Genomic DNA, 995158 nt, shown 5'->3' with positions numbered 1-995158 from the left:
CTTGTTTAACTATTATTTTATTTTGCCGTCAGGAAGCTTTCCTTTAACGAATATAAATAAAATAAACCAATCAATTTAAAATTTCTCTTGAATTTAAAAATATAGTACATTGAAAATATCGAATTTAATTCATTTTTTTTATTTTAGTTTTGTCAAATATTCAAGCAAATTCAAATTGAAATCTCAAGCTCACATAACCAATAAAATGGCACAATATCGCATGCAAAACACGTACGATTTGCGGAGCGCGGTAATCTAATGGTTTACGTGTTCGCATCATGCTAAGATATGCATTATATAATATGTGCATTTTCACTGCATATACGTGATGTACGTGGAAACCAGGTATATCGCAACAACACACAAGTTTCTACATTTGTTAAAAGTTCAATGAAGACTACGATATTTTTCCCGTGTGCTTCAACATTGAAAAATTGATTCTCGTTAAACATCTCGAAACACTGCAAATTTGATTTGAGATATCCCAGTCATGCAACTGAGCACTTTCAGATCGTACAGTTCCATTCCGATGGAAACATCCATATGAGATGAATTGATTTCCTTTGACTATGAACTGTTTATTTGAATTTTAAAATAAAAACATTTGACAACAAATTATAAACTAGCAGGCTTTCGAAAAAACTCTATTATTTCGACAGCCGGAATTTATAATTTATAAAATTTAAATTTTCCCATGATGCCATTACGGGTTGCCCCTGAGTGGCATCTATGGTATTAAATTTGTACATATATAAATTTCCATTTTTTTTTAATTTGAAATCATATTCAAATATTGGTGACATATTGGGTAGGATGGTTTTGCCAATTTTATAAGGAACTGTTTCAACAATGAAATCAAATAAATTGGCAAACTCTAATAGAAAAGAAACGACTAGGAGAGACAAATATCCAAGCCAGACCAGAAGTACTAAAGATAATACTCGGAATAAATTATTTTCAATCGAGGTCAACTCACGGAATCGAACCCGGCAACATATCGGTGCTTAGAATGAACAAAACCACCAAATCATGGTGCTGGCTGGCAATATGTAAATTATACAATAAACATTTTTGAATAAATAAATATAGATTTATACTATATGTATGTATATAGGAATTATATTAACCATTTGACAGGGGGACTAATTATTTTACATAAAATACATTGAATATCGATTTTATCTCATATACGATGCCCAAAAGGCTTAGCTTGGACTTTGCAAAGCAATTTTTGTAAAATAACGTGTCAGTTCGAATTTGATGACGGTCGTGTGTGCGGATTAAAGGAAAAGTCCATTTAAATATAATGTCGGTGTTATCGCGTTGAAATGTTAACGCTTCTTAATGAGGAAATAAAAAAAATTAACCCTTCGCAGGAAAATAAAAAATAAATCGTAAATAGTATTTTTTAAAGTAAAGGCCAATAAACAGAGGGGGTGAAAACGAGCGTTGTGAGTTCATCTGGTTGTAATTAAGTTATCGCCGGCAATAAAGGAGAATATACATTTTGTGGTTGTGCAGTTGCGAACAGAATGCAATTTGGGAAACACTGTTTTCGAGAGCGCACATTTGTTACGATAGTTTGCGCTGGAAAATTTGCACTGCTACCCAGTAAATAAAATGAAAATTCAAAACCAAACTTGGCTACCTTCGAGTTTGTCATAGCAGTTGGCCCGACAAACTTCTGACAATATAAAATTAATACTAGCTGTGTTCAAACATTCGTTCAATGCTTACGCCCTTCCAGTTGTTGCTTTAAATGTACGAAATTTTAAAACTCAAGTTTATGGGAAAACCATGTTGTCACATTTATAATAGTAAAATAGTACGGCGAGCGTTATTTCAGATACACAGATAGACACACAGCCACGAAGACACATGCAAAAATTCATTCATCATTTCGAGGTGGGAGAATGGGTAGCGTTTAATAAGCAATTGACTTTTTACGATTAATACAAGCGCGCGCCTATAAATTACCTTACACAATATTTAAATAAAACATATAACCTTTTTTTAATTCATGTATCAATTCAATTTCGAATCCACCCCTTGAAATCAACGGGCACAACACAAGTGTACATATGTTTGCAATTGACTCGCGATAAGATAAGTGAAAAGTACATAATATAGAAAATGATTTAAAAATGAATAAAAAAATTCCGGTGTGACCAACTCATGACTTTATCTACGTATTTGAGGAATATAAGAAAGTCACAAAACAAAATTCTATATTGAATTGTACAGACACATTCACACATATCGACAGCATTATGAAATACCTACTACATAATAGGTAAGACATCCTTTTTGATCTAAATTGAGCAAGACAAAAGTTCTACTTCTGGTTGTCGTATATTGTTTAATTTTTTTTTATTACTTAAAATCACTATCAGTATTATACACAATAAATATCAAAAAGATTAAAATAATTTAAAAGGTCAAAATAAAATAATGAAATATTGTTTTCAAAAAAAAACTACTTCCGGTGCACAAATTCTAATCAAAACCTTATCAGCTCTAAGCTAATACATAAAGAATACAAATATAAATTTTCAGCTTAATACGTCCAGGGGTGTGGACAGAATAGTGGGCACAACATTTTTGACCTTTCTAAGAGGAAAAAATCCCCCTTCCGGTTAATTAAATTTAGTTTTTTTTTATTTTCATTACATCAATGCAAGAATCATACTTGATTTTTTTCGTGAAGAATACGCATGTTTAAAAAATAGTGGAAGAAAAATCAAACAAGAGTAAATTGCCAAGGGGTCGAAAAAAATAATGGAAGAAAAATCAAAAAAGAGTAAATTGCCACTTCCGGTTGAGAGATGCTTACCAAATTTTATACATAACTTTTTATTACGTTTAAACTTCAGTTCAATAAACCAAAAGGTTTCTGAGAAAAACATAAAAAACCTCGATTCTCTAGAGTAAAAGTACTACTTCCGGTTCAGATAAAAATATTTAAAAAACATAAAGTTATAGATATTATTATTTCTATTACATGTAAAAAAATTCAATCCGATTCAGTTAGCGGTTTGGGAGATAATTGAACTCAAAAACTTAAAAAAAAAGTGGAATCCTGTAAGTGGAGGTACCATTTCCGGTAAACTTAGAAATTTGAAAAAATTAACATCGTGTCGATAAGAATTTCAGTTACCTATACTAAGTTTCAGTTCGATAGGGCTAACGGTGTTCAAAAAATCCCCAAAACACACACACACATTTTTCTAAATCATGAAAACGTGATCATCAATCGATTCTGAGTTTGAATCAGTCAAAATCTCGAATTCAAATTTTCGCATGATCACAAAACTTCATCTATTGTTACTACGTATGTACACAGATAAAGTAAAAATGACATGCAAATTTCATTTACGTAACAATTGAGCAAGTTGATTATGTCTTATTTTTTTTTTTTTATTTATATATATTTTAGCTATCAAGCTAATTTAAAAAAAAAAAAATACATCTTAATTATTATACTTAACTCTAAAATTTATAATTAACTTATATGTACTGTCCCTCACAGAGGTGTCTCTTCGCACCTCGCAGGAATGCATCCATGTTTTTAGCAGACCTGACGCACTCAGGGAGGGCATTATACATGAGCACACCCCTGTGAAAAACACCCCCAGCCGTCTTATTCTTTCTTACTCTACTTACAACTAGTTTGTCCTTATTTCTAGTATAAAAACTATGTTTATCTCTATTCCTTATTATATAATCATCAAAATACTTAGGTAATAACTTATGATCTAACTTATAAACAAAAGACAATGTACTAATATTTAGACTAATTCTAATACTCATCCATCCTAATTCATCTAACATACTTCCAATACTCTTAAATCTACTCACATTCAAAATAGCTCTCATAGCTTTATTCTGTATTTTTTGCATTTTTTCTAAATCTTGGCCACTAAACAAATTAAGCACAGTGGCACAATAAACCACATGTGGCAAGACAATTGAATTAAACACTAAAATTTTACTTTTTTTACTTAAAATATTTCTTAATCTACATAATACACCAACTTTTCTAGCCATTTTTTTTATTATATAGTCAGCGTGCATTTTAAAATTTAGTCCTGAATCTATGTATACACCTAAGTATTTTATATTTTCAACTTTTTCAATTAACTTATCATCAATTCTAATTTCATTCAATATATTTTTATTTTTACCATTCAACCACATCATTTTTGTTTTATTCACATTCAACTTTAATTTATTTTCACACAACCAGTCATTCACATAATTTAATTCTATATTTAAAATCTCAGACATTACATCAACATTCTTTCCAATTATATATATCAATGTATCATCTGCAAACAAATGTATTTTACACATCTTAATTACCTTAACAATATCGTTTATATATAATATAAATAATAAGGGTCCCAATTTGGACCCTTGCGGCACTCCATGAGGTGTTACAAATTCAGAGGATAACACCTTATCAATTTTTACTCTTTGCCTTCTATTATTTAAGTATGATTGAAGCCACTTTAATACTATACCATTTATTCCTAACTTATATAATTTTTGTAATAAAATATTCCTATCTACTGTCTCGAACGCTCGCTTAAAATCTAGAAAAACTGCTCCAACAACCATGCTAGATTCATCCATCGTCTCCATCCAATCAGAAACCACCAATTGGATAGCAGTTTCTGTTGAATGTTTCACTCTAAATCCAGACTGTTCCACAACCAAACAATCATTTATACTAATGAACTCTTTCAATTGAATCATAACGATTTCCTCCAGCATCTTCTCAACAATTGGTAACATATTGATGGGCCTCATTTCACTGGCTTTATGTGTGCCCGTAACCTTTGGTACCGGTACAATAGTAGACACCTTCCATGCATCCGGGACGGATCCCACTTCTAACGATTCATTTATTAATTTCAGTAACTGAGGTCCAACCATGTCCCAAGTGTTGATTAAAATATCTAGAGTCAATCCATCCATACTAGAAACTGATTTCATGCCCTTCAATACACCATTTAATCCCTCCATTTCCACTAATTTAAACCTTTCAAACTTATTTAAACCCAAATTAATATCATCATTCACACTATTATGCCTTGTTTGTATTGAATTAACTATATCATTCACACTATTGATGTAAAACTCATTCAATCTTTCAACCATATCCTCTTTATCATTATATACTACTCCCTCGACTTCTAATTCATTCAAAGAAACATTTTTTCCCCCGGAAATCAAAGTTTTAATTATTCGCCACATTTTTGTGGGATCTTTTTTTGCACCATCAATATTTCTTTCATGCCAATCCCTCTTCGCATTACGTAAAACATTCACACATTTATTCCTCTTTCTTTTATACTCTAACCAAGCCTTTTCTAATTGGATTCCATCCATAGTCTTAATAATTTTATATCTTTTATAACTAACATTCTTATCAACTAAGCTTTCCTTTACTTCCTTGGTAAACCAAGGTTTCAGCTTATGCTTATGCATGATTCTAGTGGTTTTTACGCATTTACTTTTAGAATATGTTATATTACGATACATTATCTCCCACATTTCATTCACACTATCACCATCCTTTCCCCATACACACTCCTTTAACAATTCATTCATCAATTGATAATCAATGTTTTCTCTTTCAGTCACCTGCATATTTTTAAGTCCTCCGTTACTAAACCGCTGTCCCAAAAACATGTTGACAATAGAATGGTCTCCTATTTTCGGTACATCTTTCACCTCACACCGCAGATCCATTATATTTGTTATAACCAAATCAATGAGAGAGCTTGATAAATTATTCACTCTCGTTGCTTCCGTCACTTTTTGTTTAAAACCCAATTCATTTACCCAATTTCTCAACTTTTTTACATAAAATTCTTCTGTCTGTAACCAATTAAAATTCCAGTCCCCAAACATAATTATATTTTTACTCACATCTATACTTCTTTCACTCAATTCTTCTAAAAATTTAAGAAATCTTCCACTTCTACCATTCAGAGAGCGGTAAATTACTAGCAAAAACACAGTAACTCCATTCACAAGCAGATCCACACCAATTGTCCAAAACTCACCATCAACCTTATTAACTATTACATTACCGTAACTTAAATCATCCCTTAAATACAATAGTACCCCACCCGTATGTCTAGAATTAGAGTCACATCTCAAAACACAATATCCATCTATATTCAGCTCAAAATCTTCAAAATCACTAGTTACATGCGTTTCACTTAAACCTATAAATAATGGTTTTTGACTTACAGTTAAACTCCAAACCTCATCCTTGTGAGCAAAAAAACTTTGTACATTTATACCGATACCTTTTGGTGGTTGCTATATATTATTATACTTAATTCTATTTCTCATTAATTCTATATTTCTTTTATATACACTGCACTTAGTGTCCAACGGTCCGTGATTTGTGTTCAAATTTAATTTTAATTTATTATTACTTTTAAAGCAATTATTACATTTTATTATTTTATTGTTACATCCCTCGCTTTTGTGCCCTTCTTCTCCACATTTCGCACATGTCACCTTGTTTCTACAATCCACCGCTTTGTGATTAAATCCGTAACAATTTAGACATCTTAGAATATTAATTTCTTCAAAAACCCTACATCTATCCCAATTTATATTTACTTTTCCATCTTCAATAAATCTTTTAAATGTATTGCAATCTACTTCCACTATCGCATTATATTTATTATTTTTTCTACTTTTCCATATTTTTAACACCTTCAGTTCACCATCATTTATAACTTCTTGATTTTGATTCATCAAACACTCAGCCAACTGTTCACTTGTAAGTTCCTCCGACATATCTACAATTTTAATTTTGGGATTTTTTAATTCCCCTCTTTTAACATTATAATTCTCCCCTAATTTATTTTCTACTTCTTTTATTAATTTAATACTATCCTGTGCACTGTTACACGTTACAGCAATGCCCCCTTTACCGATTTTTTTAACCCCTTGTATTCCTATTTTTAGTTCCTTGGGTTTTATTAAACTTTTGCATTCTTCCTTTGTTTTGTCCGTTTCTTGGATTTTTTTCGGAACAATTATTGTTATGTCTTTATTATTCTTCTTAAGTGCATTTGCATAACTTAAACTATTTTCACTCTTATTTACACTTTTTAAAATGTTTAATTCACTGTTGGTTTTTATTATATTTATGTCTTTTTGTATATTGTTTTTCAAATTTTTAAATTCACTTCTTAATTCACATATTACATCCAAAAATTGTTCCTTATCATTATTTTCATTTTCACAAATATATTCAACTAATTTTTTTACTGATGTAATTAAAAATGTCTTATTGTCATTTGATATACTGTTAGTTTTTGTGGTCAAAATGTCCATAATTTTTTTTTCAATTGTTATTACTTCACTTATGCGTTCTGATGCCATTATTATACACTTAGAACGTACACATAATTATATATTACAAATTTATTTTTAATTTTTTAATTGTTACAATTTCGTTGTCCAAATCGCCACACACGTAATCAACGTCTGTACACGATCACGACACGAACGATACTTATATGAAATTATATGAAATTAATCAATGAAAAGAATATTATATTTTTTACTCATCTTAATATTTGTGCGACAAATTATTTAAATATATCAATTTCAAGCCATGAAATTCATTTTTGACCCGACTTATAAATTTCTTCATTTAAAAATGGGGATCAGATCAAAGGCGGCCCTTAACACAGATCGGTCAAATTTTTTTCATCCACTATCCGCAATACATCACCAGGCACAATGTAGATAAAAGGTAATAATGATTTATCGACTAGTGAAATATTTCTTTATTATTAAATCTTCGAGTAAAATATTAATGTATCTATATATCTATAATATTTTATTTATTTTTATTTTTACATATATACCAGGAAGGCCTTACAGGTAAATCCCAATGCGCCTTCCTGGCCAATTACAAATACAAATACAGCATTTTTATTATAAGTCGTTGAATTGCGAGACACTGAAAAAACTCGCAAATTAACGAGACATCTATGAATTGTACATAAATTTTTATTGTACATCAATCAAATTTTTCAAATAGTGGTGACATAGTAGGTAGGAAGGATTTTTAGCCAATTTTTTTTCCGGGAACCGTTTCAACAATGAAATCAGAGAAAATTGGCAAACTCTGATAGGAAACGATCAACCTGGAGTCACAAATCCAGGTCTGACCAACAGCATACTCTGAAAATTTTATTTTCATTCAGGGATAGAACCCGGCACCTTCTTGACGGTAAGCAGAAGCTTAACGTCCGAGCTATGCTGCTGGCTAACTAACAAATATACATATAACGGATGATCCAACGGTTATGCGAGAAATTTAACAAATGGTTAGTTTATGATTTAAAAGCAAAATTGTACTCGGAACTTTGTTTTACGTTAAACACAAAATTCGTCATTTGAATGATTGAATTTATTTTTAACTTTTACAGCCTAAATTTGATGAAATTAAGTAAAACATAGATAAAGTAAAAATATAGCGCCACATTCCATATATGTAAGTCATCTAAATTTTATTATACAATGTTCGCTTATAAAACATTTATTTTATTTCAAATAATTCATAATATAACCGTTGGATCATCCTCAAAATTTCAGGTAGGGAAAGATTCATTAATTTCATCTGAAACTGCCGTAAAAAGTGATGTATACGAGCCGGCCACAACAGAGTCGTCGGGTTCGACGTTGATCCGACCGCGATGCGGGGATTTTCTTTTGGGGAAATTTTCCAGAATTAACGGGGTTGGTTTCAGTTCGAGGCCTCGGATTACCTCACGGTGAATTTCAATTAAAACCTTTTCCCCTAATCCGGCAGACAAAGGGCGTAATCCCCGATACTCGGGGCCGAAACACCAAGTTGGATCGTTTGGCGAGGCGAACCGGAACGCCATACACGCGATTATCATTTGAGAAAATTTTAAGCGATCTCTACCCCTACCCCCTTCCTCTGTACGTTTGTCGATCGGGAAAACCTCACGGTTAATTAAGAGAGGGAAAACCAGCTTAGTAAAACCCTCCCAAGCCCTTCGACACACTTTTAGATATCGTCAAATCAGCACTCGAATACGAAGGCTTACGATTAAATACATTTTATTTAGTTTAGTTTATGACAAGTTTTTAAATTTAAACACGATCGTTTTACATAAAACATCTGAAAGACAGAGCTTGGTTCAATAATAACATACAACATTTAAAGAAAAATCGAATTAATTTATTTTAACAGTTGACAAGAAAATGCTAGATTATTCATGTGTTTTTGGATCGTAAATCGCTTTGGTTATTTAATTACATATATTTGAGTACAGAGCTGACTAGAAGGATAAGGGTGTAAAGTTCTAGGAACCGGACTATTCAAGGGAACATCCGACTGACCGATTCCGGAGAACATCATAACAATAATACTTATATTCAAAATAATAAAAAGCCTGTAAAAAAAACTTTATGACCAAAATTCGGAGAATTCGTTCGACGTATAATTATATTATATATTGTCGACTGCCGATATAATCTCTCCGAACAAATTTTGTAGCTGCAGATCAGAAACACGACTTTTTTCACTCGTAAAGAGCTTCGAAAAGAAATTTGATGTACATATTTAATTTTTGATTACTTTTAACAATCGATATTTGTCGCAATTCTGTATTTTTTTCATAATTGATCCCTGCGTTTAAATTTTTTATGTAATTGTTATCTATTTTGTAATTACATATATTTGTTGTGATTATTAAACATTTTTGATTGACTTATAATTCTTCTTTACTATTGATATATTATATTATATTCTACATTAAAATACATGTGTTTATTTAATGATAAATGTTTTTTTATTTTACAATCCACGCATACTTTGTGTTCATGTGAAATCATACCAGTTATATCACACTCTTTTATCCAAAAATTAAAAAAATAACAACCAACATATATGTATTTTTCTAATAGTTCTGATAAAATCTTAGTATATCTATACATTTTTTTTTAGTTTGTAATAGGGAATTAAATTTTCCCAGGGCCCGGGACTCCTTTCGACGGCCCTGCTTATGTAACAACACTGGAGTTCGTAGTTTAATGAGTTTTCTCAAAAACTCATTAAATTAATTATTTTTAGACCCAAAAATGGCATCAAAAGTAATTTTATCCAAACATTTAATAAACAAATTTTTCGCGGACACACTATTACGGGAATAACTAAACTAAAAGATTTTATAAAAATATTTTTTGATGATACAAATACGCGAAAACCATGAATCCACGTCTTGGTACATGTCATTTTGCACTGCCTATATCTCATTAAGTTCACATAATTTTCCGAAATTTTTTGTATTCAAATTTTAGATAATTACTTAAAAATCTATTGACAAATTTTGTACATAAAATAATGACCCGACTATGAAAAAAATAATGATTTCTGAAAAGATGGCTTCCGTCGTGTGGTGCGGTTTGTATGGGAGTTTCTGGCAAATCAGCGACTTTAAACTTTCGTTAATCAGTCATAACTAATCATAACCGACCCAATTAAACTGCAATAGGTGACTATAGAGCGCTTTTTTTAAAATAGCCAAAAACTCAAAAATATTCTAAAAAAAATATGTTAAAAATTTGTACTTTTTCAAAATTGGTATCTATAGGTAGATAAATCGATTGGTTGGCGACACAGAACATTATTTAAAATTGATGAAATTTTTTATTTGACGTTCTTTTGATACGATACAAGTTTTGCACTAGGTCCGAAATCTGAAATTTGCGTTTTTCGCTCCAACCTATTGTACATATGTATGTATGTTTGTACATACGAGTACACGCTGAAGTCTTATCGTTTCGATCGAAAGCACTCCATGCGCGAATAGACCCTCATAATCGCGTGTAAACTTCGCTCTTGTTTATATTATCGGGTTTATGTGCACGTGGTCGGACCGGCAACCCTTTAAGTCCCGGCCCGCCACTATCCATCATCCTCCCTCGGTCCCGGGGTCCCCAGACACCCCACTGTCATACGTATTGTTTACCGTGGTGCTCAGTCGGGGCCCCCATGTCTCTATGCGTATCTATGGGTATGTGGTCTCCTGCACTGCAATCTCCCTAAGGCTACAGATCCACTGACTCGTAAATTATATTGCAGATTTATGTATACTGTATTCAAGTATTTTTTTTTATTTAGAATTAACTCTTCAGGTGTTATTCTTGTTGTTGTGGAAACCACATATTTTATACATGTCAGCGGTGGTGCACTTATGTAACGCGAGACTAATTATGTACTTTGGGGTGTGAGGTTTTTAAAGTAATACATGCTTTATACATTTATATTTATCTTAATTACATAACCTTAAAACTATAAACTTTACTTATTTGTAGTGGCCCTCGCAGAGGTTGCATCTCGCAACCTCACATCGCAAGAATGCATCCATGGTCTTAGAAGACCTGACGCACTCGGGGAGGGCATTGTACATGAGCACACCCCTGTAGAAGACACCACCAGCTGTCTTCTTTTTCCTTACTCTACCTACAGCTAAATTGTTCTTATTGATAGTATTATAACTATGGATATCACTATTTCTTATAATATAATCAGGTAATAATTTATGATCTAACTTATAAACAAAAAAAAATGAACGTAATAAGATTTAAACTATTTCAAATACTCATCCATCCCAATTCATCTAACATATTTCTAATACTTTTTAATCTATCAACATTCAAAATACCTCTCATTGCTTTATTTTGTAATTTTTTTTTCCTAAATCTTGGCCATTAAACATGTTAAGCATGGTGGCGCAATAAACCACGCGCGGCAAGACAATTGTATTATAGACTAAATCTTTACTTTTTCTCCTTAAAATATTTCTTAACCTAAATAAAAGACAACTTTTCTATCATTTTTTTTTATTACATATATGTACATACTATATTCTGTATGTACCTTAAAATTCAGTCTCGAGTCTATATGAATTCCCAAATATTTTATATTATCAACTACTTCAATAATTGTATCATCAATCATAACTTCATTAAATACATTTTTACTATTCAACCACATAATTTTTGTTTTATTCACATTTATTTTCTCACAACCAATCACTTACATAATTCAATTCTATGTTTAAAATATGAGACACTAGTGTTTTTACCCGGCTTCACTCGGTATTAGCAAAAAAATCTAATAGTAAATATTCATTTGTTTTTTTTATTGAATTTATTTTAACAGAAAAAAAATATATTTGGTGATATCGATGTCGTCATAGAAACTTTGATTCGTTTTCGATTCCAAACAAACCTTACATACAAAGTCTCTTTCGCAATTATATATTAGATAAAATCAAGATTACTGCCCTCAGACATACATAAAATCAACTTTACATACATATATTAAAGTATTCAGTAAGGCCCGTGCGGGGAGTGCGGTCTGCACCGGGTGACACCATTTTTGGGTTGACACCAAATTGTTCAAATCGAAAATGACGGAACACTTCACTAAGTGGAAAATTCAAATTAATCAAACCAAAACAGACGCGATATTCTTTAGTGTTAGAAAGCATACGCCAACTTCAGATCGGAAAATCTCCTCTGGAGAAAGTCTGAAATGGCAGTCTGTAATACAATATTTAGGAGTGACATTCGATAAAAGATTGTTAGATATCCTAAAAAATAAATACGTATGGAATGAAGATTACATAATCAAACCATATATGTCGCTGTTAGCGAATGAGGTGATAGATACAAAAAGTAAAATATTTAAAGATAGTTTTCTCACGGGTAAACATAGCTCTGATTCATTTATGGGACGACTTCAGAAATAATTAAAAACTGAACTGGTGAAAAACAAATTGCTTTTAAAAAATTTGAATGACGATATTCAAAAAGGGAAATTCGAAATATATTTGAACGATGAATTTAACACAGAATTTACTGACTTCGATGATTTTTTCAATTGTGAAATACTGGATTTTTTAAAACATTTCATGTTCGCTATTAATCAACCGAATATAAACGTAATGGAAGATATTATACAAAGTCAAATCAACGAAAAGATCCACAAAATATGTCATATCTAATCCAAATACAAATTAAAACAAGAAGCAGATATTTTCAACATTTAATGATAACATGATCAATTGGTTTCTAAGTGGGAGTCATTTCATATCAAACGTCGAAAGCCAAGCATTTTTGAGAACAATTCATGAAAACATAAATTTTAACGTTAAAAATTCAGTGAAAAATTTTACAGGAAGAACAAAAAAACTTGCTGAATTGAAAGAATCTTTAATCAGAGGACCTACAGTAGTTTCCCAAACAACAATAGTTTGTGGCTTAGGAGGTGTTGGAAAAACCGAGCTAGTTAAAAAATTCGCCGAGCAATATGGAGATGATTTTGAAAATGTAATATGGATAGAAGGAAAGAGCCAAGAAACGATATACCAATCCTTTAAAATGTTAGCAAGCGAACATTTGAAAATATCTATGATAAATGATAATGGAAGTGCAAAAGATTTGAAAACTTTAATATATTACGTAAATCTTCACTTTATTAATGTAAAATGCATATTCATCATTGACGATGTCGAAAGATTTGAGCAGTTGGAACCGTTTTTATCGAATTTACCCATTGAAAATAAAAATTCTTTTATCTTAGTAACATCTCGCAATACGAAATGGGATGATAAGGTGAAAGTTTTGCTATTGGGTGTTTACGGAAGAGGAGGCGAAATTGTTTGTCAAAATTTATTTAGACATTAAAAATGAGTCAGAGTATCGCCAAATTGCTGAATTGATTGCTGAATTAAAAAACTTTCCGCTTGCGCTTCACCAAGCAGTAGCTTATATTAAAAACAGAAGAGAAACCAATGAATATGAAAAATATGCAATTAGTGATTACCTTATTGAGTTCCAAAGAGGTGCAGAGAGACTTTTGAATTATAAAATTTCGAGTGATACAGAAACTATATACACGACATGGAATATTACATTCGAGAGAATATTGATCGAATCTACACACGGTAAAAAAGCTTTGGAAATATTGAGTATTATGTCCTACTTGAGTTCGGAAAATATCGATGTTAAAATGTTTGAAATTGGCAAGAAGTATACGAAAGAAGATTTAGCAGAAAAAATCGAAATATTGCAGAAATATTCATTTATTACGATTAAAAAACAAAAAAAAATTGATTAATGTACATAGTATAGTTCAAGCAGTAGGCAGACTTAAAATACAACAAATGGAAAAAGAAGAGGAAACTATTGATCTTGCTCTCAAAATGCTAAAAAAATACTACGGTGAAGAAAAATTGTTTTCCTTAATACCGCATTTTGAATCTTTATTACTTCATTTAAATGATTTCATAAAATTAAATAGCAATACAAGATTAAGAAAATTTTATCATTAAGTATTTATTGTTAATGATTGCTGACGGATATCAAAGAACATATAATTATAAAAGTCAAGAAAAGAGCTATTCATTGGATTGAAGAACACTGTGGCTTATTTTCAAGCACTGAAATAGAAGAACAAGACGGACTTATATTTCATAACCTATCGTAAGCATATATTAATTTAAGACAATATCATGGAGCCAAAGCCTATGCAGAAAAAGCCAAAAATATAGTTGAAAATCACTATGGAATTAAGCACATAAAAACAGCGTCTGTTTTAAATAATTTGGGGATCGCGTGTAATAAAATGGAAGAATATGAAAGTGCAAGAAATTACCAACAATTTGTCAAAGTATGAAAAATATTACGGCTCAGACGACATCCGAATGATCCGCGTGTTGAAAAATTTAACTTACCCGTATAGACATTTAGATGAATATTCCAATGCAAAAGATTGTTTGGATAGAACTTCAATTACTGTTACAAACAATCACGGTAATGACCATCTAGAAACGATAACCGTGAAGCGAAGATTGGCCGATGTTCATATTGCGATGTCAGAAATAAACGAAGCAAAAAATTTGTTAGAAGACGTTATCAGAGCTAATGAGAAAAATGGTGGCTGTAAAAATAATGAGACGTCTATTGAATATAGTTGCATTGGTTTTGTTTATTTTAAAATGGGTAACTTTAAACATGCTTTAGATATATTAATGAAAACCAAGAATTATTTCGACAATTGTGTTGAAAATATCAACATTCCATTAAATAATGTGTTGAATAATATTGCGATGACATACAATGACATGGGTGAATTTGAAAAAGCGAAAAACATTCAAGAAAAAGTTCTACTAGAATTTAGTGGTTATTATGGAGGAGAACATATGGATACAGCTGAACATTTATTTGAGCTTGGATTAATATATGTATAGTAACCTAGAAGATAACAATAAGGCGAAAGAAGTTTTAGAAAAAGCATTGGCGATATCTACAAAATATTATGGAGCTAATTTCAAAGATACAATTGCAATATCTAGTGCATTAGCAGAGATATATATAAAAATTGGAAACTATAATAATGCAAGAAGCCTAATTGATAGAACGATCACACTCATGGATAAAAAATTGTATATAGAGCATTTGGAGATTTTAGAAATGCAAAAAGAGTATTCGAAGAATCTCATACCTTACTTGAAAAGTTCTAAAGTCACAATCACATCTATACCGCGAATACTTTGAGTAGTATGGGAAGCTTATACAACGATATTGGATTATATAAAGCTTCTGAGATTAATCTAAAATATGTCACTCGACATTTTTAAAGACATATGGTCCTAAACACGCTAGCACGGCTCGTGTTTTACAATATCTTGCAACTTCATATAAAAACTTGCACAGATTCGAAGAGGCAAAAGATATCTTAGAGAGCGTAGTATTGATATACCAAGAAACATACGGTCATGAACATATAGTAACGGCCGGGGCCAATTGTGATTTAGGTGTGATGCAATCAAAACTTGGCAATGATCTAGATAGAAAAATATTAATAGAAAATGCTTTAAACGTGTATGAAAAGTTATATGGGAGTGATCACATTGAGACTGCTCATCTATTGCAAAAATTGGGTCTCGTATGTCAAAATTTAAGTGATTTCCGTGGAGCAAAAGTATTGTTGGAGAAATCTAAGCTAATCTTGGAACGTTTTTATGGTGAAGATCATATTTATACCGGATTTGCTTTGAAGAATTTGGGATGCTTGGAAAATATCATGGGAAATTACACGGAAGGAAAAGGCAGAGAACATTAAAGTATGTACTTAAAAATGTAGTGTTAATATTATAAAAATACGTATAATTTCCAAATACGCAAATATCATAATTTCCAAATAACTGATTTTCCTTTTGATTTCAGGTGGATTGAACTTTTTTCAACTGAATCAAATATTCATTCAATTATTTATTTATTCAATAAATTTAGATATATTGTATTTCATACGTGCACATGTTTGTAGTTAAAATAAAAGTTGTCATAAAATTTGCATTTTATTTCATACCAAAAATCTGTTATAAAATAATTCAATTAAAAAATTCAATATCCAATCATCTAATGTTTCATTTTATTTTCAGAACCTTCCAAACTTACCAATATTTTTCTAATTATACATAACATGTTTAATATTTCACCGTTACAACAATCTAAGATGGATACCATGATAATGATGTTTACAATCATATCAGTTTTATTTGAAAACCAGCTCAATACATTAGCTCAGCACACAATTATAATAATAATAATATAATAATAATATAATTGACACTAAAGATTGAAAATTAAAATTGCTTGTGGATAGATCTAAGAGACCCAAAATTTGAACTCATCTACGATAGGAGCATTGAAGATTTCCTTCTCACATTTTATAAGAAGATGACATCTCCTAAGTAAAAGTAAGTAATCTTCTCAGCCAGCGAATCAAAATACATATAGTATGCTTAATAAAATATAGTATACAAATGTATATGTAGGTACACTTTTAAAATTTTCAAATACATACATATTTTACTAACACTTTTCGTATTTTTGATATCATTTAAAATTGTATTAATTATTTTAAAAATAATTAATATTTTAAAACTATTTCTTGCTATTTCATAATCTTTAAAATAATTAAATTAAGCCACTGAATATTTTTAGATCGTGTATATAATGCATATGCTAAGAATAAAATCATGAAACTCATTAATATGAATTATTTATTTTAAAACCACATAATTTCATCAATTTTCTTACTCGAAAAAATCAACAAACAAAACATTTGCCGATTTACGAAAGTATTAACCATTATAATAAACAATTGAAAATATATAAAGCTACAATTATGTTTATAAATAGTTATTGGCCCATTAAAAAATTGTCATAATTTTTTTTACAACAAAATTCACAATTTTGGTAAGTATGTATAATACATATAAGTAAGTATGTATAATATATTCGTAAAATTGTACCTGTAATTAATGTATTTTCTTATCTCATCTAGAATGTACTTAAAATACATACAAATATGTACTTACAATACTATGTAATCAAATTTATGAAATTTCAGAGCTCATAAACTTCAAAATTCAAAACAGTTCATTAAAAACATTTTTCATAAATGAAATATATATATATGTATGTATATGAATTTTTCGCTCACTTCATGAATTAACCAATAGTTAATGGCGCCTCCTGTAATTGCTTTAAACTTAAACAAATGATTTATTTATTTATTTAATAGTCTTGGACCATTGTGGCATTACAGGAAGAACCTAATGCGCCACAATGGCCTAGATAATAAAACAAGAGGGGGAGAAAAACAGAAAATAAATAGATATAACAAAAAGCAAAAGCAAAAAATAAGATAAAAAAATAACATTTAAAGACAATCATAAAAAAAACAGTAAAGTAATACAATAGCGGATAAATGAAAATGATGATATTTTATTATATCTTTAAATAAAGTAAAAATCTACTCTTAAGGATGTACTTTTGCCAAAAAACTCTGAAGATATCATATGAACAAATTATTTTTAATTTAAATAATGAACTATACGATAAGATACGTATGGTTTTTAACCTAAAACTAAATTTGACATTCATTTGTCGAAATTTTAATGTGACAGTAATGGTTTTATATAAGAATACTATGTAAATATATAATGACAATTTACCTTGTACCGTTTATTAACTAGCATTTTTTTGCTAAGTTCATAAACTAAACAATTTCTCGAATAAAGTGTGTTTGTACTGTCACAGCAAAGACCGGGAATTGTACATAAACAGCTGTGTGAAAAACTATAGTAAATTATATATGGACACATTCCGTAATATATGTATGTATGTATATTATATGTAAAATAACCGAAACAGCAGTAGCCAACACGATCCATTCATATTATACAGCAGTACACACATGTCGCCGTAACGTATCAAACAAAACCGGCTTTCTTTTGTCACTGTGGAAATATTCACGCATGAAGTGACGTCATATTGGTGAGTGCACGCGTACTAACAATGTATGTATGTATATGTAAGCCAATTATTCCATGCACTCGTCCAAAACAAATCTGAACTTGCCGAAGCGTGCGCTGCTGTATTGTATGAATAGAAGTGGTCTTTTCGGTCCACTGATGTGTCGGGCTGTTGCCGTTCAGTGCTGAATAATATAAATTAGCATAGCATAGATAACGCTATAAGTTGAACACATTTAAAATTTTTCTTTTTTGTGATAATATAATATTCTAGTCTTATTTTTCTCAAAATCATATAACAAAGATTGAAATACGCTACTTTTAGTACCGTATTTTTTATTAGAACCAAAATCTCTATAACAACACTATCTCCAGAAAGCATAATAAAACAAAGAAGTTTAATTCTGACATATTATATTATATATTACACGGATTACAAAACGTGTATAAGTGGAGTAGACGAATTGAGGTTTCTCACTAGCGGTCAGTTTAGCGGTGTCTCGCAGTTTCCCCGATAAAGGGTACGTGTGTGTGTGTTAACCCTTAGCGGTCGGCCCGTACTCATTACTATTAATTACATATTCCAGGGGGGGGGGGGTTGGTGGAGGGTGGGAGAGGGGGTGTTTCAATTCGGAACCGACACGCCTTCCTAGTTAGCCGGATTGAATAATTGACGACACTTCAGCCAAGCGTCACAGGTGTGCGGGTGTGGTTACCCACACTGTTAAAAACTACATACACTATAGACAGGTGTGCTATGAAGCTAGATTGTAATTTTCAAATCAGTAAGAACAAGGAAAACTTTTTCAGAATTGCATAATTCAATTATTTATATTATCCAGCACTGCACATAAACAGGTCGGCACAGCACTGTACGGATATGACTAAGGGCGAAAGCATACAGGAAAGAACGGCATGTCGTGTGCTTGGCTCCCCGCTGTGGGGGGTCTCCCACATTTCTTCAAATATTGGATACACCGTTATCGATCACTGTCAAGCAAGGATACAATTTTAAAACACTCCAGGGGGTCATTTTGGGACGACGTGTGCTGGCCGTTCCATGAATCTGTGCAAGTTGCAGCCCATTTTTTTCGCATTTTTAAAAGTATCCATGTGCACCACTGTGTGTTTTCGCCCTAATTCTATTAAGGCATAAACGGCTTACATATAAATTAAAAATCGCGATGATATGGCGCAATATTGCTTGTTTCGAATCGTCGAAACAAGCAATATTCGTTGTTACAAAATTACGTTTCCGAAAATATTCATATGAACATGACAACAATTATGTAAATTACTAAGAGTGTACTTGCCACTATCACATCACGGCATGTGGATATATTTCTACAATGGCCAAAAAAGCCGGTTCTGCTTGATACGTTTCGTTATCATGCACTGCTTTATACTTATAATATAGGGGTGAGTTCAGGATCCAAATGAAAGGCCAAAGTTGCTTTAAAGCATTTATTCAACGATTTAAGAGGTCCACACAGAACCACCACTCACTCCGGAATATCTGATCTACCGTGTGTACCTCCCTATAAAGGATAAGTTGCACAGCACAGCCTCCCCGATCCGTTAGTGTGTCTATTGTCTAGGCACGTAAAGGTTTACTCAAGCGAATCTATTGTTTACGCATGAACTTGCCCAGGTCTGTGATAATTCCAGCGTATTCTTTGTTCGGGCACTTACTGAGTCCCGTTAGCCTAATCTAGGGTCTCTATTGTTCACCCACGAATCCACTTAGACAGTGGATACTCTATCTCTCTCGTGTTCCCACGTTACAATATTAAACGATCATGTAGATTACTGCTGTTACGGATACGCCACGTACATATTACGGAACATATGAATGTATCCGTATAGAATGTCCTGAAGAACATTTTTCGTACTGTTTGTGTGCAGTTACCGTATCTGTACTATGTTAGTATAATTGAACCTTACTTAATTCGTCCATTTTCTCTTGGAATTATTCTATTATACATATTATATTGTTTTAGCCTCTTCCGTTCATTTTCATTAAGAATAAACTAGAAAATGTTTTTTTATACAAACTTTTATACACAGAAAATTATCCATTTAAATGTGTTATTTACTTATACTAGTCATTTTCCAATTTTTACTATCTTTTTATTTATCACACATTTTTTTTATATTAAGATACGCTTTCCGACCAGTTGTACAATGTATCACTCATAGACTTTGCCACTCGAGATAAAGCCGTCAGAGCAATAAACTACATATGTATAAGTAGTGAGTCTTCTAGGAAACCAAAGTTGGACTAAGACCCTATCAATGCTGGACTAAGACCCTAAATGGACTAAGACCCTTTATCAAGTCAGCATCAAGGCTGTCGTCCCATTTGTGGATTTTTGAAACATCGGAACCATGACCCAGTCTTGAATAAGGTATAGGAAGATCAATTTCACTTTTTAATATTAGAATGGAATCTTTTGCAGGGGTATCTTCCCAATTAGTTTCCGACTGCTTCGACTTTTGACTTGTTCGCCTGCAAAATTGCAAAGAGATGGCAACGTGACGAGTCGCACGTGGCAAAGTAGACGCAAGCTCCATCTCCAGACCAGCTTCCCTACTCCGGTCACGTAAACACAACTGTGTATTTAAGCTCGGCGGTTTATCTTTTAACTCTTTTTACACAGTAGGGATGGGTGGTGGGTAGATAGGAGAGGGGAGGGGGGGCAAGGTGCGTTTACTTTTATTTTTCTTTTGGCCCAAGTTTGTAAGCGCGCCTAGGAAGGGGCACGGGTAAGTCCCAGCCGCCGCTTTTGTTTGCTATTCTCCGAAGGGCTTCGATCATCTCCATTCCACCCCCCAGCAGCTGACTATACGCCCTTTACGTGTCGAAGTTCCAAATGCGAAGGGCTTGGCCGCCATTTTGCATCTCTCGTAATATTTCGCGCGTGTTGTCTTCGCGCAAAAGTAAACTCCGATTTGCATATCTGTGAGAATCTCGCCAACTGTCTATCGACGATTTCTAGTAATGTGTATTTTTACCGAGGATTTATCTGCATACATTAATACTTACATACAAACACACATTCATTATAATTCTGTTGAAAATTTTATACTAATAATAGATATATAATATATGAATAAAATATAATAATTCATAAATTGTTATCTTTTTCTTCTTCTCAATTCCCTGTCCGCATCCAGACGTTGGCGACCACCTCATCGATTATTTGAAGATATCCGCATCGGTTTTCAGCGGCTCGGAACGGATCTTCGGCGCTCATATCTGTCCACATGCGCATGTTTCGAAGCCAAGACAACTTCTTCCTGCCAATCCATTTCATATTTTCTATTTTACCCCATGGTTATCAAATGGAGAAATTCGTATTTTGGACCATCTTTCTCCGCTTGATCACAGAAACAAGTACCCTGCCTCTCCCTATCATGCCAAAGACAGCTTCATTTGATATTTTTTTGGTCTACGGGATCTTCAGCATACGCCTGTAGACCCACATCTCAAAAGCTTCAATGCGGCTGATCGTCCTGGTCTTCAGAGTCCACGTTTCACATCCATGTAGTAACACTGTCCAGACGTAGTTCTTCGCAAATCTCAAACGCGTACGAAGATTGAGATGCTTGTTTGTAAGCGCCGCCTTCATTTTGATAAACGCTGCTCTAGCCATCTCGATGCGAATCCTTAGATCTTCATCTGGGTTCATCTCTTCATTTAACCAGGTACCCAGATATTTGAATCTTTTGATTCTTTCTAACACCTCTCCATCCGACGTTAGATCATCGGCGTCTATTTGAATTTTATCTTCTTTCATAAATTTTGTCTTCTTTATATTTATGCGCAGACCTCTTCAATTGCTTTCTTGATGTACACGGTCTAGATATATTTGCAGGTCTGCAAAATTTTTAGCGACTAGTGCCGTGTCATCAGCATATCTTATATTGGTGATTGTCTCGCCACCTACCTTGATACCCTGTGCTTCTTGGAGAGCATCGTGAAAGATGGATTCGGTGTAGGTGTTAAAAGAGTAGATGATAGGATGCATCCTTGCCTGATGCCCGCGTGTATAGGAATCTCATCAGTGAATTGTTCATCGATGCGCACTACCGCAGTCAGATTCTAATAAATATTTCGTAGAAATCTGACATCTCTGTCGTCCATGCCAATATTTTTTAAAGTTTCCATCGGGCGAGCATGTCGGACACGGTCAAAAGCCTTTAAAAAGTCTATAAAGCAGATGTACACGGGTTTACGGACTTCTCTGCATCTTTGGAGTAGTGTTTTCATGCAGAAAAGGGCCTCTCGGGTACCCAAGCCTCGTCTGAGCCCAAACTGCTCTCTGCCAATCGCCTCTTCACACCGTGAGTAAATTCTGGCCTGTATTATCCTTAGTAGGATATGCAATGTGTGACTAATGAGTAACGTGAGGACGTGTAGCGTGGCTTTAGAATAATTAGCCTAATGAGGCTAATTATTCTAAAGCCGCGCTACACGTTCTCACGTTACTATTTTTTGGCAACGGGATAAATATGGATTGTAACCAATCGCTAGGTAGTTTGCCTGATGAGTATATTTTATTGAAGAATTTTGTGAGATCTTCTATGTTGTCGTCGTCCAATAACTAGAGGAATTCGGCAGGAATCAGATCCGGTCCAATAGCTTTCCGACTCTTTGCTAGTTTTATAGCATGTTCCACTTCAGATTTCAATATACATATGTATATGGTCTCGTTTCTGGATCTTCAATATGCCCTCCAGTCTCTCTATTGTCTTTAAAGAGCAATTTTGTGTACTCAGTCTATTCTGAAACTTTTGATTTATTTAAAATATTGTATTGCACCATACTTTCACACCGAGCTTTGAACAGGTGAAACACACCGTTCTCCAGTAACAAGATCATCGATTCAATTCCACCTTTACATACTTGTATGAATTCTTATGATACTTGGGCATCATAGAAATGCGTGTAAGTTTCATGTGGGAAAAATATCTCCTTTGCATGAAAATCCGGTAAATTATTCAATGTGAAGTTTCAATTTATTCCATAGGAAACGTGCACCAGTCGATACTGCACAGCTGCGCGAATCTTATCTTCGTGACCTACATGATCACATTCCTCTCGTTCAAAATATGAACTTATTTGATATGTATATGTGCATATGTATTAAGGTATAACATTAAAATTAAAAACTTCTTCGAAAATCACTGTACCACAGAACAATTCATGTACACATGTACATACATATGTATGTTTGTATACACATATGAGCGGTTATATTTGAAAGATTTATATTAAGTCCATTTTTCCTCATTTTGACAAATATTTCACAAAATATTAAATATAATATTTTGCGTTTAGCAACATTTAAAATAATGGTGGACTGTAATACTTTTATTATGCTTTTCCGAGATTCTTAACATATCGAATTAAAATTAGTGATAGCAATTTGTGAATTTTGTCAGATATAGTGTTAATGGAACTAAAAATTGGACTTCCGTGACTTTCAAGTATATTTCAAATAGTCGATACAAAAGTTTCTAATGCTATGTTATAAATTTGAGTTAATGTAAAAAAAATCGGATTGTCTAAAAAAAAAGTTTAAATCCACGAACATTATTCCAAAATTTGGAGACACATATACAGGACGTATGGTACAAAATTGAAGTATTTTTCGAACGGAAGCTTTTGCTGTGGCGACTTTCAAATTGTGGCAAATTTCGGAGGAGAAGGATTTGTAGGTTCAACTATCATGATGGATAATTTTTTTTTAAAAATAGTAAAAGATATTTTCAATTTTGTTAACTCATTTATTCAGTTTTCAAATATTCAAAAGTCAAATATTAAATTACCAAAACACAAATATTCAATTTTTAAAAGTCAGAAGTTGAATATTTAATTTTCAAAAGTCAAATATTCAATGTTAAAAAGTCAAATATTTAATTTTCAAAATTCAAATATTCAATTTTCAAAAATCAAATATTCAATTTTCAAAAATCAAATATTCAATTTTCACACATCAAATACTCAATTTTCATAAACTAAATATTCAGTTTTCAAAAACCAAATATAAAGTTTTCAAAAACCAAATATTCAATTTACAAAATTGTTGGTAGGATAAAATCTTCAAAAGGAGCGAAATGTTTGAATACCAACCGCCGTAAGACGGGCTAACCTAGTACATATATTATATGTACAAACAATGCATACACATTACATGTACAGGTGTGTTTCAATTTGTGTGATTAGTGTTGGCTGCGGGGCGTGTCCACCTGTAATTTATATGTGGGGCGAGGGTTGTGTGGGCGTCAGCAGCTGACCGTCACTTGCCGATTCCGCTCACACTTTCTGAGGTCATTTCGGGGGTTGGTCATGGGGGAGGGTGGAATGGGGAGAGGATCCCACCGAATAAACTACACAACTCCTGGACCGCACTATTTATATTATCCGGGAATTTGGAGCGGACCCTCGCCCTCGTCTAGTTCAGGTATCTACTACGACCGGTGAAAATAAATTCGGTAAAGAAAAATATGTCGGTCGTTTCGTATTTTGGCTTTTTTCTTAGGGCTCTATATCAGAGTTTGGAGGTTTCGTGAGTGATTTTGCAATATTTTTTTGCAGCTACTTAATATATATATATATATATATATATATATATATATATATATATATATATATATATATATATATATATATATATATATATATATATATATATATATATATATATATATATGTATATATATATATATATATATATATATATATATATATATATATATCTAATAAGAGCGTCGTCTAATTTTTCATTCATTTACTTACCCTTTTTTTCAAACGCATCTTAAAAATCGTATCCGCTCAAGAATCGAAGTCGCAATGATGAGAGAGAAATCTTAGATTCATAGATTTCGATTTTATCTTGTTGATTTAAAGTTTTTTTTATGAAGTCAGAGCTGTACAGGGCCGTAGCGTGGGGGGAAGGCAGTAGACCCTGATCGCAAGATTGAAAAGGATGGCAAAACGCGTTTTGTAATATCAGAGCTTTTCTTTTCATAACCAGCAGCATGGATCAGTTGTTAGCATGTAATTCTTTCAAATCGAGTGGTCACGGATTCAATCCCTGCCCAGTGCTACTGGCCAGACCTCAGAAATGTGACTCCAGGTCAATTGTTTCCTATCAGAGTTTGTCAATTTATCTGATTTTCAGTGAAATGGTTCCAAAAAAATAGCAACCTTGACTATTACTTGAAAATTTCAAGTTTTCAACATCTTGAATTCTCCAAGTTAATAAAAATGCCCCAAAAATGACAAATTTATCCATACATGTCTCTATGATGCTCTGTAAAAATTACTCCATAAATTGTTTATCAATATTTATAATTGGCCAAGAAGGCCAATGGTATATAAATATATCTAATATATAATTTCGAAAAAGACTTATGTATGTAAATATATAAATATATACGTATTTAGTTGGGAATCGTAAACAAGTCAAAATGTATATGACGACGGGTCGATTTTTTTTTCGTTTAAAATAAATTTAATAAAAAAACAAATGAATATTTACTATTAGATTCGCCATGTTTACGCTGTTTATATTACAAATACTGAGCGAAGCCGGGTAAAACAACCAGTATATAATATGCATATTTAGGTACATATGTATGTATGTATAAAAAAAAATATGATTTTTAAAATGGTGATTATTGTCTGATATTTTACAATTAATGTTTATTCAAAATAGTAAATACGAGCGCTACGAGCCATTCACCTTACCTATGTACATATTTTCGAAAATGACGATATTCTAATCTTAATTGAATTTTTTATTTATTAGCTGAACCCGGCATGCGTTGCAATGCCACAATAACGCATGCAATAACGCAGTTAAAGTCGTGGTAATCTGACTTATCCAGCGATCAACAACGTAAAAACGCAGGCGGTGAACACATTTGAAATTATTCAATTGTTTGTTTATTTTACCCTAATAATGCAGGTGGAAACATTTATTAAATTATTAAATTATTTATTAAATTATTGCGTTGCAATTCCACTAATTTTCGTTTTTCCCGTTTCCGTTCCCGTTATTGGGCGATTTTTTTCAGAAACCATCGCGGACATGCGCACAATAACTCATGTTTCATCGTAATCGGTTGAATGGTATTGAAACGCATACGTGACAGACAAACAGACAGACAAACAGACAAACAGACAAACAGGCAGACAAACAGACAGAAAAACAGACAGACAAACAGACAGACAAACAGACAGACAAACAGTCAGACAAACAGACAGACAAACAGACGGATAAACAGACAGACAAACAGACAGACAAACAGACAGACAAACAGACAGACAAACAGACAGACAAACAGACAGACAAACAGACAGACAAACAGACAGAAAAATAGACAGACAAACAGACATACAAACATTGATTTTTATATTATTATTTTTAAACATTGATTTGTTGCTGGTATTAAATGAGAAAATGGAAATTTTGATATTTTACTTAATGGATGTAGACTAAAATTGTGAATAAAAAAAGATAAATAAATAATAAGGGGGGAGGGTCCAGTAGCTCGTCTGCTCCCAGGCGGAAACTACCCTACCTACGAGTCTGGAGATGGATTAATTGCTTTTAATTTTTTAAAACATATTCAAATATAGAATATTTATAACAGAAACAAATGGTTTGTACTAATATTTCAACTCATTCCAGTCCGATTTTTACTAGTTTGCTTACACATAATGTCTAGTAATAAAAATAAGTAGTATTTTTAATTTGATCAATTCAGGCATTCATTGATAGGTGTCAATTATTGGTGGAGTTTCTTTGCATATATTATATAATATGTATCTCTGAACGAATGTAAATTAATACTTATTCAAAAAATCAAATTTAATAATATTAATATTGAGAAAAGCCTACGTAGGTATTGTTACGTAGAGATTGTAGTACTCTTTAGGAGATGAGATCATTATCCAGTTATTCATCATGAAATAGGCTGGGATTGGATTTCAGAAGACCATCCGGTTGTACCCTTGAAGCTTGACGCCCGCTTACGAGTGCCCTTAACCGCGACTAACGACACGGTGATGGGTTGCAAGGGTAGGAAAGGGAACTATGTAGGAACGGGAAGGGCATCTCGACCCAGATTCTCGCCACTCCCTTATCTCGGCTTACACGGGTCCGGAGCCCTTCTTATTCACGGCCTTCATGCACAGATCACAAGTCATTTTTCTCGACTCCACCTGTCCCTCCGATGTTTATCAGGTGTTTCGTCACAGACCCACCCACCCTCTGTCCAGAATGCCACGGGAAATTATGGGAATTACGGTCGGGCTATGCTCGCTTTCGACAACACTTCGGCCTAAAAAAGTGTATACAATTTTTTTCAACCCCCCTCTACAGTGCATTTGATAAGGACTCGTTTTTGAATACCCACTACAAATTTTACATAAAGTAGGGTTTCCTCTTCCGAATTCTAATACTACGGATTAAAAGTCGGTTAAAATATCAATTCCAACTCTAGCTTTGTATCAAATGGAAGAAAGAAGTTCAGAATTCTACTCATACATCACATGTAATTATAAAACTAAGGATGAGCGGAGGTTACCAGACAAATATATTACATATATGGTAAGATATATGTATTTATACATATACATATACGAGTATATACGATGAAATTGTAATAAAGCTTTTAAAAGAAACTTCAAAGGTCTACAGCCTGAGTAATGGTAAGAACACACTGAATCATACGGCATGGAAGTGCTCGTGGTTTACAGCTGTTATGGGCGTATATTTATGTCACTGTTAATTCATACAATGACAAATAAAAAATGTATCGTAAAATATAACGAAAAGTCTTATTATTTCGACAAGTTTCTCCTATTTTTCTTCAAATATTGGAATTATCGTTATCTATAATTGTCAAACCTATGTAATATATAAAGAAAAAATATCACCAAAAACACTCCAGGGGATGATTTTTGGACTGCGCCGTAGGAAAGATTATGCTTGTTAGCGTTTTTTTTTATGTGCAAAACTATTTAAAAAAAACCACGTACCTCGTGCCTCTCTGTGTGTTTGCGCCCGTACGGTACTGTAAGATAATACATACGTATATGTACATATCGATGGCTTGGTGCACAGAGATTGATAATATCCATTTTAAAATTTGTATCGAATTTTAAGTTTGAAGATGCTGGATTAATTCAGGTTTTTCCTATATACATATGTACGTGTACTTAAAGGTAATATATTTTTAAAATATATCTTAAAGAAAAATGCATCCAATAATATATATAAAATGTATTAATAGAAAGTAAAATGGATGCGGAGTAAAATTTAAGAAGAAATTGTTAAAAGAAATGAAGTATAATTAAATTTGAAATAAGAAATAGACAAATGAATTCGTGGCCACTTCATTGTGTATAATTAAATTTCCTTCTCCGAAAATATGTAGATAATTTTAGCGCATCTGAATGTAGCTACACAACTAGTCCATTTACTAAATTGAAAATGTATCATAAACAATGCGACAATTTCTATTTCAGAAAATAGCTACAATGTGGCCGATGAAGATGTGCAAGCGTGCTGTCAGCGAACTTTGCAACGGGTCAAAACGCCACTTCAGCTACTGCACTTTAACGGCTTTCAGCACAGTAAAGTCCTATAGGTACATTCAGCCACTTTGTACAAACTAGATACCTTTTATAATTTCGTTAAAGTGAAAAAAAAAGTAAAAAAATGACACTTTATAGAATTTCATTGCGTGTAAGAGATTTCTCCGTATCTCTCTCCGGCTACATTCAGTAGATGTTAGCCATGAAAATGAGACTCGGCAGTATCAGTGGGAGGCGTTGAGAAACCACCTTTACCCCGGGGGGTGGCAATACGACCGCTAATCCCGGTTTAAAGCTTATTCCCGAGAGTCGTCATAATGCGGTCACACTCCAAGCGCACCCAGCGAACAATGCTACTGTGAAGAGTGCGCTTGGAATGCGATTCAGCTTCGAATTTGCATAATTATTACGTCGGCGCTTTGAACTGAAAACTCCAGTTCGGTTGAATTTTTTCAGTTTTTTTTTTATCTTATATTGTTTCTTCTGCCGCTTCATTATCAATTTATGTTGCGTGAATAATTTCAGTCGAAATGGAAATAACCTTTTTACTTCCAGAGATCCAGAAAGGGGTGGACACTGAAGGAGGATTGAATGAGGGGGTGGGAAAGGGAGATCCAGTCTAGCAGAATGGGGATGAGAGGCGATATTTAAATTAATTTAGCGGCTCCGTTCCCTCTCCATCCACCCCATCCACGGTCATGTCCGCCAGGCTAAATATTAGCGCGATTATAAACTGTAGGCCTACTAGGCAGTAGGTACTGAAGGGTGGTTGTAGGGGGTGGAATAAAATGTATACGCGACGCAATTAGAAGGGAAATTAAAAAGAAAATGGAAATCTTGGGTTCAGCGGACGATTTGCCAACTCTATAAAAATTATTTCCCCTCTCTTACATCTACGAAAAAATCAAATTAAGTCATCTTGGAAATTTTATTCAAATTAATACATACATACATATGTATGTACATACTTTATATCTCTGACTATTGCTCAAATACTGCAAAACTTCTGAGATAAATGAGTTTCGATGTATGCTCTTTAAATTTGTAACAATATTTTATATACAATTTTGCATTCTTTAAATTCCAATCCACTATCAATTAGATAAAAACTATTTGTATAATAATTACGACGCGCCAAATCATTATTTCAAACGTGTTAAAAGTATGTTTTATAATCAAATTAATTTTCTTCTTACATAAATATTTATACAAGTCAATAAATGAAAATCAACGAGAAAAGGGTAATTTAATTCAAGTTGAAATTAAAAATATAATAAGTAAAATATAAAGTGGCAAAGGAGCGCTAGATAAATCCACAAAAGCCCGAACAAAACCGGCTTAAACTCGCTTTAATTATCAGTCACATTTTTATTATTTTATAATACAACGTACATAATAAAAATTCGCTTATAATTTTGGTAAAGATAAATCCGAATTTGCAAATTTAATTACAAAGTGCTATAGCATTGAATTTGATTAAAATTAAAATAGAATTTAAAGGGTTGTATGTATTCAAATAAAAGTGTTGAAATCTTCTATCAATATGTTTTATCGTATGGTTGTGAATGAATTGAACGCCAAGATTCTACACAAAATCCAATACACGCAAACAAATATGGAACACTGTATGCTTGGCATAGGAATTATTCAGCCGTGGATAGTGAATTGCTGAAAATAAAAACATATTATGTACATATATGTATGTATATGCCCAGTATTGCTCTGGCGAGTAAAAGATCGAAAAATGTATGATCCTACCCCTTCCGAAAACCGTACAAATTATCAAATAATATTGCAAAGTTGATTCTAAATTGAAAATTGTAAATTCGTTTTTTATTTTATTTTATTTTTACATAGATATATGTACATATACCAGGAAGGTCTAACAGATAAACCCAAATGCGCCTCCATAGACAATTAATTGCAAACATTGCAGCATTTTTTATTACATAAATTTATTACAAATTCAAATATTTGAGACATAGCGGGTAGGATGGTTTTTGCAAATGTGACCGTTTCAACAATGAAATCCGATAAATTGGCAAACTATGATAGGAAACGATCGACTTGAAGTCACAAATATCTAAGTCTGACCAGCAGCATTAAAGATTAGCAGGGGATCGAGCCCGGTAACCTCTCGGTGCTAACAATAAACGCAACCACCGAGCCATATTGCTGTCTATATGTCGAACAAATAAACGAAACATCTTATTTTATAGTACTATCCTCGTTGCTGTTAAAAAAATCATTCGATAGGTTTTGACCCCTTTCATAACTCATCTTATGTCCGAATTAAAGTGCCATTACATAATTTAGCAGTTTTAGTGATTGAAAGTTGAAAACAGATAATTTTTGTGACGAACAAACATACATATGTATGTATGTAGAATCAAGCATTCACCGAACATTATGAAGAATAGTTGTACGTTTTAAATGCTCGCTAATTGATTTATTACAATGCGACTGAATAAAATTACAGACTGAAATTGTGTCTACATGACTATTGTTTTTGATTATTGACACTTAAAAATTAAATTAATAAGTTTCGAATTACTAACTAATGATAAAGTGAGGCGCATTTCAGATCCAAGAATTGGCATGCGATATTTTGAATATAACTGCTGACAAAACAGTTAATAATTACAATTGTGAACAAAATGAATGTAAGCTCAACCAGTTGAATGCCATTTTACAATTTAAATTAAAAAGAACAAACATAGAAACAATAGGTTTCGTCCGTTCGTCCGCAACGTCTGCATAATTGGGGTGCTCGGGACTAAATTTGTCTAATTTGTTTCCCGCTATACTAAAAGCGGATGCAGCAATTCCACGAGTACCGAAAAACTCTTATCTTAATTCCTAACTCCCTCTGCCTGACGCCCACTCTCCCCTTAAGATCTAACAAAAGAGAGCAGAAATGAAGGAGGAGGGGTGGATGAAAGGGAAGTCGGGATAAACTTCCAAGACGGCATTCCGCAAACGCCAGGCGTTCCCTGGCTACTAGGATAAGTAGATGTGGCTTTATTGACGCCATTAGTTGCAATCATACGCAGTTTGTATTTTTGTCACAGCCTTAGTCTCCCCTACTTCGTCTAGTTTGCGAAGGGTGTAGTCGCTAAATTACTCGAATGCAATTTGTCGAAAGTACGTTCGTTTTTGCACGTACATGTGCATACATAGATTACTTGTGTAATATAACTAAGCATATCCTTGAGGCCACTTTTAAAATCCTATACTTTTTTAAAATCATATATCGTGTGCTATCGTTGTGTCTGGACGTGTTAAATCGTTCGCATTCTACCATGGAGGATATTGTTACTATAAGCCAGAGAATACTCGCGGAACTTTCAAAAAAAGGATCTGGTGCCAATGTCCTTACCAAGGACAGGGTGCGATACATCAGCGACGAAATTAAAAATATAGTATCCATCGCACGCGTCGCTTTTAATAACCTGGCCTCGCTAAAAATCGCTGTGGAGTCCCTCCAGACTATCCACACTGATGTCGGTGAAATAAAGAGGATGATGTGTCGTCCCTTTCCAGCAGCTCTGGCTCCAGCTGTTTTTGTTGAACCTACAACTCTGCAACCGGGCGAGGTAACATTACGAGAACTCTCCACACTGTCAACTGAATGTAACAATACTACAGTACATAAACAAACACCTGTCAGATGCCCGTATGACGTTATAGCGGCATCCTCTACCGTTTCACCTCCGCCTTATTCAGCTTCAACTTCACTCGCGTCTGCTTTAGCTTCAGCATCTACTCCTGGGTGTGCTACTGTTTCTGCTTCTACTGTTTCTGTTTCTGCTTCTCCTCCTTCTCCTATAAAACCTGCGAAATCTTACAGTCAGGTCGCAGCGCTATCTTCTACTGCTTCACCTCTGCCATCTTCATCTTCAACTACACTTACATCAGCTTCTGCTTCAACATCTGATTATGTTCCTGTCTCTTGTGCTCCTGCTTCTGCTTCTACTGTAGATCCTTCAAATTCGTTCAGTCAGGTCGCTGGGACTTCTTCCGGGAGACTGCCATACACTCGTGGATCTGGAGCACCTGATAAAACTTTACAGGTGGCCACTATTCCGAAATTGAAGAATGTACACGTTTTTAATTTGGCAAATAACTGCACTTGTGATACTGTGAAACAGTTCATATTAAATAAAATTAAAAATAAAAGAATCAACGTTTCTCAGGTTGCTAAAACTGACATGTGCTCGTCATTTAAAATTAGTGTAGATACTGAAACTTTTAATATAATTATCAATCCTGAATTTTGGCCTATAGGTACTGGCATAAGAGAATGGTTATTTCTCAAAAAAATCTCTTCGAAACCGATTGCCCAAACCCGTGACCCGTAACATTAAACTTTATTATCAAAATGTGCGGGGTTTAAATACAAAACTCAAGGAATTCTACAACAACGCCGCTTCTAGATCTATTGACGTCCTTGCTATTACTGAAACATGGCTAAACTCATCTGTACATGATGCCGAAGTACTTGACAGCAGTTTCAATATATATCGCCATGATAGATCTGCCAGAGGTGGTGGTGTTCTTCTAGCAGTTAAAAATACAAATATTATTTCGGTTGAAAGACTTAGTCATCTTGAGGACATTCATGAATGTGTATGGCTAAAACTAAGATTTGTTAACATTCCTTTTTTTATATACATATGTACTATTTATTTTCCACCAAGATCTCCACCAAATATTTATAAGCGATTTTTTGATTTAATTATATCTAATTATTCACATTTTAGTAATGGTCGCATTTTTATATCTGGAGATTTTAATCTGAATTCTTCTAACTGTTTTCCTGATGACCTTAATTTTTTTATATCTTTATTCAACTTAAAACAAATTAATACTATTCGAAACTATTTTAATAATTCCATGTTGGATTTTCTATTAACAAATTTAGATTATCAGAATATTATTATTTCAAATTCAGTTGATTCCTTGGTTCCTGAAGACAGCTATCATCCTGCTCTTGATATTCATTTAAAATTAACTATAACTTATTCCTCACTTCGTTTAATAAATAACTGTCTTAATACCTCTGTCCTAAATGGATGGTTATTTACAAATGTTGATTTCAAATATTTAAATGATATTCTTTGTAATTGTCAATGGGAGCGAGTTTATGAGTGCAAAGATGTTAATTTGGCCCTCTCTAATTTCTATGACATTATATATTCTATTTTTAATGATTGTTTTCGGTTGAAAGGATTAGTGACGAGTAAAAGGATTTATCCGCCTTGGTTTACTAAAGAAATTATTAATCTCTTAAAAAGTAAATATCAAACACATAAACTCTGGAAGAAATCGAGCAATCCTCTTATCTTAAATAATTTCCGTATTTTACGTACGGAAATTAAGAAATTAATTAATAATGCATATAATGTTTATGTAGTTGATTGTGAAAGTTCCATAGTTAAAAACCCTAAGAAATTCTGGAACTTCATCAATTCTAAACGTGTAAATCGTGTAAAGTCGACCATTATGTACAATGATTCTGGATTGTTAGAGGGTGATCAAAACATTGCTAATGGATTTGCCGACTTTTTTAAATCAGTTTTCAATAATCCTACTGATTCCATGGAACCTACCAATGACTCGGAATTTACTTTCCCCACTTTAGCGATTAATCATCTTGACTCTTCCGATCTGAAATATGGCTTTCTAAAGTTAAAAAATATTTATTCTTCCGGTCCTGACTCCATCCCTAATTACATCCTAAAAGGATGTGAGGTTAGTCTCTTAGAACCTTTAAAATTCATTTTTAATTTAATTCTAAGGAACTCTTCATTCCCCAATTTATGGAAATGCTCTAAAGTAACTCCTATTCATAAGAAGGACGATAAATCTTGTGTAAGGAACTACAGACCAATAACTATCTTGTCAGCGCCAGCCAAAATGTTTGAGGTAATATTACACAGATACATTTTTAATCACTTTCAAAGTATGCTCATTGATCAGCAGCATGGCTTTCGTCCGGCCAGATCAGCTATTACCAACTTGTTATGTTTCTCTAATGACATAACCAGCACTTTGGATTGTAATAATCAAATGGATGTAATATATACTGATTTTGAGAAGGCGTTTGATAAAGTTGATCATAAAATTTTGGTTAGTAAATTAAGTTTTATTGGATTTACTTATAATCTTGTTGGTCTTTTTATTTCTTATTTACAGGATCGACGTCAATTCGTTAAGTTTGGGAGTTGCTTTTCTTATGAGTATGTTGCCACTTCTGGGATTCCCCAAGGATCAAATCTTGGCCCTTTATTATTCCTAATATTTATCAACGATATTCAATCTTCTATTCACCATTCTAAATTTTTATTATATGCGGATGACTTAAAAATCTATAAGAGAATAATTGATTTACCTGACGCTCTTTATTTGCAAGAGGATTTGAATTCTATTTATGAATGGGCTAATGTTAATAAACGTCCCTTCAATATCCTAAAGTGTCGGGTCATTTCTTACTCTCGTTCTCGTTCTCCTATTAAATATCCGTATAAATTTCATGATTCTCTTCTTCAGAGAGAATTATTTATATCTGATCTGGGAATAGTCTTCGAAAATAGTTGGAGTTTCAACATTCACATTGAGAATATCTGTGATAGGGCAACAAAAATCCTTGGATTCGTAATCCGTAATTCGTCTGAACTAGGGCTCACTGCCATTCGTCTCTTATATTGTACATTAGTTCGCAGTGTGCTCGAGTTTGGCTCCATTATATGGTCTCCCTATCAACTTCGTTACTCTCTAATGTTGGAACGAGTCCAAAGGAAATTCCTTAGATTTTTATATCTGAAAACATTTGGATTTTATCCATATCTGTTCCCTAGTGCCTTTGTCTTGGGATCTTTGGGTTTCAACTCCCTGGCAAAGAGAAGAGATTTATTTCTTGGGAAACATTTCGTAAAATTACTTAGAGGAGAGATTCACAATCCCACTATCCTGGAGAAACTAAAATTCTGGGCCCCGGAAAATCGTAGAGTTTTAAGAAAACATGATATATTTTTACCAATTAGGGCTAAATCAAACGTGCTCATGAACTCCCCCCTCTCGAGAGCTGTTCGACTCCTTAACTTACTGGCACAATACTTGGACCTATTCGATGCCAGTTATGTTGAGTTGGTGGAACACATCCTAAATAGCACGATATAAATTTTTCAATCTTATTTCTTTGTTTTTATTTTGTGTACATATTTTTTACTTGATTTTTATTATTTTTTTATGATGTTTTTTTTTATTTATGATTTTTATTATTTTCTTATGTTTTTTTTTTTATTTATGATTTTTATTATTTTTTTTTATGATGTTTTTTTTTGTAATTTTTATGATTTTTATTATTTGTATTAAAATCACATTGACGCTTTGGGGCAACCTGTCAAGTCTCTGTGGTATTGATTTTTTAAAATAAAATAAAATAAAATAAAATAAAATACTATATTTTTTCAAACCTTACTTACATACAAACCGAATGTATAATTTCAATAAATGGATTCAGTTTTTTTTTTCAAAGATAAATTCGTTTTTGTTTTCTGAATAATTGTATGCGAACAATTTCCTAGTGAACGTTGAAGGGTAAATGAGTTAAGGGTGGAACGATCGCCTTTTGTTTAGGGGTACGAGAAACACTAGCCATCATAAAACTCGATAAGATCACTCTCGTAACCGGAAAGTTTTACGAGAATCGTCCGCGTTACGATGATGAGATTTAAACGATAAGATTTTTATTCACTTGGATTTTTGTAAAATTAAATGACTTTAACTCCCTCTTTACAACCCTCCGCTAATTCTGTGGCTTACATAGTAGCCGAATTTCTTCTAAATACATTCCGGACTAATTAAAATTTACATTAAGCGTGCATAAGGTGGAACAATCCAGTGTAAATGATTCAAGATGATGATTTCAATTATTGTATCAAACCGAATTCGTCCCCTGTGACCACCAACTACATACATACATACTGTCACGTTCCAGGAAATTATTTATTTAATTTTTATTTACTACTTGGTTAACCAACCAAGTTTCTTTATTATTATTAAAATGTTACATTTATCTTATATTATAGATATATTCGAAAACCGATAGATTATGGAACGATGACTTTTATAATAGGAGACACGTAGAACTATTTCACTATAACTTTAACTTTCGTTCACTTTATTCTGCTGCTGTGCTGATCGTTATTTGCGGACGCGTTCTCGGAGTCTTTATGATGACGACTGTCACTCTCAGAGTCGATGATGATGACTGTCTAATGCGATCGAATGGCGATCTATATAAATGATTTGTTATCTTATGGGCTGGGCACATTCCTGTGTTATCTGAATATCCTATTACAGGAATTTTTATAGTTTTGTTATTCACGTATATGAGCGTGTGAAAAGTACATTTGATATTGTGGGAACTAGAGTGATAAGCGGGGTACATAACAATACATATGCAAATCTTAAGTATCAAAGTTGCTGTTTTTCAAAGATTTATTTATTTCTTCATTGTTGCTTATTTTTCTATGCTCTTTGGATAATAAATAAATAAACTTCCTTACTGTTCTACAAAATTCTGATAGCCACTCAGCTGGACGTTAAACATCCAGTTGAAAATGTGTGTTTTAGATTCAAAAAATCCGCGAGGTTAATTATTGATATTAACTATACATTTCATTTTATCATGTACTAAACGTTGAATAATATAAAATAAGTGCAAGAAATGAAAAAAATAAAGGCAGAGCCGTCGTTTCAAGGCAGATATCATTCTCACATTGACTGTTGAGTGTGGCGTACTGAATTCCCCTACTCTCTCGCATCTCTGAGTAATATGTACAAGGGACTTCCCGCGTTATTAAATATTTCTGTTGATATTGACAGACATATTGAATTTGGATTATAGAGGTTTTGATGAGGAATACATAAAATATGAAAACTTTGAATTCGGTATATTTGGAGAAAAATTTTGATCAGTCGCAGTCCATCACAGTGCAGCATATCCTAAATAAAGTAAAAGGACCTACTTTGTTTATAAATTGAAGATTATAAATTGATTTCCAAAAGGTAATCCCAGATTGTAATTGAGATTTTTTTAATAGCCCATTTCAATGCCGCACCATGTATCTTACAGCTCAGAATATTTTTCTTCATTCCTGTATTTTTGTATTCAGCAGTCGTGCGATCATAATTCGTTACGCCAGACAGTGTCCCTGTTGTTCCTACAGGACCCTTTCCTGACTTTCCTCACTAAACCTGACGACATCGTACACTTTCCGACTTTGAATGAATCAAACGATCACGAATCCCACACTTTACACTTTCGTGATATAATTATTTTTCCCTAAACCAAATTTAACTTTAAATGCACAAAACTAAAGCAGATTACACTTGTGGTTGAATGAATTGAAAGGGACTGAAACTCAAAGATTAAACCGTTAACTCGCAGTTAAATTTAACATACGAGCTTTAAGTTGGGCGTTGTCGCTGTAATTACACATGTAGTTAACATTTCCAGTTAGGTGACTTTGTTTATGCTTACAGTGCATATGCAGACAGAATAGTATGATTTTATATACCTACTTGTAGAAATGTCATGTAATGAGGAAGCTTAAATCTTTTTATGATAGTCTAATTGTATTTAAAGTTTAATATCAAAATCGCAAGAGTAATAATTTCAATTTGAAACGAAATTCGCGTTACAAATAAGGGCTGCCTCTCCTCCTCGAGGAAAAAAGTCATAAAGTGCACCTGTTTCACAATATAATAATAAAAAAGAGCAGACCACTGCGTATGACAAAGTCATTATTTATACACGTATGATATTTATGTGGACGGTATTATTTTATTATTCAATTTCATTTTTATGACCGCATATGAAAATATTTTATTTATAGAATAGAAAGTTCATATAATTTTCTTATTGTTTGTATTACGATACTTTACCGTAAAAGGGAGGCTTTTATTATTAAACATGAAATAATATAATTTTTAAAATATGATGTGTTTCGTCATAACTAAATAGTTTCGTTCAATATAAAATTGTTTTTTTTCTTTCAATTATTCTTCATAACGCAATTATAAAAAATAATGTTGGACGGATCAAAAAATATTTGAATTGCTATTTATTCTAATTTTTTAATAACAATTGTTTTCATATTACTAATTATTAATGTTTTCATATTATAATTAACTCAAATTCTGTTTAATACCTTGATTTACAAAATCTTTTAGGATATTTTATAGCATTGGAAAAACTGTTAATAAAGTTAAATTCAAATATTACAACAATGTTTTTCTATTGCGAAATATCCTAATCTAGAAATAAAATTAAAAATATGTGATTATTCCTTTATCTAAACTTGTAGGTGAAGAATTTTATCGCGGAAACTGACATTTCGCCCTTGGAATGGCCAGGTAACAGCCCTGATTTGAACCCAATTGAGAACCTGTGGGCTATAATGGTGTTCTAAGATTAAAATAAAAAATCTTCTACTAAATTAGAATTGAAAGAAACAATAAAAATTGTAAGGTACATTGAAATAACGGATGAGTACTTTAATACAAAAACCTGGGGGGGGGGGGGTCAACCAAGAATTAAAATAATTGTTATTTGTAGCCACTATTAAAATAAATAAAATTCTATTTTTAGTTTTTTAATTTATAAGTTAATTTCACGAAAAAAAAAATTTCATCACACTCCCAAATCTTCCCACATATTACTGATTCCTAATAATTTTAATAACATGGTAGTTTCATTTAAATTTCATTGTATTGCTACTTGTAATTATGTGAACCATTAAAAACTTCATTTTAATAAACAAAAAGAAATTAAAAAAAACATATATAACATCTTAAAACAAGGAAGTATTGATATTTTTAAGCTGGAAACCTTTCATTGACCACTACTTAACGTATGCAAAAAAATCTTTTAAATATATAATTCTACAACATTTAAACTTTGAACAAAAAACTTTAGGACTCATTTGAGAGAAAGATTCGATTTCGAAAGAAAGAAAGACTGATTTGATAGAAAGATTTGACACTTTGCACATAATTTTTAAAGAATTCCAAAAATCTACAAGCAATCTTAATTATCGTGTAAGCATTAAGATATTTCTTAAAAGAAAATACAATCATATTATTCAATCAAATTTTATTAAATCAACAAAAACAAATCTACCAAATAGTGCGTTTGAAACCACAATCACAATAGACATGTATTATGCGAATCGTCCATTACTCCAAGACGCATCTGAAAACAATCAATAATTCAATGCCTTTAATAATACATATGCACGCAATTCACTCAATTCGAAAGCCCCATTAACCCTTACCAGGAAAATTCAACCTGCGAAATCCCACCCCCAACTTAGACAGCTAGAGATTTTTCATTGTTTGTGCCTGACGGAGTTTTAACAAAGTTAAACTTCAAGAATAGCACACACACATCCAGATCCGAACCGGAAGTGGAAAACCTGGGAAAATAGGGGTGCGGCGAACTCGTCTTCCGACACTATTCCCTCCCCAGCAACCCTTAAATCACTTCTACTTCTAGCGGCCGGCACATAACCGTATATTGAACCGCGCTCACCCTTGCACTTCTAAAAATGGGCATCCACTCTTCGAGATCTAATTTGCTTTTATTCCCTTTTTTGCACCCGTGTGATGTATGTAATGGGGTGCTGTGCAAAATGCACGCGATTCGGCAAAATCGAATGAACTTATGGGCATCGCTTTAAAGTTGCAATATTGGATGATTCGTCACGCTGTTTTATGGGTCAGTGGTTGTCCAAATGTGGCTCGAGAACTCTGCAAAGTCTTAAAAGTGTATTTATGTATATAAAAAAATAACCTTTGAAGAACAAGATTTTTAGCACTTATGGGAGGATAATTTTTTAAATCGAACTCGAATATTTTGACCCATCTAGTTTTTAGGGTATATTTTGTAATAGCCAGCAGTATGGCTCGGGGGTTGCGTTTATGTTAAGCACCGAGGGGCTACTGGGTTCGATTCCGTGTTAATATTTAAGATCAGACTTGGATATTTGAGACTCCAAGTCGATCCATTCCTATCAGAGCTGACTAATTTATCTGATTTCATTGTTGAAACGGTTCCTCCATCAAATTGGCAAAAACCATCTTAACCACTATGTCACCAATATCTGAATTTGTAAAAAAAAGAATACAATATGTAAAAAAATTATGTACAAGTCTAAATCCATAGATTTCTCTAAGGATTAATTATTAATTAATTGTGAATTTCGTGTTCTCCAGCCTCTCGAAATACAGCGATTTATGTAATAATTTATATATATATATATATATATATATATATATATATATATATATATATATATATATATATATATATATATAAATTTATCTATGTAAAAAAAAAAAAATAGTAATTACAATATGAAAAATGAGGTTACTTAAAATTCATCATCCTATCATTGTCAATCAAGTGGTAGTAGAAAAGGTAAAGTAACGATGTGACAAAGAAAAACTGCGCTAGAGTGTTAAAAAGAAAAGGCATATGCTTTTTGTTGTACTTAAATTTCTTTCACTTCAAAAATATTAAATTACAAGTGTAAGATCTCTTATGAACAGGGAACTTTGTTATATACATTCGTTCTTCGTGTGAACTGCCCGTTCAAATCAAGTCACTCGCTTAACCTTTAATATACATCCATTATTCAGACGAGCATCTCAAAGGATTCTTCCCAATCAATGGGGAGGAAGAGTGATGATTGGCCTGCTGCAGGAGACATATGACGGACCTCTCTCCTCTACAGACACTTGACTTATATCCCAGAAGAATAGGACTTCAATTAAGACGCAACCGTGGACGGTTTTTGTTCATTTCCGGTCACAAAAGAGTCAGGATTTACGACCAGCCCGTCGATTATTCGCAAACTCCGATCATAACTCATACTCCTCCCAATGGATTCTTTCCGTTGTATTTTAGATAGTTTCTTTCGAACCCTATATACATGGGAGGTGGGGGGGGGGGGCGCTAATTGCAAACGGCCCACAATGATGGCAAAATTTGCAGGGTGCGTAAATTTTTGGCGGGAAAGTAGGCATTAGCGTGTATATGCGAAGCGGCGGCAACAATTAATTTCGTGTGCCACGGACTTGCACAGCCGTGAAATTCGCTTGATGTCGGAGACTGGGGAATTTTCATAGATCACATTTAATTAACGCTAATTGCATTAAGTAAAAACCCCTCGCGTATTCGCCGTAGGCCCAAGTAATTGGCCGACTTCATAAACTGCCCCGACTCGCTCTCCCGCAGCCCCTTTATTTAACCTCCCCTGCTTGCCGAAACCCCATCTTCATTTCCATGCAGGCTCTATGCGATCGACTTTACGAGCCGGATGAAATTCTCAAAGTTGAGGCTTCACTCGGAAATTTTTTCATCACGGTCGGAGAAGTGAAAAATTTTAATGACGATCTTTTCAACGTGACTTTAGTCGTAAATTATCATGTACATAGATCAGGAGCTTCAAACTACCACAAAATAGAATGTGGCTCGCAACAAATCTCAAATTACAAGAATCTCTACAAACATGGTAAAAAATATGCGTTTACAATGTATGTATGTAAACTACCCAATTCATAAATTGTACAAAACAAATAAATTTTCCAAAATATCTACCCATTTTATGAACTATGCAGGTTGCAATTTCATAAATTGGGTATATCATGTGCATATGTAGAGTTTGGCCCTGCTATTCCTTCAAGTATTCAAAACTTGAATTATTATTTGCTTAATTCATTCTCATCATCATCTACAGCTATTTACCGTCGATTGATGGATGAAAATTTGTCATAACAACACATCATTTAATAGTGCAATCGCACGTATGTACATATATGCCGACTTTACGATGGTATGGATGATTGCCCCGACCTTTTTGCTGCCTCTTTTAGTACTTTTAGGGCGAAATCAGACAGCGGTGAATGTTGGACATGGTTTTTTTAGATAGTTTTAAATATATAGATAAAATGTGGCATTCATGGGGCGCGTACATGGGATAGTGCTTTCAAAACGACACATTCGACCTATGTCGTTGAAATTGTATGGTAGTATTTATTCTTGCTTGACAGTGATCTATACGAAACAAGCCTTGGGACCATTTTCGGTAAAATTTTATCCTTGCTTGACAATGATAGATAACGGTGTATCCCATATTTGAAAAAAAATAGGAAAACTTGTCGAAATAATAAGATCGTTCGAAATCGTCCTTTCTTGGATCTTTCACATTCTCTTTGGTATCATTCAAGTCGTGCGCTGAAAATTGGCCGACGGTCGCTTTGCCGAAAGGACATTAGTCATTCAAGTACTCTCTATAGCAAGTTCAAGTTCTTATAGCACAATTTTACACTGTACTTTTTGTAAAATTGTCTTTAAATTTTTAAAAGCGAAGAAAATTATCTTTAGAAATGGATATTATATTATTTTTTAATTTGAACATTCAGTTTGATTTTGATAAAAAATGCTTTTTATTATTACTAAAGTATGTTCACAAAACATTTTATATATATATTTAAATAGCTACTGATCTGCTGATCTTCTGATCATTTTCTATTTTAAAATTTTATTTTATTTTTGTTAGTAATTATAGTATTATATTATTCTAATGTACAGCATAATAGGAAAAAGAGCTCAAAAACCTATTTAAAATTCTTATAAATGCTCAATACATAATATAATACTATAATTACTAACAAAAATAAAATAAAATTGTAAAATAGAAAATGATCAGTAGATCAGCAGATCAGTAGCTATTTAAATATATATAAAATGTTTTGTGAACATAATTTAGTAATAATAAAAAGCATTTTTTAATCAAAATCAAACTGAATGTTCAAATTAAAAAATAATATAATATCCATTTCTAAAGATAATTTTCTTAGCTTTTAAAAATTTAAAGACAATTTACAAAAAGTGCAGTGTAAAATTATGCTATAAGAACTATTAACTAAAGACTCTCTAAAGTAGATTATCTTAAGCAGATTGTATTTAGGTAATCTGTGTTTATACCTGAAGGGTATAGACATTTTGTTGTAATCACCGAGACTCTTCACAGGTGTGTTAGTATGGTTATTGGTGATTCTGTTATAGAATCTACTGGTTAGTTTGTTAGTAATGTCTGTAACAAACGGAATATTATATATGGCATGAAGTTTTTTCAAGGTAGTACATATGGGTGTATTATAAATTATTTTTAGGGATTTATTTTGTATAACTTGGAGCATGTAAAGGTTAGTATTCGAGGCGTTATTCCATACAGTTGAAGCATAGGTTAATAATGGTAATATGAGCGCGCGATATAATTTTATTTTATTTCGAGTTGATAAAGAACTATGGCGATTAAATAATGTCTGTGAACAACGGATAAATTATTTACAACAATTAGATTAAAATGGGTTCCAATGCTTGCTATGAGTTTTTAATTAAAACTGTAAACTGATGCACATTTGATTGGAGTATGTTTATTTGTTGTCAAATATACGCGTCGGTTCTATGCAAACTGATGTGAATGTCAAAATAACAAAATAATGATGTATGTAAGAAAATATACATATTTGTATATGTAATACAAAAAACTAATAAACAAAAAGGTAGAATATATTGTAATATATGTAGTTATGTTTGTAAATAGACAAATGGATAAAGATGGAAAGAAGACTGTGACGTAATGAGACTGAAATAGGTATTGTTTCCCGTGAAATTTATCGCACAAAAATGAGATGACATCGTCGTTTTATTAGATCCGTCGGAAAAATTATGCATTGGGTACATTTTCCGGTCGGCTCCTTTCGCTTATCCGATATTATTCGAGGGGTAAACTGCGCTCAAAGGAGTTTATGTGGAATTGACCGGCTCCGGGATATTTCCCGGGAAAAATAACCGCGACGCTCGGCGCGATGCGGAGAAGGAGTTTTCCCGGTGGGTTTTCCCCCATAAAAGATTCAGCGCTTGTAGGCCGCGCGCGCTTCGGAAAAACGGAAAACCTCGACAGCGACGACGACGGTGAAAAATTTTCATTTCGCCAAACATTTATGCCGCCGCCATAAAAAAAAAGATTGATGATGATAATGCTCGTGCATGTGTGATTCGGTCGCGATTTGCCCCACTTTTCCCCCCCTCTCCTACCCCCCATCCGTAACAGTAAATAGATTCCGTTTTATTCCTTCTGCGGGATGATTTATACGCGATGCGAAATTGAAAAACGCTCGTATATTACGATCGTGCACCTACATTTACATCGATTATTATTTATTACACTTATTGTGACATCCTTGATTTCTTTTCATGCTCGTACAATGAAATTTCTCTTATAACATTACATTTAAAGGTAAATTTTTTTTTCGTATGTTTCCATATGTGTAAAAATACCATTTTATTTCTATTTTTAAACCCCCCTCCTATTCCTTATGAAAAACAACTCATGATACAATCAAATCTCCTACATACACGGCGCTGGTTCGGTTTAGCAACAAAAAGAATAAGAAACGAAAGAAAGGAAAGAAAATTTAAAATAAATGATAAACCAAGAAACGTCCCCTTTCTATTTTAAATAATAAATCAAAAAAAGCTCAAACAAAAATAATGTGAAAATAAAACTGTGCGTATTTGTCTCATTTGTTACAGAAAGAAATGCAATTCTCAGAGCCACCCTTAAATTTGAACAGAGCGAGCGAAGGGAAGGGGATGGTTAAGGGTAAACATATTACATTCCAGGAAGGGTGCATTCATTCGTAGACCAAGCAGAAAAATCAGTCTTAATTTATCAACTTCTACATGCATATTATGCAATGCGCTCAGAAAAAAATGTAAACATATATATGTAGGTACAGGCTTGCATGTAAGGACAAATTAGTGGTTTTAGCCCTATATTTCTCCAGCCCTATTTGGGTTTGATTCTAAAGATTTAATCTAATAAAATAGATAATGCCTAAATACGGTCGGATTATCGAAATTAAATTTTAAAATGAAGATTTAGCAGAACAATCATATTACATATATTATATTAAAAAGCGAGGTACAAATTTATTGGAGAATATTATAATAAGTTATGTATTTAAATCATGTAGGATTATTTTTTTATTATTTCATATTAATGTGTATTTATTGTTAAGTTAAGCCTTAATACTTGATTGAACCGAGTAACAAAACCGAGTGTCTCGGATGGGTAAAATTGAGCGCGGTCCGAATTACTCGGGTCGGATGTCAGCATCCAAAAACGTTCGGATCACCTGTTGCCACGTTACAGGTAACGTTTGAGCTACTCGGTTTGGGTTACTCGTATCGTGTCAACCCGGTATAAGGATTATACTTGTATGATTTATATTTGCTATGACTTTATTTTACTTTTTAAGCTTCATGCAAATACTCGTATTGCACGGCGTTGCTCGGGTGAACGCATCAATAATCTGAAAATGTTTATAAGAAGGGCTGCATGGTGCAGTTTGGCTGTCACCGATGGAATATTTGCAAGACTAGACGATGCTGATGACGATATAATGCCTGGACAGTCAACCTTCCTGGTTGAATTGAGTAAAGCAGCAGCAATGTTGAGGCGTACTACAGTCAACTTTTTAGTTTTGCTATAGCGGCTTCTGCAGTGGCAGAGTTTGTCGTACAGTGTTTTCAAATCATATTTTGCGTATAATCATTATGTGTAATGATGGTATTTGATACTTATGTACAAAAGTCTGATCATAGGTATTGCTTTGGGCAACCTGTAGTGACATATATGGTCAGAGTTAATATATAAATAAATAGAAACTTTTTTGGTGTAGAATATTGTATGTAATACTGAATGTTTCTTTTTTTTAATAAATAGATAAATATATGTTTGTATTAACGCCTCTTGAATCCTGAATCAAAAATGAAAACATATATATTATTCGATATAAAACTTAAGTTCCCGGAAAATGGTTATGGCTACATACATAACTATGTATTACCGTGCAACTCTAGGCTTTACCCGGCGTTACTGGATTGAACAAAAGTCGAGAAAAAAGCCTTCAAAAGACTACGACCTACTAGAATCGACTTTCCAACAACGAACAGACACACTTGCCTAGCGTTGCTCGGGCAGTTTTGTATGGGGCTTTTCAATTTCAGGCCCGAGCCCTTTCAAAACCCGCCTACTGTTCCAAGTTACTATGAGATAGTTTACCGAACTTGGTGATTGTATGTATAGATTGAAAATTGTAGATTTGCATAGCGAACAATTTATACAATATACCATTATATGTATATGTATGTAAATACATATGTACATATATCTGATCATAGTGATGTATTGATGAAACCTTAATGGTATAATACAAAATAAAATATTTCCAACCTCTATATTGTGTACGTATGTACATCAATATTTACGTATGAGTTCTGACGCGCGTTACTTTCGGCTTAACCTCGTGCGGTCGTAAGCGGTCACATATTTTTCCAGTGGCGTCCGAAGCGGCATAAAAATGATGGCACGACATAAATAGCCACATTTTTTTCATACGTGTTTTTCCCGGGGGGGTTTCCGAGGTCGCTTCTTTTATTCATTTAGTCCCGGACCCGCGCGCGCCTTAATTCGCCGCTAATGAATAAAACCATGCGCCGCCCCTGACGACCGTTTATACATTATTCAAGTGTTTTGTTTTATGACCTGCCCTAAGGGCCGCATTTGAACTCCCTGAAAAAAAAAAGGAAAAATGAAATCATGTAACGTGAAAATGGGTGCGAACCGACGAGATGTCTCTCATACTATTTTCTATATATGTATATACAAATGTTTCGTTATAAAATTTCAAAAAATATATAGGTCTGTACTACAGTATCTTATATTTGAACTATACGAAACAAATTTTATTTGTACAGATGGTTCAAATTGATAAAATTCATTTTAAATTGTCAGAACACCGTTATCTAATCTGGAAATGCAATGTTGCCAAATCACTGTTTGTACAGAACGCTTTTTATATAATATGGAATTGATGTGGATACGCTTTTTTTGCGAATTATTACTCTATCTATGTATGTATGTAAGTAGCAACATACGTAGTAATAGATTAAGTTTTGTGATCACACGAAAATTTGAACTCGAGATTTTGACTGATTCGAACTTATAATCGATCATTGATTACGTTTTCATTGTCTAGAAAAAATGGGTATATGTGTGTCTGTGTATTTTGCATATTTTTTGTTCTCAGGACCACTTCAAATAGTTGTTGAAATTCGCCTGAATTTATTGTAGATATACATAGATACATTACATAAATAAAAATTGATAATGATGTTTACTCGAGACGTAATCTATACAAAAAATCGCGACAATCGTATACTTTTCGCACCCTCAGTGTACGATAGGTACCAAATTCAATACTTGGAAAAAGACGATGGTATCAAATGATTAGTAATTTTTTTATTTAAAATTCGGATCCGATGAATCGAATGAAATTTTTAAAACACAAAAAAATGACTCTGTGACTGATTCTATCGTCAAATTGATTTTCGGAAACCTGTATGTAACTTCATTTGAAGGCAAGCATCTAAATCTGCCTTAGTACTATCAGGTGCAAATCAGCGCCACCTCGCATATACATAAGTCATTAAACAATCATTTAATCGCGCTTGAAGTTCAATGATCGCATACGTTCAAGATTAGTTAGCCTCTAAGAAATCCAAAAATTAGTTTCTTTAAGGCTATTTTAAAAACACTTCTGAAATAAAACTTGCTGCATATTTTTTTTATTTTGGCACATTATTTTTAGCGACATCTATGGCCAAACAAGTACATAAATACTAATCACAATCTACGAATTCGATATGAGACGAATTTGCGAGAAGCTAAAAGTGGGAGGATGCCTATTTTATTAGATCCGTCACAACATTTATGTTAAATAAAATGGCGAAGTCTAACAGAAAAATGTCGATATTGATTAATAACCATACAGATCTTGATTCCAGCCGGGATTTGAAACCTCGACCTCTCTACTGGTAAACAATGGCTTAACCATGAGCTACATATGGTATCGGATTGCAAACAAGTATAGAAAATTATATTTGAGATGCTTAATCATAAAATATTGTTTCATTTAAGAAAAAAATAAAATGTTAGCGTTGGATCACCCTTTACTATGTATGTATGTATATTGTGTTTATTTATTCTCGGCGCTCGAATTTTTTCGGTACACTCTGTTAAGCAGCTTACTTTTAATTAAATAAAAATATACGTTGTTATCGGCACGGCGCACTCTCGAATTGTTTGTTTTTATTTATTTTTTACAATTTCCTCTTTTTATCGCTGCATTATACTTATTATGTAAAAAAACAAAATGACGTTTAATCCAATGGTAGCAAAAGTTAATTTGGCTTTTTCCAAATTTCATCACAATTTTTAGTATCGTTCTACAGAATTGGAAACGATGCCAATTATAATATAAATTGAGGTAACAAACAAATGTACAAATGTTTATATGTACATACGTACGTTTACATATACATATGTATATAGAGTGACACATATTTTATATTTTTCAATAAAATTATTATAATATTATACTATTTATATAAAAAATGACAAGCAAATCATTTAAATTGATAGAAAGCCTATTTTGATATTGTTTTTAGAAAAAAATTATAAAACAAATTGATTATTTGCTTTATGATATATTTTAATAATTTATCAATAAAAAATAAAAAAAAAAATAAAAATTTATCAATAAAAAATAATTTATCAATAAAAAATTAGTAACTGCAGCAATTTTTCGTAATTATCAAATAATTTCCGATCTTCTACAAAATTTTGATTGTGATTTACATATAAAATTCAAAACTTAATTTTCAAATCAGATGGAAGTTTGAGTACACTTTTCAATAAATTTAACTATATTATAAGTTTAATTAAAAAATAAAATGAAACATGATCGATACTGACCACAAATCTAACAAAATTTTTCTCACGATATTAATAATGTGGAATCAGATTCGAAGTTTCGGAGTCTGAAATTAGAGTCAAATAAAAAATTCAAGAGACTACCACTTCATTTTAGTGTTAAAATAACTTTGTTTTAATTTAATAATGTATCTGAATATTAAATTAAAAAATAAGAATGACTCAACAACACCCAATGTTTGCAAATCTGGGACACGGTGTCTCCATCTTTGTCTTTTTCTCATATTTAGGAAAAATTAAAGGGAGGTATGATACATATTTGACAATATCAGTTACACCAAATGCTTACACCTTATTAGTTTTATGTGCATGTTTATTTTATTTTTATTTTTACATAGATACCAGGAAGGCCTATCAGGTAGACCCCGATGCGCCTTCCTAGATAATTAATTACAAACATTGCAGATTTTTATTACATAAATCGCTGTATTTGGAGAGGCTGGCGAAATTAACAATTAATTCATTCATTCATAGATACATCTATGGATTTAGACTTGTACATAATGTTTTACATATTGTACATAAATCAAATTCAGATATTGGTGACATAGTGGGTACGATAGTTTTTGCCAATTTGATGGAGTAACCGTTTCAACAATGAAATCAGATAAATTAGCAAACTCTGATAAGAAACGATCGACTTGGAGCCACAAATATCCAAGTCTGACCAGCAGCATTAAAGATTATCACGGGATCGAACCCGGAAACATCTCGGTGCTAATCATAAACGCAACCACCGAGCCATACTCCTAGCACCTATTTAGACTTGTACATATGTATTCGTGTAAAATGAATAGTACAAAATATTGAAAGAAAAGAAAATTTAAAATCAGCTCACTCTATATTCAGCACACTGTATTAGCACTCGATAGATATTCAAAAATGTGGGAAAATGTTGGAGTCGGAGTCGTGCTTTTTCTTCTTCAATGATTTCTTATTCCTGGTACCAAATATTAGTACTAAGGCTATAACTAGCGTAGAGGTATTGCTCCATACCTTTTACATTATTTTAGTATGGCTTGGTGGTTGGGCTTTTGCTTAGCGCCGAATTTATTCTGAATATTTTCTGTAATGTCGCTGGTCAGACTTGGATATTTGTGACTCCAGGTCAATCGTTTCTTATCAGAGTTTGCCAATTTTTCTGATTTCATGGATGAAACGGTTCCTGATCAAATTGGCTAAAAACCTTCCTACCTAATGTATCGCCACTATATGATTATATACACTATGATTAATGTACAATAAAAATTTATGTTAAAATTCATAGATGTCTCGTTAATTTTGAGTTTTGATTGTCTCGTAATTCAGCGACTTATGTAATAAAAATGTTGCATTGTTTATAATTGACCGGGACGGCGCATTGGGGTTTACCTGTTAGGCCTTCCTGGTATATTTGTATATATGTATGTAAATAAAGGAATGTAAAAGGCATAGAGCATTAGGAAATAATAAATTAAATATAAAATTTTAAACAGATATATAAGTTGTATGTACATAGGCTAGGGGATGGCATGTTAAGAAACGACGGTTTCGAGTAAAATTAATGAAGGAGTGATTACTTTTGTTGGTAATCGCAGAGTCCGGGTCGAAAAGGCGCATGTTTGTCTAAAATTAGCACACATAATCTGCTAGGGGAGGCGGTTTAGTAGAGCTTCGATAATTTCGGCGAAAGCACCAGAAGGACATAAATCCACGTCAGCGCTTATGTCAGGGCAGATGGCCCTTCCTCAGCCGCTCGCGCTCGTACTCCTAATCTCGGAAGGGTTGCCTGCCAACTTTAATCATTCAAATGCTCAAATATAAATTAGCAGTCATTTGTACACGTTAGTGGGCTGACGGTACAGAATTGTCAACGTTTCTTCTTCTTATAATTGATACGAAGAACACCCTTCGAGGATGACTGTACTCACTTACTCGCACTTACTTTGCTCAGGTCATAAAATTTAAAATTAGTAAATTTAAAGTAGCTGGAATGCCGAGCATTGCTTCTTAGAAATGTGATGAGGGCATATATAATTTTGTAAACAATTTGAACCAAACAGTGAAATTTTTTATTTATTGTTTTTTGTTTGGTTGATATCTACCGTATAAAGACGAATGTTTGTTCGCAATGAAAGTTGTTTAAAATCATAAAATTTGTTATCTAATATATAATTTCGAAAGAGACTTTGCATATATGTAACCTTGGTTGTTTGGTTCGTAGAGAACACATTATATTTTTATTTTTTTCGATTCATAGGCGCCGATTTAATTTTTTTCGATTCAAGGGATTCGAAGTCCCTGGGGGCGCAGGCGCCGGATTCTGGTATACATATAATTTCGAAAGAGACTTAATATATATGTTTGTCTGTTCTTGACAGTTAATTTAATAAAAAAAAACAAATGAGTATTATAAAACAAAAGAGCTTTCATTTCAATATCTATGTATGTATTTCATATTCAAACCCAACAATTCAATTTTTGTTAAGAGATAATGGGTTCCTAAAATACATATCTGGCTAAGGGGTCTACGTGACGAGACAGAATGTTAAATTACATAAAACACAAATATCGGAAGGCAAAGATCGAAAATTGAAAGATCTTAAGTCGAAAGATCAAAAAAAAAAATGGTGCATGGTAAACGGTACATACTCACTTAATTTGCGCGAGCAGGATACAACAGGAACAAGAGGAACATGCTTTTCCTCCCGTATTCTGCGCGCGCAAATTAATACGGGAGGAAAAGCCTGTTCCTCTTGTTCCTGTTGTATCCTGCTCGCGCAAATTAAGTGAGTATGTACCGTTTACCATGCACCCTTTTTTTTTGATCTTTCGACTTAAGATCTTTCGATTTTCGATCTTTGCCTTCCGATATTTGTGTTTTCTGTAATTTAACATTCTGTCTCGTCACGGAGACCGCTGGCTAACATATCAAATGTATCAGTGGTTATATCAATTAAATATGAAGATTACTTATTAATACGAGTATCTAGCCTTTGTGAGTGTGTGGTAGGCTTTTAATATGTACATAAGTAGGTAAAAAGCAATACCTTCATTGGCGTTGTCAATTTTTGAGCTTTTCTGAGAAGCGAGTTTCTGCTTTTTTAGCAAAGAAAAAGAGCCGAACGAATAATTCGTACGAATATGAAAATAAACATAGAAAAAAACCGATGGAAAGACCCTTTTGAATGCGGGATTTGTGTTGCGTATTCACTTTTTAAGTTTAAACCGTTAAAACGAGCGCTTCGTTTTTTTTCGAAGAAATACGAGTTAGCAAAATTCTTCTCTGGGATAAAGTTCTCGGGAATTCAATTCAATGCGAAGTATTTTTATGTACATACATATATTTACAATAAATCCAAATATTTTTTTTCCGTTGCATTGCGAAGTATTATACATAAGCAATGATGATTTTCATCGTTATTAATAAAGTGCGTATTTAATTTTTTACATCGACAAATCGAACTTTTTACTTTGCATTTTTCCTGATGGAAAATACGGGTCGGATTTTCATTGCGGACGAGAAAATTTTTGCTTGATTAAAAATTTATCCCGACAGAATATGAAAATGAGAAAAGTCGATCGTAAATACCGTTAAGAAAGTCGACTTTTTTTATTTTTTATTCGTCCGCATTGTAAAAATGCAATATCCCCGTGTATTTTCGCCGTGGAATTAAATGGGGGGATTTTTCGCATAAATTATTCAAACCCAATTCATATTTTGACTGAGAAAATTTATTTTACCAGTATGTATCTACCTATGTATACTTTTTTCATTATGAAAATGTACATACATATTATACTAAATAAACTAACAGTAAGACAAATACGGGAGGAGTAATTACCCTTTCTTAAATATGATATAACATCATGAAATGAAAACTATACCTACATATGTATTTACATATCATATATAATACCTTTTGTAGTGAAATAATGCATTTAATATAAATCTGAATTAAATGCTGATTTGAATTAAATAATCTGATTTGAAAATACTGTTTAAAATAATTTATGACTTTTTGCATTGAAAAATGTAACGTCACTTTGAAAAGTTGCCGATGTACTCGATTTATTACTATTGTATTCAACTATTCAATTTAGCCAAATCGTGGAGTTAGCACAATTGCGAATCAATATTGAATGTAAAATTAAATTTTTAACTACATATCCATTAGCAAGATCGGCTGGCACGTCTTCTACATTCACTTAACGACGAGTTTGACGACGTCGCAAGTGCATCCCTCTGAAATGCATCAGGGCTGCTAGTCGTCAACGGCAGATGACGCAACGCTAATTGCCCTCATCTTGCCGACAACACTCATTACACCACCTCTTCCTCCCCCCACTTTCCACCCCCCAATCCCTTAAAATCCTCACATCTCCCTGCTCCCTTTATCCCGGAAACCTGGAGGATTCGCCGAACCCTCGCCGCGGAACACCCCCTTGTTTCAACTTTCACTTTGCCGCCAATTAACACTTTGCGTCGGGGAGATTTATCATCTTTTCTTGTGTGCCTTGCAACCCCTCTTTCCAAAAGACCCTCCTTTGCCTTATCAGAGCATACACTTTTTTTTAACACCACCTGATTTTATAAAATTTATTCATTTCACTGACTTTTGAACAGTGCGCCAAATATGCACATTTATCATTAATTTTTATCATGTCTTAAATGCCAGAAGTGAGAATTTATTTGAAATTAAAATTAATTCGACGTGGTATATGTATACATGTAATGTTATTATAAAAAAAATTGTTCACAAATTGCTTTAATTTAAATTATATATGATTTGGTACAGATATGCACCGTATATTAATACCCCTTCTCCACCTTCTTATAGTAGTTTCTTATCAAACCATAAATATGTCTATGTACATATACGGCCTGTATAAAATTGGTCAGTAGATTTGATCAATGTTCGCCAAATATCATAATCAAAGACCGGGAATTTATTACAAATGGTACATTCAGCTTGGTAGTCAAAAGGCCATTAATTACATATAATATTGTTCAGGATTTTTATATTATATTTTTATTTTATATTATAAGGGTCAGTACTTTAGTACAGTGGTCAGTTTTGCATTGAAAGTTGGGTCATAATTCGACAAATGGAATTTAATTGTGCACAATGAAATTATATAAAACGAAAGCACGTGAGTGATTTTCTAATTTTATGTGTTTTTATATAGAATAAGATGTTGATGAATTCACAGTACATATTTACTGACCAAAATGATGATGTAACGCATGGAATTCACACATATAATACATGTAGTTATCATCCATTTAATTTCAAAATTACTAACGAACTGCAATTAATAACTATCCCAAAAAATTATTTCCTAGAGAAATTCTGTTACAGTTCATTCAACGTTAAAAACTCCAACAAAAATTGTATTATTTTTATTACATCTGCTATCTACATATGTACATATAAGTATGTTTATTTTCATTAGTTCAAATTTTTGATATGTTTATAATTTAAATAGTATATTTTAATATAAATAATCTTGCGGAACATCGGTTCAGTCCCACTGCTATACACTCTTCGAAGAAAAACCTGAAAATTGTATTTTTATACTAATGTACATATAGACCTATATATTTTATAATGTGCACACATTGGCAAAATAGCTTTTTGCCAACGGAACCGTTCGATTAAAAGATATCCTCGAGATTTTCATCTGTAATTAGTCTCGGCAAACACAAAGCGCTTTCTCTTTCACTCCCACTCAATTCGGATCGAATAACTCTATTGTTTCGACATTAAGACCTCACTTCTGGTATATCGGATCTTAAGGCTAGGGTCACGCTATATCTACCTACGCCTAGGGCCGACGAGGTCAGGGAAGGGCCGACGAATAAGGATACGGATTCTCGATTCGGTAAACCAATTTCTTGATTAAGGAAGATTTATCGTAATGAATTTGCTCGGCGAACAACCGTTTATATAACGGTATATCGTTTCAAATACATCTCAATTTTTTCAGACGGTATAATGACTCAAATAATAAAAGATATTACCCTGTTGGTTAACAATTTATATTAATTAATTAATGATACAATCCAAATCAGCGATTGAACGACAAAAATATATGATCGCAATATTAACGAATAAAATATTCTTTAGCATGACTAAAAACGGTTACATCAAATTCTGCAGTTTCAAAATCTGTGTATTTTATGTTTTTTAAGTATTTCATGCTTTATTGATGTACTTATTTATATAATCTAGCACTGCACGTCAATAGCTCGGCACAACACAGCACGTAAAAAACTACTTCTAATCACACCATACAGCAACACCTGTTTTCGACACGTTCATAATTGTTTCGGACGAGTGCAAGGCAAATTCTGCTTACATATACATATGTACATTACAGTACGTGACGATACGGCGCAATATTGCTTGTGTCGTATTGCTTGAGTCAATATTGTCACAATATGACGTTTCCGAAAATATGCATATGCACATGCGCACTTTTATTAGTACGCGTGCACTCGCTACTATGACGTCACATATTGCGTGAATACTTGCGGGAACATCGAAAACAAGTCAAAGTTTCTATGACGACGATTCGATTGGTTGAATATTTTTTTTTTTTTTATTCAAATAAATTTAATAAAAAACCAAATGAATATTTACTATTGGATTCACCATGTTTAAGCTGTTTATATTACAAATACTGAGCCAAGCCGGGTAAAACAACTAGTATTATATGAATGTGTAGGTATATGAATATATGTAGGTAGAATGTACTAAAAAAAAATTTCGTACTGCTGTTTACTTACAGTTGCCAGCTTGATTAGTACTGGTATAAAAAAATCCTTTACTGGTAATTTTTAAATTACAAATTTAGAAACCCGTAAAGAACTTCAAAATATATGTATGTATGTACATATATTTTTTTTTGATTTTTAAATGCTTTTTATTATAATGAAATAATGTTTACAATACATCTTATATCTATCTTAATAGCTACTGATCTACTGATAATTTTCTATTTTACAGTTTTAATTTAATTTTGTTGGTATTCATAGTATTATATTATTCTGATGTTAATGTACAGCACAATAGGAAAAATAGCTCAAAAACCTATTTACAATTCTAATAAATGCTCATAATACATCTAATACATAATATTAATTAAAGACTCTCTAAAGTCGATGACCTAAATCAGATTGTGATTAGGTAATCTGTGTTTATACCTGAAGGGTATAGACATTTTGTTGTAATCACCGAGACTCTTCACAAGTGTGTTAGTATGGTTATTAGTGATTCTGTCATAGAATCTACTGGTTAGTTTGTTAGTAATGTCTGTAACAAACGGAATATTATATATGGCATGCAGTTTTTTCAAGGTAGTACATATGGGTGTATTATAAATTATTTTTAGGGATTTTTTTTTTATTACTTGGAGCTTGGAAAGGTTAGTATTCGAGGCGTTATTCCATACAGGTGAAGCATAGGTTAATAATGGTAATATGAGCGCGCGATATAATTTTATTTTATTTCGAGTTGATAAAAAACTATGGCGATTAAATATTGGGTATATTGAGGATACACCCCGCATCACCTTGCATTTCGCTGCCTCAATGTGAGGAGCCTATCTCATTCTTTTATCGAACGTTACTCCTAAATATTTTATTACTGACTGCGTTTTCAGACTTTCTCCGGAGAGGATTTTCAGATCTGAACTTGGCTTATGCTTTCTAACACTAAAGAATATCGCGTTTGTTTTGGTTTGATTAATTTGAATTTTCCACTTAGTAATTTTTTGACATTGTTTTAATTGCAAATTCAAGATTTTTACGAATAGTGTCTGGTTTTTTGCTACTTGTGAAGCAAGCGGTATCGTCTGTATATAGGACTATGAGACAGTTTTTTGGACAGTATTTACATATGTATATAATATATTATAAGAAAATATATATATTTTTTTGAATTGAACAATTACGACTGTGAAATACGCGCCGCACAATAAGTTTAAACTCAAATTAAACATCATCGAGTTACTGCGGAGGCGGAGGAGGCTTCGGCACGCTTTTCCGGAAAACGGCGAAAATCTGGCTTGCCACAATCTGTCTCCTTGGGGATATTAAATATGAAATGATAGCCCGCGGACGCGAAACGGGAGCTTTTCGAGAATCCGCCGCGACGTAATTAAAATTAATTGTGTGTTCCGCGGACCGGCTTGTTCTCAGAGCCCCCAACCGTAAATTGTTGAGAGACGCTGCTGGCAATTTCAGCTGATTTCGCAATAATTACGACGATTAAATTTAGCGTTTATGCACGGAATGTGCAATTTGGACATTCTGTCGGCGATTGTTCGGCCTCAAGTTTCGCGAAAACTTCGCAAAACGCACCAAAACCAACTCAACTTTTAATATCGACACATTCTAAGTTTGGGTCCAAATTAGGACACGCGTAAAAACAAAACGCGTACGACGATTCATGACTCGCATGAAGACACGAAGGCATGCACAAAGACGCAAGAGTAAAAGACTCCACTTGGGATTTGTATCAACTATCATTTTTTAAAACTGTAGTGAAACCAATAATTATTTATTTTACTAAGTTATCTATTTATTTATTTATTTATCCATATCTGTCGTCACACATTGTAAGTATATTACAAACATCGATAAACAATTATTTTAAAACAGTACCATAGAGACATCTATGGAAAAATTCGCTAATAAATACATGTGTACATTTTACAGATTGAGTCGCATATTCATAATATCAGCAAATTCTCAATGCTATAAACTTGAACTTGCGAGAGACAGGAAAGGTTTTTGCCAATTTGGTGGAACCGTTTCAAACCATACAAACTCTAATAGGAAACGATCGATTGGAATCACATATATTCAAAGTCTGGCCAGCAACATTGGACCAGGGAATGAACCCATGACCACTCAGTAGAAAGAATTACATGCTAACCTCTGAGCTATGCTAAACCAACAACATAGATCAGTGGTTAGTGTGAATGCTTTCGATTGTGTGGTCACGGGCTCTATTCCTGGCTAAACCTTAGATATGTCACTCTAAGGTTGATCATTTCCTTTCAGAATTTGCCAATTTATCTGATTTCATTGGAAACGGTTCCAAAAAATTGGCAATTCTGTCCAATTTCTCGCAAAATTTGAGTTTACATCATCTCATGATTTGTTGATATTTAAAATGTTGCAAAAAAGTCGATGGATGTCTCTATGACGATTGTAATGTTTGATGATCGATGTTTGTAATTGGCCTTGAATAATACGTATGTACAATGTTGACCGTACATAGACATCGTGTAAATAAATATGTTTTTTTAAGAAAAAATGTAAAATACATTGTATGTACATACATATGTATCTAGATAAACAGTAAAAATATAAATAACTACAATTTAATAGTATTTCAACTGGATTATCTAATATTAAACAACCTGATTTATCAACTTTAGCCACAGGTGATGAGATCGGTTTGGTGATTATTGGTCAGAAAGCGCTCGCCCAAAAGTCACTAAAATATCTATAACGGAACATCTGGCAGCCGAAAAGTCCATCATACTAACGATAACTATCATACTAACGAGAACTCGAGTGCCAAATACTGCATATTCGCGATTTTAATAGCAAAAATTGTCTTTTGGGCGATCGTGTTGTGACTAATAATCCAATTACCGATGAGACCATCATCTTGGTGCGTGTAACAGGAGGAGAGAACAAACTATACTATGTAATATGTATGTATATATAAATTGGCTTAGGAAATTAGCACAAAATTCAGCAAGAATTTGATTGCTAACGAAACCAAAAAGCTGTTTATAATGATACTTATATAGGATAAAGCCAAGGATAGTGACAATAAATATATATGAGTAACCTCCCCAAGACTCCATCAATTCTATTTTATACCAGATAATAATAGAAAGGCCTCAATTATCAGCAACGAATGTTTCTAATGAGAAATTCAATATCTTATAATTTGCAGCAGGCAAATTATCCGCTTTGTAGTTAAATTTTGAGCCGAGAAATTATATATAAGGCTGACATCGTTAGCCATGAATACTTTAGGTCAAATCTAAACCGAAAGCTGCCACCGACGCGAGAGCTTTCCACGTGCTTGAATTTTCCCTCATTATATTTGAAAACATGCTACGTTCATTTTTTCATTCAAACGAATCCGAAACGTTGAAAATCTAGCGACAGTTTAAGCGCTGAATTTCTTAAGCTCGATTGAACTTTTAGAGCTCGTAAAAAATAATCGTAATTAATAAAGACCTATTAGTCAGCGTAATACACCTGCCCGTGATAAAGAAAGATGATTAATTAAAAACCATAAATTGTTACGTAGAGTTGAAACTGACTCGACACGAGAGTGGTAAATGTCACAGAATTTTCCACTCATTATTCAACTCAATTAATAAGCACGTTTCGCTTCGGTTTTTTTTTCATTATTTTTTTGAGTGGTTGCGAAACCATTAATTTTCTTATTGTTTTCCGAAACAAACAAACGATGCGAAAACCAATTCGTAAATAATAATAATAATAATGGCGGTGGGAAAAATTAAAGACATTCCGAGACAAAGAACGATTCAATTTCGCCTAAACGACACACGACTTCAAAGAAACGCGTACCTTTAAATTAAAGTAATTACACAGAGTGATTCATGCCTGGGATTACGTACGAGTATTATCATAGTTGTACCAGGTAAAGCAATTAAGAAGTCAAAATATGTTTCAGTCATTTCAGAAATTGTAAGAGTTTTGTAATATAATATTACATCCATCACAGGACGTCAAACGGGATATGTTTTTCAAACCAAACTTAACAAAATACTATTTGTCTTGCGTGCCAATTATGGCTGTCAAATATAATTAATATTATTTTTTTCATGAATTGTATATACGAGTATGATAACGAGATGTGTGAATTTAAAATTGAGTGTTTCAGATTTTGGGCCTGTAAATATAGGTACCATAGGTATTTAATATACAAACATACATATGTACATTGTATATTTAAACAATGGATTTTAAAATATTTCACATAAAATAATACAAGCTTGATACATATGCTTTTTTATCTTTTTGGAAAGTCAGTTTTCAATACAATATACAATATAATACATACATACATATGTACATACACCTAGGCCGGAGCGAAAAATGCTAATTTTGGATATTCATCGATGGACCTAATGGAAATTCATCTTCGTATCAAGAGAACGTTAAATTAAAAAATCATCGATTTTAAACAACATCTTGTGCCTCAAAAGTACTCGATTTATCTAGACGTAAATTTCTAAAAAGTGGGCTTTTTCTTATATCTCTTTTTAAACAATAGTTTTCCTTTTTAAAGTATTTAAAAAAAAAATTAACAGTTACCAGTTATCTATTTCAGTTTAAATGAGTCGTTCATAATAAGTTTTGGCTGATTAAGGAGAATTCATAGTCGCCTTTTTATCCGAAAGTCTCCATACAATGGGTGTTTGTATGGGGGAAACGTTTTTGCCAGAAAAATCGTCATTTTTGTTCATGTTCCCACCCTTATTTTGAAAATAAAAGTCGTTGCGAGATTTCTCGAGTATACACCTTTATTTGAATGAAAAAAAATGTACGATATTTCAGAAATATAAGGAGGCTAAAATGACCTATTTTGACGCAAAATGACATGAATTATACAAAAACCAGATCATTATAAAATACGTATATTTTTTTGTATTCAGATTAAAGGTATACCCAAAAAAGCTTTCAACGACTTTTATTTTCAAAATTATTTTAATTATTTTATTTCAAAATAAGGTTTTAATGGCTCTTGATCAAACCTTACACAGTCAATAATACAGTAATTATTTAACCATCATTCACGTCATCACTTTCCGTCATTCCATCAATATACAGATCAATAAAACTGTATTATTTACCGTGTAAGGTCCACTTTATGTATTTAAAATCTGCAGTATCTTTTGATATCTGAACCAACAAATTTATAGATGCAAGATATGTATCTACATATGTTTTGAATTATAAGACATTTTTCACAACATTTTCAGTTGTGATCTAAGCCTTTATACGCCCAGGAAAACACTAAAGAAGTGATTATTTCTTGAATTTATTTAAAAACATTCATTATATTGAGAACACTATTAAAAAAATCAAAGACAATCGATCCGAACTCACACCAAAAACGTGACACAATTCCGCCAAAAGCCAAAGAGATACGCTCGTATGTTTACTCTTGCGTACATTTTGTTTTTGCATTTCATTTTAAGCTACATACATATGTACATATAATATAATACAAGGGTGGTACATTTGCGTCTCTCAGTGGCGTGTTTTAATCTGGTAAATGGTTCCCGTCTCTTTGCATCAATTACTCTGATAAACGCGAGTGCACGCGATAAGAGCAGATGAAATCAGCTGATGGGTCATTTTGCTCTGATTACGACTGAATTTGAATGCCGTGCTTTAATTAAGGCAAATTGAAAAGTAAACTGGAGAGCTTCCACCCCCTCCCCCATCTCCCACAATGTGCATAATGACGCTTATTTGCCACCCGATTATTTTGTGTATACGCGTTTTTTTTTAATTAAACTGCCTCTACGTAAATTGAACGAAAAGTCGATTCACCCGGTCATTTCCCTTTGACTAGGAGTCACCCATTTCGTTTGTTAATTAAATGAAAAATATAAATAAACCCACTTCATTTTATTTGTGTAAATATACTAGGGTTACGTCTGTATACATACGTATATTGTCACATATTTGAATTTGATTCAACTGATATAAATTTGCTGATTAGATACTACATAAATATGTACATTCGTACTGTTAAATTGGAGTGTATTCATTTGGTCATTGTAAATTTTTAAAATTATAATTATTTATGGTATAAAATGTACATGAATGATTAAAACTTATAATGCTTTGTATTACGTGATAATTTATACAATTTTAACCTAACTGACATGAATGTATAATACATACATGTAAATATATTAATAAATGACCTTTTAGTAACTCATTTTGTAGTGCAATCTTATCAGTTATCAAAATCTAATGTTGTAAAAAACAACGAAAATTATCAAAAAAAAGTGAATGCACCAATCAACCTAAAAATGATGCAATCATTGAACTTCATGTGCAATAGAGCAATTGCTTTTGAATGTGGTGTCGTCTTGTTTAAACCAAAGCTGATTTACATCCATTTCGTTTAATTTAAATTAAAATGATCAATTAAGGTCATTGCACTGATTATAATGAAGAGATTCTATGTATATATGTATAGTGTGATCCCCATTGCATTGTATGGAGTCGAGACATGGGCGCTAAAAAAGATAAATGAACATGGTGAGAACACACTCAAAAGTGTGGCACGGCACGTCTAGGTTAGACTCCAGCAGTGATAAACGTGTCTTCATGTCATTGTTAATTCGTACGATCTTATTATTTCGACAAGTTTCTGCTACATTTCTTCAAATATGGGAATCACTGTCAAACTTATGTCAGTGTACAAGGATAAGATATAACACTCCAAGAGGTGAGTTTTGGGAAGGATCGTGATGGAATAGATTCGATGTGCTAGCACTTTTCTGTTGCATTTGCAAAAACACTCTTTTAGATGCCTTTGAAATGTACATAGTTCTGGGGGCGGATGCGCCAGATTCACGAACATTTCCATCCTCTAAGAGCTGGCAGTTTTAGAGATACTCCACAACACTTGGAAAAAGGATTCTTTTCTAATTTAGTCATATTACCAGAAAGATCATGCAGAGTCCTAAGACGCTGGTAGTCATAGAAACACTTTATTCTTTACTTTTTAATTTGTTTTCCTTATATTTATCTTTTTCATTTTTGTAAAAATCTATTATTGGACTCGGATGTTACATATATTATTTATTTACTTTTTGTTTTTTTTATACCTATCTCTGTACATCCTGTCTGTTGATTTTTCAATTAATAAAATAAAATAAAATAAAATAAAACACTATATAGAAAAAAAGCAAGCGAGAGGATGATCTTCCACACGATCAAACAAAATAACTGATCAGAATCCCTAAACACTGCATTAATTTTGGCAAAGGACTGGGAGGAGAAGAGGCAGATCATCCACCAGATTTCAGATGACACGAAATGACCAAGACGCACAGCATTTAGCAAAACCCAAAATAAAAAGATAATTGGCAGATATGGTATTTCACAAACAATCAAAATTTTAGATTAAATAAAGATTTTTGGTGTTCACTTATTATTATAATATGTTTTATTTATATAAGAAAAGCCCTCAACATAATCCTTGGATACCTCATTATATTATACTGATAAAATAATTACATTTTTAATCATACTATTTGACTAACAAACACAGTAAAAAATTAACTGTTTAACTGTTTAGCCTGTGAGTTGCGAAGGGGTGGTAGAAATACTTGTTTGGATAGCTAGCTGTCAACGCTTCAATCTGACACAAGATTCCGATATAGCTTTAATACATATTTTATTTTATTTTATTTTTACATATATACCAGGAAGGCCTTACAGGTAAATCCCAATGCGCCTTCCTGGCCAATTACAAATACAAATACAGCATTTTTATTATAAGTCGTTGAATTGCGAGACACTGAAAAAACTCGCAAATTAACGAGACATCTATGAATTGTACATAAATTTTTATTGTACATCAATCAAATTTTTCAAATAGTGGTGACATAGTAGGTAGGAAGGATTTTTAGCCAATTTTTTTTCCGGGAACCGTTTCAACAATGAAATCAGAGAAAATTGGCAAACTCTGATAGGAAACGATCAACCTGGAGTCACAAATCCAGGTCTGACCAACAGCATACTCTGAAAAATTCATTTTCATTCAGGGATAGAGAACCCGGCACCTTCTTGACGGTAAGCAGAAGCTTAACGTCCGAGCTATGCTGCTGGCTGTTAATCTGTTAAGTTTAATCATTAATGAGTTCGTTAATGATTAAACTTCTCCAGATTCATTTCAGACATTAACTTACTTCAATGTTAGCTAATCCCCCCCGTATGTCGGTAAAGTATCAAAGCGACCTGAAGAGTAGAAGTGGTTCAAAATAAGATCACAATTTTCCTACGGTCAGGAATGTCACTGAACTAACAGAGTAAAGCTAATATAAAACTTGTAAAAAATAGCATTCACTTTGGACGTTCAATTTTCAACTTCCAAACCCTTCATATTACATACGAGTGGTGCTCAAAGACTTACGTCAAATAGCAATTCGCCAAATTTGAGATTGAGCAATTGTACAATATTAGATATCTACCCTCGATAGTCAATCAAAGCAAGTCGGGAACAATAATTGAACCTTAGATTGATTCGATTCGCTCATTTGTGATTCTGTTTGCTCCGAAATCAAAGCGAACACTCCTACGTAACCGGATACATACTAAAATGTATACAGATATTTGACATTCGATGACGATTTTTTCGATAGGCACAGCTGCCACCAGATCATTGGTACTAAGACGACCACTCAAAAATCTGATTTTTCCATTTACTTATACAGAGATATTTAGTGAAAGTATATACATATATATTGTATGTATGTGGTTCTGTGTATAAAATATATTTGGCGATATGTCACGCGGTGGCCATTAGTAGCCCCGGCTGGGTCTGTATTGCCGTCACGCGGTCGCCATTTGTCCGTGGGCACGCGTGCTGCCGGTTGTGCGCCCCTGCCAGTGCCAGGAAAACGTATCGCGTATAAAATGTTTCGGAAACAATTTATCGTTTATGGAGTGAGCTTTTGTGTGCCATGTTACCGTACGCCAGTTTTTTTTCATCATATGCACGTGTCGATATCACAAGTCGAATCAAATTGCATTTGTGCAAAGTCCTAAAAATGTGTGATATTTTATTTTATTATACATATATCAATTAACCATGCACACCGCCTAACAGATTGCTCCAAAGCGACGAATGTGCTGTGCTATACAGATTAAAAACATAAGAAAAAATACATGAAACATTACAAGAAAAAATACATACATAGAAAAGAAAAAAAAAAATATTCATGGAATTCAATTCAATTCTACAAGGAATAAAAGTATAACAGCCAAGTCAACAGTTAAAATTGTCAACTATTAACTGCTCTAGTTGGTTGCAACAAATGTAAGAGTAAGCGGTGCAGCAAATGAAGAGAGATATGACAAATGTCAATGGCACCATCCAGTGAGTTTAAAATACGGAGAATTAAAATATGCCACAGTTCTTGCCAGATGAATATGATATTTCATATTCCACTGACATGATGGCGGGTCCAGATCATACTCTCCGGAGCATGAAGGCCAATCTCTGCCCGAATAGACTAACATGATATAAAAGCACTAAATATAGAAAACAAGAACTTGATGAGGGCAACATTCCTCTTATATATATATATATAGTTATATATAGTTTGTAATTATCGTAAAATGGAATAATTTCCAAATATTCACTTCAATCTTCTAAAGGCAAAAAACGAATGACGTAGTATTCTGTGAAGGGCGTTATAATTATCCGAATCTGACTTAGGATAGTCAAAATAATAATCACCGAGTGGAATGTGGTAGGTGTTTATTTTAGATATGTACTTTTATACATGTAAAAATAAACGCAGCACCACTAGCTCTAATACAAGGCAAACAGTCCCAAAAATCACCCCTTCACGCCTTCTTGGCCAATTACAAAATAAAGTAATGAACTTTAAATAAATGAAAAAAAATAGACTTATATTTTTTTCCCTTATGCGGTATATATAAACGTTTAAATAAGATGATGCTATAAATACGCACAAGAAAAAAAATGTATAAATAGAAAAAAATAATCACTGGATCATTACATATTAGAATAGACTTAAATTATGTGAACATAATCTATGAACTATAAAAAGCATTTAAAAATCAAAAAATTATCTCCAAATTACACACACACACACGTTGTTTTTAAAAACCATGGAAACATTAACAGGTATCGTTACTAGATACAAATTAGTTAAATTAGTTAGATCTCGAAGTCGGATTTTCTTACGATCACAAAACTTTATCTGTTGATACTTTGTACATACTATAAAAAGTAAAAATGATCTATGATTCGATAACGTTACTTATTTCTATAATTTGGCCATTTACTATTTTTATACTCCCTGACATGTTCCTTTTTTAAAAGCTTGTATTTTTATCTCTTAGTTTCCTATAGAGTCCAAATAGAAAAAAAAACTTATTGTAAATTCTAAAAAAAAATAAAACACTCACCAGTTTGTCAAATTTTGCTAAAATCAGTTTAAATTAAAACAGTTGTGCAAAAGTATTTTCAACATAATAAATCAATAAGCAAAAACTAATAGTTGATTATTTGTTACGTTGTCCAAAAAATAGACAAATTTATCTAACTTATCTTCTTTCAACTCCCGTTAAAATTTATAAATACTTTATGAAAAGAAAATTTGGAGTTGTATTAACAGAATGTACAGAATTTCAAGAAAATCGACTGCTTGAAATGATTCAGATATTTAATAACAGACCCAAACAAACAGAAAGTCAACCTAAACCAAACCATATAAAATAATGTAAAAAGTAACCGAAGGCAGCTGAATATATCTAAACGTATTTCAATAATAACTTGATTTTTAGAAATTATTATACATATTTCGATTAGAAAAAATCTGACATCACAAAGAATGACATTTAATATAATGCCACTCACTCACGAAAAACCAAAATACCGACACACACCGTTACCAAAATCTTACTTGCTCAGATTCTACATGAGAATGTGTGGGTGTGTGTTATTTTGTAAAATTAAAATAGTTTCAGCAGCTGGCAGTATGATGTGGCGTTCGCTTTGAGATAAGACTCGTTTCAGCTGAACGCATCCTCCTCCTCTCATATCAGAATATCAAAGAAACCGGAGCCAAAGCTTTGCGGGTGAAATTTCAAAATGACTTGGCACGAAAGCGCGCCGACAAAAACCACACCAAAGAGCTTCTCTAGCTGGAGCTGGAGCTGGGTGTCGCCAAACGTATTTTTATTCCCTTATATGTATGTATGTATACAGAAAACTCTCCGTTTGTTTGCATGCTTAAAATGCCGAAAAACCCTCCCCACTCTTTCGGGGTGCTTTTAAGGGCGCCTCGATGGAGTCCCCTTTGTCATCTGGTCGAAATAAATAATTGCAAACGGCTTGGTTCTTAGGGTGTTTACTTATGAACTGGAAAAATCATATAAAGTAACTCCTGAAAGCTTCAGCTTAGATATAAATAATTACACGGATATATTATGGTTTCAAATAGTCCCTAGACGGGGAAATTTGCCTGCATAAAAATCGACAATATTTTTAACAACTTGTACGTACGTACATACAATTTTTCTGCCAAAATATGTATTATTGGTTTTGTTCACAATACAAAAAGGAAGAAATATTAAGAAAAGAATATGATTTAAAAATAAATAAATTAAACTATAAATTTAAATGTACCTCTCACTTTGAACCTAAAACTGCATTTAAAAAAAATTGATTTTCAGAAACGAAGTTGAGAGATTTGTCTGTGGTTACCGTCTATTATTTCAACAAATTTATTATATGTAGTCTTTTCTACTGAAAAATCTCCCTGTGACACATTTTTTAATGAATCATCATCGTCATTCAACAACATATGTACATATTATATTTAACTACCTGCTCAATCATCCTTATAGGTACCACCTTTTAATTTCCATTTCATTATTATCACTAACTCTACCACATTAACGTACTTCCATATTATGCAGGGTTGTTTCGAGAATACACGTATATAACCAAATAAGGCAGCGCCTAAGGGCAGAAAACGAAAGTGATCCAATTGATTTTCCTAATCCTAATGACCCTCATTAAAACATACCATAGAATAAAATATCTGTCTAAGTATTAATTTATTTTTCATTTGATTGACATTTATAGAAGAGGCGGCATTTTGAACTTTGCCTATGGGCGGAAAATAGTCTAGGAACGTCACTGATTTAATGTCTGTCTCTTCGCTATATCAAACATACAACGTTCCACACTTCACATAATCGTAGATAGCAATCAGCATCCAAGTTTCTCGTATTTTTTCTACTTCACAATGCCTTTTTTTATACAGAAATTTCATTCGTCGAAAAAAATGTACTTAATTATTCTTCTGATCTCCAATTTCTCATATCGAAATCGTTGATAATTTATATAAAACATACATTTTGTAACTAATCACTTCTTTAAACTGGCATTTTTGAAGCCTGTATGTAGTATGTCTTCAGCAACGAGTGGATCGAAAAATGGTTACGGACATGAAATAATAAGAGGTGTAATTTAGTCAGGGCACAGCCAATAATTTTCACCTTATATCACTCCCCGCACCACTACTCTCAACTTAACTTCAATTCGCAGTGATCATGCATTGTATTAATTTTATTTTTTTTTATTTTTAAATGCTTTTTATTATTAGGAAATTATGTTCACAATACATCTCATATCTATTTTAATAGCTACTGATCTACTGATCATTTTCTATTTTACAATTTTAATTTAATTTGGTTAGTAATCGTAGTATTATATTATTCTAATATTAATGTACAGCATAATAGGAAAAATAGCTCAAAAACCTATTTATAATTCTTATAAATGCTCATAATACATCTAATACATAATATTAATTAAAGACTCTCTAAAGTCGATGACCTAAAGCAGATTGTGTTTAGGTAATCTGTGTATACATATACCTGGAGGGTATAGACATTTTTTTGTAATCACCGAGACTCTTCACAAGTGTGTTAGTATGGTTATTAGTGATTCTGTCATATAATCTACTGGTTAGTTTGTTTGTAATGTCTGTAACAAATGGAATAGTATATATGGCATGCAGTTTTTTCAAGTTAGTATATATGGGTGTATTATAAATTATTTTTAGGGATTTATTTTGTATTACTTGGAGCTTGGAAAGGTTAGTATTCGAGGCGTTATTCCATACAGGTGAAGCATAGGTTAATAATGGTAATATGAGCGCGCGATATAATTTTATTTTATTTTGAGTTGATAAAGAACTATGGCGATATTTAGTTTTTTTTCCCTTTTGATTTGTGGTGGCTCAACTAAATAGCTAAATGTAAAAGCTAGAGCAACAAGAATTCTAAAATGACTCAAAAAATTTTCCGCATTCGATAAGTTAGTAGAAGTATCATATTACGAAATTGATTATATATATACAAGGTATTTTGACAAGTTTAACACTTGGACGACCGCCATGCCAAGTTCTGATCTATCACGATGACGAAGAATGGTGTTCAACCGAGGGGACCAGGGGGGGAGGAGTTGGAGTGTCAGGATAGGGGTGGGGGTGACAGGTGGTCCCGTGATATATACAGAGGAAGCCTCGTTATCGTCCATTATTCTTCTTGCACACTTTCTCCAATTTTTTACGCGGCGTGTCCCTATCCGACTCGGATAGAGTCATTTCGAGACGGGGCGCTCTTTTTTCTTTTACCCTTTTCCACCCCCTGCCCCCCCCCAAACCCCTCTCCTCGGTATCAAACGGCGCGCCGTCGGAGAGGTCGAAAAATGCGAAATAAAATCTGAATAATATCGTGCCGAGTAACTCAATATAAATGATCATACTCCATATAAGATATTTTTATATTATTACGGCATTAAGGTTTTGAGTGAGTTATTATTTTTGTCATTTTGCGGAACGCGTACGAGAAAGGAGAAAGATTGCGCACGGCTCTGCGGAGAGAGAGCTATGCGAAACTTTTTTTTATTTCGCGTGTGTTTATATGGATTGGTTCCAAAAGGGTCAAAGTCGAGTCTCAAGAGAATCGACCTCTATATAAAAGGTTCAAAACACACTATGAATGTATGAAGTTTTGTATTATGAGAAGATATTCAAAAATTGAGTTAGTTCTCCATACAGCAAATATGAGTAATGGCTAAAAATTGGCTTCCTTGTAGTAAATAAGATTGCCAAATAAGTGTGCTACGTAAGATTTGAAAAATTGTTGGAGAAGTTGGAATTGCTTTCAAAAAATTTTGTAGTCTAGGGTTCAAGTTACACCACCACGAGATAGAGTATACCAAATTTTGTGGTTCTAAATTGTAAACTGTTGATTTGCATAGTGGACAAACAAACTAACATCCCACTTCATATTAGTAGAATAGAAGATATCCGAAATGTCCGGCGTTGCCCGGACGAATGAATATTGAAAGAAAACCATTACAAGTTCAAGTATTCTATTAAAAGACATTTCAGCTCGAGTTTATATAACACTAGTTATTTTACCCGTTCAGTATTTGTAATATAAACATGACGAATCTAATAGTAAATATTCATTTGTTTTTTTATTAATTTTTTATTAAACTCGTCGTCATAGACATTTTGACTTGTTTACGAAATTCCCAACCAACAAGACTTTGTATGTAAATATATATTTACACTCAAAATCTCTTTCGAAATTATATATTAGATAATAGATCCTTTGAATCATCACGAAACATTTAAACGTAAAATTAACAAATCGTTCAGTGTTAAAATTATGAAATAAACACGTCCGTCTAATAATAATGAAATTATTAAACGTAAAATATAATGAGGCAAATCTTTTAAGCGGATCATTATGATTCGCAGCATAAGCTCGGCTATGCTATTCAATTTTAACGATTTGCAAATAGCAATGATGTACATATGTATTTACATAGGTATAATGATTTATTTATCAGCTTCTCCTTCGTTTATATAATAGCAAAATAAACATTGCATGATTCAATCAGTGGCGTAGCTACCTCACAGCAAAGTCATGCAAAGCATGAGGACCCAGTCTGACAGGGGGTCCAAATTTATATACATATACATATGTATATACAAACATGCACTCATTATAATTTAACATTGTCCAACTTAAAAATATCTAAAGTAATAAAAATGACTCGAGTCATACACTTGTATACATATGTATACATATATAAAATATTATTTTGCTTCTACTTTATTTTATGAAATATGTTTTGCTTTATTTTTCTGATACGTGAAAAGGTCACAAGCAGTTACATATGTGGACTTATATCGTCGCAGATCATAAAAAGCTATTTGGGTGCAAGTGGGATAATTAATCACGAAACGCCATCATTAAAAAAAATATATCCATAAGACTATATTTATTTATATATCCGTAAGACTCTATTAAGGAAATATATCCATAAGGCTCTATAAAAGGAAATATATCCATAAGACTATATATTTTTTGTAGAATTATTATACTGTGGTAAATATGTATCAACACACAATTTGTATTATTTCATCTCATATTTTTAAAAATTACGTTAGGGTGGGATGGGGGGGGGGGGGCTTGGATAAATTTCACATGAGGGCCCAAAATTCCTAGCTACGCTACTGGATTCAATATAAATTACCTCGAAAAATAGTGACTGAAATACATATACATATACTAATTAATTACCAAAAGCTGATTTCGAAAAACCATGATGTCATTACGGGTTGCTTCTAAGCGACACCTATTGTATTAATCTTGTACATGCATTTATATAATTTAGAGATTATAAATTTTGAAATCATATTCAAATAGTGGTGACATAGTGGGTAGGACGGTTTTGTAAATTTGACGTGGAACCGTTTCAACAATAAAATCATATAAATTGTCAAAAACTGATAGGAACTTATCGACTTGGAGCCACAAATATCCAAGTCTGACCAGCAGCACTGCAGAAATACTCCAAATTTTTTTTTTAGTCGAGGTCCACCCAGGGCTATTCTACTACCTAGCTATACTACTGGCCAATATACAATCAATCAACTAATTGACTCCCCATTAAAATTTGAACGTCGTCGCGTAGCTTTATTTTTTTGAAAAATGGATTACTTTAATATTGAGAAAAAGTTTCAGAACAATCACCAAGTGTCAAAAGATCGTAAGACGCGTACATAATAAACAATGTGAGGGGCAGATCGACGTGATTCGACGTATGAATTAATAAGCCGTCGTCTGCCATTTTGATTTATGGTCGCGGAGCTTGGGTGAGGATGGGGGCGAGTGGGGTGAACGTTATCGAGGGTGGGGGATGTAAGGGGGAGTCGGGTGCTGCGCCCCCTTTTTTGCCCGGCGGAAAGTTTCAATTAATGGCGAACGGACGAGTGCGAAAGTAGAGGAGACAATGGCGCTCGGCGGGAAGCCATCATTACGCTGGCCGCTCTTTATGAACTAATGGCCAAAAACGCCGCGCAACAATCGAGCGCGCCAACTCTCGCACATAACCTAACCTGCCGCGAACAAACGCCAACAAAAGATGCTCGATGATTCATTTTAATCTTCGCCAAGTGTTCAAATAATTTATACAAAGGTATTCAATTATTTTCCACTGATGCCGCAGGAAATTTGAGTTCACGTTATACATACATACGTACATATATATGTAGATAAAAATTTGTCAAAGTGAAACTTTTTCATGCCAACATTAAGGTACTCTGACAAAGCCGTTCACGACAAACCCGCACCGACAGTCAAAATAGAACTAGGCAATTGGTTTGTCAATGAAGCATTGTCGTGCGCGGCTTTGTCGGACATTTGACATTTGAATTGGTAACATATCTATGGACGATGCGGAAGTGTTTCCAAAATTGTATTTTAGGCAACCTATAGTAACTTCAAATATTAAATACTGCAACTCTCGTGATCATCTATTTTTTAACCTTCAACTATACCCGTTTTATCTTTTTGATTTTTTTTCAACACTGAAATTTAGCTTTATCGATATGTATATTTATGCCTGTTTAACACGAATATGAACTATAATCTTCCATACAAACCCTCTATTTTTACTTTATCTGTGTACGTAGTAATAATAGATGAAGTTTTGCGATCATGCGAAAATTCGAACTCGAGATTTTAACTGATTCGAACTCAGAATCGATTACTGATCACGTTTTCATGATATAGAAAAAATGTGCGTGTGTCTGTGTATTTTGGGGATTTTTTGAACACCGTTAATCCTATCGAACTGATTCTTAGTGTCGGTTACTGAAATTCTTATCGATATGACGTAATTTTTTTTCAAATTTTTAAGTTGACCGGAAATGGTACCTCCCCTTATAGGTGTCCTCTTTTTTTAAAGTTTTTAAATTAAATTATATCCCAAACAGGTAACTGAATCGGACTGAATTTTTTTTAATTGTAATAAAAATAATAATCTTTATAACCTTATATTTTTATAATATTTTTATCTGAACCGGAAGTAGTACTTTTACTCTAGAGAATCGAGGTGTTTCATGTTTTTTTCAGAAATCTTTTGGTTTATTGAACTGAAATTTCATATATAGAAATTTAAGCTTAATACCTTAATGTATAAAATTTGGTAAGCATCCCTCAACCGTAAGTGGCAGTTTACTCTTGTTCGATTTTTCTTCCACTATTTTTTTCGACCCCTTAAACATGTGTGTTCTTCTCGAAAAAATTCAAGTATAATTCTTGTATTTAATGCGATGAAAATAAAAAAAAATCACTAAATTTAATAAATTGGAAGTGGGATTTTTTCCTCTTAGAAAGGTGAAAAATGTTGTAGCCACGATTCTGTCCACACCCTGAACCTATGAAGTTAAAAATTTGTATTTGTATTCTTTATGTCCTAACTTAGAGCTGATAAGGTTTTGGTCAGAATTCGTAAACCGGAAGTAGTATTTTTTTTTAAACAATATTTCATTATTTTATTAGGACCTTTTAAATTATTTTTATTTTCTTGATATTTATTGTATATAATATTGATAGTGATTTTAAGTTACAAAAAAAATTGAACAAAATCCGACAACCGGAAGTAGAACTTTACTTTTCTACGTAAAATATACATATGTACATACATATGTACATCTTACTCTATAAGTACAAATGTATTTACATATTTTATTAGTTACATACTTTGATTTGATAATATATTTATTGTTGTATTCAAAATAATCCATGAGGCATCAAAACTTTAAGCTCGCGCTCGCGGATATGAACCGAGACGAGAAAATCCATTAATCTGTCAACGTGTCAATTGCTTGCTAGTCAACTATCGTTAAAGTTTGATTGACTCCCAATATACCAAATCCATTTGCCATAATGACGACGATCAAACTGTGTTTCGCAGACAGATCACAAAAAAAAGTCATCAATATATAATACATATTCCTAAATTCAACTCTTATTCGATTGTGTGATACAAAATTCGTTGAAACTATCAATCGTATAAGATTTTTTTTAATAGCGTGTTTATTTGTATTATAGATACAATTATTCATAGCTAGCAAAAGACTTACAATTTTCTCTATGATTGAAAGAATGTTTAATAATATTACGAGATTTGAATCTATTAGTTTATCGCTCGGACAATCGTATAGATAAAGTCTGCAAAACAATCAATTATAATATGAATTGAATCCGAAAGCTCAATAAAAATACATTTACCAACACAGAGAATAATGAAATTGATATCGGTACAAACATATATGTATGTATATTTAATAAAGTTCTAGCATTGATATTAAAAAAGACAAACTCCTTCTTCAACTTCAGACTTCTTTTAATGAAATTCAGTATATTTTTACATTAATTTTTGCACACTCGTTCAACATATCAACAATATTAAAAGTTCTTTAAGAGAAAATAAATCTAAGAAAGAACTGATGAATGTAAATAACAAACTCACATAGTCACATATGTATAATGCTATCCCATCACAATGACTGATTAATAACACTGTTCGACACGAAAAATGGTTCGTACGAGCTTTTAGCTCGCAATTTTACCGATTTAAAATTCAGCACACTTACAATTAACCCTTTTAAAAAAAAAAAAAAAATAGTATGGCTAGAATACTATCCCAATAAACATGTTTCAATAGCAAATACTCAATATAAAATAGTATTAACAGTGGGAAAAAAATCCCAAGTGAAAATACGTACTTTTGACTTTTGATTTGAACTGGACGACTACTTAGAGAGATTTGAAAGGTAAAAAGTACTACAAATAAAAGATAAAATACCCGACTATAGATTTCAATATTCCTTTCGAACAAAAAATTGACAAATTTTGAGACATCGGCCGAACAACACCAAGATATAGAAAAATCGCGCGATTTAAAAAACACATACATATGTATATCTCCGAATCTCAAACCAATCAATATTTTTTATTACCAGATTCGTGTTTATTGGGCATAGATCTATAAGAAAAGTCATATTTCGTCTCTGAACCAAAAAAAAGTCGTCATTTGTTGAACAGTGTAATATTAGAACAGAAAGATTACGAATACATTTTGATAATTGAAATAAACATGTATGCATATAATTGAGTAGTATTTTTATTTGCACTCGGGTCGATGTTGCTAATTGGCACAGTTTGAGAGTCTCCCATTCGCCGTGGACTCGATTTTGAATTAAAATAAATGTTTATTTTCGCGTCGGGGCGCTTTTAATGGCCGAAGAGCCTCGGGAGCGGGCCAACCCCAAAACAAAAAGATTTCATTTAACAATTTTCTTCGGCTCATAATGGGAACAATGGCCGACCGCGCTTCAATTTCCATTGTTGTTTGATTTTATAATTCGGGACCGGTGCGGTGGTCGGCGGATTAATAACGCGAGCCTGCCGCCGGGAAAGGGTTAATTTCCTTGATTAATATTCACGGTCGAAACAATTTAGCTACTATAATCAATTTAGCACTCTATTCCTGACGTGTACTCACTGTGTGCTATTTTTAAAGGAAATTTAATCAGCTGATACGATCAAAGCTCACACTCTAGTAATAAAGAAAATGTACCGGCACCTTCGGCCATCATGATTTAAACGTCGACAGTTTTTCATTATATTAGTAGTAAAATTAAGCCTACAACATTTGAAGCATTAAAGGTATTTGATATATTTATGAAAAATAGTTTTTTTCACATTTTAAAGAAAACAATGAAAACAGTTCAGAGAATTGGGTTGTAACGGCGAATGGTATTGCTTTTTTAGCTGTTGGAAATATTTTCAATTCACTTACAGATTTAATAGAGTAATACATATATTGGAGATATTCCTGGCCTAACTATTGAAGTGTTTTTGCTACCGGGTAAGCCTACGGTGACATGAGCAGGGTGAAATTACTAAATGTACTAGGCATTGAATATAATTAGACTGTTTTAACTTGGACAAAATGTGCCAAAGCACACAATTCTATAAACTATAAAAAGCATAGAATAAGATAATTATTTAACGTTAATAATTAAAGATTTTCAATTCGCTAATATGTAGATTAAATAAAGTAATATATTGGTAATATTCGTGGTCCAACTATTGGAGTGTTTTGGCCAAATCATAACCTCTACGTAGCTATCACTTTTACATATAGTTTATTAGTTGTTTTACCCGGCTTCGCTCAGTGTTTGTAATATAAACAGCTTAAATATGGCAAATATAATAGTAAATATTCATTTGTTTTTTTATTACATTTATTTGAATCGAAAAAAAATAATATTCAACCAATCGATCGTCGTCATAGAAACTTTGACTTGTTTTCGGTTCCCAACCAAAAATATATACTTACATACAAACTAACAAAGTCTCTTCGAAAGTATATATTAGACTAGTTGTTTTACCCGGCTTCGCTCAGTATTTGTTATATAAACGGTGAAAAAATGGCGAATCTAATAGTAAATATTCATTTGTTTTTTTATTAAATATATTTGAATCGAAAAAAATATAATATTCAACCAATTGAATTGTCGTCATAGAAACTTGGTTTTGTTTTGGAAGTTCCGAACCAAAGATACTTAAATACTTACATAAATACAAAGTCTCTTTCGAAATTGTATATTAGATTAGTAGGGAAAGCAATAGCCAAAAATAGAAACAAAACATAAGTAAACTCTCAAAAATATATAGAACTAAAGATCTGAAAAGTCATACATTTGAAAAAATGAGCATTACATTTAATAATTATCACTTATTTTGTATAAATGTCCATTAAAAAAAATTAGATCATCTTGAAACAATTGCTTACTTTTAATTTATGATTAGTCAACCCCGTCCTCCCATATAGCAATGAAACGCAACGAACCGCAAAAAAACGGGAAAAATCGTAAGAAAGTGATGCAAAATATAAAATATTCTTTTTTATTTCGTACTCCTTTTTCCTTGACAGATCTACCGCGTTATAAGAGGGTTGACTTTACATGAAATAAAAAAAAAAATCACACCGACCCAGTTTCTAAACACGAACCACCCAAATTCAACCAATCAGTCTCCAATCTCAGCACCGCATCATTACTCAGGAGCTTCGACGAGACCACCTGTAATCCGAGGAAACGTTCGCCCTGGGACAGGCCACGTCACCCGGTTGCACGTATAATATATTTATATGTTAATGTGAGGAGTTTTATAGGCCGGGATGTGCAGCCAGCGCGATCCCCAGGACAGGGACAATTTCGCAGTGAAATATTGCAAATGTGACTCGGATCCGGAGGGGGGCTTAAAGGAGCCCCAGATATTTATTGGCGCCCGTATATCTCCTCTGGCCGATCAGATGGTGAAACATATACGTGTGTGTGTGTATGCACTTATATGTAGTGTGTATGGGGGTTAGATGGGGTTGCGAATATATATGGCGAAGCTACCGCTAGCGGCTTACAGCACCGGCGCCAAATTTAATTGCACCATTTATTTGTACCGACAAATGTTCGAGCCGGTTGTTGTGTACGATAGCTATTGTTTATTGAGCGAAAGATAAACCGAAACCCTGCGACGACCATTAATATTCGCGGGGGTGTTGAAATTTCACCCCGATTGGGTCAGGTCGTGGTACAAGTTGCGTAATTTGCCAGGGGGTTGATATGTTTTGGGACGCTTGCTTATTTGACGGGCCGCCATTTTGTTCGTGAAGAATTTTCAATTAGTTTTTTGGCGGACAGAAAATATGCAATTTTGCAATTAAAATAAATGAGTCAAAACATATAATTACGATTCCTTTCCAATTCAGCTAAAACGCTGATATTGTACGATACTTTGCCGTTCAGTTTAGGGAATTCTAATTCTTCAATACTCAACACAGGCAATCAGCAAATTTTAATAATTTATACTACATTTTCTTTTTATCAAAGAGAGCATTCTAGAGCAATAGTTTTACTTACTATAATAGATGATTCTATTTAATTATTATATATTCGAATTCATTCGCCACTGCGACTGACCAGGCTAAAAAGTTCCACATCACATCCGGTCTAGACTTAAGATGAAGACACACAGAGTGGTACCCGGCACATGATTTTTTAGATAATTTTGCACATGCAAAAGAAAAAACTCTGGAATTCCTGGTCAATACCGTCACGACCCTTCTCAATTCTAACACCCTGGAATGTTTTAGGTAACATTTTATCCTTTTGAATTGACCTAGGTTTGACAATGAAGTCCATATTTGAAGAAATGTAGATGAAACTTCGTATGAATTTACAATGACACAAAGACACACCTATCATAGCTGAAGTCTATATAGACGTGCCATGCCATACTTTTGAGTGTGTTCCCACCATTACTCCCCTCCCCATTTTTATACCTTAAAATAGCTAACCTACATCTATTTAGGATCTTCCGACTGATGATTGTATGATTTTGTTTTGATAAAAGCCTCAAAAGGCAGACAAGTTCATAATCACTGAGAAATAGTTTGTTTGGCGATTTGTCTGCAGACAAATACAATATACGTGAATTAAGAGGGCTGTACACCCGAAACCTTAATTTTGTTGCCGTTTCTTTCTTCGATATATATATATTGAGTGAATGCGACAATATATATATTGAGTGAATGCGACAGTTGCGCTTCGACCAGATAAAACGTATTTTAAATCGACAAAATCGAGGCTTCGTATTCTCCTATTTTCTCCTCCGAAACTGGACCAATTTTAAAAAAAAAATCATCATCCTTATGAGAAAGATATTTTATCTGCAACTATGCGCGTATTTTTTTTAAAATCGACCGTTAAATAAGCACGCTGGACTCTTTTCGTGGGTGTAAAAAGGAGGCTATTTTATTGATGTTTGGCGGCTCCTAGCTCCTATAAAAAATAACTAATCAAAAAAATAAAACGATAGATGCAACCCAATGGTAGATATCCATAGCATATTAAAAAATAATTTCTCTAGTGCCATAATTGAGGAAGGGAGAAGTCTAATACGTTTGTATGGACAAGACGCTGGTGTCCAGCCCTCTTAAGTCTAAGATCCAACATCTTTTGCTAATATTATTACATCAACACAACGTGACAAACTCTTCGGGTTCATTTACTAATGATAATAAATAAATTTAAACCAAAAAATCAATTTATTGTGTATTTTATAATATGAATACGATTTATAATTTATTTTCACCCTGTACTACTACCCTACCCAAAGTTACGTTTATAAATTACATTGACACATTTAGATCGAAGATGGTCGACTTGCAAAAGACACAGCTAGGACCTATCTACTCACGTAGCTGACAGACACTTCTGGCCGTTTAATATTCGCGTCTTTATTCTTACCTTTCGCAAATTTACCTCAGAATTGTATGAGAACTTTTGCAAAGCGACACGTCTCCTTGAATACCAAGTGCTACACCGGCATCGAGTACCTTCACCTGCCCTCTCTCCCTCTCTCTATCCAAACTCCTGGGTCGAAAAGAGTCAAGATACAAATACAAACTTTATTCGAAACAAATTTAACTTTTCGTTTCGAGGAGTTTAAATTATTACACGGCAAAAGTACGAGATGCTCTTTACATAAACAACCGTATGAACCCAACTCGTCAAAACTCTTCTCCTTCTGTGAAAGCGTCTTCATATACACCCACATCATTCCACGTGTATGATGATAATTGAAAACGAACAGTATCTTGTTAAGCTTAATTTAATTTTCTTCTCACGCACGTGAAATTATTATCGTTGTATTTAACCGTGTATGATATAATATAATATATTATACGATATAACGGGTGATCCAACACGAATATAAGAGATTTTTCTTAGAACAACACACATACATTTTTAATGAGTAAACAACAGAGAAATTTCACGAATATAAAATCATAATTTATGACAGTTATACATATGTACAAAGAATATAGTCGTTATTCCTTTTTTACAGGCAATCATCTCACAATAAAATTTTCACTAAATTGCAATGGCAGCTCAATTGTGAAGTGTTCGAAGATTACAGGAATAAATTTTGCATTTAAAATTCAAAAAAGAGGTCCAAATCACATGATATTGGAGAAAAATCGATCTAACTTTTCCAGAAAGGATGCAATCATCGAACTTAGAGCGTAATAAAGTGATTGTTTAATGATTTGTATTATATGTTATGTGACCATAAAATTACACCGAGCAACAAAAAAATAAATAAAATCACCAGAGAGGAGACTTATCAACCTGTAAATAAGTTTGACCTTGTTTATGACATGAGTTTATTAAAAAAATGCGCAATTTTTACAGTTTAGTTTTAAGTAGGTTTAAATAAAAATAAAAATTGAAATAGAAAACCAATCCTTATAAACGTAGTCCTATAAAACTGGTCAAATAAATACATAATACCATAGGAAAAAATGTTTAAAAAATATATATTTTTGACTATAAAAAATTCGCTAAATAATTGATTATAAGTATTTTAATGCAATAAAAAATAACAATCAATACAAAAAATATCTGATTTTAGATTCCAGTACTCACTTTGGGCACAGCAATACTAGATTTTGAATTAGAGAACACAAAATCCAAAAAACTGAAAATTATGCATTTTCTTCTCGTAAACGACTACACAGAAACGAATATCATATTCGAATTTAATGGGCTTAACTTTAGTCTTTGCTCTGGTAACTCAAAAAAATGATTTTTTGTTGCTCGGTTTTATCAACGTATTGCATTGAGATCAATTCAACTGATTGCCTGTAAACTAAGACGATTATTTGAACTACGAGTACATATGTATATTCATACATATGAATATGTATACATATACATTCATATGTAGATTTACATTTACTGTTATCATAAATCAAACTCATAGACACCCGAAAAATTTCCGAAATCTTTCATTGCTGTTGGATCACCCGTTATATTATATAATATTAATGCGATATGCGAAAACCGCCATCTCCAATAAACAATAATCACGATAGCTATTGATTAAATTTGAGTCGGGTTACGTTCTTGGGAGTTGCGTATATACGTAATATTTATTAGATTTTAGCTAGAGCGTATTATTTGTAATTAGGTAAATATCCGAAGGCTTAGTTTAATTATACGAATTTCGCTTTTGCTACTGATTCTGCCGCGTTTCAACCCTTTCCATCCACGAAACTGTATTTGCGTTGCGTTTATGGCAGCACAATTTTACATATCACGCATAATGTGATCATACGTTTAAACTATTTACCATTGAATCAAACTCACAAAGATAAAATGTTTGTGTATGTATATATGTACTTTTTTGTGAACTTAATTTTGTTTGTAAATGTATTTTTAGCCGATTTAGCAGTTGCCTAACTATGCTAAAAAAATCCGCTAGTCACTGTGCTGGACTCCAAGCCTCACGTTGAATATGTGTTTTATTAATTATTGTAATTAGCTATAAAAATCATTTTATCATGTATTGAACGTCGAATAATATTCAATAAGTGCAAGATATGAAATCCACTGAATTTACTGAATTCCCCTTCTCTCTCGCATTTGTAAGGCACTTCCCGCAAAAATAATGATTTATGTTGATATTGATTAATTTTTTTATCTATTAATGGCATAATTCAAATCATAGAGATTTTGATGAGGAATACGTGAAATATGAAGACTCTGTATTCGGTATATTTAGAAAAATATAATAAAATATGAATCCTGGTCACTTGCTATCCATCACAGTTCGTTAAGTGTTAAACGCAACCATGCTAACATTCAGATTTAAATTTATATTATTTATTTATTTTATTCTCTCAAACTGATAATGCAAATTAAACCATGATGTAACGAATTATTTTAGAGGCCGATAAAATAAATAAGTTATTGCTAAAACGAATACATTGCTGTTTTTGACATACATAATTGACTTTCGTTCAATCAATTTATGCATGTAAATATGTACATAGTTTGAAATTAATTTAATATTACGATATAATCTAAAATTGAAAAATACAATTAAAAACGGCACATTGGTATAAAAATATTGCTCAAAATAGTAACTCACCCCTGCCATAGATCTTGAAATTGACATTTTTAGCATTTTTTCTATCTTCTTAGTTCAACCATAAACTGAAAAAGAACACAATATTTTAATATTAACTCATTTTAGAAAGAACATAACTTTAAATTCAAATGTAAAAAAAAAACAAAAGAATTTATTTTCACAAGCGAAAGTCAATTGTGACACGACTCGACGTAAAAACATTGTTTAATAACCATTTAAATCACTTTTTATTGTAATACTATAATATAATAATGAATTCAAATCATGTGTGATAATGTGCTAAACGATAATCTCTGGATGCTGTATTTAATAACGATTTTTAAGTAAATCACAATCTGTATAATTTTTTTATAAAAGTTACAAATTCGCGACCGGTTTGAGTGTATCGACTAACATTTATTATAACGATTTAATTATATGCGAAAAATTACGGAAATACTTACGCTGCTTTCATTACGCGTTTATTTTCGAATAAAAATAAACAAGTAAATTAATTTAATTAAATAAAACAAGTGAAATGTGTGTATATGAGTTCAATTCAAACATCAACTTCGTTGCAGTTTGGTAAGTAGGAAATTTCTGTAATTCTTCTTATTTTTTCCGATTAATTTTGTTTAATCATTATTTGACCTACTTATACTGAGCCAATTTTCCTTAATACATATTTCTGTCAACAATAAGATATTCAAAATTGAATTGACTACACGAAAAGATTAATTTATAAAGTATTTGAACTATTAACAAGACTTGTTGGATGAATATCATCTGCTTACTTGGTTACCATATAAATTAATGGGTTATATGTACTTTTACTATAAAATCCGAAGCTTTCACCAAATTTAGTATACATACATATAATTTTATGCTACCCAAACTTTGACCGTAGAAGAGTTTTGAATAAGCTACACCATGTAAAGAACTACCAAATTTGCAATAATAACTCATGGTTCTTTAATTAGACCGTAGACTTGTTTTGACATGTCCGTCTTGTCTGAGAATCACCAGTTTTATAAATCTGAAATATATGTAAGTAATGTACATACTACTCAGTTGATTGGAACGCAAATTGATTCACTTAACTATATCATTTGACGCGTGCAAGTCCACGCAATATACCCTTGCACACAAAACGAACCGAAAAACGGGGGGGTCATAGAATGCGAATTGTCGCCGGGAACGGAACCGAATCTTCCGATTCATTAGGCAGGGCGGGTCAAGGCGAAAACGAACTCGGAATAAAATAAAATGAAACTGGCCGAAATGGCCGAAGAAGGGCCACATAATGCCCGAGAGCTGTTAACCTACGGCCGGTGCCAAACCTTAATTTATTTTATTTCCCAGACCAGTTTTCCCACTACGGCGCGTGGCGACCCAACTTAGCGCAGACGTCCCCCTCAAGGGTCACCTCGACGATTTCCACACACAAAAAAAAAAAGAAAAACATTATCTTTGAACCCACCCAACAACGACGGCCTCAACTCCCGGGAAAGTTTACAGTCTGATCTTCGAGGGTAGGAAAATCGGGGTCGTTATTTGTCATTATAAAAATCACCTCGCAAAGATGTATCCGGTAAATCAGAAAGTGCTTCAATCACGCTCTTGCGTTTTTTTTTTTTTTGTGATGCCATCTTATCGATTCCCGATAAATCATCACCAGTGATGTCGCTGCTCTTCAGGTCATGTATGGGCACTATGGAATCATCACTCCGTCCCCCAAAATTGTGAATGGGCTTCTCACCAATTCATGAGGCTTTTTTCGCTTTTAACGCCTCTGCTGGTGAGTTGTGTCCAGTAGCTGCAACGCTTCTATGTTAGGGTGACGGAGCAGTCTCAACTCGTGCCTCCCGGCGCATTCTGGGATGACTTCTTTTACTTTTTGGATTTTAAGGATCTCTTCATTTTTGACGAAGCGATATGCATCGGTGATAATCCTCAGAAACTGGTTTTGACATCTTTGCATTTTTTCGATGTTGGATGGCTTACTGCATCCCCACAGTTGTATGCCATATGTCCATATTGGCTTCACGATTGCCTGGTATATCAGTTTTTTGGAGTGAAGGTCTAATTTGGAGTGTCTTCCTATGAGCCAGTGCATTTCTCGTTGTTTCATTCGAATCTGTTCTATTTTTTTTTTTAATATGATGACTCCACGTAAGCCTCGAGTCAAGATGCAGTCCTAAATATTTGGCTGACAAAGCTTGTGGAACTTGGATTCCGTTTATGAAGTTATAATATATAAATAATTTTGAGAGTGCTTCATATTTAAAATGACATACATATGCATATATAGATATATGTAAAAGTAGACAGATGAAGCAACTTATTCTATTATTAATTTTATTTTAAATCGAACATATGAATTGTATTGATAATTTCCATCATTGTGTTATCAATTTGTTGTCGATACATTTTTTAGATCGATAGGGGGTTTTTATTAATTTATATTATGTGAATTCGTCTTAAAGTGGACAAAGCTTTAAATAAGTTTTCAATTTTTGAATTCGAATTATATTTATACCATTTGTAAAGACAATCCTTTATAAAGATAATCCATTCATTCACTCTTTCCTTTTCTTTGATTTTACTTTATCTATGTAGCTATGGTTAATTTCACAAAACAGATTTTTTTTAATGTCCAGTCATTTTAATTCACACATTATTTATTCTGTCATTTTCATAAAGTTCTGGCCTTATTTGCTTCTTCTTTATTTTCTTGTATACTGTTTATTTAAAATCCGTTCATTTATTTTAAATGGAACATATGAATTGTATTGATAATTTCCATCATTGTGTAATCAATTTGCTGTCGATACATTCTTTAGATTGATAGGGGCCTTTTATTAATTTCTATTATATAAATCCGTCTTAAAGTGTACAAAGCTTTTAATAAGTTTTCAATTTTTGAATTCAAATTATATTTATACCATTTATAAAGATAATCCTTTATAGAGACAATCCATTCATTCACTCTTTCCTTTTCTTTGTTTTTACTTTATCTATGTTTTATATCTAGCTATGGTAAATTTCACAAAACAGTATTTTTTAAATGTTCAATCATTTTAATTCACACATTATTTATTCTTTCATTTTCATAAAGTTCTGACCTTATTTGCTTCTTCTTTATTTTCTTGCACAAAAATAGTTTATACATATTTATTTATCCATTATATGTACATTAACCACGATCATAGGTACCACAACAGGTTGCCCAAGACGATACCGATGGTCAAACTTTTGTATACCATTACCAAATATCATCATCATGCATAATGACTATACACAAAATATGAGTTGAAAACGCTATGCGACAAATCCCTGCCCCTTAACTTTTCAACTTCGGAAGCCGCTATTGCAGCTCCGTCACATGTATGTACATAGATGTTCTTCTTCCCAATTAAACTAAAGAGTATGTTAATATGATCCATTCATATGTAGCATCATTCTATTATTTTTGGGCTACATTCAATTTAATTCAGCTTGTTACTATTCTTACTATATTTGTTCGGATAGAATCAATTTAAAGGTAACTTAATTAACCCTACAGTCAAAGTAAAATATATATTGGGAACGTATGTATATATACATACGTATATATATACATACGTATATATATATATATATATATATATATATATATATATATATATATATATATATATATATATATATATATATATATATATATATATATATATATGTATATATATGCTTGGGTATAATTCCCTTGAACTTCGGAGAAACTTCTCATTAATTCGTTTCGTTCTCCTGCTTTACGTGGTAATACGTCATGCCCGTTGTTGCTGGAGCAGTTGGGACTTTATGTCCCTAATCACCATGTGCGTGGTAGACATCATCATTTGCTGGCTGTACCTCCTGCCCGCACAGTCCTTTTTCGAATGGCTCCTATTCCAAGAGCTATCCGACTTCTTAATGAAATCGTTGCTGCCGAGACTGAATGTGATATTTTCCACCTAAGTGAGCGTAAATTGTCGGAAATTACTCTAACCCATTTATCTGGTAGTCTGCGCTCATCATTGTTTTCATGATTGATTGTGATTTATGAGTGAAATTTTGATTAACTCTCTTCCATTTGGGCCTTACAGGGATGTTTTGTATTTGTAGTTGTTTCTTACATATTTATTGAAACTGGCTGTAGGTGCAAGGCATTCCTTATGCTATATTTTATTTGATATTTTTACTTTATCTGTTATTATTAAATGCTATTTTTTATGTTTATGTATGGATTTATTTATGTTTATGTTTAATTGTTATTTTGTGTTTTTTTTTTTGTGTTATATTTTTTGACCATTGTGGCGCTTTAGGAATTCTTGTTATGCCACAATGGTCTGTTTAGAATAAATAAATAAATAAATATATATATATATATATATATATATATATATATATATATATATATTATATATATATATATGTATATATATATATATATATATATATATATATATATATATATATATATATATATATATATATATATATATATTATATATATATATATATATATATATATATATATATATATATATATATATATATATATATATATATATATATATATATATATACATATATATATATATATATATATATATTTACGAGATGAGAAGATCTGGAATGGAATTAAAGCGATTTTTCAGCCGAAGAACGAGAGACGATGTTTTAATTCCAGATGCACGTCTGTCGCAGAATTGCGAAAGAGTTTTGTCGTTATACGAGACACAAGAGACTCTCGTTGTAAAACTACCAGTCCGACTTAGTGTCGCACTCATTCACTTACAAAAACTTTACTCTCTGTCCAAGATATCGCTTATAAAGTGGTGGGTAATAATAATCAAATTCGCCGCGGAAATTTATCGTTTGGGCAAATTTTATGTAATTATCGGGAATTGGCGGGGAGGATGATGGGGGTGTGTACCTATTTGGAAAGAATCTCCAACGGTCGGATATCTTTAGAAAGGCAATCAATACGTAACGGGATTCCGAGCTGGGAGAATGGGCTGTGGAATTCGGTTCGAGCCCATCGAATTTGATTTGTGGGCTTCCGCTCTGCTGACCGCCACGCTCAACCGAAAAACAATGGTTTTCCACGTTCAAAGCAAATTTTTCCTCCTGCCGCTTCTTCATAATCCAAAGCCGGTAATGTTTCATCCGGGAATTCGAATCCGATCTATTGAAAACCCTCCCCTCTTCCCTTTCCATATCTTTCATCGATGGGTATATGCGAAATTTATGAAAAATATATACTCGTTTAACAAAATGTATGTATGTATGTATATTTGTTTATTATTTTTACAGTATTACCATTCTAATTTTTTGACTATCCACTAAAATAAGTTAAATTTATTAAAAGAAAGTTCCATTGTATTGTTAATGTTAAATTGATAATGTTCAAAATATTTATACTAAAATACAAAAAGGCTTTCCTGATAGTGGTATGCGACACCGTTTGACCCTCATATCACGCACCCGCCCTGGAAAGTTTTGTCAACTTTTAGATTGATTTCGAATACGTAAGTCGCGTCCACATGAATCACCATTGAAACAGTCGGTGGCAACTTTTTCGAAAGGTCAAAGTTTGAGCTCACGGGTCTAATGCGGGAACAGTGGGCCAACACTGGCAACCCAACTTTTTCTATAAACTCCAAGTAGATATATCCCACCCGCAACTTACCCTATCGATCACCACTATAAATTACTGCGAGAAATGACGCAAATGTCATTGCAGAAATTATTTTCCGCAACGATTGTTATACAGTTGTAGCGCGCGCTTACAGCGCGGCGGGAAAGTTTCGTGGAAAACCTTGATTTTTTTCCATATAATAGCTTGCACTTTTTAAATTTTTACGCATTTAAATTATATAAGATACTCTTTAAATGCCGACAGATTGTTAAAGTTTTATATGTTATTAAAATTCAATTGAAATATTCTAGTTTTATCAACAACCACTGAGTGTATCCATTGCATATTTCATTTTTGCGCATTTAAGATCATCAATTTGTTCTAGCGTGCTACTGAATTGTTGAATTGTTGTCCTTTTATGTTATTTCAAGATACTTACATATAGTAAAACAATCTTATATAATTTATTTTTCTCGAGACCTTCCCGAATTCGAAGTCTTCGTACTAGTGTGCGGTTTTCAAGTGACACAATTCGAATCCTCTTACTCCCATCCTCCTCGCCTCTCGTTAAAAGTTTCATTTGAATTTTCCAAGAACAAGGACAAAACCCATCTCCAATTCCAAAGTTCCCTTCTCTCCCTTCCCGGTATAAGGTGTAAGTAGCACCTGCATTATCCTGTTGCGGGGTGAAACTTTCGAGAACACAGGAACGAGTTTATTGTTTTCCAGTTGCTTTAAAAACAACTATGACGCAAATTTAATTCATACTCGTGAACTTTATTGGCACGAAACGCTGTGCTTCGAGATTAAACGCTCCTCAAGTTTATATTTATATAATTATACAAGTATGTACATAAAATTCTATTCGTTTTATGTCTCGTCCACACGTTTCGTATTTTATTTATTAAACGACCGTTCAATAACTTCAACGGGGTAGCGCGTCGTAAAAGTTATACTCTCGATTGAAATGGAATTGTGCCACGGCAATTGCACCTCATAAAAATATCAATTTAATTATGTAAAAACACACAAATTTGTATTATTATAAAATATAAATGAACAGTTTTAAATTATTAATTAAAAAAAAAATAAAGAGTTTAAACTCAAAGCGATGCGTTCGAAATGGGAATGGATCGGATTTTTTTTTTGACTCCATTATAATATCGTAGGAAAATATGCAAATATGCTGAAAAGGTACTCGGAATGAAGGGAGTGTATCCAATTTCATTTTCGAAGCAACTGAAGGTTTCACTGACAAGAGCAAATACTAGTTAACGGCATCGTTAGGCTCCATAACGCGCGAGGGGCACGTTGTGTGCATTGCATAACGAACTGTCAACACGCTACAAAATATTTTAATCACATTTAAATATTTAAAACAACATTCGCCGACATGTATCTCGTTCGTCGTCTTGGCACGGAATAATTCAGAAGAGTCGACATACGAGACAGGTCGACTGGTAAATATATGCCGTGCTAAATTTCCTTCAATTGCATAGATTTTTTATATTGGGATTGAATGATGTATCAGACAAGAGGTAAAAATTAATGTAGTTTTCGAGTTTGATATTTTAATATGATCTATTTGAAAAATGTGGCTTATATGTGATAAAATATCTTGAATATTACCTACGTATTTGATGAATGGATGTACATATGTATGTATATATATATATACGAAATTATAAATATGATTTTAAAGAAATGTTACTTAGAATATTTGCACGTACGGTTATTTCACTTATATTGTATTTAAATTTGACTAGAAGAACAAAACAGTCATCTAATATATAATTTCGAAAGAGACTTTGTATGTAACTATGCAACTACATATGTATGTAAGGTTTGGCTAGAAACATCGAAAACAAATCAAAGTTTCTAAGACGACGATATCGATATCGTTGAATATTTTTTTTTTATTCAAATAAATTTAATAACAAAATGAATGCTTACTATTAGATTAGCCATGTTTAAGCTGTTTATATTAAAAATACCGAGCGAAGCTGGGTAAAACCACTGGTGTTAAATAAAATTGAAATATTTTCAATGAGGAAGATTGCTTACATTAAAATTAAGATTGATAGTTCTAAGTAACGAAAAATAATTAAATAACTTATATATTTTGTAATTAGAAATATGATCTTTTGGGTCTAATCATACAAGAATATTATTGAATTAACGTTTTAAATGCATTTATATATTATAAGGCATGGAAAAATAAAAATATAGATAAAAATAAATATATTATTGTACATACGTATATAGGCATTAGGTGGAAAACATGATTTTTTGTGGCTATAATTTAGTTTAATTTTGCAGGAATTCAAATTACAAAATCTTTATTAATGTGAAATGAGATATTTTTATACATACATATGTATGGATGTATATGTATTCTATTTCATTTCAAGTTTGTTTTATTTTATTTATCTCATAAAAAGAAGTCAAACTTAAATATTCAAGTACTATGTAGTATGAAATATTATGATTAAAATAAATAAGACGATTCAGCGATGTACAGATTAGTATATTTAGCCTTTTTTATAAAAGTTAAAGATTTTTGATTAAATTTTCGCACGAATTCCAAACCGTATCAAAACATTTTTTTCAAGGACCATTCAAAATCCAAAGTGAACGAGTATTAGGTATATCAAATATACAAAGTTCCTTGATGGAAAGTTTTCCTATTAAAAGGCTCGTCGTAGCGGGGAAAAACCGCTGACGTATTACGTATAATTTTTCATGATTGATTACACATCGATGAAGAGAGCTTCAAAACTTTTCAGTTTTTTTTTCCGTTTTCATTTTATATTTATACATTTTTGATGGGCGCTGTCTTCGAGCGAAACAATGAGATCAATAGATTTTCGCGTCGTTATTTAAGTACGTACGTTTATATTTTATATTATGCGCATCTGGCACCACGGGCCTGCACTGCGGTTTTTAGTGGCGCGTAAATTTCAACGCTTAATTGAAATGGACCATCGAGACCTGCCAATAAAGACAGTGCCGTCTCGTGAAATATTAATTTCGATATTCGAATATTTCACGATAGTTGCCATGGCCGAGGATTTTGAAAATTATTCAGACTGTTTAGTCGTTAGTGCGTTCAGTTATTCATTGCGATACTGAGTGGGCTATTTGCGATAGAACACTTTGAATTTACTGTCCTCTGACTTTATAGGTGGAAATAACCCGAATTATTTACGGTACGGTTCGTTATACGTTTCTGGCTTGGAGTAAATTTTTGAAATCGAAAGAGGGGAAGGAAACCCAAGCACGGTTGCAACGTCTGACAAATCGACGGTTTCGCTTCGAAAATCTCGACTGGAGAATGGATGCGGTAAAACCTGGACAACAGGGATAAAAACAGAAGTCAATTACTGTGAAAGTATCAGCAGTATATGTGTTTATTTATATACAGTATAAAGTCTAGAAGACGTTGTGTTGATTTGAACATTTTTACCAGATTTTTATTAGTGCTTTAGTATTCATTTATTTTTATGATTCATAGATGTTTCAGATTTTTGTACAGAATTGTATCTTAAAATTATTATTAACTTACTAGATTATTCAAAAAGAAATTTTAATAAAAATAAACAGTGTTTTATTATTTTTATTCAAGTATATGTAGTATACCTATGTTTTAATTAAAGTGATTTTATAAAATTTATATTTGGAAATCGTGGATGCACATGTTATCCAAGTAAGCAAAAACGTATTTCTGAAGTCAAATAACTACTTATGACTAGAATCAAATGATTCATTAAAGTCACTCTTACATAGCAAAAATATGTGCTAGTCTCATTATCGAAGTTGTATACATATTATCAGGGCGCCATAGACAATTGACGCTGCAAGGAACCGCCATTTTTATTTTTTGATTATTAGGTTGAAAAAAATAAAAATAATAATTTGGCTTTCTTTGAACTTATAAAACATTTTATATTCAACTTAATTTTTCTACTCGAAGTAACAATACTGATTGTAAAATATTATAATTTACGTGGATCGCAGGAAGTTGACTGTGAAATATCAACGGCACACGAAAAAATCTTGTAAAACAACACACTGTCTTCAGTGCAAATGGTAATTTGGAATTGTATTTTGTATAAAACTAGTGTTGTGTCCGTTGATTTCAACGCGTGGTTTTGGAAAGGAATTGATACATGATTTAAAATAAAGTTACAACATGTATAGTAATAATTAATCGGAATCGGGAATCGGAACTGAAACGGGGATCGGTATCCGGAACTGAAAATGGAGGCCGTATCCGAAACAAAAAGGAATCCAGAATCCGGAGGCTATAATAATAATATAAATAATAAATGAGATGATGTTTCAAAATAAAAATATGCAAAAATTTTGACCAAATAGTGAGTATTTTACATACATAGAATAACGTCAAAAGGGTTGAAAATAGAATTTTTCTTAACTAAAAAAAGTATTTTTTTCAGTGAAAAGTGACAACTATCCCAATATACGTCTGATTTTAAATACGTGTTCGAAAATTTAATAACTTTTCTACATACATATATTGTACGTCGTCACAAAACATATTACAAAATATACTAGACTCAAAATAAAATGTGACTTGATGAATGAAGAAAACATATTAAACAAACCACAATTTCAATTTTATATGAAATTGAAATATAAAACTATATAAGCTAGTTATATGCATACGTATATGTACTTTCGAGCGTGAATAAAGGGGTGGGATTGGGAGGAGGGGTGAAATCCCAAGATCGGGAATACAAAGTAGCCCATACATACAAGGTTTACCAAGCTGGGTCATATTCCTTGTCAACCTTCTTCAGGTCGCTTACCGGCTTACACTAACCTGTGTCCTTCCTCTTCTTGACCACAACACGGATTTTTCCTGACAGGGTAAGTGCTGTGTTTACACCTACGAGCTTTCCTTAAAACTATGTGAAATGTTAAACATTGAGATTTATGAAGAAAACTTTGCATTCGGAAAATTCTCAATATTTCATGCTATGATTCGCTCGGAAAATTTGACACTTACACTGTATATGGTAGAGTGATCCGATAATTATGTTGATTGTTTTTCTCTTATATTTTTGGGATTTTTTTCGGAACATCGGAAATCTTTATTGTGTTTGAAATGTTGATTTATGAAAATCTATAAACTATATTGTTTATTTATTTTAATACCTGGCTTAATTTATAGGCAAAAATCGTATAACTTTTTGTTCAGGTGCTGAAGTACATGTATATTATTAGAATCCATTTAAAATAGCTGTAATTAAAGTAATCCTTAAATGATAAATCACACAATCTTGGAGGCCAATCAACTTTGATGATTCTGGAAAAAATATGATTATTGCACTTGGTTCAATGAAGCAATCGTTTGATGATATGCATTGTTTGTTAAAATCAGAGCTAATTTACATTCAATAGAAGCTAAAATAATTATCAAAAAATTTCAATCATCCCAATAAAGTTCATCCAGATGATTTCTTATAAGCGAATGTGAACGTGATTTTGTATTCCATGTAATTTTATCACCAATCAACTTTCGATACATATAGATGGAGATTTTCAATGTATTTTATTTAAGAAATACTTCCAACATAACCGTCGGATCACCCGTTAGATTACACTCATCTTATATTTGATAGTTGCGCTTTATTTTCGTTGGCCACTTTTGTTTGAGATGTTCAATGGGGCGAACGCAAGCGGTCGCCGATTGCCGACAAGAGATAAATTATTATCCAGGGTACGGCCTCCATTTTTCCTCATCTGGAAACGACTTTCGCACTCACGGGAAAGGAGCTTAATCGAGCATTCGACCGACGGGAAACACACCTATTCCGGAAAACGCAGGTGAAACGTTTCTCGTGTCCACAATTATTTTTAACCCTTTCATCCCCCCCCCTCCCCCTTCACCCAGCCGATCCAATCTAAATCACTCTAGTTATTACAGAATTCATTCGGTAGTCCAGCATAAAATGTGGTATTTTCGTTACGTTATGGTTACAAATGAAGTGTTTCGAAGGGAGAGGGTTTTAAACTTGAGATAAGCACGTCATTTGTATGGCTAAGCAACTGTGTGCAGTGCGACTCAGACCAGTATCATCGTCTATTGTAAACATGCTAGTAGACTTGGATAGGTCCAATTTGCAAATATACTAAACCGCAAATCAACATTTCGCATTTCAAGTTGAAAAGTATGAAGTACTTACATTGTGGATTTGATATTACATTAAATCTGGCTGGTTATTTTGCTATTTTGTATGCTTTTCGGTTTTTTTAGTACAAACCGTGCCATATGTAGTTACATGTGTTATGTTGGTATATTAATAATTATAAAATGACTTACGTATACATGTAGGTTTATAGAATTATAATTTATTTTAGTTTAATGGCTAAATAAACAACGAAAGTTCTTAATAGATGTGTTCTTAATAGAAAGTTCTTTATATATTTATGTATGAAGAAATAGTGATTGAGTTCAAAAACGTATTATATCTCGAATACGATATTGAATTTCTTCCGTTTGGTTAGACTTAGTTAAATTTTTTGCAATTTTTTTGTATAGTTCGATTTAAAAAAGGACGTCTTACCCTAAATTGCCTAATGTTGTGCTCAAATTATGAATATTTAAATATATACCTATAGTATAAATTTGTATATCTTCTTCCGAGTTATTTTTAGTATACTTTCATATTTCTTATTTACTGTTATTTTATTATAAATCATTTAAATATATAGTGTTCCTAGCAAAGCATTTATTTATTTTCATATGAAAGTATGACATATCTACATAGAATCAGACATATAATGTATTGTATGACATATCTACATAGAATCAGATATATCTAACTATCATCGTATAAATGATTTACAAAAGCATTATACTAGAACAAAAAATCGATAGCTACATAGATCATTTCATATTAAAAAAAAATATTATTATATTAGGAATTGGAATTTCATAAACCGTCAAACGGTAAATGATTTTTCCTACTACCGGTATACCGGTAAATGAAAAAAAGGCTTTTTTCGTGGATTAGATCAGTGCTTTCCAAATTGGGGGTCGCGACCCCCTGGGGTGCCGTAGGATTTCTCGCGGGGGCCGCGAAAATATTCAGTAGAAAGTACAAATATTCATTTATGAATATTTTTCCACATTACATATTTAGGGAATTTATATATTTAAGTTTGTTAAATAATAACACATTATATGAAAACTTTCCAACAAAAGCTTTCTTTGTGGTCAAAAGGTATTAGTCAAGGATGCACGGAGATGTTTTCGTGTTTGAATGATTTTCTCACGAATAATGAAATATCACTGTCGACTTTTGTGAAAAATGTTATTCTTGATCACATGGCCGAATCGATACTATTTTTCAAAAAATATTTCCCAAACTTGAATGAGGATGAAAGGAACAATTTGATAAGAACACCATTTGCCAAGTCCTTAAAATATGACCATATTAAGTAAACAGCGCAAGAAGAGTTGATCGATATCAGATCAGATAATTTGCTTGAAGTGGAATTTAATGAAAAAGTATTTCAGAATTTTGGTTAAGGCGATTAGAAACTCTTATCTCTTATTCCTTTCGCGACTACGTACCTATGCGAAACAGCATTTTCGTAATTACTTATATTTAAAAATAAGCAAAGGTCATGCCTTTCTACGGAGACTTTGGAAGATGCTTTGCGAGTTAGCATTTCTGACATTGAACCCGATATCAATTTGTTATGTAAAAACATGCGACCTCATCTATCACATTAAATTGTTTCATGTGTGTATAGTTTTTAGATTTAGGATTCGTGACATGAAAGTAATTGGGAAGCACCGGATTAGATAGCTCTATGTGGTTACTTTTCCCAAAATCGTTAACCTAGATTGAATCGTAAATAATTAAAAATAAATCTCAGGTGAATAATATCATATTTTATTTGCAATAAAGTAAATCCGTAACAATAAATAAATTTTATTTTTTATTTTTAACCAATCATATTTATTTATATAAAGTTTGAACCATTTGAAACTAGTATTATATGTATATAACCCTCTGATCGCATTTATAATAATTTTGTTGGCCTGTGTTGCCAGTGAATTTATCAATTAAAAATTGTCACATTTAATACTGAAAATTAGCTTATTCCATACAATCATAATCCAAAATTCGCTATTTGCAATTAAATGCGTGTATATATATACGTTATTCGCGATTAAAATAGTTTCCAGTAATTATTGATACATTTTAAAATTTACCGGCTTAATTAACTCTTTATAATTACTAGTGTTGTGCCTATTTATATTTAAATTATATAATATAATGATAATTTATAAAATTGTTCTTGACTTGCATACAATTCACGTCTCGGAAAGATGAAAAATGCGGACGGTTGGTATGTACATATGTATGTATGTATGTACATGGTGAGCTAATTTCTTCGAGAGATTTAAAAAGCTCAGCCGGGAAGACGGATCTGGATGAGTTTAATACCTTGTTAATACAAGATCTCGTATAAAGGATAAGCAGTCTTAAAGTTCCCCGGGCTGTGCAATTTGTAACAGTTATCTATAATGGTGTCTGGTTGGCCTACAGCGAAATGCACTCGTGGCCGATGCAACTCCCGTTGCGCTGAAACCATTTATTTTTATCACGGCTTACCAAGCGTCTCTAGACCTTTTTCGGAGTCAAATAACATCCTATTATCAACATTTAGAGCACGTTTTATTTAAAATTCATTTTTTTACAAGTATACATTTGTACATACGTTTGTGCAAATTGTCTTCTTGCTGCCGTGGCTTCTCATTTCTATTCATCAATATACAGGTACATATGTATGTACTATATAGTATGTATTGATGAATAGATATGTACATACATATGTACTACCCGATGACATATCATCGCATGGGTGTTGGAATTTTGAGTAATTAGATAAAGCTAGCAGGCGTTGTCCCGTAAAGCCGAGCATTTCCGGGATTCATCTGAATTAAATTCGTGAAAATTTGGCTCCAACCCCTCCCAAAACATTTTATACCTGGTCAATTACAAACAGCATTTTTATTTTACAAGTCGCTGAATTACGAGACACTGAAAACTCGCAAATTAACGAGACATCTATGAATTGTACATAAATTTTATTGTACATTAATCATACTCAAATAGTGGAGACATAGTGAGTAGGAGGATTTTTATCCAATTTTTAATCGGGAACCGTTTCAACAATGAAATCAGAGAAAATTGGCAAACTCTGATAGGAAACGATCGAACTGGAGTCACAAATATCCAGGTCTGACCAGCAGCACTACAGATATAGTCAGAAAAATTCTTTTCAATCGAGGTCAGCTCATGGGATCGAACCCGGCACCTCAGAGACAGACAGAACTTAATGACCGAGCTATGCCGCTGGCTAATGATAGTGATTTCGTATATATAAAAATTGTGGACTTTCACCGAGGAAAACGCCCGGCGTTGCCTGAACGTTTTTGTATAATAGAATATTGATCTTGGACTTCAAGCCCTTTCAAACAAGTGTACAGTCTGAGATAGGATACTATAAAATAGTATAATAATAATATTGATTTGGTCCCTATTTATTTTCTATATTCGTTGTTTATTTAAATTAAATGAGATTCGAGTTGATGGAACAAAAACATAAACAGTACTAATGAACGTTAAGAAAATACATGTATGATTTCAAAATAAGATAAATGTTTTCATAATACAGTAAATATTGTGTTAAAAATATCCGTGTAATATTAAGAACATGAATCATACGATAATTACAAATTAAACAGAATCATAAACTAATGACGATGTTTATGTGAAACGCGTAAACATTAGATATGGACGCCATATTGAGAATAAAAATGAATGACGAATGATGAAATTTAACATCAACACTATGTACAGGAAGACGATTTCAAAATAAAAAATTCGGATGTGACCATCCCATGACTTTATCTATGTATTTGAGGAATATAAGAAGGTCACAAAACAAAATTCAATAATTAAACATATGTACATAGACTTTCACACATACCGGTTATGAGAGCATTTTCGATACAAATTGAGCGAAAATATAGGGAAAATTACACAATTCAATGTTTGAAATTTTTTTATTACTTAAAATCATCATAATTATTATACACATTAGATATCATTGTAAAGCTCAAAATAAAATAATGAAATATTGTTTTTAAAAAAAATACTACTTCCGGCTTACGAACTCTAACCAAGACATAATCAGCTCTAAGTTAATACACAAAGAATACAAATATAAATTTTCAGCTGGATGCGTTAAAGGGTGTGGACAGAATCGTGGTCACAACATTTTTGACCTTTCTATGAGGAAAAAATCCCACTTCCGGTTCAATAAATATATTAATCTTCTTTGTTTTCATTAAATTAGTACAAGAATTATATTTGAATTTTTTCGTGAAGAGTACACATGTTTAAGGGGTAGAAAAAAATAGTGCAAGACTAAATTTTATAAATAACTTGGTATTAAGCTTTAACTTCTAGATATGGAATTTCAGTTCAATAAGTTAAAAGGTTTCTGAGAAAAACGTAAAACACCTCGATTATCTAGAGAAAAGTACTAATTCCGGCTTAGGAAAAAATATTTTAAGAATATTTGGCTATAAAATTTACAATTTCTATTACATGTAAAAAAAATTCAATCTGATTTAATAAGCCGTTTGGGAAATAATTGAATTCAAAAACTTAAAAAAAAGAGGAAACCTATAAGGGGAGGTACCATTTTCGGTCAACTTAAAAATTTGATCCACTTAAAAAATCCCCCAAAATACACAGACACACACAGCCATTCAGACACACAGATATACAGGCCACAGACACATAGACACAGACACACACATTTTTTCTCGATCATGAAAACGTGATCAGTGATCGATTCTGAGTTCGAATCAGTCAAAATCACAAAACTTCATATATTGTTACTACGTACACAGATAAAGTAAAAAATTTAAAATAAATGTGTCATCGGTCATGAGTTCGATCCCCCACGTGGTCCAATTTTTATTCAAATACCTTTTAAATATATTTAATTTAATATTTATATTTAATTGTTTAATTTGAAAAAAAAGATAAAAATTACCTACCTTTCTACATATAAACAATATAAAACACCGATAGAAAAATTATTTAATTAATTAATTAATTTAATCAATTTTCAATAGATTGCGGTATATTCTTTTTTAATTATTTCGGTCTAGTTTTCCTAGCGGAAACATTCGCATCGAACATTATATATAGAACTTTTTTATTTTGTTATTATTTGTAATAACATACATTCGTATGTCGTTTTGTTGGAAGTGGTCAATCTTAAGTACACATGTATGTCAAATCGAAACGACTATTATAGTACGGCGTTATCTCCGACACACAGTGACACAGACGGAATAGCGAAATTATATGTATGATATGTTCGATTGATGGAATTACTTACCGACCACCATATTTTTTTATTTATTAATATTTTATTTAGTGTTGTTGCGTAGGGGTGGGTTCAGGATCCTAATGGAAGGCCAAAGTCGCTTCACAGCATTTATTCAACGATTCCAGAGGTCCACCACATGGGACCACCACTCACTCCAAAATAATATGATCTACCGTGTGTACTTGTCCTTATTAAGGACAAGTTGCCCAGCATAGCATCCCCGATCCGTTGGCGTGCCTGTTTTCTAGGCTCGTAGGTTTACCCTGGAGAGTAGGCAAAATTTTTTGATGAGAAACCGGTCCATCCAACAATGAAATCAGTTAAACTCTGATAGGTAACGATCGACTTGGAATCACAAATATCCAAATTTGACCAGTAGTACTGCAGAAATCCTCGTAATAAATTCTCTTCAATGGACTTGACCCATGACTTGAACACAGAAACTTTTCGATGGTTAGCATTAACGCAACCCCCGAGCTATTCTACTGGCTACTATTGTACTATTTGACACAAATTTTACATATCAAAGAAGATTAAAATTTGAATCCTTATTAAGGTATTGAGTATTTTTCTTTAATTTCTTTTGAACTGCATGTGTGAATTTTATTCATATGAAAAATTTTAGTTAAATTTGTTTTTCCTTCTTTTAAAATCGTCAACAGTGTTTTATAAAAATGTAAGAGTTTATTTTTAAATAAGTGCCGCATCTCAAGCGATGCTGGATACTTAAGAGCAACGAATAGAAAACCGTGGTAGTTCGCGAATTTCATTTTGAATTTCCACAATACGATAAATAAACGATATTTTCCTTTGTTCTCGTGCATTGCACATGTAGTGGAATACAATCGTACGAATTCGCACACATATCGGCATCGTATAGAAGGGTAGAAGATTAAACGACTTGGAGAGGAAATCATCTGTCAGTCTGGTTTACTGCAGGAAGTCGTCGCATATGTATAGACGATATATGTAACTATACCGAGTATAGCCGAAGAACGTTTCCTTTAAAATATACTGTACTATTGTTCGATTTCGTATTTTTTTGCCCTCCCTTCTTCAGAGAGTTGTTTTTCGTCTGCCAAAACGAATCTGCTAATAAATAACAATAGTTGCCCCCGTCGGCGAAAAACACAACGACCTACGCGCAAAACATAAAGATGATTATTTTTCCACAGCTCCGTTTCGTGCAAATCAGGGGTCAGCAAATGTTTTTATTTATAATATAATATGTTCAGTATTTATTCGAAAAAAAATGTATTTAACTTAATCGATTTTGCATTTTTTTCCCTCTTATCCAGCAGCGTGGCTCGGCGGTTGTGTTGATATTAAGCCCCAAGAGTTTGTCGGGTTCGATCCCGTGAGCTGACCTCGATTTTGATAGAGTTTTTTCTGAGTTTGCCAATTTATCTGATTTCATTGTTGAAGCGGTTCCATCATCAGATTGGCAAAAGCCATCCTACCCACTATGTCACCACAATTTTAAATAATTTCAAGCAATTACTTTCTTTAACATAGATGTCTCACTAATATCTTATATATAGTTTTTGTATTATGCTTATATGTCTGTATTCCTACATATATGTATAAAGTATTTGTATTATACTTATATGTCTAATCACAGTGACGTGTTAGAGGATTCTGTTTAGTCACTGTGGCAAAAATATGTAAATAAATAAATGACATTCCTCACCTTCCACCCTTCTACAAATGATTAGCATGAATACTAAATACACATTGAAGTGTAAGAGGCCAATTGGAAGTTATCAAACTTTCATATTTCATAAACATCCATTAGGTGACGTCACTGCAATTAACTATACAAAAGCGTTTTGTTCCGCACCTGGTCAAAACTTACTCCCTTTGTTATTAAACAAATAATTATAATTTTAGTACCTACTAAAATTTTGTTTGAGAAATTGATGCCCCTTGTTCCTTGGTTAGTAGTATACCATATTTGATGGTTCTCAATTGAAAAGTATACATTTGCATAGCGAACAAACCAGTAGAACAACATGTAAATGAATATGTTACAGTCGAAGTGTATTTTTAGTTGTAATAAATTTCAACTGGCGTTTTAGGTCATTCATATTCTAATACAATTCAACTAGTAAATTAGAACTTTACAAGCGCAAATACACTTTCAACAATGTGTGTCAATTTTAATATTACAGTTGAGTTTTGACAGTTCTGATGGTTTAAAATTCAATAATGCGTAAATATTTGCTAAGTATTACGAATTATGATAATGAGATAACGCTAAGGATGTGTTCAAAACAAAAATGTGACTTTATAACTCAATTTACTAGTGACGTTTTCACGAAAACTTTACCTCTACATCTAATCTGGTAACAACTTATAGTTGAACTATATTATCAGTTGTATTATATTTTGAGCAGTTGGGATGTACATAATTCACCATATGAATTAACTTACGCGGGCTAAACGGAATATATTCCATCAAGTCAAAATATATTACAACTGAAAACAAACTTCAACTATGTATTCAGACTAGTCGAAATATATTACATACAACCAGAATATCCACTTCAACTGTAACATATACACAATACACATAAATTGATTATTAAAATGTAATTAGTAGTATGTAATACAAAATGACTTTTTGTTTTAATTTTTTTTCTTTGGGGCAAATTTGGCCCGCAGGTCGTAGTTTTTATGCCTCTGAAGGCTATATATAGACATTTTGGAGGCCGTTCAGACCCATTCTCGATGGTATGAAGAAAGGTTGAAAGACGGTGTCGGTCCAGCCCCATTAATGGCTCACGTCTGGTCACTAAATTACAGTGATTGCAGGTCAATGTACTGATGACAAAGCGAAGTTTTCCGTCCACTCGAGAGTAGAAGAGGGGGGGGGGGGGGATTGGGTGTATGATGAAAGGCTTACCCCGGTGAAAAGCTCCGGGAAGGCTTTGTCAAAAAAAAGGGAAAATTCCATTAGAACGCCCTTTCACAGGCGGGGCCCTTTCCAACGCTCTCGTCTTTCGAAAATCTTCAAAGGCGCGTCGGAAGGTGATGCGAGAAAAAAAAACAGTTTATTTACCTTAATTTGACTAATTGCGCGCGCGACCTTCGCCAAAATAAAAAGGATAAGAGCGAAAGATAAAAAGGCGATGAAATTCAAAAGAATTTTCGACGCAAAACAATAACAAAGTGAGATCAGGCCGAAATTGAAGGCGGCCAACTTTGAACTGAAATTCCGGGATAACTTTATTGGAATTTTACAAAATTGAAAAAGGTGGATATATTGCATATGCTTATACATACACGTTTAAAGCATATATGCTTTTTTATATTGTGTTTTTTTATTACATATGTATGTATATGTATGTATGTATATGTATGTATGTATATGTATGTATGTAGGAGCATACAACGGGTCTACCTCACGGGCCCGAAAGTGAAACGCCCGCAAATATCGGAAGGCAAACATCAAAAATCGAAAGATCTTAAGTCGAAAGATAAAAAAAGGGTCTCTCCCCCTGTCGTACATACTCACTTAATTTGCGCGAGCAGGATACAACAGGAACAAGAGGAACAGGCTTTTCCTGCCGTATTCTGCGCGCGCACATTAAACAAGGCTGTATGACAAAAAGAGAGATAATTTCACCGCATGCCACTCATATATATTATATATACATAGTACCGTTTACCATGCACCCTTTTTTTTAAACTTTCGACTTAAGATCTTTCAATTTTCGATCTTTGCCTTCCGATATTTTCGTTTTCGGGAGTCCCGTGAGGGAGACCGGCTTATACATACAAACACATTTTAAGCATATATACTTTTTATGTTGTTTTTTTTTTATTACATATGTATATGTATGTATGTAGGAGCATACAACATATGTGCCATGACAGGAATTACTAAAAGGCGACACATATGATTAGATTACCACTATTATGTCACCACTATTTGAGTATGATTAATGTAAATATTACAATAAAAATGTATGTACAATTCATAGATGTCTCGTTAATTATCGAGTTTAAGTCAGTGTCTCGTAATTTAGCGACTTATATAATAAAAAATGCTGTATTGTTTGTAATTTGGCCAGGAAGGCGCATTGGGGTTTACCTGTAATGCCTTCCTGGTATGAAAAAAAAAAAAAAAAAAAAAAGATTACTTTTGTACATAATACAAAAATTTTTTCAAACATACATAGCAGGACATAGAATACAATTAAGAAATCTATGGGCAATCAAGAATTTTTTGATACACAGCAAATTTGCGAGAAATACATTATGTAGGTAGCATTTTATAAGATTCAATAAATTCGAGATGCAAATAACTCAAATCTAATATATAATTTCGAAAGAGACTTTGTATGTATGTAAAAAACATTGTTTGGGAACTTCTTAAAAATGTCGAAATTTCTATGACGACGAGTCGGGTTTTTTTCGATTCAAATAAATGAATATTTACTATTAGATTCGCCATGTTTAAGTTGTTTATATTACAAATACTGAGCGAAGCCGGGTTAAACAACTAGTTTGATATAAACTGAGGAGAAAGATACCGATTGATTGGATCCATCACAACAATTAAGATAGAAAAATTGGAAAATTCTAACATGAGACGGTCGATCTGTCTTTTAAAACCCAAAAAGATCTCGCCAGCAGTGTGTTTGACCAGGACTTGAACCCATTACCTCTCTACTGGTATGCAATAGCTCTATCATTGCACTACGCTGGTGCTTTGTGGCAGCAGTATGGCTCGATGGTTGCATTTATGTTAAGCACCGAGAGGCTACCGGGTTTGATCCAGTGCTAATATTCAATGCTGCTGGTCAGACTTGGATATTTGTGATTCCAAGTTGATCATTTCCTATCAGAGTTTGCCAATTTATCTGATTTAATTTTTGAAACGGTTCCTCCATCAAATTGGCAAAAGCTTACCTACCCACTAGGTCACCAATATCTGAATTTGATTTATGTACAATCTGTAAAATTTATATACAAGTCTAAATCCATAGATGTCTCTATGGTATAATTAATTAATTAATAGTTAATTACGTGTTCTTCAGCATCTCGAAATTCAGCGATTTATGTAATAAAAAATGCTGCAATATTTGCAATTGGCTAAGAAGGCGCATTGGGGTTTACCTGTTAGGCCTTTTTGGTATCTATGTAAATAAATAAATAATTATGCTACGTACATATGCAGTTTTCATCGAATCGATATTAATTATATATAATAATGCCTTGATTTCCAATTTGCGTGTGTGTGTTAAATGACAGGTGATTGAAACGGCAACGCAATGAATAGTTAAACGTGCCGCAATGCGCTTTTGCGTGCATTCCGAGACAATGCACATTTAATGTTGCATCAATTGAATCAATCGAACACACAAAAGCATTTCCAAATCATTCCAAACCGGAACGACGCGATTATAAAACTTAAAACCCAAATCAATTAAAATCGACGATTCTCTTAGCGACTACTACGTTCAAAATTATCATATTAAAAACGGACCATAAAATGTAATATAATAAATATGTATTTCTAAGGAAAGTTCGAATTGGTTCTTAATCGAAAATATAATGCTCATTAGTTATTAATTGATTCATTAAATAAAATCAACAAAACCTATTGAAATCTATGATTTAACCAATTTCCTACTTGGTATGTATTTTATTTATTTATTTTTAATTTATACCAGGAAGGCCTAACAGGTAACCCCAATGCGCCTTCCTGGCCAGTAACATTGTACATTTTATACAAGTATTATTTGTATTATGAATCATATCAATTATTTATTTATTTTAAAGTTCAGACCATTTTAGTATTACTGGAATTCCTAATGCGCCACAATTGTCAAAAAATATAACACAAAAAAAAAAACAAAATAATAATTGAACATAAATTAATACATAACGAAAATAATATACTAATCAATTATACATAAAAAAAATACATTTATACATAAACATAAATACATCCATACATAAACATAAAAAAAACAATAGCATTTAACAATAACAGATAACGTGAAAATATCAAATATAAAATATAACATAAGGAATGTCTTGCACCTACAGCCAGTTGATATGTATTTACAGCAATTATGTAAATACATATCAATTAACATCCACATCTATAGTCAAATTTGTAGATTTGCAGTATTTTTAAACAATTCCGCAAAATTCAGTGAATCTATTAACATCAACATCAATCTATTAAATCTATTAACATCAACACAGCACAGATTACCTAAAAACAATCTGCTTTAGGTCATCGACTTTAGAGAGTCTTTAATTAATACTATGTATTAGATGTATTATGAGCATTTATAAGAATTGTAAATAGGTTTTTGAGCTCTTTTTCCTATTACGCTATACATATTAACATTTAAATAATATAATACTATGATTACTAACAAAATTAAATTAAAATTGTAAAATTGAAAATGATCAGTAGATCATTAGCTATTAAAATAGATATAAGATGTATAGTAAACATAATTTCGGAATAATAAAAAGCATTTAGAAAACAATATCAAACATCAACAGAGACAGTTATGGTCGAATTTGCAGCATTTTATACAATTCAGCGAATTTCTAGATGGCTGAAAACTCCAGATTTGCGAGAAAATTGGTAAGGTTGCCAATTTGTTGGAACTCAGATCACTGAAAATCAGATAAATTGGCAAACCCTGATTGGAGACGATCGACCTTGTCACAAATCGAGTGGGATTCGAACCCGTGACCACATTGTTCAAAGCATTATATGATAAATTGATAACCACTAGTCTACTCTACTGGTTATATATTGTGTATAATGAAGTTTTGCTTCTAAAGTGTGTAGTGTTTTTATTTGAATTCTCTGAGAACTTTTTGGACGTCCCCCGTATAATGTGATGGTTTTGTCAGTGTCGTTTTGGATTTAATTTGAATTGGGAAAACAGAATGAATTTAATGAGGGGCTAATTTGGTGGACGTGTCTAATTAAACGCACTCGTCGATGCCTCTAATTAGAACCGTTTCGATGGGAAAAGGGACGAGCTTTAACGCGGGATTGATCGCCGCGGGGACATTTCCATCGTGTTATTTGCGTGTATACGATTATTTAAATTTGGTATCTGCATTAAAAAATCCAGGCTCGCGTCAAAAGAAAAAGTTTTCCTCGGCGAAAATATTTATAAGAATTTTTATATTCATAGCGCGTAATCTTATATTGATCGCCTTCTCAAAAAAAAAAATGTAAAAAATGAAAACAAAAGTTTAACAATAGTTCTTTCAGCTTACATAACTTTGAAACTTTTATCCTGTTTGGAATTTCATTCGAGTTTTATCGCTGTTTTAAAATAAGTCTGTACTATTATTGCATTGTTATAATTTTCGAATAATTTAATTTTAACTTGTATAATAGAATAATTAAAACTGAGTTTAAAATCATGTTAATTGAATGTAACGTTTGAGTTTGATTATTCCTAAATAAATTATTTTAAAACGCAAAGTTTTGAATTATTTACTGTGTTTTTTCGTTCATTGTTTTAATCTTTTTTTCTTGTGAAATGTGACGTAGCCAATTTTATATTTTCCCATGATGCCATTATTGGATCTGCCCCTGAGCCATATCTATGGTATTGTTGCGTAGGAGTGGGTGGAGTATCCAAATAAAAGGCCAAAGTCGCTTCACAGCATTTATTGAGTGATTCGGGAGATCCACGCACTGCTAGTGATCCGTCCAGAATGCCTTGGTATGGCCTAAGTAACTGCTTATAAAGGGCAGGTCACTCAGTGCATCTTCCTCGACACGTTTGTTTACCTATTGTTATAGTCACGTACCAGATATGCAGTCCCACGGTCTAGTGATGTCGGTTCTGAGTACTATAGCGGGAGTGGCGTTACCGACCACTAAGTCCAATCAGGGGTCTCCATTGTTAGCCGACAGCACTGAAGATAATCCTCGAAGACCAATTATAACGGCGGCTCCTTTTAGCATATGCTACAGTATTAAATTTGTACATACATACATATATAAATTTATAGATTGTAATTTTTTTTAAATAATCTTCAAATATTGGTATCGAAGTGGGTAGGATGGTTTTGTCAATTTGATGAGAAACCGTTTCAAAAATGAAATCAGCTAAATTGACAAAATTTCATAAGAAGCGAATCATTTCGAATCATAAATATTCAAGTATGACCAGCAGCACTATATAAATATTCGGAATATGTATGTTTGTATAATAATATTTAATAGTGGGAATATATAACCCACGGGATCGAACCCAGGAACGAAAAATGTGCTGCTGGCTAATTTTAAAATTTAGATATAATTAATTTATTATATTTATTTGTGGATTCAAAAATCAAATATGAAGGAAGAAAGGACTTTAAAACGATATCAAATATATTTTAATAAAATAATATATACATATGTATGTGTGTATATTTACTTTGGCTTACAAACTATTGTATTCAAATGAAATTATTTTTGGTTTGGTTTGTTTTTGTTCGAAAAATTATTTCAATATACTTATTTATCATTTAAGACCTATGATATTCCCTAATTTGCGTGTAAGAAATTTAAGTTTATGTATTTGCATTTTATAAAAACCTTATTATAAAATAAAATCGGGTTTAAATCGGATCTTCTTAACTGGTGATCCACAGCTTATATGCAAATAGGAAACTCAAATTATTGTTTAAATTACCTTAAGTTTGATGAAATATTTATTGATATAATGTTGTGTAATTTAATTAAAAAATCGTTCTTTAGTGTTTTCTTTGTGTTTCGTTCGATTAGAAGTAAGTGGTTCAAAAAATTCTCTGAAAATCACTTATTGTATATCATTTACAGCAGTGATTGTAAATCTGCAGGCGCGCAATGGGAAAATTCGCCTTCTCTTTCAAAAGTGAAAAGAATAAAATGCAAACGTGGTGTAAGCGGGATAGATCAACGGCGGGAAAAGTACGGTGGGTGGGAGTGGTCTGAGGTGGAAATAAAATACGCAAAATATCTTTTGTAAACATCCGAAATTGAAAATATAGGCTTTTTCGATTCAATGGCGGCCGTTGTGCACAATGAATGGAAGAGAGAGCGTAGGAGAAACGTCAATGTAATGGAAAATGTAGGAAGTTAGGAGGATGAGGTCGGAGGAGGCGAATGTGGGGAATTTCCTCCCCCTCCGTTTCCCATCGCACACGAAACTACCATTGAAAGTATTCACGGGGAGGCTGGAAAATACAAGTGGAAATTGAAAATTCAAAGGAGGATTTTAAATATTAATTTTTCGATAAGGGCGTTTGCCGTGTAATCTGACGGCGTGTCCTCAGCTCTGGTCTTCGGGGGGACGTAAGCCAACTTTGCCCGATTTTTCTCAAGACTTGGGTAATATAATATAAAATAAATGCAACTACATATGTGCCACCACCTCGTATTTATTTATTTATGAATTACATTCGATTCGAAACCAGGGTTTTGAAATGCTTTCACTTTCTACTACTTTCACTTGTTTTCTACTTTTTGTATCAAAATTTGTGTATTTCAATTGAAATATTCAATATCAATATTTTTCAATATATATGTACATATGTACATATTTATATGTATATGTACATATGTACATATTTATATGTATATGTACATATGTACATATTTATATGTATATGTACATATGTATGTATGTATATGCGAAAAAGATGAAATTTTCCTAAATACATACATCCCATTTTGGTTGAATAGTTTTCAAGTCATTAATATGAGAAGTATTTAAAGTTTCAGGGATTTTATATACATACATATATACAGGGGTTTTTTCCCATGTAACGTGGTGGAACGGCGTTCTGGCACCTTTTTTCTCGGAATTTTATGTTTCAAACGAATATTCTATGTAATATAATTTGAATTTAATCTTTTATAATAAAAAACTTGATAATAAGTGAGTTCTGGCACCTTTTTTTTCAAAAAAAAGCTCTGCAAATATGTATGTATGTATAAGAAAATTTCTTTTATAAAAAATCCAAACAAGGCAAAACACTTATTCATTATAAAAACATGTTGAAAACAACCTCAGTTTTGTCTAAATTTACAACGTAAAAGTTAAAAATTCCATTCTGCGTGGTCTTCCAAACACTCGGCTTTTTATTTGTTGTAAAGAAATATTTATATTTATTTATTTATTCCAATCTTACAATAGTGATATTACATGGTGCAAGCATGTAATTCACCTCAGAGTACAGCGGTCGGACTACATGCCATCTCGCTTGCACCAACGCTATCCGCGTTACAAGTGTTTACACAACGAAAGCATTTCTATTGCAATTACCGCTCGAGTTAGTACGTGTAAATAAAATAAAAAATATTAAGATAGAAAAACATCTGACTATTGATTCCAATACTCACTTTTTAGCACATCAATACTAGATTTTGAGTAAAAAGACCGCAAAAGCCAAAAAACTATAAAATCGCGCATTTTTTTAAAGCGCTCGTATCTCGTAAGCAATCACTAACCAACAAAAATCATTATCATATTCGAATTCAGTGGGTCAAATTTAGTAAAGATTGGTTAGTCTCCGCTCTGGTAGCTCAAAAACGTGATATTTTGTTGCTCAGTGTATTTAGTGTTTATGTAGATTTTGTTGTACGCTTAACAACATGTCCAAATATGTTCAAAAGCGTTTTAATGTGCGCGCGCAGAATACGGGAGGAAAAGCCTGTTCGTCTTGTTCCTGTTGTACCCTGCTCGCGCAAATTAAGTGAGTATGTACCGTTTACCATGCACCCTTTTTTTGATCTTTCGGCTTAAGATCTTTCGATTTTGATCTTTGCCTTCCGATGTTTGTGTTTTCTGTAATTTAACATTCTGGCTCGTCACGTAGACCCGTTCAAAAGGTATCGTGCTTTTTCTGACTACAAGTGTAATAAATTCAATGGAGGATTTTCCCAAAAAGACCATGCATAGGAGAAATAGTGGAAGAAAATCGGCCATTAAAAATTGCGAACGAACCGAGTTTCGTAAAATTAAGTTCGCAATTAAATCGTATAACGACTGGCGATCAATTAGCGTTTTCAGCTAGGGCCAGATGCAGTCATTGCCAACCGGCTTTTATTACGGCACTGCAACTATGTAAAATATACATATATACGTATGCATGTATGTATATTGGTACATAGAATTGCATTCACGCGTCATTTAGCCGCGACGACACATTTTTACACGGTAGGAAGGACTTAATGCCCTCCCGGAGGCGTAACATTGCCTTGTAGCCCTCCGAGGCAAAGGCGAATTCAAATAAAACGTCTCCTACACAGAATACTTTTTAACGGGCCGCTCCACTTCTGGCGCGTCTCTGCATGTACAGGCTGTTTCGAAAATACTCGCTTTGTCGGGTTAAACGTTTCAAATGTTTCAATTGAAATTGAATGGGGTTTAAAGTTTTGTTTTATATTTTTGGAGTGTAACTTCTGTAGGAGCGTTACAAACGTACGTAACGCTTTTTTTGTGCTTTTTTGACGTAGGTCTGCGTCTGTCTGTGAAAGTAGTAATATTACTAACTAGTGTTCAGCCCGTTGTTTCGTCAACGGGTGGTTTCGGAAAGGAATTGATACACGAATTTAAATTAATTTATCTAATATATAATTTTGAAAGAGACTTTGTATGTATGTATGTACATATGTAAGGTTTAAATGTTTGTTGCGAGCATCGAAAACAAATCAAAGTTTCAATAACGACGACATCGATATCATCGAATATTCTAATCCTTCAATGCGTATATACAAAGCATAATACAAATACTGGGTTTGGTGCATCCGCTCTAAAATCGCCAGATTAACAGAACGGCAGCTTTAAACGTAATTCTCGTTTTCTCGAATGATAGATTGCACATCAGATGACGAGTAACCTTTCGATGTGTACAGATGCAATTATTAAAATTGAGTAGGATCTTTCTGGCGAGTTTAATAAGGCAAGATTCGGAACGTATCGAATCTTGTCGTATTAAACTCGCCAGAAAGATCCAACTCAATTTTAATAATTACCATTTTAATAATTGGATCTGTGCACATTGAAAGGTTACCCGTCATCTGATGTGCAATCTATCATTCGAGAAGATGAGAATTGCATTTAAAGCAGCCGTCCGTTAATCTGTCGTTCAATTTGTCTGGCGATTTTAGAGCGGATGCATCGCATCCACAAATACAATGTCTAATAAATAATTTCGAAAGAGACTTTGTATGTAAGTATATAAGTATATACATATGTATATATGTAAGTAAGTATCTTTGGTTGGGAACTTCGTAAATAAAACAAAGTTTCTATGACGACAATTGAATTGATTGAATATTATATTTTTTTCGATTCAAATAAATTTAATAAAAAAACAAATGAATGTTTATTATTAGATTGTTTTGTCATGTTTAAGGTGTTTATATTACAAATACCGAGCGAAACCGGGTAATACCACTAGTATGTTATGTATGTGTAAATATAGTGTACGTAATGTTAATCGTCATAAAGAATGCGCGCATTACACGTTCACCAATCGAGCCTGTTCGAAATGATGAATGAAGTGTGTATGTGTCACCCGTCGCTCAGCCTGGCGTCACATGATGCGCCACACGATCGCTTTGGCAAACACCCTGTATGTCTTTACTGTGTTTTAAAGTTCTTTTAAAATTTTCCGACATATCAAGTATACAAATATTCAGATATTTATACGAATATTCATATACATACAAATATTCAGTTGTTTGTGTATGTGTGCAAAATAAATAAATAAAAAATTCATCAAATTTAGGTTGCTTTTTGTTGAAGGTTTTTGCGTTTATTCAATTCTGACGAAATACTATAGCCGTTCACTCTCGATTTGTTTTCGGAAACACTTGAAAATAATTAATCGCCTTTGAACGGGAGACAGATTTTGTCATTATTTGAAGTTTTTGTCGTAGCTTTTTTGTTTGTATAGGTTGAGGGGACGGCCGAACGGCAATACTTTCATAAGAGTGTTTGTCTCGGCGTTTTGTTTCTTGTGAAATTTCAAATTTGCAGATGGAAAATTGAAAAGCGAACAAACGAAAGTATTGATCATTGTTTTTGCGTTCAATAGTACGAAACGTTTCGCTTGTGAAAGGGACGATTTCCTTTCATTTTAAAATGTGTAACTTCCTCTTATAACGAAATTGTTTCATTCATTTGGAATTCCAATTCAAGTGCAGCAGCTATTTATGTAAGTATCTACATACATACATGAGACTTGAATTAATTGCTATATCGTCATATTTTTCGTTCAGCAATTCTATTATATATACCACTTGTAAAGAAGTTCTACTTCAAAAAATAATGTATTTCGTATATGTACATATATACATATATAAGTATGTAGGTGTATGTAATTGCAATAAAATATGAATGTGTTCTCTCAATTGGTGGAATTGAGGATTATGTTCCAGGCTGTTGTTGTTGTTGTTGTTCATTTAGTATGATTAATAATGCTGTTTTTATGGTAAATTTTATTGAGCTCTCAGAAAGCTCGGCTGGTTAACGACTTTCCGATTCGTTATCGTCGACTTTCAGTGCAAGCAATGCGTCATTAACGGCAAAACGAGCGACGTAAAAATGTGGCAGTAAATGCATGTGGGTCGAAGAAGCCTTCTTCAATTTCCTGTCTAGAGAACGATGACTCTTCGGCGAGAATACGACCCACCAAAAGGTGTATTAAAATGTCGAGAAAGAAAATGGAAAAATGTCAAAAAACATAAGCATAAAAAATCTTATCATCGATAATTTCCGGCAGGAAAATTGAAAAAGAGTAGTGTGCATGTGTCAAAGAGTCTGTATTTTCTAAAGGAATGGAAAAACAATGATCATTTTTATGAAAATGTAATATTATTTCCTAATAATAATATTCATGGCAGAAACAAAATGTATAGTCAGCTATTTATTACAGTTGGTCATAAAATCATTTCATTGGATTCATAAAAATATTCGGTTATAATCACTTATATTTCATTATGCTTAAAAGCACCATAGAAGAATTTCAAATTTCAAAGTAACTGATAAAATAAACTGACTTCTTAATTAAAATACTGATACTTAATTAAATAACTCTAATGACTGGCGGTTTGTCTTATTTATTATATAATAAAATAACCAAATTAAATACTGGCATTTATCGAATACTTCATTTTGAAGTGAATCAAATTTAATAACTTTTTTCATAGATTTTATGCTAAACCCAAAATAATTATAAAAGAATTCCAGTAAAAGTATAGTATCATTTCTAACATTCAAAAATTATATTTTTTTAGAATATTACCGCTGTGGAGGTCGATTGAAAAGTTGTGTATCTAAAAGTGAAAAGCTGTATCTTTCTTTCTGGGAAAACTTATATTTAATTTATTTCCGCAAAGTTCGTTTATATAATTCAGTACTTCAAGTCAACAGCTTAGCACAGCACTGCACGGAAAAAACAACTTCGATTTATACTATACAGCACCGTCCGTTTTTGGCACGTTCATACTTGTTTTGGACGAGTGCAAGGCAAAATCGACTTACAAAAACACACATTACAGAGCGCGACATAGCTTGCGTCGTATTTTCTAATCAATATTGTCACAATATGACGTTTCCGAAAATATTCATATGCGCATGGAAGCACTTTCATTAGTACAGGTGCACTCGCCATTTTGTTTGAATATTTCCACATCGGCCAAAGAAAACCGGTTTTGCTCGATTAGTTTCGGTACTGCTGTATAATATGAATAAACCGTGTCGGTTACTGATTTTTCGAATACGGCACGTACACATTATGGAAGATGTGTATGTGTCTATATTTGTTTATTTGTTTAATACACAAGTATACCACAGTGTCTTCACAGGTCACCCCAATATGGCACTGTGGCCAGAAAATATCATATAGAATGTACTTAAATTAAAAAAAAATGAATAAAATCGCTTACCACTAAGTATATTTTTTAAATTTGGGAAAATATAGAAATAATTGATTAGCATTGAATTTTTGTTGATCACTTCAAAATTGCCTATTCAAATGGCGATTTAATTATTACCTTTGTGCTTAAATAATAGTGCTAAAACGCTATTATTTAAGCACATTTAAAGTAATTATAGTATCTGAATGCATTCATATACATATACATGAAGCACTTAATTATGGATGAGAGACTACCTTCACTGTTCATCTCCAGGCTATGAATAATTCGTGGCGAGATATTGCAGTTTTATTACATCCGTACTGGGTGATTAATTATTGAATGAAAGTTTCCGAAAGGGTAAGCAGTGCACGAAATCCAGTTAATTTTTTAAGGTTCAGTGCAGCGAAGGTTACGTGCGGATGGAGATGCAGTCGTTATGTCAACCCCTCGTCCTATTTTATGTCCAAGATTCAAATATTTATGAACCAGGGGATGCAAGTGCATCGTTCTAGCAGTCCCCGGTCAAATACATATGTATCTTGTGTCTTAAATTTGTTCGTCTTACATGCTTCGACGTGACGAATTTGTAAGAGTGTATATTTTCAATTTATTGAAATAAATTCATATATGTATGTACTTACATACATACATACACTTAGTATTGATTATAAGCTCTTTATAGGATTAATGCGACTTTGAAAGAAGATTGCCTTCAGTTTCTTTTACAATTTCATCTGCATTTGTGCAGTGGAAATAAGTTCTTCTGACTCGTAATCTCAAATGAAAAAGATTTAAAGCTATCGAGGAAAAGAAATTTCTCTTAATGCATTCAAGTTGACTTTTATATTACCTAATGGAATTTAAGTTTTATTAAAAAGTAGTAAATTAACCTTTTATACAAATAAAAATAATCTTAGATTATTTTTCTTCAGCCTTAATGCTTAATTTAGACTATGCTACCTATACAATCAATAATGATATTTCATTCTAATTCTAAAAAGTATAAATTATATTTATAATTCATAAATTTAGTATGTATATATATTTTGTAGGTATGCAAATAACAATATTAATAGTAGTAGTAGTAGTAGAAGTAGTAATGTCAGTTCTTTTGCATTTTCCATGGTGTTTTAATATTCGAGTACGTTAGTAGGGCATAACTCGTCGCCGTTAGTCATTTTCACAGGTGGCGGTGGAAAGCCGGCTCCTATTTATTCCCATTTTCCCCGTGTATTTTCCGAGCTCACGCATTTGAATATCAGGGCAATTCATTATGGGCCCGCGCAATTTCCACCGAAGCCAGGGGTAAAAAACGGCCGGTCACCGCGCATAATGAATGCGCTCCCCTGCACTCTGACACCCGACGCGTTTTTAAATTAAAACACCATTTTAATACACTCCAAGCGGTTTTGATTTAAACTTGATTTACACGTTGAAGTAATTTGGCATTTTACAATACAATACGTATAATACATATATAGGTATATTAACCCGGGAAATTGTTTCGTATATGATGTTATCAAAAATGAATTAATTGAAAGCTTACATGATGTCGTTTGAAAATAAATTAAATCCTACATTAATTATTTTTTTTTTATATTAAACCAAGTTGAATTGCTTGGTGAAAAAATGAAACGTTTTCAGAAAGGCAAAATTTTGTAGTTTTAAATATAAAACTGCAGATATTTATAGCAGACAAGTAAATGAGTAAACAATATTTTATCTTGTACATTCATTTGTTTATTTTTTTTTTATTAAAGAAATTTATTCATTTTAAACACACGTATTATATCTATGTACATATGTACCTGCTATGTCTACTTAAATAAGTGACTCGGCTTTATGCCCACCATTGTGGTGACAAATCCGCGACACCACAAACAGTTTGCTTTCTTATATACACATACATACATATACACATACATACACACATACATACATGTATATATATACATATACACATACACATATACATACATATATATATATATATATATATATATATATATATATATATATATATATATATATATACACACATACATACATACATACATACATACATACATACACACATACATACATACACACATACATGTATGTTATTATTATTATTATAGTTTATTTAAATTAATAAACTATTATAATAATATTCATAATTTATTTAAACTTTGCAACACATTAATGTATTTACAATAAACATTATGTATATGTATGTATATATGTACATAATGTTTATTGTTTTTTCATTCCTAGTTTAATTTAAGCCTATTCAATTTTGTTTAATTTTTAATTTTTAATGTTTTTTTTTATTATTATTTCTTTATTTTTTGTTTCTTTAAATATTTTGGGTAGTAAGTGAAGCTTGGGTTTTGTGTTAAATAAAATGAAATGTTTTTTTTTGATTTTATATAATACATTGTATAATTCTGTGTATATTCTTGTCTACATATGTACAAATATATTATATGGCTGCAGCGTCATATTGGGGTACCATGTGAAGACATTGTAGTATATGTTTATTCAAAAAATATATATAATCTATTTCATTCGTTATATTTATTTCATTATATGAATAACTTTCATAGATATACACATTCATATGTTTAAATGTGACAATTTTTACAAGGGATTAACCTGATGTGATATTGACCGTAATAATTCAAAGTTTAACTTAACAGTTGATTAAGGAATAATGGTTAAAATAGATGGAATTATTGTTGCATTATGATTTAAATATTGAAAAAATTAAATTACAGTATAATTAAAAGAGATTTTTTGAGCAATGATTTTCTAATTATATTTAAAACACACTTTTTAAAAGTTTTCTGTTTAAAAATTTGAGAAAAACGTGTTTTTTCCTGCATCAGAAGTTTGATGATAAATTCAATTATGAAAAAAAAAGTATTTCTTTAAAAAAATTTTTTTTTAATTAGTTGCTTAGCTGGAATATATAGCATTTTAGAAAGTATTAATCGAATTGCCATGCATTGCTTGGGTGAATGAAAGTTGAGGACAAAGTAAAAAATAAGCCTTTCAAAAAGTTTTGTAGTCTACGATCTGAGTTACGATAACATAATCGTATTAAAATATTTTATTTTAAATTAAAAGCTGTAGATTTACATAGAGGACAAACTCTCATCTTCATGTAATACAAAAGAAGATTAAAATTAATTTATGTAAATATTTTACATCGTCTACTGAACACTGAATCAAAAAGTCAAATGGCTAATTTAAATCGTGTTTAATAAATAATAAAAATAGGTAACGTTCGGGGTTGATGAATGAAAAACAATTGGTATTCGATATCGCTCCATTATAATTCAATTTCGCCAAATTAGAGCGATCGTTAACCTTTTGCCGTCAACGGACCTTTCTCCGTCGGCGGAAAATTAGATTTTTCAGTATGTAAATTGAACGGCTGGCAAAAAAAACTGGGAATTATAGTCGACTACGGCGCTTTTGAGATGGGTCATCAAATTGTGTACCGTGGGGATCATGTTTTGTGTGTGTTGCCCCATTCTCTATATATTTATATATTTTTTTGTCCGTTCCATAATTACTTTTCCCCCCTGTGTAGTACGGGACACAAAAGGCTACTGACGGCATGGGACAGGGATCGTGGCCGTGTCCCTGCTAATTTTTTTCAGTGCCCTTAAAAAAAAGGACCTTCTAATGACAAGCTACCTATATTATATTTTATCGTCGTGTATTGAGCGTACGCGTATACGTTCACCGATAATGAATATTAATGAAGACACTTTCGGAAAAAATCATATCAAAAGAATATAAATAGCCTTCACAATGTCCCAATGATATTTTTTGAACTTGAAAATATTACACATATTGGATATTATAATTTTTTAATTAAAACTTTTTATTCGAGTATATATGTATAACTTTCCGCTTGTTTGAATTATGCTAAGACGCCTTTGCGGGGAAATCCTCGGAAAAACACATTTAGTTTAAAACTCTTAAAGATTCACGAAGGTTTATTTATTTCCTTTCCTCTCTTACAGTATATATGTATGTGTACATATTAAGGTTTAAAGTCTTTATTTTAATAACTTCTTTACAATGTATAAATATTTAACATTAAACATACATATGTATTTGCTTTCAAGATTTAAGGAACTTAAGTACAATATTAGAGGGATTTTTCACGTTGTATTTTGGATTTTAGGAATTGTGTGTGTAGCTTGAATATTTTTACATATTTGAAAAATAATAAAATCAACACATACATACGTACATTTGTTCTAAACATTTCGCTGTGAAAGTGTGTATATTTTTGAATTTGAATCAGAAGCATATATAAAGTCAATCAATTTCTATAATTTTTTCTGCAACTACTGAAATCATACCTTTCTTAAATTGCAGTCGAGTCATATTTGGGGTTCAAATATTGTACGAGTTGAATTTATTGTTAAATCTGCACCTAATCTGGACCACATGTGCTGAAAGTCTTCCAACTGGTTGTACAAATTATTGGGACGATTCACTAGTAGGTTTTTTCAACGCATGTTTCAATCATTTGAGTGATAAATCAGCATGTAAAAAATTTTTTAATATTATATGTATAGTATATACTCACCAAAAAAGTGTTTTTCCCCAATAATAGAGCTCACACATGAAGCACAATTTATCATTCGTAGGCTTTGCTCACAAATATACAATCGTTCTAATCATTTCAAAGTCACCAAATATTATTAAATAATACACGAAACTTTTTAGTACCTATACAAATATATTATTATGTTAAGACTGCTGGGTCAAATTTCGACAGCTTATCTTTTGATTTGGCGAAGTAAAACCACTCATTAAGTCATTACCGTATGAATATATGTACTACCGCCAATCTAAGAAGCTGTTTACTTCAAATATTTTTCAATATGCCACTTCAACAGTTCCGAAACTCCGAATTTGGACCGTCTTAAATTGAAATTCGCACATCGTAGAACGTTCTCGCCTACGCAGGTCACAGTGTTTAGTCCGTAGACTCAATTAGGCTAAAACTGGCGTGTCGCGGCCATTTTGTCTCGTTAGTTTGCAAGATTTCCGACGTTTCGCACGCTCGGCTTAACACCGGCTAACATGTGCAAGTTTTCCTCATCCGGAAATCCGGTCACGCACCTCTCAGTATTTAGCATTCGACCCCCTCCCCCCACCTGAAATCCCTCTCAAACTCCCCTCCATTCCATTCCAACCCAGCCCAAGACGGATCGCAAGTAACGCACACATTAGTTTTGAACCATTTTTGACCTGTCTTGAAAAAACTACCGTACAATTTACTTATTTAGTATTTTACCCGCTGATATTTAAGCGGGTAAAATACTAAATATTGATAAAAAGTCTAATTTATTGATAAAAAGACTAGTTTAGCAAACTGGTTTCCATGTCGATTTTTTTAAATGGTAAAAGTTCCATTACAAATAATCCACCTTAGAAATTGTATTATATATGTTTTTGCCTCTTGTTTACCAGTAGAGAAAAGTCGTGAATTCAAATCCCGGCTGGAATCGTGTAATCATTCGAGTTGAATATGCTGGCATGATCTGGACGGTTATTAAATCCAGATCGATCGTCTCATGTTAGAGTTCGCCATTTTATCTAAATTATTTGTTGTGAAGGTTCCAATAAAATCAGCATCCGTTTCTCGCAAATTCGTCACAAATCCAAATTTATCTATTGATGTTTAAATTTGAACATATGTGTCACGTTGGGACATCCTGCCATGGCACCTATGGTATAAATGAAACATATTAAACATTAGCCAGCAGCATATCTCGGTCGTTAAGCTTCTGCTTCGCGTCGAGAGGCGCCGGGTTCGATCCCATGAGCTGACCTCGATTGAAAAGAATTTTTCTAAGTATATCTGTAGTGCTGCTGGTCAGACCTGGATATTTGTGACTCCAGGTCGATTGTTTCCTATCAGAGTTTGCCAATTTTCTCTGATTTCATTGTTGAAACGGTTCCCGATAAAATTTACTAAATATCAATTCATATATGTCTCGTTAATTTGCGAGTTTTTCAGTGTCTCGTAATTACGCCACTTGTATAATAATAAAAAAAATAAAATAAATAAAATTCTGCAAAGTTTGTAATTGACCAGGAAGGCGCAAGAAGCATTGCGGTTACCTGCAAGGCCTTCCTGGTATATATGTAAAAAATAAATAAATAAAATTAACAAGAATAAAATATCCTATGAAATCTATGTTAGCTAATGGTGTTTATCTCCAATACTCACTCATCCCTCAATTCATCGTCATATATGTCTATGTCATACGCCATTTACCTGACCAATATAAGGAACGAGTATCAAGCTGGCCATCATATTATATTATACATGTACTATCAAACGGGTAATTCTCATATTTGTCAGTTTTATCTAGAAAGCTGAAGATGAAGCTATTTTATAACCAAAAAATCTATGGATATATGTACATAAGTCTAATTTGAGAAAACATTTACCTTGAAACCTCGTCATATACACCTATTTTTATTATAATAATTTCATTAATAATACCTATATAATACAACTAGAACAAAAGTTCGATTTAAAAAGCAGCAATATAATTGTATTTTTATGTATGTTAATAGATATATTCTCAATGTAAAAAGCATCTTTATATGCACATATACATATGCGTAGTACTTACAATTCACTCTGTATATTTTTGTATGTATATATGTATGTACATACATAAAGTACAAGAGCGACGCAACGTCTTACGTCTCGAGCAAATATTTGTCAAGCCGTCGCATGTGTGTGTGTCCCTTTGAGCTGTGCAAACTTAAATTTTTCATACTTTAAATATTATCAAAGGCAATTTTTGCGCGCGTGTGAAATATACACTCGCGCTTTGCGAAAATTCATAGTCGTTTCTTATCCCCTTTGTGAGCTATGGAAAATGTATCTCACCTGTTCGGAAGTGAGTTTGCAGACTGTCTGAGTTCACAGAGACGACTCTGGCACATTGTGTATTGCTACTTCAATCTTTGTTCGTCTCCCGCGGGGCTTTCGTGAATATTTGCCATTGAAAATTATATTGAAACGATAAGAAGGGGATGGAATTATCAAGTGGAGGCTTATAGAGGATTCGTGATCGGAATCCCACGGTGACCTTTAATTTTCAATATAATCAAATAAGCAAAAATTCTGTATTACTGAGATGTTGCGAATCACACCTACATAATTGAGTACCAACAAACATATCTGTAACACAGGGCTTAATCGAAACTGAAACAAATTCAGACACACCGAGTATAAATGCGATATTGAAATTGATCAATTTGGTAATTTTTCCCCATTTGTTATTATAAAATTGACATTTTCAATTTGGTAGCATAAAAATTATACAAAATAAAAAATCTAAATATTTCATTATAAACTAAGTTTCATATTTTTGATAAGTAGTATCAATAATTTGTATACAACTTAAAAATATGATATTTGGTTGCATTTTTTGTAAAAATATAAATTAACAAACAATATAAACAGCTATTTTCTTCAACTACCTTCTAAATTGAGTGCAAAATTTGATGAAAATAGTTTTTTTCAAAAAAATTACACCTTATTTGTATCATCAATATCTTTAATTACAGCCTATCCAACACGTTTCTATTCGAATTTTGTTTAGCGCAAGTCTCATCAATTTCGTCTCCACATCTTCCTTACGGCCTTCATTTCACCCTTTTAGATTCTCTCGGGTACCATTCTAGCACTTATTTTGTCCACCTTCCGTCCATTATTCTAACTACATGATCCGCGCATTGCTATTTCAATCTCTTCACACTCTTCACTATATCCTTTACCCGTATCATAATTCCCACCCACGAAGTCTGTTTCCTATATCTCCTCGTTATGCCAAGCATACATCGAATAATAATTCGAATAAGTTTATTTCCTTCTGTTGAAAATTTCCTCTAAATGGTAGTAGAAAATTGTAATACATTCAGTGCGACAGTATGTGCAAAAATACAATAAAAATTATCTTAATACAATCCAGAAGAGAACGAAATTTTATGTTTAATTTTTGAGATCCATTATTCAAATTTATATGCTTATTTTGCATCACTAACAGAAACAAATAACACTGATTTTTATCAAAAGATTTAATTTATATATTGATATATTGAATAAAAACGAATTTTTTCAACAAAGCGAGGACTACTATTATGTATGAATATATGTATGAACTACTTCATACATAGTAGAGATATCATGTGGGCGATAATATAATATTTCTGGCAATATGTCGCTTGCGAAAAATCACGCGAGGGTGTGCAACGATTCCACACAGTTATACGAATATTTGAACACGTGTAATAGACACTGATAAGCTGTGAAAAATGAGATTTAGCGCAGTGCGCGGGGAAAAGGCGCACGACTCGTAGTTTTTCCGGACGGGTGGGAAAAATGTGAAAAAAGGGAAAACTGCATCACTTCCGCCAGTGGTCCTAATGGAGCGGATCGAAAGTCACTCCCCAGCCTCTAAACTACCCGCCGCCCCTGTCTCCACTTCACAATTTATATCTCACTTCCTGGAAAAATGTCCTGGAGAGAGAGAGGGGACGTTTCACCACCAGTTCGAACAGTTCAAAGCGCACCGAAAGCATTTACATTTCGGAAAATATTCGAAGGATAGCTACTTATATTGTACACTAAGATACTATGGATTCTTACTTATAATACTGTCTACTATCGAATTGAGAAATCTCTTGAGAAAGTTATGATATAATAACACATACATTATATAGCGGAAACGACTAATCGATTAGTATATTAAATATGAATATATATTGAAAAGCAAATATTTTCTAGTTTTGCATTACGTATATAAAATAAAAAATCATTTTTATTTACGCTGACGTTTCCTTTTATCTACCCTAAATTTCGTCAGTTTCTGACTCACTTCTTGAAATTTTACCTATTCGTATTTCTGATGTATGTATGTATGTATGATCACAAGTGAGTTGTAAAGAAGCAATAGAAAGCCATATATACATAGATGGTTAGCTGTTCAATCTGACACAAGATTCCGATGTAATTTTTAATGATTTCGTAATGATTAAAATCATCTAGTTTCATATCGTAAACACTAACTTACTTAAATGTTAGCCAACCTCCGAATGTCGGTAAGATATCAAGGCAACCTGGTGAATGGAAGTGGTTTAAAATCAAATTATAAATTTTTGACGGGCAGGAATTTCACTGAACTAACAGAGTGAACTAATAAATAGTTTGTAAAAAAACAAAGATTATGTTAAAAAAATATTATATTATGTCCAGCAACGTATTGAGATTCGTCTGAAAAAGCTCATCTTATCCTATCAACACTATCTTTAAAAATATGACTTTGTTTATTTTTATAAATTGAGGATACCTATTATGTCGCTATCATCCAATATGGTAGTAAAAATCAAGAATTTAATATATGTATGTAACTAGAAAGCATTTACTATAAAAGTGTAAGCTAATCGTCTAATTGCTTCCCTACTCTGTAGGTATGTATTCTGTTTTATTTTATTTTACATATATATGTATATATACCAGGAAGGCTTGACAAGAAGACCCCAATGCGCCTTCCTGGACAATTAATTACAAACAATGCAGCATTTTATTATTACATAAATCACTGTGTTTCCAGAAGCTGAAGAACACGAAATAACAATTAATTAATTAATTAATTATATAATTAATCCATTGAGACATCTATGGATTTAGATTTTATACATAATTTTTACAAATTATACACACAATAAATACAGAAGATTCGTGACAACAGGAAAGATGATTTTTTGCCAATTTTGAGGAACCGTTTCAACAATGATCAAATAAAATTGGCAAACTCTGATAATAAACGATCGATTTGAAGTCACAAATACCCTAACCAGCAGTATAGGGGATCGAACCCACTGATCACTTAGTACTAAACATACGCGCTATCATTAAGTCATACTGCTGGCTAATATATATGTATGTAAATGGGATGTTTTAAAAATATATTCGATTCAGTCATCCATTATACTATAAAATGGATCACCTACATAATACACATACATACATATACATATTTAGCGTGGGAAAATTTAATTCGAAAACTTAAAATCGGATGTGCGCTATATGACACAAGCAGCTGTCGCCAACTGCGTCACTATGCGGCACCGCGTGCGCTCTGATGTCTCGTTGAATACCCCTGAACTCCAATTACACACCTAACTACTATACCATTTAATGTCGTACAAATCCGCAAACTTGATTTCGATTTGATATTCAATTATAATTTAGTTTCAAGTGCATTTTTTATTCAATTAAACATAGATCTCAACAACTAAGTATCCTAGCTGCCACCAAAACATCACTTTTTATGACAAGCTTTTTATAAGCTTCACTCTGTTAGTTCAGTAAAATTTTTGCCCGTAAAAAAATTGTGATTTGATTTTGAGCCACTTCCACTCTTCAGGTCGCTTTTATATCTTACCGGCATACAGTCAGGTAAGCTAATGTCTCTGACATGATGCTAGAGGATTTTAATCATTAACGAACTCATTAAAAATTACATCGGAATCTTGTGTCAAATCAAAGCGATGACAGCAACACGTCTGTCTATCGCCTCTTCACAAAACACAGTTATAACAGTTATTTTTTTCATTCTCATTTATTCTCATCTCATTATAATATTACAAGCTTTATATATTCTATATTACAAGCTTTTATACATTCTCACATTCGTTTTCAATTTACTAAAAGATTAAATAGAGTAATCTGCTAATATTCGTGGCCCAACTATTTTAGTGTTTTGGCCAAAACTTGGCGCATAGACTGTTGTAGAGAGATGTTCTGGAGCATTCACACTCCTCATTGGAAGACCAATTGAGATCGCAATCCAAAGGAATGAGAGTATCGATAAGAATATACTTAGAATCAAGACTCTTTGCTGCCGGGTAAGCCTATGATGACATGACATGGCAAAGAGAAATTACTAAATGTACTATGTATTGAAGAAATAGACTGCTCTAACTTTAGTCACAAAATACACAATTCTGGAACTCTGGAAAAGCATAAAATAAAATAATAATGGTAAAAAAATCTTTTAAAAAACAAGAAGTGTTGAATAAAAAATAAAAATAAAAAATGAGATAATAGTCTAAGATTTTTTTTTATTTGATCAAATATGAAAACTTGGGGAGTACGAAGATTATTTAATTACATTTTTTACTATTATTTTATTTTTTATAACAATTATTATTTAACACTTATAAAAAGCTTTTTTTACCATAATTATTTTAACACTAATACTAGTAGCACTACTGCTTTTTTCTTGACATATTGACTTATTTTAGTCCATTGTTTTTCTTAATTTGTGCATAATTATGTAATATAAAATTATTTTTGTGCTAAAAATATCGATAAGGTAAAACATGAAATATACGTATGTGTGTGAGTACATGCGTTTGTATGTACATTTGTACATATGTATGTACATATGTACAAGGAAGATAGATAGATAGATACGTTTGGCGCAATGCCTGCTACGGACAGCGTCATTCTTTTCATCGTTTCTTATTTATTGTACGCCTTTGATACAACAAAGGATAATAAACCATCTACAAATACCGAAAAATATAATATCGTATATAAACGCAGTATATACCTAATAATATTTAGTGCGAGCGGGGGAGGTGGGGGTTTCGGGGGGAGGGCGACGGAAAAAAACGATGTTTCGCACAATGAACGAGGACAAATCATTGCCGGAAAAATAAAAAGGAAAAGGAAAATAAAAATTGCGATGAGCGAAAACGCTGAAAGCTTCGTTTATTCGTCGAAGAAAATGTATCGAGGAAAATTAATACGGTCGACCTTTCTTCGCACTAAATGTTAATATTCGCGAAAAATAACGCGATCTTTCTTTTCGTTCTGAATCGTATACGTACACATGTTTGTATTGTTGTGTGCTTCATTCATTTTTCTCATCATTCTGTTTAGATTTATTGATCGTTTATTGGGACAATTTGGACGATTGTAAAATCCAATTATTTTCAATATATTCGATTTGATTAATTAATCCACAATGTAGTGCATACCAGTACAAGCATATGTGGATCGTGGTTTCAAGTTCCGGCCAATTCCGATCTTGTGGATATTAAAAAACACAAATCAAACGTCTACTGTTAGAATTTTCTGAATTTCCTAGCTTAATTGTTGTGACGGATCCAAGAAATTAATATCCTATCCTCAGTTTCTCGAAAATTTGAGTTATTAGCATGTTGAATCTTCTAAATGCTATCTACATAATGTATTCCTAGCAAATTTGCTATATCAATTTTTTTGTTTGAAAAATTATTAGCACTTATGTATAAAAATTAATCTAACAATATGTGTCATCTTGGGGTATTTCCTGTAATGGCACATATGATGTACATGTATGTATGTATGTAAAAATTTAAAAAATTTAAAAATTGAAAATTGACCAGATAACGTAATAATAATTTCATTCAATAAATCAAGAGTGGTGGTTTTAGTAATAATAATAAGTTGACCTGATGATAATTATTACATACGCGAGTATGATGTCAGACTCATGCCAAAATATGTGGTTTTTAAAACACGTATGTATAATATAGTAATGTACACAATTTAATATAGTAATAATCAAGCTTTTAAATAATTACAATTAGTTATCGTCAGTCAGAAATTTTATATGAATTTTAAATTTTTTTCAGGAATGTAGTTAGTTCTAACGTTTCAGCATTTTTTTACGCAGAGGGTGAAATTCTGCAACTTTCACTCATAATTTGACTCCAATTCTGTATATAAAAATACATAAGGGAAGTTATTGAGACGTCGGCCGAGTGAATGTCACCGGAAATGGTCTTCCAGTATTTAAGGCTGACGTCAGATGTCGGCGATATTATTTCTGGATAAGGATTTGGGAAATTTGCCCTCACCTCCCTCCTCCCCTCCCACGATTCCCCTCGCCTAGCCGTCGGGGACAGCTAAAAAAGACCCAGCCAGAGATTTCGATTTCGATAAGCCGAGGCAACATATTGAAGGTAGTCATATCGCCCACGCTAGCTGCCAGCCAAATGTTTCTACTATTGCTTTGGCTTTTATCAGTTTTTCTCAGAGTTTCGCTTTATATTCACACATATGTATGTATGTATGTACATACATGTGTATATACATACATACATACGCACAATAAAATCTCACTCGACTCGTCTTAAATCGGGAAAATCATTATCGATACGAAAAAGTTCGTTGTATGTATTTCAATAAGTAACATGTAAGGAAAGGGAGTTGAAAAGACGAGGTAATTTCCCGAATGAATGCTGTTGTTGGACCAGAAATGCACTCAAATTAGTATTTCCTGGTTGGTTTCTAGAGTTATATTAGATTAGAGTACATATTTATAAAGTATAGCGAGTGAAGATATTAAAATCGCAACGGATTGACTGTGTCTAGAAAAATGGACAAGAGTGTTAGAATGGTAGCCAAAAGAGTGTAATTGGGCACAAAAAAGACCACAAGTGACGAATTAAGGAGAATGTATGGTGTTAAATGAATTAATGTTCCTCAGAAGAGAGATAAATGGAAGAGTATTTGGTAAATGATGATGATTATAATGATGTCCATGCAAGTTAACTTATACGTATTAAAATGTTCATATGTAAATACATCTTAATAAGTAAAGGCCACTTTAGATCCCTTACAATTCACGATTCTGATAAATAACCTCCCTAGAGTCCTATCCAATGCATCATGTATCTTTTTTCCTAACGACGAAAAATTATTATTTTCACTCAAGGATGAGAGGCGAGTCTCTCTTCTTTCAGCTGATATTAACTCTGTCCTGGAGCTCAGTTCTACTTAAGGTCTGGAACATAATATTAATAAATGTAATGGACGTGCAAATTCGCTCTATTGTCACGGATATTCCATTGGATCCGTCTTGTTAAAGCGTGTGGAATCTATATACATATGTATGTATGTATTTACATATGGTTGCTTTGGTCCTCACTTCTCACAACCACATCAACTCACCTTTCACAACCAAATCAAAACAGTCAATGTTGTTTCATTTCGTGGACTCGGATTTATCTAAGGTATGCAAGATATGCAAGGTTTTTCTCCAACCCTTTGTCTCCTCGTTTGCTTTTTAACTCGCCTATGAATAGCAAACTATAGTATAATACGATTTTATGGAATCGGCAGAATGCAAATTACTCACTCGTGATTGAGAAAGTGTAAAAAGCAATTATTTGTTTCCTTTATAGGAAAGAGTATGGATATAACCCATATCTCTACCCCAATTTTTTCCTATGGGCATGCTCGGGTATCATTCCCTTGAATTTCGAGGAACTTTCTCATGAATTCATTTTTTTATCCAGCTTCTATTTGGTAATAAATCATGCCCGTCGTTACTGGAACAGTGGGACTTTATGTCCCTAATAATTATGCGATTGGAGGTATGTACATCATCATTTGATGGTTGTACTTCCTGCCCGCACAGATATTTATCGGATGGCTCCCATTCCAAGAGCTATCCGACTTCTCAATAAAATCTTTGCTGCTGTGCCTGAATATGACATTTTCCACATCAGTGAGCGTAGGTTATCGAAGATTATTTTATCCTATATGTCTGGTAGCCTGCGCTGATGTATGTATGTATGTATGTATGTATGATCTGAGTGGAATGATCTTCTCTCTTCCATTTGGGCCTCGCACGTATGTTTTCTATTTAAGACTGGTTCCTATATGTATATTGGTACTGGCTGTGGATGCTAAATATTCCCCACTATGTATTCTGCTATTTGATATTTTTACTATTGTTAATGTTATTGTTTTTTTTTATGATTATGTATAAATGTATTTATATCTGTATATCTGTTTTACTTTCGACATTTGCGGCGTATTAGGGATTTCTGTAATGCCACAATGATCCAAACTTAAATAAATAAATAAACGATTGTGAATTGATTATTGCTGTTTAAGGTTTTGCGAGTCTTATGTGGATTCCGATTTGCTTTCGGTGTGCTTTCAAATGTAGTTCAAACGCAATCCATTTTCCCGGAAAATTAATTATGTCGAAGCAACATAACCGTTTCCTAAACGCAACCGATGGAATGCGGTTGTATTACCGTTTTATTTTTTTTCCTTTACCGATTCAATGTGAGGTTGAATCGCACGATGCCACTTTCGAGAATAGTGCTTAAGTTTTATTACGGTTTTTGGCGAGATTCAAAAGGTAATTTTGCTCAAATGCAACACACAAAAAACTTCCATTGAGCTTAAGTAAAATGCTCATTTTAATTAAATGTTTCGAGTATACATATATGTATATGTAAATACATATTTAGGCAAAAATTTTTACTACCAACATACATACATATGTACGTATGTATATATTATGTACATACATACCATGTAGTGATGTAACAGTTCAAAAACACAATGTGGCCCCATACACGCCACTTAAAACGTCAAAATGAATCATTAAATAGATTGTAAACCAAACGATACCTTTAAAATTCATGTTTTATATTATCCGACGAAACTTTCAGATTCCACAAGTTTGAAAATATTATCGCTGCTTGGGCTAACTTTGATCTCGCGCTTAAAAACCGGCGGCAGATGTTGCCGGTGTTTTATATCGGCCAGATATCCGGTTTTTTCCGGTTGTTTCTTCCGTGGATAACCAAGGTAGGTAGATGGAGAGCAAAAGAGGTTGTTTCTCGCTTGTGGTATGGCAAAGTTTTCGAGATAATATTAGTTAAGTCGGAGTGGCGGCCAGAGGCGGGATAGATAGAGCCGCCACACCAGGAGACAAACTCCAACTTGGCAATGGACGATGCTAAACTTTTGATGTGTTAGCTTAATTATCAAACTGGAAGTACAGGGGGATGGGTGGGAGAGGGGAGAGGGTGGTATGTCGGTTTGTACAAGCGATCTCTCTCTAACCTCTATCATTCTATCAATTTATCTTCGAGCGCTTGAAACTTGCTACAAGTGCCTTCTCTGACTTGCAGTCTGATATTTAATTGCGATGACTATTTTCAAACTACTATCCATTTTCTTTCACGTCCATATTGTTGGTATACTAAGAAAAACCAATTTTTGTTTTAAAAACTTGAATCCGATACAATTTATTCTGCATGGTTTACCAATGAATTTTGATTCAGAAATATTTGGCTATATATGTATGTACATGTGTATGTATAATATAAAGGTACTTTTACGATATTTGTATCATTAAATATGAGAAATGTCAATTTCTAGTTATTAACCAGCAACATATGTACATATGTAGATCAGTGGTTAGCATGTAGTGCTTTCGATTGTGTGGTCTATCACGAGTTCGGTCCCTAGCTTTGTTGCTGGCCGTTTCCTTTCAGAGTTTATCAATTTATCTGATTTCATTGGAAACGGTTCCAACAAATTGGAAATCCTATCCTATTTCTCACAAAATATAATAAGTAAGTTACAGTATTTCATAATTTGTTGATATTTAAAATGCTGCAAAAATGTGTTCATATCTCTATGTTGATTTTAATGTTTGATAGTCGATGTTTTTAAATGGCCTTGAATAATACTTTTGAACAATTTTGACAATATATGTATGTATGTCGTGTTAATATAAATGGGTATATATACCTACGGGAATGGTGCATCTGCTCTCAAATCGTCAGATTAACAGAAAGGCAGCTTTAAACGTAATTCTCGTTTTCTCGAATGATAGATTGCACACCAGATGACAAGTAACCTTTCGATGTGCACAGATGAAATTATTAAAACTCAATTGGATCTTTCTGGCGAGTTTAATAAGACAAGATTCGGAACTTATCGAATCTCGCCTTATTAAACTCGCCTGAAAGATCCAACCCAATTTTAATAATTACCATTTTAATTAGCCAGCAGCGTGGCTCGGTCGTTAAGCTTCTGCTTAACACTGAGAGGCGCCGAGTTCGATCCCTTGAGCTGACCTCGATTGAAAAAGAATTTTTCTGAGTATATCTGTAATGCTGCTGGTCAGACCAGGATTTGTGACTCCTGGTTGATCGTTTCCTATCAGAGTTTGCCAATTTTCTCTGATTTCATTGTTGAAACGATTCCCGATTAAAAATTGGCTAAAAATCCTTCCTACCTACTATGTCACCACTATTTGAGTATGATTAATGTAAATATTACAATAAAAATGTATGTACAATTCATAGATGTCTCGTTAATTGTCGAGTTTGTCAGTGTCTCGTAATTTAGCGACTTATGTATATAATAAAAAATGCTGTATTGTTTGTAATTTGGCCAGGAAGGCGCATTGGGGTTTACCTGTAATGCCTTCCTGGTATGAAATAAAATAAAATAAAATAAATAAAACAATAATTGCATCTGTGCACATCGAAAGGTTACCCGTCATCTGATGTGCAATGTGCAATCATTCGAGAAGATGAGAATTGCATTTAAAGCAACCGTCCGTTAATCTGTCGTTCTGGCGATTTTAGAGCGGATGCACCGCATCCATAAATCGATTACAATATGAGGTTAAATTTACCTAAACAATGCGTATCAAATAATATTTTATGAAATGTCACATTCAAAATCTAGGCAGCATATTTATTATATATGTGTTGCGTGTCGCCGTGCTATTTTGGTTTGCACGATTTTATCGTTGCGCGGTTTCGTCCAAGCGATTTTGTGAGGGCGCCTGTTTTTAAATTATATGTTTGTCTGTGCCTGTTTTTAAATTATATGAAATTTTATTTTTATTTTATTTCAATTAATCATGCACAATCGCCTAATAGATTGCTCCAAAGTGGCGAGTGTGCCAAACAGATTAAGAATCGAGAAATTATATATTACATATATTAAATACATAATTATTACATACATACACATGTAAATCGAAACAACACCTGACATCTATGGTCAGACATTACAAACATCGTAAACAATACCATCAATAACATCTTTCATGTAACAGTACGAATTTTTACATTCACAGAGACAGATACATCTATGGAGAGAAATCTGGCGAAACCTGAGATATAACAATAACTCAAGGTTTGCAACAGAAAATTGGATAGGAAAATCCAATTTTACGGGAACCGAAAATTCTGATAAGAAACGATCGACCTCGACAAACCAAGGTCTGGCCAACTACGAGACTCTATTGGGAATCGAACCCGTGACACCTTGCACGAAAGAATACAACACTCACCACTAGACCACGCTGTTGGTTATAGATATTATAGATAATTCAAGGGTGAAGAAAGACACATAATTTATTTGTTAAAGAATCTAAGACAGCAGTATGAAAATAGATGCACATCGCTTTTCAATTACACGGAATTCAAAGTGATGATAGATATGTATGTGGATCAGCAAATTTAAAAACTTGCAAAAACCGTAATGCATTCTCCATGTTTTCAGTTTCCATTCTACATCATTTCTAACATAATTTCGGCAAATCCCAAAGCTTAATGTTTTTACCCCTTTGTCAAGTATAAGATAAATTACGTCTAAACGTCGCCTCATAAATTGATGTATCGGTCTCAGTGCATCACACATGTACATTCATACATTACAGTGCTATAAGTTTAGTCGTTACAAGGAAACGCCATGGTAGTAAAGTTTTCAACTACATATCTCCCAGCGTTTGCATTATTAAGAAAGACGAATTCGCTTAGGAGCATGGTCCACTTACTTGGTAGATGCACGTTGCACCCAGAATGCAGTTACGATCACGTACGCGGCGTGTCATTAGCGAGGGTGGGTGAATAGGGGGTGGAATCGTCTAGCATCTACCTACACTATTCTCATCTCTATTTCTGCCTCCTTCTTTCTCCCTTGCTTTCCAATTACTCGCGGAAGGCTTCGGGCATTTTATTAAAATCATAAATTCCTTGTCAGAAACACTTGTACATTAGCCCATCCGACCCATCCGACTTGTGGCCGCCGCCGGCTTTGTTTTCCTCACTCTCATCCCTCAAATCTCTAGCTCGGCTATTCTCAACCGCTAGATAATACGTACATAATAAAAAGGAACACACGGGTAAGAAGCACGGCCACACATCGAAGAAAATGTGTGTAAAGACGTTGGACAGATGTCTAAATTATGTACAATTCAATCCAGCCATTAAATCGATAGACTACGTGTTTCTTAAAATGAAAATCAAAATGTAGGGTCATTTGAATGTTGTGTTGTGAAAAAAATCATATTGAGTACATATTTACTGGTTGGTTTGGTGAGCAATCCTCAATTTTTTGCAGAATTGAGCTTCAATGTTCCCAGCCAACTTAGATATGTATATTATTATAGATACTATTAGATATTGCTTAGATACATTAGATATTACCAAACCCATATATTTTTTTAAAACCACATATATTACCAAACCCATGTAAGTTTATGCTGAGTTACATGTTACATGTTCTATTAATGTATTTGTTTTTTATTTATATTTATGTTAGTTTTGTTTTTTTATGTGTTTTATTTTATTTTCATCTTATTTTATACTTTTTTCTTTTTTTGTTTAGCCATAGTTACGACTTGGAACTTGTAATGTCACTATGGAAAAATTGTTATAAATAAATTAAAATATCTTTGAGGCTTTTCTGATAAATCTACTCAATACGAATATCAATTATATAAATCTGTATGAGGATTTATTCAATTATTAATGTCCTATACAAAATGATTCTTCGTAATGTAACTTTTCTCATAAAATACTCGTCTATATTTGATTATATGTATGTAGATCTAAAGTCATTATTTTTTTTCAACCCATCTCTCAACCTCCGAGTCGAAATTAGTTTTCTAATTTGCTTTGTACTCATATCTACTTAATACAAATCCTTGAGCGAATTAACTTATTCCATGAATGCGAAAAAAAAATTACATGTGCACGTACATATAATAAAGATTTTTTAAGCATATGTAAAACTGTAACATTTTTATTTATTTTATTTTATTTATTCAATCAATAATGCACACTCGTCTAATAAATTGCTCCAACACGATGAGTCTGCTATACAGATTAAGAATTATTTATTTTTACTAATTATTTAAACAGGTATACACCCATTTATTAAACACGACATCTATGGTCAAACGATTAACAGCCACAGAGACATCTATGAACAAATTCTTGCAGCATTTTCCAATCAGCGAAAATCGAGATGCTGAATAACTGGAATTTTTTCGAAAGGGATTGGATAGGGTTGCCAATTTGTTGGAACCGTTTCAATAAAATCAGATGAATTGGCAAACTCTGATAGGAAACGATTGACCTTGAAGTCACATATCCAAAGTCTGACCAGCAACATAGGGGATAGAACCCGTGACCACAAAATTGAAGGCATCACATGATCTATTGCTACCATTGTTCTTTTATACATTTCTTATCATATGTTTTAATGTCTATACTTTTCACATTATTAAAATTAAATAGCTTATGTTAATCTCTGGATTATACACTGTAACTTTTTAAAATTATAAAAATATTGGATTTGTGATAAGTTTCGAAACATACAGAAAAACACTACTTCAAGATTAATTATTGAAAATTTAAGTATATGTAGAGGGCTTATGATTCAATCTCAACTATGTTCTCTTACATATTTTAATGTTTTACGAGAAAAAACTGTTGAAAATGGCTGTTCTAGCGTAATCGCCTCCGTTGGTATATTATGCGGCATCAAAATAACTTTCTTTTTTGATGTGATTCAAACGGGAAAGTTTCCAAGCACGCGTCACCCGCAAGAGTCTAATTTTTAACAACCCCCCCATCTCCACCCCCAACTCGAGGTAATTTCATCGCATTCAAACTGCAGTTGGAGGAATTTAAAAAATTCACATTGCCCGAAAATTTTCCACCAACTTTTTTTTCCTCAGTCCTGAACGTTCATACCTAATAAAGTAGCCCTGTTCTGAATGAACCATTGTCTGTGAAAGTTTTTCAAAGTATGTTCATTCTACAGTTTATTTGACTTCTACTAACATTACTTTGCACCATCACATACCCAGATATATGTATACATACATATGAATATCCTCCATTGGTTACATGCACTCGATGTGACATAAGCTCTTTCAGAACCGAACCACTTCCATAGCAAAATTTCGCCGATCGTACCGCACCGACATGCGGTTCCCAAAGGGAATGCAATTAAAATTTGAAAACCGAATGAACCTAAAGTTGTCGAAAAGCTCCGATAAAAATGGAATTTTCGAAAGTTGCACCGGTAGCGCTAGAATTTCGCGGACGCGAATTTCGTTCCGCGGCTATTCCCCGCACGTATATTGGGTTACACATAACACAATTTCCCCTCGGATACACAAGTGGAGACATCTCATGCAAGGGAGGCTGGTCTCAAATGACACTTTTATATGTACACATATAATTACATATACCAAACTTATGTGTTTTAAATTTTATTTCATTTTTATTCAATTTATTTTATTTGATTAACATCTATGGTCAAACATTGTACACAAATATTGTAATTATTATATAAGGCTAATATGAACATCAATTAACATCCACAGAAACATCTATGCTAAAATTTGCATCTATGGTAAAATAACTTATAACGAAATTTGCGAGATGTGGGTAAAGGTTGCCAATTTGTTGGAACCTTTTCAATGAAAATTATATAAATTGGCAACTCTGACAGGAAACAATTGACCTGGGGTCACATATCCAAGGTCTGTCCAGCAGCAACCGGTGAAATTGAACCCGTGACCACGTTGTTTGAATGCATTAAATGATAACCACCATTTTATGCTGTTGGTTACATATGTATATTTGCAAATATCAATTGTAAGAATGATTGAAACCAATAATTTTTATCCTGGCCATGTTGGAATGCTATGAATGTTGTATTGTATGTAGTTTTAAGGTTGTAATAAAAAACAGGCCAGTAGCCAATAGAGTAACTCGGTAGTTGCGTTAATACTAACGACTGAAAGGTCCCGGGTAATGCTAACGACTGAAAAGTCCTGGTTTGACCTCGATTGTAAAGAATTTCTTCGGAGTATTTCTGCAGTGCTGCTGATCAAACTTGGATATATGTATGTGACTCCAAGATGATCGTTTCCCATCAAAGTTTGCCATTTTATCTGATGTCATTGTTGAAATTATTGCGTTGCAATGCCACTCATTCCTGTTTTCCCGTTCCCGTTCCCGTTTTGGACGTTTTTTTTATTGGAACTATCACGGGCATACACACAATAACGCAAGTAAGTTTCATCGCAATCGTTGAATGGTATGGAAACGCATACGTGACAGACAGACAAACAGACAAACATTGATTTTTATGTACATATATAGAAGATATATGGAATTTATATATATACAAGTGAAATCATGTGTCACTATGGGGCAACGTGTGATGGCACCATTGTAAAAATATAAATTTTAGTGAAATAAAAATGCAATAAATTCAAAAGCCAAAAGTCAAAAGCCACTTTTTTGTCATTTTTTTTACTATTCTTTAATGAAATAAAACACCATTAGCTATTTGCTATATATACAAAGTTTAAAAAAATATATTTATTTTTACTCAATTTATTTGTTATAATCGTCGCGTTGCATTTGAGCTGCATAGAAGTACATACATATGTTCTTAGTACAATACTTGTTGCTTCAGAAAATTATCATTTATTTTAAATAATTTATTTAAATTATTATATATTTTAATATCTAGCACTTATTATACTTTAGCTTATGTATCAAAAAACTACTAAATTTTATGAAATAATAGCCAAATAGCTTAGCGTATTGTGAATAGGGGGTTAAATTTGAAATAAAATTGATTTTAAGTTGTATTAACATGGGGAATATTGAATTAGGTATTCTAAATTTAAAACTGTAGATTTGTATAATGAATAAACACGTGAAATAATAATCTTATCTAAAAATTTATGTATGCATGTGGAGCAGCTAATAGAAACTCGTTAAGGAGCACATACATATGTATCTTATATGGAAAATATTATGGTTATTCGATAAGTTGATTGTAATAATCTCTCGAATTCAATCATTATTATGTTAGGAATACATTTATATTTATCTTTATAATATTTTTCACCTGAGGTTTCGCCCGTTATAGGCAAGTTTCCCCTATTATATGTGAGTAAAAGTTAGTGAGACCATTGTGACGGAGACCGTCTGCGTCTTATATATAAATCAAATTTGGGTCAACCGACCGTCAAAAAAAAATAAGGTTGACGCACTTCAGCCTCACATCGACGAAATATGAAATTAAATTTTGAGAAGCGCTGTGAAAATATTTGATTTGGTCCGCGAGACGCGTGAGCCGATATCCCAACGCTACGATCGTGCGAAACGTATACATTCAATAATAATAACGTAATATAAAAAAGAAGCTTTCCAATAAGACTGTATTGTTGGAGCAATTTCAAAGAGTTTATGTATTATATTATATGAATGAATAAAAATAAATGAACGAATGTATGAATATATGAATGAAAAAAATTATAATAATCAAATTTATATGATATCTTGAGAAATTGAATGCAAGTGGAAAATTTATATTTTGGCTAGTGAACTTTACGGTATATATATTTATTAAATTTTCTGTATAAGGTAATTTACTTTATATTTCATTTTATTATATTATATTATAGTATACCTCTACATGTGAAGAAATTTGTTACTATACTATACTATAGAATTTTCCGGAAACGTGCAACGTGGCCAGTGAACGTTCAGCTGCTACGTCCGCTTTTCCGACGACCGGCTTGGAAAATCGCGACTCTGGACAATTAATCCCATAATTCCTAGGACTAACTCATCATTCCCGATGTAGCAGTTCGAATCCCACGAGATCCGGTTATTACTAGACCGACTTTCGCAAGCTCGTATATCAAATATCGACGGGCGTACATTTTTTTTAAACGCCGCCGTTTATTAGCTTTGCCTTTGAAAAATATCGTCGCGAAAGAATAATAGCACAGGGAAAAAAAACGTTATTTATATATGTACATACATACATTGAGAGATTTTTCACTTCAAAAAATAAGCTCGCAGAAAGCGCGGACGCTTACGGAAGAGAGATTAAACTTTTTAAGCAGACGTGTAAAGTTGATAATCCGATTTGGAGATTGCTTCGAGTTAAATTCAATTATTTAAATTTCATCGTCACAAACGCAAGAACTTGCAAAGCGAGATTTACACTTTATTTTCAGCAACGGTTTTTTCTCCGCACACCTTGTATTCTTTTAATTTACAAAGAAAATCACAACACCAATTTATTGCGATTGAATTTTGACTTTTACGACATCGCAAATGAGTTAACACATGCATTGAAAGTAAGTCATAATGCTTTCCCTATTCAAATTCCTCATACAAAATCAAAAAGACTTTAGAGGAGATTTAAATTAAATAAATAGTTCAATAAATAGCTTAAATAATTATTGGGTGATTTTAAACCATTCAAATTTAGTACACAATTGACATAAATATGTTAGTATAAACAATCTATAGGTACATGTAGGTACATATAGGTACATACACCAGCAGTCACATAAAACGGAACATAGTACATAGGTACATATAGGTACACACATACATATGTACATACATATGAACACCGTTTAATTAGAGATATCTCTATTGAAAAAAATGATTTATTTTTGTAATGTAGAAAAAGCTTAAAAAATTGTAAGCTATATGTATCTCAATTAAGGTTATCCTGTATCTCTAACAGTAAAAAATCATGATACTTTCACTGGAAGAAAAATAAAAATCTATCTGTGTATGTATTTACATACATATGTATGTATACGTTCCAGTCGGTGTTGACTCCGGTCCGTTCATGAACATACTAGTTTGTTAATACACGAACTATTGGTTTTAGTTTAAGTGCAAAAGCAAAATCTTCAGATGGACTCGCCAGGTGTCGTGAGAAACTTTTAGCTGGCAAAACGTTTGACCTTTGACATGTTTAAATCCTTATACCACATTAAAACGTTGCTATAATTCCCGTTTCCGCTAACATTGAAAATATTTTAATATAAGGTAATACAATTCATACATATGTAGATGATGCGACAAACGATTGAGAATACTAAAACTATGCCTAATAGTTTGTGCATGAGCAAACTAGTTCATTTGTCATTGTATACTTGAACTGGCCATATTAATTCGTGTATGAAAAAACTAGTATGTTCATAAACTAACGACATATACACTTGGACTGTAACTTCAACATGTCCTAGTTTTTACAATAAATAACAATTTTTAATTTATAAGAGATTCAAATTTAGCTGTTACGGAGACGAGTAAGAGATGGTATAAGAATATTATAGTCACAGATTTTGTCAAATGATTATATTCTTTAAATAATAGCAGTAAGTATAAACAAGATTAATGTACAAGTTTGTATTACAAGATACTAGTCTCGAAGTGCTAACACAAGTGAAGTTCAATACAACTAACATGGGCATTTATACAATAAGAATGATAGCTTTAACCAATCACAGAATTTTGGTAAAACAACAAAGTGATTAAGAAATTAACAGTATCGAGACAATATTGAGTAGATAAACATAATTAATTATACAGATAAAGAGTGATAATGATATTTGAGTGTCGTGAGAAAAATACTATTGCAGCCATAAAGATAATACTTTGGACTTCAACATAGTTAAGATTAGACAATACGTGAGGTTAAATATTATTGTACATAAGATGTGAGATATACCACATAACTTAGCAGAATATATGAAAGTTGGTTATTTTGAATAAATTACTTTTATAGTTGAAAATAGAAACAAAACGAAACATATTTCAAATTAAAAATATACATATTAATATAACCATTTCTTAATCATTTAAAAATTGTATTAATAATTCCAAGTATTTTAATACTTATTTTGTCCGATTCCACCCCATTGAACCGTTTTAAATTTTTAACATTTACCTTTGTTCAGTGTCGAAATAAAAAATTCATACCCGTTGGAAAGTGGACTTTGAGCGAAATGTTAAATTTTAACATCTGAATTAAAAATTTACGGCCAGCCAAAAGGAAGTCCGAAAAGTCACGATATTTTCTGGCAAAATTTAAAAATTAAAATTAAAATTATCCGCGAGCTCTTCGCTTTTAAATCCTCCGAAGAAGAAAACTCGTAAAGATTTTCCACGTGATGTAGGTCTTACCGCGTCGGAGATATTAGCGAGTATTAGCGAAAGTTTCTCGCACACGCGTTAAGTTTTTTGATTAAAACGTACACGGGATTAGTGTCGGGAATTTGCTGGATTCTCGTCTCAGGAAAAAAGAATCGGGCAAGAGAAATAGTGATCGTAATAAAAATATCGTTTCATTTGTGGCTGGGATTACCACGGGAGTTGTGCGCGGAAACATTAACCTCAAACCGATTCCATTAACCGGGATACACATTTAACTTTTACTACGCTGAATACCGTGGGATTTATCTCAAATGCTTATGAGATTGGCCCAGCATAAAAATGTAGCTTTCGACACCGAAAAATCAAATCTTAATCACAATGAAAGTTTGATTAAATGGCGCGATAAATTCCAGTGCTGTAACATTGCAGAACTAACGTTTCATCTACATACATATATGTATATGTATATAAAAATTACGTTTGTTTTTTTATTCATTTGTCTCCTTTTCAAATTTAGAGTCCCAAATTACGTATTTCATCTCAATGTGCACTAATTAAAACAGTATACGAAAAAAAATCTGAAAAAATTGCTCATTTTTTCAAACTCACATTCGGCTGAGCAATCGGCTACAGTTTATGATGTGAACAACAATGACCGGCATTGTTCGGTCAATTCAAAAAAATCCTCAGATACCTTTATAAATCGATTTAAATTAAGGTACCATGAGACACTACATACATACAGGTATATATAAAATTAGGTGATCTTATGTCTGTGGCTTTGTATAGCTGACATACAAACAAACATACATAATAACAAAAAAATCTCATATTTAGAAACACTATAATGATAAAGACTTATATAGAATATATGTAACTGAAAAGTAAATATAACGAAAAATAATAGAATCTTTATTTATTTAAGAATTAGTTTGGACCATTGTGACATTTCAGGAAGAACCTGATTCATTACAATAGCCTACATAAGAAAACAAGAGTTAGAAAATTATTTAACAGAATAAAAATAAATAACAGGCAAAAGCAGAAAAATACAATAATAAAAAAGAAAAATAGTATATAAAAATGAACATAAGGAAAAAAAGAATAAAATATATATAAATTAAAACAAGATTATGATATGTATTATTGGTTGTATGTGTACATAGATCCCTTCGAGGCGTTCCTACAGCTGTTTGTATAGAATATGTTTTAGATATGTAGATTCTGACAAAAAAAATGTTAAAAATGAATATTTTTTTGTTCGAATGTCTGTTTTAAAAATCTAAAATATTTAAAACTATCTTATGCTCTTCAAACATATTTATTTATTACAATTTCGCCATAGTGACATTACAAAGTAGCTCCAAGTCATCACTATGACTAAACAAAAAAAAGAAAAAGTATATAGTAAGATGAAAATAAAATGAAGCATAATAACAAAAAAAGATAGCATAAATATAAAACAAATACAAAGAGAGAACATATTACATACAATTCCTCAACCAGATCAGCATATTATAGATTTAACAAATCCACGTTAATAGAAATCTGGTTGAGGAGCTTGATGCCCCTGCCAACAGGCGACGAAACCATAAAATTGGCACGTCTGTACGATATGTAGTATTTTTCAACTTTCGCCTATCCGAGCAACACCTTTCAATTCGACTATTGATAAATACATTTAAATAAAATCCTTTTTATACACCTCAATATATCTATTTTCTAAATAAAATAATTTCTCATTCAAATAAAGTATTTAAATGTTGATTTTAAAATGCTGAAAATCGACTTTATATTACGCGAAGCTTGTATTACGAGGGGAGCGCTCGAGTTGTATTGATTTAGCCGCTAGCTCGCTCGTTTTCAGAAAGTTTCGAAATGTTTTCATATGCCACGCATCTTCAGTCTATCTATTCTATCGGTTTGAATATACATAATAGAATACGAGCCACGTTTCTGCGAGCTTACTTTGTGAGCTTGTGCAAAACAACCGTTGTTGTCTAATTGGCGCTAAACGTGAGCGCACACTCGCCTCGAGGAAAACCGACAGCAAACAAACAAACACAACGCGAATAAATTGTCGCCGTCTGTTGTTACCGTTTTCGACACAACTATGTACATTTATATATTATATATAAACACGTCTATGTATATGTACATATATGTATATAAATAGCCGCCAACCGAGTGTCAACAATGAAGATAGATGAATAGTATCTGTGGAATGGGATTATTTCCATCGTGGCAAAGTTCACACCTGAAAGCCAGATAGGGGAGTTCAGCAACAAGTGCACTTTGAAACAAAAATATATAAACGCATTTGTCTTTTGCTTTGGTATGTGTGATATTTGTCTTCTGAAGACGTTGTCTAATCTTACAATACATATATAATGCAACAAGCTTAGGCAATATCTCAAAACGATGTCGAACGTAATCCATTACTCTCCTCAGCATAACCTCGTGGCTAGTTATGGAATATTTGATTGGAAATTCTGAAATATTAGTATGGTTTGAACCAGACCGGGTTAGCGCAACTGAACAAAATTACTGCAAATTGTTTCAAATATGTAGTCTGGTCTCCAATTTTTCCCAACTTATCAATGTGGTTTACTTCGTGTGGGGCTATTTGAAGATGAAATTGATATTGAAGATGAAAAGATGGTCCCACACCGTCCTGAAATTGTAGGATAATATTTGAGTAGAACTTCAAACTAAATCCTAAGCTTAAAAAGCAATGGACGAAGCTCAACAACGCGCTGAAGTTAACTGAGTGACATTATCTTCAAAACATGATTTTGTGGAATAATGCTATTGCGCTGTTCGATTGCCAATATTTACTTTTCAATTGAAATGTTCATTTTTAATATAATAATAATTCTAATTGTGTCCGCCCCACCCTTTCATGGGATAAATAAAATCACCCATATTAAGAAAGCAGTGCAAATTTGTACTTTATTAAATTATAGATTAAATTAAATTAAACCAGTGGAAAGTACATATATGTATACAATTTTTGATTGACTCAATTTTTATACTAACTTATAATATATAATACCATAGTGTTTTCTTTTTACATAATAATTACTGACTAGAGTGCTTTGCTTTGCTCGTGTATGATTAATTGTATTTATTTTGTAAGATGCGTCGTCTAGTCCTTATTATGACAACTTTGATACTTTGCCAATTTTAGGTAACTGTCTCATGTGTCGAGAAGATGAATTAGGGTAGACATAGAAATGTAATATAGCGGGTTATGTTCCAAAGATTCTTAATGGTTAATTATGCAAAATTTGGTTCAGAACAGTTGTAAGTATGTATATTGTATTTTGGACAAACCAAAATGCAGAAATTTAAAGGAATGAAACATTTTTCTCATACACATGTGCAAAAAGTTCTGATTAATTATTTTACCATTAGTTAATTTAGTTTGTTGAAATGTTGTGTAATTACCATACTTTTTGAATATCTTTCTGCTAGCATTCAAAAGATTGTGCGAAAAACAGTTTGAAAGTATACGTACGTTAAAGTTTGTTTGAAACTTTCGCCAAATGTTAAAAGTCGTTTTTGAATACAATGTTATTCAAGTAATTTTTAAAAGCATATTATACGTACACACATACTTTAAACAGTCGTTTATAAATAAAATGCAAAAATGAGTCGAAAAAGTTATTGTAGTTATGTATATAAATTTATATAATATGAATTTATAGTAGTAATCGTCGATCAAATTAAACGCATAAAATCGTCTACTTAAAAAGCACATTTTGTATTTTAAATTCACATAAAATAGCTGTAAAATTAAAAAATGTCGTAAAAATTCACCCATCAAATATATACAAATTTTACGATCACATTTTATGTCTTTATGTAATCTTACAAAATCGATTATTTTGCTTAGATGCGTGTACACATTTATTGTATACACATTGCTTGTATATTCGGAAAAATTCAATTAATTGAAGCGCCTGCAATACCGCAAACTCAAAAGGCAAATTTTTCCTTTGAAGCGCGAATTTTCCTCCTTCTCTCTTCTTAATGATTTTTCCGTTACGTTTCACCGAATTTCGTGTAATTTACGGCAATTAGGCTAACAATCGAAAGTATGCAATGTGAATGGTGTTTATTTTCCTTCTCCCTTTTAGCACTGTACTTAATTAAAAATGTATACATTTTTTGAAGTTCTACTAATTGTACTAATTGTCTTTGAAGTCACTTTTTAATAGAGTCGAGTGTTTGCTTTTGAGATCATAATGTGAAATGGTAAATGAAATCATATACATATATACATACATATATTATATTGAAATACCGAGTCATATAAATTGTATGCTCATTTTTGAAAGCTATCTCTAATTATCCGAAAGATCGTTTCATTTATATTTCAATACAGTTCCGTTTACAATAAATCTTTACATTTACATTTGGCAGTTTGAATGTTGTCTTTCAAGGTGCCGCAAGGTGTTTTTAGATTATACTTAGCATATTTTAAAAATAACGACAAAATAGTTAATCGCATTATATATGAGACGTTATATTTGAATGTGGCTGAAGACCAATTTTCAGTACCAAAAACACTATTTCTGTTTGACATTATTCACAAATTGTTATCACTTATTTTGATTCGATTTGACCTAAATCTTGGAAAAGCAGAATAAACGTATTAAAGGGCACCAGTATTTCTAAATATTGTAAAACGCAAAGCTTTATATTAAATATTTATTTATATTAAGAAGAGTGGACTTATGTCATTTCCAATTATAACGTCTCATATTGAAAAACATCACTATTTTTGGAAATTATGCAGTCATTGAACTTCAAATGCATTAAAACGATTAATGACTTTTTGTTTAAACCACATCCATTTCGTTCAATTTGAGCCATAAAAATTGCAAATACATCATTGCATTGAATACAATTCAGGTTGAAACAATATGTACACAATTCCAAGTATAATTTTCATATGCATATTTAACATTCAGATTTCCAATTTTATATCATAAAATACATGTTTTGTATAATAAAAACGTCCAACATAACCGTTGCATCACCCTTTACAATGAAAGTGTAGATTTTTAATAGGTTTATACATACATATTTATTTGGGGCACATGTTGAGCGCGCGTGACGAATGAAGGTCTCGCCCCGGTGTCCATTGTGTCGTTTGAATTTTCCGCGTGACTCATTTTTCCGCGGTCGCTTTTCGCCTTCAAAGAAAATTGTTCAGAGGACAGAGCTTTTCCGGCCTCCCTCTCCCGGAAAATATCCCGCTTCATTTACCACTCGACCGTCGGCATTTTCCACCGGCAAAAGTCCCCCTTTCAAAATTTTTGGAATTTCAAGGTGCACGTGGACGCGATGAGAAATCTGATGAACAAACCTCACATCAATTATATGCGTAAATATTAACCATTAGAATTTTTCACAGCCAGATTCTCACTAAGAGATTAATGATGATTATTTGAGGCATAAAAAATTTGTATACATATGTATGTATTTGAAGAATAAAATAATAATACATACACGTTCACATATACCGGCTATGAGAGCATTTTCAATACAAATTGAGCGCAAATATAAGGAATCTTATACAACACAAATTATTTTAATACTTAAAATTACTATAAGTAGCATACACATACATATACATATATATATCAAGAAGATAAAAATAATTTTAAAGGTCAAAATAAAATAATGAAATATTGTTTTAAAATAATTACTACTTCCGATTTACGAATTCTAGCCAAAACCTTATCAACTCTTAGTACATAACGAATACAAATATACAAAAAATGGTCATAACAATTTTGACTTTTCTCAGAGGAAAAAACCCCCGGTTTATTAATGTTAATAATTACTTTTTCATTTGCATCACTTTGATACAAATATTATACATAAACTTTATCGAGAAGAGCACACATGTTTAAGGGGTCGAAAAAAATAGTAGAAGAAAAATCGAACAAGAGTTAACTGCCACTTCAGTTTGAATCAATCAAAATCTCCAGCTTAAATTTTCGCATGATCACAAAACTTCATCTATTGCTAATACGTACGTATGTAGATAAAGTAAAAATATCTTACCCTTCCATTTCTATATTCAATTTCACACTACATTTCATCTGAAGGCTACAAAGTAAAATCTCAAATTAGGTGAAATATTAAAAACTTGCTGTAAATAGAGTCAGTGTAAAGCATGATAGAGCGCGGAAATAAACGTTCAGTTATTGATTGGAAGTTTCATAGGGATGGTGGGGGGAGGCTGTTTCATCGGTCATACCTATCCCATCGAGGGTTTTTCAGTTCGTTTTCGTATTTTTTATTATGGCGGTCAAGCCCTGGTGGAATTTATTGGTCGTTTCATCAGTGTCGGTAGACGCCACTGTGGGCATCGGTCAAACAAAGCCGGGAGAAAACACACGGTGCACCGAAACGGCTATTTTCCGACCTAATCTCGCACATTCAACCCTCATATTACATACCCAATATATTTTATAATTAAAATCATGATATTAATCCCTTACTTGCATGTAATACTATAATATTTTACTTACTAACTTGTGTAAGGGATGAATAGCTCGATTTATGTAAGTGTAAATTTCTATGGGGCTATTCATTCTTTATGGAAATAGTGTAAGAAAAATACGCTCTTTCTAATTAAATTATTAAAATATACACATATGAAAGTTCAGTTTTATCTCTTTATTTTCAAATATCAATCAACACTGTTTAATTCACAGCAGTCTCAACTTCCTGTCTCTTTTTTCTAAATTCACATCGGCTCCCGGACATGCTTCATGATCAGCTGAAGTGAACGATCCTGGTTTATTTTCTAACACATTATTTCAATTATCTTCATGATAACTTCCAACAAACAAACAGTTCAATTCATTCCATGTCCTCGTATTATAAAGATCCATTTTTTTATTGTTTCATTTTTGCCATAGTGCCATGACACGTTGCCCCAAATCGAAAATTATGAAAAAACTTGTACATATTTATTTAAATATTGTATATACATATGTACGTATATTGAATATAAATTTTTAAAACATACAATTGTGACAAATAGAGGTTTGGCCAGCTGACTCATCAATACCACAGAAATACTTCAAATCATACAACGTATGGGTCAGTCACCAGCTCCTATGATTGCTTAAATATATTATCTATGTAAGTATACATATACATATATTTGTTTCTTTGATTCGCCTTCATTTCAATATCGGATAATGGGTGTTGAAGCTACTGTGAATACATCATATACATATATGTATATATATAAAATAAAATATAAATTCTAAGAGAGACCAATCTGGCGACAAATCTCAACTTATATTAAAAATTTAAATTACAAATTATCAATATTATCTATGAGATATTTTCATTGATCGGAGTACAGTCAGGGTATCCTTGAATTTTGACCCGAATAATACGAGGCCTTTGATAAAGTACGATGGTACCAAAAATTCCCCCCAAACACCCCTGGAAATCACGAGCCCTTTTAGCCGGATAAATCTCCCGCCAACCCTAGAGCCGTCAGATTAAATTCAAAAATAAATAATGAAAGTACAAAGCGTGCCTTTTGGAAAAATAGATGGACTCGTTTTAAGCTGCAGATAAGAGAAGCCGTGAAAATTTTTAAAACACACTCAAAATTAGACATCTATAGATAAATCGACAGCTTATAATATTAAAGATCGGCCTAAACTTTGTAGCTGTATCATGGCGCCTTTAATTTTTTTATTTTAATAGATACCTTTGCGATTTTACGATTGCAAGATTTGTCTCTTTTTATTTTTCTATTGTCTCAAGCCACGACAAATGTCTTGACTATGCACCCTATAAGAAAATAGTCTGTAGACAAATCTTTAGTTCAATGGCTAACATTTACAAGTAATTTACATATGTGTATATATATGTATTGTGCTGATTAAATCGGTGTATTTTCCCACGGTACAAAACCTTTCAAGCCGAAAAAATAATTTCATTTATGTATGTAAATATGTGTGTGTGAGAATCTTCCGCGGAAAATTTTGCCGACAGTGTTAAGACAGAATTTTCCAGGTTGATGTATTTCGGGTTTTGGATAATTCGTTTGAGTTTGCATATACGCTACCTGGTATCAAAGGTACGCCCGAAAAGGATGAGCTTAACCCATGATTGAATTTAAGAACGAAACCATCTTCAATATGGTAAAAAGCTACGAGATTATCTGACGTTCCAGAACTTTATCATGTTCGAAAAAAAAAATAAATAAATCCAAGGTGGCGATTATTTCGTGGTTTTTTAAAATTAAATTTGAATGCCAGTGACATTTTCCCGAAACCGTATTTAATTTAATAAATAAGCAACGCTGTTGATATTAATTTTAAAAAATTCAAAAGGAAGCGTATTTTAGCCTCGGCTCGAAAGGAGCCTTTGTTTGCTAAATTGCCCAGTAATATGGCGCGTCGTAAAGTGATATTTTTATATCGCCTTTTCATGATACTAATTTTCAGAAGACGACCTTCTATAGACGACTTTAAGTGGTCGAAAAGCGATCTTATTAAAAGTTAATCTCGTCCTGGGAATAATTAATTAAATCTGGCATCTGTAGACTTTTTTATCTCGATTAACGAACGCAATAGTCCATAGTTAATTGAAAAGGCGAAACTTGATATGAAGTGCGCTCTGACAGATGGATTTTTATGGTTGTATATTTAACTTATAGCCTGGCCTGGTTTTGTCGTTTTAATTAGTGGTGCTTTTTGTGACAAGCCCTCACTCTCCCAACACTCCGGCGACAAAGGAAATATAGGCGGATTTTCATTTTTTCTCTTAATTTTTCCAATATTCATAAAAATCAATATCGAGAAAGCTGGTCGCAGCCATATAAACGTATTCGCCGTATTTTAAAGAAATATTTATTTATATAAGATATACAGATATTTCTATGCACTTATATTTACATAAGAGATATGAAGAGATACGGCAATCTCAATATAATTTTCTGTATTCTTTTATTCAACTCGTTGATTTTTAGATAAATCTGTGTCGTTCGTAGAGCATTTAATTTACTGCAATAGCATATTTTTTACGGGTAATGGATGCATTGCGTGCATTTCCTTTACGTTGAATTTAACTTAAAAGGGTAAGTAGTTACTTCATAATATCATATTTTGTTAAATTTAATAACAAGGATAATAGAGTGAACCCGAAACATCTCACTCTATAATCAGTTTATAGAGCTAGATGTTCCGGTTTAAAAACCCTAATGAAAGTGATATAGAATAAGCATACAAATCTTTAAAATAATGTAATTATTTTCTTATTAAGAAGTTTCTATTTGATATAAATTTTGGAAAAGTGAGTACCACTTGAATGTGAATTTTATCTTGATTTTTAATTTTAACCGTTGACACTTATCCAAAACTCGCTATATATGAAATCCATTCTGTAGAAATCGTAATACGAAGCAATAGTACGTGTGTTACAGAATTCGTGCAATACGTTCTCGTACACGTATGCCGATTTGCATAACATAATTTAAAACCCGTCCCGCACTCGAACATCCTTCAGACTGAAAACTATTGTTTTGCCTTTCTTTTTGCACAACTTTTTTCAGAGCGTCCCACTCTCCTCTATCTAACCCGGAGTCTGCGAATTTAAATTCAGTTCGCACACACAACATATTCAGTTGTGCTTCTCGCGAAGAGATTTTCGAGTTTTCAGCGACTGAAAGCCGTCTCCGGATTACTCTGTCGACGTCGAACCGGAAAAACTCCGCATTTTCCTCACTTTTTCTATTTATACGCCTGTGTCGGCGACGTCTTAATCTCCAAACTGACACGTTTTACAGGTGCGACTCGCCCAAAGTGAAACTGTCCCGATAAATCACTTATATATACATACATACATACATATATATGTATGTACATATCTGAAAATAGATCTTGATTTCTTTTTTTGTATATGACGGTTAAATCCTACTAAGCAAGACGTGCTTGAGCCGCGTCGAGGGCACGCTCTCACTCAATTTGATAAATTTTCCTCCCAATAGAAGTTGTTTTTCCGTGAACGCATTCAGGCAACAATAGAAAAGCCCTCGAAGCCTTAATTGTGACGCGCTAGGCCGCTTTAGTTCTGACATTGTCTGTTTTCTCGACTTCCGAAAGCGTATTTTCGTCCTAACGTACGTCTGAAAACAGTAATTCGATTCTATAATAAACTAGTCATATTGCACTCACCTACTACTCTATGTACCTCATTTGGTTTTAATTCAAAATTATAATTTAATAGAAACTATATATGCTTTAGATTAATCAATTGTGGGCACTTTATTTAATTGTTTAATCTGTATTTTAATTTTAAAAACATTAGCCGTTATTTTCATTTCGGGAATTATTTCACAAAGCAATAAATATAATGTTTAACTATATTTTTAAATACTGGTGGCCTGCGATGTGTTTATTCCGCTGAACAGAAATAATGTTTTTGGAACTGAAAATCGGAATTCCGCCATTTTCAAATATAACGGCTCAATTGTACTTTAGTGTTTTTTTATACCCGAGTAATGATGTCATTTAGTTGAAGAGCTCTACAATAAGTGGATAGTATCAGCAAGGTTATTATATTTGCTAATAGTCCTACTGTTTTAAGAGTTGAATGGCAAAATTAAACAACGAATGACCATTTTTCTGGAAAGTTTTTAGAAAGTATAAAGGGCATATTTAGTTCAAATATTTTACTTTTGTATTCATATTTATAATCCAAAGCTAAAGTATTTATAGTTGAACTGCAAAGTTGGAGTAAAGTTAATAAAAAAGCTAAAAATATAGTATGATAAAATGTTCTCAGAAAATTTTGTAATCTACGATGCGAGTTACAGTATCATGAGAAAGTACACCAAATGTGAAGAACCTAAGATGAAAACTGTAGATTTGCATACACAAATAATAAATACATACTAATTCGCTTATGCATAAAAAATCAATGTATAATACATATATACATATGTATGAATGAATCATTTGTTTCTATTAAAATGCATGAGAATGAGTCCACCTCTCTCTATGCAAAATTCACAATCCTTATTTTCTTTTGGTTCTTAGAATAAAATTTGCAAGGATATTGCACTCTGAACGTTATTCCTTTCCAACTGTAAAATAAATATTTGCACGCTCGGTGCACTTAAGGCTTTTACATCCTCCAAGTTTCGACGTATCGTAAAATCGAATTTTTGATGATGTGGTCCAACGAACCGATTTAAAATATTGCATCAGGCTTCTAACCACTCCTTTTACGGTCGACATCAAATCATAATTTTGAAACGAGGAAATTTTATAAATGTCTGAATACCTTCATATATTGGCTATGAAATGAATCCTACTATAATAATGTTCTTTATACTGTAAATTAATATGCAATACAAGAATTTCCAAATAGACTAAGTGTTATTAAAACATTTCTAATATAATTAATACGGTTCGTTGCATAGTTGAAATTAATTTGGGTCCTATTCTCAGGGCGTTAAATCCTTCAAGCCGACCAACAAGTCGCAGTTAGAGCCTTCGTATAAATTTTGAACGCATTTTGATTGCGGTTAGTCCTCCTCTTCCCGTTTCCACTTCCCACCCTTCCTGGAAAATGGCGAATTGTTCCGAAGCAAGCAAGTCTGCAACACTTTTAACGTCGCCATAAATCGGGAGCAACATTCTCTTCCGTCACGCGAGACGCATTTCCATCTGGGAAAACTAGAGCGCGAGCTCACAAATGTGGAAATTATTGCCGAGCTAAAGGAGGCTTTCAGGATGAAAATTTCACAAGTGAACGTCTCGTTGATGGAACGCAACTCGGAAAATTTCGCAGCTCGAACAATAGAATTTTCAACGCCCCCGAATACAAATGTTTTGACAACGAACTTTCGACTTGTCCCCTTTCAATGTTAATTTTGCACAAATTCGTTGCTTGATTTCATTAACCTTTCTATAGTAAAAATAAAAAGTCAGTATACCAAAAGAAGACTTCATTTCATTTTACGTACATGTATGTATGTTATAAAACTCAATAGATATGATACCAATAAATCTTTTATGTTTAAAGGACAAATTTGCGTACATTTATTATCAAATGTATATATGTATGTACATATGTAACAAGATTTTTGAAAATTGGCGAGCCGTTTATCGATTTGCTTGAACGCAAAAAAAGAAAATGAAATTAGATACATTAAAATTTTTAAATTACTACTAATGACGTGATAGAATTTTAAAGCAGTAGATACGATTGCAATTATGTAGTACATAGTTTGAAAGCCGACAAGGGTTTTAGTTTAATAATTAAAAAAGTAAGAAGTAATCTGTCTATAATAGTTGCAGTTACGAAACTATTACATGTATGTATATGTATGTGCATGACATGTGGATGACATGACATGTACATATGGATATGAAGGCCCGTCCCGAGAGTATATGGCGCCCCTAGGCAAATTGTTTTCAGCGCCCCCTCCACCCTCCCCCGCTTAAATTTTTAAACAATAAATTTCATGAAAGTTCTTTAAATTTTATTTTGAAGAAAAGTATATTGAGATTAGATAGATTAAAATTTTTATTCAAAATAGGCACGTTTTATGTATAAAAATGAAGGAAATACGGATAACTATGAAAAAATTCGGTAATGAAGACAATAAATTATATTCAACAATGAATTGAAAAATTTTATAGAGTGATATTTTTTCTTTCGAATATGATTGGTTCAGATATTTAATTTCATTAAGCGAATATATCCATAATATATGTATATGTATGTATGTATATTTCACAGTGAAATTATATTTCAAGTGAAATTATATTTCAAGTGAAAATATATTTTCACTGACGTTTCAGTGAAGTCATAACCAGTTACTTTTGCAGGGTTGGTTTTATTAATTTAAGATTAGATTGTTAGGTTAGTTAAGGGTTAGGATAGGTTAGGTTAAGTAAGGGTTGGCCCTATTCATTTAAGATTGGGTTTTTAGGGTTAAATTTATAGAGTTAAATAGATTATATATTACATATTATATTTATAGAGTTAAATTTATTTATAGAGTAAATTCATTGTTTGATACATTTTCACTGCTTGAATTGGTAAAAATATATATTTTTACCAGTAAAAATATATTTTCACTTGAAATATGTTTTCACTTTATATACATACATATGTATGTATGTTTCAGCGGTATTTTATATAAAATACAATTCCAATTTACAGTTTTTTGTTTGACAAGTTTTATTGGTGAGTCGCTGATATTTGACAGTGAACTTCCTGCGGTCCTCGTAAATTATATTTTACAATCAGTATTGTTACTTCGAGTAGAAAAATTAAGTTGAATATAAAATGTTTTATAAGTTCAAAGTAAGCCAAGTTATTTTTTTTTTAATTTTTCAATTTAATAATCAAAAAATAAAAATGGGGGCACCTCGCAACACCCCTTGTCTATGGCGCCCCTAGACAGTGCCTAGTCTGCTGCACCTTTGAGCCGGATCTGCATGTACATATGTAATGTTTTTCTCAAATTTGCACATTCAAATGAAAGAAATGCGTTTAAATAAACAACATTTCAAATGCACACATTTTTTATTTTAATATACATAATTCACTTGTTTATTTTTATTCAATTTCAGTCGACGAATAACAGGCGAGCCTCACATTACGCAAACATGTTACGCGAATGTTTGACGTTTCAATTGATTGTCATAAAAATCAATCAATACACTTTTATCGTTGGCGAATGAAGCTGTAAATTTTCAAGAAAGTCTTTCGCAGTTTAAGTGTCGCTTAAAGTTTTATCGAATATTCAAATCGTCTTCGATTTCGTACTTCGTTCGCAGCATTCTCGTGTTTCATCATCATCATCATCATATAAATCATCTTCGTTACCGGTTTCTAGTGACTATTACCTACGTATTGTGATAATAAGTAATTTCAGTGCGGGCTTTTAATAATAATTTTAAATATTTATTTGTTGAAATTTTTCTTTGCGTGTGAAAAATAAACTCATTTGTTTTTGTATGAAGTGAATTTAAATTTAAAAATTGTTAATATATAATTCTAAACAATACTAAAAATAAATATCAGTGTTTATTAAATTATGTGCAATGGTTTTTAATATTGAAGAAGATCATTGGCAAATGCGCTTAAACTATTGCTATGGAGACTACGTACAAATGGTGAATTTGTTAGCATGTGAATTTAATAGCAATATTTCATATTGCTATTAGACTTTATTAAATAATATCTGTATGCTAATTTTAAATCTTATATTTAACTTTTTAGATTGCGGTGAAGGTATGAGATTTGATTATAACCCACGGAGATAATTTACCCGTAAGTTTTTTTATTTTTTATTTTTATAAAAAAATATTTACCATGGTGCCTTTACGGGTTTTGCTCCAAGATGACACCTATGGCCCAATTTGGACATACATACATATTTATGGACTTTTTTATTTTATGTACTATTTTGCCTCAATCAAAAATTCATTTTTTACTTTTTGAAATACATATTTATTTATATTCGTATTTAGTAAAATATTAGTATATATTTTAATTTATATTTTCTCCTGAGGCCATTACTGGTTTCAATAAGCAACACTTATGGTATTAAACTTGAACATATGTACATATATATATGTTTGTAGATTATAAGTTTTGAAATTATATCAAATAAAAATGACAAACGAGGATAGTTAGCTGATTTATTTGGAACCGTTTCAACAATGAAATCAGATAAATTGACAAAATCTAATAGGAAACGATCGACCTGTAGTCACATACATACATACATATATGTATATGTATAAAGGTCTGGCCAGCAGCACTGAGTCAGAGATTGAACCCATGATTGATCTCAGTTGATAGCACTATACGCTAACCACTCAGCAATGTTGCTAGTTTTATTTATTTAAATTTCATAAAAAATTTTAAGTACATATATGTATATTTACCTTTGAGAAAAATCTACATGAATGTTGTCCATGAAAAATCTCCATGAGTCGATTCGGTTTCAGTGAATTATTTCGATATACGTATGTATGTATTTCATATAAAATTTGATATTATTTGCCCTTCATTATATATAATGTACAGTCTAAAAAATATTTTTAGCCGTAGAAAAAAGACGTGATCTTTATAGAAGTACACGTACAAAAATACGCCTGTAAAAACATCATTTGCCGTTGATTCGAATCACCGGGCAATAAATTAACCGTTAAATTGAGTTAATTGTACCGAGCTAGTGAATATTTCACCCTTTGAACTGTTTACCTTCGGTCTACGTACATACAAAACAAACATACATACATATAGACACGTACTATGTATGTATATAGATAGAGAGAGAGAGAGATCGATTCGACCTTATCGACGTTTACGCAGACTAAAAATTAAAAAAAAAAAAAAAATCCACAACGCCCAGCAATAAATACACCGAACTCGGCAATAATAATAAATTTAACATGTATGCGTGTTTTTCCTTTTATTCATCGTAGACTTTATTACGTCGAAACTTTATAGCGAGGAATTCGACCGTGACCCGCTTAAGGATACTTCCTTTTTGTATAGTATTGTAGAATGAGAACGCGAGAGGGAGAGAGAAGGGAATGAAAGAGGATTTCGTCAGACAAAGTAGCCGAGATTCACGTCTCGTATTTTGAGTAGTAATCAAGTTGTTTGCGCTTATATGGCACACGAACGTACATATGTATGTATACGGTGTATTATCGGGGTGGTTGTAAAAATATAGAGGTTATTTGTTAAGCCGTTTGGGGTGTTGTAAACTCATATTTGCGTTTTTGCAACGTCCCAATTCCCCGGTGCTCATGTTCTGTGGCATTGTTACACGAGGCGAATTCGCGAACGTTGAACATCATCCTACATACATACATTGTACAACATACATACATACGTACATAGTTTCATATCTTAATTATACATATGCGTTCTATGTATGCAGTTCCTGGATTTTCCCGGGATTATATTGTGTTTATCAACCCCACGAATTGATCGTCTCATTAGAATTTTTTTTTGACATGTCTAACTGTCACTAAAAGTTTCATAGATGTATTTATCATCGCAGTGGTGAGTGTTTTATGATTATGAGAAATGTTAGGCCTTGCTCGGGTATAGGAAGTTTAGAAAAAAAATTCTTAAAAAGGTTTTGATCCTTCACAAAACTCGGCTACTGTATAGGGGTAACGTATTTATTTATACGGTCAAAAAAAATGACCATTTTACGCAAAGAAAAAAAATACAATACAAATAAAGCTAGTAATTAAATTAAAAAAAATATAAAGAAAGACAAAAATAACCTATATATTAGTGAAGTAAAAATATATATGAGAGATAATGAGGGCCTATAATGAAATTTTTTTTAAGATATGTGAGAACGTGATTAAGTTATAGGCGTTTAAACAATTGACATGTGACAAAATTAGTGGGGGGCAGAAAGTCATACAAACAAGGTTATTGGCTATTGGAGTGGGTGAGCTGTCACCTTCTCAAAACTTTTGGGTTCTTAAAGGTGTTTATTGCGATTATATTTCACCATCGACTTCCAATTGAAATCTCTATCGGCAGCCAAACCTCGCAAAGCTCTAAGTTTCAACGCGAGTTTCATAGCGATCGGTGTAAGAAGTTTGTCAGAAACTAAATAAAAACCTTGTAAAAAGAAACTACAACATGTTAAAAAATATATTTGGATAAATCGTATTTTAACTTACATCTACTGATATTAAATAAATTGAATATATGTAGGGTTCGGGTAGGGAGGATTGCAGGAGAGAGACAATTAAAAGGCGATCTTAGTACAACCTTATACGTTTATTGTCCAATATAACACAATGCAATACGCATCCGCCAGCCTTGACAGCGCGGCCCGTGACTCCACCTCTACTCTACTGACTGGCGTCACTTCTGCCAACTCATAACTAGAGGTAGGACCGGAAGCGTGCCGTTTATTGTTCAATTGTTGTAAATCCTTTGTAAAAAAGGTTCGGCAAACCTTACACAATGCATTTACAACATTTGAACAATATACAGCCCCCTCAGGGTCCGGGCTTTACTCATAACAGTGTATACTCATGTGTACCACTGTTTGCCATTACCCCTCAACATTACATTCATTCACATCACACATCAAATTCCACATATTTAAAGCTCATTACCCAGTCTGTGCAACTTTGACATGGTTGAGTTCGATGAATAATTGGTGGTAAACGTAGGAATATCAAGAAAAGAATTACATCGAATTGATTTTCCCGGTACATGGAATCTGATTAAGCTCACCAATTCAGAGCAGTCGATGATGCCATTAAGAATATCAAATAAACATAAGATATCATTAATTATTCTTCTGCCATACAATTTGTATAAATACATTTTGTAATAAATGATAGTGCTGCTGACATGATAGTTATATATTTAAAAAAAATCCCCAAAATACACAGACACACACACATTTTTTCTAGATCATGAAAACGTGATCAGTAATCGATTCTGAGTTCGAATCAGTCAAAATCTCGAGTTCGAATTTTCGCACGATCACAAAACTTCATCTATTGTTACTACGTACATATGTAGATAAAGTAAAAATATTGTAACGTAATTGCTGCTCGTCAACCACCAGTTTACCATCACTAATCGCCTGATCTTGGCTTGGCGTATGAGCGAGCTGTGTACAACAGCCAATAAGAGCTCGCGACCCATCGACCAATGATCTATCTGTGATGAGTAGAGTACGGACCCAAAACGCGCCGCTCATTGTTCAATTTTTGTAAATGCTTTGTAAAAAAGGTTCGGCAAACCTTTAACAATGCATTTACAACATTTGAACAATGAACGGCACGCTGGTTATCCGGGCTTTAGTGATGAGAGTACACGCCGTGCATAAATATTTCGCGGGTTTGTTCCGTACTTCATTTGGAGCTGGTTGGTTGACGGATCAACATTAAATGTCCTCTATTATTACGCACTGCGTCTTTCACTCCGATCTCGGAAACCCGTCTTCACTTCCACGCAACAATATTATACATAGACAGTATAATATTATATTTTTTAGCACTAAGCCAAAAACGTAGGAATTTCGGATATTTTTATAATTTTCAGAGTACTTTGAGATAGAATACCAAATTTTGTGGTCCTATTATCGAAACCACGACAAAAAACCTGCCTGCCGTTGCTCGGACGTTTTTCTTGTGTATACATACTCACCATATACATGTAAACACACATTAATTTTCATAGTCGGATATTTCTGAGCTTGGCGTTTGTCGAGCGGTTGATGGTTGGGTATGAAGAAAACATTCAAAGGGCTTTGAACTCATCTAAAACACGGCTATGGTCTTAGTTAGGGTACCATGATGTACATATGTATATGTAATATACGAATTTGAAAACTGTAGATTTTTATAACTGAAAATACACTTGTCCAGTAACTCCCCTTCAATTCCAAGCTCCGAGCGTTTCAAAACCAATCCAATTTTTGATTTTGACTTTTAATAAATCTGGTGGCTCCAAGTTAGAAAGCTGTGCATTTATATAGTGAACAAAAAAACAAGTATTATTTTTATATATGCATTTGCATGTATGTATGTATGTATTAAGATTTTTGATATACGCATCACATACAAATTAAATGAAATTACTCTTACACTATACATACATAGGTATATACATAGGTGAATTAAATTAAAAATAAAATATAACCGAAGTAACTGAATCGAAACACTAAACACCTTAGTACCACTTTAAGGGTAGATTAATGCACAAGCAGAGGGTCGTAACCCGAAAAGGGGGGGGGGGGGTGAAGAGGTGTTTCAGGGGTCCAGTCATGGGCAAGACCCGACAGGGTTGTTCACCTAGTTACCCAGTGGTCCCTAGTTTATGCGATCCGGTTACCCGACGTGTCGCAGGTGAGTCTCGGCTCGCCAACACGTATTTTTCTTCGGAATTTGGGCTCTTAGCCCCCTCACCTCCCCCTTCTTCGCCACCCTATCGGAATGGTGGTAATCGTTCGCACGATATTTGTCCGTGTGCGTCCGGACGCTTTAGGGTTGATGGGATATTATTGTTTGTTCGCATTCTTATACTATAAATATTTATATAAGCCGTTCGCTGTAAGCTTCTGAAAAGCCTAATCCTAATTTTATATATTATTGCCTATTTGTGGGCGTGTTGCGGAGGGGTTGATGAAGTTTACTCGAGCGATTTGGAGAAAGTGTGTCGATTGTATTTTGTGTTTGCGGTTAGGTACCGGAAAATCTATAAAAATTCGACATAAAGTAAATAATTAAATAAAAAAAATTACTGATTGCTAACTATAATCAATGATTTTCTAAGTAGTTTCCTGACTTGGATCATAGACGGGTTTTGGAGTAGTTGGGAATCGAAGGTGTTTCATACAAAAGCATACATATACATACATACATATGTATGTTTGTATGTATCTTATTTATTTTTCTATTGATATTTCACAATTTTCAATATAAATCTACCAAATTTGGTATTTAATCTTTCGTTCTTCTAACTTGTATTGTAAATAGGTTTTGAAAATGATCAGATCCCTATGAAAGCTATTTTCACAACTTTCACCAAGTAAAGTCTGTTTGTTTGTAAAAAACTGTTTTTTTTTTAATTATTACTACTATGAAGATTAATATATACTATGATAATCAATTATTAAAATTCACCAAATCTAGAATGCTGTCTCATGGTAATCTAACTAAAACATTCCATTTTTCACAAACTTATATTTTAATAACATAATAAATATGAATCAAGAAGTTTAATATTTGAACTACATATGTACTTTGGGTCTACTTCTAAACCTAAAATAATGATATGTTTGGAAAAAAAACTTTTTTTTTAAATACGTTTTTCCCGAAAAACCGTCATTCATTGATAGGTTTTTCCCAAATAAAATTTTAAAACAGAGATTTTTAGCCCTGACAAAAAGTACTTTTCTTATTTGTTTTTCAACTCATAAGCTATGTAAAACATATACCTACACATCTACCCAGCATTACCCAGGTTTTGATTTTGATTGTTTTTTAAATGCTGTTTATTGTTCGTAAATTATATACATATGTTCATGATACATATTAGGTCTATTCTAATACATATTCAGCTACTGATCCAGTAAAAAATATACATAATTTTACTCATTTACTCACTTAGTATTTATAATATCGTCTTATAGTATAATATAATAGACATTCCGTTCTTTTTATTTTATTATTTGATATTATTGCTTTATCTGCTATTATTATAATGCGATTGTTTTTTATGATTATGTAAAAATGTATTTTTGGAATAATTTACAATTTACAATTTATATTCATTTACATACATTTAATTTTTTCTCGTCTTTCTTTATTTTTTTAAATAATTAATAGTAAAATATCTCTAAACCTATTGACAATTCTTGTAAATGTTCATAATGCGTATTTTACATCGTAATACATGAGTATTACGTTTTGGAAGTGACTAAAAAGTAAAACTAATTGTGTTTAGGTAATCTTTATGTATATGTATACCTAAAGGGTTTAGACATCTTAGTTTTTTTTCAGGTATAAAATAGCACTAAAGTATAAGTGAAACAATCATTAAAGATCGACCACAATCGTATTTAAACATTACCCGAAGCTCTATAAATTTAATTAAATTAAATTTTAAGTTTAAAAACTTTAAATTAAGCTACCCCGAGTTTATATAAACCTATAAAAAAAACCTTCTTTCCAGAAACTTTATGCATCCATTGATATATAATACATATTACGTTTATAACACGCTGAGCTTAAAAGCAGGTAGATAGAGGTACACAGAGCAGGCGTGTAAATTACACAGCAGGCTAAATTATATTTACAGTGTACGTATTTTTGCGCGCAAAGAATCTGCTTAAGCGAAATCTCACGTACCCATAATATGTACTATACGTACATAGTTGGGGGGGGGGGTAAATGTGTATAGGCACATTGCGCAGGTGCTTATATTAGATAATAAGTCAGCGTTAGACCTTTGAGGGTAGGAGGCGGCTTTCAGCATTTTATTTCAGCTGTAGATCACGAAGCCGGCTAAATGAGTTCTCGCCCAGTGAGACATGCACACTGACTGCACACTAATTTTCAGCTATTTTCAGCGCCGGTATAGTGTTTTCATTACATCGCGGCGTCTTATGAAACTTTGTTGAATTGTTAATTTCATAGATTGTGTTGTTTTAGGATTTCAGGCATGTAATTAGTCAAAGTTGCATGTGATTGTATAATATTTCACATATGTATACATATAGGGTTAAGTGGAAAATTTGATGACTTAATTTTTTTTGTCTAAAAATGTAATTTTTTTTATGTTTATTAGTATCGTGACGTAGATATTATTAGGTGATTGGTGCTCGTCGACCACTGATTTACTAGCACTCATCACCTTATCGCGCGTTCGTGCTAAAATTGTCTCGGCGTATGAGCGAGTTGCGTATAACAGCCAATAAGCGCTCGTGACCAATGATCTCTCTGTATTAAAAATACACGCCGTGTCTAAATATTCGGCGGATTTGCTCCATGGTTCATTCAGAGCTGCCTGGTTGACGGATCAACATTAAACTACCACTATTATTACTCACTACGTATCTCTCTTCAATCCCCTCTTCTACGTCTACGCTACAGTATTTTTAAACTTTAGATGTAATAATAATAAATATAAATAAATCTAATAATTCATAATTATATGGACTACATATGATCCGTTTTATTTTAAAATTGCGGAAGTTTTTTCAGTTTCAAAAACATTGTTACAATTGTTACCCAAAAACAATTGTTATCACTTCTTTTAATTCGATATGTCCAGAATCTCGGAAAAGCAGAATAAACGTATTTCAGGCCATCAGTAGTTTTTAATATTGTTAAACGCAAAACATTATATTTAATGTTTTGTGAAATATTTCTCGAAGTGAAGATAAGTGAACTAATACCATTTTCAAATATAACGGCTCATATTACGATTAATAATAATAATTTAGAGAAATCTAGAGTGAAACGCTTGAACTCAGTCGTTTCAGTGGCGATGCCTATCGGTTGTTTTTGGAATGATCGACAACTTCCGCTTGACCTCTGGCATTTAGATGCGCATTCAGTATTCGCATGTCACTCGCTCGTGACAAATGATTTATTCTCGGAAAATCAATTGGTTTGTCTTTCGTAGAGTGTTCCGAGGCATCTAGCTTCGTCAAATGTCACATCCAAAGTTTGTGCGTGAGACTTAACTGCTGAAAAATCTCTTTTATGAATTTGTATTATTTATTTATTTATTGAAAAATCAATAGACAACAGATGTAGGAATGCATAAAAATAAACAATAAATGTAACAAAATAAAATAACATCTGAGCCCAATTTCTAGATTTTTACAAATTACATAAATTGGTACATAGAGACAAACACATGAAAAAGAAAAGAATAAAAACTAAAACATGACTTAATAGAATAGTACATAACTAAACATAAAGTGATATAATATTGGATAAAGATTATATAAAAGAAACAGAAAATGGATCAATCAATCAGGACTCTCGTAATGGTAGATCGGAAGAGTTTAGGAAATTTGTCAGACTAATTGACGAAGTTAAACTAATAAAAACCATATAACCAAAACCCAAAAAAAAATAAGAATTACAAGTTTATCGACAGCAAAATTTTTGAAATTTGCACTTTGTTTCAGTGAATTCAATGTATGTATGAAAAGACAAACTTTTCATAAAAATTATTATTTTAAAAGGATAAAAGGCTTATTTGCTGGATAGTTCAATATTCTGAAACTGAGTCTAAAATTTCTTATTTTTCCTTAAACGACCAATTTTCCTGGGTCTTCATACACTATATAAACAAAATAAATTTATATATTATCATATATGTATGTATATTATATATACATTTATAATTAATAGTTGTCTCTTCGAGAAACTAGAGCGCAATATGATTCTAGATTAATTTTCTTTATTACCCTCATATGAGTGGGTACATACATACGTATGTACATATATGCGCGCAGTTAATCCAACTGGAGTCCAATTTGGGTCAACAATTCTCCTGACCCGGATTTTTATTTAATATATAACATAATACGATGAAAAAATGTACAACACTTCTCAAACAACATACATTCAAATACTACATACATATGTATATTAACCATATATGTATAATTGGCCTACTTGTACCTGTACAATATGTAAAATTGGACTGCAGTTAAATTTTTTTTTATTTTTCATTATATTCCTTTGGATTGTTTACTTTCTAGTGATTTGCCCGATGAAATTTCAATTTGTCTTATTTAGAAAATTTTATTCGTGATTTCATGTGAAAATTTAGATTTTTTTGTACTATTGAATTTTTTAAAAATTAGCATTTTGATCTTATAGAATATAAAAAACCAAAAAAAATCGCATAAATAACTCAATTTAGCCAAATCAAATCTAATTTACATGAATTTATATAATATTGTTACGTATAATAAAATAAGAGGTTAGTAAAGGGCCGCCGGTTAAGTGCAATCGGATTAAGCCGAGACGCATCCCTGACACTGTGCGACCATTATAATTGGTTTCAAGGATTAACTACAGGCTTAAGTGCAAGTCGGCTAAACAATGAATGCGGCGATAGCGGTACTCGGTCGCATTTCCATGGAGTTCTCAGAAGTGACCCATACCGTGGGTCTGAGTATCGTGGGAATACATATCCGAGTACGTGACCATAACAATAGGTAAACAAATCGTAAGTCGAAGATGTCCTGAGAGACCTATCCCTTATAAGGCGATACTTAGGCGATATCAAGACATTCTGGACTGAGCACTGCCAGTGTGTGTATCTCTTTAATCATCAATAAATGCTGTGAAACGACTTTGGCCTTTTACTTGAATCCTCCACCCACCCCTACGTAACAATATATATATATGTACATATGTATGTAATTATGTATATATGTACGTATATATGTATGTATGTATGTATGTATGTACTAGGGTTTCTGATTTCTCGGACTTTTTCAATTCCCGGGACACGGGACAGAGCCCGGGATCATTTCCGGGATTCCCGGGATACCGGGACATATTTTTTATATTTTTTATTAATAAAAAAATATTTATTTATTTACAAAACAATACATAATATATCTATTAACTTGAAAAAATGTAATTTTAAAAGTAGCTTCTAAAGAATACTAAAATATTTAAATGTGAACCCGAAAGTCTGATTCTGGATTTGGTACAAAAATTTTCGGCAATGGAAAAAATTCTTTCAGTTTCGGTCGAAGTTGGTTTTATTGTTAAAAGGGACGAAAACAATGTTTACTAACCTCTTCTTATTTTAAATTATTGGTTTTTTCTCCTGACAGCATGTATATTTTAACATCTTTTTTAAAGTCGAGGCTATTTTTATTTACGTTATTTTGTATATTCGTCTTTGATAACTCCTTATTTAATTCTTCATTCATCGTCAAACACACAGTTTATAATATACTCGCTTCATAATAGTTTCACCGTAGGATATACATTCGCTTTTATTACAACATTTAAAGAATGTTTGGTCGGTATAAAATTAGAGTTATTTAAAATTTGTGTAAGAAAGTTTTAGGCTTCTTCTTTCTTCGATTTTAATTTTTGAGAATATTTTACGATTCTTTTTGTATTTGATTTATTATTTCCCTTCGTGCAGTCGTGAAAATGTTGTATGTTTTCAAGATTAATTTAAATCCAATTCCCGGGATTAAAGATAAGAATTCCCGGGACACGGGACAACAACAATTCCGTGAATTCCCGGGAATGTCTGTCCCGGGTCGACCCGGGTCAGAAACCCTAGTATGTACACTACAGTCAATTTGTGAAATTTCAATTTTACGAAAATGTCAAAAAAAATGCTTAGTTCATGTATTTTGTAGTGTTTTAAAAAACACTACAAAATACACAACGAAACATACTTTATAAATTACCGGTTGACACATCAACGAGTACAACACTAGTCCGCATTACGATTATCGACGAACTATTAATTTCGCTCAAGTTATTATACTTGGCGACTCTGGAATGGGGTTCGGTCGGGGTGTGAGAGTCTTGGCCGGATCTCGCAGGATCCTCGAGGATCCCAGAGTGATCCCGGTCTCGGAGTTCGTTTAAAATAAGGTTTTAATGGTTTTAGTTGGAGATTTATAGGGTGGGGTTAGCTCACCGTGAAATGATTATTCGAGCGCGACACCGCTCGCGGCCGCCTCATTAAATCTTTTATGCAGCATCAGCTCTGCTGCACACACAGACACACTATTCAGCCACTCTCTCATACATATTATATGGATAAAGTGAGAATGTAAATCTGCTACCTACCTTTCCTTTCCTATCCTCGCTTGTCTGAATTCGTATTTAAATAGTAATGAGGCGCCTGGCGCCGGCACCTACAAATGACCTAAAGACTAAAGGTTGTTGCTGCAATGTGCATCTTTTCGTCTTCTGTTACTGCACTTTGTGCTGAATTTTATTCGTAACGGTATAATATTTCGTATACATTTTTGTATGCTGTCGTCGTCTGGTGTGCTTTTGTTGTAATCGCATTATTCATAATCCAATTTAGGTGTGTGAGTGTGCTAGTACTTGAATAGGAACCCCTCGTCATTTATTGACTTATCGAATTACTGAAAAATCTAAGGCGTAACCAATGCAAGGATGGTCTGAATAAGACAGCGGTGGTTAAGTCTGGCATGCGAGATATTTTTTATGTAAATATGAATCATTTTTCCTGGAAAAAATTTTTTTTGCTTCAAAGGCTCTACTTGAAAAAAATTCCCCTATAACGAAGGTAGTTGTGTTATTTGTGTGTAGTTGTGTCAGGCTTTGGAAATATATTATATGATTTGAAGTATTTATGTGGTACTGCTGGTCAGATTTGAATATTTGTGACTCCAAGTCGGTCTTTTCCTATCAGAGTTTGCCAATTTATCTGGTTTTCGTTGAAAGGATTCCAACAAATTGTCAACCTTTACCCATATCTCGCAAATTTTGAGTTATTCACCGTCTCAAAATTTCAATGATTTGTATAAATGTTACAAATTTGACCATAGATGTCTCTGTGGATGTTAATTGATGTTCATATTAGCCAATTAAACTGATATACTTATTCGTTGAACGCTCCACCAAATTGGCAACTTATCATGTTTCTTACAAACTCGAATTTATTAATCATATATATATATAAAGACGGTAATCTGTGTGTGTGTGGGTGTGTATGTGTGTGTGTGTGTGTCCTAACTCTCGCCGAAAATAATGAATGAATCGATAAAAATCGATAAATTCATTTTTTGACAAGACGACTTTGTCGCGACTCGAACCGATCACCTCAATACCCTGAATATAGGTCTAAATTGAGCTAATGGTCACGGAAATCACGCCAAATCCAATTCTTCATTTCGCCTTTTTTTTTAAACATTAATTGAAATATTCTTTCTTGCCATATAAAAATACATAATTTTAATAATTTCATTTAGCGAGGTTTTGAACCATTTTTTTATATATTTATTTTCAATTAAATTAAAATTATAATTAAAATTATTTATATTTTGACGATATTCGAGAAAAAAAATGATTTCATTCACCGCGGGCGCCGGGAATCGAACCTCGGACCCTCCGATCCAAACGCAATGTCCTCACGCCATATCCTCGCCCGGAATACGTGTTGTAAATACACATCATATGTATATGCACGTAATTTGTTATGTGTAATAATAATATTCAACGTTACGAGGTCAATTACCGTTTGTGTATAATCGGAAAATATTACATTTTGTTAACGTTTACTTTAATAATTGAAAATTATTACAAATAAAGAATTGAAAACTATCTATGAGAGTCTACGAAAATAACGGTTCCGGTTCCGGTTTTTTTTTTTAGTTTTATACGGGTATATAATAAGTTTATACCCATGCGATGATATTTCATCGGGCTATTCACTATTTATTATATAAACATGCTAACCCACTCTGTAAAATTAATGTATTTCTTGCAAAAATTTGATGTCTCTTGAAAAATAGATGTCTCTGTGATACTGTATAAATGTAATTGTTTATCGATATTTGTAATTGGCCCGGAAGGCGCATTAGGTATACCTTTTAGACCTGTAAAAAAATTTATATAAAATATTTTTATTTAAAAAAAGCCGAGTTATTTTTAGGCAGCAGGTTTTCCCGCAGACTGGGAGGTGACTTGTTGTGTAGGTGAGAGTAGCGGTGGGAGGCGAACGGGAAGCGTGCTCTAACAAGAGACTTTACAGTATGTTTATAAATTTTATCAAAAAAAAAAGGTGAGGGATAGTTTTTTAAGAGGCTTTCTTCTTTTGAAAACATTAAGCTCCACAGTTCATATGAACATGGGTAATGATTTTCATGCAGCGTCTGAATTTTAGACTAGTGAATCTCAAATGGTTCGCCATCGCCGATATATAGGGGGTGGGAATTTTCGGTAGAAGTTACAAATTTCTTATTATCGCCTTTGCCCCTATACTTTGAGCGTTTAAGAAATCCTGAGACACATTTAAGCATAAGCCGCAGCCCATTTCCTGCGGGACGTTCTTTATTTTCGTGTCCCCCTGATTCTATTTCCTCTTAATTTCGTTTATTTCCACGTCCAGAGGTCTGAAACCCTATGACGAGGGACCACCGAGCCCCTTCTAACCCTCAGGCTACGTCCAACCCCCTTCAGGACTTATTATTCTGGTCGCACACGGCCCGCGGCTGTATCTTCGGATCGCATACTAAACAGGTGAATATTTTACTTCCGAAATTAGTACGAAACAGGTTGGTTTTCCTTCGTTCAAATCCGCAGCGACAACAGTTGTTAATTCTTTTGTTCATTTTTTTTGTCGCAGAATTACGTCTATTCGTAAAGGTACATAATTATATATGTATATACATATATACATATACATTGACATATGTACATATTGTTAGTTTTAAAATTGATTTCAATCGCTTCGTAATGATACCACAAAATGTGCAGTAAGTCCAGTGTCCACACTATTGCGTCAAAATGAAGCGAAAAAGAATGAAATTTGGTGTCAAAAATATGTCGCTTTTAAAATCGCTTTAAATTCTAGATTATCTTTCAAATAGCACCAATATTGCTATTGTTGAAAAGATTAACAATGATACTGTATACCGATACTAATAAGTTAAGTATATGGCTTACAGTACATCCGCAATATTGCGTCAAAATTGATTGAAAAATGTATGAATTTTTTTGTGCCTAAATCTATTGCAATGTAATGGTTAGTCACCGGAGTCTGAGGGGGCCGTGTATTGTTCAAAGGTTGTAAATGCATTGTTAAAGGTTTGCCGAACAATGGATAGCACTGTGACTATCCTACCTCTAGTAATGGTGGTCCACAAAAAACGTATGATTATAAATAAAATATTTTTTCATCATTTTTTTGTGTAAACATTATTTATTGACCTACATATAAATTAAAATAAAAGTTTGCCACTTTGAAATGTTTATGTACAGAAAAATTATATAACTCAAATGATAACCGATTTCACGAACACACTTTCGGAGCCATTTTCTTTAATTCGCCTCCACCTTTTTGAGTGTTTCTTAGTTGATTTGTTCGATTTCATTTTGTATTGCGGTCTTCAGTTAATACAGTGTGCGTGACTTTCCTTTGTACGCGCGTGATTTAAGATAAAAATCATGTATGGAAAGGGGCAGACCGATAGACCAAAACGTGAAATAACCGATTAGGGTTCACTGATACAGCGCTCGAACTGTTGTCATTGAAATTTGTTTGTATGAGCAATAACTGCCCCACCTCTTTTTGCTGGAACCGTACATTTTCCCTGTCAATTTCTCGTTTTCGAAGTTTTGGTTCAAGAAAATTGTTTACCATGTTTACCTAAATAGCATGAAGTGAGAAGTCGAACAAATATCAGTACGGGTTCCTCTTTTCTCCAGATGCCAAGTACATACATTGTAAAAACGTCCGTTTCCCGTGGACCAGAGTGTATAAAACAAGTATAAGGCTTTGTGCAACAAATAATTGATTAGTCCTGTGACTTATGTACATATATGTATATGGATATATAGTCAGTTCGTAGTATTTCGTTAAAGATATGTGAAAAATACATTGAGTGAATTCACAAAAACATTATTCGGTATTTTTTTCCATATTTGAAATGCTTATGTGTATTAAAAATACGTACTTTGAAATGAATTTGGAAATGAAAAAGCGTTGGTAGATAATCGCACTTTATTTCATCCACATGCGACGGATCAAAATCTGTAAAAAATGAAAGACACCTCTGTCAACATTATTTCTACTTTTCTGCACGGTGAAAAAACACGTACATATATATGTATGTACATATGTATATAAAAAAAATGATTGAATATATCGCCCTTGGCATGCTATGTACTCACATATATGTACGTACAGTTCTCTCTCTCTCTCTCTCTCTCTCTCTCAAAGAAAACAAAGTCTGCGTATAAATAAATGAATCCTACCCCGAGAACGGCTCCTTCACTTTTCGCAGAATATTCCCTCTCAGGTTTATCCCCGCTGAATAAATAGTTTCTTTCGGTTTTTCATATTTTCCTTTACGCTCTCTCGGCTTTTTTTTCTCTCCACCCACTCTGTGTCTTCATACTTTGGCTGTAATACAAAAAATTTAAGAGTTTGTCGTGCAACCGCGCGAAACTGTCAACCACGTGCATTCTATTGGAATATGGCTTCCAGGTACTTAATGAAATGCGAAAAGCATTTCCGTTCTTCTTTTGTTTGACGACCGTTCGTCATTTGTTTTCCTTGTCCTGATACTATTTGTCTAAAACTATACCTATTCAGAATTTTCCAATCGAAAACTGTATTCACAATATTAAATTATTACAGAAAGCGTTTGAAGATCGATTTATATATGTAGATTTTAAGAGTAATTTAAGTGTTTCAATTTTACTAAAATCCATTTGATATCGATATCAACGATAGTGAAGATTGAAATTGTCTACATGATGTAGTCAAAGCGGTGATATATAGCTTTAGATCGTCTGCAAAGAGTGCAAACTTGGAGTGTTTGATAACCAAACTAATGTCATTGATAAAAAATAAGAATAGAATGGGAGCAAGATGGGATCCTTGCGGTAAACCAGAGGTAGCATAATAAGTGTGTGATTTATAGCCGTTGGTCATTACTATTTGCGACCTATTACCAATGTAGGATTTAAGCCATTTTAGAAGAGATCCTTTTATACCAACCGAATCTACATAATTTGTTAATATGTATATTGTGATCGATTTTATCAAAGGCACTTTTAAAATCCGTATAAATGTATTATGACTATATTTATATAAATCTCAAGTTTTTATTGCTTTATATCATTTGTGGACTTTTTTAAAGCCTCGTCCCCAAAAATTTCAAATTCAAATTTGCGATTTAAATTTTTTAAATATAACCTATTGTCTACTCCAGAAATGCTCAATACTGCTTAGCTGATAGCTGATATTTAAATTTGAGAATTTTCCCAAACTTTTTAACAACTGTCCTCCGTTTTTTGTCAAATGTGGTTTTTGAATTCTAATTACAAATAAATAAAATTGACACCACTTTTATAAACCTTTATATCCTTATCCTTTATATCCTTATCCTTTATATCCTTATCCTTTATATCCTTATCCTTTATATCCTTATCCTTTATATCCTATCTTCATAATAAGTCAACAGGAAACGAGTGGATTAAACACCCTTTTCGAAGCACTTATCAACACGACAGACAGTAAAATGTTTGTCACAAAGATCGAACTTCATCTATTACAATAAAAACGTTGCAAATCGAAAAAGTTGGTGCCGCATATTTTGCGAAAAGTAAATTTCGAGAAGAAGCGAAGTTTGGCAATAATTTTGTCGTCGGGGAGGAGAAAATAAGTCGAATGAAGAAGTGCCGAGACAGCTGGCGGACATTCAAGTGCATTTCGCTACAAAAAGGAAGCTCACAATGGCCAAAGATGAACTTGCACTGTGCAAACGTGGACCCGTCCCTTATCCCATAGAAATCCCGCGGGAAGGCTTCGGGCGATTTCGTTTCCGGTACAAAAATGGGATACATAAATGCCCCGCGAGATGAGGTCTTTGTAAAAGCGGACCGATTGTCGTAAATTTCGCCGAATGCTCGATCGGCGAACTCGTTATTATTATTAGCAAGTATACCTATATTATGTATGTATGTATGTATGTACATATGTTTATATGTACATATGTGATCTATGATGCTTTGAGAAAAATGTATGGAATTGTATTCATCGCCTGCAGGGTTTCCTTTAATGCAATTGGAAGCAAACGTCAATACGAGCTGCTTACTTATTAAAGAAAAATTCGATATGGCTAATATTACGAGCTATAGACCTTAGTTAGGGATTGAGGCTTATTAGGTAAGATCTTTAAATAAATAAAATTATATTTAGCTCTTATTCGAATAGCAGTAGTGATTTCATGTGCAAATGTTTGCAAGCTTTTTATTATCTTCACTGTGTTAGTTTATTGACATTCCTGCCCGTCCAAAATTTCTGATCTCATTTTGAACCACTTCAAGTCGCTTTGATATCCTACCGATATACGGGGATTAGCTAACATTGAAGTAAGTTGATGTCTCCGACATGAAGCTAAAGGAGTTTAATCATTAACGAACACGTTAAAATTTACATCGGAATCTTCGGAAAGATCGTAGCGATGACAACTAACTATCGAAACCCGGCTTTCCACTGCCCCTTCACAACTCACTTTCATACACAGTGGTCAAAGTTACTTTGTTCACTCTCACTTTTGGAAAATTTAGTTAAGAAAAATAAAGTTTATTAGACTTCAAAGATTTTAAAATCAATTCTACTACTTTATTTTTTAAAAAATGCATACATACATATGTACATTCATACATTGTATACATATGTACATTCGTATTATATGTATGTATGCAAATATATTGTAATATAATAATTGGAATTTCTTAATAGCGTCATGAACTTCCAAAAACTTGTTGCATAACATTTTTATAACTTTAAAAATGATCTAAATTGAATTTGTTTACAAATAAATATTTTACTTATGTATCTGTTAAATTAAAAAAAATAATACATAATAGAGCTGATCTTTTAAAAGAGAATTTCAATCTTATATTTACATACATAGTATACATATGTATGTATGTATCTACATAATTCTTAAATAATTTCAGCGATTCTTTAAAGTCATATTCATTTTAAATAATATTTGTATAATATTTAAATTAAAAATGTTTTTAATGTCGTTGGTTCATAAATACGGCCAATTCACAATGTAATTATAAAAATAATAATTTATGGCATTAAATTAACTGTACATATATAAAATTTCTAGTTCTTGTATGTATAATAATTATAGAGTTTCAAAGTATTGTTTATTTCAGAAGTTTTTTTTACAACAATAATGTTTTAATAGTAATTGTAATAATATAATGTTTTAAAATTAATTAATTGAATTTATATTGTGAATTCACAGTGTAATTACAAAACATTTGCTTTGGATAGGTATTAATTACTTAAAATATTTCTTTATAAAATTTCAAAAAAGTCATATAGCAATTGGGTCGTGAAAACGATTTGAGTTTTGATTAAAATTATGAAAATAATTTTGGCCCATTACACAGTAAAATAAATAAAGTAAAACTAATATCGAAGTTTCGACTGAAATCTCACTGAAATCAAAACAGCCTCACGCTATGAAGGCAAACGATACAATCCCTTAAACGGAATCGATCGAGAGGGTATGAATGTGCAGAAACATGTGAGTCAACCCCATGAAAGCACGGAAAGAGGGTGTGTGCGTGGGAGGTGGGCAGTTCGACTTCCTGATAATCGAAGGGAAAGCTAGCAAAAAGTTGAGAGAAACATGAAAACAAGACAATTACCGGGAAATATAGTGTCCTTATTCGAACCCGGAATGGCTATTAAGGGTCCCGTGGGGTGAGCCACGGGGAGAAACTGTGAGGAGGAAAAGTAGGTATTTGTCTTTTTTATAGCTACCCTCACCCACCCACCGCACGCTTTCCCGATTTCTCCAGATTGTTTGGTCCGTAAGAAGTGTGCGCTCTTGCAAGAGGAAATATCGCATTGTCGAAATGTTAATATGCCAAAATCGAATATATGAATATACAATATACAATGTGACCTGGTTCAAACTTGAAGATATAGTTTTTCTGTCACTTGTACTTTCCCTTATTGAGTTTTGCCTGAGCTTGGTGTGTTTTATTTGTAAATTCACCTGTATAGTTTTGTCTTCTGCCTATCTTAACATATTATATAACATTTTACAAAAAACAAATGTTCTGAGTCATCATCAGCTCCAAATCTATCGAACGGAGCAAAGGTTCCGGCTCGAATCTCCCGACGAAAAATGATTTATATTTGAACGGGTCGGTCAAAAGTCTAGACCGAGACGTTCCCCTTGCACATCTCTCGATAGGCATTCCTCCTCGATGGGGTTTTATCTATCTATGGGGTGATTTATGGACGCCTTTTGTCGTCGACGGGGTTGACACGCGAGCCCGGCCACCCTCCCTTCCCACTTAATTGAATCCGCGGGATAGACTTATTCTTCGGCAGCCCGGAAATAAGTCATCTCTTTCCCTTTCGGCGATTGCATTACGATAAAAATTTCCCTCCATCTCCTCCCCGCCCCCTGCAACCTCTTCTCGGAGATTTAAAAGAGGATGAAAGAAAACTATTCGCGTAGTGCGTCTGTAACGGGAGAGGGGTTTGCGAAACTTTTACCCTGGTAAAATAGATAGATTTACGATGCTACACATTGTGTAGACGGAAAACGTGAACCTTTTTTCACATTGAAAGCAATTTGGCTGGCGAGGACATTGTCGATGTCTGTGAGATTGCCTATTTTGCAAGGAAAAATTCAAGTGCCAATTAGCTACGTAGAGTCTTTTCAAAGCATAAACAAATACTGCCGCAATTGTATTCATTTAGTATTGAAATATTCAATAATGGTTCTCTAACTGTCTATGGAGTGTTAGACAGTCCATCGAAAAATTAATGAGGCAGACAAGAGTTGCCACTTCTCTTTGTTCTTTAACCGCTATAAACTATTTTGATTCACTTCACTGTTTTATTTTTGTGTAACGAAAAAGTTATAGGATTTAACTCTGACTTTGAATAACACAAATACATACATATATAAAGTCAGTAGCTTTTGATTAATGGAATTTTAAAATCACTCACGTATTTTCAGCTTCGAGAAATCATTTTAACATACGTAATAAATAGCACATGAACTTTGAAAAATATTCTCATTAATTCGTTTTGTGCTCCAGCTTCTACGTGGTAATTCCTATCATTTCTGGAATAGTTGCGACTTTATGTCCCTAATAATTATATGCGTGGTAGACATCATCATTTTATGGTTGTACCTCCTGCCAGCACAGTTCTTTATCGGATGGCTCCAATGTATTCCAAGATCTATCTGACTTCTTAATGAAATAGTTGCTGCCATGCCTGCATGTAATATTTTCCAGCCAGTGAGAGCAGGTTCTCAAAGGCTATTTAAACCCATATGTCTGGTAGCCTGTGCTCATCATAATTTTCATAATTGGATGTGGCGTTTGTGTGAATTTTGATATTTTCTCTTTTATTCAGGCCTCACGGGGATGTTGACGTATTCACGGCTGGTTCTTTTACATAACATATATGTATGTATACAAACCTATATTAGTGCTGACTGTTAATGAAAACATTCCTAATTTTTCTCCTTATATTTAACTATTATTGTACCTATATGTTTTGTGACTACATATTTCGTTGTTTGAACTTTTGATGCTATTGTGTTTTTTTTATGTATTATGCATAATTTTTTTTCTGTATAATTGTATATTTAAACTGTGCTCTGTTTTCGACCATTGTGGCCACAGTGGTTCACACTAAAGAAAAAAAATAATAGAACTTTAAATCTAAAATTACTATTTAATTGAAATACTGACCAATCGATGTAACATATAAAAACTGATCATATATGTATATTTTCTTTCCTGAAAATTTAAAATAAAAAATATCTATGTATATAATATATAACCAAAATATATTGATAACTTTTAGTTATGTAATGTTTATAAATCTTAAAATGCTAACTTTTATTAAATGACAATTCAATTAGGAACAAAAAATTTAAATATTTATATACATACATACATTGAAAAATAGTTTTTGATATACCCAAAATGAAATAATCACAAGCAAAAATAATTACAATATACGAGTACGTACTTGTTGTATTTTACCGCCATTAAATATTATTACTTTACGAAAAAAAATATAAATATTGTGAACATTAAAATATTACTGATAAGGGTAACGTTAACGTAAAAAGATAAATAGAAAATGCTTCTTACATATAAAACAACAATATACTCAGATGAATGTTACGTATAAAGTGTCTACGTAGTCCATTTGGCAAATTGACCCAGTAAATAGGCTAATCCAAGAGTAACCCATTTACCTAGAGACACTTCATCGTGGCCAAACAAATATACACATATGTATATATGTATGTATAATAATACACGACGTTGATTCGTCGCAATCACATTTTACAATAAACACAGCAAATAAACAACGTCTCTATATCGGGACCTCGGCTATATTATTTACTTTATTGCAGATAAACCGGGAAATGCGACGAGTAAAACCCTGATTTTTCCTTTTTATTGTGCGAGTGAATTTGCGTCGATTCGACCGGGGCTTTTCCGAAACGTACGCATTTTTCTTTATTTTATTTTATTTTTTCTCCTTAAGGAAAAAACACGACACGACTCTGCTTCAACGTTTATAACTTTGTTTATCAATCAAATGGGAAGGCGCTCTGTCTATCTCGTGGCTAAAGGAGAATATTGTCTCGCAAATAAGATTAAGCTTCATATTCCAAGGGATGAATTTCCCTCTGTAGATATGTACATATTTATGTATGTGTGTGTATGTGTCGTTCAGAGCGGTACGTACAGTTGTCGTGCAAAAAATGTAACGTTTTATTTTCGCTATCGTAATTTTGGCACGTAACCTGCTCAGAGGTTATCTTTGTGTGATGTTTGTTTATGTTTGTCGACTTTTGGCGCTCAGTCAAAATTCTCTATCTTTTAATGTTTGTTTGAAATTGTGTTTTTTGGAAAGTGTGGTCATCAGCCCGGCTAGCTCAGTCGGTAGAGCATGAGACTCTTAATCTCAGGGTCGTGGGTTCGAGCCCCACGTTGGGCGAAAATCTTTTTTCTTATTCGTTTTCTTTTTTTTGTTGTTGTTGGCTTTTAGTTTTGATGTACTGATTTGCGACGGGCTGCTTAATTTTTTCAAAATTAAATAAATTTTATCAACAGCCAACCCCATTTCCTTATATTTGCCTTATAAATTAAAAAATATTTTTTTTTCTAGGCAAAGAAATATTTGTCAATTATTATATTATATGAATGTATGTGCATACATACATATGTATGTAGTCATTCGAATATCATTAAAACGAAGTTCTTGGAACTTATCATATTATCAATATATGTACATACACTAGTGTAGGGCCCGTTGATTTCAACGGGTGGTTTCGAAAAGAAATTGAAACTCGAATAAAAATAAAGTTAAAGATATGGAATCGACTGGTTTCGGAAAGACAAAGGCACAAAAAAACGAAAATTATGAAAAAATGAAAATAATGAAAAATATGAAAAAAATGTAAAAAATGAAAAATATGAAAAAAATTAAAAAAAAATTAAAAAACTGAAAATAATGAAAAAATATGAAAAAAAATGGAAATAATGAAAAAGATGAAAAATTTGAAAAAAATGAAAAAAAATGAAAAAAAATGAAAAAAAAATGAAAAAAACTGAAAAAAACTGAAAAATATGAAATAAATTAAAAAAATGAAAAATATGAAAAAAAAAAAAATTGTTCCCCATACTGGTTGATGGTTGATCATAAGGAATCGGAAATCGATTCAAACGAAAGTCGATTGTCGACGAAAGCCGAAGATACGCGAATGATTGGTTCCCCATACTTCTAAAGGATAATCGAATATTAAGTAATTTTAGAGCGTTTTTTTGTCGAGGCCGTAGTCTAATGGCTAGCGAACCTGTTCTGGGCGTGGGGGCCGTAGTTCGATTCTGTGATTTGGAATTTATTTTATTTTTCAAATATCGCTAAAATATAAATTAATTTCAATAATTTCAATTAAAAATATATATTTAATTGTTTTATATGAAAAGAAAAAAAATGGTTCAAAACCTCGCTAAAAAAAATTATTATAATTACGTATTTTTATATGGGAGAGAAGGAATATTTCAATTAATGTTTAAAAAAAAAGGCGAAATGAAGAATTGGATTTGGCGTGATGCACGTGACCATTATCTCAATTTAGGCCCATATTCAGGCTATTTGGGGTGATCGGTTCGAGTCGCGACAAAGTCGTCTCGTCGAAAAATGAATTTATCGATTTTTATCGATTCATTCATTATGTTCGGCGAGAGTTAGGACACACACACACACACCCACACACACACACACACACACAGATTACCGTCTTTATATATATGATGATATATCTATTCTGAATTTATTGTAGATTATTACAAACAGGAAACTATTGCGTAATTGTATTTGAAACTGTGAAAATTTACATTATATTATATATTATCTAATATATAATTTCAAAAGAGGATTTATAAGATTTGGGTAGTAGAGTCAAGAAAAAACCTATATATGTATATATTGTTTGCCATCCATATTTCCTCTTGGAAAATTGTGCCACGAGCATTTAGCGCCATCTACTGATCAATAAATTAATTTTTCTATTGCTTGTTTTTTATTGTCTATATATATGTATATATGTAGATAGTTTTTACTTATATAGGTTTTTCATTCCAAATTGTCCCTTTTTCATTTCAAATTGACCCGTTTTCAATCTCAAGGGTCAATTTGAAATGAAAAAGGGACAATTTGGAATGAAAAACCTATATTACACGCGATGACATTTTCATCGGGTCTATCACTAGTTACCCATGTATGTGCATGGGTAACTAGTGATATGTTTTATAAATATATCCACATAGTTACATATATTAATATGTACATATATTTTCACATTAAAAAAATTGTTATTTTAGCATCGTTTATAGATCCAATAGATTTCTCAAATATTATATTAGTTTTTAAAACCGAGTCACCATATAATCTAACTTAGCGATGTAATTTTCACCAATAAAAATATTTTTAACATTTTGTCACTTCTTCGTCATAAGAATCTTTTCAATTTAAAGGGTTACCAAATATTCGAATATTGAATAGTAGCTTCAAGTCAAAATATTTCTATTTGATAAGGTTTACTAACCGCAACTTCATTGGCAAAGAGCCCCAGGTTGAGAATCGCCGTATTAATAGAACGACTATTATCCAAGCGTACAACATCTTTATGTTCATATTTATATTTGATTTCATTTCGAATGGTTTCATAAAAATTTAGTGCATGATCTGCTTTTAAAATTTATCTTATGCACTATTTGAATATAAAAATCGCGGAAAAATTGCACGATTCATATACATATATATTACGAACATTGTACATATGTAAAGTCGCAGCAGTGTATAGAGTTCGATTTGTGCGTATCCATGTGTATGATTCGGGGCAATCCCTAAAAATTCCTGGGTCGGCAGTTTTGCCTATTTTATGTGAGGAAGTCGAATTTGTTTGATGTTGCCCATACGCCATGTGATTGACAACGTTTTCCCCATATTTCTCCAATGTTTCCGTCGAGATGATACGCCTTTTTAACCCTCGAGCGACCAACGAGCAACGCACTGAATCACACGCTACAAAATTCACAGCAATTGCAAAAACTGACCATGTCAAACTAATTCCCAAAGTTATAAATACATAAGAATGCAAAAAGTGGTTGATATTTGTGACCAGAATGCTATGTTTATAATCAACTGATGCGACTGTAAGCTTTTTGAGACTCTTAAATGTCAATTGAACATATTTTAAAGAATAAATCACTTTTTAGAAACATTTTTAGAACACCCCTTATACATATACATACTTATACACATGTTTATTTATTTGGGTACTACTTGCAGTTGCATGGTATCGATTGTGCACTCTTTTGAGCCTTCGCAAAGCTCGGTTCTCGAAGCGGCTTACAAAGCTATCTGAGTGTGTATTCTTGGTCGAACTTGTGCATCGTTTGGACTTTGACGAACAAAGGTTGCTCCGTGGACAAAGGGGAAGATTATTATCCGAAGATATTCGTCTGGTGCCCCGGGGGATGAGGGAGGATGTATAAGTGAAACCGAAAGCTCCTTTTTCGGACAAACACTGGACAAATCTGGTGAGGGAGAGCTTTCTGCTCGTTGGGGATAAGTCAAGGGGAAAGTCTAAAAAGGCTTAAGCTCGAATTGCAGCTCGTAACTACATAAAAGTGCGTCTTATGAGTGGGATAAATTCTTGTATCCTTTCAAAATATATGTATGTACATGTATAGCATATGAGTTTTGCCTCAAATTAAAGCTCAATTTTTTTATATATTTAAACAATTTGTATGTTTATGTAGATTTTTCTTAAATATATAATGGATTTTGAAATGCTTTTTATTATTACTAAATTATTAATCTATTTTAATAACTGCTGATCTACCGATCATTATCTATTTTACAATTTTATTTTGTTTTTTGTTAGTAATTCTAGTATTATATTATCAACTCTCTAAAGTCGGCGATCTAATCAAATTTTATGATAGTTCGGAAAAGTAGAATAATACTATAAAGCTTTCACCAAGAGACTCGTTTAATATGAAAAAAAAAAAGCTGAAGACCTCTCTAATTGGTATGTACATATATACATGTACATATGTATATATGTAATATAAAAAAGAACATTGCGACAAAAAAAACTCGTCGAAAATAACAATTTCAAAAAGAGCAAAAATATAATTTTAGTAATTTATCACGATTCGATCGAAGACGTGCATGAAGCCGGCAAACAATGGAGCTGGAATCCTTGAGGCATCATTCGGCTAAATTTCCTATTTTAATAAGCCCGTCTGTAAAGTTTTAATTTGAGCGGAAAGAAATTAAGCGAGTCACCGGTTACATTAACTGGAAGCCGTTTAACCGTTGAATTTAAACTCGCGACGGCTCATTAATCAATCGAGAAACATACTTAGCCCTCGAAATTATTTCTCGCGAGATAAATTATTATTATGTGGAACTTTTGATGGATTATGCGAAATATTTCGCGTGTCACGTGTACACACGCCGCGGCAGCCAGATTTCCTAGCTTGATTATCAATTTCACGCATGGCGGGTTTATATTCCGGCTTTCGACCTTCTGCCGATAAAACAGACGAAGCGTAAAACTTTAAAAAGTATGTATCTATGTATGTGGATTTGCAATTTGAATCTCTTGCAGATATTATATATGTACATATGCATGTAGATTCGATGCGAGCGCATTGAATCAGTGCTGTCGTGTTAAGAAATAAAGGATGTCTGTTGATTGGATTTTGAATTTTATATTGCATTGTATACAAGAGTGTGAAAAAGTGTTCTTAAAACTAGTTGTTTATAACTACATATAAATTATGTATTTGACGTGTGAAATTGCGTATGGGTGGCGCGAACGTCGTTTCGACAGGCCCATTGTCATCACATCGATTTGACCGATGATTCTAATAAAATTTTAAGGATTTCGTAATTGATTGAATTCCTCTTTCATTATTTCGGAAATATTTGCTTATTTTATATGCAAATATTTCTATTTATTTCTATATATTTAAATATTGCTAGCCTTTGGATATCAGTAAAATATCAAAGTGAACAGAAGAGTGGAAGTGGTTCAAAATCAGCTCACAAAATTTGGCAAATGAACTAACATCTTGTGAAACTAAAAAGAAGCTTAAAAAATATGTACATATATACATGTAGGAATATTAATTCTGCATAGTTGTTGTTCGAAATATAATTGTTTTAAAAAGTGCAGTTTGACAAAATATAAAATACATATGTATTTTTAACAAAATTTTTGTTTTATTTTACATTAGAAGTTTAAAGTCTCTTGTAAAGCCTTTAAAGCCTTTGTTTAGCGCGCTCCCTCTATTTGGTTTTTACACGCTAATTCTGATAATTGGCAAGACATCTGCATGAGTGATATCTTAAAAGAGAGCCTTTTAGAAAAATTTTGTTATTTTTTTAAATACAAAAAATATATCAGTTTTTTCTCACTTGACATATTTTTGAAAACTTATTGTGCCCCTAATATTTTTTTTCTGTACACACTGATGGTTGTATTTGTTTTTATTTGATTGAATAAACAATAGAAAAACAAAAAACAAAATAATTGACTAACTTACCACTCTTAACTAGCAGTATTATTGATTAACTGTGAGACTTTTGTGTTTTTAATAAAAATCTTTAAAAATAAAATACAAAAAAATACCATAAAACTTTGAACTGAGGCATGTGTGGCTCAAAATATTCAAAATGATATGAGCGATTAACCATTTAAGGCTTTGCACTTAAGTGTGTATACATATATACATATATATGAATATTTTATTTATTTTCGATTTAAATATTAGGTACAGTATAATTCAATTTTTATCACTTCGATAAAAATTTAATTTTCACATTTGAATGCTTTTTATTCATTTGAATGCTTTATTTATTCATTTTAACGATGCATACGATGTATTTTCAATTTAAAACTCTTTTTTTACAAAATAATATATGTATTTTCGGTAAATTTATATGATTTGTGATTATTTTTAATTTAATTGAAAAAAGTAAAATGAGTTTAAGATATATATTAAACAAATAACGGTATTTGAATAATATGAAAAGCCCTTTTTTCATGTTTCAATATAAAGGTAAAAATAATAGAATGAATATACATACATACATATGTATGTACATAAAATAACATGAACATACATAATTGAAATTTGATATTAATTTTATTTTATTTAAATTTAAAGTTTATATTTTTTGTTTAATAATAAATTTATAAACAAACTTCTTCTGTTTGTTGTATAAATAATATTATACATAATTGCCTGTTTGTGAATAGTGCTAATATTTCGCAGTACCATTTCCAAAGGTTGATTTTATCATTACTAAATTTACCAAGAAACAAAACAACGTGACAATTATTTATGACGAATAAATAAAAAAGGCTCAAAATAAAATAATTCAGAATTCCTCCAACTTGCCTAATTTTTTATCGTCCAAAAAGTGGCACACTTAGCTCAATTCGGGCCGCTTTTCCGGCCTCCGCTGAGCCAGCCCGAAAGCACACAATGCCTGAGAATCGGTACGGGATAAAAAAATATGATGACTCCCCAAAAACGGTGATTTATGAATGTGGAAACAATAAGGAGCGTCTCCGTCAAATAACCCCCATAACCACACACAGTTTTAGATGGTGGCGGGATTTTTTTCTTATTATCAAAGCTGCCTTTGACTTTTCTCGCCGAGACACGAATAAAATAGTAATAAAGAGGATTGAGCCTCGTCTCAACGAGTGGCAATCCCGTGGGACGCTTGCGAAAAAAGAAACAAACAAAAATTATCTCATAGGTGCTATAAATGTTATTCATGGGTAGCACTCTTCGCCTGGGCTGTTGTGTCTTTGTTTTCTGTCCACTTAACTACAGAACGTTCTCTCCTCCTTCGTTTTTACGATATGGACTCTGCAACCGGTTGCCGATTCATATTTTATTTATAAAGTAATTCTTTCCTTCTCTGGCTTCTCTGCTTCTAATCTCGTTCCCCGCGGAGAAATTTCGTGTCGCACATAAACGTGTCCTTATCGACGAATCCCCATTGTCTTTGCCTTGCTAAAGTTCAGCGCTTAAATTAATTATGTAATATTGTTTGTCAGATTTAAAAGTTTTAACCTTATTCTTCGCCAAGTTCTGCTAGTTAATTCTGTATATAAAATTATTAACTTTAATTAAATCCAGTCAGTCATAATTACGAAAATTTGCGAGACACTTTTGAGGAGTCCGAAAACACTTCGCAACTTATCAAAATAAGCCTAATATTATAATATACACATATTTATATTGTGCTTTATAAATTGAAACTTTTATAAGTCTACGAAATGTGTGCGTAAAAATAAAAATAAATAAAATTAATTCCTGAAAATCAGATTGTATTTTATATAATAGCTCTTCGAACCGAAATAGATCTAACTACTAAAGGGAAGCATCTCAAACTTGCAATTATACATAATATACGAATATCGATAAAGCGTTTTAGCATCGCCGAATTTGTATGTGTGTTAGGAACCAAACCACTAACCAACATTTCAGGCGTAAAGTTTTGCGAAACATTTCCGCGATATGGTAGAATGTAAACTTTGCCATAACTATGCCCTTGTCCACTAAGTTCACCGTTGAACAGATTGCTGATGTTGATTTAATTAATTGAAGATTGAATATTTGAAACCCTGTGGAATATAAAGACAGATAATAATACTAAGATATAATTACATAAATTGTTGATTCTTCTATGTACATATGTTTACCAAAAGTCAAGCAGTCACGCACTTCATACATATGTGCATACATATTGTATGTACATACATATCCATCATTCGGTCACTGAACACAATATGAAGCAATCGTATGGCATATGTTGTACATTTGTGGATATATTTGTTAATGTTACTGTTGAGTGGTTTTGTATACGTGACATGGTTTGTTAATTTTAACACGTGTCCCCCCCCCCCAAGTACGTGTCCCGGTCATTTAAATGTGTAGCGTTTGTGCAAACGTGCCAATCAGACTTACATACGTACATACATATGTAGGTATACAGAAAAATCTTGGAGTCTGATGTTTCATATTGTAAAAATTTTAATTTTACCTGGTGGTTTTATTTGGATTATGTAGATTATGCACAGCTGTCAAACAAGCTAATAGTAAATGTATAATATTATATTTTAAATGACGTTTCAAATTCTTCTGTGGCGTAATGACATCAAAGAAAAAGTTGAATCGGTAAATATGGTATATGTAAGCTAAATATATTTTTTTTGTGTTTTGTGAGATGAAATTCAATTTATCCGTGGTTAAATATTTGTATATTCTATTTAATTATATTTATTTTTTAATTGAAGCATTTCAAAATTAAAACTCGCCTAAACTATAATGAACACAAACATGTGGATTTTTTTATCAAAAATGAAAGCGTATCAATAAATCGTTTTTATATAATATCTTGTTTTTGTAATTTTACTTTTTTATATCACCATGTGGTGCTCACTGTAAATGGAATATTATATTTTTATTTATGTTTATTATTATTTTTTGTCTCATTATACAACTTTCTTTTTATATTTTATTCTGTATGTGTGCCTATTTAAATAAAATAAATAAAATAAAATAAATCAATATCTGCGATGGAAATTTTTTTTTAAATTAACTGAAATCATTTTAGAGCTTTTAAATATGACAATTAAAATATAAATAGGGTCCTATTAAGCTTGTTTAAAAATTAAGTATCGAAAACTCTTATATAAAAATTATCACTACTCCAGATTGTAATAAAAAAAGTGATTTACATATTTAGGCAAATGAAAAAATATTTTTATTTTAAATTCAATTAAATTATATACACGTATATTTACTAACAAATATATGAATAAGGAATTTTTGTGTATATATACATATGTATTTCATAATAAGACAAAATATTCATATACTCACTTCTCTTTCTTCTATCTTTATACATCTTCTGCAAAACTATTTTGTTTTAGACATGTAAGGAAACGCTAACGCGCTTGATATATGCTATGGTGACCCAGACTGAAACTCGCCCCCCTGGGGTGTTTTCGATGATATTTTATCCTTGTATTATTATAATTTTAAAAGTGAACGCTAAAGGTGATTCATATATTTAAAGAAAGGTAGGAGAAACTTGTCGAAATAATAAGATCGTACGAATTAATTAAACGTAAAGGAGGTATGTAAAAACCATGTGAAACGTATAAGAGGTTAGTAAAAATGACATGATCTGGAGTCAACCTAGACGTTCCTTTCTACATATATGTATTAATGTATCTACATATAATATCTACGATTCAGTGTCTGCGCCCTTACAGTCTTTAAAGAATGAATAATTGCTTTTTTATAGCCTTTCTTCATAAAGTATTGTCACAATATTCGTTTTTGGTCTAATCAGTCCAGTATTCATTATTTGTTTTCCATTTTTTTTCTATTATGATTATGATTTTTTTACTTTAATGCGAGTGTTGAAAATATAATAAAAGAAAAATCTTGAAAACCCTTAAAAGAAAATGTATGATACCCTTAAAGAATTGAAAAGCTTGAACATCTCTGTATTAAGTCGTATATCATTTTAAATTATTATTTTCATAAAAGGAAACTCAAAACTTTAGAAGCTTCGCCATCACATTTTAAGCGAAAAGATAGCATTAACAAAAAAAAAACCAGGCATTTTCGTGAGATAAGTGCGTCATTGTGGGCGCCATTCGACGAGCTGTGTGACGGCAATTCGGACCCTTAGCGACCGCATTTTAAAAGGGTACTAAGGTACCCCCACGAAAATATTATAAGGTTTTTGTGTCGTCGTATTTGCTTACGCCGAAGTGGTCGTAATCCGCGGCCAGGTGCTCGAAAACCCTTGGATTTAAATAGAAACGTATACGAAGAACTGTCAAACGCGGCTACAACCCTCCGGGGACCGGTTATTATATATTCCGGGGACGATCATCCTCTGTCAACATACTGCCCTGTGAGATTTTACCGACATAATGCCAGTTTACACTGAGTACCCGTATGTGTGTGTCCGTGAAATGCTCGTATTTTCAAATTGACGTAGCGCCTAGTATGTAGCAGTGAGCCCGTTGTATTTGTCCGAAAATATCGCATCGAAAGTTGTGTACTTTCATATTTGTCTACTACAGTGTGTTCAGAATTTGTACTTTTTTTGATGATATTCACTTCTTTACTTCTTCCTCATTTGCTCAATGCTGAGCGTCGTTGTCACTAATGTCATCTTGAGTTTGATAAACGATCCACCTCCACTCCTCCCGATTCTGTGCCAAGCTGAAGGCGGTGTTAAGGGACAATCCCGTTAGTTCTTTGATCTGGTCTGACCATCTCTTGGAAGACCGACCTCTCGCTGGCCTCTCCTCCAACGTTCCGGTGACTACCAGCCTCTCCAGACTCCCCACATTCTTCCTGGCCATATGATTGAAAATCCATCTCCAACACCACGTTTCGAATGCATATAGAATGTCACTTACTCTTTTTTTTGCAGAGTCCATTTCTTGATTCCGTGCAATCCAATGAGGAACATCAGAGATCGCACCAGATGGATTTTCAATCTTCTCCTAAAAGAGCGGTTCTTCCATATTTTATCAGACTAGCCATCGCCGTTTTCGCCACTCCTACTTTTCTACGGATTTCCGATCGGCATCCTCCTACGCTTGAGATCAAGCCATCTAGGTAGATAAAGTCGTCGTAGTTTTTGGAGCGTTGGACTTTATAAGAGTCTGTCAACGAATATGATTTTGATCTATCTCTAGACCCAAGTGCCTACGAAGTAGTTCAGAAATTTCATCCTCATTGCTGACCATTAACGTCATGTCGTCTGCAAATCTTAGTCTATAAATCTTTCTGCCACCTATTGTTATTCCACCTTCCCATCCATTGAGTACTCTTCTCATTATGTATTCCCCATAAATATTAAAAAGATCAGGAGACAGTATGCATCCCCGTCTATTCTAACTCATCTATTCTAACTTATGAATGAGTGTTATTAATTGTTTTGGTACACTCATATCTTCTAAGACCTTTCATATGCAGTTTGATGATATAACTTGAGCAAATTCGGTCGACAGGGGTAACTTATTTATATACTTGCATCATACAAGTATAGAAATGAGTTTGACACTCACATAGCAGCACATTCAAGATAACATCTAATAATTCATAAGTTAAATTTTCTACATCTACATATATCTACATAAGATATAACACAAACGCATTTAAATTTCATATACACATGTAAAAAATCTAAATCGATCGTAGGGGTGAAAATATTGCCAATTTTATTTATATATCATATATGTCGTACTGAAACATGCTGTAATCATTACGATTTAATGGCCGAGTGCAGTCGCCATATGCTGCATCGGATGCATTCTGTTGCATCCTCGTCAAATAGTTCATCCCCTATCTAAAAATATACACATTTGACCACGCTAAAATCGCTTTCCAGTTCCACATTTCGCAAATCCAATTATATCGCACAGCAGTCGCAATAAAGCGTACGAAAACGTAAAAATTCATATGTGAACTTAAAAATTTTACAGCGCTGTTAAATTTTTACAGTTATGACGCAGCCTCCTTATTGCCGAACTTGTGCTCGGTCGGATACAATCGACTTTAGAATCCACAATAGAAGGGACCACACTTTGAGTGGCCTGTAAAATGTCGGAGGGAAGATATGTATGTTCATATGTATGTCTAGTGATTTTACAACGCTTGTAAAATGGCTGTGTGTCGTTACTATTTTATTTTGAATTGAAACACTTTGGAATTGAGGTTGACGTTCAAAATGAAAAAAAATGCTTTCACTCGAAATCTTTCTTTTTCATAGGCAATGATAAAAAGGACAGGGTCTATATATTAAAACTCTAATGAAATTCTCTGTGCCGAACGATATTTTTTTAAAAGATGATATGTTAGTTTGAAGGATTAAATGATTCGAATTGGATAAAAGAACTGAAACATTGTTGGACAAGATGTGTACAAGAAGATAGTATTTGCATATTTATAAAAGTCATACTTGAAAATAAAATACAGTATCTTACTATCCAGCTCTCATAGATATATGAGCCTATGTAATTGAAAGTGGCATACATCCACTTTTCTTCATTTCAAGAAATATCTCGCAAAACATTAAATATAATGTTTTGTGTTTAGCAATATTTTAAAATACCGGTGGCCTGTAATAGGCTTATTCTGCTTTCCCGAGATTCTGGACACATTGAATTAATAGAAGTGATAACAATTTGTGAATAAGTCAAACAGAAATAGTTTTTTTTGGAACTGAAAATCGGACTTCCGCCACTTTCAAATATAATGGCTCATATATAAAGTAATCCGTTATACAAAATACGAATCATTTACATAGTCGCTTTTATCTTATGGTGAATGTTATTTTGTCTACTTTATATGTAGAAAATGTGGATTTCCTGTTATTTTTTATGCAAAACTTAGCCACTGAATGTCAAAATACTGTATAAAGTTCAATGCAATCCGAGATGTGCTTGGAATGTTGTACTCGCACTGGAGATCATTCCATTTACGAAGACCCATTCCTACTCCTTTTAAAATATGCGCAGAAGCAGGGGCTAGTACACAATCTTCGTGTGCGCATCTTTTCCGTGAAGTGGAGGTGAGCTTTCGTAAACAGAATAAACTCAAATAGTACCAAAGACTATTATTACTTAGATTTAATACTGAATATTAAAATACTATTAAATTTCCAATACCATTCCGTAATTCCGTATTGAATTTATCGCATACATGTTTACAAAAATGGAAATACTTTGAGAATTTATCGTCGAACTATTCCCACTACTATTCCTTTTTTTTTGTTCGAGAGTAAAAACCGGAAGTTTTGTCACGGTTCAGCCGCCATAGCTCAGCGAGTTTTCGCGAAAGAACAAAAAAAGGGAAAGGCAAAGAAGAAAAATAAAAACAACAAAAAAAAACACGGTTACTTGAATTACGACATTATAAAATGACGTGCCTCGAATGAGGGCGATGAAAATATTCGGAACACATTTTCCGAACGACAAAATATATGTGGCTCGGTTCCAAAACGGCCAAACTCAATAAAAATACTTCATTTACGCTCACTAAATTCAAAAAATAAATTTGACCCGGCAAAACCTGCTCGACATTACGAGGCTAATATGTTCGAGATTTGACATCGGTCTTTTTAGAACTGAATGTATGTACATATTTAGATAGGCAGGAGGTTCAGTTTGGCACGACCTAGCCTATACTTACATACATACCTATACGTACAAACACATGCTCGTATAAAATGTATACGTATCCAAGACGTAGAAGTAAACGAGTGAGAGATAACAAACTCATAAAATAGAGAGTGTCTACTCGGAAAGATCGGATGGGTGGGTGGTGCAAACCCGGCACACAGCCAGCGGTTCCTAATCTCATAATCTCACCTAGGGACCAATTCAAAAATGTATTTGTATATTATTTAAATTGCTTCCCCAACATATAACTACATACGTATGCAACTGAAGTAGCAAATTACAATATTCATTTTAAAAAATATATTCAAGCAATTACTTTACTCTATTAAGAATGATCAAACATGTTCCGTGTTATGTTACTTACAATATTTTACACTTCTTACTAAACTAATACTTCATATACAAATTTTAAAAATATTTGGATTTCATTCAGTGCTATTTTTACATACCTCTTTTATGTTTCACTTATTTATTTTACGACAATATCATAGTGAATCGCACAATACACCAATATGGTCAACCAAACGTATAAATATTACCATCATCATCATCATTTACAGCCATTTGCCATCCACTGCCAAATTAACGTCACTCCAACACGTTTCCATTCGTCTCTGTTTTGGGCAAACCTCGTCCACATCAATCCACCCATTTTTCTAATATCATGTACCCATCATTTCTGTGGCCTTTCTTGCACCATTTTACATTCTCTCGAGTACCACTCAACCACATCTTTCGTTCATCTATCGTCCGTTCTTCTACATACATATGTAGTTACGTGACCCATGCATTGCCATTTCAATCTCTTTTCTCTCTCCATTATATCAAAATCCCTTTTCATACTTTTGTCAAACTAAATCTTTCAATTTGTTTCTTATACTTGCGAGTGAATTTGAGCCCACTGTTAATCAACCTCGATATTTGTAAGTAACGTAGAATGGTGTGAAGGTAGCGGTGCATGGCGTGCTCCACTTGTTACAATGAGTTTGAAAGAGATAAACTTAAATAATCACAGGAGTATTGCACATCCAACACAACCCTTCCTCCTATTAAATCATTCAGAGGAAATATTCTAACTTATGGAACTAAGCTAATTGTAAGGAACAACCTAACTGCTCTTGAAATTATATATAGTCTGTCATTAGACAGAGATAACCAGAATCTGTGTGTATTAGTGATATCAGCAGCATATATGTTTAGCATGTGATTCTTTTAAACCAAGTGGTCACTGGTTCAATCCTTGCCCGGTGCTCCTGGCCAGACCTTGGATATGTAACTCCAAGTCGATCATTTCCTATCAGAGTTTTCCAATTCATCTGATTTTCATTGCAACAGCTCCAACAAATTGGCTGTTTCTCGAGAAAAGAAAATAATCTTGATCTGTTTCTCGCAAATTTCTAGTTTTTTCGCATCCCGAATTCGCATTTACAAAATTTTACAAAAATGCTAATTTATTAAAGTTGTCAAATTTATCCATACATAATATGTATATGTTTCTATGATGCTCTGTAAAATTACTTACATTATAAATGTTTAAAAAAAGTAACTAGCAAGGAAGGCACATTGGGATTTGCTTGTTAGACCTTCAGGATATACAATATAATCATATACAATGCTTTAGTTAGCATATGCTTCGAGTGGAGTGGTCACGGTTCGATTCCCACTAGTAGCTGTTGGCCAGACCTTGCTTCGTGACTCCAGGTCGTTTTTGCCAATTTTTCTGATTTTAATTGAAACGGTTCCTGTAAATTGGCATCTCCTTTCAAATCTCTCTTGCAAATCTCAAGTAATTCAGCGTCATGAGGTTTGCCAATTTATATAATAAAAATGCTGTAAAGATTTCTCCATAGATGTCACCGTGAATAATACTAGTTTGAATTCACATTGTATTAAAATGCTTGTATTAGTTGTATTATTGTATTATATCAGTATTACTACACTCGTCGCTTTAGAGCGATCTGTAACGGCGAGTGTACATGTTTGATTGAATTAAAAAATAAATAAAAAAATATATTTTTTTTTGATTTTTAAATGCTTTTTATTATTACGAAATTATGTTCACAATACATCTTATATCTATTTTAATAGCTACTGATCTACTGATCATTTTCTATTTTACAATTTTAATTTAATTTGGTTAGTAATCACAGTATTATATTATTCTAATGTTAATCTAAAGCATAATAGGAAAAAGATCTCAAAAACCTATTTACAATCCTTATAAATGTTCATAATACATCTAATACATAATATTAATTAAAGACTATCTAAAGTCGATGACCTAAAGCAGATTGTGTTTAGGTAATCTGTGTTTATACCTGAAGGGTATAGACATTTTATTGTAATCACCGAGACTCTTCACAAGTGTGTTAGTATGGTTATTAGTGATTCTTTCATAGAATCTACTGGTTAGTTTGTTAGTAATGTCTGTAACAAACGGAATATTATATATAGCATGCAGTTTTTTCAGGTTAGTATATATGGGTGTATTATAAATTATTTTAAGGGATTTATTTTGTATTACTTGGAGCTTGGAAAGGTTAGTATTCGAGGCGTTATTCCATACAGGTGAAGCATAGGTTAATAATGGTAATATGAGCGCGCGATATAATTTTATTTTATTTAGCGTTGATAAAGAACTATGGCGATTAAATATTGGATATATTGAGGATATACCCCGCATCGCCTTGCATTTCGCTGCCTCGATGTGAGGTGCCCATCTCATTCTTTTATCAAACGTTACTCCTAAATATTTTATTACTGACTGCCATTTCAGACTTTCTCCAGAGGGGATTTTCAGATCTGAACTTGGCTTATGTTTTCTAACACAAAAGAATATGGCGTCTGTTTTGGTTTGATTAATTTGAATTTTCCACTTAGTGAAGTGTTCAGTCATTGTTTTAATTGCAAATTCAAGATTTTTAAGAATAGTGTCTGGTTTTTTGCTACTTGTGAAGCAAGCTGTATCATCTGCATATAGGGCTATGTGACAGTTTTTTGGAATAGGTATGTCATTTATATATATGGAGAACAAGAGTGGGCCAAGCAAGCTCCCCTGCGGAACGCCAGCTGCGATTATTTTTGGAGACGATAATTCATTATTTACGCTAACCACTAGCTTTCTACGAGTTAAGTACGATTTGATGATGAGAATTAGGTAGTTTGGTATTTTGTTAATAAGGAGCTTATGAATGAGTCCATCGTGCCAAACCGTGTCGAAGGCCTTTTCTATGTCGAGACATACCATTCCGGTACTTCTCTTCATATTAAAGTTCTTCGTCACGTGTTCAGTTAGTCTTGTTAGTTGTTGGGTCGTGGAATGTCCAGTGCGAAATCCAAATTGTTCATTTATTAATTTCTTATTTACGACTTTAAGTAAACGTGTGTAGATTATTTTTTCCAGAATTTTTGAAAGCGTGCAAAGTAAGCTAATGGGTCGATAATTGGCCGGGTTTTTTGAGCTTTTATCGGGCTTAAGTATGGGAATTACGTTGGCTGTTTTCCAGTATTCTGGGAAATACCCGGTGAGTAAACATGCGTTGAATATTTTAGATAGTGAGACTAAAGCTTTAAATGGAAGTTGTTTGATTGTGATGTTATCTATTGAATCTCGCCCAGGTGCCTTTTTATTTTTTAAATTACGTATTATATTTTGGATTTCACACGGATGCACCAATTTTATATTTTTAGTACTGTTAGTGGGAGTTTTTGTAATGATTTTAATGGAAAAAATATATATACATATACATATGTACATATATTATTTATTAATATTTTTACCCGGCTTCGCTCGGTATTTGTAATATAAACCGCTTAAACATGGCCAATCTAATAATAAAAATTTTATTAAATTTATTTGAATAGTTTTATTGTATTTAAATTGATTTGCATATTCATTCAGTTTTATTGTTCGATGACGTCACGAATTTACGAACCGCCAATAGTTACATACATACATACATACATTTTGACAAAGTCTCTTTCGAAATTACATATTAGATATGTAGATATGTATAATTAAATAATGTGAAATGTAAAGGAGGTTTGTAATAAAATTATAAAAAGACTTTCACTTTAAATATGTGCTATTTTTGTTATTCGACTTTTTTGTTGTTTCAATTTGACTACCCCTGCATGTATTCGTCCTGGAGACAGGAATAGTCCTGTTGTACGTCGGCGCCCCATAAATACACAGACGCCTGTGTTTCCTATGCAAATGTAAATTACACATCCGCCACTCACTTAGTCTCGTGCAAAAGGCGGTCTCTTTTATTTTTAATTTCATATGCAAAAATATCGCCATGCGTAAAAAAAATCATTTGAAAATTTCTACTAGTTATACATACATATTATATATAAAACTTTCATGAACGCTGAAAATGAACTAACACAATTTCATCAATCCTATTTACATATAATAAAATCAATTGTCGCTGAATCATAATGCTTACTAAAATTATAAACTTACAGCATAGAATAACATGAAAAATACATCGTTGCAAAAAAATGAAAAGCAAAGTTTAAAACGGTTGTCTCATTTAAACGAGTCGTGATGGGTCCAAATTAACGATTTCGCCAACGGAGCACGGAAATCGTATTAAAAATTCGCGGACACTTTTCACAACCGAAAAGGCGCAAACGGGAGAGACGACTTCGTAGAGAAAACACAAAAAAGGCAAAATCAGCCCTTTCGAAAATAATTAATTTTGACGAGAGCTGATATCTCATTATGAGACTCGTCAACAGATGAGCTTTTTTCGTTAAGACGAGAGCTTGATTTCGCCTTAACGCACAATTGTGACTTTCACTGTCAACGACAGGATGCTTAAAATTAACTGATTTAATTTCCATTATATTTTAGAATGTATATATTTTTTATAAAAAAAACATCATGGCACTTTTACATACACACACACACACCAGCATTGCTTTTGTATTGCAAAATAATGGAAATCAAAATGGCAATATAAAAAATAAATGTAGCGTTTCTTCTGAGATACTATCTTTGTGAATAAAAAAGGCCGTTTTGAATATTTCATACTGTATAAATCAAAGGAATGTTAACGGCCCCGATTTTTTCCTTCAGATATTCTAAAACATTACACTATTCTGTAATATTGTATATTTTATCGCCCTATTTTAAAATTCAATCGACGTATATTTTTAAAGAGTAAATAATTACGAAACGTTTCAATGAAAGGACATCCTTTTAACCTTTGTATTCGATTAAGTGTTTTCAATTGACCTTATACATCTGAGAGTACAATGTGACCTTTTTATGTCATGTAATATATAATATAAAGGTAGTCGATTTACAATAGGCTCTCGTATAAAGGCTTTCGAGAATATGGCGCTTGGAATATGTAACAATACATATTTTAGTTTCCTCTACGGTGTATTTATAATATGTAAAGTGACTGAAATTTACGCTCACGCAGATTCTAAACTATTATATATACGTATTATATTTGTTCGAAAATCTTTGTATCCAAATCTAACCAGCAGCATCGCAGAAATACATCAAATCATATAACGTATGATTCTTTTCAAATCGAAGTCTTATCAGGGCTCACTTTCACTCGCTAACAACTGAGCTACATATATGTATATTGCTTGTATGTAGATATGATTTAGTAATATCAAAAACCACTGTGACTTTTCAATCTGACTCTGAAGACGATCATACTTTAGCCATTCGACCGTTGAAATCCCCTTTGGCGTCAGCTTGACTTAAAGTCTTAAGTCGCCCCTGCACTTGAAATGTCGTTTGGAACATCCTGTGCAAGTTTGCCTCGCTGATTCGGTTTTGAATGTAATTGTCAATTTCCAAGTGGAGTGCAGCCGTGTGGGTCAATACTGACTGCAACTGAATAAAGTGGGACACGGCTTCAATTTTCCCAGGGACCAGGAAATAGAAAACATGCCTGAATATTTTATGTACCGTTGGGCCGTTTCGCCAGTCTCTTTTATGATGGGGAAATGGCGCCCATGTGCGCCTTGCGCCATAACTTTTGGCGGTCGTGAGAGCATTATGCCGAGAGCCGATCGCTTATTTCGAAAACGATACTGCTTAGTGTTTCGGTAACTCGGGTCAATTCGATTTCCTACGTGTTTAAAGTTCGAGGACTGTCTGTGGTGCTTTTCATCATATAAATGTGTAAATAGTATATAAATATCACCGGGCGTGCATAAAATAAAGGCTTTTTTGTGCTCAAAATAAAGATATGTATGTAAGGAAGCTCTCAACAATTTTTATTTAGAAAATAATGAAGGGACCATGAAAAAAATGACGATTTTCTGAAAAGACTGCTCCGCCATTCAAATGCTCGTTGTGAGCGTGGCGCACTTTGTATGGGACTCCACAGACCAAACTGCGACTTTGAATACTAGTTTATCAGTCAAAAGTCACAAGTATTATACGAGCTTTACGCCAGCGACAATAGCCATGGCTGAAATAAGTTTCAGCAAATTAAGAATAATCAAAAAATATGAACCAATAATAGTTACAAAATCTCTTTCGATTTTACATATAAATATATTAGATATGTACATATGTACATATATCTAATATATAATTTCCAATATACTATCTCACACACTAATCAATATATTTCCAAAAATACTTTGTCAGATATATGTATGTACATAGTTAAGAGCCAGTTTGTATTGCTCATAAAATTGTTGTACAATCCATTGACAAAACGATGTATCCCAAAATCGTAAAAATGGCACTTAGATCCTTTTTACTTCCGGTATTCAAACATACTTTAAACGGTAAACAAATAATTTTGACAATCGTTGCCACGAAAATCTTGTATGATAGTTCTCGGTGGATAGAATTTTCAGGTACCAAATGTTCCGTAATCAATTTGTGCGGAATAATCACCGAAACCACTTTAAACAGTATTTGTACATTATTTTATCTTCACCGCTTCGATCCCAAGCGAACACTGATTTCTAATGGTTTTTCAAGTATACAGTATCAAAAAAAAAATATCTTATCGATTATGAAACCGCATGAAAAATTTATGACGAATTGAAGAAAGCTGTAGAGCGCATGCGCAAAAGAGTCATCTTAGCCATCATCTATATATTATATGTATGTATGCAATTATTTTTTTTGGAAATTATAACATTTCCAACTTAAAAATGAAATAAAAACAATTATAAATCCTCGACACTTTAAAATTCGATACAGTTTACATTATCGTTGTATTTTATTTAAAAACGAAACAATTTTATTATTATATTCTATTTTTAAATAAAAATATAATATAGTATAATCCCTCTAATAATCCTCGACTTAAGATGAATTTTCAGTATGATGGAATTTATTCCCATTAGCGAAATAATCATTAAACTACACAATATAGCAAGTCGACTATGAGAAAACCATAATTGGTATAATATAACGTACGATAATGCTTGGAGTCTGGTTCGTAAGTAGCAAGCACGCACTTCTCTCTCTCTCTTTATTTCCTGCCTATTCGAGAGGAGTTCATATAATTTCCGATATATGGATATAGTGGAAGACGGTAACGATTAAAAAAGGAAATAATCTTTTTTCAGCCGATATGGCGTAGTCTCGCGTTATAGAAAAAGCACCGGAAACGAGATAAGGCCAATGTGGTTAATGGGACGAGGAGGATTCTTCGTAAGGTTATTTCTTTCCTAACGGAGAAAGATTAAATTTTATTCTATATAAACCGCAATGAGAATTTTTTCAATATCGTTAACTTTCACACATATGTATATAGGAGAGGTTGCATTTTAATATTACCATTTGGAAACGGAGTCAATTTACATATGTATACTAAAATTTTATGTAACCACTCATTTATTGATTGCATAAATCTAATTAATAAATAAAACATGTAATTTGTACCAGATCCTGTATCAAAATGTGGGTATTGAAAGTTAATACATGAGATTCAAAATTTCAAGAGTAATTTTAATAGGATCAAAGATACATACGTTGGGTTCAAAATGAAGGTTTTCCAAAAGTGTAGATAGTTCTAAACGTACTGTAAAGTAATGGGTGTTAATCTGACCGATAGGCGATTGAAAATATGCGATCCCGATATATATTAGTCGAATAGTTTGATTGAGAGAGGAAAGTCGAAGTGAAAGTTGCGAAGAGGAAAGTAAAAAGAAGGGTGAACTGATGACGTTCTTAAATCAAGCAGAGCGTGTGGGGCGAACGTTAAAATTCACCCCCCATCTGAAAGAAAGAGGAAAAACCGGGGTGGTGCAAGAATTTTCTTATTTTCATAAAAAATGATGGAAATGGGTTAAGTTTTCTCCCCACTTTGGCGTGAAAAATGCGCGAGAAACTTTCAACTTTCAACGTCTCTCACACGGCGGCTTAATACGATTATTTTTTTGCACGGCACTCCACATGTTTGTTGCGAAAGTGATTTTTGAGAATTCTATATCTGTTTTTGTCCTTGTTTTTTTTTCTTCTCAACGCACCGGAAAACGCAATATGCGAAATGGAAAAAGGCTATCGAGTGTCTCTTCATTGGAAAAGTTTTGCTATTCCGAGTCGTCACTGAAAAGGTTGGCGACCGAGAAAAAACTGTCTACGTACATCCAACGACTATCCCATCTCCTTATATAAAAGTATCAAGTTTCTGCTAAATGTACAAATATTGTACATATAACTTTTGAAGAAACGAAAATATATATTCGACGACTTACTATTATTATTATATTTATTACATAAGGTACATTGAAATCTTATGCTAAGATTTTAACATATTCAACAATAAGAAAGAGTAGATGAGAAGACGAATTAAATTAGAATAGAGTGCCTTTAGACCAGCAATACCCAGTCTACGACCCATACAATTCATCAAACAGAAAGAGAAAGAAATATCTTACGAACGAAAAGATATTTTTCATATAAAGTACCTAATGTAGTAAAATTTTTGGCTTAAAAAATCTTTCCACACATTAATAAAAATGTGAAACTTGGGCATTGAACGCGAGAATGCTGCACTCAAAGAAGTATAGATCTTGGCATATCGAGAAACGGTCTCCGTGACGAGACAGAATGTTAAATGACAGAAAACGCAAATATCGGAAGGCAAAGATCGAAAATCGAAAGATATTAAGTCGAAAGAAAGAGCAGGATACAACAGAAACAAGAGGAACAGGCTTTTCCGCCCGTATTAATGTGCGCGCGCAGAATACAAGTTTGAAGTTTTTTCTAAAAACTTCATTATTTTGTTCCTAAAATAATTTAATAGTTGAGAAGACGGAAGTTTAGAAGTGTTCCATCTTGTACGAATCTCATACGGTTCATGAAAAATTTACCTTTTTTAAATATTGGCCTTTGGCCATATAAAGTTTAAGAAAACCTGCTTTAAACTCCAATTTACTTAACGCACCTACATACATATTATAATATGTACTCTATTATTATTTTTTTTTTACATCCTCTTATATATCATTCAAATGCTTTCTTCGTCATTTCAAAGCATATGTGTATGTAGTTTCCTTTGTGGACTAACATTTGTTTCAAAATAGAAGACTACCAAAGCTTCACTAAAAGAACCGAATATAAATTAAACTGTTTTATGTTAAAAATTTAAATAGATTAAGTTTAGTTATCCCCCAAGTATCCGATAGTCTGGTAGCAGCACATATCATAAAACAAAAAATTTACTTCTGACAAATCTCAAAAGTGGTATAAATTCAAACATGGTTTCAAAAAACATAAATTACCTCGCTGCACCATGCAGCGCTCCCAATACCGAATCTGATGGGGTCGAAACGTCAACTTCAGTGCAATCCGTCTCTGTCCGAACACGACCAGGCAACGAAGGGTTACTTCAAGTAGCAGGAAGTAGTCGTCGGTCGTAAGCGTAGAAATTAGGCAATACTTGGACTGGTTAATGGTAATTGAGGTGGTGGTGCCCCAAACTGGGTGAGTTATGGGGGCCATCGTATTGATTGATGCCACCAATGAAAACGCCACGACCCATCCGAAAATCAACCATTCAACCGTGATCCTATTTTTAACTTAACGGTTAGATAGAGATAACGGGGGGTGGGCTTTCGGTTCTGAATTTTAGCGAAATAATAATTGATCGTCGGTTAATTGCGTCCGGTTAGTTCGTAACGGTTAACTGTAATGGCCCCTGCTCTCGGTGTGGATTAGTGTAGCTATTATTATACCCTGATATCGGCAGGTGCTCGTCGATATCAACGGACGCTGAAAGGGTCTAATTTATAGAGATTATATCTCTGTAGATTAGATTTCAGCTGAAACATTCCACTGTCACTATGAATTTCGCATCCTGGAGGGATCTGTGGGTAAAATGTGATTAGGACTTTCGCTTGTTGAACTGCGACTGAATAATCATTTTTATGAATTTGTTGCAGTTTTCAATGCATATTAAACAACATGCATAATATTCAATATAGCCAGTAAATTGAAAGAAAAAATCCACTTTTCTTCATTTCGAGAAATTTTGCGTTCAAAATTTTTTTACTATGTGTATGATAAGTAATTGAAATACGATTATATTCATCTAATAATGACGTCATTTTTATTTAAAATAATATTTAACACTATATTCATTATATCGATGCGGTGCAAACGATCGAAAAGCGCCAGACAGACTGAACCACAGATTAACGACACGTACGTATGCGTGCGCACTGCTCGCACTTACACTAAGCCAAATCTACCCGAAGTCCCGACATACCTACCCTGTATACGTTCTGTGCTTCTTATACTTTAGTTCCGAATTTTTCCTTATTAAATTATTAAAAACTCGCCAGAAAGATCCAACTCAATTTTAATAATTACCATTTTAATAATTGCATCTGTGCACATCGAAAGGTTACTCGTCATCTGATGTGCAATTTTTCATTCGTGAAGTCGAGAATTGCGTTTAAAGCAGCTATCCAGTTAATCTGTCTGGCGCTTTTCGATCGTTTGCACTAAGCCCTCATTATATATGTAGATAGGTTGTTTTAATAGGTTAAGTAGTGTTTGTTTCACTTTTGTACCTTAGTAACATTTATTAGCCTAAATTTACCTATTTCACAACGTTAACTACTCATATTGTTGAAAATCTGTGTAAAGACCACTTTTCTGCAATACATCTTTTGAAAAACTCTACTTTTTATACGGGTACTTTTAACCTAAAATCAAAAAAATAATAATTTTTAAAACTAACCTAGCCCAACCACTCACCGTGCGACCACCGGTGGGCGCTTGAGCTAGGCTCGAAATCACGACGCGCCAGCCCGTACGCACACTTTAAATTAAGCTGAAATTAATTTTAGCTGCTTTAAAATGACAGCTACATATGAATTTTGAAACAAGTTTTTAAAACTTTAGTTGAAAAAAAATCTATATTTTTCGTAAATTTTTGAATATTTTCGATAGAGGTGACTACAAAAACATGCAGCAACGAAGTGGCTAATCAACGGATGGTATTGATGTTCTATCTTATTTACCACAAATATCGTTAAAATGATCTCATTTAAAAATTAGTCTTCTGTCTCATATCTATGAAATTAATTCTACTTCTACAAAGTTAAAAGTTTAAACTTATCTTAAAGTAATAAAAACGTTCTATATAAGCATATAAAATTGAAATCGGGTAGAATACGTGGCAGGGGTGGCAAAATAATACTAGTTTAAACATATCTTGTCCCAAGCATTAATTAACTTACTTAATATACATAAATAAATTTAAATTATGTATATAAAATACACCAAACTACATACGACAATTTGCCCAGCCTTAAATTGCGAAACAACGGCATATCTGAGCATTTGAGCGAAATCGCATACGGTTAATTCCAGCGAGCGCGGATATATCGTCTGGGGAGCGGAATCTGGTTATTCGTCGCGTTCTCGTTGAATTGTCATGGTGGATTTAACCTGATGATGTTGATAAATTGCGAGCAGCATCCGACGACAGAGGGGATGGTCTTACAACCCCCAACAACCGGTCTTGGATTGTCGGAGAGAGAAAGTGTCGAGTCTTCAAATAGGTTTAACCGCCCGCCCCTACAGTCAATTATTTCGACCGCGTGTCCGCCGGGCTCAAGCTCACTACACGACAACGCTTTCAAATTTCGCCAGAAGCTTTTCCCACCCTCTTCCCTTAACCTCACCCCGACCTTATTTGCATGTGTGTGATGCTCTTTTTCAGACCAAGAGATTTCTAATTAATTCGGATTATGCGCGCCGCCACGCTCCAACCTCCGAGGGGGAGCTCTGGATCGCGTTCCGTTCAGATGCTGTTTATATTTACCGAGTTTGTTGTTAGCTTTCGACGTGGTATTCAACTTGATTCAATGAGTAATTCTTGTGGTTACAAGCTGTAGGTACTGTAGATCATTCGAAAAACAGTTTGTTTATTTAAAATACTTAAACATAGCTAATTGACTCAAGTTGAGTCATGGGTATACATTATACACTTACATACATGAAAAAATACATGAAAAAAATGTACATAGAACACTGAAATTTTAAATGCATTTATCACCCCCCCCCCCTCCCGTAAAAAACAATCTAGTCGATCATTTAATAAGATTAATTAAAATAAATTAAATTACAGCATTCACAAACCATTATAAAACCAATTAAGTTTATATTGACGAATAAAGTCAACACTAAAAAAATTTCGATGTTTTGTAATTATTTTACTTTAGATAAGAGTTTGTATAGCATTTTCCTTTAAAATTTTTACATATTATTCACTAAATTTAAACCCAAATGCGTCTTCCTAGACAATTATAAAATATAAATATTTATTGAACGTTACATACGTATACACAACGAAAGCCTTTAAATTGCAATTACCGCTCGAGTTAGTACGTTTAGATAAAAAAAAAATATTGAAATATAAAACCAATCTTTATAAACGTGGTAAAATAAAAAAATTGCCAAATAAATGCAAAATAGCACGGAAAAAAAATCCGTAAAAAAAAATATATTTTTGACTTTTAAAATTCGCTAGACAATTAATTATAAGTATTTTAAAGCAATGAAATATAAAAATTAATAGGAAAAATATCTGACTATTGATTCCGCTACTCACTTTAAGCGTAACAATCCTAAATTTTGAGCTAAAGACCGCAAAAGCCAAAAAACTGTAAAATTCGCGCATTTTTCACTTTGTAGAAGTAGAATTAACACTCATATCTCGTAAACGATCACCAACCAACAAAAATCATTATCATATTCGAATTAAATGGGTCAAAGTTAGTAAAGATTGGTTAGTCTCTGCTCTAGTAACTCAAAAACGTGATTTTTTGTTGCTCAGTGTAATTACTGTATTTTTTATATTTTATATATTTCGTATATTTCTTTTTTTGTAAAGTTTATATCTATGTATATATTTTATATTTGAAATTTTTTATCACCTACCTTGATTATAAATAACAATTGTAACTTAAAAATTGTAACAAACTATATTTTGTTCGTGTATTGCATTCAAACGCCGGAATTTTACTTTAAACTGCCAAATTTTACGGTTTAACGGTACAGTGCTTGAATGTACCATATAACGTCTCAAATCGTATGATCGGTTGATTCGAATATGCACCAACGCGAAAATTGTCAAATAATACTTGCTATACGAAAATAATAATAAAATAAAAAGCACTCGATTCATATATGAATCAGCGCGCACTGTGGGGTTAAGCCTTGAAGAAAATCTAATATCAATGAACCTTTGAACCAAACCTGACTGGGTAATAAACTCAACACTCATAGCATATAGTGCAAATTCACTTCGTCTCACTTCGATTTGAATGCTATTAAGCTGCAATGAAATTGAAAGTACATACACACCCAGGTGGATTGGCGGGTGGCTCTAGGGGGTGGTGCAGTGCAGGTCCCATTGATCGTCGCCAGGGGTTGCAAAACGGAGGCACAAGTGCAGCAGTTGACCAAGTCATTCAATTTCGCCCCGACAGTCGTTACGTTTATAACGTCCCAGGCCAGGCGAGGTAACCCCCCCGAGTAATAGGAAGCGTCCCCGGTGGAATAAGACGCCGACACTAGCCCCCTCTATATACGGCAAATTGGATGCATAACAAGACTGCATAGGTAGGTTGATTTCCTAACTCGACACACCCACACCCAACCTCGTTTAAACTACACTCCAAACCACATATGCTACACCTACATATATACATACATATATACATATGTATATAAAATATATACATACATATATTAAGCTTGACTTGCTTATTACGCTTAATACCAAGTTATATATACATATGTACAATGTATATAAAATTTGATGAGCATCCGTCAACCGGAAGTGGCAGTTTACTCTTGTTCGATTTTTCTTCCACAATTTTTTTCGATACTGGGTCTGGTTCACTGCATCGAAAGTCGAAAGATCAAAAAGCAAATATCGGAAAGCACAGATCGAAAAGAATGTAAGCATGGTAAAAGGTACCATGTATATATGTATATGTAATACAAGGGTCTACGTGACGAGCCAGAATGTTAAATTACAGAAAACACAAATATCGGAAGGCAAAGATCGAAAATCGAAAGATCTTAAGTCGAAAGATCCAAAAAAATCGGTGCATGGTAAACGGTACATACTCACGTACATACTCACTTAATTTGCGCGAGCAGGGTACAACAGGAACAAGAGGAACAGGCTTTTCCTCCTATATTCTGCGCACGCACATTAATACGGGACCGTCACGGAGACCGGTAATATAAATATCAGTGGCGTGCGGTAAAATTCTCTCTCTTTTTGTCGTACAGCCTTACTTAATGTGCACGGGCAGGATACAAGAGGAACAGCGTGTTCCTATTGTATCCTGCTCGTGCACATTGAGTAAGGCTCTACGGCAAAAAGAGAGAGAATTTTACCGCACGCCACTAATATATATACCCGCTCTTCATATGCTGAGCTAACCTCGATTGAAAAGAATTTTTCTGAGTATATCTGTAGTGCTTCTGGTCAGACCTGGATATTTGTGACTCCAGCTCGATCGTTTCCTATCAAAGTTTGCCAATTTTCTCTGATTTCATTGTTGAAAAGGTTCCCGGTAAAATTGGCTAAATATCCTTCCTACCTACTATGTCACCACTATTTGAGATTGATTAATGTACAATAAAATGTATGTACAATTCATAGATGTGTCGTTAATTTGCGAGTTTTTCAGTGTCTTGTAATTCAGTGACTTATAATAAAAAAAAATGCTGCATTGTTTGTAATCGGCCAGGAAGGCGCATTGGGGTAACCTGTAAGGCCTTCCTGGTATATATGTAAAAAATATATAAATAAATAAATATGCATGCATGGTAAACGAACAAGAATAAAGATTTCGATTTTTCGACTTTCGATGCGGTGACGGCCACCGTTATGTATATAAAATTTGGTGAGCATCCGTCAACCGGAAGTGGCAGTTTACTCTTGTTTGATTTTTCTTCCACAATTTTTTTCAATCCCTTATAGACGTGTAATCTTCACGGGAAAATTCAAGTTTGATCCTTGTGTCAATGTGATGAAAATAAAAAAAAATAATATAAATTTTAATTTAATAAACCGGAAGTGGGATTTTTCCTCTTGTCAAAAAGAAAAGTCAAAATATTGTGACCACACGATTTTTTTCACACCCCTGAACGTATGAAGCTGAAAATTTATATTTAAATTCTTTATGTACTAACTTGATAAGGTTTTGGTCAGAATTCGTAAACCGAAAGTAGTCATTTTTTTTAAGCAATATTTCATTATTTTATTTTGATCTGTTTAATTATTTTTATCTTTTTGATATTTAATGTGTATAATACATATAGTGATTTTAAGAATTAAAAATTTTTTTGAACAAAATCCGACAGCCGGAAGTAAAACTTTTGTCTTGTGTAAGTTTCCCTACATTTGCGCTCTGTTTGTATCGAAAATGCTCTCATAGCCGGTATATAGGAACGTTTATGAATGTTTAATTATCGAATTTTGTTTTGTAACCTTCTTATATTCCTCAAATACATATGTAGATTAATTCCTGGGTCAGTCATATCCGAATTTTTTTTAAAGCGGAACAGTTCATATTTTATTATTTTTTTTTCATTCTGATTAAATCGTGATATTATACTGATGGCTAGATTTATCAGCAGGAAAATCTCGTCAGGTTTACGGTAATATTTCTCGTAGCTTAAAACGCTACGACAGGCTAATAGAAAGTCAAATCTATCAACTGTATATGTATGTATGTATGTAGATATCGACTATTTCCGACTATTTTGATAATTATATAAATCAAATTTTCAATATGAAATATTAAAACAATGGCGTATGACGCAATTTTTTGTATCATAAACATATGTACATCAAAATTCAAAACAATTTTATTCGAGTATGTAAATATTTTATTATTTACAAATACATTCATATAAATCACAATAGAATAGATTCGTACTATTATGACAATTTTATAGACAGGTCAATGAATTATTACATTCAGTATGTTATGAGATAAAATCAGTACATATTCGATGTGCCAAATTGTATTTCCAAATTCAAGTCAACATACATACGTAATAGTTTTCAAAATATTTCTAAAAATTTGTCGTCATTCGTTAATAGAATGCTTTATTTATATTGAATATATGCAAAGTGATACAGCAGTTAGATACATTTGAAGTATACGCTAAAATTAGATTGGATTGAAAAAACCCTGACATTAATAAATATATATGTATATGTTTATATGTATATATATATATATATATATATATATATATATATATATATATATATATATATAGATATATATATGTATGTATGTATTTATATATAATACTAAGACTATCCCAGATGTTAACGGAGGCAATTCCACAAAGATAACCACTCATTATAAATGGATTTATCATTTTAGCGAGGCTCAAGAGTACATCAAAGGCGACAGTCACAATAGAGACCGTAAAATTTAATTTCTGTAGAAAATATTCATACCGTGGAAGCTTTAATAAAAAAGGAATAATTGAATAGCAGTGCATATGACAGCTCATACTATAAGCATATTCGTCAGATCAAAGAGGACATTCTAAAAGATAAGTTAAATTTTAACAAGCTTTTATGCCAAAGTTATTGCGCAAACTATAGTGATGTAGTTAAAATCAAACACCGATTACTACCGGGAATACTTAGAAGAGTTGCAACATAATTTAGAAAAGTATTGTAACTTAAATAAAGTGCTGTACTATATTTACATGTTCGATGAACTTTTTGAATATCCTATATAGTCTAGTCTAGAGATAAATATTGGAAAACGCACATGACTACCCCTATAAGTTTTAGCTTTTTAGACATACATCCGTTTAAGTTAGGGGGTGGTTTGGGGGTGGTTATAGAAGCTAAGATGTTCCACCCTCGGTGCGCTAGATTGGACAGCCTGGAGCCGTAAACCCACGTGTGTTTTATGCGTTTTACTTTTCGTTCGCTTTTCGATCTTTTGGCAGTAAAAATTGACGCGACACCGCAGGCTGTACACTAAAAAAGTCCACGGCTTATGCGAAAATTTTATTAAAAAAAAAGAAAAAAAATACACGAATTTTATGGATCGTATACGCTGATGTGTTCGTGCGCAAATATTCTAATATACGATACGCTCTTTTTGTAATACAGACTTTCTAAGGCTGTAAAGTGCTTCATTATAGATAAGTTTCTGTGTAAATCGTATTAAAAATTTATTCTGAACGGTTCTCATAATATTTGTGTAATACACATAGTTGAGATCCAAACGACTGAAAACAGAATTAAAATTTCATACAATCTCTTCGCTTATTTTGAACGCTATTTATTTATAGCAGTGCTTTTTTACGTGTTGTACTTAAATTGATGGAATACTTGATAAATTTTATTACGAATTTATATAATACATACATTGTAAACCCTTCGGAAAACTAAATTAAATTTGAGAAATATTATGAAAGCCCGTTCCTTCATTTTGTATGCAAACAATATAATATTTATAATTGTATTAAATTCTATGAAATATTCAATTTCGTTGAAAGCTACATATTTTAAATCATATACATATATGTACATACATATATATGTACATATATACATATGTATAGCAAAATAATATATGTAAATATTTGTATATAATTTTATAATATTACAATAATATTTAGGTTAGAGTTAAAAATTTAGGCGTTGAGGATAAATTTTAACTGTTCAAATTTTTTATTTATTTTTCACTTCAATGAACACAACTTTCATATCTTTTTCCCCAACTTTTTAGTTTCATTTAAGTAGTCAGATTTTATTTAAAAAAAAACTAAATAGGAATAAATTCTAAAAACTTTACTTTATTGATTATATAAATTCGGAGAAGCAAAAAGTGGATTATTTACCAATGCAGCTTCTTTAAAAGGAACCTACTCACGAAGAGAATCGTCGGCAGAGAAGGCTGTTCATAAATCTATGAATATGAAAGATTTGTTTGTAGCAATTCCCCTTCACAAAAGATGTTATGTACTACAGATCCTACAAAGATGCTACTGCTTTGTTTCTCAGAATAAAAAAATCTTTATAAGAAAAAATCTTTCAATCCATTCATCGAATGAATTTGAATCATTTAAAAAAAAATAATATCGTTTGTCAATACTTCATCCCGAACACCTGGGGATTGTAATATATACTTATGGATTAATTATTTAATTAATTAATTAATTAATTGTTATTTCCTGTTCTTCAGCTTCTTGAAATACAATGATTTATGTTATAATAAAATTCTGCATTGTTTTTAATTAATTTTCCAGGAAGGCGCATTGTAGTCTTCCTGTCAAGCCTTCATGTTATATATTTATGTAAAATTAAAATAAAATAAAATATGAGCCGTTATATTTGAAAGTGGCGGAAGTCCGATTTTCAGTTCCAAAAACACTATTTCTGTTTGACTTATTTTTATCAATTATTTTAGTTCGATGTGTCCAGAATCTCGGAAAAGCAAAGTAAACGGATTACAGGCCACTAAGTATTTTCAAATATTGTAAAACGAAAAACATTTTATTTAGTGTTTTGCGAAATATTTATCGATATGAATAAAAGTGGACTTGCGCCAATTTCAAATACAACGGCTCATATATTGTTAACAAAAACCTTGTCAGTTGAAAGAGAAGTTTTTTATTGTACAAAATGAATTATTTACAACCAATTAATTGCTAGAAACACAAATCTTACATGAGCGGACTAGCTTATCAACCAATCTTTAGTCACAAAAAGTATAAAAACTTCAATTCCATTTATTTGGGATTCAAAGTGTTCAATTAGACGCAGATTGAAAGTATTACATTCATTTTTATTTCAACTGAAGCTTTGTTTCCTAAAAATATATTTGCAACCATGACTATTTTAACATTAAGAAGCCACTACTTAAGCCATTCAACTCTAGTGTTTCTGGCAAAAGTATAAAATCCAACACTTTATATGAATCCGATTTCCATCGAAAATACAGAAGCAACCGTGCGTGAAATTGTTAAACCGGACGATAATCGTTCGAGGACTCGAAATTGGGATTTTCCCGTCCATATTAGAACGCATGGTTGTCCTAAGAACCGCACCGTAGCTGTGGTGTCGCCAATTAACAAGGAGCCACCGGTCCAAAGCCGGCTCGCGATGGAATCTCCTCGCGCTAATCGAGAGGATCGTTCATTTGGACGCCATTGTTGGCCATCTCGAAATCCGAGGACTCACGGGAGGATTTGACCCCTAGATCCAACTTCGCTTTTAACCATTAGAAGGGTGGGGTCAAGTCTCCGCTGGCCCCTACAACCGGGATTAGGTTGGCTCTTGTCCGGGAACTTTTACCAGTCGGATTTGTTGTCGAGCGGTTTGATCTGCTCGGTTTTTTTAAATTTTAAATTGCTTTTAATTTTCGAGTTTTGGTCTCGTCTTGCTGGGGTGGTTTTAATTCTTGGCGTGTTCTATGTAGTGTTAACTTTTGCGCGCAGTTAGTAGCGTTGCCTTGTTAGCGTGATCCTCGTTTAATTAAGTTTTGGGTATTATTTATTACGCATTAAAAGCGGACCGTTGGGTACCTCTGGAGTTTGTATAATATATTATTATAATAATACCTGGAAATCTTGTGTTTTAATATGGCTGGCTAATTTTCAACGGAGCGCTGAGGCGTGAGTTGGGAAATTTGGGCGATAGGAATTGTTATTATACGTATTTTTGCTGTTATTGTTTATATACATATGTACATATATGTACCAATGAGCTGTTATATTTAAAAGTGGCAGAAATCCAATATTCATTTCCAAAAACACTAAATCTGTTTGACTTAATTCACAAATTGTTATCACTTCTTTCAATTCAATATTTCCAGAATCTCGGAGAAGTAGAATTATCGTATTACAAGCCACCAGTATTGTTTTTATTACTGTTAAACGCAACATTGTATTTAATATTTTGCGAAAGATTTCTCGAAATGAAAAAAAGTGGACTAATCCCACTTTCAAATATGAAGGTTATCATTTATTATTTATCATTTATTTTTTTAGTATTTTTTATACTTAAATCTACTCCAAAGCCGACAGAAAAAATAATTCACTTTAAAAATTGATTTAATCTTTCTTGCTGTAAGGAAAAGTTAACATTTTCCACGAGTTGTGGAGAAAACCAACACATCTGACTCCAAATCCTTCAACTTCGACTCTTTCAACTCCATACACATATGTATGTACGTACATTCCATCCAATTCCATCTAGCTTTTACTGCAAAGACAAATTTAAGTCTTAAACTGCAATTTAAGTGTCTGAATCTCAATTTCAAAAACTACTTCGTCTTGACTATTACAAGGCTTCTTTCTTGGATTATTACTTCAACTCTAACTATGACTTCGACTTTAACTACAACTTCTATTCAAACTCCAGACAATACTTCAACTCAAACATCGTAATCCCAACGTTTATAGCAACATAATACCAATATTGAATACTGTCATTTTATTTTAAGTGCTGGCCAAGAAGTTCAACATTCCAAAAAATTAACCATACTAGGATACATAGATCCGATACCCAAACAGTGTTTTACAATACACACTACATAATGAAAACGTAATACTTTCTACACATATACTAGGTGAGAATCAGGTAAAATCTGTGAGGTAAATCTCAAAAATGGGGCTAGGTAGAGGTGGAAGAGGGGGAGGTGAGGTGAATTGAATCGTGCAAAAAAATTGTAATGCGTGACGCCACATGAAAACAATTCCCTTTACAGTTAATAAAGAATTCTTAATAACAGTACGAATACCAATAAAAATTTGAATCACATTGTATTTTATCATCACGTATTATTGTATTTTATTATTATTATTGTATTTTATCACCACGTAGGTTCGATCGGTTTTCGTCGACCAGCGATTCTAAACATTTCGTCAGAGTCGGAGATGGAAACTGACGGGGTTGGTTTTGCGGTCGACGGATTTATGTGCCACATCCCTTGGACGCAGTGCCAGAGGTGACAATTATTGATTGCCTCGGTCTTTGGCGGGATGGGACGGGACGAGTGGGGGATGGGGTTGCGCTTCACGCCCTTGCCTGATTCCCGTTTCCATTTCTGGATATTAATGAGGCCAATGGCGACCTTGGAGCGCTAAATGGCCAACGATTCGTCTTTTCATTGATGCGTTATGAATGAGCTGTCTTTGCGAATCCAGATGGGTTTTGTAATTAAAAGAATTAATTCTTGGAAAACGTTCCGAATTAATTTCAATCTATGTATTCAACTGTCTGTCGTATTTTGTCAACATTTCAAAGGCTGGCAGATCCTTACATAATCCGTGATTGATAAGCTACTTATAATTTCCGATATTTCGAGAATTCAAATCCCAAACAATCAAATAATCTCAATTATTGTCCCATCTGTATTCAATTTCATTTACGAAGACACTTTTCAAAGGATTCACAGACGGAGTGATAATCCGATTTATCGATCGCACATTAGGGTCTCCCTCACGGGCCCGAATTTGAAACGCCCGAAAACGCAAAGATCTAAAATCGAAAGAGCTAAAGTCGAAAGATAAAAAAAAGGGTGCATGGTAAACGGTACATACTCACTTAATTTGCGCGAGCAGGATACAACAGGAACAAGAGGAACAGGCTTTTCCTCTCGTATTCTGCGAACACACATTCATCAACACACAACCATCACCGAAATCGAAGAATTCGAGATTGTAAGTTTTACACAAAACTCACTAACCTCACCAAACCTAACCCAACCTTACCTAACCATCACCGATATCAAAGAATTCGAGATTGTGAGATTTACTCACAACTCGTTAACCTCTTCAAACCTAACCCAACCTAACCTAACCATCACAGAAGTCAAAGAATTATAGATTGTTAGATTTACAAAAAAACTCGCTCACCTCACCAAAGCTAACCCAACCTTACCTAACCATCACCGAAATCAAATAATTCGAGATTTAAAGATTTACTCAAAACTCGCTAACCTCACAAAACCTAACCTAACCTAACCTAACCATCACCGAAATCAAAGAATTCGAGATTGTAAGATTTACACAAAACTCGCTAACCTCACCAAACCTAACCCAACCTTACCTAACCATCACCGAAATCAAAAAATTCGAGATTGTAAGATTTACACAAAACTCGCTAACCTCACCAAACCTAACCCAACCTAACCTAATCATCACCGAAATCAATAAATTCGAGATTGTAAGATTTGCACAAAACTTGCGAACCTCACCAAACCTAACCTAACCCAACCTAACCATCACCAAAATCAAACTATTCGAGATTGTAAGATTTACACAAAACTCGCTAACCTCACCAAACCTAACCCAACCTAACCTAATCATCATCGAAATCGAAGAATTCGACATTGCTAAAATATAAACAAAACTCGCTAACCTCACCAAACCTAAACCAACCTAACCTAACCATCACCGAAATCAAAGAATTTGAGATTGTAAGATTTGATCAAAACTTGCTCACCTCACCAAACCAAACTCAACCTAATCAAATCATCACCTAATCTAATCATCACGCCAAACTCAACCTAACCTAATCATCACCTAATCTAATCATCACGCCAAACTCAACCTAATCTAACCTAACCTAACCTAACCATCACCGAAATCAAAGAATTCGAGATTGTAAGATTTACACAAAACTCGCTAACCTCACCAAACCTAACCCAACCTTACCTAACCATCACCGAAATCAAAAAATTCGAGATTGTAAGATTTACACAAAACTCGCTAACCTCACCAAACCTAACCCAACCTAACCTAATCATCACCGAAATCAATAAATTCGAGATTGTAAGATTTGCACAAAACTTGCGAACCTCACCAAACCTAACCTAACCCAACCTAACCATCACCAAAATCAAAATATTCGAGATTGTAAGATTTACACAAAACTCGCTAACCTCACCAAACCTAACCCAACCTAACCTAATCATCATCGAAATCGAAGAATTCGACATTGCTAAAATATAAACAAAACTCGCTAACCTCACCAAACCTAAACCAACCTAACCTAACCATCACCGAAATCAAAGAATTTGAGATTGTAAGATTTGATCAAAACTTGCTCACCTCACCAAACCAAACTCAACCTAATCAAATCATCACCTAATCTAATCATCACGCCAAACTCAACCTAACCTAATCATCACCTAATCTAATCATCACGCCAAACTCAACCTAATCTAACCTAACCTAACCTAACCATCACCGAAATCAAAGAATTCGAGATTGTAAGATTTACACAAAACTCGCTAACCTCACCAAACCTAACCCAACCTTACCTAACCATCGCTGAAATCATTAAAATTCAAGATTGTAAGATTTACACAAAACTCGCTAACCTCACCAAACCTAACCCAACCTAACCTAACCATCACCGAAATCATAGAATTCGAGATTGTAAGATAAACAAAAAACTCGCTTACCTCTCCAAACCTAACCTAACCTAACCTAACCATCACCGAAATCAAAGAATTCGAGATTGTAAGATTTACACAAAACTCGCTAACCTCACCAAACCTAACCCAACATTACCTAACCATCACCGAAATCAAAAAATTCGAGATTGTAAGATTTACACAAAACTCGCTAACCTCACCAAACCTAACCCAACCTAACCTAATCATCACCGAAATCAATAAATTCGAGATTGTAAGATTTGCACAAAACTTGCAAACCTCACCAAACCTAACCTAACCCAACCTAACCATCACCAAAATCAAAGAATTCGAGATTGTAAGATTTACACAAAACTCGCTAACCTCACCAAACCTAACCCAACCTAACCTAACCATCACCGAAATCATAGAATTCGAGATTGTAAGATAAACAAAAAACTCGCTTACCTCTCCAAACCTAACCTAACCTAACCTAACCATCACCGAAATCAAAGAATTCGAGATTGTAAGATTTACACAAAACTCGCTAACCTCACCAAACCTAACCCAACATTACCTAACCATCACCGAAATCAAAAAATTCGAGATTGTAAGATTTACACAAAACTCGCTAACCTCACCAAACCTAACCCAAGCTAACCTAATCATCACCGAAATCAATAAATTCGAGATTGTAAGATTTACACAAAACTCGCTAACCTCACCAAACTTAACCCAACCTAACCTAACCGTCACGAAAATCAAAGAATTTTAGATTGTAAGATTTACTCAAAACTCGCTAACCTCACCAAACGAAACTCAACCTAACCTAATCAAAGAATTTGACATATACAAAAATATACACAATTCATGCTAACCTCACCAAACCTAACCCAACCTAAACTAACCATCACCGAAATCAAAAAATTCGAGATTGTAAGATTTACACAATACTCGCTAACGTTACCAAACCAAACCCAACCTAACCTTATCATCACCGAAATCAAAGAATTCGAGATTGTAAGATTTACTCAAAACTCGCTTACCTCACCAAACCTAAACCAACCTAACCTAACCATCACCGAAATCAAAAAATCGAGATTGTTTGATTTACTCAAAACTCGCTTACCTCACCAAACCTAACCCAACCTAACCCAACCATCACCGAAATCAAAGAATTCGAGATTGTTAGATTTACTCAAAACTCGCTCACCTCACCAAACCAAACTCAACCTAATCTAATCATCACCAAAATCAAAGAATTTGACATTACAAAAATATACACAATTCATGCTAACCTCACCAAACCTTACCCAACCTAACCTAACCATCACCGAAACCAAATAATTCGAGATTGTAAGATTTACACAAAACTCGCTTTCCTCACCAAACCTAACCCAACCTAACCTAACCATCAACGAAATCGAAGAATTCGAGATTGTAAGATTTACACACAACTCGTTAACCTCACCAAACCTATCCCAACCTAACCTAACTATCACCGAAATCAAAGAAATCGAGATTGTAATATTTACACAAAACTCGCTTAACTCACCAAACCTAACCCAACCTAAAATAACCATCACCGAAACCAAAGAATTCGAGATTGTGAGATATACACAAAACTCGCTTTCCTCACCAAACCTAACCCAACCTAACCTAACCATCAACGAAATCGAAGAATTCGAGATTGTAAGATTTACACACAACTCGTTAACCTCACCAAACCTATCCCAACCTAACCTAACTATCACCGAAATCAAAGAAATCGAGATTGTAATATTTACACAAAACTCGCTTAACTCACCAAACCTAACCCAACCTAAAATAACCATCACCGAAACCAAAGAATTCGAGATTGTGAGATATACACAAAACTCGCTTTCCTCACCAAACCTAACCCAACCTAACCTAACCATCAACGAAATCGAAGAATTCGAGATTGTAAGATTTACACACAACTCGTTAACCTCACCAAACCTATCCCAACCTAACCTAGCTATCACCGAAATCAAAGAAATCGACATTGCAAAAATATACAAAAAACTAGCTAACCTCTTCAAACCTAACCCAACCTAACCTAACCATCACAGAAGTCAAAGAATTATAGATTGTTAGATTTACAAAAAAACTCGCTCACCTCACCAAAGCTAACCCAACCTTACCTAACCATCACCGATATCAAATAATTCGAGATTTAAAGATTTACTCAAAACTCGCTAACCTCACAAAACCTAACCTAACCTAACCTAACCATCACCGAAATCAAAGAATTCGAGATTGTAAGATTTACACAAAACTCGCTAACCTCACCAAACCTAACCCAACATTACCTAACCATCACCGAAATCAAAAAATTCGAGATTGTAAGATTTACACAAAACTCGCTAACCTCACCAAACCTAACCCAAGCTAACCTAATCATCACCGAAATCAATAAATTCGAGATTGTAAGATTTACACAAAACTCGCTAACCTCACCAAACTTAACCCAACCTAACCTAACCGTCACGGAAATCAAAGAATTTTAGATTGTAAGATTTACTCAAAACTCGCTAACCTCACCAAACCTAACCCAACCTAACCTAACCATCACCGAAATCAAAAAATTCGAGATTGTAAGATTTACACAATACTCGCTAACGTTACCAAACCAAACCCAACCTAACCTTATCATCACCGAAATCAAAGAATTCGAGATTGTAAGATTTACTCAAAACTCGCTTACCTCACCAAACCTAAACCAACCTAACCTAACCATCACCGAAATCAAAAAATCGAGATTGTTTGATTTACTCAAAACTCGCTTACCTCACCAAACCTAACCCAACCTAACCCAACCATCACCGAAATCAAAGAATTCGAGATTGTTAGATTTACTCAAAACTCGCTCACCTCACCAAACCAAACTCAACCTAATCTAATCATCACCAAAATCAAAGAATTTGACATTACAAAAATATACACAATTCATGCTAACCTCACCAAACCTTACCCAACCTAACCTAACCATCACCGAAACCAAATAATTCGAGATTGTAAGATTTACACAAAACTCGCTTTCCTCACCAAACCTAACCCAACCTAACCTAACCGTCAACGAAATCGAAGAATTCGAGATTGTAAGATTTACACACAACTCGTTAACCTCACCAAACCTATCCCAACCTAACCTAACTATCACCGAAATCAAAGAAATCTAGATTGTAATATTTACACAAAACTCGCTAAACTCACCAAACCTAACCCAACCTAACCTAACCATCACAGAAGTCAAAGAATTATAGATTGTTAGATTTACAAAAAAACTCGCTCACCTCACCAAAGCTAACCCAACCTTACCTAACCATCACCGATATCAAATAATTCGAGATTTAAAGATTTACTCAAAACTCGCTAACCTCACAAAACCTAACCTAACCTAACCTAACCATCACCGAAAACAAAGAATTCGAGATTGTAAGATTTACACAAAACTCGCTAACCTCACCAAACCTAACCCAACCTTACCTAACCATCACCGAAATCAAAAAATTCGAGATTGTAAGATTTACACAAAACTCGCTAACCTCACCAAACCTAACCCAACCTAACCTAATCATCACCGAAATCAATAAATTCGAGATTGTAAGATTTGCACAAAACTTGCGAACCTCACCAAACCTAACCTAACCCAACCTAACCATCACCAAAATCAAACTATTCGAGATTGTAAGATTTACACAAAACTCGCTAACCTCACCAAACTTAACCCAAACTAACCTAACCGTCACGGAAATCAAAGAATTTGAGATTGTAAGATTTACTCAAAACTCGCTAACCTCACCAAACCAAACTCAACCTAACCTAATCATCACCAAAATCAAAGAATTTGACATATACAAACATATACACAATTCATGCTAACCTCACCAAACCTAACCCAACCTAACCTAACCATCACCGAAATCAAAAAATTCGAGATTGTAAGATTTACACAATACTCGCTAACGTTACCAAACCAAACCCAACCTAACCTTATCATCACCGAAATCAAAAAATTCGAGATTGTAAGTTTTACACAATACTCGCTAACGTTACCAAACCAAACCCAACCTAACCTTATCATCACCGAAATCAAAGAATTCGACATTACTAAATTATACACAATTCATGATAACCTCACCAAACCTAACCCAACCTAACCTAACCATCACCGAATTCAAAGAATTCGAGATTGTAAGATTTACTCAAAACTCGCTTACCTCACCAAACCTAAACCAACCTAACCTAACCATCACCGAAATCAAAGAATCAAGATTGTTTGATTTACTCAAAACTCGCTTACCTCACCAAACCTAACCCAACCTAACCCAACCATCACCGAAATCAAAGAATTCGAGATTGTAAGATTTACTCAAAACTCGCTCACCTCACCAAACCAAACTCAACCTAATCTAATCATCACCGAAATCAAAGAATTTGACATTACAAAAATATACACAATTCATGCTTACCTCACCAAACCTTACCCAACCTAACCTAACCATCACCGAAACCAAATAATTCGAGATTGTAAGATTTACTCAAAATTCGCTTACCCCACCAAACCTAACCCAACCTAACCTAATCATCATCGAAATCGAAGAATTCGACATTGCTAAAATATAAACAAAACTCGCTAACCTCACCAAACCTAAACCAACCTAACCTAACCATCACCGAAATCAAAGAATTTGAGATTGTAAGATTTGATCAAAACTTGCTCACCTCACCAAACCAAACTCAACCTAATCAAATCATCACCTAATCTAATCATCACGCCAAACTCAACCTAATCTAACCTTACCTAACCTAACCATCACCGAAATCAAAGAATTCGAGATTGTAAGATTTACACAAAACTCGCTAACCTCACAAAACCTAACCCAACCTTACCTAACCATCACCGAAATCATAGAATTCGAGATTGTAAGATAAACAAAAAACTCGCTTACCTCTCCAAACCTAACCTTACCTAACCTAACCATCACCGAAATCAAAGAATTCGAGATTGTAAGATTTACACAAAACTCGCTAACCTCACCAAACCTAAACCAACCTAACCTAACCATCACCGAAATCAAAGAATTTGAGATTTTAAGATTTGATCAAAACTTGCTCACCTCACCAAACCAAACTCAACCTAATCAAATCATCACCTAATCTAATCATCACGCCAAACTCAACCTAATCTAACCTAACCTAACCTAACCATCACCGAAATCAAAGAATTCGAGATTGTAAGATTTACACAAAACTCGCTAACCTCACCAAACCTAACCCAACCTTACCTAACCATCGCTGAAATCATTAAAATTCGAGATTGTAAGATTTACACAAAACTCGCTAACCTCACCAAACCTAACCCAACCTAACCTAACCATCACCGAAATCATAGAATTCGAGATTGTAAGATAAACAAAAAACTCGCTTACCTCTCCAAACCTAACCTAACCTAACCTAACCATCACCGAAATCAAAGAATTCGAGATTGTAAGATTTACACAAAACTCGCTAACCTCACCAAACCTAACCCAACATTACCTAACCATCACCGAAATCAAAAAATTCGAGATTGTAAGATTTACACAAAACTCGCTAACCTCACCAAACCTAACCCAAGCTAACCTAATCATCACCGAAATCAATAAATTCGAGATTGTAAGATTTACACAAAACTCGCTAACCTCACCAAACTTAACCCAACCTAACCTAACCGTCACGGAAATCAAAGAATTTTAGATTGTAAGATTTACTCAAAACTCGCTAACCTCACCAAACCAAACTCAACCTAACCTAATCAAAGAATTTGACATATACAAAAATATACACAATTCATGCTAACCTCACCAAACCTAACCCAACCTAACCTAACCATCACCGAAATCAAAAAATTCGAGATTGTTAGATTTACACAATACTCGCTAACGTTACCAAACCAAACCCAACCTAACCTTATCATCACCGAAATCAAAGAATTCGAGATTGTAAGATTTACTCAAAACTCGCTTACCTCACCAAACCTAAACCAACCTAACCTAACCATCACCGAAATCAAAAAATCGAGATTGTTTGATTTACTCAAAACTCGCTTACCTCACCAAACCTAACCCAACCTAACCCAACCATCACCGAAATCAAAGAATTCGAGATTGTTAGATTTACTCAAAATTCGCTTACCCCACCAAACCTATCCCAACCTAAACTAATCATCAACGAAATCGAAGAATTCGACATTGCTAAAATATAAACAAAACTCGCTAACCTCTCCAAACCTAAACCAACCTAACCTAACCATCACCGAAATCAAAGAATTTGAGATTGTAAGATTAGATCAAAACTTGCTCACCTCACCAAACCAAACTCAACCTAATCAAATCATCACCTAATCTAATCATCGCGCCAAACTCAACCTAATCTAACCTAACCTAACCTAACCATCACCGTAATCAAAGAATTAGAGATTGTAAGATTTACACAAAACTCGCTAACCTCACCAAACCTAACCCAACCTTACCTAACCGTCACGGAAATCAAAGAATTTGAGATTGTAAGATTTACTCAAAACTCGCTAACCTCACCAAACCAAACTCAACCTAACCTAATCATCACCGAAATCAAAGAATTTGACATATACAAAAATATACACAATTCATGCTAACCTCACCAAACCTAACCCAACCTAACCTAACCATCACCGAAATCAAAAAATTCGAGATTGTATGATTTACACAATACTCGCTAACGTTACCAAACCAAACCCATCCTAACCTTATCATCACCGAAATCAAAGAATTCGACATTACTAAATTATACACAATTCATGATAACCTCACCAAACCTAACCCAACCTAACCTAACCATCACCGAATTCAAAGAATTCGAGATTGTAAGATTTACTCAAAACTCGCATACCTCACCAAACCTAAACCAACCTAACCAAACCATCACCGAAACCAAATAATTCGAGATTGTAAGATTTACTCAAAATTCGCTTACCCCACCAAACCTAACCCAACCTAAACTAATCATCAACGAAATCGAAGAATTCGACATTGCTAAAATATAAACAAAACTCGCTAACCTCACCAAACCTAAACCAACCTAACCTAACAATCACCGAAATCAAAGAATTTGAGATTGTAAGATTTGATCAAAACTTGCTCACCTCACCAAACCAAACTCAACCTAATCAAATCATCACCTAATCTAATCATCGCGCCAAACTCAACCTAATCTAACCTAACCTAACCTAACCATCAACGAAATCAAAGAATTCGAGATTGTAAGATTTACACAAAACTCGCTAACCTCACCAAACCTAACCCAACCTTACCTAACCATCGCCGAAATCAAAAAATTCGAGATTGTAAGATTTACACAAAACTCGCTAACCTCACCAAACCTAACCCAACCTAAGCTAACCATCACCAAAATCATAGAATTCGAGATTGTAAGATAAACAAAAAACTCGCTAACCTCTCCAAACCTAACCTAACCTAACCTAACCATCACCGAAATCAAAGAATTCGAGATTGTAAGATTTACACAAAACTCGCTAACCTCACCAAACCTAACCCAACCTTACCTAACCATCAACGAAATCAAAAAATTCGAGATTGTAAGATTTACACAAAACTCGCTAACCTCACCAAACCAAACTCAACCTAACCTAATCATCACCGAAATCAAAGAATTTGACATATACAAAAATATACACAATTCATGCTAACCTCACCAAACCTAACCCAACCTAACCCAACCATCACCGAAATCAAAGAATTTGAGATTGTAAGATTTACTCAAAACTCGCTAACCTCACCAAACCAAACTCAACCTAACCTAATCATCACCGAAATCAAAGAATTTGACATATACAAAAATATACACAATTCATGCTAACCTCACCAAACCTAACCCAACCTAACCTAACCATCACCGAAATCAAAAAATTCGAGATTGTATGATTTACACAATACTCGCTAATGTTACCAAACCAAACCCAATCTAACCTTATCATCACCGAAATCAAAGAATTCGACATTACTAAATTATACACAATTCATGATAACCTCACCAAACCTAACCCAACCTAACCTAACCATCACCGAATTCAAAGAATTCGAGATTGTAAGATTTACTCAAAACTCTCTTACCTCACCAAACCTAACCCAACCTAACCTAACCATCACCGAAATCAAAGAATCGAGATTGTTTGATTTACTCAAAACTCGCTTACCTCACCTAACCTAACCCAACCTAACCCAACTATCACCGAAATCAAGGAATTCGAGATTGTAAGATTTACTCAAAACTCGCTCACCTCACCTATCCTAACCTAACCTAACCTAACCTAACCTAACCTAACCTAACCTAACCTTATCATCACCGAAATCAAAGAATTCGACATTGCAAAAATATACACAAAACTCGCTAACCTCACCAAACCTAACCTTACCTAACCTAACCATCACCGAAATCAAAGAATTCGAGATTGTAAGATTTACACAAAACTCCCTTACCTCACCAAACCTAACCCAACCTAACCCAACCATCAACGAAATCAAAGAATTCGACATTACAAAATTACACCCAATTCATACTAACCTCACCAAACCTAACCTAACTTAACCCAACCATCACCGAAATCAAATAATTCGAGATTGTAAGATTTACACAAAACTCGCTAACCTCACCAAACCTAACCCAACCTAACCTAATCATCACCGAAATCAAAAAATCGAGATTGTTTGATTTACTCAAAACTCGCTTACCTCACCAAACCTAACCCAACCTAACCCAACCATCACCGAAATCAAAGAATTCGAGATTGTTAGATTTACTCAAAACTCGCTCACCTCACCAAACCAAACTCAATCTAATCTAATCATCACCAAAATCAAAGAATTTGACATTACAAAATTATACACAATTCATGCTAACCTCACCAAACCTTACCCAACCTAACCTAACCATCACCGAAACCAAATAATTCGAGATTGTAAGATTTACTCAAAAATCGCTTACCCCACCAAACCTAACCCAACCTAAACTAATCATCAACGAAATCGAAGAATTCGACATTGCTAAAATATAAACAAAACTCGCTGACCTCACCAAACCTAAACCAACCTAACCTAACAATCACCGAAATCAAAGAATTTGAGATTGTAAGATTTGATCAAAACTTGCTCACCTCACCAAACCAAACTCAACCTAATCAAATCATCACCTAATCTAATCATCGCGCCAAACTCAACCTAATCTAACCTAACCTAACCTAACCATCACCGAAATCAAAGAATTCGAGATTGTAAGATTTACACAAAACTCGCTAACCTCACCAAACCTAACCCAACCTTACCTAACCATCGCCGAAATCAAAAAATTCGAGATTGTAAGATTTACACAAAACTCGCTAACCTCACCAAACCTAACCCAACCTAACCTAACCATCACCAAAATCATAGAATTCGAGATTGTAAGATAAACAAAAAACTCGCCAACCTCTCCAAACCTAACCTAACCTAACCTAACCATCACCGAAATCAAAGATTTCGTGATTGTAAGATTTACACAAAACTCGCTAACCTCACCAAACCTAACCCAACCTTACCTAACCATCAACGAAATCAAAAAATTCGAGATTGTAAGATTTACACAAAACTCGCTAACCTCACCAAACTTAACCCAACCTAACCTAACCGTCACGGAAATCAAAGAATTTGAGATTGTAAGATTTACTCAAAACTCGCTAACCTCACCAAACCAAACTCAACCTAACCTAATCATCACCGAAATCAAAGAATTTGACATATACAAAAATATACACAATTCATGCTAACCTCACCAAACCTAACCCAACCTAACCTAACCATCACCGAAATCAAAAAATTCGAGATTGTGTGATTTACACAATACTCGCCAACGTTACCAAACCAAACCCAATCTAACCTTATCATCACCGAAATCAAAGAATTCGACATTACTAAATTATACACAATTCATGATAACCTCACCAAACCTAACCCAACCTAACCTAACCATCACCGAATTCAAAGAATTCGAGATTGTAAGATTTACTCAAAACTCTCTTACCTCACCAAACCTAACCCAACCTAACCTCACCATCACCGAAATCAAAGAATCGAGATTGTTTGATTTACTCAAAACTCGCTTACCTCACCAAACCTAACCCAACCTAACCCAACTATCACCGAAATCAAGGAATTCGAGATTGTAAGATTTACTCAAAACTCGCTCACCTCACCTATCCTAACCTAACCTAACCTAACCTAACCTAACCTTATCATCACCGAAATCAAAGAATTCGACATTGCAAAAATATACACAAAACTCGCTAACCTCACCAAACCTAACCTTACCTAACCTAACCATCACCAAAATCAAAGAATTCGAGATTGTAAGATTTACACAAAACTCCCTTACCTCACCAAACCTAACCCAACCTAACCCAACCATCAACGAAATCAAAGAATTCGACATTACAAAATTACACCCAATTCATACTAACCTCACCAAACCTAACCTAACTTAACCCAACCATCACCGAAATCAAATAATTCGAGATTGTAAGATTTACACAAAACTCGCTAACCTCACCAAACCTAACCCAACCTAACCTAATCATCACCGAAATCAAAAAATCGAGATTGTTTGATTTACTCAAAACTCGCTTACCTCACCAAACCTAACCCAACCTAACCCAACCATCACCGAAATCAAAGAATTCGAGATTGTTAGATTTACTCAAAACTCGCTCACCTCACCAAACCTAAACCAACCTAACCTAACAATCACCGAAATCAAAGAATTTGAGATTGTAAGATTTGATCAAAACTTGCTCACCTCACCAAACCAAACTCAACCTAATCAAATCATCACCTAATCTAATCATCGCGCCAAACTCAACCTAATCTAACCTAGCCTAACCTAACCATCACCGAAATCAAAGAATTCGAGATTGTAAGATTTACACAAAACTCGCTAACCTCACCAAACCTAACCCAACCTAACCTAACCATCACCAAAATCATAGAATTCGAGATTGTAAGATAAACAAAAAACTCGCTAACCTCTCCAAACCTAACCTAACCTAACCTAACCATCACCGAAATCAAAGAATTCGAGATTTTAAGATTTACACAAAACTCGCTAACCTCACCAAACCTAACCCAACCTTACCTAACCATCAACGAAATCAAAAAATTCGAGATTGTAAGATTTACACAAAACTCGCTAACCTCACCAAACTTAACCCAACCTAACCTAACCGTCACGGAAATCAAAGAATTTGAGATTGTAAGATTTACTCAAAACTCGCTAACCTCACCAAACCAAACTCAACCTAACCTAATCATCACCGAAATCAAAGAATTTGACATATACAAAAATATACACAATTCATGCTTACCTCACCAAACCTAACCCAACCTAACCTAACCATCACCGAAATCAAAAAATTCGAGATTGTATGATTTACACAATACTCGCTAACGTTACCAAACCAAACCCAATCTAACCTTATCATCACCGAAATCAAAGAATTCGACATTACTAAATTATACACAATTCATGATTACCTCACCAAACCTAACCCAACCTAACCTAACCATCACCGAATTCAAAGAATTCGAGATTGTAAGATTTACTCAAAACTCTCTTACCTCACCAAACCTAACCCAACCTAACCTAACCATCACCGAAATCAAAGAATCGAGATTGTTTGATTTACTCAAAACTCGCTTACCTTACCAAACCTAACCCAACCTAACCCAACTATCACCGAAATCAAGGATTTCGAGATTGTAAGATTTACTCAAAACTCGCTCACCTCACCTATCCTAACCTAACCTAACCTAACCTAACCTAACCTTATCATCACCGAAATCAAAGAATTCGACATTGCAAAAATATACACAAAACTCGCTAACCTCACCAAACCTAACCTTACCTAACCTAACCATCACCGAAATCAAAGAATTCGAGATTGTAAGATTTACACAAAACTCCCTTACCTCACCAAACCTAACCCAACCTAAACCAACCATCAACGAAATCAAAGAATTCGACATTACAAAATTACACCCAATTCATACTAACCTCACCAAACCTAACCTAACTTAACCCAACCTTCACCGAAATCAAATAATTCGAGATTGTAAGATTTACACAAAACTCGCTAACCTCACCAAACCTAACCCAACCTAACCTAATCATCACCGAAATCAAAAAATCGAGATTGTTTGATTTACTCAAAACTCGCTTACCTCACCAAACCTAACCCAACCTAACCCAACCATCACCGAAATCAAAGAATTTGAGATTGTAAGATTTGATCAAAACTTGCTCACCTCACCAAACCAAACTCAACCTAATCAAATCATCACCTAATCTAATCATCGCGCCAAACTCAACCTAATCTAACCTAGCCTAACCTAACCATCACCGAAATCAAAGAATTCGAGATTGTAAGATTTACACAAAACTCGCTAACCTCACCAAACCTAACCCAACCTAACCTAACCATCACCAAAATCATAGAATTCGAGATTGTAAGATAAACAAAAAACTCGCTAACCTCTCCAAACCTAACCTAACCTAACCTAACCATCACCGAAATCAAAGAATTCGAGATTTTAAGATTTACACAAAACTCGCTAACCTCACCAAACCTAACCCAACCTTACCTAACCATCAACGAAATCAAAAAATTCGAGATTGTAAGATTTACACAAAACTCGCTAACCTCACCAAACTTAACCCAACCTAACCTAACCGTCACGGAAATCAAAGAATTTGAGATTGTAAGATTTACTCAAAACTCGCTTACCTCACCTAACCTAACCCAACCTAACCCAACTATCACCGAAATCAAGGAATTCGAGATTGTAAGATTTACTCAAAACTCGCTCACCTCACCTATCCTAACCTAACCTAACCTAACCTAACCTAACCTAACCTAACCTAACCTTATCATCACCGAAATCAAAGAATTCGACATTGCAAAAATATACACAAAACTCGCTAACCTCACCAAACCTAACCTTACCTAACCTAACCATCACCGAAATCAAAGAATTCGAGATTGTAAGATTTACACAAAACTCCCTTACCTCACCAAACCTAACCCAACCTAACCCAACCATCAACGAAATCAAAGAATTCGACATTACAAAATTACACCCAATTCATACTAACCTCACCAAACCTAACCTAACTTAACCCAACCATCACCGAAATCAAATAATTCGAGATTGTAAGATTTACACAAAACTCGCTAACCTCACCAAACCTAACCCAACCTAACCTAATCATCACCGAAATCAAAAAATCGAGATTGTTTGATTTACTCAAAACTCGCTTACCTCACCAAACCTAACCCAACCTAACCCAACCATCACCGAAATCAAAGAATTCGAGATTGTTAGATTTACTCAAAACTCGCTCACCTCACCAAACCAAACTCAATCTAATCTAATCATCACCAAAATCAAAGAATTTGACATTACAAAATTATACACAATTCATGCTAACCTCACCAAACCTTACCCAACCTAACCTAACCATCACCGAAACCAAATAATTCGAGATTGTAAGATTTACTCAAAAATCGCTTACCCCACCAAACCTAACCCAACCTAAACTAATCATCAACGAAATCGAAGAATTCGACATTGCTAAAATATAAACAAAACTCGCTGACCTCACCAAACCTAAACCAACCTAACCTAACAATCACCGAAATCAAAGAATTTGAGATTGTAAGATTTGATCAAAACTTGCTCACCTCACCAAACCAAACTCAACCTAATCAAATCATCACCTAATCTAATCATCGCGCCAAACTCAACCTAATCTAACCTAACCTAACCTAACCATCACCGAAATCAAAGAATTCGAGATTGTAAGATTTACACAAAACTCGCTAACCTCACCAAACCTAACCCAACCTTACCTAACCATCGCCGAAATCAAAAAATTCGAGATTGTAAGATTTACACAAAACTCGCTAACCTCACCAAACCTAACCCAACCTAACCTAACCATCACCAAAATCATAGAATTCGAGATTGTAAGATAAACAAAAAACTCGCCAACCTCTCCAAACCTAACCTAACCTAACCTAACCATCACCGAAATCAAAGATTTCGTGATTGTAAGATTTACACAAAACTCGCTAACCTCACCAAACCTAACCCAACCTTACCTAACCATCAACGAAATCAAAAAATTCGAGATTGTAAGATTTACACAAAACTCGCTAACCTCACCAAACTTAACCCAACCTAACCTAACCGTCACGGAAATCAAAGAATTTGAGATTGTAAGATTTACTCAAAACTCGCTAACCTCACCAAACCAAACTCAACCTAACCTAATCATCACCGAAATCAAAGAATTTGACATATACAAAAATATACACAATTCATGCTAACCTCACCAAACCTAACCCAACCTAACCTAACCATCACCGAAATCAAAAAATTCGAGATTGTGTGATTTACACAATACTCGCCAACGTTACCAAACCAAACCCAATCTAACCTTATCATCACCGAAATCAAAGAATTCGACATTACTAAATTATACACAATTCATGATAACCTCACCAAACCTAACCCAACCTAACCTAACCATCACCGAATTCAAAGAATTCGAGATTGTAAGATTTACTCAAAACTCTCTTACCTCACCAAACCTAACCCAACCTAACCTAACCATCACCGAAATCAAAGAATCGAGATTGTTTGATTTACTCAAAACTCGCTTACCTCACCAAACCTAACCCAACCTAACCCAACTATCACCGAAATCAAGGAATTCGAGATTGTAAGATTTACTCAAAACTCGCTCACCTCACCTATCCTAACCTAACCTAACCTAACCTAACCTAACCTTATCATCACCGAAATCAAAGAATTCGACATTGCAAAAATATACACAAAACTCGCTAACCTCACCAAACCTAACCTTACCTAACCTAACCATCACCAAAATCAAAGAATTCGAGATTGTAAGATTTACACAAAACTCCCTTACCTCACCAAACCTAACCCAACCTAACCCAACCATCAACGAAATCAAAGAATTCGACATTACAAAATTACACCCAATTCATACTAACCTCACCAAACCTAACCTAACTTAACCCAACCATCACCGAAATCAAATAATTCGAGATTGTAAGATTTACACAAAACTCGCTAACCTCACCAAACCTAACCCAACCTAACCTAATCATCACCGAAATCAAAAAATCGAGATTGTTTGATTTACTCAAAACTCGCTTACCTCACCAAACCTAACCCAACCTAACCCAACCATCACCGAAATCAAAGAATTCGAGATTGTTAGATTTACTCAAAACTCGCTCACCTCACCAAACCTAAACCAACCTAACCTAACAATCACCGAAATCAAAGAATTTGAGATTGTAAGATTTGATCAAAACTTGCTCACCTCACCAAACCAAACTCAACCTAATCAAATCATCACCTAATCTAATCATCGCGCCAAACTCAACCTAATCTAACCTAGCCTAACCTAACCATCACCGAAATCAAAGAATTCGAGATTGTAAGATTTACACAAAACTCGCTAACCTCACCAAACCTAACCCAACCTAACCTAACCATCACCAAAATCATAGAATTCGAGATTGTAAGATAAACAAAAAACTCGCTAACCTCTCCAAACCTAACCTAACCTAACCTAACCATCACCGAAATCAAAGAATTCGAGATTTTAAGATTTACACAAAACTCGCTAACCTCACCAAACCTAACCCAACCTTACCTAACCATCAACGAAATCAAAAAATTCGAGATTGTAAGATTTACACAAAACTCGCTAACCTCACCAAACTTAACCCAACCTAACCTAACCGTCACGGAAATCAAAGAATTTGAGATTGTAAGATTTACTCAAAACTCGCTAACCTCACCAAACCAAACTCAACCTAACCTAATCATCACCGAAATCAAAGAATTTGACATATACAAAAATATACACAATTCATGCTTACCTCACCAAACCTAACCCAACCTAACCTAACCATCACCGAAATCAAAAAATTCGAGATTGTATGATTTACACAATACTCGCTAACGTTACCAAACCAAACCCAATCTAACCTTATCATCACCGAAATCAAAGAATTCGACATTACTAAATTATACACAATTCATGATTACCTCACCAAACCTAACCCAACCTAACCTAACCATCACCGAATTCAAAGAATTCGAGATTGTAAGATTTACTCAAAACTCTCTTACCTCACCAAACCTAACCCAACCTAACCTAACCATCACCGAAATCAAAGAATCGAGATTGTTTGATTTACTCAAAACTCGCTTACCTTACCAAACCTAACCCAACCTAACCCAACTATCACCGAAATCAAGGATTTCGAGATTGTAAGATTTACTCAAAACTCGCTCACCTCACCTATCCTAACCTAACCTAACCTAACCTAACCTAACCTTATCATCACCGAAATCAAAGAATTCGACATTGCAAAAATATACACAAAACTCGCTAACCTCACCAAACCTAACCTTACCTAACCTAACCATCACCGAAATCAAAGAATTCGAGATTGTAAGATTTACACAAAACTCCCTTACCTCACCAAACCTAACCCAACCTAAACCAACCATCAACGAAATCAAAGAATTCGACATTACAAAATTACACCCAATTCATACTAACCTCACCAAACCTAACCTAACTTAACCCAACCTTCACCGAAATCAAATAATTCGAGATTGTAAGATTTACACAAAACTCGCTAACCTCACCAAACCTAACCCAACCTAACCTAATCATCACCGAAATCAAAAAATCGAGATTGTTTGATTTACTCAAAACTCGCTTACCTCACCAAACCTAACCCAACCTAACCCAACCATCACCGAAATCAAAGAATTTGAGATTGTAAGATTTGATCAAAACTTGCTCACCTCACCAAACCAAACTCAACCTAATCAAATCATCACCTAATCTAATCATCGCGCCAAACTCAACCTAATCTAACCTAGCCTAACCTAACCATCACCGAAATCAAAGAATTCGAGATTGTAAGATTTACACAAAACTCGCTAACCTCACCAAACCTAACCCAACCTAACCTAACCATCACCAAAATCATAGAATTCGAGATTGTAAGATAAACAAAAAACTCGCTAACCTCTCCAAACCTAACCTAACCTAACCTAACCATCACCGAAATCAAAGAATTCGAGATTTTAAGATTTACACAAAACTCGCTAACCTCACCAAACCTAACCCAACCTTACCTAACCATCAACGAAATCAAAAAATTCGAGATTGTAAGATTTACACAAAACTCGCTAACCTCACCAAACTTAACCCAACCTAACCTAACCGTCACGGAAATCAAAGAATTTGAGATTGTAAGATTTACTCAAAACTCGCTAACCTCACCAAACCAAACTCAACCTAACCTAATCATCACCGAAATCAAAGAATTTGACATATACAAAAATATACACAATTCATGCTTACCTCACCAAACCTAACCCAACCTAACCTAACCATCACCGAAATCAAAAAATTCGAGATTGTATGATTTACACAATACTCGCTAACGTTACCAAACCAAACCCAATCTAACCTTATCATCACCGAAATCAAAGAATTCGACATTACTAAATTATACACAATTCATGATTACCTCACCAAACCTAACCCAACCTAACCTAACCATCACCGAATTCAAAGAATTCGAGATTGTAAGATTTACTCAAAACTCTCTTACCTCACCAAACCTAACCCAACCTAACCTAACCATCACCGAAATCAAAGAATCGAGATTGTTTGATTTACTCAAAACTCGCTTACCTTACCAAACCTAACCCAACCTAACCCAACTATCACCGAAATCAAGGAATTCGAGATTGTAAGATTTACTCAAAACTCGCTCACCTCACCTATCCTAACCTAACCTAACCTAACCTAACCTAACCTTATCATCACCGAAATCAAAGAATTCGACATTGCAAAAATATACACAAAACTCGCTAACCTCACCAAACCTAACCTTACCTAACCTAACCATCACCGAAATCAAAGAATTCGAGATTGTAAGATTTACACAAAACTCCCTTACCTCACCAAACCTAACCCAACCTAAACCAACCATCAACGAAATCAAAGAATTCGACATTACAAAATTACACCCAATTCATACTAACCTCACCAAACCTAACCTAACTTAACCCAACCTTCACCGAAATCAAATAATTCGAGATTGTAAGATTTACACAAAACTCGCTAACCTCACCAAACCTAACCCAACCTAACCTAATCATCACCGAAATCAAAAAATCGAGATTGTTTGATTTACTCAAAACTCGCTTACCTCACCAAACCTAACCCAACCTAACCCAACCATCACCGAAATCAAAGAATTTGAGATTGTAAGATTTGATCAAAACTTGCTCACCTCACCAAACCAAACTCAACCTAATCAAATCATCACCTAATCTAATCATCGCGCCAAACTCAACCTAATCTAACCTAGCCTAACCTAACCATCACCGAAATCAAAGAATTCGAGATTGTAAGATTTACACAAAACTCGCTAACCTCACCAAACCTAACCCAACCTAACCTAACCATCACCAAAATCATAGAATTCGAGATTGTAAGATAAACAAAAAACTCGCTAACCTCTCCAAACCTAACCTAACCTAACCTAACCGTCACGGAAATCAAAGAATTTGAGATTGTAAGATTTACTCAAAACTCGCTAACCTCACCAAACCAAACTCAACCTAACCTAATCATCACCGAAATCAAAGAATTTGACATATACAAAAATATACACAATTCATGCTAACCTCACCAAACCTAACCCAACCTAACCTAACCATCACCGAAATCAAAAAATTCGAGATTGTATGATTTACACAATACTCGCTAACGTTACCAAACCTAACCCAACCTAACCTCACCATCACCGAAATCAAAGAATCGAGATTGTTTGATTTACTCAAAACTCGCTTACCTCACCAAACCTAACCCAACCTAACCCAACTATCACCGAAATCAAGGAATTCGAGATTGTAAGATTTACTCAAAACTCGCTCACCTCACCTATCCTAACCTAACCTAACCTAACCTAACCTAACCTTATCATCACCGAAATCAAAGAATTCGACATTGCAAAAATATACACAAAACTCGCTAACCTCACCAAACCTAACCTTACCTAACCTAACCATCACCAAAATCAAAGAATTCGAGATTGTAAGATTTACACAAAACTCCCTTACCTCACCAAACCTAACCCAACCTAACCCAACCATCAACGAAATCAAAGAATTCGACATTACAAAATTACACCCAATTCATACTAACCTCACCAAACCTAACCTAACTTAACCCAACCATCACCGAAATCAAATAATTCGAGATTGTAAGATTTACACAAAACTCGCTAACCTCACCAAACCTAACCCAACCTAACCTAATCATCACCGAAATCAAAAAATCGAGATTGTTTGATTTACTCAAAACTCGCTTACCTCACCAAACCTAACCCAACCTAACCCAACCATCACCGAAATCAAAGAATTCGAGATTGTTAGATTTACTCAAAACTCGCTCACCTCACCAAACCAAACTCAATCTAATCTAATCATCACCAAAATCAAAGAATTTGACATTACAAAAATATACACAATTCATGCTAACCTCACCAAACCTTACCCAACCTAACCTTACCATCACCGAAACCAAATAATTCGAGATTGTAAGATTTACTCAAAAATCGCTTACCCCACCAAACCTAACCCAACCTAAACTAATCATCAACGAAATCGAAGAATTCGACATTGCTAAAATATAAACAAAACTCGCTAACCTCACCAAACCTAAACCAACCTAACCTAACAATCACCGAAATCAAAGAATTTGAGATTGTAAGATTTGATCAGAACTTGCTCACCTCACCAAACCAAACTCAACCTAATCAAATCATCACCTAATCTAATCATCGCGCCAAACTCAACCTAATCTAACCTAGCCTAACCTAACCATCACCGAAATCAAAGAATTCGAGATTGTAAGATTTACACAAAACTCGCTAACCTCACCAAACCTAACCCAACCTTACCTAACCATCGCCGAAATCAAAAAATTCGAGATTGTAAGATTTACACAAAACTCGCTAACCTCACCAAACCTAACCCAACCTAACCTAACCATCACCAAAATCATAGAATTCGAGATTGTAAGATAAACAAAAAACTCGCTAACCTCTCCAAACCTAACCTAACCTTACCTAACCATCACCGAAATCAAAGAATTCGAGATTGTAAGATTTACACAAAACTCGCTAACCTCACCAAACCTAACCCAACCTTACCTAACCATCAACGAAATCAAAAAATTCGAGATTGTAAGATTTACACAAAACTCGCTAACCTCACCAAACTTAACCCAACCTAACCTAACCGTCACGGAAATCAAAGAATTTGAGATTGTAAGATTTACTCAAAACTCGCTAACCTCACCAAACCAAACTCAACCTAACCTAATCATCACCGAAATCAAAGAATTTGACATATACAAAAATATACACAATTCATGCTAACCTCACCAAACCTAACCCAACCTAACCTAACCATCACCGAAATCAAAAAATTCGAGATTGTATGATTTACACAATACTCGCTAACGTTACCAAACCAAACCCAATCTAACCTTATCATCACCGAAATCAAAGAATTCGACAATACTAAATTATACACAATTCATGATAACCTCACCAAACCTAACCCAACCTAACCTAACCATCACCGAATTCAAAGAATTCGAGATTGTAAGATTTACTCAAAACTCTCTTACCTCACCAAACCTAACCCAACCTAACCTAACCATCACCGAAATCAAAGAATCGAGATTGTTTGATTTACTCAAAACCCGCTTACCTCACCAAACCTAACCCAACTATCACCGAAATCAAGGAATTCGAGATTGTAAGATTTACACAAAACTCGCTAACCTCACCAAACCTAACCCAACCTAACCTAACCATCACCGAAATCATAGAATTCGAGATTGTAAGATAAACAAAAAACTCGCTTACCTCTCCAAACCTAACCTAACCTAACCTAACCATCACCGAAATCAAAGAATTCAAAATTGTTAGATTTACACAAAACTCGCTAACCTCACCAAACCTAACCCAACATTACCTAACCATCACCGAAATCAAAAAATTCGAGATTGTAAGATTTACACAAAAATCGCTAACCTCACCAAACCTAACCCAAGCTAACCTAATCATCACCAAAATCAATAAATTCGAGATTGTAAGATTTACACAAAACTCGCTAACCTCACCAAACTTAACCCAACCTAACCTAACCGTCACGGAAATCAAAGAATTTTAGATTTTTAGATTAACTCAAAACTCGCTAACCTCACCAAACCAAACTCAACCTAACCTAATCAAAGAATTTGACATATACAAAAATATACACAATTCATGCTAACCTCACCAAACCTAACCCAACCTAACCTAACCATCACCGAAATCAAAAAATTCGAGATTGTAAGATTTACACAATACTCGCTAACGTTACCAAACCAAACCCAACCTAACCTTATCATCACCGAAATCAAAGAATTCGAGATTGTAAGATTTACTCAAAACTCGCTTACCTCACCAAACCTAAACCAACCTAACCTAACCATCACCGAAATCAAAAAATCGAGATTGTTTGATTTACTCAAAACTCGCTTACCTCACCAAACCTAACCCAACCTAACCCAACCATCACCGAAATCAAATAATTCGAGATTGTAAGATTTACACAAAACTCTCTAACATCACCAAACCTAACCCAACCTAACCCAACCATCACCGAAATCAAAGAATTCGAGATTGTTAGATTTACTCAAAACTCGCTAAACCCACCAAACAAAAACTCAACCTAACCTAACCATCACCGAAATCAAAAAATTCGAGATTGTATGATTTACACAATACTCGCTAACGTTACCAAACCAAACCCAATCAAACCTTATCATCACCGAAATCAAAGAATTCGACATTACTAAATTATACACAATTCATGATTACCTCACCAAACCTTACCCAACCTTACCTAACCATCACCGAATTCAAAGAATTCGAGATTGTAAGATTTACTCAAAACTCTCTTACCTCACCAAACCTAACCCAACCTAACCTAAGCATCACCGAAATCAAAGAATCGAGATTGTTTGATTTAATCAAAACTCGCTCACCTCACCTATCCTAACCTAACCTAACCTAACCTAACCTAACCTAACCTAACCTAACCTTATCATCACCGAAATCAAAGAATTTGACATTGCAAAAATATACACAAAACTCGCTCACCTCACCAAACCTAACCTTACCTAACCTAACCATCACCGAAATCAAAGAATTCGAGATTGTTAGATTTACTCAAAACTCGCTCACCTCACCAAACCAAACTCAACCTAATCTAATCATCACCAAAATCAAAGAATTTGACATTACAAAAATATACACAATTCATGCTAACCTCACCAAACCTTACCCAACCTAACCTAACCATCACCGAAACCAAATAATTCGAGATTGTAAGATTTACTCAAAATTCGCTTACCCCACCAAACCTAACCCAACCTAAACTAATCATCAACGAAATCGAAGAATTCGACATTGCTAAAATATAAACAAAACTCGCTAACCTCACCAAACCTAAACCAACCTAACCTAACCATCACCGAAATCAAAGAATTTGAGATTGTAAGATTTGATCAAAACTTGCTCACCTCACCAAACCAAACTCAACCTAATCAAATCATCACCTAATCTAATCATCGCGCCAAACTCAACCTAATCTAACCTAACCTAACCTAACCATCACCGAAATCAAAGAATTCGAGATTGTAAGATTTACACAAAACTCGCTAACCTCACCAAACCTAACCCAACCTTACCTAACCATCGCCGAAATCAAAAAATTCGAAATTGTAAGATTTACACAAAACTCACTAACCTCACCAAACCTAACCCAACCTAACCTAACCATCACCAAAATCATAGAATTCGAGATTGTAAGATAAACAAAAAACTCGCTAACCTCTCCAAACCTAACCTAACCTAACCTAACCATCACCGAAATCAAAGAATTTGAGATTGTAAGATTTACTCAAAACTCGCTAACCTCACCAAACCAAACTCAACCTAACCTAATCATCACCGAAATCAAAGAATTTGACATATACAAAAATATACACAATTCATGCTTACCTCACCAAACCTAACCCAACCTAACCTAACCATCACCGAAATCAATAAATTCGAGATTGTATGATTTACACAATACTCGCTAACGTTACCAAACCAAACCCAATCTAACCTTATCATCACCGAAATCAAAGAATTCGACGTTACTAAATTATACACAATTCATGATAACCTCACCAAACCTAACCCAACCTAACCTAACCATCACCGAATTCAAAGAATTCGAGATTGTAAGATTTACTCAAAACTCGCTTACCTCACCAAACCTAACCCAACCTAACCTAACCATCACCGAAATCAAAGAATCGAGATTATTTGATTTACTCAAAACTCGCTTACCTCACCAAACCTAACCCAACTATCACCGAAATCAAGGAATTCGAGATTTACTCAAAACTCGCTCACCTCCTCATCCTAACCTAACCTAACCTAACCTAACCTAACCTAACCTAACCTTACCTAACCTAACCTTATCATCACCGAAATCAAAGAATTCGACATTGCAAAAATATACACAAAACTCGCTAACCTCACCAAACCTAACCTTACCTAACCTAACCATCACCGAAATCAAAGAATTCGAGATTGTAAGATTTACACAAAACTCCCTTACCTCACCAAACCTAACCCAACCTAACCCAACCATCAACGAAATCAAAGAATTCGACATTACAAAATTACACCCAATTCATACTAACCTCACCAAACCTAACCTAACTTAACCCAACCATCACCGAAATTAAATAATTCGAGATTGTAAGATTTACACAAAACTCTCTAACATCACCAAACCTAACCCAACCTAACCCAACCATCACCGAAATCAAAGAATTCGAGATTGTTAGATTTACTCAAAACTCGCTAAACCCACCAAACAAAAACTCAACCTAACCTAATCATCACCGAAATCAAAGAATTTGACATTACAAAAATATACACAATTTATGCTAACCTCACCAAACCTTACCCAACCTAACCTAACCATCACCGAAATCAAAGAATTCGACATTGCAAAAATATACACAAAACTCGCTTACCTCAGCAAACCTAACCTTACTTAACCTAACCATCACCGAAATCAAAAAATTCGAGATTGTAAGATTTACACAATACACGCTAACGCTACCAAACCAAACCCAACCTAACCTTATCATCACCGAAATCAAAGAATTCGACATTACTAAATTATACACAATTCATGATAACCTCACCAAACCTAACCCAACCTAACCTAACCATCACCGAATTCAAAGAATTCGAGATTGTAAGATTTACTCAAAACTCGCTTACCTCACCAAACCTAACCCAACCTAACCTAACCATCACCGAAATCAAAGAATCGAGATTGTTTGATTTACTCAAAACTCGCTTACCTCACCAAACCTTATCCAACCTAACCCAACCATCACCGAAATCAAAGAATTCGAGATTGTAAGATTTACTCAAAACTCGCTCACCTCACCAATCCAAACTCAACCTAAACTAATCATCACCGAAATCAAAGAATTCTACATTGCAAAAATACACAAAAAACTCGTTAACCTCACCAATCCTTACCCAACCTAACCTAACCATCACCGAAACCAAATAATTCGAGATTGTAAGATTTACACAAAACTCCCTTACCTCACCAAACCTAACCCATCCTAACCTAAACATCACCGAAATCAAATAATTCGAGATTGTAAGATTTACTCAAAACTCGCTTACCCCACCAAACCTTACCCAACCAAACCTAACCATCACCGAAACCAAATAATTCGAGATTGTAAGATTTACTCAAAACTCGCTTACCCCACCAAACCTAACCCAACCTAACCTGACCATCAACGAAATCGAAGAATTCGACATTGCTAAAATATAAAAAAAACTCGCTAACCTCACCAAACCAAACCCAACCTAACCTAACCATCACCGAAATCAAAGAATTCGACATTGCAAATATATACACAAAACTCGCTAACCTCACCAAACCTAACCTTACCTAGCCTAACCATCACCGAAATCAAAGGATTCGAGATTGTAAGATTTACAAAAGACTCCCTTACCTCATCAAACCTAACCCAACCTAACCTAACTATCACCGAATTCAAAAAATTCGAGATTGTAAGATTTACACAAAACTACCTTACCTAACCAAACCTAACCCAACCTAACCTAAACATCACCGAAATCAAATAATTCGAGATTGTAAGATTTACTCAAAACTCGCTTACCCCACCAAACCTAACCCAACCTAACCTGACCATCACCGAAATCAAATAATTCGAGATTGTAAGATTTACTCAAAACTCGCTTACCCCACCAAACCTAACCCAACCTAACCTGACCATCACCGAAATCAAAGAATTCGACATTACAAAATTAAACCCAATTCATGCTAACCTCACCAAACCTAACCTAACTTAACCCAACCATCACCGAAATCAAAGAAATTGAGATTGTAAGATTTACACAAAACTCGCTAACATCACCAAACCTTACCCAACCTAACCGAACCATCACCGAAATCAAAGAATTCGAAATTGTTAGATTTACTCAAAACTCGCTAACCTCACCAAACAAAAACTCAACCTAACCTAATCATCTTCGAAATCAAAGAATTTGACATTACAAAAATATACACAATTTATGCTAACCTTACCAAACCTTACCCAACCTAACCTAACCATCACCGAAACCAAATAATTCGAGATTGTAAGATTTACACAAAACTCCCTAACCTCACCAAACCTAACCCAACCTAACCTAAACATCACCGAAATCAAAGAATTCGAGATTTTAAGATTTACTCAAAACTCCCTTGCCTCACCAAACCTAACCCAACCTAACCTAAACATCACCGAAATCAAATAATTCGAAATTGTAAGATTTACTCAAAACTCGCTTACCCCACCAAACCTAACCCAACCTAACCTGACCATCAACGAAATCAAAGAATTCGACATTGCAACAATATACACAAAACTCGCTAACCTCACCAAACCTAACCTTACCTTACCTAACCATCACAGAAATCAAAGAATTCGACATTACAAAATTAAACCCAATTCATGCTAACCTCACCAAACCTAACCTAACTTAACCCAACCATCACCGAAATCAAAGAATTCGAGATTGTAAGATTTACACAAAACTCGCTAACATCACCAAAACCTTACCCAACCTAACCCAACCATCACCGAAATCAAAGAATTCGAGATTGTTAGATTTACTCAAAACTCGCTAACCTCACCAAACAAAAACTCAACCTAACCTTATCATCTTCGAAATCAAAGAATTTGACATTACAAAAATATACACAATTTATGCTAACCTCACCAAATCTTACCCAACCTAACCTAACCATCACCGAAATCATAGAATTCGAGATTGTAAGATAAACAAAAAACTCGCTTACCTCTCCAAACCTAACCCAAGCTAACCTAATCATCACCGAAATCAATAAATTCGAGATTGTAAGATTTACACAAAACTCGCTAACCTCACCAAACTTAACCCAACCTAACCTAACCGTCACGGAAATCAAAGAATTTTAGATTGTAAGATTTACTCAAAACTCGCTAACCTCACCAAACCAAACTCAACCTAACCTAAACAAAGAATTTGACATATACAAAAATATACACCATTCATGCTAACCTCACCAAACCTAACCCAACCTAACCTAACCATCACCGAAATCAAAAAATTCGAGATTGTAAAATTTACACAATACTCGCTAACGTTACCAAACCAAACCCAACCTAACCTTATCATCACCGAAATCAAAGAATTCGAGATTGTAAGATTTACTCAAAACTCGCTTACCTCACCAAACCTAAACCAACCTAACCTAACCATCACCGAAATCAAAAAATCGAGATTGTTTGATTTACTCAAAACTCGCTTACCTCACCGAACATAACCCAACCTAACCCAACCATCACCGAAATCAAAGAATTCGAGATTGTTAGATTAACTCAAAACTCGCTCACCTCACCAAACCAAACTCAACCTAATCTAATCATCACCAAAATCAAAGAATTTGACATTACAAAAATATACACAATTCATGCTAACCTCACCAAACCTTACCCAACCTAACCTAACCATCACCGAAACCAAATAATTCGAGATTGTAAGATTTACTCAAAATTCGCTTACCCCACCAAACCTAACCCAACCTAAACTAATCATCAACGAAATCGAAGAATTCGACATTGCTAAAATATAAACAAAACTCGCTAACCTCACCAAACCTAAACCAACCTAACCTAACCATCACCGAAATCAAAGAATTTGAGATTGTAAGATTTGATCAAAACTTGCTCACCTCACCAAACCAAACTCAACCTAATCAAATCATCACCTAATCTAATCATCGCGCCAAACTCAACCTAATCTAACCTAACCTAACCTAACCATCACCGAAATCAAAGAATTCGAGATTGTAAGATTTACACAAAACTCGCTAACCTCACCAAACCTAACCCAACCTTACCTAACCATCGCCGAAATCAAAAAATTCGAGATTGTAAGATTTACACAAAACTCGCTAACCTCACCAAACCTAACCCAACCTAACCTAACCATCACCAAAATCATAGAATTCGAGATTGTAAGATAAACAAAAAACTCGCTAACCTCTCCAAACCTAACCTAACCTAACCTAACCATCACCGAAATCAAAGAATTTGAGATTGTAAGATTTACTCAAAACTCGCTAACCTCACCAAACCAAACTCAACCTAACCTAATCATCACCGAAATCAAAGAATTTGACATATACAAAAATATACACAATTCATGCTTACCTCACCAAACCTAACCCAACCTAACCTAACCATCACCGAAATCAAAAAATTCGAGATTGTATGATTTACACAATACTCGCTAACGTTACCAAACCAAACCCAATCTAACCTTATCATCACCGAAATCAAAGAATTTGACATATACAAAAATATACACAATTCATGCTAACCTCACCAAACCTAACCCAACCTAACCTTACCATCACCGAAATCAAAAAATTCGAGATTGTATGATTTACACAATACTCGCTAACGTTACCAAACCAAACCCAATCTAACCTTATCATCACCGAAATCAAAGAATTCGACATTACTAAATTATACACAATTCATGATAACCTCACCAAACCTAACCCAACCTAACCTAACCATCACCGAATTCAAAGAATTCGAGATTGTAAGATTTACTCAAAACTCGCTTACCTCACCAAACCTAACCCAACCTAACCTAACCATCACCAAAATCATAGAATTCGAGATTGTAAGATAAACAAAAAACTCGCTAACCTCTCCAAACCTAACCTAACCTAACCTAACCATCACCGAAATCAAAGAATTTGAGATTGTAAGATTTACTCAAAACTCGCTAACCTCACCAAACCAAACTCAACCTAACCTAATCATCACCGAAATCAAAGAATTTGACATATACAAAAATATACACAATTCATGCTAACCTCACCAAACCTAACCCAACCTAACCTAACCATCACCGAAATCAAAAAATTCGAGATTGTATGATTTACACAATACTCGCTAACGTTACCAAACCAAACCCAATCTAACCTTATCATCACCGAAATCAAAGAATTTGACATATACAAAAATATACACAATTCATGCTAACCTCACCAAACCTAACCCAACCTAACCTAACCATCACCGAAATCAAAAAATTCGAGATTGTATGATTTACACAATACTCGCTAACGTTACCAAACCAAACCCAATCTAACCTTATCATCACCGAAATCAAAGAATTCGACATTACTAAATTATACACAATTCATGATAACCTCACCAAACCTAACCCAACCTAACCTAACCATCACCGAATTCAAAGAATTCGAGATTGTAAGATTTACTCAAAACTCGCTTACCTCACCAAACCTTACCCAACCTAACCTAACCATCACCGAAATCAAAGAATCGAGATTATTTGATTTACTCAAAACTCGCTTACCTCACCAAACCTAACCCGACTATCACCGAAATCAAGGAATTCGAGATTGTAAGATTTACTCAAAACTCGCTAACCTCACCAAACCTAACCCAACCTAACCTAACCATCACCGAAATCATAGAATTCGAGATTGTAAGATAAACAAAAAACTCGCTTACCTCTCCAAACCTAACCTAACCTAACCTAACCATCACCGAAATCAAAGAATTCAAAATTGTTAGATTTACACAAAACTCGCTAACCTCACCAAACCTAACCCAACATTACCTAACCATCACCGAAATCAAAAAATTCGAGATTGTAAGATTTACACAAAAATCGCTAACCTCACCAAACCTAACCCAAGCTAACCTAATCATCACCAAAATCAATAAATTCGAGATTGTAAGATTTACACAAAACTCGCTAACCTCACCAAACTTAACCCAACCTAACCTAACCGTCACGGAAATCAAAGAATTTTAGATTTTTAGATTAACTCAAAACTCGCTTACCTCACCAAACCAAACTCAACCTAACCTAATCAAAGAATTTGACATATACAAAAATATACACAATTCATGCTAACCTCACCAAACCTAACCCAACCTAACCTAACCATCACCGAAATCAAAAAATTCGAGATTGTAAGATTTACACAATACTCGCTAACGTTACCAAACCAAACCCAACCTAACCTTATCATCACCGAAATCAAAGAATTCGAGATTGTAAGATTTACTCAAAACTCGCTTACCTCACCAAACCTAAACCAACCTAACCTAACCATCACCGAAATCAAAAAATCGAGATTGTTTGATTTACTCAAAACTCGCTTACCTCACCAAACCTAACCCAACCTAACCCAACCATCACCGAAATCAAATAATTCGAGATTGTAAGATTTACACAAAACTCTCCAACATCACCAAACCTAACCCAACCTAACCCAACCATCACCGAAATCAAAGAATTCGAGATTGTTAGATTTACTCAAAACTCGCTAAACCCACCAAACAAAAACTCAACCTAACCTAATCATCACCGAAATCAAAGAATTAGACATTACAAAAATATACACAATTTATGCTAACCTCACCAAACCTTACCCAACCTAACCTAACCATCACCGAAATCAAAGAATTCGACATTGCAAAAATATACACAAAACTCGCTTACCTCAGCAAACCTAACCTTACTTAACCTAACCATCACCGAAATCAAAGAAATCAAGATTGTAAGATTTACACAAAACTCCCTTTCCTCACCAAACCTTACCCAACCTAACCCAACCATCACCGAAATCAAAGAATTTGAGATTGTAAGATTTACTCAAAACTCGCTAACCTCACCAAACCAAACTCAACCTAATCTAATCATCACCGAAATCAAAGAATTTGACATATACAAAAATATACACAATTCATGCTAACCTCACCAAACCTAACCCAACCTAACCCAACCATCACCGAAATCAAAGAATTCGAGATTGTTAGATTTACTCAAAACTCGCTAACCTCACCAAACCAAACTCAACCTAATCTAATCATCACCGAAATCAAAGAATTTGACATATACAAAAATATACACAATTCATGCTAACCTCACCAAACCTAACCCAACCTAACCCAACCATCACCGAAATCAAAGAATTCGAGATTGTTTGATTTACTCAAAACTCGCTCACCTCACCAAACCAAACTCAACCTAATCTAATCATCACCAAAATCAAAGAATTTGACATTACAAAAATATACACAATTCATGCTAACCTCACCAAACCTTACCCAACCTAACCTAACCATCACCGAAACCAAATAATTCGAGATTGTAAGATTTACTCAAAATTCGCTTACCCCACCAAACCTAACCCAACCTAAACTAATCATCAACGAAATCGAAGAATTCGACATTGCTAAAATATAAACAAAACTCGCTAACCTCACCAAACCTAAACCAACCTTACCTAACCATCACCGAAATCAAAGAATTTGAGATTGTAAGATTTGATCAAAACTTGCTCACCTCACCAAACCAAACTCAACCTAATCAAATCATCACCTAATCTAATCATCGCGCCAAACTCAACCTAATCTAACCTAACCTAACCTAACCATCACCGAAATCAAAGAATTCGAGATTGTAAGATTTACACAAAACTCGCTAACCTCACCAAACCTAACCCAACCTTACCTAACCATCGCCGAAATCAAAAAATTCGAAATTGTAAGATTTACACAAAACTCACTAACCTCACCAAACCTAACCCAACCTAACCTAACCATCACCAAAATCATAGAATTCGAGATTGTAAGATAAACAAAAAACTCGCTAACCTCTCCAAACCTAACCTAACCTAACCTAACCATCACCGAAATCAAAGAATTTGAGATTGTAAGATTTACTCAAAACTCGCTAACCTCACCAAACCAAACTCAACCTAACCTAATCATCACCGAAATCAAAGAATTTGACATATACAAAAATATACACAATTCATGCTTACCTCACCAAACCTAACCCAACCTAACCTAACCATCACCGAAATCAATAAATTCGAGATTGTATGATTTACACAATACTCGCTAACGTTACCAAACCAAACCCAATCTAACCTTATCATCACCGAAATCAAAGAATTCGACATTACTAAATTATACACAATTCATGATAACCTCACCAAACCTAACCCAACCTAACCTAACCATCACCGAATTCAAAGAATTCGAGATTGTAAGATTTACTCAAAACTCGCTTACCTCACCAAACCTAACCCAACCTAACCTAACCATCACCGAAATCAAAGAATCGAGATTATTTGATTTACTCAAAACTCGCTTACCTCACCAAACCTAACCCAACTATCACCGAAATCAAGGAATTCGAGATTTACTCAAAACTCGCTCACCTCACCTATCCTAACCTAACCTAACCTAACCTAACCTAACCTAACCTAACCTAACCTTATCATCACCGAAATCAAAGAATTCGACATTGCAAAAATATACACAAAACTCGCTAACCTCACCAAACCTAACCTTACCTAACCTAACCATCACCGAAATCAAAGAATTCGAGATTGTAAGATTTACACAAAACTCCCTTACCTCACCAAACCTAACCCAACCTAACCCAACCATCACCGAAATCAAAGAATTCGAGATTGTAAGATTTACACAAAACTCGCATACCTCACCAAACCTAACCATCACCGAAATAAAAGAATTTGAGATTGTAAGACTTACACAAATTTGCTACACTCACCAAACTTAACCCAAACTTATCTAACCATCACCGAATTCAAAGAATTCGAGATTGTAAGATTTACTCAATACTCGCTCACCTCACCTATCCTAACCTAACCTTTTTTTTTTTTTTTTTTTTTTTTTATCGTCGGAGGTGGGGAATCTTCCAAAGACATCCTCCAGCCCGAACTGGAGGATAGTGTCGGATTTTTACCGACTAAACCCCACCCCCGTGACACCTCTGCTCCCCGGACACATTTTCATGTTTTGCTTCGGGAAAGCAGTTTTGTCTTAGCTATTTATGGCTCTTCCTTCGAGTTCTCGGGTTCTTTCTGCTTCTTCTTTATTTTTCATTATCGTGGAAGCAAATGCTTCCCACGCTGACCAGGCAGTTGCGCTATCCAGTATGTCGAAGATCATGTTTCTCGGCGTCAGGTGTTCTACGGCGATTACAGTTCTGAATGTTCTTCTGTCGTCTTCCCATGCTGGACAATCAAAGGTTGTGTGGGCCGCGTCGTCTTTCTCGTTTTCACAGTGGTGGCACTTCGGAGTTGTTTCCTTTCCTATTTTGTGTAGGTAGGTCCCGAAGCACCCGTGACCTGTGAGTATTTGGGTCGTGTGGTGATTCAATTCGCCGTGCTTTCTTTGGCACCACGCTTTTAGGTCTCCGATGAGATGGTGTGTCCATCGACCTTTTTCAGAGTTGTTCCATCTGTCTTGCCATTTGATCATCGTTGTCTCTCTGGCTGTACTCTTCTTTTCACCTCTGTAGATCGCTTGTCGTTCTTGAGCGAGTAAGTCGATCGGTGGAATGGCGCACAACACAAGGATGGCATCTTCTGATACTGTTCGGTATGCCGCTGCGACTCTTAATGCAGCTCTTCTTTGTACTCTAGCGAGGCTGAGCCTCGTCATCTCAACCTTTGTTTTTTCCGCCCAAATCGGAGCACCGTACAGGAGGACTGAGTGTACTACTTCACAGTATAGTTTTCTTCTCCTCTGTTTCGGTCCACCGATGTTGGGCATCAGTCTGGCGAGGTCTTCTGCTATTTGGGCCGCCCTAGCTCCCGCTTTTTCCGCATGTTTTGCAAAGCGTAGTTTGTCATCTAGCTGCACTCCCAAATACCGCAGTGATCTGCTGAACGTCACCTCAAAGCCGTTGACTGTTATTTGAGGAGGCAGCAGCTTTCTACGTCTTGTGAAGAATACAGCTTCGGTTTTCTGGACGGCGAGCTCCAAGCCCGCATCCACGAGCCATTTTTTAACCCTTCTTATGGCTTCTTCGCTTCTTAGGCGTAAAGATGTTGTGTTCTTTGCGGTGACAAGCAACGCGACATCGTCAGCAAAGGCGACCAGGCTCGTTTCATCTGGCATTGGGATCTTCAACAAGCCGTCGTACATTACATTCCGAAGCGCCGGGCCCAGGACCGATCCCTGTGGTACGCCCGCAGTGACTGATCGTTCGTATTTTTTGCCCATGCATTCATACAGAAGGATTCTGTCCGAAAAATAGCTCTCCATCATCTTGATAAGTTTTTCCGGAGCATTGATAGTGACTAATGCATCGAGAGTCCTTCCCCAGTTGGCAGTATCCTAACCTAACCTAACCTAACCTAACCTAACCTAACCTAACCTAATCATCACCGAAATCAAAGAATTTAACATTACAAAAATATACACAATTCATGCTAACCTCACCAAACCTAACCCAACCTAACCTAACCATCACCGAAATCAAAAAATTCGAGATTGTAAGATTTACACAATACACGCTAACGCTACCAAACCAAACCCAACCTAACCTTATCATCACCGAAATCAAAGAATTCGACATTACTAAATTATACACAATTCATGATAACCTCACCAAACCTAACCCAACCTAACCTAACCATCACCGAATTCAAAGAATTCGAGATTGTAAGATTTACTCAAAACTCGCTTACCTCACCAAACCTAACCCAACCTAACCTAACCATCACCGAAATCAAAGAATCGAGATTGTTTGATTTACTCAAAACTCGCTTACCTCACCAAACCTTATCCAACCTAACCCAACCATCACCGAAATCAAAGAATTCGAGATTGTAAGATTTACTCAAAACTCGCTCACCTCACCAATCCAAACTCAACCTAAACTAATCATCACCGAAATCAAAGAATTCTACATTGCAAAAATACACAAAAAACTCGTTAACCTCACCAATCCTTACCCAACCTAACCTAACCATCACCGAAACCAAATAATTCGAGATTGTAAGATTTACACAAAACTCCCTTACCTCACCAAACCTAACCCATCCTAACCTAAACATCACCGAAATCAAATAATTCGAGATTGTAAGATTTACTCAAAACTCGCTTACCCCACCAAACCTTACCCAACCAAACCTAACCATCACCGAAACCAAATAATTCGAGATTGTAAGATTTACTCAAAACTCGCTTACCCCACCAAACCTAACCCAACCTAACCTGACCATCAACGAAATCGAAGAATTCGACATTGCTAAAATATAAAAAAAACTCGCTAACCTCACCAAACCTAACCCAACCTAATTTAACCATCACCGAAATCAAAGAATTCGACATTGCAAAAATATACACAAAACTCGCTAACCTCACCAAACCTAACCTTACCTAGCCTAACCATCACCGAAATCAAAGCATTCGAGATTGTAAGATTTACACAAAACTCCCTTACCTCACCAAACCAAACCCAACCTAACCTAAACATCACCGAAATCAAAGAATTCGAGATTGTAAGATTTACACAAAACTCCCTTACCTCACCAAACCTAACCCAAACTAACCTAAACATCACCGAAATCAAAGAATTCGACATTGTTAAAAAAAAAAACTCGCTATCCTCATCAAACCTAACCCAACCTAACCTATCCATCACCGAAATCAAAGTTTTCGACATTGCAAAAATATACACAGAACTCGCTTACATCACCAAACCTAACCCAACCTAACCCTGCCATCACCGAAATCGAAGAATTCGAGATTGTAAGATTTACTCAAAGCTCACTTTTCTCACCAAACCTAACCCAACCTAACCTAATCATCAACGAAATCAAATAATTCGACATTGCAAAAATATACACAAATTATGCTAACCTCACTAAACCAAACCCAACCTAACGTCACCATCACCGACATCAAAGAATTTGAGATTGTAAGATTTAAACATCACCGAAATCAAAGAATTAGACCATACAAAAATATACACAATTCTACCTCACCAAACCTAACCCAACCTAACCTATATATCACCGAAACCAAATAATTCGAGATTGTAAGATTTACTCAAAACTCGCTTACCCCACCAAACCTAACCCAACCTAACCTTATCATCAACGAAATCAAATAATTCGACATTACAAAAATATACACAAATTATGCTAACCTCACCAAACCAAACCCAACCTAACGTCACCATCACCGACATCAAAGAATTTGAGATTGTAAGATTTAAACATCACCGAAATCAAAGAATTAGACATTTCAAAAATATACACAATTCTACCTCACCAAACCTAACCCAACCTAACCTACATATCACCGAAACCAAATAATTCGAGATTGTAAGATTTACTCAAAACTCGCTTACCCCACCAAATCTAACCCAACCTAACCTAATCATCAACGAAATCAAATAATTCGACATTACAAAAATATACACAAATTATGCTAACCTCACCAAACCAAACCCAACCTAACGTCACCATCACCGACATCAAAGAATTTGAGATTGTAAGATTTAAACATCACCGAAATCAAAGAATTAGACATTACAAAAATATACACAATTCTACCTCACCAAACCTAACCCAACCTTACCTATATATCACCGAAACCAAATAATTCGAGATTGTAAGATTTACTCAAAACTCGCTTACCCCACCAAACCTAACCCAACCTAACCTAATCATCAACGAAATCAAATAATTCGACATTACAAAAATATACACAAATTATGCTAACCTCGCCAAACCAAACCCAACCTAACGTCACCATCACCGACATCAAAGAATTTGAGATTGTAAGATTTAAACATCACCGAAATCAAAGAATTAGACATTACAAAAATATACACAATTCTACCTCACCAAACCTAACCCAACCTAACCTATATATCACCGAAACCAAATAATTCGAGATTGTAAGATTTACTCAAAACTCGCTTACCCCACCAAACCTAACCCAACCTAACCTAATCATCAACGAAATCAAATAATTAATCAAACCTAAACCTAATAAATAATTAATCAAACCTAACCTAACCTAACCTAATCATCACCGAAATCAAAGAATTTGACATTACAATAATATACACAATTCATGCTAACCTCACCAAACCTAACCCAACCTAACCTAACCATCACCGGAATCAAAGAATTTGACATTTAAAAATATACGCAATTCATTGTAACCTCACCAAACCTTACCCAACCTAACCTAACTATCACCGAAATCAAAGAATTCGAGATTGTAAGATTTACTCAAAGCTCACTTTTCTCACCAAACCTAACCCAACCTAACCTAATCATCAACGAAATCAAAGAATTCGACATTGCCAAAATATACTCAAAACTCGCTAGCCTCACCAAACCTAACCCAACCTAACCTTCTCATCTAACCTAACCTTTTTTTTTTTTTTTTTTTATCGTCGGAGGTGGGGAATCTTCCAAAGACATCCTCCAGCCCGAACTGGAGGATAGTGTCGGATTTTTACCGACTAAACCCCACCCCCTTGACACCTCTGCTCCCCGGACACATTTTCATGTTTTGCTTCGGGAAAGCAGTTTTGTCTTAGCTATTTATGGCTCTTCCATCGAGTTCTCGGGTTCTTTCTGCTTCTTCTTTATTTTTCATTATCGTGGAAGCAAATGCTTCCCACGCTGACCAGGCAGTTGCGCTATCCAGTATGTCGAAGATCATGTTTCTCGGCGTCAGGTGTTCTACGCCGATTACAGTTCTGAATGTTCTTCTGTCGTCTTCCCATGCTGGACAATCAAAGGTTGTGTGGGCCGCGTCGTCTTTCTCGTTTTCACAGTGGTGGCACTTCGGAGTTGTTTTCTTTCCTATTTTGTGTAGGTAGGTCCCGAAGCACCCGTGACCTGTGAGTATTTGGGTCGTGTGGTGATTCAGTTCGCCGTGCTTTCTTTGGCACCACGCTTTTAGGTCTCCGATGAGATGGTGTGTCCATCGACCTTTTTCTGAGTTGTTCCATCTGTCTTGCCATTTGATCATCGTTGTCTCTCTGGCTGTACTCTTCTTTTCACCTCTGTAGATCGCTTGTCGTTCTAGAGCGAGTAAGTCGATCGGTGGAATGGCGCACAACACCAGGATGGCATCTTCAGATACTGTACGGTATGCCGCTGCGACTCTTAATGCAGCTCTTCTTTGTACTCTAGCGAGGCTGAGCCTCGTCCTCTCAACCTTTGTTTTTTCCGCCCAAATCGGAGCACCGTACAGGAGGACTGAGTGTTCTACTTCACAGTATAGTTTTCTTCTCCTCTGTTTCGGTCCACCGATGTTGGGCATCAGTCTGGCGAGGTCTTCTGCTATTTGGGCCGCCCTAGCTCCCGCTTTTTCCGCATGTTTTGCAAAGCGTAGTTTGTCATCTAACTGCACTCCCAAATACCGGTGACAAGCAACGTGACATCGTCAGCAAAGGCGACCAGGCTCGTTTCATCTGGCATTGGGATCTTCAACAAGCCGTCGTACATTACATTCCAAAGCGCCGGGCCCAGGACCGATCCCTGTGGTACGCCCGCAGTGACTGATCGTTCGTATTTTTTGCTCATGCATTCATACAGATGGATTCTGTCCGAAAAATAGCTCTCGATCATCTTGATAAGTTTTTCCGGAGCATTGATAGTGACTAATGCATCGAGAGTCCTTCCCCAGTTGGCAGTGTTGAATGCATTTTTTATGTCGAGCCCGATCATCACAACATGTTTGCTCGCCTTGACGCTCCCACGCCATGCAAGTCTTACGGTGTTTACGACTTCACTGATCGCGTCAATAGTTGAGCGACCGGGTCGAAATCCAAATTGCTGCGATGACAGTCCTGTGTCCCTGTTTTCTAGCTGTTGTTGTAGTCGCTGTAGGAGAAGTCTCTCTAGTAACTTTCCTACCCCGTCAAGTCGGCAGAGTGGCCTGTATGATGAAGGTCCTGGTGGGCCTCCCTTTCCTTTTGAAATCAGCACGAGTTTTTGTCTTTTCCATGGTTTTGGAAAGGTTCCTTCCGACAGACAAGCATTGAAGGTCGTCAACAGCAACGCAGGATCGCTCAAGGCAATTCTTTTAATAACTGCGTTTGGAATGCAGTCCGGTCCCGGCGCCTTTTCAATATTTATTCGTTTGGCGGCTGCTACGACTTCTTCCTCCATGAAAATCGGCATCTCATCACCAGTACTGCTCGCCGATCGTCTTTCCATCACTGGGTGTTGCGGAAAGAGGCCATCTATGACCAATTCAAGACTCGCCTTGTTTTCAAGATATGGATCGACAGTTCCAATTCGGAGCTTTTTCCTTATGATCTTATATGGGCTCCCCCACGGATCCACATCAATCGATTTGCAGAGCTCTTTCCAGCATCTCTCTTTACTTTCTTTTATAGCTTTTCGTAAAGCTATCCTGGCTTCTTCATATTTCACTCTTTGCTGTTCATTGCTTGACCGTCGTTGTGCTCGGCGTCTGCAGGTTAAGCACTCGCGGCGAAGTATGGCGATGTTTTCGGTCCACCAGAAGACCGGGCGCCTCTTTTTACCTCCGCGTCTCGGCATCGATGCGTCGCAGCTCTCACTCAATAGGTCATTTAATGAGTTGGCAATGTCTTCGGCTCCAACCCCGCTGCTTGCGACGTCAGTCACTTTTGATCTTAGTTCTGCAACGGCTTCGTCCAAAGCTACGATGTCCAGCTTACGAGCTCCCCAGCCAGAACTAGAAGGTAACATTTGTGGCCCGGCGAGGCGATCTTCCAACTCGAAGCCAATGTAGCGATGGTCGCTGTGAGAGTAGCTGTCAAGCACTTGCCATTTTCGGATCCTGCCAATTATTGTTTCACCTGCAAATGTGACATCGATGACCGATCCGGTGCTGCCCCGAACGAACGTGTAAGCACTTCCTACGTTGGCCGCATGCAGATGTAAATGCGATGCCATTTCAGAGAGTAAAATACCTCTGCGATCCGTTTTTTGAGAGCCCCACTCTGGAGCTTTTGAGTTAAAATCTCCGGCAACGACAACAGGTAAGGTCGATGTTCTCACGTCATCTTCAAGGCAGACGAGATCTCTCTTGAACTCCTCTATTGTTGCACTAGGAGAAAAATAGCAGCTATAGAACCTCACTCCCCTCATCTCCACCCACGTCCGGCCTTGGACGCCAATTGAAACAGCATTCGTGATTCGCAGGTGGGCAGTTGGTGTGTAGATTGCAGATCTTGAGCTTGCATCCGAATACCATCGATGAGGAATGTTGCGGTACTGTTCAGACACAATCACGAGGTCCGCTCGCCGCTCCTCTGCTGTCTGTATCATCACATCCTGCGCCGCCTGGCATCCATTCAGATTGATCTGGAGTATGCGGATCATTGTTGTGTTCGTCCTTTCAGAGCAGTCCGGAGGGCTGCACAGCTTCGACTACCGGTCTGATGACCGCTGCTTATTTTTTCTCCTTCACAAATGCTGCAGTGTGGGTCGTTCTTACAAATCACAGCTTTATGGCCTTCCTGGCCGCACTTGTTGCATTCTTTGCTTCTGTCTTGTTTGCTGGCGCATTCTACCGCAATGTGTCCGAATCCCCGACACCTGAAGCATCTTATTATATGGACTCGGGGCCTCAAACGACAATTGACCCATCCGATTCGAATTCTTCCGGCCTTAATCAATTCAGTGGCATCGTCTCTCGGGAGTTTGACCATCGCAATCTGAGTGCCTCCATAAGCCGGTTTGAACGTGATCAATCGCGCATTTCTCATGTGGTGAAGCGCTTGCTAATGCCTCCATCAATTCTGTCTCATCCGTGGCCCCATCGATGTCCCGTATTTCAATGACGACTCCAGGGACGAGCTTCTTCACAGTCGCACCATTGCCCAGAATCGCGGAAATCGCACCCATTAGCTCTTCCGTTTTTGTTGTTCCTTTTTGCATTTTTATAAGAACTTCTCCACCCTTTGTTTGACGAATAGCGGCAACATCTACATTCTCCATTGGAATTTCTTTTCTGATTTTCTTTAAGGTGTCTGCATATGTCACCGTGCCGTCTGACTTTATTGTTATAGCCTCATTTCTGGGGCCTGGTGGAAATCGCGCATATCGATCTTGAAAGCTATTTTCAATGTTTGGCTGACGCCTATCGTTGTTGTTGTTGGTGTTCTTTGTATCATTTGTTCTTTTATTCTTTTTATTCCGCCTTCTTTTTGACCTTACTTCTTTCCAGGAATCCTCTTTTGGTTGATCTAGTGAGGATGCCGAGTCCATGATTGCGGGATTTTCCGGTATTAAAGCATTTGGAGGATTCTTTAAAACATCGCTCGAGGTGGGATTGAGTTCTATTAGTGTTTTAGTTTGTAATCTATGCTTTAACACGTCTAGTTTTATGTCTTTATATGTATTAAAGGCTATCATTGCCTCTTCAATTCCATCCTTGATTGGAACGTAGGTATTTTTACGTATTTTGCTATTGAGATCAATTAGAATTAATTCTAATTTGTGGAATACCTTCTGCTCGAGAGCTTCTTTAGCAGTAATCTCACACATTTCCAAAGATATGCTAGCCATTGTTGTCATTATTCCAATTTCTCCGACTAAAAAGTTCACCGTGATCGTTAATTTTTCAATCGGTACGCGCTCGCACACTATTTATTTTGGTCGTTGTTAGTGGTACTTTGATCAGCCGTAATCGCAACAAGTCGTTAGCAACGTAGTTGTTATTGTTATTAATGAGCTGTTGTAAGACGTTTATGTTGTGATGGACACTTTAACACTAACTTTGTCTCTTGTCTCCAGTCAACAGTGTTACGATTCACCGTGGGTGTGTGTAAATGATACTATCATTCTTGCTAACCTCACCAAACCTAACCCAACCTTACCTAACTATCACCGAATTCAAAGAATTCGAGATTGTAAGATTTACACAAAACTCGCTAACCTCACCAAACCTAACCCAACCTAACCTAACCATCACCGAAATCAAAGAATTCAAGATTGTAAGATTAACTCAAATTTCGCTTTCCTCACCAAACCTAACCCAACCAAATCTTACAAAAAATTCGAGGTTGTAAGATTTACACAAAACTCGCTTTCCACACCAAACCTTACCCAAACTAACCTAACCATCACCGAAATCAAAGAATTCGACATTACAAAAATATACACAATTCATGCTAACCTCACCAACCCTAACCTAACCATCACCGAAATCAAAGAATTCGACATAACAAAATTAAACCCAATTCATGCTAACCTCACCAAACCTAACCCAACCTAACCTAACCATCACCGAAATCAAAAAAATTCGAGATTGTAAGATTTACTCAAAACTCGCTTTCCTCACCAAACCTAACCCAACCTAACCTAACCATCAACGAAATCGAAGAATTCGACATTGTTAAAAAAAAAAAAACTCGCTATCCTCATCAAACCTAACCCAACCTAACCTATCCATCACCGAAATCAAAGACTTCGACATTGCAAAAATATACACAGAACTCGCTTACCTCACCAAACCTAACCCAACCTAACCCTACCATCACCGAAATCAAAGAATTCGAGATTGTAAGATTTACTCAAAGCTCACTTTTCTCACCAAACCTAACCCAACCTAACCTAATCATCAACGAAATCAAATAATTCGACATTACAAAAATATACACAATTCATGCTAACCTCACCAAACCAAACCCAACCTAACGTCACCATCACCGACATCAAAGAAATTGATATTGTAAGATTTAAACATCACCGAAATCAAAGAATTAGACATTACAAAAATAAACACAATTCTTGCTAACCTCACCAAACCTAACCCAACCTTACCTAACCATCACCGAAATCAAAGAATTCGAGATTGTAAGATTTACACAAAACTTCCTTTCCTCACCAAACCTAACCCAACCTAACCTTAACATCACCGAAATCAAAGAATTCGAGATTGTAAGATTTACTCAAAACTCGCTTACCTCACCAAACCTAACCCAACCTTACCTAACTATCACGGAATTCAAAGAATTCGAGATTGTAAGATTTACTCAATACTCGCTAACCTCACCTAACCAAACTCAAACTAACCTAATCATCACCGAAATCAAAGAATTTGACATTACAATAATATACACAATTCATGCTAACCTCACCAAACCTAACCCAACCTAACCTAACCATCACCGGAATCAAAGAATTTGACATTAAAAAATATACGCAATTCATGGTAACCTCACCAAACCTTACCCAACCTAACCTAACCATCACCGAAATCAAAGAATTCGAGATTGTAAGATTTACTCAAAGCTCACTTTTCTCACCAAACCTAACCCAACCTAACCTAATCATCAACGAAATCAAAGAATTCGACATTGCCAAAATATACACAAAACTCGCTTACCTCACCAAACCTAACCTTACCTAACCTAACCATCACCGAAATCAAAGAATTCGAGATTGTAAGATATACTCAAAACTCGCTTACCTCACCAAACCTAACCCAACCTAACCTATATATCACGGAATTCAAAGAATTCGAGATTTTAAGATTTACTCAATACTCGCTAACCTCACCTAACCAAACTCAAACTAACCTAATCATCACCGAAATCAAAGAATTTGACATTACAATAATATACACAATTCATGCTAACCTCACCAAAACTAACCCAACCTAACCTAACCATCACCGAAATCAAAGAATTTGAGATTGTAAGATTTACACAAAACTCACTAACGTCACCAAACCTAACCGAACCTAACTTAACCATCACCGAAATCAAAGAATTCGACATTGCTATAATATACACAAAACTCGCTAACCTCATCAAACCTTACCCAACCTTACCTAACCATCACCGAAATCATAGAATTCGAGATTGTAAGATTTACTCAAAACTCGCTTACCTCACCAAACCTAACCCAACCTAACCTCACTATCACGGAAATCAAAGAATTCGAGATTGTAAGATTAACTCAAAACTCGCTTACCTCACCTTACCTTACCCAACCTAACCTAATCATCACCGAAATCAAAGAATTCGACATTACAAAAATATACACAATTCATGCTAAGCTCACCAAACCTAACCCATCCGAACCTAACCATCAACGAAATCAAAGAATTCGAGATTCTAAGATTTACACAAAACTCGCTAACATCACCAAACCTAACCCAACCTAACCCAACTATCAGCGAAATCAAAGAATTTGAGAATGAAAGATTTACACAAAACTCGCTACCTTCACCAAACCTAACCCAACCTAAACTAACCATCACCGAAATCAAAGAATTCGAGAATGTTAGATTTACTCAAAACTCGCTAACCTCAACAAACCAAACTCAACCTAACCGAATCTTCACCAAAATCAAAGAATTTGACATTACAAAAATATACGCAATTCATGGTAACCTCACTAAACCTAACCCAACCTTACCCAACTATCACCGAAATCAAAGAATTTGAGATTGTAAGATTTACACAAAACTCGCTACCCTCACCAAACCTAACCCAACCTAAACTAAACATCACCGAAATCAAAGAATTCGAGATTGTAAGATTTACTCAAAACTCGCTAACCTCACCAAACCAAACTCAACCTAACCTAATCTTTACCGAAATCAAAGAATTTGACATTAAAAAATATACGCAATTCATGGTAACCTCACCAAACCTTACCCAACCTAACCTAACCATCACCGAAATCAAAGAATTCGAGATTGTATGATTTACACAAAACTCGCTTACCTCACCAAACCTAACCCAACCTAACCTCACTATCACGGAAATCAAAGAATTCGAGATTGTAAGATTAACTCAAAACTTGCTTACCTCACCTAACCTTACCCAACCTAACCTAATCATCACCGAAATCAAAGAATTCGACATTACAAAAATATACACAATTCATGCTAACCTCACCAAACCTAACCCACCCTAACCTAACCATCAACGAAATCAAAGAATTCGAGATTCTAAGATATACACAAAACTCGCTAACATCACCAAACCTAACCCAACCTAACCCAACTATCAGCGAAATCAAAGAATTTGAGATTGTAAGATTTACACAAAACTCGCTACCTTCACCAAACCTAACCCAACCTAAACTTACCATCACCGAAATCAAAGAATTCGAGAATGTTAGATTTACTCAAAACTCGCTAACCTCAACAAACCAAACTCAACCTAACCTAATCTTCACCAAAATCAAAGAATTTGACATTACAAAAATATACGCAATTCATGGTAACCTTACCAAACCTAACCCAACCTAACCCAACTATCACCGAAATCAAAGAATTTGAGATTGTAAGATTTACACAAAACTCGCTACCCTCACCAAACCTAACTCAACCTAAACTAAACATCACCGAAATCAAAGAATTCGAGATTGTAAGATTTACTCAAAACTCGCTAACCTCACCAAACCAAACTCAACCTAACCTAATCTTTACCGAAATCAAAGAATTTGACATTAAAAAATATACGCAATTCATGGTAACCTCACCAAACCTTACCCAACCTAACCTTACCATCACCGAAATCAAAAAAATTCGAGATTGTAAGATTTACTCAAAGCTCACTTTTCTCACCAAAACTAACCCAACCTAACCTAATCATCAACGAAATCAAATAATTCGACATTACAAAAATATACACAATTCATGCTAACCTCACCAACCCTAACCTTACCATCACCGAAATCAAAGAATTCGACATAACAAAATTAAACCCAATTCATGCTAACCTCACCAAACCTAACCCAACCTAACCTAACCATCACCGAAATCAAAGAATTCGAGATTGTAAGATTTACACAAAACTCGCTAACCTCACCAAACCTAACCCAACCTTACTTAACCATCACCGAAATCAAAGAATTCAAGATTGTAAGATTAACTCAAATTTCGCTTTCCTCACCAAACCTAACCCAACCAAATCTTACAAAAAATTCGAGGTTGTAAGATTTACACAAAACTCGCTTTCCACACCAAACCTTACCCAAACTAATCTAACCATTACCGAAATCAAAGAATTCGACATTACAAAAATATACACAATTCATGCTAACCTCACCAACCCTAACCTTACCATCACCGAAATCGAAGAATTCGACATAACAAAATTAAACCCAATTCATGCTAACCTCACCAAACCTAACCCAACCTAACCTAACCATCACCGAAATCAAAGAATTCGAGATTGTAAGATTTACACAAAACTCGCTAACCTCACCAAACCTAACCCAACCTTACTTAACCATCACCGAAATCATAGAATTCGAGATTGTAAGATTTACTCAAACTCGCTTACCTCACCAAACCTAACCCAACCTAACCTCACTATCACGGAAATCAAAGAATTCGAGATTGTAAGATTAACTCAAAACTCGCTTACCTCACCTTACCTTACCCAACCTAACCTAATCATCACCGAAATCAAAGAATTCGACATTACAAAAATATACACAATTCATGCTAACCTCACCAACCCTAACCTTACCATCACCGAAATCAAAGAATTCGACATAACAAAATTAAACCCAATTCATGCTAACCTCACCAAACCTAACCCAACCTAACCTAACCATCACCGAAATCAAAGAATTCGAGATTGTAAGATTTACACAAAACTCGCTAACCTCACCAAACCTAACCCAACCTTACTTAACCATCACCGAAATCAAAGAATTCAAGATTGTAAGATTAACTCAAATTTCGCTTTCCTCACCAAACCTAACCCAACCAAATCTTACAAAAAATTCGAGGTTGTAAGATTTACACAAAACTCGCTTTCCACACCAAACCTTACCCAAACTAACCTAACCATTACCGAAATCAAAGAATTCGACATTACAAAAATATACACAATTCATGCTAACCTCACCAACCCTAACCTTACCATCACCGAAATCAAAGAATTCGACATAACAAAATTAAACCCAATTCATGCTAACCTCACCAAACCTAACCCAACCTAACCTAACCATCACCGAAATCAAAGAATTCGAGATTGTAAGATTTACACAAAACTCGCTAACCTCACCAAACCTAACCCAACCTTACTTAACCATCACCAAAATCAAAGAATTTGAGATTGTTAGATTTACACAAAACTCGCTACCCTCACCAAACCTAACCGAACCTAACTTAACCATCACCGAAATCAAAGAATTCGACATTGCAAAATATACACAAAACTCGCTAACCTCATCAAACCTTACCCAACCTAACCTAACCATCACCGAAATCAAAGAATTCAAGATTGTAAGATTAACTCAAATTTCGCTTTCCTCACCAAACCTAACCCAACCTAACCTAACTGTTCCGACTTTTGTAATGACGTGTGGCAAACAGTCTTATTAACTGATTGTCGATTGGCATTATTGACGAGTTGGCATTAGTGTCGGCCCAAGCGGAAATACGCGACGGTCGACAGAGTCAGCGAGTAGACGGCGTACGGACAACTTGTGTTCCGTACGCTCCGCTGAACCACCACGTGCAAATTTTACATTTCAATAAACTACATCAAACCATTATCGAAGTCTTTTCCATGATGGTCTTTCGAACCGGACACCAGTAACCTAGGCCACAACACCAAACGGACAAACCAATAGGAAAAAACGTGGTCGAGAAAAAATGGATGTCAATTAAGAAATCGGTATCGTTCCTTTGTTACTATCCATACCTTTCCAATACTAATAACATGTTTGCTTCTATTTCAGCAATATATTGATTGATGTACAGAGGTACATGACCGCGTGATTGACGCAGAAAATATATAAATAAAAACATAACCTACAAAGACGCATGGGACACAGAGGTAATCCAAAATTATCGGAACGATCACATAAACATCGTAAAGGATATTCAAGTAAGTGAATGTATTCAATCTCAGGCAATCTGTTCAAAAGGCAATCATGTGGGTAGGTTAGTTTTTAAAATATGTTTTTAAGTATAACAATTAATTAACGCGATTGTATAAAATAATATCGCGCTACGAAGGAATGTTTCATCGGTCGCATCGAATTTCGTATTAAAAGTGTAAAATCAGATGTAGTGTAAAATTAGCAAAGCACGTGGGGAATTATACTTGTAGCCCCAAAGTGGCTTAAACCAAGTACATACCGGTATATTCATATACCGGCAGATCTCTTTGTTTCTTAATGTGTGTAGAAACTTTCTCCCCCCTCCCCCCTCCACAATAAATGTGGAATTATACTTGTAGCCCCAAAGTGGCTTAAACCAAGTACATACCGGTATATTCATATCGGTAGATCTTTGTTTCTTAATGTGTGTAGAAACACCCTCCCCCCCCCCCCCCTTCCACGATAAATGTGGAATTATACTTGTAGCCCCAAAGTGGCTTAAACCAAGTACATACCGGTATATTCATATCGGTAGATCTTTGTTTCTTAATGTGTGTAGAAACACCCTCCCCCCCCCCCCCCCCTTCCACGATAAATGTGGAATTACACTTGTAGCCCCAAAGTGGATTAAATCAAGTACATACCGGCATATTCATACATCGGTAGATCTCTTTGTTTCATAATGTGTGATGAAACAGTGGTGATTTAAAATAAATCACAAGACTTGTAGCCCCAAAGTGGTTTAAATCAAGCACCCACCAATTTAGGGTTGTTATTTCTTCCAAAATATGTTGGATAGATTCTGGTGATAATAGTTAAAGTAGAATATTAAGATTCACGGTTAATGATTGAATATTATTACCTTATCTCTACGAATAGTTCAATTGACAGCTATAGTAGAGAATAACTGTATTTATGAGACGAAATAGTGCAACTTTCTGAAACAAATGTCAAGTGCTGAAAACGAGGAAATAGAAGCTTCGACTTCCAAGTCGCATAAAGGTCGAAATCCAACTAGGGACGTAGAACCTATTAGAGACAGGTCAAGCTCTAGAATACATCAGACTCGAAGTCAGACTCAATCGATAGAAATATTAGCGAAGGAAAATAAAGTAGAAGTTATAATGACGTCAATAGAATTAAGGTATTCAGGCGCGGTACAAAGACTAAAAGGAAAAATAGATAAATCCTCCGAATTAGATGAAGGACAGTATCAAACCATTAAAGAAGCATACGATTATGTCCGAAAACTCCATTACGAGTATTTAGATAACCTTACAGACATATCGAAAGCGGCCAAAATAGACGAAGAGTACGATGCAATTACAATAACAGTTAAAAATCTTAAAGCAGCATTAGATTGCCAATCCTTTCAAGATAGTAAACTAAAGGTAGAGCAAGCAACAATTAAATTTGCTAGAGATAAGTTACCGACGTTAACCATTCCCACATTTCAGGGAGATCCATCTGAATGGCAATCGTTTCAACAAGCTTTTAAGAATATAATAGGAAACAAAACGGAATATTCGAATGTCACGAAATTGCAATATTTGCATCAATCCTTAATCGGTCCCGCTTTGGCAGCTGTATCAGGTTTAGATATTAGCTCAGACAATTACGAAATAGCTTGGAGTATTTTAGACAAGCAATATAATTTACCAAGACTTAATCTCAAAACTAGGATTAATTCACTTTGTGACTTAAAATTAATCACAAGAGAATCACATATCGAATTGAGAAATCTATTGAATCAGGTAACAGTGTGTATTAAAAACATTGAATCGTTGGGTTACGCGAGAGAAATTTTAGATCCATGGGTAACATGTTTAGTTCTAAGGAAATTACCTTTTAATATAGTAAGAGACTGGGAAATATCGCTGGTTAGCAGAGAAATGCCACCATATGAAAGTTTAGAGACATTCTTGCAGAATAGATGTAATGTATTACAATCTACTGCATCTGTAACTACGGTGAAGGAATTCCCTCATAGTCGTCAAAGAATCATGAGAACTCATGTCGCGAACAAAAACCCATCAAGTAAGGTAAACGCATGCGCATTCTGTCGAAATAATCATTTCATAGGCAAATGTGATAAATTCAAAGCAAAATCCAGTATGGAAAGAAATGAATTCGTTAAATCTAATAACATGTGTTTTAAATGTTTAAATTCATCGCATAAGATAACAAATTGCAAGTCTAACTATAATTGCTTAAGGTGCAAACAAAACCATCATACTTTGTTGCATCAGGACGATACATTTAGTTCCAATAATACGGGAAGGAAGTCAATTAATGCTCATTCTACTCATTTCTCTCAAAGGGAGATAATTTTACCGACGGTACAAGTAGACATTATAACGTCCAATGGAACGGTCGTTAAGGGTCGCACATTATTAGATTCCGGCTCACAAGTCAACTATGTTACCACATCTTTCGCTAAGAAGAATAACTTCAAATTAGAGAAAATCTCTCAAAAAATTGTAGGTATCGCTAATCAAGAAAGTAGCATTCGTCACATCACCAAGGTGACCATAAGGTCTTCAACCACTAATTACTCAACCAAAGTGTTGTGTTTGGTATTACCAGAAATTACTGGCGAAATTCCAACTGTGAAACTGGATCAACAGTTAATTTCAATACCAGCGGGAATCAAGTTATCAGATCCCCTTTGGAATAAACCGACGCCAATCGATTTATTGCTCGGCGCCGAGATTTGCGTTCATGCTATGAAAGCAGGAACCATCCAGTTAGGAAAAGGTATGCCTATCTTAAAGGATACCGAATTCGGATGGACAATAGTTGGTCCATATCCCGAAGTAAATAATGCTCCAGGGAAGAGCCACATAGGCTTAAGTCAATTAGACAGTCACATTCAAAACTTTTGGATGATCGACCAGGTTCCTATGGTAAAACATCAATCTCTTGAGGAGAAAAGATGTGAGGAACATTTCCAAGCACACACATCACGAGATAAAAACGGTAGATTTTGTGTAGCTTTACCATATAAAAATTCCCCGGTAGTATTAGGAAGTTCATTGCACATTGCGGAGAAAAGACACAAAACTTTGGAAAGACGTTTTTTAGCCAATAATAATTTAAAAATGGAATACAATAAAGTTTTAGAAGAGTACATAAATTTAGGACATATGTCAGAGTGTGAACCTCCGGAGGCACATGAGGTTCATTGTTATTTACCTCATCACGTCGTGGTTAAGGAGTCTAGCCTTACCACTAAATATCGTGTAGTTTTTGATGCGTCCGCAAAGACAACGTCGAATATCTCACTAAATAATATTTTGATGGTGGGACCTAGTGTCCAATCAGATTTGTTAAGTTTACTACTCAACTTTCGACTCCATAAATACGTGATTACTGCGGATATTAAGCAGATGTACCGACAGATTCAAATAGCAGAGAAAAATAAAAATGTACAACGAATCATTTGGCGAACAGATCCCCAGAGTAAATTCAAGCATTACAAGCTTAATACAGTAACATTCGGAACTGCTTCAGCCCCATTTTTAGCTACTAGATGTCTAAATCAGTTAGCAGAGGAGAATAGAAACAAATATCCCATCGCTAGTAAAGTGATCGAACGTGATTTTTATGTTGATGATTTGCTCACGGGAACTAATACTATTGAAGCTGGTAAATTATTAAAGGTTCAACTGGAAACCATATTATTATCAGCCGGTATGCCCTTAAGCAAATGGACATCGAACAACTCCGATATAATCACGGATGTTAAAGCTGACGATTGTTCAGATTTTAACTTCTCTAACGAATCACACAAAACTTTAGGTTTATTTTGGAAACCGCGGGAAGACGTTTTTGTATTTAAGGTTCAAACCGAAGTCGAGACTGAAAATATAACAAAAAGAAACTTTTTATCAGTAATTAGTCAGATCTTCGACCCATTAGGACTATTATCTCCATTGTTAATTAATTATAAGATATTAATGCAATCTGTCTGGCAACAAACCATTGGTTGGGATGAATTCATTCCTCAGACAATCTTCAAAAAATGGAAAGATTGTCAATTATCCAATACAGTCATGAAACTTTATAAAATTCCTAGATTGATAATACTAAATAATGTCATTAATATACAGGCACACGGATTTTGTGACGCATCCGAGAAAGCTTATGGTGCTTGTATTTATGTAAAATGTACTGATCAATTGGGAAATTCCAAATGTCATCTTGTGTGTTCTCGTTCGAGAGTCGCTCCGCTCAGTTTTGTAACTATTCCGCGTTTAGAGCTGTGCTCCGCTATGTTATTATCAAAGTTAATGAAGTCAACAATAGACCAATTAACAATTCATATTAATGAAAAATATTATTGGACGGATTCAACCGTCGCATTGCATTGGATTAGAGGAGAGTCATGTAAATGGACCACCTTCGTTGCCAATCGAGTGGCCGAAATCCAATCAATATCTCAACCCATTGAGTGGTACCATGTCTCCTCTACAGACAATCCAGCAGATTTAATTTCTCGAGGGACTCAACCATCAGAATTAAATCATAATTCGTTATGGTGGGACGGCCCTAGTTGGTTGAAATTAGACGAATCACGATGGCCTCGAAGACCTCCTGAGATCACAATAGATCTTCCAGAGAGAAGGGTAGTCACTAACGCTACCCTTGTGAGGGAAAATAATTGGATAGATAAACATTCTCATCTTCCAAGACTCCTTCGAGTTTTATCATATGTTCGTCGGCCACTAAGGAATAAACAATTAAACGTTAAAGAAAATAACGAACCGTCCGCTTTAGAATTAAAAGATGCTTTAAATAATTTGATAAGGTTATCGCAAATGGAATCATTTCCATTGGAATATCGTTTGCTGAGCAAGGGACATCCAATTCCCAGTAGCAGTAAATTAGCTAAATTGTCCCCTCTATTCCACGAGAATTTAATTTGTGTTGGAAGTAGACTTCCTCTGGGAACAACTCTATCAACGTCACCCATTATCTTGTCAAATAAGCATAAACTTACACACATGATTGTCCGAGATGCGCACTTGAAATATATTCACTTGGGTACTCAAGCCTTACTGTCGTTATTGCGGCAGACCTATTGGCCATTGGCCGGACATAATACGGTCAAAGGAGTGGTGCGTTCATGTGTCATTTGTTTCAGAAATAAACCACTGTCACACAATAGATTAATGGGATTACTCCCGCTTGAACGTACCACTGCGAATTTTCCTTTCAGTCATGTGGGGATAGATTTCGCAGGACCTTTTCCTGTGAAGAGTGGTTGCAATAAGAATTCTAAGATAATTAAGGGTTACGTTTGTGTCTTTGTGTGTTTTTCCAGTAAGGCAGTTCACTTGGAACTTGTCGGAGACTTAACGAGTTCAAATTTCTTAAATTGTTTAAGAAGATTCGTAGCCAGACGTGGCAGGCCCAATACGATATATTCCGACAATGCTACTAATTTTGTCAGTGCAAGTCGTGAACTCGTTAATTTAGTAAAATTAATTTACGAACGTCCTCATGAGGAGAAGCTACTACGGTATGTAGCCTCCGAAGGGATTCGTTGGAAGTTTAACCCGCCAAGGGCGCCTCACATGGGAGGGCTGTGGGAAGCAGCGGTTAAATCCATGAAGATTCATTTAAACAAGGTGTTAAAGGCCACCACCTTAAATTTCGAATCATTTTGTACGGTATTGACTCAAATAGAAGCTTGCATGAATTCCCGTCCTCTTAGTCCCTTGTCTTCGGATCCACTAGACCTTTTACCCCTCACACCTGGACATTTCTTAATTGGCAGATCCTTACTCGCTCTTCCAATGGAGGTTAAATATAACACTAATGTCCATGCCAATCTGCTTCAGATACAATTGACCACAGCAGCATTTTGGAAACGTTGGTCGGCGGAATATTTACATTCTTTGCAGTTACGACACAAATGGAAGAAGGACTCGAGCAACAATCTGAGTGTGGGTCAAATGGTCCTGTTAAAGGAGGAACACATGCTGCCAACCCGATGGGTCTTGGGTCGAGTCACTAAATTGTATCCCGGACCAGATGGCAGAGTTCGAGTCGTCGACGTCTTTACTGCCAGCGGAGAGTTTCGTCGGTCCAGTCATCTAGTGGCGCCATTGCCGATTCTACCACAAGGACCACTTGACAGGAAGGAAGATCAGCAAGAGGGAGGAGAAACAGCAGCTTCAATTCCGTCAACTTCGGTAGCTTAGTTTAACCCGAAGACACTACCCCCAACTCATATTACTTATTAGATGTAATCATGAGTTTAAATCATTCAATGTTAATAGTAGTACTCCGTAATTCACTTTAATTGTGTTGTGTGTATAATTTAAGCTATTTTCATTTTAACATTCGGCAGTATATATCTCCGAATTTAATCTAATCATTTTGTCTTTATAATATAAGACTTGTCTCATGTCATCACTCGGAAGGATTATATCCGAGTTTAAAATAAACTGTTCAAATTTGACAGTTAAAATTAGATTCATGATTTGTTAATGTTAGTCTCCAAGCCACACTTAATGGAGCATCTTAAATTATTTCATGTCTACTTAATTATAACCTGCCGGGAGTCATCCGCAGGTCTTATGTTTCTTGTTATGAAAACATAAGTTAACTCTTACTGTTTATAGTATTTATGTGAATCATAGAATAAGTAAATATTATAATACTGAACATTTCGATGTTTAACGTAGAGACATCTATAATCATAGTTCGCCTTCATTTCCTGCTTGTAGGAATGAATGAATGACTTTCCAATTAACTTTTAATTTAGCAATGTTTGTGCTACTTGTTGATGAAATCAAGTTAACTTAGGAGCATTACACTCACTAATCAAGTTTAGTTGATCGGTAATAGCTGATCTGTCTTGACAACTGTAACAGTGTCAACATTGTATTGTCTAAGTTAACATCAAGATGAGGAATGCTTAAGTTTTAAACCATATACAGTCCACTCTCTCTTCTTTAAAGTAAACTTATCTTGTAATGCTTATTCACAGCTTCAAAGGAGATTTCAAAAATTTTAATGTAAATAGAAACAACATTCACCAGAGGTATACCTATAAGTTGAAATATTACTGAACCAATAAATTGATTTTATCCTCACACTGGATGAGGCAAAGGTTTCATTATTCACCCTCTATTTAATCATTTTAAGAGCTATGATTTATTGTAAACGACTCGTCAGTAATGCTGTAACTCTGTAGAATAACTGTATTGTTCAACAGTTTTCCTATGTGGGACTATGTTCCGACTTTTGTAATGACGTGTGGCAAACAGTCTTATTAACTGATTGTCGATTGGCATTATTGACGAGTTGGCATTAGTGTCGGCCCAAGCGGAAATACGCGACGGTCGACAGAGTCAGCGAGCAGACGGCGTACGGACAACTTGTGTTCCGTACGCTCCGCTGAACCACCACGTGCAAATTTTACATTTCAATAAACTACATCAAACCATTATCGAAGTCTTTTCCACTAACTATCACGGAAATCACAGAATTCGACATTGCAAAAATATACACAAAACTCGCTTACCTCACCAAACCTTACCCAAACTAACCTAACCATCACCGAAATCAAAGAATTCGAGATTGTAAGATTTACACAAAACTCGCTAACCTCACCAAACCTAACCCAACCTTACTTAACCATCACCGAAATCAAAGAATTTGAGATTGTAAGATTTACACAAAACTCGCTACCCTCACCAAACCTAACTCAACCTAACCTAACCATCACCGAAATCAAAGAATTCGAGATTGTAAGATTTACTCAAAGCTCACTATTCTCAGCAAACCTAACCCAACCTAACCTAATCATCACCGAAATCAAAAAATTCGACATTACAAAAATATACACAATTCATGCCACCCTCACCAAACCTAACCCAACCTAAACTAACCGTCACCGAAATAAAAAAATTCTAGCTTGTAAGATTTTCACAAAACTAGCTAACCACACCAAACCAATCTAACCTAACCTAAACTTCACCGAAATCAAAGAATTCGAGATTGTAAGATTTACACAAAACTCGCTAACCTCACCAAACCTAGCCCAACCTTACTTAACCATCACCGAAATCAAAGAATTCGAGATTGTATGATTTACAAAAAACTCGCTTACCTCACCAAACCTCACTCAACCTAACCTAAACATCACCGAAATCAAAGAAATAGAGATTGTAAGATTTACACAAAACTCGCTCACCTCACCAAATCTAACCCAACCTTACCTTACCATCACCGAAATCAAAAAAATCGACATTGCATAAATATACAAAAAACAAGCTAACCTCATCAAACCTAACCCAACCTGACCTCACTATCACCGAAATCAAAGAATTAGAGATTGTAAGATTTACACAAAACTCGCTTACCTCACCAAACCTAGCCCAATCTAACCTAACCGTCACCGAAATTAAAGAATTCTAGATTGTAAGATTTACTCAAAACTCGCTAGCCTCACCAAACCTAACCCAACCTAACCTTCTCATCTAACCTAACCTTTTTTTTTTTTTTTTTTTATCGTCGGAGGTTGGGAATCTTCCAAAGACATCCTCCAGCCCGAACTGGAGGATAGTGTCGGATTTTTACCGACTAAACCCCACCCCCTTGACACCTCTGCTCCCCGGACACATTTTCATGTTTTGCTTCGGGAAAGCAGTTTTGTCTTAGCTATTTATGGCTCTTCCATCGAGTTCTCGGGTTCTTTCTGCTTCTTCTTTATTTTTCATTATCGTGGAAGCAAATGCTTCCCACGCTGACCAGGCAGTTGCGCTATCCAGTATGTCGAAGATCATGTTTCTCGGCGTCAGGTGTTCTACGCCGATTACAGTTCTGAATGTTTTTCTGTCGTCTTCCCATGCTGGACAATCAAAGGTTGTGTGGGCCGCATCGTCTTTCTCTTTTTCACAGTGTTGGCACTTCGGAGTGTTTTCCTTTCCTATTTTGTGTAGGTAGGTCCCGAAGCACCCGTGACCTGTGAGTATTTGGGTCGTGTGGTGATTCAGTTCGCCGTGCTTTCTTTGGCACCACGCTTTTAGGTCTCCGATTAGATGGTGTGTCCATCGACCTGTTTCAGAGTTGTTCCATCTGTCTTGCCATTTGATCATTGTTGTCTCTCTGGCTGTACTCTTCTTTTCACCTCTGTAGATCGCTTGTCGTTCTAGAGCGAGTAAGTCGATCGGTGGAATGGCGCACAACACCAGGATGGCATCTTCTGATACTGTTCGGTATGCCGCTGCGACTCTTAATGCAGCTCTTCTTTGTACTCTAGCGAGGCTGAGCCTCGTCCTCTCGACCTTTGTTTTTTTCCGCCCAAATCGGAGCACCATACAGGAGGACTGAGTGTACTACTTCACAGTATAGTTTTCTTCTCCTCTGTTTCGGTCCACCGATGTTGGGCATCAGTTTGGCGAGGTCTTCTGCTATTTGGGCCGCCCTAGCTCCCGCTTTTTCCGCATGTTTTGCAAAGCGTAGTTTGTTATCTAACTGCACTCCCAAATACCGCAGTGATCTGCTGAACGTCACCTCAAAACCGTTGACTGTTATTTGAGGAGGCAGCAGCTTTCTACGTCTTGTGAAGAATACAGCTTCAGTTTTCTGGACGGCGAGCTCCAAGCCCGCATCCACGAGCCATTTTTTAACCCTTCTTATGGCTTCTTCGCTTCTTAGGCGTAAAGATGTTGTGTTCTTTGCGGTGACAAGCAACGTGACATCGTCAGCAAAGGCGACTAGGCTCGTTTCATCTGGCATTGGGATCTTCAACAAGCCGTCGTACATTACATTCCAAAGCGCCGGGCCCAGGACCGATCCCTGTGGTACGCCCGCAGTGACTGATCGTTCGTATTTTTTGCTCATGCATTCATACAGATGGATTCTGTCCGAAAAATAGCTCTCGATCATCTTGATAAGTTTTTCCGGAGCATTGATAGTGACTAATGCATCGAGAGTCCTTCCCCAGTTGGCAGTGTTGAATGCATTTTTTATGTCGAGCGCGATCATCACAACATGTTTGCTCGCCTTGACGCTCCCACGCCATGCAAGTCTTACGGTGTTTACGACTTCACTGATCGCGTCAATAGTTGAGCGACCGGGTCGAAATCTAAATTGCTGCGATGACAGTCCTGTGTCGCTGTTTTCTAGCTGTTGTTGTAGTCGCTGTAGGAGAAGTCTCTCTAGTAACTTTCCTACCCCGTCAAGTAGGCAGAGTGGCCTGTATGATGAGGGTCCTGGTGGGCCTCCCTTTCCTTTTGAAATCAGCATGAGTTTTTGTCTTTTCCATGGTTTTGGAAAGGTTCCTTCCGACAGACAAGCATTGAAAGTCGTCAACAGCAACGCAGGATCGCTCAAGGCAATTATTTTAATAACTGCGTTTGGAATGCAGTCCGGTCCCGGCGCCTTTTCAATATTTATTCGTTTGGCGGCTGCTACGACTTCTTCCTCCGTGAAAATCGGCATCTCATCACCAGTACTGCTCGCCGATCGTCTTTCCATCAATGGGTGTTGCGGAAAGAGGCCATCTATGACCAATTCAAGACTCGCCTTATTTTCAAGATATGGATCGACAGTTCCAATTCGGAGCTTTTTCCTTATGATCTTATATGGGCTCCCCCGCGGATCCACATCAATCGATTTGCAGAGCTCTTTCCAGCATCTCTCTTTACTTTCTTTTATAGCTTTTCGTAAAGCTATCCTGGCTTCTTGATATTTCACTATGTGCTGTTCATTGCTTGACCGTCGTTGTGCTCGGCGTCTGCAGGTTAAGCACTCGCGGCGAAGTATGGCGATGTTTTCGGTCCGGGCGCCTCTTTTTACCTCCGCATCTCGGCATCGATGCGTCGCAGCTCTCACTCAATGGTCATTTAATGAGTTGGCAATGTCTTCGGCTCCAACCCCGCTGCTTGCGACGTCAGTCACTTTTGATCTTAGTTCTGCAACGGCTTCGTCCAAAGCTACGATATCCAGCTAACGAGCTCCCCAGCCAGAGCTAGAAGGTAACATTTGTGGCCCGGCGAGGCGATCTTCCAACTCGAAGCCAATGTAGCGATGGTCGCTGTGAGAGTAGCTGTCAAGCACTTGCCATTTTCGGATCCTGCCAATTATTGTTTCACCTGCAAATGTGACATCGATGACCGATCCGGTGCTGCCCCGAACGAAAGTGTAAGCACTTCCTACGTTGGCCACATGCAGATGTAAATGCGATGCCATTTCAGAGAGTAAAATACCTCTGCGATCCGTTGTTTGAGAGCCCCACTCTGGAGCTTTTGAGTTAAAATCTCCGGCAACGACAACAGGTAAGGTCGATGTTCTCACGTCATCTTCAAGGCAGACGAGATCTCTCTTGAACTCCTCTATTGTTGCACTAGGAGAAAAATAGCAGCTATAGGACCTCACTCCCCTCATCTCCACCCACGTCCAGCCTTGGAAGCCAATTGAAACATCTAACCTAACCTAACCAAACCTAACCTAACCTAACCTAACCCAACCTAACCTTACCATCATCGAAATCAAAGAATTTGAGATTGTAAGATTTACACAAAACTCGCTAACCTCATCAAACCTTACCCAACCTAACCTAACCATCACCGAAATCAAAGAATTCAAAATTGTAAGATTTACTCAAAACTCGCTTATCTCACCAAACCTAAACGAACCAAACTTAACCATCACCGAAATCAAAGAATTCGAGATTGTAAGATTTACTCAAAACTCGCTAACCTCACCAAACCAAACCCAACCTAACCTAATCATCACCGAAATCAAAAAATTCGACATTACAAAAATATACACAATTCATGCCACCCTCACCAAACCTAACCCAACCTAACCTAACCATCACCGAAATCAAAGAATTCAAAATTGTAAGATTTACTCAAAACTCGCTTACCTCACCAAACCTAACTCAACCTAACCTAATCTTCACCGAAATCAAAGAATTTGACATTACAAAAATATACGCAATTCATGGTAACCTCACCAAACCTTACCCAACCTAACCTAACCATTACCGAAATCAAAAAATTCGAGATTGTAAGATTTACTCAAAACTCGCTAACCTCACCAAACCTAACCCAACCTAACCTTACCATCACCGAAATCAAAGAATTCGAGATTGTAAGATTTACACAAAACTCGCTAACATCACCAAACCTAACCCAACCTAACCCAACCATCACCGAAATCAAAGAATTTGAGATTGTAAGATTTACACAAAACTCGCTAACATCACCAAACTTAACCCAACCTAACCCAACCATCACCGAAATCAAAGAATTCGAGATTGTAAGATTTACTCAAAACTCGCTAACCTCACCAAACCAAACTCAACCTAACCTAATCATCACCGAAATCAAGGAATTTGACATTACAAAAATATACGCAATTCATGGTGACCTCACCAAACCTTACCCAACCTAACCTAACCATCACCTAAATGAAAAAATTCGAGATTTTAAGATTTACTCAAAACTCGCTTACCTCACCAAACCTAACCCAACCTAACCTAACCATCAACGAAATCGAAGAATTCGACATTGTTAAAATATAAAAAAAACTCGCTAACCTCACCAAACCTAACCCAACCTAACCTTACCATCACCGAAATCAAAGAATTCGAGATTGTAAGATTAACTCAAAACTCGGTAGCGCCACCAAACCTAACCCAACCTAACCTATCCATCACCGAAATCAAAGAACTCGACATTGCAAAAATATACACAGAACTCGCTTACCTCACCAAACCTAACCCAACCTTACCCTACCATCACCAAAATCAAAGAATTCAAGATTGTAAGATTTACTCAAAGCTCACTTTTCTCACCAAACCTAACGCAACCTAACCTAAACATCACCGAAATCAAAGAATTAGACATTACAAAAATATACACAATTCATGCTAACCTCACCAAACCTAACCCAACCTAACCTAACCATCACCGAAATCAAAGAATTCGAGATTGTAATATTTACACAAAACTCGCTACCGTCAGAAAACCTAACCGAACCAAACTTAACCATCACCGAAATCAAAGAATTCGAGATTGTAATATTTACACAAAACTCGCTACCGTTACCAAACCTAACCGAACCAAACTTAACCATCACCGAAATCAAAGAATTCGAGATTGTAAGATTTACTCAAAACTCGCTAACCTCACCAAACCAAACCCAACCTAACCTAATCATCACCGAAATCAAAAAATTCGACATTACAAAAATATACACAATTCATGCCACCCTCACCAAACCTAACCCAACCTAACCTAACCATCACCGAAATCAAAGAATTAGACATTAGAAAAATATACACAATTCATGCTAACCTCACCAAACCTAACTCAACCTAACCTAACCATCACCGAAATCAAAGAATTCGAGATTGTAAGATTTACTCAAAACTCGCTAACCTCACCAAACCAAACCCAACCTAACCTAATCATCACCGAAATCAAAGAATTTGACATTACAAAAATATACGCAATTCATGGTGACCTCACCAAACCTTACCCAACCTAACCTAACCATCACCTAAATCAAAAAATTCGAGATTGTAAGATTTACTCAAAACTCGCTTACCTCACCAAACCTAACCCAACCTTACCTAACCATCAACGAAATCGAAGAATTCGACATTGTTAAAATATAAAAAAACCCGCTAACCTCACCAAACCTAACCCAACCTAACCTTACCATCACCGAAATCAAAGAATTCGAGATTGTAAGATTTACACAAAACTCGCTAACATCACCAAACTTAACCCAACCTAACCCAACCATCACCGAAATCAAAGAATTCGAGATTGTAAGATTTACTCAAAACTCGCTAACCTCACCAAACCAAACTCAACCTAACCTAATCATCACCGAAATCAAAGAATTTGACATTACAAAAATATACGCAATTCATGGTGACCTCACCAAACCTTACCCAACCTAACCTAACCATCACCTAAATGAAAAAATTCGAGATTGTAAGATTTACTCAAAACTCGCTTACCTCACCAAACCTAACCCAACCTAACCTAACCATCAACGAAATCGAAGAATTCGACATTGTTAAAATATAAAAAAAACTCGCTTACCTCACCAAACCTAACCCAACCTAACCTTACCATCACCGAAATCAAAGAATTCGAGATTGTAAGATTTACTCAAAACTCGCTAGCGCCACCAAACCTAACCCAACCTAATCTATCCATCACCGAAATCAAAGAACTCGACATTGCAAAAATATACACAGAACTCGCTTACCTCACCAAACCTAACCCAACCTTACCCTACCATCACCAAAATCAAAGAATTCAAGATTGTAAGATTTACTCAAAGCTCACTTTTCTCACCAAACCTAACCCAACCTAACCTAAACATCACCGAAATCAAAGAATTAGACATTACAAAAATATACACAATTCATGCTAACCTCACCAAACCTAACCCAACCTAACCTAACCATCACCGAAATCAAAGAATTCGAGATTGTAATATTTACACAAAACTCGCTACCGTCACCAAACCTAACCGAACCAAACTTAACCATCACCGAAATCAAAGAATTCGAGATTGTAATATTTACACAAAACTCGCTACCGTCACCAAACCTAACCGAACCAAACTTAACCATCACCGAAATCAAAGAATTCGAGATTGTAAGATTTACTCAAAACTCGCTAACCTCACCAAACCAAACCCAACCTAACCTAATCATCACCGAAATCAAAAAATTCGACATTACAAAAATATACACAATTCATGCCACCCTCACCAAACCTAACCCAACCTAACCTAACCATCACCGAAATAAAAAAATTCTAGGTTGTAAGATTTACACAAAACTAGCTAACCACACCAAACCAATCTAACCTAACCTAAACTTCACCGAAATCAAAGAATTCGAGATTGTAAGATTTACACAAAACTCGCTTACCTCACCTAACCTTACCCAACCTAACCTAATCATCACCGAAATCAAAGAATTCGACATTACAAAAATATACACAATTCATGCTAACCTTTTTTTTTTTTTTTTTTTTTATCGTCGGAGGTGGGGAATCTTCCAAAGACATCCTCTAGCCCGAACTGGAGGATAGTGTCGGATTTTTACCGACTAAACCCCACCCCCTTGACTCCCCTGCTCCCCGGACACATTTTCATGTTTTGCTTCGGGAAAGCAGTTTTGTCTTAGCCATTTATGGCTCTTCCTTCGAGTTCTCGGGTTCTTTCTGCTTCTTCTTTATTTTTCATTATCATCGAAGCAAATGCTTCCCACGCTGACCAGGCAGTTGCGCTATCCAGTATGACGAAGATTATGTTTATCGGCGTCAGGTGTTCTACGCCGATTACAGTTCTGAATGTTCTTCTGTCGTCTTCCCATGCTGGACAATCAAAGGTTGTGTGGGCCGCGTCGTCTTTCTCGTTTTCACAGTGGTGGCACTTCGGAGTTGTTTCCTTTCCTATTTTGTGTAGGTAGGTCCCGAAGCACCCGTGACCTGTGAGTATTTGGGTCGTGTGGTGATTCAGTTCGCCGTGCTTTCTTTGGCACCACGCTTTTAGGTCTCCGATGAGATGGTGTGTCCATCGACCTTTTTCTGAGTTGTTCCATCTGTCTTGCCATTTGATCATCGTTGTCTCTCTGGCTGCACTCTTCTTTTCACCTCTGTAGATCGCTTGTCGTTCTAGAGCGAGTAAGTCGATCGGTGGAATGGCGCACAACACCAGGATGGCATCTTCAGATACTGTACGGTATGCCGCTGCGACTCTTAATGCAGCTCTTCTTTGTACTCTAGCGAGGCTGAGCCTCGTCCACTCAACCTTTGTTTTTTCCGCCCAAATCGGAGCACCGTACAGGAGGACTGAGTGTACTACTTCACAGTATAGTTTTCTTCTCCTCTGTTTCGGTCCACCGATGTTGGGCATCAGTCTGGCGAGGTCTTCTGCTATTTGGGCCGCCCTAGCTCCCGCTTTTTCCGCATGTTTTGCAAAGCGTAGTTTGTCATCTAACTGCACTCCCAAATACCGCAGTGATCTGCTGAACGTCACCTCAAAACCGTTGACTGTTATTTGAGGAGGCAGCAGCTTTCTACGTCTTGTGAAGAATACAGCTTCGGTTTTCTGGACGGCGAGCTCCAAGCCCGCATCCACGAGCCATTTTTTAACCCTTCTTATGGCTTCTTCGCTTCTTAGGCGTAAAGATGTTGTGTTCTTTGCGGTGACAAGCAACGCGACATCGTCAGCAAAGGCGACCAGGCTCGTTTCATCTGGCATTGGGATCTTCAACAAGCCGTCGTACATTACATTCCAAAGCGCCGGGCCCAGGACCGATCCCTGTGGTACGCCCGCAGTGACTGATCGTTCGTATTTTTTGCCCATGCATTCATACAGAAGGATTCTGTCCGAAAAATAGCTCTCGATCATCTTGATAAGTTTTTCCGGAGCATTGATAGTGACTAATGCATCGAGAGTCCTTCCCCAGTTGGCAGTGTTGAATGCATTTTTTATGTCGAGCGCGATCATCACAACATGTTTGCTCGCCTTGACGCTCCCACGCCATGCAAGTCTTACGGTGTTTACGACTTCACTGATCGCGTCAATAGTTGAGCGACCGGGTCGAAATCCAAATTGCTGCGATGACAGTCCTGTGTCGCTGTTTTCTAGATGTTGTTGTAGTCGCTGTAGGAGAAGTCTCTCTAGTAACTTTCCTACCCCGTCAAGTAGGCAGAGTGGCCTGTATGATGAAGGTCCTGGTGGGCCTCCCTTTCCTTTTGAAATCAGCACGAGTTTTTGTCTTTTCCATGGTTTTGGAAAGGTTCCTTCCGACAGACAAGCATTGAAGGTCGTCAACAGCAACGCAGGATCGCTCAAGGCAATTCTTTTAATAACTGCGTTTGGAATGCAGTCCGGTCCCGGCGCCTTTTCAATATTTATTCGTTTGGCGGCTGCTACGACTTCTTCCTCCGTGAAAATCGGCATCTCATCACCAGTACTGCTCGCCGATCGTCTTTCCATCACTGGGTGTTGCGGAAAGAGGCCATCTATGACCAATTCAAGACTCGCCTTATTTTCAAGATATGGATCGACAGTTCCAATTCGGAGCTTTTTCCTTATGATCTTATATGGGCTCCCCCACGGATTCACATCAATCGATTTGCAGAGCTCTTTCCAGCATCTCTCTTTACTTTCTTTTATAGCTTTTCGTAAAGCTATCCTGGCTTCTTGATATTTCACTCTGTGCTGTTCATTGCTTGACCGTCGTTGTGCTCGGCGTCTGCAGGTTAAGCACTCGCGGCGAAGTATGGCGATGTTTTCGGTCCACCAGAAGACCGGGCGCCTCTTTTTACCTCCGCGTCTCGGCATCGATGCGTCGCAGCTCTCACTCAATAGGTCATTTAATGAGTTGGCAATGTCTTCGGCTCCAACCCCGCTGCTTGCGACGTCAGTCACTTTTGATCTTAGTTCTGCAACGGCTTCGTCCAAAGCTACGATGTCCAGCTTACGAGCTCCCCAGCCAGAACTAGAAGGTAACATTTGTGGCCCGGCGAGGCGATCTTCCAACTCGAAGCCAATGTAGCGATGGTCACTGTGAGAGTAGCTGTCAAGCATTTGCCATTTTCGGATCCTGCCAATTATTGTTTCACTTGCAAATGTGACATCGATGACCGATCCGGTGCTGCCCCGAACGAACGTGTAAGCACTTCCTACGTTGGCCGCATGCAGATGTAAATGCGATGCCATTTCAGAGAGTAAAATACCTCTGCGATCCGTTTTTTGAGAGCCCCACTCTGGAGCTTTTGAGTTAAAATCTCCGGCAACGACAACAGGTAAGGTCGATGTTCTCACGTCATCTTCAAGGCAGACGAGATCTCTCTTGAACTCCTCTATTGTTGCACTAGGAGAAAAATAGCAGCTATAGAACCTCACTCCCCTCATCTCCACCCACGTCCAGCCTTGGACGCCAATTGAAACAGCATTCGTGATTCGCAGGTGGGCAGTTGGTGTGTAGATTGCAGATCTTGAGCTTGCATCCGAATACCATCGATGAGGAATGTTGCGGTACTGTTCAGACACAATCACGAGGTCCGCTCGCCGCTCCTCTGCTGTCTGTATCATCACATCCTGCGCCGCCTGGCATCCATTCAGATTGATCTGGAGTATGCGGATCATTGTTGTGTTCGTCCTTTCAGAGCAGTCCGGAGGGCTGCACAGCTTCGACTACCAGTCTGATGACCGCTGCTTATTTTTTCTCCTTCACAAATGCTGCAGTGTGGGTCGTTCTTACAAATCACAGCTTTATGGCCTTCCTGGCCGCACTTGTTGCATTCTTTGCTTCTGTCTTGTTTGCTGGCGCATTCTACCGCAATGTGTCCGAATCCCCGACACCTGAAGCATCTTATTATATGGACTCAGGGCCTCAAACGACAATTGACCCATCCGATTCGAATTCTTCCGGCCTTAATCAATTCAGTGGCATCGTCTCTCGGGAGTTTGACCATCGCAATCTGAGTGCCTCCATAAGCCGGTTTGAACGTGATCAATCGCGCATTTCTCACCACATGTGGTGAAGCGCTTGCTAATGCCTCCATCAATTCTGTCTCATCCGTGGCCCCATCGATGTCCCGTATTTCAATGACGACTCCAGGGACGAGCTTCATGCTAACCTCACCAAACCTAACCCAACCTAACCTAACCATCACCGAAATCAAAGAATTCGAGATTGTAAGATTTACACAAAACTCGCTAACCTCACCAAACCTAACCCAACCTTACTTAACCATCACCGAAATCAAAGAATTTGAGATTGTAAGATTTACACAAAACTCGCTAACCTCACCAAACTTAACCCAACCTAATCTAACTATCACCGAAATCAAAGAATTCGAGATTGTAAGATTTACTCAAAACTCGCTAACCTCACCAAACCTAACCCAACCTAACCTAATCATCACCGAAATCAATGAATTCGACATTACAAAAATATACACAATTCATGCTAACCTCATCAAACCTAACCCAACCAAACCTAACCATCACCGAAATCAAAAAATTCGAGATTGTAAGATTTACACAAAACTCGCTTACCTCACCAAACCTAACCTTACCTAACCTAACCATCACCGAAATCAAAGAATTAGACATTACAAAAATATACACAATTCATGCTTACCTCACCAAACCTAACCCATCCTAACCTAACCATCACCGAAATCAAAAAATTCGAGATTGTAAGATTTTCACAAAACTCGCTAACCTCACCAAACCTTACCTAAACTAACCTAACCATCACCGAAATCATAGAATTTGAGATTGTAAGATTTACACAAAACTTGCTAGCCTCACCAAACCTAACCCAACCTAACCTAACCATCACCGAAATCAAAAAATTCGACATTACAAAAATATACACAATTCATGCCACCCTCACCAAACCTAACCCAACCTAACCTAACCATCACCGAAATAAAAAAATTCTAGGTTGTAAGATTTACACAAAACTAGCTAACCACACCAAACCAATCTAACCTAACCTAAACTTCACCGAAATCAAAGAATTCGAGATTGTAAGATTTACACAAAACTCGCTTACCTCACCTAACCTTACCCAACCTAACCTAATCATCACCGAAATCAAAGAATTCAACATTACAAAAATATACACAATTCATGCTTACCTCACCAAACCTAACCCAACCCAACCTAACCATCACCGAAATCAAAAAATTCGACATTGCAAAAATATAAATATCTTTTGATTTTCAATCTTTGCCTTCCGATATTTGCGTTTTCGGGCGTTTCACATTCGGGCTCGTCACGGAGACCGCGCACATTGCTACCTTACGATATTTTTATCAAAGCATTTTACTGTGATAATTTGTTTCAGACAAAAGATTCCTAATTTTTAAAAAAGTTGTCTTTAAAAGGTGTTCGCAATAAGGATAAAATGTCTACCAACATATCATCTACTAGTTTGTGGCTCGGATGATTATAACATACATATATTATATGAGCAAATTATACATGCGATAAATCATCTCGATAAGTTATGCAACTAATTGTAAGCCAGAATAATATCATTTAAATATTATGTATAATAGCGCTATTCTATGTGTTTGTCTGAATGTCTGCGATAGCGCCCGCCGTAGTATAATAGTCGTTTACATAGATTCAACATATGTACATCACAGCTAAAACACTACCAACAAAATGTCAGAAAATAATATCGAATAAAGAAAAAACATGTATAAATACTTTTTGCTACCAATATTTCCTCTAATAAAATATTCTCATGAGCATTCAACGACATCTATTGAAAACTAATTTAACTAATTAATCATTTTTGCTCTTCTTGTTTTATATGTAGTTAGGTAGATAGTTTTTACTTATACTACACCCTGAAATTTTCATCGGGTCTATTATTATATTACAGGTCTGTTACAGAGAATTGTCGCGTTCACGTAAATGTGTGCAAAAGTGACAGAGCGTCTTTTATTATTGAATGCAGTGTGACAGCATGCTATGCACTTATTCACAGACACTACACAAGCGCATTTGTTCGGTAACAGACCTATAATATAAATTGGTTACGTCAAGCCATATAAAAATACATAACGGTACTTTGAATAAGCGAGGCTTTCAGCCTTTTTTTCATATTAAACAATTCAATATAAATATTAAATCAATTATATTTTAAAGATGTTTGAAAAAAAAATACGACCGTGGTGCGAATCGAACACATGACCGACTTATTTCTATTTTTATTGAAAAATTTAATATGCTATAACCCATGCTTCATCTTTCATATTTCATTGGGCTTATCATATTTTGATAATAATATTTCTAAGTGATAGACATGACTAAAAACTTACAGAATTGGTGACATATTACAATTGCGATTTCATAAAACCTAATTTTAATTCCTGTATTAATTCCTTTTCCGAAACCACCCGTTTAAATATCGACGGGCACAACACTAGTATATTAATAATAATATACTTGTGTGGTTTTTTGATGAAGAAGACTATAAAAAGTGTCAAACAAAAAATATAAAATACAAACTCCTGTTCGAGCAGACGAAAAGCTGAGAATGGCAAAATGGCAACTTTGAATTCTGTTAACCATTTGAATGCTGACCAACACCGATCTGCGTTTTGCCAACAAGTCCATGGGTCTGAAAAACACCGATAGGCGTTGTATTTTGAGCATGTACAATGTAAACAAGAATATACTACCCCGCTAAGCCTTTCCAGGGATTATTGAAAAAAATGCATTGAAAATGAGTCGTGTAATCCATGTCATTCATTTGTGAACGTATATAAAGACTGGTTTACACCGGGATTTCTCAATTTATAACCATAGCAAAATTTTCCGATGGAAATCCCTAACTGCTGAGTATTTTAGATTGTGTCTTGGCATTTAAACTGTGAGCTTTACATTTTAACAACAACGAAGAAGGTGGAACAAGTTTTTGGAAAATACATTCATTAATAGACTTATTTTGTTTATTTTATATTGTTGCAAGATATATTTGAGAAACTAAACACACCTTTACAAAACTCAAAATCCTCGGCGGTAGTTATCTTGATTTGTTTGAATAAAAATAATGATTTATTAATATATTCAGTACAAGAACTGATTACGGACTAACTTAAATTCTAACAGTATTGAATTAATATATGTACTCTTAATTAAAACAACGTTGAAGACACGTGTTGTATAATTTTGGTTATTCATTGCTTAAGGTGTGCTACAAATCAATGGAGCTATTTATTAAATTAGGTGTGCCAGAAAATAAAGGTGCTACTTATTAAATTAGGTGCGCCAAAAATCAATGGTGTATCTTATCTTTACTAGTTATTCGTTTTAATTGTTAACATTGATTACACATCATGTTACAATGAAGGAGTCATACATGATGGTGTCATACTAGTGACGAATTGGTGATATCTTAATATAACGGTAGAGGGTAGTCCTCAGCCCTTAACTCCTGCTTTCTATTGGATTTCAAAATAATTCCGGTTGGAAATGTTGGCAAAATTTTCAGCATGGCGGGCTTTCAACGGAAAAGACGTCAGCAATCAAAGGGTTAATCAGTCAAAACAGGACATTGTTAAAAATCGATGAAACTTTTTATGTAACGTTCCCTTGATGCAAGTTTCCAACTAGGTACATATGTATGTATGTTCTTTTGTACGTGGTGGAAAATTCAAAATTCGTATTTTTCGATCTGGCCTAGTACCTATACATACATATGTATATTCTTGCGAATTTTTGAAACCGTCGCTATGAGAAAGGGTGAATTTGTGCGACAATCGATGCGAAGCGCGGTGTAAGGGTTAAATGAGCCGGAAGCGCATGAAGCTGTCAGTGTTCTGCCGCGGAATTTTACAGTCGCCGCTCGGATATTTCGCTGATGGCCACTTTACGGGCCATTGGGCCACGAGCATTGACATCCGTTTGCAAATTTCTCCCCCATTTGTTTTCATTGCATCGCGAGCGCTCATGCCTGACTCTGGACCTATTCAGACCACACTGCTAAAACTAACCATCGCTTTAATAACATTTACGTAGGATTAGTTACAACGGCTGGAATTCACATCAGAATATATACGGTATTTTATTCAATTATCCCGGTCGACTTGATGTGGGATGGAGTAGTATTAATTGGTGTGTAGGCTTTCCCGGGTCAAATAAATAATAATAATAATATAGGTAATACACAAGTTTGTGTGTCGAGCGTTAATCCCACACCCCCGAAATCATAACAAAGTTTTCCTTTGGCTTCGGCGCCGTCAATGAAGCCGAAATGTAATTAAGCGTGGTTGTTTTGTCAATACAAGAAGAATTTCCTTTATCTCGGCTAATTGAAATCCGAGAGTCGGTGAGATAATCCCGGAAGCAACAGACCCCGAATAAATAATTAACGAAAACTTACTGATAGAAACAACAAAAAAATGCTTGTATTTGCAAAAGTGTATTGAAGCGTACGAATAAAAAAGATCGATTTCTTTTATGGAGAAAATTTTTTGGAAAATTGCTTTAGGAAAATATCAATTTAGCAATAAGATTTTGTATTATTTTGTCCTAGTTTTAACAGGGTCTACGTGACGAGCCAGAATGTTAAATTACAGAAAACACAAATATCGGAAGGAAAGATCGAAAATCGAAAGATCTTAAGTCGAAAGATCAAAAAAAAAGGGTGCATGGTAAACGGTGCAACGGATCTTTCGATTTTCGATCTTTGCCTTCCGATATTTGCGTTTTCTGTAATTTAACATTCTGGCTCGTCACGGAGACCAGTTTTAACAACAGCTACAAGAAATCAATATTACGTCAATTATCGTTGCTAAAACGTTCTCCAACGTACATACACAATATGTATATCAGCAAAGAGTTCACGAGTTAAACCTAAAGTTCAATTTAAAATTTTTCAATTATTTACTACGTCGTATATAAAATATAATGTCATTTTAATTACATTTTTATTAATAACTAGCTGTTTATTTTATAACTACATAGTGTTTGCTGCAATTTCAAGTGATTTCTTTAAAATTCATCTTCAACGTTTCTTTACAACAATTAGTTTACTTTGTTCAATATTTCAAAATATATTTTCAATCGAAACATTTGTTATACATTCATCGATGTGAACTAAAACTTGGATGATTTTTTCGTGATCTATTATTTACACAAAATCAGCTCATCTATATTTATCGATTGTTGATAAACTCTACATATTTCTACATAGTTATTATTTGAATGTGTATTTAAGGAGAAAATAATGATGACGTAACGAGGAGAGATTGGAAATGGAATACGTGGGTGAGAAGTAAGACAAGACTAGTTGATATAATTGAGAAAGTGAAGCCATAGAAATGGCAATGGGTGAGTCACGTAACTAAAAGAATGCACGAAAAGTTGACAAAAGAAGGGCTAGAATGATACCCGAGAGAGTGTAAAAGGATAAAAGGAAGACCTCAGGGAACATGGGTAGATGAAATTAGAAAAATATGTGGGATGAGATGGGTGACAGTTGCGCAAAACAGAGACGAATGGATGCGTGTTAAAAAGGCCTTCATCCAGCAGGTAATGGGGAATGGCCATAAATTATGATGATAATGGTGTTATTTATACACAAAAATATGTATGTACGTATGTATATACAAAGGTACATATGTACAGACATAGATAGATAGTACTAATTCTAACATTTTATACGATTAATTTTTCTACATTTATTGTAATTTAATTTAATATTTATAGTGAAAATTGAGAGGCATTCCTATATTATAAAGTTAAGTTTTAGAATTTTATTGCAACACACGTATTGTATATCCAAATATGTATGTTTGTTTGGTTTATATTGAATTGGCATTCAATTCGAAGCCGTTCTTCCAACGACAGGGAAAATATCGCCAAAGGACACTGTATTAAGGAAAAGTATTTCGAATCTCTTCGGAAAAGCGATTCAACGCGAGCACGGCGCTTTTCTTTTCGAGATTTTCCTCCATTCGGAGGTCCGTCGGCGGCTTTTCCGCTGAAAAATACGACCTCGCCGCCGCGCTTTTCGCATAGCTTTTGTCGGGAAAAGGGAAAACTTGGCGGCCTCGGAGTTAAGCCGATCTCTGCGAGCGAGGCTTAAAACTTGCACAAAACTTTTTTGTAGGCTTTAAATGTAATTGTTTCGAGGGTCTCCACAGTCGGCGGTCGGCGAAAACACGTCCAAATATCAAAAGCGAAAAGCTTTTTTTATTATTATTTTGGCAATATTTGATGGAAGTGAACGCCGCTGGAATATTGCTAACTTTTAACGAACGCCGCCAATGGATAAATATAGATATCGATACGCAACTCTCGAACAATATCATGGATGTTATTGTATGAGTGGCCACTTAAATGCCAATTATTCCCAACTTTATCTGGAAAACATTTCTTAAGGTGCAAATTAAATTATCTCAACATACATATTATACCTATGTATATAATACAAACATAAAAACCTTTCAAAATATAATATCAAAACTAAATCTAACCAAAATTAAATAATAAAAAAATAGTTTTGAACGTAACACGAGTTTGATGAGCCTAGTGATGATTTCTAGTTCAGTTCCAGTTTATTGAACCTGTCGGTGAGTCTAGTGAACAACAATCTTCATGAGTTTTCCATAAAAAATGATTTATATTGATTTTTTCGATAATATTCTGTCGTTTCTTGAGTAGATAATCAGTTTCCAGGATTGACAATCGACATGGTGAATTCATTGCTACTAAAAAACTATTTTTAATCACTGAAGAGCTTAAAAAGAACTAACAAAAAATTAAGTTCAAGTCATAAACAAGTTATCAACCAGGCTAAATTGCAAAGCGTCAACATGTGTTGTTAATATACATATGCAAATAATTCTTACATAAAAAATGATACTCATTTGAAACATTTATTTAAAGACCCTGTATTAGTTAGAAACCTTATTTCTGTATATATATATATATTTATTTCAAATTGTCAAATTAAATTTAGACCATAGTCACTTTACAGGTTTCCCTAAAGCGCCACTATGGCAGGAAATATGTAAACGAGATTCATTAAATAAAATACATAAATAATAAAAATAAAAATAGTACAATAACTATTACAAAAATATGCAGAAAATTTTACTGCATTTGGATTGTGTAAAACTTCATTGCGAATGGTATAGAAAATATCTTTAATGATGACGTCATCTTCGCAAATCGAAAAGGCGCCTTTTCTTCTTGGGAATGAACTCACAAACCTAACCTGTTTTGTGAAATTATCTCTGTTTTTCTCACACAGCCTTACTTACGTAAGCACGAGCAGGATACAAGGGGACTCGGTCTGACGTCATCTGTTCCCCTTGTATCCTGCTCGCGCACACGTAAGGCTGTGCGACAAAACAGGGAGAATTTCACGGCACGCCACATACATATGCATATTCAATTTTCCATATAAAAATTTAACTTCAGTAGTGTGTAGTGAAAATGATACGATTTTTTGTAAGCATTGGATTCTCCAAATTTCTCTATCACACTGCAAAAATCTCTAACTGGATATGTTGCAGAAGTGAATTCGAAATTGGAACAGCCTCAAATAGCCGTAATTTCGCCATTAAAACGTCTCAGAACAACGACAAATCCCACAATATGACGTCGATCGTCCGCTCCAACAATCAACCCGATACCCAGCACCGCAGCAACGGTTCAAGATAGCCCTCTCGTGGTGATTAGTTCGTCAGATTGTAGCGGTCCGATAAGCCGATGGAATTAATCGATTACGAGATTCAGTCAACAGTGTTTCAATCGACGAACAATTCGCCAAAGATCCGGAGCCCGTGTTTGGTTTGCAGGCTAAGCCGTCATAAAACAAGTATAAGCGGCAGCATCTTGTGTGGCTTTCCATCCTACTGAGGGATGGGGCAGTCTAGGGTGGGTTTCTCCGAGAGAAGGGGCTGGAAATTGGGGTGGGCTTCGCGAGTAGGCTTACTTTGGGTGGTTTTCTAACCCCCCCCTGTTCGGGTACTACTATTTACCCAAGAAGACGCGATAGCGAAATAGGCTTATACTGGGAAAGAATAATATTCCGCTTTGGAATATTAATTTTGTCACTCCCACGCCTACGCCTCGGATGAAATGTATTCGTTTAAACATTGTCCAAATAAATTAAAGCTACGTCGATTTTTTGGCTAACAGTAAAAGTAATATAAAGTCTACTTGTACCTACATATAAATAACTATGTACATATATATGAAGCGGGAAGGTTTGGGATGCGGCGTAATAATGTGAGGCATTTTGAAATTTTGATATGTAAAATTTTATATTTTTAAATAAATTAAAATAATAAATGAAGTAATAATAATGTTGTTTTTATGATATAATGTTAAAAGTTATTATAAATTTAGCATATGCGAATAATGGAGGATACTATTTTGCATCAATCAAAAATGTAATTATTCGGTTTTGAAATACATATACATACATATGTATATATGTATTTAAATTCATATTTAGTATAATATGTATAATTTTTTCTAATTTATATTTTTCCATTATGCCATTACGGGCTGCCTATGGTTTTTAACTTGTACGTAAATAAGTTTCTAGATTGTAAGTTTTCAAATCATATTCAAGTAGTACTGACATTTTTATTTAAATTAAATATTTTGATTAAATGCCCAATTTATTTTATTATAATGCACAAATCATTCGTTCCAAGGAGCAAAGCTATTTTTTTAATTGCGCCGTTAAATCGTAAACATTATATTATATCACACTCTGTGTGTGCATATTTAATTAAATTTAAAACGTAAAAATCTCATATTTAACACTTAAAAGTAGTGATTTTCAACCAGTATTTTATTTTTAGAGCTTTTCTTAAGCTATGATTTTACTTTTTCATCAAAAGTACAACTTAACTGTAATTTAGTAACCATTTTTAGCGGTTTTGCGTCTTCATATGTTCCAATTTACCCTGTCATCGTCTCGCTAGAATTACTCTAAATAAAAGACGTTGAAAACTTTATTTTTGAAAACTTAATTTCATAAACATTATAATTTTTAATAATTCTTGCTCAGTACTTATTAGTATATTTTTATTCTTATACTTAATCTTAATTCCTTTTGGAAAATTCCATAGAATCGGTTGCGTTATAAAATGAACACACCAACACGCCACTCTCATAATCCGCACTTCGAAGAGAGATATAAAAATAAACACACATTAATAGCAATCGAAGTACGAGTTGACAGAGAGTGGGAAAAACGAGCGTAGGCGGATCATTCGGACGTGAGAGCTTATTTGCAGAGGCCCTAATTTGCCGTCCAGGGCTGGCACAAATCCCACTCTTTGCGGTGACAGGGACCACTCATATCTCAGCGTGGCGTATTGACAGAACAAATCGACCGGGCCGCACTCTCCCCCCAATCTCATAAAATATAATATTATTGTGATGACGATAGAGATTTCCAACGCTGGTAAAATTCCGAGAAAATCATAAAATTTCATGTAAGCATTTAATGACTTCGATAATTGAAATTCTGTACTCTCGAGCACATTTATCGTTAATTATTATGCTTACAACACGCAGCAATATATAATCCGCATTGATTCTGAAGCTTTCATGAATATGAATTTTCATTGTCTGTGTATTCATTTGATTGTTGTATATATTATAGTACATAAAATTATTATTATTCATAGGTTCATTCATTGAAATAATAAACGCTTCTGAATAGAACTCTAAATTTAAATTATACAAACATGTTAATTATGTACAGATTATTACTTCAGTTAGGTATGTATGTATATATTTTACTTGCCTTTGCGAAGAACTTTCATAAAATATTTAAAAAAAAATAGTTTGAAAATTAATTTATGTGATATACATACATACATATGTATGTATACAGATGTATTCTGAAATGGCTCAAGCACGGCTTATCAAACTATTGACATAAATTCTATCATATCAGTTAAATTATTCATGTACACACTGTTGTCATAAATTATATGACAACAGTGTGTACTGTTAACTAAAATTTTCAATATTTTATGAATTCAAAAAATTTACTATTTATAATATACACTTAATCAAACTAAAATATAGACTGTTTAGCATTATCACGTTTTACTTTTGATCTCTCTATGAAATGTTATCAATTGATTTTTTGACTCTGACCCCTTCCAAAATCCGTCTTCGATCTAAGTCAAGATAAAATGAGCTAATTTACCAAATGTCGTGATCTAAAGTTAAATAAAAATATAAACTGCTGCAAACCATACAACATATTTATACCAATAATAATTATAATATCTCAAAATTCACCATATATTTGTTTAAAATGACATATCTATTATTAATGAAGTCATTTTAGTTAATTGCATAAGTTCATGCTCGTTTATCAGTAAAAATGTTCATGAAAATCGGGCACAAACTTGTGCAATCATCTTATTCTTACATTCGTAGGTCAAAGTTGATTTGAATCAAAAATTAAAGAAATAGTAAATAATCAGGCTTTCCAAAATATTAGAGGTGCAGAAAATGCTGTAGAGAAATTATATGACTTTTATGAACTTCTTATTTTCATCTTGAGAAACGTACCTTGCCGTGTATCATTCCGTATAATATGAAAGTAAATCAGCTTTCAAAATCCACTACATAGTTTAGACGAGAGACGCACAGAAGAACGAGCAAAAGGCGAGACTTCTTTGAAATTTAAAGCTTCATCCTTCATTCGAGCCGATCTTAACTTAATCCCTTGCATTTAAAAAGGGGATGAGGGATGATGAGGAAGGGATGGCACACCGTCTCGGAGCCAGAGAGAATAGATTTACCGCATCTTCGCAAAGGCTATCGGTGGCTTTGACTTAGATGAATGGTTTTTTTTATTGCGTTTGCTTCTTCGACTTTGGAGCAGAAAAAGAGGAAAAGGGCGAACGAGCGGAGGAAAAGCTCGCACAGGTTTTACCTACGCGGAAAATCAGATGAGATTTTCACGCTGATTGATTTAATGAAAAATGATAGAAAACAACCCCTCGCGAGAACGAAGAAGAAGTTATCCCGAATTTCGATTTGCGCACCATTATGATTCCGTAGAAAAACACTTATTTATAGCCCGAGCGGGGGTGGGCGTTTGAAAGGGCGAGTTTTCAATCAGGGTTGCGTCATTATCATAATTTATTCGAAACCCCCTCCGAATCTCCAAAATCTACAAAGAACCCCATCTCCTCCTTCCCTGCCTGGATCCTTCAGACTGACGATTAAAAGAATACCCGGCTAGATTAAATTAATGATGACGCTGCAATATCCGACTGCTCAAATAATTAATTACTGTGTCATTTGACCCGAGTGTCTTCGCCGCTCTGCTTCGGAACAAAAAATTGCGAACCAATTAATTTGCCATTAATCGATCACAATTGCTTTTATATTTAAACCTACATACATAGTAATACTTTTAATTGTGTAACGTTTCAGTATGCACGTGTAGGTCAATCGATTGTGTCTCGGCATTCATCCAATGCTACTGTTGCCAAGTTAGTCGAGGCTGTGTATACATGAATATGTAGAATGTGCTATTTTTTATTAGTGTTATGATTACCAGATATAAATTTGAATTTAACTATTTTAAATTTATATATGTATATATCTATTAATCATAAAATCATCATCAAATTAATCAAGAATTGGTTGATAAGAAGTGAAGCTACATTCAAGCATCATAATCATGTGTAAAATAATTGATTTGTGAATTTTAAGATAGGATTTGCATATGTAAAAGAAACGATATTAATAATCCCAATACATATAATTTACATGTCCTTCAATGCTTTTGAATATACTTGAATCTAAGGTTTGAACCTAAGGCCTTTCAGAATTTCGACAAATTGGGTTTTCTATAATTTCCATAAATTTTGGGCGTTCAGGTATAAAAGTATAGAAAACATTATTGTGAGTTGTTACTAGATTGATATGCGCCTCTCTTGCTGTGTCATAATCTGCCAATAATTATACCTACTTTTTATTATGGCTTTATGATGTTTGTGATATGCCGTTTCTAATTAATTCCTTTGCTGTTTTAAGCTAAAACAGAAAAGAAGAAACTTGAACTATGGAAAAATTTCATAGTAAATTACGTTTTCGGACACGACGTTGTGCGCATCAAATTAATCCCAGCAGTGATCTTATTCACGATTCCACGATTACAGTTTTTCTACGAGGTATATTATTATATTCTTGATAGTAGTTTATTTTAATCATTTAATTATTTGTACGTATTCAGGATCTACCATTTTAAAGCTGTGACATTTAATACAAATTTTATTATTCGTAATATTTGTAATAATAATATATAATGATCTTATGAAAGTTCATAATGTTTATAACTTAATTAAATTTATGTATGTATACGCAATTTTTTTTTTTTGCTTAACATACATAATATGTATATTTATATTTATTTAATTTTTTTTTGATATAAAAATTTAAAACTAAAAAAATCTTAATTTTCTGAAACCGGTGAAAACCGGTCAATTGCCTTTTTATTTATAAAAAACAACCAAAACCGCCTTTTATTTTGGGCCGTTTTTTTTCTAACCCCTAGTTTGAACGAGTTCTTAGAAATGATTTGATTTTGATTTAATGATGAATGTTTTTTCGTTTGTCCACTATGCAAATCTTAAGTTTTCAATTTAGAAATACTAAATTTCATACACTATCTTATGGTACTCCAACCTCCATGCAAAATTTCATGAAAGAATTTCTTTGTCTTCCAACTTACTCTTACTCTTTCTTAGAGTATCTAAAATCATTAAGCTGGTTTTGGTTATAGAATAACTTCAAGACTTCGTGTACTATTTGACTAAACTGCCCCTCTTCTCTGGCAAAATCACAATCTACATATACTCCCAACTATACATCTGTCTTATATCTGATGTATACCCACTCAACTCTCAGATACTTTGATGTCTTACATTCTGAATATAAAAACGAAATAATATTTCGACTCACCTTTTGGAATGAATCTTTCAAGCACACTTGCTGAAGTGGTAGATTTAAAAATACGTTGTCAGTATTCCGAGCATTTGAGCTTTGAGGATTTCATTTCATACATACACATACACCCACAGGGTGTATCAATAATCGCGATCATCAGTTCAGGCCAGAGGCAGAGGTCAAAATGTGAGGGTTAGAAACCGACTCTCGTTGAATACCAATCGCTTTTATAAATAAGGCCTGTCAGTCGAGCCCACGATCGACCATCCTTCGACATTGGTGCTGGTGCTTTTGCTTTTTTTTATTTAAAATCCCGCTTTTCCACCGGATATCTATCATCGGATAGTTGCAGGCCCAGATCTCTATCGTTTATTAGGTGAGAAATGGAACCGGCACGCGGTTTTTTTTTTTTTTGCAAGCTGAAAGGGGATGATTTGGGTTCGAGTCACGTCCGTCCCACCCCTAGGAGCTCGCACTCGAGAAAGGGAAGTTCCGCACTCTAATCCAGCTCTGGAGCGAAGTGCCCCTTTTTATTGGAGAAAGGACGTATCGGCGGCAAGGCTTGGAAGCCTATTTATCGGCAACCAGCCGATATAGCACTTTTCATATTCAGAATATGTGCCCGGCGAATGGTGCGTGACGTTAATAGCTCGTCGCACATGCTTGTCCTGTTTTAAACCCACCCCTGAAATTTATATTGCCACCCCCTCGGATGTAGAATGAGGGAAAATAGACTTCCATTCGTAGATGAGGTGTAGATATTCTGAGCATATCTTCTTTGCATTTTTGCGTTCAAGAAAACATGTTCAGAAAAAGTAACATAGGGACACTTAAATCTCAAAAAAATTGAATTTTTAGCATGAAATTCTTATTTGTTAAGATAATATCATTATTAATCAGCTTTGATTATGCAAATTTCACTATAATTATCTATTTAAATTTGATTATGCAAATTTCACTATAATTATCATTATGAGATCAACTGTAATGTATGTACATACATATGAATGTTTCTTTTGATATTTTCAACAATATAGACTCAAAATTTATAACCATTTATATACATATAAATTATAGTGTAACCTTCGCCTTTTATTTCCCACACATTCACTATCTCAACAAATCCGTCACAGTACGTTTGACCGTCAGCAGAATCCCTTTTAGCGCGGATACACTCCGTCGACCGAATTGAGGAAAACCTTTATCAGAAGTCGTCAGAAAATGACTCATGACAACCCACCCCTCACTCTCTCATCCACCCACGACCACTTCCCGAAACCTACGAACACACATCTGTCCACGTCCTTGCCGAGAACCCTCTGATTCGTCGAGGGACTCCCAAATGATAGAGAGAAGACAAAAGCTACCCTCACCCAGTCTCCTTCATCTGATAAACATTTAACGACGTTCACCACCATCCCTTTCAGCCCCCGGATCGACCCCCGGCACCCCCTTGACCCGATTTCCAAACACAATAATTCATAAATAATTATATACGAGTGTGTGTGCGTTCTCGTATTGTCCATCATTCGTATCCGAGAAGACGTGGCCGTAATTGGATTTCGATTTACGAGCGATAGTCATTCGTAACCCGCACTCGTTTATATGAATTTCAGTGCGAATACTATACTGGGGGATGTTCAATAAGTTTTCTATTAAATATAAATACATTTCCTCACTCTTTTAAGCTCACTATTTTCGATTATAGACACTGTACTACGAAATATTTAACTTAAAACTTGTTTAGATTTAGTTTATCTTACAGAATGCTTTTTCTTTTGCTAGGAATAAAGTCTGAACTATCATTTGCACTGTAATTCGATTATCACTCATCAATATAGTATGTAGTCTCCACAGCATGGCTATTTTCTACAGTAATTAACAGTCTCGACTGCGAATTACGTCTTCGATGTTCTCTCGAACCTCGTGAAAACGACTAATCAATTTATAAACAGTCGTTTTCTTAATGCTTTTTTTTATAAACATTTGTGACAGACTTAATAGTATCAGGTTTTTTCTAAACCAATCTAATTTAATTGAAAAACATCGACAAATTTAATCAAATCCATGTTAACATATACGAGGTTAGTTTTAAACTGAAATAACACCACACATAATTATAGTTAATCTCTATCACAAATATTTAAGCTTGCATCAATCTAAGCATTTGATTATATGCTTGATTTTTAAGCCGTTATACAAATCCTTTATTTTAATATGGTATATGTGTATGGTACCCCATATACAGATTTAGGAAGCTCCCTAATATAGACTGTAAAGGTGTTTTGACAAAATCCAAGGTCGAAATTTTCCATACAAAATCATTCGAGTTAAGTCAGATAAGTGTTTGTTTGTAGTTAAAGAATCGATTTTAGTATTAGAGTCATAGCTTTTTGAAGATATTTTCTTGACTTTAATTCGCCCATTATTGCTAGGTACTTACCGTGTCCTTTTTGAGCGCCCATTTATGCCCTATTTATATTAAAATGTATTCATTTTTCGCTCTGTTGTACTATAAGATGTGGTCGAAAGGTTTAATTTAATTCTAGAGGATGGCATTCGACGCGTGTAAAAACCGCGGAAAATTCAACGTCACATGCGCACACGGTATTGAAAAACAGGTGGGTGAGGTGGTGATTAATTACAGAGGTGTGTTTCGCATACCACGGGCATCCCGGGATGGATGCCTGAGTAACCCAAGTCCTGAGGGGATCCCACTATCACCTTCGTTCGGTCGCTTTTCCGACACCTCCCCGTCCGCAGAGAAATAGCCCCGAATTCTGGCAGACCTGCAAGAATTTCCCAAATTTTCTTCGGTCACCTGCCCTCTATTCCCACCTCCTGGACTCCGATAATGACCCTCTCCCTCTTTAGGTTCGGCAATTAACAACGACGCCTTTGACCTGTCGCCACTGGGAAACCTTCCAATAATGCCGTTTAGCACGTAATTATTTATTACATAAAGAACGATTTCAGTCTCACTACTTTAACTTCACACAAAACTCAATAATTTCATGTAAAATAAATACTTAACTACGAAGAGAATGAACATAAATGTAACTACAACTAACTATCACCGTTACATAAGCACTATTTAATTGATATGCATAAAATTATAGAATACATACATATGCTTAAAAATAACCAACTGGCGCTCCCCAGCAAAATCGTTTATTTCTGGATTTGGTCGTCATATGAGTGTCCGTCCGCGGAGGCCTTCCAATCCAAATTTAGGGGTTATTAAAAAATTTAGATTTTCATAATGGTACAATCGCACATACCCGGCGTTGCTCGATCTTTTTTACATACATATGTACATGGAAGTTCGTTGATTCTGGACTCCAAACCCTTCTAAAACCAAAAATATCGTGACTCATGATATTCGTAATATGCCAAATTTAATACTCTATTGTGGATTTGCATAGCTGACAAATATACAAATATTTTGTCATCTTAAATTTTAATTTATATGAACATTACATGGAACACAATATCGTATTTCTAAATTATTGATACACTTTAAATTTCAAAAAACTCAAAAAAAGTAGTCCGCATGATCTTGAGACTAATTGATCTAATCATTTCTGGAAACGAATTTTGAGTGCCGCAAAGTTATTTTTTGATGACTTGTATGATATGTGACGCCATATTATTGAAACCAGAATTGATTAACATCAATTTAATTTTATTGATTGCATAAAAGTTATTGATGATGAGATTGGCCGAAAAAAAAATTATGTAAATATTTAATAAAATACAAAAGATTACATAATTAACACATCTATTACATACATTTAACATGAATTTATAAATTCCGTAACACTCGTATATTACGCAAAATAGCCGAGCAAAAAATAATCGCACAAATAACGACCGGCACGTGCATCTGCACACAAATAGATTAAAACGTTAAACCAAATTACTTTTGTTCAATTTTCAAACGTGACTCGAAAGAGACGAATCACACGTACGTGATCGCATTTAAAAAAGTAAATATTCGTATGATACGCCTAATTCGGCGTATCATCACGTATTCGACGTGTACGTAAGTCGCATTCCGAAGACTATAAATTTTATTAGAAAATCCCCTGCATTCGAAGCCTATGCGATATCGGCGGCTTAAGTCAATTTTTATGCGCAAATTTCGAACGTAGATTATTATAAAGCTCGGCTCGGCAAAAAATAGGTGGCGTCTGCTCCCGCCGCCTTCCAGCCTCCGGATATATGATATTATAGAACCATGAAATTTTTATGGCGTTTAAGTATCTATAAAGTAAAGGGCGCATGAAAAAAGCTCATATTTATCACTATTACCATCGTGTGCGCCGCCACTGCAAAATAAAAATGGATATTTGCATGGAGGGGGAAATATCCATGGGAAACGCTATCAAAAACCCAACGAATATCTGCTTATTATTAGCTTTAGATATACATAAAAATTACGGTCATATGTACATATGTGCACTTGCAGAAGTATGTAGCTCGACATAACAAGAAGAGATAGAAATCGAAATTAGTGTGTGAGAAGTGTAACAAAGGTAGTTAATATAGTGAAGACAGTAAATATTGAAACTACTGGTTCACGTAGCTAGAAGAATGAATAAAAGGTGGACAAAAAAGTTCTAGAATGGTACGCGAGATAATGTACATAATAGATTGAAAATAAGCCCACAGAAAAGATGGATGGGTGATGAGATGGATGAGAATTAAGTAAAATAGAGACGAATTGAGGTGTGTTGGATAGGTCTTCATTCAGCAATGGAGGTGAATGGCTGTATGACGATATATGTATGTATATTTAAAGTGCAGAAGTATGAATAGGGTAGTGGACGTAGTGGATAGAGAAAATATGGCTAAAGGTGAACAAAAGAAGTATTAGAATGGTACCCGAAAGAATGCAAAAGAGTAAAAGGAAGACCGCAGGGAAGATGGGACTAAATTAGGAAAATGTATGGGGTGAGATGGATGAGAGTTGTGCAAAACAGACACGAGTGGAAGCGTGTTGAATAGGCCTTCATCCAGCAATGGATGGTGAGCGGCTATAGATGATGATGATCTAAAGTGCAAATCTACACTTTTCAACTTTCATACTGTGACATTCCAGGAGTTGTTTATATTTTTAAAATGTTGACTAGGATGATGACGATTCAATCAACATTATTTTTATTTAAATTTTAAAGCTTAAAATTTAAAAAAAATATTTACATTTTTTATTATGAAAGAGATTCTAATACTGAATCCTTTTAATTTTAACTATCACTGGACTAATAAACTTAATCTTGGTAGTTGAACTTAAAATAAGAACGATAAACTTGAGAGAAGCGTAGAATAATTTATTAAAAGCTTTCGTTCGCACTGCACTGATTCGTTCTGATGTTCTGACTTGATGAATAAACTAACTTGACTCGTTGCATCGGATGTTATGACTAGAGGTAGGATAGTCACAGTGCTATCCATTGTTCCATTGTTGTAAATCCTTTGTAAAAAAGGTTCGGCAAACCTTTAACAATGCATTTACAACCTTTGAACAATACGCGGCACCTTCTGGGTCCGGTGACTAGTTATGACTAAATATAGGAGCTCGATGGGTGTTTCTCAAATAAAAATAGACCACTCCATTTGTGTTCAAAGCAAGACACCAAAAAAGGATGGTTATTTTAATAAATAAACAATAGTGGACCATTTTTTTACGAAAAGCATCCATTGAAGGCCAATTTTTGGTTATGACTGACTTCCGTACTACGGATACGGTTTTTGTAGTGAATGTTATAACGAATGTCAATATTTATCTTATCATTTTCCTTACCTTGTCGTTTTCATGGTTTTGTTAATATTCATGTACGATTCAAAAAATATCAAACCGCACTATAGCGAGATATGTAACAATACATATGTACATACAGAACTACAAAATTTTGTATACTATGTCATGTTACATTTACTTTGACTGTAAACGGGTTTTGGAAACGATCGAAACCCTTAAAAAATAATCGTCGTAAAATTATCATTGTTTTAAACTGTTGAATAAAAGCACAAAATCCCAATTTTACGGTGTGACTTTTTTATTGTGTATATTTATTACACATACGTACGTGTAATAATAACGATTCATGCAAAATGGTCGTGAAAAATGTCACAAATTGTATTATATGAAAATTCCTAGAACACTTCACAATGGCACGAGTATATGATTTTTCAAAAAATAAAAAAGTATCCGACGACAGCATGGCCAGCTTGTTTTAATTACGACACCCGCGAGTTTTCCACCCCTGACTCACCCCCATTTAGAGCGGCCCAGACAGTACTAATAAATTGAAAAATATTACCGGCCCGTTAAATGTTGCGCTAAACGGTGCCCGCTTAAAAAACTTCAACAATCCTAAAAGAGACAACCACAGATTCTCAAATGTTGAAACGAGCCAACTTTAATACAAAATTATTAAATCTCGATGAAAATAGTTCTGCCAAAATGTATCGCCCAATGGTATATTACTTTTTTTAAATAAAACTAATTTCAATTATAAATAACAACTAGTGCAATTAATATTATTTCGAAGTGTAAAAATTTATTAACGTGATTAATAGCGAAATTTTTTTCGAAATTGGTAACGAAAATTGCGTGTTATTTTGTTTCTAATTCTTAGGGGTGCTTCTTTTGCAGATTAAAAAAATATATATTTTATAGCATAAATTTCATTTGAATATAAGGAAATATTTATACATATATCATTTTTTAAGAATATGAAAGAAATAATAATAAAATGTTGCTTTCAATTTGAATACTTAAAAACTAGAATCTCTCAAAGTACTTGTAATTCAACAATATTCATAATATGTATGTATGTATATTTTTTAAATCTGCATAATAATAGTTTAATTTGCATAAATCCCTAATAATACAAATATAAATATGCAAACTCGTTGAATAGTTAGCACATCAATCCTAAATCTAAATATTCAATTAAATTAATTAAACACGCATTATAAAATCGGGCGTCTAGCCATTAGCATATCAATTTGGATAAATTTACATGGGAACTCGCACAACCCACCGTTTGTTCGAAGAAATTTGAGAAACACTGGTTCGTACCTGTGCTAGTTTACGACAGATGAGGGGAACGAGAGCAGGCACGGGGGGTAGGGGGGTGACCCTACGCGGGAAATATTTCCGGAAATTTTCCCGTCCGAGCTTTTGCGGGACGTAAAAGGGACACTTTACGACCGCCTTAAATAACAATTATCATAATTCCAACGAAAAATGGCCACCAAAACGAAAACAATTACTGGCGCGTGAATTTGCAAGGGAAGAAATTAAGAGGCGAATTGTGAAGGACTGTGATTTAAATCAAATTATTAAACGACACAAAGTTGCGTCGGCGGCGCTCTGCGGTGTCGAGGATTATGAGTCAACAATATGCTGGAATTTCATACACTGTATTCCTTGTATATTTTCCAGCTTTCTTCACCCTCTGACTGAATAAATATTAGTGACGTGCGGCAACTTTTGAAACAGGGCGTGTGGTTTAAAAAAAATATAGAGTGTGTACGGTAGAAGTGAAACTATTTAAGGTGCTGCAAGTAAACAGGAATGAAAGAGATGAGGCAGAGAGATATTGAAAAGTGGTATTGATGTAACCAAAGAACAAATTTACCAAAGTGCGGAAACAAGTATTCGACTTTTTACAAAGGGTGCAAAAGTGATTATTTAAAAATCAATGTGATCAAATTTAAAAATATCCAAATTAGGACACATTTTAGATTTATGGTAAATATTGGTCAGCACACACCATCAAGTCTATCGTCAAGTTTGCATGATTCAATAGATTGGATCAAGCATACGTGAAGGTGTGTGGCTGTCAATTTAAGGCACCAACACACTGAATCGAACGGCATGGGTTAGTTATTGACCTCCTGTGGTGAAAAATCATATCTCACACCGCAAGAGTTGTTTTTCTTCGGCAAGTTTTGATAAGTTTCTCCTACATTTCAAATATGGGAATCTCTATCGATCACTGTCAAATCTATGTCAATACAAGCATTTTAGGCTTGGATGCAGATTATGCGTGCTAGCATGCCTTTCTGTGTGTTTGCGCCCTTACAATTGTCATGCAACAATATTGACAGCCACACACCTTCAAATATACATACTTGATCCAATCCATCATATGCTGCAAACTTGACGATAGACTTGATGGTGTGTGGCTGGCATAAGACAAGCGATCAGACACAAGGCGCGCACGGAGACACATACGTTCCATCATCTGCAGACCACGGAGATGCAAGCACGCACAGAGACACAATAACTTTTCATAACCTAACCGTGCTTTATATAAATAAATATAGTGTTTCCAAAAATAAATGAATTGAACCTTTTAATTTCCCTCACCCCAAAAACGGAACATTACGGGAGAGGTTCGAAGGCCCTGAAGTCGTTTAATTGATGAAAGTTAGTAAATAGCCGTCATAATATTTTCTCGTTACGCATTATGAAGAAATATTCGAGGCCATAATGCCAATATTGGGGATTCGTCGAGCACACCCCAAGGTGCACTTCCGGTCAATTACGTTTATATGCAAAACACCTGTAATTATCCGGCACGGCTAAACAATTTCTATTTTACGACCCACCCCGCAACATTATCTTTATTGTATCGCGTTAAATTAATATTCCAATATGTTCCCAAATCCATTGAAAATATCCGTGTGCTCTCCGAGATATCTGCAGGTGGGTCGATTTTTTTTTTTATATTAATTTATTTTAATTTGATTCGGAGCGTTCGATTCGATAAATTAAATGTCACATTTTCCACGATGCGTATAAATCTTTTCCAATTTGAATCGCGGTCACAGTTCGAATTAAAAACACATTTCGAATTATACCGGTATCAGAGCGGCGTTTGAATTATTTCAATTATTCGAAATCTGGAGTTGGGAAAATTGGGCGGATTAAAAAAAATCCTCCTCTAAGCTGAACTCAAAAAAATTAAATTAAGTATTTTGCGTTTATTTGCCTTTAGATGAACATATGTTTGTATTTTATCTGGATTAATAAACTAAAATGAATAAAATGGGAAGATAAATATTTTTTCAGTCACATTTAGAGTCGCTGGCAATTTAAAAACTTTACTTAAATTTTGTTAGAAAAAAATAATAATTTTGAAATTCATCAAAAATTTGTGATAAACTTTAAAAAAATTAAAAACTTTTTTCTTACAGTTATTTCTAATTACAATAATAAAAATTTTAATTAAAGAAATAGTTGAAAATAAGAATGTTATTCAAAATTTGAGAAATAGAATAAAACTTTCAATACATCTATTAAATTTAATGAAAATTTCAAAATTCGTTTATTATGATAAGTAATAATGAGACAATAAGGTTGATGAATTTCTATCATTAATATAAATATGAATTGATATTCATAAATATGTATATCTACATATGTATGTTTTAAAATTGTCAATATGAAATCAAAACAATATTTTAAATTAAATTAAATCATACATACATACATACGAGTATGTATGATTATACGTACATATGTGCAATTATTGGTTATATGTTATAGGTTATGAAGTTTCATCCATGGGTGTAGTTTTCGGTATGTGGAATATTTTACGTACGCATTTTTCGTAACATTTAGTTAATTCTTCTAATGTAATGTGATATTTCATACGCTTAACTTGTTTTCATCGAATAAATAAATTGCGAAACTTTGTCATACGAAATTTTCTATTATTGCAAAACAATTAACTTTTCAACAGCACTTTAAAGTTTTTAAATGCCCTTATAATTAACACCAAACCCACCGAGTCTCGTCATAAAATTTCAACCAGTTTTTCCTCGCGGGAAAAGCGGCATCTAAAACAAGCATATTGTTTGCGGGAAAATCTCAACGCACTCCGGGCTAAAGTACCAAGTTCAATTACACAATTTTGCGGGTGGTAAGAGCCAAAATGCAAACTTTGACATATGAGAAATTGTCAGCCAAGTAGAGATAGAGTGAGTGCTGGGTGTTTTGTATATATACATATGTACATATACAATATATTATATAATGTCGTTACCAAATGGGGCGCTCAAGTTTATGTCCGCAGACGAAGGGTTAACTTTCACACGACACTTTGTCACCCTTCTCGTTTAATATATTATTCAATAATAGCACGCGACGTCACTGTAATAGTAAAATTCGAAATGTTTATTTTTCAACCCTTTGGCTGCGTTCAAAAGTTGTGCGAGTTCGTCGCTATCTCGTTGGTGCACTCGCCCCGTATTACTGAATATTGCATACAAAACTGTTATTGCTATATTTGTGTAGACTCGTTTTAATATCACCGACGTTCCATTATACCAAATGTCGTCGGAAATTTCCAGTTTTATATTTATTTTGTCAAAATTCTGTCGCAAAGCTTTGATCGAGTGTACATATGGTGTAACAAGCAACATAGCTCAGTAGTTAGCGTGTAATGCTTTCAACTGAGGGGTCATGGGTTAATTATCTGGCCCGGTGGTGCTAGCCTGACCTTGGATGTATGTGACTCAAGGTAGATCGTTTCCTATTAGTTTGCAAATTTATCTCATTTAATTGTTGAAACGTTTCTACCAAAATTTGCAACCTATCCTGTCTCTGGCAAATTCAAGTTTATAGCAAATCGTATTTGTTGATTATGAGCAGCAGCATATACTAGTAGTTAACATATGAACAGGTATAATTGAATGTGGCATAAGTCCACTTTTCTTCATTTCGATAAATATTTAATATAATGTTTTGCGTTTAACATTATTTAAAAATACTGGTGGCCTGTAATACGTTTATTCTGCTTTTTCGAGATTCTGGTCAAACTGGTCGAAATTAAGTGAAACAAAAATAGTGTTTTTGGAACTTAAAATTGGACCTCTGCCGCTTTCAAATATAACGGCTCATATATTGCTTTCGAACATAGTGGTCACGGGTTCAAGTCCCACCAGTTGCTGCTGGCCATACCTTGGTTTGTGATTTCTGGTCAATCATTGCCTATCAGTTTGCCAATTTATCTGATTTTCATTGAAACGGTTCCAATAAATTGGCAACCTTTACCCATTTCTCGCCATTTTCGAACTTTCAGCATCTTGAATTTCGCTGATAAAATGCTGTAAATTTGTCGATTAAATTTCTTGTAAATTTAGAGTTTTTTAGCATCTTGAAATTTGGCGATTTATAATATGTATATGTATATGTATATAAAAAATAAAAATGTTTGCGAAAATATAGATTTATCAATAGATATCTCAATGATGCTTTGTTAAAATTATTCTAAAAATTATATATCGATACCGGGAAGGCCCATTGGGTTTTACTTCTTAGGCCTTCCTGGTAATATGTATGTAAAAATAAATTAATAAAATAATTATATAAATATGATACCCATCCTCGAAATATGAATATTATCGAATTTTTCCATAGATGTCTATATGTACATATGTATACTGTATAAATATAATTGTTTATCGATGTTTGTAATTGGCCAGGAAAAGCTGCATTGTGTGTACCAATTAGGTTTTCTTGTTTTATGTAAAAATAAATAAATAAATAAAATATGTAGTTTGAGTGTTGTTATTTAAGTATTTTTGACAAATAGACAAAAGTCAAACAATTAGTGAACGATAATATGTATAACTTTCTGTTCATCTATTTACTGACTAAATTAAACAAAATTACTGACAATATATGTAAATACAATGAAATATAGAAAACATATTGTTCAAGGCCGAATAAATACGAACACAATGCATATTTAAATCAAATTGAAATAAATTTGATTAACAGCTTAGATTAATAATTTATACATCGGATTAAACTAGCAACTTTCGCTGCAATCTACACCATTAGCAGTGCTTTTAATGCACACAATGCAATCGCTTTGCAGTGAACGTGTCATTATCGGACTCTAGGAGCCCAGAGCAAATAAAAGCTCCTCTTACAGAGTGTGTGTGCTTTCACAGCACTAATGGTGGCACAGCCCCGAAGCTCCTATTGACACACATTAGACGTGTCTCCGATACCTACATATGTATACTCGTATATCTCTATAGCATAAGATGCATCATCCGATGCACTTGCAAAGCTGACCTCATCGCTATAGTGCAATTGCATTTAGGGTAAATGTATCGGAGAAGTCCTCACTTTTTTTGATTTTTCAATAAGTACGAATCGCTTGTAGAATGTCTTGGTCTAAGTTAAAGTTTCGTTATGTATGTACATACAATAGTATACCACATTTGGTAGTCCTATGCTAATAGCTGTGGAGTCACATAGCAGGCAAACACAATTTTCCACCATTGCCTGGGGTTTTATATGTGAGCCCTTCGATCCAAGGATCCAAACCTTTCCGAAACTCATCTAGATAAGATAAGTTAGAATACCACGAAATAGTACAGCAAATTTGGTGACCTAGGTTGAAAAATGGAAATTACACAACATAAAACGCTAAAAAACCCTCTTGCTTGGAAGATTTTGTGATCCAAGGCTCCGAGCCTTTCCAAAACCCGTCCATTATCTATACCAGTATGTACTGTTAAATTTCTAATAGACTGGGGATCCTTTTTTTACAAACATGTTGGAGGCCAAAAACGATAGATAATTAAAAAGGCATTTTATTTATACGAATAAAATTAAATTAATAAATGATATGTAAGCATTCCAGACCAATGCGACGTGGAGAATTCCGAGTTTTTATAGAATAATGTTTGTTAATAAAAAGATACAATTCCAAACTTTATGATCGTAAGTTGAAAACAGTGGATTTGTATAGCGAACAAACATCCTTGAGCGTTTTTGTATGAAAGTCCTTCAATCCAGGGCTCCGAGCTCTTTCAAACTTCATCTATGTATGTATGGTCTAAATAATAATTATATAAATATTAAATATTAAATATTAATTATCTAAATAATAATTAATAACTAGAGATCGCGGCCAGGATTCTTTTATGCTCAAAAATTTATTCACTATTGTCAACCTTTTTTTCTCTCTTGCTTTGTAGGGCAATAGTAATTGACAATATTTAGTGCATAAAAGCATTCTGGCCGCCAATCTTTGATTTTAACACCATAAGATAGTATTTAGAATTTTGTAGCCCTAAGATTTGCTTAGCGGACAAACAAATCTGCAAATATACATGTACAAAAAATATAGATTTGAAATGCATCATTATAATATGGAAGTGTAAATATAAGAATAAAACGAATGAGTAATAGAGCCAAGACTAATCTTTTAACCGGCAGTGTACTCGAATAAATGTGCAATCAATTAAAACTCACTTTGTCTCAAGTGGCATTTGAATTAGGATAATACTGCGAGTGAAATTTCTACCACTTGTTGCTCTCATTTTGAGCGTGAAACATTGTAGAAAATTTGCGACTTAGTTCACAAGCTCGTAGCCTTTTTTTAATAGTCATATTAAGCTTCAGGCGTAAGTTACGCCGCCGCTACGAGAGACAACTAGGAAGCTCTCGCGTGGCAAGTGTCGTTTACGACCCTCTCCTGCGACTTTTTTTACCTTCCGGTGGTCTTCCTTGAGTCTTTACGACGGTTTTATTGGCCTTTGGGTTTTATGACTTCTATGCGGACGCATTTCCGTCGCGTTAATGCAATTCAAAGTGCGAAGACGAAACAATAAAATGCGGCAGGGAGAACGCGCATGCCACCTGTCATAGCGTGCGAATAAAAATTTCAAATGTCGCAAAAATGTATACGTGTATAAAAACAAGACAACGAAAAGTTCAAGATTGAGACCTGTCCATGTCGAAGATTAAATTTATATTTACCTTTACATATAGGTAATCATTATCAATACGCTCGTCAAGCAAGCCAATTTAGCTTAGTATTGTCAAGAGTTTAAATCAGCTTGTACAAATGAACGTTAAACTTTCATTAAAATTGACCCTATACATTATTCAAACGAACATGTAACATATTATGAATGTGATACTTGAACATTGAACGCTATACAAAGTCCAATGCACTCAAAGAAGTATGAAACGTTGTATATGTATTTGGCATAACGAAGAAAGACACGAAATGGAATACGTAGTTGAGAAGTATGTCAAAGGTAGTGGTTATAGATTGAAATGGCAATGGGCAGGCCACGTGGCTAGAAGAATGGACTTCGTGGGTGGGAAGTATGATACGGGTAAAGGATATAGTGAAGAGTGTGAAGAGATTGAAATAGCAATGGGCGGATCATGTAGTTAGAAGAATGGATAGAAGGTGGACAAAATAAGTGCTAGAATAGTACCCGAGAGAATTCAAAAGGGTAAAAGGAAGACCGCAGGGAAGATAGGTAGACGAAATTAGGAAAATGTGTGGGGTAAGATTAGGGTTCACTATCGAATACTCGAATATTCCAGTATTCGTTCTATTTTCGTCTATACGAATATTCGAATAATCCGTCGAAAATTCGAAAATATTCATTTATTCGAAAGGAATTTTAAAAAATTGAAAAAAAATTACGCCGTATCGATAGAATTTCAGTAACTGATATGTACTAAGTTTCAGTTCGATAAGACTAACGGTGTTCAAAAATCTCCAAAATACACAGACACACATGTTTTTTCTAGATAATTAAAACGTGATCAGTGATCGATTCTGAGTTCGAATCAGTCAAAATCTCCAGTTCGCATTTTCGAATGATCAGAAAACTTCATCTATTTTTTTTACTACAGTAAAAGTAAAAATAAATATCTAAAATAGATAAAGTAAAAATATCTTACAATGAAAATTACACTTCAGCGATATATGTACATATGTCATTTTTTCTTTCAATATACCCGAACGACCGTGCCGATAATCCTCCAACAATCCATGCTCCTTTTCCATTGTTTTCTATAATTATATAAATTATACATTATATTTTACTGACAATTTGTTGATTATCTTCCCCAATTGTTTAAATAAATCAATAATGGTAAAAGTCGAAAAAAATACGAATATTCGAATACTTCATCAATTTTTATTCGATATTCGAATATTCGAAAACTACAAATAATTGCTAACCCTAGGTGAGATGGATGAGAGTTGCGCAAAACATAAACGTGTTGGAGAGGCCTTCATTTAATAGCGGATGGTGAATGGCTATAGATGATGATCATGATGACTGTTGCTGGACGTATAGAGGAGTTTCCGAGATCGGAAAGAAAGACGCAGTCGTAGTTAATTGTTCTTCACCCATCAGCCCCCCAGCTCCGAATGACCCACGGTCCAAAACTCTTCAATATTTATACTCAAGCGGCACTCTCCGCATAGGAAGATCATTGGTTGATGAGTCGCGAGATCTTATTGGTTATTGTATACGGCTTTTTTATACGCCGAGGCCTTTGTGGCGCGAACGCGAGATCAGGTGATCAGCGCTAATAAACCAGTGGTTGACGTCGTCAAAATATGAATGATAATGACCACTGCCATCAGGTTATTGACTTACCAATAGTCCCTCCCGTTAAAATATGAATAGAGTTTGATTTGTCGTAAATTGAAATCGAGTATATGAATTTCAACAATGAAATTCAGAAACTTGTGTGAATACTTTAATATTACCTTGCAGGGAATAAGAAATATTTGCACCACTGACGCATAAATAAATTTCGCTCGAATGGCATCGCAAAGGGTGCGCGTGTCTGGAAGGGGGGAGGGGGTGGTGAAGGGGGAGATTTGGGGTTATGATCGGACAATATTTGCGAAAGGTAAATAATTCAAATTCGATACGGTGGACTTGGATACCCGCGGCGAATGGCTGAGGCGTTTGCTCCATGTAAACAATATTATCCATAACTGAACGGACCGGGTTAAGTTTGAAGGATTTTCGCTCATGCTATTAGAATGTTTCATACTCCAATATATGAACATATGTATTTTTTTTAGTAAAAAAAGCTTCATTTCATTTAACCTTTCCTTATAAACCTGCTCTCAGTGCGCTCCATATACATATGTTAGTCTCAGTTAGTCCATTTGATGCGCCAAAAGCGCTTTAAAATTTGAAATTAGAGCGCCGAAGGCGCTACAAAAATTTACATCATATCGCTAATGGCGCCTCTTCGTTCTAAGCTCAATTATTTTTACTCGGAAAATTCTATTCATTGGGCGAAGGTGCATATATTCTATTATGCTTCTCAAAAAAATTTATTTCACATTTCCCTGTGGCATCCACAATTTAAATCTTGTGCTATATGACGTCGAAAAATCTTCTGTAACATCACAATTTTTTTCGGTATTCTCCAAAGATTGTTTAACCTATTTTCAGCTTCAATATATCACTGGAAGATTCTAACTGATCATTTAAAAAATCGGTATTTAAACAATTAAAAAAAATCACACGCGTGAAACGGCAATTTGACGAAAATACACAAAAAAAGTTCATGATTTGTCCTGAGAAATAGTAAGAGGTCGAGTCTTTTAATCCTCTCTTAGATACAACATTTGTGTCAATGAAAGAAAGATTCGAGCAGTTGAACGGATATTCAAAGACGTGGGTTTTTTTGTATTTTGTGAACAGTCTACCGGAAAGAAACGAACTTCGTAAATATTGTGCCGATTAATAATCTGATATCATTAGTAACTTTGAGATGAACTTATTAGTTAAAAAGCCTATCTTTCAAATGAAATTCTAGGTAAAATTAATCCATTTATTGTATTAAATTTCATAAAACAACATTTACAAGAATTATATCCGAACATTTGGGATGCTATGCGAATTTTGTTGACATTGCAAGTGGTGAACGTAGTTCTCCGAAACTTAAATTAATAAAAACATATCCCCAGTCTACAATATCACAAAATAAACTTTCCATTTTGGGATTTCAATCTATTGAAAATGATCGCTGAAAATCTTGATTTTTCAGCTGTGATTAAAGATTTTGCCGAAAAACTGGCTCGGAAAGTTTATTTATCTATTTTTAACTCCACCGATGGAGTTCGGAAACCTTAACCACTTTTCTGCCGGTCACAAGTCCAGAAAAAGGTGGATGGTAACCCGTTTTTTTAATATTTTTTCTAGGGGCGTTTAGAAAAAATTATCCGAGGGCGCCATAGGGTTTAAGTATGAAATTTGATAATATGTTAGTATGAAACATTGAACTCAAAATAAACTGATCATCTGGTGACAGTTCCTTTTAATAATTATCATCTTTTCTCACAAACCCAAATTATTTAGGCAAGTTAAAATTTTGTCTAAATAATTTTTTGTAACAAATTTTATCTTCTGGTTCAGATTGAATAGGTGGGGGAAAGGTAGGTACGATCGGAACGACACACGGTTTGGTGTTAGGTTAAGAAAATGTTGAAAATAAAAGTGGTACGGTACAAAACGGCCGGTAGGGTAAGGGTCGGTAGTGGTCCGCCCTAGGGGTCGTTAGGTGACAGGTGACACCGGCGTGCGCCCCATGGGAAATTACATTAAACGGCCGCCACAGGGACGGGCCTGTTTTTATATCGTAATTATCAGGGAGGGGTGGGGCGGCGGCCTTTGAGAATCCCCGTCTCCCCTGTTCCACAAGCCGCGCGCACGCCACTGATTGTTTCGGCCCGGCGAACATATTGGATCCGATACAGAATTAAAACGGCGGCCGCCCCTGAAATAAATAAATTAAAATAAAGTAATAAAAATTCTGAATAAAATATTTACACAAGGGGGTGGGGCACCATCCCTCATCCCTCTACTAAAAGCATATTTTGTACAAATATACAAAATATGCTCTTTTATATAAAAAAATAGCCTGGACGTCGGATAAGTATCGGGGCAGAGGGATTTGTTATTGTTAATTTTGTAGAAAAACAATTTTTTTAGAAGAAAAACGTATATTTTTGACTTTTAAATTTGCTAGATAATTAATTATAAGTATTTTAAAGCAATAAAAAATAACAATTAATAGAAAAAACATCCGACTATTGATTTAAATACTCACTTTTGGCACAGAAATACGAGATTTTGAGTTAAAGACTGCAATAGCCAAAAATCGGTAAATAAAAAAAATTGCACATTTTTTAAATTCTCATACATATCTCATAAACGAGAAGAAAGCAACGACAATCATTGTCATATTCGAATTCAATGGGTCAAATTTAGTAATTAAAGTCGACCAGAAAGGCAAGCGATAAACTAATAAAAGCTTGTATAAATGTTCAAAATTAATTTTTCTCATGGTTGCGACAACGTGACATTTTACAATTTAGAAGTATTTTTTTATACGAATATGAAAACAGATTCGGGCTCTAGCCACCAATTTATTTCCATAAATATATTATACGCATGTTCGGCCGTTGATACATATATCAACGGGTAGTGTTGGAAAGGAAAAGATTGTATGCTAAAAGTATACTAAGAAAAGTTACGCAGCCATACCAACAGCCACATTGAGAAAGTGATTCGAGTGCGTACTATTCGATTATTTCAAAGGTAGACGACAATCCTGGACGAGGACTATCGCCAGAGAAGGACTCGCAGGGAATACAAGGAAGGAGATATCATCGAATCATGTCGGCTCAGTGGGTGCTCACGTAAGCCGTTCGCCGACCCCTGGGTTCGACACCGCGCATACTAAATACCGATCCACCGGGTGTGTTCTTTTCAAAAAAGGACCCTGCGACCCTCCCCCCGGCTTCGTCTTGCTCCGATTTTACGGTCAAAGGAACCTTTCCACCCCATAATCTATATATAATGTCATTACTTCCACTATTCGACGCACGGATGCCGGGGGGTGACTTTGATCTTTGAAATCGTAATCGCGCAAAGCTCCAAAATAAACGTGCGCAAGCAGGTGAGTGCGAGGACTTCGGCATACAAACGCTTCCTTTTTCACAAACTACAACCAATCTGTAATGAGATGTCTTTTAAAGAGTATTGTCGTATTCTAGAAAGAGAAAACAGAAATGGTTAAATTTAGAGATGCAAACATTCTTCTTCTTCGTTTGCTTAATACTGAACATTGTGGTCATCGATATCTGGAATTTGATGGACGATCCACCTCCACTTCTCCCGGTTTTTGTACCAAGTTGAAGGTAGCGTTATGGGACGATCCCGTCGGTTCTTTGATCTGGAAGACGTTTTCTTCGAAGTCCGTCCTCTCGCTCGCCTTCTCTCCAGCTTTCCGGTGGCTACCATCCTCTCCAAAAATTATCCACATTATTCCTGGTCATATGGTCAAAGTATGAAAGAACCCTTTTCCTACATATTGTGGACAGTCTCTCTGATACTGCCAGTTCTTTGAGGATGGAGATGTTATTGCGTCTTGCGGTCCAAGGTATGCGCAGCATCCGTCTCCAGCACCACATTTTGTATGCATCTAGAATGTCTCTTTCTCTCTTTTTCAGGGTCTATTTCTTGACTCCATGGAATGCAATGGGAAACACCAGAGATCACACCAGACGGATTTTCAATCTTCTTATAATAGAGCGGGTCTTCCATATTTTTATCAAACTGGCCATTACCGTTTTCGTAATTAGTACTCTTTTGAAGATTTCCAATTTGCATCCTTCTTCCGTTGGGATCAAGGCACCTAGGTAGTTAGACTTTCTCAAAGTCTTTTAGAGCATTGGACTTTATGAGAGTCTCAAATTTGTCAACTAATAGGTTTTTTTATTCGTGTTTATCTCTAGGACCCAGGTGTCTACTCTTTATTATAGACATTATAGTTTATGAGTTAGTTTCTTTATATTTCTTGCACGTCCTACATGTCTTTTAAATAATAAAAGACCACTATACAATTTGACGGAAAAAATCGAATTCTGAATTTTGGAAATCGTTTGTAGATATTTTTTTAGTCTTGGGGAGCTTTATTTTAATACGGCCGCTTTCTTTTGTAGTTTTATTTTTTAATTTAAGAACTTTAAAAGATTCATTGCTTGCATCCAACTAGTAAAGGTAAAGGGCATAGAACAAGAAAGGTAAAGAACCGCTGTACTATCAAATTGACTTGAAATACCATTCGCAATGCAAAAAATGCTCCAAGAACGCTTGAAGATTTACGGTCCAACGTCGTATAGTTGGGTCGCAAACCACGGAAACACATCTTTAGTCCGAGAAGAGCACATTTTCGACAGATTTATAGACGAGTAACGGCTATTACAAGAAATGTTATCGGTTGCTTGAATCTCAAAATGAACATATTCGACAGCAGAAAATTTTGCCGAATATATTTCATCGGCTATTTTCGCAAATAAAAACATGCTACCTTTGAAATTAATCAAAACTAATTTTATTATTTGCGTTCGTGTTTGAGTTTGAGAAAACTTCGGTTTGGAAGCACAAACAACGAAATTCCTAGGAACAAACGTGCGCTCAGCCGATTTTGTTTATTCAGGACAAACTCGCGTTTATAAACCGGCAAACTACAATATATAAATAGACAACATAAATTTATATACTAAGAGAGCTGACATGATACCCCTCCCGGTCATGAAAGGCGATAGCATTTAAATACACACGAGATATGTAAAAGGAGCGGGAAGCCGAAACTGTGACCAAAGTTTCGTTCAGATGAAGAATGCTCTATATGTAAATCATACGAGCTGAGCCCGTCGTTGATACTACCGAAAAAGAACTAACGCGAAGTTTTAATACAGGCATTCTGAATTTCGCGAAACTGTCCTTTATTCCGAATGAAGGGGAAGTTTTTCTGGCAACTTTTGCGCCGGCTGCATTTCGTCCGACCGCGCCACTGCACTTCTCGACAGAAACACTCCAAGACATCCATGCCAAGAGGATGCGAATGTTTTGCATGAAACTCTTGTTTGTTGACATGCTATCGTGAATGTCGAAGTAGAACGTTTGGCTTTGAATCGCTATTAAGGCGGATAATTGAAGCCCAACTTTGGTGAGCCATGTACATACATACATATATCGAACGTACATACATACATATGTATATCAATACAAACCATTTCTATTAATATATGATCGATTTGTCTTAAAATTACCTGTACAATTTATCAAGATGATTCGTAGACTTCGATCACACACGATATTATGGCCAGGGCCGCCTCAAAGGTGCATCAGACTAGGCACGTGCCTAGAGGCACCATACACAAAGGGCGCTGCAAGTCGCCTCCGTTTTTCTTTTTTTTTATTATTAAATTGAAAATAGAATTTGGCTTTCTTTGAACTTTGAACTATAACATATTTTATATTCAACTCAATTTTTATACTCGAAGTAACAATATTAATTGTAAATTATTATAATCTAATTTACAATTTCGAAAGAGACTCGTATGTATGTTTATTTATTTGTTTGGTTCGTAAAATCCGTGACGTTCAATTTAATAAAAAATTAAATGAATTATCAAATAAAATAAAATTATTCAAATAAATGTAATAAAATTTTAACTATTAGATTGGTCATGTTTAAGCGGTTTATATTACAAATACTGAGCCAAGCCGGGTAAAAACACTAGTTTAAAATAATTTACACGAATAAAACTGGTAAAACAATTAAACTGTCGTCGTTTCAAATGGTAATTTGGAATTGTATTTTATATAAAATACCACTGAATCATATGTACATATATCAGGGATGGATTTATCTCACGAAATTAAATATCTTAACCAATCACATTCGAATGAAGAAATGTCAGTCTATAAAATTCTTCAATTCATTGTTGAATAAAAATAATGTCTTCATTACCGCATTTTTATTTTATTCCTTTTTATACATAAAACGTGCCTATTTTTTAATACAAATTAAACTTAGTTTTTTTCTTAATATATTTTTCTTCAACATAAAATTTAATGAAATTTATTGTTTAAAAATTGAATGGGGGGGTCGCTAGAACTAATCTGCCTAGGTGCGCCATATATCCTCGGGCCGGGCCTGCTTGTGACAATCTATTTAGTAGTTAGTATGTAGGTAGCAGGCATTTCAAATAATGTCAAAAAAGTTACATTATAAAAAAATAATGTGATTCGTCTTCGATTAGTTAGACAACTTCTTGGAAATCTCATTACTCACATCCAATACCTTATTCAGACTTCTTATTAATAATACATAGTAGTTTAGTATGAACTTTTACAAATTACTTATGTACGTGCGATACTTATTTTTGCCCACATCATTCCGAAGTGAAGAATTTACCTAGAATACGAAATGGAAACGTACTCCTCTCGTGGAACGAACTTAAATCTATATAATTCGCATTTTTCACGAAGAGACTTACAAAGTGAAGAACTTGAAAGGAGCGTGTACATATAAAAGAAATTGTTACGTTTCAATGGAAAAGTAGGGGAAAAATACACACCTGGCGAAGGCTTTTCTTTACAGACGAGTATCATGTTCAATACTTTTACATTCGGAACTTCAACTGTACACGAAGTTCGACGTGTTTTTCTGCGTCGTCGTCGAGAATTTCTAAAGAAACTTCGTACCCCATCCTATTATTTTTTCCTTCCGCGAAACTACTCTCGTCGCCAGAACAAAACGACGAGGAGTTTAATGGCAAAGAACAGCCAGTTCGATTACTACCGAAAATAAGTCCGATTGTGCAACGCTTCAGATGAATCGCGACGGTCGTAAATTTTGATGCCGGCTACAACATTCTAAATTGAACGCATCGTGCAGATCTGAAAGTCGCTAGGATGCCTTTCAAAATGAGGAATTTTAAGGAATGGAAACAGGGGCGACCAATGACAAGAACATTTTTATTTTATTTATGCAGCAGTATGGCTTAATGGTAGCGTGTATGTTTAGCACCGAGTGATCAGTGGGTTCGATCCGCCATACTGCTGGTTAGATTTGGGGGTATTTTTGACTCCAAATCGATCGTTTCTTATCAGAGTTTGCCAATTTTATGTGATCATTGTTGAAACGGTTCCTCAAAATTGGCAAAAAATCATCTTTCCTGTAATCACAAATTTTCTGTATTTATTGTGTGTATAATTTGAAAAAAATATGTACAAAATCTAAATCCATAGATGTCTCAATGGATTAATTCTGTAATTAATTAATTGTTGTTTCATGTTCTTCAACTTCTGGAAATACAGTGATTTGTGTAATAATAAAAAATGCTGCATTGTTTGTAATTAATTGTCCAGGAAGGCGCATTGGGGTCTTCCTGTCAAGCCTTCCTGGTATCTACATATGTAAAAATAAAATTTAGATAACTAAATTTGTCACGTCTATGTACATCAATAGTGGCCACACGGTAGTTCATTTCCAGTATTTTTCCACTTTTTAGACAGCAGCAGGGCTCAGTGATTGTGTTTATGCTAAGCACCGAGAGGTCACAGGGTTCGATCCCGTGAGCTGACCTCGATTGAAAAGTATTTATTCTGAGTATAATCTTTATTGCTGCTGATGGAGATTTGTGATTCCAAGTCAGAATTTGCTAATTTATCTGATATCATTGTTGAAACAGTTCCTCCATCAAATTGGCAAAAACCATCTTACCCACTATGTTACCAGCATTTGAATATGATTTATGTACAAATTTTCTTATTTGTTTTCTTTATAATACCATGTGGTGCCTACTGTATTTGAAATCTAAATATTTTCATTTATATTTGTATCTTTTTTGTTTCACTGTACTGCTTTCTTTTTATATTTTTATTCTGCATGTGTGCCATTAAAATAAAAATCAATAGATCAGTAGCTATTAAAATAGATATAAGATGAATTGTGAACATAATTTAGTAATAATAAACAGCATTTAAAAATCCAAAATTTTAATAAAATAGATCACAACAAAATAAATAAATAAGTATGGATCCATATTTATTTATTTAGAGCAAGTTGAAATCCATATGGTAATAAGTAAGGATCACAGCCATCGCTCACTGTCAATCCTATTTCAATGCAAGAATAAAATATCAAATATATAGTGGTGCAGATTTGGCGTACCGAAGTACTTTTAGTGTTTGTTTTGCATGTGCAAAACAATCTAATAAAAAACATACCTCTTTATTTGTCTTCACCTTCGATCACATCAATAAACTCAACCACCATAGCTTTAACATAAACTTCAAACCAAAAAATTGTTCTCACAAAAACACTAGCCCTATCAAATGTTTCAATTGCGATTTTCTATTTTGAGAGTTCTCTCCCTGTTCTCCCTTGAGAATTCGGATGGGTTGAATCACCGTTCCAGCTCAGTTTCCTTCCTCGTCCAAAACTATGCAAGATCTAGTTGTACAAGCATCTTTGATCTACAACTTTTGGGTCTGACTTTAAGTACAGCAATTTATTCAAAACAATTCATAAGGTTTGTTATATTCGCTAATCCAATTAACCGGAATCTATTACATACAATAAATATATTTATTATATAGTTATTACGGTGTTTCCCAATTAACCGGAATCTATTACATACAATAAATATATTTATTATATAGTTATTGCAATTACTATCTACGCAGTTTAAAGATAAATGAAAATGCACACTCGGGATATCGACTTTTCAGTACAGAGTTACAGATAAAATTAAACGTGATACTTAACTTTTGTGTCTCCGTGCGTGCGTTGTATCTCCATGCGCACGTTGTCTCTGCGTGTTTTCATACAGGAGCTGTGTCACCGTATATCCCAGTTTGGACGCACAAAGATTTTACCAAATCATATATGTACTTGTCACTATCAGGGCGAAAACACACTGAGTGGCATGGGACGTCACGTCCTTGGCTTCCCGCTGTGACCGTAAACAGTGAGTGTTCCCCAAACCGAATTCGGGTGTAGTTGCACGCGCAGAATGCATATGTTTGGGAGGTCACACGTGTATGCATATCCATATGCAACCGACAAGTTTCTCTTACATTTCTTCAATTTACCGTTATCGATCACTGTCAAACAAGGATAAGTATCACCAAAAATACTCCTAGGGGTGATTTTTGGGACTGTATACCATCGCGGACGTTATTAAATTAGTATAAATGACAGGTGCTCTCAACCGTATCCAATATTTACTTATTTAAATTGAAAAAAAAAACTTTTTAAGCGTATGAACTGCAGATTACATTGAATTAGCTTATATTTCAGGGCTTCTCAACCGTCTCCAAAATTTTCTTTATTTTTTACAAAAAATATATTTTTTTGTAAAAAATAAATATTGTTTTGCCATCTCTATTCACCGCGCGTGGCAGGAAGTTTGAGTTTGAGTATTTTTTCCAATTTAAATAAGTAAATATTGGATACGGTTGAGAACACCTGTCATTTATACTAATTTAATAACGTCCGCGATGTATACGATAAAAAATAAATTATTCATTTGAAATAAAGAAAATTTTGGAGACGGTTGAGAAGCCCTGACATATAAACTAATTCAATGTAATCTGCAGTTCATACGCTTAAAAAGTTTTTTTTTTCAATTTAAATAAGTAAATATTGGATACGGCTAAAAACTCCTAACATTTAAACTAATTCAATGACATCTTAAAATGATATTCAATGAGTCACAATGACATTCGCTTAAAATGTAATTGTTCAATTTAAATAAGAATATGTTGGTGCGGTTGAGAACACCTGTAATTTATACTAATTTAATAACATCCGCGATCTATACGATAAAAAGTACCATATACATCGATAGATATATAACATTTATATATTACAATAAAAAGTTACTTTTTCCATTAAAATAGGAAAATTTAGGATTTTTGAACATTTTGTCGCTTGAACATTATTTCCGTGGACATTTTGTCGCGTGAACATTTTGTCGCGGGTACATTTTGTCAGTGCACTTATTTTCGGGTACATTTTGTCGTTGAACCTTTTGGACTTGCACCAATTGTCGTGTAACCATACCATGTATATGGGCTAGGGATGCTGCGTTTTTTTTTTGCATTTTTCAAAGTATCTAAAAAAACACGTACCACTCAGTGTGTTTTCACCTTTACTGGTGTCGCCTGGCCATTTTGATCACTCATAATATAATACGTACGTATGTATATATGTATAAAGTGGAAAGTTTGTAGATGCATTTAAAATAAATTGCTTGTGGTAGAAGTGGGGGAAAGAGGGGTTGGTAAAAACTCTTCCGAAGCACAGCCACTGCTTCAAAATGAGGAATTCGGGGGAATGAGGGGAAGGTGGAGGATATAGAGAGAGTAACAATCCATTCGTAGCGGCGAATCCCCGTCAATCTGAGGCCATATTGTTCCTGACAATAACCGAGCCCCGTAATCCTGGAGAGGCGAAAGTTTAAAAAAGGGTCGAATAAAGGAGCGGACGCATAAAGCCGCCCGGAGTCACGGCTTTGAGCCCTCGACAGCCGAACGAAAACCCACACATCTTCTCGGGGCTTTCGGGGCTTGCTTTTTTCCTTATTTTTTTTTTTGAAACGTCTCGCCATCGATAAAATTACAATGGCGAAAAGAAATTGGGTTCGAGGCGTAACAAATTCAAAAAATTCACAATTCCTCCCACTTAAGGTTAACCGCGGAATGCGTTGACCCGTGTCTATTTTATTGCGAAAGGCGAATATTCAAATCCAGATGAAAAAATTTGAATACAAACCGATTCCATCACATTTACAAACTATTTGCATAAAAAATCCTATGTATTTAAAGATATAAAAAAAAATGCTCCATTGGAATTTCTGTTGAATTTCAAAATTAAAATGTTAGTACTGACATCTATGTATACATGCATAAACTACTTCATATATAATATTTGATTTCGAGTGTAATTATTTTATAATAATCATCAAAATACTATTAAATACTGAACTGTTTTATTGTAATATTTTACAACTCATTTGATTTGATTGTTGAAATGATTTTATAATTATCAAATTCTAATAATTGTCTCTCGTTTATAATAGCATTAAATCTAATTTAGAAAGAGTACATATATAATAGCATTTGCAAGATAGTACTACATATTTATTTATATCAAGGCATTTAATGTTGTAGATAGAAGTGGGAGGGGGAGGGGGGGAGTTAAACGATTTTATTTTGCGAATTTATTAAATACTTAAGTAGTTATGAAAATTCATTAAAAATAAAAGCAGTTTTCTTTTCCTATTTATAGCATTTCTTATATTTTATTGTTCCTTGCTTTTGGGGGTACCAAAGCTACCTTCCACTCTTCTCCCTCTCCCTGAATTCGCCAGCATAACTTAAGGTAAAGGAGTATGTATGTATGCACATATGAACTAAAATGGTTACCAGAAGAAAACAAGTACCCCAATAAGAATGATAAATAATACGGAACGGAAGACTTTCATCCAGTAGTTCAAACCATGGACCCGAACCGAAAACCCTAAAACCGAAGTAACCATTAATAACCGAATTAATATTTTTGCTGGAACGAAAACCGAAACCGAACCGATATTTTTTTCGGTTTCGTAAAATTAATATACATATTTGGGTCTGGCTCACTGCATCGAAAGTCGGAAGCCGAAATATTGAAAAGCAAATATCGAAAAGAATGTATGCATGGTAAACAACACTATACATATGTATGGTAATACTACCCACTCTTCATATGTATGCATGGTAAACAGACTACTACACATATTGTCATAAAAATCGCGAAAAATCTTGGTTTTTCGACTTTCGATCAAGTCAATTTCGTTGCATTGACGGCCACCGCAAAAGTCAATTAAGTGTGAATAAAAAAAATGTATTTTGTCTGCATTTCAGCTATATCTGTACATCATAATCCGTCCTCTATTCCGCATGCACCAGCGGGAAGCTGAACAAACTAGGAAATATTATCTTTTGACATTTTAATTATATGCATGATCATAATAAGTTATAACGAAATTGTTCACATGTTTTACATCAACTTGCAAATATTTAAATACAAGAAATTCGAAAACCGGAACTGAACCGATATATTTTTTAAGCGGAACGAAAAAAATAACGGTTCGGGTCACTGGTTCAACTAATGTATGGATGTAGATATATAGAATTAAAAAAAATAGATTTAATATCAAATAAAACATTGAACTTGAACTTGAACTTAAAATTCATAATCGTTCACTATTGCATTTGAAAATTTATTCAACTTCCAAAAACTATTTAATAAATCTAGTAGATGTCACTAGTAAAACAATTTTAAATTAAATTATTTAATTTATATATTTTTTTTTAAATCTATAGATGTCGCTGTATGCTGTAATTGTATACTAAAGGTACTATTCAAATTTGATATAAATAAAAATAGAATTTAAGCCATAGTATCGCTTCTCGGCCTGTTGGCTAAGATCAAAGTGTAGTATCTGTTCTTATCAGCTTAATATCTGATAGTTCCCGCATCGCGGGACCAGTATATTAAACTGATTTTTGGAAAGTGACGGGATGATCGGGGCTTGCTCCACTCCTGTCGCGGGTTGGCCCGGCATTGCAGTGCCGCCGGGATCGGCCCACATTAAAATTCACTTTCTTGTTCATCGAACAGGATTTTACTTTAAAGTCAGGATATCTCGATTTCTAATAGTGCGATAGAATTGGAGGTTTTCTGACATATCGTTCACAGACTTTCCGTTAACCGATGATGCGCTCCAGGCATTACGTATACGGCCATTTTTTTCTCACATTTTGTCTACCATGATAGGAATCACAGATTATGGTAAACAAACAGTGAGAAAAAAATGGCCGTATACGTAATGCCTGGAGCGCATCATCGGTTAACGGAAAATCTGTGAAAGATATGTCAGGTAACCTCCAATTCTATCGCACTATTCCAATTGGACTGTGATTCTTGTTCTAATGAATGAATCAAAATATTCTTCCACAGTAAACAATAACCAGGGCTGTGAAGTCGGCTCAAAATTTTCCAACTCTGATTTCAACTTTTTGTTATAATTATACTCCTCCGACTCCAATACAACGATTTTAGTAAAATCAACTTTGCTTGCCAACGTATGAAATTAGGTTCCCAGAAAAATACACTATTCCACAGCACTGTCGAAAAGTCAAATTCAGTTCTGCTTTTATGGTCTAATCCTGGAAGTAGGTTGGCATTTTGGATTTCCATGATGTTTCAGGGAACCGTAAACAAAATCAAGGACTTATCTACATATGTACATACTGAGTTTGAATTTTATGGTCCGTACGCACCAAACCAACGACGATTTTGGGCCAACTTTTAAAACCAGTAGCGTACAAAATATTGAAATTAAATATCAAAATTAAGCTAACGAGCGAGATTGAGCTAAAATTAGATCATCGTTGATGTTTTGAATTACGACGATACGCATTACAACCAGAGAAATATTATAATTACGAGCGAAAAAAACCTTGCTATTGTTTCCTATAAGTCGTCACGATACACTACTGTGTTTCGCCGTCGAATGAAATATTTAACAAAAAAAATGTCGGTGATTTGTCAAAGGGTTTTTTTTTCTTTCGTCGAAATAAAATTAATAATCACACATTATCCGATAAATTTTACCTCTGAGATGGATTTAATTATTTGATTTATTTCGATGAGAGAAACAATTGAAGACATTATCCGATAAAATTCACCTCTGAAATGATTTAATTAATTGATTTATTTCGACGAGAGAAACAATCCTTCCTACCTACTATGTCACCACTATTTGAAATTTGATGGATGTACAATAAAAATTTATGTACAATTCATAGATGTCTCGTTAATTTGCGAGTTTTTTCAGTGTCTCGCAATTCAACGACTTATAATAAAAAAAATGCTGCATTTGTATTTGTAGGGGACGCGACAATTGGTGTAAGTCCAAAATGTTCAACGACAAAATGTACCCGAAAATTAGTGCACTGACAAAATGTACCCGCGACAAAATGTACCCGCGACAAAATGTACCCGCGACAAAATGTACCCGCGACAAAATGTACCCGCGACAAAATGTAAACGGAAAAAATGTTCAAGCGACAAAATGTTCAAAAATCCTAAATTATCCTATTTTAATGGCAAAAGTAACTTTTTATTGTATTATATTTATCGATGTATATGGTACTTTTTATCGTATAGATCGCGGATGTTATTAAATTATTATAAATTAAAGGTGTTCTCAACCGTACCAACATATTCTTATTTAAATTGAACAATTACATTTTAAGCGAATGTCATTGTGACTCATTGAATATCATTTTAAGATGTCATTGAATTAGTATAAATGTCAGGGGTTCTCAACCGTATCCAATATTTTCTTATTTAAATTGAAAAAAAAAACTTTCTAAGCGTATGAACTCCAGATTACATTGCATTAGTTTATATGGCAGGGCTTCTCAACCGTCTCCAAAATTTACTTTATTTCAAATGAATAATTTACTTTTTATCGTACACATCGCGGGCGTTATTAAATTAGTATAAATGACAGGGGTTCTCAACCGTATCCAATATTTACGTATTTAAATTGAAAAAAAAAAACTTTCTGAGCGTATGAACTGCAGATTACATTGCATTAGTTTATATGGCAGGGCTTCTCAACCGTCTCCAAAATTTACTTTATTTCAAATGAATAATTTACTTTTTATCGTACACATCGCGGGCGTTATTAAATTAGTATAAATGACAGGGGTTCTCAACCGTATCCAATATTTACGTATTTAAATTGAAAAAAAAAACTTTCTGAGCGTATGAACTGCAGATTACATTGCATTAGTTTATATGGCAGGGCTTCTCAACCGTCTCCAAAATTTACTTTATTTCAAATGAATAATTTACTTTTTATCGTACACATCGCGGGCGTTATTAAATTAGTATAAATGACAGGGGTTCTAAACCGTATCCAATGTTTACTTATTTAAATTGAAAAAATTACTTTTTAAGCGTATGTCATTGAATTAGTTTAACACCCTCACAGAGGTGCGAAGACCTCTGTGAGGGACAGTACATATAAGATAATTATAAATTTTAGAGTTATTTAGAGTTAAGTAATTAACATGTATTTTTAAAATTAGCTTTATAGCTACGATAATATATAAATAAATAAACGTTGAACGCCACGTTTTATTTTGATAAAACAGTTCCCAGCCAGCGGTCACGTGTACTTCGAGTTTTAACATTGAATGTGACCTTTACGGCGTCTCCAAATCAAATTCACATAATTTTTTTCCAAAATTTTGTTTAAAAATGCAATTATTTTATTTCTTCTGCAAATAAGTCTTCTAGTGTACATTCGCAAGCTATATGTATAATGAAAGTTTTTTTTAAACTTAATATTTCATTATACAATTATAAGGCAAGAATATAAAATATTAATTTAGATAAATTTAATGTATTATTTTACAGTCAAGTCTCGAATTATGACTATTCGGATTAACGATGGAGAGATTTTACTTAGTGTTTAGCAAAAAACAAATGTATGAATCGGACATTGTATTGTAGAAAAAAGGAGGTATGTAAAAAAGGCAGACATTAGAAATTTACAGCTAAAATTATTTTTACATACCTCCTTTATGTTTCACATTAATATTGCATCATTTACAACTAACTATTATGCGTAAGGGTTGCATACAAAATTTAATTTTGACATGTAAAAGACAATTAAAATGTAAATGTAAAAAAAATCACGCGCGTTGAATAGAGATGGCAAAACAATAATATATTTTGAAATTAGTTCTATGATTGACAGATGAATTGTCTACACAAATGGACGAAAATATGTAAAAAGACAAATGGGTTATAAAATTTTACTACCCTCATGTTAGAGGCTATTGAATGCATTTTCTTTGCGTAAAACCCTAGGACAATAGGCAAATGGTGAGTTCGAAATCTCTTCAATGTCCTCTTCAACGTCGGTTTGTAGCAATGGAATAATAATTTTTAGCTATTCACAGTTGATAAGCTCGATCACATTTATTATAGAAAAATATACATATATGTATGTAATTAATTTATAATTACTCTGGTATTATAAAGTTCTAATAAGGTTATCAAGTCAACAATACCAAGTTATATATAAAATTTAGTAAGTATCTGTCAACCGGAAGTGGCAGTTTACTTTTGTACGATTTTTCTTCCACTATTTTTTTCGACCCCTTCTAGTTTTTTCGACATTACTCTGGTATTATAAAGTTCTAATAAGGTTATCAAGTCAACAATACTTGTTCACCATCAACAATACTTGTTCACCATCAACAATACTTGTTCATCAGATGAGCGCAATTCGCATTCTATTGACACAGTGAAAAGCGTGTTATAAAAAAGTGTATGTATTATAAAATGTCGTGAATTGAACTATATATAAGAGTCAAGTTTTATTGTTATTGTTAAGAAATATTTTGTTGTTATTGTTTTATTGTTATGGCTAGAAAGTTTAATAATATAACTTTTAAATCAAATCGCCACCCTGGCACTTTGATTGATATAAACATTGTTTTTCGAGTACAATTAAAAAATATTTTGACTAAAATTTCACATAAAATTTTGTATTCCAAATATTGTGAGCAGAATCTCGTTCTAACACTCGAATAGTAATCTGAGCACATTCAAAACTTAAAAGACGTTTAGTGAAATTTATTGGCTTTTTTATCTAAAACCACCCAAAACTTCGAAAGAAAACATTCTTTAAACTATTGACCATACACACTTGAGGATACATAAAATGAGGGAACTCAGCTTAAATTAATAGTGATCTCTAAATTCACATGTTAAAAATTGATAGTTTTTTGACATACATGGATTTAGAATTGCTAAAAGGAAATGTTACTGTTGACACACAAACACGGGTTTTGCAAAATCAAAGATGTTGAAGAGGATTAGGCAAAATCAAAGATGTTGAAGAGATTAGTTCAAGTGAGAATATTTATTATTATTTGATTTTTTTTATAAATATTTGAACTACCAATATTAGGATACAACTTATTACTTTATCTATGTACGTAGTAACAATAGATGAAGTTTTGTGATCATACGAAAATTCGAACTCGAGATTTTGACTGATTCGAACTCAGAATCGATCGCTGATCACGTATTCATGATCTAGAAAAAATGTGTGTGTGTGTGTGTGTATTTTGGGGATATTTTTAGCACCGTTAGTCCTATCGAAATGAAACTTAGTATCGGTTAATGAAATTCTTATCGACACGTCGTAATTTTTTTTCAAATTTTTAAGTTGACCGGAAATGGTACCTCCCCTTATAGGTGTCCTCTTTTTTTTAAGTTTTTGAATTCAATTATCTCCCAAACCACTAACTGAATCAGACTGAATTTTTTTTAAATATGATAGAAATAATAATTTTTATAATTTTATATTTTTTAAATATTTCTATCTGAACCGGAAGCAGTACTTTTACTCTAGAGAATCGAGGTTTTTTATGTTTTTCTCAGAAACCTTTTGGTTTATTGAACTTAAATTTCATATCTAAAAGTTTAAGCTTAATACCAAGTTATATATAAAATTTAGTAAGTATCTGTCAACCGGAAGTGGCAGTTTACTTTTGTACGATTTTTCTTCCACTATTTTTTTCGACCCCTTAAACATGTGTTTTCGTCACAAAAAATTCAAGTATAATTCTTGTAGCAATGTGATGAAAAGAAAAAAAAATTATTAAATTTTATAAACCGGAAGTGGGTTTTTTTCTCTTAGAAAGGTTGAAAATGTTGTGCCCACTACTCTGTCCACACCCCTGAATGTATTAAGCTGAAAATTTATATTTCTATCCTTTATGTACTAACTTAGAGCTGGTAGGGTTTTGGTCAGAATTTGTAAACCGGAAGTAGTATTTTTTTTTAAAACAATATTTCATTATTTTATTTTGACCCTTAAAATTATTTTTATTTTCTTGATATTTAATGAGTATAATACTGATAGTGATTTTTAGTAATAAAAAAAATTTGAACAAAATCTGACAACCGGAAGTAGAACTTTTTTTGTTTTGTGCAAGTTTCCATACATTTGCGCTCAATTTGTATCGCTATCATAGTCATCAGTTCAATATCGAATTTTGTTTTGTTACCTTCTTATATTCCTCAAATACATAGATAAAGTCATGGGTTGGTCACACCCGAATTTTTTTTAGTAAAAAAAAAAACCGAGGGGGGGGGTCGTAAAAATTAAACACCGACCTGGTTCTTTTTAATTTAGCACTAACAGCACCCTGAGCTTCAATGAATATAGAAAAAACCTTATCTTGCAATATGCAAACCGTACTTGACCAGTTTACGAAAAATTATTTTATAGGCTTTAAAATTATGGCAAATAAGCTAGAACCACAATATTTATCAAGAAGACTATCTTTCAAGCAATGTATTATAATTTTCAACCATAATTAATTTTGTTTTTAAGGCCATTCCGTAGTCCGGTTTTGTGTTACATCGGCATTTTAGGATGGACTGTACATATGTTAATAGATAATTAATATATCAATAATTTATATGAATATTAAAACATGGAAATGTCTACTGTCTTCTTTTTATTATATACTGATAATGATGAATTTTTAAATAATTACATTTATTATTTATTACGTATTCACTCCTTTGTAAATCAAATTCAACTTTTTGCTAGTCAAATTCAAACGTTGAGAAAAAAAATGCATGGTTAAAATAAAATGATTGTAAATCGAATTTTATTTTTCAGCTCAAAATAACCTATTGTCTTCGAAGTATTGAAGCGCATATGCTTCGACCAAATCTTTTTCTAGGAATCTTAACATTTTTTATGTAGTTAGGGTTGGTTAAATGATTTTCCCAATGTAATTAACCTCAAAATACATGAGGAAATCATCGACCTTCTGTTGGATTTCTCGTTCTTGTGCCAATAGCCATGGGTTGAGAATTTGGAGGAGTTCCTCCCAGCTTTCGACTACATTTTCTGGAGGAACAAATGCTAATGCCAATACCATTTTAAATTTAATTGCATTTTCCTGATTATCGTAAAATTCAGATAATCCCAATTCCTGGATTTTTCTGTAGGTACTTTGGGACAGATGGAAAAAGCAACCCGTTACTTGCGCATTTGGCCATATGTCAAACGTGAACCTCGTGTAGCTTCCATAGACATATGGAATGTTCGAGACCGAATATTACATAATTATGGAAAAACGGACAACGAAGTGGAAGGCTTCCATATGAAAGTTGGCTATACAATTGGAGCCCAATTTCCAAACCTGTGGAAGTTCTTGAAAGCCCTTCAAGGTCTCCAAGCCAAAACCGAGAAGTTAGTACAAGAACTAAACTCCGGAGTTATTCTTGAAACTGTGTTTACCTCTGTTCTGGCAATTTTTCGCATGGACACCTTCTTCGCTTTCAAATACGCAGCAATCAAAGTTTTTTTTCGGCGGAAATATCCCTGCAGCGACCAATTTCTGAAGAATCGATATTGTTAATTTAAAAATTCAAAATTAAATATTAAATCCATCAATTTTATAAAATAAAAACTATTAAACCCATAATTACCCTTAGAACAATCATACAGCAAAAGGTCTCAGCTGAGCATGATCTTTTCAATGTTTGAAAGCATTTGACGCACAATGAACAAAGGCGTACCCTTAGCAGGTATATTACGGGTTTTTTGTACCTAAGTCTGTTTTATTTTGCATACATACAAGATAACTGTATTTTGTACATAGTTAAAGAGAATTACGTTTTTTTACCAAAATACAGAAGAAATAACTAAGATAAATTTACAAATAACGAAGTGATGATTAGAACAAACACGTATGTCGCAAAATTCACAAGCGTTCCGTTTTATGCTGCTGGTGGTGTATATATATATATATATATATATATATATATACATATAATTCAATGACATCTGCAATACGATTAAAAAGTTTTTTTTTTCAATTTAAATACGTAAATATTGGATACGGTTGAGAACCCCTGTCATTTATACTAATTTAATAACGCCCGCGATGTGTACGATAAAAAGTAAATTATTCATTTGAAATAAAGTAAATTTTGGAGACGGTTGAGAAGCCCTGCCATATAAACTAATGCAATGTAATCTGCAGTTCATACGCTCGGAAAGTTTTTTTTTTTCAATTTAAATAAGAAAATATTGGATACGGTTGAACATTTTGAACATTTTTGAACATTTTGTCGCTTGAACATTTTTTCCGTTTACATTTTGTCGCGGGTACATTTTGTCGCGGGTACATTTTGTCGCGGGTACATTTTGTCGCGGGTACATTTTGTCGCGGGTACATTTTGTCGCGGGTACATTTTGTCAGTGCACTAATTTTCGGGTACATTTTGTCGTTGAACATTTTGGACTTGCACCAATTGTCGTGTAACCGTATTTGTAATTGGCCAGGAAGGCGCATTGGGATTTACCTGTAAGGCCTTCCTGGTATAAAAAAAAAAAAAAAAAAAAAAAAAAAAAAAAAAAAAAAATTGAAGACTAAAAAAATTTCGTTTGATAAACCGACAACGTTCCGGGTTGGGACCATCGGTCGGTCACCCATACTAACACATGATATATTCTCAGTAACTGCGCATTACGGGGAAGTAAAAATAATAATTCTTTGATTTTTTTTTCGATCTTAGTGCGTATCTTCGTAAGTCAAAACATCTTCGACAAACAAAAGTCGAGGATTACCTGTATGTGATTGTTGATGATCTAATTTTAGGTCAATCTCGAAAATTTATTTAAATTGGGCATGTTCTGTTTTAACTTTCAATATTTTATTTTAATTTTAATATATTGATTATAATTTTATTTTGATATTTGAATTTAATTTTAATATAATAATAATATTTTTAGTTTTGATATTTAATTTCAATTTTTAAATTTAATTTTTATTTCGATATTTTGTACGCTACTGGTTTTATCCTGCTGGATAAAACGTTGGACCAAAATCGTCGTTGGTTTGGTCCGTACGCAGCATTATACAAGCAACATTTGCCGAAATGCACACCATCCCAAATACCTTTTTCATATTTCCAGACAATATTTCTGACAAATACTTAAGTAACCAGAGCCGGTTTTAGGGGGGGGCTGGGTCGGGCGGTGCCCGAGGGCGCCAAATAAGTTAGGGTGCCGCTCGATGCGCCAAAAGCGCTTTAAAATTAAAATTAGAGCGCCAAAGGCCCTACATTTGTACTCGGCAAATTATATTCAAACAATCTACTGGAAAAAGCCAATCTTCAAATCAAGCTCACTGCGAATTCAAAATCTGATATTATTAGCAATGAACTTATCAATTTAAAAGCCTTTCACACATTGTATTAAATTTTATAAAACAGCACAATTAACAAGAATTATATCCAAACATTTTGGTTTCTATGCTTTTGCTGACACTGCCTGAAACTGTAGTAAGGTCCCAACGCCGGGAAAAAGGAGGATTGTAATCCAGTTTTTATTATTTTTTTTCAAAGGGTGTTTAGAAAAAAATTGCACGAGGGCGCCATTGGGTGTAAGGCCGGCACTGTAGGTAACTATAGGTACATATGTGCATATAAAATAAAAATATTACATATGTCGTGCATATTTTGAAATTCAAATCATTGATAAAGACAATGAATATACGTAAGTTCAAGTAGAATGAATGTACATATTTATAATCAAACAAATAAATACACGTATGATTTAATTGGGTTTAATTTACTGTTTTTGAAATTGCAGCTATTAAAATTTGATTCATACTGGTTAAATTACATCCAATTGTAATACGTATTTGAATCAAAGTGTTCACATACTTTATACGCGGTTAATATTCGATATCATATCGATTATTAAATCATTTCGTATCAAATAAATAAATCGCAGTCTTCGTTATCTAATCTAGTGTGTTTATAAGTGATATATTCTTTGCAAATCGATTAGCGGATTTGTGTACATCGAATCCAAAGTACCCAAATCATATCTAATTTTGCATTTACCACATCACATTTCAATCAACTTTCGTTGTTGTCATGTCGTTAATTTTTGAAGATCTCAAATTTGTTATTCGGATAAAAACGTTCATTTCATTTCAAACATTAAATAGTGACCAACAATTTTTTTTCGTATTGGGCGAATGTCACAGTAAACAAATAAAGCAATCTTGATTTTATTACACCATTACGACACATATTTTAGCAAGTTTAACACGTGGGATTTTAGGGTCACCATATCTTTGTTACCGTAAATATACCTGAAATTACTTTAATTCCTTCATGATTAAACCATTAAACGCTAAGAACTTTATTGAAGGCCGATTTTTTTTCTACAATTTTAGCAAATATAATGATTTATCAATAAAACCGGAAGTGTCCATTCATATATGTAGTTATAATGAATTTCAACGCTATTAATGTTTGTTTGTCTACAGTTATCAATAATTCATAGCCACAAAATATGGTATTCTGTTATCTCATGGTACTCTAAATGTAACCGTAAATTACAACATTTTCTGAAAAAGTTCTATCTTTCTATTTTATTGCCAGCTTGTATACACTCTCCCGAGAAAAACTGGACAATTCTGCTAGTATCTTATAAAAGTGATGATAGCCCTACCTTTTTTTGTATTATAATATAAACATTCTCATGTTGAAATATGCACACATAACGAGTTTTTCTAGTGGATTCCTTTTTGAAGGCTAGTGTGTAAAACCTGTAAAAGGGCAACTGTATAAAATTTCTCAACATAACAATTAAAAGGAACTCTGTAAATAATACGAAACGACTTAATAAAAAAACCAGGTTAACTGCGGTGACGTCCAATTTCTTATTACCCAGGCAACGCCTGGCACAAACACAATACAGACATCAAATATAAGCATGAAATCGCTATTATCGTAATTGCATCGTTCAATATCGCAAGGCAAACCTCCACCTAGTATTATAAACGCAATCATGTTTTTTTTATAATGAGACATCCAATTGCATTGCATGCAATATCTCTTCTATACATATGTACATATATGTAGAGACCAGTAGCGTGCCGTCATTGGACTAGCACTAGAGGGACTATCCTATTCCACTTAAATCTTTTACCCAAAATTTAAAAATATCAACAATTCAATTTCAATAAATTAAAACCATATTGATCCATATTGATATTATTCGCTTGGATTAGCGAAATTTAGAAACTGGAATTGGCGCTACCTGAGGAAGTGGTAGTGCTAGTGGAAGAGTGTTTATTTAGTATATATGCACGATTATGTATATACATATGTACACATGTGCATAGAACATCCAGATTTAGTTTGGCTTACTCACCATTGCAGCTGCAATGACCATTGCATCAACTCAAAATAACGTGTGAATACAATTGTACATGACTCCTAAAACATATCATAAATAATCGTTAGTCAAAAAAATTAAATCTCACATCTAGTTAAAACTATCATCGCAACATGAAAATAAAAAAAAATAATAATGAAAGGTCTTGGAGCCCAGGATCGAAGGACTGCAAGATAGGACTGCAATAAAAAAAATGCAAGCGTATTTGTCCCTCGCTATTTTAACAATCGTTGGATCAATTTTAGTACTGAAGAATTGTTTCCCCTCCATCTTTTATCCTATCAAATAACTCCAATTAAAACCCGGAAGTGTAACACATAACAATTTAATTTAGCCGTCGTACTTTTCCATTGATTTTTCGGTAATGACTTAATCGAATCCGGTTAAATCCGACTACGTATGCAAATTTCATCACGTATTTATAAATGCACATCTAAAACACGTTTATGATAAAATTAGCCGTGTACATATCGAGTCGATTATGTACAATCATTATCAAATTGAATTTTTCCGAAGAATTCGCAAAGCTTTGCTACTTTTACTGTAATACACTGCGTTATGATAAAACCGTGTCAAGTGGAACTACTGAGTTTTACATAGTGCCTACTTAAGAGCTGAGTTTGTCGTATAACGATTTATAAATCGATCTAGTCTGAAGTCTATGATTCTAGATACAATTGAATCGATTTCAACGAATTTTGATTGTTTGTCGTTCTCTCTTTATCTTACGGCTTTAAATCTAATATAAAAAATTTTACGATATCATTTCTATTTGTATGATAATTTGTATGCTCTCGACCTTTGAATTTATGTACACGAAAACGTTTCTTCCTAGTACTGCCTAGTCGCAATTCGTATTCAAAAGTGTGTTTTTTTGATAATGAATAAACATCGAATTTATGTAAGGTCACATTTATTTTACAAAACAAATTTTATTTACTTTCTCATACGTCTATTTTCAGTTCGATTCATTCATTAAAATGACAGCTAAGCACTGTTTTGTTGATGTTTTATGACACGCGTTTTAATAATTTATAAGATTTAATTAAACTTTTCATTCATTGACTTTTTAAATATGGAAAGCAGGGCTGAGGAGTCGAACAAAATGTACCGACTCCGACTCCGACTTCATTTTATGATTCGACTCCGACTCCTACTTGAACGATTTTAGTAAGATAATACTTTTCTTGCTGACGTATAAATTTATGAGTAGTTCAAATAATAGTGATTTTCAAAATATGAAAAATTAAATGATTAAGAAGCATCACTTACAATTGAGTGATGTAACCCAATTTATTGAAAAATTGGTAACATAAATAAAAAGTAAGTACATTCATAGTGTTGCGTGGGGTTGGGTTCAGGATCCAAATAAAAGGACAAAGTCGCTTCACAGCATTTATTCAACGATTCTAGAGATCCACACGGATCCACCGCTTACTCTAGAATGATGTTATCTACCGTGTGTACCTCATAAAGTGCAAGTTGCACATTACAGCTTTCCCGATCTATTAATATGTCTATTGTTTAGGCACGCAAAGGTCTGCCCTGGCGAGTCGCACGCACTCGCCCAGATCAGAGAGAACTCCAGCGTATCCTTTGCTCGGGCACATACTGAGTCCCGTTAGTCTAATCCAGGATCTCTTTTGTTTACTCGCGAATGAACTTCGACAGTGGATACTCTTTAATGTTCCCGAGTTACAATAGTATGTACCTATATGTATGTGTATGAATTAAAAAAAAATCAATTTAAAAAAAATATATGAGACGGAGGAGAACATCGGTTTTGACCAGAACAAATTAAAATATGTGCAATTAAATGCTCCATGACTCCATGACTTCGACTACGAATTCGACTCCATAACTCCGACCCACAACCCTGATGGAAATACTGATTTTTTTAAATATTTTATTTAAACCTAGCCGTAAATTTCATAGTCTTATAATAAATTTTCTTCATTAAGTAGTATTCAACTAAATGTGTACTGCTGTACTATTGATTTTTGAAACTTTTTGCTAAATGTAACCAGTATGAATAACACGTGTCAAGGTTCGTTTATACTAGTGCAGCTCAAGCCGGCAACTAAACAACAGTGCGAAAGATATTCTTTAGTACATTACTTGTAAATGGACACATTCATACATATCTTCCGTAATGTGTACGTGGCGTTACCGAAACAGAAGTAACCGAGATAATCTACTCATATTAAACAGTAGTACATGCAGGGCTGCCGAGAGGAATCCCGGGCCCTATGATAAACTTAATACATTATTTTTATGTAGAATAATATAAAATATCAATATCGGTTTGTCACGCGGCCCTTTGAGCAGTTTGGGCCCTGGAATTTTACCCCGGCTCTCCCCCCTTCTCGTCGGCCCTGAGTAGATGTCACCGAAACATATCAAGTAGAACCGGTTTTATTCGGCAACAAAATGTGACGTCATAGCGGCGAGTGTACCCGTACTAACGAAAGTGTTGCCATGTGCATATATGTATGTGAATTTTCAGAAACGTCATCTTATGACAATATTGACATGAGGAAACGACGCAAGTTATATTGCACCGTTTCGTCGCGGTCTGTAATGTATGTATATGTGAGTCGATTTTGCCTTGCACTCGTCCAAAACAAGTATGGACGTGCCGAAAACAAGCGGTGCTGTATAGTATGAATAGACGATGTCTTTTCCGTGCAGGGCTGTGCCGAGCTGTTGACGTGCAATGCTGGATAATAAGAACGAACCTTTATCTGTACTCTCATTATTCATTAAAGAGAGAATAATTCAAAACAATTATAATATAATATGAGTCATAAATTAAATTTGATACAACAGTCATTCTATAAATGATACAATGAATAATTAGACTTTATTATGTATGTACATTAAACTTGTTCTCAACTGCGCTATCGATATCCATTCGTATCTGCGATTCGTCACATAGCGATGGAAATAATCTGAAAATTTAATAATACATTTAGAAGTAGGGTTCTGTGCAGATAAAAAATAATGCCACATGTGTCAAATATAGTCATTTGGTGTGTAATTATCAGTTCTGTACGCGTTCGACATTCGCCAACGACGCACGCTATCTACTAAGTGCTATTTTAGTACTGCTATTATCATCATATAGTGCCATAGAACTGTTGTGGGTGCACAGTTCATCACATTTAGAAGATCTATATTGAATTTTAACACAAGAAAACAATGGAGAACAACGCTGTGACGCCCCAGGGATCCCAAAAATGGTTTGAACCTTTTGACACACGTGTTTTGTATGAGTGTTTTGTGATTTGCTTTGCTTTGTGGATAAAAATATTCATATACTCTGTATTCTATTCAAATATTTTGAACACTATTGTACTCAATAACTAATTCCTACGTTGCGTGTCAAAGGATTTATACAAATTATACCGTTTACTGTTTTTGTGCGATTTGACGTGTGTAACGATAAGGCAATTTATGGGACTATTTCCGTAAAATAATCATATATAAATATTATATGTCATTATAAAGCCACTTGAGTATAATTATTTATATATTACATATAACTGTATATATTTTGACTCATCAAAGAACACGTACACCAACATGTATGTATGTATTACAAACTAAACAACAATATTATAGAATTGATAATGTAGCAATTTAAACATTATCCTGTTCCAGACAAAATCTAATATAATCAAATCTTGTCATAAAGAATTTCTACGTGAACTTTGAATTGATTCGTTAAATTTCGATATTCATTATAGGTATATTTTAATACACATATTGTATTGTTTAAGAAGTATAAAGCACTGTATACATGACATAACAAGAAGATATAGAAAACGGAATATGTGGGTTAGAAGTATGACAAAGTGGTTGATGCATTTGTGAGAGTAATTAGTATTCACAATGAAATGGCAACGGGATGAAAAAAGTGCTTGAATGGTACCCGAGAGAACTTAAAAGAGTGCAAGGAAGGATGAGTGGATGAAATCAGAAAAGTATGTGAGATGAGATGGATCAGATTTATTCAAAATAGAGGCGAATGTAAGTGTATTCGGATAGGTTTTCATCCATCGGGCCAATGGCTGTGAATGATGATGATGATGATGATATTGCTTAAAAGGTCAGTATGGAGAAGTATGGAGATTTCAAAAAACAAATTTTAGAATACCAAGAGTATACGTTATGAATAGGGATGTGGCGTGACGACCGATCGTGTCGAGGAGACGCAGGGAAGCGGGGTAGCGGGGAAGTGGAGTAGTTGAGAAGCGAGATAAAGGGGAAGTGGGGGGATATAGAGCGTCTGACACGTGCTCCTGATAATGAGCAGCTGACTTGGAACGGGTGACGTCAGCGTCAGATTCGCGGGAGCGTACACACATACACAAATCCACGAAGATACACACATTCATTCATCATTTCGACGCGGGCAAACGGCGGGCATTTAATGAGCGCTCGACTTTTTACTAATAACACTGTTCGACAAATGACGACTTTTTTTGGTTCAGAGACGAGATATGACTTTTCTTATGGTCTATGCCCAGTGAACACGAATCCGGTAATAAAAAATGTTGATTGACTCTAGATTCGAAGATATATATTCGGTGTTTACTGGACATAGATCTATAAGAAAAGTCATGTCTCGTCTCTGAATCATTTTTCGTGTCGAACAGTGTAATACGCACGCGCGCCTATAAAATAACTTACATTGTATTGATATAAATATATAACATATAACTTTATTTTAATTCGTGTATCAATTCCTTTCCGAAGCCACCTATTGAAATCAACGGGCACAATTTAAAATAAAAATCAAGTATAGCACATCTCGCATATCTCAATGAATTTCCAAAAATTGTAATGCTTTCGCCCGCTTTGAGCTTTGCATACAATGAGGCAACAAGTTTCAACACAGATGTGTGTCGAACACGTGTTAACGCGTGTTTCCTCCGCGTGTGCAAAGCTTCGCATCGATGTTTTGGCGTCCCCTCTATCTCTGCTGTTGCGCAGTTACAGAAATTTATTACACAGGGTATTTTTTCCAGGACTGAAAATAAATCGGAGGCGATAAAAAAGATATGGGAGTTGTATAAGACTATTTCGAGTCATCCCATGTTGGCTCCATTCGTCGGCCAGCTGTCTGTCATCCATCTGTTAGTCATGATATACATTAAATATATTATTACATTACACATTATTATTATTACATTACATTACACATATACATTAAAATGGCACTCGCATTTTATGCACGATTAAGGTAATACCATACAAATTTGGCCATTTTTGAATTACAACACATCCGCTCATTTACACAATGACCATTGAGTGATATTCTATCGTGGCCGTAACATCCGCTGTATTTAAATTTACCGTTTCTCTTTTTTTATTTTGTATTTTTTTCGGTAATGAAGATTTGATATGTGGTGGATAATTTTTTTTTTAAACTTTGAGCTGTCTGTTCTGTGTCATGTTTGCGATCTAATACTTAATCTAATATAATCTCAATTTAATTAATCTTATCAGTAATTAAGTATTGCGATCTTATATTTAGTTACTGTTTGAATACATCATATCGTAGCAATCGAATAAGTAGAGGTCAAGGATTAATCTATGATAATTCACTGGGAATATCGTGTCGCATCGCGACAGTATAACTGTACATGGCTTTAAAACTTTTAACAGTGGTGCTCGACCTTTTTTCATTAAAAAAAATTAAAAAGAAATACTTTCGTATTTTATGTTAATGTATTTTTACATCTTAAATCTATAGAAAAACCTTACAATTTTGTTTTCTTCATATTCCATTTTTTTAAACTACTATAAGCTTCATTTTTACTATTTAGTTCATGAAGATTTTATAGATTTCTTAAAATTATAAATATATTTTATTATATTTTGATGAAAGGAAGATTGCGCCGCAGACGATTTTTTCCTATAAATATCATATGTCATATAAATATGTATGTACATATGTAAATACACAGTAAATATTTTCAATTTTAGAATAATATTATATACGAATTTATGTATATCAACCATTTATATTTGATTTTTACGTTTAAAATCTTCCTCTTTTTACATAAAAATTATAGATCATTTTTAATCCAATATATGTTTTAGGATTCATTAATTTATTTCATAAATCAATCTTTACGTAGTTATAGGAAATATGCCATGAATTTCCATTTATAAATACAATCTCTTAGTTAACCTACATATGTATGTATGTATGTTTTGGATATTTGAGTATTTATTTGAACTACATATGTATATATTACCAATATTTTATTTCAATTAGAAACTATTATCATAACTAGAGGGCGAATGGTTATTATAGCACGATTGAACAAATTTATTTATGTATTTATTTATTTGTGCAGGTGAAAAGCCCATTTCAGTAAATCATAAAATATAAAAAATATAAATAAAATAAAACAATATCAATACAAAAAGTATTGAAAACAATAATATGCGCTTTATCACATCACATACATATGTATGTACTTAAATGCCAAAAAACAGAAAATATGTAGAAATGAAAAAAAAAATAGTAAAATCATAATATTAAGGAAAAACAATATTTTTACATACCTCCTTTACGTTTCACATGGCTTCCGTGTTAGTGGTCATTTTTATCTCTTATCCGATCGTTTTCATACTTTGCCTAATTGCTCATTTTGGTCATCAATACACATTAATGTATCGTCTGCCATTACGTTGGAAATAAAATATCGTATACAACGCATTTTAAAAACGGGGAAAGTAAATCTTCCTGACGTTTAACAAGCGTTGTTTAACAAGGCGTAAACTGTTCGCCATGACACGGCCTTATCAGATTTTAATTGTTTAAACGCCTATAATTCACTCTATATTTTATGAAATTTGCTCTATTGGTTCTCGTTATCTCTAATATATAAATATTTATAGTTTTAACACGCCAAATTTCAAATTTGGCGTGTAGCTTCTTATAGGGTAATACACGATATATATTGATTTTTGGCCAAATATATCAGATTTGACATTTTACGGCTAAAACTATATCTCTTCACTGGGTTTTATCTGCAAGATAAGTATTCAATAATAAGTTATGTTGTATCTATGTAATTGTTAATATGATTTACAATAAGCTTACATACATTTAGTTTTTTACAATAAGCTTACATACATACATCACATACAATTATTTTTAGTTATCAGCTGATTTATTAATGGATCTTATAAACCGACCAAAAGTAACACTAAATATGTCAATGTCCATCTGATCAGCTATATGGCAAAAAAATGGTCACTAGAAAGGCCAAACTGTGCAATTGCTTTATGTCTTTCAGGGAATTATCATAATTTATAAAATTAAATATTGGTAATACATGTGTAATTTATTTAATTTATGTTAGTTGTAATTATTAGTACCAAATCAATGTACTTACATCTAATATTAGCGTTGAATAGTTTGTATGTATCGCGAGGACCGAAATTCTCCCTCTGACACATTTAAAAAACAAAAACAAAAGCATATGCCAAGCACTCGTTTGATAGTTGATAGTAGAAGAAGAGAACGTTGTTTATTTTATGTATTTCCGCTAGCCTTTAGGTATTATTAAATTTATAAAATGTTTTAACAATACGGCCCATCGGCAAGTTGCCCCTCCCATCATGGACACTGCCATGGTCAAAAGCCCATCTCTAATCATAATATATATCAAAATAATTACATTACATTAAAATTTCTTAATATATCTACTAACATATGTATGTAGTTTGAAAGATTAGTTGCAACAGCTTCGACTTTACCGAAAAAGGCCGCATGCGGCTCTCGAATTACAGATTACGTGTCGCTGCCTTCTATTATCTGTATTAATAGAATTATTTACATGAAAACAATCTCAGTTTATAGCTGGATTGTTTTAAAATTTATTGCTTTCGCTACTCATTCGTATTATCAGAAATGCACTTAAATTAATAGTTCACATAAAAATAAACATAAACAATATTCACATATGTATATTTTAAGAACATGAACACGATTCTGTTATTATTTTTATTGATTTCAATTAAAATCACACTATGTATTACCCCAATTCCTGACTTTTTGTATGTATTTTCGAATTAAAAAAGCATTAGCGTATGTTACGCAACATACGTACACTAAACAATGATTAAACTATATATATATATATATATATATATATATATATATATATATATATATATATATATATATATATATATATATATATATATATATATATATATATATATATATATATATATATATATATTCGTTTCGTGTTCAAAATCGAACTGCGTAATTCATTCGGTACGTGGTGGGTGGCTAGAATGTAATGGATAATCTCAACCAGGTTAAATATGTACTTTGTGCTAAATTCAACGTTTGCTATTAATGAAAAGACAAACGAACTATGTACATATGTACATCATTAGAAATGATTGGATGAGAACAAACATTAAAATTACAAAACAGAAAACACGTGTCATCGATTGAAATTATCAATAATTTCAATAAATATATTATAAAATATAAATATTATAATATAATCCTGATAATGTACGGTTCTAATTTCAAAAAACAACAAACTAATATTCTTAATATGAAATACATATTTTATATGAAAACTTTCACCGAAATTTACAACTCTAATGTCTCAAATAAGAACTAATAAAAACCTTGTAAAAATAGACCTTTTATAACCAACCAGCAGAAAGAATTATAGATTATATCATATTTAATATAACCGCCATATTATTTGTATCGTAAATAATCTAACGACTTCCGCAAATTCTTGAACTTTTCACAACATTTGCAAATCACTCATTTGAGTCAACGCCCCACCGAACAATATTTATGTTTGCTTGCAAATATTTAGCACTTTAAAATCGAATCCGACCATGAAAAGTCCTAAATAAACACTTACTGATTTCTTATTATGTACCTACTTACTTTAAAAATAAAAATAAAAAATAAAAACATACTAAAATTCAATCAGACACCATTGATTATGTCATGTAGAAATTTTCAGACATAATATCACAAAACATTGCAATCATTATTTTTTATTAATTTCATAATACAATACAAAAGATATCAGTCGTTTTCGTTTGACCTCTTTCATATAAAGTCGTCTTGAAAACTGGGATGGTAATAATATGAAGATAAGTGTAACAAAACAAAGTTGAAGTTTTTGTCTATTTGACATGAATGTACAGACATTTCTTTCATTAGAACTCGCTTTAGAGACGGGTCAAATATTTTGACCCCAATTCTGTTTTGTTGTATTTATTTAGTGAGAAGTAGTGTTCGATTAAAAGTGGCTTACCCTTCTATATGTTGCAGTCGTTATAGTCGAAGTGTATTTTCAGTTTTGATATATTCCAACTGGTGTTTTAGATCATTCATATTCGAATACAATTCAACTAGTAAACTATATCTCTACAAGCGCAAATACACTTTCAACACTTTCAACTGATGTTATTACGAATGCTTTAGAATTTAATAATGAGTTAATATTAGGTATTACGAATAAAGGCAATGAGTACCGTATTATGATAATTTTAAGAATGTAATCAAAACAAAATTGTGACTTTCCAACTCATTTTACTAGTTGGGTGATATTCACACGAAAACCTAACCTCTCCATCTAACCTGGTACCAACTTATAGTTGAACTGTATTTTCAGTTTGAAATATATTATATTTTGACCAGTTAGAATGTAATTTTCCATATGAATCAACTTACGTGGGTTTGACGAAATATATTCCAACTAGTCAAAATATATTACAACTGAAAATACACTTCGACTAATAATAGAAAATACACTTCAACTAGTACATAATAGAACATACACGTCAACTAGTAATAGAAAATACACTTCAACTAGTACATGATAGAAAATACACTTCAACGTAGTTGGTACCAGGTTAGATGGAATATATTCCAATTAGTCAAAATACATAACATCTAGAAGATACACTTTAACTGTAATATATAGACTATATATGTATGTATAGCATAACACTTAATTTTTAATCAAATTTGAGTGTTTGATTGATGATAATAATAGGCAATACGAATTTTTAGGCAATGAAATTTCTACATCTTACAAGTATATACTATTCAATACAAACAACAGTTTTCACAATAGCGAATTATAAGTGGATTTCTTCGTCCAAAAAAAAGTCAAAAGGCACTGATGCCATGACCCATTCAAATCGGCAAACACGAATACCTTCATTCAAATAACAATTACATATTTAAATAAGAAATACGTGTTGCAAACTTAAACATACAAGTGCATAGTATACGATTCGGTTTATGCATTTTCAATTATCATTTAAAAAAGGCTGAGTTCAAGAACTCGGCAATGACTTTTATGCCACGAAATGACATCGACGAGTTTGCTTTCATATTGCAAAAAAGGTGCACCGTAAATAAACGGGAATGTGTCATTGTTCATACCCTGACTGCGAATAATTCATTGTTAAATTAATTATTTATAAATAAATATACATATATACGAAGGTGAGCTGCAGTAATTACACTGAAATTTTAAATTATGTCGCAATTTTCCAACGCCTATACATATGCTCGTTTCCGATATGAAATATTCAATTGTTGCACCAATCGATATCAAATTAGTGGCGTTCTGATATGGAAATATTACTTTTCTTTCACAATTCGTGTATATAAAGTTATTGATTTTTTCTTCCTATTTATTATTTAGTATTATTTACCACGTACATACATATTTACCTCGCTAGCCCGAATGATTGTATCTTTCGGTTGAAGCTGGAATTAGCTCGCTTCTGACACGTCTGCTCAAACATTATGCATATACTATAATACTACTGGGTATGTTTGTTGAGTGAAGAATCTAAATTGCTTAATACGAACATGGATGTTACGAGGAAATAGTCAAAATCAATTTGCTTCGAACGTTTTTTCATGTAATCGTTCGACTTTATGGGTATAGCGAGCTCTCTATCGAACAAAGATTTGCAAAATTCAAACTGAAAGTAAAATTCTAGAAACTACGAGTGTATAATAAAATAATTTAATAATGGTTTTATACAAAATGGCATTTCTCATAAAAATATGATCGTAGAAGTATTAACAAATCATACTTGTAAATTTTTGCTCATTTTTAATGCAATAGTCATTTGGCCATCATCACGTGCATAAGATTATGATGTTTTTCTAATTCTTTTATGGTGTTTGAAAATAGAGACAATTTATACAAAGTCGTTGCAATGTGTAAAAAATATGTTGAAATGTGTAAAACGTACATATGTATTTATTGTATTTTTTTTACACAAGCATATTAAAACTAAATTTAATCTGTATGTTACTAATTTAACCAACAAATTGAGGTGACTTTAAATCATCAGTGATATTACGAATAATGACTATTACGAGGAAATAATATTGCCCTATTGATTCTTGTAATAACTTTGTTCGATTGTACATATGTATACAAATATAATGAAAAATAGTGAAGAGTTTATCAAAATATTCATATTCGTATCTACATATTCATCAAAACGAGACTTGAATTGTGATCAAAAATCTTATCAACCACAATTTTTTTTTTTGTTGATAGATAGTATTGTTTTTCGGACTATTTTGATTGATATTTTAGATCAGAGATTAAAATAAGTGATTTTTTTAAAATAACATCACGTTGTTTGGCAATACTAAAATACTTGAAACAATAATTTAAAAATTTTTATCAATTCCTTTCAAAGTCATCCGTCAAAATGTCAACAAGTGTAACAAGAAGAAAATAAAAGTCAAAGTAATGTACACACTATTGAAATGCACTTAAAATTGAATACAATTATTAAGAATTATCATTGTATATTCAATCTCCGTGATTTATTGTTATCTTTAAAATGCCGCCTGATTAGTTGGAACTTAAAGACATATCATCTTTTGCTCTCAAACTCTTGATGTTAAAAATTAGCAAAGCAAATTAATATATTCTTTATATCATTCACCTGATGAATTCATCGACCACGTGTATCCTTCAACTTCTAGTTTAGGCCTTAGTAGGCTATTTGCCTTAGTAGTATGCCATTCTTGAAATTTTGTGGGTATATCCCCATTGTGCTCTGGATAATAAAGAAAATAGCATTGAAACTCAATATCTTCTTCAAATCAATCAACTAGTGAACTTACGTCTACGCATCATAAAACTTCCAATTTGGGCCATAGCACTAGCAAACTATTCTTGTAATCACCATTCATGATAAGATTTCACTCTTGTTTTTAAAATTAGCAATGAAACTCAATATATTTTTCAAATAATTTTCATCTTCTTCATAGAATTCTTTAAATTCCCAGGTTGAACCTTAACATAAGCACGAAATCCTTGAAACATTATGGATATATCAACATTTTCGTATTTATATTAGCTTCATTAAAAAATTAGCAATAAAATCCAATATCTTCTTCGTATCATTCACCCAATGAACTTACATCTATGGACCAAACAATAAATTCCCAGTTTGGGCCTAATCATAAGCAGATTATCTTTAAAATTGTATGGATATATCACGGTTGTGCTCTTGTTATCCAAATTTGTAATGTAACTCGTATCTTCTTCGTATCATTCTCCAATGAACTTACATCTATGGACAATACATCAAATTCTCAGTTTGGGCCTCATCTTTAGCCGATTATCTTTGAGATTGTATGGATATGTCACGGTTGTGCTCTTGTTATCAATTTTTTTTATAAAACTCGTATCTTCTTCGTATCATTCCCCAATGAACTTACACCTATTGACCAAACAATAAATTCCCAGTTTAGGTGTCATCATAAACAGATTATCTTTAAAATTGTATGGATATGTCACGGTTGTGCTCTTGTTATCAGAATTTGTAATGAAACTCGTATCTTCTTCGTATCATTCCCCAATGAATTTACATCTATGGACCGTTCATTAAATGCCCAATTTGGGCCTCATTATAAGCAGATTATCTTTGGAATAGTATGGATATGTCACGGTTGTGCTCTTGTTATCAAAATTTGTAATTAAACTTGTATCTTCTTCGTATCATTCCCCAATGAACTTACACCTATTGACCAAACAATAAATTCCCAGTTTAGGTGTCATCATAAGCAGATTATCCTTGGAATTGTATGGATATGTCACGGTTGTGCTCTTGTTATCAAAATTTGTAATTAAACTTGTATCTTCTTCGTATCATTCCCCAATGAACTTACACCTATTGACCAAACAATAAATTCCCAGTTTAGGTGTCATCATAAGCAGATTATCTTTGGAATTGTATGGATATGTCACGGTTGTGCTCTTGTTATCAATTTTTTTTATAAAACTTGTATCTTCTTCGTATCATTCCCCAATGAACTTACAACTATTGACCAAACAATAAATTCCCAGTTTAGGTGTCATCATAAGCAGATTATCTTTGGAATTGTATGGATATGTCACGGTTGTGCTCTTGTTATCAAAATTTGTAATTAAACTGGTATCTTCTTCGTATCATTCCCCAATGAACTTACATCTATAGACCATACATCAAATTCCCAGTTTGGAATTTTATGGATATGTCACGGTTGTGCTCTTGTTATTAAAATTTGTAATGAAACTCGTATTATTTTCCAATGAACTTACATCTATGGACCGTTCATTAAATTCCCGGTTTAAGCCTTAGCATAAGCAGGTTATCCTTGAAATCCCGGGTTCTTGCCCCGTCCGGCGTATCCTCAACACTGAAGCAGCCCAGCAAAACAACAGTGAAAGCAATACAACTAGTCTGAGGCAGAATAAACCCGGTATACTACTTACCTACCCAAGTATGTACATATGTATATCTCGAGGTGCGCAAGAACAGTCCGTTTCAGTCGCCCATCGGCGATCGGCGTGCGCGCGCGCGTAACTTACGACTCGCGTAACATACGCCAAGTCCAATATACCGTGTCTGTCAAGGATACGCTCAAACCTAGACCATGGAGACCGCGAACTCCCATCGAGCGAAGGCAAACCGCTCGTTCAAAGGAGACGATTTACAAATAGGAAGCGTCAAGTTGTAAGTCAGCCGCGACAAACAGGAAGTGATCAAGAGTGAAATTTGCAATATAGATGTACTTAAAGCCATTCGCGACCGATCGACGCGACGTTTATTCATTCGATTGGCTAATGTGTTATTATACTGTCGTATTATTGGGCGTACGCATTTCGGGTGTTGATTCTAATCTAAGGACGCTAATGTGTCTGTCGAAAAATAAGACGGATTTTTCGGTTCAATACGCTTTAATGTGGTCAAATTGTTGCGAGGCTCGGTTTACACTGTGGGGTTTCAGTTTAACACGTATGGTTTGTTTTGTTTTATGAGTGTTTCGTTGGTAAATAAATAATTAACGCCAATACTCTAATAGTCGTGGGGGTCAACTCTTGATATGTATAAAGTTTTATTTGAAAGTGCTAAGTATTTACATGCTAATAAATAATTCTGATTGAACTATGTATATTTTTACATACCTCCTTTACGTTTTTTTTTTTTAATCTTTTTTTTTTTTAAATTTCAATTTTTTTTTTTTTATTAAATAAATAACCGAAACTTGCAACTTCACTGTATTTAAAATAAATTTGGTGACGCGTTTCATAAAAACCGTGTAAAATTTATTAAAAACACAGATATTTAAAAAAATATATCGTTTTCACTGCTACTTAGTATAATCCAAGTATCCATTTTGTGTTTTTAAGGCATTTTGTTTTACCGCGTTAAAGTGAAACTGTTTAAATCGTGATGCCATGATTTAGACATTTAAGCAATTATTTGCGAATTTCCTTATTTCGTCCGTATATAAAAAGAAAATTCCGTTTACACGATCCCTACATATACATATTGTTTGTGCTCCATCGACGAAGTGACCTTATGTAAAATGCCAGTTTCGATTTAAACGATTTTAAATTATGTATGCAGCAGTTTCGTTGAACTTATCAACGGTATAAATTAATATTAAAACGCAAACCAAATAAAAAGCGATTTATAATATTTAAATTGAGATAAAATTTATTTTTGTTTAATAAATTTTTTTCATTAATATATGTACATACATATATTCTATAAAAATGATCAATGTCACTATAATACTTTGCGGTTGGGGTCAAGTTCATAGCTATCAATTTCAGATGTCATTCAATGTGCAAATAATAGCCACAAATAGTTTTTACTGGTCACATTTAACAATTAAGTTAAAAATAATAACCGCGTGACGTCACAAAGAACCTTGTGTGCCCTCTACGGTGCTCCCGTTCACTGACAACTAAAAGCAAATACATTATTCGATTGACGTTGGTTTATAATTTTAGTTCAAATAGCCAAACAACGACAGTTTAGAAATATATCTCAAATTGATATCAATATCAATCGAGTTAGAAATTTATTGATTTTGAATATCCATTACAGAATTACCATATGTTATGCCAAATTTGGAAATCATTTGAGTTTGATTTTGCATTATGATTTATTCACAAACAATTTTTTTGCGTTGTAAAACTTTGTCCGACATATTTTATAGCACTTGAATAAAAAATGCTTAAAAACAATACGTTTTTTTTTTGAGCTTATGTAAATTTTCGAAAAGCAATTTTTTATATAAAAAATAACAAACAAACGACCTCAGTTTTATTTTGATAGTTCGTCTTTCGATTTTAAATTCTTGAAATACATACATTTGTACATGCATACATTTTTATTTTTATTTTTAAATGCTTTTTATTATTACGAAATTATGTTCACAATACATCTTATATCTATTTTAATACCTACTGATCTACTGATCATTTTCTATTTTACAATTTAATTTAATTTGGTTAGTAATCATAGTATTATATTATTCTAATGTTAATCTACAGCATAATAGGAAAAAGAGCTCAAAAACCTATTAAACATGCATACATATGTATGTACTGTAAAAAAAATCTTCACAAACTTAAAAACTTTATTAAAGGTCATTCGAAAACTAATAACTCAACTTAAATACCTTGAACATACACATATTATAATTAAAATCCACATCCGAACTGTAATTTAAAACATATGAAACGGAAGCATAGCCCATCATCTGTTGGAGAAACTTCTGACTAGTTTCCTTAAACGAGATACAGAGGAATGGAAGAAATACATAATTAAAATAAAATCTGTCAATATTCTGTCGTTTAATTGTTGCTGCCGGCCCTATGAAAGCCTTCTTATTATATGGAGATCACATTACCAAAAGAGCACGTGAAAATGGCATTAAAGCTCGTGCGTGTGCGCAAAATTGTGAAGTAATTGGCGTGCTCGCGTTGTGAAAGCAAATCCGTACTACGGATTGCGAGCTCGTAATATATATGTATGTACTATGTATACCATAAAACGATTATACAACTTACGCAACTCGCCAACTCTTCCTACTATCTATAATGAGAAATATACATTTTTGCGTGTGCGTACGTAATTATTGAATAAATTCACGGGTCGAGCAAGTCACGAAATTTGGTATGCCCGATAATTGGCGGGTTTACCGCCAAGGTTAATTCGCCTACTCGAAGGTCGAAATAATGAGAGATTTAATATCTCCGAGATCATGTATCGCAAGTACATACATATGTGTAACATTCGAGATTTGATATTGATGTTGTTTGCGGTGTATTGTTTTTAATATGTCAAAGTGATTGCTAATCACCAAGCGTCAATATGTGGTATGTGCATATGTAATGTTTCAGTCTGTGTTCACTCCGATTCGTTCATGAACATACCAGTTTGTTTATACACAAACTATTGGTTTTAGTTTTAATGCTAAAAGATAAAAGCTATCTTCAAATGGAACCACCAGGCAGAGAAATGTAATATTAATAGAAGTGGCTTTAGGTCAGAGAGATGTAATAAGAATAGAGGGGCCCTTACGAATAAATTATCGTTGTCAATTTTACGCGGAACGTCTCTATAAATACGCTACATCGCACGGAATACAATCGGATCAATTTACTTACAAAAATGTATCCCATGTTGTTTATTGTGTTTTTGAATGTATTGTGCAATTTTTACCGATGCTTGCCCATCTTGCGAGTAATATAAACAAACAGAGAAGTTTTATCGGACATACGTCCAGCACCAAGCGTCTCTGTTTGTTTATATTACTCGCAAGATGGGCAAGCATCGGTAAAAATTGCACAATACATTCAAAAACACACAATAAACAACATGGGATACATTTTTATAAGTAAATTGATCCGATTGTATTCCGTGCGATGTAGCGAATTTATAGAGACGTTCCGCGTAAAATTGACAACAATTATTTATTCGTAAGGGCCCCTCTATTCTTATTACATCTCTCTGCCACCAGGTGTCGCATGAAACTTATAGCTGTCAAAACCTTTGAGATGGCAATACATTAAGTATCTAAAAGAGCAATCCTAGAGAAATCACATTACAACGTTGCTATAATTCCTGTTTCCACTCGTTTTCAAAATGTTGCAACCCAGGGTAAGCACACATACATACATAGAGGATGGGACAAACGATTGAAAATACTTATACTTATGCCCAGGACTTTTTTTTTCTCTTAGAACGTGGCGTAATGGCGTTCCGGTAGCTTTTGTACAGTATTTTTTTATGTTTCAAAATAAATTAGACGAAACAATATTCGTGCGTATATAATCACAATCCATATTTATATAATTGATAAAATATGGTGTCTTATGAAGAGGATTAAATATGAATGGATTCGAAAGTGCAAGAACAAGAAGTGCGTTCCAGCACCTTCTTTTTTCAAAAAAGAGTCCTGCTGATGCATAATAATTTGTGTATGAACAAACTATGTATGTAGTTCATGTGTCAATTTATTCTTTTGTGTACAGTATAACCGGCCAGATTGGTTCATGTATGAACAAACCACTATGTTCATGAACGAAATAAATATATGTATATATGTACACTTGGACTGTAATATATTGTACATATGTAACACCTCGTGATAAATGATTTATTAAAAAAAAACCAAGCTAGATTTCATCTAATGGTGGATATTTTCAATGCAAGTAGAGGCTTACATGTAGTTTTTACTATACTAAATTGAAAGATAATTCGCCCACCTTCAGTTGGATAACTTTTTCAGGATAATATTACAGAAAACTATACTATGTAGTCAAAAAATTTCCATTTGCCTATAAAGGTTCTAGCATTGTTGAATTATATTTCGAATCCTTAATCGTTACGAAAATACAAGCGATAAATCGTCTAATTTATATTACTTATTATCGATTGTAGGATCGCCACTTTGGATTTTTATATCGTAGCTATCAATTTCACTATGTCAAATCGAAAGACAAATAGCCCAACTTTGTTTGAACAACATTGCCACAACAATCTTTTGAAAGTTTTGGATCAAATTGATGAAAATAACTAGATAATAAGTGAAGAAAAGATTGATAATTTAGGTCAAGTTCCCCCCCCCCCACCACTAACAATTTTCATGAAAAATCATCAGGTACCAGAATTATGAATTATAATTATAATTAGAGTCTAGAATATAGAGAGTGTGAAGGATAATTTAATAAATACTAGTAAACAATCCTTGAAATTTGCATTGAATGTCTTGTTATATCATAAGAATTCAATATAATACTAAAGTATTAATTGAAAAAATTCAATCTATTTCAATTTTATCGTAGTATATATGTAGTTGGACCCCAGCAGAACATAAACTATTATATGTGAGTATATCAGTGCAACGCCTGGTACTTCTCTACAAAGTTTTTATCTAAATCACGTTTCAAAGTGCACTTTTACATACAAGTCACACGTTGAGCGAATTTTAATCTACAATACAATAGATTAAATATACATAAGTACATATAATAACCGTTCAAAGTTGAACCTTATTATTAATTGCAAGTCCGAAACAATTGCTTGCATTTATGGCAAACCTAGATCATCTTTGGAATTGAGTACACCCTGCATTTAAATACATTTGCAATTCAAATGATTCTGCTATGCATTTGCGGATTTTTTGCTTTGAACGTTAATAATAGTATCGTTCATATAAATAACCTGAACAAATTTGTTTTTCTCTTCCTATCGTCCGTTGATAATTTTATCCATAATGTGTATAATTATAATTTGGATGATGTTATTGATAAAAATAACTTTTCCATTATGTCATATTTTAAACAATCTAAGAAGAAATATTTTATTCATTAGATCAACATTGTAGATTGTTTTTATTATGTTTCCTAATATTATTAACACAGGCAATCATCATTTTCGTATACATTCAATTTGATGATGACCTTAAAAAAACTCATAAAAAAGGATCAATTTTAGACAATACTAATTCATTTCCTGTTATATTTCATTGAATATTAATTGTCTATACAAAACGTATTCATGGATATTAATATGCATTTACTCTTTGATGTAATACAAAATATCTTTCATAATTGATTAAATTTATATTTTATGATAGACACGATCATTGCTAATGAATTCAGCAGGAAAATAGAAATTGCTTATTGTAAATATGTTGACAAAATCCTGCAAATTTTACCTCGACAAGGACGACCAGTTCAAGAAGTGTTTAGCTAACGCCGCATGCATAGGATTATAAAATTTCCTTAATATCCTTAAAAAAATTCGATTCGATTCAAAACTTGTATTATTTAAATAAATATCCACAACATAACACCAATTAAAATGTGGATATGTACTGATTATAAAAAATAATGTAAGTACATACATATGTAAATTTAAATCATCATCGATATAAGAAGGAAATGTCAGTACTTTAACTCATGTATACACCAAGTTCGCCTGGATATTTGTAATATTATTAATGTATTAAATACAGTAATAATTGAACTAATTATAATAAGTGAACGGAATCAATCAATTCGAAGTGTCGAAAAAAATTTACAAAATAATTTTTGCAACAATCATACAGTAACAGGAAACCGTTAACTTTTTTTTTAATCACGAATTCAAGGTAGTTGTCAACATTTAATTCACATTTCCATTGAATTTAATTTGTGTGTTTTGATATTGCACTGTTTATGTGCGATTTATTCCAATTACATATTTCTGAAAACAAATTCCAGTGTTTTTAAATGGCGTTGCTTAAATTTTGACGTAATTTTTGGATCTTGAATATGCGTAACCGGTTTTAGTGGGTCACTCTGCCATTGAGAAGGTCGCGATACAAATTTATGTTTTATAATAGTTTTTTTGTGTTACATAATTGTTTTTATGTACCGAGAGAAACTTAAGTCGGCGATAGTTCAATGGGATTAAGAAAAAAATAATGCACTTTCAATTAGTGGAAAAAATTCATATTTGCCACAGCCTCAAACTGAATAACTTGTAAATATTTAAGTGCTTACTATCCGAAAATATTGTAATTTAATAACATTTCAAGGTCAAATCCACTATTGATACTTTTTATAATAAACATATACATTGCAAATATTATAGTAGTAAATTATTTTACAGCCTTAGATATTTTTTATTGAATGGCTTTTTTATAATCGAATGAAATATTACATGTTTTTATATTAAGTGTAAATCTGTAGTGACAATTGGAATACTTATTATGATGTCAAGCAGTTACTTAACCAAAGGTCAAAATAGCTGGCAAAAAACGTATCAATTGAAAAAATATTACAAACCTTTATTGAGAAATAGCCAAACATAATTATAATAATATTATATACAGATTTCTATTAAACGCGTAGCAAAATTTTTTTGCGCAAGTGAAAAAACTTTAAACGCCGTTGCTTCATAATATAACTAAGTCTGTGTAAGTTTGTTACAAATGGTTTAAAATTAGTAAGTCTTTTAAATATCATATATAATAACTGTCTATCGGCCAACAAAAATAAAAAACAATTAAATTTTAAATTATTAATTCCGTTGATCCGATTTGCGATATTTTACTGAGTGCACAATTAAAAAAAAAACACAAGCCAATATTATATATGCATATAAAAGTATATGACGCATTTGTAGGAATTAAATTTGATTTAATATGTAATGTTTCTTTTTCATGTGCATAGTGAAATATAATTAATACTAACATAATATTCAACCTAAAATTTTTCTTTATCCTTATCTAGTATTAAAAATTAAATTATAATAATAACCTACTGTTTCACTTCTGTAAATTCTTGTTTTTATTATACCACAAACCCTTGAAGATTCGATTAACATAAAATAAAATACAGATTCAATTATAAGACATTCTTTACTATATACAATTTATATATAAAAAAATTTTGATCACTTATATATGCATGTATTATATTATATATAGAAATTATTTGTCTATAATATAATTTGATTTTGTTTTTGGTTTCAGGAAAGATGAACGGGGAATAGGAATAAAAATATACACAATAGTATTACTCGTCGTAGATATATTATTACTTTTTGCAAAAATGTTCGTAGCATACGTAGAAGCCGCATACAGACTAGTAGTACCACAAGAAATGAAAGACGTTTCAGGCGAAGTTGTACTGGTATGTATGAAAAATCAGTATATTTACACATAAATCAATGTTCAAATTAACATATTATGTATATAATTTCAGGTTACGGGTACGGGACACGGTATAGGCAGGGAATTGGCTCTGCAATATGCATCATTGGGCTCCATAGTAGTTTGTGTAGATATCAATGAAAAGTTGAACGAGGAAACTGTCAATGAAATCAAGAGCATTGGAGGAAAAGCTCACGCATTTGTGTATGATAAAAGACAGTTAAAACTTTATTTATATATAGATGAATGGAACTTTAAATTTTTTTATTTATAGGTGCGATGTTTCAAAGTCTGATAAAATCAATGAATTGGCAGAACAGGTCAGAAACGAGGTCGGAGAAGTATCAATACTTGTAAATAATGCTGGAATCATGCCTTGTCATACAATGCTGACTCACGAAGAGGCTGAAATCAAAAAGATTTTCGACATTAATGTGTTCGCCCACTTCTGGGTAATTAATAATACTATTTTGTACTGTAAAAATACTTCAAAACACATTAAAAATATATATTTACGTACTTTCAGCTAATCAAAGCATTCCTACCAAGTATGATAAACCGAAACCACGGCCACATTGTAGCTTTATCATCAATGGCAGGAGTCATTGGAGTGCCAAACTTGGTTCCATATTGTGCTTCTAAGTTCGCCGTCCGAGGATTGATGGAGGCCCTTCACGAAGAGTTGAGAGAAGACGCTCGAGGCCTAAATGTAATTTATTCATAAGATATATACTATACATAATAACATATTGAGATTTATGTATATGATACGTTTTGATTTTTAGATTAAATTCACCACAATATTCCCGTACATGGTCGACACTGGTCTGTGCAAGAAGCCAAAGATCCGTTTCCCGAGCCTCATGGCCATGGAGAAACCTGATCAAGTGGCCAACCACATCATAACAGCAATGCGACGAGACATTCCGGAGATTTCCATCCCAAATTCGCTCATTAACATTAACAATGTTTGCCGAACAATGCCCGTCAAAATCGCTCTGCATTTGAAGGACTTCCTCGATAGCGGAGTTGAAGCGTGCGATTGAATTTATGTGTGAAATATTTTTGTATCTTTGTAATTAGTAATCGTGTAAATTTTTTAATGACAAATAATAAAAAGTTTCCGAACGTATTTTTGTCAAATCAAATATATGTATATTTTCAAAGATATATTAATTTTGCTTAAAATTGATTTATTTTCATAGATTAAAAAAATATTTAACAGCTTTAGACTATGAAAACTCATATAGGAAGTTAAATTCTTCGATTAAACCCACTATGAACTCCCACGCCGTTGTCTAAGGTAATGGTTTTCAAACTTATTGCTACTATGCCTCCCCTTTGACAAAAATTACTTTGTATCGATAAGAATTTCAGTAACTGATACTAAGTTTCAGTTCGATAAGACGAATGGTGTTCAAAAAATCCTCAAAATACACAAGACAAACATACTAACAAACAGGCACACACACATTTTTTATAGATATGAAAACGTGATCTAATCAGTCAAAATCTCGAGTTAAAATTTTAGCATGACCACAAAACTTAATCTATTATTACTAGTACATAGATAAAATAAAAATATAATCTTGGTGCCTCCCTCCCTCTTAATTTTATAAAATAGCACAAATACATTTTTAATCATAAAATTGTATTAATACAAAAAATAAAGATGTAATTAGCGGTAGCGATATATAAGCAAGTGGTACTTGTCGCAACTGTTTCACATATGATTCGCTAAATATTAATACAATCATATCAATAGCTGATGGCACACCTAGTATCTCTTCTATTGTATCTGGTTATTTTTTTTTTTATATTTTGCGATTCTGTAAGAAATTTCGTATGATGCTAGCAATGCATCTGATGGAACAGAAACTATTTTTTTTAATGTTTGCTTATGTTTATTAAACTAATCTAATTTTATTTGAAAAAATTCTATGGGATTCATTGATGTATAATATACTAGATCCGCCCTCACGTGTTATACTTGTCTCCCTTTTGGCGCATGCAAAATACATCGCGCATGCACAGTTTCTCTTAGTAGGTAGGTAGGTACCGCTGCGTCGTAGGGAAAAAAGCCCAACTTCCCCGGTAGTTAAACCCCCCGCACCCCTCAGTTAGTGAATACAAGATCTCCGACCAAAATAACACGTCTGGGACCATCTAGTGTATTATACATCAATGATGGGATTACTAACATGCCCAGAATGCATAGTTTCAAGGTGCCATTTTAATTTACTTGTTCATAATATCGTTCATAATAATGCCATTTAATTTACTTGTTCATAACTTCCAGAGCAAATACATTAGCCTTTCCAAGTCATCTAAAATAGCACTTGCAAATCCCATTGACAAATAGGATGAATTGTATTTTCTTGTCTTGATATGTCTACTTCCTTCTTCCCTGTCGCTTATATTCCTATCTTTACTTACATTACCGTCAGTGACTTCATTATTAGTGGATTTTCTCTTGTAACCAGGCAAAAATTACGAACATTTCAGGAACAGATTTTAATGTTATGTTTTTAAAGTTTATTTATAATTATATATTATTGTAACGTAGAGATTAGGTGGATGGTGCTCGTGGACCGATGGCTTACGAGCGCTAATCACCTGATCTCTCGTTCGCGCCAAAATGACCTCGCTGTATGATTGAGCCGTATGCAACGGCCAATGGGATCACCCCACTCATCGACCAATAGTTTACATGTGTATGTATGTATGTGTGTTGTGCCCAATGAGTATAAATATGGGGCGCTCTCAGCCTGGAAACCATTCTGACCTGGAGCGCCGACGAGAGCACACGAATAAACACCTTCTACCACCTGCATCTTTTTCTCCGATTCTGGAAGCCCCCTCTTCACGTCCACGCAACATTATTATGTTATGTTATAAACTAACTTTTTGAGCATTTCTTTGTACTAGTCTGCACCTCATCAGGAGGCGCACCTCCTAGTTTGTAAATCGCTGGTCTAGGATATCTACCGCACAAATATAAACTATAGAATACATACATACATGTATGTAGGGCCGCTGAGAGGAATCTCGGGCCCTGGAAAAATAATTCCGGGCCCTATTGAGCTAATTTTTTTACTAAAAATAAGATATTATAGATATATTTTTAAAATGCGAAAAATCTATCAGAACTAATAGAAAAATATCTACATATTGGTTATTTTTTAATATAATTCGATATGAAAGTATGATATAGCAGGTAAGATTTCACATAGACACAAAGAATGCGTGGATCGAAAAATAATTTAACATTTAGCATTAAATAAATATATGTATTTTTATTTAGAATAATATAATATATCAATATTAGTCATGGGGCCCCTCTAGTATACTAAGCCCTGCAACTTTATCCCAGCGGCCCTGCATATATTAAAAAAAATAATTTTATATAAAATTTTAAAATAAAATAAATGAACTAATACGAAGTCTTAATCATATATGTATTTTCAAAAACTTGAAAAAATTAGTTTGAAATAAAACAAAAACATATACAAATTGAAATTATTTATTTTTCAATATATATATATATATAGCGATAATTTACATTATAAAACATCAATCGAATGATCAGTCATCTTGTGTATGACTAGCGAATGCTCATCAGCAAGCGAAAGCCCGCACAGTTCACACATTTGACTTTCCACATCGTGAACAATTGCATGATTCTTCAAACTGTCTTCACTGATGAACCGTTTGGAACAAACATCACACTTGAAACTATTAACCTTGTGCGTTTGAACGTGCTGGGACAGAGCTTTGGCCCTATTGAAACTCATACCGCAAGTATCACACAAGTGCAAACCATCACCGAGTACATCAGTGTGTAACTTAATATGAGCGTACAGCTTATTTTTATCGACGAACAGTGTCGAACACACCTTACACCTGTAAACGTTCCTACTATCAACATCGTTATGTTTGATCTTTCTATGGTTCTGAAGATGCGTCATGCTGAAGTAACTAGCATCGCAATCGTCGCAGGAGAAGTGACCTTTTTTATCCCGCTGCTTAGATTTTATATGAAATTTCACATGGCCATACAGTTCACTCTTAGTTTTGAACACAACACCACATTTCTTACATCGGAATATGCAACCTACATCATCGGAGCGATCTATGTGATCGTTTTGCACGTGCGATTTCAACGCTTCCTTATCGGCGAACTCTTTTCCGCAATGTATACAATTTTCAACTTTATGCATGTTGAGATGCTTCCTCATTTGAGCGTTGGTGCTGAATCGTTCACCGCAGTCCAGACAAGTCTTCTTGAGATAGTCACAAGTCTCCATATGCTTGATGAGCAGATCGAAGTTATTGAAAGCCGATTTACATGACATGCAAGCATAGCTCTCAGGCACGGATATTTCGGTCTTTTGAGACTCTTTTGATAGGATTTCGTTTACGATTTCCAGGTCGGAATCCAACACATCCATTTCCATATGAATTTCATACGAATCTGAAGCAGAATCAGGTGCATTCTTCTTAATAACGTTAGCGATTTTAGTCAACTTGGCACCGTTCTGCAGCAAGGCTTGGGTGATATCGTCAGATTCGGATTCCTCACCGTCTAAATATTGCAAAGTTGAAAACGCTGTAGAGTCATTTGCTAAAAATTCACTATCAAAATCATCACTTCCTTCAAGCAAATCGGTTAAAAATATAGTATCCGTTGAAAAGTCCATGTCTAAATTTTTAATGTTCAACTTATCGTTGTCGATTTTGGTTTTCTTTTTTAGTGATGATGAGTCGTTCAAGAAGGCGAAGAGCAGCTCTTCAGAGCGTTTGGCGTTCGTGTGAAACGTGTGGTATTTGTGAAGGGTGTTGGCACATTTTGAGCATATGTATTTTGGGAGTTTGTCTTCTGGTGTGATGTTTATAGAGAGGCAGGTTGATAATTCTTCAGATATGTTCTTTTCACTTTCAAATATGTATATCAGCGTGCTATTTTGCGTCAAACACAGTCTACAGCGATTCTGTAGCGGATTCATGACGCCCAATGTTGATCTGTCAAACTGTCACGTTGACGTTTGTGGACATAACAGACTTATTTATAACCATGTAAAAAATGTGTAAAACGGTAATTAGATTATTACGCTCATTGCGATCGCCAAAAGACAATTTTTGACATGAAAATCGCGAATACGGAATATTTGGCACTCGAGTTCTCATTAGAATGATGGACTTTTCGGCCGCCAAATGTTCCGTTATAGAGATTTTAGTGACTTTTGGAGGAGCGCTTTGTGGGCAATAATCACTGAACCGTGTAAAACAAATACAAAGGGAATGGTTCGGTGATTATTCCGCAAAAAGCGATCTCACGCACCTCACTAAAACTGCAATGAAAACTCGAGTGCGAGATATTCCGTATTCATGATTTTTGTGGCAATGATTTCGTGCGCGCGATCGCAATTTTTGCAATAATCCCTTTACCAAAGGAAAGATATCAAAAATGCGATTGAGCTATAATGAATATAATTAAGTTAAAAATCAGAGAAAATACTTTTTTTAGACGGTGACGGGAAACACTGCACCTGCTTGCTTATGTACAATTTTTGAAGTTAAAAAGTTAGAACTGAGTAGAATTATTGACTATACTTTGTCCTTTGATGATACTCCTGCTCACTAATAATTTAAAAAATATATATATATTAATTTACCATCAATTGATGTTATATTATTTCAGTTCGGTGATTACTAGTCAAATGTGAACCGGTCACAGGACAACCGGTCACTCTAGATCGGTCACACGTGATCACCCGTCACACTAAAACTGGTCACAAAAAAACTGGTCACACCCTAAAACTGGTCACGAGAAAACTGGACACGCCCTAAAATCGGTCAATCAGTTTTCTCGTGAACAATTTTAGGGTGTGACCAGTTTTAGGGTGCGACCAGTTTTCTCGTGACCGGTTTTAGTGTGACGGGTGATCACGTGTGACCGATCTAGAGCGACTGGTTGTCCTGTGACTGGTTTACATATGACTAGTAGTCCGTTTACCATTATTTCAATCCCTATACTCAAATACCGCATATCCAACGACAATGTGTTTTCTACTTCATTGTCATTTTGAATGAATTGCAGACAAATTGTAACTTTAAGTAACTATGGCGCCCTCGGACAATTTTTTCTAAGCGCCCCTAGAAAATTGTGACAAATTATTTTGTGACATTGTAGACAGGAGATAAGTTTCAATTTCAAATAATCAATTTAAGTTTCGCCTTTGGCACTCTAATCTAAAATTTTTTAGGGTCTTTGGCGCCCTAATTTTAAATTTTCGGTGCATGGAGTGGCGCCCCAACATACTCGGCGCCCTCGGACTCCGCCCGACCCAACCCCCCCCCCCTAAAACCGGCACTGTATATAGTACATACCAAAATAAAATCAAACAGATTATTTTCAGCGAGATGTATGAAAATTTCAGACCCATTGGGCGTGGCCAAGAAAATTCGTCCGAGAAGAAAAGCGCCGAACAGCTGATCGGTGACAGCAGCTGACGTTTGGGCGTTGCTTTGTTTTTATTCTGCTGAAGCATCATTCTCTGGACCACTAGGCCATTGGGTCATCGACTCACCTAACCATTTGCATCGACTCTGTCATTCGATTACTATAACAATAAAGATAACAACCGGACTATTGTCATTATTCATTTGAGCTATGAGTGACGCACTTCTATTTCTACCGTCCAAGTTGATTGTTTCCTGTATAGGCTATTAGGTAAAAAAAAAAAAACCACCTTCACCATGGATGACCTCGACGATGCTGTAGCTATGGACCCCCATGAAGCGCTACTCTATTCAGCTCGTAATGGGGATGTTATTAAAGTCAGGGAATTATTAGAAGCTTACAAACAAGGCAATATCGTTTTAGATATCAGCTGTAAAGGTAATTTTTAATTTATTTTAAATATTATGATTATTTTTTATACATTCAATATTTAAAAATTGATTCATTTTTAAAATAAAATACTACTGCAATAACTAAAATGTTAGTTTTGGATTATTTTTCAGTAAAGTTAAGACTTTTTGAAAAAAAAAATCATTTTGAAATGTTATAAATTCCAGGTAAAGCTAAAAGTAACTTGGGCTGGACACCTCTTCATTTGTCTACATATTTCGGACAGTTGGAAGCTGCAGAGCAATTGTTGATTTACGGAGCTGACGTGAATGTTGCCAATGATGCGGGAGATACTCCGCTGCACAAAGCGGCCTTTATCGGAAATGAGGTAAATATTTACAAAGCAAATAATTTATAATTTTGATAACTTGGATTTAAAAGTGTACATAGGAATAGATTAAAAGTAAAACAATAATATTTATTGTCTCAATATTTACAGGAACTTGTTATATTGCTGGTACGTCATGGTGCCGATGTGAATTTAATGAATGGTGAAGGTAAAGTGCCAAGAGACGTATCAAAAACTCAGGATATTCATCGATTGTTGCTGGCAGCTGAACATAATGCTCAACGGGAGAGGGAACTTAATTTACTTGCTGCCGCTAGAGAAGGCAACGTTGATGTTATTAATGAATTGGTATGTGTAATTGTATGTCGATGTAGGTAAGCAGGTTTTCATTTTGTTATTGTTTTAAATTGTCATTCTAAATTGCAGCTGAGATCTTCACAGCCACCGAACATTAACTGTGTGGATGTTCAAGGCAACAGTTGCTTACATTGTGTAGCTTATCGGGGTCATACTCAAGTTGCTGTTATTTTATTACAAAATGGAATCGATTCTACTATCCGGAATATAAGTGGTAATATGTGTTTGAAGTGTGTAATTGTTGTGTTGTATTTTTTTTCAATTAATGGAATCATTATTATATAGGTATACATAATACTATTAAAGATAAGAATATGTTGCAGGAAAATTATTGTTATTTTCAATTATAATTAATATAATTATGATTAATATTTACTACATATGTATGCAATTGAATATACTTATTTATAATCCTTAAAAAATACCATTAAACTTAAACTAAAAAAGTATTTTTGATACTTGATTGATTAGATTTCTATGATTGTATTTAATTTAAATATGATAGTATTTCCTAAAAATCGTTAGAAATAAATTTCATATCTATTATTATACGGTATAATTTTCTATCACAGGTCAATTAGCTGTAGATATAGCAAAGGATAGTCAAATGCGACAAGTTCTAAGCGTTAGACCATTAAGACAAATTCAAAGAACTGCCACTAGATTCGAAGGACAATTGTTAAAACGCTCCCGGTTTCTTGGTTGGAAAACTGTCTGGGTTTGTATATTTATATTTTATAAATAATCACACCTTAAATTATTTTTATAGTTGTATAATCATTGACAAATTCTTAGGCTGTTTTGCAACGTGGTGTATTGTCATACTATGGATGTAGAGCTGACGCAAGCACGGGTGCAACTTCAAGTAGTCGTCGAGATTGGAAATATCTTGACAGTACACGAGTAGTTCCCGGACCTACTGATAATTCATTGCTAGTGTTGCACTTCTCCGATGGTACATCGCATAGACTCCGAGTTCCATCTAACGCTGCTCCGTCGACGCTTGTCGTGAGACAGGTATGTGACTCTTTTTATTATGTGGCTGAAATTATTGCGGTTCTTCATTTTTTATTGTACATGTGCAGGAATGGATGACAGCGTTCAAAGAACACGTAGCATATTCTGCCTACTACTTGTGGGGTTGTGAGGGTGGATCTAATAGCGGAGTCCTCCCCGTAGAAGACGTAGACGACGAAGACGATACAGCTGGTGAAGGTGGCAGACCTCTTGGAAGTATGCAAGATGCTTTGACGGCTGCTGCCAATCATTTAGCATTGCTTGAATCTCAATTAGGCGAATGTGGAGCTTTGGTGTCTGCACTGGAAAAAAGCATACAAATGGGAACGACCCTTCATCAATCAACATACATGGTTTGTTTTGATAACAGCATTCAACAGTTTCTTCCCAATGTCCTTATTAGGTTCTACCAGTTGTTATGTTTTCTGCTACTTGTGAACTGTGTACCTATTGAAATTTTAGAGTTTGACAGATTGGACTTATTTATTTAATTTTTTAAAAATTGCCACAGTGACATTACAGAGTACTCTAATGCGTCACTGTGACCATACATAAAGCATAATACAAATACTATATATATATATATATATATATATATATATATATATATATATATATATATATATATATATTTATACATATATATATATATATATATATATATAAGAATACAGACATATAAGCAAAATACAAATACTATATATAAGAATTAGCGGGACATCTATTTTATAGATAATAAATTTTTGAAATCATATTCAAATAGTGGGTAGGATGGTTTTTGCCAATTTGATATAGGAAACATTTCAAGAATGATATCAGATAAATTGACAAACTCTGATAGGAAACGATCGACTTGGAGTCACAAATATCCAAGTCTGACCAGCAGCATTATCTATGTCTTCCGGCTCCCTCCTACCAGTCTTTTGCCTACCATTAATCATTCTTTAAGCATTTAAAAAAAAATATAACCCAGCAGTTTGAAATCAATGTAAAATGGAAATGAATCAATTCACATGAAGTCTTTACTCCTAACTGAGATATCTTGATTCTATTCTTCGGATCTCAGACGTGACATTATTTGTTAAGTTCTAAATTTGATACAAATAATTTTTATGGTGTAATAAGCTAATTTTTGATATTTTAATGAACGCTGATCAAAAATTAAGCAATAGAGAGATATTAATACTCCTCATGTTGCCATTTTCCAATCCAGGACTTAATTCAGTTAAGAATATTCAAAATAGTGCCTTAAATATCAGTTCATTTAATAAGTTTTGTATTGTTAATGTTCTAGAGATTTCAACATGCAGCCAGTACCGGTCAACGGCTGTTGAGTACACTTCGGCATTGTGCCGCTTTAGTACGGCAGGCCGATGAAACTCGTGGAGCAAAATTGAGAGCTGAAAAAGAACGTTGTAGAGTATTAGAAGAAGCTCTCGCAGTCCTAGCTGCTGAGCATCACGAATTGGAGCAATCATTCGTCGAGCAGTTGTCCGAGCATCAGGGTTCTATTAAGAAAAAGAGGCCGTCCAGGTTTTATGACAATTCCGATGATGAATTCTACGATGCCTTCAATCCAGGTATGTGGGTACTATTGAAATATAATTCCACTCAATTATATGTTTGTAATAAATAATTGTGTTTCAGAATCGGATAGTGATACTATAGTGTCAGGTGGTGATGGTGGGCTGAGTTCTTTAGACAATACACCTCATGTATCCAGAGACAATTCTCCGACACTTAGAGAAGACGGTGTTAAATCTCCTCGTTCTATTGATTCTGAAAAATATCCCGATAGAGCTTCATCGGCTTGTTCACCAGGGCTTGACGATGTGCTGTCTCATTTGAGTCCAGCTAGTTCGTGCAGTACAATTATGACCTGTGGAGGACATGTATACCGGAATGCAAGAAATGATATTGAGCCTTTCATGCTGCACAAATCGAGGTGATTTATTTTGTTATAATATAGATATATACTTTGATTTAAAATATTTTTTGTACATATTTAAAAGTATTTATAGGTTAAATACATAAATTGATATTCTAAAAATTTATTTCAAGTCATTTAGAAAGGTCATATAAAATATGTAATTAGCAAAGGAATACAAATACGCTTAGATTTCAATAATAAATCTACGTTGAAAGTTAAATGACTTGCTTGGCCATGCTAAATTTCGTTTCGGTGATTATTCCGCACAAAGCAATCTCGCACACGTCACTACTTTTTCGATCACGAAACATCTGGAACCCGAAAGTTCCATCCATCAAGAGGAACCCATGCGAACTATGACACTAACAAGAACTCGAGTGCCAGATATTCCGTATTCTCGATTTTCCTGACAACTATGTATTGTCGCGTGCGCGATCGCAATGTACTAAGTAATACGTTTACCGTTGTTCTTTATTAACTAAAAGAAATATATTATTTAGGCGTCAATTGGCTTCAATGTATTATTTTAGTTCAAATGGCCATACACTATACACTGGTCAATATCTGTAGTCCTTCAACACACATTTTTAATACAAAATGAAAATCTTAAATTCTTTAGCTGTCGACAGTTTTGAGCAACTTCAATTTTGAAGTTGAAATAAAAAATTAAGAACGTATAAGTGCGGTTGGATTGAAACGACGGCATTTTTGTAAACATGACTTTAATATGTCGGGCGGGAAGGAAGTAAAGTAGTCGCCACCAACATGGTTGAATCGGTCCAAACTCACAGGATGATCACTCAAACTCGACCATGTTGTTCAAATCTCTTGACATTACTGGGTATATTTGTGCCCTCAATGATACTCCTGTTCACTACTAACTAATAACAATAATTTAATGCAGGCCTTTTTTTTAAATAAAAGGTGCCGGAAATCACTTATTGCCTTAAGTTTTTTTATTAGAAAAGATTATATTCAAATTATATTAAAAATAATATTCGTTTGAAACCTCACGGCACCGAAAGTGAAAAGGTCGAAAAAGCAAATATCGGAAGGCAAAGATCTTAAGTCGAAAGATCAAAAAAAAGGGTGCATGGTAAACGGTACTATTTATATATTATATAATATATATATCAGTGGCGAGCGGTGAAATTATCTCTCTTTTTGTCATACAGCCTTGTTTAATGTGCGCGCGCAGGATATGGGAGGAAAATCCTGTTCCTCTTGTTCCTGTTGTATCCTGCTCGCACAAATTAAGTGAGGATGTACGATGGGGGAAGAGAAAGTTTTACCGCACGCCACTGATATGTATACTAACCGTTTTTCATATGTATGCATGGTAAACGAACATTTTTGACTTTTTCACTGTCGACTTTTTTACGGTCACCCGTTTGAAACATGGAAAATGCCGATAAAAAAGGTGCCGGAACGCAGTTCCACCTCGTTACACGGGAAAAAAGCCCTGTTTTAATTTATTATTAATTTAATTGAAGTGGCCAACGAATATCGCATGGCCAACGGCAGTTATATCCCCCCATATGAGTATTTGCAAATTATGTGGGTACTATTTGAAATTCCAGCGGGGCTCACTGTATCAGTCGCACATAATCAAATGCACCCCACACATTGGGGTTGCCTCGGTTTTTTTTCCACCCCTAGTCACAATTTGCGCAAATATCGAGCGTGCAAGGGTCGCGCCTTTTGCGAGTCAGTTTAGCTCGGGTCGTGGCTCGCGTCGGTCGCGCGTGTCTGTCGTTTCGATTTTCCGACCACCTCTCACCCTCACGAAAATCGCGATTTGACGTTTTCCACCATTTTGTACGTCCTCCACGTGCGGTAATAACAAAAACAATACAAAATGGTCGACTGACACTGAAAACACCCCCCCCCCCAAATTTAAAAAAATAAATTAATAACCACCACCAACCCTCACCCAAAACCAACCCTTCACCACTTTGAGACATGATTGATGTTAACCCCTTCACACTGTATATATACGGTAAAATGCACACTTTTATTATTATCATTATCTGTATTTGATTGCTTGTTGATTATTTGATGCTATGTGCACGTTACCTGTTTTTCCATTATTTAAAAATAATGTTTATTTTTATGCACCGTTTCTAATTATGATTTAAGTTTAAACCTGAGCACTATTTATTCATATGCTTTTATTTTGTTATTTACTTTTTTTTATTTAACTTGTGATGCAATTTGAAAATGGAAAAAAAATGTTTTTATAAAAAATATATAGTATTGATCTTTTTTACAACTAGACCATAGAAATCTATAAATGAAACTGAAAAAAACTGAAAACTTCTATAAAGTACATATGTAATTGTGCTAAACTGGATTATTTAACGATTTAATGATTCATGAAAACTATTACAGTTATCATTCTAGCGGAATTTTGACTTTATTTTGATTTTTCATTATGTTTCTTAATTAATCGTGTATTTTATATGTCAAAAATGCCATTTAAAAAGTCATTAAATATCAATACGTTAAAAAAATTTAAAATACACACATATACATAGATGTGTTTACATGTATTTTTAAAGTCTTATTTTAGAAGACTATACAAAGATTTTAGAAATTTAAACTAAAAGAATGTTTTTAAGTACACATAAATATATACATATATATCATCACATATATAATATCGCTATTCTGCGTGTCTTTGTAAGATAACGCTCGCCGTACTATAATAGTCGTTTCGATTCGACATACATATGTACGTCACAGTTAAAACACTGCCAACAAAACGTACGAATATAATACGAACATAATAATAGATCAATAAAAACCTTCTATATATACTGTTTGCTACCAATGTTTCCTCTAGGCAAATTAGTCTCTGAGCATTTAGCGCCATCTATTGAAAATTTATTTATTTAATTAATTTATTAATTTTTCTATTGTTTATATGAAGGTAGGTAAGTAGTTTTTATCATATTTTTTTCATACTTAACAATTAAATATAAATATTAAATTAAATATGTTTAAAAGATATTTGAAAAAAATACGACCGCGTTTGGATCGAACACAAAACCGACACATTTCTTTTAATTTTACTAAAGCTTAATATGCCATAACCCATGCGATGATATTCCATCGGGCACAACACTAGTATTATATAATAAGAGGCAGTTTACAATTTCTTTTGTTAAAATTTTGACTCAATACTACGCCTTCTCGAATAGCCGAAAACTATGCATTATATAGGTAGAATCGCAATAGTTTTCGTACAAAATTTGTTTGATTTAAAAATATACAAGTGTTATTATGAATTGAATTAAAAAAACATTTAAACAATCAAACTTTATTTTAATTAAAGCACTTTAAAAGGCGATTAAAATACATCAGCATTTCAAAACGAGTAGAAAATTCCATCATAACAGATCAATCGACGAACCAATTCACGCTCATATACAGACACGAATCCAATCACATGTCAATATGACTTCACACAAAACGAACCTGAAATCGTTCGAATATGCGACCTCCGATGCATAATCGATACGCTATTTCCATGCAAAATCTCACACACTAAGCCTATATTGCATAATAGATCACCTCTGTCTATATTTGGGCTTGAAATCATTCCCAGAGTATTGAAATATGAAACATTTCGTCCTATATGTGAGTGAGGATTGACATTTTTCTATTGACGTAGGCGTTTTTTGCTACACTTATGATATTTCGAATGCTTTATTTGAGGTTCGGAAATGAAAGCCTCTCTAAAACCTCTCCAAAATTTCCGACGTCAGTGTCACGAGCCGCATTATATTTCAAAGTTGGTTTTCAGACGACAATTCAAATGTGTTTCGACGCTAAAGCCTCGCAAATGTATTTATATCTGCCATACTGTATCAAGAACATAAATTCAATTTATCTCTGAGAATTATGCTTTCTTCATTTCGTATGATATATACACCAGTATGTACGAGTGGGAAGTGTAATACACTTATAATCTTATAAGGCTTCACATCGATATAAATTATCTATCCCTTTTTTTTCTCAATGACAATAACATTTATATTATAATGAATACAATGCTTCTATAGAAAATTATTTTACGTATCAAATATGCACATTAAAATTAGTTTTTCTCAATGGGTATAGTTATTTTGACATCTCCAATTCAATAGCAATAATCCTTAATAATAGTAATAAGATAATCCTTATCTTTAACATACATATGTATGTATTACAATATTAATGCAAAAATAGCCAATGTGAAGATTAAAATGAGAATGCTCGTAAACGGTAAGATTCGTCTACTGACTAGTTGTACCGTTTATTGAGACGATTCATTGCTCGTAGACTAGCTCATGAAACTCGTACATATGCACATATATTTGGAAATTGCAGTTTGTATAGGTTGTTTATAGTTGAGACGATTCATCGCTCGTAGACGTCGCTGTTTAAGTCGATCGAAGTCCACGCACTGTTTAAATCGATCCGAGTGGAAAACTATACAGTATCGTTTTAGCTTATTTACGGTCAATACCTTTTCGTCAATAATGTAGCTTAGGGGTGGGTTCTGGATCCAAATGAAAGGCAAAAGTCGATTCACAGCACTTATTCAACGATTTTGGAGGTCCACACGGAACCACTGCTCTCTCCAGAATGATCTGATCTACTGTGTGTACCTCCTCATAATGAACAAGTTGCACATCACAGCTTCCCTGATCCATTTATGTGTCTATTGTTTACGCACGCACTCGCCTAGGTCTGTGAAAACTCCAGCGTATCCTTTTTTCGGGCACTTTTTGAATCCTGTTAGCCTAATCCGTGGTATCTATTTTTCACCAACGAATGCACTTATGACAAGTGGATACTTGGATACAGTGGGTACTCTCTCTCATGTTTCCACGTTACAATATTTTTTCAGTTATTGTCATTTAGGTCTAGTTATTGTGTTTCAATATGATCTCCATATTGCATTTGATGAAGATTATCCGAAAAAATCACTCAAAAGTTGGGTGATTTATCTTATATGTATGTATGTAGTGCCTTGAAGGTTTATATTGCATAACTATTACGATACAGCTTTTCCGATTGAACTTTTGTCATTTTTATGTAACATTTTGATTTTCAAATATTATGATAACATTAAATAAATAAATAAAAAATGATATTGAAACAATATATGAAAAAAGGGCTGAGAAAAGGGGGAGGGAGGAGTCGGTACAAATTCTCTGGGCCCGGCTGCTTTTAAGCGAAGCCTGCAAATTTCCGTCTGCTCAGCGGTGACGAATTCTTCGAAAAAATCCACCATAAACAGCCAATTACCTACATATTGTATGTACTTATTAAACGAACAAATATATTTATCATTTTTTTTTTTTGATCATTAAATTAAATTTTCTACCTTCGTATGCAGGTTTGCAAATCATAAACTGCTCAAAATTCTAATCGATTTACTTGCTAAATTCGCTTAACGCAAAAAGGTCCCGACTGAATTTCAAACAACAATTTTCCTATAGTTTGATTATGTAAATTTCTCGCTCTATTACCATATTTAGACTGCTACGTGAAACCGAATGTATTTTAACAATTTTATTTTATAAATATTTACAACAGGACCTACATTCTACATACTTACATATGTATGTACATATATGTATATATTTCCAACTTTTTTCCGAGTTTATGATTAATTGCGACAGACTAATCGGATCATACATCTTCTGTAATACGATAATAAAACTCGTGTGAACACAGCATGTGCAAGTTCATATATATGTATAACCTTTGAGCTGTTTATTTTCAAGTAGATATGTATACATATAAAAAAAATGTTTTGTAAACTCTCACACACGTAAGTGTTCTTGTCAATTCAGAATTTAAATAGAAATGAAAAGGCTAGATTCTACAAGTAGACTTCCTTATATTTAACTGCACCCAAATTAGAACACACGGATATTTGTCTGTATGTATGTATGTACATGGCATGGAGACACATCGCGCGAATGAAAACACAACGCGCGTACGGAGACACAAAAGTAAAAAGCCCCACATATTTTGAGATTTGTATCAATTGAGATGTATACCGCTGTATCTCATTATACCAAACATAATTAATCGTGAACATGCAGGACATCAATTTGTAACGAATAATTATAATAACAGCTTTTTATTCCAGCCGATAGGGAGATTAGTGCTATCCCCATCGTCCATTTAAATAATATATAGATAATATAAATTAATGATACAATAAATAAATATAACATGAAGATATAATAATAATTATGTACATATAATAAATAATAATAATAATAACTAATTAATTCAAAATCAATTTATGGCCGTCGGTTAAGTAGCTCCATCCACCGAATGTACATACAGTGATGAGCGGAAATTAAATGACGCGGTAGAAAGAAAACAATTCGAAGATATAAATACACGGCGACGTAGAGAGGCCGCTCTCATCCTGAGAATGGTCTCAAAGTTAGGCACGTGTCAATCTGAAAACATCTGCGACCCCTCGGTAGCTCGAAGAGAGCACGATAGCAGTTGTTGTATTGTACCTTTAGGGCAACCCCCACTATAAAGCGGTCACATCGGTGAGCCAAAAGACGTGACGTCCCGTACCACTCAGTGTGTTTTCGCCCTTGTCTTTTTCATTGTCTCCTGTTTATATTTCGTCCATAGTTAATAGCATTTCCAATTGAACTTTCTTGCCAACTTGGGTCCTTTGTTTAAATTAAGAACCGTATAAACTCTGCAACTAGAGAAGCAGGCTATGTACATATGTAGGTTAGGCCATGCAATTAGTTTATATAAGTATATCGAAATTCACGTAGGTATATTTCCTATTTAACTTTCCTCTCCATTTGCATTGGGTATAATCTGACTTGCGTCCCGTAAGAGGATTTGCGAGCTAAACTTATATAAATTTGTTTAAAATTTTAATACATAACTGACTAGTATATCATATGCACGTATTATAGATTGCAATCTCATACTTTTATTCGTTAGCAACTTATCGGCAACAGGCTTAAAGTTTTAACTTTCACTTTCGGGACATTCAACAGAGACCCGGACCTGGGCCATATTCGGTGCGAACCCCCTTTTTATCCCCCTGACGTGATGGGTTGGGACTGCGAGCTGCGATCGATAGTCTCCTTCTCATCCCCCTCTTGTCCCGTTTCGGTCAGGACTGTTCCAAATTCGAGAGACTCTTTCTTTATCAATCGTCCTGTCCCAAATTCCCGGAATTCGTATCTGAAAACCCGCATACTGCTGTCTTAGATTGCACAGTTTACCAGAATAGTATTCAAACACAGATTTTGAATTATATCATTAAACCCACAAACATACGTATAGGATCTGACTGTCAAGATACATAGTAAAATGAGTTTAAAACATTGTTCAATCGGCGGAGTGCCACACGGATCTAAGCATTCGCTAAGTCTCACATGGACAGGATGACAACTCAACCATTCTTCAACGCATGCATGCCAAGCTAATCATTCATACATGCATTCTTCTAGGCTAGAAAATTAAATCTCACATACGGGTCTACCCCACGGGATCGAATTAGAAATGCACGAAAAACCAAATATCGGAAGGCAAAGATCGAAAATCGAAAGATCTTAAGTCGAAAGATAAAAAAAGGGTGCATGGTAAACGGTACATACTCACTTAATTTGCGCGAGCAGGATACAACAGGAACAAGAGGAACAGGCTTTTCCTACCGTATTAATGTGCGCGCGCAGAATACGGGAGGAAAAGCCTGTTCCTCTTGTTCCTGTTGTATCCTGCTCGCGCAAATTAAGTGAGTATGTACCGTTTACCATGCACCCTTTTTTTTATCTTTCGACTTAAGATCTTTCGATTTTCGATCTTTGCCTTCCGATATTTGGTTTTTCGTGCATTTCTAATTCGATGTTAGGTGCCACTTTTGGGCAATCTGTTTAGCCCCCTATGGTAAAATATATCAAAATAACCAATTCACCAGCAGCGAAAGTCCTGAGCCCAATCCTTAGCTGCAATTCAAAACCATGTAATCAATTATAGTAATATTAGCTGATTACCCGAGTGGACTGAAATTGTTTAAAAATGATTAGAAGATTTGTTGGTTCTAAATTATTGATAACTGTAGATTTGCATATCAGACAAACAAACAAACATTCATCTTCATATACACACAGATGTAAATTTCTTGCATTTTGATATCTACTGACGAAATTTGGTTGAGTCTAAAATCCTCGTCTCGTCAAATCGTCTCCTGTCAAAGCTTGCCGATTTTATTTTTATCTGATGTAATTTATTGAGACGGTTCTTTGCAAAATCGGCTTTTCCCATTATCGTTACATTGCGACTAGTTTCATGATTGCTCATACATATATTCGCTGCTATTTTGTGGTGTGTGCATTATGTATGTGGTGACGCATTGAGAATTCTGGTTTTAGCGTCGGTCCATTTGGAATTGAACCATTAAATTATCTACTATTAAATTAAATTATCTACTATTAGATTAAATTATCTACTATTAAATGAAATTATCTACTATTAAATGAAATTATCTACTATTAAATTAAATTATCTACTATTAAATTAAATTATCTACTATTAAATTAAATTATCTACTGCGTATATTTATATAAAGAAGAATATTCATTTGTCCACTATGCAAATCTACAGTTTTGAATTTATAACCACCAATTTTGACATATTATTTGGCAATTTTTGAAAAGGGTTAGAGCCTTGGGTCTATGCAAAATCTATTTTAATTCCCAAATTTCAACCACCCGAGCAATGCTGAACAATTTGGATAGTACCATGTATGTTAATGTTACAGTCAAAGTGTTGACTCTGGTTTGTTCATGAACATGCTAGTTTGTTCATACGCGAATTATTGGTTTTAGTATTAGTGCCAACAGTCAAAACCTATCTTCAAATAGATTCACCATTCGTCGCCTGAAACTTCAAGCTGTCAAAACATCAAGTATTTAAAAGGGAAATCTTATGGAAACCATATTACAACGTTTTTATAATTCCCGTTTCCGTTAATATTAAAAATATTATAGAGTAACCATTCAATATAATATGTACTTAGAAGATGGGAACGATTAAGGATACTTAGACTTATGCCTAATATGTACCTACATAGTTTGTGTATGAAAAAACTATGTAGTTCGTTATGAACATACTAGTTTGTTCATTGTTAGTTTGTTAGTCTAAGTTCTAACACTCAAAAGCTATCTTTAAATAGACTCACTAGCGTCGCATGAAACTTTTAGCTGTCAAACTTTTGAGCTATCAAAACGTCAAATATTTAAAAGGGACATCCTATGGAAACCACATAACAACGTTTCTATAATTTCTGTTTCCGCTAATATTAAATATATTGCAACCCAGGGTAGGCATATATGTGTACATAGAGGATGGATAAATGATTAAGGATACTTAGACTTGTGCCTAATACATAGTTTGTGCATGAACTAACGAAATGTACACTTTCACCGTTACATATACATATATACATATTATATAACACCTCAAGGTCATATATCGCTGCGTGATACGGAATTTATATACAGAAAGTTTCATAAATAGATGTTAATATACAGTAGAGTTTAATTAAGGATCAACCGTAATACGAGGCCTATCTCTCTAATTTACATTAAAATCACAACAATGTTTTTGCAGTATATAAATGTGTGTATTATGTTTGGAGATGAATCACTGATTATTCAAACGAAAATCACTCGATCGGAAATGCGACTCATATTTGAAATGTTTCAATCGAAAACGAGTATATGTTATGTTTCATTTGATCTCCATTAGTATGCGATAAGTTTAAATCGTTCGGAATATAGGCAGAATTTTTCCCTTTGATGCAAATGAAAATTCATACATTTTCCGACCGAACCCATGTACATATGTATGTATGTATGTACGTACAACATTTTCAAATTATCCACCCTCTCCTTTGATTTAGTCTTGAATGTGAAAGATTTTCCGCTCGACGGAAAACTCCACTCCGTCGCAATTTACCCCTTGTTATTATTTCGTAACAGGTTTTTCCATTTGCGCGATTGAAATTCGCTCTCCCATTATTTTTCGGAATTTTTCGTCCTCCGTTATTAAATTTCCATCGAAGCGTTCTTTTTACGACTTTTCTCGACCTCCTCCTCCCCCCACGAAAAACACATACAATATTACGATCCGGTTGTATTATTATTAGTTGCGTATCGGAAAGCCATTAACGCTCACACTCGAATCGATTACTTTTCTCGGAGTTCCAGGATTTATATACATACGACAGTATAAAAGACTTTGACATCTCGATGGGGAGGCTATTTGACGTGTTTTTTTTTCCTGCAGGCCGCTCTGTCAATTGGTTTGACGAAGGGTCAAATCCCAATCGTCCATAGGAATTCCGAGAATGGGAAATCAGTGGGAAAATCTCCTCGTTATTTCTTATCGGGGCAGATTTTTCCGTATTCTGCACGTATTTCGCATGTTATGTATATCACTACATATGTATGTATGTTATATAAGAACTTGGCAAAGGATTTCGTGGCACTATTTGGCACTTGTCGAATCTGTGCTAATCGATGTGCAGTTTTGAAAATTATTTAACCTTAAATACGTGTACTATATGTATATTTATAAAGCGTATTTGTTTGAAAAGTTTGGAATCAGTAAAAAAAATATTTCGGCTTTTATTTATTTTAATACAATTTTAATCGAATGCAATTGCTTTGATCCAAATTTTATTTATTTATTTATTCAATCAATCATGCACACTCTTCTAACAAATTGCTCCAACACGACGAGTATGCTATATAATCTAAGAATTATTTATTAATTATATAAATTGGAATAAACCCATTTATTAAACACGGTCAAACGATTAACAACCACAAAGACATCTATGTACAATTTTTTGCATCTTTTTCTAATCAGCGAAAATCGAGATGTTGAATAACTCGAATTTTTACGAAATGGGACAGGGTTGCCAATTTGTTGGAACCGTTTCAATAAAATTAGATAAATTGGCAAGCTCTGATTGGAAACAATCGACTTTGGAGGCACATGTTCAAGGTCTGGCCAACAGCAGGATAGAACCCGAGACCACACAATTGAAAGCACTACATACTAATCATTGATCTATGCTGTTGGTTAATATACTAATAGTATATGATTTCAATTGGTACCATTCTGGAGATATTTTCCATTGTGACATTATTGAATTTCGATAGAGCAGGTCCTCGGCATTAATGCCCTGCAGTGCGTGACGCACTTTCGTCCTTAGTAGGGTAGGGTGCGATTTGGGTCATCGGGTCAAGGCTTTAGCCCTTCCGTTGAAAGTGTGAGTGATTCACAAATCGGGTCCTTGACACGCACCTGGTGCCGTCAATGGCTACATTCGGGATTCGTACGAGTGTCTGTTGAAATTCGTAGGAAAAGCTGAAATTTTTCACAGCGGATTTTCCGATTTAAATGCCATGAAATCGTACAAATGGCGGATTTTCGCGGTCCATTTTTTGCTTACTATAAATGGTATTTAGGTGACTCTAACTTACTGTGACATACATTGTATTATGTCCAGATATATGTAATATACTACATATTTCTTGTCATACTCTTATCTTACTTAAGTATTATGCAATGTATTGATGGACAGATTTGCCTAGTTATCTATGTAGTTAGAAAATACTTTTCCACATATATGTATGTACATATGTATGTGGTACACCGCAGTCAACTGTTAGAGCTATTGCATACCAACAAATAGGCCATGGGTTCAAGTCCCGGCCAAATATACTGCTGGCGAAATCCTATAGTTATTAAAACAAAGATTGACGGTCTCCTGTTAGAATTTTCCGATTTTTTGCCTAATTGTTGTAACGGATCCAATAAATTGCTATCCTCCCCCTCAGTTTCTCGCAAATTCAAGTTATTAGCGTCTTGAATTTGTTGAATCTTATATACTGCTACCGATTTACATAATGTATTTCTCGCAAATTTGGTGTGTATCAAAATTTTTGGTAACTGTTCCTACATATCTAACCATGTGGTTAGATATGTAGGTCTCGCCTTGAGGTAGTTCCTATCATGGCACATATGATTGATATATAATAAAAATAAATATGGTATTTATTCACAATACAATATAATTGATGGATGACTTGTTTGAAAAATTCCAAAAAAATTCTTATATAGCCTTATCAGGCCTCACAATGTTGCCTAACTATGTAAATACTGAACATTTTGGCTTCATTGTGATCGTTCGAAAGATTTTGAAGCTTTCTTATGCACGATGGATTGAATCATATTTATGGGTCTGCCGTGTTACGAAACCTCTCACACAAATCTTCTGTGACAGATGAAGTTGTTGGTTAGGTTTGTGAGGTAATTTTTCCTGAGAATTATCTCAGAAGCCTTATCTGTCTTACCCCGTGCTCTAATTCGTTCGATAAAAGATTATCAGAAACAAAATCCAGAGATTTATTTATCGATGTATCTTAAAGGATCTGTTGTAATCACTCTTGCTACGGAAAATTTCATAGACAAAGCTTTATCTCTCGCACGCTCACCCGGCCGTCCGTGTACAAATAATCCAGTGGGTGTGGCTTCGTCAGTTTTCACGGCGCGATCTTCTTCATTCTTATGAACTTATATACATAAGTATATAAGTTCTGTATGAGGCTGTATATACAGGCTGATAAATTTAAAAAAAAAAATTTGAAATCTCCATACTTGTCCATACAAAAATACATATATGTACATGTTACGGTGAAATTGTTATTTTCAGTGAAATTATAATTTCTGTCACTCAAGCAGTGAGTACGGATGTAACAATAGAATTACAAATTCACTTCTCAATGTCAGTAAATTTGTAATTCGATCGCTAATGCACCATGCGATAGTGCACGTCATACTACCAACCATAACTTAACCTAACCTAACCTAACCTGAGTTGATAAGATATTATAATGTGTTTGCTTTCGCATGTCGTAACTAATAGAGGACCATGAGAAGAGTGGGAATGGAGATGATCAGGGTTGTGACGTTGGGTGGCACGATTCGTGTCGGCGACGCACTCACAATAATCTTAAAACAATGGCATTTCACTTTCATCCAACTGTCAATATGTAATTTCCGTAGTGAAAACTTAATTATTATTAGATATGATTTTATTGAAACGTCAGTGTAATTATAATTTCACTGTGACATACATATAATATATATTGTATATATGTATGTATATGTAGGTACCATGTAATGTAAAAATAGTACTATAAAAATTTATGTATATGATATATCTTACAAATTTTTATCCTTTGACTTGAAAGTGGCATTTTCGACATTGGAAAAGTTCCCTCAAAAGCAAATTTGTCAACCGCTTACATCAAACGTCTTTTCATACTCAGTTCTATTATATTTAGCTTAAATACGACTAAACCGAAATTTTCACGTAATAAGCATTCATCCATCAACGACAATATTCAATTTAAACTTTCGCTTTTATCGGTTTTAATCATCGTCCCCTCACCCTTAAGCCTCTCCGTAATTAAATATCTTCGACGGCAAAGTATCCATTAATGAACGCAAAAAAAAAAATTCTTGATTCTTTTGAATTTTTTTACTCGACCTGTTTCTCCCTCTCTTGAGAAATTAAATTGAGTTTTCGAAATAATTGAACCTGGGTTTGTACAATTTTTTTTCTTCGCTTTATTTTATCCACGACCCAGTTTGTTTAAGATGAGGGTACTATCTAAACCACTCAAGTCGCCATTTCAGCCACGAGCTCTACCTATTTTAATATGTACATATACATACGTATATACAGCCTATATTTGTACTTCAACGTTGAGACGTTTTACGTGTATAAACTAATTTTTGTAAAATAAACATTGTACATCTCTCACAAAGTTTCCAAATACATAATGTAAATAAAAAGATAGCGAATTGAAATAGGCGCTTATTTTGTATGCATGTGTACGTTCAAATGATTTATTCTAGCACCCTTTCTGTGAGAACTCTCATTCATTCCCGGGTATTGGCGAACAATATATGAATACCGAATGCTCATTGAAACGTCAGAGGTCAAGCGCAAATTGTTGCCACACAAGGTTAAAGGTTCGTTCATACCAGCACAGCTCAAGCCGGCAACTGCTTGTTAAAAACAGTACAAAAAATATTCTTTAGCACATTTCATATGGACACTATCATGTGATCCCTAACGTCTATGTGGCGTATCCAAAAAACGGTCACGATATATTCACATTATACGGCAATACATGTCACCGAAACATATCAAGTAGAACCGGTTTTCTTCGATATTCACGCATGACGTGACGTCATAGTGGCAAATGCACCCGTACTATCCAAAGTGTTGCCAGGTGTATATTAATATTTGACTGGACGATACTACCCAAGCAATTTATGTATATATGTATATAAGTATTTTGCCTTGCACTCGTCTAAAGCAAGTATCAACGTGCCTAAAACGAGCGGTGCTGTTTATCATGAATAGAACTGGTTTTTTCCGTACATAGTTGTGCCGAGCTGTTGATGTCCAGTGCTGGATAATATAAACGGACCTTAAAGCATTTCGTTTTACATCCAGTCTAGATATACTCCCCTTGCTGAAAAAATTAAAACTTTTTATTATACTTACATATTTTATCTTTCAGAATATTCTGAATTAATTTGCACTACTATTCGATTATTACATTTCCATAGCACGTTCTGAAACCGAAGTTGATGGTTATGATACTGCGACCGCCGTCTTTGATGTCTCAAATCTTTATTAAAATGATTAGCTCATTCATAAAATGGTTTCTTTGATCTATTGTCTTTCAATGTCTGTGAAAGCCTTTATAATATCAGCTCTTTTCAAGTGTTAGCTTTGTACTTCTATCTATGCTCACAGATTCAAAGACAATTTCAAACTGACTTACCAATACACGTCTGTACATATGTATAGGTAAGGATCGTATAGCATTATTGCGAATATCTGATAAATTAATTCCCAATTAGCAATAAATAAAATCACTTTCTGAAAACTATTTGATTGCCTTGCGTACATACATACTTATAACCAGCAGCATAGATCAATAATTAGCATTTGATGCTTTCAATTGAGTGATCACGGGTTCTATCCAGTATGCTGCTGGCCAGACCTTGGATATAAGGTTGATCTTTTCCTATCATATTTTGCCAATTTATCTAATTTCATTAAAACGGTTCAAGCAAATTGGCAACCCTGTCCCACCTCTTTTGCAAAATTTCGAGTTATTCAGCATCTCGATTTTTGCTGATTAGAAAACGCTGCAAAAATTTGTCTATAGATGTCTCTGTAGCTGTTTATCGTTTGACCATACATACATATGTTCATAAATTTCGTGTTTAATAAATGGGTTTATATTTATTTCATTGATTAATAAATGATTATTAAACTGTATAGCAAACTCGTCGCGTTGGAGCATGTACTGTACTGTAGTATTTTTTAGTATATTTTGATTTGCATTTAAAGTTTGCATGCGCATTTTAAATATTCAAATATATTGTAACTATGTTTGTTATTATATTGAATGAATAAATATTGTATTACGTTATTATTTATTTTGTTTTGTTTCAGCGTTTAAAGAATGCTTACATCTCTCGAAGTTAATGGAAACGTTCGCATGCTTGAAAGCTTTTTGTTTGTATCTCAAATATCTTTTATGAATATTATTATTTTGATCTCATCAATTTTGATTATTTTATGTTAATTTATGTACCTTACCGTTTTAGGTTTTATGAAATGTGTAGGTTTACAGTTTGCAAGAAAATGACAACTATTTTTTGAACCTTCCTATTAAAAGTACTTTTTAAAAATATGAGCTAAAATATAAAGATATTTATTATTCATTACGTACAAAATTATCCGCTGTGATAATTGCTCAAATGTATTGTTATAATTTTAATAAAATTCATTACATATTAAAATTTTCTTCATTTTTTTCATTCCTTTCAGATATACATACATATCTACTCATTTTCATGTAAACATCGTAAACAATGAATTTTTTTCACGTAATATAAATATATTTTGCCTTCTATTGTACTTTTATTGTGACTAGACTGTATTGTTTTCCGTTTTCAAACCTCAATTTCCACAATGGGCGACAGTGATTTAAAACCTCCGAGGAAACTTTTCTTCTACCATTTTCCACACATTTTTCCCGTATTTATTTTCCACCACTCAAATAAAGTGCCGACGAAGTGTTTACCTTGAAAATTTTCACACAACGCATATTCGTTTCGTTTACGATATAATTTATTTGCCTTAAAAGCATGCTTACTGTGATGAACGCTTGTTACGTTTGATTGCTAACAAACTCGCACACACAACTAACACAACCAAAAAATAAACCTTCCGTTTAGGTTAATGCCAACCCGTAGAACTGTATAACATATAAATTAACTCGTTTGGGACATGGTGTATTGAAAATTTAAACAGTTGGAGAAGTAAACGGGAAGATCAGAAGATAAATACCCCCTCGCGGGGAACATGGATCCTGATTCAACCACCGATAATGACGTCAACCATGAACATGAATTTAGGTATGTATTGAATTTTTTGTGTATTTTTGTGTGACGTCATGGAAAATGTCGTTGGATTAACCCTTTCGGTGGTACGTGACATTTTGCCGTGACCTCGCGTCTATCTTCCATCAACGTTACTATGTAAATGTTATACAAAACACTGTCAGATGTGTTGAAAATGTACGTGGATAAAGTGTCACTTTGTGGATTATGGTATTGGAGATATCTGACTTTGATTATTCGGAGGTTGAATAGGTAAACAAAATTTGAGATAGAACTTTCTAGAGCAACTAAAAAAACTCAATTATCAGATATCAATTCAATACATATATGCTATTCATTTGATCTACAATATGAAGATATTCTCATTAATGTGTCATTTAAATGAATTATCATTTAAATAAAACATCACAAATTTTTGGATTTGCTTAAAATATAATTAATTTGAAACTCTCAAGTTTATATTCGTGTAAATAAGCATTTGCCATTATATCATACTAAAGTGTAAAAACTAAAATATGTACATATGTACAAAAATTGATTGATCTATGAATAGATTTCTAGTATTGGTTAAATTATTGAGGCTCTTTATAATACAAAAATGAGCATATTTTATATGTCATCATCATCATCATCGTTTACAGCCATTTACCATTCACTGCTGGGTGAAACGCTTCTTTGTTTTGCGCATCTCTCATTTCTTCTCACCCTACACATCTTCCTTGCGACCTTACTTTCACCCTTTTACATTTTCTCAGGTACCATTCTTGCACTTCTTTTGTCCACATTTCTTCTAGCTACATGACCCACCTATTCCCATTTTATATAATCTATTCGCTATCTCCACTATTTCCACTACCCTTGTCATACTTCTCACCCACATATTCCATTTCCTATATCTTCTCCTTATGCCTGGCATACAAAATTCCATACTTCTTTAAGTGCAATGGACTTTGTGTAGCATCTTGGCGTTTTATGTCCAAGTTTTACAACCATACGTCATCACTATAAATATGAATTCAATGAATTTCATAAAATTTGCTTTAATCTTTATGAAATGAAAGCCCACCGACTACTAAAGCCTTTAAAATCTTTACTCTATAGACAAAGCTGCGAATTTAATTGCAATGTTTCTATACTCAATCGTATCTTTTTAACTTGTTTATACCGTATAATTTGTTTTTCAATACTAAAATGTCAAGTTAAAGCTTGACAACTTCAAGATTGTGCTTATTTAGCAGTTCGTTTATGTCGAGTTGTTATTCGGCGAATTCCTTCCCCGCTTATCTTTTATAAGTGGCTTAAATGTGAACTTTGCAACAGCAGGAAATTGGAAAATAGGTTTATCATCTTATTAGATTTCATTTTGAAAAACTTTCCTTTAAATTTATTTATATTTCATGATTGTTTATCATTGAACTGTGTATGTACTATTAAGTTGTGTAATTTTACCTGTACTTCTATAAAGTAGAGCAAAAGGTAGATTAGATTCTAGAAAGGTACTTTATATTAAAATTTTATCAATTTCCTACATAGAAGTAAGTACGTATTTATTTCCTTTCATCCCTTAATGTACAATATAATCCAGTGGAGTAGTCCGTTTCGGTTCGCCTCAGTAACCACGAGTTGCTATCGGGATTCTGTCGGGATACGCTACCAACATCCGACATTAAGCCTGTATTTCACACCTGCGAAGCCTTTCTGTGATTTCTAACGCATGTTTAATACTCTCCCTAACATTGTTTCCGAATGTAACCATGATAATACCCACACCTGTAACGCTCAAACTGCTAAATTCAAACTCAAATGTAAATCTATTACAATTTTTTGCCTTTTGAATCCTAACCTAGGTCATGACACAAGAAAATCTAAGATGTAAGATAAAGTAACAATACCTCTTATGTTGACTAGAGATAGAATGGCCTATTTTATTTGCGTCAAAGTAATTCTAAAAATGTTTGAAATTGTTTATGAACGCCCGTAAATTACCACAATGAATGAAAATATATCTAATTAAATACTTTATAGTAAAATTATTCAAGTTTTTGAAAATTAAATAAGCAAGACAATATTGACAATGATGAAATAAATGAATTTTTGGATAACAACAAATGGCAAGAACACACTCAATAGTGCGGCACGGGACGCGTAGGTTAGACTACAGCTGTGATAGGCATGTCTTTGTGTCAATGTGTTAATTCGTATGATCTTATTACTTCGACAAATTTTTTCTACATTTCTTCAAATATGGTAATCACCGCTATCCATCCGAAAACGCCCCAAGGGTGAGTTTTGCCAAGGCTCGCGATAGTACAGATTAAATGTGCTAATGTTTTTTGCATATGCAAAATTATCTTAAAAAATACGTGTCTCGTAGTTTTTCATTTCATTTTCATTTTCGCTTGAAATCTTGAGCTAAGACGTACGTACATAGTTCTGACAAACACAGCAGGCAAATTCACTTGAATTCACCTAAATTGAATTAGTATTATTATTTGTAAGTATATATAAATAATGCATTTAATTCTATCCAAAGTATTTATTTAGAAAAAAAAAAGTTTTTTGATAGTAATTTTAATCAAAACCTTATTTTTTTAATAATTTCATTTCAAAAACAAAAATGGATAATCCTACTCTTTCTTTTATTTGAAAATTTATATTTCTTATGGTGCCATTATGAGTTGCCAAATTTGTTTATATGTACTGTATATAAATGTATAATATTATTAATTAATTGAAATTAAATTCAAATGATGGTGCCAAATGAGGGTAGTTGGCCAATTTGTCGAGGAACCACTTCAACAATGCAATAAAAAAAATTGGCAAATTCTGATTGGAAACGATCGACCTGGAGTCACACATATCCAAGGTCTGGCCAACAACACTGGATCAGGCCTCGAACTCGTGACCCCTTATTTTCTAGCATTATACGCTAGCCACTTGCTCTAATGCTCTAATTCTCTAATCTAAAATGTTACTAAATAATTACAACTGAGTAGGACCAGCTTTTATAGGAAACTATCATGAAATAATAATATTAACGAACAACTATAAATTTAAATATATTTTTGCATCCATATCTACGATTGTATGACGTATCCAAATAGTGAGTTCGTTATATAACTAACCAATTGTATGGAGAAAAGCTTGAACAACATATACTGTAGAACTTTATTGTAGTAGATTGTATTTATATATGTACATCGTAATTCTGATAGTTATACCCTTAATATTTTAGCACCGCAGAACTAGAATCAGTGTACATTTACGGGTTTAATCCTCGACTTGATTTATAGCGCATTAGTTCGGTGTAAATGCGGCTTTACTTTACGTAAGGGCGTACCCGGCGTATGGAGAAGGGGGGGCGGCAGAGCTTCAGATCGATACTTTGCGCCCAGCTTCCCTTTCGCCGCCTACAGCACGGGCCTGACCTTAGCCCCGTAGTCCATTCATGAAAACCCCCCCATTCAAAACTCGATTATGCAAGCTCGATAAGTAAGTGCGAATTGAAAACGTCACTTTTGGCATATTGGTTTTTTTTGCACGATAGTCTTTGGAACGTATCCTCCGTACAAAAAGAGGATCGTAATCGAATCCGAGCGTATCATGTCAAACATTTGTATTATATTAGTTAGTGAAGTTGTCTTGGGAATGGTTTTTATATCCAGTGGTTTCTCTTTGACTTCTGGTAGTGATGATAATTTGTATGGAGCCGTTATATCAATATTACTGTCAGATAAAGACTTGCAAACTTTGACGGGAGATGATCAATCTAGATTTTATCACAATCAAGATCTTGCCAACAGCGATAGACATATGTACTTGTTGCATAAACTTTTCAACCGAGCACGAGATTTGATCCCACGGTTATTTGCTTGTAACCGTTTCAATTGTAAAAAGCTTCGGAATATATGACACTTTTAGGTAAAGTATGCATTGTGTAATGACATACGTACATAGTTTTCATACACTTATGTACGTGAGATGAAACTACTGTGTATTCACATACAAATGCTAGTGTTGAATTTGGATTTATGGTTACTGTAAAGTATAGCACCTCTGGGTACTACTTTAGTTAAAAAATAAATAAAAATATTATTGAATTACTTCATCAGATTTGAAAGAAAAAAATATTATCGTTATAAACTTTATTTATATACATATAATATGTAGATATGTGTTACAGTTAATATGTATTTTCAGTTGTAATATATTCCAACTGACGTTTTAGGTCATTCATATTCGAATACAATGTAACTAGTATATTATATCTCTACAAGCGCAAATACACTTTCAACAATGTGCGCCTGTTGTAATATAACAGTTGAGTTTTGGCAGATCTGATGTTTTGTAAATGCTTTAGAATTTAATAATGCGATAATAGCTCTAGGAATGTGCTCAAAACAAATATGTGACTTTTCAACGTTTTCACGACAACCTAACCTGGTACCAACGTACAGTTGAACTGTACTTTCAGTTGAAATATATTTTGACCAGTTGGAATGTAATTTTCCATATGAATCAACTAAGGTGGGCTAGACGGAATATATTCTAACTAATCAAAATATACTACAACTGAAAATACACTTCAACTATAACGACAGTTGGTACAGGGATAGATGGAATATATTCCAACTAGTCAAAATATATTTCAACTGGAAGATATATATATATATATATATATATATATATATATATATATATATATATATACACACTTCAACTTTAACATTATGTATGTACATATAACATAAAGAAAATTCTCAGAATTGTTTATTTGGCATAAAGTTCTGATTGTTATTTTAAAAAATCCGAAATTCAAAGGTGAGTGTTGTGTTTATTATATACTATACATGGATATAAATTTTAAATCAGTTTACTTTATTTTATTATATTTTTTTGAATAAACTTATTCTGTAGGCTTATTATATTATCATATGTATGTAAATATTTTTGTAAAAAATTAATTTTATTATCAAAATATTCAGTTTACACAATTTCCTCGTGTTGTATGTAGCTTATTAAGTAAGCAAAATTTACATGTTTCGAAAAAGATTTTGCAAAATAAACCGTGCTAGTTTGACTGTGGGGGGTTGATGAATATTAAATTTTTAGTTTGACAGGTTTTTCCGTTATCGTTTTAATTAAAAAATCATTGTGACGGTTTACAATGTGCCGTATATGAGCTGAGTCTTCTATATAAAGAAGAATTATATAGTTAAAAGTATATGCATTTCATTATTAAAAATTCTAATTTCATGTAAGTCATAGTCGAGATTACAAAATTATTTAACGAGAATTGTATTTCGAATATATAAGAATATATTAAAAGTATTCATCGAATTTTATAGAAGATTGATGGTTTTAAAAATATCAACTGAGTGCTCATGGGTTCAATCCCCGGTCCGGTGTTGTTAGCCAGACCTTGGATATATGTACATATGTGACTCCAGGTAGATCGTTTCCAATAGAGTAGAAGTTTGCCAATTTATCTGATTTCATTGTTGAAACGGTTCCAAATAAATTGGCAACCTGTCCTCATTTTTTCACAAGTTTTTGAATATTATTTCAAATAATATACATATATATAAAAACGGACGCGATGTATGCATGTATGTATGTGGCGGAAGCGTCAAGTAAGGGGATTTCAAAAAAAACAAATTTTAGAATACCAAGAGTATAAATTATGCATAGGGATGTGGCGTGACGACGTATCGTGTCGAGTGATGTGGAGCGTCTGACATGTGCTCTTGATATTGAGCGAGTTACAATTGGTGGCGTCAGCGTCAGATGCGCTGTGCTGAAGCGTACACACATACACACATCAACGAAGACACACACACACATTCATTTAATCATTTCTATGCGGGCGAACAGCGCATTAATAAGCGCGTGCGCCTATAAATTACCTTACACCATATTTATATAAAACATATAACTTTATTTTAATTCGGGTATCAATTCCTTTCCGACGCCACCAGTTGAAATCAACGGGCATAACACTAGTTTATAATAAAAATGTCATACATTTGTTTAAAGTGCATACATGTGTACAAATTTGGGGCAAAACCCGTAATGGCACCATGTAAACATAATTTTTTTATTAAATGAAAATTTTTGTTATATACATTTGAACTTGAAAATAATTATATAAAATTGTTTATTATGTAATATAATATTTGACTTAACTAATATAATAATCATAGCATTGTTTATTATGAAATTTAATATTTGAGCTTACAAAAGATCCCTGTACCTTCATATTAAATAATAAATTCGTAAGAGACTCATATTTTGTACGGAGAAATTCACTGAGAGGTAGTAAATAATAAAAGAGAATTATTTAGTTAAAGCGAAATCACGTGAGAACAAAAGGATGCCCAATTTCTTTACGTAGAGAGAATTTCAGAAATTATATTTTCATAATAATAAACCCAGTTAAACGCTGACAATTGCTTGTTTATAAACAAGCATAGCAACAGTAATTAAACATGGATATGTATTGATTAAAAAACTATAGCTAATTTAGATATTACAAAGAAATTTTATCGGTCCTTTGGGTCTCGTAATAACCGAATGTGACTCAATTTTTATGTGCATATATTTTAATATACGTATACATAAAATATTTTCTTTCCAAAGTACGCCTATTATTAGTGAAACATTTAACTTTATTTACCAAAAATTTGTTATTCCTTAATGCCTGAAAAGAAAATGAATTACTCCACTTTTTAAATTGCTTCTGCGAAATACTACCACGTTTAAAATTCTGCCCGTGGAAAACTCTCACGAAACATAAAAAAAGGAAAACGAATTTTCACATGAATTATTCAACGAACGCTTTTTTCCCCTGAATAATTGATTCGTATGCTAGTATCATTTTGTAACAAATCTCGCACGCACTTAATAACATTTCCAAACACACATACAAACTTGCACAGTTTTCACGATTCAAAAGAAGACTCACCGGAAAATCCTCGACTTTTGCAATGTAGGTCACATTGCATAACCGATTTAAACCCTATTCTGGAATGTTCCATTCAAGAGGTCAACATAATGGTCATTTTTGTGACGTCAAACACGGTGCTACTGCGTGGTTGGAAAAGCGGTGGGTTAATTGTCGGTAAATAAAGCTTTATATATGTATGTAAGTATATTTTTAGGAAATGTTAATATTGAAGCTTCGTTTGCTAAGATCGGCTCAATTTCAGAAGGTAATATTTTGGACAAGTTAATTGCGGTAAAAATACGACTTAATTGTTCACAAAAGCGGCTGCGACGATCGTTCTTAATTCTTAAAGTGGGGAAAATTCGTTTCGAATTACTTAATTAGTTGTTTAAATACGCTGAAAGTGCCTCCGAACAAATTCTCTGTTAAATTTCCGAAAATGAGCAATTATGTAGTTCGTTGAAATGCCTTCATTTTCAAACGCGTTTTCATCTGACTTGGAAAGTCCTTGGAAAATGTTTACGTCGAGTTGTTTTTACTAAAATATTATAAATGTCAAACAATTTAGCTAACGAGTGATGGTGATTTTAATTATCTAATCCGGATTGTTATCTTGTTCAAAATTGTTGAATTTTCGAATGAAAATACTGCTTTGTTTCAGGTTGTTTAATTTTAATTCTTCTATATACATACATATGTATACATAAACATGTGAGATATGATTATTAATTTTAAGTAAAATGGGTATTTTCCATAACCAATAAAAGTATTTAGATAAACCAGCGTCGTGGACTATTGGTTAACATAGTATGCTTTCGAGCAGAGTGGTCACGGGTTCGAGTCTCACTAGAACCCGTGACCACTCCCGCTGCTGGCCCGACCTTGGATTGTGACTCCAGGTCGATCGTTTCTTATCAGAGTTTGTCAATTTTTCTGATTTTCATTGAAATGTTTCCTGTAAAATTGGCATTTTCTTATCTTTCTTGCTAATCTCAAGTTATTCAGCGTCTTGAGGTTCGCCAATTTGATTATTAAAATTCTGCAAAAAATTCTACACAGATGTCACTGTATTTGTTTGTATGAATTCGCATTTCATAAATAAAATGCTTATGTATATTGATTGTATATGTTGACTGTATTGTATCTGTATAAATGTACTCGTCGCTTTGGAGCGATCTGTAAAGGCGAGTGTTCATGTTCTATGAAGTAAATTTACTGACCATTTCATTTAAAAATTACAAATCAACTCCGATTAATAGCTCATCAATAATTTTGTCGCCGCAAGTGGTTCAGTTTTAGTTTGGCCAGATTGTCATAGTTCAATTCAAAACTCCAATTTCGTATTACGAATATTTAAAAACCCAGCCCAGCCGTAGAATATCGTGTTAATCCGTGTAATGTACTCGTTTATACGGAGCGTAATATTGAAAAGCATAATTAATCTTAATCACAAAACCCCCAGGGGGAGAAAGAAGCCATTTTTAATTTGCGTTGCAAAATAACCAATGGACCGTAACTCCTTTCCCAGTCTCTCGCACACGCAGAGTTGCGGTAAAAGTCTCTAGAATTTAATTTATTTATTACGAGTCGTTTATCAGGTCTCGGTAGTGAACTTTCAGCGGCTGAAAACCTGACACAAGACGACTTAAATTATGCCAGACCTTTCTGGCTACGAGTCATAACTCACAGCGACCCTTTCCAATTAGCCTTGCTATGTAGACTTAAATTCCGAATTGTTATAAATATTGTGTGGAAATTTCAATACGATTTTTCATTGTGTGATATTCGAGAGATGATAATAATCAAGTCCCCTTACGCTTCGACAAACGATCGACGACATTATTGTAGCAATTTGTGAGATCGCTGTTGTTGCTTTTTATCGGCGACATTAAAAAGAATACGACACTTTTTGTTGGTAAATATGCGAAAGAAGCGAAAAGTAATACATAAATCGCTTACTTTGTGACTCATTCTTGTCGTGTAAAAGCTTCATTTTTATAGTGTAGACTAATCGTGACATTGTTGGATGTTCTTTTGTACAAAAAGTTTTCTTTTTTTCTTATTATCCCATCAATTCCTCGAGATAAAAATATATACATATGTATGTATAGTAGGTAGCATATATGTTCCTCGAATTTTTGATGTTTAAAGCTTTTTTATATGCAATTAATAAAGGTATGTTAATAATTCGTGTAGAGGGGTTTCCGAGATCGTAGTCAAAGATGCAGCGAGTTGTGGTTGAGGTACTTTATTGTTCTTTATCCGTCAGCCAGTCAGCTCCGAATGAATCGCGGTGCAGATCCGCCAAATATTTATGATGAAAACATACTGAGTAGTACGTGGTACGTGTTTTTTAGATAGTTTTAGACATGCGAAAGAAACGCAGTACCCCTAGCCCATATACATGGTACACAGTCCCAAAAATCACTCCCTGGAGTGTTTTCAGTGATTTTTTATCCTTGCTTGACAGTGATCAATAGCGGTAAATCTCATATTTGATGAAATGTAGGAGAATCTTGTCTGATCTCGGTTGCATATGGATATATGTACATACACGTGCGTTGAGGACATGTGACGTTCCATACCACTCAGTGTGCTACACGCCCTTATACACAGCACAGAGAGATCATTGGTCGATGAGTCGTGAGACCTCATTGGTTGTTCAGTTATTGTATACGGTTAATTCATACGGCGAGGCCTTTTTGGCACGAACGCGAGATCAGGTGATAGTGTTGGCAAAACAGCGGTCCACTAGCACCAATTAACAAATTTCTGCGTTACAATATTTATAGTTACTATTTAGTTAGCGTTGGAATCAATTGTTTTCTTGATACACGTCAGCTATTTTATGCACTATTTAAATCGTTGTTATTTTTAATTTAATTGAAATGTAATATGATCTGGTCATATTGCAATGGTAATCAATGGTCATAAAACTTCATAGCTCGGACCGATTTATGCATTGGGAATTGTTGAGGTTTTAATCTTCAACTGTAAGGTCATTTTTGGCTTGGGTGCCATAGAATATAGTTAGTCTATGAACAAACTAGTAAGTTCATGAGCGAACCAAAGTGAACACTTCGACTGTAACGTATGCATTTTTAGAGTCATTTATTTAAACATTTAATATACTTAACGATTCCCACACATTCCAAAGTGAACCTCGGCAAAGCTGGGTATAACCAATGTACATACAATATATCCAGCACTCACAAATTAAAACATCAAAAATTTTGTCCACGTTTCAAAATAAGCTTCAACCGATACATATTTTCGAAATGGCGGCGCGTTATTTTACCATCATCATTATTTTCCCGAATGTGACAGAAAGTAACACGCTATGAATAATACATTTGCGAAAATAAATGGATCAAAAGTGTTGACTTCGTAATTCATAATATATTTTATAAAATCATTTTAGAAGGTACATTAGATGTCGTTTGCGACATTCAACCAACTCACATTCATTTATCATTACAATTTTTTTTTAATAAATTTAAATATAATACCTCTTATGTTTCAAAATAATCAAAATATTGTAACGTGGGAATTGGGAGAGAGTATCCACTGTCTAAGTGCATTCGTGGTTGAACAATAAATACCCCGAATTAGGCTAACAGAACTCATTAAGTGCCCGAACAAAGGATACGCTGGGGTTCTCACAGAACGGGGTGAGTGCGGGTAGACCTACTTGCCTAGACAATAGACACGCCAACGGATCGGGGATGCTATGCTGGGCAACTTGTCCTTTATAAGCAGGTACACACGGTAGATCAATTATTGTAGAGTGAACGGGGGTTTCGTGTGGACCTCCCGAATCATAAATGCTGTGAAGCGACTTTGGTCTTTCATTTAGATGGTGAACCCACCCCTAAGCAACAATATAATTGAAAATGTTTTACATATATTGCCATGTTATTCAAAGCTGCAAGCTCTCGCGGAATATACCACTGAAGCTTCCCCTCGGGCTTTCTTCTCACTTAATTATTTTAAATTAATAATTAAATATTCAGGTCAATTTGCGGTACGGAACACAACTTCAGCTCTACGCTGTACCTAACAACATAACTTACATATGTAGTTATTTCGAAGCAATATTGCGGCGTTTGTACGACATTCCAAGCCCGGCGACGTTACTCGTCCAAAGGGAAACGAAAACACTCCATTATAACAAGTATAATATAACTCAAATATAATATTGTATATTCTAACTAACACACCAATCAGACACATACATAATTCCGACATAGACTTTCAATATTAAATTTATACGTATCGTGAATATTTTATCAGTGTGACCTTTGCATATATGTATAGAGTGACCTTAAAGTTTTCCGAGACCCGTTTGAATTACATTACCGAGTAAATTTACAGCCGTAAACTGATCCCGGTATACATATGTATGTGTGTACATTAGTATGGATTTAGATGCATTGCCGAGACGCTTCTGTATAATACAGAGTGAAAAAATAATTTGAAAGTCGAGTGAGGTCGTGTGTCTAGAAATGGAATGTAAATTTAACACGTTTGCATGTCGTAAAAGTGACCACAACAGCTTATCCCATGTCAAATTTTGTCGGGGTAAGAATGCGTTATGAGAAATTTCCGTTTGAGCGGCGAAAACGCTGGAAAGTCAGGAAAATTCTTGTGAAAATATGTTGAGTAAATTTATATCAACAATAGAAAAATTAATGTATGTATATTCATCCGTATACTATCATATATCCGTATACAAAATGTTATGAAAGGGTAAGTTTTTTGACCGTTTGATGAATCGGCCTTTGATCAACATGTTTTTATTTTCCAACTTACATATTTATCAAATTGCCTGGACAATGCCGGGCAATTCGAATTATTTATATTCTGCCAAGTGTTTGCATTGTAAAAGGCTTCCCATTCTAGAAAAGCTTTGTCTATTTTTTCGCTCGGATTCGAACCGGAATTGACGTTAAGCAAACAACCACTTCCGGTAATGGAATTTTCGGTAGATCAACAGATAGTCTTTCTCTACATAAATAAAATGAAATTGGTTTCACGCGGCTTAGCTATAGAACTCGATTTGTTTTAAAGCTTTAATTTGAAATAAAATCATATTATCATATTTTTTATTTTATTCAAGTCAGCTATATTTTTATTTTTCCAAATATAAAATACGAGACACATCAGATCAACATCATTATCTCGAAATATCAGCAGAAGAGCTAAATCTATCGTCTACCTAGGATAGTTTGCGCCCGGAGGCAAACATGCTACCCCCCCCCCCCCCCACCTCACCCTACCCTCTCCTATTATTTATTTATCAATTTTTCTGTTTTCCAATAAGTGAAGTATCAAAATTTATGTTTTCTCATTTAAAACGAGCAATAAATTAATCAAAATTCAATTAAAGGGAGAATATTATCTCTTTCAAAAATATGTAGGGCGAGTGGCGCCGCTTTTTGTAGCGCTCGTCTGAATTTTAAATAAAAATTAATTATCAATTTTTAGATAATAATTAACGGTTTAAAAATCAAATATAAAAAACTCTGATATTAACAGCCGCGTTTTTTAGCGCCCCCTCAATCCTATGCCCGGGGTCATCTGCCCCCTCCTCTTCCCTCACGCTACGGCCCTGTCAACCTTCCATAATAAGTTTTAAATCAGTACATACTCAAATTTTATTTATGCAAAAAACAACAAAATTTTAACATCAAAAATAATTTTAATTTTAATTTTTACAGCGTTTTTATTCATAAATAATTAATCAACATGCTTTTAAAAGTAGACACAATTCATACTGTATTTAATAAAATAATTCAAAAAAATTGTTAATAAATTGTCGATGTTACATGTCATACTAAAAAGTACAATTTTTGTATAGTACCTATCATTGATTAAATCGATTAAAAAATAATAAAACATATCTTCACTGACAACAATGCTATTTATAAAATTGGATTTATTTATATTATTTTTATTTAGGTATATTTTTAGCTATATCTACATATTATACATATATTACATATATAAAGCGAGTTCGTTATTTGATGTACATATTTTATTTTTATTTTTTATTGTTACAAATCAATATACACTCGTCATTACAGATTTGCTCCAATGCGACGGGTGTACGTTAACGAAATACAGAATACATAAACAATCAGAAATCAGAAATACAGTAATACATATACAATCAGAATATATAGCATATAACAATTAATCAGAAATAATAATCATAGAGACATCTATGGATTATTTTTAGATTTTTTTTTGTGTACAATTTTTATACATATAATAAATACGAAATTATAGAGATGTCTATAGAGATATCTATAGATTTCAGATTACTATGTATAATTATTACAAATTATACACAGGCAGATTTTTTGTGACAACAGGAATAGATTTTACCAATTTTCAGGAACCGTTTCAGCAATTATCAGATAAAATTGGCAAACTCTGATAGAGAAACGATCGATTTGGAGTCACAAAACCCCCAAATCAAACCAGCAGATGGCGAGGACTCGAACCTTTGACATCAGTGGTGCTAAATATATACGCTACCACTAAGCCAAACTGCTGGCTTAATATGTTACAGTCCAAGTGTTCACTCCGGTTCGTTCATGAACGTACTAGTTTGTTCATAAACAAACTATTGGTTTTACATAACTTAAGTGATAACATTCAAAATCTATCTTCAAATAAACTCACCAGGTATCGCATGAAACTTTTAACTGTCAAAACCTTTGAAATGTCAAAACACCAAGTATTTAAAGGGAAATCCTATGGAAACCATATTAAAACGTTGCTATAATTCCCATTTCCGCTAATATTAAAAACATTTAAAGCATTCCAATGTACATACATATGGCATAAATAATTGAAATTACTTAAACTTATGCCTAAAGGCATAAGTTTAACACAGAGTATTTTACACATGTAAAAACGCTAAACGTACTTCGGTACGTCAAATCTGTACTACAGCATCCCTTCGCAAGCCTCACTCCGATTGATTCCTATATTTGATGAGATGTAAAAGAAACTTGTAGAAATAATAAGATCTTACGAATTAATAATGACATACAGATACGCCTCATACTGCTGGAGACCACGTGCGCGACCCGTGCCGCACTTTTGAATGTGTTATTATCTTAATATTTTGTGCATGAATAAAACAAATCATTTGTCAATTTTATTATTTTGTATACCCTATAACTATTATGTTTTCTAACCTTAAGTTTACTATGTGGAATTTGCTATGATGTACACAGGTCATGTATTAAACTGCATATACTCCAGATAGATCTTCGGAGAAACGTCAAAACTGGGTCATAACCGGCACGAATTACTATTAAACATGTATCGTAAGTCACGCTTCATTTTCCGATATGTAATTATATATACGATATGCATATTTTAGTATATTACATATTCGCAATGTAGTATCTGCCTCCGTGGCGCAATTGGCTAGCGCGTTCGGCTGTTAACCGAAAGGTTGGTGGTTCGAGCCCACCCGGGGGCGGTTATTCATTTTTATTATTATTTTTAATTAATTTTAAACCCACGACCCTTCGGTGTGTTTGATTATTATATTTTATTTTTGATTTATTCGCACGCTAAAGACACATCAATCTATGGTTTGCTCGATCGTGTGTTTTTCGCATATCGTTTAGTACGCACTTTAGTCATCAATCTTCATTTTCGTGGCGGGAAATATACTATACATTGCTATTATATGTATGTATTAAAAACAGATTTTCATGTATAGCGTGTTCAATTTATGTCGTACTTTCTGCGATACCTGAAAAAAATTCTGAGTTTGAATTTAGAGTAAATTCTGATTTTTGAAATGTTTACTTTTATAATAGGCACCAATGATGTTTGTTATTATTGATTTTAAAACCCGTGTTTTCTATTATAGATGGCGCTATTTTCAATGCCAAGTCTATTTTAGCTGACGATATTCCATACGTTTTATTTAGACTGTATGTAACTTGTAGAAGATGCAATCTATTTATAAAATATTTTGTTAGTTTGATTTTCATTTTTGGTACTCGATTCAGTTTTGATTCAAGTGTTATATTTAGTATTATTTGCGATGAATATTTACGAATAATATTTGTTATTGAAATCGAATGGAAATAGCATATAATACATATTATATCTTATCAGTAATTTTTAAAATACATTAATAATAGCACTTGTTTAACACATTTATTGAAATATTATCAATTTTCTGATATAACTTATCGTATTTTACTGGTTTTTGGTTTGATGAATAATAAAAAAAAAGATTTTGGTTTTTGTTCGGCCCAAATTTTCATGGTTGATTTGTTCGATTCAAAACCGTTTTACATATCTTTTGCTTATTAGATATATAAATAATTATATTTATATACATATATAATAAATAAAAAAAACATTATAATTGTAAATCATTAAAAAAATAATCAACAATATTTTAAGAAGTTTTATTTATTTGCAAAACTGGTTTGGTAGGTGTGAGTTTTATTAAATACATTATTCTTTCTATTATTTGATCAAAAAATCAAATTTATGCTGATTGTGTTAATAATAATAATATATATATAAAAACAGACGCGATGTATGTTTGTGGGTGTATCGCATCCATCCGTCACAACGCAAGTGGCGAATGCGTCGACAAGTATGGAAATTTCAAAAAAAAAATGTTAGAATACCAGGAGTATACGTTATGCATAGGGATGAGGCGAGACGACCGATTATATTTAGAAGACGCGGGGTATCGGGGAAGTAGGAACCTGAGCGTCTGACATGTGCTCCTGATATTGAGCGCCGACCGAGCTTTAGAATGGGTGATGTCATAGTCAGATACGCCTAAGCATGCGTGGGAGCGTACACACATACACACATCCACTAAGGCACACTTACACAAACACACACATACACACACATTCATTCATCATTTTGAATGGGTGAACGGGTTAGATCGGTGAGCGTGTAATGCGCTCACTCAACTTTTTACTATTAATACGTGCACGCGCCTATAAATTACCTTACATTATATTTATGTACAACATACAACTTTATTTTAACCCTTTGAATGCTGACTAACGCCGATATGCGTTGTATTTTGAGCATGTACAAAGTAACGTTTGTAAAGACTGGATTACATACACCGGAATTTCTGAATTTATAACCATAACAGAATTTCCCGATGGAAATCCCTAACTGCTGAGTATTTTAGATTATGGCTTGGCATTCAGATTGCGAGCACTACATTTTAACAATAATGAAGAAGATGAAACTAGTTTTAGAAAAATGCATTCATCTATAGACTTCTTGTTTATTTTATATTGTTGCAAGATCTGTATATTAGAGAGTCTAAACACACCTTTACAAAACTCGAGATCTTCAGCGTTAGTTATTTAGGGTAGTAATCCAGGATTAGTTTGGATTAGCTACAATTTTTATACCTGCTTTCTATTGGATTTCTAAATAATTCAAGTTGGAAATGTTGCTGAAATTTTTAGCGTGGCAGGTTTTTCAACAGAAAAGACGTCATTACTTTATTTCGTTATTTCATGTATCAATTACTTTATTTCATGTATCAATTACTTTCCGAAGTCACCCGTTGAAATCAACGGGCACAACACTAGTATAATATAAAATATAATAACAACATAGCGCAGTGGTTAGGGTATAATGCTAACAACTGAGGGGTCACGGGTTCGAGCCCTAGCCCCAGTTTTGCTTTTCAGACCTTGGATATATGTATATGGATCAACTCCAGATCGATCGTTTCCTATCAAAGTTTGCCAATTTATCTGATTTAATTGTTTAAACGGTTCCTACCAAATTGACCACCTACCAATCATTTTTCACCATTATTTGAATTTTAATTTAAAATTTATAATAATATTATAAATTTATATCTAGTACATATGTATGTTCAAAGTTGGCCATAGGTGTCGCCTTGGGACAATCCTAAAATGACACCATGGTAAAAAAAATAATAAAAAATACATGCGTTTTTAAACATCAAAAATACTAATACAAAAAGATGTTATCATTTTCTGGTACAATTTACCTAGTCGTAATATGTAGTACTTAAAGGCCAAATTTGATGAAATTTCCGGAATCGTATTAAGTATAATATGAATTTGCACTTTATTGTACTTGGATGTGTGTAATTATGGGAAAAATAAGGCTTTATTCTGGTATTACAATATGTAATGCTTCACGCGATGTTTCATGCCAATGCTTTCCAGAACTACGTATTATATTTAAACGTGCCTCTAAGTATTCGTACTTTTGCGAAAATAGTTTGCTTGATCGATACGGATGAAAATTGTGAAATTCCGGAAAAAGACGTATTAAATAATCGCTTCAGTCGGCATTCGAACGACGCACGTCCTAGTGGAAAATATTGGTTTTTCAAACTACCCGCGCGGAATAAATGATAAGTTTTCCACCCACGCTTTTCGTCTTGAGTCGATCCTTCCTGGAAGTTTCGTACCCCCTTCGGCAATATACGATACGATATAAAGCCGTTAAAAGCCTCCATTGTGTCGCCTCGTCAGATCAATTTACTACGTGGATATTATATTACTGTGTGCTTTTCCGATCTCCTTTCTTTTTTTTCTTGCGAAATATTGCCGAGAAACTTCGCCCGAGAGGAAAAGTTCCAATGATGACATTATCTACATTGAAACAATTACACTGAAGTTAACTAATGTTGCTTAAGTATACTTATAAAATAACCTCATTCAATAAAAATATGAATTTGTTATTTATACAGAATGAAAATTTGGATTATTTATTATTTTAATTTAGACCATACTAAATTTTCTGAAGCAGTTTTTTTTATTTTTATTTTATTACAAGCTTTTTATTAGTTTCACTCTGTTAATTCAATGACATTCCTGCCCGTCAAAGATTTGTGCTCTGATTTTGAACCACTCGTCTTCAGGTCGTTTTTATATCTTACCGGCATACCGGGGTTAGCTAACATTGAAGTAATGTCTCCGACATGAATCTAGAAGAGGTTAATCATTAACGAACTCATTAAAATTTATATTGTGTCAGATCTGAGCGATGACAGATAGCTGTGCAAACGCGGCTTTCTACCGCCCCTTCACAACTCACCTAGACAGTGGGAAAAGTAACTTTTTTCACAATTTTTTTCAACTCCACCCGCTTATATAACGCCGGACAATTCGTCTAGTCTGCTAAAGATTTTTTTATATTTGTTTGTCCGTTATGCAAATCTACAGTCCGCTATGCAAATTCATTTTAAATTAGTCATAATATTACATACTAAATTTGGTGTTCCTACGTGCATAGCGTACAAACTGCAGACTAGCATAGCGTACAAACTGCAGACTTGCATAGCGTACAAACATACAAGTCTATTTGAACAGTATTATTACTGCCAGTAATGGAATATAACAGGGTGTGTGGTTTAAGTGAAATGCTCCAATAAGCCTTTACTCCAAGGCTATAGTATAGGTGCAGACACACAGAGTGGTATACGGCACGTGTTTTATTTTTAGATAATTTTGCGCATACAAAAAACTGCTAGCATACCTTATCTATACCGTCGTAATCCTTGGCAAAACTCACCCCCTGGAGTGCTTTCGGTGATATTGTATCCTTTTATTGACTTAGGTTTGACAGTGATTGATAACGGTGATTCCCATATTTGAAAAAAACTCGTATGAATTAGCAATGACATGAAGATACGCCCATCACAAGTGAAAACTACGAGCACGTCCCGTGCCACTCTTTTGTGTGCGTTCTTTCCATTAATAAGATTTTCATGTGTGGAATAGTTTTCTTTTGTAATAATCTAGTTTTTTTTATTGTTTTCAGGACGTCTTTACCAGTGCCTATGTTCAGTCGAAATGATTTCTCATTGTGGTCTGTGTTAAAGAATTGCATTGGCAAAGAACTGAGCAAAATCACAATGCCTGTAGTGTTCAACGAACCCCTGAGCTTCCTGCAGAGGATGCTGGAGTACATGGAGTACGCCAAACTGCTACGATTGGCCTCTGAGCAAGAGGACCCCGTCATGCGAATGCAATACGTTGCAGGTATGAAATACTAACTACTTTCCTAATCCCAAATAATTTATATATGAATGTGTAATTAAATCTGAATTGTGCTTATAGGATTTGCAGTGAGCGCGTTGGCTTCCAATCGCGAACGTCTTGGCAAACCTTTCAACCCACTCTTGGGAGAAACTTACGAATTGCAACGCACCGAGTTCAGAGCTTTGGCTGAACAAGTGTCTCATCATCCACCAGTGTCTGCCTTCCACGCAGACAGTCCTCACTTCATATTCCACGGATCTGTCCATCCCAAGTTGCGTTTTTGGGGAAAGAGTGTTGAAATCCAGCCCAAAGGACAAGTCACCGTTGAGTTGCCAAGGCATGTTCTGAATCTTACATATTCCCATATTCACACCTAATAGTTTTCTGTCACATTTCCTAATGATCCTAGCGTCAAACCCAGAACATTGGGTTGCACAATAACCGTTCTGTTTAAAATTTAAGGTGGGGTGAAGCATATACGTGGAGCAATGTCAATTGTTGCGTGCACAATATAATAGTGGGGCGACTGTGGATGGAACAATATGGTAATATGGAAGTGGTTTGCCACACTCGGGCTGGAAATCCAGGATTGAGAGCTCAGCTCGTCTTCAAGCCTGCCGGTTGGGCTTCCAAAGATCTTCATCGCGTTGAAGGTTACATAACCGATAAGAAGTTAGTATAATTCTTTAAACAACATATACATATGTACATATTCAAGAGCTGTATAAAACAAATTATCATTTTCAGTAAGAGAAAGTTGAAGTTCTTGTATGGCAAATGGACAGATTTCATTAAATGTTGCGACATGTCTTCTTACGAAGAGTGGTGCAAGGAGCAGAAGCGATCGGAAGATGGTGCTGGTGGCAGTGGAAGTGGTGCCGAAGGAAGAGATTCCCCGGCTCACACTCCGCGGAGAGTTCTCGCCAAATTGAACAGCCTCAAAGTGGGAGCTTTCAAATCAGTGTCGCTACAAGAGGTATTTTTATTCCATTGCCAATAAAAGAAACCATTTATATAGCTGAATTTGCTGTATTTTCTATGACCAGCTGTATTTTTTTATATTCATTTATTTATTCATTTCAGTATGCATTTATTTATTCATTTAATAGCAAATATATACAAAATAACACAAATAATAAACAAAAATTAATATCTAAAACGTAATATTATATATCGACATTGCTTTAAGTTATATAATTATGTACATCTTCCACGAAGGTATACATTAACACCCTTCAAAAAGGCACCAATATTATTAGCACTGTACGGACGCCAAGGGTTCTCAATCGAGAAGCCACCTGATGTCGTGATGTTTGTATAGCTCGTGGTAAAGCGTTGGCTGGCTTTCCTCACGGTGTCTTCCTTCGTCGTCCGTGGTCTGGTTTCTGGTCTCTGCTGATGGCTGCTCTGCTCTCTGTCTCCCTCTCTCGTACCGTGTGCGTATGTAAGCGTGATGTTGGGAGATGGAAAATGGTGGGAGATTGTATATAATGACAACAGGTCGTAAATCTGTTTTGTATGCAACTATATTTCAAGTTAAATGTACAGAGAGCAACCAGGGGGGAAGGGGGGGGGGGTTCGTATACAATGGTAGCACGTGTGCTTGAGGTTATGCACCAAGCACGTGTGTCTGAGTTGTCTGCCTTCGGGACGAAGACAGACCAGGCTTCCTCAATACACCCCGGACGAATACTGGAGCTGGTCTCCAAGTATCGTCAAACATCACCAGTCTCGAACTGGTGATTCGGGATCGAGGAAACGCGCCGCTTAGAAGCAGTGTTCAAGCGGCGACGGTTGGAGCGGGAATATCACTGGCTGCGCCTCAGGGTGGCCAGCACAAAAAACATCGGCCAGCTCGTGGGTCGTAAGGCCACGAAAGCCAACCATCAGACAATTGGTCTGAACAAGCACCTCTAATATTTTCAAGAAGGGAGATTTGAACACCTCTGTAGAAAATGAAAATGCATGATGCTATAAAATTACTTATGAAGTTTCATATTTGAAATAATTGACTGATTTTATTAATAGTCTGATGAACCACCAATTCCTGAACCAGCCGATGGAGACATACCAAAGTCTGACAGCACGTATTCCTTGGACATACCAAATTCGCTAACACTTTGGGAAGCTTCTCCGCGTCCTGAAAATACAAGCGAGGTAATATTAATTATAATAATACCATAGTTATATAATGCAGATATTAAAATTTGTCTTTTATTATGATACAGTATTATCAGTTCACATCGTTTGCGATGTCTCTGAATGAAATGGAACCTAGCCATGGTAATGGTTCCAAGGTGTGTCCGACAGACTCTCGTCTGCGTCCTGATGTACGTTGTTTGGAACGCGGTGACGTTGACGGAGCAGCTCGAGAAAAGACGAGATTAGAAGAGAAGCAAAGGACAGCTAGAAAGCAAGCAAAGAAAACAAATCAACCAGGAGCTCCCAGGTAAACGACAAAAACTGTACATATGTACATCCATTTTCATTTTTAATCTGATTTTAACCCGGAAATGTTCTGATTGTTTATTTCAGATGGTTCAGCCAAGGCACAAATCCGTATACGAAACAGGAAGATTGGCTTTACAATGGCGGATATTGGGATAGAAACTATGAACATCTCGCAAATATTGATATATTTTAATTCAACATATTGATATTTGTCATTTGTCATCACAATACAATTTTATTCATTTTATCAGTACAGATCTTTTCAAACAAAATTAAATACGTATTTTGCAATTACATACATAATGCTTTCCAATAACAAGGCTTCGTTGATCGATTATTTGATTTGCATATTTATATGTATGTATATTGTTAGAAATTTTCGAAAATTGGTACGTACATATTATCTGAAAAGGTCTGTACTTATAAATTGATATGAAAAATTTATATTTTATCGTTATTGAGACTTTTGAGTCGTATACAAGGTGGCCCAAAGTGTCGAGATCAATAATTATTTATAGCTAATTTCTTTTGAACTTGTTCTTATACTAAAATCTGATCTTGGTGTTTGAAAATTATTGCCGTGACCAAAAGTCCGAACTGAAATGCGTAAGCATTCATAAATCCACACAAAATTGAGGTTGACTTTGAAATTACTCGTTATATCTTTAATTCGGGAAAAACAAGATAAATTTTCTAGTACGACTTTAACAATAAACACTCTCTATTTTTGTATCGAGATCACTTTATGAAATTTTCGTTATACTTATATTATAATATTTGGCTTAGCAAGAGTGTATATACAACAATCTATTGCATCACTGTTTATTATATATTATATATAGTTTTTAAAATATTACATTTGAAATTTAGCGCTTTGTTATTTAAATAATTAAAATGTTTATTATAAAAATACATATATCAAAATATCACGTTTTCGAAAAATTATTACGTATAACTTGTGTGCCAAATTATAACCGTTTTAAATGTATTTGCTATTAGAACTAATTAAATATTTTATATTATTATTAGCCAAGTAATTATGTACTAAAATTAACAAATATGCTTTAAATACCGATATTTTTTGCGTCTTGTAATACTTTGTCTTTGTACAATAATGATATAAATGATTTTATTGGACCAAGTTATATACGTTGATTTTTTCTTTTCATATTATATGCATCATTGACATAAATTCTGTATTGGATATTTCAAATTTCCATGTAGAAATAAGAGCATAATAATAATAATATTATGAAGAAAAAAACATATTTGTTACACTTATGAAGTCGGTGGAAGAAAGTCAATTATTATAATGTAAATTTAATATTAGTCACATTAAATATTGTGATATTTTTTTTCCAGACTTTTAAATGCATTTACACTATTTTTTAATTATTTTTTCATTGCAAATTTGATCTCCCTTCACAGTATTATTTTTCTAATATACAAAGTTACAAATAAATCAAAGTTAATTAATAATAGACACACAACGAAAATGTTGAATATTGCTAAAACATATTAAAGACCTGAAAATGCTCTCGCTACCTCTTTCACCTTCAGATTTCGTTAGAAACAAAGACAATTGTGTTCACTTGATAAATGTGTAATTTAGATATTTCAGGAAATAGTCCAGCAATATCATGTTAAAAATTTGACGTTAAGTCAACTGAAATGTTTACATGCATATAAATATATATTTATGTTTAACTTCAGCAAAGAAAATATTATATATAATATTATCTCAATGTGAATAGACTCTATTTTTTTGATTTTAATAATAGAATAAATGCCTTAAGCAATAATAATATCGAATATACAAAATCATTCAAAAATACTATAAAACAATTGTGATTTTCAATTGAATTTACTTTTTGTGTTATTTATTTTTTAATGTTATTTAATTGAAATGAATAATTCATTACAATTCCATAACGTCCAGTTCCTAAAATATCATTATATCTATTTATTTTATATTATTTTATGTAACACTTCAAACAAAACACGGCTGCAATCGTTCATTCGAAGCTTTACTTTCAATAATCTTGTTTGTTATATTACAAATATACTATAGATAAATGTCTTAGATATTAGAATATGATTAAGACAATATTAAAATGATTTATGTATGTATGTATATAAAATATCAACAATTAGTAGATTATATTGTACGCCAATATATGTACGTATTGTAGGCAATTATATACATAGAAATTTGCTTATATACTATTATAAAGATGTAATATTACATGACGTAGTATTGTATTAGATGTTTCAATCATGTAAGTTGACTTATAGAGTGCAATATAGTGTTAGAAAAATATACAATTACGAGCGTATAAATTAAATTGTATCGTGTTATAGTCATCTTATGATCGGGCTGAGTGATTCGCCGTAAAAATATATAATATAAAGTACACGGTTTATTCATTTTAAATTTGCGCGCTTTTCAATGCATACTACGGTACCCATTGTTATCTATTGTAACCTGTTTAAATTTATTATTAACACCAATTTTTAAAAACGTTTTTGTTATATGTATTATATTATGCATACCGCTTTGAATGATAATCTATGAATTATTAAAATATTTGCTACGAGAAAAATAAATATATGTACAATATCAAAAATATACATATATATCTTACATGTACGTCTCCAATAAAAAAATATAAATAAAAATAATAATTTTGTGAAAGTTATACCTTTTTTATCATATTCATGAAAATGTATAGTCTAAAATAAAGGCATTTCAAAAAAGGATATTTCTTTTAAAATTATTTATTTATTATGTTATGTATAAAAAAAAAACAGCTCGGTTTAACTAAATTGTCTTTATTTATATAAAATGAAAAAGGCACATTTTTAAAATAATCTAAAAATGTTCAAAACAACAAAAAATGTAAATGGACGGACACAGTGTATACAAAATACAAACAACAAATCTCAGCAGTTTAGTAAATTAACATATTAATTCAATTACATTAATATATACAATACAATAAATCTTTTAAAAAAAATTATGTATAAAATTGCATTGTCACTGGAAGAAGCTTTTGCTTAAAATATAAATTTTTTAAAAATTTAATAGAACAAAAATGATTTTAATAATCATAATTAGTAATCAAAAAGTGCAAAATAACAACGATGTAACAAAACAAATATTATGTTCAATTAAAAGAAATCAAAATCAATTTACGAACTCCTCATTCAAACATCTATTATTCTCACTGCTTAATTCTCCCATAATTAAAATACCTAATGGTAATTATTGTTTTAAAATTATTAGATGTGTATTATCATAACATAAAATAGATTTTGTACAAAAGTATTATACAACTAAGCTTCGGCAACCTCTCATCGTGTATAAAAATTCATTTCACGTCTCAGTCTCGGTCATTTGACTCATAATTTAACAAAACATTACACAAAACAACTCCATAGACTATTATTTATTTAGCACATGAATTATTAGAATCTTGATATGGCTAATATAATGTATATATTCAATTATTGTTTCATATATTTAAATATTACATGCCGGATGACTTCTTATTTAAAATCTTCAATTTCAGTCTCAAGCTATGATACATAAGCATATAAAATTTCTTAAATTCTAGATCGCTCATTAGTTGTAATAAATTGGACGTATTAAAATCTAGAGGCACTTGACAATGATGTTTTATGATTTTAATGGCAAAAGTGCTATCATTAACCATAACAACCTAAAAAAATCTGTTTGAAGCAAAATTGCTCAAAGTAATACATTTCATAATATGCAGTACAACAAATTTATACAATGAGCAATTCCACAACAAAAATACCATCTGAGATCTCAAACTTTAGTGCTAAAGTACATGTAGCATCAAATACAACTAATTTGTGGCTGACATCGTCATGTTAATACTAAAACATCACATTCTTAATAGGAATGGACCAATTTACTATCAAACTACATTGTTTCACACTTGCGTTTGGGGCACACCTTGCACTAGTTGTGTCTTTATATTTTGTCGCACTCTTGGCTTCGGAGGGGGGGTCGATCGTCCGTTGGGGTTCGGACTGCTTGATACATAGTGGCCTTCTTTGAGCGAAAGTCCAGATCCAGATGAAGCCTGACTGCTGGGACGCGATGGCAGGGAGAGCGTTTGTGGCCTTATGGGTTTGTCTCTGTACTCGTACACATTTTCTCTGGAGCGATTCGTGTTCTCTATTCCGATTTCGTCTCCGGTCTCATGCACCATAAAGATGTCGCCGCTGTAGCAACGGTCAGCCTCCCTGTTATAATATCAATCATAATTAGTTTAAATCCAATTCCAAAGCACAAATATGTGAATAGGTACTCAACCAAAAAGCAGAAAATGTGGCTAAACTTATGTACATGTAATAAAATTTTTTACATTACTTTTTTATGATTAGCCTTTTCCTCGGTATAGCTCTGCATGCAAAAAAAAGCACATAAAACACAATTTTATCATATAATTTTTTCATTAAAATAAACATTTGTGCACTTTTATTTACTTTTAATAAAGCATACTCTATTTCGGGCATTTTAACTGCCTTTTTCTTACTAGACTTATGTCTCATCCACTTCTATAATACTTCAATCTCTGTGCAAACTCGTTTCTCTTTCTATTCCTTCTAATTATTCCAATTACATTTTTTTTTTTTTTGTATGAACCATTACTTGTAAAAAGCATTATTGAAATATTTATTCTTCATACATACTAGAAAACATTTTAGAGATTTCAAAAAGAGTATTCATTTTTTAATACAATATAGAATTTTTTATAAAAAATTTAACTACAAAATCTTATTCACATTAGTTCCATCCCAAAATATAGCAGAAAGGCCTTCACTTTGTCAAAAACTATTGATTTGATTTTGACTTTTAGGTTTCATGTACATACATACATATATACATAAGTATGTACATACATATATATTCAAAATTTTCAAGCTTATTCTATGTACATATATTCTAAAAATAAATCAAAAAATGTTGAGAAATACCGAAATGCAAAAAAAATCTTAAATTTTCGGCAAAGTGAAGAGCAACTCTTAAAACTACCACCATATTCCAAATCGAACGAGGTTTGTGAAGTGCCACCGAAGTAATCCAAAATCGAACAAGAATAGTGAAGAGTCCATGCCCAGCCAGTTTTCTTAAATTGGGAGCACTGACCTTCAGAAACCTACCTTTTAGCTTGCCTCCACAGCAAACAACACACGACCAGCATCACGACGAGCAGCAGACACGCCGCGGACATACTCCAGAAGGCTATTTGCAACGGCTCTTTAGGCTCCCACCAAAACTAAAAATCAACCAAAAATTTATTCAATAAGCCCATCAACAAATTAAAACTGAAAATCAAACAAAGTAGATTCGGCAGAGGAATACCTCAGTAACGGGAGGATACGTCGGTACAAAATGCCCGACAACCGTTGGCAAATATTGACTCCAAAAAGCGCATTCAGTCTGTCTGAAATTCAACAGTATAGTCGAATTATATGTAGTGTTGACGTTCAAATATTTCAATTCACCAGCACCGGCTAATTCAAAATGAAGGCCTAAAATTTGTTGACGGGTTGGATTTCTGAAAAATCAAAAATCAGTCAATTCACAGTCGATTATTATACTTAAAGTAATATAAATAGAAATAGTGGATGAGTTTACACACCCAAATCTCGCAAAATCAGTGTAAGCTTTCATGAAGAAGTGGCTCATATTCCTGTCATTGGGAGTCCACATTTCTCGCTGCAGCTTCCACTTCGACGGGAAGAATTCGATGTCCATGAATGGTGCTCCAGTCAAAAAGTACAGCTCAATATTATGAGGAACTTTCCTCCATTCTGGTAGATTCAATGCTTCCACTGTGGTGTTCATTACGTAGATATAAACAGGAACCTTTTGGTCGAGTAGAAGCTTAATTATGTTATCTGACGGAGCTCGGAAGAAGAAGTCCGATAATAGCTGAAAATAAATGATGTGATAAAATTGTGAAATACATTTTAAGTACATAATAACACTGAGCAACAAAAAAAATTAACGGAGTGGAGACTTTTTAATCTTTACTAAATTTCACCCATTGAATTTGAATATGAAAATGATTTTTGTTGATCTCCTCTCGTTTATGAGACATACACGTTTAAAAAAATGCACAATATTTACAGATTTTTTTGGCTTTTCCAATTTTTAACTCAACACCTAGTGTTGCTGTGCCAAAAACGAGTATTGAAAACAAACGTCGGATGTTTTTTCTATTGATTGTGATTTTTATTGCTTTAAAATACTTAAAATTAATTATCTAGCGAATTTTAAAAGCCAAAAATATACTTTTTTCTTACACATTTTTTCCCCATAATATTCTGAACTTATTTCGCTAATTTTTCACTTAACTACGTTTATAAGGATTGGTTTTATCTCAATTTTTTATTTTTATCATCTATCCGTAATAATTCGAGTGGTAAATGAGCGGTAAACGTAGTGAAATATAGAACTAGTCCAATAAATGTATGATAGCTCGAAAAACAAAATTATTTGACTTTTAAAATTTGCTAGATAATTAATTATACGTATTTTAAAGCACTAAAAATTCACAATCAATAGAAAAAAAAACTTGACTATTGATTCCAATATTCATTTTTGGCACAGCGATACCAGATTTTGAGTTAAAGACTGCAAAAGCCAAAAATCTGTAAAAATTACCCATTTTTAAACGCTCATATATTTTAAATGAGTACAAGCCAACAAAAATCATTGTCATATTCGAATTTAGTGGGTCAAACTTAGTAAAGATTGATTAGTCTCCGCTCCAGTAAGTAAAATACGTGATTTTTGTTGCTAAATTGTTGTTGGAATTAAATATGATATAAAAAAATAAGATTATTACGTGAATATATTGCTCTCTTATATGAGTCTTGTTGTAAGGATCTGGCCAGTATGTATACATATACTTGATAGCTTCGTACACACCGAGCGGATTTAACGTGTAATTGTAACGCAAAACCAACTCTTTCACTTTCTGGCTGAAAAACCGGCTGTCTATCTCATAGTGAGGAGCCAAAGTTTCATTCTCATCTAAAATCCACAAGCAAGCCATACAAATAATAAACAACGAAAAGGTACACAAAATGTAAAACGTAGCATTATAATTACATATAACATAAGCTGCCTCCTGCAAAGTGACACCGCTCATGTAACTGAGCCCTCGATTGAAATGTCCTTTGCGTATGAGCTCTTCTGGGGTTTCCTTCAAGAACAACCAGTCGCTTTCGTGCCAACCCTCGTACCAATCGTCTCCCGGATACGTGAAATTCACATCGAGCACCGGACCCCACGGAAACAGACCAACATGTGGTTGAAATTCAGCATTTCCGAGCTCGTAAAAGTTCCTCTGCTTCAAACAGTTTATTAGTTTCCATGACGATTCAATGGAACAACCCAAAAGCTGACCGTAGACTCGGCTCGTGTTTTGAGCTCGGTATTTATCGATGATCATAGACCATTCGGCCAACGCGGATCCACTCTGCAATGAAAATTAGCATTAATGCAATTCACCAACACTCTAAATTAAGTAAAATATCAAATAAAACAAACCTGTGCAATAACTTTATTAACTAAATTTTTAGTCTGCGGTGCAACCATTAACAAACCAGCTGAAGCTGCACCGGCTCCAGGTCCGAATAGCGTGATTGAATTCCTATCACCGTTGAAAAACTCAACGTTATCATGAATCCATTTCAAAGCTAACGCTTGATCCAAGATGCCATAGTTGCCTGGAGAGTTTGAATCAGCTGTACTTATGAATCCTATATAAAATAAAACGAATCATAAGAATAATAAGATTCAAAGGCAGGAATTTATGTATATAATAAAACCAACCCAAAGCTCCGAGACGATAGTTGATTGATACGACAACGACATTGTAAAAAGCAGCCATAATATGAGCTGGAAACGTATTGGAAGCTCCTTTATAGAAATCTCCTCCGTGAATGTAAACCATTACGGGATATTTTTGAGGGACACCGGCTTCCGTCTGAAATTTTAATAATGAGTAATAAATATGTATAGTTTGTACATATAAATGAGATTTTATACAAATAAATCTATAGACTTTATTTTTTTACCAATATACATTATATTTATATTTATTTATAGTAGTTTTGGACCATTGTGGCTTTACAGGAAGAACCTAATGCACCACAATGGCCTAATTTTAATATACGATAAGGATGTTTTAAATTAATATTGGTTCTCGAACTTTCAAAGAATGAAAAAATGTGACCATCATATATGTATATAATATTGATATTCTGTGTATCTGAAATAACGCTCGCCATACTATAATTGTCGCTTGGATTCGACATATATATGTACGTCACAGCTAAAACAGTGCGAACAAAACGTACGAATATAATAACAAAAGAAAAAAACTCATATATATATATACACAGTGGCGGACTGGCCATACAAGCGAACATGCCCGATGGCATGTGGGCCCCACTATCTGTTAGAAAATATGGGCCCTCAGTAAAATTAAATAACTTTTTAACTATTTCACGTGTGTAAAAATGTATAGGATATTGCAACTTTAGGACCTAAAGTTTGGGTATTTCAACAAAACAAATTTCTTACGATATACACAAATAACTAATACCTGCTTTAACAGCCCAAGGATCGGTTAACTTTTTTTATTAGATTTGAAATGTAAGTTTCAACATTTGCGTGGGCCCTTTTGCCGGGCCTATTCCAACGTCAAGATTATGTATATACCAATACCTATGTAACAACTAACTACTGAAATAAAAATGGGAATAAACAAATTTTCGTGAATAATATAAACTGAATTGCTTAAAACAATTTTGATAGGACGATTCATCATCAACCAGCGATTTAAATTAACTTCATACTTTCAAAATAACATTTGATTATACTTCGATGATATAGTAAGATTTAAATACACAATTTTAAACAGTTTCCGAATATAAAATCTATTCCTTATCTAGACACATCCATGTAAATAGAAATATAGGATAGGGGCCCCCTCCCCAAAATCCCGATTTTCGATTAACATTAATTGAAAATATTATGCATTTTTTTCAGGGACGTAATTTGGGGGGGGGCATAGGGGGGCACTCGCCTAAATTAAGGAATAGTGTGAATTTAGAAAATATTATGAATTTAATGATTAATGAGATACTATGGATCTATGAATGCTACGTGTATTTCTTATGTATGTTACTTTTGGGTAACTAATAAAATAATCGCTGCTATGTGCTTTGAAAAAAAACAAAACAAAACTTTATCTAATGTTATTACGTACATAGATAAAGTGACAAGACAGTCGGTAGAAATTAAGTTAATTGATAGTTTTTTGGAGAATCAGTTTGATGGTCGATTAATGTTGACTATGTAAAGATTTGTGGAAAAAAATTTTCGCCTGCGGCGCTTTTTTCCCTTTTTACATAATATTTTTTTATAATTATTTTTTCAAAAGTAAGCTTATTTTTTTCATATTTTATAACTCAATAAGGTAAAGAATATTTTCCATTTTTATTCCGATATAAAAAAGATTTTTTGAAAAAAAATTCAATTTGACCAATCTTTGCCTGCCCTGCCCCCAAAGAAAAAGCTGAAATGACGTCCCTGATTGTTTTCTACCGAAAGTAAAAGCCGCTTTTATGCCGCATTCTTTTATGATGCATTATATTTACCTAGGACAAGGGTTAAAACGAAATATACAATATAATTTATGGATCTATTTTTCTTTTGCCATTTTTCTTGTACCTAAATTTGTTTATTTCCAATTTTGAAAAAAAAAAAATTTCCCTTGATTTTTAGCGTTATGGAAAGAAGAAAATTTTGTTATATGGGGGGGGGGGACAAATTATTTTAACCCTGGGTGGGGCCCCCTTTGACTCCTGGCATGCACTGATTTCAGTCCCAGTCCGCCACTGTATATACATACATATATACTGTTTGCTACCAATGTTTTCTCTAGGCTAATAGATGGCGCTAAGTCTCTGAGCATTTAGCGCCGTTTATTGAAAATTTATTTAATTAATTCATTTTTCTATTGGTGTTTTATTTTGTTTATATGTAGATAGGTAGGTAGTTTTTACCATTTTTTTATATTAAACAATTAAATATAAATATATTTAAAAGGTATTTGAAAAAAATTCGATGGCGTGCAAATCGAACACAAGACCAACACATCTCTTTTAATTTTTTTTTTTATTTAATAACTAAATATGCTAACACCCATGTGATGATGTTTCATCGGGTACAACACTAATTTAAAATAATGTCATTATATCATTTATGTAGTTATTCTATAAAAACATTTACACATAAACTGTAATATTAAATTGATTAAAAACTTAACCATCGTTTAAAAACAAACTCCACATTTCCAGACTCATCCATCGTTAGGATTAATTTGGACAATTTAACCAATTAACAAAGTGGTCGGTTCAAGTCAAAGGACAAATTGTCATTTCCGTTGTTTGTACGGTGACCTTTCTCACCTTTCGGCACGACCGTCGCTAAATATCTACCATTTTAAAACACTTACATTCGGCGAGTATACATTCAAATACAGGCAATCCTCATCCATGTCCCGAACACCTTTAGTGGCACCGGTATACCTCACCGGTTGAGGGCAAGCCGGACCAAAATCCACAGCCTGCAACAGCTGCCAACCCCTATGAGGTCTAGGAGGCTGTGAATATAATAAAATACATTGGAAATAATATAAATGTTTAAATTTATACACACAATTAATATAAAACATTATAACAACCTTAAATCTGCCATCCAATACTGGAGGAATTGCATAAGGAATCCCAAGGAATACACTCGCTTCTCCTTGTATCCTTTCTACTGGAGTAGTCCACGGTCTATATCCCGAATCAGGATCAGGATTATCATACATATAAACCTAAAAAAAATGGTACGACTATAAATACTGATTTCTTGAATGCTATTGAATGGTTAAAATTTGTATCAAAGCATACCTTAAATCCTTGTACTTGTCCATAGTTTGTGGTAACGAATATATCTCTAGGTAACTGTTTCGAATCTCTTCTTTCCTTGCCTTGTAAATCTTCTCTCCATCCTCCAAGTACACCGGGAAATACTGCATCAGGATTACTAGGATCTCTGCCCTATAAAGATAAAATAAAAATATTAGATGAGCTCATTCGTTACACTCTCGCTGATCTTTTCCACGATTACAAAAATGGTTCCATTGTGCAAACGACCCGAATTTCGTACTTTCCCACAGTTGAAACGGCTCTGAATCCCAAAACCAAATTACACGCACTGCTAAGCCTGACCAGATGCCGAAAAAACAGCATTTTGAGTTAAAGAAACATCCATTTTTCGCGCTTACGGTACTTTTAATCAACGCTTACAATTTTCATCAGCCACTTAAAATTATTGCGAAGTAATTATACATGGTTCGTAATTCCGTATCGCGAGATAGATTTGCAAATATGGCGTCCCTAACAATAGATGCAATAGTTGAATGTACCATTTGAATAATTTATCGTAATAATTATACCCACTAGACATAAGAAAATAACTAACGTAATATCAATCAGTCATTCTATGGTTTATCAGCCAAATATTTATTTTGACATTCGTTTAGTTATTTAATTCCCTGTAAGATATCGAATTAAATATCAAACACACAACTATATTATATTATAGATTACAATAGGAAATTTTATCGCTGTGTACATTTATAAGGTTATGTCAGGTGTTTTCACTCGTGTCAGTACAAACGCAAATACAGTGTGTTGCAAAACATTTAACCTGGTTACGAAAAAATAATACAAAAATTAACAACGCTAAATGGAATCGTACTTGATTCTAATTAGCACTATTTTATATATTTTCAATTCTTGCATGGTATTGGACTTTTTATAGAATATTGAAAAAATTTTCACACGTTTATTTGATTTATTATAAATTAACTGGCTAAAAAATAATATTTCATTTGAATTCTCAGCATACAATGCAATGTAATGAACTGGTTAATTTAAGCATCAATAGCTCTGCATTTAAATAGAGCATTTTGATGAAGTTTGTATAAAAATTAAGGAAAATTAATTACAGAGTCGAAAATTATACAACTTTCATTTATGCAATTTTATTAAGTAAGTTTATTATAAATCAAAATATTGACGAGTCTTAAATTTAAATCGTTTAAAATTTAATAGCAAAAATGTAATCAAAATAGTATTTAAGGTAGAAACATATCGATGGCTTGGTGCACAGATATTGTATGTCCATTTTTGAATTTTAATTAAATTTTAAGTTTGTATCGAATTATGTATACCACATAGTTTAAATAAATAATAAATCAATTTATTGTTATAATTGTTTAAAAACTAGTTACATATGTTCAAATCTCAAATGGCGTACTAAAGAAATAGGAAAAGCGAAAGCAGTCAGGATGCTTTTGCCCAAAAAAAAAAAAAGGGTCCACTGTTATCAATTTCTATTGTCAACCTTTTTTTTGCTCTCTAGCTTTGTAGGGCAATAGTAATTGACAATATTGAACCCTTTTTCTTGGGAAATGGAAGCTCCAAACCGAAGACTTGTAATTGCATACGTCTTATTGAAACTGTTGTTTTAATAAATCACAGTAAATTTCACAGCAGAGCACACATGTATCAAATCTAAAACGGCAAAACATAAGCATGGGGAGTACGGCACAATTAACTGATGACTTTTGAATCACTATTACTGAGAATCATTAACAAAAATGAAATTCAATTCAAACCAAATGAAACGAAAATTTGCATTGTTCAAATTGCGATGCAGTGTATTATGTATGATAGGTCGATTTCCAATCCAAAGCACGGTTGATTTGATATTCAACGCTCAGATTAGTCACCAAAACGTTGCCTCACATGATAAGTCATCAATCAACAACACCCACCACTCAATCCGTCAAATGTAAAATTGGCTCGTAAGCAAAGGTGAACAGTCGAATTTGAACCATACCATATTATTTCTGAAGCGGTCATCCAATGGAGTGTTCTGTCCGAAGGGGTAACCACCTTGCTGGGGCGGGTACTGAGGATAGTATTGATTGTACTGGGTACCAGTTGGCTGGTAGTGTCCATAGCGTCTGCTGTTGTACGTGTAGGTCCTGTAATCGCTGTCGCCAGGTTTTGGTGGGATGTAGACACCGTCTTTGTTGTAGACACGTCCACTGGAGCCAGGATCGGACTGGGCTGCGACCCAAGACGCCAAACTCAACCAAACGGCTGCTGCCACCACTCCCATTGTCTAGCTATACTACCTCGACAGGTGTTTTACCATTGTGGATCTAGATGTGGTGTGTATCAATGGGACACAGGTAGAGATATCGGTCGTTATCTCTGTGCCAGGCTACGCCCACCTGGTCGAGTACGTTCGGTTGCACTGACGCGTACCCAACAACGGTCTGCCGGTATATGTGGTTACTGTGGTTACAAGGCGAGGCCACTGCTTGCTTGCTTGCTTACTATAGCACAGCCATCTGACGGTAGACGAACCAAACCGGTCGTTGTATGCATTCAATAAAACGGTTTTTTCTGATGAGGTGTCCAACCGTCCAAATTTCCACCAAATGCTCCAAGTTATATAGGAAAAGGATTAACCATTTGAATGCTGACCAACGCCAATCAGCGGTTTGCCAACAAGTCCATGGACCTGAAAAACGCCGATAGGCGTTGTATTTTGAGCATGTACAAAGTAAACAAGAATACTACCCGCTAAGCCCTTTCAGGTAGTATTGAAAAACATGGGTCGTATAATCCGTGTCATTCATTTGTCAACGTTTATAAAGACTGTTTTACACCGGCATTTCTGAATTTATAACCATAGCAGAATTTCCCGATGGAAAGCCCTAACTCAGCGGTTCTTAGCTTTGTTGGAGGTACTGAATCCCACCAGTTTCATATGCGCATTCACCGAACCCTTCTTAATTGGAAAAATAAAATATGATTTTTTTCAAATTCAATACATAGGTATATATTTTACTGGTGCACAAAATGAACCGTGCATCAACATCACTGTGTTCAAAGAACAAAATCATTAAAACATGATTTTCACATAAAAACAAAAACATAATAATTAATATTTACTGCAAATCAGTGTGACTTCTGCTGTTGCCTTTCAGAAACCTTGGCAAGTGCCACTCTCATGTCATTTTCGCAACAAAGTCTGTTCCTTTTCTTCGTTTTTATGTCCAGCATCCTCGAAAAGGATTGCTCGCAAAGATATGTTGTAATAAACGGTATGAAAATCTTCAGAGCTTTCTTAGCAATAACAGGGTACGTTACCATTTGTTGACACCAAAACGTTGAGAGCGTTGTTGTTCTGAAGAGTTGCTGTTGAACCTGGCTCTGCTGAATTTCCACCGAACCCTTGGGGTTCGATCGAACCTAGGTTAAGAACCACTGCTCTAACTGCTGAGTATTTTAGATTGTGGCTTGGAATTTAGATTGTGAGCATTACATTTTATCAACAATGAAGAATGGAACTCGTTTTGGAAATATACATTGATTAATAGACTTATTTTGTTTATTTTATACTGTTGCAAGATATATTAGAGAGTCTAAACACACCTTTACAAAACTCGAAATATTCAGCGCTAGTTATCTAGGGTTTTTTAGGATTAGTTACAATTTTTATACGTGCTTTCTATTGGATTTCTAAATAATTCTAGTTGGAAATGTTGGCGAAAATTTCAGCGTGGCGGGCTTTCAATTGAAAAGACGTCAGCTCTCAAAGGGTTAAGCTATATAGGGGAGTCGTCACTGACCACTGCTATCTGAATTTTTGTAGTCTGAGCAGACTGTTGAAGTCAGTCTTCAAACAAGCAGTTTTCTTTTGATTTGGTTACCCTAATGCGAATCCAATTGGAAAGTTGTCTATTGAGACCTCTGTCGGATGTTGGTACAATTAATTGCTGATCGATTGTATCTTATCCGAGATAGTGAATATCTCCGTGATTTTCAAACTGCGATAAATTGCGATGCCGAGGTGCGAATTAGAATACACAAGTCGACGTTGTTGGGCTGCGAGTTAAATTAAGAAGTGGAAGCAACAAGTGAAAGTTTGGGCAAGGTCGTCTATGAAACAGGGGTTTTAAGGTTCGAATTGCACCTTAGGGCTTTCGAAATGTTACATTCGAGAGGGTTGTATATTTAGAAAGTGATAAATGTGAATTATTTGCCACAAATGAAACGCTCGGAGATGTTGTGTGACCCAAAAGATGTTCTAGCCTGCATATAAATTATCATAGAAAGGATCCATGTACTTTAAATTATTGAAATTAATTAATTTTGAAATAAAATATTTTTCTTTTTTATTTGGTTGAACTCTAAAAAATAAAACATTTTCTGTGCAAAACAGTACTAGGTAGAAATTGTCGTTGTATTTCATTCAACAAACTTATTTCTGATTTACTTACATATTTTCTCATGAATTGCCCATTGAATATTTGAAAATAAATATAATCCTAATTAAATTAGTCATTTATCATTTGCAATGAGCATCATTGCGGTGTGGTTAAGAGTGATTCATCTTTCAAAAATGCAACGAAGAGAATTGAATACTGAATACTGATAAGGACGTATAGTCAAGCGTCACGATTGAGATTATTACTCATTCATTCATACCGTGTAGAATTTTTACTATGAATGCGAAATATACCAGCGTTCGAATAATTTTTCGCTAAAGCCCAACTACGTACATAATTAAAGGCCGAGGCACGTTTAGGGGTTCCGGAGAATTACGTCCCTTTTCCAGCCGTTAAATTCGATAACCCAGTTTCCGGACCATATAAGATCAATCGCAGATATAAATATTCCGCTGGTATCTCACTCTACCTAGATATATTATTTCACATGTAGAGGTGTACGGCATTTTACATTGTAAAGCGTTGAATTAATTTGTTCCCGCGCGACATATTGACAAGGATACGCTTTTCCAATTGCGAAATTCGACAGCGAGTGTCTGTTTTGTATTTAATTAGAGCGTCGGGCATTTCTCTCTAAGGTTTCTCTTTTGATGGTATTAGATTTCAATCGAAATCGAAAAGCAAGAAAATGTAAAATTTCTGTAAGCATTCCTACCTTTCATTCTATTTTAATGATACTGTAGAATAATTTTGCCCATAAAGGGAACATTTATGCGAAATTCAACACCATCAAAATATAATATAGTGTAAAAATTCAAATTTGAATTATTTGATTTTAAATTGTAATACAGTAATAAAACAGTTCGATGTTTTACCGACAAACTATACGTTATAATAGTTACAAAAATGAACTATAGATGTCACTAGTGGATATTAATTTGAAAATTGAACAAAATATATTATCATTTTACAAGCCTCTTCTAATATATTACAATTTATTTTATATTTTATATAGGAATGTAGATTTAAAAAAAAGCGCCATTTTTTCCGTATATTTCTTTTAAGTCAACTATCGACTATTTACTTTTTTTATACTTTGATCTTAAAGCTATTAAAAACCATTCTAAAAGTTTCCTTTAAGTATTTATATAATATAGACATTGCAAACTAGTATGTAACGTGTGAAATATGTACAAAAAACTTCAACATCTAAAAAACTTTATGCATATTGCTAGAGCTAATTAACAAAGTTAACGACTTGCTGGAGTTCTACCAGCCAAAAGTTTTAGTTTATAGCTTGAAAAAAATATATATTTTAATTAGATTTAGTTAGGTAGACATTTAAGATAATGTAATATATAACTAATCTAATATATAATTTCGAAAGAGACTTTGTATGTATGTAAGGTTTGGGTGGTAGAATCCGTGATATGAAATTTAATAAAAAAATTCAGATGTTACCAACCAATGACTTTATCTATGTATTTGAGGAATATAAGAAGGTCACAGAACAAAATTCGATATTGAACCGTACATACAAATTATGAAATACTAATAGCTATGACAGCAGTTTCGATACAGATTGGGCGCAAATGTATGGAAACTTGCACAATACAAAAGTTCTACTTCCGGCTGTCGGATTTGGTTCAAATTTTTATATTACTTAAAATTACTATCAGTATTATACACATTAAATATCAAAAAGATTAAAATAATTTAAAAGGTCAAAATAAAATAATTAAATATTGTTTTAAAAAAAAATACTACTAAAATTCTGACCAAAACCCTATCAGCTCTAAGTTAGTACATAAAGAATACAAATATAAATTTTCAGCTTGATACGTTCAGGGGTGTGGACAAAGCAGTGGCCACAATATTTTTGACCTTTTTAAGGGGAAAAAATCCCAATTCCGGTTTATAAAATTTAGAGATTTTTTTTTTCATCACATTGATACCAGAATTATACTTGAATTGTTTCATGACGAGCACAGATGTTTTAAGGGTCGAAAAAAATTGTGGAAGAAAAATCGAACAAGAGTAAACTGCCACTTTCGGTTGACGGATGCTTACCAAATTTTATACATAACTTGGTATTAAGCTTAGACTTCTAGATATGAAATTTCAATTCAATAAACTAAGAGGTTTCTGAGAAAAAGATAGAAAACCTCGATTCTCTAGAGTAAAAGTAATACTTCCGGTTCAGGTAAAAATATTCAAAAAATATAAGAATATAAAGATTATAATTTCTATTACATTTAAAAAAAAAATTCCGATTCAGTTAGCGGTTTGGGAGATAATTGAGTTCAAAAACTTGAAAAAAAGAGGACACCTATAAGGAGAGGTACCATTTCCGGTCAACTTAAAAATTTGAAAAAAAATTGCGTCGTGTCGATAAGAATTTCAGTTACCAATACCAAGTTTCAGTTCGATGGGACTAACGGTATTCAAAAAATCCCCAAAAAACACAGCCACACACACACACACACACACACACACACACACACACACACACACACACACACACACACACACACACACACACACACACACACACACACACACACACACACACACACACACACACACATACACACACACACACATACACACACAGACACAGACAGAAACAGACACACATTTTTTTTAGATCATGAAAACGTGATCACGATCTGTGATCGATTCCGAGTTCGAATCAGTCAAAATCTCGAGTTCGAATTTTCGCATGATCACAAAACTTTATCTATTGTTACCACGTGCATATGTTTGTACATAGATAAAGTAAAAACAAATGAATATTCACATAAATTAAAATTAAATAAAACTATTCAAATGAATTTAATAACATGTTTACTAATAGATAAGCCATGTTTAAGCGGTTTATATTACAAATACTAAGCGAAGCCGGGTAAAACCACTAGTATATTATAAAAAAGTGCAAGAAATGGGTGGATGAAATTAGAATAGAGTATGGGGTGAGATGGACGAGATAAACCGAAACGAATGAAAGCGTATTGAAGAAGGCTTAATCCAAAAATGCATGGCGAATGGCTGTAAATGATGATGATTTTACAATATATGTACTTAATAATTACAGAAGCCATATATACGTATGCTCTTTTCATAATTTTTGATTAATTTCAATTGGAAATATTTCAATCATAAAATATGCCTAGTAAAATAAATAATACCATAATAAATAAAGTATTCGTATGTGAACACAAAGTCGACATTTAAATTGCGACAATAAAATCATATTAAAAATTATATTTTGTTTTTATTTCCATACGTATATATTTCTCCCACAAGTGTTGACTCAAGAGCGAGACAAAACACAGCCTACAACCAAAAAGAGTGAGCGAGATGCAAAATGAGAGGGTGGCGTAAACATGTGATCGGTCGCGTGGAGAGATTTGTTTGAGAACTCCACTTGTCAGTCTAGCGGTAACAGCTCGTGCGAGCGGTCGTGTCGTATTTGGACCAAAAAAAACCGTTTCATTCAAAAAACAAATAAAAGTCAAGTGCAAAAAAAAATCTTAATAATCTTATCTAATGTGTTATAATTTTTATTAAATAAACATAATAGTTAAAAATGGCTGACGAAACTTTCGCCCTGCCCGAGCAGAACATCGAATATCACATAGTGAGGTTGTTGGAGAAACTCGAGGGTTTGAGATGTGAGGGTGGTGCTCTAGGGGGTGGTGCAAATGGGGGTGCTTCCTCGTCGGTCGAGGCTCGAGTCGAATTGAGGTCTTTGGAGTTGTGGAGGGCTGTCATCTGCGAATGTTTGGCCACTTTCTTCTATGTGGTTGTTGTCTGCGGGGCTGCTGGAGCTGCTGGAGCTGGTGCTGCTCCGGCGACTATGCTCCTGGCTGCGTCCATGGCTTCGGGGCTGGCTGCTGCTACCCTCACTCACTGCTTCAGACACATATCAGGTGAGACGGTTTGAATTTGGCGCCATTTTTGCTTACGACTCTCATATGAGGCCATTTATGCTTAAGACTCTCATTATTAATTAATTGTGTTGTAATTATTTTTTTTTGTAATTAAATCATTGCTATTGGCCACTTGAATTTTAAAGCCAAACATAAAGAATGTTCTACATGTGACCTTTTGTGCCCCTCAAGATGGTCCTGTTCAATACTGACTAATGGGCTATTTTGTCGTCAATTGGCATTTATATATTGTTTCAGTTCAAGTGGCCAATAATATACACGTGTAAGGTGTAACTGTCCAACAGCATGATACTTATTTAAAAGCATACATTAGGGGGGGGGATGATTTAAATGTAAAATTAGTTTTAATATAAAAGTATGTATTTTTAAAAAATTCACCTGCTGCGCAATCCTTTGTTTTATAATACATGTAATTTATATCTACTCCTCCCATTTTTGCCCCGAATATTATTCTTAAATGCCGTAATTGGTAATTTTAAGTCTGATGCACTTAAAAGAGTGGCACGACAAATCAGCGCAAACCAACTTAGAGCCGACAATTCGGCGCATGGACTATTCAGCGCAAAATCAATTTTTTCAATAAGTTTCAAATGCGTTTTCAAAAATAATTACTGTATTGAAATTGTCGGTCATATCTACATGATAATTTCATAAATGCGAATAAATTTATTTGATACTCTTTGTGCATAAGGAATACAAATATAAATTTTCAGCTTGATACATTCAGGGGTGTGGAAAAAATCGCGTGGTCACAACATTTTTGACTTTTCTTAGAGGAATCCCACTTCCGGTTTATTAAATTTAATGATTTTTTTTTATTTTCATCACATTGATACAAGGATTATACATGAATTTTCTCGTGAAGAGCATACATGCTTAAGCAGTAGAATAAAATTTAAACCAATACAAAATCCAAATATTTCCAAGCATTTAATAATGTTCGAGTATAAAAATGAATTTGTAAATAAATAAAAAAATGTCAGACATTTAAAGAGCGTTCAATTTTTTTATTCACGACCCTTCAAAGGACTCTATATTAAACAATTGAAATCGATTTCTTTCATCAATTCACTTAACGCCGCTTAAAAACTCAAACTGTCCCAGTGTGCGTCACACTGCAACTAACCACAGAATACAATAAAATATCACTCTTTCAATGCACACCCACTTAACAATAATAAATATAATGCTCTGTAAATTCTCAACGCATTCACAATTAGTGATGTGTATATACATACGTACATATGTGCATGTACGTATATGAATGTGTGTATGTTAACCGGTCAATGATAACCGGGTGATACGCCCGGTTGACGGCAGATGTTTGACGTTAATTGCCCCGTCGGCGAGGTCCCGACGGAGATTCGGAGATGTTGTATATCTGTATGTATGTATGTATGTATGCTGTATGTATGTGCGTGCGTCGAAAAACCAAAATCGGACCCCATTAACCGGAAAACTGTCACTTTTCCGGAAGTGTGCCGGTCAATCGTCACACTCCCCGTATCGCCCGTAACGGTACATCGCATTTTGAGTCAAAGTTTTTTATTCCTTTATATATTTATTATATCTCGTTTTGACGAGCTTCTGCGTGACTTTACGTTTTAACGATTATTTACCAGTTGGGGGGGGTCGTGGGTCCAAGTATGCCTAGCGTTGCTAGTAATACATACATACATGGATGATTATAAAACCACATCGATGTTCTCTGAGTTTGGCGGTTTTATCTAACAGTAATTGTCGAAACGGTTCCATTCATAGTTGAGGTATTTGGACTGTTTATCAAAATACGATTCATATACGCACTCTTCATTAAGGGATGTTCCCCAAACCGAATTCGGGTGTAGTTTCACGTGCAGAGTGCATATTTTTCTCCTACATTTCTTCAAATATGGGATTCACCTTATCGATCACTGTCAAGCAAGGATAAAATATCACCTAAAACACTCCAGGGGGTAATTTTTGGGACTGTGTAACATGTATACATATGGGCTAGGGGTGCTGCGTTTTTTTCGCATGTTTCAAAGTATCTAAAAAAACACCTACCACGTACCATTCAGTGTGTTTTCACCCTAAGGATCATTAATCAAAAAATGTAAATATGTTAGTGCTGTGACGTCAACCGTGACCTTTCAATTTTAATTTTATATGGATTATTAAAATCTTAGAATTACTATATTGAATATGTACAATAAAATGGGCGTGCCCCCACTCAACATAAACATGTTTTACTTATTTTTTTAATTTCATTTCATGAACAGGCATTTAATGAATTGTCCATTTGCCATTAGCCAGCAGTATGGCTCATTGGTTGCGTTTATATTTAGCACCGAGAGGTAACCGGGTTCGATCTCGTGCTAATCTTTAATACTGCTGGTTAGACTTTGATATTTGTGACTCCAAGTCGATCGTTTCTTATCGGAATTTGCCAATTTATCTGATTTCATTGTTGAAACTGTTCCTCCATCAAATTGGCAAAAATCATCCTACCCGCTGTCATAAATATCTGAATTTAATTTATGTACAATATGTAAAAAAATATGTTAAAGTATAAATTCATAGATGTCTCTATGGATTAATTCATTAATTAATTAATTGTTTATTTCGTGTTCTTCAGCCTCTTGAAATACAGTGATTTATGTAATAAAAATCTGCAATGTTTGTAATTAATTGTCTAGGAAGGCGCATTGGGGTCTACCTGTTAGGCTTCCTGGTATATATCTATGTAAAATAAAATAAAATAAAATTTGATGACCAGACTTTGATGAAAATTCCGTGTATGAATCGTACTTTGATGAACAGTCCTCGATTAAAAAATTGACACCTTCATAAATGGAACCTAACCACTAAGCTATAATCTATTTTCCACTTCACAATATTTCCCCTCTTAACACTTGCCTCACTGTGATGGATAGCAAGTGTCCAGGACTTATATATTATTTTATATCTACTGTATATAATGTACTGAATGCAGGGATTATTTTATGTATTCCTCATCAAAACCTCCAAGATTCAACAGAAATAACTATTTCCACAGGAAGCCCCTTGTATTTTATATTATTCAACGTAAACTGATTTTTATAGCTAATTACAATAATTAACCTATTTAAAATAAATTAAAACACACATTTTTAACTGGAAGATTGGCGTACAGCACAGCGGCTAGCGGATCTCTTCAGTACAGTAAGGCAAGTGCTAAAGGGAATGGAGCCATTAGAAATGAAAGCCTTTAAGTAGCTTCACATCATGACAGATATGTATGTAGTACAAAAGTCAAAATATAGAACATAAAAGTCCACTACAGCTACAATTGAAATCGAGTATGCGTTGAAAAATAAAAGGAAACATCTTGGACAAATGGACCGCAAGCTACTGTTATACATATGTACATACATGCGATGTAGACAAGGACATATCCCTGTGGACTCAACCTGCATCACTCGACGTTAGAAATGAAGCTAAAAACAAGAAGAATGTTCTGTAACTCTTTCCGGATGACCCGGCTGCATAAATAAGTCAAAACACTCCCTCGCCCGGGGGGCTTCTTTTTTCAGAGAAATTCATCTGAAGACGATGTATTATACGTCGGGGGTAGTGGAGGGTGGGAGGGGGTGGGAAAAAACGACACATCTCTGCACACACGGTCCGGAAAATCGTCTCGTATTCCGGCTTTTATTACCGGCGATGCTTTCGGTGCGTGAGCGATAGCGCCAGATTGCGTTTTATTACCCCTCGTTCGTCATTCCGATACCAGGGGATGACTCTTTCGGTGGTAAAACGTCCCGATTGTACATACATGGTTGAGGCTGGATCTGGATCAAATTTAACACTTTATGGCGTTGACACTCTGCTAACGAGTTTGCCAGCTGAAAGTCAACAACTGAGATGGCGAACTTTTCGACAAAAGACTTTTTCACTATATTGGCGATGCTTTTCATTCAAGATTATGACGTGTGCAATGGAAACATTCCTACCTAGTGGTGCGGGCGGTCTTATAGCTTGACGAATGGTATTATGCTGAATTTAAGTGTTAAAATTTCAATTCGAAACGCTGACATTTTTAAAATGTGCTGCAGTTGGTATATCTATTTTAAAAACAATTAATTATTTTGCACGACAAATTCGCCGATGAAAAGAGGGCCGATAAAAAATCCGAACACCCCATACGCGACGACTGTCGTAAATTTGCGTCGTAATTATTTATTATTAAAGTGTCATTAATTTTGAAACGTTTTGGTAAACCTGAAAGATACTTATATATATAAAAGACCGGTCGACATTGCGGCGAGTGAAAGTTGCACTTGCACATGAAGTGCAATTTCGTTTTTGATTTTTTCCTTCAGTCCGATGAAGTAATCAATGAGAAAAGCCACAAAAGCTCACCTTGCAAAATTATATAATATATTATATAAGGTATATGATAGCTGCTATTCAATTACAAGTCAGAACGTCATGTGTGTAGCGAGTCGCTGACAAAATTAGCCCTTTGAAGTCATTCATCGAGAATTATACATACATGCAGACTCAAAGATCGTATGTCTAAGAATATTCGACATATACTTTGACGTCGTTTTAAAGGCAGGTTTTGAACGAAAATTAATTTTTTTCTTAAATTAATACAATCAGTGAATCTTTCAGAACAGTTAAATGTGTAGATTGTATTTTGAACGGGTCTTATTTGAAACGTAACTTTGATTAAAATTTATTGACTATAAATTTCGATTCGAGCAAAGCTACATATGTATGTATGTAGTTTACTAGTACTATATAATATTAAAAAATATATATGTATACAAATGTAGAGTGAAAATCAATGGAACGAAATTATTTCCTGCTCATTAGATATTATATGTATGTAGGAATATAGGTAAATAATTGAATATCTGATGATTGCGGTTTTCACGAGTTCTTATTAAAAAAGTAAATTTTGTACATATTTCGGTTTTGTATAAATTTCTGCTTCGTAATAAATATAAATATTTTATATCTACGAAAAATTGGAAAGATTCATTACGAGCAAAAGTAGAACAAGTCCATTACTCGAAACCGCATAAACTGTACCCTTTTTCGAAATTGCCATTTAGACTTTCTTCGAAATGACACTTTAGTGTTGTTATACTTTTTCTTGCACAGAAAAACAACATAAAAAAGGACTGAATCTGAATACATCCAGCTTCAACTATCAAAGAATTTTATTTACATTTTTATTCTTCAACAATACTCACTCGGCTCGAAGTATAGAAGGTTTATACGATTTTTATGTGCTTTGCTCTTATTTTCGCCGCACTTGTCACGGACATTTTCCGCGGAAGATAGTTTTTCTTTTTCACTTTATACGTACATACATTCAAAAAGTTCCCGGAAAATAATGATAATAATATATACAAAAAAACGTATTTGGTGAGTGCATCGATAAGTATGGAAATTTCAAAAGACAGTTTTAGAATAGTCAAGAGTTATTATATCGATTTTGATTCCGATTCCCATTCCGATGACGACTTCAGTTCATTTATAATTCATCCAAAACCACCCGTTGAAATATCAACGGGGAAAACACCAGTACAATAATAACATATATAAAAATGGAAGAAATGTATGTATGTATGTTTTTTTTTTTTGCATTGACAAGTATTTAGATTTCAAAAAATAAATATTACCAGTAATAAATTAGCCAGCAGCATATATCGGTGATTAGCGTGTGTTGCTTTCAATTGTGTGGTCACGGGTTCAATACCTGGCTGTGCTGCTAGCCAGAACATGGATACGTGACTCCAAAGTCGATCGTTTGCTATCAGAGTTAACCAATTTAGCTAATTTGTACGTGGACGGCCGAGCGAGCATGCAGGGATGGATTGAAGGGATAGCGATAAGGGTAAAATGAAGGGGGATGCTAGCAACTATAGCCTGGGGTATGGTTCACGTATGAATTAGTTTCCAAAACCACACGTTGAAAAATCAACGGGCACAACACTTGTCATTCGTAAACATAACGACAATGAATGGATTAAGTATTCGCGACAATGACATAATTTAATTGAGTTGGATAAAACCAAATGTTGATAAAGTCAATATAAAAGAGGAAAATCACTCTTTATGAATGGATTAACTGTTTAAATAGAATATACATATGTATGTATATTCCAGAAACTTTTGAATCAACCCTTCCCCTCCCCTCCTTACAATTGTGGTCAAAAAATTGGATAAATATATACATATATAGGGAGAGTTTTTCTTCGGGTTCGGTTTGCAATGTGAGGATTAGGCGCAGGGGTAATAAATCTGCGATCCTCAGACTGGGGAAGGATGGGGTTAATAATAGCCAAAAGTGAGATCTACGACCGCGAGCCATTATGGCCGAGGCCATAAAGCAATTTGCTAGCCATGGCTCTTACACATACGGTTCGCGTGTCCTTTGTGTCCCCTCAGAAATTTCACCATGTAAATTAGAGTCTTATCCGAGCGATCGTTTAATGGTCCTGCAACTACATATGTATGTATGTATTCACTGGAGTCGTTTGATCGACGATTAAGCCAATTTTGAGAGTCGTTAGTTACCCGTCTGAACGTGGATTTGAAAATTTTCTATGTAATTGATTGCACTAATCCCTAATGCTTTTGTTCGTTCGGATTCATTTGAGGGATATTTGAATGTAATACTATAAGCATGTTATCTACATATACATACATATTTTATTTTATTTTATTTAACATATTAGCCACAGTGACATTACAGAGAGCTCCAACGCGTCACTGTGGCCGGTCATTCAATGATTACAATAATAATAACAATATTAACACAACATCATTAAAATCATAAAAAAATAACAATCATTCATATTTATAATAGGCAAAATCAACCACTGGCATTCCTCAACAACCACTCAACCAGATTAGCATATTTTATATTGAAGAGGTCAATTTCATCAGAAATCCGGTTGAGCAGATAAATCGCCCTAGATATAGGAGCCGTTGCCAACATATTTGTGCGAGCCACAGGAGGAACAAACAAATCACGATTCCTCAAGTCCCTGAATTTACTAGGTGCATAAAACCTAAATTCATTAAGAACCTGAGGATTGTGTATTATCCCATTCAACAGCTTAAAAAAGTTCCTTCCCAGTAACATATTCCGACGAGACTCCAATGAGTTGAAACCTAACGCCCCTAATAGGAATGCACTAGGATATAGCCAAGGATAATAACCTTTCATATAAAGATAAAGATATGTATGCATGTACATTAAAAACGCTTACGTGTATTATATTATGTTTATTATAAAAACCATCCTACTAAAATTGGCTCGAAGATGGCGTCCGTCAAAATCAGATAAATTGGCAAACTCTAATAGGAAACGATCAATTTGGAGTCACAAATATCCAATTTCCAACCCAACCACCGAGCCATACTTCTGGCTATACGTATGTAGGTACGTAGATGAGGGTTGCCCATAACAGAGACGAATGGAAGTGTGTTGGACTGTTGGAGATTGCTTCATCCGGCAGTATATGGCGAATGGATATCCGTAAATGACGATGATTCATATGATTTTAATTTATAATATGGATTGAATAAAAAACGATCGGATAAGAGATAAAAAGTCCTCTGAATTGTAATCGTAAGTGAAACCTAAAGGAGTTTTGTAAAAAATATATCATATTGAGAACTGTCTTTGAACAGTTCAACATATATGTACATATACATACATACATATGTATTCATGAAAAAAATAATAAACAATCACCGTTATTCATAATTGTTTCAATATGTGCATGTTCAGTATTCATTAGAAGTGTACAACGACCTTAGGATGTACATACATACGAATCATTTCTGTAATAAACAATCAATCGTCAATTCACTCTCGCAAATTAGCCATCATAATCCATCACTAATGAGAGCAATGCAATAAAAACGCACACACTCTATCGACTGCATGTATTTATTTCATTTTATTATATTAAACACACTTTCTATGAGATTATCTTTTTTTTTATATGTACATACGTATGTGTTTATTTTTATTTAGAAATAGCCACATATCATCGAACATATGCCGTGTGCAGAAAAATAGATTCTTCGTTACGGTTATTAAGTATCATTTAAAAAAATCGGAGCAATTAAATTTATCAAAAATACGTCCATTCGAATCATAACACAGAAATAAGATTTTATCTGCGAATTGTATTAAAATTCATTACGTACAAAGTTGCTGTCTCAGTCTCGTTTAATGAAATTTCGTCGACCGCACTTCCCCAGTCTTGCGATTCGGTTTTAAATTCGCGAAATTTGCGCGGGCTTTAATTAAAAAGTGAATTCAACCCTTTCTCCGTCTCGGATTATGCAAATGTGCGCGGCTATGCCGAGGATACATCACTCAATGTCTGCCTTTTTCATTGTTTTTCCTTTTTTTCTGGAAGAAGTTTTAACACTGAAACTCACTCCGGGGTTCAAACGACTGATTGATGCGTTAATAAAAAATACACATTGTGATTGAAGTTTGCTGGAAAGTTTGCTTTTAGGTATAACGTGCCGTTAATGTCCTAATGGGTCGGCTAGAGTAATTTTCCGTAATTATTTCACTTTGTTGCACCTGTGCGCGTTTTACAATGCATATTATCGTTTACCCAAAGAGCGGGGGTGTGATATTGCGCCGTGTATTGTATTACATATTATATATGGGGCTGTAAATGTCCATCAAGAGTGATGGCAAATTTCTCTGTACGCTCAGGTGTCATTAAAGTTTATTATGCTGTTTAAAATAGTATTGTATTGTAATTAAGTGCAAAGACGCGGATTATGCGTGCCCGGCTGTGTTAAGTAGTGGTCAAATGTTTGGCTGTATTGCTTCCCGGAGTGAAGCTGTTAATCTTATTAGACTATTGATTGATCTTTACATTATTTTTTTATTTATTTTATAGGAGCACATATGAATCCTGCGGTGACGCTAGCCCTGGCGTTAACCCGTCAAGTGACACCCCTGAGGGCTGCTCTTTTTGTGGCCGCTCATTGTGGAGGAGGAATTGCTGGAGCTGCTCTTCTTTATGGGTAAGTCATCAAGCACTTAATTAACAACATCAATTATGAAAATAAACTGTAAAGCATTTCTAATGTTTTGTCTGTTATTTCAAAATAAATAATTCATATCTTTCAAATTTATATCTCAATACTATATAATATCTCAACACATTTACTAAAAAAAATTCCTTTTTATGTATAATTAAACATAATTAAAAATAGATTTTGATAAAAGCGATGGCTACATATGTATGTTTCTTACCTTAACATATTCACTCAAAGCGTGTCTTTTACTTATCACTTCTTAAGGTTATTTAATACCAGCACAGATCAAGCTAGCAACTGCAGTATGAAAAATATTCTTTAATACATTATATTTGGTCACATTCATATGTTCCGTAATGTGTATTTGGCGTATACCTGACAGCAACAACCGACACAATATATTCATATTATATAGCAGTACATTTTATTTTTATTTTATTTCTATCGAACATGTACACTCACTCGCCTTTAAAAATTATGCACCTATACAGAGCTTTAAGAATGCACCTACATATATACATAGATACAATACAATCGATCAATACAGTCAATATACATGAGCATTTTATACAATGCGAATTCATACAAACATCATCCGCAGTGACATCTATCGAGAAATTTTTGCAGAATTTTATTTCATGAAATTCGTGAACCTCAAGACGGTGAATAACTTGAGATATGCAAGATAAATTGGAAAGGAGATGCCAATTTACAGGAACCGTTTCAATGATAACCAGAAAAATTGGCAAACTCTGATTATAAACGATCTACCTTGAAGTCACAAACCAAGGTCTGGCCAGTAGTGGGACTCGAACCCGTGACACTACTCGAAAGCTTAATATGCTAAATACTAGTCCACGCCGCTAGTTAAGTGTATGTATGTATACGTGTTGAAGTTTTTTTCGCAATGAGTTACTTTTCATCGTGTATCTTATATGGATGTAGAATATGTATGTAGTCGTATACGGTATTTTATGTATGTAGAACTAAACCTATCTTAAGTACGTTTTTCACTTCTCATCCGCCGCTAACGACCCAAAAGCACACTCGAAATCGTTTTTCAAGCCGCCTTTGTGGCTATTATTTATTTTTGCACGGTCGTACATCTCATTTTTGCACTTTTTTCCAACGGTTTTTCACTCAATTTTTCAAGTTATGTATTCCATAGCGCTCTTTTAGACTACGGCCATCTGAGCGTTTCGTCTTTCAATATTTTAAGTGTACATTTCGCAGACGAGGTGTGAAATTTGCACATTACGACGCGATAAATTTCCCATTTACCGACGCTTTCGCTCTCCAAGTTTCCCTTCGCATTTCCTCGCCTCGTAAATCAATTTCTTCCATACCGGAAAATAATGAATATTATCGATTCCCCAAAGCAGCAAAGTAATCCTCTTACATTACACGTGCGTCGCACCACGTGTTGAACTCTTTCCCTTATTGATCACCTTGTTTTCATATCATGTAGATGTAACGCATGGTGTCTTACAAATAATGACGTGATACTCTAAAAAGACTAGAGAAGAAAGTTAAAGGTTTATAATATAAGAGTCATTTAGCGGTGATCATTTGAAGCTAAATGCTTTCGAAAGGCGAAAACACACTGAGTGGTACGGGGTACGTATTTCTTTTTAGATACTTTTAAAACATGCGAAAAAAACGCAGCACCCCTAGCCCATATATATGGTATACAATCCCAAAAATCACCCCCTGGAGTGTTTTCGGTGATATTTTATCCATGTATCTATACTTGATTGACAGTTATCGATGTCGGTGAATCCCATATTTGAATAAATGTGGGAGAAACTTGTCGGTTGCATATGGATATGCAGACACATGTGACCTCCTAAATATATGCATTCTGCACGTGCAACTACACCCGAATTCGGTTTGGGGAACACCCACTGTTTACGGTCACAGCGGGAAGCCAAAAACGTGACGTGCCATACCACTCAGTGAGTTTCGTTTACCAGTTACAGGTTTCATATTGGGTTCATATTTTACTAACATCTACATTTATATGTATACAGGTATACTTGTCCTGTTACGTGGAAAATTCACTCTTCTATATTCAAATTTTGGAAGCATTTTTTGTCTCATTTCCGCAGAAATCATTCTGAAGACGTACATTTATATGTACTGTACGGTTTTCTTGGGAAAATTGGCTGCCTTTCGTGGAAATTGCGCCGCGTTTGATTTTGCAAGTCTATATGTATTCCTGTAGTTTGGTTAGAATTCATGTATTTACTTTATAAGTGCTTCTAAGCAAATTTACAGCATGATTGTACTAATAAAGTGGTTCTTTTGAAGTTGTGTGTGTATATGTACACTGTTTAAAAGCTTGTTAAACTCTACTATAATTACGTACACTTTTAGTTTTGTGTTAGCAAAATGTGCTTCAGTATGGTGTCAAAGAATTTTCGTGAGTAAAATAAAAGTTCATCAAAAAATAATAAGTTGAATATACATAATTAGTTTAAGGAATGCTTTAGCAATTTGCTAAATGACAACTTTGTAGATTATGTGATGCTTTTCCAACTGTTAAATGTCGCATAATTTAATGTATATACGTAATCGCATTACGTAAAACATGCCCGATAATGAATTGGCAATTTATTGTTTTGTATTGTATTATTTGTTGAATTGAATTATTATATAACGAATTTACTAGAAATATGATACACTTAACAAATGTAATATTTATTTATTTTAACCTTTTTTGTACATTTGTTGATATTTATTTATCATAAATTTATATTTTACCCCTGAGCGACACCTATGGCATTAAACTTAACATAAATTTTTAGATTATAAATTTGAAATCATAGCATGTAGGCTAGTTTTTGCCAATTTGATGAGGGACCGTATCAACACGAAATCAGATAAATTGGCAAACAAACTCTGATCCGAAACGATCGAATTAAAGTCACAAATTTCCAATTCTGGCCAGCAGCACTGCAGAAATACTCCGAATAAATGTTCTTCAATCGATGTCAACCCAGGGCTTGAACCCAGGAACCTTTCGGTGGTTAAAATTAACGCAACCACTGAGCTATACTGATAGTCAGATGATTTAAACATGCGTTACATACATACAATCAGTGCTTTTTTGTAAAATGCACCTTCTTATGCTTTTTTTACTTTAAAAACGATCTTTTAAAAATAATTTACGTAAAATTTTTTTTAAATTTAATTTAATTGATATTTTAATATAATTGTTTTTTAATAGAATGCTTGACAAGAAGTGAGTAAGTACCGGCACCGTTTTTTTTAAATAAACCACTGTATATACATATGTATGTATGTATGTATGTACATAGGTATGAACCTATTATTTCTTTTTCTTTTTGTCCAGAATATAAATACATACCTAAATTTCCCAGGCAAGTTATTTGTATCTGTAATATTAATAGTTGGCGATTTTGAATTGCCAAAATTTGCTTCGGACAATCTTGGTCGGACAAAAATTCTTTTGTCAAATGCAATTTTGAGATCACATTGAACCTAAGTTAACAAAAGATTACAATTCACCACAGAATTGTTAACACAACTCAAGCAAAAATGTCTTGACTTTATTTATGTGCATAAACAGCTTACATACTAAAATATTTTTTGGCAAACTTATCTATTAAAAGTTGCTTTGAAACCTCTACGGCAGACAGATTTGTGGAGACCGATCTGCCAACAGTTTTGCTGACAAATGTTTCCATCGAGTGCTATTTTAATAAAATATCTATTCTATTTTATTTAATCATATTGTAAATCAATTGAAATATTTTCTACTATGTACATATGTAGTTTGTCAAATTGAAAGATAAATCGCATAGTCTATGATTTCTTCAAATATTAAATTTTCATGGGATGATTTAATATTTTTCTGATTTTGTTCGATACTACTATGTACCTATATCGATACTATATACGTCAAACTGATCAAAGTCTAAAATTGACAAGTTATCGTCCGAAATTTCAAACACAAGCACAAGTACTCGCACGTGTGTCGAATCAAAATCGATACAAAATTTGTGTAAACCTTCGTCCAAGTTTGCGGCGCGTCCTTTCTGCGAGAGATCCTTTCCCAGGATCCTCAAATATTATACGCACACTCCACTCAAACGATCCCATGGTACGCTTTGGGATTCGAGAGAACTTCTTAGCACAAATGTTGCGGTGCAAAAGTTTTGTTCGCCATTGTCCGCCGCCCGAACAAAGCCAACTCTCTCTTCCATCGAGTACATTATTTACCGAACACATACACTTCGGCACACTCGGCTAGCTTCGAGACGTTTGTTTAAACCCAACCCCCTTGTTCTGTAATAATCTCGATTGGATGCTGGCGAATTTTGTGCCGAAAAAACGAATCAGCGATCGCCGCGGTGAAAAGCTCGATTAACCGTGAAAATGGGTCAAACGATCGAAAGCACGCCACACGTGTAATATCTCAACAATATCTCATTGGAAAAAATATATGGATCAATTTCAGAGTGGATTCAATTTATTTCGTTTGTGCGCTTCGATAGAATAATATTTTTTTAGTGTTTATAAAAATTAATTCAGAAGGAAAATAAATTCCTTTTTTCCTTTTTTTAGGTGTACGCCTTTATACTTTTGTTCAACTTACGAAATAATAATTTTCTTTTCAATTTCGAAAATAGAGAGACGTTTTCATTAAAATTTCTCCGATGAAATGAAATACGTCTTCCAAGAAAATACCACTCGTGAAATTATTGCGCGAATGTAAGTCTAAAAAAATAAATATTCTTTACAAATACTATTCACATTGTTAAATTTAAATCTCATCAATTTGGCGTACATTATTATAATTTGAATAGAGTTTTCATATAAAAAATGTTGTTTTTTTTTTCAGCGAATTTATTACCGATTCGTATTATTACAGTATATTAAATTTATAACAATTTAATACTTTTATGGATTGTGTCGATGCTCTGAGAACAATACGTCACGAAGAAAGGTTTCCACGTCGAATTGAATGTGAATGAAAGTCATAAAGTCACAAATTCATGCTGCACGATTCGATTGTTCCTTTTTGTTGATGTATTGTATGTTTCTCAAAGTAGTTTTGAGTTTGCCAAAAAGTATGGTTTCTTTTTGGTTTTAATTTAATACAAGTTTTATAATTGAATCATTTGAGTTCATTTGATCGCAATTTTTAGTCAATTAATTTAAAAATCTTTAATTGTTAAAATTTTACATTGAGAAGACACAGAAAGCGAAACACATGAGTTAGAAGTAAGCTTAGGAAAGCTGACACAATGAAGCGAATGGAGAGATTTACATTTGTAGAAAGATGGACGGAAGGTGGACAAGAGATGTGTTTGAATGGTACCCAAAGGTTGTATGTACATATATAAATAACCAAATGAGATGAGTGGACAAATAAGAAAAATATGTATGTTGTGAGAAATGTGTTGCAGAATTCTTTATCTAGAAGTAAATGGTAAACTGTTACAAATGATGATGATGATTTTATATTCCCTAAATAAAATCTTTCACTAAAAGACTTGTGCTTAGGGTAAGACCAAAAAAATCGGACTTTCGGCAAAGTTAAGACCACTCTAATACTAAGGTTCAGGTTCAATATTCGATTGAATCGAATCTTTGTTTGCCCTTGTGCAGCAGACCGCTACGTGGTCCTTTTGCAAATGCTTTGTCGTATTCTATTAGAATTTTAGGAATTCTCATTCAATAAATCCAGGTAAGTTTTTCTAAGAATGATTCGCATTATGCATTATAGTGTCGATGCACCTTTTCATACCTGAGACTTTTCTAAAGGGCCTAGTTCTGGGTTGCATTGTGCCCATTGAAGGCGAAGCCGGTTGCATCAATTTATTGCGAAGGCCATCTTTGCAACCGACACGGACTATTGTCAAATGAAATTCGACAAGATCGAATCGGTCGAAAATACATATTTCCCTCTCTTGAAATTTCAAATAGCACGTAAATATGTATGTATGTAAATCACGCACGAACGTACATACATATGTAGATAGTCACCTGTCATTTCCACGAAAAATGTGTCAATGGACGTTCAAAATATTTTCCTTTTTCCATGCAAAAATATACCCTTCCGTATTGTACAATACGAGGGTCGTCAAAAAAGTTCACTGAAAATTTAAATTGACCGTAGAATGCTTTATTTTTCAACGTATATGTATAGGTTCTATTTAAGTCAAAACATTTTTCCATATTTTTTCAAGTCCATCTGTTCGTTTGTAATTGTAATAAACAATTGTATTACAAAACATATCACTTCGCTTAGATTCAGTCAAACGTTTTAAATGTTCTCTCCTAAGCCTTTAGATATGCTTAAAATCTGAGCTATGATTTACACGCTATTTTTCAAGTCTACAATACGGATACTTTCTTCAGTAACTTAATTTAATAGCTAATAGTTGAATGTCGTTTTTTGATGTTCTCTCGACTTTCATTAAAACGATTTATTCATACAAAAAGTCTGGTCTGGTCTTTATAAAAAATTGTGATCCAAACCACTTCAAATTTAGTGGAATCCATGTTCGAAGATGCTAATGCCATTTGGTAGTATCGTTTAGCACCGTTGCGAATCTGCTAAAACTCTCACTAAATATATGTAGTTTAGGAATAATAACCACATTTTGGAAACTTTTTGAATGATTTTGCTACAAGTCCGCGCGTACGAAATTTTTCATCGAAAACTTTTTTTCTTATTCCGTTTCGGACGAGATAATGTGCGAGAGAACGTCGATTATGCCGTTCCAGATTGATGGGCGTATTTTCCGCATAAATTGACAGTATTTTTCAATGTGGAAAATCGAAAATTTTACATTGTGAATAAATGTAATATTATTATTATATGCGTGTTTATCTAACGCCTTTGTTACGCTTAGTATATTTTACGGATGATGTATTGTCGAGATTACTTTTGCCGTTCTTTGTGTGTGAGAAGAAGCGGCCTCTTCGAATACTACATACATACACTGCGCTTCTCCAACGATGTTTTCAATTTATTTTAATTTCAATTCGGTCTGTCTGTTCTCGGACGTATTGTATTAAAAAGTACACGCCCGGATGTCGTGAGTTGTCTCTTGGGTATTTAAAAAGGAGACAGTTTCTGGTCCTGGGAACGTCACATTCAAATTAAACACTTAAATAGTATCGTAGAACTTGATCGGCTCGCGATTCAGTCAACCGAATTGTTACATTAAATTAAATAGATCTAATTTGTATTTCGAATACATAAATACATAAAATATTTAGAGACAATTCAAAAAAGAATGACTTTCAAACTTACATTAAGAAAATTAATAAATAAACTTATAAAAAAAGAACATATACCTTCATATTGCAGACAGTAAGATTTAAAGGTGATTTAATAAAAGTTTAATGATCTCTCAGAAAAACTTATCAGTCAAAATCATCACCTAAAAATCGTTCCAAAGTCTTAAAAAATATCAAAGCGATTAAAGTTTGGACTATTCTGTCAAAAAAAACTTTATTTAGTCCTCAAAATCAATGAATCATTATTTTTATGTAAAGTGCTATTATATTTTTATCTGCATATTATCATTTCTTCTCATTATAATCTGCTGTTGTAATGTAGACAAACCCATTGGGTACATCTGTACCGCTTGTTCGAGCATTTTAAGTGAATAAAAACATTAATTTAAGACGTGATAAAATCAAAAATGAATTATTTTAAATCTATCATGCAATACTTTCAAATTCGAAAATACATACATTAAAAATTAGACAGTTTGATATATAATGAAACATAGAAGAGGCTTGTAAAAATAGACAGTAATCATTGGAAAGGCTCCACAGTGAACTGAATTACGTACATTATTAATTCAATGCTATGTTCTACCTTATATTTTTTTTGTATTCAAACCTTCTAGAAGAGTTGTATGAACTATTAATAATATCATAATAGATTTAATTTTCAAAATATTAATTTATATTACTAAACGTTTGTGTTTAATTTCAGTTTCAATTAAATCAGTACTAAATGATTATAAATCAAAGTTTTCAAATTTGACATATCATAAGAAGTTTAAAAATGATCATAATCGTTCGCAATGTACTTTCGTACAATTGGCTAAAGTAATTGAACGTCTAGAAGACAAATCGCCCCTGGAAAAGAATTCCATTTGAGTTCAAATGCAAAGTCGCAACTTTAGAGAGCAATTGTCGTATACCCCTGCAATAGTTACATACATTGTAAAGAAAAATGTTTGAAATCGAGCCATTTTCGCGATCGACTCGACGATAAGAGAATGCGAGCTCTTCTTTCAACCTCTGGGAAATAAAGGCGAAGTGTATTGTTGCTGTTTTGTCAAATGGAGGGTGTTAAATAAATTTGAAAATAAAGTTCCGCGTCCGAGACGATCTCGCCTCGGGAATAAAACCCAGAAAAAAAATAAGTTTTATTTTACATACATATACATAATATATAGTACACATTCTCGTCTCAGATTCCATGAAGTTTGCGTTGGAATATTTACGAGTGATAAAGTTGCGTTGTCGCAAAAATGCAATTATTATCGGTGGATGTTCCCCGGGGGGTGTACTCTTCAGGACGAATTCATCTCGGACGCTGTGAATAATGAATAGGGAGGATAATGGGGATATTTGAATTCGACCGGAAAAAGGTCGGAATGATTCGTTGAAACCGGATCGCTCCATTCACTTCCGACGTACGCATCCTGTCGTCGAGCAAATAACCCTTTCGATGCCATTTCTCTTATGCTTCGTCTAATGTCTTGTGCTAAAACGCACTCTTTTACAAACAAACGTCTTGAGAAGGAGCGGCTTCATTTGTAAGCACTATACAGAATTATAGCTAAGATAAAACGAATGTTTTTGTATTTACATATGTATGTACATACTTATGCAAATATTTTCTTTGTATTTAGACAATGAAAATAACGATGGATGCTTTGAAGGTATAAAATAGAACTATTTCAATTGATGAGTCGATCAGTTTCCTTTACATTTTTAAATCAGTTTATTCTAGTAGCCATTTCTGTAGAACACTACATGCATAATATACCTATGTACATATGTACATATAATTAAAAAATGTAATATAAATATATGGTTCTGAGATTCAAAAAGTTTCGCAATCTTAAATTTATTGCAACTTTAAGCATCGTCGACTTATATTCATAGCCTTGTCAATTTTTTCGCATGTCCAGATTCCATACATACATAATTATTTAACATGTTATTATTGACATTGGAGATTGTCTGCTATACTCGCGTTGTTAATCAATGTATTGTAAGTTACAATTTATAACTGTACTAATCGCCGCCTGGGACCCAATCTTCGGCAGTTACCAAATGTACATACATATATCAAAGATTTAGCCCCTGAAAATCATTTCTAATATCTCTACGTTTTAATAAGCGGTGAATAGTGAAATTAATCGGTTTTTACTAACTATTTATTTATTAAAAACAGAAACATTCAGTATTACAATATTTTTTCAAAACATTGACACCAAAAAAGTTTCTATACATTTATTTCTTCATTATACATATGTTAAAATATATTAAACCTCACCATAAGTGCCCACTACAAGTTGCCCAAGGCGACACATATGATCTGAATTTAGTACACAAGTACCAAATACCATCATTATACATAATGATTATACATATATTATATATGAGTAGAAACCACTGTACGACATCCCATGTCATTCAAGTCTTCCACTGCAGAAGCCGCAATAGCAGCTCCGTCATATGTAGATGTTCCTCTTCCCAATTCATCGAGCAAAACTATGGGCGAAAACACAGCGGTGCACGTGGCTTGTGGTTTTTTTTTAGATACTTTTGCGAAAAAAATGGGCTTGCTTGACAGCGATAGATAATGAGGTATTTTATATTTAAAGAAATGTAGGAGACCACCCACAGCGGGGAGCCATGCACACTATGTGCCGTTCATCGCTGTGTGTTTTCGCCCTACAGAGCTAATACTTCACCAATTCAACCGGGAAGGTCGACTGTCTCGACATTATTTAAAAATAAAAATATTTCAAATTTTTATCATATAGCATTATAGCAAGTTTAGATACAAATCATGTAAAAATTCTAAAAATTTTAAGTCCCGAACTGTACCGTAAAAAGTCATTTTATTTATAAGGGCTTGCCCCCACTTCTCGATAATTATGCGCAAAAGTAACAGCTAGTACATAAACCTATCGTGCACATCTTTTCCGTGGAGTGGAGGTGAGCATTTAATACTGGAAATATTATATTTCATCCTTATTTAATATTTAATGTACATATATTATAATAAACGACTAGTTGTATACATATATGTAATATTTGTGATTTAAAATGTTCGCAATATATGTATGTATTTTTCTGTCTAATAAATGAAAAATAAAAATGCTTGTAAAATGAATCATACAACTTCTGATCTCGACACGTACATATATACATACACACATACAGACATACATACATATACCCTGACAAAAGATCCACTCTTGGTAAATATTTGTCCTGAATTTGAAGCAAACATATATTTAGTTGGTCAGTGGTGTGTGAGCCATTTCTCTCGCGACAAGTGTCTCAGGCCATTGCTCCGTTTCACCCGCCTGCTTATTTTCTATCCACCTCTTCTACCAACCCACCCACCGCCCACCCACACAGGGGATGAAAGCACTTTTTGCCCCCTGACGAAACTATCTACTATACACCTTGTGTGTGCGTGCTCTCGCAGATGTCCTCCTTGCGAGGAGAAACAGATGTATGTACTCCTTTTTTCATTCAAATCTTCGTGACATGCTCGAGATGAGAGAGAGCTGGGTAGGTGCCATTTGTATGAGGACTTTTCGTACAATGGATGCTCAATGCTCATGAGCAGCTGCCGAGACGTCTTCACTCCTTTTTAGCCCTGGGTTATTAGTGCCATCCATTATATCAGAGGCTCTTAACCAGAGGTCCATGAACCCTTTGGGCGTCCGGGGAAAGATAATCAGTTGTAAAAAATCAACTTATTAACTTTAATGCAACTTCGAACTAAAATCACATTTACGCAGATGCTGGTTTAACAAGATGAACTCGTTTATCTTGGGATGAAAACTTCAAAATGTCTTGAAGAATTCTAATGTTCCTATCTTGTAAAACGAGCTATATAAGTTGTTACATATTTAAGCGAAGTATGATTTTCAACACTTTTAATATGCGTATAATACAAAATTTAATGTCCTTTGATTTTCAGTTCAAATTTTTTCAGAAGACCCGCCATCTGTCTACATTTACATATTATATATGTATATGTAGATCTAAAAAGGTTGAGAATCTTGGCGTGTCTCGTCTTGCTTATTGGAAAACACGTGTTTGTTACGTGTATGTCAAATACTAAAGTCTCGTATTTTCCGTGCAATTCGAGGCGATCGATTTACATACAACGGTTGAAGTTGATGAGATCCAAAAGTTTCGAATTAACATCTCACCTTGTCTGTTATAGATTTTAAATAGATCTAAAATAGAATTTGTTCACTCAGACGTCCCTGAACCTGCTTCTGCTACTATTTTTTCCTCGTCCATGATAATATACGTAATTAATACATAATATAAATAAATAATTGAACTGGTTTTCAAGAACGTAACATTACTCGTGTCTTGAACGTAAATCGAGTTACGCTCGAACATTCAATGCACGCGGGACGATTTTATTGAATTACTAAATCAGACGTGCTAAAATCAACCACTATAATTTTAAATTTATGCCACCATCAACCCAATTGTAATGTTAATTCGTGTCTCGATTCCGAAAAGGTCAATGTCGAAGTATACAGTATTAAAGTTCACGAATTTTGAAAATCTTCACATATTTCGATTGTCTTGCATGCATTTGGTGACGTATTTCATTTTACATGCATATTCTTGACTTTTTAAACTATTTTTTGGATACTGGTGGATGTGAAGAGTTGGCAGTACATGAATATTACCATTGCCAAAATGAGGAATTTCAATTATGTACATGTGTTTGTAGATTAGTAAACACTTTGCCGAAAAATTTAAATGGTTTTTCTTTGACGAAAAATGATTATTTTTAATGATGTATTATATAATGAGCAAAAAATAAATTTGATAAATTTACATCTCTTAAAGAAATAAAATTAAAATTTTATTTAATTTTATTTTTAGTTCGATTCTAGACAACATCAAAAAACTTTACTCAAAGCAATAATTCAATCAATTGGAGCATAATATGTAATTAAAAAAAACGTCAAACTTTAATGAAAAGTACATAAGAATGGATTCAAAATCATATAATTTTGGAACCAACTATGCAACATCTAATTATAAAACATTGCATCCAATATCATATAAATCGAACCACATTAGATTGCATGATCTGATTTACGAACAAAGCAAAGTTGAAATGTCACACTCGTTTATGTACATATGTACATTTCAAAAATTGATAATTGGTGAATCGAATGTTCCACTTTCGAATGAGAATTGAATTTTTGCGAATTTCGAAACTGTTTCGGTCAATAACAATCTCATTCAATTATAATACGTATTATACATACGTATATACAGACGAACGAGAACGAGCCTCTGCACCTGCTCTTTTTACCATATTTCGTGGTCATTTTTTCGGTCGGTTCGCCGAAACCAGTACCGGCCTGCCGGAACCGAAACACCTGCCTTCTGTTGCCCAGAGGCCTGCTCTGCCGATTACGCTACTCCAGCACGAGGCTCCGATTTCCAAAAACGCATATGTTGCACGCGTCCTCATCATCATCTGTCCTTTCTTTTATTTTTTCGGTCTTCTCTTGGGTATATCTACCTCTCCGGATTCTGGTGGGGCTGTATAACTTTTGCTTCCAATTGAAATTTGCCTCAGCAGATGGGTATCGCTTTGAGTTGTGTTCGAACGCGACCGATTCAATTTCGAAGGGGCAGTTTAATGTTCGCTGTGAATGATTCGATTCGTTTTTGCTCGTTCTCTCTGTGTATGTAGGGTGTTTTGAAATAAATGCAACCCATCGCTGAATCTATTGATTATTGAAAGGAAATACATATTGTTCAAACATATGTACTAAGAATTTTTTAAACATAACAGGACATAGAATACAATAGACATCTAAGGACAATCTACAAAATTTTGATAAACAGCAAATTTGCGAGGAATGCATTATGTAGGTGGCATTTTATAAGATTCAACAAATTCGAGATATTAATAACATATTATAACGATGGATAACGATTTATTGGATCTGTCACAACAATTTAGCGAGAAAAATTTGAAAATTCTAACAGGATATGGTCATTATGTGTTTTAATAATCACCAGATATCGTCAGCAGCATATTTGGCCGGGACTTAAGCCCTCGACCTCTCTACTTGCATGCAATTGCTCTATATCTGTAGATGACGTTTTATAGTAATTAGTTGGTTAGTGTTTTAATGCATATTCCAAAAACATACATATGTATATGTAAGTTATAACCAGCGGCGTGGACTAGTGGTTAGCATATTATGTTTTCGAGCAGATTGGTCACGGGTTCGATTCTTACTAGTATCGCTGCTGGCCAGACCTTGGTTTTTGACTCCAGGTCGATCAATTCTTATCAGAGTTTGCCAATTTTCTGATTTTCATTGAAACGGTTCCTGTAAAATTTGCATCCCCTTTCATATCTCTCTTGTTAATCTCAAGCTATTCAGCATTTTGAGGTTAGCCGATTTGAGTATAAAAATGCTGCAAAAATTTCTCCATATAAAATGCCAATGTATATTGATGGTATTGATTGATCGTATTTTATTGTAGGTGCACACGCTTTAGAGCGATTTGTAAAAGCGAGTGTTCATGTTCTATGAAATAAAATATTAAAATAAAGTTACATATATAAGTATTCTTATACAATCTCCTGTATAAATATGAATATTTGTTGACATGTTTGTCCGCTATGCAAATCTACAGTTTTCAATTTGGACCACCAAATTTGGAATACATACATACATAACAAGCATAGACCGCAGACAGTAAAATTTTCATATAAAAATATATAAAACAAATATGGCGCAAAAATCACATTACACACAGGTGATTTCGTCACAACAGAGTCAACCTTATTTTTTGTCCATTTTTTTAATTAATTTCCTACACAATGCATAAATTTAAAACAGGGTTGTAAATATTATATTATACACAATCATACAGAGTAGACTTTTTCCCATTCGTACACACACACTGCATATGTGGCGCAATTTGATAACTCAATTTGAAAAGGGCTCGCGAGAAAAAAATCTGTTTACAAATCTTTCCCCCAAAGAGTGTGTAATATTTTACGTGGAAAAAATACCGATGGGGGTCACGAGCCACGATAAATTACCTTTATTAAAACCGGCAAACCAAAATGTAAACCGAGTTTTGCCTTGCATAATATAATGTGTTCACACATCAATATACCTGACACATCCTGGAGATACACCTGTTCATATCGTAATAAAGAAAACATTTTAAGTATTTGAAATTGCATTTTTTTATTATCATTTTCCTTTTATCTTTTCGGTTGGAATGTGATTCAATAAAGCAATAAGACTGGATTTTTTTTGTATGTATATAGGAATTTTTTCTGGTAATAGCAAATTTTACTACACGGAATTGGAGTGTGTGTACAAGGATTGGGTTGGGTTGAGTTTGTCAGCAAGTGTATTTTCTTGCCTTCTTCAACCCCTTTTCAGGAAGTTGGGGGAGGTTTGGGTGGGCGGTAGAGGAATTTATACGTTTTCGGGAAGGTCTATGTGAAATCTCGGAAAATTATTTTCTCGCGAAATAAGATGAACGTTCGAGTAATTTGCAGGCGATTTGCAAGAATGAATTTCGCTCTTAATGTTATGATATATTGTGTGGAGGGTTTTCCGTAAAATTAGTAATAAAAGTAAAATATGGGGTATTGTATTTAAGGAGATGACCCATCTTACATATGTATGTATATTTGAACCGTTATATTTAAAAGTGGCATAAGTCCACTTTTCTTAGAATTATTTCACAAAACATTAAATATAAATAAACATAAGTTTTACAATATTTAAAAATACTGTTGACCTGTAATACGTTTATCCTGCTCTTCTGAGATTCTGGATATATCGAATTAGAAGAAGTGATAACAATTTGTGAATGACGTCAAATAAAAATAGTGTTTTTGGAACAGAAAGCTGGCGAAAACACACTGAGTGGTATGGGACGTCATCTGTTTTTGGCTTCCCGTTGTGACCGTAAAGAATTGGTGTTTCCCAAACCGAATTCGGGTGTACTTGCACGTGCAGAATGCATATATTTGGGAAGTCACACGCGTATGCATATCCATATGCAACCGACAAGTTTCTCCTACATTTTTTCTATGGGATTCACCGTTATCTGATCACGGTCAAGCAAAGATAAATGCAAGGATAAAATATCACCGAAAACACTCCATGGGGTGATTTTGAGACTGTTTGGGACGAAAACACGTACCACTTAGTGTGCTTTCGCCCTTACTAAAAATTGGTCACTTTCAAATATAACGACTGATATGTCATATATTTTAGCGTTTTCTTAGTTTACGTATTTTTTTCAAAAAAAGCCCTTACATTGTGTTAATATTGACCTTTGAACTCTATTTGTATTTTTATCCTGAGATTAATTTTTAAATAAAAATATATTGAAACTCATTTTCTTTCCAAATTGAGTTTATAATAAGTGAAAGTAAGAAGAGGTTAGTAAAAATGTATGTTGGATTATGTTTCAGTATACATTAATATGTTTATTATACATGTATACATTAGTATACATTAATAGATAAACAGGAAATAGCTCGTATGTTGACATAATTTCGATATAAAACTGCAAAGAGTTTATTGAATAATAAAAACGTCAATCGTATAATAGATAAAACATTATATAAATAATGATCATCTTTTGAAAATTCCAAATCAATACATTGTTTAAAATCCCAACCATTCAAACGTTGACCTAACAAATACATGCCACAACAATTGTTAAAAACATCATACATACTTTCACAAAATTCTTAACTAAAGGTACATTCAAGACACTTAAATTTACCATTTTATATTCGTACCATACAATTACACCATTCCGTTTTCACTTTCCAATTAAACCATATTAATAACGCGTTACAATTTATCAAATCGAAAACCCAACACATACAGAGTTCACAAATTCATACAGATCGCAACGAAAGAGCCAGCTGCTTTCAACTGTAAATTTTACGCGTCGAATAAATAACTTACAGTGGCATAAATGCGATAATTAATGCGAATCTCGCACACAACATTAAACGAAAGCTCGGGATGAGAGAGACGTTTTGTTTGAATTTGAAACTCGTACACGTTTCCGATTTCGTCTTTTCGCCGTTCGAGGAATTTTCTCCATTCGACGGGATATACATATCTATTATATGTACAAGGGAGTATACCCTGAAATATCTGCTTGAGTATATTATATGTATTACATACGTAGGTAGACATACTTATATATGTATATTCGTACGTAGATTGTTCACGCACGACTTCACAATTCAGACTTTTCCGTAGAACAACGATAAAAATTGACTGCGCAGGGTGATGCTTATGTGAATTATATATCAACGTGCGATCATAAATAACATAAAAGTTTTATCCTATGTACATAAAATATGCATATATGTACATATATACATATATGGTAATGCGTGCCATTTTATGTTATATCTGAATAAGTAACCAGTTGATGTTTCTTAAAAATTAATCAATTTAGTGTTTCATATTGATTCAAATTTGATTATTTCAGTTTAATTGTACAATTGATTGTTTTAAAGTAAATAAACTTTCTGGTTTTTAGGTCAGTGTTTGCAGTCTTGAATCGTTAAAATTATAAAATGGATTCCTGAAAGTGCTTACCATAGCTAAAGAATAAAAAGTGATTGGATTCAATCAAACGATCACCCAATTTTGCATAAGAAATCAATCAAACTGTAAGAATTCTCGGCCATCGTTTTATTTTAATTACCAATTTTTAAAATTTATATTTATAGCTGTTTTTTTAATATACATACATATAATACGATTTTATGAATATGTTACTAGTGAAAGTATTTAGTTTAACGTGTGTATCTACATAATTAGTGCACAGTAAATTTTTTATTTTGTTCATAATTATATTTCATATTATCGAATTTATATTATATATATATATATATATATATATATATATATATATATATATATATATATATATATATATATATATTTATATTTTTATTTTGTTTTTTTTCTTTTTTGTGTTATATTTTTTGACCATTGTGGCGCTTTAGGAATTCCTGTTATGCCACAATGGTCTGTTTAAAATAAATAAATATCATTGGCCACACTGAAGTTATTTACAACCATATAACTTTCTAAAATGTATCAAATATAGACTAGTTTATTTATTTATTTATTCTAAACAGACCATTGTGGCATAACAGGAATTCCTAAAGCGCCACAATGGTCAAAAAATATAACACAAAAAAATAAAAGTAATAAAACCTTATACTTTAACTTGCTCCGAACCGACATGTTCAAAAATATGAATGAAAAACTTTAATGAGTGGATTTTATCGCCTATTAAAAACATTAATTTAAAACAAATAAAATTTATCTTCAAAGATGATTGGATTTAATAATCAATTGTATGTTTTACACTACATACTATAGTAAAAATCACAAAACTTCATCTATTGTTGCTACGTACATAGATTATGTAATAAAACATTCAACTTCTTTAAATAACTAAATAGTGAATAAAATAAAGGAATATGAGAAGATATAATTGTTTCTAATATTAATTTTATATGAAATGAGAGTGAAAAAATTAGCTTTACCGCTGTTTTAATGAGTTGCAAAGAGGTGGTAGAAAGCTGCATTTGGATAGCTAGCTGTCATCGCTCCGATGTGACACAAGATTCTGATGTAAATTTCAATGATTTAGTAAATGATAAAACTTATCTACCATAAAAAGGCAAAATCTACTACATATTATATACACTGAATATACAGGTTATATTTCCGAGATAATTACCAAGGTGGAGATAAGTAAGGAGAGGGATAAGGGGGGGGGGTTTCTTCATCATCTCATTTTCGTAGTTAGCGTTGTAAATTCACTACATGTACTCTAAGATGATCGATGCTAGTCGACTACTAATTTACTAGTACTGATCACCTGATCTCACGTTCGCGCCAAAAAGGCCTCGCCGTATGAATAAACCACATACAACAACCAATGAGGTCTCGCGACTCATCGACCGATGATTTATCTGTGCTGAGAATAAACCCTGTATATAAATATTCAGCGGATCTGTTCCGTGCTTTATTCGAAGCTGGCTCGTCAACGAAACAACAATAAACTACCACTACTCGCTGCATACTTCACTCCGATCTCGGATACCCATGTACATATGTACATGTCCACGCAACAGTACTATCAATTTCGATGTTTTACTCCAAAAATCAATAGAGATAGTACATAGTATTTAAATAAATTTGATTTTAAGTAAATTGATACGAATAAAAATGAAATGTATTGTATTATGTACATATGTATATGTATGCAGATTATATTATGTAACATCGTATTGTACAATATAAATGAGTCGTAGCAGTATACATAGATTTGACTCTGGACCACAGTTCGGGCGTTATCCTACGAGTCGGATTTCCTTATCGAGTGAATGAAAGTCGTAAATTTTTTTCACTGAAGATGCAAAATTCCCGACAAAGGGCACACACATGCTTTTCTCCCCCAGTTCGACACTGAACTACATATAAAAAGTAGCGGAAGGGGTTTGTTCCGATAGTGAAACTTGGGCCGTTACCATAGTCCGATATTGCCAGCGGGTAGAGAAGAGGTCGTCGCAATAAATCATCCTCCTTTCCAACCAACTTCCTTCCCTTCTCGATGAGCTTCAACATTCGCCTTCCTTCCGGTTCAGACGAAAGCTCAGAAAAAATAAAATAACACCCCCTTCGCGAGTCGATCCCTAAATTTTTTTGGAAAATTTCGTATTCTCGCCGCGAAGTTCCGGGGTCGGAAAATTGACAGGTAGAGCTTTCGTCCGGAAACCGAGAAAAGTCACTTCGAATATAAATCAACTTAATTGCATTCTGCCTTAATAGCGATCCATGGTGATTAAACCGCAAAATTTAATATTAAGAATTTTTCCGTATTTTTTTTAGAAATTTATTTTAATTCACGTCAAAGGCTAAAACAGTCAAAAGATTGAATTACACGTCGAAGATGTAACTTGATGACCTCACCTATAAAACAAAGGCGTAAACAAATGTCTTTATAATTCACATATTTATCTGAATTTTGTCAAATTTATTTCAGAAATCTATTTTTAATGTATTTTTATTGTTATAATTGATAAAATAAAATGCAAAATGTATAATTGCTTTAAATATTTAAAACATAGAAATTTGTATGCGGGCAAGATTATAGCGATTTTTCTGTCGCAGAGAATTTTAAAAAACTAGCAACTTCTCTGCCAATAGGTTAAGTTTTTGTCAACAATGCAATATGATCTGCAATATTTATTTATTTATTTCATTTTATTTTATTCTAAACAGACCATCGTGGCATAACAGGAATTCCTAAAGCGCCACAATGGTCAAAAAATAATAATGATAATGGTCAATATAATCTTTATGATAAGTACTCACACAGAAGTACAGCACAGCACGCCTAGGTAGACTCCAGCTATGATAGGCGTGTCTTAATGTCATTGTCAATGCATTAAATAAATTATTTATTTATTAATACTTGGGAAATTCCAATGGACCCAATTTTATATTGTCTCATGATGGCATTATCAGGCTACCCTTGAGCAACATCTAAGCTAACTTATACATACATATAAAAAAATTTAAATGAATTTCAAATAGTGAAAGAACTAGCTGAACTATCTGGCGTTGCTCGAGCGTAAAAAGTGCAATGAGCAACTTGTACAGAAAATTTTGTAAATTTTAGCCATATTTAAATAGTGTTGACATAGTGGAAATAATGGTTTTTGTCAATTTGATAAGGCATCGTTTCAACACTGAAATAAAAATAAAAATTGGCAAACTCTGTTAGTAAACAATCGACTTGGAATCACAAATATCCAAGTCTGACCAGCAGCACTACAGAATTACCCGAAATGAATTTAATGTATATCAACCCGCGGGATCGAACCCGGCGACCTCTCGATGGTACGCATTAACTCAACAGCCAAGCAAACGTACGTATGTATGTAATTCGTACGATCTTATTATTTCGACAAGTTTCTCCAGCGTTCCTTAAAATATGGAAATCACCGTTATCGATCATTGTCAATACATGGATAAAATATCACAAAAAAACACTCCACGGGGTGTGTATTGCCAAGGATCGCGATGACATAGATTGGGCGTGCTGGCGTTTTTTTACATACACAAAACTGTCTAAAAAGCACGTAGCACGTACAGTTCTGTGTGTTTACACCTTAGTTATTTCCGTATCCGTAACAACTTAAACAATTATGAAATAACGAAACTAGAATTACAAACATATTTCTAACTACGTCATTATGTCAGCAAAATACCCTACAAGAGAAATCTCGAAGTGAATACTCACCTTTAGTCTTTGTGTTATATAAATTGCTTATTTTCTGACCAAATATTACAATATTATGTGTATATTTAGTTTTTTTTATTAAAAATTTTGACCTCGATAGTCTGAAATGTAACATAAAATTTAAAAAAATTACTTCTCTTTTGCGTATTCGTATAATACAAAGATTAAAATCTGCTTTGAATATAGATTTTCTCACATTAAATGTATACTGCTAATGCGCCATAGTATTATACGAGATATCGCATTATTAATTGTGTGCAAGGATTTGCAATATCCAACATACATAGTTAATGTAATTTGAAATGTCAAATACAGTTCATCGCGCAACCTCGGTGTATATAAACTACAATTCCAATGCAGTAGTGGGGCATTTTGCATAAATTGTATAAAAAAATGTAAAAATCAAGTCATCCTAATTTTTAGTGATGTTCTCTGGTAAAATTTTGCAATATCATGGTGTGTCGGCACAATTTCACATAATTTTCTTTGTTTGAGTCACACTTCACACTGAGACGAGGGTCAAAAGAAAGGTCCTTTGAAAAGTGAATTTTCCTCGGTCGCCTTTTTAGCAAATTTCACACTTGCCCGACCAATTACGCTCGCGGACAAATTTCCAATGAAAAGTTCCGAAACAAGAATAAATTCCACACTTTTATATACTTATGTGTATATTTCTTTAAGATTTTATTCACTCTTAATTTCGGGAGGGGTGACTCGTATATAATATGCGTACCCCTTTCAAAAATTCGCTCGCATTTGTCAGATCGGCAGTCCCCTTAGACTTTTCCCGAATTTTCCGCTCTGCGGAGTGTACGGATTCGTCTCGGATCGATCCGTTTTCTTTGTGATGTAAACAAATTTTACCGTTTTCCTATACGATACTATTTCGCTATCAATTTATTCCGAACATATGTACATGATTTTTTCAAAAATATATAATTTGTCCTAAGCGTATTTTATCATCTGAAATTAAATTGAAATTTTCACATCTCGCTTTTGATCCAAACCATCAACTATGTAAACCTGGAACAAAGATGTGAAAATTCATAGCCTTAATTTACAACATTTAGCACTTAATCAATGGTACAAGATTGAAACAATATAATTTAAAAAGTACTTTTATACGATTTTATATTAAATCCAGTTATACAATCAGTCAGAATTAGTTCATTATTAATAACATTTTTAATATAACGTTTTGTTAGAATGACAGTTTGACTTGATGGATTAAACAAGAGAGCACATCTGAACATGTGTAGCTCGTAGCATTTGAAGTTTGTTGACTTCTTCTTTGTCTGCACATGTAGGTTGCTTTGTTATTATTGTGTATAGAAGATGTAGAAAGTCGTTCGGTATAAAAATGATGATTGCCAGATGTCACCGACGAGATGACATTTTTACTTCGTTTTTTTTTCTAGTGATTCTCACGCGGTTAGCTTCATGACGGGGAAAACTTTTTTCGGTCTACTTTATTCTCTTAAGACTCGACTAAAATGTGAAAACTTGGCAAACACCATATTTTATCTCCATTGTAAAGTTTAATCTGGGCACGGAAAATGCGCCCAACCGAGCGCATCCTCGAACAATTGTGATTGAAAAGTCTCAAATTCCAATTAAAAATACAAAATCTTATCATATTTTCAATTAGAAATCTCTGTTTATTTAAATTTATAATGGCATTAAATAACTTACTGTTCAATACAAATACGAAACTGTTTCATTAGTTTCGATAACAATAAATAAGTATAATATATGAACATATGTACGTACACACATGCCTAAAAACAAAAGTTTTTAATTTAATCATTGCAAAAAAATGGCTTTATTTTTCATCCAACTTTTAGATTAAACTGGAAAACTTACTCGTTTTTTCATATCAATATTCGATAATATTAAATATTTATAAAAAATGATTTCTCAGATTCATTTTAGACTTATGAACTTATTAGACTTCTTTAATAAATTTTAACAATACTAAAATTTTAAACGATAAAATACACAAATCTTTTACATATGTATACATACATATATAAATATGTACATAACGATCACCACCAACAACCACCAAATTTAGTCCACATAATCGGTTTTCTCGTTCCTATGAGAAGTCTACGTCAAATCAATTTCTAAGAAAATCGACTAATTTTCTGTCAGAAAATTCACTGTCAATAACTAAGAAAATATATTGTTTTTTACTTTTTTTTTCAACTTAAAGGCTGTTGCAATTTCAATATAATAAAAAACACAGAGTCGTCCAATTACAATCGCAAAAAGTGATTGCTATCTAATTGAGTTGTTTCATGTGTAATTGAAAATTTGTTTACGTTCCAAATATCACCTACATATATATTTGAATAACGTATAAATTCATGATGGTATGTATGTATATATACTTCAAAACTTTCAGACGATAGTGTTTGTTGCCAAAAGTCCACATCTGCACTAACTCTACGTGAGATTCCGTTCGAAAGCATGAATATGCAAAGAACAAGGGATACGCGTATTGTACAAAGACTTTGCCCAAAATTGGATGCTTATTTAATTCCAATAATGAAAACAGTGTTTTCACTGAACGATATATACGGTGAATACATGTCAAACGTTTGCCGCGAATTTGCATATAAATTTGTGGAGAACAAACAGGAGTGGAAATGCGTTACGGGCGATTTGTCCGTTTATTTGGAAAGTTTACTTTCGTAGACAGACCGAAACCCCGTCTTCTCGTTGTCTTGATTTATGGCTTTCGCTTCATAAAGATTTAAGTTTTAATTGTGTACATCTCCTCATTGTCGAATTGTTTGCGAGAGACTCTGTTGCGTTTCGCTAAAACACCAAACTTTTAATTACCAGCCGGGAGGGTTTCCACTCTTCCGGTGCAAAATTAACGCAACCAACGCTCTTCAGGGTGGGTTAAATCCTGTTTCTAAACATTTGGCTACTAGGTAAAGTATCGTTTTCCTCAGCTAATCGCCGCTAAATCAAGTTTAGTTCACGCCGGATCTCACGCGATCTTATAGAGTACATACATGTACATTTGTATACATATATGTACATATATAAAGGCTGATCCAACGTTTAAGTTCGAAGTTGTTCTTTAATAAAACGCATTCTATTCTGAGTAAACATCAAACATCTTGTTTTATTGTATAAAGTACAATAAAAGTTTGATTTATAGAAATTGTACATGAAAAGAAAATATCATTCATATGACTAACATTCGTTTACAAACAATCATCTGAAGGTCAACTTTTCACAATAAAAATGGATCAATGGTGGCTTGAATGCTATTTTTTAAATACTGAATCTGTATCAACAAAATCAGTTCAAAAAGGTTAAATCGCACATTCTTAGCAACTTAACGATCATTGAACTTACATATATTGAGCGCAATATAGCAATCGTTTCATGACTTGTATGGGATGTGGTGCCATCCATTTTATTCAATGTTAGACATAAAAAGTATCAATGATTAATTCAGATGATTACCTTTAAACGTAGCCGAGTTCTACGTATAATTGTCGTTTATCAATATTTCAGATACAATGAAGATTTCCGATGTTCGCTTACAACATGTGTATTTTATTTAAGGATAACTTTCAAAGCAACTGTTAGATCACCCGTTATTTGTATGATGTATGATATAGGATGTTCATGAAGTGCGTGTACATTTTTCTTCCTCAACAAGTCCTCTATCATTCTCTGAGTCGTCGACATCTGCTGCACACATTTCATTTGTAACAAACTACATATACATATGTAGAATATAATAATGTTTACGCGCAAAAAAGCGATTTTTCATAATACGCTTTCAACTGACGTAAAACGGCACAAGAAATACATAACCTTTTTTATAATTGCTTGTAAGTACATTTTTCTTGCACAGATGTAGGGTATTTTTAGATTTGCTTATGAAAAAAATATTTCCTTTTTTTTCCATTCGATTGCTCTTTAAAACTTATTTCTAAGAAACGATTTTTTATACTTGAACTACAGACATATGTACATACATACATATGTCATTTGAATCGCATCCATTCAGTAGACTGATACGGTTTATTTTTAATTTTAATTATTATTAACACATGGCTTCAACATACATACCCATATGGTTTTTATTCCATCGGTTTTACTTATAAAAAATCTATTTCATCTACATCATCATTCACAGCCATTTACTATCCACTGCTCAATGAAGGCTCCTCCAACATTTTTCCATTCTTCTCTGTTTTGGGCAACTTTCATCCATCTCATTCCATACATTTTTCTGACTTCATCTGCCCATTTCCCCTGCGGCCTTTCTTGCATCCTTTTACATTCTTTCGGGTACCATTCAAGCACTTCTTTCGTCCATTATTCGTCCGCACTTCTAGCTACATGACCCGCCCATTGTCAATTCAATCTATTTACCTTCAACATTACATCAACCACATTTGTCATACTTCTTACCCACCGAGTCTACTCGTTATACCGAGCATATAGCGTGCCATACTTCTTTGAGTGCACTGGATCTAGCGCAATACGTTTGCACCCATATGTCATCACTGGCAAGACACACTGAGCGAATATCTTATTCTTCAGGCAGAGTGGAATTTTGGCATTTTAGATATGAATACTATACATGTAATATGCATATGTGCATATTAGATAAAATTACGATTTTTTTTACAAAATGTGTATGAATTTTAATCATACATAATTCATTACTTCTATGTGAGCCATTTCGTTGGTTGATTTGACTAAGCGAAAGAAAATTTTTATCAATTTTCCACAAAAGTACCACAAAAGACTAGAAAATTCAATTGAAACTTAAAGTTGAGAAGTAAAACAAACAGAGGAAAGACTGATTGATTTACATGTAGAACTTTTGTGGGAGACAGATGCAAACGAATACATAAAGGAAACTTTCTCGCAGCAGAAACATTTTAAAAATTATACTTACTTAGATACATATGTATATGTAAATTAAGTTACATATACCAACATGAACTCTGTACAGTTAACGAAAGGGCATAAAAGCGAACGACTAACACTCCAACGTTCGCAAAACACTCATACATATTTTACACGTTATTACAAATGTCGGACAATAATAATTTTTCGTAACAGAACGAGATTCGTTGTACGAATATATACATACATATGTACAAGCATTTATAACCATACGTCGTGTGTGCGTTTAATTAAAAGAATCGTTACCGGATTCCCGGGAAATGTTTCCGAAACCCTAACGAGCAAAACATAAACACATATGTCTGTATATACATATAATATAATATTCCATACATATCATATATATGTATGTAGGTTTATCTACCAAAAACTGAATTGCCCTCTGGTGATGGTGAGGCACAGTATTTCTCTACTTGGCTCTGAAATTGTATTTCAAGCTTGTACATATGTACGTTTGTATGTATGTACATACGTACCTTTAATATGTAGTCTTGCGTTTTCGCATGTCTCACTTTGCGAAATAACTTATTAATTCCGAGTAAGATTTGGTGATTATATACTGTATGTACATACATATGTTTTAAACCTTATCTCAATTTTCTTCCACTTAAAAATTCTCTGTATATTCCAGTTTGAATAATTAAGCCACGCTCTCCGACGATGGAGTGTTTGTTTTGTTTCGTTGCATTCTATATTTTCTAGAATGATCGATTACGTATATATAATATATAATAGATATAAAATTGAAAAAAAAATCATTTTCATTTCTTTGTTCAGAGAATGAGTTTCATATTGTATGTATATATGTATATATATATATATATATATATATATATATATATATATATATATATATATATATATATTTGATGCAAAATTTGACGTTTAAATGTATTTTATATAATATAGTTATTATTTTTGCTTATTAATTGAGACGAGCGTAAATTAAAATTAATCGGAAATGCACTTTAAATGTAATTGCTTTCCGCTGGAAATGCTTTCTAAATATTATATAATTCATGCATTTTACATAACTGAAAATGCGTATTGATTTATGAAATTATTCCATTGAAAAGAATGTGAAAAATTACTCGATTTTGCTTTCGATTCAAATTTAAATTTAAAATCAAACCTTTCGTAATTTTGTATGTTTTAGACTTTTTCATTTCGATTAACTTTTATATGTATGTATTTAAAAATCAACGCATGATTTTATATAAAACCGGTGAAATTTCAAAGAGTTGCCAGAGAGAAAAGTGTTTTAAAAAAAAATCTTAGTATACGATATTAAAGTAGGTAGGTACCATAAAATGTTATAAAAAATTTGTAAATTTTCAATTAAAATCTTGAGATTTACATAGCAAACAAACAAACAAAAATTCATCTTTTTATATTTGACAAAAATTTATGAAATATAACGACTCTTTTTTTCGATTTTATTATACCTTATGAAAAAATAAACATTCTAGAATTATTTAATTATTTTGACTTGATCAAATGTTATATGTACATACATACATGGTTCGTTTTCCGTGAAAGAATACTTGTAAGTGCGTCGCACTTTCCACTTCGGAAAAACGCAGCTTTCCGATGGAAATTCGCAGGTTTTCTGTTATTTTTACACAGCGACGTCTTTCATCTTGTGGCTGTTTTCTTTCTCTTTGAGAAATTGTTGATTTGCGAGATAGCAAAGTCAACATTTGAAGTGCGTACTTTGTCTAAAGCACCGATGCGATGCCTTAAAAGGGCACTCTCGAGCAAACGTGCCCGTTCCCTTTATTTTTCATTCGCCCTGCAAAAATACGAATCTGTATACGAAATGTGTTTAATTTCGATCAAAATTGAGTATTTTTATTGGGCTCGCTTTGATTGTGATTGAAATTGTAAATCGGAGAGGCTTCGAATATTATATGCGCGACTCGGTTGATAATAATGTAAATATTGCTTCAGAGCCGATTAAGTTTTCTCCCGGATTTATCCCTTTCGCTTTGTTGACTGAGATAAATGTCTGAATAATAATACTTTGGAAATTATTCCGACTCCATTGTCGATCCATTGTTGTCGTAAAACCTTTCCCAAAATGTCACTCTGACAATTCGTTATCGTTCCGAAAGTCAATCTTGCGAATATCATCCTTTGCTCTGGAATACGGGATCTTCGATTTGTCCCACAACCGACAATAGTAATTAACCTATATAGAAATAATGTCAACGAGAAACATCTTCAATATTAATATTGCCATCAAATACTCCAAGAAAAATATTAATGATCCACTCAATTGACAGACTACATATGTATTTGCATATAAGCATAGTGTGCAAAGAGGTCCAAGCGTTTGAAAGCACTCACATTTTATATTATACTTACGTACATAATATGTACAATAATAAATGAATATAAATCAATGTAATATTACTTATTTTCATTAAAAATAAAAATAAATTAAGCTTTATGATTATATTCAAAAGATTAATAATTCAAATAATTATTTTCAAAATATATTGGAACAAAAAAGAAAAGGAGGAAATCCACTTTTCTTGGTTTTTTGTCATTGTCTTGCAAAAGAAGTTATTCAAATTTATTTTTTACAAATCAACGCAGAACTAGACTTGTCTACTCTTTTGACTTACTTTAAATGAATGAATATATGTATTTTAAAAAAAATCATTTTCGTCAGTATTTTATGCAATTCCACTAGTAATATTGCGAAGGCTTGCGCCGTTAACACAATAACGCCGCTACTTCGCTCTCGTTGCGAAATAGCCCTCGTAAAATATTATTTTTACGGTTCCACCCTCTCACCACCCACCCCATAGTATATAAACTCGACCGAAATTTGCTTCGGTCGGTTTTTTTTTATTTTATTTCCCACCCCTCGTCGTGTTAATTACGTGTCAAGTACATCTTTGACCGGAATTTATTTCATCAACAAAATCAAGAATAAATTATTATAATATTATACAGAGGAAATGCACGTGAATATGCTTTGTGGCTTGTAACACATTCTGTTAACGTGTTAAAAATCATTATGAAGTTTTATAAAGTCACATACTATTACATACTACAATTAACAATGTTTTTCTTTATTTGTTCACAGGTGAGTTGAAAGCTTCAATATGCTATTTCCTTTAGACATTTCAAGGTATGTTACTTATCAAAATAGTTTTAAATACAATATCGAATTAACTTTTGTGTTTAAATATTTGAAATACTGATTTTTTCATATTGTTTATTCCTATTTGATTTTTAAATGCTTTTTATTATTACGAAATTATGTTCACAATACATCTTATATCTATGTATTTTAATAACTACTGATCTACTGATCATTTTCTATTTTACAATTTTAATTTAATTTGGTTAGTAATTATAGTATTATATTATTCTAATGTTAATGTACAGCATAATAGGAAAAAGAGCTCAAAAACCTATTTACAATTGTTTATTCCTATCAATTTGGACCGATGTAACTAAAAAGTGACATTGTTGTATCATATCAGATATGAACTACATACATATAATTTATGTAGAAATTTTCCTGTTGAATTTTGCGGTTTCCTAGTTTGCAAGTCAACTTTACACGTTATTTATAGGGTGAATTTTCCCTCGACAGAAAAGTTGATGAAAATGTCAAGGCGGATGAAAGTCAGTGTTTTTTTGCCGGTGAAAATTTTCGTTTAAAAAAGTGTAATGCCAAGATATAATGTAAGCTGTCGGATCAGCCAAGTTTTGACTTTGGAGGTTTTACGGGTTTCAAGTTTCGAGTTCGCACGTGCTTAAGTCTTATATTTTATTTAATATATTAAGAAGTTGGCTTATTCGAAGTGGGTATAAGTTACGAATCAAAATTTCATTATAATTTAATCTAGACGTATTTTATATTTTATACACATTTTTAGGTATTATAGGTATATGCGAAAAGGTAATTGCCGAGAAAAGTACGGAAACCAACTTAATTTATATATTACTTTGCTGTATTACTTGTGAATTGCGAATCAATTCAAAGATGCAAAAATTAAACATTGAACATTAATAAAATTAATTATTTTAGAGTACGTACTCAAAATATCTTCAACTTTGTGTTATATATTTAAAATGTGTTTCTTAATTAATTGCCTTTCACTTTGTTTTGAAACTTTACTAATCTTACCAGAGCATTCAATACTGACGTAAAGTATGTAAAAAAGCCACAATAGTTTTTATCGAATCCTATGTACATTCAACTTACTAAATTTCCTCCAATTTAATTTGATTTTCCTATCGAAATAATTCATCCTTAAACATTTGAACAGTTACATATAATGCCAATTTCGAACGGTCAACGAATCCTCCAATTTGTCCTCTTTTTATTTATAACCCAACGGGAATAAATAGAGGCAAGACAGATTGAAATCCCACAGGAACACGTGCTCCTGTCGAACACGCGTCTTCTAAACACACCTGCCGTTCAAATAAGAAAAAAACCTTACCTTTGCTTTCAAGAATCACTTCGAAACCATCTGTTTGTACACATAATCCACATCGATATATGTACATACATACATAGCACCCAAAATGTGGTTTACCATCGCGTTAATTTGATAATTCGCAGACGACGAAAGCTCACAATATCCAATGCCGCAAAATGTCATTAGTGACAGCGTATTTCGAATGTCACCTTGTAAAGCTTTCGTCGTTTTAATATCAAGGATCAAATTAAAGTTTAACTATACATATGTATGTATATTAGATAATATCAGGCGACAGGTGACATCATCCACAGTATCATCATCGAGTGTTTAATTAAATGTGCTTGCAAATACTCGCACATGTCAACTGAGACTATTGTAAGATGCACACTATCTCATGTCAGTTCATTACCACTTGCTTCTCGAAGGATCAATGTCGGAATATATTACATATATGTATGTACATACATATGTATGTATTATAATATTTCACACTTGCGATTTTAAGCAAGTATGTATGTACATATAACGTTTTCCATTTTAATATTGTGAGAATTTCCTCAAATTTTATGGTAGCATATAAGATACGAAAGTTCCTCTCGTGTGGCGGTGAATACACAAGGAGCGGCAGATGCGCCAGATTCCGATGCATTTTTTGTGCACTTCTCGATTCGTTATCGCCGCCAGCTGTCTCCGATGGGATGGATCGGACCTTCTCAAACATCAAACGAAAAAAATTACATGGAAATTTTATTTATTCAAAGCCATTATTTGACGACTCTGTTTGGATTCGATATTGGCTATTTATCGCTATTGTTAATCGTTTTTTGTATAGTAGACGTCAATCATATTACTTTCAAACTTTATCGTTATAAATATATAAACTATGTATATACATATATATATGTCTGTACTTACTACTAATTATGAACTTTTTGCATATTAAGACTGGACTAGGATCAAATTATCGTCAACGAGTACATGGCTGGATAAAAGTATGTATATGTATGTACATACATACATACATACATATATATACATACATACATACATATATGTAAATTCTTAAATACATTTTTTTTACATAATCTTATTGAGTTAGGCTTTCACGTATGTATAGGTTTTTCATACCAAATTGACCCATTTTCATTTTAAATTAAACTTTTAATTTAAAATTGACCCTTTTTCATTTCAAATTGACATTGACTTAATTTGAAATTAAATAAAAAAGGCTCAATTTGGAATGAAAAACCTGTATATACATATGTATCTATTTTTCGTAAGAAACATTATAAAAGACAACGAATATAAACTAGGATCACCCGACTGATTGTATTACATACATTGTACATATATTGCAAACAAAATCCTCACCTATTGCATTAGTTGGTTTTTCAGAATTCACAAACAAAAAACTAATCGCTCTTCTGTTGATTCATCCGGCCATTTTAAGTTTAATTAATACAGTAAAATAGTCATGATTTAATCAAAAAATATATATAGGTAAGATATGTAAATCAAATTATTATAAATATAAAACAAAAAAAGTCATACTTTTCATCTTAATTTCCCTAACAGTCCTCAACTGTTTCACGAGACTTTATTATAATATAAAATTGGGTTTCGATCTCATCGATTTTTTAGTCGCGGACCAATTTCTATCTTAAATAAAGTGCGCATTTTTGAACTTAATTTCCGAACTGTATAAACTTTTGTTTCCTTTCTTCGAATTGAATTTCCGTTCGATCGTCGTAACAAGCTTTCGCATTTTCATTCGTCCTGCGAATAAAACGAAGTGCGATTGCTCTTTCTTCTTGCCAAATTTCAAGCAGATTATATTATTCGAAATTAATTGGAACGCCATATTTAATTATCACGCCTCTCGATTTTCGGCTACATATTTTACACCCCCTGTATATTTATTATTAGTTAAATATATTACCTTCAGTTTGGAAACGCAAACCCTATCTTCACCGCTATCGAAATTCGAAACAATAAATAAGTATGTATACAAATTGATAAACGATGCTTGGTCCGACTACCGTCGAATTTATTACCGTTTTAATTAATTTTATATAAGTATAATTCATTCTGGAAAGTGAAGTTTCGTTTTCGAGATTACGCACAATGCGTACCCAAATATTTTATGTTATTAATAAAATAATACACTCATATTGGTGCGTATCAATACTTAAAAGCGATATTATTCATTTTCGCTTTCATTTCGAAGTATGTATTTATACATTCCGTCTTCACGGGAAATTTAATATCTGAGAAAACGTTTCACTTTCGTTTAATATCGTTACACTCGAATGGAATCCTACGCTATGATTCATTTAAATTAAAATTTGGATATACAAGACGTTGATCCCTTTTAGGAGATAATGAATATTTTCTAATGATTTTAGTATTCTGTTGGTTTAAATTTTTCGGTAGTTGTCCATAAATGACCCCATTTGACTGCTATTTTCGTTCGTATGTGGGGTTGGTTTTTATCTATAGATTTTATATTCGTCTTTGTCTAGAATAGAAAAGGGAGACCGCCCGCTTAATTGCAAAGAAAGGATGTGCTTTTTTTAATAAAAAAATCCGTATAAGACTATCCAGGATTGTTCAATAAATTTATTAATCGAACAACACGCGTCATTTATATAAATTATTAAAAACAATACATAAAATATTTATTACATTTATATTTATAACATGGATACTGATGAACAGATTATTCTGCAGACAAGTCAATTTATCTGTCGATACTCTTCCTTAGCGATTAACAACACGTCTGTCAACAGATAAAGCTTTTGTTTACAAACAATAAACATCTCGCTTGTAATTGTTATGATACAAATACATACTTCTAAATAATCGGAAATTATAAGCACAATAATTTTTTCAATGTGATTTCAAAATTTGATGAAAAATTATATTTCAAAAAAAGATTGACACAGTAAGAAAGAAAAGAGAAAGTTGAAAGATTCATCTCTCGTAGGGTGTGATTCGTACCTATGATGAATTCCTAAGTCAGAAACCCCACGAGAGACTTGTCTGCCAATAAATCTCTGTCAAAATCCATCTTTAGAGTGTGTAATTCTCAAGGTGCAAATCTTTTAGTTAAAGATATATATATATATATATATATATATATATATATATATATATATATATATATATATATATATATATATATATATATATATATATATATATGTGTGTGTGTATCATGTATGTATGTACATTGCAAAACCTTGAAAGAAAATAGAGTAAAATTTCTTCTTCTTCTACTTATTGTAAAGTTAAAAAAAAAAAAAAAACTTATAGAAAAGTGAAAACCACTCTAATGTACTATGTATATAAAGTGGTGTACATAAATTTAATATTTATATACAAAATACACAAACGGTAGCGAAACCTTCTATCACTATAATGAATACAAACGTCGAATCTGTTGACATTTCCACTGAAAACACTGAAATCGAACACATTGAATTTTTTAATTTTTAACACGATCGAACGTCAATTTCAACCCATTCCGCACACACGTCGAATTTTTCATTCCACATTCGCCAAGTCCAGTCTAGACTAAAAATGCGATTAAGCGAGCGATTTCACCGTTGCGCCGGATGTTCAGCTGGAAAAATAATAAAAAGGAAACTTTCCACGAATCCAACTGGTGGCGAATTGTATGAAACATTCCCTTAATTGAAATTCAACTTTAATTACGGCCGAAATAGTTCCTACCCCGAAAGAAACACGCCCCGGATCGAAATTCCCCGCGTAATTAAATCTAAACTAGTGCAATTACCCGAGTTTCAACCCATAATGGCGGCACATTGTTGATTTTTATTCCGCCATCTTGTCTGTGTGAGAGCTTTCGCGTTGCGGTAAACTTTGCACGATTTTAAAAGCTCTCTATAGTTGAAAGCTCATGGTGGCAGATGTTGAACGGAGATTTCGAACCCCCTTTCCTTCGACAACCTTGTGCCATCCTCGTTCCGAGAAAAAAATGAACCAAAAAGGACAGGGGTTGCTTGCAGGTAGGTCCTTGCACACGTGCAAGACTTGCACACCCACATTTTAACACATAGACGCTCAAACTGGGTTCCGCGAGCTGCCATACGCATACATTTTAAGTCAATATATTATATATATATATATATATATATATATATATATATATATATATATATATATATATATATATATATATATATATATATATATACATGAAATATAAATGGATGGTTTTATCGATTTTATATGGAACCGTTTCAAAAATTGGGTCAGATAAAATCGTCCGAAACCCAACAGATGTAAAAATACTAGAAATAATCGATTATAGAATATTAAACTAGTGTTGATTCCGTTAATATTTCAACCGTACATACATGATGAATTAATTATTATTTATTTTACATACATACATGCGTCACAATGTTATGTACGTATGTCAACTATTTTTATATACCTACAGTCCCAACATTTGATCGAAAAATCGAAACTAAATGTTGTTCAGTATATAGTTAATGCTCCTGCAGTTCATTACTGTACCTCAGACCTAATTCTAAACGAAAAAGTATTAAAAACTGGATTTTTCATAATCTAAAAGATGCTTGCCTTAGAGCCCAGACACAGAGTGATATGCGGCACGTATTTTGTTCAGATAGTTTTGCACATCTGAACAATCTATACCGTCGCAATCTTTGACAAAACACCTCTTGGAGTGTTTTCGGTTATATTTTATCCTTGTATTAACATATTTGAAGTAATGTAGGATAAACGTGTCGGAATAATAAGATCGTACGAATTACCAATAACGTGGCCAGCAGCATGACTCGGTGGTTGGGCTTTTGCCTAGCATCGAGAGGCGCCGGGTTCGATCCCGTGAGTTGACCTTGATTGAAATGAATTTATTCTGAGTATATCTGTTATGCTGCTGGTCAGACTTGGGTATTTGTGACTCCAGGTCGATCGTTTTTTATCAAAGTTTGCCAATTTTATTGTTGAAACGGTTCCTCGATTAAAACTGGCTAAAATCCTTCCTTCTTACTGTGTCACCACTATTTGAGTTTGATGAATGTACAATAAAATTTATGTACAAGTTAAAATTCATTGATGTCTAGTTAATTTCAAGTTTTCATTGTATTGTAATTCAGAGACTTATGCAATAATAAAAAAACTGCATTGTTTATAATTGGCCAGGAAGGCGCATTGGGGTTTACCTGTTAGGCCTTCCTGGTATACATACAAATAAAATAAAAATAAAGACTATATTATCACAGCTGAGGTCTACCTAGTCGTGATGTGGCATAATTTTTAGTATATTCTTACCATTAGATATGAATGTCGTTCTAACTGATAACGGATTGAGTCATATGAATTCATACAAAGCTTATGGTAAATAAGATTTTATCCTCAAATTACAATTAGACATTGATGGACCTGCTTCTAGAGTTATCGTTTAAAAAAATCGAACTCAAGCCTACAACTGGTGGTAGTAAACTCAACCCAACATTTCGGACAAGTTTGTTGTAGCGCTGTAACATTTATCTGAAGATATAAGTTTCCGGAACTAAAAAAGTTTGGAAAGCCCTATCTTATTAACACATACACATAGTGTGCGGTTCAAAAGGAGACGACGTGCAACATCTGCCACCCACTTCAGACACGCCATCCACAGTTTCCTTTACAAAGTGGTGGTCCACTCTTCAATTACCCAGCCGAAATTTACATAAGAGACTTGTCTTTTACGATGTTGCTGTGGGTGGGGGTTGGGTATTGATTTTTACGATCGCAAGCCTTTGCTTACATGAAAACTTTCCTTTAAAAACAAGCGTCGATTACAAAGTGTAGACAGATTTTATGTACACTAACCCGCGTCTTTCCCTCGTTCAATTGAATTTCATTTGAAATCGTGGCTCAATTTCAACTTGTGCATTAGTAGAAATGTTACATTAGCTCTAAAGCTTTAAATGCGTACTTTAAACTTTGTACGGAGCGAATAGTGAATTGGTTCTTTAATTAAATTTTTGGAAGTAATGAATTTGTACTTTAACACTCGTATTATCCTTTAATTACACATTAAATACCTTTCGATATTAAACCTTCAAACTAATTTGTATAAAACCAGGCTAATTCAGCCAACATATGTTAATTTTTCAGCTATGCGAATCCACAGTTTTCAACATAACCTATGTATGGTACACTCAAAAGTGCGACATGGGACGCGTAGGTGAACTCCAGCTGTGTCCAGACGTATCTTCACGTTACTGTTAATTCGTAAGATCTCACGATTTCAACAAATTTCTCCTACAATTCTTCAAATATGGGAATTATCGTTATCGATCACTGTCAAATCTATGTCTATACAATAATAATATATCACCAAAAACACTTGTTTTTGGTGATATATTATTATTGTATAGACAGTGAGGTTTGCGAGGAAGAACGGTAAGGTTTGCGAAGGGGTGCGACGGTACAGATTTGACCTAGCAGCGTTTTATTGCATGTACAAAATTATCTAAAAAAAAACACGTGCCGTGTATTTCTCTGTAAGTTTTCACCTTTAAGGTAGACCGTAGACTAATTGTGATTGCCCGAGTAACGCCGGGTGATGATTTTCTCTATTAATATGTACATACATTGTACATATTTCAATTGTAAATAGAGTTGAATTTGCTCTATGTGAACCAGAATGTAGCGAGATTTCAGCTGTCACGAAAAAATTGCTACAATCAATTTGCTTCAAGCGCTTTACCATAAAATCGTTGATTTATTATTTATACTGAGCTTGCTATTTGAATATACATATCGTACAAATTCTCAGAGATAAAAGTGCAAAAAATCATAATTGAAAAGTCCAATTTTAAATATAGCGGTGTAAAACAGCATTGCCAGCAAAATACACCGGCTGTCGTTCATAAATATTATTTTACAATGGGTCCATAATATAAACCAGCGTTTCTAAGCAGACGCTATTTGAAGATATAGTATCATTAGCAGATATTTATTTATTTATTTATTTATAGTAGTTTTGGACCATTGTGGCTTTACAGGAAGAACCTAATGCGCCACAATGGCCTAAATATTACAAATATCTATTGAATTCCTGTTTTGTATTAACCTAGTTCTTTTGTAATTTAATATTAATTGAGTCATGTTATTTTCACTTCGAATATTTCTTCATTCAATCGAGAAATGATTTAACTACGTAATGAATCTACTTTTTAAATAAATGAGAGTTAAAAAGTAACTTTTACCGCTGATCAAGCTACAAAGGGACGGTAAAAAGCCGCGTTTCGATAGCTAGCTGTCATCGCTTCAATCTAATACAAGATTCCGATGTAATTTTTATGAGTTCTTCAATGATTAAACTTATCTAGCCTTAGTTTCAATATTGGCTAGCCCTCTTATGTCGGTAAAATATCAAAGCGATCTAAACCACGAAAGTGGTTCAGGACGCGGCTTAGCAGACAGGTACATATGTCACTGAACTAACAGAGTAAAACTAATAAAAATCTTGTAAAAAAAGAAAATATTTTTAAATAAAAAAAAAAAATGTTATGTCCATATCAGAAGGATTTCGCTCACCAAACAAAAGCCCTCATAAATCATTTAATATTACACGGAAAATTCTCAAAATAGACAACACTTCCTTCACATTTAAACGAATCCTTCACTTCTACACACGTCCAAAACTCAAAAAACACATTGAGAAACACAGCTCCATCAGTTCATCTCCGCGCAATAATACTCGTCGTATTTTCCCCCCAAATGTCAAGTTACGACAACGGAAACATTCTAATGTAACACGATGCCCCACTTTTATTGCATTATATATGTATGTGTATGTTTTTCAACCTTTCCCGAAAAAGGATATTTCGTCTTCGTAATGCCAGTTTATTACACGGCGGCATTTTTAAATTTTGAGTAATTAATCTCGCGTTATTGCAAATCCAGGGTGGGATTTATCGTCGACGATACATCACCAAAATACCCCCGACTGTAATTGAAACAGATGTACCCAATTTTTTTTTTCGCTCTGCAATCGCGTTTAAATCAATAAAAACGAACCGCATTGATATTGAACCCCACGCGGTTATATATCTATTATTGCATAACGGGTGATCCAACCGTTATGTTGAAAGTTTTACTTAAATAAAACACATTTTATGAATTAACATCGGAAATATACCTACATTTTTATTTATTTATTTCATCGAACATGTACACTCAACTTTACAGATCGCTCCCAAGCGACGAGTATACTAATACAGATACAATACAACAAATATACATACATACTTATACATATTTATACAAATGCGAATTCATATAATCATCCACAGTGACATCTATGGAGAAATTTTTGCAGCATTTTTATACTCAAATTGGCGAACATCAAGATGCTGAATAAATTGAGATTAGCAAGAGAGATAGGAAAGTGGATGCAAATTTTACAGGAACTGTTTCAATGAAAATCAGAAAAACTGGCAAACTCTGATAAGAATCGATTGACCTGGAGTCACAAATCAAGGTCTGGTCAGCAGCGGGATTCTAGTGAGACTCGAACCCGTGACCACTCTGCTCGAAAACATAATATGCTAACCACTAGTCCACGCCGCTGGTTATATATTGTATTCCACCTTTAATTGTCATAAAATTTCCGATTTATACTCTTAAAATATATGTAGGAAAACTTTCGACACACGTAACTGTTGGTTCACACTTTGTGAGTAAAAATACAGAATTCTTTTTGACCCATATTTTATTATTATATTTGAGATACTTTTCTTTATGCATGTACCTGATGATGAAGTCCATGTTAATACTGACAGGGCAATCATGTGGAAAACTTTTGAGTGGTGATAGTGTTAATTTATTCCGTGACCCGTCTCTCGACCCCATCTCCAACCTTAGGGTGAGGACGAACGATGGCCTAGCAGTTGTGGGGACTTTAACCCCTATACTGCTGCCGCCACCGCCACCTCAATAGACCGCTTTGCCTCATAAATATTCGGAAAATTAAAGGATTTTATGGTGGCGACGCCGACAGCTGCCAATTTCCCAAAAAAAAAAAATGCTTAAAAGTTTTCACTCGTGCGTAGGTTTGTAAAACTCTCGATCGACGTTTTACATTAAAAACGAAATTGTTCCACTGAACTATACATTTTTGGTATATGCACTTACTGCAAGTACGCTTTTAACGTGATGAATTTAATTTAGTACATATAAATTAAAATATTTTTTATGTCTATATACATAGCTTGAGTATACATATTTCGAAATATATACTAATGATATTTTTCAACGACGAATATTCTTAATTGAAATTAATTACATGAGAACTTTTTGAAACAGTTTTTTTTTTATTTGCTTTGAATCGTCAGATATATTATAAAATTGAGTGGTTAATAGATCATACGATAGTTGAGGTCTAAATATTTTGCCACTTTCGAAAAATCACCATTAAAATTCATATACCATTTGTTTAAGTTTTTTATTATTATTTTAACCTTACTTATAAGCTATATATGTACATATGTATGTATAAGTCTAAAAAAACTATATGCAGCTATTACTTACTAATTCAAACCAAGCTTGTACATACGTACATACTTATATATGAATGAACTTATGAAATAATCATATTTTAATTTTTCTTAATTTAAACGATATGTTATTTTCAAAAATCATTACTTTCGCCTATCTAACTTTTCAATCAAAATGTTTCTGCTCTACGCAGTCTAGTAATCTCTTTGAAACGCTTCATTTGCCGATTTATATACCAATTAATAATACACACATATATATATATATATATATATATATATATATATATATATATATATATATATATATATATATATATATATATATATATATATATATATATATATATATATATATATATATATATATATATGTGTATATATATATATATATATATTTATATCTATATATGTGTATATAAATAAATCCGTCTATCTCGATAGTACAATAAATGAAAGCAATTACGGCCTACTCCTATCAAACATATCAATTTTAATTAATTACAATCGAGAAAACATCGACAAATGAACACATTCAACAAATTCCTTTTGTTTTTTAATTAAAAGAGAAGTAGTTACGTTTTTGTGCCTCGCATTCACATGGCGAATGTAAAAGCTAATATCACATAATTGAAAATGAAGAGAAATACACCTCCATTTGAAATAATTAAATTTGTGCGTATCATAAAACGCGAAGGTGAATGTGTACATTATTTTACCCCAAAAAGAAAAAAAAGAAAACAAAATTAGCGGGAATATTGTGCAAATAAAGCACACATAGCAATGATTTACGCGGGCCATTAGCGGCTTTTAAGCCGAGGTTCATTGGAGAAGAAAAGTGCTAAAAGAAAGAACGAAAGCAATTTCATTCCCTTTGTTTATTTATTATTAGCGTCAAACGGATACTTGTAGGCTTGCTTATTTATAATTGAAAACATTTTACATTGTTTTCGTACACCATAAAAATTATATTAAAAATTGAAAAGTTCAATGGCCGCATCGACAGTGCAAAATAGTATGAAGGATCTGTTTACCAGGCTGTGAACATTCGTTTTAGTCATGCATGAGATATTTTGTCTGAACAAGTGTATATGTACATACATATATTAGGTCGGTGTGCCTGAAAAGTTTTCGGATTAAAATAAAATCCATGTTGCTTTTAATGTACGATCTCGATCTCGTTGCCTTTTAAGCGATTTTCGCATACATATTGGATACAAGGGCACTCTCTTCGGATCACTCTTCATTAAATGTAATTCCTTTGTATCTTTCTAGACGTCCTTTCCGAGCAGTCTTAAGAAATGGATAAGTCAAACGCAATTTACTTCATCCATATCATATTATTATAAATTAAAAGAATACGATTTTATGATTACGCGAATATTTACTTATTCAATAAATAATATGTCGTTTTTACGGTAATGATGAATAAAGCTCATTCATGTTATTGTCTAAAATCATATTAAATGTGTAATTATTATTATTAGCATTACATGAACAAAAACTCAACAGTTTTATTTCATGTAATTTTATTTTGATACAATTTTTTTTAATAAATGGCAACATGTAAATAAAATACTTTTATATTATAATAAAACATAATATGTATATAAAAAAAAATTATTATTATTAATACCTTAATTAAATATTCAATAAACTATATGTATATAATATTAACAAAAGTAATTCTATTTTTATCATATTTCATATAAGGTTTCAGGTAAAAGAACGTTTTTATCTACGTATGTACATATGATAGATAGATAGATAGAAAAATAGAGCTCCGTGTCTTTCCATGTCCCCATAGTAACATCAAATGTACATATACCAACCTATATATGAATATTACTACATTTCTGACGTTGTGATATTGGAATTTGGAAGTTCAATTTATTCCGGCTTAAATGGCGTCTTCGAATTCTAGGAGAGAAGACGAGAAATAAATCAGCCGAAGCTTAGTATTCTCGTCCGTAAGTCGCAACCAAATCTTCACTTCTCGAATACCGAAATATTTCTACACACTTCTATTTCTACACATACATACATACGTACATACATATGTACATTGTACAATATAGTATTGTGGAAGTTTTCCCAGCTTCGTCTGACCGACACGTCGATGGTTTCGTTCAATGGTTCCGGTGTAATGGAAAACAAGGCGAAATCAGTAGGAAAAGTGAAGGGGGATAATCCCGCGCATTTTCCCTCACCCGTCCAATCCATCTTCGTGGAAAATTGACATGGCGTTAGTGTCGACACTTCAAAGGAAAAGCGACGATGCCACGCTTTATTACGCTCTCACTTCTTCTTCTTCGTCTTCTTCTAAGACCTACATACATACTAGGGCCACATTAGGCGAGATAAAGGCGTAAGTAATGGATCACTCGAGACTGAAACGCTCCACGCGATTTATCACCATACTAAATCTACCATAAACGATCCAACTATTCCAGTTTTAGTTTCGATGTGCAGAAGATAATGTTAACTTTCATTAGTTTTTTTATTAAAATTAATTTCGTATCAAACAATTATAAACATGTATAGTTTTATTTGGGTTGATATTACTGTTAATCATTTAAATGTTAATTTTGACAATCAAAATTCAATTATATAGTACCCGAATTTTCACTTGATTATAAAATAATTCTCATATCGCATTCAACTTATAATTTGTATAATTTTATACGCATTGAAAGTCGAGTGTTGGCCTTTCAATATTATATTCACATCAATATTACAATTCGCCATGATCCATTACACGCCTAGATTAACCCTCTTCAAAATATTGCGATTCAAAGTTTAAACAAACAGAACAAAGTCACCCCTCCTCTATTCAACATTTGCGACATTATCGCTCGTTATATTGATATACAAAACAAATTTACACGACTATTAAATGCGAATTTAACGCAAAATTAAAAGGTGGAACCGCTTAAGGCTTTAGTTACTAAATATTTTTTTTCTTTTTGAAAAATATTTTCAAATTTCTACATTGGACCAAGGTTGATTTATTTTTAATATGATACTTTTGAAACTTTTAATTTTAGATTGCGAGCTAAAAAAGGGTTCGCCACCGCTATATATCACATTTCCTAAGTGCGGTTATTGTAAAAAATTGGACAGGGTGTCCTCTTCATGGGGTTGAATATTTATATCACATTCGAAATTAATTCCGGTTTCACCCTTGCCTGCACCGTGGCCTAATGCACTTGACACATGTTGACGATTAAACCTCTTCACCGCCGAGAACAAGTGTCCCGGGGTTTATTGTCCGATTTCATGGCAAGGGGGTGGGATTTTAGGGGTTGGGGTTGGCCCTCGTCGATTTACTGTCGGCCGAAACGTCACAGGCGACGAGAATTATGGGGAAAGAAGTTTAAAACCGGGGGACGTTCGAACGCCATGAAGCGGCCAAATTAACGTTATGGGGCCGACACGTGTCGCTCTCCTATTGCTTTTTACTTTTTATTTTATTTTTCAACAGTAGGATTAAATTTATGGAACAACTGTTATTTTTTTATTTTATTTGATGCCGATTGTGAGCTTCGTTTAAATGCGTTGTGAAATTTTTGTTAGATATTTATAGTGCATACAACTGTTTATGGGCGAGGAATATAAACGCAACTTGCATTATCGTTATGCAATTTATACAAAGTAACATTTTGCATCAATATAATGTTGCATTTTGATTATTGTTTAATTTATTTATTTAACTTTGGACCATTGTGACATTACAATAATTTGGAATGCGCCATAATGGTCGATAATATAAGAAATAAAAAAATATATGCATTGTATGTATACAGAAATAACACATCACAACAGATTAAAGTAATCTCTGATTACTACGCTCACTGAAGTGAATAACATCACATTCAGACACTGCAACCACGATTTCATTATAAAGTGAGATAGCTCTTGGAATAGCCATCCGATGAAGAATTACATATACAGACATGAGGCTTAGTCTTCAAATGATATAAATTATATTTCGGAAAAATCAGAACAGCCAGACTGTGTAGGTATTCTTTCTTTTGCATGTATCATAATTTTTGATAACTCTAATACGACATACACCAAATAACAATAGATGAAGTTTTGTGAATATTATATAAATTTTTATATATAATACATACATACATATGTATGTAGGTAAAATATTTAAATGTATCTATAATTAATTAAATTTAAATAGTCTTTTTTTATGTGTACATATATATGTATGTATATAATCAACATATTTATATACAAATTGAATAACGCAAATAATCTCAATATAATTTATCCGGGTATATTTGCTAGTAATTAAAATACAAAAACATAAAACCTTTTATCGAGTTTTGAAATTATCATAATGTTTAACATACATTCGAAAAGTTTCTCCATTTAATACTTTCCTTATTGTATACATATAATATATTTACATAGCTTAAAATTAAGTATTATAGAAATAACACCGGACGAACAAATAAACAAACTTTCGGACGAACAAATAAAATTTTGGATTGCCTGATTTCAACAATAAAATTTTTAAAACCCCAACTTCTTGATTATAATATGATTTATTTTATTGCATAAACATAAATTTTAATAATATATGTATATCGAATTACATACATACATAAAAATTAGTTTGCAATAAAAAAGCATTCTTTGATTACAGCGTGTAATTAAATTAGGTTGTAACGTCAAAGAAAACCATACATATTACAAGATCGAAAAGATATAATTTATAGTATTCTAAAAAAAATCAAGGTTTTTCTAGCTATTATACATATTATATTATAATCGAATTAATATTTCTTTTAAGTATTTTTTATTTAATTTTTTTTCGATGAATTTGAGTGACTACCAACATTTTAATTGAATTTTTTTTTCAATCGTAAAAAGTCATTGTTCGTGAAACCATTGTTTATTAATAAACCCATAAATTCTAAATATTCTTTAATTTTTAAACAGCCCGAAAATACACAAAAATCGAATCAACCATAACAAGTCCAATCACACCTTGCGCATAATAAGGTCAATAAAATCGCACGATTACATCAAAAGTGCGGCCACGTATGTAGTCCGATGCGAAAAAAAGGTAAAGATGGCAGTTTAGCGCAACTTTACGGTCGTTCGGTGACGCGACCCACAGTTTGTTATAATGTATAATATAACACAATCGCGAATAGACACACGCGGGGCGCACTTCGCGCCAAATTGATATCTCACTTAAATTTTATTAGCTTCTATGGGGGTGCTCTATTATGTTCATTTTACACATGAAGGGTAAATGCGATAGCGTCACTCCTCTCCCCCCCCCACCACCACCAACCCTTACCCCGTCCCTACGCTCGATTTAATACCATCGTAAATATACTCGACTATTGTTCGACGATCGCTCTCTATCTCTCAAATATAGTACCTACACTCAGTCGCTTAATTTCACCCCGCAGTGGTTCCCAAAATAGACGAATCAAATTTAAATTCGAACCGTTTTAGCCTGACCTGTATTAATTGGGTCAAATGTGATTTTTACAGTAATACTTATTTTTACAGCGCGAAACTGTTACGAAAGTGATAACGAATGCGTACTGTTTCTTTCTAAAGACGTGTTTCCATATAAGCGACACGACTTCACTTCGCGCTATTCACATTTTTTCAATCCCTGGACCTTTTTATTGTACAAAAAAGTGGAGTGCCTTTCCTAGTCCTAGTTACTAGTGTCTACCTCACATTATTGATTCTTTTTTAATAAAATTACCATACTTTTAAAACTTCTTTTATATGATACATTTATTTTTAATTAAGTTAACGGCCACTATTGTGACCGCACGTGCGTGTTTCTATTTATATGCATAAATATGGGATGCGATAGGGTTAAGTCACCCCTAATTATTAGGCACGTTGAATTCTTCTCGCGCGCCGTGTCAACCCCTTGTCTCCCTCCCTTAACGGTTCTCACGCATCCTACGGGAATTAACCGCCATTTTTATGGCCAATTTCGATTTTATCCGTTCCCAATACGAAAGGACGCCATTGTTAAAAATAAATTTCCTCATAGTGCTGATAAAGGCTGTTTATTTCCTTCGCACTTTGAACAGACGATTTAACTTTTCGATTTTTTTAAATTTTAGTTTACTTTATTCTTTATACATATATTTCTTCTTTACATACATACGTATTAGTATTTACAATAAAAGTTTTTTTCACTGCAGCCCATTATTATCGCTATACTGAATTATACTGAAATTAATGTACGTATTAAATTTTAGTATTTTATATGTATTTTGTATGAATAAGCAGAAAAATGCACGTTGATTAGGTAAGAAACCAATCCATCAAAAACTGTTTGGCACCATTAAATTCATAAGTTAGGATATTTTTATGCACACATCTACTAGTAAAAGTACCCACGTATATACATACATATATACAATTTTCGTATGTGGATTATATTATACTACCAAATCATATCGTGTCTACTATTGAAAGTTTGTATTTCATTTATTAGTGAGTACATCGACTAGTAAGTGCATACATTTACTCAATTTACTTTTTCATATAATTACTTAGGCCTTAAATAATGTATGTAGATATATATGTATAATAGATTTAATACTAAACAAATATTCTAAGACGCATATGAATAGTATTTTTCCCATTGATATTTCAACGAAAATTGCAATATACAATATATGTACATACATACATATACAAACCCAGCTTAAGTGAGTGGTAACTGTCGTTTCTATCAGATACAATTGGTTGTATGTAAACTAAATTCGACATTGAAAGTGCCAAATTCACCGCAACACCACCAAATTCTTCCATATTGAGAACCACTGGTCCAATTCGCCCGATTCTCCCACGCCTTCCCGATCCAATTTGTGCGTAGGTGAAAGAATAATAACAATAAAAAAAAACCTAAGCCATATTTGTACTGGGCAAACACTACCAATGCAAACACATTCGTCCCCCGAACGATCGGCTCCCAGTGGGATGGGTCGAACGTTCCCGCTGGGACATTTCCATGGGATTTTTCCTCTCCTGTGGATTATGGGGGATAAACAACACCCGAACTCGGTCTCCCACGACCCCGCTGGATCGCCATCGTGCCCCGGCTAATTATCCCCCAAAGTTCTCGTGATTCTCGGGGAGACTCGAGGGTGGTTCTCACGGTTTTTCGACAGATCTTCAAACGCTAATTAGATCCGATGCCGGACCGTGTAATAAAATCCCGGCAATAAAGCAAACAACGAGGACGTCTCGTTCAAATTTGCAATTTTCGAGGTCAAAGTATTTCGAGGAAAAAAATCGACGGTATATGGGAATTATGGGTTCGTATTTTTACAACGATATGAAAGTGGTCGAAATCGTGCTCGGTTTTATGATTAGATTTCGACGGATCTATGTACATACATACATACATATGTATATTTTAAATAATTTTATTGACGTATATATATATATATATATATATATATATATTTTAATTTATATATCATCGTCATTAACAACATTTTAAGCTATTCACCGTTCACTACTGGATGAAGAACTTTCCAATTCGCTTCCATCTGTCTCTATTTTCGGCAAATCTCATCCCACACATTTTCTAATCTCATCCACCTATCTTCCATGTGACCTTCCTTACAACCTTTTAGCTACATGACCTGTCCATTGTCATTCCAATCTCTTTATTCTCCCCATTATATCAACTACCTTTGTCACCCGCAATTTAATTGAAATTTCTTTTAAAATCTTATATGGTTTATGTATGTACATAAAAATGACTTTACCGAAATGACGATACTTTGAGTTAATTATTTAATAATTCGGCTACCTACTACCCACTAATTTGTAACTTGTCAATGAAATAAAAAAAAAACTTTGTACATAAAATTTCATCGAAAATTATTGTTCTTTATTTTTGTTCTTCTTCAGTTTTTTATTTATTTATTTTATCCAATCGAGCATGCACACTCGTCTAAGATTGCTCCAACGTGATGGGTGTGCTGTACAAATTAAGAAGTATTAATAATATATACAGATACACCCATGTATTTATGTTAAACACGACGTATATGTATATATTGTCGAGCATTGTACATATGTATTTTAAGTATTATACAAGGCAAATACATACATCAATTAACATCCACAGAGACATCTATGGACAAATTGCAGCATTTATACAAATCAGCATAGAGATGCTTGATATCTCAAATTTATGTGACAGAAATAGGACAGGCTTGGTAATTCGTTGGAACCGTTTCAATGAAATCAGATAAATTGGCATTCTCTGATAGGTAACGATCGACCTTGGAGTCACATATTCGAGGTCTGGCCAGCAGCACACACTAGGGATAGAGCTCGTGACCACACAATTGAAAGCATTACATACTAACTATTTGTCTATGTTGTTGGTTAGTTTGGAATCATCACACTTAGAAGGTAATCGTTTTCTTTTTACAAATCTGTACCACCTCAGCAACGCTTGCTATTTTTACAAGGCTATTCTTAGTTTTACTATCTGGCACTATTCCTACATTCTTCTGATCGGTTTGAAACTTTGCCATTTTGCGCGGTTTGGTCACCGATAGAAATTTAAATTGCTTCCGCTAGTTCGACAGTGAAAAATAATAATAATAAACACGTTTAACCAGCAGCGTGGTCCAGTGGTGAATGTTGAATTATTTCGTACTTGATGTTACGATTTCGATTCCCGCTAAATCTCGTTGTTGGCCAGACCTTAGTTTGTCGAGCTCAATCATTTCTTATCAGAATTTGCCAATTTTTCTGATTTTCATTGAAACGGTTCCTGTAAAAATTGGCGTTTCCTTCCTTTCCTTCCTAATTTTCTGTTGCAAACCTTTAGTTATTGTTATATCTTAGGTTTCGCCATATTGCTCACCATAGATGTCTTTGTGGTTGTTTATCGAATATAAAAATTCGTATTGTTACATGAAAGTTATTTATCGTATTCATACGATGTTTGTAATATCTGACCATAGATGTCAGATATTGTTAAGATTTACATGTATCTATGTAATAATTATGTGGACCAGGAAGGCGCATTTGGGGTTTACCTGTTAAGCCTTCCTGGTATATTTGTATATATGTATATGTATGTTTAAGAATCCAAAAATTTTGAAGACGGTGACAACTCATGGCCAGTACCCTTGTTTTTTGACTTTCCGCCCCCCACTCGTTTTGCCAGATTTTAATTGCTTAAACGCCTATAACTTTTTCTTTTCGACACTATATCTTACTGTGGTGTACTTCTAATCTGATTGCTTTACATAGGTTAATTATTTCTTCTTATTTAAAATTGATATTCAATTTCAAAATCGAGTTTTATAGTCAGTAAAACGCAATCAAAATTAAATTGCATCCAAAAAGAAAACTTACCAGAATATAAAAATCACAAGAAAAAGATTCATTAACATTTCAATTTTATATCTGCTATTCTTAACAATTGACAATGCCATAATATTATAGACATGTCGACAATTTTTTTTGATTTTATTCAGTATTATATACATATAATGTGCACTTTACGTTTGAGATTGATCGAACTGATACCAAAATTGAAAAATTATCAAAAAATTTAGCTGCAATATTTCTGAACATTTGATACATCGAACGCACCACTAATGACAAAGTCGCGTGCTGACCACCCCAATTTCAGCCCAATTTTCAGCACCAAGCTCCATAGCGGGCGCGTGACAACGCATTTATTAAAAAAGAGACTAATTGCACCGATTATTATTATAACAGTATTACACTCGAATGGAAAGCTCTATGCACTCCCATTTTCCACGTTTCGTTTTGCACGTTCGTGTAATTAATTTAATCGAGAGCGCCCGCCGTCGACCTTTAAAAATCGCTCGCGTATGTTTCCGCGAGTAATATATTTGTACAAAGTATATACATACATATATATATATGTATGTATAGTAACTGTGTATATAATATTTAAATGGATAAGTATAGGTTGTGCGAGTGTCGGAAACAAAGTGCGGTTCCCACGAGTGGACTCGTGTCCCACGCGCTCTTCTATGGACTTTCGGACCTGGCCGTGTGAACCATTTTGTGGTACTTGGGAAGTACCTGTAGGATTTGGCTCGCGTGCCGTACCGGACCCCGAGGTGTTAAGCAATCATGTATGACTCATACCCTAAGGGCGTAAATCCTCTCGATTATACATTTAATTATATACATCCATACATATATAAAACTACGTCCAAATGAGGACACGTGGAGATATACATACCTACTAAGACGTTATCAATTTTCATCGTCTGTAGGGATGATTTTAAACGTCAATATCTCGAGTCATGTGTATATGCGTGTCTCCGTGTATCCGTAATCTAGTCTGAACTTCGGGATACAGTGTGTCTTCGTGCAAGCTCTGTGGCTTAATTTGGACGCAGCTTAAAATGTAGCAATACCATCTTCCGTCATGACTCAATCTTCTTCTTTTTATTTTAAATTTTATTTCAAATACCATAATTTTATGCAGTTCCTGGGCTTAAATTATACATATTAAAGGAATTTATAAATTTCCAAATCGATCACAGCATTTATTCAACGATCCTGGAGGTCCACATGATACCACCGCTCACTCTAGAATATTTGATCTACCGTGTGTACCTTCTTATAAAGGACAAGTTGCCCAGCATAGCATCCCCGATCCGGTGGCGTGTTTATTAACTAGGCACGTAGGTCTACCCGTACTCGCCTCGTTATGTGAGAACCCCAACGTATCTTATGTTCGGGCACTTCCTGAGTCCCATTAGCCTAATCGGGGGTTTCTATTGTTCACCCACGAATGCACTCTTCCATGTTCCCACGTTACAATTTTTTTACTCCATAGGTAAAAACTGCTCTTTAAGCATACATATTTCCAGATTTCCAATCGTTTGATTTGTGCTGTATGTCGACGATATTAAATTTTCACATATTTTTATTTACGTACCAACTTTGCAAAACAAATCAATTTTTCAATAAACATAGAGAAAACAAAAACAGAGAAGCACTTCTACGCAAACAATCAAAAACAAACATTCGCTTCCGAAGAAAATAAAACAATATGTATAATTTCACAAATGTGTGTTTTCGTACATTTATGAAATATATATGTATGTAAACAAACACACGTGTATTGTTATAACATTTTATTATTTAATAATAATATAAAGATCCGATTTATACTATATAGCAATATCGACCGTAATATTCCACGTTTATCCATTTATTATGCACTCGAATAAACCACCGACGCTAATGGTATTACAATCGGCTTAACTTGTTCAAAAGTGCATCCATTATCATATTGAGGCAGCTTAAAACATTATTTTGTAATATAGGCAGTAACCGGGCAACGCTGTTGAAGAGAAATAGATAATTATAAAGTTTATATATTGTATGAGCGTACATACATATGCAATTATAAAAGTGGGCACTGACGGAGCGATAAATATGCGATGATATGTCATCGGGTACAACACTAGTGATATGTAACGATCAAGTTACGATTGTTTTGTCAATATGATCCCAAAAGTAGCGACTCTAGTTACGACAAATGTTTTACCTATACAAAAGTCAGAGACCCTACGAAAGACATCTCTACCGGGCTAAGCGATTGTTTATGAATGTTTTTTAATTAGTTTTTTTTGTCAACGTGTTCCTAAAATTGCATTTAACTCTCAATATGTCCATCTCAGCGTTAACAGCCACGGCAGATTTCGTAGCAAGAGACCATACAATCTGCCGACAGATTTCTACGTCAGTGCCCACCGCAACACTCGTACAAACGGTAACCCAGAAAAGGCGGGTCCCCTAAACCCATTTCAAATCACACTCGCGGCTGAAAAGCGCACGGACGCGAGCGGCGACATACCTAAGCTTCTTATTGTACATCCTCTGAACACAAATTGTGCGTAATTAGGGTAGCCGTACTTAAACCGGAGTTAATGAAGCTCGGACGCATGCGGGCCGGAAAGGGGTTGAGCAGATAGGATCTGCACAGACCCAGGGCCCAATTAATCTGGGGCCGATTTCGCATAACAATAAACTGAGACTCTCTCTCTCCCTCTCTCACACTCCCTCTCTTCTAGAGGATAACAACATAATTCATAAGGATGTGCGATAGCGCAGCTTTATCATAGCCCCACGCCTTTCCCACCGAATTCATTATTTTCGCTTAATTGGTTACGAGGGTCCCGAATTTATTTACAACCCTTAAATTCGTGTAGAGTTCTCCGTGAAAAGTCAACACGAGTCTGTCTGGTTAACGAGTGTTTATTTGCTTTCGACTGGGTATGGATTTTTTAAGACTGTCTAGATTGTGTGTGTGTGCCCTAGGATGGTTGATAAACAAACTTGTTTGGAAATATGACCAATTATGTGTTTATATTGAAGTTCAGTTTTTTTTTTTTTTGGAATGAGGAAACATGCGTGAGAAAATAACTGAAGCGCCGTAATTTGTGGATAAAAAGTGTTGAGTCGAGTTTAAATAATAAACATACACCCTTTTATGAAGTGCGTGTGGTAAAATAAAGAGATGATTTTAAATACCATTTCGTTTTTTAAAAAAACTTCTTACTTTATAACAACAAATTTTGCTTGAATTATTAAAATAAATAAAAATGTCGAATGCATCATTTTCTTGTTCATATACGTACATACATATATATGTACATATGCAAAAGCTATATAAATTTGTCGCATTTTTTAAATTATTTTCAAACACAATAACACATATATAATCATATAATTTAATCGTCTAAATTATTACATTAACATGCATTCAATATAACAAAATAGATACATATCTATAATAGAAATAATGTAACCCGAATCTTTGCCGCGTTTTATATAAAGAAAATTTTCAAACAATAGGTACATAAATACATATATCGATTGGTATATAATTAAGTTATATCGTGACATAATTTGTATACATATATGTACATACATAATATGTAGTTACTGACAATTTCATTAAAAATTTACTGACCAAATGTAATTAGAAACTGACCCAAAATTTAGTTGGCATTTTCAAATTATCCTCCAAACATGTATGTAGCTACATATGAACATACATATATTATGGTTTAATTGAAAGTCATTTTGCGTAATAGATCTAACCCTTATGAATAAATGCAATTAATCTAATGAGGGTTGGGTCCATTGTGCGAAATTTTATTCAACTTTAATCTGTTTTAAAAGCTACTTTGTAACGAAAAATATTTTACCTTATACTCAAAAATTATAATGCATTATGTATGATCACATCATATTTATTTATATACATTTTATTTTACTATTATAAATAATTTTTCAGTTTAGATAAAAAAATATTTATGTATATACACATATATCAGACTTCATTTAAAGATTGATATTATTCAAAGATCATTCTAATTTAAATTAAATAAATTTAAAAAAATGTCACGTGCTTCATCACTTTTTTCTAATAATGACGGATTGAGAGCTAACATAAAAAGCGCTGATATTTAATTTTTAGAACGGCTTCCTTGAAAATATAGCCAGTCAAATTTGAAAATAATGAATCTGCAGATTTCAATCTCCACTTTATTCAGATCGGGCTTATCAGGCAGGGGTGGCTCGACGACGACGAAAATATTTACGTAGAAAATTATTTTCCTCCGGTCTCATTTTTTTTTTTCATTCCAGTATATATTTTCCCCTCAGGTGCAAATTTTGCACAGTTTTCCCGGAGCAGTGACGCCCTCTGGACTGTCGGCAATAAAGTCGATGTTTCTTTCTTGGGAGCGCCGTAATTAACTGTGTGTTGAACAAAAAGGTCTCGACTGGAGGAGCGCTTTGCAAGGAAATGGGTCGCACAAACCCCCCGGGAAGGGTTAGCTTTTCATATGCTAATACAACCTCGCTAAAGCGACCGTTTTCCCTCGCTTTTCCGCGTTTGCGTATTGTAATTTTGCCACGCCAAACTCCACTGAAAAGCAAAGGCAAAAAAACTCCCCCCCCCCCCCATTTTATACGAGACTTGTGTACTCGCTTGTCAATCAACGGAAATACCATCAGTAAGATTTCAAATCCAAAATTTTACTTTATCGATCTGCGATGGCTCATATTATATAACCGTATTCTGAATGATATCTCATGATAAGCTCTAATAAGTTCCGGAAACTATATCAATAATATAATCAATACTTATAATCTCTTCTTATTATTAATTTTTGCCAACATAGAAGTATGTACATATATAATACATAGATACTATAATTTAAATATACCAGTAAAAATGGCACTAAAATGATTTGCGGTTGTTTATATGCGAATGTCCCAAAAGTTAGCACCATCAATTAGAGACAGTGTTCCCAGTTTTCGCTTTTTGTCCCAGCAGATCGTTGCAACACTCCAGGAAGGGGTTCAAAACTCAGCATGGGGCTGTGCCGAGTCGCTGACCTCTAGGTCAGGGGTTGATGTTCGCGACCCTACAATTACAAACCCCTACGCGAAATTTGGCAAACAGATGGCTTGCGATGAGACGTATTGTGTCTTTATTTATTACACACATACAATATATATGAATACGATGTCATTTTTGATTTAACATTTGGGTAGGAGGCTTTTCGTAATACGATTGTATAGTTCATGGAGCGTATACTGTTTGATTATTCAACGAGATGTATCGCTAGTATTATATATGTATGTACCTATAGTTACAATGTATATTATATGGTTCTTGCTTGCTTAACACAATTTACATTTAATATATCTTCCGCATCTCAGATAGTATATTAGCTTTAAACTGTATCCGCTCTATACTACATAGACGAGTCAACAGTTATCTGAAAATTAATTACTCTGTGTAAATTCGTGCTTGCATTATTTTCAACGAATAACAACGGGCATTAAATTCCTGGTTTTATCTTATGGGATCTCAGTAAAGTGAAATGAATTGACTGTCGACGAAAATTATTAAACGGCTGCTATTATTTAATATATGTATGTATGTAATATGTTAAGATTTTAGACGATTCGCTACGTAATACAATGTATGTACTTACTTGATTGCTACTACGAGTCTATTCGAAAATGAATCGCTCCATCGATGGAACCTCAAAGTAATCAAAAAGTAGGCTCTATTAATTTATCTCACCCCCCAAATCATTAAGTCCGCATTTTAATAGATTCCACTACATCAGCTCTAACTGTAATGAGAAACCAATGACAAAAGACAATTGCCTAAAAAGTAATTCGATTTTCACAATAGATAATATGTAGTTATGACTTAATGTTGGAATATAGCAGGCGAGTTCGTTCTCTAAAACCAGCAGCATAGATCGGTGGTTGCGTTAATGCTAACCGCCGAGAGGTTCCCAGGTTCACACCCTGGGTTGATCTCGATTGAAAAGAATTTATTCTGCAGTATTTCTATGTTGCTGCTGGTCAAACTTGGATATTTGTGACTCCAAGCCGATCGTTTCCTATCAGAGTTTGCAAATATACATATCTGATTTCATTGCTGAAACAGTTCCTCATCAATTTGATAAAACAATCCTACCTACTATTTGAATACGATTTCAAATTTATAATTTATAAATTAAAATATACAATTTTAATACCATAGATGTCTTTCAGAGACAGACCACAATTGCGTCACAATAAAAAAATAAATAAAATAAAAAAGAAAAATAAGATAAAGATAAATATTTGGTTGTTTGCCCGTTATACAAATCTACGACTTTCAATTTACAATCACCAATTTCGTATAATAGTATTGAAGAGTATTCAAAGGTAAGTGGAGTCAGGTCGAGGTACAAGAAAACACGCAGGCAGGTTCCAGTTCTTTATTGCTGCTCGTCCGGTGGAGGTCAGGATCCGAATGCCACCGATCGAGAGCGTACCGTTCTTATATCATAGAGCGCTCAGCGCATACACGTTTATGACACGTCAACAAGTACAGTCATTGGTCAAGGAGTCGGGTGTAGCCATTGGCCACAACGCCCGACTCCACCATTGGTCGGCGTCACCATGACGTCACCGGTCCACGGGGCGTCTCCCTATGCAACGCTACACAACCCCCCTCTTAAGAGAGATCGTCCCGATCGACCCACCAATTTACACCTTAATTTACACATTAATTTACACATTAATTTACACATACAAAACAGCTACATACAATTACAGTCAATATTCGACGGCCTTATACCTTGCGAGTCTATCCAGGTGCACCACCATTAATCGGTTTGAGCCGTCGAATTCCCTGCGTATCCTATATACTACGTCACTAAGTTTAGTCACTATGGTGTACGGTCCTTCCCACAACGATTGCAGCTTTGGTGAAAGCCCTGGAGTCTTGGCAGGGTTGTACAGCCATACTCGGTCACCTGTTTCGTACGCCGGTTCGGTTCTGCGGACGTCGTATCGCGTCTTCATACGGCTATTCTGCATCCGGAGGTGGGCTCTGGCGAACCGATGTACCTTGGCCATGCCTTCGGTCAACTTCGTGGTATATCGGTGTGGATCTTGAGGTTCGCTGTCTGGTGGAGGGCCCCCATATAGTAGGTCCGCCGGCATGCGCAGTTCTCGTCCGTACATCATGGCTGCTGGTGATGCTCCTGTCGCATCGTGTTGGGCCGCTCTATATGCCATGAGGAAGTGCGGAACCAGCGTGTCCCAGTCGTCCTGCTCGTCGTTGACGAACTTCGTCAAGTGCGCCCGCATGGTTCGATTGAGTCGCTCGACCATTCCATCGGACTGAGGTCGGTATGGTGTTGTTCTCGTTTTGTGTACGCCCAGGTACGGTACAGCTTACCGCCTTCCACCTCCAATGCGTCCCATTGGGTCCACAGTATTTTAAGTTCCTGCTCCTCAGCAGATACCGTTTCCCACGGTGGTCTCGTTCCGGCGTTCTTCCACTCGACGATTTTGTCGATCGTCGAGTTTGTCATCTCGTTGGGCAAGATCCCTACGAGGGCAACTCGTGCTTCCGGTTCTGCGGGTTCTACTGGTTCCGTTCGGGCCGAGTCGTTTTCTTGATCGGTTGTCTCTGCGCGTGAGCATTTGGGACACTCTTCCGTACACGGCCTTCGCGATAGTGCGTCCGCGTTCCCGTGCTTTATCCCCGGTCGATGAATGATGGTCACGTTGTACTGGCCCAGAATTTCCAGCCACCTCGCCAACTGGCCCTCCGGTCTTTTGAAGTTCTTCAGCCACGTTAACGCTGAGTGGTCGGTTCGTAACGTGAACTTCGAGCCCGATAGGTAGTGGTGGAAGTGTTGAATGGCTTTAATTGCCGCCAATAGTTCTTTTCGGGTCACGCAATAGTTTTGTTCGGGTTTGTTCATTGTCCGGCTGAAATACCCGATCACTTTCTCCACCCCCCCTTGAACTTGAGACAAAACTGCACCGATGCTATGTTGACTGGCGTCGGTGTCCAACACGTATCGCTCTCCCGGCTGGGGATACGACATAATTGGCGTGGTAGTCAGCGCTTCTTTCAACTTTTCGAACGCTTGTTCGCACGTCGGTGTCCACTTGAACTCGCGCCCTTTTTCCGTTAGCTGATGGAGTGGTTTCGCGATCTCGGCGAAATTGCGCACAAATTTTCGGTAGTACGTGGCCAGTCCCAGGAAGCTGCGCATTTGGGTTTGTGTTTTCGGAGTCGTCCAGTCCCGCACGGTTTGGACTTTCTTCGGATCTGTCGAAATTCCTTCGGCTGACACTCGGTGTCCCAGAAATTCGACCTCGCGGCAGCACAATCGACACTTGTCTGCATTCAATTTAAGGCCGGCTGCCTGTATCCGTTCGAACACATTGTTTAAATGCACCAAGTGTTCGTCGTAAGTTTTGCTGTGCACGATAATGTCGTCTAGATACACGAGGACATTGCTTATGTCACCGACCACTTTTGTCATTAACCGTACGAACGTCGCTGGCGCGTTACACAACCCGAATGGCATCACTTTGAACTGAAACAGACCGAACTCTGTGACGAACGCTGTCTTCTCGCGGTCTTCCGGGGCGACCGGTACCTGCCAGAATCCGCTCTGCAGATCCAGTGTGCTGAAGTAGCTCGCTCCGTTCAACTGGTCGAAAGTGTCGTCGATCCTCGGGATGGGGTGTGAGTCTATTTTGGTGACGGTGTTCAGTTTCCGGTAGTCCACGCACATCCTTAGCGACCCGTCCTTTTTGGCGACCGGAACTACCGGTGACGCCCACGGCCCGTGCCCCGGTTCTATCGCGCCCTGCTTCAGTAAGTCGTCGATCATAGCGCGTACTTCCTCTTTCCGTGCTAGCGGTATCCTTCTCGGCGGCTGTTTCATCGGCTTCGCGTCTCCCACGTCGATGGTGTGGACCGCCTTGGTGGTCCTTCCTTGGTCCTTCTCGTCCCGGGCGAACGCTTTCCGATTTTCCCGAATCATGGTCTCGAGGCGCCGTTTCTCTTCTGGCAGAATATCGGCCCTCTCGAGTAACGCCGTGATCTTCGGGTGGGGTACTTCCCCGCGGATGCTCTTGACAGCAGGTGCGTTTTTCTTGCCTTTCTCGCGTTGCACGCCCCTGATGATACACTTCTCCTCTCCGCCCAACTCGAACGTAGCTCGGACATGTCTCAGTGCGTCCAGTCCCAACAATATGGGATCCTGGATATCCGCCACCGCTACGTTCCACGGAAACTTTTCGCCCTGCAGATTAAGGGTCACCCGTATCCATCGGTGGATCTTGATGGTTTGGCCCGCCGCTTGCCGCGCTCTGCTGTAATGGCCCTTCACGACGGTGTAATCTTTAGGAGAGATCTTCGCGAACAGTTCCGGGTTGATCACCGTGATGCACGCCCCGGTGTCCCCCACCATTCGACACGGCACGCCTCCGATCTCTCCTTTCACGACAAACGAGCCGGCCGTGCCGCTGCCGTCCAGTTTTTTCACTCCGGGTGTTTTGCGTGCACCGGTGATCGGTCTGACCCGTAACAGGCCGATCACTGCTCGTTTCCCGAAGCCGCCTCCTCCTCGTCGTCTTCATCCTCGTCGTTCGTTGGCTCTAGCTTCCGGACCCTCTTCTTGCGGCACAACCGGCTAATGTGTCCCGTTTGTCCGCAGTTCCAACACGTTGGAGTGGTAGTGGCTGGTCGCGCTGTCTGGTCCGATGACACCCATCGTGGGGGTCGCACGGCCGGTCGAGATGGTCTGAACGCTCCCGCGTCGGGACGTACTGTTCTCGACGTTGGTTGTGCCGACCGTTGTTCCTTCGCTTCGAAGATGACGGCTTGTCGTGTTGCGTCGGCTCTGGTTATCACGTCCGCTGTAGTCGGGGTGATCCGGAGCGCGCCAAGTTTGGCCCGTAGACTGGGGTACGTGAAGGAGTTCGCCGCTATGCACACGGTCATGCGTTCGACTGCTTCGGCGTTCGTGTGGACGCCCTCCAGCATGTCTTCGCAGAGGGCTCGTATCGCGTCTACGTGGTCCGCGGCTGGTTCTTCCGCACTCCATCTTCTCTGTTCCGCTGCCGCATGGCATGCAATCGGTGTGCCCTGTCTTCTGAAACGTTGTGCCAGCTCTTCCGTCAATTCGTCGTAGCTCAGCGTCGATGGCAGCTGACTGGCGAAAATGGCGGCCGCACCTCGGAGTTGGCAGCACAGTCGGTCCTCCAGGTTCGTCGTCTCCTTGTTCAGCCGTGCAGCAAACTCGAAGTGGTTGAGGAAGTCCTTCCACCGTTCAGTACCGTCGAACGTGGTGTATTCGTACCGGTGGGAATGTTGCCGCACCCCGTACGTGTCTCGCTGTGTGGTCCGCCTGTCCTCGTAACATACCTCTGATCTCCTCGGTGGTTCTGGATGTACGTCGGCTTTCGGCTGCGTTGGTGTCGCAGACTTCTCCCAGGACTGCAAAAACGTGGCGAAGGTGTTTTGCAGGGACTGGACCTGCTCTTGGCAGCTCGCCATTCCCTGGCTTAGCTCCTTGTAGCTCGGTTCCGGTGTCCTTGGCACCCGGCTCCTCGACACCCGGCTCCTCTGCTCCTCCCGTCTCCGTCCTCCGTTGCTCGGCTCCCCAGGGCTTTGTTCTCGATTCGGCTCCATTTCTTCCGGCAGCGATGAAGACCCCGAATCCGCACCTTTGTGGCTCCTTGTCTCAACCATGTAGATCCCACTTCTGACACCAGTGAAGAGTATTCAAAGGTAAGTGGAGTCAGGTCGAGGTACAAGAAAACACGCAGGCAGGTTCCAGTTCTTTATTGCTGCTCGTCCGGTGGAGGTCAGGATCCGAATGCCACCGATCGAGAGCGTACCGTTCTTATATCATAGAGCGCTCAGCGCATACACGTTTATGACACGTCAACAAGTACAGTCATTGGTCAAGGAGTCGGGTGTAGCCATTGGCCACAACGCCCGACTCCACCATTGGTCGGCGTCACCATGACGTCACCGGTCCACGGGGCGTCTCCCTATGCAACGCTACAGTATGTATGTATATATCTAACTCAGAACATACTATGTACAACATTTTCTATAAAAGTTGCACTTTTGTCACGCCTGAGCAACAACGGGTAATTTAGCTAGTCCTTACTACTATTTGATAGCTAATCCTCACTATTTGAATATCATTTCAAGTTTATAATCTATAAATTTATATATGTACAAGTTTAATACCATGTATGTCGCTCAGGGGCAACCCGTAATGGCATCCTGGGAAAGTATAAATTAAAAAAAAAGTCTGAGACTCCAATAAAAGCAAGTTCTATTGGAAAGACTTACTTAAATAACTATTAAATAAAATATGAAGAAAAAGAAGGCACAACCAAATTATAACGACGTTCCATATATCCATATGTAGTTAGCTTATCATACAAAAGTTCATTGAATTTATAAATTATACAACACATTATTACTCAGATGATTGTATGAAGTGTGTACAAAGTCTACAAGTGACAAATCGTCCTGATAAGCTGCGCAACTTGTTGAAAGACGAAACATACTTCCATCGATGAAAATCCTACACCTATCGCGACGATTCCGTACATGTACATATGTGGATGTTTCATTATATACAAGAAAAAACTCATGAAATTTTAAATTCTGAATTAGGTAGTACTTCAGGAACGTCCTTCATTGTCTCCCGCTCGGGCTGTTCCCAAAATATACACTTCCAGTACGGATGTGTGCGTCGATTGTTCGTTTCGGGAACGAGATGTAGTATAATGAACAGCAGGCCACAAGTGGAGGATCGTTTTGTCCGATACGAGAGACCGCCCTCTCCACCACAATGGCTCAGCTCACCCCTCGACGTGCCAAAAAAATGGCCAGAATTAAATTCAATTGTCCGCTCGTTACGGGGCCAATCTACCTAGGGGTTGGGGGGGGGGGGGGTATAGGAGGAGGGATATGTACAGTGCTACATTTCGCGATCTGAAGAATCACGCGGTGCCAAAAAAATGTATAATTAAAAACGGGCAAACGTTTCGTCGGAAACGAAATTAAAAATGAAATTAAAAACCATTTTTTCTTGGGAAAATTCGAGGGCGAGTTTTCCCAAGTCTCATCTATCACCCGCCCGGCGAAACTTTCGACCGCTTAGCAGACACAATTTTTCACCCCGTTAAACCGGCATTAGTTACGCTTTAACCGTATCGTGATGATAATTTAATAAATTTTCAAGGCATGCCTACTTATTACATATATTGCATTATAAATTTTATAGACTTGCTCAAATGGAATTTCATTACGATTAATAACATGATTCTCTCGGTTGTAATAACACATCGCTTGTCAGGTGAGGTTAGGTATACATATATATATATATATATATATATATATATATATATATATATATATATATATATATATATATATATATATATATATATATATATATATATATATAACAAATAAACAGAGGCAATTATTGAATAATAATATTAACTTGGGCAAAACCTAGTACATATATGTTCTTGCATATATGTATGTTTAAAACCTTCTCGGAATCTTGACAAACTCATTGAAATTATATCATATGTACTTGAAATACTACATATATTTGTATATTTAAATATAAGAGTATATTTGCCATTATCTAACGCCATTTTTAGTAATATATTCATGTTTGTTTAATTAGATTACAATTTTATGATTTATTTATATTAAGTTAAAATTTCCCTATACACATTCATATGTACATATACATATGTTTGTATGAGCCAGTCGTGGTAGAGGTGACGGAGACTCATAGCTGTTTGAGTCATTATTTTCAAAGATACTCACGATATGAATATTCGATTAATTAAGCTGGCCAACTTAAGCATACACTGAGTTCATAATTTAACAACTTGACCATTTAATATGCATAAATGTAGGAAGTAGTTGTCAACAGACACAGGTGATAGGGTAAAATTATACTCGCTGGAAGGTTTAAAACATTTGTTATTACTCGGTGAGCCACAACGAACTACCCGTCGCATTACACGCTACCAACTTCAGCATTCATTCTACCTCAACTTAATCTTTATTCGAGATTAGAAAACTAAATCCCACTTTTAAGTAAACAACTTTCCGAACTAATGATAAATCATTGATATATATATATATATATATATATATATATATATATATATATATATATATATATATATATATATATATATATGATGTGTTTAAAATGAGATACGAAAAATAAAACGAACTTAATTTCAAGGATTGTATTTACTGAATTTTATCATAAAATATTATCAAAACTAAAATCAGAACTATTATATATCTAATTATTTGAATGAAGCGTAATGATTTTGAAAGCTCTATTTCTTCGACTTCCTTCCTCTTTTGTCTTAGTTTTTCTTTTAATCTATTCCTCAAATTTCACGATAGATAAAAGTCGTATTAATTGAGACGAATGGTTCGAGCAAGTTTTGAAAACTAATAAATTTATATAATTAATTCATTATAAAATTTTTGATAGATATTGCGAGTTATTTTAGATTACTTTAATATACAGAAGCTGAAATCATGATCAATAGAAATAAATTGCAATATACTACATACATATGTAGATGTATTTAGCATGATTTTGCAATATCAAAAACTGTTGTCTTATACATACATACATATATGCATATGCATAAAAAACTAGGCGTAAATAGGAACAGATTGGTCATAATCGGATAAAAAAAAATGCAACGACAATGGATTGTGTATTTTATGCATAATCATGTTATGCGTATGATTTGCTACTAGTTCATATACAGCACGACCCAAAAATAACGCTTATTTTTACATAACACTAGACTTCAAACCTTAAATGTTCACACACATAACAGACGAGAATTATACTATGATTTTTTTTAAATACAATGTTTTATGTGAATACTAGACGGCATTGCTCGGGTGATTGATTGTTGAAAAAAAAAACCATCCAAAATCCGTATACGGTCCAAGCTAGAAAATAGTATACCAAATCCGATGGTTCCAAGTTGAAAACTGTAAATTCGCATAGCGGACATTTTTATGTATCATACATAAATAAATGTGAATATAAAAGACTGATATAAGCATTCAATTATTTACCCGAAGTGAAAAGTGTGATAGAACTTAAAGATACGACCTTTCAAGTATAACTATAACTCTCGCCTTTTCTAAAGACCCAGTTTCAAAGTCGACGGAAAAAATATTGAGTAAAGTTTAATTAGCTGACGTAGTCGGAATAATAAATGCTTTTTTTTTTTTGGAACCAACTTCAACGAACGTCTGACCCAGAGATGCAATTAACTTTATTAGATAAGTTTCTGCGAGGTGTAATTATTACCCGGTTCGATTTATTCGACTTTGGCCTTAAAGTTCCGGGCACTGCTTAAATTCGCATCCCACCCTGTGGATATACATACATACATATGTACATATAATGTACTTTTCTGCGCGATTACACAACGTCGTGTCACCCCCTTGCACATCATCCCCAACACAAACAAGTGCGGCTTTTTTATTATTATTATCAACCCCCATGTTGACGAGGGGTGGTTTATGTTAATTTATGTTTCGTGACATGAGTGCCACTTGTGACACTGCAACACATTCGAGTCGGAACCAAAACGTACTATGTAGGTAATCATACTACTTATGATATGTTCTCTCGTACAGAATTTAAATTGTGCATCGATCGTTGTTCATTTATTTTATTAGAAATTCTCTATAACATCTTTTTTATCCAGTGACTTGTATGCAGACAAATTTTACAGTCAATGCCTACCTTATGTATGTTTATATATGTATATATACATACATACATCGGTCATTTTTGCCGTATAATAGACTTATTTTTAGCTCGATGGTGGAAAATTCTGGGAAAACCGACGTAAACATCTCCCCATTCCACGTTTTCCCTCTAGCAACCCCTCCGGAAATGCCCACCGTGGATTTTTCCGGTCCATCGCTTCACGCAGCACTTGCCGCGAATTTATCGGTGATTCGGAACGCCCAAAAATCGCATAAATATTTTTAATGCTTTATGTTTTCGTATTTTGTCCGGTGCACGCTCGCAATCGTATTTAATTCGGTGGTAAAACTATACGTACATATGTATACATATGTATGTCTATGGTTGAATTGTACGGTTTGGTACATGGAAATCGCTGAAAATATTACAATATTCTGAAACATCTAGTCGTTATCAACGTGAAATTTTCCCCTCACGTATATATCGAGGGAGCTGCACGTAGAATACCTGAACGATCAAAAATTTCCTGTGGGAACAAGACCGACCGAAACGCTCTTTTTTTTTTCTTCTTTCATTTCGTTTTGCCTCAAAATTCTTAATGAAATATTTGAGAATCTCTATCGTGAGATTATTTAATTACGTTCCCGAGGGAATACGATGAGATTTTGTTGCAACAATGTTGGAATTTTTTATTCAAACAAAGAGGTACGAGTATCTTACCATTCATCTGATCCCCTTTTTTATACATATGTACATATTTTTTCAATTTACACCTTCTCAAATTGGCATATACATATTTTATTAAATATAATCATAAAATGTCTTAACTACTTAGCTCAAAAGGTGTCATACTACTACACACCTATAAAATACAAACTTGGTGCAGAAATACGCTACACATACATACATAAGTATGGGTTAAGAAAGAAAAAAACGGCAAATAACTTTTTAGAACATTTAAATTTCTATACTTAATGTAAATCCCTAAAATAGTATGATTGGATTATTTTTATTTATTTTTTAATTTTACCAAAAGTACTTATTTAAAAACAAAATTTTTCTCCAAAATGAGAACCAGACTGTCTTTTAAAATACATACATCAATATATAAGTATGTTTGAATTGCTAAATTTAAAAAATAACTAAAATAAAACTTTGTCGAAACTTTTAAGTGAACTGGATATAAAAGAACACGTGGTAAATATTGCCTTATTTAAGCTCTATTTCAACTTATTTTATCTAGAAGTTTCTTGCCTTGAATTTAAATTTGAATATTTGCTAAAATAACTGGATTTTATTTCATTAATTAAATTCACAACAAGTATACATTACTTCTTGAAAGAAATCTCAAAAATAGCTACAAATTTATAAGAATTATTATAACGAACTAACCTTACATAAGTTGCCTTACAAGATATTATATAATTTTGACCATTGTGGCGCATTAGGAATTCCTGTAATGCTACAATGGTCCAAACTTTAAATAAATAAATAAATAATGTATAAACTTTCGACCCTCATTTAATTTAATTTATATATTACTATTTGTTTTACCCGGCTTCGCTCATTGTTTGTAATATAAACAGCGTGAACATGGCGAATATAATAGTCAATATGCATTTGTTTTTTTATTAAATTTATTTGAATCGAAAAAAAAAATCGACTCGTCAATATTCCCAACCAAAAAGATGCATACATATATATTTACATACAAAGTCTCTTTCAAAATTATATATTAGATGTACAATTTCATTATAGCATCGGAGCAATATTTCACAAACATGCAAACAAAGACGAGTCCAAAGGGCTAAAGGGTGAAATTCAACTAGTCTTGGCCGGCTTGGAAACGTCTCGGCTTTTCCTCTGCTGGATTATGCATACTTACCGACGAGCAAATGCCGGATATTATTACAGCAGCCCACGGCTCGGATAGTGGGGCTTTAGGACTTTAGGACTTTCGAATCCTTTCCGAGATGCGGATCTCCGGGACTTCATTTGCCCCACGATCGTTCCCATGGCCAGATGCCATCGTCAACATTTTATAAACATTCCCATCTAGTAAGCAAACCCTCACAATACATAACGAAATGCAGACCGTTCCACTTAATATTTCAAAGAATTCCTGCGTGAGTTCTTCTATTTTTACCTTTTTTCGTTGTATTCATCCTTTTTTGTCACCTGCGAGGCTTCGTTTCACCGACCCGTGTTATAATATCGTACAATATTATAGATACTTACAATATATGTATAATATGTATATCTAGTGTAGGCTTAGTTAATTAATCAAACAACGTGGCCTTCCTCGCCTTTGAACGTAAACCTAATCATCTCACTTTATAAAATGAACGTGCTCAAATCGTGTTTAACCCTTTAACGATACCATCCGAATGCTCTCTCTTATCTTCTATCCCATCTTTATTTCAATTTCGGGATTGGTTTTAATTAAGTGGCGTACGAAGTTATATTCTCATTTAACTTTTGTCGTTACGCTGCCATTTTTTTTTACATCAGCTTCTCATTTAATTCGAACTCATTTCCTCGTATTGGGAATATACATATATCTGGAATCGAAAATATCTATTTTTAAATGTACTTGCCTTTCACGCTATTTCTCATTGGTGCCACATACATATGTACATATATACATATATAGCTGAACTCAGAAATTATTTCAAGAGGATATAAAGAGACATATGAAAATAAGATTGAATGCATTTGAGCACATGAATGCCGTTTTCAAATATGAAATGCCACTTTGCTTGAAGAAAAAGATATGTTATCAATGTGTCTTGCCAGTGATGATTGATGACGTATGGATGCAAAACTTGGACGTTGGAAATCCAATGCACTCAAAAAAGTATGGAACGCTCTAAACCTACTCGGAATAACGAGCAAAGATAGAAAACGGAATAGGTGTGAGATGTATGACAAGGATAGATGGTACCTATGTATAATGGAGAGAGTAAAGAAATCGAAATGGCAAGTAGCTGGAAGAACAGACGATAAATGGACGAAAGAAGTGCTCAAATTGTACCCGACAGAATGTGAAATGATGCAAGGAAGGTCATATGGGATATAGGTGGATGAAATTTTTAAAAAAGTATGGGATGAGATGGATGGAAAATCTTAAGACCTCATAAAGATTAAAACAAATTCATGTTCATTGAGACTTGATCATTGAGCGTCAGATTGCTGCATACAATCCAATAAAGTATGGAACGCTGTGTGCTCTAAATAACGAGGAAAGATAGGAAATGAAATACTTAGGTAAGAAGTGTGACAAGAATGAATAATATAACGGAGAGAGAAAAGATATTGAAATAGCAATGGGCGAGTCACGAAGCTAAAAAAACGGACGAAATAAGTGCTCAAATGGTACTCGAGCGAATTTATAAGGGTGCAAGGAAAGCCGCAGGAGAGATGGATGGATGAAATTAGAAAAATGTGTGGGATGAGATAGATGAGAGTTGCGCAAAGCAGATACGAATGGAAGCGTGTTGGAAAGCCCCTCATTCAGCAGTGGATGGCGAATGGCTGTAATTTATGTTGAAAAACATTTTTTGACACTATTTTTTTTTTACTTCTACGTAAAATATACATGAAACTAAGTCCCATCTATATGAAGTCTTCGACTTTTTTGGAGATAACGCTTATACACGCTAAACGTATGAAACATAGTAGGTAATGTATCTATGTATCTACCACTGAAACTTTTTCCGTCACACTTGCATAGTTTCCAGCGGCGAAAGGGTTAACTTATCGCCGTAACTATATTTGGAGGCTTTGTATAAATTACTCGATGTGGTTTTGAAGAATCCATCCTGCGGTATCCGCGCTCGCTCGCTCATAATATACATACACCCCTCGATAAATTCGCACCGGGGATAAATTCGCATTTTGTATGCGAAATGTACGCCTGCGAACGGACACCGAGATCATGCAAAATTTTCACAAATACCCACCCGACCCGAATATCGCACATTTATTACGACGAAAACTTCCCCGTATATAGAAATTTCCCATCGAAAACAAACTACGCACAATACCTACATAAATACATACATATGTACATACGAACGTACAACTATGTACATACATATGTATGTATACGCTGGAAATTTTCGCACAAACAATACCCGAAAGGGTTTTTCGCAAAATCGCTTCCCGCAAAATGTTTTAAAAGTTGGTGTATGTATAATCCGACGTGTCTTAGTTTCGAACATATCTCTATCGTAGGGTCAAATCCAATAAATCACCCCGAACACACATATACACACACACACGGTTAGGCTTAATCTACTTTGCCCTTATAAATACGTTGTAAGGGACAATTTATGTTTCGTCATTAATATTCTCAAAATCAATGGCTCTCCTGCAGATTAGTTAGTACCTGTTGTACGTACATACATATGTATATCCTACTACCTGTGCTCTAGATATTTATCGAAATAGACTCTGCTCGGTATAATCAATCATTCTGTTTGTTTATGTGCGTGGCTCAGTTCTGAAAGGACTTCGGTTCAATTTTGATCCGATTCAGCTGTATTTGTGTCAAATTAGACTAAAATTCGTACTGGTACGGTTAACGCTTGAGTGGTTTTGGGGTATTAAGGACCGCCCTCACTGCTAGGTGGGATTTATTCCATTGCTACATAACTATTTTAGACCTTACAACTCAGTTTTAAGATTTACTCGATTTTATCAAAACTTTAATTGTAATTTGTAATTTGGTTTAATTTTTGAGACGATTCAACGCCGTAGTATACCTTCACGTTTTATACGTCTCAAAAGTTGAAGAGTTTACATATACGACAGAAGTGGGACCTCCTAAAATCAATCTAGCGTGTCAAGATTACTACATTTTATTTTACATATGTAGATAGATGTATACCAGGAAGGCCTGACAAGTAGCCCCTTCTTAGACAATTAATTACAAACATTACAGCATTTTTATTACATAAAAGGCCGTAACTCGAGAGGCTGAAGAACACGAAACTAACAATTCATTAATTAATTTTTCCAATTTTGCTAGCTTAATTGTTGTGTCGGATCCAATTAATCGGTCTCCTCCCCCTCAGTTTCTCGCAAATTCGAGTTATTGGCATCTCAAATATATTGAAACTTATTAAATGCTACCTACATAATGTATTTCTCGCTAATTTGCTGTGTATCTATTTTTTTTTTGATTGTTCATAGATGTCTATAATGTATTCTTTGTTTGAAAAATCTTACCATATATGTCTTGGGGTAATTCCTGGCACGGCACATACATATGTATGATGTACATGTATGTGATAAAATAAAATATACATAATTACATATGCATGCAGTTATGTAAAATCTACATCTGACTACATATGCAGTTTCAAAGTGAAACATTTCTGAATAGGAGGGTTTGCGAGCTTAATTAATTTACTTTGGATTTTAGACTGCAGTTATAACACCGTTCAATCATTAGCAGCAAAAACAAAGTACAACTAGGATAAAGTTAAAGATACAGCATCAGCATAATCTACATTTAGATGCGTTGGGAATATGTAATATATGTACCTGCATATTCGTACATACTTTGTATGTTTATTCTGAGATTGAGTACAATGTCCTTTACAAAACCGGAGAGATCCAGATTTAAACAAAACACCTAGAATTAATCGAATGCGATTAGGGGAACGACAGGGCACCCCGCCCCCTGCCGCCCACCGCTTCTCCTTAGCCTTCCCCTCGAAGATTAACCGTTTAAGTGCCCCTTGGAAACGAAAGCGAGTCGGTCAGGTGTTTGGCGTGTGTGTAAACCGAACCGAATGTAATTTTTCCTCAGATTTGGGTGTGCACGCACTCGAGTTCCCAGGGCCGGACGCGTGATCACCTGTGACCTTTGACCTGGCCAGGTTTTTGTGGTGCCCTCGCTTGAGACCTGGCCATCAGCTCGTGCCGGCGTGAGAACCCAAAACTTGCATTTTCTTACTAAAATTCCTATCGCGAGTGTCACTAATGCTCGCACACACACACACTCTACTACAGTGGTGTCATCCAATTTCCGCAACACTGGGCTTTCAACATTTTTTTTTCAATATACATATACTATATTCAAAACTAATCTTATAATACCACACACCTAATTCTATATTATGTTATGTATACATAAATAAATATCTGCATATGTATGTAATGATTTATTTTATTTATAAATATTTGTAATTTTACCAAATCTCATTCATTAACTTGTGTTATATTTTCACTATTTAATTATTTTCCAATCATATTCTAATAATCGTAGATAAACATTCAAAACAGAAAATCAAATTAAGTTATAGATTAGATATTTTTTAATTGCGTATTTAAGTATATGTGGCAACCTGATTTTTTTACAGATGACATTAGAAGGGATTCTTGGTCGAATCTAGATATCGTTGTATATAAATTGCTACACCACAAATTAGTGTGAGATTAATGAAAAGTAAACCAGCAACATAGATCAGTGGTTAGCGTTTAATGCTTTCGATTGTGTGGTCACGGGTTCTATTCCTGGCTTTGATGCTAACCAGATCTCGGATATGTGACTCTAAGGCCGATCGTTTCCTTTCAGAGTTTGCCAATTTATCGGATTTCATTGGAAACGGTTCCACAAATTGGTAATGCCGTCTTATTTCTCGCAAAATTTGAGTTTACAGCAACTCATAAGTTGTTGATATTTAAAAATGCTGCAAACATTTGTTCATAGATGTCTCTTTAATAATTGTAATGTTTAATGTCGATATTTGTAATTGGCCTTGAATAATACTTATACAAGTACAATTTTGACAATATATGTCGTATTAATAAAAATGAGTATATACCTGTATAAAAATAATAATAAAATAATAAACATTCAATATCCAGATCCTCTATTGAAGCTACTAAAAAACGTACTACTATTCAATTTTCTTTTATATTTTTAAAAAAATTTAAAAACATTTTTAAATTTTAGCTTTTGAACAAAGAGTTTTCGGAAGCCCATAGGATGAGAAAACTGCTCGCTCAAAATACAAAACTCGCAACGATTGTTAGAAATAGTCAATATTTACAATCAATCCGTAAAATCTGAAAAATACGACTTTTCCACCTCCCTGTTGTAATAAAACGTTTATTTTCTTCAAGCACACTATATACAGTTTAGCGATAAGATCGCCCTTTCCCAAACAAACCCGTGATTTATATCGAAAAAAATAAACAACAGGACAAAAATTCATTATTACTATACACGCCTCTCGGTATTATCACTGCGATAAAACTTTTCCATGCTGTGAAACCATTGGAAATTGAGACGGATCGCTTCGACGAGGATCGTGAAAGAAAGTGTGAGAGAGGAAGACAAAAAGGATTTGTTCAACGAATGAAAGAACAATCGAATTAAAAACGTTCGAGAGCAAACTTTTGAGGAAAGCTGCCGTTCGAGAAAATCTCTGAGGTTTTCAATTAGGGGTCGGAAAATAGGAGGGAGTGTAAGGACGATATCCAACCCCCGTGGATTACCTTTCGAATGTCGCCGTTATTGAAAATTACTATCCTTTGTTGAAAGCAGATCAAACAATGCCTGAGAAATGTCAAGGCGAAAGCTCGACGTTCAACAAATCGAATTAGCGGCAAAGTTCGAAAATCCAATGTCTTTCTACGTGTGCGGAGTCTACAACTTATACCGCAACCCATGTCGATGGAATTTCGAAAGTAAATCATTGATCTGTTTCGGAATTACTTGGGTAACGGCAGCAGTAATTGTAGGATACCAATAAATAGTCATCATAAGTATAAAATATATGCACAATCAAATCTATACGCTATAGCAAAGTTGTTTATGTATGTATGTGTAAAAAAAAAAGTAAAATATGCTTACAGATAAATATCTCTGTGACTTAAATTCAATCTCCTACCTTCACTGCACCTAAAAAGTGAAATATAATATTGAAAATTAGCATACAGGTATTATTAAATAATGTTTGAAAGCAATATAAAACAACGTGAAAATTTACCAGCTGTATGAATTCTCCATAGCAATAGTTTAAGCGCCTTAGCCAATCATCTTCTTCAATGTACATTTATAAAGATTGCACTGAATTTAACACTGATATTTATTTTTGATACTATTTACATGTGTTTTAATTAAATATATACAAAAACAAATGAATTTATTTTTCACACAAAAGAAAATTTTGAACAAAATTTAAATTGTTATTAAATACTCGCACTGAAATTACTTTTCATCAAAACACAGCTATTATTCGCTAGTATCCGATGCGAATGATTTATCTGAACAAAATACTTGAAAGTATTTACAAAATACTACAAAGTGCGGATTCGCAGACGATATTATTCAATAAAACAATAGTTTACACATAAATTGCGGCTACTATTCTTGAAAATGTTCAACTTTATTCGCGAACGATATCATTGCTTCGATTGATATTTTTAATAATAAATTTAAACGTTAAATATTCGCGTACAATTTTTGCGTAGTATAAGGCTCGACCGTTATTCGTCGACTGAAATTCAATAAAAAATTAATTAACAAGTGAATTACATTTACTGAGTTCAAATGTTTATTTTACCAATTTCTTTCGTTTAATTGATTCATTTCGCTTTTATTTCGTTTGATTTATTATAATCTAAAGTGAGGCCACTTCTTACTTTGGCAACAATTAAATTCGACAAATTGCAACCTTTTTCAGCTTCCGAATTATTAATTTTAATATTGTATCAGTCTGAATATTCTTTGACGGAATAATATATATAAAAACGGACGCGATGTATGTATGTTTGTGGGTATGTATGTGCCGGACGCGTGGACAAGTATGGATATTTCACAAAAACAATTTTTAGAATCAGAGTATACGTTATACATAGGGATGTGGCGTGACGACCGATCGTGTCAAGCAGAAGCGGGGAAGTGGGGGGGGGGGTGTAGCGTCTGACATGTGCTCCTGATATTGAGTGCCTATAAATTACATTGCAGTATATTTATTTATAACATGTAACTTTATTTTAATTCATGTATCACCGCCTTTCCGAAGCCACCCGTTGAAATCAACGAGCACAACACTAGTATCATAATATAATTTTCTCAAGATCTCATTATCGGGTTGCTTCTGAGCGATGGTATTAAACTTAAATAATAAATTTCGAAATCATATTCGAATAGTGGATTGGATAGGTTTTGTTAATTTGACGAGGAACCGTTTCAACAATGAAATCAAATAACTTGGCAAACTCTGATAGGAAATGATTTACTTGGAGTCACAAATATCCAAGTTTGACCAGCAGCATTACAGATAATACTCAGAATAAATTCTATTAAATCGAAGCCGGCACGACATCTAACCCGGCAACATCTCGTTGGTTAACATTAACGCAAACACCAAGATGTCCTGATGGCCAATAGAAATACGAAATTAAATTATAACAGCTCTACTTTATTTATACTGGTTGCCTAGTATTTTCATTTCTTCTTCTTCGGTTTTTACCAAAGATTTAGTTAGTCCTTGTTAATTAATGCATTGCACAATGAGCTTACTGCTTTCCTCAAACGTATTAAAATATCTGATTAGTATTTCAACAATTGTTCGAGTGTTTTCTAATGAACTTCTAGCACTGATAGTATGCATATATGTAAACTAGACAAAGACAATGATTTTGTACGTAGAATAAATATACATAATCTGCTAGTTTTGATTATTATACATACATATATTCAACCAAAGTTTGTGATAATTTTTTACTAATGAAGCTTACAAACGGAGTCATTTGTCATTCAATTGCTTAGATAGTTAAATTAAAGGACATGAAATTTGTAAAATTTTGACATTTTATATACCTATATTTTAAAGATACCAAACTTTATTTTTTTGTCCAAAGCGAAGTTGGACTGTTTACACATCTTTCGAAAAGCATTAACTATGATATGAATATGATAGGCAACGATCTCAACGATCGACGAATCTTGCAAGTCTACAATCCAATCTGTGGACCTCTTAAAGCAGTCGCAAAGATTAAACTATGTATGTAAAATCGGCAAATCCAATCAACACAGGGCACTGAACTATGTCTAATATGTCTAATTAGATACATAAAATCAATACGTAAATATGTTTTCGCAATCGATACATTCATAGAGATCAATGATAACAATAATTGAAAGCTTCGCAAACGGTGAGATTGAATTTCAAATTACCGTGCGATTAATTCGAATTAGTGTCTCATCAGTATTCCCTTTCAGTGTGGCGTAGCACCAATCACCAAATTCCAATTATACAATCGAACACCAAAACGACGTAAGTCCCTATATATATGTACATACGTATAACAGATCAATTTTCTCACGATCATAAAAAAAATTATATGAACCGAAGAAAGATCACGAGTCGTCGATTAGGTTTGTAGAATCAACATTTGGCCACAATGGATCCAACTTGATTATATGTAGCACAATTCACAATTTGGGAAAACGCTTCAGTGTATACTTATTGGCCAATTGGCAATTAATAAAAGGCACAAACGGTTCTTGTTTTTACTTTAAAACTATATCCATGTCTCTAAAATGAATCTTAGTAGTGTATGTTCTTTTGAAAGTCTTCTGCAGAGGACACATTAACCCAGAAAGGAACGTTTGCCAAAAGATAAGGAATTTGCGATGGAACGAATTTGATATTAAATTGCCTTTGTCTGCGATTTGTCTTCTCATGATCGTTATCAAAGTTCACGTGTCCATTATACGGCTCGCTAATTCGCTTCCGATACTTACTTTGTTTCTTTTTTGCGAAGCTCTTTTCTTTTCAAATGCCAGAGATTCGTTAATACAACCAACGAAAATCCATTAAGTAGTCAAAAGATAATTTTGTTACTTTCAGAACAAAACAAACATGGTATAATTTTTGGACTTAACGGGAATTTCACTATATATAAAATGACGGTATGTTATTATTTTATTTTATTTACATAGATATGTACCAAGAAGGCCTAACAGGGAAACCCTAATGACCTTTGAGATGCTAAAGGACACGAAATCAACTATTAATTAATTAAATAATTAATCCATAGAGACGTCTATGGATTTAAGCTTGTTCATAATTTTTTACATATTGTACATAAATCAAATTCAGATATTGGTGACATAGTGGATAGAAAGGTTTTTGCCAATTTATTGGAGGAACTGTTTTAACAATGAAATCAGATAAATTGACAAACTCTGATAGGAATTGATCGACTTGGAGTTACAAATATCCAAGTCTGACCAGCAGCATTAAAGATTAGAACGGGATCGAACCCGATAACTTCTTGGTGCTTCACATAAACGAAACCACCGAGCTATACTGCTGGTTATGTATTTTTTAAATATAATAGTATTGTAATATTTTCCAGGGAATTTAAATTGAATCCAATATACAATAAATTAGACGAAATTGGGTCAATTTTGACTATAAGCGTTTTCGAACTGTTTCACTGTTTCGCATATTAAATTGAGCTCTACTCTACATACATGACTTTACGACCAGATTGGAAAATCCATTTCAGCAATTTTCATACTCTCCGAGTACGGATTAAATTAAACCATTCCCCAAAACGGCAATCTCACGTGCATATTTGTTCCTTTTTGACATTCAAACGGTGAAATTAAACTGCTGCTGAATACTCGTAAAATGGCAAGATTGTTTCATTACCCAAAAATCAAAGGCAAAAATCATTACTCGAAACAATACTTCAATTCAATTCAATTTGGTTAAAAATTTTCATTTTATAGCAACGATGATTATTAATTCAATATGTTATGTATAAATGTCATAAATGGAATTTAAAGTACTGTTGAAATCCATCAAATTCGTATCAAATATACATGTTGAATATTTGATCGTTGCATGATTCGCACATAATCGGCTTTGCAGGACCTTTTAGCATACATAAAAAAGGATACAAGGACCGGCATATGTACATGCATGTGTACACAGGACTACGGTCGAATAATCGGCTTTATTGTTTCTTCCACTTTTGACGAATCCAACCAAAAAAAAAACTAAAATAGGATTGTATCCCTAACTAACCGGATCGAACTCGTGCGGGCTCCAATTATCACCCAACTTAATTAATCCGGGCTCTCCCCGACTAAAGTCTTGAGTTTTTTTTTTCTCTTTTGGGTCTTTATTTGCTCCCGCCGAGCACGGCTCTCAAATAAAGATGTAATTTTAGGATCGTTAAGGCCGCAATTCGCCGCATTTTATTGCAAATAAGAACTTCGTAGGTACCCACTCGCGGGACAATTTCTCCCGGAAATTAATTTTTGCCCAAGTTCTTCGCCGTGAATTATTCTAATGAATTTATTTAATATATGTATATTAGAATGCCAAAATGCTATACTTAATCCAACGCAGTATGGAACACTGTATGCTCGGCATAGCGAGAAGAGATAGGAAGCGGAATACGTGGCTTAGAAGTATGACAAGGGTAATGAATATAGTGGAGAGAGTGAAGAAATTGAAATGGCAATAGGACATAGCTAAAAGAATGGTCAAAACGTGAACAAAAGAAGTGCTAGAATGGTACCCGATAGAATGTAATGAGCGAAAGGAAAGCCACAAGTAAGATGGGTAGACGAAATTAGGAAAATGTGTGGGGTGAGATGAATGAGAGCTGCGCAAAACAGAGACGGAGGGAAGCGTGTTGATAATGATATTGTGCCTAAATGTGATATTATATTACTCACCTCAGTGAGCATAGGTTATCGGAGCTTTTTTTTAACTTATTTGTCTGTTAGCCTGCGCTCATCACTATTTTTGGAATTGATGTGATACAATATCAGTGGAGTTTTTATGAACGGAAGAGAGAACCTCTTCGGTTTAGGCCTTGTATAATATATTTGTCTGGTAGCCTGCGCTCATAATTATTTTCATAATTTAATGTGATGTACGAGTGGAATTTTGATCTTCTCTCTTCGATTTGGGCCTAGCGGGGATATTTTTTACGTATTTTATGTATTTACGGCTAGTTCTTATATATACACATGTATATTAGTGCTGGCTGTGGATGCAAGACATTCCCTACTATATATTCTGTTTATTTGATTTTTTTTCTTTTTATTCTAATGTATTTTTTTCTTATTTTCTTATGTAGGCCACTGTAGCGCATTAGGCTCTTCCTGTAAAGTCACAATGATCCAAATCTATAAAAAAAAATTATTTCAATCAAATAAGTGTTAAAAATAATCATTTTGCATTTATACGTCTTCATTGAAGACAGCTGAATTAAAAAAAAATGTCAATAAAACATGGATTCAAATATGTGTATGTATATAATTAAAACGAATGATTATGTCATTATCGATTTTAGTGTTCCTTTAATACATCACGAAATATATATGATAAAGTTTACTTTTGAAAACCATACTATGATATACATGTGTAATATTCAATAACTTTCGGTAAGAATTTTTTTTTATTTATTAAAAAAAATCAATTCGAATTCTCAGAACTAAACAATAGAACTTCAATTGTTGAATCAACGCTTGTATAATATTACATTAACATATACGATATGTATGATATATTGTGTGGTTGTGACTTTTGGCACACAGCTGGGGTCCCGGGTCTGAAATTCCGGACATTCGGGAGTTCGGATCGGATGGACCACCTCAATCGTTCGATGCAAGATCGTATCGTGGACAGAGCATTAGCTCTCGGACGCAAAGGTCACTTGTTAGATGGGTGATATTAGAGGTGGTCATCAAGGGGGAGAGGGGCACCACGGCGAGTGTCTTTCCCACACTGGGTAGCGTGAGAATACCACAAATGTATGCCCGGGCCTCACTTTACACCAGATAAAACGTACGCACACAAATCAGGTTTCGACCAAACCAAATAAAAACTCTAATTACACACATGGATCGACACTATAAACTACATATGTATATATGTACATATGCAGTCTTATGCCCGTTGGCGAATTTCACCTTTTAACAATAGTATATGTCATTTGAGGCAGACTAGATTGGGTTCGATTTGATTGAAAGGTTCACTGTTCAAATCTTCGTACTAAATATTTCGATACGTTGAAAATTGTGGCATGGTACGCGCTCGTGATTTCCAGCTGTGATGGGCGTATCTTCATGACATTGTTAATCCGTACGATCTGATTATTTCGACAAGTTTCTTCCACATATCTTCAAATATGGTAATCATTGTCAATACAAGGATAAAAATCTCAAGCGTATGTATTGCTTGCAATGTATCAACAAATTCAAACTAGCCGAATTTACGATAGAATGAGTTAATGCCGATTTTATAGGAACTGCCGCAACGATCAAGTTAGATAAATTCGCAAACTCTAACAGGAGAAACGGTTGATCTGGATTTAATAACCATTCAGATTTTGCTGAATAAGTTTTTCAATTCTGGATTTTAGCCCCCCCCCCCCAAATTCTGATCGACCTCAACAAACTAGGGTCTGGCCAGCAACGAAACTTTAATGGGAATCGAACCCGTGACACCTTGCACGAAATAATACAACACTCACCACTAGACCACGCTGCTGGTTTAGTCGCTTTTTCAATTTCAACCAATGCAGTGCGTGGCTTCACACACACATGCTTATTTTAATTGTTAAATTTATGTTTAGTGTACCAAGTATATATTTGAAAAGTTACTTCAAGCAAAATATTAATCAGTAATAAGGTTTTGTACATATGTATTACACCTGGCGTCGCCTAAGTAAAAATTTTTCATTTATTCAATTTTCTTGTCATATATTCTTTGAAAGGGGTTAGGTAAATACATTCATAATATACTTGATAATATTTTCAGCAAATACAGCCTTCACGTTTGCATACGAACTATTTTCAGTTGAAACGTGACCCAAAATCCTTTCTCAAAGTAAATATTGGTATTAAATGTATAAATATATCGCGACCAGTGAAACGTGTCAAAATACACAGAGGACATATATTATTCAGAGGCCAGCCAAGGCGAACCTTTTTTCGACCATCCCGAGCATTAGATATGTATAGAGTAAGATTGACCCAATTTCCCAAATATAAAAATAAATCAAAAACCTAAACCCAGTCTGACTAAATTGCCGAAAGTTACACACTAAACGTACCCAACAGTTATCAAACAGGCGTTTTACCCTCGTTACCTTTATTCCACAACAACCACCTACATTATACAGCCGTATCAAAAGTTTGACGCGTGTGTGCTTACTTGTACGTATATTAAGTTTCCACTTTTGTTCTTTCAGAGTGACCGTGCCTGGATATCAAGGCAACCTTCAAGCTGGAATGGTACAACCTGCTGCCATGGCCTCTTGGGAACGATTCGGAGTCGAATTTATCCTCACCTTCATAGTGGTTTTGACCCATTGTGTATCCGCTGAGAGACCCAGGATTGCTTTCGGAGCCACCTCATCTCCAGCACTTGCTATCGGCGCTGTATATGGAGCCTGCACTCTGGTTTCTGTAAGTATAGAGTTTATATTATATTATAAGCAGTCTCAAGACCTGTTCCACTCTCAAGTGAAGTCTGTAGAATACTCATTGGTCCACTTGATCCAATCAATCGATGTGTTAACTTCCTGCTTTGTTGTTTGGAGGAATGACGTGTGGTGTAACTTAAATCGAAACAGCGTATTTATAGTTCGGGATAACATGCTACCAAAGTCCTCTTCATTAGGATGGTCTTTTGAGGAGATTAGATTAGATTGAGACAAAATCTCCTATGGCGTGAAATGCAAACAATCAAAGTAATGAACAAATCGTGTCATCCCATCATCATATTAAGATAAGCGTTTGTTTATTTACAGGTTTTTCTGTTATGTAAATCTACAGTGTTCAGTTTAGGACCACCATGATACTCCAACCAATTATAAAACTTTTAATTTTATTCAACTATCAACCAATTCAATTCGGATATCTACCACATAAAGCCAGCAGTATAGCTCGGTGGTTAAGTTAATACTAATCATCAAGAGGCTCACGGGTTCGAGCCCTAGGTTGACCTTGATTGAAGAGATTTTGCTCCGAGTATTTCTGTAGTTCTGCTGTTCCAGATTTGGATATTTGTGGCTCCAAGTCGATCGTTTCCTATCATAGTTTGCCAATTTATCTGATTTCATTGTTGACATGGTTCCTCGTCAAATTGTTAAAAATCATCCTACCTACTATTTGAATTTCAAATTTATCTAATAAATAATTTCGAAAGAGACTTTGTATGTATGTATGTAAAGTTGGTTGGTAACTGAAAACAAATCAAAGTTTCTATGACGACGATTCGATAGGTTGAATATTATTTTTTTTCGATTCAAATAAATTTAATAAAAAAACAAATAAATATTTACTATTACATTTGCCATGTTTAAGCTGTTTATATTACAAATACTGAGTGAAGCCGGGTAAAACAACTAGTAATCTATAAATTCAAATGTAAAAGTTTAATACCATAGATAAAAAGTAAAAATAAATAAAAAAAGATACTTATTTGGTTATTTTTTCGTTATGCAAATCTACAGTTTTCAATTTACAATCACCAAATTTCGTATATTATTTAATTATTTAATGTTTTTTGACCATTATGGCATTACAGGAAGAACCTAATGCGCCACAATGGCCTACATATTATACATATGTATGTATACATATAACTTACATAGAACATAGTAGATATTATACTACAATATATTTTGTAAAAGTCGCTTATTGCACTTTTTACGCCCGAGCAACACCTGATAATTTATCTATTTGCCAGAAGGAAATAAATCTGATGTTTTACATATAATATATGTAGATGTGTATAATAATAAGTGGTTTGAAAAGGAAGTGCGTGCGCGTCCAGAGCTCACTCCTGTGTATAATACCCAAATACATATATACACATAATCATGATGCAGTTTTACGAATGCACTTTTTGTTGCACCGTTTGTTTCTCGCTTCCTCTGAAACCTTCGACTTAGATTCTGTCCCTGTCGGTGAAGATTTCGGCGGATGCCACGTCCGCATACCTGAACGGCAGGTGCTTTTTGCCCACCGGTGACAATTGGTGCTGATGACCTACCTGGCCTCTGATATATTATACCTACATACCTTCGACCCGAGCTTTTCACAATTTATTATACCTGTGCAGTGGGTATGTGTACCTATATGTTTGGAGTGGATTAAGCTGGAGGCTTGATTGGACCGATTGTGCAATTTATTCGGGACTTACATACTGTAGGTGCCTACCTAAGAAGTTGGGTAATGTGAAATTATTGAAATATGTGTGTTCATAACATAAAAACGAGCATTTTAAGTATATTGAACCGTCAGCATAGATCAATGGTTAGCATGTTATGCTTTTAATTGTAGTCACGTTCTATACCTTATGCTGCTGACCAGACCCCGGATATGTGACTCCAAGGTCGATCATTTCCTTATCAGAATTTGCCAATTTATCTGATTTCATTGAAACGGTTCCAACAAATTGGCAACCCTTTCCTAACCCTTTAGCAAAAACTCGAGCTATTCAGCATCTCAATTTTCGATGATTAGAAAATGCAGCAAAAATTTGTCCATATATGTGGATGTTAATCGATGTTTGTATTTGCTTTGTATATACATATACTACATACAATACATCTGTACAATGTTCGGCCATAGATGTCGTGTTTAATATAAATAAATGGGTGTATAGCTGTATATATTTATAATTAATGATTCTTAATCTGTATAGTAAACCCATCAAGTTGGAGCAATCTGTTAGACGAGTGTGCCTGCTTGATTGAATAAAATAAATAAATAAAAAAATTGTAGATTTACATTGCGGAAGAACAAAAAAAACATTGATTTTATATGAAATTTTATACATAAAGTAGAGAAATTTTCATTTCAAATTTGTTTTCGCAAATACTTAGACAATTTATCTCACTTATCACTCGGTAGCAGAACTATCAAACAATTAACTCAAAGTATCGTAATTTCAGTCGTACTTTAATCATATAAGAATTTTAAAGAAATTTCATTCCAATTTTAGTACGTAGGTAAGAAATATGACAAGGCTAGTTGATATAATGGGGAGAGCAAAGATATTGAAATAACAATGGGCGGGTCATATAGCTGGAAGAACGAATAAATGTGCGAAATAAGTGCTCGAATGGTACCCGAAAGAATGTAAAAGCGTGCGAGGAAGACCACATGGGAGATAAGTAGACGAGTGGAAGCGTATTGGAGAGATCTTCATCCAGCAGTAGATACGAAAATTATCCATAGATGTCGTGTTTAATAAATGGGTGTACCTATACCTGTTTAAATAATTAATAAATAATTCTCAATCTGTATAGTACACTCGTCGCGTTAGATGAGTGTGCATGATTAATGAATAAATAAATGCCTCCCACCATTGACGTGCATTACATATGTATATATATTTTATTCAATTTGCGTAGTTTGTTACATAGGATTATTTAAGTGCCAGTTTACGTGGCCTAATGTGGTGACAAAGATTATTAATTTTATGGAGCAGAAAATTGTAGGATAGGCAATTGGTTGATTTATTAGTTGATTCCACACAATGGGGGAGAAATTGATAACTCCCCACATGTTCACACCGAGGTGCACATTGCGTCCTAAGAGCATGATAAAGCAAAGTCAACGATTTGACTAAAATAGATTTTTAATATGGTTTTGTTTCTGTTTTGATATTATACAAGAACACACTGGTAAATTTTCAAGATAACGCCATATTGCTTTTGACATTACGATGTACAAAAGTTTTAACTTGAACTTTATCGTCGTATCAAGTATCACCTCCTTTCCAAAACCGCCCGTTGAATTCTTAACGAGCAAAACACTAGTATGTACATATGTATGTAGAAAAGACAGTTAACTGGGAAACAAAGAAAATCCGATTAATTGGGATACTGGCACTTTGGTTTAAGTAAAGGTAAAGACACACAGAAAAGTGAGTGACAGGGGGTTTTATTTTGCACGAGCTAAAAATACGCTAGACGTACTACGTTGCCACGTTGCGAGTAACGTCCGAGTGAACAAATTAGTGGAATAGGTCTGAGTGCACTCGTATCGTGTCAATCCGGTATAATTGACGCAAACCTCAACGTGAGTTAGACCCTTTAATATAAAAACACACAGAGAGGTACGCCGTGTTTTTTAGATAGTTTTGAACATGTAAAAATTACGCAAGATGTACTCCGATACGCCAAATCTGTACCGCCGCGACCTTTCGCAAGACTCACCGCCTGGAGTGTTTTCGGATAAAGTTATCCTTATATTATACATAGGTTTGACGATAGCGGTGATTCCCATATTTGAAGAAGTGTAGGAGAAACTTGTCGAAATAATAAAATCGTACGAATTAATAATGACACGAAGATCGGCCTCTCACCACTGGAGTGCTCGTGCGCGTCCCGTGCCCTACTTTTAAGCATGTTCTTACGATAACAGTCCGTGGTCTAATTAAACTGTTTTGAAATAAATAAATGTAGAAATGATAAATGTTTATATTACCAAAGCTAATGGTACCATTTTTTCGACCAAGATAAAAACAGTGTACAGTAGGAGTCCGACTTCTTTTTATTATTATTTTTAAGTAATAGTATTACGATACACGTACAATTTTATTGGATTAAATCGACTAATAAATTGAAATTTAATAATTTCTTTATATAAAAAAAAAGATTATGAAAAAAATCGTCGGACTGCACATATTTTGATATGTTCTGGCCAAAACCGATGTTTCCTCCGTCTCATATATTTTTATTTACCTATTTCATCACCAATGATTCAATAAATTGGGTTACATGCCAATTTTTAGTGATTTTTTTAAATTCCTGTAATTTATTTTGTTATTCGCTATTTTTATAAGGTTTTTATAAATCTTTATTATTTTTATTACTAATAATTTTGTAAGTTGGCAAGACAAATCCATCTTATTAAAATTGTTCAAGTTGGAGGCAGAGTCGGAGTCGAATAAGTAGAAGTCAGTAGAAGTCAGTAAATTTTGATACGACTCCACAGCCCTGGTACATTCCAATAATATATATGTAGTTGTGAGAATCGATTGTGAAAGATCATCATTTTTGCCTGAAAGAAAGAACGAGAAAGGAAATTTTCGGCCGTGCAATTCTTTTTTAATGTATCTCGTCGATTTTAGCTGTCTCTTAATTGGCGAAATCGGTTATTTTTATGGGTACATATTTTAAAATGTATTTCCACGAGTCTCGGAGACGGTCGCTAATTAATTCCACCGGCGGTTTTATTACAATAAATCTGAATAAAGTGCGGCAGCTGCCGTTCAGATAAACTTTTGCGGTCTCGGAAGGTACCCACTCTTCGAATTAATTCGCACACAAAGTTAAATCTGCCGACAAAAGGACAATTACGCAGACATGCACCGGCCGAAATTCCGATCCGTTGATTTTTCACACGAGACTACACTGAAAAGTGTTCAAATTTCACTGAAACACTACGATGAGGTGTAACCGTGCATGCAAATGTGATTTTAATGTCTTCATTAATATTTGAGAGTTCGTAATTAGCGCTTATCCTGGCGATTCCTCCTACTCGGCTCCCTCTGGCCGCAGATGCTGCGATAATGATGATGATGATGATGATGACGATGTCGAGGAATTGCTGCCCTTGTCCGCGGCAGGTGCGTCCACGCCAGAAAGTCCAATGTTAAACAAAAAAAAAATAAGGAAAAAGGGCACGCAAATCACATCTGGTTAACGCGATACGAAAGCACTCTCCGAGATTTGGTTAATGAATGCACTTTGATGGTGTGTTTATACAATCATCAATTCTTATCCGTGTACATTCAAATTATTACGATTGAGTAATTTGTATTGCTAGCAACACGGCCCTGACGCGATTCGGTCAATGTAAAAATATACCTTACAGATTTCAATTTACCAGAAGATACATATATTCGGTTTCACCTAAATATGTGTAAAATATTCCATAAGTAATTTAATTGTACCCATTATTGAATAATTTTGACTTGAGCAATGCCGGGTATATGTTAGTTAGTAGGACCAAACACATATAATAGGAAAATAGCATTTTAAAAAGCAACATAATGTATAATTGGGGCGTTACACTATCAATATCATGACACGATCCTCGCCTATCGCGATCCGCATTGACGGTATAATGGGTTAGTATCATGATAATCAGTAGTGTATGAACCCGAGCTGTTTTGAAATCCGCGATATTAGAAGCACGATCCGCATTAAGGTCTGTTCATACCTATCCTGCAGGTGTCATGCAAGTGCGGATAGTATTCTTTGGTACATTATATGGACGTATTCATACTCCATTCGCGCATGCGCATTTACGCATTCATGCGCGTCCATATAGAATGTACCAAAGAATACTATCCGCACTTGCATGACACCTGCAGGATACGGGTCGTGCTGGATAGGTATGAACAGACCTTTAATAGTGTTATACCCCCCATTGACTGAATCATAAGTGTGTGATTTAGTTAACTAACCTTATGACTGATTAGGTTGACATGCATTAGCTGAAAAATGGTTAAGTTGTCATCTTGTAACTGAAGATTAGTTCGTTGTGGCACTCCGTGAAATAAACAAAGTTTAAAACCGACCAACGAATTTCATTTTACTGTACCGACTATGTTTGCTGAAAACCAGATCTTACTTAACTTATTTAACATATCTCTGCCCACTGAACACTAATATGATGATTGAAAAAATAACGCGCCCCAAACATGTTCTGGGCAATGTAAAAATAGACGTTTATTAATAAATATGTACGTTTAAATACATATAAATATGTATGTATGTATGATTCTTAGCCTTTTATAGTTGTTCCTGCCATAATTGTTCTACATAAGTTGATTTTCCATTACTTTCTAAAAAGACAATGAATTGAAAAAATGGGTTTTTTTCAAGTAGAATCATTTTAAATGCATTCAAAACGTATACGAATATAATAACAATAGGAAAAACTTCTTTATATACATTTGCTACCAATGTTTCCTTTATGCAAATAGCTGGCGCTAAGTCTCGGAGCACTTACCGCCATATATTGAAAATTAAATAGGTTTTTGAGCTCTTTTTCCTATTATGCTGTAGATTAACATTAGAATAATATAATACTATGATTACTAACCAAATTAAATTAAATTGTAAAATAGAAAATGATCAGTAGATCAGTAGCTAGTAAAATAGATATATAAGATGTATTGTGAACATAATTTCGTAATAATAAAAAGCATTTAAAATCAATATATTGAAAACTTATTTAATTAATTAATTAATTTTTCTACTGGTGTTTTATATTGTTTATATGTAGTTAGGTAGGAATTTTTTTCATATTAAACAATTAAATATAAATATTAAATTAAATATATTTAAAAGGTATTTGAAAAAATCTGACCATGTGCGAATTGAACACAGTTAATTTATTTAAATTTTTTTTATTTAATAACTTAATATGCCAACACTCATGCAATGATAGTTCTTCGGGTAAAACACTAGTTTTGAACTTCTTTCTATCCATTCTAAACCTTCTAAATCGAACAAAATACCATGCGAGGAAAGTAATACAGCTGTACTAAAACAATTTCATCTTTTCAGATGCCATCATTGAACCCAGCTCGAGCCTTGGGTCCTGCTTTTGTGCTGAACCGCTGGGAGCAACAATGGGTAGTTTGGGCCGGACCGGCAGGAGGCGGAGCAGCAGGAGCATTACTCCACGCTCTCGTTCTAGCAGCTCGTCGTCCCAACGCTCCAGACTCTCCAGAACCTGACTCCTCAAGCGTACAATCAGACGAAGACGCCTACGACCGTCTGGACAAACATAAGCACCACCACCACGCTCACACTCCGGCCTATTCCACATACAGACCGACAGCAGTACAACATGCACCAGGTACCTACCACTAATCTAACAGCTATGTTTGCTTTTATTAAATATTTTTACTAATGTTTATATTTGCTTGTAGGAATTGGAAGCTACTGTCCAACTTTAACAGCCACTAACATGTATCCCGGAGGAGCTGCTGCTAATAAACTAGAACGTGTGGAATCATTATACGGAGGAACCCGCTCACTCTATTGCAGATCACCACCTTTGACTCGCGCTAACTTGCATCGTTCCCAATCGGTTTACAGCAAGCCTCCGAGGGCTGCTGGAGCTGCTGGACCTACTGCTCTACCACCGCCAGGTCCTCTACTTCCAGCACGTTCTTTGTACCCACCTCGCATGGATCAACTTTTAGCCCATAATCAAAACGCTCACAATCAAATGCAAGCCAGAGAATCAACTTACGCGACGAGACCCACAAACACTACTGCAGGACGAGAGGCATCAGTGGTCAGTTACGGTCAGAGACAGAATCCTACTGGAGCCGCCGTAGCAGCAGCTAGCAACGACACTAGGGAAGAGCCTTCAAAGATGACTCGCAGACCTGAAAGCATGTATGGAATGGTCGTGTCTCAGCCTCGGCGAAATCAGTCGGCTCAGTCTGATGATTCTTCGTATGGATCCTACCGTGGGGCGCCACCCCCGGGGGCGACGCAGAACGGAGGGCCGGGAACTGCAGTCGGTAGTTATCATCATCATCTGCCACCACCGGCGACCCACCAGTACTAACATATCTAAAGTGTAGTGAAATGACTGATTTAATATTAAATATAAAACACCGTATAATTTATCTATTATAAATATGTATGTAAATTATGTCTAATGGTGAAAGTCTACGTCTTATGTTTTATTATATTATGTGTGACTGACGTTTAATGTAATTGTAAGTTAATTTTTAACCTTTACAAGTACTCAAGTGTATTTAAGGCTAATTTGACTTGGACGGATGACGAACCGTGCTAAAACCGAAGTTGCTATACGCTATTAAAGAGTGTACAGGTCGACCATCTTGTGATCTTCCCTTTATAATATGATATTTTTAAACCAGTTATTTTATAATGTATAGTATAAATATGTAATTTATATCAGTTTTGTATAAGGAAATTGATAATTATAATTGCATTATGGGGACATGTACTCTAAAAAATCTTTTGTACAAATATATACAACAAAATGTGTTTAGTCAGTGGTTGAAAACCTTGATTGTATCCGGAGCCCCACTGTCGATGAATAAAATGGACTTTGTATAGAATTTGATAGTGTTACAATATATTAGCATTAAAAGCTAATAACAATTGTGCAAAAAATTACAAAGAAAAATTAAAAAAAAATTATATTTCCTTTAACTACCTCTTTTAATTTTTTTTTTTTTAGATTATATAATGTTATAATAAGAGTTCCTTTATATAATATGTTTAAAAAATAATGTGTGTTTTCATATTGTAAAATATTCTCAATTTTTATATGATATTTGCAATAAAATCACTCATGACTAATAGAAATAATCAATTCTAGACGATGTGTTAAAAAACAATTTAAATATTATAATACACTACTTAAAAAAAAATTGATGTTTAAAAAAATAATGTAAAATTTTTACACAATATAGAAAAGTTTCCTCCGAAAATTTTATTTTTATTTCACACCAAAAAAATAGAAGGTTTTTTCACTGTGTAAAAAATAAAACAGCACCATATTAAAGGCAACACACGTATTTATTAATAAAGCATAATAATTTCACTAATTAATAATAATAATATTCCCAGTAACAAAAGATGATGATTGCCTTGAATAATTGCGATTATCAATTTGTGGCACAATATTTTAATTGTATATTCAGTATAATTCAGTATTTCGTCATACAAAAATCTTAAATTATTTATTTTATAATACATAATATATAAAGCTTGAGATATTCTTGTCATACGCGTCTATTTTAAATGTCAAAATGATTTCAGGTCGATGTAAACAAAGCCATTGCAACATTGTATCGAATAAAATGATCCATCGAAAATATAATAATATAAGAAAAGCCAAAATTTTCTACATAATATGTATGTATATTATTATTATTGCGTCAACTAATAACAATTTGGAACTTATCTGATACTACTAATACAATAAAAATCTTAAAAACTGCATAATCTCGATAGTTTTTCAGTTGTTTCGATACTAGGTTTAGTGATATGATTAATGTTGGATTAAACATACGTAAGTCATCTAAATCAGAAGAACTTTTTAATTAGTCTTTCTGCTCTATTATGTATGTAATTTCTTTTTACATACGATTCACTATTTCGATCTACATATACAATACGTAATTTGTTTTAAAATCGTTAAAAATATAATGCTAATGATTTCCAATCCGAGTCCAACACAATCATACCATTTATCACCAATATATAACAAAAAAACCACATTTAAATTATATTATAAAATTGGTCTGATGTGGAAATCTACGTAGATACAAAATACACATTTCAAATATCATTTCAATAAAGCGCGGCAAAAATTGTAAGCATCTTACGTAAAAAAAACAATATAAAACACTTATTATGTGAGCGAAGATTGATTTTTTTTTTCATTTTGTTAAAAAGCACGCTTTGTTGTGCGTAAAACAGATTATTTTTAATTTATTTTTTTTTTGTTCATTAAGTGATAAATATAAAAAAAATAGATATCACATTGGATCACAATTGAGCTATAGTCGAATGTAAACAATTTTTTTGCTATAATACCTAAACCCTAAAAAATACCTGTAAAACATTTTTCTCTCTCTTAATCTTTCCTTTTAATCTCACATTGTCTCGTCCTCTCAAAAACGGGTAAAAATTGCAAAATCTCAGTCGTTAAGAAAAGTTTTTATATCTTTGGAACAATCACCAGTTAGAAATATAGACAATTCAATCAAACCCAACACACGAAGAACTCCACAATAAGTAGTCACACTTAAATCGATCAGTAACTTTGCTTCACTTGGCCAGTATTTAATTTATAAATCAGTCACTGGTTACTTACCCGTCGCCTATATGTCAGAAAGATGCTAAAAGCAGTAATGAAAACAAACAGTTAACCGACCGTTTATAATTATTTATAAATAGTACAGCACTACTGAAAAAGTTACCGACCATTTATTGAAAAAAATTAATTGACCAATACAATATTAAAATATGAAATAAAATCAGTATTTATATCAATTAATGATCAGTATTTCTTTTCAAAACAATGGTCAGTACTATTTTAATGACAATCAATAGATATACGTCGATTTCGATCAGTATAAATACACTTGGGTTAGGTTAATAAAAAGTTTAAATGCTGACCGTTCATCAGTGGCAGCTCGTTCATATGGGCTATGGGCTGCAGCCCTCCCAGTATAATACACATGCATGCTATTTTTGTCGTTCATATGTGCTGTGGGGTTACTGACCCCAGTATGGTACAATTGCATGCAATTTATGTTATAGTCACCGATATAGTCAACACAACCCCTCCGCTGTGAATTCTCACGAGCCACCACTACCGTTCATTATTTATACTGACAGCTTGGATAGTGACCGATGTATACTGACCAAATATTAAAATAGCCAAAATGTGAAGGAAGAAAATGAACATAATCCATTTATATTTAAACAATTATGGACTACATGTAAATAAACAAGAAAATAATGTAACTCCGTACATACATACATAGTTATAAAATATCCATCGTAATATACATATTACACATCACCTTTCAATTGACAACTACCAATGTTATCCATTCAAGCTTCCATTTTAAAAATCAAAAATAAAATCAACATAACGACACATAACAAATTAAAATAACCTCTATGTAAGATTAGTCGATCCGTCGCCGATTAAATTTTATGCGTTAAGGCATCTTTCTCGGTAATACTTATAATTTATAATACAAAATAATGATAAATCAATACGATGCGGATTCGGAAGTGAGTATTCGACTGATTTACAACAATTCAAATATGCTACTCGTACATGGAAAGCTTTCAAAACGGTCATTATTTTTATTTACTTTACAGTCAGCCGATCAATGGAAATGACTATACAACATGGTGCATTGCAAGTTACATACCACTGCATTGCAGACTGATTGGTATTGAAGCGTGATTGAAGCAAGCTAACACCGACACATTTATAAAGTTGTAAAATACAGTTGCGTCCGCACCGCATCGACACGTATAGCGGCCGTCAAATGTAAAGACTAGAATTAGAAATAGAGGGTTCTGATGTGATCGGACTATGAAAAAAGCTTTCAGCCTTTACGGTCAACAGTCGTTATAAGTCTCCCTATAAACATAATAATACAAAATTTAAATATAATTAACATTTCATGTGTATAGGAATGCGTGAGTCGACACATCACATACAAAACGCAAAATAAATAACAATATTACTATTATAAAATGTGAAGCTCCTACGTATATCATAATCCGTGTATATAAACGTTCAAATTATTCTTTTGGACCATGAAATTATTGGGTAAACATTTTTTAAATTTTTTTCAGTGCAGTATTAAGTTTTTTTAGTTTGATTATGATAACCATAGGATATATAGTTAATAATTTTATTTTTTTTATCGTAAAATGTGTTTTTTTTTTTTTTTGACACAAGATGCTGAAAAGCAACGGCAGTGTTGCATTTTTTTTTTGTTCAGACAAAGATGTTGATATCCGGTACGTCTTAAGTTTAACAGAGACATCCTCCTTCCGAATCTTGCTGGTCGCCTCCGAGCGGCGGTTGGGTTTGTAAATCCACAGCTATATTCTTGTTAAGGATTATATTATATGGATCTGAAAATACAATGAAACTTAACCTAAATATGTTATTCAAATTGAATGGAAACAATGCATCATAGCAACCGGCAATATATCAAATCATACATTGCAATATTGCTACATGCAGCAAATATGGGAAATGATAAATAAAAAAATATACAAAACATGAAACGTTTATATGATAGACTGCCTTTATTAAACGTTGAATTAGTACAATTGACTATCATAATAAAAATTCTATAAGATATATGTATATATGGACAATAGAAGTTTAAATTTTGCCATTAAAAAATTGAAAATAAATAAAATAATACGAGTTGTCGATTTAAAAAGGGTCACGAGTCATTGCTCGAATACAAAAAAAAATCTGTTGATTATATACACATTACCGTTGTAACCGTTTTACGTGATTTCAAAATCGACAACTCATACAATCATACATAAATCTAAAATGTAAGTACTCACACAAATAAAAATAATTTCATAAAGCTAAAACAAATAAAATACAAGTTTATTACAGTGTCCAAGTAGAAATTGCTCATTGAAGTAGGCGTTGAAATTAAATGGTCCGTAACTATTCAAATAGTGATACAAAACGGGTCAGCATAGTCTGTTGTAATATTTTAGACGGATAACTTACTGACCGAATCGAGCAAGGCTACCGACCAATTAAATACAAATTGAGGTAATCTATACAAAAATGTCAAATCACATTTTATATATTGAAATATAATGCAGTTAGATACAAAATGTAGATAGTTTCGAAGGAACTTTTAATTTTAAATGTATATATTATAATAAATTCTAATAAGTAATAAATATAAATGCACTGATCTTTTATTCAATTGCTAAATTAAAATATTCACAATTGTATGTTTGGAACGAGAGTGTACTTGATTTGATTGAGATTTTAGCCATTTTTCAGCATTGGATGGAATGCATCATTGCACCTACATTTTACTAACAAATAAATATGAGACATTCAGCAGAGAAGCCGAACAAATCAAATCACACGCAATACAAATTAATTTCACATAAAAAAATATAATATATAGCAAAATTCCGACGGAAAGCTACGTTCAAGATGACGTAATTGAAATTCATTTGCATAACGTGTAATTCGTCGCTTTTCCGCTGACGCAATCATACACATAAAAAAAGTATATACTTTGAATTAAATGGCATTTTGCTCCATTGAAATAAAATTATAAAAAAAAAAAAAACAATAAATAATAAAAATCAATATAATTAATTATTATTAATGATATAATGACTTACAAACTAATATTAAATATGTAATTTTAATTACAAGGCACCATGCATATTAACATGTAAACATAAGATGATTATTACACACACACGTGTATATGAATACGATAAAACCGAGGACGGATGCATCATCTCGTGCTTCCGTCGTCGCTTCATCGATATCGACAAACTCGGTGGCATTGATCAAAATTTAATTAACGCACTTACGATTAACTATTGTAAAAAATTGTGAAGAAATATTCTTTCGGTAACTACTCAAGTCAAATAATAAACTTCACCAAAGTCCAAACGATGACCAAACTCAAATATATTGACTTTTACATGTAAAGTAACGACCTTGACGCAAGTTTTAAAACGACTAAGATTTATTTGTATATATTATAGGCGACTTATAGTACACTTCATGGACGGGAAAGGAATAGAGTAGGTTCCGTTCATATTTATGTAAAATAAAAAAAGCCTTTCGATTGCTGAGCGTGTATGCCGTCAACTTGAATGGAAAATATTGATTTAAATAGAAAAGCATGCAATGCCAACGAGTACAAATAACTATGAAAAACGTTCAAACTTAAAGGTTAAACGAGAGAGATAATGTAGCCTCATAGAGATGTACGTTCAAATTCCCGCTCGTTTTACCTAACCTGAACATTATTCTAATCAAAAATAATATATTATAATATATACTTTGTATAATTTCACATGAGAGATTATAAATCTACTTCTTACTGTATTGCTACGAAATAAAAATAAATTCTCTGCGCCTACACAGGAATGATAAATAGAGGCGAGAAAACTTGACGGATATTATGCTTTTTTTTTCTCACAGCTTTATCAGCAGGCACAACCACCATCTTGGTCTCTGACTTCGTTGGGTGTATCTTTCAGGACAACTTCTTGCACTACAAACGCAAATTATTGAATTAAGGAAAATAATGAAAAAAATAGAAAGCAAAGAAAAAAGCCGTCGTCAAAATATTTTATCACATAACATCCTCACTAATCGTACTACTCACTGCACATCACCGTCAACAACACGGTGCAGATTTAACATCGACTTTTCAGTACATACGAACCGAATGATCAATTTTAAATCCACATCGAGGCTATTACGGCGGAGATATTACATCTAGACATGCACAGGCAATGAGCAAAGTTAAAATATAACTGATTAAACGTACATACATTTAATGGAAGTTAATCGTTGAGGCCTTCGAATAATTTGCAACACATAACAGACTAGAGACAATTGAGAGCCTATTTGATCTGATTAACCCTTTCTGCTCGGAATCTCTTCAAATGAAATCAAACACCCAACTCAAATTAAAATATATTGTATTAGGAATCGTACAATATAGTTCAATAACTATTGCTACTGAAAAATAGCTATTTCGACTTGAAAAACGACGAGATTTTAACTTACAAAAGCAATCAATTTTAATTATGTTTGGCCTATGAATTCGATTATGATGATGAATTCTGTTAGTTCGCTTTCGATTTAAAAGGGCGCAATTTTTATAATTATTTAGCTTTTGCGGTCTATAACTCAAAATCTAGTATTGCTGCGCTCAAAGTGAGTATTGGAATCAATAGTCAGATGTTTTTTCTATTGCTTGTGATTTTTATTGCTTTAAAATACTTAATATATTTTTAAAATAAAATATTTTTATACTTAAAATATTTTTTCTATGCTATTATTATGCGTTTATTTTGCCATTTTTTTTACTTCACCACGTTTATAAGGATTGATTTTCTATCTCAATATATTATTTTTATCTAAACGTGCTAGTTCGAGCGGTAAATCATTTTGTTAAATAAATAAATAAAATAAAAAGAGTTTTTTTAGCAATCTCGAATTTTGCTGAATTGTATAAAATGCTGCAAATTTTACAAATTTGACAATAAAAGTCTCTGTGGATGTTAAATTGATATGTATTTACTGAATTTCGCTGAATTGTTTAAAATGCTGCAAATATATAAATTTGACCATAGGTGTCTCTGTGGATATTAATTGATATGTATTCATGTACTTTGTATAATACTAATAATATTTGTATCAAAATGTACAATGTTTATGGCCAGGAAGGCGCATTGGGAAACCTGTTATACCTTTCTGGTATAAATTGAAGATAGAATAAAATTTAAAAAAATCATTTACCGCCTCAATTAGTACATTCAGATCAACAACAAAAAAGTTGAGATAGAAAACCTCAACGTAGCGAAATGATAAATTGGCGAAATAAACTTATCACTGAAAAAAAATTCAATAAATAAAACGATGAACTTTCCAAGCCGCACCAACCCAGACCTATGAATGAATCAAAAGAGCCCTCCGAGTAGAAAGGGTTAATATATATGTATATATATATATATATATATATATATACAGGGGATAAAATATTTTTATAATGCATAATTAAAAATTAATAGTAGCGGTTGCAGAAAAGTCAAGAGTGCAAATGAAGCTTTAATTTGCATGCAAAAAATCAAAAATAACAATGAATAAGTTGCATTTACTTACGAATCCTATAATAAAAATGCACCTTTACTCGAAATAAAAACGACGATAAAACCGTAATAAAAAAACGTACTTTCGAAAAAAGTAAATGTAAAGAGAAAAACAATCGTAAAATTTCATTAATAAAAAAAGGATACTGTCTTCTGGTGGCTTATTTTCCGTTGAATCCATTCCCGGAAGTGCAGCAGCGACACGTCGAAACAGCTGAAAAAATACAAGAAACCTTATAAATATACAATCGTGATGAAATCATCCGGTATCTACATATACGAATATTAATACGATAATAACCTGCTTGACATTATAACCAGCTTTAGCACTAGTTTCTATAAACATAACATTAAGATCCTTAGCTTTGCGTTCGCCCTCCTCGGCAGACACCTGTCGTTTATCAGATAAGTCAGTCTTGTTACCGACAAGCATTATAATAACATCTCCGCCGCGCTCCGTACGCACATCGTCGATCCACTTAGACGTTTGATGAAACGAATTCGCATCTGCAAACACACACAGTAATAGTATTACATCATGGCGAAAAATATACAAACGAAATTGGGAACGGAAAACACTCACTCGTTATGTCGTAGACTACAACGGCGACGGTGGAGTCGCGGATATATGAGGGTATCAACGATCGGAATCGTTCTTGACCAGCTGTGTCCCATAATTGTAACCGCACAGTGCGATCTTCTAAATACATTGTTTTCGATAGGAAATCTATGCCTATTGTCGCCTAATAAACATTTAATCATGTTTAAAACATTCATATTAATATGTATTACGAAAAATTAAATATTATACATTTACCTGATAAGTATTATCAAAACTATCGTACATAAACCTAGTAATGATGGATGTTTTCCCAACTGAAAAAAGAAAATATACATATTATAAATTAGAATGTATCAAATATACTTCGTTTATTTTCAAATTCAATAAGCCGTCTTCAATAGCAGGTCAAATATAGACGTATAAACTTCATATACATATATAAACGTAAATACTTCAACTATAGATAATAAGTATAGACTTTTTTATTGTATTAATGATAATTTTCGACCTTACATTTATTAAGCACATAACCAGCAGAATAGAATAGTGGTTAGTATATGTATAATGCTTTGAACAGAGGGGTCACGGGTTCAAAGACCTTGGATTTGTGACTCCAGGTCGATCGTTTGCCAATTTATCTGATATTCATTGAACAAATTGGCAACCTTACACATTTTCTCGCAAAATCTCGACTTTTCAACAATCTCCAATTTCGCTGAATTGTATAAAATGCTGCAAATTTACAAATTTAACCATAGATGTCTCTGTGGATATTAATTGATATGTATTTTGTATAATACTAATAATATTTGTATCAAATATACAATGTTTAGGCCTTCCTGGTATAAATTAAAAAGATAAAATAAAATAAAAAATAAGGGGGGAGTTTAAAAGAGATTGTATTTGCAAATTCGATCTCTAAAATGAGTTTTCCCGAAATCGAGACCTATTTCAATGTGTTTTTAAAGCAAGAAAAGGTTAATTAAAAGATTAATTGAATCAAAATCGCTCGACCAAATTTTCAAGATAAAATTGACAAACGTATAAGTTAATACGAGTCTTTTAGAGAAAGCCTCATATTTCTTTCCTTTTATGGGTGTAAAATAGGCACATAAAAAATATACGGTCATAGTTTGTGTTAAAAATGTTCCAAAGTCGTCTATGTTAGAATGATTTTTCTAGAAATGTAAATAAAATTCACTTATAGACATGTTTTATTATTTTATTCTATATTCCTAAAAATAAATAAATAAATGGTTGAGACTTTCACCAATAGATTCGTATTTTTTGAAAAAACCAAAAAGATTTTAAATTTTCAGCAAATCTTTTAAAGACTGAATATTTAGTATTTATGATTTTGAATATTACTTTTCGTTCGAATATGCAAATGCATTTTCACCAATAAATAATCAAAAAAAAATTAAAAGTATATACAGACGTTCGCTCATGCGAAAATTTAGCACACACGACGATACACTTTCACAAATTTTATATACGAAAACTCATCAAAAAATTCATCAACAATAATAACAATAATTCCAAAATGTTTCCAAATACATAACTTTTCAATATTTAGCTAAGCGTGCGAAAAGCCTAATAAAAGCTAATAAATTTTTGCCTTTCCCCACAAATTGCACATTGCATGTGCTATTGTAAATTTTTAATAAAGTAAATGCACCGTATGAGTAAATTTTCAACAATTAAAGCCTAGTGATAAGTTCCAATATGACTGTTACGATATACATATGTAATCATTATATTAGAGATTCTGTTTATCCACGTTCGATTGATAAAAGATAAAAATAATGCAATTGTATAATTAAACCATCAGAATTCGACTGATTTGTCACCTATTCGATCATTTTCGTGTTTAAACGTAAATACTTTCTTTGTTCGTTGACTAATCAAAATATTAAATTAGTATAGTCAGTAATTTTATAAAATTTCGAAGATTTTCAATCTTTCAATCACAGCAAACTGAAATGTATATTAGGACGGTAAAATTGTAGATACTACATACATAGATCTATATTGTATATGGTTTAAGTCGTATAAAAATTTTATTACACGATACGTTACATCTTTATATACAGAACTAGGTCAAACATTTCTTGACATTTTAAGCATTTTCTATGTATGTATGTACATATGTGATGTCTGGATCAATATTGATGAGTTAACTTCATGTGTATTTAAACAATAATAATAGAATAGAGTCCAGGATGCATTTGATGCAGATTTTCTAGAACATCCCAATGAATTCCAAACATTCGTTGACATTTTAAACAGTTCAGTCTAACATCCAGATCAATACTGAAAAGTCAACCCCGCATAAAATATTTGATTTTCTACAACTTCAGAATAAATACCGAATATGATAGCACTGTGAATGCTAGTGATTTGAAGAACATATATTTCATCAAAAATCAAAACTGTAATATATTAATTTCGACATTTTGACCCAAAGGTTAACTAAGATTTTACATTGTCTATTTTATTATAAAATAAATCTGGATTCAAAATCAAAATTGTGCAAAAAAATAGTATAATTTTAACTAAACACAACCAGATTATTTATCACATTCAATAAGGAAGCCGCTTAGTGTCTGTAATTATAAATTTTATAGATTTTCTAACATGAATTCCAAATAGGTCAACAGTAGTGAAGTTCATTAACTTATATATGTATGTACATACATACATACATACACAACTAAATTATAAATCAGTGATTTTTAAGTAAAAATTTCTTTCTCAAAATTTAATTTTTAATCATTAACTTTGGTGGTTGAATTTTCATAATGTTTTTTTTTATATTATCACATTGACGAAGATGTCTAATTTCAAACATAATTTTTTTTAATATTTCTTTATGGTATTGAAACATGGAAGATATTAAGACCGGAGAAAGATAAATTATAGACGCCTTTAAGATACATATAATGCTGAAAACGAATGTTGAGAGTATCGTGGATAACCATGAGAACTAATGAGTCTGTCCTCCAAGGCTAAAGATTAGTCTGTCTTCAAAGAATCTTTGGTTTTTTGGACATTTAGCCGTGAAGTATTCTTGCGGAAGGACACGTGATGTATTCTTGGGAAAGGTTTTCTGCTTGATGGAACAGATAGGTTTAAGTCGGTACTGGCTCTTCACTGACTGTAGCCATTAAGCTGGTGGAATGTCAAGAGAGATGGAGACACAACGAGATGGCTGATTGGCTTGAGAAGAAGAACATCTACTAATTAAAAATCTGTAGATTCAAATGAATATAATTGTCAACTTATAATATTAGAAATGAAAACTAAAACATTATGTTTATATTCGGTTGAAATCTACTATTCTTAGGGTTGCCGGACGTCCCGATTAATCGGGACTGTCACTGGTTTTAAGTCTCATGTCTCAGTGTCCCGAACAAATCTTTCAGAACGCCCAAAAGTCCCAGTTTTTAAATTTTTCTATTATACTTTTTAAGGGACAAATTGATGGATTTAATAAAGAAGTAGCAAAGAAACGTTGACATATTATTTTAAAATGAACAATATCATTAAATATGTTTTCATACATGAGCTTGGAAAACATACCAGAATGAATATTGAAAAAATAGTTGAATATTTAAATACGAAAAATATTATAACAAATGACACATATTTATAGCATTAAAAATATATCAAAAAGAGAATTACAATCTCAAAATTGGAATGGAAAAATGTGTAGTTAAATTATATTCTCGAATATTTTCTGGACTAATGAAATAAATAGACTTTCTAAAGATGCAGTCGAAAATATTCTATAGTGTATTGAAAACTATTATGTCAATTGCCAAATGTAATTAAATGAAAAATCTAAGTGGTCTAATATTGTTAATTTTTTTAATAATATTTCCGGTTTGACTTGAAAGAAATCTGGCAACCCTAACCCAGTTATAGATGAAAATTTTAAACAATTTTAAAATGAACAAAACACGGAGTCATTAGTTTGACACAAATAGTCAATGGAACGCTGGCTCACTTAAAAATGTAATACCGAATTGTGCAATTAACGGTGTCATGATTTTTCGACATTAGTCACAACACACACACACACACAGATAGAGATGAGATAAGAAGATTCCGCGAGACAAAGTGTAATGTGGTGTAGTGTGGGGCGAGTCGCACAGTACCGTAAACGTACTATTATGGGCGAGAGCGAAAAAAAATCAACGAGACCATTTTCGCACAGTGCCATAGATCGCGTGGGAAAAACACACGATGAGTCATTAAGTATTCAACAGGAGGAGAGAGGGGATATCGATCGGTGAATGAGAATCGATTCGAATTCCCGGGAGCCGGCGAGACAGAGACAGAACTAGCGGGCTAGAAAGAAAGGGAGGGTGGAAAGTGGGCGGGGTTGCATTTGAAAGAAAATGAAAGAATGAATGAACGGATCTGACCACTCTGCTCGCCCAGGAACACCAGCTTGAATTTGCGCAACGGGTTGCCGAAGTCTCCCGACGTGGACATGATGAGACGCTGCAGGTGCTGGTGCTGGTGCTGGTGGCGACTGTCTGGAGAGACGAGTTGTCAGCAGGAGGGCGAGTGTGACGAGGTGACAGCTGTGACACCGAACTGACAGGAGTGAAGCTGCCAACGCGGCAGCCGGGCCGACACTGCCAATTGCCAATTGGCAACTAGCGCTAGTGGTAGTGGTAGTGGTAGTGACACTAGTCTCTGTATGTAGGCAGAGACGCGCGCACACTTACACACTCGCACTGAACGCTCCCATATGACACGCATGCGCACAGGGTGTAATTTGGCCAACACGCCGCACATTGCTGCCAACACGCCGCATCAACCGCGCCCCTTTCTTCACTCACAAAAAACACCTTAGATTTATCGTCTAGTGACCAGAGCCATGCAACCTTTTGATATTCGCGGCACACATTGTTTACGACTCTAAGGGCGAAATCACACAGCGTGGGATGCGGTATGTGGTACGACGACAAGTTCTCCTAAGGTGGGTCTACGCTAGAGAGCCGAGCACGAGTTGAGTACAAGCCGAGCCGCTCTAAGGTCTGTTCATACTTAACAGCACTGCACGGCTTCAGCACTGCACGACTCCGTTTCAAATATGTCATTTTATTACATTTATATTCATATCTACCTACACGTCGCGGTCACGTCACGTTTACAGCAATTTGGCCGAGTGCAAGGCAAAATCGGCTAACTTATACATGAGAGGCCATGACGATACGGCACAATATTGCTTATGTCGTATTATCGAGTACTTGCAATATGAATGCATACACGTGCATTCGTAGCTACGCGTCAGAATATAAGTCAGCAAAAATGTTTCGACGTTTATCGAACGAAAAATTATGTATAATCGCGCTGTTGTTGAAAGAAGAAGCTCAAGATGGCAATAAAAAAGCACGGAGGCGTTTTGATGTGCATCCCATGTTGAAAAATAGAAAAACCGAAGGAGAGTTTTGGACACTGTATAAGGAGCTTGTGGATGATGGACAAATTTTTTTTAAATATTTCCGTAAAAAATTTAAAAATTTTTTTAATATTTGCGCCGAAACCATGTCGAAAGATTGAACAGCTGTCAACTGTGACTATCGATAATTGGTCCAAAACAGCAAAGCAGCAGACTCATGGCACGTAATTCGCGTGTATATTTCCACGATGGCCAAAAAAATGGATACGATACGTTGACGGATGTTGCTGTAAGGTATGAACAGGAAATGTCGGGTACTGCTGTAAGCCTGCCGTGGCGTAAACGTGACGGTTGGTATGAATACCCATACAAAATGTACCAAAGAATACTTTTCGTACGGCCGGATACCTGCTGAAGTCGGTACGTGCTGACTAGGTATGAACAGACCTCTACTCGCAGTGTCAAGTGTGGATGTACAACGAGCCTACAGCAATCATTCTCCTCGAACGTAGTTTTCCGCAGTGTGCTCGCGGCTCGTGGCGGATATGGACATCCTTGCCCAAGTCTTGGGATATATGAGACTGTAGCGGCTCTACGACATGGTCGGGTTTCGGTCACCATCTTGCGAGCTGGGACCAACTCGGCCATGTTGCTCGCTGCTGAACTACTTCCTTCCCAACCGTCATATTAAATAGTCGTGTGTACAACACTCCGTCGTTTCATTCTCTTCAACCTCCATAAGACCATGCATCAATCTTCTTATTTTTTTATAGTAATCCTCGTGTTTTGGGTCCCATATCGTTGGATTATTTTGATATAATTCAATTAATTGCAAACAAACATCTTCTGTCCACGTTTCCATGACGTTCGAGCGAAACGTCTGTCACTCAACACGTCCACGAGCGCACTGCGAGCGCGATGCAAATCCCTTTGTGTTCGTCAAAAAACCGACAACAGGTGGAGCGCACTCGAGCACGAGCCAAATGCTCGAAGCGCACTCGTTCGAGGCTTGTAAGTCGGTCCATCTATACGAATTTGTGCTCGGCTCTCTAGCGTAGACGCACCTCTATATTTCGTAAAACCGTTATCGATCACTGTCAAGCAAAGATAAATAAAACCATACAATTTGACCGAAAAAGGTCTTAAGGGGCGGGGTATTCCGGTCGTTCGGCCGGCGGGCTGGACGGTCAAGGTATACGTGTCATGTCGGTCTCCCTCACGGGCCCGAAAGTGAAACGCCCGAAAACGCAAATATCGGAAGGCAAAGATCTTAAATCGAAAGATAAAAAAGGGTGCATGGTAAACGGTACATACTCACTTAATTTGCGCTAGCAGGATACAACAAGAACAAGAGGAACAGGCTTTTCCTCCCGTATTCTGCGCGCGCACATTAAAAAATTTGTATTCAACCAGTTATCAGTATCCGCAGCTCAATAGGAATCAATTCAACCAGCCATGCTGAACGCACATTGTTTAATCTCACTTTTTTTTTTTTTTACTTCTCAGTCATGCAATCGCTTAATTGGACAAATTTAAAAATAAAAACACATTTGATAAATAGTAATTTAATATACATGTTATAGATTGCAATTAAAAAAATTCACAAGATGATATATATATATATATATATATATATATATTTATAAATATTCCAATGAATGATTAATAATTTAATATTAAAAAAAAATATTAAAAAGAATACTATAAGCATACTTAAACCTTTTGAATAAATATGATTTGTAAGATTGTACGTGTGCAATATGGTTAAAATATATATCTAATTATTTTAAGCAAATATCACCATCTTTTTCTCCAGTGTGAGATGTCAAATGCCTGTCAAAGTAAAACTGTTGAGCAAATGATTTTAAACAAATATTACATTTGAAAAGTTTTTCCCCAGTATGAGATCTAGAATGTCGCACAAGGAGATATTTATGGGAAAATAATTTTAAACAAATATCACATTTGTGTGGTTTTACCCCAGTATGAGTATTCATGTGTACAACAAGTTTAAATTTTTCAACAAATGTTTTTAAGCAAATGTTACATTTGTATGGTGCTTCTCCATTGTGACATTTTAAATGCTTCTCCAGGTGACTTTTTGCGAGGAATGATTTTATACAAATTTCACATTTGTATGGTCTTCCTCCCGTATGAGATGTCAGATGTCTCTTAAAATATGATTTTTGAGCAAATAATTTTAAGCAAATGTCACATTTGTATCGTTTATACATGTTATGAGATTTCAAATGCCTTACAAGATCATGTTTTGAAAGGAACGTTTTTAAACAAGTGTCACATTTGCACAATCTCTCCCCGGAATGAGATTTCGAATGCCTCACAAGGTGGAATTCTTCAAAAAATGATTTTAAACAAATTTCACATTCGTGTAATCTTACTCCAGTATGATATTTCAAATGTCTCACAAGATCGTATTTTTGAGCAAATGATTTTAAGCAGACATCACATTTGTATAAATTATCCCCAGTATGAAATCTTTTATGTAACGCAAGGGTAGATTTCCGAGTAAACGATTTTAAACAAACATCACATTTGTATAGCTTTTCCCCAGTATGAAATCTTTTATGGATCGTAAGAGTGGACTTTTGAGAAAATGATTTTAAACAAATATCACATTTGTGTGATTTCACCCCAGCATGAGCATTAATGTGTACAAGAAGTGAAAACTTTTCAGCAAATGATTTCGAACATATGTCACATTTGTATTTCTTTTCCCCTGTATGACTTCTTTCGTGTTTCACAAGACGATATTTTTGAGTAAAAGTTTTCGAACAAACATCACATTTATATAGATTCTCCCCAGTATGAAACCTTTCATGTATCGCAAGGGTAGATTTCTGAGTAAATGACTTCAAACAAATACCACATTTGTATGGTTTTATCCCAGCATGAGTATTAATGTGAACAATAAGGTGGGATTTATTAGCAAATGATTTTGAACAAATATTACATTGATATGGTTTTTCCCCAGTGTGAGATCTTAAATGTTTCACAAGGCGACAATTAAAATCGAACGATTTTGAACAAATATCACATTTGTGTGGTTTCACCCCAGCATGAGTATTAGCATGTACAAGAAGTTGAGAGTTTTTAGCAAATGATTTTGAACAAATTTCACATTTGAATGGTGTGCGTTTTTTCTGGGGCATTCGTAATTTAGACACATTTTGTAAATTAATTTTATCTGAAGTTTCCGGCAGTAAAAATTCTTCAGGTGAAATTTCAATATCATTCAACGTTTCTGCTTTTTTATCATACGAAGCAGTTTTTCTTTTGTGTAACTGTAAAATAAAACGAACGCTATACAATTTTAAATGTGTAAAAATATTGATTAAATGGATATTTTACATAGACTTTATCACTTATAAGGCATTTCATTATCTTACCTTGGCATTGACAGAGGGACTATTAAAATTCGCTGACGAATTAACACCCGATTCTTCCTCCCATATTAAGTCTTCCAGCAAAATTTCCTTAGGCTTGATATCTGAACACTCGAATAATTTCAGTCTTGACGTTTTATCACTTTGAAGACAAACATTTCGAAAAGCGCTGAGCATTTCCAGGTTATTGACGCACGAAAGACATATCATATCTGGCAGCTTGTCGCCTTTGTTAATCTGCAAATAAGAAAAATAGTTAGGAGCCCAGATTTCTTAACTGATGGATTTAAAGTGTGACCGACCTTTAACTGACAAATGCGAAGCAAAAAATGCGGTGGATGAGGATTGTCATATATGGAGACTAAAGAATCAGCTGGAGAAGAACAAAGGCAAAGTCTGCACTCCATTGCGCAAGACGCCATTACGACAGAAGAAACGATCAAACTAACGTAAACTGACAGTCGATATACTACTTTCGTCTTCTTAAGATTTGGTCGAAATTACACACTTTACAGCTATGAATCATATTTTTAATTTATCGGGTAAAGGAAACATTAGTCCTTGGCCATACTAACTGGGTCACTGGCCGTAAGAATCTTAATTAAAAAAAAAAAACGATATTATTACACAGCATATTATGTACACACGACAATGCTTCTTTCCACTTTTAAAAAATAGCAACACAGAAAATTTAATGTCAAATGTGTCATTGTAAATCAAATCTTCATCAAAAGGACATGTCATAAAAAAATTATTCGTTTCAAAAATCACGAATTCAAATCCCTAAATTTGTTAAGTTAAAAAATACACCTATATAATATATGCAGGTACGAACATTGGGGTAATTAGATTATTGGTCACATTACGATCGCCCAAAAGACAATTTTTGCCATGAAAATCACGAATATGGAATATTTGGCACTCGAGTTCTTGTTAGTATGATGGACTTTTCGGCTGCAAGATGTTGCGTTATAGAGATTTTAGTGACTTTTGGGCGAGCGCTTTGTGACCAATAATCACCGAACCTGACATTGGGCACCAGTGACTCGTGTGTGAAGCCAGCATTAATATATTGCTAACTTTGTACGAAATTTTTTTTATTTTTTTATTTGTAATATAAAGAAATGGGTTACATAGTACATACAATTTTACAGGATATAATATTTAATTTCATCGTTGGTCATGTATACCTTATCAGATAAGAGGAGCTCTTGTGCCTGATTTTTATTTACTTAAGTTTTTTTTGCTTATTATTTGTTACGTGTACTGTTATATGGGATTGCCCTAATGGATATCTTATGTATATTTATAACTCTAGCTTACGCATTTCTTTCGTATGTACAAAATTAAAAATGCTGAAATATAATTTATCCTTTTATTTCATAACAAAAACCATTAATATGAAATTAAAATAGCACACAAATTAGGAACCAAAGCACTGCAACTTTACGTGATATCGAATTTTAAAAACAAGTTTTCCTCAGTAACGCCAAAATATTAAATGGCATGAACAAAGGGATTATATATCACTAATTTGGCAAATTTTAACCAACTACATACATATATAAGGTAACATATATTTACTTAAATTTATATAAAATACAATTTTAAATTTATATAAAATGAATTCAAATCAATTGATTTACGAAAATTCAACAATATACACTAAAACTATCTTAAAATATGTATATTAACAAAATATATATATAGACAAAGTAAAAATACAATATATTTATATGTACGTATAAAATTTGCACATGTTTTAAGTCCATAAATAATAAAAAATACTGACATATTTTTAATCAATTAATCTCTCTGTTCAAGCAACGGTATTCTGGCTTCTACCACAATAACATTGCAAAGAACGTCGTAAGTGGTTCGGTTGTGCTGAAAGAAAAGTGTAAACATACAAATGGGAAAAACGATTGTAATAAGAGCATTCTTAACAGCCGATCGCAGAAGTGCAACGCCGAAAGTGAGATTTGTTCCTGGGAACACGATGACCGTTTCACGAGCTCTATTTTCAACAGGAATTACACTTGTGGCATACACAACACGCAGACCCATAACTGCTTTGCCAGGAGTGGCTCCCCAAGGAATACCACCCAGAACATCACTCAAGAATACAGCCTAAAATGCAAATTAATAGGTACATACATATGTACATATGCAAATATTTCATATTTCATAAAATCCAAAGATAAAAATCACCTCATAGAAACAAGCGCCGAGACGGTTTATTAACTCCAGTATAAATATTTCAGCGGTGACTTCGAATGCAAAATCATAGTCTTCGGTTAGTTGCTTCAAAAGATGTAATGTTGTCGTTTTCGTATTGAAGACACTGTACTTTTCCAAATTACTAAAAATTAAGATCATGTAGATTCGAAATGCTATAATACTAATAAAAAAATTATTACTAACATCAAATCTAAGTAGTCGACAGCAATGAAAGTAAAAAAAACTTTTGTTATAAACAGAAAAAAAAAATCTAAGAATTCTGCAACGAATCGTTTCCAAAGCGGCGGCACGACAAACTCCATCCCTCCATTTCTATTGATTCCTGAAATAAATTAAACGTCCATATTTATAAAGTGTAATGACTAGTCACCGGAGTCTGAGGGGGCCGTGTATTGTTCAAAGGTTGTAAATGCATTGTTAAAGGTTTGCCGAACAATGGATAGCACTGTGACTATCCTACCTCTAGTAATGACTAAACCGCGGACCCAGAGCGCGCCGTCTATTGTTCAATTATTGTAAATTCTTTGTAAAAAAGGTTCGGCAAACCTTTAACAATGCATTTACAACATGTCAACAATCAACGGCGCGCTCTGAGTACGCTCTTTAGTAATGACCGATGGAAAACATTTAAAAAAATAAAAAGAATAACGTATAATGATGACCAAAATGAGCAATATGGCAAAGTATGAAAACGATTGGCTAAGAGATAAGAGATATAAAAAATTACCACTTACACGAAAACCATGTGAACTGTATAAGAGGTATGTAAAAATTGTAAATATATTATATACAAAGTACCATCAGCTGTATTCGTCGGTGGGCGAATGTTGCGTCCAGCATTAGGTGAGTTGGCGTTGGGCTGCGTTCTTCCGTCTTGGTAATTCTGCATGAGCTGATAATAAGGCCACTGGCCCTGATGCTGATAGTTGTTGTTCAGAAAGGGGGCTGTAGGCTGAAACTGGAACTGAAACTGCAACTGCATAGGCATTTGGGTTGACATCAAATAGTAAGGCAAGTAAGCTGTGGCCTGAGACATTTGCATCTGATACAGCCAACATCTCAGCATGGAGAAGTATTTCGTCTTCTCAGCCAAGATCTCTTCATCGCTTTGTTTGTTCTTATTCGCGTCTGTGTCTGACACCTTTACATCCTTTTCTAACTTCGCCTCTTCCATGTTCACTTTGAGTTAAATTGAAAACAAATGTTGACGCTGAAAAGCATCGATTCGGTGTAAACTGACGTTAGCTCCAATGACGTTTAAATTGGCTGAAAGACCTGTTGTTACGGCCATTTCATTATTATTTTTTTCCATTTTCTATTATCCTTCAATATTTTCATCTCACAAAGTTTTTATTTTACTAATTATAAGTACAGCTTAAATTTCAACAGGACAAGCACCAATTTTGACCATTTGGATTCAAACAATACGATAACGTGAGTAATTTTGTATGTATGTACGGTTCGGTGATTACTCGTCAAATGTGAACCGGTCACAGGACAACCGGTCGCTCTAGATCGGTCACACGTGATCACCGTCACACTAAAACTGGTCACACCCTAAAATCGGTCAACCAGTTTTCTCGTGACTGATTTTAGGGTGTGACCAGTTTTCTCGTGACCAGTTTTAGTGTGACTGACTGGTGATCACGTGTGACCGATCTAGAGCGACCGGTTGTCCTGTGACTGGTTTACATATGACTAGTAGTCCGTTTACCATATGTACATATGTACGGCGAAAAATTTCTCTTCGATGCATATAATCAAAAAATCTATTTCATAATGAAACAGCTTTGAGTAGTCAACAAAGATAATAAAAAATTATAGTCAGTGTTTTTTCTGATGTAACGCACTAGAGCGATATTACAGCTTTTTTTTTATTACCTCCGTGCCTTAGGAAAAGCAACTTTTTTTACAAAAAGAAAACAGTGATATACTACAGTAAAATACATTGTGTATAGTAAACCGTAAACGGACTATTCAGCAAAAAGCGAACCCGCGCAACATATGGCACTCTAGTTCTCGTTAGTACAATATTTTGCGTGGATAGCTTTCGATTGATGAAATTTTTGGGTACCAGATGTTCCGTGATCGCAATTTTAGTGACTTGCGCGAAATCGGTTTTTGCGGAATAATCACCGAACCATTGTAAGCAATCACGTATGTAAATGAATAACGCTAATAATTGTGTAGTTTTTGGCCAAACAGATATTATTTGAAATAAAAACATAAAACAATAATCAGTTATTTTAAAAATGAAATCGACAAGCTGGCCGATAAAAAATAATATTCCTATGAATTAGAAACGAATGGAAGCAATTGAGGCATAAGAGATTCAATATTAACATCAAATCTGGGTAAAAGTGAGAGCGCTCGACAGAAAAAGCGGGGCTAGATGTTGGTTGGCATTATGTCGGTGCCAGACATGAGTTCATAGAAGTGATCACTTCTTTGAAGACTTTGCTCACACATTTGGTCACATATTGTTGTATCTGCCAGATACATATATGTTCAAAGATTTGATCAACTAGGCTCGCGCAACTGGGCTTCGCGCAGTGTGGCAGGCACACAAACATTTGGACTTTTATCCCTTTGATATGCGCTAAAAAACCGACACGGAACGGCAAAGCGCACTTAAGTGATCAATTATGTGACAATAGTATCAAATGCCCGTGCCACACATGTGAACACTTATTTGATCACATCTTTGAACACACGTCTGGCGCCGGCATAATGGCAACCAACATCTAGCCCCGCTTTTCTTGTCGAGCGTTCTCACTTTTACCCAAATCTGTATATTTGTAATACAACTTTATTCAAGTTGCAAAATTTTCACATTTATCGGGCAACTTATATTTTGTCCCCTTACACACGAAATCAATCACAATAAATACGTGAGCTCAACAAATAGGTTACAATACAAATTGGCAGCCCCGTCGGGTGTGGTGTGAGCCGCTTGTAGTGTGGTCGCGGTGTGGCAGCAGTGGCACCGGGGGGGAGGGGGAGGGGAGAGAGGCCGGCCGCGGTGATGTCAGTGTTGGCTGTTGGCTGTTCGGTAGCGGTTGGCTGACGTTCATTCGTACCGGCGTTCGCACTCGCGTCTTCCTCTTCTCGATCTCCTCTCGACTTAAGTGGAAGGTTCTTTTGCGGCTGGCGATCCTCTGCAGACACGTCCTCTCGCCGCATGCGTGTCTGTCATCGCAACCGCGACTGGTGAGTGTCATACCTCGACCACACTGTCATACACTCGCCACTCGCACTCCTTTGCATTGCCACTTGACAAACCGCACACACACACACACACACCACAAACAGTTGGCACCACTGCTTCAAATTCAAGCCTCGAGTGTTTCGCTCGAATCGTTCCTTCTTTTCATTCTTACTACTTCATTCCTACTCCTATGTCAATTGTGTGTAGTGTAACTGTTTGTCTTGTCGACCATAACCTTTCTCAATTCTGATATATTTACAGTATTTTTATTTCAGCGAGTCGTATTTTACTCATTCTTTAGGGCAACTTTTAAATGTACATTTAGCGGCCAATGATTTAATAAATATTATATATTGCATACCTCAAGGAAGTATGGAACGCTTTATGTTCGTCATATCGAGGAAAAGTTTGAAACGGAATTCGTGGGTAAGAAGTATGACAAAGGTAGTTGATATATTGAAGAGCTATAAGAACAGAGAAATGACTTGCACGAATTGTATCCGAGAGGGTGCAAGAAGTGCCACAAGGGAGATGGATAGATGACATAAGAAAAAGGCGTGGGATGAGACGGATAAGAGTTGCTCAAAACAGAGACGAATGGAAGTGTGTTAAAGAGGTCTTCCTCCAGTGGTGGATGGTGAATGGATGTTGATGATGAGGTTTTTCGGATAAGTTAGACCAGAATACTAAAACAACGAAATTTCCAAAAAAATTATTATTTTTAATAAACAATTAAACTTTTTGTTTAAATATGAAGAGGGAATTTTAATTTAAAAAATGATGTACTTTTAAATCATTACATACGGTAAACGGATTATTGCGCAAATTGCGATCGCGCGCACTACAATCTTTGCCACAAAAATATCGAATACGGAATATCTGGCATTTGATTCTCGTTAATACAATATTTTGATGGAGTTTTTGGGTGCCAGATATTCCGTGATCGAGATTTTAGTGACGTGCGCGAGATTGCTTTTTGCGGAATAATCACCGAATCTTACATACATACATCCATTTATAAATTCGAAGTTGTAAACCTTGCATTATTATTACTGTGCAACCGTGTTTGAAGATCGACCTTTTTTTTTACTTTTTCTAATATGATTTCTTTTATAAGGCTCACGTATGTAAATATCGGAATCATAAACCTCAAATACAACTTTGGGCATTTTTGAAATTGTTTTTAGATATATTTTTTACACTCAAATATCCATTTGTACTTACGAAGTCACCCTACTTCCACTACCGAACGCATGCTAGTTACTTGCGCAACACAACGTGAGAGGTTTTGATAAGTTAAAAAAAAATACTACTACAGATGAATAAATTTTAAAATTAATTATATGGATAGACAAATAACTAATTTTCCTAAAATGGGCATGTATTATATTTTAAATTCGTTTGTACATATGTATACATATGAGAGACGCAGATTCGGAAGGCTTAAAGTATCTACAGAGTAGTAGTCCCTACCTTGAAAATGAACATACTAATTGAGATGTAATAAAAAAGCAAATTACATTGGATAGCATTTTACCAGAAAGTCGTTTTTTGAAAATATATAATGTCATTCATGTGAGTTCAGCATGCTGTCGAGCTTTTATAGAAAACTCGCATAGTATTCGTTTTAAAGCGTGCCACAATTTGACAGTAGCTTGCATGCTTTTTCGAGAAACTGAGATTTATATATACGCATCATTGAGATAACCATTTCAACAGGCGATAATTTGATTTGAATATTCTTTTGATAAATAAAGTATTACATCAAGAAGTTTCTCAGAATTCCACGTAAAGCATTTTTTCCGATAATTGGAAACTTAATTAAATTATTATATTAAAAGTATACGAATTACAAATCAAATCGAAATAAATATTTATTTATTGTTAAAATATATACATATTGTTTGCTTCAGGATGAATTTAAGTGGCGTCTGTATTTGCGCTAGATAATCGCATTAACCGCAATAAAATCTCCCTATTTTATGCACACCCCCTCGCCAATAATAAAATCGTTCGTTAATCGTAAATCCGTCGGAAAATCGATTTTCTTTGAATTGGGTCGCGGCCGAAATTACCCGTATAAAAAATTGGACATAAATTTTTCAGATTCGCACAGCGTTTTCCCATTTCGCTAATTGAACGGAACACATAAAATCTCTCCTCCTCTTTCCCTTTTGAATTTCGCGGAAAATTTTCTAATTCAGACGTGACGTACGCTTTTCACACACGACTAAAATTTAAACATGTAACATGCAAAATCGCCCTTATGGTAAAATATCCGTTTTGTGCATTTTGGAAGTGCACTGCCCATTATTTGCATTGACCCGTATGTTTGTATGCACGCGCTTAGTAATTCGTTCGCATTTCAATTGACCCTTTTTGCTCGTTTTCGCATTTGAGTAGTATTTTCTGATGCGCAGTTAGATACTTTTTTATGAATACAGCATCACAAAAGTCACGTTTGTACTACCTATATGTAAATATGTATGTACAGAAGTTGATTTGTTACTTAGATTTCGACCTCGCCAATGAACGATACCTTTTATTATACCCGTAATACATCAACTCGTCAATGTGAACTATTTCATATTATTTGACGTATCGACATGTCAAATGGAGTGTGTCAAACACGTCGGTTGTGATTAGTTCGTCAAGTAGAACATAATCGCTTTGGAAACCCCTTTCAAATCGGTGTCCCAATATCATGTAGTTTAGAGTAGGTGTAAAGATTGTAAAGTTTTCTCGTATAAACATGAGAAATCACTTATTTAGGATTTAAAACAGGATATTTATTCAGATTTCTTATCCGATTCATCAACAACCAGCATGCACAATTAAGTAATTGCAACTGTTTAAGTCGGTCGAGAATTGGTAGAGCGCATGCGCAAAACAATGTGCTAAGGTTCGTCCAGACTTGCGAATATGACAATGACGAACACGGAATTTCTAGTTTTCTTTTGAAATACTGTGATCATCATGTTTGCCTAGTCTAGACTAGTCTTTAGTGGTTTACATGATAACTATTTTTAGATAGACTTTTGCAAAATTTCCAAGATTTTGCAATGATGGCTAGAGGTAGGACCGGAAGCGTTCTTTTTCCAGGAAACAGGGCGTTTTGGGTTTATTTTCCAGGAAACAGGGCAAACTACAAAGCTAGAGGGCAAAAAAAAAGGTTTATCATAAAAATGAACAATGCACTGCGAACAATGAACAATGAACGGCGAAAACGTCCGCTCTTTGATGATGACCTCTCGACATGCAGCGACCTACCCGAACTCGAATCATCCGCCCGTACTATTCAATCGTGTAGATCAGGGTTGCCAGATTTCCAAAATCACAGATTGGGACATTCACTATTTCGAACGATCAGAAAATAAAAAGAAGTTTAAGAATTAATGAAGAAATTAAGAAAAAAATATTTTTAATTAAATTATAATGTATGTAAATAAGTACATAAGTAAGTATGTATATATGTATGTAGATGAGAACATATAAAAAATAGTCACTTAATGATTCACAGAAATCATAGTTATTAAAATTTATGGGATACCATTACAGGAATTACATTTTGGTTTTATGCAAAGATTTATATAATCAAAACAGTTTATTAACAGTTATTTTCCTAGCTTTTAGCTTGTATCAAAATATGTTCGCCAACTTTGATTGAAAAAATTTTTCTTAAGTCATTACAATTGCATTAATTCAGCTTCTTGGGTTTTTAATAATAATATATTTCTCTCCTTTCTCCAGGTTGCACTCATTAGACTAAATATTCTTTCGCAAATTGCAATGGAATGTATAATTGAGATGTGGGCCACAATTTTATACAAATTATTGCAAGCGGAATGATCTTTAAAAAATATATTATCCATTTCTCATACAATGTTTTTTTTTGTTTGCTTCAGTAAAAATTGTTTAGTAAATATAGAAGGTCAACATTGCAAATAATATTATGTTAATTCTGCATTTGAAGAAAATTCGATTTTCATGTTTGGTTTTTGGACGAGACTTTGATGGATTGAAGTTTGTTACTTTTGAAGTCAAACCATTTCTACATATTTACATAAATTTTTGTACATATACAAATTTATTTAAGTCGGGATTTCCAGAGGCAATGCGGGACTCGGGATTTGTCTGTTGAACTCGGGACAGTCCCGCTCAAATAGGGACGTCTGGCAACCCTGTCTACACATTAGAATCCAGATAATTTGCCACATGTATAAACGCCGAAATACCCTCTTTCAAAAGCATCGCACATTTTTAATCAAATATATTTCATACAATGCTATAATTATCATTCATTCAATAGAGATGTTTACTTTAAGCTTTTTTTTTACAGTTCATACATATGTAGTTACATGTATGCAAATAACGGGTCTCATCAACTGATAAACATCTAAACGCTCGCGCAAAAAATATCATATTAGAAAAATACCACATGAACGTATGATATTCTGTTGGTTAATTAAAAGCGCAACCGAAACACCGTTATCATCTAGTGGGGTGTTTAAACTGACGATTCGGAACTTGCACGAAATTTCACCGCGGCCAATTTAAATTGGCCAATTTCGACCGGAAGTGCAGGTATACGTACTTATGCATATGCGAATGGAACAGGTTGATGTGTTTAAATTGCGTTCACATGCGGATTGCACGCGCGCATATTGCGGAACGGGCCAACAAGCCAGACGGGACAAATTGAGCACATACTCCCCTCGGAATACTCACACTTGGAACACCCTCTGAATTAGGGTGAACTAAATTTCGTTTCCACCACCCCCTCATCCGAGAGTTGGTGGTCGTTATTGGGTCAATCTGTTGCGGAAACATCGAAGAAAAATTATCAGTTTGCGAAAATGGCCTCGGTCTTCTTAGTTTTTTTGTTATTGTATATTTTATCCCCCCTCTATCTTTCTATCTTTTTTTTTCTTGGAATGAAAGTAATTTTTCTCACTCTGTAAGTCATAAAACATAACGAAGAAATGTATCCTGGCGTAATAAAAACGAATTACAAATGCTTACTTAGCCGCAGTGATTGCTCCGTTAGTGTAGGTAGCGTTTTGATTATGATAAAAGTCCAAAAAAAGACAAACTCCATTCAATGTTTCATTGAATATATGTATGTATGTATGTATACTCTTAACTACGTTTTACTTGGTCAACAAAATCAGTCTTGATTTGTTGAATCTGAAATACTCGATATAGTCTGGTCTCTTGGGTGCTTTCTTTCTGATGTGCGAAACTTTTAATGCAGTCTTGAGTGCATCAAACTAAAATTTGAGCAATTGTACATACTTTCTCCCATGCTCTTTCATGAAAAGTTCAGATACATTCAGAATGATATGCTTTAAATAGGGGCGTTAATCCTGTTTTGATTTTGAGGCGATACTTTTCCATTATTAATTCGATTTATCTCTAGTAGGTAGTAGAAAGTGCAATGTATTCAACGAATGTGCAATTCATCTCCCAACGGCTGTAGAATTTGTCGATGCAATTGTTTGGGTGACAGACTAGTAGGTAGCAGGTGCAAACTCTTTCTAAGATTAGACTCTAATCTAAATTGGGCGATTTCTTTTTCGATTTGGTGTTGTAAATTCTCTAGCATATCGTGGATGACGATCTTAATTGTCGATAAGTCAGGGAATAAATCGCTCCGTCTATTGGCTCTTTAGTTTTGAAACTTTTCCATACAGACAGCTAAAATATTCATTCTGTCTATCAAATCAGTCACTTTTCATCCAGTTATTTTCGGACGTAATAGGAAACCACTGGAGGAATACTTTGATACATGCCAGACAGTAAAATTTCTATCAGCTGCTCTCAAAATACGACTACCCCCTCCTTTTTCTATATAAATCAAGCCAGGTCACATTTTATTCCTAATTATTTTTCATTCGATAGTAGGAACTTTTCTTGTCGTTAATTAAAGTACTGAGTCTGTTTCTTATTTTTTCTTGTTTTGTTTGTTTGTTTGTTTGTTGTATCTGAAGTAAGCTCGCAGTCGAGGACATTAATAAATTAACGCGCCACTTCCTTTGTAGTGGGATTCATTAGCGGGATGCTGATGGCAGAGTGAGAAAAAGGAATTAAAGAAACGTATCCGTTAAACCGTTATATAATTGAAATGTCTCACTGTGAATCTTTTCCAAGTCTTACCTGGATGTCGGCCCATTAAGTCAAACTTAAAGTAACTTCAATATTGAAAGTCTTGTTTGTACAATACAGGGTTTACAATGTTTCGTAACCCTTGGAAAGGGAATTCCGAGAAACGTATTCGATATCGACCTCTTTACTGAGTACTCAGTGTAATTGCAATTGACATTCTCTTGGGTCTCGTCGCTTAATGAGCACTTCATGTATGTATAATCATCGTCGACAATTAATTTGGTAGCAATTTTTGGATAGCCAACTCCAATTGGCTTGATTATATTAAATTTGATTAGTTTTCTGTTTCTTAACTCAAAATAGTACATACTAGTTCTGGGTATAAACCTACTGGAGAGCTCAAACATGATTGCTGTGCGTTGAAGTGATGCAAAATTGTTTTTTTTTTAAATTTTTAAATTTTTTTTTTAATAACTGACATCTAATGTATCGATTCATTGAAATATTGACCTGTATTGTGAAAGTCAAGCCGACGGATGTGCGTGTGGTTTACTTAGTGTGAGACAACGTAAAATAGTTTATATAAAAGCAATATCATATAATTACATACATATGTATGTATGTAAATTAGAATATGTATAATGTTTTTTTTTACTTGTTCTAGGTAAGGATGGCTTTTCCGAGTTTTCACACTTCAACTGCAATTTATAAAAAATTGGTTACCCACGTTTGAACCAATTAATTACAATCTTTCTTTTCGATTCCTCGTCTTTGGTAAGAATAACCAATTGAACTTTTCTGTTATTTTTTTTGTCTAAACCAAAAAAACAAAAACAAAAATTGTACATCAACGGCCGCTTAACCTAACCTACATGAAATAAATCATGTGTTTTATAAATATTGCCTGAGATGTTAAGTGAAATGCCAGCTCTATAGCTCGGCGGTTGCATTAATGCTAACCACCGAGTGGTTCTTGGGCTTAAGTCCTGGGTTGACCTCGATTGAAAATATTGTATTTGGAGTATTTTTGCATTGATGCTGGTCAAACTTGGATATTTTTGGCTATATGTGAAAGTTTAATACCATATATGTCAATTTGGAGGCCACCCGTAAGGGCAATTTTATTTTACATGCAGTGTTATAACGATGAATCTGTATTATCAAAGTCAAGTCAATGTATGGACGTGCGGCTTACTTCGTGCAATTGATAACGTATATTTCGAAGGTTATCCTTACGCTACTTCCGCTCGTATAGTACACACTACATACATACGTTTCATTGATGTATATGTACTTAGAAGTCTATTGACGTAGGCTTCATTAAGCACCCGTAATTATCTATTATGATGATACGTATTATATTCGTGGCAAATTAGGCACGCGCGTCGTCTATTTGCCATACCTTATGTTGAAAATTTGCATCAATTTCACGTAATGATTCGATCCGCAATACGTAAGCGAAATAAGAATTGCTTACCCAGCTCTTCTTTTCCTCGGTCGGATTTATTACAGCGAAATAAGCAGTCGAGTCCTTCAGTCGCTCAACTTCCTTGTTCTCCCTGGGAATTCTCTCGTCGTCGTCGTCGTCGTCGTCGTAGGTATGTATGTTTGTATTTATTACGAAATGGTTCGTTCGATGCGTGAAATATGTAGAGGTGTTTGACCCGGTAGATGGAGAGATGATGATGATGATGGAGAGTCGGCTCGTTCAGCTGGTAACAACAATCAAATTACATCTCCCACCTACTGCTCTACGAATGGCTCGTGATTTGTTACTGTCGCTCGGATCGAGGATGGGGAAGCTGGCGATTGATTCTTTCCTACTTCCTAATGCCACGCTTTTAAATTGGATTCTAAAGTTTTGGAGGAGTTGGGTTTGAAAAATTGTCGAAAGCCGATTCCGAGTGTAGAACTTCTCAATTGAGTAAAATCTAGTATCTGGCTCAATTGGATGGGATGAAATAAAAAGGCAATGATCCAAACTTTAGACACTAACGTCATCCAATTAGTTGTCTTATTCACCGGCTTCAATCATTCGAGCGATAAATTAGTAGGTAAGTGTATAATATCCTAATTTTGTGTGTATTCGTCCAAGGTCTATTTGATAAAAGTTTTCTTTGGTTCAAATCAGTTGTACAATGTTTCGCTTGCAGTCTCCTAGTGACAAACTAGTAAGTAGTGGGTAGCAGGTTTTTTAAGGTTTCAAAATTTTATTAAATAAAATGTCAAATTTTTTAGTTTTATTTTAGTTACGACCTTTTTGCAAAAACAATTTTGATCTATTATCTTATCCTATCAATTAATCATCTAGTCATATCTAGATTGTCCTACTAAAGTTGGGCAACTCCTCTGTCGATATTGTAAGATCTGGTTGTCAGGAGACATTAGCGCTAGAGTAAAATAAGACTCGTTTAAAACAATGCTTACTCGGTGCAGCGTCATAACGATCGAATCGTTCGTTAAGCGTCACACGTACAAGATGACAACTCAACCATTCTTCTACTCATGCATGCCAACCTAATCATTTAAACATGCATTTTTCCAGGCTAGAAAACTAAATCCCACAATATGATGTAATAAATTCACTAGTTACGATAAAATAAATCCATCCGTATATTGAAGCGATAAGACAGCTCATGCTGCTATGTGTAGATGTTTCCGTTGCCTGATCTGACGACGGAATTATCTAAATGGTAAAATCACAGGACCGCCCACATTTTCATGTGGAAATATTTGCATTGCTTTATACAACAATAAATACCGAAAACTCTTTACTGTAGTATAGTACAAACCACCCCGCCAAATGTGAATACGGGTGGTATCAGTGTAACTACGCAGGGTTGATTGATATGTGAGTATGTACATGTAGATGTAAGGCGAGAGTGAGGGGGCGCTTATCAGAGCGGTAAAATTTATATTAGTCTTTTTATAATAAGTATAATACAAAAGAGACTAGAGGACGGGTATACGTGTAAGCACATTTCGTTTCACGATTTCCGCAATCATTTTTAAAAAAGTCAATAAAATTTATTTTTTACTAAAATAAATTTTAAAAATCGTACAAGTGACCTATACAAGTGGCCTTTGCCATTTTAATTTATCTACGTATTAGGTGGGGCTCCTCACCAGTTAAATATAGCTTCTTCAACACCTTGTTTCTGTTGTTTTTATTGCGCATTTCATGTTTGCACACATTGTTATGCACATTCGATTGTTGCGAGCGGGTCAATGAATATTCAGATGGCGTAACATACGCCAACTCATTCACCGTTTTGTTTCGATTAAATTTATATTAAACATCATATATTCAAAAATTACACGTTCGTTTGCTCTTATTATTCAAATTGGGTTCGAAAAGTGTGGATGGTTGGATTCATACGGTCGGTTACGTCGTTTTGGGGGTGGGGGTGTTGATGGAAAATTACCATAGAAATTAGCGAGTCGACTAGTCACGGTATTGTGGAGGTTTAAGTAAAACAACGCGAGGTTAATTATTAATTAGGTATGTCGACGTAACGATCTGGCTTTCGTGATTTAGATGAAATTCTTCGATTATAAACACGTGTATGATTAATTAAGTTGGCTGAAATTTCGCAAGGAATATTAAATTACTTTTGTGTATTTCGAGTTGTGCCGATTGGCTGCCGCTCGTCTCATTCGGGATGAGACGAGAGTGTCAATAAATTTGAATTAATTTGGAATTTAAATTTGCTTTTTATTCCGTTTTTTTTTTTGCAATATTTATTCAACTTGTAAAAATTTGGATGTTTTATTATATAAGCACAAAAAAATTATTTGACGCAAGCGTTCGTGCCAGAATATATTCAGCAAGATTTTTTTATATTTTAAAGTCTGAAATTACATAAATTTGAAACCCACCGATAAAAAAAGTAACTCATTATTCAATTCTCATTTTAAAATTATTTTATAGTCACTTATATAACATTATATATGACGATATTTACTTGTTTAACGTACATATTATATACAAAATGAAAAAAAAATCAGGTGAGAGTACGCACGCTAGACGTGAAATTTTTGAAAAAGTGGAAATGATTAACAGGTACGTTTCGTTTCACTATTTCCGTAACCGTTTTCCGATTAATCGCCCCCAAAGAAGTTTTAACTTCAAAAACGGTCCAGCAATGACTGAATATTAATATTTGTTTGAATATTTATCTTGGACTTTTAAATTTTAACATGATTATTTCAAGGGAGGTACCTACATATATATGTATGTTATATATGTATGTACATATGTATCAGTGGCGTGCCGTGGATATCTATGTTTTTTATTGCAAAGCCTTACTTACGTATGCGCGATCAGGATACAAGGGGACTCGGTATGACGTCATCTAGTCCCCTTATATCCTGCTCGCGCACAAGTAAAGCTGTGCGACAAAAATAGGGAGATTTCCACGGCACGCCACGCCACTTGTATGTATGTATGTATATAGGTTTTTTTTAATTCCTCTGAACTCCTTTCGTGTTTTTTTTTTCAAATACTCTTGTTAAAAAAAATCTTACTCGTTTGAAACATATTAAATGAATTTTTTAAAAATGCAAATAATTTTATTTAATGCATTATTGATTATTTGTGCATTAAATATGTTCATGTCATCATCGTTTACAGCCATTCGCCATCCGCTGCTGGATGAAAGCCTCTCCAACACACTTTCATTCTTCTCTGTTTTGGGCAACCCTCATCCATCTCATCTCAAACATTTTTCCAATTACATCCACTCATATCCCCTGTGGCTTTCCGCGCACCCTTTTACATCCTCTCGGGTACCATTCGTGCACTTCTTTCGTTCATCTATCCTCCGTTCTTCTAGCTACGTGACTCGCCCATTGCCATTTCAATCAGTAATGTATTGTATATCATATATACATACATTCATATAATGGTTGAAAAGAAAAAAATCGGTGGTAGATATAATTCGTAGCTGATTATACGCGGGAATTTAATATCAGAATGACCGAGTTTTACTGTATACATATTGTATTTCAAATTAAATTAATATTAAAAACTCACATTATGCTCTCCACTCCACTGAACAGTGAAACGGTACAATTCAGGGCTTCATCTTCGACATTTTAATCATCATACCGGTTGATTCCATTAACCGGTTATTAGGTATGAACAACAACTACCGTATAATAAATACATACACACAAGTATATGCGTATATATGTACATACCATTTTTTTATTGAACAGTGTGTAAAACAATCCATCATTTTTGCTTGTAAACGATTGGTCGCGCTTATAGGACGTCCAATGAAAACGTCCACACGTTAATTTTGTTTAAAAATAAACAAGTTTCGTAGGGGAAATAAACAAGTTTCGTCCCCTACAAAACCAATAAACAAATATTGGTTTTGTAGGGGACATTTCAATATTGCTGTAATGAATGAAATGGAAAAATCGCAATTTTGCATTAATGTAGTCGTCGACCTCACGCAGGCCGATCTAATAAATAAATCGTGTTTGCCGCGATATTGCTCCGAAATTGATGCTGATGTTTGAAATGAGAATGTAAAAAAAAGAAGAAAACGGAAAAGCGAAGAGGGGAAAATGCCGACTTTTCCCCTCTTCTTATTACAAAAATTATAATATTGCTTTGGCATATTATAATGCCGAGCAGAGGCGCCGCACCGTTTATTTTAATTATTATTAGATTTTGAATAAAAAAAATCATTTCGGCCTTGAACTTAGAATTAAAACTTATTTGCCACTTATTTATTAAACACTAGCGCAATATTGCTTTTTTATCGCGACATTAAAGTTCACTAATGATCTCCACGCACACCATGCTTATTATCAGTGTTTTATTTTATTTCATTGACTTTGGTCTACTTTTTTATATTATTGCGGAATGAATTAGCGATTACGTATTATTTTTACAAATTATGTTACTCGTTTGTCATTTTAATTTGACTAGTTTATTTTCATTACGAACTAGCAAAAAACATCCAGCTCTGCTTGGGTTGAAATTCTGTAACAGCATAGTGTACTGGTAGAGCTATTGCATACCACTAGTGAGGTTGTGGGTTCAAGTCCCAGCCAAATATGCTGCTGGTGAGGTCTTGTGGCTATTAAAAAAACACGGATCTACCGCCTCCTGTTAGAATTTAGATATATCTAGATTATTCTAGCTTGATTGGTATCCTCCCCCTCAATTTCTCACAAATTCGAGTTATTAGCATGTCGAATTTTTTGAATATTATTAATGATACTACATAATATATTTCTCTCAAATTAGCTGTGTATCCATTTTTTTTTTATTGTCCATAGATGTCTCGAAATTATATTCTAAATGTTGCTAGTTTTCATGTACAAAAATTATCTAACCATGTGTCGTCTTGGGGTAATTCCTGTTATGGCAAAAGTGATGCATTTATGTGTGTAGTAAAAAAATAAATAAATTCATATATTATATAAATTGGAATTGTAATTTTGTATTTTAATTTCATTGTAATTTTTGATTTCGTGTTATCAAGGCTTTGTTAAAAATATTAAACTGAAGTCGTTGTAATTTATATGATTATATTTCATTATGAAATGAAACATTTCTAATACTATGCTTAGTTGAGCAATTTATATCAGCCAATCTTTTGTGGGAAAAAAAATTCTTTCAAATTCTTTTCAAAACAGATTAATATAAAAGATTAACCATTGATGAAATAATAAGCCGTAATACAGTTAAAACTTCTGATCAGTTATTTAATGATAGCTTGGATGCTTAAAAGACGCAATACGGACGATAATATCGTAATAAGTTGTACAAGTAATTATTTATACTGTACATATGTAGCTTTCTTCAGTACTGATAACTTTTCCTACCGAATAAAGTCCAAGAGCGTTAATCATTTTAATAATTTTTACAACTAATCGGAAGAAAAATCACCTTCTGTGTGACAAAATCTTTCCTATTTTGTGTTCATATCTACTTTCTTCTTACATGTATATATGTATATACCTATATGTAAGTAAATACTCAGTAGACAAAACCTATGAGCATTAATCTCTACAATTAATTGTACAGCAAATCGCACATCCAATTTTTTTGCACCAAAAAGATGGCACTGATCAAAAATTTTGAACCACTTCCACTATTCAGGTCGCTTTGATATCTTACCGATATACGGGGGGTTAGCTAACATTGAAGTAAAGTAATGTCTTCAACATGAAGCTAAAGGGGTTTAATCATTAACCAAATCATTAAAAATCAGATGGAAGCGGGACAGCTAGCTTCCCAAACACTTCATAATTTAATCATGAAGAAGTGGTAAAAAGACGTGTATTTTTTTAACTCTTAAACCGGCACGGTACTCTAATGAAGTATCTCGATCGAAGCTTTTATTTTACATAGCTCGATTACTGAAGACGAATTCCGTCCATTAGTCCAGCACTCGAAGCCATCATCGATCCGATTACATCCGCTTATTGCGAGATAACCGATTCGCCAGAACAATGCCGGTTAATTTCGACATCGGCAAAGTATACACATTATATACAACAAAAGACACTGTCGAGTGTGTACACTAGGCGGCTCTCTTTGTATCAGGTCCGCTTTTCAGCACATTTCAGAGATAAATCCCCTCGAACCGGTCGTTCCGGATTTTCGTCGGCGCTCTAATCCGCAACCCCGTCCTCGATTCCGCGATTCTAATGATGTTACGCCATCGGCCGAATTAATTGTTGCGCAATGTTTGTCCAACGGGGTTGGTTTTGGTTGTGCAATTAACGGGCCAGTCGTCGAGTACGTGCCGGATCGCGAATTTTCAGGATTTTATCCGGAAAACGTGTGTGCTCGAATGTTTCGCGCGTACGTGCTCCAAATGCAACTTGTTGAACCGCTCGTACATTAATATTTATTTTACGGGTTGTCCGCAAATAGACGAGAGGCTGAGAAAACTATTCACTCCGAGCGTTGTAATTCGCGCCAAACTTTTTTGTTTGGTTACTACATACTACTTTGTAATTTATGTGCTTGGAATTGCGATGTGGGTTTTGACCACTCGTAGGCAGGGCTGAGCTTTGCTGGTGTTCTTAATTTTTGATAAAATAAACATACAATTGAAGTTCGAACTTAGATCTTGATGTAAAGAAGTGACGCAGCGCAGCACAGCAGAGTTGGTGCAAAAGGCAACTTTGATAATAATTGGCCGCGCTGCGTCGCTGCAGTGCAGTGCTGCCTAGTGCGGTCAGACCTTAATAGGCGGAACTGCAGAAAAGATTGTCTGCTATAAATTGCTCAACTAAGCGTAGTATTAGAAATGTTTCATTTCATATTGAAATATAATCATATAAATTACAACGTCATCCATAGTGCTAATCTATTTAACAGAACCTAGATAACACGAAATTAAAAATTACAATTTAATTAAATTACAAAATTACAATTCCAATTTATATAGTAATCTATGAATTTATTAGTTTTTTTATTACATACATACATATTATGCATCACATGTGCCATAACTGGAATTACCCCAAAGCGACACATATGGTTACATTATTTTTGTACATAGAATACAATAGAGACATCAATGGACAAAAAAAAAAATGGATACACAGCAAATTTGAGAGAAATACATTATGTAGTACCATTTATAATATTCAAAATTTCGACATGCCGATAACTCAAATGTGCGAGAGACTGAGGGGGAGGATACCGATTTATTGGATACTTGACAACAATCAAGCTAGAAAAATCGGAACTGCAGTGCAGTTCCGCCTAGTGGGTTCAGGCCTTAAAGCTTAGACTGGCGACACTGCGCGTCAGAGTCCTCTTGCACCAACTCTGATGTGCTGTGCTGCGTCGCTGCAGCGCACTGTCGCCTAGTGCGTTCAGATCTTTAGTGGCAACAAAATGTTCGTGTTGGTGTCACGTCAACTCGCAGCCACAGTTTTTCGTTTCATTTTTAACTCGGAAGCTTCACGTCTATTGTGTGTAGTCTCCTCTCTCTCTCTCTGTCTTAAACCGGGCTGGATACAGTACCACACATTTGATGAGCTCGTGACGTTCTCATCAACACGAGCCGATGGCGCAAGCCCCCGTTTCCACAGCTTTCGTTCCCAAGCGAGATGTTCAGTCCGCTATTGTGACATTTGCCATTTTAAAATGCTTTGGAGGCTCGCGGAGGGCTCGCCGCTTCAAACAACGCCGACGAGCCAACTGCGAGCCTCCTTTGATTTGTCGCAAAAACTGAAAAACTGACAGATTGCTACGATTTCATCTTGAAGGCTCGTGTCGCGCTCGCGAACCAAATAAATGAGGCGTCCACACTCTATCGACTCGGCTACAGTTACAACTCGCAAGTGAGTATCCGGTTATATACACATGTACATACCTGATTTTTATTTTATTATTTTTGTTTAATAAGTTATAGAATTCAACATTTGTTGGCATCCGCGTTGGCTTTTACATTGGATTGCAATTCGATGCTCAATACAAACAGTTAATAGAACTTTCTCGTATTTTACATTCAGCGAGGGTTTATCGCAGCCCTGTGCAAAATTTAAACGTTTTTGTGTAAAATTCAGTTAAGTCCTAAAAAGTTAACTCCTACTTTTTCAATTTGTTGATTGCGACTCATCGATTCTTGACACATTTCCGTTGAAGTGTCACTTGTACTTCTCGTTTACTTGACAACTCCTGGAAGTGGATGATTAAATACAGAGGGGGAGGGCTGTGTATTAAAATAAAATAAGCTTACAACGTATTATTTTTTATTTTCTATTTATTTATAGAATTTTAAAATTTTCTTTTATAAAAAAAAAAAAAAACGTTTCAATTTTGTTTTTGGTCTGAGAAATTGTTTACTATGGTGCCATTTGAGTTGCCCTAAGTGACACCTGTGGGTTTTTAACTTATACATATGTATATAAATTTATGATTTTAAAATTTTTGAAATCATATTCAAATAGTGAAGACATAGGGATGATGGTTTTTGCCAATTTTATGAGAAAATCTGATAAATTGACAAAATCTGATAGGAAACGTTTGCCTTGGAGTCACAAATATCCAAGTCTGACCAGTAGTAAAATTCTACTATAGAAATACTTCCGAATAAATTATTTTCCATCGAGGACAACACAGGGCTAGATCTCCATGGTTAACATTAACGTAACCACCGGGTTATGCTGCTGGTTATAATTCTGTAAATGTTGGGGTGAAATCGAGTATGGTTGAAGAATAACCTTTTAGCACTCACTGGAAACAAGATATGCAATGGTTTTTATTTCACTCTTTCAATTCCTTCTTCAATGTCAGAAAATGGCCTGTAGTTGCAAAAACGAAAAAAAACTCAACAAAAAGGAATTCTCACTTTTGTTGAAACGGTCACCGTTCGGAAAACGCGATAAAAAGTATTAATTTCTCATTCATTCCTTAATTTATCCGTTAACTAAATTGTACAGTCAGGTACGTTACAACAATTTAGACTGTGAACCCTCGTTATCCTTGCGGACACTTTGGAGACCTCCTCTCCATTTCCTTTATCACCCGCCCTTCTCCCCTTTTACCTTAATTTGTATCTCTCTCTTTATTGCGACCGATTGTGAAAAGTTACGTCGGCAAATGTACGTTTGATGTGCTTCTCAAATATTTATCAGCGAACTTTGCTACTGACGCTACCCGAGTAGTACTTGGGACTAACCGCGTGACGTCACGCTTCTCAATAATGGCGTCCGAGCTCTATTTTATCATCCTAAATATGTAGATTGTTCCCAATGCAAACGTTCTCTACGTTTACATTTTTATATAATTTATTATAGATTTAAAATTAATTCCATATACGTATAATCGCAACCGTGGACAGCATTAAGAGGGCTGGACAGCAGCGCCTTGTCCATACAAACGTACTATACTTCTACCTTCCTCAATTATGGCACTAGATAAATTATTTTTTAATATGCTATGGATATCCACCATTGGGGTGCATCTATCGTTTTATTTTTTTGATTAATTATTTTTTATATGAGCTTGGAGCCGCCAAACATCTATAAAATCGGCTCTTTTTTACACCCACGAAACGAGTCCAGCGTGCTTATTTAACGATGGATTTAAATAAAATACGCTGATAGATGCACAGAAAGTATCTTTCTCATACCGATGATGACATTTTTTTAAAAATTGGTCCAGTTTTGGAGGAGAAAATAGTAGAATACGAAACCTCAATTTAATCATTTTAAAATACGTTTTATCTGGTCGAAGCGCAACTGTCGCATTCACTCAATATATATATTGATATATATTGTCGCATTCACTCAATATATACATACACTCAATATATATATTTTGGAATTCCTGTTATGCCACAATGGTCTGTTTAAAATAAATAAATATATATCGAAGAAAGGAACGGTAACAAAATTAAGGTTTCGGGTGTACAGCCCTCTTAACTGACATCAATTCATTTTTGCTTACGTTCGTGAGTAGTATTGTGCGCATGCGCAAATAAATTTCTAACGAAAACTTCATTTTCCATTTCATCTATACTCCTTCGTCTGAAGATCGTTTATTTATGTATTATTATTTAAATTATCACCCAGCTCTGCTTAAATTCAAATTTTGCGTACAAATATATAATACATTTATTTAATAAATTGTAATTGCAAATTAAATAATATTTGATTACTATTTGGCTTTAACTGCTCAAATTAGTTTGATAGCAAGGCAAACTTTCCTTTTTTACAAGCTTTTTATTGGCTTCACTCTTATTAATTATTTCCATGAAATTCCTGCCCGTCGAAAATTTGTGCTCTGATTTTGAACCACTTCCACTATGTAGATCGCTTTGATATTTTACTTATATAGGGGGCTAGCTAACATTGTATAAGATAATGTCTCCGACATGATGCTAGAGGAGTTTAGGCATCAACGAACTCATTATAAATTACATTGGAATCAAGGGTCAAATCGAAGCGATGACAGCTAGCTATCCAAGCGCGGCTTTCTACCGCCCCTTTACAAGTCAATTAAACAGTGGTAAAATTTTTTCACTCAATTATTAGACATACAAGACGGCGAAGACAAACGTTGCCCGCATTGCTCTCGCCGGTTTTCGGTTTTTTGAAAGATGGTCAAAAAGCCTGTTTTTCGGTTTCGGTTTAAGCCGTCTTGGTAGCCCTAATGTACATATGTATGTATATATGGATGTTCGCATTTATGGACTCATTATTAATCGGAGATTTATAGGCTTAGGCCTGTTAAAACGTGCAATGCTTTTGTAAACGCATTCGTTATTTATTGGTTGATTTTCGTTTGCTTTTGATGTGCCTATCTGTATGGTTGCGATATATTATTTACACACAGTCGGGGATAAGAGTGACGCAAGTCGTTATCTTTAACCTTAGCCATGTTTAACTAGCGCGTGTGTAGTTACCGTGTAAAATTTTAATATTGTAACGGCGGTGAAAAATGGATTCGAACGAAGAGAAACGGTTCTGAAATGTCGTAAGTACGCTATCATATTCATAACCGTTCGAATGGTAATTTTCCAAGACACATGTGCACATCAGATAAGTGTCCCATTTCATATGAATGCTATCTTCAATCGGTTCGATCGAATCAATAGGTTAAATGTGATTCTCACGACAAAGTGTAGTGTAAAATGTTCGCCATTTTATGAATTAACAAGTGATATAAATTTTGTGCTCGTCCATGTATGTAGTAGGGGATATATTTTTTGCACTATAGGAACGTGTACAATATGTACGACCGACCATTCCTGTCATATTTGACGGGTTAATTCACTGGTTCGATATCTATCATTTTAAAGCCGGGTATAGACGAGGTTAATTACAGTGTTAGCCTTGTGATGTGCTGCATATATTCAATGGTATGTATGTTATTTCATCTCGTGTATCGATTTTGGGTATTGTTTGAATATGCTTTGTATGTGTGCACATATTAAAAATATGTGAGAACACGGTTGGGCATTGTGTGGTGTTGAGGAAATCTATTTTGGCAATTCTTAATAAATGTTATTAACAATATTAATAAATCGTCTTGGATCAGGGGCTCCCAATCGATGAGAAATTCCCCCAGGGGGGGGGGGGAGCTTAGATTTCCAGGTGATGAATTGCTAAATTTCTTGGATTATTTTCTTAAGCTGGATTCAATGTGTGGTTTCAAGAAAAAAATCGGAGCATTATTGAAGCTTCTTATGTTGTAGCACTAGAGATAGCAAAGCCAAAATTGGGAAAAATATCAAATCCTGTGCTCTCAACGGTGAAAATTGTGCTAGGAAGTTTTATTTATATTTTTACTTTATCTATGTATGTAGGTATGTATAGGTACAATAGATGAAGTTTTGTGATCAGGCGAAAATTCCAACTCGAGATTTAGTCTCATTTGGTTAGTGGTTTGGGAGATAATTGAATTCCAGAACTTAAAAAAAGAGGACACTATAAGGGGAGGTACCATTTTCGGTCAATTTAAAATTTTTCAAGTTTCTTGTATGTCTCAGTTCGATAGGACTAACGATGTTTAAAAAATAAACAGACACACACACACACACACACAGTGCGTATGTGATCAGTGATCAATTCTGAGTTCGAAATCAATCAAAATCTCGACTTCGAATTTTCGCATGATCTCAAAACTTCATCTATCGTTACTACGTACATAGATAAAGTAAAAATATTGGTGTAAAATGTTTAAATTAATTAAAAAAGGGGGGAGGGAGGTTTATAATCTGAACAATGCTGAAAAGAGGAATGGAGCAAAGAAGATTGGATAGGCCTGTCTTAAGAGTATTATCGTAGTGGTATCGAAAATTGCGTGCTCTCGTCAACGTACGCTAATTTACAAATTAATAACCCTTTTCGTATTTACTCGGAAGTTTGATTTCTACCGTGTGCGGTCTCAAACGTATTGGATACTTTAAAGTGAAAATTTCCTCATCCACTGTAGACTGAATTGAATTTATGCCGCTGAACATGTTACGAAACGTTGCACCCCTACTGCTCTACGCCGTTGAGCTGAATTGAGGTGCTGAGGTGACTACTTATATTACCTCAATACCTAATGTAGGTTTTTTGTAAATAAGTTTCACTTCGGTAGCGTGTAATGTAAATACGTACACAGTCGATCGTATTTGTATGGGAAGCGACAATATTAAAATTTCGAAGTTTCTCACAAGTATGAACAACGTAGCAAAGCGATTTTTTCACGCCAACATTTTGTCTTTAAATCTTTAGGAAACCTACTTTAAAGGTGTCGACATATTGTGTTTCATCCTCGATGTTGTTGCCTTGTACATTTTTATTTGAGTTTTTCTTATCATTGATATAATAATAATAATATTCGCGCTTGTTGTTTAGTCTAGAATTGTAGGCATACTGAATTTCAGTTTTTTTTTTTTGTATATATCTGATATTGTGCAAATATTTGCCGGGTCGTTATCGCGTGTACGTTGTGTGTGTGTGTGTGTGTGTGTTAAATTTTCCACGGGTGTGTGTTGTTTTGCTGTAATATACCCTTGCTAGTATTGTTTTCCATACGCTTTGTCGTATCGACGGGGTGTGTTCTCGTTCCAGGGCCGCGCCGAGCAACAGTTGTCGGGGGCGGCAGGTAATACTCCTCTCCCCGCTGCCTGGCAACCGCCCCTTTCCCGTGGGAATTTATCTCGCTCTGTGAGAAAACATGGGGAATACGACCGTGCGGTTCCCACGGACGACGGATCGCCATTATACCCAAATATTTCCCCGGGAACCCTGTTTTTTTATGTCTTCTTCTTTCTTCTCCCTCTTCGTCGTATTATTTTGCATATTGTGTTGATCCGCGTTCATTGGGAAAATTGCTCGGTTGTTGTTTTCGGATTTTTTATTTATTTATTTGAATCTGGCCGGTCAATTAGAGCCGGGGCGTTTAACCGGAATGAAAAATTTTAAACGGAATTCAATTGTAGACAAAAAAAAATTTGCTATACATATATTTTTTGATATACGACACCATTGAAGTTGTAGCGATACAGGCAGGTTTTGGAACATGATTAGATCGCTAACTTCAAATCGTTTGTTGACACAAACATCCACGGTGTGTGGCATTCACAAATAACTAACTGATAAAACATGTTTCAATCTGCAAAATTTGCACACGGTGAATTCAAAACCGCAAATTTTGTCGTAAATTTTTCACTTTATATGAAACCAAACTCGTATATGTATATTTATGGATGCGCGTATTTACATTTATGATTGCAAATACGAATAAATCAAATTTGTTTGCACAACCATACATTTTACATTTATCCGTTTGTCCATACCAAAGAATTAATATGCCAAACATGTAAAAAACATATTCTATTCAGTATGTGTACAAAAATAAATAAATTTTTTGACAATGGAATCCTTATTGAGCTTTTGTCGCATAGTGTAGTAGTAAATTCATTGAAATGTGTGTTCCATAATAATTATTTGCATACCAGAAAAATGCATATTCGTAGTCAAGTTGCAACATTCGAATAAAGTGTTTAAATAAGTATGTTTTTAATTAAAGTTTGAACTTTTTTACCGAAGAGAAAAATTCTAATGTGAAACTAAACGCCTTATGGTAAGAACACACTTAAAAGTACGGCACTGCACCCCGAGGTACACTCCAGCTGTGCTAGGCGTATTTTAAAGTCATTTTACTATTTTTTTTAGTATTTGGGAAAGGTGGTATAGCTGATGGACCCAATTTTATATATTTCCATGATGCAATTGGTTGTTTTAATCATATTCTAACAGTGGTGACATGGTGGGTGAAATGGTTCTCGCCAATTTTATAAGCATCCTTTTCAACAATCAAATTAAATTAATTGCCTAACTCTGATAGGAAAAGATCGACTTGGGAGTCACAAATGTCCAAGTCTGACCAGCAGCATTACAGAAATACTCGAAATAAATTATTTTAAATCGAGCTCAACCCACGGGATCGAAGCCGGTAACTGAGGACTAATATAATTTATTAATTTTTAATAAAAATTTCTCTTAGATTTCTTCAAATATGGGAATCACCGTTAGTGACACTCAATACAAGGATGAAATATCACCGAAAACACTAGGGGGTGAGTTTTGGTTTGCAATGCCATATCATAGTTCAGGCGTGCTAGCGGTTTTTTGCACGTGGAAAGCTATTAAAAAAAACACGTGCCGCGTACCACTGTGAGCGTATGCACCTTTAGTTTGTTGATTTTGGAAAGCTCGACAACTTCCGCTTGGCCTATGCCGTTTCGATGCGCCTTCGGTATTCGTGTGTCGCTCGCTTGTCCTGTTTAAGAATTATTATATTTCTACGCTTGAAAAAATCATTTTTGAGACATTCTCATCCTTAAAATTCCAGCTTTACTGTTTACAACCAAATTTACTGTTTTGTAAAAAATATATATATATATATATATATACATATATTTCTCTATATATTTTTTTGTGAACATCATTGGAATTAACGATGTTTCGTTTATTACGGTCATTCACGATAGTACAGAATTTAATAGATTTTTCACACAATATTGAAGCAAAAATTCACGCCAATAAGCCAACTAATTTAATTATTAATTTTCATTGCTCTATACAACGATGTATAATATTATACATCGTAATAAGTACATGCATTATTTTATGTGTAATTATAATTTTGTATAGACCTCAATATACATACATATAATACAACGCCATATTAGGTACTCTACAAAATCTGCGTGTATTTGACGGTATATACATTATTCCGTTAGAGAATAAAGACCTTCACACTTCACATACGATCTAGCCGAAGATGTGTGCCTAATATAATATTACGAAAATTAGGATATACAAATTAAACAGTCGACTTATGACAACGTAGCGCCGATGTTAATTATAATTCCCTTGTAAAACACCAGGGATTGGAGATAGGAGCGTCTCCGTGGGTGTAAAATTATGTAAATTATTGCGAGATGGAGGTGGAAAGAGAGAGCCAGCCCATTCGTATCGGCTTGGCCGATTGGCGTAGGTAACAACCACCCCCATATTCCCCCAAAATACAAAGTCCAACCCCGTGTCGCTCTCATCTCATGCGATTAAAGCAAAACGACAGCGCGGGTGCAGGGATCAAAGGAAAAATGCTAATATTTTCGATACTTATTGAGGAAAGGCGCCTAGGCTTGATTGCCAATCGTGTTTTGCGACGCTCATGTTTTCGCAAATCGACTCAAATGTTTTTGTGTTGTTGTTGTTGATATCTGGTGTGGGAGAGATTTAAAATTTCCTGGAAATTTTATATAATGAGGTAGCAAATCAAGATAAGCGCACTATCTATTAACATACACACATGTGTGTTCTGTTCCGTACTGTATTTTATTTATTTATTTTTAATTAAATTTATATTTTATTATGATGCCATTACCTTTGAGTGACACTTAGAGGTTATGGAATTAAACTTGAAAATTTAAGAATATAAATTTGGAATCATATTAAAATAGTAAATTTGGAATCATATTCAAATAGTAAATTTGGAATCATATGCAAATTTGATGAGGAACCGTTTCAACAATGAAATCAGACAAATTGACAAACTCGTGCGCCAAATTACTAGGCGTTGCTCGGATGTAAAAAGTGTAATAAGCAAATTTTATACAAAATGTTATAGTATGAATGTATGTTCTTAGCTAGATTGGTGATTGCAAATTGAAAACTGTAAATTTGCATAACGGCCAAACAACCAAATATGTATATTTTTATTTTATGTATAATTTTTTACTAACTTCTTCTTACTTTCACTTATTACCTTAATGCCATTGCAGGTTGCCCCTGAGTGACATCTATGATATCAATCTTGTACATTTTAATTGTACATATTTAAATAGTGGTGACAAATTGTAGGTAGAATAGTTTTTGCCAATTTGATGAGAAACCGTTTCAACAATGAAATCAGATAAATGGACCAATTCTGGTAAGAAACGATCGACTTGGAGTCATAAATATCCAAGTCTGGCCAGAAATACTCCGAATACATTTCCTTCAATCGAGGTCAACCCTGGGCTTGAACCCGGGAACCTCTCGGTGGTTAGCATTAACGCAACCACGACTTATACTGATGGCCAATGTCATCGTACATGAAAACACCCTACATTAAACAAAAGTGAAATTCATTTAAGGTAAGACACGAGGCGCGCCCAGAAATACATGCATACAATGCGACCAAGGAAATACAAAAGTAAAAGCCCCACTCACGTTGACATTTGTGTCAATTATTGTCATCGAAATCCCGAGTGTGCATCACGTTAACGTGATTCACGTCACTGAAATGCTTTATCTGTAACACGTGTTGATAGCAGTTGCAATAAAGCTACCGGAATCTTTGAGTAATGGTGACTCGATTGGAATATTTATACATTTGAACTGAAAAATCGTCTAATTTAAAATTGCATAAACATTTGTGACAGCCTTGATGATATGCGAGCAGTATAGCTTGGTGGTTGCGTTAATGCTCACCACCGTAAGAACCCTGGGTTGAGCTCGATTCAAAAGATTTTTTTCGTAGGTATTTCTGTAATGCTGTTGTCGATCAGTACAGTAATTCGTTGGGTCATAAATCCGTGACGTCATAGAACAAATTATTCGATTTTTTCGATTCAAAGGATTCGAAGTCCCCGGGGGCGAAGGCTCCGGGCGGCGACGGCGCCGATGGTGAAGGTGCCTTCGCGCTGGGGGGGGGGGGGGGGGGCGCCGGATTCTGGTATACATATAATATCGAAAGAGACATATATGTCTGTATATATGTTTGTTTGTTCGTGAAAGTCAATTTAATAAAAAAAAACATGAGTATTCAAATAAATTTATATAAAATATAACTAATCAAAGAAATCAAATGAAATAAAATGTTTACTATTAGTTTAGTCATGTTTAAGCGGTTTATATTACAAATACCGAGCGAAGCCGGGTAAAACCACTAGTAACATATAACTTTATTTTAATTCGTGTATCAATTCCTGTCCGAAGTCACCCGTTTAAATCAACGGGCGCAACACTAGTATGTAATAAAACAAGTTTAAAAATGTTTACGGTCGCCTCAATTGATTGATATATTCTGTTTACGATTAGCTTTTCGTGAACTTTTTGATCGCCCTACATGTTTTTCTCTCTCCATTCGTCAAGTGGTCGCGACGGATTCTGCGTGTGCTTCAAATGTTTATCGACCGGATTGAATAATTGAGATAATACGTAGTAATTAGAATTCGCGTCGAGTGATTTTCACGGAATTTCGATTTAACAATACGTTACGAATTTCTCACGTCTTGTGATATCATCGTTTTAAATTCGTGTGGAGATTTTTTTTAATTGTCTTATTCGATCCAAGGCTTCCGATTGTGCACAACAATGCTGCATTCCGGTCTACGTATGTAAGTTTTGTGAAAATCATTTGTTCATTGAAGATTGCAAATTTTTTTTAAGAAATTAGAAAAAAATAAATAAAACGTATATGTAATCGAATTTCTTTCTCTCGATTACACTGAGCAACAAAACATCACGTTTTTGAGTTACCAGAGCGGAGACTAACCAATCTTTACTAAGTTTGACCCACTGAATTCGTATATGATATTGATTTTTCAAAAGCCAAAAAACTGTAAAAATCGCGGATTTTCTGTCTCCGCTCGGGTATTTTATTTTGTTGCTCCGTGTTATTAAGAGAGACAGGCCCAACCATATTATTTCTTATTATTATAAACCTATTTGGGTACCTTGATTTTATTTCAATACATATTTTTTTCTGAAAATTTGTCTAGTATATCCAAATGTAGCCGAGATTGTTTGAGATGACGTTAATATCAAATTTCACATATTTAATCAGGTAAAATGACATAAATCATCATCTGAATTAAATTGTGTTCATTCAGTTTGATTAAAATTCATTAAAAATAGCAATAAATAAAATAACTTTTGACTATGTAATTCGATGAAAATTATTTTCTGTTAAATGTAAAAGCTAACTTATTATATACATATATGTATGTAAATGATAAAAGCAGCAGCAGTATAATTGTGTTCATTATTATCAAATTGTATACGTATGATTTTGCAATGTTTTTGAAATTTGCAAATGTCAAAACATACTTATGCGTACTAGGTCAATTAGGCAACGCTAAATCGACGATTTTCCTTTGTTGTTATTTCTTATCGTATTTTCTAATTTATTTTTTCGACGAATTTATCTTTTCGTTATTTTATTTTTTCTCTCTGAAACGACTTAAGCCCGTTAAAACTTCAGCGATTTCGGACAGGTTTACTTTTTTTTGTTAAATTCAACTTCGGAATACTAATACAAAAACGAGCCACTTTTCGGTTAAATTTTTCCATTATTTTTCCTCATTTCCTTATCGCCACGCTTTTTTCAATATATTATTCAGGCCGCAATTAGGACGCCTAAGGGTTAAAAACTTTATTAGCGTTTGAAATTCTCATTTGCAATCTACGCGAGTATGTAGTGTACGAATATGTAGTATCTCGTTATACGCTCCAGTATTATATGCCTTCGGGGAATGAAAATGTTAACTGAATCAGGGTTATAAGGGTTAATTATTGTACGGAGGCTTGCCGTTAACTAACGTTATAATTTATTATTTTGCTATTTACGTGCGTCGTTAGAACGCTGTTTTTTAATTTGTTTTCCGCGCTGTACATAATAAATTCTTAAAGTCACTACTTTTTCATAGGCGTACATACGGGACTATCGAAAATATAATACATTATTTAGAAAATACCTTATTTTAACGAGAAATTTCCAAGAAGCATATATTACGAAAAGCACTACAAAATTATATTAAACAGGATAGAAATTTAAAAATCAGTTTTAAAACAGTATGTCAATTTAACTTTTTTTATAAATTCGGCTAATTTGATATGAATTTTTAACGTATTTTTGAAATATTATTATTTATTATAAGATATTTTGTGATAAGTTTATACATTTTATTAAAAAAGTTTGATATTTGTACTAAAACCTTAAGCCCATTTTTATTAAACCTTATATGTATAATAATATGACTATTTGATACATCTATCCAATATTATTATATGTCAACCTTCACAGGTCGTAATACTCCGTTTTATCATCATTATTCAAAGTGAGTGCCGGCCGCAAGGCTTAACAGATTCACCACGTTATTTACAGTATTATCTATGCAAAATTTGCTTCTTTTTTATTTTAAATTACCCAATGACAAAGTATTATAACCGATCTTTAGTCAAATGAATTTATTTAAAAATTTCTTGTACAATATGAATAATTTGTGATGGCTATTTTATTTCTAGCAGTCGTGAAAAAAGTTGATAATTTCAAATTAGTAAAAACATGTTCAGGTATATAAATAGTCATAATTATCTAGTAAATCTTTATATAATCTTAAGATAATCTAGATAGTCCAGGTATACAAATATGAACCCCTATACATTTGCTAGTTTTTTCAATATTTACATATATTATTAATTAAAAATAAATATATGTGATTTAAATGCTTAATCGGAGTACGAGTCCTTCCGACTCCACAGCCCTTTATTTTAGCTGCAATTTGTTTTTGTATAATTAAAGTATATGTACAAGTATTACAAATATACATAAGTAGTAAAACAATTTAAACATATTTATTTGTATATGCATATAAAAATACTTGTCCGCTATACGAATCCATAGCTATCAAATTAGGGTCACCAAATTTGGTGCTATATACATAGCCCGTTGGCAGGATTTGGGAGGGGTTGGAGCCCGGGATCGAAGAACTCTCATATAAAAATGCTCGAGCAATGCCGGGAATAATTCAGAATTGCCTATCTAGTATTCTATAAAAAAATGAATTGACCCCCCTCCCTTCTTTCAAAAAGCTGTTTACGGTTGTATCCTCAACGAGAGTCAATAAAAGCTACTTACGTTGGATAAGTGGTATCTGAGTGCTTGGATACCATATCAATTAAACAACATTCAGTACTTGCAATATGAAAGTGTTATTCATTAACAGTAATAAAGTTTTATCGAGTTCCAATTTTTTTTTTTTTTTTGATAAAGATATTCATTATCTGTAAAACTGTATAACTTATTGGGTGTTTTCGCATGGTATTTATTTTGAAATGTATGTATTTCTTTGAAATGTAATATTAAACGGATACTGTTTTTGTTTTAATTCTATCGTACAGAAATTGGAAAGTAAACAAACAGTGTAACCACGGTTAAAATAAACGTAAACCATTGATCCAATTAATACCCAATTTTCTTGTAATTTTAACCGGAGTCATCGCACGCGTAAAATTCTCAAACCGTGTTTCTACATTTTAACGACCTCAAACACAAAGCATCCCATACACGTCGAGTATTTATAGACGTATCTATTCTACAATGTGCGGGCTGTTCTTCGCGTCTACAAATACCCATCTTTACAAGAGTATAATCGGATGGTTCTATTCGGATTCTTTTTTTTTCTCATCTGTAAGTATGTACTTGGTCTGATTCTGAAGCCCACATCCGGTTGAATTGATCCAACGTCACTTGTGAATCGAATCACTATAAATTGTCATTAGCCTGAAGCGTTTGATTTATTATACATATTATGAATGTGACGTTTTTTCAACGTCCATTTGACTTTGTTGTAAATTACGAGCGAACGTGTCGTGTAATTTATAATAAAGTGTGTTACGTTTAAACCGCAGTTAATCTCTTTATTAAATTGTGCGACCCCGCGCTTGAAGTAATGAAGATTTTGTGGTTTAGATTGTTTTTATCTGAATTTTACTATTTTTAATTAAATTTTTTGTATCGCAATAATGCTGTGAGGCGATCTCTTAAAGTCTGTTTCTCAAACCTTTTCACTCGAAATTTTAACGAGTTGTCGATCTTTCGCTATCTCCTTAGAGAATTTTTACATTTCTGTATTTTCAAAGAAGGCAGTCAAAGCTTTGAAAGTAGTATCTGATCGTCGTTTTAATTATTTTTTTTAAATAAAGCGATTTGTATCGAAGAGTGTGCTTATGTAAGACAAACGTGGCCTTGACAGTTTCAATTGATACTATTTTGTTTCATTTAATATGCTATGTATGTATGTGTGTATACATACGTCATGTTTTTGATAATGCTTACGAAAATATTTTTTATACTATCTGCCATACATAATATTAAATTAATAACACCGAGCAAAAAAATATTACCGTTTACTTAAAATTTTATTTTAAATAACTTACCGTTCGAACTACGTACGTGTTGACAAAAAAAAAATGAGATAGAAAACTAATCCTTATAAATGTAGTGAAATATAAAACTATCCAAATAAATATATACTAAGGCGGGATAAAATGTGACAAAAAATAATTTATTTTTGACTTTTTGAATGCGCTAGATATTTAATTATTTTAAATGAATAAAATCACAATCATAATCACAAAAAACAACTCATTGACTCATTTTTAGTACAGCATTACTAGATTTTGAGTTAAAGACCGGAAAAGTCCAAAAAATAAAAATTGCGCATTTTTTTAAACGCCCATCTAATGTATATGTAGATTGGCCACATTTAAGCGGTTTACATTACAAATACTGAGCGAAGCCGGCTAAAACACTTGTATCTAATAAACGGGAGAAAACCAACAAAAATAGTTGTAACTTGGTAAAGTTTGGTTAGTCTCCGCTCTGGCAAATTAAAAGCGTGATTTTTTTTTGTTGAACGATCGAAAATCGAACCAGATGTGCTTGGGCTAAAATTCAAATACATATATAAATTTATTTAAGTTGTAATCGAAAAGAGTGTTAATTATACGTATGCTGATTTTCAAAAATCGGAAGCAAAGGGTATTGAATAATGATGTCTAATGACATGTAAATGTTATCTTCATTGGAATTTCAGCCGATATCGTTATTAACCGGAAAATGAATACTAAATTGAAATTTGATTATCCATACGTAATTTTCATCTATTTCCGGTGTTTATCTCATACAAAACGGGTACATCCACTCTCGGGTACATCGCTTTGATGAATATGCTCCGTATTTTTATCGAAAGTTAAGTGTCTTTCGATGTTTTCGAAATGGTCTAAATACGTATTCGGAATTCTGAACTCTTGTTTTCGTAGATTTCGGATTGAATGTGAAATTTAATGGTATCGGTAATTAGAGTGGTGTTTTAACATTGACCGATCATTTCGGTCATTGTAGTAACGCATTTTTTGCGGCACATGATTTCATCGAATCTGAAAATAGAAAAAGATTCTAAGAATACGCACGCAGCACGTGTGTCCGTGTGTAACAATCGTCAAATACTTGTATTTTCACGTAATGTCTATTGATTGCTGAAAATGTTTATTTATAATACTTATCGATGTCTGCTTACGCTATCAATTTCGTACTCATTGTAATAAATCCATCATGATTTTATATAATATACTACTAGTATTGTGTCCGTTCATATTTCAACTAGTGATTTTGGAAAGGAATTGATATATAAACCACACCCGAGGCTATTGTCGCTATCAGTTTCAGCATGCATTGCTCTTTCGGCTCACTCCACCCCCCACACTGCACCCTCATTCCACCCCCGTACGCTTGCCTAGCCGTCCGCGTACAAACAGGCTTTTCCTCCCGTATCCTGCGCGCGCACATTAACAAGGCTGTATGACAAAAAGATAAATAATTTCACCGCATACCACTCATTTATATTATATATATACGTATGTACATAGTACCGTTTACCATGCACCCTTTTTTTTATCTTTCGACTTAAGATCTTTCGATTTCCGATCTTTGCCTTCCGATATTTGCGTTTTCGGGCGTTTTACTTTCGGTCCCGCGAGGGAGACCGGTATGTATTAGCCAGCAGTATAGCTCAGTGGTTGCGTTTATGTTTAGCACGAAGAGATTATTGGGTTCGATCCCCGGCTAATCTTTAATATACTGCTGGTTAGATTTGGATGTTTGTGAGTCCAAGTTGATCTTTCTTATCAGAATTTGGCAATTTTATCTGACCATTGTTGAATCGGTTCGTTAAAATTGGCAAAAAATTATCCTACCTGCTGTCACAAATCTTCTGTATTATTGTATGTACAAGTTGTAAAAAATTATGTACAAGTCTAAAAATCCATAGATGTCTCAATGGATTAATTAATTAATTGTTAATTTCGTGTTCTTCAGCTTCTCTAAATACAGTGATTTTTGTAATGAAAACGCTGCATTGTTTGTAATTTATTGTTCAGGAAAGCGCATTGGGGTCTTCCTGTCAAGCCTTCCTGGTATATATCTATGTAATAAAAAATGTATAACACACATAACATCCCTTCCGTTTATATATGTAGTATATTACATTGAACAAAAAAGGCAGTAGAAAGCACATTCGTCCGAATTTGACATTGTCCCTTTTAGAATGAAGCTACAGAATTAATTTCGACCAACCTTGTCTCTCGGCGAAGGTAATGAGACTCGTTCTGAATACCCAATATGGATACGAGCTCGCGTTTATTTACCCAATATGGACGGATGCAATTTGTTGCATCGCCATCAAATTAAGCCGTCTCTCTCTCTGCAATATTGTTTTTCATTTATTTTTCGTCACTTCGAAACCCCTGACTGTCGCAATCGTTTGATTGCGATAATGGAACCCGTTAATTGATAGATCGCATTGGGAACCCTCCTCTCGACCGTGGGAGTCGACCGCCATTGAACTAATTCTCCCAAGTGCTTAATCTGCTCTTTAATATTTTATACACAACACATTTTTTTTTAAATGTGATAATTTTCGTGGAGGTGCGTGTGTCGCGTCGTCTCCGGATTGCACTGTCATCTCAAAATTTTCCAGGAACCACGCGACAGCAAAAAATTATATTTCCCAGGAAAATAACGAGTCTTTTTTCCATGTTTTTGCATAAAATAATTTGGACTTGCCGCGTGTACTGCGGTAACATTGAAAATGATTAATTATGTATTATAAATTATTTTTTTGACACGTACACAGTGTTATTGCGACGTGTTACAGTGCCTACTACTCATCTCGGCTGAAACGTAAAGCTTTGTACACGCAGAATGAAAAGTCATCGGGACTTTTCACCTTTGCAATGTTGAGAAAGTGCTTTTCCTTTTGCTCGCGTTGAATTTACTCTCGTTTATGTACATTGTACGATAGATTTAAAGGGCAAACATGCTAGGTTACGCGACAAGTGTACAACTGTGCATAATAGAATCCCTGCTGAATTTTCCTCCCGTAACATGTTTATCTGCTTGTTTGTCCTGTTATCCACTTGTTTTTCTCGGATTATATAATTGCTCAGAATGGAAGCATAATCTATTCATTGTTTTCAATTCTAAAAGGCGACAGGTTATGGCGAATCCTTCTTTAATCATATTATCTAATATTGAGTAGTGGAGGCCCAATGCTACAACCAGATTCTTCCAAGTCAATCTATTCTATGTTGAAACAAAAGCTTAATCCATTAAATTTCTAGCATATCACAGATTGAATTTATCTAATTTCTTCAAATTGATATTGAAAATTGAAACAACGATTTACTACCAATGTTTTTTTAACAAACGGAACTTGGTGTTTTTTAACAAATGGGATACCCAGGGCCGGTCTAGGAGTTCGGCTCAAATCAGATCAATTTTGCAAATATGCAACAAACTTACATTGAATCAATCGTTGACCCAAAAAAGACGCATCTTTGAAGTATTCACTCACACATACATACATACATACATGGAGTGATACAGAATATAAATTTTTATTACTTCTGCAGAGCGAGTGCTTTCATTGGAGATGATAAAATTACTCGGAGTGCACACGATAAAGTTTGAATTTGAAATTAATTCCGAATTCGCCATCTTCATTTATACATTAAGTTCAAATCCCTCTGGACCGTAAACACCTTGACGAAGTTCCACTCCGAATGGAAAGGGAAGGAGAGGATTAGCATATTGTTGCTGCCCTCTCCGAATAACAAGCAGCTTTTGTTGACGTCTCGTCACAAGCTGGATCTGCCTGCTCCTTAGACACACACTTCCACACACGTATTCCTAATATAACACATTCTACATACACGGATAACAAATTTTATTTCATATTATATAATATAAAGCCATTTCATACGCTTTCCCCTCGCCCCTCTCTTTTCTCCCCTTTTAACCTAGAAAACATAATGGCCCAATTCATCTTCCAACTAGTTGTGCAACTTATCGATCGTGGACTTCCTCCATACGCGATACACAGGTCTATCGTGTACTCAAAATATTATTAAATAATGGACTAGTTTTGGATTTATTGTACCTGTTTTCTTACTTTTCCTGTGCGATTCTATCCGGGTTACATTTATTTGCGTTTCATTTTCGACTAGAAAGTTTCACTTCTACTGTGCATTCACCTCACATCCGATTTATTATTTCATATTATTGCATTTGACGGAAATTCTTTCATTGGTAAATAAATGTCTACCAAAGTTGAGCGATGTATTTATTAAACACCTGTATTTATTCGGTCAGTAAATTAACTTGATTTGGTCAGAAAATATGTAGATAGCTTGTGCAATTATCGTCAAAATATTAATAGTAAAACAAATACTAAAAGCTATTATGTGTTGCTTATATTCAAAACCTTAAATATTACCCATAATGTTCTCTATGGTGGACAAATTGAGGAAATTATCATTATACATATTAAAACCTATACCTACTACATAATTTGCCACATGAATAAGATAAATTGTTAAACAAATCGCTCTGTTCATGGACCTTATAATTCACAGGCCTCACATTCCTTAAATATTTAAAACATAATCTAGAACTACATGTATGTATTTGCTCGTACTATTTCGGCTCACCTGCTTTATGCGCTCACTGTTGGTCCATTAGCCATACTTTCAGACTAATTTTCATTCCCAAATGAGATGCCTCACGATCCATCCAATATAATATTTCATCGTTCTTTCGAGTTGACGTATAATTAATTGCCACGGACGTTCTTTGATACATAGACAAGATTTTACATCCGCTTTTTTACATTTTTTTCCACACGGCGCACGTTATCCACGAAGCGTTTCAAAACGTGAGACAAGTGTGCAAAACAACGTGAGTTCCTGTCGTTGAATGGTCTGAGGTAACACGTGGTCAGCCCTTTGAGTTTAATTACATTGTAGGACTTCAAAGGGTTAAAAGAAAAATAAGCGTTCCCTTGTTGCAGACTTTTCCGTACAAGTACGTTTTTCTCTTTGTCGCTTATGCGTACATGTTTGCAATTTCGCTCTACGTGTTGGGTAATTGAGATTGTTTCGTTTATAAAATTTTCCCAGTTTTTCGTTGTCTTTTTCGACTGAAACTTTCAGTCATCAAAATATTTAAACGTAATTTTTATCTCATCTCGCGATTTATTTTATTTGCCTATATAAAATGATTCTCGTTTGCTATTTCCCATAATTTCGTAAAGAAAGCATAGCAAAACAACATATAGACCTACCCGCCCTCGTGTTTTGTTGACTTTGATCTCATGGAAAAACAACGCACACGTTTTTTTTTTTTTGATCAAAACAAACAAAGGTTGCCGTTTGAGCTAAGCATTTCTCGTGGAATGTTGCATGATTAATTTTTAAAGGTTGCGTCAACAAAAATAAACTTTTTTGTTTTGACATTCATCTGTAGACAAGTGTTTATACGGTCTGTGGCTTTTTTGTCGTAAAAAGAGTTAGACTCTACCAGAGATGCATCTTGTACACTCGAATGCGATTATAGAATCATAGTGACAAAAATAACATACATAAGTACAATTTAAAAAGGTTCGTAAGTTCGTTAAAAAAATATTTTGATTATAATGTCCGGTCCATTATTTAATACCAATATTTAGAGTCTTGAAAGATCATCAACTTCACAACTAGAATCATTCGAAACATTATGTTGATTTAAGTTGCTAAGGAAAAGCTACATATAATAAACAAATTGTTAAAAACGTGTCTGCCGATTTGTCTAAATACAAATCTACGTTAATAGCCAACTTTACATTACATACATCCACAGCCATCGAGGTTTGTGCATCAACTATTTGAGAATTTCGTATGTCAGATTTCCCCCGGATAAGAAGTGATTCCCAACTTTTTTACTAGCTTTTTATTAGCTTCATTCGGTTATTTCCTTTAAATTTTGGCCGTTAAAAATTTGTGATCTAATTTTGTACCATTACACTCTGTAGATCGCTTTGATATTTTACTTACATAAGGGGCTAAATAACATTGAAGTAAACTAACGTCTCTGATATGATGCTAGAGGAGTTTAGTCATTAACGAACTAATTAAAAATTACATTGGAATCTTGGGTCAGATTTAAGCGATGACAACTAGCTATCCAAACGCCGCTTTCTAACGCCTCTCTGCGGTATACCACCACCAGTGGTAAAAGTTATTTTTTTAACTCTCATTTACTTTCATATAAACTTAATATAAAGCTTTTATACTTTCTCATATACGATTTACTTTATCTGCTTTTTTCTTATCCTTGAAGAATTTTTTAAAATCTTGGGCCCCTTTTTGTAGAAAAATCAATAGTTTTGCATATTCGTGGAACTGCTGCTTCAGCTTATTCTTTCGTTCCGCTACAGACACCTCAGTCACGCTTCTCACCCACGTGCTCTTCTTTCGATACCTTCCCGTTATTTTTACATAACATGTAGAAGCACTCCTCAACTGTAGTGTCTCGTTCGAAAAATTCCACTACTACTGTAAAAGTGAAGTGGCATTGCTTTACTACTGAACATTCCGTTGAATGTTTAAAGAAAAGATGCTTTGCACGATCCACAGTTTGGGAATCTCGTCATGTGTGTGCCGTATGTCATTTTATGGACATTCTCAAGTGCCAACGAGCGCAACCTTTGAACCGTTAGCACATTTTCGCCAAAATGGCAGTTTTCCTCAAATAATGGAAATGTTCACGTCGTCGTCGTAAGGCTTTTTTGCCTTTCTACGTCAAAAAATAATAATAAAAAACACACAAATGAAAACGGTACAGATTTATTTACACCATTCGTGATTTATGACTTTCATATTACGGGCCGGGTTTGAGCAGCGATAAATTTAAGCCAGTTGCAATTTTCCCCGGGTTTTCCTCCTCCGTTTATTATTAATCTAATCCCTATTTGTATTTATATTGTACAGCGTCACAACTGTGCTTATTATTAAATTTTGTTTTTCTTCTCGATCGTTATTAACGGTGAAAAGTTTCGCAGCTTGCCGTGCGAATCGGCAATTTGTCGTGGGGCCCATTCGGCACTTAGGTATATAATTTAAGTTTGTTAATTTCGCCCGATTCCCCAATATTTACGTTTTGAGACTACCTACCGGTCGTTAAATCCATTTATATTTCAAACCTGTCTCTCAGCACGTGTAATATGCTTTGTTATCTTTATTGCAGAATGTTTATCAATCGATGTTAATACCTTCGATATGTTTCAATCTCGCATGCTTCGAAGTGCTGCTTAAAATTCAGAAAGGAACACCTAAAGTGATCGCGTATTCATTTTAGCTCTTTTAAAGAGATTTAAAATAGTTTCTTTATATCATTGGAAACCAAGATTTAAAAAGTCGTTGAAGTAAGTGGAGTTCGATCAAATGAATATACATATAAGAAAGATGTCATGAAATGTGCTAATTTAGCGTCCTGTAGATTTTACCAGTGTTTTTTTTTCTATTTTCAACTATTAATACCGTTTCTGCTCAACTCTCAACAAAACTTGAAGATTTACATAAAAACCTATATAGATTAAATTTAACTCACGTATACTATATAGGTAGGCTGATCCAAAAGATAAGAGATCTAGAAATGCTCCAAACCAACAAACGAAATATAATACGTATTTATTTATTTTTACTGTTTTACCATGGTGACATTATGTACATATATGATAGCTCCAAGTCATCACTATGGTTAAACAAAACAAAACGTGATAAATAAAATTAAAAATAAATAAATCAATATATATAAAAACAAACACTTTTATGATTTCAAATTAAATAATCCCTCAACTAAATCACCATATTTTAGATTAAACAAATGCAACTTAACATAAAATTTGGTTCAGGAGCTTGATGCCCCTTGCAACGGGCGACAAAGCCGTGCAAATTGGAACGTGTCACAGGAGAAGAGATCAAACTGCGCATTTAATGTACCGGGTTGACTGGGAACATCGAAGCTCTATTCTGCAAGAATTTGAAGATTGCTTTCCTTGTATGCACTTTTGTGTGTGTGCAAAATGTAGGAAATCTATGATTTTGCATCAATGAAGTTTTTTAGTACTGGAAATAAATAGGCGAAGATCCTACACTTTGCGATGAAAACCTAGCAAGGTTACATCCATAAGGAACCAGAAGTTCTACATACATACATATGTTCAAACGTGGAAAATACATGATTTTTCATCGAGTAATGTAGCATGTTCGGTTGTGTGTTTGCCCTATAAGGCCTTTCTGGAGTAAAACGACGTTCCTAAGAACATAAATTAAAATGCTGATGATTGTAATGTATCTTTTCCATGGAAATTTGTTGTGATTGTAAGATGAAAATTGATGTACGGGTTGGAATTTCAATGAAAAAATCTTATATATATAAAAAAATTATTATGAAATTAGTATTCAAATATTATGAATATTAAAAGAAGATTTTTTTTTTCGTGTGGGATGTGTTACATAAATTTATTGGAATGAAAGAGTTGAATGGAAGACGTAAAAGAGAGGAGTAGTATCCAAAATGTTGTAAAAGATTCTGCGCGGAATATAAATAAGAGATCAAACGAAAGAATCAAATAGTCTTATCTGAAATACGATTCGAATAGGACATCGGATGGATGTAACTATTATAGGATTTGTCCTATTAATTTTATTAGTCATCCTTTTAACCTACGTACGTTTCCTTGGATCTTAAATAAAATAATAACATTTTCTTTGTCTCGCAGGTAGGCTTATCGGCAATTTGTCTCGATACTTCTTTATTGGCCTATTTTCGAGCCGAAAACAAAATCTATTGTGTGCCGACAGACAGACGGACGCCTTTATTATCTCGTTGTAAATCAAAACCCGACTCCTTTCCCCGCTTTTCATCCAGGCCTGACATACCTGTTGATCCGACTCCACCTCAAAGGTGAGCCATCATAATAAACGAGCCAATCTCACACCATCATCGTAACGTTGAGATTATTTTGAAATCTCTTACGCAAAACCGACCCGCAACCCACTCGCACGAAGATTATGCGAATTCTCGTGACGTATGTATGTAGATCGAAAGCTGTGAATTATTTCCAGGTGTTTCGCTTCGCCGATGTTTTTTTATCTCTCTGGAGAAGGATCAATAGATCCATAGCACATGTTCTGTCGAACGATTAAATGCTCCGCAATCGACCGGTTTGACCGTTTGACGTCAATCATTTCGCACAGTGGAACTGTTGATATTGAATCGTTCAAGGCTGGAAAGCCTTATATAGATAAAATGAATGTATTTCTGTTTGTTTTTAAGATTGTGGTGGGGTTGATTGTACAATTTTGTTCCGCGGCAGCCTCGGGCAGATGTCTTGGTTTGTTTTATACAATAGGAGAAAAAACAAGGCTGAAAGGAAGCTCGCTGAAATACTGAGAAAAATGGCATTGTTGTTCGACTAATGCGGTGGAACATGATATACGTTGCCTGTGGGGTGTGCTTACTCTTCTTCTACTGTGGAATTCTAGCTTTCTTCCATTTTTCTTACTCTCTCGCCCAAATGGATGACAGAACGAACTTATATTTTTCAATTCGCATTTAATCCCAAGGAATACAAGGGAAGTTTCATATAAATCCTCAAGTATATGAGTTTTAATATAACTACGTATATATATATACACACGTATACATGAATTACTTTTTTGGGTCATTTTGAAATGAAACTCGAAATCTACGTACATTTACACCAAATAATATTTAAAAGGCTAGGTTTGTGAGATAATTCTCAAAGGGGGAGAATTATCTCAAATCATCCATTCTATCTAAACGGTGCAGAATCGGAAGTGCAACGTTTCCTAACAAGTTCAGTCGCATTAATCAAATTCAATCTACCTGTGTAAAGAAGTTTCCACTTCTTAAAGCGTGCAAGCGGTGCATCTTAGCATCACGTTGTTTTTTTTTTTAATTGCCGTTATATTATAATATCTTCTCCGTTATATTTGTTGAACTAAAGATAGGGGAATCGGTCCAGATTACAATGATGACCCATTGTATTGGTCAATTGATTACAGTTATGTTCCAGTTGGTGATGATACTTTGATATTCATATTGATATGACCGTATAAGGAGCTATTCCAATGAAATGTCTACCGGATGGTGTATGATAATATATTACTCAAAAATGAGCATGACTATACTGTAGACAATGAATGATATAACTGTTGTATTTTATTATACCTGCTGCCGAAATTTTAATGATTATAAAATTCATATAGTATTCTGTTAGAATTTGCGTATTTCATCTGACTATATAAATTGCTAATATGGTTCCAAACTTGATCACCCGACCCCACCCAATGCTGTCTGTATTTGCTGTAATAATATATGAAAATGTGTATGTAAATTTTGTACCCAAATTTAAATAGTTTGAATTAATTTATAGATATAATATGCACGACTGTGCTTCATTGTTATACATATCTCGTTAACTTGATGGATTTTCAGATATTAAATAAATACGGTTCGTTATTTTAATCTCTTGTTAACTTGTGCGATAAGACTGAACGTTTCGTATTTTTTTCGCATTGATATTATGTACATATATATGTATGTACGTATTCATCTGTCAGTCATAAGCCTTGTACGAAATTCCAAAAATAATAAACGTATGTAAAATTTCATTTTATTAAAATCGACAAAAAATAAATGGGCACACCCTTTCAGAAAATTGAATCGTAGTGAATATATGTACTATGTAATATGTGAATATACATATGTACATATACATACCTACTCGTATGTATATAAAAAATCGAATGAAAGCACGTCTTCTATCAAAATGTAAGTAGAATATTTACATGTTAAATTTACCTATGTAAATAGACGTAATCAAATTGGTAAATATTCGGTTTCGAAAAAGAGCACTTCTACGACGAAACCTTCCTTTGATTTTGTCTTTCGAATCAATATTCAAAACTTTGTTAGCGCCGCATCATTAATTCAAATAGGGACTCTTTGCTCTCTAATCGAATTTGATTTCTCCAGACAGCGCTTCTCAAATTAAATATATATTACATTTTATCCATTACATTATACTTAATATTGTACATAGAACCTTGCTTTTAATTCGACGCGAAACCATTGTTCCCGTCTCTTGATTAACCCATTGTGTGGCGTTCCGTATAAACAGATTCGACGCAAACGGAGATTTAGTGCGGCAAACAAATCCAATAATATAAAACCTAAAGGTGTTCATTGACGTAGATATTTTTCTGCACACATTGCCAGACTATTTATTTAAAAACAGAAACATTACATATTATAGAGATTATTAAACATCACAGAGTATTACATATTATAGTTTTTCAAAACATTGACACCAAAAAAGTTTCTACATATTTATTTATTTATTCATTATATTTATGTATATTAACCCTGACCATAGGTCCCACTACTGGTTGCCCAAAGCGACACATATGATCAAATTTTATACATAGGTACCAAATACTATAATTATACATAATGGTTATACACAGAATACACTCTCATTTAAACACTGTTAAAACACTGCGACTACCGCTGCCACTCTACTCTTCCACTGTGGAAGCAGCTATATCAGCTCCTTCATATGTAAATGTTCCTCTTCCCAATTCATTGAATAAAACTAAAGAGTTGATTGTAGTACGCCTCTATATAGCTGCTGCTTCAGTCAATTCAAATAGGAAAGTGGCGATGACGATTGTCGATTACATCGCCCAGTCTTGCAAATATCCCATCGATGACAGTCAAACTGCACTCTGCAGCCCTTTTTGCAAACATGTTGAGATTGTTGATGCGAATTAACAATTGCGATACACTAAAGATTTTATTCAATCTGTTCAATAAATCTTTCACTATCACTTATTTTTAAAACGATACTATTAAATTATTTAAAAACGAAATTTGTCTGTCGCAACTTTTATTTGTTGAGAGATTAAAAGGGGTGACTTACAAAATTGTTCTATAAAGAGACGCTACGACCGATATTACGAGATATTTATTGATATCAACATTTTTTTCGTTAGATGCAATTTTGTAACTACACTACAAAACTTTAGAACAGCGGTCAATACGCTAAAACTTCTAGTTCATTTTTATAATATTTTGAGTCCTTGAGTGGCAATAATGTTTTTTTAATTAAAAATCAGCTATAATCGATTAATTATAATGCAATTAATCGAAAATCTGACGAAATTATTTGGCTACAATACAGTCCAAATCTAATCTCTCCCTGAATGCCCACCTTTATTTCAACCGATATTCTTTATATATGTATATAATATAATACACAAAATGAAATCTAACTGTGGGGGCGAGAGCTTTGAGAAACCCCGCAGCTTTCCGTTCGTCAATATAAAAATTTTACGAAGCTCGACAATAATGGGATTCCTCAGAGCATTTTTGCCGTGAAGCTTCCAATTTCGGAAAACACGGCCATTTTGAACTTTACGACCGTCTGATCTTTCATTGTGTGTATCACAGGTAAAGAGTCGTAAAAGTTTAACCGTTTTGTATATTAGTTTGTACGCACTATTATCCCCCATTTGACTAATTGTTCCAGCGTACATACATACATATGTACGAATGGTGGAATTTTGCTATTCATTCTGTTTTGTTTCTGAGCGTAATAATAGCGAGTGGGGAAAGGAAGGGTGTTGTTGAGCAGAGAGATCATTGGCCATTGTGTGTCCAAGTATTGCAGCCGTTTCTAACTTTATCCTATTCTCTACAATGCACTTCGTATCTGATGGCATTTGACAAATACCTTTTCGTTAATAGTATTACTGACGATACAGGAACCTTTGTATTATACATATAAACAGATTTAAACTCCATTTTCTGATCAATGTTTGTGACGCGAACCTTCTGCAAGAGATTCGGTGATCGCATGTCGTTCATCAACTCTCAATTATTTGATTGTTGCTTTAATTCTAAAATTTAGCACAAGGTATTGTTAAATGAGCACACAGCTCTCGATCGGATAAGTGTATGACTAGATCTGTAAACATTTTAATATGTGATTATTCTTCCCAGCCAATTGTACAACTTATCGCTCGTAAACGTACATATCGTAAATATGCAGTTCACATATATAGTTGATACGAACTACTATCTACTAGTAGTAGGGATTGCAATTTGTCGTCAAATTTCTTTTACCGATAAATGGTAAATAGTATCTCACATTGCCGGTTTACCGGTTTTCACTGGCAAATGAAATTTTACGTGAATTTAACTGTATGTGGTTACTTTTCCTGAACATGTTATCCAAGATCGAACTGTAAAGAAATAAAAATAAATTTGAGGTGAATAATCTCACTAGTCAATTCTGCTAACCAGCAGAATACACTAATGGTTTGTCTAACCAGACCTTGGATTTGTGACTCCAGGTCAATCGTTTCCTATCTGAGTTTGCCAATTTATTTCATTTTCATTGAAACGGTTCCAACAAATTGGCAACATTACCCATTTTCTCGCAAATTTGGAGTTTTCAGCAATCTCGAATTTCGCTGAATTGTATAAAATGCTGCAAATTTACAAATATGACAATAAATGTCACTGTGGATGTTAAGTGATATGTATTTACCGAATTGTTTAAAATGCTGCAAATTTGACCATAGATGTCTCTTTGGATATTAATTGATATGTATTTATGTAATATTTGTATCATATGTACAATGTTTCTGGCCAGGAAGGCGCATTGGGGTTACCTGTTAGGCCTTCCTGGTATAAATTAAAGATAAAATAATAATAATATAAATAATCGTAATAATTAATAACCAAAATTGAGACAACCGTCTGATCGGGACTTTGTTTGTTACAACTTGGTTGGTCTGTGTTGCCACTATTGATTAAGCATGTGTCAGTGTAGCCACTCTTGTACAAATGCATCAGTGGTGCTATGCACAAGAGAACTGTCATATTGACAGAAGTTATGATCTTACCTATTACTATCTTACCACTGTGAAAAACTTCATGACAAATGGGAAATATGATGAGTCGGCATACTTCCCATTCATCTCGCTCAAAATTTTAATCATTTTGGACATTTAATACCATAATTATAAACAAATTCCAGACTACGTAATCCAAAATAGGCCACTTGCATCGATTTTTAACACAATAATATACCTGTATATGTACTTAATTCGCGATAAAATAATTTCCGGTAATTACCGATGGAGAAATTTTAACAATTTACCGGCAAATCGGTTAACCTCTAATCAGTGGTTAGCTTCAATCTTTTGTTAATTTCATTATAGTTTTCTTTTTAATGTTTTTGTTCAACAAGTTGTACAATTTTTATATCGATTTATGAAGTAGTAGTTTCTACAATTATTGAAATCAGGATTGTGGTGTCAGAAGGGGTCACTTTTTGTGACAGGCCACCTTTTATGCTCATAAGGTGCGTTTTATACTCTGCCATTATGTGACTAGACATCGTCGTCATGTGATACGAAATCGGATACAGTAATTACAACCTTTCCCCCCCCCCCTCCCCCTCATGTCAATGTGATAATAACACTCTTTTGTACATGAGTCTGCAATGTGCCAGTGTTCTTTTCCACAACATTTTATTTAAAATTTGATACTTTAACTTTGCAATCTCGCTATCAACGCGGCGTTAAATTGCTCGCAATAATAAAACTGTAACATCGATCCGAGGAGACTTCTTCCTTCGCCTCCTTCGAGTCCTCGCTTTCGCATATTATGAATATTTTCCGAGCGAGTGTGTTCGAAAAGTTCAAGCGAGTGCTTTCGTTTTAACCCGATTTTGATACCGAGACTCGCCGCTCTTTGACATCAGCGTTTCTCAAACTTTTTGAACAGTGGAACACTTTTGGGACGCTTGAACTCGCTTTGAGTTTTGGTCTCGCCTAACTTTATCGACTTCGTTTCGTATAAAGGCGTCTGCGATATCCATCATGGGCCAAACTTTAGAGATTAATTAAATTACACATACTATCTTACCCGTATGTATATTTATATTATGTATTTTTACAACAATTGACAAAGTTTTGTGGTCATGCGAATATTCTCGAGATTTTTACTGATTCGAAGAATCGATCACTGATCACGTTTGTGTTTCTGTTAGTATGTGTGTCTGTGTACATATTTTGGAGATTATTTGAACACCTTTAGTCCTGTCGAACTTGAAACTTAGTATCGGTCACTAAAATGCTTATCGATACAACGTCAATTTTTTATTTATTTTCTGCATACTCGATTTTTGACATGGCTGCTTCAACGTGTAATAATTTTCACTCTTTACCGTCAAGTGAAGTGTACTTGAAAGAGATTTTTCTCTAGTGGTTTCGTCTTGCTTTTTAGAGAGGACGGAATCAAAATACGGAGAACAGAACAGATGGAATCGTCCTAACAACTGACAGACAGCTATATCTAAATGAAATCAATAAAATCTGACAGGAGACGGCTTATTTGAATATATCAATATGTAAATTTTATCAGCAGCTATAGAAATATAAACACTGAGGATATGTACATATAATTTTTCAATTTCGACGTATTTGATTAATTATTATTTGAAAAAAAACTTTACATTTTGTGCATTTGCTTATGCACTGTGACCGACAATGTCATCTACGTATCGCGAAACGGTTTAGTAAGTTACGGTTCTTACCGTGTTCTTACATTCAAAAGTGTGAGACGGGACGTGCTCATAGCTTTCAGCTGTGATGGTCGTATCTTCACGTCATTGTTAATTCGCACGAGGTTATTATTTTTGAGTTCCTTCTACATTTCTTCAAATATAGAAATCACCTCTATCGATCATTGCTATCGATACAAGAATGAAATATCACCGGAAAAACTCCAGGGGGTGAGTTTTGACAAGGATCGCAACTGCATAGATTTAGCGTGCTTGGCGTTTTTTTTTGCATTTGCATAAAAAAAAAACACGTTCCGTATACCTATATGTATGTCTGCACTTTAAGCACGTAAAATTTCTAATGCTACTAACAAAACCACCTTCGTGACTGCGGGGATTCCAATCTCAGATTAATTAAATCGTCTTCCCGATGTTGGAAACCATCTAATTAATCCGTAGAATAAGTTGAGTTAGTGAATGGGAAGAAAGCTCCCCACTTCTTCCATGAAATGTCGTCACATATGTACATAGTGCAGGATTTACATTTGAAAAATCTTGGTATTAGCCTAGTATCTTCGAAATGATTGCAAACATAAGTACGTGTTGGTATCAGTGCAGTGTCCTTTATGTTTGCATAACTACACACCCGGTCGACACCCTCGTGTTGCGAGAGATTGACTTAGCAGCGGAATTCCCCGATTGCGTCGATCTCGATGAGTCTGCATCTTTATCAACAGTCTACAGACTATCATTCAGTAGTCTTCAAATTACCGGTTGCAAAATTTCCGCCGTGCAATCGATCCGCAAACGAAACTGCCAACGGTGAATTGTTCGACGTCTCCAGTTCGGAAAGAAAGAATCTCGCAACCATGTGAATGCTTGGCTGGGGTTTAATTAATTTTCCAGTGCCTCGCCGAGCGCTTTTTATCCGCCATCTTTTTCGCATGATATTGTTCTGCGGAACGTGTATAATTTGATAACTGCTTACGAAGCGCACGGTCTCGAATTTAATGTGAAACTACATTTGTATGTACATGGTACTTGGGGTATTTTTGTTGAATACATACATATTATGTGCACCGCGACATGCGCATGTACTCATATGAACCAATTTGTTAACGACGTTTTAAGAGAGCTTTTAACTGAATTCGGTACCTTTGGGAGAGTTTGCGTGTCGCTAAATTGAAACGCGAGTTGTTTTTAGAACTTTTATTATTCAACGTGTATTCAAATTGCCACTTTCCGTCCGTTACGTACCTTACGTCGCAGTATTGCGTTGTTAAATTTCAAATAGCTCACTTTATAATACAAACAGGAATTTTATATACATTTTTCCGATCTATTTCATTTATTGATTAAAACATAAACAGTCAAATCAAACTATAACAATTACAACATTGTTGAGTCCTTCCATATTTTCCATTTTGTATGTTTTGATGTTAAATAGTGCTCGCTATGCAATATTGGTAAGCCAAGAGTCATTAATACAGTCGCAGTCACATAAAACGCAACAATAGTGATTTTGCGATTTTAGGGCAGTAAAATTACTGGAGACGCGAATACACTGGCGTTTAAGGTACGCGTGACATGTTTCAGATTTTTTTCGTACCTTAGCAATACGAAGAAACATTCCATATGAGGTTTTTTTTATGTAAAATTGTTCCCTTTATATGATGATGTGAATTAAAAAAAAACTGCTAAATGGCTGGCGACAGTGCAAATATTTTTTTAGAATTTTCATATTATTTTTTTACGGATTTTCCACGATACAGAACATCTTTTCCAACTAAAGGTTTTTCCGAATTCCAAAATTCGCTGTTTTCGATGTAACCTAATTTCACACTTACCGATTGTATGAAAGAATGCCGAAGTTATCAAAGAAAATGTATGGTAAAAGAAAGTGAAGGGCGATAATAACACCAATTACCGATCGTAGAGATTGCTATCTACGATATTTGTACGGTAGCTCTAGCACAACTTTGGTTGGTAAATTTGCTTCGGACAAAATTTTGTTGAAAATCTTATTACTTTCAATTGTAAATAATGATTGTTTGCAAAATCGTCTTGATTATAATACATTAACATTGTTTGCAAAATCGTTTTGATTATAACATAAATTAAAACATTAGTTACGTCATTTTATAAATAATATTCAGTCCTTGAAAGAACTGCTACATACTATTTAGATTTGATCATGTTTGGACAAAGTCTACAAGCGATAATAAACTTGATAGGTAGTACAATTATTTAGTAGACGAACCGCATAGTTAAATAAATAGACAAAATCACAATTGTCTATTTATTACACTCTTAACAATTTTAGATCACCAACCATAAAGAATAGATTGAAAATCTGATAACTACGTATGGAAAGGAAACCCCCATAAAATGAACGCTTAATGATATTTAAAACACTTGAGCATTTTGCCTAAAAGCTTTTAAAATCAATGTATCACAGTTACAACTTCTAATTAGCCTACAAACAATACAGCAAAGAACTTGAAATCTAGTTGCATGGGTGAAGTTAACACACATTATAACTCATCAGTGTCACAATCCATTCTCATATGTAGCTTACGTGGCCTTCTGACAAGCAATTATCGTTATAATGGTGATTTGGATGAAAAAAACTCAGAAATGCTCATTTAACCATGTTCAGGTTTTTGTGCGTATTCTTGTACATGCACAATTTTTGGTCTGCGCTTCTTTCGTATGCGGTTTTATCATAGAAAGTAATCGAATGCATCGTTCGTCATATTAAACCATACATTGTCTATCAATAAGTCTGAAAACTTTATATACAAGTTCATCGAATACACCCAACGTCAGGTCACGTCCCAATAACTACATAGATATATATGTATTATATGTGTGTTTGTCACAGAGATTGGCAAGGCATCACCCAGTTGACTCTCCAATCCAAATATTGTCGCGGATAGACACATAAAATAGATAGCCAACAACGCCCCATCTGTGTATCCTCCCATTTGCCCAAGTAGCTTAGATTTCAACGCGACTATCATATTTTGTTTGCCACGTGCGCGTGTGTGTGGTTGGGTTCGTACATACAACAACTTTTGTGACGTTCGATACCTTTGTCGAGGTTTTGTCTCAAACTTCAAAGAAGCTGTACATATACATACGATATGAAAAGCTCCGAAAGCTCATCCTCCACCTACGCGGGATTTATTCCCGATAATATTCACAAGATCACATAATAGTGTATGTACGTCTGGGATGATTGATCGCGAAATCCTCAACCTCAATCGCGTTGATACTTTAAACGGCCATTGTATGGGCATCTGTCAGTTCCTTTTGATACCAATCCATTTATAATATCACATTACAGTCGTTCTTGTTCAATACTTACACGGTTGTTACGAGGAAATGGCAATGATCAATTCAGTTCGAGCGTTTTCTCGCACAATCGCTTAGCTGTATAGCGAGCTCGCTATTTAAATAAACCATTCGCATATTTTATTTTTCATTATTGCAAAAAAAAATGAAAAGGCCTATTCTACTTATAGAAATTACAGTAATTTTGAAGCACTATTCATGCTATCAAAACACTGAATGTTGTTCATATCATATTAAATTATTTGACAATGGACTCATTAACCAGCTGTATATGTCACTGAGTGACTAGCGTATAATGCTAACACCTGAGGGGCTACGGGATGGAGTCCTGGATCGTTGCTGGCTAGACCTTGGATATAGTTTTTTTTTATTACATACATACACCATGTGTACCATGACAGGAATTGCCCCAAGGCGACACATTAGGCTAGATTTTTTTTTGTAAATGAGTACTAACATTTTTTCGAACGTAACAGTACATAAAGTACAATAGTGACATGTATATGGACAATTAACTTTTTTTTTTTTGATACAAGCAAATTTGCGAGAAATACAGTATGTAGGTAGCATTTCATACAATTTAACAAATTTGAGATGCTAATAAGTCAAATTTGCGAGAATCTGGGGAGGATGGTACCGATTTATTGGATCCGTCTCAACAATTAAGCTAGAAAAATCGGAAAATTCTAACAGGAGACGGTCGATCTGCGTTTTTTATAACCACAAGATCTCGCCAGCAGCGTATTTAGTCGGGACTGAAACCCACGACCTTTCTATTGGTATGTAATAGTTCTACTAGTGTACTACGCTGTGGCTAAAAGTCTATTTCATAACGAACTGTTTCAACAACAATGAAAAGATACATGGCAAACGATCGACTTGGAGTCACAAATATTCAAATCTGAGCAGCAGCAGTAATAATACTCGGAATAAATTATTTTCTATCGAGGTCAAGCCACGGGATCGAACCCGGCAACCTCTCAGCAGTTAGCATTAACGCAACCAAAGTTATGCTGCTGGCAAAATTTCTCAAAAAAGTATTTTTATATAGAAATCATTAACAAACGAACTTTTTAGTAAGAAACTTATCCATTGTAATAAGTGTCTTGATTCCCAAAATAGTCCAAAAATATGGTGTACAACGCATTGTGACAAATTCGTAAGTCCAAAGTATGTAAAAATTAGTATTTATTCAAATTAAATATTACGCTTAGAATAAATGACATTATTTTTGATGAAACATTAAATTTCGATTTAAATCGGCGATTATTCACCCGTCAATTCAAAACATTTCGACGTAGATTTTAATTCACTGCGAGGAAATATGTTTATTCCTCGACTTTTATAATGCCTGATTTCGACGTTAACTAAAATTTAAATTAATTCGATAAACATTTGATCTCAAATTCACGTTGCGAATATACAATTCAACGTTTCCAATTTGAACAATGGTAAATTCCTCCTGTCAATATTTGCTCGCACACATCGGTCCTTTTGGCGCCGAGACACAGGAATATTGCGCATTATTCAAATATTAAATAATGCAAAATGAGAATGTTTGCGAGTAAGAATTCAATTTATAATGAATGATATTAATTAAATCCTAGTACAGCCGAATATTGAAAATCCTTCAGAGATTTCCACGGATAATAGACTTTTCACTCGGAGCGTTCAAATTTAATTAATCATCATAATACCGAGTTCGAGCACGTCTCTCAACAAAATATATACAAACAACTGCTTGTTTATTTTATACTATGTATAACATTTATGTATACTGCATCGAGTTTCAGTTCGGCAAATACTGTATTGAATTTCTGTTTTGAGCGATTTTATATTGAACGAAACACGCGTTCGAAAAAACCAGTCTCACGGCGGAAACGTTAATAATGTCAAAAATCTTAATAGCGCCAATTAAGCCAATTGGACCCAGTTGGGTTCAATTAATAAAATATATATGTATGTACGTATGTATGAACATACTGTGGGTATCTTGCGTGCACCTTGTATGCGGGTAAATGATTCTTTGAAGATGCATGATGTACATAGATGCGCAACTGTGGCGTAATTTCTAGGGTTATGGTGAAATCGCACTGAAAAATGCAAAATTGAATGAATCTGCACAACGAAATATATTATATATTATCTGTGTGCGCAGAGAAAATTGGGTTCAGGAAAAGGCCGCCCAAGGAAATTTGCGCACATGTAAAAACACTATATTTATCCGTATTTTCCGGAAATGAAAAATGTTTTTCTGTGCTTTATTTCTCTAGTTGTATTTTCTGTGCGAAATTTGATTATCTCGATTGAAATTTTTAATTCCATAGCAATGTATACTCAGCGGTCTGCAAATATTCAAATTTATTATATAAAAAGGATTAAAACGAAAATGAATTAAATTCGTTCGTTAAAAGTTAATGGACACCGTTTTTTCAATAACCTTTTCCATTTTGAGCAATTAATTGTTAAATTTGATATATGCAATTAAATATACGGCTTACTCCTAAAACGGATAATTTACATAAAGCAAAAAAAATATGTTTCTCGGCAAAAAAGATCAAAAAACCATATACAAAAAATGTTTTAATTGAAAATTTTTTCATGAAATATAAAATATTTTTAATTACTTATATTATAATCGAATAGGTTCGGCACAATCAATGCTTCAGTAGAGCCTTTGATCCTTTGATCCAATTATGTAATATCAGATCCATATTTTTAATCGAGTAATTTTTGCAAGTATGTCAATTTTATCTAAAGATTTTGGTGATATTTATCTTACTACTAGTGACATATCATCGCATGGGTATTGGCATATTAAGTTATTAAATAAAAAATAAATAAAAGAAACGTGTCGTCGGTCATGTGTTCTATCCCCACGCGGTCGAATTTTTTTCAAATACCTTTTAAATATATTTATTTTAATATTTATATTTAATTGTTTAATATGAAAAAAAACGTAAAAACTTCCTACCTACCTACACGTAAACAATATAAACACCAATAGAAAAAATAATTAATTAATCAATAATTAAATATTTTGTTAACAGATTGGTAGAAAATTCTCTGCTAAGAGGAAACATTGGTAACCAATAGTATATATAGAAGTTTTTTCTTTTGTTATTGTATTCGTACATCATTGTTTTGAGCCCAAGAACACGATTTAAATGGGTATTTTTTCAAGAAAACTCATCTACAGAGCTTAATTACCACTTAATTAGTTATGTGCATACATATGCAATATGTACAGTCTTTTTTAAACTTTAATGCGATTTGTTAGTAGCACATACGTACATATACGAGCGTACGTACGCTACAGATACTGAGTGTGCGTAAGATGAATATATTAACAAATTACCATCCCCGATATCAGGCCCAATCATAAAAGATTATCTTTTGATGAGTCAAACTCTAATTCAACTGATATTTGATGCAATTACATATGTACGTTATTTTATTTTTTTATTTTATTTTATTTATTGAAAAATTAACAGACAACAAGATGTAGACATGCATAAAAACAAAGAGTAAATATATATGTATGTAATATATATATATATATATATATATATATATATATATATATATATATATATATATATATATATATATATATATATATATGTATGTAATATATATATATATATATATATATATATATATATATATATATATATATATATATATGTATGTAATATATATATATATATGTATGTAATATATATATATATATATATATATATATATATATATATATATATATATATATGTATGTAATATATATATATATATATATATATATATATATATGTATGTATGTAATATATATATATATATATATATATATATATATATATATATATATATATATATGTAAGTAATATATATATATATATATATATATATATATATATATATATATATATATATATATATATACATATGTATGTAATATATATATATATATATATATGTATGTAATATATATATATATATATATATATATATATATATATATATATATATTACATACATATATATATATATATTACATAATATATATATATATATGTATGTAATATATATATATATATATATATATATATATATATATATATATATATATATATATATATATATATATATATATATATATATATATATATGTATGTAATATATATATATATATATATATATATATATATATATATATATATATATATATATATATATATATATATATATATATATATATATATATATATATATGTATGTAATATATATATATATATATATGTATGTAATATATATATATATATATATATATATATATATGTATGTAATATATATATATATATATATATATATATATATATATATATATATATATATATATATATATATATATATATATATATATATATATATGTATGTAATATATATATATATATATATATATATATATATATATATATATGTATGTAATATATATATATATATATATATATATATATATATATATATATATATATATATATATATCCGAGTCCAATTACAGATTAATTGAATCTGTATGTAAATGAAATATGTATATTGAATCTGTATGTAATATAATTGAATCTGTATGTAAATGGAATAATCGACTCAATTTGGCATATCTGACAGTTCTGGTATCAGGCCCGATTAAACTCACTCCATCGACTTCATTTTCGTCAAACGTCGTTCAAACGCATAAGTTACATTATATTATACATATAATAAATTTTGCAACCTTAATTAGTTGTGACATTTGACCTTTTGCAACTGCTTCAAAGTCAAAAGCAATTTATACTAGAATTAATCGTAATAACGTTTCGTATATTTATTTGTTACAGATAGAGGATAAGCGCCTTAATCAGCCTAGTGATTAATTGCTCGGAAATCATCGAGCTCTTCCACGCTGATTATTTGGTAAGTCTCAATAATTGTTTAGCCAGTTCAATTCTTCAAGGCCAGTTCAATTAATTATTATCGTGTTAGATTTCAAATATACGTATATGCATATTAAATTAAATTCATTCATCGTTGAATGGAATCGTTTTCATAAGCGATTCGCCGTTTTTCAGATGTGGTAAAAACCTGTGGAAAATCTGTCCGGATTCGATTTGAGCGAATAGAATTTTCCGCAACGGAACATTTTTTAATATTATTTTTTTCTTAGACAAAAGGTACCACTTGAGGGATTGGATAGTAATTGACGTAGTTTTCAAATGCGGATTTTACCGGCAGTGTCATGGGACTAATTTCGTAAAAGTGACAGTTTCACTATTCAAATACTGTGTCTTTATGTTTTGTGGTAACCTCCGGCGTGGCTATTCTCAGAAATGTAATTGTTTTCCAGCAAGAAACGGTCGTATTTCCTTTTTACTTTATTTTTCGAAAATTTCATTATTTTTTCCAGACCCGATATCCTCGGAAAATTGGTTTTCCGTGAAATGTATTCAAGTATATCGTTAAACAATTTTAATTCGAAAATATATTAAAAAATATTATTAAAACAAAAATAACGCGTCTACAATATACCTATAATATATTTGATATACTAGTGTTGTGCCCGTTGATATTTCAACGAGTGGTTTTGGCAAGGAATTGATACATGAACCACACCCGAGATTATTGTCGCTAATTGTTTCAACATACACATCCCTTGCAGTCAATTCGCATCGCCCCCTCACTTTACCCTCCACGCTGTCCTCTCCATCCATCCCCACACGCTCGCCCAGCCGTCAGCGTACAAATGAACATGTATGTATCTTCGTCAGTGGTCACTTGCATTCTTATGTACTCTCGGTACATAAATGAATATTTTCTTTCCATCCCCGTGACTTGCCTGTCCGTTCACGTACAAATGACCACTCATATGTACCTTCATGTATGTGTATTACACGCAAAAATACATACAAACCTTTCGTTTTATATATATATATATATATATATATATATATATATATATATATATATATATATATATATATATATATATATATATATATATATATATATATATATATATATATATATATATATATATGTATAACCAGCAACATAGCTTAGTGGTTAACGTGTAATTCTTTCAATTAAATGTTCATGGGTTCCACCAAATTGGCAAAAACCTTTCTCGTATCTCGCAAATTCGAGTTCATAGCATCTCGAATTTGCTGATATTATAAATATGGTACCCACTCTGTAAAATGTATACATTACTCTAAATATTAGTATTATCTCATTTGTCCATAGATGTATCTATGGTACTGTATAAACATACTTGTTTATCGATGTTTGTAATTGTAACTTGATTCGATTGAAAACGTATCCGAAAAATACTGTTATGACAGTATTTAACATTGTTTTAGAAACATTGCGCATACTCATATTATATTAACACTTGAAAAATGTGCGCCAATTTAGTGGGTATGTAAGTGTTTCGCTTTTCTATCGTAGGGTATCCAAACAGCAGTTGTTCCCAACGGAACCGAATTTTTTTTTATTGGTAATGTATGTTTTTCATCTGATACACATATCCAAAATTAATCGCAACGATTCGGTATGTGATACGTCCGCTAAATTAGGGCGGGGCGACGCCCGGCACTTACGGGTTTATTAAGTGCTCTATCGCACTTACGTATCAATAGAAAACAACGAATGCTATGTGTTACACATGATGATATGTAAGTATGTAAGTAAGTATATAAACGTGTTGGAATATTGTCTTATTTGCGAGGCGATAATAATATTTCCAACCATCCGCTTTGAAGTAATGCTTTTTCTTTGACGTTTAAAGGAAAAATGCTCTGTAGGAAATTGTGTTTTTCATTATTTAATCACTGACGTCCCGACTCGCGGATATTTCTCTCGTTTTCCACGCTATTTTCCATTTCAATTTTATGCATTATACTTTTATGCTTGTGCGCTGCCTCCCTTAGCAATTTTATTTTATTATAATTATTACGATGTTCGATAATGCTGGTAATACAAATTCGATTGCCGCTCCAATTGAAAATTTTCTTTGTATTATCTGTTTGTATCTTTTCGATCAAAATTTATAGAATGAAACCTTTTTTAATGTATTATATATGTATGTACATATGTAAATTTTATTCAATATTTTATAAGTGTATTACCAGCAGCAATGGTTAGCGTGTAATCAGGGCCGCCCGAGGAATCCCGGGCCCTGGAAAAATAATTCCATACTATATGACTAGTCACCGGAGCCTGAGGGGGCCGTGTATTGTTCAAAGGTTGTAAATGCATTGTTAAATGTTTGCCGAACAATGGATAGCACTGTGACTATCCTACCTCTACCTATGACAAACCAAAAAAAATCTTATAGATATATTTATAATATTGGAAAAATCTATCAGAACTATTAGAAAAATACCTACATGAATATGTATGTAAATACCTAAAGAAAGTATAGGTACGATTTAACAGGTACGGATATAACAGGTACGATATCACATGGTCACAAAGAATGAGCGGATCGAAAAATAATAAACATTTAACATTAAAGAAATATATGTATTTTATGTATAATAATATAAAATATCAATATCAATCAGTCGAACGCCCCAACACGGGGCCCCTCAAGTAGTCCGGGCCCTGGAACTTTAACCCCCAACTTCCGCCCGCCCCCCTCTCGGCCACCCTGCGTGTAATGTTTTCAATTGTGTGGTCACGGGTTCTATCCCTAGCTTTATTGCTGGTCAGACCTTGGATATGTGACTCCAAGTTCGATCGTTTCCTTTCCAGAGTTTGCCAATTTATCTGATTTCTTTCGAAATGGTTCCAACAAATTGGCAATCCTGTCCTATTTTCTTGCAGAATTTGATTTTACAGCATCTGAAATTTTGTTGATATTTAAAATGATGCCTATGATTGTTACAAATTGTTCACAAATGTATATTTTTGTAATTGGCCTTGAATAATGTTTGACCATAGATGTGTAAAATAAAAATGTGTGAATACATGTATAAATACATAAATTTATTTAATACTGAACAAAATTCTGTTCATTCGGTTTGAATTGGATATTTCAATTGAATATGCGCATGGTAGGCTTCATGATTGCTGCTCTCGCTTCCCGCACAATTCTTTATCGAATGGCTCCAATCCCAAGAGTCATTTTGACAATGTGATTCATATTTTGAATCAGAAATGCGATTTTTTCTGCGGGTGATGTTTTGCATTTTCAACCGCTACTGATATATTGATGCTGACTTTAGGTACAGATCCATCCCCCCTTATTCCCCTATATATACATCTCCTACATATTAACATTTTCAATACCTAAATTCATTTTATTTGAATGTCCAAACTTTTACACAATAATAAGTCAACAACAATCCATAGTTTTAGTGTCATGGTAACAACTTTACACCATTCGATATATTTAACCTATTTTTCCCCCTATTTTATTGTATATACGTCATCGACTGAATTAATTTGTAATATTCTCGTGCGGAGATAAACCGACATAACTATACTTGGTAATTCGATGTTCATAGCCCGAGTGCGAAACCTCCTTTAATCGAATTGCGTGAAAATGGGTTAGGGAAAACACGCTTTCGATATACCACCAAGCGTGTTTGCTCTGGGCAGAGGTTGTATGTACAATTAAATTGTGGATATTTATGTGAAGGGCGGGAAAGAGGATATTCAGGTTTGGGGTGGCGGCGAAGAGGTTCGTAATGTCCATTTATTATTAGCCCAACTTTGGTCTGTGAATAATTGACTTCTTTCTCTCTGTGCACTATATTGATCGCCTTCTAAATTTGTCTGAACTCAAAAGTGGATGTTTTTATTGTGCTCGGTGCGGTTACATGTTTACCGGACTGTTTAAATATTATTATTTTAAGTTTATATGACGCTGTTCGTGTTTGCACGTGAATCCTTTGATGTCTAGTTGATGCTGTATACGCTACGATCAATATTGTCTGGTAGTTAAATTGCGTAATGTATTTTCTCTGACATTTAAGTGTTTTTATGTGGATAAATTGTCTATGAAGTAAATCAAGATAATGTTACTATTTTTATTTAAAGCATTATACATTTGGGTGTTCTAATTTGCTTTGAAAGTTTGATTGGTTACATGTAAGCTCCAGGGAGCATGTAGTAGTATTATACATATGAATAAAGTTATTACTTATTAGTTGTGATATATTTTAGAACTATCCCGAAAGGATTATTTAATTGTAATTTACATGGTCATGGAATATGAACAGGAATATGGCCTATTCACTCTCTTGAATCAAGAATGTATATAAAATCTATTGTTTCAATATTTTCATTGGTATGAATGCACCATAGTAGATTCGACTATATTTTATTACATATAAAGTTTCAACTATATTTTATTTCGCGGATGATTGCAGTAGGGAAAAAAATATGCGATTGCTTGTAATACTATGGTCTAAAATGCTCTGTAAGAGGTTAGACCAATAAAAATCGAAATTTAAAGTTCTGCGAAGACTGCTGAAATTAAATATGAGGTTTAGGGTGCAGACACGCAGAGTGGTACGTGGCACGTGCTTTTTTTACAATCCTCTTCTATGTTTACCTTCGCTCGTTCGTCTGACCAAATTTGGATCTACATTCAAATCCTACATTCTTCCGATCGTTTTGAAATTTTGCCATTTTGCGCGGTTTGGTCAACAATATATATTCAAATCAAAGCTGCCAGTACAATGGTGAAAAATAATCGTAAATAAATCTATGCTATGGCAATACAGGCTAAAACTCCACCCCTGGAGTGTTTTCGGTAATATTTTATCCTTGAGTTGACATAGTTTGACAGTTATCGATAACAGTGATTCCCATATTTTGAAAAACATCGGACTATTGATTCCAAAAGTCACTTTTTCCAAAGTAATAATAGATTTTGACTAAAGACTGCAAAAGCCAAAAATATGTAAAAAAAAAAATGCTCATTGTTTTAAACGCTCGTGTCTCTTAAACGAGAGCAATCCGACAGAAAAATATTGTCATATTCGAATTCAGTGGGCCAAACTTAGTCAATATTGATTAGTCTCCGCCCCGGTAAGTAAAAAACGTGATTTTCTGTTAATCATTATACATACATAATAGCATGTAGTGACCACACTACCATGGACTAGTACCTGGAGTCATATTTAACACATGTTTTTTTATGATTAGGCCTGGTATTGAAGTAGAACTTATCACTATCAAGACGGCCGCTTTATAGTATTCTTTCTGGACTTATTCGCAATAAAATCGTAATACTCATAAATGCAATTAACTTAGCTCAATAAATAAATATTCTAAAATGGCAGCAAATATCATAAAAATCATTGTGTTTGTAACAGGTAGAGTTTTGTCGGTGCAAACATAATGCAAGTTTAAATCATATACGCTTACGTTTCAATAAATTCTATTACCATCTTGAGAAATACCATTCCGACTATTCCTTTCAAAACATCTTTTGTGTACTCATCTTTCCTTATCCGATACGAGATAAAAGCCAATAAAACCCAATAGCATGTACGATAAAACTATAAGTAAGAGAAAATAATGGATGAAATTAAACTGGCTAGACTTGCACATTTTCGTTGCAATGCATTAGAGCGAGTCTGTCACGAAAAACATTATCTGAAGCTATCGGATAATTGTATTCATACTTAAAACAGTATATTGCTATAGTATATGATACTACTACATACATGTACAAAAGAGTATACGATTGAACTCGGTTATTTCGAGACACAAAAGAACGTCCAAATTTTTTTTTCATTTATATGTAAGTACCCAATTTTTATAATCCTATTTATTTATTTATTGAAATATCAACAGGCCTCAGAACCAATAGAAATTCATAAAAATAAAGTATAAATAACATCTGAGCCCCAATTATAGATTTTTACAAAATACATAATATATCTACATAGTACATATAGACAAACAAATGAAAAAGAAAAGAATAAAAACTAAAATAACGTGATGATGGCTAAGCACCCTTTTCGACGGGTATGATGTTGTCAATGTCTTAAGAAATCATTATTATAATCTCGATAACTAAATTGCTCAACGTTCCTCGAATGGGAAGATTTTGTATGGAGGCCCTTTCCAAAAGCCGTCTGTAAAAAAAGTAGTATGAGATAGTTAATGTGCGCGCGCAGAATACGGGAGGAAAAGCCTGTTCCTCTTGTTCCTGTTGTATCCTGCTCGCGCAAATTAAGTGAGTATGTACCGTTTACCATGCATCCTTTTTTTATCTTTCGACTTAAGATCTTTCGATTTTCGATCTTTGCCTTCCGATATTTGCGTTTTCTGGCGTTTCACATTCGGGCTCGTGACGGAGACCGAGTGATAACATAGTGGGTAGGATAGTTTTGCTAATTTGACGTACATACAACCATTTCAACAATAAACTGGCAAAATCTGATAGGAACCTTGATCAAGTATCTATCAGAAAAATCTTATAGATACTTGGAGTCACAAATAACCAAATCTGACTAGCAGCACTACAGAAACACTCCCAACCCAGGGCTTGGACCCGGGAACCCCTCGGTGGTTAGCATTAACTCAATCCCCGAGCTATAATATATTTCCAATATATTGCTGGCTAATATATCAGAGAAGACTAGTCGAATTGCTTGGCGGTACTCAGGCGCATGCAAGTTGAACAAAAATGAAACTTACTTTCCACGGTAGATAATATGCATTCCAAATGTGGTAGCTATAAATCGAAAACTGCATAGCGAATAAGCAAACAAATAAAATCAGACGTATATTGTAGAAGATTGTAAAATAAGATAAAATATTCGATTCAATTCCTCTTCAATAAGCAATGCAACACATCCAGATAGCGAGCTCGTTAGGGCTTGATAGGAAATCGCTTGAGCCAAATTGCTATTTCCGTAAAAGATGAGTTCTCGCTACAGTCGTGTTCGTATTAACCACTAAACAAGTTCGTTTGTATTTTAAACATACTCAAGTTTCATTTCAAGAAAGATAAACCTATTCTACGAACATGTACCTATTACATCCTCCGTTAAAATGCGATAATGGACTATTAGGTACGTGGAGTTGAATAAGCTCTTAATGGATGGTTTTTATTTGTTGCTTGATACATGATGTGTATCCAGTGCTCACCGTCGTGGAAATTCATGGTGAGTGAACTCTCTTGGGTTATACAAGCCAACCCATTTGATTCGTGCCTGAGCTAAATATGTAAGTACGAACATTCGTATATGTACATATATATGTGTACACGTGTGTACGTGTACACATATATATACATATCAGAAGTACATATATATGTACACGTGTGTACATATATATGTACTTCTGAATATTTCACACTATCCAAATACTGGTCGCTTTTAATATGCGAGTTAATTCTTTCCTTCATCATGTTTACGATCTCTTTGGGAGCGTATCCGTCCAAATTTGACGAAATTGTGCATAGCTGTGGTTATCGTGTTTATATCGTGTTCTTACAGTCGTACGTAATAACGGCAATTTTCGTCGCTACCGCTCGTTATACATACATAATAGTAATGGTACCTAGTACACGTGTGTACGTACTAAACTCGATCTATCGATTTTCGTTTATGCCTGTTTGTAATTTCCGTTTAAAATCTGTACTCGTTTAATATAATTTATGCATCGAGGTGTACGAATGCTTTCTGCTACAAAACTGTATGATGAAATCTTCCTTTTGAGGTAATAATCACGAAATTTATAGCGGCTTCATTGAAGACAATATCGTTAAAACTGATGGATAGTGTATATAATGAAGTTAAAAACTTTTATTAAGAATGCGAGGAAAGAAATGGTCTATATATTATAACCATAATTGAATTACAAATTATATCTTATAATTGTTTAATTATGAATTGCACTATTTGTCTGCCGGAATGATTGCTGCTTACCGTGTTTTATATCGTACAGATATTTTAGTTGACGAAATCTTATCTATTAATAACAAATGCGTGCAAATTATGTATATACTATGCGGGTATACGGACTATTTCGCATATGAGCCGGGCCGCACCGTGCAACTTTGTCGGTCGACTTGTTGCGCGACACGAAAAAATGTATGGTAATGTGTGCGACAAACAAGTTGACGAGTGTGGCATGTCCCATCTACCTGCATGCATTGGTCTGGTCGCCCTAAACCAAGTTGTTCGCGAGTTGAGCGGTGCGGCCCGGCCCTATGGCGACCTCGCACACGACAATCGTTACCACAAAAATCACAAATACGGAATATCTGACACTCGAATTCTCTTTAGTGTGATATTTCGCGTGATGTCTCTCGGTGGGTAGAATTTTTCAGTGCTAGATATTCCGTGATCGAGATTTTAGTGACGTGTGCGAGGTCGCCATGTGAAATAGTCACCAAATCATTTAATAAAACTTATGTTTCCGCCGATATACACAATCGTCTTAAAATACACGCATTTATTAGCATGGATTGATAACAATGCTTTTACACAATGAGTCTTCGTTAAATGAAAGACCTGTAGCTATCGTTTGAAATTGTATTGAAAAATTTAGCCGTGTAAAATCAACAACATCAGGTAAACTTTCATAACCACCAACTAAACTTCACCAAATAAGACTAATTAGTAAGAAACAGATTTTTTCATCATGGTATTATTACGGGATTTCCCTAAGATGACACCTATGGCCAATTTTGTACATATGTATGTACTATATATAAATGTATAATATTATTATAAATTTCAATTTAAATTCAAATAATGATGACAAATGAGAGAAGGTGGCCAATTTGGTAAGAATCGTTTCAACAATGAAGTCAGATATATTGGCAAACTCTGATATGATCCAAAATGTGAACAGCAACACCAGATCAGGGCTCGAACCCGTGACCCCTTATTTGCTAAAAAAGTTTTCATAATCAATTGCGAAAAATTGCCAAACTGACTAATATTCAACATCCACATGTTTAATATCTGTTGATGTGATTTTTCTTTCACAGCTTATCGCGACGATATTTCGCTCAATAAAAAATAACTTTCCAAACATCGTTTGGGCATTTTTGCGAACATCTTTGTTCTAATTTTAAATTTGAAAACATTTTTTTATTATTTTAGAAATATTACCCATCCAATAAATAAAATAAAACACATATAACTAACCAACAACTTTTAATTTCCAGAAAAAAATATATGTAGGTTATTTTAATTAAAAGCCGAACCTTTATCTAATTTTACTATACTAATTGCTGCTTTGCCACAAGCTTGAACTTGATTTATCAATATGTGGTTTCTGCTGCACATTTTATTTTCATATTTTTCTCGAGTCTAAACTTAACTGACCTAGATCAAAGAGAATGTATGATCCTCTCTATGATTATGACCTTTTTAATTACACAAATACTTCTTTAGGCACTGGATATTGAAATACCCTTAATTGCAGGTTGGCAATATACCTAATTAAACTGGGCATTACATACATATTCATAAGAAAATATGGCGCTTAGTATTTAATTTAAGTATGTTTCACATAAAGAACATAACTGTAAAATACAGTACGAAAGTTATAAATCACCCCAGTTGCATTCCGCCGCGAACTTACTTAAAGTACATAAGTATGAACTTTTATAAAAACAACAAACGCTTACCATAAATCTAACGTGCACTTTTGCGAAAGTTTGCTCAAAGCGTGAGGGAATTTCTTTTATAGTTTGTGGTAGTTTTTATAATGAAAATTTGAATTAGAGTACATACGCAATACGTCTGAGTTGTTTTTTTTTTTTGGCGCGTTTTCCGCACATTTTCCTCGTGTTATATAAATAATACGTTTCTCATTCAATTTCGCCATTCTTTTCGCGTTATAATGTGATTGTGGAGGTTTTTCGCGCGTGACTTCATCTACCTTTCCGTCTCTTCCTCGCGTTCGCTTTTCCGACTCGATTTTCCCGACCTTCTGCCTGGTTTTTCCGTCGATACACGTCAATTTTTTCCTGCCTCCACGTGTGGCTTACCGCAGATAAAATATTGCGATACAATATCCGCACATAAATTCAGTTCAAAAATTAATTGAGATAACGTTTTTGTATGCATTGTACCTATATATGTACATGTTCATGAAAATACATAATATTCTGATCGTACTTTACACAATTCAATCAATTCCAAGTATAATGCAATATATAAAAACAAATTTAATGTATATACATTTTTTTAATAACATAATTAAAATTTGAAGACTAGATTCGATAACTGATAATAGTACAAGTACAAGCAGGGCCGACGAGAGAGGGGTGGGGGAAGCTGGGGTAAAGTTCCAAGGCCCGGAACACTCGAGGGGCTCCGTGTCGGGACCGATATTGATATTTTATATTATTCTACATAAAAATTCATATATGTATTTATTTAATACTAAATGATTATTATTTTTGATCCACGCTTTCTTTGTGCCATGTGAAATCGTACCTGTTATATCATATATTTAAAAAAATAGCAACCAACATATAGGTATTTTTCTAATAGTTCTGATAGATATTTCATATATTCCTCTCTTCCTCTCTGCGGCCCTGAGTACAAGCATAAAATGCGATCAACTTTTGACGTGCGTCCTATTTTCTATGTTTTCTAATCTGACCCAAATAAGAGCAGGCCTGTCTTATCAGTTAACATTGTCATTGTATTAGGGTCAGTCGAACATCACAATTTGAGTCCAAATTTAAGTTACCATAAGCTTTTTACTCTAAATAAATCGCATGAATCTATTCTATAGTCAGATTGACTTAGTTGACGGACTATTGGCCGAATGGACACTTGGCCGAACGAACATTATGCCGACGGATATTTGGCCGAATTCAATTTTAAATTGCTTAAATTATATTTAATATTTGTATTTAGTAAATAGTAGACGGTGAAAGTGATGTTAAAGGCACTTAATGATTTGGCGACAGTGCAAAAATTTTTATATTTTTTTCATGAGTTTCTTGTGATATAGAACTTCTTTTTCAACGTCAGTTGTTTCTAAATTCAAAAATTCACTCTTTGATGTGTCCTAGCCCAGTACCACTCAAACTTTTTCGTACCGCGCACCGGTAATAAACGCTTAGTATTATCCCTTTTTTCATCCTCATTATTCACAAACATTCGCCACTCACTGTTGATAAGAAATAAATTAAAGCAATTACAATTTTCAATCGGCCAAATTTCCGTTCGACCAAGTGTTCATTCAGCCAAAAGTTCGCACACGGATGGACTTAACTGAAGAGTAAAGCATGCCTTTTATTAAATTTACCATTTCTTTTAAATATAATATATCGCCAATTATATAGTCGTATTAGTTCAGTTCTCCGTGTTTTCATTTAGGACTAGTCCTGAATAATTTTTATATTAAAAAGTTTTTCGACTTATATAGGTATAGTATGTCAATATTTTAAACAATCAAATTCAATAAATGGCAAAACGTCACATGATGATTCAAAGCAACTGAATTGGAATCCAAATTGACCATTTCTTATCGAGGTTTTTATCTGACTTAACTGTCGGAACAGCGACATGCAAAATCTGCCTACCGCCCTATTTACACATTGCAACTCGTCTGCACTTTATGTATGTAATATAATATGAACATGAAAATTTATCACACATTCCTAACTCAAATTGATACAATTCCTATTTATTCATATTACTCTTGATTACCAAAGGCCGCTATGAATGTACATATGTACACATATAATTCAACTGAGCGATAAGTTGTAATTTATATTGCGTTTCGTGTTTAACCGCAATATGCGATATAAAACAAACGTATCTGTTATAGGTATGTAATTGCAAAACGATCGATATTAATTTCAAAATGAACTCACAAACACATCACATCTGAGCCGCCATTTTTCGCTCAACAGTTCGATTACACGCAAAAAAAACACGATCAAATTAATGAAATTCCTTATGCAAACGATCATGGCAAAATTTAAACAAACGCAGTAAAAATTGAAAGTCGTAAAAGTCGCATCTTATATCTTATACGTATAATATTTCCACTGAGGTGCTCACGTTAGACGTGGAGGTTAACGGAAAATGCGATAATGTCAAAAGGGCTCAAGAGGCCGTCGGAAAAATGAAGCTGAGAGTCGGGGCGATATTTCAAGAGGGCTTTGAGTGTAATAAGAGTAAGTGAACAGTTGAATTTATGGCTGTTTATTATAATAATAATAATAATGTGCAACGTCTTAACATTCAAACTGTGTATGTTATGTTTGATTAGTTTTATTTATTTTTTTACTGTATCGAGTCAGCGTAAACAAGTTTGACCCTTTTTAGAATCGTGTTGCGGTAATTTTGATAAATTTTGATTAGTTTCAATGTGATGTTGTTTATATGATAAATTTCGGCAAATCGTTTTTTGACCGGTTTTCGTGTCCTTTTTCTTGACGTGTCTTCCCGTTGAGGTCCTTTTTGGTGTCGGTGAGATTCATAAATCTCTTCTGCTTGACAGAGGTCAGATTCGGTACTTTATCTCAAGCAACTTCTTGCTCGACACCCACACGGATTTCAATCTAAAAAAACCAAAAGTTAATGTCATAATGATTAAATTATTGCTGTACATTTAAAAATAGATAAACATAGCTGTTGACAACGTTAGTTGACAACAGGAATATTCCCGATTTTTAATGCAACTCAAACATTTTTATTGACTAAGTCAGAATTGCTTATTTTTACTTAGAACCGTTAAGGCACGAACACACTGAATCGTACGCCATGCACGTTTTCGTGATTTCCAGCTGGGAAGGAAGGTTCTTCGGGTCATTTTTAATTCGTACGATCTTATTATTTCGACGAGTTTCTCCTATATTTCTTAAAATATGGGAATCACCGTTATCGATAGAAGGAAAATATATCATCGAAATCACTCCCAAGTGAGTTTTGGCCTGGCATAGATCAGGCGTGCTAGTGCTAGTGCAAATCCATCTTAAAAACAAAAGCACGTGTTGCGTAACACTGTCTCTGCGCCCTTAAGTACATATATTCACTGATTTTACCAATGAATTGTCCATTAAATTAAACCAATCGTCGATTGTAGAGATCACTATCTATGCATAGTTTCGACCTAATGGTTTTTACACGTCGAATCTAGAGATAAATCACCCAATATTGTTTGGATAATGTAAGTAGTAGATTTTTCAATGACTCCAAATGTACATATGTACATACATATGTACGTCTAGGAAAATTTTCCAAAACAAACTACCCAAACAAAATTGGGAGATTTATCTCTACGTGACGTGACAAAACCATTAGGTATGATAAATACAATACATACATTAACAGAGATCTCTACGATCAATGATTAGTTGAAAAACCTACTACCGATCATCTAACTTGTCGTTGCCAGTCTACGAGCGATAAATCCTACTAGTTAAGAAGACACATCGCTGTGTTTCAAACCCTTTTATATGTACATAGTCCAAAAAATAATAAAAAAATCTCTTCTATAAATCAAACCTCAAATGCCCATCCAAAGTTTGGCAATTCATTTCAAAATTTACAATTGCATATGAATTATCGATTAAAGTTTGCACAAAGGTTGTGATCGTTAAACTTCTATGCAGGGAAGATGAATATTAATTTGCTTGTCAACGATGTAAATCTACCAATTTTAATTGAGAACCACCAAATTTCTATCTTTCGACATTTTATTTTCATCAAAATTTGCAAAGCTGGGTATTTCGAGTTATGTAATAATATCAAGTCCTTGAAATACTTACCACCTACCACTATGTACATAATTTATCACTCAGATAATTGTATCGCGTTAGAACAAATTCCACAAGCGATAAGTCGTGCAACCAATTGGGAAGACAAATCGTTCCAGCTGGGGGCCCCAAAACTTGTATCACTGACACAGCACCAAATGCCGATTACACACTCGCCAAATGCCTCAAACCGGCAGTGGGTTTTCCGTGACCGAAATTACTATTCACAGACACAAACGCCATCAAATTATCGCGCCCAGAGAGTGTCCCTTTGTGGTGCGAACCCGAGTTTAATAAATCGTCCCGACCTTACGAGATGGGGTTCAGAGAGTACACTCTGTACAATCAAAGTTGCTCTTCGTCGCCAATCAATCTCCCTCACTCCAGCATCATATCGGCCGGACGTCGATTGCCCACATTTGACCCAGTTTCTGAGCTTGATCCAGTCACGTGTGCACATTACCATCCCGTCCCATCCCATCCCATAGCGAAAAACATCCCTCACACTTTACCTACCCATAATACATAGGTAGATGCGGAGACGCGTTCTAAAAGTTCCCAGAAAATTCAAACAAAAGACCTGCATTGAATTTTATCTTTCAACATAAATTCCATTTAAGTTGAAACAGATTCCTATGCAGTGTTCCTATCCTTACACAAGTACTGCATATACAAATGATTTCTGATTATAGTCACTGAAAAACGTTTCAGTTTGCGTAACGCCTTTATTAACTGCTGAACGGATATACCTAAAGTCTGAGCTATCATTTGCATTGCTATTTGGTTATCACTTTTTAATGTGATCTCCACAGAAGTCTTTGATCTTCTCTCGAGCATAATTGACAGCCATTCACCATCCGCTCTTAGACGATCGCTTCCCCTCGTCTGTTTTGGGCAGCTCTCATCCATCTCATCCTACACGTTTTTCTAATTTCACCCACCCACCTCCCTTGTGACTTTCCTTGCACCCTTTTACATTCTATCTGGTACTATTCGAGCACTTTTTTCGTTCGTCTATCGTTCGTTCTTCTAGTCACGTGATCCGCCTATTAGCATTTCAATTTCTTTGCCCTCTCCATTAAATCAACTACTCTTCATAGTTCTCACCCACGTGTTCCATTTTCTATCTCTCCCCGTTATGCCGAACATACCGTGTTCCATATTTTACTGTATCTGTAATAGCATTAATTATATAATCCACTTTTTTTTCAAATCCAATTCAACTAAAGATGTAGCCGAATTCACGTCGGCCGATGCAAAGGTAATTTTAATACAAATAAAATTACACGACCGTATAACGAATACCTGATACAACTAGCCCCAATAATTTTTCGCTCGCATCAGTTCTTTGGTTATAAATATTTCTGTTTACGAATAATAACCTCAATTCGGAAACTTTTTGAACGTACTTCATATGTATGTACACACAATACTGCGAAGAAGATGTCGATAAAGAATCGGCGTTATCGGAAAAATTTTGCGAATACACTCAATATGAATTTTATATATACTTTTTTGTATTAAAAAAAAAGAAAAATGTCGCAGACGTGAATATGAATACGTAAATTTGATTCGAAAATGCTTTTCGATTTTCTCGTTCGAATATCTCTTATTTTTATTATGTATAAGTACATATATATTTTCTCATTAAAATGTTTCCGAACTCATCAATTTTCGACCGTCAAGGCGCTCTCTTTGCTTTTTTACCGACGGAAATAAAGTAGACCTAATTGTAAGCGTTTTTATATAATTCTAATAAAATTTTATTTAAAAAATATTTCATTTTCAAAGACCATTAAATCTACATCATATGTATGTGTCTCATTGTATTGCGCCATAGCGTAACTCACCGGAAGAGCTATGTATTGTTCACGAGAGATCGTGGGTTCAAGTCCCGGGGAACAACGCTGCTGGCGAGATCTTGGTGGTTATTACTAGTGGCCGGACACACAGCGCGTCATTTATTGTTCAATTGTTGTAAATTCTTTGTTAAAGGTTCGCCCAACCTTTTTTTTTACTGTAGCTTTGTAAATAGAGCCAAACCGCCCCGATTCCTGGAAAAAGTACGGTCTCTATCCGCAGTCTAGTTATTACAACACAGATTGACCGTCTCCTGCTAGAATTTTCCGATTTATCTATGTAGCTTAATGTTAGCAGGGATCCTATAAATCGGTGCCATACCTTGAGGTAATTTCTGTCATGGCAGCTTTGATAGAAATGTATGCAATAAAATTCCTTAAATCTACATATGTAGTCATAGTTTGACACATGATCTTTTTGCAATCAGAATTTCTTGTCAGTTAATTGATTTTCAAACTTTTACCTGAAACAAAGTCCAACCACAGGCTTACAATTTGATTCGTAACGGCAAAATATGTAAGTAGTTAACAGGTTTTTAAATTTCATTACCTTATTTTATACCTTTACTTTTGATTTCATACCATTCAATCAATACATATGTACATATGTTCGCTTTTTTTCCATGTGTGGTTTTTTCGTGTGCACAATTGTCTTCAATTCTTTGGCCCTTTGTATGTGTTCCATTTAGTTATTGTTAAAATGATAAAATTGCATTTGACGAAAAATTTTCTGGTCAAAGTTTGGCGATTTATTTCGCAATTCAATATAGCAAAATGTCAAAAAAACACCGTACCTATCTCCGCATAAATCGGAAATAACGAAAAACGATTGCAAATAAGACGAGGATAATCCACCCCACCCCACCTTTTCTCACGACAAGGTCTAATGTTAAAAGTAATGACGTCACACCTCCATAAACCTCTTTCGATAGAAAGTACCTGCGTAATTTACGACAGCTCTGATTCACGATTGAATTTTAAAGACACTCTATTTTCGATTAGGCCGGAGATAAAGCCAGTTATCAAAAATTTAAGAGTCCTCTCGGCTATGTGTCCTCGATCCAGCCTGAAATTATCGCCGTTTTTATGTAACACCGTAAACCTTTTATGATCCATCTATTTCAGCATTAACTTTGTTGCCACGAGCTTATATTTCTAACCGGTGTTTTCTCTTTTCGCCAATATTTACGTCGTTTTAGATTTATGTGTCATCCGCCTTTTTCGCCAACGATACGTGTGTCGCGTAATTCGAAGGATTTTCTCCAATATATATGTACATACATAATATATCGTACGATAATACTGTTCGAATATGTTATTTTATGTGTCGATCGGTTGTCATTAGTAGGATAATATAATGTTATTTATGAGTACGTATCTGGAAAGGCGTTTTCCACGAGTTTTCCCTCGACGGAAAGAGGGGTGAAGTGGTCCCTCACAGGTCACTCTCTTAAAGCACTTTGTTTAACCACCTTTTATAATATAAAGTATCTCTCGTCTTTCAAACACCTTCAAGGCTTTGTATTATAGATACATACATACATACATATGTATATACCTAAAGTAGGTATTTATAATTCAAACAAGAAAAGGTACTTCATAATATAATTCAAACAAGAAAAATGTACGTATATTTGAATTTACTTTGTTAAAAAATGTCTTTCAAGTTTATTTAATTCTCGGGGTATATTGATTTAATTTAATTTCAAACAGAAAAATCCTGTTTCAGTTCCGTGTCCCGATTTCTGCTTCAATTCCGATTCCCAATCCTTGTTTCAGTCTCACATCCACAAAGACACGCAATTCACACACACAATTCGTATATCAATTATTTTCCGAAACCACCCGTTGAAATCAACTGGCACAACATTGCATGCAACTGGACATGCAAATAAAAACGCTCAATCTATACCGTCGCGATCCTTGGCAAAGCTCACCCTCTGGAGTGTTTTCGGAGATATTTTATCCTTGTATTGACATAGGTTTAACAGCGATCGTTAACAGTGATTCCCATATTTGAAGAAATGTAGAAGAAACTTGTCGAAATAATAAGATCGTACGAATTACTAATGACTCGAAGATACGCCTCTCACCGTAGTCCAGGTCCACGTCCCGTGCTGCACTTTGGGTGTGTTACTCACCATTACTTTTGTGTCTCAGTGCGTTTTGTATCTGCGTGCGTGATTTGTCATTGAGCATTATGGCGCATTTGGGAAAATTTCAATTATAATAATTATATACAATACATACACATGTTATGTAGAACTAAATTAGATACATATTTGCATTTTAATTGCGATCTCCAACAATTGTGTCGCAGTATACCTTTTTGTATAGTCTAAATCTAAAGCACACACAATTAACACAATCCGATTATGTACTAATAGCATTATCTGTTTTGCGTAGAAATTTTAGCATCACACAATACACACTAATTAATTAATTAAGTGCGAATACACACCGTTGCTAATTACTTTCGGCGAAAAGCAATACGCGTACATCACGAGGGTGTGTCCAGATTATGTACACAAAAAAAATTTTCACCGACCTCAAAGTGAAGTTGGGTGTTGCCGAGCCACCTGTTACTTTGCCAAGATTGTCCTTTCAGGTGGATAGGTACTATGCATAGGTACTTGACCTCGTTGTAAAGACTTTTCACTTGAATCGCTAAATGTAATTATTTCGTTGTAATCTTTGGCGGAATGGAAAATTGCTCGAGCGAAACGATTGAATTTTCTTTAACGTTATTAAGGAAAACTTCAACCTTTTTAGCCTCCCGACTCGACAAGACTCGACTGCTCGAGCTTACATTAGGGACGGAGAAAAATCGAGTTAATCTACTTCTAGTTTTATCTCGTGCAACCTTCGTCTAATTTGATCACTTTGCTGAGTGCATACAGAATATGAAAAAAATATTCATATACTTATTTATTTAAGGACCATTGTGGTATTACAGGAGTCCCTAATGTGCCACAATGTCCCTAATGTCGAAAATATACAGAGATATGAGAAAAAGTATATAAGTATATACAGACAGAAATGCATCGTATTTATATAATATCGCTATTCTGTTTGTCTGAGAACGCAGTATAATAATCGTTTTGATTCGACATACATATGTATGTACGTCACAACTAAACCGCTGCCAAAACGTGCATATATACGAATACAATAACAAAAGAAAAAAGCTTCTATATATACTGATCGCTCCTAACGTTTCCGCTTAGCAGAGAATTTACCGCCATCTATTTAAAATGTATTTAATTAATTATTTATTTATTCTATTAGTGTTTTATATTGTTTACATGTAGCTAGGTAGGTAGTTTTTACCTTTTTTTTCGTACTAAACAATTAAGTATATTTAAAAGGTATTTGATAAAAATTCGACCGCGTGGGGATCGAACACATGACCGTAGTTGACTAGTTAATACATAATCATAAAAAACAATAGCATTATAATAATAGCAGATAAGTATAAAATGGCAAATTGAAAACGATCGGATAAGAACCCAAACTTCGTCACACGACCAAATCGTTTGCAAGCTAAGAAGTGGTATGTAAAAATAACAAATAACAGCATACATAGTAGGAAATGTCTTGCATCTAAAACCAGCACCAAAATAAGAACCAGCCGTAAAAACAAAACATGCCTGCGAAGCCCAAATGGAGGAGAGAAGATCAAAATTCCACTCCTACGTCAATTATGAAAATAATGATGAGCGCAGGCTTCCAGACAAATGGGTTAAAATAACCTCCGATAATCTACGCTCACTGAGTTGGAAAATATCACATTCAGGCGCAGTAGCAACGATTTCATTGAGAAGTCAGATAGTTATTGGTGCCATTAGATAAATAACTGTGCGAGCAGGAGGTACAACCATCAAATGATGATGTCTACCACACACATAATTATTAGGGACATAAAGTTCCAACTTTTCCAGTAACGACGGGCATGACGTATTACCACGTAGAAGCTGGATTACTTGAATAAGTAGTAAAAGCTCTTAGTTGCTGTATGCATTGATATCGATCGTGTACAGTGTATTTAAAATGTAATATGTATTTCCCCTGATTATATGTATGCTTTGTTTCACAAGATAACGTGCAATATTTCACAAGTTCTATTAGTTAGACCTGGTACACATTGGGGTTATAGTGCTGGAACTATCCCGGGTCATTCATCAGAGGTCGAAATCTTTTAATGTACAAAATCTCATTGACCCAACAGTTCAATGTCCTTCTTGATATCTCAATTGGACTTTTCCCTTCCCTTGTTTTACGTACTTTTTTATTTTACCTAAGCTGTATTAAGCTTATTTCTAAGAAGCTTTTACGTCGCACTTTACTACTAAATATCCGTATATTATTGGAAGCTGATTAACGACATGTTTTCATTAAGTTGATTTACAGCCTGTTTGCCTTTCAAAGAAAGAAAACTCCAATTACATTTACGACCGAAATTATTTTTTAAACATTAAGTCATGGGCTGTTGTTACGCCACTGCCCTTTGGATGAAGTTAAATGGCGCATATTTTCGATAAATTAGTAAATATATGTACACATTTTGAAGTGAATAAAATTGATAAATTTTCTTAATATTTTGATGTTTTGTGTAAAATTCAACTTACGACCGAAGTGCAAGAACGTGTCTCCATCGTAAGTCGAGGAATACCTGTATTCAGTTTTACTCAACTGCTGCTATGCTTACAACAACTTTTCGAACATTTTGAACGTCGATCAAGCAAACTTTTTTACAAGCTTCTATGTTTGCCTTCGCTCGTTCGTCTGACAACATTTGGATTTGATATCCTAAATTCTTCCGATCGTTTTGAAACATTGCCTGTTTGCGCGGTTTGGTCAACAATATATATTTGCCATCTGTGGATTAAAGGATGGTATTGTGGTTTCCCCTCTTAATGCACGAGGATCTTATACATCCTTTAAGGTATCTGTTCCTGCTTCTGTCGCTGGTCTGTTATTTTCTGCTGGTTCTTGGCCTGCTGGTGTTCATTTTGGTAGATTTAAAGATTGGGGAATGAGCATTAAGAATAAAAAATCGAATACTAATACTACTTCTATGTCTGCCACTGACGTTGTTTCATCATTAGAGCTGCGCCCAAGTGTTTCATTTGCTGATGTTTGTACGGGAGCTGCTAGATGTTTGAAGCCTGATATTAAAACTACGTCTGCAAGTATTAGTGAATCTTCTATGGAAACGGTCGCAGTGACGTCGATGTTTGCCTCTTCTCCTACATCTGCCTGCTCAAATGGTCCTGATAGTCGTGATTCTGTTGTGACTGTGTTGGCTTCTTCTTCTGCTTCCTCTTCCGTTTCGTCTCCATTGGCTCAACCTCCGTTGGCTCAATCAAAACTGCCATTTCTTGTCTCAAAGAAAGTCACGCGCCAAACTGGGAGACCGAAAATTGGTAATTTATTACCAAAATGCACGAGGTCTCAGGACAAAGCTGGCTGCGTTTAATTCAGCCGTTTCTACTACATATTTGTGATGATATGGTAGCACTAACGGAAACATGGTTGACTTCATCATTTTTTGATGCTGAACTTTTTGATTCTTCCTGGAGGCTGTATCGTTGCGATAGAGTAGATCGACGTGGTGGTGGTGTATTATTTGCTTGTCGTGATTGGTTTCGGTCAGTCCGGATGACAAATTTTGAAACTCTATCTGGTGAGGACTTATAGAATTCATAACTTGAAAATCATAATCGAGAAAGAATATTAAGAAATACAAAAACCTTGTAAACATAGAATGAATTCAAGACGATAAACGATATATAATAATAATAATAATTATTTTTAGTTGTTTGTGTATATATATGTTTTGTTTTTGTTATGTCTAATTTATTATTTTGTTTCTTATCTTTTCTGTTATATTTTTGACCATTGTGGCGCATTAGGAATTCCTGTAATGCTACAACGGTCCAAACTTTAAATAAATAAATAAATAACACGCATATTGGTTACAATATATATTAATACGATGGTAAAAAATAATCGTAATAGACAAGTTTAAAAATGCTACAATTTTGATCATCTTGACCTTTAATGGTAAGTTGCCGTATTTATTTTCCTTTCCGCTTTGTCGGATTTTAATTGTTTAAACGCCTATAACTTTTTCTTTTTCACACTATATCTTATAAAATTTGCATTATATGCAGGGTTCTCATTATCTCTCATATACTTCATATACTTCACTCATATTATTTGAATCCGAATCATTCGAAACAAATTTTTACACGGTACGAAGTGGTCGATTAAGTAAAAAAAATCTAAAATAAAGTGGGCTCATCTTTATAAACATTTGATCTATAAATGCTATTTTTTAAACTTGTGCAGAATATCATAATATTAAAAAGCTTCATTTTTGAATACCAATCCGAGATGTGTGCAAAGGGCTTCAAGTGAAATTTACCAAATGTAAATCTGGCTACGCCGTGTAAATATTATCTTTAAACATATTTCAAATTTAGTTTACGTAGAAATGAGCGCTCACGTGTTTAAATATCGCAACGTAGTAGTAGTAGTAATAGTAAACATACGTAATATCAATCGTAGAGAAATTCTCAAATTTCCCCGAATACTACCTATGTATATACATTATATAAGTTATGTACATACATATGTATGCATACTTTTCGTCGAAAGTTGTTCCACAAAAGGAATTTCCATTTGCCAAAATTTCCTACTTGTTACTTGTGAGTAGTTTTTGGCCGCATAAAAGTTATCCGCGGAAATTGTTTTCGGCCCGTCGTCGTGGCGAGTTTCCAGTTTCCCATTACGAGCTCGTTACTCGACAATTTTGGACGGCTTCGTCGTCTCGAAACGTTACGAATTAGGGCGTCGTTCAAATTCAATTAACGTATTTTACAGTTAATTGGTTTTTGGCATTACTAATTGGAAAATTACTTTACCTGCGATACGCAACATTAAAAGACATTATTCACAATAATGTCTTTTAATTGAGAGTGATGTACCTACTTTTTTGTCATTTTATAATACTGTAGCGTGGACGTGTAGAGCTTTTTCCGAGATCGGAGTGAAAGACGCAGCAGTGGTGGTAGAGGTAGTTTATTGCTCTTGATCCGTCGACCTGTCGGCTCCGAATGAAGCACGGACCAAAACTGCCGAATATTTATACCCATCGAGTACTCTCCGCACAGAGAGATCATTTGTCGATGAGTCGTGAGACCTTATTGGCTGTTGTATACAGCTTGTTCATACGTCGATGCCTTTTTGGCGCGAACGCGAGGTCAGGTGATCAGCGATAGTAAACCAGTGTTCGAAGAGCAACAATCAACTGATATCTGCGTTACATTTAAATTGAACTAAATAGTTGGCGTAAACCTCTTCATTGAGAGTGTCATCATTTAATACAGATGAAAATAAAGTAAAAAATTGAACAATAGACTACCTCTACCACTCCCGCTGCGTCTCTCACTTCGATCGCGGAAACACGTCTACACGTCCACGCTACAATATCATTGTCTTCACGTTATGCACTTAATCGTTGAGTGTTTTTTTATTTATTTTTTTATTGCTAATGCTAATAAAACTAACTTTTATTAATAGCCAAATTGCCCAGTGTTGTTCAGGCGGGTGGAAGTTGGAATGCTCCGATTCATTCCAAAAACTACGAAATATGTACATATGTATGTATATGTACATATCCAACTCAAATTGATGAATTTTGAAAATTTATTTTACAGTTTTCAAACTGAGATTTACATTATGGACAAACATTCATATATTATCTATTAAACAAGCTAATATTGTATACAGTTGCGCTCACATAAAACGAAACACTAAAGAAAAACGGTATTTTATACAATCTTGCATAAAATCAACGCCCAAAATCATTAAAATGGTAGATTACATATACCGCAGTGCACTCTTTCAATCTCATTCGATGAAAAATGGTCATAAAAAATGGACTGGGACAATTTTAATAGCAAGAAGATTTTACGACCGTCGTGGACTTTCCGCTTGAAGTGAAATTTGGAATGAAAACATCTGCTTATTTATACATTTTTGATCGAGGATGCTAAATTTAATAAACCGGAAGTGGGATTTTTTCCTCTTAGAAAGGTCAAAAATGTTGTGGCCACTATTCTTTCCACACCCCTGAACGTATCAAGCTGAAAATTTATATTAGTATTCTTTATGTACTAACTTTGAGCTGATAAGGTTTTGGTCAGAATTCGTAAACCGGAAGTAATATTTTTTTTTAAAACAATATTTCATTATTTTATTGTCACCTTTTGACGGGGGGAGAGAGAGTTTTATCGCACGCCACTGATATATACAATACTAACCGTTTTTCATATGTATGTATCGTAAACGAACATTTTCGATTTTTTAACATTCGGTGCGGTGACGGTCACCCATGTTTAATTATCGAATTTTGTTTTGTGACCTTCTTACATTCCTCAAATACATAGATAAAGTAATGGGTTGGTCACATCCTAATTATTTATTATTAAAGACCAAATTATAAGGTTGAAAATAAATAAATTGTTTATTTATCGAGCATATGTATGTAGTTCAGTCTTCCAGATATTATATGTACATGTATGTATGTATTAACAATAATTTCCAGAATTAAATTTCCCTTTGTAACCAGGTCAATTAATAAATTCGCAAAACTCACGCTTTTGACATTGCACAGTAGAATTAAATTAATTATTGACATAAATTGCGCGCGTGAAAATCGTAAAAGCGCAATTCGCTCTTCTGCATTTACATTATATTATATATTGCACTCATATCATGTGTCCTTCGCACATAGTATGCATTTCAACAATGACCAATTGCTATACAACTATATTGATTGATCGCCATTCCTCGCCACATACTTGCATACATAAATGTAACCCCTATACTGCACAGCACTTTAATTGGCACTTGTGCACGTACAACATTCAACGTTGCACCGGATAACCCAACTACTTCTTGAAAAGTTTAACTGAAATACATACATATACGTATATGTATGTACACTGCAAGCTTGATCGACAAAGCGTAAAAAGAGATGACCACACCGTAATGGACGTTTTCCTCAGCACGCGATCTATTCAGTGCTTAATCTCGCCTTGAACTTCTGGAATTGTATTGTTTTTTTCGTTGTACCTCGTCAAGGTGTTTGAATTCTGCTGTTTTCACTTCACGTGTATTTGAACTTGAATCCTTCGTTTATGATGTGTTCAAATTAATTTATTCTTTTCATAACGTAGTATGCCAGAATTTAGCTCACGAATGAATGTGCGTCCGAGCATTTCGTTTATAATTCCAGAGACGTACTACACTCGCATCCTGTCCGTGTTCATTCCTCGAATTCAGCTAAAGGTCTGCTCAAAAGGCTAACTAATCTAATAAGTACATACACATTTTATTTATTTTTCATTATTATTTTTTAGTGTTGTACCCAATGAAATATCATCGAATGGGTGTTGGCATATTAAGTTACTAAATAAAAAAAAATTAAGAGAAATGTGTCGGTCCTGTCGCACGTGGTCGAATTTTTTTCAAATACATTTTAAATATATTTATATTTAATTGTTTAATATGAAAAAATAGGTAAAAACTACCTACCTACTAACATATTATAAACAATATACAACACCAATAGAAAAAATTAATTAATTCAATAGATAGCGGTAAATGCGCCTAGAGGAAAAATTGGTAGCAAACAGTATATATAGACGTTTTTTTTATTTTATTATATTCGTACGTTTTGTTTGCATTGTTTTAGCAGTGACGTACATATGTATGTTGAAACGACTATTATAGTACAGCGAGCGTTATCTTACACAGATACACACACAAACACACGATATTATATCTAATATATATTTTCGAAAGAGACTTTGTATTTATGTTTGTTTGTTTCGTAGAATCCGTGACGTTCAATTTAATAAAACAACAAATGAATATTCAAATAAATTTAAATAAAATAAAACTATGTATCCAAATTAATTTAATTAATACTATTATATTAGACGTGTTTAAGCGGTTTGTATTACCAATACCGTTCGAAGACGAGTAAAACCACTATAGTATATGATACTTTGACAAAATTGATTCAGTGTAAAGGATTACGAAATTTCTACGATATTCCTTACACCGGGTTGATACAATACGACTGCACTCTTACCGAGTTCGCTAATTTGGTCACTCGGGCGTTTCTCGTCACGTGGCAACGTCCGAGTGACCGAATTAGCGAACTCGATCTCGTGCGGTCGGTGCGCTCGTATCGTGTCAACCCGGTATTATAGTTAATGAATGTTATCAATAAGAAACAAACATTATCGTAAGATCGAATAATCTACTTGAGAATTCAAATTGAGACATTCCGTGTTGCCGGAAAACTATTTGTCATGCTTTGAATATGTTAAATTTGCAATTTGTGGCTTGATCCTCTAAATTGGTTAAGTGTTTAATACTTCCCAATTTTTCATTTAACTATACATACTTCTCTTGTAGCTTTATTGTGTAGGTGTTTAGTGTTAAATAAAACTCAAATATCAAACGTAAACATCTGTTACGTCGTTAAAAGACCTTTTAGCTGTTAATCAATGCCGCCAATTGTAGCTTCACTGCCAACTGTGACGGTACTGCCAACTGTGACAGCACTGCCAACTGTGACAATACTGTCAACTGCCGCACTGAATCACTAAATTACAAATACTTGTACTCATTTTTGTTGAAATATATTGTTTTATTTTTTAATAATCATTTATTATTTGATGATTACAGAACTACAGCAGTGGTGGCGGAGGGAGCGGGGGCAAAGGCGGGTGGTGCCCCAGGGGCGCCCGCCCGTAGCCCAGAGATGGACGATGCTAGCAGTAGACGGCAAGCTACCAGGGTGTTCAAAAAAAGTTCACCAAATGGAAAGGTATTAAAAGGGGTGAATGGTGAAGAAAACATATATTAAACTTCTGAGCTGCAAATGTAGAAAAAAATTGAGTTTATCCTACTATTTTATACCAATTTTTTTTACCAGATCCATTCGATATTTTTTGTTTTGCCATATCAACAACAAAATATTCAGGCACTACCGCGCAAGCGCGTGACGTGTAATGTTTCACTTTTAGTTACGCCCGAACAAATCTATAATTATATTTAACTAATTGTTTTACCCGGCTTCGCTCAGTATTTGTAATATAAACAGCTTAAACATGGCGAATATAATAGTAAATATTCATTTGTTTTTTTGTTCAATTTATTTGAATCGAAAAAAAAAATCGAATCGTCGTCATAGAAACTTTCCCAACCAAAGATACATACATACATACAAAGTCTCTTTCGAAATTATATATTAGATTACACGACAAACAGAAGCATAGATCAATTGTTAGATTGGGTTAGGTTAGGTTAGTTTTCAATTGTGTGATCAGTTCTATCCCTAGTGTGTGCTGCTGGCCAGACCTTGGTTATATGATTCCATTTCCCATCAGAGCTTGCCAATTTATCTGATTTCATTGAAACGGTTCCTAAAAATTGTGCATCCCTGTCCTATCTGTCTTGCAAAAATTCAATGTTAATCGTTGTTTCTATTTGCCTGTACAATGTTTGGCCATAGATGTCGTGTTTAATGCAAATATATAATTAATATTTTTAATAATTCTTAATCTATATAGCACAATCGTCGCATTGGAGCAATCTGTTAAGACGAATGTGCATGATTGATTGAATAAAATGAAATAAAAAATATTCAAAATACTCATAGGGATCTATATAGTGCGACATTGCAAGCTTCGGAAACAAATATTTATACAATACTATAAACAGCTTATGCGTTGATTTTCAAAATGCTCATATATAATCTTTACTTTTTCAGATAACTGTTTATTTAGGGAAAAGAGATTTCGTCGATCACATTACCCACGTAGATCCAATAGGTAAATAAATTTAATATGAATGTTGCGAAGCATTTGGCAGTTTCAAAACCCAAAGTACATATGTTTATATTTCAGACGGCGTGGTCTTAATCGATCCAGAGTACGTGAAGGAACGGAAAGTGTTCGGCCATGTTTTGGCAGCGTTTCGCTATGGACGTGAAGATCTGGACGTGCTCGGCCTCACCTTTAGGAAAGACTTATACCTCGCAGCCGAGCAGATATTCCCAGTCCAGAATGGGGGTGTTGGTGTCGCTGGACCGGCCAAAAGACCCCTGACACGACTGCAGGAGAGGCTCGTGCGAAAATTGGGACCGTGCGCATTTCCATTCTACTTCGAACTGCCACCCCACTGTCCGGCATCGGTCACTCTTCAGCCAGCACCTGGAGACACGGGAAAACCTTGTGGTGTAGACTATGAGCTGAAAGCATTCGTTGCTGAGTCCCAAGATGACAAACCACACAAAAGGTATCCACATCCTGTCAATCACACTTCCGTATTGCTATCTTATGATATGATGCTTACAAACAAGTAAATTTTGCAGGAACTCAGTACGATTAGCCATACGTAAAATTATGTATGCACCTAGTAAACAAGGAGAACAACCGTCAGTTGAAGTATCCAAAGAATTTATGATGAGTCCCAATAAACTATATTTGGAAGCGTCGTTAGACAAAGAGGTGAATTTCAAATACAACTTGACTTTATACATATAAATGTTTACATAAAACGTAAACGATTAATCTTTCAGCTCTATCATCACGGTGAAAATATCGCCGTAAACGTTCACATTGCCAATAATAGCAACCGTACGGTTAAACGAATTAAGGTGTCCGTAAGACAATTTGCAGATATTTGTTTATTTTCGACAGCACAGTACAAATGTACCGTCGCGGAGGCCGAAAGCGAGTAAGTCTTATTTTTACAATCCATATGTATTTTTTTTTGCTATTGAAATCAATCGATACGCACCGTCTGGTAAATATTTATAGTGTTCAGGAGTGGCATTTCAAATATAAATGTATTTTTTATATAACGAGGCCCACAGATAATGCGATTCGTCTTCCAACTTGTTGTACAACTTATTGAGACGATTTATCCACACATGATGCAATCATACAAATGACATATTATGTAGTGGGTGGTAGGTAGCAAGTCTTTCAAAATATTCTTAAATCATTGGATGGACATTTTAGTTTTTCATTTTGCAACTATTGTCAACTAGGTACATAATTAAAATTGCAGCAAAGTTTTTGTACAACAAGGACCATCTAAAGTTGTACGATTGAAGTATATATATTTTTTTTGCACAATAATGAAGCTTGTAAATTAGTCAGTAATGAGTAGCATTATTTTTCTTTTTTAAGAAATAATATACCAGATGTTTTTTCATGAAACAACTTTATTGACAATTCTTTGGTCGATCATTTATTAGCTGCATTTTTTTTTTCACTTTTGCCTGATAAAAAATGTTTGGCGATTTATCTTTCATATGGTTCAATTAAAGTTACAGCTACGATACAGATATCGTATATGACAATCTTTACGATCGACAAATCGGATAGACTATCGCTCTATCTGTCAGACCCCTAAGTTTTGAAGTGTCGCTTCTTGTTTTATAGGTAGTCTTGGAATTTCATGTATTTTTTTGTTTTATTTTTATTTTTTTGACTTTGTGATATATAGGACAATAATCAGCCCGGAAAAACGAAAATATAAGATTCCGTTTATTGGAATATTTGGTGGTGCGCGGAGGGGACAAACGTAAGTACACTGTATAGTTTAGGCATATTTGGTGTGATAGAGCTACATATATATACATATCTTTAACTTGAAGCATGGCGTGGCCACTCAGATCTGACTTCCCCTCCACGCCCGCACCTATTCAATTAATCGTTACACATATTGAATTATACAAATTCAACTTTGTTACAAAATATCTAACTTATTTGACCAATTTTTATTTTTCTTTATTTACTAACATTTTTTCAACCGTGTCAATGTATGGCAATTTCGTTCTTTTATTTTTTATTTAAAAATTTTGACTAACTTGAGGCTTTTATGCAAATGAGGAATTTTTCAAGATGAACTTTAATGCGAATCACTAATACTGAGAAAAATTACAACTTAAACAACTTTATTTTTCTTTTCATTTTCGTTTCAGAATTCAAAGCATGGAAAAATCTTGCATTTTATGGTTATGATAAAGCCGTTAGAAAAGCAAGTTTTGATGAATAATTCAGTTTTTAACTATACCATATCCAATATTTAGTCTCAATTAGTTTGCTCCAAAAAGAACCTATTTTCAGTTGTTATAAAGCCCTGCACTTTCTGGAGTCCCCACTTTTCGTAGACTAGATTCATTTAATTTTTTCATCCCTTTCTGGGTCCTTCTATTAATCTCTTACCTTCCACAAATACATAAAGGATTCCTTTAAAATAACAAAGAACAAACTATGTAGTATTCAAATTCAACTGGATCCTGAGAGGAATTTAATATTTATCCTATAATATATGTACATATGTTGATGCCAATAACGAATAGTTGCAAAAAGATTTACAAACCCTATTGGATAAACTATAACTCCCAACTCTCACATGGGAGCATATTGAAATATGTTTACCAAATCTGATTACTAAAAGTATATAATTGTACTTCTCTTCAACTTCATGGGAATACATTACAAAAATTTGATAGTAATAAATTTTTACTCTTAAACTGCTGAAACCACAACACAAATTAATGAGAAATTCAATTGAATATGCTTAGAATTTGGTGCTTACTACAAACTGAACAACAGCTTAACCACCAATGCAGCTTGCACTTAATCAAATATATTTATCTATCGGAATCTTCTCAGTTTATTATAGATTTTAGTATATATACAATATTTATAATATGAATATTGGTCTAATCGATTATTAAAATAATTCTCAGTGTTAGTGATTAACGTACTTCCTCAGGCTTCGATCTTAAGTAAATTTGTATTAACTAGTAAATAAGGTTTTTGTGTATACTGTTATTAACTCTCATACTGGTAGTATTTGGGCATTACCCAAGCGAGCACGAGGAAGACAACTTACTTGTAGTGGGCCGTCTTTGGTCGGCGATTGTAATTTAATAAAGTAAAATGTGAGCATAAAGCGTTGTGGTATTACAGTGTGGGTTGCCCAGTTGCTCCAGGTTTTACGTTAAGCAAGGTGTTCTCGGTGCGGCCACTCCTAGCGGACAACAAGGACAAGCGCGGCCTGGCATTAGACGGCCAACTGAAACACGAGGACACTAATCTCGCATCATCAACTGTGTGAGCACCTGATTATGACTGCCGTCTATATAATTATACACGAGCGAGTAGTTGTGTTTTGTTTTTTTGGCGTGGATATTTTAGTGTACCTATGTATAACTTTTTGACAAGTTTTTATTTAGTGGTGTTTGTACATTTTCTTTAACCTCACACACATCCACGTAGTTTCCTCCGTAACGAATTGGATCATCTTGCATCTGTCCAAGAACTATGCCGCTTTCTCCCACACCCCTGAATCTTATTTTTTGACTGTTAGACGTATCCTGAGTTCAATTGTCCCCCAAGAAATCATTAACGTTTTAATTGTAGACACTAAAGTATTTTGCTTGTTTCTTTTTTGGTTTGGTTTACGTTGTTGCGTGGTGGTGGTCACTATCTGGATTCGACGGGGGTGCCGATTCGCAACCTACTGTGGAATTGGAACCGGGTTTCGCAATGTATACACACGTGTAAAAACAGGGAAGGTTGTCCGATCACGCCCGGATTCACACTAAGCAAAATATACATGGTTACACCGCTTCTGGCGAACAACAAGGACAAATGGGGCTTAGCCCTAGATGGCCAACTCAAACACGAGGACACCAATCTTGCCTCCAGCACGCTGTAAGTTACACGCAGCACAAATTTTACCTACCTATGTAATAATCATAATGATAATACGTATGTATTTTGCTCGTGAAATGCACAAAAAATTGTTGTGATGTTAATAATGATTCCATTCGCATTTTAACATCATCTTTTTACAAATCTATTTGGACATAGAATATTATGAGTATTAAATTGAATTCAATGTAGGCATATAAACCATAGATACGTTAGTGATTTTACATATTTTCATATGCATAGGTAAATTATATCAATATTATTTTAGTTACAAGGTCTAGTTCATCATTTTTTGTATTGATATTCAGTTTGCATTACTGCTTATTGAGCACGTATGTACGAGGTTAAGTCAATAATTAATTACAATGCAGTTATATTTATATATTTTGCGCACATCACTGAACGAGGTATGTGTCTCATTGTCACTATCCAGATTTGAAGTTGAATTTGATCAAAGATCTCCTTAAATGGACCGAACAATTAAATTTTTCAATCTACTTGTCTGGATCTAAAACTGATCTATAAATTTCAGCCCCGTTCGGCAATTATAAAATAAATACTTCGCTTGGCGATACGTTAAAAAACCATAAATAGAACTGAATTGCAATTTATTATTGACTCACTCTCGAATGATCGTCAACGTACTGAAGGTTTTAGCTTTACGAAAATGGATTATTCATTGTATATGCTTGACGATAAGTAAGTACTGCCAAATGAAATTATATTGCAAATAATCGTAGACTCGTCCTTTTCGTTTCAAAATTTTGAATCATGTGTGCATGCAATTTCATGGTATTTGTGCGTGAAATTCGTATATAAAAAAACATGTATATTTTCAAATAGGAATATATTAGTTTCATAACACGGTGATCAGTTAAGTTAGAATTCATCGTACAAGTCTACATATAGATTCTTGTAGCTTAGATCAGAATTTGTTCATTAATTTTTTTGCTTTTGTGTAATGTCATTTTTTAACAATATCATCAAGTGTATTATTTTGCGCCATATATTTTATGTTGTGTGTGTGTTTGTTTGTTTCTAATGCCCATACTTGTACAATATATAGGTCTCGCTCACTAACCGACGGGAACTATAGGTATTGTTTTGTAATAATATATGGTGCAAAAATCTTGTTTTTTATTCAATTTTACATTTACACATAACCGAGAGTCATTCATTTCAAACACAATAGACTTATAATGTTTGCCTGTATCCTTTATACATACATACATAGATCGTATATGTATAAATAATAATATAATATAAATCAAAAGGAAAACTACCACGCATTAACAAACCTAGTAGTAATATTTTCCCATATGTTTACATCTCTTAGTATTCTTTTTTATAATTTTATCGCTCGTTTTATCGCATGCTTATTCTGCATCCCTATATTGTTCTTTTATTTTTTTTACATTTCTTAAATCATTTAAAAAGATAATTTTTCAGAAATCAGCTGGGATTTGGTCAGTTGTAAATTACGTACAATTGAAAACTTTTCTGCCATTACTGAATTAATTATAATGAATATTTAGCATAAATTAAAAGAGTTTCAACTAGGGTTACCATATTGTTCTTCTTTATGCCCCCTGTACTCCTAGAATGTTAACAACTAGAACTCTGTTCACGACTGCTCTAAATAGTACTTGAGTGCTGAGGCTATACCACTGCCGAAGATTCTTCAACCAAGATGTTGTCCGCCGACCCCAACTGTGTTGGCCCATGATCTTTCCCTGGATTACTAGGCGTAGCAGATCGTATTTATGGCTCTGCATCACATGTCCAAGATACTCTAATTTCCAGCTTTTTACATTCTTGAGCACTTCAACGTGTTTGCCCATTAGAGCCAGCACCTTGGATTGGTTCTACCCACCATGAGATTCTCAGCATTCTTCTGTATGTCGACATTTCAAATGCCTGCAGCGTGGCATCTGTCTTGGTTTATGTTTCTGTCCCATTCAGATGGACGTTGAAAAAGTCTAAATTGGAGTCTTAAGCTGAGATCACATGTGGTTAGGACAATTTCTGTTTACCATATTGTGGTAATTTAAAAACGTGACATCCAATCTATAAACATATTAAACAATATTAGATCTATAAGCTAAACTAAAAATACTATAAAATAAATTATTTGCCCCCAACTAGTGGATCATAAATTCAAAACAAAACTTGTATGTTTTTGTTTTTTCGTTTCATTTTATAGCTATTCATGTTTTTGAAAAGAGAATAGTATGGTAACCCTAATTCAACACAATCTTTCACTTCAAGCATTGCACACTGTATAATAGTTGCACGGTTAATTAACCCAACATATGCATGCAAAGCAAGCGTAGTTATCTTTGGACATGAAACATCCTGCTTTTTAATTTATCTCAATTGAATATGTTTTAAATACATTCCAGTGTCGCCGATCCGGCTCAACGAGAAAATCTTGGAATCATCGTTCAATATAAAGTAAAAGTTAAACTTTGTCTTGGAGCTTTGGGCGGGTAATTGTCATATCAAAAGTCCGTTTAAATTTTGTGCTTAAATCTTACTCTTAAAAAAATTCACTATACAATTGTAGAGACTTGGTTGCTGAGCTTCCGTTCATCTTAATGCATCCAAAGCCTGAGGAAGAAGCACCGCCACCAATTCGTCCGAATCCATCCGCTGAAAACTCGACCCCTGAAGTGTCTGTAGATACTAATTTAATCCAATTAGATACGTAAGTATAATTTATGATTCCATAAAAATTATATTATTACTCTATCCATTACAGATATGTTATAATAATAGAAGTGGCTTTAGGCGTTATATTGTTGTCAAGTGACGATTTTCCACAGACAATCCTAAATAATTTTAACATCAGTCGTATTTGATGCTTGGTGGTCGATGTATGTCCGATAAAACTTCTTTGGGCAAGTGCATCGTTAAAAATTGCACGATGCATTCAAAAATACACAATAAACAACATGGGATACATTTTTATATGTAAATTGATCATTTAAGTAACATATTATTCAATTAACATCGTATATGAAAGTTTTCATGAAAGAAATTGCGTAGTCATGGAAACGGTACGCGTGTATTGAAACAAGAAATGTATACGAAAGGGCGCTTCTATTATTATAACATTTCTCTGATCTATTATATGTATGTGTGCAGTTATCTGGTCAACTAATTTTGAATACATGTTTGTAATACATTTATATTTAAATGTTTCAGAGATGAACCTTACGGTGGTCCAGATCACGACGATGATATAATCTTTGAAGATTTTGCCCGACTGCGACTCAAGGGTGGAGAAACTGAGGCTTAAATATTTGTCCGATTATTTACATGTCATTTATTAACAAAAATATGAAAGCAAAAATGAAACGGTAGTCATGGCAGCCTCGCTCCCCAAAAATTAAATTAAAATGTAATCGCACAACATTGTGGCGAATGTACGTGTCGCAAATTATTGTAGTGTATTCAAAATACATGTGTCGACTGCCGTTCTATTCAAAATCATGATGAACTTTGGTCAGATCATCATTGGAACGGTCACGAGTAACTCAAATATTTTTTTATTACAAAAATTATGTCGATTTCTAAATATATTGTACTGTTACACTTGTTTCCAACTTTGTAAATAAATTATAATATTTTATATATACATATATGTATATGCGTATATGTGTGTGTGTGTATGTATATATGTATATAATATATTCATATATATATACATACATGTATGTATACATATGTGTAAATATATGTATGTAACTATTTGATAATTTTTTTATTATTTTATATACATATACTTCTAATCTTGTGATAACTATTAGACATATAAATATTATACAATTAAAATCCATAAAACTAATGTCGATAGGTATTTTTCAGTGTAAAAGCAACAAAAAATTTTTTTCTACCTATTTCAGTAATGCGTAAAATATTTTCACATTTAAAAGACATGCCGAAGTGAAAATTATAAATATGTAAACCTATGTTTCAAATGATATCAAAGCATGCGGGTTTCGACGTTGCACATTCGATTTAGCACAAATTTTACTTTCAATCAATCGAAATGTAATCACAATTTCATCTACTGCTCATCTTCTTTATGTTAAGACAAGTTCAGCCTCACTAGTCATTGTTGATTTTGTATATGCGCTTAATGTGTATCCGTTTATTTAGTATCATTGAAATGTATTCAATTTTTCTTTTTAGCTATTTGCAATTTAATTTAATTTATTTAATTAGACTGTATTCAGCTGGAAAAAAAGTGTTTTATCGTTTAAGAATATTTATACCATATTTATTAAAATAACAAATGTAAAACTGAATATATGAATATTTCATAGTACATACTATATATTTAACTCATTTTTGGGCTGTTGTAATGTAAAAAAAAATTATGTAATTAAATGGAGAAATTAAACGAATGGACGCAGATATTCTGTATTTAAATTATGTGGTTTACGTACTGAAAAATAATTGCAGTTTTCTGTTAATTCGAATAATTTTCACAACATTCAGTAATAAAATATAATATATTAAATACTGTATGATTGTTGAAAAAATGAGTTATATTTATACATTGCACATTCAATTGCATACACCCTCATTATGGCTCGCATTGCGTTATCATTCACTTTATTAATTATGTGCCCAATTATTATTATCTGCGTTGCAAAATCTGGGTACTTTTTTTTATTATTTTTTAATACATTGATGTGTTATCGTTTTATGTAAGAAAACAAATATGTAAAGTCGTCCAAATTAAATGATGAAAAAACTATTTCACGTTTTATTTCATTTTTTATCAAATGCAAAATATGAAAAAAATTACTTTTATCTTGAACCTTTTTGGAGTTACAGTTTATGCTGATGTGTTGAATTTAGTTAAGCAGATTTTTTGACTTAATCTACCAACTGAAGAGTGAGTTGCTTAGTATGTATATTTTTTTGTCAAAATTTGATGATTGCATACGAAACTTTTTTTTTCCAATCTAAAAAGATATTCCAAATGGAATTTTTATATTTATTAGAATGGTTACACACGTAACTAAATGCTTAGCAAGCACGCATGACCAATAATTTTGTATAAGAATGTACAGGGGCCTTAATATTACCACATATGTACAAACATTCTTGAAGAGCGTCGGTTAATGATTAAACTGAACGAAGTTCAGACGAGGACGATGCGCTCGCTTTGGCTGCTTTTGTCCTGATTTTTAAAAGAAGAAACGTGGCTTGTGATGTCTAAACAAACTTATGAAAAGAAAAACCTGTTCTCATAATAATTTACTGAGTGAATTAAAAATATGCACAAATTTGCATACACACGTTCAACATGCTTGTGCAAGTATTGTCTGTACAAGCACACAAATGAAAATTCAATTAAGCTTCAAGTCGCTTGTACAATCGAAATGCTTGCGCAAAATAATGGTACAGGCACTCAAGCAATTCAAGCACTTAAGCCAGAGAAATGTAATATTAATAGAAGTGGCTTTAGGTGTTCTTTTGTTGCCAAGTGACATTCTGTCCACGGACAGATCTAAATAATTTTATCATCAGTCGTATTTGACGCTTGGTGCTCGACGTATGTCCGATAAAAACTTCTCTGTTTGTTTATATTACTCGCAAGATGGGCAAATTGCACAATACATTCAAAAACACACAATAAACAACATGGGATACATTTTTATAAGTAAATTGATCCGATTGTATTCCGTGGGATGTAGCGTATTTATAAAGACGTACCGCGTAAAACTGACAACAATTATTTATTCTTAAGGGCCCCTTTATTCTTATTACATATCTCTGACTCAAGAACTCAAGAATGCAATTGCGTGTGTAACTGCCTTAAACCGTTGACAAACACATTCCGAACACGTTTCCCCTATACGCTACTTTTTGATAAAACGGAAAACATGGGGCGGAAATTTGAATTTGATTTTTAGATAAGATGCGTTCGATTTAAGCACGAATGAACAAATACGACGAGATGTGACATTTATTTAAAGGAATATCTGCAGAAAGAGTGTTGTTGTCAAACGGATAGATGGGCGTAGATTGGCGTGTTACGAGCTGCACACCGCTGTGCGTTGTGCAGTGGATGGGACAGTCGGCATCGGAGCGGTCATTGTTTTTGACCGGTGCGAATTTTCTTCGAGTACGACCCCCCATTCCACATCACAAGGTAGTAGTTCGAGGAGCGAGCGACAGAGCGGGCCGATCGCAACCGCAAATAGTCTGAGTGAGCGTCCGAATATCGAATATCGAACATCGAACATCGAACATCGAACATCGAACATCGAACGCCGACCGTCGACACTGATTCAGAATGGCGTCTCCGGAGCGTCGCGACAACTTCTCGGCCGTCTGCACGGAGGGCTCTCTCTCCAACAAACCCACGCTCGCGAAACCCGGCCAGGCCAAGAAGCTCATCATCAAGAACTTCAAGTGTAAGTCGTTTTCCGTGCCTGCCGTCTGCCATCTGCCATCTGCCTTCGCTGTCAACATAACCTACAAACGTCACTCGACGCATCGGCCATTTTCTCATGTCTTTTATTTCATCGCTTTCGAACGTTGTTACAGATGATAGTCTTTTTGACTCGCGAATATTGCACAATTTCATTTTTTGTGCAATCGACCTTTACGCAACGTCAAAGTCTCATCCTTGATTCATTTTATGTCAGAAACTGAACAATTGCTTCGTATGAAAAATTTCGTCCAATCAGAAAGCGACTATTTTTTTTCCTTCAAATATTTCGACCAATCGGAGGCCGCCATTTTAAATGTATTTTTTAGTAATATATTTCTTATCTTTTCGTATTTTGACAGTCGCTAATAAAATATTTGACACCTCCGAGTGATTAATTTGAAAGATTTTATGTCCAATTAAATCTCACTCTAAATATAACTGCTATGTATTGCTACACGTTTATAATTAATTCATCGAAATTGCATACACATAAAATATTGACATCAATCCCTAGATATTGACGAATTTATTATATACGATTTTCAACTGAAGGAAATATATGTACTTTCGCTTGTATTAATAATATATCCAAAAGCTGAAGTTTCACTATGGGAATGTTGATTTAAAAAAAGATTGAATAGTATCGTTATCGCAATGTATCTATAACCCTGATTTTTTAAAAATAGAAATTGCAACATTGACCGTTTTAGATACAAGTCATATATACGTACATATAGATAATCTATTTGAATTACCAAGTCCAAAGCTCCAAAATCTAATCAAGCATTGCCTTTCACGTATCATTGAATACATATGTGTATACATATTAGTATACAGTGATTAAAATATAACATATGAACATTAATGATGCGACATTTAAAACTACATTTCATTAATTGAACCACTTTATTGCAGGCAAACCAAATTTACCAGATAATTATCAAGAACATACATGGAGCAAATTAAGGGAAGCGGTCATAGCCATCCAAACGTCTACAGCCATCGCTTATTCATTAGAAGAGCTTTATCAAGCTGTAGAAAATATGTGCAATCACAAGGTACTTCATATCGCCGTATTAATATTTTAATATGATACTTATGCTTAATGATTTTTTTTTTTATAGATGGCGTCTCAACTGTACGTAAATCTAACAGGTTTGACGGAATCTCACGTAAAGTCAAACATCGAGCAATTCCTGGGAGAATCTATGGATCGTCACGTCTTTCTAAAACGCATAAATGACTGCTGGAGAGCTCATTGTAGACAAATGATAATGATTAGAAGTATATTCCTATATTTAGATCGCACATATGTTTTACAAAACCCGACAATTCACTCTATATGGTTTGTTGTTTTTTTTTTTAATGCTTTTTTACATGTGAAATATTTTGGTTTTGTAATATTAATTGTTATTTTTATTATATATAGGGATATGGGCTTAGATCTGTTTCGACATCATATTGCTTTGAATACATTAGTGCAGACGCGTACTGTAGAAGGTTTATTAATGCTTATCGAAAAAGAACGGGGGGGAGATACCGTAGATCGTACGCTTCTTAAATCATTGTTGAGAATGTTGTCAGATCTTCAGATTTACCAAGAAGCCTTTGAGCATAAGTATGTTGTGATTCAATTTATTTTTTTAACTGTTTCAAAGGTGTATATTTATGTATGTTATCATTATTTTCAGATTTTTGGTAGCTACGGAACGCGTTTATGCAGCAGAAGGTCAACGCTTGATGCAAGAGTGTACAGTGCCTCAATATTTAGCACATGTAGATCGTCGCCTACGCGAAGAATTAGAAAGATTAATACATTATTTGGATCCATCCACAAAGTAAAAATTTATCTAAATGTCATTCAGGACCTGATTGAAAAGTTATATGATTTTAATTGTTATACTTTTTTTTTTCAGACCTCAATTAGTGCATTGTGTAGAAAAACAGTTGGTTAGCGAACACGTATCTGGTGTTCTAAGTAAAGGGCTTCCAGCACTATTAGACACTCCTCGGATTCCTGACTTGACGCTGCTGTACAATTTATTTTCACGTGTTAAAAATGGCCTTATCGAACTTTGTTCGCATTTTAACTCTTATATTAAGGTGTGTTTATCTTCAAAATTTGATTAGTTATTAGAAATAATAGCCAAGCCTCTTAACAAATTCTTGTATTTTATAGAAAAAAGGACGCACAATAGTGATAGACCCAGAAAAGGACAAGAGTATGGTTCAAGAATTACTCGAATTTAAAGACAAACTCGACTATATCGTTCTAACTTGTTTCAATAAGAATGAAAAATTTGTGAATTCGTTGAAGGAAGCCTTTGAGCATTTCATCAATCAGAGAACGAACAAGCCTGCTGAATTAATAGGTATTATAGTTAGATTTAAAATGTAGTTGTTGAATCATTTTATGTATTTTTATTGACTTGAATCACATTTTAGCGAAATTCGTCGATGTAAAGTTGCGTGCCGGAAACAAAGAAGCTACTGAAGAAGAGTTAGAAAAATTATTAGACAAAATAATGGTTCAATTTAGGTTTATACATGGAAAAGATGTGTTTGAAGCTTTTTATAAAAAGGTTATTTTTTTTACTTTGAATAAATGCACATGTAGTGTATAAAATTTTTTCGCAATGTTTTTTTAATTGATAATAGGATCTAGCGAAACGTTTGCTCGTTGGCAAATCAGCCAGCGTCGACGCTGAAAAGTCAATGTTGAGTAAACTGAAACAGGAGTGCGGCGGCGGTTTCACGTCCAAGCTCGAAGGAATGTTCAAAGATATGGAACTATCCAAAGATATCAATATAGCTTTTAAACAAGTATGTTTTGTTTTAGTTTGAAATTTAGTATGTCTTTGTATGTAATTTTTTATGATTTTTTTTACTATTTCAGCACATGTCAAACTCCACCGAGTCCGAATTAGAATTGTCCGTAGCCATTTTAACCATGGGCTATTGGCCTACGTATCCCGTTGTAGAAGTACGGTTGCCAGCTAGTCTGCTCCGTCACCAAGCGCTCTTCTCCAAATTCTACCTCGCTAAACATAGTGGTCGTAAGCTGCAGTGGCAGCCGACTTTAGGTCATTGCGTTTTAAGAGCACATTTCACACAGGAAAAGAAAGAATTGCAAGTGTCTCTGTTTCAAGTTTTGGTTCTATTACTTTTCAATGAAGGCGACAACTTATCGATAGAAGAAATCAGAACGGCTACTAATATCGAAGTCAGTTTATATGTTATTCAAAGTGACTTTGATTGTATACTATTCAATGTGATTTCGTTTTTAATTTATTTTAAATTGATCAGGATGGAGAAGTCAGACGTACTCTGCAATCCCTCGCTTGTGGCAAAGCTCGAGTGCTCACCAAAAGTCCTCGCGGCCGAGAAGTGCAAGATCTAGATCGTTTCACATTCAATGCGAACTTTACAAATAAATTCTTCCGCATCAAGATTAATCAAATTCAAATGAAAGAAACTGTAAGTTTTGGTGAAATGAATAATATAATACGTTTCTTATATCATTTATATATATTTTATTCGACATTTTCAGACGGAGGAGCAAAAGGCGACTGAAGAAAGAGTGTATCAAGATCGACAGTATCAAATCGATGCAGCTATCGTACGCATCATGAAAATGCGTAAAACACTCTCGCACAATTTGCTCATCACAGAATTGTACAACCAGCTTAAATTCCCTGTCAAGGTAAACAGTACAATAATGCTTCGATTTATGAGCAATTATGATTCATGTTATATTTTTTTAACGCATTGAATTGTTTTCAGCCTGCCGATTTGAAGAAAAGGATTGAATCTCTCATAGATCGAGACTACATGGAAAGGGATAAAGATAATCCTAATCAATACAATTACGTTGCATAAAAAAGTTGTGATTTTATAACTTGTATATAAATGATAATAATTTGAGTTTTGGCCGAAAGTGCTGAGGTGAAATGTAAATAAATTTGCAGGAATTGTTTGAATTTGTGTACGGTTCTGATGATTCCTTATTTTTGTTAAAAGTTACATTTTTCAAACCGTATCTAACAAGATGCCCATTTTTATAATGCAATAAATGTGTACATTGTTCTTTTCAGCGTTTAAATAGTTTTTTTTCTTTGTTGAAATTAATTATATTTGAACCTGTACGTCTTGTACTTACATATACATACATGTGCTATAATTCTGTCATCAAACACATTTAACTTATTTATTTTTAAATTGATTACATTAAACGAAATATATTATTTAGTTTTATATGTGGAATTCAATACTAAACTTTTTACTCGAATAATATGCAACCTTTCAATCCTTACATTAAAAAAAATAATTTGAATTAGGATTTTTTTTATTAAATATTAATAATTTCTATCTACATATGTATGTTATAAAAAAGAGATAGTGATATCACAGTCATAAATTAACTAAAAAGTTTTTTTTTTAATATACGTAATAATAATCAAAATGAAAATTATGGCTTTTCAATTTTTCGAATTGTATTTAGGAAGTCTGTATAGTAGTCCAATTCTTCAGTTAGAGCGTTTGCAAGAGACTTCGGAGTGATTGGCAACGGTTTCAGCAGATCTGTAACGAGCGGCCGACACGGTAGCGCACCTCCATGACGTAACAATCCACCCCTCAACCATTCACCTCCTGATCTCGAGAGTGGATCTTCGATGAACTTATTCCTCCACGAACTCCACGCGACAGCTCTCGAAATCAAATACGAATAGTACTTCGCACCATATCCGACTAAGTGACTGAATCGATGTTGCCAAGCCTGTAAAACAAAATGACCACATTACAACATGTCGGACACTCGGATCGTATCTAAAATTTTCATTTACCGTCTTCTCGACGTACGGCAATCCGTAATATTGACTTTGAGTCTGCTTCAAAATGTCCGTAGTTGTTAATTTATCGGTCGGTGGGTTCGTACCGTGATACTTTTGATCCAACACAGAGTAAAACACTTGTTGTTGCATGTCGCTTGCGCTGAATATGTGCTTGGAAGCGCAGAGACGGTACAGCATTTCTTCCGGCATCGGTTCGTTTGTTTGGAAATGTTTAGCGAATAGACGCAAGACTTGTGGATTGCTGGCAAAGTATTCCATCAGCACTGATGGGACTTCGGCTAGATCTGTCGGACATCTGGTGCCGGAGACGTGTTGGTATTTCGCCCTACCAAGCATAGAATGCATAGCGTGACCCAATTCGTGGAATAAATTGTCGACGGAAGCTGGAGATAGCAGAGGTGGTCCTCCCCAATTGCCGGAGCTCAATGACAACATCACGACTACTATAGGATTCTAAAATGTAACATGTCATGTGATTAAAATGGGAATACATACTTGATTTGTATTTAACCTATTGTACAGCAGTTGGTGCCTAAACATTTTGCCCTTGACTTTCTATTGTTGCCCGGAATCTTTATATCGTCACTACGTTTCATTTTAATAATTTGATACATATCAAAGTTTTTAAATTTCCATGCATTTTTTTTAATTTGCTGCCTTTTGGAAATATGATTTCTTGAATTCGAGCATGAACTTTTTGCATATCATTCCTTATATTTTTTAAATAACTGTGTATCTCTTTATTATGTTTATATTTTACTAGTGTTTTGCCCGATGTAATATCATCGCATAGGTTATGGTATATTAAGCTATTAATTTTAAAAAAATTGAGAAAAATGTGTCAGTCAGATCCGCATGTGGTCGTATTTTTTTTAAATATATTTAATTTATTTTATTTTATTATACATCAATTAATCAAGCACACTCTCTAACAGATTGCTCCAAAGCGACAAAAATTTAATATTTCTATTTGTTTAATATGAAGAAAAAATGGTAAAAACCATTATATATGTGGTACCTACCCACATATGTATATAAACAATATAAAACACCAATAGAAAGAATAATTAATTAATTAAATACATTTTCAGTAGATGGCGCTAAATGCTTAGATACTTATTTCCCTAGAGGAAATATTGGTAGCAAACAGTATGTGTATATATATATAAGTTTTTTCTTTGTCTGTTATTATATTCGTACGTTTTGTTGGCAGTGTTTTTACATATGTCGAATCAAAACGACTATTATAATACGGCGAGCGTTATCTCACACAGACACACACACATAATATATATGAATGTTATTTAAATACTAATTTTGTGCTTTTATATTGTATTAGATTAAGTAATAGATTCTATTTACTTGATATGTTCCATCGGAGAGCTGCTTACCACCTTGTATTGTAAAATGACAGTCTTGATTGGGTTTGTTGGACCGTTCGTAAAAATCGCAATATATATGCCCGAGTAAACCTTCGCTTTCATGAATAACAGCCAACTTGTAAACGTCCGGAGACCAGCTTTCACCTTAAAAGCATCAACATCATTATAACTAACACTAAAATTAGCATCAATTTCAACCCTCATTTGATTCCCACCAGGACCCATTTCTTCATTATGTAACGATATGCCATACAGCGTCTGCAGCAACAGATTGAATCCTTCCATACAACCGCCAAGCGAAAAATATGGACTGTACTCCGAATTAGCAACCTTCAACCAGGCTTGCTTCGCTTTGAGGCCGAAGTACGGAGCGTCCCAACAGTCGAGCTGTTCCGACGTCGGATCTTCGTGCTTCTTCATAGCCAACATCTGGTCGAAATCTGCACGAGCCCGATCCCTCAAGTTATCAGAGAGCGTGTCTAGAAATTCCAATACGTTTGACGTACTTTCCATTGTACTCGCATTGATAGCTCTTAAAAGGGACACATTTTTAATACTACACATAAAAGTTATAATAAGTAAATTTTTATATCGAGCATCACCTATCTGCATAGCAACGGAATCCGCAAATACTGGCCATCTCTTGTCGTGCGTCTAATAGATTTAAAAGTGTGATGTCTTGAATGGGATCCGGAGCCAAGTATAATCTGTATGCTATTTCGCGTGCTCTTGCTTCATGCGAATCCACATGTAGACCGGTGATTACTAAATCGCTGTCGCTTTCAAAACTATCGTACAATTTATTAGTATGTTTTGATATTTGTATTTGAATACGTTACGTGTGTTATAATTACTGTTGTCGGATTTGTTGAGGTATAGCGTCTCTCGGGACGTGACGTTCCGTAGCGGCTCCAGCCATAAATCGCTGGCCCGTTTGCAGAATGCAGTCGTTGAGCTGAACGACCCGCTGTCTCGGTTTGTCATCTAAATGTATACCACTCTGTTCAAAATCGAATAAGAATAATTTAGCTACGTGTTCGTCTCCGGAAGTGTTATTTTTGACCGATAGTGACAAAGCATCGTACAATTCCCTATCGGTATTCAATCTAAAATCATTGTATTTGATTAATTTTAAATTAAATAACTTAAAAATAAATATAATAAGGAAATACAATACTTTTCAACGATTCCGCTAATACTTATACAAGCGTCTTCTGCAGCATATCGGAAATTAGCTTTAGGGTGTGCTATTCTAATAAATTCTGCCAAATCTGCAACTTTGCACAAAGTGTCCGATAGCTCATCGAATATTTCCACCATTGGCCTACTTTTACTGCTGCTGACGGCTTCATGTAGCAATTCGCTACTTTTTCGAATTGCCGCGTCCTTCCAAGAGTAAAATCCTTCATAACTGGTCAACTCTGGCTTTGCAAATAATCCCTGAAATTGTTACATTTAGTCGGATGCAAATTTGAATGCATTTTACTTAAAGCAGAATCATACCAATTCATTCCGCATTATGTTCAAATTAAGCTTAGGACGGGGTCTGTGATTGAATGTATTCGCCAACGGTGACCAAGTGCTGACACTGTTGCGCATGAGCTTTTGTCCATATTTTAAATTTGGTAGTTGTTTCCATAGCAGTTTCATATTTAATGCATTAACTATAAGTAGATGGCTGAAACATGTCAAAATTTTCATGTGACAAATATAATAACTTTGTTGATATACATATATATGTGACGTGAAGAGGTGTGTGGGGTATGATGATGTAATGAATTGCGTGGGATTTCAATACCATATATGGATTCGTGACACAAATGTCAGTTCAGTTGAACGTGGAGTTTGTAAACGACTAAACGAGAGTTAAATAAACGAGAATTTTTGTTTTATTGTACCAAAATATTGTATTTTTTCAATCGGTGAGTGATTTTATTTGAATTTTAATGAAAATTGGGTTAATTACTCAATTTCGATTCCACTTACAAATTTTGAGACTACTTAGCATTAAAATGACATTAAGAGTTTAGAATAATAATGATTTGATAAAGTTACCATTAAATAGATCGTTCTCTTAAAATAATGGACGATTCAATGTATTCATTATTTGACAGCTTCATATAACCTTAAAAAAGTGACATATTTTTTCACCATAAGAGTACAATTTGCGGCCTTGGACTTTTTTTCTTCAAAGACTTCAAATTAAACTTATACATACATAGGTAGGTATGTAAAAACTTAAAGAATACATATAATTTTTCTTCATATTGAAATGCATTTATGGATTCAGATTATTTTATTTTATTTTTATCGTAGATTCCAAAAACTATGGCCGATGAATCATTATCTGTCAAATCTTCCGAATGTACTCAAGTAGAAAATGAGGTAAGAACCAATACATTAATTTTTGTGAAAGTTAATGAATATTAGAGGTACATATCGTGATTTGGGATAGAGAATCTTAGGAAGAGTATTTAATGCTATTGCTTATATTCGTTAATCTGAAAATTTTTCATTTTTCTGGTATCTCTACATAACATATTACACTTTCTAATTCTTCCATGATAATATGTCGTCTCCAAAAATAGCTGGCAACATTATTTCGTTAGCGTTGATATTTTAACAGGTTCAGGCTGTAGATATTTACTTAGTAATTTACTGAGCAAATATCATCGGTTCTGTGAAATGATGTCATCCAGCACAAATTATTATTTACATTCGCATCTCGCCTGTCAAAACAAGTATGACACACTAAGAGTATAAATACAGATGCACTGCAAACTACAGCTCAGTTCAAACTTAAACGCTGTAACATTGACGTGATTTAAACATTATCATAAATACATAATTTTTACTCGAAAACAAAATCTCTGAAGACATGACTGAAATTTGTCCTTATATTCTTCAAAAATTCATCTTTCGTGTTCATTTTACTAGTCTTTCTGAAATGTTGGTAAGAATAACAAATATTATAATTTTTTTAGTGATAATTTAATTTTTTAATAATATAATTTCATCTCGTTAAAAAATTATTTATGTTTTACACATAAACTTTTACTAATAAACTTGTGCTTAATAGATTTACTTCACTTGAACAATAATTAAATAATTAATAAAACAATATTGTAGAGACGAAATAATTATTATCATTTGTTAGTAGTGAGCAATAGCGAATAGATTATTATTGGTGATATGATATATTATTGGTGATATGAACATATACAATGGTCATTAACTAATTTTTTCCTTACTTTTAAAAGCAGGGAAAAAATTAATACTTCTTTAAAGACGTATTAACTATTTTTTTCCTATTTGTGCAAATAAGTTTCTGTAAACAAAATAGCAATGCTCGTATATCGAACTGCTACGAGCTTGTTTAGAAGTGGCTGTCGGCTGAAGAGTCAAGAATCTAAACCAGTCATCTTTCAACCGTCGAAGTTGAATTGTTTGCTTCGTTTGCGATTTTCAGCGGCTCGCGCTGATTCCATGTCGCCTAATTTACATTAGACTTTGAATAGATTTCCTTCGCTGAAGTTTTGTTCCGTTCAGCGATTTTGTAGGTTATGCCACTGACCGAACTGTCAATCATATTTATCGATAACTGTTATTTACTAATATTAGTCCGCCGCATGCGATAACTGTTTATTATTTCATGCACGTCACTTAGGCTTTAGATTTTTATCAAATATTAAATAAGTTTTTAATATTTGATAAAAATTTCATCATAAATTAATTATATTAACTTTGCTTCTTATCAACTGTACGTATAAAAATAACGGGGTCATTAAAACGTGCTGACTTACTTGATCTGTAATGTTGATTTAGTGCTCACATTGGAGTTGTATGCATACAGCTAATTAATGAAATTATTTAAAAATATTATTCCGTGCTGAGTTTTTTTATTGTGATTTTGTTAAAATGAAACTAAAGTAAAGTTGAATAAATTGAACTTTATTTTAATCGCTTTTAATGGTTTGTAAATTAATTTATTTTATGTGAAATTTATATTTGAATTATTTTAGTATTCAAGAAAATAATTTTTTCAGGCTTCTCCTTTGTCAAAAAAAGGTAGTAACGATAAGAAAAAATCTTCCTCAAATGATCTTCAACCTGGTGTTACGACAAGGAATGTAGCCAGAAAAGCAAAGATTCAAACTAGAGCAATGTCTACTAATTTAAAGGTTATTTTCTAAAATGTATTAAAAAAACTCCATACAATAATTTTTATTTATACACTATTTATCTTTTTAGCCATCATCATCTTTGCTAGCAGCAAAGAAAAAAGCACTACAGAAAAAGCGTACTAATTTTGAAGTTGAACTACGTGATCATTTTCAGAATGTAATTATTTTTTTTATTTGTTTATTTAAATAATGTATTTAATAAGTTTTTTTTCACCTCACAAAAACTTAATAATAGGATAAGAAGTAGAGAAATTCAAAATTTAATAGAACAAAAAATAATATAAAAATACATAGAAGAGTTACATGAATGTGAGCAATAAATCGTATTAAATCTCTATTTGATTGGAAAAATATAAATTTCTAACCTTTTAGATAAGCTTTTTCATTAAACGCTAATAAGTTTTCATTAAATTATTTCTAAATCTTTTCGTTTCTAATATCTGTAAGATATTATTTTAAAATCTATCTTGATATGGTTAGTTAGTTCAAAAGCTATTCATGTAATTCTTTTTTGAACCCATTTTAAATATCTGATAAATTTTTACATACCTCCTTTACGTTTCACTTACGATTACAATTCAGGAAAAATTTTGCCTCTTATCCGATCGTTTTTATACTTTGCCATATTGCTCATTTTGGTCATCAATATAAGTAAATGGATCCTCTGCCATTACGATGGTGCAAAAATATCGTGTAAGACGCGTTTGATATCTGCCCGGCGAGATAGTCGTTGACGTTTATCCATCGTTTGTTTATTAGTTTTAAACATAGATGGCGGTAGTAAAGTAAAATTATTGTTTTTATTCAAAATAATTATTTTATATACAAATTATAGAAGAGGTATGTTTTTAAAAAGCTTTTTTTTTGTACAATGTTTGATGGATGATAATAATTATAATCTTTATATTCATATAGGCTATGGATTCAAAAAACGTTGAGAAAGGACAAGTTGAACTGGTCCTCGAAAAGCGAATGCTCGAACATCTGTGCCTCTGGGATCCAAACTATCCAGAATGTCCTGAACGTCTATCATCAATCATCGATAGGTAGTCACATGAAAAAAAAAATACACCTCGAAGAAAACATAATATAAATGAAAATCGAACCTTTCAGATGTAACGAGTTAGATTTAATACGCCGATGCGTCCTATCAGAAATCTGCATGGCGACCAAAGAAGATGTCTCCAAATTACATTCACCGAGCGTGTACGACTTACTACTAACGACTCACAAATCGGACAACACCGACTACTTGGAGAGCATTTCAGCTAAATACGATGCTGTATACATACACCCGGTAATTTTTATTTACATATATACAGTCCCATGACAGCGAATTACTAACACCATGCGGATTTTGCAAATTCTATGTTTAGAGCTATATATTGAAGAGTAGGTTCGTAAAATTAAAACAAAGATGTGTTTATAATGATTATACATAGTTTATTTACAATATTAATACAATATATATATATATATATTATTAATATTTTGTATGTCCACCCTTATTTCGGAGACACGATGCTATTCTTTTGGGCATACTCTCGATACAAGACGCAATGGTTGACTTTATCTCAGGATCTCCCTGCCACACAGAAATTATGTTTTGTTTTAGGATATTTTTATTGGTACATTGGAGCTTATTTAATTTCATTTTAAGGGTATGCCAGACATTTTCTATAGGATTTAGATCGGGAGAATTACCGGGCCAGTGAAGGAGCGGTAAATTGTGGTTGGACATGATTTTTTTCACAATTTTGGCTTTGTGGTAGGGTGCAATAATATTGCATTAAGTGCAGGCGATCCCTTTTGTCAATTTTGTTTTGTATAGAGTACAATAGGGTGTATCGCAATACTGTTATATATTGCGAAGCATTCATCATCCCTTCTACAAAATACAATGGCCCCCGACCTTCCGCACTAATTGAGCCCCAAATCATGAGTGACAGCGGGTGTTTCACATTTTTTATGACACAGGACTCATTATACCGCTTGCCGACTCGCCTACGTACGTATTGGTGAGTCGGTGTCATCAATTGAATTGACGACTCGTCAGAGAAGTGAACCTTAAAAATGTTAAAAACATCGATTAATTCAATTCATTCAAAAAAAATTAAACAAATAATTTAATTTCAATTAAATTAACCCTTTCCAATCGTCGAGGGTGAAGTGGCGATGCTCATTAGCCAAATTGAGCCTGGCTTTCTTCATTTTTGGCGTCAAAAGCGTTTTTTTAGCTAGCTGCCTGCCTTTCACCCCCGCGTCTGCGAGACGGCGTTGTATTGTCCGAGTCGATATTTCGGTTCCGCTCCCGTAAATTCGTCTGGATTTTTTTATTTGTGGCAAACCGATCCTTCTCAACAGTATTTATAATATATCGATCGACTCGAGGACCGTATTTTCGAGTGCCACAACAATTCTTACGCTTGGTGACCGTAGGATTTTCACCTCTTTTTAGTTGGGTGCTAATTTAATGCACACTGAAAACGCTAACCCCCTGATCTTTAGCAATATATCGTATAGAATACTTCCCAGTATTTAATAATGTGGAAATATTGGCGATTTTCTCCATAGATAAATCTTTATTTCTTCCCATCTAAAAAGGAAAGGAGGTTTTTTCACAAGCAATTTAAACGAATAATTAAGTCACATTTAAAAAATTTAAACACTTTAACTTACTTCAATGATATCGATAATATACAGGAAAGCAAAAATCTCTTCAAAACTAACTTTTCTCCCAGTGAAAGCACACGTCTACACCAAACGAATTTCAAAGCCAAACTGTGTATTTGCACTTGTTCGGTTTTTAAACTATTTGTATAAACACTACTCATTCTATCCTTCTCTAAATACATAGAATAGGATACAATGAATGGTCTACAAAAAAAACCAACCCAAAATGTTACTTAAGACGGCGCAGGTACACAAAATAGGGTAAATACGCGGGTGTTAGTAATTCGTTGTCATACGACTGTATAATAAGTATTGGCCTGTTTGTAGTGTCACTAATTTCGTTTGAATTCAGTCGTCTCATGAGTTGTCACTGATGGCTGCCGGAAGTACTGTGAAAATAGTCGAGGATGTGATCAGAGGTAAAGCTGGATCTGGTATGGCTCTGGTTAGACCCCCAGGTCATCATGCAATGACTGCAGAACCGTGCGGATATTGTTTCTACAATAATGTAGGGCTTGCGGCTCAGCATGCGCTCACCGAGTTGAAGCTCTCGAGGATATTGATCGTCGATTGGGATGTACATCACGGCCAAGCTACGCAGCAAATGTTCTACGATGATCCTAGGTATATTTTTGTATTGCATATAAATCATATATCTTATTTAGATTATACTAATGTATTTACTTTGTAGAGTGGTGTATTTTTCGATACATCGGTACGAACACGGTTCTTTTTGGCCTAATCTTCGCCAGTCGAACTTTAACTATGTCGGTACTGGTAATGGTACCGGCTACAATTTCAACGTGCCGTTGAATCAAATCAAGATGCAGGATTCGGATTACATCGCCATTTGGCATCAACTTCTCCTTCCTATGGCTCTAGAGGTGATTCTTTTTTGGGTTTTGATTGTGGTGTTGTTAAGTATTCGGTGCTACTTTAGTATGCGATCTACCTTCACGTTTTTACTTTAATATGCGGTCTCAGTTCTCGTGTGTGACACTGAGACTGAATAATACTGACTGTAACAACCTAATCTTAAATGAATAGGGCCAACCTTAACTTAACCTAACCTATCCTGACCCTTAAATAAATAGGTGTTGGCTGCTAAGATATCTTTTTTTTATTAAGTTTTATTTCACAAAAAGAAACATATCTTAGCAGCCAACACCTATTTATTTATGGGTCAGGATAGGTTAGGTTAAGTTAAGGTTGGTCCTATTCATTTAAGATTTAGTTACGAGATATGTATCATCTGCTGATGATATTTTGATAGAAATGCTTCGACAACATTATGGGGCGGCAGGAAAAAACAAAAATTGTAATAAACATTTCGTAACTACGATACAAATAAAAAAAAATAGTAGACTACAATTCAAAGGTAGATCGCATGCTAAGGTAGACCGCATACTAAAGTAGCACCAAGTGTTCTATTAAATGTGTTATTTTCTGCTGTTAGTTTCAACCGCAGCTGATTCTGGTGTCGGCTGGATATGATGCTGCTTTAGGTTGTCCCGAGGTAAACACGATTCTTTTGTATTTTATTAATGTCTTATTATCGTTGTTCTAGTTCTCGCCAGAGCTAGTGCTATGTTCGGCAGGTTACGATTCAGCCTTAGGCGATGAAAAGGTTAAACAATCATTTGGATTTTTTTTCTTTGCATCGTTTGAGCTTATGGATGTTATAAAAGTTCATCTATAAAACTGAAGTCATGTAATTTTCGGAATTAACTCATGCTTTATTTATTTCAAGGCATTTTGGTGAACATGTAATAGATACCTGGCGCTTGGTTAGTTAATTAAGTGATCGATGTCTGGTATGACTTGGTTGTGCTTAATGGCTGACAGACACATCAAGGAGTCCTCAATTGGAAATAGATTCAAATTAGCTTGTGTGGCTAATTGCTAGCTTGAAGCGCCATTTATCGGTCATGAAATTACCAAATATAGAAAAGTGACATGCAGCATATGAAAATGTAACTTTACTATTATCAAATGAACTAACTACTCCTTCCATTCACATTTTATAACTTTCATACATGAACTTTTTCTCAGTCCATATCCATTGGGCTTGTACATTAAGAATTATTGGCATTTTTCTATGTAATAATTCCCAAAGTCTTCCATCTGCTGTCATTTGATTTGTTTAACTTGCTTACTTATTTTATGGTATTCTATCAGGTGTTTAAAGTTTCGCATTGTATTAATCCCTATTAAAACATTCTCATGTCTGTTTTTCTAAAATTATATTATTCCAATTTCAATCCAATGTCTCTTTGCACCCAATCATACTTAAAATATGTATGAAGATATTTGTATATGACGCAAGAAATAAAGCATAAACAATAAACAATGTGCTTAGTTTGCGATAAAATAATCGAGCATATTCAATTGTGATTAATTTGAAAGATTTTCATTTTTATTAAATAATTTAATAGTGTCATAAGATCTTAGTGTTTCGCAATTGTTAATTCGCATTATTAATCTCAACACTTTTGCAAGAAGGGCTGCAAAGGGCAGTTTGGTTGTCATTGACGGAATATTTGCAAGACTGGGCAATGTCGATGATGATGTAATATCAGGACAGTTTATCTTCCCGGTTGAATTGAGTGAAACAGTAGCAATATTGAGGGCAACTGCAATTAAATCTTTAGTTTTGCTTAATGAATTGGGAAGAGGAACATCTTCATATGACGGAGCTGCTATAGCGGCTTCCGCAGTGGAAGAGTTGAGTGGCAGGGATTGTCAGAGTGTTTTTGAATCATGTTTATGTAATCAGTGCCGGTTTTAGGGGGGAGGTTGGGTCGGGCGGCACCCGAGGGCGCCAAATAAGTTAGGGCGCCGCTCGAAGCGTCAAAGGCGCTTTAAATTTTAAAATTAGAGCGCTAAAAGCCATACAAAATGTTAGATTAGAGCGCCAAAGGCAAAATTTTTTTCTAAGGGTGTTTACCGGCACTGTATGTAATGATGTTATTTGATACTTATATGCAAAAGTTTTAACATACATAGGTGTAGCCTTGGGCTACCGGTAGTAGCACCTATGGTAGAGGTTAATATATAATGGATAAATAAATATATAGAAATTTTTTAGGCATAATGAAGAAATATTGAAATATGTTTCTGTTTTTAATAAATAAATAAATATAGGGTTTGCATGAAAATATTGAAGCGGGTTGTGCAAGTAGACCTGCTTAAGATACATACATTGTGTGGATGTTCTATTACGTTAGTTGATCCCTGCATTTTCTTTTATTATTAAAGCAAATCCACAGTTCAAATGCAAATTCAATCAATTTAGTATACCAATTAATCTGACATGCATCATTACTTGCATCATGTATGACTAAATCAACCACGACAATGTGATATTTGGGCATGAAAGTTTTTAGCAAAGGTTATAATCTATATCAAACATCGTTGTTGATACCATTATATTATGATTTTTTTTCAATTTAACAGGGAGAAATGGAAATAAGTCCTGCGTGTTATGCTCATTTAACGCACATGTTGATGGGTGTGACTGGGACGATGGTAGTGGTCCTAGAAGGTGGATATTGTTTAGCTTCATTGGCTGAAAGTGCAGCTCTCACTTTGAGGACTCTATTAGGAGATCCCGTTCCTCCTTTACGCTCATTCACACCTCCTTCAGAATCGTATGCAGTTCTTCATAATTTATATTATATGCTAAATCGACGTATCATTATCAATCCAAATTTATATTCCAGAATACAAGAAACCATATTGAATTGCATCTACGTACATAAGCCATATTGGAACTGCTTTAATTATCAACCTACATATAGCATGGATACGACGGTGCTGAATGTTTCTGATGTTACCAAAGAAAAACATATTGTAGAAGTGAAATGGCTCGGCGACGAAGAGAGGCCGGAAACTTTCGCAACGAGGAATTGCTATCCAATACAGCCCCAAAAATTCTTAGATGACGTGAATAGAAAATTGAGCCAACTTAAAATAAGTATGAAATTATTTAAAAAAAATAATCTAGATATTCATTTTAGTCTTGTTATGATTGTGTTTAAATGTTTTAGCTACGGATTTATTCGTTCCTCAGCACCGAGTGTGCTACGTCTACGACGAGGCTATGTTAAAGCATAAAAATGTTCATGAATCGTACGTAATTTATATAATTATTAATAAATATGGGCATATATGAGTTTTTGGTTAATATATTTTTATTTACAGCGATCATCCTGAACGTCCTGAGCGCATATCGAGAATCCACACTCGGCTTCAAGAGTTCAAACTCTTGGATAGAATGCGAAAGTTGGAGTCTCGCATCGCCACTGATGAAGAGTTAGAGTTGGGGCACACATCATCGTTGCTTTCTTGGCTTCGCAGCACAGCGACTTGTTCTAATCAGTCGCTTGCTAATCAGCAAGAAAAGTATGACTCTGTGTATCTTCACAACGATACATTTTTGAGTGCGTCTGTCGCGGTCGGAAGTGTGCTTCAGGTGATATATTATTTAAAATGTATTTGTTCAGTCAACGTGTATTTTCGGTTATAATATATTCCAACTGGTGTTTGAGGTCATTCATATTCGAATACAATCTAACTAGTAAATTATATCTCTACAAGCGTAAATACACTTTCAACAATGCTTTAGAATTCAACAATGCGTTAATATTTGCTAGGTATTACGAATAAAGGTAATAAGCACCGGATTACGACAACTCTAAGAATATGTTCAAAACAAAAATGTGACTTTCCAACTCAATTTACTAGTTGAGTGACGTTTTCATGAAAACCTAATCTCTCCATTTAACCTGGTACCAACCTATAGTTGAACTGTATTTTCAGTTGTCATATATTTTGATCAGTTGGAATGTAATTCGCCATATGAATCAACTTACGTTTTGAGTCAACTTTTGTCTCTCTTCTGACTTTCCGTCTCTCTCTTCGATGGCTCGCTTTTAAGCGATACTTTTGTTAGGAATGACTATTCTATACATTATACTTCAATGATTATAACAGTAGTTGGTACCAGATTAGATGGAATATATTCTAACTAGAATCCATCTACTGTAGGAAGACACTTAGGTAAAAAGTACATGCTGTCTCTTTCACCGCCTCTCAACCAATAGCATTTCGTATAGACAATAGAACATTGTACGTACGAAATGTAGCATGTGCGTTTTACTCGAATGTCTTCCTGCAGCGGATGGATTATAGTCAAAATATATTACAACTGGTAGATACACTTCAACTGTGACATGTATAAATTTTGGCATTGAAATCGCATCATTTAGCAAATGCGTTTAATTTTTAGGTAGTTGATGCGGTTTTGGGTGGAGAAGCTGGTAGTGGAGTGTGCATAGTCCGTCCTCCAGGACATCACGCATCTGAAGACCTACCGTGTGGTTTTTGTCTGTTTAATAATGTTGGAGTTGCAGCCAAGTACGCCATGTCGTTACACTCCTTGAAAAGGTATTATACATACATTGATTTCTATTAAAACTGCGACTTGCTGCCTTAAAGATGCATTGTTTAATTTTCTTATTTATTTAATTTTCGACAGGATTCTTATACTAGACTGGGACGTTCATCACGGCAACGGTACTCAAAGCATGTTTATCAACGACCCAAGAGTATTATACATATCGCTGCACCGTTACGACCATGGTACATTCTTCCCTTCTTCGACTGAAGGAAACTACACTCAGGTCGGAGAAAGTTCTGGCCGCGGATTCAACGTCAACATACCTTGGAACAAAGTAAAATCACAAACACTCAAATTGATATTTTTAACATTTCAAATGATTCATTGCGTACTTTTGAATTATAGCGCGGAATGGGCGATAAAGAATACTTGGCAGCCTTTACTCAAATAGTTTTACCTATAGCTTATGAATTCAATCCAGAATTGGTATTAGTATCAGCCGGATTTGACGCTTGTATTGGAGATCCTTTAGGAGGTATTTCAATTATTACGAAACATTGTCTTTGTTGTAAGATTGGATCGAATATATTATTTATTTTTCAGGTTGTAAAGTTTCACCGGAATGTTATGGCCGACTCACACACTGGTTGATGGGATTGGCACGTGGAAAGTTGCTGCTGTGCCTCGAAGGTGGATACAATGTCAGGTCAATATCGTACGCCATGGCGATGTGCACTAAAGCCTTATTGGGGGATCCCGTGACACACAATTACGAATCCAGATCACCTCCTCATTCTTCAGCTGTTGAATCAATCAACGACGTGATCGGCGTTCACAAACAGTATTGGAAAAATTTGCGATTCCAAAAAGCACTGCCCAAAGAGAACGTTCTGCCAGCTCCGGCACCGAGTCGAGGTCTGACTATAAACAAATCAAAGCCTACAAATGCAAAATGGACAAAATCCGAAGACACTGCCAAAGGCAGTGTCGATCAGGATGTGTTCTATGACTGTTGCGATAACATTGAAGAGGTGTCGTGCAATTCTGAATCGTCGTTGAACTATAATTCGGATTTGAACGCCAACGATTCCAACGATTCGAAGGGTTTTGATAATGCCAATAACAATACGTTTGAAATTCAGTTGATGTGCGTAGAAGGCTCATCTCAAAGCGGAGCTGAAGGTGAACCAAGTTCAATCCCACCGCAGCCGACACAAACTCTGTCGGAATACTTGGCACAAAATATGGAGGTTAGCATCGAACTTACCAACTTATTATAAAATCAACTTATGTAGTGATTAAAATTCATTAATATTTATATAGTTTGACCAAAAACATCATCCCTACATGTATTACGTTTATATTATGACTATTGTTTTCATTTTAGGCGTTAATGAATGAAGACATGTTCGCAGTAGTTCCGCTGGATTGGTGTCCGCACATAGATGGTTTGAAACCATATTCGTCTGAGTGCAACGTTGTCCAGAGACAAAAGTGCATCAATTGCGATCATGATGAAGAGATATGGATTTGTTTAGAATGTTACATTGTAAGTATTATATTAATATATGTGTATTTATATTAATCATTTTCAATATAATTTCATTTGAATTTTCAGCCTGCGTGCGGCCGGTATGTCAACGGTCACATGTTGAGGCACTTTGAGTCAACACAGCATTCGTTTGTGTTGTCGTTGGCCGATCTGTCCGTGTGGTGTTCCTCGTGTGAATCTTATGTCGACCATGCGACCCTACATCCGTTCAAAAATGCCGCTCACATGGCCAAATTCGGCGAGGAGATGCCGTTGACGCATTCAGCTCCTTCATAACTGCAAATGCAATGTGTATTTGTTATATTTTAATTTTTATGACAATAATTCGATATTAACATTGTTTCAATGTTCACTAATATAATGTTAATATTTTAAAAAAATGTTACTTATTTATTATACATATATGTATATAACACATGATTTATTTAATATTTAATACAGTGAAATGATGTATTAACAGTTAAATATTAATTTTGTTTTTCATTTATTTAATTAATTATGCTTCACCCACATGTATCATTGGTATACTTTACATATGTACATAATTTATATTACAATACAGCAAATGATTACACACTGGATACTTTTAAAATTTTTATTGATATTTAAAAATCAATTTTAGCACAACTCATATTGCATTGCAAAGCATACACACCGTGTGGAATGTTACTTTATAATCTAAACTTAATTTATAAAGCAAAATTTTAACTTAGCACCATTTTATATTAAATCGAATAAAATCTTTGGTATATACGATAAAGCTATTAAAACTGATGGCATTCTTATTAAAGTGTCAATGGAAGTAAAATTAGATTACAAAATGAGAACGCCTCTCTATTCTAAACATTGTCAATGAAAATTGCCGTATGTAGCAATAGACTCTTTCAACGGCGGTCATCTTCGTAGCCGGAGACACGTCAGGTACATAGTGTAAGTTATCGCAGAACTGATCATCGGCGGACGGAAAGTGTGGCGGAGCTTCAGTGCTAATATGCGGATAGAAGTGAGCGTCCTCGATCAGCTCCAGTGAGGTGACGTTGGCGTTGAACCAAGCTGCGTTCAAATCCTGCTTCAGCGAATTCGGAATGATCAGATATGTGCGGAACTCTTGACCCGCAGTCCGCTTCTTCAAATCGCCGATTTTCCACACTTTGGCAGTTTCACTTACGACGTTTGTCAAAGATTTGGAACCGAGCTCGTACAGGAAGACTCTTTTGGCCACCTTGTATCGCTGACCCGTGTCTCTGTTCAAATGAACTTTCGCTGCGTCTTCTGCGAGGAAGAGCGACTGTGGAATGTCGTACATGTGCGACGTTATCACGTGTACGCTGAAGAATCTACTGTTCACTTCGTTGTGGATGTGGTTGGCTGTCGAGTACACTCCGCCTTGGTGAATAAACCCGAAGAATAAGGATAGGAGTACGTTACAGACGCACCATACGGCGAACGCGAACTTTTTCAACCGTTTATTCCACTCACTGTCACTCGGTATAAGTTGTATGTGCTTGGCGTAAAGGTACACTACTGGTAGGAGTATCGGTGTTAAAAATCTGGGTTCTTGGTGTGGAAACAGCGATAGCAGGGCCACGGGTGTTATCACAGAAAAGGTCATCAGGCCATTTATGCTCTGGATTCTCGGCAAAGACCTGTACAAACCTCTGCATAATCTAAAATGTATAAATTATATAAGTATTTTCATTCCTTTCTACGGGTAACACTAGAAATTTTACACTGTTTAGCAAAATTTAACCTTTTTTGTTTTTACTCACTGAATATAAATATAATAATTAAAAAAATATATGTGTTGTGTAATTTTAAGTGAAATTAAATTTAAATATTGTCGATTTTTGATTTTGAATGAACTTTCAATAAATTTTCTCATGTTAATTGAGTTCAGTGAGTAAAAAGTTCATTCACAATTTGTTTTTTGTTGAACAGTGTCATTTTAAATATACCTGTAAGACATTTTGGTGATCGTAAACAGTCCTATAATTCCTAAAATATTGAAGAGTATCGGCACGTTGACTAAGACGTGCAACCACCTTGGATGTAGACCGTGCTCGGCAAGATTTTCAGCAAATATATTATATCGTAAAAAATTCACTGGTGTCACTACAAAATTGTTGATGGTAACAGCATTAGATTCTATGTCGGATATGGTCAAATAACCATAGAACGAAGAATCGGCGATGATCATGAAAAACAACGACGGCAAACAGCACATCACAAACACGAAGAGCCTGGTGTGGAAGTCTTTAAAGCCTATATACTTAGAACCCAAACCCCTCATCAGCCACAGGAATATTGACGGGAAAGCGAACGCTATGAACGTTGGCCTGTTAAACATACCGACGACGACTATAGTCGATATTTGTAAACATTTACTCAGAGAGTATTCAGGTAAGAGTTTTCTCAATTTGTACAATTGAACGCGTTCGACTACGTCATTGGATTGTTTGTACTTGTCAGTGATGGCTTCGCTGTGTTCGATCACACATTTCGACGTTAACATGCAATCGGAGACCGATAGGAGAAGCAACGACAGCAATACCATTTCTAAGCTATTTGAAAACGTGTGAGTCGCGTATACTATCGATACATAAGAACTTGCAAGGAATAACAACTTATCGCTGACATTTTCTCCGTACAATCTACATATTTTATAAAGGCAATAGTCGTTTAAGAACGATAGCAAACAGTATATCAAACGAGGAATTACTAATAGTGAGTAAGGGGTTAGGATTTTTATATTAAAATGTTCCGTTGTGAAGTCGTTTGCTCCGTATAAAAGCGTGAGCGGAATGCCGATGAATACGCGTGGAAGTGCAATATTGCGAAGCGGAAACGTATTATTGAATTCCCAGGATCGTCTCCATTCAACGTCCAACGCTCGACCTGAAGCATAAGCGATATAAATTACACAATTGGATAATGTGAAATGTTTTGAATTTTAGAAGTCGAAAGTACCGGCGATGGGTTCGAGCGTTTGCATGAATTCATCCGGGTGAATGTAGCCTCGCTGCGGGGTGAATATGAGGGCGAGTCTCAGGGCTGCCAGCGTCCAGTAAGTTGAGGTTATGTGGTCGGGTTTCGCCCCCGTTGGTCTTTGACGTACGACCCATAGCTCGAATAGTTTTTGGAAGTGGGCTCGTTTAATCGCCCATGCGGAGGCTTCGCCCTCTTTTTCGCGGGCACCCGCACGATTGGGGGGCGTCGGCCACCATAGAGGCATGTCAACCCCCGCCCCCTCCCTGCCTTTTGTTAACTGTCAAAGTGACACTTGACAGTCAAATTCTACCAATTCAATAATGGAAGTCGTAACTTGTGTTTTTATACAGCAATAAAAAACTTTTTTCAGAATTTAAAATTTCATAAACTTGCGAACTCGAGTTAGAAAATGAGAACCCACAACTGTACTCCTGCTCACTACTAACTGATAACAATATATTAAAAAAATCGGATGTGACCAACCCATGACTTTATCTATGTATGTATGTATTTGAGGAATATAAGGTCACAAAAAAAAAATCAATAATTAAACATACATACACGTTCACATATGCCGGTTATGGGAGCGTTTTCGATACAAATTGAGCGCAAATGTAGGGAGACTTTCACAAGACAAAAGTTCCACTTCCGGTTGTCGGATTTTGTTTAATTTTTTTTTGTTCCTTAAAATCACTTATCACCGATTTACGAATTCTGACCAAAACCTTATCAGCTCTAAGTTAGTACATAAAGAATACATATATACATTTTCAGCTTGATACGTTCAGGGGTGTGGATAGAATAGTGGCAACAACATTTGTGGCCACTATTCTATCCACACCCCTGAACGTATCACACACACAGTGACCTTTCTAAGAGGAAAAAATCCCACTTCCGGTTTATTTATTCGCGCACGTCAATAAAATCTAGATCACGGAACATCTCGCTCCCAAAAACTCCATCCGAAATATTGTACTAACGAGAACTTGAGTGCCAGATATTAGGTATTCGCGATTTTTGTGGCAACGATTGTCGTGCGGGCGATCGCAATTTTTGCAATAATCATTTACCAATTTCTATTACTAATCTATTACCCAAATATTTTAATAATCATATAGTTAGGAATAGAGATATACATAATTATAAAACGAGAAAGAGGAATAAATTAATTATAGGTAGAGTTAAGAAAGCTGAAACTGCAGGAGGTGTTTTTCACAGAGGTGTTCAAATGTATAATGCCCTTCCTGAAGGCATTAGAAGTTCTAATAACATTGCTGCTTTCTTGAAGGGTGTTAATGGATACCTTTGTGGAAGGTGATTTATAATTTTTTGTTGTTATTTTGTATTGTATGTATTAGCAGTTTTGCTATTTGAATAAATAAATAAAATAAAATTTATCATTATCATATTTTATCACCATATTCGAAATCGGTGGGTTTCGAATTCGAACTTGGTAAATATTGATTAGTCTCCGCTCCGATAAGTAAAAAACGTGATTTTTTGTTGCTCATTGTAATTATTCTTCCTTGTATAGAACTAAACCTTACCCGTATATTTTTATGTTCGCCTTAAAAATTCTTGAATGCATCTAGTTCTAGTCTACTCAATTTATAAGAAACTTTCTATATTTATAGCTTCCTATATATTCCATTGAACTTTTCGACCGCTTACAAATCGAAATATTCTTATTTATATACAGCCATGGTCGCAGTTTTTCCTTTTGTTACGACTTATGACTTGTTGTGACAGTTCCATAGAATGGAACAGGTGTGCCCTTCGCAGATACAGACAGATGCAGTGCCTGTGTCCCCGCGGCCTTCGCCCCCCAAGGGACCGACACCACAAAATGCGTCTTCAACTTCCTCAACATCCTCAGCCTCACCTTTACTTTCAACCATCAACGGCGCCTCAGTCTGCTCTCCAGGTTCACCTTCAAATTCGTCACATTCACAACATTTCGAGCCTTCAAATTTAACTAATTAATACGCACATTTCACAGGCACGTCGATAAACATCTCAAATTGTAATTACATACAGTTTGGAAACAGTCTCGTCTACAATACAACACAAACTGTTATTCAGGGACAAAGTCAAAAAGGTCAACATTGCAAAACCAATGGATTCTCAAAATCAAAGTCTCCTGAAAAAAGTCTTTCAATTCAACTTTTAATGGATTCCAAACAAGAGGTAATTAGTGTACAAACGATAAAATTATTATTAATCTTGTAACTCACTATGTTTTTATTATATTGTGAAAGGTTTCCATAAAGTATATGACGCTGATTAGTAAAAATCTCGGAGAAGGCTGGCGTAATATTTTTCGTAGTATGGGTTATAAAGATGGCTTCATTGAAACAATAGTCGAATCTCACAAACAAGAAGGCATATCTGAGGTATAAAAGTTAATGTTTTTGTTTATACATAAAAAAAATATTAATTAATAAAACTTTCAGGTAATTTATCAAATGCTACTAGATTGGATTAGAAACCCTGAAAAAGATGAAGAAGAAAGAACAATAGGTGAATTGAGCACCATCTTATGGGACTCGGAAAAGTATGAACTGGTCGAGCAATTGGCCAATTTATCTAAAGATCCAACATCTGAAAAAATGTCTTAACATTTAATAGATTTTAGCAAACATAATCTCAGTGATTTTTATTAGATTTTAACGAAATTTTCCATTAAGAAAACATTCCATTTGATTATTATATTTTTATAGATATATTTTATATACATTTTTATCATTGGTGCTCAATAAAAATCTTTACTATTTACCTTGTCATTGTTATTAAATTTTGTGCAGTTTTGATTTTATCCACAATTTAAGAAGCTCAATTTAGTTGGAGTGTATGTGCAAATAAGAGATAAACCCCAAAGTGTCAGATAATATACTTCATGATTTCTTATCTTAAATATAACACTAACAAGCATGTCATGAAAGTATATAATTTATTTTCAAACATTCAGAAGCGTAAACGAAAATATTTACACATGCATAAATATTCTGATATCATTTTTTTATCTATTTGCAAAACTTGGCTTTGTAAATTTAAATTAGTAATTAGAAAATACATGACACAAAACACATGCAAGAGTTTTGAAATATATTGTAGTTAAAAAACGAGAAATATGCAACAACGACTTTTCAGATAACGAAAGTCACGAAACAAGATCGGCGCTTCAACGGTTCATTCACCTTAATTTATAAATAAATAAAAAAAGTCACCATTTGAAGGGTTTACTTTCGCTTTGTATATAAATGCAACGTTATCATCGATGCAGGCGCCATTTGTAGCTTGTCTTTTCAACGACGAACACAGCTGAATAAACTTAACCATGTTAGAAAATAAAGAAGGACTGAACATTGTATCTATGAAAATAGAAGATGTGCGTTTTCCAACTTCGATCGGAGGCCACGGATCAGATGCTTTGGTAATTTTCATTAAATAATACAACATTTGACGATGTCATGTCATTACAATTCCGATCAAACTTTCAGCATACGGATCCTAATTATTCTTGCGCGTACGTGACGATCGAAACTGACGGAGGAAAGGTCGGCTACGGCCTAACCTTCACTCTAGGCCGAGGAACCGAAATTGTTGTGCTCGCTTGCAAGTCATTGAAGCAGTTCATAATTGGAAAAAATGCTGTGGACATCTTTAAAGACTTTGGGTCGTTTTGGCGCGTGTTGACCAGCGACTCGCAAATGAGATGGGTAAATATAATCGATGAGTACTGTTTGATAGTGGATTTTTTTTATGATCTTTATTATGACAGGTCGGTCCTGAAAAAGGCGTGATGCACTTGGCCGTCGCCGCAGTAATCAACGCGCTGTGGGATCTGTGGGGAAGAGTTGAGAATAAGCCAGTGTGGAGGCTCTTGGCTGATTTGACACCAGAGGTTGGTTTCATTTATTTTAGCAGGCCGTTGATTGAAGTGGTCAAAACGTCGTTTTCAAATTACGATAACGGAAGGTTCAAGTTGAGACGTTTTGTTTAAATTATGCGATCTATGATTATTTACTGTACGTTTTATCGTGGAAAACAAATCTTTATACGTAATCCTTATCAGGCTATGTACTTGATTTTCGTAACGCCTTCAATACACTTCAGAGATTAGAATTTTTTCTTGATATTAATGAATTTACATATGTGAAAGACAAAAATAATTGACCTTTTAGATTATTTCGTCAAAGAGTCATATATCGATTAGTAGTATTGTGGGAATACAAGTTTTTCTTTAAATTGTTAAACATTTTAAGATTTATCAAGATAAAAACTTTTAATAATCTTCAACTTCAAGTTCCGGAAACACTACTGGCTAATTGGAAGGAATTCAAAATTGACCACGGAGAACAAACTCTTGGTTTATAAGGTCATCCTCAAACCAATATGGATGTACGGGATACAGCTATGGGGGTCAGCGAGCAAAACGAACGTCGAAATAATCCAAAGGTTCCAGAACAAAATCCTAAGAATTATACTGGACGCCCCCTGGTTTGTCCCGAACGACATAATCCACCGAGATACGAGGATGGCAACGGTCATTGAAGAGTCAAGTTCTGCGGTCTCAAAATATAAAGAAAGGCTTAGGAACCACCCCAACAGTCTGGCCAGGGATTTATTAGATAACAAGCCAATAAAAAGACTCAAGAGAGGTGATCCCTTGGACCAGTAACAGAGAGTGAATTGCCAATGGGCATTTCACCCACAAGCTAGGGAATAAGAAACGAAAGAAGAAATGCGCCGAATGTCCCGAGGAAGACAGATAGCTGCATGTAAATTGGAAAAAAAAAACAAAAAATAATCTTCAATATTTCTTTTGATTATTAAAAGTTTTTATCATCAATATTTATTTGATTATTAAAAGATTGTTTGGGAAAATTTGTATCATCATATTTTTTTAATGTGATTTCTTCCGATAAAACATTAAATAAATATGTGAAATTGATTTTAAAGGAAGTGGTATCGTTAATTGACTTCCGATACATAACCGATGTCGTCACCCCTGAAGAAGCTTTAAAAATGCTAAAAGAGAAAGAAGCTGGAAAGCAACAGAGGATAAAAACTCTTCTAGACGATGGATATCCAGCATACACTACTCAAGTCGGCAAGTAAAATTTGATCATATCGGCTCAAAACAATATTTAAACAAATTCAGCAACATATTTTACAATATTAATTCACACAGGTTGGATGGGCTATCCAGACAATTTGGTAAAAGCACTGACTAAGAAATACATATCGATGGGGTTCGACAGTTTTAAAATAAAAGTGGGAGTAAACCCCGAAGACGACTACCGAAGGTGCAAAGTCGTCAGAGAAGCAATCGGCAACAACAGAAATCTAGTAAACAATTGACAAACGCATTAATTAATATACAAAGTTTGAATCGTGTAAAATTCTTCAAATTTAACATCAGATGGTGGATGCAAACCAAGCATGGGACGTCGACACAGCCATAAGCTGCATGAAAAAACTAGCCGAATTTAAACCAATGTGGATCGAAGAACCGACATCACCCGACGATGTATTGGGACATGCGAAAATAGCAAAAGCCTTACGGTATATATAATATTTTTAGCATATTTAAAGAGTTCAAAATTTCAAGCACCGTTGTAATTCACAGACCGTTCGGAATCGGAGTGGCCACCGGAGAGATGTGCTGCAACCGAGTCATGTTCAAACAATTCATGCAAGCAGATGCATTAGAATTCTTGCAAATTGATTCAGCACGCATTGGCGGGATCAACGAAATACTATCCGTCTATTTGATGGCTCATAAACTGAAAGGTGTGTCGATTGAATTGTAGTAATACTATCAAAAAACGGGTAAATCAACATTTATGTTTCAGTGAAAGTGTGTCCACACGCTGGAGGAGTTGGGCTGTGCGAAATGGTTCAACACTTGCAAATGTGGGACTATGTGAGTCTGTCAGGAACGATGCAAGATAGGCTTATTGAGTATGTTGATCAGCAGCATGAGCACTTTGTGACCCCAACTGTCGTTGAAAATGCTCGTTACAGGGCGCCGAAGGTTACCAAGAATTTTCATAAACATATGCGTGTATATGTGTAGTATAATATGTAATGTAAATTTGATTTTAGACTCCGGGATACAGTACGGAATTCCTAGCAGACTCCGTACAGAAGTTTGTATATCCGCATGGAACTGAATGGCAAAGGATGTTCAAAGAAGGTGTGTTCCCATATCCAGTTGAAGACTAATTTTATATTTTATATATGTTTAATATGTATGTAGTAAAAAAATAAATATAACATTAGCAAAACACTAGTTTTTTTTATGAAAAGCGAAAGCGCTTAGTTTCGATTGCTTCGGAGCTGCTGCCGGAGTGTTCGCATCGTCGATTGTTTCCGTCTCCGTAAGCTTCCTCTTTTGAGCGCCGTCATTTGTCGCTTGCGACAATAAACCTTTGTAAGTTTTGATACTAGTTTTGGTCAAGTCTGATGGTGTTAAATCAGGATTTTGCGATTGCAATATACTACGATGCCGTTCAAACCATTGACAGAATGTTTCCGATGGCAACGGGTTCGATATCTGTACATATATTAAAATATGATACAATAATAAATGAACAAATAAAAAATCGATCAAATTTATATGCACTTACAACAATGTTCGAAGCTGTCGAATTATTCTCGTCATTTACTAACTTCCGATCGGTCAGTGACAGCGGATTATGATTAGATTTAGAGCCACTTCCTGACAAGCGGAAAGGATTCCGGCTGCTTTGTGACGATCTAAGAACTGGCTGTAATGAATGAACATTCATAAGCACATATTAAGTATGATACAAAAATTACAGGTAAACATTAGGTACGCTCGACAGGAAAAGCGGGGCTAGATGTTGGTTGCCATTATGCCGGTGCCAGACATGAGTTCAAAGAAGTGATCACTTCTTTGAAGACTTTGCTCACACATTTGGTCACATATTGTTGTATCTGCCAGATACATATATGTTCAAAGATTTGATCAACTAGGCTCGCGCAACTGGTCTTCGCGCAGTGTAGCAGGCACACAAACATTTGGACTTTTATCCCTTTGATGTGCGCCAAAAAACCGACACGGAACGGCAAAGCGCACTTAAGTGATCAAATATGTGACAATAGTATCAAATGCCCGTGCCACACATGTGAACACTTATTTGATCACATCTTTGAACACATGTCTGGCGCTGGCATAATGGCAACCAACATCTAGCTCCGCTTTTCCTTTCGAGCGTTCTCACTTTTACCAAACATTAAAACTCACAATCGGTTTAAGAACGGCCTCTTCTATCGGTTTACTAGTAGGTATTATAAAACTGCTATCGTTGTCACCTAACTCTTCGGAATCAGCAAATTGTTCTATTTCGTTGTGTTCAGAAGGCTCCAATTCTAATCTGTTACTATTCCAAGCATTCGTGAGATTTGATAGTTTATCAGCTAAGTTCACTCGTCCCAGACGAGATGCATATCGAGACGCTAGCGTAGTGATTCTGTGATCGTGTAACAATTCGATGATTTCAACAGCTCGTTGTTCCACTGTAGTACGACAGGCCAACTAAAAAAATATAATTACACATTAGAGTGGTCCTCATTGTCATATACACATGTAAAATAGGTAGAAACTTACAGCAAACAGTTTTAAGATTACTTCCGTTCGAGCATCGGTATCATCTGTTTTGCGTAAAACAGTCGATCTACATAGTTTTTCTTCATGTTCACCTTTCTCAGTGTCCATATCGCAGAATGGTAGCTGAAGTGTCAAAAAATAAAGTATTAGTATATTACTTAATCATTATATGATCTACATATGTAATCATTTGATATACTTTTAATGGAAGTTGTGTGACTATTGGTACTGGAGCTGTAGGCGGGAATGGAGTCCCTCGACATAGAACACCTGTAGCTTGCTGATTCTCTTCACTGATCTATATATAATATATAATATTTACAAAGTGGAAAATACCACTACAATTGAATTAATAAAGAAGCGACTTGTACATACAGAAACTATATAATATGTATCGGAAGCTCCTTTACAGTGCAGCGTTGTATCACAAATTGGAATCCAAAGATAGGAAGTGCTATTATAAAGGCGAAGGATTCCAGTTGAATCTAAGGTAACCGGAGAACCCTTTTCAGTACATCCAAACCATTGCAGACGAGCGCCAGTTGATAACGGAACTTGAATTCCGGAACGACGACAGACAGAAGACGTTCCTAAAATGAATAAAGAAATGATTTACAATCATATAAGCAAGTTGAAAATCAGATTTAACAAGAAGATAACAACCTTTAACTTGCACGATATCCATTGCCAAGTGCTGATCTTCCAAACCGGGTTCACTACTGTGATAAATAACATCTATAAATCCAGCTCGACCCGATAAACATACGGGTGATCCCAACAAACATATCACCTATAACGTTATACAAATCAGTATATTCTTTAATTTTTTACAGAATGAACTAGCAGAAATACAAACTTGTAACTGAAATCCGAGCGTGGTGTATATTCTCAAATATCTATATGTCGTAGCAGCAGCTATGAGATTCTCAGTGGCTGTCAAGCATAAGACTTCTTCGAGATCATTCAAAGAGACGACCCATTCGTTAGTGCCGCCTATGAGCGATATCCCAAGGATTTTACTGCAGAGTTTAATAACATTAAAATCGGTACTGATGATGGAAATCTTATTTAAGTTAAAATTGAAAATACCTCGGAGCTTCGCAAGCAAAGACAGCAATCGATTTAGATAAACTGCCAAGTGTGTGACTGAAGCGGTTATTGAGATGGATGTTGTGGTTCGTAAACGTGTCGTGGAATTCTATATCGAGATTGTTATACTCTTCGTTGTTATGGCAGCGTATAATTCCAACTTCATTCCAACACATATACCTAAAGTTATGTTTAAAATGTATAATTTATACAATATGTACGATTTGAACGTGTATTTAAGCACACTTACCTATGTTCTAAATGGGCCGGGGTAGAGAATGGTTGAAAGGGTGTTTGCTTTGAGACATTTTGAGGACGTTTGGGCGAACGCGATCTGGAACGTGATTTTGAACGAGAGCGAGAACGTGAACGCGAACGTTCACCGTCTAATCCGTTGCCTAAAGTTTCATTTTTTAATTTCCGCAAAGAGATTGTATTCTCGTCGTCATCACCATCGCTTTCCGGAAGCTCCGAATCAGCATCACCATTTTCTGTAAAACTTTAGCAGTTATACTACGCTTTAATCTATTGTATACAATCAAGTGTATCTCAATAACCTTTTTCTCTTTCGATAATATCGATTAGATCAAGATTTTCATCTATATCGTCAGCAGCATCTTCGATTACAGTCCCATAACAGTTGACTACTGTCGCTAATTGACCGGTCGTATCACAAAAAGCCAACTCTCCGTTATCTATTAATCATTATTTTTTATAAAAAATCCTAGAAGATCAACAGTATAAAACATGCATTATAATAACCTGATGGATTCCAAGCCATTGACGATATATTTTGAGAGCTTGAATCTTCAGTTATGCCTAATGCATTAAGTTCGTTCACATTCCATATAATAATTTGACCGACGATTGTACTCGCTGCTAAATAATTACCACAAGGTGAAAATAAGCAGATCGAAAAAGGAGATTTCACCTAAAAATAATATTAAAATCAATTCAGAAACATTTGTATTAAATCAGCGATTAAACAATTCCTAAAATAATACTTGTGGATGAGTTAAAGCAAATTTTTGTTGCCAATTTTTAGTATCTAGTACAATTATTTCTTTATTTGAAGGATAAGCGAGTAATTTTCCAGTCTTTGGTTCAAAGCTTGAGCGACCTGTAAAAATGCATTCAATACAAAACAAAATCCAATATTATTATAATATATAGAATTTAAATTACAATACCTAACACTTTTGCAGAATAAAAACTGTTAATTTTAGGAATCGCTTGAATTTCCTTAACAATAGAAGAATCTTCTAAATTCCATAGGCGATACACACCATCTCCACAAGACGTCATGCAATATTTAGCCATCGGACATAATGCTAATCCAAGTACGGGACCAGGATGCTCCAATGTCTTAGCAGACCATTTATTATCATCGTTTTTGGAACAAATTTTACCTTCCATGTTTTCAGAACAACATACAACAACCTTAATAAACCAAAAAAATATATTATTTTTAAAATATTGCACATATTTATATACTTTAAATTAAATAAATTCCTACGGAATGTTTATCGGATGCCACAATATGAGTAACGGGTGCTGTGAATCGCGTGACTACTCCGTCCTTGTCGAAAGCTGGATATGTATACATTTGAACAGCGTGATTGTCCGTGGAGACATATAGACGGTCATTTTGAAGGTTTATTGACAGGGCCCATTCTCCGACACATACACTGCGAGGGTCGTCGTCTTCCAGATCGGACCAAACGCGAATATCTCCATCTGATCCACATGTTAATATTTCCCTGTGAATTTTATATATATGATGTAGTTTATGCAATGGGGGTATGTTATAATGCTGATGAAAGGTGATTACTTTCCGTCTGATGAGTAGATGACGTCTGTATGGCCATCAGCGTGGGCGTAGCGAGGAGCTTTTCTTTCCATAGTGCCACCAGTCTAATATTAGTGATTAAATTGTGCTATTTGCACTATTAGTTGACTGAAATGCGCTATGAGACGTTCGTAATTTGACACAATGCACTTGACAGTTGAAAGCGCGCGCTTATTCGTGGTAGAAGTGATTGTAAGACTGCTAAACATGTCCATGTACTTTTTTTTTTTTTATTTGTTATTAAATTTTATTGATGTTTCACTCTCCTCAAAACTTCAATATTCGGTAAACACCAAGAAGAGCGTCCCTTGGTATTTACATACATAAAACGTTGAGTTTGTAATTCACTATTATTTAAAGTTGACTTGGTGAATCACAAATGAATACGTTTATATTCCATTGTGGATGCGAGCGAAGTGGAAGCTGAAACATCAATTCAGCGCAATTCGCGGATTATTTACAACGTACTTGCAAACATTTGTTTTTAGAATTCATTTCGCACCTCCACCAATTTCTGACGGTAATTGCAGAGAATTACACAATGTAGGTACCATATTGGATCTTACGTCAAATGCCAGGGGACGTTATTCTTGGTGTTTACCAGTGCCGGTTTTAGAGGGGGGGGGCTAGGTCGGATGGCGCCCGAGGGCGCCAAATAAGTTAGGGCGCCGAACGATTTGCCAAAGGCGCTTTAAAATTTAAAATTAGAGCGTCAAAAGCCATTCAAAATTTTAGATTAGAGCGCCAAAGGTAAAAGTTCTTTCTAAGGGTGTTTAGAAAAAATTGCTCGAGGGTGCCATCGGGTGTAAGGCCGGCACTGGTGTTTATCCAATATTCTATTACATATTCTTAGGTAATTGGATTATTAGTCACATTGCGGTGGTCACAGAGACAATTTTTGCTATGAAAGCCGCGAATGCGGAATATTTGGCACTCGAGTTTTCGTTAGTATGATAGATATCGTTAGTATGATGGAATTTTCGGCTGCAAGATGTTCCGTTATAGAGATTTTAGTGACTTTTGTGACCAATGATCACCGAACCATATTTTTATTCTTAATATATTTTTATAATTTACTGAAATGGTTTTTGATGTTATTAGCACTGGCATTTTTAACATGTGACAACACTTTAAGTTTGACAGCTGTCATTGGAAGCATGTGGCTCGTGTTTGTAAATTGAAATATATCAGTACTTATGGTGTAATTTTTCAAATATTTACATACATTGATTCCTTTACTCAAGGTTGGTGTTTATTTTTGTTTTTAACTTTATTTTGTGTGGTAATTTTACATATGAAATTTTATGCATATGTTTACAGTTAATTTATATCAAATTATAAGATGGGCGGAAGGGGATGGGGCGGAAAAGGATCTTCTCTTACTATAGAACAGCTACAAAGTATGGGAATAGGACGTGGTGAAGGACCAGGCCCTACACGAGCACCGCCTCCTTTATATCCCAAACTTGAAAATCCACCATTACCATTATGTGTAAGTGTAAAGAATATATGAAAATAATAATTAAATTTAGAAATGATTCCTAACTGATTTCCCCGATTAATAGATGGATGCCTCTATGGATTATATGCTTATTTTGAAGAAGCAATATATAGACTTTTTGAACGATTCTCCTGCTTATGTTAGGCGTGATGTAGTCAAGAGTAATGTAGAACGATATTCAGATAAGTATAAGGTAATAAAAATGGTATTATATTGCAACTAGCTTGTAATTTAATATTGATTGTTACGAGTATGTTCCGATGGTTTTTTCAGGTTTTATCAATAGAAGGAAAAAGTAGTAAATCAGCTTATTTTAGTTGGCATCATATGCCAAGAGAACTTAGACCACCACAAGAGGCACGTGCGAGCGCTGCTAGGGGAGTAAAACGAAAGTTATCTAAGCAAGTAGATGTTGATTCACGGTATGTCGTTTGTTATGCAAAATTCAATCCATATTGAGTATTTCATTTTAAAATTTATCAATGATTTCAGTTTGAAAAAATTGGAAGAATTAGAAAAAAAAGATAATACTGTAAATGAAACGAATGAAACAACGGGAGCTGCGGATAAAAATTCATCAGACGATGAAGACAAAGAGTCCGAGAAAGAAGAGGTCGAAGATCCTGACGAGGAAATGGACGATGGAACTGACTATGTCGATAATTACTTTGATAATGGTGAAGCTTTCGATGAAGAAGATGATAATTTAGATGATGGACCTGTTTATTGAAATTATTTTATTGTGAATAAATTTTTAATACATTATTACGTATTTTATTTAGCCTACATTACTCGTTGCTTTGACCAAATAATAAATAATATATGTATATTGAAAATATCATTTACAATTTAGATTGAATAGTCATCATATGACTATTCAATATAATTATGTATATGACATATTACGTCTTTAATAATTTTGGAATCATGGCAAGTACATTGATACATAAAACATCAAACTTAAAATGAGATAAGATAGATCGAACGCCCCCAAACATATAAATACTTAAAGATTTTTTATTTTTAACGAAATATCGTAAAGTATCGAACTCAATTGTGACTGGATAAAAATTAGCATCAGATGTTGATTTATGTTGAGCTATTTTTACATTTTAAAGCTTCTGTTGCTGCAATTCTTCTACAAAGGGCATTCATTTGTCTTACATTAGCTGAACATATACCTTTCAGATTGCTTTATTTAACACTTAATTAATTTATCTACTACACTAAGGAGCCATTCAAAGAATATCAGATACAGGCAACTGAAATGAGATTAAGAAAAGCCTAAAAATTGATTCATTAACTTGGTCAAGATGGCTATTGCAAATTTTCAGGCTGTAGAAGTAGAAGTATGGAGGTAAAAAACCACGTGAACTGTATGAGAGGTATGTAAAAATCGGTAGAATGATCCAGAAAATAAGATCTGCGATATGATCAAGTTCCGAAAGAATCTGATAAATAAATTTCTATACATTGTCCAGCAGCGTGGACTAGTGATTAGCATATATGCTTTCGAACATAGTGGTCACGGTTTTGAGTCCCAATGGTTGCTGTTGGCCTTGACCTTGGTTTGTGACTCCAGGTCAATCGCTTCCTATTATAGTTCGCCAATTTATCGGATTTTCATTGAAACGGTTCCAATAAATTGGGAACCTTTACCCATTTTCTCGAAATTTTCGAGTTTTGAGCATCTCGAAAAATGCTGCAAATTTTTCCATAAATGTCCACAGATTACAAGTTTTTTAACATCTCAAAATTTGACGATTTACATACATATATAAAAATGCTCCGAAAATGAAAATTTATTAAAGATTTGCCAAACTTTATCTATAGATGTATATGTTAAAATTATTCTAAAAATTGTATATCGATGTTTGTTATAGGCCAGGGAGGCGCATTGGGGTTTACCTGTAAGGCCTTCCTGGTATATATGTAAAAATAAAATAAAATATAGACGAGCCGCCACTGACTGTCACTGTTCAATTAATTAAATATTGTACATATGTAGGTACATACATAAACATGCATGTAGCTGTAATAAACATAAAATTTTTAATCTCATTCAAAATTGATGACAAATTATATTCAAGTATAGAAACGGAGAATTCATTTAACGAGAATTGGTGAAGCCAGGCCCACCGATCTACGAGTAATAATAGCGATTTGAAATGCTAAATTTCGCACGTATGTATGTACTAGCTAATCACAAAGTCAAGTCACTTCGCGAGCTTATAATTGAAATTACACGTAAAAAAAATGTAAGACGACAAATCCTCTGGTATGTAGTGTTTCTTGCGTCACAAAACACAACGAGCTATGCATAGAGAAGTTAAATATATGGATAGATATAGATTGTGGCCGTGTATGAACAAGTGTTATTCGGTCAACTTGTAAGTCGTGTTTGGTAAGTAAAATATTGACTTTACCTACTTCAAAGTAAACCATGAATGATTTGAGGTTTGTCTGTGTCGGTAAGTCGCTCAAAGCCCCCGGTGGACCACCACGTGTCTATCTTAGCGCTGGTGCACTAAGTGCTCTGTATACAATACGAGACTTTTCCGAGACTCGCATACGAAATAAATAAATAAATACCACCGGGATGATGTTCGTAGAAAGTTTCGTCTCGGCTCCGAGGAATTAAAATAATGAGCAATGCGGGTTTTAAAGTATTGTACATATGTACATACAATGAGTAATAAAAGGTCTCTTAGGTCTCGACCGGAAGGCTGTGGTTTTGTTGAAGGGCTTAACGCGAAACATCTCCCGGTCTAGTTGTTTCCAGCTTTTAACCCGAAGCGAGTGTAATTTCACGGTAAAAACCCCATCGATCATTGTCTTGTATGCGCAATAAAAAATATCCAATTACTTATTTCATCAAATCACATATGAATGATTTTTTAAATAATTTGTCTTCCAAAATAAAGACACTTATTCATCTTTCGATAACTATTTAATGATACATTCGTTTATATTGTTACGTAGGGGTGGGTGGAGGATCCAAGTAAAAGGCCAAAGTCGTGTCACAGCATTTATTGATGATTAAGAGGGCTGTACACCCGAAACCTTAATTTTGTTACCGTTCCTTTCTTCGATATATATATTGAGTGTATGTATATATTGAGTGAATGCGACAATATATATCAATATATATATTGAGTGAATGCGACAGTTGCGCTTCGACCAAATAAAACGTATTTTAAATTGACAAAATCGAGGTTTCGTATTCTACTATTTTCTCCTCCAAAACTGGATCAATTTTTAAAAAAAAATCATCATCGGTATGAGAAAGATACTTTCTGTGCATCTATTGGCGTATTTTTTTTTAAATCGACAGTTAAATTAGCACGCTGGACTCGTTTCGTGGGTGTAAAAAAGAGGAGATTTTATAGATGTTTGGCGGCTCCTAGCTCCTATAAAAAATAATTAATCAAAAGAAATAAAACGATAGATGCACCTCAATGGTGGATATGCATAGCATATTAAAAAATAATTTCTCTAGTGCCATAATTGAGGAAGAGAGAAGTATAGTAGGTTTGTATGGACAAGGCGCTGCTGTCCAGCCCACTTAAGGAGATACACGCACTGGCAGTGCTCAGTCCAGAATGTCTTGATATCGCCTAAGTACCGCCTTATAAGGGGTAGGTCTCTCAGGACATCTTCGACGTCTGATTTGTTTACCTTTTGTTATGGTCACGTACTCGGATATGTCTTCCCACGACATTTGGTCCCACGGTACCACGGTATAGGTCACTTCTGAGAAGGGACCAAATAGCGGCCATTTTTTGGCCTACATGCACTTAGAGTCTAGATATAATCCTTGAAACCAATTATTACGGTCATGTCAAGTCTCTGGGATGCTACTTGGGCTAATCCGATTGCAACTACTCGGCGGCTCTTTTTAGTATACGTAACAATATGTATATCTAGGCACTGCACGGACAAGATTAATTCTGTTCATACTATACAGCACCACTCGTTTGCGGCACGTTCATGCTTGCTCCGGACGAGTGCAAGGCAAAGTCGGCTTTCTTATACATTATATATGTACCTATATAATAGCGCTGTTATGTGTCTGTGTGAGATAACGCTCCCCGTACTATAATAGTCGTTTCGATTCGAGGTATATAATAACACTTCCAACAAAACGTACGAACGTAATAACAGGTCAACAAAAAACTTCTATATATACTGTTTATTACCAATGTTTCCTCTAGATAAATTAGTCTCTGAGCATTTAGCGCCATCTATTGAAAATTTATTTAATTAATTTATTAATTAATTTTTCTATTGGTGTTTTACGTGGTATATATTTTTTTGTTTTATTTTTACATAGATATATACCAAGAAGGCTTGACAGGAAGACCCCAATGCGCCTTCCTGGACAATTAAATTACAAACAATGCAGCATTTTATTATTACATAAATCACTGTATTTACAGAAGCTGAAGAACACGAAATAACAATTAATTAATTAATTAATTACATGATTAATCCATTGAGACTATGGATTTATATTTATACACACAATAAATATAGAAGATTTGTGACAACAGAAAAGATGATTTTTGCCAATTTTGATAAACCGTTTCAACAATGATCAGATAAAATTGGCAAATTCTGATAAGAAACGATCGATTTGGAGTCACAAATACCCCCAAATCTAACCAGCAGTATAGCGGATCGAACCGACTGATCACTTGGTGCTAAACATACACGCTAACATTAAGCCACACTGCTGGCTAATATGTAGGTAGGTAGGTTTTTTCGGTCTCCGTGACGAGACAGAATGTTAAATTAAAGAAAACACAAATATCGGAAGGCAATGATCGAAAATCGAAAGATCTTAAGTCGAAAGATCAAAAAAAAATGGTGCATGGTAAACGGTACATACTCACTTAATTTGCGCGAGCAGGATACAACAGGAACAAGAGGAACAGGCTTTTCCTCCCGTATTAATGTGCGCGCGCAGAATTTTGGTTTTTTAATGATTACAAGTTTCACAGTTTATTCATTTTTTTATTTTCGTTGTTAATGTGGATACATAAATATAATCATAACCAGTAGCATAGACTAGTGGTTAGCATATAATGCTTTCGAACAAAGTGGTCACGGGTTCAAATCCCACTGGTTGCTGCTGGCCAGACCTTGGATGTGTGACTTCAGGTCGATCGTTTTATATCAGAGTTTTGCCAATTTATCTGATTTTCATTGAATCAGTTCCAACAAATTGGCAACCTTACCTTTTTTCTCGCAAATTTCGAGCTTTCGGCATCTTGAATTTCGCTGAATTGTATAATATGCTGCAAACTTAACCACAAATGTCTCTGTGGATGTTAATTGATAGTTGTATTTTCTTTATTACAATACTAACAATACTTTGTACAATATTTGACCATATATACGTATGTTGTGTTTGGTTGCGCAAAACAGAGACGAGTAAGTGTGTTGGAGAGGCCTTCATCCAGCAGTGGATGATGAGCGACTATAGATGATTATGATGATGATTTTGTATTTAAATGTAAAAATAAGTGTGCATACTTGTAAAATAAATAAATAAATAGTAAAATTGTAGATAAATGTATGTAATGTATACAACATTTGTTCATATTGAAGAAATACCTATATATTTATATGTAAATTACTAATAACCTGATAATTTTCAGCTCACTTCATACAAATCATTACATGCAATAAAGGCCGTAAAACTTCTACTGACATGAAAAGAAGGCCTGATTGTTTTCAAAAGTGTTTATACAGTTGCAAGAGGAATTTTTTTCAGGAGCGGAAGCTTCGCCTCTACACACAACATAACAACGCTGCATAGGCATGTTATTATTATAAACGACGAGTTCGTTATACCGAAATTAATATTGTCCATCGGGTGATTTATACATGTGTGTGTTTTTTTTTTTTTTGGCAAAGCTCACTCACATGCACACGTTTATTGACCGATCGTGATGGCCATATCTGTCCGAGCAAACAATCAACCCGCTCGGATTGCACTCGAAACCTTAAAATGTGTGCTCTGCACTTTATCACTTTAATGGAGACACCATTAAATAAGAAAATAAAAATTTATAAAGATGAGAGCGAGAGAGAGTAAAGGTTACACAACAGTGCTCACTCGAAAGGTTAAAATCGCACAATTTCAATTAGGTACGGAGGTACTCAGGTGTGCACATCTGCGTATGGGTGTATGGATATATGTGGCATTCCATTCTGCAAAGCAGCAGACGTAACATAAAGTTATGTCTTGTTACTTTTACAAGTAACGGACCACCAAACATCTGAAACCGCGGAACAAAACCCCATCAGAAATTATTGTAAACGTAATCGTTTCCCATCGAACTTTACAGCATTTCGGGTAGGTGGTACACACTGGTTGTAATTCGACACAAGTCTATACATATACTGGATGCATCATGATGCACTTTAATTTTAACCCTTTAGTGGACAGCCTTAAAATTTATCGAATAAAGTAAATTTATTCTTTTTTTATTCATCACTTGTGGGTTTTAAAAAGCATCATTCAGGAGAAATAATTTTCAGGAAGCCTGTATTTAATCGGTCAGCATTAAGTACTTTTTATCAGTTATTATAGTGAATAAATAAATAAAATAAACGGCCTCCATATGTACATATCGACTCATTAATTAAATGGCCAATTTATTTTAACAGTTGGATCGTAATTTGACGTACGCAGTTATGTTGAGAGGGTTCGAGTCATTTTATAATTTTATAAGATGGACAATTTAATGAATCCAATGAGAATATTAACTGACCTAACTGATAAATTGACCGTTTAATAAGTTACTGACCAACTGTATTGAATAACCGACTAAAAAGTCTAGTCGCCTTTTGAGTATCTGCTCCAAAAGGTTGCTCTATTTATTTATTTTTTAAAACAGAAACACTATATTTTCTCATAACATTGACAACAAAAAAGTTTCTATATATTTATTTATTCATTTTATATTAACCTCTACCATAGGTGTTACTACAGGTTGCCACTACATAAGTATCAAATATCATCATAATACATACATATTGTATATAAAAAGAGACGTGACCGATGTGGGTATGTGACTATGTGTGTGACAGACGCGTGGACACACACCCAATCAGAGCAAAGTATTCGAGACGTGGGGGGGGGGGGGTGGAGCGTCATTTGACGAAATTTACAAAAATACTTACTCAAGTATCTCTTTTTTAGAATTGATGGCAGTTTTGAAATGAAGGTCAAAGCAAATGAAATTGTAATGCTCTAGATATTTGAAATATTATATTATTGTTTTTTTTTTTAATATTACAAATAAATACACTAGCATTGTTGCTTGGTTACTTATGTATGTAACTTGTTACTTAGTCGTTGTGTCGGTCGCTCGTTTTCGGTAAATTAAAGATGTCCGAATTGGTTAAAAGTGTGTGTGTGTGTGTTTTCAAAAATATAAATAAACAGTGGTGTGCTTCGATTTTTGATATAAGTAAAGTGCTACTTTAAATAAAGTGCAGCAAGAAATTTGAGCATCAAAAGTAGCAGTCGTGAAAATTTCAATTGAAAAATTGTCATTTGTTTTGTTGTTGAAAATTAACGTTAATTCGAAAAAATATTTTGAAATAAAGTAATACGTAAAAACTCTATTACTAAGCTTTGCAAGCCAGTGTGTAATAAAAATGAATATTTGGAAACAGAGAGTCGAAGTACATAATTATACCGGAAAATTTTGGAAGAAAAAGAAGACGATTTTTACGTGTAAGTTTTTTTCAAAAATAAATGTCATCATCGTTATTACCCTTGCAATTGACCTTTCACCATTCGCTATTCTATGAAAGCCTTTCCAATCATATTTTTGCCAACCTTCATCTATCTTTTATATAAAAATGATTTTTTATACATTTGTCTATATGTACCTACATATGTTTATCTGTTAAATTTGGTATACTATTTTATGATAATCTAACTAACGTAGGTATTAGACGTATTTCGGAAGGGCTCAGAGCCTGGGATCGACGGACTTCTATGTAAAAACTCCCGGGAAATGCCGGGCAAGTATGTTTGTCTGCTATTCAATTCGACAGTTTTCAACTTCATATGTATCTTATGGTGACCTATGTAATTTCGACCGTAAATGTGTTTTATAAGAGCTCATAGCCCGGGGATAAAGTATATAACTATACAGAACTTTCTGAAAAAGTTTTAGTCACTCGAGCAATTGTCAAAAATTGCTAAAAAGTACGAATTCAAACCAATTTTTTTACTTAAATAGGTATATGAACATATGTACATATATTGGATGATTGCATAAGTTCATGCCCGATTTGCAAAAGTACTGGAAAACGTTTGTTAATGGTATGTAAGCATGTAAACATATAGGTACAACATTTTTCAAAATTAAAAGGTAATAGGATCATTTATTTTATTTTATTTAAATAGAGCGAAACACTAAAATTGATGGTGCTACATTTAAGCTTTATTATTCTTTATTATTATAATATATTCAAAAGCTTTCGGACTCTAAATCGGTAATATAAATGCACATGTTACACCTAGGGTTGCCATCCTTACGGTTTTGACCCGTAGTCTCCGGATTTCAGCTAGTCGTATCCGGGCTCTGGGTTTGAATTTTATTTCTCCGAGTGTGTAGTAAATCCCTTACAAAATTATATAAACAAATACAACTTTCTATTAGAAATTAACAACTTGTGTGCGAAGCGAATAAAGTGCTAAAGAGGTCTATCGCGCATATCTCTTGTATGAAATGTTTGGCCATATCTCATCTCATGTATAACAATTTGCTACTGAATACAAAGATTTTTTAGATGTTGCAAAATAATTAAATGTAAAAATAGATGCTGATAAATCTTATGATGATATCTGCCTTCTTAAAAATATTATTTCAATTCAGATTCGTGTAAGTACGAGCAAATACTAATATGAGTTTTTTGCTCGAAATTTTACCGATTTAAAATTCACACTTCCAATTTTAAACAAAAACAAAAAATAGTGTGGCCAGAAATCTATCTTAATAAAGATGTTATTAATAGAAAATACTCAATATAAAATAGTATTAACAGTGGGAAAAAATCCCAAGTGAAAATACGTACTTTTGACTTTTGATTTGAACTAAAAGACTACTTAGAAAGATTTGAAATCTGAAAATTAGTACAAATGAAAGATAAAATACCTGACTATAGATTTCAATATTCATTTTGAACATAAAATTGACAGATTTTTAGACATCGACCGAACAACACCAAGATATAGAAAAATCGTGCGATTTAAAAAACATATATATATCCGATTCGTGTTTACTGGGCATAGATCTATAAGAATAGTCATATCTCGTCTCTGAACCATTTTTCGTGTCGAACAGTGAAATGGATAACAATATTTCCGTCTAATGTTTTCATCGAATATTTTTAGTTTAGATATATAATTTCAAAGTATGATTTTTTTAATTAATAATAATTTATATGAATAAAATATAACCTAAGAGACCTGTCTCAGATGTGGCAGTCCTAATTTCATTGGCAACCAATTCGTGAAATTGCTCATTTCATGAAAATGTAAAAAAAAAACGGTGCAAATCCGTTGAATTATTTTTATGAATTTGACAAAAGTGTCTATCGTTACATGACTAAACCAAATAAAATTTCATTCTCCGTCTTATTAACCACAGTGATGTTAATTTTAACTTGCGTTATCAAAAAAGTATGAAACAATATTATAACGTGACGACGTTGTACTATGAAAGAAAAACATCATTTTTATTTGAGTAATGCAATGTTATATGATCTAAAGCTAAATAATGTGTTTATCGAAATGTCAATTTTTTCTGACATTTTCACGAAATGAGTAATTTCCCGAATCAACTTTAACATATACATATATGTATAATTGAGTTTGATAAACAATGCAGCGATGGAGGGATTGTAGTGGGATGGGTGTGGGGGGGTGGGGATGGTGCACTTTGGTGCGGCGAGAGTGCAGTGGGAGATGAGGGATGTGCAGTGGACTGTGGAGGGGATGTGCAGTGGAGGTAGGTGAAGTGAAGTGAAGTGAAGTGAAGTGAAGTGAAGTGCAGTGCGGGGTCAGTGAGGGCCACGTAGCACCACACTCAGTTGACAGCAGACCGCGACTCCACTTGGACGCGTTCTTCCTCCGCGACTCACACGACCGACTCCACCAACACACGTCCGAGTGCGAAACCCACCGGTGCATCTCCGCAACTTTTCTCAAATCGTCTGTGCTTTTTTATCTTTCTTTTTTACTCTCTTTCTCTTTCTCTCTCTCTAACTATACATATGTACATATATATACATATTTATACTCGTATGTATAAAAGCTTATTTCACATTAGGCGAGGTTGCTCTCGGCGATTGCTTTCTCACGGTACCGATCGACCGGTTAACAATTTTAATAAATACCGTGTAATTAAATGCATAATCGTACGCAAATTTGCGCAAATTTTAAATCACTATGTTAATGTTTTTATTATGATAAAACGTGTTCACACATTGGTGGCAAAGCTTTTGATAGAAACGGTCGGTGCATCGATTTTATTAGTGTTTAAACACATTTGCAATCATTTTTAAAGATAACGATTAATAGATTATTTTTTATACTGATTTTTAGATTCACTTAAGAGCTTGCCAGTTTAAAAAGTGCCGCACATTAATTTGACAGTATTTAAGTGTGTAAAATGTAGTTTGAAAAATGCATAGATACACATGTATGTAAGTGAGTTTATTTATTTCGTTAGAAAGCTTTCAATTTGTCGACTTCAGTACTCAATAATGTGGTGCTTTAGATCGGTGCGTTTATTTGTTTTAAGTAGTTCGAAATGTCAAAAGCGGAATACCTTGAATTTGTGTGCCCAAGAAGAGACCGGGTTTCGATATTTGTCGTGTAAACAGTTCTTTCGAAGAAGTCGGTCTAAACTCGTAAAATTGGTATCGTCAGGTTCGAACTGAACGTGTGAGTTGATTTTTACTTTATTTTTTGTTTGTTGTTTTATAATATTGAGACAATTGAATTAATACGAGGGAAAAAATGTGTAAGTAATCGATTCTTGGCGTGCGTTTATTTGCGAGTGTGTACATTTTAGCATATATATTAAAGTCAGTAAATTACAATAAAATCTCATATCGACAGTAACATTTGCATAATTACACCGGAGACGCTTCCAGTTTGTTTCGTCGCGAAATTCGCAATTTTTCATCGGCGGGGTTTTAATTTTTCCGCGTCGACAACTCTCTGCGGATAATCGGGTGACGTGTTTGAGTTCATTAATAATTTATGCAACGTCGACATGTCGAAGGTGTTGCTTAGCATATATGTACGATTAACGATCGCGATTGATTAAACTCGACTGATCGATCAATTTTAAAATCGAACACTTCTCTATTATAATATATTATGTTTGAGCGTATGCGAGTGTTATGTCTATGATGTACATATGTACATATGACAATGAATGGTCGGGAGAATTTGCTCATTATATCATATACTATCTGCTTGTGCGGTTGTGATTTAATGGCGTGCGATTCATTCAGTGGTTTGTTTTTTTTTTATTTTTTTAAATTAAATTCGTCGAATAAAAAGTGGACGAAATTCTTCGACTTAACAGTAAATCGTTAATGCGTGAGCTATCGATTCGCACTGGGAAAATCTGATTTATTACACAGCGTTTTATTCAGGTTTGATTTGGTTGAAAGTGCTATTATTATGTATTAGTATGTTGTGGTGTTTTGCAGAATTTTTATTGATTAGATTAATATATATAAAATTAGTTATTAACTGTGCGTTTTCTATTAAAAATTTGACTGTCCGTCTGTACAATTATATGGGGGAAGCAACACGTATTTTATATATCAATTATTGTTCTTGATCGAGTCTTTATTCTATCGTTTAATTCTAAATACGTTATCGTGACATGAATCTCTAAATATTATAGTTTTGAATTCAAACAACTTTTTTGCAAATTAATTGTACAAGTCAGTTATTTTGATAAGAAACTAGAGTAGAATGTTATAGATTCAAGAATGATGTAAAAACATAGATAAAGTAATAATACATTACCAAAATTCTCAAAGAATCCATTAAATCGTTAGTTGTTTTTGCTTTCAGTCTTATTCCTTATTATTATGTATATTAGGAAAATCTTATAAATTTTGTTGTAATTTCTTATTATGAATAGAATAATGGTAATTAAGTATTCAGTTTAAATTTTTTTTATATTTAACATTATTTGATACAATAAACGAGTCCAATTATTTTAATATATGTATTGTATAATATAGACATGCTTATTTGGATATTAACAGCTTTACATACTTAGATATTAAACGTTAGTACAACATAAATCATGTTCATAGTTGAGTAAATTTGTGTAAACTGGTCGAGTTGTGTAATGTCACGTTACTCGATTAAACGATTGGTCGTATTTAAATATGATATTATGTATTGAGTTTATTACGATTGAAAATCGTGAAATATAAAGACAAATAACAAATTCCTATTAAATGTTATACAAAATAAGTAGTACTTTTGTATTGTGAGAGACATCGACGCGTGGTTAAATCCGCAACCCGTTCGAGCGTATGTATTTACGTACATATAATATGTGTGTACACAAGTACTAATAATGTCATATTATGTTGAATTCTTCAATAAACTAGCCTATGATTCAACCGCCTCGCACGCAGATGCCACCGTTAACCTCTTTAAGTCCGATTGAGCTGTATCGTATCGGAGAAGTGTGTTATAGAAAGGGTTGGCGAATAATGGCGAGGAGGGGGAGTCTGTAGTGTGCGTGTTGATGTAGGTTGTTTGGCGAGAGCAGTTTTGATATTAGTTGAATGAAATCACCGGTATCGTATTTCCTAGCGAGGTCAACGGACAACCGATTCATCGGATCAACAGCCCGCCAGGCCGACATTACCTACCGACCACTTGCACTCCACCTTTGCTTTCCTAACGCAACGTTTACAACGCACAACACCGGCTAATGTAGACCCCGAACGTAATTCGCTGTAATCGAAACTGTTACTTGTGCGGTTTTATTCGCCAGACTTGAGGGTACTATCCGGTTTTGATTATGACACGATTGTTCGCCTCTTTGTGTACATTGCTTCGGCTAAAATTTTAACAGCTCGCCGCTGCACACTACATACATACATACATACAATATATTGTAGTCGAGAGTTTTCGACCGCGCTGTATGTACAATGCACGTAGTATGAACGTTCTCTTTGTATCAATTATCTGTCACGCACTTCTTGGTCTGCGTGACAGGCACACCACTTAGTATCAAATTAACGCCGTAAAAGTGTGCTTTTTCCATTAATGCCACTCTCGTGAATTCCGCCACTGAATTAATTTCGCTTTCATTGCCGGTCCCATTATACTATAATAATATATTTATCTTTATAGTGTGTTTTTTTTTATTATTATTTATTTATTTATTTATTATTAACGGACGACTTTCTAGGTGGTCCATGGACCGTTGCGAGCTTTGCCCCGACGACACCTCGTTTTATTTAAATATGAATACGGACAATTTGAATACGAATCAAATAGTCAATATAGATGGTTATCTGGGCGGCGTCGAAAGCGTCTCCGTAGATGCTTATCGTTGAATTATTACGAATTAAATTTGTGACGAGGGGATGACTGATAGTGTTTAGAAGGGCTAGCCCGGTAGCCCTCGACTTTTGATGGGGGTCAGAAGTGTGTGTTGACATAACAAATTCGGAGTAGAGTGTTGAAAATTTCTCTGTGTGTTCAATCAAACCATTGATAAGATCGATTGCCCTTTTTTGTTTCGGTTTTGTGTTCGATGCAATGCAAATGCTTGAAATTCCGTTGAATTTATCATAAATAGTGATCTCGAATCGTATCGGAATTTATTATGTACATACATACATACATATGTATATGCAAGTTGAATCGAGCATGTTTTTGTTGTACATATTATAGATGTTTAGACAATGGCTTTAGTAAAAATGTGGTGCTATTGATTTTTATAATCGTTTTTTAACTACGTTTATGTAACTGTGACTTTTGAAAATTGCAATTTGCTTGGCAGTGATTAAAATTGACTGCTATTTACTGTGTTATTTTTTTGAAATTTACCTCTTTTTGTTGTATTTGTAAATTTATTGTCTTCAAATAACATCACTAAAATAAATCAATAAAGAAACATAATTTATATTTAATATAGAAATATGATTTTTGGGAAGATTCAGACACAAGAAAATATTTACCACGATTTACGTAGAATTGAATTTAAGCAAGAGTTGATTTTTCTTTCGAAATATTGTATCGTATTACCTATCCATTGTAAAAAAATGGTTTTTAAATTTCTTAATATATTTATTATAGTATAAATCCTAATGCAATACTCCAAAGTTCACTATTTAACATAGATCTTCAGATTAACTCTTCATAATTCATCTATTAATTAATTTATGCTACTAATAAATAGCTCATTATATATAAAAATAATGCTACATATCTACATATGATATTATAATACAATTTCACATGTGCTAATGTAAATTTACGCTATTTATTATTTGCAGTTTTTTTAAGGCATTTAATGTACATACTTACGCATAGTTGAACAATTTTTTTGTAATTTTTCAAACACAATGAGTGTAATAATTAATTGAATAAACTAAATATTTTCCCATGCAAAAATTAAACAGGTAAACCAAGACTAATCTACAACATCGTATTTCTACGATTTTGTAGATTAGTCTACTCTAATTTCTACAACTAGCTCATTCGAAAAGAAAAAAAGCGTAAGATTCAAATAATTGCTTTGAAAAGAAACAATGCCGTTTTGTTTTAAATTAACTTTTGTCTTCACATGCTGTACTTGTGTGTATGTATCTATGCACATATATAATACAATTCTCATGCATTTACAATTTAAAATTACGCAAATTCGAACAAAATATGTATGCGTTATATTCGACGCAGCTTAATCGCGTCGTTTATTTTGCATTTATAAATTTATTATGCGGCGAAAAAAAAAGATGCATTTAAGACGCATCGCATATGGGCTGACCACCTTTAGAATTTTTCTGATTTAAATCGATCCGTTCGTTTGAAATGCTATGTACCTGCCGACATTTGCATTTCTTCGTCAACGTTTCTTTCGAGCGGGCATTTGATTTTTTCCGCATATTATGTTGTATGTATAATATTTACTCTCTGGCGGAATAGTTTGCTCAGCACCGTAAACATCTGTATGTATTATATAATGTGTGTGTATATAAAATAATATAATATTTAAATTAAATTGCGTAATATTTGAAATTTATTGGCTTCTCTGGTCGAGTCTATGAATATAATATTTGTCTTGCAGAATGTTCTATCTTGAGATAGAGTCGTGTGTGTGCGTGTGTGTGTGTGTGTGTGTGTGTGTGTGTGTGTGTGTGTGTGTGTGTGTGTGTTTTTCAATTTTTCTAGACAGTAAAGTATCGATAAATATTTAAATTCGGTCCATTAACGAACGCGTTAAATTTTTCACAATTGAATGCAAATTTTCCGTCCATTGCATTTTGAAGTCTGATTATTTTTTAATTAAATAATATGAATAAAAACTAAATTTATTTTAAACGAGGATACTTTTCAATAAAAAACTTTTTCATACATAATTTTTATATAAAAATAAAATCTAATATATATGTAGATATTATGTGAGATTTTACCTATGCAATGAAAGAATGCTTTTCCGTGTGTGTGTTTTTCGAAAACTCGATGGATGACTGTTATTTTTTTATATTATTTAATTGATCAACTCTCAAATTCACAGTATTGTTAACATATAAATATTTTCAAAAATCCCTTTCGATGATATTTCATCGGGTCTATCACCAGTACATATCTCTCTATGCATATTTTTCAGTGGTATAATATTAGCATTTTATTGTGGAATTTTTGCTAGAGCGTTTTTCAATCATTAAAGATTAAATTTATTAAAAGTTCTGAATTTCATTGGGCAGCAATTTAAATTGCCTTTCCTCAGTTATTATAATAAATGGTCAGTAAATAAAATAAATGGTTAATACATCCGAGTAAGTAGATTAATAGTCGGTTAATATAATACATGGTATTTTAGAAATATGTATGTACATACATATGTACCTATGCATCTATTGATCAGTATATTATATTTAACAGTCGGTTCATAATTTGATGTAGATATGTATTGTCGTAATATTGTGCAGTTACGCATAATGAATATGTGGAATTCAAATATATGTTAGTTCTTTATGAGTATTATATTTTATATGAAAATTTTTTTTAATCCAATGAAAGTATTTATTAATCAAACACTTTATTTTAACGTGACTGCAACTGTATTTGATAACTGCTCAAAAATTTAGTCGCCTCATTAAAACTGTTATTCTGTAGTTTTCTGTCGAACCACTTTGGCGATTTATTGCAGTCGGTTTCACGGTAAAATTCCATATTAACACTAGTCCCAAGTTGTACCGCTGTTTTACTTAATGGATCCAGGAAACCGAAGTACACGGGCGGTTTGCCCTTTTATACACCTGTCGTAAACAGCTGTTGTTGCGGTCTGCTCACATCTCTTTTCATTCATAGATGGATAGATAGATAGACAGATAGCGAGAACCACAGGTAAACATAAAAACTGTGTCTAATATATCTTCTCTGTCGGCAATCTAGCTATGTACATACATAATCTTTTATTTTTTAAACTATTTTTAAAAGTTGTATGTTTATTTTTCAAACAAACTAATGATGCAAATTTGTATGGCATTATATTTTAACTGTTAGTTTAGTAGCATGATTATTATGAGATTTAACTTGGGTTGAAATCTTGGGATAGGTTCGTTCGAATGCCTCATTTACATAAAGGTAACGTTACTATTATGCTCTCTATGCGTATACGGAACTAAATGAATATTAAATTATATTGTTAAATGTGGGTCTATGTTTGACTGTTTCGTTTATAGATCGCACCTATTTGAGATGTGTGTGTGTGTTTTTTTTGGCCCTCCGCGAATAAATCACATTTGAGCAACGGCGTTCAATTGCGACGTAATCGCGTATTATTTGTTTTAATTACGGGAATAAATAATGTATGAATGGATATTTCGATTAAGCCTCCGCCAAAAAATCTTCTAACTTATTTCCCGGCAATAACAGTGACATTTATTACTCGAAATCCGTCCGCTATACGCGATACGCGATATGTTATTTTTTGAGTCATAAAAGTTGTACCGTAATGATTATCGAAATATTATTAATTATTTTTATCCAATCAGGCTCTGGTGGACTCACTATAAATAACGTTACGCTCGGCCAGGGATCGTTAACTCGGAATTTTATTATTATTTTTTATATGAAATAAATCCGAATCGAATCAAACAAAAAATCGTCGAGTTTGAGATACAAGGAAAATTTTTTAACTTCCGGCCGGTCGATTCCGTCGAGATTCTCACTCGAGATTAACATTGCTATGCTTGAATAAAATCTGTAATACGACATTGATATACATATTTTGACTAGATACAATAAAAGGTCAAAGTAGATAGTGGTGGAAAGTGGGATTTTTTTTAGGTTTTCTTTTTTGCTGGAATTGTTTTAAATTTTTGGTCCTGGTTGGCGATCCATGTCCAAGCCAGACGATTGCCGGTCTAGAGCTTTGCCCGAGGCCGATCGCGGCCGACATGTTTCTTAATTTGCCTACAATCCAAAACGCCATCCTTCTTCTGATTCATCTGAAGCTGTGCGCGCGCGCGCGGTCAACCTCATCAAACCAGATTTCTCACAATCAAAACGCAAATATTTATGACATAACCGAGGGAAGATTTCGCCAACGGTTTTATTTTGGGTCACAATTGAATACCAGTGTACGAATAACGGTTTTTCCAATTTCGGACCGTCTAAAAATATAAATACAGGTATACATACGTACTTATGTACATATATACAGATGTAAGGTGAGTCGAACAATAGAAATTGATATTTTGAGTGTCCAACTTTCCACCCAATTAAATCGTAAATCACGACTCAAATTGAGGTGCAAGAAAAGGTCCCCTAATTCAAAAGGATACCTGTATAATTTGGGTGTAAAAAATGTTGCTTTTCGAAGTATTTCAGGTGCAAAAGTTGGATCGGTACCGTTACACGTTTGCTTCATAATCGTTATATCGTTTGGGATATACTTTACCTACCTTTATTTATGACGATATTGCTATTTTTGACTGTTGAATACCTTTTGCCATTTATGATTTTTTTCGGTATAAGTTATAAATATACATAAAAGCTCTTCATAAAATAAAAGAAGACCTTCTTACCTACAAATTTATAATAATACCGACTTTTTCTATTTAAAAATGGCTTAGTGAATAACTCACACTTAACCAATGGGTAAAATAAGTTTTTTTAAGTATCTCGATTTTTCTACTTTCATTTGATTTGAACGATTAATTAAATTTATTGAATATGAAAATTTAGTGACAAAACTCCTGTTGGTTAATGAAATATTCATTTCAATCAAAATATAAGTAAATTTTGATTTAGAGATTGTATAATGTTGTACAAGTTGGTGGTGAAAGAAATTTACATTTGTAAAAGAAAAATATTAATAGTTGAACATTACAATACTTATTACTAATTTAGTATAAATGTACATATGTACGTAAACATACTATATGTATGTATGTAATTATATGTAATTGCAATCGGAAATGAATATCGAAGCTGGTTTTAAATTTTTGATTCTCACGATAAAATAATCTTATGAAAGGAAAAGAAGAAAAAAAACATCTGAAGAATCTTCACCGTTCGTTGTCACAATTTAATATAAACAGTGGCGACGAGTGGTCGAAGCAGCGATAAAAAATCAATTAATACACATTTATACGATATTTATTAGGAGTATCTTATTATTTACATACGATTAAGCTCCTACTGTGCGGCATATTGATTCGGAGGCGATATTTCATCGGGGATTTCGGCAATTAAAACAGCGACAAAACACCGAAAGACGGAAAGGCTTCTGCAATGAGATTGGTATTAATCACGAGTGGAGATTGTGTGTACATTTGGTCTATTGAACCGTTACGTGGGCGTCGAGGGAAGAAGCAGTAGAAGGAGGAGAATCGAAAAGAAGACGAAGAAGAAAAAAAACTAAAAAAAAAAAAAACGAGTCGTGGAGATCAACTGTGATGTAATGGTCAGCGGTGGTGGTACGTACGTGTTGCTCTTATGACTCAGTGGCGTTACGCAATAACGACCATCATTTATTTATTATAATGCTGTCGGTAATTATCCCCGCAAAAAATGCCAACGCATTGTATTATGTATGGGTGTGCGTGTGTGCGAATGTCCAACAGTAATCACTCCATTAATTTTAATTTCGATACAACGACGTGTGCAATTTCGACACTTTTGCTTTCGAATCGTCGCCTCTCCAATCTCACGTGCAAACTGATGTATTATATTTCCATATGTATGTACATACCTGTGTTATGGCGACTGTCACTGTTGACGTATGATGATCTGACATTTTTTTAATTTAACCATCACAAGTCATTAGCAAAGATTGGTGTTGGGAGGATGCTTTTTGCGCAAAAAATGGTACATTATTGTCAACCATGCTTTTTTGGTTTCTTGCTTTGTACATTAAGGAGCGGTCTGTAATTATTAAAAAAAAAACACCAAGCCAACCCCTAAGTCTAGTCATTAGCATTCGCTAATTATTGTCATATATTAAATGGACATGTAGTACAGTCGAACTTGTTAATACGAATATGGTTGAAGCTATTTTTAAAAAGCCTATTTTGAAAAGCCTGAACCTATGAATGAAAGCACTGGTTGACGTTCATAAATATTACTTGATAGTATGTAGATTCAATAAAAAATTAGCCTTTTCCAAAAAACACTGTTTTAGACACAGTGTCAAAATCGTGCTTGCAAATTTATATGAACAGTTTATAGAAAGTTTAATTATCGGTACACGTAAGTAGGTACATGAATATTCATTTTTTTTTAATTTTCTTCAGTGTAGTGCTTTTAAAATGAGATCACCTATAATCCATTCGTTGTAGGAAGATGCTAACTCTTTCACCGCTTCTCGACCAATAACATTTCGTATAGATAATAGAATATTGTACGTACGAAATGCTATCGGTCGAGATGAGTTGAAATGGACAGCATGTGCTTTTTACAGTGGATGGATTATAGATAATATTTTCATTATAAAAATGTCTATTATTAAAAATATCGTAGTTTGAAAATAAGTTGAAGTTATTTGTTAATTATAACATATTGCAAAAAATGTCAGTGTTTTTTTTCTAGTATTTAGTATATTGTTGTCTATTATATGCAAACAATTTTTATTTTATTACATCTATACATACATTTGTGCCATGACAGGAATTATCCCCAAGCGACACATATGGTTAGATATTTTTTGTACTAACTAGATTGGTTAGATTATTGTGATACATGTGATTAGATTATTTTGCACTAACAATATTTCAAACATAACAGGATATTTTATTTATTTATTTATTTTTTTATTTTACATATATACCAGGAAGGCCTTACAGGTAAATCCCAATGCGCCTTCCTGGCCAATTACAAATACAAATACAGCATTTTTATTATAAGTCGTTGAGTTGCGAGACACTGAAAAAACTCGCAAATTAACGAGACATCTATGAATTGTACATAAATTTTTATTGTACATCAATCAAAATTTTTCAAATAGTGGTGACATAGTAGGTAGGTAGGATTTTTAGCCAATTTTTTTTCCGGGAACCGTTTCAACAATGAAATCAGAGAAAATTGGCAAACTATGATAGGAAACGATCAACCTGGAGTCACAAATCCAGGTTTGACCAACAGCATACTCTGAAAAATTCATTTTCATTCAGGGATAGAACCCGGCACCTTCTTGACGGTAAGCAGAAGCTTAACGTCCGAGCTATGCTGCTGGCTGTATATATATAATAAAATAGAGACATCTGTAGACAATCAGATTTTTTTTTGATACCCAGCAAATTTGCTAGAAATACATATTAGATTCAACAAATTCGAGATGCTAATAACTCGAATTTGCGAAAAAATTATGGGGAGGATACCGGTTTATTGGATCCGTCACAACAATTAAGCTAGAAAAATCGGAAAAAGTTGATTTGTGTTTTAATAATCACGAGACCTCACCAGCAGCGCATTTGGCCGGGTCTTGAACCCATGACCTCTCTGCTGGTATGCAATAGCTCTCTACCCCCAAATCACTATAAATATGAACATATTTATAGTGATTAAACGTGGATATTGATTTAATAATAAAATTGGAACTACATAGTAGATCAATAATATGATTGCAATGTGTATATATGAACGTTTGGGTATAGTGACGCATTGTTAGAACCAAAAAAAAAAAAAAAATACATGAACTAAAAATGTGGTACGTACGAAAGTAGACAATTTATGATAGATATGTAAGTAAGTACTCTCTATTATGAATAAAACAACAACGCATGTATACATTTATAAAATAATTAATATCGGCACGTTGAAAGGTGTACGCCGCTGTCGAGCTGTGTGGGAACACCCAGAGGCACTACTTACGTTACACATACCTAGTATACTACATATATATATATATATATATATATATATATATATATATATATATATATATATATATATATATATATATATATATATATATATATATATATGTATATATACATATATATTATATGTATATATACATATATATTATATGTATTTTTATTTAGCCGCGTCAAAATATCCGACGAAAACGGTAGACGCCGAGCGATAATTGTCAACGATCGTTTTGGCGCAATGCGGCAGGATTAAAGTCGGAGTGATAGCGTGATGATGATTGGGCTTATTGATTGCAGTCAGCTGTTAACCGGCAAGGTTAACCGGCGCGCCGTCAAAATAACCGAACCGGCCATTATTCACCAGTCAGTGGCCGCTGACAGCCGGCTGCCCAACCAAACAATTCAATCGCACAATCGCTACCTAATGAGGGCCCAACGTGCCTCGTCTTGTGTTTGGACCGCAATCGGCGATACTAGCGCCGCCTGGCTGATGCCGGTGACACGTCCGATGACGTCCCAATCGCCGAGGAGTACACGTCGATTAGGTTTGGGGTGGATTCGGTGGGTGGGAATGAGGTTCTACTCTGTAGAATGTCGTCGTAGTGCTGAAATGGTTGTTCGTTACAAATCGTTGAGTGTTGACCTCGCGCCGTGACCGCCGGTGCCGACTGGAATCAATTTGCTATAAAAATAACTATTTAATGCGATCGTATAATTTTAACAACTTAGCGGTCTCACAGCGCCATAAATCGAAACGTAGAACGCCGCGCATTACAGTAGACGTGAAAATGCAACTGCTCGATGGATTGAAATTTTCAATTCCGTTGCAGTGACGAGCTCGAGTCGTTCGATTTAACTTTGTATGTATGTATATGTATGTAATATATTGTACGAGTTGTATTTTAATTTTTTTGTAATTAGTTTTGGATATTTTTTTTGTTCTTTTGTATTTTTTAAATGATAAATGAAATTTCTAGGAAATTGGTTTGGAGACTTCAATGCGCGGATATTTGAAACCTAAGCGCAAGATTTTCAACGAATCATTGATTTAGAAATTCAAGTAATCTACATATGAGCCATTATATTTGAAAGTGGCATAAGTTCACTTTTTCTTAATTCCGATAAATATCTACTTCGCAAAACATTAAATATAAGTTTTTACGTTTAATAATATTCAAAAACACTGGTGGTTTATTCTGCCTTTCCGAGATTCTAGACATGTCGAATTAAAAGAATAGATAAACAATTTGTGAAATAAGTCAAACCGAAAATTGGACTTCCACCACTTTCAAATATAACAGTTTATGTATGTATGTATGTATGTATACAATTGAAGGTTTGTATGTTTGCCGTTACGCAAATATATAGTTTTCAACATTGGTTCAATTTTCTTATATGTAGTACTCTAGCTTAGATCATAGACGGATTATAGAAGGGGTTCGTAATAAGGGAGAAACTTACGGAAGAGCACAAGCTAAATTAAATAAAACGAAGTATGGAAAACATGTGGGGTTAGATTTACATATGTATGTATAAGAAGAATGGAAGCATTTTTTAGTTGTTTTTGTGAATGAAGAAAATGAATTATATAAAATTGGTAATATAGACAAGATATTTTGTTAAAAAAAACAATTAATTTAATTTTAAAAATTCAAAAATCATTATAGGGACGTTAATATGTATTATACGAAATGGATACTTCTTGTAACTATAATATATTGGCGAACGTTAGTGACTTTAATGACGATATTTATTTTAATGGAACAGTTAATATATCCTGAAGTCTTAATGAAAGTTACCATATATGTATATGTAGATTCCAATTACTGCTCATTGGATAGTTAAATGCAAATGAATATAAAATGCTAAGATCAATCATGTAATGGTCCACCATTAGAGAAATCGTAATTTCAAATATCTACTAGGTTTATTTGTAGTAATATAACATGTATCAACTTACCGGTGAAGTGAAATTTCAGACAAACATAAAACGTACGGGTCGTGTTTCTCGTAAGTATAGAAAGCGTCGAATCAGATACGTGTGCAAATACTATAGGTACAATGTAGCAGTAGTTTAGCTTATAAGCGTAACGGTTAGTTGTGGCAATTTTAACTCGAACGACAAAATTGAAATTGCATCCGAGCAAGGGGTGCAAGTTCGATTTCAATTGAATCGAATCTCTAATTCGAGGCGTATCGGAATGGGTATTTGCGAATCGCAACGGGGTGTTTAGCGGCGTTAACGAAGGACATAAATAACGGCGAACACACGAACTGCACAATCTCGCAATCGATCCGCAGCCGTAATTAAAGCCTTCGACCCACTTTTGATACGTTTATCGAGAGTCTGCGAATTTAATTTATCGCTTATAAGCTCGATTAAATTCGCAATTAATCACACAGCGATCCGCGTCAACCCACTTTCTAAGCGGGTTTCCTCCCAGCCCGGGAAATCGAAGCTCTCTTTCTTCCCACCTGGCTTTGATTTATTATTTATAATCCGCGTCTAGCCGCTGAAGCAATTAAAAGTTTCAGATCTCGCTGTTTTGTGTGGCGAAAAAAAAGACATAATTTCGTGTCGTGTGAACGAGAGATTAGCGTATCTCCATAATGCCTACTATGTATTTAACTTTTATGTGTAGTTTTTAAGCGTCTTACCGTGGAAATTATGAATCCAATTTCGATCTACTTCAAAGACCACATCCGACGTAGTTTGCAGACACATATAATTCGCAATACAATTGTAGCGCGTATAGAGTTTTTCTCACGGTCATAAAGTGCGATCTCGTATGACGAGCGTGTCTATAAATCTGCACGTGTGAAATGTGGTGGCATATATTTTAGATTGTTTTTATTTATTTTTTCTATCGTTTCCTCGATTGTCTGATTTTAATATTTAATTGTGTAGGAATTGAATGTGTAACGTTTTGATTTCTGGAAATTATTTTTTTTTATTAAAAATAAGAAAAAGCTTGAGAACCATTAGTGTATCACAATTAAACAGTCAATTAGATTATTTTCAAGAATCTGCTTTTTAGATTATGTATAAAACGAATATTGATTTGGATCAGTTTCTATCTCAAAAATATATTATATATGTAGTTAAATAACTTTTGAGCGTATTTTTTATTTCATAAAAATACATATGTATGTATGGATATATGTCCATAAACATTATATGATGAAAATGTAGTCATCTAGTATATGAATGATTTGAACTCTTGATTCAATTTTTATTGGTTAAATATTACAACCATAAAAAAAGGTCAGAGTATTCTATAACATAATATTCTTACTGATCATTTATTTTCGTAAAAATATGATTAAATGCCCTTTGTAATGAAAGTAATGAAACATCGAGTACGTATAATACTTAATCGAATAAGAAGATACTTGATTATTGAACCAGTTTAAGTATACATATGTATAACAAAGCAGTCATTACTTTATGACACTGCACTTCGTTTATTGTCAGTGGTGTATTTATCGATCTTTTGTTTTGCTCGATCTTACAACAGCATGACCTACAATTGAAAATCACGATTTTGTCGTACTTTATATTATATATGTTTGATATAGACGAGAGGTTAAATCTAATTTTTATTTTATTCGATTTCAGATACGAACCTCAGGAGCTCAAGACTGCTTATGCATAGATATATTATTGAAAATTGAACTTAAACAGTGAAAATGTTGTAGCCACATTTGAGTGTTAGTGATCGTTTCGAATTGAATAAGTATTACGGATATATTGCAGTAAAGTGGTGTCGAATTGTTAGGGGTGACGATGGTTCGACGTAAGAGCGAAGATGTCGGCAGGACTTTAAGTTGAAGTAGAGGTGGTTCGTGGTGGTGTGCGAACTGTCGATAATGCAAGGTGTTGTGATGAGCAAGCCCAAGGCGGCGGTGATAGGCGGGGGCGCGGGGGCGGGTGGCGGAGCCCCGGCCGGGGGCGCAGCGCCCGCTCTGCCAGACGCGCGCGCCAAGCAGGTCCTCAAGGAGGCCGTCGACGCGGTCGTCAACAGTTTCGCCAAACACACGCAAGGATACGGCAGAGGTGAGTGTTTATTTTATTTTGTATTTAAAAATCATTCGATTCGCACACAGTGGGTCAAATTATATTTATTCATAGATTAATGTTGATAACATTTAAGGAAAGGTTCCAATTTAATGCAAATCGAGTTCGATGAATCATATGAGGTTTACGCAATGCGATGACTCACACTCCTCGGGCGTGCATTAATCCTTTTGTGTCATGATTCAGGATTCGATTCGATGTTTTACATATAATATAGCACAATTTTTAATACAGCATTCGTTAATATTCGGTAGAGATTTTTAATTAATAGGCTCGACTTACGAATGTATGAAAATGATTCCTCATAATCGTGGGATCTTATGTGCAATTTAGATTTAATTGTATGTTCCGTTTTTCCTTGTACGTAGGTTATTTATTGCATTTGATGAAGAAAATAATTGAAGTGCCTATTTGCAAATTATTTTTTAAATACCTAGTAGGTACCTACTATTTTACTGTAACAATTATTTTGCTTAAATAATGCGTTTATTGTCAATGGAATACGTGCAAATTACATAAACAAGGAGACTTGAGCGCGCGAGCAAACTTCAAACCCGTCCAGAACCAAAAATTCACTTTATAGATAGAAAATGTTTTCATATAGATATTTTAATGAAATATAACATTTTAAATACTTAAAAACACAACTGGTGTCGACTAAAGAATAGTGTCGGAAGCTATTTCATCACGCGTGTACTGGCATGTACTTAATGAAATATCAATTCAATAAGCCGCGATCTTTTCAGCGGGTTTATAAAAAGGGTTCAGGAATCCCATTGTGTGGCCATTATGAGGTGGTAGGCATGGAGAACCACGCGCTCCCAGCCCGTCTTCTGTGGGAATCCACCTCGCCACTGGAATTATTTCCCATGACGAAACAAACTGATAAAATCCACGCCAACGCCTCCGCCCCTGCCCATCGTACGCGATCTTCCTCTCCTGACTTTATTTTTTCACTTATATACTTATTTTTTTACTAGGTACGAAAGCTAACCGGTCAACGTAGACGTTGCCGCGAATTAACGCTCTTGTCTTCGTCCTGTAGACTTATCTGCCCTACATGGGAAGGGGGAGCTCTGTTACGGATTTATAGTGATTGATTATGCGAGCTCAGATAAAGGTTTAACAGATAACTGTAACACACGTACTTATGTACTTTTAAATTTGAAGATCTGAAAATGTTATAATAAAGAAGTACTACGGTTTATTCAATTTTGAATCGTTAACAACTAGTGAATTGTAGAAGTAATAATATGAGTTTAGACATAGATATTAATTAAATTATAAAGGCGTCTTTTTTTACATTAATGTAATCATGAAAACTTCAAAAGATATGATGAGTGTTTTTTAGGATATTCATATATGTATGTAAATTAATTTGTAATGATCAGGACACAAAAAAAAAATATATATATTGCAGTATGAGTATTACACATATGTAGATATCTGATACATATAGTACATACAGTAGCGGTCAATAAAAGTGTCCACCTTAAAAATGCGTATGTTTTAAATTTATTTGCTCTAAATAATTTCTATCCAACAATTTTGAATGACAAGTGTTACATAAATATATTTTCGATGATTTGATATCATTTGAGCCTTAATATTATGTAAAATAAAAATTTTATTAAAGTTTTCGTAAAACTGGGTTTTTTAAAACATTTTGTTGTGTATAGAAAAAAATGTTTTTTGGCAGAAAATCTATTTATTTATTAAAAACATTTTACTTAAATTATATCTACGTATATAAAACTAGTTAAAAACACTTAATCTAATAATTTTTTACTCCTCCTTTATTTTTTATCACTTCTCTAATTCTCGAAGGCATCGATTCCACTAATACTTTTAAACAATCACTTGTAATTTCGTCATACCGCACTTTTTCTAATGTTTGTATAAGCTGGTATTTACAAGTAGGCTTATTGCTATTCATTTTTGACCCCATTATGCCCCATAAGTTCTTAAGTCAAGACTATTACTCAGCCACTCCAGCGTCGAAATTCCATTTATTTTAATGAACTCTTTCACCTAAAAATAATGAAATTTAATTTGTATAATATTTTTGCATTTAAAATATTACCTAGGATATAAAGTATTTAAAAACTATAAACATACGTATTTAGCGCGATGAGACGGTGCAGAATTTTCCTGGAAAATGCTCTGTATTTCATACGCGCAATGTATGTATTTAAATAGATGCGTTCAGGTTCATTATTCATATATTTTTGTAAATTTATGCGTTTACCGTTCAATAAAAGCCGACATCCCCAGACCATCTATCCTGCAGGATGCTTCACCGTTGGCAAAAGGCATTTGTCACTCAGACGTTCCCAGTTCTGCGTCTCACATAATGCATTTCATCGTACCCGAATAAATTGAATTTACTCTCATCCGAGAAGATCACATTCCGCCAATCAATTATCGTCCAATTGTCATATTTTTTGGCCCATTCCAGACGCTGTCACAAAAACCCCATTCACGAAGGCGATGTCACGTTGTTTCTACACTTATTTCAGAACCACCAACCGCTATAAACTACGATCTCATATCCATGACAGTTTTGAAGCGTTCTGACGACAGGAACACTTCAAAAGTCGATCTTCAGCAATCGTCGTCTTTTTTGTTCTTCCTGGACTTTTTTTTCGTTCTGGAGGTGTAGGATTTAATTTCATCTTGATATATTTGAGCACTGATGTCTTGTTGCATCCAACTTGCCTAGTGATAGATCGGGAGCTGACGTATTTCGAAGCCAAAGCTGAAATTTTGACTTTTTGCGCCGTGATCAGTTTAGGATAATTTGGCATTATTTTAGTAAACAGCACGCGGACGATGTGAATGAGCCAAAAATCACGGCTAAACTGACTTAAATAAAAGCAAATGATCATATTCATAAAATAAAAGGCATTTGAACAAATCCCCAGACCCCAAAAAAAAGTATATATAATTTAAATTTAAATTTAAACGTAGAAAAACAATTCATTGATTTTGAAAAAGAAAACAGCATAAATAAATGTTTATTTCTATGTTAGTTAAGTGGTCATAGGACTATTAATGTACAATATTCATGTAATAATATCAACTTATAATTAAAGGTATTTAAGTATCCATATGGAGATAAGAAACATGTAAATATATACGAACATACATTGTATATATATTGTTCTGGATTTGAAAAATTAAATATCATAAAAGCCCTCTGAATCGACAGCGTACGAGGTGCGTTTTGCTTTATGACGATTTCGTTGAATATATGCATTTTTTATTGCATAATTGCGGGGTGAGAGAGGCAAACCGAAGCAAGTTAACATTTTAATTGCACGTCCTGTCCCACATTATACCACCCATTCGAGCCCAGTCTGTCCGTTTAATCACACGCTATTTTCGTTTCATCGCTAATAAATGATTTTCACACGAACGATACACTTTATACACGTATATCGACGATATTTTTCGATGTATTCGGGTCCAATAGACCAAAAAAATAAAAATAAACAAATATTTTTAACACATAGTTTTATTGCTTTTTATATATGTATTTTATTGCACATCACGGACGCCACTTATCGTCACATCTTAATAGACCTTTGGCTCATCGCGTCGCTTCGTCCGAAATATTATAATATACGTATACGTAAAATAAAAACGTTAAAATGTTTGCTCGCGCGCGTAAGTAATCGGCCATTTATTAATTTGCTAATTAACGTCAATTAGATGTTAATAAAAAGAATATTAACACGGCGAGCGTTTCGATTTTATCGTTTTACGGTATTTATATCAAAGGAGTTGTGCCGTTCGTTATAATGCCAAAATTGGAGTGCACAATCGGACAATATTCTCATGTGGATTTGGTCCTTTTTTTTCTCCGATGGTGGGGGTAAATTCTCGGTGAATAAACTCGCGCGCGCAGATATGATACATTTCCTGGCGATCGAATCGTTCGACTGTCGTAAATTATTTCTCATGGATAAATACGAGATATGCAAATAGGATCAACTTTTTTTTGTGCACAATGTACTCCCACATTTTTGTCGATTTTTTTTATGCAAACAGCGCATACTAGTTTTTTTTCGCGTCGGAAAATACATACATAGGCGTTCTGCGGTGTGCGCGCGCCTATACGAAGTAAATGCAATAAAAACTAATATTATAATTCGACAGCGTTACAGATGATACACCCTGTATATAGCAGGGGATTGTCATAATACTAAAATACATTGAATGTATTTAAAATTAAAATTTCACATTACCATAAAGTAGATTCAAAATTTTGTACCATAAAATATTTTCAAAAATTCATTTGAATTACACGTGTTTAGTTTAGAAAACACTTTATTATTAGAGTATGCATGTTTAATATTGTATTATTTTATTGCGTTTATAAATTGTTCTAGTTCACAGTGTGCTTGAAATTTCCTCAATTAAATGTCACCATCAAATTAATTGGGTACTTGATATTGAAGAAAGTTTTTATTACTCGTAGAAGCATGGATTTATCTATTTCTGCTTCTCAACATATTCGTTTTAGTGGTTTTAAATCTTAACTAATTGGCAATGCGAAGAGTGTCCGTTCAGAAGTTTATATTGTCTCTATCTTGGAGGATTTTAAGTTTTGATCATCCTGAATTCTAAGGTTATGAATCTTATTTCAATATAACAGGACTTGGAATAAACGTACAAGTAAACTAGTCGTTTTCAATGGTTGTCCAATTATTCAACACACTTGCATTCTAGTTTGATTTTTTTTCAATGGTAGTTGTATTGAGCTGGTTGTGCATATGTATGTATGTGTTTTTTTTATATGCATGATTTTGCTGTCATATGCATATATTTCGGCGTTGAGTTGAGTTGGGAATTCCTGATATATCTCGATGACCAAAATATTAACATTAAAATATGCGATCTATCGTTCAATCTTTAATGCAATTAGACGAGTGGACCGCTAGATTGACGCGATAAATCGACGGACGCTCCTGAAGGAAGTCTCTATCGAAAAATAATAAAATGAAAAAAATTAGATCTGATTTGCTGTTAACGTCTGTCGACACTGGTCTGCTTCTTTGCAGAGTGTTGAACGTTGTTTTAAAATAATAATAAACACCGGGTGGACAGAACAATGGTGACGAAAAGCGGGACCGCCCTGTCTCGTTTGGTTTGTTTGATTTTTTGATAAACTCGGATTCGTCTCAGTGCTTTTTTTCACTTTCAACATTTAATTGACATTCAATCGGCATCGTGACGGCGAAAAAGTCGCTGTCGAATCCATTGTCGCACGCTTGATTTGGCCCAATAACCGTGCCCATTATTCGCCCATGCAAAAAAAGCCCCCTTCGCTCCTTAGTACCCGCTGTATAAACACTTATGTATTCATTTATAAAGTTGAATTATAAATATATATTTTACTGTCAATCATCACAAATATAATTGGTCACATGTAATATCTACTTTAATAGCTACTAATCCAGCGATTATTCTTATTTGTATTTATATTATTATCTTATTATAATTTTAGTGTTTGAGGAACGGCCCTAAGCCGCGTTAAACTTTTCAAGTAATTTTTGAATAAATACATACATAACACAGCTGCAATAAAATAGGATTATTACAATCATAGGTGGGATAAATTAATTGTCTTTTGGAATAGAGGAAATTGCATTATTTGAATATAGCTTTATAGCAGCAGTTGCAGTTGCAAATTGTTGCAAATTGATAGCATATGTAGGGGATGCAGGTGGTTCGCAAGGTTGCACCATTCGAGCATGTGTTCGTAATATAATTGGCAGTGGCAGTAACAGAAGCAGTAGCAGTAGTAGCAGTGGGGAATTGTTTGGGACTTGGTCCAGCAGCAGGTTCCCAGGACGCGTCACATCGTCGGCATACCAACCGCTCGCCGATCGTCATCGGTGACCGCTTTGTCTGCCTTTTCAAACGTCTTTGATGACCGACATAGCCTGGTGAAATTTGTTTTTCACCAACGAATTACATAATTTTAAGATGACTGGTCCATATCATATTAGTCGCCATTTATAATAATTGTGGATCAGCTGAAAATTGTATAGTGTATAAATTGATATTGGAAATTGTATAGTGTATATGTACAAATTGGAAAAAAATGGTAAAGTTTGAAAACGATCGGATAAGAATCCAAATTTCGTCAGACGACAAAATCGTTTGCGAACTAAGAAGATATTAGTAAAAATACGACTTGAATGCCATAATATAAATGGAATTTATATGTTTGATGTGATTGCACAATTATTCGGAAAGAGCTCACGTTTATTATTGTAAATGTCAGACGTGGTCGTATAATATATAGATAGATAGATTATTACGGGTGATGTGAGTTATTGAAGTTAACTTTTGAACTGAGGAGTTCGTTAGCTTTCGACTTTAGAGCTTTGCGTTTCTTCGTTTCCGTATGTATTTGAACGATAACGATTTCTAAGACGTTTGGCAACAATTTATACATATATACATACATAGGTATAAACTTATATACATGCTTATAAGGATGTGATTCAATTTTGAAATGTTTTATCATTTCTTTAAGTACTGGATATAAAATTTTTAATTTTGATGAAAATTCCAGTTGTAATAGATGGTTACATGTGTATTTATTTAGAACTTAAAAACGCCTATAAATATGAAATTTCTAGTATTTTAGTAAATATATTTTTGATATTCAAAATACAAAATACTTCAACGAACGAGTGTAACACAAACCCATCTTATATTCCTCGTGTTATGTATGTCCATACAGTGTAATATGAAAATTTCGTCTCTATATTATGTAGGTATATGTGTATACATATAATAAATATTAAAAATTTGCATATATGTATAATGTGTGTGTGTGTGTGTGTGAGAGGTGAGCAGTGCATAATAGTGAGTGAGTGAATGCAGAATTCCGTGTCGGCCGTTGTGTCGCGCCTCCAGGTTGGCGGGTACGACGAACCTGGACACTGGATATTGATGAAAACGAGTTTTTATGGAAAATATGAAATTGATCACTATGTTATAAAATATTTTATAAGGCGATCCCGCCAGATTGATATCTGCACCGATGCAACTCTGCTCCGAATTTTGCCCGTCGTCAACGCGTTGCGCATACACAACACTGCACTGCATCCAAACGCGTAACAGATACTCTACACGCCGGTATCGCGGTTCTTTTAATAAAATAGTATAATCAAACAAATGTTAAGAAGAATTGGTGGAAAGGTTTAAGATTATCATTAACATAATAATAAATGATCGGAATATATTTGGAGTGAAGTATACTATGAGAAGCTTCATTTTCGACCAAGGTGTTAAATATCGTAGCAATTTGAAAAGGCTTAGATGTAGTTAGATGTAATATATGTATACTAAATGAACAATGAAAGCACTGCATTTTAATTCAAAACGTTTTAGAAGAAAGCAAGGACGTTCAGGAAATTATGTATGGAATGGAAGATAATTGGTCTTCAATCTAACAGTGGATGGGAAATGGTCGATGATGACTCGGCACTATTTTACTATGTATGTACATACATACATACTTTTCGATGAAAGCTTTCTGTGGTTATGTTACAATATTACAAATCTTATAACAACATTTATACTTTTTTTAAATTTTGATGCGAGCTGTGAACCTTCGTTCTTTAGTGAAATAACATAAGCTATATAACATCCTGTGTCATAAAATTCTAATATGTGTAACATGCTTGTATAATTATAGTCTGTAGATACATATATAATTATATTTTATTGACAATTTATTGCAATACAACGAGTGGTTATTTCGAAGTTGGAATAACACCTGTAACGAGTCTTCCCGTAATATATTTGTTTTACAAAGAAACCCACGGGTAATGTCACAGCGACCCGTGTTGACCTGTGTTGACTCGCGGCTAATGCAAATTGTCAAGAATGTATAACGTACATATGTATACTTGCATATGCAGTACGTCCATATGTACTATGTATGTAATGCATATATGTATGTACATGCACTAATTTGACAAATTTTTCATCGTCGAATCATTCACGCTTACCAAATATCTTGTTTAATGAAGCGAAAAACCAAGTCGCGGATCATTACCGCAGAACAGAAAAAAACACTTAAACGTATTGGCTATCGTAAAGTGCTTTTTTTATTATTATTTCATTTTATTTTTTTATTATTATAATTTTATTTTACGTTTCATATAAATGACTACCAGTAGTGGTCCGTTATAATCATCTTTCACAATGCGGTGCCGGGCAATCTTCGTCGGTGTGTATTAATAATAATTTCTTCCACATTTTAATATTCATAAACTACAATTCAATCTGATGACTCCACTTTGACGTGAGTGTGTGTGTGTGTGTACGAAAATTCAATATTTTATTACGATTTTTTTTTAGCACGGCATACATATTCATTCAACCCATAATTCACGAGACATCGAAGATTCGCGTTATTTTATTTCGGGCGTTAATTAATTTTTCGAATATCAGCGGAGAAAAAACCCGTGTTTAATGTTTATCTGAATTTCTGACAAACACCTGTATTTTCGTCCGCGACAATTTATGGGTATGCCATTTTATTGTTTTCACACAAGTTTTGTGATATTCCCACGAATCTATTTGCATTCATTAACCACGCTCGCATTATAAATTTTAATATGCAAACGTAAATGGATGTAAAATTTTAATATTACGTTTAAGAGTAATTTTTTGCAATTAAATATAGAGGTATGAATGCGATGTACAGTTATTAAGTTCAATTTTAATTGATTAATCTAGCGAATTGGGCAATTGTAAAAGTGAATTAATAACGCACAATTACTATACGGTGGCAAAAAATACGTAAGCATGATTTTTATCAATAAATTGATCTTGAAAAACGTATTATTAAATAACTTCCTACACACAATGCATAAATTTGAACATTATACGTGTATCCTTTCACTAGTTTTTATGTATAAACATAACTATTGGTATGTACTATAATTAATATCCATGCATATGTATATACTTATGAATATACCCCATACAGATTTTTTTTATTTTCTAATAAGAAGAAACAACAGTTTAAGATCATTTGTTACTTATTCTATATCCCCTAAATAAATAAAGTTAACGTATGTAGCTATGATACTCTCACTAAAAGACGTATACTTATTGGTAAATTAGAAGTTTTCACTAAATTGAGAGCCACTATAAAGTACCTATATGAATTCCATTTTACGACAAATTGAATTCTTATTTTTTTAATATAACATTTTTCATACAAGGTTTTTTTGCATGTATATTTATTTTTTGCATAGGTTCTGAATTATTATATTTATTTCAAAACAGAAACAAATAAAATTTCAACGCATATATGTACATATGTAAGTACCAAAAAAAAAGTCTTTAAAAATTAAAAACAATCATGAAAAAAATAAAAAGAAAGAAAAAAGCATTGAATAATGGTACTTAGATATGGGATACACATACATACATACATATGTATGTGATACTATAAAAAATGATCAAACAATATAAATTTGAAGCAAGAAAAGGAACAACAAAAATAATCAATATGAGGGGGAATATTATTAAAAGAAGAGCAAGATCTATACAAAAAGGAATTACATATATAATTGGTAGAACAGGGATTAATGTGAAATAATGAAAAATTTACGGGGGGATCTGATTGGAAATTGGAATAGGATCTCACTTAATAAATAAGTTTAAACAAAAAACATTAATTATAAATTTTTCTACCAGATTGTAACGAAACAAAACAATCATTGTGAAAATATATATGAAAATATAGCACCTACATAAATTAAGAGTCTTCAAACTTGTTAAAAGAAGGATCAAATATGTATAAATATTTAACATACAGGTCGAGTCGGATTATAATTTTTTTAGACAAATTTACTGTAGTTTATATTTACCATTTATAGTATTTTTTAGAGGTTATTGCAATTTGGGATTAATTTGCGAGTCCATAAAAAAGGGTCTTCGGACTACATACACTCTCGCCTGCGGGCCATAACTTAGAGATCCTGTAGTATATAAATAAAATTATACATATGTATGTATGTACTTATGCATGTTTATATTGAGAATACGTTAAAGCTAAGCAATTACTTAAGATGCAATTTAAATTGGAAAATGTGCTCGAGTGTGGTTTGAAACTATGTATTAAAGAACCATAAAGGAATATAATATACATTTCGTTTTTGCATTGGTGGTTTTAATGCGATAGTACAACTTAAAGGTATATATGCAAGTAACTAAGTAACATTAAAACGATGCATACGAATGCGTTTATAATTTTTGTTTCTCGGGGGTTGCATATTAAAAAGCTATTACTCACATATCGTACACACGTATTACGAGCATTCCAAATGGCGGGATTCATTGCCGAAATGGTAGGATTCAATTCCGACTAAGAACATGCATTAACAGAGCCTGGAAGTCGTTAACGAGCGGCCGATGATGACCGTCGACTGATGACACCGAAACTCATTATCAATGTTAAAAGTCACAGCTTAGAGACCGCGTGCAAGTCGTGAGAGAAAGTTCACACAGATGCAGGTGAGATTTTAACTCAACCGTGTCACCCTTTGAACCGCGCAAAGGGTTAAAAATAAAACGGTAGTCTCTCTCTCTTTGGTCCGTTAAGTGTGTTATCTGTCAGACCACTTTGCCATTTATTGGTATCCATTGCGACCAACCGACCAAACTAGATCTGCTGCGCTCTCGACACATCGTACCATTCATCATTGTCATTCAGCCTCAACACGATTTTAGTAAATGGAATATATACCTACACATTTATTATTATTTTTATTATTATCAGTGTCTACCGTGTGACATTCTTCCATATACCGTTTTGTCGGCGGTGTTTCGGACCATTGTTTTACTGTTATTTCAAATCCATCAAAGATTATGTACTCAGTGTTTAGATCGCTTGGAAAAATTCTGAAATTAAATGCCTGCCTATTGTCTATATAATGTTAAATATTTTATAAGCAATAACCTACTTACATATGTAGGTCTAAAAACTATCTTTGAACATTAAAGATATTTAATTTATAATAATCTACCAGCTACCAATCTAATAACAATTGTTCATTTTAAATATAGGGTAATTTGAAATTTAATTATTTGTTTAAAGTTAAGTTATTGTTGATTAATATTAATATATAAAACATTTTATTTGCATGGTATGTAGGCCGTATCTATTTAATCTTAAATTTAAACTAATTTTGAGTTAAATTAATGGGGTTGTATGTGGAAGTATCTTATAAGGGGAGGTTATGATTTAAGAGTGCTTGGGTCGAGCTATTGATTGGGCTCGTCGTTATCGGTCGCCATATTTCGGCTCGGACAGATTTGGGGTTGCAAAGGGATCGTTGCACAGGTCCTGAATGGGTTTCCGCTGGATTTATGAGGGATTTCCGAAGTGGAAGTGGTTTACGAGGGCCGGGAGCCACGGGCACCCACGCACAACACAAATAAATCCAACAGCGCGTACCGTACAATGTTTCGATAAATCTCGCGGATGAACAACAAAAGCTTTAATTAAATGTCGGCCCCTCACTGCTCACACTCGACCTCCACTTTTGCCTCCTCAGCCTCCAAATATCAACGTTCACGTGCTTGAAATATTTACAACTGCCCGTTGACTCTGTGGACGAAACAATGGTTTGATTGTAAAAAGTGTAGGTGGACCAGTGTGCTCAATTCAAATGAAGTGTCTTGCCGCGAATGTGTAGGATATAATATCATGGCAAATTTAAATGGATTTATAGTATTTTTTTTTATTATTTGAATATCAAGATATTATTATTCCTGATATTTTATTCATATTTTTTTTGTTTTTAATACAATTTTATTGCTTATTATATTTGATATTTACTTTGTATATCTTAGAAGAAAAAATAGTAATAAAGTAAAAATAGTAAATAGAATGCTTAGTGCATTTTAATTACAAACTTTATTTTTGGTTTCAAATGAAAAATTTTACAAAAAACTTTCAATAAGAAAGCTTCGGCATACATTTATTTATTTTATGAAATTCGCATATTTTTTATGTGATTTATATTTTTGCACATGCTCATTATATGATAAATAGTAGAAGTAGTCAATAATTATATATATTCAGTACAAATAATAGACATGCCCGGTTGTAAAGTAGAAGAAATAAAGAGACGTATGAAAATATATTTGAGTGGGTTTGAAAGAATGAATGCCGTTTTTAAATCAAAAATGCCAATTTTCTTGAGAAAAAGATCTTTGATCAATGTGTTTTGGCGGTGATGATGTATGGATATGAAACTTGGACATTAAACGCCAAGACGTTACACAAAGTCCAATGCAATCAAATAAGTATGGAACGCTGTATGATTGACATAACGAGGAAAGACAGGAAGCGGAATACGTGAGTGAGAAGTATGACAGGGGTAGAGGATAGAGTGAATGTAGTAAAGCGATTGAAATGGCAATGTGGGCCACGTTGCTAGAAGAATGGACGAAAGGTGGACGAAGGAAATTTAATGGTATCCGAGAAATGCAAAAGGGTAAAAGAAAGGCCGCAGGGAAGATGGGTAGACGAAATTAGAAAAATGTGTGAGGTGAGATGGATAAGAGTTGCGCGAAACAGAGACGAGTGGAATCGTATCGGAGAGGCCTCCATCCAGCGGGGGATGGTAAATGGCTGTAGATTATGATGGTGATGATGATGATGATGACATACATACATGAAATCCATTTATAAATTTTACCTGTATCCAAGAAGTTATGTACATATGTATTTGAGTATAAACATATCCAACATTTATCCAGATACAAATGTTTTCCTTTCAATTAAATGTGATGGTACTTCATAATAGCATCACATTGTTTTAACACTTCTTACTTTTATCATAGTATTTTTAACTTTTAGAATTTAATTGCAATTGTTTCAAAGTAAGAGTTAGAAGTGATTCGGTCGCAATTGGGAATATACTGGTAGTGGGTTGGCAGTTGCATGGGCAGTGTCGATAGCGATCGAAATAGTACCGTTGTACGTGAGCTGAAGATGATGAATGACAAGGCCGCGATATTTCGCGCCAGAGTTGGATGACATCGCCATTTGATCTGTATCGGGAGACGTGGCGCAACCGGATCACTATCTTACCCATACCCATACCCACAACCACACTAACACACACCTATTTTTTCCACAAACTGGTAGCTGTGACATTTTCGTTCGAGAGTTACGCTACTTCGCCGCCTATCTCCAACTGGTTTCTTTTTCCCCCCCCCCTCTCTTTTTTATTTTTTTCTCCTTCACTTCCATCTCCTTATCCCATCGTCGCTTCCTCCGAGTCTAGACGACTCTGCTGCTTTTATGCGTACGTTAATTATTATTGCAATTGCGGAAACTGTTTTTTTAGTCACGATGTGAGAACGCTCGTTTGTCTGAAATCTCTCGAAGTATTTAATTATTCCTATACTTATAAATTGATAAATTGCCTAATGGAAGAGCTACGTTTATGACAATTTGTCTGCACATCAGAATTTTACGATTTATTTCACTTTGATTTCAAATGATTCTATTGATATAGTCAATTATTGATTCTAACCATTGCTATTTTATCCTTGCGAAATTTCGAACTCGAGATTTTGACTGATTTGAACTCGGAATTAACCACTCGCGTTTTCATGGTTTAGAAAAAAATGTGTGTGTGTGTGTGTTTGTTAGTATGTATGTGTGTCTGTGTATTTTGGAATTATTTTTCTTTTCTGATTTTTTGACTCTTCTAAGCGGCAACGAGAAATCCTTCAGATGAAAATGTATTAATCATGGCAAACTGCAAACTGTAATGTTCTTCGCAGTGATAAAACAAAGCTAAACATTTACTCTCCAACCTATGCTGAGTATCTCTGCCTACGCTGGTAGTTTGGTGAAACGTTAAACGGTCGCGGTTAACTGTGAAGCAAATTGGTTGTAAATTCCATTTCGATTTGAAGACTTTCCGCGGTTCCATTCGTAGGTAAATATACGATTATACGCCCACTGTTTTCGTATTGTGTACGATTCAAATTTATTCAGATGTCGTCCGACGATAATGAATTGTGCGAATTTATAATGATTAAGTTTGAAGTTTATTGTTATATAATAGATTCATATTTTTTATTTGCATATTATACGTATAATGCTTGACAATAGACGTGATTTAAACGGCGAGTCGAAGTGTGCATTAAACGTGTACGAATTAAATTAAAGATATCTAATCTAAAGGATGTGTCTCATTCGAATGAATAAAATTTTTACTGCTATCTCCATACATACAAAGCGTGGGAACGGATCTGAAATGGAAGCTTTTTAAGGAGGTGGTTCGCGTAAAAGTTGGTCGATTGGAAGAGTGTTTGATTAGTCAGTTGCGGCCAGAGATAAGACGCAGGCAGGAAGGCTATACGTGTGCATATATCATAGATAGAGTGTTGTGGTTTGCAAAGAAGTGGAGTGTTGAGGAGAGTAGAGGTGCCGAAATGTGACCGGTCCCACCTACGTGGCTAATGTAATTAATGTACGCTTCCTACCTTGTTAGAGGAGAAATCATAATAAAATGCCGTTTTTATGTTTCGACGCGGGCGGGTTATCGACACATAACGCGCCCAATAAAAATATACAAATAAAACGAACTTTATAATAATAATAATAAAACGTGCTAAGTAAACACTTGTGTACTGTTGCAAATTAATTACGTCTTCCAGTTCGCGGGCAACTGTTATTGTTCATCTTTGGATATATGCTTGATCGTTTTGGTTAATATACATATGTATGTATTACTAGAATAGTTCACACAATGTTATCGATACATGTATATTTAAGGTGTGTTAAGTAGAAAGGACTAAGTAAACTAGGGACTGTTCAAAGTTTTTGTTCTCACGGTCAAATTCTTCAGGCTTTAGTAAATCGAATAATGTTCTTATTTTAAAAATATCAATGTATTTGTTGCATAAATAATAATATGTGCATATTATTAGGGTTGATAATATGCAATTGTGCAAAAAATTATACGATAATGAGGTGTGTAAAATTATTTTATATAATTTAAGTATTATTATTTCTATTGTGACGCAGTAGGAATTATTGTAATGCCACAATGGTCCAAACTTTAAATAAAATAAAATAAAAATAGTGAAACTGGATTAAAAATATGATTTGATTTTAATAGGATTTTAGTGATGGTTTTTTAATTACTAAATGATCAAATAAAATTTGCTTTGCAAACTTTTTAGGATTTGATTCAACGGGTAAATATACATATCCATTTTTGATGAAATATAATATGTAATAGAATATAAGTCTTTATTTTGACAAAAACTTTTGATTTCTTAATTATTTTATAATATGTGAAAGTTTCTACATACGAACATACATAAGTATGAAAGTCTTCTGGTCTATTTTTTTTCCTTTATGGATGTAAAGAAGGCCATGAAATGTTGACTATCTAAATATCGAAATATTTAAATTTAATATACACATGTACATAGATATATTACTTGTATTAATTTTATATATATATATATATAAGATAAATCAGTTAAGCTATGCTTTGATATAACTTCTTAAAAGAGTGGGATATTTGCAGCATTTTGTATTTATTTAATTTAATTTATGTACCTACATATATGTATTTAGGTAATTAACGTTTTTTATAGATCACATTTTTTCGATTATAAATCATGACAATTTCTTGTCATTGTCATTCACATAAATCTCAGACGTTTTATTATACGCGTTGCCGTTAACCTCTTTTGGCATGTCTGTATTTATTATATATGTATTTATATGTGCGTGGTAGACATCATCATTTGCTGGCTGAACCTCTGCCCGCACAGTTCTTTTTCGAATGGCTCCTATTCCAAGAGCTATTCGACTTCTTAATGAAATCGTTGCTGCCGAGACTGAATGTGGTATTTTCCACCTTAGTGAGCGTAAATTGTCGGAAATTACTCTAACCCATTTATCTGGTAGTCTGCGCTCATCATTGTTTTCATGATTGATTGTGATTTATGAGTGAAATTTTGATTAACTCTCTTCCATTTGGGCCTTACAGGGATGTTTTGTATTTGTAGTTGTTTCTTACATATTTATTGGAACTGGCTGTAGGTGCAAGGCATTCCTTATGCTATATTTTTTTTTTGATATTTTTACTTTATCTGTTATTATTAAATGCTATTTTTTTATGTTTATGTATGGATGTATTTATGTTTATGTTCAAATGTATTTTTTTTTATGTATAATTGATGAGTATATTATTTTCGTTACGTATTAATTTATGTTTAATTGTTATTTTGTTTTTTTTTTTGTTATATTTTTTACCATTGTGGCGCTTTAGGAATTCCTGTTATGCCACAATGGTCTGTTTAGAATAAAAAAATAAATAAATAATTATTAAGTTAGATCGTCTGAAAATCATTTGTTATCGGCGGCGTAAATCTGGCGGCGGTATAATAAATATAGGAGGTCGAGATGAATAATTTCGGGCGACTAGGTGGTTGCGGTGGTAAGGCACGTGAATGAATAATCGATGAGGATAATAGTAGTTATTGATAGTGTAGGTAGTGGAAGTAGTTTTAGTAGTAGTAGTGTTGTCGATGAGGAGCAATGGTGTGGTGTGGTGTGGTGGGCGGTCGTCGGACGCGCCCTCTGACCCCATAGCCGGTAGCCTCTACGCCACACCACACCACACCACAACCATTATCTCACACACGCCCACGTAACACTTAACACGCCTTTTTTCACGTGCCTAAATATATTATAATACCTTCGAACTAAAAAAATATCCTCCAAGGCGCTCATTTTCTAGTCGCCGATTCCTCTCTGTCATATTATACATCGGTGCTTTTGTTTATATACGGTCTACAATCCATCATACAAACTACTTACATATTTACAATTCGAATTGTGTCTATTTATTTTTAAGAATTGGGTCAATATCTTAGGATACCTTTAGTGGACATCATATTCAAATCGTCAAGAAAGTGTGATATTGTTTAAGATGGTTTCTGATTAAAATTGTCTAAATTGATAAGGTTGTTGGTATCTCAGAAGGATGATCATTTCTAATTAGATCTGGAAAAGCATCGGCAAGATAGGTAATGTGTTTGGTAAGTGTGATTCGAAAACACAATCGTATTAAGGTTTTTGAAATGAAATTTTTGAAAATACATATGATTGAGCTTTAGCCACTAACGAATCACACGCTAACTGATACGAAACAACAGTAAAATCAATGGTTTTTTGAGACTGGAAAACGTGTAATATTAAATTTGTCTGCAGGAAAGGTTTGGGTTTTCATTTTCAAATTGATACTAAGGGATTAATCTTATCATATAAAATATTAAATACTAAAAGGATAATCCTATGCTAATTTTTTGCACTAAATAATCAAAAACAAGCCTTAGATATCTAAGTCTATTTGAAGTATAACCTTTTCCACACTGAAGAAAATTTTTAATACCGAGCTCGGAATATACCTATGTACCTAGCAAATAATCCTCTAAATTTTAGATTTTAAAGTCTAAAATCTAGATACAAAAAATATATACATATTTTCTGCTATGTTCGTCATCGATTTATTTTTCGCTTTGTATCAAATTTGCATGTACATACTAAACTATGTAAGTCATCTATCCTAATAAATGAATAATTTGTTTTACAAAACACACATGGATGATTATTAGTGTTGGCTATTGCTTTATAAATGAAACATGTTGTAACTTTATTGATGCAAAGCCCTTCCTCAAATGTTTCTTCCGTATTACAATGACACAGTATGATCTAAGTTTACGCATCAACCCATAATAATAATTTACACGTGGGTTTGATGAATTTCCGCTCGTCGATGTCTCCTACAATTATACAAAACCCACACTCGAAAGTTTTCGATAGTAAAGGTCAGTTTTTTCCGAACAAAAATAACCATTACTATTGTTTTTTCCGAATAAAAATAGCCATTGTTATTGTCGGTTTCGCAACTTGAAGTACATCGTAAAATATTTTATTAATTTTCAACACTCGCACCATAAAATCTGCATACACATTAAATGTCATGGAAAGACAATGCCACTGTAAATTTTACCAGCCACAAACTATGGGCCATTTGAAACTGCGGTCATAGTTTAACGATTAACTCAATCGAATCAATTTCTTATTACTCGACCATTAAATGTTGTACGTAATATAAAAGTTATCGTAGGTACATTACCGTGGCAATATTCTGATTTTAGTGCGTGCTCGTTCCTTAGCGTAACAGTGATTACGCTTAAGCTGGCGAACACTGCTAGCCGAAGTGAATTCGTGGAATGTTATTTTGTTGCTCGATTAAAATAAATCATAACTTACGATATACATTTAATTTATAGGCCAAGTCTACCAGACACTACTACGAGGAAAATTGTACGAGGAGTGTTTGACAGAAGATTTTGTTTATTAAAGAAACTCTACAGTACGATCGATATATTTTATACAACAACAACAAAAAACAATACTATGTAAAAGCAATGATCATATTACGTAAAAATGAAAATAAATTTTACGTAATATGTAGATTTATATGAGCTTTTATTTCATATGTTGTTAATTTAAAATGGCAAATAGATCGTATCTAAACAATTCATCAAATTATAATCTGTAGTAATTAGGTGCTTATATGAGACCATGTCAACTACTCAACATATCTATCTTTTTACACTTCTTACCAATTTGGTTCGCATTTAGAATATCTCTTCTCGTTTTACAGAGTATATAATGCTTATGTTTATTTTAGTGCAATTTTTTGGCAAAATAAAGAGCATTGTTTAAAATCTTTCTTTTTTTATTCTACTTCTTCAAGCATTAATTCGTTCAAATATACTCCATGTAACTTCAGTCATAATTCGGTTTCCTCTTCTATATTTCTATATTGAGCATACTGTCAACTTATTAAGTAAATATACAACAAATTGTCGTAACGAGTCAGATGAAATCAGAAAATTTTGTCGGAGACGATCAATTTAAACAAATCTTATCAAAGGTCAAATATAACAACAATTCAAACTTTTGACTACTACCATAGTTTCATAAAGCTCTTATGTCCAAAAATTATTTAAATGTGTCTCAAAGCTTCAAGAGCATAATTTGATTAGACATACATATGTATGTATATAGGTACATACACCAAATAGTAAAGTGTGCTTTTTTATAATTTTCTCTAGGCACATTACCACCTAATACACAACAATACCCAAAGAGTACTACAGTAATACTGGTTTCGCTCAAGGCCCCAAACAACGCGCTGCCCGTCTTATTTATAGCCCACATTTAAAGTCTGCTCATTTTTGAATAACGGCACCGCGGATAGACAAATGGCAGATGAAGAATTTCGCGCAAAATGCAAATAAACATTTGGCCGAGGGCCGTCGAGACTGGAACGCTCGAAACCTGTATAATCGGTGGGCACACACTGATTACAGGGAAGTCGAGTCCACCTCTGACCCTTGTGCCACCTGATGATGGAGCTCGTGCGTCCCATTATCGCCATTACCCTGCCGACCCCTCACGATCGTACCCTTCAATTTCGTATGTGCGTAAATTACGCAAAAAAATAAAAATAAACGACTCGCCAAGTGCATTTCGGTAGGCGAGATATATATTTTTTTCGAACATCTCCTTTATGCCTACAATTAAGGTAGAACGGTTATCGTTTTTTGAATTATGCGCAGTCGTAAGTAGCCGGTCAATTTGTATCGTAATTTTTGAAACACTTGATTACAACTACATACGTTATTAAATATAAATTTGTTGATACACCGCGCATATTCTCACTCGAGTTCAATTTTCATGTACATTTCATATTCGTACCGAAAAATACATACTTTTATGAACTTAAATAATCCTTTAAGTAGCTGATTCTGTTGGTGAGGAGTTGTTTTCAAAGGGCTATTTATCTTAATTTATGATTTGTTGCTTCATATTGTTGAAACCGCATTTTGCTAAAATAAATTTTTAGACTATTTTCTTCACTGTCATACTTATGTCAGTGGTAGAATTAAATAGGCTTGTATTTATTCGGTTAACAACTTCGTTTGATTTTGGTCAGTAAGTTATACATATAATCGGTAGCTGTCATCTTGACTATTGTTTGTTTGTTAAAAAATACTTAAAACAATAAGTGCTTTAATGAAACTTCAATTTTTCTGTTATCACTAAATTTTCGAAAAAGTTACTGACCATTTATTGAAAAAAACTAACCATTTAATTTGTTGCCAATTAAAATATTCAATATTTTTTCTCTGTATTATGGAGTAGGTACATATGTTATGTATCCAGATAATATAAAATAGTGGCGTTATTAAGAAACATACATAGCTATAGCAGAATGGTCATTACACTGTATAAATAGATAATTTAATCGTTTGCAAAATTAAAATAAAATAACCCTTTGCCATTAAAAATACAAGGAAGAAATGTTTAAACATGTTTAATTTCAGTTTTTTTTTTAACTATTTTGAAGTTAATTTATAGTGTTTTTACGATGTATTCGATAAAATATTGCATTTTTGATAGATATAAGAAATCAGATTATATAGAGATGGAATATATGAGCTATTAATTTTAAATAAACTGCAATTATTTTTTTCCTATTGAGTACATAAATCGCGATGAAATTACGTTCCGTCCTGAATTTCAGAATTCTTAGAAGTTAGTCGGTCGAATAAATCATTTACAATACATTTTCCTGTTACCGATTAAGCATCAACGTCATCAAAATACAAAAAATGATCTGAAATATACCATTCTGTGTTGAATCCGCGATGTTTTCTAAAAATATGAATACACGCGGCTATTTTAAAAATTGTATCGAACAAGTTTTGGGCCGGTTCGCTCTCGTACATAATATCGATATTTTATGCAAATTCAATAAGATTTTTGAACTCAAAATGATTGTTATTATACATACGCTAGATCAGCGGTAGACAACCTGTTTCGCCGGCTGCAATTCAATGCATTGGTTACATTTTATATATTTGCGATTTCGTATAGAAAGGTTGCCGACCGCGTTTTCGTCTCCATAACTTATTTTTATGTGTAGATATAAATAGATCGCTCGTTGTTATTATTATATACTACGTATATCTATCTATGTATTTTTTTTCAACCCGAACTATCGTTGTTTATAGTGTGTATTAATAATGAACAATCTATCAGATTTTTGCTTATAGAGTATTTTAGGGTTGTCAAAAATGTAGCATTGTATAAAAAATATAAATGCACTTGTAATTTTATCAATACAATACTATATACATAGACATGGTATTCAAGTTAATTCAAATTTATTTATTTATTAAGATTAAAAATATACAGTATTGCAAATATTAATTTCTTTATTTATTTATCCATTATATATTAACCCCGACTATAGGTGCCACTACAGGTTGGCAAAAGGTGATACAAAGGTGATACATACAAACTTTTGTATATATGTATCAAATACCACCATTACACATAATTATTATAAACAAAACATGAGTTGAAAACACTGTGTGACAACCCCTGCCACTTAACTCTCTCACTGCGGAAGAATTAAGTGGCAGGGTGCTGTTATAGCAGCTCCGTCATATGTACATATAGATGTTCTTCTTCCCGATTCATCGAGCAAAACTAAATAGTTGATTTCAGTGCACCTCAATATTGCTACTGCTTAGCTCAATTCAACCAGGAAGATCGACTTTCCCGACATTACAACGACACCTTCATCAAAAATGTTGAAATAATTGGCGGAATTAACAATTTTAAAACACTAAAGATTTAATAAATCTATTGAATAAACCTTTCACTATCACTTATTTTTACAAACCTCCTTTTCGTTTCACTTACGCTTACAATTCAGGAAAGAATTTGCCTCTTATCCGATCGTTTTCATACTTTGCCATATTGCTCATTTTGGTCATCAATATAAGGAAATGGATCTTCCGCCATTACGATAAAGATGAAATATCGTTTAAGACGCGTTTGAAGTTTGAAAATTTTAAATCTGGGTGACGTCTACATAGATGGCGGAAGTAAAATAAAATTATTGGTATTTTTATTCAAAATAATAATTTATATATCTTAATATTATACACAAAACTAAAAAACAAAAAGGAGGTTTGTAAAAAAAAGTTTGTTTTTAAAAAACTGTTTTTAATAGATGATCAGTAAATTATATTTATCCGTCACTGACTGTTTGTCAAAAAATACTGAAATAATAAGTAGTTTAATTACTGTTCATTTTTATCCATGTACCATATTAAACTATTATCACAATTTTTTTGTAAAATTTATTGAAAAAACAGACCATTGAATTCGTTGCCAATTAAAACAAAGCTTTGCTTATATTGTTCTATTTTCCGGATTTCTTTAATCTCCCGCCAAAACTGTTAACCAACTGACAGCCCTAACGTTCGGAATTTACCAAGATAGGTCCAAAATTGAAATTCGTACCCAGCTTTGATACATATGATGTGTGTCGGTGATCTAAAAAGCACAGGATGTTCGCATTAGAGAAAACGTTAGTTAGATTGGCGCGTCAAATGGTACATGGATCCGCGTGCTTCGACTTCTACCATTACCTACCCACAGCACGTATGTACATATGTACATACTTATATACCATTTTTTTTTTACCTCCTTTTGGAACCTGGGTAGGTAGATGTCGTCGGTAAAAATTAATTCCCACCAATTAAATTGATGGCGTCGATTTGACGATTAAACAAATACACCGCGGCTGCTCTCTCAACACTTCTATCTAATCTCGTGTGTCAAATAGTGGAATAAATTAAGTTGACACTATCTAGCTAGAGGAGAGCGACTAGCGTAATGACACTACACATATACTTGTACTTGTATACACATATATGTGCATACATATTTAGGTAGATGTATGTATTCATATCGATTGGAATATAACGCCTGTAATTTATGCATCGCCACATCCTTATTCGCCGCTTCGGGAATTTTTCGCTAATTGGTTAATTAAAATATTCCGTCCGCCTGGCTTTGTTGCTTCGGTTATTATTATATTTACAAATAATAATAATTAAAATAAAAAAAAAATGTCATATTCGTCGAGTTTTCGATCGCGCTTGTCACATTGTGTTTGGCGATCATAGGTGTTTTTAAAGTGACCGGATTTTAAAAGGGTTTGATTTGAGACGTGTTGACTGTCTTGTTTCATTTCATGTGTTAAAATGGTCTGTAGTTGAGGTTGTAAAATATTTGAATGCAATACAATCAGCTCTTGAAGTTGTATTGTAGGTGTTACTCAAAATACAACAACTTGAATTTCGTTGATCTTACATATGTACGGGTCTACGTGACGAGCCAGAATGTTAAATTACAGAAAACACAAATATCGGAAGGCAAAGATCGAAAATCGAAAGATAAAAAAAGGGTGCATGGTAAACGTTACATACTCACTTAATTTGCGCGAACAGGGTACAACAGGAACAAGAGGAACAGGCTTTTCCTCCCGTATTCTACGCGCGCACATTAATACGGGAGGAAAAGCCTGTTCCTCTTGTTCCTGTTGTATCCTGCTCGCGCAAATTAAGTGAGTATGTACCGTTTACCATGCACCCTTTTTTTTTGATCTTTCGACTCAAGATCTTTCGATTTTCGATCTTTGCCTTCCAATATTTGCGTTTTCTGTAATTTAACATTCCGGCTCGTCACGGAGACCGCTTATGTACATATTATGTATGCTCGGTTAAGTAATTATTTGTTTGTTATATTTAAGGAATTTCGGTTGAAGTATTGATTGAATTTTTCCGGTACATAAATCATATTGGATATTTCAATAAAAATATGAAATTTAGTTGTGTGTATTTGAGTTAAATAAAATGATCTTGTTGCTAAGCAAGGTAAAGATTCGCTCTTCTGAAAATAATCCCCATAAATGTTTGGTCCTTTTTGTAAAGTTACATATGTACTACTTCAAACGGTCCAAAATGTGATCTCTGGAAAGTATTTATAAATATTATTACGATTCATCTATTGGATTGTGATTTATATTTTATATTATTTATTGGATTTATAAATTTAAACTGGCAATATTCTTTCGTATAAGAAATATATAATTTGGTTTTCACTCTGCCAATTTTTTTTGATTTTATAATCTTTTGATTGTAAGTAAAAATTATTTGATTGAAGTTCTTTAGTCTCATATTGTTCTATTTTAAATGTAAAAGATATACAATTTTTTTTAAATATGTGTATTTCAGGTCTAAAGGAGTAAAATTATTTTTGGAAAATACAAATAGTTACGCAAATTCGTAGTTGAGATGTGATTTTCAATTTTTAGTGCAAAATTTAGATCGAGACTTGCTGAAAGGTGTATATGTATGTACTTATTGGAAAACTAAAAAAATATAAACATATTAAAGCTGCTTGAAAGTAACACTTAATTTTATGTCATAATTTTCTAGTAAAATCAACCATTAAATGTTTTTAACATTTTAATTTAAAAATTTAAAATTTAGTATTCGGAAAAGGTGGCATAGCAGATGGACCCAATTTTAAATTTTCCCTTGATGCCATTTTTAGGTTGCCTCTGAGCGAAATCTATGGTACTTAACTTGTACACATTTATGTAATTTATAGATTATAAATTTTGAAATCATATTTAAGAGTAGTGACATAGTGGGTAATATGGTTCTTGCGAATTTAAAGAGGAACCGTTTCCACAATGAAATCAGATAAATTGGCAGAGTCTGATATGAAATGATTAACTTGGAGTCATAAATATCCAAGTCTGATCAGCAGTACTATAGAAATATTCGAAATAAATTCTTTTTAATCTACGGGATCGAACCCGAGAGCCTCTTGGTGGTTATCATTACCGCAACCATCAAGCGATGCTGCTGCTGGTTACGTTATAGACTCATTTAATACCTCATTTATAAATTCAAAATAAAAATAAACACACATACGTACATATTATATAACTCAAAATATGAAATAGTACATTAAGAATTAGAAATCGTTCAATGTAAGAAATTTTCAAAGGAATTTTTCAGCATCTCTGAAAAGTTTCAAGTTTGTTCGACATTCGTTTTCATCGTATGCGAGTCCCAAGTCATGCGTGTGCATGCACATACGCAATATACGTATGTATACGCGTATAATAACTAACACATATGTTTATAATTGAATATTGAAGTGAGTACGAAGCAGCTGCCGTAGTCGAGGACGTGTTCTGCGGCCGTACACGCGAGTCACGCCCACCATTTTTACTTTTATTATTAAAAACATTATATTATTTTTCGAGGGAATCGATTTTTATGGCGAGTGCATTCGTTTATTATCCGCATTTCAATCGCCTCAACTGTTTTTTATTATCGCAGAGTAGTATATTGTATTTCTCATTCGCAAAATCGACGCACATATTATCACATTTTATAACATGAACCTACATATTTACAATAACGTAAGTCATGAATGGAGTTGTAAACGTTAAACTCTAGAAATGTTGAAGGCGTCATTTTGAGTGTAATTTTGAAAGGGATCTTAACAGTACATTATTTACTTCGTAAAAGTCAAGTTTATGCTTATGAATGTAAATATTTTATTACTTTTCTCATAGTTTTGAATACGTATTTAAAATACAAGCTTCTTTTTCATTGTATAGTGAATAAAATATATAATAAATCACTTATATATAAATTGCAAAATACTTGCATATACTACATATACATGTATGTATGAATATTTATACTAAATTGAATAAGAAAATATGTCAGAAAATGCATTTTCATTTTATGCCAATGTGATGTATTTACATATATAAAAATCAATGTTTGTCTGTTTGCTGTGTGTCACGTATGCGTTCCTATACCATTCAACCGATTACGATGAAACTTACAAGAGTTATTGTGTGTATATCCGCGATGGTTTCTATAAAAAAAAATCGCCCAAAAACGGGAATGAGTGGCATTGCAACGCAATAATTTCAAATGTTTTCGCGTCGCCACCTGCGTTATTAGGGTAAAATAAACAAACAATTAAATAATTTCAAATGTGTTCGCCTGCGTTTTTCTGACAAATAGGAACGGGAACGAGAACGAGAACTAGAACGGGAACGGGAATTGCATGCGTTATTGTGACATTGCAACGCATGCCGGGTTCAGCTAGCATTATTTATTTATTTATTTATTTATTCTAAACAGACCATTGTGGCATAACAGGAATTCCAAAAGCGCCACAATGGTCAAAAAATATAACACAAAAAAAAAAACAAAATAACAATTAAACATAAACATAAATACATCCATACATAAACATAAAAAATAGCATTTAATAATAACAGATAAAGTAAAAATATATTATATACATACGTATATTTTAAGGGGTCCGGAAAAGCGTTGGGAAAGCACGCAGAGGTGATGAAAATTGTACATATAATTCGTCGAGATGGTGGGGTTGTTTGGACTCGTGTAAAAAAGTTGTCACACTTTCGGTAATATAACAGTTTTTACGAGCCAAAAGGCCCACTTTGACGGCATACATTAACATTTAATATATTCTTAAATACGAGACGACTAGATTCAACGACGTCGTAAATATGATTTGTGCTTAGAGATATATGTATATATATATATATATATATATATATATATATATATATATATATATATATATATATATATATATATATATATACATACATATATATATATATATATATATATATATATATATATATATATATACATATATACATATATATGTAGGTATAATATAAATATATCGAGTGCAGAGACGACTACGAAAAAGAGTGATGCATTCCTCAGGAGTGACGCGTCAGCCGAACGACTCATATATAAGTAATAAATATAACATAATAGCCTAAATTTGACGAACGTATATTATTAAACGCGTACGAAAGAATACGGTCCGGAAAAATTTATGCGTTGTCTTACATACAAGACACGGCCCCGAATTTACTTCTATTTATATCCAGCGTTTATTTTATATTTTTTTAATATTTTATTGGGTATGTGTATGTCTGTGTTAAGTGCGATGCCTTGTTACAAAAGCGAGGTATGATCGTGCGTGGAAAAGCTGGAAAATTCCTATGTTAGTCAATGTTTTTAGATTTAGCGGTGAATGATATGAAAAACTGTACTTATTATATCAAGTAATAATAGGTATATTATATAAATGTTTTTACTGTCTTATTATAAATACATTTCATCATCATCATTCATAGCCATTCGCCATCCACTGCGAATGGCTAAGAATGAGATGAAGGCTTTTCAACACGCTTCTATTCGTCATATTTTTCGCAACTCTCACCCATCTCACCCCACACATTTTCCCGATTTCGTCTACCCATCTTCCTTTTAAGCTTTTACATTATATCGGGTACCATTCTTGAACTTATTTTGTCCACCTTTCGACCATTCTATGTCACTATGTGATCCACCCATTGCCATTTCAATCTCTCCACTCTCTCCATTATAACCTTTGTCATACTTCTCAGCCACGTATTCCGCTTCCTATCTTTCCTCCTTGTACAGCGTTTCATATATATTTTTAAGTGCATTGGATTTTGTGTAGAATCTTGGCGTTCAATATCCAAATTTCACATCCATACGTTGTCACTGGCAAAACACATTGATCGAAGATCTTATGAATATGTAAGTTTAGTTATATATGTAATATAGCTCAAAATTTTGATATAAGAAGAATTAGCCTATTTAGTATGAGTTTCAATAGTTAAGTATGACTTTAATTAAGATGTAATTTACTTAAAAATGATACGGGTATATGACGTAGATAAGAATTTTAATTAAATGTATTTAGAATTTGTTAATACTATGTTACAATTAATCTGTACTTTTTCTTATTTGTTAATTGACCTATATTAGTAGAGTGGTGGTGCAAGCGTATTTCTTGTACGTTCAATATATGTACTATATGTGTATAATATATATATACATATGTATGTATGTAATATAAGAGTCGATGCCGCGGCTAATTGATTACCACACCTCCTGCTGTGAAAAAGGTCGAACGGAGAAATAAGAACTTGACCTCTCAAATTATGAATCAACAGTATAGCTTCACGCAGCCTCTCCGACAACTATTTCTACCTCCGATACGATTAATTACTAATGCAAATAATTTGATTTCAATTGTTCCAATCCTTGAGCGATTTTAGAAAAAAAAATAGTATGCAGTAGGTATGTGTGTGTCTAATGTGTGTTATGACAGGGATCCGATTAAGCTCACCACCGGATAACGGGACGTGGAGCTTTCATTGATTCATCTTTTGTGTTGTGAAAGGTTGCTGACTCATTAACGTCACCTTCGACTACACTCGCTTGATTGATTACCTTACTAACTTTTATCGTTCAAAACTGTACGCCTCAGTAATCCTATTTGTTGTATAATATAGTGTCATTCGTTTTTCCGTCCCCTTAAAGATTTTTGCACTTAGATACGCAGAAATTCTAGTCATTCAAAAGATGAAAATATACTAGTGAGAGATTTGATCTTTCATTTAAGTAACTCATTATATGTTAGGCCCTAACATATAATTTTAAAATACGTAAAACATTTTCCTAACAGTTAGGGATATGTTGATACGTATGATTTTTAAAACACTGTACTTTTTGCTGATTATATAAATGTACTGTTTATTACGGTGAATTTAAGCTTTTGATTTGTCTGGTTTTTTTTTTATATTATTTTAATTTAAGCCGAGGCGAACCTTCTTCAATTTTATAATAAAACCTTATGATTAAGATTTAATGTTTAATGCCCTTTGAATGAATTTATTACATTTTCCTACTACAATTAAATTAAAAACAGTCCTGTAACGACTTAAATTTTCATTTTGGTATATGTATACCAGAAAGGCTTAACAGGTAAACCCCAATGCGCTTTCCTGGCCAATTATAAACATCGATAAACAGTTTACAGAGTGATTTTAAACGGAATCATATAAACATCTTTAGATAAACTTGACATACATTTTTGCATGTTTATAGCATTTTGATAAATCAGCGAATTCGAGATGCTATAAATTTGAAATTTGCGAGAAATAGGTCAATGTTGCCGATTTGTTGGAACCATTTCAATGAAATTACATAATTTGGCAATCTCTGATAGGAAACGATCGACCCGAAGTCATATAGGTCATCACCGAAGTCTGGCCAATAGCACCTGGCAGGGATTGAACCCGAGACTGAAAGCAGTACATGCTGATTTATGATGTTGATTACATATAATATTTTTTTTTATTTTTCATTAATGTAACCAATTTATTAAGCATATTATATGTGGAAATAATGTTTAAATATGATTTGATATTGAAATGGTAATCAGGAAAATATATAAATGGGCCGTCATAATTGAAAGTGGCATAAGTCTACTTTTGTTCATTCTGAGAAATATTTCGCAAACCATTAAATATAATGTGTGCGTTTAATAATATTTAAAAATACTGTTGGCCTGTAATACGATTATTCTTCTTTTCCGAGATTCTGGACACATCGAATTAAAAAAAGTGATAACAATTTATGAATTAAGTCAAACATAAACAGTGTTTTTGGAATTGAAAATTGGACTTCCGCCACTTTCAGGAGCTTCTATTGACGCTCGCTTAGGGCCGGACCGCACCGTGCAACTTTGTCGGCCGACTTGTTGCGCGACACGAAAAAATGTGTGCGACAAACAAGTTGACGAGTGCGGCATGTCCCATCTACCTGCATGTATTGGTCTGGTCGCCCTCAACCAAGTTGTTCGCGAGTTGAGCGGTGCGGCCCGGCCCTTAGTTATTCAAGCCTTTGTAAATATCTTTATCGGTGATGGATTAACACAAATTTTGATAGTATGAAACTATGTTTACAAAAAAAAAAATCGTCTCTGTATAAAAAAGACAATCCCGAGAAAACCGTGAAATTTCAACCTAAATGAATCCGTATAAATATATAGATTAGCAATGACAATACACAGTTGATGGCTTTGAAGAGCAGAAGCAGCAGCAAGAGCAGGGGATATCCTTTTTTTTATTGAATCAACTTTGCATACGTGCGGTCAGGATGGCATATAATACATATCCTGGGCGATCGATATTCATGACAGTGTGTCCGTTGACGAAACTCGATCAAGGCGCGCTCTCGAGAGGCTGTGTAATTACAAAGTGGCCATCTCTCACACGCTTCTCGTTGCACACCCATACAGATATTCCGGTACGAGTGTACGTATATGAGAGTATGCAAATATGATGTCGGTTGGTGTGTGGGGTTGTTGCTGGTGCAGTGGCCGACCGACCGACCGACCATTATTCAAGGCGGAGTGTCTTAACGACCCGAGCCGCTGCTAGTGGACAGGAGCCGCCCCCCTGCCCAAAATAAATAATCGGGATTTTGACGTGAATTTAATAGGAATCGGGACGATACGACGCTACACCAAATTATATTCCAAATTATATTCGGGGGGCTTCAAGTCTTAAATTGCGCCGCTCAATAACAATCGAACGCACCGAATGCTACATATGTACATACATACATACATACATATGAACATACATATAATACATGTGTACTCATATTGTCGATTATTTCGATCCATTTTTCATTTAACATATGCATATAATGAGTTCTTAGAATGCGATGTTGATATAAGGATGCAATTTTTTCATATTAAAAAAGTCACTTATTTTGGCAATAATTGTTTCGTCAGTAATGGTGCATGCTAAATGCTAAAATGTTACACAAAATTCAATACGGTCATAACAGTATAGAACATTGTATGTTCAGCATAATGAGGAAAGACAGGAAACACTTTAGGTGAGAGGCATGACAGGAGTAGTTGACTAAAAACATTGAAATGACGATGGGTGGGTCACGTAGCTAGAAGAATGTATTGAAGGTGGACAAAATAAATGCTCGAATGGTAGCCTAGCAAGTAAGAAGGAAGATTTTTTGTGAAGTGGCTCGACAACACTTCTTTCTGTCCATTCTAGAACACTTAGTGTGTGATTTGTATGTGGATAGAATAGATTGCGAATTTCAATGTAATGTTTTTACTTATTTATTTAATCAAACATGCACGCAGACTCCAATTATTTATACGTTATTTAAACAGGCATAAATTCATTTATTAAATACGACATCTATGGTCAAATGATTAACAGCCACAGAGACTATTGACCACTATTGACAAATTTTTGGAGCATTTTCTAACCAACGAAAATCGAGATGCTGAATAGCTTGAATTTTTGCGACCGGGTTGCCAATTTTTTGGAACCGTTTAAATGAAATCAGATAAATTGAAAAACTCTGATAAGAAACGATCAACCTTAGAGTCACATATCCAAGGTCTGGCCAGCAGCATACGGAATAGAACTTACACAATTGAAAGCATTACATGCATTGCATTACATTACATTGATCTATGCTGCTGATTGTAGAAGAACTATTATGTTTGCATGTAACTTAAGGTCCATAAGTTTTGAGGTATGTATAGTAAATTTGATTTATTACTTTCTTACAGTGAATATATTTTGAATTCCAAATTGCTGATTTATAAAGTTTGAGATTTGATTGAGAAAATCGTTTCAAAATACTAAACATTTTCTGTTTGTTTCTAATATTATTTGTGCCGAATGGTCTTCCTTAAGAAGTGGGTCCAACCTCACGGCGATGAATGATAATAAAAAATGTAGATATACCTACATACATATATACATATGTAGGCATAGAGCCAGATCGTAAAAGACAATCTGGTCTCGATTTATTGCTTAACAACCGCGAGTAGCCACAATTAAGTTTTTATCTAAAAAGATTCAGAGTTCGTCAAAAATTCGCAATTTTTGATTAAAAATAATGCGTGATTTATTATTGTTGTGTTATACTTACTAATTGCGATGGTTAATTAGTGATATTTCCGGTTTTCACATCGAATGTGATTTACTGAATCGTCAGGAAAACCGGTTGATTCTTTCTAAAATTGTAACTACGCCCGTGAAGATATTAAATTATGTTTAAGAGAATACAAAAAAAAAATCGAGATGATAAATGAGTGTGTAATATATTGAATTGATAGGAGAAATATTGTTTTACAACGGTCGAATGACGTATTTTCGTTACGTATATTACATATGCGATACTGTTACAAAAGCTTTTTGAAGTTGAGCAATACTTCTAGGTATTCATGCATTACATTTAAACGGATTATAGAATAAATCGCTATTTAATTTTTTTAATCTTTGTTTATAATCTTCAAATTCATTAAAATTTTGATAAAATTTTTAAAGCCTTGAATTCCAAATGACTCAATTAGAATTAATAAGGCTCTTAGTTAACGACTTTTATTATATAAAAAATGGAATTTTTACGATGGCATATATCTATTACAAATTGAAAATGTCACAAAAAAGATCACACGGATTTTAATGACCGTTAAGAAATCCGTTTGATTAGATGTTTGTCGTAAAAAAATCTCAAACATTTATATTTTTCTTTATTTTATGCCAAATATTACTTTATACAAAACAACTATTTATATTACTCTATAAGTTTATACGTATTATATATTTCAAAAATACATAAATTTTATGTTTGCTTTTACGTTGAAGAAAATAAATATTCTCATGTATAGTGAAATACATGAATATTTATTTCACTATATTTTCACCATATTTATCTAGTGTTTAACATTTATATGCTTTATACATATATTATGTTATTATGTACACGAGTACTTTAGTTGATTTGTGTATTATTACGAAGAATTTAGAAAATGCATGTAGTAAATACATGAACTTTAGTAAGAAATAGGTTAAATAGATTTTCATCTAGGAATAAACTGAAAAAAATAAAATGAGAGGAAAGGTCCAATCTTGATGAAATACGATTATTTTTGTAACAAATAAGATGCCCGTATTTTTTTTAATATTAGACTTATGTATTTACATATTTATGTATTTTTAATGTTGAGATGAAACACAATATCAGTTGAAGTGAATTATTTATTATAATAAATAATTATCATTAAAATTTTCCCGGAATATAGATATATTTTTTAATGTTTTTATATTTAATTTTTTCTTGTGTAAAAATCAGATGTACTAACCACAGAAGGACTGCAAAAAACCGTTTTGGGTTTCGCATTTTGGACAACTTTGTAGATACATATATGTATGTACCTTATAGAGGTTAATGTCCAACTTTTCACGAAACGAAAAATATAACTACTTATGTATCGAAATGTTTATTTATATTATTTTGAATTGAAAAACATTCAAGCATATCATATTTACATTGCAAGTATGTAGAGGAAATGAAGAGTATCTTATATTCATATTTACCCCTAAATACAGTTTATGACGTACTCAATTACTCATGCATAATAGCAGTTTGGTTTTTGAAATAATGCCCTCAGAACACAGTTTATTTGAACTTTCAAAAGATCCATTCCATTTTCGGAAAATTCAGAATCTCAATCTCTCCGGTATAGGTTTATATTTCTTTAAATTTTATCCTGTTTCCTACAAAAGTCAATAGAAGAATCCCTTTTCAGGGCTATACATATATTACGTATATGTAAAAATGTAGAAACAGTGCAGAATAACAAAATACAACGAATACAGTATAAGTACAATAAATACATATGTAATAGAAGAGTTCAGAAATCATAATGATGGATGAATAAGTTTAATGTATGTACATATAACTAGCTGGCGTTTTCCCGCAAAGTCGGGAAAACGCCGGGAATTTCTTTTCTTGCCGTTGCACAGGTGGATAAAAATTAGAAAAACAATCTTCCAAGAGCTTAAAAGTCTTCAATTCTTCAAAGTTGAAAACGTTGAAAACGTTGAAATCCAGATATGTATGTAAAAATATATGTTTAGATATAATATACAATTCATAGATATAGTAGATGCAGAAGCTGTTATATATATATAATTATAAATAGTTGGCGAATTCAGAAGTCAGTTGAAAGATTGGAAAATGCGATGACTGTTCTCAGTTGAGGGATAAGTCAAAAATTAAATCTTCGAAAATTGAATAGAGGACCTATTAGGAATTTTAACCCAAATATAAATTTATAAAATGTCATGGGGCTTTCGAAAGCTCGACGCTCAATACTTTGCGGTAAATTTCTCCCTATTCACAATGCGACTATGTTCCTTTAATTTGGGCACGGAACCATGTCGTTGTTCGTTGGGATCATTTTATAATTGGTCGCAATAAAATTTGGTCATGAAACCGCCGACGGCGAGGCTGTACCATAGGGGAGAGGAGGAGGAGGAGGAGATTCGACTTTCGCGAGACGATTCGCGAACGCGGCGGCCGCGGTCGCCTACCAAACGTGTGCTTTTTTTGCGACCTGTACCGGGGGAGAGGAGACCGGGGGGAGGAGAAGGCGCAGGGGGGAGGGAGAGGAGACGGAGGAAGGGGGGTAGAGGGGGATTTGTGGCGTCCGGTGTGTGAGAGGCTGTTTGTTTTGCGCGGCTGGTGGGGCCGCCGCGCGCGCCGCTGCCCATAACCTCTCACGTAAGCCTCTCCTTTGATTCCTCCAATTCGATTCTGTCTCATCTGACTTCTCAGGATCTGACTTGTCATAGTCTTCAACCTGTCAGATCTTTTGCCCACCGATTTGTTTACCAATTGTCGTGATTTGCCGACGCAGACACGCTCGCGCGAAACGTTGACGCCATTGACCCATCACCATCATCATCATCTTCATCATCATCGGCATCGTCCAAAACACACACAAGTGCATAAGTCACAACGCTTTCAGCCACCCCCCCCCCCCCCATTACCCCCTACACACACCTCCCACCCCTTTCGATCTGCTTTGAAATTCTTCGATAGGCGTATTTTATCAATTAGATTTTAGTCCGCGATAAAAAAACTCGCGGTCCAATTTTTAATTATTTTCGGTCGAGTAATTTGCATTTAAATTGCGCAAAAAAAACTACGTTTATTTTTCCGTCGAGAAATTTTGTCGTGAAATAATTGACTCTGTGAGGAGAGTCTTTGTTGTGTCGATTGTTTGCAAAAATCCTTGAGGTGTGTCACTGTATGTGTGTGTGTATTCATATATATATATATATATGTGTATATGTGTATGTATGTGTGTGTCTGTGTCCCCCCTCTCCCCTTTGGTGTCCGACAACCCGGCTCTTCCCGCCGGGCTGCCCTTGCAAGGGCGACCCGGTTGACACGGAGACATTGCCAATATTTTTATTTATACGCGACCGGTTATTTTTATTATTGTAATTATCTTTTCGTCTCGAACTTCTTAAGTGCGTTTACAATCCTGCACGAACCAAGTAAGGAAACTTTGTAGTGAAATGAAACTGAAAAACTTCTGAAATGTTACAGTATTGATAAACTAATCAGAGGGAAGCTTCATTTCTTATCATACTTCAATTGCATGACTGTTGCTCGTTGGATTGTTTTTGTTTTTACAACATAAATTATATCTATTTTATTTACATTCACATAATGAATAACGCAACTATCATAAAATGTTTTGTTTACATTTTTTAGATAAGTCGAATAATTAAAAATTAACTTTGTCACATGACACATTCTACCCTGAATGATATTTCTGCATAGTTTTTTTTGTTTTTGTTTATATTGTTTCATACGAATTGAACCTTACAGCACAATATGAACCTTTTTTTGTATTTATTATTGTTTTACTAACATTCGTCTATGACTAGTCACAATTAATTGTTTTATGATCCCACTTTTAGACAAATAAAACTCTATTTAGAAAGTTTACAATGAAAAATTATGATTATTTTTTTTTAAATAATCTATTTGAGCTTATTTTTACAAGGTTTAAATTAGTTTCATTGTTACTTACCTATACCAAACTCATAAATGTTGTATAAAAAGCATAAAATTAAACAATGTTCATAAATTTGTTATACATATTAAGTATACATATATACCAATTGCTAATGTATAAATCGTTTATTTTGTTAACTATTTGTAAAATCCTTAATTTTCTCCATTATCAATATATATGTACATATGTATGTAGATACATAGTTACCAATGTTAAAAAGATTTATAAATTTAATTTGTAATATGTATATCTATTTTGTTCAATTATAATATTATAATTACCCAATAATTAAAAATAAGTTCAATTTTACGTTTAACGTGCGAAAAAAAAAATGTACCTATTGAAGAGACACGAACGAGCGGGTACGATTGAAACCCGCTCGGAAGCTTCGATGCGCATATACGTTGTAATCTTTTAACCTCAATTAACCGTTATATATCAATTACCTCGGTCGGTTGTTATTATTATTTGCGTTCGCGTAAATCACGCTTTTTCGATTCGCGAAAATCGCTCTCGTCGTCGAATAGGTGTGTGTGTCGATCGGCTCACGCGAGCTCGACAAGATTTTGCACCCGGCGGCACGATATTTTGCGAAGGGGATTTATAACCTTTTTTTTATCCGCACATATATAATACACACATACGCACGCGTTCGATGTTTTATAATAATAATAATGTAACGCGAAAAAGAAAAATCTTTTACGATGCAATGGTTGGATTTAATGAAACTATAAACGGGCGTCATAACTTCCATCAAGGCTAACGACGCGTTCGCAAAATTTTAAAGCTGTCTTATTTCATTTTTTTTCACTTGGCGAACGTATGTACATCGTTGTGATTTATCTTTATTTTAAGGGTTGTCGCTGTCGTTTTTCGCTTACAAAGAGACTGTTCATGTTTGGGATTCATTGATATTGGGGGCGATATGCTCTCTGGCGACGGGACCCTTTCGACAATTTATTACGCATTTTCAACAACTTATTATTATGTTAAAATCGATGCGACGAAGACAAACGATGCATAAAAGGTGTATTGTCGATTCTGTAATTTGAAACAGACGAGACACTGTTGCGGTCTATTCAAAGTTACATGTAACTAATTCTATTGTATAATGACTTAATATTTGCTTTTGTTATTAAAATGTAATATCCTAAGAAGGTAAATTTTTAATAATATTTGATTAGTGGCATATCAAAGTAGAATAAATAATCATATTATATTCATGTATATATTATTTTAACTTCTTATGAACATATGACCGATTAAATTAGGCAACCCTTTAAATAAGATCAATTAGAATCATATTACTATTACAATATAGGTAGGTATCTACTTATTACAGTTGTACAATTTATCGAGACAATTTTTTATTCAGCCAATCGTCGGAGGAACAAACTAACAGCCAGTATTTTCGAAGATATAAAATATTTTTAAATAATGGATTAGAAGTTTTGGATTTATGACGGTCAAGCTTTTTTTTGCAAACACCTTTTGTCGACAATTTTCACATCAATCTTTATTTTATTAACTTCGGTTTATTTTTTCTTTCAATTTTTAGTTTGACAAAGATTTTCCATGAATTGCCCAGACAGATTTGGGTGATTTGAAGTACCTACTAGAATCATTAAAATCGAGAAGATAGTCCCCCTTTTGTTTCGAAAATTCAAATAAAAATTTATTTCAAAATAATTACTAATATACATTAGTACATTAGTATTTTATAAAATAATTTCTATAGAAGTATTTAAATTTTCATCCCCTAAAACAGCAGCTTGCCAAAATATTTATCGAGCATAAGCTTTACGAGTATAATTTGAATGCAATAAAACGTCATACAAAAACGCAAAAATAAAAATCAAACATAAAAAAGTTCACCGAACTTTTAACCTTCTATGAAACGCGTTAGAGCCGCCAGATCAGAGCAGACCAGGTCTATACACCCATGTGTCACATTAGAACAACGACCGACCGTAAGATTGGACAAATCGAATTGACAAAAGCGTCTGGGTGTTGCAGCGAATGTGTGTCCGCTAGTTTCGCAGCATCTGCAGTGGGCGAGAGCGTTCAACCGGATCGCGCGCGTGTGGTTGCAGCGGACTCCGCTCATGAATATTGCACCTCTGTGGATGTGGACAGACACACACACACATATATACACACACACCATTACCAACATTTATACCTATATATAATATATATACCCGGCCCGCTATACCCACCTAATAATCTAGTTATTTTGGCAAATAACCGGTTTCGGGGGGCCGGGGCCGGGCCGAGTGAGACCGGGCCCGGGACACGCATCCGGTCTCTCTATTCGAAAGTACCCGAGTATGACATCAAATTTATGGTCCCGGTGACCTCTTAAATCATGCGGAGTCGTGCGATCAATAAACCATCGCCGGCACCGCCGACAACGTTGGACAACAGCGTAAATAACGCCCCCTCGCATGACCGCTCCCAGTCTTGTTCCTACTCCTCCCTTTGTACATGTGTGTGTGTCCTTGAAATTGATTGTTTCATAGCTAAGATCATTGCCAAATTTTCCATCGGAATGATTGTCATCGGAAATATTTTCGATTATCTTTAATGTAAATAGAATATTGGAAAATCTACATAACAGTTATAAAAGCTCTTATACATATGTATGTATGTATACATATTCTGAATGTTAAAGTATTTTCGAAATAAGTTTTGATTCTTATTATTCATATAATATAATATTATTGATTGAAGGGTGAAACCTCTTGTAAGTTTCTCTAAATTTGTTCGAATTCTTCTTCTTAATGTTGACAGTTACTGAAATACCAGTTACTTCAATAAGAGATAAAAAATGACGTCTTAGACGCAGACTGTGTGAAACGTAAAGGAGGTTTGTAAAAAGGCTTGGATTTTTTGAAGACATTGAGTTTGGGTTTCAACAAAATCGATAGGATAATATGGTCGCAAATGAGCAATACATATAATCAGGGCTTTTTTTCCCACGTAACGCTGTGGAACTGCGTTCCGGTACCCTTTTGTCTCAGCATTTTTTTATATTTCAAACGAATATTCTGTATAATATAATTTGAATATAATCTTTTCTATTTAAAAATGTCAATTTAAAAATTCAATTTTAATGTAATTTATTCAGTATAGCATCCGTTTATCTCGACAATTTGGGATGAAAATGAATGAAATCATTTTAATAGTTGTTTTCTATTTCCAATATTGATAGTATGAAAAGTCTAGATATTAAAACTAATGTTTTTACTTTATTTTATTTTACAAACATACGTACATCATATGTGCCATGACAAGAATTACCCAAATGCGACATACATAAATGATTAATTTTATTTTTATACATAAATAGTATCAATTTTTCAAACATAACAGGACAAATAGAGACACCTATGAACAATCAACGAATTTTTTATAAACAGAAAATTTGCGAGAACTACATTATGTAGGTAGCTTTTATAAGATTTAACAAATTTGAGATGCTAGAAAGTGGAGGGGAGGATACCGATTTATTGGATTCGTTTTAACAATTAAGCTAGAAAAATCGGAAAATTCTAATAGGAGACGATCGATCTGTGTTTTTATAATAACCACAAGACCTCGCTAGCAACATTTTTGGCCGGGACTTATCTACTGGTATACAATAGCTCTACCAGTGCACTACGCTGTATATGGGTATTGATTTAATTTTCCAGACTTTCAATTAGCTTTAAAAACCCTTCAGTTTAAAATGAAACTAAAACCAATTATCAAATGCTGGTTTAAGATTGAAAACAATTCACATTTGACAATATGTATTTGATTGGTTGAATACCACGCAATAAATATCATACATTCGTATTTATATGTATGTACGTAATATAAAGTAGATGAGTACATTCCATTGTTTAAATAATTAGCTTAATTTGCATAATAATGTAATCAAAAGACTATACAAACAAGAATAGGTAGGAAAATCTTCAGAAAGTTTCTTTGTGCTGTAAAATAATAGTATCGTGAAATCTTTGCATGCACTCCACCTACTTCAATACAGATGTTTCCGTCTGATATGACGCTTTTTTACGCTGTTATTTTAATAAATGGCAACAACAATAATTAAATAAATTATACGTTCGATAGATGGATAGATAGATGATGTGTGCAACTCGTTTAATATAATACAGATTTAAACACGGCGCGTTACCTTTATTGTTTTGTGCCACATTTTTTTTTTCGTTATATTGAAACGAGATAAGAAGAGGTCTTCTTTCCAATCAAGTAATTTTGTGATTTCCATCGTGATAATTTCGGTTGATTTGATTGCTTCCCTCCTCAGGGGGCTCTCCCCTGCTTGTTTATATAGAATGCGAGCTTGAAAGAAAGCGCATCGTGAGAAAAATCGATTGTTTGGACTTGACTCTCCCGAGTCCGCCTTCAGCCAAAGTTATAAGCTCTTCGAATTGGACCGTAAATCTGCATTTCGGTTATAAGCTGTCAACCGTTTCTTTCATTAAGCCCAACTCGTAATTTATCGTTTTTTTCCCGGTTCGGCCTGCCCGTCGATATATCTTAGTTATTTGCGATCTCGTTACCCTCAATACAACCACTCCGCCAGTTAGTTACTCTTCGTGTATCGCTTTTCATCCTTTTTCCAAAGAAAATACACACTTGACAAATACTTTCAAATAATAAATATCAAATTTTGAATATTTATCTATTCTTCTCAACTTTAGAATCCATGAATTTTATTGAAGTAAAAAACACAGCACATTTGTTATCAAGATTAATTTTAATACGCAGCCGAGTACAAAAAATAATGCGTAAATTCTTAAGGAGACATCGACGAACGGGCATCCTTAAACCTGTCTCACACATTTTCACATGCATTGTTATGTACCCGAAGATATTTTTGAAAATTGCACGTGCACTTTTCGTTGAAAGGTTTTTCAATTGGGTTTGTGTCGGTGTGCGTCTGACAGCTCTTTGCCGATATATAGGTTAACGTATCGCTTTTAGCTTGAAAGCTTTAGCCTGAGAGCCGGTCTTATGAATAAATGGATACGCATTCGTTAGCTGCACCGTCACTCCGAACAATTCCTAATTTATCAATATATAATTATTACTGAGTGAATTTAACATTGCAACGCTGCAATTTATAGACTACTTGCATTTTGTAGGTTAGTGTGTATGTGTGTAGGTTAGTGTGTATTGTAGACGTGTCTGGAGTGAATCGTGCGATTTAACTCACCATGTGGTACACTTTATATACATACATACATACATCAACCATTCTCAATTGATTGTTAGAACACGAATATTAAACCTTCCATCTTCCAAACAAAAATTTAAGCTATCAATAGGTTTCAGTACCACTTATGTGTTCATGTCATATTACAGTTATATATGTAGTTGCTAGTAGAAAAAGTTTGAGAGCACTTGCGCTAGAGCTAGAGCATTTAGAGTAAGTCAAAACGAATCACGACTCTCTTCTCCAGTGCACTCGGAGGAGGGCCGTATATGGACTCGTCAGGGTGTACCGGCCCTCCCGCACTTCAAGAGGATCACTTTGCCCGCCGCACAACGTGCCGCGAGATTCATTTAGCATCTGATCGAGGTCGGGACACTTACACATTCACACAGTCTAGAACCTAGTCAGTCTAGAGCCTAGAACTGTCATATTGATTCTGAATATGGTTGAAAGTACATAAAATACTATTTAAAACATGAAAAGTCCATTTTAGGGTTAAATCTATAAAACTCTGATCAAGAATAATGATTACAATAAATGCTTCTATTTTCTGTGCAGAAGCAATATTTTCATATAAAATGTAAATTTCAGACAAGTTTGATATTTCCAGTATTTCAATTCTATATGAATTTTTATTTATTGTTCATATAATTCAAATATTTTTATTTGGATCCCAGATAGTTGAGTTTTTCAATTCTATCAAATCCAAATAAATTGAAGGATATTGAAAATAAGTGAACAGCGGTAGCAACATATGAATAAATACTTAAGAAACATTGGATAATATTGTATAAATAAAATTCGACCGGAGATAGGTTTATAGTGAGAAAATAATATTGATTGCCTATGCTATAAGAAGCCTGTGATATGGCAAATAATGGTAGAAATAAAAAGTAAAAGCGGAAGGTGTATAACGGAGTTTCCCTGGAGTGGTCCAGGAGTATGCGACGGTGGCTGCGGCGGCAACATAAGTCAGCAGATTGCGTTACTGGTTTGCCTTCTCGTTTAGCGATTAGACATGCGGCTAGTACCGCTCTGCCTCTATAAGCTCCCACTTCATTAATCACCACTTGTGTAAGCCATCCTCAACCATCGGCCTCTGAATCGACACCTTTGTCTCCGAGGACTCTTCGCCGCTAATTGACGTTCGACAACTTATCCAATCGCAATGTCGCGATGTCTACGAGTAAACCATGTGGATACATAGCTGTGAGAGGATGCTAAAATTTAATGCATACCCAGACTTATAGTCTCTAGAAATTTTCACCTGACAATAGTTTAATTTTATCATCGTTTATACTCTGTGAAAAGTTCTCCAATCCACTTTCAATTGTATTCTGCAAATTCTATTTGAGCTTTCCTACACATTCTTGAATACTATTAGGCACTTTTTTAGCCATTTACCATACACTATTTATTTAATGAATAAATTAATTCTACAAAATAATACATCCGCATTGTTAGAGGAATCGATTTTTTTTTGGTTTTCCTATAATTATAAATCCTTACGGAAATTTATTTTTATTTCGGCACTTATTTAATATTGAACTATTCCTTTTTTTGTTTATTGGAAAACAAATATAAATTCAATATGTTTGTAAAGCTAGGATCACTCTGACGCATTTAATATATTTGACATGTGTTCAACTACTAATTACTTATACCTACTATAAATGCCTACTTGTTTCATGTTTTATTGATCTTTTTTTGTTTGTTTTACTTTTCATTCCTTGAATTTGACGATGACTTCCTTAAAATAAAATTATAATATAAATTGAACTATTCAATTATATTGTGAGGACTAATACTGTGGTTGAAAATTTTATTTTAAGTAATTAAAACGCTCTTGAGCCGAAGGTTGCAAACAGGCTCTCCAGTCTGCCAATGCACGGAAGGCTTCCAAAGAAGATTCTCCAGTTTTTACGCTATTTGCTCTCTGAAGACCACCGTTTCCGTTTCTTTGTGTTCCTTCGAGAGCACAAATATATTCTTCACTTTATTTTGTTCCTTTTTTTTTGTAATTCTCAAGTCGATTTTTAATGCAACATCATCTCGTTCATTTTCCCCTTACAAAGGGGCAAGTTCGAACTTGCATAGTCTTCGACACAAATTTGCCACACCATAAACTTAAAATAGACTCCCCCTACTTCTATAGCGTGTTAATAATATCTATTTTTTGACGTTCGTGTTCGTTTAAACCTGCGGCAAGTGCATGTATTATATGTATATGTACATATACATAATAGCTGCAATAGATTCCGGTCACGGATTTGTTCAGTTGTCGCCGCGTCTGGTACGATTGGTGGACACGATCTGCACACTGATTAAGCCCGGTGTCCGCCGGTGATATCTTAGACCAGTCCTTTTAAAACTTTCAATCGAAAATTTAATACACATATTGAATTTCCTGCTATACATACAATTACTGTGGAATATAACGATAAAGTCAGTTTAAAGGCAATTCTTCGTTTGATTTCGCGGACCAAGTTTTGAGAATCGATTCTATTATTATAGAATGTAACAATTTTAATTAAACTGCATTCTTAATATACTCAGTTATGCACGATATATCCGTACATAATAATTAAACATTCTACTGTTTTTGTATGTGCATATCCGGCATTTAAGTTGGAAAGTTTGCACACAAATAAGTACAATGCTATTAGATTTTTATTAATAAAAAACTGGTTGTAATTAAAGCGAAAGTGTGTTATTTATTTTATGTTAACAAATTAGAATTGGTTTGTTTTTTTTCGTATGAAAACTAGTTGTTATAAATCTTTGTTAGAAAGTTTTATTGAATAAAATAAGTTGAAGAGTTTTAAAGGCCAATTATTTCGTGCGTTCCATATGAGATAATTGAGAAAATTTTGCAAGGGTCTGACAATGGCGAGCAGGTCCTCGACATTGTCATGATGTATACGAAGTGGTCTTAATTAAAATCGTACAAAAGTGCGTCGTCGTTCTTAAATCAAACCGCGTTGAATAACTCGCGTTCGTTACGGCCGAATTGAAATGCAAATTTTCGACTCGTTTCCTTTCAAACTCGTACATACGTTACGTTATTTAGTTTATTTATTGCGGCAGAGTTACGACCGCGTCTTTGTGCTTTTGAGGGTTAACGACAAACCACTCACCGTCCAGAGGGTTAACATCAAACCGTCGACAAAGACAGTGTCGTAACTCTCGCCTACAAGACGACAAACAATTTGCCCGTATCGAGACAAAGAAACTTTGCGGTTGAATTATTGCGACAATTGGTAAACTTATATGCTTGTCTTCTTATTTATCTCTTCATACATGTGTCCGCCAAATTGTAATGTTGAGTTGAATTATTAGGAAAGCTGTCGATGGGAGTGATGTGGAGACAAAAATGTGGAGTATTGTCGTGATATCGTGTTGAGTGTGTTTTTAATTAAAAAAAATAAATAAAAAGAAAGCAGCTACGATGATGGTGTATCCGGATCCCCGATGGGAGTGTGCACCTGCTGCTACGCCGCAGATCGGCCTCTACGAAGATATAGGATACAGAGGTATGATATATATGTCAGTCCAATGTCGATATGCTCCAAATGTATTTTGTACTTCGATATGCTTAATTCGTAGCTCAACTTCAATTACTTGTATGCTATTGATTAGTTCGACGCCATTATGTTATTTTTTTAATTAACAGAAAGTACTTCAGAACTCTTCCTCTCTGTTCATATTATCGTATTCAGTTACCACACATATGTATGTATTTTTCTTGAAATATTTGAATCCACTAATCAAATAAATTGAGTATAAGTACTCATAGCTTTGATTAAATTCAATAATATTATTTATCACCACCATTATCATATTTTATTTTTTATTTTACATAGATATATACCAGAAAGGTCTAACAGGTAAATCCCAATGCGCCTTCCTAAACAATTAATTACAAAAATTCAGCATTTTTTATTACATTAGTCGTTGTATTTCGAGAGGCTGAATTAAAAATCAATTAATTAATTAATTAATCCATAGAGGCATCTATGGATTTAGACTTGTACATAAATTTTTACATATTGTACATAAATCAAATTCAGATATTCAAACTCTGATAGGAAACGATTGACTTGGGAGTCTGACCAGCAGTATTAAAGATTAGCACGGGATCGAACCCGGTAATCTCTTGGTGCTAAACATAAACGAAACCACCGAGCCATACTGTTGTCTATATACTATGCATATTTAAGTTACATTGGTAACAAATTTAAGTTACATACGAACAGGAAGTACATGTAATACCTACTTAAGAACTCTTCCTATAGTAGTTGAAATTATACATATGTATAATTTCAACTACGTATAGGTACTACGTTATACATATTTTCCATTTTATTGCCATCTGTTTCATCATCATTAATAAGCTTTTACTATTCTCTCTCGTTTTCTAAAATTTAGGATTTAGGAAGAAAATTGAAATATTGTGTATAATAAAAATAAAATTTGGGAAATATGTACATATGTATGTATCATTTATCTACCTATGAGTTGAATCAAATCAGATGAAAAATGTTATATACATTCAATCAATATGAAAATTTCTCTGTCTGCTTTTAATTCTCGTCTCTAATATTTATAAATTACGTGCGAGGAATCCGCGCAAACCAACTGCCCGCGAATGGCATTGCTCAAATGCTCAATTTGCAATTTCGCGCTCCCTAATCAAGCAGCATCTCCAGAAAGAGAATGCGATGGAGAGGTGCATACATGGTATTGGTTCATTAAAAGAGTCATAAACTTGCAATTCAAGAACTTTATGCCCGTTGTAAAATGTCGATTAGAAACAGTAACAGATGGAAATATCGCAATTTACCATGATATCTCTCGCCCAACCCCCTCCTCACATATGTACATCCTTTTCAAGTTAAGTGCACCCCAATTAAAACTGGAGATAGTTATGTATTTATGTGATACCAAGTTTATTAACCTTTCAATGCGCGAATACGCTGATCTTGAAAGCTATCGTAGACGATAAATTTCGACAGTAATATAATACAACATACCCTATTTCGATTTTCTTCTAAATATTTTAAAAAATTCACACTTATTAGTATCGTAATTCCTAGTACGGGAATTGGACAACTCATTGAGCTATGTAGTAAATGGATCACAACTTACATATGTATATATGTATGTATATAAAAGCAGGTATACAAGAAAATAGTACTAAATAAAAGAGTGTTAAGAAATAGCTTAGTATTGCAACATTTCCGGTTGCAATTATTTCTATAGATCGTGTGAGTTGTTCTCCATCGTAAAAACTGATTTATGTATGTATGTATGTATATGTATTTTATATTATATTTATATGTATGTATATATATATTAGAAGGGATTAAAAGCTCTCGGTGACACGAGTCTATCAATCGATAGTGTGTGTAGTCGTAGTGTATGTATGCGAACTTTTTTGCACGGTTCTCCGTACTGTTTATATGGAGCGGGTATTCAACTCTCGTACGTTCGCATACTTGAGGCCGTCTCGTGCAGTCCATCATCATCATCATCATCATCATCGTCGTCATCTATCCGAGCAAGCGCTTTATCTTTCTATAGCATAAAAAATCAACGCCTTATTCTTATCAAAACTATTTCCTTTATATGTATCTACATCTATTATTATGCAGGTATTTTTTTAAATACATCAATTTGAAATTTAAATAAATTCTTATATGAACGTATGTAGGTATATACATACATATATTTAGCTTCATTGATACAATATACCCACAGCATGAGAAAACATATGTATGTATGTTTAAAACTTTATATGTATTATATTATATTCAGAATTCCATCAGTTTAATAGTCGTGTATCTTTTCACTAAACACATTATTTTATATGCTTTTAAGAATTAAATTCAATATATTATATTATTAAATGCAAGTAGTTACATTTCATGATATGCCAATTTATGTATGTTGTCAAAAGCTTTACAGCATGTTTATGTACCTTTAATAACACAATAAATCGCTTTATTGTGTTATTTAACATACAAATACATATATAGGTATAATATAATATGTACATATATTCACTGAAAATTAAATATTCTTCGTCGTAATAATTTATTTCCATACATATGTACGTATGTGCATATGTTCTAAATAAATATTTAAAAAAAGTAAAACATCTCCATAACGAATATTTTTATCGGAAAAATCTATAATTTTCCGAATACATATGTACATACATATCTTACAATTTCATCTTCGTTATTTAGACTCAAAATCATAGTCATTGTAAGCATTGATTCGTCATCGTTCAATTTTATCTATTTAGTAACATCGGATGTATGTATATATAACAAGATTTACATGTATCTATGTAATAATTATGTGGACCAGGAAGTTGCATTTGGGGTTTACCTGTTAAGCCTTCCTGGTATATTTGTATATATGTATGTATGTAAAAATATGTATGTAAATAAAAATAAAATGTATATCACTTTCATTTAAAAAATAAAAAAATTCATGTGTATTTTAAGCCTTTATGTTTAAAATTTTAATCATATTTCATTCATAAATAAAATTTTAGAATTTCTTAGTACTCAGGAAATTGACTTTCAAATGGCGTATTTTTCCTCTTCGAGATATTTTTTGCCTAAATCTTGACCCACTACTATATACTTATATATTTATAGGTAGTATAATCGACCAAAATATGACCCACTGTGTATGATGATCTGATTTATTAACTGGATGATATTGAACTGTAACTTGATTGTATTTTTAAAGGCTAATTGTTTGTTTGTTTGGACAGTGAACGTGGTGGAGGCTCTGCAGGAGTTTTGGCAAATGAAGCAGGCGAAAGGAGCCGACTTGAGAAACGGGGCTGTGGTGATATATGAGTCTGTTCCGGCGACTGCGCAGCCTTACATCTGCTACGTCACGCTCCCTGGGGGGTCTTGCTTCGGAAGCTTCCAGGTTAGGCCCACACCCAAATTATGTATATCTTGGACACATCCACAATCAGCTGCCATTATAATGAAAAGTAAATATTCAATGTCGATTATAATGTCACGTTTCATATTGAATTGTTTGTTTATCGGTCGTTAAACTCGAAACCGAAAGCAAAACATACACAAGTGACGTTAATTTACACTTTTAGACTTTTATCGCGGGTCAACTTTTACAGCGACGATTCTTAAACTTTTGTTGCCTTAAGGATCTCTATGCTAGTCAAATGCATGGCACGGCACGGATCTTTTCTCAGAATGTTTAAAACGCAGTCAATATTCTCTCCAGCACACATTGAGTTGTACGGTACGGCACGTCTAGATAGACTCCAGCTGTTATAGCAGTGTCTTCATGTCATTGTCAATGTTTATTTCTCCAACATTTCTTCAAATATGGGAATCACCGTTATCGATCACTGTCAAACCTACATATGTCAATATAAGCATACATCTTGAATGAGAGCATTAAAATACGTCAGGGCTTCTCCGCTGCGGTGGCAGCGATTGTGTATAGTGTACAGAAAGGGTTAAAACACAAAGAAAAAGGTCGTAACGCTGTTATATTGAATATTTATTCGTCGGATGAGGGAGATCGTCTCCAAGATCATCCGGAGCTGATGATCTGAATCGGGAGTAGGACTTACATCGGACGTGGGCACTGCCCGTAACGACTAGCCAAACCGCACTCACTATATATATATAACCCTGCCGGATGACGGCGATCGTATCCAGGTGCATCCGGAGCTGCATCAGACAAGAGTTGATGAACCGAGTTGGGAGTGAGGATAATGTCACCAAAACCGAACGGACTGCTCGCTTTAAAGCGAACAGTAGAATAAGGGCAAAAACGGCTTGTTTTTTTTAGATACTTTTAAACATGCAAAAAAAACGTAGCACCCCTAGTCCATATACATGGTATACCAAAAGTCACCCCCTGGAGTGCTTTCAGTGATATTTTATCCTTGCTTGACAGTAATCGATAACGGCGAATCCCATATTTGAAGAAATGTAGGAGAAACTTATCGGTTACATATGGATATGCAAAGACGTGCGACCTCCACAGCTGGAAGCCAAGGACACATGACGTCCCATACCACTATGTGTGTTTTCGCCCTGAGTACCCTTTCGTGAGTTTGGTCTTAACACCGCGCAAGCCACTCATCAGACAATTAGTCTGCACAATTGGCTTATTTCAAGGAACATCAGAATTTTTCAGCATTTTTTAAATATAGTTTTATGTTCTAGGATTAATGAGTTCAGTTTTGGTTAGATAGCATCTTTGATACAGTTAATATTAGAAAAAAAGTATTGTGAATCCGTGGTTCAGGTCAAAATCTCTTTTTAAAATTTATTTAAAATATTGTATTTCAGCTCAAATAAATATAAAACACATTTTTAATACTGGAAAGTTTTCCTAATCTCTTCTTTTCTATTGGCAACATATTCTATATATATGATTGGCAACTTGGCGAAAACAGCTTGTAGTATTTTACGAACTATCTATAGATCCACGAACTACTAGTTGAAAATCCACGTTATACAGAATAAACAATAGCCATAATTTTTATTGTTAACATAAGTTATTTTTTAACGTTTCAGAATTGTCCGACGAAAGCGGAAGCGAGAAGAAGTGCAGCGAAAATTGCACTAATGAATAGCGTATTCAATGAGCATCCTAGTCGACGTATAAGTGATGATTTTATAGAAAAAGCCGTTGCGGAAGCTCGGGCGAGCTTCAAAGGTGGCTCCGAAGAAGCCGACAGTCCGAACACTGGAATTGGAGCTTTTAGGTGAGTCTTGAACAGTATAAAAACAATTTAAAGCAACTATGTATCTACGTAGACTTGCATCAAAGTGTCAACGAGTATAAATATTGTAAGTAAGCAACCGGTGATACTAGTTTGAACTGACCGATCCCATATCAAGTACATTTAATTGAACGTCGAGTTCTTTTTAACACGTTCGACTTCCATAGAGAGGTCTTCGTAGTAAAACTGTCGCTCAACGTGTCGTTTCGCATTTGTGTAATGATTACAGTTTTTTTACGACGACGAATGCGTTTTGCAACCGGATGACGACTGCATCGTTAGCTCTGATTGTGCAAGTGATAGCTTTGTAAAAGTTTGACTTTATTGGTTGCTCAGTATGGTGCTATTTTCCGTTGAATTTCGGTTTTGGTGAGGGTCGCCATGTTGGTTGATTTTCTCACGCCATTCTGTGCGGTGTTGTATGTATGTATGTAGGTATATAATGCAAACAATGACCGTACGTGATAAATCTCAATGTGAAACCATTAACTATGTATGTGCAACACGTACCTAATGAAACGCATATCGAATAACCGATTCGCCGTGAGATCGAGCTTTCGCTGATATTTTCTTTTTGTTTCGTTCGGTTTTTTTGCTCTGACAACCAATGGGAATCGTCAGGGAGACTTCTCCGTATCGGATTCTGCGAAATCGAGTTTCGCTGAAAGTCTATATTTAATGAGAGGTTAAGAACCTTCGCAAATGTAATCATTCTAAAAGGTTTTTATACATTAAAGCCTTTTTGAACTCGCCACCGCTTCATACATTCTACATCGTCATTATCTAATGGCAAAATGGTCTAGCAGCTAATTGCAGATCTATAATTTGGATGAACTTTTGAATTTTAATCTCATTTTCAACAACCTACTCAATGATGAAAATCACAGTTTCAACAGTCTAGAAGTACATACATACATAGATTAGATTAGATCTATGGTAAGAAAAATTAAACCGTGTAAAATGCGTTCTCGTTCTTGATAGACACGTTTACCTACATACATACATATATATGAGCCGTTAGAATTGAAAGTGGCATAAGTCAACTTGTTTTCATTTCGAGAAATATCTCGCAAAACATTAAATAAAATTAACGTTTAACAATATTTAAAAATACTGGTGGCATATAATACGTTTATTCTGCTTTTCCGAGATTCTGTACATATCAAATTAAAATAAGTGATAACAATTTGTGAATTAAGTCAGACAAAAATAGCGTTTTATGAACTAAAAATTGGACTTCCCCCACTTATAAATAAATATAACGGCTCATATGTACATGTGCATATTATATTTACAACTATTTTCTCCATTATTACCTAAAGTTATTTTTTATTGATTCAATTCATATGATATGGAAGGAAGGCACTCCAGACAGAATATATTTATGTTTCAGCGTGATTTTGCATAGTAGACCTACGTTTCATGAGTATTTTTAGTATCTACATATATACATACATATATCATCATCATCAGAGGTAGGCGTTGGATGCATGCTTTTCGCACAAAAAATGGTTCACTATTGTCAATTCCTTAAAAAAAATCATGTTTTTTTGTTTTATTTTCATTTGAAAAGCATCCATCGACCGCCTTATAGTGATCATCATCATCGTTTACAGCCATTCACCATCCATTGCTGGGATGGAGACCTCTCCAACATCCTTCTATTTTGCGCAACTCTCATTCATCTCACTCCACACATCTTTCTAGTTTCATCCACTCATCTTCCGTGCGGCCTTTCCTTCACCTTTTTACATTCTCTCGCGTACTTATTTTGTCCAACTTTCGTCTATTCTTCTAGCTAACATGTATGTACGTATAAAAGCAAGCTTCTTATATTCAGTTTTAAATATGATTTTCGATTCATTGATTTTTTCTTTATACTTTTTTTTGCAAAATGAAAAATTGATTTTATGACCCATCACACTGAGAAATACTTATTCACTGAACGAAGATTTTTATATGTATAATATATGTATGTATGTAAATAAATGACATATAAAAGAGATTCTAACGAAGTGTTCTGTTGTTTGATTTCAGGTTCATGTTGGAGACGAACAAGGGGCGCACGATGCTCGAGTTTCAGGAGCTGATGACAGTTTTTCAGCTGTTGCACTGGAACGGGTCCCTGAAAGCGATGAGAGAGCGGCAATGTTCTCGACAAGAGGTGGTCGCCCACTATTCGAATCGCGCACTGGACGACGACATGCGTGCTCAGATGGCTCTCGATTGGACGGCTCGCGAAAGGGAAGCTGCGGGCGCTTTGGCTCGCGAGCTTGCCAGAGCGGAGCGCGAACTACGTACAGCGAGGCTCGCAGGCAGGGAGCTGCGTTTTCCCAAGGAGAAGAAGGACATTTTGATGCTGGCTCATGCCCAACTAAGCGCGGCTGGCAACACGTGAATAGTACCGATATTTCCTCTCCCAACATGTGCCATTACATCGTCACATACATACTTGTGTTGATACTATTCGAGCGATTACATATTGAAAAAAATTGACATATATTATATATTCGTTTGTACTCAAAACAAAAACCTAGTATGATTTTTCTCATGTTTTGATTGAGCTACTAGTTTCTCTTTATCATTTTATGTGGTTATGTATACATCCTGTATGTGCATATATATATATATATATATATATATATATATATATATATATATATATATATATATTAAATTGAATATTCATGCATACTTAAAAAAATTGGAATATTTGTAAAGAATTGTAGGCATCTTATTTTCGAAATGGGAGATTTGAACTTATACATCAAAAAGATAATTTTGAATATTGAAATATTCTCATTTATATTATACAATATTATCATTTTAATACACACGTATGAATGTATTCATAAAAACAATAATAAATAGTTAATAAAGTGAAGATAATAACTTCGTAAAAAATAGATTATTTAAAAAAAAATAGATAATGATATCAAAATAAAAAAATACATATATGTACATACGGTATGTGTAAATAGTCAATTTCTTTTAATATCTGAACCTTATTTAGAAAATGTGTATTATTGTAATTTTTTTCAGTTATCAATCGCTCGAAATTTGTCAATTTAATTATCTTATATTGAAACAATCAAAATACAGTTATTTAAATGCCTAAAGCTTTGAAGAACATAATAAATATCAATATTAAATTAAATCAATATAAAATAAAAACAAAAGTGATATAGTTATTTGACAAAATTTTAAAGTTTCGATTAATGAATGTGATACAAAATTTAGATTATTATGTAATGTTATTATGTAAAGATTTAGAAAAAAAATAACGTGAGTGTAAATTAATAAAAAAATATTACAAGAAAAAAAACAAACAATTCGTGAAAATTTGTTTGGCTGTGGCGAATGCTTGTATCTATCGTACTGCATATTAAATTTGAGAATAAAAAATAAACGAAATCTGTGTTGGTATTTTTGATACTGTTTTAATTAAAATCCAATTTTCATGTCATTATATTTTTCCAAAAAAATAAAACAACCAATCCTCATTGCAATTTGAATAAACAATAGAACAACGTTAGTCAGATATATAATAATGAAAAAAATTAACTATTATTGTAAATACGTCTTACAGATAAAGAAATCTGATAAAGTGATAATCTATTATAAGTTAGTTTAGAATAAATGTTAAGTCAACTGTAAGGTGTTAATTATTATTATATTATGCTTTGTTCAAAATATTCAACAGAAAGCTCTCATTTACATTTTTTTTTATCATAACAACGTAAAATTTTTCATCAAATAATAAATAATTGTACACCATTCAATTTTATTTAATATGTATAGTAATTATAGATTGTGTTTTTTTTTTTAGTTATTATTACTATTCTACATAACCAGTAAGCTAGTATGTTGATATATCAATTGCAATATAAATATATTAAGTAATTTAGTTTAAATATAATTTAATAAATAAAAAATAAATTGAATTTGTTTGATAATTTTATATACGGCATTAGAAGATTTCAATGATCTCATGTACTTGTCAAAAATAATGTTTTTTTTTTGTGTTTACTATTGTTTTTATTTTACAACATTGGATTACAATCTTCATTTAAAATAAAATAAAAAAAGTTATATTTTCATACGCATTTTGGAAACATCAAGTACAATTGAATTATTATAGGCAAGTCATAATAAAAATATATACATTGTAATGCTTTCGTGTGAACAATTTATAATTTTATATATAGATGTTGCATTTCTTGAGTTGTTATTGTCATCTTACATGTTATATTATATATTTATATATATATATATATATATATATATATATATATATATATATATATATATATATATATATATATATATATATATATATGTGTATACTTTTTATACTTTTTTACACATAATATATAACGAAAGCTTCTTTGAATTGAAAAAAACTTTTATTTGTGTTTTATATTCTTCAGATGCAAATAAACAAGTCAATAATTAATAAATAAAATTACATGAAAAAAACTGCCACCATTATTATTTCGAACCTTTACTCATTTCATCCTTTGATTACTTTACACATATATTATATAAAATAACCAAAATCCACATCCAAATACCTACATATATGTACATAATTCAAAAATGGAATTTCAATCCATATAACAGTCACTTTGAACTGAAAATTGAGGCTACGGAATAGAAAAATAATCTAATTTACGCATACAATTTATATGAATAAAAAATATAGATATGTAACTACATGGTTACATAACATACATATTTTCAACCAATAAAAAATTAATGATTCAAATTTAACGCAAAATGGAATATACATAGTTATTTCGGCTCGCTTGATTATTTCATGTTGATTAGCTTTTTGAACTACACATTTACTTATACTAGTCCGCTATGCAAATCCACAGTTCTTATTAGGCTTCCGAATTTGATATACCATATCATGGGCTTTGGGAAATACAAAAAAATTGCATATGTATGTATTATAGATAATGATAGCCTATATAAAAATAAAAAAGGAGAACTTTTAATGCTTATAAGTTGAGACGGTTTAAGAACGTTGTTGAAAGGCACCCCTAAAGAAAACTCCAGAAGGAAAATCATCTCGAAAAGTTTAAGAATCATCGACGTATAAACACTCGCATTGCATTTGTCGTTCTGTCGCATATTTGTGCGTATAATAGGTAGGTACATTTCAATTTTCTCACAGTAGTCCAGTATAATTTTCCGGTTTTCGGCGCGCACACACAAAAACCGATCGCGTCCAAAAACTCGAAAAGAACAATGGACGCCCCGTGAAAAGTTGTTTCCGTCGGCTCGTCAAGTTTACTCACTTTGAAAGTTCAACAACCGCCACTTTGCACACACCACAACACACATGCACACGGACATCTTAAATGTCTTATAAAAATGTTCGATAAGAAAATCTGAAGTGCCCTTTACTTCGGCTCGCTGTTGGCTATTGACGACAATGTATCGCCGTGATAAAACCTTTCGCCGGGCAACACTGTTGTCGAAAATACACGAATCGAATACGAAATCGACAAATTCGGCAATGTTTTATTGTGTGCTGTTCATTTTAATTTTATTCGGTCGGTGGAAAAAATCGAGTTGAAAAATTCGCAGCGTTTCACAACCTCCCGTTTATACGCCGCACTGAAAATCTATCGCGTGTATAAACATGTCGCTTTTGCTATCTGCGCCATCTCCCAGAACGGACATTGTATCTAATTGGTGGAGTAGATTGGCTTGTTTTCAATATGTGCGGAATTTTTCAGCCGTCATCGGTGTCCCTCAAAAGAAGCATCGGGGATAAAATGCCAACATAATCGTCGTCCGTTTAAACGGCGTTTGTGACCTTTTGACATTCCCGAAATCGTCATACTTTTCGACGGTGGCATTTTTGTCCTCGTACATACCTACAAGCGCGTCTGTGTGTCCTCTCGAATGAATGCAAACACAAAAGCATCTCATAAGAACCACCTGTTCAATTACAAAGAAATATATTATGTGGGTCGTTGCCCTGTCGACAAAACGCTCCTGTCACTTCTTTTCAAATGCATGGCTTCCAAAAATTAAATTAAATTTATGTCTTCCCTACTTTAATTCGTGCTAGACTAGTTAAAGTTAAGATACAGAGACGAATGATATTAAAAATGAGTTCATTTAGGTGAATGAATACTGTTTTAAAATAAAAAAAAATACCACCTTGTTTGTAGAAGAAAGGTTTTTAGTAATAATTAAAGCCCGGACCCAGAAGGTACCGCGTATTGTTCAAATGTTGTAAATGCATTGTTAAAGGTTTGCCGAACCTTTTTTACAAAGGATTTACAACAATGCAACAATGAGCGGCCCCTTGGCTATCCTACCTCTAGTAATAATATATGAATTTTGAATTCCAAGTCTTACATACATACATAAACAATGCACTCAACGAAGTTTGAAACAATAAGTGCTAAGGGTAAATTAAGTATAAAAGAAGTATTATGAAAGCCTTCATGCTAGAAAGACCTTAATTTATCAGTAGATGGCTATAATACCCCTTGTCTTCTCGCTTGCTTTTCAACTCGCTTGTTAGAAGTAAGCTAGAGTATAATGCAATTGTGTGGAATCCGCATGAAGCAAACTACTCTCTTATTATAGAAAAAGTGCAAAAAGCATTTCTTCGTTTTCTTTATAAGAAAGAGTGTGGGTACTACCCATATCTTTATCCTACTCCTTTCCTTTTGGGCATGCTTGGGTATAATTCCCTTGAACTTCGGAGAAACTTCTCGTTAATTCGTTTCGTTCTCCAGCTATTGCGTGGTAATACGTCATGCCCGTTGTTGCTGGAACAGTTGGGACTTTATGTCCCTAATAATTATGTTCGTGGTAGACATAATCATTTGATGGTTTTACCTGCTGCTCGCACAGTTCTTTTTCGAATGGCTCCTATTCCAAGAGCTATTCGACTTCTCAATGAAATCGTTGCTGCTGTCCCTGAATGTGATATTTTCCACCTTGGGGAGCGTAGATTATCGGATATTATTTTAACATATTTATCTGGTAACCTGCGCTCATCATTACTTTCTTAATTTGAATGTGATGAATGAGTGGAATCTTAATCTACTCTCTTCCATTTGGGCCTCGCTGTGATTTTATTTTTATTTATATTTTGTTTTATTTTATTTTACTTTTTCTTTCTCCTTTGTATATTTTTATATACTATTTTAATTTTGTTCAGTGTAAACAAAGAATGGGATTAATGGATTTTATTTTTAATTTTTACACTTTTGTTATTTTTTTTTCTCTCTGAATGATGTATTATTTTCCTTTTGCTAATTTTTTTTTATTATTTTATTTTACCATGTTTTCTGCTTTTGCTTTTTTCCTTTATTTACAGTTTACTTGTTTTTATATCATGTTTTTATATCTTTTTCTAATGTAGGCCTTTGTGGCGCATTAGGTTCTTCCTGTAATGCCACAATGGTCCAAAACTATTAAATAAATAAATAAATAAATTACGAGATAAATCAAATACAGATTTTTTTTATAAGTGAAAAAAAAATCTAAAAAGTGACTTAGGTACAATTGAACAAATTCAGAAAAGGTACAAATAACAAGCTCGAAAATTTGCCAATGAATGACACAGGGTCTAAAAAGTGAAATTGATTAACGATCACACTAATCAAACGGTGAAAGAATATAGATGTAATTCCATCAAAAATTCTAACCATTCCATTAGGTATGTTGAAATATTTCCTAGACATCGGAAAATAGGGATCAAAATATCTGAGGATTCCGTTTCATTGAAATCCACATTGAATTTCCTACTCCTTCGAATTGGTCTAAGCACTTCAAATGGCAGCCCTACATAGCAACAAAAGTAATACATATGAAAAAGTAATCTACTTATGCACTGGTGTATATTGAGATTGATATTATGCGGGCGCGGTAGAATCGGTGCCCGCGGTGAAATTTTTAAAAGATGACCGTTTGGTAGTATTTTTAAAAATGATCTCGAGGTCGTTCGATCTCGCGAAAAAAAGATGGACCTTCGACCATGTGCATCCTTATGCACAATGCAAAAAAGCGGTCGACGGACCCATCGATAAAATGCAAATTTTACGACACTCCCGATGCTCGCCACCTAGCGCTTGCGTTCGCCGCCTGAGACTTTTTAACTATCCACATTGACGAGATAAAACCATCCATGAGATCTTTTATATGCAGTAGATAGCTTGGGTACAAAACAATTGTCATAATTTATTAGAACAAATCTAGATCCAAAGTATTCCAAATGCGCTGAAATGATATTGCGTCTTCCTTGCCAATTACAATCATAGATAAACCATTAAAGAGTAATTTTAAAGCCAAATTATACACAAACTTGGAGCATTTTATAAATTCGAGATACTGTAAACTCGAACTTTGTTAGAAATAGGACAGGGTTGCCAATTTGTTGGAACCGTTTAAATGAAATCAGATAAACTTGGATCAAAAAAATCCAAGGTATGGTCAGCAGCACTACCAGGAATTGAACCCGTGACCACACAATTAAAAGCATTACATACTAACCATTGATCTATGCTGCTGGTTTATAAAATTGAAACTCCAAAATCACTGTACTTTTTCACCCATGTGTCCATATCAAAAATAAAGCAGGATATACGCCCTTAAAAATATATCTACTAAATACACAAAATAAAATAGGATCTTATAATAGATAATAAATAAAATAAAAAATAAAAAAATAAAATAATGAAATTCGATACATATACATATACAAGCTAGTTGAATTTTTATGTTCTGTAATGGAATCTCTTTCATTTAACACTAATATTATAGTACAGAAAAGTATAGGTTGAAGATAGAAGAGATTCAAAGTAGTAGCTTATATAGGAAGCTAAGTTTAATAAAGTTCTTAGCAAATGATAATAAAAATAAATAATTTACTATTTTCAAGCAAATAAAAACAGGCATATTATAATATTGAATATTTAGATTTCAAGTACATACATACAGATAATATATATGTACAAAGATTTAAACAGCCTTAAACTACGACCCATAATTATCAGGTGGTAAATGTCGGTAAATTTGAATTTATATTATTATATTATTAGTATTTTTAATATTCAATTTCATTTATATATATGTATTGTTATGAATGCTAATTTAGAACATACATACAAAACCATTTTTGTTCTTAAAAAAAACTTCTTTATCTACAAATTAACTACACACACCTACGCATGATTTGACATTGAGATAAAATTTTTATTAAGTTTATATTTATGTTTCATGAAATGAGTTTTTAATGTTACAAAATTTACATACAAGACTGTTAAAATATCGTGAATACATCCAGCAATTGACTGGTCTGGATTTAATGTCAATTTAAATGACATTTTCCGTTCCGAAAATCCATTTAAAATCAACCTTATATTAGATTGCGCTTAAGGAAATCGTTTCTAGTTTAAATACTACATATTATGGTAACGCTACACTTAACATTCGCAAGCTGTGGTTCAAGCGAATTAAAACAAATTTCCAAACACCATTCATCAAGTATTTTTCTCTTTATATTATCAAAATGAATATCGAAGTCAAACTCAATATTTCAACTGGAGTAATTCAAACATGAATTTGATTGATTTGTAAAATCCCAAATTGGTCATATATGTACCTCGTTTATTGGCAGTATTACAGAATTTCAATGACTTTCTATGACTATTTGTACTACTGTTCGGTATTCTTAGGTTATATTTCAATGAAAAATCATTGAAAAACATATTTTTAGACATTTTACCGTGTAGTAATTTCGGTGCTGCACCCTTCAACGGATGTACGTATTATAATTGACTTACAAATTGAAGGAAGGGCGGAAAAAAGGAGTGGAAAGACTGGACCTTATGCCACCGGTCAGCAGCAACTTACACTGTCATAATAATTATTGTGATTAAAATATAATATCGATTAACGACAGGCAGAAAAACGGACAGCCTCAGGCGACCCACGTACAGGATTAGGCACCGATAAACTTTTTTCATATACCTCAAAAATAAACAAATAAAACATATTATTATAAAAAAAATCAACAAAATAATGCACGGCATCGATAACATTTCGCAAAATTTCCTCAACGGAAAATATTACTTGCAATTACATTGTTATCGTGAGTTGTATTATTGCATTGAACCGTCATTAATTTCCGTTGAATATCCATTCCACTTGAAAATAATCATAAAATTAATATGTTTACGATAGAGATACGGCAAAAGATGTATCATATTCGCATGCAGCGTCTCTACAGGCTCAAAAAACGATAATGCGTTTGAAAGACGGGGCGTAATATTACGCCATAATGTACGTTAATGTGACGCGTTTGCGCAATCATCAACATTGTACAGTTTAAATCACGCCAATGTATACATTCAACTTATAATTAAGCCGTACCACGATGACAATCTTTCGCCGAAGTTTACTGCATTTGAAAATATGTATATATATATATATATATATATATATATATATATATATATATATATATATATATATATATATATATATACACATGTACATATGTATTCTGCAATATTTTCCGAGAAAATCAAAATCAGGCTTTAACATGTGTGTAAGCGACATTTTTGGATAATAAGGCGCAAAAATTTGAATGCTTCCGAGAACTGTTAATAATATTGATCAAAAAATAATCACGATGATCGTTCCGCGTGATTACCCCACCCTCCTCGTCCGCGAAATTATGAATTTTAAATATCAGAAAAATTCGCATGAAAGAAGCCTATCCAACGGTATCGATTGTCATCGTTTTAGCACATTTTTTATGCGGAGTGCAATTTATATGCGTGTGTATATGTATGTGTGTATATCTGCATACATATATGCGTATAATTTTATAACCGTCGTTATTATTTTGCGATAAGCGCAAAACGTATTGGCGACTGCTTTTTGTAGATAATTTTATTACTTTTATGACATAATATTATGCATTTTCAAAAAATTAGGACGGCGATGCACATCTGCGATGGGCCGCACTGTGGAGAAAAAATCGATTTTTACATATATTTAATCTTTTGATGAATTTAAACGATCTTTAAATGAAGGTACATATACATATCTATGTTCAAAAAGCTTATTGAAATATATTTCTCGAAAATAGCGCTTTACAGCTAATACTTAATAACAGATTACGCAATTATGGATGCGTATAACTATGCATATAAAGCTGAAATTTTATATTTGATGCATAATTTTAAAATTTTGTAAAATTGTGCACATTACGGGTTGCCCCTGAGCGACACATATACATATAGTATTAAACATTTGTATTTCAATTTATAGATTACTAGTGGTTTTACACGGCTTCGCTCGGTATTTTTAATATAAACCGCTTAAACATGGCTGATGTAATAGTAAACATTCATTTGTATTTTTATTAAATTTATTAGAATGGAAAAAAAAATAATATTCAACGATATCGATATTGTTGTCTAATAAACTTTGATTTGTTTTCGATGCTACCACTCAACCCTTACATAGTTACAAAGTCTCTTTCGAAATTATATATTAGATACATTGAAATCACATTCAAATAATGGTGGCTGTTAATGACAATTTGATGAGGAACCATATCAACAATGAAATCAGATAAATTTGCAAACTCTGATAGGAATTAATCAACTTGGAGTCATAAATATCCAAGTCTGACTTCCGAGTAAATGTTTTTAAATCGAGGTTAACCCAAACCGAGATGCTCCCGGGTTCACCCGGGAGCATCTCGGTGGTTAGCATTAACCCAACCACTGAGCTACATATATTGCTTATATATATATAGCACTATATTATATTAATTAATAACCTATGTACATATGTAGTTATGATCAGTAAGAGAAAACCATTGGAAAAGACTTCGATAATGGTTTGATGTAGTTTATTGAAATGTAAAATTTGCACGTGGTGGGCCAGCGGAGCGTACGGAACACAAGCTGTCCATACGCCGTCTACTCGGTGACTCTGTCGACCGTCGCGTATTTCCGCTTGGGCCGACACTAATGCCAACTCGTCAATAATGCCAATCGACAATCAGTTAATAAGACTGTTTGCCACACGTCATTACAAAAGTCGGAACATAGTCCCACATAGGAAAACTGTTGAACAATACAGTTATTCTACAGAGTTACAGCATTACTGACGAGTCGTTTACAATAAATCATAGCTCTTAAAATAATTAAATAGAGGGTGAATAATGAAACCTTTGCCTCATCCAGTGTGAGGATAAAATCAATTTATTGGTTCAGTAATATTTCAACTTATAGGTATACCTCTGGTGAATGTTGTTTCTCTTTACATTAAAATTTTTGAAATCTCCTTTGAAGCTGTGAATAAGCATTACAAGATAAGTTTACTTTAAAGAAGAGAGAGTGGACTGTATATGGTTTAAAACTTAAGCATTCCTCATCTTGATGTTAACTTAGACAATACAATGTTGACACTGTTACAGTTGTCAAGACAGATCAGCTATTACCGATCAACTAAACTTGATTAGTGAGTGTAATGCTCCTAAGTTAACTTGATTTCATCAACAAGTAGCACAAACATTGCTAAATTAAAAGTAAATTGGAAAGTCATTCATTCATTCCTACAAGCAGGAAATGAAGGCGAACTATGATTATAGATGTCTCTACGTTACATCGAAATGTTCAGTATTATAATATTTACTTATTCTATGATTCACATAAATACTATAAACAGTAAGAGTTAACTTATGTTTTCATAACAAGAAACATAAGACCTGCGGATGACTCCCGGCAGGTTATAATTAAGTAGACATGAAATAATTTAAGATGCTCCATTAAGTGTGGCTTGGAGACTAACATTAACAAATCATGAATCTAATTTTAACTGTCAAATTTGAACAGTTTATTTTAAACTCGGATATAATCCTTCCGAGTGATGACATGAGACAAGTCTTATATTATAAAGACAAAATGATTAGATTAAATTCGGAGATATATACTGCCGAATGTTAAAATGAAAATAGCTTAAATTATACACACAACACAATTAAAGTGAATTACGGAGTACTACTATTAACATTGACTGATTTAAACTCATGATTACATCTAATAAGTAATATGAGTTGGGGGTAGTGTCTTCGGGTTAAACTAAGCTACCGAAGTTGACAGAATTGAAGCTGCTGTTTCTCCTCCCTCTTGCTGATCTTCCTTCCTGTCAAGTGGTCCTTGTGGTAGAATCGGCAATGGCGCCACTAGATGACTGGACCGACGAAACTCTCCGCTGGCAGTAAAGACGTCGACGACTCGAACTCTGCCATCTGGTCCGGGATACAATTTAGTGACTCGACCCAAGACCCATCGGGTTGGCAGCATGTGTTCCTCCTTTAACAGGACCATTTGACCCACACTCAGATTGTTGCTCGAGTCCTTCTTCCATTTGTGTCGTAACTGCAAAGAATGTAAATATTCCGCCGACCAACGTTTCCAAAATGCTGCTGTGGTCAATTGTATCTGAAGCAGATTGGCATGGACATTAGTGTTATATTTAACCTCCATTGGAAGAGCGAGTAAGGATCTGCCAATTAAGAAATGTCCAGGTGTGAGGGGTAAAAGGTCTAGTGGATCCGAAGACAAGGGACTAAGAGGACGGGAATTCATGCAAGCTTCTATTTGAGTCAATACCGTACAAAATGATTCGAAATTTAAGGTGGTGGCCTTTAACACCTTGTTTAAATGAATCTTCATGGATTTAACCGCTGCTTCCCACAGCCCTCCCATGTGAGGCGCCCTTGGCGGGTTAAACTTCCAACGAATCCCTTCGGAGGCTACATACCGTAGTAGCTTCTCCTCATGAGGACGTTCGTAAATTAATTTTACTAAATTAACGAGTTCACGACTTGCACCGACAAAATTAGTAGCATTGTCGGAATATATCGTATTGGGCCTGCCACGTCTGGCTACGAATCTTCTTAAACAATTTAAGAAATTTGAACTCGTTAAGTCTCCGACAAGTTCCAAGTGAACTGCCTTACTGGAAAAACACACAAAGACACAAACGTAACCCTTAATTATCTTAGAATTCTTATTGCAACCACTCTTCACAGGAAAAGGTCCTGCGAAATCTATCCCCACATGACTGAAAAGAAAATTCGCAGTGGTACGTTCAAGCGGGAGTAATCCCATTAATCTATTGTGTGACAGTGGTTTATTTCTGAAACAAATGACACATGAACGCACCACTCCTTTGACAGTATTATGTCCGGCCAATGGCCAATAGGTCTGCCGCAATAACGACAGTAAGGCTTGAGTACCCAAGTGAATATATTTCAAGTGCGCATCTCGGACAATCATGTGTGTAAGTTTATGCTTATTTGACAAGATAATGGGTGACGTTGATAGAGTTGTTCCCAGAGGAAGTCTACTTCCAACACAAATTAAATTCTCGTGGAATAGAGGGGACAATTTAGCTAATTTACTGCTACTGGGAATTGGATGTCCCTTGCTCAGCAAACGATATTCCAATGGAAATGATTCCATTTGCGATAACCTTATCAAATTATTTAAAGCATCTTTTAATTCTAAAGCGGACGGTTCGTTATTTTCTTTAACGTTTAATTGTTTATTCCTTAGTGGCCGACGAACATATGATAAAACTCGAAGGAGTCTTGGAAGATGAGAATGTTTATCTATCCAATTATTTTCCCTCACAAGGGTAGCGTTAGTGACTACCCTTCTCTCTGGAAGATCTATTGTGATCTCAGGAGGTCTTCGAGGCCATCGTGATTCGTCTAATTTCAACCAACTAGGGCCGTCCCACCATAACGAATTATGATTTAATTCTGATGGTTGAGTCCCTCGAGAAATTAAATCTGCTGGATTGTCTGTAGAGGAGACATGGTACCACTCAATGGGTTGAGATATTGATTGGATTTCGGCCACTCGATTGGCAACGAAGGTGGTCCATTTACATGACTCTCCTCTAATCCAATGCAATGCGACGGTTGAATCCGTCCAATAATATTTTTCATTAATATGAATTGTTAATTGGTCTATTGTTGACTTCATTAACTTTGATAATAACATAGCGGAGCACAGCTCTAAACGCGGAATAGTTACAAAACTGAGCGGAGCGACTCTCGAACGAGAACACACAAGATGACATTTGGAATTTCCCAATTGATCAGTACATTTTACATAAATACAAGCACCATAAGCTTTCTCGGATGCGTCACAAAATCCGTGTGCCTGTATATTAATGACATTATTTAGTATTATCAATCTAGGAATTTTATAAAGTTTCATGACTGTATTGGATAATTGACAATCCTTCCATTTTTTGAAGATTGTCTGAGGAATGAGTTCAATAAGTTTTAATAAAAATAAATTTAACCAATCTGATTGGACACTAGGTCCCACCATCAAAATATTATTTAGTGAGATATTCGACGTTGTCTTTGCGGACGCATCAAAAACTACACGATATTTAGTGGTAAGGCTAGACTCCTTAACCACGACGTGATGAGGTAAATAACAATGAACCTCATGTGCCTCCGGAGGTTCACACTCTGACATATGTCCTAAATTTATGTACTCTTCTAAAACTTTATTGTATTCCATTTTTAAATTATTATTGGCTAAAAAACGTCTTTCCAAAGTTTTGTGTCTTTTCTCCGCAATGTGCAATGAACTTCCTAATACTACCGGGGAATTTTTATATGGTAAAGCTACACAAAATCTACCGTTTTTATCTCGTGATGTGTGTGCTTGGAAATGTTCCTCACATCTTTTCTCCTCAAGAGATTGATGTTTTACCATAGGAACCTGGTCGATCATCCAAAAGTTTTGAATGTGACTGTCTAATTGACTTAAGCCTATGTGGCTTTTCCCTGGAGCATTATTTACTTCGGGATATGGACCAACTATTGTCCATCCGAATTCGGTATCCTTTAAGATAGGCATACCTTTTCCTAACTGGATGGTTCCTGCTTTCATAGCATGAACGCAAATCTCGGCGCCGAGCAATAAATCGATTGGCGTCGGTTTATTCCAAAGGGGATCTGATAACTTGATTCCCGCTGGTATTGAAATTAACTGTTGATCCAGTTTCACAGTTGGAATTTCGCCAGTAATTTCTGGTAATACCAAACACAACACTTTGGTTGAGTAATTAGTGGTTGAAGACCTTATGGTCACCTTGGTGATGTGACGAATGCTACTTTCTTGATTAGCGATACCTACAATTTTTTGAGAGATTTTCTCTAATTTGAAGTTATTCTTCTTAGCGAAAGATGTGGTAACATAGTTGACTTGTGAGCCGGAATCTAATAATGTGCGACCCTTAACGACCGTTCCATTGGACGTTATAATGTCTACTTGTACCGTGGGTAAAATTATCTCCCTTTGAGAGAAATGAGTAGAATGAGCATTAATTGACTTCCTTCCCGTATTATTGGAACTAAATGTATCGTCCTGATGCAACAAAGTATGATGGTTTTGTTTGCACCTTAAGCAATTATAGTTAGACTTGCAATTTGTTATCTTATGCGATGAATTTAAACATTTAAAACACATGTTATTAGATTTAACGAATTCATTTCTTTCCATACTGGATTTTGCTTTGAATTTATCACATTTGCCTATGAAATGATTATTTCGACAGAATGCGCATGCGTTTACCTTACTTGATGGGTTTTTGTTCGCGACATGAGTTCTCCTGATTCGTTGACGGTTATGAGGGAATTCTTTCACCGTAATTACAGATGCAGTAGATTGTAATACGTTACATCTATTCTGCAGAAACGTTTCTAACTTCTCGTACGGTGGCATTTCTCTGTCAACCAGAGATGTTTCCCAGTCCTTTAATAAACTAAATGGTAATTTCCTTAGAACTAAACATGTTACCCATGGATCTAAAATTTCTCTCGCGTAACCCAATGATTCAATGTTTTTAATACACACCGTTACCTTATTTAATAGATCTCTCAATTCGATATGTGATTCCTTTGTGATTAATTTTAAGTCACAAAGTGAGTTGATCCTAGTTTTAAGATTAAGTCTTGGTAAATTGTATTGCTTGTCTAAAATACTCCACGTTATTTCATAATTGTCTGAGCTAATATCTAACCCTGATACAGCTGCTAAAGCGGGACCGAGTAATGATTGATGCAAATATAGTAATTTCGTGACATTCGAATATTCCGTTTTGTTTCCTATTATATTCTTAAAAGCTTGTTGAAACGATTTCCATTCAGATGGATCTCCCTGAAATGTGGGAATGGTTAACGTCGGTAACTTATCTCTAGCAAATTTAATTGTTGCTTGCTCTACCTTTAGTTTACTATCTTGAAAGGATTGGCAATCTAATGCTGCTTTAAGATTTTTAACTGTTATTGTAATTGCATCGTACTCTTCGTCTATTTTGGCCGCTTTCGATATGTCTGTAAGGTTATCTAAATACTCGTAATGGAGTTTTCGGACATAATCGTATGCTTCTTTAATGGTTTGATACTGTCCTTCATCTAATTCGGAGGATTTATCTATTTTTCCTTTTAGTCTTTGTACCGCGCCTGAATACCTTAATTCTATTGACGTCATTATGACTTCTACTTTATTTTCCTTCGCTAATATTTCTATCGATTGAGTCTGACTTCGAGTCTGATGTATTCTAGAGCTTGACCTGTCTCTAATAGGTTCTACGTCCCTAGTTGGATTTCGACCTTTATGCGACTTGGAAGTCGAAGCTTCTATTTCCTCGTTTTCAGCACTTGACATTTGTTTCAGAAAGTTGCACTATTTCGTCTCATAAATACAGTTGTTCTCTACTATAGCTGTCAATTGAACTATTCGTAGAGATAAGGTAATAATATTCAATGATTAACCGTGAATCTTAATATTCTACTTTAACTATTATCACCAGAATCTATCCAACATATTTTGGAAGAAATTACAACCCTAAATTGGTGGGTGCTTGATTTAAACCACTTTGGGGCTACAAGTCTTGTGATTTATTTTAAATCACCACTGTTTCATCACACATTATGAAACAAAGAGATCTACCGATGTATGAATATGCCGGTATGTACTTGATTTAATCCACTTTGGGGCTACAAGTGTAATTCCACATTTATCGTGGAAGGGGGGGGGGGGGGGGAGGGTGTTTCTACACACATTAAGAAACAAAGATCTACCGATATGAATATACCGGTATGTACTTGGTTTAAGCCACTTTGGGGCTACAAGTATAATTCCACATTTATCGTGGAAGGGGGGGGGGGGGAGAGGGTGTTTCTACACACATTAAGAAACAAAGATCTACCGATATGAATATACCGGTATGTACTTGGTTTAAGCCACTTTGGGGCTACAAGTATAATTCCACATTTATTGTGGAGGGGGGAGGGGGGAGAAAGTTTCTACACACATTAAGAAACAAAGAGATCTGCCGGTATATTAATATACCGGTATGTACTTGGTTTAAGCCACTTTGGGGCTACAAGTATAATTCCCCACGTGCTTTGCTAATTTTACACTACATCTGATTTTACACTTTTAATACGAAATTCGATGCGACCGATGAAACATTCCTTCGTAGCGCGATATTATTTTATACAATCGCGTTAATTAATTGTTATACTTTAAAACATATTTTAAAAACTGACCTACCCACATGATTGCCTTTTGAACAGATTGCCTGAGATTGAATACATTCACTTACTTGAATATCCTTTACGATGTTTATGTGATCGTTCCGATAATTTTGGATTACCTCTGTGTCCCATGCGTCTTTGTAGGTTATGTTTTTATTTATATATTTTCTGCGTCAATCACGCGGTCATGTACCTCTGTACATCAATCAATATATTGCTGAAATAGAAGCAAACATGTTATTAGTATTGGAAAGGTATGGATAGTAACAAAGGAACGATACCGATTTCTTAATTGACATCCATTTTTTCTCGACCACGTTTTTTCCTATTGGTTTGTCCGTTTGGTGTTGTGGCCTAGGTTACTGGTGTCCGGTTCGAAGTGACCATCATGGAAAAGACTTCGATAATGGTTTGATGTAGTTTATTGAAATGTAAAATCTGCACGTGGTGGTTCAGCGGAGCGTACGAGAACAAACTTCTACGTACGTCGTCTTTTCGCTGACTCTGTCGACCGTCGCGTATTTCCGCTTGGGCCGACACTAATGCCAACTCGTCAATAATGCCAATCGACAATCAGTTAATAAGACTGTTTGCCACACGTCATTACAAAAGTCGGAACAACCATCATAATTTTCCGACCAGATATTGCGAAATCAAAGTATTATTTTTAAAATTACACGGCTCATTTGACTAGCGTATTTGTAGGACGCAAATATATGGTAAAAGTTATGTTTCAATATTGAAAAATAAAATGATAATAAAAATGGAAAAAGTCACAGGTTGAAAATGGAAATGATGGGGGCAAATTACGGCATCTAACTTTTGCAGTTTATATAAGTTCAATAGTTTAACTAAAATATTGCATAAAAATCTAAGCGACATTATTTCAAAAACGCCATGAAAGTTTTTGTCTTTAAAAGTTTTTATTTGAAATAAAATTCAAACTCGGGGTAGATTTCCAAATTGATTTTGATTGGAAAATTAAAAACTTTATATCTATACATATATGTATGTGTAAAACTTATTCTCCAACAAAACAGTCTTTCAGACTGTATTCGTTGGGGGAAGGGGGGGGGGGAGTAGATGATTTTATAGATTGAACTTCATAAAAACCGCTTTTATAATGCGTAAAGCTTAGATATCTGAAAAATATAGTATTAAAAAAATCTGAAATTCTATTTTTGGGTGCTGGGTGAAAACACTGGGTGCTGTTAAACACACCACTTGTAGACTATAGCCTCGCCAGTATGCCACAAGTGATAAGCCAACTTTAGATATTTAGCCAGCAGTATGGCTTAATGGTAGCGTGTATGTTTAGCACCAAGTGATCAGTGGGTTCAATCCACCATACTGCTGGTTAGATTTGGGAGTATTTGTTAATTTTATCAGATCATTGTTGAAACGGTTCCTCAAAATTGGCAAAAAATCACCTTTCCTGTTGTCACAAATCTTCTGTATTTATAATTTGTAAAAATTATGTACAAAATCTAAATCCATAAATTCTGTAATCAATAAATTAATTAATTATTATTGTGTGTTCTTCAGCTTCTGTAAAAACAGTGAATATGTAATAATAAAATGCTGCATTGTTTGTAATTAATTGTCCAGGAAGGCGCATTGGGGTCTTCCTGTCAAGCCTTCCTGGTATATATCTATGTAAAATCTATGAATGATCACAATATTCACATAATATATATACGTAAAATTCAAAAATAATAAGGAGGGTAGGTTGATTTCGAATGAAACAATTACATACATGTCTTATTAAGAGCCGTCGCTATTGGCTCACCCTGGACACATATAAAGTTTTTTATTATTATTTGAGTTTCGGCGGGGCCATTAAATGCTGCTGGGCCTTTTTTGCCGTCCGGCCCTGCACGTCCGGTGGCCGATGGGCGCGCGCGTGCGTCGCATCGCAACGGCCCACTTGACCACTACGGCTCTGGACAACGCTCTCTTCCAAAAATTATAATGGACGATCATGCAAAGTCACCACATACACACACACACACACACTCGAAAAAAAAGAACACAAATATGATATAAGAGTTGCTGTAATGACGTTCAAAGGCGAAGCGAACTCCTACAGTTCCAAAATGGACGACACACTTGGCCGCCATTTTGTTACAGATTTCCAATTTCAGTGTCGAATCATTCATTCGTCATAAAATACTGTTTATATTGATCTTTTTTTTAAACTTAAATTGTGCTTACCCGGTCCAGGTGCAGATAAAAGATTCGCGATTTGATTATTTATGGATATTTCGGTTCTAGGACACTTACCCCCTGGACACATACTCCCCGGACATATACCCCCGGTCAAAAACCCCCTGGTCATTAACCCCCAAGGATAAATATATGTTTTATAAAAATTGACGGAATCTTTAATAAAAATCTGTATCAATATCAATACTAATTTATTTCAGTCGTAATACATACATTTGTATATCGGATTCTTTATAAATAATCAATAATCAATTATAAAAAATCAGTCGGATAAAAATACAAATTCAGAAGTACAGATAATACTTTTATTAAACTTTACGTTCAATAACCACAGAACGCAAACGCCAACTGATGACTGAAAGTCTTTTAAATTGAAATTTAATATTGTGTATACATTGAAATTAAATATTGTATATAAATTAAATATTGAATATAAATTGAAATTAAATATGCTCTAGAACACTTAATTAATTATTATTTATTACTTTTAAATTATTAATTTTTATTACTATTTTTAAATATTTTTTATCCATGGCGGGGGTTATTTGCACGGAGGGCTAATGACTAAAGCCCGGACCCTGAGGGGGCTGTATATTGTTCAAATGTTGTAAATGCATTGTTAAAGGTTTGCCGAACCTTTTTTACAAAGGATTTACAACAATTGAACAATAAACGGCACGCTTCCGGTCCTACCTCTACTAATGACCGGGGGTTTTTGACCGGGGGTATATGCCCAAGGGGTACATGTCCGGATACCGGATATTTCCACGGGTTTCCAATTAAATTCTTTGTTTTTTAATGTGTGGATACTTTTTTCTTTAAACGAAATTATTAATTAGCTATACATTTTTACTAAACATTTCAGCAGCAGCATAGTTCGGTCTTTAAGCTTCTGCCTAACACCGAGAGGCGCCGGGTTCAATCCCATGAGCTGACCTCGATTGAAAAGAATTTTTCTATATTTGTAGTGCTGCTGGTCAGACCTGGATATTTGTGCTCCTGGTCGATCGTTTCCTATCAGAGTTTGCCAATTTTCTCTGATTTCATTGTTGAAACGGTTCCCGATTAAAAATTGGCTAAAAATCCTTCCTACCTACAATGTCAACACTATTTGAGTATGATTAATGTACAATAAAAAAATTATGTACAGTTCATAGATGTCTCGTTAATTTGCGAGTTTTCAGTGCCTCGTAATTCAGCGACTTATATAATAAAAATACTGTATTGTTTGTAATTGGACAGGAAGGCGCATTGGGGTTTACTTGTAAGACCTTCCTAGTATAAAATGTAATAAAAAAAATAAAGAAATAAAAATTTCGAATTTGACTGTCAAATCATAGAATATTTGTTTTTCCAATTAGATGCTGTGTATTTTTCCGTCATCCCTTCCCTAAAATAAGGTAGATATGTACATACATAAATAAGTTAATTAATAACAACAAGTCAGAAAACACGTACTAGCGTATGAAACTTTTTCTCACATTTTTGACGTTCACACAATTTTTTCTTACGTTTATTTAATTTTCTCACATTACTAGTATCTACTTAAAAACAAACCCTCTTAATGAGTCGTATTAAATTTGAAACCGATTTCCGTGGATTTTTTAGAGCAGAGAAAAACTTCCAAGAGAAACTTCGTCATAAACATTGGGCCAGATTTCAAAATAAAATTGACAAGAATAAGTATTATAAAATTCTAATTATAATCAGTATTCCATCTATTATATTCTTATTCCATGACAATAAATTACACAAAAGAGTGTAAAAATCGATTATAATGTATTAAAAATAGATCTGTGTATTGATTGTGTACACTGAAGAGTTGAGCTTTTGTTCAATTTTCTCGGAAGCTGACGTTGTCACATTTTTCCTTTTTTTTTTGAGCGGACGCTTGTTTGTATATACATACATAGGTAGTATATGTACATAGTAGGTATACGCATGTCAGATTCAAGAAATTTGAGCGGTTGAAAGAGCCGGGTGTCCGACAGTTAATATTTATTGGATTTTACGAAGAGGAGAAAATAATTTGTTCTCGGAAGTGGTTAGTTCTGTAAAATTTGAGAAAATTCGCATGCATAAATTTCACCGTGCATGAAAAACCCGACGTCAATTATTTTCATATATATTTATTCGAGGTTGAATACAACAGTAGATATGTATAAAGTGGCATTTTTTTAAAGCAATTAGCATTACTATGCTTGTACGTATTATATAAACAACAATACACATAATACTAAATAATTTACGTGTAATATCCTATTCTATTGAACGTACAATTTTTGCATGCAATGCGTTTGTATGCTTGTCAATTTTATCTTGACGTAATTTTATCTTTTCTCACGTAATAGGTTTTGGCTTTGGAAAAACTTATTTATAGAGTTAAATGATCAAATTCAACCCACTTTTAAACTAGCAATGGAACTCGCAAATCTTGTACCAACTTATAATTAATGAAAGGTTGAAAATTAGTTAACAAAAGCAATTTATGAAGCATTAATATATACATATGTATGTAGGATGATATATGAAAATTTTAAACCTGTATTTTCCTGACCTGCTATCGGAAATATAATTTTAAGGTTGAAAACAAGTGAAACGATATGTATGAAATTTTTGAAAATGGATTAGTTTTTAGTTGAATTCATTTGTTAAATATTTTTTTTGTTTAATGAATAATTATAATAAAATATCAACAGCAAAGATTTGAATAGATGGATTGAAATTCAAAATGTGAATAATAATAATGAGAATAAAGTCGTATTGCAGTTTGAATGCAAATGCGATCCATGTGAAGCCATTACGATGTCCGCCTATAACCGTTAACACCACTAATGGCTCACATAAACGAAGGATCGAATGTTAACATAAAGCCAGAGGCCATTTTACACAGGTCAATTATTCATAAATATACATATATACATACATACTTATCTGATACTGCACATAGGTACACTTAGCGACTTATGCGATTCCGACCTATTTATTATATTTTGCTCTGTTTTCACACCAATACAGAATCTAAATACCTACATATAATACGATCATAAATATATCTTTTCATGTACATTTGCATTGCTATATAATTCATATACTTATATAGGTATACTAGATACTGTTTAAATTTAGCAATGGAACATTCTATAGATCTTTGAGTATATGCAGAGTGTGTATGCAGGTACATGTATGTTTATTTGTTAAATACACAAGTAAAGTATAAAAAGTAAATGTATAAAAATGTGAAATAAAGAATAGATATACATATGCAATTACAAAAGAATAATTAATGAAAATTGTATTGAAATAGTAGCATTAAAACTAAAAATAACTGTTGCTAAATGCGATAAAGTTGGTGTTTTATTTAACCAGAATTCTTAATTTGTACCTACATGTGTAATGTACATACATATGTACATTCAATAGTATTCCCATATTATAATCTTCTCTATAATATTGATGAGTATTATTTGAGCACTTATTCAGTGTTTTAATGTAAAAAAATAGATTTTTTTTTATTGAGTATCCAATACTCACTTTTTCCAAATTGCTAACTATAACTAAATATTCCAGGGAGATTATCTTTTTATTCTCAATCTAGCGTTTAAAAGCTAAAATTTACTAAAGAATATATATAGTAATTGTTTCATATTTTTATTTAAAAAAGTTTTTCGTTACAAAAATTAATCTTGGATATGAATATCAAATTTACAATACTTTTTTTTAATTAAAATGTTAGTTTCGATTACATAGGTTAAGTTATGTAAAGTTTTATCGGCACAAAGTTTCGTCGGTTAAATTTTATACCCACATTTACATAAATTTTCTAAATAGGAGATATTAATTTGGGTTAGGATTTGACATTCAATCAGATTCTAAGCTTTGTTTTATACTTTGCTGAAATGTATGAATAAGTAATTTCAACATGTTTCAAATTCTTACATTACCTACACGAAAACTTGAAACTAGGATCATTTTCTTCAAAAAAAATTGAAAGAATATAACGGAAAAATGAATAATACATTTGAGATTCATTAAAGGTAACACGATTCGTAAATTTTTTTTCGAAACATAAATAATGTATATGGAAACGTCATCGGAAAATATATACACCGCGGAAGAGGGTTTCCGTGAGACGAGGACACAAGCCCCAATACGAGTCAACGCACTCGACAAGGCACCATTTTTCTTTTTGTTCTCGGTGGTAGGTACCCAAAAGTCCTCCTCGTTATACCTGTGATAGACCGTGCGTGTGTGTGTGCGTGGGTTTTTGCGGTTTTGTCGTCCAGTTGAGAGACGTTGAAACGTGGCCGCGTTGACATTTCGGGCATATTTCCCGAATGCGGGCGCCCCGTTTTGGACCGTCAGGTACCTCTGTATAAGTATTTTCAAAAAAACCGGCGAAAAGCCTCCGCTCCTTCTTCTTCTTCGTCTTCTTCTTCTGCTTTGCTCTGCCGATTGTCGTCGAAACTGGTTTCGTTTCCTGGCCATTTTCAATCATCGCTCTCTCCGTTAACGAGCACCGGGAACAATGAGCCGCAAAGGACAACACAAAAACCCGTACAAATTTATAACATTGTCATTGGCTGTGTGACGCATCTTCCCCTCTTACCAACGAGGGTCCTTTGTTGCCGTCAACCCCAATTAGGATTTTATTGCCGCGCTAAAATGTCGCGCACTTCACTTTTTGATGTGGTCGTAAACCTTTTATAGCTCAATTCGAACTCTTCGTTCAATTGAATAAGACTCTGATTACACCATCTCACAACCAACGGAATCTACTCACAAAGTTGATGATCTCTGACTCTTTTCTAAATATATGAATATATGTGTACGGCTATTTCTCCTACTACATAACAATTTAAAATATCAAAATAAAATAATGAAATATTATTTAAAAAAATATTACTACTTCCGGCTTACTAAATTTAACCAAAACTTTATAGAATCTAAGTTAGTACATAAAGAATACAAACTTTCAGTTTGATACGTTAAGTGGGGTGAAAAAAATCGTGTGGGCACAAAATTTTTAACTTTTCCGAGTGAAAAAATTACCACTTCCGGTTTATTAAATTGGATGTTTTTATCGATAAGCATTTCAGCAACCGATACTATGTTTCAGCTAGATAGGACTAACCGTGTTAAATACATATACATATTTGCAAGACTTTAATCGTAATTGTAAATAAGTTTTTGATCTATTTTTCCTATCATGCTGTACACAAAAATTAAATACTCTTAATAAATACTATAAAAAATAACAAAAAAAATTATAAAATGCAAATGATCAGTAGATATGTAACTTTTATAGTATATTTAAGATATATTGTGGACATACTTAACAATAAAAATCATTTCAAAATCAAAATTAAAAACTTATTAGAAAAATAATTTTATATTGAATAGAATTGTGACTTGAATTGGAACAGTTTTTCGATCTACATATGTTTACAATGCGTATACATGTCTTATGTATCGTGTTTAATTAATTTACAGACCGACAAAATTTCCCCATAGTATTAGCAATGAGTTAAATCTATATGAAGTTGTTTTAGTGCGGCATTGAAAATAGTGTTGATATGCTTGTAATTAATACTAACACACTTCTACATTTTTGCAATTCCAGTAATAATTTATGGTTTTTACAATGTCTTTACAATATTCATTTGAGAAGGTCCTGTTTTTTTTTGTACTTCATTTTAATTCAACCCATTTTCAAATAGTAATATTGTGCCATTCCGGGAAATGATGTTTCACAATTATAACTATATATCTAGAATTGGGCTTTTCAATCTGGATTTTTACGACATATCCTAATAGGGAGCTCGCTGTATACATTTGAACGAATGTATGGAAAAACGCTTCAACCACAATTGCATATATGTACCTTTATGTTCATATGTAGTATGTATTTTTTCGTAACAGTCTGCATACATCTCGCTACAGCCGTGTTCGTAATAATAAGTTCGATTGTATGTATGTATATGTATATAATACCAAAAAACTATATATAATGCAAAATCCTAGAATATGTTTACTAATTCTATCAGCGACTTGGAGCATAGATACAATAACCTTCTAAGCTTTCGAGTGATCAAACATATTTACGTGACAATTATACATACATATCCACGTATATAGATATGTATGTATGTATGTACATATATCTACATATATATATAATATATAAGAGATTGGCGAGGGCTGGTCTCCGCCATTCTTAAGCCTCTGAACAGCATTCCATTTCAAATTACAGGCCTCAGTGCAAAGATTTATGGTCGCGAATCAATCCGTCCGTCTCGCGGGTCCCCCCTCGTCGTAATGCGGTCCCCCGCCTCATTTAACGAACAATTAATTGTCTATTCCTCATCCCACTATATGTATGTATGTACCTAACAGACACATTCATTGCTTCTGCACAACTCTTGGGACTTGAGCTCAAACCGTGAGTATCTCATTTTGCTGTTGACCGTTTGTTTCCACGCATGAAGTTCTACATCAAGTTTGAACTTTATCGGAGTGTCTCATGTCCAGCTTAATTTCAATTAGATGAAATTGATTTATATATCAATAAAATTTCAAATGAAAAATGGTCCAATTTTAATTTATAATTAATAAAATATGTAGTGACTTTTAAAACTGGTCATATAATTAATAGAAAAATACAAACTGTTTTTTTTTAAACTTCATAAATCCAACTTTGGCCAACATCGATCTTTTGATATTGTATCAAGCCTATTTCTGTGCAAAACTCATAAACTGTTACTGTAAAAATAAGATCAAAAAAGACCGATAATAACGATTCAAAATTAAAGTGAATGAAACAGTTTTCATTATCTTATGAAAAAATTAGTCTAATTATGTACACCTTTGCAAACATATTATACTCGTATAGTTTAGAATAGGAAGTTACGTGTTGGTTTTTCATTGATTATTGATACATATATACGAGTATCCTTGATAATAATATATGTATCGAATTTAATGCGACGAACTGAATTACGCATAAACCAGACCGATCGCCAAATTGTCCCAAAAGAAAAAGGCATAACATTTTCTATTGATCGTCAAACCGATTTAAAAGCCCTGATTTATTCAACCCCGTAACATTCATTAGTTCAAATGTGCTAACGATTGGCTTCATAGGTTTGTATATCTACAACTACATCGCAAGTACATAATATCAATATTGTTAAGCTGAAGAAATAAATATGCTTCAAAAATGTATGATCATTTACATATGTATATTCAATTGTTTGTGTTAATAAATTATCGATTAAATTGTCAATGTTAGTACTGAAACTTGATATGTTGTCAAATCTGCCAATCAAATCGACCATTGTCGTAAAGTGTCTTTCAGATATGTGTACAAGTTTGCGAATATAAAATATTTCATTTTTATTTTCAGAATGACACTCAGTGGCAATCGATATCGTTTTATTTTATCTCATTTTTATTTTGGGGGCTCACGATGGTGCATTACTAATAATAAATAGCAGTACATACATACATATATTGACTGACCATAAAATTGCATTAGTAGATACATATATTTTTTTCAGTGTATTGCATACAATAACAGTAGACAGTTATTGGCACGTACATATTTAGCCAGCAGTTTGGCTTAGTGGTAGCGTATATATATTTTTTAGCACCACTGAGGTCAAAGGTTCGAGTCCTCGCCACTGCTGATTAGATTTGGGGGTTTCGTGACTCCAAATCGACCGTTTCTCTATCAGAGTTTGCCAATTTTATCTGATCATTGCTGAAACGGTTCCTGAAAATTGGTATTAGATCTAATCCTGTTGTCACAAAAATCTGCCTGTGTATAATTTGTAATAATTATATACAGTAATCTGAAATCTATAGATATCTCTATAGACATCTCTATAATTTCGTATTTATTATATGTATAAAAATTGTATACAAAAAAAAAATCTAAAAATAATCCATAGATGTCTCTATGATTATTATTTCTGATTAATTGTTATATGCTATATATTTTGATTGTATATGTATGTATTACTGTATTTCTGATTTCTGATTGTTTATGTATTCTGTATTTCGTTAATGTACACCCGTCGCATTGGAGCAAATCTGTAATGGCGAGTGTATATTGATTTGTAACAATAAAATAAAATATTTATTTTTTATTTGACAATGTTTAGATTATTTTGATCTTGTGTTTCCAGTACTTTTTTTTATAAATGTGGAGCATCACCGGCACTAACTACAAAAAAAGCAATTGCATGACACCTGCAGGATACGTGTCGTGCTGGATAGGTATGAACATACCTTAAATTGTTCGGGAATAATTTTTAATGTGTAATTCTTAATTAATTAAGTGTGTAATTCTCTGCAATTACCAACAGGGATTCTCAGAACACATTGGTGGAGGAGGGAAATGAATTTATAAAAAAAAAATTCTTGCAAGTACGTTGTAAATAATCAGCAAAACGGAAGCTGAAGCATCAATTCGGCACAATGGATTTTATGTCAAATGCCAGGGGTCGCTATTATTGGTGATTACCTAAAAATTAACGTTGCTGTTGTTGCATCTGCGGCTTGTAACATTTACAGTTGGTAGTAGTAGCTGTCAACTGTCACTTTTCTGTATCCTATTCTGTACCTTATGTACATTCTGTACTTCATAATAGTACGGAATTACATGAATTAACTTGTACTTAACACAAGCATAGCTAACTTTATTTTTAAAGCAGAATATTGTTCAATTAATTATGTAATTCCTCATTAAATTTTACATAATGCAATGAATGCTTTCTTGAACATGTTATGAAAGTAACACCGAAATAATAAATTTGTATTTATTTAATTAGTAGAATAGAATTTATGATTTTTTAAACCATTGGTTTCTTGAATTTTTAATTGATGTTATTTATGTCAGGCATAACTAAACGCTCAAAATTGTCACTTTACACTGCCCAGTACTAAAAATTTCAACATGGAGAACTTGAAATTTATTAATTATATCTAATCTGAAAAAAATCTCGTTATATCAACATGTCTATTGTATGTATTTTCAGAATGAAACTGACAGTTTGGTAAAAATATTGAACCAAACTTTGAACTTTATTGTAACGAGAAAGTAAAAATATTTCTGTTATTTGGTGTACGTAAACAGTTTTGTATAGTATTTTCAAATAAAATTCATAATGTGAAATATAAAGCTATATAATTATTGTTCTAAAATATAACATTTGTATGGTATGTATACGATTTAAATAAAATGTATTCATCTAAGGTGTTGGATAGTATTCTATGACCCATGGAATATCATCAGATTCGTAAGGCACAGGAGGTAAGTCATACGGCACGGGAATCCTATTAGGATCAGATAATTCTAGTGGAAAATAGTCTTCACCAATCTGCAACACGTTACATGTAGGCAAAATAATTAAATATTTCAGATCACTTTGTTTTTGTGTATTATTTCGTACCTACCACAAACTTTGGAATAAATAGAACACCACCTTCGTACGAATTAATTCTCAAGCCCCCGTTTGTTCTATCGTATGTTCCCCAAGCATTTTTAGAAATGTTTCCAGAGGTTAAAAGAAAATATGCAGCTCTTTTGCAATCTGGAGATACTCGCAAATAGCTTTTCATGTGTGGCATGGCTTTATTACGATCCGAATGCACCGCTGACCATTGACTGGAATTTTATAGACAACATCTGAATAGTATTTATACCACTAAAATTGAAAATTATATATATTATTAAATTATATAACGACTACAAACTGGAGAAGTTTGTCGAGCCACTGCTGCTTAACATGAAGTGAATGTTTATATGGTAGAGTTGCACCCGCATACAATCCATCGTGTGAATTTTTTACATTAGAATGTGTGGGATATATTAGTTTTAATTTAGGTAGTATTTTAGTAATAGGCGAAACTTTTAAACAGGAGCAGAAATTTTCTTGAAAATATCCACATAACCAAGACTAAAAGTAATAGTAAACTTATTAATATTTAATAGTTCATATGGATTTGATAATATAGCTCAAAATATACTAAAAATACCTTGGGATTGTATCCATATCCTCCAATACTGGACGCTTGTGCAATAAATGCCCATTCATCTGCTTCATCTGCAGGGATTATACAATATTTTGAAAGTAAATTTCCAATACAGCTTTGTCCCCATGCGGCATCAAAATATATTCCAGGTGTAGAAGCCACAAAGAAAACACTGCCAAAATATAACAATACATGAAATTTCAAATGTCCATACATACATATATGTACATATATAGTTGAATAAAATCATACTTAATCGATGAGAAATCAATATTTTTAACAATCTCTATATACGATGACAAATACGACGTATTATAAGAGTTCAGATAATCAATAAGCGATTTTTTAAAGCCGGTAGGTGATTCTCCATTGTTGTCGTTCAAATCAGCTAGTCGTGGACATTTTGGACTCATCCACAAACTAAAATTAAAATATAAATCTTAATCACATTAGAAAATAAAGCTAAATAGTATGTTATATAAAAATATGCCTCTGGGTTTTATTATCCCAATCATCAAAATTGAGATTAGCTGTAGATATTACAATTGTAATTGATTCATCCTCGTAATGATAGATGCCCATTTTACTGTTGAGTAATAAATTATCGTGATTATAATACATACATATGTATATTGTATGATAATTTATTGTTTAATAATATGTAATTTACATACATGTGATGTAATCCTAAACCATTCTCTGTAGTAACAAGATGAAATTCATAATTATCTTTCTGTTCATTCATTTCTTCCATAAGTCGTGATTTAAGACCATAAAGAACAGTCAATGGGTTATCGCTGAAATATTACATAAAATTAATTGAAGAAAGATTATTATAGAAGTGAATATTGTTTTAGTTTTTATTGATAAATGATTTCAAACCTGTAGCCTGCAAAATAGTACTGCGCATGAAGCCAATCACAGTCAACAAAATAATTTAGTTGAAGGGAATCTTTTAGTTTCCCTAAGCTGGAATCCAATAGTTCTAAAATAAAGTAAATACAAATACCAGTCTCTTCATATATGAATATGTTGAAATATTTTGGTTATAGCTAAAAATTAATAGACACCTTGAAATGTTATCGAAAGGGGATGGGAATGTGTTTCGGGTGCTGATGTTATTGTATTAAAAAACATGTAATACGGAGCAGCGTTCTCGTGTTTTTCTTTCATCTTACCCTTAGGAGCTACGACTTCAAAAATATCTTCTATTTCTGATTCTTCTAAAATAAGCATTTAAAATCATTATCCATTGACATATTGCAAAACGAAAATAAATGTATTAAAAAATAAAAACAATACCAATTATTTTGGTTGCACTTGAGCTGCCTGGTAATTCTGAATCTGTTTCTAATGATACGTTCGATAAATCTGGAGTTTCAGCTTTGAGAGTATTTACAACAACATCAGTTACTTCTTCAGTATCTAAGTTACACTTTGCAGGATCCATTTCACTTAAACAGTGGTTATGATTAGATTAGACTGTAGAAGAGTCATCCCGCTTGCTTATTCTTGCAATTTTTTTTCGCATCTGCGTCTGTATATATATTTAATCTGGCTCTATATATAAGAGTACATATATTTAAAAACTATACATTATAATATTAAAAGCCAAACCTTTTCGAAATCCAACTGGAATTGAATGAGTAAATCCAACACACTGAGTTTACTAACTAATTCATTTACAAATTTATAAGTAAGATTAAATATTTGTTTTTTATCTATATTATTATTATCAACATTCCGAGAAGTCATAAATTTATCATTATTATTATTATGATAGCTACACATTTGATAGACATTTATGTAGAAGTATTTTTTTTATGTATTATTTTCATTAGATATTTGTAACTATTTTAAATTTTCTGGACTGATTAAAATCTAGAAAAAAAAATGATTGATTGAGCTTTATCTTAAAAATGTGGAATTTTATATTTACACATTTGCTCCGACCGCTAACAAACCCCACAAAAAATACCTCGTAATAGTTTGACAAATTTTGGTGGTTTTTAATTGAAAACTGTGAATTTACACAGATATATATTAGGGCTACCATTGTTTCTGCGGTATAATCCGGGACATTTTTGTAAGAAAAAAAGACTCTTAATCAAACATATATTTAAATTAGATTAAAGAAGTTCATTGCAATTTTCTATTTGTTGCTTGAAGTCTTCGCAAGCTTTATACTCGAAATTGCACTTTGTTTTTACGTATCAATATTCATCTGCGACTTATCTGCTGTCTGCAAAATTATTGATTAATCGAAAACACTCGCTCATTAGCAGCATTGGTACCAGGTAAACAAAGTGCGAATTCGACAATTTTGAGATGAACACAAAGAATATAATTTTCGTTAAAATGATTGAAAATTTGAATTCAACACTCGATATCGATAGGTGTTTTTTCATTATTCCATTGGAGAAGTTTTTCAACGTTTACTTATATTTTCAAATACGAAATTTCGTCAAATGATTTATTTTCCAGTACTATGAAGATATTCGTTTTCAGGCAAATATTTCTTTATGCAGCCCACAGTCCATATGGGCTGTGGGCTGCAGCCCTCCCAGTATAGAACATATGCATGCTATTTTTTTATTTGCATTCGGTCATCGCTATGATCAACAAGCTACTACAATCCGATTCATCTCTGCAGCCTCGCCACTGTGAATTCCCACGAGCCGCCACTGATGAAAACTATTATTTCTTCTACGTTGTTCCAATCTACTTGACGTTTCAAAATAATTTATTTAAAATTAGTAATTTCCTTAAATTATTTACTCCATAATTCTAGATAAGATTCAATATTCGTTTGAAAATTCATAATTTGATCAATAAATAATTTTTTTCTATATTTCCATTTTCAATTAGATTTATTAAAATAGTCTTTAAACATGGTGGTATAAATGTAGAATTGATTATATCTTTAAATTTAAGAATGAGATCATCAATTTCTTCTGAAATTTCAACAATGGTACTTTTCTCTCTTTCCATTGTTTTTATCGAATTATGGATAAACGGACTACTAGTTATATGTGAACCAGTCACAGGACAACCGGTCGCTCTAGATCGGTCACACGTAGGGTTGCCAGATGGTATCCAAAAGGAGGACATGTCCTCCTTTTCCATGTTTTGTCCTCCCGTCCTCCCTTACCTACTGAAAATCCTCCTTTTTGCTAAACATCGGGCGGGACTGGCGGGAGGCGAAAATGGGGGCAGGGCAAGATGATTTAGTTTCATGCATTGAGTTTTTGAGCATCAGAGGTGTAGAGATTGACGATGTTAAGCTACACGATCAATTTTGTAACTTGATTTCATTTCTTAAATCAAAATCAAATGAAGATGAAGCATATTATGATTTGAAGTTGCACGAGCAGTGGACAATCTACTTCAAAAGTGTTAAAAACATTGAATGTTTCTCAGAACTGCTCAAGATCTGCGAGTTTTATTTTTGTATAAGCGCACATAACGCAAATGTGGAAAGAGTTTTTTCACTGATTAATACTCAGTGGAGCAAAGAGAGGAATAGACTAAGTGTGCAGTCAGTTAAATCTTTAATTCTTACTCAATACAACTTTAAAAACATGACATGTGAAGATTTTTATAATTACATATTTGTTAAAAAACCAAGAACTTATTTCCAAAATTGGCAGCTCAGCTAAATATAATTAAAATAAAGTAAAATAATATAAAAAAATCGTTTAATTTCTGAATGCTCTCCTTTTTTACAGAAAATCCTCTTTTTTAGACCCATCTGCCCTCCTTTATCAAATTATCATCTGGCAACCCTAGTCACACGTGATCACCGGTCACACTAAAACCTGTCACACCCTAAAACTGAACACGAGAAAACTGGTCACACCCTAAAATCGGTCACGAGAAAACTGGTTAACTGATGGTGTGACGGGTGATCACGTGTGACCGATCTAGAGCGACCGGTTGTCCTGTGACCGGTTATGACTAGTAATCACCGAACCGAATTATGAAATACTGATGCTTGTGTTTGAAGGAATTGAAGCCAAAGTTCAGCCTGATCATTTGAAAATAAATTTCTTAAAACTATCGGACACTTATCAATTGAAAGAAAATATGACTTGAAAGAATTAAATAATTGTAACATTTCCAATTGCGGCTAGTAGATAGCTAGTAGTAATCTTGTATTAGATATCCCCAACAATCGCCTGTATTCTACCTCTGCATCATTATAAAATTCATTCAGATTTTCTATTCGAAACGTAACCGAATGTAAAAATGACTATAAATGTTGTTAATTATTCCTTCAATGTCTAAAGGAAGCAAATCTGCCACAGTTTGTACTGCATTGTGGAGTACGTGTGCTGTGCAACCTACTCCAATTATTGAATGATTTAGTTGATTATTTAATCGCAAAAATACATTGTTTGTTCCTTTTCTATTAACACCTCCAAAATTAGAATTGGTATTATCTGCAAAATATCCCAATTTATCTGTCAAATTATTTGAATCCAATGCATCAATAACTGATTTCGTCTTTATTTCCGATGTTTCTCCGGCAAGAGGGATTAAATCTAAAATTTTAGCTTGAACATCTTCTTTGCGATCAAAATATCTAATGAGAATCGGAAATAACTTTAAATCTTTATGCTTTGAATTATCCGTGTAAATGGTAATAAAATGTGTGTTTTCTTATTTAATTTTAAGAGTGGAGATTGCAAATGGTGCTATCACCTTTTTACCTATTGCCTCAGTATTTGTACGTATGTATACCGTACGCGATTCGCACTTGAAAATACTATAGAAACTAAATTTATGTTGAGAAATTGTTAAATCCGGGACATTTATCTATGAGGGACGAAGGGCTGGAATCCGGTACTGTCCCGGAAAATCCGGGACGAATGGTAACCATAACATATATACATATTTGAAAATAGATAAATATGTAATGCTGTGCTTGAGCAATTTAAAACCGGAGAAAAAGTTAGAAATGGAACTAATTCAGTTTTTTACAAGCCTATTCTGTTTCACTTTGCTGACGATTCAGTATCTATTCCTAGTCTTCCGATCGTTTTGAAACTTTTCCATTTTGTGCGCTTTGGTAATTTTTTACCTTTAGCTTAGCTAGAGTTTTATGAGATACCTAATCGGTCTCCCTCACGGGACCGAAAGTGAAACGCCCGAAAACGCAAATATCGGAAGGCAAAGATCGAAAATCGAAAGATCTTAAGTCGAAAGATCAAAAAATAAAGGGGGCATGGTAAACAGTACTATGTATATATATATAATATATATATATATATATATATATATATATATATATATATATATATATATATATATATATATATATATATATATGCGTGGCATGCGGTGAAATTATCTCTCTTTTTGTCATACAGCCTTGTTTAATGTGCGCGCGCAGAATACGGGAGGAAGAGCCTGTTCCTCTCGTTCCTGTTGTATCCTGCTCGCGCAAATTAAGTGAGGATGTACGACGAGGGGAGAGACCCTTTTTTTATCTTTCGACTTGAGATCTTTCGATTTTCGATCTTTGCCTTCCGATATTTGCGTTTTCGGGCGTTTCACATTCGGGCCCGTGAGGTAGGTAAACGGACTACTAGTCATATGTGAACCAGTCACAGGACAACCGGTCACTCTAGATCGGTCTCACGTGATCACCCGTCACACTAAAACTGGTCACGAGCAGTGCCGGCCTTACACCCAATGGCGCCCTCGAGCAATTTTTTCTAAACACCCGTAGAAAAAAATTATAAAAAACTGGATTTCCATCCTCCTTTTTCCCGGCCTTGGGACCTTGCTACAATTTCAGGCAGTGTCAGCAAAAGCATAGAAACCCAAACGTTTGGATATAATTCTTGTAAATTGTGCTGTTTTATAAAATTTAATACAATGAATGAAAGGCTTTTAAATTAATAAATTTTTTTTTAAGTTCATTGCTAATAATACTCGCTGTGAGCTTAATTTGAAGATTGACTTTTTCCAGTAGATTGTTTGAATAGAATTTGTCGAGTACAAATGTAGGACCTAATACTAATTTTAATTTTAAAGCGCTTTTGGCGCATCGAGTGGCGCCCTAACTTATTTGGCACCCTCGGGCACCACCCGACCCATCCCCCCCCTAAAACCGGCACTGGTCACACCCTAAAACTGGTCACGAGAAAACTGGTCACACCCTAAAATCGGTCACGAGAAAACTGGTTAACCGATTTTAGGGTGTGACCAGTTTTACGGTGTGACCAGTTTTAGGGTGTGACCAGTTTTCTCGTGACCGATCCAGAGCGATCGGTTGTCCTGTGACCGGTTCACATTTGACTAGTAATCACCGAACCGTGAGGTAGACCCATACCTAATATACTAAGTAGAGGATTTAAACTGAAAATCGTAGATTTGATAGTAGATAAACAAACATTAATTTTTATACATATGTAGCTCAGCCATAAGTTTTATTACACAGCTTTGCAATTGTTTTCTCTTGAATATGAAAATCGAATAATTGTTTTTTATAATTTTTTTTTGAATATATATACAAACGTTCGTGTTATTTTTGTAACGTGGTTAAGATAAAGTGCAGGAATTATGTACGAAGATCGTTGGGCGCTTCATAAAGTGTCTTATTCATAAGTGCGTTACATAACCGCGGTCATAGAAATCTGAAATAGTGACTAGCGTCGGTAATAATACCACGTTCACCGGCCAGCTACTCAGCTAGCTGTCAAAAGCCGCGGGTGAAGTCTGGAGTGATGCTGTTTCTCGCGGGCTCGCGCTCCTGCCCCAGCTCCAGCTCGACCCTTAATACCTGAATCTTCCAAAATTTGCATTCTCACTACCTCTTAAAACGAAATTGCCAATTCGCAACAACCGCCAGCGGCGTCAGGTCAATTTCATTCATTAGACCACATTGTAGGTTAAATGTATTGGAAAATTTTCGCGCTAAAACATTTTCGTCATCGCATTTTATCAATTGGTATCGTATTTTTCTTTGCTGCACCAACACACATGAGCTCATTTAGCCCTTCTTAACAATCGGTGAATATATTCAATATGAATTACTATTTTTTTTATATATAATTTACATATATTAATAGGTTCGTTGTACTCGTCGTCGAGACTCCCAATATTGAGTCAATACATATATGAATTCTAAAATATGAAATATATTATTTTCAGGATAGAACGATGTTGAGTTGTCAGAGTGTCCTGGAGACTCCGAAACGCAACATATTAGGAGAGGTTACCAATTCGCTATACGTATCACCTACAGCTAATCTAAAATTACTCACTAACGTAGCTCTACAATGTGCATATCAACGCAAAGAAAAATCACTACAGATATTATGCGATAGGTATTTTAATATGCGATAAGTATTATGATTCTGACATTTATTTATTACATATGTATATTTAAATAAGAGTGTGTATGTTAGATTTCTAGATTTATATCCGCTGCATAGTCGAATCGTTAATACCGAGATTCAACTTGATGCCACGGCTCAGAAGCTAGGTGTTGAAAAGCGACGTATTTACGATATCATAAACATATTGGAGGCCTTGCAATGTGCAACACATCGTAGAAAAAATACATATACTTGGCACGGTTCGTCTAGGCTGAGTCAATTTTTGATCACGCTCAAGGCTCAAGGTGAAGCTATGGGTAGTGTGCAAACGTTGTATGGGAAGAAAAGGTATCAGTCAGTTCCTAAGCGGAGATCGTTGGGTGATCTCGCGCAGAGGTTTTTGATGATGTTCCTCGTGGAGCCGCAGGTGAGTAAAAAAAGTAGTTGATTAAAAATTTTTCAATTTATATTTTTTCATTATATTTACATGATTGTTTGAAACTTTTTGATTTCAGAATAAATTTGTCAACTTAGAGATGGCTGTAGCTACTCTGATTCATCAACCGCGCTCTACACCAGACAATACGGAGACTGATAAGGCCGATCGGCAATTGAAATCGAAAATTCGCCGACTATACGACATAGCGAATGTTCTATCGTCAATCGGCCTCATAGAGAAAGTTTCCGCTTCTACCATACTTAAAAAGCCCGTCTTCCGCTATACAGGTCCCAAATGCCCTATGATGAGAAGTAATTTAACGCCCATTCCCTCAACCATGCTCACGCCAGACTCGATGAATGTGCATTCTAACTCTGGCGTGTATCCTGGCACCGCTCGTTCTAAAAGAAAACTGGTCTTTTCATCACCTTCTCACTCTGTTGATCAGTCGTGTTCTTATAAAACTACACCGCCTCACACACCGTCCCACAAATGGGATGAAATCTTACAAGTAGCAGACATGGAGTTGTACCGTTTGAACAATTCGACATAAGCGATTGTAATACTCATAGATTCGATTAGCATGAAAAGATTGGCTAAATCCTTTGAATAATTAATCGACGTAGTTATCGACTAGGCTAGCTGATAGATTACATTAATGTTGAATTTGGAAGCATTTCTAATATAAAAAAGTTATGTTATAAATAACAAGCACTTTTATATGTATTTATTTACATATTTAAATTACACACTTAAAATTAGAGTCGACAAATTAATATGTAATGCTTTTTTTATTAAGTGCAAATTTTATTATATTAAGAATATATTTATACACGCTAGTTAAGAAATTTGTTGTGAACATTTTTGTATAATTTATGTTTTGAATTTTATTCAATTTTAAAATATTCTCATGCAATTGAAGTATTCTTCCAGGCTATACGCTGAATAGTATTTTCATTTTATTTTTTCTTTACATATATTATATATACAGATTTCGTTTTGGAAAACGATTCTAACTTGACTGCCACCGATAATGATATATAAATATATATATACAAAAAATATGATGGTTTACATATATATATATATATATATATATATATATATATATATATATATATATATATATATATATATATATACACACATACATACATACATACATACATACATAAATACATACATACATACATACATACATACATACATACATACATACATATATAAAGAAATATGAAATTAAGATAATTTATATATAAACAGTAATTTATATTTATTGTCATTAGTTAAATTTATTATATAACTGTTGTTATTTCACACGTGTGTTTCAACTGAACACATAGCCTTTGAATTTACATATTTATATTGGCTATGTAAAACAATGATCTCAACAATTTTAATGTACTCTTTTCTTCTTAGGATCTTTCACAAACGCAGTTCATTCGATTTTGATACAAAAAAACTTTCATATTTTAGTACTGTATAATACAAATGACATTTTCTGTTTCTATGAATCATTTCAATATAAAATGCGTTTTTTTTTCATATAGTAAAAGTTATAAATTGTTAATTTTTGCATAAAAATATTTATTTTATTTGTTTTCTATTCTCGACTGTTACATTTCTTTTTCAATGTATGAATTTATATATGAAATTATTTCGTTTACATATACATAAATATGTATAATATAATCGATTTATTAAATATTTACATATTTAATCTGAGTGCTTTATACTGCATATAAAATTGCATTAAAATGTTAAATTTATTAGTTTTAATTCATATTCTATAAATATGGGGCTGAATTCTTTACTTTAATATGTATACGTTCATAGTAGAATTTTTTTTTATTTTGCATAAATTCACGATATACATACATATGCATATGTATGTAAATTGTTATACGAATGTATTTGACGTGCTATTTATAAATGCACATTTTAGTTTATATAAAAGTAGTCGTTTATACAAATTAACGATCGGCTTCGTTGTCAGCACTTTCGATAGTATCTGATGAATTGTATTGTACGATCTAAAGTATTGATCTATTTTTAATTTTCGACTTGTAAATACTATGTGAGTGTGGTGTGCATGGAAATAATATGTTTAAAAAAAGAAAACCAAAGGATAAGTTTCGTAACGATACGTAGATGTAGAATTACGCTGTATTTGTGTGCTTTTATTTCCCTTCTATTGAAAATACTATGGGGCAATGACGCACATTGGTCGAATCGAATTTATTTGACCAGTCTCTATGAGCTTATTGAAATTATTTACAATTTAAAACTTCAGTATAGCCTTCTGTTATAGTGGACGGTATAAATTACTGTTAAGCCGTTAAATGAGGCAGTAAAAATATATAAAGACATTTGAATTATAGATTGTTATATTGATTTGAGGTGTGCATGGCTATTTACATCCTGTGATTTCGCAAAGGTAGCTCTGGTTCCTAACGCCGAGAATGACTTTTAAATTTATATAATGAAAACGGCAGCAGAGAATCACAGCAAAGTTTATTTTAATTTATACTTACGGTTACTAAACTAAACTGGTGCATTAAAGAAAAATGATATGTATATGATAGTTAAAAAAAATTATATTATCGCCTCGTTGAAAATGTGTTGTGGCACTTTTGACTGGGTATTTTGTTGAAATTCTTAAAATCTTATATATTATTTCTTTTACTCATCGCTTGTGAGACGTGTTGAATTTTTTTCTTTTAAAGTAAGATGTTTTATTTGTGTGTGCAATTTTTCATGTAAATCCTTTCTATTTATTGTTTCTTATTATGGAAGTTTTAATATATTTATATATAAAAAATAACTGTCGATATTTTATTCACAACTGCAACATTCACAATGAAACACAATTTAATTTCGATTTTTTTTTATTTAGAAAAAATAATTACATATTTACATAATTTATCTATAACAAAACTTTTGAAACTTTTGTTGTTTTTTTTTTTGATTTAGGAAAAATAAATAAGTATTTTAATAGGTGTTTTCGTATTAAAGGTAATTGAGATCAATTACTCTTTAATTTCAATGTAAAAATGATTTTTTTCTTTGTATATACATTTTGCATATCGTTCGTGATATTGTTCTCGTCGATGGTTGTTTTTTTTTTGTCTTTGAAATCTCCCTACTATTCTAACTTACTTTATTTAGAAGACTTTGAGCAAAATACAATCAGGAGTGTAATAATAATTTGGGGACACTTGAAATGGTGCTGAAGAGAATTTAGATGATTTCATGTATCGGAAAAGTAAACTTTGACTCATACCCATACATACATATATTACATACATGTATATGTATACATTCATACTCCATTTTTGAGCTGGTTAATTTATTTACGTTGATTCGGTGAACATTTGGTAACTCTGGTTTCACTTGCTTGTTGCATAACATGAATTCCATTTTTACAGATAGTCGATAACAAAAATAAATTTACATACGTTCACGATGTGGCAAGATGAAAGTATTACACAATAAACAATGTTTGGTGATATTTTGAATGTGATACAATTTTGCTTATTTTTTTTTTATTTATATTTATATACATATGTTTTTTATTTGCAGCCTGGCCCACGGGAACAAATTGTAACGATTCATAGTTCTTTTACAATAAGCTTCCGTGACCCAAGTCGACATATGGCCGTACAATGAATATAACAAATAAAAATATCACACGCTCTGAAATTTAACGCCACACTTTACTGATTCCTAAGAGTATTTTGTCCATGAAAAAATTGATCGCTTAAATGATCGACGTGATGAGACGAGCTTTGAAGTTCACTATCCTCTCGGACGTCTGGGCGATTCTGAGGATCAAGTCTTGTATTAAATTGGATATTCCACGGTTGGCGATGATGAAGAGACGAGTCACCGGTCCGGGGATTCCTTCCGTGTAGCCGTCTCCTTTGGCTACATCACCGTCGGGGTGTGCCGTGGCCTCGTCGGAAGCTTCAGTGCCGCCGGAGCCTGCTACTAACTGAAATGCGCAAATGAAATGTTGTTTCTGTGATCAATCGACGCTACTTGCATACACATTTTTTATTTTAAACATGTTCCATACCACATTTAAAATAAAAAACACTTTTGCACTATTGATTAAGCTATATAAACTACTGTATTAATTAAAATATTCTACAATATATTATTTTAATGCTAAACATTACCATTGGTACTCTAAAGTATTCAGTCAGTCAGTCGGTCTATTACCACGGTAGTATGTATAGTATAGTAAAGATACTCTAATCGTGCTTTTGTCAATCAATCAATTATTGTGTCCAGTCTGATATATTTATGGTGAAAGGGATGAAGTGATAATGAAGTGTTCATCAAACAAATACATACATAAATAATGGTGAGGTATAATATAGAGAAAGTATATGCGCTAAAGGAATTGTACGGGATATGGTTGTGCAATACAAGTCTATAAAACGTGTAGACAACGACTGATTAAGAAATCGAAATACGAGACATGCAATAAAATTGGAAAATTATGCAATAAAACTGACATAATTCTAGTGTATAGGTAAGTATGTATGTATGTATATTAAGATTCACAATATTGTCAAACATTGACACAATTGCCTAGATATTCACAAAGAAAAACAGTCATGAAAATATTATGCACTGTTCATTAACAATAATTTCAATCGATTAATAACCTGTCTATTTGTAGAAAATTTTAATTGAATTAAATTATAAATTTTAGTTTTGTGTAAAAGACTTAATAATTTACTTAATTTGATTCAAGACATGAGAGAACACACGCTTTTAATATTGGTACAATTTTTTGAAATGTCTCGTTCAGTTTAACTTTCATGACATTCAAAATGAAAAAAAATTTAAAGAAAATTTGTTCAACTGTTTTTTTTTATAAAAAGTCACTTCTTGACTAGAATTAAAACAACACACATAGCAATAAAATAGTATATTTCTATCAATTAGTGTTGTACGGGAGCATCATCAACGACCAAAAATGCTTCAAGGCCTATTCATACTGGCAACTGGACGTAAACAGAAGTACTTTTCTTAAAATTCTTCTTTAAAATTTTTGGGTACATTAATATTTTTATTTATTTTTAAAGATTTTTTTTACCCCAGTGTCTTTACAGTTGCCCAAAGCGACACTGTGCCAAATATTTAAACAAAAAGATAATTCACGTGAAAAGAAAAAAAATACATAAACAAGAGCATGATAAACATTTTTAAAATTGTCAACAAATTAAGATTTTTTTTTTTAAATTATATTCCGTAATGTGTACGTGGCGTAGATGTAACAGCAATAGCCGACAAAATCTATTCATATAATACAGCAGTACGTGTCAAGCAAAATCGGTTTTCTTTAGCCATTATGAAAGTATTCACGCACGATGTAACGTCATAGTAGCGAGTGCACGCGTACTAACGAAAGTGCGCATGTGCATATGAATATTTTCGCAAACGCTATGTAGTGACAATATCGATACGAAGCAAGCAATATTGCGCCGTATTGTCGCACTCTGTAATATATATGTAAGCCAAATTTGCCTAGCACCGGGCCAAAACTTGTTTGAGCGTGTGCTGCTGTATTGTATGAAGAGAAGTAGTCTTTTCCGTGCACTACTGTGCCGGGCTGTTGCCTTGCAGTGCTCGATCAGAGAGATGTAATAAGAATAGAGGGGCCCTTACGAATAAATAATTGTTGTCAATTTTACGCGGTACGTCTTTATAAATACGCTACATCGCACGGAATACAATCGGATCAATTTACTTATAAAAATGTATCCCATGTTGTGTTTTTGAATGTATTGTGCAATTTTTACCGATGAAGTGCCCATCTTGCGAGTAATATAAACAAATAGAGAAGTTTTTATCGGACATACGTCGAGCACCAAGTGTCAAATACGACTGATGCTAAAATTATTTAGATCTGTCCGTGGACAGAATGTCACTTGACAACAAGATAACACCTAAAGGGCCGGGCCGCACCGCTCAACTCGCGAACAACTTGGTTGAGGGTGACCAGACCAATGCATGCATGTAGATGGGACATACCACACTCGACAACTTGTTTGTCGCACACATTTCCATACATTTTTTCGTGTCGCGCAACAAGTCGGCCGACAAAGTTGCACGGTGCGGCCCGGCCCACAGCCAGATAAGTGTTATACAATAGAAGTGCCTTTTTGAACAAATACCCTGTGTAAAACGCGTTCACAGTACTATAATTATCAAAGTTGTCTCTGTCACGCTCATAAGCGTGTCCGCGCGCGAGAAAGAGTCAGAACATCGTGTCTACGCGCCAGCTTTAAATCAACAGACCTTTTTTCACGAACGGAGTGTGGCTACAGCCACACCACAACTGTCGACACTTTTGATGCCTTAGGGCACTTCTATTGTATAACACTTCTCTGCCTAAAGCCACTTCTATTAATATTACATTTCTCTGTGCTGGATAGCAGTGGCGGCTCGTCTACATATATGGGTTGCGGGGCTACAGCCCTCCCAGTATAGTACATATGCAGATTTACATGTATCTATGTAATAATTATGTGGACCAGGAAGGCGCATTTGGGGTTTACCTGTTAAGCCTTCCTGGTATATTTGTGTATATGTATGTAAAAAAAAAATATGCATGCTATTTTTGTCTGCATTTGATCACCGGTATGGCCAACGAGCTATAACATCCCGATTAATCTCTGCAGCCCCCCCTCTATGAATTTATGATATGTATGAATAGACCTTCCGTTTAACAGGCTCTTTATTTTCTAACTTGAAAAATCTATAAAAAAAAACTAGTATAACGTAGAAAACAAAATTAAATAAAAAATGACCGAGTGAATCGATCCGCGAAACGGTGTAGATGTTGAAAAAAAAACATTAAAGGTTAGTTATAGGTTAACATTCAAAATGGAGGTGAAGTGATGACCGCCATTTTGATTTCGAAAGTGCCTTTACATCTGGCAGTGCTATAATACTTTCGTGACCGTTTCGTGTGTGGAATATCTCGATGTGGTGATTGAAGAAAGAGTGTAAGGGTGGTGGTGGTGGTGATGGTGATGGTGATGGTGATGGTGATGGTGGTGATGGGGATGGCACCTTGGTGGCGTTGTTCGTGGTGGGCAGGTCGCGCACGGCGGTGTGCGTGGCCGAGATGCCCAAGCCGATGGAGTCTGTGCCCGTCAGGATGCGGAATGCCTGTCCCGCCGCCCGCGCCACGCTCTCCGCAGGACGCTGAACAACCCAACATCCAAAATGCTTTTGAAACCTCACCTCATGAGACGGCCACCTCACCTCGCCACACTTCCTCATATACCGTATATTGTATAACACATTCACTCCCTCAGCGATGTGACCACATTTTCTTCAAAAATGCGCCCCGAGCGATTTCTTCAAAAATGCCGAGCTGCCAACTTTCGTTCAATCTCAATGGTCACCTTCTTCGAAGACGAGGCCTCGCATTAGGGCGCGTGACGTCACCTCCTATTTATTTACTTCGGCGCAGGACTCGAAATGGAAAATGTATGTCATGAACTGGAATGGCAGTCGTTTGATTTGAACTGTTACAATTGAACCAGTGGCGGCGGCTTGTCCAGTATAGTACAAATCGATGCGGTGCAAACGATCGACAAGCGCCAGACAGACTGAACTACAGATTAACTGGACGGCTGCTTTAAACGCAATTCTCGACTTCACGAATGATAGATTGCACATCGGATGACGAGTAACCTTTCGATGTGCACAGATGCAATTATTAACCTTTTGAGTAGTGAGTTAATTTGAACACTAGAAACGTCTCAGGAGTGAGTAATTTTTTCGGAATCAACTGACTTGAAAAATCCGAGCGAACACTCTTATTTTGTGGGAAGTTTTAAAGTTGACATATTTCGCTCGATTATATGATTGATTTATTGCCCGGCGGCGGCTTTGCCTTGCATCCCGGACCAAATTCTCTCGAAAATAAATCTATAATTTTACGCTAAATTATTTTTATGAGGGTCAAATGAACTAAATTTAGTCAGACGTTTCTATGTTATTCGTTCGGAACATATTTTATAGTTTTTACATGTGGAAAATATTACTTTAGAAAAAAAATTGTCATCATGTTCAGTCATAAAAATTTAACTGGCTTTCACGCCTCGTTAAATTTGGTTTCTTTATTCGAATACAAAAATGTATATACACAAGAGTGAAAGAGAAACCTCAGCAACACTTGAAAAAAAACGAGATGCAAATATGTCGAACAATGAGAGAGGTAGAGTATTTTGAGTGATTTAACGTGTCAAACCGTACGGGTACGGCCATACTCGTACCCGTACGGTCGTACTCCTGAAAGGGTTAAGAGGGCTGGACACCAGAGCCTTGTCCATACAAACGTATTAGACTTCTCCCTTCCTCAATTATGGCACTAGAGAAAATATTTTTTAATATGCTATGGATATCTACCATTGGGTTGCATTTATCGTTTTATTTTTTTTGATTATTTATTTTTTATAGGAGCTAGGAGCCGCCAAACATCAATAAAATCGCCTCTTTTTACACCCACGAAAAGAGTCCAGCGTGCTTATTTAACGGTCGATTTAAAAAAAATACGCGCACAGTTGCACAGAAAATATCTTTCTCATATCGATGATGAAATTTTTTTAAAAATTGGTCCAGTTTCGGAGGAGAAAATAGGAGAATACGAAACTTCGATTTTGTCAATTTAAAATACGTTTTATCTGGTCGAAGCGCAACTGTTGCATTCACTCAATATATATATTTATATATATTGTCGCATTCACTCAATATATATATATATATCGAAGAAAGGAACGGCAACAAAATTAAGGTTTCGGGTGTACAGCCCTCTTAAAATTGAGTTGGATATTTTTGGCGAGTTTAATAAGGCATAATTCGGAACTAAAGTTTCAGAAGCATAGAACGTATACAGGGTAGGTATGTCGGGACCTCGGGTAGATTTCGCTTAGTGTGAGTGCGAGCAGTGCGCACGCATAAGGTACACGTGTCGTTAATCTGTGGTTCAGTCTGTCTGGCGCTTGTCGATCGTTTGCACCAAACCCAGTACAAATGCATGCTATTTTTGCCGTCCGTATAGATTGTAGGGCTGCAGACCTCCCAGTATAGTGCATATGCATGCTATTTTGTCTGCATTTGATCACCGGTATGGTCAACGAGCTCCTACAGCCCGATAAGTTTCTGCAACCCCCCCTCTATGAATTCTCACGTGCTGCCACTGATTATTACCAGAATCAAAGGACTGAAAACACCAGTCAGTGCTTTTTCTGTTGATAGTGTTTCACAATCACGACCATTTACAAAAAGGTTTTTTTTTTAAAACACTTTTGTTTCTGCATTTTTGTGTTCGTTTCTAAAGATTTGTAGCGGCATAGGAAAACGCTTGAACCTAATTGACTTATTATAGATAATACTTGCTATTAATAGCCGAGATCTCGCTACAGCTGTGCTCTTATTAAGCAAGTTCAATTGAATATGAGTTGTCATTTTGTAGTTGCTTGCTTTCCATTTCCAGTCCTGTTTTATCAGTAGAGAGACGAATCTTCTATGATGTAACCAAGTAAGTACATATATACATATGTACTCGATTTCATGCATTGCCTTATCCAAAACATCCAGGAAAATGTGCTCCAATAGTTTCTCGTCGCATTTTAAACGTGAAATAAATCATATTTACCTTCAATGCGTGACGTCATGCACCTTGTTTGAGACCTTGTTCCTCGGAAAGCGTCGGCTTAAATTGTAAGATGCTAAAAAAGCGAAGTATTCGTGCATTTTTAATGTAAAATATTGGCCACATCACTGCAATTCTTCAATTTCATATTCGACAAATTTTCAGTCATCCTTATGTTTACTTTTAAGTATGTACCTTCCAACTATTGCATTATATAATATGTATTTAGAATGCGCTTAATCAAACATTAGAATTTAAGAAATAAACTGTTTGACTACGCTTTGCTTAAGAGGAACAAACATTTTGAATTTGAGTTGAAGTGATTGCACAAGTTATGATTCATAATATGACATGAGGATCGTCAATTTTGTCATTTTTCGTCAATAAGAAGTAGTACAATGATCATACAATATAGAAGTATAATATTATAGTAAGTCGACGAAACAGAGAGATGTTAGTGCGTTGACACAGAGAGGTGAGATGAATTGATTAAGTACAGATAGGTACGTCTCGTTCGTTTCAAATAAAATATATGTAAAATGTATATACAACATTGTCAACGTAAGAAATTTCAACTTACTCTGATGATGTCGAATAAGAAGTTGCCTGATCCACCACCTGATCCACCGGATGCACCATCGCCTCCGCCAATTCCGAAGCTCAAGAATCTGAAACCAGTTCAATTGGAATGATTTCTAATTGCAGGCCTTCTCAATCGACACTCGTTCGAGATGTAATTTTAGTGAAGCAAACCGTTTGTTTCTGTTTTCGTCGTTGGAATCGGCGTCATCTAACGAGAGGTCGTCGATGGCACCGTTGTTTCCACCGGAAGCAGCACTTTCCTGATCTACAGATTGGTCTTCGTCGGCCTTCTTTTCACCGTCGGGATCGGCAAACTGTACTCGAACTTCAGACTGTTGAGACTCAGCCTCGGACAGAAGATTTTCATCAGCATTTACAGCTGATGTGGCCTGAAAGTTCAACAACGATAAAGTTTCAGCACCAAACTTACACTACTAAGTGATATTTAATGTTAAGTGAATAGTTAAAGCTAAGCGATCAATCTACGGATGGACGAATTCACTAAATATGCCAGGCTGAATCATATGATGAATTGAGTTCATTACTAAATAATCAGTAGACTCAAATCACCAAAAAGTCAACTCTCTGTTCAGCCTGATTGGTATTAGCTTACTTCATTATTAATAGCTACATATAAATTATACAGGCATAGAAGTTTGGCTCATTATTATATTAGAGATTGAACGTTACATCGCAAATTTGAAAACCCCAAATGATATGTCAAATTTATATGACAATAATGATCATTTGGGGTATCAAGTTTTGCGAATTATTATAGAAATATTGAATGTTGATTCGCCTTATAATATTAGTTATGAGTATAATGCAATGTTATTAATTTTAAAACTAAATCTAAAATGTTGTACGAAAATGATGAAGATGATGATCAGCGTTCCAGTACTTTGGATGTTCGCTTGATAGTTTTTGCGGTAGATATGTATGTAGGTACTTGTCAAATAGTACTTTTCGATGTATTCGATCTTGTCTTGATTTCGAATCCTTTGTTAGTTTCGGCACAAGTGGAAGGTGATGTGTATATAATAGATCGTCGTAGCTTTCTGCGATGTCATATGTACCACAGACATGTTTGCAGAAGTTAAACACAGCCGTCGAAGATATAAGGAGCAGGCACAGGAATAGGTGTTTAAATAGTGAATGCAATTACCGGGATAGTCGATGAATCAGAATCGGGAATATCGGAAGTGGAGGTGGTGATATCTGGCGAAACAGATGGAATGTCGGAAGAAGAATTAATTGAAATATCTGTCGAAGGAGATTCTGATGATTGTGATAGTACAGATTCCGTGCTATCAGAAAGTGCTTCTGATGTGACTTCGGGACTACTTGCTAGCACCTCATTGTCGCTGACAGAAGACGCTGTAGTCTCATCACCACCACCGAAGCGATTCGCTAAGTTGGCTGGTTTTTTGTCAGAATCGCTGGTGTCTTCGTCGCTATCTTCATCGTCATCGTCCGGTCCGAATGCTGGCAATGACACTGATATTTTATCACCGGCTGTGCTCGTAGTTCCACCTGCGTTTCCTCCGCCACCTCCTAAAGCACCAGACAGAAGGTTTCTTCCGACTGTCCTTATGAGTACTCCGACGATCTGCTGTATTTTTTGATCTATTATCTAGAACACAATCCCGTCAGATCCTATAGGCTTTTTTTTTAATACAACAAGTCACACATTTCAGGACACTAATCGCTTAAAAACCAATCCTATAATTTATAAATCATACCTATGTAGATATAAACATATCAATTAAAGAGTACTGGAATACTATATTGCCAATGAATTTTGACCAAAAATTAATAAATCACATTAAATTGATTTGAGTTAGATGTGTTCGTTTCAATTTTTGGCCAAAAATTTGATTAAAAAAAGCGGCAAAAATGTTGGTGAAATGCGAAAGCAGATCTGGTTGAATTCAGTGACACAGCATGCTTAATTTTGACTAATATTAGTAAAAAAATATTTGCTGTGTGAGTTCGGGAAAGCTTTTGTTCAATCTTTCATCCCCTATGCAGTTTTAAATCCCCTAACCTTACCTGGGAAAGTGTGGGGAACAATTGTCTCAGAATTCCGATAGTCCTTTTGTTTCTTTCGCTTTGTTCACCAATAGGTTCACCTAGATTGAGAGAATCCAAAGTTTCCTGAAAGCATAGCGTTAGATGTATTAAGTATTCAAAAAATATTGTATAATTGTATATTTATGGAAGATAATGACCTCGTAACGATTTCAACTCAATTATCACGCAAACGTTAGAGTTTATTAACATTATTAGCGTGTCGGATAATTGATATAAAATAACTTACCTGTGCTATTTCAGCTGGTGCTATAATTTCAATTATTTCTGGTTGATTTGGATCTGGTTCTGGTACTGGTGCTGCAAAGCATCCTACCGCTAATGTTGCTACTAGTGCAAAAGTTACTATCCTCAGTCTTGTCATATTGTAGTCTGAAAAAAATGTTTTTACTATTGAAAACATATTTTTTATTATTTAATAATGTGATTAGTGTAAATGTGATCTGTTCTTGTTTTGAATAAAAAAAAATTAAATAGCTAAATATGTATGTACATCGTTAAATATTTTCACTGATCACGACGTTTTTATTTGACTTAAGATACTATTCTTTTAATGGATTTTTTTTTATATATTTTATATTTATTTATCTATGAAAAAAAAAAAATAAATATATATATATATATATATATATATACATATATATTACAAAGCAAGGAGAAAGTCAGGCGTTGGTCGCTTTAGATTTTTTTAGCATGTTCTCAAATGGAACGCTCAAGGTAAATATAGCCGGACACTTTCAATTTTAAATATGTATTACCTACAATGAAAAAATACGTACATTCCACGACATATAAAATACAATTCCTCGAACCCCAGTGCTTCCCAAACTAATGTTTTATTAGATTTCGCCTTGATCGGTTAAACTTTGTTTTTAGATCACTTGTTTTAGTGTTTATATCAAGGAAAATGCTCTAACTGAATTCTTATCTTAAGGTCGTCGTGTTTTTTTTTATCGTATGTTTCATGCGATTGCCACAGATTTTAAGCTGTTTAAAACTCGATAGAGAAATGCCAACTAATAAAATCGTAACTTTACGTTCGCATTAAGCTTTACAGTCAATTTCACAAAGTAAGTTTCGAGAAACAGTTACTACTGTTCGCTCTTGTATTGGACACTTTTAAAATTACACCACAGATTGTAATATTACGTCGAGAGGTACAGATTTGTGTCACTGAAAGAGGTAAATGTCCGCGGAGTTAATATTATTACTATGCTATGAAACCGCGAAGTGTTTCAAAATGCTTCATTTTGAAAAGGAAAGCGTGTTACAAGATTTTCATATATTGTATGATTGAAGAAGACATACGAAAGGACCGCTAAATTTAAATTGACATAAATTGACTAAATTTACATAAATTGTATAATGCAATGTGTTGGATATTCATAGATGTCACTTACAATGTAAGTAATTATGTTCATTATATTTAGTTTGTCGTGGACCAGTCATACAATCATTAGATACATTTTTTTATAATTACATTGTATGTACATATACATATGTAAGTATACAATATCTAATATAAATTTGAAAAAGGAAATTTTAGATATATGCACTCAAATATGTATACATATGCTATGCTTGTAAATTCAAATATTTTAAAACTACCTCAAAATGTATTATTTTTGAAACACATGTACAAAAAAATCGGCTTTAAATGAATGTATTCCTTACGATATTAATTTTGATCAATTTTAATACATATCTAAAATTTGATATGACTTTGAATATATTGTAATTATTATTTTAAGTATTTTTGTTTTGTTTCATTGTAGATATTAATTAGAGTACACAAATGCATCTTCTTGTTTTTATCATACTCAATTCATTTTACACAAGTACTGTGTTTAAAAACTCTATTATTAACTTGACTTTCTACAATAAATAATCTTAAATTGTGTACTCAATTTTTTAAATTTTATGCAGAGATTCTCAATGTGTAAATAAATAGGAAATTTAAATTTTAAAAAAGTAAACAAATCACAATAAATATACAAACATAAAAAAAAGATCATTGACCCGCAAGTTACATTTGTTTCGATTGAACTATTTTTTTCGCCACTTAGGCACAATATTCGGATTCACCCAATTGGTCACGTTTAAGAAACACTGTGAGGGTTTCACACCGACAATAATTATTTGATAAATCGAAATGGTTGCGTAAAAAAGCGATTCGAAACGCGAGTGTTCTGCAATGCACCGGTTTCTCGTCTTTCTAGCATAAAAATGCTTCATTTGTTACAAATACCTACATGTATTTTCCGTCTTTAATATTACGATGAGGATCATTCGTGGAAAATCAATTACTAATAAAAATGTATACAGCTATTAAAACATATTTGCTATTACATCTACTCACTAGAATCAATTAACTATAATATTATTGTTTTACTCAATAGTTTCTACGGAAATATATGTATTTTAAATAATTACTAAGAACATTTTTGCAATTCCATTAAACAATGGCAATGATATCAAGAGCATATTCATATCCGTTGATTCTATCGCAAAACAATTTTAAATAAAGTAATCCTTTATACAATCCAAACGTAAATTTATTTCCTTGCTATTAGTTATTGTACATATTTAGAACCAATTGAAGATTGCCTTGAGAATGATATCAAAATAATCGTATTATTTATATATATATATATATATATATATATATATATATATATATATATATAATTTTCATGCGTGTTAAATTTCAAATACGATTTTCTAGGCATGTTTGGGACTAGCACGCAAACCGGAAGTACACAAAAAAAAGTACCTAGCATATGTACATACATATGTATAGGTATAAGAAGGAAGAGTGGCGACGTAGCGTTTATGCTTTATAGTAGAATCATCGTGTTAACAATGATTTCACTTTCGGTTAACGAGCTCGTTGTGCAGTCGCGATGATCTAACACAGAGACTCGGAATGATTTGTGCAAATTTTCCGAATCATCACACGTACATCTAATTAATATAGCTAATTTTGTACGATCGGTTCGGTGAAAGTTCGATAGTTTTACCGAAACTGTTATCGGGTATGTTTGGGTGAACGTTGAACCGCCTGGATAGAACTTGATGACCTTCTGATTGACTTCCAACGGCGTTGAACTCGAGCGAATTACTTTCTCGTAGGTTCTGCCCGTTGAATTTGAATTTTGGATATTATTTAAAGTGTCAAAAAGGGGTTCTGAACGCTTCGAAGCCACACTTAAGTCAGCGATGTTTAATAAGTGTGAAATGAGGAAGTGACAGTTTTATATCCATTACGGTCAAATTAGTTTGATTTCACACACTAAATAATGTAACACAAATTCCATTGAACCACACCACATAAAGTCATATGAACTTTTATCGCTGTCATTAACCGATTTCTTAATTATAGTGTCAAATTTAATTATTAGGCCAATATATACAAACATATCTTCCTATATAAGTTAATATAATGCATTTCACAATTGGTCTTAACAATATTATGTACACGCATAATATTGGTGTAATGTATATACATATGTATAGATAAAATTTCCTTGAATTTTAAAGCAATAGCTTTTCTCAAGGAAATCTACACGAGCTTCCCAAAATGCAACATTATTTACCTTTACACAAATATTGAAATAAATAAATTTGAAAATAATTCAAGAATTTAGCAAGTCGAATTCGATTATCAATCAACAAATTTATATAATATCGATTTAGAACATTTAATTGACATTTGTGACAATATGAAGTTTGTCTATGAGCCAAGGCGAGCCGTTTGCTCCAATTTTTGTTATGAAACCTGAGCCTTGCAGCTATTGCTCATTCGCTTGCGAAAACTATCACATTTTATACATAAAATTCAATTTAATGCAATATATATATATACTTAACGGTGTGTGATAATTCGATAACAAATATAATAAATAACAGTTGAGATTTAGCATAAAAACAATGAGATGTCGGCAATAATGTATGTACTCGTACATGTGTAAATCAACATTTTCATTAAAATTCTTATTTAAAAATCCGAGACATCAACGCGCTGTTTATCAAACCCAATCATTTTAACGTGTGTACCTACTTTATTATCGCATTTTTTAAAAATAAATATTGGCATGGGAATATGGCGGTGAAATCAGAATTCGTCGTGAAAAACCACAGTTATGAAAATAAACGCATAATATGACACGTAAATTATTTATACCGGACGAGAGAGAAAGGTGGCAAAAATCATCTAATATATTTTGAAATTAATTCTTACTCGTGTTTACACAATTTTTTTTATTCGCCTCTCCATTATACCATCTTCAAAAACTGATGAGATATTTTTTTGTTTCAAAATTTAAGGTTACGTCTTCGTCGTAATCACGATGATACTGTTTTTTGATAATTGAATTGAGTGTTGGTTTTTGTACGAAGGCATCAAACCATCGTTTGCTCCCCAGATATGGAACCAGTGTAATAATTTAAGATTTTGAAATTAATAAAATAGACAACATTATACGAGGAAAAAACAAGTACGAATTAGCTATTCAAACATTTTTTTTGTCTACCTGTAGGATCCGGGATGTTTATGTTGAGGACAAATACATTTAAAATATTTTCAAAAACTGGTTTTTCACGAGCTAAATTTTTAAGTATTTTTAAGATAAAAAACAGATATTGTCATCGAGTGTATAGGCAGCAATGTTGAATATTGAAGAGTGTGTTATAAAAACCAGAAATTTGATCGTTGAACTTTGACGAAATAATTATTCCACCCGATTCGATGTTTGTTTTAATATTATCAAATACACTCGCATTGAATTTTAAACACGAGTGAAAGGAATATGAATTATGTCATTTTTTGTTGCTAAATTATTCATGACTTTTTTACTAATCCATTCATTTGTATTTGTAACACTACCAAGCACTATACAAATGTATATAATCACAATGAACTTGTGCGAATTAATATTTACCATGTAAATCATACCGTTTTTTTTACAATAACCGATATAATATGTAATTACATAATGCTTGCAACGTATCCAAAGATAAAAGTGAATGCAAACTGGTTTACTTATACTATATAACGCATATCTATCCATAGTATACAAAAATATACTCGCTGAAAAATAATCAGTTGCACAAACTATAAGATGACATTGATTTTAATGTCATGGGTGGTTTCATTTGAATTTTAATTAAAATTGTTAATTTTTCCAAATTAAAGGACAGAAAGATAATTTATATTAAATTTTTATTTTATATGATGACGTATTGGCAAGACTGCATTCAGACCTTGAAGAGTTTATGTAATAGAATTTATTCAAGTTTTATTAGCCATTTATGGAAATTATAGAATCTAAAGAATCTTATTATTTCTTTGATGAATGCAATTATTTAAATATTAAATTTTAAATTGAAAATGGTACCTAAGATAGGTCACCGAGATCACAATCACGTACATAAATGCGAATGGTATTAAACTTTGCATTATGAACAATTAAGGACTAATTATCTATTATGATAATAATAATATTCGCATACAAATCATTTTGATGGACATTTGAATAGATTAAATCAATGATTTTCTGCAGAGTCGTAGCAAATGTAGATATATTATAATACTAAATACAATGATCGTCATGTGATGCACGTTTTGTGACATCACGTCGCGTCAACAGAAAAACCATGTCGTTTTATTAAATATTCATAAGAATTAAATTTCGAAAGCGGTGACAATTTTAGGGTCGTCAAACTCAAAAACAAGAAAAGAAGGCCGGTCAGTTAGTGGGTTAAATGCAAATGGTAATAAGCCACACATACACGTGTTAAATATTAAGATTGTAATACCAATGAATTTCGTTATTTACATATAAATATATAGATACATGGTATATATCAAACATTTAAATAAAATGTATTAGGTTATGCTAATCAGCGAATATCGCAAAGTTACTTGATATATGTATAAGTAAGTTTTCGTATTTGATTGTTAAGTAAAATGTTGAGAAGAACATATTTAAATTAAATTTCATCTCAATAAATTTAAAAATAAGACTCATCTCGAAATTGGACACATATTGTGAAAGAGTTGACATTTGTCTTGATGTTTCTATCATAAATTCTTACGAAAATATATTTCATACATACATACAGTAATTTGAAATCTGTACATTAAGAACCTTAAATTACCTCAAATCCTGTGTAGAATGAATCGAAATCCTTATTTATGTTTTTATACATATTCTAGAATAATTTTAACAAAGCATTAAAGATACAGATGTGGATAAATTTAGAAAAATTTCTTGAGCATTTTTTAAATATAAAAATCGTCAAATTTCAAAATTCGAGATGCTTAAATCTCGATAATTGCGAGAAATGGATAAAGATTGCCAATTTGTTGGAGCCGTTTCAATGAAAATCAGATAAATTAGCAAACTCTGATAGGAAACGATCGACCTGGAGTCCCAAACCAATGTTAACCGAGACAAGCAGCAACTAGTGGGACTCGAACCCATGACCACTATGTTCGAAATAATTCATATGCGCTAACCACTAGTCCACGCATACAATCTAATGTGGCTTTACTTTTAATTTTAAAGTAGATATGAATGTAAAAAATAGTAAGCAGCGGTATTCAACCCTTCCTTAGAGCTTTAATTTTTTGTATTTGAAACCGAAAATTATTTTAAGCCTTTTACGGAACCCAAAAGTACCGCGAAGCCCAAGTTTGAGAACGCTGGAATAGAGCAATGAAATAACGTTATGTCAAATTGGGTGTTTAGTATTCATTTTAGAGGCGAACACGTATGTCGTGACCCAAAAAAAGATACTTTTGTCGAATTTTAACCTTGCTGACCACCTAACAGTTACTCAAAGTTTCAAAATAGAAATGACAAATGAAAGCGGCAGTCAGGTTCACAAATGGCCAGCGAAAGTTCGCAATAATCGATGCAGATTGCGTCTCAGTGTGACGCAACGTCCGGAACGGAAGTTCGGAAAAACGCACGCAGAATCAGCCAGAAGAAGCACCCGTGATTGTGAAAATTTCCAAATTAGATAGATACACTAATGTCAAAATATGCGTAAAAAAAGAAAATGAAAAAGTATTTTATGCAAACGATTTGCAGTTATGTAAAGTGACGCGATGAAGGATTTCGTAATACATTCATGGCTCACATGTTGACTCTCTCTCTTTCCCTCTTTTCGATAATAATCTTCGGGTATTGATTTGGCTGTTTCACTTTCGTTTCTCGACTATAGCTATGTACTCGTAGCTATGACGAAATTGCAACCAACGAAGAAGTGACGTCTTTATCGTCGCCCCTTTTCTCTTCATGAAAGTGAACTTTTGAGACAAACCGTAAAATTTGGTATGTATATTTTTTTCAACTTCATTTAATTCCGAAAACATTTTCTATTTAAAAAAAATGCGGTGTTTTTTAATACAAAATAAATACAAAAAAACTGACATACTTCGGAAAATTGCGCAAGTGTTAAGATCCGAATATTCGAGTTTTTATTACATTTAATTTGATTCTAATTGAGTCAATTAAATTTATTTACTTCCTGTAAGTTTGTACTTTATATTAAAATCTCAATTATTAAAATCAAGTATAATAATAAAGATTATATCTAACTCGAAAAAAGTCCAATTAAAAATCAACCAAATCAAATTAAAAAAAAAACTCGATCATTAAAAAAGGTATTTATTTGGTTTCAGTTAATGTAAAAAAAATGTATTTAAAAATTGAAGAACATACCTACAATGTACATATTCATGTAGATCTGAATGATCTTGACCAATGAACATCTTCTTGCTAAATTTATTTCATAAATCTAGTTCCCAAATATTGACAAATAAAATGTCTTAAAAAATAACAATGCATGTAAACTAATTTGCAATCAATTTCCACACTTAATTTCAGTTCAATATACATTTAATACAATAGTAAAAACAATAATGCAATTTAGAATTGAGCTTAAATGGATACACACACGCTGTGTCGAAACTGAGTTTGAAAATCGAAAGGCGATTCGCTAAACGATGCGTGGAAAATTTGAAAATGCAAATATTTCAACACCAGTGCAAAAGCTAAGCAAATAATTGGGCTCTCGAAACGCGAGCATGTCCGGTGACCTTCTGCATAAAACTTTTAAAGAACGAGGAAGTGATACTGTTGACATTTCATATACAATTCGACATAAAAAAGATGACTAATAAACGACTACCAGCTATGCATATGCATTTCAAACTAGTCCGCACCATATTGATGATAAAATTATCCGCTGAAATAATAGGGTTACCGGTGATGATATTGACATTTGTTCGCACGATTACAATGTCATGATCCTCTATTACAGGTATGTGAATTTTCATCGCAAATTACATAGCAACGTGTGGACATTGCTCAACCGCAATTCTATAATATCATCGTTGCCGTGGAAAATTAGCGGTTAAGCGACGTGACATTACTTCTACTATATTTTGTTGTTTCGCTACGACACTTCTTCGACAACCGTGAAAATAAGCTTATTGTACGCGGGAAATTTAATACTTTTCTATAGAACAATGTTTTGGGCACACTGGAGCGTTAAATGTGAAACTTTTGTTTAAGCAAAATGGATCCAAATGATTACAATCGGACTTGAAACGTCAACAAAGCTTTCAAGTTCAAAACGTACCGGCTTTCAAAAATCATATTAATACTAAAAGATTCAAAATGATTGATTTGAGCATGTAAACAAATCAAAGTTAATCTTCTAAATGTCAAAACATATGTATTTATTTGACAGGTGTTCTTCATTAATTTAATACTAGAGGCTTAAATAGGTACGCAAATCCTACTATACTAATATATGTGCATATTTGTTAAATTATACAGTTTAAGTGTATGTACATATGTATATATATTGTAATTATACTTTGTATATGCTCAGCCATAGTGAAACATTGTTGAAGCCTATAATATCAATGTGTATAAAAATGTATTTAAATATACATAATACTCCTTACATAAGTCTGTATTTGCGATCCTAAATGTAACATAATATTAATTTAATTTCGAGGTATCTGGAAATGGTTTTTGATGTTTGAGTAACATTTTCACATCATGCATGTCAAAAGATGACACAAAAGCATCCATAATTATCAATATATGTTATTCCAAATAAGCATAAACATTGCAGGTTATAAACATGTAAATTTTTCCATGCACTTTTATTAAAATTATAAATCAAACATCCAATTATAATTGAATCAACTTCGAAAGCACAAAACTACAATATGAAATACATCATTTGATTACATGAATTGAAAATTGATTAGATTATAGGTTCGTGCGTTTACTCAACAGTGGGAAAATGATTGTTTTAATGCTGACTTACCGGTCGTTTACAACGATCGATGTAGTTAACTAGAACAGGTTACATTTACGAAATCGAATTTATAAACACACATATATGTATACACACTCACGTAATTGAGTAGAAAAACTTGAGGAGGTCGGTCAGTACAGTAACACCAAGACACGAATAGTTATACCAGCCTATATTGGCAATCATAATCGGTGACTCGTTAACGCAATGCGTGCGTGGGTCAACTCACGAAAGCGCGCACGTGAACCGGTTGCAAACTATACCGGATCACATCTGTTAGTATCATATTGTACATACATATGTTTATACGAATGTGCATAAAGTGTATATCCAGCTTTAGTTTCACAACGTATTTGGCGTGATAAAATTCCGATGAAAAGCCGAAACTGCGCGCGAATTTGGCAACGTTTTCAGTTTTGAAACTCGACCGTGTTTGCACAACTGCATCAGACTGAATGAAAAGTTAACAAATCGACAAAATCGAGTGACTCGGTGATAAATAATAATGTTATAAAAAGCACAGAGTGACCGTAACATGAGCGAGAAGAAAGTGTCTGACTTTAACTTATGCAAGACCGCGAAACACCGCCATTTTATATGATTTACAATATTTTAATTGGAATTTTCCAGCACATAAAAAAGCATTACGAAAAATGTTACTAATCAATTTTTTCTCGACTTGTTAAATTCAAGTAATAGAATGACCTTGAATAGTCTTAAAAAGTGTTAATATTTTCAGTGTTTGGTTAGCTGTTGACGCGTTTGAATGATTGAAATAATGTTATATAATGTTAAGTATGATTCTATGTAAATTAACTTTCTATCACATAGGTATTGTCATTATGTAAATATGAGAAGAAATGTTGCGAATGATCCGTTTGAGGCCAGCTAGTATTGGCGTATTGAAAGTAAAAGTGTTAAACGTTGCCACGGTCCATCGAGATGTCGACGTACAACTTTCAATCGGACATTTTTATTGATTTATTAAAAAAAAAACTCACTTACCGAAATGTTTGAAACAGAATTTGAAAGAATGTCACTTTTCAAAGAATTGGAAACACACACTTTTGTACGCTTTCCGATATCACTGTCTATTCGAAAATCACACAGACTGAAAATTCGCGCGGAAATTTGTTTTGTTTTGTTTGATGGTTTGTTTTAAATGCCGGTTGTTGTTTTTTTTTGTTGTTGTTTTGTTTTTTGTTCTTTTCTTTTTTTTTTTGAAAAGACGACTTACTTATATAGTCGTTGGTTTTAGTCTTATGGCCGACGCGTGCTTCCCTCTCGGATGGAGGACGGTGAATGAGACTGTTTAACAGACGTCTGTCTAAGGAGGTTTTACCCCCCACCACTGAAAGCCTTCCTACGAAAAATAGCCCTCTCCTTTTACCACTCCCTCCCTCTTTCCACTAACACCTCAATTATTCGATTGCTGTTATCACTCCATTCAAATTAGATTGCTTTGTAAAATACTATAATTTAATCGTACAATAAAGAATGTGACATCAACTAAACAACAAAATTACATAAATATGTACATATTTATTTCTTTCTCTTCTACATATGGCTTTTGAACCTATATAAACATCAGTTACATACGAATTTACTTTAGTCTTTTACTAAATATTTATAAGCTTTTTAATGAATATATTAAAAAGACACCTCATATTATAATAAACGTCACCGAATCCAAAAACATCGATTGTATATACGCGTTGTATACGATATTTTATCTCCAACGTAATTGCAATACATTAACGTATATTGATGACCAAAATGAGCAATATGGCAAAGTATGAAAACGATCGGATGAGAGATAAGACAGATACATAATGACGACTTAAACGAAAACCATGTGAACTGTAAAGGAGGTATGTAAAAAAATAAACAATATCGGAACTGAAATTAAAAGCAAAGCACATACAACTTTGACTTAGTTTGTAAGAATAGTTGCATTTCATAAATCTTCTCAAATATCAAACATGCATTTATATCCTCTTATTATATAATGGATTGTATAATATAGTGAACGTTGTGCAAGCTTAGATATAATGCAGTGGAACACGGGAGGCACGAAAGTGCATGTAAAATGCATTTTTTTTATCTCGACTATTTTCAGGAAGTTTTAATGAAAATAAAAACAATAGACAAATTAACCATAAATAATTATCATCGTGAAAGATTGTAAAACGCGATTTTTTTCATTTTCATTTGTGTAACATTTGATTTCTACTATGACGTGTAACATGGCGGATAGCGACAATTATAATTCAGAGCTGTTCAAGGTTCTTCGATATTTTTCAGTCTGCAACAGTTTACCTACATTACGACAATATTAAATTAGACATGGAAACTGATCGTAAAAAAACTTCCCCCAACAATAAAACCTTACGTCGTTGACAAATAACATAGTTTGAAGAAAATAATAAAAGCGAGGTCACATCAAAATAGCCATATCAGACTTTCAAATATAATTACAACAGTCTAAAATTGCAATATTTATATTTTTATACTCTCTAGTGTTTTTATTTGGATGCTCCGAATAATGGTGTAATTTAAATAATGGGTGAAAATTTATCGATACACATGTTTCAATGTAAGTAATATATGTAAACTCTAATTCTAATTTAAACACTCGACAAACCGGCTCGTCGATACACATTAGCGTGTATCGACTTGGAGATAAATAAAGAGAAAACTATTTAATATAATATGATTTTCCCACCGATTGACAGACACACATCTAAAGAATTGTAGAATGGCTTATTATTATTAAAAATGTATGTATTTAAAAGCCAATTATTTCAAATGCAAAATTGGTAAAGATAAAGTAGACATCTTGATAACATGCTTATTATCAGATAGAGGTGTATTTAAATTTAATTTTTATAGCAAAATTATTTTCAAATGAAGATTTAATCGTTACCACAGGATAGTTAAGCAACAACAGGCAATAAAAAAAAAACAGTTTGACATTACAGGAATTCTTTAAAGAAAATTAGCAACACAAAAAAAGGAATGCAATATGTATTCATTTAGCATGTCGTTATATTATTCCGTAGCCAGGATTTGAGCTGTTTTCTGAAAGTTTAACAATATTTAAAATTACTGGTGGCCTGTAGTGCGTTTATTCTACTTTTCCGAGAATCTGAAAACAAATCGAATTAAAATATGTAAGTAAGAACAATTTGTAAATTTAGACACACATAGTGTTTTTAGAACTGAAAATTTAACTTCCGCCACTTTCAAATATAACTGGCTATTTATTTAAATCGAAAACTAGAACCAAGCCTCACATATTTATTACATGAACTCAAATTACTTGCAATTCTATCTAATAAAAAAACCATTGAATCGGAAACTATATCAATTAGTACTAGCATAGGAACTCATATAGTCCGGAAAAGCTCACATACATATTTGCACGAGACCGCTTTTCCGGAGGGCTACGTGCTAAACGCGATCACACGAACGCGACAAATACTAATTCACCTCTGAGGCTCTAAGGTGTCGTTGTTGTTGTTGTTAATAAAGTATCAGCAGTGATTGACAACCGTTATTGCCGATCAACGAGAAGTCGAAGTCGCGGTGCCAGGCACTGCACTGGAACCTGCCAGGAAGAGCCACGCGTCGTTGACTTCTCTACCGGTTAACACTGACCGCTCTTCCGATGAATATATCCGACAGTTTAATTATTCAAAAATTTCTTTAAAACATAAAATAACCCGTGAAGGTTCACCTTGAATTGAAAAACCTGTATCAAATACCAACCATCTTGAATTTAAATAACAGATTATATGTAAATACTATATAACACACGCGACACTTTGTTTCAACAAATATCATTTAGTTTTATATCAATTCAACGTATAAACTGGCCGCACATGCTAATTTATACATTCCCAAAAGTCTATAGATATGCCTTTTTTTAAAGACGTTTTCATGCGTGGGAAATGTCAACAAATATATCTACTTGCACAAAAACAGCAAACATTTTTGAGTACGTATTAGTTTTACCTATTGTAATTTAAACATTCATTACTAATTGTTGTAAATATAATACTTGAAATTTTCAACATAAATCATTTTTTTTACAATAGTGGGGACATCGATGAGCAAGTATAAGCAAAACCCAAAAAAAAACATTATTACATTTTTGACGATTATTTCAAACATTGCATCTGTTTAATGATTTGAATAATTTTGAGCAATCTAACAGCTTAAATGCGACACTGACACATTTGGCGACAAATGACCGATCGTTAAATTTGTTAACGAAAGTTGCGATGCGATGATCTCTCTTAATGACTATATAAACGATGACTACATTACTAAAAACCGAAAAAAGATTATTGCAGACCGTTTTGTGTAACGTCTACGAACTTTGCCTTTGTCATATACACTTTAAACACACAGCGCTTTGTTCGGGTGTGAGGATTTGAATAGTGAGGTAAAATTTTAGTGTCGAAATCAATTTCAGAACACGTGTCCATTGTATATGCATGTACTAGGTATGTACGTGAAAACACCAACGTGCCACTTTCATCAGAGTGAGCTTCTTCAAAAACTGAAGATTGATGATCTAAATGACGGATTTAGAAATGCATGTCTTTCCGAAATGACAATAAAGGAAAATAACGATATTTTAACCACCGTTGAACTCATCGACGAAGTTATGCCACACTCGGACGCAACTGTTACATAAAACATTAGTTGTCATCTAGAAACAAAGCCGGCCGACATTAAAGTTGATGAATGATCACCGTGTAATTGTGGTAAAGTAGCTTCTGCATGTTTGCATATTAATGTCCGTATAATTTTTCACAACGCACAATTTTTTTGAAACACATTTCATAGTTTGTTGTCCCAAAACGCCACAGTCTTGTCATATTACGGAACAGCATTAATATTGCATTTCCATTATGGAACGTTGCGATGTAAAACGAGTACTCGTGTAATGCACATTATTAAGGTGATTAATATTGAATAGCTAAAGTTCAATGAGTCATAAAAATGTTAGGAAAAGGTATTTATATTGATTGTACAATCAATTTAATAAAGAAAGCTTAACCAGGCGTCAGCGTTGACGCTAATTGGTAAACACTTTTGGAAACTATTTTAGTATTTGACAACGGTTGGAATGCAAATAGTCGTTGACGAAAATCGTTTTACAATCAGTGAAACCTACGAATGCTAAATTATACGTGACTTAATGCATACATATATAATTTTTGATTATTTAACCAAACCTAAAAAAAATTACGTTGAATTTATTAAAAATAAATATTGACTTTCATTCAGTTTTAGCAGATTGATTATTCATATTTCTATTATATTTTGCCTGCAGTATTTAATTGCCTAATATAACGAATTTTAAATATGTACATATAATATATTACGAGTATTAACCACATGCATAGCTGTTTGCTAAAAGTAATAGCTGACCGTTTATTATTGTTCTAAGTCCATATGTACATATACATATATGTACATATGTGGTGCAATGTTATTTATTAATTTCGATAAAATGTGTTTTACTGGTAAAATGTGTTTATATTTATTTATTATGTGAAAGACATTGCTTAAAACACTGACAAGTCTATTCATTGTAGAAAATGCAGTACAAATTTTGTTGTTGTTGTTTTTGGAGTTTGTTGATTTTATCTATGCCACTATAAGTTTGCATTTAGTGTTTATTTTATGATAATCTACTGATTAATATCACTGGCAAATCAAAAGTTGCATTAAATCTATATCAATCTTTTAGCATTTAATTATTATATGAAGGGTTTGGTATGGTTGGTGTTTTTATCATTTCAATTTTGAAAAAAATAAATTGTATAATATACATGCAAAAGTAGCACGTAAGACTTTTTATCCCCACAAATAAAAGGTTAAAATACACATTTTCTATTAGTGAACATTCTACAATAAATTAAAAATCTATCAATTTTCACCAAATAGACTGTAGTGCTTTGAAAAGTTCTAATAATGACATAAAATCGAAAATTGTTTATAATTGTAATAAAAATATGTCAACTATTTCAAAAGGTTCATCAATATGTAAATAGTTATAATATTGAAGAGCCATTAATTTAATAATTTATTTAATTAAATTATAATTAAAAGCGTACAGTATAGTATATATAGTACAAAATATATAGTGTTTTGATTAAGCATGTGTTATAATACAAAACTGGAATTATATTGTATTTACTAATGTAAATAAACTAATACCCATCTAGAATCAAAAAAGATAAATAGGTACACCTGTGTATATTTTATTATAAATCTCGTTATCTTTCATATCGTTAATCACTCCAGTCTTGATGAGCAATTTCTTTTTACTCGTTTTTTATATCCACAAGTTAATTTTCAGTTTGAGGTAACGTTGTGTAACCGACGCCACATTTCTAGTGAAAATTTACCTTTAGTCAGTCTATTGAGAGTCACGTAAGATAAATATGTCAATTTCTGGTATCCCCTGTACATACTTGGCGTAATAGACGCACATTAGATTTTTCTGCGTACGAAATCGAACGAACCGCGCCCGTGACATTCACCGGTGAAATTGAAAGCGGAACCGCAACAATAAATAATAAACTTATATAAAATCGATATATAACTTGGCAATCAATAGCAAATACTGTGGAGAGTTATTAATGTTACGTTGACCCATTTTTATAGACGCCGTGCCTAATAATAATGTCAGGCTCATTAGAATGAAAAAGACGTTGATGTACACTTTTTTGCATGCGTTGAATATAAAATTCGTTGGTAAAAATGCGTTTCAGTGTCAAAATAAAAAAGGAAAAATGTCGTAATCGGATAATGGGGACCGATACAGAGTGGCGACAGGACGGGCGAGGAAATTCGAAAAGAAAAGAGTAAATGAAACTATTAATGGGTAGACGAAACGAAACTATTAATGGGTAGACGGGTATGAGACGAAAATAAACCTGAATAAAAGAAAATTTAGCACATAATAAAAAGATTTCCAAAACGAAACCCAATTCGAATTTTATTTTAAATTACTTTTTCGTATTCATTAAGTTTTATTCAAACAATCATAACATTTTATATAACATCCTTAAAGTTAACAGAAGGTTATATATGAAATCCTTGTAATACTGAAAAGCCTTGTTCCAGGTCAAAAAAGTAAGAGGAGAGAAAGTTGATCTCGTTCTCGACTTGATTTGCACAACAACGATGCAAATATATGTATATGTATGTACGTATGTATGTATATATGTATCCCGCCTTTAAAAAATCCAACGTAATGGCCTTTAAAATTGAACGTAGATGCATATAGATATGTAGATACATAGAAAATTCAATTAAAATAAGATGAATCAATTTGATATTAGTTTTATATCGGAGATTATACCTATACATTTTACCGTATTACCGGAGATTATACTTTGAACTAATTAATATTTCATTAATTTCTATCGATTTCGTAAATATAATAATAGCTTGTCTGCACGACAAAGAACGAAACAATCAACATGTCAAAAACAGAAAGACTTTCTAACGCAAAAAAGTGAGACATGGTCGAGAGGAAACGAAAAGACCATTCCTTACTCAAGACACAAAAGAAGAAAGGCAAAGTCGTGACATGCAAAATCATGTTTTCCATTCTTAAACGAACAATATAGTAACTCCTTAATTTACAACCTATTACTTTCTTACTTACAATAGATGCTTACTTACCTTTATTCTTATTCACGATGAAGTTTGACCGTCCTTCACCTCACTGTGAATGAAAAATTATCATTTTTTACGATCATCCATATTTTTTTACATTTTACGAACTATCGTCGTCTGATGTAAGATAAATTTAAGTTTACTTTTTTAGTAGCATAAATACTAGAAAATTGACTTTAATCTTCCCACAACTATTGAAATATTTAAACGCTTATTGCGACACGTCAATGTATTGTGTGTATTATATATGTATACAAAAACCTCCTACAATACATTATTAACATAACGTGCTTTTCGTCAATAAAACACCACAATCCATATATATTATCATTGCTTAATTTGACCCGGAAATTTATTCTAAAATTACTACCATTTATATTACACAATGGTTCGTATTTTTTTAATTAATATAATCGTGTGCACTATTTATTTTATAATTAATATAATTGACTCTTCAATAATACATACATCTCGCAATATTGCGTTTGAGAATTCTTTGTTTTATGCGTGCATACATACATCTGCGTAACATACATACTAAGTACGTGCCAAAGCATAATTATCTTTTTCTCTATTATTATGTCATGTAAAAAGCCAACTTCTCACGTGTTACAGTAATTGTTAAAGCCAATAATGTGACATATATAACAGATATGTTGGTTGATGATTTAAAAATTGTGACAACCACCTTTCTAAAGGAAACGGGAAAATCGGTGTATTATATTCAACTCTAATTATTAAATTTAAAAAAAAAAACAGCCTGGACATTAAACTCTGACAGTTTTAAAATGTAGATAGCGCCCGTTTGCCTTGGATGTTGACTCATGTTACGAAACTATGATCAAAGTGGAACTATGACCGACTAGATTGCAGTTTGAAGACTGAAAATACGTGACTCAGAACGGAAAGTTTGCTGAAAGTGTTTCTAAAAAAGTATTATATTTTCAATAAAATATGATTTGAAAAATATATTTACATTATATTGAATGTTGAGATATATTTATAATGTATGTACATAAAATAAAAAAAAAGATACTATAGAACGAATTTAAAAAATGTCCATATTTAATTTCATGAGAATTCATATTTTCTTGCTTCTGTCCATTTGTTCAATAAAAATGTTCGTATGAAAGTGAATGTGAATAATTTTCACTCGAGAATGCTTTGTTTACGATGGTAATTATTATGACATTTGAACTGTCATTTTTGCCGTAGATAATTGCAGAAATGCATATATGTATAATGAACTCATGCATATTCAGTACAATACAGTACATATGAAAACTAATAGAAAATTTTTCATTTTTAATGAATTATCTACAATTCAAATGTAATATATCTGTAATAAATTTAGGATGGGTACCATTCGAGTAATTTTCTTGTCTATTATTCTAACCACATTGCCACTTGAATCTCTTCACTATCTCCGATATGTCAAATATTCCAATCACACCTCTCACCCGTTAAATCAAGCAAATAAAGTATTGAGTGCATTGGACTTTGTGCAACATTTTGGCATTCAATTGCCAAGTTTCGCATTTATACGTCATCAATGAGTTGATCGACAACTTTCTTTCGAGAATTTTCATTTAAAAAAAAGCATTAATTCGCAAATTAAATTCATTTCAATTTTATTTGTCTCCCAACACCCAACCCCACGTTTCTAACTTGTCCCAAATTTTTAAACACTACTACTTCTATTAACTTTTATCTATTGCAGTACATTATTGTCAAACGTGCGGTACATTCAGAATTAACATTTAACGTATCGTGTTATAAAATTAGAACGTGTTTCTATCAAAATTAGGTCTATGTAACTCAAATAGGATTATGACAAATGTCTACATATGAATACGACTACTAAACTCAAGGCTAATTCATACGTATAAAAACTTATCTATCTCATGAAAACATGTACCTTTTTATGATTCAATCATTTTAGGTCACTTTTGTAATTATTCACCCAAGTGTTGGAGTTCGCACGCAACACTTCCATCACCAGGGTTGACTTTTTTTCGACGGACAATGAAGATGTCACGTTTGTAGAAAAAAATGTAGATATAATCGAGTTCAAGGTTGATGTTTAAACAACTTTAAGAAAAAAGTAGCAACACAAAGCAGTCGACGATAGTTGCGAAAATCCGTGAAATCAGCTTGGATAAGCATTTGATAATAATTTATTACTGACGGATTGAAATTTTTCCAACAAATCGCTTCGGTGACATTTAAGAGGTCACTATCGTAACGGTTGACAAAGATTCGTTTCGAATGTATCACTTTTGTTTGTCGCTTTCGAAGGAATTAAAGTTTCAGCGACTATTTGCGACATTGCTTTTGGCTCGATTTACTGAATAAATAAATGAGAGCAATGTGAAGAAAATACAGCAATGAATAATGCATTCGATTCAAGCGGATTTTCAAGTTTCTTTCAAAAATTGTGTACCTGTCTACATATAACTGGAAATTTACGCAATTATTATACTTTGTCTCTATCAAACCAATTAATGTACATAATTGGGTCACAATATTTATTTATAATTTTAAATACACCATAGCAACAGCCTGTCTTCAAGTTCCATTATTTAGAAAAAAAAAACTAGCAGTTCAAGTTTGAAAATTGAATCGTTATTGACACGAACGGGTACCACCATTGATGTGAAATTTGTGTAATTTTTTTGTGATTTACAAGCTGGAGCTTTTCTTTTCGATTGCAATTTTCGCAACATACGGGAAACTTTCAAAAGTCCGTTTTTGCTATAATGACAACGCCCACCTGCACACATAATGATAAATCACTCGGACAAAATGAGTGCGCGACATATAGATACGTTAAACTTTAAAAATTCGAACATTGCATTTGACCTAGATTTAGAGAAGGATAAAGTTTAATATCCTTGTATAGAAACTATTATAAATGAAGACAAAACGTTTTGCAACACTTTTTTAATTGGAATTGTTGCTGAACGATTTTCCAAACTGCCTGTTTATATAATTTGAAATATTGTGTTTTCTAAATACATATGTATAAAGACGTATAAAACAATAGAATACATGAATTAGTAAATAAAGTACAAAAATATACTAAATATTGAAGAAATCCTTATATAGCCGAAAATTTTTACTCCTTTAATTATTCAAATTAAGTATAAGTATATCTATGTGTGAAAGTTTAAAAAATAAAATATTTAGTATAGAAAAAAATAAAATTTTTCCTCAGCCTCAAATCGAGTGATTTTTTGTTTTATTAACAAAAAATATACCTTTATATGGTTGACCTACATATAAATATGTGTGATCTACATATACACTCTATACATATAGTTTTTATTTATTTTACATTCATCCCTAAAAAAAATTCGGATGCAACCATGACTTTATATATGCATTTGAGGAATATATAAAAAACAAAATTCGATAATGAAACATATGTATGAATGTATGTATGTACATACAAGTTCACACATACCGGCTATGAGAGGATTTTCGATACAAATTGAGTGCAAATGTGGTTAAATTACACTAGACCAAAGATCTATTTCTATGTACAAAAGGTTGTCAGATTTTGTTCAATTCAAAATCACTTAATATCACTATAAATATTATAAAAATAAAATATTAAGAAGATAAAAATAATTTAAAAGGTCGAAATAAAATAATGAAATATTGTTTTAAAAAAACTACTAATTTCGTTTTACAAATTCTAGCCACAACCTTATCAACTCAAAGTTAGTACATAAAGAATACAAATATAAATTTTCAGCATGATACGTTTAGTGGTGTGGGAAAAATCGTGTGGTCACAACATTTTTGACTTTTGTAAGAGGAAAAATCCCGTTTCGGTTTATTAAATTTAATAATTTTTTTCATTACATTAATACAAGGATTATATATAATACTTGAATTTTCTCGTGAATAGCTCAAATATTTAAAGGGTCGAAAAAAATAGAGGAAGAAAAATCGAACTCGGTAAACTCTCACTTCCGGTTGACGGGTCTTCACCAAATTTTATATATAACTTTGTATTGAGCTTAAACTTTTAGATATTATAATTTCCAAAATTATAGTTCTTTTACACGTTAAAACGCCTAAAGAGATAATTGAATTCAAAAGGTACCATTTATGGTCAACTTAAACTTCGATAGGATTAACGCTGTTCTCCAAATCTCACAGACTTCTCGAAATCTCCAAAATTCAGACACACCTACTTCCACATACACACACACATTTTATCTAGATCATGAAAACGTGATCAGTGATCGATTCTGAGTTCGAATCATTCAAAATCTCGAGTTAGAAGTTTCGCTTGATCACAAAACTGTATATGTATATATGATGTACATATGTACATATGTACGGAGATAAAGTAAATATATGAAACCATGAATCTATAAAACTTGTACTCAATGACAAACTGAAAACATATTTTTTTTAAGAAACGTCCAGATCACTATATTAAATGTGAATGTATAGATACATAGATACATATATACCTGCCTTTATGAAATATTCTTAAACTGTTCGCTTTTCAAACATTTTGCAAAACACTATTAAAAACATTAGAACTCGTACGATACCTACATATATAATAATAATATAATACGAGTACGTAGTCTGCATTTTAAATAACTCGTTTAATTATGATTCTATTCGATACTACGAAAATATATCAGCATGTATACAAGTATCATTTGCTATATATAAGCTATATTATAAGCTAATTAAATACATTTATATCAGTTTCAACGGGAAACTTTCACAAAACCAAAAAATAAAGAGTATTTAAAATAGATTAGTATAATCCTGTTAAGAGAGTCATATACCTGATTCACTTTTACCCCGGAATTGCAATCTTACGCAAGCTTATGAATTTTCCTGTAGTGCGTAATAAATCACTTTCACTATATACTATGAGTGTATAAGATCGTATTGAGATGACTTCGTACTAACCACAATATATGTAATTACTAATTCGACAAACACCCGCTTAATCCTAATCTATATCTGATAATACGTTCCGACTCGATTAGTATCATTTTTCATTGGGTTTTCCTGCTCGTACCGGTTTCACAGCTATCGATTAAGTTTTCCTTATATTTTGCGCAAACTTGCATTTTCACAACCGTTCATTTGTATCAACGACCAATGTTCATCGTATATTTTACACACTGTCGAATCAATTTCGAGACCTTTTCACGGATAGCGTCACTTAAAAGTCTATTTTATGCATCATTGAGTTATGAAACGTTCGCAGAATGAACATACGTACGTACGAGCTTTCCAAGTCACACTGTCGAATCGGTTTTTCCATACAAAATGACTCCAAATGACGATTCTCAGAATAATATCGACTAAAGCTCAACGAGTTATCATCGTTGCGTGATACTTTGCAGTTTGTATTCTGTACCATATTTCCAAATATAAATGAATATTATTTAGGAATAATAATTGATCGTGAGGCAACACAATTGTACACGAATGTGCAAGATGCTCTTTTTTTAGTTGTAAAATCCACTCATTTCGAAATATTTTTATAGAAGTAAACGTATGCTTTTATCGTTTTCTAATTTATAAATATTTTTTCTGTCAATGTTTAAAATTATAGGTTCGGAAATGCAGTTTGAGGTTTGCAACGCTATTGTATTAAAATTTTCGATAGTCTAAAAACTATCAATCGTTCTTGAATAATCTCTCAATTTTTTAGTGTCGCAAACAAAATTGAATATTTTTGAATAAACCAACTGCGACAGAGACGTATGCAAGTGTGTAATTTGAAGCAATTGGTGCGTGCAGCTGTCCAATGCAACTTACAGTCTGCAATCAGTTGCATTCCCGACAACACTCATTACCAACACTTCGATAAATTTATTTTCTAATACCACTAAAATATCGACGATTCAATGAATGTTATAAATCTAATTTGATATATGTCATTCCATTCAAATGGTCTGAAACTGCGTGTTCTAATTTGTGCCATTTTATAGGTATTTACTTCCAACACGCAAAAACTGACAGTATCTAAAAATAAATGGCAAAAAATTTATGTTAAGTCGTCTGTGAATGTAATAATGTCGGGTAAAGCCCAATTATCATATCGCTTTCGAAAATAACGACTTTACTGATTTTATACATGCAATTCTGAAGTTAAATAGATGAAATAATATAATAAATCGTTTAAAAAAGAATGATTCAAACCCAAATAAGTCATTATTCATATTTAATAACAAAACCTAAAACATTATTTACGTCAAAAAAGAGGTTTCGAAACCTTTTTTGTTAAAATTATTTTATCAAAAAAAGTATTTATATACATATGTACATGTGTATATGTGGATTTAGACTGTCATAACTTGTTGGATTTTCATTATTTTAACCAATTAGAGGAAATTTATACCTGATCTAAAGGAGTGCTTATACAGATACCTTTGATAAAACAGCTCAAGGTAAAACATCATTAAAAAAAGCTCGCATCCGAAGGAACCCAAGATAAAATAGTTCCCATAAAAAATGCCCCAATTATGGATGTGGACTATTTTGTTATCTTAAGCTGTTTTGTTGGGGTTGTAATGTCCTAAATCCAAAATATTTTTCCATATTGTGAAGAATATACTAACCTGAAAAAACTGCATGCCATATATAATATTCCGTTTGTTACAGACATTACTAACAAACTAACCAGTAGATTCTATGACAGAATCACTAATAACCATACTAACACACTTGTGAAGAGTCTCGGTGATTACAACAAAATGTCTATACCCTTCAGGTATAACACACAGATTACCTAAACACAATCTGCTTTAGGTCATCGACTTTAGAGAGTCTTTAATTAATATTATGTATTAGATGTATTATGAACATTTATAAGGATTGTAAATAGGTTTTTGAGCTCTTTTTCCTATTATGCTTCAGATTAACATTAGAATAATATAATACTGTGATTACTAACCAAATTAAATTAAAATTGTAAAATAGAAAATGATCAGTAGATCAGTAGCTATTAAAATAGATATAAGATGTATTGTGAACATAATTTCGTAATAATAAAAAGCATTTAAAAATCAAAAACCTAGAAGAAACTGTTTTTACGCCGATGATTATTCTACCTATACAAAGTGTACGTTTTTAACCACTTGTGAAACATCAGTATGCAGAAAATATAAAATAAATTCAACTTCTTTTTATATATATAATAATTATATTTATATTCCTCAAAATTATGAAATCAAGTGTGTCAGCTAACTCCTTAAAGCGTTGCAGAAACTGTGAGAGAGTCATCAATACAAAGTGGTATGTATGTTTTCGGTTGAACGATGATACTCATTTTAGATGACCGTTTTGTCCCAAATTCTTCAAAGTGTGTTCTCCAAAAAAAAGACGTTTTACACTTTCACATCACCGTCGGAGGTGCTATTACGAAGTGGCCGTAACACATTACGACGTGTTATTGGTGCAGATCTCTTACATTGTGTTATGCGGAGAAAGGTGAAAGTGGTGGACATTCGTTCCTCTTGCTATACACATGTAGCTTACTCGCTATAAAAGAGCACGGACATTTGCAAACGAAACCATTATCATGGTCGACCACGCGTCACACAATGCTCAGTGACAAACAATGCTCATTTACATGACTATATAATTATCATAAACCAGGAACGAATATAAATAATTAGGCCTCTGGGGAATAGATATATGTTAATGTGGAACGAATGATTTAATCGATTGTATTGTAATTGTTATATAATTTACACTCAATCTTCGATAATTTTACACACTTATTACATACCATTATGTATGTGCCATTGTCTGTTGATGAAAATACGAAGATAATCGGTATATTTCTAAATGTCAAGGTTAAAATATGTATATCAGGTCGCACTTTATTATTTGATTTATACTTCAATCGTTTAGATAAATATATGTTATATATGTTATATACATATCATTTATACTTCAATCGTTTAGATAAATATATGTTATAAAATTCAAATTTTGATCTAACCATATTTAATATAATACTATGGTTCTAGATACATATGTTTGAACTGGGTCTACCTCACGGGCCGGAATGTGAAATTACCGAAAACGCAAATATCGGAAGGCAAAGATCGAAAATCGAAAGATCTTAAGTCGAAAGATAAAAAAAGGGTGCATGATAAACGGTACATACTCACGTACATACTCACTTAATTTGCGCGAGCAGGATACAACAGGAACAAGAGGAACAGGCTTTTCCTCGCGTATTCTGCACGCGCACATTAATACGGGAGGAAAAGCCTGTTCCTCTTGTTCCTGTTGTATCCTGCTCGCGCAAATTAAGTGAGTATGTACTGTTTACCATGCACCCTTTTTTTTTTGATCTTTCGACTTAAGATCTTTCGTTTTTCGATCTTTGCCTTCCGATATTTGCGTTTTCGGTAATTTCACATTCCGGCTCGTCACGGAGACCGGTTTGTACTAATTATACCGTCACTTATTTGGACAAGTTTGTAAAAATATAACCCGGACAGAGCTTGGTTTTTCATGAATCATGATTAAAATTCTCTACCAACCAATATATGATTATTCTGAATTGCACTATTTTTATTATTTTATTTTATTTTTACACAGATATATACCAGGAAGGCCTATTAGGTAAACCCCAATGCGCCTACCTAGACAATTAATTACATACATTGCAGAATTTTTTAACAGATAAATCGCTGTATTTCTGAATGAATCCATAGAGACATCTATGGATTTAGACTTGTACATCAATTTTTACATAATTATGTAAAAATTTATGTACAAGTACATAAATCAAATTCAAATATTTGTGCGATAGCGGGTAGGATAGTTTTTGCCAATTTGATGGAGGAACCGTTTCAACAATGAAATCAGATAAATTGGCTTTGATAGGAAAAGATCGGCTTGGAGTCGCAAATATCCAAGTCTGATCAGGAGGATTAAAAATTAGCACGGGATTGAACCCGGTAACCTCACGGTGTTAAACATAAACGCAACCACCGAGCCATACTGCTGACTACATATATTATATTAATATTCATATTAAATCTCATTTTATACTGAATGGATTTGTTCATTATCTCAATCTGCAGTTTTAAATTTAAAATAACAGAATATACATAGTAAAATGTATTCGTGATTTAGTACATATGCATGCTAAGATCATAGACTATAACATTTTCCAAATACAATTCGTTTTTCCCTATTTTTCCTACTGATTTTCATACGCCTGAACAATGCCAGACAGTTCAACTGTTATAATACATACATATGTATAGTATATTATCAAACGTGTTTAAATTCTGTAAAAATCTTTTAGTAATTGAAGAGAGTAACAAAATTCGAAACGTGTCCAAATCGGGCAATAGAATTATAAATCTCGCAACACGATCGAAATCAATTGCATTATTTTACTCGATTGCAAAAAGCGTTGCAAATTTATATGATGCATTTTATTGCGATGAAGAAGCACTATATATTTTATAAATTTCAACTAAACGTTTAATAGTTGATACGTTCGATCGACACACTTGACTAAATTCGCGATACGACAGTTGACATTTGACTTTTTGCACCGTGCACGATTTCAGTTTTTTCGGTGGACTTTTTTCAATTCCAAATAAGCGAGTGGGTTTTAATTTTTTCAATGTGAAGTGTCTAAAAAATTATTTAGGCGTCCACATCTCATTATTTCTACTATATTATAGCTACACATCTGTAGTTGTATTTGTACAAATACAAGCAATCTGATAAAAAGTGTAAGCCAGCTTAATGAACTTTATCACTAGGTGCTTTGCAGTATCCGGTTTACTTTAACGACTGAGCGAAGTGACGTTCTACAATTGATATAAATATTTTTGCAATTATCTATCGATACTTAGAATGTCTGAAAATATTCAGAATTCCCATTTGAAGTATATTGAATTTTTTTAAAGATTCAAGGATTGTTGCTAACATTTGGAACGTTATTTATACTTCCTGGCAAAATTTGATTTTATCTATAATATATTTAAAACAGCATTTCCATACTAAAAGTGTGCAATACTTTATGCAAATGAGTTATATGGAAACCATGTATAGTAAATTATATGAATGTACATATGTACAAACAAAAATATATATCATTTTCATTTTTAAATAATTTAATAGTATCGTATTAAAAATAAGTGATGGTGAAAGGTTTATTCAATAATCTCAACATTTTTGCAAGAAAAGCTGCAAAGTGCAGTTTGGTTGTCATCGATGGAATATTTGCTAAACCAGGCGATGAAGACCAACCTTTCTGCTCGATGAATTGGGAAGAGGAACATCTATGTACATACGTACGATGGAGCTGCTATAGTGGCTTCCGCAGTGGAAGAGTTAAGTGGCAGGGGTTATCAAAAAGTGTTTTCAACTAATGTTTTGTGAATAATCATTATGTGTAAGGATGTTATTTGGTACTTATGTGCAAAAGTTTGATCATATGTCACCTTGGGCAACCTATGTATAGTGGCACCCATGGTCGGGATTAATATATACTTGATAAATAAATAAAGAAATAAATATGTAGAAACTTTTTTGGTGTCAATGTTTTAAAAAATATTATAATACTGTGTTTCTGTTTTCAATATCTATATAAATAACAAATATATGTATGTTAATCCGAATATATATTAGTACACTTATGCATTATTACTTTTTTAAGGGTACTTAGAACCATGATTTACAGCCTTTTTACGTCTCTGGATAATTTAAAATATGATACATTTATTATTTTATCAAATGTAATTGGTAATTAGTCAAATTACCTGTTGGAAAGTTGGAAAACAGTGAAAAATTGAACTATTTCGGAAAATTTTGTCTGCGGTCTAAGTTAGAGTTTGCCGGTGTGGGATAGTTTTTTTTTATTTATGATATTCGAATAAAGTCGTCATCTTTTAATTTAACTTTATTATGACTTCTCATCTGATTGTGAAAATCTTCAAAAAAAAAAAATATCATTGTAAGAAATGTCTGCATATCATTGGTTGAAAACCACTACTGATATATTCGATATTGATCAAACTAGAGCTGATGAACATACGCGGAAGGAATTAAATTATACCTAATGTGTTTAGCTATTAGAGGGTGTCGGCGTTCAGTTGCGCAAAAATGATCTTCGAGTTCCGCGTTTCCCAATAAAATACGACTTCAATGTCGTCAATTTCTCTCGCACACTCACCAACTTCCTGCTGCTGAAGACTCCAGCACCCACCAACGTGTGGTTTGGTATTTCATCTAAAAGTCGAAAGTGAAATTGCATATCTACTTCTGCGTTATCCCAGTAGAGGATTTAATCAGACAGACAGTCAGTCCTTGGTATTGGTTACCTTGATATAACATAGTGTACCCACTGGTGGTATGGAGAAAGCGAGATGGCAGTTGGATCGACAATGGCCGAAGAAGGCGCCTCGTGTGTTTTGTAACGACCACTTTCACTCTTACTGCTGCAGCAGGACGCCAAACTTGCTTTCTTCTTCTTCTCTTCTCGTCTCGTCTCCTCTTCCTCGTTCAGTTCAAGATTCAAGGTCGTATGTGTTGCGTGTCTCCAGTTCGCCTTCAATATCCGTTCAACTTACCATCAATACTTGTACTTGATATTCAGATGTACTAATATGTATTTATTTAACATATGTAAATTCGAATATACACATAATTAATTTTTTAAATATATATTACTATACATATGATATATGTATGTATATTGTATAGTAATTTCTATATTGTATAATACTGCCTAAGATAGGGCACCATGAGATATTTTACCAAATTTAGTGGTCTTTAGTTAAAAACTGTGGATTTTCATAGTTGATAATCAAAAAACATTATTTTTTTATAAATATTAATACAAGTAGGTACATACATTTGATTGTGTAGATATATTTAGATAGAAACACACAGTCGAAGGCTGTAGCTATATCTTGGCTATTGAGAGTAATAAACCGCAAGTAACTCGCTATCTGGATATATGGTACAAATTTTAATAGATAAATAAATAAATAAAAATGAAAAAAAGAGAAATAGCAATCATTGTAAAAAAATTGCTAACAAGAGTACAGATTGTCATTCATAAATGGTATTATTTGAATATCGGCTCTCGAAAAAGACACTATTTTAGACGCATAAAAGCATTGATACTTGTAAATTTGAATTCATCAATAAAAATGTTAAGCAATCGTCACGGGTATGAGATTATAAAATTTCTTAGAATAAATATCCTTTAAGCATTTTTAAAATCAGCCTAAATTAAAAAAAAATTATGCCTATTATGAAAAGTCATTTTAGCTATTTCAATTAAATATTATATGAAGTATTGATTGTGTAAACATGCATATTTAATAAATAAAAACTGGATTATTACGAGACTATCCTCGTTATATCAGTTTTTTTTTAATAAATGGTGAGAAGTACTGATTTCAAAAATTAATATAGAGGTAGATTTAAGTAATTACTAATTTTACGAAGATGTGTCTCGTAATAATTGAGTTAGACTTAAGTTACGTATGTTACAATAAAGTTACAAATCGAAGACATTTATATCTCATCTTCTTTATTATGTATATCCTCATGGCTAAGAATCATGACCATCATATATGAGTAGGAAAGTGGGTCAAAATTAGCTTAAATTATAACTTAAAATTAGCTTCAATTATAACTTAAAATCAAAATAAATACATACATACGTATGTAGGTATGTGTAGGTTGGTATATTCCTATTATAATTTAAATGATAAAATATCATTCAATTTTATTTCGTAATAAATTTCATTGATTTATATACAAGTTCATCCAAAACAATGCCCTTTCCGGCCATGGATTGCATTTCATGGACATATTTTCATATATTTCCAAATATTTCAAATCGTCTTGTATAACCGGAAGCCATTCAAAATCCACTCCGTTAATCATATTTGAATTGGGATTTCTAAAATAACAATAACAATTCAAACATAATACGACTTTGTTAGTGTGTATAAAATTATACCTACCCTGTTTTTATAAAGTTTGCCCACATTTGCACCATTCGTTTTCTGACGAGGATATCCTTCGTGGTAAAATTACCTTCGTCGACCTCAGAGGTTATCGCCAAAAACGAAACCTCGTCTCCGTGGCAAGCCCCAGCCTCTTTTATATCGTAACATACCTTGAAATAATTTACTTTGCTGTTGTATTTGAATTTATACAAATAATCTTCGTTATTATACTTTAACCTTTGAGACAAAGATGTGAATATGCCACCGATGAATAGCAAATCTGATAAATAGTCGTTTACTAAATCGTCATCATTTATATCTTCTTCTCTTGGTTTATATATTTGTCTTAGTCTTTGGTCCAAATCGGCTTTGTTACCTTTGAATGGTAGGTATTCTATGAAATTTTGCTTGAGCATATCTTCAACACATTCTCCGTAGTCTTCTTTGAAGAGTGTGCCTTCTTTTTCAGAAAATCCAGTGATAGTAGGTATTTTTGAGAATTTTCCTTTTTTAAACAGAGTCAAAGGCTCTTCACTTATGAATGGTTCTATACCGGGTGTATTTTTTTCAATAACAGGTGTAAATTTGAATAATTCACTCGTCCTTTTATCTTGTTCGCTTACTTGTTTGTTCGACGCCATTATGAGTTTATTTTATTTTTATTTATTTTATTTATTTTTTATTTATATATATTTTAGCTATCAAGCTAATTTAAAAAAAAAATACATCTTAATTATTATACTTAACTCTAAAATTTATAATTAACTTATATGTACTGTCCCTCACAGAGGTGTCTCTTCGCACCTCGCAGGAATGCATCCATGTTTTTAGCAGACCTGACGCACTCAGGGAGGGCATTATACATGAGCACACCCCTGTGAAAAACACCCCCAGCCGTCTTATTCTTTCTTACTCTACTTACAACTAGTTTGTCCTTATTTCTAGTATAAAAACTATGTTTATCTCTATTCCTTATTATATAATCATCAAAATACTTAGGTAATAACTTATGATCTAACTTATAAACAAAAGACAATGTACTAATATTTAGACTAATTCTAATACTCATCCATCCTAATTCATCTAACATACTTCCAATACTCTTAAATCTACTCACATTCAAAATAGCTCTCATAGCTTTATTCTGTATTTTTGGAAATCAACGTATTGCAAATATTCCAATACATTTTCAACATCGTCAAAATCTTGACCTAAATCTCTACACAAGTCATAGGCCAACTTGACAGGATCTTTAGTGCGAGCCCAAGGGTTTAAACAAGATCCAGATTGTAATATCGCCTTGTGAAATAGTCCTTCGGATGCCTTCGAAAGCATTTGATATTCGACTGAAGCAGATCCTGCGCTGATACCCATTAAAGTAACGTCTTTGGGGTTTCCATTAAATAAAGCGATGTTTTCTTGAACCCAACGAAGAGCTAAACTTTGATCTTTTAAACCCATATTTCCAGTTGCTTCTGCACAACCTAAGGATAAAAATCCAAAAGCACCCAAGCGATAGTTGATTGAAACGAAGACGATGTCCTGTTCGATGAATAGATCAGGTCCAAACTTTGCTGCACTTCCGGAACCAACTATAAAGCCTCCATGATGAAGATATACAAGCACTGAATATAAGCATTTATTTTTTGATGGCAAACTTGGTGTGTTCACATTTAAAAATAAGCAATTTTCATCTCCTATTACACTCCTAGTATTTTCATCAAGTTGAAGGGCTATATTATTTTCTTTAGTGACTTCTTTTATACCTGTCCAATTTTTAACGGGAACAGGTGCCTAAAATGTTTACGAATTACTTAAAAGTACTTAGATTTAATAGCATGAATGTATTTACATACTTTGAATCTCAATTTTCCAATTGGTGGTTCAGCGTATGGTATTCCTTTAAAGCTAAAATATTCTTTATTATTGATGGTTTTCACTTTTACACCTTTCAAATCTCCCAATTTAAGTTTAACACGTGGAAAATCCATGCTTACCAATGAAGAACTGAGTCGCAATATAAAATTTTTATCTTATGTTATCTTATCGCTATCCTTATCCATATATTTATGTACAGTCAAGAGCATCACTTTAGAAAGTCTGATTAATTGAATAGATTGAACGTGAAAAATAATATAATAAATTAAAGTCAAAGTAGTGCAGGATGTAACTTTCATTTGTAAACTAATCGATACCGGAAAAGCTCAATCCACAGCATCTAAACAGTCGGTGTTAACGACCTATTGTTATCATCAGCTTCCGCGTAATGGGATCAAATGTGATCGTTAGAGAAATAAATATTTGAGGCAAATTTAAAAAGTCAATTGTCATGAATTTGACAAATGATTTTATATAAGAAGTTTTAGGTTTTTTTTAATATTATTGCTACATTATGATATTTTTATGCGTCGAAAAAGAGAAATCACACGTTAAATGTCACAAGAGCGTTTCAATCAAATAGATACACTTTTTTTGCAAAATTGAAATTTTCACTCATTGTATCTTTGATACATACCAATGTTATTTTACATTGTATAATATAACATTCGGCTGAAAATAAAGCGTCACTGACATTTTGAAAGGCGGGACTTTTTTGTGCCCATTATGAATAATCTATTACGACAAAGAGATATTGTGATAACGATTGATTAGAACTGTTGAGAGAGGAAAAAAAGTAGACCGACCTTCGAATCGAAATACATTTTTGCGACCCAGTAAATGTCAATTGTTCCACGTACCGCTTAATTTTAATTATAATATATCAAATACATATGTATACTCTTAGTAGGCGTACTGAAAAAATATTTTATATTTTGAAACATTTTGATTCTAAAAAAAAACCTTCGATCAAATTGTGTAATATTTTTTTACTATCGACGAATTAAATTTATATTTTTTTCAGACAATTACATGCTTTTTATAACGCTTCATAAAAATACAAAGTTTAAATAAAAAAATTGTTATTTTTACTATACAATACCCAATTCTCATGTTCACTTGATCGTTGAAATACATGATTAAATTTATGTATGTTCTGCACTGTTATTAATAATAGTTATAATTCGATACAGGTATAGCAATGTGTAGCCGGTACTGTGACTCATTTAATACAAAAAAAACAAATGTATAAAATATGTAGAGCAAAAAGTAATCATGAAATTAAAGTTCAGTGGTTATTGTACAAGGACACCAGCCTACGGATAGATAAAGATTGTGAAAGTATCAATGGAAAACTGGTCACCTTAATTAGACCAGTGTGTGGGTGTTAGGATCAATTCCATCATACTGATTTGAATGATGATCTTTTGTTTTATAATTTAACTACAATTTTCTTTAATGGATCGTAGCATTTCACGATAGTACGTCACGATTAGGATTTGTCACGTTCGATAAAACTTTTAAAACCGACCGATTTTCTAAAAGTAAATCACCTTGAAGTAGATTTAACAAGTAGACAGATCTTTGTGTGATAAGTTCGAATTGAAAAACTGGACGAATGTCTCTGGAAAATTATTTTAAGTGCATGTCCAGTTGCAGCGCTACCTATTGTAAGTACGTCGAACAAAGTAGTAACATTCATTTATCAACAGGTGGATTGGAACTTTTAATATTTTTTCTTTTATTCTTTTTATTAAAACTGGAATGTTTTTTTAAGTATATTGACACTTACAACTTGTAGTACTACTCACGTTAAATTTAAATTTCAAGAGTTCAATCGAGCTGCTGATATTCGTATAAGTTCGAAGGCTTGACGCAATTTTCTACTTAAAAAAAAATGCATTATTAATCATGCTCGTTCATTATGTAAGGTTTGAATTGTAATAACAAAAAAATGAAATTTTCCCAATCAATTAAACAAAGAAATATTTAAAATATTAAGATTTTTAATAACTTTAGTGAACTATTTTTACATAATGTATTTATTTAAACCAAACCATACTGATATGACCTTCGTAATTTGGAGCTGTTTTTAAAGTTTAACATAATTCCACGTGTAATTTGAAATCACATTGATATTTAGAGAGTTAGATAATTGACCACACAATAAAAACGCATGACTTTGAGTCTTGGGAATTCGGAAAAGGTAATTTATGTTTATCGATGTTGAAATGTAAATTGATTAGTAGGCAAACAACGCAACATCCTGCGGACACAGTGCTCTACTATTATATTGGTGATGTTTGGAAAACACGATGTGGATACTGAGTAGCCTTCCTGACAGTTTCCTTTTGACGTAAAAAAAGAAAATCCACTCTTTTGTGTTTTTGTATTATATCTTTGTTAATTTTATCAAAATTATATCACAATTAGCGCAATTACACGCGTATACATTTGAATCCTTTTCGCTATGTCAACGTATTATATAATTGCGTAATGAGCGATGTATTATGTCTAATTCAAGTATCGTTAAGATTTCTATACAAATTAGCCCATTGCAGCCTTGAAAATCTACTATTTGCAGTGCACTGACACTTTGACCATTATTTTAATTAAAAATATGGTGTGAACAACACGATATTTTATACAAGCGTACGAGTACACACATACATATATTATTTGTTCTTTTTGGAACATGTACTAAAAAAGATCATGAACTTTGAGACACATTTTTTACTCATTTTCATCCGTGAAAAAATAAAATTGTAGTGTACCACGATGCTTGTATTTTTTGATTATTTATTAAATATATAATTTTTTTCCTTTATATAAATTTGTACATAAATATACCTACTATACATACATATATTCAAAAAATATTTAAAAAAAATAATTATACAATACTATACACATATGTATACACATATGTACATACAAAAATGGCTCTCACAATATTAAAATTGTATAAACTATTTTTAATACTAGATTAAATTATTTTATTTTATTGGAATTCGCGCTATTTTCCAATCACGATTTATGACCGTTAGAAGTCAATGAAAATTATTAATTTAGTCAAAGAGTCGTTAGAAGTCAATGAAATTGATTAATTTAGAAATGACGTTGACAATTCACTCCATAGATAATTTAAAAATATTGAAAACTGAAGACTATTCTTTTTCGGAAAAATTTTCTAAACTACCCCAAAATACATACATTTTTTTACAATATATTGCAATAGATATTTTGTGTTACTTTGTTTATTTGAAGTGAGATTTTTTTATTGAATTCTACAGTTCTAAAGGCCTCTTAAATTCATAATAGTTGATTGAATTAATTTGCATAAACAGTATAATCACAATTTGTATTATAAGTAGGTACATGATAGGCTTTCATTGCTCCCAAGACATTAATTTGAAGTTTACAATGTAATTTCAGATAATTTATCCAAATTCAGAGACTCTTGTATAAGTAAAAAGGTCAGTATATTTAAAATAAATCGTATTACAAGTGATATAATTCAATACATATCTATTTTCTATAAGTCAATTTAATTTATTAGTATAAATTATTAGTATAACAATACCAAAATCACATTGGTAATTTTATAATAATTATTCGACTTAATTTGCGGACTCGTGTGCGTATAAAAAATATAAAAAACGACGTAAAACGTAGCTTAATCTAGCGGAAAAATGAGTTTCCTCAGTGTTGTTATCAAAGATGCATCATTACTGGTAAATAATACAAATTTAATTGCACTTTATTGAGGGTCGTCCCAGGAAGTTTCTTCACAACCTTCGTCGGCCTGCCACGCTATTTATATAAAACTATAAAGGGATACAACGAATCGTCATTCGGTCAGTCATTCGTTCGATCCCGCTTCGCATTGTTTCAAAATTGCATTCAAACTGCAATCAAAACATTAATAACTTTGCTAAGGTAAGATCACATACGTAATACCATTATAGAAATACTTATTATATGTACGTGTAGACATTTACTAGAAACGAAGGCTTTTATCGAAATTGTGCAACCTTTAATTTCATATCAAACGTAAACATATAGATCAAATCGAGTGGACTGTTCAAGTAATTGCATTTTACCAATAGTGAAAGTGTTTCTCATATACCTAATATAATTTTCAAAATCATACGTAACTGTATTTTTGTACCTTCCATATATAATATATCGTAATCTTAGTCATGCCTAACAAGACTACAACTGTTCTGATATAATAAAATATAAAAATAGTTTCTTAAGCAAATAAACTATTGTATACCAGTGATTCCAACCGGCTATGCCCGGTATTTGTAATATGTATTAATAAAATCACATTTTTCCGATCTCTTATGCCTAATCTAATAGTAAACATTCATTTATTTTTTTTGTTAAATTTATTTGAATCGAATTTATTTGAATGTTTAACGATAGCCAATGAGAAACAAATTACACACACAAGGAACGGTCTTTGTTTTATATATAAGATTAAAATTAAAAGTATTTCTATAATTTCAGACAAAAAAAAATATTTTTATTTCTAAATTGCACAAGCAACTTTTTTATTTAAATAAATTATATTACATTAGTAAATGTCTTTACTAACTAATGTTATAAAAAGTTCGAATAAATTACGCAATGGCGAAATATAGTAATAATCAATTAACATCCATATGATAAATGTTTTTTCGATATTAAGAAACTCTCAATGCTTTATTTAGCAGAGCCTGTACTGAAGAAAATATGAAGAAATTAATGAGCTTGATAAATCTTACGATATTGCTGATAATTTTTAACGAAATTTGCGCAAAGCCACTTCAAAATGTCGGCCAAGAGTTAAAGGATGAGTCCAACGCTTTGGAAGCAGCAAAAACTGAAAATAAAATCGATGTAAGTGTAACCTACTTAATATTATATAATAGATCAATTAAAATATTACGGTTAATTTAATCCAAACAACGGAGACCCATTTTTACGACGCCTTGAAAAAGTACACTGACATGCAACATACTGTTTTTGTTTTCATTACAATAACAATTATTTTGTACATATTAAATCGCGGGTTTTTTAACCGCCTTCAAATCGAAACACATTTTTTAATAAAATAAAATATAAGATGAAGTATAATATGTAAATAAATATCATTTTAAGCGTCCATGTCTCGACTGTCCATGTAACAGAGATCGTGCCAGACAGATTTTCGTTCTTGGTGATATTAAAAAGGTGCATAGAGAAAATATATTCAGGCTAACAGATTTGAAAATCACCCTCTTGCTAACGGTATAAAAATACGTCTTTAGGCAATATCATTTTTATTGATTTTAATTTTATAATTTATTTTACGGCATATAGCAGCGGTTTCCAAACTTTATGCTACTACGCCTCCCTAAAAAAAATTTTTTTTTCCGCGCCTCCCTTAATTTTATTTTTGAATAGATATAATAATATAGACACGTTTTAAATAATAAACTTTTATTTAAAAATAATGAACACTACAATAGACAGAATAATAAAAAGGTTTTGCTATAATATAAATTTATACGAACACGTATATTTATTTTTATATTAAATTACTAATTAAACTACATCTAACAAATCAAAATTTAATGCGAAGGATGTTTTTGTTTATTGGCACAAAGTTTATCAAATCTTGGGGGCAATATGGAGAGTGCCACTCGTAATTCCTTTTCAACTATTAACCTGGCTCGATATTTGACACAAGATTTGGTTTTCATTGCAGCTAGTGCCGAAATGCCCGTTTCGCATAAATAAGACGTTACAAACGGTAGAGGCATTTGCATTGCTTTGCAATATAAAGATTCATACTCTCCACTAAGATTCATCCAAAATTTAATTATGGTTTCATTTTGAAAATTTCGTTTTAGTGAGCTATCGCTTTGTTTTTTTCGATGGTTGTCTCGAATTCGTCTTTCTTCATTGTACATAGTAAAATAGAATGGAGGTCTTTGAAATAATTGGAAAAATGCAGCACTAAACCATCTAAGTGGTCAATAAAAACATTTTTACTTGCTTCAATATTGGCTGTGGCCCAGAAATCTTTGGAAAGTGAAAACATATCCAACTCATTCTTTTGTAAATTTGATTTCCATAACTTCAACTTTTTAATGAAAGCTTTTACTTTGTCTTTTTGAAAAAGGTGGATGTATTTGTGATCCCCGCATTGATTTATTTAAAACGCTCAATTTTCCAAAAATTTTAACCAAATTGGCAAATTTAACAATAAAATTATCGTTCGACCACAAATGTGCCTCTTCATGTTGGTTTTCTTCGAGAAAGGTTGCTAATTAAATGTGTATATAAAAATGAGAGAAAAATAAACATTCATGCATTTAATTTTTATTGTTAAGCTACGATATGAAGTTTTATTTATTTGTAGATATTATGGTATGAAAATTATTTTTTTATTAAAAAGTTTTGGCGCCTCCCCTGGCAATAGTCCGCGCCTCCCCAGGGAGGCGCGCCTCCCAGTTTGGAAACCGCTGGCATATAGAGAAATTTGTATTGTATATGTAAATTTGAAATTAGATTTTTTTCGTTAGTAAGAAAGCTAAAAAAACAAAAGATTTTTACTTAAATTATTTAGCTTAAATTATTTTATTATTTGAGTATAATAATATTGTGTACATAAAACAATATATAAAATAAAAGTTGTGTTTTGAATTGTTCATATTTTGTTTTAAAATGTTTTTTTTCTTGTGCGTCTCAAAATCATATAAGAAAAAAATTAAATTAATTTAAAAAAATGATAATATTTTTTAAGTACGGATAATCCGCACCCGGATAATCGAGAGTTAATTTCGTTTTGTTTATTACTGTATTTGTATAATATTTGCATCTAGGCAACCGGTTGTTTGTTAAATCTGATCTCATGAATTCTCAAAAGTGTCTCTTTTGCTTGTTTTGACAATCAGAAAATATTTAAAAATCAAATTAGATGCCAATGAATCGTTCCGCAAATCCAAGGATGTGTTTTTTTTTTCAAGAACACTAGCATTATTGATATTGAATTTTGCATAGAAAGTTGAGAGCCCGTGTGTTATATAATGAAATGACGACCGCTTTGTTTACAGTCGATCGAAAGGTCAAAGTTTTAATGGGACAATTTGATTGTTTGCAACATTGAAAATGTAAATCGTCGTGTTATAAAACACGCAATATTAAATGAAAATGCGAATCTTTAAATGTGCGTGCGTACCATATCCGAACGTATTAATTGTTGACCCGTGCGAAATATTGATTTAAATGATCGTTGCATCAAGTGTTTCGTTCTCGAAAATTAAAATTACAACAGTTGTGTCATTACACACTAGTAGATGTGCTATTTGACTTTCTAAATATCGTTTTCATCTTTTGATTTGTAGAAAAAACGGGTCGGCCGACAGAATGTGCGAATTGAGATGGATCCTACAGAATACGACGAAATTAGTCATGAAATTGACAGAGAACCTATATATCCCCCAAAGGTAATTTTAAATAATTTTTTTTGCACATGATTCATGAAAATCATTTTTGAGAAATATTAATTGATTGATTTCAGAAAACAGGCAGAGGAATGGCTGGCATTGTTACATCAATTCTAGGAAGTTCCAGCAGTGGCTCGGTCAGTATTTATTAGTCTCATAAAAAATACGACATTTTTAATTTAAAAAATAAAATAAACATACACATTTTACTCATAAACGTTTTTCACACGAATTTGGTTTTTACTTATCGAGCAAGTTTACAATCTCATTTAGATCATTTCCTGTTACATATAAATAGTTCAATTTCATACAAAAAATTACTCAAAAAACTATCCAACTAAAAACGCCCGTGTGCATGTAGATTTATTTGAAGGTAAGTAACTTTCAGTAGGTATCGCATTGACAAGTTGGCCTTATTTATTTAAATAAAGGATTATATGTAAATGTATTAATTTCAATATTTATAATTATATTAAAAAAGTAATATTAAAATATTTTTAATCGTGTTCACTATACATAAATCACAAAGAGACATGAACAAGTATATTTAAACCCATTCCAACTTTTGTAAATATTTATTTATTATAGATGTATACTATATAAAAATATATTATTAATTTGTACATATTTTTGTAATATGTTTATGTATATATTGTTATATATCATTATATGAATTTTTTTGTATAAACGTGATTGGTGAAGGATTCGAAAGTGTCCGAAGTGTATTCAAGAGTGCGTCGACAAGTTGAACAGGTGAATACAATATTTTACAGGCAATTATAATATTAACACTGTATTGAAATGGTTTTGGTATATATGTGAATCTTTTTTGCACGCACAGTTTTCAGCATTTTTTCATTGAAATCTTACTTCGAAAAAGCTTATACAATTCCGAAGAATATTTCATCATCGTGTTGTTTCCGTTAACTTTTTTTTTATTTGTCTTCATTTTAATATCGTGTGACTAATGTATGTGTTTCTATGGTGAGTTATACTTTTTTAGTGCACATACTATGTATAAACGAGCACTGAGATTTTGAGATTAAACAATGCGTGCATAGATTGTAGAAACACTACAGAAGCGTATGAACCAAACTAAATTAGAAAATCAAGAGATCGAAGAGTCGTCCGAAGACTCTGATGAAGATGAACCGCCTGGAGGTGGCGACGGAATGGGAGGAGGAATATTGGGACTTCTTGCAGGACTTAGTGGGGTAATTTCACTATTTAATAATTTAAGCTATTATATCTATAATATATCTTCAAGATATGGTAATTTTAGGAAGGAGGGCAGTCAGATTTAGGCACACTTTTGACTACCGTTGGATCAATTGTTGCTAATTTAAGTGGAGTTAGTACGAAAATACATACATACATATACATATGTATATTGATTGAAAGATTGTGTATTGATTACTTTTTTTATATTTTAGGGTGAAGGGTTCGATTTGAACTCATTGATTGGAACTGTTGCTGGATTGCTAGCTGGTATTTTAGGGGTGAATATTTATCTTAATTTTCATGTTAAGTATTTATTGTGTTTTATTGAATTAAATTTTGATTTGATTTTAGGGCGATGGATCTCAAAATATCGGAACTTCTATTGGAACCTACATAGTAACTGCTTTAGAAGGACTTACAGGAGGAGGAGCGGTATATTTATAATCGTTAAAGTATCTGTTGTATTTTGAAGTCAGCTGTTTATGAAACATATTTGTAATTTCAGATGAATAATGGAGCTTTCCTTGGAAATTTGGCTGGAACTGTGGTCGGTGGAAGCAGTGCGGTAATGCTAGTTTTAAATAAAAATAATTTTCTGTTAAGTGAAGGTGTGATTTTTTTAGTAGCATTAATATAGTATTTTGTAAGCCTCGTAATGATATAAAAGCTATTTTTACGTAATACGAAAGTTTTTATGCAAATTTTCAAAGAGTCATTTCAGATCTACCATCGTCGATACCTGCCTATTGATTTCTCTCATTGAGTCAAGTGTCATTATCTCGATGCTAATAATTACAAACATTCTCGCAATCAAATGTCAAATGATGACGGAAATCGTCTCAATATGGATTTATAGAATGTGTAAATACACTAGAATAAGTTTAAATTTATAATTGTAATTGTGGGCGCTTTAAAAGCTGTATATATTACTATAGGCCTGTTACTTGTGTATGTACATATATAGATTGGAATTAGTCGTAGGCGATGGGTAATTAGTAAGTGGTGTAAATTTATGAATATTTATATTGACATATCTTGTTTGTTGAATTTTTCAGTCTGGAGGTGGTTCTGGAGAGGGTGGCGGTGGATCTGATTCTGCATCCTTTTTCTTATCTTTAATATCGTCATTGTTTGGAGGGAGTTCAAAATCGAACTGATTCAACTCTGGTATATATATTTTAAATGCGATAATTTTATTTAGTGTAGTATTTGTGAGCTAATTTACTAATTGACTAATGCATGTATATTATACTGTGGTAGTTCGATTGAATTAGTATTTACAAGTAATCGCTTTATTAAAAAATATTTTTCAGCCGTTCCTGTATATGATGAGGCGAGTCAAAATGATGACTGTTCGATCGGCTATTATAATTGCCAATAAAATACTCTCGATATTTTTACAGTAATGCTTTAAGATTTTCTGTATATTTATCTAATCGATTTTGTAAATAAACCTTTTAAGTTGTAATGTGAGAATATTTAAACTGTTCCTTGCCCATTTAACTGCCTCCTTTTACTACTTCCTATTAATTCGTTTTTACTTTTCTGTATGTACGTCATTTTTGATATCTCAATCTTGTCAACTCTATCTCAAAATGGTATATATAATCTATCATTAATATACATACATTCATAATGTCCATTTAAAGATGAAAATTTCCCATATAAAAGTCGTTAAGAAACTTTTTAGTTTAAATATAATTTTATATATCATTTTTAAATCAATATCCTGTTAAACAGTTATTAAATAACTTTTCATTTATTTTTTCATACCAAAAATACAACACGAACAATAGCATCCATATGTACGTGTATATATGTACTTATATAATTTTAAGAGTATCTAAGATAAATGTAAAATATCTAAGAAATGGTTGTATATTAGAAATATACTTAAATTAAGCACTTAGATATGCATAATCATAGAAATAGAAATAAATAAATTATAAGTAGGTTAGGAAAGCAAGAACTGCAGGTGTTTTCTACGGGACGTTCTATAACACCCTTCCAGAAAAAATTGGAGGTGCCAAAAACATAAGTGTCTTCTTAAAGGGTGTTAAAACTTGTCTTACTGAGCAAAAAAATCCAGTAATCACTGTGGTGGACTCCAGGCGTCGAGTGAAAAATGTTTGTTTTCAGTTAAAATAATGCGTAATAATAAAATAAACGTCGAATAATGTAAAATAAGTGCAAGAAATTTATAAAAATAACGGCTAAAGTGGAGCCATCATTACAAGGCGGATATCATTCTCACACTGGCTGCTGAGCGTGGTGCGTACTGAACTCCACTGTCTCTCTCACATTTGTGAGGCACGTGTACAAGGGGCTTACCGTGAAAATAATTATTTCCGTTGACATTGATCAATGTTTTTATTTCGTAATGACATTATTCGAATCATAGAGGTTTTGACGTGGAACACATAAAATATATTCAGTATATTTGGAGAAATAAAATAAAATATAAGTCCTGGTCACTCGCTATACACCACAGTGCGGCAAGTGTTAATAGATACCTCTGTAGAAGATGTAATTGAATTAAGATTGATAATTAAAATACACATGTGGGTTATATTATAGTTGCTAATTTTAGTTTGGTATATATCTTTTTTGTATATTATATATTATATAAATAAAATAAAATAATTCCCAATTGTATTTATAGATCTGCATGTATGTACATATGTCATAATACAATATTCATTTATAAAAATATATACCCATGTGTAGTATATTTCTTGTTGTTTCTGCACCATTGAAGATCATGAATATACATATGTGTACATATCTTAAATTCTCTTGGCTATAACTACCTAATCTACCCATTTTGTGGAAAATTATCATCTATTTAATCTTATCGACACATATGTACATATATACATATATTTCATTCTATTTTCCATGTAATTGAAGTTATTTTGGAGATGATTATTATCTCGAGCAGATATCTTCTGGAGCAAAAGTGGGAATGGATTATGATTTCGTGAAGAACTAGGTAAGATTTTTGGTAGTGTCATTTTACATGATGGAGATATAATTATTGTTATATTAAACCAACAAATTCTCAAACAACAATTCTCGTGATCATCGAGAAAGGCTAATATATTTTCCAATTTCAGCCAGTATGCTAACTAAACACCCCTCGCATGATAAACACATCATCTTCTCATAGTCATCTTCTCTTTATATCTTCTCTTTATAGAATTTATTTCTTTTTTTAATAACTACCTATTTGAAAAAGTGCGGCCTATATGGATCAACAAGATTTGAATAGATATAAGATCAGATTGTTTCTGAATAACCACCCTTTAAGTCCGTGTAATGATTCATCTATGTAAAGGCCTTCATAAGCTGTAGTCACACACAGCCATTTAAATCCTTGTACCATAGTGGGTATAATAGTAGCAGATTGACTTGTATATTTTTTAGATATGCAAATATTGATAGAGGCACGCGATTGTAGCAATTTTCACAAACATCCCGAGCTTCTGTTGCAACCGCGGCCTTCGCGTGCTCGTCTCGAAGAATAAGCACTTGCGTTAAATGAAATACAACAGAGTATAGGCAATACAAAGTGCAATGTGGCGGAGGACGGTCAGCCAGCGTCCGTTTTGCCTAATCAAACGTCGAGGAGAGGGTAAATAAAAAGTGAAAATAGGTGGTAGGTGGTGGGGAGGAATGCGCGCGTGGCCAACAAACACCAAGTCCAAGAGTCGGAACCGCGCCGCGACATCGCTTACTTACTACAACTAAGCTTACTTGTCTATTACGTCGTTTTCCGGTTTATTTTTTTACGTAGGTTACGGTCGCGATTGTCGCTGTTTAGACTCGTGTGTGATTTTCGCGCCAAACTCTCTCTTTCGCCGGTCGTTTCCGCGAGCGCGAACCGACGCCATTGGTTGATTCGAATCTGTGGCGTCATTTTGATAACAGCACAGCACAACAGGTGAGATTCGGCAATTCAATTTGATTACATCGTAATCTGAATACAATCAGGTCAATGCCTAGACCGTTTCTCGTACTAAAAAGGGCCGGATTTACTATCTATACTAAATACGGAGCTCGTACTAAAAGTACTTATGTACTACATATATAATATTATATATGAATAAATACATTTAAAATTTAAAAATATACATAGTATAAAACAGGAAATAGTTATGATTTTAATATCAAGGACACTACTCTTTTTTACACACATGCTTGTATCCACATAAATATATTTTCAATTAACAAAAAATATACCACTTTAATTATTTTGGCTTATTCATCTAAGGCACTGTATTATATGCAATAAATTTGCTTGATTTGTTTTATCGTTCTCTTACTTGGTATTTTTATAAAAAGTCTATATATGTACATACATATCAGTGGCGTGCGGTGACTTTTAAAACAGGAGATTAGGTATGGACAAAAAAAATATTTTTAATTTTGAAATTATAATAATCTCTCTTGAATTGATGAGTACAATTTTTCGTTTTTGCGCCAACAGAGATATCCTATGCAACCTACTTTTCTTAATAACATCTTGTTTGTCTTCAAAATTTAATCTTCTGAATGATTTGTCGAACAATCAATCAAGAATGTAACATTCCAAGGCTTCGTTATTTGTTTTCGCGCGCTCCGCACTGATTGGTTCTAAGAGAATCATTTCCATATTTGCAGTCAAAAAGTTATGTGTAGTAAATATGTGTTATTATAACAAAAAAAATTGACACAAATCAGAATATCCTTAGTGAAAATTCCATAAACGAGTACATTAAAAAATGTTTTGTCTTCGACGGAACGCCTATATGTACATATATAACAATTCGCCAGTATCGTGAAGGGAACAGAATCGAGACGGCGAGTCCGTGCAAGCGAACAACGCGACGGACCATACTATTACAATCCACTACCACTAACTTAGGTAAGGCCCATTCCGGTTTCTGAACTTCGCTAATAGAATGAACTATATCAATAAAGACAATGATTTGAATTTATTGTAATTGAATAATAGATATTTTTGAATTTTAGGAAAAAGATTTTTGGGAACTAGCTTAATCTCTTTAGTCCAAAAACGGCACACCACTAATACAGATGTAAATACATAAATATTAGCAATTCATTATTACAAACATACATACATATGTACTGACAGTGGCGTATCTAGAAAAATTGGGCCCGCATGCAAATTTTAACAAAAGGCCCAGCTTAGTATTTTTTTTATTAAAATTAAATTGATTATTTTTATTAAAAGTTTGGTTGATTTTTTCAATTCTTCGTTGATTTTTCACTAAAAATTGGTCAAGTTTTGGAAATATTATTATTTAATGCTTCATGTTGTTGTTTCATTATTTCTTTTCTATGCTCCACTCAGTCAATTATTTTTTTTAAACTATCAATTTTTGGATTGTTACTTTTTACAATTGGTTTATTTATTTACACTAAATTTATATTACAATTGGTTTATTTATTTACACTAAATTTTATTCGTACACTAAATTCATTTAAAATTTCTGATTAAAATAATAGAAAACGGATTCAAAAATTATGTTTGAAAAAAAAAACTCCACTTAATCACGTTATCGAATATTTCATTTAAAATAAAATAACTATCCGAAAATCTCAAACGATAGCAAATGCAACAACGTGTCTCTAGCGTGTCTGAAAGAAAACTGGAGATTGACATTAACAAATGAAGCGAAAATATTTTACTAACCATTGATTTTTTTTAACATCGTTTTTATAGATCTATTGCAAACAATCATAATTACTGTACCATAATGTAAAACTATTAAATAAGAAGTACAAAATCTTGAAAATTCGACACGCAAAGTGTTTCGCATCAAATTACGAGTATACATTTTTAATTTGTGCTTTTTTTTAATTAGTTATATGAATAATTTTTAAGACTTCCAAGAGTTTTATTTGAAAAATGTAAATTTTTGTATTTAAAACCTTTACCGCATGCCCGTGCAGCATGGCAGTTACGTGCCTAAGATATTTGATACTTCAAATCTGTTTAAAAAATGTAGAATCTTAATGTATAATGACAGTATTTTGATCTATGTAAATTTGTCCTTATGATAAATAGTCAATATTTTAAATAAACCATTTGCATATACTGAACGATTCACTAATATAATTTTTTCTGCTCATTAATTGCTATATGTAAATATTGTTCAATTGAATTGCATACATCAAATAAAATTTTGAATATTCAACATTTGGACTCTTATTATCATAAACACTTGAGAAATCTGACGACACGATACTAAAATTAAATTATAGTAGCGACCCAATAAAAAAATACCAAACGTTTAAGTAAATTAGTGAATTGCGTCACAGCAAAGGTTTATCAACACATATTAGACATTTGCAACGAATAATTAATGTGTAACACAAACGAGGAAGTGAAAGATCTACATTGCAACAGTCGACTTCCGGTTTTGTCTAGCTGACAAAGCTCTCTGCGAAAACCAGTCCAATCCGGACCATAATTCAACACCAAAGACTTTGCATAAGGATACTTTTCCAACATTAATGCAAATTTAATGGCAATTTCACCGTCGCGTTATGCAATTCCACATATCCGATTACTAGAGAAACCCATGACCTTTATTTTACAACCACCTCAGTAATTCATTAAATTAACATTGTTTTGCGATTAAAATGCGATAAATTTGCGCGTCGATTGGGCAACACGTTTATGTAAAGCTATGTACATATTTTTTTGGATAGTTATATGTTAAATTACATCTAGATTTAATCTGACGTTAAAATTCTCAAGGATGCCCTTTTTTATCATAAAATAAACTATAAAAATTACGCATAAACGGATATGACTACTTTTTGAAAGGTTCTATCGGTACGTATCCGTGAGATGATTACGAAACAAAGTGAACCACATTTGTGGTGAATCAGAGAGAGATGCTGGTTTAGTCCGTTGCATAAAAACGAATGGCTGTCTTATTATTCAATCTTATAATATAAGCAAATAAGCGAAGAGGAATCAGCTGTGAGCGAAACTGAAAGTTACTCTCACTGTGTCGCGTCCACTTTCCAAACGGGACAGTCGGCTTTTAATGGCCTTTATGATTCATACTGCACTTCTTAAATTATTGCATGTGCAGTTAAGCATTACATGCATTCTTGATTGACTGTCTGCTTAATCGCATTTAAATCGGAAAATCCATTACTAATCAGAGATCTCACCCGCGATAAAGTTTCATTATTCTCATACATATGTATACCGATCACGATAATAATATTACAATACATAAATGCATAACTGAATAATTTTAGTTCTTCATTTTATGAATTGGTATCATGTAATAAATTTAATGAAATATTGGATTTCAAATTAGGCATGATAGATTTTACTTAAAAAAATACATAAAACAACATTTTCGATAACATACAAATATATTTCATTATTTTACATCCGCAAAGAACAATATATCTATCATTAGTAACGTTTAAAACAATTATTTTTTTATTAAAATATTAGTCACACTTTGTTGTGCGTTGTCGTGTGATTTTTCCACGGTGTAAATGTTTATTATTTATGAATAAAAAAAATTCAATAGTTTAGCATTAGATTGTATTGCAAATCTAGTTTTAGTCTTCCGCAATCATTTTTCGATAATAATATACGATCAAATCGTGCATATAATATAATTACAGTAATAAATGCAGACTTTACGAATCGCAATTACAACTATGATCTATGTTTAAGTCAGTTGTCGATGCGTTTAATTATATAATGTCATCACCGAATACTTCAAAAAAACAAGTGTCAAGCATTACTATACATTTCCAGTATTTTAATCAGTGTTTAACATATATAAAAAATACGCAGATACTTTCAATTAGTAACTGTTTTAATTTAAGATATGTTCCAGTGAAAGTTAAACGCTGGTAATGTATTAATGAAACTGTTGAAACCGATGATTCATATTCACAAAAAATATAATACATATATAAATTCTTGCTGTTTTGGCTATAAAACAGCTAATATCAGAGTAATCTTTTAATTACTACTTCTATTAGACGTTTGGGTAAAATTTCGATGTCAATATCTATATGTGGATGATCAGTATTTATGATATTTTTTTATTAAACAGTTATATACGTGAGTATAAAAGTTATTAGTATAAATAAAAAGTGGTCATTTTTATTACAGTATGATCAGTTTTTTTATACAAATGTACAGTATAAATTTAATTTAATAATCATTATTACCATGCATTAGGATCAGTTTCTTTACGTTTTTATATGTTTACTGACCATTTAAAATTGTATACATTAAAAATTATTTTTTCATTAAAATAATATTGATCCCTTTGTTAATAAAATACTGATGTTAAATTCTCTACAAATGTTATTACAAATAAAAGTCAATAAATTTTCCAATGCAACCATCAGTAAATAAATTGAATCAAATTTCAAGATAGATATAAATATTTTTAAATGCTTACATATGTATGTATTCTACATATACTTAAAAAAATATAATTAAGAAAAAAATCATATAATTTCCACCTTGAAGGTTGTTTAAAATTGTTTGACTTTTAAAACGAGTTTTTAAACAATAAAGACAGTACAAAAGAAATGTTGTGCTTTAATACTATCATACATACATTACATACTATGACTTTTTTATTACTTTTTACTACATCAATTCATAGCGCAATGGAGAATGTTGTTAGCCCCATTATGACAGTATTGCACTAGCTTTTGCAATATGCAAAAAACGATATATCTTCTTCTGCATCTTCGGATGTTTTTGTACATGCATACATTTCGTAATCAAAACGGGTGATAATGAGAACCGAAAATATTATAGCACGTTCAATATTAAAATGTATGTGTGTACATAAATAGGTGTATGAATAATTAACTATGGTTTATTGAAGTTTGACCCAAAGTTTAAAAACACAATATACACTTGGTCTTTATTTTATTTTATTTTATTAATTGAAAAATCAACAGACAGGATGTACAGAGATAGGTATAAAAAAAACAAAAAGTAAATAAATAATATATGTAACATCCGAGTCCAATAATAGATTTTTACAAAAATGAAAAAGATAAATATAAGGAAAACAAATTAAAAAGTAAAGAATAAAGGCATGACAAAATATGTAGTACATTGCATAATTAAACTATAGTATTAAAATATTTGGAAAAGGTTATAAGATAGAATATAAGAAGAAATTGAAATTTACAAATATAAAACAAATGAAAAAGGTAAATACAAAATAAACAAATGAAAAGGAAAAGAATGAAAGCTATAATATGATTAAATAGCACATTACATAACTAAACTAAAGTATAAAAATAATGGAAATATTGGAAAAATAGAATAGGAGAAAAAATGAATCAATCGGTCAAGATTCTCTTGATGTTAGACCTGAATTGATGTAGGGAAATACCAAACAGATCAACCTCATTCAGCTCTCCGTTAAACATACGATAAACGCGCTGCAGATAAAAATATTTTTGGGAATTAGGATTGAAAGGATCAAGTGAAAAGAGTGCAACGCGTCTAGAGTATCGAACTGGGATTCTGAAATTGCATGATAAAAGATGACATTTACGAATAAGTGCGTAAAAATCATCGGCGTCAGAAATTGTTTGAAAGATTGCGCAGACGTCGTAAATTCGCATCATGTACTTTAGTCTGTGATGGAAATCTTGTCTGATAATTTCGAGACACGATCAAAGTACAATTGTATTACATACATATACTCAAGAACGAAAACATCTTATATGGCAATAAATGATAAATGTTTAATACGCTATTAAGCATTGCAAAGAAGGCTGTTTGAAATCGTTGAATAATTTTCAAAAATGAATTTTCCATGGAAAAATCCTTCAAAATTCTAAGCTAAATGATGAGCACACAACTTAAGTAAGATTGAAATTAAAATCGTGAGTGTCAAATCGCACACATGACATTCATTTTCCGCGAAAGTATGATTTTGGAAAGAAAAGCGATTCAATTTCGTGAGGCACGCTTCATAATGTCACGCTATTGTGATCAGGAAAAATACTAATAATAAGTTCTCAACACAAATGACACCTTTTGTCTCGGCGTAAAATGCGTGCGAATAACGACAAGTACGTGTGCGAATTTTATGGGAAGAGGCGTGCCCGAGTTTTCACACTTGCATTTTTTCTGTCAGATCACGCGCGAAAATTTTCCCGCAAGCGGGAAATGCTCACTACGTGGGACTATAATACACTTATACGTATGTAATTCAGTTTGCATAATCAATTTTGCATTCTTTGCCAACGCTATTAATGCGTTCGTTCATGTGAAAAGTCTACTATTACTCGATACATATTCGTTTTACATATCTAATACTTATGTATGATGCATTGCATTATGTACATAATTATTATTTCGCACCGCAATAACCTGCTTTATATGCGATCTAAGAACGATACAAGTCTAAATGTAAAGAGATAAATTGGTCTTATTACATAGACCATGCTAAAATTTGGATACGACAAATGTTGTAAAAAGTGCCAACCAAATTTTCCCAAGACAGATTGATTTCACTGTGCATTAATTTAAGCATGTATTTAATTACTCGGTAGCTTTTAATGTTATTGATCAGTTAATATAATAATGAATGTTCAGAAATATAATTAATTATCAATAACAATAATAAACGATCAATATATAAAATGAATGATCATTATATGAAATAAGCTGTCTTTAATTACAAAAGATACATATTATATTATACATATATATTTATAATAGTAAATATGTATTATATGAATATGGACATATATAGATAAAACGATCGTTTTATTTTGACAGTTGGCTAACAATTTAATTCTTGATGCTAACAAAACATGATGGATCTCCTCATTTTATTAAACTAAACTGATAAATTGAGCCATCAAATTCGAATTATTACTGATTATTTATTTGAAAAGTTACTGAGTACCTGTTATCAATAGCTGATCGAAAATCTTGTGGACTTTTTTTGATTTTACAATCAATAGTATTGTAACAGGTAAATCTGAAAAATTTGACAATCCAGAATTACCGGTAGATTAAAAAAAATGACTGGAAAAAATCGCGAATTAAGTGCATATACAGACATTATTGCATAATATTGCATATAAAACGATGCAAATGGCGTTTTGTGGTTTAAGTATTTTGGAATTCGTTTATTTTCAGTATTAAATTTCCAAAAGAATCCATTCTTGAGAATGGCTAAGCTGATGCTTACTTAGGACCAGGGCTGTGTAGTCCGATCAAAATGTATCGACTCCGAATTCGAATTTTTGTTATGATTTGACTCCGACTCAAACTTATTTTAGTAAGATCGACTTTTCTTGTCAATGAATAAAATTATTAGTAATGAAAACAATGTATGTATAAAAGGAATTGAAAAAAATCGCTAAAAATTTACATGTTACCTAATTTATTGAATTGTGGGTAATGAAATTGGTATAAATAAAAAGTAAGTAAGTTTCATACACAAACAAATCAATTTAATTAAAAAAATGAGAGTAAAATGAAAAAAAAATGAGTACATACATACATACATATGTACTCATTTATATGTGTATATATAATATAAGCACAAGAAAATAAATACATCAAAATACGTGAAATTCAACGATTTTATTTATAATTTAATTTAAATTCATGACTATTATAAAAAAAATTATTTGATTTCAATTTATTCATCGATTTACTATAATATAATTGAAGGTTTTAGTTGACACATACTGTAAATACAAAAATTATTATAATAAAAAGGAGTCGGAGTTGGTTGATTTTTTATTACGACTACGCTTGAAATGCTCCGACTCCACGACTCTGACTCCACAGCCCTAGTAGCAACACAGACCAACCAAATCGTAATCAATGCGATCAGACGGTAGTTTCCACTACGATCCAAACTTTCAAATGGTCCAAACTTTAAATAAATAAATAATATTGGTTAAAACAAAATTATTAATTATTACGAATGGACATTTATTTTTAATTATTCATGATTTAATTTAAACTAACGATTTTAGGAAAAGTAACCACATACAGTTATCTAAACCACGACTTTTTTATTTATCGATAAATACCGGTATACCGGCAGTGGTAAAAACTGTAAACCCCTTTAAGTATACCGGTAGTGGGTAAAACTGTTTAACGTTTACCGGTAAATTAATTTTGATGGTAAATTGCAATCCTTAATGATAATTGCCTTAAATGCCAATTATTATATATTTATTTTTCCCAGTATGAATAAAACACAATAATATTATCAATACCAACTACTTAAATCTAATATATAATTTTGAAAGAGACTTTGTATGTATTTAGAGATTTTGGTTCGTAGAATCCGTGACGTTCAATTTAATAAAATAAACAAATGAATATTCAAATAAGTTTAATAAAATTTAAGCGGTTTATATTGAAAATACCGAGCGAAGCCGGGTAAAACCACTAGTAATGTATAATTTGTAAAAATAATGTAATATTAACACGTACACATGATTATATACCTCCGTAAAAGTACGTGTGTAAGATAAATACTATCATTACACAGAAAAACGAAAGGAGAAGAATTTCACCGAACATTTCAATAAATTAATTGAAGAAGGAAGTGTTTTCTATCCCACGATTAAAATATATATGTATATAAAATAAAAAATAAGAAATCTTGTAATTTCCAAATTACACTTGAAATGAAATTAAACAAATTACAAAATTTACCCGTATATAATAATTTTAAGCGGAGAGTGTTGTAGCGATGATTTTACATGATTGAAATGGAAAATGATAGGGATCCTATGCAATGTATAATGGAAAATTGTCGATTTTGAAACGGTCGTGCTTTATTAGCAAAACACTCAGAGCTTACATGAAACGAGGGCACGCTTTTCGTAAAAGATGTTCGTGGAAAATTTCGCAACCCGCCAATCAACAACCAGCAAAGCTCTTCAAAAGAAAACGTTATTTTAATTTATACTATGCCGCAATAAGCCACGTTTCTATTATAAGATCATTGATTGACGTGCGATTAAAATATCACACGAAACCTCCGATTGAAATATATATACATATGTATGTATGTCGTGTTTTATTATACATACGTAAATATGATAAAAATAATAGCAATGCAAAAACGCTATTTCAAAATTACATATATAATACAAACAACGATTACATTACATACATATGTATGTCTTATTCACTTTCTATATAATCAAAAATATATAATGCATGAATTTCTTTTGCATATTACATTGTTTCTACGGGTATTGTGATGTAATTTTTTTTTTTTTAATCTTAAACGTATTATCAGTTTGATATAATATATTCAAGCGGATGATGATTTCAATAGCAAATTATTGTCGTTTGTGTGTCACATCTCCAATTGATATCTTCATCAAATAATTAGTGATTATAAATGTAATTGCTGATGATTTGATGTGTTTTTGCTTTTAAGACAGATCTAAATCCGTTCACCGGTCAAGGCGACTTGCATCACGTGCAAAACGTAGATTATGCATTTATAATTCACCTTTCGCTAAAACGTCACACCTATTATTATAATTTTAATAATAATGGGAAAATCTCCAATAATGAAAATCGTTTGGAAATCTTTACATATAAAGTCTGGTTATACGGTGAATAAAAACACATTGAGTACGAAGGTTTTGCTGTGATAGCGTGGTGTCGAATACATATAATACGGTTTGAACGTATTATATGTATGTATGTATGTATGTATGTATAATATGTGTTTCGAGCGAGCGAATGTATATTTGTATATATGTCAGTCGCATTGAGAAAACTCGATTTTCCGACGATGCTGAAATTTTAAGCTGAAAATAAAAGCACAATAGGATAATAGAAGTGCGGCTAGTGTGGGCAAAACTCCTAGGAGTAAGAGGGCGACATATCCATCGAGGAGGTGTATTTGGCCAGCTTCGAACGAGGACTCGTTTCGCCAATTCTCAACATCGGGGCCGCACTGAATTTATTATATTCAATTTAAACTTTTCTTATGGAAAATTTTAAATAACTAGGATTTGAATTACGTGTTTGATGCGTCACGATGTGTATATGTTACAGTGAACGCATATTTCAAGTGAAAATATATTTTAACCAATTCAAGCAGTGAAAATGTACCAAACAATGAATTCACAACGTTTAAATTTAACCCTAACAACCCAATCTTAAATGAATAGGGCCAACCCTTACTTAACCTAACCTATCCTAACCCTTAAATAATACCAACCGTAACAATCTAATCTTAAATGAATAAAACCTACCCTGAAAATGTAATTGGTTATGATTTCACTGAAACGTCAATGAAAATATATTTTCACTATGACATATACAATTCAACGTATCTTTATTTCAATGCCATTTCGAGATACGTCTCCCCACAGTTTTAAGAGGCTTATTATTGAAAAAACGAAAAATCTGAAATAAAAGGAAAGGCTTAATATTAAAAAAATGAAAAATCCTCATCTTAGATCAAAATCAAACAAAAGTCTAAGTCTATGCTGGACAAATTCTATCAAATCAAACAGCAAATTTTCATGATTCAACCAGATTTTTCCCAATTGATTCCTGTTGTTATTATTTTATTTTGATTTTATATCCATAAACATTTGCCCGCGGCAACTTTCGCTGCACTTTTTTTAGCGAATTTGGAAATCGAGTTTTCCACTATATGTATATGTAAATATTGTACATATAATATAATATGTATTCAAGTGACCAAATATGTATGTATGTCAATTAATACCTGAAATATTTTTTAAAAAAGGGAGTCACGCCATTTATATTACTGGCATTTTATGCATGACGTCTATAGCGGTCATATGCGGGGAAAGAACTAAGAATGTAGGATAAAAAGATGTAGTCAGTAGAGTGAAATGAGACCGAGTAGCGTAAAATGGTCGTTGAGTGGCTTAAAATAATGTTTATTCGGCGACATTGTTCGACGTGTTACATGTATGTAAATACATATGTATGTATGTAGGTACAAGTTGACAACTCTTCAACTCATGCATCCCAACCTAATTATTAATACATGCATTCTTCTAGGCTAGAAAACTAAATCCCACAATAATTTTAAATTAAATACATATACATACATATGTACATATGTAGATAGTGGTGAACGGACTGCATTATTCGACACAAGAGGATTGACCACACAAGTTTTGTTTATTGTTTTTTTTACTATTGGTTTTCTGTGTGCAGGATCTTCGTTTGATCAATACTCGTGTTTGTAATCTCCTCCCTTGTAAGGCACAATCATAATAATATAACCATAAATAGAATATACATATGTACATATATATTATACATGTATGTAGTATGCGTATATCTCAAATTCATTCATGTTTCTTTCATATATACATAGATACATACATACATACATACATATGTATGTTTGTAGCTCTAAAGCATGTAAATTTAATTTATGTAAATACATTGTTTAATTTACATATAAATCTTTATATTTTAAATATTCTCAAGTTGAACTCATAATTATCGGTTGCAAAAGATTTCAGATAAAATTCACATTAAAACAATCCATTAACAAAAACACTGAAGGTGATATTTTACCGGTATAATAATTATATCTCATTATCGACATCTTTTCATTATTGCATGTTGCAATTAAGCCACGACAAATTCTAAAAGTGCATTTCCCAACATATGTACAATATGTAGGTAGCTTAAAAGCGCAACACTTGCACTCGCCTTTGTGAAGAATTGAACCGACCACAACCCCCTAACACGTTCACCTGAGTACTCCATTAACCATTCCAAAGTTCTCCACACAATTTTAATATACATACATATACAATAGAAGCTTTGGCCAACGTTCAAACGGACAAGACTCAAGGCTGCGTCGGGTTGGAATAAGTAAGCAGTTGGCAAGCACTGGCCATTCACTATCCTGCAACACTTTGCCCAGGTGCCACCAAAGCACCCATACACGTACGATACTCACAGAATTGTGTTGGCGCCTTTTTCGCCCGTCGTAAGACCACCTCCTCACGTGGTCTGCAAAACTCCAACAGCCAACAGACACTTTCCTCCGCAGAGTCACTCGTTAACAGGCGGCCGTTGCGGTTACATCTCTAGTGTACATACCAATATTCATTTTTAATATACATACCTGTATACAAACATATGTTTGTGTATTTATTTACTAAGTGCATATAGTGGTTTTGTTATCGATTGTGATTATTGTAAGCGTGTGGTCTTTCAGTGTTCAATTTCTTGAAATTTTTCTACTGAAAAGTCGAAATCAAGAAGATTTTGCACTGTTTTCAAATGGTGGTTGCTACTGCAATTTTAGTGTCATTCTTTTAGTTTTATTTTACATACAAAGATTCAAATTTGAAATTCGTTGACCTTTCTAATGTGTTAATTTATACATCAAATCTTAATTGATCTGTGTCACGATATATTGTAGAACAAATCGTGTTAACGCTTACGGTGATAATGAAGATGATAGTTTTCTGACTGGGTGGGGATATAAAGCCATAAGGTGTTACAGAATAGAATTATAATATAATTTATGAAACGGTTTTTAGCGTATCACTTCTTTTTACGTAACAATTACGTATCGATTGTGTGAATAAAGCCTACCTATATAACAACTTTTACCCAGCCAGCGCAGACTGTTGAGAAACTCACTGACGTGATATTCCAATTTTTTACCGCATTTAATAACGTACGCTCTTTTATTCTTTTCAGCAATTGATAAATAATAATGACGAGGTGGTTGTGTCTGCTGTTGTTGTCTGTTCTGGTGGTGCAGGTCGCATACTCACACCCCAGGGTCAGGAGACAGATCGAGTTGCAGGACAGTGAGAATTTGACACCAGTAGACGTAAGTCAAATATTTTACAACTATTTCGTAAGAAGCGTTGACATTTTGAATTGATTTATTTTTATTGCATTCATCTGGGTTAATGATATTCTTGTTTTAAACATGCTTTACACAATTTCATGTTTTGATTATTTTAATTTGATCATTGTTTATAATAAATATTGGGATTACATTGAAGATTTATGATTCGGAACACAATGTATAAATATGTATTCATTTTCGAAGAAATGTTATTAATTACTTCAGTAAGGCAACAGAAGTTTGCCTTGGAATTTCGAAACGTGCTATTTTGAAATCGTTAAGAAGTTAACACGGTGTGCTGTAAAAACTTGTTAAATTCGGAGTGCGATTAAATTGTATCTGTAATAACAAAAACTTCATTAGTAGTATCATATTAAAAAATTGCACAAATGGCAAAGTTATCATTGATAAGACTTACGAATAAAACAAAACCTTGGGTTTCGATCTTGACCACTCGTCAATGTCACTGAAATTCTTCACATTTTATTTTCATTCGATATTTTCCTTGAAATAATATTATAAGTTAATTTATTACACAAAATATAAAGTCAAGCAAAATATGAATTAAAAAATTTAATTTAACAAAAAAAACATAAAATAATTAATTAGTATAATACTTTTGACCATCAACATTGGGGTTTCTTGTTATTACCTGTAGATTATTCAAGGATATATTTATCGTTGAATATTTATTTTTAAATAAAACAATGATTTAATATTTTGAATGGAAAACGCCAGTTTTAGAGCACTAATAAAAATTAAAGTGTAACCTGAGCGTTTCACACGGTTGCTTCTTTCTAAATTTTTCATTTTTATGTAAATCGACCAAAATTCCTCAACGAAACAATTAAAAAACACACAAAAATAATACAACAACAGCTCTTTATTGAATTTTCACAACGGCTTCCGCATGAGTAAACCCGTCCTTGTTTACTCAATTAACATTTCTAAGGTCTAATCGAAAAAAAATACAACGAAAATATGTCCATAGTTCACAGTACGCAATTCCAAATAGAAATCGTTCAATACTTTCTTCTAATAGACAAACAATCTTGAAAAGCTCTCGAGATATCTGAAATGATGAACAATATCATCATTGCCTAATGTCTAATACGTTTATGAAATACTTTTACTTGGAAAGCAAAAGTCACCCGAATTTATTGTATTTTCGTGGGTCAACAGTTTATTGCGAGAGAATTACATATTTGTATTAGCCGCATGTCTATTTGCACCATCATACATATTCGTATTACATCATAACTTCACCTCACCTATAGACATCTCGATGGTCAAATAAACGGCCACACGGCTAGGCTATTTCAGGATACGTGACAACACTTTTTACTGCTTCAATTTTGCCGGTAATGTACCGTATGTATGTATGGACGATGCAATTTTGTAATGGATATGCTGTATTTTGCGGAAGATTTCACTTTGATGTCCTTTCACTGTTACATGTAAGCTTGAGTGAAGTCGGCCCCGTTGAGACGTTTTAAATTTTATTTAAAACCTTATACGAATTTTGTAATCATTTTTTTAATCAAACTTATAATCAATCAGAAATAATAAAAAATATCCGCGATGCATATAATATATGAATATATTATGATTTTTATCAAGAGTATGATTTTATGATTATTTTATAAAAGTTTTGATGAGATATTCGATACAATACTGATAGAATTTTAAATGATCTTCAATATACATAAGTATAAAAGGAAAATAATTTACTGTTGTCAACTATTGGAATTTAACAATTTATGGATACATTGGAGATACATACGTATATTAAATAAATTTTTGTATAATATTATAATTAAATTACCCGGCGTTTTTTGTGTAACTGAAAATTGAACACAATCAGTTAAAAATATAGTCTTTTCAAGAAGTTTTTCTACGGTCTAAATTAGAGAAGGTACATACTATGACAAAATAATTAAAGATGTAGTTCTAGATGATGAATTGCCAATTTTCCCGGTGAATAAACTAAAATTATATATCTGAAACAGCATGATAGTCGATTCAATTTCGTTTTAACGACATATGTCGCCAATTCGTGTCGCTTTGTAGCGCACTTCATACATAAGCTGAATTCAAAATCGATTACGAAAAAAAAACACTTGATCGAGACCTTGTACACGTACACAATTCACAATGAGATGATGAGTGAGTTTGGTCAATACTATATACAAGTATCATAACAAACATGGTAATAGATTCATCCGAACAGGATATTCGACTGGCTTTTTCAACAACTTTTTATTATAGGGCCCAAAGTAAGCAAGCTTTGCATGCAACTATTATATTGTTAAGTATTATTGCACATATGAAGCCGTCATCGATTGAACTTTACTCGTTATAACGGCGTTGGGAAATCGCCTCTAGAATCTGGGTTGATCATCACGCTCGTTTAGCTGGAACTGAAGCCGCAGGGACGCACACTTGCATACGTAAAACGTCGTTTCATAACCGTTCGTTTTATTTTTTAACTCGACTAAAATGGCTTTTTAAACTCGTCCATTATTGTATTCAAAGAAGATTGCCTGAGAATTACAACTTTATGCAATTTTTATTCCGGTATTTTGCAGTGCCTACTTGAAATCACTCCAATCGTGCTGAAAAATAGAATCTTAATCAAATTTCCGGGATCGGAATACTTTTTATATAGGATATTTATTAATTAACACTTTTTTGCGACACAACTCTCATACGTCATAAGCCTTGAATTGTGTCGCAAAAAATTGCATGATTTCACGGTAGTTGAAACGAATCCTTGAAGAGAACTTTTACATTACTTTTTAGTATATGTATGTATGTAGGTTGTACATATGTATATAAGTTAATATTTATATAATACATAAAATCACGAAAATCTCACTATTTATATTTAAAAAAAGCAATACTATATTATAGAAGAAGTTTTTAATCATTTAGATTTCAAATTACATATTTATAACACTCATAGACAGCTGTCCAAATTAAAGAGATTAATCTTATAAGATTTGATGTATGAATTTGATTTAATTTATTGACCAGCACGATTTAAGCACCTGTACTGATGTTAAGGTCATTTTCGAGTCTTTTTTATGATCAGGTGACCCAAAAATGACTTTTTTCAAGGTGAAAATGATCAGAATAAAAGTTTTCACGGTCAGAACTGTAGTTCAATTTTTTCATACTGTGGAGAATTTTTGAAACTTTAGTACTTCAATATTGGGTCAAATTCAGTTATTTTCAAATGCTCTTTGTACAGTCCTGAGACAATAATTGCGGCCTTCAGGGACAAATTTAGAGCAACTATGGACAGATTAACATCCAACGAGTCAGAACGATCGTCGCGCCCCAGTGAAAGTTGTCACAGAACAAGTTTGCAGAAGTTAGCATTGGCCCAACAGGTCACACTTTAAGTGACCTACTACATATAATTTATATTTAGTTTTTCCATTTAAAAAAATTAATGTTTCAGCAAGTCTCATAGGCATATAAGTACGTATTCAATTTCTTACAAAATAGGAAAGAGAACTCGATAAATTTTGACGTAACCCACACACACTTTCTTTTGCATGTCGTTAGCATTCATTATATTACATCGTGTGACGTGTCATTTTTTTTTCTCTAGTGAAATTTGTCTTTATTGAGTGAACAATGTTTATCTCGTTTGATCCACTTTTCATGCACAATTTATTACGCCGATTGGAACTATCTCGTAGACAAGGTGAACGGCAATTCTATGTGGGCTGATTTTTTACTTTATTTTAATCTTTCTTTACGAGAACCGAGTGAACGTTACTTTAGTCTTAGATACATATTTCTGCTCTATAATTTTATGTAATCTTTGCGTAGGTTGATTTTAAATTTATAACATAAATCACTATGGTTATGAATATTACTGACAGCCAATAAATGACAGCATTATTTAGTTACGATACTGTTCAAAAATATTCAATAACAAATTTTCACTTTCGGAAACTATTGTTAGTCAACCTAGTGATCTTTACGATTATTTAAAACACAAGAATCTCGATATGATGGAGGTAAAAAGTCGAGAACCTTTTTGAATGTCGGTCTCAAAATCAACAATAAATATTTCTTCTAAATAAAACTAATATTTTTTTCGAATAATTTTTAATATTTCCCTATATCAATATATCTGAAAAAAACACTTCAATTAAAATATTAGAACATCAAATAATATATGTACTTACGATCTGAGTGCCGAGTGCTTAGCAGATAAATAAAATATCTTCACGTCTAAATACGACTAAATCTAGCTGAATTACTAAAAGTAATCTAAAAAGCATAAAATATAATTTTGATATGAAAAAAATGTCGAAAAATAAAATTTCACAATTTATTTATGCGACAAACATTAACCTTTATAAATGGGCAAATCACGAATACTACACGTGTAAGCTTAGCTTCAAATTAACATAATTTTAACTATGTTACTATGATATTTGAATTATAATCACCAATTAATTAAATAAAATTCTTTTCATCCGACATATAAAAGTATTCCATATATGTAATATATTTTTTTACAATAATTTCTAGTCTCTTTTATACGAGTGCATTGGAATCTGACGTCATTAATATATTAATATTTATATTCTATATCTCTAATTGCATGTATTTTATATAAACGAAATGGAAGTGATGATTTGCGAAGCGGGTAAAATGGAAATGAAACGGACATAGCAATTCCGTACCGGTCTGTAAGGCGTGTGTCACTTGGTACAATTTCCGCACGCAATTTCAAAAGGTGGTAAAGCACACCCGACTTGGTTTACTGTCGACAATAAATGCTCGAGAGAAGACTTGAACTTACATAAGTCTAGATCGGAGGTTCGTTGGCCTTTTTGCGACGCGAGAGCAAGAAAGTGAGATTGCTGTAGAAGGCGAAAGTCAAATCTCCTACATATACATAAGTATTCATAACTAACCTACATGGGTGCTCACACTATATTATCTTACCTATCCATTTATTACTTACATGCGTTATTATTGTTATAAAATTGAAAACACGCGAGGAAGAAGACAGGTTTATATTTCCGCGGACAAATACAGCCGCGTTACATAAATTATTACAATAAGGAAAAAGCGTATCTACACATTGAATTGTGTTAACTTTTTCTTTTTGGTTTATTGCAGGATGAAGTAGCGGGAGATGATGCCGACAGAGACAAGAGAAACTTGGAAGGTGCCACTCAAGCCAAATATGGTGCCAAAAATGCCATTCTTGGTTTTGTTTTCGGGGTAAATAAATTTAATTATTCATATGTGAATTTGGTTAAGTGAAGAAAATAATATATTTTCACGAAATTTATATTGAAACATATATGTAAATATATACGTAAATAGTTTAATATTTAATATATAAAAAAGAGTTATAAAATTTAATATACATATATTACGTTAATAAAATGCCAAGTCAAATTATACAAAAAATCAAGCAAATAATTAATATAGTATGTTCATGACAATTGCTGTTTTTCAATTGAAAACAAATTTTCAATTTGATCTACATATGTATTAACATTAATTGAACTATGTATATTAATACAATATTATGACAACTGTACAAGAACTCCATATCATACCTTTCTTTCTCAGCAGTAATATGTTCTCGGATTGGTTTATTTAAAATGTCATCAAAATTATGTCAAATATCATACATATATAGATTAATTATATTAAAGAAACTATTTGATACTAATTTAAAAAAAATCCATAGTATCTATAATAATTAGTTACAAAAAAAATAGCAACAAAAGCACTGTAAAAGTGAATGTTCACTTTTTGTATTGTGACTTTGATCTTGATCTTGTTTTATGATTAAAAAAATATTTGTTAAACATAATTGAGATGGATTTTTTGGTAAAATATAGAAAATCAACCAGCTGATCGATTCCAAGACACGTTTCATTGACCAATTGGACAAGCAGAACATAGTCCAGAATAAAATGTACGGAATCGAAGCACCGGGCTCTCCAGCCGCTAGTTTGGGTAGCGTCTTCTCGTCGATCATTTCTCCCAAGATCAATGCGTTCACCGGTCTCCTCGGAGGACTCTCCGGAGGATCTTCAGGAGGTCACGATGGAGGATCGGGTGGCAGTGGCCTTGGCTCCATCTTGAGGATCTTCACCAGCCTGTCTGGCTCCAGCTCTGGAGGCGGAGGCGGAGGCGGTGGTGGGACTCTCACCATTTCCGATTCGTCCGATTCTCACGAAGACGACGATGACGATAGCAATGAATAAACTCAATCACTTCTTCCTATTCTTGATTAGTCTTTTGTGCACCAATTCAATTTTCTTTACTTTTTTTACACCACTCTCTATAGCTAGAGGATCGAGTATGTGCTGTTTTAATCTATCATATAATAATGTATAATATTCTATACAAAAGAACTTCAATCAAACAACTTACACTATGAAAGTTGGTAAATCTTACTTTGACTACTCACATACAATATGTGAATGTAAATTGGATCGTCGATTTTACTATACAACGAACGAACCACGATAATTATAAATATCTACTACATACATTACTAACAAAAATTTAGATTAAGTGAATATATATTTTATGTATTTTATATGTATTAAAAATAACATAAAATAGTTCCTTTCATGCTTGAAAGGAATCAACTTCGTGAATGTTTTACTGTGCCATAGATATATCATTATCTATAAAATATATTTTTAAATATATTTAAACATCTCTTTCCTCTACTCTCTTTCTATCGAACTATTCTTTTGTATCAAATCTTCGCAAAACTTATTTATAAATAATAGAACGATGCTCAATTGAATTGTGGTATTTTTTAGGAAAAAGTTACCAATATGAATGTGTGTATGTATGCATATAAAAATTGTAAATATTTATTTAATTTAGAAATAAAATTATTTCTAAACTATTGCCTACTTATAGGGGGAAAGTCATTTCTTTTTTGTATGAAACTGTTGCTTTTTTATTTTTTTCTGTCTTAAATTCTTCTAATTCTTTCGTTTTGAAAGTCTTTGTGTATATAAGATTCAACTTTTTAGTACTTTTTTATCATTTAATTTTTTTGTCAATATTTTTTCTTCGAAGCGAACTGAAATAAATTATTTTTTATAAAATTTATGATCTCTTTTCTTACATCTTTTATTTATATTTGGTATATTATGTTTCTTCCCTTGTCCTATTCCCTTTTCTATGTATGGTATGTAGTTTCTTATACAGTAGATTGATTTGTATAAAAAGTAGTTTTGTAAATAAGTACATATATAATAAATTATAGATTTTTATGCCGAAGTTGTGAATTGGTCTAATTTGATTTGGACCACACGAGTCTAATAACACTGTTTGATATTTGATTCTCACCTTGAACTGAAAAATGAGAGCGATTACCAAATTACCATTAATTCAAACGTTCATTTCACACGACGTAATCGCCTACCTGCGTTAATAATTTCATCATTTTCATAGTGTGACGAAAAATTTAAATTTGCAACATTCAAAAATACATGCGAATGTACCGTTTTCAATGTGAATTACGCATTTTAATGCTGTATGCGCAATTACTCATTTTTCAAAGCACTTGTGAATAATGCGAGTTTTGACCTGAAGATCAACGGCACCATCTGTCAATGTGTGAAATTCCGGGCTATTATTTTTGTCTAAAAATAAAATGACAAATGTCACACAAAACAAGTAAGTCCCAATTTCAATACAATAAAAATAGCAGGAGATTGTATTTTGCAATAAAACACTAATAAATTCCATATGTATACGTATAACAGCACTCGTGAATTGTAGGTACTCAAAATCAGTACCAGTACAGTAATTGGAATTAAATAAAATTGCTTATTACAACATAAAAGCCTATTTCCTAATTATTTAAAATCTTAAACTCATTATCTACATAGAAATCGCATATATTTTTTCAATTGTGCTGTTGAAAATTTAATTCGAAATTCTTAAAATAAATAATCAGCAGCTTGTGTTATTTATGAAGTCGATTATGAAATCACATTAAAAGTACCTCTTTTGAAGTATACATTATTTTTAATTCAAATGTCAATTAGCGTAATATTTCATTACTAATCGATCGATAAAAGACCAGGAAGCTATCTGATGAAAGTCCATTAACGTCTAAGACTTCCGAAATAATAAATAATGTCTAATTAATTTTATCAATTAAATTGCGTAAGATTATCGTAATAGTCCTTGACCATTTTAATTTACACGTAAAATTGCTTAGAGTGATTCCATAATACCCAATAATTACATATCGTGGCGCTATTCTTTGTATTTGATCGGATGCAAGATTACTAATTATACGCACTTTTTTTGCAATTAAAATAACATCATTCATTGTGAATTATCTGAATGCTTACATGGAAATTTAATCGTCTTACATATTTCACGATTTTGTTTTCCGCATTGTAATGAAAAATTTTAGGTGTTTACTTAGAATTAAATTCGTACGTACTCATCGAATGCAAATTTTGGTATATTCTACTTGATAAAATTATTCAAAAACTCTTTTACAGGGTCATCTTAAGTGTGTATTTAATTAAATGAGTTTTTATACAAGAAATATTACGTGAATTGAATAATTTAAAAATTATATATATAAAGATGGCAATCTGTGTGTGTGTCCTAACGCTAGTCGAACATAATTAATGAATCGATAAAAAGCCTAAACTTTATATAAATTCTCATTCGGAGTCGAACCGGCGAACACAAATATCCTCTTATACATACATAGGTATACCTGAGTTCAGAGACTTAGCCGTGAAACCATCGTCGAATATTCAAATAGTCCTTTTTTTTAAACATTAATTGAAGTTTTTCGTTCTCACCATATAAAAATACGTAATTATAATAATTTTATTTAGCGAGGTTTTGAACCATTTTTTTGTTTTCATATTAAACAATTAAATATATATTTTTTAATTAAAATTAATTATATTTTAACGATATTTGAAAAATAAAATTAATTCGTTGTCTCGGATCGAACCTAGGCCGCTCGGTGGCTTGACCAGTACACCACGACAGCTGACAAAGGAGGTACTCTAAATTTAATATATATGTAATTTATATTATTCAAGGTTGCGAGGTCAATGACCGGGGTTTGTTTATACATAGTTGTGGGTATTGAGTTTTGTAAATTAAACATACATTTTTGCTTACGTCACGCGATGTAAAAATACGTACTATTCATATTATCCGATTCTGATTCGGATTTCAAATTCGGGTTTTATAATTCTATTGTTAATTTTTAATGCATAATTTAATTGGCATAACCGATTCCCGATTTCTGTTTCAGTTCCGATTTCGATTAATTATTACTATTCATATTGTAACTTTATTTTAAATCATGTATCAATCCGAAAGCACCCGTTGAAATTTCAATGGGCATAAAACTAATATACTATAGAATGAAATGTTTCGAAACTTGATGTTTCGTTCAAGTTTCTAAGTAGAGAGGTACACAGAGAGGTGCGCGGCACGTGTTATTTCTAATTGCTTTTAGTATACTAGATAGATAGTTCGCCATAGCTGTACCGCAGCGTCTTTCAGCTCCTGGAGTATTTTCGGTGATACTTTATACCTGTATTTACATACTTAAGTTTTACAGTGATCGATAGCAGTGATTACCATATTTGAAGAGATATAGGAGAAACTTATCGGAATAATAAGATCGTACGAATTGCATATCCACGTGTAAACTCGATATGGACAAACCCTGTGGTGTGAAGATACACCTCTCATCACTGGATTCCACTTATACGTACCGCGCCGCACTTTTGAGTGTTCTTACCATAATTCAATGAATGGTTTCACAAGTTTTTCAATGAATGGTTTTTTCACATTTTCAAAAAATAGACTGAAATAGTCTCACCGTTTTCTATTTGAGGTATAATTTTCAATGCTGCTTTTCAATTCCTAAACGAAAAAAATAGCCTATGAGATATTTATCAACAGACTTATGAATATGTATATATTAACAGACTTATGCATATGAATATGTATACATACTTACATATTTGAAAACAAAAATTTTAATTTTTTGGCAATGCGAAGACCACTTCAATATTTCGTATTTAGGCCTGAATTATTTCATAATACGTAAAAATTTAATATATGTATTTCATTTAAGTAATGAGTCATAACTTGGTGTATATATTTTATCAAGAAACGAGGTTGGAAGATTTGTCTCAAGATATGTGGCTCGTAGAGTTCGTTGTAGCATCTCGTTACGACAAATTCGTAACTAGAAACCTTAATAGAGACTTGTATGACTCGGCAACGGTCGATTTTCGGTACCGCATTTTAATTAAATATGATTGTATTATATACATATGTATTACAAATATTATTACATGTAAATATAAATGAATGATATTTTGATATGTAATCAAATAAATAATATATAATTACAGAGCAGTACACCAACCCAGAGCCAATCCAAAACGACACGCCGGCCCCGTACTACTATAACGACCACTACAGACAACATCCCGGTTTTCGACAGGAACAAAGTCAGCCTCCAGTTCCCGGGAGAGCTGTTTGGGCCATCCGTGTCCCTCCTAATCAAGTCTACTAAAGTTATCGGCAGCGTCATACAGGTTCTTCATCGTCTTCCCAATTTAATCCTCGAAGACGTAATGGACGTTGGATTTACATAAGTATGCATTTTGGTTTGCAGAATTCAGCTGAACGCTATCGCACTTTCTTGGGACTCTTCAAGCCGTTCTTCAGGGGCGTATTCGAAATTAAAGGGCTCGATCCGGTGACAACGCCGAAACCAATCAGAATGAAATCGTCCACTAAGGCATCCAAGGAAAATTCGATCAACAACGAAATTCGACGATAAATTTTTAAATAAAACAATGTACATACAAAATTCGTTTGCCATTTCCTATCATTTTATAATTTTTGTTGGTTTTTGTATAATACAATTTTTTTTTAATTTTAACTATCGTGTGTGTTCTATTAGTACACAATGGTCACTCGATCGGGTCATATGTAGTAAGGATTTTGTAGAAACTTAGAATGTTTTTAGTTTAAAAAATTATAATTTAGAAAAAATTGTATAGAATTTTAGAAATTTCTAATAAAATATTTTGGCCATATTTTAATTAGTGTATTTTCGTTGGAGGTTTTCATTTATACATTTTGTACAGTAACTTTGATACTATCCTCAAACTGTTAAAATATTGTTAATTATGCTGTGGATTTGTATATATGTATGTATAATTATTTAAATAAAACTTTCAAAAAAAAACTTTCGTTATTATTAAAAATATTTATGTAATTTATATTTAATTTATATAACCAAATACATACCACATATATATTATCGACAGTTAAATAAAACCAGAAATAAAAATCATAATAATAGAGACATCTTTAAGACGACTATTGAATTACTTAGTTTACTTTCACTTTCGTATATGACGTTTGTAATTTTTTTGAATATTGACAGAAGATGTAAGTATTTTCATTGGTAAATTACTTTTTTAAATTTTAAATTGAAATATTTTCTATTAGTTAAAAATGATCAGAAAAACGAAAAAAAAGTTTCGCAGATAATAAATAAAATTATTCCATAGGAAAATCAAAATAAAATAATTAAAACATTAAAAAATAATGTGCATATGATATAAGATTCAAATTAAAGATTTTCTATTTGACTTTATCATAAAATTTCAATATTTCTGGGCAAAAAAATATTACAAAATACTAAGATTATAGGCACCGAAAACTCTTCATAAAACGAAATATATTCATAAAACGACAACTAATACAAGATTGAATCATTACAAAGTAAAATTTTATGGCCATAATCCCATGTCAAGGTCTATCTCAATTCCATAGAAGCACCTTCATATTTATTATGAAAAAATTCTTGCATATGTAGGTAACTTTATTTTGAATTAATAATGATTTCTAAAAATACAACCACATATGTATGTGTATATATAAAAAAAATTATATTTATTTTTATAATCAAATCCTAGAATAAAACTATCAATTTAAATATTTCAAAAATGAAATGAAAAAAATACAAACTCTGCATGTATGTAGTATTATGAAAATGAGTATCCTTGACCTGGTTGTTACCCCATTGCAAGTATGGCGATATATTCACCGGCTCCGGATGATCAGTTCTTGGCGTTCGTTCATCGCATATGCATGGTCTTTATACATGTCCATATTAAAAAGATATTCAATATACATCCAAGGTGTCTAATATAATATATTATAAATGTGCAGCAATTTCATGCGCTAGGAAAAATTGCAAAAAATAGCTCGTATAAACATTAGTAGTTACAAATGTGATTCAGTCAAGTGTGTTACCTGTGCTGTGAAACTGCTTTTCTATCATTAATGTTTGTATACCTTAATTCTACACACATATATTGACTTCTAGCAATTTATTGACTCAATTAGTGTATTTTATAGGTATATGTATTTAATATTGTACTCAAAAGCTCTTTGAATCTAATTTATATACATTTTAGAATTTAATTTCATCCAATCTTAAATATCAAACTTGGTTCAGAGAATGTTGTATTTTTTATACATACGAAATATATGTATAACGTTCACTTTTTTTACTTGCAAAAATGTAGTCTAACGACTCATACAAATAAGCTACATTATCCTTGAAGATTACAAAAAATAGTTCAACAAATTATTGCCGTGATTTGAATGCAAAATTTAATACCAAAATAATGTTAATGTAAAATTTGTATCATCTTATATATACGATAAGGCTGTCAAAAGTTGGAAATTATTGATATATGTATGTATGTATGTACATACATTCCTAGGTTTGTGTATATGTGATTTGGATTGTATTAACGATTATTTATACCACTTTAATTCAATTATTCAATATTATTACTAATGTTGATATAGTCTTTAAATCATATTTAAAAATTTTACGTCACGAATGTGCGTGGGGGCTCGTAAGAAAAATTCGATTTCACTCGAGTGAAATCAAATAATTCTAAATTTGCATTAAAATTCCTTCATGGAAAATCGTGTTATGCTTATAATTACAAATTAAAATATTCATTAAATTCGATTGTTTACATTATATTTGTGCAATGCAAGCTGTATAGTAATTAACAACCTCTATTCATAATTATAATTCTGTCAAGGAAAAGAATGATACTCACCGTAAATCATCCGAGTACCCTTGGACTTATTAACCACATTATGGGTGACATTCGCTTGTCGTTATATATTTTTTTCTAGAACTTATTTTGGTTTCCTGTCAGCAGCAAAAGTGCGTTGGACGTTGAACGTCGTATTACGAAATCGAGAGTCGTTGTCCCCCAAGAGAGTGTATCGATTTAAACAGAAACAACTACGCTTTTAACCTGTTAAATGCCGACGAGAAAAGCGCACGTTCCGAACTTGACAGAGTTAATTCGATAATTTAAATAGTGAGATGGTAACGCGCGTTATAAACCACTTTCATTTGATTCGTACGCACGCGTAATTATAATATGATAACCGCAAAGAAAGTCAACAAACCCAATATTGAATACTTTCGCTAACATTAGTGTCAAAAGATGACATTTAAATTTAGGTTAAATGTCTCTACAATATTCATTATACAACGACTGTCGTAAAAGTTGCGCAATTTCATAAAAATTTAATTTATTTTGAGTTGAAACGTTACGTTATTTTATTTTTAACATTGCACACGTTATATAATACTGAAAATATAGCACGAATTTGCAATGAAACGATATTATTTTGGAGAAATAAGACGTTGAAATACGAGTAATAAGAAGGCTTGCGATATATTTGAGTGGGGGATTACTCGCTCACCAGACGTTACACCAGTTCGTATCTTGACTGTTGCTCGAGCACCTGACACGCGAGTGCTTGTTTGATTGTAGAAAATATATATACTTACAATATTAGAAGAAAGTGCAGAACAATCTATTCAACCTATTAAGTGATGTAAAAGTTATTTAAAAATCGCAGAAAATGCTGCGAATTGTTCGATAAATGTACTACGAAGTTGTATCAGGTATTTGAAATGTGATATCATATTCATTTCGATTAAATAAATGACAATCTTTAAAAGAGTAACTATGTATTGATATAAAAGTTGATTTTATTCACAAAAACTCGGACAATCTTTTAAAAATTGGGGTTGCGTAATACTCACTCATTCAAGTCTCCATAGAGTTCATTCGAACACAGTTGTAAAATAAATGATGCAACCATAAAATAAATAACCATAATTCCAAATATATAAAATTTGATTTCACACAATATTTATTGAATTTGCAATAAAATGACAAATTATCCAATTTAAACAAATTGTACAATATTCAAGGTAATAAAATAATACAGACAAATATAAAATATTTCGAATCCGTTCATGAATATTTGTTATTTTTTTTAGTAATCTATGCGCTCATCACACACATAAAAAGTTAAACTTTGAAACTGCGAAAAACAAAAACGTGACCTTGACCATCGCGGAAGATATTGATAATGCGAATAATCTCGCAAGAAATGTGTGATAATTTTCACCAGTCGGCAAATTGTTTGTTGATTTGTCCCACTTGGCAGTCATTGCTCAACTTAACTTAACACTTGTGATTTAATATGAACATATTTTTTCCCATTACGAAATAACTCGGTAAACAAACAATTGAGTTCGGCCATTATTTATCCTTTCGTTTTGAGTCTATTCTCTCAATACGACCTTGTTGATTCTGGTTAAGCATTTAGCGCATTCATTGAGTCGGCCGTCCATTTTCCTCGTGTGTCACAAAATATGGTTTTCCGTCGCTTTCCCTCTCGGTGGTCTGAAGTTTTTACTAGGAAATTCCACGATGTGTCGTCCATTGAGTAACTAAACGGCGGGCGACCCGTACTAAAACCCGTTTACGTATTCGTAACGACGTTTCCGTTACGTAACAGAGCTGAGGTCCGTTCGACCGTTAACGACTGAACGAAAGTGAGAGTCAATTCAGGTGCGATGACTCAAAATTTGTCTCGTCACTTGCTTAAAATAATAATAAAACAATGGCAACGACTAGCATCACAATAGTGCACTATTCAATCTTCCACTTGACATTCGTCATGATACAAAATGGCATTAAAACGAAACTTTCATTCGTCTTATAAGTACCAGTTTCATTTATTAAAAATCACGAAATAAAAAAGCAAGTTTAAAAAGCTCCATGTCAAATTTTTTTCTAAATGTAAAAAAATTGTCAAAAAATGTAAAATAAAAAATGTATGTAAAAAAAAGGAATGTTCGTTGAGAACTTCAATTGGTTGAATATTATATTTTTTTCGATTCAAATAAATTTTTGTTTACGCTGTTTATATTACAAATACTGAGCGAAGCCGGGTAAAACAACTAGTATCCTATAAATATGTAAATAATTTAAGCAATATTAATCACTAAAACTACATAATACCAAGTTTCAGTTCGATAGGACGAACAGTGTTCAAAAAATCCCAAAAATACACTGACACACAATAAACATACAGACACTCACACAGAAACACCGACACACACATTTTTTCTAGATCACGAAAACGTGATCAGTGGTCGATTCTGAGTTCGAATCAGTTAAGCACAATATCTGCGACACAATACAGGCCGTTCATACCATTTCGTGGAAACGGCAAGCCGGCGTCGACACGGGTGGGAAACAAATGGACTATGACTGTCGTTGCTCATCTCACCATTGTTCATTATATAATGTTGTGTTATGTTTTTTCCATATTATTTTTGTAAAAATAAGATTTTTAAAGAAATTTCTGCCAGCACCGTAATCCCGGTATTCAGACTAGTTTCAGCACCGGGATTCACGGTACCAGAAAACACAGGGATACCGGGATCCCGGGATTGGAAGCCTTAGTATATATGTATGTATATGTATATATGTATGTGTATGTTTGTATGTATGTATGTATGTGTATATATGTGTATTTATATATTTATGTATGTATGTATGTGTATTTGTGTATACGTGTAAGTATTTGTGTATATATGGATGGTGTGCACATATGTTTATATAATTGTCTTTGGCCAGGAAGGCGCATTGGGTTTACCTGTTAGGCCTTCCTGCTATAAATTAAATAAAAATAAATAAAATTAATTTTCTACTGAAGTATTACGTTTTACAGTTAAAAAAAATATTTATTACCATGTATGAAAATTAGGCACGAACCTATGCAATCGTCCAATATGTACATTACGAAAACGAATTTTGGATTTTCATCGATGGACCTTGAGGAAAACTTTCGTCGTTTAAAGGGAACGTGAAATAAAAAAGATCAGTGATTTTAATAAAGGTCCTGTGCCACCAACCGATTGATTTATCTTGACAAAAAGTTTGAAAAAGTGTTTTTTTTTTTTCATATATCTCTTTTTTGAGAATAATTGAACAAAATTAAACAGTTAATACTCATTTATTGAAGTTATTTTGGGTCGATTATGATAAGTTTTGACTGATTAACGAGAACTCAAAGTCACCGTTTCGCTAGAAACTCCTCATACAATGACAGAAAATCAGACATTTTTTTATGTTTCTGTAATTATTTTGAAAATAAAAGTCGTTGAGAGCTGTCTTGGGAAAATCCATTACTTACAATAAAATATCATCAGCAATCAAAATCAGATAAAATAAAAAAAATATTAAAATCAAAAACCAACCCTTGTTAACTTAGTGAAACATAAAACTAGTACAATAAATGCATGACAGCTCGATAAAAAAAATATATAATTTTGACTTTTCAAATTCGTTAGATAACACTGTTCGACACGAAAAATGGTTCAGAGACGAGATATGACTTTTCTTATAGATCTATGCCCAGTAAACACGAATCTAGTAATAAAAAATGTTGATTGGCTCGAGATTCAGAGATATATGTGTTTTTAAAATCGCGCGATTTTTCTATATCTTGGTGTTGTTCGGTCGATGTCTCAAAATCTGTCACTTTCCTGTTCAAAATGAATATTGGAATCTATAGTCGGGTATTTTATCTTCCATTTGTAGTACTTTTCAGCTTTCAAATCTCTCTAAGTAGTCATCCAGTTCAAATCAAAAGTCAAAAGTACGTATTTTCACTTGGGATTTTTTCTCACTGTCAATACTATTTTATATTGAGTTTTTTCTATTGAAACATGTTTATTGAGATAATGTTCTGACCACACAATTTTTTGTTTTCGTTTAAAAGGGTTATTTGGAAGTGTGCTGAACTTTAAATCGGTAAAATTGCGAGTAAAAAGCTCGTACTAGTGTTTACTCGTATTTACACGAATCTGAATTGAATTAATAGTGATAATATATTAAATTATCTATATATGAGAACTAAATAAAATTCCACTTAGAAAAATCATATATCGACTATTCATTTTTTTAAACGCTCATATCTCATAAACGAGAAGAAATTAACAAAAATCATTGTTGTATTCAAATTTAGTGGATCACAATAATAAATATTAATTAAACTCTGTTCCGGTAAGTAAATAACGTGTTTTTTTGTTGCTCAGTGTAATTATATATTTTTTAAAATAAAATAGAATATGTTTTAATAAAATTCCTGTCAAAAAAATTATATATTCAATTATATTAATATTTATTAAAATAACAATGAACTTTTTCAGTTTGTTATTGGGGTTTTAGGCATTTAAAAATTCTTGATATATTTGATATAAATCATGTTTAATTTATTTACACATCTAATAAAAAAATCTTTATTTTTATCTTCTCATAGTCTGTCCACCAACTATGGCAAATGTAACTGTTGGTTTTTGGAATTTGAAAAAAAAAGACAATATTATAATATTTAAAATATTTTTTCAGACAATGACAACGATCTTAAAATGCAATATACTTATATTATTAGCGATAGCAGCCGCTCTAGTCGTAGCTCAAGAACAACCTCAAAAGAGGGCCATAGATGACGACGGAAGTAGGGTAAGTATACGATGGTATATGTACATACATACATATATAAATTAAATTTTAATCTACTTTAATTGTAAATTTATATATTTTCAAAATGAACTGTTAGATCCAATTAGCGGATCCTATAATTGAGAGAGATCGACAAACCAGACAATCGAAAAGACCGAAAACGACTCCTCAGCCTTTGGGATTTTTCGGCTCAATCGGGACCATCGGAAGATTAATTTATGAAGTAAAACACAACCACTTGAACTATAATATATTTAATTTTAATATACATATATTTTTTAAATTAAAATATAATATTTACTTTCGATTCACAGCAATATAACGATACGAAAAGTGCATATAGTCAGGTGTCCGAATTATTTAATGGTCAATTCAGCGATTCGGGAGTAAGAAATGAATAAGTATAATTTGCAATATTTAAATGTATAAAATTATAAAATATGTATGATTTTTTAATTGTAGCCGACAACAAAGCCGCCACCGATTACTGACAATTCAACGACGACTACTGAAGCACCACCGAGGTTGTCGAGAGCAGAATTCCTTGAAGTACTCAGACGTAATGTTATTGGATTGAGACGTTTGTACAATTTGGAAATGAGAGAGGCCTTAGCAGTAAGCTTGGCGTTATAATTTTGCACATTTTGTGGATATTTAATTGATTCATTAAATAATTTAATACCGTTGATTTCAGGATTCGCGAAAAAATATCGTTGAATATAAGAGGGAATTCAATAGAAAACTCTACGAACAATTCCAAGACGATTAAATTTATAAAAATATTGATCGATTGCCATAAATTATTTTTTTTGTATAAATTCACAGTATTGATTTTTTCATCAATAAAATTTTTGTAAATCATAATATTTTACGATTGTTTTTTATTATAATACATACATACATGTGTATGTGTAAACTATTAGGTAACTATTCTTACTAATAAGTAGAGATCGGCGGTGGCGTTTCCATTTCCCAGGAAAGAGGGTTGACTATTATCAATTACTATTGTCCTACAAAGCTAGAGAGCAAAAAAAAGGGTGACAATAGAGCCCATTTTCTTGTCCAAATAGAAACCGACCGCCGTCCCTTACTTTTTATTTATTTATTTATAGTTTTGGACCATTGTGGCATTACAGGAAGAACCTAATGCGCCACAATGGTCTACATTTTATACAGTAGAAAAACAAAGATGAAATAAGTATGTCCATAGAATCATAACATACAGGTCTATTACCGAGAGTTGGCACGAACAAATGCGCTCGTGGTGCGTCAGTGAATAGGTGTATAGCATGCTATCACACTGCATTCAATAAAATAAAAAGACGCTCTGTCCCTTTTGCGCGCTTCTATGTGAGTACGAGAACGCGCCAACTATCAGTAACAAACCTGTACATATATAGGTACATAGTGCATACTACATACACATATATGTGTGTATATAGGTTCATTGATGCAACCTATATTATAATACATATTATATGAAGAGAAAATTTACACCAAATATGGCCATAATACTTGTCGAATATTTTATGATTAGATTATAGTAAAAATGTATTAATAATGTTTTAGTGACTCTAAATAATTACAGTCTAACATGCCTAATATTATACAAACACGGCTGTTACGATGAAATTCAACCAGCATAAAAGACGTTAAACCATGTTTTACGTGCATAGGATTATGAAATTTCTCCGAATTATTTTAAGATGTAAAAGCAAACTCTACTCAAAAACATGTCTATTCCTTAGGTAAAAAGTCTTTCGTATAGAAAACAAATATTTATGTATGTTTGCATTGACAATTTTTAGTAGCCAGTGGTTGTGAAACTTTCATACATACGTATGTATTATGAGACCACTATTCATTGGAATTTAGTGCATTTTTCCGGGAACCCCTACATTGTGACTTGGAAAATGCACTCGAGATAGTTGCACTCTCGCGACATCCAAACTCTCAAAGATGCTCAAGGAGAACTAACACAATAGAATTCCACAAAAAGCGTCAAAGGGTATTTGTAAGTTATTTTTGAGCGCCTTTGAAAATTAGCACTTCTGAAAATTGCACTATTCAGTGCAATTTAGTACATTTTGGCGGGAACCATAAAGGTCTGTTCATACCTATTCAGCACGACCCGTATCCTGCAGGTGTCATGCAAGTGCGGATAGTATTCTTTGGTACATTATATGAACGTATTCATACTCCATTCGCACATGCGCATTTACGAATTCATGCGCGTCCATATAGAATGTACCAAAGAATACTATCCGCACATGCATGACACCTGCAGGATACGGGTCGTGCTGGATAGGTATGAACAGACCTTAATATGTAGGTATGACTATTGTCTACCTACCTACATATGTATGTATTATGATGTGGACTTTATTCACCCCCACTATCAGTTCAAATCGTAAGATAAAATATAATGTCATGAAATAGAGACACTTTACATATAGATATGTATAATATTACCATTTTACCATATTTTTCTTTATATTATAATACTACTGAAACAATGTGTTAACCAATCGGGTTAAATTGCTATAAAGTTTTCAACCTCGAGAAATTCCATCTTTTTGCAATTGCATTTTTTTTTCGTCGAGGTCAAAATTTATTATTTTTACGACCATTCAAAAATAAATAAAAAAGTACATATTATTGAAATATAGGAATAAAATAAAGATAAAAGCAGTATTTACTTTTCCAATGTAATATTTAATTTAGAGTACAAATAGATGTATGTATTTAAAATATTAAATTATACTTATTTAATGATGATTAAAGTGACATCTATCCGTGGATATTTAAAGCGTAACCGTTTGACAGGTCTCAGTCGCACGTGGTCACATTTTGCTGCTTGTCTGCATTATTGTAATCGGTAAGTTTTATTAATGTATATGAAATCTTCAATAATTTGTCTTTAACAATCTTCCCAACGCCTAATCATGCATAGTTGCATATTGTTTTATATGGTTTTTATTCAGTTTTGTCCACCAAAAGTCAACTATGATTTCTAACCTAAAAATACTACCAAACTTTTATTTTGTGTACAGCTTTTATCTTCCTATTAGGTATATTTATTTGATTACTTAATTTATTTTTCCAGATTACTACAAAATACTGATTTGTTTATAATGGTAGTGTTTACTTGTGCCCATTGTGGAGATTCTATACAGAAACCCAAAGTGGAAAAACATTATGATACGAAATGTAGAAACAAATATCCAGACGTGTGCTGCGTAGATTGTTTGAAGGATTTTCGGTCAGTTTCTCTATTACCTATGCTTATTACTCACACTAATGTGCATATACATATATTTCATTATTTATCATTTGTTACAGAGGCGAAGAATATAAGACTCATCTCAAATGCATCTCCGAGGCTGAAAGATATGGAAAGAAAGGTTTTGTTCCGAAAGAAAATAAAGGCGAAAAAAAGCAATGCGCTTGGATTGAAATCGTTCAGTCTGTTTTAGAAGAAAATACTAATTTATCTAAACCTTTGCGTATTATGCTAGAGAAAGTATCGAAGCAACCCAACACGCCCAGAAAAGAATCAAAATTCTTCAACTTCATCAAAAGTATGGATCCACGAACTAATACTAGGGACATTGAAAGCGCTTGGAAGTTGTTATCGGTTAAGTTGGAATTGATCAAAGGTAAGCCAAATGGACAAAATGGTGATAATGGGAAAGAAAATTCCGAAAATAATTTGATTAATGGTAAAGAAAATGTAAATACGACGACTGACGTTGAATCTGAATCTCCTTTAAAAAATGATCAAAAGAAATCCAAGAAGCAAAAAAAAATGAATGAAAGCACAGATACGAATATTGTATTGGAATCTGAGTCACAGCATGTTTTAGAAAATGATCAAAAAAAATCAAAGTCAAAAAAACGCAAAATCGACGATTCGGAAGCTAACATTTCAGACAGCAAGTTGGATAACACTGATGTATCGATCAATGGTGATAAATTGAGCGGCAATGATGGAAATTTAGACGACAAGCCTTTAACTAAAAAAGAACGCAAAGAGAAAAAAAAGCGAGAAAAATACGAAGCTGAATTGAACCAAATACAAGCTGAAATCAATGATAAACCAATTGGCGAAAACGAAGAAAAGAAATCCAAAAAGCGAAAATTGAAAGAGCAAACAGAGATAATCGTGGAAGAAAACGGAAAGGATGAGAAGCCAAATGTGGATCAAAGCGAACCACTAACGAAGAAAGCCAAGAAGGATGATGCTGAAACTTTCGATTGGACGAATGCCATTTCATCCATACTAAATTCAAAAAAGAAGGAAACTACATTGAAAAAATTGCAAAAAAAAGTTTTGACTGAATTCTGTGCTACAACTAACACTACAGTCATTACTGATAGAATCAATAAGAAATTTATGAAAGCATTAAAGAAGATCGAAAATGTTGTGATAGACAATGATAAAATATCAATATCTGCTGGTGAATAGTAATTTTAATCTCTTGTATTTGTCACATATTTATGTATTCCAAATTTATAAATATAATAATTTCCTAGAGAAGGACAAGGTGTACAATAATTTTTTTTTTTTAATATACATATTTATTTATTTTAACATCGAGTATAACTTATATTTATAAAATCTAATGTAGATCACACATTTAATATCAGAATCGATTATAACGCTAGAAACTTGGTTTGCATGTCGCCTCGTATGTTCCGAGAAAACAATCCATTAATACCAATGATGGGTGCCGAAAATCGCCTCATGGCTTCCCTCACTTGTGCTACCGTAATGGCATTCGTTCCAAATCCAGATTTAACCAGCTGAGCGCTATCATATGTGGCCAAATTGCAATAGTTACCACCTTCTAACCTCGCGAAGGGTTCATTAACTTCATTTTTACAATCCTGCCTCACGAGGAAGCACAGATCAACAATCTGAGCCACCGTCTCGTAAGCGATGTATGACATCAGCTGCATGGTCTGGCAGGCGATGTTTATATCATTCGAGGGACAAATCCACTGTTTCAATTTGGGATTGTTGGCCATCTTGTGCTGAGATGAGAAAGAAACGCGACGAGCCTTGTGATACGCCTCGTATTTCTCTAGATTTATACTTTGCGAGATGGAGTTCGCCCTCAACTTCCTAGTGTGGATGACATCATCAAATTCCAAACTCTTATATACAACGTCATCGTCTCCGATAGCTTCGACGATTTCTGCAAATGAACGTTTCCGCTTCTTTGAATTCTCTGTGTCCTCTTCAAGAAGTACGTTTGGCACATATTGCTCGTCTAGTACTTTGGTTTTTGCCTTGAGATTGTCTTTATTCTTCATGTAGAGCAGCATTCTCTGCAATTTGACCTTGTTGTTTCGTACCAAAAAGATAATATCTTCAGGATACACACATTTGTGGCCACGTCTTTCGGAATTTTTCGCGGCTAAATTGAGAATGGCTCGTAATTGTTTCAAAACAATGCTCTCGACGAGGGTGACCGTGGCAGGTAAAGGTGAGGGGCCATCACCGAAGCCGTGCATCATACTGGCTACTTCTTTGTGGAACGACGTGCCCGCTTCGGGTGAAGCTTTCGCTGGTTCGCATGTAAAAGTTGTCGTCATCGTCTCTAAAATTCAAAAGTTTCATATAACTTACAAGGGTACAAAAATGCTTCTTTATAAGTACCTATAGCATTCATTTTTACAAGTCTCTTTTAGGTTAGGTAGGAGAAAATATTTTTAGAACATAAATTTGAAATACATGTGAACGTGTTCATTTCGGTTTTATAATTTTTGATAAACTTGGAAAAAAATTAAAATAAACAATACAAACCTAGGTTAATACGCCAAAATCTAAATATAGTATTGTTTGAAATGTGTTTACAACGTTGTTTGAAGTATTTGGTCTAAGAGCGACAGTACTTTGCCATTCCTTAATTTAACAGACATATGCTTTTAAGTGGTTCGATGATTACCAGTCAAATGTGAACCGGTCGCTCTAGATCGGTCACACGTGATCACCCGTCACACTAAAACCAGTCACGAGAAAACTGGTCACACCCTAAAATCTATCAATCACTTTTCTCGTGAGCGATTTTAGGGTGTTACCAATTTTCTCGTGACCAGTTTTACGTGTGATCACGTGTGACCGATCTAGAGCGACCGGTTGTCCTGTGACTGGATTACATATGACTGGTAGTCCGTTTACCCTTTTAAGTTTAGCTCTCATTAAATGTGGTAAATATTAATACATGTGCCAGTTGCAACTATTAAAGTGACCTGAGCACTGATTTTACCAGTATAGTGTAGGGATATAACACGACTTGTAGCATATGAAACTAGGTCGATGATATCACCTATTTCCCTCATCAAACTTAATCTGTACAAATTACATCATCGCGTCCTGTTCTCGTACACGAAAGTTAGCCGTGGCCGAAATACTTCGTCCAGCTTACCCATAAAGGCGATTCGACTCGCTCCAGATACGCAATCACGAGTAAACGGGAAATCCCAAGGAGCTACGCAACTACGCATCAAACATAGAACACAAAGGAAGACCTCGACCCCGCTGGAATCTTTCAGAACGTGATCTCACCAGCCCAGCTACACGTTGCTCAAGCAACACCTTTATAAACCAGCGCATCGTCCCCAGATGCCAGTGAGCTTCAGGAACTCGACCTGGCTCATTCCAGCGAATCCCCTACCTACTTCGCTGTACATATAAATACACCTGTATTAATCGAGTAATAAAGATCCTCTTCAAAATTCAACTGAATTTCCGGTTCGGTGATTACTGGTCACAAATTACTCGTCACAAAGTCACTAAAATCTCTATAACGGAACATCTGGCAGCCGAAAAGTCCATCATACTAACGATAACTATCATAGTAACGAGAACTTGAGTGCCAAATATTGTGTATTCGCGATTTTCATGGCAAAAATTGTCTTTGTGACCACCCCAATGTGACGAATAGTCCAATTACCGAATTTCCATAGGTCGGGAATCGGTCCAAACCTTTAACCCGCCCTATAATAGTAACAATTTTTTTAAATATATTTAGTTAATATGAATAAAAAAAAAAAAATTTTACTTAAAACATAGATAAACATCGTTCGCAATGTTTTTTTCAATTTAATAGTCTTTCAAAAAGGATTTATACAGAAAAGTGCCTATATACATATATTAAGTAGTCCAAAAACAGATTCTAATTAAGTACGTCGAACATTGTCAGGAATTGTCTTTCGAGAAGTAAAACGTAGGCTAAACTAAAAGTAAATTCCCCTAGTAAACCAAAATGGTAAACGGATTATTCCGCAAAAAGCGATTTTACGCAAGTCACTAAAATCTCGATTACGGAATATCTTGTTCGGTGAATAATCACCGAACCAGTAATATATTATAGGTACCAATATCAGCTTTTATTCGCTAAGGGTGATGTTGGCAGCAGTCTATTGTGTTGGTTTGACAGTCGGTGACAGCTGAAGCTGGACAAATGATGAACAACATGAATATGCACGGGGTTCCGATGAACCAGCAGGTGGTGGGTGGTGTCGGTGTCGGTGGAGTTGGAGTCGGAGTCGGAGTCGGAGGAGTAGGAGTCGGGGTCGGAGTCGGAGTCGGAATGCAACTACAGAGCGGTCCCGTAGGAGTCCCTGTGATGATGCAACAGCCGTCTCCTCAGCAGCTACAACAACCGATGCCACCCCAACCGACACAGCCCTTGGAGAAACTGGACAACATTTCCAAAGTCAAATCTCTCGTCGGCCCCTTGCGAGATTCCTTAACCGTGAGTCTGCTTTATCTGTAATAACTATCTAACAATAATTATAATTACATATTTCTAATTGACTAAATCTTTTTAGGCCACCTTAAAATCTGCTGCTCAAGTTTTGCATCAAAATTACCTTGTAGACAACGGATCACAGTATGTACATTCATTTAAAGATTTGTTGTATGTATTTGTGTCTCCATAAATTATTTCTATGTAATATATTTCGTCTTTACAGAAAAGGCGTCGATAATCTAGTTCCGAGATTCGATAAAAATATGGAAGAATTCTACTCTATATGTGATCAAATCGAATTACATTTGGTTTGTTCAAAAGTTTAAATAATGTTTTAACCTGTTTAACCCCTTTCCATTTCAAAGTTCATTTCAACTTTTTTCCAGAAAACGTCTATTGCATGCTTGCAGCAAGCAGGTTGGGCATCGCAAAATCTTCCCCTGGCCGTGCTAACTTCCAGATCAGAGGTAATTTTACCACCAGAGCCCCCACCATCAGCTCTGTCCTATCCGCAGTTTTTAACAGTTGCAAGAATGCAAGTCACCTACGCAAAAGAAATCCATGACACGCTAATTGCAGCCGTTCAGAATATATCTCCTACAGAATAGTATTATGTAGTCCTAATTATTTTGTATTGTGACGAGAGATCTTAATTTTAATATAGCAAAATATTTAATACTAAGTCGATATTATGTAATTGTAACATTTTGTAATAAACATATACAATAAATATAATTTTGTTTGAATTCATCATCAGCCCAATAATACGAACTTTGCGCCTAAGAACGAATCGAATAGTAGTGTTACGAATGTTACGTACACTAGGAACAATAGGAAGTAACCGGACGTCGAAGATGCCCCGAGCGACCTATCCGTTATAAGGCGGTACTTATCAGATATCAAGACATTCTGGACGGAGCACTGGCAGTGCGTGTATCTCCTTAATCACCAATAAATGCTGTGAAACGACTTTGGCCTTTTACTTGGATCCTCCACCCACCTCTACGCAACAGTAGAATTGAAAAGCTCCCATAATTTCAACTACAACAAACTTGCAAATTAATTCACAAATTCTTAACTCACAATTTATTAAGATTAAACACCTATTTTACAGAGTGGGCCAACTTGGACAGTTTCCAATCCTCCATATACATATGCAAGATCTTTAATGCTCAGCATTAATGCGCATTTAATTCATTTTAGGTTGGTTTATATTTTTATATAATGAAAGTAATTTATCAACTGCCCGCAAGTGATATTTAAATGAGGACATAATTAAAACTTATAATTTTTCAAATGATCAGGTATTTTTATTTATTTATTAAAGGTTTTTAGTGTTATTGCTTATTTTATTGTTTTAAATGTATAAATATATTAAAGGAACAGACTTTCTGTGTGTTCTTTTGTTTTTATCATCTACATAATTATAATTTTTTTCTAATTTATATTTTTAAATGATATAATATAATTATATTCACTCAAATTTAAATGCGCACTTAAATTCTCCCATTTTAAGTTTCCAAATATGACATACATATGAACATATATGGGAATATAGCAACACCTCTTATAATGTCTTCTCCATATATATAAGTGAAAATCGTCACATATAGTTCACTGTGAAATATTTCTGGGTGTATTTACAATAACATAATATATGATCGAGTTTTATAAATATTTTTATTTATTACAATATATAATAGTATAAAACAATAATCAATACAAATGCTGAGGCAATCCTCGAATGCGTAATGCAATTCTTAACCAGTAATATCGGTACTAATAAAAAAACATTCCATCTCTAAACAGTCAACATCAATTAAATGCTGTGTTTGTCGGTTGGTTTAAATTTGAACCTATTTTAACACAATTAATTCTCATCATAGTTTGTTCTTTACGTATGAAATTTATTCTCATGAACTGTTTCCTCTTCTTCTTACGAAAGCGTGTCTTCGTGTAAGACATTTCTTTTCCAATAATAGTAGCGATGACATCAACCAAGCCGGGTTGCACCAGCGGCAATCCAATCAACGAAAAATCTTTGGTTCCTGCAAACACGACTTTGTCGAGCCGTAACTTATCGCCTATATTAGGTGGCCAAAATCCCTCTACGATGAGCAAATCACCATCTGTGACCTTATACTGTTTGCCCCGTACTTGGATTATGGCGAAATTTCTACTTAGCTTTGCAGCTGCTAATTGATTAACTGTGTTTATAATTCGATCGACTTCCTCTGTGGATTTTGTTCTGACTATAGATTCGTCAGGTTGTCGTCCTCTTTGGCTAATTGGAATTAAACTTGTGCTGTATAGCTTCGAGATTACACTACCTGTAATAACAAATATAATGTTTACAGCAACTTAATGCGGGATTATGATATTATATTCAAATACATTTCCCAAATCGTCGATTGAATTGCAAGCATCAACTTCAATGTAATCAAATAAATTTGATAGCATTAGAATAGGATTTGCGGTATTTTAGCGTGACGTTTAGTCAAAATAATGTAAACGAAAATAAATATAAATGAATAACCTGCACTTCTAGTGACTATAGATGAAATTTTAGATGCCAAATTTAACAATGCCATCTTTAAAAGCTGTGATCACATTAAACAAGACAAATTTCTGTAAATCTGACACGAGCTAAAAAGTGAGGTTAAATGCGTTATGTAAATGACAAGCGCTTGGTTGGTCTAAACTCGCTGCGGTAGCATGCATTATATTCCCTGCACAATAAATATATTTTTAATTGAAAGTAGGGGAAACTATAGTTATGGACCATATTACCTACGGTCATGGACAATCATTCCTATAGTCATCGGCCAGTTGATTTTCAATCAAATAATAAGAACTTTGTGACATAACTGAGTATCTTTCTTGCCTTTGGTAGTGCTCTTCTTTAGCACTAATAAATATAGCAATACATTATTTAAGGTCTGTTCATACCTATCCAGCACGACCCGAATCCTGCAAGTATCCTGCAAGTACGGACAATATTCTTTAGTACATTCTATATGGACGCGCATGAATGCGTAAATGCGCATGCGCGAATGGAGTATGAATAAGTCCATATAATGTACCAAAGAATACTATCCGCACTTCCAGGACACCTGCAGGATACGGGTCGTGCTGGATAGGTATGAACAGACCTTAAATCGTCAATTGCTTTAAATATTATTATTTCAGCCTAATGCCCAAACGCTGTGTTTTCTCCTGTAGAACTTTTTAGTCACTATGTGTGAGCGTTGTGTCATTGAGTAAGTTTTGTCTTTGATACTTCTTATAAATATTCTAATATTTAAAGAGTCATAAATTTGGTACTCCCAACGTAACTTTATTTTTATTATCTAATAAAGAAGACTAATTTAGCTGCCGAAGTTCTTAAATAAAAAAAAATGATATTTTAAAAATTACTTTATATAACGACCAGCGAATGGTACTGCCAAGAAAAACAAGCATGTATATGTTAATTTCTCTTCTGTTTAAGACAAAGTTAGAAAAGATTTGTTCCGAATGGGTTAGTTTCTCATTTTTACTTTTTTAAGTATATTATGCCGATATTATCTCCTGGCCGTTATATAAACAAGTACTAAATTTTACATTTACATACATATATCCATATTTACTTGCAGGTATAAATAAACGCCGTTGATAATTAATACAATTTTAACATTTTTTAAAAATAGATTTAAGTTTTACGTACTTATACAAACTAGATATGTACAGATAATATATTTTCATATTTGAAATAAATGTTAAGCTTGGGTCGATTTACATAAGTTGTACAATTTTAAGTGTTAAAAATTAAAAGTCATTTTGAAATTATTTAATAATACTTGTAGCACTTCGCATTAAAAATAAAACATTTTTGTCACAACCATGAGCGCCAAGTCTTAACTAAACTATTACTTAATTCATCACAAATGGCCTATAATTCATCAAACTTCATATATAAATATAATATATTTACACAATTGATAATTGTCAATCAATACAATAATTATTAATTAAGTACAATATAAAATAATTATTTCAGTCCAATTAAGCGTCCTCCTAAATTATTGAGATTCGCTGAAGCAGATCTTGTGATATTTTTTACTAATTCGATGGGTAACTAAAAGGAGATTAATAATAAGTATTCACAAATAAAATTTGTATAAAATGAAAAATCATAAAGTGGAAAATCGCTTACCCCAGCTGCCTTACTGATGAAACTTGTAATACTTTCAGAACCACTCACTAAAGCTTTTCCCACAGTTTCGAATTTATCTCCAGTGTTGCCATATTTTTCTTCTTCGCTAATTGTATCAACAATTGGCACGGCCTAAAATCATTAACATAGTTTGTACCCAAGAGTAGAAATCTTAAAATTAACGTTAAGATAATTACTTACTTGAAAAATACCAGCAAAATATGTTCCAATATTTTCTTTCGCCGACATTAAACGACTACCTAAATCTTCTTGCTCAAGTGTTACTGAATCAAGCTTTCTGGGAGGCTCTGAAAATATATCTATCGGTGACTGAAACAAAACATTTGCATGTGAGTTATAAATATTAACGTTTCTACTTTATTTTTAAAAATGCACATATTTTTTAACAAACCGGTATTTTTCTAACTTGGTCGAGAATTGAAGATAAAATGGAAGATTTTTGACTCATGACTGTTGCAGCTCCATCTGCTATTGTTTTAGCTCCCTGAGTTGCCGTATCTTGTAACAGTGATGTTGCCTGTCTTGCAAATTTGCCGGCAGAATCTAATTGTTCTTTCACCGCACCGGTTGTAGCAGTTACACCTGATGAGAAATAAAATGCATCAGATGTAAAGACAACTCAATTGAAAGCGAAATCTATATAAAATACCTGTAGTGAGATAATCTCCAACTGTGACGAGATTCGCAGAGACTAGGTCGTTTATCGCTTCTGCATTCTGCAAAGCTGTGTCACTCAATGTGTTGAATTTCTGATGTGCTTGCTCCGACAGACCTGATACTTTCTCTGTCAAAAGTTCTATTCTTATAGGTCCATCTGTAGGTGCTGCATTTATTTGACAGATTGAGAACAATAGGAATATGGTACTGGTATACATCGACATTTTGAAACCTGAAATTCAATCAAACTAAATAAAAGCTTTTAAAAATCAAATCATTAATTATGATTATGTGGTCATAAAAGATACACAAACAATCACACTCTAAAAGAAATGCATTCAAATGAATAGATTATTTATAATATACAAAACATTATATAAAACAAAAAATCGCTCGAAAAATTAATGATACTGTAGATATGTTCAATTACTAATCATTGACATATTTTTCGGTTTTTCCCGTATTGGTTGTAAGAAATAACAATTCATACATATGTATGTACGTACATATAATATTACGGTAAAATATTAGACTTTTTTTTATCACATTATGTATTGGAATCCAAAGTTCAAATCATTGAAGACTACAATTGAAATAAACTTATACGTCAATAAAATTTTCTGAGAATATATTTATTAACTTTTTTGTGGAGTTTTTTTTTATATAAACGCATTAAAAAATTCAATTAAATATTTATTGAATCAATAAAAAATAATCTTCATTGAAAATGTACACAATTGAATGTTTTGAATATTTTTTTAACTAGTATGTAATAATTATGACATAATTAGTTATTAAGAAATCGTTGATTATTTGTACCTTTTATCGGCACTTGTGTACTAAACAAGTTCAAATAAATTAATGATGGATTACGTGACTTACGGGTGAGAACTATTTGCAGACACCTGTTTTGTTGGAAACACTCTTGATACTGATGTTGAGTCACAAGTTTACTGGCTGTGTAACTTTCACTGAAGTCTCCCACCCAAAAACAATACAGTCTGCTCAAGAAGACTCTTCCACCATATTAGCTATTTGTTTAAATTATTTACAAAATAAATACACTTTTAATCTGACCATACGTATTTCAAATTTCATAAAAAAATTAGTAATTTTTTCACTGATTCAAATATAACCTTTGAGTTATTAGAGATAACTTTTTTTGTAAACACCCGTCTGGTGTGTTGTCGTCCATTTTTAAATACGTCCTCGATTATGAATCTTCAATCAGAAATATTGCACAATATGACGCATGATAAAGGTAAAACGACTTTGTATACAGATTTCAGGACAATGACATACACATCAAGGTTTGTTTATAAATAACTTTCACATGCTTATCTTTTATTTGAATTTGATTGAAAAAAAGGTATTATTTAAAAACAATTTATTAATATAACTTAATTAGATACATGTTGCTTCACATTTCGCCATCTATTTATGTATATGTTAAATTATGGTAGATACCTACATACATATTATATAATATATTTGGATTTGTGTTAAATGTTGACACTACACACAAAACTGTTCATTTAAAATTCACTTTAACTGTCAATAAATTGAAAATTAGACAGCTGGCACTTTAGGAGTTGTGGCAGTCTGTACCAAATTTCTGACTGCTGTCAAAACTGCGATCGGTATCTGAAATAAGTCATTATTTTTTATACTAGAATTTTGAGTGTCAATTGTTATAATATAATTGAATCATTTGTTATTACCTCAAATATGCTAGTGATGACTCTGGAAAAGTATGTATGATTTGGTACGGAGTTGGTCGGCGATGAAGGTGACTTTGTCGTCAGTTCAGATTCCAGTTCCAGGTGAGGTGCATCGGCTGAAGCGGCTGAAACTTGTTCCACTATTTCAGCTTCAATTGGAACTATTTTTGATGATATTTCTCCTTCGGGTAATACAGTGTTCAAGTGTACATCTTCGGCTGTTGCCTGAAATCATCAATAACATTTGCATTACAATACAATGTATTATACTTAGGAGACATGAACGAACATGTAAGCGCCAAACTCATAATCATTTTCCAGTACTGCATACTATGTATATTCATTCTTCTTAGATTCAATCTTTTTAATAATTGCGACATTGATGTTTTAAGTTTGTTGCGATTAATTTTCTACTTTCTTTTATTGAATTGAAAACGTCATTTTGCAATAACACGTTCATCGCATATAATATGTGCAACAGCTCTCACTTTCGTCGCACATCACCATGAATTTAGTTCAGAATTTAATATTACACAATCTCACTTCTAATATGATGAGCACAATTTGCAATTATTTCCCAATACATATTTTACTTATCGATATTTATGAATACGTAAATAATAAAAGAGCATTGCTCTCAGCGACATTTTATCATTGTACATGAAAATAAGCGCGCGCTTCGAGCCCCCGAATATTGGGAGCCCCGAAATTGTCCCTTGCTACCAAAATGTATAACTTACAAATTATTATCATTGTCCACAATACGTTCGTAAGCCAAGAATAAATGAAATTCATATTATATAATTTCGAAAGAGACTTTGTAACTATAGTTGGATGGGAAACGAAAACAAGTCAAAGTTTCCATGACGAAAAATAAATTCGCCTCCGGCTCCGGGATGCGCAGGCGCAGGCGCCGGATTCTGGTATACATATAATTTCGAAAGATACTTAGTATCAGTGCCAGCCTTACACCCAATAGCGCCCTCGGGCAATTTTTTCTAAACACATCCTTTTTTTCCCGGCCTTGGGACCTCGCTATAGTTTCAGGCAGTGTCAGCAAAAGCATAGAAACCCAAATGTTTGGATATAATTCTTGTAAATTGTGCTGATTTATAAAATTTAATACAATGAGTGAAAGGCTTTTAAATTGATAAGTTCATTGCTAATAATATCAGATTTTGAATTTGCGGTGAGCTTAATGTGAAGATTGGCTTTTTCCAGTAGATTATTTGAATAGAATTTGCCGAGTATAAATGTAGGGCCTTTGGCGCTCTAATTTTAATTTTAAAGCGCTTTTGGCTCATCGAGCGGCGCCCCAACTTATTTGGCACCCTCGGGTACCACCCGACCCAGCCCCCCCCCCTAAAACCGGCGCTGCTTAGTATATATGTTTGTTTGTTCGTGACAGTTAATTTAATAACAAACAACAAAATAATATTCAAATAAAGTTGTATAAAATAAAGCCATTCAAATAAATTTAATAATATATTTACTATAAGATTAGTCATGTTTAAGCGGTTTATATTACAAATACCGAGCGAAGCCGGGTAAAACCACTAGTAGTAAATCAATAAAAAAATATGATTTTGTAAAATCCTAATAAAAAACCATATACTGAAAAGCGTGATAAAAAACGATGATAGCATTTTTTTTACTGAAGTGGGGGCCTGAAATTTCAAATGCGCTTGGGGCCCCCCATTTACTTGACTCGCCACTGATTGCTCTAATACATAGTTTGATGGTGCTTACGGACTAAACCAACGACGATTTTGGGCCAACTTTTTAACCAGCAGTAGCGTACAAAATATCGAAATAAAAATTAAATTTTAAAATTGAAATTAAATATAAAAATCAAGCTAAAGAGCGAGATTGAGCTAAAATTAGATCATCGTTGATGTTTTGAATTACAACAATGTTTTGAATTATGACGATACGCATTTAAAACCAGAGAAATATTATAATTTCTCTGCTTACGAGCGAAAAAAAATATTGTTAAAGTCGTCTCGAGATGTTACTGTATTTCTACCGTAGACGATCGATAAAAAAAAAACAATTCATAAAAAAACGCGGTGTCGGATGTCGGTGATTTGTCAAAGGGTTTTTTTTCTTTCGTCGAAATAAAATTAATAATCACACATTATCCGATAAAATTTACCTCAGAAATGATTTAATTAATTGATTTATTTCGACGAGAGAAACAATTGAAGACTAAAAAAATTTCGTTTGATAAACCGACTAGGTACCGGGTTGGGACCATCGCTCGGTCACCCATACTAACACATGATATATTCTCAGTAACTGCGCATTACGGGGAAGTAAAAATAATAATTCTTTGATTTTTTTTTCGATCTTAGTGCGTATCTTCGTAAGTCAAAACATCTTCGACAAACAAAAGTCGAGGATTACCTGTATGTGATTGTTGATGATCTAATTTTAGGTCAATCTCGAAAATTTATTATAATTGGGCATGTTCTGTTTTAACTTTCAATATTTTATTTTAATTTTAATATATTGATTATAATTTTATTTTGATATTTGAATTTAATTTTAATATAATAATAATATTTTTAATTTTGATATTTAATTTCAATTTTTAAATTTAATTTTTATTTCGATATTTTGTACGCTACTGGTTTTATCCTGCTGGTTAAAACGTTGGACCAAAATCGTAGTTGGTTAGGTCCGTACGCAGCATGATATGTAACTTCCCACTTTCACTTAAACGGTAACCTTCACCATTGAAGAAATAATTATTAGTTTCTATAAATATGTATCTACATAACATACTTTTAAAGATAAAAATAAATCTTAGATAAAAATAGATACGTATGCAAAATTTCAGATCGATTTGACGATCGGAAGTGACTCAACCGAATAGCGGGCCGAACCGCATATGTATGTATGTATGTATCTAAGGATGCCAAGCTATGTAAATAAAAGCTTTTAAAACACATACAAAAGAAAGGAAAATAAGTGTTTGAATACAGTTAACGGTAATTTCGAAATGCGTCCTCTTCTTAATAATTGAAAAAAATAACCCACTCTAGAAATGGTGTCATCGATGTTTGACTTCCATTAAAAATACATACAAAATTTGAACCACCGTTGTGCGAAAATGCATACAGATACAAGTAATTGATTATTATTTTATCATTAGCTGAAATGTAAAATCTAAATAGACAAACTGTATTTTTTGCGCTACATTTAAAACGTATGAATTCAATAGATATACATACATACATAATACACATACATACATATTTATAATTAAAGTAAACCTAGTAGACCTTGAAAGTACTTCTGACCGAAATTTTTAACGTGAAACAATTTTTGTCATTGAATGTTTTACGATTGACCATAATCATTAAATTGCACATTACCATACCGAATTTTATAATATTATGTGTTTATTAAAATCAATATATTATGTGTATACATACTCGATCTCCTGGTGCAGAAGAAACAATAGTCGCTAGCAAAAATACAGCGAATAATCCAAATGCAGAATTGACGTTAGCCATGGCAGGTGATTTCTTTACACGGTGTGTTTTGACGATCGTCAAATTATGAAATGTTAAATATCGAAGTATTTTTTTCGTTCGGTGAAAGAACCGCACACTCCAAAGTTCGAACGGAGACTGTTCGTACATAAATGGCGATTGCAGTCAGAGTGGAATGATCTCGATATCTGGTTACAGTGGTTACCAACGATTATCGATTATGACAAAATGCGGTATCTGTTGCATTTTTTATGTCATCAACTGTTGTAAGTAAATCGAGAAGCAGTCATTGTCACCTGTTCAATTTATTACTCGGTTCTTTACTGTGGTTGTTTTCTGCCGTCTTCAAAAGTGCATCACAAAGCATGGTCATCAAAACCAGAAATTCATTCAATCGGGAGAATACTTTTGTAGTCCCTACCTCCCTATAATAAGGGGAAATAAGTTCTGTAGACAGACAGGTGTCTTCGTATTACCCATTTTCTTACTATTTTCCTTGTTATATGGAGGGCGAAGATTGCTCCTAGGCTGTGTTTCCATTTTGAAATTGATTAATAAATTTCATGCTTATTTTGCTATACAAACTTGTCTTCATTTAAATGTGTAGTATGTACAAATGAATACAGAAAAACTCCTTTGTGTAATTCAAAAATTACTGATTATTTTTATTTTTAAACATTAAAAATAATTTGCAAACACACTTAATTTCAAACATTATTGCAAATCTATTAAATACCGGTTCACCAAAAATTTAAATACTCGTATAAAAGAGGAAAATTTTAATGATAATTCGCAAAACTAATGGATTGAATTCGCGGAATTGAAAACATTAAGGATTATACATATATTTGTTTCACAAATTTAATGATTATTATACATATATATAATCAACGAGAATGTCGACTAATGTAATTTCGGTATAATTAACGTTACAGTAAAAAAAAAAGCTTTCAGTGTGTGATTAGTATATAATACATATATGTACATAATAGGTACATATTTATTTTTGTATATTAATGTAATATTTAAGGATTAGTAAAATGTAAATGTTTAAATGGGTCGTACTCATCTGAACTGACGGTTATTATAAGTGAGACATATGGACATTATCTATGTATATTTAAAGTCACTGTAATGACAGTGATAAAAATGTCAAAAACATAATTTCAAAACAAAAATACGTTGACATTCTCTGAATGTATTGCCTTTTACCGCAAGTGCAAGAATTTCTTCCACAGATACTTTTTGCGAATAACTGTCTCTCGCTCGCGTCCGCAAATGGTGTTTAAATAAAATAAAAGTCTTCGATTGGTGATTTTCCTGATGCAAAATTAAATAACAGTGCGTGTTACTAACTAATGCGTAATTTAGCGCGCGTTCAATGGCGCATATCAATTACGTCAATTATTCACAGGGAAATCATAGTAAGTGACCTTAAAGCCGACTATAAAATGCAGACATAAATTGGGTCGATTTATTATTTCTTGGACAATTATCACGAAACCTGATTGAGGACTAAGTAAAATTTTAACACGTTACATACATAGGTAGAATGTGTTGAAGTTGTATGTACATAATTCTGGAATAGATGACATATTTTGAACCAAAGAATATCATCAAGTGTCTATATAAATAAAAGTAACCCAATTAAGTACATATATAAATATCTACATAAGTATGTTGTGATGAAAATATTAGCATTGAACCAATTTCAAAGAAAAAGGCAGTTCTATCAGTAGTTAGCAGTGAAGGTGACAGAGAGACAAATGTATTTCCAAGTATTTCATGTAAGAATAATTGATTATTAATGATTGTTTTTCGTTTATAAAACATTTTTATTTGGTGTGTCATATTAAATATTGCACGAATCCAATACTTCAATCTAAGTGAATTGTGATTTTCAGGAACGCATCCTTCAATTCTGTATGAGTTCAATATCTCGAATTATTGTAAGACGTATCCACCGCGTAAATCGAGGGATGGGTTGTTTTATCGTAGTACAAAATGGGAATTGTGATCGTGATCATATTAGATAGTTAATGTACCGCATACAACAGATTTTCTTTCTATCAAAAGAAAAATCAAAACTTTTCTTTTCTTACACAGGAAAAAGTTTATCATTATTTCAAAAGATGGCGCTTTTCATATTAATTAAATAAAAATACATAAATAATATATAAAAATTATCGATTTTATTGACGAAATTATATAAAATGTAATAATATAAGTTAATTTCAATATTATAATTTTATCACTGAAAGTTTAATTGTAAATTTTAATACTATGATTATGACACGGTTACAGTTTTCGTGATTCTTGAAGAGTGGCCAACGGGTACGGTGTTGCTCAAAAATTTGCTCACCGCGCTCAAAGCTGATATGGGTATCTAAAACGGCAAAAATATATCAATACTGACAATTAAAAAAGATATGTTGATACATACAATATAATAAAAAATATTTACATTGAATATATCCTCAAAGAATGTATTGGTTCCCTTGTGACCAACATTTGACGAGATGTGAGTGGCTGTCGACACTTGCTTAGGAGACTCGAAGTTGGAAAAGAATCCACCCAATATATTTTGACTGTTCGATACTGCTGATGATTCTGCAGGAGCCGATTCGTATCTGTATTGCTTCGTAGCAGTGATTGGCTTCTGTATCAATAATTCAATTTATGTACATTAATGATGTGAATTACTATATTGAAGTAATTACCATATATGTATGTAAAGTGTTATAAGAAGAAACCTTCTACCTATTATAAAATATGTAAAATATTTTAGATTGTTTATCAACAACATAGAATTGCTTGATTGATCATGCTTCACATGCAATTAAATCAGCAGAGTAGTTTTGTTATTTCAGTGATTTAAATTTGGGTTATATCAAGGGCAATGGTACAATGCCTTATTTGTGTACAACGATAGTGTTTTTCAAGAAACTCTATGAATAAAGTTGTATCTAGAGCACTGTTATACATATGTAAGAGTATATTACAGAAAAAGCATCAAGTTTAGTTTAAGTGCATTTACTAGAGATTTTAGTAAAAGTTTCATAGTACGTATATGGGTAACATTTTTACTAAATGAGATGCGAAAATGTATACATGTATGTTTATATGTATGTATTTACTAATCAAATTAATGTATTTCATCGATTACTAACTCTCTATGTGTATTTACGAAATTAACGCATTTACTGTAACATGTAAAATATGACAAAGTAAAAAAATATGTACACATGAAATAATAAAAAGCATAATATACAGCATGGGTGGTGCTAATTTAGGCAACAGATCCTAAATTGGGTAGAAATCATTCCATTTATGACGGCTCACCCCTACTCCTCGAAAAATGTGCGCAAAAGCATCGATCAATATACGATCTTATCGTGCGTATCTTTTCTATGAAGTAGAAATGGGCCTTCATAATCAAAAAAATCTCTAGTTTTAGTTTATGTACTTCATTCATACGCAGTCTCTTTATATATGTACATATAGGAGTGCATAATATAATATTGATATGTGCAATTTTCAGTCAGCTCAGTGTTAATCACAATGGACGTGCTTTAATCGTTTTAGATCGTCCATACCTGAACGGTTTTATGATAGGTAATATGTTGAGATGAATTAACGTCATCATCGGTAGCAACATCGGCCGCAGCGTCATTACGACCAACATGGTCATCAGTTTCTTTTACGGAAGATCTGGAAGCTATATGTGAACTGGTTTGCGATGAAGGCACTTCCGACTGATAAACGCCTCCGAAGAATTTGTTAAACTTAACCGGATGACCTCTGACGTGGACCCTATTCGAATCTCTATCGTCTGTATTGACTGAACGGGAACCATTGTCGACGACTACCTTGCGTGGTTTGGTGTTCGTCTTCTCGACCACTTTGTAAGCGACATCGTCGGAAACTCCTCCAGCTAGAGAAGAACCTGCATTCAGACTTCCTGCAGATGCTGCTGAAAACAGTCCCCCGGCTGTCCTGGGTTTCTCACCGCCGATGACAGCTCCTCCAAGTCCAGCAGCTGCTCTCACATTACCACCAGCTGTTGCTCCTGCATACAGTTGACCTGAAACATCGGATGTTCCATCAAAAATCCTTTTCTTAAACTTAAACAGATTCGAATCTAATTGTGTATCTGTTTAAATTTGAGTTTAACGTTGCCACGTGTCCCATCCGATTGGATTCTACGTTTAAATTACCTGCTGAACTTCCATCTTGACCCACAGCTCCACCCAGGCCAGCAACTGCTTTCTGTCCAAAAGGAGTGCCGGCTTCAGCGTGGAGACCTCCACCGTTCAAAAATCCTCCGAGTCCAGCTTTTGCGTGAAATCCTAAGAAGTTGACACCGATTTTTCCATCTTCGAAAGAAATCAATGGAGGTATCTGTAATTTATAATAATACATTCGTGTATTGAAAATGTTAAGTGCTTATATACCACTCTTGACGAGTCTTTGACCTCTTTACTACGAGTGGCGTGCAAAAATAATCATATGGTTGAGTTATTATGTCTATTGCCGAGCAATCCTGTATGTTTTGACGATTCGCAGAAATTCTCGATTACGAGTTTCCTATGTTATTGATTATGATCATTGTGCATTTTTTTTTAAAGTTCATTGTCAATATAATGATTATGATGTTTAATGTTTCATGTCCAAGCTTAATTGCAATGTAAGATTTTTTTATGATTTATAACTATGTTCTTTTATATTCGTATGTACATACACACATATGTAAATTAATTAATGAGTTTCTGTCGAGTCTTAAATTATTTGAAAGCCTTAATCATTGCTTGATTTTATGATAAGACAACATTAATTCAAAAAATACATGCAATAGCTTCAGTAGATCTTATAATACGTAGTTGTGTGCTACGTGAAGCGTTTAACCTCAATGGATTTACATCATTAAAAATACTTTTTACCTCAATTTTACAACACAAAAACACATTATTTCCACACATTGAATTGAACAGAACAAACGTCTATACTAATATCAATAAAAGGACAAATTTGACCCGTTTAGGTCATACTACGCGTAGCAGATCTTCAACCTTGAATTTCCACGAAGATTAATGACGAACATACAGGTACTTTGAAATGATTAGTTATTAATTGAAGTCGTTTCAAGTTTATATAATATGCACATCAAAACCACAAAGTGTTATAAAACGTAAATTGAATAACAATCGACATGTTAAAAAATAATTTCAATAGCTCAATCAAGATGTTTATGTCCATTATTATTGAAAGTTTTCCCGTTCTATTAACAAACAAGATTGGCAAAGGACGTTTTTTCCATTTTTTTTTTTGGTGCAAAAAATCGGACTTTGTTCAAACTCGAATAGTTATAAGTAAATAAATTATTTTTTAAATACAAGCAAATATATATTTTGTAAATTGCTATAAACGATTCTTCGACTGGTGGATTGATTCTCAACTATTTTAATATTACATGTGATTTACCTGTCCTGATTGGGGAACAGGTACCGACTTGGCCTCTTCAATGCTGCTTAGGGTCACCCCCAATATCATCAAGACTGCTCCGATGTTGATCATATTTGCTACGAACGATTAGTTGATTAACCATTTGTACACATACATATATGTATTAGATAGAAGATTTTCCTTAATTTCAATGAAAATGCAGAATCTTCAAAGACTTCATTTTTTTGGTTCGTATACTTATGCTGCATACTGATTGGTTTTTTATACTACTCGTTTTCAATGGCCATTTATTTCCAATGATGACCGAATTTTATATTTTACAGGTGATTTAGAGTGAGTTAAAGTGTCGTCAATATGTGTGCTATATTACATATACGCATTCATATGTATATATGTAAAACAATCAACAATAGCCAGCAGCATAGCTCGGACGTTAAGCTTCTGCTTACCGTCAAGAAGGTGCCGGGTTCTATCCCTGAATGAAAATGAATTTTTCAGAGTATGCTGTTGGTCAGACCTGGATTTGTGACTCCAGGTTGATCGTTTCCTATCAGAGTTTGCCAATTTTCTCTGATTTCATTGTTGAAACGGTTCCCGGAAAAAAAAAAATTGGCTAAAAATCCTTCCTACCTACTATGTCACCACTATTTGAAATTTGATGGATGTACAATAAAAATTTATGTACAATTCATAGATGTCTCGTTAATTTGCGAGTTTTTTCAGTGTCTCGCAATTCAACGACTTATAATAAAAAAATGCTGCATTTGTATTTGTAATTGGCCAGGAAGGCGCATTGGGATTTACCTGTAAGGCCTTCCTGGTATATATGTAAAATAAAATAAAATAAAATAAAAAACTTACAGGTGCTATTAATGGAAAATTTTCAATGTACATACATATATATGAGTACATTTAATTCATATAAAATGTAGAGCTGATTCATTTCAATCGGAGTAGTTTAATATTTATAATTTGATATAAAAGTTTTGTAAAAATTAGAATAACTTACTTTAACTGATGTTTTAAATTATGTATTCAATTGTTCTTAAACTTTTCAATAAATTTCCTCAAGAATTTATTTAAGACATATATGCATATTTTATATATTATATTATAATATATAAAATATGCATATATTATATAAGACATATATTATATTATCTATTGTATTTTTTGAAGAAAAAATAAGTACATATTCGTAATAAAAAAAAAAAAAAAAACGCGTTAACACGTTTTTCATATTAGTTATAGTTTTTGTTTGATTTTTTCATCCACGTACATTTTGCGTCGAAGTAAAATTGTGCGAAGACAAAAAAATTGAGAAACATATTATTCAGAACCTGAATCAGAAGCTTATAACCTTGTAGATAATTTTTTTATTCATTAAAAATGAGAAAATTGCACAACTTTAATTGAATACGTAAATCTCACGCAAATACAAGATAATTTAGACCCAAAATCAAATGTGAAAGTAATTATTATTTAATATTTTTCTGAACATTCATTCTTAACCTTGTACGTTGTGTGTTTTTGAAAGTAATTCTGATTGAATTTTGTGACATTGAGCTATTTAAATTGGACAGCTAAATTTCTACAGCAAAAATGGTAAAATAATCCACCACAAAAACAATAATAATATTAAAAGGTAACTGTGTTTCTGTATAACTTAATGCAAACGAATTTAAATACTGACATCGTCAAAGTTCAAACATACTTAAAATAAAATTCGCCAAAGCCGTCCACTTTATACAACCTGTTTGGTATGATTTTTTCGCCGTATATATTGATTATCATCACTTCACTGTTCCTTATTTTTAATTTATTCAGTATCGTAAATTTTGAATGTGAATTTATCCTTGTAAAAATAGCATATGATTTAATATTATTAAAACCTATTTTCATTACAATGCAAGTGTCTTCGGTAATTTATTAAATCTGACAAAGAAAAATGAACACATGATACATTTATATGAAATATGATATTTGTGGAAGTATAAATTCAGTATACTTTATATGAGTATACATGAAGCTTCTTACATAAATTTTAATATAATAAAGCATTTGCATGCCACAAGCTTCTTGTAGCAATTTATAAAACACGGATGCCATTTAAATTTACATTAATTTTGCCAACGTGCTTGAACTTCAAAAACACTTTTGATACCCACTATTTACGTTACGCATGTAGTAATTATTGATACTAAAAGTATTTATTTTAAAAAATATATAAAAAAATCTGAAATCAACTAATTTTATAATACATAATCTTAACATTTATTTCTGTGGATTTTCATCGTGGATTATTTTTTTAATAAATTTCATTTATTTACCTATCAACGACATCAACTACAACACGAGCTATAATTATTATTATGATTTACGTAATTAGTATATTATATAACAATATATTGTAAGTATAAACTGATATTTTTCCATAAATTTTGAAGTCTATTGTAAGTAAATTCCTTTAACTGTGATTGCTATGTAATTGTATTAATTACAAAATCATTTCTCAAAGTAATTAAACGCATAATGGCGTTGATGATAATAATGCAGAGATAATATATCAGACGTCTCACCTGTTCCGCTGTTCGAAGCTTTATGTGGGTACTATTAGCAGCTCTGTCCATGAAGAACTCTTCTTATTGCTTTAAGACTACATTATATTTATCTTTTCGTTGTTTGCATTGAGTATGCTGTATTCGATATCAAGTTTTCAACAACAAAAAGCTAACGATTTGTCAATCATTAAGATTCTATTCAAATAATTAATAAGATAAGAGTGACGATGTTAAATTCAGCATCAAATGTAGGATAAGAAAAAGTTCATTGAACTGTTGCTGTTTATACATATTAGAATGTCATTCAAAAATTAGCATGAAAATCAAGTTGAAATATTTTTGAGATACAAATAAAATGACATATTATATAATATATTCCACGATCTTAAATCTTGATAATAATGTCACATCATAAGCACAATAACAATGTTTGTACTAAAAAGTTTGATTTTCCCATTTGTAATTGTTACTACCCTTGAATTTACAAGCACAACAAGGTAATCAACTCCATATGCATATCTTGCTAACAACATACGTCACAATTAAATATTTCATTAAGATCAATACATGAGTGGCCGTCAACGTGTCAAGAAATATATCTCAAAATTACATTACAAAATTAAATGTGTGTGTGTATTGGATATTGAACAGCGACTTTAGGAAAGTAAATGAAATATTAAATAATCTTTAACATAACATATGTATATTCAGTACAAAATATAATACAAAATAGTGCATACGCACATTCATTTTTATCACAAATTTCACTAAAATATTCGAGGTATTTCACTTCTGTCCTATTGTTATATTAAACATATATAACCATCCCCATCAAAAAATTAATCATTGATTTATTATAATATACAGAGGAATTTCTAAGGCACTTATTAATCTTTATACCGAATCACCATGCATAAAAAAGCTTACAAACATAAGGAATACACATAGATGTGAATAATTTTAATGTTTTGACTCGACGATAACGGGTCTGGTTTCGACGACATGCGTATAAACGGAGCGACCCCTGTCTCCTCTTCTCAATGCTCTGGCATCATTGCGAGACTGACGATCGGCTGCTTTGGCTCTCAGCAATTCTGCACGAGATTTGCGAGCTTCAGCTCTTTGCTCGGGTGTCCTTTGAAACAATGGTCCAGTTGTTTGAACGAGAGAGCTCACGGCGTTCAGTGTGGCGATTGGGATCTACAAGTAAAATATAGAAAATATTAGAAATCCATTACTTTTATAGATAATATATATACATATAGATGGGTTTACCCCACGGGATCGAATGTGAAATGCAAACCAAATATGTATCGTTTACCATGCACCCTTTTTTTTTGATCTTTCGACTTAAGATCTTTCGATTTTCGATCTTTGCCTTCCGATATTTGGTTTTTCGTGCATTTCACATTCGATCCCGTGAGGTGCACCCCATATAGATATATGTATATGGAAGTATGAGCATTAAAATATAAGAAAATGAAATGATATGCATACCAAGACTGAAGAACCAAGTTTTAGACATATGAAATAAAGGAAAATGTAAAAGTATGACATACATACATATGCAGTCATAGAAGATCACATGCAATTCCAGCACAAATGTGAAGTAGTGTTATGACTAGAGGTAGGATAGCCAAAGTGCCGCTCATTGTTCAAATGTTGTAAATTGTTTGTAAAAAAGGTTCGGCAAACCTTTAACAATGCATTTACAACATTTCAACAATAAACGGCACTTTGGTTATCCTACCTCTAGCTATGACTTTTAATAGAGTTTGAACTATTAGTGATGGAAATTAGTTTGTATGAATATTTTTATGTTGAAAGTACAATAATTGATTTCTGAGAAGCGAAGCATTCAGAAGTTAGAATTGAACATCAATAGGATGTAAAGTATTCAAAGATTAGTCATATGAGATGACACTATGAAGAGAAGAAGGATGATGTGTACACATAATGATGAGTTGTACACAGAAGAGTTTGAGGATGGCTCTTCGTTTACCTGGCAATACAGAGGAGACATCTCGCCGCTTGAAAATTCCACATTGCAGTCAGAGCAACAAATACACCACCCCTTACGGCACTACGCAACGGTACACGATACCAACTCACATTGAATATCCCATCGATCACATCGGTTGCATAATCTCTGCCTTTTGCCTTCTCCATTGCCTGCAATCAAATCATTTCAAGTATTTTAATATTAAATATGTATTAATATTCAACACATTTGTATATATAGGTAGCATTTACCTATTAATGAATATTATTTTGAAAATTTAACTGAATAATTTTATTCAAATTATTACCTCAAAGTCAGTGCTGTCCTTGGAATGTGAAGCTACTCCGGCGAACTGAAGAGCTGCAGTCAGCGCCACACTCACCAACATCACGGACACGAACCGGTTTAGCATTTGCACGAACCTCATCTGGAAATGGTTATCAAAATGCTTTTACAATATAATCATAGATGACAGTAATTTGCGGGAAATTTAAAATAACATTTTTAATGTGTTAAATTAATATTACAAAAACAATAAATGATAATAATAAATAGCCTAAATTGAATACAATTTTATTTCATTTAAAGTTTTTAAATTTATTGTAAAAATAAAAATTATAATGAAACAAGTGCTATGTAAGAATGCAAATTTCCAAAAACAGTCGATAATTTATTGAATATTTTCGACATCAATAAATAATTAAAATATTATTTTTCTTTAAGTTTTTTTTTTAATACAATTTAAATTATCAATAATTTTTGTTTTTTTTTATAGTTATAAATATATATAATATAAAAATATGTAATTATAAATATACATATATAAAAATCGGCGCACCAACATCTCAGCGCAAACCAACTTAGCGCCGACCTTTCGGCGCAGACAACTCAGCGCAACGACAACTCAGCGGATGACAATTTAGCGCATGGACTATTCAGCGCAAAAACAATTTTTTCAATAAGTTTCAAATGCGTTTTCAAAAATAATTATTGTATTGAAATTGTCGGTCATTACTACATGATAATTTCATAAATGCGAATAAATTTATTTGATACTCTTTGTGCCTTGAAATATTACGCAAGCAGGGTTTCTCAACTAAGGCCGCAAAAATTTATTTTTAAGCAGGGTTTCTAAGCCGGGCACAAAGGCACAAAGAGTATCAAATAAATTTATTCGCATTTATGAAATTATCATGTAGATATGACCGACAATTTCAATACAGTAATTATTTTTGAAAACACTTTTGAAACTTATTGAAAAAATTGATTTTGCGCTGAATTGTCATCCGCTGCGTTGTCGTTGCGCTGAGTTGACTGCGCCGAAAGGTCGGCGCTAAGTTGGTTTGCGCTGATTTGTCGTGCCACCATAAAAATCATATTTGCCTAATTCATTTTAATTCATTTCCAAAAAATTTTATTTAAATTGTATTATAATAATTTTAACATTTTTACTCATTAAAATTAAATTTTAAATGAATATTCATAATATTAAATTAAATTTAAAACAAATTTTACCGTTGCTAAGTGAAGGCTTTTCTAACACGTTTTCAATTATTTTCTTTTCTAAGTAACATCCATCTCGCATATTTTCTTTACTTCTCTCACTCATCTCACTTGTGCCTTTCTTAGGTCCATTTACATTCTCTTAGGTACCATTCGAGCACTTGCTTTGTCCATTTAACGACGTGTATTTTCAATCACTTAACAATGTCAACTACATACTCCAGTCATACCTCTCACCCATATGTTTCGCTTTCTATCTTTCAACGTTAAATACATATGTACTAAACATACGTAAATATATGTATGTATGCTACAGTCCACGTGCACATATCGTTCATTCATGAACATACTAGTTTTTCATGCACGAACCAATTTGGCCAGATTAAGTTTACACAAAAGAACAAGTTGACAAACAAACTAGTTTGTTTAAGTATTTTCAATCGTTTGTCCCATGCTCTATATTTATAGTGGAAACGGGAATTATAGCAACGTTGTAATGTAGTTTTCATGAGATTTCCTTTTAAAATACTTAGCGCTCTGACAACTTAAAGGCTTTGACAGCTCAAAAGTTTTGACTGGTAAAAGTTTCATGCGATACCTGGTGAGTCCATTTGAAGTTAGATTTCAGTTAACTGTTAGCACTTTAAAACTCTTGTATGCACAAAAATTTTAGAATGTTCTTGAACGAACTGGAGTGAATACTTGGACTGTAAAATAAACACCATTCTGCATTGTACTTTATGCAATGCTTTGAAATTCGATGTTCAAGTTTCATATTCAAGCAAAACAACATTTTTCATTGAAAAAATGCACTCTATCCTCTTTCGAATTACCACTGCATCGTTTGATTATAATATTACTATTGACCACTTCTTTCAATATTAATAATACATTATTTCAGTTTTGTACTGTAAAAAAAACTACACATTGTGTTCTATTTAATATCAAATATTTGTAATGACAAAAACGAATGTGTAATTAAAAGTCATAACATTGCGTTACAGTGATTTTATTTAATATATATGAAATAAATTTATATTGTAATAAAAATTTAACTTGTAATGAGAAATCTTTAAACAATTTAGTATTATAGTATATTTGTCGATCTGTTATTATCATATGTTTTAAAAGAGAATTCGAGATTTTCCTTGTTGCCAGTTTGCACAAATTTATCAGCTAAATTTTACAAATTCAAATCTTACGATACTAATGTAGTGGCATCTGGAAACGTGTTGCCAATTAATTACATAAGAAATATCCGGCATTTTAAAATTCATAATTTAATGAGTGCAAAACTGAGTTATGCTGCGATTCGATGCGTATATATATATAAAAAAATGGTCCGAATCATATATACATAATATTTGTCAATGCTAATGTTGATAAATGAGCCAAGTCAAATTTACATATAAATTAATAGAATTCATGGTTTATTTGAACACATTACCAATAAATATAATATGTAAAACATTAATTGATAATTTTTTCTCAAACGTAATTCACGAAGTGTGACGTGCGGCTAATTGGAGAAATTCTTACTGTATTTTATACTGAGCAATACTATGTATCATATTTACTTACAAACTTTATTTTATTTCAATTATTTTTTATTACTTTATTATACATAGGTATCAAAAAGCAATTATTTTTTTTTATTGATAAGGATTGAATCCGGTTCTTCTGTATTTTTATAAATTCAAAATAGACGGAATATTTAAAGTTTATTTGCACTTAGAATAGTATTTGTGAACCAGAGCGCGAATTAATTAATTTTACGAGGCACTCGATGTATGTATGTATGTATTTCGTTCATTTGATACGTAGTGAAAGGTCGATTAATCCCTCCCAAATAAGAGGTAATCGGTCCAATCTTCCATCTTCTATGAAAATTCTTTTTTTTTTCTTCCACGGACGATAAAACTGTATCCAATGGAATGCGTATAATAAAAGAAAATAAAGGTAATTTACCTCCAGGCGGCCATTCTATTTGAACACTCGAATATACATATATATTCGAGTGATCTCGATATATACACGGATATAATTAAATTTTAGATTTATGAAAATGGAAAAGTGATGGTCGAACAGACTGAAATTGATCGTTACTCTCAAAATAAGGGCAGTTCACTTATTGTTATAATAAACGGTTTATAATTACTGCCATCACTGCCGGCCGATGGATAGACAGAGGATTTTTTATTGTAAATTTATATTAACTATTTCATGCGCAGTATATATGTATATACATATATGTACATACATAGGTATAGCAATTTAAATTTTTTAGTAAATATTATTTTCAATAAATCTCGTGACATGTTTCAATGCTATTTACTGTTGACTTTTCTTCGTAAGTATATTTTTCTTATTTACAATAATAATGCAGGATATATCTATAGTATTAACAAATGTTCATTTGACATTTTTTCCACAAACTGTCAACGTCAACACAATACACATACACTACCGGTCATATGTTTAAGGCCAAAGCGTTTTTTGAGCATAACTTATACAATTTCGAGATAATTTAAAAACAATAAACGCAGTTATATTCAGAAATTATATATCTATTTAAATAACCAAAAATATTTTTAAAAAATACGTAAATCATATCAGTAAAATAATAAAAAATATCAAACTCAACTTTCATCAAAAAAACCACCCATTGAAATGACTGCTATATATAATTTCGGCATACTATGAATTTAATTTAAAATTCTATTAGTAGGTATGAACTTTCAGGATTATTAATTGATTTTGAGCTATTTATTCCGGATTTTTCTGTTCAACTGGTCCCATAAAAGCTAACGGATTAACTTAATGGATCTCGTGATTGAAGTGGCCAAATCATATTTTTTAAAACAATTTTTTATTTTTATGTTTGTTTTAAGTCTTAACAAAGTTTATACTTAATATGTATTTTGGGTTATTATCTTGCTGAAAGATAAAACTGGTACCACATAACTTCAGGCCGCGCAGCAAAACTTGTTTTTTTTCAACCTCCGGGTAGCCTTATTTTATGAAAATACCGTCGATTTTGACCACATTTTCAACTCTAACTCTCAATAAGCATCCCTTTATCATTATGTATCCACCACCATGCTTGATTGATTTATGGAAGCACACAATAAAAGCGTAATTTTTCGTGGGGTTACTATTTGGTTCAAAAATACACTCGTATTTTTGAACCAAATAGTTCGAATTACAAAAACACTGTTGACCAATCTTCAATTGACCAATTTCGATGCCGAAGAACCCAAGCTAGCCAAATTATCAAATTATTTCACGCCAATAAAGTTTTAGGAAGATTTGAAAATTAGCTATAGATCTGGTCCTCAGCTTAAGACCGGTAGTGTACATAGATATGTATGTAAGTAAGACAAAAATGTTAACAAATTGTGTAAAGTCACCAATCATTACTTTTATTTCACAATTTCCATATAATTTTGGGTCAAGTATACGAGCCATTGTGGTTCCAAGAACTTTTAACTGTACAAAAAAAGGAAATACAAAACACGGTGGATACAAATATGTAATACAAAAAGTTCTGTTGTAAAGAGATCATTGCGTGCTCGATTGCCAATTCGTACCACATTTTCCTTTTTTTCCATGAAAAATATGTTTTTTTCAACAATTCCGAAATGAACGAGGTCTTTAACTCATTGACTAATTTTTGCTTTATTTGTATACGGTATTATATTATTTATTACATTTAAGTACGTGTAGTATTTCAATAGTTACCCCTTTAAAAAGCATGCCATACGTATTCAATGTATTGTATGAACCAGCCTCGAATTTTCCTATATAGGTGTTTGCCAATGAATTCGTGACTTATCACATTCGACAATGAGGTGTCGGAATGCAAAAGGTTAATATTTAACAGTCGAAGGTGTCTTTCTTGTATGAGTGATCTGTTCATTTGTAATATATTGTAAATAAAAATCAACAGTAATAATGCTGATGAGATGTGATGGCGATTGGCATTGCTGTATTATCTCTTAACTAGTGTGTCCTTATTTTTTACCTGCCTTTCATTGTATAGAACATATCTATGATTTGTCTTATTTCTCGCAACGCCCATCTTTGTCAAAATAATGAGGTGATGACGACTAAGCTTTTCACGCTGATCTTAAGGTCACCGTTTGTTCGAATTGAAGGACACGCCCATTTCGGGTCAAATTCTATTGCAAAAGTGTAAAGGGTATTGGGTCATAAATTTTTATATTATATTATACATAAATATGCACATACATATATAGCAGGAAGGCCTAACAGATGCGCAATAACCCAATAACCCAATGCGCCTTCCTGGCTAATTACAAACATCGATAAACAAATATTTATTAAGATAAGTAATTTTACAGAGCATCATCTACGAAATACATTTTCATTTTTTTTATAAACCAGTGAATTCGAAACAGGGTTGCCAATTTGTCGGAACTGTTTCAATGAAATCAGATTTATTAAAGGCAAACTATGGGCCTTGGAGTCACATATCCAAAGTTTGTCCAGCAACACAGCCAGGGATTGAACCCGTGACCACACAATTGAAAGCAATATATGCTAACCATCGATCTCATATATATTCATATGTGTACTTGAAATTGGTAGTTAATGTGCCTAGTGGCTGTCACACTGCGAAAAAAAATAATTTTGTTTTTTTTCACATACCAACATATGTATGTACATACATACATTACATATGATGTTTTATACAGCTATGTATTATTCCTCCCACCAAATCAATATACCTTCTTATTTATTTTTTAGGGACATGATATGATGTATATTAAGCACTAGCTGAACTCGACATACGTTGAAATGCCAGCATGCAATTCCCATTCCCGTTTCAAGTGATGTTTAGAACATCTCTTCAACGCCGTGTCGTCATAAACCAATTGGTAACGTGGTTACCAACAAACACATTTTCTTGACTACACAATGGTGCTTCAAACTTTTGCGTCGGTAAAATCTTAATTACGAATATTATTATTAAGAGGTTTTTTCCCGGTTTTTTTTCACAGTAAGCTTCCCGGACATGCACACAACAAATCCTGAAAGTTCCATCGTAATCGGTTGAATGGTTTAGGAGCTTATACGAGACAGACAGACAAACAAACAGACATTTAATTTTATATATATAGATTATCAAGTTTATACAGAAATAATAACGCTTTTGTCCTTGGTCAGTTGTAAAAAAAGTAAAAAAAAAAAAGTAAAAAGTTAAAACTTCAACTCGTATTTGAAAACATGCACTTACGTTGATAATCGCGTGCAGATACAATAATAAAAAATAAAAAATAGCATTGATGGGTAAACAATTTAAACCTGGTTATTTCACAATCGAGTGCAAAATGTACACGGACATGAACGTTGTGCACCATTTCCGTTTTTAGCACGCGATCCGCTCATGTAAACTTTGATCCGCAATTTATCATTGCCTCGCATAATACACAATTGTACACAAACATAACACAATATAATATAAAAAAATGACTAAATGTGTACTAGAAATTCAAACCATAATTCATGGGGAATGGGTAAAGGAACAACGAGCATGGCATTTAATGTACATATGTACTACATTTATTTTCACAATATGATATGTATTTTTACGCTAATGATAGGTCGAATGCCTTTTGAAGGTGAGTGAGATAGATACGATGCACATAAACTTCCCTGCAGGAAGTTCACTGCACTCTGGATGCATCTGACGCGATCACCTTGAAAGTGCATTTACTCGGGTTGTATTTTGTGGACTAATTCGCTTGGATATAAATACTTGGATAACGTGCAAACTATATCTGTACGATAAATGTAATGTTTCAATCGATTGAATGCGCAATTCTTGCATGTTTGTCAACTAATGAAATCACGCTTACTACCCTTTTCCAGTATGAAATTGCAGTAAAAAGACTAAGAAAAATTAATTTTAGTAAGCTAAATCACCAAATTCAACCCACTACGAACCAGTCTAGGCCACCAATTGCGCAAATATGTACATATGTATAAGAAAATGTTTGTATATGCTTATTTTTATCGCAGATAGAGTGAATTAAATGTTGAAAATGATTTTGTCCGAGAATCAAGGACGTCATTTCTAGGGGGGGGGGGTTGTCTTTTATAAGACCATTTTTTTGGAAAAAACTTCTGATCGACATGCTTAAACTTGTGGCAGTTTCTGTTGGTCTAAGTTTTTACTAAGGAATTATTGATTTGATAAAGATTCATAGTGTTTCATCGAAATTCATGACCTAGCCAGATCTGAGGGAGGAAGCAAATAATCCTCCTCCCCCCTCCCTTAAATAACGTCCTTGCTGAAAAATCTGCATTTATGTATGTACTTGAGTTAGGTTTGAAAATAACTTATTTATTGTGAAATTTGTATGCCTTCGAACTTTACTGAACTTACATAGTTCAGTCCATCAGATATTTGCATTTAAAGCAATAGGAAATTAATCTCCAATTTAAAAAAAAAAGATATTGGTACAACCGAATAAAATTCACCAATTACCTATTGGAAATAGGCAAGTAAACAATATTTCAATTTAATTTAATTTTTAAAAATTATTTGTACCATTGTGTAATTAAGGGATTGCCCCAAGACATTACGACAGCTATGGCCAACTTTATATAAATTTTATGTAATTTTTTTAAATTCAATTTAAGGTAGGTGGAAAATTTGGTAAGAACCAAAAATTAAATCATATAAATTGGCAAACCCTTGATAGGAAACAATCGACCTGGAGTCACGGCGAGGTGGGCCAGGACTCAAATCCGTGAACCCTCAGTTGTTAGCATTATACGCTAACCACTGAGCTACATACATATCTATATATATCAGTATATAGAAATATATTAAAATAGGGCATAAATCATGGATTCTTAAGGATCAAAAGTTTCTTCAGAGTATACATACACATACGTATTAATGTGCGCGCGCAGAATACGGGAAGAAAAGCATGTTCCTCTTGTTCCTGTTGTATCCTGCTCGCGCAAATTAAGTGAGTATGTACCGTTTACCATGCACCATTTTTTTTTTTGATCTTTCGATTTAAGATGTTTCGATTTTCGATCTTTGCCTTCCGATATTTGCGTTTTCTGTCATTTAACATTCTTTCTCGTCACGTAGACCCATATTTGGGATATTTAGAAATTTTAAAATTTCAATTTATTCAAATTTTCAATTAATTTAAAAGCTTTTCTTAAATTGACTGTGACATACATACATTCAAGAATCTGATAATCTTCCCATTTCATATTACATATATGCACCTACGGTAAAAGTGTGTCCAATTTTACAGATACATACATATGTATATACCCCAAAGCGACGTTTATACAAACAAAAAACTATAATTGAAAGAAAGCATAACATTTTTTATCACTATTTTTTATTCGTCGAAAATGCTAATGTACTTTCATAAGCTGGTTATAAAAATCGTATGTCGTGAACGCGAGGTTAATGTAACAGTAACAGATTGCATACCCTAAATACAGAGATGTTTTAATACATTAACTCACCTTGAAATGAGTCAAGAGCGTAAGTTTATCGGCCAACTTTTTGCACCTGAAACAAAAAAAACTGGATTTTTTTTGCATATGCCATAATTACACTGTATGCAAGTTTATACATATACATACATATAGGTATACGTATAGATATATAGTTTATATATAAATAAATGCAAGAAAAGTATATGAGGAAATTTATAATTGTAAAAAAAAACCTTGAAATATACGACCAAGGAAGATCTCAAGTAACAACATATTAAATAAACTTGAATTATTCAATATTCTTCAACAAAAATTACTGTAAAATATCCTCTTGTGGCGGAATAAAATTACAATAATAATCACATCGATTCATATCATAAAATCAATTTTTACGACAAAATGTTAAATTTTCAACGGTGAGACGATTTACAAAAATGATTGTGCTATTATGAAGGTCACTCATCCCAAAATATTTTCATTTATAATTTTCAAGTCACAATGTTAATTGTTTTAATTTTATTGTAATTTTACAGAGAGGTCATGTGAAAATAAAATCGATGGTAAGAATTTCGAGTAGTTAAGGTCGTTTATTTTCAGGCCAAGAACAATCTGAGGCTCTCCTGATATCCCACGCATAAAATGCCACATTTCATACAATAAGTTTCCGTTTGAATTTAAACGTAACATATCGCGTTTTACCAATTCTGAGAAAAACATAGTGAATGTGTGTATTTACTCGAATAATTACACATTATAACATGTTTACGTTATAACATGTTTAGACATCCTGTGTAGACGGTAGATCCGATTTTGAACTGACCTGGATAATTGGCAAATAGCACGTGGATGATTTATTTGACACAAATTATAATGCCTGCTTAAGAAGTTCAGTGATTGCCGCACCAGTTCTGATCCGGCCACGTAAATAAAATGTTACATACATATGTATATGGAGATGTAATCTTCTTGACACGTATATAATATAACGGTTCGTCTTACTTGAGCACATGTCTGGTTTGTCATTTTAGTGATTGACAGGTTGAAATATTCTAATCCAATAAATTAATTCAATTTCATTAGAAAAAAACATCTTAACTAGCGCTAAGCGTCCCCTTTTTTTATACATCCGCACACATACATACATATATAATACATACCTATAGTTTGAGTTAAAAATTTGTCTTTTGAATTGTGATTTTGGAAGGATTTGATGGATATAGAAAAGTAGCTAGGAAATGACAATGACTGAGTGACTAACATTATTTTGTATTGATTCCATTATTGCATGAATCGTCTCAACAATTATGTGGATCAGTAAAATGAGTAAAATTTGATAGGAAACGGTCTATCTTGCAATATGTAGCATGTTAGGTAGAATGTATGATTACTATCATTAAGAAGTAAATCAAATTGCATTATATATTAATTAAACATAGATATTTCAACGTAGAACGTAGATATTTCAAACTAATAAAGAAACTATCGTTTGCTCTTTTCCTTTGTTTTTTTTTTTTAATTTTTATTCCTCCTTTCTCTTGTTTATTACGTATTTTTTAAATAGTTGTGATAGAAACTACTTTTATATGAAAATTATCGTTAAGATAAAACATAGTTATTGTATTTGGATTCAAGCTTCTGAATAAACAAGTGGTAAATTGAGTCCAAATGTAGCAATCCTCTAATAAAATAATTGTTAACTGGTCATGTCATTTTTCCACAGTACATCCTTAGAAACTACATGCGATAGACACAGTGGTGTAGTGCTAAATAAAAAAGAACCAGGTCGGTGTTTAATTTTTATAACCCCCCCGCTTTTTTCCTTACTAAAAAAAAGTTGTATCCTAATATTGGTAGTTGAAATATTTATAAAAAAAATCAAATAATAATTAACAAATATTCTTACTTGTTGAAATTATGATATATTTTATAAAAACTTCCCTATTCAACATCTTTGATTTTGCAAAACCCGTGTTTGTGTGTCAACAGCAACATTTGCTTTTAGCAATGCTAAAACCATTTACATATGTATACATACGTATGTCAAAAAACTAATTTTAACATGTGAATTTAGAGATGACAATTCAATTAAGCTTTCCCTCATTTTATCTATCCTCAAATGCGTATGGTCAATAGTTCAAAGAATGTTTTCTTTCGAAGTTTTCGTTGCTTTTAGATAAAAAATCCAATAAAGTTCATTAAACGTCTTTTAAGTTTTGAATGTGCTCAGATTACTATTCGATGTGGTCATCGAGTGTTAGAACGAGAGTCTGCTCACAATATTTGGAATACAAAATTTTTTATGAAATTTTAGTCAAAATATGTTTTAATTGTACTCGAAAAACAATGCTTATATCAATCAAAGTGCCAGGGCGGCGACCTGGCTCAAAAAGAAGTACCAGGTCGACGACCTGGCCCGACTACACCACTGGATAGACATACAATAAATAATTCTGTATTACTAAAAGCTAATTATTGTATGAAACCGGAAAATTATATCGTGCTAGGGACGAGTATATTGTCTTCCAGATTTGGTTCGACTTCAAGGTCGATTTAAAAATTACAGTCCTCGACAATGAACGTTGTCAATTCTTTTTATGGAATGCTCGAGTACGAGGTGACCAACGCGTTCCATTGCATTAGAAAGTGAAGAGGTCGTGACTGTCAATGACTTCGGAAAATTGGAGCAGAGACTATCCCATCAAAAGGAAAATAACTTTTTGATTTAGAAACTCTCCATGGCATAAAATCAATACATAATTGACAACAAATCACGGTCACAATATTGTCACGCCAGGAAGTTGAGCACATGACATCACATACAAAGTTATGAGGCATTTTCTATGTAAAGTATGAACCGAAATATCTAGCTTACAAATTTGCATTTCAAATATCTTTCAAAGGCTGTAAAAGTTGTACATATATAAATAGCTCTATTTAGTGTAAAATTTTATAAGACCAGGCGAATCGACGGTGCATACATATGGTGAACTTTAAGTCGATGATATTTAGCTTACAGAACGGATCGCGCACCAACGGCGAAGTTGTAATCGAAATTTCTTCTCAAAAGAAAAGTGGTTTTGAGCAAAGCGACTGGTTTCTCGATCCACAATTTGACAATGATTGATAATCCATACATAGGGAGTGAAAATCTCCGTGAGGGCGTTGTCACGTCCGTACATTCACCGTCAAGTGAAAGTCTTTTTACAATCAACAAAAACGACTTTGTATATAATATATGTAGGTAATAGAAATGTTGAGGAAAATTCCGGCAATAATTATTCGTTGCAACAAACGCACGAGTGCGTACAAACTTGCATAAATTTTATCGCGTTTTATTTTAGATCTTAATCGATACAAATCACCGATACTAATTAACCTAAAAAATGGTTTTATTTCAATGACCGTAAACAGATGCTATTTCGGATACAGATTTCGGAACACAATTTCTTCAATTATTATATGTAGATTTGACTAAATTATTTTAGTTAAGACGATCTCCACCTTAATTGTTATTCAAATGTACGCGTATAAAGTAACGGTAGCATTCATGGCCATTTCCCAAACTTTGGTAGTTTTTTTTACTAAAAAAACTTTTCATACATCAAAGATTTATCTCCTAAGGTTCATTTCTACACGTATGTATGTATGTACTGGGTAGTGAATATTTTTACATTTATTTGAATATAATTGGATCTGCATTGTATGTGCAAATTTTTAAGAATGGTAAATCATAAAAAAAATATTCAAGTAATAATAATTTATTGACAAATAATAATAAACGATTTTTTTATTGATTTTTCCACCGAACGTTTTTAAATTTTAATAATTTTTAGACATTTCGATAAAATATCGAGTTGTATGTATGGTCATAAAAATTATGAATGTATATTAGCATAATCTCCAAGTCTAGACGTTATATTATGCTAAAATATTTTTCGTTTGAATATACATACATACAAATCGCAAATACCATCGATTCGAATGTACGTAATACATATATTATATATTCCAGTTTTGTAATGAGTATTCACATATGAATAAAATATGTCAATAGTGTCTAAATGTGTCCGATTTCTGTCGTTCAGCTGAAAGGCGACACTTCGCCTTTGATAAAATGAAAATGCAGTTATTTGCAGACGTGTATTGCATTACAAGAATGCAATGTGGACGTGGCCAAGAGGTTCCAGGGCCAGTGGTAGGTTAAGGACACGCCGACGCGATGAATTTTAAATAAAATCAAACATATTGTATCGAATATGTGATTTAGTATTTGCATTTTTCGCATATCATACATATTCATTCACGAGAATGTGTTCTACATGTTTGATCATATGTATGTAAAGAGCGTATCAAGCCAGTGGTACATGAAAATTCCAACTCAGGAAAGTGTAAGATTTAACTCGTCTGAGACACTCTGAATAATAATAACGTGTACGAGAATATTCTTTACACGTTTAGAAACAATGTGTCCAAAATCCATTGAAAGGAATCGAATTGGACGTGGACGTCAGGGCTGAAAGTTCCACGCTGGATTAAGAGACTGATAAAAAGAAAAAGCCGAAGCTTTTGAAAATAGATCGCTTAAGGAGAACAACATAGGAATTTCCTGTTAAATTGTTTTACAAAAATACCAGAATGATCAGACTAGTCATCCAGTTTCGATGAACGTGAATATTGGCACGTATGCACTGTGGAAATCTTGTTCAACGACTCTCGATTATCCTCGATCAATTATTTATTCGCAACATAAAAGAAAATGTATAAAATAAAAATGTCTGTGGAATTTTCATAACCGGATTCATAAGCATTTTACAGTCAAAAGCAAATTCATACATTAACGCAAAATTTCATATAAATTAACAATTTATTACACGTTTAACGGAACTGTTTTTATTATAAACTCGAACGTACTTTTTATAATTCGCTATTTTTTTATGATTTTAATGGTAATATTTGCATCATCATATTCATATATTTTGGTATGATAATTTAATATTTATTTAAATGAAGATATTATTCATGAAAATTACGATTGTTTGTGAAGTTGAAACGTAGTGTTTTGCTATTACTACCTACATATGTATTTCCTCAAAAAAATATTTACAGTCAATTTTAATTATTACAAGACTCAAGGAGGCGAAAATATTTCCTGTTAAAATCAGTATCTACAATTAATTAGTGTTATTGAAATATTGATTTTAACTATTATCTTTCTTCGTAAAAACCGAGATCTCGCTATAGACGCGTTCGTATGAAACGATTTCGACTGTTACTTATAGTTTTGACTATGAATATGGATATTATGTCAATATTTAAATATTCAAAAATAAAAAAGAGATTATGCACATATGTACATATTGATCAAGATGTGAATTGTAATGTTGATTTTCAATATATGTATGTATATAGTTAATTAGCGTGAGTCCAATAGAATAGACGAATGCGTTTTTAGGACAAGAAGACCTTGTCAATAATTAGATATTACATACGTAAATAAAATTTGAAAGCAATTTGTATTAAAAACTCTTAAAGTTGACGTCGGCTAACATTCTTTTCAGTTGGAACAATCGATATAATGAGTTTCATAAACAAGTTTGTTTGGGTCATTGGTCGAGTGCAAAATGCAAAGTTAAACACACACACACACACCAGTCATTTTCGCAATCGTATTCACTGGATATGTACCTATGCATATATCTACTTGTATAATGTCATACATATAGTGATATCGCCTCGAGCTACAGAAGGAACAAGTGACATTTTTTTTGTTAGACATATTGGCTAAGAGAACGGTTGGCATATGATCCAAATCAAAAGTCAATATTGAATACATCTCATTGTATAATATAATTGAACCACAATGACGACATGAATGTGCTTAGATCATAATTATATTTTTTTAAGGTGAAACAACTCACTGGTCTAAATCTGTGGACTGATTTGCTTAAATAATTAACGTGAAAAAATTTGCAAGAAATATGTGATGGCTTAAAAATAGGATTTTACTGTTAGCAAGGTGTGAAGAGAGAGGCGGGAGGTGGAGCAATCTCAATGCTGCAAAATCAAAGGAAAAGAATAATTCTCTTTAATGATAACGGCCGTTCTCATTCTGTCAGAATAAAACCGCAAAGCAGAAGAATCGTGAACTGTATCTTCCGTATATCTAATAAAACTAACAGTTTGCGATTTTAAACTCAAACGCATAATTACGCGGTCAAAACAACGATAACCAAATTATTGTAATAAAAAATGTAGCTCATGATACAATGTAATATTGAAATTACCTTTTGAATAGGGGCGGAGTCGTTAGTTTGAGAATGAGTAAAAAATAGTAAAACTAAAAATGAGGCATCAATTTCAAATAATTATATATGTATTACATAAATGGTTATCCTGACATACATACATACGACAGTTAGTATTTAAATAGTTCTTAAATAGTATTGTGAACATAATTTCGTAATAATAAAAAGCATTTAAAAATCAAAAAAAATCAAAAAATAGTTCGACTTGACTTTCGTTAAATCTTCTTTTAATTCAAAATTATACATACATATACAGGTATTTTATTCATTCCAATTATGATATACAAGAGGTTTCAATGACCGGGGTTTGTTTATACATAATTGTGGGTATTGGGTTTTGTAAATTAAACATACATTTTTGCTTACGTCACGCGATGCAAAATGTATGTACTTTTCATATTATTTGACTCCAATTCCGATTTCGACTTCGATATTAAATTTTATTATTATCTTTTATTGCATAATTTAATTGGCATAACCGATTCCCGATTTCTATTTCAGTTCCGAATCCAATTAATTATTACTATTCATATTGTAACTTTATTTTAAATCATGTATCAATCCGAATGCACCCGTTGAAATTTCAACGGGCATAAAACTAGTATATAAATAAAATAATAAAGAAAATTTTTCAAAAAATGTAATGTTTGAACAACAAACATTACTTCAGTGGTTGCCACACGGGCTATTTTCGGGCGTAGTTTATATTTTAGGCGTGAACCTTTTTTTTCGACTAATAAAGGACGAATACCAGTCAAAAAATTGACATTGTTCTCGCATTTTTTGAAAATAAATAATTCCAATGTATACTTATGGGTTATTATAGTAGAACCGATCTAGCATGAGAGTAAAATGTACATACATAAATGTTGTCGCATTCACCCCCACTTAGCCCGCGATAGCCAATTACATTTCGTTTCAATTTCAAATTGCATTTTGGTCAATAAATACAACATTGTTTGTGCGTATAGCAAATATTACAGTCGATCCAATTTAGCGTGAGACTTACAAAAGCCGAACATGCTGTCGCATTCGTATAATATTATTACAATATAATTCAATACAAGGTCTTTAATAATATTACTGTAAGTTTTGCTGTACATAACTTGACGTTGACTATTACTTTTATCGTCTAAAATATATAAATTACCATTAATATCAAATATATACGTAAAAAAATATACAAGTCAAATTATTTAGTTATCAAACTAAGAAAAACGCTGTATTTCTTGCCAAAATGCAATGCGAAACTGAAACGAAATGTAATTGGTCATCGCGGGTCTAGTGGGGGGTGAATGCGATAGCATGTACATTTTACGAAATTTTCATGCTAGACTATAACCTAATATATGTATGTATGTATGTATGTATAATAATTTCCATTCCTATTGCATATAATTTTCTTAAAATAGCCTAAAGTATTGAGAGCAATAATTAAAATATTTCTATTTTGAAACCTCATTTATATATTATATCAACATAATAAATGCGCAATGCGACACGCATTGCGTAATGTTTAAAAAAAATAAAAATCGATTTATTTTTGCGGCTTGAACTACATACGTATATTGTACATATGTATGTAGTATCTTTAGGACACATTTATTTTTTGTTATCGTATAGAGTTCGTACAGTTTATGAAAGTCATGATTAGTTATCGAACCTTTGGATACGATACACATTTGACACGTGATTTCTTTAGGTCACGTTCGACGTTTACGAGGCTTTCTTTCCATCTAATATAATACAACCTTGATTGGCTAATACGCGAAATATAAAAAAAAAATGAATGATCGATGTTACATATTGTATGTACCTACATACATTGTAAATTAGATTGAAGTTTCGCGAGCTTTATACATTTTTTTTTAATTTAAATTAATGGCTGCTGCAAGCAATGTAATAGTATTGGAGAATGTTTCGGTCGGTTCGAAAGTACATTGATCTTTTTGTGAAAGTCCTCTTTTTTTCAAATGCGACTTTGAAGACTTCCATTCAAATATATGTACTTCTTTTATAATATTATTATTTATTATTTATTTTATTAACAATTTTCCTATAGTTATATTACAGAATTGCTCCAAGTCGTTACTATAGCTAAGATAAAAAGGGTACAAGAATAATATGAATACAAAACACAAGTTAACAAATGAAGATAAAATATGGAACAGATAAATCAATATCTTCTCTTATTTATCTCAATATCTTCTCTATTTATATGTAATATTCTAGCCGGGGACGATCATCACCCGTAAGTGAGTACAACCATCACCCGTAAGTGAGCGAGTGAGATGTAGTGATGCGCTCTTGATTCTTCATCTCGCTTTTGCATCATGCATTACAACAGCATTTTTAAACGCAATTTAATTTTTATTTAAAACAATTTTACAATTTAGATTTTGTTTTAAAGACTACGAAAGCCAAAAATCTGTAAAATATGCGCATTATTTTAAACGCTCATCTAATATATGTATGTATAATTTAGAAAGAGACTTTGTATGTATGTAAGTATATAAGTAAGTAAATATGTAAGTATGTAAGTATGTAAATATATTTGTTTGGGAACTATGACGACAATTAAATTGGTTGAATATTATATTTTTTTCGATTCAAATAAATTTAAATATAAATTCATATTTACTATTATATTTGCGATGTCTACGCTGTTTATATTACAAATACTGAGCGAAGCCGGGTAAAACAACTAGTATCTAATAAACGAGAAGAAAATAGCAAAAAATCATTGTCATATTCGAATTCGATTCGAATGGGTCAAATTTAGTAAATATGCTCATTTTATGAATAAAGTTTGAACGATGAAACTTCAGTTCAAAATCCCAATTCACCAATTAAATAAAGTAATGTGTAAAGTTGTGCAATCAACACGCTATTGTTTTTATGCGATTAATGTTCGTGCATCAATCAAGAATAACGAATGAAACAATGTTAAAAAATGCGCATTTTAACGGATATAAAATGAAAAGGAGCATTGAAATTATACGGCTTGTATTTATCCGGGTTTAATTAATTAAATTGCGATTGGTTCGGTAATGAAGAATTCGGCAAGGACTTGTCATTGTTCATGCAAATGTCGTACGGGGGAAATGACTTGTGTTCATCAATTGTTTAATGATTATTATTTTGGATGGAAGAATCAGCATTCGAATTGACAAATAGGTCACGAGTCTTCTACGACGAATTGTGCAGAATATTAACGAGTGGACAACGAGGAAATAAATCATCAATCTGTCGCAATTCTCGTTGATAAGTACATACGTATACAAATGAGTATGGGTTAGGTATTATTATTTAACAATAAATCGCGTAATATTATGATAATATTAAAATTAGAAAATACTTCAAAATTCGCATGCTAAATTTTACGTAACACTATTCTCAAAATACGTAAAGGAGAAAGTTGTGAAACTTCTCTTTTGGACTTGTGCGACTCATCGTTAGTCTTTCTCGCGCATTCATATTAGCATTTTGTTGTTCGTATATAATATATATATATATATATATATATTTTTTTTTTGTTTGCAGACATTATCAAATATGCTTAAATTATATAACAGTTATGCAAGATACATTAGCACTTTCATGTGTTGACAAAAATTGTGCAAATGGCCTCAAAATCATTAGCGAATATTACAGATCAAAGAGAAAATACGTACAAAATGTGTAATCGAATACTTTTTTTTTGGGGACAAACTAAATAATATTGCGAAATAAAGATAAATAATAATAAAATTCTCATTTATTGACCATATCAAGTCAACTGAAACTTATATGCTTAATATCTATTCGTAAAATTACGAAAACTAAAGTCTTGAGCAACAACACGTTTTCCAAGTCATTTGTAAAGCAGGCGAATTTCACATCGAATTTTGCAAAGAAATCATACAATTCCACTTACAAAAAAAAGGAATTAAGAGTGATGACATTAAAAATGTCTCCAAATCATAAGAAACGTGTAATTCATAATACGTTTAATTCGCTTTTTGCGAATTTTCGTGGAAAATTCCATTTTTCTTGTACAAAATCTATTTTTTTCCAAATATCATTATAATAAAAACCATTCAACAAAAATGTTCCACACACAAAGAAATTAAATATGCAGCAAAAAAATCGTAAAAAAACAAAAATCTTACATTTCATATAAGTTTTCGAACAATGCTTGTTGTACATGGATTCTTTATAAATCAACTTTATTAATAATGAAATATTTGTATGCAATGTAATCGAAATTGAGTTTTCAATGAATGATCCTTTCTTGGATTGCATATTACATATAATACATATGCAAATATGTATGTACATATGTGTTAAGCTCATCACTCCGTGGGTTGAGCTTGGTATTCTATGATTATGATTTCGACATTTAATCACATTGATATGAAAATATCTACTTCTTTTCTCAACATGTCACACTTTCTTTTCGTCGTAGAGAGAGAGACAGGTCATGTCTTATATTTTTTCGACCTACGCCAAAAGATCAATGACACGTTTCGAGAAAATCGAATCATCGGATCTCTAAGAAGCATATGGATAAAAAATACGGGTCGATATTAAAAAGATTAGAACAAGGTCTCAAGAAAAAAAATAATAACAACACCTTCATCATGCAGATCTAACAAACGATGTATGCATAGATTTATCATCGTTAAACGTTTTGAATTTATCGAAGACATTATTTTTTGTACACACAAATGTATCTGTGTATGATAAAAAAACTCAAAAACTCAAATAATATGCAATCTAAGTATGTGTATTTAAAAATGCATTAAGCAAACCTTTTATCTATTTTTGTTTGTAAAATGACATTGTTTACAATTTTAAATATTTTCGTCATAAAACTTAAACTTAAACAATTTGGTTAAAATGACTTACTATTGAAAATTTGTTCCTATTTTCATATTCCATATATAAAAGTATAATAAAATGGACATTTTTTTAGGCGGTGCAGCTCAAGTTGACAGCATTTTTTTTAAATTCGATAACCATTTTTTGGTGATAAAAAAGTAATGAAAGATTTCGTTTTTTTATAATAATTTTCAAATATATTTTCTTGTTGCTGCAATTATTAAAATGTCGATATATGTATGAATGTATATATGAAAAACACATACCGGCCTTTTAAATGACTACAGCAGGCAGAAAATACATTTGAAAAAATTATAATAATTAAAATATTGTAAAAAAAACGAAATTTTGATTTACTTTTCTTATCAACAACCAAAAAATTGTAAAAATAAGTCACGTTCCTGAATTACAAAATATATGTTATGCTCTTTTTATGTATTATATTTCTATTTATGTTCATATACATACATACATATATATGTATGTATATGAACTTTCTGGACCCCCCCTCTCCCTCCCCCTTAAAATTAAAATTTATAACTTTATTTTACAATCACATATCAAATCCTTTTCAAAACCACCCAACGAATGGTCAATACACAAAACATTATAAAAATAAAAGCAAAAAAGAAACTTATAATCACTTATTGTAATCTTTAAAGCACCGTCCTGAACTATTAATTACTATGTACTTTTAGTAGACTTATCACATTTGTGTTCTATTAGACTATTGTAGTGAGGAATTGAATCTAAGATTAAAAAAAAGAATTGTTAAAACTCACCTTAGAACACAAAAACAGAATAAGGTTCACTATTGATCGGTGCACTTTTCGAAACAAAACAAAAGAAAACAATGGAAAAAGAAAAGAAAAGAAAATAAGTGGGTAATGGTAATGAGAGTCGAAGTTGTTGTGAGGAGAGTCGAAGTCTCAGTGGCGTCCGTTACGAAGCCGACGAGCTTTTTACGTGGAGCTCATCAGCTGTTCGAAGAGAGAGCAAACGACCGGTTCCACTCAAACCAACACATCGAAACAAACCGTAAAATGAATGCAACGATGCACACAAACACATACTAGCTGCATTAGCCGACATCGAGATCGAGCACGTAACCCGTGAATCATCGCGATTCGATTAAACACGCGTGCTGTGAGACCATAACAAAAAACAACGCCGACCTGAGGAGCTGAAGATGTGCATGTCACTGATGACTCCACAGTGTAGGAAAGTGTTTGAATTGAAATAAAAATATTTCATCATCGAAAATTCGTCATGCTTTTCTTCGATTAAAAAAACTTCTGCGAACAAAAGATGTCCGTTCTTTTTTCTGCGTTATTATTAGTTTCATATTCACAAATCCGAATCTCCATACATCTGTATGATGATAATTAGTAGAGACACGTATTTTGGGCATTTTGCCATAAATGCTCAATAGATGCTAAATTCGTAAAATATGCGAATGGATGATAAAATAACAAACAAAAGAGAAATTTGCATAAAATTTATAAAATTAATAGACAATTTAGAAGGGTCTTCCTATCCCTTTGCTCATTTACTATGTGAAAAAATTAAGGGGATAAAACAGAGCTTGCAGTTACCGTAGACGGTATTTTTCCTGTCGAAATCAAGCAACTGCTTTTGTCCACTATGTACTGTAAACAAAAGAAGGCAGTTGGAGCTGTGTATCCAAAAGACTAGAATCGCATTCAAGACTAACAAGAATGAGACAAACCTATTCCTCCAAACATTGAGTAAACTATTCAATCCATCTGTGGCAGGTATAAAATCTAATATTAATGTTAAAGAAACAGTTTTGTTTTTTGAAATCCCGCCATTGTTTAATGTATTAACAGAGGCTCAATGTTTGGAAGGATATCAGAACTTTTTTAGACAATTAATAGAGAATATAAAAAGTGAATCTACGCCGGATATATTGCTATTATTGATGGGAACAAAAATTAAATATGAAGAGTTTGGTTGTGCAGCTCTAAAATCTATTTGGTGTCCCGACAATAGTTTGGATGCTGAAAGGTATTTTAGCAAATACAATATAATCGTTACCGATCGTCACACAAATCTCAAAAAAGAATGTGTAGAAATATGCTGAAATTTTAATTGGTATTATATTTTTATATTCATATTTTGTGTCTTTGTATTTTTATATTCATGTTCTTTGTCTTTGTTTTTTAATATTCATTTTTTTCCTTTGTAATTTTAATTACAAAACATTTTTGAATTTTTCTATTATTTTTTAATTGTTGTATTGTCTTTAAATTGTATTTATGTATATACATTTTATTAAAATTCATAGAAATTGTTTATTATTTAAAATTAAACTCTTCATAAAAATATATGCTAAATAGACCCTAAACTTGAACATTTTTAATGCCCTAAAACGCTAAAATGCAAAATGAAAATGCTAAAATTGACAAAAATAGATGACCAAAATACGTGTCTCTAATAATTAGCAATCTGATAAGCATACACTATATAAATATGTATACATGAGTAATATAAATCCCTAGCACGTATGTAGATGCTCCCAGAGAGTGGTTTTTGTGTTTATAATTAATTAAACACAAAGTGTTTGATATTACATATGTACATAGTACATAGCTTGCCTACAGTCAAAATAATACAGATTTATACCGGATGGGCTAAGATGGGAAAAATGTTTAAATTTAAATAAAACATACATATGTATGTATGTATGTGCAAATGTTTTAAATATAGAAATTAATTCAATGCGGTCTTATTGCTTACATTTTCTAGGAACTTTGATCACCGTCAAAGGATTATACAATAAGAAATAGAGATATCCATAGTTATTATATATGTACTAGAAATAAGAACAATTTAGTTGTAGGTAGAGTAAGGAAAAAGAAGACAACTGGTGGTGTTTTTCACAGGTGTGTGCTCATGTACAATGCTCTCCCTGCTTTTGACAAAGACAGCCACTAATCACCAACTGCTGGATAAAGGCCTCTCATCCATCTCACCCCACATATGTTTCTAATTTTGTCTACCCATCTTCGATGCGGCCTTCCTTTCACCCTTTTACATTCTCTTGGGTACCACTATAGCACTCTTTTGTTCATTATTCTAGCTTCGTAACTCGTCCGTTGCCATTTCAATCTCTTCACTCTCTCCACTATATCCACTACCCTTATTACTTCCCACCCACGTATTACATTTCCTACCTCTGCTCGTTTTGCCGAACATACAGCGCTCCATACTTCTTTGAGTGCATTGGACATTGTGTAGCATCTTGGAAATGATGAATAAATGTATGTGTGTGTGTGTGTGTCTTCGTGGATGTGTGTATGTGTGTATGCACGCTCCCGCGCATCTGACGCTGACGACAACCGTTTCAAGTCAGGCGTACTCAATATCAGGAGCACATTTCAGACGCTTCACACCCCCCCCCCTCATTTACCCGATACCCCGCTTCCCCGCGTCTTACACTGGTCGAAATTGACAATCTATGTAGGTGTGCAAAAGTCTAAAACGAAGTAGATATTAATTTTAATAATTGTTGCATTTCTCAGTATAGAATAAATAAGTGGTTCCTGAGAGATCATTATTATTGTTGTCTGCTCAATAAATAAAATACACATCGCTCACAAAAAAAAATTGTGACGGCAATATTTGTCACCCGAATTAGTCTCGTTTTAAACGTTAAAGTGAACACACTGAAGTGCTTTCAAAGTTCTTAAGTGTATATTTAGAATAATTCTGTACCATGTTTGATACTTTTCGTCTCTTTGAAGATGTCGTCAGTTCTTGACACTCCTTTGGTGGTCGTCCCATTTTTTTGTGGGATGGTAATGGTAATGGCTTGGTAGATTGGTGCTGAGGATAAAAGGTGATATTTTGATCTAGCCATTTCGATTCACGCGCCAGCATGTACTTAATAACACGATGAGACTTTGTCCATCTTTGAGAAACATTGCTTGTTATCATTGCATTCTTATCCTCAATTTTTCTATCAAGCCCCAATCTATCACAAACATACGAAAATACGGCTGAATTTTTCACATTTGTTGTCTTTTCTTCACGCCAAACATTAAACAGCTCTTTCTGAGATAAAGACACGGCACCAAAAATAATTCAATATTTTACAGGATTGCAATTTTTTATAAAATAATTTTGTACTTTAATGTATAATTAATATATAAAAAAATATTCCAGGTAAGATTCATGCGGTTATGGAAAGTTTTGGCCCAATAAAATACAAAGTATCTAAAATTATTGATAAAAATTACTCTCTAACTTTGTATTAAAAATACTACTACTAAATAGTTATTAATATTAAATTAAAGTTATGCAAAAAAATAGTACATATCTGTAGATAAAAACTCCATAGTTTTAAAACAAAATATACACTTCAGAACTTTGAAAGCAGTGTGTTCCTTTAACGTTTAAAACGAGACTAATTCAGGTGACAAATATTGCCGTCACAAATTTTTTTTTTGTGAGCGATATGTATTTTATTTATTGAGCAGACAACAATAATTATGCTTTGTCAGGAACCACTTATTTATTCTATACTGAGAAATGCAAAAATTATTAGAATTAATATCTACTTCGTTTTAGACTTTTGCACACCTAGAATGTCAATTTCGACCAGTAAATCAGACCAATCAGTCTCCTCGACACGATTGGTCGTCACGTCACATAACGTATACATACTCCTGGTATTCTAAAATTTGTTTTTTTGAAATCTCCAAACTTGGTGATGCACTCGCACATATGTATTATATATATTATACAAACATACATACATACAAACATCGCATCCGTTTTTATATATATATTATGGTCAGTAACAGTAATTCAACAGAGGGTTAATAATTATAATAAATTTGTCGATTGGCTATTATTTTATATTTAACGATCAGTAAAACAATTAAATGGTTGGTGTATTTTAACAGTTGATTCGTAATTTGGAATACGTATGAAGTGGTATTGTTCTATTACATACAATGTTTTGATTTTTTGAAGCCAAAAATCTATGAATGATTTCCTAATTTAATCGAAGGACATTGCGATGAATCCAATAAAAGTATTTAATCATAAATTAATAATATGACCAAATTGATAAATTAACAGACTTAATCTAAACCAACTGTTTAAGTTTCTAACCAACTGTGCATATTACACCTTCCTAAAATTTAGTTGTCCTCAATATACTCTCATTCTAAGCTAACATTATCAATACAATGAGATTTATATCGTTTAAGCGGTTAACCTAAAAATTATGTATGCCCTACAATCATTCAAGTACAAGTAATATGTACAAGTACAAGTAAGTAAATATGTTTTCTATCAAAAAAATGTACTTATACATTTGTATGTAACATGAATATGTTAATACGTCATATTTTTTGTAGAAGCAGTTTTGATAATCAACCTTGATCTGGTGCATTACACAACGATTTCATAAGAGAAGTACATAATTATTCGAATTACCGATCCGTGACTTTGCCCCACGCTTTATAATGAATTTACTTGAAAAAAAAGAAAAGTAATTAACAATTCCCGCCCATCTCGAAATTAAAATTTCAACCGCACAATCACAAACGCATGTACACTGTTTTAATTCATTTTAAATAAGAATTCGACAACACATGTTACATATATTATATAAAACGATTTCGAATACTTAGCACTTTGTATATAGACACGTAAAATTTTTAATATTCAACCATTGAATGTCCTAAGAATCTTGGCTGATACGAATACATCGAAGTTCTAAAATTGATTATTGAAAAAAATAAAGCGCTTCATAGAAAGTATAATACTTTTCAACGAAATACTTACAATTAAAAAATGGACGATACAGTCTTCCGTCTCAAATTATAATGATGTTTTTGCCGCATTCTACTTCGCTCTAAGAGTAGAACAATCGAAATATCAGATATAGATACATTCATAGACGATTTATGTAACATTTTTCACGAAATGACGCCAATGATTGACATTTGATTGATTGGAATCGATGATGTTCCATCAAAAGAGCAAACTCGCGTGTCTATCGTTGATTGAATTTCAATCTAATCTTAGCAAATAGTCGAACGAATCAGCCGAGAATTTTGAAAAAGAAATAATACAAATTCTTTCAAGTGATTTGCTCTTATAAATAAACAACGTTTAATAACACACTCGTGTGTGAAATAATTATGAAAAATAAAGCAGTACACAAATGTGACATTGCCCTTTCAAAAACAAGCCACAGATTAACTTATATGACATTGACTCGAATTTCGACTGGCACCATTTTGAATTTTGGCCGTAGAATTAATTGATAAAATGATAGTATTAATTCGAATTTTTTGCACGATTTGTTTCAAGCCTGCGTTTTAAAAATGATGCAAACCCATTCAACTAATCCATATAATGAGATGGACGATAAACAAAGTAATAACCTTGATATAATAATTTTGTTCCAATTGTATTTGTAAATAATCACCTTCGTTGGAATTGTTTTGAATTGAAAATAATATACACAGTTTGAAGTAAAACGAGTCAAGGAAATGAAATGCATATTTACATAAATGCACTTGAAAGTGTCGTAAAATAACATGAGAGGTGTCTTTATTCGATTTCAGGGTTATTTCAGTTCAGTTACCCGTCCTGAATAAACACTACATATACACAAATACGATCCTCTTTCAAATTGTGAACACTTTTCAAAACGTTTCCATTTATAAAATGAAAAAAAAACGGTCATTCGATATCTATCAATAGCAGATATCTATGGATACATAATATTTGGTATATTATTAATAAGTACATTTATATAAATTGATCCGTCTAATAAGACCTAATATTATTTGTATCCATCACAGAGGAAAGAAACAATTAAGTCTTCACCTTGTTAAAAGCGTATACTAAATTTGAATTTCAACGTTATATTCACTGTATTCAACCATATTAATAATTCAAGAGGATTCGATTAACTATTATAAGGTTAGGTAGCTAACTGCTTTTCTAATTTATATTTTATCACAGGTTACATACATATACTAGTACGAGAAAATCGTTAAAAATGTGATATGAATGAAAAAATTCGGATGTGACCAACCCATTACTATATCTATGTATGTATTTGAGGAATATAAGTTGTATAAAAAACAAAATTCGATACTGACGCACACATACATATGTTCATTTTCATACACATACCGGCTATGAGAGGGGTTCACCTCGAAAGATGAGCTCTGGTCAAATGAATTCGCATTTGATCAACTAAATCTCGTCGGCTTGGTAGAGGAGAACATCCCAAGCTGGAAGATAACTATGAGAGCATGTTCGATACAAGTTTGAGCGCTAACGTAGGGAAACTCACACAAGACAAAAGTTCTACTTCTGGTTGTTGGATCTTGTTTAAAAATCAACATAAATATTATAAGCATAAAATATCAAGAATGTAAAAATAATTAAAAAGGTCAAAATAAAATAATGAAATATATTATTTAAAAAAAATACTACTTCCAGTTTATGAATTATAACCAAAACCTTATCAACTCTAAGTTAATACATAAATAAAAAAAATCTTCTATTGATAACAAAATTCTATTGATAACTGGCTTACCTCGATAAAATAAACGAATTTTTGTTATTAATCCACAAGAATAGTCGAAATATGATTTTTCTAAGTGGAATTTTATTTAATTCTCATATAAAGACAATTCAATATATTATCCCTATTAATTCAATTTAGATTCGTATAAATACGAGTAAATACTAGTACTAGCTTTTAGCTCACAATTTTACCGATTTAAAATTCAGCACACTTACAATTAACCCTTTTAAACGAAAACAAAAAATAATGTATCCAGAAAACTATTCCAATAAACATGTTTAAATATAAAAAACTCAATTTAAAATAGTATTAACAGTGGGAAAAAATCGCAAGTGAAAATACTTACTTTTGACTTTTGATTTGAACTGGACGACTACTTAGAGAGATTTGAAAGCTGAAAAGTACTACAAATGAAAGATAAAATACCCGACTATAGATTCCAATATTAATTTTGACCAGGAAATTGACAGATTTTGAGACATCAACCGAACAACACCAAGATATAGAAAAATTGCGCGATTTAAAAAACACATATCTCCGAATCTCGACCCAATCAACATTTTTTATTACCAGATTCGTGTTCACTGGGCATAGATCTATAATAAAAGTCATATCTAGTCTCTGAACCAAAAAAAAAGTTGTCATTTGTGGAACAGTGTAATAGAAGAATAGAACATTGTTTTTTGTATTCCCGCTAGTATTTAGATAATATTTAATTTATAGAATGTTTTAAGGTAACAATATCCTTTATAGCAATATCCTTTTGGGGTGTTACCTCAAAAGGACATTGCCCTGGTTAAAATCCGAAATACATATATTTACTACTAGCTGTATTACCCGGCTTCGCTCAGTGTTTATAATATAAACCGCTTAAACATGACTAAGCTAATTTAATTAAAAAAAAAAAAAAATTTAAAAATTTAAAAAAAAAATAAAAAAAAAAATTAAAAAAAAATAAAAAAAAAAATCAAAAAAAAATAAAAAAAAAATCAAAAAAAAAATTTAAAAAAATCAAAAAAAAAATCAAATTTTTTTTTTTTGCCTTCTAGGGCTTCGCCCCTCCACGTCCTCATGATTAAATGCCGTCTAGGGCTTCGCCCCCATGATCAGTTGCCTTTTAGGGCTTCGCCCCTCCGCGCCCCCATGATTCAAAGCCGTCTAGGGCTTCGCCCCCCTTAGTTAATGCCTTTTAGGGCTTCGCCCCCCGCGCCCCCAAGATTAATTGCCGTTTCGGGCTTCGCCCCCCTTAGTTAATGCCTTTTAGGGCTTCGCCCCTCCGCACCCCCATGATTAAATGCCGTCTAGGGCTTCGCCCCCCCTAGTTAATGCCTTTTAGGGCTTCGCCCCCCGCGCCCCCAAGATTAATTGCCGTTTAGGGCTTCGCCCCCCTTAGTTAATGCCTTTTAGGGCTTCGCCCCTCCGCGCCCCCACGATTAAATGCCGTCTAAGGCTTCGCCCCCATGATCAGTTGCCTTTTAGGGCTTCGCCCCTCCGCGCCCCCATGATTAATTGCCGTCTAGGGCTTCGCCCCCCTTAGTTAATGCCTATTAGGGCTTGCGCCCCATGAGGCTGGGCCCCCCGGGCCCCCTTCGGGGCCCCACGGGGCTGCGCCCCTTGTGGCGCCCCCTTTTGAGCCCCATGGGGCTGCGCCCCATGAGGCTGGGCCCCCCGGGCCCCCACGGGGCTGCGCCCCTTGTGGCGCCCCCTTTTGAGCCCCATGTGGCGCCCCCTTTTGAGCCCCATGGGGCTGCGCCCCATGAGGCTGGGCCCCCCGGGCCCCCTTCGGGGCCCCACGGGGCTGCGTCCCTTGTGGCGCCCCCTTTTGAGCCCCATGGGGCTGCGCCCCATGAGGCTGGGCCCCCCGGGCCCCCTTCGGGGCCCCACGGGGCTGCGCCCCTCGTGGCGCCCCCTTTTGAGCCCCATGGGGCTGCGCCCCATGAGGCTGGGGCCCCACGGGGCTGCGCCCCTTGTGGCGCCCCCTTTTGAGCCCCATGGGGCTGCGCCCCATGAGGCTGGGGCCCCACGGGGCTGCGCCCCTTGTGGCGCCCCTGGCGGGGCCCCATGAAGCTACTCGCCTTGCGCCCCCGCGGGGGTGAATCCATTGAAACGAAAAAAACAAATCGGCGCCCATGGATCGAAAAAAAAAAAATCGAATCACGTGTTCGATGACGTCACCGATCTACGGACGACGACGACGAAAACGACGACCAAGGATACATACAAAGTCTCTTTCCAAATTATAGATTAGATACATCAAAAAATATTTGAACCCAAACTAGAGGCTAATGAACCTACATACATATGCTAATTTTGTCAACTTCACAGGACACACCAAACAATTATCAAAAAAAAATATATTTATTCAAAATATATTTATGGTATATATCAGAAAACTGTTTTCCTCTAAATAAAATGTGACATATTACTCATAATAACAACATGTTCATTTAAATAAAAAAAATACTTAAAATGGAATATTGTTTACCTTTCAATAGAAACAAGATATCAAAACGAAATATTTATTTTACACGTACTTGTGAATTTGTAACCTAACAAGTAGAACCAACAAAAATTTAAATTTTTATTATTTTATGATTGTTTAAAAAATTTTAAGTCATTTTCAAATTTCGAAATAAAGGAATTCCAGATAATATCTATTTAATTTTAAAAATTTTCATTTTAACTATAATTGTATTCTAAAACTGACTTACAAAGTGGGTTAATAATTAATTTATGTATGTATAATGTAATGAAAGCATCTTAGTTTCTCATAGGTCATTTACTTACACTGTATATTTTATTCAATTGGGATACATTTTACATTCGAGCTATAATACATCTTTACGTACATTATATTATATATAATACATCTTTACGTACATTATAATATATATAATACATCTTTACGTACATTATATTATATATAATACATCTTTACGTACATTATAATATATATAATACATCTTTACGTACATTATATTATATATAATACATCTTTACGTACATTATATTATATATATACGTATTTGAACATATGTACCATATCATCTGTTTACGTTTTGTCTGATTCACAGCCAAACACGTTTCACTTTTACTTTGGCTCATACTGTTTGTTGTGTGCTACGATTTTTTGCACGCTTATCAATTTCGTACTGGAGAGAAATCTCTCTCAATTCTACACACATACGAGTTTATAAAATGCAATCCTATTATTAATTAAAGATCGAAATCGAGTTTCACCATTCCTTTTTTTCGACAGTCAATCCCGCTCAAATATCCCCATGAATCGAAGCACTTTCAATGGTCGGAATCTATTATACCTCTGCTAGTGAAAATGGTTTCGTTAGAAATACATACCTACTCGTGCTTTCTTTTACTACATAGTACTGTGTTGTGAACAAGGTCAAGTAAACCGAGAAGAACACCATAACAGTGCAATGTTTAGAATAAAAACAATCACCGTTATTTATAATCAGTGGGACAATGGGGCTTGCTGTAGCTTAAGAATAGATAGATTGAACCCAATTATCATATACATACCCACATAGCGTGTAACAATGAACGTGTGAACAATGAAATATTAAATTATATTAAATTGGTTTACGCCTATTCAGTACATACTAAATAATTTGTACAGTTAAATTTTACATATAAAAAATTTTCAATGAATATTAACTTTTCTTATACACTAAAATTACTTTATGTTTGGATTCAATTCGTAGAAGGATATGTACATAAGGGCCAATGAGACTCGTTTAGCATTTAAAACAAGACTGTGGGGTCAGATCAAAATTTACCGACTCCGACTCCAACTCCGAACTCAATCTCAAACTTGAATGATTTTAGTAAGATCGACTTTTCTTGCCAACGTATAAAATTATTAGTAATAAAAGAAATAGAGATTTTCAAAATATAAAAAATAAAGGAATTAAAACAATCGCTAAAAATTGACATGTTACCCAATTTATTGAATATGAAATATGTATAAAAAAAAAAAAGTAAGTACATTCATAGTGTATGTTTATGAATTCCATACACAAACAAATCAATTTATTAAAAAAATTAAAGTATACTATATTTATAATTCCTTGTTTTTATAAAAATATCATTAAATTTCAGTTTATTTGTGGGTTTACTTCAATATAATTGGAGTCTCTAGTTGACGCATACTGTAATAGAGAAAATAATAAAAAGGAGTCGGAATCGGTTGATTTTTTACGACTCCGACTTCGCTTAAAGGCTCCGACTCCATAGTCCCGATTTAAACTACATTTATTTCTCGATGCGCTGGAACTAACTATTGTTTGGTCGCTGCTAAGGCTTCCAATCCCGGGATCCCAATTATTTCTAGTGCCGTGAATCCCGGAGCTGAAACTAGTCTGAATACCAGAATTACGGTGCTGGCAGAAAATTCTTTAAAAATAATGGGGAAAAAACATAAAACAACATTATATAATGAACAATGACAGTCATAGTCCATTTGTTTGCTCTGCACCGTTTCGACGCCGGCTCGCCATTTCCACGAAATGGTATGAAAGGTCTGAATTGTGTTGTAGATTTTATGCTCAACTGCAATAATATTTGAAGCATATATTGAAATTATTCTTTTTTATGAGACCTGTGTTATTCAGGATCGAAGATGATCCGTTCTTTCTCAGTTGCACTGTAGATTTTCTGCTTGCGCTGTTGTTTTTGTTAATTGTACGAAGATTATCTATTTTGATGTAAGTAAATTTTATTATAAAATTTATATATCCAGTTCTTTGATATATACATACATACATATTACTATGAACCATATTAAAATTTACTATTGAATAAAATTCATTGGTGTAATATTTTTTTACATAAATTCAATGTAATTGCAGTTTTTATATTGTGTGGATTGTTTCGTTGAATAATTACTAGACGGTACAAACCATTTGTAAAACACGAATCAATGAATCAAAGTGATGTTTTTTACTTTATTTAAATACATTACAGGATGTGTTTTATTTAATATTAGAAACCAAAAAAACTAGCTATTTATGTGAACCGCAAATTTGAAGAATGTAGCCAAGCTCTAAAAAAAGCCATTATGGGAGTATTTTTTGCGTGAAACATCGGGAGAATGAAAAATTCAACTGAACGTTTTTTAAATATGAAAATATGCAATCGAATATTTTTTCTTGTACATTTGATTTCCCGGTGCCAGCACCGGGATCCTGAGATCGAAATTTCCCAACACCGCAATCCCGGTGCTGAAGTAACCTTCCGGGATTGGAAATACTAGTCGCGGTGTTACGCAGCATATCCACTTAATCATTTATACATATACTTTTCTAGATTCGAAAATTAAATCTGGCATTTTTGTACAATAAAAGTTAACATTGTAATTTTCTTATTATGTATATTTGTTGTATTTAATAGTCATTAAAAGCTAAAACCATATTATTTAGTTTAACTCTTTGAACTCTTATAGATACAAATGACGGATATAAAACATATCGGGAGCATACATATGTATTCCTATTAATTTCTTTAAGTGCAATAAAGCAAATATGTATTTTTAAGTGAAGTATACCAAAATAAATTCCGTCGGTAGTTGTCATACGAATGATCAGGTACTATGTATGTCCCAGAGCAAACGAATCAAAATTCTTATTTTTTACAAACCTCCTTTACGTTTCACTTACGATTACTTATCCGATCGTTTTCATACTTTGCCATATTGCTCATTTTGGTCATCAATATAAGTAAACGGATCTTCCGCCATTACGATAGAGATAAAATATCTTTTAAGACGCGTTTGAAGTTCGAAAATTTTAAATCTGGGTGACGTCTACGTAGTGTTTTATACATAGATGGCGGTAGTAAAATAAAATTATTGGTATTTTTATTCAAAATAATAATTTATTATCTCATTTAATACGTCTAAATTTTTAACCAGAGCTGCTGGTTTGCTGGTTTTGTGGGAAAAAATGCAAAGTGGAAAAGGTTTATAAAACTTTGGATTTTATACATTTTGAAACTACACAATACATGTATTTTAAGTTATAATATTCGATTTAGGTGGATTTCATAAAACTGCACATAAAAATGTTATATAAAGCTAGGGTTGCCAGATGATAATTTGATAAAGGAGGGCAGATGGGTCTAAAAAGGAGGATTTTCTCTAAAAAAGGAGGACATTCAGAAATTAAACGAATTTTTTATATTATTTTACTTTATTTTAATCATATTTAGCTGAGCTGCCAATTTTGGAAAGAAGTTCTTGTTTTTTAACAAAAATCTTCACATGTCATGTTTTTGAAGTTGTATCGAGTAAGAATTAAAGATTTAACTGACTGCACACTTCTATTCTATTCCTCTCTTTGCTCCACTGAGTATTAATCAGTGAAAAAACTCTTTCCACATTTGCGTTATGTGCGCTTATACAAAAATAAAACTCGCAGATCTTGAGCAGTTCTGAGAAACATTCAATGTTTTTAACACTTTTGAAGTAGATTGTCCACTGCTCGTGCAACTTCAAATCATAATATGCTTCATCTTCATCTGATTTTGATTTAAGAAATGAAATCAAGTTACAAAATTGATCGTGTAGCTTAACATCGTCAATCTTTAAACCTCTGATGCTCAAGAACTCAATGCATGAAACTAAATCATCATATTTTAGATTTTCGTTCTCTTTCAGCAATGTCATCCACACAAAACATTTGAAATCTTCCAAGGGTATCATCCATTCCATCAAGTAATCTTCACAAGCCTTGTAAACACTGAAAAATTCGTTGGAAATGGACTCGGCTTATGTACAATTTTTATTACGGTGCAATGCAAGGGTATAATTTTTAAATTGGTAGAAAATTTCACTTTCTACATATTAGTGCGTGTTTTTAAAACGCATTACTACATATGTACTACATAGTAGAAGAGTTTCTCTTTCCACTTTCGATTGTACCTAAAAAAAAAGCATATATATTTTTACTATTGGAACAATGGAAAGCGACGGTAGATAAAATAAAAAAAATGCTCTAAATATGAGAACCTCATTTTGTGCACGTAAAAGATAGATCAACTTTCCAAGACTTTTTTCATTCCACACAATATTTACACGAGTTAGATCATACCTGTTGATTTATACACTACATATATTCGCAACCTATAATTTTAAAACATACGAATCATCAACAGAGTAATTTTTCGGCTCATAGAATAATTTGTATGTTTGTTATTTGAAATAAAAATAAATCCATGTTTCCATATGAAAGCTTTCTGATGATGCGAATTTTCATTGCATAACTTTGTATATTCGTACGTATGTTACGTGTCAAACTTTGTATACAAATAATGATGGCAAAAAATAACTTTCTCTCTGATCCGATGATTCGTTATATCCTTTGGGTTATTGAGCTGATCTTTATGGGGAAAACTGACACATCTACATTCTCAAACGGGTCGAAAAGTCCATCTTGAATGTACAATCGTGCTATAATATAAATTTTATCTTAATTGCGATTGATCTGATATCTCGTTACCGTGTTGAATAATTTCAAAATGTGTTATTTAAGCTTTCCCTTTTTTTAGCGTTTCAAATTTGCATTAATTATATACTGGATGTATGTAATTGTCATAAAATACATATGCGACACCTAACACACATGCGATATGAAAAAACCTGTAACGCGAACAGTGAAATTATGAAACGAAAAGCTCATCGATCATTTAGCGATATTGCTAATGTATCTACATTGATCAATGTCATGCTTTGAAAGTGAAAATGTTACTAAAAAAAAGATGAATAAATTAAATCCTTTTCAGTTGTTGCATTCGACGTACATATACTATAATAATATATGTAATAATAAACAGCGCCCCTCTCTAAAATTACTCGCCCGGAAAATCAGACGTCAAATGGGTTGCCAGTAACAAAAATAAAGACCTACCCTAACAACCTAATATTAAATGAATGGGGCCAACCCTAACTTAACCTAACCCTTAAATAAATAAGTGTTGGCTGCTAAGATATTACGATGTGTGGACCATGAGGAGAGTGGGAATGGACAGGAGCGGGGCAACGCGCTATCATCCAACTGTCAAAGATTTCACTGATAGGGGCCAGTGAAAATGTATACCCTATAGGGGATGAAACAAATGAGACGACTGGCATGTTGATGCACGTGTTTTTATTATGGCAGCCGAAGACGGAGTGAGGTAGCAACTCTGAACACGGCCGAGTTGGTCCCAACTCGCAGGAAGGTGACCGAAGTCGACCATGTCATATAGCGAGCCGCCACAACCCAGTGAAGATGTAACTGGTAATGATTTCACTGAAATGTCAAATTTTATTTTTGTTACTGACAACCCGTTTGACGTTTGATTTGCCGGGCGAACACCGATTCTGTCGTGCGAGCTATTTTACAGATGTTAATTTGACATTAAATATCGTTTTGACATTTTTCTTGTAATTTATTTTACTATGGAAAAATACTATCCATATTAAAAATATGAGTAAAGCCCGGACCCAGAAGGGGCCGCGTATTGTTCAAATGTTGTAAATACATTGCTAAAGGTTTGCCGAACCTTTTTTACAAAGGATTTACAACAATGGAACAATGAGCAGCCCCTTGGCTATCCTACCTCTAAATATGAGCCATAATGCCGATTTAGGGTAACCTAAATAATTATTTATATTTAGGTCAAATACTAGACATATCCGGTAGTAAAGAAGAAGAAAAAAAGATACGTATGAAATTAGGATGAAGTGCATTTGGACGAATGAATGTTGTTTTTAAATCAAAAATGCTAATGATGCCTGAAAAAAATATATTCGATCAATGCGTTTTGCCGGTGATGACGTATGGATGTAAAGCTTGAACATTGGACGCCAAGATAATAGGTACACAAAGTAAAATGCATTCAAAGAAGTATGGAACGCTGTATGCTCGGCATAACGAGGAAAGACAGGAAGGGGAATACGTGGGTGAGAAGTATGACAAGGGTAGTGGACATAGTGGATAGTGTAAAGAGATTAAAATGGCAATGGGAGAGCCACGTTGCTAGAAGAATGGACGAAAGGTGAACAAAATAAGTACTAGAATGGCACCCGAGAGAATGCAAATGGGTAAAAGGAAGAACGCAGGGAATATGGGTAGACGAAATTAGGACAATTCATGGGGTAAGATGGATAAAAGATGCGCAAGATAGAGACGAGTGGAAGCGTGTTGGAGAGGCCTGCATCTAGCAGTGCATGGTGAGCGGCTGTAAATGATGTCGATCATGACCAGGGCCACCGAGAGAAATCCCGGGCCCTGGAAAAAAATAATTCCGGCTCCAATGACAAACTAAATAAAAAAAGATCTTATGGATATATTTTAAATACATATGTGAAAAATGGGTCTACCTCACGGGCCCAAATGTGAAACGCCTGAAAACGCAAATATCGGAAGGCAAAGATCGAAAATCGAAACATCAAAAAAAAAGGGTGCATGGTAAACGGTACATACTCACTTAATTTGCGCGAGCAGGATACAACAGGAACAAGAGGAAAAGGGCTTTTCCTCCCGTATTCTGCGCGCGCACATTAATACGGGAGGAAAAGCCTGTTCCTCTTGTTCCTGTTGTATCCTGCTCGCGCAAATTAAGTGAGTGTGTACCGTTTACCATGCACCCTTTTTTTATCTTTCGACTTAAGATCTTTCGATTTTCGATCTTTACCTTCCGATATTTGCGTTTTCGGGCGTTTCACATTCGGGCCCGTCACAGAGACCGGTGAAAAATATATCAGAACTATTAGAAAAATACCTATGTATATGAGCCATTATAATTGAAAGTGGCATCAGTCCACTTTTCTTCATTTCGAGAAATATCTCGCAAAACAAAACAAAACAAAAATATAATGTTTTGCGTTTAATTATATTTAAAAAATACTGCTGGCCTGTAATACGTTTATTCTGCTTTCCCGAAATAGGGGACAAATCGAATTAAAAGACGTGTATAACTATTCATTTTATTATCTTTGTATTAGCTGTAAGTTTCTCTCTGTAATAAAATAAAATAAAATAGCAATTTGTGAATTAAGTCAAACAGAAATAGTGTTTTCGGAACCGAATATTGGACTTCCGCCACTTTAAAATATAACGGCTCATATGTTGGTTGTTATTTTTTTTAATAAATTGAATAAGAAACTGTCATATAACAGACACAGTTTCACTTGGACACAAATAATGCGCGGATTGAAAAATAATACACATTTAAGTATTAAATAACTACATGTATTTTTATGTAGAATAATATAATATATCAATATTAGTCAGCCGGATATCCCGACTCGGGGCCCTACGACTAGTCCAGGCCCTCGAACTTTACCCCGGTCCCCCCCCCCTCTCGTTGACCCTGATCATGGCACATGTCATATTGTATGTATATGAATTTTGATGGATTAAAAATAACGCAACATCAGTAAATATGAGCGATTTTCCTTAATGGTTTTTTTTAGGTTTTATTTTCTACAAATATTGACGACGATGTCGTATTGCACCATTCACATTCGAAAGAAAATTCAGCAATGCGTCAAAATGTCGTGATGCTGTTTAATTTTCGTGGCTGTGTAAATACTTACGAGACCCTATTTCGTGACACCGCTAACCTCACTTTCGTGTCTTTACTTCAAAATTTCACTTCTTCGAGATTGACATCTCATGTAGAGCGAAAATTAGTCGTGATCATTCTTCGTAACGATTGCTCTAATATTTAGAACTCATTTTACCAATTAAAACTTTCATTTGCAACAAATAAAAAGTCAGCTTAGATTTACTACATACATATGTATATATTTTAAGTTAACAACATTAAATCAAGTCATTGTAAATGTTACAGCCCACTCCTTCACAGGTCAGCAGATGTTTGAGAATGTTTTGGTATTTGAATTTAATTGACGGCATCATTTCGCTGATGATATTTCGCATTTGAAATGGGTCGCTCATTAGATCGTACGCCTCTTCAAAGTTCTAAAAAAGTAAATGATTCAATTATCTTCTATTATATATTTATGAATGTATAATCGACAATAAATTTTTTGCCAACTTTAATACCTCCGTATCATTGAATGCACAATACACAAAATTAATCGTTGTATGAAGGTGTCGAACACATCCATATGTATTATTTTTAGAATCTTGACATTTGCAAAAATATTCTGCAGAACATCCCTTAAAAATGAAATCACACATTAATACAAATTTTTGTTACAATTTATTCATATTTGCTAAATGAGAGTCTTACAAATAAATTTGTATCGTTTAAAGAAGGACAACTGCTTGAAGCCGTATTCGATCCTTCACCGTGGTATTCGATTAAAATCTGCCGATCATATCGATCGGGAATTACCACATCGTTGGTTTCAATAGACGGTTCCATCAGTGATCTTTCGGAATTATCGAATATCGGAAGTGGAATCCCATCCATGCTATTGTTTATTTCAACGCCGGCAATTTTTAGAATTGTCGGAGCGAGATCAACGTTGACAATCGGGTCGAATCTGATTACATTCGGATCGATTCCCGGTCCTCGAACTATCAAAGGAACTCTGATGTCAGTCTCGTACGGTTGTCGTTTATCAAAAGGCTGCGAAAATTGTCCTAAAATAATAAAAAAGATTATACATTGCAAATTACACATACATGCAAAATGAAATTACTTCAAATTAATTTATAATAGACATGTGAATTACCCATATGATATCCGTTATCCGATGTGAAAATTATATAAGTATTATCAATCGCATTATACAATTCAAAGCGATTAACAACAGCTTCAACCATGTCGTCCACGGATAGTAGAGTTTGCCACCGAGATCGATACATCTCATCCAACTTTTCTAATGTTTCATTCGGTAACGGAGATGGAGGCATACGCATGATCCAGTGCTTGTCCTGAACAATTTACATCAAAAATTAAAATGAATATACATAATCTGTATGAATCTCTAGTACGTAGCATTCTAGAATTTTCTTCCATTATATGGAGTCCTACTCATATGACTCATTCAATGAAAATTGAGAATCCAAAAATGGCTTCTCAGATATCTTAATATGAAATTATATAGTTATTATCCTTGGCTATATCCTAGTGCATTCCTATTAGGGGCGTTAGGCTTTAACTCATTGGGGTCTCGTCTTCTTATGTTTCTGGGAAAGCACTTTTTAAAGCTGTTATTAAATGAATTTAAGTTTTATACACCTAGTAAATTCAGGGACCTGAGGAATTGTGATTTGTTTTCTCGTCCTGTGGCTCGCACAAATATGTTGGCAACGTCTCCAATATATAGAGCGATATATCTGCTCAACCAGGTTGCTGGTGAAATTGACCTGTCCTTTGAAGAGTATCGCCGTACCCGTACGTCCAGAGTCAAATGGGCTCCACAGAGTATCGCCGTACCCGTACGTTTTGACACGTTCAATCACTCAAAATATTCTACCTCTCTCATTGTTCGACATATTTGCATCTCGTTTTTTTTTCATGTGTAACTGAGGGTTCTCTTTTACTCTTGTGTATATATATTTTTGTATTCGAATAAAGAAACCAAATTTAACAAGGCGTGAAAGCCAGTTAGATTTTGATGACTGAACATGATGACAATTTTTTTTCTAAAGTAATATTTTCCACATGTAAAAACTATAAAATATGTTCCGAACGAATAACATTAAAACGTCTAACTAAATTTATTTCATTTGACCCTCATAAAAATAATTTAGCGTAAAATTAGATTTATATTCGAGAATTTAATCCTGGATGCAAGGCAAAGCCGCCGCCGTGCAATAAATCAATCATATAATCGAGCGAAATATGTCAACTTTACAACTTCCCACAAAATAAGAGTGTTCGCTCAGATTTTTCAAGTCAGTTGATTCCGAAAAAGAAACTCACTCCTGGTACGTTTCTGGTGTTCAAATTAACTCACTACTCAAAAGGTTAATATAAGTTGTGCTGAACTAGTTGAGTGCTTGTGGAGCAACGCTCGTGGTTGATTTTATCAATTAGAAATGTCAATGATTTTTCCATCAAAATATAACAGGTAGTTATTATTATGATTAAGGTTATTATTATTATGATGTTATGATTGTGTGACTGTCCACAGTGACGCGTTAGAGTACTGTTGCGTAGAGGTGGGTGGAGGATCCAAGTAAAAGGCCAAAGTCGTGTCACAGCATTTATTGATGATTAAGGAGATACACGCACTGCCAGTGCTCCGTCCAGAATGTCTTGATATCGCCTAAGTACCGCTTTATAACGAATAGGTCACTCGGGGCATCTTAGACATCCGGTTACTTCCCTATTGTTTAGGCATGTACCCGGATATGTATTCCCACGACACTCAGTCCCACGGTATCGGTCACTTCTGAGAAAGGACCAATAGCGGCCAATTCGGTGACCATTGTTTAGCTTACATGCACTTAGTCTAGAGATAATCCTTGAAACCAATTATAACGGTCAAACAGTCTCTGGGATGCTACTCGGCCTAATCCGATTGTACTTACTCGGCGGTGTACGTAACAGTACTCTGTACATAATTTCACTGTGGCTAATACGTTCAAAAATAAAATAAAATTCAATCAGACTAGCAATATGTGATTACACACCTCTCCAGCAGGGATATTAAAATTGGGCGTTTCTTTTACATGCAAGTCTTCAAATGCATTTCTATGACGCAGTGCAGGAGTAAATGGCGCATGAGGAGCAGGTGGCGCTAACACTATCAGCATCGGATCCAAAAGTCCCATTTTATATTCAGAATCCATGAATTCTAAAGCTTCATTCGTCTAAAAATAGATCCAATTATTACTGTTATACTTTCATCCATTAAATGATAACAATAAATTTGTGTACTGACAATTATGTCTGTTAAATATTCTCCATTTTCATATGAAATTGCATCGCCGTTATGCGACAACGTAAAGTTGTAATATTTCGAATTTCCGATCAGACCTCTCCATTCGTTCCAGCCCAACGGGACATGTAAAGGTCCACCAGCTTTGTTTTTGCCGTACTAATACAGAAAAAAAGCATTGATGAGTTATTCAATCAAATAAAAACAACAAAGTTTATCGTATTTGCATACTTCATTCAGATATTTTCCAGCATAGAATGTTTTGTAGTGAGCGTCTTTCTGCAAAATGGCTGCAAACGTCTTTGGTTCAAAATTTTCTTGCCAATTGTTATCACTACAACCGCCAGACAACGTATTGTTGACCGTTTTATGATTGTGAGGATACATTCCGGTAAGAATAGATGATCGACTCGGACAACATATCGGTGCCGATGTAAACTAAAACAAATAATATTTATTAAAAAATATATATAGACAACAGTATCACGTTTGATGTTTATTAAAAGCATACACTGTTCATAAAGTGGACACCCCTTTTTTGCAGAAGCTTTTCAGTTTTGGTCATTGGAGTCTGAAATCAATATTTAAAGTACAATTAATAAGCAATAAATAAATCATATAATCAACGGATGTAATCATATGTACTCACCATGCCCCCTAAGACTGAATCTTGATCGTCCGTGATTATCAATACAATGTTCGGTTTGTTTGCGGCAAAACATATTTTGAATGATGTAAAAAGACATAATAAGATTGCAAGACTGAAGTAAATGTATGAATTCATGTTGACGTATTATGTGTAAGCTTAAAATATATCGTTATACAAAAATAAAGTTCTAAATAGAATTCTAAAGATTTGACACATTCGATTTTATTGGATGGTTTTGGGCATGAATTCCATTCCAATGAATTCGTTTGCTATTGCTATTCCCAGAGCGAACAATCCGAAGCTTTTCAACACTGACCTGAAATGCGAAACGTTACAGATAAAAATTTCTATAAATAAAATTGACACCGATAAACTGTCACGTAAACATGTTGATAATATTCAATGCATGTGTTATGGAAATAAATCGGTACTTCATAATCTACAAACTTGAAAAAATGGACTTTTACTTCAATAACTTAGTATAAATAGTATAGTATAGCGTTATTTTCATGAAACTATAACGTATATGATATTTGGCTCTACGTTACAAATCGTTAATCTTAGATTCGATTCAAAATTCAGGCAAGTTGTATACTTTGATTTTACTACTATTCGAAAAAATTTGCTGTAGAAAAAGGAAATAAATATTTAAGTGCTTTATTTGAAAGCTCGTGGTAATCAAATTGTATACAGACGAGGTTCTTCACATGGCGTATTAATTAGATTATCTTATTCAAAATCAAATAAATTGTTGTATCAATGACATTTGTACTAAACGGAACCCCGATCTAACATTTATAAAGCTGCCTTTTATAATCATTAAAATGACGATATGTTTTCCGTAATTCAGAAGATCTGGTACAATTACTAATAAGATTGAATGAAGAGGAATAAAAGTGAATGGGATTTTGTTCAGGCTGTGGGAATTGCGGAGACACGTGGTCTCGCGTGACGTTTGGGGGCTTTCGAGTTTCTAAGAAATATTGGTTAGTGACCACTTGAAAGGATCCTTGTAGAGGTCCATGAGCTTGTCGACGGGTCCAGCGGGAGACACCATTTCTCAAAACGATTCGGTTTCAGACGACACGCTCGATACACACGCACGCTAACTCGATAAACTGACAATCAGTGCTGCCAGTTGTAAATAGTTTTTAGTTCTTTTAGAAAGGGCAAACGGGCTATTTCGCATATTGCGATCGCGCACACGACAATCATAGCCACGAAAATCGCGAATACAAAATATCTGGCACGCAAATTCTCGATATTATGATAGTTCGCGAAGTGAATCTCGATGGTTGGAATTTTCGGGTGCCAGATGTTCCGTGATCGAGATTTTAATGAGGTGTGTGAAATCGCTTTGTGCAGAATAATCACCGAACCTTAAGATACCTGTCTTTTTGCAAGCTTTGTTGTGTTTTTATATGATACCTTAGGAAATTTATTTTTACTTGGTCCTATGGGGGATGAACGAATGAGACGACTGGCATGTTAATGCACGTGTTTATTATATGACAGCTGAAGACAGAGTGAGTAGTGGCTCTCCGAACCCAGCCGGGTTGGTCCCCACTCGCAGGAAGGCAACCAAACTCGACCATGTCGTATAAGCGAGCCGCCACAGTCCATTAAGAAATTGTGAGCATCTCAGAAGCCGCAAAGATTTAAAAAAAAATTACTTATCGGGAGAGGAGACACTCGAGTACTTTTAAAAAAACTATATTGAATAGTAATAGGCTAATTGTTATACATATTAAAATTATAAAATCAGATACAAAACATTTAATTTATTCATCATGTATGTATAATAACAAAAACGGTTCGGTGATTACTGGTCACAAAGGACTCGTCACAAAGTCACTAAAATCTCTATAACGGAACATCTGGCAGCCGAAAAGTTTATCATACTAACGAGAACTTGAGTGCCAAATATTGTGTATTCGCGATTTTCATGGCAAAAATTGTCTTTGTGACCACCGCAATGTGACGAATAATCCAATTACCAACAAAAACATGTGCCGTAAGAGAAAAATAATAATAAAAAGCAGCTCCACAAATAAAATACTTTTATAGCAATATTGTAAGATTGTATAATTTGTCAATATATTATTTTGGTTCGGTGATTACTGGTCACAAATTACTTGTCACAAAGTCACTAAAATCTCTATAACGGAACATCTGGCAGCCGAAAAGTCCATCATACTAACGATAACTATCATGGTAACGAGAACTTGAGTGCCAAATATTGTGTATTCGCGATTTTCATGGCAAAAATTGTCTTTGTGACCACCGCAATGTGACGAATAATCCAATTACCAACAAAAACATGTGCCGTAAGAGAAAAATAATAATAAAAAGCAGCTCCACAAATAAAATACTTTTATAGCAATATTGTAAGATTGTATAATTTGTCAATATATTATTTTGGTTCGGTGATTACTGGTCACAAATTACTTGTCACAAAGTCACTAAAATCTCTATAACGGAACATCTGGCAGCCGAAAAGTCCATCATACTAACGATAACTATCATGGTAACGAGAACTTGAGTGCCAAATATTGTGTATTCGCGATTTTCATGACAAAAATTGTCTTTGTGACCACCCCAATGTGAGGAATAGTCCAATTACCATTATTTTATTGGAAAACATTATATACTTATGTAGGTACATATTGTTTTACTTTTTTATTTTTAGTTTTTAATTGTTTCCAAATGTTCGCTATCTGCAAGAAATTGCTTGCTGGGCCACAGGTTGAAAAAGTTGTTGTAAGAAATATGGGGCTTTTCAGAAAAGCTTTAGAAATAAATTTGTTTCTCTAAATGTAACTCGGCAGAAGTTATTGAATAAAATCTTTCTCTTTTATTTCCTTTTCAAATTATTTTGATTGGAAAAGAGAGTGGTGACGTCTTGATGAAGATTTCAAAAGTCAATTTCATTGGTTTATAAAAAAGCTTAAAACTAGTCGCTTTCGAATACATTGGAACACAAACTAGATTTTTTTCTTTTATAATTTCGCCTTTCATACGGAAAGAGTTTATTATAAAGTGTATTCAAATCATGTATAAAAGTAAAAGTAAAATGTCAAAAGAAGTTGTGTTAATGGCTGCGAAAATCGAGCGTTGAAGTCTGTTCGGTGTTTATTGGCCTCGCCCTGACAGGAGCGTGCGAGAAAGTAGGAAAAGTGGGTTTGCACAAGTGACAGTTGCAGTGACAGTGACAGTGACAGTAACAGAAGGCGGCAACACAGGACAGGTGTAGATCTTCCAGTGCACTCCCCAACATGGGTATCTCTCTGCTTCTTTATCTTTCATCTTTATCTTATCTCTTTATCGCCCCACTCCTGATTAAATCAACCACACGATTCTGACTCATTCCTTAGTAATCATTTTGCGTTTACCTCTTATTCAACCCAAACATTCTAACACCGTGTCGTTGTGAATATTCGTCATTGAAATAGGACTTATTAGTAATATGAGTGAATCCATACCGCATAATTTATTGAACAACTCCAACATCTTCATACAAAGTGCTTGAATATTTTCACAATCTATTGGTGGTGTGTATATTTGCCAAAAAATGCAACGACACAGAGGATTAGAGACCAATTTCGACGGTGACTATCCCGTCACGCAACCGCTTAATCAACGAAGGGAAAATAATGACAGACAAATAGTAGATAGATACGGCTCGAGGTATACCATACAAACGATACATAGTGATGTGGGCGGCAATGAAACTTGTGGTAATTTTATACTTAATTTCACCAGTCCAGCTTAACGGTAACATTTCAATTGATTTCTATTGTTTACAGGGGAAGCTTGCCAATCATGTATGACCCGTGTGCCGTATGCGACTCTCATCGCTACCATCATGTGCTGTCTGGGCGTCGGAGTGTTTTGCGCGACCATGTATCGCGGAGCCACTCTTTCCATCCTCATGTTTAAAGAAGTTTTTAAACTCAGTCTCATTTGGTAATTCAACTTGCATTCATTATTACAAAATAATCGCACTCGTCGCTGTCGCATTATCCAAATCGTGTTACAGGATAGAAGCTGTGCAGATGGTGTTCGTAGTTGGCGGGGCTTGTATGGGAGCTCTGGGTTTGATGCTGCTGTGTCTGGGATGCTTGGCCACCGGAGCAACGAGGCACAAAGTGTACCGAGCTTGGAGAGCACGAGTCGGCGGACGCATCTCTTGTGCCGTTGTAAGTTGCCAAACACTTGACAGTCTTTTAAAATACTGAGCTAAATTTTTAACGTGTTGAATGATTTTCAGTTCATGGGAATAACGTATGTCCTCTCTTTGCTTTGGCTCGTACTTCTTTGTTTTCTCGTGATCGTCACATTCGTATTCACCATATTTTGGATGATGTGTTCAAATCCAGATGTACAAGAGAGTAAAACCTGCATTGACTTCAACCAATTCTGTACGTACATTTTATGCAATGTTTAAAACTTTATCATGATAAAATAAGTATTATTTTATAAAGTATGTCTGTTGTAGATTTTATGTTTCCTGCAAACACACCTCAAGAAGACATGAAAGTATGCGAACCTCATGAGGTGAAATCGTTCTGCAAAGACTATGTAGAAAAAGCCGAAGTCATGTTCATTTTGGCGACAGTTTCGTGCTTATTAGTCATTCTCAGTTTGGTTTGTATCTCAATTTGGCACATATTAAAAATCCTATACAACAGATAAACACCGAATAAAGGCAAATGTAATTTTTTTAGATCCACTATCTGATGTGTTTATCAGCAAATTATGCGCACATACGCGATCATGAAAAGTTCCAAGAGCTGCAAGAGATACAGTATCTCGCCGAAATGGACGAGAACAACGTGCACACGTCAAAAGACCGCTTCTAGGATGTGGCCAGGGGAATCCATCATCGCAATATACATATAACGTAATTACACGTATTGAATATGTATGTCTTTGAATGTTCGTATTTCGTGCAACATCGAAACTGTATGTGTATATCAATCAATTAGGTTAGCATATTTGTCAATGACTGTTGTAATTAATAATCGAAATATGCATGTGTGTGTGTGTGTGATCGGCGTTTTGCTTTGATTCTGTCTAATTTTGCGGTGAAATTCATTTCTAAATGTTTAAGTAATGTTTTAGGTGTAACATCATATGAATGTACGTAAATGTTTCATATAAAAATTGCTCTCTTCGTCTGTTCTCTGTTTCCCTATGCTCAAACGTAAACATTGATCAGCGATACTTAGATACGAAAATTCACAAGTATTTTTTCTACAATTGCACAATAAAATTTAAACTGACAAATTATTTTTGTATCTGACATAGATTTATATACCAATGAATAATAGTTCAAATTCGTCTGTTATCGTTTGAAAATACTGGGGATGGACCTCTCTCGTTACACTTATTTCATTTAATACATATCATTCCGAAATTGTGAGGATTCCCCTTGTGTTCATTTTAATGATTTAAGTTATATTAATATTAAGTTCATTTCATGTTTCATCGTAATTCATTTTCTATTCACACCTGTGATAGACTTATGTAGTCTTATATTATTACATTTTATAGTTAGGTCAATTAACTTGTCAAATTTTACAATTGCATTGCATATTATTTATAGCGAAAAAATAAATTTATGACATTTTTAAATGGTGCCAACCAATCGACTGCAGCTCAGTAACACTATATAATTTAATAGTCTAATTTAATACTTATGTATAAGTAAGAGGGTGATTTTTTGTTTGTCGCAATGTATGCAACGTTGATTATCGGTTTTTCTTTGGTTTATATACACGTTTGAATTCAAATATACGTACATATAATATGTATATGTAAGCACAATATTGTATTAATTTATTCGACAATAATTGTTAACAATGAAAGTATTATATTTTTTACTGGATTTATGCAAGCACATTTAAAATATGTATATGTGTGTAGTTTCGTATCTCACGTTTAGTTTAATTGTACTATTCTATAAGAATGCATTCCAAAACATTGAGATTGTTAAACTGTTATGATAAATGTTATGATGTATACACTTTTTTGGTGTTATAATATTATTTTTAGCGTATTATCTTTTTTGATCCCTCCTTTTTATATCGTTTTGAATGTCAAATTGTTTGTTGTAAAATAAAATTTATATATATACATATATTAAGTATACATACATATATATGAAGAATAGCATTAAGTCAAACTAGTATTAAGGTTTTTTTTATTGTATCTGAATTTGAATTATTGTCATTATATTATATATTTACAAATATATAATAAATCCAAGGATTTTATAAATAATTGCACATTGATAAAATTCGTTTCATTGAATATCATTTTCTTTATTTATTAATAGCGCGCTTGATTTACGATAAATATTTTCTTAATATTTTTTACAATTTAATAAAACTTAATATATATGCAAATTTGTCATAAATTTTCAAATAAATAAAATTTCCATTCTATCTTTGTAAATCACCGGCGTATTGTGGATTAAATTTACTACGTAGTGCAGAATTAGTCAGTATATTATTACTACTCGATTTAAAGGGTACATTTCTCTCTCCGAGTGGGTTAAAAGCTCTCAACTGTCCTGCCCCAAACGACAATACGCCACCGAATTCTGCAGTATCCTAAAATAAAAAAGAAAAAGGTTATTAAAATACAAAATAATATATATACCTTTAAGGAATATTATGAAAACTTACAGTTCTTGAAGTAGCACTTCCAGTTGCATTGTAGAAAGAACCAATAGAGCCTCCGTTGGCGAGATTTGGCGTGCATTGTTGAGAAATTCGACTAACGAGCATCGAACTCTGCGGAGCCTTCGGACGTCTGCCAATAACCAGTGGATAGGAATCCTTGGACGCGCCTTCCAACAAAGATTCGACTTCTAAGCACCAGTTCATACACTGCAACATAATTCGAATACAAAATCAAAACACAACTTACCATCGCACATAATTTAACCAATCAAAAATACGAACCTCTTGAAAATGAGTATATATTTGATTTACACACGTTTCTAAATTTTTTACATCTCTATGAGTTTTGCCATTCTGGTCGACAATTTTAACTCCATCGACAGCTGTTACTTTAACGTGTACTCCTGCAATGAACAGATTCAGTTAATTTGGTTATGCTTTAGGTTTATATGCTTAATAAACTAATTAAATATATATTCACCATTATAAAAAAACCCTTCAAAGTCTGTTCTGTTTTCCATGAGATGGCATTTAGCTTCGCTACTGTAAACTGTGATTTTAGGAGTTTTCGCTTTAACCATATCAACAAATCGAGCCGCATACAGATATTTCTTCCAATGCTTTTCTGGCAGGTTGTGATATGTAAAGGTGTCTTGCGGTAATGACGTGTAAGGCGGCAACGGAGATGATACTGGACAACCTTTGCCACCATCTACTGTATAAATAATCACCTAAAATGAACAATAATTTCCTCATTAAAGCCTTCACAGACGCTGTTAGTTTGAGATTTGACTCGATTCTTACTTGCATGCCGTCCTTAGACACGACACACACTTCAGTAATTCTGTCCTCTCGAAGATGACCGCGTTTTTTTATGAAGAGAACTGTCACACTTCCGTTTGCAGATATGGTAAATTTGGCATTTCTGGTTTGATGAGTGGTTTTGGCTAATCTCACAGCGCAAAGAGGGGGTACTCCGATTGACCGTGTTCCTGAAAATTATTTTTATACAACTGTAACAGAATTAACACAAGAGAGTGGCTTTCGTTTTAATTTTAATTTACAGGAATTTCAGACCAACAACGAAAATTGATTTTTACTCATTGGAATATTGTTGATAAAATAAAACGTTTCCTATTATATTAAATTATGTTTTCACCAATATAATTATAATTTCACTACCTCATCCAGTATAAATGTATCAAACAATGAATTGAACTTACTTCCAAAGTCTTTGGATTATACCCGAAGTCAAAATATCACTCACCTGGTATAATATTTTCTTTATTACTAGCATTGCCCAAATTTTCTTGCACGGGTATAGGATTTCTTTCATCGATATTATTGAAACAGTCTTTTTGCTGTGGTTTAGATTTACAATAATTGGCTTCCGACGTTTCCATGTTAGAATCGCAATGATCAAAATGAAGATCGTGTTGGGCTGTGCTTTGTATGTGGCCGTAATCATGCATGTTGCAGTTTGATGGATTATCAGGGGTATATAAGTTCTGTTGGCTACCAGTGATTTCCTTAGGCCTCACTATGGGAGCGTCAAATCTGTCAACACTGTTTACTCTTTGGAGCATTGGTATAAAGGCAGATGTTAATCTGTCTCCAAACCTATTTAAAAAATCATTATTATTTTATTCCATGAACTCATTTTAAAATGTATAGTGTATTAAATCTCGACCAACCTCGTTCGATGGTGTTGAGTAGATTGAGTGGTGTGCAAAGACGTATGGAAACCAGAGTCTTCCCGTTTTGAATTATTAGAACCGAAAGTTGAATACTTGGTAAGAAACGGGTGACAAGCTAGTTGGTTCAAAGGGATCCGTTCTGCTGGATTTTTACGGAGAAGACGATCCAATAAATCTTGAGCTTCTCTAGACAGACCTTGTGGCATCTGAAAAGAAATCAATATTATCTTCAAACTCGACAATACAAAATTTTACTTTTTATTTAAAGACAAGTATTAAAAACTCACATGGTAGTCTGCTTGAATGACACGATTCAGAGTATGTTTTACATGATTGGTATCGAACGGTGGTTTCCCGACGAGTAGCATATACAACAAACAACCCAAACCCCATACGTCCGCTGGAAGACCGTGTTGTGACCTCGAAGCAACCTAAAGTTTGCAGTGTTTATATAAAGCTATTACGATACAAAGCAACAACATTAAAAAGATGATAAAAACCTCAGGTGAAATATAGTTAGGCGTTCCACACATCGTCATATGTTTTTCATTGGGTTCATTGAGTTGTGTCGCTAGTCCGAAATCTGCTATTTTCTGAAAAGAACATGTGAATGATAAGTGTTAGAACGATACGAGCGACTCGTAGTGTAATAATTGTGCGTACAAACCACTCGTTGCTCTTTCGTGACCAATAGATTGTTGACGGACAAATCTCTGTGGAGAATTCGATGAGAGTGGAGATACAAAACGCCATCGACGACTTGGCGTAGAATATTCGCAGAGTCTTCTTCACTCATCCCAATCGCATCTAGTCTGAATTTGAAATTGAATTAGACGTCACATAGGGAGAAAATGTATGGAGAGAAAAGTATGATTTTACCTAAAACGACTAGCCAGTGATCCGTTATGTGCCAGCTCTAATACGAGATAGACGTAATGAGCGTCTTCGAAGAAGGTGTACAGCTCCAGAATGGAGGGATGTTTTAACCGGGAGTGAATGGCGACTTCTTGTCGGACTCGATCGGCCATTCCGGCGCTGTTCATCCGCGCTTTGTCTATCATCTTGATGGCGACGTGAAGTCTTGAACGGCGACATTGCGCTCGGTATACTTGTGCAAAGCCTCCGCTACCTAAAAGTTCCGCAACGTGGTAGTCCTAAAGGAAGAGCGATGACAGTTATAACTCACGTCTAGTTTGAATGTTTTGACAGTTGAAAAGTTTGACGGAGAGTGTAAAGAATAACCTCGATACGATCTCCGATAGAAGTAGCCGTCGAAGGCGAAGGTGAAGGCGAATGAGACGCGATCTGCGGAGCGGCGGCCCGCATTCCATCTGTCATCAGCTAACGTCAAAACCGCTGCCATCAACGAAATCCCGCGAACTCAACGCCTACCGCTCGACCAATCAGCGAACGGCATTTGTATTTCATAAACAGTGGTGCCACCCGATCATTCGACCACCACTATAATAATGGCTTTTATTCTACTGATCAGTATTTTAGTCTATTTTTGTCAGTATGTATTTAAATATGAAAGGTCAGTATTTATATTACATGGTCAGTATTTAAACATAATGTTATAGGACGGGTTAAAGGTTTCGACCGTTTCCCGGCCTATGGAAACTCAGCAGTGGCGGCTCGTGAGAATTCCCAGAGGGGGGCTGCAGCGATTAATCGGGCTGTAGTAGCTCGTTGACCATACCAGTGATCAAATGCACACAAAAATAGCATGCACATGTACTATACTGGGAGGTCTGCAGCCCTGCAGCCCATATGGACGACAAAAATAGCATGCATTTTTACTATTCTGGGAGGGCTGTAGCCCCGCAGCCCACATAGACGAGCCGCCACTGAAACTCAGTTGAGTTTGAAAGAGGATCGTTTATTTTTGTTCAATTGTTACAATGGTTATTGTATGTACGAAGAGGTTGACCTTCGCAGAAGTGAGCTGGTTGAACTCCAGAGGTTCAATCTGGTATTGGAAGCTGGTGCGTCGCTTTATATACGTTCTGGGTTGGAGCGTGCCAAAGATCGAAGATCAAAAAAAAAGGGTGCATGGTAAACGGTACATACTCACTTAATTTGCGCGAGCAGGATACAACAGGAACAAGAGGAACAGGCTTTTCCTCCCGTATTAATGTGCACGCGCAGAATACGGGAGGAAAAGCCTGTTCCTCTTGTTCCTGTTGTATCCTGCTCGCGCAAATTAAGTGAATATGTACCGTTTACCATGCACCCTTTTTTTATCTTTCGATTTTCGATCTTTGCGTTTTCGGGCGTTTCACATTCGGGCCCGTGAGGTAGATCCGGTTTATGGCTATGGGGTCAGCGCCGGGGCGTCGTTCGTTTGAGAATGCGGGCATGTGCCACGCGTCAATGACTTTTCAGACACGTGCTAGGGTATCCTGATGACATCACTGTTGGGTTTCGTTCGTCTTACGATCAAGCGATGAACTCTTTCTTCTGGAATGATCGAAGGGGTCGTTGCCCTTGAGTTATGCATGTTTGTACAGGATCGATGATGAGATCACTGGTTTTGAAGTCGTACTATATTCATACAATGTTAAATGGTAAATTTTATTTCGACGAATGACCATTATTACTTTTTGATTGTTATAACACAAGGTCAATCCACAACTACTTTATTTGACAAATGGGAAGAAAGTAATGTGGAACCTACCAACACGCAAAATGGCAGCCCAGGTCAAAAGATGTTGCAGTGTTCCCACGTAATAATTTTTGATTTTATAGTTTTTAATAAATGATGCCTCAACTTTGACAGCTCGCGTCAATAGTCGCACATGGCCGACAATTTTGGTAAAACGAGAGAATCTGTTGATTTCAGCTGTCAAATTGGCGCGAGATTGTAGCAGTTGACGTTTGACAGATGACGGCTTTGACCGGTCGCGTTTATTGATTTTATTGTAACAATTTTGCTAATTGTAATAGTATATTCATATTAGTATGAATACTGGGAGGAAAAGAACACATTCGAGCGATCCCGACGACGATTTTTCCGAAGACGGTACATCTGGCAGCGAATTCTCACCGGGAGAACTTTCTTCAGAAGACGACACAGTGGCTACTGCTATTCGCGTGCCCAAACGTCTCTTTTCTTGTCTCATATTCAACGTACATCGACGCCCAACCTCATCATCTATTCAATAATTATATGATCGTTGAAATTATTCCAGGTCAACATCGCAACCCTCGCAAAAAACAGACCAAAGTGGAGTGCCAATATAAAGAAAACTGCTATAGAAAGAATCCTGATCATTTTCGAGAATATCAACATTCTCATTGTACCCTTTTTTTCAAACTTAATCGTATACTTACCATAAAACGGATAATTATATTAAAATTTTTATTTTGCAGTAGAAAATATTTTGGTTAAATACAGCGGATCTGGACCCTTTGACATTCCATCCAATTTGCAATTTCAAAGAGGAATTATTGAACAACAGTTAAATGTATTAAGAAATCACGCCATTTGTCGCATCAATGTGATTGATAAAAAAACAAATTCTACCGACGCCAACGGTTCCAAAGATAATCCACAGAGCACACAAAGCACATCTTTAATACAATCGATGAACACGAACACTGGTGTTAATGATTCACAAAACTCACCGAGTACCAGTAATAGTAAAAATTCAGATTCAAAAAACTCTCAGGGTTCCAGTACTGTTAAGCCGAGTGAAAAAAACGCTAAAATGTCTAAACCCGAAAGTAGTACTAATCAAACTGAAACCTCTAAATGTTCAAAGACAGACAACCCATCTACTAGTTCAAGTACGTAACATAACACTTTTTCTTTAACCGTTTGCCCGCGGCCGTCTTCTATGGAAGCTTTGGGCGACAAGTCTGTAGCGCGGCTGTCTTCCATAGAATTTCTGAACTTTGCACGGGATTTTGAGCCTTATATGCGCCGATTTCAACTGTTTTAAGGTTCAAAATTGGTTGAATATATTACTGAGTGAATGCTATCTATTCAATTTGCTTAAAATGAATATATACCAGTCAAAAATTAGTTTTTTGTGTAACCATACTGAAACCTCGTTTATGTGACGTCACGTCTTCATACAATTATGAAGATTGATTATTTGACAATTATTCCAAAACTGCGAGATATATTATGTATTTTATTGTTTAAAATAATACTTTATGTGTTAATTAACATATCTGGTTACTTGAGTAAATATTAAAATCTGTATTTAAGGTTGAAAACTCGATTGCGGAATTCGCAAAAAAGGTGCCGCGTACAGGGCTTGTTCGCTATATTTATTGCCGCGGGCAAAGGGCTAAATAATACATATTTGCAATTTTTAAGTGTTCTTATAATTGTAATTTAGGTAGTGACGCTCAAACGAAGCCAAGTTTAAAAAGAAAAATAGAAGACTTTTTCAATGTTGTTGCTCCGAAAGGAAGAATGAAAGAAAAACATGAAAGAGCTGCACCGTATTTTATGTTTTTTACCACTATTAGTTCAGCTCCAGAAACACATACCCATCCCCTATCAATTACATTTCAAGGTAAACATTTTTTTATCATCTCGATATATGTTGTTTATTTTAGTGTCCGTTAAAACCAAAACTCTTATATAATTGGTCAGCATGCGTAAAAACTGCTGCAGATGTGTGAGTTCGACCCAAACTCATATTTAACATTAGGCTAAGCAAACACTTAGTTTGTTGTCGACGACAATGTATGTCTATGGACGATGTTAATATTATTTTTTTCATAATCTCAAAACTATTTAGAAATAATAGCGTAAACAGCTGTTAGTTTTTAGGATGTTTTTAAAAATGTTAACATTTGACAAAACTTTTGTTCATTATTAGCCAGCAGCATAGCTCGGTCGTTAAGAGGGCTGGACACCAGCGTTTGTCCATACAAACGTATTACACTTCTCCCTTCCTCAATTATGGCACTAGAGAAATTATTTTTAATATGCTATGGATATCCACCATTGGGATGCATCTATCGTTTTATTTTTTTGATTAGCTATTTTTTATAGGAGCTAAGAGCCGCCACACATCTATAAACTCGCCTCTTTTTTTACACCCACGAAAAGAGTCCAGCGTGCTTATTTAACGGTCGATTTTAAATTATAGTTAGCGCATAGTTGCACAGAAAATATCTTTCTCATACCGATGATGAAATTTTTTTAAAAATTGGTCCAGTTTCGGAGGAGAAAATAGGAGAATACGAAACCTCGATTTTGTCGATTTAAAATACGTATTATCGGGTCGAAGCGCAACTGTCGCATTCACTCTATATCTATATTGATATATATTGTGGCATTCACTCAATATATACATTCACTCAATATATATATCGTTCCTTTCATCGATATATACAATGTATATATCGATGAAAGGAACGGCAACAAAATTAGGGTTTCGGGTGTACAGCCCTCTTAAGTTTCTGCTTAGCGTCGTGAGGTCCCGGGTTCGATCCTAGAGCCGGGCCTCGAGTGAAAATGAATTTTTCAGAGTATACTGCTGGTCAGATCTGGATTTGTGATTCCAGGTTGATCGTTTCCTATCAGAGTTTGCCAATTTTCTCTGATTTCATTGTTGAAACGGTTCCCGGTAAAAATTGACTAAAATCCTTCCTATATACAATATGTCACCTATAATTTGTGATTGATTAATGTGCAATAAATAAGTTTGTGTACGTATTTGCGAGTTTTTCAGTCTCGTAATTCAGTGACTTATAAAATGAATAAAAAATGCTGCAATATTTGTAATTGGCCAGGAAGGCGCATTGGGGTTGCCTGTAATGCCTTCCTGGTATGTAATTAAATAAAATAAATTATATTACAGAGCTTTTGGATCCCAGTTTAGGTAAACTAAAAAGTTCTCTTCAAATAAATTTCATGGTTGATGTAGGATGGCTATTGGCGCAATATTATTTTGCAGATTATAGGTAAGAAAAATAAAATTTATTTAACTATAAAATGAAAACTAGAAATAATCTTGAATGCTCCTACAAATTAACGTTTAATGTTTCTGAAAAATCAGTGATAAACCATTAACTATACTTTATGGTGACGATTCTGAAGATTTGAAAGCTGTAAATCAAAAGAAACGGAATATAGAAGCACATTTAGTTCCCATGAAAAACGCATTCGGGAAACATCATACGTAAGTAATAGTGAATTGGCATATTCATATATAATATAATATACTTCTTATAATCTTTTGTTATAATACATTTATTTTTTAGTAAAATGGGTATATACCATTATGAAGATGAATCAATTAGAGTTGTAGTTTCTACCGCTAATCTTTACATAGATGATTGGGAAAACAGGACACAGGGGTTTGTTTTTTTTCTTAAGATATTTTTATTTAAACATTGTAAATAGTATTTTTTATATGATATTAATATGTATGTATGTAAATGTTACATTTTAGCTTGTGGTTAAGTCCAAGATGTCCCCGACTTGCTGACCCATACGACGTCGTCAATGGAGAATCACCCACTGGCTTCAAGAGATCGTTAATCAATTATTTGAATTCTTACAGTATGCCTTGTTTATCTATGTATTTGCAGATAGTCAAAAACATCGATTTCTCAGCTATTAAGTATGTTTTTATTCAGAATATTTTATGTAATTTATATATTTTACCATGTATTTATCGTGATTTTATGGTGTAGTGTTTTCTTTGTGGCTTCTATACCTGGTGGCCATTTTGACACACAGTGGGGCCTTAGTCGCATTGGAAATTTGCTTTCGCAACATTGTGTAATTCCGCCAGATGAAGCCGATCAATGGACTTTGATTGCACAAGCTTCCAGTATTGGCAGCTTTGGAAATGATCCTAAAGTAATTTGTCAAAATGTATTAACTCGTTTACTTATGCGAATTTTATACCATAATTTAATTTTACTATCTATTTTTAGCTGTGGCTTTGTGGAGATTTCCAACAGAATTTTTGTCGCAGCTTTAAATCTTCACCAATGGTTACTAGACCACCTCAATTGAAATTTATCTATCCTTCTTTAACCAATGTTAAAAATTCACATGACAATTTACTGGGAGGTGGATGTTTACCTTATTCAAATTCAATACATGTTAAACAACCGTGGCTCAACAATTATCTACAGTATTGTTTTCATATGTAATTGAAATATTATATGTTTTGATTTTTTAATTCAAATGTATATTTTTAGGGAATGGTCAGCGGTGCATTCGGGACGTAATAGAGCTATGCCACACATTAAAAGCTATTTAAGAATGTCTCCTGATTCAAAACGAGCGCCTTTTTTCCTCTTGACTTCGGGAAACATTTCAAAATCAGCTTGGGGAACGTTTAACAAAGGGAATAGAGCCTTGAGAATTAATTCTTACGAAGTTGGTGTTCTGTTTATTCCCAAATTCGTTGTAAGTTTATTATATTTTGTAAGCAGTGTTTTTAAATTTTGGAAATATCTTACTAATTATTATCCCATATTGCAGGTGAATAAAGATTTCTTTTCACTTGAATTATCTGATTCGGATAGACTTCCTGTGCCATATGACTTACCCCCGATTCCGTATGAATCTGGCGAAGTTCCATGGGTCATGGATTATCTTTCATAAATTTTATAATTTAATTTTAATTTTTCGCTTTGTTTTGATATATTATTTTCACATTAAAATTGTACAAAATATTTAAAAGCTTTTTATTTCATAATTTTAACAACTAATTTACATTATCGTTGAATACTACAAAGTGTCTATGTATGTATGTATGTATATTTTTCCTATGACTACTAAGTTGAAATACACTCTTAAAATATATATTTACATGTAAAATAATATTTCTGGGTTAGCTTTTGCTAAAAATAATTAAACAAAATAAAATTGTGTGACATTTGAACTCTGAAGTTCTATTTGAGCCATTTTGAATTGAAGACGCTGTAACCACTTTAAAAGAACTGAAAGAGGGGCCGGTGAAGTAGACGGAGGTGGGGTGTTTTCCATTTCTGCCGGCGGAGACGGTGGTGGAGAGTTCTGTGCTGGTGGAAAGTTGCGACAGTTCTGAAGTCTCATTTGAAGATGACCAGGTAACTGAAATACGAAGTTAATATATTTTATTGTCTTCGAATGTAACAAGTTGTAATAAGAATAATTAAACTCTCACTTGAATGTGATGCGAATATAAAACAGGGCTCCACAGTGGCAATAGTTTGCTTAACACCATGGAATTGCATTCGAGCAACGCCTCCAATAGACTCAAAAAGTGAAGATTGACTGTTTCAGCAAGCTATGGAAGAAGTGTTAAAAAAAATTGCATTTATTATAATATGTATATGTATACCAGAATGGAAAAGCAAATTTTGGATTTCCCACAATGGACCTAGTCATATGAAATTTTGGCCTGCTTGTATTTCATAAAATTTGTATATTTAATGGCATTTTTTAAAAAATAAATTCACTTTTCCTTTAGTAAGATGCAAGTTTTCACTAGGTCTACTGTGGGAAATCCAAAATTTTCATTTTTCACACCGGCCTAATGTACATATAATATACATATTTATATTTTACCACTTTTGAATGTGACACAAGTTGCAATATACAAGGTGTTACTTTCCCCCAGAAATCAAAAAGTATGCTCATGGTGACATGATACGCTTCAGAGCTAGGAGTGTTACTATTTGAAGCTTGTTCCAAATACACAGTCCACAATTGACATAAAATGAACGCATGGAATAAAGAGCTCATGTGTAATACTGATGCTTTCGATTGTTCTACAAATCCTGCCATTATAACCTATAATTTTAAAAATCATTCAAATTCATTATTTTGATCTGGCGAAATGCACCTGTAAATAATATATATGTACATACTTGAATGTGGTCGGCGATATGACAGCTGGCTTCTTGAGGAATAGGTTGAGCTAAAGAAACATTTGATAGAGCATTTTGGTTACTATGAGGTCGCGGGTTGAGTGCATAATGATTCAAAGATCCCACCAATAGCCACGAAAGCATTCTAATGTGGGAAACACACTCGGTGAATTCTCTTGGTCTGAAAGTATGTAAAAGATATATGTAATTGTCTTCTTTACTCAAACTGTTCTACATGCATACTATTATTATTTAAATACATAAATACCCTTGTTGTAAAGCAGATGGTGCATTATATAGCCAAGGCATATATCGAGCTATAGCCCGATTATCTCTGTTATTTCCTCGTGTTATTTCTAGTGCTACAAATTGAGCCATTCCACTTTTTAAAACACCTCCAAGTGTATCTTCGTTTAATCCAACTGAAGAACCTTTACTGTAGCTCTAAATAAATATAGATAATTAATTAGTAAATTTTAAATAATATTGTTACGTATACTAAAAAGAGCCGCCAGTTAAGTGCAATCGGATTAAGCCGAGGCGCATCCCTGACACTGTGCGACCGTTATAATTGGTTTCAAGGATTATATCTAGACTCGAAGTGCATGTAGGCTAAACAATGGCCGCTATTTGGTCCGTTCTCAGAAGTGACCGATACCGTGGTACCGAATGTCGTGGGAATACATATCCGAGTACGTGACCATAACAATAGGTAAACAAATCAGACGTCGAAGATGTCCTGAGAGACCTGCCCCTTATAAGGCGGTACTTAGGCGATATCAAGACATTCTGGACGGAGCACTGGCGGTGTGTGTATCTCCATAATCATCAATAAATGCTGTGACACGACTTTAGCCTTTTACTTGGATCCTCCACCCACCTCTACGCAACAATATAAAAGAAAATAAATCAAATATGTATGCTACCTTGATTTTTGTTAATGTATGAAAATCTGCTAAAAACTCTAAAACGTCTCCAATGTATTGCCTCATACAGTCGGCAGCTCCTGTACTGTATTCTCTATTATAAGGACCGCTTAGTTTCAGGCAGTCTTCCAATGCTGACGTTAACGGTAGAGACCCTCCGGCATCTATAATTTTATTATTTTGATTGACGAAAACTATACAATTATCCAATAAAAGCTGGTTTTGTTTCATACCTTGAAGTACGAAACTTATCAGCATTAAAAAGTTTTCATCCGGAATTGTTGTTTTGAATTTTAAAGCTTGAACCAGTTCGAATATGATCATTCTGCACATCATCAACTTATCTCTTTCTTTTGTGAAGCTTCGATTGCACAAGAAGCTCAGATCGAGAAGGTAATTATATTGCAAAACAAAGTTTTGTATGGAAAAACTTACAATCTTCGAAAATGGGTCCAATATACCCTAAAATAAAAATAGTACCAATGTATCAACTGCTTTTAATGTGGATAATGTGTGATAAATTCAAATATTACCTTGAATTGGTTTATCGCTGGTACTTTTAAAATTGAAACCATTATTCTCAAAAGGGGTATGACGTCTTCAAAAATATTTAATGTAAGTATTATTCGGCGGAAGAGGGTGTCTAATTGTTGCATAAGTGCACCGGATGAAGAACCCGGACCCAGCGCTTCTAGCGGCAAGCAGTCCATGTAACACGCCATATTTTCAATGATAATAGGAAGTTGTTCTGAAGGAAGTGTTTTCCTCGAGTTGAGAAATTCTGTGAGTAACTGAAGAGGACCAGTTGGATTCAATTCGTTGAAGTCTATTAGAGCTTGTGCGATACTTTTAAAGAAAATCATTTTTTGTTTTTCTAGAATGCAAATAAAGACATTTTAAATTAAATATAAACAATTTATAATGTTCCATAAACTATTTAGTCACCTGGAGCTCTTGTTTGAAATATTTGGACGAATACGGCATTGGGAGCAAGTTGATGTAGAACACATCGTAAAAATTGGTGAGCCACACTCACTGCTCCTCCGGGTAAATGAAGATTAGCTTCACTTTGCCATGGATACATTGCAAACTGAGCAATTCTAAATTTTCAAACACATATGTATATGTAGTATAAAATAAATGTGAAAATATAATATTTTATAGTATTATTACTAACTTTGATACAACTGTAAGAATATCTGGCAACAAAGGAGCTGCAGCAGACGGTTCTCGATGAACGAAAGTTGCCAAAACTATAATACAGAGTCCCAACTCTTCATCGCTGTATTCTTCTGTGATTATTCCACATTCCGCACCTTTTTGTTGTTTAAAAAGCAACATTAATAATTCCAATATTATTTTTCTATTTTGATTAAGAGAAATTTTTTGTACTCACATCTTTCAACCATACATTCTTCGCCTATTCGTTTAGCACTTTGTTTTAATTCAGGTTGCGTATGACATGATTTTTGAGTTACACCATCCATTAAGAAAGCTCCTCCTTCTCTGCTCATACAGCCTTCCCAAGCATTACCTCCTGCACCACTACCGCTACCAGAACCTTTACCACCTGTTCGTACCCTATGACGTTGCCAATTTCCAGAATGATCTTCACGAAAGGGACCTGTTCAAATTAAAATTAATAGCATCTATTCACAATAATAATTTTAATGGAAATGTGTCATTAATTAGCATGTTTGGACTCTAACCACCCGAGGCAGATAGTGGAGGGGCTGAAAGTGGTGTTTTTACAGCATCGGGCGTTTCTGCTTGAGTTGCAGTTGGTGGAGATTCTAACAGGGCCACTTGTTTAATTAATCGCCTTGGGCTAGTTCCACGAGATCTAAATGTTTTTAATACATAGTTAAAAAATTCTGTCTTTATTCATATAACTTAAATTTGTTTAAAGAGCACTAACCGTGAAGAACCTTCACCAGATGATTGTCTTATGAGATCGTCCTGTTTCATCGAATTATTATCCACTGAAATGGATGTTGGTTTTCCTAGCTTACATGGAGCGTCTAAATACAAAATAAACTTTAAATTAGTAATTCTTAGTATACATATACTCAGTTAGTAAAATTGTTATACAATAACAACCTGAAGGCATACTCAACGCTTCTCTCACTCTGTCTACTAATGCATTAAAATTTGGCGATGCTGGTATATGGGAACCGATTGGAAGAAGTCTCTCTTGTGCAGGTATATCGAAAGTGTGTGGTTGACATCGTCCCATATTAATGGGTTGGGGAGAAGTTGCCTCTCCACCGTCACTTGACGGGGGTTCACTTGATCCACAAGACATAACTTCCATTTTTGATAAAGGCGATTCTGGTGAAGCATATGCAGCCATTAAATTATATTCATTCTTCAATATGTTTCCCCTTGTTAGAACAGGTACTGAAATTATTTCATCAAATGCATGATAACATTCTACATATGTACATACAATGTTTTGAAACGTTAAAAATAGATGATTAATTACGATTGTTTCTGACTGATGCTCCTATAGGCAACAATCTTTCGATGTTTGGTGTTTGTAATGGTTTTGGTGGATTCCTCATATCGATTTGCCATGGTGTAAAATGTTCTTCACTGTTGACACCATTCGAAGAAGGTCCTGTATCGGGAGATGAACTTCCGGCCGTGACAGGAGTAGACGTTGAAGTATTTGATGAATCAACGGTTTCTAAAGTATATGTTTATCAATATTAGAAATGAAATAGATTCAATGGTACATATTTATAATTTAATTCATACTTAAAATACGTTTCTGTCTTCCTAAAGATTTTGGCGATGCGTGTGATGCAGTGTTGCTTTCATTCTTCCCTTGTTGTTGTTTACTAAAATCAAATATTATATTATGAATGTCATAATGATATTAACGGAGTAAATATTTCGAAATACCTGGAATCTTTTACAGCAGACGTTCCCGATTGCTTAATAGTTACTTGATTGCAATGTATTTGCCCGCTAGCACTTCCACCAATTACTTGAATAGAATGCGTCGCTTTTGCTGGCAAATCTTGCTTCGCGTTAGTTACTTTAACATTATCGCTAGATTCCAAAACAGATTTCAAGGCTGCTAGCTTTGTAGGCTATTGAAAAATCAGTCGTCAATTTAAATAAATTGCTGTGATATTAATATGTCAAAGAATTAACAAATGCAGATGGTTTTACTTTTGAAGCAATCTGAGAAGTTGTAATTTGCTTTAATTGCTGTTGATCCGTTGCAGACATCAAGCTTGACGTCACCATCATTCGCACACCCTCTTTTACTCCCCACTTGTGACTATCTCCATGCTGTAAAGGAAAATGGATCAGGCGCATATTATTGTCATTATTTTAGTGTATGAATGAAATCGGTCTCCGTCACGGGCCCGAATGTGAAACGCCCGAAAACGCAAATATCGGAAGGCACAGATCGAAAATCGAAATATCTTAAGTCGAAAGATCAAAAAAAAAGACATAGTCACTTAATTTGCACGAGCAGGATACAACAGGAACAAGAGGAACAGGCTTTTCCTCCCGTATTAATGTGCGCGCGCAGAATACGGGAGGAAAAGCCTGTTCCTCTTGTTCCTGTTGTATCCTGCTCGCGCAAATTAAGTGAGTATGTACCGTTTACCATGCACCCTTTTTTTATCTTTCGACTTATGATCTTTCGATTTTCGATCTTTGCCTTCCGATATTTGCGTTTTCGGGCGTTTCACATTCGGGCCCGTGACGGAGACCGGAATGAAATATATATTTTTTAAATATATGTATACCCCAGCATCATCATCACTGGACTTAAACCAGAGGGGTTTCATTCCCATAAACTTTTCTGAATGTTTTTTCTCAGGCTTTGTTTCCATTGTCTTCGATACTATTTTAGCACTATCCATTAGAAGAGTTTGTGATGTAATTGATAGACTTTTAGCTTGACTAGAATCTTTGATCGTTTGCTCTTCAGTGTGTGTGGTTTCATCAAAAGAACCCTGAACGAAATTAAAACCAAAAGTCTTAAACAAAACCAATTATAAGACAATAAATTGTTTAACTTGTCATGCACAATACCTGTGCTGTACTCCCATGTAATGTACTGTCAGATTTATCACTTGTTTCTGGAATTGCAACCAACTCTGACTCGGTGCTTTCTTGATCTAAACTCCAATGTTGGTATTTTCTAGGTTTCACTGTCTCCTCCCAGTGAGTTTCCATACCTGAACCAGACATTTTTTGGTGATGTGTACCACTTTTGCCAGTAGGTGGTTTTTGTGATTCTATTGAATACATCGGAGATAGCGGTGGAGTTTCAAAGCGTTCAGTTGCCGCCGATGGATGTTCTTGATCTCCTCCCAAAGAAGGTTGACTTATATCTATATATAATAATTTCATGAAAAATGTTATATACATATGTTTACATATACATACATATAGTTGTAATAATTTAAAAGTAACCTCTTGATCTAGACTGTGACAATACAATCATGGTAGGAATTCGTTTACATTCGTGATGCTGAGCATCTAACGTGTTTATAACAATTTTGACAAGAAACTGGAGTTGTCCACATATCGGTTGTTGAATATATTGATACTAAAATACCAAAAAATGTACATTATGAAAAAATTCGATATGTCACGGTTTGATTTTAATATTACGTATATAATATAAATTACCTTATACAGTAAAACTAATAGAGCCATTAACCAACATCTTCTTGAATGTGTTTCTAATTGCCACAAAGAATATGTTGGTTGTGACAGAATTGGCGTAACTGGGGTCTTTGTTGATGGATATGGACTATACAATAATAAAGATATAGCTGGGCCTATGATTGACCACCCCATTGCATGATTTTGATCTAATACTTGTGGTAAATTTGCCAAAAACACATTAAATACTGCAGAGTGTCTGAAAACCAAAGGGACTTTGAATAATAAAAAAATAGATTAGCTCAATGTGTACTCTATGTATTTACCTCAACCTATTTGGTGGAGTATGAAATATTTTGTCGTTGATATTGTACCCAAATAACAAATACAAATGTTTAAAAAGAATGGCTTGAGTCTTTGATGTATATTTTTCATCTGTAGGACTCGCTTGGTCTGATCGAGATAAAAATTGCATTAATAAAAACACCAACAAATGAGCGGTCTCTCGGTCAGCTTCGTCGATGTCAATAATTCGTGGAAGCAGAGCAGCCAAAGTTGCGTCATCTGTTGTTCCACTAACCCCATACATTGAATGCATTTGTCCATCTAGTCAAAAATTGATTACATTATAATACTATAATACATATTATGACAAAAAAATCTGTCTGATCATCAAATATCATGCATCTAAAAAATAAAATTTTTAGGCAAGGAATACTCTATCGATTAAAGAAATAAATAGATGAGCTCGGTACCTACATATATTGAATGCAAAATTAAATTGTAAGCGATGAAAGTAATTATTAATTTGAATGCAATTCAATTTGAAGATACGATTTCTCAACTATTTAGCATAAATGTTTTCATTCAAAAACGCTTAAACTTTATAATAGGCAAGTACAAATTATTTAAAATACATACATATGCATATGACAATTTTAATATAATATTTGAAAATATTATATTAAAATTGTCATATATATGCATAGCAAATGCAGAATACTATATAAAATTGTATATCACGTAGATTTTTAATTTATCAGACAGATAAAAATTCCACAAAGAAATGACTGAATGTCGATTTGTAAATAACTAATCTGTTGATCCAACTAAATACATATTATAGTTATTACATGTATGTATGTATGCTCTCTTATAAAATTATTATCAGTCTATTATATCAAACACATTTCTTACGTAATTACAAATCCCACTAGACTTGACTTGTTTATTTTTAGACAATAAGATTTTGAAAGATTTGTCAACATATATATAATATAATTCAATACCATTCATCTAAAAAATGCAATATCTACTATTTTAACATTACTAAAGCTATTGTGCATAAGCATTCAGATACTAAAAGTGAATAGAAGATGCATATATTATATAATATTATATAAAATAAAACACACATATCAGTGGTTTATCTGGAAAAATAGTGCAAAAATTTTAATTAATTTTAATACGTATACCAATTATTTAAATAAATACATAAAAAGCTAATTTTTAGTATATGAAATTCATAGCTATAAGTTAATAAGAAATACTAGATATAATTAAATACAATACGATATATTATAAAAATAAATTTGATTGGCCGATGTACATATTTTTATATTGGTTTGATATCTAATCATAAAAAACACATTCTTCATTATTTTACAATAACTTTAGGTACATTGAATAAAGAGCTGAAACTTCATTACATTGGGTATTATCATATTAATGAAAGTTACAGACATTACTAACAAACTAACCAGTAGATTATATGACAGAATCACTAATAACCATACCAACACACTTGTGAAGAGTCTCGGTGATTACAACAAAATGTCTATACCCTTCAGGTATAAACACAGATTACCTAAACACAATCTACTTTAGGTCATCGACTTTAGAGAGTCTTTAATTAATATTATGTATTAGATGTATTATGAACATTTATAAGGATTGTAAATAGGTTTTTGAGCTCTTTTTCCTATTATGCTGTAGATTAACATTAGAATAATATAATACTATGATTACTAACCAAATTAAATTAAATTGTAAAATAGAAAATGATCAGTAGATCAGTAGCTATTAAAATAGATATAAGATGTATTGTGAACATAATTTCGTAATAATAAAAAGCATTTAAAAATCAAAAAAATATATTAATGAAAGAGCTACGATTTTATAGAAAGTACACAAAATTATTTGATACAAGTATATTATTTTTAAATTAATACTAATGAACACTTTTAACAATCTCAAATTTATTGCGTAGATTTTTCGTGCTTCATTTTCATTTTTAATTAGAAGAAGCGTATTCTAGTGGTGCTTATGTGATTATCATCCACAATGCACAAAAACCAATAGAAAGTATGTGAAGAATTAAAATTTGTATTAATATGATAGGTATTATCTTGAGATACAACACGTATTATTTATTATATTGGCAATATGACGAAAAATATGTATATACATATATAGATTAAGTAACAAGTACATACATACATATGTATATGTGAAAACTATCATTTTCCATTTTCATTTTTCATAGCAGAATTAATGTAATGCAAAAAATACAATGTTAGCTGATTATTATTAAACATATAATAGTAACATTGTATGTGGTAAAATAAAGTGAAAATGGTCCATACACAACTACATGTTCAAATAGAAATTGCAAAGCCAAGTCTACACTACTTTGCAAACATTAATTACGAAGCAGATAGTTATATCTATTGTTTATGTAATATAATAAAGTGGTAAGAAGTGACAGAATTAAATTCACTTCCCCCTAGCTTTAGCTTAATTAACTGACCCAAGCCAAACCGAGAACTTTTCCTCTTCAGTATGGGGGCGGAATACTGCCTGCTGTACACCTTTTCCTTTTCTATACGGTTACAAAAATATAAAAAAGCACTTGACAAACGCGTTTGGTATTTTTTGAACAAATTTTCGTATTATCTTTCAATTACTCGAAGCTGCAGAGAAGATTAGACATACATATAAAACACAAACAATCACCTTGTTTAGTTTCTTGGCGCGGAATCATCGTTGCCGGGGCTGACATCGTTCTTTTATACGGCCACTTTGTCCCAAACGATGCATTCAATGTCTTCACAGACGATCCACCAACAGATCCATCGGTGGTGGAAAGTGCTTCCTGAGCACGTTTCAATTTTTGGATAAATATTTCACTGTTGGTTTCATTATTACGTAGGTCTAAAATATGATTCCATTAACGTTTAATTTAAATTTTGAGCAATAACTATTATGACAGTACTATTATGATAGTAGGGATGTATACCTCTAATATAAGCAATATCTCCGTTTTTCTCTAAATGAATTTGAGCTTCCAAAAATAGAGTATCGAATCTATTTAAAAAGAAGTCCCAAGATAGAATTTTTCGATCACTGAGAGAATTATGAAGTTGATATAGAGATTGCAAAACCATTGGTCGATCGACAATGAACATATCGAATTGTGTTTCCAAGCACATTATTAGACACTACAATATTTATAATTATTAGGATATATTTTGCGTAATGAAAGTATTATTTGTATTATTTTATGAACCTTACCCGAATAGCATTGTCGTGAATAGTTCCGATATATAGTGTAGCTCTTTGAGCAACATAAACATTGGGGTCATCCATGCTAGATATTAAGTAGCAAAACGCCGTTGCTAATGCGGTTTGTAGTGGAAAAACGTTTTTTAATGGAGTCGAATCCATGAATCTAAAAATCACAAAAATATTATACTTATGTCATGTATTGAATTGAGTTAAACAACTGTAAGAAAATTCAATACCTCGTGAGAACGGTAACCCTTTCTACAGCTGTAAAGCGAATTCTCCAATCTGAATGGTGGAATTCTTCTTGAATTAATCTCCAAAATACATCTGACCCAGCAGTCAAAGTTATGCAGTGCAAAAGTAGAGGTACGGCTACTTCACAAATATGAGAATGGCGTGCATTGCAGACGCTCCATAAACTGAAAAATTGTTTATTTATTTTATTTTATTTTATTTTATATACGGCCGCAAAGGGTTTGGTGCAAGCGCTCGACAATAACCAGACAGACTGAACAACAGATAAACTGGATGGCAGCTTTAAACGCAATTCTCGTCTTCTCGAATGATAGATTGCACATCAAATGACGAGTAACCTTTCGATGTGTACAGATGCAATTATTAAAATGGTAATTATTAAAATTGAGTTGGATCTTTCTGGCGAGTTTAATAAGGCAAGATTCGGAACTTATCGAATCTTGCCTTATTAAACATCCAGTTTACCTGTCGTTCAGTCTGTCTGATGATTGTCGAGCGCTTGCACCGCACCGGGGCGCAAGGACCATTGAACAAAAATAATATAGAACATGCATAATAATAATAAATAGAACAATAAATAATACATAGAACAATAAAACAAAAAAAAAACCACAATATTAATATAAGAAAGGAAAAGAAAAAATATGATTTTTAAAACTAATTGAAGAAATAAATGAATTAAATAAAAAAATTAGAAAAATGATGATGCAACAATTTTTTTAAACTATTTTTACTAATATTAAAAAAATCAAATTGGCTAAATTCGTTTCCCAGTTTATGAAGTCGGGGTAACGTTGAATTTTTTTTATAACTAGTGGCATAATTTTTGATGTGGAATAAATAGTTGCATCTGGTAAATCTCCCCGGTGTATGAAAATTTATGAGGTCCACTAATTCACTACAGTCCATAACTCCGCTGAGTACACCAAACAGACATAATAAAATCATTGATTATTCTCCTGTCACAAAGTTTGATCATATTCAATTTAATATACTTGTTGGTGACAGGGTCAGATTTTGTAAAAAATTTAAAATCAATGAATCTAATAAATCTATTCTAAATCCTGTCAATGGAATTACTATGTACCTGTGAATTAGGGGACCATATTGGCGAATTGTATTCAAGTCGATTCCTTACCAATGAGAAAAATAATAATTTAATTGTGTTTATATTAAAAAAAAGAGCACATGTAACATGCATTTAACATGTATTGTAGAAATTTTCAATATGAACATAATTATTTTTGGTTAGTACAAACTTTTTGATCAATAAATTTTCTTGACACCATATAAAAAACCCTCGATGCTCTTTAGCAGCTTTAGTAAAAGCATCACCATGCAAAACCAATATGTACAGGCATTGCAACATGTAGTAAATCATATCGGGTCGATCGGCCACAGGTATTTCCTAGAGATGCGAAAATATTTTTTTAAAATACATATATTGTTGTGAGAGCTATAATAGATTCAGTAAAAGTTGTAAAGTTACTTGTAAAAGTTGATGGATATATTGCAATTGTTGCGGTAGCTCATCAATGGAAAATCTAAACTTTCCAACAGAAGTGTGCCAAAAGTTTGATAGGTCATCGTCGGGTCCAGGCTCGACGGGTTGATCATTTTCACCGACTAGATTCGGTTTCGCTACTTGTACAGTTGCTGTTGCAACATCTGTGTCAGTTAAAGTAACAGCCCTAGCAACAGCTGACACCACTTTCTCTGCTGGCATTATTGAAGCCAAGTCCAACTGTTCCGATACCGTTTCAACCGTAGCCGTCATTATCTGTATCAATTGAACGACTATATATTACAAAATAATTACATTTCTCTGTTATATATGGGTACGTGCTCATATGAATATACTTTTGCAGATCAAAAAAAAACTATTTATGACTATCATTAAAAATATATATAAATCAGTCAAACTCTCGAGGTTGAATTTTCTCACGATAATAATACTTTGTAAAGCGTAAAAAGTAAAAACATTTAACCAAGAGAACAAACACCTTTAAATAAAACATGACAAGTATAGGTAATTTAATTATATATTGTACTTTATGACAATTACATTTTGCTTGAAATTTTTTGGTCTGCAAAACTAATATAAATAAAAAAGTCCTACTTTGGCATGCTGCATTCAAAACCCAAAGATGTCAAACCACTGGGTTAATATCAGGCTAGCATCTCTAAAATGTTTAAATTTCAATTCCATTTTTTTTTAAATCGTATGTACTAGTTTTTCTGCATTTATAGTTATAGGTTTGATTAATCCCAAAAATATCAATGTAACTGAAAATATTTTTACATGACAATAAACAAAAAAGCAATACCCCAAATGATCGATTTCAATATATAAAACGTGAAGCCACAATATATGTATATAAAATCAAATGAAATTTGGATATGAATATGTATTATAATATAAATAGCCAAATGATAGGTACTAAAAAGGCAAATAAGTTGTTTTAAGGCTGCAAAAATTTTCTGAAATGATTATTTTTTAACCTTTTTGTAGGCATGTTAACATTCAAAAAATGTATATGATATATTTTGCGATTCAAGTAATCCATTTTGTATGAAATAATGTATTTAATATGATATATATATAAAAAAAAAATCAGTTATCACTGCATGTGATCTATAGCTTGTGTATACAGTTTTTAAATGGTATGTACATGTGCATAATGTTTGATATTTTTAATTTAACTTGATAAATTAATATAAATAACAATATCTATTTGTACATGCTAAAATAAAAAAAAGTCATTCGAGAAACATTCATGCTTGAAAAGTATATATTATTTGCTAGACAAATTTGCCGGTGATTTCAAATAAAATCATCATTATAGCTGTTACTTGTAACTTTCAGCATTTTCTTACCATTTAACATTGTTCACGTTCATATATTACAATATCCAAAGAGACATCAGCAATCACAAAATTTCTCTACTAAATTTTGATATGTACATACAAACATAGTAACTGTGTTGATGCAAAGATCTGATTGAAAGAGAAGAGAAACAGAGAATATTTTGTTGTTACTGATGCGGATTGCACTAATAAAAATTTTTCATGCCTTCACTGAAATATACAAAGTTACATCGAAAACTTTTTAATTGCAAGTGTTAGCTATTATTTATACTTTTCATGCAACATAAAACATGAAAATATATAGTTTTGCTAAGCGAATTAATCAAACTTTTGTGAGTGTTTAGTAAATCGCATACATTATATATAATGTATTAAAGGGATTAGCTAATTTTACAGTGAAACACATAAAAAAGGTAATATATTTTAAACATTCTAATCTATTCATACATAGAACATATTACAGACATACGTGAAGTATCTGTGGGAGCATGAAATAGAATATATGAAAACAACGTTACATTGAGCGGTTCAGGAGATTCCAATATTGAGCAAAGAAGAGGCTAGTTTTTAAATTGCATGGAAAATAAAAAAGGATAGATAGGTATAGCACAAATAAGAATTAATATGACTTAAAAAATTCAAAAGAAGGCACACCTATTAAAACAAAACATGCTATTCTTTTAAAAGTTCATGTGCAGTTTTATCGAATGGGTGGGTTCATCGAAAGAGAAAATGTTGAAAAAAGTCAGTGAAATGCGCATTCGACATACGAGTATGTACACTTTTTACTTATCATACACATATATTTAATAATATTTGACCTTACATTTGAATGATTGGCAAATATATTATATTATAATTCCATAGTGAAATGCAGCTCTTTTTGCCAAGAAAGGAATAGAGTAGACAGAGGATAGAAACCAGATGTAAAAAATACATACATATATACATATTTAATAAATCAAAGTTACCAACAATTGAGGTATTAGTCTTTTGATGAACCACCATTTATATATCTCATTAATTTGTATTTTTATCCTGTAATTTTTAAACAATGTCATTATTTACATATTGTATTTGATTTTAGGCTATGTATATATCGATAGACTTGAAAGTGTTTTTGTGACATTAAGCGTATTATGTTTTTTGAACGGCCTAGTTATTGTTTAATAATTTTGACATGAAACGAAAATATAAGATATGTTGATACCATAATGGCTTCAATTAATTTTCTAAGCTACGATCTAGCATTGTGTTTTATTAGTCGAATACTTTTTGTAATAAGAACTGGATAATATCACAATTTACTAGATTTCATTAATGTTGTGTTAGTGTTGATATTATTTTGTGTGTGGATGTGTATTCAAAATTGAGTATGTATTATAAATTTTATATTAGTTAATTTTTTTAAAACTCTACTCAATTTGTAAAAAGACAACTAATAGAATATATAAGTACACATCTAAAACCAGTGCTTTCATAACCATTAATAGTGTCGGTCTACTTACAGTAAATTTGTAAATATTCTATTAAACTTTTATATGTTGGAGGTACGAGTACACATAAACCATAAAGAAAAAGTTTTTAGATTCGAAATAAATGATTTTATATAATGTCACACTTTATTTCTAGAGGAACATTCCTATTTTTTATTTTTGTTGTCATAATTAGATACTACATATGTACCTAGAATAAAATATGACAAAAAATAACAGATTTTATTTTAATTCTGAATGAATATATTACACACAAACGTGATGAATAATTTATCGAATGGTGTGTTAAATTGTGTAAAATATTCATTGCCGTTAGAGAAAGCATGTTTTTGAAAAAAAAAATGGAAAATAAAAATGATTATTTGCATGTGTATGATAGAGATGTATTATAATAATGATATACATATTTAAAATGAAGCGGATCTAACTGGGAAACGCTAAAAGTAGGCAAATGGTGTATATACAAGAACATACGTGAGGCATGTGAACTAGTACACCGCCCACCGAGTGTATCTCCGGTATCGGTAACGGCAGAGGCATGTTGATGATCGCTTCACCAGCTGGCCCCCTGTCCCTGTCCGATCCTGCGCCCCCGCGGCCAGCCCTGTCCCCTTCGGGAGGGCTCTTGCGCGAGTGGCTGCCTTCCGAAGGCAGGTCATCCATCGGGGGCTGTGCATCCAAATCCCACCCAATCACACAACATACGCAAATGACTTTACTTAGATTCACCATCAAATGTATATCGATTTTCATTCTTTTCTTGTCAAAAATAATATGAAAACCATATTATCTACATATACATATGTATGTAAATAGATTTTTAAAATGAAAATTGATATTTTATGTCATGTATCTATGTAATTACTCTAAATATGACGAAAATGTTGGATCTAACAGGCTCAGCTGCGGTTTTTGTGTGTTTAGTATGAAATTTAAAGTCAATGAAATCGATTCAAAAGTACAACAAAAGGAATAACCTCTCTATTTTTAATATACTCTATCTGTCTTTCCCATTAGGTTCTTGGTATTATAATAAATTAAAATTCATAAATATGTATTGTAAACGATTAATATTAAGTGCAGTTCAGATGTAATTGTTGTATTTGAAGAAAGAAATTGAGTGCTGCTAGAAATTATATCAATTAAAATTAATCAAATCACAAAACATGGGAAAAGGCATCACAGAAGAATATATTAAAATGAAATGAAATTGGTGAGATTGTGATATTTTAGAGTGGAGAAAATACCATAGCATGAAAGGAACTTGGACAAGATTAACACTCCATACATATAACATATGCATATATTAGATATATAAGTCAGTCAATGCATTCATTTACATGCATACACGAAGGTGTTACAGATCAGTCCACATCGATATTATTGAACAGGAGCCTCAATAGACAGAAATACGGTTGCTTGTTGAGGACAAAACAAAACTTAAATTTCATACTAACAGTAATAAGTGAACAAGATTCACAGATATCAATCGATACATCCACTAATTTCATATTTATAACAACATTAATAATTGCAAATTAAATCACATTAATATAATTTTAATTCTAGGTATTAACATAAGTATCTAAATCAATCGTATATTATATTATATTAATAATATGTATAGGTTATAATTTAACACCAAATATTGTGCTAAAAGTGAATTGCAAAACTTTAGTAGAATATATATATATATATATATATATATATATATATATATATATATATATATATATATATATATATATATATATGTGTGTGTGTGTGTGTGTGTGTGTGCGTGTGTGTGCGTGTATAAAATGTTAGATATAAATGTGTGGGTTTTCTCACATCTGGTGGATGTGCGGGTGTATCGGGAGCCATCATCCGTACAATTCGTACGGCCAATTGATGCCACATAATGGCGGCCTCACATGACGAGCAATCTGGAGAAGAACAACTCCCTGTACAAGAACCTTCTCTCAGAACGCTTAGAGTACGTCCCAGAAGTTGACTCGCCGACTTAGCCACCCAACCGCCGAGAGCCGTCTGTTCAAAAGCTTGCAATTCCATCTAAAATTCAATATTCATTCATTGAAAAATTCATACTTACTAGTGTTGCACAATACTAAGTTCGACAACACTTGCTAAAATGCTTTACCTGTTTTAATAATATATCCAACATGAGTATACAACAAGAGAGATTGTGTTCGCCGTCTGTTTCGAAATCAGTAGTGTTTTGTCTTGACGTTGGTGCTTCATTGTCGGATAATCCTGAAGTATTTGGAGATTCATCTTCGATTACGGGTGCTGAAATTCGATCAAACTATTAAATTAAAAACTGGTTGTATCGGTGAATGAAGTGTAAACAAAGACTTACAGATTGATCCTCCCTTATGAGAATCGCTGCCATTTTTTGAAGTGTGTTTTGAAGGTTTTCGATCATCACCTGAATTCATTTTCATCATACGAACACCAGCTTCAAACATATCGAAAAGTTGGGAGAGTGGAATTAATATCTCAAGCATAGAAAGTATCTGTAATTTTTTTATTTTATTTTATAAAATGCTGTTTACAGCCACTAACTACATAGTATTAAATGATTCTAAAAATCATTATATATTGAAATACCTGCAACCAATGTAAAGCTTGCAATTGAACTCTTGCTGTTGTTTTCTCAAATCTTATGGCGACAAAATTATACATTTTTTTCACATCAAAGCCTAGTGGGCTCATGTCCGGATCCAATATTTTACTCAATATAATCTTTAGTTCTGATAACTCTTTCTCTGGAACATCATTTGTAACAGCTTCCATCCAATGAGGCATTATGTAATCCCATATATCAGTCGATATTATTTCATATGGAACCAGACAAAACAATCTAAAAAATGCAAATGTAAGTCAATATGTTAGAATTAATCTTTGGTGGGGGAGATATCGTCTGAAATATAAATTGCATGTACCTATTCAAACCATCTTTTAAGTGTGAAGTTCGAGATGCCAACGTATCCCAGTGGCCCCCAACTCTTGCATATTCTGGTGGATGAGGAAGAAGACAAGAAACCAAAACTTTGTTATGCGTTCTACAGATATCTTTCAGCCACACACAAACATGTTCAGTTTTAAGTTTTTCAATTGTACTTTCAGCCTGTCCTGAATATTCAATAACACATTTAGATGTACAAAATATAATAATGATGTTTCAATTTTACGTATATGTATGTATGTATGTTTATAAAAATAGCATAATACCATCGTAAGAATACGCAGTGACGTGAAACCAGTGAAATAACATAGATAAAAGTCGCCCTAATATCTCCACAGGTGTGTCTTGATTTGGAGTACACAATCCTACGAGTAACCAGACACCGTATCTACCAAGCAATTGTCTTTCTTCGACAGATATATTGTCAGTTGGCAGAGTTGAAGATATCGTAGGCTTGGGTGAGTCGTTCGAGTCTTTTGGCCCTGTTTCAATGTTTAAAGGTTTCGCCTCTTTTAAAAGACTAAAACAAATCACATTCAATGATGGAATCCAAAATCAATGTATGACAATAAAATAGTGAATGCTTATACCTCACAATAGCTTCAACTAAATAAGTTTGCCTTTCACTATCCATTTGCCACGCAGGAGGTAAACTTCTGTGAACGACATGATCACCACCTCTCCTACTGTTATGTCGGTTTGCATGGCATTGTTGACAGTATCGAATTGGATGATTGCCATTGTAACTTGCACATTCGTTAGAAAAGCAAATTGAAAAGGCAGACTTATCAGTTGCCCTGCAATTCTAAAGTGTGGTAATATATATTACTAATATTATTAAACAAATAATATAGGTACATTGTGTTCAAAATATTATTTATTTATTTATAGTAGTTTTGGACCATTGTGGCTTTACAGGAAGAACCTAATGCGCCACAATGGCCTACATTTGATTATGAAAAACAGAAAAATAAAAAATAAAATACATAAAATAAAAAGCAAAAATTCAAAAGCAGAAAAACATGATAAAATGAAAAAAAAAACAGAAAACAAAAGAAAAATAATACATAAGAAAAAGAATAAATGTACAAAAGTGTAAAAATCAAAAATTAAATCCAAAAATCACATTCTTAGTTTCATATTAAACAAAAGAAAAATAATACATAAAAATGTACATAAGGAGAAAGAAAAAGAAAAAGTAACATAAAATAAAACAATATATAAATAAAAATAAAATCCAAATGGAAGAGGGTAGATCAAGATTCCACTCATACATCACATTCAAATTAAGAAAATAATGATGAGCGCAGGTTACCAGATAAATATGCTAAAATAATATCCGATAATCTACGCTCACCAAGGTGGAAAATATCACATTCAGGGACGGCAGCAACGATTTCATTGAGAAGTCGAATAGCTCTTGGTATAGGAGCCATTCGAAAAAGAAATGTGCGAGCAGGAGGTCCAACCATTAAATGATAATATCTACCACGCACATAATTATTAGGTACATAAAGTCCCAATTGTTCCAGCAACAACGGACATGACGTATTACCACGCAGTAGCTGGAGAACGAAACGAATTAACGAGATGTTTCTCCGAAGTTCAAGGGAATTATACCCAAGCATGCCCAAAAGGAAAGGAGTGGGATAGAGATATGGGTAGTACCCATACTCTTTCTTATAAAGAAAACGAAGAAATGCTTTTTGCACTTTTTCGATAATAAGAGAGTAGTTTGCTTCGCATTATACTCTAGCTTACTTCAAACAAGCGAGTTGAAAAGCAAGCGAGAAGACAAAGGGTTGGAGAATAACCTAGCATATCTCAAGACAAATCCAAGTCGACGAAAGGAAACGTCAGCGACTATCTTGATGTGGTTGTGAAAGGTGAAAATTATTATATGTTAACATGAAACTTTAGCACAAACCTTATTTTCACAAACCATTGAAACTTGTTGCATGGGATGTAATATATCGAAAAAGCGCTGATTAGGATGTTCTCTATGTATTTCGTTGGCACATTCGATGCAAAGGTACAATGGTGGCGGTGAATCAGATGCAAAAGTAACACTTATACAATGATCATAGCATACTTTTGCAGCTTCGGCATTACCTGCATTCGGACACATGTCGCGTTGACAAACGAATGGAGTGAGATCATCTATAATTACAGTTATATTGATTATTTATTAGTAACAATATGGTAATAGTACGTATGTACATATGTACATAAGTGCTTACTTGAAAATTTACATAATAATCCTTTGCGGTCAAAGAGATTAGCGTTAAACGCAGGCCAGTGATAAAATAACAGCTTAGCTGCTGATGCTCTAGCTCCTGCTGTTCCATATGCAATCACACACAAAACATCCTTTACTACGGTTTGCTTCATAGTCATCAAGCACTCGAGAAGTTGGCAGTGATGGGCTATGGGCAGTTATGTAAACCACTTTTAAGTATTATGCATATGTTATATTTAATTGCTATAATGAAAGTTTTGTAACTCAAAAATCACCTGGGTTACTAGAATACTGAAACACCATCATTATTACAGCGGCTACAGACTGTGATGCCTGACTTTCTTCCTCTTCGCCTTCATAGCATCTTGCTAAAATATTATAAAACGTTAAATATATTTACACATAAAAAAATAAGAAGAAAGTAAAACATTTATATATTTACTAATTGTAAACGGCAAAATGTAAAAACATAGGAGATTGATGATTTCTTGATGTAATGATACCGGTAGTACACCGACACAAGAAGCGGCTAAATAAGGAAGATTGTCTATCATATCATATTCTAAAAATGGCAGCAAGCATCCCAAACATTGTAAAATAGATTGTCCAAAGGCTGAAATTTTCATTTGTGTTAAACAATATACCTTAGTGCATGAAGAATAAAGAAATATATTTTTAACAAACATATTATTACCATGAACTCCATATTGCACCAGAGATGCAACGTCCACCAACTGAGATATAGCATTATATAACCCTTTGTAATCTAAATTTGGGTAAAGATTCATTCGAGCCTGATCATTTTCCGGATCTCGGAGCATTTCCAACGGTGAGCTGGGGACATCTTTCAATACAGCTTCAATGAAATAAACAAATCATCAATTTTATCAATTCGAAAAAGGTTGTACTGCAGTCGATTCGAATAAATATGTAGATATCTCACTTAAAAGTGTCTGTGAAAAATATTTAACGGTGTTGGCTATATCGATGCCAGATGGTAAGGGTTGTATGCCATGTAAAAGCCTCAATTGACAATCATGAAGGCTTCGAATCTTTGCTGTAACTGGACCAATGAAACATTCGATTACATAAATAGGTACTGAAATATTGTTTGTGTTAAGGTTATATAATATATATCGTCAATTAGTGCAATTGATAAAAAAATATGCTGAAAAACAGCTGCATTATCTATGACGAATGAGTTGTTATTTAAGGTTGTATTGAATTTAAGTGTAATGTGGAGCGAGAGGCAACTCACATGCAGCCGCCCTGGTGCCCATGTTTATGAGCTGAATCTTGAAACTGCCCTGCATTTATGTAAGTGCCCGCCGGCACTGGCCAACCAAACCCAGCTAGATGAGATAGAAACCGCCCACGCCTTCTACGGCGTAGCACCCATACGTACACCTACAACGACCCACATCTATCTCTCTCAACACCCAATTGCTTCCCAAATCAATACCCACACATTTCCTCTCTCCCTTTCTCCATTGTCGTCACATCTCTCCATCTCACCCTCATACACCTGTTGCCGCATGTATCTGTGCCATTGCTGCTCTCTTCATGTCACATCCCAGTTAACCTTTACCTTCCCTAATGTTTTTCAACGATCGGCAGTTTTAATAAATAAATTTTTCAATTTTTATGCTTTTTATTACATATTACATACCTCCTTTACGTTTCACTTACGATTACAATTCAGGAAAAAGTTTACCTCTTATCCGATCGTTTTCATACTTTGCCATATTGCTCATTTTGGTCATCAATATAAGTAAATGGAGCCTCCGCCATTACGATAGAAATAAAATATCGTATAAGTGAAATCGTTGCTGCCGTCCCTGAATGTGATATTTTCCACCTTGGTGAGCGTAGATTATCGGATATTATTTTAACATATTTATCTGGTAACCTGCGCTCATCATTACTTTCTTAATTTGAATGTGATGTATGAATGGAATCTTAATCTACTCTCTTCCATTTGGGCCTCACAGTGATGTTTTGTATCTGTAGCTTGTTCTTATTTATTGGAACAGGCTGCAGGTGCAAGACATTTATGTATTTGTATTTTTTCTTATTTTAAATTTTAATTACTATAAAGTTTTTTATGATTGTGTTAAATGCTGCATTTTATTTTTTAAATTTTTTGTATCTTAATTTTTTGCTTTTGCTTTTTGTTGTATCTTTTAATTTTTAATTTTATTTTTTGTTTTCTCCCTCTCTTATTTTATTTTATTATTTTATCATGTAGGCCATTGTGGCGCATTAGGTTCTCCCTGTAATGCCACAATGGTCAAAAAACGTTAAATAAATAAATAAGAAGCATTTCAGGTCCGAAGATTTTTAATCTCGGTGACATTAATTTTATACATAGGTAGTAAAAAAAAAATATTGGTGTTTTTATTCAAAATTATAATTTTTTATTTGTGTTCATAAAATTGTGCTCACTTTTGAAGCGTGTGAATCGATATTTAAATTAAAAAGTATCAGTCGAATCTACCATCAAAATTTTATGTAGTATGACAAAGTGGTTCGAGTTTGCATCTCGTTTTAGATATAATAAATATTAAATTTGGTTATTTCGGTTAGTAACGGGTTTGTATCTCTGCGCTAGGATTCTGTAGCTACAGTTGGCGAAGCTTTCATTTTCGTCGATCAATACTTGACCACGAATTTGTTGTGCAATACACACAATGTACATATGTATGAGCTGTTTTTTTTTTTATTTTTTTTTAAATACGAATCATTTGCATATTATATATGCTTATAAGTTTACAACGTAAGTTGATGCTTTGGAATGCAACCTGGTCGAACACTGACAGCTTTAATTCCAAGCTCTTAATTCATTTCTCAGTAACATTTCATTCACCATGTCAATTCTGTCAATTTATTATCTGTTCAAAACATTTGCCAAAGTTTTGAGCAATTCTTCACATAATCCAGATTTGTCATCATCTTAAATTTATTTTTCTTAAATTTAGGGAATTTTTGAGTAGAAAATGCATGCAGACTGTTACCGACATCTACCAAACTGTGACCAACTGGTTTAAGGAACTGCCGGGAGAGATCTTCAAATTTATCTCACTGTCATAATGCTTAGATGTCAACGGAGAATATTTTGAAAAATAGTAAGACATTTTCATTGTAGAAACAACGATTTTGAGTTACAATAAATTATCGGTTTATCACAAAATGATACTTACAAAAGAACAACCCTGATATATTTGCAACATTGCCTACTTATGACTTAAAAAATCTCCATTGGCAATTTTATTTCTTATTGTTTTTTTATTATGAAAGAATTTCCAAATCTTTCAATTCATTGGTAGCTTAAAATCGCATTAATACAATTTAATTTGTATCTTTGGGTGAGGATAATATTTGTACTAATAATTATTAAATCATGTTACACAACCTTTATTTATTTTTCAAGATATATTGTAAGATAATATATAAACATTATCTAAAATATCACGTTTACAATCACATTTTGTATGTAGTTCCAACGATTAATCCACAGTTAAATCCAAATAAAACGATAAAATATTCATTTCAAGATTTTATTAATTTCTGAATTCTACATGTATTTACAACAAATTTAAACAAGATTATTCATACATACTTAATCTAAATAATTGAAGCCCAAACCGTTTAAGATCTAAGCGAAGCGAATTATGCAAGAATAACTGGTGAGCCATAACTTTTGCCATAAATAGATATGCCCATAATTTGAAATTTATATATTTTTAATTTACTATCACCAATGAAAGTGATGGAATGAAAAAGAAGACATCGTCTCACAGTCAGCAAAATAAGTGATCAAAACTATGTACGTTAATAAATAGAATATAATAATACATATACATATTGAGTGTGTGTCATGTATTTTGGTGTATGCAAGGCGAGGTGCTGCCGTCTTCCGTCCATTTCATCCACAATAGTGGTGAAGCAATAATTACTAAATCCACATACTCGTGCAATTACAACAAATTCGTAATGCACGTGCACGTCCTGGAAAACTTTTTCCCAACAGAAAATTATTATTTATCAATCGCATAAACATTCGCAATATACATTATGTATTTCCAACAGCTTTTAACAAATTTGAAGCACATCTATATTAAAATGTATTGTAAACATCCTACATTTTATAGGAATGTGTCTGAAAATATAATATGTGTACGATTTTTTTTTTCGAATATCTTCAAACCCAATTAGGCTTTAAATATTGCTACTCTACGTTAATTTCTATAATATTTTATGAATAACAGTGAATCCAATAAAAGATAACAATAAATTACACTCAGTGTCATAGAAATTATTGACATAAAATTAAGACAAAACTTATGTACAGTTAGATAAAACTAAATACAAATTCAAACACACAACTGCAGTTTGGCCTATTTCAACAATGAAAATATCTAACTTAAGAGTGCAAAGTAACAATGAAAAATATTTTTGATAAAATACAACACTCAACGAGAAACTTTTAATCTTTTAAATGTTAGGTAAAATAAAATAAAGATAAAAATAATACATTCAAAATTTAGTCGGTGAATTTACGGTTTGGATTACGTCCAAAGAGAGCCGAACGAACTTCCGGCACCAGTTGCTCTGCAACCATTTCCAAACGGGACTCCAAAGTGTTGGAAATCTGAAAAAGGCAACATCAAAATTGAATATATAAAATTAAAACATTAAAAAAATATACAATCAAATTTCCATTGTCCTCACCTTGATGCGACCCTTTGCCGCAAGCAACTCTACACCCCCGCAGCTGTCGGCTGGTAGATTTTGCTCAGGATCGATCGTGATGTTGACATCTCGATGCATGAGGCCTTTGTACTGATCTTTGGCTCTTCCCAGAATACCGCTAACCAAGCTGACATCCTGAGCGCGGGTTCGAATCAGCACATTCGTTTCCATCAACTGAAAGTCCCAACAGGGTCATTTTTACACGGCCTCAATACAAAACGAAAATCTATCGAATCGAAAGAAAATACCTGGAAGAGAGCTTGGACAATGAGAACGACGAGCAAATCGGAATACTGTTCAGGTTGAGAGGCGGCATTGGCCAATTTAGCTCGGGCACCGTCCAGCACGGATCGGACGTGTTCTTCTCGAACGCGCAACACTTTCAAGCGAGCCTGATTCAGCATGAACGAAGACTGACTGGAAATATACAAAAATGCCCCCAATAAGACAAGTGATGCGATAAAACCAAAAATGCAAAAAAAAAATCGAAAATATTACATCTTCTTTTGCAGCTCGACTTGCTTCTCCTTCTTCTCATAGTACTCCATGATCTTCAGTCGCTGCTGTTGGACGAGACGACCTTTTTCGATGTTGAACTCTTCCTCAGCCTTGGCGTCGATCTCCTCAGCCTTTTCGTTGGCTTCTTGTTCGATGAAAGCCATCATGTGCTTGATCTGAAAGGGTCATAAGTTTCAGTTAGCTGAAGGTGCATATGCAACGTTCCAGATATACTCTCATATGTTCAGTATGTAACGAGACCTGTTTCTGGACATCTGCATCGCTGAGCGCCATGTTTGATGTGGAATGGATAGAATCGAATGGATGAGAGAATGAAGGTTGCTGATTGAAGCAGGAGCGGTTGTAGAAGTCACTGGCCACTGATCACTGATCACTAATCAGTATCAGTAACGAGCGGTGAGTGGTCACGAGACGCCCTGCGCAGCGACTGCAGATCATATGATCTCCGATTATGACAACCCTGCTTAGCTAAAAACGCACATACACGACCATCGCCGATTCTTTTTTTTTTAGCTATTTAGCCCAATCTAACTCTATTTCAATCACTTTATTGTGAAAATCAAAGCTTATTAATTATTAATTTTGACTTATCATTAAAATTACAATTTATTGCTATTATATTTTTATTTACTTAACTTTGCACTTTTGGACTATTGAATGTCCAATAAACAAACGAAGTGCATTCAATTCAAACGCGCAGTAATGTATTTAGGAGAGGTTAACAGATTTGAAAATTAGAACGCTAGAATATTTGGATAATCAAGTGATAACACGAAATTCTACGACATATTACATGGGGGAAAGTAAATTTAATAGGAAGATTATTCGTGGCTATAGGATTTTTGCGAATAGTTTGGAAAGAGCTCCAGGCCTTCGTTCCGCATAGCAGTCTCTAAAAGTTATAATGCAACGATGGTCGGTAAGCTTTTGTCAAAAATGCATAAAATAGAAAGGGGTGAATCTAATTTTATCAAAGGACATTTATTATTGTATGTTAAATTGATTGAAATTCGCAAATCACTTTAGATAGAATATATTAATAGTTAACCATAATAAAATTACATAACCAATGAACTCTTAATATTTGAAATTTTAAAAATATTTATTTTTATATATTAGAAAGAATATAAGTTAAATGCTATAAAGTTGCGCCAGAGGTAAAATATTCAAAACAGAGGTTTATTTCCCATAAAAAAGCAAATTTTCCAAAATTACAGTATAAAAAAATTATCGGTTGGTAGGTAGGTATTATTTTAATAATTTTTTTTATTTATAAAAGCATATGTGTATGTAATTACTAGAGTACGGATAGCCAAAGCTGCCGCTCATTGTTCAATTGTTGTAAATGCTTTGTAAAAAAGGTTCGGTAAACCTTTAATAATGCATTTACAGCATTTGAACAATGAATGGCACCTTGGTTATCCGGGCTTTAGTAATTACCTACCCATTTTTGCAAATCTCTTTTAAAAATCAGAAACTGGTCATTTAAAATTATTATTTTTAACTCCAAATGTGTTATTATTCGGTCCTATTTCGTTATTGGAAATAGTTAATATTACAAAATTTCACAGTTTAAATTGTAGGAATCTCGTCGTCGTCATCGTCATCGAAACATTCGAGAATATTCCGCAACAACAAACTACATTCCCGAAACCCAGACGACATGCACCTGCAGTCGTTATATTAAACTCAGGCGGAACGCCCCTACCAGTCGAGTGGAACCAAAACGGTCGAAACACGCCGCCACCATTAAAATACATCGAGCGGAAAGGCGCCAAGCATTCCAGAAAATTCGACGCCTCGACGAAAACAAAATTCCTCTCGTACGCGTCAATAACCACTTCCATCAAGCATTCCAGAAAATTCGACGCCTCGACGAAAATAAAATTCCTTTCGTACGCGTCAATAACCACTTCCACCAAGCATTCCAGAAACCATATAAAAGGAGGTACAACCCAAACAACGACAGTCGACCCACAGCAGCAAGAGTCGACCCACAACAGCAAGCGTCGACACACAGCACCAGACCAGTCGACCCACAGCAGCAAGCGTCGACACACAGCAGCAGACCAGTCAACATACAGCTCCTGACCAGCCACCACTACACTACGCGGACTTGGAAGATCAACCAGCCGGACGAGCCAGCAACACACTGCCGTATCCAGAGACCTTCCGTACATAGCTGAATGCTGAGCCAGCGACACTCTACCATATCCAGAGACCGCTGAACGACATACTTTTGCCCACAAATACCATACCTTTGTACAACCATAGGCAAACAATAAAACTTTATAAAACTAGCACAACAGTGTTTCGTTAGGCCGGGATACGGTCAACACACATGTAACCCGCCTACATTGGTACTAATCCGACGTGATCTACGCAACCTTCTGATCATCCAACAGCGCTGTCAACACATCGCTACCCCGCCTACATTGGTGACCCCATCTTTGAACCACACAACAGTGTTTCGTTAGGCCGGGATACGGTCAACACATCGTACCCCGCCTACAAAATTATCGGTTAAATAATGAAATCGTGAATTAAGATAACAAAAATATATACATACTTATTGTGTTATGTTTTTGACCATTGTGGCGCTTTAGGAATTCCTGTTATGCCACAATGGTCTGTTTAGAATAAAATAAATATATGGTAATGACCGAATTTTATGTGTTCAATCAAAACTTAGATATTTGTATCGCAAATTGTGCAATTGTGCGAATTGGTCTCGTTTTCGAATAGCCATAATAGGAGTAATTTATTATCCCATGAAACTTGGTTGGAAATACCGGTAATTGAAATATGTGGTCTCTTTGAAAAGTTAGTTTTGTTCAAATACTAAAAACTTAAAAGTTTGGTTGACAAAAGTCGTGATATAAAAACTATAAAATTGTATGTACATATATTCAACGCAGAATGCAATTCATTGTGGATTACATGTGGCAGATGGGCCGCAAGTTTAATACGTTATTTTAATGCTGCGTACGCACCTAACCAACGAACGGCCTACAGGCCAACTTTTTAAACCAGTAGGATACAAAATATCGAAATAAAAATTAAGCTAAAATTAGATCATCGTTGATGTTTTGAATTACGGCGATACGCATTTACAACCAGAGAAATATTATAATTTCTCTGCTTACGAGCGAAAAAAATCTCGTTATTATTTTTTAAAAGTCGTCACGACATCCATTTTAGAGGGGGGGGGGGGTCGGGCGGTGCCCAAGGGCGCCGAGTATGTTGGGGCGCCACCATTGATGTATAATACACTAGATCCGCCGTCACGTCTTATACTGGTCTCCCTTTTGGCGCATGCAAAGTTTCTCTTAGTAGGTAGGTAGGTACCGCTGCGTCGTAGGGAAAAAGTTTTTAGTTTTTTTTTCCCAACTTCCCCGCTAGTTAAACCCCCCGCACCCCTCAGTTAGTGAAGACAAGATCTCCGACCAAAATCACACGTTAGGGCCCATCTATGTGTATTATACATCAATGGGCGTCATTCCATGCACCGAAGGCGCTTTAAGATTTAAAATTAGGGCACCAAAGACCCTGAAAATTTTTAGATTAGAGTACCAAAGGTGAAACTTGAATTGATTTTATGAAATTGAAACTTATCTCCGGTCTACAATGTCACAAAATAATTTGTCACAATTTTCTAGGAGCGCTTAGGAAAAATTGCCCGAGGGCGCCATAGGGTGTAAGGCCAGCACTGAATAGGCGTGTATTTAAGGTAAACGGACTACTAGTCATATGTGAACCAGTCACAGCTCCGGTCTAAGGGCGATTTCAGACTAGCGTATTTTTCTGCCGGTATATCGTCGTTTCGGCATACGCGCTTACACGCGCGCTACATTTTGCGCTTCAAAAAACCGGACTCGCGTACACGGGCTTATTCCAGCGTGTTCGCTCTGTGGCGGCTCACTTATACGACATGGTCGAGTTTGGTTGCCTTCCTGCGAGTGGGGACCAACCCGGCTGGGTTCGGAGAGCCGCTACTCACTCTGTCTTCAGCTGTCATATAATAAACACGTGCATTAACATGCCAGTCGTCTCATTCGTTCATCCTCCATATCTCCAACCGGTAGTGTTGATTTAGTATCAACATGGATAATACGAGCTTATAAGCGCGTCTACGCTCGTACGAGTTGCGCGTATGGAAAACGACGAGCCTATACGCGCCTACATGCACTTCAAAAAACGATATTATACGCGCGTATAAAACGCTAGTCTGAAACCACCCTAAAATGTCACAAAATAATTTGTCACAATTTTCTAGGGGCGCTTAGAAAAAATTGCCCGAGGGCACCATAGGGTGTAAGGCCGGCACTGAATAGGCGTGTATTTAAGGTAAACGGACTACTAGTCATATGTGAACCAGTCACAGGACAACCCGGTCGCTCTAGATCAGTCACACGTGATCACTCGTCACACCCGAAAATTGGTCACACCCAAAAATTAAAAATTGGTTGAATTTTTGGGTGTGACCAGTTTTAGTGTGACGGGTGATCACATGTGACCGATCTAGAGCGACCGGTTCACATTTGTCTAGTAATCACCGAACCGTATTTAAAGAGAGAAGTTCACCCGAAACGAAATAATCCGTTGTGTCTATTTTACCCGCAGATTATAGATACGAATCGAAAGAGATCGGTCGGTTCGTAGCGATTGAAATAAAAGTTGTAGAGCGGAGAAAGAGCGATTTGTAGCGTGGGGTTGGTAGTGTTGTCCCCCGCACATAAGATGGTCCGCTAGCAGAGGGTTTGTGGCCGCCACCATTAATTGTGGTCGACATCGACATCGACAGCACGCCTCGATCTTCGCCTTCGCTGTCAAGTCGCCTCTCGCCGCACCGTCGTCTGCGCCGTAGTCACCGTCGTCACCATCACTATCACCATCAGTGTCAGCGTCACCGTCACCGTCACCGTCACCGTCACGTTCGCTTCGGGCTTGGAGTGACGCGTTCGAAGTGTCTGTCCAGTGGTGTCTCATTCGAGGGAAGCCACCGACCGAAGCGGCGAGCGGAAGAGCGGAAGAGCGGAAGAGCGGGAAGGCGGGAGAGCCGGAGAGCGAGGGGTGGAGTCGCTGACACTGTCGCGGAATGCGACCGGCGGACACTCCAGCTCACACGTACGTCTCTCTTCCTCACTCCTCACTCCTCACTTCTCATTCCACTCCACTCCACTCCACTCCACGCCACTTCCTACTGTCACTTTGTTCTACTGCGACTGTCACCCTCCAAGCCATTGTCCCGCCACACTGACAGATGCCACCGACTTTTTACACCTGTCTAATACTACATACACATTCGCCTATAACCTATCTCAAACACTACTTTATACCTACATATCATATTTCGTTCGAAGCCCACATCTTTCAAAAGTCGACTCGCCAATTCGTTGTAGCAATTTTTTTTTTCATTTTTGCACAAAACGTCGAATCAGAACCGCGAACTTCAACATACCGAAAAGGAAGACTAATATGAATCTAAATCGATTCTCAATGGAAACATTTGAAAAGCGCCAAGAAAATGTTTGTAACAGTTAGTCGAGGTGCTCGAGAAGTTCGTTTGTATATTAAAATATATATATACATATATACAAGCCTTTTTTTTTTTTTTGTAAAAAAAGGTCTCACTCATCAAGTTTTTTATTGGAAAAGATTATTATATTATATGTAATATTCATTAGAAACATAAAAAATGCGTAGACAAAAAGCCTTGTATATTACATGGAAAAAAAAGCCTTGTATATATACATATATATATATATACGAAATTCAAAATGTATCAAATTTGCAGTCACATTCGTAAAATGCAGAGATCTGGAGCAATCACCTTTTTGAGTTGTTCTGCTCCAACATCTTACTTGCTGCAACTCCACTCAGTGCTCCGAATAGTTTTAATAGGAATCATATATATTTATTTAATTTATTAATTATTATTAAAAAATTATAAATCTTTATTAATAGGTTAACGTCAAGAATAGCGTGGCCTGGCATTTACATACACAAAACGTATGCAATTCGATATCATTTGGATCCACATAGTTGTTTTGGTGAATCATCAACGAATGCATTTGTATTCCATTGTGGAAGCGAACGAGACGGAAGCTAAAACGTCAATTCGGCACAAGTCGCGGATTATTTACGACATACTTGCAAGAATGCGTTTTTAAAAGCTAATTTCGTACCTCAACCAATGTTTGAAGTATTTCCTACGGTAATTACAAAGAATTACACAATATATGTAGGTACTTGCGTCAAATACCAGGCGACGCTATACTTGATATTTACCATTCAATATATATATCATGAAAATATATACATAGATACATATTACATATAAATAATATAACTACTGATAGATTGTCCCAAACTTCCATAGTAGCAAGAATATAGATGATAATTAAGTATATAATTTGATCACAATGGAATAAATACAATAAAAAAAAGGAGTGTACACATCTATTTGTACAAAACAACAATAAGTGAAAAAAGTATATAAAACAAAATATCAATTGTAAAAATACATACATATTGAATACAAATAATATAACTAAACTACATGCTGTGCCAGATGTCTAATTATTCCAGTATAATAAACCGTCAAATATTGAATTTATCATAAATTGAAAAATATTTAAAATAATACATTTATTTAATTTTTGAATTCTGAATGAAAACAAATTATCAGAGCAGTGGGGCACTACCGTGCTTTTGCTCCAGATCTCTGGTAAAATGTACAATGTGTATAATCGGTGCATATTAAAGTACAGGTCATGTTGTGGCACGTTTTTGTATTTTCAAAACAGCGTCGAAAGCAAAAACATTCGTGTTATCTCACGCGTTCGTATGTGTGTAATAAGAATTGCCTTATCTGTTTCGATTCGCATTGTATGATATGTAGATCTGGCGTTTTGCAAGTGATGTGTTAACTTGTGTTTTGTTTAGTTGCAGGTTATGGCAAACTTAAATTTCCAACAAGCCCCGCGCAGTTTAGGCGGCGGAGGTGTGGGCGTCGGGGGCCGAGCCGGAGGCAGTTCTGTGGGAGGAGCGGGATTCGGCGGCGGCGGGGGTGTGGTTGCGGCTCCACCCCCTGCCCTGCCGCCGCCACCCACCCAACTGCTTCCCACCGCCCGCACGGCCCTCTTCAACCAACGAACGTTCGCAGACCGAAGGCCGCTCGTGCCCTCTATGATGCCCTCCTCAAACCCAATGGTGAACTTCCTCTCATCCACATGATCTCGCCTCATTTGTGCACGTCTTTGTTTCAATTTATTGTGTGTATATAATTCCAATATGCGATTTCTTGCGATCATTAGGCAGTGAGAGGCGCATTGTCGGGATCGGTGATGGGACGAGCGAACGACGGCGACGGTGCACCACCTTTATTAGATCCTAGCGAGTTTCCATCACTCACGGCTAGAGGCCACGGAGAGCAACCCCCTCATCACGTACCACCTCCCGGCTCTAAACCTTACGGTAATTTCATATTCTACCAATAGTCATAGCACCAGCAGAATAGACTAGGGTTTAGCATATAATGCTCTGAACAAAGTTGTCTAGGGTTCAAATCTCACTGGTTTCAGCTGGCCAGACCTTGGATTTGTGACTCCAGGTCGATCATTTCCTATCAGAGTTTGTCAATTTATCTGATTTTCGTTGAAATTGGCAACCTTACCCATCTATCTAGAATTTCGCTGAATTTTTTAAAATGCTGCGAATTTACAAATTTGACCGTAAATGACTCTGTGGATGTTAACCCTTTGAGTGCTGACGTCTTTTCTGTTGAAAGCCGCTGAAAATTTCGTCAAAATTTCCAACTACAATTATTTAGAAATCCAATAGAAAGCAGGTATAAAATTGTAGCTAATCCAAACAAACCCTAAATAACTACCGCCGAGGATTTCGAGTTTTGTAAAGGTGTGTTTAGACTCTCTAATATATCTTGCAACAATATAAAATACACAAAAGAAGTCTATTAATGAATGTATTTTCCCAAAACTAGTTCCATCTTCTTCATTGTTGTTAAAATGTAACGCTCACAATCTAAATGCCAAGCCACAATCTAAAATACTCGGCTGTTAGGAGTTTATTTTTTACATCGGCGTATTTCAAAGTCATTCAAAGACATTGGCGTCAGCATTCATAGGGTTAATTGATATGTATTTAATATTTATAATACTAATAATACTTGTATCAAATGTTAGGCCTTCCTGGTATAAATTAAATATGAATATGTGAGGTTAGAATAAACGATACATATTCGAGAGTGCTTTGAAAATGTATGCGTTGAAATATTTCGTATATTCTGTATTGAAAACTAGTGTTTTTACCCGGCTTCGCTCGGTATTTGTAATATAAACAGCTTAAACATGACCAATTTCATAGTAAACATTTTATTAAATTTATTTGAATGGTTTTATTTTATTAAAATTTATTTGAATATTCAATTGTTCGATGACAATAGTTACATATGTAGTTAAGTCTCTTTCGAAATTATATATTAAAGATAATTTTATTTCCAGTCGGCATGGTCAAACAGCCAACGGCAGAACAAAATGAATTCACAATGTCATCGGAGGACTTTCCCGCGTTGCCCGGCACGAGCGGCGGAAGCAGTAATAGCGGTGGAGTCGGTGGAGTCGTGGGTTCGGGGATAGGCTCGACGACTTTGGAACCTTCGAGTAATGCGACCACAGTACCTCCCGCACCCGCGCCCATCATCCCACCTCCACCTCCTTCAGATCTATCGATCGATAAGAGCCGACAGGGAGTTCAAACATCGTCAGATGGTAAATTCGCCAGACAAATCTAAATTCATATACTAAATACGATGTGCGATTAAACGATTCGATGCAATGTTTTTAGGTAATGTAACGAATATACCGGCGTCGATGGTTCCTAATCAGTATGGAATAATTGGTTTGTTGACGTTTATCAGAGCGGCCGAGTCAGAACCCGAACTAGTCTCTCTAGCGCTCGGTCAGGACCTCACAACTTTAGGATTGAATTTAAATTCTCCCGACAACCTTTATCTAACTTTTGCGGGACCGTGGTCAGACGTGCCTTGCAGGTATTGTAACGTTTGAAAACGAAACGCTCGTATTTTCAGCGTGGTTTGTATTTTACAATTGTGTTTTTCGCACCGTAGGCCGCAAGATATCGACTATCACGTACCTCCGGAATACATGATAAACACGTCGATCAGAGAGAAACTCGCTCCCCTCAAGATGAACAGATATAAGGATGATCTATTATTTTACCTGTTTTATTGTTTCGTCGGTGATATACTTCAGGTGGCGGCAGCGGCCGAGTTGTGAGTATATATATACAATAGATTCGATTTAGGTGTGAGATTGTGTTTCGTACGGTTGTATTGTGTTACGTTTGAAATTTCAGATATAACCGAGAGTGGAGATACCACACGGAGGAGAAGGTGTGGATAACGCAAGCGCCGGGTTTAGTGACTTCAGAGAAGACGACGACGTACGAGCGAGGCACTTACTACTATTTTGACGCGCACAGTTGGCGAAAAGTCGCCAAAGAGTTTTATTTGGACTACACCAAGTTGGAAGGACGGCCGCAGTTGCCTCCGCATTTTCCTGCGTAGCCCCTTCTTCAACTCCGCCCGAGCCCTGGCTATTATATCATTGTGATACAGTTTTGTTTAAGTAATAAGGACAATTAATATTCATGCATCCGTGTGCCACTTCAGTAAGGATGAGTGTGTCGTAGGACTGTTTCACGCTGAGGCCCGTTTATCTCGCTGGTGTGCTGCGTCAGTGCACCCGTACACCAGGCTAAAGATCTCACCGACTCCCCTTTGCCGTTGGAGATGCTGTGAACAGTGTTACCGACTGTTAGCAACTTGGAACATCAACATTTTAACAAATTAAACAAATGTGATTTTTTCAAAACACTGTACTGTATTCTTTCGTCAAATGACAATATTATCTGTGTGTACATAAAGACTTTACTGTGGACTATTTTCAACATCCGTTAATATAAAATATATATATACATATACATATAATAGGTATTTTCGTTTCCGAACATACATACATGTATAATACATACAACGTAAGCTCTCAAACAGACAAACGCGTATACACTCTCTCGAGGAAACTTCTAGTTCTTATATAATATTTTGGATATGAAATATGTTCACTACAATGATTATGTATTATACATATATATACATATGTGTTTTATCACGGAAACATCCATCAAAAATGCACTTTTCGACACACCTTTTGGATCTTAAACTTTTGAGTGCGTTAATGGATAATATTGTGTATAATGTTAAATACAAAAATATATTTTTTTCAAATAAGTTAAAATTCTATTATTGCTCGCAATTTGAAACCGTTTCTCTCTTTTCGAATCGAATTGAACTGTTGTGTGAGAATATTACGAACTTGCGTATATTTAATGTTTAATAACCCGAATGGAAATTGTTCACTTGGAAATTAATTACATACAATGCAAATGGTTGTGTTAAATTGAAAATTAAAACATTCCTTAACTATATTGATTGTTTTGTGAGAGGAGTCGCATCACTTGAAATATACATACATAGTAAAATTACATACAATAATGTGTCGATGTCATCATTTTTTTTTTTCATCCACTGAGACTGTTTTCGAGGGAGACTAATCTTTATAAGCATTTATAATTTGATAGTATTATTTTTGTATGCATGTACATATTAAATGAAATGTGAATCATTCAATATAACCTATTTAATTTAATAATGTGTTCCATGTACTTAAATTCTTGTTTATTCAAAATTATCGTTGGCCGTTGTCTTTAATGCTATTATGTTATTCATGATTATTTTTCAAGTGAATAATAAAGTGATTTTAAAATTAAGTTTTTCGAAATTATATGACGATTTGCGAATCGATTACTAACACTAAAACCAAAATGTGTACGAAATTATGTAATACATATGTATGTACAGGCGTAGTATTTGTGATATTGAATGTGCAAATGTTTATATGTTCACTTTTTGTATGTTTATACACACGTCCATTTCTTTTGTATGAATCATTCAACATAGAGGTGAGTACGGTGGCTGTATAAGGTTGTTATAATGATACTGCATATGTAGATTGTTTTTTCTGAACGAGAGAGAAACTTTAAACGTGACGAATATTTTTTCAGATGGTAAATTTTGTAAATTGTTGAAAACATTCACAGTGACTAGACAGACGTGCTGAGACGTGCTTTGGTGTGGAAAATTAAGTCCTGGCTTGTTGAAAATTTCACTGCCCTTATAGAAAGCGGGCCCTAATAAATACGTATTGTCATTGCATACTTAGATTTGATATATTATCATAGATATGATAGCGCGGGGAACGGGTGAAGAGCACTTTACGTCATATTATACATACATATATACATAGTTTGATTCAACTCTACTGTTTATTCTGTTTTTGTCTAACTTACCTATCGGATTACGAACATCTCTTTTATTCCTTTACTTTGGTTTTTTTTTCGTCTTAACTTTGTTCGATCTATTTTGACATTTTCATTCAACTTTGACATCAATGATAAAGTGCTAACGAGGCAATCACCGAGACCCCAATTCCAAAATTTTAATGCAGTCGTTACCTCAACGAACGCTACACTTAAAATCCATAAATATAAATGCATAATATTAAAGTATATATTTTTATATTATTTCAATGTACAACTCTCTGAAATTATTATTTATATATTTAATTACATACACTTAAGAATGTGACGATGGTATTTGGCCCAATTATTATTTCACAAATGTATTATATCATCTCATCGAGGGACAGTGCCATTGTTGTTGATTTTGCATTGACGAATTTCATCGTTTGCTCATCAAAATTTTGTGGCACACACAAACATATATATGTATACGTATGTTTATATGTATGCGTATGTATATGCTTGTTAAATAGCGTTTACCTTAATTTGTATTAATTTATAACTGAGTTGACTTAATGAATTAGTGAGTATATACTATATATATATATATATGTTTACGAAGGGGTGTGAATGGTAAAAATTCCACACGTATGTTGTATGGAAGGGCCAAGCGGCTTCGGTATGTTCAATCATCTTCAATTCCACCACATTCTACCTGATAACATTGTGAATATTAAAAAAGAAAAATAAAAAACATTGAACATTGTCAAATTGTTATGTCGTTTTTTGTATAAAGAAAAATCACTGTAATATAAAATCGTATGAAGGTTGAGTTACTATTATTTTCTTTTGTTTGTTTTTTTTTTTTTCAAATTTTTTATTTAATTTCCGTATGTATAAATTGATTTCGAGTGCGAGCTAATTGTAAACGTTTAAAGACGAAGACGTGGATATTATGGACTGATTCATTCCGTGATACGTACATATATTGTCCTGACATTGCTCCACTGAACCGTTCATTCTTCATTACTTTTTTTTTTTTTGTTCTTATATACATATATATTTTTTAAATAGATCTGTAAGTAGAACTTCTGATATAGTTTACAATGATTAGAGAGCTAATCGAAATGTGCAGTTATTTAATAAACTGAAGTCAGGAAGCGTGTTGTTTTATTCCATCCATTGCCATGTTGAGACGAGAGTAGAGTTAGATTTAGAAATATGTGACGTGGTATGATAGGTAATGTAGTGTGTATAGGGGCGTTTACCCTGTGCGGTTGTGTGCAGGGGTTGCGAACCAGTTTCCGCGACCGCATCAACAGTTTGATTTGCTCTCCCATTGCGGCTGGACGTTTTCATCCCCTACATCCAACTCGCTTTAGATCCGATCACGTCCTGGTAACTCGTTTCACTTTTTATTCCATGTTTATACGTTTTTAGTGCGACGAAATTCAAGTTGAAACATTTCTTGCACGCGTTGCAAATTTCAAATTGAATTGTACGCATGGAAATATTATATACATATATACACTATCGAATTTTGACAAAGTGTCACCTGTCAAAAGCAAACAATGCCTAACTTTTCCGAAAACGATCTTGCTCTTTGGTACAAAAAAGAAAAGCTTTGATCTCTTTGTACGACGATGGCAATTTCGTATGCTTTGAAAGATTAAATTTCCTTCTCAATAATTGCCCACTCGTATTATAATCTTTTTTTTTCAGCCTTTGTTCAATGCTATGAACTTTTTTAATTCCACCTACACACATACATACATATTATATATACAGAGCGTAATTATAATACGTATTCTTTGACTTTGGTATTATTTATGTATATATTGCGATTTTTTCCTCTAGAGAGCTTTTATAAAAATTAACTACGGTTCGTTTGCTTTATATTTACATACTTACATTTAAAATTTGATCACGTAAAGCTGTTGAACGGTTATTTATTATACAATAAATCAAATTTATTTATATACTAGTATATTATATGGACTTTTTATATGTAATATATTATAAATATGACTTTTTTTTTCTTATCTTATCCGGGGATATAATAAAGGAAGGTACGCTTGCAGGATAAAACCCGGCCGAATTAGATAAAAATCTTCGTTTTTGCCGTTTTGAGCCGGAGTTATCTTAACCCTGGCCTAGTAGGGAGCGTCGCTTGCCACCCCTAAGGCTATTTAACTTAAATAATGTTCTCGGAAAACTTTTTTTTTGCTATTCTTCATATTTCGTAAGGAAAATATACGGCGGAAATGATAGTCGGAAAAACCCTATATAGGGAAATTTTTCACTCGCGCGTTGTGTAGGCTTGCCACATATGTATATAGTTTATGATGCAGTTTTACTTTTCTACATTAATTATTTTTAATGAAGATAATCATTTGTGCAGATATAGGTATGATATTTTCCGTGGGATTATGAAGGTCTCTTTAGTTGTAATAAATTTCCATTTTATTAGCGAATAGGCGTATACGTCCCTCGTATAAAGAGGCGTGCGGCGTATTATTAAGTCTAGGGGTGTTTTCGACCACGGTCATTCGTTCGAGGGCTGAAACGCGACTTTCCTCTCTTCCTCGTCGTGTTTGTCGACGGAAAAGCGTAGGAATAACATGTTGCCGTTGCGTGAGTGTCAACCATAATAGCCCCA

At 33.6% G+C, this 995158-nt stretch overlaps 41 protein-coding genes and 3 non-coding genes across 70 annotated transcripts; 22 read left to right on the top strand and 22 right to left on the bottom strand.

The window, feature by feature from the left end:
• Nucleotides 1–94082: 94082 nt before the first annotated feature.
• Nucleotides 94083–762144, bottom strand: LOC143915452 (uncharacterized). The gene is made up of 2 exons (XM_077436112.1): nt 754840–762144; nt 94083–94529 (listed from the first exon to the last, which is right to left on the bottom strand). The coding sequence occupies exon 1, from the start codon at nt 760729–760731 to the stop codon at nt 756109–756111; it is 4623 nt and encodes a 1540-aa protein (XP_077292238.1). The 5' UTR covers nt 760732–762144; the 3' UTR covers nt 94083–94529; nt 754840–756108.
• On the top strand, nt 177605–177677 carry TRNAK-CUU (transfer RNA lysine (anticodon CUU)). Its single transcript has one exon. It is a non-coding gene; the product is annotated as a tRNA-Lys (tRNA).
• On the bottom strand, nt 211837–254540 carry LOC143915888 (uncharacterized). Its single transcript, XM_077436709.1, has 2 exons — nt 253569–254540; nt 211837–212106 (listed from the first exon to the last, which is right to left on the bottom strand). Exons 1-2 carry the CDS (start codon nt 254538–254540, stop codon nt 211837–211839), a joined length of 1242 nt encoding a protein of 413 aa, XP_077292835.1.
• Nucleotides 321649–321841, top strand: LOC143916277 (U2 spliceosomal RNA). The gene has a single exon (XR_013260966.1). It is a non-coding gene; the product is annotated as a U2 spliceosomal RNA (small nuclear RNA).
• Nucleotides 335553–355357, top strand: LOC143915462 (estradiol 17-beta-dehydrogenase 11-like). 4 transcript variants are annotated; one of them, XM_077436130.1, is made up of 8 exons: nt 335602–335805; nt 337597–337720; nt 337769–337811; nt 353934–354093; nt 354166–354317; nt 354388–354565; nt 354640–354822; nt 354899–355287. In XM_077436130.1, the coding sequence occupies exons 3-8, from the start codon at nt 337783–337785 to the stop codon at nt 355157–355159; spliced, it is 963 nt and encodes a 320-aa protein (XP_077292256.1). In that variant the 5' UTR covers nt 335602–335805; nt 337597–337720; nt 337769–337782; the 3' UTR covers nt 355160–355287. The 4 variants fall into 4 exon arrangements, with proteins under 4 accessions (XP_077292255.1, XP_077292253.1, XP_077292256.1 ...); XM_077436127.1 differs by lacking the exon at nt 337769–337811 and having other exon boundaries at nt 335585–335805; nt 337597–337704; XM_077436129.1 differs by lacking the exons at nt 337597–337720; nt 337769–337811 and having other exon boundaries at nt 335553–335805; nt 354899–355357.
• LOC143915455 (oxysterol-binding protein-related protein 1-like) lies at nt 360409–380691 on the top strand. 2 transcript variants are annotated; one of them, XR_013260911.1, is made up of 11 exons: nt 360493–361014; nt 361194–361354; nt 361466–361663; nt 361742–361886; nt 362245–362390; nt 362468–362689; nt 362758–363042; nt 363984–364269; nt 364337–364634; nt 380230–380292; nt 380385–380690. XR_013260911.1 is itself a non-coding variant. In XM_077436117.1 (10 exons), exons 1-10 carry the CDS (start codon nt 360873–360875, stop codon nt 380234–380236), a joined length of 1890 nt encoding a protein of 629 aa, XP_077292243.1. In that variant the 5' UTR covers nt 360409–360872; the 3' UTR covers nt 380237–380691. The 2 variants fall into 2 exon arrangements, 1 of the variants encoding a protein (XP_077292243.1); XM_077436117.1 differs by having other exon boundaries at nt 360409–361014; nt 380230–380691.
• Nucleotides 395556–395629, top strand: TRNAN-GUU (transfer RNA asparagine (anticodon GUU)). The gene has a single exon. It is a non-coding gene; the product is annotated as a tRNA-Asn (tRNA).
• LOC143915887 (oxysterol-binding protein-related protein 2) lies at nt 399119–402825 on the top strand. The gene is made up of 10 exons (XM_077436708.1): nt 399119–399133; nt 399363–399495; nt 399556–399615; nt 399942–400181; nt 400260–400518; nt 400644–400853; nt 400929–401157; nt 402210–402338; nt 402410–402630; nt 402717–402825. The coding sequence occupies exons 1-10, from the start codon at nt 399119–399121 to the stop codon at nt 402823–402825; spliced, it is 1605 nt and encodes a 534-aa protein (XP_077292834.1).
• On the bottom strand, nt 405446–416175 carry Gli (carboxyl ester lipase-like protein Gli). Its single transcript, XM_077436116.1, has 12 exons — nt 415648–416175; nt 413649–413798; nt 413435–413572; nt 413207–413353; nt 410515–410668; nt 410230–410441; nt 409789–410158; nt 409523–409710; nt 408311–408603; nt 408031–408226; nt 407829–407944; nt 405446–406907 (listed from the first exon to the last, which is right to left on the bottom strand). The coding sequence occupies exons 1-12, from the start codon at nt 415930–415932 to the stop codon at nt 406592–406594; spliced, it is 2565 nt and encodes an 854-aa protein (XP_077292242.1). The 5' UTR covers nt 415933–416175; the 3' UTR covers nt 405446–406591.
• Nucleotides 421487–519192, top strand: bib (MIP channel family protein big brain). The gene is made up of 5 exons (XM_077436121.1): nt 421487–421986; nt 430926–431052; nt 510085–510301; nt 517432–517726; nt 517800–519192. Exons 1-5 carry the CDS (start codon nt 421644–421646, stop codon nt 518447–518449), a joined length of 1632 nt encoding a protein of 543 aa, XP_077292247.1. The 5' UTR covers nt 421487–421643; the 3' UTR covers nt 518450–519192.
• On the bottom strand, nt 520318–531603 carry Rab6 (RAS oncogene family member Rab6). 3 transcript variants are annotated; one of them, XR_013260912.1, is made up of 7 exons: nt 531283–531591; nt 527108–527166; nt 526874–527033; nt 526592–526797; nt 526438–526504; nt 524512–524684; nt 522479–522531 (listed from the first exon to the last, which is right to left on the bottom strand). XR_013260912.1 is itself a non-coding variant. In XM_077436144.1 (6 exons), the coding sequence occupies exons 1-6, from the start codon at nt 531350–531352 to the stop codon at nt 522428–522430; spliced, it is 633 nt and encodes a 210-aa protein (XP_077292270.1). In that variant the 5' UTR covers nt 531353–531603; the 3' UTR covers nt 520318–522427. The 3 variants fall into 3 exon arrangements, 2 of the variants coding, with proteins under 2 accessions (XP_077292270.1, XP_077292271.1); XM_077436144.1 differs by lacking the exon at nt 524512–524684 and having other exon boundaries at nt 520318–522498; nt 531283–531603; XM_077436145.1 differs by lacking the exon at nt 522479–522531 and having other exon boundaries at nt 522690–524684.
• LOC143915885 (uncharacterized) lies at nt 533152–536509 on the bottom strand. Its single transcript, XM_077436707.1, has 8 exons — nt 536504–536509; nt 536357–536455; nt 536248–536268; nt 535975–536154; nt 535676–535909; nt 534070–535570; nt 533971–533987; nt 533152–533334 (listed from the first exon to the last, which is right to left on the bottom strand). Exons 1-8 carry the CDS (start codon nt 536507–536509, stop codon nt 533152–533154), a joined length of 2241 nt encoding a protein of 746 aa, XP_077292833.1.
• LOC143915640 (protein FAM8A1) lies at nt 537035–539177 on the bottom strand. 2 transcript variants are annotated; one of them, XM_077436352.1, is made up of 4 exons: nt 538712–539177; nt 538097–538235; nt 537884–538034; nt 537035–537802 (listed from the first exon to the last, which is right to left on the bottom strand). In XM_077436352.1, exons 1-4 carry the CDS (start codon nt 539085–539087, stop codon nt 537479–537481), a joined length of 990 nt encoding a protein of 329 aa, XP_077292478.1. In that variant the 5' UTR covers nt 539088–539177; the 3' UTR covers nt 537035–537478. The 2 variants fall into 2 exon arrangements, with proteins under 2 accessions (XP_077292478.1, XP_077292479.1); XM_077436353.1 differs by having other exon boundaries at nt 537884–538016; nt 538712–539145.
• Nucleotides 540893–630568, top strand: krz (beta-arrestin protein kurtz). Of its 4 annotated transcripts, XM_077436207.1 has the most exons (12): nt 540893–541123; nt 594259–594334; nt 620756–620897; nt 621843–621903; nt 621979–622369; nt 622446–622581; nt 622653–622810; nt 623588–623665; nt 625063–625206; nt 628212–628298; nt 628376–628516; nt 629017–630568. In XM_077436207.1, the coding sequence occupies exons 3-12, from the start codon at nt 620832–620834 to the stop codon at nt 629108–629110; spliced, it is 1356 nt and encodes a 451-aa protein (XP_077292333.1). In that variant the 5' UTR covers nt 540893–541123; nt 594259–594334; nt 620756–620831; the 3' UTR covers nt 629111–630568. The 4 variants fall into 4 exon arrangements, with proteins under 4 accessions (XP_077292333.1, XP_077292335.1, XP_077292334.1 ...); XM_077436209.1 differs by lacking the exon at nt 623588–623665; XM_077436208.1 differs by lacking the exons at nt 623588–623665; nt 625063–625206 and adding an exon at nt 625666–625809 and having other exon boundaries at nt 629017–629254.
• On the top strand, nt 631860–636724 carry Cul4 (cullin 4). The gene is made up of 13 exons (XM_077436594.1): nt 631860–632246; nt 633182–633324; nt 633391–633611; nt 633696–633884; nt 633958–634104; nt 634183–634369; nt 634446–634638; nt 634712–634848; nt 634925–635089; nt 635163–635489; nt 635573–635743; nt 635817–635969; nt 636050–636724. The coding sequence occupies exons 1-13, from the start codon at nt 632126–632128 to the stop codon at nt 636143–636145; spliced, it is 2250 nt and encodes a 749-aa protein (XP_077292720.1). The 5' UTR covers nt 631860–632125; the 3' UTR covers nt 636146–636724.
• Nucleotides 636595–640638, bottom strand: LOC143915783 (mitochondrial intermediate peptidase). Its single transcript, XM_077436595.1, has 9 exons — nt 640557–640638; nt 640005–640179; nt 639679–639941; nt 639356–639607; nt 639104–639289; nt 638717–639033; nt 638482–638645; nt 637111–637572; nt 636595–637043 (listed from the first exon to the last, which is right to left on the bottom strand). Exons 2-9 carry the CDS (start codon nt 640149–640151, stop codon nt 636735–636737), a joined length of 2100 nt encoding a protein of 699 aa, XP_077292721.1. The 5' UTR covers nt 640152–640179; nt 640557–640638; the 3' UTR covers nt 636595–636734.
• Nucleotides 641292–661589, top strand: HDAC6 (histone deacetylase 6). Of its 5 annotated transcripts, XM_077435480.1 has the most exons (26): nt 641877–642473; nt 642548–642682; nt 642753–642842; nt 643601–643731; nt 643799–643982; nt 645711–645982; nt 646050–646242; nt 646815–646874; nt 646926–646985; nt 648815–649008; nt 649081–649334; nt 649408–649489; nt 649562–649832; nt 650649–650806; nt 650898–651093; nt 651165–651294; nt 651363–651674; nt 658653–658732; nt 658800–659018; nt 659081–659203; nt 660262–660412; nt 660494–660651; nt 660725–660867; nt 660932–661095; nt 661158–661339; nt 661411–661589. In XM_077435480.1, exons 1-26 carry the CDS (start codon nt 642471–642473, stop codon nt 661528–661530), a joined length of 4065 nt encoding a protein of 1354 aa, XP_077291606.1. In that variant the 5' UTR covers nt 641877–642470; the 3' UTR covers nt 661531–661589. The 5 variants fall into 5 exon arrangements, with proteins under 5 accessions (XP_077291607.1, XP_077291610.1, XP_077291609.1 ...); XM_077435482.1 differs by lacking the exons at nt 646926–646985; nt 658653–658732; nt 658800–659018; ... (5 more) ...; nt 661158–661339; nt 661411–661589 and adding exons at nt 652147–652308; nt 652378–652780 and having other exon boundaries at nt 641918–642061; nt 642327–642473; nt 651363–652009; XM_077435481.1 differs by lacking the exons at nt 641877–642473; nt 646926–646985; nt 658653–658732; ... (6 more) ...; nt 661158–661339; nt 661411–661589 and adding exons at nt 641292–641454; nt 652147–652308; nt 652378–652780 and having other exon boundaries at nt 651363–652009.
• On the bottom strand, nt 652707–657042 carry PIG-Z (phosphatidylinositol glycan anchor biosynthesis class Z). The gene is made up of 3 exons (XM_077435486.1): nt 655279–657042; nt 654267–655206; nt 652707–653978 (listed from the first exon to the last, which is right to left on the bottom strand). The coding sequence occupies exons 1-3, from the start codon at nt 655541–655543 to the stop codon at nt 653120–653122; spliced, it is 2064 nt and encodes a 687-aa protein (XP_077291612.1). The 5' UTR covers nt 655544–657042; the 3' UTR covers nt 652707–653119.
• Nucleotides 657039–658074, top strand: imd (death domain-containing immune deficiency protein). Its single transcript, XM_077435487.1, has 4 exons — nt 657039–657223; nt 657299–657486; nt 657558–657692; nt 657753–658074. Exons 1-4 carry the CDS (start codon nt 657058–657060, stop codon nt 657915–657917), a joined length of 654 nt encoding a protein of 217 aa, XP_077291613.1. The 5' UTR covers nt 657039–657057; the 3' UTR covers nt 657918–658074.
• Nucleotides 661516–666076, bottom strand: Ctf4 (Chromosome transmission fidelity 4). Its single transcript, XM_077435485.1, has 16 exons — nt 665859–666076; nt 665544–665787; nt 665218–665467; nt 665032–665147; nt 664790–664958; nt 664585–664722; nt 664278–664518; nt 664028–664207; nt 663795–663957; nt 663602–663728; nt 663314–663528; nt 663138–663236; nt 662939–663061; nt 662576–662866; nt 661935–662075; nt 661516–661861 (listed from the first exon to the last, which is right to left on the bottom strand). The coding sequence occupies exons 1-16, from the start codon at nt 665927–665929 to the stop codon at nt 661595–661597; spliced, it is 2835 nt and encodes a 944-aa protein (XP_077291611.1). The 5' UTR covers nt 665930–666076; the 3' UTR covers nt 661516–661594.
• On the top strand, nt 666996–668142 carry Polr3G (RNA polymerase III subunit G). Of its 2 annotated transcripts, none has more exons than XM_077435502.1 (5): nt 666996–667120; nt 667197–667368; nt 667442–667570; nt 667651–667799; nt 667870–668142. In XM_077435502.1, the coding sequence occupies exons 2-5, from the start codon at nt 667219–667221 to the stop codon at nt 668105–668107; spliced, it is 666 nt and encodes a 221-aa protein (XP_077291628.1). In that variant the 5' UTR covers nt 666996–667120; nt 667197–667218; the 3' UTR covers nt 668108–668142. The 2 variants fall into 2 exon arrangements, with proteins under 2 accessions (XP_077291628.1, XP_077291629.1); XM_077435503.1 differs by having other exon boundaries at nt 667004–667120; nt 667219–667368.
• Nucleotides 692630–746447, top strand: lft (Limb expression 1 family member lowfat). 2 transcript variants are annotated; one of them, XM_077436318.1, is made up of 5 exons: nt 727575–727639; nt 737515–737708; nt 740966–741129; nt 742761–742951; nt 745007–745883. In XM_077436318.1, exons 2-5 carry the CDS (start codon nt 737624–737626, stop codon nt 745365–745367), a joined length of 801 nt encoding a protein of 266 aa, XP_077292444.1. In that variant the 5' UTR covers nt 727575–727639; nt 737515–737623; the 3' UTR covers nt 745368–745883. The 2 variants fall into 2 exon arrangements, with proteins under 2 accessions (XP_077292443.1, XP_077292444.1); XM_077436317.1 differs by lacking the exons at nt 727575–727639; nt 737515–737708 and adding an exon at nt 692630–693067 and having other exon boundaries at nt 745007–746447.
• A 10858-nt stretch (nt 762145–773002) lies between the features above and the next one.
• On the bottom strand, nt 773003–775574 carry LOC143916202 (tyrosyl-DNA phosphodiesterase 1-like). Of its 5 annotated transcripts, none has more exons than XM_077437176.1 (11): nt 775488–775574; nt 775173–775407; nt 774941–775093; nt 774753–774855; nt 774545–774667; nt 774361–774456; nt 774123–774290; nt 773874–774042; nt 773592–773794; nt 773292–773502; nt 773003–773215 (listed from the first exon to the last, which is right to left on the bottom strand). In XM_077437176.1, the coding sequence occupies exons 2-11, from the start codon at nt 775318–775320 to the stop codon at nt 773087–773089; spliced, it is 1503 nt and encodes a 500-aa protein (XP_077293302.1). In that variant the 5' UTR covers nt 775321–775407; nt 775488–775574; the 3' UTR covers nt 773003–773086. The 5 variants fall into 5 exon arrangements, with proteins under 5 accessions (XP_077293302.1, XP_077293305.1, XP_077293303.1 ...); XM_077437179.1 differs by having other exon boundaries at nt 773004–773215; nt 774941–775090; XM_077437177.1 differs by having other exon boundaries at nt 773004–773215; nt 775173–775424; nt 775488–775568.
• A 4985-nt stretch (nt 775575–780559) lies between these two features.
• LOC143915291 (transcription factor E2F7-like) lies at nt 780560–785761 on the top strand. Its single transcript, XM_077435854.1, has 5 exons — nt 780560–780890; nt 781032–781207; nt 781289–781625; nt 781714–781924; nt 785220–785761. The coding sequence occupies exons 2-5, from the start codon at nt 781041–781043 to the stop codon at nt 785252–785254; spliced, it is 750 nt and encodes a 249-aa protein (XP_077291980.1). The 5' UTR covers nt 780560–780890; nt 781032–781040; the 3' UTR covers nt 785255–785761.
• Nucleotides 784706–804687, bottom strand: LOC143915290 (uncharacterized). The gene is made up of 7 exons (XM_077435853.1): nt 804578–804687; nt 794225–794367; nt 793957–794061; nt 793259–793537; nt 792076–792293; nt 791903–791990; nt 784706–785631 (listed from the first exon to the last, which is right to left on the bottom strand). Exons 2-7 carry the CDS (start codon nt 794357–794359, stop codon nt 785398–785400), a joined length of 1059 nt encoding a protein of 352 aa, XP_077291979.1. The 5' UTR covers nt 794360–794367; nt 804578–804687; the 3' UTR covers nt 784706–785397.
• Nucleotides 804688–823976: 19289 nt separating this feature from the next.
• Nucleotides 823977–826036, bottom strand: LOC143915884 (venom carboxylesterase-6-like). Its single transcript, XM_077436706.1, has 5 exons — nt 825902–826036; nt 825257–825839; nt 824283–824667; nt 824134–824234; nt 823977–823996 (listed from the first exon to the last, which is right to left on the bottom strand). Exons 1-5 carry the CDS (start codon nt 826034–826036, stop codon nt 823977–823979), a joined length of 1224 nt encoding a protein of 407 aa, XP_077292832.1.
• Nucleotides 826037–834186: 8150 nt separating this feature from the next.
• On the top strand, nt 834187–836091 carry LOC143915774 (uncharacterized). The gene is made up of 6 exons (XM_077436583.1): nt 834187–834618; nt 834687–834755; nt 834838–834903; nt 834977–835057; nt 835131–835792; nt 835939–836091. The coding sequence occupies exons 1-5, from the start codon at nt 834490–834492 to the stop codon at nt 835260–835262; spliced, it is 477 nt and encodes a 158-aa protein (XP_077292709.1). The 5' UTR covers nt 834187–834489; the 3' UTR covers nt 835263–835792; nt 835939–836091.
• A 2233-nt stretch (nt 836092–838324) lies between these two features.
• On the top strand, nt 838325–862795 carry LOC143915675 (uncharacterized). Of its 3 annotated transcripts, none has more exons than XM_077436398.1 (5): nt 838325–838568; nt 851370–851505; nt 856678–856782; nt 861960–862145; nt 862226–862795. In XM_077436398.1, the coding sequence occupies exons 2-5, from the start codon at nt 851386–851388 to the stop codon at nt 862391–862393; spliced, it is 579 nt and encodes a 192-aa protein (XP_077292524.1). In that variant the 5' UTR covers nt 838325–838568; nt 851370–851385; the 3' UTR covers nt 862394–862795. The 3 variants fall into 3 exon arrangements, with proteins under 3 accessions (XP_077292524.1, XP_077292523.1, XP_077292522.1); XM_077436397.1 differs by lacking the exon at nt 838325–838568 and adding an exon at nt 850709–850752; XM_077436396.1 differs by lacking the exons at nt 838325–838568; nt 861960–862145; nt 862226–862795 and adding exons at nt 850715–850752; nt 857415–857819.
• Nucleotides 862796–863651: 856 nt separating this feature from the next.
• On the top strand, nt 863652–870416 carry LOC143915584 (uncharacterized). Of its 2 annotated transcripts, none has more exons than XM_077436290.1 (6): nt 863652–863912; nt 869382–869495; nt 869593–869718; nt 869810–869881; nt 869958–870110; nt 870190–870357. In XM_077436290.1, exons 2-6 carry the CDS (start codon nt 869385–869387, stop codon nt 870262–870264), a joined length of 537 nt encoding a protein of 178 aa, XP_077292416.1. In that variant the 5' UTR covers nt 863652–863912; nt 869382–869384; the 3' UTR covers nt 870265–870357. The 2 variants fall into 2 exon arrangements, with proteins under 2 accessions (XP_077292416.1, XP_077292415.1); XM_077436289.1 differs by lacking the exon at nt 863652–863912 and adding an exon at nt 865341–865573 and having other exon boundaries at nt 870190–870416.
• A 1870-nt stretch (nt 870417–872286) lies between these two features.
• On the top strand, nt 872287–874181 carry LOC143915376 (uncharacterized). The gene is made up of 3 exons (XM_077435997.1): nt 872287–872373; nt 872602–872757; nt 872838–874181. Exons 2-3 carry the CDS (start codon nt 872630–872632, stop codon nt 873961–873963), a joined length of 1254 nt encoding a protein of 417 aa, XP_077292123.1. The 5' UTR covers nt 872287–872373; nt 872602–872629; the 3' UTR covers nt 873964–874181.
• Spt3 (Transcription initiation protein Spt3) lies at nt 873952–875394 on the bottom strand. The gene is made up of 2 exons (XM_077435998.1): nt 875308–875394; nt 873952–875101 (listed from the first exon to the last, which is right to left on the bottom strand). Exon 2 carries the CDS (start codon nt 875094–875096, stop codon nt 874152–874154), a length of 945 nt encoding a protein of 314 aa, XP_077292124.1. The 5' UTR covers nt 875097–875101; nt 875308–875394; the 3' UTR covers nt 873952–874151.
• Nucleotides 875395–876812: 1418 nt separating this feature from the next.
• Nucleotides 876813–877996, top strand: ix (mediator complex subunit intersex). The gene is made up of 4 exons (XM_077435875.1): nt 876813–877261; nt 877338–877399; nt 877482–877566; nt 877645–877996. The coding sequence occupies exons 1-4, from the start codon at nt 876968–876970 to the stop codon at nt 877864–877866; spliced, it is 663 nt and encodes a 220-aa protein (XP_077292001.1). The 5' UTR covers nt 876813–876967; the 3' UTR covers nt 877867–877996.
• A 924-nt stretch (nt 877997–878920) lies between these two features.
• Nucleotides 878921–879956, bottom strand: mRpL21 (mitochondrial ribosomal protein L21). The gene is made up of 2 exons (XM_077436037.1): nt 879795–879956; nt 878921–879588 (listed from the first exon to the last, which is right to left on the bottom strand). Exons 1-2 carry the CDS (start codon nt 879847–879849, stop codon nt 879074–879076), a joined length of 570 nt encoding a protein of 189 aa, XP_077292163.1. The 5' UTR covers nt 879850–879956; the 3' UTR covers nt 878921–879073.
• A 958-nt stretch (nt 879957–880914) lies between these two features.
• LOC143915401 (uncharacterized) lies at nt 880915–883058 on the bottom strand. The gene is made up of 6 exons (XM_077436036.1): nt 883014–883058; nt 882124–882363; nt 881866–882056; nt 881655–881783; nt 881454–881585; nt 880915–881375 (listed from the first exon to the last, which is right to left on the bottom strand). The coding sequence occupies exons 2-6, from the start codon at nt 882353–882355 to the stop codon at nt 881289–881291; spliced, it is 771 nt and encodes a 256-aa protein (XP_077292162.1). The 5' UTR covers nt 882356–882363; nt 883014–883058; the 3' UTR covers nt 880915–881288.
• Nucleotides 883020–887490, bottom strand: LOC143915403 (uncharacterized). The gene is made up of 3 exons (XM_077436038.1): nt 887293–887490; nt 883853–884077; nt 883020–883775 (listed from the first exon to the last, which is right to left on the bottom strand). Exons 1-3 carry the CDS (start codon nt 887371–887373, stop codon nt 883701–883703), a joined length of 381 nt encoding a protein of 126 aa, XP_077292164.1. The 5' UTR covers nt 887374–887490; the 3' UTR covers nt 883020–883700.
• A 2033-nt stretch (nt 887491–889523) lies between these two features.
• On the bottom strand, nt 889524–895455 carry LOC143915511 (uncharacterized). The gene is made up of 6 exons (XM_077436204.1): nt 895395–895455; nt 892834–892931; nt 891570–891753; nt 891222–891436; nt 889817–890011; nt 889524–889738 (listed from the first exon to the last, which is right to left on the bottom strand). Exons 2-6 carry the CDS (start codon nt 892924–892926, stop codon nt 889640–889642), a joined length of 786 nt encoding a protein of 261 aa, XP_077292330.1. The 5' UTR covers nt 892927–892931; nt 895395–895455; the 3' UTR covers nt 889524–889639.
• A 991-nt stretch (nt 895456–896446) lies between these two features.
• LOC143915510 (uncharacterized) lies at nt 896447–906461 on the bottom strand. The gene is made up of 4 exons (XM_077436202.1): nt 906406–906461; nt 897686–897805; nt 897379–897548; nt 896447–896576 (listed from the first exon to the last, which is right to left on the bottom strand). Exons 2-4 carry the CDS (start codon nt 897803–897805, stop codon nt 896558–896560), a joined length of 309 nt encoding a protein of 102 aa, XP_077292328.1. The 5' UTR covers nt 906406–906461; the 3' UTR covers nt 896447–896557.
• A 29412-nt stretch (nt 906462–935873) lies between these two features.
• On the bottom strand, nt 935874–939960 carry LOC143915680 (N-acetylglucosamine-6-sulfatase-like). The gene is made up of 9 exons (XM_077436404.1): nt 939645–939960; nt 939507–939566; nt 939227–939433; nt 938999–939154; nt 938748–938927; nt 936839–937040; nt 936391–936746; nt 936201–936317; nt 935874–936116 (listed from the first exon to the last, which is right to left on the bottom strand). The coding sequence occupies exons 1-9, from the start codon at nt 939777–939779 to the stop codon at nt 935958–935960; spliced, it is 1572 nt and encodes a 523-aa protein (XP_077292530.1). The 5' UTR covers nt 939780–939960; the 3' UTR covers nt 935874–935957.
• Nucleotides 939961–942795: 2835 nt separating this feature from the next.
• Nucleotides 942796–945939, top strand: M6 (neuronal membrane glycoprotein M6). 2 transcript variants are annotated; one of them, XM_077436403.1, is made up of 6 exons: nt 942796–942923; nt 943451–943610; nt 943684–943843; nt 943915–944065; nt 944143–944291; nt 944372–945939. In XM_077436403.1, exons 1-6 carry the CDS (start codon nt 942920–942922, stop codon nt 944504–944506), a joined length of 759 nt encoding a protein of 252 aa, XP_077292529.1. In that variant the 5' UTR covers nt 942796–942919; the 3' UTR covers nt 944507–945939. The 2 variants fall into 2 exon arrangements, with proteins under 2 accessions (XP_077292529.1, XP_077292528.1); XM_077436402.1 differs by lacking the exon at nt 942796–942923 and adding an exon at nt 943005–943381.
• Nucleotides 945939–949465, bottom strand: SAK (polo like kinase SAK). The gene is made up of 12 exons (XM_077436399.1): nt 949273–949465; nt 948910–949184; nt 948698–948842; nt 948531–948623; nt 948318–948461; nt 948028–948236; nt 947601–947953; nt 947138–947325; nt 946815–947064; nt 946616–946737; nt 946337–946540; nt 945939–946261 (listed from the first exon to the last, which is right to left on the bottom strand). Exons 1-12 carry the CDS (start codon nt 949366–949368, stop codon nt 946091–946093), a joined length of 2250 nt encoding a protein of 749 aa, XP_077292525.1. The 5' UTR covers nt 949369–949465; the 3' UTR covers nt 945939–946090.
• Nucleotides 949466–950628: 1163 nt separating this feature from the next.
• LOC143915677 (tyrosyl-DNA phosphodiesterase 1-like) lies at nt 950629–955692 on the top strand. Of its 2 annotated transcripts, none has more exons than XM_077436401.1 (12): nt 950629–950756; nt 951222–951329; nt 951403–951819; nt 952380–952559; nt 953856–953958; nt 954054–954176; nt 954259–954354; nt 954450–954620; nt 954694–954862; nt 954940–955142; nt 955210–955420; nt 955496–955692. In XM_077436401.1, the coding sequence occupies exons 3-12, from the start codon at nt 951618–951620 to the stop codon at nt 955616–955618; spliced, it is 1581 nt and encodes a 526-aa protein (XP_077292527.1). In that variant the 5' UTR covers nt 950629–950756; nt 951222–951329; nt 951403–951617; the 3' UTR covers nt 955619–955692. The 2 variants fall into 2 exon arrangements, with proteins under 2 accessions (XP_077292527.1, XP_077292526.1); XM_077436400.1 differs by having other exon boundaries at nt 950729–951133; nt 955496–955691.
• A 175-nt stretch (nt 955693–955867) lies between these two features.
• Nucleotides 955868–977105, bottom strand: unc79 (UNC-79 domain-containing protein). The gene is made up of 43 exons (XM_077436705.1): nt 977084–977105; nt 976520–976681; nt 976295–976438; nt 976101–976193; nt 975827–976012; nt 975514–975746; nt 974177–974391; nt 973853–974106; nt 973564–973753; nt 973229–973481; nt 972978–973134; nt 972759–972907; nt 972449–972670; nt 971093–971287; nt 967744–968034; nt 967514–967662; nt 966236–966418; nt 966006–966162; nt 965731–965932; nt 965448–965645; nt 962759–962885; nt 962457–962691; nt 962238–962373; nt 961854–962155; nt 961565–961774; nt 960975–961097; nt 960702–960892; nt 960564–960637; nt 960280–960483; nt 959895–960194; nt 959713–959815; nt 959504–959637; nt 959191–959418; nt 958972–959110; nt 958740–958894; nt 958328–958668; nt 958028–958256; nt 957795–957958; nt 957137–957312; nt 956869–957049; nt 956609–956791; nt 956163–956285; nt 955868–956089 (listed from the first exon to the last, which is right to left on the bottom strand). Exons 1-43 carry the CDS (start codon nt 977103–977105, stop codon nt 955868–955870), a joined length of 7935 nt encoding a protein of 2644 aa, XP_077292831.1.
• Nucleotides 977106–978562: 1457 nt separating this feature from the next.
• Vha26 (V-type proton ATPase subunit Vha26) lies at nt 978563–981586 on the bottom strand. Its single transcript, XM_077437099.1, has 5 exons — nt 981337–981586; nt 981076–981251; nt 980826–980994; nt 980557–980751; nt 978563–980476 (listed from the first exon to the last, which is right to left on the bottom strand). Exons 1-5 carry the CDS (start codon nt 981367–981369, stop codon nt 980369–980371), a joined length of 681 nt encoding a protein of 226 aa, XP_077293225.1. The 5' UTR covers nt 981370–981586; the 3' UTR covers nt 978563–980368.
• A 3996-nt stretch (nt 981587–985582) lies between these two features.
• On the top strand, nt 985583–993651 carry Rga (CCR4-NOT transcription complex subunit regena). 2 transcript variants are annotated; one of them, XM_077435785.1, is made up of 7 exons: nt 985583–986223; nt 988045–988311; nt 988416–988575; nt 989622–989888; nt 989965–990169; nt 990248–990412; nt 990496–993651. In XM_077435785.1, exons 2-7 carry the CDS (start codon nt 988054–988056, stop codon nt 990704–990706), a joined length of 1266 nt encoding a protein of 421 aa, XP_077291911.1. In that variant the 5' UTR covers nt 985583–986223; nt 988045–988053; the 3' UTR covers nt 990707–993651. The 2 variants fall into 2 exon arrangements, with proteins under 2 accessions (XP_077291911.1, XP_077291912.1); XM_077435786.1 differs by having other exon boundaries at nt 985850–986223; nt 988051–988311.
• Nucleotides 993652–995158: the final 1507 nt, after the last annotated feature.

Source organism: Arctopsyche grandis, chromosome 8 (genome assembly GCF_051622035.1).
Source record: "Arctopsyche grandis isolate Sample6627 chromosome 8, ASM5162203v2, whole genome shotgun sequence".
NCBI lineage: Eukaryota > Metazoa > Arthropoda > Insecta > Trichoptera > Hydropsychidae > Arctopsyche > Arctopsyche grandis.
The sequence above is the reverse complement of the archived record's forward strand: the minus strand, read 5'-3'. Positions and strand labels throughout refer to the sequence as shown.

Bases quoted from the DNA above. Each gene is read 5' to 3' on its own strand.
- LOC143915888 (XM_077436709.1), bottom strand. From the start codon at position 254,540: ATGATCCGCATACTCCAGATCAATCTGAATGGATGCCAGGCGGCGCAG. The intron at 212,107-253,568 runs GCTATAAAAGAA...TTGGCCATTTAG, and splicing joins CCAGGATAGCTTTACGAAAA to CGCTCCAAGGTCGCCATTGG.
- LOC143915462 (XM_077436127.1), top strand. From the start codon at position 335,765: ATGGAGAACAACGCTGTGACGCCCCAGGGATCCCAAAAATG. The intron at 335,806-337,596 runs GTTTGAACCTTT...TATTTTTTCCAG, and splicing joins CCCCAGGGATCCCAAAAATG to GACTGAAAATAAATCGGAGG. The intron at 337,705-353,933 runs GTTAGTCATGAT...TTTTGGTTTCAG, and splicing joins CAGCTGTCTGTCATCCATCT to GAAAGATGAACGGGGAATAG.
- LOC143915455 (XM_077436117.1), top strand. From the start codon at position 360,873: ATGGATGACCTCGACGATGCTGTAGCTATGGACCCCCATGAAGCGCTA. The intron at 361,664-361,741 runs GTATGTGTAATT...TCTAAATTGCAG, and splicing joins TTGATGTTATTAATGAATTG to CTGAGATCTTCACAGCCACC. The intron at 361,887-362,244 runs GTAATATGTGTT...TTTCTATCACAG, and splicing joins TACTATCCGGAATATAAGTG to GTCAATTAGCTGTAGATATA.
- LOC143915887 (XM_077436708.1), top strand. The intron at 399,496-399,555 runs GTCTATTTGAAC...GTGTGGTTTAAG, and splicing joins CATAGCGTACAAACATACAA to TGAAATGCTCCAATAAGCCT. The intron at 400,854-400,928 runs GTTAGTATAATT...TATCATTTTCAG, and splicing joins GGTTACATAACCGATAAGAA to TAAGAGAAAGTTGAAGTTCT.
- Gli (XM_077436116.1), bottom strand. From the start codon at position 415,932: ATGGGAGTGGTGGCAGCAGCCGTTTGGTTGAGTTTGGCGTCTTGGGTC. The intron at 408,604-409,522 runs GTAATAATCTTA...ATTTATTTTCAG, and splicing joins TAAGAGAGCAATATATTCAC to CTATTATCGGACTTCTTCTT. The intron at 406,908-407,828 runs GTAGGTTTCTGA...ATATTATAACAG, and splicing joins CTGTGGAGGCAAGCTAAAAG to GGAGGCTGACCGTTGCTACA.
- bib (XM_077436121.1), top strand. From the start codon at position 421,644: ATGGCTGACGAAACTTTCGCCCTGCCCGAGCAGAACATCGAATATCAC. The intron at 431,053-510,084 runs GTAAGTCATCAA...TTGTTCTTTCAG, and splicing joins GGAGCTGCTCTTCTTTATGG to AGTGACCGTGCCTGGATATC. The intron at 510,302-517,431 runs GTAAGTATAGAG...TCATCTTTTCAG, and splicing joins GAGCCTGCACTCTGGTTTCT to ATGCCATCATTGAACCCAGC.
- Rab6 (XM_077436144.1), bottom strand. From the start codon at position 531,352: ATGTCCACGTCGGGAGACTTCGGCAACCCGTTGCGCAAATTCAAGCTG. The intron at 526,505-526,591 runs GTTATTATCGTA...GTATTTTTTCAG, and splicing joins CTGGTTATAATGTCAAGCAG to CTGTTTCGACGTGTCGCTGC. The intron at 522,499-526,437 runs GTATCCTTTTTT...ACAAGAATATAG, and splicing joins AAATAAGCCACCAGAAGACA to CTGTGGATTTACAAACCCAA.
- LOC143915885 (XM_077436707.1), bottom strand. The intron at 535,910-535,974 runs GTCGGTCACACT...TCTTATTTGCAG, and splicing joins TTCGCATTTGTCAGTTAAAG to ATTAACAAAGGCGACAAGCT. The intron at 535,571-535,675 runs GTAAGATAATGA...TTTATTTTACAG, and splicing joins GTCCCTCTGTCAATGCCAAG to TTACACAAAAGAAAAACTGC.
- LOC143915640 (XM_077436352.1), bottom strand. From the start codon at position 539,087: ATGGAAGAGGCGAAGTTAGAAAAGGATGTAAAGGTGTCAGACACAGAC. The intron at 538,236-538,711 runs GTACTTTGTATA...AATTTATTTCAG, and splicing joins ACCGACGAATACAGCTGATG to GAATCAATAGAAATGGAGGG. The intron at 538,035-538,096 runs GTTAGTAATAAT...CTTAATTTTTAG, and splicing joins GTCGACTACTTAGATTTGAT to TAATTTGGAAAAGTACAGTG.
- krz (XM_077436207.1), top strand. From the start codon at position 620,832: ATGGACGATGCTAGCAGTAGACGGCAAGCTACCAGGGTGTTCAAAAAA. The intron at 621,904-621,978 runs GTAAATAAATTT...TTTATATTTCAG, and splicing joins TACCCACGTAGATCCAATAG to ACGGCGTGGTCTTAATCGAT. The intron at 622,582-622,652 runs GTGAATTTCAAA...TTAATCTTTCAG, and splicing joins AAGCGTCGTTAGACAAAGAG to CTCTATCATCACGGTGAAAA.
- Cul4 (XM_077436594.1), top strand. From the start codon at position 632,126: ATGGCGTCTCCGGAGCGTCGCGACAACTTCTCGGCCGTCTGCACGGAG. The intron at 633,325-633,390 runs GTACTTCATATC...TTTTTTTTATAG, and splicing joins AAAATATGTGCAATCACAAG to ATGGCGTCTCAACTGTACGT. The intron at 634,849-634,924 runs GTTATTTTTTTT...AATTGATAATAG, and splicing joins TTGAAGCTTTTTATAAAAAG to GATCTAGCGAAACGTTTGCT.
- LOC143915783 (XM_077436595.1), bottom strand. From the start codon at position 640,151: ATGAAACTGCTATGGAAACAACTACCAAATTTAAAATATGGACAAAAG. The intron at 639,034-639,103 runs GTGATGCTCGAT...GTCCCTTTTAAG, and splicing joins TTCCGTTGCTATGCAGATAG to AGCTATCAATGCGAGTACAA. The intron at 637,044-637,110 runs GTAAATGAAAAT...TTTGTTTTACAG, and splicing joins TGCCGTACGTCGAGAAGACG to GCTTGGCAACATCGATTCAG.
- HDAC6 (XM_077435480.1), top strand. The intron at 646,243-646,814 runs GTGATTCTTTTT...TTCTGCTGTTAG, and splicing joins TCCTTCCTATGGCTCTAGAG to TTTCAACCGCAGCTGATTCT. The intron at 651,094-651,164 runs GTAAAATCACAA...TTTGAATTATAG, and splicing joins TCAACATACCTTGGAACAAA to CGCGGAATGGGCGATAAAGA.
- PIG-Z (XM_077435486.1), bottom strand. From the start codon at position 655,543: ATGCCTCTATGGTGGCCGACGCCCCCCAATCGTGCGGGTGCCCGCGAA. The intron at 655,207-655,278 runs GTACTTTCGACT...CTTATGCTTCAG, and splicing joins AACGCTCGAACCCATCGCCG to GTCGAGCGTTGGACGTTGAA. The intron at 653,979-654,266 runs GTATATTTAAAA...TATACATTTTAG, and splicing joins ATCACCAAAATGTCTTACAG to ATTATGCAGAGGTTTGTACA.
- imd (XM_077435487.1), top strand. From the start codon at position 657,058: ATGGAACAGGTGTGCCCTTCGCAGATACAGACAGATGCAGTGCCTGTG. The intron at 657,224-657,298 runs GTTCACCTTCAA...CACATTTCACAG, and splicing joins CGCCTCAGTCTGCTCTCCAG to GCACGTCGATAAACATCTCA. The intron at 657,487-657,557 runs GTAATTAGTGTA...ATATTGTGAAAG, and splicing joins TAATGGATTCCAAACAAGAG to GTTTCCATAAAGTATATGAC.
- Ctf4 (XM_077435485.1), bottom strand. From the start codon at position 665,929: ATGGAAAGAAAAGCTCCTCGCTACGCCCACGCTGATGGCCATACAGAC. The intron at 665,468-665,543 runs GTAGGAATTTAT...TGGTTTATTAAG, and splicing joins TGGCATCCGATAAACATTCC to GTTGTTGTATGTTGTTCTGA. The intron at 663,062-663,137 runs GTATATCAAATG...TTGACACTTCAG, and splicing joins TCACACAACTTCCATTAAAA to CTACCATTCTGCGATATGGA.
- Polr3G (XM_077435502.1), top strand. From the start codon at position 667,219: ATGGGCGGAAGGGGATGGGGCGGAAAAGGATCTTCTCTTACTATAGAA. The intron at 667,571-667,650 runs GTAATAAAAATG...TGGTTTTTTCAG, and splicing joins GATATTCAGATAAGTATAAG to GTTTTATCAATAGAAGGAAA. The intron at 667,800-667,869 runs GTATGTCGTTTG...CAATGATTTCAG, and splicing joins CAAGTAGATGTTGATTCACG to TTTGAAAAAATTGGAAGAAT.
- lft (XM_077436317.1), top strand. From the start codon at position 692,881: ATGCAAGGTGTTGTGATGAGCAAGCCCAAGGCGGCGGTGATAGGCGGG. The intron at 693,068-740,965 runs GTGAGTGTTTAT...TTGTTTGGACAG, and splicing joins CACGCAAGGATACGGCAGAG to TGAACGTGGTGGAGGCTCTG. The intron at 741,130-742,760 runs GTTAGGCCCACA...TTAACGTTTCAG, and splicing joins CTTGCTTCGGAAGCTTCCAG to AATTGTCCGACGAAAGCGGA.
- LOC143915452 (XM_077436112.1), bottom strand. From the start codon at position 760,731: ATGTCAAGTGCTGAAAACGAGGAAATAGAAGCTTCGACTTCCAAGTCG.
- LOC143916202 (XM_077437176.1), bottom strand. From the start codon at position 775,320: ATGGATCCTGCAAAGTGTAACTTAGATACTGAAGAAGTAACTGATGTT. The intron at 774,457-774,544 runs GTATGTAAATTA...ATTACTCAACAG, and splicing joins GGTTTAGGATTACATCACAT to TAAAATGGGCATCTATCATT. The intron at 773,503-773,591 runs GTTTGTAGTCGT...ATAAAATTCCAG, and splicing joins TGGCTCGACAAACTTCTCCA to TCAATGGTCAGCGGTGCATT.
- LOC143915291 (XM_077435854.1), top strand. From the start codon at position 781,041: ATGTTGAGTTGTCAGAGTGTCCTGGAGACTCCGAAACGCAACATATTA. The intron at 781,626-781,713 runs GTGAGTAAAAAA...TTTTGATTTCAG, and splicing joins TGTTCCTCGTGGAGCCGCAG to AATAAATTTGTCAACTTAGA. The intron at 781,925-785,219 runs GTCCCAAATGCC...TTTTATTTGCAG, and splicing joins GCCCGTCTTCCGCTATACAG to CCTGGCCCACGGGAACAAAT.
- LOC143915290 (XM_077435853.1), bottom strand. From the start codon at position 794,359: ATGACAAGACTGAGGATAGTAACTTTTGCACTAGTAGCAACATTAGCG. The intron at 794,062-794,224 runs GTAAGTTATTTT...CTATGCTTTCAG, and splicing joins CACCAGCTGAAATAGCACAG to GAAACTTTGGATTCTCTCAA. The intron at 792,294-793,258 runs GTGCTAGCAAGT...TTGAACTTTCAG, and splicing joins CTTCTGTCAGCGACAATGAG to GCCACATCAGCTGTAAATGC.
- LOC143915884 (XM_077436706.1), bottom strand. From the start codon at position 826,036: ATGGATTTTCCACGTGTTAAACTTAAATTGGGAGATTTGAAAGGTGTA. The intron at 825,840-825,901 runs GTATGTAAATAC...TAAACATTTTAG, and splicing joins TTGGAAAATTGAGATTCAAA to GCACCTGTTCCCGTTAAAAA. The intron at 824,668-825,256 runs GTCAAGATTTTG...CGAACAAACAAG, and splicing joins TGACTTGTGTAGAGATTTAG to TAAGCGAACAAGATAAAAGG.
- LOC143915774 (XM_077436583.1), top strand. From the start codon at position 834,490: ATGAACCAAACTAAATTAGAAAATCAAGAGATCGAAGAGTCGTCCGAA. The intron at 834,619-834,686 runs GTAATTTCACTA...TGGTAATTTTAG, and splicing joins TTCTTGCAGGACTTAGTGGG to GAAGGAGGGCAGTCAGATTT. The intron at 834,904-834,976 runs GTGAATATTTAT...ATTTGATTTTAG, and splicing joins TGCTAGCTGGTATTTTAGGG to GGCGATGGATCTCAAAATAT.
- LOC143915675 (XM_077436396.1), top strand. From the start codon at position 851,386: ATGACGAGGTGGTTGTGTCTGCTGTTGTTGTCTGTTCTGGTGGTGCAG. The intron at 851,506-856,677 runs GTAAGTCAAATA...GGTTTATTGCAG, and splicing joins AGAATTTGACACCAGTAGAC to GATGAAGTAGCGGGAGATGA. The intron at 856,783-857,414 runs GTAAATAAATTT...GGTAAAATATAG, and splicing joins TTCTTGGTTTTGTTTTCGGG to AAAATCAACCAGCTGATCGA.
- LOC143915584 (XM_077436289.1), top strand. From the start codon at position 869,385: ATGACAACGATCTTAAAATGCAATATACTTATATTATTAGCGATAGCA. The intron at 869,496-869,592 runs GTAAGTATACGA...ATGAACTGTTAG, and splicing joins TAGATGACGACGGAAGTAGG to ATCCAATTAGCGGATCCTAT. The intron at 869,719-869,809 runs GTAAAACACAAC...TTCGATTCACAG, and splicing joins TCGGAAGATTAATTTATGAA to CAATATAACGATACGAAAAG.
- LOC143915376 (XM_077435997.1), top strand. From the start codon at position 872,630: ATGGTAGTGTTTACTTGTGCCCATTGTGGAGATTCTATACAGAAACCC. The intron at 872,758-872,837 runs GTCAGTTTCTCT...CATTTGTTACAG, and splicing joins GATTGTTTGAAGGATTTTCG to AGGCGAAGAATATAAGACTC.
- Spt3 (XM_077435998.1), bottom strand. From the start codon at position 875,096: ATGACGACAACTTTTACATGCGAACCAGCGAAAGCTTCACCCGAAGCG.
- ix (XM_077435875.1), top strand. From the start codon at position 876,968: ATGATGAACAACATGAATATGCACGGGGTTCCGATGAACCAGCAGGTG. The intron at 877,400-877,481 runs GTATGTACATTC...TCGTCTTTACAG, and splicing joins CTTGTAGACAACGGATCACA to AAAAGGCGTCGATAATCTAG. The intron at 877,567-877,644 runs GTTTGTTCAAAA...ACTTTTTTCCAG, and splicing joins ATCAAATCGAATTACATTTG to AAAACGTCTATTGCATGCTT.
- mRpL21 (XM_077436037.1), bottom strand. From the start codon at position 879,849: ATGGCATTGTTAAATTTGGCATCTAAAATTTCATCTATAGTCACTAGA. The intron at 879,589-879,794 runs GTTATTCATTTA...TTGTTATTACAG, and splicing joins TATAGTCACTAGAAGTGCAG to GTAGTGTAATCTCGAAGCTA.
- LOC143915401 (XM_077436036.1), bottom strand. From the start codon at position 882,355: ATGTCGATGTATACCAGTACCATATTCCTATTGTTCTCAATCTGTCAA. The intron at 882,057-882,123 runs GTATTTTATATA...ATTTCTCATCAG, and splicing joins TGGAGATTATCTCACTACAG to GTGTAACTGCTACAACCGGT. The intron at 881,376-881,453 runs GTAAGCGATTTT...ATCTCCTTTTAG, and splicing joins TCATCAGTAAGGCAGCTGGG to TTACCCATCGAATTAGTAAA.
- LOC143915403 (XM_077436038.1), bottom strand. From the start codon at position 887,373: ATGGCTAACGTCAATTCTGCATTTGGATTATTCGCTGTATTTTTGCTA. The intron at 884,078-887,292 runs GTATGTATACAC...TGATGATTTCAG, and splicing joins CTTCTGCACCAGGAGATCGA to GCAACAGCCGAAGATGTACA. The intron at 883,776-883,852 runs GTAATAACAAAT...GACTTATTTCAG, and splicing joins TCATCACTAGCATATTTGAG to ATACCGATCGCAGTTTTGAC.
- LOC143915511 (XM_077436204.1), bottom strand. From the start codon at position 892,926: ATGATCAACATCGGAGCAGTCTTGATGATATTGGGGGTGACCCTAAGC. The intron at 891,754-892,833 runs GTAAATCACATG...TATAAATTACAG, and splicing joins CTGTTCCCCAATCAGGACAG to ATACCTCCATTGATTTCTTT. The intron at 889,739-889,816 runs GTAAATATTTTT...TTGCCGTTTTAG, and splicing joins TCTTTGAGGATATATTCAAT to ATACCCATATCAGCTTTGAG.
- LOC143915510 (XM_077436202.1), bottom strand. From the start codon at position 897,805: ATGAGGTTCGTGCAAATGCTAAACCGGTTCGTGTCCGTGATGTTGGTG. The intron at 897,549-897,685 runs GTAATAATTTGA...ATTTGATTGCAG, and splicing joins AGGACAGCACTGACTTTGAG to GCAATGGAGAAGGCAAAAGG.
- LOC143915680 (XM_077436404.1), bottom strand. From the start codon at position 939,779: ATGAATTCATACATTTACTTCAGTCTTGCAATCTTATTATGTCTTTTT. The intron at 936,747-936,838 runs GTAATTCACATG...TTATTATTTTAG, and splicing joins GGATAACGGATATCATATGG to GACAATTTTCGCAGCCTTTT. The intron at 936,117-936,200 runs GTATTAAAGTTG...TTACTTTTTTAG, and splicing joins GTGCATTCAATGATACGGAG to AACTTTGAAGAGGCGTACGA.
- M6 (XM_077436402.1), top strand. From the start codon at position 943,216: ATGCAACGACACAGAGGATTAGAGACCAATTTCGACGGTGACTATCCC. The intron at 944,066-944,142 runs GTACGTACATTT...TGTCTGTTGTAG, and splicing joins CATTGACTTCAACCAATTCT to ATTTTATGTTTCCTGCAAAC. The intron at 944,292-944,371 runs GTTTGTATCTCA...TAATTTTTTTAG, and splicing joins TATTAGTCATTCTCAGTTTG to ATCCACTATCTGATGTGTTT.
- SAK (XM_077436399.1), bottom strand. From the start codon at position 949,368: ATGACAGATGGAATGCGGGCCGCCGCTCCGCAGATCGCGTCTCATTCG. The intron at 948,624-948,697 runs GTTTGTACGCAC...TGTTCTTTTCAG, and splicing joins TCACGAAAGAGCAACGAGTG to AAAATAGCAGATTTCGGACT. The intron at 948,462-948,530 runs GTTTTTATCATC...TGCAAACTTTAG, and splicing joins CTAACTATATTTCACCTGAG to GTTGCTTCGAGGTCACAACA.
- LOC143915677 (XM_077436400.1), top strand. From the start codon at position 950,992: ATGAATACTGGGAGGAAAAGAACACATTCGAGCGATCCCGACGACGAT. The intron at 953,959-954,053 runs GTAAGAAAAATA...CTGAAAAATCAG, and splicing joins TATTATTTTGCAGATTATAG to TGATAAACCATTAACTATAC. The intron at 955,143-955,209 runs GTATTGTTTTCA...GTATATTTTTAG, and splicing joins TGGCTCAACAATTATCTACA to GGAATGGTCAGCGGTGCATT.
- unc79 (XM_077436705.1), bottom strand. From the start codon at position 977,105: ATGGGCACCAGGGCGGCTGCAT. The intron at 962,886-965,447 runs GTGATTGTTTGT...TATCTCGATCAG, and splicing joins GCGCCAAGAAACTAAACAAG to ACCAAGCGAGTCCTACAGAT. The intron at 961,098-961,564 runs GTATACATATAT...TTTCCTTTACAG, and splicing joins CCAGTGATGATGATGCTGGG to CATGGAGATAGTCACAAGTG.
- Vha26 (XM_077437099.1), bottom strand. From the start codon at position 981,369: ATGGCGCTCAGCGATGCAGATGTCCAGAAACAG. The intron at 980,995-981,075 runs GTAATATTTTCG...GTATATTTCCAG, and splicing joins GTCGAGCTGCAAAAGAAGAT to TCAGTCTTCGTTCATGCTGA. The intron at 980,752-980,825 runs GTATTTTCTTTC...TGGGACTTTCAG, and splicing joins TTGTCCAAGCTCTCTTCCAG to TTGATGGAAACGAATGTGCT.
- Rga (XM_077435785.1), top strand. From the start codon at position 988,054: ATGGCAAACTTAAATTTCCAACAAGCCCCGCGCAGTTTAGGCGGCGGA. The intron at 988,312-988,415 runs GTGAACTTCCTC...TGCGATCATTAG, and splicing joins TGCCCTCCTCAAACCCAATG to GCAGTGAGAGGCGCATTGTC. The intron at 990,170-990,247 runs GTATTGTAACGT...TTCGCACCGTAG, and splicing joins TGGTCAGACGTGCCTTGCAG to GCCGCAAGATATCGACTATC.